The sequence below is a fragment of the Pogoniulus pusillus genome, chromosome Z (assembly GCF_015220805.1).
Source record: "Pogoniulus pusillus isolate bPogPus1 chromosome Z, bPogPus1.pri, whole genome shotgun sequence".
In the NCBI taxonomy this organism is placed as follows: domain Eukaryota; kingdom Metazoa; phylum Chordata; class Aves; order Piciformes; family Lybiidae; genus Pogoniulus; species Pogoniulus pusillus.
This window is the reverse complement of record NC_087309.1, coordinates 43,353,924-44,485,834: the sequence shown is the minus strand read 5'-3', so window position 1 is coordinate 44,485,834 and position 1,131,911 is coordinate 43,353,924. Positions and strand designations below refer to the sequence as shown.

Here is a 1,131,911-nt window from a genome sequence, read left to right as displayed (position 1 = left end):
AATTTGAAGAATGATCACTTGGCTTTGTCTTGAAGTGGGTGACATTTTTGATACACTGATGCATATTATTTCTGTATTTCAACTGCAGTGCATCTCTTTGGTGTTTGAATTTCTGAACATGTTCTCAGTCTGTCACAGACCTAGTTACCAAAGAATAAATGCATTCCTTTTTTTTAGTGAGTTTTCAGTTCTGTAGTGTGACTATGGAATCACAGAATTACAAAACTTGTTGGGTTGGAAGGGGCCTTTAAAGGTTATCTTCTCCAACCCCCTGCAGTAAGCAGGGACATTCCCAGCTGAGTCTGGTTGCTCAGAAATTCACAAAGCATGACCTCAAATGTCTCCAGGGGTGGGGCCTTCACCATCTCCCTGGGCAACTTATTCCAGTGTTCTGCTACCCTCAAAGTGAAGAACTTAGTCCTAATGTCCCATCTAAGTCTATCCTTCTCTGGCATAAAAGAGACATTTTCCTCTGTCCTAGGGCTACATGCCCTTGTAAACAGTCCTCCTCAGCTTTCTTGCAGACCCCTCTTCAGTTATAAGAAAGACAGTATAAGAACTCCCTGAAGCCTTCTGTTTTCCAGGCTGATCAGCCCCAGCTCTCTCATGCCATGTTCACATTTTTGTGGTCATCCTCTGCACTCTATCCATCAGGTCCATGTCCTTCTTTTTATTAGGGGCCTTAGAGCTGGAAACAGTACTCCAGGTGAGGTCTCACAAGACTAAATACAGTGACAGAATCACCTGTCTTTATCTGTTGGCCCTGCTTCTTTTGATGCATCCCATGATGTAATTGACCTTCTGGGCAGCAAGTGCACACTGCTGGCACATGTTAAGCTTTTCACCTGCCACTGCCATGTCCTTCTCCATGGAGTTGCATTGTGTCGCAACCTCCAGCAGCCTATAGCGATACAAGGGTTGTTGTAACCCAGATGCAGGGCCTTGCAATTGGTTTTGTTGAACCTCATGAAGATCACATGTCCCTCTAGCAATTGCACCACTCAGTTTGGTATCATTCTGCAAACATACTGAAAGTGAACTTCATTGCATGGTCTATATAATGGATGAAGATACTAGCCCACACTGGTCCCAGTATTGACCCCTGAGGGACACCACTTCTCAACCATCTCCATCTGGATGTTGAGGCATTGACCACTGCTCTGGATGTGATCATCCAAACAGTTCTTTACCCATGGGACAGTCCATCTTATCAAATCCATATCATTCCAACTGTTGCGGGGGATCATATTAAAGGCCTTGTAGAAATCCAGAGGTATGACGTTCATTGCTATTTCCTTGTCCACTGATACAGTCACTCCATCACAGAAAGCAACTAGGTTGGTCCAGCAGGACTTTGTTGATACTAACGTTGTTGATACTAACATTAATGAAAGAACCACAGAAACCTCTGCCCACAACTCAGTGGTGGTCTGGGAATGTATCAAATGGGAGAGGTAGAAAAATAAGCATTTGTTTAAAAAAGGTGATAAATCATTGAAGTTAAAGCCATAAATAAGAATATTACATTAATTCTCTTGTTTTTTGAATTGGCCTTTCTCAGTTGAGTTACGTTTCCTGTGCTTTGAGTACACAACTATTGTGGTTGAATGGTACCACTGAAGACAATCTAGTTCAGCTTCCCTGCTCAAAATCATTACCAAAAGCAAGTTGCTCAGACTTGTATCCAGTTGAGCTATAACCTACAAACCTGTTCCAGTGTTTGAGCATTCTTAGAATAAAAAATTCTTTTACTTAAATGGAGTGTGCAATTTCATTTTTATCCATTACTGATTACCACAAAGATGAGTAACTCCATCTTTTCTTTACTCTCTCTTTGCCTGGCTCTACCAGAGATCCCTCTGAGCTTTTTATACTCTAGGCTATACAGTCCCATCTCTTTCAGCCTCTCCTTATAGGAAGGAACACCTCTATTAATCTACTGACAACATTCTTCATAATGCAGTCTCAGATGCTGCTTGCCACCTTTGCTGCAAGGACACATTTCTGACTTATAGTCACTTCAGTGTCCACGAGGAGTTCTGGGTACTTTTCCACAAAGCTTCTTCCCAGCAGCTTAGTCCCTGGCCCTCTGATCCATAGACGTTTTTCTCCCTGGGTGCAGGATTTGACATTTGCTTTAATTGACCATCATAAGGCTCCTGCTTGCCTGTTTCTTCAGTCTGTTGAGGTCCCTCTGAATGGTGACAGCATAACCATCTGGTCTGCAAAGCATTCTTCCCAGTCTTGTATCATCTGCAGATTTGTTGAAGGCACATTCTTTTCTATCTCCAAGGCTGTAAATAATGATATTAAACAAGCCTGGATCTGGTATTTATCCCTGGGATGCTCCACTAGTTACTGGCTTCCAGCTGGATTTCATGTTCCTGCTAACAACCCTCTAGGCCTGATGCTTTGGCTATTTTTTTATCTCACTGTCTACTTAGTCTCTACTTTGTCAGACAGCTGTTTTGGGAGACTGTTGGGAGTTTTGCTGAAGTAAGGGTAGATATCTCCACTGTGATGGAGATCAGCGTGTTGTAGAAGGTTGTCAGGTTGGCCAGGCATGATCTTCCTATCATAAATCTGTGCTGACCTTGTCCTCTGTCTCTCAAAGTGGTTTTCAAGATGATTTGCTCTGTTACCTTCCCAGGGATAGGAGTGAGGTTGACCTGTATTTTCTGGATCATCCTTGAAAACATGGATGACCCTAACATTCTTCCAATCCTCATAAAACTTTTCTGCTTACTCTGACCTTTTCGAGGTAATGGAGAGTCTTGCAATGACTTTTGTATGTCCAGTTTGTGTAAGTGTTCTCTTACTGATCCTCTTCCACCTCCACCAAGGGTATGCCTTGCTTGTTCCAGGTTTTCTAGTGATCTCATAAACCTGGGTTGCTGAAGTTCAGTCTTGCAATTAAAGACTGTGGTAAAGAAGCATTTTCTGTTTCCGTTGTCTGCAGTTCCCCTGCCCCCATTTGCCAGTAGGCCAAACATTTTCCCTAATTTTCATTTTGCTGCTGATATACCTGTAGGTTTTAGTTTTGCTTTTCGTATGCCCCACCAGATTTAAGTCCAGATGGATGTTGGCTTTCCTAGCACTATCTCTGTATGGTAAGGCAACTTCTCTATGTTCTTCCATGTTTCTATCTCTTTGTTTCCTCTTTGCATCTTAAGTTCGGTCAGGAGCTCCATTTTTATGCTTTCAGGCATCCTTTCACCTTTGCTTTATTTCCCTTGTTGAGATGGACGATCCATGCGTATCAAACAGCTCTCCCGCATCCTTCTCCTCCACATCCCATTGAAGTCTTCCAGACAGAATGCTGCAAAGGGGTCTGTCTGGGATTGTTGAAACTTCCCTCTGCTTTCATGAGGATGTTACTGAATAACTTTCAGCATATCAGCTTTGTGTAAATTACACCATGAATGTAATGTGGAATTCCACTTAAGAAGGAATGGCCTGGGGATTATTTGATGAAGTATCTATCCACCCAGAGACCATTTTAGTTTAGTGTCTGAAACTGTCCGAAACAGATGAAAATAGAAATTAGTTACTTTGGGAAGTTGCTGCACTACTAAGAGCTGGCACTTTCTACACAGGAAACTATTCTCTCTCTTGACCGTTGTCTTCTGCTGGATGGAGAGGTGTTTCTGGTGAGGGAAGTTTAAAGAAAATCACTGCCTCACCTGGCCAGGAATCCAGGCACATTTACAATCCAGCACCTGCCAACCATCAATACAATGGCAGTAGCTGAGAGCTAGTATTTAGTTTGCAGGCTTTGAAACCTCTTGGTACTAGCTTGCATCTCAAACACCAACTGCAGTGAAAATTGTTCTTTGAGTGTTGGCATGTGTGTTATGATTTCCTTTAGTAGTTCTAGCATTCTGTACATGTGACATTTAGTATATTATTTTTATCTTGACAAAACATTGGTTTTACTACATTTTTTGTGGCAGCTTTACTTAATAAGTAAAGTGCTGGAATCTTCAAAACAAAGCAGTTTAAAGGATGCTCTATGTTGTTTTCCACTGGGAAGCACGAAGTAGTGCTAAGCCCATGGTGTCAGTTGCATCTGTGCATCTACTGCTTGTAAGTTATATGTGATAATTAAATCTGAGTCTTCCTCTTCATTTATATCTATTCTGTTTCTATGTTTTTTTATAGTATTAAAGCTCTTTCAGTCAGGTGTCCAAAAAGCTGCTGTATTCATGTTTTAAAAAACAAAGTTATTCCCTTGAGAAGTGCCTACCTGGTAGCTGGAGTTTAGATTCCTGTTCAAAACAGGAAGAAAGTTAGGCTTTTAAAGAGAGATCGTAAATTGCAGTGGGCTGCCTTTTTACTACAGTAGCAGTACTGAGTTTTAGTAGTCACACCCTGTGTCAAAACACGTAGAGAATTACTTTCATCTTTTCAAGACAGTCCAAGAATTGACTGTTGCTTAAAAGAGTTGCTTGGACTGCTAAGGCAGAGACTTTTATTTGTGCTTGATACAGCAGGTACCAAAAGATGGAAAAAAGTTGTTTGCTGTTACAAGAGATCAAAGAATTTCCTTTCCCTTCTAGCCTAAGGGAACAATGGATGTGTGAGCCAGTTTGAGCCAGCCCAGATGAAGAAATCCAGAAAGCCTCCTTCATCTTGAGTGAAAGTTGAGTTCTGTAGAATTAGGAAGGTAGGACTCCGATTATTTATGTCTAGGTTATGATGCTTATAAGACTCTGATGTGGAGACATTCAAGCCAAAATCTAGTTCTCTGTTTAATTCCAGACCTGGAAGAAGCTTAAGAGTTTTTGGCTAACGCACATGAGAATTTAAATATGGTTAACTCCAGAGCATTGGGAAGAACAAGTTAACACTGTGTGCTTACTTTCTTTTGTCCTTTTCTCCAGCCCCAGTGTACTCATTCTTACATACAGGATGACAAGATGAAAAATGGAGAGATTTGGTGGCTGTTTCTTGTGAATTTTGGGTTTTTTTCGCACTCTTGGGATTTGTTGTCATGCCAGTCTTCTCACTGCACAAGACATCTGGATTTTTTTAATCAAGATTTAGTTCCAGAACTTAAGATGTCTGTCATTGTAAAGCTGAAAAAAATCTTAGATCTGGAACATCTGTTACTATCTTTACCTTTATTTTTCCCCCTATATAATATTCCTTATCCTACCTTGAATGTAGATATATATATGTGTGTATGTGAGTGTAGACTTACATGTATACATAAATATGTGCACAAGATACAAATATATTTAAAATATGATTGCTTCAATACCATTGGAGAACAGTTCTCACCTTTCTTTCTACATAGTTTTCTAATGCAGGAAAAAGTCTAATGCATACAATTGAAAATTGTAAGCTCTTCAGTGCCCAGTGGCCTAGGATGTGCCACAATGAGCAAATTAGCTCAGTACAGGTAAAGTTTGCTATACATAGTCAACTTATGGGTGTATCAGAAACAGTCCAAGTATGTGTTTTTTGGTATGTGAAACATGGTTCAAGCAGTCCATAAAGGAAGAAAGACAGCTTGAGTATTGGCTATGTGGTTAGCCACTGAGGTGCGTGCCAAGGTTCTGACACCTGAGAGGTGTTCTTAAAGGCAGTGTGTTGATTTCAGCAGACAGCAATTAGTGCTTATAGTACCCAACTAAACAAAAGTTCATAAAACATCAATAAAGTCCTTTCATGTGGTTTAAGCTGAACTATGAAATGGCCATGCCTTCTTCCATCCTCTGATAGTCTAGTTTATAAGAACAGTGAGAATGGAGCATAAAAAGGAATGAGTGAGTGGTCAGGAATTTGGACAGGTGCATAATTAACCGCCACAGCTTCATTGCTTTTAATCACATCTGTGTGCTGTGTAGTCAGCCTTACCCACCAACCCACACATTCTACCCAGATGATTGTTAAACAGTGTCATCTACCACGCTGGCAGCCCTTAACCACGCCCAGTCCTGCTAAATGCCACCAAGCCCAAGAAACTGGAAAAAAAATATTTGGGGCTATTAAGGCAACTTTCTGTTTACATATGAAAGAATTTTTCAGTTCTGCAGGCATATGGCTTTTTTCTTAGTTTTCATTTTTATCACTATTTGCTTTCAAATTAAGGCAGAAAAATACCAACATTTTACTTCTGGATGGTCTAGTGGACTTCCAGTCACTGAGTTCTGTACACTTGGAAGATTACCAATCCACCCTTTTCTTGCAGCAGTGGTACAGAAATGCATCTGCAATCCTAAACAGGTATTATAGTAAATTTCCTCATGCCAAGTTGGAGATTAAAATCAGCAGTTTAAATCAGCCCAACCGGTTATTTTTGCAGCCCTGTGTTGGTAATCTAGAGTAACATGCTTCAGCAAGAATGGGGTGATTTATTTAGCAATAAAAATAATATGCCTTTGTTTAAGACAAAATAGATTAATGCAAGGGGTGAGGACGGGAGGAGGGTATTAAAACATCATTTTGTGGTTCTCAGCAGCTGCATTTGAGTATACTGAGCATTTTCTGTTTCTGTTCACTGCAAAGCATCTATTTAACAGGATACTTGCTTTATATTAGTTACATATCTTAGCCTCCAACAGAATTATTAAAACAATCTGAAAAAAGACACAAGGAATTATATTTTTAGAAAAGCTAGCTCCAATAACATTTTCATAATAAGCAAAGGAATTTATCATGCTCTTGCTGGAGATCATTGGCAAGAAACTTGCATTTGGTAGCCAACCATTTCCATTTGTATTTGAAATTTAAATCTGGTTCTTTATCCTCTCTGTTAATACTTCAGGGTGGCCTCTCAAGGAACTGTGACTAATAATACCTGCCTGCAGTATTGTGCTTTCATCTGTATGAATATGTCTCAGTCTGTATGGTGGATCTTTAATCTGTAAGTGCCATTTTAAAAAGAAGAAGGAAAAAAAAATATTTCCTATAACTGCAAGTAGTCAGTTCTGCTGGCAGCAGTGTTAACTCTAGCCTGTAAGCTAATCAGACCCAAGGTGCTAATGCACCTTGCTGAGATGCTGCATCAATTCACCCATGGGGAACTTAGTACTGCCACAGATAGACTTATCTATTAACACTTGCTGTGTTAATGTGCTTCTTTTCTGCCTTCTATAGGTAAATTTTGTTAACAAGGCACAATGAATGCAGCATCTTGGGGGAGTCTGTGTTTGCTGTGATAAAATATATACCAGTCAGTAGATGTTTGGTAAGAATATCAAGGTTTCATGTTTTGTGGAAGTGAGTAGGGAGTGTTTCATGTTTCTCAACAGTTAATTACTGTTGCTATCACCTCCCACACTGTTCTGTAACACCTCAGGAAATCAGCTGATTATGATTCTCATGCAAGCAAACATGAGAAAAATGTTTTTGAGTGAAACTCTTTTATTCTGCTCACCACTAGTTCTTCCAGGTGGAGTGTATGGCCTGGAGAATATATATGTGGACAATGAATCATACATTAGCAAGTGGTCTGATGCTGTTTTGTGGTTTTGCACTGCCATTAATGCAACAGGAACCATAAACTGGGCAGTTATGCACACTTTGTGTGGGAAATGCTCACATTTGGCACTTACCTGGAGTGTATTGCACATTCTTAAGGTAATCCATAAATCATTTCACAAGGAAAAAAAAAATGCAGCTCCAGAGCTGCATGGAACTTTGCCATCCAAATGCTATTCATCATTGTTTATAAAGAAAGTTTCCAGAACATGTAATTGTTTTGCAGACAGCTAACATACCTGTGGGCCTCAGTGAATGTTTGAAAACAACTGCTTCATCCTGTTCTGCCACTATGGATTACTACTATAGTTTAGATTGACTAATGAAGTATATCCATTTAATTAACCCTTTGCAATGGGCTAACCATACTAAATGTAGATACCCATGAGACATGCAGAACTCTGAAATATAGGAATTATATTGCTATTAAACACAATACTTCTGTGTGGGATTATAGGTTTCATTTATTCAGAAGACTTGCTCTCAGTGCCCTAAACATGTATAAGGTCTCAATAGTGCATCTCATATCTGTAGGAAGGCCTATTCCTATTACATACTCCAGTATCTTCCAGCATTTTTTTTTCTTGCCAAAGAAAAGGTGATGCAAGTGGTCCCATAGTTCACAAGACTGCTGAAGCATTAAGTTTAACAAGCACAAGAAAAATTACAATAGCAGTACTGTGCTTTAACCCCAACTGGCAACTGAGAACCCCATCTGCTTGCTCACTGCTGCCTTCCCCCCCACACACAATGGGAGGTGGGGAAGAGAACTGGAAGGGTAAACAAAAGTGAGGACACTCATGGGTTGAGGTAAGAACAGATTAATAACTGAAACCAAATAAAAAATATTACATTATGGTGATAATAATTGTCACAAAAAGGAAAATAACAGAAAACAAAAGCTATGAAAGACAAGTAATGAAAACAGTTGCTCACCACCAATTGGCCTGTGCCCATCCAGTCTCCAAGCAACAGTACTCCACCAACTTTCTTCCTAGTTTTATTGCTGAGCATGGCATCATATGGTAGGAAGTATCCCTTTTGTTGGGGTAATCTGTCCTAGCTGTGTCCCCTCCCAGCTTCTTGTGCATTTGCAGCCTACTTACCGGTGGCATGGGGTGAGAAGCAGAAAGAACCTCAACATTGTATAATCACTGTTCAGCAGTAACGAAAGCATCCATCTATTATCAACACGCTTTTCAGTGCAGTTCTAAAATGTGGCCTCATACTAGCTACTGTGAAGAAAATTAACTCTACCCCTGCCAAAACCAGCACATAGAGAAAAGAAGCAAAGGAGCCATTCTAGCCTGCAGAAGGAAATGTAGAGCCAGGCTTACACCCCGAGATGCACAGGGTGTGCATGTTTGGCAGTCATCCATGCTTTAGTGATGCACTGCTGGGGCCAGTGCTTAGTTATGTGGTACCTTGATTACCTGAACCCTGAGGAGAAGATCCTGTTCCATGTGGGCCAATGCATGTGAGCTATGAAAGCAATGGCTTTCACACTGCTCCATCTTCACTTTATCTCTATTGATTTACTTAGGGTCAGTTAAATACAGATCTTATATGCTTCCCAGCTCCTGTCCCCCTTTCCTCACTCTCCAGCAACAGGCTACTCATAATCATTGCTATTAATTTTGTATCTCTGTTCTCTGTTGCACACAGCCATGTCCACACACAGTTTTTTCCTGACCTGTCTACATGGAAGTCCTCAACCTTTTAAGTCCTCCACATTTCACTCATTGAGTATTTACTCATCAAGCTCTTCTGCTTGAAATTGGTAATTCTGCTCACTTTTGAAATACCACCCAGCCTCTTAGGGAAGTCCTGTCCTCCCCTTTCTTCTGCATTTCCATTTGGCCAGTATGGCTACATGCTTAGCTGCATACAGTGGTTTGCCAGTTCAGATAGTGTTTTGAGCAGAATAGCAGGAGAGCTTTGATCTGAACGCCATTTGGCTATAGTGGAGCAGAAATGTGCCCACAGAATAAGGAACATGGGAGGGAGATATCATTATTTTTTTCTTAACCTTATGTTAACACACACAGTTTATAGAATAGCATTAGCTGCTTGTTAACTCATTTGGACTTAGTACAACATTTTTCTAAAAAGAAGCAACTTATTAGTCCCCACACTTGCAGTATTTGTTCACTAAGGTCAGTAGAAAAGAATTGTCTCAGAAACCTGTTATTTAAATGTTTTAATTTTTTAATTGACCCATGTTCATCATTATTTTCCCCAGTCATCTGCAACTTCTTAAATCTTTGTCATTAATGGAAGTTACCATATAAGTGTTCAAGGTCTTAGTTATCTATAAAAGACAGAGTTAAATAGAAGAGTACCTGAATTATTGCAGAAATCTTTGGAAATCACCAGCACTACTAATTGCCATATTAAAATATTTCTCAGCTTACATTTTATACTATAAACCAACAGCTAGCTTTGTAGTTTGTGCTCATTTGTAGATACTACTTCATTCTCTCTCTTTAGTTAAATTAATATTTTGTCTTTCTCCCTTAAATCCCATTTCACTAGTTCAAACTGAATTACTTAATTTCTCTTAAAGTACTTTGCTTTGTCTCCTGTCATTATGTCTAAGACCAAAAGGGGAAAAGGATCTGGGGCTCCTAATAGATGGGAGGTTAACTATGAGCCAGTAGTGTGTTCTTCTGGCCAGGAGGGCTAATGCCATTCTGGAGTGTATTAAAAGGGCTGTGGTTAGTAGGTCGAGAGAGGTTCTCTTCCCCTCCCCTACTCTGTCCTGGTGAGGCTGCATCTGGAGTACTGTGTCCAGTTTTGGGCTACCCAGTTCAGGAGGGGCAGGAATCTGCTTCAGAGAGTCCAGCGCACAGCTGAAAAGATGATTAAGGGAATGGAGCATCTCTCTTACAAGGAAAGGTTGAGAGAGCTGAGACTCCTTAGTTTGGAGGAGACTGAGGGGTGACCTCATTAATGTTTACAAATATGTAAAGGGTGAGTGTCAAGAGGATAGAGCCAGGCTCTTCTCGGTTGTGCCTGATGACAGGACAAGGAGCAATGGGTGGAAGCTGAGGCATAGGAAGCTTCATGTAAACATGAGGAAGAATTTTTTTGGTGTGAGGATAACAGAACAGTGGAATAGGCTGCACAGAGGACTTGTGGAGTCTCCCTCTCTGCAGACATGAAAACCTGCCTCAGCATGTTCCTGTGTGATCTGGTATAGGTGATCCTGCTGTGGCAGGGAGGTTGGACTAGATGATCTTTCAAGATCCCTTTTAGTGTCTGACATTCTGTGTTTCTGTGAAGCTTCCATATACAGAGCTGCAAGCTCTCCTCTACCCGGCATTGAGATTTTACAGCTTTCCCTGGAGAACTGAAGTTCACTATCATTTCCTCGCCTGTCATGTTGACGTCTTCCTCTGCACTTACTCCCACATTTCCAGTCTGCACCTCTTTAATGAAAAGTATCACAGATTTTAAGATAGATCATCTGCTAATCTCTAACTATTTTCTTTTTACATTTGTTTTTCCCCTTGCATTTTACCTTTGCTTTTATTTTCCTGGCATACCACTTTCTCTTTAAACCACTTCTTCTCTTCTGTACATTCCAAAATCCTTACTTAGCCTGCCTTCATTTTGTCTCTTACTCTTCCAGCAATTATCCCCACCCTTTCTACTGCCTTATTTTACCTGGTCTACCCAGATTGTAACCTCACAGACCTCAAGACTCACTTCTGTCATTATATTTTCAGAAAATAAGTCAAGACATTTATTTGTGGTTACATCTTATATATTTATGAGATGTTTCTGCATTGTGCTTTCAGCTGCATCTCATGCTATCACATTGTTGTGGGTGTCCCAAGTCATCATAAACCCAGAAAATGAACAACTGACCATGTTTGACAAACATTAGACCTTGCTTCTTTCACATGATCACATTATCTACTTCTTCTTTTCTCCTTTCCTAAAACTTAAACTCCTTCATTGTATCAGGTCTCACATCACTCAATGCTATAGCACAGATACACCCAACATGTGAACGCTTTAATATAGGAAGTAAACTTTCATCTAACATTAGCAGAGAAAACAGAACAGTGTTTTATTACATCCATGAGTGTATTCTAAATTATTACAGGATAATTAACCAGGAAGTACAGAGGATACTTAAAGTACATTGCATCACAGTGCCTTCACTAAGATGCTTAACTTTCTTAAAGGCTGTTGTCAGAACTTCTTTCAGGACGATCGCAGTTCTCTCAAGTCTTAGAAAATTTGAGCTCATGCTGCACAAAGCAGAGCAGATTTTGTAAAAATGTGCAAATAAGCAGACATTAGGCATTATTCCAAATCCACCTGATGTTATCCCATTTAGAGCTATCGCCTATTCAAGAAGACAAAAGTGTTACCAGAGAAGACAGAGCAAGCAACAGCAGAAAGACCACTGTATCTGTCTCCACCTCTCTGCCTGCCTGGGCTGCACCACAGCAGCCACCAGAATCTGCAGAGTATAAGCCCCTTAGTGCTGTTAAGTTAAAGATGGGCCAGATGTGAACAGGGACGTTCTTGGTGATTGGGCAAGAATTTAAATGGTTAAAATTAACTTTGCTCACCTCTCCTCAGGTGGGAGGAAAGGTCTGGTGCAGAACTGAATTGCATCTTTATTTTCCATACATGAAAATTCTTCTATGGCTTGTCAGTGTCTTAAAAACAAATCCAGCATAACAGGAGTTTGCAGGGAAACTTCCATGCTTTGTCTGCTCTCCTATTTTACTGCCTCATTCATCTCCTTTTGTATTACCTTCCCACCTTTCTTAGTAGCCTTTTTGGAAACATAAGGTGTTTTCTTTCAAACTCTAATCTAAAAGCCTTTTCACTGTTAAAGATTAACCATTAAAGCATCTGGAAAAGCACACATTTCCCTGACATTTGACTCCAGCTTGCTGCATTCTCAAACTCAGCTATTAATAATGCCTCATAGCTTGTTCACTTTTAACAGATTGGTAGGAAGACAAACTCAGATCCTACAGGGAAAATACACAAATGCAGGCTGATAACATATCCCTGGGTGGGGAGCCACATATGTCTCTAAGCAAGTTTAAGAACCTGTACTTCAGTGGCACTGTTTGTGAAGAGATTTTGATTTTGGCAAAGCTTCCTAGTGGGTTTTCTGAGAGTGTGATTTCAGCATGGAATAGAGTTATACACATGTCTACAGAGGAAAAAAGGATGAATGCAGCAAATCAGGTCCATGTGGGAGACATTCAACAAACAAACAAGAAAAAAAAAGGAGACTTTTAGAGAGGGCAATGTGTAGATGCAGCTGGAAAAACAAAGCTTTGAAATTACTACCTCAGGTCACACAGTATGCTTCACATAAGAAAAGTCAGCTCTATGACACTGGTAGGGGTTTTTGAAAAAGTATCTATAGTAGTATTGAATTTCAGGGACAAATATAGACTGACTGCTTGAAACTTTACAACTTTATCTGTATTTCCCTGTAAGATTAAGAAGTGTTTAGGCCTCTCCTTTGTACAGCTAAAAGCAGTTTCCAGTATCAATGAGAGGTTTCCTGTGCAGTGTTTTGCTTAGTCCTCTTTAGTGATATTGAAATACTTGTTTCTGCATCACCATGAAGTCACAGTAGAAGCCATTTCATGATTTAGGCTGAATTTGCAAAACTCTAAGGAAAGAGTGTAAGACAGACCAGACTGTGAAATCTCAAATGAGTTTTCAATTTCTGCCTTAATAGTAGGAGTGATTAATTTTATTATAAATTCATTTGTGACTTGGAAACTTCTAGATCCTCTAGCACAATCAAAGACTAAACATTCTAGGACAAGAATAAATGAAACTGAAACCAAAAAGAGAGTGGGAGAAAAGCATTTAGGTTGGCATTTCCAAAATATTTATTTTTAATTTGAGTTGTGGTTGTGTGCTAGTTTGAAGCAAGCTGAAATGTTTTGGTAACAGAACTAGATAACGGGCAGTGAAATGAAAAACAATTGTGTCTACTTCTCTCACAGTCACGCTGAGAACTCTGGGAAGAAGAAGAAAACATTCTCCATTTTTGTTTCTCACTCTTGCTTTTGCCTTAGACCTGGTCACATCTCATTAACCCTGCTCCTACTAACCTTGCTCCCTAACCTCTTGGCTGCACCTCTCTTCTTCCTGAGAACTGGGGTAAGGTTGAGAGGGCCGGGGGGAGGTGTTGGGGTGGTTTGAGAGCCCCTCCTGGGGACTCAGGTTTCTGGGAGGGGAGTTGTGCTTTCATATTGTTTATCCTTTGTATATTTCTGTATATAATTGTATATAACTGTATATATTGTAAATAGCTGCTTGTAAATTCTGCTAGCTGTAAATAAATTGCTTCATCTATATTCCCAGAGGCCGTCTGAGTTAGCTGGGGCAAATACAAAGTGTGGGAGGGGCGGGGTAACCCCCAAACCATCACATTTTTTTATTGGCGCCCAACGTGGGGCTAGATATTTCAGTGAGTGGAAATTAGCTCTGGGAATTAAGATGAAGCTAATCAAGCAGCTATTGTACTTGGTGGGGATTGCTGTGTGGCCTGTTTTCTGGTTTTTTGTGTACAACTGGATCAAAGATCAAATTGGTTATTTCTTGCTTCATGTAGTTTTTAAGAAGGCTAAAGTTAAGCTTTCAAACATGTTCTGGAGCTGGGGTGATTTTATCCTTGGTTATGCTGGTTTTAGTGTCACTGAGAATATTACTAGTGATATTACAAGAGTTTTTGTCAGTAATGTTACAATCAATCGAGAGTCTGCTTTATCTACTGCTCTCATGAGGGTCATCCAGCCCCAAACTGAAATGCCAAGTCCATGCAAGGATTTTTACAGAAAAGAGATTGTGGCAGGGTTGGTGTGCAGTAATCTGGCTCTTATGATTTTAATTTTCATATTAATTTTGGTATTAATGGTGAAAAATTCAAAACCAGCTTCTGTAAGAGCTAGGAAAAATTCTGTGTCTCAGAAGCAGTCTCTTTCACAGCAAAACAAGGGAACACAGTTATCGGCTTCCCCCTTGCCAGCCTCTCCACCCTCCTCTGTAGGTTCTGGGAACACAGCCAGCGTTCCCGCCACTAATGTAAACAATGATAAGGATAACCAAAACAAGCCACAGAGTTTAGCAGGAGCCTCAGGAGCACAGGCAGGTACCCAAAATCAGAATGTTCCCAGCAAAAATGATAACACCTCAGGGTTGGCAGGCATCCCAGCAGGACAGGCAAATAATCCCACTAATGCTAATGCTAATGCTGGTAACACTAGCCCAGTCAGTCCAAATCCTAGTGACACCAGCTCAGCCAATTCGAACCCCCAGCCAGCAGACCAGAACCAAAATCCTCCTGTTAAAAGCAAGGCAGATCTGAACTCAAATGCTCCAAGTCAGACCTCCAATAATTCAAATGCTCCAGGTCAGACCCCTAAGGATTCAAACCCTCCAAGTCAGACTCCTAAAGATTCAAATCCTCCAGCAGACACATCCAAGTCTGTTGCTGCTCAGGCCCTTCTGGCACCTGCTAAGGCAAAAGCTAAGACAAAGAGTGGTTCGCAGGAGGATGTAAGACAGGGGACATCTGGTGATCAGCAGCAAGAGGAGGAAGAGGAGGCAGTTAGTCTGCGAGACCTTGTAGATGTGCTGAGACAACAATACTCAAGTGAGAGGAGCGCTGTGAGGTTAGCTGCCAGGAGAGAGGATGGTTCCAATGAGTTTAGGAATGCTATGAGGAAGATTGTGTTAGGCCCGGCACCACCAGAACAACAGGAAGAAGAGGAGGAAGATGACATCCAAGGCTCCAAGGATCCACTCAGAGAGGTCAGGGAAGTTAGGAAGGAATACACAAGGGAATCAGGTGAGCCAATCTTAAGCTGGCTAGTGAGATGCCGTGGCATTGGTGCTAATGCCCTGCAGGTAGGAGACAAGTCTGCCAAGCAGCTGGGACCACTCACTAAGGAGAGTGGAGTAGACAAACACCTAGCAAGTCCTCTTGGTAGGGTTAGCTTGTGGACACGCCTTCTGTTGGCTGTGGCTATGAGATATCCTTCCCGAGATGATTTGCCATGGGCTGCCAAGAAGTGGAACACCATTGAGCAGGGAATTAAGCTTCTGAAGGAGTTTGCTGTGAAGGAAGTGCTTTATGGAGATCATGGTACTCATGAGCCTGACGATATTCCTTTGGGAACAGGTCTCATGAAGAAGCTGATTAAGCTTGCTCCTTCATCCTATGCTAACATCTTGGCCAGTAAATTCCTAGCAAGGAGTGACAATGGAAGATCTTTCACTGTTGGTGAATTCACTGACCAGCTCAGGCAGATTGAGGACAGCTTGTCCCATTCTGGTATAATCTGTGCCATAAAGACTATGACTACAGAGTTTAAAGATACCATGAAAGAACTGAAGGAGAATCTTAAAAACATTACCAATCTGGTAAAGGATACCATTCCTGCATCATCTGAATGGGTGAATGTTTCTGCAGTCAGGAACAGACGCCCACCTCCTGCAAGGCAATTCCAGCCCAGGAGGAGACAAATTCCACCTAGACAGCAGCAATCACGTGCGTCACTGTGGATACTGCTGCGTGACAAATATGGTGAGAACATGAACAAATGGGATGGTAAACCTACTTCAGCTCTTTCAAAGAGAGTCAGGGAACTGCAGAGTGGCAGGAACAGAGGCAATAATGCCAGGAAAGTAGCTGTCACTTCTTCAGCTCCTGAGAGCAACTGCAATTGTTCCAACAGTTGCAGTTCCTCTCACAACAACACCAATCATTGTGTACACCCTACATGCCATGTTCAGCATTAGGGGTGCCCTGCCTCCAGCCAGGAGGAGGAAAGGGATAGTGGAGAGAACCGAATCTATTGGAATGTATTCATTAGGTGGCCTGGCAGTTCAAGAGTTCGGAAATACAGGGCTTTAGTTGACACAGGTGCTCAGTGTACTTTATTGCCATCTAATTGCAAAGGGACAGAGTCCATTTCTATCTTTGGAATCACAGGTGGATCTCAAGAGTTAACTAAGGTACAGGCTGAGATCAGTTTAACTGGTAAAGAGTGGAAGACACATACTATTGTAACTGGTCCTGATGCGCCTTGCATTTTGGGAATTGACTTTTTGAGACAAGGTTGTTTCAAAGATCCTAAGGGTCACAAATGGGCTTTTGGTATAGCATCTGTAGAGATTGAGGATGATAAATTGAAATTGTCTGTTAGACCTGAACTTTCTGATGAATCTGCAGTTGTGGGACATCATGACATAGAGGACCTGGAAGTGCCAATTGCAACTCAAACTGTTCATCATAGGCAGTACAGAACTAACCGTGACTCTTTGTTGCCCATTCATCAGCTGATTCGTCAACTGGAGAGTCAGGCTGTCATCGAGAAAGCTCATTCACCTTTCAACAGTCCCATCTGGCCTGTGCGCAAACCTACGGGCGACTGGAGACTGACAGTTGACTTTCGTGCCCTCAACGAGGTGACGCCACCCATGAGTGCAGCTGTGCCGGACATGCTGGAACTCCAGTACGAGCTGGAATCGAAGGAGGCTAAATGGTATGCAACCATAGACATTGCTAATGCTTTCTTCTCTATTCCCATAGCAAAGGAGTGCAGGCCTCAGTTTGCATTCACCTGGAGAGGAATCCAGTACCAGTTCAATCGTTTGCCTCAGGGGTGGAAACACAGCTCAACCATCTGTCACTCAGTCATCCACAATGCACTGGAGAAAGGTAAAGCTCCAGAGCACATCCAGTACATCGACGACATCATTGTGTGGGGCCAAACTGCTGAGGAAGTCTTCGAGAAAGGTAACAAAATCATTGACATTCTGCTGCAAGCAGGTTTTGCCATTAAGAGAGACAAGGTCAAAGGACCTGCCAGAGAAATTCAGTTTCTGGGAGTGCGGTGGCAGGATGGTCGCCGTTACATTCCTCAGGATGTGATCAACAAAGTCTCTACCATGGCAGTTCCCACCAGTAAGAAGGACACACTTTCTTTTCTTGGTGTGGTGGGATTTTGGAGACTACACATTCCTGGTTTCAGTCAGATTGTCAAACCTCTGCATGATGTGACTCGTAAGAGAAACAATTTCGAGTGGGGACCTGAACAACAAGCAGCCTTTGATCAAATTAAGCGAGAAGTAGTCCATGCAGTGGGCTTAGGACCTGTGAGATCTGGTCCAGACATTAAAAACATTCTGTACACGGCTGCCAGTGACAATGGTCCAACTTGGAGTCTTTGGCAGAGAGCTCCGAATGAGACACGTGGTCGTCCTCTTGGTTTCTGGGGACGTTGTTACAGAGGTTCAGAGACAAATTACACTGCAACTGAGAAAGAGATTCTAGCAGCCTATGAGGGAGTGAAAGCAGCTTCTGAAGTGATTGGAACTGAGTCACAATTGCTTTTAGCTCCTAGATTGCCAGTTCTTAACTGGATGTTCAAGGGCAAAGGTTCATCACCACATCATGCCACAGATGCAACCTGGTCTAAATGGATGGCTTTGATAACCCAGCGAGCACGAATGGGTAATCTAAACAACAACGCCACAGAGTCCAGACAGGAATCGAACTTGGGACCTTTTGCACGGCAGGCAAGCACTCTACCCCAGAGCTAACCATCACAGGTTGTTATTGCATTAATTGCAAGTATGGTGGATGGTTTAGTTCAGTGTTCTCTTCAATTTTCAGATTCTTAGACCAAAAGAATTAGGAGATGTATCTTGACAAAGAGCAGTAATTATTGTATGGCTTCATGTATGAAGATACTGCCACCAGAAAAATTAGGGATGGTTGAGGTAACTGTCCTCATCTTCAGTACACAGCAAAGAATCAGTCTGCCTTAAAAATGATGAGACAGAATAGATAGCAATAGTAATTGTGCTAGTTTGAAGTTAGCTGGAATGTTTTGGTAAGAAGAACTAGATTACAGGCTGTGAAAGGGAAACAATGGTGATGTACACTTCACTCATAGGCTTGCTGAGATGTATAAGAACTAGAGTGTAAATATAGATAAGGAAGTAGGGAGTTGCTCTTTGTCTGGGCTCTGGGCTGCATCTCTCTAACCTCACCTTCCATCTCTCTGATTAATCCACTTGCTTCCTAACCCCCCTGGCTGACCCTCCATTCTTTCTTGGGCACAAGGCAAAGTCTGGGGTAAGGTAGAGAGGGGTGGGAGAAGGTCGAAGGGTGGTTGAGAGCCCCTCCTGGAGACTCAGGTTTCTGGGAGAGGAGTTGTGTTTCTGTATTACCTTTTACCTTGTATATTTCTGTATATAGCTGTATATATTGTAAATACCTGCTTGTATATTGTGCTAAGCTATAAATATAAGCTTCATTCAGTTTCCAGAGATGTTTGAGTCCAGTCTGGGTGATTTCTAAAGTGTGCAGGCGTGGGTAACACGCAAACCACCACATCCTTTATTTTGGCACTCCAACGTGGGGAGTTGATTGATTGTTAATTAACTCTGGGAATCAGAATGAAGCTAATGAGGCTATTTTACTTAGTGGGGGCTATTGTGTGGCCTATTTTCTGCTTTATGGTTAATAATTAGATTAAAGCCCAAATTGGTTACCTTTTGTTTGATTTTGAAGAAGATTAAATCAAAGATTGCATCATTTTTTTTTTTACTTTTGGGGGCTACATCCTTGGATATGTTTGACTTAATATTACAGGGTCTTTTACCACTGCTGCACCTCCTCCTCTAGATTCTGGGAAAGCTGCCAAAGTCCTGGGTGATAACAATACCATGGCACAAAACCCAGGAACAGAGATAACTGCTCAGGCCCAAGAAGCTCCTTCAGCTAATTTGACTCCTCAGGCAGCAGAAACCTCTAACCCTAAGCCAGATTCAAACTCACAGGCCTCAGGTCAGACCCCCAGTAATTCAAACCTGCTAGAGGACTCATCAAAGTCCCTTTCAGCTCATATTATCTTGGCTCCAGCCAAAGCCCAGGCTAAGATGAAACATTTGACAAAGAGTGATTCAAAAGAGTACTTAGGAGAGGGGACCTCTGGTGCACAAGAGGAGGAAGAGGAGACGTATAGACTTCAAGATTTGGCCAGCATACTCAGATCTCAGTACTCTGACGAGAGGAGCATTGTGAGGTTGGCTGCCAAGAAAGAGGATGATTCCGAGCAGTTTAAGAGTGCTCTTAGGAAAGTTCTATTTCTAGGCCAGGTACAACCAGAACAACAAGAGGAAGAGGAGGATGGCATCCATGATTCCAATGGTCCCCTCAGAGAGGTCAGGGAAGTTAGGAAGGAATACTCAAGGGAATCAGGAGAGCTGATCCTAAGCTGGCTGGTGAGATGCCGTACTATTGGTGCAAATGCCCTGCAGGTAGGAGACAAGTCTGCCAAGCAGCTAGGACCAATCACCAAGGAGAGTAGAGTAGACAAATACCTAGCAAGTCCTCTTGGTAAGGTTAGCTTGTGGACACACCTCCTGTTGGCTGTGGCTATGAGATATCCTTCCCGAGATGATCTACCATGGGCAGCCAAGAAGTGGAACACCATTGAGCAGGGAATTAAGCTTCTGAAGGAGTTTGCTGTGAAGGAAGTGCTTTATGGAGATCATGGCACACATGAGCCTGATGACATTCCTCTTGGAACAGGTCTCATGAAGAAGCTTATTAAGCTTGCTCCTTCATCCTATGCTAACATCTTGGCCAGCAAGTTTCTATCAAGGAGTGATAATGGAAGATCTTTCACTGTTGGTGAATTCACTGACCAGCTCAGACAGATAGAGGACAGCTTGTCACATTCTGCCATGGTCTCTGCCATAAAAACTATGACAACAGAGATAAAGGGGATGAAAGATGGCATTAAGAATAGCATGAGAGAACTGAAGGAGGATCTCAAAACCTCCGTTTCCAATCTGGTAAAGGATACCATCCCTGTGTCATCTGAATGGGTGCATGTTTCTGCAATTAGGAACAGACGCCCACCTCCTGCAAAGTGATTCCAGCCCAAGGAGTGACAGATTCCACCTAGATATCAGCAATCATGTGTGTGACACTGTGCATAATTCTGCCTGACCAATTTGGTGAGAACATGAACAAGTGGGATGGTCAACCTACTTCAGCACTTTCAAAGAGGGTCAGGGATCTGCAGAGTGGCAGAAACAGAGACAACAATTCCAGGAAAGTAGCTGTCACTTCTTCAGCTCCCCAGAGCAATTGCAATTATTCCAACAATTGCAGTTTTTCTCACAACAACAGAGAGTTGTGAGAACTACTAAACTTACGAAAAGCCTTTGACAGTTTCCGAATGGAATTCTCATGGACAAACTGGCTGCTGATGGCTTGGACAAGCACAGCTTTGCTGGATAAAGCACTGGCTGGCTGGGCCAAAAGAGTGATAGTCAACAGAGCTGAATCCAGCTGGTAGCTGGTCACAGGTGATGTTCCTCAGAGCTCAGTGTTGGGACCACTTCTATTTAATAACTTTATTGATGATCTTGAAGACATAGAGTGTGTCAGCAGGAAGTTCAGAAGTGACACCAAGTTGGGTGGCAGTGTTTATCTGCACAAGGGTAGGGAGGCTCTACAGAGGGACTTGGATGAATTGGATCAATGAGCCAATGTTAATGGCATGAACTTCAAGGCCAAGTGCCAGGTTCTGCCCTTGGGCCACAGCAACCCCAAACAATGTTGCAGGCTTAGGGAAGTTCAGTCTGGAGAAGAGGAGGCTCCAAGGGGGCCTTATTGTGGCCTTCCAGTATCTGAAGAGGACCTCCAAAAAAGCTGGGGAAGGACTTTTTAGGCTATCAGGGAGTGACAGGACTAGGGGGAATGGAGCAAAGCTGGAGGTGGGTGGGTTCAGACTGGAGGTGAGGAGAAAATTCCTCACCATAAAAGTGGTGAGAGCCTGGAATGGGTTGCCAAGGAGGTGTTTAAGGCCAGATTGGATGAGGCTGTGGCCAGCCTGATCTAGGGTAGGGTGTCCCTGTCCATTGCAGGGGGATTGGAACTATACGATCCTTGTGGTCCCTTCCAACCCTGATTGATTCTATGTTTCTAAGTGTGGCTGGAAAGCTGTCTAGCAGAAAGGGACCTGGTGGTTGTAATAGACAAGCAGCTGAATATGAGCAAGTGGTGTACCTAGGTGGCAAAAAAAAGCCAATGGCAGCCTGACTTGCTTTAGAAATGCTGTGTCCAGCAGAAGTAGGGAGATGATGGTTCCCCTGTACGCGACACTGGTGAGGCCACACCTTGAGTATTGTGTTCAGTTTTGGGCATTTCAATATGAGACAGATGTCAAGGTTTTGGAGTAACTACAGAGGGCAACAAAGATGGTGAAGGGCCTGGAGAATAAATCTTATGAGAAGTGAATGAAGGAGCTGGAGCTGTTTAGTTTGAAAAAGAGGAGGCTGAGGAGAGACCTCATTCACCTTGTTCTCTCCTACCTACATGAAAGGATGTTGTAGAGAGGTTGCTGCTGGTCTTTTCTCATGGGTAATTAGCAATAGAACAAGAAGGAATGGCCTCAAACTGCAACAGGGTAGGTTTAGGCTGGACATAAGGAAAACTTTTTTTCCCAGAAAGTGTGGTCAGCCATTTGAATGGGCTGCCAAGTGAGGTGGTTGAGTCACCATCCCTGGATGTGTTTAAAGGTCATTAAAGGCTTGGGGATATGGTATAGGAGTGAACTAAAGTCGATAGTTGCACTTGAGGATCCCAGGGATCTTGTCCAACCTCAATGATCTGCTTTGTCATTGCCAAGCTTAGTAAATGCATTGATTGGCATTTCTGCTGGAGCTGATGGAGTCCAGAGAGGCAGGAGAGAAGCTGAGAGCTGAAGGTATTGCAGATGCTGCAGACTCTGCTACAAGCCTGGAGTGACTTGTAGAGGGGGGGACCTCTGTTTGGCCCTGCATCCTTCTGCCTCTGTATTGCTCTGCCTTTGTGTCATGTTTCCAAACATCACTGCCTGACCTTGCTCTGGGAGCGGAGAGCAAATCTGGGTGGGATCATCAGACTCCATAGTAACATGCTGCATACCAATACAGACTTATCAATTAATTGAAAAGTAAAAATCAAGGAAGTGTAAGATTTTTTTTAAATCGTAGGATTTTAAAGTAAGTTTCAATACATTGTAAAAGGTTGCATTAATCTTGGCCAATCTATTTGAGCTGTTCTTGTAACTCATTCCTTTGCCTCTGGCTACTCTAGAGTGAGTGTAAAGGCATGTCAAAATGGGTGGAGATATGAAAACAAATACACTTAAAAGGATTTTTTTCTCAGCTTCCACCTACACCTAAGAGTCAGATAATGCTCTGCCATCTGATATGAAGCCACATTCCCACTTCCACCTTTTACTCTTGACCTATTTAAGCTCTCAGTCCCAACAGTAAAGAAATAGCAGAAGCAGGAAAAGAATGACAGCACGTATTATGAAGTACACTGTAATGCTATTTCATGCAGTTGCTTCATATGTCCACAGCTGCAGTTGTTAATGATGACAAGAGTCTTCCTGAGGTTGTGCTCATTGGGAATATGGGCATGGATTAGACCCTCTAGCAACAGCACATCCTGTTGCATGTAAAGTCTTTTACTGCCCAGTCTAATTGTGCAGCTAGAATAAGAAAACACTGATCTCTTTTTAAAGAACCACGTGGTTTGTTTTTGTTCACCGAGTCTGGTAAACAAAATGTTTCACTAATTTGTTTGGTGAGTTTTTCCCTGACCTTTTTCCATACTGGCCTTAGTCTCCTTCACATAGCCTTTTAGGCTGCATTACAGATTCCCCAATGACAGATTCTCCAAGACAGAATATGTTTTTCTAATCATATTACCATCATATGTTTAAGCTTTGCCTTGAGAATTACTGCTTAATACCTCTGCTGCCTTCCTTTAAACACATCTGCAAAAACTCATTGCTCTGAACTGCTGAAAGTGACATCTGTGATAAATAATAATAAAGGACATTCAAGGACTCAAAAAATCATACTACTTAGTCCAACTCTACAAGCACATTACATTACATCTGTATCAGCAATACTGCTTGTTGGTATTGTCTGCTTAAAAGACAACTTTCATGGGTTCCTGGGAGATCAAAAATAGTATGGCAGTGAAAATGCATCTGAGTTGGCCTGAAAATGGGTGTGCAGGATTTTTTCCATGAGTCACTAATAAAGTCAGGCCAGTAAAATCCCTAGAAGGGGATGATGCCCAGCCCAACAGCAGCCCAAGCAACTGTTCGATAACCTCATGAAATCAACTTCCCTTCTGTTTCCTCCACTCTAGCCATGATGCCAGTTAAGTACAGGCCAGCTTTTCCAGGCACAGCAGTCCAAAGAGTATTTAATCAACCCTCAAGGAAGCTTTAGTCACTTCCTCTGAGTTTCACTGTTGCTGCAGTTATGCTGTTACAGACACTTAAGCTGAGAAGAATAAATGCAATTAAGATATGCTTATGTTAACTGCTGTGATAGTAGCATATATGTGTGTGTCCTGTAGAAGGAGCCTCATGTGAAAATGTCAGAATTGACTGTAAAGGTTAAAGAAAACAGAGATACAAGAAGTAAGACTTTGATTAAAAAAATCTGTTTAACACTGTCTCTCATCTTATAGAGGAAAGGTGTATGAATGTTTGCTTGCTGATCAGGAGTGTGTAGAATGGATTGGAAGGGGACTACAGATGGTCTCTTTTAAGTAAATGAGAACTGTTGAGCACAGCTGGGGTATTTGTGCATGTGATTTTATTTTCACCTTTTTTTAATTGAAGTCTTAAAACTCATATTGTAGGCTTATATTATGAGGTGGAATATGCATCATATCCTTTAGGCAGAGTGCTGTAAGGACTAGGTAGTGTAACAGAGCTGCGATCTTTCAAGGCTTTTGCACCAGAAAGATGGATAACTGAATGGAGAGGCTCTGTATATTGACTGCTGCACTTCTTACTGAGAGCGTATAGTTTGCTGCAGCTTCAGGATTAGGGGTTTATATTAAGAGATACCAGAGTCAGTCATTCATTCAGCTCTTACTTTTCTTCCTTATTCTTATGTAGGATGAGGGCATATCGCTTAACATTGTTTTCAACCATTCTTCTGTATCAAAATATACAGTAACTCCAACTCTTGGCAAAGTTTGCTAGAAGTCATTACAGAGTTTATGAAAATTGTCTGAACCAATCAACTTGCTCCAGATTCTCACTGACAGAACTAAAACAGGGATCCCCCATGCATAGAATGCTGCTAAGCAGAAAACTAAGGCTCATTCAGCTGCCTTACTCCCTGTTCATTGTTCTTCTTCACGGTGCAGCATATAGCCAGGATTTAGTGTCTTGATGGATTTGGCTTTCTTCAGAGAGAAAATCTTGAGAAAAGTAGGTATATTGCTTCCTTATACAATATTTCCTCAAAATAATAAAGGAAAATATCAAGCTGGCAGCCTCCTTCTTCTGGAATACAAGTCTGGTTTCTGTAAGGATAGCATTTCTATGAGGAATATTTTCTTAGCTTAACACAAAGGTTTTGCTTATATGCATTTCCATTATTTGCTATCTGTCCTGTACAGTTTCATCTCATTATTCATAGTAACTGATTGTAAACCCATCCTGGAAAAAAGTTCCTTTAAGATACTGCAAGTTACTGCTTGTAAAATCTTACCATGCAGCAGTTAAATAATGCTTTGATTAGTGTCTGCCTGACAGTCTTTTCTTTACTGAGAATGGCAGATAGTGCTCTCTCACTTATCAGATTGAAACAGATCTGTGAATATCTGGTATTTGTTTTGTGACTGTCACCACTACTTTGCAACATACATGCATCATCTTGTCTGAAACTGCAAGGTGGGCTTTTGTGATGCTAACAAATTATGGATATAACTGCAGGCCTTCACAGGGCATCCTTTCATAAAAGAAAGCCACTAGATGTCCATATTCCTATACAGAGAGCATGATAATGAAAGATGTCCTTAATGCCTTTTGCAAATATTTATAGAAAAACAAATACATACATGAAGAATATTTTTGCCTTTTTTTTAAGGTTCTGGCATTTGTTCTTTTTTCTTAATTTGAAATGACTGATCTATGGTAGTTCTATGAGAGACTACCGAAGAAATGTAATTTGCTATGAAATGTAATTTCTGTTCCTAAGGTGTTCAAACAAAATGCAAATAAGCAGCTGCTCAAGCCACACCTGAAAGAGATCTTACTCTTATCCTTCTAGATGTTGTGCAAGATGTGGCATGCTGCAATGACAGGTACAGCTAAGTCTTCACTAGCCTCAAAGAGTTTCCCTGGGCTGTACTAGTTTCTCTTTGGTGTGCCTAACAATATGCTTCTAACAGCTCAAAACAAACTTTAAATCAGATAAGACATCCTTGTTGATTCCTCTGATTTAGCAGCCATGTAGTTTGGGTTGCTATGCATCTTCCTAGAGCTCTATACCTTTCTGGTGTATTGTACCATGACATCCCTACACCTGCCATTTTGTCCAGCTAACGCCCTATTGAGCAGGGTGAAGGTCTTCTGCAGAGTTAGCCTTTATTTTTCTGTTGACATTTGTTTGTTTATTTTTTAGGATACATGTTAGAATGCTTTTGCAGTTGTAGAGCTCTGCTCTTCAAAATATTTTTACAGACATGTTTATGCATGTAGCTCATGGATAAGGCTATGATTATGGCATAATGTTGTGACCCAGGTATAACAAACAGGCTCCACTAGCCATCAGTGTTCTGAGAAGATTACTACTTCTTTTAGTTTCATCTGTGTGAGAATAAAGCATTTGCATCTGTCACTGTTAATAACACATAAAGCTAAAACACGACTTTGAAAATATTTAGCTATTAATTTTATTTAAGAAAAAAGTTGGTAGGTATAATCAGAATGAAAGTCCTCAGCTGTAAAAAGCTGTAAAAGGTTGTGTGCTCCAGAGCAGCCACTATCAGAAGCATCATAGAACATGCTTGGAGTGTTCATTCAATGGTTTTCCACAAATGTGCAACACACATTTACATATTTAAACTGGAGATTATATTTAAAATGTTAGTGAGGTTGGCTTGCTTTTTACTTACTGTTTTCAGAGATGGGACAGATTAAAATAAAAAATCAGGTGATGAAATGTATTCAGGGAATAGGCTGGCCACATGTATTGGCTTTAGTTTTTTCATTACATTCAGTAAGGCTTTTGTGATTGATTGCAATGCATTTTTCACAGGTGGTTTACTTCTGCTTTCTGGCAGAAACTTGAGTTGCAATCAGCCTGTATTTAAGCAATAGCCTCTGACAAGATGTGCCACAACTATTTACTTGAAAAGCACAGTGGCTGTGTAATAAACTTGATTATATAACACATGTGTATATATGCATTATATTTATATATACATGATATTAACTATATGCATCTAGTATGTAGGTAATATATGCACATTATAAGTACTCTTAAAAAATATGTATATAATAGAATCACTTGTCACATATGTATTGTCTGTATGACACCATGGCACTACCTCTGTTAAACATTCCCTTTATTTTTCATACATTTACAACTATTGTTCTACTTTTGCAATATCAATTTTTCATCTGAATTTGGGATCACCTTTCTTCACTCCTGCTGAGCACCAGTCTCATCAACTTCTCACCAACAGAATGACAGTGGAAAAGTAGCATGTGAGTTCTCTGGATTTCAGTAAGGCAACAAAATAAGGAAAATATTGGCTAGCATTATTCACAAAAGGAACAGTTCTTCATTCAGTGAAGACAAGGACTAAGTCTTCAGTGTCTGGTAAAATACATAGAGTTGTCCCTAGCGGCTACATTATTTTCCTTTATGCTCTGTTCTTGGATAGTGAATGTAGGAAATTTTAAAGACCACTTAAATTTGCAGTATGATTCATGTGCAGCTTTCATGTGTTAAGTAGTGAGAAAACCTCATAGTTGCTAGTCTCCTCCTTTACAGTCTCTGACTTGCTAAGTGTCTCTGCTTTCCCTGTCTGCAGGACACAAGTATCTCCTTCATACTTCCTTTCCCCTGCTGCACGTTAATGATTTACCTGCCATGAACAGGTCAACTATTATTTCTGTACCCTGCCAACCCTCACAGACTTGATGATTCAGATTACCTTTGCTCCTAAAGTGCATGTATGGCAAGGCTACTTGCTCTCTCTATGGGGCTCTAAAGAAAGAAGAGTTGTTGCTGACAGTGTTGGCATCAAACATGTTAGCACTGTTAGCTTGCATCTGGTAATTGTTGCTATTTTTTCCATTAGTAACAGATTACATTTGCCCTGCTTACTTTCTGTTGTTATGCACCCCAGTGTCTCATTTTATCCCAGCCAAGGCAGCCCTATCAGGCACAGCAAAATAGAACTTACAACACAGGAGGCATATTAGTTGCCTGCTGATCCATACAGCTACATTCCACTGGACCAGTCAAAACGTAGTAGTTCTAAGGCTCCCAGGGCCTCTGTCTGAGCAGGGATGTGTTGGTTTCTAAGGCCTGCTTTTATTTTTTCTTGGCTGACGTCTTAGAAAAAATGGTATTGAACCAACAAATCAAAGAAAGGGTTCCAAGATCTGAAAATTAAGGAGGTGGGGAGAAATAGGGTGTTTTAATTTTGTTTGTGATTTTTCCGTCCTAGGTGAAGCAAAGTATTGCTCAATGGATTATCGTAATTCTAGATATCCTACCTGGCTAAATCCGGTGATCTTATTAAAATGCCCTTTCAAAAGCTCCAGGATTTCTTCACCTGTCACAATCCCAGTATCTCCTCCCTGTATAAATGTATTAATCTCATAGCAGTAGCTCCCAGTTTCTTCTTGTGCTTTTCAAAGCATATTATAAATGGAATTTGCCTGTTTTCTTCAGTTTGCCACTCTGGTCCCTTGTCTTGCCTCATCTTTTGACTCGACTTACCATCTCCATGCTAGCTATCTTTAAAAGCTGCCATTTTTGTCTTTCTGTGGGCTAAAGGTACTGGAACACCTAATTACACTAATTCTTCATCTTCCTTTATGCTCCATACGTCTTCTCTAGATGGGAGTCATCGGGGAGCGTTACCTTCTCCGAAATAGCTTCTTAGAGAGGAGTACTGCAGTCCTTTTTGGGGAGAGTGTGCCATCAAGCATTGAGCTAAAGCTGAGCAGTTGTGCTTTGTTTTTCAGAACCAGGAATTACTACGTCTTTCTGCTCTTGCTTTGAGTGACTCTTGTCACCGACTCCGGAACAGCTCCCACATCTCCGTGCCAGCAGAAAGCACCAGCGGGAGATCGCGCTAAGGAGAGCTCGGGAGAAGCCCTGAGCACCGTGGCAGCGGACACTGCAACAGGTAGACAAATAGTCGTCTTGCCCCTGGGGAGTCTGACTGCGGGAATGGGCGAGGGGGATCATCACGGCCTCCCGCCGCCGACTCCTCGCCGATACCAAAAGGCGCTCGAAGCCCCGCTCCGGCTGTGTGGAGGGGATGGGAGAAGCGACACGGGAGCCCGTGACTCAGTGCGGGCTTGGCTGCGGGCGCGGCTGTCAACGCGGCGGCGGTGCTGCGGCGGAGGCAGGACAGAGCAGGGCCGACCCAGGCGGGGCGGGGCGGCGGGGACGGGGGCCGGACTGCCCCGCCCCGCCCCGTCCCGCCCCGCCCCGCCGGGCTGCCCCGCCCGCGCGCCCTCTCGCCGCCCGCGCCGCCGCGCGCTCAGTTGCTGTCCGGCGGCTGGAGGGAGCGGTGGGCTCGCGCCGCTGCTGCCGCGTGAGTGTCCTTGCGGGGCGGGGGCGGCGCTGGGGCTGCGCGGGGGCCCAGCGGGGTGCGCTCGCCGCCGCCGGCCGCCGCGGGATAGGCGGCGTGTGGAGGGCAGCCTGCGGCGTCGCTTCGCGGTGTCTTTCCCGCGCTTTGGCACGCAGGGCTGGGCGGGATGGGGATGGGCTACGGGATGCTTTCTGCCTATCTGTTTCCCGGGACCCCTGGTTGCACCCGCGTGCCATCCTCTCTCTGTTTGCTCCTTGTTCCTCCCTACTTTCGTCCGCCGCCTGCATCCGCATCTCTAGTCCTTGTCCCCATCCGCACCTTGATGTGTCTCATCTCCAGATCCTCGGGATGTACGTCTTACCTTGCATTGCCTGACCCCCAAACTTCCTGGCTGTGTCTCACACCACCTGTTCCCCAAACCGTCTGCGTGTGCTCCACACCGCGTGGTGCTCGTCCCTGCAAGCCCTCTGGCTATGCATCACACGCACCTGAGTTCATCTTCTAGCCTTGAAGAACAAGTCGCACCAAGAATGAGGCATGGAGATGGTCTCCATCTTGCACTGAAGGATTTAATTTGCACATCAGTGATTTCATTCTTGAAAGATTATTTTCCCTCCACACCCCTCTGAAAGAAGAGTGGTCTCTGGCGTCAAGAAAGGGAGGCTTCTTTCTTTGCAGAGGCAAAAGCTAGAGGCAACCAGGGGAGAGGTGTGGCCCACATGCTTAAAATGATTATATTAAAATGCAGGGCTGGAGGGATGATGTCTAGTCAGGGGTTGTCTGGCAAGTTGGAAGGGCGGCTGTCTGGCTCACTGCCTTCCTCCTCAAAATTCTCTGGTGCCATGCATGGCAAGTCCATCCTTAGGGACTAGCAGCGGCGGTGAGCTTCTGAGCTGAGGAAGAGGGTGGGTGCCGATTTGTGTGGTGTAGGGGGCTACACTGGGCCAGTCTCTTGGACCTGTCCTTTGCAACCATGGATGTTGTGTATGATGTTTGATCATTGTAAGTATACCGATGCCGAACTTGTATGTACGTTCTAAGTATGTTGGTAGTTTGGTTGGGTTTTGGCTGTTGTGGTCACTAAAACAGAGCTATGTGGTGCTTGAAAAGGTGTAGTGAGGCTGCAAACCAGCACTTACTGATTTCTTTCCTTGCTTATATAGAGAATTAGGTTCAGTTAGCTAAAGCTGTTTGGACAGACCAGAAACCTTACAGTTGGGTATGAGTACTCCCTTCCGCCTAATGTAACTTGATACTACCCAGACTTGTGTGTAGGCCTTTACTAAATGTTGCCATGTGGGAGAAGTTTGAACGAGTTTTTCAGGTTGTCAGGAGCAGCCTGGGAACAGCGTGCTGCCTGACTTGTCCTGCTGCTCAACATCTAATGTACTGCCCTGGAAGCTTTCAAGCTGCCTTGGAGCTGCCTCAGGTAAAGGTAGCATCACTGTTTATTGACAGAGTGTTAGGCAGTATGGAGGTATTGGGGAATGGGAGCACTCATACTTCCATGTTTGCTTGAAAAAGTACAAAGACCTAGGTGAATGTAGGCTTAAAGCCCTCATGGGCAGACCCTCTGTTGCAAGTGCAGGGAATAGTATAACTCTATATTATTTCATTATAATGTGTCAATCAACTTTCCATTAAATGGTATTTATTTACCAGTAGAGTGAGGCAGGTTATGGTACAGGAAGCAGTATTCATGGAATGTGTTGGGAAAGATGCCATGGCATTAGTCAAATAGTACATGCCAAATGGAATTTAGCTAGTTAGGAAGTTTGCTGAATGCTCTGAAATACCTATAAACTAATTACATACCAGTAGAAGAACTATTCAGCTATATTTCTGTATCCTGATATGACTTGATGGCCTTTGCTGAGTGCACTCCCCTTGTCATGCTGTGCCCTTCCTGGCTTTGTTTCGCTCTGCTGCAATAAATCAGGAAGTGGTGTTTTTTTTTCCCTACCTTGGACTCCTGCTCTTCTTTTTGAATCTACTTCTGTCCAGTGCTTCTCCATTAACACTTATGTCTTCCTCTGGCCTACCCCTGGCCATCTGCTTAACACATGGATTTCTGTAGGTGTGGGCAGGTGTGGAGAGAAGTGCCTGGGATAGGCATGAGAAGCAGGTGTGCAGTGAGGGAAACGGGACGATGTCACCTCTGTGCTGTGTTCAGGTGCAGAAGGTGGAAGGGAGCCAGGATCCCTTCCTGGATCTTCATTAGCTGCTTGTGAAATCATGTTTGTTACAATATGGGTCTAACTTGGCAGTCTTCGAGTGTCATCTCTCCCTCGCTGATGCCTCTCTGCTCTATGATGGCTGTCAGAAGCCAACACCCTGTTATTCTAGTGAAGGCTGGAATAAGCAACTTGGTCTGCTCCAGCCAAAATGACATAGTTTAGCTCCCAGCTATGGGTTAAACTAATCCAACTTGCTTTGTCTGCAGCAGATTAAGGATAATTTGTAAAATAGTAGTGGAGCTACGGCATGTAAGCCTGGATGTATAGATGAAGTGGAGTCTTCTATACTAAAAATAATGTTGTAGCCCAGCATTCATACTGACTTCAGATTAGTTGCTGGTCAATTTAAGCTACTTTCCAAAGCACGCCACCAAATCATGGAAGCCACCCCTGAGTGGAGTAAGGAGTAATGAGTAGGAACTAAGCACTGGGAAACTCAGAGACAGTTCCAACATTAAGAATTGTTGCCATAAAAGAGATATAAAGCGTACCACAAAGCTTCGTGGTTGCCTTAGGTTTAATTTTAGGATCTTTCTGCTCAATTACTTTATATGTTATTTAAACATTTGATAGTTACTCTGCATTGTTGGACAGTGCTAATAAATGGGTCCCATGCACTTGTCAAGAGCATTTCAGACAATGCCGAAGCTCAGTGATGTATTTAGAGGACAAATGCAGCCTAAATGGTGAAAAGTAAACCTCCATTAAAATAGCAGATTACTACAACAAAAATGTTGCATCAATAAAATATATAATTAATTTTCAGAGTCTGATTGTACCTTTAGCAGCACAACTTATTTTAAAATGAAGAAAATGAAAGACAGAGGTCCTGTGATTGTTTTATTTCTTGTAGCCTGTAGTCACATGCTCCTTTTACAAGAAGTTTTGTGAAGTTGCAAGTAATGTAACCATTAAGAACTTTTTTCTCCTTCTGATACTTAGTTGAAATCCAAAATGTAAAAACTAATTTAAATGGAAATTAAATATGTAAATTTGCATTGATGGGTGACACCAGGGAAATTCACATGTCTCTTCTTTGTCTTTGATTCCAGTGTTTATTGCTGCCCATTGCTAGAAATACTAGATAGAATTGCTTTACTATTTTTGTGGGGGTTTGCCTCTCTTTACAAAATTCCTGTAGCAAAATGTTTTCCACACATCTGTTGATATATGATATCAAAGGAGAGCCACAAAGACATCAGTGTTGGAGCAACTCTCCTGCAAAGACAGGTTGAGAAATTTGGGGGTTGTTCAGCCTGAAGAAGAGATAGCTCCAGGGGAACTTATAGCATCATTTGAAGATGACCTATAAGATGGCTGGGGAGGAACTGTTTACAAGAGTGTGTAACAATAAGAAAGGGGAAATTATTTCAAATTGGAGCAGGGTAGATTTAGGTTGAATGTCAGGAGGAAGTTTGTTACAATGAGCATAGTGAAATACTGGACTGGGTTGCCCGGAGATGTGGTGAAGGCCCCATCTTTAGAGATGTTCAACATCAAACTCGATGGGGCCCTGAGCTACTTGATCTAATTGGCAGTGTTGCTGCTTAATAAAGGGGGGTTGAAGAAGATGACCTTTAACAGTTTCTTTCAGCCTGATGCACTTTATGATTCTATGACTTTCTGTTTTATCTGCAAGTATTTTGCTATTTATGTTCTGTATGCTTAAAATAGTTACATGAAACATTTTATCACAGAAGATGCTGAGTCGAAGAGACCTGTAAGCACTTCATAAACTGAGTGAGAATACACAGTTTAGAGCAGCACAGTTCTAAAATTGTCTTAGTTCTGAATAAGAATCTGAGGAACTGAATTTGGTAACATTTTTAACATTGAATCCTGAGCTACCGCACAAAACTAATCTCTTAATAACTACTTGTAAAGCCTGCACAGTTCAGAGCAAGTTCTTGGTTCTATCTGCAAAGTGACACAGATGTCACAAAGAGGACAAATATGGGTATCAATAAACTTTATGGAGCATGGCATTTGTCAGAAGCAATGGAATTCAGATTACCCCTCTTAACTGTGTCAAGGCTGCATTACTTGTCATGGTAAAAGCAGTGAACATTGCCTCTTATCTCCACTCCACTCATCATATCAGCTTAGACTGATGTTGTAAATTTCACCAGCATTTCTTTTATCTTGAGTGTTTTTTGCCCTTGTGTTACCTCTCTGTTGCGCTGGTATAACCTTTGGTGAAAGCTGGTGCTGTAAAGCATTGAGGAAGTAATCTGGGTTAAAAATACTTTTCTTTTCTGCAGGGCTGTCTCACTGGCCCTGGATGTGTTTCTCAATATGTTTTATTATGCAGCTAGAAAATGATTGTTCCAGCACAAGTGAAGGATATGAGTAATGGAGGGATAGGTTGATTAAAATGACATTGCTTCCATTAAAAGCACTCTCGGCAAACTTACCCCGTAAAAAGTCAGACTTGCTCTACTTGAGCAGCCATGCTGAAGAGAAACTGATTGTAGCAGATTTCTGAATTCCTACATGATACTGGTGTGTGTTTAATTGTATTGTGAATTCTTTGTAGTTTAAATTATCTTTTACATTGGTAGGGAGCCTTACACACTGAGCCTCATGCCTGGAATCTCTATCCAAAGTCCTTTTGTGTGAATATGAGTGTAACTTTGTGTGGCATTCTGCAAACATCTGTAAAAGGAATAGAAAGGACAGTGCAAAAAGTTACATTTCTACAAGCGTCTTCTGAAGTGGAATTCAAAACAATGCCCCTGTCTCAGTGATGGAACAGTGGACTTATGGGTATATCTGAGATGAAAATGCAGCTTACTAAGAATAACTCTATTCCTTTTATTCTTTGTTTTCTAATGAAAGAAGGGGACAAATCTTACTGGAGTCTGAAACACAGATCAGTTTGTTGATTTGGAAATAAATTGCATTGTATCATCAGTCCTGAAGTGGCAAAAGCCTGATTCAGTGCTTCTCTGTATGCCTTTAGAGTACTGCTTGTGTTGGTACTGTGCCCTTTCTTTCAGGAAAATTATTTGACAATATTTTTTTTAATATGGTTTTGCATGACCTGTTAAGAACTAAAGTGCCTGGAAATTGCAGTCAAAACAGATGTCTATATTAACGTTTTTATTAATTTAGTAACTGATCAGAGTGCAGTGAGACTGAGAAGGAGAGTATTGTAGTTTAGAGTTGTTGTCACTGATGGAAGAGAAAAGATCTTTTTGTCAAGTGTACCTGATTTATACTTTTTTATCGTGAATACTTTACAGCCAAATTTTAATTTTATTTTCCATTGGCTGAAAAGTATCAGGGTTATTGTTTGGATGTGCTCATTTATTCTGTTAAGTACTGCAGTATTTGTTTACCATGTGACATTATGACTAGATGGAGATGGGCAGCACGGAAATGTCTATGATCTCTTCAGAGAAGTAATACCTGATAATGTTGCCTTCTCCTGTACAGGTGAAAATTACTTAGGTTTAAGTATATTCCAAGTGAATACATTAGCATATTTTGCAGTATTTGCATTTATATGGTTAGATGCAGAGTTTTTCCCTATCTTGGTTGCTACTCTATTTTAAAATGGAACTGATTAGATAACTCATTTGAACTACATTTTAAAACGTGGTATGGAAAATTGCCTCTGGAGCTGTGTAAATTGTGCAATTTTGTATTCCTGCTTTTATCCTGTAAAAACTTTACAGATACTCATGAGAAGTGTGACTACATGCCATCAGTTGCTTTCACTGAAGGTGCTGGAGCACTGGGCAAAACTTAACTGAATCTAGAAAGACTTTCAGAAAGCAAGGGAGCTGCTCTTACAGGCTTTTTTATATAGTCAGTGAGTGAATCTGCAGCTATGTAATGTATATGTAAGGCGGTGAATGGATGCAAAAAAGTTCCCTGGTTTGTGAATAATAAGATAATTCTGAAGCGAAGTAGAAAAGACAGAGTGAAGACAAACTATTGTGCTTAGAAACTAGCTTGGGTGATGAGGGCTGTGCTGTTACTTCAGGTTTGGAAAGTGTTGTGTAGCCTGGTAGTTTTGCATAGTAAGTAGAACACTGAACTGGCACCCAATGCTTTAGTTCTGTTCACAGATTTGTTGTGCTGATGATGATACATTTCCTTCTGTTTTACTGCTGTTGCATGCTGAGTAGACTGTTAGACACTTTGTTTCTTGTATACCAGTGTTTTACAGGATCATTAGTATTAAGCTAAGTACTCTACTGCTTGCCAAGTTTCTGTGCTGGAAGTAGTGTTGTCTCCTGTGTTATTCTGATGTGGCACATCCATTGCCTAATGCACTTTGGTGGTGGGGTGCACTTTTCTGAGCTATTTGCATTTGGCAAATTTTCAGGATTGGAAAGAAGAAAATAAGTGCGTCTGACTTGGCCAGATGCAGCTGTCTGGCTCAGGTGATAACATTTTAAACTACAGAGAAGTCTTAAGGTCCTGGGTGGTATCTGAATGCCTGAAAACATGATGAGAACTACATTATGCTGTAGTAATAGAAAATTGTGATAGAAAGTGGAAAATGCTTGCAACATTTCTGTGAGTAAACCTGTGCACTAACGTGATGTTCTGTTCTATTCTTCTGAGAAGTTATCATCCCTTGCTTTAAGCTGGTTTTTAGAAGTTACAAACTCACAGCTTCAATAATGCTGCTTTATGTACAGTTCTTTGGCTTCCTAAAAGCAACAAATAACAAAGACTTAGAAAAATTCCTCCTGGCAAATGAGCTAATGTCTAGCTAACTAGATCTGGAGCAATATTCACTGCTCCGTAATGTCATTAATATATTTTTGCCCATAATATCAGTCTCTACTTTGCATTTGTTACACACTCCTGTATTTTGGTTGCTCAGAAATTTAACAAAGCACTGCCATTTTTTAAAGCTGGATTTTTATAACAAGGTCTTTACACAAAGTGTTTAAAAAAGTCATAAGAAACTTTTTGCTAATCAGGGAACTTAATGTTTTTAGGTGACACAGAATTTTGTTTTCATGTAAGCTTTTGAGGTTAAGTTGTCATATGAATACTGTCTTTGCTTTGCCCTGGGAACAGCTTTTTCTTTTTTTTTTTTCTCCATAGTCCTTTAACTGCCCTGAGTAACCTTGACAAGATGTTTCCTTTCTCTAATGTTTTTAGGTAGTTATGAATGTTCCTATTCCATGCTGGTTTTGAGTTCTAATGCCCAGAGCATTCACAGGAGCCGTTTGGAAGTGCAGCACTTCTGGAATCTTTAAAAGGGCACCTGCACTGCAAGAGGAAAAGGGCATTTCTGGAAACACTGTTGATTCTGAGTCAAAGAAAATGTGCTCCCATTCTTGTGTTCACACTGTGTGTCCAACTTCTGGCAAACTATATCACCTTCCAAGGGGTGCAGTTTCCTCAAAAGGGAAAGATGCTATGGAAAGTTACTGACCATAAAATAGTGTAAACATCATCCAAGATGGCTTGAGTGAGCTTAGTCAAAATTCAAACAGAATCAAAAGGGGATTTTTAACGTAGTAATTTCCATGCATTCATACCAGGACTCAAAGCATAAGCACAATGCAACTCCGACAAGTGGCTTTGAGTACAGGATGCATCTGCAGGGTCATTTCCTCCAGCTGTCCCTAACATTTGCACCTCTATTTGCCATATGTTCTCCATCTCTTTGTGATTCCTTCCTTGGGTACAGAGTACAAATCAAACTTAATGGAAAACTACCTCACCTCTGTTTTTGAAATTGCTTTTCACTTTTGCAGTAACTCTGGTAAATATATATATATATATATATATATATATATATATATATATATATATATATATATAAAAGTGGAGATGCTCTTTGGGATGCAGGATGAAAAACAGGAGTGTCAGGAGAAATATGAAGTCTGTTCACGTCTTTTTAAGTTGTTCTGTCTGAGAGGTTTGAGTCTTCAAACAACAGTATAGTATACCTTTGCAGGTTACCTGACTCTAATCATAGAATGACAGAATCACAAAATAGTAGTGGTTGCATGGGACCTCTGAAGATGATTGAATCCAGGTCCATGCCAGAGCAGGATCACCTGTAGCAGACCACACAGTAATATGCCAAGGATCATGTTGAAAATTCTCCAGAAACAGAGACTTTATCACCTCGCTGGACAGCCTGTTCCAGTGCTCTGCCACCCTAAAAGTAAAGAATTTCCTTCTCATGTTTGGATGGAACTTCCTATGTTTGAGTTTATGCCCATTACCTCTTGTCCTGCCACTGTAGACCACTGAGAAGAGTCTGACTCCCATCTTCCTCACACCCCTTAGAATACTTCTAAAGTATTACTGAGTTCCCCCTCTCAGCCTCCTCCAATCCCCCATCATCTTAGTGGCCCTGTGATGGACTCTTTTCAGTAGTTCTTTGTCCTTCTTGAACTGGGGTGTCCAGAGACACAGTACTGCAAGATTCGTGAATATGTTTTGTAGTAATTATCTAGACCTTCCACCATGCTGAAAAGTGTTCATTTAAACAACAAAACCCACCAGAAACCTGAGGCTTTTATATTCCATTGCATATCCCTCAGTGACTTGGAACCAGCTGTAGCTGTATGAATTACCAGCTCTGGAGTGGAAGTACTTAGAATGTGGCAGTGTAATGGCTTCCTGGAGCACTCAACAAGCACATTCACAACAGTAGAAGATTTACCAAGACTAAAATTAGGAACAGGTTTTTTAAAAATTATTTTAATACTGTCAGCATGCTTCCATGGGTAAGGGGAGTGTCCTGAGGCTTTAGTTTAAAAATATTCAGCACAGATTTCCTTTAAAATGGCTTTTGTCACCCTAAAGCTCTGTCATTGCCTCTTGCTGTGCACCCATGCCTTGTGTTACACTTCCCAAAAGTTCAGGGTTGTGTTGTGTGGGTCGTTGCTGAACATGTCAGCACAGCAGGCTCCAGCTTCTTCTGAAGAATCCTCCTAGAGAGGGTCCAGTTGCTGATGTTTACAGTGCTCAACAGTATGTTTGCTATGCTGCCTAGTAGGTTTAAAAAAAAAAAGGGGGGGGGGGGGGGGGGGGGAGGGGAAAGAAGGGAAGTTGTTAGTTTTAAGTCAGCTGTCTTTAAAACTTGTGCCTGTCTAACGCAATGCAACCAAAGCTGGAGCAGAAGCAATGGGTTCTTTTGCTGCCTAGGATATCGGCCTGGGACACAGCAGGTGGGTAGATTGAGCAAGTGCAAGGGAGTGCGAAACAATGATAAAGGAAATTAGCCCACATCAGCATGAGGGAGTGATGTGGGAGCAGTTCAGCTTTGTAAATTGCTGCATTAAACTGTGAACAAAATAATATGTTGCAACTCCACACAAGTGTTATCAGTGTTATACTTACTCACACTCTGAACCCAGCAAGATTACAACCAGTGCAATGAAAGTTCTGTAAAATTGCATTGACTTTGAAATGTCATTTTGCTACAGCAGCCAGAGTGACAGTAAGTCAAGTGTATGCTATAGGCAAGATGAGACTGTAGAAAAAATACATCTTCCTTTCGTAATGAATATTTTTCACTTAATTTGCTCAATTCTTTCTTAAAGCAAGTATTTGTTCCTAATGGGATTTAAAAATAATAAAAAAAATTGTCTCCCCTTCCTATGAAAATCCTTTCTGCAGCATTTTCGTGATACAGAAGACAGCACCTTCTCCCTACTTTTGTCTGCCAGAAAATGATGGTCTAATTTTTCTGTGTATATTTTTCTCTAGTGTTGAACAGCTACACTTACGTTGCCATTGTAACCATTATTTTGTTACAACATGTCTTTGAAAATAAGAAAGATTGTGCACTTTTTTTTTCCCCATTGGTATTGGCTACATTGGCAGGATGTTACCTCTGTGGCAAGTGTTGTTCTCATTTGTTTTAAGGAGGCTTCTCTAGAATCTCAAGTGTAGCTCTGCATTTCTCTTCTCTTTTTTAGCTTCCATGGAGTAGCCCCCACTGCAACTGTACAATGACAATTTATGAGTAAACACAAACTAAGCTCTTCATCAGTCGACACTGTTGTAATTAACCCCATGTATGCAATTCTTAGAAGCAGTTAACTCATGAGGATAGATTATATGATGGAGCCAACTCACTGAATCATCTTGCTGCTGATTGAATGAAGGGACTGTCTCAGTTTTGTCCCTTCTCGTGTTTTGTCATGAGTAACTTTAATCATGCAGATAGAGACAAGCCATAATGCTCAGAACCAGAGTAATTTCTAAGCCTGGAGGTTCAGGAGTGCTACAGACTTCTAGTAATGTTATCACAGAGAAGAAGAAATGAGAACTTTAGGCTGATAAAAAAATCTGGGCAACATTAGCTGAGTCTTTTTGGTTCCAGCCTGCCATTTGTCAGGTATATTTGAAAGGTATTGATGACTGATATGAGGATGGTTGTATCTGCATTCTATATGCTTCACTTCAAAATGGAGTCTAGAAGAAAGTCTAAAAGCCTTACCAAAGCATAAAAATATGAACGGTGTGTACTCTAAATCAATCTTGATCACCACAATGACAAAAATTGAAATGTCACTAGTCTTATTTTTAAGTGTCCACAAAGGCCCTTCATTTTCAGTCTTATGAAATGCAAACTTATGTTGTAATTAGGTATCTTTGATTCCTGCCATTCAAGATGTTAGCAGTTGCACTCCCTCTACCCTTTTTAGAGCTTACCTATAAATTGTGTCTTTAAAATAATCTATTTCCTATGCAGACTGAAAACATCAGGTACTGCTATCTTTGCAGTTCAGGTTAAGTACCCCACCCCTCTCTCATTCAGGACAGAGATTTACATTTTGACTTGCTTGCTTATTAACAATGTGTATGCACTTAAAACCCCCACAACTGTAAATAATTATTACATATATTCATGAGGACTATCTTTAATGTAGAAGAGAAAAAGCCCACAACAAAACCAAACCAAAACAGAAGGGGTAAAAGCTCAGCACATGGCAGAGATGTTGGCTTGTAGAGAAATGTGTGGGGAATGTTTGGTGTATGAGTCAGCATGATTGTGTGGTGGTGCAGAAAACAACAGGTTCTGCTACTGATGCATAGTACCTGGTTCTTTCTTTCATTCTTTCTTTAGTCTATGCAAAGTGACTCAAAGCTTAGATGATAATGGTCTTGAAAGAAAAATTCAAATGCTGCAGAAGTTTTCTAGTTCCATAATAAGGAAGGAGGAAAAAGATGAATCTGTTAAGTCCTTTAGGTAAGGAGGAGATTAACCTGAATTGGATATGTCCCAATTACAGAATTAATACTTTGTCACAGGTCTTTCATTATTGAATAGATGTTATGTTTCATTAATAAAACTAATTACAACGTAGGTAAGGCTTATGTTGACTTCTAGGTGAAAGTTGTCATGTGATATGTGTTACTGGGCTCACCATGGTGGCAAGGCCTAGTTGACTCCATGAGCTTGCATCACTGACCTGAGATTAAACTTAAAGGAGCCAAGTGTAAGTCATTAACGGGGGGGGAGGGAGGGCAACAAGAAGAACTTCTGTCTTAATCTTGGTTGCAGGAGACACTCACCACGGCAGAAAAGTAGGGAGGTGATATTAGTTGGCTACAGAATGGCCAACATGCAAATGCTCAAACACAGAGGGAATATAGAAGGAAAACTGAAGTGTGTAAACTTCTTGACTGTAGATCTAGCACGTGGTTATCTATGAGTATGCAGGACTGAACATGATGATCTTGTGTTCTCATTATGTGATTTCACTATCAGCTTAAAGGGAACTATGACAGGGCTGCTACTCCCACCTTTCTCCCTGGCTGCAGCATCCCAATTCATATGATCAATGTTTCCTTTGCAAAAGCCTGTTCAAACTTTTAGATCCAAGTTGAGTAAAAAGCAACACTGTTCTCAAAAGATTAAGCTTTCAGAAAGGTCAGTGAGTTGCTGTGGCTTAGCCTGCATCTGTCAAAGGACCCAGATCCATCAGCAGTGGTGGTGTGGAACTGCATGGTGGGGTTTTCCTGCTCAGTGGGTGGTGATGGGCTCAATGTATACAGACCAGGAGAATGCCTCTGTAATTCTGTCTGGGAATTGGACACAAAACAAGGCTTTTTGGTGCCTCCAGCCAGTGTTCAGCCTCGTAGGAAAGTCTGCAGTATCAGTTCTTTCAACAGTTTGTAGACAGATGTGGAAGGAAATATAAGTTAATTTCACTTTATGCAGCACAAGAATAGGGAATCCATTAGTCTGGTGTAAAACTAGTCTGAAGCATGATTGAAACGAGATGTGCTTTCATGAGTTCTGTTGCTTACAGTCTATTTGTCTGGGTGAAGGACAAATTTGTTGTTAGTTTAAAAAGCAGAACAGTAAGGAGGTACCATGTAAATAGTTCAATATGGGTAACTACATAGGATAAGTATTAGTTTACCAATGAGAAATTGTACAAGTAGATCTTCTCATGGGACTTCTAAATCTTTTCTGCCTATTTCTAGGATCTCTGCTTTTTAAAAAGTAACTGATATTTATTTAGGAATCTGCTGTTTCCCCCCAGTGTCTACATTAGAATATGCATGAAAAAATTGTTGATACATTCTAGGTACTTAGGTTTCATGTTTTAAAATTGACAGACTTCAAAGATTTCAAAACTTGGACATTTCTTTAAGTACCTCATTACATAGATTTGCCATGCCTGCTTTCTGTCACTAACTTGGGCAGAGCTGTTGTGTAACAGGAACAGTGATTTCAAGCAATATTATCAAAAAAGGCCACCTAATTTTAAGTTGGATGTATCCAGCTTGCCTGTGAGATGAGTCTTCGCAAAATTGGGTTGGGTAGTTGAGAGAAGGCATAAAGTTATCAGGAAGATGATGGAAACTTCTCTGAGGGAAATCTGTAACAACAGGCAACACCCAGCTAAGTTTAAAACTGTTGCAGAATGTAGGTGAGTAATCCATCTAATGTAATAGGCAGTTTGTATTTGTTTGCCATGTAGCATAAGGGAGTAACATTGTTAAAATAACTGCAATTATGTAAGCACACAGCCTTGGGAAATAGGAAGGGCAGAGCTCTTATTTCCCAGGTAAAGCTTAAGATACCATCTGTGAAGCATCTTGATTTAATTACCTTCTGAACTTCAAGAGCAGAATTAACGACAGTGTACCAAGTGATTCTGAAACATGAAAGTTTCATAATTGTACCTGAATATGTAAGCCAGTATTAGTGTCATTTCTTAAGCTAGCATTGTGAAATCTGGACTGCATGGGTCAATGCTTTCTGCAGTCTCTCCCCATCTTTCAGCAGGCTCTGTCAGGTAGAGGGTCCCCCCATCATTACCTGCTTACCAGCCAAAGGATGATGCCCCAGAACTTTTGCTTTTCTGGGAGCTGACTTGGGTGAAATTATCCCACTGAAGTTTGTACTGGTTTGTGACATTCTTCCGTCTTTAGCTAAGGGGTCCCTGTAAAAGTAGCTACCAATCTTTCTAATAATTAGCTTTGCTTTCTAATGCAAATTAGTAATTTTAAGTGTTTTAACTTATCAGTGAGTTTCAGAATTTGTTTTCTGAAGTGACAGAGCTTACATCAGCATGTGTCATTTGACTTGGGTTGCTCTCAAGTTATATTGCTTCTTTTGTTCTGTAGCCATCAGCACAAAACCCTTCTTGTAAAATTACTGTTTAAAGGCAAATCTTGAGATCTGTTTTTATATTTTAAAACTATGTAGGGGGAATAAATGAGTCTCAAGAATGACAAATATCTTTCATGTGGGTTAAACAAAGGAATCTAAGAAACTTGTTATTCCCATTGAAAAATATGGAATGTTTTAGGCATACCAGTAATTCTTATTACAAGAATCACCAATAGTTTCATGTGCTTGTCTAACCTGAGCACTTACAGCAACTTAATACATACTACTTGTAACAATAAGACATTCTCAAATGGTTTGATGTGTTTGTGGTGGTTTTGGCTGATGTAAACAATCTTATCATCTAACCTTGCCTCTCCAGTAAAGGTAATAGTCCAACTTGAAGTTGATTCTGCCAAGATATATACTTTAACTCACCTGCAGTTAATGGGTACTTTCAGCTGCCTGCTGAGCTACTGGGAACCAGAGAATAGAAAATTACTTTGCTTTTTTTTTAACACAGCCATTTCTGTCCTTTGCCTCACTTTTGTAATGGCAAAGACAGATTTGTTCAAAAATGTATTTGGAAATTATATTTGGTACAGTTGACTTGAATCTAGGGGCACAATATTGCTTCCACTGATCAATAAAAAAAGACTAGTCCTTATTTCTTTCTAAGAGCTGAGTACCTTGCATGTATTTTTGAGGTGATTTCACTGCTTGCTTTCCAAATGCATGTTCTCAAGGGGACTGCTTCTGTGTTTCTTAGAACTTTTTGGGCTAGTCAGACTGAATTTACATGACTGCTTTGTGGTGGTTTTGTTTGGGGTTTTTTTATGTTTCTTCTAATATGTCATTTAAAATAATCTGAATTTGGAAACGAGTCTGTGAGTGTGACTTTTCTAACTTCAAGACACTTTACAACAATCTACACACTCTATTCTAAAAAGCAAATTTCCTACTCTTAGTGTTTTCCTTGCTGCCATTAACCCTACATGTAGGTAGTTAACAAAGAAATGGTCCTGGAAAAAGTGACATTAAAACAATCATTCATAAAAAATGAACTTGTCACAGGAAAATTAGGTAGGTAGTAAAAAAAAAAAAAAAAAAAAGACTTATACATCATGTTGAAAGTAAAGTTGTATATAGAAGTTGATTTTAAAGAGATCTTTGACTTCAGAATAGCCTATATTTCTTGCAGATATTACTCATACTCTTAAAATAATGGGCTTTAACTTAAGTACTTTTCTTACCTTTAGATTCAGTGTAATTGATCAGTCAATATATCTATGTGGTGAGACAGTGGCTCCTCTCTGGATGATTCATCTTTCTCTGAAAGATAGTAACTGAACTGCCAAAATTTCAAACCAAATTTAGCAACTGCTGTGGAGTTGGATCTTGCTTACTTGCATGTGAGCATAAAAGAAAACATCAAGGTGAAGAGCTTCTGCTGTCTCGCTCTTGTGAAATGATTTAATGAAAGAAGAGCTGCAAGTGCTGGGGTCAGGAGAGGTGGGAAAAATGCCTCTCCATCAGTACAGCAGAGGCTGGGAATATGAGGATTAATTGATTTTAACTGCTGCTTTTCTACTGCAAGCAGAAACAATCTATTGGAAATAGTTTGGTTCCAGAGAAAAAGCTTGGTTTTATTGCCAGTGCCTATCAGGCATAAAAGTTGTTGTTTAAATGCTGACAGCAGTTTGTCTGACACTTAATGCAAAATTTAAATTATATTGACAATTGCATAATTGCTAAAAAAGTGTCTATTTACCAGGCTGCAATTGTCAGGATGAGAAATTTGCACCGTAAGAGGGAGAAAAAGTCACTCAAAACACCCAAGCCCATAATAAATGGCAATTCATTTTGAGCCAGCATCCACACAGAATTTTTTGGATTATTGACAGCATGTTTTGAAACAGTAAGTTATTTGTTTAAATTAAGTTTCAACTTAGCACTTTGAGCTAGCCAGTCTGCGTTCCAGTAACATTTTCATCAGACTTAGTGCAGGAAAACTAATTGGCAGTGAAATCATAAGATGATAGAGAAGAGGTCTGAGGAGAGAGATGCATTACTACTATGAAGACAGAACTGGATTTCCAAACTTGTAGCTAGCTTAGCCTGGAGAAGATGCAGAAGGGCAGCCAGAGAAAAGGAGCTGTTTGTTGAGGTATGCTACAGTCTGGACTAACAAAGTTAATACAATGTGAAGACTGTACAGGGACATTGAAAGAAATCATATGGGCAAGTGAGATACCGGGTGAGAACAGAAGAGACACCCTTCAGATGTGCTGAGGTTTTTAATAAGTATTTTCTAGGGGAAATGAGGCAAGAAAAGGGCTGATGAGCACTTTATTTTGGAACAAAAATCAGTATTCATATAAACATACTTCTTTGAAAAGTTTTACATATTTAGGTGGTGCTGCATGCAAACTGGATGTGCTGGATGATTTTTGTGAGTTAATGGTATTTCCAGTGCTACTATGACAGTTCATGATCCTGGTATGGATCAAGTAGATTCATTAGGGAGCAATTTACATACTAATTATTGTATTTAAAAGGAGAATCCAGACAGAGTGCCGGTGTTCCTCCTCCCCACTTACCTTAGGAGTACTTCTCAGATACAACATTTACATTGCCAGTAGAAAATTAAAATTTTCAAAGATGAACTTGTTCACATATCAGTGACTTGAACTTTAAGTGGAGATGATAATAACAATGAACTTAAGCAGCTGCCATTTATTTATATTTTCTCCTTACCTGTAGCAACTAACCACATGGTTTCTTAGGATGATGCCATATGGAATGGAAACACCTTTTTTGATATGTAGGGACTACAAAATTCAATTGCTGCGTGCAACAGCTCAGCTATGAATTAGCCTCAAGCACAGTGTGATGTGGTCAGCTAACGCTCCCAGATCTTTGTTTCACATGTGGTGCTCTGTTAGCCCTTTCTCTATTTCTTCCCACTCTCTTTCCAGAAAATCTTTTCCAAAACAATTTACTGACTTTTATTTTCTTAATTACAGAAATCCATCATTCTGTTTTGGTTTCTTTTCCTGCAGACAGCATCATAAAATCTTAATCAGGTGAAAATGGCCCTTAGCAATCTGACATCAAAGGCTGTACTATTGTATGATGAATGGATTAAAGATGCCGGTGAGTAATTTAAATCTAAAATTTATTAGCTTTTGGTAATTTTGAATGGCAATGTGTAGCTATTCTAGGTGTTGTGTTTATCAGCTTAAGGTAACTTTGTCTTCCTGTAAGTGTTTCTGAGACTTGCCAGATAATTTATTGACATTTTTAACTATAAACAATGGACTAGTTTCCACACATTAAAAACAGGAAAAGAGCAAATCTCATCTAGTTTACAGGTACAACCTGAGACTAAATAAAGCACAGATAGTGATTCTTCAGTAACAGCTTCTGCCTTGTCTGAATATATAGTGTATGTTTTTCCTGTGCTGCAGAATGTAAGATAGGAGCATGGTATTGCCATGTTTTGCTTTTGCAAAGTGAATTAAATAAAAATCCTGCTAAATTATGGTATCTTGAAATTAATCCTAAGCATAATTAATTCTTTCACAATTCTGTTTCAACAAAGAATATTAGTCTCTTGTTGCAGCTGGTATAAGGATATTAAGCATGTTTTGCTTTAGCACGATTATTCTGTAGTTCTGCATACTTACCGAAGTATGACCAAGAAGATCTCAAGTTTGGTGTTAAGACTCTTCTGTTGCAGTATCATTCCTGAATGTTCTTCATTATGGTAGGCATATAGTGACAGAGATTAGCTGATTCCTAGGGAAAAATATAAGAAACAGTTAAGATTTAATCAATAAAATTACTAATTTATCTTTTCCAGCATACCCAAGAGCCATTTCTCTTATTCTGTAGTGCCACAGCGTCCAAGTGAGAAGGGAATTTAATCAATATGACTCATGAGGTGAAGTGGACTGTGATGGAGCTGGGTGATGGATCATTTCTGCTGCAGTGTCAACTACCAAATTTAACATCCTCATCGCCCTGCCAGCAGTGCTTGTATTGACATCTTGGAGCATACTGTTAATGGCAGCATATAGTTTCCTCACAGTCAAGCTGCAAAGACCAATGGGAAAGTTTTGGTAGTGCCAGTGCAAGGGGTTGATGGAGGAAAACTGATGCAGTCAGTTTTGAAGAGCTGGTGATTCTCTTGCAACATGTAGATGCCTAGTGCTATGGGCAGTAGCACTGGGCACAGTGCAGGCTGTGAGCAGCACTGTAATGAGATTTCCTCCTCTGCCTGTTTTAAACTTTTCAGTAGTTATTAAGAACATCAGAGGATCTCATGTTTCAACCCCCAATGCTGTGGGTTGAAAATAACTAGCTTAAGACATTTGGCTGTGAATTAAACAGTCAATAAAAAATTGCAGTGGTATAATTTCACCGGCAAAATGCAACAGCAAACCATTGAAGTGGCAGATTATTGCGTCAGTAGTTAAGTTAGGGGCCATTCAGAGGCAAATCTTCCAAAAGTCAGTTTATGAAAATAGGAACAATTTTTTAAAAAAATATAAAAATATGAGGCTCATATCAGTTTTCCTACTTATGGAGAAATGCAGAAGTCTTTGGTGAGCTGAGACTCAGTGATGAATCACAGAAGGGTGCAATGGAACTTGGTGAAGCTCAGGGAGCTCCTACCTACCTCAGCTGCAGGGAAAGGCAACAGGGTGTGCATATTGCAGAAGACTCTGCAATGGAATCATAGAATGTTTTAGGTTGGGAGACCTTTAAAAGTCATCTAGTCCAAACCCACTGCAGTAAGCAGGAACAGCTTTACTTAGATCAGATTGCTCAGAGCACCATCCAATCTAACCTTGATTACCAGGGATGGGACTTCTACCACCTCTCTGGGCAACCTGCCAGTGTTTCACTGACCTCATAATTAAAAAAAAAAAAATCACCCTTATATCTAGTCTAAATGTATCTTTGAGGTTTGAAAATGTTATTCCATGTCCTGTTGCAACAGACCTTCCTAAAAAGACTGTCTCCCCTCTTTACATACTGAAAGGCTGCAATAAGGTCTCCCCATAGCCGTAATAAACAGGAATTTAGACAATAATTAAAGACATTACTTCTGTCTGGTATAACTGCAGAGGAACTTGCAATACTTTTACTATTTGCAGTCTCGTAGTATGAAATTGTCTGCTTTAGAGTACTGCAAAAGTGGTGACCTGTTTGGACTAAGTAGGCACAAGCCTCAGGTACTCTAAGCTATGAATGCCAACTGATGGGACAGAAAGTCTTCTTTATAATCCTTGTACTTACTATGTCTAATGTCATACTGCTTATAAAGCTCAAGGATCTCAAAAAGTGACAGACTCACTTTCTGTCATTTGAACTTGCGAAGTAAGGTTCATGCTTTTTTGGAAGAGTGAAGCCTTGTGGAAATGTGGTTTCAGTGAATAAGTTTGTGCACTGCCTTCCTGTGCTGTCCTCTGAGCCCTGTTCATGTCTGAAAATGCAGGACAACTCTAGACTGATTCTATGCCCCCTCTTCATTTTGTGTGAAGAATTGACAAAGAGGTGTTGAGTCCTACAGGTGCTAAACTTTATTATCTACTTGGTATGGATTTGAGGTTAATGGGTACTGAAATACAAAACAGGAAAACCCAAACCATTAAGAATTAAGTACTTTTCTGTAACTGTTTTAGAATTTAGTAAATGTGGAAGAGATCTTACAGCTTTTCTCCCTTTTCTCTCTCCTTATTTTTGTTTCCCCCTCTCAGATCCAAGACTGGAAGGCTGGCCACTCATGTCTTCACCTTTTCCAACAACCTTTATCATTGGAACCTACATTTATTTTGTTACTTCTTTGGGACCCAAACTCATGGAGAATAAAAAGCCTTTTGAACTTAGGCAGATAATGGTGTTTTATAATTTTAGTGTGGTAGCTCTCTCTTTATATATGACTTACGAAGTAAGTACTACTTTTATTTGTAATGTATTTATACATTTTATGTGTCTAACTACTAACTTATATTAACACATTTATTAAAATTCATACTCTGCAATTCTCAATAAAAAAAACCCTATGATTCTGTCTGTTGTAATTCTATTCCTCCAAGCAGTATGCTAAATTACTGAGGTGATATGTGAAAAGTGGCAGTAAGTCATACCTGGGAAATAAGCTGTAAAGTATTTTGTGTGCCATTATATAATATTTCAAGAAATTAAAGTTGTCATAACTTAATTTTTCCTTGGCTATAGCAGGTAAAGAAGATTACACACTTTTGTTAGTCTTTTGTATTTTTTCTGTCCTTTTAAACAGTAGTCAACACTATTTCAAACACTGTATAGAGTATGTTTACTATGCAATAATCTTTATTTATATGTACCTTTTAAATGACGGAAGTTAGCAAAATCTGATTTGAAGATCTTCATCCTTTAAATAAACCTTAACGAAACAAAACACAAAAACCCTGTCCAAATGCAAACTATGAAAATCTGTGGCATTGATTTTCTGCCCCAGCCTCAAATTAGCAAATGGCCTTTCTTTTGAAAAGTATGTTGAGACTTTGATTGAGTCAATAGCTCAAGTAAATGTTAGATTTGATGAGTTGTTATAGCATTATGGATTGACTAACTTAAAAATCCATAACCATAAATGATGTAGGCTACACAGAAGCTCTAATTTAGAACCTTAAACCTTAGTAAGCTAATGTCTGACTTCTGTGAGGGAGTTATTGCTTGATTTTGTAGTTGTTTTTGTTGTCTGGTTATGCACCTATTTCAGCTTTGGCAAACTGGTAATGAAAAATTCTCAGATTGTTGTTCCAAACTGATGGGATACCCTTCTGCTAGCTCAATTTGCATCAACTAGTTCATCATAATGAGCTACCTGACATTTCTTTTAACAGCAGTCTAAAGCCAGTGTAGCAGCTACTTCATGACTGTTCTGTGGAAAGTGGTGTGAGAAATGCATGCATTGGCTGTTTAGATTTTTGGTTTTAAAAAATCATTTAAAGTTCCTTTTGTGACACGGTGGCAAGTTTGGCTTTGGCTAAAACCCTCAGGAGCAGAAAAACAAATTTCTGTTAGTGATTGACACTAATCAGTATTGAATTAATCATGTGTCAAGACTTTGATGTTACAATTTTATGAAGGGATGCATGGATAGAGTGTAACAGGTTTATTGTCTGTCGTTTTCTGACGCTAAACAAAAATCTGATTCTTTTTCACCTCAGAACCAAGCCATTTGGTGGGTCCTTTAGTACTGTACTGTCTTGGTGTTGTTTTAGATCTCATCTTATTTAAACAACTAATACTCTTAGGAGGTTAATCTGAATATAACTCTTCATTTCTTAAGAGAGTTAAACCTCCTATTGTTCATGAATAGGTGATGGTGATCAGAGGATGGGAAGCACTTCATAAACAGATATAACGTACTGTAGTCTTAATAGCTGCCAGGTGAATGAGCCAAGTATAATATTAACAATGTTGCTTTTGTCCAAGCTTTAGCATATATTCCAAAAGAAAAGATTAGGTTGTATTTGTTATGACAGTTCTTTGGTTATGCACGTGCTCTCGACTGTAAAACCCTTGACTCTTGTCGCTCATATTGATGATAGGCTAATTGAGTCATGCAGCTCATGCAAAACTTCAGAAACTATGCTATTAAAAATATATTAATATTGATTAATTCCTTGTCTTTAATGATAAGTCATAATTTAAGTCATATCTTTCTGTGGCACTGATTTTCTCTCAGTATTAAGATGTTGTGTTGGTTTCTTTTCAATATTAGGATGGCTGCATGTGATAGCAGTTTGCAAAAACTTCCAAATGTTTGATTTGTTTTTATGGTCTGATAATCAGAGTAAGCTGCTTTTTTAACATATGTTTTTGAGATGTGGCTGCTCCTCTTCAGTTGCTAGTGGTAAGACAATAGGCATAGGAAGAAAGTTCTTGGCTACAGGTGTGGAAGTAGGAATCTGTTAATCTGCAACAGATTTTATAGTAGCTAACTCGCAGAGTTAGAGAGTTGGCAAGGTTGCTGGTTCAACCAGGTTTTAGTGTTATTTTCTCCTCCTGTTTTGTGATTGAAAAAGTAATCCAAAGTTAATGAATTTTTTTAAAGTTCTGAAACCAGTCTTTGCCCTTACTCTTTTCTCTAGTTTCTTATGTCGGGTTGGGCCACAGGGTACTCATTCCGTTGTGATATCGTTGACTACTCCAGGTCACCTACAGCTTTAAGAGTAAGTTGCCAAACTTGAAGCTGAATTGTTATGCTACACTGACTTTATTTTTAGAACTGCTTTTTGAATAACCAAATGTACTGTTGTAAAGTGGAATGCACTAAATGGAAATGCCCTCTTGCATAATGTAGAGCATGTGAGATAACTGGAGGGCCTGATTGTTTGGGAGAGAGAAAGAGGCAATATATTTGTTGGCTTGTTCTTGGTTTTGAAATTCCTTCAGGATTAAAAAATGGTTTGTGTTTTTAAAGAAAAAACAACCAAACAGTACATTTAAATATTTATGTCAACCTTGTGACACCACTTACTCATCCCAATGCTTTCCTTTGTATAGTTGCTTATTTTAACTTCACCTGCTTAGTTTAGTTTATGGCTATTATGATTTGACAGTTTCTGTTTTCCACTCTTGCAGATGGTGCGAACTTGTTGGCTTTACTTCTTTTCCAAGTTCATTGAATTATTGGACACTGTAAGTATTTGTAGGCTAATTAAAAAGAAAAAAAGATGTTTCCTTTTCACAGCAGAAGCAGTTGCTGGGAAGCTGGGGGTATAAATTGTTTTTTATGTAGCCCTCCACTCATTAATTATTGGAACATCTTATTATCTCTTCTCATCTATTGTGCCATTACACGGTCATTTTGATTATTGGGAAAAATATTGACAAAGGAACACACTTCTGAAATTAAGGAAGCCCTGATAACTTGTCTATTTAACAGCTGACTACACTGGCCTGTGCCTGTTGTTCTATGGAAATGCTTGTCACAACATTGCAGATAAAACCCGATGTTGATCATGCCGAATAATTTTATGATGTCACCTTCAGATTTTATCTTTCACACTGAATATCTGCTTGTTCAAAATTCCTCTGCATACCTTGGAGGTCATGACTATAGTTGTGTTTGATATCAGGCTAGCACTCAAACCCAGTTCAAACAAAGCCTGAACAGGAATGCATGGAAGCAGAACGCAGGCTTTACTCACTATTAGCAGCCTTGCCCTCTTCCAGAGACCAACTGCATGTAGCTATTTTCAAGTCACTTTCTGAGCATTGGAATCCCGTATGATTTCATTTGCCCTGTTGTGCAGGGCACACTTGTGGTGATTCAGGAGCTGACTCATGAGCAGTTAAGGTGCTTTGCATCCTTTAAGCAAACTTTAGCCATCTAACTTCAATCTGCAAATACTCATGATTACTGGGTGAATCATGATTACTCATGAATACTCACAAAAACTGGCAGATCTTACTGACTGAGATGAATGGAATGGTAATGGAAGGGCCAGGAATGCTAAAACTGGAAAAACTTGACAAGTTTAATCCTCTATTTACCTTTTACTGCCTAAGTGTTGGACTGCTTTGTTTAATTAGTTCTGAGCCTGAAAAAGTCTCAAGTTCTTTATTTCAATACACCAAATCAGGTACCTGTTTCTCATAATATTTTTTGTTTTTATTGCAAAAATTATCTCTTAGCTATATTAAAGTCACCTGTTTCTAAATGTTTTCCCTGGCACACCAGACTCCCTTTCTTCTGTGTTCATTTGCTTGCCATCTGATACTACCTTTGCATGACCTGATTTTTCCTTACACAGCTTTCTTACTCTGTCTTCCCTAACACTTCTTTCAAAGTCTCTCCTTTAAAATGTGGCCCATCAGTATTGATTGGGAATCTCTAGATATATTCTGTCCAATTTTGCCTTTTTTCCACAATTAGCTGAGTCAGTGCTCATAATAAAGTGCTAATTCTCTGAAAAGCCAGTTCTTTGGTTATTTTTCTCAAGTGGCCTTGCATTAGTAGTGCAGAGGTCTTAAAATCTGGTACTTCCAGTTACATCTCTATCCAAGCAAGTCTATCTTACACTGTCCATTGCACATGTAAGTGATTGCTCTGGGACATTTGCTTTCAAAGATTGCTTTTGATACTCAACAGGTGGATTTTTACTTAAATGTTTATTTTTTCTTTTTGAAACCTAAACCTGAGTTTCACTTCTCTCAAGACTGCTACTTTGCAGAATTTAAAAATCTATAGCAGTGACAAACCAGCACTAATGCATACAGTTTTCTGTAAGCATGCTGGGCTTGATTATCTCCTGTAACATTCTGCTCATTAAAAATCTGTTTCAGATATTTTTTGTGCTGCGTAAGAAAAACAACCAAGTTACATTCCTGCATGTCTTTCATCATTCCATCATGCCATGGACCTGGTGGTTTGGAGTCAAGTTTGCTGCAGGTAGTGGGGAGAGAGTTTAAGTTGTACATATCTGCTTTACTGTTTCTAGTTGTAAAAAGTTAACTATGCTAGACAAAAACAGAATTAAAAGTCTTGCAAACATGAACTTAAAAAAAAATTACTTTGCAGTATTTTATGGAACATCTTAGATCACCATAATTATTTTAATAGGTAGGCAATACTCATTTTTCCTATTTCACAGTATTTTGTGTCGTATCGATTTATCATGGGAGGGGGAAACTTACAGAGGAGGGAGCTGAATACAGGCAAAGAGCATTATTGCATGAAAAAGAAATGTGACTGCAAAATCAGAAGTGCTAGGGAAGACACATGAGGTAAATAACTCTGTTAAAAGTACTTCAGAGTCCTGAAATGTAGAAGTTGAATTGGGAGAACTGTGTTCTCTTTTTGTTGTTGTTTCGTTGTAGGTTTTCTGTTTCCTTGTTTCTTTGTTTTTTCCTTGTTTAAGAATTTATTCAGGCTTTGCTGCATTTATTTTTACTGGTTTTAGACAGCATAGCTGGGAATTATTTACAGCTAATACTTTGGCTTTCAGGAAACTACAGAAATGTTTTCTGCATCTTACTTATTACAGATACTTATTTGAACTTTACTGAATTGAAAGCCTTTGTCCACTTAAAGCTTACCTTTGCTTTCTCTTTTCCTGCTCTGTCAATGCATGCATCTTCCTATGCTGTATTGTGTGCACCAGTAAAAAATACAGCTTGCCATGAGAATAGCCTGATAAGCAGAGAGCAGAGAAATGCACAGTCATAGAGTCCATGTCTTGGAGGATGTGGTGGTTTTTTTTAGGAGTTTCTACTGAGAAACTGGGTGGAGGGTGGGGGGTGGGGTTTGCACATATTTTTTCACTCATGTTCTGTGGCATGTTTTTTATTTTCATACTAATCTTTCCAAATATTGTTCTGCTTGATAACTCAATTTCTTTCCAAGAATTTCAGTCCTGATGATGATTACCTTGTATTCAGTTTCATCACTGTTTGTCCTTCTAAATAGTGGCTCTGTTCAAGTTTTCACCCCACTTGTAAAAATAAGAAAAGGAAAACAATGCTGTTGATTTCTGGAGCCTGTTTTTGTACTATTGATTGGATTGGTTTTTTTTTTTTCTTTCCTCTATTTTAACTAATTTTTTTTCTTCTGAATATTCACTGTGAAAGTAAAATAAAAAAAAAAGTATACTTGAACTCTAAGAACACAAACCTTTTGAAAAACACAAAGAGTTAAGTTTCAAAGAAAGTTTTCAAAAGCTGGAAAGCTGTGACCTATCAAGTGGTAGGATAGTATGAGCTGTTTGAGTTACTAAAATCACAACATGCATATTATTTTTAATTTGAATGAATCTTAGCAGAAAAGTGACTTTTTTTTTTCTTCTCACTTTTATGTCAGTTCCTTTTCTTGGTGGTGTTCAGTATTTCCTTGTTTATATTCCTTTAAAAATACTTGCCTGTCTGCTAGTTCTTGGACCACTTTTACCAAAAAAATCTTGTAGTCATTAGAATAAAATTACTTTGAGCAGGATCATCTGACTCCATAGTTACATGTAATGGAAAGGGGAGTATTTATTTTCTTGCTTTGTGAAATGTTCTTATCTTACCAGTCTCAGTCGTGATTTTTTTCTCACATGGGTCTACTTGGCCTTGTATGGATGATGAATTTGTGAGACTTGCAAATTTCATAATGATGCCTAGAAAAGAGATGAAAACATGAAAAACACTGTTTATACTAAATTATCTGTCTCCATCACATATATGTATTTTTATTTTAAAAAATTAACCCAAAGAACAAATAAAATCACTAAAAATCTTTTAAAGGTAATTAGACTAGTGAGACTTTATTGCTGCTTTGAAAACATTTAGATAAGCCTTTCCTGAGAAAGAAAAATTATGTGATCTGTCAGAATTGGTGTCAACTAAATTCAGATTAAATAACTTGAGAGTTAATCCAAGTCTGTAAATTTTTGTGATATATATTTTTTTTCTACCCCATCTGAAAACAAATTACTAGGACCTGAGGTGAATGGAATAATACTACTATATTTTTGTTTTCTGCAGGTGGTTTGGGAACATTCCATGCTTTGTTGAATTGTATTGTCCATGTCATCATGTACACTTACTATGGAATCTGTTCTTTGGGCCCAGCCTATCATAAATACTTGTGGTGGAAAAAATACATGACAACTATACAGCTTGTGAGTAGTTTTCTCTTTGACATAAACACCTGCAAGAAAGCTGAGTGTGACTAACACAGATTTAGTCAATGCATTTGCACTTTTATGTTTGTGTGTAGCTTACAGCTGGTATAAGCTTTACTCGTATTTCAATTGAGTAAAACAGAAGAGTTATTTTATATATTTAAGTTGCTTTTTTATATATTTAAACCTGATGGTTTCAGCATCTGCTGTAATGACAGATTGAGGCGCACAAAACATTTCAGTTATGGAGTACTTGATAAATACATTTTTGAAACTCATTGCCTGTATAAAAACTGTTAGAATGTAAGTTTACAGCCCGGAAACATAATTAATGTATAGAATATACACAGGACAGTGAGAAAAGGGAAAAGAAAAACATTCTGTGTAATTTGACATGAATTCTTTCATAGAAAATATTTATGTTCAGAGAATTTACTTCTTTAACTCAAAGCATTACAAAACACTGTTGCAGTAATTATATTAAGTGCTTTATTAGTCTTCAACCACTTAAAAAAGAATACTGCTCTGGGTGCTTTTTCAGGACTGACTTGTTTAATAGCTAAGTTTTAAAAATTTAGCTTTTGACTAAGCCATTTGAGCATTCTGACTAAACATCCTGAGAAAGGATACTGGTGAAGACTAGGGAGAAGCCGTGGCTATCTGCTTTCACCAGGTCTGGTGTTAATAGAATAATAGTTTATGTAACCATGTATAACTTTGAAAACTTTAACTTGTTTTCATAACTTAGTTGAACTCCTTTTGTCTTTGAGGTTCTGCCAGTTTGTTATTAACTGCAGTTCATATGGAATTTTCTTTCCATTTCCACTAAATTATGTGTTTTGGGACCTGTGGAACCATGTGTCATATGATACTATGTGGGGAAAGTAGGAATTCACATTCATTAGTCCTTTTTTGTTGGGTTTTTTTTGGCCCATTTACCTGAAGAGGTCCCCCATTTGTCACTGATCAAATGCTATCTGCATCCTTCCTTCCAGTCAGCGCAGACTCCTGTTCTCCTCGTAGGGTTTTATTAGTGCTGCTTGTAATTTAGTTTGTGCCAGGAGTTCTCTTTCTGTACTCTGTGAAAGTGTTTATCAGCGGAGCAATATTTTAGGAGGGGGGCTCTAAAGAGGTATCTCTGTCCTTTCAGAAAGCTCCATTCCCCCTTCACACTCTCCCCACCCTTCAGTTTCCATTCCTCCTGTAAGCGAGTTATGCTGAATCTTTTTAAACTTCTGTACTAAGTTTGTAATTTATTTTAAAAATATTTATTTTCTTTGTCTTTTTCCCTCCTAGGTCCAGTTTGTTATGATTACAGTACATATAGCACAAATCTACATCATGGATGATTGTCCGTACCAGTATCCAATTTTCATGTTCATTATTTGGCTATATGGCTCTGTGTTCCTAGTCTTGTTTCTCCACTTCTGGTACCATGCTTACACAAAGGGACAAAGACTACCAAAGATGGCAAAAAATGGGATCAGCAAAGATCAGTGAAACATACACAATTCTTTGGGTTTAGAGACTAGAGTTTATGTCAAAATGGAAACTTGCACTACTTGACAATCAAGATATTTAGGTGCACGCACTACGTGGTGTATATTTTGTATGTTTTCTTCCAAAATAGAATTTGTATTTTTACCATAAGTTATTTGGGATTCAGGATCTCAGGGGTGGGGGGGAGCAATATGGATCTCTGGTTTAAAAGAAAGGGGGTTAGAAAAAAAGAAAGAAAAAAAAGAAAAAATGAAAAAAAGAAAACTTAAAGAAAAAAAAAAGTAGAAGAAAAAGGAAAAAATTAAAAAGAATAAAGGAGACATTTTTTTCAACAACATGTTCATATCTATCCTGTGAGAAACCAATGGATAGATGATATCTACCTAGAAGATGCATGAAAGTAAATATATTAATGGAGAACATTTAAATGTGTATGACAAGTACTAAGTACTTTGAACACTGGGGATAAAATTACCTTAAGCTGTGTGTTAGTAAAAGAATGAACCTTCAGTAAGTACTGTTCCTAGAATCTAAAGCTCATTATCAATATAGTTAATACATAAACATTGTTATGTGTTTACAATCTGTATTACTTTAAAGAAAGGAATGTATGTTAATCTCTTTATGATGTTTCATTTGAAGATCATAGATCTTTAGAGATACTGTCTTTTACTGAGATCATTAATTTTGTGTTCTACTGGTTTGAACATTATCCTAAATGCCAGAAAAATACTAATTTGGGGATCATGTGATCAGTTTTGTAGTGTAACGATCAAAATGTCTTAACTGATTTGTTCACCAAAGTAGCCTAATATAGCTTTTATTCAAGGTATCTATGGATATATTTTGATAATGGTAGCTGGGCTGTTTACGGGTGGGGGCAAAGTTTAAAGGAATCTGTAATTCAGTAGCCAAAATCTTAGTCATCCAATTTTACAAAAAAATATTAAAATAATATTTTTTGATTGAGGTCCATATGTCACTCAGCATGATTATACTGTGCTCTACTTTCTTCTGTTTTCATTATATGTTGAAATACATGCCTAGAAAGATTTCGTGTTGTTTGTTGTTTTGCTGGGGTTTTGGTTTGGTTTTTGGTTGGTTGGATTTTTAAGACAATTACCATTTGCTTTTAGCAACTCCATGAATAGCACCGATTTCTGTGTCTACAACCAGGCAAAAAAGGTATGTGCCAGTCTCTGAGGTTCTGAGCAGAGCAGGCAGTGGTGACTGTGCATGACTTCAGTCTGTGTAAAATTAACCAGTATGTTGTTTCACGTGGTTGGGCAGGTTGCTGGGTCACACATGTCTAGAAATCACAGGACGTAGCTATTTGTATGCAAATTGCATTTTTACTGTATGAGTTTATTAAAGAATTGGTGCGCACAACAGACATGTATAGGAGTTAAATGAGTTTTAATTCTTACCTTTGAAAGTACTGTTTGTGTAATGTTCGTTACTAACAGAAAAGAAGCTTGTGATATTTGATTTGTGTCTGATCCAATATGTAGGTTCTTCTAGTACCCAAAACTTTGAGGCAGGTTTTAATTGCCTCTCTGTTATACAATTCCAAGAAAGTAAGTTTTCCTATATTAATACTTCTATAGGAATACTGATATTTATGGTGCCTTGTTAATGGTAAAAGAATTTAAACTTGGACATGAGGTGCAAATCATTTTTTATAATATTACATGTAAGTATTCTTTATAAACCAGGGTTTTTCTTTTTTAAACTGTTTAATCTTTTTTCACTATTTAATGCCTGTAGCTATCAACTATCACAATAAATTGAAATTAGATCCCAGAAAGAATTTGGATATCTTGAGATATGACATCTGAATTTTAGATGCTTAAGGACTTGGGTGTTTTTAGCCTAGAAAAGAGAAGACTGAGGAGGCACCTTTTCAGTGCTTATAAATACTTAAAGGGTGGAGGTCAAGAGGATGAGGCCAGGCTTTTTTCAGTGATGCCTGGTGACAGGACAAGAGTTAACAGGTGCAAACATGAACAAAGGAAGTTCCATTTACATGTGAGGAGAAACTTCTTTATGTTGAAGATGGTAGAGCACCAGAACTGGCTCCTGGAGTAATTCAAAACCTGTCTGGATGCCATCCTGTGCAGCCTTCTCCGACAGGGAGGTTTGATTAGATTATCTCTAGGGGTTCCTTCTAAACCCCATAACTCTGTCATTCTGTGATCCTAGAATGATCATTGCTGAGTTTTGGCTCCTTGCAAGTGTATGCAGAGAGGTGCTTTAGCACATAATCCAAGACAGCCAAGATGCTGGTCAGAGGCCACACAGATTGCTTTCAGTGGAAATGCAATCTCTGACTATTAAGTTGCAAATCCTGTTAGCCTCCAGACAGCTATGTATACTTTTGGCTTCCAAAGCAGGGGGAAAGAATTTGCCTGAAAATTATTTTTAAAGCTTGAGTGGTGCCCTCTTTTTTATATAACAATTTATTAACTAAATACTTAGGAAGAAAATGGGACAGTTTGCCTGATTTAGGCCTTCTTGAGCCTTCAAGTTCAAGTGTATTTCGGAAACAGACTTTTTGTGGAAAGGCTGTAATAGCCCCTCTGTAGTGCAAGATGGATGATGCAATTCTCTGGAGGAAAGCAGGTGTTGCTTTCTACTCTTGCAGGTCCCGACTAGGGGAAGCCCTAGTTCTGATCTCCAATTTTGAATTTATCCTGGTGCCACATTCCTGGCTGGCATCATTAACATGCACAAGAGAACGCATCCTGCAGCTGAGTGTGAGGGGCTAAGTACTTGTTTATTGGCTTAGGACCCAAATCTGCAAGTGATCCTTCAAATTCACTTGGGCTTAAGTAGGAGCTGAGACCATAAAGAATGAGAATGAAGGTCTGCACATAGACAGGTGCTGAACAGAAAGGAGCCAGAAAAGCTTCCAAGTCCAGCAGTTGTACAATAGCCAACTGCCTCTGGAGTCCATTGTTCGCGACGGAGAATAAATAACCAGAAAATGAAGATGCTTATTGTTCAGCGGGCTGTTAGCAAGTGACATTTCAGATTTCTCCTGCATAATTTCTTGCATGCTGCTTCAGTTTCCTGTAAGTTATGAAGCATTTGGGGAAAGAGAACGCACTCTCAGCAAGCTGTATGAATGTAGCCTAAGAGGTTGTATATAGTATGACTATTCTAATGCCATCAGTACAAAATGTTATTAAATCTCATCCTCTGTGCACAATGTTACAGCTTGTGAGAATTTCAGAGTACGGCTAGCTACATTTTTTTTCCAATCTAAAAATGGAGATACATTGTTTATTTGAGTTATGCTAGAAGGAGGAGTGCAATAGTTAGAAAAAATGATGATAGTATAGTGAATGAGAGGACACAGCCTCAGGCTGCGCCAGGGGAGATTTAGGCTGGAGGTGAGGAGAAAGTTCTTCACTGAGAGAGTCATTGGACACTGGAATGGGCTGCCCGGGGAGGTGGTGGAGTCGCCGTCCCTGGGGCAGTTCAAGGCAAGATTGGACGTGGCACTTGGTGCCATGGTCTAGCCTTGAGCTCTGTGGTAAAGGGTTGGACTTGATGATCTGTGAGGTCTCTGCCAATCCTAATAATACTGTGTTTAATAACTGGGTTTAAAGCTTTTAAGAGCTGGGTGGAAATTTAGGTCTTGGATCTGGTGGAGAAGAAACGCTAGCATTGCAAGCTCTTCCTCCGTTGAGGAGGCAATTTTTTTTGTTGTAGGCTGAGGGTTTATTGGGAAAGTTAGTTAAAAGGCTGTATTCGCTAAGGAAGTGTCAGCTCATTGCCCAGGAGCTGATTGATGCGGTTAGTTTCTCACGCTGGACCCTGGGCCACAGTCCCTTGCACTGAAGAACAATCAACACCACAGAGTTATGTTCATGTTAAAAGACTGAGCACATATTAAAAAATAAGTATGATTTCTTGTGAGCCAAAACATCCCACGGAGGTGGAGCGACTTAGAGGATACGTTTACATTCTGCTTGCCCAGGAGGAGGAATTTCGCTCCGGCACTTCAGAGCCCGGTCCCACGCAGTAGCATTGATTTTTCCCTTCCCCGGCGGGCCCCACCCGCGTACCCGGCCGAGGAAGCCAGTCAGCAGGACTGCCCGCTGGGCAGAGGCGCCACAGCCGCGGCGGTGGGCACAGAGGCCTCCGTCTCACAGGCCGAGCAGAACCACAGCCGCCGGGGCCCGGGAGCAGCCGGCGCGCGCCCGCGGCCGGAGGGGGCGGGGCGGGCCGGCGGCCCCCACTCGCCAATCAGGAGCTCTGTCACGTGTGCCGCCGTCACCCAATCGGTGAAGGCGGAGCCCCTCGGGCCGCATTCAAACGGCGGGCGGGCGCGGCGCGTGGGGCTGCCCGTTTCCGCGGCGACGGCGAGGCCTGGCTGCGCCCATGGAGCCGAGGTTCGTCGGCCCTGGGCCCTATCGCGCCACCCGGCTGGTGAGTGCCCTCCGGGGCTGGGCGCCCCGCTCCCTCTTTCTTGTCTGCATGAGCCTTATCCCGTCCAGGTGGTGCCTCCGCGTCCGACGGCGACTCTCTAGATAGTCTCCCTACTGCCTGCCTCCCTTGAGGTGATTTGGCTGCCTGAGTCTGCCTCCCTTGCCTGGTCTCTGTGGCCTGAGGACCATGCGCGCCAGTGTCGGCTGGCTCTGGGTCTATCTCGGCAGCCGGTCCTCAGTCGCGACTCGGCTGGACGGTCTCAAATTGAAGCCCACCGAGTCTGTGTGCGGCGACTGGACCCATGTGTCCTGCTTAACTGGAGAGGCGCAGAGCTCGGCAGAGTGGAGTCCTGTCTTTTGTCCAGATAAAAGCCTGGGTGATAGTAGAGGCGTAGATAGTACCGCGAGGGTGGTGTCTAGACAATTATCTCCCTAAAACTGGTGCTTTTGCTTAGATTTTACCTCTTTAAATCATAGTTTTAGCTTTCAGCGTTTTACCTCTTTAAATCGTAGTTTTAGCTTTCGGCGTGATGCCTTCTTACACCACTTTGTGCAGCTAAGGTGCATCTAGAAGAAGACTGCCCGCAACTGTTAGCTTTGTTCTTTATCCCTAGTGGAACGAGATAATAGAACTTTTTCGAGCTGGAATGCCTTTACGAAAGCATCGGTGTCGTTTCAAAACCTACGAGCGTTGCTTCAAAGCTTCGGAAGCAGTGGACTGTTTACATGAACTGCTTGGTTCTAATCAAAACTTTGGACCAGAAGTGACTCGCAATCAAACGGTTAAGCTGCTTAAAAAGTTCCTGAAGAATCATGTTATTGAAGATATTAAAGGACGATGGGGCAAAGAGGACTTTCAAGATGACGGCCAGTTATACAGGTAAACCTATACAGGGTGATTGAATAATTCTAGTTTTCCGAAACAAGGGGTAAGAACTCATGTGCATTCGTTTTAGAATTTTTCTGTCGAATGCCTTTGAAAAGGCATTAACATCTTCTCCCTTCCTCTTAAAGAATTTAATTTCTTTAGTGGCAGACAACTGTCATGACTCAGTATTTGGCTTGGAGGGGGTCTCTTGTGGTGTTTTTTTTTTTTTCCCCACTTCTTTTGAAGGGCATTTGACTCTGTTACGTTCTGTAAATACTAACAAAAACTCCTGTGTCTTTTACAAGGTAGTGAGTTCTGGTTGCTGTTAGACATCGCATTTGCCAGTGTTGAAAGAATGCATATCAGGAAGGCATGGATAAAAGTAAGGATGCCATTTGGCATCCATTTCTCTTCCCTCTACAATTTCAATTGACATTCTCTAAAAAGAGGCAAAGTTTTATTTGCTCACCTTCAAGGGTACTTGTTTACTTATCCTTGTTTACCTTTTAAACTGGTGGGTTATTAGGCAAGGAAAACAAGGTTGGTTTTTTTTTTTTTTTTGTTTGTTTGTTTTGTTTGGTTTTTTTAATGGAAGCAGAAGTTGCAAGTTCTGAACTTGTACCATGCTGTAGTGTCTCATTTAGTGAAAAAGTGCTGTAAAAGTGAGACCATTACCTTAAGTGTAGATTTGTAACTGCTATTAGAGTGAGTTTTCTTTCGAGGAAATGAGAGCTATCTTCATGCAAGATCAATATAAAGAATAGGTCATCAATAAGGTTATATTTCTATTTACTGTTTCTATTGTTATATACTTAGAGAACATTTATCTATTAATTGCTTCATTAATGAATTATTAATGCTGTCTTTGGGAAAATGAAATACTGAATTTCCACTTGATGTGGAGGGAGCTAGTTTTTATTTTGTTCTATGATCTTAAGTATTTTGCTTGCAGTGTCTAATCTGTGCACTGATGCTGTAAGTGCAGTTGTTCAGTACTCTGCTAATTTATTAATCTGAGATACTTTAAAAGAGATATACAATATAATTGTTTTACATTGTCTTAAACTTGGGTTAAGATGCTTTCTTACAAAAGTCAGAGTGGTAGTAAAAGCATCTATCCTGCCAAATAACTTAAAAACTCAAAGCAATTTCAATCAACTTTAATTGAAGAAATTTGAAATGATTTGGGAGAAATAAAATGTTACTTCCAGACTTGGTTCCATAAAGGGAAATTCCATGCAACAGGTAAGGGAAATGTTGAATTTTAGAATTTAGGACTCAAACTTGAAGGACACAGTGTGTTAATGGATTTGTATCTGAAGATATTTTGGAAAGCTCACACAAGAAAGTCTTTTGCCAGTGTCTCAAAACCGTGTATGTCTCTGCAGTCTCTGAGCTGAGCGTGTCTGAAGGCTGGGAAAGGATTCTGAGGAACTATCATGTTAGCTTACCCATTCATCAATTAGTTTAGGTTGGGAAACAGACATGGGAGACAAGAAGAGTTGCAGGGGAACCTCATGTAGGTCTGGAGAAGGTTAAATCTAAAGGCTTAGTGTGGAGTGGGTATTTTAGTTGTTTAAATGGAGCTAGAAATGCAGTTAAGTTCAAGTACAGCACATGGTTGTAAGTGTGGTATTGTTTTGACATGTTCCTAGGACCTGTCCTTCTCTGTTGATTCTTAGGGCAGCGCTATTGGTTGTTTTTCACTAGGGCCTTGTTTGTTTGTTTGTAGTAGTTTTGATTGGCATCATGGCACATTGAAATTATTTTTTCTTCTCTCCTTTGTATCTTCAGCCATGACTTTCCTGAGCTGCAGGCTGTAGAAGTTGGTTGAGTTAAATATTTCCATGCTTTTCATTTTCTCTGTGCTCTGCATAACGATTTGATATTGGTCAAGAGAGCTCTTTTGTTACATCTATGTTAATAATGTTCTTTCTCTGCCTCTCAATCAAAAGGTAACTAAGGTACAGACTGAACATTTTTTTAGATTAAAACAGCATACCTTTCATGCTTCTTGAATTGGTGCCATCTTTTTCCTACTGGGCTTGCTGCATAAGGTAACTGTGTAGGCTATTTATGGTTTTGGTGTTTGGCTTTAAATCATAAAACATGCTTTTCTCCTTTTTACAGAAGTGAACATCAGGTTTTACAACTCGCCATTCTTCATGTATTTAGTGTCCTGGCAGCTCCCTCTGGTGGACTACCCTAATGTTACGTTTTAAATCTATTTCTCTGATGATAACTGATAGCAGTACAAGAAACTTCATTTCACTGACAGTGCCTACTCTGGAAACTGTAATACGCTTTATTCTTTTTATGTAACTTCTTGTGTTAACTTACTGTAACTGCAGTATGGTCTACAATTGTCGTGCATTACCTTTGCTCGTAAGTGTGGTAGTCTGCTTTGGCTTATTCCTCAGAGTATGCAAAACAAGTTGTTGCTACCTGTTGATGTGCCTGAGAGTACTGGGCAAGCATTAAATGTGAAGGTGAGAACCGTGTGGCTTCTAAAAAGAACAAAGATCATCTGTGTGTCCTGACTTACTGATTCTCTGTAGTCTACAGTTTCAGAAGCTGTTGATCTTTACTTTCTTTTTAAAATTTGAGCAATTGTATTAAGTGCAAAATAGTTAGTACTCTTGCATTGCTAGTAAACTCCTGATAATTCAGCTGTGGTGCTTGTTACACTATTGAAAGGACAATGCACCTTGTTTTTCTGCTTGTAAGAATTCATTATTTTACGTATTGGTTAAGAATTGGGGCAGAAAATGTCATGTAGCTAAAAACTGAGGGGAAACAGTCTACTGTTGAGACTACTCTAAGGCAAAAGAAGAAACAAAAGCTACAGAACTTTTAATTATAACCTCTAAGAAATAATGAAGAGCTGAAAAGTTTGGAACACTCAACAGATGAACATTTACAATGTAGTCTGTTAATTTAAAAAGCAAAGTCTTGCAGAATTAGTGCAAGGTGCTTATTAGTTTTGCTCAGGTTTGTCTGAAGAGATATTTTGTGGTATTGCATATATTTTGTTGAAGAGCATTGTGGAACAAGCCAAATGTGGTCAAAACCATATGTTTAATGCCACTGGACTAAAAAGCCTGCAATTTAAAACCTAGTTAAATATTGGAACAACCTTAAAAGGACGGGGAAGGATTTTTAGAGAAAACTCAAACATTTATTGAGTATGAGAGTTTTCCTTGTAGGATATAAAATCATCCAATAGTCTGTCACAGACAGAACTGTAATTTACACTCTTACTAAAAAAGTGAGTGAGACTGAAGCAATTTCTGTCAGGAATATTATCATCTAAAACCTAGGAGTGCAGGTAAACAAGATCTAATCTGGGGCAGCCTGATTATATCAGCTTCATCAAACTGAGTTGTCTTTCTGATGTGCTCCCATTCTTTTTATGCACTGTGACTTAAGTTTGGCAGTAGTTTAATTCTGATGATGGTCGAAGATGTGACTGAGCTGGGTGTCTGGTATAATTTACTTTCCTTGTTTTCTGCAAGAGCTATCTTAGAGTTGTTGTTTTTATGGTTTGTGTTTTGATTTTTGATTGTTTGTTGCTGGTTTTGATTTAGTTTTTGGTTTGATTTTTTTTTTTTTTTTTTTCCCCCCACTCTTGAAATGCCTTAAGTGAATGAGTTTCCTTCATAACCAGATTGAAAAATACTCTGGAAAAGAACACAAGATATAATCTCCTAGAAAATATATAAACACGTAAGAGCATGGTAATGTGAACAAATATATATGGACATTTGTATGCACAATAATTAAATCCAGGAATTAGTCATGTAACTCTGTTACGTAGCTTTGCTTTAGGAGACGCATACTAGCAGTGTAATGTCTTCTAGTGAGGAACCGAGTCAGTTGTCTATGTACAGGCTGTTGGTATCATATTCACCCAAGTCTTGGCTCCATCAGGTACAAAGAACCTGAACTGTTTTGAAGCAGCAGATTTACTCCAAACAAAATATCTTATGATGTTTTTGTGTTACTCAGTATAAGTCTTCAGGCAACAGAGTCACACTGTTCAATGTCCATCTCTTTGCTACAGTTTTTGCATGTGAAGGCCTACTACAGTTTTGGCAAATGTGGAATAGGGTGGAGTTCACAACCACTGAAAATATTCTCTAATCATAGATTTCCTCCTTCCTCGCCACTGAAGCCATATCCGAAGAAACCTTCCTGTAGAAAGGAAGTAATTAAATTTCCAGACTGGAATGAACCCAAGGCTGGCACTTCCCAAGAACATATCCCAGTGAAATCAATCTCAACAGTAAGATAACCAGTTTTTATTTCTCAAGTGTTACCATTTAGAGCTAGTGCCCTAGCCTATTGTCTTAACTGTAAACAAGAGTAAGTTTTTCCAGAGCATTCCAGTCAAAAGAGTAACAAATTTTAGGGATTGGACAAAGAATGATGCAAGGTAAGCTTATCTAATTCCATTGGCCTGCAGAATATTTTGAATTTACAGCACAATCTTCCTTTCTCTCTGGCTACCTTCTGCTTGGCTTCTGGCTGCTCTATCTCTGCTCCTGATCTTGCATGCAAGCTGACTGCATTCTGTCCTGGCTTTGTTAGGTACAGTGGGAAGGGGGGAGGTACAGACAATGTGCTGGTAGAGGTGGGTGGCTTTTGTGCTGTTGTTGAGCTGTAAATATATGGAAATATATTTTTTATACGTTTATTGCCTTTTATATTTAGTCTAGTTTTGCAAATATAATTTCATTTAGCTTCCAAATGTCTGAATAAGTGGGGTAAATTTACTGTAGAGGGTAAATTTCCAATCTTTTGGGTGGCAAATCTAAACCATAACACCAAGATGCATGCATATTCGGAAAGCAAAACTGAACAAATCTTCTCTTGGTGTACAAAATACTCAGTTATCAAATGAAGTGTAAAATACTTTTATTTCAAACTTAGGTGAAGTTGTTCTTCTTGATGTGCTGAGGATGATGACTTTGAATATTCTTTCTGATATAGATGGTGTCCTCAGCATCTTAAATTCAGTATGGCTGTATTTATCACTATGTTTGCAATAGGGACAAGACAAAATAATTATAATCACTTACACTGTAACTTTTATTCAGCCACTCCATGTAGCAGAAGAATATTACTTCCTTCCTAGATGCTGAAAGGCTGTTAATGATTCAAATTCCATTTTCATAAGGTATATGCTGTGGCTAAGAAGTCCTGCTTTCATTGTGTGGATGAGTGGGAATCATTCTGCCCCATGCTTATCTGGACTGATCCAACTTCTGTAAAGTTGTTGAACAAACTGTTGTTTTTATTAGCAAACCCAAATTGTATCAATTCTTGTTATCTGGACATCTTAAAAGCCTAGATTTATCAAATTACATATATTCTAAGCCTTTCCTCAAGCATGTCTTGTATAGGAACTCTTGGGATAGTTTTGGCCTTTTATTAGTGCTCACCAGTGTAGGACGCTAGCCTTTTATTCCTTGGTGATCTAGAATCTGTTTTGAAAAGTAGCTCCTTCCATTTTGCTGGACATCTAGAGATCCTGAACAAATGCTTATTCCAGCTGTAATCCAATTATTTATGTACAGAGTTAGTATACATTTGTTATGCCTAGATGCAGTTAACCTCCACACAGCCACTTGCTTAGCTGCTACCTTCATCCTCAGTGGGATGGGAAGGAGAAATCTGGAGCAAAATGCATAACCCTGCAGGTTGAGATAAGGAGAATTTAGAAGAAGTTTTAATTGCTGGGCAAATATCTGATGCAGTTTCATTGTGTTATATTGTTGTCACAGAGGGGTTTTCACTATGCCTCCCTTATTTGGCGGAGGAGAGAAATTAATTTGAGGAGGTATTAATATTTTATAAAAATATAATTTATTAAAATTAATATTTACAAAGTCTTGCCACCCCCAGCCACTGTTTAGTTCTTTTGTGCAAATTTATTAAAACTATTTAGAGATATAATATATGCAGGGATTTGGTCAATAACTGGAAAATATCAACTATGAACAGAGAGAGAAATTTGCCTTAGGCTTAGTGCCGCTTGGGAACTGTTTGTCCAGCAGGGGCTGAAAACTGTGCCTGCTCTAAGGCAGAGGCAACTTATATTACAGAGGAATTAAGCTTTACTTGTAAGTGTTGCTCTTAATTATTAATCACCCTCCCGGGGTTGTGTCATAGCCTGTGCCCAGTGTCCGGACATCCAGGGGCTCTGTGAGGCTGGAATCTTCCCGGCTTGAGAGGGAAATGATGAATCTCCCCAGTCTCTGGAGTAAACAGGTTTTCTCTAACCTTTTCTCCTGGTGTGAGGTGATCTCTGCCTCAATGCTGCTGGTTCTTCTGGATGCTGCGTGTCCAGGGATGATCAGCTGGCAGGATTCCAGGAACAGAAGGATGTTGTCCATGCAGTACAGGAGAAGGATGTCCGTGCAGTTTCTGGCACGGTCTTCTGCACAGCTAGCAGGCCATGTGTGAGGGTGCAGACAGTTCAAAAGGTCTGCAGTCCTGGTTCTCTCCAGGCTAAAGCAGCGGGCATGCGGTGTGTGCCAGGCTGCTGGGAGACTGAGCTCCATGGATAAATGCAAGATAGCTGGCCGGTATGCACAGCTGACTCTAGGCTTAGGGGGCTGTCGGCTCCTCATATATATGTATGGGTGCAGGCTTGAATGAGCTTCTGTATCTAAAAGTATGCAGACAGGTTAACTGCAAATTAAATCAATGCACGAGGTCTTAGCCTCAGTAAGCTCCATGTAACGGCCAGATTCTGTGTCTGAGCCTTGCAAGTAAGTCAGGGCAGCAGGAGCTGCAATGTGGATCAGAGAGCTGAACTGTGCTGCAGGCAGGGTCAGAGAGCTGAATCTGAACAGATCTGACGAGAGCTGAGTCTGAACAGCTGAGTCTGAACACGTGGTGCACCTTTGCACCCCTCTTTATAGACTGTGAGCCGAGATTAATGCGCCCCTTTGGCCATCAGAGTGACCGATAAGGTTGGCAGCAAGCCAAACTTTACCTTAATAGGCAGAGGCTGTTTGCCTGGACTCTCCCAAATATGGGGATCATATGGGCGGAGCCCAGGGATACACAGACTGTGTGTGTGTGTGTGTGTGTTACACAACCCTACTCACTACCATGGGTCCTGGCAGAAAAACATGTCCAGGCATGTAGAGGCATAGGGAAGCCTCTGTACGGGCCTCCAGGCCCTCCACGGCAATTGTCCAACTGTATTCTTAATTTCCTATTGAGCATCTTGTCCTGTTAAGAGTTAGCAAAAGATTGCCTGTATAAATCTGTGCTAGTTTGAAGCTAGCTGGTATATTTTGGTGAGAAGAATTAGATCATAGGCTGTGAAAAGGAAACAATGGTGATGTCTACTTTACTCATAGGCTTGCTGAGACGTATAAAAGCAAAAATACAAACATAGATAACAGTTGCTGTGTGTGTCTGGCTGCCTGCACTTTTCTCCATAACCTACTGTCTGTGTAACTAATCCTTTTGCTTTCTAACCCCCCCATAGCCGATTCTCCAAACTCATCTTGAATGTAAGGCAAAGTCTGGGATAAGGTAGAGGGATGGAAAGGAGGTGGAAGAGTGGTTGGGAGACCCTCCTGGGTGCTCTGGCTTCTGAGAGGGGTGTTGTGTTTCTGTATTACTTTTTAACCTGTGTATTTCTGCATATAGCTGTATATATGGTAAATACCTGCTTGTATATTGTGCTAAACTGTAAATGCAAAGCTTCATTCCTTAATTTCCAGTTCATCTGAGTTTAGTCTGGCTGATTTTATAAGAGTGGTGGGGTGAGTAACACCCAAACAGTCACAACATTTGACTTAGATAAGACAGCATGGAGTCTGGTATAGCTCAAACTCTTTCACTGGTGGTTTTGATTAATACAGTGAAGCGTAAGTTGAAGTAACTGAAGCAAAAGTACAAACTTCTTTCCGTCTCTTTTGTAGAAAAGCATAACTTCCACTGGGATGGTGAAGTAGACAGGTAGCTGAAAGTGATGGCACCTTAAACTTCTCCAGCATCAACTGGAACAATTGTTGACTGTGTGGATTGATGGGCATGGGTCTCTGTAGTGAAACACTGATGTGAAGACCAAATGCTCATTTCAAAGGGTGCTATTTTATTCAAAATATATCTAGTTTAGTGTCATGGAATGATAGAAGATTAGTACTTGAAGTAGTTAAATACACTCTCGAAGCAGAATTTGTGGTTTGGTTCTGATCGCATGGAATACTGTTAATCTGCTTTGGGACTTTCATCAAATCAAAGAACTGAGAATGATTAGGAGTTTTTCCGTTAAAAGGACACTGCTGACACAAACTGTACTGTATGTTGACCCATCAACATATCCATGTCAATCTTTAACCATCAAGCCTGTATATGAAGGTTAAGTAAAGGATAGTAGTCCCTTGCATTCTTTGCTTTACTGCTATGATAATGGACTGGATTTGATTGATGTCTTTAGCTGTAGCTATGTGCTTTTACTTTGTTCATGTACAGAACCTGCCAATGAACTTAATGTTCAGTTATGATTGGTGTATGCAGAACAAGGATTAATATAAGGTTTTAATATTTTTTCCAAAATTTTCTGCATTATATTTTCCATAAGCAGATATTTAATCTTAGGGAGGTGGCTGAAAAAAAGTGGTTGAACTGATTGTAATCACAGAGAGGAGCTGAACACAAGACTGAAGGCCACTGGCTACTGAACTCTAATGGTTATTCTGACACAATTTTTATCATTGGACTGGTTATATAACTGAGAAAAGATGCTGTACCTCTGAGAAACCTCAATCCTCACTTGTGTCGTGGAGATTTTGCTGGAATTTAAGACTATTTAAGATACTTATAATAGGAAGCATGCTCTACTGTATCTGTTGCGCTGTTTAGTACTTGAAAAATCATCAATTGATGCAGTGTTTTTTCTGATTTCAGAGCTCTGAGATGTGGTACAAGCGACACAGTATAGCTATAGGGGAAGTACCAGCATGTAAACATGTGTTCCGCAGAGAATTAACACAAACAAATATAGAACAGATATGGAAATCCATGATTTTAGCACAGTGAGTATAATTCTAAATCATGCTGTTACATTGTGACTGTGTAATAGTCTTGTCTGTCTTCTCTAGTAATGCTTGTAACTTCACCCTCTCTTCATTGCTGCTATCAAAGCCATAGTGGCTACATTAAATATATTGCTTGTTATGTGGCTAACAAATTCAGCAAATAAATTTTGCAAGGGAATTTTATTGTGCTTAATACCTTTTGATTTTTTTTCCTGTGTTATTTAAGTCCATTCGTTCTGTGGACTTTGTGTAGCTTAATCTTTTTTACTTCAGGACTTTTGTCTTGTTGCTAGAAAATTGAAGCACTCCTCCAGAAGTGCAATACCATGAAACCTTTCAGACAAGTGCAGTACTTCACATGAGCTAAGAATTGGCTAATTGATTGCAGAAGGCTTTGAGATTCAGATGCTCTACCATTTCTGAAAGGAATATCCACTGCAAAGTTAAAAGCTTTGCTTTAGACTATTTATGCAGGAGAAAAAAATAAATACACATTACCTACTTTTACAGCACAATTGAAGCGTTATTGATGACTACTTTCATCTAGACCTAGCACATTATTTCCATGTAATAAACGGAAGCCAAGGTGAGGAGCTCCAGCATTGCTATGATCAGCAATGAAGTGATGTAACATGGCACACAAAGGGATTTCCTCAGCCAGGGTAACCTCAGAGGAACAGAGCCCTGCCAGGAGACAACAGCTTGTGCAACAGAGGTGGATGAGACATGGATAGGGCCAGAAGCAAAGATGGTCAAGCTCCTCCATGCCTACAAAAGAAGTTTCTCCTGAGCACTAGGATCTGGGTGGTCAAACAGGGTGTGGGACAGCGACTGGTGCCCAAGGAGGGCACTGTAGCTCTGCCAGCTTGACTAGGGAGCAATGGTATCCACCTGGCAGAAAGCAATGGCCTCTCTAAACTCTGCATCCATCACAGCTGACATTGCTGCTCAGATGGAGCTCTAGTGAGAAAATGCTGGTATTAGGCTACAGGGTGTTATGCTCTTATGCCAGCACTGGTCAGCAGCAGTTGAAAACACCTGTGGGAGGTACTCAGGTAGAGGAACTCCTCTGCTTAGTAATACAGCTCTGTGTTGAAATGAGTAAGTTAAGTAGTATCAGGAAGTCTGACAGGGAAGAGATTACTGTCATTGCATTCTACCTTCCCTGGGATAGGCCTGTTAGGCAGACAGAGCACTTGAACTGGGGAATTACTTGTGCTCTGCCTAGCTGAGCACAGTGACTCGAGGGATAGTGGGCAATGGCACCAACTGGACTGAGGTCATTTGTATGAAGTTTAACAACGCCAAATGCTGGGTGCTGCACTTGTCACAACAACTCCATGTAGTGTTAGAGGCTTGGGGAAGAGCAGATGAAGAGTTGACCAGCAGAAAAGGACTTAGGAGTGTTGGTTGACAGCTAGCTGAAGTTGAGCCATCATTGTGCCCAAGTTGCCACAGTCAACAGCATCCTGGCCTGTATCGGGAATAGTGTGGCCAGCAGGAGTAGAGACATGGTTATGCTCTTGTAATTGGCTGTGGAGAAGCTGCTCTTCAGATTCTGTGTTCAGTTTTGGGCCACTCACCACAAGGACATTGAGTTGCTGGAGGTTGTCCAGAGAAAGACAAGGAAACTGGCAAAGGATCTAGAGAACAAGTCTTCTGAGGAGCAGCTGAGGGAACTGGGATTGTTTAGTCTGGAGGAGGTTGAAGGGAGACCTTATTGGTCTCTACAATTACCTGAAAACTGGTTGTAGTGAAGTGTCAGTTGGTCTCTTCTCTCTAGTTCTGGTGACTGGAGATAGGACACAAGAATGCAGAATGAAGCTGCAGCAGGGGAAGTTCAGACTGGACATTAGGAAAAAGCTCTTCACTAAGAGATAGGTCAGCTACTGGAACAGGCTCCCCAAAGAAGTGATCACATCCTAGAGCCTGTCAGAATTCATAGTGTCATCTGCCTGGATGACGCTTTTAGTCATATGGTTTACTTTTAGGTTGTATTGCGAGGAACAGGGAGTTGGACTCGATGATCCTTAGCAGTCCCTTCCAACTTTAGATATTCTGTGATTCTGTGAAATGGAAAAGTGTCCCTTTCAGAATTGTGCTTATCCTAATACTAAGTTTGCCTTTTTCAGATTAGATGATGTATGAACTATGTGCCTATGTATTTTTACAGATTACAAAAGGTCTTGGGTTTGGATTCTCTGGATGAAGTTTTAGACACAAAACTTGTGAATTCAACATATATAGTCCAAAATGCATACAATGTCAATAAGCAAGGCATTGTCATTTTAGAAGACAAATCAAGTGAGTATAAGTTTTCATTTAATTTATTTATATTGTCTTTTGCTAGTACAGAAAAGGGGTACTTCTAACATATATAAACATGTAGCATCTTTATACTTGTATGACCACATCCATACTGGGTTTTCTATGAAGTGTACCACTGTTATCCTCATATGTCCCAACAGTAAGAACCAGTATTTATTCCATATTCACTCTCTTAAAAATATTACTGCTTTAGCAGGGTTGATAGGTGAAGATAAAGAAGCAGAACTTCTAATTTATGAAGAGGGATATTATTCACTTCCTGATGGCTTTGAGAGTCAAGACCTTAACTGCCTGAACTGGAGTGTATGTGTGAGGGAAATGTGTACTATAAGTTGGGAAAGAATCAAGATGTACACTGAGAGATGCTTGCATTTCTCAGCTTTCAGTCAATATGCCTTAAAATTAGTACTGAGTTTTCTTCCTCATGTGCAAAGCAGTTTTAAGTAAAGCATCTTTGCTGCTGTAATATATTACTTATGATATTATTGCCCTCATATTTCCCTCAAGACATATAGACAAGTGAAATGAGACTGGAGTCTGTTTTGATTTGTGAATGAAACTTCCTTTAGAGCACATATATCTTCTTTGTAAAGACAACTGTAGTGCCTTAAGATAGTAACTTCCTCCTTGTAGAAATAACAGAACTGAATGTATGAGTGCTTTCCATCATGACCATTTCAGAGTGAAAGCTCCGATGAAATGCACTAGTGAAGATGTAACTTGAACTAATTTGGCTGAATTTTGCAGGGCAGGTTACAAATTTTTGATATCCATTTTGTGGATTAAGTTGTAAAAGCAGTGAGCATAATTGATTGATTGAGTACTACAGTTACTAAAGTACAGATTTATTTCAAGATAGTTCTCAAATTAAGGTTTATGATTTGTTTTTTCTCTCTGCAGAAGAACTACCTCACTGGATATTATCAGCAATGAAATGTCTAGCAAACTGTAAGTAAATTCAGTAGAAAGGAAAGTGAGAGGGGAAAAAAAGAACAACCACCACCAACAACAAAATGAACACATCCCCCCAAACCCGAACAACCCTGCCACCAACTAAAACTATTAAAAAAAAACTAAACAAATAATCCCCAACCAGCCCACCCAAACAAGAACAAACAAAAACCCAAACAAAACAAACAACCCTCCCAAACCACCCAAAATAAAAACACCCACCCCTGTAAAATACCAATTGAGTTGACTGTATCTTTAATGCTCTATCAAATCATCTTTGTATTCATAGTCATTACTTTTTTATCCTGGTCGTTGCCTTACAGTTGGAAAAGATCTGCCAGCATATATTCTTCTGACAGTGTAGTTTATTTAAATGAAATACATAAAGGTTTATCTGTTCTATTAATATTTTCCTTCTACTATATGTTTTCACTAGTCCAATAAGCATAGATCAATACAATTTCACTTACATTTTGAAAAAATATTCTGAGTTTTGGGGTATGTGTTTTCTTACTTGATGCTCCATATTTATTGACTGGAATAGAAAACCAATTTCTTCCTCTTTTTTTTCTTTCTTCTTTGTAGGGCCAAGTTACTCATATTTGAAACAGGCTACATACTCAGGATTTGAAAGAGATGTCTTCAAAACTATAGTGGACTACTTTGGACAGATGAAAGAACCTCTTCTCACATTTAATTTTTTTGATGTTTTTGTTAGCATTTTAGGTAAGGAGTTCAAGATGTAATTGATTTCCTGGAATTATTTTGCCATACTCAAATAGTATCACATCTCATTTGTTTAGGAGCTATCCTGTCTGTCCTACGTAAAGAAAAGTTTGATACTTAAATTCTTTTCATATCACATGGCAGTTTTGTTCTTATCTTTTTAACCACATTGGTTCAGAGTTCCTCCATTGCTTGTCTTTAATTTTCAAAGGCTTCTTTCATTGCTTAGCACTTAGCACTGCCAAACCTAACACAGATTTAAAGAGATTGGTGGTTTTTTGTTTGTTTGTTTTTACAAGTGCCTAAGCATCTTAAAAACACACAGTGTTTCAGAAATTGCTCTACTGAGTTTAGATGAAGAAAGGATTAGGGCTGTAAGGACTGTTCTTAATCCTGACAATAAAACAGCTGAAGGAAATTGAAATAATTTATTGCTTAAGCTTAGAGAAGACATTAACTAATGTAGTACTTTAAGAACAATCTGCAGTTATTCATCATATATATTTTTTTTAAACTTACTATATCTGATTGACCTATCCTATAGCTGTAGATGGCCCACTGAAAGACAGTAAATGTGAAAATACTTGCTTATGTTTTATCATTATATATCAGAAAAAAGTAACTGAGTGCAAAAGTAAGCATGCTTTGTAGCTTTTCTGAGCTTCCCTAAGGGGGACAACATTGCTTTTAATAAACTATTGAGATTAAAAAGGATTTCAGAATAGCATTTACATTTCTGGAATTTAGTATTTTTATACTTGAATGATCTTGCATCAAACTAAACATAGTTAATTTTACAACTTCTTTCTCTTAGACAACAGATATTCTTGATAATATATTTTAAATTGTTCCTCTCCTATCATAGTCTGTTCCTGCTTGCATTTCTGTTCTATTTCACATCTTTCAGGTTTTAAAAATTTCATTTCACAGATGTAAAAATGAGAGGAAATAATTCATGCCAATGTTTATCTGGAAATAAATGTGGAAATTGTGTACTTCATAAAAAAAAAACAGGCATCAATTTTGTGGTATCTCACAAAAAAAGGTGTTAATATGGAATTCTTCCATACTAATAGGATTAGCTTTACACCAAATAAAAAATCATGGTAATGTGAGCTTTCAAGAGCTACACAAGTTTATCTTCATTTCTTACATAATTATTTTTACATAGTGAGCATATATGTTTTAAAATGTCATGTTTTTCAAGAAACATGCCTAAACAGCCTCCTTCAGACACTCAGCACGTGTATTTGAATGGCAAAAAATCTGCATTTGGCCTTAGTGGGACTATTTGAGATATCTGAGTTAGGCACCCTCAGTGATTCTCTCACACTGACCTGGAATGGTTTTGGGCTAGATGGTCCTCAGATGGTCAGTCAGCATGGGGTACCCCAGAACAATGGGACCAGTAATGATTAACACTTCATTAATGAGATCAGTGGTGGGATGGTGGGCATGCAGATAATACAAAAGGGGGAAGAGCAGTTAATACAGCAAAAAGTTGTATTGCAATGCAGAGGGTTCTCAACAGGATGGGGAAATGTCAAGCCCTCTCCTTGGTGGGAAATAACTTCATACATCAGTGCATGTTGAGGGTGACTGACTTGGAAGCAGTTTTACTGAAAAGGTCTCAGCAGTCTTGGTGGATGCTGTGACCATGAACCAGCAATGCACCTCTGTGGCAAAGACAAATAGCAGCATCCTTAGCTGCATTGAGAGTGTTGCCTGTAGATTTAGGAAAACTGAGGAAAATCTTTCCTCAGAACTAGTCAGTAATTCCAGCTGGGGCCCACAAAATTATTCAGGGTTTAGAACATCTCTCTTACAGGGAGAGGTTCAGAGCATAGACTGTTTTAGCCTGAAGAGAAGGCAGCTCAGAGAAAATCTTCTAAACGTGTATGTATGGGAGGAGTAAAGAAGAGAGAGACAGACTTCTATCAGTGATCCAATAACAGAAAAAGAAGCTGGACATGAACAAAAATACAGGAAAAGTTATTTATATATAGAAAAACAGCTTTAAATGGAGTGAGATCAAACACTGGAAAGGTTGTGCATAGAAGCTGTGGAATGTCCATTTTTGGAGATATACGCAACTTGACTGGACATAGTCCTGGGCATCTTGCTGTGGGTGACCTTAGTTTGCACAGATGGAGAGATCTAGGTAATTTTCAGAGATCACTCTTTGCAAACTCTATAATCATATGTAATCAAACCAGACCTATCTCTTTGTTATCTTGCTTGTTCCTTTAAGAGAAATTACTGTTAAGCTTCAGTTATGCAGATGCTTTGCTCTTGACTTGTGTTTTGTTCTGATAGTAGTTCTATTTCGGCAAATGTGTAGTACATTCTTCCTTCTCTTCTGTGTAAGTATCTAAACTGTTACATATTCTACTTTGCCTGTCCAGTCTTCTCTCTCTGTCATGCTCACATTCTGTGTTTTCTCAAGAAGTAGCCTTGCATGAATAGGGAAGGACAGTTTTTAAAATATTATGTTAAATATCATGGAAATACATTGTCATAGGTTGGGAGCTATAGGGTTAAATCCCCTAGGGACTAGAGGAGTCCAGGGGTGGACACCAGAAAGTGTAAAATTGTTATCCAATCCTGTAATTCTGCTATCTCTTTTATAAGATGACAGGGAGGCCAGCTTGCCCTCCTTTCCCTCCTGCCTGTTGTGTCTTGCAGGAACTACTAATTGGAAGAAGCATGTAAAGAGTAGGCTTGTTTGGGTCCTCCACAGGCTTTGTTTGGGCCTATGGGTGGCAGGGGCACTTGGAATGGGGGGAGGATTGGAGCACTGGGGATTGTAGATTAGTTTCGGATTGGGGGAAAATTCAAGTGGATTGCTATGGATCCTGTATATGCTTGTCGCGGAGGGGGATTCTGCCTGTACGTCAGTTGTGGCGGAGGGGAGAAATTAGCTGGGGCGAGATAATATTATATAAAAAATACATATTTATTAAACTCGATATTCTGAACTCTTGCCACCCCCAACCACTGTATATTAATATTAAAGGATTCTTACATGGTTATGAAGACATTATGGAGATATATATCTACAGAAACTTGTTAATAACTAATTAATAACTAGCAAACATTGAAACTATTAACAGAGAGAGAGAGAGTTTTCCCCGCGGCTTAATGCTGCCTGGGGTCTTATACTATTTGCCCAGCAAAGCTGAGCTGAAAGCTGCTTTCTGGTTTATGGCAGAGGTAATAGAAATTACAGAGGCATTCAAGTATTTACTCACAATTCAGATTAGTAAGAAATTGCCCTCCGGGACTATGTCACAGCCTATTGCAAGTATCCAGTTCTTCAGGGTCTCTGCCTGTGGACTTTGAGGCTGGAATCCTCTGGCTTCAGGGGAAATGGCAGTCTCTGACCTTGTGCTGCTGATTTCTGCTGGCTGCTCTCTCCAGGGGTGTGCACGCAGGCAAGCAAGCAAGTGGCGGAGCTGCAAGCAATGTGGGGAAGGCTGCACGTGAGCCTGTGCACCCCTATTTATTAAATGTGGGCCGAGAGTTAATGGTCTCATTGGCCACTTGAATGACCAATCAGGCTGGCAGTCAGCCAAACCTTACCATACTAGGCAAAACCCACAGGCCTGGACTCCAGATATGGGAATCACATGGGCCTAGCACTAGGCAAGCACGAGCTGGGTGTGTGGGGCTTACACAATCAGGTGTCCTGGGCAACTGACTTTATGGCCCCGGTCTGTTGTGCCCCTTTGTGCTCGTTTACCCCTGATCCAGGAAGAGACATATGTCCAGGCAGAGCAGGCATAAATAAGCCTGCTTTCGGGCCTACAGGCCCTTCACAACAATGCTCTAATATATTTTTCTGTATCTTTCCTTTCAAATGTAATTCTGCATTTCTCTCTTATTCATTTGAAAGACTCTCGATCTGTTGGCTATTTAAAACTCATGACATACATAACGGAGAAATACTGCCCTGTCTCCTGATCTTGTATAAAACAGGTCTACTGCAAAAACACAGCAAGGCTGTAGAAGCTCTTCAGATATCTTGTCTCCTGCTGCCACCGGAAAATCGTAAAGGATTACAACTGTTAGTGAGGATGATGGCAAAAATCAGCTGCAATAAGGATTTGCCGCCTCTTTCTGAATCCGTGCGGACCAGGACCTTGGTATGTATAACATAAGATCGAAGGCCTTTGGAGTAGCACAGGTAAAAGGTTATTACTGGAGAATGCAGTTTGCTTGCTTGAAGAACAGTTTGTCTATTCAAGCTATGTGGAAACCTATTCTGAATTATAATAAATTGGGGCTTCTTTGTAAATTGTGAATAAATAATGTCTCAGATATTAACTGTTTCCTGATCTTTCAGAGTTAAATCACCACTGATTTAACTATTAAGCAGGAAAAAAAATACTGTAGATGAAGTCTCTAGTGCACTGCAGACAGTGTGAGAGACAAGAGCTACCTGCTTGAGTCGCAGTTAGGAATATGGAGCTGAATGTCTTGATTTGCCTGTTTTCAGGCATTTAAAAAAATTTCTTACCAGTTTATTTCAGTACTATTTTTTTTTCATCACTTAACTATAGCAAACTTGTGAATAATTTTAGTCAGATTTTGCCAAAGCCCTGTTTTTTTTGCTTATACTTTTTCAGTATGACTGCTTCACTGATTTTTGCAAGAGCACTTTATTACAAAGTTATTAGACATAACTTGGCAAGTTTGACCGTAAGAACACACATTACTTGTAGGTTAGTTTTCAATCCTTTTGCAAGAAGGGCAACAGAACACTCAGCTGTAAAACCACTCCATAAAAACCGCATAGTAGCATGGATAAATCTGAGTTTGTTTCACAGCAATTAAGTTTTTTATTAACTGTGAATGGTATTTGATTAAAATAATGGTTTTTTTTTACTGTGAGGTTATAGCTTAAAGATAGTTTACATTTAATGAAAATAATTGTTATAACCTGAATGTTATTTTCAGAAGTGAATTCTTTTAGAGTCCATGTATTTTGTATTAACTTTAAAATTCCTGTGTTAATTTTAAAATCTCTGGAATATTTGTGTAGTGTTTAACTGGAAAAGCCATGTGAAGTAGTGATTTGGCAAGGTCTTATGTATGAGTCAAGTCAGTGTTACTATCACAATATCTTTTTTAAAAAAAATATACTGATATATTGGAAGTATGGTGAGTATTATGCTGTCAAAATCTATTTTCTTAAAGATCGGTTAGATTGACTCCCCACTCCTAAACAGAAAAAATACCCGATAATGATGGGATTTTTTTCCCCCCTCAGATTGTTCAGGCATTTTCCCGTTGTATCCTATGCTCAAAGGATGAAATGGACTTGGATGAACTGCTTTCTGCTAAACTGGTATCTTTTCTCATGGACAATTATCAGGAAATTTTAAGTGTTCCTTCCACCTTAAAATCTTCTATAGAAGAACATATTATACATCTCCAGAGAGTCCAAGTAAGTATCTAATGAAAAAAAAACCTCTCTTATATTTCTGTGCTTCCAGATCAAATTGTGCTTTTTAGCTCCAGTGTCAGTTCTTGAGGACTTTGTTCTGTCTCTGCTAGCTTATGAATTACTAATTAATATTAACTGCTGATATTCAACCATAACTATGTTTACATGACACTACACAGTTCTTATCCCTAAACCGTTCAAGAACTATAAAATGTTTGCCTGTTGGTCAGCCTCATTTTATCCATGGAATGAGCAAATTGTATCTGTGATATTAAGAAACTGTGAATGCTAAACAGTCTGTCCATCCATGTTCTGATTTTTCTTTTGGAGCTATCCTTACTTGCTCAACCTTTCCATAACTGTTTTTCTCTTTCCTGATGCTGTCTTTTAGTCAAAGGTGATTTTTAGTTCTTCCTTCATTAGAAGCACTAAAAAGTAATTTTTAACTTAATTATAGAGCACAATAGGCTTCCTCTGTTTCACAGCTGCTTTTTTTTTTTTTGTCTCTTCCTTCAGATAAAGTATGCTGGAGCTGAAACTGGTGCAGCTTTTCCTCCTCCATCATTCTGTCACCAAATCAGTGCAGATGAGTTTGAATGCCAAAGGGCAACTGGCTCTCAAGAACCACTGGCAGCTTTATTGGAAGAAATTGCAACGAATAAAGAAATATCAGTGAAAGATAAGAAGAAGAAACTGAAGCAAGTAAATAAAAAATCCTCTAGACTCTTTAACTTATCTAATACTTGACAAAGCTTTTTGTTTATTCCTGTAGAGAGTTACTGAGATTTAAAGTAGCATTACAGGTACTCTTGGGAATTGTCACGTAATTTTCTGTGTAGAGGCATAAATAGCTTTCCGGCTCCAAAGGTGGAGGTTGCACTTCATAGCTTTTTTTAATCTTACAAGCCTAAATTAATTTTTTTACTTAAACTGATGTATTTTTTTCTAGTTTCAGAAATCCTATCCTGAAGTATATAAAGAACGATTTCCTACTCCTGAAACTGAAGCGGTGCTATTTGCAGAAAAGAATAAACAGAAACCGCCAATTCTGATGTGGGCCTTAAAAAAGCCTTTTCAACCATTTCACAGAACCAGAAGTTTTAGGATGTAAATGGTTCAAATTGTATCAGTAAACTGAATCAGAGTGTATTATTAATGGATCTTATGCAAGAGGAGCCTGAGCAGCATATAGTCACTCAAAGAAAAAACAACAGAGAAACTACTGAGGTGGTAGAAAAAGTCAAAGGAACTGGAAAGTTTTGAGGTGGTATAAATGTGAGCTATTGCCAGTATTTTTGTAAATCATTGTTTTTTTAAATGTATGTTGTTTAATAAAACTGAACAAACTTGTGGGGATAATCTATACATAGGTCATGAAGTACACTTACTGTAGTTTGATTTGACCATTTCAAGGTCTGAATGTACTCTTGTGTAATGTGTTGTTGGTAACTAGTCCACTTTTTTCCTTGTTTGTGCCTTTTTTCTTCTCTGAATATGAGTCTTTTGTAGTTTGCTCACATATCTTGGGGAGCTAACTTGGTGTATATGCTTGAATAAGTAGAAAACACTGGATTTTGATTTGCTGTTGTACATTTTTGTGCTCTTGATATATAAGACTTGTTTTGGAAAATTGTAAAAACTCATTTCTTATTCATATTATACATTTCAGCCTGTGTCAAGTCCTGCTGAAGCTCCACTAACCTCTGTAGTGCTGCCTCATTCTTTTAAGCACACCGGTCTTTTAAGTCTTTTTCCATATCCTCTAACTAAATATTACCATATAAAATTAGATGCTTGACAATAGCACTAATTTTATCAGAAAAATTTGAAATCTGGAAGCATGCATACCTTTAATGATTTAATTTGTTTGGCATTATGAAATCTACTGTACCCTTAACTTTACTGCACATACTTGATGCTTACAGCACTTTTAAGCTGTTAAAACATTGCTGTTTTCTGATACGTATGAGTGGTGATTTCATGTTATCCAGGAGAGATTTGAAAGAGCAGCATTGCATCACTTCCTGAATGTCAGACTAGTCATGCAGGAGTGAAAACAGCTGAAGTCTCAACAAATATGTATCTGACATTTTAGTAAGTGACATGATCACTGTTTTGTATTGCAAAATTTTTACAGGATTTTCACTTTGCTAACCTCCTAACCAGTCAACAAGCTTTAAGATGTGTATTTCATCCTGTAGATTGGGATGTTTCTTGGGCAGTGTGATTCTGAATAGTTTGTGTTTCCACAACCTGTTTTCACACATCAGTTATACTTGAACTATCAATATTTTTCTTAAGCAAAATTGATACAAAAGGGTACTATTTTAAAATAAAGACATATTAAGAACAGCTTAAGGCCGCTTCTTACCTTTTGTACTGGGTCTTCAAGGGTGACAGCTTTTTAGGTGTGTCATACTAATGTGTTGTATGTCAATGTGCAGTCCAACTTTGACTATGACTAGACTACTCATATAAAAATTTGGTTATGGCACTAGTTCATTAGGTATAATAATGAGTGAGGTTGTTTGAAAAGTAAGTCTTGCATAGAAGTGGAAACCTACTCTAAGAGGTCTCTGACATCAATTTCTAAATTGCCGACAAGTAGAAGGCAATCTGTTGTTTCAATGGCAAATTTCACTGCCATCAATAAGACTTCTACTGTCATGTTGAATTTTTTTGCCCATTATTACTTCCCAAAAAGTCAGTATCCTTCCTGAGTCTATTTTGAATGGTAACTAATTTACTCATTAGTTCCCATCAGGAGAAGTTGAAGATGAGTCGTATACTTATCTGTATCAATTGTACTTTTGTTTCTAATATTTTTTTATTTAATGTGTTATAAACCAACTAAGCAATTCCATTTACTCACAATTCCTAATTCCACCACACAGGGTCCTTTAAAACTTTGATGGGATTTTAGGGAGAGAACTTTATCTGAGATCATCATCTCACAGCTGATTTTAATTGTTATTCTGTACTGGGAGACGTGGCTATGTTCAGTTCTTATTGTCCTTTCCTGTCTCATAACTGACCCAACTGCAAGTATGAGATAAGACTAAAATATGAACACAAAAAGTAAGCTTGCCTATATGTTTTGGGTTAGAAAGATTCAGAGAAGACTGTGAGCTTGAAGAAGAGTATTAAAAATACTTGCAGGTTTGTAAGGGGCTGGAAATAATTATATATGTGGCTCAATGTCACTGGGAAAATCATTTGGGATAATAATTTTGTGTACAGGGGGCTGGTCACCTGGCCCCCTGCGAGCAAGTAAGGGACTTTGAATTTGGGAGGCTTCCTGGTGGAACTTTAAGACACTGGGACTCTCTGGCAGCAGAGGCAACAGAGAGCCCTGGAAACGGGCAGATTTTTGAGCCCTGGAGATTGCATTGGGCATGCACTCCACTGGTGTGGGGGGCTGCTTCTTGGCAGCAAGGTGTGAAATTATAAAGACACCACTGTATGGTGAGAGGATGGGAGTCTGCTAGGAGAACTGCCTGAGGACTCTGCTAGGGTGGGACATTGCCTGAGGTGAGGAGCCCCTGCTGAGGGAAAGCTGTTTAACAAGGAATCATAGAATCATAGAATCAACCAGGTTGGAAGAGATCTCCAAGATCATCCAGTCCAACCTAGCACCCAGCCCTAGCCAGTCAACTAGACCATGGCACTAAGTGCCTCATCCAGTCTTCTCTTGAAGACCTCCAGGGATGGTGCCTCCACCACCTCCCTGGGCAGCCCATTCCAATGGCAAGGAAGCTGCATGCTCTGAGAAGTTGGTGTTTAGAGACTGAGACCATCAAGAACTGCCATACCTTACTGCCATGCTTACCAGTCTGATGCCCCACCTGATGCAGAGAGAGAGTGAGAGAGCTGCCGTCATACCAGCCCCTGCTCCCTGTCCCTGTTTGTGTCATCCCTGCTTGACCCACTGTGGTATTTACACCTGTAACCTGTCAAATAAACCAGTTAGGCATTTGACTCTAACTCTTAATTCTGTTCCTGAGAGTGTGAAGTTAGTCACATTAAGAGTCCATTTGGGCATACCCACTGCTGGACCATGACAAGGTTCTGTATCACTAATATGTAGTCAATAGAAGATTCAGATCTGACATTAATAATTTTATCTTTACTTCTGTATGGAAGCCCTGATGTTGCCAAGACTGAACAGCATGGGCTCTGTTGGCATTACCTCCCCTGAAATGTGAGGACTCCAAGCAAAACACTCTCTTGCTTAATCTAGTGGCTGTTTTCTGAAAAGACTGACTAAATACTGACTTTCCTTAAAGTACATCAGGCAAAAGACTTAATAAAGGTTGAAGGTGTTGTTCTACCTGCTTTTTCTGTATACTTAGAACAATGTTCATCATTGAATGGGAGAATCTAAAATACCCATCTGTAAGCTTGTACATAAGTAAAAGCCATTTCTTGCTAAATTTGGACAATGCTGTTTTGACACCTTAGTACTGAAACTTACTGCCACGAGTTATTATGGTACTCTTAGGCTTTTTGGACAAGATCTTTGAGTAGAAGCTTCTATTGTGTGGATGGCTTTTGTTTGTTTAGTTTGGTTAGTTTTTTTGGTGGATTTTTTGTTTGGGGTTTTTTAATATGTTTTTTGGTGTGTGAGTGGTTGTTTTTGTTTTTGCTTTGCTAAGGTCTTTGCCTGTATCAGAGCAGTCTGTTTTCCTCCACCCCACTTCGACCATAACCTTCCTCCTCACCTACTAGTTCCCAGTGATATATCTTTGACAGCTTTGCTCCAGCACTACCTGCAAGAAGGAAGAGCAGTATTTAGCTTCTGTTCTTGGAAAAATGTCATAACCAGAATGCTGAGCCAGCTCTGGGCAGTGGGAGAAGAGGCCATGCTGGATTAAAAAATTCCCCTAGAGTAAATGCTATTGAACTGATGTCAAACAGGTGATCAATTAAGTTTCTATGATTAGAAGGAGAATTAATTGAAATCTTTTGGTTACCTAAGCTTTAAGGACAAAGTGATTAGAAGAGAGGAAAGTAGAAGAAAGGGAAGAAATATATCACCACCCTTGGATCCAGCAATATCACAGAATCTTTCCAAGCCTTTTTATTTTTATCTTTGGTAGTAGGTGTACATCCAGCAAGGTCTTCTGTGGTAGATGCAACACTCGGACCCAAAATATTGCTGTCCCTTTATACACTTCAGATGTGGGGTGGCCTCCCCAGTTCACACAGGTAGGTAAACTGATCATAGACTTACCTCTTATTTGTGGGATATTTATACAGCAAATGTAGGTAAACTAATTTGTGTTTATGGCGTCCTTGGGAGTGCTAATGGGGCCAGGGATATGGCTGAAAGTTGTGGGTTCAATATGCTTTTCATAGCATTTCATTTAATAGCATATGATAAAATAATTCATGGATAATTTCGGTTAGTGTTTAAGTGATTAATAACTGCATAAATATAGGGCAAGGGAATCATGATGGAGATACTCTGCCTTTTTTTTTTTTTTCCCTCAGGAAATTAATACTAAGCTGTGCTGTCAGCCAGTGTTTTCCTCGAGGACATAGAAATAACTACAAAGATCACTGCTAGCATCATTAGTTAGTCTCATTTGTGTTTTTAGACTGTTCGGTAATAATAGAGGCATTAATATGGAACACTGCAGATTCCATAATAAATTGAAAATTAGTTTAAATGTGGTCATTTCAAAGTGATATGTCTGAGGACAAGAAATGTAGGTCATGCTAAAGAGAAGGGGAATAAAAGGCAGAGGAAAAACCATATTCTGGAAAACTACAGCTCTGTAAAAGGTCTCTACCACAGTGCACAAAGGCTTCCTGACATTATGCTGAGGCAAAGGGCTAATGTAGTTCTTGAAGGTCTAAATTGGAGGTTGTTACATAAAATCAGCTGACTCATCTCGTGTGACCTCTACAGTCAGTACTGACTGACTGACAGTGAAACATTGCAGTTTTTGCAGCTTTTCTAAAACTGTAGACAATGCAAGGTCAGTATTTGGAATTACTCCTTAAACTGAGATTTTGCACTACATCGGGCTCATTTATGAGAAACAAGAAGAGAAGATCACTTGATTCTCTTATGGAGTGCAGTCATATAAAGAAGTGCTTATACTGGTAAGCAGCAAAGGCTTGTACTGAGAAGGGACTATTTCTCAGCGGATGAAAGATGGAGCCAGATATGTTTTGATTTGTTGTTGTTGGTTTGTTGTTGGGTTTTTTTGTTTGTTTGTTTGTTTTTAATTATACTGAATGATGGAAGTGTGGCGAATTCAAACTTTTCGTGGTGTCTTCAGAGGAATCTGAGACTAGGGCAGGATGAGCAGAGTGTCAGTATAAGGACTGTATGGAAACTAAGAAAAAATCTCAGGGCCTCTTAGTCTATGTGTGCTATGGATTTTCCTGAGTTGATGTGTCTGTTCAGACTCACCACCGACAGACTCGATATTCAGAAAGTAATGTGAAACAGTTGACTTGTCATTCCTTTCCTGATTTCTGAGGCAACTAAAGAAACAGGACTTGATACTTTTGTTCTTCAGTCAAACCTCAGCAGATGTAAAGGAGTGTCATATTTTGAGATCCCGGGGCACAGCTTCTTCTGGGGATAGTGAAAATCAGCTCTGCTCTGCCCAGCGTTCTAGTCAGGGAGAGTGAAATACATCTGTAATGTACTGCAGCTGCTTTGCCTGGATTGCTTGATAGCCTAAGTGTAAGTATTTTAAGCTGTGTATCTTAGTCTTGGTCCTTTTAAACCTGGGTTTACGTAGTGCTGAACTTAGAAAGACAGCTCTTGAACATCCAAATCAGTCTAATGTATATCTTGTCTTAATGCTAACTTCAGACTGTCTATACCTCCTTTTTCCTGTGAATTTTCTACTGTTTCTCTATAACTGTGGTTTAAGTCACTGCCAGTTTCTCTGAAACCTTGTCAAGGCCTCAGAGAAGCTTTTGTCAGTGATTCCTGAGTTTGCCTGCTGTAGGGAGGGTGAACTGGCCTGGGCACTCCTAGATGGACTCCAGAGGTGAATAAAAGGCACAAGATAATATGTTTACATGGTTGCAAATCTTTTTTATTTTTTTCTTTCCTTGTTTAACCTGAGTGCTTATTAATGCAAGGTTCTGTTGTTGTGCCTGAATAATATCTTCTACACGATTTCACATTTTATATGTTAGTGTTTAAATCTAGTCTCTTAAGTTCAGAGTTTGAGGAACTAATTTTATACCAGATACTGATGAAAGAATGAACGGCGGCATCGTTAGTTTCTCGTTACAGCGACTTGCTGTATATTTGCTTGTTGTCAGGAATTGTGAGGAATTACACGTGCTTTTCATCTTGCAATCCGTGCAAAATATTTTGCGTTCCTATGAGAAGTTCCTTCCTTTTCTCCTCCTTGATAATTGTTTATAAAGTTTTCCATCACTGTAGATGCTTGGTAACTTATTACCCAGCAGAGGTCAGCATTGTAGCGTTTTTCAAACCATGCTGAACGGGAAGAGTAGAGACAGCCTGCATAAAAGCGTCCTGCAGATCAGAGGTGGTGTGTTATTATTGTGTTGTATCTGGATGTGTAGCTTAAACATCTCAAGATAACTTCTCTTTATGTGGTAGTATGTCTATAGTTTTGTAGAAGTGTTGCAAAGTGTCTCAGATGCCAGTCTTGTTGATACACTAAACTGTTTATTTTCTGATTTCATTAAGGAGTGGCATTTCCAGAGCTGGTTGTGTAGTTCTTCAAAACAACATCAGGAAGGAGGACATTAAACTGCTGTTTGAATGCTGCATGCTTCGGGTTCACAATGATGTCTGGAGGTGGTGTGTCTGAATAACATAAATCATTCCTACAGGGCAATAAAAAGTAGGGACAAAGATGGGGAAAACAGACAAATATTTCATCACTTCTTTCTAAGAGTGTATGAGACTAAAACACGTTATTACCTTTTCATTAAAGAGAGTACTTTTTATTTTTATGGTGGTGTTTAATAACAGTAAAGTTGGAAAGTCAATATTCATCCCAAATACCAGCTCAGAAGTAGTAATTATTTGTTCACAATTTAAAACACTGTTCCTGTGTTGTATCACAGTAGTAGCATGGTCAGTGCTGGTTTCTTTGATGATAAAAAAGGGTCTAATTGTATATAAAGTTGATTTAAAAGAAGCCTGGTCAACAGGTTAAGAGAGGTGATTGCATTGGTGAGAGTTCATTTTAAATACCGTGTCCATCTCTGGAGCCCTCAGCACATGAAGGACATTAACTTGTTGCAACAGATCCAGAAGAGGGCCACAAAACTGACGAGAGGACTGTCTTATGAGGACAGACTGAGAGAGCTGCAGTTGTTCAGTGTGGAGAAGTGAGGGCTTCAGGCAGACCTTGTCGCAGCCTTTCAGCAGTTGAAGCAGGCCTCTTAAAAAAGGTGGGAATGGGCTTCTTACCAAGGCCTATTGTGACAGGACAAGAGACAGTGGTTTTAAGCTAAAGAAAGGTGTATTTAGACTAAATACAAGGAAGAAGTTTTTCAGTGAGGGTGGTGAAACACTGGAACAAGTTGCCCTGAGAAGTGGTGCTCAAGTTACTCCACCTTTGGAAATAATTGAGGTCAAGTTGGTCAGGGGTCAGTGCAACCAGATCAGGTTAAAGATGTTCCTGCTTACTGCAGAAGGATTGTACAAGATGACCTTTAAAAAGGTCCCTTCCAACCCAAGCATTCAATAATTCAGATTATAATTGTCAAAAATAGTGGTAGTCGTGTTAAACTGGCTGGCTACCTGAATCATAAGTTCATTTTCAATTGGCAGACTCAGCAGTGGCTGATGTAATTGCTGTGCTCTGATTGAACTCAGTCTTCTGTGTACCTTGAGCTAGCTCCAAAGTAGTTTTATATCTAGTTAGACAGTAGAAATGAATATGCAATAACAGCATTGCCAAGGCTGCAGCTGAGTCTTCTGGAACAGAACATGCTTTAAATTACTTGAGGATGACATTGAGAACTAAGAAGATAAGTTGTTTTTTTCATTCAGCCAGCCTACTTTATGAACTTTGCAAAGGTGTTATTTTTTTACTATTGTATTTTTTTGGTACAGTCTGAAGTTGTTTTTCAGTTGTGAAAAATGCACTGTGACGAGACAATATTTTGAGGTTTTGGAGTAGCTGATAAAAACATATTCTGTGTCTCTCACAGCAGCAGTGCTGCAAGTGAAAATCAGCCTCAGAATACAGACCAAATCATTCCCCCTTTCCCCCCCCTTTGAAATCCTCTTTTCCTTTTTTTTTTTTTTCTTTTATATTTTTTATTTGCTTTCTAAGAGGCAAGATCAGCTTGGAGAAACAGCAGCTATGTTTGTATTTTGCAAAATATGGTTACAAGCTACCCAAAGCCCTGTCAGAACACTATCTTACAAAATGTTCTTCAACTAGAGAAAAAGAAAATAAGAAGAAAAAGAATTTTGTTCAAATGGAAGCGCTTCCTGAGATGGGAGCCTTTGTCAGTGTGATGTGATAAGAATGCTATAGCTTGTTGGTTTTGGCTGTGTCAGTGAGGACACTTTCTGTTTATTATTGGCAGAAGAATAAGAAAGCTGAGGTATTGAGACAGTGAACCTTATTTAATGTTAATTAACAACAGTGTTATGTTGTTCTTGGTTTTGTCTATAAACTACTGAGTTGAAAGTGCTGTTGAATGCTTTTGACACCCTGTGGACTTTGTAGCACTTGCTTATGTAGTTTCACCCTAACCTAGAGGGTACACAGAAAAAAGATAGAGTAGATTTGTGTTCCATGAGTAACTATAATTGTATGACACTTTCTAGCTCTTCAGTTCTTGACTGCACTGTCTTAAAAGCATGTTATTTATATGGAAACACCAGATTTCAGAGCAAATCTTCAATTTCACAAGCCTTCTTCTAACAAAGACAAGCAAAAGTAGATTCACAGACCAGTGCTCTGAATTTAATCAGCACGAGTCCAGGTGTACTGGAACTATTGAGCCCAATTTAGACTACTTAATCTGAAAATCACTGGGACATTTGCTTTGTGCTCTCCACCACCACTCCTTTTGAGAACAATGCTTCTCAAGAGAATATAACAAAAGGCTTGTGGGTTAAGATAAGTACAAGGAGAGATCATTTACCAGTTACCAGCAAAACAGACTGTTCTTGAGGAAATCAATTTCATTTATTACCAATCAGAATAGCAAAGAGAAAAATAAACTCCTAAACCTTAAAATCCCTTCCCACTGTGCCTCCCCTTCTTTCTGACCTCACCTTCACTCCTGAATTTTTAACTTTACCCCTTAAAACAGCACAGGGAGAAAGAATGGGGAATGGGGGTTGTGACAGGCTCCAAATATTGTCTCTGTTTCTCCTTCCTCATGAGTGGGAAGATTCCTGACACTCTCCCCTGCTCCAGAATAGTGTCCCACCAATGGAAAACAGTATTCCAGGAACTTCTTCAGTGTGAGTCCTTCCCATGAGCTGCAGTTATTTACAGCTGCTCCAGTATGGGTCACTTCAACAGGGTGCAGATCTTCAGGAACAGAACGCTCCACCCAGGGTCCCTGGCAGAATCACAAGTCCTGTCAGGAGTCTGCTACAGTTATGGGCTTTCCATGGGATCACAGTCGCCCCTGGGCAGCCATCTGCTCTAGCTTGCTGTCCATCATTAAACCTCCACGGGCTGCACGAGCAAAAGCCTGCCTCACCTTGATATTTGTCATGGATTTGTATTCACCAATTCTGGCACATAGAACACTTTCTTATCCTCCATTTTCCCTGATCTCAGTGCCAGCATAGTTGTTTGTTTTTTTCCCCCCACATTCTCATTCCTATCTCCTCCAGCTGCTGGTGTGCAGCCATTTTTTATTCTTAAATGCATTATCACAGAGGCACTACTATCATTGCCCATGTACTTGGCCTTGGCCAGCAGTGAGAACTGCCTAAAAGAGTCCAGCATGGAGCTGTAAAGATGATGAAGGGAGTGGAATATCTGCCTCATGATGAAATGCTGAGGGAGCTGGGTCTCTTTAGCTTGGAGAAGAGGAGACTGAAGAGTGACCTCATTAGTGTTTATAAATATGTGAAGGGTGAGTGTCAGGAGGATGGACCCAGTCTCTTCTCAGTGATGTCCAATGATAGGACAAGGGGCAATGGGTGCAAGTTGGAGCACAGGATGTTCCATGTGAACTTAAGGAAAAAAAATTTCACTATGAGAGCGTTCAGCACACTGGAACAGACTGTCCAGAGAGGCTGTGACATGTCCTGCTCCAGAGACATTCAAAACCCTCCTGGACATGTGTGACCTGCTCTGACACAGGGGTTCGGCTCAATGATCTCTGGAAGTCCCTTCCAAATGCTAATGTTTTGTGATTTCTTCTTGGAGCTGGCTGGTACTGACTCTATCAAACACAGGGGAAGCTTCTGGCAACTTCTCACAAAAGCTACCCCTGTAGCCCTCCTCACTATCAAAACCTTACCATGCAAACACAAAACAAGAGGCTTAATATAGGAAGCACATGGACTTGATGGAGTGGGTCCAGAGGAGGGCCATGAAAATGATCAGGGTTCGAGCACTTCTGCTACAAAGACAGACTGAGGAACCTGGAGTTGATCAGATTGGAAAAGAGGAGGCTCTGGGGAGACCTTATAGTGCCCTTCCAGTACTTGAAGGGGCCCTACAAAGAGGATGGAGAGAGGCTGCTTACAAAGGTCTGTGGTGACAGGATGAGGGGCAATGGCATCAAACTAGAGAGGAGCAGATTTAGATTGGATGTAGGAACAGGTTCTTAACTATGAGGGTGGTGGAACACTGAAACACATTGCCCAGAGAGGTGGTTGAGATCCCATCCCTGGAGGTATTCAAAGTGAGGCTCGACAGGACTGGGCAACTTGATCTATTTGAGGATACCCCTGCTGACTGTGGTGGGGGTGTAGGATTTGATGAGCTCTGGAAGTCCCTTGGAGGTCACTTCCAACCCAGACCATTCTATGATTCCGTGGTTCTACGTAACGTGAGGAAATGCGAGAGTAATTGCGTAGATCTGCACAGAAAAATTGCACCATGTGCACCTAAGGACATGCACAGACAGCCCAGCTCTGCAGAACCAGACATTCTATGATGTGTAACTGCTGCACACTTTAAATTTTCTAAAGGATACACCTTTTTTTTTTTTTGTTTTTTTTTTTTTTGTTTTTTTTAAACCATTGGAATACGAAGTGGACTGCAAGCATCAGGTCTAACTTTCTGCAGCTACACACTCACTTGTGAAGACTTTGTTTAGCTGCATCTGGGAAACGTGCCAGAGTTTCTCTAGCTCCAGCTAGTGTTGTTATAGGACAGAGTACTATGATTTTTATTTTTTTCTCTCTCTAGCTCAGATTCAAATAGGCTCAAATTTTCCTTTGCTGGTTGCCTTTTATAACTTTCTTAATAATGCAGATCGCTATCATCACTAATGTGATGACATGTAGATCATCTGAGCATGGAGTAGTAATGTTTGTGCTCACCATGGTAGCGCTTGTTTTCCTAAAACTAGGAAAGAAAAACAAGTGAATCAAGGTTTCTTTTGGGCATCCTCCTCTACTGCTTGTTTTCCCAAGCTAGTTTTCCTATTTTGTTGTTATTGTGTCTGAATATACTTACAATATCTGCAAAATAATAGCTGATATAAAATAATTAATGCTTTATTCTAGTCAGTGTTTGTTAACTTCACAGGTATCTAAAAGCGTAAATTTGGGTGTGGGTTTTTTTGGCAGGTTTTGTTTCCTGTTGTGTCAAGAAATGGAATCAAAACAAAAAGAAAGTAGTATACTATTTCAGTGTCAAATGTGTAAGTAAAGACAAGAACAGGCTTGGTTTTTAACATCTAGAGAATTTTCCTTTACCAATCTATAAAGTTTTATTTAATCAAAATAAAATTTATTCCAGCACCGCAACACTTAAATAATGTTGTTACCTGGTTCCATTAAGACCTTTATTTGGACTCTTGAATCTAAATGGAATAAAATATTCTTAGATATAGTGTTGGTTTTACAATATTGGCATAATAATACTGTTTCACATCCCCCTTTACCTTTAAATTCAGTTGGAAGTCAAGCTTGCACCATCATGACAATTTCTTTACCAAATACAGAGTTATTATTTGTATTTTTCACCCAATTTGGTCATTTTTTCAAGCTCTCATTGATGAAGGAAGCTACTGCCTGAAACCATGAAAATTAAATTTGAATTCAGAGATGGAGTGGTTGAGAAAGCTTGGCGAGCTCATTGTTCTTATTTGAGGTGGGAATCATTATACACGGTTTCAGCCACATAAAAGCTAAACCCCAACTGAGTCCCTCTTAATTGACATTTTCAGAGCACTGCTTCTCCCCTTCTTTTTGAGATTAATTGTTTTCAGAAAGTGCGTGTGTTGCTCCGTTGCTGTAATGAAAGTGTAGATAAGCTAGCCTAAAAAAACAAAAAAGAGAAAAAGGAAATTCAACCTGTTATTTTTGTCTCATATCTACGAAGCCAAATGTATGTGAGAGTGGAGGACTCTGCAGTATACGTAGCATTTAAATTTAGCAATATGCTAAATTTATTTGGATGTGATAATGGTGAAGAAACATAGCTTTTGATGCAGCTTGCAAGCCTGCCAGGAGCCATGGAAATGTACTCAAGTTTCTGGCTTGCTCAGAAGCCCTTTTCTTGTGCTCTTTGCTAAGCCTGTTATCAGTGCTTGCTTAACTCAAATCTCTGGCTATCTCCTCATTGTAGTGACGTGAAATATGTGTTTGGAGGAAAAGAAATGTGAGAGCCTATCTGACTAGAAAATTATGAATGGTATTAATCCAAATACAGATTTTCAGAGTATTGTCTAGTATGTCTTTCATGAGTTTGCTTGTATATTTAAATTGCTAAATGTTAGCTACCCTGAACTGTAAACATGCATTCAAAGACAGGAAGCAATAATCCTACATCTTAAGAGATAAATGAAGAAAGATTCTGCCATCTCTTAAAGAGTGTTATGATGAGTGGCAGCCTTAGAATATATCCAAGGAAAATGAAAGGGTCAATAGAAAATTCTGTACTCTGAAATTTTATCTGTATTTATCTGCATAAATATTTATATATGAAATACATGCATAAGGAGATTTTCTTCAAGACAGGGGAAAAGCGATTTGACACAGGAATCATGATAAAGGGAGTACCTAGCCATGAAGTAACTGAAGGAAGGTGGTAAAAAAAAAATGTATAGCCCCCCCTGACTGTTTACAGAGAAGGGATTTTGCACTCAAGGAGGCAGAAGGTGTGCTCACCTCAAAAGTTTTTCAACAGTAAGTCCAACACACACAGGAAAAGATTCTTTAGAGTGACATGGTAAGAACTTTCATTTTCTTTCCCTGCATGGACAGAGATTTGCAGCATAAACCTAAAGTTTTGCCCTGAAGCTTTGGCTCATGGGTTTCTTTATTGACTTTGGTGTGCAGCAAAGAATATTGTGGTGTAGCTTCAGTATACTCTATGTAGTCTTCACATAGGAGCAACTCAAATCTGATGTCCTTGATAGCTAAATGAAGAAACCATGTGGACTTCTCTTTTTTGCATGCCCTCTAGTGTGTTAATTGAGGAATTCAAGTCAAACTTCAATTTTATTTTTGTTTAGAAAGTAAAGAAGAATATTGTTTGCTGCCGTCCTGGACAAAGAAATTGCCCCAGTGCTTGTGAAGGTGAGGTATTTTGATAATGATGCTGCAGGATGGCATGGATGTAGGCAGGGAAATGTGTCCACTGATGTTGGAACAGGTAGCTTGTTTCAGTGACTGGATGAAGCATGCTTAAGCGACACTACTGATACCATTCTAAAAGCATAACACAGAGTAGAAGCCATCTTGAGACAAGTATGTTACGAAGGGGAAATTAATTAATGTGAGATTATATTTTCAAAACTAATATAATTTATTAATTTTGATATTAATAACACCACCCCTGACCAGTAATTTTAATAATATTAATATTCTTACCCAGTTATGGAAACATTCTATAGATAATATCTAGATCTAGTAATAACCAGCAAAATATATAAACACCTACTGAACTGGAAGAGAAGATTCCTGTGGTCAAATGGCTGTTTGTGGCCAATACACAGAAGGCAATGGTGAATTACAGAGAGGCTTTTAAGTATTTACTCACAAAATTATTATTACCTGACTCACTGGGGCTAGCCACAGTCCTAGACAGTGCCCAAACGCTTTCAGGGAACTCTGTCTTGTTGGCTACTGAGACTTGATTCTTCTCAGGCTTCTGAGGATAGGAGGCAGATAATCTCTGACCTTGTCTCCTGGCTCTTCTGGATGATCTGTGTATCTCCAGAACTTCTAGTCTTAGCAGGAGACGTTCAGATGCAGGCAGGATGTCTTGCAAGGTGCAGTCTCAGCACGATGTCATCTGGCCATGCAGGTGGATCGTGTGGAGGCATTTAGAGGCTGATCCTGGTAAACTCATGACAGTGGAGTTTCCAGGAAAACAATAAGGGAGTGAACAATAGCAGCAGGCAACGGCAGGCATGAATAGCATGGCAGGGCACACTAGAGCACAGCAGAGGATGTTGTTTACCTGTGTATCTCTTGTTATCAATGTAGGCCAAGGTCAATTGCCCTTTGGACACAGAATACCAATCAGAAGGGCAGTTAACCAAACCTTAGCATATTAGGCAAAGCCATAGGCTCGCTTTACCCAAATTTGGGAAAAGCACAGGCCTTGCACAAGGCAGGCACAAGTTATGTGTGTGTACCTTGTTCACTACTGGACCCTGGGCAGGCCAGAGTCCTTAGACTTAGTGGCTCCTGGTTCTTTTGTATTCTTTCCTGTGCTTGCTTCTCTCATGGAGCAGAAAATCATGCCTGGGCAACCAGAATATGTATTAAGCCTATTTTAGCCCTGTCAGGCCTACCACGGCAAAGTACTGAACAACTGAGGCTGAATTCCATCCACATGCTTCAAAATGAGGAGAAAGACACAAACTATGATTCCTTTTTTCTTCTCAACACTTATTTTCCAAAGCGTTTGCTTTAGGTGGGAAAGTTTTTTGCATATAGGCAACAATCTTTGTTCAGGGAAGAAGAGTCACTATTAGCACAAACTTCTGCCAAAAAAGTTTTATGTCACTGAAATGTTAGGAAACTGCCTAAACATAGTACAAATGGTGTGACTCATCTTTTCTCACGATTTTTTATAATGCTGATATATCACACATACATTCTCTTTTATCAGAGGAAAGACCAGGTTCTGTATATGCCCTCTATAATTCTGGCTCCAGACTTGATTCTTGTGGAGCCTGTTCTCCCAGCACGATTGTGATTGCACTTGATTACCTCTAAGAGTAGCAAGACCATCTTTGTGTTATCATGAAAAAATTCATAAGACCATTATGATGGTTTGGCAGAATATGTTAAATTGTTGAGGGTAATACCAAAAGAGGATGGGTCAAAAAGAAGTATGTAGAGAAAGGTGAGCTATGAGATTTTCTTTGGATAAAAAAAAATAGTGTTATTGGAAGGAGGTGGAACATCTTGTATGTGTCAAAATGCCTGTTATAGTGTGTGAATTTTCTGCCACCATTAGTACTTAATATGGTTTAATTTCGCTTTATACATTAATCTATGAACAACAGAAATTAAACTGGTGCACAAGAGAGTAATAAAAAAAAATCCTTTGTGAGACTAAACAAGTCTGGTGTTCTCTTTACTCAAGGAAAATTAAACTAAGACAAAACTTGGAAGGTATCCATGCATAGCTAGGGCTTTGCTTGAGAGCAGGAAAGTCCAACGTCTTCCGCTTCTTTTCATAGATGGCTTTGAAGTCTTGCAGTTGTCTGCATCTTTTTCTACCGAGGACATGTTTCTATCTTTGCCAAAATGAAATATAAAACTGTGGGAGGGAACTGATGTCCAGGAGTTCACTGTGAAGAAATACCCAAAGGCAATATTTGCAGAAAGCATGAAAGAGTATCTCAGATAACTTCTTAAACTAACATTAATTTGCAGCAAGCAATAATAGAACCATGCAGTGCTCTGTATTCATAAGATATCATCCAGGTTTACTTGAAAAGAGAAATAGAACACAACCACTAAGCATGCTTATAAGGAGAAAAAAAAATGAAAATATTAATAATTCTTTATTACCTTTTTGGATGAGAGACACATTTTTGCTGTTGCCACCTTGCTGTGGTCTCACTCATATCACATACATTTTCCTATCTAAAGAACAGAAGGGAAATTGAAGTAGTAAGATGTCATCAAGATTGCTCTAAGTCTTGTTAGTATTTCCCTTTCTATATTTTGCAGACAACCTTTTCTATGCTAGTGTCATGATACTGTATGGTAGTTTAAATTGTACTTCAGTACAGTGAGTGTCAAGAAAGAGAGTGATCGCTAAGCTTCTGCAGCTGCAGTGCCTTCCGGAGCACAAATACTCTTCTAGTTCAGACCCCACTCTAAAGAGTAACAGGACTGATACTTCCTCAAATTGTCATAGAATCATAGAATCAACCAGGTTGGAAGAGACCTCCAAGATCATCCAGTTCAGCCTATCACCCAGCCCTAGCTAATCAACTAGACCATGGCACTAAATGCCTCATCCAGTCTTTTCTTGAACACCTCCAGGGAGTATGGTGACTCCACCATCTCCCTGGGCAGCCCATTCCAATGACAAATCACTCTCTCTGGGAAGAACTTCCTCCTAACATTAAGAGTTTAACAGCTGCTGAATATAATCTTAGCTACATAAATTTGTTTGTGCTTGGTTGTGTTTTTTTTTTTTTTTGGGGGTGGTGATGGTGGTGGTTATTTGCTTGTTGCTTCATTTTATGGTTGTTGGTTGCTTTTGTTGCTTTAAAATTTCTAGTATCTTCTTGGGAGGTACAAACTTGTAGGTTAAATGAGGAACTTTGTCACCATTTGTTTTTCATAGCTGTCTGTTGTTCTGGGCATTCCATAGCTGCCTCGAAAAAGGATGAAGAGGCACCCTATTATGTATATAGCCTGAGGCATATTCTTGCAATCTCGACTAGGGTATCATAACTTTTATTCAAAAAGCTCTAATGTCATGACTGGTGACTACAAATATCTGCAAACAAACAAAAACCTTTCTGGTTTCTGTCATTCTTTTGCAGAGAATGTTTAAGGATGATGTTTTATTACAGGCTTTTTTTTTTTTTTTAAATGAAAAATATAAGACTGGAGCAATCTGTGTATTATAAGCAATATAATGCACAGGATTTGTCCATATCCTTTAGTCATTTTTCAAAGTATGCTGTACTGTTACTAAAACTTGTGAGTTCTGTTGGTATTACGGGTTTTTCTGTTTATTTCTTTACTCACCCCATTGCACCTTCTCCTTCCCTGAGGCCGGGATGATGCTTTTTTTCAAGTGAGCCCATTCATGGTCTGTGCTTTGGGGGAATTCTAGAAAGCTTTTGGTATTTAGTGTGGTTTTAGGTTATTCAATGCTGCAGAAACATCTTAGGTTTAGAATTCTCTTTTGTGCTTATCTTCTTTCTTTAGGGCATGTTAAAGATACCGTGTCCTTTCTATAGGGCTACTATGTCTTCGAGGGCTAGTACTTGGATACAAGGGTGGGGAAACAGCAATATTGCTGCACTGCAGACAGACCTGATGCCACAGGAAGCTTTTCAGCAGCACTGCCCTAGATAGAGCACAATAGCTTTTGATCTTACAAACACTGCTAATAACGATTGAAATACCTCACATTAATCATCCTTTGGGTTTTCACCAAAACATTGGTTTTCCTTTGCTTGGAGCAGTTTCCTGTTAATCTTACCAAACTGGCACGCTGCAGCATGTTGCAATTCCCTTATAGGGCTGACAAGCCTCCATTGTGTGCCAAGCTTGCACCACATCTCTTGAAAAGCATAAAAACATATTTCCAGGTTCTGCTTCTGACAACATTTCCTTCAGCTAATAGGTAAGCTTTTCCCCAGAGCGCCAGTGAGATCTGTACTTCTTCCAGGATAATACCAAGGCATCAAAACTTGCATTGGTTACAGCTATTCAGTATTAAACTTGATGTGCCACACCTCTCTCCTTGCAAGTCTGCTCTTCCCCTGCCACCTCATGGATTCTTTACTCCCCCTGTGTTAAACGTTAAACCTGTCTTTGCTTCTCTGACTGCAGTCTCTTGAATTATTTCATCCTGCTTGCTTTCCTGTGAACACTATAACTGTTTCCTATTTTTTTTCCTTGTTTAACTACTCCCTTGGCAAGCAGACTTAGGAATCTCAACAAAGTTTCGCAGGTAAGGACTGTCACATTCACAGTTAGAGATTCCATAACTTCATCCTGGGCTAAAGGATTTAAATGTGTGTCCTTTGAGTTTAAGCTTAAAAAACCTTGTTTCCTGCACTACATGAGTTGAGATTTTTCATCTAAACATCAATGATGTCTAAACATCATTGCAGAGGCATGCCATTCTAATTTACTATTATAGTTTGTAATGATGTCCCTGCCAAAAAGACCTCTGTTAGAAAATAGAAGCCATTTATTTATGAAACTAGTAGAAAACGTTAACTATTAAAAATGCTTACAGAGGATTTGTAGTGAATTTTCAGCCAGAATCTTAAAATCAGTAGGAGAGAGATTTGAGACGCTTGTAAAGTTTTAGTCTTCCTTCCTGAACCTCATCCTGCTTTTTCCTGCTTAGGAGGCAGCCAGACATTCTTCTTAATTAAAATAAAAATTGTTTTACTTAAGCTAGGTGTTGCCTTATATACTGACTAAGTAAGTTTATTACTCTAATGAAACAAAACTCTTTTTCCACTCCTATTGCATGGGTCATTGGTAAGATTTCATATCACGTGTCTCTCACGTTGACCTTTATAGATTCTGCAGCAATCAATACACTGATGGCATTTGTCTGTAAAACTGGTGTATTTTCAAGGAATATTTTTGATTGTTGCTTATAAACAGGTGTAAATGAGTACCTGGAACTGAGCAAGGCCTTTGACACTGTCCTGCACCACATCCTGGTCTCCAAGCTGGTGACACATGGGTTTGATGGGTGGACCACAAGATGGATAAAGAATTGGCTTGATGGCTGCAGCCAAAGAGTGGCTGTCAATGGGTCCATGTCCAAGTGGAGGCCAGTGACAAGTGGAGTCCCTCAGGGATCAGTCCTGGGACCAGTCTTGTTCAACATCTTTGTTGGTGACATGGACAGAGGCACTGAATGCACCCTCAGCAAGTTTGCTGGCAACACCAAGCTGTGTGGTGCAGCAGACACGTTGGAGGGAAGGGATACAATCCAGAGGGACCTGGACAGGCTGGAGAGGTGGGCACAGCCAACGTCAGGAGGTTCAACAAGACCAACTGCAGCATCCAGTGTCTGGGTCGGGGCAATCCCAAGCACAAATACAGACTGGGCAGTGACTGGCTGGAGAGCAGCCCTGAAGAGAGGGACTTGGGGGTGCTGGTGGATGAGAAGCTCAACATGAGCCAGCAGAGTGCACTTGCAGCCCAGAGGGCCAACCAGAGCCTCGGCTGCATGGGGAGGAGGGTGACCAGCAGGTCAAGGGACATGATTCTCCCCCCTCTCATCTACTCTGGCAAGACCCCACCTGGAGTACTGCATCCAGTTCTAAAGCCCCCATTACAAGAAGGATGTGGAGATGCTGGAGCATGTCCAGAGAAGGGCCACTGGGATGATCAGAGGGCTGGAGCACCTCTGCTATGAGGACAAACTGAATGAGTTGGGGCTGTTCAGTCTGGAGGAGAGTAGGCTCCAAGGGAACCTTCTTGTGTCCTTCCAGTACCTGAAGGGGACCTACAGAAAAAGCTGGGAAAGGACTTTTCAGGATATCAGGTAGTGACAGGACTAGGGGCAATAGAGCAAAGCGGGAGATGGGTAGGTTCAGGCTGGATATGAGGAGGAAGTCGTTCAGTGGTGAGACGCTGGAATGGGTTGCTCAGGGAGGTGGTTGAGGCCCTGTCCCTGGAGGTGTTTAAGGCCAGGCTGGATGGGGCTCTGGCCAGCCTGAGTTAGGGTAGAGTGTCCCTGGCCAAGGCAGGGGGGTTTGGAACTAGATGATCTTTGTGGTCCCTTCCAACCCTGACTGATTCTATGATTCTACATCTATTTATAACACTTACAATATTAATCACTTAGATATTACTAATCTCCCAAACTCTTATCTCCATTGCATGCTCATACTCGTTTAGCAGGGCAAGTCAAGTCTGAGCTCTTACGTTCTTCTGAGGTAAAGGATAGTAGTTTCAATAGAATGGTACCTTCTCCAGCTCATTGTTAGGCTGAGAGAATGAAGGGCTTCTTTGTGCTGATGTTTGCTGGCATTAAGGTGGGACTCAGGAAATTCAGTCACTGGAAAGCTGTGGTTCAGCTCCTCACAAAGGCTACTTTGTAAGGGTTTTATTTTTCTTTAATAGCTCCTGACCTCCACCATATGTATTATGAAAACAGAAATTATGCAAGAATGTGTCTAGTGCCAAATCTATACTTATTAAAAAGTGCTTGATAGTCAAACAAATGCATTCTAAAGGTCAGTTGGCTAGAATACAGAATAACTCTTTTTTTCCCCCCCTTTTTTTTTCGGTCAAGTGACATGAACAATGCTGTTTTTTAAAGAAGAAAAGCTTTCATACTCTTGCATTGTGACACCTAGAAAGGTTACAGTATTCATCTCATATAAATACCTCAAGGCATATTAGCACTGCTTATATTTCATAGTTTTTGGTTTGGTATGATCTTTTTTCCTAAGAAAGCAGGTAATGCCAATGTAAAAAAAGCCAGTGTTCTATATGAGTAATGAAAGATATTTCTAGAAAGGGGCTCTTAATCCTATTCATTACATTGTGATATATCTGTGAAGGCATTTCTTACCTGGATGTAGCTTGAAAGGCCATTTTCTTGAATATGGAAAATGGAAACTCATGCAAAACTTTATGTTGGACATAGAATAACACTGTTGATATTTATGTTTCTTGAAGTACTTACTTTAAATATGTCACAGCAAATCACAAAACAACTTTTTGTCAGTTCACAAGCTTGTAATTTCAGTGCCTACTTTTTCTGGGTGTTATTGAAACAAATATGTTTCTGCTGTTACAAAGATAGCTTATATCATGATTTCTCTTAATTGCCTTTTATATGTAGAGTTCTCTCTCAGTAGTGGCTTTAAACACTTTGGCAGTATTTTCCCTTTTCCCATTTATGCTGTATCCTCTTGGATACCAAGTGACCAAAACTGAAGATGCTGAAAAAAATGAGTGTTACTATAACTTTCATTTCTTACTTTGCTCTTCCCTAAAAGAATTTTCTTCTGACACTTGGCAGCTCACACATTTTGTTTCAGTTATTTCATTAAGTTGTCATAATGATACATTTTTAGGATACACAGAAGTGGCCATGAGCTGATTTTGGCTTCTAGCTGGCTATGATTAGTATAGAATACATTTGACACAGCAACATACTGCTCTTCATTGAGATGTGGTTATTTGCTAACTTTCCCTGTGAGGAAGAATCTCTGGGGAGGTCCCTGTGGATGGTTTGTGAGCTCTTACCTGTCACTTGTAATATACTGCATGGGAAATGCACTCACCAGTGAACTTCAACCGCTTTGAACTCTGATATGAAATCCATCTGGTAACTCAGACACTTTTCACAAACTAGCACAAAGCTTACCTCACTCGATATTGTTTGCTCAGAGTTTGCTCTGTAAATGTAGCTTTCTTAAAAGACATAGAACAATTAATTAAATTTCTTTTCTTTTGGAAACTGTACTGACTCAAAAGTGGTCATAGAGTTCGAGTGGCTTTGTTCCTGTTAGCTCAGGGAGTAGACAGTTGTTGCCTAAGGCTAGCCGTTTGTCAGTTACTGACTAGTCAAACAAATCTACGTGGCATATGAATCTGTTGGAAAAAATCTAGATGATACCTCTTTCCCCCCCGTGTTATTTCTAGAGATTTTTAGAAATCTCCTTTCTGTGTATTTTTTAAAAATCTGACCATTCCTGTATACTCTTCCACTCCATCCTTCCCCACTGACCCCCTTATTCCCAGGACTTAGAAACTATTTCTAGTGGCATAACTAAAATGTCTGAAAAGCTACAGAACTACTACTGTATGCAACTTCATCTGTCCAGTGAAATACTTGTATGGCTCTTTGCAAGTACTGTTGTGTTTCTGTACTAATGTTTGCAGCTTGCTTGGAAAAATGATTAAGAAAATAATTAACTCATGACAGAACTCTGAGACATTTGTCTGGAGTGATTTGAAGCAGTTTCATTTTTCAGAACAAAAAAGTATGAATGCCCGAAGACAGGGAGGATATATTGACTTGGCTTTTGAACATGTGTTCCATATTTCAGTAACTTTTATTTTGGCAGATAGTGGATTAAAAAGTATTATAAATTATGCATTTCATTTAAATCTTCTGGTTTAGTGGTCAGGTTAGTAAGAACTCTTTTTGTTTAGTCCCAGAGATATTGTGGCTGTTGTAGCTGAAGTGCTTGAGGCACTGCCTGAGGGTAGTTGAGTGGCATTCTGAATACCTTAAACATTTCTATTTTTTTTTAAGACTAGGCTAATCTTAATGTCCACTTTAGAGCTCCTTTGACACAACTATGAACTGTTCCTATGAATCCCATCACTGGATATCTGGGAAATGAGATCAGCACCTCCCTCTCCACTTCTCCTCCTCAGTAATGTGTAAAACAATGTTGTCATCCCTTGGGCTTATTATTTCCAAACTGGACAAGCCCAAAATCTTCAGCATTCCTCACAGAGCATGCCTTCCAGCCCTGTCACCAGCTTTGTTGCCCTCCTCTGGACACCTTCAAAGACCTCCACATCCTTCTTAAACTGTGGGTCCCAGAACTGCACACAGTGCCTCATGTGATTATGGATTTGCTAGAGCTTGTTTATAAAGACAGAAAGATAGATATAGCATCTCTCTTTGGAAAAAAGGTAAGAGGACATAGGATGCTCAAGTATTGTCTCCAAACTTTTCTTTTGTACAGAGTGGAAAACTTCTGACTAGAAAAAATTGTGGATGATCCATGCCTAGACAGTGGATGGAATGTGACTTCAGAGGTGGATAAATTAGGCACAAACGTGACTTAAATCATGACTCAGCTTCCAGGCTATTGCTTGCTATGAGCAGAGCAACAGAGAAAAGTGTGAAGAGAGGAGCCAGCATAGTTCTTTTGTCACAGGCTTATAGAACTTGATTGTGGCTTAGAGATGACACTGATGGTTCTTAAAAAGCTATTTCATGTTCTTAAGACAATTTCAGTTGGCATTTTGCAACGAAAAATGTGACCTGTTCTGCTTGTAACTAGATTGCTCAATATTTCCTACCAGAAAGAAAGTGCTTCCTCTTAAATCTCTTGTGCCCTTGTTCACAGCAGTTGTTTGAGAAAAAAGAATACCAGGACTGAAAGAACTGTTTTGTTTAGGACTTCCCCCCCATCAAATCCTACACAGGTCTCGCTGAGCTCCCCAGAGTATTAAATTGCCAGATTTTTTTTCTGAGAAGAAAAAGACAATATGCTAAAATAACTGCACATATGAACTCAGCCGGGCTCACACTGCTGCTGCTGCCAGAGTGACAGCTGCTGCTTCACTAAGAACATCTGAGTCTGCCAGAGAGGGTGAGAGGGAAGATCAAGGCAAGAGTCCAGCCCTGCACAGATCTGTCGCTACTATTGAATTTGTGGGTTGCTCAAAAAGGTAAAGTGTAGGTTGTTGTTTTTCCTCTCCTCCTGTGACATTCTAACTTTAGTTTCTTCCTGACAGCCTTGCACTTATAGCTTCCCTCTCCCAGTGCCTTGGTGAGGGTCTCATAAAGTACTTGGGGTTTTTCTGGTGTCAGTATCACTCTGCATGGATCTCCTGATTTACTGCACCTCTGGGAGCTGCACCAGGCAGAGAATGTGCTAGTTTAATCTTCCCCACTCTGTTTTTCACCTGGTTTTATTTATAGATGCAACAAATTATTTCAATTTTGCAACTTTTCCCAGCTGGGAGCAATGGAATTAAAACTTGATGCTCTCAGGCTTGGACTGGGAATAAAGTAACAGAAGACTTCATTATTCAGAGTTCATTCTCACTTCTTAAGAGCCAGTACTTGGCCTGTGTGATCCTTTCACACTAGCAAGCCACCAAGTTCCTGGGCTCTGGGCTTGTTCAGTAATGCCTTTAAATGGTAACTGCATACTCCAGTGTTTTGTTTGCAGTTTGGGTTCCTCCCAAACATTGCTGAAGGCTTAGAGTGGCAGATATAATACATACTCTTTTTCTCAGCATAAAGGTACAAAGCTACATGCATATCACCTTTCCTCATCCTGAGAAGAGCCTCTCCCACAAATCATGCCCAAAAAATTACAGTTTCTGAAAGTTAGTATTTAGAAGTTGGAAATGTCAGGGTTTGTAGGATTATAGCTACTTTCTAACGCAGTTGTTGCCTATCCTTAAAGGATTTCAAGCTTTCTTACTACTGGGATTGAATGTGTCAATTTTCTGTGTAGCTGTAAACCTGTCATTTTAAAACTTTTTTTCTGCTTAGGTTCTCGGTGCAAACAAATTTTTCCTAATGTAGTCAGACTTTCCTGGGAGCAAGAAAATGGAAGCTTTGTAGTGCGTTCCCAGATAGCTAGTTACAAAGTTTGCTGACAGGGCTTGAAAGGCATAGGGTCTGCTGGTGCTGAACTTCAGTGGGCTGCTTTTTTAGCTTATCTGCCTTATGTCTGAGCATAGAGTGTAGCACTTTGTTAAAGACACGCTGTCTCAGGCTGTCAGAGGCATTATTCCTAGGCTGTTAGAGGAGTTATTCCTGACCAGGTATTAGTAGTCATTATGGAGAAAAGGAACTCCTTTTAAAGAAAATTGGTTGTCTAAATTGTCAAACTTCTCTCTGTTCATCTGAATTTCTTACCTCTGTGGGAGAGATACATGCTAGTGAAAGCATTTTTTATAAGATGTTTGTCTCTTGTGATACTTTCCCTTGGATAAAGCTTCCTGGGTATCTGTGAGAGTCTATAAATCCTTCTATAGCTCTTTGGTTACTGAGTCTCCTACTGATGTCTCCTTATTTTCTAATCTTCCTGGAATACTTCTACCACCCTTCTTTCTTCAAGAGCCAGTACAGGTGGACTGATTTCCCTTGGCATCAGTCTCTCCTTAGTCTAGATGTGGCTCTCTTTTCCAGAGGACCAGTGAGATTTAACAATCTATCATCAGTGCTGGTTTGGGATATGGGTAATACGACTTTGCTAGCATAAAATTGATTCTATGTGCTCATGATGCTCAGTCATACACTAGCAGTTTTCATACCTCATAGATAGTTTATAAACAGTAACTTGCTGCAGTAAATAGTGATGGAGATGGGTCTCTTGTGGCTTAAGTCCTGGAGTAGTACTTGGAAGACTGGATTCCATTCCATAGTCAGTGATCACAGAAAAAGTTGATTATTATTGTGACTGTCTTAGTATATGCTGAGAGGAATTTATGCCTCCATTTTTTTTATGGAATGCTGCATAGCATGTTTTTTTTTTCCTTTCTCTATATCTGAAGTGAATTCTAGAAGTCAGTTAAACCCTCCAGACCCCATTCAAGGGTAAAGGATGCTAACAATAAAGCCCATTTTCCCCCCCTCACTCTTTTTATGTCTAGTTTAGTTGGTTTGTTTTTAGTTATTTTTTTTGTGTGTTTTGTCTGTGTTTGTGGGCTTTGTTTGTTTTGGTTTGTAGTGTGGGGTTTTTTTGCCTTGGTGGCTGCAGGCATGTCTTCCATTAAGCATCCTACATAATTCACTTTTAAATTTGGGATGCTGAGCTGAGTTAATTTTCAGTCTGACTCAGTGGAACAGTTCTATTAAGAAAATCAATAACAGGTAGTCATTTTAGCTACTGTCATAAGAAGTTTTAGTAGATACTAAGTTGTCTTAGAAGTTATTTAAGGGCTTGATTTCCATCCTGAGCACAAGTCAAGCAAATGCATCTAATACAACGTAACTTTGTGCAGGTTTGCATACTAAGGTGTGCAAGTAATATAAGCAACCTGTAAAACACTGTTCCTCCTCCATGCAGTACTGATAAGCTACATAAACTCTTGTACTCATTTTATATTGAAGTTGTCAGTTAACTATGTATCCAGTTTGTTTTTGTGTGTCTAAACGAGCGCTGTAGAAGAATCCTTGGATTCCTAAGTGAGTGAATGCATGTAGGATTTTTATTTCCTTTGAAAAGATCTGCTATCTCTACAATCTTGCTTCTTCAACTTGGTTTCTGTAGCCATAGAATGTAGCCTGAACTAGAGGTTGTTCTTGTTAACTGCAAGCAGGAGTTTCACATTCTTTCACATATCATGTTGCTGAACCACTATATAGTTACGTGATTGAAGAGGTCTTTCTGACGTGGGATGTGTATTCATGGATCATAAGTTCCATTCCATGCATATTTTCCATGATTCTTTGTGCACTGTTTCAAAGATTTCCTTCACAAAACTATCATACAGAGTATGATGTGGTATTTGTTGACACTGCTGCTGTATAAAATAAAATAATCATCTGGAGACATGAATAACTTGTTTATTAAACTACTGTATTCTTGTTTATGTCCAAGTCATTCAACACACAGTGCTGGTTTCTTAGTATTACCAGAGATGTCTTATTCTACTCAGTAGCAGATTACATCTACTGATTGATCAGATAAGTAATCAGAATTTATCTTGTAGCCTGTCTGCACATTTCCACTTCCATTGTTCATATTTTTATCAATAGGGGAATTGAGTGCACCCTCAGTAAGTTTGCAGATGACACCATGTTGAGTGGGAGTGCTGATCTACTTGAGGGTAGAAAGGCTCTGCAGAAGAATCTGGACAGATTGGATGATGGGGCAAAGTCAGTTGTATGAGATTCAACAAGGCCAAATGCTGAGTCTTGAGCTTTGGTTACAGCAACCCCATGCACCATTATACACTTGGGGCAAAGTGGATGGCAAGCTGCCCAGTAAAGAAAGGCTTGGGGTGTTGACTGACACCCAACTGAACATGAGCCAGCAATGTGCTCAACTGGCCAAGAAGGCCAGCATCATACTGGCCTGTATCAGGAATAGTGTGACAAGAATCATAGAATCATAGAATCAGCCAGGTTGGAAGAGACCTCCAAGATCATCCAGTCCAACCTATCACCCAGCCCTATCCAATCAACTAGACCATGGCACTAAGTGCCTCATCCAGTCTTTTCTTGAAGACCCCCAGGGACGGTGCCTCCACCACCTCCCTGGGCAGCCCATTCCAATGCCAATCACTCTCTCTGTGAAGAACTTCCTCCTAACATCCAGCCTATACCTACCCTGGCACAACTTGAGACTGTGTCCCCTTGTTCTATTGCTGGTTACCTGGGAGAAGAGGCCACCCCCTACCTGGCTACAATGTCCCTTCAGGTAGTTGTAGACAGTAATAAGATCACCCCTGAGCCTCCTCTTCTCCAGGCTAAACACCCCCAGCTCCCTCAACCTCTCCTCATAGGGTTTGTGTTCCAGGCCCCTCACCAGCTTTGTTGCCCTTCTCTGGACACATTCCAGCACCTCAACATCTTTCTTCAATTGAGGAGCCCAGAACTGGACACAGTACTCAAGGTGTGGCCTGAGCAGTGCTGAGTACAGGGGAAGAAGAACCTCCCTTGTCCTACTGGCCACACTGTTCCTGATGTAGGCCAGGATACCATTGGCTCTCTTGGCCACCTGGGCACACTGCTGGCTCATCTTCAGCCTACTATCTATCAGTACCCCCAGGTCCCTTTCCTCCTGGCTGCTCTCCAGCCACTCAGTCCCCAGCCTATAATGCTGCTTGGGGTTATTGTGGCCAAAGTGCAGAACCCTGCCCTTGGCCTTGTTCAATCTCATCCCATTGGCCTCTGCCCACCCACCCAGCCTGTCCAGGTCCCTCTGTAGGGCTCTCCTACCTTCCAACAGATCCACACCTGCTCCTAGCTTGGTGTCATCTGCAAACTTGCTGATGCTGGACTCAATGCCCTCATCCAGGTCATCAATAAAGATATTGAACAGGACTGGGCCCAGCACTGATCCCTGGGGAACACCACTAGTGACTGGCTGCCAACTGGATGTGGCACCATTCACCACCACTCTCTGAGCTCTGCCATCCAGCCAGTTCTTGGTCCAGCACAGAGTGCATCTGTCCAAACCATGAGCTGCCAGCTTGGCTAGGAGCTTCTTGTGGCAGACAGTGTCAAAGGCTTTGCTGAAGTCCAAGTAGACTACATCCACAGCCTGCCCCACATTCCCCAGGCAGGTAACCTGATCATAAAAGGAGATCAGGTTGGTGAGACAGGACCTGCCCTTCCTAAACCCCTGCTGGCTGGGCCTGATCCCTTGGCCATCCTGTAGGTGCTTTGTGATGGCACCCAAGATGACCTGTTCCATGCCCTTGCCTGGCACTGAGGTCAGGCTCACAGAAGAAGAACAAGGACAGTGATTATCCCCCTGTACTCAGCACTGGAGAGACCACACCTTAAGTACTGTGTTCAGTTTTGAGGCCCTCAATACAAGAAAGTCATTGAGATTCTGGAGTGTGTCCAGAGAAGGGCAACAAGGCTGGGAAAGGGTCTAGAGAGCAAGTCCTACGAGAAGTGAGTGGCTGAGGGAACTGAGATTCTTTAGTCTGGAGGCTGAGGAGAGACCTTCTTGTTTTCTACAATTATCTGAAAGGAGTTAAGGTAAGGGCAGGTGTTTGTCTCCTCTCTCAAGTAACAAATGACAATGTGAGAAGAAATGGCCTCAGGTTGCTCCAGGAGAGATTTAGGTTGCATATTAGAAGAATTTTTTTCACTGAAAGGGTAATCAAACACTGGAGTAGGCTTCCCAAGGAGGTGGTTGAATCACTATCCCTGGAGGTGTTTAAGAGGCATAGATGTGACGGTAAGGGTCACAGTTTTGTAACACACCTGGGGGAGTTAGATAATAGTTGGACTTAATATTAAAGGCCTTTTCTAACTGAAACAGTTCTATGATTCTGTGATTTTCCATACTGCCCTAGTGTGTAGAATTTCACTGCTGTTTTTAGATCAAGGTGTGATAGCAATGTGCCTTTCCCCCCTCCTGTATATTGTGTGTGCGTGCATCTCACGGGTAGGTTTTGTAGCTGCTACTTATACAGTGAGGCCATACAAAGAAATGAGTATGAGCTTCATGGATTGGAAGTAATCCACGGGAAGCTAAACACATTGCATTCTGCAGGATCAAGTAAATCTGCAGATTATTCAACTTGTATATATCTGAGTATCTAAAAGACACTCCTGGAACTGCAGGAATAAAGGAATGTAAAACCTAAGGGATGAGCAGCAGAATCCACAGTGGGGTTGAAAGTATGTTGAGAAAATTGAAATATGTTGCAATGTAACTTAATCTTGCACTTCTTTGAATTACCTAATTGCTACTAACAGGAGAAGCCCTTTTTTTCACAAGCCCCAACTTGGCTAAGGAAAGAGGAGGAAGGAAGTGCCCCCACATTGGCACTGTCCCATAGAGCCAGCTGCAACTAGCAAGCTCCCTCAGTCATACTTAGCCTGTGCCTGCTTCTTCCTATTCAGTGTTTACTATGCCCAGACACTGTCATGTATGAAAATGGCATTCCTCTTCAGTCTGACGGAAAAACTAACTTCCAGGCATTTGCAGTTCCTGGTTTTAACCTGTATCTATCACAGAATCACAGAATGTCAGAGGTTGGAAGGGACCTCAAAATATCAGCCTGTCTGAGCCCACTGCTAGAGCAAGATTGTCTAGGGAAGGTCACACATACTGGCAGGTTAAATTTTAATGCCTCCAGTGAAGGAGACTTCACAGCCTCTCTAGACAGCCTGTTGCAGTGCTCTGGCACCCTCACAGTGAAAACATTTTTGTATGTTCCTGTGGAATCTCCTATGCTCCAGCTTGCACCCACTGCCCCTTCTCCTACCACTGGACATCACTGAGAAGAGCCTGGGTCCATCTGTGATACTCACCCTTCACATATTTATAAACATTAATGAGGACAACGCTCAGCTTTCTCTCCAAGCTGAAGAGCTCCAACTCCCTCAGCCTTTCCTCATGAGGGAGATGTTGCACTCCATCATCCACTTTGTGGATCTGTGCTGGACTCTTTCAACCAGTTGCCTGCTGCTCTTGAACTGAGAGGCCCAGAACTGGATGCAATATTCCAGATGCAGCTTCACCAGGGCAGACTAGAGGGTGAGGAGAACTACTAACCACGCTTCTCCTAATACACCTCAGGATGCCATTGGCCTTCTTGGCCACAAAGGCACATTGCTGGCTCACGGTCATCCTGTTGTTCACCAGGAGTCCCAGGTCCCTTTCCCCAGTAATGCTCTCCAGCAGATCAGCCCCCAACCTGTACTGGTCCGTGGCATTGCTCTTTCCCAGGTACAAGACTCTACACATATCCTTGCTGTATTTAATCAAATTTGTCCTCACTCAGCTCTCCAGATGTTCAGGTAGCTCTGAACCTTCAGGTGTCAGCCACTCCTCCCAGTTTTGTGTCATCAGCAAACCTCCTGACAGTTCCCTCGTCCAGGTCGCTGATGAATATATTGTATGGCACTGGTCCCAGTACCAGTCCCCGATGGACTCCACTCAATACAGGCCTCCAACTGGACTCTGTTCTGTAGTATTTCAAATTTTGTCAAGAGAAATAATTTGTGGATGTAGCATCAAAACACCAAAAAAACCCATACAAAATCAAACAAGAAATTTAACTGGCAGAGGAATGCATTACTTTTTAAATTGCTGACTTTATTAGTAGATGTGGAGCTGATGCCAATGTGGCAGACACAGAAGCCAAATAAATCAGTGAGTTTTGAAAGATGGTCTAGTCCTGAAAGAGTTAGATACATGCAGAAAACTCCTATTATGGAGATGAATAATTCAACAAAACAGAAAAAAAAAAAAAAAAGAAGAAAATGAATGCCAAGGATATGATATCTTAGGTATTGAAGGATTAACTGTATTGCTTTACCTCAGATATTCCAGTTATTCAGTGAAGTCTTAACTGCAGATTTTGTTTCAGTAAATTACTTGAGTTTATATTTAACTATAGTAAAATGGCAATGTGATACTGTCCAAACCTATGCAGCAAATAAGGGAATGGTACAATTTTGTTATGGTGCTGCGCTGGATTTTGTTTTCAAAACACTGAATGTGGATTTCAAGCTATGTAGATCTCCTGCACTGGTGGAAATGAAAGGAGCTAATGCTCTTTGTGATCTTCAGAAAGAAAGCCAGAGACTGCTGCTCTTTGAGGATGTGGATAACAGTTGTGGTAGTTGTCCTTGTTGAGAGAACAAGGGCTAGCACCCTCACATTTTAATTGCCAGAGTCATAAAAGGAAGCAGAAGGTGTAAGAAGGATGTTTTAGATAGGGAGATGGAGGAAACATTCTCTCTCCTACCTGCAGAGTCTGTCATAGTCTCAGTAGATGGTGAGATGGAGGATAGGACTGTGAAACCTGTTTTGGGCAGAGAGGCAGTACTTGAATAAGTGAAAAACCCCCACCACCTTACCGAATGCGTATGTGTTCTAACTTAACTCTTCTATTAACAAACGCTCTTCTTTGGAGGAGCTATTCCTCTGTCATTGAGGAAAGAAACCAGATGGTAATTGCTTTATTTTCCATATGTTACAGCATCAGGAACCTGATCAGAAATTTATAGGCTTTTCTTTTCCAATTTGGAGATGTGCCTTGTAAAGGTAATGAACTTTCCAATTCTGTGAAATCATGGCATGCCTTCTTAGCTTTTGTCCAATAGACTATGAACTGGTGACAAGGTTACAGGTAGCAGAAGATTTTGTGTGCATTCCATAGGTATAACTGGAGCATTTACAAATTTGAAGGTTAAGTTGTATAATACTGCTCCTTACAAAAAAACTCCTTTATTTAAAAAATTTTATACATGCTATCACTTCCACTTGTGCCTTTGGTTAGAGAAGGGTGACAAAGATGGTGAGGAGCCTGGAACACAAACCCTATGAGGAGAGGCTGCGGGAGCTGGGGTTGTTTAGCCTGGAGAAGAAGAGGCTCAGGGGGGACATCACTGCTGTCTACAACTATCTGAAGGGACATTGTAGCCAGGAGCGAGTTGATCTCTTAAGACTCCCAGGCAAGCAGCAACAGAACAAGGGGACACAGTCTCAAGCTGTGCCGGGGTAGGTATAGGCTGGATATTAGGAAGAAGTTCTTCACAGAGAGAGTGATTTCCCATTGGAATGGGCTGCCCAGGGAGGTGGTGGAGGCACCGTCCCTGGAGGTGTTCAAGAAAGACTGGATGAGGCACTTAGTGCCATGGTCTAGTTGACTGGACAGGGCTGGGTAATAGGTTGGCGTGGATGATCTTGGAGATCTCTTCCCACCTGGCTGATTCTATGATTCTATGATTTGGAGGTGGCTGCTCTTCGGTCACTACCTAACCGCAGAGTCTTTGAATAAAGTTATTATTTTTGTCTACTCTCAGAAATCTGTAGGACATTCGGAATGTATTCTAATTAACAGAAACAAGGTAACTGAATGTTATTCTGAGTATCTATTATAAACTGCTGATTTTCAGCACATTGGTTTTTTTTCTTTTTGCATATTAATTTTTCATCAAGAGCTGTTTAAAAGGATGCAATGCTGAAATAGCTCATGATTAGTACATGTAGTGATAGACAGGAGATCCAGGGAGGAGTCTGCTTAGGTATGCAAAAAGGCTCTATTCGTGAGATTAAAGGCTTGCATTTGTTTAGTTCAAGTAATCATGCCCAGCAGGATGAGATGGTCCAGATGGTCATCTGCAGTTGCTAACTGTCATCTGGGAAAATATCTCAAGCTGCAAAATATCTGTAGAAGGTGTTGAATATGGGTGTCATGACAGCAAATACTGGAGTAGATTTGATGATTTCAGAAATTAAGGCATGCATTACAAGAGGAAATTTAAAAAAGGCAAGGAATGTGATGAATAACCATATGTAAAAGGGACTTAAATGTAAAGCAAACAAACCTGTGTGATTACCAGCCTTGCAAAACTTACCCTAAGTATCTTTGTTTTCATTCAGTATTAATAGGATTTCTGCATGAACAGGGTAGCAGCTATTAAAAAAAAAAAAAAAAAGTAGCTTTTAGAGTTTGTGTCTTGCTTCTTTTTTTTTTTTGAGTAAATAGAAACTTATCAACAGGGAGAATTTAGTAGGCATATTTATAGGAAGACAGTTTTGTGAGGTCAGGTTTTTTTTTCTTTTTTATCTTTCTGAATTCCTATGTTTCACTAGATGAAACTATAGATTTTATTTTATAAAATAAACCAGAGTTGAGAATAAAATGTCTTTTGTTAGTCTGGAGCACTTCAGAAAAAGTCGTTGAGCAGAAAACATCAAAGTGGTGTTAGTTTCAAATTGCTTAAACCCACATTTCAAAACCATGGAATTTCTCAGGAAGAATACTTTGGCTCCATGTGCTCTAGTGTGTAAATCCTGGTCTGTTACAGGCTGTTTAAAGTATTCATTTTCTGGCTATTAATTGGAGGCACAATTTCTTGTTCCTCTTCTTATCTCTCCGGTAAATGATTGTCTTTTAAACCTTAAACCCCAGGACCACGCAGATGGCTTTCCAGGAAAGGCTGCTCATTAATACACTGAACAGCCACCTGTGATCTGAAGGGGGGAAAAAAAATAAATCAATCTTACTCTAATCAGACGTTATGGAAGGTTGTTTCACATGGAGCACTACCACATTTAAATTAACAGCAGGGCAGCACTGAAAAAAAAAAAAAAAACAAAACAAACCTGCATAGGAAATCCATATCCAGTTTGCCTAGCTTTCTGCTCATAACGTGAAAAAAATCGGCCCTAAGGAGAATGGCAGTATTTTGGGATGTTCTATTTGGTGCTGCGGGTCTTTGACTACAGATCTGCCCAGCTGACTGCAATGCAAGATTTGTCTGCGGAATGAAGCTGTCATTTTCCTTTCTTCTCTCTCTCTCTCTCTCTCTCTCTCTCTCTCTCTCTCTCTCTCTCTCTCTCTGTCTCTCTCTCTCTCTCCCCCTCTCTTTTTTTTTTACCCTCTGCTTGTTACAAGCTTCCCATTACTCTACACAGCAAGCAATCCTAGATAAGCAGATTACTATGTGGGATAGCTCCTCTTCATTGTCCTGTGCAGCACCTCCAGCTTTTCATAGCCAGTTGGACTTGTTAGGAGGAGCTAAGCAATTGGTTGTTCCTGGGCTCCATTTCATAAAGTATAGCCCAGCATGCACGAGCATGATTTCCTACAGTTGCAGTAATCCAGAGGCCTGTCAGTTCCTGACTTCATGCATGTTTATTCCTACTTGTTTTATAATATTGCACTGGAATTTCCTGTCTTAGATAGTTTGCTATTGCATCTTCAGGACTCTGTGAGTAATTTTGACTTTTTCTGCTCTGTTAATTACATAGCATAAACAAGAGTGCTTGTGTATATGAAGTAGTTCACTAGCAGATAACATTTCAGATTCTGTGTTTTGTGAAATCAGGTAGAGTTAACTTCATAGCTCTTCTCTTGCTAGGTTTAAAATAACTTCATGATGTTGCATGTGGTCAGTACAGTTGAGACTAATTTATTTCTGAAACAGTCTGTGTTTGATCTCTCTCTTTTTCACTCTTTAATAAAATACAGTAATGCTGCATTACACCTCATTTATGTCTAATGAAGACATCATATGGCATGTCTAACATTTTTTGGTACAATTTGTCTGTTGTATACTGGCAATTTTTGTAGAACTATTGAAGAAATGCACACTCAGCTTGCAGTAAAGAATCCCCACTCCTTTTGCAGTCTCTCCCTGCATCTTCTCTGAATTAGAACAGACTTAACAGGAAAAAAGCAGGACAGTGTTAACATCTAGTATTTTAAACAACTGTGAAACTTAGCACACTCTCCACCAGCACCCCACCCCCTTTTTTTATGGTGCTATGATGCTTTCCTTTTTTTCATAGATGTTGTTTTTGTAGCAAGCAAAATGCCAGCATGTTAGAGTTCTCACATTTGGAAAAAAAAAAAAAATCTACTTACAGTGAATTAGAAACCAGTGGGAAATGCTGTTCAGGATCTGCAGTTTAATCAGATGGAGTTATCACAGTGACTCCCTTGCTGGTTTCCTGACAATGTCGGGTGTTACCTTTGTACAACTCAGTTTTAAAGCAATAAAGCAGCAGACAGAAAGCAGAAATTAGAAGGCTATTAAGCTAGTGCTCTTCACCTCTCCAGTTCACGCAAAGAACTCACCACACTGCATGTCTTTCCACTGGAAACAGAATTTTTTAATATGGTGTCGTAAAGCTAGCATTTGTGGGCAAGTAGCTTGTGTTATACTAAGAAGTTCTGCTAGCAGGATATGAGCTTGTGCTGTTTCTTAAGAGCTTCCCTTCCTGAAGCCATGGCTTTTCAGATGGATTTGTGTGAGTAAACACTTTTAGACCAGTAAATGTTCTTCAGACCAGAAGATTTACTCTTTCTCAAGAAAATTGTAGCTTCTGGGGACAGAAACTACCCTTGTAACAGTTCTACAAAATCTTCTTTCACTAGCAAACACTTTCTTGAACTATTTAATAGAAAACAAGAATGTAATTTTTGCAATATTTCTGCTTGCATGACAGACATAGTAACAAATAGAATCATGCAAGATTAAAGTGACTGTCACAAACTTAACATCAATGCTATCTGTGAAACTGTCTAAAGTACTTTTGTTAGATGTGGATCAGCAAAGTAAACTGTTTTAATTCCTCCAAACGGCTTTATGAAATTACAAAAAAACCTCCAAAACCCAAACAACCAAAAAAAAACCCCAAAACAAAACCACCACCGCCAAAAGCACTACCAAAAGCAGAATCCAAAACCTCCAACCAAAAAAACCCATAAACTATAAATCAAGAAACAAAACACACAGAGGGAGAAAATAAAGAGACAAAAGAAAAAAGAAAAAGAAAAAAGAAAAAAAATGTTTTGCTCACACAAGTGATATTTGAGATAACTTTTGCCACTGTTACCTTAGATGGCCAGATACAGCAAATAGGTACACTATTACTTATGTAAATAACATGTGTATTATTTTAACCCTAAAGCACAGCAAAATGATTTTGACTGAGATGATACGCAGCAAGTGAGGGAGTGATTTTAGTATAAACCATTAATTTCTATAACATTTCTGAAATAAGAAATCCAAAGTGCTTCTTTTAGATACGAAAAGATGGTTTCAACACAGTTTCTCTGATGTATGCAAAGCAGAAGGAAATAACTTGGTAAGACATTAAACTTGGAGAGCGTGGTGGTGTGGTCTTAACAGCCATGTGACTTGTCATGTCTCGTTTGAATGAAAGTTATCTCTCCTGTGATATTCCTTTAATCTAGTTAGGTTATTTAGCTTTGAATGTTGTTATTTTACTTCTCCTGTGCTCACCAAACAAACAAAAAAAACAATCAATCAATGAAACGAAAAAACAGACAAGGCAAAAAAAAAAAATCTGCAATTTAAAGTAAGTTTCTTATAGACTATGTTTACTCTGATCTTAAGAGCAGTAACAGAAAATCAGTCCTGTGCTGTAGCTGAGTGCCTACACTATTTGAATACTGCTAATACCATGTTTGCAGGAACTGAAACATATTGATATAGAGTTCTGTAGGTGCTATTTTGAGTCTAACATACCACAAGCAGCGCCTACAGGCTGGATCAAAGTCCTGTTGTGCTGGATGCTGTTCAAACAAGTAGTAAAAGGCAGTCCCTCCTCTTACAAGATTATAAACTAAAAGGGGTGGTAGGCAAGTATGAAAATATGCACAATTTAAACATAACCTTGGGCAAGTCAGAGCAGGTCATCAGCCAAAAAAAGCAATGAAATCCTGGCATATAACTGCAATATTATTTTTATTAGAGATATCTCTAGCAAAAACTAATGCAGTTAAGATCTGCATTAAGACACCTGTTTGATTCCAGAAGCAGTACAGGTACGTTTTGCCAAGCCTAATTAGGGTAAAATTAGCTTTCACTGAACATTTTACTGCCTGTTGCATAGATGATTTCCTAATCTGAAGTTCTCCGACCATACTCATACTACTTGTAAGAAACTTGTAGCCTCCTATTACTCTAAATAACTATTCCAATATTTTATATTCACTTTAGGAAGTCAAGGTAGCTATTTTTTAGAACTCTTTGAAAACTTCTTGTCAGTTATTCAGCAGAGTCTTACGTTTGCATCACTGTTTAAAATATGCCAGTGCCTTTCCCCCTATAAATGCAAGGAAGCTTTACTCTGCAGGGAAAGTGGTCTAAGTTATAGCTCTTGTGCGGCATCTACCTTGAGTCCTATTGTCTGAGCTGTATGTATTGGTGTTTGTCCAAAGCATATAAAGTTAATGTGTGCTTCTCACCTTAAATATAAGACTGATATGAAGAAATGTTTTGCATAATCTGGAAGTGTTTTTTAAAAGAACTAATCTTTCCTTTAAGCTCTAGGGTCTGATGTTTTGCTAGTGAATTTAAGCATTAGTTTAGGTAACCATGACAACAACATAATTTATACAAAAAAATCCAACAGGTCTTGGAAAACATTTTGGTAAACATTTTGCTTACAAATACTGATACTGTACTCAGTACAGCACTAAAGTACTGCCTGCAAGTATGTCCCGCTTTTGTACTCCTGTTACGATCTCCTGATGGGCTGTTAGCTGTAAGACATTTGCAGCCAGTAGAAGCATTTCTTCCACATTTGTCTCTGTGTGCCAGATGTAATTTGTGTGAAGAGAACCCCATCCCAAAACACTAACAAACCCATTCCCCTCCCCCCCCCCCCCCACAATGCACTAAAAAAAACCGAAAAAACACGAAGGAGAAGTTCATGGAAAAAAAATTAAACATAAAAATGGTGCCCACATTAATCACTGCACACATCTGAAGCCTGTAGAAGTAGTGAGTTTTTCAGGCTGAAAACAGCCAGGACTGGTCCTACAAAGCCCCAGAAAGACAGAATTCTGCCAGTAGGGCAGTTAGCCCATTCCTTTGCTTCTGCTAATAATTCATGGCAGCCTGGGGAATTAAGTGCAGGCCAAAATTAGTAATGGATCTGACAGGGCCTTCTGTTGCTGTTGCTATGTAATATTATTTGAATCATAACATTGACTTTGAGTGTGGCATTGCTTAACTTAGAAATAAATATTTCTGTATACCTCAGTTTGACAGATGTGAAGTACTTTGGCTTCACAGAAGAGTGTATTGATGCGAATGTGATCTTACAGTTTTATGTTATAATGGTTCACACAAAAATTACAGAAGCTATGTCCAGGTATTTAGAGTTCCCAAAGAAATAACTTTTTTTGCTTGTTTGTTTGTTTAGCCTAACTTTTTCTTCTCTCATTTACAGTTGTCAATTTAAATTTCTTAATTAACTAGGCCTTTCTAAAGATTTTTTCCAGAACTTGAAAAGTTAATAACAAGGTCAAAATCCACAGCATTTCCCCCCCCTTTTCTTTCATTTTCAAATGGAGAAATTTTGCTTTCTTCCTGACTGATCATTAAGAGTTAAAACAGACTTGGAATAAAAAGAAAAAAAACCCAACAAAATAGGTTTTGCCTGTTTCCAGATGGGGGATATGAGACCTACAGAGCACCAAACTAATCTCAAACAAGAGTATCATGCATCTGGAGATAGGAGAATGATAAATACGTTTTCATACGCAAAGTAGGATGTGAGAATAACTAAAGAGTTGTTTACTTTCCTGTAGTTTCTTCATTGTTATCATTTTGTATGTAAGACCTGGCTTATGTCTCAAAAGGTGTTCTAGCTTTGTGAATTACCACCTAACACCCTTTGCTGTTCAGAACCAAACGTCTCGACTCTTTGTGTCAATTGATTTTCCCACACCATCTAAGAACCCCATTTTGGGACAACATCATCAGTACAATAATGTATTGCACCCTCTTAAAATGGTATATATATTCAATAGCTGTGTGTTCTGGTAGATATTCAGCAGATTTAAACATGGGGGGAGGGCAGAGCAAAAGAGAAAATAAAGAAATCTAGAGCTAAAACCAGGTAAATTCCAATCACATTTGGCGATAGAAGGAAAATAAAAGGATTAAGTGAGCATATGAAAACTAAAATTAGATGGTGAAATTAATATCTTTAAAGTGTCTTGAAAATGTTGTTTGATACGTTAAAACAAAGAGTGTGAACATAATTTAGCCCGGTGTAGGAAGGAAAAAGCCTCCAAATCATGTTATTAATGAAGCATCTTTTGGGTGATTAGTGTAATATTCTCTTTGCAGTCACTTTCTCTAAATAGTTGTGCAGTGAACCTGTTGAATACTGAAATACATTTGAAAGATGATTGTGTTCGTAGTGGATGTTCATTTGCATTTGTATATGTGTGGAAAACGCCTTAAGCAAAAATGGTGCTTGTTATTTGCATGTCTTTGCATTCCTGGGATTAAGGACAGGATTGCTTTTGTTTTTTTCAGGATTTGAGGTCTGTGCATCTAAAAAAGTAGTACTTTGTTCCTGTGTTCCAGCTTGATTTCCTTGAATGAAAGCATTGTTACCCAAGCAGAATGTAGATGTATTTATATTTTCAGGCAGTAACACAAATATTCTCCCCAAGTCCCATAGCTCCTGGCTCATGTACTGGGAACATACTGTTCCATCAAGGGCTCCCTGGAACTTGCTGTTCTCCATATGAGAAGTCATAGTGATTTTGAGGGGTAGAAAAACTCAGCCTTGCTGTAGCCTGGAATCTGAATTACAGCCCATAGACAGTCCGCTAGCTTTCTTGATACAACGTATTTTAAGTATGACCTATCTTACTGATCCCTTTCTGCCAAACCAATGTGGGAGATGACCTTTTTGAATTGTCATGGTCAAAGCCTATCAAGTAATGATTGCAAATACATAACATGTAGTTTTCCAAGCTAAAAATTGAAAGTATTCCTATTCAGTAATGTATTTGAATAGATTATAGAGGGAGAAAAACAGCTTTTTCAATATTATGTGTCTGTGTATACATATAAAATTTCCTTTTTTAAGGTGTTAAAAAAATTTCTTTGTGCTTGATGTGTGCATTTGGAAGTGGTCTGAGAGGGAGATAGGAAGAAAGTGGAAGGTAGCAGAAAAGAAAAGGAAAAAAATGTTCTATCTGGTGAAAGAAAAGAATATGAATGGACTAAATGGACTGTTTGCTGTGTAGATTGAACTTGCGAAGCTCAAAAGCTCTTTTATACTCAGTTTCACTGGAAAACCAGAATCTCTGGAACATAAGGGATGTGCATGTGCATGCCATGAAATGTTATTGGTTGAATCTGTCTGTCCATGGTTGTGGTTATCTCAGACAGGCCTCTTATATGTTAAGCTTTCTTATTAGTGTTAAAATGAATCTGCATTTTACTGCAGTGCATACAAGTGTATAACTTTTCATTCAGTCTGCATCAAAACATTTTGAGTTTGTTTCAAAGCAGCATTTAACAGCTGAGAAGTTGAAATATATTTTATCTGTTCTTTATCATATTATCTAGGGATAAGATCTTTACTATCTGAGCACTAACGTGAAGGGTTGTAGTTTCATTAATTTACAGCCGAGGATCTGCATTGATTTGTACCCTTCTGTTTCATCTTTCCTGCTTCATGAGTAAAGTGATACAGAAAAGAAGATATATTTATATGGGACTTTCTGCTTTCTCTACTCTCAGTAACACATATACTGATATAGAACTACTATAATTAGTAGATATTTATGTGTGCACACTGTAATTTCCACAGGGAAAATCAATAAAATGGATATTATGCTCTTAAAAATTAAACCAAGTACTGGATTTTAAATATAAGCGCATTTCAGAATCTGCATGCAGTATGCAGCTTTTGAACTCAGCTCATGTGGAGATTTGAACATCTGTGGATCACCCATTTAAACAGATGGTAAGATCTGTGATGTCCAAGGCATTTGTGGTGCAATGTGTTGTCTGGCATGAACGTCTTGGTATATCCACCTACCTTTGGCCATTAAAAAGTCTGGCCTTGCTCCAGCTTTTTGGTATATAGAAATTTACTAACAGTGTGCTGCCCTTGGATTTCAGGGCTATAAAATCTGGTTTTTGCCTGTTATGTCTATATGGACACTTCTTACTATGACATTTGATTATGTGTAGAAGGGAGGTACTTAAATCAATAACATTTTGGACAATATGTTTGGATACAATGGATGTAGCACAGCATGTGTGTACACAGTAAATGAAACAACTATCTGAGACCTGTAAAGATCTGTTATGAATATTCTGTTCCCTTTAATTAAAGTGAAAAGCTACAGAAGCATGTACCTCATGCCCCACTAACTGACATTGTGGATTTATTTTTTTTGGTAATTTAAGCATGAATCTATCATAGTATCATAGTATCATAGTATCATAAGGGATGGAAGAGACCTCACAGATCAAAATCTCTCCCCCCCCCCAAAAAAAAAAACCAACTAAACAAACAAAAAACAAACCAACAAAACAAACCCCCAAACATCTGTTGCTCTGAATAATCTGTTCAAGTTTATTTTGGATGAAGCCAGCTACTCCTGATGACAAAATAAAGTTTGAGAATATATAAACCTCAGTCATTATAGTAATTTCCTGAAGCCTTCTCACAGAAGTAACACTAAGCCTCTTTATTCAAACATTCAGGTTTAGCTGCCTTGTCAAGTGTCTCATTGTGAGAATACTGATGTATAAGATAACCCATGGGAAGAGATGATCATAATGTTGATGTTCCCCCCAAAAACGCAGTACAGACTGAACAAATGGCAGTCTCCTAGCAATTTTTTCCTACGTAAGAAGATCAGTGAAAAACAGCATTTAATGCCCATCTAAAAGCTGGAACTAGAGAAGAGGTGCACCAGTGTAATGGGGCTACGTGGCCTTTTATTTCCAGATTTGGAGTGCAACAGGAAAATACAGCAATAGTAGAAAGGGATAAAAAAGTAGTTCTTTTGTAGGACATTTAGCAACATTTGTTGGTGTAATGGGTAGGGTGGGAAAAGAATATAGAGAAAAGTATGAAATAACCCTTTCAGAAGCCATTAGTTGAACAGCCAGGAAATGTCTGCTTTTGTGATGTGCTGGATTGCGAGAGCAGAAGGTGATGCTTTACAGCTTGAAGACTTTATTTTTGAGAAGGTCTTACACTAGCTTCTTTCTAAACTGCTGCACTTAGATGCTGTTTTAATGAAAGCAGAACTGCTTACTTTTGGGTATCCTTTCCCCATCTCCAGCTACTGACTCTAAACTCTATCTCTTGTAAGTCTTGTTGCAGCTTAAGAGCAAAATATCACCTTCAAAGCCTGTGACTAATATGCAATTAAATCATCATAAATATTTTTTAATCCTGGCTCCAATTCTGAGGCTTCTAATACAATCTCAGGCTTTGGATATGAGTAATCTGTCTAAACTATAGGGAACACTACTTTAAAAATTCCTGTCTTCATTGGTGGCACTTTCCATCCTCTGAAGGTTTTCATGGCTCGTTGCAGGTTCTGGTGTCAGAGATATTAAGCAATTTACCATGTGTGCTGTACCAGTGTTAAAAGGGTCTGTTCTGGGAAAAAAAAAATCTTTTGCACTATTTTCTATTGTATTATTCTCCCTGGAATCTGCTCTTTTATGACATTTCTTGATCATAGTTTGCTGCGAGTTGACCACTAAAAGTTATAACTGTACTTTCCTGACGGCCAGCAAAGTCTGTATTGTTGTCATTTTACTTAATTTTAACTTATAGCTGTTTGAAGATTTCAGTGCTGCAACCCTTAACAAGGCAGAAAGTCCACCATGAATTCGAGGCTATGGACCCATGTTATACAGATCTCGATCCCATGAGTTTAGGCTTTATTTATTTATGCCTCTATTTTCCCCTTGCCACCTCTCTGTTGGAAAGTAAAATGATGTTGATAATTGTGTGCTCTTGTAGAAAATTTCTTCCAGGTGAAGTTTTTTGTAGTATGAAATGTGGTATGTCCAGTATGCTCCAGACTCTGGCATGGTAGGGGTGTTTGAAGGCAGCTTGGGAGTGTGAAGGATGGAGACAAACCCAGTGAAATCTTGTCAGTAGTTCCTACTGGGAATGGCCTCCACAATATGGTACCCTTCAAGACTGTGCCAGCTACCACAGCTTGTCCCCTCATGCTAGCTGACACAGCCACTATCATGCCAATAAATATGTCTGCAGTTCCCATGGGGGTCCAGTGGTTCAGAGTTCAAGCCTGTACCCTAGCTACATTTTGTTTGGCTTTCAGGAGTACTGTTCTACCTGCTGTGTTTATTTGCTGTGCTACTGTACCGTCCTATGCCTAGGTAACTTCCCAGCCTCCTTCTTATGCCAGCTGACCAGCTGAGCAACTTCCTGGTCGGCTCTTTGCTTGCCTTGGAAATAGTCTTCCTAAACTTGTGACCCCTTAGGGGCCTAGTGGGAGGAAGCTTACTGAAGAAAGTCTTACAGGTAAGAGGAGCTCCTCTTCCCAGAGCAGGTCCTGTACGCACCTTATGTCTTGCAGGGTGTAAACGGTGAGAGACACCTGCTGTGTCCTTTGCATAGATATTTATATGTATGGGCTGTGATGGCTTTGGGCAGTCTGCAGCTAACCCGGGTGTGACCTCAGAGGTCAAGAGCAATCCTGTTTTCTAATTCAGTTTCCTTACTTGCAAGTGTTCTGGGAGTTCTGTTCAAAACTACTTGAGAAAACTTTGAGTTAAAAATGCTGAATTGAGGCTTTGCCATGGGAAGCTGTGTATGGGCTCATCAGGGTGTTTACATTTATAAAGTATCAAGATAGCACAAAGAAAAGGCATACAATATTTTAATGTGCAGAAGAAATTAAGATAATGGATTTCAGTGGAGTTATCTGCTTGAAATTAACACAGTCCCTTATTGTCTTTGGTTAGTAATAAATTTCAGAGATATACAGTGAAATCTGAAAAATGCAACTTTTCCCCACTTCCTTGGCTTGTTCTCATTTTCATACTAAAGCTACTAGTGTATGTTGTTCAACATAGGGGTAATCCATGGGCATCTCACTGTGCAGGGATACTTTAAAAGCATGTTTATGTGCTTATCCTCTTGTTGATTTGCCTTACACCATTGCATGTCTGACTATGCAATGCTATACATGTCCTTTAATTTATATAACGTTTCCCTCGCCTCTGTGTGTGTGGGACAATAATCAAGTTGCTTCAGGAAACTGGGCAATATGTGCACTAAATAAAAATTAAAAAATCTAGATCAATGGCTCCTTAAGATATCTGAAATAATGCAATGATGTTGCTTGAGAAAGTTAATCCATGACTAGATAGGCTGTGAAAACACAAAGAGAATCACAGAATCACAGGATCACGGGAACATTCAGAATGGAAAAGACCCTTACACCAAGTCCAACTGATAACCCTTAAACCATATCCCCAAGCACCACATCCAAACGACCTTTAAACACATCCAGGGCTGGTGACTCAACCACCTCCCCGGGCAGCTCATTCCAATGCCCAATTCCATTTTTTCCCCCCCAACTGTCTAAACCTACCCAGTTGTAGCTTGAGGACATTTCCTCTTGTTCCTCCACTAATTACCTCTGAGAAGAGACAAGCACCAACTTCTCCCCAATGCCCTTTCAAGTAGTTGTAGACAGTCGTAGAATCAGCCAGGTTGGAAGAGACCTCCAAGATCATCCAGGCCAACCTAGCACCCAGCCCTGTCCAATCAACTAGACCATGGCACTAAGTGCCTTATCCAGTCTTTTCTTGAACATCTCCAGGGACTGTGACTCCACTACCTCCCTGGGCAGCCCACTCCAATGACAAATCACTCTCTCTGGCAAGAACTTCCTCCTAACATCCAGCCTAGACCTCTCCCAGCAAAACTTGAGACTGTGTCCCCTTGTTCTGTTGATGGTTGTCTGAGAGAAGAAACCAACCCCAACCTGTCTACGGCCTCCCTTCAGGTAGTTGTAGATGAGGTCTGCCCTAAGCCTCCTCTTCTCCAGGCTAAACAACCCCAGCTCCCTCAGCCTCTCCTCATTAGGCTTGTGCTCCAGGCCCCTCACCAGCTTCATTGTCCTTCTCTGACTCTCACCTCAGCTTCCTCTTTTTCAAATTACATAGCCCCACAACTCCACACCAAGTGAAACAAACCCAACTCTGAAGCTGTTATTAAACAATTTAAACTTACAGGCGCCACTTTGAGAGTAAAGTTTTAAAGTGTGCTGATCTCTGTGGTGAACAGATGTTAACTAATGACTGAATTAAACAACAGCTGAATCGAGAGGCAAATCATGTAATTACAATACAATGACAATTCATAGTAAACTGTAGGGTTAATTATTTATCTTTTTCCCCTTAGCTACTACTTAAACTCATTTTCATATCATTCAGATTTGTAAGTGATCAGCTGTCAAACACTAATTTTGGAATTCAAATACACTTTTATTAATAAAATTGAGTGAAATAGCTTATACAAGGCCATCAAAATCATCTAATGCAATCAGCCTATTTTAAAGCAGCATAGTGCTAGAAGCATTTGTAATGTTAATTTCACAAAAAGCCCAATCTTCCATGGCAATACTTTACATGGCACTAGAGCTGAAGAAAGCAGAACTATAACCCAGTTTTGGATTGTGACATGTATTGTGCAGCTTCCTCACCAATTTCGATTTGAAATAAAAATGCAGGTCACAAAATATGTGACTGTAGCAAATATTGAGGACAGCCACTGCCAGTTACTCCCATAAAGACAGTTCAGTAAGGAAAAGGGACTGAATGTGGGCAGCAGTTTCAGCTGCATTTGGTGCCTTTGGGCAGTCTCCTTTAGTGACACTGCAATTCCAGGCTGATTTTCATTTTTTCCCCCCCGGGGGATTATTGGTCAGCCTAGAGACAGGACAGCTCTGGGGAGAACTTACTGTGATCTTTCAATCTGTAGAAGAAAAAATCAAGAAAGATATTTTTACCAGGACCTGTACTGACAGGGCAAAGGTAGTGGTTTTAGATTGAAAAAGGGTAGATTTGGACTGGATAGAAGGAAAAAAATATTTACTGTAAGGGTGGTGAGGCACAGGAACAGCTCGTGATTGCCCTCTCCCTGAAAGTGTTCAAGGTCAGATTGGATGAGGCTTTCAGCAACCTGGTCTAGTGGGAAGTGCCCCTGCCCATGGTAGGGGAGGTTTGGAAAGAGATGATCTTTGAGGATTCCTTCCAGCTCAGATTATTCTATGCTTCTATTAGTATAATCTGTTGGTTATAGCTGTTTCTGTGTCTTCACATATTTATTTTCTTCCTGTGCACTAATCTAGTCCTGACCTTTGACAGCCTCTCCTGTATTTTTCTGTGTACCAGCTTATACTAGCTTTTCCGCTCTGCCAGCTAACTAGTCACGTTGATTTCTGCTCATTTTACTCTGTTTTTTCCCATCTTGTTAACCTCAGTCTTTCCTATTTCTATCCAGATACTTTCCACTCCCCTGTGTGTTGTCATGGTTTCCTTTTTCCTTAGCAAAATCCAAAATCATTGCTGTAATAGTGAGACTAGCGGCAATTAAGGAAACATGTACTTGCTCTGTATTTGGGAGGTCAGTCCACTACAGCTCTGCAGCTTTAGACATGTCAAAAGTTTATCCTTTTCAGTTTCTGTGTGCTTCAGCTTAACATAGATGCGATACCTGCAGAAGCTGATGCAAGGCAGGATATGGTCTGTTGATTCAAGTCTTCAAAAAATTCAGATACAGAACTTGGTCCTCATGGCAGATGATTTTCTTTTTCCCCACCTTCCTCTCAGAGGTTGTGTTACTGAGGAATATTTACATGACAGTCGAAAAGATATGCCTAATATGCTTCATTTATCTAAATTTTCCTTTTATTGCCTTCTTGAGATTCATTGAACTATGGGGCTAACCTGTGTCCCAAAAACACAGTGTGAAGTAAGCTTCTGTTTATGGGAAACTTTACTCCAAATTGATGAAATTTGGCAAAATTTATCAGCAACTGAAAAGCAGAATAAAAGCAAAGGAATTTTATCTAAGAGGTGTAGCTGAAGGGTGGTCAGTAGTATTTATTCAATGAGTCTTGTACAGTTTTATCCATAAAGGGGCAAGGGGGCAAGGGGTGCTGCTCAAAAGGGGCTCTGCTGCTGCTCAAAAATCACAACAGCGTTAGACTAGATGGTGGCCAGCTTCACATCCACTAATGAACTGTGGCAGCTGTGGCAGTATTTGCTGCCTTCTTTTCTCATGTAGCTGGAAGCTGGTTTACAGTCACTTCCAAACCAGAACAGACGTGCATTTGTTGTTGCCTGACAAAGCATATCTGCATACCAGCATTAACTCGGCTTGAAATGCAGCTGACCATCTGGACCTTGACTTCCTAAAGGATTCTTTCCAAATCAGGCTTAGCCTTCCTGTCTGCTCCACATTCATCTGTTTCTAAGTTCATTTCCTGGGAAATGTAGCACTGATATGTATGGGCACATTCTGTACAGCACAATATATCTCACCTTTAATGTAAACCTGGTTTAGAGACCAAGTTGTTATTTTTAATTTAAAAGTTGTTTCAAAGATTTGCTGGAGGAGCTAAAACAAAACAATGTTTCTCTCAACACAGATGTGAATTGAAAAGTAGTTTAAAACCTTTGCACAATATTTTCAAAGGTAATAGAGGTTTTAAATTCAGGTTTATGGCTTTAATTTCTCACAGCATTTTTTTAAAAGACAGTTTGCAAGTGTTTTGTGCATGATTATGTTATATAAATTGTATAAGTATTATATCTAATTATTCTGATTCTTGAATTCCTTTTGTTGGAAAAGCACTAAGAAAAGCCCAGATGGAGTCACTGTCCCTGGAGGTGCTCAAGAAAAGCCTGGATGAGGCACTTAGTGCCATGGTCTAGTTGACTGGGTAGAGATGGGTGATAGGTTGGACTGGATGACCTTGGAGGTCTCTTCCAACCTGGTTGATTATATGATTGATTGATTGATTGATTGATTGACTGATTGAAAAGTCATTCTGCTTTCCTGCCTCAATGGCTTGTGAAAGGAACCTGTACATACATTTTTATGTTTACAAGGACAGTTTCCTAGATCAAACCTCATCTTTTCAAAGAAAAGTTAGTTAACAAATCTCTGTATTCCAATGTACACCAAAGCTGTTTAAACACACATTTTAAAGAGCACAGAGTTCATTCAACTGCTTAAGAGAATAATCTGTTTTGCTGTCAGTGCTTATGACACCATGAAGCTGTATATACAACTTAAAATGGGATTTTTTATTTTTAAATTATATTCTGTACTTGGCAAACTTCAGTTTCCTTTTAATGACAACATACAGAATTAGAGAGTAGTTGAGGCTGGGTTGGAGATCATTTAGTTCAATCCCATGCACAAAATCAGGTTGCATAGAACCCTATGAGGAGAGGCTGAGGGAGCTGGGGTTGTTTAGCCTGGAGAAGAGGAGGCTCAGGGGTGACCTCATTGCTGTCTACAACTACCTGAAGGGAGGCGGTAGCCAGGTGGGAGTTGATCTCTTCTTCCAGACAACCAGCAGCAGAACAAGGGAACACAGTCTCAAGTTGTGCTGGGAGAGGTCTAGGCTGGATGTTAGGAGGAAGTTCTTGCCAGAGAGAGTGATTGGCATTGGAATAGGCTGCCCAGGGAGGTGGTGGAGTCACAGTCCCTGGAGATGTTCAAGAAAAGCCTGCATGACACAGTGCCATGGTCTAGTTCACTGGATAGGGCTGGGTGGTAGGTTGGCCTGGATGATCTTTGAGGTATCTTCCCACCTGGATGATTCTATGATTCTATGAAGTTGCCCAGGACCATGTCCTGTTAGCTTTTGTAATGTTTCTGAAGACTTCATAAAATTTCTGTTGCTATTTTTGTTATCAATATATTTTTTTTTTTGCCATTTAAGCCAATAAATACATGAACATGTCTCCAACAGGCTGTTTGCTTAGGATAGACAAGATTTTTGGTGGAAAAATATTTTTTCCAGATTACATTCTCTTAAAAACCTTGTGCATCTTTCACATAAAGTCAGGCTATGGAAACAGGAAAGTTTGAGAACTTTTTTTAGACTATACTTGCAAAAATAAGTGCCTTAGGACTCACTCAGTTATTACAAACATACTGTCCTGAGAACAGAATTGTGTCTACAAAATAAGCAAGGTGATCTACAACAAATAACAGAGGGTCTTGACTCAGACCAGCAAAAACTAGGGCAAACAGGAAAGAAAAAGAATCTAAGTTTACCCCCAAACAGTTTGTAGATTAGAGGCTATTTTCATCAAGGCTTGTACCAGTAGATGTAGCAGAGTGGCTATTCATTGGCAAAAAGATAAAAGCCCTGCAGATCTCTGCATGCATTTCTATAGTAAGGATACACATTGCTTTATTGAGAAGAATGCTGAAGTATGTGCTTGGATATTTACCTATGGTGGAGTGTGAGTACTGCCTGCCTTTGTTTGGTTTTTATTTGTGTTCTTCCTTTATTGAATGTTTGTGTATTGCACAGACGTTAGCATTTCTAACTTCCAGATTAATCTCAATGCTCCCTTTGTCTGGACGTTTGACTATGCAAAAGGATGGGGGTCTAAAAGTAGGAGTGGAACAAATCTCCTGTACAGCAAGTAATGAAAATATATTACAATGTTCTTTATGTCATTACTTTAAAAGTTACAGGTATTTAGAAGCTGTTGTAAAATTAAACATAAAAAGAAATGAAGGATTTTATTGAGCACCATGACCTTTTCAGATGCCTTTGTCAAGAAAAGATCTCAGTTATTGAGAGAAAATCATTGTCCTGCAGGAATGGCTCAGACAGTGTCTTTCAAAGCCTGTAAGTTAATCTATAAATATTTGACACTATCTGTGCACCAGCCATGCTCTGCCAGAACATTTTGGGGGAGTTTCTTCTTTTATGTGAGACTACTTCTCCCAATGCTAAAGTGTCTCAGCGGGCTCGATGTAGTGCCATCATGGTAAGAGCTAAGGATTCTTTTGTGGTTAGATGGCTGATGTTCCTTTCAGTGAAACAGCCTTCACAGACGCTTTGGGTCACCTGCACCTGTGCAGTCAGCCTCACACTAATGAAATGTTTTCTGAAAAGAGCCTGGCTCCACAGCCTTTCCACGACTGTATTGTGTGCCTCTTTTTGTCTCTGTACACTTTGATGACATCTTCCCTAAGCCTTCTCTCAAGACTGAGCAGACCCAGATCTACCAGCCTGTCCTTCTGTGGCAGGTACTCCAGTCCCTTTACAGTAAGGGCATGTTTTGGCTTATGTTCAAGTGGGTGTATGTAGTCCAGGACCACCAGGGCCTTCTTTGCAGAGGTGAGAGTGCTTGCTCAGCTGCAGAAAAGCTGTCTGGGGTCTTGCAGAGGGTCAATGCTTCCAGGCCTAGGGGAGTCCTTGCAGAATGTGGGGCAAGAGCATTTTAGGGTGTCCCAGTGTTGCGGAAGGATGCTGCTCAGGGATTTATAGACACATATGGATCTCCTCATGGGCTGTCTCAGAGAAGCCCCTGGTGGAGGAGTAGGATGGGGAAAGAAGAGGATAACTGCTATGCTCCTGTTCCCTGGCCACACTTCTCCCAGCAGGCAGACATGGCAACTACATGCTCTTGGTAGTCATTGTCCACCCTCATGTTGTGCAGGACATGGTAGAAAGGCTGCTTGCAGAGAGGGCATACAGCTGCCATGACAGACCACTGCCAGAGAGAGATGAAGCAGAAGCAGTGTCAGTAGGTATTGATACAGGCTGCATTGCTCACCTCACTCAGGCAGGTCGGGCTCAGTCACCTGCTGCTGCCTCTCACCACTCTGCCTTCTCCACCTGGCTGGTGCTGTCCCTGGCAGCAGAGCTGCTCCACTCCTGAGCTTCTTCAGTGCCCCATGTCATAAGTGAGAGGTGCAAAGTATCTGAGCTTTTCTGGTGTCGGGATCACAAAAGCAAAGGGATATGAGACAGTTACACCAACTGCAAGGAACACCTTGCAGGCTGGAAAGTGGTTACCCAGCAGTCAGGGCTGCTTCCACACCCACCTGCCATTCTGCTCCTTCCTAAACAGCCATAATGACTCAAGCTAGCACAGGGTACCTGCAGGAGGTGAACTGACTGAGGGGGGCATCGGTGCCAAGAGTGCCAGCACCCTCTTCGTGTCCAAAGCCTGGAGACAGCCACATATGGGACCTACAGCCTTGGTCAGCCAAGACTCTGCCCAGATGCAGTACTCCTAGTGTAGGTCCACAGCTCTGCCACAGCTTGCACATGGCATGTGTGTGCCTTGCAGAGCTCTAGACCAAATGTGCCAGGGCAAAGTCTGCAGATGGTCAAGAGCAGTGAGGCTAGTGCCATCACGGCTGCTCCCCAGATATGGTGTTGAAGGGTTCTCTGGGCCTGCCCACCAGCTACCATTGAAGGGAGAACAGCAGACACCCCATAGTGGGAGGGCACCTGCTTCAGAGGATATTGGCTATCTTCTCAAAGCCTTGTGGAGATGTTTTATCCTCAGGGCAGGTCCTAGAATCCTGGTAAGGTTTGAATTGGAAGGGACCTTTAAAGATCATGTAGTCCAACAGTACTGCAATGAGCAGGGACATCTTCAACCAAATCGGCTTTCTAAAAGGGTTAGAAACCTTCCCAAGTCCGCCCCACCCCACCCCCCCCCCCCCCCCAGCTACTTGAAATTACCCAGAATAACTTGGATGACTTTGGAAGTAAGATGAAGCTATATTTACAGCACTGCAAAATTGACAAGCATATCTATCAATATATACAACTATTTACAGTTATAGACAAGTTAGAAATAATACAGAACTCCTGAATGCCCTTCAGAGAAAGCAAATTGCCCAGAGTGGCTCAAGTCTAACCTTCCCCACTGCCCTGCTTCCAACTCCCTTTTTATGTCAGAATCTACACACAAACAAAGCAGAACCCGTAGTTTACATGTTAACTGCTGAAATTAGAGGTGAGGTGTCAGAGTAGGTGGGGGTTAGAAGAAAAGGTGATTAGATCAAGTGACACAGAGTCTAGACAGAGAGAAGGGAATTGGACAATGTCCTGGGAGAAAAATGCCCACATTGTTTATGTTTTGACTTTTTATCCTACTCAGCAAACCAATATAGACATCATCATTATTTTCTTTTCACAATTAATTATCTAATTTCTCTCATTAAAATATTTCAATTAGCCTCAAGCCAGCACAGAGCTCCATCCAATCTGACCCTGAACGTTTCCAGGAATGGGGCACCTACCATCTCTGTGGGCAACCTGCTGCAGAGTTTCACTACCCTCAGTGTTAAAAACGGGACCTGTAAAAAAAGGCTCTCTCCATTTTCCAGTAGACAGTTTTTGAACTACTTGTAAGGCGCAGTCAAACCTGATGCATTCTGATTCTGCCAAATAAGGTCTCCCCAGAGCCTCCTTTTCACCACACTGAACAACTCCAGTGCTCTCAACCTCTTGTCAGAGGTGAGGTGTTCCACCCCTCTGATAATTTCTGTGGCCCTCCTCTGGACCTGCTCCAACAGGTTCTTTTCCTTCTTGTGTTGAAAGCTTTTGAGCTGGACACTGTACTCCAGGCGAGGTCTCACCAGAGTGGAGCAGAGCAGCAAAACCACCTCCTGCAACCTCCTGGCCATGTTTCTTTCAACATACCCCAGGATGTGGTTGGTCTTCTGTGCTGCAAGTTCACATTGACAGCTCACATCCAGCTGTTCATCCACCAGTCAAGGATTGCTTCAAATACATGTAGAACTTTTTATTTGGCCTTGTTAAACTTCATGAGGTCCACACAAGCCCACTTCTCAGTCTTGCTCAGGTCCCTCTGGATGGTATCCCATCCTTCTAGCATCTCAGCTGCACCACTCAGCTTGGTGTCACCTGCAAATTTGATGAGACTGTGTTCCATCCCATTGTCTATATCATTTATGAAGATATTCCAGGTGTGAGCAGGTGAACTTTCTCCTCACCTTGGTGGCAGAATTGAAAGATGAAGTGGCTGAGCTGAAGGATGAAGTATCCAAGCTCAGGTCAATAAGGGAGAATGAATCTGTGGGAGCAGGCACTGCAGATCGCCCCTGCTAAGGGAACTGCCCCTGGAAACAGGGAGGGATGGGTACAGATGCCTGTCAGGGGCAGTAAGGGAAATCCACCCCAGCCCTCTCCTCCTCTTCCACTGCCCTTGCACAACAAGTATGAAGCCCTGCATGCAGAGGGCAGGGAGGACGAGAGGGCTGAGAAGCATCCAACTGGGATGATGCCTAGGGTGGAGCAGTCCCCACCAACTGTGGTGAGTAGCTCCACAAAAACCAAGAAAAAGAGAAGGGTTATAGTTGTTGGGGACTCCGTCTTGAGGGGGACAGAGGGACCCATTTGTCGTCCCAATCCATCTCACAGGGAGGTCTGCTCCCTTTCTGGTGCCCGGGTTAGGGACATCACCAGGAGAATCCCTAACCTAATCCAGCCCTCTGATTATTACCCCTTGCTGGTAATACAGGCTGGCAGGGATGAAATTGAAAAGAAGGGAACCAGGGCAATTAAAAAGGAATTTAAGGCCCTGGGGAAATTGATAGATGGGGCAGGAGCACAGGTGGTGTTCTGCTCAGTTCCCTCTGTGACAAGGGAGGTCACAGAGAGGAACAGCAGAACCCATGACATCAACAGCTGGCTCAAAGGATAGTGCCAGCAGAGGCATTTTGGGTTCTTTGACCATGGGGAAACTTTTACAGAGCCAGATCTGCTCGATCCTGATGGGGTGCAGCTGTCTAGGAGGGGCAGGAGAGTCCTGGCACTGGAGTTGGCAGGGCTCATTAGGCGGGCTTTAAACTAGGTCTGAAGAGGGTGGGTGAGGCAATTACTCTCCCTGAGAAGGAGAGAGTGGGAAGGAAACTAGGGACAATTGGGGAATCGAGAGCCCAGCTGAAGCGCATCTACACCAATGCACGCAGCTTGGGTAACAAGCAGGAGGAACTGGAAGTCCTGGTCCACCAGGGTGACTATGATATAGTTGCCATTTCAGAAACTTGGTGGGATGACAGGCATGACTTGAGTGCTATACTGGGGGGATATAGCCTCTTCAGGAGAGATAGGCAAGGGAGAAGAGGAGGAGGGGTGGCTCTGTATATTAGGGAGTCACTCCTTGCCACAGAGCTTGAGGTGAGGGACGAAGGGGTTGAGAGCTTGTGGCTTAAAATCAGAGGGAGGACTAACAAATCTGGACTTCAGCAAGGCCTTTGACACTGCCCTCACAGCAAACTGCTGGCTAAGCTATCAGCCTGTGGCTTGGATGGCAACACTCTGTGCTGGGTTAGGAACTGGCTGGAGGGCTGGACCCAGAGAGTGGTGGTGAATGGTGCCACATCCAGCTGGTGGCCAGTCACTAGTGGTGTCCCTCAGGGATCAGTGCTGGGCCCCATCCTCTTTAACATCTTCATAGATGATCTGGATGAGGGCATCGAGTCAGTCATCAGCAAGTTTGCAGATGACACAAAGCTGGGGGCAGATGTGACTGAGTTGCAAGGCAGAAGGGCTCTGCAGCAGGACCTTGACCGCCTGGACAGATGGGCAGAGTCCAAGGGGATGGCATTCGATAGCTTGAAGTGTAGGGTGCTGCACTTTGGCTACAACAACCCCATGCAGAGATACAGGCTGGGGTCGGAGTGGCTGGAGAGCAGCTAAACAGAGAGGGATCTGGGGGTGCTGATTGATACCCGCCTGAACATGAGCCAGCAGTGTGCCCAGGTGGCCAAGAGAGCCAATGGCATCCTGGCCTGCATCAGGAATGGTGTGGTCAGCAGGAGCAGGGAGGTCATTCTGCCCCTGTACTCTGCACTGCTTAGACCACACCTTGAGTACTGTGTTCAGTTCTGGGCCCCCAGTTTAGGAGGGACATTGAGATGCTTGAGCGTGTCCAGAGAAGGGCGACGAGGCTGGTGAGAGGTCTTGAGCACAGCCCTACGAGGAGAGGCTGAGGGAGCTGGGGTTGTTTAGCCTGGAGAAGAGGAGGCTCAGGGGCGACCTTATTGCTGTCTACAACTACCTGAGGGGTGGTTGTGGCCAGGGGGAGGTTGCTTTCTTCTCTCAGGTGGCCAGCACCAGAACGAGAGGACACAGCCTCAGGCTGCGCCAGGGGAGATTTAGGCTGGAGGTGAGGAGAAAGTTCTTCACTGAGAGAGTCATTGGACACTGGAATGGGCTGCCCGGGGAGGTAGTGGAGTCGCCGTCCCTGGGGCTGTTCAAGGCAGGATTGGATGTGGCACTTGGTGCCATGGTCTAGCCTTGAGCTCTGTGGTAAAGGGTTGGACTTGATGATCTGTGAGGTCTCTTCCAACCTTGAGAATACTGTGATACTGTGATATTAAACAGCAGTGGACACCTTGGGGATACTTCTTGTCACTCATCTCCACCTGGACATTGAGTCACTGGCCACTACGCTTTGGATCACAGGATCATAGGATGTCAGGGGTTCAAAGGAACTCAAAGCGATCATCAAGTCCAACCTCTCTGTCAGAGAAGGACTATACAATCTAGCTCAGGTCACAGAGGAATGCATCCACATGGGCCTTGAAAGTCTCCAGAGAAGAAGACTCCACAGGTTGGATGTGACCATCCAAGAACCACTTATCCACCAGACAGTCCATCCTTCACATCCATACCTTTCCAGTTTAGAGAGAAGAATATGTTGGGGGACCATGTCAAAGGCTTCACAGAAGCCCAGGTATAGCTCTCCCCTCATCCTCTGATGTACTCACACCATCATTGAAGGCCACTAGATTGTTCAGGAGGCACTTGCCCTTGGTGTAGACAAGATCCCAAGGTGGGATGCTGGTGTCTACAAGTGCAAGAGCCTGTCAAGGGGGGCAGCATAGCAATGGAGGCAGGTAACTCTGATGATCTCCTTGGCACCAGTGGAGCCTCCTCACTCAGGTCCCTTGAAGGTTGTAACAAAGCAGGACTCACTGTCATCTCCATTGGGATAGCCCCAGAGATGCCAGAAAGGTTGCAGTTGTCAGGGACCTCTGGAGATCATCTTGTGTAACCCCCCAGCTCAGGTAGGTCCTCCTAGAGAAAACAGGCTTCCCAGTATGTCCACAAATGTTGCAGGCCACGCTGCCTGCTGTCTCTGCTTGCTGCGGGACCATGGTAAACAGGCCCATAGACCAATGTGGTGGTGGGCTAGCCGAGGGGGTCTTCGGGTGATTCAATATGAATTATGCAGAAGCCAATTTTATTCATGTATCAGCCTGAATATATACACTCAGCCAGTAGAGCACATGCCTACACATCAGCATAATTAGCCAGGGACAGCCCACCACATCTACATACATACACGCCTTGTTATTCTCGTTAGCGAAGGTCCATTATCTACCCCTTCTGAGATAAGGCGGCCAGCTGCCTGTGACAACCAAGGTCTGTTATTGCAAGAATCTGCCTGTGACTGTCTCTTCTCTTCACTCCATTCCCATGGCTCTCCTGCACCTGCACCCCACAACTCTTCTGCATTCTGCATTCCCACACTCAAACCCCATGGGAAACCTGTTCCTGTACTCAGTCATCCTCACATCTGAAAACAACCAACAAACATTTCCTAATGTTGAAAGGGAGCTGCTGTTATTCTGCCGGGTTTTTTTCCACACTGTTTGTTACTGGGTAACGTTCGTAAGAGCCTGTTCTCCAGGCTGAACAGTCCCACATCTCTCATCTTCTCCTGTGTAGGATGCTGCCCTTTTCTTTTGTTGAGGTGTTTGGCAAAGGCTTTTGAAGCCTTATTTTTAAGGTTTGATTTTTCTTGGTCAAATCTCAAATAATTAGAACAATAAGGAAAAAAAAAATCAGAGTTTCAATTCATCACTTAACAAGATTTTTGAAAGGAATAAAATGGAATACTGAAGTAAATTTTCTGGATGGTGTGACTAGAATAATGGTGTTAAGCAAGCACTGATATTTCCGGCTGTGAATATAATTTGAGTCATTAGCTCTTCCTCTTCTTTTCTCATGCCTTCCAATCCTCACCATTAAAAATGCAGGAAAGACTTTTATTTGGCACGTGCCAGAGCTAGGTCTCTTACTATTTTTATTACACTCTTTAAAGGGCCACAACATACAGGATGCACTACAAAGCCACGTAGTGTTGTGCTTCAGCGCAACTGTTATGGCCTCCTGTGGGGCTTTTTAAACTGTGAAAATGTTTCAGCTGGTATATATTTAGGAGAGAAAGCATCTGTAGAAAACAAGCTAGGGTATAGCAGAACTGATAATTACAGGGCTATTTTCCCTTGGGTGATAGGTTCCATCATGACAGAAATTAATTTTAAGTTTATATGAAGGATGTTCTCAGTATTGTAGTTTGTAAATCACAGAATCACAGAATGTCAGGGGTTGGAAGAGACCTAGAAAGATCTAGAAAAATCCCCCTGCCAGAACAGGATCACCTACAGCAGATCACACAGGAATGCACCCTGGACAATTTTGAATGCCTCCAGTGAAGGAGACTTTACATCTTCTCTGGACAGCCTGTTGCAGTGCTCTGGCACCCTGGCAGTGAAAACATTTTTGTATGTTCCTGTGGAATCTCCTATGCTCCAGCTTGCACCCACTGCCCCTTCTCCTACTACTGGACATCACTGAGAAGAGCCTGGGTCCATCTGTGATACTCACCCTTCACATATTTATAAACATTAATGAGGACAACGCTCAGCTTTCTCTCCAAGCTGAAGAGCTCCAACTCCCTCAGCCTTTCCTCATGAGGGAGATGTTGCACTCCATCATCCACTTTGTGGATCTGTGCTGGACTCTTTCAACCAGTTGCCTGCTGCTCTTGAACTGAGAGGCCCAGAACTGGATGCAATATTCCAGATGCAGCTTCACCAGGGCAGACTAGAGGGTGAGGAGAACTACTAACCATGCTCCTCTTAATACACCCCAGGATGCCATTGATCTCAGTCATAAAGGCACATTGCTGGCTCATGGTCATCCTGTTGTCACCAGGAGTCCCAGGTCCCTTTCCCCAGTAATGCTCTCCAGCAGGTCAGCCCCCAGCCTGTACTGGTCCATGGCATTGCTCTTTCCCAGGTACAAGACTCTTCACATGTCCTTGCTGTATTTAATCAAATTTCTCCCCACTCAGCTCTCCAGATATTCAGGTCTCTCTGAATCTTCAGGTATCAGCCACTCCTCCCAGTTTTGTGTCATCAGCAAACCTCCTGACAGTGCTCTTTGTTCCCTCATCCAGGTTGCTGATGAATGGCTCCAGACATGGATGCTGAGGACTCTACTTGATACAGGCCTCCAATTAGACTCTGTCTCATTGACCACAGCTCTCTGACTTTTTCCATTCAACCAGTCCACAGTCCACCTCACTACCCAGTCATGCAGACCACACTGCCTCAGTTTAGCTGCAAGGTTGCTGTGGGAGACAGTGTCAAATGATTTCCTGAGATCAAGTTAAATCACATCCACTGCTCTACCATAATCTCCTCATCTAGTTTTGTCTTCATAAAAGGATCTCTGGTTGGTCAAGCACAGCTTCCCTTTGGTAAAACCATGCTGTCTGCTCTCAATTCCTTTTTATCCTTGATGTGCATAGAGACAGCACCAAGGATAGGTTGCACCAACACCTATTGAAAGACAGAGATGAGACTGACTGGCCTATAATTATGTGGGTCCTCCTTCTTGCCCTTTCTGGAGACTGGGTTGACATTTACTTTCCTCTACTTGCCAGGCACCTCTCCTGTTCCCCACGATTGACCAAATGGTGGAAAGTGGCCTATCAATGGCTTCTGTCAGCTCCCTTAGTACCTGCAGCTGCATTCCATCAAGATCCATAGATTTATGGATATGTAGATTGCTTAGTTTATCCCTAACCCAGTCCTCATCAACCAAGACAAGCTCCTCCATGGTAAGACCTCTAGTATATGTTGCTTATCATCTCCATCTCCATTGGAGTGGCTGGCTTCCAGCAGGGCCTTGTATTTACTTCTCAGAGGCATCTGGGATGTGAGGTGGACAAAGAGGGTGCTCACCTTCTGCCATGGCCATAAACCTGCCTCCACTCATCCCTTTCATTTGGGCTTTTGCTTTCTACCTGACAAGAGCAGGATACAGGGGCTCCTAGGTACTGCTTGCTATCTGGCAGTATTTCTGTTGCGGGGAGGGTAGAGCCTGGTTTCAATAGTCTATGTCCCTCCCACAGTTTTTATGGTTCTCAGACTTTCCACGTCCTCTTTCAGATCAGACACCTGTCTGAGCAAATCATTTGCCTGCTTACAGCAAATATAGCCATTGTGTCTGCAGTCTGCCATTGCAAGTGAAAGGTTTTGGCACTCCAGGCAGCCAGAGGCTTGGGCTCGATGATCTCCTTGGGTCCCTTCCAACCCCTATCCTGTGAAACAGAAGATAGCAACACGGGGAAAACTTTCAGAAAGCAATCAATAAGCAAGAAACTGAGTATGACTTTCCAGAACGCAGAAAAGACCCTGCAAATCCCGATCAGACTTTCAACAGCTTGCCTAGAGGTATGGTATGATGAATCTCCTCTCCTAAAAGTAGTTTTAATCCTTGTGACTTCAAACACGCCATGGTTAGGGGTTTTCTACTTTTCTGTCTGGAAAGCGCAGTGCAAACTGTACATGGCATTTGCAGGCGTCTGATAAGAATCAAGGGAGAAGCAGGATAGAAGGCTGCTGTATTTAGAAGCTGTACATAAAAGGAAATGCCTTAAGAAAGATGCTTAGTTGGAACAAAAATTTGTAAAGGGAAATACATTCATTCACATAGAAAGAAAAAAAAAGGTACAAAACCTAACAATATACATGAGTACAAACAGCCAGAGAACTATCATTTCTAATTATGCTCTCTCACATCACCCATTTAGTAATGTGTATAAACCAACCCTTGGCTTAAAGAGCATTTTTTTCAGAAGATAGTATGTAGTAGTCAAACCTAAAAATACCGTTGTGAAGACCTTTGATCCTGATATAGCCCCATCCAGTGTTAGCATGTAAAAGGAGGTTTCTGTTTCAATTTGGAGTGGTTTATGTGCGGTGGTATGGCCCATGTATGTGAAAGAATGCAAAATAATGAAAGCTTCTGCTTCAATGCAACTGCTGTTTTGGGGGGATTGTTACTTTCTGACTTTCAAACACAGTCTCAGCCTGGAACGGTTATTGTGTAATGTCCTGCCAGGCACTGAATTTTGGTTTTGAGAAGGGCTGACTTTTTGCTGCCCTTCTCAATTCAGGCTTGCAGTTTGGATTTGCTGCAGTCAGTTTCCAAGGCTTTTGTTCCACTGTGGTAAAAGAGTTGCTGGGTAAATTTTTCCTGGTTCTGTATTGTTTGACGACTCTGCAGCGTATGCTTGTTTATTCTTGCTCCATTAGGTGAATTTCAGGCTGGGCTACAGCCCTTTTCTCAGAACATCATTTAGCCATCTTTCTGGAAGGTTATGATATTCATGAAGGTGGTCATGACATTCTTCTGTCCACCCCCACAGTGTCTTCTGGGTAGTAAGGAGCTGTGAAGTTTGAGAAATGATATAAATATATATCCTAGAGCAGCTGTTTAGCTTCCTCCTTCCCTTTCACTGTGCAGCCCTGGGAATGCAGCATTCCCATTGCTATATTCCCACACTTCAATTTTCAGTATCATCCTGACCTGTAGTCATCTCTTCTAAGGGTTGTTATTTTCTGTCTGCTTCTTTTCTGGAGAAAAACATCAGCTGATGCCCTACTTCAAAACATGCAAGAAGGGCAGTTGGCCTCCATTTCCTGTGAGGAGAGCAGGCATGTGATGGACACAGAAATCAAACTGTACTTCTACAAAGCATATTCATGTGATGGATGTATTCTCTCTGATATGGGTCAAGAATTGGCCGGAGGGCCAGGCCCAGAGTGTGGTGCTGAACAGTGTCACATCCAGTTGGCAGCTGTCACTAGTGGTGTCCCCCAGGGATCAGTGCTGGGCTCAGTCTTGCTCAGTATCTTCATTGATGATCTGGACGAGGGGATTGAGTCCAGCATCAGTAAGTTTGCAGATGACACCAAACTAGGAGCAGGTGTGGAGCTGTTGGAAGGTAGGAGAGCCCTGCAGAGGGACCTGGACAGGCTGGATGGGTGGGCAGAGGCCAATGGGATGAGATTTAACAAGGCCAAGTGCAGGGTTCTACACTTTGGCCACAACAACCCCAAGCAGAGCTACAGGTTGGGGACAGAGTGGCTGAAAGCAGCCAGGCAGAAAGGGACCTGGGAGTTCTGAGAGATAGTAGGCTGAAGCTGAGCCAGCAGTGTGCCCAGGTGGCCAAGAGAGCCAATGGCATCCTGGCCTGCATCAGGAACAGTGTGGCCAGTAGGATGAGGGAGGTTTTTCTTCCCCTGTACTCAGCACTGGTCAGGCCACACCTTGAGTCCTGTGTCCAGTTCTGGGCCCCTCAATTCAAGAGAGATGTTGAGGTGCTGGAATGTGTCCAGAGAAGGACAACAAGGCTGGTAAGGGGCCTGGAACACAGCCCTGTGAGGAGAGGCTGAGGGAGCTGGGGTTGTTTAGCCTGGAGAAGAGGAGGCTCGGGGGGACCTCATTGCTGTCTACAACTACCTGAAAGGAGATCTTAGCCAGATCTCTTCTCCCAGGAAAGTGGCAACAGAACAAGGGGATACAGTCTCAAATTGTGCCATGGGAGGTCTAGGCTGGATGTTAGGAGGAATTTCTTGCCAGAGAGAGTGATTTGCCATTGGAATGGGCTGCCCAGGGAGGTGGTGGAGTTGCCGTCCCTGGAGGTGTTGAAGAAAAGCCTGGATGAGGCACTTAGTGCCATGGTCTAGTTGATTGGATAGGGCTGGGTGCTAGGTTGGACTGGATGATCTTGGAGGTCTCTTCCAACCTGGCTGATTCTATGATTCTATGATTCTAAGGCCAACAGGAGATAAGCTACTCCTACTTCAAGAGCCTCTGAGACCCTAGCACATTAGCATGCCCTTGTTGGCAGGTGTTAGGTTGATTTTACTAGTTTAAGCACTGCCCTGTGAGCACACACAGTTAGCTACACGTTGTCAAAGCTGCTGGCACAGCCCTTGTCAGGTGCAGCACAGGACAAATTAATAGAGCAACTAGTATCTTCTCATCATTCCTCCAGGGTCTTACTTAGGAAAAAGGTTCTCTACTCTTCTATACACTGGTTGTGAAAAAAAAAAAAAAGGTATTCAAAAATGCAGGCTGTGCAAACAACTTAGAAATGTTTACATGAGTCTGTAGTGAATATGTACTAGGGTACTGTGATCTTGAACAGAAATATCGCACACTTCCCAAACCATCTATTGAGTTGAGCACATATTCCTTGTTTCCCACTTCCCCTGTCCTGTGTAGTTATTATTTTTTATCCTTTCAATGACAAATCACAGAAAGCAAGTAGCATACAGTTTATCTTGATGTATTTGTAAAGCAAATGCTCTTTGCTTCACAATGCATGGGGAAGTGCAACATGGCTTTGTTTTGTGCTACTGTAACAAGGGCGTTTACTATTAAGCCTGTCCAGAGTTATCACTTTCTAGCACTGTGTACACAAGCTCAGCTTGACTGCAGAATCCAGACAGCACAGTGAGTAATTTCTTTCCCTTTTCTGGTCTTGCTTTCCTCTGTATGCTCAAATGTTTGTGGCAGTTTGGCTCCATGTTCTCTCTGCAAGTTCTCTCTACAAAGTTTTTTTTTGGCTGCTCCTCTATCTTCTTCCTCTGTGTTAGCTGCCTTACAGCTTCAATGGGCGTCAAAGGCTGTGCCTGCTAAGAACGATATGCTTCTGTACTTCCCTGACTTTCATAGCATTTTAGCCTTTGCAAACTACTCTTTATAGATAATTTCTTTATTTTCCATTTAGGAGTTTTACATTCCTCTCACCCTGCCGCTTTTCTTCCTACCTACAAAAGAGCATGGAATGGGTTTGACCAAGATTAGATTTGTATCTTGCTGTAGGCAAGATTGTTTATGCACTAAGAGTCTTTAACCATTACCTTATTTGGAGTGGACGCGAATAGACTAGCATCCTTGTCTCCTAAATCCCAGCAATGTTTCTGGGAAAACACAGAACAAGTAGGTAGAGATTAATGACAGTTGTTACACGAACTCATCACTTTGTCATGGACTCAATTCACATACTACTATGCCTTCTGCATATTTTCTTTTCTTCTGCTCAAGGAGTTAAGTTCAAATAAACAAGCATTCTCCAAAAACATTAAATAGCACAAAAGTCAGAAATAAACCTAAATGAAAGTAAAAGAGCTGTCTTGAATATGTGCAAATAAAATGTGTGGCACTTTGCATCAGTGGCTTACAAGAGCCAGAATTGCTTTATGTGTTCTAGGTAAGAATCACATTATTGTCTTCACTCTGACCTCTGTTGGCTTTGTAAATCAATGTCAGTGAACAGCATTGCTTAGGAGCTTTCCTTTTAATTACTGCCATGGCTTGTTAAAGTGGTGTTATATGTCTTTTTCATTCTCTGAAGAGCAAGGGGAGATACTTGTCACTTGGTGTTTTGCTGTGGTGCAGTGATTTCAGCTTGGAATAAAGTTAATTTTATTTCAGGTTATCTAGTACAGTGATGTGTTTTGCATATAAGATGAGAATAATGTTGATAGTACACTGATAGTTTCATTGTTTCTAAGCAGTGTTTTTACTCAGTAAAGGACTTTGTAGCTTCTTGTACTGCCCTGCCAATAAAGGCTGGGAGTGCATGAGAAGTTGGGAGGGGATGCAGTAAGGAGAAGCTGACCCAAACAAGCCAAAGGGGTATTTCATACAATATGATGTCAGGTAAATAAACTGTGGGAAGCTGGCCAAGGGATACTGTGGCCTGAGGACTGGCTGGGCACTGGTCAGTGGGTGGATAGTGAGCAATTCTACTGTGCATCACTTGTCAGCAATTATTTAAAAATCATTATTAATACTGCTATTAATAGTAAATCATTTCCTCTTCTGTTCTATCAAACTGTTTTTATCTCAATCTGTGAGTTTTACTTTTTTCTTTCCTCCCACACCTCACCTCCATTCCATTATGTGAGGGCAATAAGCAAGTGGATTTGTGGTGTTTAATTGATGCTTGGGGTTAAACCACAACATATGGGCATAGCATTTGCAAATTCCCTTAGCAGTGTATTTTGGCATAATAAGGACTTGAACTGGGTGGAATATCAGTTTCTATCTGCAAATTCACTGGTAGAAAAAAAAAAAATCTGTCTCAGAACCTAATCAAAACAATCTTTTTCGGGGAAACAAACTCTGGAAACTCATTTCAGATGCCATGAGACATTTTGTTTTCATTTTGGCGATAATTCTGTGTTCTCTAAAGCACACAGAAAGTCCTACTGAAATGGCAGACAGAAATGTTCCTTTTTTAAAAAGGTCAAAGTAATTGTTCAGGTGTATTTTTTTTTTTAATCTCTGGTTTTGAAGCAAAATTATTTGATAATAATTTTCAACATGACCATTTTTTCCCTAGATGAAATATCATACTGGAAGTTTCTTAAATGTATTCAGCTAGTACCTGAAAAAATGCCTTTCTGGTAGCTTATTGTGTGAGTTTGAAGCTAGCTAGAATGTTTTGGTGAGAAGAACTAGATTACAGGCTGTGAAAGGAAAACAAGAGTGATGTCTAATTCACGTATAGGCTTGCTGAGATGTATAAGAACAAGAATCCAAACATATATAAGGGAGTCATCCTCTCCTGCTGCCTGGGAGCTCTGAGCTGCATTTTTTTCTCTCTCTAGCCTCTCTGCTGTTTCTCTGATTAATCCACTTTGCTTCCTAACCCCCTGGCCAAACCTCCATTCTTCTGGGACTGTGGTAAGGTTGAGAGGGGTGGGAGAAGGTGGAAGGGTGGTTGGGAGCCCCTCCTGGGGACTCAGGTTTCTGTGAGGGCTGTTATGTTTCTGTATTACCTTTTACTTTGTATATTTCTGTATATAACTGTATATACTGTAAATATCTGCTTGTATATTGTGCTAAGCTGTAAATAATAAACTTCATTCAATTTCCAGAGCCAGCTGAGTCTAGTCTGGGTGATTTCCAAAGTGTGTGTGGGGGTGAGTAACACCCAAAACCATCACATTTAGGGTTCTTGGGTCTTTGACCTAAAGCAGTTAGCAGTTTTCAGCTCTCCTTGCATTCCCCTTTATGTTGCACTCCTAGTTCTTTCAGTGATGAGAATAAAACATTTTTTTCTTCTTTTTTTTTTTTCCCCCTAGGTGTAGATTTTCACTCAGATCATGTGTTGCCACACACAGCCTGGGCTGTGACCAACAGCAAGCACCCTAGGTGGGGCATCCTCTGCACAATACAGCCAATGATCTCTGTCAGACAGCTACAACCACAGACCATGTGGATAACCTTTTTTTTTTTTTAAATTTTGGTACGTCAGCACACACAGCCAGGAGTTGAGAAACAAGGCTAGCAGGGTCTTGCAGCATTTTGACAAAGTGCTAAGCCTTTTGCCAAGTTGGAAAGAGAGAAAAGGTTAGTGTTAATTTGTAAATGGGCTGCACATAAGAAGAGTTTGTTGTGAAATTCATTATCTGAGACGAAAATTTTAGGTGTAGTCTGAGAAGTAAGGAAGCTATGGCATGCCAGCTTCCAGTTTGGAAAAGCACACTGATACTTGAGACCAAAGTGTCTTGGTGGAAGTACAGAGCAGGAAATGTTGGAAATGTAGGGTGAGAAAAAGAACAGTAAATACTGAACAAAGAGTAGACATACAAAGATTCTGGATAAAATGAAAAGGTCTTTAGATAGGATGATCTGCAATAGTCATGATATTAAGAGCTGAGGAAAAATCTAGAAGAAAAATAGTGATCTTACTATAATATTATTTGGCTGGAATGACAGGCCTGCGGGTCTATTGCTCCCATATTTTGAACCTCAGTCTCTCAGTCAGCTAGAGGATGCTTAGTAGATAATTCAATTTGCCATGGTATAATGATAGAAGTAATAAATGCATCTATAAATATTTTTCACATTTAATTTGGAAATTATGGACTTAGCTCTTTAGAACTTTAAATTGTTAATTTAAAAATATAGCTGCAGATGAAACCTTAAATATCTGCTTTGAAATACTTCATTATAGAATTGAAAGGAACACACCAAAAAGTGGCAGATTAATACATATAAACAGCAAACTCTGCACATACTGATTCTCTATTTTAATTTCACTTTCCCTGTGTGCTGACGAGGTAGTTACTTTGTTTTGGTGATCTTTGAAAGCTCATTAGGAACTCTCATTAAGCCTCACAATATGCAGTGAAGTATAACTGGTGCTGTTACATGCTGGGTACAATTCAATAACCTTTTCAGATGACAACAATTTGGTGGCAATCAGGAGTAGTACTCCAGAGGCTGAGTACCAAAACATGACACAGATTAAAACAAGCACAGGGATATTTAGTGTCAGACTGGTGTATCATCTAGGCTGACAAGCCTATCATATTTTAAGATGCTGATCAATTTGCTGTTTGAGTTATTCTGTGGTTTTCTAGTCATTAGATTGCATTCTCTTCCTTGAGATGGTCATGCCAGTGCCAGGGAAGATACCATCCAGCAGAAAAGTCTGATTCACCCCAGGTAGACTAATCCAGCAAAATGAAGTATAACTTCAGTAAGAAACTGAGATGCTTGAATCTTACCAAAATGCCCGTGGCGTTGATAGTGGCAAAAGTCAAAGGTAGTGGCAAAAGCCAAAGTTCCATCTTGCCACTTATGCCATCTCAGTTTTGAGAGTGGCTAAGAAAGAGGTAGAAACAGAGCAAGCATAGGCATTGCCTCCTTGTAAAGTTCTTCCAACTTGCAATGCACTCCAGCACTCTGTGCTGAAAGAGGTGCAGGATTTTCTGAACTTGATATGATAGGAGTCAGGAGTCATACAGGTCGATTACCTTGGGGAAAAAACACTTGGTATAAACTTTTGTTTTATCTACCTCCTTCACGACAAGCACATCTTCTGCAGACAATGAAGGAGAAAGTAAGTTTAATAGTAGACTGTTCTAAAGAGAAATGTTTTGCCTCTTTCCAGGTTTTCAAAATATGTTGTGCTAGTTCAAACTAAACATCTGCTCTCAGGTTTTCCTTTCCATCTAAAGCATTTATTTGCCTTTTTTATTTTTTTTTTTAAAGTTGATTTTTGTGGTAAATGAGAACAGAAAGTCTGGTTTGTCAGAAATTGCATATTCTGAAACAAAATGTCCCCTGAAGAAAATCTTTAGCTGTCTGCCATCCTCCTCTTGGAAAGATGTCCAAAAAAAGAGAGAAAAAAAAAAGGTACTAGTGATTTTTCAATAACCAATGCTGAGCTTCAAACAATAAATCAATAATCCTTTAGTAAGATTGAAGTGATTTTGTTCTTTGCTAGGCTGGTTTGTCACAAGTTGTTAGGAGGATTTATTTCCCTTTGGGACTGTGACACCGCTACCATGACAACAGTTACTTACAAAGCCAGATTCATCCCATGATATGCAAAATTATGGGAACTGTCTAGGATATTGCTGAGTATTATATCTTTTTCCTCTCTTTTGTTAGCAATTTAACTTGGTGGGTGGATAATAATAACACAGTTTGGAAGCTTTCAGATATCTATTTTGAGACTTTGTCTTGCATGGAAGCTTTCTTGAAGAAAGGTCCGAATCTAATAGAAAACATATTTTCTATATAAGCCCGTGGTAACTGTGGTGGAAATTAATAACAAGTTATGAATGATGAATATTATTTTCTGTTTGAATATTAATTTTATTATTAACATCCAGAAAATCAGGAAAATTCTCTGACATTCTTTGGATTTTCAGTCAACAGGAAGTAGTTACACAAAGGGTATTTATAAAATCCAGAATTAAACAGTTTAATCAATCAGAACATGGAAGACAGGAATGCAGAAGCCAAGAAAATTCTAATTGTGCTTATGGAGTCTTAGCATTAAATCCAGCATATGCACTCACAACACTTTGGTCCCTGAGTAAGTTTCCTGTACGAAGATTCTTCCAAAACTCATGATAATGATCCCGGCATAAAATACAAAATATTCCAGGCAGAGCGAAGGAGAGAAGAACTGAGTTGCTGCTGCTGAGCTGGTGCAAGGTGCAAGGTGCAAGGTGCAAGGTGCAAGGTGCAAACACGTGGCCACCGTGATTCCCAGTTATTGAGCCACGAATGAGATGCTGCTCCCCCTGGAGGGTCAGTGCAGAAAAGCAAAGTTTCTAAATCACCCTCCACTGAATACATCTTTTTGAAAACGGAACTGGCCAATAGGCACTAGCTCCATCTTTCCGGCCAAGGAATTCAAAGCTTCGTGCTCCACAGGCATGCTGAGGAGCAGCATAAGACACCTGACACATGGTGCTAAGCCCCTAGCCCTCAAGACCTTGCTGGAGCCAAACTCTTCACTGTTTTGCTCATTCTACTCAACTCCTGAACCTGCAACAAGAGGAGAGCAAGGGTTAAACCAGGCTGGCAGGATTTATGCCCTACCAGGACAGTAATATGCAACAGCATTAGCAGAAGTGTGGGTAATTCAGCAGAGGTGGTTTAGGTTTGTGATCTTAGTAATTTTTATAGCTATGGTCATCTTCTTTTACATTTTGGCCAGAAAGGGAATTTTATCACAACTTATTCACTGCCATATTCTTGTTCTCAGGCTATATGACAAATGGATTCTATTTCCTAGGCATTACATGGGGGCTTAGGCAGTGAAGAGGTTTGTTTTGAGCTCAGAAAACATTAAAACAATTCCCGTCTAATTTTTCTTTTCGTAGGAGAAATAGTGAAAGTTCCAGTGGAAGTCTAGTGTCATCTAGATAAGTAATGGTGTTTTTTTCAGCCCCTGCCATCAGACATCTAATTTGTCAATGCAGAATTTGCATGATTCTCTTGCATTTCATCATTTTTCATTTTCCATTATATTTTTTTTCCAAATAGGGTGAGTGGGAGTTGGCATTGTTGGCATTTTTTCTTTAGTAATTTAAAACATAAAGGAAAAAGAAAAACAAACCCAAACCAAAACAAAAAAACAAACCTAAAAAAACACACAACCCTTCTCCCAAAACACAGCCCAAGCCAAATCAACAACAAATAGACCCAGTAAAAAAAAAAAAACAACAAACGAAAAAACCAAACCAGACATCCTCCTCCCCCCAACAACCAACCAACCCCCACCACCACCAACAACAACCAACAACAAAAGCCTTCCTATTTCCAATGGCTTGTTCAGGGTGGATGAGTTGTGTCACAGATATCCTTACTCTCCAGTTTCCATATATTTTCCACCACAATGATATGAAGAAACCTTTAATTTTCTCTTCTCCCTACTCTGTATCAGGCTGTTTAGAGTCTGAGCAGGTAGGTATATAAAGGTTTGGGAATGTTTTTTTAACCAGTGGTAAAACAAGTTCCTGATTGTAAGCCCCTCCTTACTCACAAGGGGAAAGACTGAAGCTAATAGTATTTTTCAAGCAAGGAGATTTGTCCCATGTGCTGTCAGCTAGACCACACCTGAATAAAACTAATATTTGTGTGTTCTTGCTCCTGTGCTCAGAAAATCCCCAAAGGATACTTTCACAGTTTTGACTGCATGCTGCATGCCTGGATTTGTAAACTCTCTTTTTTTATTTTTATTTTTTTTTATATCAGCATCATAGCTGTTGAAACTACAGTGGCACTAATACCTTGTCTTCTGCAAGTAAAGTCTGCCACATCCTCCAGTGGGACCCTCTGACTCAGAGGCAATGAGCACTGTACTGTTCCTGGAAGATGTTTTTACGAGGATAGTTGGTCCCCCTTGGATTGTTCTGGTGTGTGGTTTCCAAGAACAGAAGATTTTTAAATCAAATCAAGACTTTGTATTGAAGAAAAAAATGATTCATTTAAGAGTCATTTTAGACTGGGTAAAGCAGTAACTTACATGTCTACCATTCTTAGTACTTGGTTAGTTCATAAGCCTGTGTGCTCTTTGGACTTTGAATCGGGATGCTTTCAAAGTTTTAGGTCTCTTTTGCTGTCCTGAGCATCTGTACAACAATTAATTCTTTTTTGCTCTCCTCAGCCTCTGAAATTTCTGCTTTTTATCCTCCATTTTTTTCTGGGGCTACTTCCTAAATATATACACTTCTGCCTTTCCAGGAAAATTCTACTTCTCTACACCCTCTGCCCATTCCTGGCCTTACAGACAAGGCAGAACAAACCCAGTATCATAGAACTGTGTGGTTTCTTGTGTGGTAGCCATCAGAACTGAATCTCACTTGCCTCTGTCTTGTACAGATTTACAGTCTGTGGTCCAAGGTAACAAGATTGTGTATATCATGTTATTGGTGTCCAATGTTGCAGTAGGCAGATCAAGCAGATTTTTTTTTAGACAAATTGCACAATCATTCTGGAGATATCTATATCAAAAGACCCTGACTGTGCTTAGACTTACATAGTGCAGGACTAAAATCCCTCTCAGGAAGAATTCCTGAACAGAAATCTCTGTCTATGTGTGTGGATGCCATTAAAAAACTTTGAAATCTCAGTTTCAAAGTAATTTTTTCCAGTTAAAAAAAAACCCTCTTTATGACTTTTTTCTCCCTCCAGTTTTATTGGATAAATGTGCTCCTTTCTGTGTCCAACTTGCTGCCTTAAAGCTGTTTTTTTATCTAACTTATCTGTACCATTCATGTGGGTTGCACAGCAATGCATTCTGCCCCTCATCTTTTACAAAGCTGGTGACACTAGCAGCAGCAAAAGCCAGTGTTGAGACTTGCCTGATGAAGAAGACAAAGTTAGACTTGCTATTGGCAGTATAATTGAGTAACCTTAAATATAACCCCCGCCCCTATATTGTGTGCATATATGACAGCACGCCCTCATTCCCTTGATATATCTTCTGTATATTTTTTCTCTTTTCTTTTCCGTAGAAGGGGAAAAATGACTTATACTTCAGTTGAATGAAAAATACATTTTTACATTATAACCTTTGAGAAAGTTTTAATTTCTCTGCTCTGGCTCTGGCTATGGCTTAATTCCTTGCTTATCCTATCAGCATAACAACCCGGAATAGGACATTTCTCTTAGATCTTTTCCTTTGCTTCTTGTGGTTCTAGTTTAAGCTTGAAAATACAAAGGCTTATTAATTCTGGAGGAAAAGAGGCTGAAGGGAGACCTTACATTCTTTAGAGCTACCTGAGAAGAGGTGGGTGTTGGTCCCTTCTCTCAAGCAGCAAGTTGTAAGACTAGAGGGAACAACTTCAAATTGCACCAGGGGAAGTTTAGATTGACATCAGGAAATATTTCTTTACCAAAGGGTTGTGCAGAGTTAGAACAGGCTTCTCAGGGAAGTGGTGGAGTCACCACCCCTGAAGGTTATTTACAAGACTGAGTAGATGTATTAGTGGTGAACTTAGTAATGTTAAGTTTATCATAGTAGTATCATAGTATAGTATCATAGTATCATCAGGGTTGGAAGAGACCTCACAGATCATCAAGTCCAACCCTTTACCACAGAGCTCAAGGCTAGACCATGGCACCAAGTGCCACGTCCAACCTTGCCTTGAAGTGCCCCAGGCACTTCAAGACACCTCTTAAGACACCTCTTAAGGGTCTTCTCCAACCTAAATGATTCTGTGATTCTATGATTTTATTCTACAATTTTTGCAGCAGACTAAGTTGTGAAACAGCTTTTTGTTTTCTGGAAATTGCTCTTTTTTTTTCCCTCTCTCTCTCATTTCCCATGGTTTTGGAAGAGCCCCAGATTAGCCACTTATTATGCTAACTTATTTCAAGTACTTATTCTTTCTTGTGCTGTGTTTTTATTTCTGATCTTCCTCTATGAACTCAGCATATTTGTACAAAATAGTTATCTTTGAAAATGTGTGCCGTCTGTGTACTCGTTCTGTAAGTCAGCCAGTTTGGGAGAGAATTAACATAAATATTGAATCAGAAATGAGAAATTCCATTCCAAGTGCTTCTACCTAGTGCCTATTTCTTGGAAATCTATTTTCTTTTTATCTTCAAGGTACAGCTATTCTGATACTTTCTTAAAATTGGAGAGTCATTTAAATACAATAGTGATGAATATTTTAGTGGAGAAGAGAGATTTATTAATCTCTAGATATTTCAATTGGATGGGTGATTTTAAATTGTACTACTTTTATTACATACTTCACAGCAATGGATTTAATTACCAGCTAACACCGAAAAGTATGTGCACAAGGGATGCGTTAACCAGATCATGTGTGTAGGCGAGGCATGTGTGTTTTCTATAAGAGGAAATAAAAGCTCATATACTGCCAGAAGAAATGAATTTATGTAATTCCCCAAAGTTTCAGCTCAGATTTCATTATGTATTTCAGTTTCAAAGATGCTAGTATATAACGGATTTTAAACGAATAACATGGAAGATAGTTTGGGGAATGTCCTTATCCCAGAGAGATTATCTTCAGCTGCTTAATTTTCCAGAGTTAGATACACCTTCAGAGTCATCAGAGTGACAGGTTTAATGAATATATAAAATTTTATAATAAAATAGCTTTTTTCCTCTTGGTGTTAGAATATCAGCTGCAACCTCTGTGTTACACCAAAGTTACTAAACAGCACTTGCAAGCACCACACTATGCTACGTGTCATGCTGAAGTCAGTGAGATTTAAATATAACAAAGTGTTATTATTTTCAAGATTACTGGATCAGCATGGAAGGTTTTTTGTTGTTGGTATTTGTTTGTTTGTTTGTTTAAATGATAAATTTATGTCATTTCACACAGAATCGCAGAACTTTAAAGGTTGGAAGGGACATCCAGAGATGCTTGAGTCCATGCACGCTAATAAAGCAGGATCACTTAGTTTGCATAGGAACATATCCAGGCAGGTTATGAAAGATTCCAGAGAAGGAGACTCCACGACTTCTCTGGGCATCCAGTTCCAGTGCTCCATCATCCTCCTTGTTAAGAAGTTTTTCCTCATGTTGAGGTAAAACCTTCTGTATTCCAATTTGTAGCCATTGTGAAAAAGGATTTGCCTCATCATCTTGACACTCACTCCTGTGGTGGTTTGAGTGTTACCCCCCCACACACACTTTGGAAATCACCCAGACTAGACTCAACGGGCTTTGGAAATTTGAATGGGGCTTATATTTACAACTTAGCACAACGTACAAGAAGATATTTACAGTATACACAGTTATATACAGAAATATACAAGGTAAAAGGTAATACAGAAACACAACAGCCCGCCCAGAAACCTGAGTCCCCAGGAGGGGCTCCCAACCACCCTTCCACCTTCTCCTACCCCTCTCAACCTTACCCCAGTCCCAAGGAAGAATGGAGGTTTGGCCAGGGGGTTAGGAAGCAAAGTGGATTAATCAGAGAAACAGCAGAGAGGCTAGAGAGAGAAAAAATGCAGCTCGGAGCTCCCCAGCAGAAGAAGCAGTAGTGCCTTTTCTATGTTTGTATCCTTGTTCTTATACATCTCAGCAAGCCTATGAGTGAAGTAGACATAATCCTGTTCCCCTTTCACAGTCTATGATCTAATCCTCCTCAGTGAATCATTCTAGCTAGCTTCAAACTAGCACAATGCACCCCTGTCTATTTCACTGAGAACTATTTGATCTAATCTAAAACAATATTTACAGTAATGAACATCACAAGTTCAGTTCACACTTCATTCCAGCTATCTCAGGTGTAGGTGATTCAAAAGCTCAGAAAACAGCAAACAGTTTGTCTCCTCACAGATGAGTCAAGAACAGGGACTCCCAGGGGACACTGACTTCTTGCTCACATACTGTAGATTCTCTCGTAGATTACTTCATTGGATGCCAATGGTACCTAGAACAGAAAACTCCTAACAGCTTGTATTATACACTCTGATTTTAAACTCTCTCAGCTAAGGTTAGATTTCTCTGTGGAATACACTGAATTTCACCATTCTCCTGCATTACCCAGTAAGTGTGACCAGGACCTTCAGGAGACACCACCCCTCGGACAGGTTTCCCTTCGCCTGAAGGAGAAAATACCCAAACAGTTTTCCCTAACAGATTCTTTTCACGTACAACAGGAACTTTATCACCGTCTACTGTTTGGACCAAATCTGATTGTGCAGGTCCTGCTCTGTTTACTGAACCTCTACTGTTTACCAACCAGGTAGCCTGTGCTAAATGTTTGTCCCAGTTTTTCAGAGTTCCACCCCCCATGGCTTTTAGGGTGGTTTTCAGCAAACCGTTGTAGCGTTCAATCTTCCCTGAAGCTGGTGCATAGTAGGGTATGTGATAGATCCATTCAATACCATGCTCTTTGGCCCAGTTTTTCACTAGATTGTTCTTGAAATGAGTGCCATTGTCTGACTCGATTCTCTCTGGAGTTCCATGTCTCCACATGATCTGTCTCTCCAAGCCAAGAATGGTGTTGCGTGCAGTAGCATGTGGAACTGGATAGGTTTCCAGCCATCCGGTGCTGGCCTCTACCATCGTTAGCACATACTGCTTGCCAGAACGGGATCGAGGTAAAGTGATGTAGTCAATCTGCCAGGCTGCTCCATACTTGTACTTTGACCATCTCTCACCATACCATAAGAGCTTGATTCACTTAGCCTGCTTAGTAGCAGCACAGATGTCACAGTCATAGATGACTTGGGTGATAGCATCCATGGACAAGTCGATTGACCTATTGCGAGCCCATCGGTATGTTCCATCTCTGCCTTGATGTCCAGATGAGTCATGGGCCCACCGAGCTAGGAACAGTTCACCTCGGTGTTTCCAATCAAGGTCAAGATCAACTTGAGAAATTTCAGCAGCTTGCTCTGCCTGCTGGTTGTGTTGATGTTCTTCAGTGGCTCTGCTCTTAGGCATGTGTGCATCTACGTGCCGCACCTTCACTGGAATTCTCTCCAGCCGTACATCAATGTCCTGCCATAGATCAGCACACCAAATAGGCTTTCCTTTCCTCTGCCAACCATTCTTCTTCCAGTCCTTTAGCCAACTCCACAGAGCATTGGCTACCATCCACGAGTCAGTGTAGAGGTAAAGGATAGGCCAATTCTCACGTTCAGCCACATCAAAAGCAAGTTGGACTGCTTTTACCTCAGCGAACTGACTGGATTCTCCTTCGCCATCTCTTGCTTCAGTAACTCTCCTGGTAGGACTCCAGACTGCTGACTTCCATGTTCGCTTGTTCCCAACTAGATGACAGGAACCATCTGTGAACAAAGCATAGTTCTTTTCCTGATCAGAGAGATCACCATAGGGAGGAGCTTCTTCAGCATGCGTTATTTTCTCCTCTGGAGGTTTGGTACAGTCTGTGCCTTCTGGCCAGTTAGTGATCACCTCCAGGTCGATCAAGATTCCCCATTCATGCTTGTTGGGATATCAAAGCCATCCATTTAGACCAGGTTGCATCTGTGGCATGATGCAGTGCTGAACCTTTGCCTTTGAACATCCAGTTTAGAACTGGCAGTCTAGGAGCTAAAAGCAATTGTGACTCAGTTCCAATCACTTCAGAAGCTGCTTTCACTCCTTCATAGGCTGCTAGTATCTCTTTCTCTGTTGGGGTGTAATTTGCCTCTGAACCTCTCTAGCTGTGTCCCCAGAAACCAAGTGGATGACCACGTGTCTCATTTGGAGCTCTCTGCCAAAGGCTCCAAGTTGGACCATTGTCACTGGCAGCCGTGTACAGAATGTTCTTAATGTCCGGACCAGATCGCACAGGTCCCAAGCCCACTGCATGGACTACTTCTCGCTTGATCTGATCAAAGCCTGCTTGTTGTTCAAGTCCCCACTCAAAATTGTTTCTCTTACGAGTCACATCGTGCAGAGGTTTGACAATCTGACTGAAACCAGGAATGTGTAGCCTCCAGAATCCCACTGCACCTAAGAAAGACAGAGTGTTCTTCTTATTGGTGGGAACTGCCATGGTAGAGACTTTGTTGATCACATCCTGAGGAATGTAATGGCGACCATCCTGCCACCACACTCCCAGAAACTGAATTTCTCTGGCAAATCCTTTGACCTTATCTCTCTTAATGGCAAAACCTGCTTCCAACAGAATGTCAATGATTTTTTTACCTTTCTCGAAGACTTCCTCAGCAGTTTGGCCCCACACAATGATGTCGTCGATGTACTGGATGTGCTCTGGAGCTTTACCTTTCTCCAGTGCATTGTGGATGACTGAATGACAGATGGCTGAGCTGTGTTTCCACCCCTGAGGCAAACGGTTGAACTGGTACTGGATTCCTCTCCAGGTGAATGCAAACTGAGGCCTGCACTCCTTTGCTATGGGGATAGAGAAGAAAGCATTAGCAATGTCTATGGTTGCATACCATTTAGCCTCCTTCGATTCCAGCTCGTACTGGAGTTCCAGCATGTCCGGCACAGCTGCACTCATGGGTGGCGTCACCTCGTTGAGGGCACGAAAATCAACTGTCAGTCTCCAGTCTCGGTTAGGCTTACACACAGGCCAGATGGGACTGTTGAAAGGTGAATGAGCTTTCTCGATGACAGCCTGACTCTCCAGTTGATGAATCAGCTGATGAATGGGCAACAAAGAGTCACAGTTAGTTCTGTACTGCCTATGGTGCACAGTTTGAGTAGCAATTGGCAATTCCAGATCCTCTATGTCATGATGTCCCACAACTGCAGATTCATCTGAAAGTTCAGGTCTAATGGACAATTTCAATTTACCATCCTGAGTCTCCACAGAGGGTATTCCAAAAGCCCGTTTGTGACCCTTAGGATCTTGTCTCAAAAAGTCAATTCCCAGAATGCAAGGCACATCAGGACCAGTTATAATAGTATGTTTCTTCCACTCTTTACCAGTTAAACTGATCTCAGCCTGCAACTTAGTTAACTCTTGAGATCCACCAGTGATTCCAGAAATAGCTATAGACTGTCCCTTTGCAGTTTGATGGCAATAAAGTACACTGAGCACCTGTGTCACCTGAAGCCCTGTATTTCCAAACTCTTGAACTGCCAGGCTACCTAATGAATACATTCTAATAGATTCGGTTCTCTCCACTATCCCTTTCCTCCTCCTGGCTGGAGGCAGGGCACCCCTAATGCTGAACATGGCATGTGGGGTGTACACAATGATTGGTGGTGTTGTGAAAGAAACTGCAATTGTTGGAATAATTGCAGTTGCTCTGGGGAGCTGAAGAAGTGACAGCTACTTTTCTGGCATTGCTGCCTCTGTTTCTGCTACTCTGCAGTTCCCTGACTTTCTTTGAAAGAGCTGAAGTAGGTAGACCATCCCACTTGTTCATGTTCTCACCATATGTGTCATGCAGAATTATCTACAGTGACACATGTGATTGCTGATATCTAGGTGCAATTTATCTCCTCCTGGGCTGGAATTGCCTTGCAGGAGGTGGGCATCTGTTAATATGACACAGGGATGGTATCCTTTACCAGACTGGAAATGGAGGTTTTAAGATCCTCCTTCAGTTCTCTCATGCTATTCTTAATGCCATCTTTTATCCCCTTTATCTATGTTGTCATAGTTTTTATGGCAGAGACCATGGCAGAATGTGACGAGCTGTCTTCTGTCTGCCTCAGCTGGCCAGTGAATTCACCAACAGTGAGAGATCTTTCATTATCACTCCTTGATAGAAACCTGCTGGCCAAGATCTTAGCATAGGATGAAGGAGGAAGCTTAATAAGCTTTTTCATGAGGAACAGCTTAATAAGCTGTTCCAAGAGGAATGTAATCATGTTCATGGGCACCATGATCTCTATAAAGCACTTATTTCACATCAAACTCCTTCAGAAGCTTAATTCCCTTGCTCAATGATGTTCCGCTTCTTGGCCGCCCATGGTAGATCATCTCAGGAAAGATATCTCATAGCCACAGCCAGCAGGAGGTGTGTCCACAAGTGTTGCACAGGGGGATTCTCTATACCTACACCTATTTGGTGGAGGTGAGAAATTAATTTGAGGCGATATAAATTTTATATAAAAATATAATTTATTAAAATTAATATTTATGAACTCTTGCTACCCCCAACCACTGTGTATTAAAACTTAGTTCTGTGCAAAGTGATGTAAACAATTTAGGATAGAATATATACAGGGATTTGGTTAGTTAACTAGAAAAACATTCAAACTATAAACAGAGAGAGGAATTTCCCCTTTGGCTTAATGCTGCTTGGGAGCTTATGCTAATAGCCCAACAGAGGGGCTGAAACTCTTTCTGCTCTATGGCAGAGATAACTTATATTAGAGGTATTAAAGCTTTACCTATAAGTGTTGCTATTAATTATTAATCACCCCCCCCCCCCGGGTTGTGTCACAGCCTGTGCCCAATGTCCAGACTTCAGGGGCTCTGCCTGTGGACTTGGATGCTGGAATCTTCCCAGCTTGAGGGGAAATGATAAATCTTCCCAGTCTCTGGGGTAATAGGTTTTCTCTAACCTTTGTTCTCCTGGCAAAGGACAATCTCTGCCTTGATGCTGCTGTCTTCTTCTGGATACCGTGTCCAGGGATTATCATCTTGGCAGGATTACAGGAACAGGAGAAGAATATCCATGCAGTCCCTGGCATGATTCCTTCATGGGTTCAGGCTGTGGCTGTGTGTGCAGGTTAGCAGACAATCCAGAAGTCTGCTTCCTGGTTCTCTCTGCAGCAATAGCTTTTACCAGGCAATAAGCAGTGGGCATGCAAAGTGTTCTAGGCTGCTGGGAGTCTGAGCCCTGTAGATAAAGCAAGACAGCTTGCAGATATACACAGCTGGTTTGGGAGGCTATCGGCTCCTTATATGTGTATGTGAAGGCTTAAATGAGCTCTGCATCTAAGATACACAGACAGGTAAGCTGTGATTGAGTCAAAGCATGAGATCTGTGCCTCTGAGCATCGGAGCAAGGCAATGGCATCTGATCATGTGGGTCAGGGTAGCAGGGCACTGCAATGAGGGCTGAGCTGCGCTGCAGGCAGGGTCAGAGAGCTGAGCACATGGTTCACCTGTGCATCCCTCTTTATGGACTGTGGGCTGAGATTAATGGGCCCTTTGTCCACTAAAGCGACCAGTCAGGTTGGCAGTTAGCCAATCCTTTCCCTAATGGGCAGGAGGCTCTTGCCTGGACTCTCCCAAATATGGGGAACACGTGAATTTGCCCCAGGGAGACACGGGCTGGGTGTGTGTGGCTTACACAACCTGTTTACAACCAGGAGTCTTGGCAGAAAAACATGTCCAGCCATGTAGGGGCATAAATAAGCCTCTTTCTGGGCCTACAGGCCCTCCACCACAACAAGCTAACCTTACCAAGAGGACTTGCTAGGTATTTGTCCACTCCACTCTCCTTGGTGAGTGGCCCTAGCTGCTTGGCAGACTTGTCTCCTACCTGCAGAGCATTGGCACCAATGCTACGGCATCTCACTATCCAGCTTAGGATTGGCTCTCCTGATTCCCTTGACTATTCCTTTCTAACTTCCCTGACCTCTCTAAGGGGATTGTTGAAATCCTGGATGTCATTCTTCTCCTCTTCCTCCTGTTGTTCTGGTTGTCCCTGACCTAGAAACAGAACTTTCCTAAGAGCACTCTTAAATGCATCAGAACCATTCTCTTTCTTGGCAGCCAATCTCACAATGCTCCTCTTGTCAGAGTACTGAGATCACAGTATCACAGTATCATCAGGGTTGGAAGAGACCTCACAGATCATCAAGTCCAACCCTTCACCACAGATCTCAAGGCTAGACCATGGCACCAAGTGCCATGTCCAATCTTGCCTTGAACAGCTCCAGGGATGGCGACTCCACCACCTCCCCAGGCAGCCCATTCCAGTGTCCAATGACTCAGTGAAGAACTTTCTCCTCATCTCAAGCCTAAATTTCCCCTGGCACAGCCTGAGGCTGTGTCCTCTCGTTCTAGTGCTGGCCACCTGAGAGAAGAGAGCAACCTCCTCCTGGCCACAACCACCCCTCAGGTAGCTGTAGACAGCAATAAGGTCACCCCCGAGCCTCCTCTTCTCCAGGCTAAACAATCCCAGCTCCCTCAGCATCTCCTCGTAGGGCTTGTTCTCGAGGCCTCTCACCAGCCTCGTCGCCCTTCTCTGGACATGCTCAAGCATTTCAATGTCCTTCCTCAACTGGGGGGCCCAGAACTGAACACAGTACTCAAGGTGTGGTCTAACCAGTGCAGAGTACAGGGGCAGAATGACCTCCCTGCTCCTGCTGACCACATCATTCCTGATGCAGGCCAGGATGTCACTGGCTCTCTTGGCCACTGTTGTGGAGGCAGGAATTAATGTGTGGCCAAGTCGGGAATTTTATACAAAAATAGTTATTTAATTTTCCCAAAAACCCGCCCCCAAAACTATATATAAAAAGATTAATTTAGTTTAATTAACAGATTCAGTTGCTTGAGAATTATCTACAGGGATACCATCGATAATCTGACTATTTTGGAAGTCAGAAGTTGAAAAAGGCTTTAGCTATTAATTAATAGCATTTTCTTACTAATAAAGTTGAGCCAAAATAACTCAAGATCAGGCTGACTTCCTCGGGGGGTCTGTCCCTCTGTTCCTTTTCAGCAGCTACTGGTGAACCATTAAGGGTCTTTAGGCTTACAAAGGGTGTTAATGGCTGTAGCAGTTCTTTGAAGGTTTCTGTATTCAGCTTAGGTGAGGGAGGTGGGGGGGGAGAACTCTCAGGTGAGCAGGAAGGTTCAGGCAGTAACCAACTCCAAGCGGGATGAACTCCAAGACGGGAACCCCCAAAGGCAGAAAGCCCCCAATATTTATACCCTCTCTAGACAAAGGGCAGAGTTACCACTTCCTTAGACGCGAAAGGCACAGCCAATCCCAGCCCGATTCCAGCGCGGGCACTGCACAGGGCACTCCTTGTGCAGGCAGGACCCCTTTGCTCACCCCCTTCACACCTGCAGGGCAGGCGAGGGGGGAACCAGGCGGCTTTCCCTCTCCCTGAAGTCACATCAGGAGAGGAACCTAGGGGTATCCAGGACTCCAGGACAGCCACCTGGGCACACTGCTGGCTCATGTTCAGGTGGGTATCAATCAGCATCCCCAGATCCCTCTCTGTCTGGCTGCTCTCCAGCCACTCCGACCCCAGCCTGTATCTCTGCATGGGGTTGTTGTGGCCAAAGTGCAGCACCCTGCACTTGGAGCTATTGAATGCCATCCCCTTTGGACTCTTCCCATCTGTCCAGGTGGTCAAGGTCCTGCTGCAGAGCCCTTCTGCCCTCCAACATTTTGGCCTGCTGCCATACGCTTATTGATAGAACTGTGGCCAAGCACCATCAATCTCGGGGTCATACCTCATAAAAGGGACAATTTAATGTTCCTGCCACCTCTCTCCTCTCCTCTACCACCCACCGCTCCTAGCTGTTGCGGAGGGGGATTTCTCTATGCCTCCCTTATTAGGGGGAGGTGAGAAATTAATTTGAGGCAGTATTAATTTTTTATAAAATTATTTATTAAAATTAATATTTAAAAATTTGTGCCACCCCCAAACACTGTGTAATTAAATATAGTTCTAGTGCAAGATTATGAAAACAATTAGGATATGATATATTTACAGAGATTGGATTATTAACTATCAAATTATCAACTATAGACAGAGAGAAATTTCCCTCAGGCTTAATGCCTCTTAACAACTATACTGTCTGCCCAGCAGGGGCTGAAATTGTCTGCTCTAAGGCAGAGATAACTTATATTACAAAGGAATCAAAACTTTTTTAGATGTGTTGCCCTTAATTATTAATCATCCTCTCAGGATTGTGTTATAGCATGTGCCCAGTGTGTCTGGGTCTTTGTGAGGCTGGAATCTTCCCGGCTTGCAAGGCAAATGATAAGTCTTCCCAGTCCCTGGGGTAAACAGGGTTTCTCTATCCTTCTCTCCTGGTGTGAGGTGGTCTCTGCCTCAATGCTGCTGGTTTCCTGGATGCTGCGTGTCCAGGGATGGTCAGCTGGCAGGATTCCAGGAACAGGAGAAGGATGTTTGTCTGTGCAGCTTCTGGCACAGTCATCTGTACAGCTAGCAGGCTGTATTCGTGGGTTTGCACACAATCTAGAGGGTCTGCTGACCTGATTCTCCAGGCTAAAGCAGTGGGTATGCAGTGTGTGCCAGGCAGCTGGGAGACTGAGCTCTGTGGATAATTCAAGATAGGTGGCTGGTATGCATGGCTGGCTCTCAGCAGGGGGCTATCGGCTCCCCATATATGTATTAAGTGCAGGCTTGAATGTGCTCTGCTTCCAAAGATTCGCAGACAGATTAACTGCAAGTCGAGATCAATGTAAGAGGGCTGAGCCTCAGTGAGTATGCAAGTAAATGAGAGGCAGATCCTATGTCTAGGCCTTGCAAGCAGGTCAGAGCTGCAATGTGGATCAGAGAGCTGAGTCTGAACCTCTGAACACGTGGTGCACCTTTGCACCCCTCTTTATAGACTGTGGGCCGAGATTTGTGACCCCTTTTGGCCGTCTAAAGTGACCAATCAGGTTGGCAGTAAGCCAAACCTTACCTTAATAGGTAGGCTCTGTTTGCCTGGACTCTCCCAAATATGGGGATCACATGGGTGGACCCCAGGGATACACGGGCAGGGGGTGTGTGTGTTATGCAACCTGTCTACTACCATGGGTCCTGGCAGAAAAACATGTCCAGGCATGTAGAGACATAGGGAGGCCTCTGTTTTGGGGCTGCAGCCCCTCCACCACTCTTGCCGCTTTTCCACTTTTGGGACCACCGCTGCTGCATGATTCCAGCCCATGGGATCTTGCACCAGCCCAGGGAAACTGACCAAGGCACTCCCAGCCAGACGCCGCTCCAGCCCGCCATTCCCAGCTTGACCGTGCCTGTGGAGACCCTCAGACAGCGTGCCCCAATAATCCCTGCACTGAATTATTGAGACCCATGAGGGTTAACAACGTGGCTTTGCTGCACATATTTGGGATCATCAAAATTGACTCCAGCCAGCGAGTAACTGAGCAAACTCGATTTAAACCAGCACAGACTTTCAGTAATTTTACCAGTGGCACTTTCTGGCCACAGACTCTCTGTCTAAATCTTTCCAAACCTCTGCTAAATTCCCAATTCTGCTGTATATAGACATTCTGTAATATAATTTCACAAACGCATACAAAGTACTTGTGTGGGGTAGCTGTAAATAAGTTTGGGGAAGGGGGGAATTCCTTGTGTATATAATATTAAATTATTTAAAATCTTTTAAATTCGGCCTCATATTTCATTCCCCCAAAACCCAGACAAACCCCCTTCACAACAGCAACTCCACTAGAGAAGAGGAAAAGTTAACAAAAAGTTACTAATCAACATGTATTTAGCACATTCAGGTTACAGAAAAAAAAAAACAAACATGTTGAATACAAGGCACATAAGACTTTCTTAGGTGGGATGACCACCTTGTATTTTTGTGACTTCAGACATGGCCTACATATGGTGCAATAGCAAATGGCTCCTGGACTACTTGGCTGGTGATTGCTTTACAGCAACATCTGCCTTGACTCAATGCATCATAACATATGTCAGGAAGAGTGTGTTTAATGCTCCTGCCATAGTACTGAGGATCAGTAGTCAGAGAATGTGAGCAGCTAGAATGTGCAAACATTCCCTTACGTGCTTCTTGGTCACTAAAGATTACATTAAGTACTTCTGTTCTAGTGTGCATAGTTCTGAGGAATGAAGAGTTTAAATAAAAGTGCCATGAGATATACACACACCTATACAAACATAGTGGGCACAGCACAGGTAAATAAAACCTATCACTAGATTATATGTAGCATGTATTCCTTCTCCTTGAGCATGCATTGTTTGGGCTTCTCTTTCGTTACTCTGCTCCTTGATGAAGAATCGTTTCTTGTTCTATTAAATTTGACAGCTTAATTTCATGGCTTGTGAAGGAGTAAGCAAAATAAACAAACATAGTTCCATTTAAGGTAATTTGTTTATTCCTAGATGAGTGTAACAAACTGGAAGCTAATCCAGCCCTAACTATTTAGAAATAGTCCCTGTTTAGCTTCTCAGTCTGTGTAGAATTCACATATGATAGAGGTGGAAAGACTTCTGGTCTGAACTCGAAACAGTCCATGAATTTTCACCTGTTTAATAATACTGTCGGTTCTGAGCAAGGATAGAAGCCTTTCTTTGGTGTTTTCCAGTTTTAGTGGTGCAAGTGAATGTGTTAGTGTTTCTTATTCATGTTCAGGTTCAAGCTCAAACTAAAACATTAGATTAGCCTAGCTGATTCTGAAAAGTGCATTTGTGGAATCTGTTAAGATCACTTGGGACAAAAATAATCACAATTACTTTCCCCCTATTGTTTCCTTTTTATATTACATTTTACCCATTTGTGCTTTTTCCTCTTCTGTCCTGTGTCAGTGGGGCTATGTGCTAGCCGTAAAAGTCTTGGCCAGCCTAAAGCTACAGAGTGCTGTTATTCTCCATTTGACGTGGTCTGAAGCAGATTCTTACAGAAGAGTGTTAAGAGGGCGTGTATAGAACAAAGCTTCCTCTGACAGGCTTTCAGGTCTGGCATGGTGATATGCATTGCAAATTAAACTAATGTTTGATTTCCAAATATCTGCTTTGTTTTGGGTTAATTCCAGAAATGACCAAACAAGGAAAACAATAAATGAGTAGATTTTTATTCTAATTCTAAAAAAGGACAGAGTCTCCACCTCTTGGTAAGTAAAGCTTTATGGTTTTGCAGGCAATATAAGGGAGTCTTTTACATGTTGTGAATATTTCACTTAATAGTGTGTGTTCAGTTGGTTATTGTCCTTGTGGGAACACAGGCTTTTCCAATAAATATCAATGACAAATACAGGTGGTGGCTGGTTTCGATTGTTTTGCTTTGTTTTAGTATTACAATGTGAATTATGGTAGTCCCTCATGGGTTTCAGAGTTACTTTCCAGGTTCTTAATAGAGTTTGAAACACAACATGAACAGGGAGGCCTTTGTTTCTGCTGGATGGATAAAGTTATTAAAATTATCCTATTAAAATATGGATTTCACAGTATCACAGTATCACCAAGGTTGGAAGAGACCTCATAGATCATCAAGTCCAACCCTTCACCACAGAGCTCAAGGCTAGACCATGGCACCAAGTGCCACGTCCAATCCTGCCTTGAACAGCTCCAGGGATGGTGACTCCACCACCTCCCCGGGCAGCCCATGCCAGTGTCCAATGACTCTCTCAGTGAAGAACTTTCTCCTCACCTCGAGCCTAAATCTCCCCTGGCACAGCCTGAGGCTGTGTCCTCTCATTCTGGCCTGGCCACCTGAGAGAAGAGAGCAACCTCCTCCTGGCCACAACCACCCCTCAGGTAGCTGTAGACAGCAATAAGGTCACCCCTGAGCCTCCTCTTCTCCAGGCTAAACAATCCCAGCTCCCTCAGCCTCTCCTCATAGGACTTGTGCTCGAAGCCTCTCACCAGACTCATCGCCCTTCTCTGGACACGCTCAAGCATCTCAATGTCCCTCCTCAACTGGGGGGCCCCGAACTGAACACAATACTCAAGGTGTGGTCTAACCATTGCAGAGTACAGGGGCAGAATGACCTCCCTGCTCCTGCTGACCACACCATTCCTGATGCAGGCCAGGATGCCACTGGCTCTCTTGGCCATCTGGGCACACTGCTGGCTCATCTTCAGGTGGGTATCAATCAGTACCCCCAGATCCCTCTCTGTCTGGCTGCTCTCCAGCCACTCCGACCCCAGCCTATATCTCTGCATGGGGTTGTTGTGGCCAAAGTGCAGCACCCTGCACTTGGAGCTATTGAACGCCATCCCATTGGACTCTGCCCATCTGTGCAGGCGGTCAAGATCCCACTGCAGAGCCCTTCTGCCCTCCAACCCAGTCACATCTGCCCCCAGCTTAGTGTCATCTGCAAACTTGCTGATGACTGACTCGATGCACATGCTGCTCATTATGTGGTATCTAAATTCATGTTCCTGTTTCAGCTCATGCTACCATTTAATTTTCTAATCTGTGTTTAGAATATAGTTAAACGTACAGTTCTGAGATTTATTGTAAGTATTTGTCCCCAAGTCTTCACAAGACTTGCAAGAAAACAATTAAAATGGACTCTGGATTATCTGATTGATTAAATAATCTGGGTTATGAACAGGTTATATGACAGCAACTGCTGAGACATGACACCATAGTATCACCACTGTGACATCTCTCATCAGTGGTACAGTGAAACTGTTTTGCATGTGTCCTGAGATAATATCTTGTAATATCATCTCTATGGGCATGTTTACTTGAAAATCAACTGAACTTCTGCTAAGAGCAGGAATCCTTGTAATGAATACCAGGAGGTCTGTTTTCTTCCTTATGAATTCATGCACTTAAAAGATGGTCTTATAATTATATGTGTAATATAATTATGCATATTCTCATTTTTCATATACATTTTTATTCCTTTGCAACTGCTTGGTTTTTCAGATAAATTGTTGTTTAACAAAATAAATCAGCTTTCTAGCCTCCTAAGGAAGTGTTAAGCTTTGGTGCCAATTTCCTATCTCTCTCTTTTGTTTTTTTTTTTTTTTTCTTTTTTCATCACTTCTAAATCTCTCTTTCTCTCCCTCTTCCTGTCCCCCATCACCTTTGACAAACAGATTTTGAATGGGTTTGTAACTTTGACTGTAGTTCAGTCCTTTGTCTTCACAGCTCTTAAATGAAAATCAGTTGATCTTTGTTCCTTCTAGCTAATTTTTGTCAACTCTAAAACCCAAGGATAAGGAACTGGATTAATGTATTTTACACATTTGTTGGAGGCCACCAAACATCTTTTATTTAATAGTGAAAAGGACTATTCCACCTATGTGGAATTAGACCCTAAAGCCAAGTGATATGCAACAGAATTGTCTTATTATGTGACTAATCATTCATTCACCTAGTTCTGCACTAAAAATATGTAACTCCCTCCTTGTCTCTGAAATAGAATGACAACAAAATTGCACTAGCAGGGAAGAGGTAGGAATGCAACCGATATATTTACATATGCTAACATTTAATACTTATTTATTTTTAGCTGTCTGACTATAACTTGATACATCCAAGTTATTTTAGTGTTTGCAACATATAACTTTTACTAAATTGTTATTTAAAAGAAATAGTTACTATTGTATTTTTGAAGAAAGTTTCAGAGAAATGAAAATAATGACTTGTTTTCCAACACTCCTTGTTAAATTTCTGCTACATATGAATGTGGTAACTTTCCTCAAGCAGTTGGTAGATAATGTCATGGTAAAGCAGCCCTGAATTTTAATGAATGCCTCAGCATCAGAGTTTTAAGCCTACTAATGTTCCTCTTCTTTATCTAACCTGACATTTATCACACAAAAAAGTAAGCTGTAGGGCATAGTTTACGTGGGGGAGAGGATGAGGAATAAGAAAATTGCATGTGTCTGTGTTTAGTTATGATGTTTCTTTGCATGCAGAGGCAGGCTGTGTCCCAGTCTGCTGCCTGGCTGGTGTATGGCTGCCCGTAAGCGTGTCTCAGTAATTGCTGAAAACAACAGGAAACCTCCCAAATGAGTGGCAATCCTATTTGTATGAGAATAATTTAAAAAGAGGAAGATACCTTTTAAATAGGCTTCTAAGCTAAAGTAAGTGCTCTAGAAGCAGTATTTCTGTACTCAAAAACAATATGCAAGGAGTGGTGCCAAATCTCTATCTCTTTCACAGGAGATCTTCAATGGTGTCGATAACTGTTATGTTTTCCTCACTATGTTTTATCTTTTTATCTTTGACATGCTGTTGAGAGTCTGCTTAAGTGGAGCTACTTTCTTATTGCTTTCAGTAAGTCAACACTTGTGCGATTTTGCAGACACTTTGTGACTGGGCGTGGTGTTGTGCTGTTAATACTTACTCAAGGAACTGCTGTGAAGACCATACTTCAATTTTTGCATAGCTGTTGATAGTAGAAGATTAAGAAGTCCTCCAAATAGTTTCCATCACCTGAGGATCCAGGTAGCAGTGTGCTGGTATGAGATAGCATTAATTTATATTTGATGAAATGGAAATTATACAACTGTCTGCAGTTACAGTCACTCCAGTAAGGTAGGAAGAAACTGTGGGCATCTCCTGTTTCATCAAGAGATCTCAGCAGTAGCAAAGTTAGCCTTGCTAACATGAAATAACAGAAGCAGTGCTTCAGCACGTCCAAGACTTGTCTGGCACAGTGCTTCAGTATGTTTAATATAACTGAGATGACTTTCAAGACTTGTTATAAAATCTATGCTCCTATCTTCTCTTGTATCCTTTTTCTCCTTGTGTTTTCATTACATTTTTGTGTAGCCTGTTGATTGCAGGACTTACTTGCTTAGTCAGTATTTAGTGCCTGAAGGACTGTAGCATTTCTGTATCCATTAGATCAAGTGCATTGAATATTGCCTGTGAGTACTGATTGGAAATATACAATGTCAAGTGTCCTCTTCACTTTGGCAAAATTCGTGCTGCTGTTCCTGAATATTCACTGTGATAATTATACTGCTCACCTGCTGTTTCCTTCAGATTTTTGCCTTTCATTAAAAAGCATATTTTGCTACATTTAAAGAAAGTGTTCTGAGTTGATGTCATTCCTGGGGCTAGTTATTCCCAAAGTATTTGAAAAAATGTGTTGCTTGGGAACTCACAAAATTAAAAGGTGAGATGAGACATTTTGATAGCTGAACTGCAGTGCAACCTTATTGTGGGTACAATTATTTTGAATTGTTAACAAATAAAGAAAAAAAACCCCAAACCCCAAACCTTGCAAATCATAGAATCAACCAGGTTGGAAGAGACCTCCAAGATCATTCAGTCCAACCTATCACCCAGCCCTATCCAGTCAACTAGACCATGGCACTAAGTGCCTCATCCAGGCTTTTCTTGAACATCTCCAGGGACACCTCCCTGGGCAGCCCATTCCATGGTGTATTCATTTAAAAAACCAAAAAAACCAAAATCACATGGCAAGCCAATAGAAAGAGTGAAAAGTGACCATTTTGTCAACCATACTTTATGTTCGAAAACTGTTTGTCCCATCAAAATATGTCAGGATGTCATTATATCCTTTTTTAGTGTCTGTGGCAAAGTTTCTACACTTCTACATCTTCAGGATCTCAGCACTCTTAATTAAGTAACTACTCGGTGAAAAACAGTAAAGAACCTCCACTCAGAGGATTTTGCTCATTGTTGCACCTTCCAAAAGCTACGGCTGGACATTGTCGTGCTCTCTGGAAATTGCAGTGTTTACCTTGACTAGAAAGGAGGTGAGTAGTTTCAGAGATAATGATATGGGAGAAACAGAGGAACTCGGTCAGGGAGGCAGTGTTGGAGAAAGCTTGTTAGCTTCCTGGCACCTAACATTCAATAAGTTCCAAAGTCTGCAGAATAAAGATTAATTTGGGGGAAGGGAAGTGCATTCTGACATACTGACTTCAGAAAAAAATCGGTAACATTTTAGCTTCCTCGTAAGACGGTGTGAGGCAGTGTGAAGTATTTAACTTCTTGGAAAGGCTATTGAGGAAGAGAATGGCGCCAATTCAGACTCGTTTCTCCTCAATACAAGGAACTTATCTTTCAGCTAATTTTGTTGAGAAAAAGGAGAAAGCACTAAGCTGTCTGAAGTTAGGCTGCAACTTTGGAAAGAAATGTTATTGACACAGAAAACACATCTTGCAGTTGTATAGCTAACTATTGAATATCATTTCATCTCACTACTTGTTGTTCTACATGAATTCCAGGTTGTTTTCACACTGGCCAGTTTGCAGAGTGGGGTCTCGCTGCAGTGGCTGGCTGCAGATGAAGCACCTGTATTAGGAAACAGCTTACAAAATAATGATAAGTTTTGAACTTGACAATTAAATGCGATCTTTTTGTCTACTTCCTGACTAAGACAGCAAGGAGAATATTTTTATTGGTTCTCCTGGTCACAGTAACTGAAACAAAGCAGTATTTTGAGACAAACAGTATTAAATGATAAAAACAAAACGGAGGCACACAGTTGCGTTTTGCCATGGCGCTTTGATTCTTGTCACATATTTATGGACGACTTGTCTGCAAACTTCTAAAGCCTTGGAGATGTGGAGATGAGTAATTGATTTCTAAACCACTGAAGATGACATACTAGTATTGTGGCAGTCACAAGTTTTTCTGCCGAAAAACTGGATATTTGCAAACTTTGATCATTTTTAATGGTGACAACTTAGCATAATTAGTATGATTCTTTTGCAGTCGGGTGCCCAGCATTTGAATTTCTCCTCTTTAGTGAAAGAAATGTCATCTTTTAAAAAATTACTTCTTTGAGGAGAGTCTTAATTGGAATGAAGTACTTTCAGATTCCTCTGCCCTACTGAATCAGACGGCAAGTTGGTGTTGCTTTTTTTTTTTTTTTTTTTTTTTTTAATTCCTGTTCAGGAAGAAGACTTGTATCTTCTGAACTTTCTTATCTGGGAGATTTGTTCTGAAATATTTCTCTTAATAATTGCAATATGCTAAGCCTTTTATAGCTTGAGTTGTTGTAACAGTTGACAAATGAGCTTTGCATGGCCACAAAACCATTAAAGTAAGGAGGAACGAGCTGCTTCATGACTGAACAACTTGTTTTCAAGCAAGAAGTGCTGGAAACTGGATGAAAATCTTTTCAAATGCCACATATTTATTAACTGTCTGCCTGATAAATATGAACATGTCATTCCTCATATTCCTGAGTAGTAAGTTTCCCAGGTAAAGCTGGAAGATTTTCCAATTATAATTTAAAAGTGGCTAATGGAGCCAGCCTCTTCTTGGTGATGCCCAGTGACAGAACACGGGGCAGTGGGTGGAAGTTGAGGTATTGGAGGTTCTGTGTGAACCTGAGTAGGAATTTTTTCTCTCTTAGGGTTACAGAGCACTGGAACTGGCTGCCCAGGGAGGCTGTGAAGTCTCCTTCTCTGGAGATATTCAAGAATCATCTGGATGTGTTCCAGTGTGATCTGCTCTAGGAGATCCTGCTCTGACAGGGAGGCTGGATCACATGATCTTTTGAGGTCCCTTCGAGCCCCTGATATTCTATGATTCTATGATTCTAGTTCATAGAAGACATTACTGTAGTTTTTTTTAATCTTTTGTGTGAGTGTATGTTTGTTTTGTTTGTTTGGTTGGTTTGATTTGTTTGGCTGGATATGGAGAATTGTAGAATTAGGCTTCAGTATTGACCTTCTGAAACTCAAAAATTATTGCTTATTTATCCATCTCAAGCTACAAACCCCCCAACACATACACAAATGGAGAGAGAAAAAGAGAAGGAGGAAGAACAGAAGTAAGCAATCCAATTTCCCAGATTATTTCTGACCTTGAAAGAACTGAAAAAACTGCTCTCATGTGGCATCCTAGGCTGAGCAGACACAGTTGGAAGGACTTGGAAGGAGCTGGTTTTTTTTTTTTTTTTTCCTTTCACTCCAGACTTGTTCCTCTGAGATGTCCTGGACTCTTAGCTCATCTTTGCTTTCTTAGTAAATATCTACTGTGATTAAAGTTTTATGGATACAGGTATGGGAGGCCTTAAATTTTGGGGGTGGGGGGGAAGTCTATGTATATCTAGTGGTGTATGCACCTAAGAAATGCATATGACTGAAATAGACTAATTTCCTAGTTTCGTCTTCCTGATAATAAGGTAGCTGATTTGGTGAATATCTGATTAATTAATTGTTGCATAGAGATAATTCTGTTTCTGCTAGGCTGGCTTGATTATTATTCTGTAGATTGAAATACACTTAGCCAAGTCAAGAATAAAACCACACCAGATTCTAAATTTTCTATATAAAACATACTGTTTGACCAGTGGTTGGGGTGGTTTCCTGTCTCTGTTTGGGCCTGGATATTTTTTTATTTAATGCCAATTCATCTCTCTTTATTTTAAAACCTTTTGTTATATGAAGACAAAGCAACATATATTATTCATAGTAATATATTTTATATCTGTTATGGAGGAGGTTTCTCTAGCCTCCCTTATTTGGGGGAGGTGAGAAATCAATTTGAGGTGGTATTAATTTTATATAAAAATATATTTATTAAAATTAATATTTACAAACTCTTGCCACCCCCAACCACTGTGTAATAAAATATGGTTCTAGTGCAAAGTTATGAAAACAATTAGGATGTGATATATATAGAAATAGGGTTAATAACTGTCAAATTATCAATTATAGACAGAGAGAGAGATTTCCCTCAGGCTTAGTGCCACTTAGGAGCTATGCTGTTTGCCCGGCAGGGGATGAAAATTGTCTGCTCAGCAGAGGTAACTTATATTACAAAGGAATCAGATCTTGCTTAGAAGTCTTGCTATTAATTATTGATCACCCTCCCGCGATTGTGTTACAGCCTGTGCCCAGTGTCCCAACTCTGTGGCTGGAATCTTCCCGGCTTGAGAGCAAAACTAGGTGAATCCTCTTGGCTTGAGAGGAGATGATAAATCTTCCCAGTCTTTGGGATAAACAGGTTTCCTCTAACCTTTTGTTCTCCTGGTGAGGGGCAATCTCTGCCTCGATGCTGCTGGTTCTTCTGGATACTGAGTGTCCAGAGATGATCAGCTGGCAGGCTTCCAGGAACAGGAGAAGGAGGTTGTCCATGCAGCTTCTGGCACAATCTTCTGCACAGCTAGCAGGCTGTTTGTGTGGGTTTGCAGACAATCTAGAAAGTCTGCTCTCCTGGTTCTTCTTACCAGGCTAAACTGGGAGTCTGAGCTCCGTAGATAAATGTAAGCTAGCTGGCTGGTATGCACAGCTGGCTCTAGGCTTAGGGGGCTATCGGCTCCCTGTATATGTATCACGTGCAGGCTTGAATGTGCTCTGCTTCTAAGGTACGCAGACAGGTTAACAGGAACTTTGTCACCGTCTACTGTTTGGACCAAATCTGACTGTGCAGGTCCTGCTCTGTTTACTGAACCTCTACTATTTACCAACCAGGTAGCTTGTGCTAAATGTTTGTCCCACTTTTTCAGAGTTCCACCCCCCATGGCTTTTAGGGTGGTTTTCAGCAAACCGTTGTAGCGTTCAATCTTCCCTGAAGCTGGTGCATAGTAGGGTATGTGATAGATCCATTCAATACCATGCTCTTTGGCCCAGTTTTTCACTAGATTGTTCTTGAAATGAGTACCATTTTCTGACTCGATTCTCTCTGGAGTTCCATGTCTCCACAAGATTTGTCTCTCCAAGCCAAGAATGGTGTTACGTGCAGTAGCATGTGGAACTGGATAGGTTTCCAGCCATCCAGTGCTGGCTTCTACCATCCTCAGCACATACTGCTTGCCAGAACGAGATCGAGGCAAAGTGATGTAGTCAATCTGCCAGGCTTCACCATACTTGTACTTTGACCATCTCTCACCATACCATAAGGGCTTGATTCGCTTAGCCTGCTTAGTAGCAGCACAGATGTCACAGTCATAAATGACTTGGGTGATAGCATCCATGGACAAGTCAATTGACCTATCACGAGCCCATCGGTATGTTCCATCTCTGCCTTGATGTCCAGATGAGTCATGGGCCCACCGAGCTAAGAACAGCTCACCTCGGTGTTTCCAATCAAGGTCGATGTCAAGGTTAGAGTTGTTATCAGCTTCAGAAATCTTAGCATCTTAGCAGCTTGATCTGCCTACTGGTTGTGTTGATGTTCCTCATTGGCTCTGCTCTTAGGCATGTGTGCATCTACGTGCCGCACCTTCACTGGAGTTCTCTCCAGCCGTGCATCAATGTCCTGCCATAGATCAGCACACCAAATAGGCTTTCCTTTCCTCTGCCAACCATTCTTCTTCCAGTCCTTCAGCCAACCCCATAAAGCATTGGCTACCATCCACAAGTTGGTGTAGAGGTAAAGGATAGGCCAATTCTCACGTTCAGCCACATCAAGAGCAAGTTGGACAGCTTTTACCTCAGCGAACTGACTGGATTCTCCTTCGCCATCTTTCGTTTCGGTAACTCTCCTGGTTGGACTCCAAACCGCTGACTTCCATCTTCGCTTGTTCCCAACTAGACGACAGGAACCATCTGTGAACAAAGCATAGTTCTTTTCCTGATCAGAGAGATCACCATAGGGATCTCTCTGATCACCAGAGAGATCACCTTCCTCAGCACGAGTTATTTTCTCCTCTGGAGGTTTGGTACAGTCTGTGCCTTCCGGCCAGTTGGTGATCACCTCCACCAGACCAGGTCGATCTACCCATTCGTGCTCGTTAGGTTATCAAAGTCATCCATTTAGACCAGGTTGCATCTGTGGCATGATGTGGTGATGAACCTTTGCCTTTGAACGTCTAGTTTAGAACTGGCAATCTAGGAGCTAAAAGCAATTGTGACTCAGTTCCAATCACTTCAGAAGCTGCTTTCACTCCTTCATAGGCTGCTAGTATCTCTTTCTCTGTTGGGGTGTAATTTGCCTCTGAACCTCTCTAGCTGTGTCCCCAGAAACCAAGTGGATGACCACGTGTCTCATTTGGAGCTCTCTGCCAAAGGCTACAAGTGGGACCATTGTCACTGGCAGCCGTGTACAGAATGTTCTTAATGTCCGGACCAGATCGCACAGGTCCCAAGCCCACTGCATGGACTACTTCTCGCTTGATCTGATCAAAGGCTGCTTGTTGTTCAAGTCCCCACTCAAAATTGTTTCTCTTATGAGTTACATCGTGCAGAGGTTTGACAATCTGACTGAAACCAGGAATTTGTAGTCTCCAAAATCCCACTGCACCCAGAAAAGAGAGAGTCTCCTTCTTATTGGTGGGAACTGCCATGGTGGAGACTTTGTTGATCACATCCTGAGGAATGTAACGGCGACCATCCTGCCACCGCACTCCCAGAAACTGAATTTCTCTGGCAGGTCCTTTGACCTTGTCTCTCTTAATGGCCAAACCTGCTTGCAACAGAATGTCAATGATTTTTTTACCTTTCTCAAAGACTTCCTCAGCAGTTTGGCCCCACACAATGATGTCATCGATGTACTGGATGTGCTCTGGAGCTTTACCTTTCTCCAGTGCATTGTGGATGACTGAATGACAGATGGTTGAGCTGTGTTTCCACCCCTGAGGCAAACGGTTGAACTGGTACTGGATTCCTCTCCAGGTGAATGCAACCTGAGGCCTGCACTCCTTTGCTATGGGAATAGAGAAGAAAGCATTAGCAATGTCTATGGTTGCATACCATTTAGCCTCCTTCGATTCCAGCTCGTACTGGAGCTCCAGCATGTCCGGCACAGCTGCACTCATGGGTGGCGTCACCTCGTTGAGGGCACGAAAATCAACTGTCAGTCTCCAGTCGCCCGTAGCTTTGAGCACAGGCCAGATGGGACTGTTGAAAGGTGAATGAGCTTTCTCGATGACAGCCTGACTCTCCAGTTGACGAATCAGCTGAAGAATGGGCAACAAAGAGTCACGGTTAGTTCTGTACTATCTGTTATGAACAGTTTGGGTAGCAATTGGCACTTCCAGATCCTCTATGTCACGTTGTCCCACAACTGCAGATTCATCAGAAAGTTCAGGTCTAATGGACAATTTCAATTTACCATCCCCAATCTCTACAGATGCTATTCCAAAAGCCCATTTGTGACCCTTAGGATCTTTGAAACAACCTTGTCTCAAAAAGTCAATTCCCATTTGCAAGGTGCATCAGGACCAGTTACAATAGTATGTGTCTTCCACTCTTTACCAGTCAAACTGATCTCAGCCTGTATCTTAGTTAACTCTTGAGATCCACCAGTGATTCCAGAAATAGATAAGGACTGTGTCCCTTTACAATTTGATGGCAATAAAGTACACTGAGCACCTGTGTCAACTGAAGCCCTGTATTTCCAAACTCTTGAACTGCCAGGCTACCTAATGAATACATTCCAATAGATTCAGTTCGCTCCACTATCCCTTTCCTCCTCCTGGCTGGAGGCAGGGCACCCCTAATGCTGAACATGGCATGTAGGGTGTACACAATGATTGGTGTTGTTGTGAGAGGAATTGAAACTGTTGGAACAATTGCAGTTGCTCTCGGGAGCTGAAGAAGTGACAGCTACTTTTCTGGCATTATTGCCTCTGTTTCTGCCACTCTGCAGATCCTCGACTCTCTTTGAAATAGCTGAAGTAGGTTTACCATCCCATTTGTTCATGTTCTCCCCGTATGTGTCACACAGAAGTATCCCCAGTGACGCACGTGATTGCTGATGTCTGGGTGGAATTTGTCTCCTCCTGGGCTGGAATTGCCTTGCAGGAGGTGGGCATCTGTTCCTGACTGCAGAAACATGCACCCATCCAGATGATGCAGGAATGGTATCCTTGACCAGATTAGTAATGTTTTTAAGATCCTCCAGTTCTTTCATGCTCTCCTTAATGCCATCTCTTATCTCTGCACCTAGAGTTTTTATGGCAGAGACTAGGCCGGAGTGTGACAAGCTGTCCTCTATCTGCCTGAGCTGATCAGTGAACTCACCAACAGTGAAAGACCTTCCATTATCACTCCTTGATAGAAACTTTCTGGTCAAGATGTTAGCATAGGATGAAGGAGCAAGCTTAATAAGCTTCTTCATGATACCTGTTCCCAAAGGAATTTCATCAGGCTCATGAGTGCCATGATCTCCATAAAGCACTTCCTTCACAGCAAACTCCTTCAGAAGCTTAATTCTCTGCTCAATGGTGTTCCACTTCTTGGCAGCCCATGGCAGATCATCTCAGGAAGGATATCTCATAGCCACAGCCAACAGAAGGCATGTCCACAAGCTAACCCTACCAAGAGGACTTGCCAAGTATTTGTCCACTCCACTCTCCTTAGTGAATGGTCCCAGCTGCTTGGCAGACTTGTCTCCTACCTGCAGGGCATTAGCACCAATGCCACGGCATCTCACTAGCCAGCTTAGGATTGGCTCACTTGATTCCCTTGAGTATTCCTTTCTAACTTCCCTGACTTCTCTGAGTGGATCCTTGGAGCCCTGGATGTCATCTTCCTCCTCTTCCTCCTGTTGATCTGGTGGTACCTGGCCTAACAGAACCTTCCTCATAGCACTCCTAAACTCATTGGAACCATCCTCTCTCTTGGCATCCAACCTCACAACGCTCTTCTCATTTGAGTATTGATGTCTCAGCACATTTGCGAGGTCTCGCAGACTAACTGCATCCTTTTCCTCCTCTTGCTGATCACCAGAGGTCCACTCTCTTACATCCTCCTGTGAACCATACTTTGTCAAATGCTGTGTCTTGGCTTTTGCCTTAGCAGGTGCCAGAAGGGCCTGAGCAGCAACAGACTTGGACATGTCTGCTGGAGGGTTTGAATTATTAGGGGTCTGACCTGGAGCTTGTGAGTTCAAATCTGCCTTACTTTTAGCAGCAGGATTTTGGTTCTGGTCTGCTGGCTGGGAATTCAAACTGGCTGAGCTGGTGTTATTAGCATTAGTGGGATTATTTGCCTGTCCTCCTGGGATGCCTGCCAACCCTGACGTGTTATCACTGTTGCTAGGATCATTCTGATTTTGGGTACCTGCCTGTGCTCCTGGGACTCCTGCCAAACTCTGCCTGTGTTATTGTTACCCTTATTGTTTACATTCCCGGCAGGAACATTGGCCGCCTTCCTAGAATCTGGAGAAGGAGGGGCAGAGGTTGGCAGGGGGGAATAAGATTGCTGAGGAACTGTACCATTTGCTTTTGACACAGAATTTTTCCTAGTTCTTACAGAGGCTGGTTTTGAATTTTTCACACATAATGCCAAAATTAATATGAATATTAAAATCATGAGAGCCAGGATAATGCACACTAATCCCGCCATGGTTTCTTTTGTGTAAAAAACCTTGCATGGATTTGGCATTTCAGTTATAGGGTAAATTACTCTCATCAGCGCAGTGTTTAAAGCAGAATTTCTATTGATTGTAACATTATTGATAAGTGCTCCTGTAATGTTACTAGTAAGGTTTTCAGTGACATTAAAACCAGCACCCCAGGCCCAGAACATGCTTGAAACTTTGGCTTTAGCCTTCTTATAAGCTAAATCAATAAAATAAGCAACAATTTGAGCTTTTATCCAACTAAATGCAAAGAAAACAAAACCAGACCAGTGTAACACCCCACACAAGTACAATAGCTGCCTTGTTAGCTTCATCTTAATTCCCAGAGCTAATGAACAGTCACTCAAATAAATTTAGCCCCACGTTGGGAAAGCCAATTAAAAATGTGATGGTTTGGGCATTAAGCTGCCCCCCCACACTTTGTAGGTGCCCAGCTAACTCAGACGGGTCTCCAGGAATACAAATGAAGCTATTTATTTACAAGCAGCACAATATACAAGCAGCTATTTACAATATATACAGTTATATACAGAAATATACAAAGGATAAACAATACAGAAGCACAACTCCCCTCCCAGAAACCTGAGTCCCCAGGAGGGGCTCTCAACCACCCCAACACCTTCCCTTGCCCTCTCAACCTTACCCCAGTTCTCAGAAAGAAGAGAGGTGCAGCCAAGAGGTTAGGGAGCAAGCTTAGTGGCAGCAAGGTTAATGAGATGCAGCTTCATCAAAGCCCAGAAGCAAAGTGAGAGACAAAATGGAGAATGCTATCAAATGTTTTACTTCTTCTTCCCAGAATTCTCAGCGTGACTGTGAGAGAAGGAGACACAATTGTTTTCATTTCACTGCCCATTATCTAGTTCTTTTACCAAAACATTCTAGCTTGCTTCAAACTAGCACAAGTACGCAGACAGGTTAACTCCGAATTGAAATTAAAGTAAGAGGCCTAAGCCTTGGTGAGCATCAGAGCAGTGCTTTGGCTTCTGAGCATGTGGGTGTGAGCAGCTGAGCGCTTCGGGTGCAGGTCAGAGCTGCAATGTGGATCAGAGAGCTGAATCTACACTGCAGGCAGGGTCAGAGAGCTGAGTCTGAACAGATCTGACGAGAGCTGAGTCTGAACAGCTAAGTTTGAACACTCTGAACACATGGTGCACCTTTGCACCCCTCTTTATAGACAGTGGGCCGAGATTTATGGCCCTTTTGGCCATCTAAAGTGACCAATCAGGTTGACAGTAAGCCAAACCTTACCTTAATAGGTAGGCTCTGTTTGCCTGGACTCTCCCAAATATGGGGATCACATGGGTGGACCCCAGGGATACACAGGCTGGGTGTGTATGTGTTACACAACCCTACTCACTACCATGGGTCCTGGCAGAAAAACATGTCCAGGCATGTAGAGGCATAGGGAGGCCTCTGTTTTTGGGCCTATGGCCCCTCCACCACAATAATGGCAGGGGATGGAAATGACCACCAGAGATCATCTAGTCCAACCTTTCTGCTAATGCAGGTTTGCCTGCACCAGTTTGGGCAGAAACAGATGTGGGTGGATTTTGAAACTCTGCAGAGGAGGAGACTCCACAGACTCTTGAAGTAGCCTGTTACAGTACTCTGTCAGCCTCAAACTAAAATATTTTTCCTTAAGTGAAACTTTCTGTGTTCCAGTTATTTCCTCTTTCCCATTGTCTATCACTCGGTAGTAATGAAAAGAGCCCAGCCCCATCTTCTTGACTCCCACCCTTTAGATATTGTTAAGCATTAATAAGATCCCCTCTCAATCTTCTATTTTTTCAGGCTAAAGAGAATATAGGTCTCTCAGTCTCTCCTTATAAGAGAGATGCTTCAGTCCCCTAATCATCTTCTCAACCCTCTGTTTGACTTTCTGGCATTTCCCTGTCTCTCTTGAACTGGGGAGCGAGGAGCTGGACAAGTTAGTCCAGGTGTGGCTTCAGCAGGATGGAGCAGAGAGTGAGGAAAACCTCCCCCAATGTGTTGGCCACACTCTTCTTAGTGCACCTCAGAATGTCATTGGCCTTCTTAGTCATGAGAGCACTTTGCTGGCTCATGGCAAACCAGGACTCCCAGGTCCTTCTCAGTAGGGCTGCTTTCCAGCGAGTTGATCCTTAACCTGTGCTGGTGAATGCAATTATTCTTACCTAGATGCAGTCTCATTGATCTTCATGAAGCTCATTTCTGCTCAACTCTTCAGCTTGCCCAGGTCTTGCTGGGTGCAGTACCCTTCTCATAGTTTTATATCACCAGCAACCTTATTGAGAGTATGCTCTGTCCCTTCACCCATCATTGATGAAAATGTGGAACAAGATTAGAGCCAGTACTGACCCCTGAGGAACACCACTGGCCACAAGCCTCCAACTAGACTCTGCTCTGCTGGTTGCAACACTCTGTGGCCTGCAATTCAGTCAGTTCTCAACCTACCTCACTGTCCACTTAACTATGTTTATCTATGAGGATATTATAGGATGGTGTCAAAAGCCTTACTGAAGATCAGGTAGGCAGCATCCACTACTCTTCCCTCATCTATCCAGTAGGTTAGGCTGTCATAGAAATCTAGCAGCTTGATCAAACATGATTTCTCCTTCATGAATCCGTGTAGATTATTTCTGATAATCTTCTTTTCCTCTACACGCTTAGAGATCACCTCCAGAATAAGATGTTCCACCACCTTCCAGATATGGAAGTGAGGCTGACAGGCCTGTAGTTTCCTGCATCCTCTTTACTGAACCTTTTGAAGACTGGAGTGACAATTGCTTTTCTCCATGTCATGCTCCTGTGTAACAGGTTAATGCATGGTGAATGGGTTAATGTGCCTGCTCTCCCTTTGGCTCCCTCCTCCCCTTGTCTCTTTCTCCCACTTACGGGAAATACAGAGGTAGAGAGTTTTAAGTGAGGTATACAAATTATTTAGTATTCTACTGTAGGGATATCAGATCACACTGAAAGAGATAGGGAAAAAAAAGTGAAAATACCCCACTGAAATCCACACAGGTGCCTGCGTCAAGCAACCTGCAAGAAAATCCAAACCAGAAGGAAAAAGCCAGCCCCATCCCTGGCACTGGGAACTTCACAAACTACATAACATCCTGCAAGTATCACAAGTCCTGGCAACACCCAGTTCCGTCATGCAGGATGGGCAGGGAGCTGCTGAAGGAATTAAAGATTAAAAAGAGAGTGTATCACCTTTGGAAAAGAGGGGAGGTGTCCCAGGAGAAGTTCAAGGAGGTTGCTAGGTCTTGTAGAGGAAAAATTAGAGAGGCAAAAGCCCACTTGGAGCTCAGGCTGGCCACGGCTGCCAAGGAAAATAAAAAGTGTTTCTTTAAATATATGAATGGCAAGAGAAGGGCCAAGGACAACCTCCAGTCCTTACTAGATAGAGAGGGGAACATAGTGACAAAGGATGAGGAAAAGGCAGAGGTGCTTAACACCTTCTTTGCCTCAATCTTCACTAGTGGGACAGGTTGTCTCCAGGACAGCTGGACTCCTGAAGTGGTGGATGGAGTCAGGGACCAGTACAGTCCCCCTCTAATCCATGAGGAAGCAGTAAGGGATCTGCTAAGTCACTTGGATCCTCACAAGTCCATGGGACCGGATGGGATCCACCCTAGGGTGCTGAGAGAGCTGGCAGCTGAGCTGGCCAAGCCACTCTCCATCATTTATCAGCAGTCTTGGCTCACTGGAGAGGTCCCTGAAGACTGGAAGCTGCCAGTGTGATTCCCATACACAAGAAGGGTCGTAAGGAGGAGCCAGAAAACTACAGAGCTGTGAGCCTGACCTCAGTGCCAGGCAAGGTGATGGAACAGGTCATCTTGGGTGCCATCACAAAGCACCTACAGGATAGCCAAGGGATCAGGCCCAGCCAGCATGGGTTTAGGAAGGGCAGGTCCTGCCTCACCAACCTGATCTCCTTTTATGATCAGGTTACCTGCCTGGTGAATGTGGGGAAGGCTGTGGATGTAGTCTACTTGGACTTCAGCAAAGCCTTTGACACTGTCTGCCACATCAATCTCCTGGCCAAGCTGGCAGCTCATGGTTTGGACAGATTCACTCTGTGCTGGGTCAAGAACTGGCTGGATGGCAGAGCTCAGAGAGTGGTGGTGAATGGTGCCACATCCAGTTGGCAGCCAGTCACAAGTGGTGTTCCCCAAGGATCAGTGCTGGGCCCAGTCCTGTTCAATATCTTTATTGATGATCTGGATGAGGGCATTGAGTCCAGCATCAGTAAGTTTGCAGATGACACCAAGCTAGGAGCAGGTGTGGATCTGTTGGAAGGTAGGAGAGCCCTGCAGAGGGACCTGGACAGGCTGGATGGGTGGGCAGAGGCCAATGGGATGAGATTTAACAAGGCCAAGTGCAGGGTTCTGCACTTCGGCCACAATAACCCCAAGCAGTGCTACAGGCTGGGGACTGAGTGGCTGGAGAGCAGCCAGGAGGAAAGGGACCTGGGGGTACTGATAGATAGTAAGCTGAAGATGAGCCAGCAGTGTGCCCAGGTGGCCAAGAGAGCCAATGGCATCCTGGCCTGCATCAGGAACAGTGTGGCCAGTAGGACAAGGGAGGTTCTTCTTCCCCTGTACTCAGCACTGGTCAGGCCACACCTTGAGTCCTGTGTCCAGTTCTGGGCCCCTCAATTCAAGAAAGATGTTGAGGTGCTGGAACATGTCCAGAGAAGGGCAACGAAGCTGGTGAGGGGCCTGGAACACAAATCCTATGAGGAGAGGTTGAGGGAGCTGGGGTTGTTTAGCCTGGAGAAGAGGAGACTCAGGGGTGATCTTATTACTGTCTACAACTACCTGAAGGGGCATTGTAGCCAGGTGGGGGTTGGCCTCTTCTGCCAGACAACCAGCAATAAAACAAGGGGACACAGTCTCAAGTTGTGCTAGGGTAGGTATAGGCTGGTTGTTAGGAAGAAGTTCTTCACAGAGAGAGTGATTTGTCATTGGAATGGGCTGCCCAGGGAGGTGGTGGAGGCACCGTCCCTGGGGGTCTTCAAGAAAAGCCTGGATGAGGCACTCAGTGCCATGGTCTAGTTGACTGGATAGGGCTGGGTGCTAGGTTGGACTGGATGATCTTGGAGGTCTCTTCCAACCTGGTTGATTCTATGATTCTATGATTCTATGATTCTAAGCAGTGTTCAGAATAGGGTAGGATATACAGATATATGACTTTTGTCTCAAATCATGGATACTGGCTTTGCAATAACTTTAGCTAGCTCATTCAGCATTCTTGGCTGCATGCCATCAGGGCCCATGAATCTGCGGGTGTCCAGCTTGTCTAGGTGATCTCTAACTCAGTCCTTCTTGACTAAGGGCAAGTCTTCCTTCCTCCGCACTTCTACCTCCAGGGAAGTACCATTCAAAAGCCTAATAAACACCTTTCTGCATATGAACTGACCTGTTGTTAAGGGAAAAATAAGTCTACTCCAACAGTTTGAGTTAGAAAGAGGTCTTTCAAAGTCATCTAGACCCAGCCTTTAAATATTTGCAGGGATGGGGCAACTCTGGGCACCATCGCTCTGAGAAATCTGTTTGATTGTTTCACCACCCTTGAGAAAACTGTATTCCTTACATCTAGTCTAATTCTACCCTCTCTGAGTTTAAAACTGTCATTTCTTGTCCTATTGCTGAGAAAGCTTTCTCCATCTTTCTCACAGGCCCTGTTTAAGTGCTGAAAGGCTGAAACAAAAGATTTCACGCAACTGCCATGACTTTTCAAATATTATGGCTAGTAGCTGGTCAGCAGCATCAGCCAATTCTTTCTGGACGATGGGATTCAAAAGCAGCTGCTTTTGTTCAGCACTGTGTCTTTCAAAATCAGTCTAGCAACTAGTATAGTGTTGTCTATGACCATTTAATTTTCCCCTTAGGAATGTGATAGAGACTTTGGGAATAAAGAGAATGGGCAGTGAAAATATTCTTGAAACACTCCTTAAATAAATAAACAAACCATACCCCTCAATGCAGTGTCTTTCCCTAAATGGAGGTATCTGTTCTGTTTATGAATGCTCTACCTTATTAACAAGAAGATTCTGGGGCAGTATGACAATACTAGTAACTGAAATAATCGTTACGACCTTTTCAGTAAGCAGCTTCAAGCAACAAGCACTTAATGATACTTAAATTACTAGTTAAACCTCACGTCCTTCTTTCTCAAATAACAAGGGAAAAATATACCACTGGAGGGGATCCATTTCTGACAACCGCTGCCAGCAATGAGTCAGTCTCTTAACGCCAGATGGAGCTGCTGTTACGCAGCTCCATGTGACGGCAGTGAACAAAGGAGTAACCAGAACTCCTGTCCTGCAGGCTGGAAGGTACAACCAGCTTGATGCACTTGGTAGCCCTCCGGAAATGTTCTACCATGAATAACAGCCACTTACTCGGTAGCGGATTTGGCATATTAAATACAATAAAGGTTAAAAAAGATCCCTCTGAATTGTTTTAAATGGCACTACTAGAACTTGAAAGAGAAAAAAATAAAATTGGTTCAAAGCTTGTTACATGGAGTGGCGGAGGTAGAACCACCTTTTTTCTCCATCGCCTTCTCCTTTAAGAAAAGGGGTTTAAAAGGCTCTGTCTGTCATCCTCCAGGCATTTAGTGGAGAGTGGGCATGAAAGTAAACACAGCTTTTCAGCAGGGTGGAGAGGAATGGCCTTGCAATCTGAAATTGATGGCGGAAGTGACAGAGAATTATAATAGTGCTGCATTTGTTATCTCCTGTCATGAGGAGATGAAATTCCTTTTAATGAACTTGGTGTTCTGTGTTTGCATAGGAAATCCAGCTCTACTTCTGTGCATATTCAGGAAGCTAGAAAAGAGATTATACTTCTAGTTAAGCTGAAAACATTAACCTGGCTAGAGCCAAAAGAGTCTTTCTACTATCACTGGATGATCTTGGAGGTCTCTTCCAACCTGATTGATTCTATGATTCTATGATTCTGTGATTCTATGATGCCCTTTGGTGTTTGTGACTAATGTTGGCATTACTACTTCTTACAAACCACTTAACTTTGAGATTTTAGATAGTATAATTGTTGTGACAATTAATAGAGTAGTTGGACTATGATAAAAACAATGATGCAAAAGCCTCCTTCCTAAAGTCATTTTAATGTTCCAGGCCAAAGCTTGGATTTATTTGTATACTGTCTCAGTGTGAGTACATCATGATGCGGTTTATTTTGTTAAACTGGCAGAAATCAGGTTTTATTGAGTGTGTTCCCAGATGAATGTGACTGAAGAAGCAGAAGCAAATAAGCAGCACTTAATATCTGAAGAAACAGACAGCTGACAGTAAGACCAGCTTCTTCCTCCGTGTGCTTTTCTGGACACAGAGAGCAGAGCTGGTTAGCAACAGGGTCCCTCTGTCTTATCAGGTTCCTAAGTCTAGCCTTCTGCATCACAAAAATCCATTACACATAATGATTCCTCTCTAATCCCTGAAAAACTCATTAACTGAGGAATTGAAGCAATGCTATTGATGAAAGTTTTAAACAGATGCATGTAACCTATTAAACCCTATGTGACCTTCATGCAAGTGAGTTTTATCACTATGATCCATATTTCTTCTAGTATCAAAAGGTAGAGTCCATTTCATTAACTTGAAGCTGTGATAATTCCATCCGATACGAATTGACAGATAATATTGATCCTACCAAAGGTCTTGCTGTTCACTGAAACTTGGTATCCACTGGAAAAAAATTCTTGGCCATGGTGATCATAGTTACAATGTCAGAGCCTTCTAGATCAAAAATCTTGCCATATTTGGACTCATTAGCTCTTTCTAGTTCTCTTTTGCATGGATTTGTTCTATTTGATGCTGAGATTTGAAAATATCCAATTTGAGAAGGAGCCTTAGACACCAGTTAGAAGTGGTTTCTAATCTGCACTGGCATTTTATTTAGATTTCAACCAATTCCTTCAAATATTTGTGGATCTCTGAAAAGATGGTGTGTCTACTTTCCACTTACAGCTGCAAAACCATGCCTACACCAGAGTTGCAGAGGCAGCCAGAGAACAGACAGCAATGGCCATCCAGAAATGTGTATTTGCTGTATCCGGCACTCCTTCCAAACAAAATCTAATTACAAGTTTGGGCAGAGAATTCAACTGCCAAGTCATTTGCTCTGTGAAGACCAACTCAAAAAGTCTCTGTAGTAACAGGACTCCATTTATATCATAAGTCCAGAGTTCACTGTGATCATTTCTAATTCATTGGAGGGCCTAGCCCACAGAATCTCACAAAACCAGGGTAGGAACCTGGGCCCTACATGTCAGTTAAAGTCTGAGAGGTACCAAGCTGGTCTTTACCAGTCTTTATCGACCCTCAGCCTTTTGTCAGGCACCTGTCAGTCTTTTGTGATTATCAGGGTGGAAGCACCTGCCACAATTGGTCTCAAGTGATAGAATCACAGAATAAATCAGGTTGGAAAAGACCTGAGACCATCATGTCCAACCTAGCACCTAAGCCTTCTAATTAACTAAACCATGGCACTAAGTGCCTCATCCAGCCTCCTTTTAAACACCTCCAAGGATAGTGACTCCACCAGCTCCCTAGGTAGCCCATTCCAATGGCCAATCATTCTTTCTGTGAAGAACTTCTTTCTAACATCCAGCCTAAACCTACCCTGTCACAGCTTCACAGTATCACAGTATCACAGTATCATCAGGGTTGGAAGAGACCTCATAGATCATCAAGTCCAACCCTTTACCACAGAGCTCAAGGCTAGACCATGGCACCAAGTGCCACATCCAACCTTGCCTTGAACTGCCCCAGGGACGGCGACTCCACCACCTCCCCGGGCAGCCCATTCCAGTGTCCAATGACTCTCTCAGTGAAGAACTTTCTCCTCACTTCCAGCCTAAATCTCCCCTGGCGCAGCCTGAGGCTGTGTCCTCTCGTTCTGGTGCTGGCCACCTGAGAGAAGAGACCAGCCCTCACTTGGCTACTTCAGGTAGTTGCAGAGAGCAGTGAGGTCTCCTCTGGGCCTCCGCTTCTCCAGACTGAACATCCTCAGCTCTGTCAGCCATTCCTTGTAGGGCTATCTCTCAGCCTTGTTGCCTTTCTCTGGACACATGCAAGCATTTCAACATCTTTTTTAAATTGAGGTGTGCAGAAGGTTCAGTTATCTGTATAGAGTATGTGTATATTTGCCAGCGTCTGGTAGATAGAAGTGTATTAGTTGGATGAATAGGAATGAGATGCTATTATAAATGATTTTAGGTTGTATCTGTATACTTTTGCTTATGAAACAATTTTTAATATACTTGGTCTATACCACAGTGATTGAACCTGGCACACTTTTTTTTTTTTTGACAGCAACTCATTTGATTCAGAATCCAGAGAAGCTTTGCTATAAAAATATTAATGAACAATCCACTTCCTGAATAAGTTTTAGATTTTTTTTTTTTTTTTTTTTTTTTTTTTTTGCTGGAGTCTCCAGTGTTCAATATGGTTTTGCTCACTTGTTACTGGGGCTGCAGGAGCAGTCAGCAATAAAACGTCAGAATGGGATATAAAACATTGATTGTGATGACTAATAATATACACGTTTGGCAGAAAAGATAGCTCATACCACGCAAACTGCAAATATGATTCTGTGGTTTTCAATATATTCACCTTAACTTCATTTAAGCAGCAGTGAAAGTGTGTAGTTTGTTGTCTTCCCAATCTTCACTTTTAAAATCCTCTGAGCCTGTGGTGACAGAAGAAAAGATTGCAGATTTCATTGTTTACATTTACTGGGAAGATTTAACACACTTTCAAATTTATTTCCACATGGTGTGTGTCCGTTTACATATAACCCTTCATTTCTTCGAGATGGGAATTGGAATTTAGTCTGAGCTTGAAGTGCCCTATATTTCTTGATTGTCTGTTTCAAGTTATCTTTTTCTTTCGACCACCCACGAGGCTTCTCTGGTGGTTTCTCTCTGGCAGCTCCCTGCTGCTCCAAGGCACTCCAGGCTGTTATGTAGCAGACAGATACTGGCAGAGTGTGGGCGTAGTGCGAGGAGTGTGTTAATCAGCTGTGTGGCCCTCATTATGTCAGAACTGCCCTCTGTCCCTGAACACACATCCTGAAGCGTCCTAATCCAAAAAGAATATGGAATACTTGGTGCCAGGGCAAGGAAGATGGGAACATCTGCAAACATTGTAATGAGCAATGTACTTTACTAAAATAGACTTTACAAAAAAAACCTTAGTAGAGTCTCTTGAAATATGCACGCTTCTTTCTTCCAGGGCTTTCCCTTGCACCAGACAGCTGAAATGTTCAGAAGGCAAATGTGACTTATATTAACATATTGTGGGATTTTAAGTGCGAAAGAAGACTTCTGGTCAGATCATCAACCCAATCTCATACCATACTGGAGATGTAATGAAGTTAGGGGGTTCTACATCATGTTGAGCATGTGTGATTAAAATGCTGTTATTTTAAAGATTTCTATCAGATCAAGAAAACATGGATGTGAGTGCTCAAAGTCCAGGACAAAGCACAAAAAAAATGTACTGGTTGTGTTTCACAACTGAAGTGTCTGTGCTCTTTTTTGCTCTCTATAAAGACATGTCTTTTCAATTCTCTAAATTGTATGCCTTATTTTCTGTATATTATCCTGCTACATAGGAAATAGAAACAGATTACAGAAATTCCAGAGGAAAATGCTCAGAAAAGAAAGAGGATGCAATATCCTCTCATATTAGAACATGTCTGTTACTTTTATATATCCTCATTCAATAGCTACAGAAAATCACTGCCATCTTAACACAACTTGCAGGCCACCTCAAAATGCATTGGCAGTTTCATATTTCTGCTTTGCATTCCCACAACTGTTAATTTTGTTAACTAATGAAAGACAAAGGAATGAGTGTGGAAGTGCCAATCTGCTGCCCCATGTGTACAGAAATAGAGGGTTTCTTTTCAGCTGTTTTGGATATATGACAACACTGTAATGAACCCAAAATGGCATGTTTTATGTGTACTCTGAATAGAACTCTGGACAAGATGAAAATTTTTTTAGTTGGCATTCAAACAGCAAGCAAGCTAAACTTTTAATGTGTTTTTTTTGGCATAGGAGATTCTGGATAGACCTCAAACAACCATAAAGGCATGTGAGTCAAAAACAACACAGGATGCTCTAGGAAACCACAGGTTACCATTTTAGCCAAAGAGATCTGGTGTTTATCTGCCTTTGAAAAGGAGGCCTTCTCTCCTTGAGATGGAATAAATACTAATAGAGCTCCTATCAGCTCCATCCACCCCTTGCTTGAAGCCGTGGAGCCATTCTCTCATGAGAAACTCACTCCAAGCTTCGTTGGGTTATGTGCAGTCAAATTTAGCAGCATGTATCATCAATGGGGACAGTGCGGGGAATGCTGCAGAAAGCTGCTAACAGCTGAACTGTGGCTGTTCCCCAAATGTCACAGCACAGAAAAATCAGAGCAGTCAAGCACATACATCACATTAAAAAAATCCTCATTTTCAAAAGATACAGCATGTAGGACTACATAATTCAGACTGTCAGAAGCAAAGCTTCAGCTGTAGAAGCTGCAATTGATTGGTGCAGCAGAGTTGCAAGGACTGTGTATAGAGTGGCAGATTGTGCTGGCCTAGGTACTTCATTGAAAATATGTTTGCTTTTTATTTAAATCCTCATAATGAAGGATGAAGCAATTTTACTGGGCACAGAACACTCCAGAATAGTATTTTTTGTTGATTAAACCCAGAAAACTCCTCACATACTTCATATATACATATATATATATATAGTTTTTAATAACAGAGGTTGAAGACAGTGGTTCTTACTTGGCTGTATCTCTGACAACACTGGAGCACCAGCATTACTGGTGGCTGCTATATAAATGATTCTCTGGGTGTAGCCTTGAACAGATTGTTGAACCGTTAATGCAAGGCTCCTGCTGGCCTATCCATCCAGGATGCCAAGGTCTGGAGTACTTTGTGATCTACATATAATGTGTTTATATTTTCTGTTGCTGTTTCAGCCCTAAGTGTTTGAAAGCATAAAAAAACATAAGGTTCCTTCTGAGAAAGTAACAGTGAAGTGAGAGGTCAAACCTTTTAGTACAGTGGCAGGTAAACAGAGAATTTTGACTGCCACCTTTAAATTTGTGGTAGATGTTATTCATGTTGTTAGATATTCAGATTTATCTCCAGTTTCACCTTTCCTGAGACAGTTTTAGATTTTAAGGTATTTCAAGGTATTTGACTTATAACTGCATTTTCCTCTGCTTATACTGCTCAGCTCTCTCCCACTGTGTGGTCAGACAGGTTACTCTAGATTTTGCACTGAAATGGAAGAGAAGCACTTACATGGACAGAGATTGGTCTTGGTGATTAAATGTCAGATGATGTGAATCACCATCCAAATAACCCCACATACATGGAATTTAGCCCCCCTCAGGGACAGCTGACTCACTCTTGATGCCCTGCTCATCAAAGGGCTGGATTGAGAGCCAAGGCTATTTGAACAGTCTATGAGCTATGGCTAATGTCTCGACTGTAACAAGGAGACTCTAAGTGTGCAAACTCAGCCTGCTCCTGTGCTCAGCTGGCAGGCTGCTTGGCAGGCTTTTGCTGAATGACTTGCAGTTAGCTGTTTGAAGAATTGAGAAATGCTGCAGAGAGGGGTTAAATGCTGACTGCATATGAAGTAGAAAGTGTTTTCAGGTGTAGGCAGTAGAGTGGGAAGTGAGTAAACAGAAGCACTTTGATGCTTGGGAATGATGAGATGGTACCAGATTGTTATCTCAGCACAACTCAATTGCATCTTCACCTTGCCGCTAACATACTTAGCAGCCTCTCCATTGATAAGTGAACCATTTGGATCTTGTTTAAGGCAAAGTGTGGATTTCAACTTCCATCTACAATTTGGAGTCTCAAAGATCATATTCAGTTCATAAACCTTGCATTATAATCATTAATATATTGATTGCTATGGATTGTAGGAGCAGAGTATCAGCCTGAAGTGTCAAAATAACCTCTACCAATCTCAGGGGCAAGGAAACTGTTACCACTTACTTCTAAGAACACAGTGCAGCAAGGATGTCTAGGCTTAGTGGTAGGGATGCTGTCACCTGAAAGTAATACAGTATGGTTGGCTTTCTTAGTTGAATTAATGATAAAGGATATCACCATTCACCACCCAGAGAGTGGTGGTGAATGGTGCCACATCCAGCTGGAGGCCAGTCACTAGTGGTGTCCCTCAGGGATCAGTGCTGGGCCCCATCCTCTTTAACATCTTCATAGATGATCTGGATGAGGGCATTGAGTCAGTCATCAGCAAGTTTGCAGATGACACTAAGCTGGGGGCAGATGTGGCTGGGTTGGAGGGCAGAAGGGCTCTGCAGCGGGACCTTGACCGCCTGGACAGATGGGCAGAGTCCAAGGGGATGGCATTCAATAGCTCGAAGTGTAGGGTGCTGCACTTTGGCTACAACAACCCCATGCAGATATACAGGCTGGGGTTAGAGTGGCTGGAGAGCAGCTAAACAGAGAGGGATCTGGGGGTGCTGATTGATATCCACCTGAACATGAGCCAGCAGTGAGCCCAGGTGGCCAAGAGAGCCAATGGCATCCTGGCCTGCATCAGGAATGGTGTGGTCAGCAGGAGCAGGGAGGTCATTCTGCCCCTGTACTCTGCACTGGTTAGACCACACCTTGAGTACTGTGTTCAGTTCTGGGCCCCCCAGTTTAGGAAGGACACTGAGATGCTTGAGCGTGTCCAGAGAAGGGCGACGAGGCTGGTGAGAGGCCTTGAGCACAGCCCTACGAGGAGAGGCTGAGGGAGCTGGGATTGTTTAGCCTGGAGAAGAGGAGGCTCAGGGGTGACCTTATTGCTGTCTACAACTACCTGAGGGGAGGTTGTGGCCAGGAGGAGGTTGCTCTCTTCTCTCAGGTGGCCAGCACCAGAACGAGAGGACACAGCCTCAAGCTGCGCCAGGGGAGATTTAGGCTGGAGGTGAGGAGAAAGTTCTTCACTGAGAGAGTCATTGGACACTGGAATGGGCTGCCCGGGGAGGTGGTGGAGTCGCCGTCCCTGGAGCTGTTCAAGGCAGGATTGGACGTGGCACTTGGTGCCATGGTCTAGCCTTGAGCTCTGTGGTAAAGGGTTGGACTTGATGATCTGTGAGGTCTCTTCCAATCCTGATAATACTGTGTGATACTGTAGGTGCTAAGAACAGTCGGTTCTGCTTTTGGATTGGGCTTTACATAGTTTACATGTGAACCAGAGTCCTTGGTTCTTCAGGTGGGCTGCGAAGCAGATAGTCAGTTGATATAACCCAGTGCTTCCAGTACTTTCTTGAGAGACTGCCATTTGATGTGATCAGGGGGTGAAAAGAAATAAAAACTTTGCATGTTAACGTTGAATCTAATTCACTTCTTTGTCTGAATCTGTGGGGCTGCACTTAATATTTAAGGAATTTCTAGGTGCTGGAGACTACAGAGCAGTTACCTTCCCAGAATTTAATTAGCTCACAGAATTATGGGCTGGAAAAACATTGTTTGCTGCTGTCCCATGGCACCATACCTATACTTCTAAACAAGAAAGAAGTTTTTGCAGAGAAGGAGGCCATATTTTTTTCCTGGCAGCACATCCCACTATTCTGGCCCTAATAACAGACCTTTATCTTTTTTTACTGCTATATATGTATTCAATTCAGTGATTGAAAACTAGTAATAGATTTGCAGTGGGGACATTCAACTATTTAAATTCCATTTATTTTAAATATGATTTGTTTTAAATACTGGGTGAAGACTTAGCCAGTTGTGACTCAATCATTGCTGCGATTGGTGATTTTCATTGCATTTTGTTCTTTTCCATCATTAAAAAAAAAAAAAAAAGTATTTATTTTTATTTGGTTAATCATGCATTTTTCCAGGAAAGCAGGTTCATGTATTTCACTGTATTATGTTAGAGCTTTATTATATCTTCCTTCATTCCCACCTCTGCGGTATTTTAAGCATACATGGGCAGGTACTTTTGCATTTGAGGCAGGTGCACAGCACAGAATTCATGTACTAACTCAATAATGTGAATAAGTTGCTGACATTTTCAGCATTATTGTGCTTCTGCACATGATAGAATAATTACTTTTGATGTGTGATTTTCCAGCTTTATTTCCATTCTTTATGATGTTCTGTCTTAAAAGTATATGCATTTCCTGCTGTTCATACTAACACTTTGTAGATTAAAGCTGCAGCAGAGACATCATTGCTTTGGTAGCTCTGCAATTCATTATGTTTTAGATAGCAAAGTGACTCATTAACAGTAAATGCTGCTTTTACTAGGCTACATAGACTAACATTTAAAGTTCTCTCACTTTTAGTCTGTCAGCAGAATAAATGTCAGGTCATTAAATTAGTGCCATCATGTCTATAACATATAGACAGATTTAAAAGAAAATTACTTATCTAGCTCAAGTAAATAAGAAAACAAAGTAAAACCAAGGCATATTTATGTATTATTTTCCACTTCATGTTTTATTTTGCTATATGTATTCTTCTTCTTTGTGGTTATTGCGTGCGAGCATCAGATCTTTCTTGAAGTATACCTGATAGGGGAAGGAAAAGTAAATTCAAAAAGCATGATCATTTCCCCAGGTATGGTCTACAAAATTGTTATAGAAGTTTGAAAACACTTTTCTTTACAATGTAGTTCAAGTTAACTCTCCTGTATATTCTGATTTCTGTACAATCTCTTTTTTAGTAAGTCACAAATCTAGGTTTACAAGAAAATGTTCCCCTTAGCTGTCTCCTTGGTCTGTTTGTGAAATGGAAGAAATGGGGCATCATTTTTGATCACTACTGTAATTACTAAACCTCTTCTTGTGTTTGATGCATAGAAAAGCTCAAGTAATAAATAGCTCAATAACCAAGTTATGAAATCCTGAGAATACTGGACTATAGTAAAAAAGGCAGGATATCAGCTGGACATCTGGTTCAAATTTCTGAAAATACACTGTGCCCATTTTCCAGAAGTGACTAGCATCCCAGGAGACAAAGTTCTTTATCTATAGAATCCCACAGATACCTGCAGGCTGAGCCAGGCAGTTCCTGAAACTTCAAAAAGTGCTTATTCCTGAAAAAGCTATTGAAATCAGTGAAAGACATGCCTTGAAGTTTTCAAAGCTCAAACCCGGTAATTTTTGCAACTAGCAAGTCTTTGAATATCCTTGGTGTTAAGGTTTTGCTCTCTCTACCTTGATGTGCCTGAACAATAACCAAGAATTGATGAAGTCTTTATGTAATATTGGACAGATAATTTTGAGATCCAAGTGGTGTTTTGTTTTGTTTTGTTTTTTAAAGGGGAGCTTATTGAAGAGATGTAATAAAATTATATGGTATTGACACTTTGGTATTGGTGGACATTTAACAAAACCATCTGAGAAATTACTTTTCTTTTTTTTTTTTTTTTCAATTATACACATGTTTAAAAACACTTTATAAAATGCCAGTGTTCTTTAAGGTCACTGCAGTCACTTCCAAGTGTGGTATTATGATTCATAGCATCCTGAGTAATAGCACATGGAAAAAAAAATACTTTGTTTATGTAAATGTAGGTTGGTGACAAGGCATAGTTCTTATTCCTGCACTAGTGAATACCTGGAATCGCCTGGCTTTTTTAAATTGTCAGAAGAAAAAACATCTTGTCTTTCTATTTTTCTCTCTCTCTCTCTTTTTTTTTTCTTTTTCCTTTTAATTCTCTCCTACTGTAAAACCAATTCCACACTGACCAAAAGGGAACAGTGTTTGATCCTCGTTTTATCTAATAGAAGACATGTTTTTTTCCATATTTGCAAAAGTTTGGTTTTTAACAGATCACATAAATGCATATGAAAATAGAGCAAAATTTTAATGCATTCTCTTTTAATGGAAACCTATCAAAAACTTTGGTTAGCAATACTCAAAGTTGTAAGGGATCAGCATTCATGGGAGGAATAATATGAATTTCCTGTGTGTAAGCATAACCAACTGGGTAGTCAAAACCACCACAGCTCATTTCAAATATCTGACACTGATGCTGAGGTTAGACTTCCAGTATTTCTGCACAGCTGGAGATGCTAACCACACCGTAAGATATTAACCTTACAGGTAGTTACTTGATGCTGGCAGTAGTAATAAAGGCAGTTCAGGGCTCATCTGCTCTATCCCAGCTTAGATAGCTGTTTACTGTACAGCAATTTGCTGTCCTGTGGTCTGCATCAAGACAACAGGCTGCAAACCCAAGCATTTGTCGTGGAGGGGTATTCTGCCACCTATGCCAATTTTGGTGGAAGTTAGAAATTAATTGGTGTGAGATAATATTCTATAAAAATATGTATTTGTTAAACTCAATATTTTGAACTCTTAGCACCCCCAACCACTGTATTTAATATTAAAATGATTCTACACAGCCATGGAAACATTCTAGGATAAAATATCTACAGTAACTTATTAATAACTAGCAAACAGTTCAAACTATAAACAGAGAGGGGAGTTTTCCCCATGGCTTAATGCCACTCGGGGTCTGTATGCTATTTGCCCAGCAAAGTGGGCTGTAAACTGTTTCTGCCCTATGGCAGAGGCAACTTATATTACAGAGGCATCAAGGCATTTACTCCCACTTCTTATTAACTATCAATCGCCCTCCGGGGCTATGTCACAGCCTATGCCTAGTGTCCAAACTTCAGGGGAGTCTTTGCCTGTGGCCTTTGAGGCTGGAATCCTCTGGCTTCTGGGGAAAGGATGAATCTTCTCGGCTTGTGGGGAAAGACAGCCTCTGACCTTTTGCTCTTGGCCAAGGATGCAATCTCTGCCCTTGTCTCCTGGCTTCTTCTGGATGCTCTGTCCAGGGATTCTTAGGCAGGACCTCAGGTGCAGGAGTAGGATGCCATGCAGTCTCTAGCACGGTTCTCAGGCAGCTAGCAGGCTGATCACATGCAGACAATTCAGAGTCTGCTTCCTGGTAACTCAGCTGCAACGGTGCTTACCAGGCAATGATAGGCAGCAGGCATGCAAGGTGTGCACAGCTGCTGGGAGTCTATGGGCTCCACATATATATAGGCAAGCTTAAGTGAGCTCTGCAACTAAGTACGCAAGGCAGATAATCAATGTATGGGGTCGGAGCTATGCAGAGGGAGTCCAGGCTGCATGCGAGTCAGAGCTATGCAGGGAGTCTGAGCACGTTGTTTACCTGTGTACCCCTATTTATTGAATGTGGGCTGAGATTAATGGCCCCTTGGCCACTAGAATGACCAATCAGGTTGGCAGTCAGCCAAACCTTACCATAATAGGCAAATGCCACAGTGCCTGGACTTCCCAAACAGGGGGATCACATGGGCATCCACCAGGGAAGCACGAGCTGCTTGTGAGGCTTACACAACATGTTTACAAACAGGGATCAGGTCTATTGTCCCCTTTTTATCCATTTAATGTGTTTACCTCTGGTTTGGGCAGGAAAAACATGTCCAGGCAAGGCAAGGCATAAACAAGCCTAGTTTTGGGCCTACAGGCCCTCCACAACAGCATTGTAATAGTTTAGGTTAAAGCATCACTCTAAGCCATGTAGGGGGAAGAAGCACCTTTAATAATTTCAATGGTCTGCTGCTTTAGCACAGCCTTGGAGAGCTCAGCAAAGGGGAAACTAACGAGGTTCAATAATAATAGAGTCCTGTACCTGGAGAGGAAAAACATTAGTACAAATTAAGGGTGACCTGCTGCAAAGACCTTCTCCTCCGTGGAGAAGGACTTTGGAGTCCTGGAGTAACAGTAATGCGCCCTTATGGCCAAGAAGACCAATGATATCCTGGGGTGCACTAAGAAAAATGTGGTCAGCAGGTCAAGGGAGGGTCTTCTCTCCCTCTACTCTGCCCTGGTGAGACCATATTTGGAGTATTACACCCAATTGTGTGCTCCCCAGTTCAGGAGGAACAGAGAAATACTAGAGAGGGTCCCAACAGAGAGCTATGAGGATGATTTAGAGTCAGGAACATCTGTCTTATGATGAAAGGCTTAGAGACATGGGGCTGTTTAATTTGGAGAAGACTGAGAGAGGACCTCATTAACATTTGCAGATATCTGACGGGTGGGTGTTAATAAGAAGAGGACAGTCTTGCCCTGTGATAGGACAAGAGGCAGTGAGCAGAAGCTGGAACACGGGAAGTTTCACATCAACACGAGGAAAGACTTTATTGTGACAGTGACAGCACTGGAACAGGTTGTCCAGAGAGACTGTAGAGTCTCCTGTCCCCATTTAAGGCAGCCTGCTTTCACAAGAAAGTTCCTGCCACAGATTGGGAGGGAAAGTAACACAAAAAGCCCTGGATTTGGGTAAGTTTTTAATGAAAAGATCCAATGTACAATTACCTTAGTTATTTTGCAGGAAAGCACAGCAAAAGCAGAAATAGCAGCAGCAGAAGCCAGCTGTAAAATGACCCACCCACCTCCCAAGCCCACAGCACAAAAGACCAACGCACCAAAACCAGAAGCAGCAACCACAAACAGGAAGCCTCTCATGTTCGAACCTGAACAACAAGCCCCGTGATACTTTGCACCAGGCAGTGCCGTCATTTTAAAAGCAGAACAACATGAGCATGATATTGTATATACATGAGCAGATTCAGGTCGGTAAACTCATGACAGCTGCTCTAGAGACTTTTCTGTGTGACCTGACCTAGATGATCCTGCTTTGGCAGGGGGATTGGACTTGATAATCTCCCAAGGTCCATTCCAACCCCTTCTTTTCTGTGATTCTGCATTGAGAGGGACCTTGGTGACACACAGCTGAAGAGGCAGGAGCGGAAGAGCTTTAAATCTCCTTTTCCATGAGATTCAAATTGTCTGGTACATTTCCACCCCCAGATACTCAGTATCGGTTGCTGGAAAAGAGCTATGTTACTGAGTGAAAAGCAGCAATACTGGAACCTTAAATCACTCAGGTTTATTTTTCAGTTACACACGTGAAATAACATGGTGTAAACACTCTCTGTGTTACTATTTTTTAACTGTATGAATAGGCTGTAAACAATAATATAGTAAGTGAGAATTTGTGATGTATAATCTGTTGCCCAACAATTCAGTCTTTGTGAAGAATATTATAGAACACCTTAAAACTGTAATAATTCATTAGATAGAAATAACAGTGATACACATTTTTGCTTTTCTCCAGTTTAGATAATGTAAAGTTTTCCCCTTCATGACTATTTTGATATAGTTATTCCATAGTAAGGGGAAAAGGTTTTGAAAAAAAAAAAGATTAAAACAAAATAAATCTAATGCTACACATATTTTCAACAGAAAATAACTTGGGAAAGCTATTACTAATAAAAGGCAGTATCATTGCCAAGGGAAGACTTGATCTCTCATCAGCTGCCTCAGTGTTTGTCTCGGGCTATTTCTGCTCATGTTTTTCAGTTCACCAAGAGAATAAGACCTGTTGTAGACGTGATTGCGCCAAACCTATTCTGCTCACAGGCTCTTATCCTTGCAGAGAGGCATAAATAAAGAATCAAATAAAAGGCTTCTGGAATCGTGGTTTGATTTTAATGAAACACTAATGCAGTATCTGTCTTCATATTCAAATAATCCTCTCTTATTCTAAGAGAGAGGGGAAAAAAAGTTATAACATTGTTAAACAGAGACTTTCTCACAACCTTTGAGCTAAGTATTAAATTGCTGAGATTGCTGTAGATAAACCTTCAATAACAGAGACGCCTTTATTCTGAAGTGCCATGTAGGGTGATAGAAATATGTCTTCTCTTGCTAGCACAAATTTAGATTTCAGCCTTCCTCCATGTATTTTAAGGGATTCCTCTCACCTTAGACATATAGCAAGGAATAAAAAGGATTTGTGAAGATATTACTGGGTTTGTTGTATCCCAGCATTTTTCACTTAATCAGTGAACTGGCCCTGATAACAGGTGCATTTGGATTTGGCTTTACTCACTGCTGGTTTGCTACATTATTTGCTAAGGCATTCAAATGAAAATAATTGGGAATTTGGTTATACCTGAAACATTTTCATTTCTGACTGAATCTGGCTTTTTATTTTGTTCATGCATGGCAATTGTTGCTGTATTCTCTCAACTAAATTTACATATTAATTGAGTTTTAAACCTTCTTAATAGGTGATGATGTACCATGAGATTACGCAACCATTTCAGTAATGGAGAGAAAACCACTTTTTATAATTTGTTTTAATATGGGAGAGTCAGCCATATGGAAAAATATGTTGCCAATAGAGCAGAAGTTAAACTTTGATAGTATCTTGACGTGAAATGGACTACACTAGATGAATTACTGGAGACAGATGGTAGAAGTGATATTTCCCATAACGGCCAGCTTTAGAAATCCAAGCAGTGATACCAGCTATAGAACTATAACCCACAGGTATTTCAAAGTCAGTTGACTTGCAAATGGAAAGGTTATTTGAGCATTTAAATTAGCTTTTAAAATTTCACTTACATTATTATTATTTCTGAAATTTTAGTGCATAACTGCCATAGATATAAGTAATAATCATATAAGGAATTTAACAAATAATTATTTCTTCTCTTTCCTCTCTAATGTTCTGGTAGGTTAAGCAAAACCAGAAGTTTTAATGGTCAGTTGATAGTTCTATAGGATCTTCTTTTATGAGAGAGTATGGAAAGACCATCAAAAAGTCTTTGATTATTTTGTTTCTACTGATAGTCAGTTTGCTTTTGCATCATTTTCTACTTAAGTAAAAATGAATTAATATAAAGCAAGATTATGTAGAAGATAATTTTTTTTTTGTTTTCCTAGAATTCGTGACTCACAACATGAATACTGAATGCATTCATAGATGAAGAACTTCTCGTTCTGAAACTGTTTTCATTTCAATTATCTGTTCCTTTACCTAGTTAAATAGGAAACAAACAAACGTGACCTTGAACTGTTGATTGATTTTATTCTCTACAAGTGTAACCCCTAACAATGTATCTCTTGTATGCTTACGTATATCAACTTATTGTGGCCTTTTCTCCTCAACTTCTGAAATTACCTAGTTTAGTCTTCCAAACAAGTGAAAAATGTTAAGTTTTAACAACATTCTGGCAAATAAGCTTGTCTGATGATAATAGTCCTGTGGATGCTACTTAAGGAGAGAAATCTATATAAATAATTATTGTAAAATATGTTGTGTTTTATCCTTTAGTGAAGGACAAGTAGTTCTGAAATGAAAAACTAAAGCATCTTGCATCAATATACCTTCAGGGTTTTAACCGACGCAGTTTACAAACTTAACAAGATAGAACATTTATACTTGTTCTACACAAATATAAATTGAAATACAGTGAAAAGACTGACTTTCTATCAAATTTCCTCTAAGAGAGAGAAACGTCAGGGATGGCATTTAGGTTCCTAGAATCCAGCTTTGGCTGCAGCAACAAAACAAGCATCTTCATAGTTTAAGAGTGAAGAGCAGTTGCTAAGCCACCTTAAATGCATGGGTAGAGCTCGATTCAGTTTTGCAATGTTAGTGAGATACTGTTTGTAAAGGAACATATAAGAAAACTCAGCAGCAACGTGATCAAAGTTTTTTCATTTCCTCTCTCATGAATCTCTAAAGTGGTGCAACTGCTTTAGAAAGGTAAAATTAAGAAGAATATTTCCTTTTAACCTATTCCTCCCTAGTTCACCTGACTCTCTTGTGTAGCTGTTTTTTTTGCATTGTCTGTATCAGCTCTCAGTATCTAGATAATGGGCTGAAAGGAAAAATGTATGCTTTAGTGAAGGGAGGGAACATAGGGCCACAAGTAAAGCTGCTGATATCCTAGCGAGGTATGTGGTTGTTCTATTCCTGACAAAGAGGTGCTCCATTTGAGGTGCTGTTTAGTATGCTCTAAAAGCTGCATCTTTTCTCCCTGTCACTGCCTTTTGTCTTAGCATTTTACCTGATGCAAGCCATATTCTTCTGCTTGGGCAAGACAAACTCCTCAGCTGTTAGGTCGTAGCTGTTTCCTCTAATCCTAGTGTTCTGCACATAGCAGCATGTGAAGTCATTGTCCTTGCAGTACATGTTGCTTTCCAGAGGAACATTTCACTTGGTTCTTGTTAGTGTCCTGGTGCAAACATAGCAGTTTTTAGAGGCACAAGTTTTCCTAAGAGTTCTTAGAGAGTCAATTTCAAAACAAACATTTGTTGATTGTTACACACAAACCATACTTCCTTTAAAAGCATGTTTACTAGGCTAATGAGCCTACGGCCTGTAAGGGTTATTATGAAGACTGATCTGGACATGATAGAATATGTGCATTTGTTGATTAAAAGGAGCAGCTCTGCAGTGACTGGAACTTTGTAGTGTCAATACAAAAAGCTGAAAACATGATATATTTACAGTATGCTCTGTGTATAAACAGCATACTTTTAAAGGCTAGAAGAGTAATCTGGGTCATACAATCTGTCACAGAATCACAGAATCACAGAATCATAGAATGATTTAGGTTGGAAGGGACCTCAAAGATCACATAATTCCAACCCCCTAACATAGGGAGGGACACCTCCCACTAGAATGTGAATCTCAAGGCCTTATTTAACCTAGTCTGGAACACCTCCAGAGAGGGAGCATCCACAATTTCCTGGGCAACCTGTTTCAGTGTTTCACCACCCTCTCTGTAAAGGGCTTCTGTCCTTCATAGAAAGTCTTTCACTGGATCCATAATATACAGAAAATCATCCAACCTCAAATAAAAACTTCAACTATCAAATGTGTCTCTTAGTATATATGCCAATACTTAATCTTCTTGTGGTTATTACTTGTAATTTGAATTTATCTTATGAATTTATCTTATTTAAATGTTTCAATTGTTAAGACTTTTCTAAACAGAGACTATACAGCAACACTCATATGTTAACTAAGTGTCATGAGAAGATGGCAGTAGCACTGAAGTGTAAGCAAGGAACAAAGGAATCAGTTTGTAGTCAGCTCAGGCACACTGTGTCAGAGCAGTGCTCTGCATTTATGTGGTCTCCTTAAATTTAAACACTTTTCTTCAGCCTTAAAATAGGTGCTGACTTGCTGCTGAGTATCTATTTAGATTCAGGGAGTCACTTCTTCCCAGTTCTCCCTAATATGAGAAGATTGCTATGAGTACCACTTAGGTCTCCCAACAGATATATAGCAGAGGAATGCAAATTCAGTCTGGAATGTCAAGTGTATAGTTAAATTATGAAATCTGTGCATAGTTGGCCTGAATGAACCTCCTTTGCACCTTTTGTGGGGCTGAAGTTGATATTCAAGGCAGTGAGTGCCACCAGCTACAGCTCCTGGAAATCATTGAGTAGGCAGGTGTGTGCTGATTCTCATACAAGACAGTATTGAAACTCTTGTTACAGTAGTGTTCCCACTGGTCCAAGTCTAGCAGTTCCTTGAACAGAAAGTACAAGCTGTACTATATTGTGTGGTGGTTTTCCCATAAGCCCAATGTTGATGAGTTTGGATTCAGTAAATTTTGCTGTTCAAAATTCCTGTTGAGTTTTGCAATACCTTCTCTGAAGAATATTCACTATTAGTGATTTGATACAGTTTACTGACTCACGTTTAAGTATGCCGTGTTTGCCATCTTGGGTAGCACACTGCAGGTGCAGATGGTGAAGCTCGAACAGGTTGCCTAGAGATGTTGTACACGCTCCAACCCTCTAAAAGTTCAAGGTCAGATTAGACAGAGTTCTGAGCAAGTTAATCTTCATAAAGATGTCCCTGCTTGTTGGTTGATCTAGATGACCTTTAAGAGTCCCTTCAAACTCTAAACAATTATATGCACTGATCCATAGATTTTTGTTGTACTTTTGAGTGGTTATTATTCTGAGCTGAAACTACCATGTATTTTCAATATCAAATAACCCAGCTGGCTGTTTATCAAGGAATTAGATTACAGATTAACTGCAGCATCGGTGTTCACACTTAGATTATGAAAGTGCATAAAGACCATTTTAAAGACCAGAGATAGAAAACAGATGAAATTAGACATTAGGAAAGCCAAGGGATTTCCTCAAATGATGTGTTTAAACACAAACAAGACTGTAGCTGCATATGTTTTCCATTTATAGGTGCTAGTGTCCAATGCAGAGTGAAGACCATGTAACACTAGCAATATTTTGTGCATGCTGATCCGTGAGTATGATAAGCTTACTGACTGAGGCCACTGGGGTTTATTAAGCATAGTTTCTCAGACAGCATCTTTTCCTCAGGTAGTACCTCTTTCCCAGACTTAAATGGAAATAATACAAGTTGTGTCCTTCAAGTTTATTATTATAATTATCCTGATGATTTCTCTTTTTATAGGGACCTCTGTAACTTATTTGGATGAGATATCTAATTAATATTGTTAATGTGGTTCCCAATTTATTCTAAGAGAGAAAGAATAATAGGCATATTTCATAACTACGAGATGTAGGTCGTATAAAGAACAGCTCTACCATCTTATTTAGTTTTGTAAGAACTCTAAGTGATATCTAAGCAAGATGAATATGTCTGTTTGGCTACTTAGAAAGGTTTTTGCTATTGTGGCAAGTGGTAATCCTATCATTTCAGAAAAAAAAGTCATAAACTGGAAAATGTTGCAGTCTTTGTCATTCTTTCAGAAGAAAAACTTAAACGGAGGGCAAAGAATGAATACGTACGCAGCTCCTGTTTATTTAAAGAAAAGCAACTAATACAGTCCCTTTGAGAATTAGCTGTTCTTTACTTAATGCTTTGCTGATACGCTGATACTGTGATACTGTGGGGAATCATCTTGTTTATCTCAGCTGAAAACGCAGTTGCCTTTTAAATTAATTTATAGTTGGCATTAAATGTTCCATGAAGCACAGGAATGAAAACGAGTACAAACATTTCATGCTTTAATGGTTGCAATGGCAGTCTGTGCAGTGGTCTGAAACTTCAAATGTAATCTGTGACTAATCACTTTGTGACCACATCACTGTACTCTTGAGATCCCCAGTGATACTGCTCATGAGATACCTTGACATACATATTACTGGTTTACACCGTGAAAAAACTTTGATCTGTTTCTGTATGCACAGTTGTTTGCTCTGTTTTTCATTACTGAAAGTGGCCTTAGAAGATTCAGAAAGGCCTGTGAGCAACAGCACAGTGAACCCCTCATTGTGAGACTGCACAAAGACACAGGAACAAAGGAGAGGGACAGCAGCTCCTGTGAAACATTCTTTCATTTTCTGCCAAATATATTTTCAGGGAGAAAGGAGGTGAGGAGGAACCTGTCAGACTTGATGATAAATACACTGTGCTTTTTTATTTTTTAAGTAGTCCTTCTGATTTTTAGCAATCATGTTTTGAACTGCTCTGTGATTGCATATCAAGTCAGAGTTTTCAGTCTCACACAAACAGAATTAAACACTTCTCTAATCAATTAGCTCCCTTTTTTTTTTGTTTGTGTTTTTTTTTTTTTCCCTGTGTATTTCAACAGCAAAAGGAAGAAAGATCAGAAAAAAATGTCAGTTCAGTTGAGATGGGCACCTTCCAGGAATGATGTAACCCTTAAAGTGAGTGTTTGCCTTTGAAAAATAGAATGATTTATGACTGGTACAAAACCTTGTTGCTTAAAAACTTATAACAAATGACACCATGGTAGTGGTGAGTCAATAAATTTTTGTTTGGTTTTGGTTTTGTTTTCATGGGAGGTCATGTTGTATTATTTGAGTCTTTAGTGTGAGTCTTTCTAAACTAAATATAATCTGAGTTGCCAGAATGATGCTTTTTTCCTGTAGTCTTTCTGCACATCATTTGCAAATCTGGTTTGTTTCTGGCTAGGATGGAAATCCTGCTAATGAAAGGGGAGGCAACAAGGAGAATGGCTGCTCCTTTGAATCACAGTCCTCAAGGCTTCATTTGGCTGTGTGTGTGATGGAAGGACACACACATGGACCTGGGAGGTCTCAGTTAACTGGAGACTAGCTAATGTGATGTACATCTACAAGAAGGCCCAAAAGGATGACCCAAGAAACTATAGACCTGTCAGTCTGACCTTGGTGTCAGGAAAAATAAAGGACCAGGTCATCCTGAGCGCCATGATGTGGCACACACAAGACAACCAGGAGATCAGGCCCAGTTAGCATGGGTTTATGAAAATCAAGTTGTGTCTGATTAATCTGATCTCTTTCTACAACAAGGTGACCTACCCAGTGGATGAGGGTAAAGCAGTGGACATTGTCTACAACGTCTCAAAATCCCATTCTAACCTGTGTTGTTTCCTTCTCTCCAGGTGCATGTGATGATGACAGATCTCGCTGTCACTATCCAGTTTTTTTCTCCTGGTAGAAGACTTTCTTAATACTTGAACTTAGTGCACAAGCAGCTTTCATTACTTAGGCTATCAAATAGAAACACTAGGTAGGTTTTCTGCAACTAGATAATGGGGTAAAACCTGAGATGAAAATAGCGGAGTAAGGTTTAGTCCAAGATCCATGATACCTGTTTCAAAATGTTATTATTGTGAAGAAGTTGCTGATTTGTGTAGAAATCTAACTGCCTTCCAGGTAGTGCCTTTTGTATTATCCTAATTGTGATGTTACAGGAGAATTCAGAGCTTTTATTGCATCAGTACATGTATTGTTTTTTGATGACTGAAGTGTGAAATACAGATCTTGTTCATTTTTGATCATTCAAAAGTCTACAGGTCTATTGAAACCGAACAAAGGTGTTAGATTAAGTGTTCAGACCAATATCTGACATAGGTATTGCAATAAATATTCCATTCTTTAAGGTTTACCTCTTGTTTTGAAGGATATTTCATTTAAAAGTAGAAATTATTATCTTGTACAATCCGTTTCTCAGAATTTAGGAGACCTCATCTTTCTGGTTAGATATTTTGCATTTATCTGCACTACTAGGGTGAAGAATACTTGCTTTTTAGTCCTTGGCTCATGAAATTTGTGGTTGCTTTGTGTGAAAGTACTTGGAGAATGCTCTAGATAGAGGACTTAAATACATACATTCACCATGAGATGTTTTTTACTTAGAGAAGTCCAATGTAAGATCATTCTGACTATGAAGTGATTTCACATCTCTGTCAGGTTTTCATACCCAAATGGCTCAAGATTGATAATTTATTTATTTTCAGAACTTTGGCTTGGTATAATCAGCTTACACAGCTTTTAAAATCAGTGCCAATGATTTAAGCTTGAAGGTGGCATCCCCAGAATAAATTCTGGAAAACATGTGAGAGAATATCAGCTTTGAACTTGGCTCTGTGAAATAAAATTCAGATAGAAAAGGAGCATTTGCATTTCCCTATTGATTACTTGAAGACAAGTAGATTAAAAAAAAAAAAGGCAAGTTTTTACACAATTACTGAGGCGAATGCCAGTGGCATCACAAAATTACTGCACGTAAAAAACTGCTGTGAGCTTTGTCAGGAAATTGGCAGACAGATCAACTTATTTTTTAAAAGATAGGATCCTTTTTTCACAAAGTGGCATCTAAAATTGGTCTTGTGGAATGGCCAGTAGAATGACATTCCTACTCAATTTAACTTTCAGCTTGCTAGTGGCTCAAACTATTACTGGAGGGTTGTGTTACGGATACTGAAGTTCAAGAGTGATGAAAAACTGAAAAAATATTCTGGCAGTATGACTTACTATGGAAGGACCCAATTCAAGAAAGATGTTGAGGTGCTGGAACATGTCCAGAGAAGGGCGACAAAGCTGGTGAGGGGCCTGGAACACAAACTCTATGAGGAAAGGCTGAGGGAGCTGGGGCTGTTTAGCCTGGAGAAGAGGAGGCTCAGGGGTGATCTTATTACTGTCTACAACTACCTGAAGGGGCATTGTAGCCAGGTGGGGGGGTGGCCTCTTCTCCCAGGTAACCAGCAATAGAACAAGGGGACACAGTCTCAAGTTGTGCCAGGGTAGGTATAGGCTGGATATTAGGAGGAAGTTCTGGCCAGAGAGAGTGATTGGCATTGGAATGGGCTGCCCAGGGAGGTGGTGGAGGCACTGTCCCTGGAGGTGTTCAAGAAAAGACTGGATGAGGCACTTAGTGCCATGGTCTAGTTGATTGGTTAGGGCTGGGTGCTAGGTTGGACTGGATGATCTTGGAGGTCTCTTCCAACCTGGTTGATTCTATGATTCTATGACCCAATGAGTTCAATTAGGCAGCTCTGGGAGGCCTTAAAGGCAGGCAGAATTAAGTGGTTGAACACTGAAGAAAGACAAATTCAGATGATGGAGGAATATTATGATTTTTAATTTCTGAGTGCAGTCAATCACAGTTGTTAAGCTTGCCATGGAGTCTTCGTTGTGGCAACATGTTAAATCAACCTTGGATGTTACAAGAACACGTATTCTCATTTAAATAATGATTGAATCTGGGCCATCATTTAGTCTGAATTATGCAGTCAATCAAGTCTGATCCCAATAATTTAATCAAAATTTGTGATTGATATCAGCCACTCTAAAATAGAAATAGAGAAAGGGGAGTGTTGTTAGAGTATTTCATGCATATGAAAATTTTTTATTTTCTTGGAGAGAGTGCACAGGTTTTGTGCTGAAACCATTTTGATTTTTTTTTTGTTACATTGCACTGAGTATCATTTTAATGAAAAAACCTTTCTTTGCAAAGGAGTTCATTGTTTGTAAGACCACGTGCCAGGGCAGGTTTAGGCTGGATATTAGGAATAAGTTCTTAATGGAAAGAGTGATTGGCCACTAGCAATTGGCTGCCCAGGGAGGTGGTGGAGTCAACATCCCTAGAGGTGTTTAAAAAGGAGGTTGGATGAGGCATTTAGTGCCATGGTTTAGTTAATTAGAAGGTATAAGGTGATAGGTTGATCTTTACCAACCTGGTTAATTCTGTGATTGATTCTGCTCTTTGAAGATAAACGAAAAGCAGTTTGCTTCAGGAGTTCTTCTCATACTGCTTTTTACTCAATTTTATCGTCAAAACAAGAAGAGTTTGATGTTCTCCCATTGGGAAGATGAATTCTTTGATTGCAGTACATTGCATGGTTTGTTTTTCTGTTGTCCATTACATTCACTGGCTCACAAGGTGTTGTGGAGGCAGGGAATTAATGTGTCCGAGGCAGGAATTTTTATACAAAAATAGAGTTATTTTATTTTCCCCAAACCCGCCCCCAAAACTATATATACAAAGATTGATTTAGTTTAGTTAGCAGATTCAGTTGCTTGAGAATATCTACAGGGATGCCATCCATAATCTGACTATTTTGGAAGTCAGAAGTTGGAAAAGGCTTTAGCTATTAATTAATAGTGTTTTCTTGCTAATAAAGTTGAGCCAAAATAACTCATGATCAGGCTGACTTCCTCATGTGGTCTGTCCCTTTTGTTCCCTTTCAGCAGCTGCAGGTGGATCGTTAAGGGTCGTTAGGCTTACAAAAGGTGTCAATGGATGAAGCAGTTCTTTGAAGCTCTTTCTGTACCCAGGCCAGGCGAGAGGAGGGGGAGAAATCTCAGGCAAGCACAAAGGTTCAGGCAGTAACGAACTCCAAGCGGGGACGAACTCCAAGGCGGGAACCCCCAAAGGTGGGAAGCCCGCCAATATTTATACCCTCTCTAGACAAAGAGCGAAGTTACCACTTCCTTAGGTGCAAAAAGGCACAGCCAATCCCAGCCCGATTCCAGCGCAGGGCACTGCACAGGGCACTCCTCGTGCAGGCAGGACCCCTTTGCTCATCACCTTCACGCCTGCAGGGCAGGCGAGGTGGGGGGGAACCAGGCAGCTTTCTCCCTCCCATTCAAGCCACCAGAGAGAGCAATTTAGGACAGGACTCCAGGACACAAGGTGCTTGACATTCATAGGCTTGCACTACTACACTGGTCTTCTAAGAATGCATTGTAAATTTGAGTGAGTTTTGTGGTTATTATCTCACAGGAATCTTTCACCTGTTTCTTTCAACATAATTGTTATTCTGTTTCCTGAATTTTAACTATATATTCTTACAGCCACAAGGAAGTGTTTAACAGCTCCTGTGTTAAATTCTGATTTTTTTTTTTGCTTATTTTTGTCAAGGAACGTGCATCTCTTTTGCCATTCTCCAGGTGACACATTACTGATTTTATCTCTTCACTTCAATTCTGAGAAAATTCTTATAAAGTGAAGAAAAAAAAAGAGTAGATTCATTCACATGAAAAATATCAAGTTTCTTCAAAATTATTTCTTCTCAAAATATCAAATTCTCAGTGCATTCACTCTTCACCAAGCAAGTAGATATCTTTTTTTTTCTAGAGAGAAAAAACATGACAGATTTCAGATTTTTTCAGCCAAATATAATGGCTTGCCATTTCCAGTATTTTCTACCTTTCTTACGCTCTCTATGATATTACTCAGATTGTGTCTTGGAAATATTTTTAGAGAGAGCACTTTTACAATCTAGTCTCATTAGATTCCAGTAGCCTACAATAAAGCCTGACATTTATTTATCAGTCTAAGCTGTACAGAAGAGAATAGCGATTATTTGAATCTCTGGCTAACAGTAGAAAAATGTTCATGCAACATTTACTTTACCACACATTCTTTTCTTCTTAACAAAATATTCAGTTATTCCTCTTCTACCTCATGTTAGTCCATCCTTCAGGAAAAGTGTTTAAAATAGTTAAAAAAATTAAATCAGTTCAGCTGCAAGAAATAACTTTTTTTTTTTTTTTTTTTAAAACAGTGATTATACAAGCTTATATGTTTATCCTTCCATATTTTATGGACAGCTTTGGTATAAATGGTAGTATGCTACGAGTACAGCCAAGATGCTGGTATGGAATGGGCTGCCCAGGGAAGTGGTGGAGGCAGCGTCACTGGGGGTCTTCAAGAAAAGACTGGATGAGGCACTTAGTGCCATGGTCTAGTTGATTGGATAGGGCAGGGTGCTAGGTTGGCCTGGATGATCTTGGAGGTCTCTTCCAACCTGGTTGATTCTATGATTCTATGATTCTATGGTAAAACAAAGCTGGGGTAATTTTGTTTACTGTCTTCAGCAGAAGCAAAGCCTTAGCAATTTAAATTTAGCAGCTGTTTTTATAATCTATAAATTTAAATGGGTGATGCTTTTGTTTTCTTCAGCTGCAAAGTAATATTCATTGCAGCAAAATAAACATTTATAACTTGGCGTGTAAAAATGGACCTATTTTAGTACCTGTGATCGTTGTTACTTCTAACTTAAAATGACTCTCTGTGGAAAGTAGTAATATATATATATAAGTATTTTTCTAGCTGTTGCCATTTACATGGGTTTCAGGTGACTTAATGATAAACAAATGTAGCAAAGATACACAAATGTATCAAATCATATTACTTTGGCTCATCGTAGAAAAGAAGTATAGCATAAGAGCTAAAAAGAAATGGCTAGTCGTGCAGAAAGTCTAAATGGAATTTAATTTGAGTCATTTTACTTTAAAGGAGCATCTGCAGGATGCAAAGTGGTGATGGTTTTCTGATTCGATTTGGGGTTGTTTGTTTGTTTGTTTGTTTGTTTGATTTTCCCAGGGATTTTCAGGCTTTTAAAACTGGAATTGGCCCACATTTACTCCCAAATCATGTGTGGTCTTGTGTAATTATATTTTTTTTCAGATGTGCTGTCATGCTCAGATACGTAAAGGTTAGGTTAGGCCAGGAACTTGAAAAAAAGGAAATAAATTCTTGCATATAACGCGCCTATTTTGGCAGAGAGGAACTCCTCTGAGCACATTCTGTGGGTGGACACAATGAAGCACACAAAAAAAACCCAAGCAACCCAAACTGTTTTCTAAAGATGTTTGAAAACACAAGGATGATAAACGGGCCTTTGTCATCTTCATCAGGATTTCTGTCATGAACAAAACCTAATTAATGTCCTGAGTTTAGCACTAGAAAGGGGAAAGAGAACTACCTGTTTCTCCTATACCCAGGCAGTCAGTGGAAGGCACTGTCTTGCAGATTTGCCTGCAAAATGGACTCAGTTAGTGGTGAGTTGTGGGAACTGAAAAATTACTCTGATTTCTAAAAAACTGAAAGGTCCTGTTCTTTTCAGGAAAGGCAGGGGAAAACAACAGTGCACTGGGCTGGAATAGATATGGCCATACCAAAGTAGCATTTGTAATGTGGTCCCAGAGCAAGCACACAGTACTGAATAAGAGATAGAGAATTTTCTAGGTCCTTTTCATAGTAGGATGATAGATCTCTAAGGAATGGTACTGAGTTTTACTTCTTTATGATGACCTAAAAGAGCAACTCTCTCTCCCTCAAGAATAGTTAGGACTGAATCAGATGAAAGAAAACTCAATGCTGTTACAGAGGTGATTTTTTTCCCTTGGTGATGTAAGCTATGAATTTTTGGCTACCTTCTCTATGCAAGTGTGATAGTCTTTGTCTGCAAACAGAAAACTGGATATCTATTAAATGGTATGCAACATTTTTGTCATTAAATATATCATTAAAGCATTTATTAACGTGCTTACCATTTCTGCAAAGTGTCATTTTAGTTAAAAATTTCTGCATACATTCAAGAAACCTTAGCAGTGTTAGTGATTTTTCCCCATAATATGTTAAATCATAAGGTCTTTTTCTGATATTTCAACCACCTTGTGTTCTACCTGCAGTAGCACTTGTTGTGTTTTGTATCAGATCATATTTCTGACTCCTACACTACAGAGTCCCTGAAGATCTCCACTAAGAGAGGAGATTGGTTAAGAAATAAAAATGGTTTTGTTTTGCTTTCTTTCTTAGTCATGCACTGTACATGGTAGAACTGTGGCTCTGGCTTGCTCGTGTACTTTTGGCTTGCTTATTCTCAGCAGAGAATTGGCATGGTTAACTGACTTTAATGTGCTGATCCAAGAGAAGGGGCAAACAACTTTTCTCTAATGGCTTCTAAGTTCTCAAAAATTGTTAATTCCTTTTTATTGTTCTTCATAGCACAGGCTGGACATGGGTGCAGAAATAGACATGGCTATTGTAATTAAATTATGTGACTATGAGAACAGCCACTGTGAAGACCCTTTATTTTAAATGACAGCCTGTCCTGGTTTTGCTGGGACACAATAATGGGCCAGCCATGGGCTTCAGACTATTAGGAGTTCTGAGTCTTAACAGTTGTATCCCATTCTATAGACATCACACTCAGTCTAAAAAGGGAAATTTACTGAGGAGAGAGAAGCTTCCTGCTTGGGGTCCTCCTGATTCTGTTCCTCTTCGTCTGCTCTTCCTGTTTAGTGTGACTGATGTACTGACGCTGGTATCAGTTTGGCTATTTCGTTAAATCCATTTTTATTTAAACCTGTGAGTCTTCCATCCTTTTCCCAATTCCTCTTTTCTGCTGGGGAGGAGTCATCAGATGATAGAGAAATTGCTACAGTTCAACCACAAATACAGGCTAAAAATAGATGCAGATGCTAGCTGTCTTCAAAATGTAGCAGTCCTAGGAGCTTATACAGTTGTAAGCCAAACATGGAAAGAACGCTTTGAGAGGTTCTAGACAGAATCAATGAGTCAACGAATCAACCAGGTTGGAAGAGACCTCCAAGATCATCCATTCCAACCTAGCACCCAGCCCTAGCCAGTCAACTAGACCATGGCACTAAGTGCCTCATCCAGGCTTTTCTTGAACACCTCCAGGGACGGTGCCTCCACCAGCTCCCTGGGTAGCCCATTCCAATGCCAATCACTCTGGCAACAACTTCCTCCTAACATCCAACCTATACTTCCTTTGGCACGACTTGAAACTGTGTCCCCTTGTTCTACTGCTGGTTATCTGGCAAAAGAGACCAACCCCCACCTGGCTACAATGCCCCTTCAGGTAGTTGTAGACAGCAATGAGGTCAGCCCTGAGCCTCCTCTTCTCCAGGCTAAACAACCCCAGCTCCCTCAGCCTCTCCTCATAGGGTTTGTGTTCCAGGCCCCTCACCAGCTTTGTCGCCCTTCTCTGGACACATTCCAGCACCTCAACATCTTTCTTGAATTGAGGGGCCCAGAACTGGACACAGGATTCAAGGTGTGGCCTGACCAGTGCTGAGTACAGGGGAAGAATAACCTCCCTTGTCCTACTGGCCACACTGTTCCTGATCCAGGCCAGGATGCCATTGGCTTTCTTGGCCACCTGGGCACACTGCTGGCTCATCTTCAGCCTACTATCTATCAGTACCCCCAGGTCCCTTTCCTCCTGGCTGCTCTCCAGCCACTCTGTCCCCAGCCTGTAGCACTGCTTGGGGTTGTTGTGGCCGAAGTGCAGAACTCTGTACTTGGCCTTGTTAAATCTCATCCCATTGACCTCTGCCCACCCATCCAGCCTGTCCAGGTCCCTCTGCAGGGCTCTCCTACCCTCCAACAGATCAACACCTGCTCCCAGCTTGGTGTCATCTGCAAACTTACTGATGCTGGACTCAATCCCCTCGTCCAGATCATCAGTGAAGATATTGAGCAAAACTGGGCCCAGCACTGATCCCTGGGGAACACCACTAGTGACAGCTGCCAACTGGATGTGGCACCATTCACCACCTCTCTCTGGGCTCTGCCATCCAGCCAGTTCTTGGTCCAGCACAGAGTGAATCTGTCCAAACCATGAGCTGCCAGCTTGGCTAGGAGCTTCTTTTTGCAGACAGTGTCAAAGGCTTTGCTGAAGTCCAAGTAGACTACATCCACAGCCTGCTCCACATTCACCAGGTGGGTAACCTGACCATGAAAGGAGAAGTTTAATATGGAGTAAAGGGAAACTGAAAAATTCACTGGATAAAAATGAATTTTGGAGTATGCTTTAAAGTAATCCTCAGTGCTTAAAGGAAAGTATGTGAGATCATCACTATTAAGGCCGTTGCGTCCTTGCTATATTTTTGTCTGTCTTTGCCAGTTACTTTTTTTCTTTTAGTCAGCCTGTGTGTTAACATATGAAGAATGAGAAACAAGCAAAAGGATCCAAAATTCTTGATCCACTATTGGCATTACAACATTGTTAATATATCAGAGACTTACAGTATAACTTGTCTGACCAAAATATTACTATAAATGGAGGGACAGATAAGAAGGAAGATCCTTGTTGCTCCATAAGTCAAAAAAGACTGTGCTTGGTTTGAAATTCAGAGTACAAAGGGAATGGGATGTGCTGAAAATCAGTAGGGTGTATTTAAAGGAGAAAAGTTCAAGGTGCTATTATGTTGATGCTGCAGTGGATATTGTGGTAGGAAAATTTTCCTACAAATCTTTCAGAGAAGGAATATGACAAGATCTTTTCTGTCAGATTCTTGGTGGTTTTATTGCAGGTTGTTGGTATAGAAAGCTAAAATACATATTAGCTGGATACTGTCTAAGTCCTGGGACTTCACAGAGATTGTGAAAGTGGAGAGCAGATTCCTGATATGGGACAGAATGAAGACCCTATAACCCAAGAGGAGATGTTACTGACCTGCTGCTCCTCTTAGACGCATGCAAGTTTTGTGGGGCTAGGTGGCATGTACCTGAGAGTACTGAGACAGCTGGTGAAAGTGCTCAGCAAGGCACATTCCATCATTTATCAGCAATCTTTGCTAACTGGGGAGCTCACAGTTGACTGGAAGTTAGCAAATGTGTCACCCATCTACAGGAAGTTCATCCTGGAGGATGTTTCATATCATGTGGAGAAAAAGGAGATTGTCAGCAACACTCAACATGAATTAATGAAGGACAAATCATGCTTGACCAGACTGATAGCCTTGTTTGATGGTGTGAGCATCTGGGTAGATGAGAGGAGAGCAGTGCCTGTTGTCTGTGTCAATTTCAGTGTGGATTTTGACACTGCTTCCCAAAATATCTTCATAAGTAAACTATGGAAGTGAGGGTTTGATGAGTGGACAGGGAGATGGATTGAGACCTGTCTGAATGATGAAACACAGATGCTTACAATCAACAGTTCAGGGTCTAGTTGGAGGCCTGTGGTTAGTTATGTTTGGTCCAGACTTGTTCCACATGTTCATCAATCACCCAGATGATTCAATGAAGGACAAGAGAAGTGAATGTCCCATGGACTATTTACAAGGTCTTGTAGTAGCAGAACAATGGGTAATGGATTTAAACTGGGAGAGGAGATGCAAAATAGATGTTAGGAAGAAGTTTTTTACAGTGTGGGTGGTGAAACACTGGAGCAGGTTGCTCAGGGAGATTGTTGAATGCTCCCTCCCTGGAGGTGTTCAAGGCCAGGTTGGATGAGGCCTGGAGAGATCTGTTCTAGTGGGAGGTGTCCCTTCCTGTGGTGGGGAGTTGGAACTAGATGATCTTCAAAGTCTCTTCCAAGCTAAACCATGCTGTCATTCTATGATTCTGTGATTGAAGTTCTGGAGTAGGTGCAGAGAAGGGCAATGAACCCGAGCCTGGAGAACAGGTCTTACAAGGTGCATCTGGTTGCAAGATAGAGTTCAGAGAGTGGTGATCAATGGTGCTAGGTCCAGATGGAGAGCTGTAACCAGTGGTGTCCCTCGGGGATCAGTGCTGGGTCCGGTCCTGTCCAACATCGTCATCAATGACACTGATGAGGGCACAGAGTGTCTGCTCAGCAAGTTTGCTGATGACACCAAGCTGGGAGGCTTGGCTGATACAGATGAAGGCTGTGTGGCCATCCAGAGAGACCTGGGCAGGCTGGAGAGCTGGGCACAGAGGAACCAGGTGAAATTCAACAATAAGTGCAAAGTCCTGCATCTGGGGAGGAATAATAAACTCCACCAGTACAGCCTGAGAGGTGATCTGCTGGAAAGCAGCCCTGTGGAGAGGGACCTGGGGGTCCTGGTGGATAACAAGTTAACCATGGCACAGCAGTGTACCCTTGTGGCCAAGAAGGCCAATGGGATCCTGGGTGTATTAGGAAAAGTGTGTCCAGAAGATGAAGGCATGTTCTCCTCCCCCTCGCCCAGGGAGGTGGTGGAGTCACCATCCCTGGAGGTGTTCAAGAAAAGCCTGGATGAGGCACTTAGTGCCATGGTCTTGTTGACTGGGTAGGGCTGGGTGATAGGTTGGACTGAATGATCTTGGAGGTCTCTTCCGACCTGGTTGATTCTATGATTCTATGGTTCTCTACTCTGCCCTGCTGAGACCCCATGTCATGGTTTTTAAGAGATAACTAACAGAAATTAAGCTCTCAAATGAAATTGGAGAAACAAATGTAGAATTATATTTGGACAGAGATACAGAGACAGACATTGCAAAGCAATTACCACATCCCTGGCAAACCCCCTTGAATTTTCCCGCAACCCAAAAAACTAAATCTATGCTCCCCAGTGCTCCCATCCCCACCCCCCACAATGCCTGTGCCATCCAAGAGGCCTAAACAAGCCTCTGGAGGCCTCAAAACAGGCCTACTGCTTACATGTTGCTTGTGATAAAGTGGCTCCTGCAGACACAGGGCATGAGGAGGAAGAAAGGAGAACAAACTGACCTTGTTGTGAGTTTATAAAAATATAGCAGAATTACGGGATTGAGTAACAACCTTCTAGTCCACAGAAGATTTTTTTAACCCTACAGTCTCAACCTGGGACACCCTATCTTGAATACTGTGTTCAGTTTTGGGCTTCCCAGTTTAAGAGGGACAGGGATCTGCTGGAGAGTGTCCAGTGGAGTTCTACAAGGATGATTAGGGGACTGGAGGGCATGGCTTATGAGGAGAGGCTGAGAGTTTTGGGACATTTTAGTCTGGAAATGGGAAGACTGAGAGGGGGTTTGGTAAATGTTTATAAATATCTGAGGGCTGGTCAGGAGTGAGGGGACAGGCTCTGCTCACTTGCTCCCTGTGATAGGACAAGGAGCAATGGGTGTCAGTTGCAGCAAAAAAGGTTCCACCTCAACACAAGGAGGGACTTCTTTACTGTAAGGGTCACAGAGCACTGGAACAGGCTCCCTCGGGAGGGTATGGAGTCTTCTTCTCTGGAGCCTTTCAAGGCCTGTTTGGATGTGCTCCTCTGTGATCTGTGTTAGATAGCATTGTCCTGCTCTGGCAGGGTGTTGCAGAGGGGAAACAACTAATCGGTGCAAGATGATATTCTATAAAAGTATATAATTTATGAATTTCATTCTAGAAATAACATCAAACAGTAACTTGTTAATAACTAGCAAACATTCAAACTATAAACAGAGAGAGGAATCTCTCCTCGGCCAAATGCCACCTGGGGTCAATATATCATTTACTCAGTAGATGGGTCCAAGCTCTTTCTGCTTATGGCATAAGGCAGTAGAGATCACAGAGGTGTTTAAGCATTTACTCACAAATTCTTATTAATTATCAATCACCCTCGGGGACTGTGTCACAGCCTATACAAGTGTCCAATCTTCAGGGACTCTGCCCATGGAGTTTGAGGCTATGGGATCCTCCTGGCTTCAAGGGTAGGTAAAGAATAGTCTCTGACCTTGCTCTCCTGGCTTCCTCTGGATGCTCTGTCCAGGGATTCTTAGGCAGGACCTTCAGGTGCAGAGGCAGGATGTCATGCAGTCTCAGCACGATGTCACACTGACCACACAGGCCAATCACATGCAGACAATTCAGGGTCTGCTCCTGAAAACTCGCGGCAGTGGAGCTTACCAGGCAGTGATAAGGCAGCAGGTGTGCAATAGGGTGCACGGCTGCATGGGAGACTCTGTCTCTGTAGAGGCAGGCAATACAGGATCTAGTCCCAGTAACTCACTGCAGTGGTGTGCAAGTGTGCATGGCTGGCTGGGAGCCCATGGGAGACTGTCTCCATAGGGAAAAGTAGATAGCACAGGCAAATAGCAGCAAAGTAAGCAGGCATGCAGGCAGGTAGGCAGGCAAGCACAAGCAAAAAGCACCTTGTTTACCTGTGTACCCCTATTTATCAAATGTGTGCCGAGATTAATGGCCCTATGGCCACCACAATGACCAATCAGCTTGGTAGTTAGGTAAATCATACCATAACAGGCAAAGGACACAAGACTGCTTTTCACTAATTTGGGAAAAGCATGGACCTTGCACTAGGCAGGCACAAGCCAAGTGTCTGTATCTTACATAACCATGTTACATAACCTGAGTCCTGGGCAGGCCAGATTTTATGGCACCAGGTCTATTGTGTTTCTTTGTGCTTGTTTATGTGTTTGCCTCTGATGTGGGCAGAAGAACATGTCCAGGCAAGGCAAGGCATGTATAAGCCTGTTTTTGGGCCTATGGGCCCTCCACAACACAGCGGGTTTGGACTCGATGATCTCCTTGTGTCCCTTCCAACCCCTAACATCCTGTGATCCTGTGATCCTGTGATCCTGTGATCTGAAGAAACGGGGATTGTTTAGCCTGGACAAACAAAGGCTGAGGGAACACCTTGTTGCTCCCAACAACTGCCTGAAAGGAGGCTGTAGCAAAGTGAATATTGTCATTTCTCCCTAGTAACAACTGACAGAAGAGAAAAAGTGTGATGGTTTGGGTGTTACCCAGGCTCCACCCCCTGCTCCCCACTTTGTAAATCACCCAGACTAGACTCAGCTGGCTCTGGAAATTGAATGAAGCTTTTATATTTACAGCTTAGCACAATACACAAGCAGATACTTACAGTATATACAGTTATATACAGAAATATACAAGGTAAAAGGTAATACAGAAACACAACTCCCCTCTCAGAAACCTGAGTCCCCAGGAGGGACTTCCAACTGCCCTTTCACCTTCTCCCACCCCTCTCTACCTTACCCAAGATGTTGCTTTGTGCCCAATGAAGAATGGAGGCTTGGCCAGGGGGGTTAGGAAGCAGGTGGATTAATCAGGTTAGGTTAGAGAGAGAAATGCAGCTCAAAGCCCAGGCAGTGACTGAATGCCTTATCTATGTTTGGATTCTTGCTCTTATACCACTCAGCACGCCTATGAATGAAGTAGACATCACCATTGTTTCCCTTTCACAGCCTGTAATCTAGTTTTTATCACCAAAACATTCTAGCTAGCTTCAAACTAGCCCCAAAAGGCTTTAAGCTCTACAGGGGAGATTTAGATTGGATGTTAGAAGAAATGTCTTCACTGAAACAGTTATCAAGGGCTGGAATAGGCTTCCCCAGATGATGATTGAGTCACCATTCCTGGGAGGGTTTAAAAGGTGGTGGTGCTAAGAGGCATGGTTTAGCACCAGACTTTGTCAGGTTGGATGATGGTTAGATTCAATGACTTTAAGGGTCTTTTCCAACCAAAATAGGATTCTATTCTATGGAGCTGATTAAAATAATGTAAAGTCGGACAACAACAAAATCAAACCAATGAACTTTAACAAGCCAGTTTGTAGCCTTCAGTGCAGTGAGTTCATTGATAGATTAGATTTCTTATAAGGCATATTTAGGAAAAATTAAGATATAGTTGTTAAGCATACAAGGTAATAGAAGGTTTAGTGAGTGCCATCATGAAAATATGTGAAGCTATTTATTCTGTCCCAGAATGTTAATCATCACATAGGGGTTCTGCAGTGTAGACTTGGATCCTCACAAGTCTATAGGACCAGAGTGGATCCACCCTAGGATCTGAGAGAGCTGGCAGATGAGCTGGCCGAGCCACTCTCCATCATTCATCAACAGTCGTGGCCCAGTGGAGAGGTCCCAGGTGACTGGAAGCTGACCAATGTGGTGCCCATCCACAAGAAAGGCCGAAACGAGGACCCTGGAAATTAGACCTGTCAGTCTGACCTCAGTGTCAGGAAAGATCATGGAACAGATTATCCTGAGTGCAATCACATGGCACCTGCAGGATGGGCAAGGGATCAGACCCAGCCAGAATGGGTATAGGAAGGGCAGGTCCTTCTTGACCAACTTGATCTCTTTTTATGACCAGGTGATCTGCCTGGTGGGTGTGGGGAAGGCTATGGATGTAGTTTAGCTGGACTTCAGAAAGACTGCCATAGCAAACTCCTGGCCAAGCTGGCAGCTTGCAGCTTGGATAGGGGCACCCTGTGCTTGGTCAAGAACTGGCTGGAGGACCAGGCCCAGAGAGTGGTGGCAAATGGTGCCACATCCAGTTGGCACTCAGTCATTAGTGGTGTTCCCCAAGGGTAGCCAGGTGGGGGTTGGTCTCTTCTCCCAGGCACCCAGTGACAGAAAAAGAGGACACAGTTTCAAACTGTGCCAGGGCAGGCTTAGGCTGGATGTTAGGAAGAAGTTCTTCACAGAAAGAGTGATTGCCCATTGGAATGGGCTGCCCAGAGAGGTGATGGAGTCACCATTCCTGGAAGTGTGTAAGAGGATGCTGGATGAAGCACTTAGTGCCATGGTTTAGTTAATTAGAAGGTATTAGGTGATACATTGGACTTGATGATCTTGAAGATCTTCTCCAACATCGTTAATTCTGTGATTTTATGACTTATGCTGCAGAAGAAAGGCAGGTAGAGAGCATTAGATATGGATGGATACATGGTGCTTTATATATGGTAAAAACGATCCTCTATGCTTTAAAAACACATGACAATGCTGAATGCACTTTACTGTGAATTTTTCTACATTATTTTGCTGTTTCTGTACCAAGATACTCATACTCATAAGCTTGAAAGGTCAGAAGTATTTATAATGTTTTAAGGAATGTTTTTCTGGTACTTAAGTATGCATGCAACTTGAAATCTGTCTGTAAATTATGCAACTTAGAGAACATTTCTCTTCATCTGTAATCTCTCTTTGTGTACCTTTATTATTTTTTCCCTTTTATTGTACATAATAGAGTTGAATTCAAATCTACCATTTTCTTGAAGAAAATGAACAAAAAAGCCTAACATTTCTAGCTTTAAATTGTGAAGACAGTACTAGATTTCTGATTTCCAATTAATATTTTCCAATAAGATAACACTTTTTTTTGGGGTAGTATTTATTTGGAGCATTGATATGTATGTTTAGAGAACAAGAAAAGGAAAAAAGAAGAAGAATGGTTTCCTATCCTGATTTTAGGGATTCATGTTTAACTACAGAAGTGCATTTTTACAATAGTATTCTTTAGTCATTTCTTAGCATGGTGACTTTGTGACCGCTGAAGGAACAGACAAATCAGGAATACATTTATCTGCATTGTTACAGTGAATATGCCACATAAACTGTGTATTTTGTGACAGAAGTAACACAGTGAAAGGATTTTAGGCAATCCTTGTTTCCTAGGCTTTTAAATTTAAATATACGTAATTACCCATTCACCAGTTTTGATAAATGTAAATTCTCTGATTTAGCTGGGGAAAGATTTTTTTTTCCCCTCTGGGTGATATGTTATCAAATGCTTTTTCACCTTCAAGTCTCTTGCTGGAGCTGTGAATTAAATCCCTTCTGGATTTAATTGCTGATTTTTATGGCCTTCTTTTTAAGTGCTTCATGAAGTCACAGTCACACAAATTATCTTAGTCACATTCAAATTAAATAGCATGAAGTCTATTTTGCATTTCAGAATTATGTCTCCCACTCATCATAAATATAGTAAAATATGTGTATTTTTGCACAGGCAAATGTATGTGTGTATGTCTGTTTACGAAAACATGTAAAAATACGACATGCCTCACACATCTGCTTCCAGACTGAGCTCTCAAAAAAAAACCAAACCCAAAACAGTGAGACTCCAATCTAGTTCTTGGTTAAAACTATGAATTCTAGTAGTTAATTTGGTGATCCAGTATAAAAACCACCCCTCTAGATCTTTGTAACACTGCCTAGACTAAAAAAATAGTGCTAGAATAATGGCAAAAACAAGCATGCAGAACTGGTTTGTAGAATTGGTTTTGTTAAACAACGGGTTTTTTTTGCATGACATGAAGATTGCTCAGAAAAATAGAATTTTTAGTGCACTGCTCTTGTAATGATTACTGTAGCAGTGGCTTATAATGCAATCTTTAGAAATTGATATTTAAGAAGAAATTCTAGGAAATAAAAGAATGCTATTATTGTGAGTGTTGAAACAAAAACAAAACCAAAACTAACCGAACAGAAAATCAGATTTTTCCTTGAATATAAAAGAGTTTTCTAGAAATAGGTAGGAAAACATAGAATTATGGATTTAAAGTTCAGGTTTTGCAACGGTTCCAGAATGCTTAGAGGTAGTACTGAGTGACAGACATCAAATGGATGTTAAAGATCTGCAATTTGCCTTATTTACTTTCCAAAGATCCCCTTCTTGACAATACGTGTGCTTAGGTCACCAGAACTAGAAAATAAATGTAGGTTTGTGCCTGAAGTAGTTTTACTGTCATAATTTCTTATTATTTCATTATCCAGTCAACAAATTATGTAATTTTGGAAACTTTACCCATGAATATGCCTGTATTTATTATGTACAGTTCTGCAGTATTTCAGTATTTAATCCTAAAGTGTACTAAAATCATAGCCAGCAAGTTTGTTTTCTCAATTTGCTTTTGTATTTCCCAGCTTTGATTTTACTCCCTCACTTCTGTAGCAAAGTTTTATGCAAATATTATGCAGAAAATGTTAGATTCATCATAATCCTAAAGAACCTGCTAAGGTAAACTCAAGACATTTCTTTTGAAAGTGTATATTTTTCCCAGATGAAATGTCAAGGACACACTGGATGGCAAGTTCTTTGATTGCCATCCATGCAGCACAAGAGATTTAACCAGCTGTGTGTGATATCCTGGATATTGCAATCAGTTCCAAAGTATAAACTCACAGAAATATCAGCACCATTGTAGATATATACTTAATAGTACTTAATAAGTTGTTGTGACTGCCTTCTGCCCTTTGAACTTATTTGATGCTCCCACTTTTGTTTCATGTTTACTAGTAATTTTTGAACTTCGCACAGAAACACTTTAGCAGCAACCCTACTGTCAAATCTTGGGAGATGTAAATCCTGAGTATGTAACTGCCAAGCCTCACTCCTCTTGTAACATGGTCTGTATATAAATGCCTAGGCCTCGAATGTGGAGCCTTGTGTTTTCTTGTTATGGATTTAAGAGCCATAATCATTCTCAAGGTCTTCAGAAGTACTAGAGAGTGCAAGAGATGGGCACCAGGGAATCTATCACAGTATCACAGTATCACAGTATCACCAAGGTTGGAAGAGACCTCACAGATCATCAAGTCCAACCCTTTATCACAGAGCTCAAGGCTAGACCATGGCACCAAGTGCCACGTCCAATCTTGCCTTGAACAGCCCCAGGGACGGCGACTCCACCACCTCCCCAGGCAGCCCATTCCAGTGTCCAATGACTCTCTCAGTGAAGAACTTTCTCCTCACCTCCAGCCTAAATCTCCCCTGGCGCAGCTTGAGGCTGTGTCCTCTCGTTCTGGTGCTGGCCACCTGAGAGAAGAGAGCAACCTCCTCCTGGCCACAACCTCCCCTCAGGTAGTTGTAGACAGCAATAAGGTCACCCCTGAGCCTCCTCTTCTCCAGGCTAAACAATCCCAGCTCCCTCAGCCTCTCCTCGTAGGGCTGTGCTCAAGGCCTCTCACCAGCCTCGTCGCCCTTCTCTGGACACGCTCAAGCATCTCAGTGTCCTTCCTAAACTGGGGGGCCCAGAACTGAACACAGTACTCAAGGTGTGGTCTAACCAGTGCAGAGTACAGGGGCAGAATGACCTCCCTGCTCCTGCTGACCACACCATTCCTGATGCAGGCCAGGATGCCACTGGCTCTCTTGGCCACCTGGGCACACTGCTGGCTCATGTTCAGGCGGGTATCAATCAGTATCCCCAGATCCCTTTCTGTTTGGCTGCTCTCCAGCAGCCTGCACCCCTATATAAGTGGACATTATTGTCTCTTCTTCCCTTTTTCTCCTTCTCCCTGCTCTCAGCATGCATGGGCCCTTATTCCTCACTTGTTATTTTGGGAGAGTCTTTTGACCATGAGGGGCTAGGCTAATTTTTGCTGCATAATTTGGGCCTAGCAAGGGGAAGAAGCAGAGAGGCTTGGGAGTCAGCAGCCATTGACACCTGGTGCTATTGGAATGAGCTGCCCAGGGAGGTGGTGGAGTCACCATCCCTGGAGGTGTTCATGAAAAGCCTGGATGAGGCACTTAGTGCCATGGTCTGTTTGACTGGATAGGGCTGGGTGCTAGGTTGGCCTGGATGATTTTGGAGGTCTCTTCCAACCTGTTTGATTCTATGATTCTATGGTTTTGAAAGGTTTTGGCCTAATGAGATTGTGGTAAGCCCAGGTCAGAGGCCTGGACTGAGGCTGAATATGAATTTGTGCATTTAGTATTTCTGTATATATTTGTAAATAGTATTGCCATTTAAACTTCTAATCCAGTGTGGAGTGTTTTTATTTTACTCCCTTGGGAAGGGGTATAATAGCTTTCTGTCTGCTCAAAATCAGAATCACAGAATCACAGAATGTCAGGGGCTGGAAGGGACTTTGGAAGATCATCCAGTCTAACCCCCCTGACAAAGAAGGATCACCTATACCAGATCACACAGGAATGTGTCCAGGCAGGATTTGAATATCTCCAGGGACAGAGACTCCACAACCTCCCTGAGCAGCCTGTTCCAGTGCTCTGTCACCCTCACAGTGAAAAAATTCCTCCTCATGTTTACACAAAACTTCCTGTGCCTCAGCTTCCACCCATTGCTCCTTGTCCTGTCACTGGCCATCACTGATCAGAGCCTGGCTCCATCCTCCTGGCACTCACCCTTTACATATTTATAAACATTGATGAGGTCACCTTTCAGGCTCCTCTTCTGCAAGCTAAAGAGCCCCAGCTCCTTCAATCTCTCCTTGTAAGAGAGGTGCTCCATTCCCTTAATTATCTTTGTGGCTCTGCACCAGACTTTCTCAAGCAGTTCTGTGTTCCTCTTGAACTGAGGGATCCAGAACTGGACACAGTACTCCACATGCAGCCTCACCAGGGCAGAGTACAGGGGGAGGAGAACCTCTCTCTACCTACCAGCCACAGCCTTTTTAATACACCCCAGAATGGCATTGGACCTCCGGGCCACCAGACCACATTGCTGGCTCATGGTCAATCTTCCATCCACCAGGACTCCCAGATCCTTTTTCCCTTCACTGCCTTTTAACAGATCTGTCCCCAGACTATAGTGACCCCTGGTGTTGATCTTTCCCAGGTGCAAGACTCTACATTGCCCTTGTTGAATTTCATTAAATTCTTCCTGCCCAACCCTCCAACCTGTCTAAGTCTCACTGAATGGCAGCAGAACCCTCAGGTGTATCAGCCACTCCACCCAGGTTGGTGTCATCAGCAAACTTGCTGACAGTGCACTCTGTGCCCTCATCAGGGTACTTGATAAATATATTGAACAGAACTGGTCCCAGTACTGACCCCTGTGGGACTCCACTAGTTACGGCCTCCAACTGGACTCTATCCCATTGACCAGAACTCTCTGGCTTCTTTCCTTCAACCAGTTCCCATCCACCTCACTACCTGATCACCCAGACCACACTGCCTCAGTTTAGCCAGAAGGATACTGTGGGAAACAATGTTAAATGCCCTGCTGAAATCAAGATAAACCACATCCACTGCTCTACCATCATCTGTGCATCTGGTTATATTGTCATAAAAGGCTATCATGTTGGTCAAACATGACTTCCCCTTGGTAAAACCATGTTGACTGCTTCTAATGACGCTTTGGTCCTTGATATGCCTAAGGACAGCACCAAGGATAAGTTGTTCCATCACCTTTCTGGGGATGGAGGTGAAGCTGACCAGTCTATAGTTACCCTTTTTGAAGACCGGAGTGACATTTGCCCTCCTCCAGTCCCCAGGCACTTCTCCTGTCCACCATGACTTACTGAAGATGGTGGAGAGTGGTCTGGCAATGAACTGTGTCAGCTCCCTCAGCACCCATGGGTGCATGCCATCAGGACTCATGGACTTAAGGATGTCCAAATTACTCAACTGTTCCTTAACCCAGTCCTCATCAACCAAGGAAGACTCCTTTGTCATGCTTTCCTCTGGTGCCTCTGACTGTCAGGAACTCCTGAGGACAGTCAGTTCTACTCCCTGACGATATCTATGGGTGTGCCTAAATTTCACAGGTGTAGTTTCCTGTAAAACTGCTACTAGTACATTATAACATGAACATGGACCACTGAAGAGTCTGTTTTCATGCCTAGATATTCACGTGGAAGATATGTCTGGATTCTTGCCTGTGGAGATTAATCTAATAATCATTCTGTGACTATGGGCTGATGACCAAGTTCTTGTGCAGTAAGATATTCCATGTGCATATGCTGAATATCAGTTTCTTTTGAATTAACGGAATACATGTGATATTTAGAACAATTAAGATAACTTATTTTCCTCATTAAGGGTTCAGCAGGATGAGCCTAAATTACTCTGGACTCAGAACTGATCTAGAGGACATACTGTCCCGCTTTTAAAACATTAAGTATCTGCAAATCTTTGCTGTTTCCTGATGATCTTGTTACTGAATTTGATCTAATCTAAAACTGAAGGAGACTGGGGACTTCAACGACAGAGATCTACCTCCTAATCCATGACACATGCATCATGTTACATAGAGGAGTCCCTTGTGAACTGAAAGGTGCATATTCAAGGCCCTCTTCTAAAGTGGGCAAGGAGTGAACCTCAGCCCACAGCACCTCTCATTGTTCTGGGAGCACTTAAACTTTTTGAACAATGAAGACAACAAAGGACCATGAGGTTTTCTATGTGAGAGGAAGTATCATCCTCCATTTTAATTTGAAGTTTAGTAAAGGTTTTTTTTTTTTCTGAGTAGGAGATGTATTGTCTTTCAAATTAACTCTATTGTGACCTTTTCTTTCTTCAGTAATTTGGTTGGCTATTTTTTAAAATAAATTTTAATGTGTTTTTTTGTTTCATTTTAAACATGCACTGTGTAGGAAGTTTGGGTAGTTAACATGGTTAAGAAGGATTTTTTCAATATCGAAGGACCTTGAAGTCTTATTGCAAATTAACACATATAGTTTCTTCATATTCTTTCTTCTACAGTATCAAGTAGGTAATCTGTGGATCTCTTTGTGCTTTATTTTTGTGATGGCTTTGATTTTTCATGTTCTCTGTGATTATTTTAGTACACCTTACACATGGAATAGTTTTCACTTTTTCCCCCAGAATCAAAAGCAGCAGTCAGGATTTTTAGCTAAGCAACACGGGAAAAATTAGTCTCTGTATGTTTCTCAATTGCTCTCTTTCTTTTGCCAGAAAAGAAGAGGGAGAAAAACCCAGTCAAACAAAAGGCATTTTACTTTTTGTGATTCTGTAGTGATAAAGGTTTAGCTCTATCTTTCCTGTACCCCAAATCAAATGCTTGTCCTGAAGTTTGTCCTCACCTGAGAGAAATCTTAGTAGTACTGGAAATGATAAAAAGTTGAAGATACCATGAAGCCAGTGCTAGATGCATCAGTGAAAGCTGCTCTCCTGATGGATATAAAAAGGCAGGAAAATGGCAAATACTGGACCAGGCTTTGGACATGTTAGATATTTCTTCGAAGATTTCTCATTTATTGCCTTCACCCCTCCCCTTTCTTTCTTTTTTACCCTTTTGTTTTTTGCTTCATCCAAATGCATTTAATCCAAATAGCTTCTTTGCTGTAGCAAATAGATTACTCACAGAAAATTGTACTTTAGCTATTCTGTGAAGATTGTTATTTCTCTTTTAGAACATGTTAAATCCTATTTCATAGGGAAGTTGTCTTCCATTGACAGATTGTAGACATAATATAAAGTAATTTAAATTTGTTAGGATATACAAATCCAGTATTTCTGTGAAAAAATATGTATATATTTAAAACAATATGCAGCAGCTGAAAAATAAATAAATAAAAATTGGCTCAAGTTTCCTATTATTAAATTCAGCCAAAAGAGGAAGAACATAAAATCTTATTTTATAAATCTTCTTGGTCTAATCTTATAGAATAATAACAATTCAAATTAGTGTTTGTGAAGCTTAAGAAGAGTTCGTTTTCAGTCTCAGCAGATTAATTTCAGAGTATCATGATTCTTATTTTTTGGGTATAATTTAAATAAATTATGTAAGATCATAAAAAGATACATGTGTATTTTGTGTTATGAAAGCCAAGATCCTCATCACTAACATTCTTCTGTTTAGAGTTCACAAACTAGGGATTAGCAATTTGACCTTGGCAGTCAGTAGCATACGACAGGAATATAAAGCAGATTTCTCTGGAGCAAACACGTTCAAGAAGTCTGTCTAGTGTACAAGGCCTCCCTAACTATGTATTTTACTATTAGACAAAACAGTATTAGAATTGTAGCCAACAAGGTTACTCTCTCAGTTTTCTTTCAGATTTGCCAACTTGTTTTTTTTTTTGCACCCTCACTTCTGTGGCAAAATTCCATTCAAACAGGAGGCAGAAAATTTTCATACATAAAAGGTTTTTATTTCTAGCATTTCACAAATCTGTTCCAAGATTTTACCTGTATGAAGAGTTTGTACTTGCAAATATCTGATATAAATGCTGCAGCTCTCAGCCTTGCATAACAATTTTAGGCATTTGACACTTGGGTCACACAGGTCTCTCTAAAGTTATTTTATGCAGTATATTGTATGTTTTGATGTGGAGCTAAACCCTGGGTTTGAGAGCTTTCTACTACTTCAGTCTGGACTTGTTACTCTGGAAATGCTCTCAAAGAAAGCATTTGAGTAGTTTGGAGTGCTGAGATTAATTTTTAATAAATGTGAAATATGCTTTTTTTTTTTTTTAAAGGAAATATATTCAATAGCAAGAGGTGAACAGAAAGAGGACAACTGTGATGGGTTTTAGAAAAGCATGGAAATTGTAGTACTGTGAGGTGCAAATGAATATTACTGCTGCCTATAGAAGAAAAAGTATAACAAAACCAGCATACAGAAGCAGACGCTGAGTTGCTCTGTAAAGTCATAGTAAGAACGTATGGCATAGGTGAAAGACAGACAGCAAGCAATTATTGACACCTTACAATACTTAAGGCACTTTAAAGGGGCATAGCATTTGCTGATTTATATATATATATAATATAAATATAAAATTGAGGCATCAAATAGGAATTTTGTGTGCTAGAACTCCATCAGTAAATTCTAGCAGATGTAGTTGCAGAAAGAAAAGCTATCTGTGTTATTCTGAAGTGATGTTGTTGCTAACTTTTATTCAAACAAGCACATGATAAGATGGGGAAAGCAAGAACATGTTAAGAAAAAAAAAGTTGTTTAAGCAATGTTCCATCTCTGCTGTGGTATTCTCTCCAGTTCTTCCTATGTTGAGTGCAGAACTGGAAGAAGAAGCAGAGGGTTGACATGTCATCATGTGGATAAGAAATCACTATGAGGATGAGTGATTTACACTTCTAGAACATAAAGTTTCTTTTTTAGAGGGATAGACTTTATCTAAACTTCAAAAGAGGCAGGTAACATATATCAAATCAAGAGGTCATATTAAGGTTTTAAACCCTTTAATGTTGAGTCATACATGAACTTTTAAAATCAGGGTGAGGGAAGATATAAAGCTGTGAAGAACATGTTTCCCTGAAATGTATCTCTGAAAAGTTAGAAGTTTTTTTCCAAACAGGAGATTTGAAAAGACAGCAAAAACAGTGCCATTATTATTAGACACAGTAAAGAAGAAAAAGACCATGCTTCTGTAATATTTTCTTTGGAGGTATAACTATTAGAATCCCAAGAATAATAACTGGGGTAATAGGACAACCAAAAAAGGGCAATAGGAACAAAGTTGTGAAGGTATAAAACTCTACTGAGAAATCTCTAGATCATGAAGTCACTTCAAGAGATTGGAAGGATATAACTAGGATTAAAGGAACATATAGCAAAGGTGTAGTACAGGAGATCTTACAAAGCTTTTTATGACAGACTGTTCTGTTTTGGTTTATTTTGAGTTTTTTTTTTTTTTTTGTTGTAAGAGACATCAAATGATCTGTCTCAGATTTAGGTAGTAGTAAAAAGGCTTATTAAACATATAGGTAAAGTGAGGGAGGACAATTGGCAGAACAGTTCTAAAGGCACCCAGGAATTAAATATATCATAGAAATATAGAATCATAGAACGGTCTTGTTTGGAAGTGACCTCCAAAGGTCATCTAGTCCAATCCTCTCTGCAGTCAGCAGGAACATCCTCAACTAGACCAGGCTGCCCAGAGCCCTAGTGAGCCTTACCTAAAATATCTCCAGGGCTGGGGTCCCAACTGCCTTCCTGGGCAACTTGTTCCAGTGTTCCACTACCCTCATGGTAAAGAACTTGTTCCTAACATCCAATCTGAATCTCCATTCTTGCAGTTTGAAGCCATTGCCTCTTGTCCTATCATCACAACCCTTTGTAAACAGTTTCTCTCCATCCTTCTTGTAGGCCCCCACCAGGTACTGAAAGACTGCTATGAGGTCTCCTCAGAACCTCCTGTTCTCTAGTCTGAACAACCCTAACTCCCTCAGCCTGTCTTTGTAGCAGAGATGCTCCAACCCCTTGATTGTTTTCATGGCACTCCTCTGGACCTGCTCCATCAGGTCCATGTCCTTCTTGTATTGAGGGCTCCAGACCTGGATACAGTACTCCAGGTGAGTTCTCACCAGAGCAGAGTTAAGTGGCAGAATCAGATATCTGGATCTTCTGGCCACATACCTTTTGTTGCAGCCCAGGATGTGATTTGCCTTTTGGGCTGCAAGTGCACATTGTCTGCTCATGTCCACCTTCTTATCCATCAGTATCCCTAAGTCCTTTTCCTCAGGGCTACTTTCTATTATCTCATTCCCCAGTCTGTATTGATAGTGCACCACTCACCTTGGTGCTCAAACTTGTTGATGGTGCCCTCAATCTCACTGTCTACACAATTGATAAAAACATTACACATCACAGGTCCCAGTACAGACCCCAGAGGGAGATCACATGTCACTGCTCTCAATCTGGACTTCAAGCCATTGAGCACCACTGTTGCAGAGGGGTATTCTGCCACCTATGCCAATTGTGGGGGAGGAGAGAAATTAATTGGAGTGAGATTATATTCTATAAAAAAATATATTTATTAACTTCAATACTTCAATATTCTGAACTCTCGCCACCCCCAACCACTGAATTTTAATATTATTTAGAATCTACATGGTCATGAAAGACATTGTAGGAATAATGTTAAACCATAACTCATTAATAACTAGCAGACAATTCAAACTATAATCAGAGAGAGGAGTTTCACCACAGCAAATATCACTTGGGGTCAGTATGCTATTTGCCCAGTAGCTGGGCCCATGCTCTTTCTGCTCTATGGCAGAAGGCTGTAGAGAATTACAGAGGCATTAAAGCGTTTACTCACAAATTCCTATTAATTATAAATCACCCTTCAGGGCTACGTCACAGCCTATACAAGTGTCCAATCTTCAGAGGACTCTGCCCTTGGACATTGGGGCTGCAATTCTCCTGGCTTCAGGGGAAAAGAGAATCTTCCCATCTTCTGAGGAAAGGACAGTCTCTGACCTTGTTCTCCTGGCTTCTTCTGGATGCTCTGTCCAGGGATTCTTAGGCAGGACCTCAGGTGCAGAAGAAGTACGATGCTGTGCAGTCTGAGCACAGTCTCATGCTGGCCATACAGGCTGATCGTGCGCAGACAAGTGGGGTCTGCTCCTGGTAACTCGGCGGCAGTGGCACACACCAGGCAATAGTAAGGCAGCAGGCATGCAGTAGGGTGCATGGCTGCACGGGAGTCTGAGCTCTGTAGATAAAGGCAGGCAATACAGAATCTAGTCCTGGTAACTCATCACAGTGGTGTGCAAGGTGTGCACAGCTGGCTGGGAGACTCTGTCTCCATAAAACAAAGTAGATGCACTGTGGGTCAACTGGCAGACAGGCAGGCATAAGCAAAAAGCAGTGCAGGTGAGTCTAAGTGAGCACGTTGTTTACCTGTGTACCTCTATTTATCAAATGTGGGCCGAGATTAATGGCCCCTTGGCCACCAAAATGACCAATCAGCTTGGTAGTTAGCCAAAGCAATACCATAATAGATGAGAGCCACAGGCCTGGACCTCCCAAATATGGGAATAGCATGGGCCTAGCACTCGGTAAACATGAGCTGGGCACATGGGCTTATACAACCATGTTTACACAATCAGGGGTCCTGGGCAGGCCAGACTTCATGGCACCAGGTTTGTTATGTCTCCTTTATCCATTTAATGTGTTTACCTCTGGTGTGGGCAGAAAAAAAAAAAATGTTCAGGCAGGACAATGCATAAATAAGCCTATTTTCATGCCTAGGGACCCTCCACTACAGCCACCCTCTAGATGCGACCATCCAGCCAATTCCTTATCCACTGAACAGCGCGCCCATCAAATCCATATCTCTCTGACTTGCAAGTAGGATGTTGTGAGGCACTGTATCAAAGACCTTGCAGAAATCCAGGTAGATCACATCCATAGGTTGTCCCTTAGCTACTGATATGGTCACTCTTTCATAGAAAGAGTTTAGCCAGGCAGGATTTGTCCCTAGTGAAACCATTCTGGATGTCTTGAGTCACCTCCCTGTCCTCTATGTGCCTTAGCATAGCATCTATCTGTTCCATGACCTTTGCAGGCATGGAGGTGAGACTAAGAGGTTGGTAGTTCCTAGGGCTCTCCTTTCTATCATTTTTTAAAATGGGTGTAATGTTCCCTTCCAGTCACTAGGTCTGAAACGTGAGCTTGCCATAAAGCAGATCTTTGTGATGTTCTATATGCTACAAATGACTGGGGGGGGGGAGTGAATCATGGTGTTAAAAACAAGTATGTAAAATTTCAGACTTCAGGATGTAATAAAATGGTAGATGAAATTAAAATGAAATGCAAAGTAATGCACACAGTGGGAGGGGGGCATGCATAAACTTGCATGATGGGCTCTGACTGAATATTGCTGTGTAGAAATGAGGTCTTCAGGCAAAAATGAACAGTTGCATGAATATGTTATCTTGATGCTCAGAGGTCAAGGAGGAAGACAGAATGTTAGAAAGTGTGTGAAAAACAGCAGAAAACAAAGAATGAAGCTGACACTGTCATTGTGCTGTTGTGTACATGCCAGGATCACCTGCATGATGAGCAGTGGGGAAAGTTCTCATTAGACACCTTAAAGTGTACCCAGTTTTGTAAAATAAGTGTGGTATTTATACAGTACCAGGAAGGTAGGCACATTTGAGAACTTGCAGATGTTACAGTCATTTTAAATCTGTTTCTCCATATAAAAAGAGAGCATCCTCAGATCAGTTATTTCCTAACAGGAGGAATCCTCTGGCTAGCAGTGCCTGACCTTGGTGCTATTTACTGTGTTGTGCATAGAGTCAGGATGTGTATAGTATTCCCTTGCATGTGTAATATTCAAAGGATTTGTGCCAAGAAAAAGCCTCTCCTGGTACAGTGGGGTGGGACGAGTTGAGGAGAGTAGCAGGGGTGATTCAGGATGAGAAACTGTTGGACTTACCAGGACAGTTTAGGCTATGAATGAAACATCTGAGGAAGAATGGTGGCTTGTTCCTCAGGGCTGTTCGTGGTATGTCTTGGCTGCAGCCCTCTGGACAAGGTGTCCCAGCTCCAGTGAAGCTTTCCCATGGGCTACAGACCCCCTCAGACTGGCATCTTTGGGGCTGGTGCCTTCTCTCTCCATGCACATCTGCTGGCCAGATTTAGCTGCCAGCCACTACCTCAGGGAAGTGCATGGCTACTTCTGAAGTGTATGGCTACTTCTCACAGATTCAGAGATTGTATTGGGTTGGAAGAGAGCCTCAAATGACATCTTGTCCGCCCTGCCCTGCAGTGAGCAGAGACATGTTCAACTAGATCAGACTGCCTAGGGACACATCAAGTCTTATCATAAATGCCTTCAGGGATAGGACTCCAGTCACATCCCTTGCTGGCTTGTTGCAGTATTTTACCACTGGCTTGGTAAAGAACTTCTTCCTTATGTCTGAACTAAATCTATTGTGCTCCAGTTTAAACCCACTGCCAATCATCCTATCACTACAAGACTTTTTAAACAGTCCTTCTTCAGCCTTACTGTAGGTCACTTAAACCCTGCTTTTTACACCAAATAACCTATATAAAAAGAGATAGCTGAGTAAAGAGGGGTGGAGGAGTGTGGTGATGGGGAACAGCAGAGGCTTTTGCTATTCTGTTTACAGGGTAGTTCCCAGCTGGGTTTGGCTTCAGCCTTATGGTGCCCTCCTAAACAGCTTTGTAGTTTGGAAGTGAGGGCAGGTGAGCTGTTCTCCCTTACTACCCCTGCACGTGGTGCATGTGTTGTCATACTGGCTTAGAGCCTAAATATAATGTTTTGGGTGTGAGCTAGCAGGCCTTTGTGCTAACAGTGCTCCCAGGTACCTCTAGGCCAGATATAGATTGATGCAATCCAATATCAAACATGTATTTCATTTCAGAATGAAAAAGGCTTCCCTGACAGTGAAAGATTATGGAATCACAGAATCATGGAATCAGCCAGGTTGGAAGAGACCTCCAAGATCATCCAGTCCAACCTATCGCCCAGCCCTATCCAATCAATTAGACCATGGTACTAAGTTCCTCATCCAGAGGATGATGACTCTACCTTTCTAAAACTCTACTTAAGTAGACTTTAGAATTAGGTTATAAAAAGCATTAATACTACTTGCTTTCTGCCACAAGAGGCACAGGAACAGAGGAAAAATACTTTGAGTTAGTCTGTTCAGTATTTTATATCTTCCTTTGAGATGTTTTTCTCACAAGATTGAGAAAAAGAAAAAAATTACCTTAAAAAGAAGAAAAAAAAGGTATTAATTTGTTTTCTTGATGTGTCAAAGGTGAGCACATATTTTCTTTCTTGCAGCTGTGCTTGGTAGCTATCCCTAGGACTGACTCAGCTCTAGTCCCTAGCTGTAAGTCCTCAGTGCTAACACACAAAAGTGATGAATAAAATACTTGCAATTGGTTTGTAAGCTTATAAATGCAATTATCAAATATACAATCATAAGAGAAGTGGATACATTACACCCCCTTCCCAAACTTAATGTCTGACACAATTCCCTAACTTTCATGTCTCTGTCTTTATATTTTAAGTCATGTTTCTGAGGAGAGTACTAGGTACTTACTTCTGGATGAATGGAAGTTATTTTAAAAAAGAAAAAAGAAAAAAGGAAAAGAAAATAAGGTACTAAGTGGAAGTTTGTATCCCCTTAGAGTTAATGCTGTATTCTGCTAAAATCACATTCCCTGTCCCAATAAAACCAGAATTTATAACTTCACCCAAAGAAATAGGTATTAAATTTAGCAATAGAAATATGATTTCATTATTCTGTGCTTTATAACCTGCTACAATGAATTTGCTCCAATGCTTTTGTTAAAACCTCAGAGTCCTGCTGACCAATCTTCATTGTCTGGTATATAGATCTGAGACACGACATTATTGTAGTAAAGAGTTCTCAAAATTGTCTGATATTAATACTTACATTATATTAATATAGTGATTTGCCTTCTCAAAGAACTTGTGAGAATAGAAGTCTTCCTCTTGCACACGCTGAAAAAAAATCCTGAAAAGTTGTTCTTATAACCTGCATTTCATGCATTTCAGTTGCTGGAGAAATATATATAGGATAGTAATTACATATGATGCATAGGATATACACAGAGTATATAGGGTATATGCAGAGTACTGGGCTCAGTACTGTTCAGTATCTTCATTGATGATCTGGATGAGGAGATTGAGTCCTGCATCAGTAAGCTTGCAGATGACACCAGGCTAGAAGCAGGTGTTGATCTGTTGGAAGGTAGGAGAGCCCTGCAGAGGGACCTGGACAGGCTGGATGGGTGGGCAGAGGCCAATGGGATGAGATATAACAAGGCCAAGTGCAGGGTTCTACACTTTAGTCACAACAACCCCAAGCAGCGCTACAGCCTGGAGAGCAGACAGGCAGAAAGGGACCTGGGGGTGCTGGTGGATAGTAGAATGAAGATGAGGCAGCAGTGTGCCCAGGTGGCCAAGAAAGCCAGTGACATCCTGGCCTGCATCAGGAACAGTGTGGTCAGTAGGACAAGGGAGGTTATTCTTCCCCTGTACTCAGCACTGGTCAGGCCACACCTTGAGTCCTGTGTCCAGCTCTGAGCTCCTCAATTCAAGAAAGATGTTGAGGTGCTGGAATGTGTCCAGAGAAGGGCAACAAAGCTGGTGAGGGGCCTGGAACACAAACCCTATGAGGAGAGGCTGAGGGAGCTGGGGTTGTTTAGCCTGGGGAAGAGGCTTAGGGCTGACCTCATTGCTGTCTACAACTAGGGAGGCTGTAGCCAGCTGTCTGTAGGAAGGCTATAACCAGGTCTATTATAACCAGGGGTTGGTCTCTTCTCCCAGGCAACCAAGCAGCAGAACAAGGGGACACAGACTCAAGTTGTGCTGAAGGAAATATAGGCTGGATGTTAGGAGGAAGTTCTTGCCAGAGAGAGTTATTTGCCATTGGAATGGTCTGCCCAGGGAGGTAGTGAAGCCACTGTCCCTGGAGGTGTTCCAGAAAAGCCTGGCTGGAGGCACTTAGTGCCATGGTGTAGATGACTGGCTAGGGCTGGGTGCTAGGTTGAACTGGATGATCTTGGAGGTCTCTTCCAACCTGGTTCATTCTAACTATCTATCTATCTATCTATCTATCTATCTATCTATCTATCTATCTATCTATCTATCTATCTATCTATCTATCTACACTATAGTGTATATATATACAAATATATATATATATATATATATATGTATGTATTTTTTATATATATATACACAATATATATATGATATATAGAAGTTCCTGTAGGAACCGGAAATAATAATAAATAATTAACAAAAAGTACCAAAATGCAAGCCAGTTGTGAATTATTTTCACCTATTTGTCAATTTTGGTTCTGTTCTTGTGCACTCTTCAGAGATGTTAATATGATATACAATACTTTCTCCAGGGAGCTTGCTTCTATTTCTGTAGTCCTTTGAAACTTTGAAGACTGTGAGGAAAAACAGAAATTGTGAGCTTTACCTTTCATTATTGAGTCTGTTTTTTTTTTTTTTTTCTCCCTTTTCTTTTGGACTGATGTAACAGATCTCTTTCAGTATGACATTCATGTTTTTGCTTGCTCTGCGTATAGCCAAATGTAAAGAATGTGAAATGTTTACACTTGTGCTAATAGTACTTAAAATCCCCACAGTGTAAACCAATATAAATAGAGATGACATATACATTGTATTTAATGTTATGACATTCTGTAGAAGTTTCAGCACTTTGAAACAGATTAAAATACCTGATATTTTTTCAGGGTCATTCAGATTTCAGTATCAGTTTCCGGATATTTGTTTTCTGTAGAAAAATGAAAACTAATTTTCTTTAAACATTACTTTGTGCTTTATTATTTAAATTTTCTTTCTATTCTGAAGAAGTCTGTGGTTTTGAAAAGGCCCTACAATGTGAAGTTGACTACATAGAAAGCATGCCATCTTGAATGAGAGAAGGTAAAAACTAGTTTAGCCAGGCAAGTTTGACTGATTTCTGGGCAATTAACCAGACGGTTAATCATAGAATCATAGAATCAATCAGGTTGGAAGAGACCTCCAAGATCATCCAGTCCAACCTAGCACCCAGCCCTAGCCAGTCAGCTAGACCATGGCACTAAGTGCCTCATCCAGTCTTTTCTGGAACACCTCCAGGGATGGTGCCTTCACCACCTCCCTGGGCAGCCCATTCCAATGGCAATCACTCTCTGGGAAGAACTTCCTCCTAACACCCAGCCTATACCTCCTCCAGCACAACTTGAGACTGTGTCCACTTGTTCTATTGCTGGTTGTCTGGCAGAAGAGACCAACCCCCACTTGGCTACAACCTCCCTTCAGGTAGTTGTACACAGCATTGAGATAATCCCTGAGCCTCCTCTTCTCCAGGCTAAACAATCTCAGCTCCCTCAGCCTTTTCTCATAGGGTTTGTGTTCCAGGCCCCTCATCAGCTTTGTCATCCTTCTCTGGACACATTCCAGCACCTCAATATCTCTCTTGAATTGAGAGGCCAAGACCTGGACACACAAATAAATACCCAGTATAATGAAAACAGCAATCTCTTGGACCTTGAATATTTGAATATTTGTTTTCTCAGGTCTTTTTGGGTTATGTATCACAATATCACACAGTATCACAGTATCATCAGGGTTGGAAGAGACCTCACAGATCATCAAGTCCAACCCTTTACCACAGAGCTCAAGGCTAGACCATGGCACCAAGTGCCACGTCCAGTCTTGCCTTGAACAGCTCCAGGGACGGCGACTCCACCACCTCCCCGGGCAGCCCATTCCAGTGTCCAATGACTCTCTCAGTGAAGAACTTTCTCCTCACCTCCAGCCTAAATCTCCCCTGGTGCAGCCTGAGGCTGTGTCCTCTCATTCTGGCCTGGCCACCTGAGAGAAGAGAGCAACCTCCTCCTGGCCACAACCTCTCCTCAGGTAGTTGTAGACAGCAATAAGGTCACCCCTGAGCCTCCTCTTCTCCAGGCTAAACAATCCCAGCTCCCTCAGCCTCTCCTCGTAGGGTCTGTGCTCGAGGTCTCTCATCAGCCTCGTCGCCCTTCTCTGGACATGCTCAAGCATCTCAATGTCCCTCCTAAACTGGGGGGCCCAGAACTGAACACAATACTCAAGGTGTGGTCTAACCAGTGCAGAGTACAGGGGCAGAATGACCTCCCTGCTCCTGCTGACCACACCATTCCTGATGCAGGCCAGGATGCCATTGGCTCTCTTGGCCACCTGGGCACACTGCTGGCTCATGTTCAGGCGGGTATCAATCAGCATCCCCAGATCCCTCTCTGTTTGGCTGCTCTCCAGCCACTCCGACCCCAGCCTGTATCTCTGCATGGGGTTGTTGTGGCCAAAGCGCAGCACCCTGCACTTGGAGCTATTGAACCCCATCCCATTGGACTCTGCCCATCTGTCCAGGTGGTCAAGGTCCCACTGCAGAGCCCTTCTGCCCTCCAACCCAGTCACATCTGCCCCCAGCTTAGTGTCATCTGCAAACTTGCTGGTGACTGACTCCATGCCCTCATCCAGATCATCTATGAAGATGTTAAAGAGGATGGGGCCCAGCACTGATCCCTGAGGGACACCACTAGTGACAGCCACCAGCTGGATGTGGCACCATTCACCACCACTCTCTGGGTCCGGCCCTCCAGCCAGTTCCTAACCTAGCACAGAGTGTTGCCATCCAAGCCGTGGGCTGACAGTTTAGCCAGCAGTTTGCTGTGGGGAACAGTGTCAAAGACCTTGCTGAAGTCCAGATAGACCACATCCACAGGCCTCCCCACATCCACCAAGCGGGTCACCTGATCATAGAAGGAGATCAGGTTAGAAAGGCAGGATCTGCCCTTCCTAAACCCATGCTGGCTGGACCTGAGCCCTTTGCCATCCCTCAGGTGCGCAGTTATTGCCCCCAAGATAACCTGCTCCCTCAGTTTCCCTGGCACTGAGGTCAGGCTGACAGGTCTGTAGTTCCCAGGTTCCTCCATCTGACCCTTCTTGTGGATGGGGACCACGTTGGCCATTTTCCAGTCTCCTGGGACCTCTCCGGTGAGCCAGGACTGCTGGAAAATGATGGAGAGAGACTTGATCAGCTCATCTGCCAGCTCTCTCAGCACCCTAGGATGGATCCCATCTGGTATTTATCATATCTCAGTAAGAACCTACTCATACAACATTTCCCCCCCCCCGTCTCCATTCAATCACAACCAAAGAGATACAAGATCTTGCTAGCATAGAAGGGATGAACAAAAACTGCACATATGCTATGGAAAAAGATGACTGTAAATGCATTGTAATTTGAAACCCCATCCCTCTTCATGGTCTTGCCTTTCTTACACACCTGTTCCAGTTGTCTAGATCTCCTGCAGCTTGTTGCCTTCGAAAATTTTATCAGTGTGGCATAACAGATTAATTGGAGTGTCTTTGCTCTTTTGTTTTGGCTTTTCTTCTTTTGTGCTGGGGAAGAATGATGTCCCTAAACAGCAACTTCAAGTGACATTAAACAAGCGAACATTAAAGTGTTCCAGAATCAGTCCCGGCCACTGGATGAGTCATGCACTGCGGATAGAAACTCAGACATTTTGATTTTTATCCTCAGTCATTGTAAAGGAAGTATGTTTTGCTTGTCTCCAAGATTGAAATCTGTAAATAACATACTTTTCCAGGGCAGTAACAGGTTTCTTTGAGCAGATTGGAGAGCCAGACAGATCATTCAAGAGCTCTTTGATCCAGTTTGATAATGTGCTGTTGTCCTGGCCTTTTAATTGAAAGAACTTTGGTGACATTATCAGATCAGAACTGCTCAGAAGTAGAAACATGTCAGAAATAAACACTATGAGTTCATCTTGTTCGTGCATATGGATATTGAATTTCAACAGGGAGCAAGCCATAACTTAAGCCCTTTTAACAGCTTTCACAGAAAGATTTTAGGTAGTGATAGTCAATATAAATCTCTAAATTTTTGTAGATTGTGAATGTTTTCAAGAGATAGTGTCACATTTTCACTGGCAGTCAGAAAGGTGAAAAATCTTGAGCCTGGAGCTGTATTTTATTAATCACAGCACATGCAAAGGCAGATATTTTCAGAGTCTGATTTAGAAAGATAATAAGCAGTACCACAATCTTGCTAGCTGCTAGCAGTCTGCTCTTCAAAATCACTTCATTCTGATCTCATATATTGAGACATCTTTGCTCAGATTTCAGATAAATATCTAAGGCAAACTAACTTTAAACATGTATGTAAAGGTAAGGAAGCACAATATATGTAGGCATGCTAAGTGTTAACTCTCTGTGGAAGATGGTGTCTTAACCTTTGATAAAAACCTGGTAATAGGATGCTACTGTTGTACACAAGCATTAAACACCTCAGTAGTTCATGGCCAAGTCATGAATATTAAATCAATATAAGAATTTCTTGGCAAGCTCAGTACCTGCCTGTGCAAATTTGAGTGTTGGGTTTTTTTTTTTTTTTTTTTTTTTTAAAAAGGAATGTGAGGCTGTCTGATAAATGCAAAGAGTAGAAGTCTTTCAAATTATGCCACAAAGGATATTTTGCAGTATTCTGTAGCTCATTTTAAAGAAAATATGCCTCTTGTTTGGTGGCACAGACATACACACAAACAAATAACTGAGTAACAGTAATATCCTAGATCCCCAAAAGAAATTCTCTTACTTATTTTCAAAATCTTCTGATTGACTTTGGAATCAGCTCAAGCAGTCCAGCCAAATATCCCATAGATTTTAATTTATCCTCTTTGAATAGTACTGTGGTCATTTTTTTTCTAATTTGCTTAGAATTTGCTGAAGTGTAAGGTAGCATTTTACTTTGTGTTTCTGCTTTAATCAGTGGATCTCCCCTCCACATAAGTACCTTGAATGTCTTCTTCTTGCCCTATTTCTTTGGGTAATATCTTGGTCATATCTGTCATATTCAACATAAATAAGGTTTTTGGTGCTTTAGATGAAAACTTGGGAAGCTTTAAAGGTCTGAAAGTAGGGCATCTATCTACGTGACTCATGTTCCTATTATAACAAACTGCAACAGTCAGGCTGCTGGAAGCATCTCTGGGCTGGTTCAATGAGGTCTCTTTTTGTGATGTCATGTGATGATTCTAGGTGTTACACCCACTGAAGAGTAGTGATCAGGGAATGTTCTTCTGTCTCTTTAATCAAATTCACATTGGGTGGGAAGTAGTCTCTTCAGACTTCTTCCTCGCACTAGCCTTTATCTATCTCTTGCATTCAATGATTTTGAGAGCTCCACTATCCTGCTTTCTGGCCATGGTATGGACTTGTACACTATAGATGTTCATACAAACCTTAAGTGTTTGTGTGGCCACTGAAACAAATGTAATCTGCAACAGCTGACCCTTAGATGAGAGTATACATAAGTTGGATTGCCAGACTAGGACCAATTAGATAACTGTGGGCATTAGCTTTTGGAAATGGTATGAAATCAGTGCCAGAGTTTGTTTCATCTTTGTAATTAACAATCAAGCTGTCAATGAAGCCAGTTTATAGGGAGGAAACAACTATAACTCCATCACATTGGGGCAGAAGCTACCTTGATTATTATTAAAAGGTATCCAGCAACACCATGAGGAGATGTAGCCTCTGCTGCTCTAATTGCAAATTAGTTCCTCTATTTCATTGTTGTAAAACTGCCAAAAATATTAATCTATATACTTAAATATGAAAAAAATTAGATGTTTCCTCAACAGCTGGCTTTGTTTCTGTGCTGCTGGATGATGACTATAAATAATTAAATACATAAATAATCAACACATTTATTATTTATCTGAAGGAAGTGGCAGTTTTAGAAAACAAATCAAAGATCAAGTACTGTGTTGCGGGCTTGCTCAGGCATTGAGATGAGTGGGTTTCTTAGGAAGGAAAATGGTGCTTATAGATTTGTCACAGGTCATGATGTTCTCTGGTTAGGTAGGAAACTATATATGTGTATATCCATGTGAATGATTTGGCTCTTAGGTACAACTACCTGAAGGGAGGCTGTAGCCAGGTAGGAGTCAGTCTCTTCTCACAGGCAACCAGCAACAGAACAAAGGGACACAGTCTCAAATTGTACTGGGGAAGGTCTAGGCTGGATGTTAGGAGGAAGCTCCTGACAGAGAGAGATTTGCTATTGGAATGGGCTGCCCAGGGAAATGGTGGATTCACTGTCCCTGGAGGTGTTCAAGAAAAGACTGGATGAGGCACTTAGTGGACTGTGTGATAGGTTGGACTGGAAGATCTTGGAGGTCTCTTCCAACCTGGTTGATTCTATAGGTCTCTGATTCTATAATGATGTTTGAAATTCCATTATATGTTTTGACAGAGATGAGTTTTGGAGATTCTGAAAAATGCATACGTTATGCTATCAAAATTATGGTACTACGGATGATGCCTAAGGTATTTCTTAAAACCATATCAGTTGCATCCCTGATGCCCCTGTCCATACCTTTAATTTCACTGGCATGTTTGATTCTGTATTAGGAGATTTTAGTATAACAGGTCTGTTATTTACAAATAGTACATTATTTTGGTTTTGGCTGACAGACATAAAGGGAAAAAATATCTACAGAGATCTATATGGCACAAAGGATAACATAAACCTTTCATCTAATTGATCCCAAAACATATGAATTAACTTTAAATTCTTTCATATCTATTGCTATGTACTTACCCAGAGGCTAATCAATGCTGCTCTTCAAAGCTGTCATGCCACACCATCCTCAGCTGGTAGGGCTTTTGCCTACTGGTTATTATAATACAATGACCAATTGGTCAAATTCGGACAACTATGTGAAACTACTCATCTGCCCGTTTAAGCATCCTTAGGCATCTGAATTTGAAAAGTACTCCAGGTGGCCTTCACCTATATTTAGCTTGTCTGCCAGTCTGAGTAGCGTAGAAGTTACCAAATCCCTTCAGATTGAGAAATTGGCTAAAAACACTCAGTATGGCTTTTGTTACAAACAATAGTGATATCTAGTCAGATAAATGCATAATATCTAGTCAGAAATCTGTCATGCTCTGTAATTGTTGGGGTTGGCATACATTCATTATTGCCTGAAAAGTATGCTTGTTCATGGATATGATTGTTATATGGTTCAGGTAACTGTATGTGTTGAATGATTTAGTGATACATGAAACATCTGCTTTACTGGACCTTAGCATGTTTGCAGCTTTTATATACTGAAATTAACTTATGCCTGAATGTTGTACAACTTGCATAGATCTTGATGCTAAGGAAATAAATTAATTTCCTTTCAGTACTACAGCTGGTATTTGGATTGTCAAGGGATAAAAATTCTCCTCTGAGGCTTGCAGAACGTTTCCGATTTGGTTAGAGTCATGATGAACAAGAACACTTGCAGTCTACATGGGAAGAGCAAAAGTGTGAGTAAAATATTTCCTTTTTCTTGCTTCCATTTTTATTATCCATATTCTTCCATGCTACTGAAATGTTGTGTCAGCCTTTCAAATACTGCTGTATAAATAGAGTAGCCACTGTGATAAAACCTTAGTCAAATGTTAGTTGTATCTTACCCTATCCTATCCTACCCTTAAAATGTTAGTTGTATCCTATTCTTGTATCTGTAGCCTAAACAACTGTAGTAGCCTAAGCTCCACACAGATAATATTGAATAGTAGTATGGTTTTGAGTGCTTTGTTTTATAGTTGAGGTATTAATCTTTCAGAGTGTATTTTGTGCAGGCTTATTCAAAATCATTGTTTTCTTGAGCATTCATTGAAATGTAAGCTTATATATTACCTATAATATAGTCAGTCAAAAGTGTATGTCTGTGCATCAACATCGGTATCAGAGACAGCACTCAGTTTGGTAAATGTGTTGTTATGTTGACTGTGAAATGGTCTGGGACACCAATGAGAAAATATACTATTAATATATAATATACTATTAATACTGTACTATGAATAGGTGTGGATGAGGTTTAATTGTAGTTGTTTTCTAGACTTTTTTTTGTTGTTGTTGTTGTTAATCTTAAATATATATGTCCCTGGTATCAGAGTACTACTGGAACAGAGTGGTTTGGATGCTGCTGAAGGCTTTTCTGTCTACAGATGCTCGTGGAACAACCTAAATGTGCAGTATTACATACCAATGACTATTACATACCAATGACTGCCTTACAGGCATCCAGAAGAACTGAATGTTCTTGTCTGGTATGCTACTGCTATGTTTAAACTGTTGAATATGCCCTTTCTCCTAATAGACAAGGACTCTTTTTTTAAGTGCTTTGATAAGTGGTAATAGGAAAGGAAAGTTCTAGTATGCATCTGTAAGGACAAAGGATACCATTACATCTCCTGTGGGAATGCAGAATGCAGAAGAGTTGTGGGGTGCAGGTGCAGGAGAGCCATGGGAACAGAGTGAAGAGGAATAAACAGCAGGCAGATCCTTACAATAACAAACCTTGGTTCTCACAAGCAACTGGCTACCTTATCTTAGGAGTAGATAATGGACACCTCGGTAATGAGGAAAACAAGGTGTGGTTTATGCTGATGGAGTGGGTTGTCCCTGACTAATTATGCTAATGTGTAGGTGTGTGCTCTGCTGGCTGAGTGTATATATTTGGGTTGTTAGATAAATAAAGTGGTCTCTAGCATAATTCACATTGAATTGTCTGGAGTCCTTCGTAGTTAGGCTTTGACCACGTTGGTCTGTGAGGTCTACCACAGGTCCTGCACCAAGCAGAGATTTATGAGCAGCACCATGCTGCGGCAGTTTCCTATTATTCTAAGGGACTCTCAACTTGCATGCAAACAGAGATCACTTGAAAAATATTCCAAACCATACTGGATCCAGATTTTTTTATCTTCCTGTATCTTCCAACTTGCCCTTTAGTGACACTGAGAATGCTGTCTCTGCTTTGTCAGTACTAATGCACTGGTGTGTCTGCTATCAGCATATGTATGTACAGTCATAGGGGGAAAGTTAGAGAAGTATGCTAAATTAGTTGTGGTACCATGGTTTGATATGTGGATCATGTAAATAGCCTGGTATGTCCAACAAAATGAAAACAGTTCTTCTTGATGCTTCACAGAGCTTTACTATTGCTGTTGTCTGACCTGAGAGGAATTATGTGAAACATGAGGCTATCCATATAATTTTTAAAAGACCACAAAGGAAACAAATTTAATGTCACCAGCATAATTTCTAAGTTAATTGACTGTTTTTTTTAATCAAATATATTAATACTTATTAATTCAGAGGATCTTCACATTTTATTACAAGCACTCTAATTTATGAAGTTCAGTCTAAAAGTTCAATAAAGATATCTGGCACTTCATGTCCTAGATGACAACTTCTTAACCTAAAAGATAAGCTTCATTAGTTTTGGTGTTACATCTTAGCACATCTGTGATAGTTTGAAGCAGGCTAGAATGTTTTGGTGAGAAGAACTAGATTACAGGCTGTAAAAGGAAAACAATGGTGATGTCTACTTCACTCATAGGCTTGCTGAGAAGTATGAAAACATAAGTCAAAACATAGATAAGACACTTGGCACCACTCTCGCTTGGGCTGTTGGCTGAGCTGCATCTCTCTAACCTCACCCTCCATTTTGGGCTAATCCACTTTACTTCCTAATCCTCTGGCCAAACCTCCATTCTTCCTTGGGACTGGGGGAAGGTTGAGAGAGGCAGGGGGAAGGTGCAGGGGTGGTTGAGAGCCCCTCCTGGGGACTCAGGTTTCCAGGAGGGGAGTTGTGTTTCTGTATTACCTTTTATCTAGTATATTTCTGTCTATAACTGTATATACTGTAAATATCTGCTTGTATATTGTGCTAGCTGTAAATAAATAGCTTCATTCATATTCCCAGAGCTGGTTGAGTCTAGTCTGGGTGATTTCTAAAATGGGAGTGGGGGGGCAGGAGACACCCAAACCATCACAACATCTTTCTGTGTGAACTTACTGATATTCACCTGCAGCTATATTTCTGCCAACTGGGTATACAAAATATTTCCTGCTGTTTGTTAGATGTTTTTAGGTTTCAAAATATGTAAGACCTAAAAAATGTTTTAAGGCACGTGGTGGCATATTATTTAAAGAATTTGTTGACTGTTCCTCCCAGAGTGATAGTTGCACTTCTGTGAAAAATTACTTCAGAGAAGTGTCTCGTTATGTTTGCTGAGTATCTCCAAAGATTTCTTATCACATGATAGTGGCATCAAACCTTTCATCTTCCTACATGTCTGCCAATTTAAATTTTCATTATCAAAGATATACCAGAGCAGTCATTTCCTCAAGAAACCATCCGGAGAGTAAATAAAATGTCATTAGCGAATTGAATAATCTTAAAAAGAAAAATTTAACATGGCTTCTGTTTTTATTCCATAAGACATAGCTTTCAAGACATGTTTTTATATTTCTGGGAAACACAGCAATCAAAGTCTTGGTTCAGTGATTTCAGATGTCACTGAACACAATTTATCTAATATTGGAGGTGAACCTGCAGACACATGAGAACACTGTTTTTTTTCATCAAATGTAGAACTAATTGTGCATCATGAACTGGCTGAAGATTAGTTTAACAGTGCACAGTAATTATGGAATCATACATTAAGGTCAGGCTGGATGGGACTCTCTGTAAGGATATTGGTCTAGATGGCCTTTAAAGTCCTTTCCAAATTAAAACATTGTATGAGGCATCGAGGAGCTATTTGGGCATCTTGTTCATGTGTTCTATCACCCTCAGGGTAAAAAATTTCTTCCTTATACCTAGTCTGAATCTGCCCTCTTTTAGTTTAAAAGTGTCATCCCCTGCCCTTTCACGATGAGCCCCCCCTTTAAGTGCTGAAAGGCTGCAATTAGATATCCCCCACAGACTTCTCTTCTCCAGGCTGAACAACTCCAGCATTTTCAGCTTGTCCCTACAGGCGATGTACTCCAGCTCTCATTTTTCTGGTGCTTTCTCCTGTCGGGGTCTGGAGGCTGGCAAGAGGCGAGATCGGGGCACTGAAGAGTCAACTCAGCAGCTTGCTATGCATCAGTACATTTTTATTAGGGTAGTGCAGTGTCTTATATAGTGCTCAGAGGAGGTGTATCCAGCCAGCCTGGGGCTGGCTCAAGTCGACAGTACAGATTGGCCCAGAGCCATGTGCAAGGTGCAGATAGGCTACCCTGTGCCAAAACAACCTGTGGTTCCACCTCAGGGGGCTGGCAGGCTCAGCCCCCTGGAGCTGTGTCCGCCCCAGGGGCCAGCAGGTCCAGCCCTCTGCAGGTGTGCGTGGGTTGCTCACAGTCCACAGCCTAGCTTCCTTGAGCCAGCAAGCTCAAGGACATCTCCCTCATGTTTACATCTCATGCCCCTCTGTGGGAGAAATTCTCCCACATTCTCCAAATTTGCTCCAACAGTCCCATGTTTTTCATGTAAGGTGGACTCCAGTGCTGGATGCAGTACTACAGATGAGGTCTCACCAGAGAGAAGACTGCCAGAATCACCTCTCTTGACCTGCTGGCCACAGAATAGAAGACATACTGAATACACATAATAAAACCTGCATATATAAAATACAATAATTAAAATAATGTGATTAATATTTATTTCTAGAATTCCTCCATTTTGTTTTTATTCCATTGCTTGTGCACCATGTCCTCAGTCAACACAATGTATAATCCTGATAGTGCTGTACCCTCACCCTGAGCTTTTTGCACAGCATTGCTCTTCATTCCTCTGTTGGTAGCCTATGGAGTTGCATTTAACTGTGCTTTTTAATTAAGGATTTATATAGCAGCCAGCTCTTTTGTCTTTTTACTCTTCTCACAGCATTCAGTTTGGATGTCTGCATATATATATACGTCCTTTCAGTCTATATGCATTATTTGTCTTGTCCATCTTTGTCACAAAATCACAGAATTTCTTAGATTGGAAAAGACCTTCAAGATCATCAAGTCCAATCATTAGTTTCACACTGACAAGTCTCTGACTAAACCAAATCCCTCAGCACAACATCTAATCATTATGAATTGCGATGGTTGGAAAGGATCACAAGGATCATCCAGTCCAACCTTCATCCCAGCATCCTTAACCACTACACCATAGACTCAAATGCCACAGCCACTCTTTTTTTAAACGCCTCCAGGGACAGTGACTCCACCACCTCCATGGGCAGCCTGTTCCAGTGCTTGACCATCTGCTCAGTAAAGAACATCCTCTGAACATCCAACCTAAACCTCCCCTGATGCAACTTGAGGCCATTTCCTTTTGTCCTATCATTAGTAATTCAGCAGAAGAGACCAGCTCCAGCCTCACTACAACCTCCTTTTAGGTAGTTGTAGAAGGCAATAAGGCCCCTCTCAGACTCCTCTTCTCCAGACTAGATAACACCAGCTCCCTCAGATGCCCCTCAAAGGTCATGTTCTCCAGACCTCTCACCAGCCTTGTTGCCCTTCTCTGCACCCACTCCAGCACCTCACTGTCCCTCCTATACTGTGGTGACCAAAACTGGACACAGTACTCAAGGTGTGGTCTCATGAGTGCTGAGTACAGAGGCATGATCACCTCCCTACTCCTGCTGGTCACACCATTTCTGATACAGACCAGAATGTTGTTGGCCTTCTTGGCCACCTGGGCACACTGGTGCCTCATGTTCAGCTGGCTGTCTACCAACACCTCCACCTCCCTTTCCTGCAGGCAGCTCCCCAGCCACTCCTCTTCCACACTATAGGGCTGTTGGAGGTGGTTGTGGCCAAAGTGCATGACCCAGCACTTGGCCTTGTTAAACCTCATGCACATGGTCTCAGCCCATCGCTCCAGCCTGTCCAAATCCTTCTGCAGGGCCTTCCCACCCTCCAGCAGATTGACACTTCTGTTTAATTTGGTGCCATCTGCAAAATTGCTGAGGGTGCATTCGATCCCCTTATCCAGGTCACTGATGAAGAGATTAAACAAGACTGGCCCCAAAACTGAGTCCTGAGGGACTTCAGGTGGTTTTCTACAGGTAATTTCCTACTACCTGTAGTTTTCTACAGGTAGTTTATTTGTTTCTTTAATGGGTTTCCTCATAAATAAATTCCTCCTTCCCCAAAATATCTATTTTTCTGGTGTCTTGTGCTAGTTTGAAGCAAGCTAGAATGTTTTGGTGAAAAGAACTAGATAATGGGCTGTGAAAAGGAAAACAATTGTGATGTCAACTTCTCTCATAGTCCCACTGAGAAGTCTGGGAACAAGAAAGTAAACATTAGATAATACTCTCCATTTTGTTCTCACTCTGTCTTTGTCTTCAGACCTAGCCACATCTCCTTAACCTCACTGCCACTAACCTTCCTTCTTAACCTCTTGGCTGCACCTTTATTCCTTTCTCAGGATTTGGGGTAAGGTTGAGAGGGCAGGGGGAGGTGTTGGGGTGGTTTGAGAACCCCTTCTGGGGACTCAGGTTTCTGGGAGGGGAGTTGTGCTTCTGTATTACTTTTCCTTGTATATTTCTGTATATACTGTAAATATCTGCTTGTATATTCTGCTAGCTGTAAATAAATAGCTTCATTTATATTCCTGGAGTCCCATCTGAGTTAGCTGGGGCAATTACACAAGTGTGGGGGGGGGCAGATAAGATCCAAACCATCACGTCTTTAACTTTCTAAACTTTTCTAGAGGTTTTATTGCTATGAGTTTCACTTAGCACCTGATAATTCAGAAAATACAGCTAAATACTGTTCTTTCCTTCATTCTCCCTCTAATTTAGTTCTCTTCCCCTCAGCTTACCCAGTTATTTCTAGCATGAGATAGGTGTTTTAATTAGTACTGGTAAGTCATAGAAAGAGATTGAATATTTTTATAATGAAACACTGAACTTTATTGTTAGTGCTTTAAAGAGCTTCCTATTTTCATAACTGGATGATCAAGCCAAATATCTCTATATATGACTTAACAAAAGTCAATTTCAGGTTTTCTTTATCAAAAAGCATGATGAAATATGTTAATAATTGGTATTTTTAAAATCAGATTTTCAGCCTATATTCAGTGTGGTGGGTTGAAATTACCCCCAAAATAAATTACCAGACTAGCTCAGAAGGTTTGGAAGCAGAATGAAGCCATATTTACAAAAGCAAGATAAACCCCAGAAGTATAAAATGCAATGAATATGTACAGAATATATATTTACATATGTTTACAATTCAGAAACAATGCAAGGACCCTGTTGGATTTTTCCCCACTGCTCTGGACAAACCCAGGGGAGGCTACCAGCAGCCTCCTTCTCCCCCTTCTTCCCTTTTCTTCTCAGTACCTCACAGACACAATACACCAACAGAAGATCAGGAAAGACAAGGGAGTAATGCAAAGCAGAATTGCAGAAAGAAGTGAAAAGAAGAAAAAAATAATAGTTTATGCAGCAAAATTTATTCTAATCAGCAAGTGAATTGAATGATATAGACTTACTATTTTCCTTTTGTATCCAGCTCCATATTTTATTTATCCCTTACTATTTTCTACTCGACGCCTCTGGATTTATCCTATACTTGTTTATAGTGAAGACACTAAGCTAAGACATTTGGCTTCAAACTGTAACAATTTAGTTAAACTAGCACTGCTTTACTAATGATTAATATACCATCAATAGTAAATAACTTTTCAATGAAGAATCACTAAGTTTGGGAAAGACCTCTAATGTTCGTCAAGTCCAACCACCAACCCAACGCTATCATGACCACTAAACCATGTCCCAGAGTGCCATATCTACATGGTTTTTGAACACCTCCAGGGATGGTGACTCCACCACTTCCTGGACAGCTTGTTCCAGTGCCTAACAGTAGAGCATTTTACTTCTGTAGAAATCTATTATGCTGGAAGCATATTTGATCAGCTAAAGGAAATATCATAATTTCAGGTGATGACAGCGCAAGTGTGTATGGGGGGAAAGGTAAAGGCTGAATGTTAGACTCTGTGCAGGTTCATTATGGAACATTGTGCCAGAAGCAAGTCAACTCAGGAATTTGCTATATTGCAGGAAAATGAACCATTGAAGAGGATATGTTAAGCAACAGGGCCTTCTTAGGCTGGAATTCCAACAGCTTCAACAATGACAAAAAGGGAGCAGAGGGCAGAAAACAAAATTAGAGCCACAAAGTTTGGCCAGCCATTTAACTTAAGAACATCTGTAAAAGCTTGGGAGTGTGAGGCTGTTTTGAATTCATGAATGCATTACATGTAAAAGATGTGCTTTCAATGACTAACTTCTGCATAAACTACAGGCGGTTAGTAGGATTCAAAACAGTTGTCTCATTCTATGATCAGAATTCTAAACCCAAGTTTGTTCCTACTGATGGAACCAAACAATGCTGGAACTAAATAGAATGCTCAGAGAGATTGTAGCAAATCTTCTGAGAGCTTAGCTACATGCAGAGGTTTTGGGGAATGTGTTGGAACTCATGTGAATGCAAAGCTGACATAGAGAACCTATAGAGATGAAGCACAGAGGAAAGCAGAGGGCTGTTTACAAACAGCTGACTCACTGACATGTTTTAATCCAAAGCACTTAAAAGCTAGATTGTCATAACCTTTGCTTTTGATGTGGAGGAGTGAAGAGGAAGTTAAAGACTCCCTTTATTCTTATGCTCATTTCTGCTTAGATTATGACTCATAGAGATGACAAGGACCAGGGGCTCTTTGTCTGCAACTCCTACTGTAAACAAATATTAAGGGAGAGGGAATGCTGTTCTGTCTATCCCAGCCAAATTCAGTACACACCTCTGCTCACCAGCTGGAGCAGCTATTCAGCAGTGGGGTAAGATACTATACACCAGAGCTCTCCACAAAGTGTGGAGGAATTGCAAATAACTTCAATTCTAGAGGCTTTTCTATCACAGTGCAGTTCTGTGCACTGTCAGACAGCAATTCTTGCTTTAGGTCAATGGTTCTAATTAACCAATTTGTCAACAGAAACGGGATGAGCTTGCAGTGTTCCAGAAGCATTTTTCACAATAAATTTGCATTATTTTCAAATAAATTGATTTTTGTCTCATTGCCAATGGTCAGGTCCATTTGTTAGCTGAGAGCAGGATTTTTAGAGGGAGATGGCTTGCGCTAACCATTCTTTAATATGAAACAATTACATTATGTATTCTTTGCCTTCTTTCACTCCTACTGTAGCACAGCCTTTGAAAGGAGATAGATAAGGTAAAGATGGGACGCTGCTGGAGGGCGAATTGCAGCCCATTCATTTCCCCTTCATGTCAGCTGCTGTAATTGCCAGGCAGAATAGACACTTTAAACATCAAGTTCCCTTAAACAAAGCAGCAGCGAATGCATAGGAAATGCCTAAAGAGACAGCAAGTAATGCCTGAAGCAATTTTAACCCTTTCTGCAAGTTTTCTAACATTCATTCTACAGGTAGTAGTAACTTAGGTCCATGAGGGTATTCCATTTGAGAAGGAATAGCTGAATTTCACACCTAGTAAGTTCATTCCTTGAATGATCAGTCACTGTTGGTTGGTTTAGTTGTCTTGGGTTCACATATGTATGTTTGATAATTCCCTTTTTATTGTGGTATTCTCTCAGTGAGAGAAAAGGTTATATAGCATGCAGGAAGATACTTGTGTGTTCCTGACAGAGCAATTGTAAATGTATTTCTTTCTTCCCACTCATTCTGGGTTTCTTCCTTTTTGTATTTCACCCTCTCCAGTCTTCTGTGGATACTTCACCTAATGTTTCCAGCCACTCTAGTATTATCACTTCTCAAAAACTGGTTCCTTCTATTTTTGATGTTTCTGATATCAGTGCTCATGTTTTTGTCATCATTCTCTCTCTCTTTCTTTTTAAATGAAGCTCCTTCCTACCTTCTTAACTAAGTTCCAGTCTTTTTGAAACAAATCTTACTTACTTATCTCAGCATTATTTAGAAGTACTTGAAAGTCTGCAACTCGTATATGCACCACTTTGAAATGCGAAAGTATTCCTACAAATATGTTCACAGGAATTACACATAAACCAGATGCACAATATGAAAAATAATCTGTGGGCCAGTAACAGGTATTTAATTCAAATTTCAAAATCAATGGAAAAAGTCTCTTATGGCTTCAGTGAGTTTTACAGCTCAGCTACATCAGAAAACTCTTAAATGAAATGCAGAATTAAAGGGTTAGGAAAGAAAAAGAAACAATAAATAGATAACAGAAATGACCAAGGACCTGGAGGAGATAAACTAAGAAGAAAGATCCTGAAGATCAGGACATTACACATTGCACATCACAACTCAATTAAATCTGGGGTAGAGCATAGAAAAAAGGTGAATGTGGTGGTTAATGTGATTAAAGCACAGTTGTAGTAGAGATTAACACAAAATGATGTCTCCCTACTTTTCCTTCCCACTAATTTATTACTGTATATTGCTAATCCAGGACTGAGTTTCTCCATAATGTTCTGTTTTTAAATATGCAGGTGACTTTGAAGGCTCTTCATTCTGTGGTCACTGCATCTTTTGATTTTCAGACCAAATTTTGAAGTGGAGCCCAGAAGGTCTAGAAGTCTGATGCTGAAAAAGGGGCAAATGATGGGAATCAACATGTGATTGATGCCTGCTGCATATGGAAGGAAATGCAATATCCTGTAATTTCTTTCCTAAAGTACATTCCTTTTCTACTTACCTTTCATTTGTCATTTTAAATTGTCAGTTGTTATGGTCAATATCTCTGCGTCTGCTGGAGTACGATGGCTCAAAGAACTGATTCTCCAGCATTATAAAGTTCTTCATGGACTTTCAATATTGTTTATTGTAATGGGCTAGTGCAAGGTCTGACCTGCCTGCTCCCGCAACACAAAAGTGAGGGGAAGAGTAGCATACAAAACTCAGGGTTGAGATAAAGTGATAAGAGTTTACTATAACATGAGATATCATAAGCATAATGCAAAATTACCTTTGGTAATAATCAAATTGATCTAATAATACAATGCATGATTACCTTAGCTTAGCCTACTTGAAGAAGAAGCATAGTGAAATGCACAGGAAAACAACAAAACAAAACAAACCCATGCAAAATAAAATAAAACACAAAATACAAAAGACAAAAACCCCCAACCAAAGCAGCATAAAACAGAAAACCCAAACCAGCAGCTACACAATTCCCACATGTTCTGCCACCATGCCTGTAATAAAAGAAACAACACCCAAGAACATGAAACCCAGAAGCGGCAACTGGAACAGGAAGCCTTTCATGTTTCAATCTGAACTTCAAGCTGAATAATCCTTCGCTCCAGTTAGCACTTTCATTTTTGAAGCTGGCTTGACTGCAGTATGGTATAAATAACAGCAGCAGGTTCAATTCAATCCATGACACACAGTATCAGTAAGATCCCAGCCTTTGCCTGTCTCAAAGCTTCAGAACTCTTAATGAGACTATCTAGCAAAGTTAACATTTGCCTCTTTCAATGCTGCGGTAAAGACATGCAGTGAAACAGGTTCAGAAAGTTAAAATAGTTGATATCATTACTGCATTCAGGTGACAGATGCAACCGATTCAGAATTGCCAGAGACAAATGTACTAACTGCAAGTGACCAAGATCAGGTTGCAGCAGTGCTAACATACAATGGAAATGCCAGCAAAAGGTAAGCTGTGTGTTGAAAGCAGTTCAAACAAGGCATCGCTGTCTTGGCTGGAGTTAAAGGAGCACAATCTGTAGAGAGGTGTTCCTTTCATGGCTATGTCTGCCTTCTAGGAGATGTCTAACATGATTTGGATGGAGAGTTGCACAGCAGAGTCATATACACATGGCATCTACTCCATATGAATCATCACCATACTTTGAGGTGTAAACATTTACATTTATTTTGTGGCTAATTAGGCAAAAGCCTTTTCTCTATAGCCTTTGAAGTCTGTTATGAACCAAACAGTTTTTGTTGGGTTTGCCTTGCTTCATTAGTTTTAGCTGAAGCAAGGCTGTCGTAGGTTCACAAGACTCCCTCCTTCAGCTGCGTGGCAGGCCAGCTCTCATATCTCAATTCCCAGAGTAAATATAAACATCTCCTGGCTCTAAGCATCACAAACTTTCTTCTGAAGCAAATAAATTAATCTGCATTCCTGTCACACAGCAAGCTGGGCAGTCACCGTGTAAGTATAAATATTAAATAGTTTGAATAGAAATATGCAAATGTTGAGCGTTTTGAAGTTCAATAGATGCAAATGCTCAGACCACTAAAAAGTGGTAAGAAGCAGTTAAAGGGAAGGTGTTTTTCAGGGAACAAATATTCACTGGTAGAATAATTTGCAAAATATTTTTTTGGAACATGCAAAGGGCTTCATGCAAGTTATTATAGAAAAAAATAGAATAACAGGTCATCTTGAGTGCCATCAAAAAGCACCTACAGGATGGCCAAGGGATCAGGCCCAGCCAGCAGGGGTTTAGGAAGGGCAGGTCCTGCCTCACCAACCTGATCTCCTGTTATGATCAGGTTACCTGCCTGGTGAATGTGAGGCAGGCTGTGGATGTAGTCTACTTGGACTTCAGCAAAGCCTTTGACACTGTCCGCCACAAGAAGCTCCTAGCCAAGCTGGCAGCTCATGGTTTGGACAGATTCACTCTGTGCTGGACCAAGAACTGGCTGGATGGCAGAGCCCAGAGAGAGGTGGTGAATGGTGCCACATCCAGTTGGCAGCCAGTCACTAGTGGTGTGCCCTAGGGATCAGTGCTGGGCCCTGTCCTGTTCAATATCTTTATTGATGACCTGGATGAGGGGATTGAGTCCAGCATCAGTAAGTTTGCAGATGACACCAAGCTAGGAGCAGGTGTTGATTTGTTGGAAGGTAGGAGAGCCCTGCAGAGGGACCTGGACAGGCTGGATGGGTGGGCAGAGGCCAATAGGATGGGATTTAACAAGGCCAAGTGCAAGGTTCTGCACTTTGGCCACAACAACCCCAAGCAGCACTACAGGCTGGGGACAGAGCAGCTGGAGAGCAGCCAGGAGGAAAAGGACCTGGGGGTACTGATAGATAGTAGGCTGAAGATGAGCCAGCAGTGTGCCCAGGAGCCAATTGCATCCTGGCCTGTATCAAGAAGAGTGTGGCAAATAGGACAAGGGAGGTTATTCTTCCTCTGTACTCAGCACTGGTCAGGCCACACCTTGAGTCCTGTGTCCAGTTCTGGGCCACTCAATTCAAGAGAGATGTTGAGGTGCTGGAACATGTCCAGAGAAGGACAACAAAGCTGGTGAGGGGCCAGAAACACAGCCCTGTGAGGAGAGGCTGAGGGAACTGGAGTTGTTTAGCCTGGAGAAAAGGAGGCTCAGGGATGATCTCAATGCTGTGTACCTGAAGGGAGGTTGTAGCCAGGTGGGGGTTGGTCTCTTTTGCCAGATAACCAGCAGCAGAACAAGGAGATACAGTCTCAAGTTGTGCCGGGGAAGGTCTAGGCTGGATGTTAGGAGGAAGTTGTTGGCAGAGAGAGTGATTTGCCATTGGAATGGGCTGCCCAGGGAGGTGGTGGAGTCACCGTCCCTGGAGGTGTTCAAGAAAAGCCTTGATGAAGCACTTAGTGCCATGGTCTAGTTGACTGGCTAGGGCTGGGTGCTAGGTTGGCCTGGATGTTCTTGGAGGTCTCTTCTAACTTGGTTGATTCTATGATTCTGTGATTCTATGACTACACTTTATGAACCTCTTAACGAGAAGGACATTCATCAGCTTTTCTTAAATGAATACTTCCATTAAGAAAAACTGCCGATTAGTGCTCAAAACAGTTAATAGTAAACTTGCTTTTCTAAAACAAACAAACAAAAAGCCAGCATAGGCTTCTGTCACCTGGTGCATTGCATTCAGAACAACCAGAGTTTCATTATCCTATACAGAATCTGCAGCGTAACACTGCAAACTTTCCTCCTGCCAGCCTGTGAACAGGGAATCTGTGCAATCTGTAGGCCCTGGGTGGATGTTTCTGTCTGGTTTGAGGCTAGGAATCCTAGTAATATGCATAAAAATGCTGGTTAAATCTTCAGGTTCCTACCCATTTCTTTCAACATTGCAGGGTTTGGGAAAATTGTTTCTCTTCCCCTACCTCTTTTAACTTTAATAAAATTTGGACTCACATCCAAATTCCTTCAAGAATAGGAAAAAAAAATCTGAGTAATGGAGAAGTCCTATTTTTCATTAAATTCTTTTAACCATTGATCTTTGCAGACTGGTTTCTGAAATCTCTTTGTCTTATCTGTATTGACTTAATATATTCAGTAACAATTTTGTAGAGTTAAATCAATCTACCTGTGGACATTTTTCGTCTTGGCAAAAAAAGGATCTTTGTCAGATATCAAAGAACATTTTCTTTGACAGGTCTTCATGCAGCTTGGGGACACAGATAATGGAAAGGGTCAGGTAGTGTTATCTTCAAACAAGCCAGTGCAGCAAATGATGCCATAAAGTGCTGGTCTCTTCCTTCACAGTTAGGGCTGGGTTCATGTCAATGTTTTGATTTTCTTGGTGGATCTAGGTGGCAAACCTGTTTCTAAGACTTTTGGTTAAACTTTTGGGCTGTTTACAGCTGATGCTTAGCAGATACAGATTGGATAAGATTTCCAAAAGATAGGAGAACCTGCCTAGAGAGGTGGTGGAGTTGCTGTCCTGGAGGTGTTCAAGAAAAGACTGGATGAGGCACTTGGTGTCATGGTCTGATTGGATGAGCTTGGAGATCTCTTCCAACCTGGTTGATTCTATGATTCTGTGAGGTATTTGTTCCATGTCTCTAGAGAGGAAAATGTTAGAGGGAACTAGCTGCAGTTTGCAAGAGAAAGCTCTACTTCATTGTGGGTTGAACAAGAGTGATGGTGGCAAATAACCTTTTGTGCAAGAGCAGCCCCAGAGAGCATGAGCAACCAGGAGTGGGCTGAACAGGAGGGACAAACAGGGTGTGGCACATCAGAAGGGCATGGTGTGGCAGTCAGGACACCCAGGGCAGGCAGCTCTAGCACTGTTAATTGTCCTCCCAAAAAGGGGGCCAACTTTGGTTTCCACTCACTCAAAGCCCATCACCAGAAGGAATGTGGAGACCTAGATGAAAGTCTCATAGAAACCTACAGCTATCCAGATCTCCAGCTGCAGGGAGTGCCTGAGCCTGAAACTAGTACCACAGGGCAGCAGTAGCAACACCTTTGTGCAGTGTGAATAATCTGCTCATCCTTGTGGCAGAAATGAAGGAGGAAGTGGAAAGGCTAAGGAGCACCAGAGAGGCTGAACAAGAGGTAGAGCCAGGCTCTGCCCTCCATGAAATAGACATGAAAGCACCTGTGAGAAATTACTCAGGATTAAGGGACCTCATAGAATGACAGAATGATAGAGGTTGGAAGGGATCTCCAGAGATCCTTGAGTCCTACCCCCTGCCAAAAGCAGGATCACCATTCTGCACAGAAATTCATCCAGGTGGGTTTTGAAAGCCTCCAGAGAAGGCAACTCCAAAGCCTCTCTGAATGGCCTGTTCCAGGGCTCCATCTCCATCATTGTAAAGAAGTATCTCCTCATGTTGAGGCGAAACCTTGTATGTTCAAGTTTGTATCCATTGTTCCTTGTCTTGTTACTCGGCTCCACTGAAAAGATTGACCCCATCCACTTGACACCCTCCCTAAACCTGCTGGACACACTTTTTTAATGCATCCCAGGATACTGTTGTCTTTCTTGGCCACAGGGGCACATTGCTGACCCATGGTGAATTTGCTGTCCACTGGGACCCCAAGGTCTTTCTCCATGGAACTGCTCTCCAACAAGGCAACCACTAAACTGTTCTGATGCCTGTTGTTATTTCTCCCTGGGTACAGGACCAAATAAGCACTTATGCTTCTTGAACTTCTGTCAGGCCAAAGGCAGAAGCCTAAATGAATAGAATGAATGGCAACAAGTTTGTGTTGAGGTAGCAGATGAAATTAATCCTTGAGACCACCCTTGTTCTCCCAGGCATCTCTGAAGAACAGGGTTTTTTTCATCTCTCCCTCCAGTTATGGGCAGTGACATTTTAAGGATCAGCCAGATCCAGTCTATTAATATATGTCTCTGCCTGGTGCCACTGCCACAGGTTTTTATTTGTTAGGGCTTTTTTTGGTGACTGTGTGGTCTACAGGACACCATCATTACTAGTACCAAACAAGAGACACCTTTCTCACAGGAGCAAGAGAGTTTTTGCTCAGAGCATTGTGGGGTTTATCATCAGGGCTTTAAACTAGATACAGATTTGGGAGGAAGATAACAATATAAGGCTTGTCTATGACAAGCTGTGGAATGACACACTAGGGTCAGAGGGACAAGTTGCTAAAAAGGGCCTTCAACTTCTTGTTCTAAGGAATTCCAGGAGCACAGTAGCGCAGCCAAACTCTTATGGAAATGAGTCAGGGGCTCCCGAGGAAGTGGGAGCCAAGAGAGAAGCACCAATGGAACACCTTAAGACAATGAAGGGGTGTTTCTCTAAGAAGGTGACATGGCCAACAGCCCAGATGAAGTGCCTCTGCATGATGTTTACTACAGGACATCTGATCATGAGGAGCCTGCTGATGAAGCCTTCTTAAGCTGGCTACAGGATATTTTGTGATCACATTGCTCTTGTCCTGCTGGGGGATTTCAACCATCTTAAGATCTGCTGGAAAAGTAACACAATAATCTGTAGGCAGCCCAGAAGACTCCTAGAGTGCCTCAATGATAACTTCTTAAGACAGGAAATAGACAGCTTTGCCAGAGCGTATGCAATACTGAACCTGAAGGTCACCAGTTCAGGCAAGCTCACAAAAGATGTCAAGATTGAAGGCAATCTGGGATGTAGTGAACACGCACCGGTGGAATTAGCAGTCTTAAGGGATAAAAGTCAGCCAAGAAGCATAATCAGGAGTCTGAATTTTAGGAGAGCAAAATTATTCGTCTTCCTTGTCAAGAGAATCCCCTGGGAAACAGTCCTGACATCAAGGGAGCAAAAGAGAGCTGACAGATTTTTGAGGATGCTTTGCCTAGAGCACAAGAGCTCTTGATCCCTGAGTGTAAGAAATCAGGCAAGGAAGGGAAGACAATAGCATGGCTGAGTCAAGACCTGCTGCAGATCAAGCAGGGATGTGTGTCTTAGGAAGAGTATAGGGATTCTGTCCAGTTGTTTTTGTCAATGAGGAGGGGACTGGTGGGAGGTGTGAAGTTCAAGGCCAACTTCAGCTGCAGTGATCATAAAATGATTGAATTTGTGATCCCTAGGGCAGTGATGAGGATGAATAACAGGCTCACTAGTCTGGACTTCAGGAGAGCAAATTTTGAACTCCTCAAGGATGTCCTTAGTAGAGTACCATTGGATAAAGTCTTGCACAGGACAGGGGCCTAAGAAAAAAATGGATAATATTCAAGGTCACTTCCTCCAAGCCCAGTTGCATCCCATTAAAGGCCTGCATGGATGATCAGGTTGCTCCTGGACACTATTAGAAGCAAAATTAAAGCCTACAAAGGGTGGAAACTTGGACAAGTAACCTGTGAGGAAGATAAATGCATAGGAACACCAAGGACGAGGAAACATTTTTTTGTAAGTATGTTGGTGACAAAAGGAAAAAAAAGGGAAAATATGGTCTCTCTCCAGAAGGAAACAAGAGATCTGGTCACAGATGATACAGAGAGGGCTGAGGTACTCAAAGACTTTTTTGCCTCAGTCTTTAATTGTAGGGTTCTAACCACACAATCAGAATTGAATAAGGCAAGGACAGGGACTGGGAGAATGAAGATCTGCCCACTGTTAAGAGAAGCCCAAGTTCAAGACCATCTAATGAACCTGAAAATTCAGGGACTTGACAAGATCCATTCATGGGTTCTGAGGGAACTAATGGAAAAAGTTGCAAATCCACTTTCCATCATATTTAGTAGTGATCTGATCAAGTTCCCACTGACTGGGAAAGAGGAAAGATAACCCCCATTTTCAAAAAAGGAGATAAGGAAGACCTGGAGAAATACAGTCTAGTTAGTCACACGTCAGTGCCCATGAAGACAACAGAGCAGATCCTCCTAAGACTTTGCTAGGGCACATGTAAAACAAGGAGGTGGTTGATGGCAACCAACATGGCTTCACCAAGGTCAAATCATGCCTCATAAATTTGGTGGGGTTTTATGCTGGGGTCCCAGCACCAATGCATAAGGGAAGAGCAAATGACTTGTATAGACTTGTACAGTCTTGTACAAGGGGTTTAACACTGTTCTGCCTGACATCCTGGTCTCTAAATTGAAAGGACACAGATTTGATGAATGGGACATTCAGTGTTTAAGCAACTGGCTAGATGGCATCTCTCAAAGGACTGTGATCTGTGGGCCAGTGTCCAAATGGAGACTCATGATGAGAGGAGACCCTGAGAGATTGGTACTGGGACCAATGCTATTTAACGTCTTTGTCAGCAACTTGGACAGTGGGACTGAGTGCACCGTTGGCACGTATGCTGACAAAACCAATTTGTGTACTATGGTCAACACATTAAACAGAAGGAGTGCTATTCAGAAGGACCTTGACAGGCTGGAAAGGTCTTGACAGGCTGGAAAGGTAGGCACATTCCAGCTTCATGAAGTTCAAGCACACAAAGTGCAAAGTCCTTCATCTGGGTTTGGGCAATAACAAACACAAATACAGGCTGGATGATGAGTGAATTGAGAGCAGCCCTTCAGAGAAGCATTTGGAGATGCTGATTGACGAGACACTTGACATGAGGCAGCACTATGCACTGCCAGCCCCAAACAGTCTTTAAAGGTTCCTTCCAATTCAGTGCATTCTATCATTCTATAATCTGCTTCACTTCATGTCACTAAAATGCAAGCTCCTGTTTGCACTTTTCATTTAAATATGCAAAATAACTAGATTTTTTCCAGCTCCTCCCTTTCTCTCTTCATAGAACCAATTAAAATTGTACCAGCCTGCCGCATTTTTTGTTAGCCTTAACAAAAATATCTAATTTTGATGAGTCCAAAAGAGTTTATGAGTTACCTGCCTCTGCCTTATTAGCGCTGAGATGGAAGAATAAAGGAGGCTCAGACTTCCTCTAGGCTTAGTGCTCTCAGATTCTGCATTCTAGAAATTTATTTTTATTCAGCCCTATCTACTACTCTCATTGCTCCTTACTCTGCTTTTGTTTTCATTTCTCCCTTCGTTTTTTTCAAGCTCAGGATACTCAATCAACAATTCCAATTACCAGTGTCTTTGTTTATTTTTTTTTCTGAATAGAAAATGCTGTGAGTCTTTACATTTGCATGATGTTTTCTCTGGCATGTGTTTCTCATGAACAGCAGGCTTTCTTTTCTCCTGAGCTTTGCAGTTGCTCCAGACTCCTTGCTACTGGTTTCCACCTATGCTTTTCAGACTTGTTTTATGGTTATTTCATGGTCCCGTCTGCTTGTTTAGAACATTATTTGGGTCTATAGTAGGATGTTAGGCCATTCACTCCCTCTCCTATGCAAAATCCTGAAAGGTGATGAATGCAATTGTACAATGTCCAGAGCCAATTTCTGCTCGCTGTCTTTACAGATCATACACCATCTTGATATTTTTGGCTAAAGGATTGAGAAAATCATCAAATTTTATGTGAAATTTGTGATATTTTTCAGTGTATAAACTATGCTTCTTCCAATAAATTAAAAAAATATATTTTGAGAAAACTGATGTCAAAATGTAAGAGGGTGACTTTAACCTAACAGACATCTGCTGGGACTTAAATTCTGCAGAGAAGGGGCAGTCTAGAAGGTTTCTAGAGAGTGTCGAAGACAACTTCTTATCCCAGCTGTTACGGGAGCCTACCGGGGGGCAGCCCTGCTTGACCTGCTGCTCACAAATAGAGAGGGGCTGGTAGGGGATGTGGTGGTTGGAGGCTGCCTGGGGTCCAGTGACCATGAAATTAGAGAGTTTTCAATACATGGAGAAGCCAGGAGGGACATTAACAGAACCTCCACACTGGACTTATGAAGGGCAGATTTGGGCCTGTTTAAGGAACTAACTCTGACAGGGAAAGAGCTCTTAAAACAAAGGGGTCCAGGAAGGTTGGACCTGCTTCAAGAAAGAACTCCTGAAGGCACAGGAGCAGGCAGTGCCACTGAGCCGGAAGATGAGCCGATGAGGGAGGCAGCCAGACTGGATGGGCAGGGAGCTGCTGAAGGAATTAAAGATTAAAAAGAGAGTGTATCACCTTTGGAAGAGAGGGGAGGTGTCCCAGGAAGAGTTCAAGGATGTTGCTAGGCCTTGTAGGAAAAAAATGAGAGAGGCAAAAGCCCACTTGGAGCTCAGGCTGGCCACGGCTGTCAAGGAAAATAAAAAATGTTTCTATAAATACATGAATGGCAAGAGAAGGGCCAAGGACAACCTCCAGTCCTTGTAAGATAGAGAGGGGAATACAGTGACAGAGAGTGAGGAAAAGGCAGAGGTACTTGACACCTTCTTTGCCTCAATCTTCACTAGTGGGACAGGTTGTCTCCAGGACAGCTGGACTCTTGAAGTGGTGGATGAAGCTAGGAATCAGTATAGTCCCTCTGTAATCCATGAGGAAGAAGTAAGGGACTTGCCAAGACACTTGGATCCTCACAAGTCCATGGGACCGGATGGAATACATTGTAGGGTGCTGAGAGAGCTGGCAGCTGAGTTGGCCAAGCCACTCTCCATCATTTACCAACAGTCACACAGTATCACAGTATCATCAGGGTTGGAAGAGACCTCACAGATCATCAAGTCCAACCCTTTACCACAGAGCTCAAGGCTAGACCATGGCACCAAGTGCCACGTCCAACCTTGCCTTGAACAGCTCAAGGGATGGCGACTCCACCACCTCCCCGGGCAGCCCATTCCAGTGTCCAATGACTCTCTCAGTGAAGAACTTTCTCCTCACCTCCAGCCTAAATCTCCCCTGGCGCAGCCTGAGGCTGTGTCCTCTTGTTCTGGTGCTGGTCACCTGAGAGAAGAGAGCAACCTCCTCCTGGCCACAACCACCCCTCGGAGAGGTCCCTGAAGACTGGAAGCTGCCAATGTGATACCCATTTACAAGAAGGGTCGTAAGGAGGAGCCAGAAAACTACAGACCTGTGAGCCTGACCTCAGTGCCAGGCAAGGTCATGGAACAGGTCATCCTGAGTCCCATCACAAAGCACCTAGAGGATGGCCAAGGGATCAGGCCCAGCCAGCATGGGTTTAGGAAGGGCAGGTCCTGCCTCACCAACCTGATCTCCTTTTATGATCAGGTTACCTGCCAGGTGAATGTGGGGCAGGCTGTGGATGTAGTCTACTTGGACTTCAGCAAAGCCTTTGACACTGTCTGCCACAACAAGCTCCTGGCCAAGGTGGCAGTTTGTGGCTTAGGCAGATACATGCTGATATGGGTCAAGAACTGACTGGAAGGCTGACCCCCGAGAGTGGTGGTGAATGGTGCCACATCCAGTTGGCATCTGTCACTAGTGGTATTCCTCAGGGGTCAGTGCTGGGCCCAGTTTTGCTCAATATCTTTATTGATGATCTGGACGAGGGGATTGAGTCCAGCATCAGTAAGTTTGCAGATGACACCAAGCTGGGAGCAGGTGTTGATCTGTTGGAGGGTAGGAGAGCCCTACAGAGGGACCTGGACAGGCTGGTTGGGTGGGCAGAGGCCAATGGGATGAGATTTAAGAAGGCTAAGTGCAGGGTTCTGCACTTTGGCCACAACAACCCCAAGCAGCATTACAGGCTGGGGACAGAGTGGCTGAAGAGGAGCCAGGAAGAAAGGGACCTGGGGTACTGATAGATAGTAGGCTGAAGATGAGCCAGCAGTGTGCCCAGGTGGCCAGAAGAGCCAATGGCATCCTGGCCTGCATCAGGAACAGTATGGCCATTGGAATGGGCTGCCCAGGGAGTTGGTGGAGTCACTGTCCCTGGAGGTGTTCAAGAAAGGACTGCATGAGGCACTTAGTGCCATGGTCTAGATGGCTGGATAGGGCTGGGTGCTAGGTTGGACTGGATGGTCTTGGAGGTCTCTTCCCACCTGGTTGATTCTATGATTCTATGAAGTGAACTGGTGAAAATACTAAGAGGGCAAATACTGCTCAAGTTATTTCTTAAGTAAATAAAATTTTGAGTATTATCCTAGGAAGTTTTAAACTTAGACAAAGGCTATCATGCTGTTGGCTACATCCTTTTCACTGCCTGTGCTTTATAAATAATGTCACTTAATAGTCAGCTTATATCTGTTTCTGGGTCAGAACATTGCAAATCATTGTTTTTCCTGCAGGGATCTTTATATACATTACAGGAAATCTAGATACTGCTTAGTAACAGTCTCTGAATGGCAGTGTAAGAGCAAATGAACTGAGGTGGAAGGGAATGACTTTTTACATGGATAGTAAGGAAAAAGTTCAATCTAATCATCACATATCTACAAGCACCTACTTTCAGCCTCTTCCTTGGTTGCTTTGCTTCAGAAAATAAAATAGTAGAAGTCTTCTTGATACTTTTAAAAGCTTTCTTCTTGAAACACTTTTCATCTGTTCTCTTCATAAGAAATCACCTCAGTGGAGCAACCTAGACTGGAAATTCTCAAGTGTTTTGCTGCATAGTTTTCAAAATAAAACAATAATTTCAGTTCGAGTACTCTTACTTAATGATCTCCTTTTGATAGAAGGCTGAAATGGCAGCCGCCCTGCCCCTAGCAGGGTTACTTTTTAGGAGAGATAAAACAGAAACTTACGTTGGAAAATTAGATAAAGCAGTGAGTCCAATGGAGAGCCATGAGGATGACTGGGGGACTTGAGCATCTCCCCTGTGAAGAGAGACAGAGAGACCTGGAGCTGTTTAGTTTTGAGAAGAGAAGATTGAGAGAGAATTTCACCAATGCCCATAAATATCCGAGGGGTGAGTATCAAGTGGACAGGACCAATCTCTTTTTGGTGGTGCACAGTAATAAGACAAGGGGCAGCAGGTATGAACTTGAACAGAGAATGTTTCACTTCAACATTAGGAGAAATTTCTTTACAGTGAGGGTGACTTGAATAGGTCATCCAGAGAGGTTGTGGCATCATCTTCTCTGGCTTTCAAAACCCACCTGGATGCATTCCTGTGCAGACTACTCTAGGGGAACCTGCTTTGACAGGGAGGTGGGGCTGGAGGTCCCTTCCAATCTCTAAAATTCTGTGATTCTGTGTCTGTGTGAATACCTATGCTTTGTAGAGAACACGTGGTTTTCTAGTCAGACCTGGGTGATGGAGTGTGGGGATAACTATCCCAATATCTGCCTGATGTTGTGGCTGAACTTGTGCTTTCTCTAACTTTCTTTGCAAACTGATTGGCACTTTGCTTTATATGTCATCCAGCAATTTACTCCATTTGCTTACAGAATCTGTTTAAAACACCAAATACCAAAATACTCCAAGCTGTGCTGGTTTGAGGCTAATTGGAATATTTTCATGAGAGAAATTAGGTCATTGGCTATGAAAAGAAAATAATAGTCTATATTACCAATTGGCTTTGCTGAGAGGTATAAACAGTCATAATAATAACAAAATATTTCACTTTGGTCTGTGCTCTGCCCAAGAATTGCTCTAACTCCTCTGCCTGAAAACCTATGTAACTTGATATTATAATTTCCTTCTAACCCCTTCTCAGCTCTGACATCCCACCTCTGCTTTAGCTGCAAATTAATCATATGGCTTTTGGCAAGGGCTTATTTGGCTATTTCCGAGATAATGAGGGGGGAAGAAGACGGGCGTTTGGTTTGGAACCCTCCTGGGCAGTCTCACTGCTTGGGAGGGGTTTTGAAGTTCTGTATTATTTCTAACTTGTAAATACTTGTTGTGTACATATGCTTGTAAAGTTTGCAGTGATGTAAATATAGCTTCACTTTAACTTCTAGCCATCTGAGTTAGCCCGGTGATTCCAAATGGTAGTGGAGAAAAACTCCTGAACCACCACACAGCTGCAGTTTTCTTCCAGTATTTATGCCATACTACTTTCACACTGAATATTTGCCTGGTTTTCCACAGGCTACATTCTACTCAGAGATTATTATTTTAATAACGTACATTCTTATTCTACATTGCAAGGGCTGAAATTTACCTTTATGTCAAATGAGTACCTACACTGATGAGGGTATGCAGGGTTCTAACTAAGGAGAGGTGCTACTGTTTGCAATATACTATTGAGATATAAACATCACAGAACTGTTAACTTATGTAACTTTCTATTAATTCTGTTTGTTAATCTCTCTTACATTATCAAAGAGTGCTACATCTCACCCATCTTTAAGTGAAACTAAAGTGGTATAAAGAAGAGACAACAGATATCTGCTACTTTTGCATTTAATCACTCTTAATTCTTTTCCATCCTGTGCTTTTTGGGATCACTTTAGAATGAAAAAAAAACTTAGATCACAACATCATATGAAAATTACCATATTGAATTTAATTTTGCATTTTCCCTTGTTGGAATCTGAAGTTTCTAAGTTCCTATTAAGTTTACAACAACAACAACAACAAAACAGCAACCAAAACCAATGAAACAAAAAGCTCACCCACCTAAACAAACAAACAAACAAACAAAAAAACCCAAACCAACAAAAAAAAAACCCCAATCCTCAACTAGCTGGATTGATAGGCATTGGGATAATACAGAACATTTTTAACTACTTTTGAACATCATTTTAACACCTGTCATAAAAACTTCCGTTGAATGTGTTCTTCCATTTCATCAAGCCTATTCCCCTCATTTACTAACTGGGTAGGTCCCAGCTGACTGGATATCAGCAAATGTGATAACCCTTTACAAGAAGGATTGGAAGGAGGGTCTGGGGAACTACAGACCCATAAGTCTGACCTTGGTTCTGGGGAAGATCATGGAGTAGATCATTTTGAGTGTCATTATGCATCATATAGAGGACAAACAAGGGATCAGGCTCATTCTACATGAGTTTATGAAAAGCAGTATTTTTTGACAAACCTGATCTCTTTCTATGGCAAGATGATTCACCGAGTTGATGAAGGAAAGGCTGTGGATGTTGTCTACCTAGACTTCTATAAAGCCTTTTGACACCATTTTCCCACAGCATTCTCATGAAAATGCTGTCTGCTCATGGCTTGGATGGGCATATGCTCTGCTGGGTTTGAAAAATGGCTGAATGGCTGGGCCCAAACAGCGGTGGTATGTGGAGTTAAATTCATCTGGCAGATGGTCACAAGTGATGTTCCTCAGTCTCTTTATCAATGCTCTTGATGAGAAGATAAGCAAATTTGTGGATGACACCAAGTTGCATAGAAGCGTGATCTGCTTGAGGGTAGAGAGGCTCTAAAGAGGGACTTGGACAAACTGGATTGATGGGCTAAGGTCAGCTGCGTTTCAATAGGGCCAAGTGCTGGGTCCTGCACTTAGGTTGCAATCCCATGCAGTGCTACAGGCTTAGGGCAGAGAGCTTTGAAAACTGTCCAGTGGAAAGGGAAGTGGGGGTACTTATCGACAAGTGGTTGAGTATGAGCCAGCAGTGTGCCCAGCCAGTCAAGGCAACAACAGAATCCTGACTTGTTTTACTGTGGCAGGGTGATTGTCCCTCTCTACTCTATGTTAATAAGGTCACACCTCAACTATTGTGTCCATTTTTTGGACACCTCAACACAAGAAAGACATCAAGGTGCAGAAGCAGGTCCACAGAAGAGCAACCAAGTCAGTGAATGGCCTTGAGAACAAATAATATAAAGAGTGGTTGAAGGATCTGGGGCTGTTCAGTCTGCAGAAAAGGGGGCTGAGGGGAGACTATCGCTTACTTTAACTACATGACAGGACATTGTTATGACGTGGGTTTTAGTTTCTTCTTGGAAATAATTAGTGGTAGAACAAGAGCAAATGATTTCAAGCTGCATCAACAGTGATCTAGGCTGGACATTAAGAAGAAACATTTCACTGAAAGGGTAGGTAGGTGTTGGAACAGGCTGCCCAAGAAGGTCATTGAGTCACCTTCCCTGGATGTGTTTAAAAGGCATGTTGAGGACATGGCTTACCAGTGGACTTGGCAGAGTAGGACTATTGATTGGACTCAGAGATCTAAAGGTCTTTTCCAACCTAAATTATTGTATGATTTATATTTTTCATACTGCCCTCTACTTTCATTGGTTGTGCAGTACCTTGTGTAGTGATGCAGTCCTAGCCAATCATTTATATTTCCTTAATCAGGCATTAAATCAGAAGTCTGACCAGAAATGGTGCTACTTTACAAGCATCTGCTATTTTTGTGCGTGCTTTTTACTTTTGATTTGCACTTTGGTACAAAAATTTAATTAAAGTAATTAAAATAACAGACAGCAGATGTGATGCACTCAGCTACAAGTCAGCACTTTGAGATTCCTCTGTGGATGAACGGAAATTAAAACAATTACACTTCTGCAATTTGTTTCAATTACTTTGTGTACCAAGTTTATTTAATCTCTGACGTCTTGCATCCTTTCAATAGCTCATAAAACACGGGAATTCTCGAGTTACCTACTGCCTTTGCAAAAGATATTTTGAGATGTGAAATTCCAGCCTTTTCCTTAATGTCTTACAGCCAATGCTCTCTAATGTTTCTTTCATTCTTGTTTTGTTACATTAAATATTCCACAATGCCATGATCTTGCATAAGTGGACAGCAGAAGAGATAGACTAGAACCTGTGATACTTCATATTGTTGTGATGGGCTCATTGATCTCAAATGTGCTGTGCACTGAACAAAGTGTCACTTGCTGGTGAACTGTGGCTGAATATGTCTCAAACCTTCACCTGTTTTCTTCAGTTATAGGATTTTATATTTGTGAAAGTGTGTGCATATGGAACAAGGAAAAAGGACACAAGATTATTTTTTCCCCATAGAAGATCTGATTGGAATCACGGAATCACAGAATGTTAGGGGTTGGAAGGGACTTCTGAAGATCATTGAGTTCAATGCCTCTGCCAGAGCAGGATAACCTAAAGTAGATCACATAGGAACACATCCAGGTAGGCCTTGAAAATTTCCAGAGACAGAGACTCCACCACTTCTCTGAGTAGCCTGTTCCAGTGTTCCACCACTCTCAAAGTAAAGAAATTCCTTCTCATTCTTGGATGGAATTTCCTATGTCCAGGTTTATGCCTGTTACCTCTTGTCCAGTCTCTGGAGCAATAATAAGAACCCCCACAGGTGCCTTTTTCAAGCTCTGTCATCCTTTCATCATCTGATAGATGCTCCAACCCCCTAATCATCCAAGAGGCTCTGTGCTGGACTCTCTGTAGTAGTTCATTGTCCTTCCTGAGCCAGGGTGCCCAAAATCAGACACAATATTCCATGCGAGACCTCATAACCACAAAGCAGAGCAGGAGGAAAACCTTCCTTGACCTACCACTCACACTTCTCTTGCTTCATCCCATTGGCCTTCTTGGCTACAAAGGTACATTGCCAGCTCATGGTTATCCTGTTGCTTAGCAGGACTCCCAGGTCCTTTTCCTCAGCACTGCTACCCATCAGATCAGCCTGTATTGATACACAGATACATCTTTCTGAGATGTTGTACTTTACACTTGACCTCACTGAATTTCATTAGATTTCTTCCCCACCAGCTCTCAAGCCTGTCTAAGTCATGCTGGATGGCAGCAGAAAGTTCTAGAAAGTTAGCAACTCCTCCCTGTTTATTGCCATTAACAAACTTGCTGAGGGTATACCCTATCATTTTGTCCAGATTGATGATGAAGGTACTGAACAAGGCTAGACACAATACTGATCCCTAAAGGACACTTCTAGCAACAGGCATGTAACTAGTCTGCCCCACTGACCACAAGCTGTGTCCTTCAGGCAGATCCCAATCCATCTCACTGCCCAGTCACTCAATCCATGCTTGTTAAGCTTCTCTTTGAGAATGCCATGAAAGACACTGTCAAAAGGTTAGCTGAAGTCAAGGTAGAACAACATCCACTAACCTCTCTTCATCTATCCATCTAGTTATGACATAGAATCATAGAATGTCAGGGGCTGGAAGGGACCTTGAAAGATCATTTGGTCCAGCCCCACTGCCAGACCAGGATCACCTAGAGCAGATCACACTGGAACACATCCAGATGGTTCTTGAATATCTCCAGAGACGGAGAATCCACAGCCTCCCTGGGCAGCTGGTTTTAGTGTTCTGTCATCCTCAATGAAAAAAATCTTCAGGTTCACATGGAACTTTCTATGCATCAACTTCCACTCACTGCCCCTTGTCCTGTCACTAGACATCACTGAGAAGAGGCTGGCTCCATCCTCCTGGCATTCACTCCTTACATATTTATAAGCATTAATCAGCTCACCCCTTAATCTCCTCCTCTCCAAAATAAAAAGGCATCATGAAAGGATACTGAATTGGTCAAGCACGATTTCCTCATTGAATCCATGCTGACTAGTTGATATAAGTCTTTTTCTTGAATATACTTTGAATGGCACCAAGAGCAAACCATTCCATCAACTTTCTGGGGTGGAGGTGAGACTGACCAACCTGTAGTTACCCTGCTCCTCCATCTTGCCCTTTTCAAAGACTGGAGTAACAATGCTTTTTCTCCAGTCCATGGGCACCATTCCTGTTCTCAAGGACTTCTTACAGATTATGGAGAGTGGCCTAGCAATGACTTCTGATAGCTCCCTCAACACTTGCAGCTGCACTCCATCAGGACATGTGGATTTGTGGGTGTTCAGTTTTCTTAATTGGTCTCTAACTTAATCCTCTTCAACTAAATTAAAATCTTCTTTTCTTCCAACTTCCTCTTTGGTTTTGAAGGGCTGGGGCTCCTAAGGGCTGTCTTTAATAGTGAAGACTGAGGAAAAGTTGGAATTCAGCAACTCTGCCTTTTCTCTATCCTTGGTCACCGGGGCACACACTTCATTCATCAGTAGGCTCACATTTCCTGTAGTCTTTCTTTTACCTCCAAAATGCTTGAATAAACCTTTTTGTTATCCTTGACATTGCTTGCCAGGTTTAGCTCTAAGGAACTTTAGCTTTTCTTGTCACATCCCTACTTCCTGTGACAACATTCTGGTATTCCTGCCCAACATACTTTTCTAGAGGGGATATAAACTTGAGGACAAAAAGATGGTCTCTCTTCCACACTTTGGTTGTCTATCTTATTTAGGTACCTTGCCTCAAGATTTTAAACAATGCATAAATGGAAACACAACATTTCCTTAGAGTTTAAGTTCTGGAAGCTTGAATGCTAATGTGAAAGCTGTCTTAAATTTTGGACAAGGACAATATTTTAGTTATGGGACTGAGATTGTGTAGAACAAGTTTCATAGTAGAAAAAAATTTATTAATACAATCCTTGTATGGTCAGAAATAAGAACTTGAGCACTTGTTATGAATGATTATAGATTATAAGATATGAAATATTAATATACTTAATATAGTTTTATTAATATGAAAACATTTTCTTCAGTTATTTACAGGATCTTTGTGCTCAGTTGTGCAAACAGATTATAGACTATGTATAAGGGAGTACCAAACAATTTCAAACACTTTAGCAATGCTAGCTAATACACAAGCAATAAGCTTTAGGAGAGATTCCTCTGGTGCAGCGTGCTGGTTGCCCTCCAGGGGGACTCGAGAGGCTCCTTTCTGCCGAAGCAGAAGGCACAACAGTTACAGATCCAGAGCAAACAGAGCCAAAGCAAAGAGCTTTACTTACAAAGAGGCTTTCTAGAGAATTTACTCACAAAACAGTGTCTCCGGATTTCCAGCACTGCATTATAGTCCCAGACAGCACTCAAAGCACTTGGAGGGCTGCTGTCAGTGGTATGGTACCCACTGGAGGCTTTCAGAGTTTCCCCAGGACTATGGGAGTGTGGGGCTTGTAAAGTCTCTGATGTGGTCTTGGTCCTTTCTCAGGCTGATGATGTCCTTTCCAGGGCTCTGGACTTGGCACAGAGGTTCGCAGGTGTGCAGGCAAGCATGGTGTCTTGCTGCGCGGCAGTAACCTACTCTCTCTCACCGCACAGGCTGTGGTCTCTGTAGGTGAGTTCTCCAGCTAGGAGCAGCTTATTGCTTTCAGTTCAGGCTAAGGCTGTCTCAGGCAGCTCTCAGCAATGATTCTTGCCTGTGGTATGAAGGCAATTAGTGCCTCTCCCTGGTAAACTGAGGCACGGCAGAGTTTCCAGGTAGACAAGCATGAAGCATCAAAGCTTGTTGCACAGCAAAGCTGGTTTGAGGCAGCAAGGCTTCCTGGTGCCCAAGACAAAACAAAGCGAAACAAGACAAAAGCAAGGCAACACAGGGCAAGGCAAAGCAGCATGGCATGGCATGGCAAAATGAGCTGTTTACAGCTTCTGACCTTATTTGTCAATTGCCTGAATACTGATGGCTCCACTGGGCAATGGAGATTAGCCAATTAAAATGGCACTTTGCCAAAACTAACCATATTAGGAGAAGCCAGGGGCTTATTTTACCCAAATTTGGGAAAGCACAGGATGTAAACAGGAGGAAAACAAGTCTGGGCAAGTCAGGTCCTCAGACTCGTGTCTCCAGGCTTTTTGTCCTCTTTCCCACATTGCTCCCCACTCCATCAGAAGAGCTGGGGAGCAGGCCAGGACACATTGGCCTTCCATGACAGCATTAGAGTAAGACGTTACAAAGTTATGACCAGATCTTGCACATTTTCATCTCTCAAATCTATCCCAATTGCTAACAATGTATCTCCTCCCTCTCTCTTTTCTTCATACTGCATAGACTATTTTTAAAAAAACACTTTTTCAAATAGCAACCCCCCCCCAAAAAAAAAAAAAAAAGTTTTGCATGGAATGGATGAAATGGGTGGAAATTTAGTGATACCTGCAAGCACTTTTATTTATTTGTTTTGAAAAATGGCAGTTAACTCCCTGATTCTCAGGTAAGCACAGCGTGATGGTGCTCCTGCCCACTTACTGAGTTCTAACCACTTCTTATAGAACTCTGTGTAGTGCCAGGAATCTGCTTCTCTGTGCTCATTCAGTGCCCCTGCAAACTCAGAGATCAAGCATTACATTCATGTTTTAAGAGCTGCAGAAGAGTTTATAAGCAGACAGAAGGAGCGTGGATTCCACTGAAGTTCAACAGCAGGCACTTCTGTACATATGCTTCTAGTCACAGTCTTTTTTCTTTCATGCTGCTGTAATTTTGTAACACCATCCATAGAAGTTTGCATTTTAAAAAATGTATTATAGAATCATAGAATTGTTTTGGTTGGAAAAGACCTCTAAGATCATACAGTCAAACTTTCAACTTAACAACACCATGGTCATTAAAACATGTCCACAAGTGCCATGTCCAGCCTGACAAAATCCCTTTGCAGTGCATTCTTACCCTCAAGGAGATCAATGCTCCCATGGAATTTAGTGTCATCTGCTAACTTACTGAGTGTGTGCTCTATTCCATCATCCAGATCATTGCTAAAGTGTAACCCCAAAACTGAGCCCCAAGGAACATCACTTGAAACTGGCCACAAACTGGATTTCACCTTATTCATTACCACTCTTTGGGCACAGCCAACCAGACAGGCTTTTTTCCCAGGAGAGCGTGTGTCCATCCAAGCCATAAGCAACCACTTTCTCCAGAAGACTGATATGAGAAACAGTGTCAAGGGCTTTCCTAAAGTCAAGGTAAACATTCACAGCCTTTCCCACATCCACTTAGTAGGACCACTTGTAATTGAAGAAAATCAGCTTTGTCAAACAAGACCTGCTCTTCGTGAACTCATGCTGACCAGACCTGAACACCTGTTTGTCCTTCACGAGCTGTGTAATGGCAATCAAGATGGTCTCCTCTGTGACCATCTGAGGCACCAAGGTCAAGTCTGTAGTTCCTTAAGTCAGGTGAGTAGTTCTTCGAGTCCTCCTTCTGGCACTTCTTGTAAAGCGGCACACATTTGCTAAACTCCAATCACCTGCAACCTCCACAGTTAGGCAGAACTGCTGATTGTTGTGGGGCAGGGAATTAATGTGGCCGAGGCAGGAATTTTTATACAAAAATAGAGTTATTTTATTTTCCCAAAAACCCGCCCCCAAAACTATATATACAAAGATTGATTTAGTTTAATTAACAGATTCAGTTGCTTGAGAATATCTACAGGGATGCCATCCGTAATCTGACTATTTTGGAAGTCAGAAGTTGGAGAAGGCTTTAGCTATTAATTAATAGCGTTTTCTTACTAATAAAGTTGAGCCAAAATAACTCATGATCAGGCTGACTTCCTCCTGCGGTCTGTCCCTCTGTTCCTTTCAGCAGCTGCAGGTGGATCGTTAAGGGTCGTTAGGCTTACAAAGGGTGTCAATGGATGAAGCAGTCTTTGAAGCTCTTTCTTCATCCAGGCCAGGTGAGAGGAGGGGGAGAACTCTCAGGCAGGCACTAAGGTTCAGGCAGTAACGAACTCCAAGCGGGGACGAACTCCAAGGCAGGAACCCCCGAAGGTGGGAAGTCCCCCAATATTTATACCCTCTCTAGACAAAGAGCGAAGTTACCACTTCCTTAGGCACAAAAAGGCACAGCCAATCCCAGCCCGACTCCAGTGTGGGCACTGCACAGGGCACTCCCTGTGCGGGCAGGACCCCTTAGCTCACTCTCTTCACGCCTGCAGGGCAGGTGAGGGTGGGGGGGGACCAGGCAGCTTTCCCCCTGCCATTCAAGCCATGGCAGGAGAGGAATTTAGGGATATACAGGACCCCAAGACACTGATAAATGATTGAAACTGTTTTGGTGAGCACTTCCACCTGTTCTCTTAGTACTCTTGGGTGTATGCCATCCAGTCTCATAGACTTCTGCATGCCCAAATGGTGCATCAGGTCACTAACCTCTTGAATTATGAGAACTTCATTCCTCTCCCCATCTCTGCCTTGCTGTACAGAGGACTGAGTAGCAAGCAAATAGCTGGTATTATTAAATACTGCAACCGAGAAAGTATTGAGAGTACCTCATCCTTGACCACTGTGTTTCCCCTTGCATCCAACAAAGGATAAAGATTCTCCTTATCCCTTCATATTCGTCATCTTCTTTTTTTTTTTTTTTCCCCTTAATATATTCTTTGAAAGATTTCCTGTTCTCTTTAACAGCTGAAGCCAGCATTAATTTCCAGCTGGGCTTTAGACCTTCTGATTTTCTCCCAGCATAGCCTTGTGACAAGTTTGTCGTTTGCAATCATAAGACTTCTCCCTTCTGCTTATTGAGTATTTCATCTGCCTCTTCTTCCTGGTTGGGTGGTCTTTAACAGATTCCCACCACAGTATCTGCTTTTCTGGCCTTTCTCCTGATTCTTACCCATAGAGACTCAATCCTATGGTCACCAAAGACAAGAAAATGCTCACTGATACAGGACTATCCCACAGCCTATTCTTCAGTGCCTGTTTCTTCTAAAGAGTTTATAGTCATTGACTGCGACACTCTAGCCCTGTGAAATGTCCCACCACTTTTCTGTGATGGCCACTTTACCACAGTTTTCTTGAAAGATAGTCCCTTCCAGCCTCTCCTGTGTGTTTCCAGTACTGCGTACATTAGTGCAGATGTACTTCAGCTAGTCTACAGGTCTTGACACCTTTTTGTACAGACAAGTCCTAATTCCTAGCTGGCTGCTCTAAGGTGCTCCCTCAGTGGCTAATTCATCAGTGATCCGAACATCTTTGCTGCCTCTGGGTCTCCACTCCCTACTTCCACTGATACAGCAGATTGAAAGACCTCACAAGCTCACCATCTGTCAAATGTTGCTGGGCTGCCCTCAGGCTTATTTCTAGCCAGCCTGATTTTGTGCCCTTCTTCCTTCAGAATTAGTTTAAAGCTCTTTCAGTGACTCCTGCTAGACCCTGGGCTAGGATCCTTTATTCCCCTTTGAGAGATGCATACCCTGTCTGTTGCCATCAGGTGTCCTGTAAATCAGCTTTCATGTTCAAAGATCAGCCTATGACCAAAGAGATTTTCTGACATAATGAGAGTTGGAAAGTAGTGAGAACAATGTCTAGGACTTTGAGTGATTCCACTATTAACCTGAAGAAGGTTATCTTTTGACATAATAATACAATTCCTAGACAGATTATTTTAGGGGAAACAAATCAATTAGTTTCTATTTTCCTTTTCTTTTTTTTTCTTAAGAACTGCCTTAAGCAAACTTTATTTAATGTGCTTAGAGTAAATTCTGCTTATTGATTTGGAAAAAAGAGACATGGAATTTAAACATTTAAAAATGGGCAGCTACAGTCCCATAATTCAGGTCTCCTTTTATTTTTCTTTTATAAACAGAAGGATCTAGGACAATATTCACAACAGTATGAACTCAACTTTGTTCTCTTAGGAGTGAGTTTTTCATTTGAAAGATTTTTAATATTTCAAGAAAGGAAGATATTGTGAAAATTATTTGGAAATTCATTTTTGAAACATGTCATAGGACAAATTGATGACGTTCTATTTCCAAATTCAGCACATGCTACAAGTCTCCCTGCTGGGTCAGACTATTAAATGTGACAGGTAATGCATCCTGAAAACAATAGATGCCTTATGTTGACATGGGAGGGCACTTCAACTGTCATGCAAAGAAAAGCCATTGACATTTTTCTGTGTCCTTTTTTGCTTTGTTTCACTGTTTAATTAACATGAACTTTGGAAGTGGACAATTAAATTCCCATTTTCACTGTCACACATGGTGAAAAACACATTCCAGTTTTCTTCCCTTTTTCTTTCATTAAGATTCAGATATGTAAAACAACCTAGAAAAGCTTTTTGAGAAAGAAGCTATTAATAGAAAGTGCCATGTATCAGTGCTTGAAGAAGTATTACAGTGATACAAAAAAAAAGTTCATTGGTTGAGTGGTACAATTGCAGTTGTCTATGAGAAACTGCAGCAATGGTTATGTTTTTATAAACTCTGTGCTGAGTTGAATAGATACAACCAATCTCTCCCCTTTCACTGCTTAGATGAAAAGTGTAAGGATGTCAGTGCTCATGTGGGAAATGGACAGCAGTCCATAACTCTTAAACCTCGTGTGGTTCTCAAAAGCTTATTAAAGAGACAAGTTTAATTCACAGTTTGATTCTAACAATTTATTCAGTGATGCTAAATGATTCATTAGGCAATATGGATTTAAGCCTCTTGTGTGCTCTGCATGTGCAGCTGTTAATTATGTCCTTTTGCTGTTATACTTTTATTATACAAATAATAATATGAGATAGCTTAGTTTAATATAAATATGCTTTAGCTAATTCTTGAGTCTTACCCATTTGCCACATAAATACAAAGCCATATATGTCTTCTACTCAGTGTAAGGTTTGAAATGGCTATTCAGTTAAATGTTTAACTTACATCTGCCAGGTAGCTGAGGCCTTTTTAATCACCTAAAAACTGAGAAAGACTGGTTTAAAGACTGAACACTTGGAATTTGAAGGGTAATATAACCTGTTCTCTTGGATTGCCTTCTTCAAAGCACAATAAAGAAAAAAAAGAACTTTTAAGGAATTAGGAATACTGCTGAATGATGAAACCAGAAAATACTCATGTAATATGCTTACTGCTGGTAAACCTGTACATGTCAGAGTAGGAACTGGCCATTGCTGATTCGTGTTCTATGGTAAAAATTTAAAGATAATGTAAATCTTCCTACAAATCAGGATCTAAATTGAGCTAGTGTAGAATGTTTATATTACTATTTCGAGCTGAATGGAATTCCTAAGGACCTTTAATTACAAATTCTTGTGTTTGAGATAAGCTTAGGAATCTTCAAGTTAACCTCATATTCCAATATGCTGAAGTAGTTAAGTATAGAGTAGCTACCTGCAAAGAGTGCTGTGTTTCACAGGATCACAGGATGTTAGGGGTTGGAAGGGACCCAAGGAGATCATCAGTTTCACATGGGTAAAAAATAGTGAGAAGACATGCATACACATTTTTAAAGTAAGCTGCATATAAACTTTCTGTACTGGCGAAAAACTGCACCAGGAACATGTGCTCTTATTCATGCTCTCATTGCAATAGAAGCTTACAGCTTCAGCTAGATCTGGGAGAATTAAATAATGAAGAATATAGTGGAGTAGAGAAACTCAAAAATATATTTTAAATGGTGAGTGAAATAATTGCCATACAATAAAATTCCTACAGAATAAATTAAGACATATTCTGTTTCTTTGTCATATTTGTCCAACAGTTCCATATGTTACTTCTTGTGCTTGAAAGTTTGCCCCTTAGGAATGGTTGCTGTTTTCTGAAAACGTTTTTCCTGGTTTCCTGTCATTTAGTATGGGGGCAGCATGATGTCTGACAGTTCACTGAGCATGTTTTAAGGAAGAAAATAAAAATATAGAGTTAAAAAGAAAATTAGATTAAAATGCAGCACTGGTTTGCAATAGAATGCTCTAAGATGCCCTTTCTTCCCTTTCATTTCTAGGCGAGAAAATACAATAGATTAAATCAAATCAGACTCTACTGAAATACTTGGAATAATGTCCCAGGTGGATTAGTTAGTGTGGGGAAGGCAATGATCCGTTTAAGAATTGCAAGTTGGGCAAGGAATTATCTAAAGGACAGACAGCAGGTGCTATTGAAGTGACATCTGTATGGTTGGTGGGCAGTTACAGAACTATTTCCTTCGTGATTTGGTTGACTTGATTTATTTCAAGTCATGAGACATCATCAACAAATAGAAGGCTATAATTATTTCCTGTGCAGGTGTTAGTGGCCTAACTGAAGTGGAAATAAATATAATAACTTAAAATAAAAAGTTGTGCACATATGAGAACTTAATAGCAAAAAAACCCATCTGCTTAATTGGAGTCTTTTGGACTTCAAAGTATGGAAAACAGCATAGACCAGAGCCTCTTAGTATGTCACAGATGGAGTTATAGTAAACAAGGTGACGTTGCAGTGAAAAAGAAAAATGGGGTTCTAGGATGAATGAGGTAAAGTTGTTCCTCTAGTGAAATTAATACTGTTGTCTTGTATAGTGGAAAACCATCCAGCTGGAACACAGTACACATTTCTCAGTTCTGAAGTTTGAGGTAGGTTTATCCATGTTGAGAGAAATATAATGTGGAAGAGTAATATGATGTCATGCTACAGAAATTAGAATTGATAGCAATAGCAAAAAAAAATTCTCAGAGCCAGGAAAAAATAAGATTGCACTTAAACTGACCGAAGTATCAGTACAAAACCAAAAAGAATGGAGTGGCCAGGGGAAAAAAATATAGTGAATATAAGGTATCTGTCAGGGAAGCTGGATTTCAGAGCAGACTAGGCAAGCAACTAGGTGAGTAGAAGCAATTGATTTTGATTACTTTTTGGGAGAAATTAGATGTCTGTGGTAGTAGTGGAAGGCTTGATTTGATCATAGAGCAAGATTAATAGCATCTTCAAGTAGAATAAAACTGAAGACCCTTTTCTATATTGTGGTTCTGTCACTGGATTCACAGATAGGCCTTCCAGACGTGTAAGACATGTAGTTCATAGGCTGTTTAATACAGTTGCATTTGAGAATCTGACAATCTGACAAGCTAGGTGCTATTTCTGTTAAAGTAATTTCTAGGCTCATAGAATTGATTTGGTTGGAAAAGACCTCTAAGATCATCTAGTTCAACCATCAGCCTAACAACAAAATGGCCATTAAACTGTGTCCCAAAATGCCATATATATATACTTTTTAAACACCTCCGGAGGTGGTGACTCCACCACCTCCCTGGGCAGCCTGATCCAATGCCTGACCACTCTTTCAGTAAACAAATATTTTTGTAATATCCAATCTAAACCTACCTTGGTGCAATTTCAGGCCATTTCCTCTCATTCTATCACCTGATACTAGTGAGATGACACCAACTCCCACCTCACTGCAGCCTTCTTTCAGGTACATGTAGAGAGCAATTAAGTCTCCCCTTAACCTCCTTTTCATCAGATTAAGCAATCCAGATTACCACAGCTGCTTCTCATAAAGCTTGTTCTCCAGGCACTTTACCAGTTTTGTCATCCTTGTTTGGACTTGCTTCAGCAACTGAATGTGCTTCTTATAGTGTGGGGCACAGGATTTGATATGTGGCCTCACCAGAAGTATGATCACTTCCCTACTCCTGCTAGACACTCTATTTCTGTTACAGGCCAGGATGCTGTTTGTCTTTTTGCTCAGCTGGCTCTTCTGGCCACCTGGGCACACTGCTGGCTCATCTTCAGCCTACTATCTATCAGCACCCCCAGGTCCTTTTCTGCCTGGCTGTTCTCCAGCCACTCTGTCCCCAGCCTGTAGTGCTGCTTGGGGTTGTTGTGGCCAAGGTGCAGAACCCTGCCTTTAGCCTTGTTAAATCTCATCCCACTGGCCTCTGCCCACCCATCCAGCCTGTCCAGGTCCCTTTGCAGGGCTCTCCTACCTTCCAACAGATCAACACCTGCTTCTAGCTTGGTGTCATCTGCAAACTTACAGATGCTGGACTCAATTCCCTCATCCAGATCATCAATGAAGATATTGAACAGGACTGGGCCCATCACTGATCCCTGGGGAACACCACTAGTGACTGGCTGCCAACTGGATGTGGCACCATTCACCACCACTCTCCAGGCCCAGCCTTCAAGACAGTTCTTGACCCAGCACAGAGTGAATCTGTCCAAATCATGAGCTGCCAGCTTGGCTAGGAGCTTCTTGTGGCAGACAGTGTCAAAGGCTTTGCTGAAGTCCAAGTAGACTACATGCACAGCCTTCCCCACATTCACCAGGCAGGTAACCTGATCATAAAAGGAGATCAGGTTGGTTAGGCAGGACCTGCCCTTCCTAAACCCATGCTGGCTGGGCCTGATCCCTTGGCCATCCTGAAGGTGCTTTGTGATGGCACCCAAGATGACCTGTTCCATCACCCTGCCTGGCACTGAGGTCAGGCTCACAGCTCTGTAGTTTTCTGGCTCCTCCTTATGACTCATCTTGTGTATGGGCATCACATTGGCAGCTTCCAGTCTTCAGGGACCTCTCCAGTGAGCCAGAACTGCTGATAAATGATGGAGAGTGGCTTGGCCAGCTCAGCTGCCAGCTCTCTCAGCACCCTAGGGTGGATCCCATCCGGTCCCATGGACTTGTGAGGATCCAAATGACACAGCAGGTCCCTTACTGCTTCCTCATGGATTAGAGGGGGACTGTACTGGTCCCTGACTCCATCCACCACTTCAGGAGTCCAGCTGTCCTGGAGACAACCTGTCCCACTAGTGAAGATTGAGGCAAAGAAGGTGTTAAGCACCTCTGCCTTTTCCTCACCCTCTGTCACTATGTTCCCCTCTCTATCTAACAAGGACTGGAGGTTGTCCTTGGCCCTTCTCTTGCCATTCAGATATTTATAGAAACATTTTTTATTTTCCTTCACAGCTGTGGCCAGCCTGAGCTCCAAGTGGGCTTTTGCCTCTCTCATTTTTTTCCTACAAGGCCTAGCAACATCCTTGAACTTCTCCTGGGACACCTCCCCTCTTTTCCAAAGGTGATACACTCTCTTTTTAATCTTTAATTCCTTCAGTAGCTCCCTGCCCATCCAGCCTGGCTGCCTCCCTCATCGGCTCATCTTCTGTCTCAGTGGCACTGCCTGCTCCTCTGCCTTCAGGAGTTCTTTCTTGAAGCAGGTCCAACCTTCCTGGACCCCTTTGTTTCTAAGGGCTTTTTCCCAAGGAACTTTTTGAGTTAGTTCCTTAAACTGGCCCAGGTCTGCCCTTCGGAAGTCCAGTGTGGAGGTTCTGTTGATGCCCCTCCTGGTTTCTCCATGTATTGAAAACTCTCTAATTTCATGGTCACTGGACCCCAGGCAGCCTCTGACCACCACATCCCCTACCAGCCCCTCTCTATTTGTGAGCAGCAGATCAAGCAGGGCTGCCCCCCTGGTAGGCTCACGTAACAGCTGGGATAGGAAGTTGTCTTCCACACATTGCAGAAACCTTCTAGACTGCTTCTTCTCTGCAGTGTTTAAGTCCCAGCAGATGTCTGGTAGGTTAAAGTCACCCACAAGAACAAGGGCAGATGATCTTGAGGCAGCCTTCAGTTGTTTAAAGAGTAATAAATCAACCTCTTCTTCCTGGTTGGGTGGTCTGTAACAGACTCCAACCAGGATATCAGCCTTGTTGGCCTTCCCCTTAATTCTCACCCATAAAGACTCAACTTGATCATCTTTGATTTCTACCTCTATGACATCCAGAGCATCCCTAATACACAGGGCCTCTCCCCCACCTCTTCTCCCTTGCCTGTCTCTCCTGAAGAGTCTGTAGCCATTGGTTACAGCACTCCAATCATGTGAGCCATCCCATCACGTTGCTGTGATGGTGACAACATCGTAGTTTTCCTCCAGCACCAGAGCTTCCAGCTCCTCTTGTTTGTGACCCATACTGTGTGCATTAGTGTACATGCACTTCAGCAGGGCTGCTGCTTTTACCCCCATCTCTGGTGTACCATCCTCAGTTTCCTTTGGTTTGTCTCTAGTGCAGTCATATTTAACCCCTTCCACTCCAGTTTAAAGCTCTCTCAACAAGCCCAGCCAGCTCATGTGCCAGGGTTCTTCTCTCCCTCTGAATCAGTTATATCCCATCTGTTGCTTGCAGACCTGTGGCAATATAAAATTCCCCAAGATCAAAGAATTCAAAGTTTTGTTGGAGGCACCAACCTCTGATCCACTTGTTAATCAAGTACGTTCTCCTATTCCTCTCTGCATTCCAACCTGTGACTAAGGGTATAGATGAAAAGACTACCTGTGCCCCTGCTCCCTCAACTGCTTTTTACAGTATCACAGTATCATCAGGGTTGAAAGAGACCTCATAGATCATCAAGTCCAACCCTTTACCACAGAGCTCAAGGCTAGACCATGGCACCAAGTGCCACGTCCAACCTTGCCTTGAACAGCTCAAGGGATGACGACTCCACCACGTCCCCGGGCAGCCCATTCCAGTGTCCAATGACTCTCTCAATGAAGAACTTTCTCCTCACCTCCAGCCTAAATTTCCCCTGGTGCAGCCTGAGGCTATGTCCTCTTGTTCTGGTGCTGGCCACCTGAGAGAAGAGAGCAACCTCCCCCTGGCCACAACCACCCCTCAGGTAGTTGTAGACAGCAATAAGGTCACCCCTGAGCCTCCTCTTCTCCAGGCTAAACAATCCCAGCTCCCTCAGCCTCTCCTCGTAGGGCTGTGCTCAAGGCCTCTCCCCAGCCTCGTCGCCCTTCTCTGGACACGCTCAAGCATCTCAGTGTCCTTCCTAAACTGGGGGGCCCAGAACTGAACACAGTACTCAAGGTGTGGGCTAACCAGTGCAGAGTACAGGGGCAGAATGACCTCCCTGCTCCTGCTGACCACACCATTGCTGATGCAAGCCAGGATGCCACTGGCTCTCTTGGCCACCTGGGCACACTGCTGGCTCATGTTCAGGTGGGTATCAATCAGTACCCCCAGATCCCTCTCTGTCTGGCTGATCTCCAGCCACTCCGACCCCAGCCTGTATCTCTGCATGGGGTTGTTGTGGCCAAAGTGCAGCACCCTGCACTTGGAGCTATTGAACCCCATCCCATTGGACTCTGCCCATCTGTCCAGGCGGTCAAGGTCCCACTGCAGAGCCCTTCTGCCCTCCTTCTGCCCAGTGACTTGAAGTCCCTTTTGATAGCTTTTAGTCCTCTGCTATCAACCTCATAATTTCCTTCTTGTATAACTAACAAGGGATAGTAATCAGAGTGCTTCACTACAGTAGGCAGCCTCCTGGTAATATCCCTGACCCAGACCCCAGGGAGGCAGCAGACCTCCCTGTGGAAGGGGTCTGGCTGGCATATGGAGCCCTCTGTTCCCTTCAGAAGGGAATCACCAATAACAATTACCCTCCTCCTTTTCTTTTGAGATACTCATTCTGATGCAGGGGCGCAACTGATTAACTTCAGTTGCCCCCCCAGCCAGTTATGCTTTTGCCTCCTCCAAAACCACCTCACCCTCAACCTCTAGTGCCCTATATCTGTTGTGTAAGGGCAGTTGAGGAGGTCAGGATGGCTGGAAGGGTTTTTCCCTTGCCTCTTCTGGCAGGCACCTTCATCCATTCTCCCTTGTTTCTTGGTTCATCTCCCTCTGGTAAAGGGGGCTGCAGAGCATGATGCTGTAGGTCCAACTCTCTTTTACATTCGCTTTCAGCCTTAAACCTTCCTAAACTGAAGGGTGAAGTGGAAAGTATTAGTGAAGCAACTGGGAGAGGGACGAAGATGAAAATAAATGATGTCAACATACTTGCGGATTTTTTTGATTTTGCCTGCTTGAATGGTTAATCTTTCAGAAAAATCTGCACATTCTGGTTTTAAGTGCTGTAGAGAGAACTGTGTTGGCCAAAGACATTTGCTTTGATATCATTCTGAGCATATTTTCTAAGACTATCCAGTCTTCAGAGAGAGAGTACCTTGAAAGTACATAAACCAAGGTGAGATTGTTTCCTTCTGACCCCCCTTCCCCAATTTTTTAAGTTAAAGAAAACATAAACTAAGAATAGAGTTTATGAGGAGAGTAAACAGATGTCTGGAAGTGCTTTGTTTTTTAGGATTTTTCACTTCTACTTGTAAAGAAATTTGGTGATTCACCTTTGAAAATTTGTACATAACTTTAATATTACTTCCACTTCTGGGATTTGTGTTTTGTTTCATATGGCAACTCCTTTCAGCAGTTTCTAGCCTAAAATGAAGCAATCACTGATGCAATGGAAGATTTTGCAGTGTTCATAAACTGTGTTGCTTATAGTGTTCAAAAATAGTTTGGACATCATCTACAGTAAAATAAAAAGATATGACTCTTCCTGATTTCAAAAGAGGCATTTTTTATACCTTTCAATCAAGTGTCAACAGGGTACTGTAATAAAACCTTTCTCTTCGGGCAAAGAGATTTATTCTCTACCGTTTTTTTTACCTCTGGAGGGATTCTTGTGGTTCTGTCTTCTCAGTTATCCAACTTTTTTCATCACTCAGTAAAAAAATGAAAAACCTACACCAAAACAAAAGCATAGGTTATGCAGAGATTTTACAGCTTTCAGCTTTGGCATGCATAATTCTGTTTATTTATTTCCTCCTTTTCTCTGAAGCTCCATTGTCCACACAAGTTCAGTGTGTTCCAATCTTTGTATTAAATCTTGGACCAGCAACTTTTAGAGTTACTCAGTTGATAAAAATAAAACACATTATGGGAAGGATAATCACATTCTAATAGGAAATACGAAATTCAAGCAGCTTTTTATGATCCAGAAATTCAAAATGTCAGTGGCCAGCTCTGTGAGTATAACCACTATTGGAATTACTATCATTCATGGACTCTACAAAATATATTGGTTTCTCCCTAACTACAAATATTCCATCAGATTTATCTCTCCTGTATCTCTGCTATTTTAATACTGAATTTTCCACATTTATTAAGTCTTAAGGATTTATTACCTAAAATAAAATAACAATATTAATGATGTCCATCATAGAAGCAGTCATGTCAGCTATAACACAGTTATGGTGCATTCATATTTTAATGTGCAGTTTTTAACCTCAAGGTCTGTTTCTTGATAGTAAGCCATAAAACCAGCAAAATTTCTCAGAGATGACGAATTGTGGTCTTCAAATATGCTCTGGTTTTATTTGTTTGGGAGATTTATCTTTGTTCCCTCCTGTTTCCCAACTGAATCAGACTAAGTACATGGGTTTAGACTCTGGAGCCAGATGATGCAAAGTGTTATACAGGACATTTGGAACAAGTTTTAATGGTCAGCAAAGTACACTCAGGAGAAGTTCAGTACCAAATGGGTGATGTACTGCTGCAGATAGTCAAGTGCCCTTGTAGAGGTGCCTTGGGGATATTTTAAGTGCTTTGAATTCAGCAAGTAACATTAATCCCTAGTATTCAAGAGTACTAAACTCAGCTTTTACAACAGCATAAGGGCTAGAAATCATAAAGGAGGTTTCTTCCCTCTCAGAACTGTTATTTATAATGCCCCATGAGCCTTAGTAGTATTTTTGGGAGAGCTGATGATTTGGGTTTCTTGCCAGCATAGGTAGATTTATGAGAGGCAGGTTGTGGAATCATCATGCTTTGAACCGTGAATAAATTAATTTGATACACACTGTGTATATAAACTATGTGTAGAGAGATGTGCTACATGGAATAACTTCATCTACAAAATTGGAGCCTATAATTCCCATTGCTGCCAGGTATGTGTTAACAGACACTGTTAGTTAAAAAGCAATTAGCGTGAAAGTTTGTGTTAAGTGAAACAGCCTTCATTTACTCAAATATCCTGTTTCCTAAGCACTCATTAGGAAGCTTCTATGGATTACTTTTCCATGAATGTTTACAAGAAGTTCTTCCTTGAACTCACATAAAATTTCAAGTGCAAGTGTCTGAGCAAGAGCTCCACAGATCAGCTGGCTGTGTGGACACTCTTGTTCCTTTGTCTCTTTTAAACCTTAGTCCTGTCATTTTCATTTAATGACTCCTCCCAGTATATTGATAAAAAACCATCCAGTTCAGTGGGTTTCAATAGAAAGAGGGAAGTTTTTCACTGGATATGAAGAAAATGCTTTTTATCAAAGACAAATGTAACATTAGCAAGTTCCACAGAAAAGCTGTTGAATCTCCATCCTTGGAGGATGCCCCAGTAAGACTTAAGAGTGTGTTAGGCTGGACTCCGTATTGACCCCTCTTTGAATGGAAGACTGAAACAGTAAGAACCAGACCTTCCTCTCAAGCTCAAATGACTTTTGGATCAGTCTAATGTATCCCTTTATGCTGCTTCCAAATGTGGTTATTGCTGTTTTATTTAGCAACTATTGGCAAAGAAGCTTTTACACAAATTTAATCATTCATGTTACTGACCTCAGAAAAATTCTGACGTCTATAAAGTTATCTCTCAAATGGGAATAGACCAGAACTACAAGCACTGTTTCAAGATGTGCCTAAACACTTACTTATACAGAGGTCTGTTTCATTTCCTATTAATTTCCTGATAATGTCAAACATCTGTTTTTCGTTCACCATTACTGAACAGTGAGGTTACATTTCCATGGAGTCTAAACACTACAGTCACTTAAGAGGTAGTAATGAGTTCAGAGCTCTTGCTATATGTGTAAACTTAGAAAGTTTTCTTTGGTGATCATTACTTTGCATTTTTAGATATATCTATTCAGCTGACAATTCATAAACATATGGTATTATAAAATGTTCCATTTTCACAAAACTGTATTGTTGAAAGATCATGGACCAACATACATGAGCAGCACGTGAGTACTTACTATCTTTCATATACTTAGTATAGTAAATTAGACTATTTGATTTGCAACACTTTGTATGTATCAGCTTTTCATTTATGCTCCAACCAGTGTATGTCCTATTTGATGTTATCTTTAATTTCTATATTATCTTTCTCTTTTTCTACCTGTCATCTTTAACCTAAGTAAACTACTTATTTACTTTTATTTTACCACTGTGCGACACTTTCAGACCCGAAAATAATTATTTTCAAAATTCCATTGTTGTATATTTGATCATCCCCATGTAAGAAGTGAGAATTGGAGAGAGGAAATTAGCAACTATACCCTTCAAAGGACATATTTATTTGACAAAGACTTCTGAAATTGTAGAGATTGATGTGGAGACCAGCTTCAGGGCAGGTACGACTGCAATGGGAAAGGGGTCTGAAGTGAAAAGAACCAAGGAGCTTTTTTTGAAGTCAGGAAAAGTGCCATGTCTGTGCCAGGGACTTGCAGCTTGTGTGCAGGGCTCCTGAGATAGTGTGGGCAGGACCAGAACTCTCAGAAGAGGTCCTAACATGGTCATAACACATCCAAAAGCCACTGTCAGTAGGGATATGGCAACTTGGACTGAGCTCCTGTGCAAAACCGTGGTACAGCAGGTGTCTGGCTGCAGGGAATGCCTTCCCCTGATGTTTGTTTTGATGGGAGGTAGTGACACCGCTTGTCTGCCTTTTGAACACATCAGTGATTTGGTCAGCCAGGTGGTGAAGCTGAAAGAGGAGGTGATAAGGTTGAGAAGAATCAGAGAATGCAAGAATGAAATAGACTGGTGGAATCATACCATGCAAGGACAGCAGGTGGAGACTCTTTGAGAAGCAGAGAATCCTCTTCCCTCAAGTCACCAGGCAAAAGGTAATGGCCTAAGAAAAGGAGGGGAATGGATACAGGTCTCTGGTTGGTGAGGCAGGCAAATCCCTTCCTGGTCTCCCTCACCTTCCCGGTTACCCTTGAACACCTCCAGAGATGGGGCCTCAACCACCTCTCTGGGCAACTCATTCCAGGCTCTCACCACTCTCATGCTGAAGAGCTTCCTCCTCACACCCAGTCTGAACCTAGCCACCTCCAGCTTTGCTCCACTTGGCCTATCAGGAAGCTGCATCCTGTAACCTGAGGAAGATGAAGAGAGATTTCAAGGCCTTGGGATGGCTGGTGAAAGGCTCTGGGTCACAAGTTATTTTCTCTTTTCTACTTCCAATACAGAAGGGAGTAGAAGAATACAGTCTGTAAGTACCTGGCTCTGAGGCTGGTGCTACAGGCAGGTGTTATGGAGGGGTAATTAATTAATTGCAATATGATATTTCCAAATGTAATATTATTTATTAATTCTGATATTCAGAACTCTCATCACCCCTGACCACTAAATTTAATAATAATAATTTCTTCACATGGTCATGGAAACTTTATACAGATAATAACATAGGATCTAAAAATATCTTTCAAAAATATAAACATTAATTGAAGTGGAAAAGAAAATACCTGGGGTCAATACTGCTTGTCAACTAGATGGTCTCAAGGAGCAGCTTTCTGCTTATGGCTGAAGGCAATGGTGAATTACAAGAGGCTTTAAGTATTTACTTACAAAATGCTATCTCCCGACTCACAGGGTTAGTTACAGCTTCAGACAGTATCCAAATGCTTTCAGGGAATTCTGTTACTTGTCAGCTGCTGAGGCTTCTGATTCTTCCCAGGCTTCACAGAGTGCTGGGAAAGGAGGCAGCCAATTACTGACCTTTTATCCTGGCTCCTCTGAATGATCCGTGCATCTCCAGGACTTCCCATCTTGGCAGGAAACTTTCAGATGTAGGCAGGATGGCTTGTGATGTGCAGTCTTAGCATGACGTCATGCCTCCTGGAGGCATGTAGAGCCTGTTCCTGGTAAACTCGAGGCAGGCAGTTTCCAGGCAATCCAGGATGCACAGAGGCAGTAAGCAGTGACAGCAGGCAGCAGCAGGCATGAATACAGTGGCAGAGAGTGCTGCATTACCTGTTCAACTCTTTTGTCAATACAGCCTGAGACTAATGTGCTTCTGGACACAGAATAGCCAATCAGAATAGGAGTTATCCAAGCTTGACCATATTAGGTGACACCATAGGCTTGCTTTACCCAAATTTGGGAAGAACATAGGACTTGCACAAGGCAGGCACAAGATTAGTGTGTGTATCATAGGAGCAAAACAAGTTTCAGAAGGCAGATCATGGGAAAGAGGACAAAGAACATGGAGCTCCTGAGTCCTCTTCCATAACTGCTTCTCCTCAAAACAGAAGAGGGAGAGCAGAAAAACATGCCTGGGCAAGCCAGGACATGCATAAGCCTATTTTTGGCCTATCAGACCTACCGCAACAGCAGGGCTTTGGTCCTTTGGTAATGGCTGGTTTTATAGGACACCAGAACTGATGCTATTATGTAGGAAATGCTTATCTCAAAGTGGGGGAAAAGGATTCTAGGACGAGAACTAGCAGAGTTCATTCATAGAGCTTTAAACTAGAGTTGCAGGGTGACGGGGTTGTTGCTGGACTTGCATCAGTGGGGCAGGGTTCTAGTATTAATGAAGCCCAAAAGGCCTCCCACCCCACCAGAGTAGAATCAGCGTGCTCAGCTCGATCTGTGCAATGCCTGTACCCCAACATACACAGCATGGGGAAGAAACAGGAGGAGTTAGAAATCCATGTGCAGCCAGGGGGGTATGATCTGGTGGCAATTACAGAGGCATGGAGGGACAGCTCACATGACTGGAATGTGGTCATGGAACAGCTATGTCTTTTTTAGGAAAGACAGGGCAACAAGGCAAGGTGGTAGAGTTGCTCTTTATGTGTGCTCTTCATGTGAGGAATAGTAGAATGTATTGAATTCTGTCCAGGGGTGGACAGGGGCAAGTTCAGAGCTTATGGGTGAGAATTAAGCAGCAGGCCAGCATGGGTGATACTGCTGTGGGTGTTTATTACAGGCCAGCTGATCAGTATGAGGAAGCTGATGAGGTCTTCTATAGGCAGCTGACAGCAGCCTCACAATCACAGGCTCTGGTTCTTATGAGAGATTTTAATTACTCAGCTATTTGCTGGAAGGGATACTCAGCTAGCCATAGTCCAGGAGGCTCCTCTAAGCATTGGTGATAACTTCTTGATGCAAATGCCTGAAAAGCCAACTAGGAGAGGAGCACTACTGGACCTCATACTCACTAAGGAGGGTCTGGATGAAGCAGCGAAGGTTGAGGACAGCCTTAGATGTAGCAATCATGAAACAGTGGAGTTCAGGATCTTGTGTAATAGGAATGGAATACCAAGCAGGATCACAACCTTGGACTTCATCAGGGCCAACTTTGTCCTTTTCAAGCAATTGCTAGGGGAAATCTCATAGGAAAGAATCATAGAATTGTAGAATCAACCAGGTTGGAAGAGACCTCCAAGATCATCCAGCCCAACCTAGTGCCCAGCCCCATCCAATCAACTAGACCATGGCACTAAGTACCTCATCCCATGACAGTTGCTTAATATTCAAGGACCACTTCTTACAAGCTCAAGATCAGAGCATTCCAAGAAGCAGGAAACCAAGAAAGAGAGTCTGGAGACCTGCATGATTAAGTAGGGAACTGCTGAGCAACTGAAGTGGAATAAGAGTCTACAGATCATGGAAAGAGGGGCCACTGGGGAGGAGTATAACACTGTTGTCAGAGGATGTAGGGAGGCAACTAGGAAACCTAATGCTTCCTTGGAATTCAACCTTGCAAGAGAGGTCAAGGATAACAGAAAGGGCTTCTTCAAAGACATTGCAGGGAAAACTAACACTAGAGGCAATGTAGGCTCTCTGCTGAACGTAGCAGGTGCGCTTGTAGCAGGATTACAAAAAAGGCAGTTGCTAAATGCCTTCCTTGTCTCCATCCATACTGCTGGAGACTGTCCTCAGGGGCCCAATATCCCTGAGGCCCCCAGGGAAGACATGACAAAAGAGTTTTTCTTGGTTGATGAGGACTGAGTTAATAAGGACTAGATTAGGGAACAGTTAACTAACCTGAACATCTGTAAATCCATTGGTCCTGATGGTAAGGCTTCTGAGGGAGATGGCAGAGGTCATTGCCAGACCACTCTTCACCATCTTTGGTAGGTCATGGTGGACAGAAGAGGGGGGTCCTGTCTTCAAAAATGGTAAGAAGGAGGACCCAGGTAACTATGGACTAGCCAGCCCCATCTGCATCCCCAGAAAGGTAATGGAGCAATTATCCTTGGTGCTGTCCTTAGGCATATCAAGGACAAAGGGGTCATTAGGAGCAGTCAACATGGTTTTACCAAGGGGAAGTCATGTTTGACCAACATGATGGCCTTTTATGATAACATAACCAGGTGAGTAGATGATGGTAGAGCAGTGGATGTGGTTTATCTTGATTTCAGTAGGGCATTTGGCACTGTCTCCCACAGCATCCTTCTGGATAAACTGAGGCAGTGTGGGCTGGGTGATCAGGTAGTAAGGTGGATGGGAACTGGTTGAAGGAAAGAAGCTAGAGTTGTGATCAATGGGATAAAGTCTAGTTTGAGGCCTGTAACTAGTGGAGTCCCACAGGGGTCAGTACTGGGACTAGTTCTGCTCAATATATTTACCAACTACCCTGATGAGGACACAGAGTGCACTGTCACCAAGTTTGCTGATGACACCAAGCTGGGTGGAGTGGCTGCCGTTCAGTGAGACTTGGACAGGCTGGAGGGTTGGTCAGGAAGAAACTGAATGGAATTCAACAGGGGCAAGTGTAGAGTCTTGCACCTGGGAAAGAACAACCCCATGAATCAGTATAGTCTGGGGACAGACCTGTTAGAGAGCAGTGAAGGGGAAAAGGACCCAGGGGTCCTAGTGGACAAAAGGTTGACCATGAGCCAGCAATGTGCCGTTGTGTTCGAGATGGACAATGCATTCTGGGGTGTATTAGGAGTGTATTTAGTAGTTTGAGAGGAGTTCTCCTTCACCTCTACTCTGCCCTGGTGAGGCTGGATCTGGAATATTGTGTCCAGTTCTGGGCCACTGCTCTTCCCAAAAAGAACACAGAAAAGCTTGAAAGACTCCAGGAGTCCAGTGCAGAGCCACAAAAATGATTAAGGACTGGAACATCTTCCTTATGAGGAGAGGCTGAGGGAGCTGGGGCTCTTTTAGCTTGGAGAAAACTAAATGGTGACCTCATTAATATTTATAAATATGTAAAAGGTGGTTGCTAAGAGATTTGAGTCAGAGTCTTCTTGGTGATGCCCAATGAACAAGAGGACACAGCCTTAGGCTGCGCCAGGGGAGATTTAGGCTTGAGGTGAGGAGAAAGTTCTTCATTGAGAGAGTCATTGGACACTGGAATGGGCTGCCTGGGGAGGTGGTGGAGTCGCCGTCCCTGGGGCACTTCAAGGCAAGGTTGGACGTGGCACTTGGTGCCATGGTCTAGCCTTGAGCTCTGTGGTAAAGGGTTGGACTTGATGATCTGTGAGGTCTCTTCTAACCCTGATGATACTGTGAAGAGACAGTGGGTGAAAGCTGAGGCACAGGAAATTCCATGTAAAGTCAAAGAAGATTTTTAGTTTGTGATGGTAACAACACTGCAACAGGCTGCCCAGGGAAGTTGTGGAGATATTAAAAAACTGCCTGGTTTTGAAACTCTGCAGATATTCAAAACCTGCCTGGATGTGTTCCTGTGTGATCTGGTATAGATGATCCTGCTCTGTCTGGGAGGTTGGACCAGATGAACTTTACAGGTCCCTTCCAACACCTAACATTCTACAATTCTGTGATTCTCTGATATTTAGTGGAGTAGAAGCATGTATTTATGAACAATTCTAGTATGCAGATTTTTCTTCCTACCTAGGCTGTAAGGAAAATATTCAGGAAGATAAGTCATAGGATAATGGCTGGAATAATGCTTTCCTATATTGCAAATGCTGTCTTTTCAACAACAACCACTGCCAAAAAGAAATGGATCTTGCCTGATGGATCCATTTCTAACAACAGCAGCAGCAAAGCTGAGGGAAATCTCAAAGCCAACCAAGTCTCTTGCCTTCATGCAACATTAGATTCAGACAAACGAACAGTCCTGTGCAATTAACAAGTTCTTATCAAGTGTTTAGTTGTCACCCTAAATAAATCCATTAGTAAAATTATAAAAGATCTAAAGGCTGTTTAGAATTCCAGAAGACACATTACTGTCATTTAAATTGATCTGAATGCATTACTCTGTACATCTATCTGTATTTTAGCATAGTGGCAGCATTGCGTACGAACTTCCTGCAAAAGCAATAAATGAACTGCCTGCAGAATCATAGAGTGGCAGGGGTTGCAAGGGACCCCTAGGGATCATACAGTCCAGCTCCTCCTGCCGATACAGCTGAACAGGTTTGCCTGCATCAGGTTGCACAGGAATGCACCCAGGCAGGTTTTGAAAGTCACCAGAAAAGGAGACTCCACAACCTCACTGGGCAGCCTGCTCCAGTGCTCTGTTACACTTAAAGTAAAGAAGTTCTTCTTTATGTTTAGGTGAGACTTCACTTCTACTACTTTGTGCCCATTGCCCCTTGTCCTGTCACTGGGCACCACTGAGAAGAGTCTGGCCCCATGCTCTTGATCCCCACTCCTTAGATATTGTTAAGCACTGATAAGATCCCCTCTCTGTCCTCTCTCCTCCAGGCTCAGGAGCTCCAGGTCTCTTACTCTCTCCTCATAAGAGAGATGCTCCAGTCCCCTAATCATCTTTGTGGCTCTTCTTTGGAATCTCTTCAGTAGCTGACTGTCTCTCTTGAGTTGGAGTGCCCCCAAAGTGGATGTTCCATCACCAGGACATAGAGGTGGAGGAGGAGAACCTCCCTCGACCTGCTGGCCACACTCCTCTTAACATGCCCTGGGCTACCACTGGCATTTTGTGACACAAGGTCACACTGCTGGCTGAGCTTGTTTTCCACCAACCCCCCCAAGTCCTTCTCCACAATGCTGCTTTCCAACAGAGAAGGATGAAGCCTGTAAATACGTTAGGTAATAGTGCCTTGGAGTACCACACTTTTCATTTAATTTCTACTTATTTTCAAATAAAAACTTAGTTCAGAATTAAAACTTTTTCATACACTTTTCTCTGTCTGTTTAGATAAATGACTCTGTATATTCAGGAGAGGCATATTTCAACCTGTGTCTTCAAGGTCCTTGTATTCAGCTTTACCTTAGGATGTAATGCCTTTCTTGATATAACTCCTGGCTGCTGAATTACAGATGCTTTAGTTTTACAGATGACCATGACTGGAATAGAAACTTCTCATCATAAATGATTTTCAGAGACAGAATTTGAATATGGTCATGAAAGAAGACAGTTTATGAATCTAATAAGAACACCACAGTCTGTATTCACAAAGGTTTGCTTAACTGAAAGGATTTCTGATTTTCAGGTTCTTACTGTAAGTGTAGCTCTAGACTTTGACTATATGGAGCACAATGTAAACCTAGATTCCAGTCACCTGGTGGGCTCTTGGTGGCAGGAATAAATACCTTTGTTTACTTTTAAGTGCTAATTCCTAAGACAATGTTCTTATACATTATGTAAGAATGGAATGCATCTGTAGAGAATTGCTGTGTTAGATTAAGTTTAGAATTAACACAATATCCATTGTCCATAGTGTGCTAAAAACATGGAACCTTTTCGTTTGCCTAAAGGGTGTTTCTCCAGTGGTGAAAACACTAAGTAACTCTATTACATTGTACATTGTTTAATAGATGTGTGCTCACTGAAAGTGGATTAACTTCTCTGCTAAGGCAGGATCCCCTAGGGTAGTTTGCACAGGAACACACCCAGGTGAGTTTGGAGAGCCTCCAGAGAAGGAGACTCCACAACCTCTCTGTCACTGCTCCGTCAGTGTTCCTTCACCTTCACTGTAAAGAACTATCTCCTCATATTGAGATGAAGCCTTCTGCATTCCAGTTTGTAGCTGTTGCTCCTTGTTTTATTACTGTACACCACCAAAGAGATTGGTCCCACTCCCTTGACATCCACTCCTCAGATATTTGTACACATTGATAATATCTCCTCTCAGTCTTCTCTTCTCCAGACTAAACAGCCCCAAGTTTCTCAGTCTGTCTTCACAGGGTAGATATTGAAGTCCCCCAGTCATCCTTGTGGCTCTCCACTGCATTCTTTCCAGCAGGTCTCTGTCTCTCTTGAGCTGGGGGGCCAAAAACTGGACACAGTATTCCAGGTGTGGTCTCACCAGGGCAGAGTAGAGGCAGAGAAGAACCTCCCTAGATCTGCTGGCCACACTTTTCTCGATGAACCCTGGGATGGCACTGGCTATCTTGGCCACAAAGGCAGATTGCTGTGTGACACAGAACTGGCTGCCCACCAGTCTTGAGCACTGTGAAATTAAACGAACAAACAAACAAATAAACAACCAAAACTTCCTGCTAAAATGTTTACAGCAGGTTGAAGCCTGTGCCTGGAATCTGTTAGATTGTAAATCCTCTTAGCATAGAATATTACAGTGAAAAATCTCCCAATTTTAGGAGGCAATCCAGTAAACAAGTGTAGACATGAACAAGTAGAATTAATGCACAACATGTAATCTTAAGGACACATAGATGGCTTGTCATACCTTTTTAGTGAGGAAATCCTCTTGTGCATGTCATATGCCACATGCAAAGAGATCATGGCCTCCTCCTAGTATCGGCAGAAAATCCTACAAGTGATTCAAAATGATTCTGACAGTAATTCACACTGCACTGCATGACTACAAACCAAACTGTTTTTGTTAGAACAATGTCAGAAGTGTCTTTGAACATTGTATGCTGGCATTTCCCTTATTTAGACAAATAACTGCAGGAAGGTTTTAAGAGTACTTGCCAGTCTGATCTCTCAGGTGTACTGTACTCCATGGTGGAAAGATACAGGGACTGAAAAATTTCTAACTACTAGCAACTTGCCTTCATAACACCACGTGAACTCAATTAACTTCTCTTTTACAGAAACAATTACTTTAGGATTAATATTTGATTGTAGTTCTCACTAGGTTGAAAGGAGATGGAACTTTTGCCATTGGCTTCAGTAGGAGGACAGTCAATGGTGTATATCATTCTGTACTGTATACAGCACATGGTGGAGATCTGGATCTTAGGTTTGATACCCAGTGTAGAGATTATGAAATTATTAGTCAGTTTACTGAGTTTACTCTTCAGTTGTTCATTGCAAACTGGTAAATGATTTATCAGGAGGCCCTCTGGTTTAATTTTAGATATAGAATTTACCCTTGATATAATAATCCTAACTAGACCTTAGCTAAAAATGTGTTTATGTCAGCCTTTCTCTGACTAAAGGAGGATCCTTGCCCCTGAAGTGCCCTTACATTACAGATATATTGCCCTGGGGATGAAGAATGAAGAGAGAGGAAGTAAGAAGCAAACCATGTAAGGCTAGCCATGCAAAGTTGGTCCAAACACTCATCCACATCAGAAATGCCACCAGAAACATACATAGAGTGTCAGTAATTGGAGACTCCTTGCTGAGAGGCACAACAGCACCCACTTGTTACCCAGATAGTATCTCTAGAGATGTTTAGTGCCTGCCAGGAGCTCACATCTGTGATGTCACAGAGACACTGCTGAGCCTATTGAAGCCTGTGGACTGTCACTCATTCCTATTATCCCAAGTAGGATCAAATGAAGCTGCAATGCTGTGACTCAGAAATATGAAGAAGATTTTATGTCCCTCTGAAATATGTTAAAAGGACAGCTGGTGTTCTCTACCCTCCCAGGCACAGAAGGAGATTTTAGAAACAGGAGATAAAGTGAAGAGGTGAATGACAGGCAGATACCATGCCGTGCTCAAGGACTTGGCTTCGATAGTCTCGGACTTATCTTTGGGAAACTGAGCCTCTTAGCAGCTGGCAGAGCTCATCTGACCAAGCATGGAAGTACCCTGGGCAGAAAGCTGGCTGGACCTATTAACAGAGCTTTAAACTAGATTTAACGGGGGAAAGGTATAGTGTTCTGAATCAAGAAGATCCAGAAGCTGCTGAAGCATTAGGAAGAAAATGGGGAACAGTGAAACCCCTCTGAAGTGCCCCAAGGGTGAGTCAGCTGGCCCCACACATTATAACTGCCTCCATTAAGAAAAAAAGGAGGTTAATTGTTGTAGGTGACTCCCGTCTGACTGGAGGCCCCAACTTGTCAATCAGACCCATCCCACAGGGAAGTCTGCTGTGTTCCTGGTGCCTGGGTTAGCAATGTTACTTGGAAACTCTCTGGTCTGTCACAGTTTTCTGCCTGTTGGTTATGGAGGTTGGCAATAATGAAGTTGCAAAGAAAAGTCCAAAAGCAATCAAGAGGGATTTCAGGCCCCTGGGGTGACTAGTTGAAGATTTAGGAGCACAGCCAGTGTTTTCCTCAATCCCTTGCTGGCAGGGAAGAATACTGAAAGGAACAGAAAAACACACCTGATTAACAGTTGGCTCAGAGGGTAGTGCCATCTGTGGAATTTTGGGTTCCTTGATCGTGGAGAGTTTTACTTGGCATCAGGCCTACTGATAACAGATGAAGTTCAGCGGTCTCAAAGGGAAAAAGGAATTCTCACCCATGAGTTAGTGGGACTCATCAAGAGGGCTTTAAACCATATTTGAGGTAGGAAGAAGATAAAATCAGGCTTACTAGAGACGAGTCTGTCACGGAGGGGTATTCTGCCGCCAACACCAATTGTGGCAGAGGGGAGAAATTAATTGGTGTGAGATAATATTCTATAAAAATATATATTTATTAACTTCAATATTCTGAACTCTCCCCACCCCCAACCACTGAATTTTAATATTGAAAGGATCTACACGGTTATGAAAGACATTCTAGGATTAATACCACACCATAACTTATTAATAACTAGCAAAGAATTCAAACTATAAACAAAGAGAGGATTTTCCCCATGGCAAATACTGCTTGGGGTCAATTTGCTATTTGCCCAGCAGGATGGGCTGAAAGCTCTTTCTGCTCTATGGCAGGAGGTAATAAAAATTACAGGGGCATTAAAGCATTCACTTACAAGTCTTATTAATTATCAATCACCCTCTGGAGCTACGTCACAGCCTATTACTAGTGTCCAAACTTCAGGGGAGTCTTTGCCTGTGGACTTTGAGGCTGGAATCTTCCCGGTTTCTTGGGAAAGGATACAGCCTCTGCCCTTGTCTCCTGGCTTCTCCTAGAAGAACCAGGACCTCAGGTGCAGCTGGAGTATGATGCTGTGCAGTGTCAGCACAGTCTCATGCTGGCTACATAGGCCAATCATATGCAGACAAGTGGAGTCTGCTCCTGGTTAACTCAGTGGCAGTGGCACTTACCAGGCAATGATAATGCAGCAGGCATGTGATAGGATACATGAGCTGCACGGGAGTCTGAGCTCTGTAGGTAAAGGCAGACAATACAGGATCTGGTCCTGATAACTCACCGCAGTGGCACGCAAGTGTGCACAGCTGGCTGGGAGACTATGGGAGATACTGCCTCCGTAATAACAGCAAAGCAATTAGGCATAAGCAGTGCTGGTGACTCTAAGCCTAATAATGAGCAAGTGAGCCTGAATGAGCAAGTGAGCATGAGTAATGCAGGGGAGACCTGAGCACTTTGTTTACCTGTGTACCCCCACTTTTTAAATGTGGGCTGAGATTAAGGGCCCTTTGGACCAATCAGGTTGGCAGTTAGCCAAAGCTTACTTTAATAGGCAAATGCCACAAGCCTGGACCTCCCAAGTATGGGGATACCATGGGCCTAGCACCCGGTGAGCATGAGCTGAGTGCATCGGCTTACACAAGCATGTTTACACAATCACATTACACAACCTGGACCCTGGGCAGACCAGACTTTATGGCAACAGGTCTGTTGTGCCCCTTTGTGCTCGTTATGTGTTTACCTCTGGTTTGGGCAGAAAAACACGTCCAGGCAGGATTAGGCATAAATAAGCCTATGTTTGGGCCTACAGGCCCTCCATGACAGAGTCTAGTGGTGGAATGTCAGCATTGGTGATGAAATCAATAACCCAGCTCAAATGCATCTGCACCAATGCATGCAGCATGGGCAACAAAATGGAGGAGATGGAAGCAGTAAGATACCTATGACTTTGTTGACATCACAGAAACATGGTGGGATGACTCTTATGGCTGTAATGCTGCAATGGATGGCTACATAGTTTTGTTACGAAAGAGAGGCCAGCAAGGTAAGGTGGTGGAAATGCAAGATCCTCTAAAAAGAGGATATGACCAATAGTCTAATTTAACTGCTTCTATACCACCTGGTTCGGCAAGAGAGCAGGACCCAGGCTAGCTCAGCTGAAACGCGCTTTTTCGCAGCCTTTTTTCTCCTCTTTTATTGAGGCTCTCTCGATCTGAGGAGCCCAGAGGGAGGGAGGGAGCGGCAAGCAGGCGCTAAGTGCTCGCAGGAAGGTGAGTCAGAGGGCGGTGCCTGGCGAGCGGCACATTTAAACGAGGAGCTCGCTGCTGTCTCTGCTGAGCGCAGCGCAGCGCCGCTGGGAAAGAAAAAAAAGAAAGAAAAGCCACCACACCTAACAACTCGCAGCGGACCTTCAGGAAAGCAGACATGGTTCGAACTAGGTCCAAGCTGTATAATACTTGTAAAACTGTGGGCACCCAAACAGAGCCCACCTGTAGGAGTGCAGGCGTCCAGGCGTCTGGATGTGAGGAGTGCTGGAGCCTGGCACTCGACACAGGCAATGGCTGCATTAGGTGTGAGCAGATTGATTGTCTGCTTAACCTGGTGGCTGAACTCAAGGGAGAGGTGGAACGACTGAAGGCTGAAAGGGAAGGTACAAAAGAGCAACATGCTCTGCAGTCCCCCTTGCCAGAGGGAGACGAACGGAGCAACCAAGGAGAATGGATGCAGCTGCCTGCCAGAAGGGGCAAGGGAAAACCCTTCCAGCCACCTTCACATCCCCAGCTGCCCTTACATAACAGATATAGGGCACTAGAGGTTGAGGATGAGGTGATCCTGGAGCAGGCAGAAGCATCACCGGCTGGGAGGGCAACTGAGACAAATCAGTTGCCCCCTCGCATCAGAACAAGTACCCAGAAGAAAAAGAGGAGGGTGATTGTTATTGGTGATTCCCTTCTGCAGGGAACAGAGGGCTCCATATGCCAGCCAGACCCCTTCCACAGGGAGCTCTGCTGCCTCCCTGGAGCCCGGGTCAGGGATGTTACCAGGAGGCTGCCTACTGTAGTGCAGCCCTCTGATTACTATCCCTTATTAGTTATACAGGCAGGGAATGATGAGATTAATAACAGAGGGCTAAAAGCTATCAACAGGGACTTTAAGACACTGGGGAAAGCAGTTGAGGGAGCAGGGGCACAGGTAATCTTTTCATCTATACCCTTAGTCACAGGCTGGAATACAGAGAGGAATAGGAAAGCATATTTGATGAACAAGTGGCTCAGATATTGGTGCCTCCAACATAACTTTGGATTCTTTGATATTGGGGAATTTCATCTTGCCACAGGTCTGCAATCAGCAGATGGGACACAACTATCACAGAAGGGGAGAAGGACCCTGGCACATAAGCTGGCTGGGCTTGTTGAGAGGGCTTTAAACTAGAATGGAAGGGGGAGGGGGTTAAACATGACAGCACCAGAGATAAATCAAAGGGAATTGAGGACAGTAGGCTAGAGCTAGGGGTAAAAGCAGCAGCCCAGCTGAAGTGCATGTACACTAATGCACGCAGTATGGGTAACAAACAAGAGGAGCTGGAAGCTCTGGTGCTGGAGGAAAACTATGATATTGTTGCCATCACTGAAACGTGGTGGGATGGCTCACATGATTGGAGTGCTGTAATCAATGGCTACAGACTCTTCAGGAGAGACAGGCAAGGGAGAAAGGGCGGGGGAGTGGCTCTGTATATTAGGGATGCTCTGGATGCCGTGGAGGTAGAAATCAAAGATGTTCAAGTTGAGTCATTATGGGTGAGACTTAAGGGGAAGGCCAACAAGGCTGATATCCTGGTTGGAGTCTGTTACAGACCACCCAACCAGGAAGAAGAGGTTGATTTATTACTCTTTAAACAACTGAAGGCTGCCTCAAGATCACCTGCCCTTGTTCTGGTGGGCGACTTTAACCTACCAGACATCTGCTGGGACTTAAACACTGCAGAGAAGAAGCAGTCTAGAAGGTTTCTGCAATGTGTGGAAGACAACTTCCTATCCCAGCTGTTACGTGAGCCTACCAGGGGGGCAGCCCTGCTTGATCTGCTGCTCACAAATAGAGAGGAGCTGGTAGGGGATGTGGTGGTTGGAGGCTGCCTGGGGTCCAGTGACCATGAAATTAGAGAGTTTTCAATACATGGAGAAACCAGGAGGAGCATCAACAGAACCTCCACACTGGACTTCCAAAGGGCAGACTTCAGCCTATTTAAGGAACTAATTCAGAAAGTTCCTTGGGAAATAGCCCTTAGAAACAAAGGGGTCCAGGAAGGTTGGACCTGCTTCAAGAAAAAACTCCTGAAGGCAGAGGAGCAGGCAGTGCCATTGAGCTGGAAGATGAGCCGACGAGGGAGGCAGCCAGGCTGGATGGGCAGGGAGCTGCTGAAGGAATTAAAGATTAAAAAGAGAGTGTATCACCTTTGGAAAAGAGGGGAGGTGTCCCAGGAGAAGTTCAAGGAGGTTGCTAGGTCTTGTAGAGGAAAAATTAGAGAGGCAAAAGCCCACTTGGAGCTCAGGCTGGCCACGGCTGCCAAGGAAAATAAAAAGTGTTTCTTTAAATATATGAATGGCAAGAGAAGGGCCAAGGACAACCTCCAGTCCTTACTAGATAGAGAGGGGAACATAGTGACAAAGGATGAGGAAAAGGCAGAGGTGCTTAACACCTTCTTTGCCTCAATCTTCACTAGTGGGACAGGTTGTCTCCAGGACAGTTGGACTCCTGAAGTAGTGGATGGAGTCAGGGACCAGTACAGTCCCCGTCTAATCCATGAGGAAGCAGTAAGGGACCTGCTGCGTCATTTGGATCCTCACAAGTCCATGGGACCGGATGGGATCCACCCTAGGGTGCTGAGAAAGCTGGCAGCTGAGCTGGCCAAGCCACTCTCCATCATTTATCAGCAGTCCTGGCTCACTGGAGAGGTCCCCAGAGACTGGAAGCTGGCCAATGTGATTCCCATACACAAGAAGGGTCGTAAGGAGGAGCCAGAAAACTACAGACCTGTAAGCCTGACCTCAGTGCCAGGCAAGGTCATGGAACAGGTCATCTTGGGTGCCATCACAAAGCACCTACAGGATAGCCAAGGGATCAGGCCCAGCCAGCATGGGTTTAGGAAAGGCAGGTCCTGCCTCACCAACCTGATCTCTTTTTATGATCAGGTTACCTGCCTGGTGAATGTGGGGCAGGCTGTGCATGTAGTCTACCTGGACTTCAGCAAAGCCTTTGACACTGTCTGCCAAAAGAAGCTCCTAGCCAAGCTGGCAGCTCATGGTTTGGACAGATTCACTCTGTGCTGGACCAAGAACTGGCTGGATGGCAGAGCTCAGAGCGTGGTGGTGAATGGTGCCACATCCAGTTGGCAGCTGTCACTAGTGGTGTTCCCCAAGGATCAGTGCTGGGCCCAGTCCTGTTCAATATCTTTATTGATGATCTGGACGAGGGCATTGAGTCCAGCATCAGTAAGTTTGCAGATGACACCAAGCTAGGAGCAGGTGTTGATCTGTTGGAAGGTAGGAGAGCCCTGCAGAGGGACCTGGACAGGCTGGATGGGTGGGCAGAGGCCAATGGGATGAGATTTAACAAGGCCAAGTGCAGGGTTCTGCACTTCGGCCACAATAACCCCAAGCAGTGCTACAGGCTGGGGACTGAGTGGCTGGAGAGCAGCCAGGAGGAAAGGGACCTGGGGGTACTGATAGATAGTAGGCTGAAGATGAGGCAGCAGTGTGCCCAGGTGGCCAAGAGAGCCAATGGCATCCTGGCCTGCATCAGGAACAGTGTGGCCAGTAGGACAAGGGAGGTTCTTCTTCCCCTGTTCTCAGCACTGGTCAGGCCACACCTTGAGTCTTGTGTCCAGTTCTGGGCCCCTCAATTCAAGAGGGATGTTGAGGTGCTGGAACATGTCCAGAGAAGGGCAACAAAGCTGGTGAGGGGCCTGGAACACAAATCCTATGAGGAGAGGTTGAGGGAGCTGGGCCTGTTTAGCCTGGAGAAGAGGAGGCTCAGGGGTGATCTTATTACTGTCTACAACTACCTGAAGGGGCATTGTAGCCAGGTGGGGGGTGGCCTCTTCTCCCAGGTAACCAGCAATAGAACAAGGGGACACAGTCTCAAGTTGTGCCAGGGTAGGTATAGGCTGGATGTTAGGATGAAGTTCTTCCCAGAGAGAGTGATTTCCCATTGGAATGGGCTGCCCAGGGAGGTGGTGGTGTCACCATCCCTGGAAGTGTTCAAGAAAAGCCTGGATGAGGCACTTAGTGCCATGGTCTAGTTGACTGGCTAGGGCTGGGTGATAGGTTGGACTGGATGATCTTGGAGGTCTCTTCCAACCTGGTTGATTCTATGATTCTATGATTCTATGATTCTATGACTACATACAGCATAGGAAACAAACAGGAAGACCCATCTATGTTAAGAAATGTTAAAGAATGGCCACAAGCAAGTCAAAAGCTTAGAAGGAGAAATTAGAGACCAAGACAACAAGGAGAACCTTGTGGTTGGTGTCTACTAGAGGTCACCTGTTTAAGAGAAGCCTACTGATGAAGCCTTCTTTGGCTACAGGAGGCTTTGTGATCACATTGTGCCCCACATCTGCTGGAAAAGAAATACAGTGAGCTGTAGGCAAATAAGAAGACCTCTAGAGTGCCTCACTGATAGTTATAGACTGCACAGAGAGTACGCAACATTGAACATGAAGGTCACCAATGCAGGTAAGCTTAACAGGGATGTCAAGATTGAAGGCAGCCTGGGATGCAGTGAGCATGCACTGGTGGAATTCACAGTCCTACAGGATACAAGTCAGACAAGAAACTTAGTCAGGACCTCAAATTTTAGGAGAACAAAAATTCTTCCTCCTCAGGGAGTTAGTTAAGAGGCTCTCCTGGGAAAAAAAGTCTTCAGAGTCAAAAAGCAGAAGAGAGCTGACAGTCTGTGGTACTTTGAGAGTTTCCTGTCCCAATCCCTCCCTCCTTCCCCCTCCCCACCTCCCCCCCCCCCCCCCCCCCCCCCCCCAAATTCACCAGACTAACTCATCTGGATGGAAGTTAAATGAAGCTATATTTAGAGCATGGCACAACTTACAGGCATATCTACAAAATATATAGGGATATTTACAACTAAATACAAGTTAGAAGTAATACAGAAATACAAACCCCCTCCCAAACAGCAGAACCATCCAGGAGGACTTTCAAACCAACTCCTCTCCTTCTTTCCACCCCTCCTCTCTTATCTCAGAATCTCTTATATGCAAGGGGTGAGACGTGGGAAGCCAGCTAAGGAATTAGAAGCAGAGTGATTAGTTAGGGTTACACAGGTCCAGGCAGAAGAATTAGTGAGGCAGAAGGATGCTTTCCATGGAGTTGAAGAGCATGGAAGGTTCCTAGGCATAAGAAATCAGATAAAGAAGGGAAAAAAAACCCAAACCGTATGACTGTCTCAATACAAAGTTTGGGAAGGAGATGAGGTTCTTTTGATCATTCCTGTGAGTGAAATTAAGACACAAATAAAGTCATATATCAAGGTGAGACTGGTTATTATAGAGAGAGAGAATGGAGCAAACATAGCAGAGAGAGGGAAAAAAAGGAAGAGAGAGAAAGAAGAAAGAGAGAGCAGGAGAGGTGAAGAGAGGGATAATTACCACCCCACGGTTCTTTTCCATGTTTGGCAGGAGGGATGGGAGAGATGTCTGAGGAGGGTGTTGCTGATGTCCTTTCAGCTCTTGAAGTCCTGGGTAGCATTGCTGCAGCTTGTAGTGTTTCCAAGAATGTTTTCCTGTCTGATCAAGCAGGCATAACTCAGGAGGTTTTATACTGTTCATTTATCATTTCTCCACCTGGCTCATGTCAACAATGCATAAATTGATTTCCAAGGCATCTTCAGTGTGTCTGCAGGGGTCAGAGAAGAGAGGCCTTTTCTCCTCTGCCTCTCACTGTTCACCACACACCCTGGGCACTTGCTGTCTTGGTAGGCAAAAACAATACATGAGGCAGGTTGTTCAGGATGATCAAGATTGAGACATTCTTCAGTTCTTAATGTAATAGTCACATCCCCAGGTGGTTTACATGTTCAAGAGAGGATTCTCTCTCTGAGTCAAGACTTGCTGCAGTTCAAGCAGGAGTAGATATCTAGGGAAGAGTATAGAGATGTTGCCCAGTTATTTAGAGATGAAAGAAAATGTGTCCTCCGTGATGAGAAGAGTGGTGAGCTAGTAACAACATGAGAGGAGAAGGTTGAGGATTTCAACAGCTTTTTTGCTTCAATCTTCATTGGCAACCTTGATCTTCATGCTCCCCTATCTGAAAGACTACAAAATGAGGATCAGGCAGACAAAGTCTATCCAACTGTATGTGAAGACAAAGTTTATGATCACCTGAGGAACCTTATTGTACAAGTATACAGGACCTGATGAGATGCATCCCATAGTCCTAAGGGAATTAGCTGATGCAGTTGCCAAGCCACTCTCCATCATATTTGAAGAATCTTGGCAATCAGGTGAAGTCCCTGGGAACTAGGAGAAGGGAAAAAATATGCCTGTTTGTAAGAAGTATAGAAAGGAGGACCCTGGAAATTACTGACCTGTCAGTCTCACCTCTGTGTCTGGGAAGATCATGGAATAGATTGTCCTAGAAATGAACATGGAGCTTACAGGGAGGTGATCTGAGACAGTCAGCATGACTCTACTAAGGACAAGTTTTGCCTGACCAATCTAGTGGCGTTCTACAGCAGAATGACTACATCAGTGAAAAAGGGAAGGGCAATGGATGTTGTATCTCTGGTCTGCTGTAAGGCCCTTGACATGGTCTCTCACAACACCTTTCTCTCTAAGTTGGAGAGATATGGATGGGCTGTTTGGTGGATAAGGATTTGGCTGGATGGTCACATCCATAGGGTAGTTGTCAAAGGCTCAATAGCCAGATGGAGATGGGTGATAAGTGGTGTCTTTCAAGGACCTGTTCTGGGACAAGAGCTGTTTAACATTTTCATCAGTGGGTGGGATTAGGTACTCTCTCAGCAAGTTTACTCTCTCAGTAAGTTTACTAAGCTCAGCAACGTGATTGGTATGACAGAGATATAAGCTGTCATGGAGACAGGTGATTCTGACATGCTACTCTGATGAGACCTCATCTGGAGTACTATCTCCACCTCTGAGCCTCTTAATGCATGAAGGACATGGACCTGATAGAGTAGGTCCAAAGGAGGTCTATAAAAAATGATCAGAGGGCTAGGACATATCTCCTGTGAAGACAGGCTAGGAGAGCTGGGGCTGTTCAGCCTGGAAACCAGAAGAGTCCAGGGACAACTTATATCAGCCTTCCAGTGTTTTAAGGGGACCTGCAAGAAAGCTGAGAGGGACTGTTTACAAAGGTCTGTAGCACTAGGACAAGGGGCAATGGTTTTTATTTAGAGAAGGGAAAATTAGATTTGACGTTGGGAAGAAGTTCTTTATTATGAAGATGGTGGGCAACTGGGAACAGGTTGCCCAGGGTGGTGGTAGGGGCCCCATCCATGGAGTCATTCAAGGTCAGGTTTGAGGAGGCTTTGAGCACTTGATCTAGTTGGAGATGTCCCTGCTTAAAACGGGGGCTATTGGACTAGATGACCTCTCGGAATCTTTCCCAATGAAGCGCATTCTGTGATTCTACGCTCATCAGTCCATTGCATTTCATAGTTACTGCCCAGGAATATACAATCACTTCAAATTAGGCTTAAGGAAGTAGGTCAGTGTCATTAAATTTTCCGTTCCTGTACCTATTACTGAGGTCAGGCTGCTTCAATATTTGGGGCTACTGGTTTGCCTTTTCCTAATCTGCCACTGCACTTTATCCAGAAAAAGTGTTTAAAAGTTGTGGCAGTGTGTCTTATTATGACATTAGAACAAAGGTATGTGGAGAATATGAATTTATGTTCAACTTTAATTCGAATTTCTGAAATATACTGGATCCACCTTGAGCATACCCAGTACAAGAGAAATGAGGACTAACTGGAGAGAGTCCAACAGAAAAAGGGCCACTAGTGTGGTCAAAGGCTGGAACAAATTACATTTAAATAGGAGGGTGAGGTAAGTGAGATGGTTTGACCTGAAGAAGACTTAGACATATGGGAAACTAATTTCAGTCTTCCACAGAGAATGGAAAACAGAGTGTGCCACAGTTCTACCTGAATTCTCAGAAACATCTTATGCACCAGCCCTGATGGGAAAAGGATATCAGAACAGATAGCTTGCAAATGTGCTTTACAACCTTTCCCCACACGACCCTCCCACTCACCCCACCCCTACAATGTATAAGCATCACTTGAAAATGTTCTTGCCACCTGCTCCATTCCTGATATTCCAGTTGATTGGGCAGGGCTGGGTGATAGGTTGGACTGGATGATCTTAGAAGCTTGCATCTGTACCAAACCCTATTGTGTGGGAACAGCAACTTAGTAACTTTTTATAGAGCAGGCCACTACAGAGTCATGCTAAGATGTTAGCATGAGTTTTAGTCAAAGTCCTTGAAGGTAAGGGGGTCCCAGTTCCTGATGACAATGCTCTTTGGACCACTCCTTACACCATGTTACTATTCAGTTGTTTAGTGTAACAGTGCTAGGGTCTATGTGTCTGTCTCACCCCTTAGTCCTGTTCATCTGAATTGAAGCTACCCTGTAAAATTTCACTTTGGAGTCTGCACATGAATGTCTTTCTTGTACATCAAGGCTTGCAGTAATTTCCCCCCTAACCTTTCAATAAGTGTTACTGAGGCATTGTTAGTTACAACTTGGGAGAGAAAACAACAGGTGTACTGCCACTGGACACAAAGAAGTGAGAACAAGCAGTGCTGGATGAGTACAGCATAGTATCTCAGCTACTGGTTCATATCACACTGTCTCAGCACTGAGCAGGGGAAGACTGCAGTTAGCTCTTAGTACCTTGGAGAGTATCCAGAAAACAGAGCAGCCTGGGGTTTAGATAGAGATGTTTATAGTGAAAGCTCAATATAGTGCCTGCTAAAAAAAAAAAAAAAAAAAAAGGAAAATCTACCTCACATTAGAAGATAGTCACTCATTCAGCATCTACCTCAAAAGTCTTTCATCCTATTAGTGGTATACTAGAGGATAAGATGGATGCGGATCCTTTGCCCTCAGCACAGCAGAGAGCAGGAGGAGATAAACAACCAATCTGCAAGCCAAGAAATCCCTCAGGATAGGTTCTTCTAATGCATCTGATTTATTCTTAGAGATTACAACAAGCTCCTGGCCAAGGTGGCAGCTCGTGGCTTGGACAGATTCACTCTAATAGGGGTCAAGAACTGGCTGGAAGGCTGGGCCCAGAGAGTGGTGTTGAATGGTGCCACATCCAGTTGGCAGCTGTCATTAGTGGTGTTCCCTGGGGATCAGTGCTGGGCCCAGTCCTGTTCAATATCTTTACTGATGATCTGGATGAGGGCATTGAGTCCAGCATCAGTAAGTTGCAGATGACACCAAGCTAGGAGCAGGTGTGGAGCTGTTGGAAGGTAGCAGAGCCCTGCAGAGGGATCTGGACAGGCTGGATGGGTGGGCAGAGGCCAAGGGGATGAGATTTAACAAGGCCAAGTGCAGGGTTCTGCACTTTGGCCACAACAACCCCAAGCAGTGCTATAGGCTGGGGACAGAGTGTCTGGAGAGCAGCTAGGAAGAAAGGGACCTGGGGGTGCTAGTGGATAGTAGGCGGAAGATGAGCCAGCAGTGTGCCCAGGTGGCCAAGAGAGCCAATGGCATCCTGGCCTGGATCAGGAACAGTGTGGCCAGTAGGACAAGGGAGGTTATTCTTCCCCTGTACTCAGCACTGGTCAGGCCACATCTTGAGTCCTGTGTCCAATTCTGGGCCCCTCAATTCAAGAGGGATGTGGAGGTGCTGGAAGGTGTCCAGAGAAGGGCAAAGAAGCTGGTGAGGGGCCTGGAACACAAACCCTATGCAGAGAGGCTGAGGGAGCTGGGGGTGTTTAGCCTGGAGAAGAGGAGGCTCAGGGGGGGACCTCATTGATGTCTAAAACTACCTGAAGGGAGGTTGTAGCCAGGTGGGGATTGGCCTCTTCTGCCAGACAACCAGCAATAGAACAAGGGGACACAGTCTCAAGTTGTGCCAGGGTAGGTATAGGCTGGATGTTAGGATGAAGTTCTTCCCAGAGAGAGTGATTTCCCATTGGAATGGGCTGCCCAGGGAGGTGGTGGTGTCACCATCCCTGGAAGTGTTCAAGAAAAGCCTGGATGAGGCACTTAGTGCCATGGTCTAGTTGATTGGCTAGGGCTGGGTGCTAGGTTGGACTGGATGATCTTGGAGGTCTCTTCCAGCCTTGTTGATACTATGATTCCACCTATGGCATATCCTTGTTCATCACTTGTTATGTCACTGATATATAGGGCTTTGAAAAATGACAATTCTTGTTCTAGGACCTTTTGATAGAAAGGACAGAAATGCAGAAAAAAAAAATCACAGCATACAATAGACTGTGCAGTCTGTGGAGGTTAAGGTTTCTTCTTTTCTTATTTGTGTACACTGAACATTCAAGGACAACATAGGAAAAGATTATCATTGAATCATTTAGGTTGGAAAATACTGTTAAAATCATGAATTCCAACTGTTAACCTAAGACAGCCAAGTCCACCACTAGACAGTGTCACTAAGCACTGTATCTACCTATTTTTTCATTACCTCCAGGGATGACTCAGTTACTTCCCTATACAGCCTGTTTTAATGTGTTCTAGTTTAGAGCTTCCCAGAGACCCCAAACCCACAGAACAGAATAAAATATAGAGTGTCTCCCCATGTCTCTTCTCTCCATATGAAGGATTTTTAGGCAGAAGGGTAAAAAAAGCATAGAAAACACTCAAATAGTCCTGCTCTGATTTGGAAGTTAAAATAAAAACTTTAACAATAAATAAAGGGTATTATTGTTGAGGTGCTGGAATGTGTCCAGAGAAGGGCGACGAAGCTGGTGAAAGGCCTGGAACACAAACCCTATGAGGAGAGGCTGAGGGAGCTGGGGTGGTTTAGCCTAGAGAAGAGGAGGCTCAGGGGGGACCTCATTGCTGCCTACAACTACTTGAAGGGAGGCTGTAGCCAGATGGGGGCTGGTCTCTTCTCCCAGGCAAACAGCAACAGAACAAGGGGACACAGTCTCAAGTTGTGCCCGGGGAGGTCTAGGCTGGATGTTAGGAGGAAGTTCTTCTCAGAGAGTGATTGGCATTGGAATGGGCTGGAATGGGTGGGGTCACCATCCCTGGAGGTGTTCAAGAGAAGCCTGGATGAGGCACTTGGTGCCATGGTCTAGTTGGTTGGATAGGGCTGGGTGATAGATTGGACTGGATGATCTTGGAGGTCTCTTCCAACCTGGCTGATTCTATGATTCTAAGGTAAGAGAATTCACAGAGGTATAAGGGAAGAAAAATAGATATAAAAATAGATACGAAACCAGTTTGATGACCATGGATTGCCTGGGTGGAAGTGCTATTCAGAAAGTAGCTGGTCATCCAGGTGGCTATCATGGCTAGCAGCTGCATCAGCAAGGGAGGTGTTGGTCGGGTGAAGCAGGAGGCAAACAGGCGCACCAGGGCAGTTTGCCTATGTCTCATAGGATTGCAGGCAGGAAGTGGGAATGGTCAAACCTTTTACCTGGAGAGACCTCCCTCTAGGAGGGATCAGGGACAACTAGGGGCTCTGGTTCTAGATCATTCCTACCAGGACGGGCTAGGGGCACCTGGAGTTGGGTTCCAGACCACTTCCCAGACCCCTAGAGGTTAACCCATAACGTTACACTTGACAGCCCTTTGAGCAAAGATATTTTTCCCTAATGTCCAATCTAAACCTCCCCTATTGCAATCTGATGCTGTCTTCTCTTGTCATATAACTTGTTACTTGGAAGAATAAATGAACAACCACCTTGCTGTACCTGCCTTTCAGCATAAGAAGCAATAAGGTCTCTCCTCAGTCTCCCTCACAATACTTGTGCTCTAGACACTTCACCAGATTTCACTCTGCTCATGTGAGACCCCACCTGGAATATTGTGTACAGTTCTGGATCCTCCAACACAAGAATGACATGAAACTGTTGGAGTGAGTCCAGAGGAGGGCCATGAAGATGTTCAGAGGGCTGGAGCACCTCTCCTGTGAGGACAGGCTAAGAGAGTTGGGGCTCTTCATAGAATCAACCAGGTTGGAAGAGACCTCCAAGATCATCCAGTCCAACCTAGCACCCAGCCCTAACCAATCAACTAGACCATGGCACTAAGTGCCTCATCCAGGCTTTTCTTGAAGATTCCCAGGGACAGTGCCTCCACCACCTCCCCGGGCAGCCCATTCCAATGGGAAATCACTCTCTCTGGGAAGAACTTCTTCCTAATATCCAGCCTAGACCTACCCTGTCACAACTTGAAACTGTGTCCCCTTGTTCTATTGCTGGTTGCCTGGGAGAAGAGGCCTGGAGAAGTGAAGTTTTCAAGGAGACCTTATAGTGGCCTATAGTATCTGAAGGGGACCTACAGGAAGGCTGGGGAGGGACTATTTAGAAAGTGTTGTAATGACAGGATGAGGAGTAATGGGTTTAAACTGGAAGAGCGGAGAATTAAACTAGATGTTGGGAAGAAGTTCTTTACAATGAGGGTGGTGAGACACTGGAATGGGTTGCCCAGGGAGGTTGTGGATGCTCCCTCCCTGGAAGTGTTCAAGGGCAGGTTGGATGAGGTCTTGAGCAACCTGTTCTAGTGGGAGGCATCCCTGCCTGTGGCAGGGAGTTGGAACTAGATGATCTTTGAGGTCTCTTCCAAGCTAAACCATTCTATGATTTGTTGCCTTTCTTTGAATACACTCTAGGAACTCAATGTCTTTCCTGTAGTGAGGACCTCAAAACAGAATGCAATATTTAAGGTGTGGTCTCACCAGTACCAACTACAGAGGGATTCTCACTTCCCTTAGCCCTGCTGTCCTCACAATTTTTGACAAATCAGGATTCTGCCAGCGTTCTTGACCATCTATGCACACTACTGACTCTTATTCAGACAGCTGTTGATCAACACTCCCACTTCTTTCTTCATCAAGCAGCTTTCCAGACACTCTTCCTTAAACCTGTAGCATTGCATAAGGTTGTTGTGATCCAAGTGCAGAACCCAGCACTTGGCTTTGTTAAACTTCATACAGCTGAGCTTGGCCCATCAGCCCAGCCTCCCCAGATGCTCTTGTAGAGCCTTCCAACCTTCAAGCAGATCAATGTTTCCATTCAACTTGGTGCTGCTGAAGGTGCATTTTGTTCCCTTCTCCAGATCATTGGTATACTACTAAATAGAACAGGCCCTGGAGAACACCACTTGTGATTGTCGACTGGATTTGACTCTATTCACCACCACTCAGGGCTCAGCCATCCAGCCAAATTTTTATGCAGTGAGGAGCCAGTTAACAGTTGAGAGTCAACAACCCAGATAACACCTTTAGAAAAAGGTACAATAATTCTGCAATCTGATAAAATTGCACAAATTAAGAATTGAAATTTAAGTAAAGTTTGTATTTGGAAGCTGTGCCTGGCTGTGTAATCTTCTGAGCAAATATAAGGGTGATTGAAGTCACTCATGAGTACCAAGGAGTTAGCTCTAGAAGCTACCTCCAGTTCTCTGTAGAAGGCCTCATCAACATCTTCCTCCTGGTTTGGTGGTCTATAGTAGATGCCCACAACAATTTCATCTCCTTTCTCCCATCCCTTAATTCTTACCCACAAGCTTTCAACCTGTTCTGCCTCCCCCCTTGGATGGAACTCAGCACATAGAGAGCAACTCCCCCACTTTGTCTTGCTGATCTATCCTTCCTGAACAGTACGTAGCCATGACTGGAATGTTGTCATGAATGGCTATGTATACAAGCATTTCAGAGAGGGAGTTAATCTATTGGCTTGCACTTTTGCAATTTGACCATTCCCAGCCTCTTCCATGGACACCAATCCAGCGGTAAGCTCTCTGTGTGCTGATTCCTCATTACTTGATTCCTGTGGTCCATTTCTGTAAGACTTAAAGAGCTCTTGTGTGTTCCCAGCATGCTTCAAGGTAACAGGCTGAAGGCTCTTGTTAGCCTCCCACCCTGGTGTGCCATCTTTTGTATCCTCTCCAGCACACAACTGATTGTTATCTACCTCCTCCAAGATAGCAATGGAGCTGACATATCGCCCCGCAATTGTCTCAGGCTTGCTTATAGTAAGCCTATCTTTCACCCTCCCCCCTCCTTCCACCTAGTTTAAAGCATGATTAATGAGCTCAGCCAACCCCTGTGATATAAATCTTCTTCCACTTGTGGAGAGATGCACCCCATCTACTGCTATTTTATTTAATGACAGCCCAAAATAGCAGGGCTTGTATGGGAATTTTGTTTTCACGCTTGGTGAAGTCTGAAGAACTTAAGCTTTTCTGTCTAGTGCTGGAAAGTAGTTCAATATAGCCCTCAATACCAAGGGCAAAGTAAGGAAATGAGGGAATAAATTTTCTTCCTTATTGCCCCCCAAAAAAATATTAAAACAAAAAAACCAAAAACCATGTAACTTCTAATGTTTTCACAGATTAGTTAGGCAATTTGTTTCTTTCACTGCCATAGTCTGTGTGACTGGAGTGTTAAAATAAGAGCAGTAATAGCTGATATTCTTGGAAGTCTATTGGATAAAGAGGCTTTCACCTCCAGTTGACTAGCATGTATCAAGGCAAGGAAGAATTGCAGCATGAAGTCCTTGCTGTCTGACAAATACACATTTCTAAACTGAGCAGAATTGATTGTTGCAGATCAGTCATCAGAACTCAAAACTATTCTGTAAATACAATGTTGTGTCTCCTTACAAACAAAGAAGCTGGAGAATAATCATTTGCTTGGAGACCTGATTGTCATCTGGAGAAGAGAATCCAGGTCCCATTTGAAATGTATTACATTCTTTAAATCAGTTTGCCTTCCTTGCACTTAATGACTTAGAATTCATACAAACAGTAGCAGGTATTGTACAGATTCCTCCAGCAATGACTATTTGTCACATCCTTCCCTACAGCATGAGTGAGAATGAAAAATTTAACCTTGGTGTTAGGCTTTTTGGTTTGTGTTTTCTTTGTTTCCTTACAAAATTAGAGCACCTATAGCTGGGAGAAGTACAATGTAAAAACAAAACTAGGAATCTGGTTTAAGACAGTCCTCTCTCATAAGCAAGCCTCTCACACAAAGTTTGGGAGGGAAATGAACATGAAAAACCTTGACTTGAGATAAGGAGTTTAATGAAAATAATACAATGTACAATTACCTTAGCTATTTCACAGAAAAGCACAGCAAAAGCAGAAGCAGCAGAGTAAGCCAGCCATAAAATGATCCACATATTCACCAAACCTGCTGACAGCCCAATGGAAAAGACCAATGCACTGTAAACGCAGAGGCCTGAAGCAGCAATCAGAAGAAACAGAAATCTGAACTACAAGCCCCAGGATACTTTGCACCAGCCAGTAAAAGCTGACATGGTATCAAATATTCATCATCAGATTCAATTGGCTAAATCCATGACGGAAGTGTAGATTTACCAAATGCTGAATGGAACCATAGTGACCTTGAATTTTTTTTTGTGATTATTGCATTTGTTTGTCATAGGTGTGTGTATATTTTAAATAAATATAATTTAATAATAACTTAAATATAATTTAAAATATTATTTATATCCCTAAGTTAGAGGAATGCACACAATCTACATCACAGCAGAGATGAGGAAATGCATAGACAATACTGCAAGTTCATATATTGTGTCTTTCTCTTGATTAGTTATTGTAGAAGTGTATAAAAACTACCTGAAGGGAGGTTGCAGCCAGGTGGGAGTTGGTCTCTTCTGCCAGACAACCAGCAACAGAGCAAGGGGACGCAGTCTCAAGTTGTGCTGGGGGAGATATAGGCTGGATGTTAGGAGGAAGTTCTTCACAGAGAGTGATGGAATAGGCTGCCCAGGTGTTGTGGAGGGGATTTCTCTATTCCTCCTCCCCTGTTAGGGGGAGGTAAGAAATTAATTTGAGGTGTTTTTGATTTTTTATAAAATTATTTCTTAAAATTAATATTTACAAACTTGTACCACCCCCAACCACTATGAAATCTAGGTTTGTATTGCAAGGTTATGAAAATAGCTTGGGATATATTTACAGGGATTGATTATTAAGTGGAAATATCAAATTATTAACAACTATAGACAGAGAGAAAGATTTTCTTAGGCTTAATGCCTTTTAACAACTCTAGTGTCTGCCCAGCAAGGGCTGAAACTGTGTGTGCTCTTCAGATAGAGATAACTTATATTACAAAGGAATTGAAGCTTACTTAGGTGTTGCTCTTAGGTATTAATCATTAATCACCCTCCCCAGATTCTGTCTCAGTATGTGCCTCAGTATTGGGGTCTTGGTGAAGCTGATATCTGTCCCGGCTTGCAGGGACAATAAAGGATCCCAGCCTCTGGGTTAAATAGAGTTTTCTCTAACCTTCTCTCCTGGGGTGAAGTAGTCTCTGCCTTGGAGCTGTTGCTTCTTCTGGATGCTGTGTCCAGGGATGATCAGCTGGCAGGTTTTCCCAGGTGCAGGAGAAGGATTTGTCTGTGTAGCTTCTGACACGGTCTCGCAGCTAGCAGGCTGTGTTTGCAGGTTTGCAGACAGTCTGAGGGTCTGCTGGGCCTGGATCTTTCCAGACTTACAGAACAGCTGGCAAGCAGGGTCTATGCCGTGCTGCAGGGAGACGATCTCCGTAGATAAATGCAAGGCAGCAAGCCAGTGTGTACAGCTGCTCTTGAGCTTAAGCAGGGGGCTCTCGGCTCCCCATATATGTATGAAGTGCAGGCGTGCATACGCTCTGCTTCTCAAAGGGCTTGCAGACAGCTTAACTGCGCCTTGAGATCAATGCATGAGGTCTGAGCCTCAGTAATGCTTGCAAGTGAGTAAGGCCTGATCCTGTGTCTAGGCCATGCAAGCAGATCAGGGCAGCAGGGTGCTGCTGTGGATCAGAGATGAGTCTGAATTGCTCTGAGTGCTCTGAACTAATGAACAGTTTGAACGGTCTGACCACGTGGTGCTGCTATGCATCCCTCTTTATAGGCCCTGGGCTGAGATTCATGGCTCATCTGGACATACAAAATGACCAATCAGGCTGGCAGTAAGCCAAACCTTGCCCCAATAGGCAGTAGCTGTTTGCCTGGACCCTCCCAATGGAAGATTACCTGGGCGGACCCCAGGGGCACACGGGCTGGGCGTGTGTGTGTTACACAATTTGTTTGCTGCCTCGTGGGTCCTGGCAGAAGGACATGTCCAGGCATGTAGAGGCATAGGAAAGCCTCTGTTTTGGGGCTGCTGCCCCTCCACCACACCAGGGAGGTGGTGGAGCCACCGTCTCTGGAGGTGTTCAAGAAAAGACTGGATGGGGCACTTAGTGCCATGGTCTGATTGATTGGATAGGGCTGGCTGATCTTGGAGGTCTTTTCCAACCTGCTTGATTCTATGAAAATTATGACAACTGTAATTTTTAAAGGAATAGGAGGATATTGTTAATATTACGTAGGCAAAGCTGAAATAACCTGTATGGCACTTACAGAGGAATCCTGATGCTATATAGAGGGTGATGAGTCACTAGTGGTTGCTGTCTAGTTTTAGAATGATGACTACCTTATTTGAACATCATTTTCTTGAAATGGTGCTAATAGCAGTGGATGTGGAGATTGCATTTCTGTACATGACTGCTATATCCTTCTTTACTGCATACTAAAAGAACAGATTCACATAGGTGCCTTTATTTTCTTAATTTCTTCTCAGCCTGAGACGAGACTCAGATCTTTTTGTTTCCTGGCTCTTGTCTTTTAATACAATTACTGTATGATAATTTTTGAGGGGAGTCGTTTGTGGGCAGACTTGTGGTGACTAATACTGCACAAATTATTTGTGTCCTGACACGTCTTTCTGTAGAGGAAAATCAAACAAAGTCAGAGTTGACACTACCGTTGAAATAGCACAGTTTATCTCAGAGAACTTTGTTTTTAAGACCTGTGAGCAAGACATATACCATCTGCTTGCAAAGTTGATTCTGGCCTGAATTTTCAGGTGTCCTATGGCAATATTATGTAGTGGAATATATAGAATGGAAGATGAGTGAATGATTTAATAAAAAGGTTTTTGAAAGCCTAAGCTGGAAGAAGAAAAGGACAATCAGAAGAAAGAAGAGATCGGGAGCTGTGAAGGACTTAGATCAGCAAGAGATACTGTTGGCACTTACACCTCTAACAATACAAGGAAAGTAGTGACTATAAACGTGTAGTAGTAGCCTTTCTAATGCAATAGAATTCAATCCAAATGTGGATTTCTCTAGCCCAGCAGAGAAAAACAAGCTGTTCAGAAGTTTTGTCCATTTCTTGCTGCTTTTGTTTACTTATGCTGTGTGCACAGAGAGTGAGCAAATCACTGCCGACTTTGCTGATACTGAGAAACAGACATGTTAGCATTTCAGTGCATTGATAATCCTTCTATTGCTCCTTTTGCATGAGAATTCAAGAGGATACAGCATGGAAAAAGTTAAATTCTTTAAATTGTACATTTCAATATTTTTTTGCTAACCCAGATATTTTTAAATAATATAAAATGCAGAAATTTTAACCCACTGGATTATGTTATACAGTTAGACAACAATTAGAGAAGTAATTAACCCTTTGCAAGCCTATTTAAAATAGTTTCCTTGACTTTTTTTGGTTTTTGTTACTCGGCAGACCTGTACAAGACTGCATCTCTACGTATGACCTTTCAAAAGGTTCTTTAATATTTAATCTTTCCTACCCTCATCATTTTAAGTGCTAGAAAATTTTCCTACCTGAGCAGACTTTGATTAGTTCGTTATTCTTGCCAGTGTACACATTATGTTACTATTCTGAAAGGATGATTGGTAATATATTTTTCTTCACCTATCCATTTCGAGTGCATCCTACGAAATAAAAATTCTCCTGTTTGTAGTACCACTAAGGAAAATACTAATTACATATAGTATACATTAATTAATCTGCATTCCAAATATTTTTAAGATGCATATTAAAAAGCAAACCAAAAATAAACCAAAATAACCAACCAAACAAAACAAGAAAGCAAACAAACCCCTCCACAAACACAACAACACTTGATCTGAGTTATGAACCCTGTGTAGAATACAGCTTGAAGCAGGGGATGGTAAATGAAAACTCATAGGAAGAAGGAAGTCACCAAAACTTGCTACAGTTTCTAAGTATCACTCTTAAGCATTTCTATGAAACAGTTCTGTATACACAAATAGGTGTTATAAAATATGTTATTGTCACAGGACTGAATTTGCAATATTCAGTCAACATCTTTAACGTTGTCCCTTGACTAGAATAATATTCTAAGACAAGGTTGTGTAGGATTATACCACAGAGGACCTGACATTTACTGACAAAGAGGAAAATTTTGTGTAGTCTGATTGGTAGTTTGTTTCCTCATCAACAGTGACTGCAGCATTGTTAACATATACATGATTTTATGTTAATTGTTTTAAAAATCCTCTTGTGAGTAAGGGCTGTAGGAAGTAAATTGCAAATAATTTACAGTAAGATGCGATGACAGGGCCAGATACTGAAACACTTGCTCAGAAATAAAATTAAATTTACCCTCGATATTCATATGCACAAAATTTCAATATCCTGTTGTCACGCCTCTGATTTTCCAAGAATAAGGAACCTAAGACAATAATGGCAATTAAGATAATTAAGATGTTATGGAACACCTGTTAAAGCAGTAATATTCTAGTGTGAAGGGAGGCTGTAGCCAGGTGAGGGTTGGTCTCTTCTCTCAGGCAAACAGCAACAGAACAAGGGGACACAGTCTCAAGTTGTGCCTGGGGAAATATAGGCTGGATGTTAGGAGGAAGTTCTTCCCAGAGAGAGTGATTTGCCATTGGAATGGGCTGCCCAGGGAGGTGGTGGAGTCATCATCCCTGGAGGTGTTTAAGAAAAGACTGGATAAGGCACTTAGTGCCATGGTCTAGTTGGTTGGATAGGACTGGGTGATAGAGTTGACTGGATGATCTTGGAGGTCTCCTAACCTGGTTGGTTCTATGATTCTATGACACAATCCTACCTCTTGTCTGTTAACCTGTCATGTATGATTATCAAGTGCAGCTTTTCTATAAAACCATTGGTTCAAATAGATGAAGTGACAGACACAGACCACTGCTAGCAGCTAGTGTGCTATTAAAATTATTTTTCATTGGTCTGGCCAAGAACCAGGTAGAAGTGGCTCTCAGTCGTGATGACTTTACCAGAAGCCTAGCTAAAATCTCTATTAATGTTTAATTTAATGACCTCATCTCTGAATATTTAGTGAGATGAAAGAAATGGTAACTATCACTTAATTATTCAGCCATAAAATTTCTTTTCCAGACTAATAATGTGTATTTCTCTTCTAGTGATAATGACTTTCTAAAGAGGAACTTCACTGAAACATTTCATTCTAAGGCAGCTCCAAACTAGGACCTCACAAGAGCAGCATTTAAGTACCGACGGAGCTAACCGACAAGGTTTAGATCCAGAAGCTGTTACAAACTTTCCTGTTAATTAAGGTGGTTGACTTCTGCTAACTTTTATACATAGTGAGAAAAAGCAAGTGCAGTTTTAAGACAGATTCCATCGAAATCAGATTTCACAGGATGTGGAGCACTTTTAGTCTAAACTTTAGACTGGGTTCAACCTCCACGGCATGACCTAGAGGAGCAGCTGTTACAACACACTAATTAAGTGGAAAATCACAGGATCACAGAGTGGCAGGAGTTGGAAAAGACCTCTGCAGATCATCTAGTCAAGCCTATAGATAAAAATTTGAAATAAAATTTGGATGATATTAAAAGCTTGCCTACAGCAATTGAAAATATCCTTTCATTTTACAGCTTCACCTGGGATTATAAATTCAAACATCTGTCCAGAAGCTTGTTTAAAATCTCTTGAAAAAGCTAAACTGAGAAACTGCAAGCATTTCTAGCCTGATGAGGTTCCCCAGTGAGTCTCCCCTTTGCCCAACAAGTTGTTCCTTGATGCTAGTTATAATTACTGCCTCTTATCCTTTCATCATGCACCTCAGAGAAGAATCTGCCTTTCCATTCTCTAACAACTGCTTTCATGGAAGACGGAGATTAGTTCCATATATAAGTCTTCTCTTATTCAGGTCAAACCAGCTCATCTACCTCATCCTCCCCTTTGCATGTAATTTACTCCATCCTTTGACCACACTTGTGGCCTTGTTGGGAATAGTAATATTAAATGTAGTGGTTCTATAGAATTGTCTGAATATTAACACTGGAACGTAAGCCATGGACAGGTGAGAGTGCATGAGCTCAGAAGTACTGAGTTAAGATAAAATAGAAGGTTGGAATGACCTCAGAGAATGGTGTAACAAATATAAACAAATACAAGGCTGGAGCCTGTGTTTTTTCCCCATGTCTGCTGACTTAGATTGCTTAGACACAATGTACCTGTTGTGGAGAGAACATGATGAATGTCTATGCCAATTAGCATGTAATTTCTAAAGCAAGTACGTGTAACCAATTATAGTTTAATACAATTTGTAGCCTTCTGATGAAAGGTATATAAACACATGTTTGAAATGCAATAAATGGATTGGCTTGCATCAGGCACCTCCCTGTCACTTCTGATGCCTATGGCATTTAGCCTGTGGCATGACCCTTACTGTGATGGACTCTTTCAAGCTAGTCCTCATCCCTCTTGAACTGTGTAGGCTCAATTCTTGGATCCAGATTCAGATACAGTCTCAAAAGTGCTTAGGAAAGCAAAACTGCTGGCTGTGCTTTTTTGCAGCCTAGAATGTGTTTGAAGATGCATCCATACTGCTGCTGAGGGGGGTTCTTGGTACCTACACCTATTTTGGCATAGGGGAGAAATTAATTGGGGCAATATAATTTTATATAAAAATATATATTTATTAAATTCAATATTCTGAACTCTCACCACCCCCAACCACTGTGTATTAATATTCAGTTTGGTACATGGTTATGAAAACAATTTAGGATAAAATATGTACAGGAAGTTGTTATCTGTGGGATCACAGACCATTAATGAAGGACAATGGTCAATCATCAGTGTCAACACATGCCTTGGGCAAACTATCTGAGTCAGAGTGATCTGATTAGGAGAAGCAAGGAGACTGTCCTGCCATCTGATGAATATGCCTGTCCTTCTTATCTGATGAATATGCTGACTGTTGCTCCCCGGGAACCAGATGTGGCAGACAGAATTTAGATTGGAAGAAAAGACGGTTTTGCATGTGATAAAATGACTAAACAATATGTAAAAATGTTAAGCTTTCTGATGCCTTCTGACAAAGTATATAAATCCTGTATGTTGCCTAATAAAGTCGGAACTTAGCTTGCATCAAGTTGCATCCCTGTCTCTTCATCGCAGCAGTTATCTAACTAGCAAACATTCAAACTATAAACAGAGAGAGGAGTTTTTCCCACAGCTTAATGCCGTTTGGGATCTTTATGCTATTTGCCCAGCAGAGTGGGCTGAAACTCTTTCTGCTCTATGGCAGAGGCAACAGACATTTACAGAGGTATTAAAACTTTTACTTGCTATTCTTATCACTTATTAATCACCCTCCAGGGCTGTGTCACAGCCTGTGCCTAGTGTCCAAACTTCAGGAGATCTCTACCAGAGGACTTGGAGGCTGGAATCTTCCTGGCTTGAGGGGAAAGGATAAATTTTCCCAGTTTGTGGGGAAATAGGTTTTCTCTAACCTTTTCTCCTGGCGAGGGACGATCTCTGCCTTTGGTGCTGCTGGCTCCTTCTGGATGCTGTGTCCAGGGCTTATCAGCTGGCAGGATTTCAGGAGAATATCAGTGCTGTCTCTGGCATGGTTGTTCATGGCTAGCAGGCAGTGTGTGTGCATGCAGACAATCCAGAGTCTGCTTCCTGGTTATCTCAGCAGCAGTGGCTTTTACCAGGCAATGATGAGCAGCAGGCATGCAAAGTGTGTGCGGCTGCTGGGAGTCTGAGCTCTGTAGGTAAAGGCAATGCAGGATCTGGTCCTGGTAGCAATAGCATGCAGATGTGCACAGCTGGCTTAGGAGGCTATAGGCTCCTTATATATATATGTATGTGCAGGCTTAAATGAGCTCTGCAAGAAAGGTACGCAGGCAGGTGAGCTGCAAATGAGTCAGAGCGTGGGGGTCTGAGTGGTTGAGTGCTGCAAGTGAGGGTCAGAGCTGTGTATGAGCCATGCAGATGAATCAGAGCAGCAGGGCACTGCAATGGGGTCCGAGCTGAGCATTTTGTTTATCTGTGCACCCCTATTTATTGACTGTGGGCTGAGATTAATGGCCTCTTTGGCCACTAGAATGACCAATCAGGTTGGCAGTCAGCCAAACCTTACCATACCAGGCAGAAGGCTCTTGCCTGGACTTTCCCAAATATGGGGATCACACAGATTTGCCCCAGGGAGACACGAGCTGTGTGTGTATGGGCTTACACAACCTGTTTACAAGCAGGGGTCCTGGCGGAAAAACATGTCCAGGCAAGGCAAGGCATAAACAAGCCTGCTTTTTTTTTTTTTTTTTTTTTTTTTTTTTTTTTTTTTTTTTTTACATTTTATTTAGGATTGATGGGTCTCTGTATGTCTTACAGAATATGGTTTATTATGTAATTTTTTTTTTCAGTTAGGGCACTTGTCAAGTGTTTAATTTTCACTTAGATGTTTTAAATAAAATGTTAAAAATACACATTTCAAGCACCTATAGTCATTATTTTTGGTTGCATTTTTCAGTATTAGTGAAGGATTAAAAAAATTATAGGGTACAGAAAGAGTAAGAGAAAGGACGTGCACAGAACCAGAGACAGGCATACACTCAGACCCTTATTTTGAGCCTTGTTATGTTTTGTTTTTTAGAATCATAGAATGATGGAACTCTATGATTCTATGTTTTGTTTTGTTTTGTTTTGAAATACTGTGATTGATTGTCACAATTATAGATATAGAATCATAGAATCATAAAATCATAGAATCAACCAGGTTGGAAGACACCTCCAAGATCATCCAGTCCAACCTAGCACCGAACCGTGTCCAATCAACTAGACCATGGCACTAAGTGCCTCATCTAGTCTTTTCTTGAACACCTCCAGGGACGGTGCCTCCACCACCAAGTCCAACTATCTGTGAAACAATTCCATGACCATTAAACTATACCCTGAAGTGCCACATCTATATGTTTTTTTTAACACCACCAGGGATGGTGACTCTACCTCCCTGGACAGCTTGTTCCCATGCCTCAACACTCTTTCTGTAATGAAATTCTTCCTAATATCCAACCTAAACCTCCACTGGTGCAACTTGAGGCCATTTCCTCTTAGAATCATAGAACCATCCAGGTTGGAAGAGACCTCCAACATCCAGTCCAAAGTAGCACCCAGCCCTATCCAGTCAACTACACCATGGCACTAAGTGCCTCATCCAGGCTTTTCTTAAACACTGCCAGGGACAGTGACTTCACCACCTCCCTGGGCAGCCCATTCCAATGGGAAATCACTCTCTCTGGCAACAACTTCCTCCTAACATCCAGCCTATGCCTCCCCAGGCACAACTTGAGACTGTGTCCCCTTGTTCTGTTGCTGGTTGCCTGGGAGAAGAGACCAACCCCGACTTGGCTACAATGTCCCTTCAGGTAGTTTGAGACAGCAATGAGGTCCCCCCGGAGCCTCCTCTTCTCCAGGCTAAACAGGCCCAGTTCCCTCAACCTCTCCTCATAGGATTTGTGTTCCAGGCCCCTCACCAGCTTTGTTGCCCTTCTCTGGACACATTCCAGCACCTCAACATCTTTCTTGAATTGAGGGGCCCAGAACTGGACACAGGACTCAAGGTGTGGCCTGACCAGTGCTGAGTGCAGGGGAAGAATAACCTCCCTTGACCTACTGACCACACTGTTCCTGATACAAGCCAGGACGCCATTGGCTCTCTTGGCCACCTGAGCAAACTGCTGGCTCATCTTCAGCCTACTATCTATCAGTACCCCCAGGTCCCTTTCCTCCTGGCTGCTCTCCAGCCACTCAGTCCCCAGCCTATAGCGCTGCTTGGGGTTGTTGTGGCCAAAGTACAGAACCCTGCACTTGGCCTTGTTAAATCTCATCCCACTGGCCTCTGCCCACCCATCCAGCCTGTCCAGGTCCCTCTGCAGGGCTCTCCTACCTTCCAACAGATCAACACCTGCTCCTAGGTAATTCTGCTGTGAGCATAAACTGCTGATACTGGCACGATGCAGGGAGGAATAGAAGATGCCAAGTAGTGTTTAATGGTGCTTTCGCATTTCAATTTTCAGCAAGCAACGTATATACTTAATTTTGATTTTTTTTTCCCATTCTGAATGTTGCTTCTAGCATATTTTTAGTGTTTTCTATAAGATAATTTGTGTTTTAAATGATCTAGGTGGAGAAACTATGGTGAGCATTTGTCCATGCTTACAAAAAGATTGGCTTCTTTATATTGTGTTTATTTTATGTGGAGTGGAGGGTTTTGTATTATTTTGACTAACATATTAAATAACCAACTGGGGGGGGATGGGACACCCTAGGCCTGGGGCAAAATAATCTGAGGGAAACCTGAATTTGTATTCAAATGGTATTGATAATTTTTGTATACATGAGAAATTATTTGTCCCATGTTTTATAAATTACAATAGTAATGTGCAAAGTTTATCAAAGAAGGTAATCCAAATAGGCAGTCTAGAATGTTTTCCTGTTTTGCAGGATATCTAGGGAAAAAAAATAGTTGTAAAGCAAAGCTCGATACTAGTTACTCAATTATCTTTTTTTTTTTTTTTCAGTTTATAACCATAATACTATGGCAACTGTGAAAACCTATTTCTAGCATTTGAGACACAATGCTTTTTAAAGTATTTTTTTTTGTTTTATTTATCCTATGATCAGGAATCAAATTCCTCACTGTTTTTCACCAGTTTGAAAATAAGAGTGAAATCACTGACTTGCTAATGCAGTTAAGATTTTACACAATTACAATGTGTATATATATAATATGTTTGTATATATATATATATGTATATATATATATACACAAAATATGTTACATATATAGTATGCGTGTATATATATATATTGTGTACACACATGCAGACACACATACTCTGTTGATAGTTTACCCAAAAGTGAAAGCCATGAAATTCTTTCCTACTTGTTTTGTAATAGAGAACTGAGACTTCTAATATTTTATGCTCAATTCAGAGCATATACTTTTTAGTGACTAAATAAATGTCAAGAGTTTTGAGGTATTTTTTAGAAATTTTAATCCAGAAATAGAGATGGAAGAAATAAGACACTTATACAAACTTGAGCTTCATTTTTCAATCTTTAAAGTAATTACCAGTAGTCTACAATTCTACTTAAGATTATCATTTATAGTTTTAGTTGGGCTGGCCAGTGTGTACTGCACAATGTAATAGTGGTGCTGAGATGCTGCCAGTGTGCAGCTGTTTATATGATTAGGAAAAAACCTCAGTTGCCTGAAGCTGATTAAAAAAGAAGTTTACATCCTGACTTCCAATCAACATCATTGCCAGAAAATTAAAAGCCATCTGGTCTACAAGGCCTGACTGGAATTCTTACATTTTAATTGCCTTATCATACTGCCCAAATTAATTTTTCATTTCTTTCAATCCTTTCATGGAGAAAATTAAAATATTAAGAAAAAGAAGGCTTGTCTCTATTTCAGAAGACTTGCTTACATATTCATAGAAAGTACTTTGCTTATATTGCAAGAATATCCCTCTCTGTTCTTAAAGAACAGCTATTTTCATACCAACTAAAATAAGACAGGTCTCTTCGTGTTTATAGGAAACTACATATACTTAGACTAATTCCCAGGCAAACAGCAACAGAACAAGGGGACACAGTCTCAAATTGTGCCAAGGGAGGGATAGGCTGGATGTTAGGAGGAAGTTCTTCCCAGAGAGAGTGATTTCCCATGGGAATGGGCTGCCCAGGGAGGTGGTGGAGTCACTGTCCCTGGAGGTGTCCAAGAAAAGCCTGGATGAGGCACTTAGTGCCATGGTGTAGTTGACTGGCTAGAGCTGGGTGATAGGTTGGACTGGATGATCTTGGAGGTCTCTTCCAACCTGGTTGATTCTATGATTCTATAAAAGTAGTAACTTAAAAGTTGATAGAGATTCTAACTGTAACATGTTTTGTAGTCACCATATCTACAGTCCAACAACACATGCTTACTCTGAACTGCTCCTGGATGGATCACCAATCCAACATTTCTTCACAGAAATGACCCTGTAATTTTTGTATACTGAGTAACTTTTAAAATGCAATATATTTTAAGGGAACTTGTAGAATAGAGAAATATGAAATTTCATCACACTCTTATTACTGCTTTTTTTCTCTTCCATTTCCCCAGGCTCTTAGTGTTAGGCCAGTTACTGGCATACTCCCAGCAACAAGATTTTGCTGCACTCATTTGAGAATCGCTGTGTCTATCCTGCAGTTAAGGAGCCCAGAAATTGAAACACTCCAGATGTGGTTTCTCTAGGGTCAAGCAGAAGGAAAGGATCAAAGAATCATTGAGTTCCCTTGACAAACTGGAAACATACCTTTCTGTGCTGCATAGCATGGTCTTGGCCTGATCATTCTGCACTGAGGAATCACTATTTGTTCCAGACTTCAACTCTTCATCTTAGTGTCCTGAGTTTCCTGAAGGACAGTGTTGCCAGCAAAGAACAAGGTAGAGAAACATTAAGTAGTTTGGTGCTTTCCCTATCCCTTATAATCAGATCTCCTGACCCAATCAGCAGCAGATCCACATTTTCCTTAGCCTTTCTTTCGCTGGTGATAGACCTGTAGAAACCTCTCCTGTTGCCTTATGCACCTCTCAACAGATTCACCTGCAGATGAGGTCTGCTTTGCTAACCCCAGCCCTACACTCTTGGATGGTATTTCTGTATGTCACCTGGGTAACTTGTATGCTTCCTTTCAACAGATGAGCTTTACCAACAGATCTTTCTTCATCTGTACAGGCTCTGGCAATGTCTGTTGCTTTCCCTTTTGTTGGCCTGCATTGTCCTTGAGCTTGGAGAAGGGGGTTCCTTAGAAATCAGCCAGCTTGTCTGGACCTGTCTTTTCACCAGAGCTGTATCCCGTTCCTAAAAGGGGTCTTAAGCTGGCTCTCTGAAAGACCAGAGCTATGGGCCTGCTATCTTTCCTCTCCCTCCTCTCATGATCCTGAGCCCCATCCATCTCATGGTCTTTCCACTCAAGGCTACTGTCAACACATAATGCCTCCACAGCTCTTTCTGTTCAGTATTAGGTCCAGCTGAGAGCCTCTTCTTGTTGGTGCCTTGTTCACTTGTGTCAGGTGGTTACTGTCAGAGCGCTCCAGAAACCTCCTAGGTTGCATGTGCCTTGTTGTGGTGTCCTCCCAACAGATATCAGGGTGACCTTCTCCACTAGGGACTATGACCTATGAAACTGATGCATCCTCCAATACATGTAGTGGTCTGCTACCTCCTCCTGATCAGGATGTCTGAAGCAGGCTCTTACTGCTCTATTGCTAATGTTGGTCTGCTCCCTAACACCAATCCATAAGCTCGCAGCTGGTTCACGACTTCTCTCTACACAGAGCTATATGCTATGCTGGTTGCTTTTCAGCCACTTCTGAGGAGGAAAATAAGTCCAAAAGAACTTAAACGTTACTGTTCTAAAGATCTAATTACTGAAAGATTTTTAATGAGCTAAATCATAGAATAATGAACGATATAATAATTTTAGTTGGAAAGGACCTCCAAAGGTGAGTCTAACCACTCAGCAATGAACAGAGACACGTTCAACTGTATCAGCTTGCACAGAGGCCCAGCCAACATTGAGTGTTTCCAGAGATGGAGCATTCACCACTTTCCTGGGTAAAGTGTTGCAATGTTTCACCACACTTGAAAAAAATTATCTTTTTCTATGTATTCCTCATCTAGTGTATTTATGCTTAAAACCATCAACCTTAGATCTATTGCAAATGGCTGGTAACTGAAATGCCTGTCTCAAATCTTTCTCCCTGTCTCTCTTTCCCTGTCTCTTAAAAATCCCCTGTAAGAGCTGAAAGGTCATAGTAACCTCTTTCCAGTGCCTTATCTTTTCCAGGCTAAACAACTTGAACCTTCTTAGTCTTTCTTAATATGTAAATTGTTCAATCTTTTTTTAGTAGAACAAAAATATAATTTTGGAGGCTCTCTTCTGGACTCATTCCATCAGGTCCATGTCCTTCCTCTATTGAGGACTCCAGAACTGACACAGCACTCCAGGTGAAGTCTAATCAGAGAGACTGGTAGAATCAGCTCCCTTGATCTGCCAGCAACATGTGTCTATCTTTTCATCCACCAGTGTCCCTAAGTTCTTCTCTGCACGACTGCTCTCAATCCCTTCTGTCGCCTGCCTGCAGTGATCATAGAATCATAGAATTGTCATAGGGTTGGAAGGGACCTCAAGGATCATTTATTTCCAACCCCCTCTGCCATTGGCCAGGACACCTAACACTAGATCAGGTTACTCAGAGCTCCATCCAGCATGGTCTTAAAAACTTCCAGGGATAGGGCTTCCACCACTGCCCTGAGCAACATGTTCCAGTGTCTCATCACCTTAATGGTGAAGAATTTCTTTCTAACATCCAATCTAAATCTACCTACTTCTAGTTTTGCTCCATTCCCCCTAGTCCTGTCGCTATCTGACATCCTAAAATGTCCTTCATCAGCATTCCTGTAGGCACCCTTCAGATACAGGAAGGCCACAATATGGTCTCCTAAGATCCTTCTGTTCTCCAGATTGAACAGCCCCAACTCTCTTAGTTTGTCTTCACAGAAAAGATCCTCCAGCCCTCTGATTATCCTTATGGCCCTTTTCTGGACACATTCCAGCACATCCATATCGCTCTTGTAATAGGAGGTCCAGTACTGGACTCAGTATTCAAGATGAAGTCTTTCCAGAGTGGAATAGCAGGGGAGAATCACTTCCCTTGACCTGCTGGCCACACTTCTGATGCAGCCCAGGGTATGTTTAGCTTTCTGGGTTGCAAGTATGCACTGGTGGCTCATGCTGAGCTTCTCATCCACCAGCACCCCCAAGTCTCTCTCCACAGGGCTGCTCCCAAACCAGTCATTGTCCAGCCTAAATCAGTCTGTGAGATTGCCTTGACCCAGATGCAGGACCTTGCAGTTGGTCTTGTACTTCATGAGGTTGATTTGGGCCCACCTCTCCATTGTGTCAAGGTCCCTCTGGATGGATCACTTCCCTCCAGCATGTCTGCTGCACCACACAGCCTGGTGTTGTCAGCAAACTTGCTGAGGGTGTGCTCAATGCCTCTGTCCATGGCACCGACAAAGATGTTGAACAGGACTAGTCTCAGTACTGATTCTTGAGGTACTCCTCCTGTCACTGGCCTCAACTTGGACACAGACAGTCACTCTTTGGGTGAGGCTGTCACACCAGTTTTTGCTCCACTGAGTGGTCCATCCATTGAACTCATGTTTTACCAGTTTGGAGACCAGGATGCTGTGCGGGACACTGTCGAAGGCTTTGCTCAGGTCCAGGTCAATGATGGCAGTTGCTTGTCCCTCATCTATTAATCTTGTCAGCTTTTCATAGAAGGCCACCAGGTTTGTCAGGCATGATTTGCCTTTGGTGAAGCTGTGTTGATTGTATCCAATCACCTCTTCACTATCCCTGTGCCTCAACAATGCCTCCAGGAGGATCTGCTACGTCATCTTACCAGGCACAGAGGTGAGACTGACTGGCCTGTAGTTCCCTGTGTTATCTTTCTTTCCCTTTTTGAAAATGGGAGGCTGTTTCCCCTTCCCCAGTCAGTGGGGACTTCCCTGGGCTGCCATGACTTTTGGAATAGAATAGAGAGTGGTTTAGTGATCTTGTCTGCCAATTCCCTCAATATTTGTGTGTGTTTCCTATCTGGTCCCATGGACCTGAACATTCTCAGGTTCTTCAGATGGTCATGAAGCTGATCTTTGCTCACAATGAGCAGTTCTTTCTTCCAGACCCTATCATTATCTTTCATGACTCTGGGAGTGTGGCTGGAGCCCTTGTCAGTGAAGACTGAGGTAAAGAAGTTGTTGAGAACCTTGTCCTTTTCTACATCGCTTGTCACCAGTTCTCCTGTTTCCTTTCTGAGAGGGCCCACACCTTCCCTAGTCTTCTGGCCATTTATGTACCTATAGAAATTTTTGATATTCCAGGTGATCTCCCTGGATAGATTTAAATCTAACTGAGCTTTAGCCTTTCTAATGAAATCTTCTGCTGCTCAGGCCTCTTCTTTATATACTCCCCATTCTAGCTGTCCTTTCTTCCAGTCCTTGTAGACTTTGCTTTTGTGTGCCATTGTGTCCAGGAGCTCTTTACTCATCTACACAGACCTCCTAGCATTCTTTCCTGCCTTCTTCTTTGTTGGTATACGTTGGTCCTGAACATGGAGAAGATGATCCTTGAACACTGACCAGCTGTCCTGGGTCCCTTTACCCTGTAGAGCTTTGTCCCATGGTGCTCTGATTCCTGAGGTGATCAACGTCTACATGTCTAAAGTCCAGGGTTGTAAGCTTGGAGTAAATCTTCCTAGTTGCCCTGAGGATCTTAAATTCTATCATTTCATGATCCTGAGGATTGCCCCAGTCCATGCACACAAAATTGCCTATGGCCTTATTTAACCTCCCGAAGTTCACACAGGCTCAGTTCTCAAGTATTTCCAGATCCCTCTGGATGGCAGCCCATGCCTCTGACATATCAGCTGCTCCACTCAACTTGGTGTCATCTGCAAACCTGCTGCTTGCTGGTTTCAGTATGGTCCCCTGAGGGACATCACTCATCACCAATCTCCATCTGGCCATCCAACCATTGATCACCACCTTCTAGACTGTGATCATCTAACCAATTCTTTATCCACTGAACAATCCACTCATCACATCCACGTATCTCCAATTCAGAGAAAAATGTTTTGAGAGACTCTGTCAAAGGCCTTACAGAAGTCCAAAGAGCTGATATTCATAGCTCTTTCTCATCCACTGATATTGTCACTTCATTGTAGAAGGCCACTTAGTTGGTCAGGCAGCTCTTGTTCTTAGTGAAGCCACCAATGGCTGTCTCAAACCACCTTCGTGTCATCCATGTGCCTTATAAGAGCTTCTAGGATGGTCTGTTCTATGGTCTTCCTAGGCAGAGGCTGGCATGAAGCTGAGAGGTCAATAGTTCCCAGAGTTCTTTCTACCCTATTTAGAAATGGGTGCAATATTTTACTTCTTCCAGTCTCCAGTAACTTCACCTAACTGCCAAAAGTTTTCAAATATCATGGAGAGTAGCTTGGCAACTACATCAGCTAAGTCCCTCAGGACTCTGAGATGCATCTCGTCAGGTCCTGTAGGCTTGGGTAAGTTCAGGTTCACAAACTTGATCTTTCAGAAGGAGGAACTTGTGTTCCATCCACTCAAGAGCAGTGGAAAGTGAGGCTTCCAAAAAGTGCTGTTACCAGTTTGTCAGTTGTATTCCTCAAGGTGACATACGCTTTCTGGCTGACATACCTGTAGAAGCCATTACACTTCATGACTCTTGCCAAGTTCAGCTCCACCTTGACAATGGCCTTCCTGACCCCATGCCTACACAACTGGCTGTGCCTCTATACTCTTCCCAGGTTGCTAGTCAGTGCTTCCATGGTCTGTGCCTCTCCTTCTTGCCCTTTAGTTCAACCAGAAAATCTTGTCTCATCTATGTTGATCTCTTCCTTCCTTGTCTGATTTCTTACATCAAGACCTTTTGCACTCTCTGGAAAGTGCCCTTAAAAGTTTGACAGCTCTGTTCTCCCTTTTCTCTGAGGTCATTTCCCAGGGAATTTAGCTGACTAACTCCTTGGTTTGTTTTCCTAAAATTCAGGGTCTTAACGTTACCCTTCACCTGATCCATATCCATCAAAACTCGACTCCACCAGCATGGAAGGACCCAGGCTGTGTCTGGTCTTGACATCAGTCATGAACTCACTAGCTGTGATGACCACCAGGTCCAGTATCACATGCCCTGTGGCAGGGCTGTCTGCTACCTAGCTTAAAAAGTTATCATCAGCTTATTCCAGGAGCCTCCTGAATTGCCTACACTTCACCATGCTACTTCTCTGGCAGATATCAGGATGGTTGAAGCCCCATAACAGGGTGAAAGTCTGCAAGTGCTAAGCCCCCTGTAGCTAGAGTAAGAAGGCTTTGTCAATAGGCTCCCCTTGATTGACCAACCTGTATTAATCACCAACCACAAGGTTCCCCTTGTTGCCTCTGTCTCTAATTCTTATCCACAAGCTTTCAACCTGATAATGACTACTCTTCAGAGACAAATTTTCAAACTCTGTTTCTTGATACAGAGGGTTGTTGCAGACTGTGTTGCTTGTTTTGATTGCTTGCTGTGGGAACCATGGATCAAAGGCCTGCAGACCAGTATGATCAAGGCCTTGCCATGCAGAACTCCAGATGATTCAGTGTGAATTATGCCAGAGACAGTTTTATTGCATTACAGTCCGAATATATACACTCAGCCAGTAGAACACACACCTACACAATAGCATAATTAATCAAGGACAACCCACTACATCACCATAAACCATGCCTTGTTATTCTCATTAACGGGATGTCCATTATCTATCCCTCCTGAGTTAAGGTAGCCAGCAGCTGGTGGGAACCAAGGTCAGGATCCAACTGTTGTTATTCTGCTTCACTTCATTCTCACAGCCTTCACTTCACACTCCCACAGAGGGTAGCATGTCCGCTCCTCTTTCCTTGCCTGCCTCTTCTGAGCAGTCCCGCTATCAATAGCCACACTCCAATTGTGGTATTTATCCTACCAGGTTTCACTAATGTCAACCAGTTCACAGCTTTCTAGCAACATGGTAGTTTCCAGTTCCTTCTTTTTGATTCAATGAAATAGAAAAACTGAATAGCTAAGGTTGTTAAGTAGATGTTCTTTAATAATTTAGGTACACAGCACTGGACATGCATGGGATTTCCTCTCCAAACATGTGCATCTGAATGCAAGCTTTGCAGAGTTAATACACAATTAGCAACAGCAAATTCGTGTTGTTCCCTATTCATTTGCATTTGTCTCCTCTGGCAATGTCTTTTGGTAGTGGACTGGGAGTATCTTCCACTTAGTTGCATTTTTCCTCTCCATGTATGCACTTTATTGTTTTTCTCTTGTTCTTTTGCTCACATCCACAGGAACATCTGCTCTGTTCCTGGCCTGTTTTCCCATTATGTATACATTGTCTCAGATAAACATTCTACAGGTTTTGCTTTCATCTAAACATTATGTTGTGGTGTGACAGCTTTCTTCCTGCATGATAAGCAGACCTCAAGTTTCTAAACATGAAGTCCAAGATTCACATCTTCCCTTCTTTCAATTCACAAATTAGAGGCACATTGTGATACATGATGACCCTGTCCCTCAGACCTCTTGGCTTACATACATACGTTTAATTTCTGTTATTCTGACTTCCGTGCATTGGTTTAGTTCCTGTTATTCCAGCATCCATGCATTGTTTAGATAAGTAAATGCACAATTACTCTAAACAGATTAATGCAGAACAGATTGATATAAAAACTCTCCCTCCTCTTTGTTGCCAATACTGTGTGTATTGGTGCAGAGGCACTTCATCTGGGCTGTCAGCCATGTCACCTTCCTAGAGGAACACTCCTTAATTAATTTAAGGTATTTCAGTGGTGTTTCTCTGTTGGCTTCTAGCATCTCAGGAGACTCTGGCTCTTCTTTGTAAGTCTTGAAATATATGCCACTATAACCAGCACAATGATTACTTCTAAAAAATTTAAATTATCAGTTCTAAGGAATTTCAGTAAATGAGCAACCATAGTTTAGCCCCCTAAATATTACAGTGAAGTGGCTTGTACACTAACACAAATTCCTTCCTGCTGGTATGTTGATGTTATGACTAGCAACCTCAGCAAACAGAATGCAAGAGTAATACTCTAAAGTGTTGTCATCTATTTTCTTCTTTGGGTACCTGCCCAAGGTTTTTTTACACAGATACATAAAAATATATGAGCCATCTCTAGGCACCGCACTGCCTTTCTTAGCCTGAACCTTGAGGTTTTTAGAGCAACTACCATAAACTCAGGCTGAAGAAATGCAAACCTTGTTTCATAGCAAATACTCATAACATTTCTCAAGGAAGACATTCATTTATGTATATCAGGTTATGGGTTGCTCTCTTTTCTTCTTTCTGCTTCAGAAGATGTAAATGTTACTACAGGAAAAGAGGACCTTGCTGGAGAATGTCATTGATATTAACCAGAGATTCTAAAGCTTTCGTGATGTTAACTTTTTTTTTTATTCATGTGGGAATGTTTTATAATAGACACATTGTCAGTAATTAATGAAGGAAATTATAACAGCCTTGTAGCCTCTCTTCTGTACTTGAAGGGGAACTACAGGGAAGATGAGGAAGGATATTTTATCAGGGAGTATAGCAATAGGACAAGGAAAGAGGGTAGGTTTAGATTAGATATAAGGGAGAAATTGTTTACTGTGATGGTGGCGAGACACTGGAACTGGTTGCCCAAAAGAATCTGTAAATTCCCTGTTCCTGGTAGTTTTAAAGGTCAGGCTGGATGGTGATTTAGACAGCCTGTCCTACTGGAATGTGTCTCTGCCCATGGCAGGGCAGTGAGAACTAGATGACTCATGAAAGCCCCCTCCTACCCAAACCTTTATGATTTTATGATATTGTGATAGGATTCATGAATACACCAATGGAAAAAAAGTGTGTGTCATGCATTGTGTTTGCCTAAAAAATTTATTATTAAGTATTATTTCAAGTCATATACATTAATTTACCATGTTCTGACATACTGAGAGGCTCAATTTTGTTTCTTTTTGCCAAAATATTAAAAGATCTTCCAGCAGGAATTATTGTTAAGGTATAATAAAAATGTAATATCCAGCCTAAACCTTCCCTGGCTCAGCTTCTCCCCATTTCCTTTTTTTTTTTCTTTCTCCCTTTATTTCTATTGTTTGCTACCAGGGAGAAGAGGCTGTCCCCTCCCTCACTCCAGCCTCCTTTCAGGCAGTGATAGAAAGCTATAATGGTTCCTCTTAGCATCCTTTTCTCCAGGCTGAACAACGCCAGCTGTATCAGCCACTCCTCAAAGGAATTGTGCTCTATGTCCTTACGAGCCCTTCTCTGGACAAGCTCCAGCACTTCTAGGTCCTTCTTACAGTGAGTGGCCCAGAACTGAACACAATGTGCAAAGATTGGCCTTGCCAGTTCTGCATCTGAGGAGGAATAATCCCATACATCAGTACAGGTTAGGGGCTGGCCTGCTGGAAAACAACTCTTTGGAGAAGAACATGGGGGTCCTGGAGCACAACAAATTAACCATGAGCCAGTAGTGTGTGCTTGTGGCTGAGAAGGCCAGTGCATTAAGAACAGTGTGACCAGCAAGTCAAGGCAGTCCAGCAGAGGGGGCATGATTAGGGGACTGGAGCACTTATCTTATGAGGAGAGGCTAAGAGACCTGGAGCTCCTGAGCCTGGAGGAGAGAGGACAGAGGGGATCTTATCAGTGCTTAACAATATCTAAGGAGTGGGGATCAAGAGCCTGGGGCCAGACTCTTCTCAGTGGTGCCCAGTGACAGGACAAGGGGCAATGGGCACAAAGTAGTAGAAGTGAAGTCTCACCTAAACATAAAGAAGAACTTCTTTACTTTAAGTGTAACAGAGCACTGGAGCAGGCTGCCCAGTGAGGTTGTGGAGTCTCCTTTTCTGGTGACTTTCAAAACCTGCCTGGGTGCATTCCTGTGCAACCTGATGCAGGCAAACCTGTTCAGCTGTATCGGCAGGAGGAGCTGGACTGTATGATCCCTAGGGGTCCCTTGCAACCCCTGCCACTCTGTGATTCTGCAGGCAGTTCATTTATTGCTTTTGCAGGAAGTTCGTACGCAATGCTGCCACTATGCTAAAATACAGATAGATGTACAGAGTAATGCATTCAGATCAATTTAAATGACAGTAATGTGTCTTCTGGAATTCTAAACAGCCTTTAGATCTTTTATAATTTTACTAATGGATTTATTTAGGGTGACAACTAAACACTTGATAAGAACTTGTTAATTGCACAGGACTGTTCGTTTGTCTGAATCTAATGTTGCATGAAGGCAAGAGACTTGGTTGGCTTTGAGATTTCCCTCAGCTTTGCTGCTGCTGTTGTTAGAAATGGATCCATCAGGCAAGATCCATTTCTTTTTGGCAGTGGTTGTTGTTGAAAAGACAGCATTTGCAATATAGGAAAGCATTATTCCAGCCATTATCCTATGACTTATCTTCCACATTTCTGAATATTTTCCTTACAGCCTAGGTAGGAAGAAGAATCTGCATGCTAGAATTGTTCATAAATACATGCTTCTACTCCACTAAATGTCCCTACAATTGCAGAAGTCTTTGCCAGCTAAATATGTCCTTTGAAGGGTATAGTTGGTATTTTTGTCCCTCCATTCCTCATTTATGACATGGTCATAATCAACAACTCAAAGGTATTTTGAAAATAATTATTTTCAGGTCTGAAAGTGTGACATAATTAGAAAAGTACATAAGTAGTTTACTTAGGTTAAAGATTACAGGTAGGAAAAGGGAAAGAGAATGAAGATTACTTCAAATAGGACATATACTAGTCAGAATATAAATGAAAAGCTGACATATAGAAAGTGCTACAAATCAGATTGTTTGATTCACTATAACGAGTATATGAAGCATATGAACTATTCACATGCTGTCCACGTGCATTGACCTATGATCTTTCACTAACAGAACTCTGTGGAAATGGAACATTTTATAATACCATATGTTTATGAACTGTCAGCTGAACATGCTAGCTATGACTTACCAGCAGAGACATGGTGTACAGCTCATCTTATAAAGAAAGATTTTTCTGCTAGGAATTTCCTGTGCAGAAGCTGATTTAATAGCAGGAGTCATTAAGCGCTAAAGTCTGTATTCGATTATCTCTATGGCCAGATGCTATTCCCACTAGAATTACAGATATGTACAAATACAACATAAACTTGTTTGCATTATTTAATTTGGATGTTGATAAGGAAAATTTACCAGCTATGATTCCAAGAGCATGTATTTTGCATTCTTGGGATGAAGCCAAGATAATGTCTTGAAAGACCTTCATCAGGAAGAGCTGATGTAAGGGGTGAAGTGTGAACTTCAGTTACCTCCATTTTTCTGAGCTTGCAGAGGTGTGCTTCAGTTTTACCTCTGCATCTCCTGCAACAGGAACAATAACTTTAACAACTTGTTACACTCCTGTATGATGTTGCATCAGTGCATATTAGTTGAAGGCCATGGAATGGTGAGCTCATACCACATCACTTCTCTGAGAAATAAATCAGCAATTCTAAAAATTAATGGAACACTCCCCATACACACACCCTCCAGATCCTTCACCTCCAGTTTTCCATAGTAAGTAAAGCTAAATCAAATAAATATAACTAAACTATATGGATCAGAGTCTGAATTGCATCAGTTACAGTATCACAGTATCATCAGGGTTGGAAGAGACCTCACAGATCATCAAGTCCAACCCTTTACCACAGAGCTCAAGGCTAGACCATGGCACCAAGTGCCACGTCCAGTCCTGCCTTGAACTGCCCCAGGGACGGTGACTCCACCACCTCCCCGGGCAGCCCATTCCAGTGTCCAATGACTCTCTCAGGGAAGAACTTCCTCCTCACCTCAAGCCTAAATCTCCCCTGGCGCAGCCTGAGGCTGTGTCCTCTTGTTCTGGCGCTGGCCACCTGAGAGAAGAGAGCAACCTCCTCCTGGCCACAACCACCCCTCAGGTAGTTGTAGACAGCAATAAGGTCACCCCTGAGCCTCCTCTTCTCCAGGCTAAATAATCCCAGCTCCCTCAGCCTCTCCTCGTAGGGCTGTGCTCAAGACCTCTCCCCAGCCTCGTCGCCCTTCTCTGGACACACTCAATGAGTTGCTAACACTCATTCATTTTAAGAGCAGCAGAAGGTAAATTCAATTCCTGCCACAGAGATTGGAATGTGGCTAAATATATATTATGGACTTCTCTACTAGAATAGACTGCGTTTTCTGAAGAAACAGAAAGTGTGGCTTCCTAGCAGCTGTTTTAACAAGGAAAGAAGAGAGGGGGAAAAAGCCTACAGGTCTGCAGAATCAGTGTGAATACCGAGGAATGTGCAATCTTCTGACTTTTCAATCAGGAATTGTGAATGGGTGTTCTTTGACTTACCACTTTGAAGTGACATCTTCCTCCATGGATGTGTCTTAGAAAGGGAATCCTAAATATATCAGTTTTATCAGGTATGTTATGCAGCTTCAGCTGTTACAATTCTCTTTGAAATAACAAACAAGATTTTCCTTGCTTACTTGACGTCAGTTGCATAACTCTAGAGATTAATTTGGCCCACTGATTTCATTACTTTATCCCTCTCTGAAATTTGTTCCCCATCTGAATTAATGCTTTATCAGGCATACATAAAATCTCAGTGCTACCTTGGATGTGGTTTATCCATTACAGTAATTTCATTTCCAATATCCACTTGGCTCTCTTCCACTGAGCACAGCTGCCTTGGACTGCACTCAGTTCTTCCAGGATTTGGTGCCATGTAGTAGAACTCCATTTTAGAAGTATTTTGGACACCTCTGATCACTGTAATGTATTTGATATTCTGGGTTACCTTTGGTAATATCCATGATTCTAACCATACTGGTTTAAAAACTAGTCTAGAACAGAGCTTAAGGTTGTGCAAATGTTACTACTGTAATATTTCAGACAGACAAGTATGTCTTCTGTTTGTGCAAACATGTGCTTTTCCTACTGTAAGGGCACTGATCTTTGGGAGAAAAAAAGCATTTTTGAAGGCAATTGTTTATTTGAAAACTATTGTCTTTTTAGCTCTGGAATTGAAGAGAAGGAAATTTCAATGTCAATTCTTCTGATACTCAGGAAGCATAGGAAGATAACTGCTGTAAATATGCTTTTGTAACATTAAGCCATAACAGGAGAAACAATTAAAATAAAGAAATCTTCAAAACAATGTAAATTCAGGCTTGAATTTGTAAGACCTATGTATGTATAGTTAGATGTATTATTTTGCAGGTGGTATTATTTTGTGGGAGATGACGTGGTCTTTGTGCAGAAAGGAGAGGGATCTGTTAGCAGCAATAGAACTTCAAAACATTTACTTTCACATTGTTTTATATCCCTTGTGCTCTGGGTTGTATGCATAAAGCACAAATGACTTTTCCATTCTTGAAGTTTTGCAGAGTAGCAAGGGCTCAGGAAAACACGCTTAGAAAATGAACTGGCAGAAAAAAACCTACTATCTTGGCAGAGCAGCAGAAAATAAAGGCATTTACTGTGAAGATGTACAGCAGTTCTTTTCAGTTCAAGTTGTGTAGAAGCCAAGGATTTGCACCTTTCTTTGTATTCTGCTAGCATTTGGCAAAGGAAATCTGTACTCAGTGGAAATGAAAATAGGCAAGCCCTCTACTTCAGTAAATATTCAGTGCTTTGTGGCAACTATCTTGCTGTTTCTTTTTCATGCATGACTCAGAGTATGATAGAAATTCGAGCAGCAGCTTTGCTTAAACTTGTCACTGAAAGCAGGGATGGGTGCACTTTGCACTCATTTCTGGTTATTCAAATCTGTCTTACTCTGGCCTTCAGCTGGGCCTTTGCTTTTGAACTCGAAGGTGAAGGTCTTGCTAGGATGAAGAAAATGGAACAGTTCTTGACCAAAGCACTGCACTTATGTATTGCTGGTAACTTTCTGTTTAATAGGTTGCTTGACATGCTAATTATACAAGTTCTCTTTTTCAAGGAGAAGCGGGTCTTGGCTCTAGTTTAAATTTCCCAGAGACTCAAATACAGTTTATAGAACCAATAACAACTTATAGGAAGCCTTTCTCTCCTCCCCCTTCTTTCCCAAAGAAAATGAATTAGATGTAGAGAGAGGAAGGGTAGTAAGCAAACCCAAATAATCTCACTTTGATTTGGAAGTTAAATGAAGAAAAGTTTAACAATAAATAAAAGGTATGTGAGGTAGGGAAGTTACAAAGGTACAGGGAAGGGAAAACAAGGTACAAAATACATAAATACAACCACATTTGATGGCAATGGTTTATCTGCCTCATGGATTATGGCCACCTGGTAAAACAAATAGCAGCAGGAAATAGGATGGTGATACTGGCAAGCTGGAGGCAGGGGGGAGAGAGAGAAACAGGAAGTTCCTTTGGTTTTATATGGAATTTTAGACAGGAATTGGGAATGGGCTAACCACCACACCTGATAGTGTTCAGACCCATCCCCGGGGAGGGGTCAAGACCACTTGGGGGGCAGGGTCAAGACCACTCCCCCAGGAGGGTTAACCCTTTACAAAGAGACATCAGTTACTGCAAGCATTAAACATGTTTCTATTTACTATTTAATGAAAATAGTTTTGATGATGTTTTCTGGTGTATCTTTTTCTTTTTCTTTTTTAATTTCTGCATTTGCTAGATTATTAAATTATGTAAAGAAACACAAATCCTGCTATGTGACATAGTATTTCACTATATAGGCTGGATGTTAGGAGGAAGTTCTTCACAGAGTGATTTGCCATTGGAATGGGCTACCCAGGGAGGTGGTGGAGTCACCATCCCTGGAGGTGTTCAAGAGAAGACTGGATGAGGCACTTAGTTAGTTGACTGGACAGGGCTGGGTGCTAGGTTGGCCTGGATGATCTTGGAGGTCTCTTCCAACCTGGTTGATACTGTGATTCTATGATTTTATGATTCTATACTTATTTATTTGTTTGGCTTTCTAATTCTTCATTAAATGGCTGTTTGTAATGTTTTAGTCAGTACAGTTATAACTGCAACTGGAAATCTGAGAGCCTTTTTAATGAGTGAATGAATAAATACAATAAGATTATAAATGTAGTGCTTAATTTTCCATGTTTAAAAGCAATTGTGCTGGACCTAATCCACAAAAATTGAACCAGTCTGTCACTACATTTGATCAGAATGAATTTACTAAGAAGTGGAAGTTCAGTAACATTTTATGAGTGACAAAACTAGTCTTTTTAAGAAATATGCATTATGAAAGTTGCACCACTTGAGTTCTATTTTCAGCTTTGATGGATGCCTTTCAAAATGAAAATTTGGGTTAGGATAGTGTAATTGAGGAGTTTAGTTTTCACATGTGCATACTTGCTGCAAATGTTAGGACTTCAGGATAAAAAGACGAAACAATAGAAGTGATAATTAGTAGTAACTCAGGAAGCAGGAAAAGGAAGACAAAAGAAGGAAAGCTTCTAAAAAAACATATGCAAAGCTCTCTAAAGATTGGTGTAAAAGAATTACTGAGTGTCTTGGTTATTTATTATATTTTGACTGGTAAAGCCATGCTGGTTGTGTCCAATGTGCTCCGGGCCCCCAAAACCCTCTAGTATGACTTCCAGTCAGTGCCAGTGCTTGAAGGTGTCCAAATGTTCACTGGAGCCTGTGCTCAGAGAGTTTGATGTACAGAGGCTGCATCAGTGCCACCACGCTCACGTAGAGGACAGGTGTCGTGGACAGGCACTGCCCTGCAGCCTGCTGCGCAGTCACTTTTGGAGGGTCATGGACCTATGTTGCCTCATGCATCTTGGTGCCTCCCTGTAGGCCTCTTTTTCCCAGCTGTAGGATCAGTGCTGGCAGGCCCCAGTGTGGGGGTAGTGCCACTGCAGGAGATCTGCTGTGTGCCCATTCCTTGGCTGCAGTCTTCTGCCAGTGGGCAGATAAAGAAACCAGATGCTCTTGGTAGTCATTGTACACCCTCAGCTTGTGCAGGACACAATGGAAAGGCTGCTTGCAGAGTGGGCAGGCAGCTGTCATGGCAGACCACTGCCAGGTGGAAAAGAAACAGAAGCAGTGGCAGTAAGTGTTGACATAGGCTGTTGCTCACCTCCCCCAGCCAGGTGGGACAGAGGCAGTCTCCTATTGCCTCCCATGACCCTGCCTTCTCCATCTGGTTTGTGCTGGCCCTGAAATACCTGAAAGGGGCCTATAAGAAAACTGTGGAGAGACTTTTTACAAGGGTTTGTGTCGACAGGACATGGAGGAATGGTTTTACCTGGAACATATTAGACTTAGACTGGCATTAGGAAGAAATTCTTTACAGTGAGATTGGTGAGACACTGGAACTGGTTACCCAGGAAAGTTGTGGGTGCTCCCTCCCTGAAAGTGGTCAAGGCCAGGTTGGAAGGACCCTTGAACAGCCTGGTCTAGTGAAAAGGGTCCCTGCCTGTGGTAGGGAGACTGGGACTAGATGATCTCTAAAGTCCCTTCCAATCCAAACCAGTCTGAATCTGTGAAAATGGCATGCTGTCTGTAATGCAGATATTTTGTAACAGAGATTATGAATATACCCTTCATAAACCATAAAGTCTTTGTGCCAAGGAAAACCCTTTTATATGCAGAGTCTAACTTTTATCAGTCACTGTTAATTGTAAATTACCACTGCAAAGTTTGTTCTTTCTTTTAAGTCACAAATGTAACAAATAATAACATTTACTGATTATTCTCTTAGAAATAACACTGAGAATGCATGAGATCCTCATTATACTGTGTATGAGTGGAGGAAAAACAGACTACATAGAGACTTGAGAAGCTAATGTTTTTGTTAAATATTGTACATCATTCCCAAATCGGGGAGTTCAGTATCTTGGGAGTAAAAGTGAAAAAAAACAACCCACAAACTGTAACTTTTTTGCACCGTTACCTTAGCTAATGACAGAGTTCTCTGTGAGAAGCCTCAAAACAGAATGATTTAACAGACCAAAAGATTTTTTATGCTCATATAATAAGTAAATGTTCAGAACACTGAAAGGTTTATATTTGATTCAGTTTATTACTCTTATTTTAGCAGGGCTAGTATCTTCTCTATGAGTTAGTATTATTTCTTTGCAAGCTTCATAGGAACTTGGAGGAAACCTTTGCTAAATCAGTAGGCTGACTCAGTTATTCTGTAAAATGCCATTTTTTTCCAGTTCATTAACGTTGGAATACTTATTAAATGATGTAATTAGCATTAAGGGATTTCATATACAGTTCTAACCTCCTGTGGACCTATCTTCACAACAGGACTCTCCTTGGATAGAAGCATTTGATGTTTTCCTGAAGCACTTCAGTTCATCTGAAGTGACGCTTACTATTAAAGTATATTTTTCCCCACTATTTTGTTAGTTTAGGCTTACTGAAGTACTTAGTGAGCTTAGAGGATTCTAAATAATAACATGATCATCTAAGAAAAAAAGATTGTGACGTTGAGAATAACTCAATTAACATTTTGCTCTCTTCTTATTGTGGGCAGCAGTAGGAAATGAAGCTTGTCTAAAGTGCATGTCTTCAGAGGAGCAGCTGAGGGAATGGAGATTGTTTATCCTGGAGAAAAAAAGTGCTTAGGGGAGATCCTACTGCTCTGTAAATCTCAGCTGCCTGAAAAGAGATTGTACCAAGTTGGAGGTCAGTCTCTTCTCACAAATAATAAGACAAGAAGAAACAGGAACAGGTATTTAAAAGACATATGCTTAGGGACATTGTTTAGTGTAGATTTGGTGTTCCTGAGTTAAAGGTTAGTTGTGATGATCTGAAAGGTCTCATCTGACTAAAACAAGCAAAGTAGAATTTGTTTTGTAAAATAGTTTGGCAAAAATGAAAGAGTGCAGTAAAATCATGCAAAACTGAACACAGTATTTAAAGTACATCCTCACCATTGCTGCTCACCAAGCAATTTCTGATGCAAGTGAGGATGCTGTTAGTATTCTTGACCACTTGGGTAACACACAGGAGTAACTCTAATATGATTCTAAAAGTTTTTCCTATATTAAGCATTGCCACTAGGGTTATAAAGTATATCACAACTGATGAAAGTACATGCAGTAAGTCAAATGTTAAAAAAATGTAGGGTTTGAGATTAAAGGGATGTGAAATTAAAGAACTGTTATGGCACAGTGATATACCAAATTTATATCTCTAGGAGTAAATGTAAAAAAGTTATGCATTAAAAAAAACTGTATACAAGTTCTTACTCAGAGTCAGACAATAGGCTTTTGTTTGAATCTCATGGAAAACAGTTGTTTTGTCTTAAAAATCAGTAATCATTATGGAGTTTTCTTTTCAAGAATGTAAAAAAATGAAAAACATTTTTACTTCTTCATGAAAATGTGACAAATAACTGAAGTATGTTGATGTATCTAAGCCAATTACTGTTTATTATAATGTGACACTATCAATATAGCATTTTGAGATGCTTTAGGGAGTTCTGTATTGTTATATGAGAATAAAAAATTGTAGAGCAAGTGAAACCTGAGAAATACACTGCAATAGTGAAACAAAATTAGCAAGACTATCCAAAACAAATAAAATAAATAAACCAATCTATTTTCTGTATGTAGAGAAGGTGGAGGAACAATTCAGACTATAATGAATTAACAATGTTGTGAAGGGATAGAAGAGGAAGTCCTCTTACCAGAAGCAGTGATTCAGTAGTCAGTTTCATACCAAGCAAAAAGCATGTATGAAAAATACAGATAAAATAATAAATAAAGTAATAATTCATATAATTTTGAAAGCATAAAGTCATGAAGATACAAACTTACATAAAAGATGAGAGAGAAGAGAAAATATTATCTGGAATGTCAGAAATTTCAAACAACGTCAACAAGCTGTAATTTTGCTAATGTTAAGAATTCACTGATATGTGACAAAATAATTCTGAGTGTGTAAGACTTACTCCCACAAGAATACTTAGAGTGGAAACTGGGGAGAAAAATCCAGCATGCCTCTAAAACTATGCAGGTAGAGAAGTAATGTCATTTATTTTAACAGAAGGCGGAATACAGGACAAGAAAATGGAATATGTATGTTTATTCTCTCACATGCCATTTAAGTCACAATCAGGAAAGCCAAGTTTATAGTTTTGAGGCTTTTTTGCATTTAAAGGGCAGTATTCAATAAATAGATAAAATGAGAGTGAAAGGTACTTGCACGCTGTAGCAGTTTTAGAACTGAACACACTGTTCTCCACGAAAATGTCAAAAGCTGAGCATTCATGTAAAAGAAAGAGCAGGACTGTCTAGTGGTGAGACTATCTTATGAGTAGTCTTCCATCCTAAATACATCCAAAATAACAACTCTTGGCATTAGTGCTTCAGAAATAACTGGAGTGTGACAGGCTACCTCAAACCTCTAATAAGTATTAGTAGTTTATTAATGAAAATGGGAAAAAATAGAAATAATATAATATAATATAATAATTATGATTAAATGGGATTTCAGGCATAGATTTCTAATAAGGAACATCACAATTCAGAAAGTGAATAGATGACAATGACTGATAGCTGAAGGTGAGTCATGTTACATCGCTCTGGATTTCAGAATATCAGCACTGTGAATAAGAAGAGATTTGTATAATGAGAAGGAAGAGATTTGTAGTAGAGAGAAATTGCACAGATTTCCAGTAGGGGTAGGCTGATTCATTTTAGGCTGAGGAGACCTCAGAGCCAAAGTGCAACTTAAAAACAAAAAGAAATTTGACATATTCTTGTGTGCCAAAGAAAATGGGTTATCAGTATTTTATGCAACCCCAAGGAACTAAATGAGATTATTCAGAAAATAACTAAATGATCTTTAAATAGCACAGTACTTTTACCAGTGGATGTTAAGAACATGAAAAACATTTTTTGCAGTATAATGTAAAATATTAAAGTATTACAACCTAAAATTATGAATTTTTTTTTTAAACTTGACATGTCAGAACAGCAGCATTATTTGGAGTCATATTGAGCTGAGTCACTTAGTATAATGTCTAAAAGCTGAATCTGTTTTTCACTAGAGAATTCTTGGGAATCTGTTCTGATACTCCTTCTTAGTTACATGCTTTCATATCAGTAGCATAACAGTCTTCTCACAGTGTACCTCTTTATTATACATGGAGAAATCTTTTCCCTTCTTTTCTGTCCCACGCCTTTGTCATATCTGGGTAATTTGGTAAGGCTCAAAGACACCAAAGAGGCATAGGAAGAGAGGGATTCCGCACCACTAGTCAGAGTGATCTGATAAAATGCTGCCTTGTCAGTGCTGCTCACACTCCAGCACCAATGTCTTACGTTTGTTACTTTTTCTTTCTTTCTCTTGCCTGTTTTGACCTCTAACTGCATCACAGTAGGGTAGAGACAAGGCTTAATGATGCTGCAAATGTGTACACTGGTCGAACTTTCTCCATGAAGTTTTGTCTACAAAGTGATCAAAGTTGCAGTTTTGCTGTGAGTGTGTAAGGTACTATCTGCTGCTGTAGTAGAAGTGCCTGGATTTGCCCACCATATCCAAAGAAGCCCTCACTGTATCATTGTCTTGTGCCCAAGTGCAAACATTCTGTATGATCAACTTAGAATAAATGCTAATGTCAGGGCATCTTTGTGGGTTTTAATATGTCAGAACTACAAAGAACTATGCTACTTGGACAACTGCATGACAAATTAAGAAATTTATTGGAGATGCTTGCCTCTCTGCAGGGACTAGTTGCTGAATCATTGTCTCTAGTGAGTCTTAGTGGAGTTGCTGCTGCTGCTGTACACAGCATTTTGTAGACAATGAGAGACTATCCCTCTCTTCCTGGATCTTCTCTATGCAAGTCCAAAACTAGTCCAATTATGTTGCAGCAGATGATGTCCTGCACTATTACACTTCATTTTCATCTTTGTAGGCACTGACAGTATTACTTTGTGTGTTCAAGCTGATGTAAAATTATGAAGACTGAAACTTTTCATACAAATGTAGGAGAGATCTGGTGAGTCATCCACTGAGGATTATCCTAGATACAGAACTGGATTTCTGCTTAAAAGAATCCAATTACTTATTCTTCTCTCCTGTCCCCTTTCATTGTGCCATTCTGTTTCATATATAATTCAAACAAATACTAGCCATTAACTTGTCTGTGTAAATGAAGACTGTGACTCTTCTCATCCAAATTGCAAATTAGTTGTAGGTAAAGTTCTGTTCCTAGAGGAGAAATTAAAGAAGACTTATCACAGTATAGGTAGTATTTTACTGAGCCCTATCTGAGAAGACAGCAGGTAAAGGCCTGATATTTCCTGACTACTCCATGCTGTGTGTCATGGATGTAGGAAACTAACACGTTTGAGTCAGGAATTATAAAATATATAATTAATTTATTTTCCTGGAACCCTGCCCCCAAAATATGTACAATATTAGTTCCGTTTATTAACAGATTCAGTCTGCTTGGGAATTTCTTCAAAAAAGGATATTCTAGATAAATTTGGATATTTAGGAAGTCAGAAAATGGAAAAGGCTAGGCTATAAACACAGCTTTACCTCACTATCAATCAGGCTGAGCAGAAGATTAAGGGAATAGCGTGTCTTACTCATGCAGGTGAGATAGCCATTTGGCAATGATCCCTTACTGGATTCCTCAGCAGTCTTCTTACACTGCAGAAAATATTCAATAATAGGCATCCATGCTGCAGAAGTCCAAGGAGACTGATAGAGCTGCCAAACCTAGAAATGTCTTGAGCACTTCTTTCCGAGTGGGATGGTCATACCTTCAGTGTGGCAGGGGAGTGCCAAAACTGTTAGGGTCCCCCAGTCTGGGAGGCAGCCAGGAGGTTGACTTCAGATAGGGTCCTGAGAGGGGGCAGTCCAGATCCTGGCAGCTCTCTGTCAAAGGATCCCAGGCTTGCTAAGCCTTCAGGTTTGCTCAAAAGGTTGCAAAAGTGGGAAGAACCGACCAAAAGCAGGAACGGGATAAAACCAAGAGCTGTACAAAAGGTAGGAGCCATCCAAAAGTGGGGATACTCCAGTCACAACAGGAACTTGTCCTTCGCAGTGGCAGGGGTCTCTCAAGACAGGAACTCTCAAGGAGGGAGCCCTCAAGGTGGGAACCCTTGCTTTATTCATTCTTTTTCTAGACAAAGTATCCATTTACCATTTATACTGGGTGTGAAAACCCAGCCAATCACCAGCCTGATTCCAACACAGGCTTCCACATAGGTCAGCCCACCTCCAGAAAGGCAACTTTTGCTGCCCCACTTTAAGCCTGCAAGGTGGGGTGGAAGGGGCAGCAGTTTTCAGGCCTCATACAAATCTGCAGAGTGGAGGGAGAAGAAAGGAATCTGGGGTACCTGAGGACACTGTGATAGATGGATACTAGTTCTTTAAGAAGTGCAGGCCCACTACGTGAAGAGTTGCCTGTACAGTTCCATCTGTGAAATGAGGAGCTCTGTGCAGAGACAGCTGAGAGCTAATGGGTTGGTGTTACGGAGCAGACCAATATCAGCAATAGAGCAGTAAGGGCCTGCTTCAGACGTCCTGATCAGGAGGAGGTAGCAGACCACTACATGTATTGGAGGATGCGTCAATTTCATAGGTCATAGTCCCTAGTGGAGAAGGTCACCCTGATATCTGTTGGGAGGACACCACAACAAGGCACATGCAACCTAGGAGGTTTCTGGAGCACTCTGACAGTAACCACCTGACACAAGTGAACAAGGCACCAACAAGAAGAGGCTCTCAGCTGGACCTAATACTGAACAGAAAGAGCTGTGGAGGCATTATGTGTTGACAGTAGCCTTGAGTGGAAAGACCATGAGATGGATGGGGCTCAGGATCATGAGAGGAGGGAGAGGAAAGATAGCAGGCCCATAGCTCTGGTCTTTCAGAGAGCCAGCTTAAGACCCCTTTTAGGAACGGGATACAGCTCTGGTGAAAAGACAGGTCCAGACAAGCTGGCTGATTTCTAAGGAACCCCCTTCTCCAAGCTCAAGGACAATGCAGGCCAACAAAAGGGAAAGCAACAGACATTGCCAGAGCCTGTACAGATGAAGAAAGATCTGTTGGTAAAGCTCATCTGTTGAAAGGAAGCATACAAGTTACCCAGGTGACATACAGAAATACCATCCAAGAGTGTAGGGCTGGGGTTAGCAAAGCAGACCTCATCTGCAGGTGAATCTGTTGAGAGGTGCATAAGGCAACAGGAAAGGTTTCTACAGGTCTATCACCAGCGAAAGAAAGGCTAAGGAAAATGTGGATCTGCTGCTGATTGGGTCAGGAGATCTGATTATAAGAGATGGGAAAATCACACTTGAAGTGCACACTGGAGGCTACCATCTGGGATGTAGCCAGACTAAAAAGGTTGATATGAGTCAGGAGTTTGTCCTTGAAGCAAAAAAAAAAAATGTCAAGAGCATGCTGTACTGTATTAGGAAAAGCACTGAAATTTTTTCAAGGAGAGTGATCCTTTCCCTCTTCTCAGCCCTAGTGAAAGCATATTTGGTGTGCATTTTGGGATCCTTGCTGAAAGAAAAAAGTGGCTGTTCTTGAGCACAGGCAGTGAGGAGTTATGAAGATGATTAAAGAGAAGGAACACGTTATACACATTGAGAGGCTAAGAGCTGGAAGTGTTTAGTGTGCAGAAGAGAAGACTCAGTTATCAATGTGTATAAATGACTCTCAAGGGAATTATTAATGATGGAACAAAATTCTTTCATTAATTCCCAGTAACATAAGAAGTAGTGTGCATGTATTAAAGCACATGAAACTGCATCTGAACAAAGCAAAATTCTTTTACTGAAAGGGTGGTGAAACAGTAGACCAAGCTTCCTAGAGAAGCTGTGGAGTCTCCTTTTGCTGATATATCTAGAGCTCAACAGAACATTCTCCTGAATGAGTGACTATCTGAGCTTGCTTGAACAGAAGGTCTGAGCTAAATAATCTCTAGAGATCCCTTCCAAGTTCAGTGTATAGGTGATAAAGACCTCAGTTCATTTGTTTTTAATGAGTTGTGCACTGTCCTGGTCTACTCAATTATGAGGAGAGAGGTTGGGGAAAACATATATCTCATCCACAGCAGCAGACATTCTAAATCTCTGTTGACTTAAGGATAAGAAGTGGGAGAATTTTGTGGCTCTGCAGTTTTTCTCCTTTAAAAAATTAATCTGAACCTAAAGGTGCAAAAAAATATCTTTTGTCAGGACCTGTTCTCAAATATCTTTGACTCGTGATTTCATATATACCTTTTTCCAAGGCATAAAAAATGAAAGTTACTTCTTTATTTGCTGGAAAAAATACATTGCATAAAGCAAGCAACTCCACCAAAATGATCTTAAGTTTTTCAGAAAATAGTATGTCTTACCTAGCAGTAATGACAAGTACTGATAAATGTACATGGGAAACACAAAATAATTATAATCTCATCATGGGTTGGGGGGGTAGGTTTAATGTTCTATTTCAGCTCAGAATAGAAAACCTTGACATTATTGCAGGTATTCTTCTGCAGAAATCGACTCAGTAATCACCATTGGTTGAAAAGTCAAATAGATACTAAGGATTATTCAGAAAGGCATAGAGAAAAATGTGATTGCCAGGCATCTATTAAAAAGCAAAAAGGGTCTATTTTTTGACAGAAAATATAATTAAATTGTAAAACTAAAGACTAAAAAAAATGTGAAAAGGAATTACATAAATAGGTTTTTAAAAGGGAGGCGTAGATTAATGGAGTTAAAAACTGTTGATGGCTTTTAAATGCAATAGTCTAAATTAAATCCCTACCTAATGAAATCCTGAAGTTATTGATGGAAATAAAACAGAGGTTATCACAGTGGAAGTTGGATTGCTTTTACTCTTGATCTTTTCTAACATGATTTTCTTCAGACTACCATCAGAGAAGGTACAGTTTAATAAGAACCAGTATTATCATCTCTCTGAGTCAAACAAGACAAAGAAACTGCTGTGATATCAAATGTATTTATTTTACTATGGAAGTTTAACACGATACATAACAGTACTCTCAACTATTTATTTATTCTGAATAAAGACTTTCTGATATGGATTTCTTAGTATGGGTGGGTAAACAGAACACCCTAATAAAATTGAAGTCATCACGAGTAAACATGTAATATCTCAAAACCTTGTTAAGGCAGTAGTTCAATCTCCGTGGAGTAAAAGGATGTAGCCTCTGTACTTTGGGATGCAATTTCAAATCACATTATGAAGAATTCAGAAGCTTTTTTAATGTATTTCTTGTTAGTGTGAATTGCATAAATAGCTTTCTCTTGCAATTTTTCTTGATCAAGTGAACTGCATAATAACATACACTTAAAGATACAGTCATGCTTACTGAGTTGCTTAGAAACAACTTGAAGTGCAAGAGAGATGCCCCAACAAGTAAGAAAAAATTATTTTCTCTTTTAAACAGTAGGTGAATTGCTTGAAGGCAGTTTTTTTCCTGATCATAAAAATATTGTAATAAAATAACACCTTGGAAAAGAGCACTTGAAAAATTCAGGTTTGATATATAGAAGCTTCCCACTCAAATTTCTTTACTTATAGTTTAGCATCTTTCAGGAATACTTGTTAAAGTACAGCATAGAATAATGTCCAACACATTATGATAGAATATTATTTTCTTTGTTTGTGTTATTTTATTTATTTCAACTACCTGTGATAGGCTTTTCAGAAGGAAACGAAAGAAAATTCAAGGAAACTAAGTCTAGACATCATCTGCTTACCTAAACATTGTTGTTTCTTTTCTTTTTTTTTTCTTTTTTTTAATAGTCTGCTAAAGTTAATGCAGCTCTAATTTTGTATGAATTTTAATTTGCAAGTTTCTAGACCAGCATAATAACAACAGTAGCTGAACTGTATAATGTTTAGATCAGAATCTACTGTTTCTTCCTATTCATGCAACTGGAGGTCACTGTTCAAAATTTTAATTAATTCTATTGTACAGTTTCTCAGCATGACTCTTCTCTATAACTTTTCCTTTAAATGATATTTCATGTAACTTCACACCTCTCTGTATGCAATTTACTTTCCCTACAAGTTCGGTAGCTTATTATGTTATTCAGATCCATTCACAGAGAGAGTGTAAAGACACAGATTAATCCAGAAACCAACACATGAACAACTTGCAGTCTCACAACACTAAAAAAGAACATTTTTGGAGGCGTAATGCTGCTTTCTACAGACTTCTGACAAGTAGTGCTTATATGTCATCTATTGACAAAAAGAAATCACAGAATTATTTTCATCAACTCAAGAAAGTTCTCCTCAAAAAAAAAAAAAAAAAAAAAAGTAGTGCTTAGTGTTAACATCCTTTGTAGTGATTGCCTGACTGTTCTGCATTTATTAGTCTTGAACTGGATAACCTCTGAGGGACTCTGCTGACTCAGTGCAAATGGCAAATCAGTTAAGTTACAAAATTCCGTATATATTCCACAAAAGTCACATGTATTCCAGTAAAACTCACTTCCAGAAAAGGCTTTGTAGCATTTCTACATTAAATGTTCCTTCGGTCCAGTGAACTAAGTCTCTACACTTGTGTTGCATGTAGTAGATAACCACAAAATCAGCTTTACTTATCTTTTCTCACTGGAACAAAGATTTTTGTACACACTTTTTCTCCAGACAGACTTCCACAGAACACATTGTTTTCTTGACCTGGTGATGGAAATCTTTGCAAAGATTACTAGTTATGGCAACCGCAGTCAGGTCAACAAAAAGAGCATCTTTGAGGAAACTTTCAGAGATCTTTCACATCTGTGAATGTCCTGAAAACCTCAGTCCTGCAATTTTCTTCCATGCTGGCAAGGATGAAATAAATCAACATAGGTAGTGTATGTAGCAAAAAAAAAAAAAAAAAAAAAAAAAAAAAAAAAAAAAAAAGACAAAATGTAGTTCACTGTCACGGAGGATGTTTTCTGCTTTGCATCTGGGAGAACCTGAGAGTACCTATGTAATCGTTTGCTCTTTCACAAACATTAATTTGTTGTATCACAGTGACATTATTACAGCGTGCCAGACTTATGTTCTTTCCTAAGTGCCACTTACCTGGTGGGGAGATTTTTTATTTTTGAGGAGGGGGGGGTTGTGTTTTATTTTTGTTTGTTTGTTTGATTGTTTGTTGTGGGGGGAGGGAGGTTGGTAATGTTTATGGTATTACTGCAAGAATTAAAATGCAAACAACTAAAAATTTACACAAAATCCCTAATGGAAATGATGTTCTGGTAGTTTTCTTTTTTCCTCTGTGCCTATCTTTATTATATAAAGAAAGGTAAAAAAGTAGAAAGTTTGCAGCAGCCTCATGTGAAATACTTCTTCAGCAGAATCTTTGATGATATGCAGAATGCACAGATAAAAAGTGAATTGGTTGAACGTGCTCAGCCATTTCTACTGCTAATTATGTTTACACAGAAGACTCTGTAAGTTTACTTCGAGATTGTGCAAAAGTTTAGCATTTCTGTCTGTTATGTAAGGGAGTGTCAAAGACAGGATATGAGGTATGTGTGACATGCATAGAGAAATTTGTAGCTCCCACTGTGGAATTTTTCTAATGATTATTTGACTGTTTTGCATTTTTATTAGTCTTGAACTGGAAAAAAATCTTCTGCATTTTTTTGTTAGGTTCAAGTTTATAAAATATACTTTATTGGTGAATGGCTCTACCAATTCAGTTTTATATGAAATCTTCCTTTGTTGACTTTTTCTGTTCCAAACTAGAGGCATATAGATGATATTAATCTTGCTCTAGTATCTGACACTGGCTCAGAAATCAAAAGATGTAAGGGAAATACAGGGAGGACAAATCTCTATTTTAGTTTGTGCCTAAGTGCTCATATGAACTACTGAACAACAATGATTTAAAGTTCAAAGTGTTAAAGAGGTAAAGACTTCTGAGAAAATCTTGCATCTGGATTGGCATTTAAAAAGAAGGGAAAAAAGTAATATCCCTTTTGGGGAAAAAAAACCCCACATAGAAGAACTTCTGCCCACTACTTTGTCATGGCCACGTTCTAAAATCAGACTGCACTATCAGGGCTCCGCAGCACTTTGTAATGTGGTTGGAATGTCCCAGCCCTATTTCAGGACTTTTACTGGAAAAAGCATTACCATATGAATGGCCTTATTTCTAGCAGCTGGATGAAATCAATAAAAAGACTTCATTTCAGGACTTCTGATAACCAGGCAATTTGTTGAAATGCCAAAAAAGGGATTCAGGAGCTGAAAAAAAAACAAACCACAAACCAACAAAAAACCAAACAAACCCACTATAATTTTTGTCAGTTTTCTCTTGTATGCCCCTTCCATAAAGGAGGATTTACACCAGGAAATAAAATAGCTATTTCAAAGCCTTGATTTATCCTGAAAAAATCTGCCTCTATGGTACCAAATATTTTTTTTTTTTTTTTTATAAAAAGGAATGGAAGAAGCATTTTTCTATTTTAGAAACTCTGCTTTTTGCAGGTGCCCACCTTGGCATCCTTCCCATGCAGAGTCTGCCTGATTATACGTAGCAGGTAACTGTAAGAAAATTGAGTTTTTAAATATCAAGAGATACCAAATTATTACATCTGGTACAGGTGAGCCTTTTTTTCTTGATTTTTCAACTGCCTTTAAAATGTTAAATCTTGTACTACCATTTTTTGGTACATTTGGACAAGTATATCAGCAGCTGCCTGACACATGTTCTTAGCTTAGTTACCGAATTTCATATGATTTGAGATTATTACTGAATGAGGTCCTCCTACACAACTGACAATGCATCAGGAAGCTGATGTCAGTGCAGTTCTGCCTTACTGAAGCCCAGAAACTCTGTCTGTATTGCTAGGGGTTTTCATTATATGTGCAGCAGAGAATGCAGTACTTTTGGCATGATCTCTTATATGAACTGATCTGAAATGCAAAATTCTTGATACCATCACTATGACTCTGAATAACTTGCCTTTTTGTTGTTGTTGTTGTTGTTGCTGCTGAGTGCCTGTCTAACTGCAGATGTTCTTCCAAAAAAATCGTGCTGTCAAATAAACAGCCTCTATAGATAAATAGATCCAAGCACTTAAAAGAAATTTCTGACTCAAGAAGTGCAGGATCAGTAAAGCTAATGAAGTCTAATAGCGCAACACCTGGACTGAGGATGTTGTAAATGCACAAAGTCCCAAGGCTGGAGAGTGGATTTTTCTACCTTGGGATAGATGTACCCTACCTTTTCCTATTTAACAAGCAAAACAAGAGGAAACAAGTTCAAGTTATTCAAAGGAAGGTTTATATTGGATATCAGGAAAAAGTCCTTCACCAAAAGTGTTTTGAAGCATTGAAACAGGCTGCGTAGAGAAGAGGTGGATTCACCATCTCTGCAGCTACTTAAAAGATGTTGATGTGATGCTCAGGAATATGGGTTAGTGGTGGACTTGGTGGTGCTGTGTTTATAGTTGGACTTCATAACCTTTAGTATGTTTTCCTGAAGTACTGTATGGGTCCAAGGACAAAACTCAGGACCAGGGAGTGTGTGGATGCAACATACATTGACTGCAGTAAGACTTTTGAGACTGCCTCCCATAACATCCTCTTAGGAAAGTTCAGGAAATGTGGCACACGTGATTGAAAACTCTGAAAACAGAGTTCAGGGGGTTGTGACTGGTGGCACAGAATCAAGTTCCCTGTTACACAGGGATCATCAGTACTGGGTCCAGTTTTGTTCAATATCTTTATTTACAGCCTGGATGAGGGCACTGAGTGTACCCTCAGCAAGTTCACTGATGATACAAAATGGCAGTGGGGTGGCTGACAGCTGTCAGGCTGTGCTGCCATCCAGTGAGATCAGGACAGGCTGGAGTGCTGAATGAAGTCAAACCACATGAAGTTCAGTAAGGACAAGTGCAGGGTTAAATCTGCAACCCACATATGCAGAGGAATAACAGCAGACATCAGTACAGATTAAGGTTTGCCCCGTTGGAGAATAAGCTCTATGAAGAAAGACTCCGGAGTCCTGGTGGACAGCCTGGTGGACAGCAAGTTCTTTATGGGACAGCAATGTGCCCTTGTGGCCAACAGGGCCAGTAGCATCCTGGGGTGCATCAGGAAAAGTGTATCCAGCATGTCTAGAGGGGTTCTTCTCCCTCTACCCTGCCATGATGAGACCACATCTGGAGTATCATGTCCATTTTTGGGTTCCCCAGTTCAAGAGAGACAGGGACCTGCTGGACAGCCACAAAGATGATTGGGCTATTTGAGTATCTCCTCTGTGAAGAGAGATTGAGAGACCTGAGGCTGTTTAGTCTGGAGAAGAGAAGACTGGGATAGAATCTGATCATTGTTCATAAGTATCTAAGGGATGGGTGTCAGTGGATCAGGCCAATCTTTTTGAAGATGCACAGTACTAAGACAAGGAACAATGGATGCAAACTTGAACACAGGAGGTTTCAACATGAGGAGAAGCTTCCTTACAGTGAGGGTGAGGGAGCAGTGGAACAGGCTGCCCAGGAGTGTTTTGGACCCTCCTTCTCTAGAGGCTTTCACACCTGCCTGGATGCATTCCTGTGCAGACTACCCTAGGTGATCCTGCTTTTTGCAGGGAGGTTGGACTTGATGATCTCTGGAGGTCTCTTCCAACCTCTAACATTCTGTAATTCTGTGACTCTGTGAGGACTGAGCTAGAGCTCATCTTTCTTTTAATCAGGAAGCCTAAAACCAGATGAAAATGGGTCTGGGAATCTAAAAGTCCTGTTCCCAGGGTATCTGCCTCAGAGGCAGTGACTTTTATATAGCCTTGTTTTTGTCATCAGTTTATCGTCAGTGCTTTACAAAACATTGTGGTATGTTCAGCCAAAGTGCCAGTGTTTGGTTTGAGAAGATGTGTTTCCTATAAGGTTGCATTTACTGGATTATTCATACACCTTTCTTTTTTTTTTTTTTTTTTTTTTTTTTTTTTTTTTTTACATTGGTAGGGTCAGTCTTTAATGGAAAATCAGGGTAATCTAATTTGTTCTCTTAGAACAGGTCTTCTTCCAGTCCTTTTAGACTTCCCTTGCTTTTTCCATGATTTGTTATTGTTTTAGAGATATTTTCCCACAAAAAAAATTTGCTTCACAAACAAAAAAGAACTGCCAGACTGTGTAGAAATTAGTTTGATTTAGCTATGGGGTTTAAAGTGTGATTGATAACTGTTTTCTTTTTCTGTAGTATAGATAATGAACAGCATTGAATTTAGTCACAGTGAAATGCATCATTGAAATGGTTAGTAAATAATATAGGGTTATTTACTTTTCGTTAAAAAGTAAAGAATCCAAAAGCAATGACAATTTTACTGGTTTGATGGTTTTCTTGTGTTCTATTTTCAAAGTATTAAAATGGTTATTGATGAGAAAGAAGTGGAGAATATGCAGGAATCAGCAGTAGAGGACTGACTGAGGGGTGGTCGAGCCGCTGTCCCTGGAGGTGTTCAAGAAAAGACTGTATGAGTCACTTAGTGCCATGGTCTAGTTGACTGGACAGGGTGCTAGGTTGGACTGGATGATCTTGGAGGTCTCTTCCAACCTGATTGATTCTATGACTGAAAGAAAAATAGTCTATATTTAAAGAAACCTAACCCAATAAGCAGTGCTAGTCAACCTCAAACACACTCAGAGGTAGGGTGCAGTAATTGTATCAGTTCTTGAGGCACAGAAGTTAAGGCACGGTGATAGTAAAAGATTTGCCAATGTAAGAATGAATATCTATGGTAAGAAACAGCACAGAAGAATGTCCACATATTAATACTTTCAACCTAGCACCTATTCCTCCTGTCTTATAAATGTATTATTGACATCTAAACCAGTCAGTACCCATGCAGTATCAGTTTAGATGGGCTGTTTGAAAACTTACCCCAAATACAATAAATTTATCATAAATACTACTTTGTCAGCTTCTAGTAAAACATAAAATAATAATTATTCTTCCAAGTGAAAGTATAAAGCAACTATTTGGGAAACGTTCTCAAGTATTTTGAATAGAAGTAGGCAGAATTATTAGAGATTACTTTTTCTGAATCAACCCAGCCACAGAGCTGAGCCAAGATGTTGTTTTGTAGGTGAACTAGAAACAATCCCACCATTAGGAGAAACTGTCTTGTATGACAAACTTCCAACATGAGTTTTCATTGTGGCCTCTGGCTCTTTGATACTCAGTATACCTCTGGGCTGTAAATAAGCAATCTGAGCTGATTTTTTTAAACTTACTTTTCAGCTACTTGGTAGTTTAATTCTACTATTGTACTGACACGATGTATATTATGACATGATAATGCAAGAAGACACATGGAGATTAAGTTTTCTTAAAGAGCACTGTGCTGGCATGTCAAAGTTGCTAGAATAATGGCTGCTGTGTTGTTTTTTTTTAAAGCACTTGGAAGTCTCTTCATTCTTGGAAAAGAATGTATAAACTTTAAGATGTCAGTAGTCATTTGATCCATGTCATAAGATTGAGCAGCAGATGGAAAGGATGGGAGGGTATGTCAGGGTAGGATGGTAACGGATGATTCAAGAACTGGCACCACACATCTACTTTGTTAGTGATGCATACTGTGATACTTCTAAAAAATACTTTTCAAAGAAATGCTTAGGAAGGTGAGAAATTAATAATCTTGTTAAGTCTGTCAAGGGGCCTGCAGAGAAACAGCAACAAAACCCAATCTGTATTTCCATGTCAGGACTCTTTTTGACTTCTCTCAGGCTGTTCCTGTTTTCTATCAAGCTTTGGTTATGTGGCTGACTTGTTCCTTGGATTGCTGTTTAAAAGGGTGTCATTTTCTAGAATGCGCTTAATTGGTTACAGGGCAGAGATTAACAAAGTATTCCAGATTCTAACACAAAAAAAATGCTCTACTTAACTGATTTCATTATCAGGTACTTCCTTTCTCTTCCTTTCTCTTGCATACATTTTCAGAGATCAGAAATGTCAGGAGTATAACTATTTCTTGGAGTTGCTTTCTTATTTTGCAATTCTCTATGTAGCAACTCGGGTATCTGCCATTTCAAATCTTGGTTGTCTTTCTCGGTGATTTTGTGCTAATGACAACACTGGATTTTATTGTGCTTGCCCAACAATTTCATAACGGAATGCTGCTATAATTTCTTATAAGGGAGCAAAGATGTATTTGCAACCTTGAATAACACTATCTATACTGGTTATAATTCTTAGGATAATTCTTCTCAGAAGTCTAAAGCAAGATACTTCAACTGTTAACATGAATGAGGCTTTTTTGTTGGTCAAAATGTGATGGTAAACTTTATTTCAAATAAATTAACTTGCTCGACCTTAAGACAGCTAATGCAAGAAAGAAAAAAAAACAAAGGTGTGTTCTTCAATTCTGTTTTGTCCTGGAAATCAACACCTCAGCATGTGTCATGTTTACTTCAGTGGATAGGTGTTACGAACTCGAATGCCTTCCATCTTCCTCATCCTTTCTCTGCCATGTGTTGCTGAGCACAACACCATATGGCAATGAATGCTCGACTGGTCAGTTGAGGTCAGCTGTTCTGGTTGTGTTCGCTTGCAGCTTCTTATACACATTCAGCAGGAGATGCCTGGATGCAGTCTAAGAACTGTTCAGCAACAGCTAAAACACTGGTGTGTTATCAACACTGTTTCAGTCACAAATCCAAAACATAACACTGTATTAGATGCTGTGAAGGAAATTAACTGCTTTCCAGCCAGAAATACTACAGGTGCCAAAGAAAATTACAAGATGCCTATGTCTACCTACTTCCCCTTCCCTCTCTGGGCTCTTGGAGGCCTGATGACTTTGAGGAAATGAAAAGAAAATAATTATTTCATTTGAGAAATTGACTGAAGCAAAAGGCAAGAGAAGCAAATGAATAGGGGAAATAGTTTTGATACAGGGAAGATGGAGCTCAGATTTGAAAAGTAACATGTAGTCCTAAAATAGAATCCATGCTATGACAGAAAATAAACCCAGTAATTCCTAAATCTTATGTTTTCCTACATACTTGATATCTGGAGAATTCACTGGAAAAGTGATTAATTTGCATTGACTGCAGGTCTAAATAGATGACTCTCTACCAAATGACAGCTTCTATTTAAACACTTGAGTGTCATTGATTATTTTAGTCAAGTTTCAGCTCAGCAGAGGAATGAAGTGTGTGTCCATGTCACTGTCCCCATGATGGAAATGTGCCACCTATTTCTGAAAGAAAACCAAATGTTACATACTGAATTTATCATAAAAAACACTAAGGTAGGAATCCAAGCACTCAAACATCAGGCAGCACCAGAATGACCTTTTTTGCATGCATGTCCTTATGCTAACATTACAGTATACAACACATATAGTTGTGATGAAAAGAAACTAGACTACAAGGCTTACACAAACAATTTGTTCGAGCTATGCTCACAAGTTTACCCACAAATCTCAGGCAAAAGATTAATGTGAATATCACTCACAGATCTAACACACTGCTATTACAGTTTTTCATGGATACCTATGGAAAGTGCACTATTACAATTTGAAAGAATATACTGTAATGACCTGAAAAGTGGGTTAAATATCATGCATGTGCTAGGTAACCACCTGAGGTTACAAACTTACAGCACAGTAAATATTCACTTACCCCTCCAGGTAAGGATTTTCAATTCCAGGAAAGAATTCTTGGCTAAGGTGGAAAGAACTCCATGCAGGCACGATGTAGCACTGGAAAAGTGACTCCCAGTTTCTAACCCAAACCTTAAGACCTTTATCCCAAGATTTATAAGACCGTTAGCAAGTATGTCTGAGTGGATTATACCTTCTGGAAATGCTCATCTTTGGCAATATAATGAAGTTTCCCTGTATCTTTCTTTATCCATGGGTGGGTCTCACTTGTGTGCTTTTCTTTTTTCTGCCCTTTTGCTGATCTTCTGAATGTCTGTATACACAGACTTGTCAGATAAAACCAACAATGAAATTCTTGAACTTCCCTATTTTTGCTTTCTTGGGCAACCGAGCAGTGCTTTGAATTGAAATTCAAGGCATATTGTTTGCTGAGGGATTTCAAGGCTCAATTCAGGTTTTGGTTTGCTGAGTGATGCAGCGCTGCCCTGTTTGGTCTATGGCTCATGGACAGCTCAGGGCTGAGCTATCTGTACAGCCACACATGCGTCACCTCTGGAAAGATATGACCTCAAGGCAATCCAGGGCTGGATGACTTTTATGACCTCCCCTGAGTTGCCTGCATGCAATAGACATTAACAAAGCTTGTTTAGGACTATGAGGCAGACAATCCACACAAAGGTAGGATAAACTTTTTTGACACTGTGTTAAGCATTGCTCATCAAGAAAAATGTCATTGTGTTACCAACGCTATTTCCTGCACAAATCCAAACTATTTCCTGATAAAAGGTGCTGTAAGGAAATCCCAGCCTAAACTGGTACTTTCTTCACCCCTTATTTCATACCATTTACATCATGCTCTTACAGTATTAAAACATGTTTTTATTAGCTACCCTTTCCTCTCTAAAATGTCTGCAAAACAACTTTAAAACATTGACAAAATCTTAACATTATCTGTGACTTTGAGCTCCCTGTGTTATGGTTTTCAGTCAGGACAGGACAAGTCAGTGAGTTGCATGGAGTTACTGGGCATCTCAGTGGAGTCACTGCTGCACTTGCATGGCTTCTTGTGAGGTCTGTCCTTCATTGATTTACGTGTGCTGAAGGCGCATGTGAGCCTCTTGCCCAGATCATTGACAAAGATACTAAACAGAAATGGCTCCAGCACTAACCCCCAGGGAGCACTACTTCTGACTGGCTGACAACCGAATTTAACTCTATTCACTAACACTCCAGGCCTAGTTATTCATCCAGATTTCTACTTAATAAAGAGTACATCTGTCCAAACTGTAAGCAGTCCTCCTTCTGTTGTTAATCTTAGGATCATTCATGTTGGAAAAGACCTCTATGGTCACTAAGTCCAACTATTTGCAAAACAGTTCCATGACCATTAAACCATACCTGAAGTGCCACATCTATATGGATTTTTTAACACCACCATGGATGATGACTCTACCTCCCTGGACAGCTTGTTCCCATGCCTCAGAACTCTTTCTGTAATGAAATTCTTCCTAATATCCAACCTAAACCTCCACTGGTGCAACTTGAGGCCATTTCCTCTTAGAATCATAGAACCATCCAGGTTGGAAGAGACCTCCAAGATCATCCAGTCCAAACTAGCACCCAGCCCTATCCAGTCAACTACACCATGGCACTAAGTGCCTCATCCAGGCTTTTCTTCAACACCTCCAGGGACGGTGACTCCACCACCTCCCTGGGCAGCCCATTCCAATGCCAATCACTCTCTCTGTCAAGAACTTCCTTCTAACATCCAGCCTATATCTACCCCGGCACAACTTGAGACTGTGTCCCCTTGTTCTATTGCTGGTTGCCTGGGAGAAGAGACCAACCCCCACCTGGCTACAGCCTCCCTTCAGGTAGTTGTAGACAGCAATGAGGTCCCCCCTGAGCCTCCTCTTCTCCAGGCTAAACAACCCCAGCTCCCTCAGCCTCTCCTCATAGGGCCTGTGTTCCAGGCCTCTCAGCAGCTTCTTTGCCCTTCTCTGGACATGTTCCAGCACCTCAACATCTCTCTTGAATTGAGGGGCCCAGAACTGGACACTGGACTCAATGTGTGGCCTGACCAGTGTTGAGTGCAGGGGAAGAATAACCTCCCTTGTCCTACTGGCCACACTGTTCCTGATGCAGGCCAGGATGCCATTGGCTCTCTTGGCCACCTGGGCAAATTGCTGGCCCATCTTCAGCCTACTACCCACTAGCACCCCCAGGTCCCTTTCTTCCTAGCTGCTCTCCAGACACTCTGTTCCCAGCCTGTAGTGCTGTTGGACTCAATCTGCTAATCCAGATCATCAGTGAAAATATTGAACGGGACTGGGCCCAGTACTGAACCTTGGGGAACACCACTAGTGACTGGCTGCCAACTGGATGTGGCACCATTCACCACCACTCTCCAGGCCCCACCCTCCAGCCAGCTCTTGAGCCAGCACAGATTGAATCTGTCCAAGCCACGAGCTGCCAGCTTGGCTAGGAGCTTGTTGTGGCAGATGGTGTCAAAGGCTTTGCTGAAGTCCAAGTAGACTACATGCACAGCCTTCCCCACATTCAGCAGGCAGATAACCTGATCATAAAAGGAGATCAGGTTGGTGAGACAGGACCTGCCCTTTCTAAACCCATGCTGGCTGGGCCTGATCCCTTGGCCATCTTGTAGGTGCTTTGTGATGGCACTCAAGATGACCTGTTCCATCACCCTGCCTGGCACTGAGGTCAGGCTCACAGGTCTGTAGTTTTCTGGCTCCTCCTTACGACCCTTCTTGTGTATGGGCATCACATCGGCAGCTTCCAGTCTTCAGGGACCTCTCCAGTGAGCCAGGACTGCTGATAAATGATGGAGAGTGGCTTGGCCAGCTCAGCTGCCAGCTCTCTCAGCACCCTAGTATGGATCCCATTTAGTCCCACGGACTTGTGAGGATCCAAGTGGCTCAGCACATCACTTATTTCTTCCTCCTGTATTACAGGGGGAGTATACCAGTCCCCGACTCCATCTGCCAGCTACAGAGTCCAGTTGTCCTGGAGACAACCTGTCCCACTACTGAAGACTGAGGCAAAGAAGGTGTTAAGCACCTCTGCCTTTTCCTCATCCTTTGTCACTATGTTCCCCTTTCTATCTAATAAGGAATGGAGGTTGTCCTTGCTCCTTCTTTTGTCATTAATATACTTATAGAAATATTTTTTTATTCTACTTCACAGCAGTGGCCAGCTTCAGTTCTAAGCAGCCTTTTGGCTCTCTATTTTTTTTCCTACAAGAGTTAGCAACATCCTTGAACTCTTCCTGGGATACCTCCCCTTTTTTCCAAAGGTGATACACTCTTTTTTATCTTTAATTCCTTCAGAAGCTCCTTGCGCATCCAGTCTGGCTGCCTCCCTCATCAGCTCATCTTCCTTGACTTATCACTAGTTACTTGAGAGAAAAGGTCAACCCCCACATCCCTACAATGTCCTTTCAGGTAGTTGTAGAGAGCAATAAGGTCTCACCTTAACCTTCTTTTCTCCCTCAGCTACTCTATTTATAGAAATTCTTTTTACCGTCTTTTACCGGAGTGGCCAAATCAAATTCTAGCTGGGTTTTGGCACTTTCAATTTTCTACCTCCATAACTTCACAACATCTTTGCTGTCCTCTTGGGTGGCTTCCCTCTTCTTCCAAAGGTCATAAACTCTCTTTTTCTGCTAAGTTCTAGACAAAGATCTCTGTTCAGCTAGACCAGTTTTCTTCCCCTCTTTCAGCACATAGAAATGTCTTGCTCCTGTGTATTTAAGAGTTGCCTCTTGAAGAGTCTCCAACTTCGCTGAACTCATTTGCTGTTCAGTATTGCCTCTCAAGGGACTCTCAATCAGGCCCCTAAATAAGCTGATGTCTGCCTGCCAAAAGCTCAAGATAGCAGTTATACTAACCACATTCCCTAATTTATCCAGAGCTGGAAACTAGTATTTCATGATCAATATGCCCAAGATGACCTTCTAGCCATCATATGTCGAGAGAAGGGCAACAAAGCTGGTGAAGGGACTGGAACACAAACCCTATGAGGAGAGGCTGAGGGAGCTGGGGTTGTTTAGCCTGGAGAAGAGGAGGCTCAGGGGGGACCTCATTGCTGTCTACAACTACCTGAAGGGAGGCTGTAGCCAGGTGGGGGTTGGTCTCTTCTCCCAGGCAACCAGCAATAGAACAAGGGGACACAGTCTCAAGTTGTGCCGGGGTAGATATAGGCTGGATGTTAGAAGGAAGTTCTTGACAGAGAGAGTGATTGGCATTGGAATGGGCTGCCCAGGGAGGTGGTGGAGTCACCGTCCCTGGAGGTGTTGAAGAAAAGCCTGGATGAGGCACTTAGTGCCATGGTGTAGTTGACTGGATAGGGCTGAGTGCTACTTTGGACTGGATGATCTTGGAGGTCTCTTCCAACCTGGATGATTCTATGTTTCTATGATATTGTTCATAAACATATATCTGTTCACAAACAATAGGTCTGTTGGGTCATCTTCTTCATCTAGCTCAGTCACCAACTGCATCAGGAATCTAGCTTCCACTTCAGCTGCATATGAAGAATTTCACCTGCCTCTTCTTCCTGACTGGGTGGTCTTCAACCGATTCTCACTATGATCTCTGCCTTGTCAGTCTTTTCCCTGATTCTTACCTATTAAACAGCCCCTCCACCATCAGCATCATCAAGACCTAGACAGTCTCCCTAATATACAGGACTATCTCACTGTCTTTCCCTTCTGAAGAGCTTATAACAACCCATTGCAACACTCCAATTGTGTGAGTCATCCCACCACATTCCTATGACTGCAATTACGTCATAGTTTTCCAACTGTTCAATGACTTCCAGCTCCTCCTGAATCACCGTTGTCTTACTAGTTTTTTCCCAGGGGTGCTGTGTCAACACAAAATTATCTTTTCAAAGCTCAAAAGTGCATTCTAGATAGTAGCATGATTCACAAGCTATGTTTTCCAACCATCCAGAAGTCACACCCACCATTGTAAGCATGGTACCTCCCATACAAGCTTGTCTTAGTTTGATAGGAGCATTCTCCCAGGCTTCCTCATGTTTATATTTCAACTGTTTTCCTCTATTCCAAAAAGGCTTTAGCTGCCAAGCTTGTTAGATTATGGCACATTTCACATTTGTGGATAACCTATGCAACAGCATCAATGGTCAAGTTCACATCTCAATTACAAGTAACCTTTTCCTAGATGTTTTGATATGTCATGAGCCCATGGAGCTATAAATAGCTCATCTTTATATTCTTAGTCCAAGTCCACCTGAGCCACTTCAATTTTAGCAGCCCGGTCCATCTGCTTATGTATCAACATTCTTCAGTGTCACAAATCTTCTATGTGTGAGGATCTACATGACATACTTTTCTAGCCATGTTGTCCATCTGGGCAGCAATATCTTGCCACAATTCCACAGCCCAGATGGGTTTACTTCTATGCTGCCAGTTATTCTGCTTCCTTTCCTGTAGCCATTCCCACGGTGTGTTTAGTGCCATCCCTGAATCAGTACAGAGATAAGGTACTGGACGTTTTTCTCATTCAGCAGTTGGATGGCTTTCACCTGCAGACAGACTCAATTACCTTGTCCTCCAGCAGTTTCTGCAACTCATTATGTATGGCTCCATATGGCAGCTTTCTGCCTTTTATGTCCCCACACAGTACAATAGAATCCATCTGTAAAAGTGCATAATACTTTAATTTTTCTGATTACTTATTATAGAATGGAGCCTCTTCAGCGTGGGTCACCCTGCCTAGGTCCTAAGTTTCAGTCTTTGGCCAGCCCATGATCATTTCCAGAATTCCTGGGTGTTATCAGCCCAACTCATTTGACACAACATCAGTTGCATTATGTATAGAGGGAACCCTCCCTTTGAACATCCATCCCTGCAAAGGCATTAGTGATGCCAAAGGAGCTGTGCTTCAGCACCAACCACTTCTGAAGTGACTCAAACTCCTTCATGTGCTGCTAAGATTTCTTTTTCAGTTGGGGTGTGATGGGCATCAGATCTTATATATTCCTGGCTTCAAAACTCTAGAGATCAGTCTTGAGTTTCTCCAGGTTCTTTCTGCCAGAGGCTCTGGGCCAGGCTGATTGCAGCGTAAAGCATACCTATTCACTTCCTGTCCTGTTCCCAAAGGCTACTGCACAAACTTTCTCCTGTTTGATTTGTTCAAAAGCTCGATGCTGCTCAGGGCCCCATTCAAAGCCATTCTTTTTCTAGGTCAATCACTAGAGAGAGATTACAATCAGGCTAGGGGCCTGAAATATGCACTCTCCAAAACCTCACAACACTTAAGAAAATTTGTATTCCTTTGTTTTAGTGGGTGTAGACACAGATGTTTTATCGTTGCTTGTATCCATTGGGATATAATGATGTCTGTGCTGCCATTTTAGTCCTAAAAACTCTTGTGCAGATCCTTTGACATTGTTTAATTACTCTTTTCCCTTTCTCAAATACTTCTTCTCCTATAATCTTCATGATCACTGTTTCTTGTTCTTTTGGGGGATATAATACAAGAGCAAGGGAACAGTCCCAGAGGTTCTTGGACTGTGTGGAGGATAACTGCCTGACACAGGTAGTGAAGGAGCTAAGGGGCCCTCCTGGACCTACTGATTCTTAACAGAGAAGGCTTGTAGGAGATGTGACCATCAAAGGCCATCTTGGACTTAGTGATAATGAAGTAACAGAGTTTTCAATTCTCAGAGAAATAAGAAAATGATGGCTTGGGAGTTACCTGCCCCCCAGTGAATTCACCCAGACTAGACTCAGCTGGCTGGAGGTTAAGGAATGAAGCTTTATAGTCACAGCTTAGGACAATATACAAGCAGACATTTACAATATATTACAAATATTTACAGCTATATACAGAAATATAGAAGTTAAAAGTAATACAGAAACACAGTACCCCTCCCAGAAATCAGTCCCCAGGAGGGGCTCCCAACTTCCCTTCCACCTTCTTTCCACCCCTCTACCTTATCCCAGAGTCTGCCTTATGTGCAAAGTGAGCTGGAAGGATCAGCAAGGAGGGTTAGAAGCAGAATAATTAGTTGGGTTACACAAATCCAAGCAGAATGGTAGAAGCCCAGGGAGAAAACACAGACACTGACAGAATCTGTGTAAAGGGCTAACCCTCCTGGGAGAGTGGCCTTGATCTTGACCCCAGGTGGTCTTGATCCCTCCCCAGGAGCGGGTCGGAACACTACCAGGTGTGGTGGTTAGCCCACTCCCACTTCCTGTCTAAGATCCATAAAAGCAGGGGGACTTGCTGTTTCTTTCTCTCTCTCCCTACCTCCTGCTTGACAGCAACCACCATCTTTGTTCCTGGTTCCCATTGTTTTACCATGTGGCCATAACCCATTAGGTGGACAAACCATCGCCATCAATCTGGTTGTACTCACATATTTTGTACCTTGTTTTCCCTTCCCTATACCTCTGTAACTTCCCTACCTCACACACCTTTTATTTATTGTTAAGCTTCCCTTCTTTTAACTTCCAAATCAAAGTGAGATTACTTATTTGGGTGTGCTTACCTTTCCTCTCTCTCTCCATCTAATTCCTTTTCTTTGGGAAAGGAGGGGGAAGAGGGAAAGGCATCCCATGAATTGTTATTTGTTCTATCAGCTACATTTGAGTCTCTGGGAAATTTAGATTAGAACTGAGACCCTCTGACAGACAGACTGTCTTATCTGTGCTTGTGTACTTGTTTTCATATGTCTCCACAAACCTATGAGTGAAGTAGACATGAGGATTGTTTTCTTTTCACAGCCCATAATCTTTCTCATTAAAATATTCAAATTAGCCTCAAACTAGCACGTAAGTATTACCAGAATACCAAGTTAGGTGGGAATATTGATCTGCTGGAGATTAGTAAGGCTCTTCAGAGGGGCCTTGATAGGCTGGATCTATGGGCTAAGGACAGTCATATAGGCTTCAACAACTCCACACAGTTATAGAGGTTTGAGGTAGCATGGCTGGAAAGCCACTCAGCAGAAAGGGATCTGGGGATGCTGATAATCAGTGTGCCTGAGTGGCCAAAGAGGCCAATGGCATCCTAGCCTGTAGCAGGAACAGAAAGGTGATTGTCCCTCTGTACTTGGCACTGGTAAGGCTGCCCCTTGAATGCTGCATTCAGTTTTGGGTGCCACAGTATAGAATCGTAGAATCAGTCAGGGTTGGAAGGGACCACAAGGATCATCTAGTTCCAACCCTCCTGCCACTGGCAGGGACACCCTACCCTAGATTAGACTGGCCACAGCCTCATCCAGCCTGGCCTTAAACACCTCCACGCATTGGGCCTCAACCACCTCCCTGGGCAACCCAGTCCAGGCTCTCACCACTCTCATGCTGAAGATCTTCCTCCTCATGTCCAGTCTGAACCTACCCACCTCCATTTTTGCTCCATTCTCCCTAGTCCTGTCACTACCTGATAGCCTAAAAAGTCCCTCCCCAGCTTTTTTGTAGGTCCCCTTCAGATATTGAAAGGCCACAGAAGGTCACCTCGGAGCCTCCTCTTCTCCAGACTGAACAGCCTCAACTCTTTCAGTCTGTCCTTATAGCAGAGCTGCTCCAGCCTTCTGATTATCCCAGTGGCCCTTCTCTGGACACACTCCAACATCTCCACATCCTTCTTGTAATGGAGGCTCCAGAATTAGATACAGTACTCCCAGGTGGGGTCCCACCAGAGTGGAGCAGAGGGGGAGAATCACCTCCCTCGACCTGCTGGCCACAATTCTCCTGATGCAGCCCAGGATCTGGTTGGCCCTCTGGGCTGCGAGTGCACACTGCTGGCTCATTTTTTGCTTCTCATCCACCAGCACCCCCAAGTCCCTCTCCTCAGGGCTGCTCTCTCTGTAAGAGAGGAACCAGATGAAGTTCAACAAGGACAAATGCAGAGTCCTGCACCTGGGGAGGAATAATAAACTCCACCAGTACAGACTGGGAGATGATCTGCTGGAGACCAGCCCTGTGGAGAAGGACCGGGGAGTTGGCACAGCAATGTACCCTTGTAGCCAAGAAGGCCAATGGGATCCTGGGGTGTATTAGGAAGAGTGCATCCAGCAGACCGAGGGAGGTTTTCCTCCCCCTCTACTCTGCCCTGGTGAGAACCCAACTTGAATACTATGTTCAGTTTCGGGCTCCCCAGTTTAAGAGGGACAGGGATCTGCTGCAGAGGGTCCAGTGGAGGGCTACGAGGATGATTAGAGGACAGGAGGGCATGGCTTATGAGGAGAGGTTGAGGGACTTGGGATTTTTTAGTCTGGAAATGAGAAGACTTAGAGGAAATTTGATAAATGTTGATAAGTATCTGAGGGCTGCTCAGGAGGGCAGGGACAGGCTCTGCTCACTTGCTCCCTGTGATAGGACAAGGAGCAGTGGGTGCAAGTTGCAGCAAAAGAGGTTCAGCCTCAACACAAGGGGGAACTTCTTTACTGTAAGGGTCACAGAGCACTGGAACGGGCTCCCCAGAGAGATTGTGAGGTCTCCTTCTCTGGGCACTTTCAAGGCCTGTTTGGATGTGTTCCTCTATGATCTGTGTCAGATAGTATTGTCCTGCTGTGGCAGGGGGGTTGGATTCAATGATCTCTTTGGGTCCCTTCCAACTCTTAATGTCCTGTGATTCTGTGAAGAGAGACACGATGGTGGTGGAGTATGTTCAGAGAAAAACAACAAAGCTGGTGAAGAGTTTTGAGAATAAATCTTATGAGGAATAGCTGAGGGAGATGGGGTTGTTTAATCTGAAGTAAAGGAGGCTGAGGGGGGAGGTTGTGGAGAGGTGGATGTTGGTCTCTTCTCACAATTCACAACTGACAGGACAAGAAAAAATAACATGAAGTTATGCCAGGATGGTTTAGGTTAGACATTAGGAAAAACCTTTATACAAAAAGAGTTATCAAAGACTTGAATCAGCAGCCCAAGAAAGTGGTTAAATAGCCACCTTTAGCTGTCTAGCTGAGATGCTTTAGAATATGGTGTAGTCGTGGCCCTGATAGAATTAGAAAATGGTTGGAATGGATGATCTTGAAGGTTTCTCCAATTATATTGATTCTGTCTTACCCCACACAATGATGTCATCAATATACTGCAGGTGTTGAGGACCTTCACTTTGTTTCAGCACAGTTCCACAATTCTGTCCCTGTAGCAGTCCAAGTGCTCCTCCAAGTGAGAGCAAGTGGCCTGCACTCTGCTACCAAAAGGATTGAGAAAAGCGTATTATTTCTATGATTTTTTGCATACAACTTGGCTGCTTTTTGACTTAAGTTCATATTGGTCTTCAAGCATGTCATGCATAGCTTCACTCAGCAGCAGCCTGACTTCATTCAGGTGACACCAGTACTCACTCTCCATTAGGTTTATGAATTGGCCATATGGGACTACTAAAAGGTCATTCATTCTTCAGTTTCTGGATCAGCATATGGATGGGAACCAGAGAGTTTTGACAGCTATATATTGTCATTACTGCACTGTCATGGTGGTGATTGGTGTCTGTTGTTCTTCAGCCCTCAGCAGCTACAGAAAGATCCTCCAAAACACTGGTGTAAGTGGACATCTGTCCATTTTTCTCTCCAATTGGATGTCCATTTCCAAGGCAGCTCTAAGGGCTGCTGGTACCATTTTGGCTTCTTAAAGTACCCTCTTCTGAAGCAGTCTATGCCTAGGATGCATGGAGTCTCCAGGCCAGTAACAATAGGACATTTTTGCCACTTGCTCCCAGTTAGGCCTACTTCAGCCTGCAACACAGTCAGTTCTTGGTATCCTCCTGTCACTCCAGAAACAAAGATGTGAGCCGTCCCTTTGTAAACCGATGATTTCACTGGACTTAAAAGTATGATCAGCATGTCTGCTCTGCCCAGCAGATGCTAGTGCCATGGTCTAGTTGACTGGATGGGGCTGGGTGATAGGTTGGACTGGATGATCTTGGAGGTCTCTTCCAACCTGGTTGATTCTATGATTCTATGATTCTATGAAACAGCAATTTTCTTGGATGGATGTCTTTCAGTAAATATTTTTTCCTGCAGTTCCTGTACCCAAGCTTGTAGTCTCCAAATAGGTTCACCATACCACATACTCATGCCCTTGCACCAGACACATAGACAGAATCACATGGTGGCATATGATGTCCACCAGCAGTACCCTCTTCCTTGAATAGCAAAAGGTTAGTCTTAACAGTAGAGAGGTTGGTCAGCATGGGTAAGAAAGACCTATTCCTCTTGGATTGCTGAAACAATCTTGGGTCTAGATCTTCACAGTTGAGGTGCAGGCTCATAGAGTGGAAGTGAGATTTTCTTCAAGTTCTCAGAGTTAGCTGGCCAATCTGTACACAGCTGCTACCTTCATCTCTGTCCAGCTCCTTGTCTCCAGGATGCTGGCATATGAAGTTGGTGCGCTTTGTACAAACTTTGACCACATAGACTGTGCACTGGATTCCATCTGGGTTTTTGGATACCCATTTGTTATCCAGGTTGCTACAAGTCACCTTCACTATGGCTAATTCTCTCAGATACTGGGTACTTGCTTCAATGGTGATCCAATTCCTTCAGGAATTTGCAAGATCTTTCTTAAAGGGGACACTTTTCCTTCACATTTGACAGGAATCTCCTCCAAAGGATGAGGACCTCTTCTATTTTGTTTGTTAATGGCCTTATACCTAGCAAGGGACCTGAGGTACTGGGCTTCCTTACCATCTAATTCCTGACTACCAGCTCAAATACCTAACTACATGTATAACCAGCTGAGAATTTTCTCACCTAGTTGACAGCTGAAAACTTTTGACACTCAGGGAAAGGTGGCTTCTGTTAATTTCAGCCTATTTTTCTTGTTCCAGTGACAACGCTGCTGCAGAACTCTTCTGTTCCCTCTCAAGAAAAACTTCTTCATCTCTTATTACACAAGATGCTTCTGTTGTTTTTTTTTTTTTTTTCAATTACAGTAATTGCATGGGCAAGCCAGGACTTCTGTAATTTGTAGTAAATAAAGCATGTAGTCACAATCATCAATGAAGGTAGCTAAAATATTAAAATACCAACGTATTTGTTGAGACATGTCAACACTGTGCAATAAATAAGACAAAGATCTTCTTGAAATATGACCATATTGATCATGGGGTTAACCAGTTCAGTAATGTGTATAGATTATTAAATTTAGGTAGCACCTGTGGCTGTTAATCTGCATTTTCTAATCTTCATGTGTATGAGTGAAATCTTCATGGAATTACAGGATGTTAGAGGTTGAAAGGGACCTCCAGAGATCATTGAGTCCAACTCTCCTTCCAAAGCAGGATGACCTAGGGCAGGTTGCACAGGAGAGCATCCAGGAGGGCTTTGAAAGTCTCCGGAGAAGGAAACTCCACAACCTCTCTGGGCAGCCTGTTTCAGCACTTCATCACCTTCACTGTAAAGAAGTTTCTCCTCATGTTGAGATGGAACCTCCTGTGTTTCAGATTGTTCCTGTTGTTCGTTGTCCTATCACTGGGCATCACCAAAAAAGAGACTGGCATCTTCATCTGGACACCTCCCCCTCAGATATATACACATATGTTAATAAGATCCCCTCTCAGCCTTCTTTTCTCAAGATTAAACAGCCTCAGGTCTCTCAGAATTTCCTCACAGGAGAGAAGTTCATGTCCCCCAGTCATGCTTGTAGCTCTCCATTGGACTCTCTTCAGTAGATCCCTGTCCCTCTTGAACTGGGGAACTGAAAACTAGACACAGTATACCAGGTGTGGTCTCACAGGGCCAGAGTAGAGGGAGAGGAGAATCTCCCTTGATGTGTTGGGCACACTTTTACTAATGCACCCCAATATACCACTGGCCCTCTTGGCCACAAGGGCACATAGCTGTGCCATGGATAACCTGCTGGCCACTAGGAGCTGCTTTCCAGCAAGATGATCCCTAGTCAGTACTGGTGAATGCAGTTATTCCTCCACGGATGCAGGATTCTGCACTTTGTCTTTATTGAACTTCATTAGATTCACCTCTGCCCAACAAGACCTGGTCTTGTTGGGTGACAGTAGAGTTTTCTGGTGTGTCAGACAGCCCTCCTAATTTTGTATCATCAGCAAACTTGCTGAGGGTACACTCAGTGCCCTCACCCTGGTCATTGACGAAGATATTGAACAAAACCAGAGCCAGTACTGATTTCTGGGGAACACCTCTGGCCACATGTTTTCAACTGGGCTCTGTCTTGGTGATCACAACACTTTGAACTCTGTTGCTGAGCCAGTTACTAATCCACCTAGTGGCCCAATCATCTAACCCACTCTTCTTGAGTTCCCTATGAGGACATTATGTGAGACAGCATCTAAAGCTTTGCTGAAGTCAAGATAGACAATATCCACTGCTCTGCCTGCATCCATACATTTGGTCGCGTGTTTGTAGAAGGTCTGCAGATTGGTCAAGCATGATTTCTCCTTGGTCTACACCATGCTGGCTACTTTTGATAACCTTCTTTTCTTTCATGTGGTTGGAGATGGCCTCCAGAGCAGTCTGCTCCATCATCTTTCCAGGGATAAGGTGAAGCTGACTGGTCTGTACTTGCCTGGGTCTTCTTTCTTGCCCTTTTTGAAGGCTGGAGTGACATTTGCCCTCTTCCAATCATCAGACATTTCTCCCATTCCTTTTTAGTGCTATTTTTCTAGGTTTTAGTTTATGTTGTATAAAAATGACACATGAAAGACAGTTTTTTCCTTTTTTTTTTAATGTAAAACAATTTGATCTAAAAGAAAACAACTGTGCCTTTACTTAGCTTTTAATAGTTTTGAAATTAAATTCAAAGTAGTTTAAAGTAGTTTTACAAAATAATTTGATTATGTGCCCTGCTCTAAAGGAAGAAGTAGTTGTTATTATAAGTAATACAATTTTTCTTTATGTAAGGAGCACCCTCTTAGCATCTGTCTGGCAGCTGGTAATGGGCACATCACCATGAAGGGTTGATATTAGAACCCATGATGCAGTGCAGATTTTGGCACCCAGACAGGATAACCTGAAGCACCAGTGTCTAACAGGTCACAAACTGGTTGGAAAGGACCTGGGGGCTTCAAAGCTGGACTGGACAACCTCATGAGAGCCCTTCAAACAGCATTTCTATGATTCTGTGAGCATAGTGCTCCTTACAACAACGTTCAAAATTAAGGCAAAATTAGCAATTTCCACCTGTTTTGCCAAGATGAGTGAAAATCACTATGATCAATCATTTCTGGTTTAGATGGTGGATATTAGTACCTGAATTGGAGGCCTGTTTTTCCACAAATTGCTTACATTTTCCATTATGACCAAAATATACTTAGAGTGACTTTTATTTGATTTCTCCAAAGCTTGACTTTATTATTTAGGTTAGAATTCTTCCATTTCTGTTATGGCTTAATCTTCATGCTAAAATCTTCTACCTCTCTAATTTTTGCCTTGAGAAAGAATTTCACCAGCTTTTTCAGATTAATATCATCTCTTTCATTCTGATTGCCTGTGGCTGCAATTTAAAGTCTTGTATGATTTCAGAGATGTCCAAAGAATCAGCTAGTGAAGTGGACCAAATAACATCATGTGATAGTTTATTTGTAGTTCTAATATAAGCATTTTTAATTTCTTGTAGAGATATATTTAATTATATTATTATTATTAGTCAATTTATTCAGCTGTCTTGAATATCCGTTATGCACACACTTGAAATAAAAGCCTGAATTAAAGTTCTCTCTGGGTGACTATAATACATTAGTTCCTGTAGTATTTTCACAGTGATTGATTTTACTGTTGTTTAATGCCTACCATTTTATAAATTCTGTTTTCTCAAACTACATTACAGCTAGATTAAGAAAAATAGCTGAATTATAAATTTCCATTTTTTCAGTCAAAAATTGAATTCTAAATGGTTTGCTGACAGCAACCACTCCAGTTCCGAGTATAAATGGAACTTATTAATATCACTGTGGTGAGCTGACCCTGGCTGGACATCAGGTGTCCACCAAAGCTGCTTTATCATTCTCCTCAGCTGCACAGGTGAGAGAAATTATAATGAATAAGTCATGGATATGGGTAGCAACAGGAAGAAATCGCTCACAAATTACTAGCACAAGAAAAACAACGATGACTTGGGAAAACTGGAATCAGAGTAGGATAATAAGAAATAAACTGTAAATCTTTAAAAATCTTACCCCAACACTGCTATCTTCCTGGCTTAAACTTTAGTCCTGAATTTTCCACCTCCACTTGAATAACGGGGAACGGGGGTTGCAGTCAGATTATCATGCATTGTCTCTGCTCCTCTTTCCTCCTCAGGGGAAAAAACTCCTAACACTCTTCTGCCCCAGCATGGGATCTCTTCCTTGAAAGACAGTCCTTCATGAACTTCCCTTATATGAGTCCTTAGCATGGGCTGTAATTCTTCACAAACTCCTCCATCATAAGTCCCTTCCATGAGGTGTAGTCCTTCAGGAACAGAATACTACAATACGGGTCCCTCAAGAAGTCACAAATCCTGCCAGCAAACGTATCAGTGTAGACTTTTTCCCTACAGGTCCACAGGAGCCTGCTCCAGCACAGATCTCCTATGGAGTTACAGTCTCTTTCAGGCATCCCAGCCTGGCTTAACATGTTCTTCATGATTGGTTGCAGGCCAATATCTGTTCTGGCACCTGGAGCGTCTAGTGACCCATCCCCTTCACTGACTTTGGTGGCAGAAGAATTGTCTCTTTCACATATTCTCACTCCTTTCTCTCGACTGCTGTTGTTTGATATAGGGTTCACCTGTCATTATGTGTGTCCCATTTCTGCACACACACCCTACACACACTTCCCCCACCTCTTAAATATGTTATTGCAGAGATGCTACCACCAGTTGTTGGCTAGCGGTGGGTCCATCTTGGAGCTGGATGGTTCTGGCTCTATCTGTCACAGGGCTAGCTTCTAGCAGCTTCTCATAGAAGCCACCCCATATCATTCCTGCTACCAAAATCTCGCCATGCAAACCCAATGAAATCAATCATAAAAGGTCTTTCAAGTAATGGCTCTTCTTCCATGTGCAGAATACATTTGGATGCAAATTTTTCTTGCACATGTTTGATAGTCTTGGTGAGAGACCAGACCGAAGGCTATGGCTGGGATGTGACTGGAAGTGTGCAGCAAACCGTAGGCACAGCTTGCTTTAAGTTGTATATCATGTATACCAGAATATATATGTGAAATCTAGTAAACTGACCTGTTGGAGATCAGTGAAGGGGGAAAAAGATGTAGGGGTCCTGGTGGATGGAAGACTGACCACGACCTAGCAATGTGCTCTTGTGGCCAAGAAGACCAATGTCATTCTGGGGTGTATTAGAAGGGCTGTGTTTAGTAGGTTGAGAGAGGTTCTCCTCCCTCTTTACTCTGCCCTGGTAAGGCCACATTTGGAATATTCTATCCAGTTCTGAGCCCCTCAGTTCAAGGAGGACAGGGAACTGATTGAAAGAGTCCAGTGTAGAGCCGCAAAAAATATTAAGCAAGTGGACTGTCTTCCTTATGAGCAGAGGCTGAGGGAACTGGGGTGTGGCAGTTTGCAAGAGAATGTGGGCAAGGCTCACATAGACCAGTATGATCAGAGCAATGCTGCATGGACTCCACATGATTCAATGTGAATTCTACCAGAGACCTTTACTGTTCTTTCTGTCTCTCATTATATAGTCTTCAGCATAGAGAACACACCTACACATTAGCATAATTAGGCAAGAACAACCCAATCTTTTACATACACCATGCCTTGTTTTTCTCATTAACGAGATGTCCATTTATTTATCCTTTCAACAGATAAGGTAACCTCCAGTTGTGGGAACCAAAATCGGTGTTCTTATTATTCCTTCTCACATTGCATTCCCACCATTAACCCTTTTTGTTTTAAAATGAAGGCCATGTTTCTCATCCATTGCAGGGCCCTTGCAAAAGATAACAAACACAACACCATGCGAAAGATAACAAACACGACAAAGACAGTTGTTCCCATCTTCTGCCAGTCAGTAGGTTTAGCCCTAATAACAAAGGATGGCTGGTAGCTCTATTTTGCAGTTGCCTATTCATTACATAGAATTGCTGAAAGCTTTTGAAATACCCAATTCACCAAGCATGATCGAAGCCTGTGCACAACTAAATGCAGCTATCATCCCATGCATGCACACTTCCCATTGTTCATTTGTGCTTATAGGCCACAATTTTAAGTATGGTTGATGTCAATAAGTTTAACAACCATGTCTCAGTATATGTTTCAATTTCTTGCCACAGTGTCTGCACAGCCATCTGAGCAAGACTTCTGCTCACTGCCAGAAGCAGACTGCACATAACAAACTAGTATCCATTAAAGACCTAGAAGCAATAGACAAAAACATTCATTTATTAGGCTAACAAATCTTCTCTAAGGTGAATTTTTCTGCATGATGTATCCAGAGAATTTTCAAATTTTCCTTCTCTCTCTCTTCTCCCCTCCCCCCCCTTTTTTTTAATGCAATGGTGTTAAATTAGCATAAGCAGGTGCTAAGTATAATATCTGAGCATACAACTGCATAAGTATGATGGTACCTTTAAGTAGTTGCAGTGGCCTATCACAAGCCATCTTTTTGAAGTGTGACCTCATTTTATGAATATGCTATGGAAAGCCAGTGCCTAATCTGGCAGGCTGCAAGTGAAATCTCAATGTCTACGTGAAAACTGAAGCCAATATCTCTGCCATATTAACTTTGCCAGTGTATCATAACAAGTTCTGTTACCTCTCCTTTTTTTGACATGATCCTTATCCTATAGTGCTACCTTTGATATAAAGAAAAACTCTTTAAAAAAAATAATCTGTAATATCCCTATTATAAACTCTTAACCTGAGGAAAACCAAAGAAATCCAAGAAGACGTTACATTAAATAGAGCTCTTTGAAAATACCATGGTATACAGAAAAAGGTCTTACATCAGTCATCATAAAAGAAAATCATGAACTTATACACTTACAAACAACTCATTGCTGTAATATTCCATCATATTAACCATTGATCATGCTCAGCGACCAATCACTTAACATACTCTATTTTAATTACTTAAACCTTATGATTACCCTGTTAAAATTACTCCAAACTTATTCCAATCATAGTATTCTGTTGCAATTAACAACTACTTAAAATCTCATCCAGTAACTTTTAAACTCTAAGATCTGTTACAATAAAAAGCTAAAAACATTACCAGGATTTTAGTTTGCAAAATACTACCACAAATGCAACGCTGCCACTTTAAGAGTGAAACCCTTCTCCGCAGAAAGATAAACCGCAAGGAGAAAGGGAGAGAGCGTGGGCCCCGCCACGCCGGCGGCCGCGGGGCGTGCGTGGGGTGTGTGCCCCAAGCAGCCAGGCGTGGGGGGGAACTAGGGGAAGGAGGGGGAAGTGGGGGGAAGGCTGAAAACCGAAAACAGAAAAATCAGCTTCACACGCCTTTTTCAAAGCTGTCGAGTCTTTTTGACAGCCCATTCTGTGATGTGATCTGAGACGGAGAGGGAAGGAGGAGGGAGATGCCGTGAGCAGGCAGAACCGTGGTGGATGTCCCTGACATGGCTGGAGCAGGACAGCTCCCACTGCCGAATCGGCTTCTCCCTCCCGGCTTGCGGCCGTCTGGAGCAGCGCTGAGCGAACCAGCAGATTCGCCTCTCCTGTTCTCCCAATCCCTCCTTTCTCCGCAGCCTGAAAGGCGATCTCTCTAGGCAGGCGAGTTTGAGCCGCAGACGCCTCAGGGGATGATAATTTAGTATATAGCACTTCTATAGCTTTCGGCTTATCAGCGACTGCTAGCGCAAGTCTCCGGCTGTTAAGCAGAAAGGTCTTTATCAGATTAGCTCCCATGCTTGCATCAAAACGCTCACTTCCCGTTTCTTTCCCTGTCCTCTCCTTAAAGGCAGGTTGCCTATTTGTCTCGACAGTGTTACTTTTACACCAACACGGCAAAGTTAGAATTCCACATTTTACAGCCTCTCTGGAGCCCTGGCTTATTTCATCCATCAGGGCTTTTGCCATTACATCTCAGGTGATCAAAGATTGCTCCTTTGCCCAGCGAAGTAGAGCCTTTAATGTTTGGCTGTCACGAGATACACCTCACATAGAGAGAAAGAATTTCGGAGGAGCTTTCACCACTTCTTCACCGAGAGTGCAATCCTCCATCTCCTCCTCGACCGCTGACCTGACCAGGGTGAGATTTCCTCAAATTCTTGTGTATGTCTTACCAGTCTCTGGGGCTGTGACTGAATTTGGTCGGCTTTCCCGCTTCCCCTTTGGAAAAAACGAGTTGGAAGAGAGCTCCAAGATCATCGAGTCCGACCTATCACCCAGCCCTGTCCAGTCAACTAGACCATGGCACTAAGTGCCTCATCCAGTCTTTCCTTGAACACCTCCAGGGATGGTGACTCCACCATGTCCCTGGGCAGCCCATTCCAATGGCAAATCACTCTCTCTGTCAAGAACTTCCTCTTAATATCCCAGCCTATACCACCCCTGTGTCCCCTTGTTCTATTGCTGGTTGCCTGGGAGAAGAGACCAACCCCCACCTGGCTACAATGTCCCTTCAGGTAGTTGTAGACAGCAGTGAGGTCACCCCTGAGCCTCCTCTTCTCCAGGCTAAACACTGCCAGCTCCCTCAGCCTCTCCTCATAGGTTTGTGTTCCAGGCCACTCATCAGCTTCATCACCTTTCTCTGGGCATGTTCCAGCATCTTAATATCTGTCTTGAACTGAGGAGCCCAGAACTGGACACAGTAGTCAAGGTGTGGCCTGACCAGTGCTGAGTACAATTACCTATGTACCGAAGGTGATACACCCTCTTTTTTTCCCCTTAATTCCTTCAGTCGGCTCATCTTCCAGCCCAATAGGACAGTCTGCTCCTGCGCCTTCAGGAGTTCTTCTTGAAGTAGGTCCAACCTTCCTGGACCCCTCTTTTTTTAAGGGCTGTTTCCCAAGGAACTTTCCCAGTTAGTTCCTAAAATATTCCAAAGTCTGCCCCTTGGAAGTCCAGTGTGGAGGTTTTGTTCATGCCCCTCCTGGTTTCACCATTATTGTGGAGAGCCTGTAGGCCCAAAAGCAGGCTTATTTATGCCTGCTCTGCCTGGACATGTCTCTCTGCCTGCACCAGGTGTAAATGAGCACAAAGGGGCACAACAGACCGGGGCCATAAAGTCAGTTGCCCAGGACACCTGATTGTGTAAGCCCCACACACCCATCTCCTAGGGCCTGCCTGGTGCTAGGCCCATGTGATTCCCATATTTGGAGTCCAGGCCTGTGGGTTTTACCTGGTGTGGTAGGGTTGGGCTGACTGCCAGCCTGATTGGTCATGCGAGTGGCCAATGAGACCATTAACTCTCGGCCCACATTTAATAAATAGGGGTGCACAGGCTCACGTGCAGCCTTCCCCACATTGCTTGCAGCTCCGCCACGTGCTTGCTTGCCTGCCTGCGTACTTCCTTGCAGCTGTATGCCTGCCTTTAGTCAGCCTTAGACCCGTGCTCAGACTGCATGGTATCCTGCCTCTGCACCTGGAGAGCCTGCCTGCATACTCCTGGGGAAAGCAGCCAGCAGGATCCAGCAGCAGTAAGGCCAGAGACTGCCACTTCCCCTGACGCCAGAGGATTCCAGCCTTAATGTCCACAGGCAGAGACCCTGAAGAATTGGACACTAGGCACAGGCTGATGCAGCCCCGGAGGGTGATTGATAAGAATTGTGAGTAGATGCCTCTGTAATTTCTATTACCTCTGCCATAAAGCAGAGAGCAGCTTTCAGCTCAGCTTTGCTGGGCAAATAGTATAAGACCCCAGGCGGCATTAAGCCGTGGGGAAAGCTCTCTCTCTGTATGTAGTTTGAATGTTTGCTAGTTATTAGTAAGTTTCTGTAGATATATATCCCCATAATGTCTTCATAATTGTGTAAGGAACAATTAAATATTAAAGTTCAGTGGTTGGGGGTGGCGAGAGTTGAAAATATTGGAGTTTAATAAATATGTATATTTTTATAAATATTCTCTCACATTAACTAATTTCTCCCCTCCGCCACAACCGGCGTACAGACGATACCCCCCCTCCGCGACAGCCATGTGTTGAAAACTCTCTAATTTCATGGCCACTGGACCCCAGGCAGCCTCCGAACACCACATCTCCCACCAGCTTCTCTCTATTCATGGAAAGCAGGTCAAATAAGGCTGCACTCCTGATAGAGTCATGTAACAGCTGAGATAAGAAGTTGTCCTCCATACACCCTAGGAACCTTCTAGACTGCCTCTTCTCTGCAGTATTTAAGTCCCAGCAGATGTCTGGCAGATTAAAGTTGCCCACAAGAACAAGGGCAGGTAATCTTGAGGTAGCCTCCAGCTGCTTAAATAATAAATCAACCTCTTCTTCATGGTTGGGTGACCTATAACAGACTCCAACCAGGATGTCAGCCTTGTTGGCCTTCCCACTAATTCTCACTCATAGAGACTCAACTTGATCATACTTAATCTCTACTTCCATGGCATCCAGAGCATCCCTAATATATAGGGCCACTCCTCCACCCCTTCTCTCTCACCTGTCTCTCTTGAAGAGTCTGTAGCCATTGATGACAGCACTCCAATTGTGTGAGTCATCTCACCATGTTTCTGTGATGGTGACAACATTGTAGTTTTACTCTTGTACCATTTCCAGCTCCTCTTGTTTATTACCCATGCTACTGTGTGCATTGGTGTACACACACTTCAGCTGGGCTGCTGGTTTTACCTCTATCTCTGGCCTACCACCCTCAGCCTCCTTCAGTTTGTCTCTAGTACTGTTGTGTTTAACCCCTTCCCTCAGCATGGGTTCACCAAGGGCAAATCCTGCCTGACAAATCTGGTGGCCTTCTATGAACAGGCCACAACATTAATAGATGAGGAGCAAGCAACTGATGTCATTTACCTGGATCTGATCAAGGCCTTTGACACTGTCTTGCACCACATCCTGGTCTCCAAGCTGGTGACACATGAGTTTGATGGGTGGACCACGAGATGGATAAAGAACTGGCTTGATGGCTGCAGCCAAAGAGTGGCTGTCAGTGGGTCCACGTCCAAGTGGAGGCCAGTGGCAAGCAGAGTCCCTCAGGGATCAGTCCTGGGACCAGTCTTGTTCAACATCTTTGTCAGTGACATGGACAGAGGCACTGAGTGCACCCTCAGCAAGTTTGCTGACCACACCAAGCTGTGTGGTGTGGCAGACACACTGGAGGGAAGGGATCCATCCAGAGGGACCTGGACAGGCTGGAGAGGAGGGCACAGCCATCCTCATGGGGTTCAACATGACCAAGTTCAGTATCATGCATCTGGGTTGGGACAATCCCAAGCACAAATACAGGCTGGGTAGTGACTGGCTGGAGAGCAGCTCTGAAGAGAGAGATTTGGGGGTGGTAGTGGATGAGAAGCTCAGTATGAACCAGCAGTGTGCATTTGCATACTGGAGGGCCAGAGAGATCCTGGGCTGCATCAGGAGAAGTGTGGCCATCAGGGTGAGGGAGGTGATTCTTCCCCTCTACTCCACTCTGGTGAGACCCCACCTGGATTACTGCGTCCAGTTCTGGAGCCCCCATTACAATAAAGATATGGACATGCTGAAGCGTGTCCTGAGAAGAGCCACGAGGATGATCAGAGTGCTGGAGTGCCTCTCCTATGAGGACCGACTGAAAGAGTTGGGGCTGTTCAGTCTGGAAGAGGAGGCTCACTGTGAGAGTGGTGAGAGCCTGGAATGGGTTGCCCAGGGAGGTGGTTGAGGCCCCATCCGTGGAGGTATCACAGTATCACAGTATCATCAGGGTTGGAAGAGACCTCACAGATCATCAAGTCCAACCCTTTACCACAGAGCTGAAGGCTAGACCATGGTGTTTAAGGCCAGGCTGGATGGGGTTCTGGCCAGCCTGATCTAGGGTAGGGTGTCCCTGCTCATGGCAGGGGTGTTGGGACTATATGATCCTTGTGGTCCCTTCCAACCCTGACTGATTCTGTGATTATATGATTCTCTCCAGTTTAAGATGGACAGGGATCTGCTGGAGAGGGTCCAGTGGAGAGCTACAAGGAGGATTGGTGACTGAAGGGCATGCCTTTTGAGGAGAGGCTGAGGGACCTGGGACTTTTTAGTCTGGGGAAGAGTGAGAGGGGATTTAATAGATGTTTATAAACATCTGAGAGCTAGTCAGGAGGTGGGGGACAGGCTCTTAGCTCTTGCTCCCTGCGATAGGACAAAGAGCATCATATATAAGATAGAGATGTATTAGGCAGAGATGTTGAGATGCTGGAATGTGTCCAGACAAGGGTGATGAAGCTGGTGAGTGGCGTGGGACACAAGCCCTGTGAGGAGAGGCTGAGGAAGCTGGGGTTGTTTAGCCTGGAGAAGAGGAGGCTCAGGGCCGAGTTCATTGCTGTCTGCAACTACCTGAAGGGAGGCTGTAGCCAAGTGGGGTTGGTCTCTTCTTCCAGGCAACCAGCAACAGAACAAGGGGACACAATCTCAAGTTGTGCTGGGGGGACACATAGGCTGGATATTAGGAGGAAGTTCTTGACAGAGAGAGTGATTTGTCATTGGAATGGGCTGCCCAGGGAGGTGGTGGAGTTACTGTCTCTGGAGGTGTTGAAGAAAAGTCTGGATGAGGCACTTGGTGCTATGGTCTACTTGATTGGACAGGGCTGGGTGATAGTTTTGTGATGGTTTGGGTGTCACTCACCCCCCCACACTTTGGAAAATCGACTAGACTCAGCAGCTCTGGAAATTGAATGAAGCTTTATGTTTACAGCTAGCACAATATACAACCAGGTATTTACAATATATGCAGTTATATACAGAAATACACAAGGTAAAAGGTAATACAGAAACACAAAGCTCTCCCAGAAACCTGAGTCCCCAGAAGGCCTCTCAACCGCCCTTCCACCTTCTCCCACCCCTCTCTACCTTACCCCAGATGTTGCCTTGTGCCCAAGGAAGATTGGAGGGTTGGCCGTGGGGTTAGGAAGCAGGTGGATTTAGTCACAGAGACAGCAGGTTAGAGAGAAAAATGCAGCCCAAAGCTTAGACACAGAACAACTCTATTATCTATGTTTTTGTTCTTGTTCTTATACATCTCAGCAAGCCTATGAGTGAAGTAGACATCACCATTGTTTCCTTTTCACAGCCTGTAATCTAATTCTTCTCACCAAAACATTCCAGCTAGCTTCAAACTAGCACAAGATTGGACTAGATGATCTGAGAAGTCTCTTCCAACATGGTTGATTCTGCTTTCTCTCTTTTCTTTTCTTTCTTTCTTTTCTTTCTTTCTTTTCTTTCTTTCTTTCTTTCTTTCTTTCTTTCTTTCTTTCTTTCTTTCTTTCTTTCTTTCTTTCTTTCTTTCTTTCTTTCTTTCTTTCTTTCTTTCTTTCTTTCTTTCTTTCTTTCTTTCTTTCTTTCTTTCTTTCTTTCTTTCTTTCTTTCTTTCTTTCTTTCTTTCTTTCTTTCTTTCTTTCTTTCTTTCTTTCTTTCTTTCTTTCTTTCTTTCTTTCTTTCTTTCTTTCTTTCTTTCTTTCTTTCTTTCTTTCTTTCTTTCTTTCTTTCTTTCTTTCTTTCTTTCTTTCTTTCTTTCTTTCTTTCTTTCTTTCTTTCTTTCTTTCTTTCTTCTTCTTCTTCTCCTTCTTCTTCTTCTTCCTCCTCCTCCTCCTCCTCCTCCTCCTCCTCCTCCTCCTCCTCCTCCTCCTCCTCCTCCTCCTCCTCCTCCTCCTCCTCTAAGGGTCACAGAGCACTGGAACAGGCTTCCCAGAGAGGTTGTAGTCTCCTTCTCTGGAGACTTTCAAGACTTATATGGATGCATTCCTCTGTGATAGATTGTGTGGTCCTGCCCTGGCAGGCGGGTTGGGCTTGATGATCTCCCTTCCAACACCTAATATCCTGTGATCCTGTGAATCTATTATTAAAAATCATGGTTTGTGGTGAGAGTCCTGCATATAAAATTTAATAAATTGCATTAATTTTGGAATAAATCCCTTCCATGTCCTTACAAGGTCACGGGGCAAGGGGTGGAAATTGAGGCATAGGAAGTTCCATGTAAACACGAGGAAAAAGTTTTTCACTATAGGGGCAACAGAACACTGGAACAGGCGGTCCAAGGAGGTTGTGGATTCTCCCTCTCTGGAGATACCCAAAACTCACTGGGGTGTGTTCCTGTGTGATCTGGTATAGCTGATCTTGCTCTGGCAGGGAGGTTGGCCTAGATGACCTTTCAAGGTCTCTTCCAGCCCCTAACATTCTGTGATTCTGTGAATGCTTGGTGTACCAGTCTTAAATATTTTATTGTATGAAGCTATTTATACCTGACCTAGGTGCAATAATTTATTGCTACATATGCTGTATTCCTATTTCTTAGTTTAGATGTAGAAAATATTTAGACTTGCTTAGAAGTTGGGTTTCTTCACAGGAAGGTGAACAAAGTGATAGATGGTAACAGCAGCATCTGTGCTGGAGAATTTATCAAGTAACAGTGAAAACATGGAGAAAAAAAAAACAACAAACATCTTTTTCTTATTGTTGCAACAAGATTCTCAAGATATTATTCCTCTCAGAAAAATAACTGTTTGAGCATTTTCTCTCACAATGTTGAGCTGTTTGCTAAACATTCTGAAAAATTCCTGAAGAGATTTTCTCACTTCAAAATCAGTATAAAATGTAGATTTCTTTCCTGAATTGTCTGCCACTCTGTCATGACTCAGAGAATATTATCAGTGGTTTGGATGATTCAATTAAAACTAATGATTAATAATACTTAGACCTAAGATTTCATTACAACCTGACCCTCAGAGGTTCTATTATTGACTGTTTCTAGGCTCTACTGTGAGCAAGAGAGAGAGAGACATGAGTTCAGGCAGCTGAGGGGATTTAAGGTGAATTTTCTCAAGTTTTCAGTCATGAGGTGTATAGCTGCAACTGTCTGACCACTAATTCCATTTTATTTTATTATTCACATTTGGACTCTTAGTTCACATGTGGTGTAACACTGGAACAGGTTGCCCAGAGAGGTGGTTGGGGTCCCACCCTTAGAGATATTCAAGGTGAGGCTTGACGGGCTCTGGACAGTTTGATGTAGTTGATGATGCCCTTGCTGACTGCAGGGAGGGTTGGACTAGATGACCTTTGGAGGTCCCTTCCAACTCAGACCACTCTATAATTCTATTATTCTTCCAAAAGGTGGATAACTTGTAGGGAAGCAAATATATTGTGGGAAAGATTTTTTTCTAATGCAGACTAATTTCATCTCTTGTACAGATATGAGTACTTATTTTAAATAGCAGTGTGTCAAACTCTTCAGAAACCGCTTTCTGTTTGTTTTAAAATCCCAAATTATCTAAACTCTGGAAACTTCTAGCTACATTTTTCATTAATTTTAATTTTCTCAATAGTGATAGTAAAGTATAACAATATTTATAAGAGTCTACCTTGTGAAAATGAATTATCAAATTAACATTATAGGAATTTTCTTACAGGATGTGTTTTTTTTTTGCCTTGATCATAGGTTTCAGAAGAAGGTCTTCACAGCACTGAGGATGAAGAGTCTATTCAGGCAATGGAACCCTATCTTGTACGGAGATTATCATCCCGTAACATCCATCTTCCCCCTCTAGCCTTCAGGCAGTTAGAACAGGCAGACTGGGATAAAAAGAATGATACTGAGACTATTCCAAGGCCCACGACCCTTCCACTGAGGATTCCTCCTCTGATTGCCATTACATCTGCTGAGTCCAGCAGGTAAGACCAAGGAATTTCTTCTTGATTTGACACTTTCAGTGGCAGGTACAGGACAACAAATCCTGCTGCTAGAACTGAAGTTTATAACTTTTCTAAATCCCCTAAATAATTTGGAATAAAAATAGAAATTACTAATATATAAATTTGTGGCTCATCCTTGTTACTACTGACTATAATCCTTTTGGTCATGTCCAAATACAAACATCATAAAATATTTTCTTTGAACATTACCAATACTTGAATAATTTAATATTGTCATTGTTGTTATAATAAAGGTAGGGGCCCTTTTACACACAGAAATTCTTTTACATGCTGCAGTTTCAAAACAAGGTTCAAGGATCATGAGAAGGTTTTGCATGCTTTTTTATATCCACACTATTTATAATGTAAATAGCTGATGATATTTGATCATACTGATTTATAATTTCTTCACATCTGTGACCTCTTATATCATGCATGTTTTCTAGGGTAACTCCCCTGTCCTTAAATGTTCTGATACCATCCTACTTTCTATTTCTATTTCCCCAAATATGAGTTGTTCAACATGAAATTGTAGCTTACAATGTTGATGTTAGTGCAATTGTTTATTAACCTGAGAATTTATACAGAAAAAGAAAGATGAACTCGTTGAAAGCTGAAATGCAGGACTTAAAGAGTTCTTGGATGTGTCTTCAGAGAGACTACTGTATCTTGACTAATGTCACTATGAAAAGAATGCAGGACTTGTAAAACATGAGGAAGACCATAAATACTCATTAAGGTCTTATGGGAAAAAAAAAAAATCTAATACTAGTTTTAGTATTATACCCCAGATGTTTTTTCTGTGTGCATGTCTTAATCTTTTTAATAAGTAAGTTCTTGAAATACACTCACTAACCACATCCACAAAAGCATGTACATATTTAGATGGTTTACAAATGTAAGTATTATTGGGAAAGACAAATAAAATGTAATTTAGTGAAGTGTTAAAGATAGAGGTTGGAGTCTTTTGATTTGCTTGTTTTGTTTTGTTTTCTGTCTGTCGAGACTGGAGAGAAGACTGATCTGAGGTAACAAAGGAAAGTAAATGTAGGTGGAATGGTTACTGTTCACATTCCTGACTTCTAAATTTCAGAGTGTTTGCTCTTGGTTCTTTCATGGCATTTAAGATGACCTGTGTAAACTGTACAATATGCAGGAGTTATTTTGTGTTTTTTTTTTTTTTTTAAGCTTTTGTAGTACTGAAAAAAAAAAAAAAGTGTGTGATCCTAATGTGGTAGAAGGTCAGAAAGTAGAAGGAAGAACATTACTTCTATCCTATGAAAAAGTCTAAATGCTTATAGAGTGATTATTCTGGATACTGCATTATTTTCTGGTCTTTATTTAAGTATACAAGAGCAAGATGGTTTACAAGGTATTCAAATTAGTAACAAACCTAGAATTTACCAGTTACTATGGACAGTTATCTCCTGTACTTAGGGAATGATTGGGGTTGTGAGGGGCTTCTTTGTGGCTAGGCATCTGCCCTGGGCATTAAAAGACAACGCTCTGTCCTATAGCAGCAGCTATTCTTTCCTATGCTCAGCAAAAAAAGATTTACCTACAAGGAAGTGTATTTCTGGGAGTGAAACTGAAGCAGCAGATTTACAGATGGCTGAATGGAGCTGCCAGGCTGTTTAAACAAACAACAAACAAACAAACAAACCAACCAGAACTGAACACAACAGAAGACACAATTATAATTTTGATCTTTCTTTATAATATACAATATTTAGTTTTTGTGATTCTTTCTTAACTAAAGAGCAATTGCACTGCTACAGGAAAAATAATGTTCAGGAAATTAAATTTCTTTAGATGTGTCGTGATATTTTTCAGTTTTGGTTCTCTCAAGCAGCTATGCATTTTCTCTTTATGTGCTTTTAATGCCAGTTGAATGGATGGAGAAAGTGATGCTTTCACCCAACTTCTTGTCTGCACAAATGTACACAAACTTATGGGACCTGTTATGTCTGTGGAAACACAGCTTGCCTCTATTGCCCTCAAATATAAGCAAATATGCAACTGGGAAAAAGAAACCAAAGCATGGGTGGGAGACAGGAGGATTCTCTGCCTTCAGTGGGTATGTGAGGATAGAACATCTGAGTTATAGAAACTCATTTTGAGATGGAAAAAATTCACTATAGAAAAACATTTAAAAAATACAAATATATTGTTTTGGAGAAGCACCCTAAAATATCCCCCAAATAGTATTATAAATTATCTTGTGTTGTGTTTTAAATAGCTAAAGTATTGAAAACTAAAACCAGTGACAAGCAATAAAATATCTCCTAAGCATTCTATTCCTAAACACGTATATATGCACACACACATAGTTTTTAGTTTACTTTTTCTCTCTTTTTATCTTTAAGATGCCTCAGAATTATTTTTCCTAGTTTGATGTTAGCTTTGCAGGGGAATGAGCTAATTCAAAGAAAGATTCTCTCCTTTTACAAAAAGCAGCAGAGTAAAAAAAAAAAACCCAGAAAACAAACATTCAGTAACATTTTTTTTAATCTTTCACACTTTCTAAACTTTTACACTGCAGACTCTAAGGAGACATCACAGTGTCGTCTTTACACTCTTAATTCCTTTCTATGCATATAGGGAGATAGATTCTAATTTTTCTTTTTTTCTTTCTTTTTTTTTGTTTTGACCCAAGTTAAACCGAGACAATACTAATTGTTAAGATGAAAGATGTGAGTCTTATATTGAAGTTTTACATGCAACATTGCTATCAGGAGCTATAAAAACAGGTGTTTGCAAATTTGTAATCTGAGCCTGTAGCTTGTAAAGAGTTAAACTTATGAAAAGTTACAATTACCAGACCTTCTGCAGGGAGGATTATAAACATGCAGGCAATTAGTTTTGATATTTATCTTTTTTTTTTTTTTCCCTACTGAGTGATATATTTATCAGGTTGAGGGAGCTGGGCCTGTTTAGCCTGGAGAAGAGGAGGCTCAGGGGTGATCTTATTACTGTCTACAACTACCTGAAGGGGCATTGTAGCCAGGTGGGGGGTGGCCTCTTCTCCCAGGTAACCAGCAATAGAACAAGGGGACACAGTCTCAAGTTGTGCCAGGGTAGGTATAGGCTGGATGTTAGGAAGAAGTTCTTCACAGAGAGAGTGATTTCCCATTGGACTGGGTTGCCCAGGGAGGTGGTGGAGGCACCATTCCTGGAGGTGTTCAAGAAAAGACTAGATGAGGCACTTAGTGCCATGGTCTAGTTGACTGGATAGGGCTGGGTGATAGGTTGGACTCAATGATCTTGGAGGTCTCTTCCAACCTGGTTGATTCTATGATTCTATGTGTGTACATAAATATATATATGATGAAATGTGATATTTTGCCGTAAGGCCAGATAGCTAGGATATTTGTAGTGTGCATGTGACCACATGCTTTAAATTTTGCCAGTTTTCTTCAAGAACTGTAAATAACTTTACCTACACTTTTGATGTAGGTTTAACAGCTATGATGTCATTTAAGATGAGGTGCACAGAAAGGAAAGGATTGACAGCACAATATTTTCACTTTCACCAATGCAGTTGCTATTAAAGTGTTGAGGGACTGTTATACATAGTGTCATAGGTGTCATAGAACCACCCAGGTTGGAAGAGATCTCCAAGATCATCCAGTCCAACCCATCCCCCAGCCCTAGCCAGTCAACTATACCATGGCACCAAGTGCCTTATCCAGGCTTTTCTTGAACACCTCCAGAGACGGTGACTCCACCACCTCCCTGGACAGCCCATTCCAATGGCAAATCACTCTCTCTGGGAAGAACTTCCTCCTAACATCCAGCCTATACTTCCCCTGGCACAACATGAGAACTTACCTATTCAAGAAGATTTAAGATATATGATCTCACTTTCTTTGTAATAACTATTTAAAAGCAAATTTAGTTTCCTCTATATTTCTTTTGCAGAATAGTCACAGATCACACTCTGATTCAATAGTCAAGCAATCATAGAATCATAGAATCAATTAGGTTGGAAGAGAGCTCCAAGATTATCCAGTCCAAGCCATCATGATAGTACAGCTGGTTCTTCCTTCAAACACTTGGATGAGACTCAGGACAGTTGGTCAAACACATGTAACGGCAGTATTGGTTTGTCCAAAACTTCATGAAATAAGAATGAAAGTCTCTTCAGTCATTGTTCAACTCAGGAGATGCAATAGGAAAGGATAGAATATAAATATTTTTGAGCTGGCTTGGACGCTATGAAGTGCAATGACACAAGTACATACCCAGTGTTAGTAATCCAAGGTCTCAGAGGCTAATGTGGGCTCTTTTTGTTTTAGAGGACAGATTTTTCATTGGCAAAGAGGTAACCCTAACTGTTGCTATGATTCTCTGTAGTCAAGTCCACATGACTGACATTATATGATGAGAAATTAAATGTTCATTGGATGTGAACTCCAGAAATATAAGAGTATATTATGTACTTGAGAACTGCATCAAGAGCATTATTTAAAAGCAAAACATTATTTCATAGTTGAGATGTGATTAGCAATATTTTCAGTAAATAAAAAAATATTAAAAAATATTTTTTTATGGGTGTTTTATTTAGTTTTGTATAATCCAGTATATATACTGCCTTTTCTTACTATTTGTCCTATTCTTTTCTGAAACATCATTTGGGAAAAATTATACTAATTGTACAACATAAAATCTATTTTAAAATGCTTTTATATTGCTTATGTACAACTGAAAGTGTGTATATTGCTGTGTTTATGAAACTATAGAGAGCTTTGAAAGTGACATTTTATAGTTAATTTGTGCAGTATCTTTTTTTTCCTTTTTTGTTGTTGTTGTTGTTGTTCTAATACATTAGTTTTCCCTTAAATTCTGTGGATTAGATAGGCACTGTACTGCTTTAAAATGTTTCTGTTTTATTACCCGGTAAAGAAGCAATCAAAACTTTCTCTGTTGAAAATCAGATAGAAACTTGGTCCAAACTGAAACTTGGCCCTTTAAAGATAGGCTTATACTTTTTAATGCCTGTTTTTGAAAGAAAGTATTGGAAAATTATTAGCATCATCAATGTATGTTTGGTATCATTACAATACAGATAGAGGCCTTATTTTTTTAACTAGATGTGTCATAATGTCCACCTCTTGCTCACTACATTTTCCCCCTGTGCTAGTTAGAAGCAAGCTGGAATGTTTTGGTAAAAGAACTTGATAACAGGCAGTGGAATGAAAAACATGGTGTCTCCTTCTCTCACAGTCACGCTGAGAACTCGGGGAAGAAGAAGTAAACTTTCTCCATTTTGTTTTTCACTTCTGCCTTTGCCTTCAGACCTAGTCACATCTCATTAACCTTGCTCCTACTAACCTTGCTCCCTAACCTCTTGGCTACACCTCTCTTCTTCCTGAGAACTGGGGTAAGGTTGAGAGGGCCAGGGGAGGTGTTGGGGTGGTTTGAAAGCCCCTCCTGGAGACTCAGGTTTCTGGGAGGGGAGTTGTGCTTTTGTATTGTTTATCCTTTGTATATTTCTGTATTTAATTGTATATAACTGTATATATCGTAAATAGCTGCTTGTAAATTCTGCTAGCTGTAAATAAATTGCTTCATCTATATTCCCAGGGTCCGTCTGAGTTAGCTGGGGCAAATACAAAGTGGGGGGGGGGGCGGGTAAGAGCCCAAACCATCACACCCCCTGTCACAGTAAAGCTTGTGTGATGGTTTGGGTGTTACCCGCCCCCCCCCACTTCAGAGATCACCCAGACTAGACTCAGATGGCTCTGGGAATATAAATGAAGCTATTTATTTACAACTAGCACAATATACAAGCAGCTATTTACAATATGTATACAGTTATATACAGAAATAGACAAGGTAAAAGATAATACAGAAACACAACTCCCCTCCCAGAAACCTGAGTCCCCAGGAGGGGCTCTCAACTACTCCTGCACCTTCCCCCTGCCCCTCTCAACCTTACCCCAGTCCTAAGGAAGAATGGAGGTTCAGCCAAGAGGTTAAGAAGCAAAGGTGAGTGGCAGGTGAGGTTAGGGAGATGCAGCTCAGTCAGAAGCCCAAAGCAGTGTGCCACAAAATGGCGAGAGTGTTATCTAATGTTTTTGTTTCTTCAGCAAGACTCTGAGGGGAGTAGACATCACCATTGTTTTCCTTTCACAGCCTATGATCTAGTTCTTGTCACCAAAACATTCTACCCTGCTTCAAACTAGCACAGCTTGAAAGACTAGATTTAGTCTCCTGTAGTGAAGGTTAGAAAAGCTTTTTCAAATGTTAAGCAGCTGCCATGCATGAATCCTAAACCATATTTTTTCATTTAGTCACTATACCAGCAAGGTATTTTTAAAACAAAATTATGAATTAGTGTTTTAAGAAACTGAGTGTTAGGGATGATGGAAGACAGGAGATTGGACTTTGGCAGAGTAACATGCAATAAAGATAAAAGCTGGAGAGAAGATGCCCTGCAGATTTATTTATTTGCAACTCAGCAGGGTAGCTTATGTAGTAAAAATAAGTGGGAACTATGGTTTGCATAGTGCTGAGAGAGAAAACTTGCTATTTAATTTATTTTTCAGTTTGGAATTATGATTCTGGGCCTACCAAGCTGTAACTCCTCTCAGAAAGCTTCTCAGGGATCTAAGCTGTTTTCATCAGCAGCTATGTTCTTTGACTCATCTACCAGCTAAGAATAACAAAGAATAACACAATAATTCTTTTAAGTTTGTTGTGTTTTTTTGTTTCTTTATTTACATTTCTTTATTTGAGAAGCATTATGAACATATCAAATTGTCATGTTACCTGTGGGAGAACAGTTCGTGAGCAAGTAATATTTATTTTTGGTTTATGCATAGGAGAACTTTCACGCAAAGGTGTAGTGAAACTGGCTCAGGTTACTGAACAAATCAGTAATCATAATTCAGAGATTTTTGGCTCCTGATTTTGTGAATGGTCTATACTGCCTGCTAGAAAGTTAAGGATGGAGCTCCATCCATGTCTGTGACATTTGTGCTGCTATTAAGCAGGCTAAGCGAATCAAGCCCTTATGGTATGGTGAGAGATGGTCAAAGTACAAGTATGGTGAAGCCTGGCAGATTGACTACATCACTTTACCTCGATCTCATTCTGGTAAGCAGTATGTGCTGACGACGGTAGAGGCCAGCACCGGATGGCTGGAAACCGATCCAGTTCCACATGCTACTGCATGTAACACCATTCTTGCCTTGGAGAGACAAATCATGTGGAGACATGGAACTCCAGAGAGAATCAAGTCAGACAATGGCACTCATTTCAAGAACAATCTTGCGAAAAACTGGGCCAAAGGGCATGGTATTGAGTGGATCTACCACATACCCTACTCTGCACCAGCTTCAGCAAAGACTGAGCACCACAATGGTTTGCTGAAAACCACCCTAAAAGCCATGGGAGGTGGAACTTTGAAAAACTGGGACAAGAATTTAGCACAAGCAACCTGGTTGGTAAATAGTAAGGGTTCAGTAAACAGAGGAGGACCTGCACAATCAGATTTGGTACAATCATGGCTGGTGATAAATTTCCTATTGTATGTGAAAAAAAAAACACCTGTTTGGTTATTTTCTACTTCCAGCGATGGGAAACCTGTCTGAGGGGTGGTTTCTGCTGAAGGTCCTGGTCATACATGCTGGGTAATGCAGGAGAATGGTGAAATCCAGTGTATTCCACAGAGAAATCTAACTTTAGATAAGAGAGTTTAAACTCAGGGTTTAAATGTAAGATGTTAGGAGTTTTCTGCTCTAGGTTCTCTGTGGCATCCAATAAGACAGAATCTACAAGAATCAACAGTATGTGAGCATGAACCCATTGTCACCCGGGAGTCTTTTTCTCATCTCATCTGTGAGGAGACAAACTGCTGTTTTCTGAGCTTTTGAGTCACCTATGGCTGACATAGCAGTAACGAAGTGTGAACTGAACTTGCAATATTCATTATTCATTATTGTAAATATTGTTTTAAACTAGAGAGATAATTCTCAGCAAAATTCTGAATGAAATAAACCAAGTGGGTTGTTCTAGTTTGAGGCTAGCTAGAATATTTTGGAGAATTTATAGGCTGTGAAAAGGAAACAGTGGTGATGTCTGCTTCACTCATAGGCTTGCCAAGATGTATAAAAACAAGAACACAAACCATAGATAATGCAGTGGCTCTCTGTTGCAGCTGGTGCCTGTACTTTTCTCCCTACCCTGCTTTCTGTGTAGCTAATAGACTTCCTATCTTGGCAGGAGATTTTCAGGAGTAGGCAGGATGTCTTGTGATGTGCAGTCTCAGCATGATGTCACGCTGGCTATGCGGGTTGATTGCGTGGAGGCATTTAGAGCCTGTTCCTGGTAAACTTGAAGCAGGCAGTTTCCAGGCAGTTCAGGATGGAATAAGGCAGTGAGCAATGGCAGTAGGCAGAAACAGGCATGAATACAATGACAGAGCACATTGTGTTTACCTTCTCATCTCTTTTTATCAATACAGCTTGAGACAAATGGGCCTTTGGTCACAGAATGGCCAATCAGAATAGCAGTTAGCTGAACTTGACCATATTAGGTGAAACCATAGGCTTGTGTTACCCAAATTTGGGGAAAACATAGGCCTTGAATAAGGCAGGAACAAGATAAGTGGATATATCTTATTTACCACAGGATGCAAACAAGTCTGGGCAAGCCAGAGTCCTTAGACTTAGTGGCTCCAGGTTCTTTCTCCTCTTTGTTGCAGTCGCTTCTCCCCAGAACAGAAGGTAGGAAAGCAGAAAAACATGTCTGGGCAAGCTGGGACATGTGTAACCTATTTTGTCCTGCTTAGGCCTAGCATGACAGTATCTTCCGCATCAAAGCCATTACTCCCCGTACTGTCCCTAAGTGCTTTCTTACAAAGTCCCTATTCAGTTACCATGTAGGCCTCCCTGAAACACTGGAAGACTGCTGTGAGGTCTCTCCAGAGGCTTCTACAGCCACAAGTCTCTCAGCCTGTCTATTTTTTCCCTACACAACCTTCCAAGAGCCTTGTACTCTTCAGGAGTTGCCTGCCCCTTCTCCCATAGCCAGCAGACTTTCCTATTCTTCCTGAGTTGTACCCAAAGCGCTCTATGTAGCCAGACCCTCCTGGCTCCTTCTCCCATATCCACACACATTGTGGGAAATTCCACCCAAGCTTGACCTGACAGGACATGGTGAGCTGTTGAAGGATAGCATGGGCCAGATCACAGGCACCTTGTGTACCTGTGTGCAGAATGAGGCCTAGCATCTGATCAGGCAATGCGTGCTTGAGAAAGAAAAGAGAACAGAAACATAATCATTCTAATCAGTTAATTCTAAGTAGCCCAATCTTTCCACCAGTCTTTGTGAACAACCACTGTTGTACCAGCTTTTTAAGGCTGATACAGGATATATTTTCTCTCATGCATTCCTTTCTCTAAGTTGACAGAAGAAATGAAGTGAAACACAGGAAGAAAAGGATCTGGGCTATGTAGTGAATCCAGCCTGTTGTTGGCATACCTTATCTTTTCCTGCTAGAAAGCCTCTTTGGTGAAATACAGACATTCTCACACAAACCAGATTGCGACAGTTTCTCTTTTCTAGGCTGTTGTCATCTATTCATAGCAAGGATTCCCTCAATTTGATTCTGCAACATTTTCGTCCATGCTCGGACCATTAGTAATCCTAGCTTTACTAGTGAAGTTTTACTAGGACACAAGCATATACCTATTAAGTCTTTTGGTTTTGTCTGGGTTTTGGGTTGGTTTTTTGTTTTGTTTTGTGTGTGTTTTGATTTTTTTTTAATGGCTAGGTGAGTACAGATTTTAAATCAGAAATTTACTTTAAGACTTTTGAACATATTTCCAGCAACATTTCACACTACTAATAGCTAATGCAGTGGATGAGGACTCCAAATCCCGCTTTGGAATTAGAACATTTAACACCTTCATGGTTTGCTATTTAGTGTACTATATCGCATCCAAATCTGTGCAGAACATATAAATTTCATTTGAAGAATTAGAAAGTGCATTGTATAGTGCAACAATTTTATGAAAAAGCTATTACATCAAACCCCATTTTTTTTCCTGAAATTTCATTTAGAGAAGAAAAAATATTTTGTGTTCTTACAGATAGAGATTATCTCTCTCCTTACTCTGGAAAAAATATTTTTATTTGAAAAATACAATCTCTGATTAAGTTAAAAGCTTAAATGCAGAAAGTAAGAATTGAATATATTGAGATGGTGCTTTGCTTCCCATTTAAAAAAAAAAAAAAGAAAAAGAAAAAAAGAAGATAATTCATATAGCAGACAATGAATATTCCAGATTGGAACACAGGGGAATAAATGGGATTTTCTGGAAGCAGGAGGCAGTTAATTTTTTCACAGTTGTGATCAAAATTGTAGTTTGAAATGATTAAGCATAGGAGGTGGTTTAGATTAAGCATAGGAAGGTACATATTTTACATTAAATGTACTCTCTGAAAACAGCCTGTTAAGCACATTCACTCATCTGTTGACTTTCTTTTCTCCAACTAGTCTAAGGCTCCAAACCTTCCTCTGATTATTTTAAACATCCTACTAACGTTTTTCCCTTTCACTTCAGATAAAGGCCTGACATTAGTTCTCTGAAAAGTAAATGGGTCAGATCCACTTGGGACTTAAATATACTGTAATTTTTACTTTCTTTACAACAGTCTTCTTTAAAAGAGATAATGTCTATAAAATTGAGATGAAAATAAAAGACTTAAAAATTATCTTGCAAAAATACATGGGCAAGTCATTTAAAGTTTTTGTTACACTAAAGAAAATAGAAAAGCCAAGAGATGAATGGCTGTAACTACGGTTGTACCTCTTTCCAAGCAGTTAACCAATTTTATGAGATATTTTTCACAGGTCTGTTGCTTGAACTTTCCAGTACAAGATAAAAATGTGGGCCTTATTAGAGGATTTCCTCTGTATGATAGAGTAAGGTCTGGTTTACTGCTATTACTTCCAGCAAAATAAGTTTCTGGGCAATCTAAAGTAATGGCTATATAATGGCCTCATTCTGTTCTCTTGCCACATCCCTTCTCAACTATAATTTTCTTTAATTCAAAAGTAACTCTGGTCTTTTTTCTGGTATATGTGACAAGGTGGTTACATGCAACAGTTCTATGATGAGATATGTGTGACTCTACAACAAAAGGTTTCATTATAATAGTCTGTAGTCTTATCAGGTCTAACATACTAGACATGCCTGCATATCCCTAACAGAAAGTAAATATATAGTGATAACTTTTTTTTTTTTAGCTATGTATGATCTGAAATTCATTGAATGTGCAGAAATTGAGACTATTCATTGTCGACAAATCAGTGGTATGCATTTTCAGCTGTCTTTATCTAGCTTTTCACTTGAGCAATTGGATTTTTATGACAACTTCGAAAAATGTGAGGGAAATATGTACCTTTCTTTCTGCAACCTTGCACCAATATTTCTTTGCTTAGTCTCCTCCTGTTGTTTTGTTTTGGCTGTATCCCTTTTCTTCTCCAGTTGTTTACACCTTTCTGAGGCTGGCTGGGTGATAGGTTGGACTGGATGATCTTGGAGGTTTCTTCCAATGTGGCTGATTTTATGATTCTAATCTCTATCATCTAAAACATGTTAACCATACGTACATTGCTTTTCTTGGCCTGCCACAATGTAAGGTCATTCTATTTCATGTTCTGTCCTGTTTTTGTAACTATCCATCATCTTTGGCAGAATGCCTGAATTCAGTGTGTTTTGAGATTATCACCACCAGACAGAAGCATGATTGACTGACAACGCTGAGCAGATTGCAGTAACTTACACAACGTATTGAGTAATTTACAGGATAGACAGTGCCATACTTTCCAAGCAGTTTTTATGACAATGAAATTATAGAAACTTGTGCAATGCTGGAAAAAGAACTGTCAGCTTTTTTTGTGGGTAATGTAAATGCAGTGTGAATAGCACTTTTTGGGGTTTTTGTACTGACAGAACTACAAAAAGACAATAAATAATCAGTAGTAAGACCTAATGTCATCCTAATAATTTTCCTCAAAGTTCTAATCTGATGTTATAATTGCAAAGGTAAAATGTATGAAGTAGTCCTTAGCCCTAAATGTTTCCTTTGAGATGTTTAATTTATTATGTATGCATGAATCAGTAGGAATTGTTCATCTTCACAAAATGTGAATATATTTGTGGTTTTAGATTCACAGATTGATTGTATAAATTTGGACAATGACTACGTTTTTATTGCCTTTATGTTTGATGCTAACATTTCTTGCAAAGTGTGGTTGCTCTGCACATGGAGATGGTGGCAAAATCTTGTTTCATTAAATGGTAACAGGATACATCATACATGAGCTAGTAAAAGTTGTGTGTAAGGTTAAGGTAAAGTCACCATTAGTCTGGGATTTTCTCTGGAGGCCATTCTGTAAATTTAGACTTGACTTGAAACCAAGAAAAAAGGAAATCATAAGACTTCCTCTGTTAAGCATAAATGATATACTAGCTTAAAGCAAATAACTATTTTAAAATGCAGGTAATTATAATCTCATTTAATATAGAAGGACATCATCAAAATTTATAGAGATTTGGGAAAAGAAAGCTTTAAAATTCCTAGCATTAAGATGATAATGTAAATTAAGGAGTGTTGATTTCCCTGGTAGTTTAAAAACTTTTAGTCTTCTCCAGCCTACAGGAAGGCTGGGGAGAGACTATTTACAAGGCCTTGTAATGACAGGACAAAGGGTAATGGGTTTAAACTGGCAGAGGGGAGATTCAAACTAGATGTTAGGAAAGGGTAGTGAGACAATGGAACAGGTTGCCCAGGGAGGATGTGGATGCCTCCCTCCCTGGAGGTGTTCATTTCCAGGTTGGATAAGGCCTTGAGCAACCTGTTCTAGTGGGAGGTGACTCTGACTATGTTGGAGGGTTGAAACTAGATGATCTTTGAGGTTCCTTCCAGCCTAAACCATTCTATGATTCTACAATAGTAGATGTTGCTCTTTTCTAAGAATATTTGAGGTTTCTTCTTGCTTGTTCAAATATGTTCAACTGGCAGCTTAGGCCATTAAGAATGGTTGAAGTCAGAGAGAGATCCAAGCCTCAACCTTTTAAATTTTACTTCAGACTTTTGAAAACCTGCAGTGCAACTGACAGTAAGTTTTTTTAATTTCTGTCTCAGAGTGCCAGCACAGTCACTAAAAAAAGAAGAAATATGCAAAGTCTCTCTAGAATGCTTTCTAATGAGCCTTGCTGATTGTGAAGAATAACAGAACATATATCCATGTTAGTCCTCTAATACAGAAATTGTAATTGATACTCTCCTCTGCAGTAATTAATGAGATGCTATTAGAATTACGATGAGAAGAAATGTTTGGGGTGCTGTTTTCGGTGCTGGTTTTTTGCTTGATCTTATTTAGAAACACAATAATAGATAATAGATTTTTTTTTTCCTGATAACCCTTGTAATTCCAGGAAGTAGGATTGACAGCTCTAACACAGGGACTTCAAAAACTATTAACTGGTTTAATTATTTGAACCCCCCAAACAACCAAATAAACCTAAAAAATCCTATACCACATACAATTTAGAAACCTCCACACTGCGTTAAAAGAACTTGAAGATCATTGGAGAAGACTTCTCTCTCTGCAAACTAACACAAATTTGTAAGACAAGATTAACTGTAGTAAGGGCTTTGTAAAAAAAACCACAAAGGAAACAAGAAAAGAAATCCCATGGAACAGCTATGCTACCAGCTTTCCACATTGTGTCAAGGTCATTAAAATGTACAAAGAGTATTATGAAAGTAACACAAAGTATGAAGGAACTGTAATGAGAATAAGTTCATGATGCTGTGGAAACTCCTATCGTTCTTTAGCATAGCATTTTCCTGAGAAAAAGTAAAAAAATATAGAATACCTTATAGCAGCATAGCTATGTTACGTGGTGTGCTTAACTAAGAATTAAGAGGGCATGTTGCAACCTACCAAAGAATGCAAAAAGCTGAGGAAAAGGTGGAATTAGATTTGAAAAAAAAAAAAAAGGCAAGAATTTTATTGTTTCATTTAGAGGAGATGGATTTTTTTTCTCTCCATGACTTTAAGTGAATTGGCCGAAAACTTTCTATTTATGACATCATTTACTGTCAACAATTACTTCAGTCATTAAAGCTGTAAGTGGATTATAATTTTTTACTCAGTACTGTACCTCAGTCAGAGAGCTGAGCTACTGGTGGTGTTTTTTCTTTCAATATTAAATTAATATTAATTACATTAAAAAAAATAAGAATCCAAAGATTATTTCATAGAATCATAGAATCATAGAATCAACCAGGTTGGAAGAGACCTCCAAGATCATCCAGTCCAACCTAGCACCCAGCCCTATCCAGTCAACTACACCATGGCACTAAGTGCCTCATCCAGTCTTTTCTTCAACACCTCCAGGAATGGTGCCTCCACCACCTCCCTGGGCAGCCCATTCCAATGCCAATCACTCTCTCTGGCAAGAACTTCCTCCTAACATCCAGCCTATACCTACCCTGGCACAACTTGAGACTGTGTCCCCTTGTTCTTTTGCTGGTTGCCTGGAAGAAGAGGCCAAACCCCACCTGGCTACAATGTCCCTTCAGGTAGTTGTAGACAGTAATAAGATCACCCCTGAGCCTCCTCCAGGCTAAACACCTCCAGCTCCCTCAGCCTTTCCTCATAGAGTTTGTGTTCCAGGCTTCTCACCAGCTTTGTTGCCCTTCTCTGGACATGCTCCAGCACCTCAACATCTCTCTTGAATTGAGGAGCCCAGAAATGGACAAAGCACTCAAGGTGTGGCCTGACCAGTGCTGAGTACAGGGGCAGAATAACCTCCCTTGTCCTACTGGCCACACTGTTCCTGATGCAGGCCAGGATGCCATTGGCTTTCTTGGCCACCTGGGCACACTGCTGCCTCATCTTCAGCTTACTGTCTATCAGTACCCCCAGGTCCCTTTCCTCCTGGCTGCTCTCCAGCCACTCTGTCCCCAGCCTATAGTGCTGCTTGGGGTTGTTGTGGCCGAAGTGCAGAACCCTGCACTTGGCCTTGTTAAATCTCATCCCATTGGCCTCTGCCCACCCATCCAGCCTGTCCAGGTCCCTCTGCAGGGCTCTCCTACCTTCCAACAGATCAACACCTGCTCCCAGCTTGTCTTAGTGATCACTGGCACTCAAACTCCTGACTCCCTGAAGCACCAGGTGTTTGTTCATTTGCAGAAACTGAAGACAGAACTTAGTGCTTGATATTTTATACCTAGCAGTTGATAAAAAAAAAAAAAAAAAGGTAGGCCTACACTTAATTTATTCTGTAAATAGATGCTGTAACTGTTGCTTCCTACAAGTATGCAGAATGCACAAGTTTTTGGGAAAGTATTCACAACATTTTTTTGTTTCCATACACATTAACCACTCACAAACACCGTCAAGATACTGAATATATGAGGATGAAAATATTTCTTTAACTGAAGAATTCGCTATTAAAAAAGCATTGAGACCCACAACCTCCAAATCACTCGTAACAAAAATGCAAAGACCTTACAAATATTCCCTGTTCTAGCAACTGTGGCTTGGCCCTGATAATTTCCTTTATCTCTGACCTCATCTTAATCCCTTTTTGAGTCCAAATTTAACAGATACTGATTGCACTAGACCCTATTAGTACAAGCAGCATTTAGTCACACTGCTCTAAAAGAGATAATAAATTCTAAGTCTACTATTCTTGCCTCTGTAAGTCTGTGATGAGTTAGAGAGGTGAGGGTAATAGTGCTTCAGTGAATGCTGATCTGAGAGAGGCACAGCTGGAGAGTGTTTCAGGGTTTCTCTCTTTGTGATTGCTGCTTTGGATAGTTACAGTCTGGCTAGCATCATCACTATAGGGTTTATAAACGCTGCAAATATCAAGCTGATGCTTAGCTTCTGTCTTTTTTGAAAGAAGTGCAAGCTAGTTTTTAATCATTTAATGTTTCTCTGATTCTCTCTGTTTGAAACTATTAGCAAGATAAGGTTGAAGAGAACTATGTGGGTGCCAGCTGAAGTGACAAGACAGGATCAAAGCATTCCACCATTTCTGTAAAATAAATAACATGAAAAGCATTGCATTTTACTGTGCAAACAGTTATCTAGGAGATCTTTCATATTTGTCTCTGGAGGGCAGTACTCTTCTTACGCAAGTGATTCATTTGACAAATGTGAAAGAATTTTCAGCCAATGAATTTCATCTTTTCAGAGCGTAACTAAACCTGATGTATTATACAGGCTTTAGGCAAATATTGCAATTCAAATAACATTCACTTGTAGCTCAAATATGAGCTGAATAGTTTCAATGAAGACAGTAGAAAAACCTCCTAGTCATTCTAGCTGCAGGACTATCAAACCAAAATGAGCTAAACTTAGTAATTAAAGTCATTAATATCACCAGGATATTTTCAACAAGTATGAGATGCACAACTAACAAATGAAAATTTGGATAAGTAACATTTTAAAACCTTTTTTAATATATCTGAAGTCAATATCCTTCAATAAAACCCTTTAATTTAGAGAGTTACAGATGGGAAATTAAATTGCTAATATTCACACTCACTTACCCACATTAATAAATACTACTTTCCCATCTATCCTTTATTTGAATAACAAGCAATCCACTGACATGCAAAATTTCCTTTAACTATTCAAACTGTTAATATTTTTTATTCACTGAAAGCAAGCAATTAATCAAGTTTTTAGTGGAAATACCATTTTCTAAGATAATTTACATCTACATGATTGATTTGTTTAAAAATAATTTATTGAAAAATGACGGATGTTGATTCCTAACTGTCTAAATAAGAAATAATTAATTTCTGATGTTAGGAATTTTGACACTTTAATTAGTTTCAATGCATTATATTTTTCAATTTTTGGTCTGTGTCTGACATAGTTTATATTAGGTACATGTTAATTAAGCTCCACAGTAATTGAAACATATTATACAGGAGAATGTAATTTTCTTTTGAATGCTATTTCCAATAATGAAATAAACTCATTCATTCTAATGATAGTGAATAGATGTAGTGCTTTACATAAAATAAATACATTAAATAAACAAACAGTAAAATAATCCAGAAATATTTTTAGGAGCCTTTGAGAGTAATTAACTGAAATCTACTGGTATGAGCCTTTCCATTTATGTGCCTTCTTATCACTTGCAAACAGACAACTGAAATATCTGTATTGCATTTCTCACAGTGACTATTTTAAAGCTTATTTTAGAAGCATTTTTACTCTTATTCTCTATCTTGCTTGATAAAGTTGGAGAAAACTGGTAAAGTTTTTGTGAGAGCTTGAAAGAATTAAAGGTATGTAGAGAGAAAAGTATATACTTAAAAGAGATTTATTTCAATATTAGTCCTACCAAAAATTGATATTGGTGTAGTGGAATTAGTTGAATACCTGGTAGCCTTTTTTACCTCTTTAAGAAAACATAAACAGCAGAAATACTTCATATCTGAGGGGCAGTTACAGTAATCCAAACCCTCATTAGTTACTATTAAATTAATTAAGACAATGAATACAAAACTTCAGATATGGTTTGAGTGAATATAAGGAGCTTAAGAATTATGCTACCTCATTCTGAATAAACTTATTACCCATTTTACCCTAAAGTACCATCTTTACTAATTAGAATTTGAACGTTCTTTACTTGTCTGGCATCTTTTTCAAGAAATTGTTTAAAACTTGATACCATGCAAAATTCACCTGCCTTGGAATTTGATTAAACACTCAAATTATTTTTTCAGTTGTTTTGGACATTTTTTCCCATAGTGTTTTTCAGTCCAGTATGGTCTAACAGTTTTTCAATGGGAACTGAGTAAAACTAGGTTTGAATGAAGTTCATTTTTAATTTGCAGGCTTCCTTGTTTGTAGATGGCAGAGTAAAATCAAGAGGGTTTAACACTGTGTAAGTCTTACAGGAATGCAACACTCCTTAACCCCTGCAGACAGAAGTAATTATGTTTCATAGAACTGTATCCTTAATAAAATATCTTGGATGCCACCCACGTTGCTCTGCTTGAAGTAAGCAGATCAATAATTCAACTGATACAATGGAAATGAAACTGGAAAAGTACCCTTATATTTCAGGACTTGTTCAAAATGAACTAGATTCTCACCTTGTGCTTTTTCCAGAACAGTGGATGAAGCGTAGTTGTATTATTCAGGAATTACTTTGGGAACAAAAGTTTGAATTCAGGTAGCAGCATCATCCCCTAGTGCCACAAGATGAACAAACTCCATGGAGCCTCTCTCGGGGCTTATGCTTCATTTAATCTGTTGCTGTGATGCAGTGGAGAAGAGGAGGCAGTGGGAAGAGCACTGACTGTGTTAAATCCCTCTTCTCTTGTTCCTGTGCTATCCAACTGGGAAAGTAATCACTGTTAGTGTTGTTTCCTCCTCCAGCTGCAAATCAAGGCAGTCAAAGAAATGGTTTTAAGATCTGCCCCCTTTTATGTTCAGTAATTACATGGCACTAGTGAGAATCTTGCTTGTGATTTTCAGTGTGCTTCTGAAATAGACTGAGGCTTTGCCCATTGCTCCAAGTGGGAGGTTAAATGAAATTGAGATCTCAGAGGGTGCTTTTCAACTCTGTCAGCTCAGCTTTTCATCAGTAGAGCTCTGCATCAGCCTAGGGGTGTCAGAGCCCAGACTTTAGCCGTGTCTGTCCATGTACCTGCACTATCAAACACTTGCTTTTGAATATGTGACAAATTTTAAATTATCAGTGTAAAAGGCGAGGGTTGGCTTTGTGTACTAGGATATTTTTCTTCTTTGTGACTGGGTGATGAGTGTATTCCACAGGACTGAACTCAGTGCTCTAATATACAGAATACAATCTACAGAGAAACACTATGCTCCTGAAACTGAAAATTTGGTTAAGATCAAGAAACATTCATCTAGGATACACACTCTCTGTAAGAAACAGAGACTGCATTAGCTTTGGGTTTGTATTCAGATTTTGAAAGCCATGTAGTCTGTATTATTGTAAATACTTAAATGGATATGATTTCTGTTTTGCTCTATACTAAAAATCATTTTGGCATTTATACCACACCTAAGAGTAAATCTTTGAATTGTTTCTGTCTGAACACAAGAAAAGTTAAAGAACACTTAAAAATATGACATATTGAGTAATAAGTTTTTTAATTATTACAACATATATAAGGCACTAGCTAATAAAGTAAGTTCTTTTCAAAACTGTGAAGTGTTTCTCACTGTAATGCTGTAGGAAAAATAAATCCCAGGTAGCTACCTGCAGGAATATCTTTCTGCAAACTGGAAAAGCAGCCTTCCTAATAGGTGATAAGCATCAGACCTGCAAAATTACACATTTGTAGATAAATATCCTTTCTATGATGTGAATAGTAATTTTAGGAGAATTAAATTATGGAGTCGTTATGTAATTTACAAAAGGCATTCAACAACAAATATTTTTCGCTGCAACAGGATTTTGGAATATATGTTGAGCCTGACACAGTGCTCTTACCATAACTGTCCCTTTATTTGCAATGGCAAAGAAATTAATGATTAATGTGAATATATTCTACAAGTAGACTATATGAAGTTTACATGGATATGTTCTTGCAAAATTCCTTTTCCTATGATTTACAGTTTTACATTTAACCACATAATATAGTCTACATTTAATAAGACTTACTTTTTGAGGCACTCAATTTTTTCCTCTTAAATAATTCATTTTTCAATTGATTTGTAAAATGATGATTTGCTGAATTCCTTTTCCTTTGCTACCAGCAGGAATGTGGACTTAGAACTCAGTGAGACTTTATGGTTATATATTAAATATAGTACATTTTCTGATGTACCAGTGTGCTGAACATTTAACAGGATTACTATCAGTTTTGCAGTCAGTGGTGATTGCTACTGAACAAAATTTATTATAATCTAACTTGTGTGTTTTACCATTGGCTCATTTTTATACAGAAAATGCAGGTGACTTTTTTTTCTCACTTCACCACTGTTTACAAGGTATGTAAACTATTACAGAAATATCTTCCAACATGAAGTGGATGGATGTTATTAGGGTCTTAATTAGATTTCAGTAGATTTTATTTTCTATCCAGTTACATTTATTTCCTTACTGTATTGACCTTCGATGTCATGATTTCTATTGCACTTAGATAAAATATCACCCTTATATTTAGGCCAAAAATAAACTTCAGTAGTTTGTAAGGGCTGAATGTCACTACTATTCTAGGAACTCAAAGGACAAAAGAAGATGCTCCCCATTATTTTCTCTGTGTCAGAATTACTTATCTTCACTGCAGAATGTTAAGAACTGCAGTGCCATTATGAAGGACTGATACACAACAGTTTATCTAGTACACTCTTAACACTACCATCAGCTGGATTCAGTCTTAAATGTGCTACCAAAAGCTCTGTAAATAAAGATACAAAAGCAAAGAAATTATTTTTTTAATACCATTCTTGCTATTTTTTTCTAAATACTTCTTGAAAGCAAGGATATATATTTTAAAAGATATGTGGAAGGTTAAGTATCCTAGATAATCTAAAATGGCATTTTCTTATGAGGTAAAATGTGAAGTATACCAAGAGTTCAAGATGCTAATACAAGGCTGATAGGTAGGGATGGCTGGAGCAGTAGTTCTCATATTCGAGCGCCGACTTGCTAGGGAGATTTCAGTCTCCCATGAGAAAGCTCAGGCAAGTTCCAGCAAAATGAAATGTATTTTTCTAAAACATTTTCAGTTACAACTCTCAAATGTAGAATGTTCTGCTTCTACTGAGTCTTCATTCAGACAGTACTTTTGAGGATTTTGTGGTGAAATAACCTAGGCAAGCAAGGAAATAATAAAAAAAAAAAAAAAACCTTGACTGCCTTGGAAATGTTGACTCCCCCAGAAAAGTACATATAAAAGGTTGGTTGTTTGCTATTGGTTTGGTTTTGTTTGTTTGTTTTTCCAGGTAAAACTACTAGGTCCTATTTAGAGCATATTTTGCAGGGAAGTGTAAATATTTTGTCCTGTAGGAACAAAATGTTCCTGCAGAGTTGTAGCACACTAGCGTAATAAACAACTGGTCATACAGGTTGTTTTTGAGTTTTCTGTTGTTGTTGTTTGTTAGAGGCTTTGTTTGGGTTTTGTTTGTTTGTTTTTAATTTAAATACAAAAATTAGTAGGTGGCCAAAATGAAAATCAGATATTTAACAAAAATTAAATGTCTGTCTTAATCCTGTGACATGTCCTGTGCCTTGTGGTTCAGTTGCTGCTGGTGTAAAATACAGGAACATCTTATTTGTACTTTTTAATGAAGTTTCTGAAAAACACACTATAAATGCAAAACACCATTATTCTTAATAATAGTGTTACTAATTAAGTAACAAGGTAAGCAATTGCTGCATGGCAAGAATCACAGATGACTTTGAAAGGATCTCAGACTCTCTTGGCCATTGACAGTAGTCATCTGTCCAACAAGCTTACCTTCGTATCTTATATTTCAAGTACATGACAATTGTCATTGCTTCACTCAGATGCCTTTCTGTAGTGTTACTACAGAAAAAAAACCCAACAGAAATATGTTTCAAAGTACACAAAAAGCTTATTTATTCTTAAAAGAATATACTAAATTAGTCACTGTCATAACAAGATTTAACAGATTAGAGCTGGAGTTTCTAATGTGCTGTTCATTTTAAATTCCTGGCCTATTAAGACTAGTCATAATTACAGATCAAGTTGTATGCTACAAATATTATCTGTTGATATGGATTAGGATTGCAGTTTGATGCAGTTATAACATTACAAAATTATTTTCTTTTTCATATCAAAATTTGCTGTAAGACTGACAACATAGATGCTGCTTAAACCAAGAGCAGGTGGAAAAGCAAAAGAAGTAGGTGGTAAACTGAAATGAAAGAAGTTGGGAAGCTGACTGTGAACTAGGAAGTTACTGATATAGCCATATTTAATCATATTTTGTTCATAATGACTGAAAGCTGTCACTTGTGGCCTGTACGAAGGACTGGAAAACTCCATTAATTCTTAATGAATACAAGTGCATTTATAATATACAAATCCCACCTATGTGCCTAATTTGTTCCCTTCTTAATCTCATCAGAAAAGCAAAAAAACTAGCAGACTCCTACCAAAAATGGCTGTCAGCAAATCTATCATAGCTTACATTGGTATATACAGTAATGCAGTTTATGCCACTAACCAAAGTCAAACAAAGTAGTCTAATGAAAACTTATCAACTTTCAGGCATGTCTTACTGGCACAAAGACACAGTAAGATTCTGTACAAGGAGAAAAAAAAGTAACACACACACACAGAGACACCATTCTCCAAGAAAATTGTCTGAAAAGAATTCTTGTAGTTGGCTGGATGAATTCTGATGTACTTTCCACTCTACTTGCAAAGGTATTGGCAGTGCAATATGGATAAGCTTGTACTTCTGCATTTTCTGTTTCTCCAAGCAATTTTTTTCCTGTATTTTAAATGCTAGTGTGCTTTGATTATCTGACAAATTGTAGATGATGTCTAAATCACTAGGGGTACTCTGATAATATTGGATTGAATGGGAAGTATCAAATACATGAGACCAGATCAGACTGTTCTTAAGGGCAATGCCAATGTGACTGCAGGCTGCTGTTTTTTGTTTGTGGAAAGTCATCGTGGTTAAGGGAAGTCTGGATCAGCTAGCTAAAGTTTAATGTCACACTCACCCTTAAGAAAGTACTATATACTGATCAGCCTCACCTCAATTACAGGAAAGTCAAAGAACATCTCTGAATCTATTTCCAGACCTGTAAAGAACATGAAGATGGTCAGGAACATTCGACACATAAATTTACCAAGGGCAGATAGTATTTGATTGACCTGACTGCATTCCACAGTAAAATGACTGTGAGGAAGAGAATTCAGTGAGTTTAACTTACCTTCTATATAGTAAGACTTATTAAACAATCTGTCAGAACATTCTCATTTGGAAACTTAAGTTTGGACTGGATGAATAGACTGTTAGGTGGGATCAAAGTGTAGATAGTGTCATCTCAGGATCTGGATAGCAACTGGTAATGAGCATATTACCATTTGGGGGTGATATTAGGGTCCATGATGAAAAGCAGAGCTTGGCACCCAAGTAGGAAAACCTGAGGCACCAGCACAGGCCATCAAGTGACTGACTGGATTACAAACCAGTTGGAAAGGACCTGGAGACTTCAGTGAACTTCAAGGTGGATAGCAGTCCAACAGAACATTCTTTGTTGTAAGCGAAACAATCTCTGTGCCGAAGCAGCTATAGTTAGTGGTTCAAGGGGAACGCTGGGAGCCCAGGGGAGGGCTACCAGGATGGCTGGCACCTAGAGTACGTGGTTAGTGAGACAGCTGAGCTGCTGTGGAGGTGAAGGGCAATGATGGCAACCTGCAGCTAACTGAAAGGGAGTTGCAAAAGATGACAAACTTACAGTGGCACACTGTTTAAGGAGACATAAGGGCCTCTAATTGGGAGTTTCAGTTTGGACATCAGGAAAATCTTCATTAGGTATGTGATTCAGCACAGGGGCTGGGGAATTTCTGTTGTTGGAGGTTTATTTGAGATTCAGACCAAGTAGTGGCTGATTTGATGTAGTGCTATTGACAGACCCATGCTGAGCATGAAGTTGGACTAGAAAACCTCATCAGAGCCTTTCAAATAGTAGTTCTATGATTCCGTGAAACTGGTCGCAGAAGCTGTGTCTAATTTTAAGAGAGTAGCATAAACTACCAATTCTGAAATACAGTCCAACTACAAAATTGAAATGAAGATGAAGGGGGAAAAGTTAGTTCTTTGTGTTTGTAATGAATTTGCAGCCTATACCCCACACGGTAATTATCGTCATTGATTACTTCTCTTTTGATATCATCCTCTCCTCTTGTCTTACTCGAGTCATTCTCCTTGATTCTTTTTCCATTTCTATGTTGTATGTACTCTCAAAACCATTACAGCCTGCTACAACTGGGTATCCTCTAAGATGTCTTGTTTGGATATAGTCTTGTATATCTGGATAAATAGCATGAAAATCAGAACCTCATAAATTCACAATTTCAAGCTCAGGTTTCCTTCAATAGAAGTATTACTTTGCCTCTTTCTTAATATAAGCAGTATTCATCACAACTTACTGTCTTGTCTGAAATTGTCTGATGAAACTAATAGTTATTACAGCAGAAGAAATGAAGAGGTGACAGATTATTACCAAGATTGTCTAGGAAAATATTTTGGCAAAAGACAAACTGGGATTTGAGTCCAGCAGAAGCTTGGCTACACATGGCTAGAGGGTGAAATTTGAGCTTAGGACAGCTGTAGGTTTGGGAAAGAAGGCTGAGTTTTAAGATAGAAAATGAAAAAAAAAAAATCACCAACAAGTTAAAGACTTGTACAGGTGTACATTTCCAGTAATAGCATGAGGTTTAGAAACAACGTGTAAGGTTTAAAATTACTGCAGATGTGTGACAGAAAGGGGAAAAAAAAGTATGGCAAGACCAAATTTGCGATTAAGGGACTGGAAACTGCACATGAAGCTACACCTGAATGTATCTTTTTCACATTTGGTCAGAAGTGCAAAACGAGTAAGAGATAGTAGATTTTAGAAATAAATGCTCCTTAAAAAAAGTCTGAAAATAATGTAACTCCTTTGGTTTTGGATTACTGATTCTACAAGAGCACAAAAGCATTTGAAATATAAAACTAAATGAAAGAAAAATCTTTCGAACGTGAAGTTTCTGTTCTGTGTTAACTTCATCATTTTGTGTTCTTTCCCCCCTTCCGTGGTTACAAACTCCTGAAACTCGTCGTTTACAACATAAAAGCTTCTCTGTAGGCTCAGCATCTCTATAATTAAACCTTCCTTGCATTGACTTACAGCTAGTCTTACTCGCAGGGAGGAGAGAGCTTACTCATTGGTGAAGACGGCAGAACACGGGAAGGCTCCCAGTTGGGAAACAGACTATTTCTGAATGTGATGTGGCCAAGACTGGAGGTATCATATCGGGGATAAGGGGGGGAGGAGTTTAGGGAGTAACAACACATTTTTTTAACCCACCGCCAAATTCTAGGCAAACAAGGGCGTGAGCACCTTTGCCACTTGCCGCGACGTTTCAGTGCGAGTTCCACCTGGCGGGGTCAGTCGTGTCCAACAGTGCGGAGCCACCGGCTCTGTGGGAGCCGGGAAAGGAGCTCGGGTAGGTGACGGGTTGGAGGAGCAACACCGAGAGCCCCTTCTGCGCTCGGTCCCGGGTGTTCCCCGGGCCAGACCAACTCCTCGCTGTGCCCGGCACAGCAAAGAGCTCTCCCCGCACCTACGACAACCGATGACCAACTCCATTCTCTTCCGCGGTAGCTCCAGACCAGCTTTAAATATTTCCGAGCGGGAAGCCAGCCCCTCTCCTCCTCCGCCCCCTCTCCCCGCCTCCCCTCCCGAGCGGCCCGCAGACTCGGCGGCACGGCGCGCTCAGCCGCTCCCACACGCGGGCGAGGGGCGGCGCGGCAGGAGCTGTCCAACTTTTCAGCACAGTTTCACTGCCGCTGCCCAGAGGAAGGTGGTGGCCGCCGCACCGGCCTCCCGGCCAGGCCCGCCCGCCGGCAGCATGGAGGCAGAAGGCAGCAGCAGCGTGTCGGCGCTGCCCAGCAGCAGCGACGGCGCCGGTAGCAGCGACGGCACCGTAAGCAGCGGGAATGTCAAAGCTCCCAAGCATCTGTGGCGGCACGAACAGCACTACCCGCCGCAGCTACGGCAGCACCAGTTCCTCCAGCACCAGCAGCCCCCCGGCCCGCCGCCGCCCGCCTCGCGGGGCCGCTGCCTGGCCGGGGCTCGCGTCAGGCACCGCGGCTACTCCGACACGGAGCGATACCTCTACTGCCGAGCCGTGGACCGCGCCTCCTACGCCGTGGAGACCGGCCACCGTCCCGGCCTGAAGAAATCGCGGATGTCCTGGCCCTCCTCTTTCCAGGGACTCAGACGGTAGGAGAGAGTTTGGCCCACTGCTCCGGCCGTGCAAATGTCGGGGCAGGCGGCATAGTGCTGGTTCTCCTGCTCACCATGGTTGCTGCCGCCGCGGGGATGGGAGGCAGCGGGGGCGGCGTAGGTGTGGGCACAGCTGGACCCCTGTCCGGCCAATCCTGCTCCCCGCGGCGGGAAGGAGAAGAAAGGGAAGCCGTGCGGCTGCGGAGACTCCGACAGGGAGGTGGGGCTAGGCTGGGCTGCCGGCGCTGTGGAGCCCGGGGTGCGAGGCGGCGGGCAGTGGGCAGTGGGTCCCACTGTCGATCGCCTTGGCCGGGTCCTTGGGCAGGGCTCACCGCGAGCGGGCGTGAGCGGGGCGGCGGCAGCGGAGACACGTCGTCCCATGCACGACAGGCTTGTCTGTGGGTGGAAAGGCAATCGCAAAACACGTGGGTGGGAGCGGGACAGCGTCTGTACCACCAAGCCGCCGTGAGCGGTGCGGCTGGCGTGAAAGCGTGGGGCCCTGCTCTTCGCCCGGGCCCCGCTTCCTGCCGCCGCCGCCCCGCTCCGCTGCCCGCGCCGCTGCCCCACCGAGCTGGAGCTGCCCTTGCTGCCTGCGCTCCACGGTGGCGAGTGGGAAGGACGCAATTCGTGTGGTGTTTGCACAAAGTTAAAATAATGACAGCTCTGAGAGGTGGAAGGCAGTCTGGCGAATCCAGAGTTAAGGTCCTGCTAGTTTGAATGGGCTTAGATGAGAAAATAGGCTAATGGTTTCTTAGCCAGAGGGAGGAGTCCGTCATCTACTAGTCTATTGTTCCCTGTTAAATGAGCTGTAGATTTATTTTGCAATATGTAGCTCACTAATGCCTGTTTTGCCCTTGATGGCTATCAGAGCATCCGTTTTTAAAATCAAATTCTCTGTCAAAATCAGTAGGATATTGTACTTGAACGATCAGTTTATTTGGTGTTCATTTTTAGTAGCTGGAGCCACTTCCCTTTAGAGGAAAGCCACACACTTGTGTTTGAATATTAAGCGGATATTGTGAATAAAGGATTTATGAAGAGAATGGTGGGTGGAGGGACAATACTTAATACTCGGTTACTCTGTAGATTTTTTAATTTCCTGGCTAATTACAATTTGACAGCATGATATGCTCGATGAATAAGTAATAGAATCCTTTCTGAACAAAGATTGCTTTGTGTGGTTCTGTGGTACACACTGCAATCTACATTATGGAGCCTTGGTCATAAATCTGAGCAAGACATATTTCAATATTCTCTGACAGTGTTTACTCTCTTTCTACCTACCACTGACTTAATTTGCACTTTGTATATAATTGAGAAATAGTAAGAGGCTCAGCAATTCTAAATCAGAACTACACTTTCAAATCAGTAATTTTAAAAATCTGTCTTCTAAGATCTTTGGTTTTCATGTTGCCATTCTGCTGCCTCTTTGTATCACTTGTGTGAACTGAGGCTTGTCTGAAGTTAATGATGTTAAAATAATCACTATATAAGATTTGAAAGAACAAATGATTTGCTTGAAAATGAGCAAATGTGCAATTTAATGCTATTTTCAATACGTTCCTTTTTCTTTCATAGAAAAAAATAGCTGTCAAGTGCTTTTGGTCATTAAGATTGAATCTGTTTCTATTTTCTGAGTGCAAAGTAGTTTAATTTTTATAAATAATAATGGTTGGTTTGCATATATTCAACATTATTTTACAAGTGGTTTGTTGGGAGGATGACAAATGAAGACAAGAAGAGAAAGTACACATACTGCTTTTTTGGTTGTGGACTTAGGGGACATTTGAAGTCTTAAACTACAATTCTTGTGATGCTTGTTTAAATAGGAATTTAAAATTCTCTGTGAGCAATATGTATGCATATATATATATTTATAAACTTCCATTATTTTGATAAAGCATATGTATCTTGTTATATGATCTTGTTGGTTTGAGAAGATACGCTGCTTTGAAATTGAGAGAGGGTCAATGAATTTTATTGTCATTTTATGGGACTGGTAAAATGCTTCAAATATGCATCATTTTTAGAAGTACTAAAGTAAATCAAAGTAAAGAAATTCAATAAAATTGACCATTTCTTTCTTAGGAAAAATAAATTCTCACAGTTAAACTTCTCTAAAGGAACAAGGAGCTGTGGTACAGAAACAGAACATGAACTGTAACAAATTGCCCTAAAAATATGTTCAAGAGATATGCCTTTGTGGGACTTTCATTTCAAGTTCTGGGTCAGTGGGGGCTTTTATTTGTTTGTTTTTTTCATGGAAAGCAAACCAAAGCATCTTCCTAGAATTCGTGTAAAACCAGTAACTTGCAAAGAGCCCCGATACTTTTGAAAATGACACCAGTTCTCTTGCAAATATTTCAGTTTCCTTTTCATATTAAGACTTTTTAATACTTGTCTATTTGACTGTTTCTCTGAAGAACATTATTAATGGATTTCCGTGGGTTTATTGTAGTCTGGGGTGGTAAGTTTTTCTTTCAGAAACCCCTGAATTACTCTGAAAATGATAGGATGAGAAAAAAATGTAGATAGAAATGTGCAGAAAACACTCCATCTATTAGGAATAGCATTAATCATAATGGCTTAAATGTGCAAACATTATTTCTGTTTTTCCAGATTTTTTTTTCTTCTCTGAAGCGACCCTAGTTCTTAAAACCTCAATGAAGGCCATTAAGGAACACTTAAGAAGTTGAACTCTTAAGTTTCTTGTATTTTAAGTGTTGTAGAAAACTTAAATATAAGTACAGTTAGTATTTTCTGAAATAAATGGGGGGAAGAAAACACAGATCTTAAAAACTGAGTTGGAACAGACTAGTGCATCTGTGTTATCCAGATTGAAGAGAGCTAGCATTTAAAAGGCAAAATGAACCAGCAAAAGGTCTAAACTAAATTAAGCGAGAAACACAATGCACTTCTTGTTCAGAAAATCAAGTCTTGTATACTACCTATTTTAATGCTTAGTCTGGCTCCATATGATCATCAGTAATTTTGTACACGGCTGATTTAGTGCCATGTTGCATTTCTTCAAGGAGTACAGCAGAATTTCACTACACAGAACAATGTATTGGAATCATTGATACAGTTTTATTAAAATCAGGGTTATTTCTGTATTGTCAAATTAGAAGGTAAGTGCTTTGAATTCATGCACCCAACAACTATACAAAAGCAAGAGGAGTCAAGAAGATAGCTGAGACTGCCTGCAATCTTTTATTTTTTGCCATTTGTTTACTGTGTGGTCTTGGGAAAGTCAATTAATCTCTCTGGCACTGTTTTATCATCTGTAAAATAAAAACAGAAATAGAGTCATTACATGCTTATGTTAATGTGATTTTAGAGATCACAGAATAAAAGATACTGTGTAATGATAAATAGTACTAGTGGAATTGGGACATAAATACTTAAACAATTTTTCAGTCAGTAGTGCAAAAGTAGTGTAATAAATGGAGCTGGAATTCTGGTTATCTTAAAAAAAACCCAGGTGCTTTGCTTCTTATACAACTATCGTAATGGCATGGTCTGCATTCACAGTGTAGTTGCCTTTAAAAAAGAAGAAACTAACATTTTTAAAGGCCATTAGTCATATGTCAATTAAATCATCTTGCCATATCATCTTTCACTGTTCTATTTTTCACTACTGAATTTTTTGTTTGGAAAAAATAAGGAAGAAATACCATCAATCTTTAGTCCACTAGTCGTGGAATTCTGCAAGATGCAGCTACATCTCCTAGACCTTGGATTTCTTTTTATCAGGTTTCCCAGAATATATATATATATTTTTTACAGTAGGCCGCCTATACATTTTATCACAAGTGATTTACAGGTCTAGGCTTCTTCATGAAACCAAGTTTTCACCAAGTTATATGTAAGCAACTGCACAAATGTAAGGCAATGTTAACCTATTGCAGTGCAGTAATTCTAGTGCTTGTTTCCTAGTGTTGTCTGTTTAAAACTTTATTTTGTTAAATGGTCATTAAAATTGGGTGCTGTCAAAAAAGATGTACTTTATCTCCCTTTCAATTATTTTTATTGGACTAAGTCTAATCAGGTAGCATCTAGCATTTTACAGAATCACAGAATCATATTGGAAAAGACCTTCAAGATCATAAAGTCCAACCTATAACCCAACACTGTATAATCAACTAAATCATGGCACCAAATGTCACATCCAATGTCTTTTTGAACACTTCCAGGGACAGTGACTCCACCACCTCCCTGGGCAGCACATTCCAATGGCAAACCACTCTTTCTGTGACAACTTCTAGCCAAAACCTCCCCTGATGCAGCTTGAGACTGCGTCACCTCATTCTGTCACTGATTGCCTGGGAGAAGAAACCATCCCCCACGTGTCTACAACCTCCTTTCAGGTAGTTGAGGAGAGCAATAAGGTCTCTCCTGAGCTGTTTCCAGGCTGAACACCCCAAGCTCCCTCAGGCGCTCCTTGTAGGGCTTGTGCTGCAGACCCCTAACCAGCCTAGTTTCCCTTCTCTTGACACATTCAAGCACCTCAGCATCTTTCTTAAATCGAGTGGCCCAGAACTGGACTCAGTACTTAAGGAGTGGAGATTGCTTCGAAGTAATATTTTTCTTCTGGAAATGTCAGTCTTGTCCCTGTTCTACTAAATTAAGGGTTAAGAATCCATAATAACATCCAAAATTGAATGAAGTGTACTATTTCAGTGCCCCAGAGACTTCATTAGAGAATAAAGGAGGTTTATGTGTTAGTTTCTTGGTTTTCTGAAATCTGGGGTACTGTATGACACTGCAGTCATTTAGCTAGATTTAGCTTGGTTTCTGTACCTACAAACAGAACATCTGGAAAAATATTGGTGCCTTTGCAAGTCTTGGCAGAAGTCTGTTTTGTACTCCAATAAAACACATCCTGCTTTCCACCCTGAAATCTATTCTGTTCTCCTGTTTGGTTTGAGAAGCTGCTCTTTATCTATTACTATCCAGCAGCTTCTGCACAGCCTAAAGAAAAAAACAAAAGGGTGTTTTCCAAATTACAGGCTAATACAAAATGTGTTCAGAATTTAGTAGCAGTCTCTCATTAAGAGTTTTTTGTTTACTTGCTTGGCAGAGCTTTATTACTTTGTTTACTACAAAGTACTACTGGTACCCAAGATGATACAATAATTGGCATACACTTGCCCTCCCTCAAAGATACAAATAAGTCTTAGAACTCAGTAAACATTGTTAGATTAATGTTGTTTATGAATTAACTGTAAACTAAATGAGACATATTGTCAAATGTTTATAATAGGTCTTATTTTAAATAGGGCCTTATTTTCAATAAATATGTTTGTTTCAAAAGACTTACATTTTTTGATTGTTGTATGACTTGAACAATACAAATAGCAGTCATTTTCATGCTGTTGGACTTTGTAAAAATACTGGCTTTTGAAATTCACGTACTAAATATATTAATATGAGTGTTGCTGCAAATTAATGGGGCCACTTTCCTAATTTCTTGAGTATAGGCATCTGTTAATTTAGCAGGACATGCCCATCATAGTCAGTGAGAGAGTTGATTTAAACAGAGTTTATGTTAATGTAAATGTACCCAAGTAAAGTTCTGCCTTAAAATTGTTAACATAACCGATTAATGCATTTCTCAGTGGGGTCTTCTGTAGTGTAGTTTTGCCTTCAGTGTTAAAAAAAAAAAGTTTTTAATACAACAACGTTATTTAAGTATTAGTAGAGGTGTCTGTCCAAGAAATGGCTATATAAAGGAACAGACTCATAGTGTCAACTCTTTGGCGCTCAGCTGATGCTTTAAACATCTGTCCTTGGGACCACAGATACACAGCAAAGGATAATTTAAATGTGGATTTTTGTGTGTAAAAATCAAAGAACCTTAGTGGGTTTTTTTTGCAGAAATTATCTGTCTTAATATAAACCCAGCCAGCAACTAAAGACCGCAGAACTGTTTGCTCTTTCCCTCCCTGGGTGAGATGGGGGGGAGAACAGGAAGTGTAAGAAAACTTGTGGGTTGAGGTAAGGACAGTTTAATAGGTGAAGCAAAAGCTGTGCACACAAGCAAATCAAAATGAGGAGTTCATTTACCACTTCCCATGCAGTGTCCCCTCCTTCCTTGTTCACCCAGCTTTGTATGTTGAGCATGATGTGATGCATGGAAAATCCCTCTGGTCAGTAAAGGTTAGCTGTCCCAGCTATGTTCTCTCCCGATTTCATGTGCAGCCCCAGCTTGCTTGCCATTGGGGTGGTGCAAGAAGCAGAAAATGCTCTGACTCTGTGTAAGCACTGCTCAGCAGTAACAAAAACAGACTTGAGTTATCATGACCCCACAGTAGCTGCTATGAGGAACATTATTCTAGCCAAACCCAACACAGTAACATAAACTATATCCTTTCCCTCATTGACAAATAAGCATAGTTCTCTGGATGCTCATCTCCAGTGGAAAGTCTAATGCTGAAAGTGTTTTCCACATACTTGTAGGGGTGACTGGATGCTTAGGTAGTAAGTGGTTTCTAGCCTGTTCTTTCTCAGATTTCAGGGAGGGAGTTTTGCTATGGGAATATCAAATAGTTTGTCATAAATGGGTTTAGTATCTCTTAAAAATGTTATGAACATTCCCACACTTGCTCCCTATACCTTAGGCCAGTATGATCTAAGTCCATCCAGCTCCCACCAGGAAAAATAGGCATTAATGCTTTTTTTTTTTTTTTTTTTTTTTTTTTTTTTTTCCCAGGGACAGGCAGCCCTCTCTCCAGTTCCAGAAATTAAAATACTTCAGGGCAAAACTCAAAGTCCTAGGCCAACGCTTGAGTCTATGCTTCAGACTGTTCATCTTGACTTCCTGTTGCTTTTTTCAAGGCTTCAAATAGAGAGCTTTATGTGATTTGATGACATGAAGACAGGAGATTGCAAAGTGGGCCTTGAAATCAGATTGTTCCATTTCCTTTGCCTCTGTCATGATAGTCTCTTCTCTCTCTCTCTTTTTTTTTTTTTTTTTTTAGCTCTGGAAAATAAGGCTATTTTTTCTGGTCTATGTAGTGTAGAAAAACTGCTGGGAACCTCATCTCAAACAACAGCAGAAGGTTATAGAAGAAAGAAAAGCAAAAACTTACCGTCTTTGAGATCTTAAAAATCACTAGAAGCTTCAATGTATTTGGAAAACCTGAACCAAAGTCTTAGGCTGTCGTTCCAACAGGAAGTAAATGTGTGAAATGAACACTTGGTCATTGGGGTGAGGGGGAAGCTAATCAAAGGCACACATGCAAAGACCAAAGCACATTCAGTCCAGCTGTTGAATTTAGAGTTGATGGTGTGTGTCAGTTAATATTCAAGAGAAATAAAGTGCTGCAAAGATGTACTCATGGGATCTGCAAATTCATAAGGCAAAGTGCATTTTCCACTCCCCTAGAAAATGCTATAATAGAGGGATGAAAATTTCCTGTCAGATTTAGAAACTGTGAAATCACTGTATGGACATTGCTCAGTATTACCACAGGTTATCACACCTATGTATTGGGATGTGGTTGTGTTCACTTGTTTACAACAACTGACCATAAAAAGTTGCAAAAGTAATAGTGACAGCTATTAAAATAATCTTTTCTGGTTTGGACACATTAACCATTGTTTTGAGTTATTATCTCAAATTATTTGTGGTTAAAGTAATAAATTTTATTTAGTTAGTTATTTACTTATTTATTTTCCTCTTCACTTAGAAAATGAAATGGCACCAAGTATATCAAGGCAGCAGTTGGGTTCCCAAGAAACAGTGAAGGGCAATGTACAGATGACAGCAAATGGAATGGGGATAAATATTCTGCAGATCTGTTTTACTAAGTTTATAACATCAATTATAAAAGTATCACAAATTTAAAACAAGCTTTTTTTTGCAGATACAGTTGTGAGTGTTGACTCTGTCTCAGATATTTGAGTTATCATAAAGCAGTAGTAGTGTCCTGTCTAATGACAGGATAATGGTATAAAGAACAGCTACATGTATACATATGCTTCAGGAGCTGATGTTCATTTAATTTAATTTCATTTCCCTCTCTCCAGATATAAAATTTAGATTATCAGCAACTCACATTTCTCTATGCACCAAAGTTCTAGGAAATTTAGGCATAATCTTTGCTCATTTGTAAGAATAAAACCAGTTTACACTTCAGATAGATAGTTTGATATATCTACATAGTTTATAGGCTTTCCCTTGTGTGAAGAGAAGAATGCTAATATGTAACCTTACAGAAATGTCACTAAAGATCCCTTTTACAGATGACTTTACAAAGGGCAACATGACTTCACAAAGGGCAAATTGTGCCTGGCAAATCTGGTGACCTTCTATGGCAGAGTTACAGCTTTAGTAGATGTGGAAAGAGCACCTGACATCATCTACCTGGAATCATGCAAGGCATTTGTCACTGTGCCACATGACATCTTTGTCTCTAAGATGAAGAAACATAGGCTTGATGGATGGACCACCCAATGGATAAGGAAGTGACTGAAGTGGATGAACTCATAGAATCATAGAATCAACCAGGTTGGAAGAGACCTTGAAGATCATCCAGTCCAACCTATCACCCAGCCCTATCCAGTCAACCAGACCATGGCACTAAGTGCCTCATCCAGTCTTTCTTCAACACCTCCAGGGAAGGTAACTCCACCACCTCCCTGGGCAGCCCATTCCAATGGTCATAGAATGGTCTGGGTTGGAAGTGACCTGAAGGTCATCTGGTGCAACCATCTCCTGCAGTCAGCAGGGGCATCCTCAACTAGACCAGGTTGTGATCAAGAGTTCAATGTCCAGGTGCAGAGCAGTGACAAGTGGAGTTCCTCAGGGATCTGTACTGGATCCAATGCTGCTTCACATCTTTTTCAGCAACATGGACAGTAGGATCATGTGCACCCTTAGCAAGTTTGCCAGTGGGACCAAGATGTGTGATGTGGTACTCTGGCTTGAGGGAAAGGATGCTGTCCAGAAGTGCCATCAGAGTGGGTTGAGAGTAGTTCTGGAGAAAGCTTGTGCATATTGATTTCTGAGAAGCTCAACATGAGCCAACAGTTTGCTCATGCAGTCCAGAAGGCAAATTGTATTCTAGGCTGCATCAAGAGGGCTGCGGTCAGCAGGTCAAGAAAGGTGGTTCTACCCCTTTATTCTGCTCTTGTGAGGCCCTACCTGGAATACTGTGTCTATTTCTGGTGTACCCATCATGAGAAAGACACAGAACTGTTTGAGTCCAGAGGAGGACCACAAGATGATCCAAGGGCTGTAACACGTCTGCTGTGAAGATAGGCTAAGGGAGCTGGAGTTGGTCAGCCTGGAGAAGAGAAGATTTCAGGGGAACTTACAGCTGCCTTCGAATACTTGGCAAGAGATCCTACAGGAAGGCTGGAGAAGGACTTGTCATAAGGATATCTAGAGATAGGACAAGAGGGAATGGTTTTAAACTGATGGAGGGCAGGGTTAGATGGATCTTAGGAAATCCTTCAGTATGAGAGTGGTGGTTCGGTATGGGACCAGGTTGGTTGTGGATGCTTCCTCTCTGGGCGTGTTCAAGGCCAGGTTGCATGAGGCCTTAAGCAGCTGAGTCTAGAGATTGGAATAGATGATCTGTGAGGTCCCTCCCAGCCTAAGCCATTCTGTGATTCTATGATTCTATTTTTATCAATTAACAAGGACTAAATACTGAATACCATGAAATCTGAAAAATTACTGACTTCATGTGGCTTGCAGGAGGAACTGATATTTTTTAATGAATAATGACACCCTTAGGACTCTAAGAAGTGAAAGTATTGGATGAGAGAGACACAGAAATTGATCTGAGCAAACAAAGCTCACCACCAAATCTTCACTGAAATTTTCTGAGATGTCTCAACATCTTTTGACCACTTTTCTGACTAGCTTACATCAGTCTGTCTCTGCAGTGATTCATTTGCTTTCCTGAGGAACTAAATAATTTTACACTTGTGCTTACCGAGTATAAACTAGCAATAGAAAAGGTGGTGACTTGGAAAATGTGTATTCTAATGTTGTAGACAGTAGAGCAGTTTAGAAATGTGGCAGGAGATTGCGCCGGACAAGATATTGTTCTGAGTAACAATGTTTCCTCCTGTATCATACGTCCAGAAATGATATGTCGTCATGAAAATACAAATAAGCTGTTTTCCCCTATTGATCCTTTGAAGACTAGCACAATTCCTTGGATTAAGGAGGATTTAATGTGTTTTTTATCTGGAAATGCTAAGCAATATTTGAAAAGCTACAAACTACTTTCTGTAAAAGGCATAGCAGATCTTTTATACATGCATTTGTGTGGCAAAAAATACTTATTTTTCTGTTTATTATCATAGAATCATAAAGGTGGGAGAGATCTCATAGCAGAATCAACTACACTTATGCCATATTTCCTGTTTTCCTATGTTTATTCTTCTTATTATTCCATACTTTTAGAGTTTCTACTTTATTCCACACTCGCTCTAGTTTTGCTCTATACTTTTGTATCTCCAAAACTTCCTTAGCCTTCAGCTAAGCGAATGCTAGGAATGGATATTGCAGAAGCGTATCTTTAATGCCCTGTAAGGTATGCCTCAGTTTATTTATGGATATTTTTCCAACATCATGGCAATGTTGCGTCATTATTGGCTTCTAGTGTACAGTAGCCCCAAATGCATTTCAGCAGAACTACTGTTATCTTGCAGTTCTTCAGTTTCCCCCTAATTGTGTATTCCTGCAAGTCCTGTAATAATAAATAGAGATCAGGAAATTCCTTGAACTCATGAAAGACAAAAAATTACTATAAACAAAACATCTCTATTTTCACAATGTAACTTGTAATGTAGGGTCAGTGGGAAGCCTTATTATATCGTTAAAAGTTATGATGCAAAATATACCATTCTATAAAGAGCAAGAAGAATAGCTTGTGACTTGAGAGTTCCATTGAAATAACAAGAAAACTTTGAAGATGTAGTAATAGAAATATTAATGTAATATAAAGTAGTGTAGCATTTGGTGACACATGCACAGTCAAAGAAAACAAGATAAGCAAGTAATTTAAAGTGCCTCTTTTCTTGGGGTGAAGTATACAGGAAATAATAATATTACTCGTCGTGAAATTCTTACGTCTGTTAAATAATGCAGCAGTATAGTCCACATGAATAGAAACAACAGCCTAATCTTTCCTAGATCACACTCAGAAACAAAAACTACATCAGCAAAGTTTCTGCTGTAAACTTTTTCTGAATACTTGTCCAGAATGTGCATTAAATCTTTTCTAACCTATTTAACTTTTAATGACTATAAATGTGTCTGAAAAATTAATGACTGAATCTAGGAGTAGAAGACGAAAATTATCAAGTCTGGCAAAGAATTTTTACATTGTTTCAGAAATACCCAAAATGTGAATTCTAATACTTGATTCTACCTCTGTGTAAAGAACCTCTCTTCTATCAAGGTAAATCTGCACTTAGTAAGGGTAAGGAATCTTAAAAGGTGATTTGAAAAACAGATCAGAGGAAAAATAATTGCTTCAAGTTGACTAACAAGATTGAAAGAACAAAGACATTAAACTGGTGGAGAAACTTAGAGACATGAGCAGAATGAAATCCACATGTATGTTTTCTAGCCTTCAAAACAAAGAGTCATGAAATGGCTTGAGTTATAAGGGATCTTAAAGGTCATCTAATTCTGACACCATGACACCTCCCACTAGAACAAATTGCTCAAAGCCTCATCCAGTCTGGTTTTAAACACATCCAGGAATGAGACATCCACACCTTCACTTGGCAACCAGTTTCAGCATCTAACCAATGCAATATTTTCAGTGGTATATAAATAGGAAATTAGTTAATAAATTACACATAAGTAGATGCCCATTAATTTCAATTCACAGAAGTTTAATCTTTGATTCTTACTTTAAATATATCACCTTTAGTTTAAAATAACACATGCATCAAGTAGTGGAAGAGAAAGGCTTCCACTTCTGCTGCTTCTTCTAGGAGCTATGTGAAATATTCTAATTGAAGTCTGGCTCTCACTGAACTTCTCCTTCTTAGACTTTGCAAGAGGAAGGCAATAAGGCCAAGAGATCCCAGAACATTGCTGTTATTTCAAGCTTATGAAAAACTCTTCCATTAGTACTAAAAATATCTTTGGCTTAATAAGAGCTTTAATATTGCTCAAATTCAGCTTTGTGGCTTGTTTGTCCTTCTCACCAAAAGGAAGAGAAACAAAAGAGGGGTATGCAATATACAATTCCAATTGTCCTGATATTTTTCAGCTCTATAGTTTTATTCTGATAAGAAGCGGAATGCTTTTCCAAGATGCTGCTTTGTGACAGCAATAATTACAGTCATTAGAAATGTGATATCATGAACTGAACAGATTTGATACCAATTGTGATATCAAATTCTAAAACCAACCTGCCCCTGTTCTTGCTATATCTCAAGTGCACTGAAGTCTTGATTTTTATTGAAGCGTTCAAGATTTTTGATGCTCTATTTTACCCAATCATGCAGATTTTTTAAAAAAAAGTAGCCATTGTTATTGGTTTAGATGGAAAAAAAACCCACAATTTTACATTAAAATTGTTAGTGGAAATCTGCAAGGAGTATTTCAAAATGAACTTTCTCAAATTCCCAAGACTTGGAAGCATTACAAACATAGGAGGTGTTTATTTTAAAAATCCTGGGTCAAATGGTCTCATTTGCCAAAGGAAGATTAAAGTGTATGTAGTCTTCAAGGGTAGATCATCCTTTTGCAGTCCCATTTTTTAGCAGAAAAAATAAAAAGGATTCCAAGGCATCCTGTACCTTTGTTCTGGGGCTTATGTAGCTATCTTTCTTTATGACATGTATCATGTTAACAGGAAATTAGCAGTGAGAAAAGAGTACGTTACTTTCATAGTACTTAATTTTCCAGCTGTTTGAAGTTTAATTTCATTTTCGGTTATATGACCCTCAACATGCTTACTGTCTATTTTTGCCATGTATATATTATTAAATTTGGTTATTTAATGTTAAGTTTCCTAAATTTTATTTTGTATTACTTAGTTAAAAGACATTAATTCCATATTTATAATCTTTCTTTAAAAAAAATCAACAACAAAAAAACACCAAAACACAACTTCGGTAAGAAAGCTGTTTTCTGAGTAATTTCTGAAAATTACTCAGTGCTAAAGTTGTTTTGGTGGATTTTCAAGAATCTGGATCAAACACAGAGAATTTATAGTGCCCTGTTTTTAGCACAGAATCTTGGAATTGTTTAAGTTGAAAAAGACCTTTAAGTTCATCTAGTCTAACCAATAACCTAGCCCTACCAAGTTCAGTACTAAATCATGTCCCTAAGCACCATATTTATATGTCTGTAAAATACCTCAGGAGGTGGTGACTCAGCCACTTCCCTGGGCAGCCCGTTCCAGTGCTCTTTTGGTAAGAAAATTTTTCTTAATATCCAATCCAAACCTTCCCTGGTGTAACTTGAGACCATTTCCTCTTGTCCTAATGCTTCTTACTTGGAAGACTGACACTCACCTTGCTTCAGCCTCCTTTCAGGTAGTCGTAGAGAGCAAGAAGGTCTTCTCTCAGCCTGCTTTTCAGCCTGCTTTTCTTCAGGCCATACAACCCCAATTTGCTCAGCCACTCCTCAGAAGACGTCTACTCTAGACCCTTCACCAGCTTTGTTGCTGTTCTTTGGATAAGGTCCAGCACTTCAACATCTTTCTTGTAGAGGAGGGCTCAAAACTGAACACATTATTTAAACTCTGACCTCAGGACATTGATCCAGGCTGTCTAGGTCTGTCTGCAGAGGCTTGGTACCTTTGAGCAATTTAACACTTCCACCAAATTTGGTGTAATCTGCAAAGTTACTATGGATGCACTCAGTCTCTTCATCCAGATAAATATATTCAAGAGAACAGGTCCTAGTGCTGAGCCCTGGGAAACACCACTAGTTACTGTCCACCAACTGCATTTAACTCCACTTACCACCACTCTTTGGGCCCAACCACCTAGCCATTTTTTACCCAGCAAAGTGTCCACCCATCCAAGCCATGTTCAGTCAGCTTCTCTAGAAGGATGATGTGTGAGACATGGTCAAAGGCTTTACTAGAACGCAGCTAAACAACCTCCACGGCCTTTTTCTCATCTACTTCCTTTGTTGTAAAAGATCAGGTCAATCAAGGAGGACCTGCCCTTCATGAACCTATGCTGAAAGGGAACCTGCTTGCTTCATAATGACATTCTAGATGATCTGCTCTGTTCCATTACCTTCCATAACATCAAGGTCATGCTGACAGGTCTGTAGTTCCCTGGGTCCAATTTCAGCCTTTTTTGTAGGTGAACATCAGATGCTGCTTTCAAATAGTTTTTCTTTTAAAAGACTTGAATTTTTTTTTTTCAGTTTCTGCATTGTTGTTTTTTTTTTTTTTTCCCATCAAGAAATGTCACCCACTGCTTTTAATATCAACGGGTTATTTTATGTGAGATGCTAACACTGGACATTACCTCCTATCCGAATAGGCTTAATGTATGTCAGAGTGTATGATTTGGAATTAAATCAGCCTTACTTGTAGCCTGTGATGAATTGTTTGATTTATTATCTTTAAGTTATGTTCATGTAGAATATTATAAATAAAATATCATGAGAAAGAAGCCATTTCAGTGGAATTTGAAAGTGATTAATGGAATAGTTTTGCAAATTACTTTCTGGTGGATTTCTCCCTAGCAATAGGAAAAGACCATTTTCAGCTTGTTTGAAAATTTGACAAGTGCTAATTGATGGTTGGCATTGTGGACTGATTTAGAAGTGTGAATTGTCATACAGGAAATAAGATGCAAATAAGGTGAAGTTAGACAATGAACAACTTGAAGGTGAAAGGAGCAGCTTGTATTTGATGCTATAGAAAGCGGGAAAAGATTGCAAGGGAATGTACCATGGGAATGGAGATGTTAAAGAAATTGATTAGGTAATTTTCTTTGCAATAGTGTTCTAGGTGAATAAAGGATATATAATAAGACTGTGGAAATAAGAGCTGTCTTTGCAGAAGGATAGGAGAAGTTGATAGTAAAATCTGGAAAATGGGGTTTGCTTTTTGGTGTGTGTGTTTAGCACCTTTCACGTGACACCCATGAGCAAGTATCAGTTACAAAATTTACTTGTGTTCATATGCACCGTTTAGGTCCTTGCACCATCTAACGTGACCATGCATAGAGTTATGCATCATCTGACTTTATCTGGGGAATTCTATACGTACAAGATCACTGTAGTGCTTCATGCCTTCCATTTCTTATGTATTTATCTAACTACTTATATTTTCAGTATGAAATTTGTAATATATTTTTAGATAAATATGAAAATATATTTAACCCATTATCCATTTGTTAGTGAAAGAAAAGCCTTGAGGGGTATTTCTTGACATGTCTAGAATGTGCCTATTAGTAGTAGAAATAGATAAGTCCAGACTTTCTCATAACATGTGCAGTATTCCAGTGAGACTCTATGTTCATTTTGCCAGGAAGGTCTGTTCTCTCAGCAGTGTGTGGGAGATTATGCTCATCACTCTCATTCAACCGTTTTGAGAATGAGACTCCAACATTAACAGATTCAATGGCATTATGGCAGATCCTCTCATTGTATCACAAAAATCTTCCAGTATCTGAACGGATTCTACAGGAAAGCTGGAGAAGGACTTTTTATAAGGGCACGTGGTGATAAGACAAGGGACAATGGTTTTAAAACAGAGCAGGGTAGGATTTAGATTAGACATTAGGGAGAAGTTCTTTACTATAAGAAACACTAGAACAGAAGCTGTGAGTGCCTCATCCCTGGGGGTGTTTTAGACCAGGCTGGATGAGGCTTTGAGCACCCTGAGCTAGTAGCAATTGTCCCTGCCCGTGGCAGGGGCATTGGACCTAGGCCATCTTTGAGGTCCCTTCCAACTTAAACCATTCTATGATTCTGTGAAAACAATCTTTTTTATGCTTTCTCATCAGAGAAAGTTAATGAGCTTGATTTATTGAAGGGATACCTTGAAAAGTATAGGTGGAACTGTAATAAAAGATTTTGTTTCTGTTTCCTTTTAAATTGTTTTTTGCTTTGCACTATTTTATTCTCAGTGATGTTTTCCCATTCTTTCTTAACAGAATGCAGTTATTAAAATGCCTGAAGAGCATGAACCACAATACTTGAAATAAAACAATTCAGTACCTGGATATAACATGATCTCACAGTATACCTAATTCATTTTGAATTAAGATAATATAACACATTAAACACAAATATTAATGTGCCCAGTTTCAGATACTTTCTGATCAGATTCCAGTGATTCTCTACACATCTTCTGTTCAATATCTGTTCAGTTTTTCAATTTTATAATAAAAAAGTGTATTTGCATTATATTTCAAAGTTGTGCAATCCCACTAACTTTCTAGGCTTATGTCTGCTGTAGTTAATAAGATATTAGGAAATATGATATATTGATTAAGAGGGAGTAGGTTCTACCTGAAACAATAGGCACTTAGAAGTTAAAATCCTCTTCAGGAAGAGATGAACATACATATATTTAAATAAAAGGAGGAAAAATATAAGTGACAAGCATAAGCTTTTCATGTAGACTAATGAAGTTTCATACCACTCTTCAGAAGTCTATTGTAACAAGAAGATGGCAATACAATACAATTGTATGGTAGGAAGTTGATTAAAAAAGGCGTCAGCTTTTCATGTGTGTGTAAACAAACATTTCTTACGTGTATGCCTCTCTCTGTGCTTTTACTTACTGTTACAGCTGTGTGAATTTCCTGAAAGACTGTGGAAAATAAACCAGATTTTGAAATCACTGGACAAAGAGTTAATGTGAAAATTTATATTATTGTGGCATGGATGGTTTAGTTAAAGAAATGCAAAGAGCAAGATAAATGGTTAAAAATGAAAGACTCAGATTCTCCTGAGGATTGTACCCTACAAAAATGTGTATGTAAATACACAAATGTAGAAATGCATATAAATATAGAAGTACATAATGCATAAACATATATAGGACTGCACAGGACTTCCAGAAGTGGTGACCCACCTACTACTGCACTCAGCCACTGCTGTTGATTGTCGTATTCAATGAAGAGTATAAACCCTAAAGCAGGTTATGGGGAAGTGATGGGCATAAACAAGGTGAATTTCAGCTATTTGATGGTAATTGCATACTTGTATGCTGTGCCATCACAGGAAATTTTATTGAGAATGAAGCTACTTCATGTTTATCTGTGTGGAACACTGTAAGCACTCTGGCTTACATCTCAGTGTTTGATGTGCATGCATATCTGTGTGCTACTTTGCTGTAGAGGCCGGAGTTAACAAGGCACTCGTAAAGCAGTTCGCGATGAACAACAGACATTTCTGTCCAGCACATGTGTTGAACGAACAGCCAGCTGCTTATCCTAGTTGACATACATTCTCTCAAAACCGAACTTTGAAGTTCTTGCATACAGGTATTGTCACGTAATTGATTGAACAATTGATGTTCCAGTATTAATGGAGGAGTGAATTGCAGAACTGGGAGTATTTTTGCTGAGGAAAATCTTCATAGCCTTGTTCTATGTGTGGGAATGCTTGTTAGTGTCAGCTAGGAATTTGGTATAGTCCTATGAGTTTAAGTGGGTATCAGACAGCATCCACTCTGTCAAAGTGAGGAATCTGCTGTGCTATTCAAACATTGTGGCTAGACAGAAACTGCTTTCATCTCACAGTAGAACTTGTTTAAAGTGTTAGCTGACTGTGTTTTTTAAATGCTGTATATATGTTTTAATAAACCCATATATATCTCGTATATGGATAATGAAGGTTTTAAAGTTACCCTCAGTGCAGAAGGCTATCCATGCTCAATGGAATCAGGCTTGGACCTACAGGTTAGAATTTCGCTGTCATTGTTGACTTCGTGGCATTTTTGGCATGTATTGCATATTACATTGAGAAGGAACATCACTACTATGTTCAGATATTTATAAATATTTGTAATGGGGGTTCTGACCCTTTCTAATGTTGCCTTTCTTTCTCTTTTAATTTCACAAAATTGACCTCCAAAAAGTGAATAATATGTATGCGTACAGGAACAAGAGTTGAAAAACATTATTCTGAATTACTTGCCACATCTGGATTTCAGGGAGGTATTTAAGTTGAATACATACAGATGTTAGATCTCATTATTTATTTAATTGATTTTAATAGAAATACATGAAAACTCAAGAAAAACAAAAAACACTGTAACAGGTCAACATACGGTAAACCTGCCTTTTTCCTCCCAACACAGAAGTAAGGTTAAGTACCACACATACACACACAAAGAACTCTGAGTTAAGATAGGAGTTTAATATAAAATGCACAATCACCTTAGCTTAACTCACTTGCAGAAAAAACAAAACAAAACAAACAAAAAAAACCCCCAGCAAAATGCAGGAAAGAAAACAAAAACAAAACAGCATAAACCAGAAACCCCAAGTGCTTCCCAACTCCCATCCGTGTTGCTGCCATTCCTGAGGAAAAGAGCCAAGACCAAAAAACCCAGAACCTTAAGAGCAGCAACCATAACAGGAAGCCTCTCATTTTGTAATCTGAACTTCAAGCCCCATAATACTTAAAGTTTCAGCCAGTAGTTTCATTTTGAAGCTAGCATGAGACAGGATGCTATGAATAGCAGCGGATTACAACTCAGCCTATAGCAAACATTTCAGCTACTTGATTCAGAGCCAGGATGGTGAGGAAATAGCTTTGAACTTATGCAGAGGGATGTGGCCCAGAAAGTCCAAATATATACCTTAAATTTTAATGTGAAGTGAAAAGTTGGAGTGTGTTCTAGTGCACTGTAGATCACTTCAGCTTTCTAAAGGTGCTATTCTAAAAAGTGGCAATAAATCCATTTTTTGCAAACATCACAAGTTAAAATAAGAAAAGTTCCATGAGGAAACACAAAAACATTAGGGAAACGAAAGTAGATTTTTACAGCATCGATAGAGTAAAAAATATCCTGCAACACACTTGTCTAGGGGCTTGTAGCCTAAGCCATAAGTGGGATTGTAATTGTAGACTTTTTTTTTTTTATCACACATTGTAGAGGCATAGATAAAGCACTCACAAAATTCCCGTTTTGAAGACTGAAAAATTTATTTGCACAGGGGTGGCCAGATAAAAATGGAAAGTCACACAAAGGAAGATTTCAGTCTTGTGTCGAAATTTAACATTTCTTGTAGAATCAAGAGAGAATAATTTCTCACAGAGAGGATGACAAGTTTCAACTCTAATTTAGAAATAAATGTGACAGAGCAAAAAGATACTCCACATTGTATGTGAAAAAAGAGTTGAAAATAAGAAGTGATTTTGGGGTATCTAATTCAATATAAAACTCTTTAGTATAATTCCCAGAAATTAGTTAATACAGTTTTATGCAATGGCTAAATAATTTATTTAGGCTTTAGATACCTAGTGGTGATTCTGTATTGTACCATTCTTACAGACTTTGTTAAGCACATAAATACCACTTCACCTTTAGAAGTACTGCATTTGTTAAAAGAACAAAAAAATCTACTTAGTTGTTATCTATGTTTTGAGACAATTTTCAATACAGTGAATCTTGAAATACATAATATTTGAGTAGATAGGCTTGGCAGGCAATTTTGGAATGTATCTTATCCATCTGTTAGTATTATTTGATATTTCTCTGATTTTATATATGTATAATATGGGCCTTTGTATACATATTGTCTGAATAATGAAGTGCATGTGTGATTCTGATGGTTTATTAAAAACAGATTAAAAGGACTGTCAACAGAGAGGTTATTCTGTATTAATGCTTAAGGTTTATTGTCAAGTGTCTGTAGGAAACAGGGACACTGTTGTCTCTATGTAGAACTTATTGAGAAATGCATACTGAGTAGTAATAGATTAAATATTAAATATTGCGAGACTATGCAATGTACATGAATTTTGACTGTGACACCTTGATTAAAATGAAAAGACTAAGTATGCACATGAGAAAATACGGTACTAAGTTAACCAAAATAGAGTAAATCGGCAGACACTTTGTACTGCTAGGTTTAACAGATGTAAAAGTCTACACTTTGACTAGATTGAAAGCCTAGTGAAAACAAGTTCTTTGGTGATTTTTTTTTCTGTAGAACTCAGTTACCTTATAAATAACCAATTTTATAGGTCCACTTATAAAATTAATTTCTTGTAAATTGGGTAAATATTAAGATTTTCCCTGTTCCCTGCTTGGATGATTTGCTGTGCAAAATAATAAGCCATAAAAGGGAAATCTTATTTTTAAAATTGACAGCATTAATTGCTAATGAGGAAACTGGAACATGCATCACTTCTGTCTTTTCAGTTTTGCCTTAGAGGGTATAAAAGAGATTTGTTCAGAGAATGGTTATCAAACCTAGGTCCTATCAAGCTAGCTATTGTTCAATTTGTATATGGCCCTATGCATATAAGAAATGAAATTTTATATCCCAGTCCTGTTGGAATATAGTGTTTGTGAGTTATTCTTCTGTGTTTTTGTACCTTGTTTTTTGATAGTAAGCCCTGTACTTGATCACTCTTTAGTTCCTTGCTGCTTACAGTGGAGGTGACTGAAAATTTAACCATAGCTGGATAATCTCAAGTCTCCTTGAGATTTCTGAGATAACAAACAATTTCAAGAGAAAGTGATCTTGCCTCTTTCTAAAATCTGAAGTGTGTGATTATTTCCAAATGTGTATTCCATTTTTTTGAATCACAGGATACAATTTCTATAAAATAATGTGTTTGGACTGAAATCCACTACTTATTTAGTTTTATTGATTTTTTTTCCAAATGATACAGTAATGCATACTGTGTGGTATTCTAAGGGAGATTGCCTGATATCTGAAGCCTAAATAGGAGGAAGTACCTTACTTAGAACACGTTTTATTGCTTTGCTTTTTGTATGTATTACCTACCATGTTATTCAAATGAAACAAATTCTGAAAATCTCCTGTGAATTGCTTTCAAGATTCCCAACTATACAGGAAGACAGCTGTGGCAAAGGTTACTTTTCTGAATAGGTGGTTAGCTTAAGTAATACTCTATCCCCTTAGGTAATTTGAAAAGATAATGAAAGCGCTGTATCTTACATCTTGATCTAGGCAAGCCATAGCAGAGTATAAAATAAAACTAAAATACTGAACTGTGAGATACAGGCCTTTTTATCGTTTTCATAAAAATCTTACTTTGTCTGGAACATCAAGTAATAAGGCATTTGTGAAATTGTAAGGGTCTATGAAAGAGTGATGGTACAATATCTTCGTAATTACAGAAGTCTATAGAATACTGGATTCTAATATTTTTTACTATAAGCTCATATGTGCAGCTCTGTGACTCATATTTCCGTAAGCACTCAAAGCCTTATGTTTCCCTGGAGAATGGTGGGGAATTCTAAATTCTTCTGCTGGGAATGAGAACACAGATTTCTAATTTGTACTTAAGGTTAAAAGAATGCTTTTATTGTAGTACAATTTAGAAGTCATAGAAGTTCAGATAATTTAGAGTGGACAGCTAAAGTGATGCCTTATATAAAGCATATATAAATGAAATGTTATTTCAGTTGCCGGTAATTATATATCTTCATTTGAAGACTGCTGTCTTGCAAGCTTCTGTCTATTATTTAAACTGAGAGAATTCTCATTCGTGAGTGTCCCAGTTTAAGGCCATGAGCTACCTGGGATTGGAGGACAGAAATGCCTCTTACCCCTTTTCAAGGGTAAGAATGAGGATACTGCATACTGATTGAAAGTTTAAAGAGAAATTCTATTTGCAAGAGCATATATACAGAAAGCTATTAGAGTACAAGACCCATGAAGCCCAAACTGGCCTTCTAGAATCCTCCACCCCTTTCACCTTCAGTCAACCTGAGGGTAGGCTGAAACTGCCCTCCACAGCTGGGACCTACAATACCTCAGTAGGCTGCATGATGAAGCTCATAATTCCCTGCCAGCTTGTAGACATCTCCCTCACAAACCATGAGATAAGGAATGTGCACTGTTCCTGGAGAGAAGTGAAGAGGTGAAAGGCAGGGAGGAGAAGAGAACGGTATCAGCCAGGCACTGCCTTATAGCCATGATACCGGAAGAAGGAATAGAATAACAATATTAAAATATCCTGGGACGAGCAGGTCCATCCTGCTGGGATGGGCATCTGTCCTTATGGTTTTGTTAAGGGAGACCCAGAATCCCTTAAACTATCACATTTCACCCCTTTATTCTATTCCATTTCCTGCATTAAGCATATCATTGAGCAAGAAGCAATCCCTTTAAATGGCATTCAGCAGACTATTCTTCATCCCAGTGTTCTTCAGAACAGTCTTTCATTTAGGATCAAGAAATAATCTTTTCTTCTCATCAGATTAGATGAAATTGGACTCTTCAAGGTTTGCAGTGTTCATGCTTGTGTATGGTGAGTTTCTTTTCAAGGGTGCCATCAGTTATGTGAAAAAGAACTCATAACAACTTACATACATATTTCTGAACTTAAACTCTTTCAGCTAAGGTCAGATTCTTCTGTGGAACACACTGAATCTCACCATTCTTTTGCATTATGCAATGGGTATGCCCTGGGCACTCAGTGGAAACCATCACTTGGATAGGCTTACCTTTACCTGAAAGAGGAGACGCTCATACCGTTTTCCCCAGTAGGTGCTTTTCATTAACAACAGGAGCTTATCACCATTTACTGCTGGTAACAAATCTGACTGAGCTGGACTCATTCAGTTTTTTGACCATCTACTATTTATCAACCAGGTAGTTTGGGCCACATGTCTATCTCAGTTCTTAAATGTTCCACCCTCCATAGCTTTTAGGGTGGTCTTCAGCAAACCATTGTAGTGTTCAGTCTTTCCTAAGGCTGGTGCATAGTAGGGGATGTGGAATATCCACCTGATGCCATGCTCTGTGGCCCATTTGCTGACAGAGTTATTCTTGAAATGAGTTCTCTTGTCTGATTCAATTATTTCTGGGGTACCATGGCTCCAAATAATCTTTTCCTCCAGCCCAGAATGGTATTATGGGCAGTTGCATGTGAAATAGGGTAGGTTTCAGGCCATCTTGTACTTGCTTCTACCATTGTAAGCACAGATTGCTTACTAGTTCAAGTCCAAAGTAAAGAAATGTGGTCAATCTTCCACTCCTCACCATATATGTACTTTGACCATTGTTCTCCATACCACAGAGATTTCAATTGCTTTGCCTGCTTAATAGCAGCACAAATGTCACAATCATAAATGACCTGTGTAATAGAGTTCATGGATATATCAGTCGACCTTCACATACCCATTGGTAAGTTGCATCTCTGCCTTGGTGTCCAGATGAATCATGGGCCCACTGAGTAGGAACAGTTCACCTCGGTGTTTCCATTCTAGGTCTAAATCACAGTTTATATCCACTTTGGAGACTTTGTCAGCTGAATCTGCCTGATTGGTTGTGTTGGTGTTCCTTAGTAACCTTATTTTTAGGTACATGTGCATCTGTGTGTCACACTTTCACTGGAATTTTCTCAAGACAGGCAGCACTCTCAAGACTTGCCACAAATCCGCAGCCCAAATAGGCTTCCCTTTTCCCTGCCACCCATTCTTTTTCCAATCTTTTAACCATAACCAGAGAGCATTGGCTACCATCCATGAATCAGTGTAGAGGTAAAGTATAGGCCACTTTTCTCAGTCAACTATATCTGGAGCTAGCATTTTTTTAATGGCTTTTACCTCTGCAAACTGGCAGGATTCACCTTCTCCATCTTTTGCTTCTGCAGCTCTCATTGTGGGATTCCACACAGCAGTCTTCCATATTCACTTATTTCCTACAAGATGACAGGAACCATCTGTGAACGCGGCATAGATTTTGTCAGTGTCAGACAAATCTTTATATGGAGGAGCTTCCTCAGCACGAGTTATTTTCTCCTCTGGAGGTCTTTCAGGGTCTATGCCTTCTGGCCAATTCGTGATTTCATCCATGATACCAGGTCATCCATGACTTCCCATTCAAGCTCACTGTGTTATCAGAGACATCCACTTAGACCGGGTGGCATCTGTTGCATGATGTGGGGATGAACATTTTCTTTTAAACATAGAATCATAGAATGGTTTAGGTTGGAAGGGACTACAGAGCTCATCCTGTTCCAACCCCCTGCCATAGGCAGAGATGCCTCCCACTAGAACAGGTTGCTCAAGGCCTCATCCAACCTGGCCTTGAACACCTGCCCAGGTGTTCCACAACCTCCCTGGGCAACCTGTGCCAGTGTCTCACTACCATCACTGTAAAGAACCCTTTTCTAACAACTAGTTTGAATCTCCCCTCTTCCAGTTTACACCCATTATCCTTTGTCCTGTCATTACAAGACCTTGTAAATAGTCCCTCCTTAGCCTTCCAGTAGGTCCCTTTCAGATACTAGAAGGCTACTATAAGGTCTCCTTGAAGCCTTCTCCAGGATGAAGAGCCCCGACTCTTGTAGCCTGTCCTTGTAGGAGAGATGCTCCAGTCCTCTGATCATCTTCATGGCCCTCACTCTAACAGTTCCACGTCCTTCTTGTGTTGGGGGCTCCAGAACTGCACATAGTACTCCTGGTGAGGTCTCACAAGAGCAGAATAAAGGGGGAGAGTCACCTCCCTTGCCCTGCTGGCCACACTTCTCTTGATGCAGCCCAGGACACAATTGATGTCTGGGCTGCACATGCATACTGCCAGCTCATGCTGAGCTTTTTCATCAACTCAGAACCCCAAGTCCTTTTCCTCAGGGCTGCTCTTCAGCTATTTGCCACCCAGTCTTTATTTTAGCTTGGGATTGCATCAACCTAGGTGCAGGAACTTACTCCTGGCCTTGTTGAATGTCATGAGGTTGGCCTGGGCCCACCGCTCCAGCCTGCCCAGGTCCCTCTGGGTGGCATCCCTGCCATCTAACAAGTCGACCATGCCACATAGCTTGGTGTCACCTGCAAACTTGATGAGGGTGCAGTCGATTCTTCTGTCCATGTCGCTGACAAATATGTTGAACAGCACTGGTTCCAGCTCTGGCCTCTGAGGGATGCCACTTGTCACTGATCTCCAGGTGGATATTTTGGCATCGAGCACCAGTCTCTCTGTGTGTCCATACAGCCATCAAGTCTGTGTTTTTCCAGTCTGGTGACCAGGCTTTCATGTGGGACACAGTCAAATGCCTTGCTCAGGTCCAGATGATGTCAGTTGCCCTTCCCTTGTCCACTGTTGCTATGACTTCATCATAAAAAAACACTAAATTTGTCAGACATGATTTGCCCTTGGTGAAGCCATTGCTGGTTACCACCAATATCCTCTGCATTGTTTTCCATTTGCCTTAGCAGAGCCTTCAGGAGGATCTGCTCCATGATCTTTCCAGGCACAGAGGTGAGACTGACAGGTCTATAGTTCCTGAGGTCATCTTTTTTTCCCTTCCTGAAGATGGGTGTTATGTTTGCCCTTTTCCAATCAGCAGGAATGTTCACCATTCTGCCTTGAGCTTTCAAATGTGATGGACAGTGGTTTAGCAACTTCATCCTCCAGTTCCCTCAGGACCTGTGGGTGGATCTCATCAGACCCCGTGGACTTGTGCACGTTCAGATTCCACAGGCTTTCACAAACATGATCTTCAATTATAGTGGACAGATCTTCCTTCTCACCATCCCTACTTTAGCCCTCTGGGACTTGTACATTGTGGTTGGAGCCCTTGCCATTGAAGACCAAGTCAAAGAAGTCATTGGCCACTTCAGCCTTATCCATATCCTTAGTCGCAAGCTCTCCATTTCCCTTCTGGAAAGGTCCCACATTCTCCCTTGTCCTTCTCTCACTTAATATACCTGAAGAAGTTCTTCATGTTCCCTTTAATGTCTCTGGCCAGATTCAATTCTAGCCATGGTTCATCTTTCCTAACCTGATCTCTGGTTGCATGAACGATTTCTTTGTATTCATCCCAGGTTCCCTGTCCTTGCTTCCACTCTCTGTAGGCTTTCTTCATTCATCTAAGTGTGTCCAGGAACTCGCTATTCATCCATGCAGACCTCCTGGTGTTCTTACCTGCTTTCCTCTTTTTTGGATTGTGTTGCTTCTGGGCCCGGAGGAGGTGATCCTTAAACACTGACCAGCTTTCCTGGGACCCCATCCTTCCACAGCTTTTTTTCCCATGGAACCCTGCCAAGGACATCCCTGAAGAGGTTGAAATATGCTTTTCTGAAGTCCAGAGCAGTGAGTTTGCTATGCACCCTCCTTGATACCTTGAGGATCTTAAACTTTACCATTTCATGGTCACTACAGCCAAGACTACCCTTCAGCTTTACTTCGCTCACCAGCCCCTCCTTGTTGGTGAGGACTAGGTCCAACATAACACCTTTTATTGTGTGTTCCTCTACCACTTGGAGGAGGAAGTTATCAGTGCATTTCAGGAACCTCTTAGATTGCTGGTGGTCTGACATGTTGTCCTTCCAGCAGATGTCAGGGTGGTTGAAGCCCCCCATGAGGACCAGAGCCTATGATCATGAAGCCTCTCCTATTTGTAAGAGGCCTCACCTGCTTCACCTTCCTGATCAGGAGGTCTGTAGCAGACTCGTCCTATGATGTCACTTTCCCCTGCCTTCCCTTTAAACTTTACCCATAAGCTCTCTGGTTTTGCATTGCACATCCCCAAGTGGAGCTGCATGGACTCTAGTTTATCACTGATTTAAAGAGCAACACTCCCTCCCCTTCTCCCCTGCCTGTCCCTCCTGAAGAATCTGTAACCATCTATCCCCAAGCTCCAATTGTGAGATCCATCCCACCATGTCTCAATGATGCCAATGACATCATAAGCCTGTACACTTGCACATATTTGCAATTCTTCCTGTTTGTTCCCCATGCTCTTTGTCTTAGTGTAGAGGCATCTCAGTTGTGCCTTTATTGGAGCCGACTTACTGACTGATTCTCCCTTACCGTGATCTTTGGGAACTCTTTTCCCAGTCTGTATGCTAATCCTAGGGTCAGATCCCACAAGCTCAGGCACCTCTGTAGCTATCAACCTGTCTCTACCCATCATGTCATCACTACCATGTGGTATTTTCCTGTTGGCAGCTACTACCAGAAGGGGATCTGGCTCATCTCTACAAGCCTTTGACTGCATTATTTTGTCCCCAGCATGAATCTGGGCAGCAGGTTGAGAGCTCTTACTAGTTCCTCATTGCTCCCACACTGGTGTGTCCTCCCACACCTTGCCACATGGAAGCCTGATGACTTTATCCCCCTTCCCAGTTCTGAACTGGTAATCTGAGAGCTAGACAAAGCTGTGACTCAGTTCCAACTATTTCAGAAGCAGCTCGTACTCCCTCATAGGCAGATAATATTTCTTTTTTCTGTTGGAGTATTATTTGCTTCTGAGCCTCTATATCCCTGGCCTCAGAAACCAAGTGAGCAGCCTCAGGTTTCTCCTGGAGCTCTTTGCCAGGGATTCCAAATTGGACCATTTTCAGTAGCAGACATTTGCAAGATGTTTTTGATTTCTGATCCAGACAGAACAGGACCAAGAGCCATAGCATGGACTACTTCATGTTTTATCTGATCAAAGGCTGCTTGTTGTTTGGGACCCCACTCAGAATTGTTCTTTTTTTCAGGTTATATTGTAAAGAGGCTTCAGAATCTGGCTAAATTCAGGGATATGAAGTCTCCAAAATCCAACTCTGCCCAAAAAGGATAATGTGTCCTTGTTTATGGATTTTCCCATAGTGGAGACCTTATTTACCACATCCAGTGGAATGTGATGGTGGCCATCTTGCCACTGAACTCCCAGAAACTGGATTTGTCTGGCAGGTCCTTTTACCTTGTTTCGCTTTATGACAAAAACAGCCTTCAGCAGAATGTCAATTGTTTTGTTACCTTTCTTGAAGACATCTGCTGTGTTTCCCCAGACAATGATGCCATCAATGTACTGCAAATGTTCTGGTGCTCCACCGTTCTCCAGGGCATCATGGATCACTCCATGACAGATTGTCAAGCTGTGCTCCCACCCCTGGGATAAACAATTAAAGGTATACCAAAACCCCCTCCAGGTGAAAGCAAACTGAGGCTTGCATTCTTCTGCTACAGGAATGAATAAAAATACATTAGTAACATCTATGATAGCATACCATTTAATGCCTCTTTGGATTCTAGCTCATTCTGGAGTTCCAGCATATCTGGCACAGCTGCACCCATAGGAGGAATGACTTCATTAAGGCCACAAAAGTCAACTCTAAAACACCAGTTTCCATCTGACTTTTGCACAGGCCATATTGGGCTGTTGAAGGGTGAATAGGTTCTCTTGATGACATCCTGATTTGCTAGTTGACTAATCAACTTATGTATGGACACCAAAGAGTCACAGCTGGTCCTGTGTTGCTTGCAATGTACGGTATGAGAAGCAATCAGTAGTTTCAAATCCTCTATTTTGTGCTATCCCAGCACTGCAGGTTCATTGGAGAGCTCAGGCCTAGTAGACAACTGTTCTTTAATTTCCACAGCTGCTATTCCAAAGGCCCATTTGTAACCCTTAGGGTCCTTGAAACAGCCTTCTCACAGAAAGTCAATTCCCCAAATACAGGAAGCATTAGGACCAGTTACAATATCATGCTTCTCCCAGCCAGCTCCAGTCAGGCTTATTTCTGCCTGTACCACAGGCAGAAAATTCTTAGGACCCGCCAGTGACCCCTGATATGTTTACACACTCCACTCCTACATGATATGAGGGGAGCAAGGTAACCTGAGCTCCAGTATCTACAAGAGCTCTGTAATTTTGTACTTCTTTGGTGCCAGGCCATCCTACAAACACATCCCAATAAACTTTATTATCTTGGTTTTCCCTCTCTTCCACCTGGCTGGAGGCAGGGCACCCCTATGATTGAGTGCTTGCACCAATGGTGTTTTTCCACTGGCAGCACCATCTGAAATGAAGTTACTGCTACTGACACTGCCTTGCATAGTGTTACCACCATTGGTGGTACCATCTGTTGGTCTAGTACAGTTGCTCTGGGTAAATGTCTTTGTGTTGGGAACAGCCACCTTTTTTATTGCTTTACTTCTGGTGTTGCAGTCCTTTTTCCCTGTGGCAGCCCTCACCTAGCCTGAGGTGACCTTTGTGCTAGTTTGAAGCAAGCTGGAATGTTTTGGTAACAGAACTAGATAACGGGCAGTGAAATGAAAAACAATTGTGTCTACTTCTCTCACAGTTACGCTGAGAACTCTGGGAAGAAGAAAGACTTCTTCTCCATTTTGTTACTCACTCTTGCTTTTGCCTTAGACCTGGTCACATCTCATTAACCCTGCTCCTACTAACCTTGCTCCCTAACCTCTTGGCTGCACCTCTCTTCTTCCTGAGAACTGGGGTAAGGTTGAGAGGGCCGGGGGGAGGTGTTGGGGTGGTTTGAGAGCCCCTCCTGGGGACTCAGGTTTCTGGGAGGGGAGTTGTGCTTTCATATCGTTTATCCTTTGTATATTTCTGTATATAATTGTATATAACTGTATATATTGTAAATAGCTGCTTGTAAAATTCTGCTAGCTGTAAATAAATTGCTTCATCTATATTCCCAGGGTCCGTCTGAGTTAGCTGGGGCAAATTCAAAAGTGTGGGGGGGCGGGGTAACCCCCAAACCATCACAACCTTCTAGGAGAGCCTGTGTTATTGATGGCTGAGATCTGGGCTGAATAAGGGGGAGGGGGTGGATCCAGCTTCTCTTTCAAGCTTTTTATGTCCTCCACCACAGTTTCAATAGCTGAGACCATTACATCCTTATTCAGGCTGTATGCCAACTGCCTCATGTGGTTAGAAAAATTGCTAGCAGTGAGAAGATTCCTCCTATTCTCATAAGTATACTTCCCAAGGCAGAGGCATAACTTGAGGATGAAAGCTGAATCAGCTTTTTTCAGAAGAGGCCTGGTTACACACACCTTGTCAGGATCATCTCCATAGAGGATTTCTCTCACTGCCATTTTGCACAAACTTCCAATGCCCTGTTCAGTGTTCCACCATCTTGGAGAGTTCCAGATCAAATCGTCCTTATTAGGGAATTGATCTTCCACTGCATTTAGAAGGTGGTGGTAGAGATTCATCAGCCTGCCCTGTCTCCCTGTACCCTTATTGATGCCTGCATCTCTTGCTAGGGATCCTAATTGCTGTGCTTCATCCTCTGCAGGGATGAGGTTTCGCAATCCATAATTCAAATTTCTTGTAAGCCAGGATTCCCTGTCTCTGTGGGTATGGTCCTGGTGAACCTGCCTCAGCTCTTTCCTAGTCATAGGCTGCCTTACCATAGGAGCAGGGGCTGGCTGCAAAGGCTGGGCAGGGGCTGGCTGTGGAGCTGGAGCCACAGGAGCAGGAGTGGGAGATGGAACCAGTGGCAGAGGTGGAATTACTGGAGCAGCAGGCACTGTGGCAGGAACTGAAGCTGATGCTGGCTGTGGAGCAAGAACTGGAACAGGGATAGGAGCCTGAGTCACAGGAACTGGAGGAGCTACTGGGGCTGGGGCTGGAGCAGGAATGGACACAGCATAATCTGCTGGCAGCGCACCAGGTCCAGTGGGTTGTGCAGGCATAGGTGGCTGCACAACAGCATCAGCTGGCTGAGTTGCACCAGCTGATGGACCATCTGCCCCAAGCAGGGATGATTGTGCAGCACCTCACAAGGCATATCTTGGCCTTGCACCATGACCAGGGGCACTTGCTAGTTGGGCAAGAGCCGAGGGTGGCCGTAGACCCTCTGGTTGACAGAAGGGTTGTTGATCACCTGCTCCCATGTCTACATGAGCATCATCATCCTCCTCTGGACTAAGTCCTTCAATATGTTTCCTCCATTCTTTTTCCTTTTTCCTTGCTGCTGCCACCCGGATCACTTCAGTACAGGCTATCTCAACACAAGTGCTCCCTGTAAGGGCAGTGCCTTTTGTCGCTAAGGCAGTCACTAAGACTTTCATTGCTGCCACCAATGTGGCTACTGCTGTTTCAAGGCTTGGTGGGGTAGATGGACCTGTGCAGCTGCACCTTGATGCTAGACCAGTACCATGAGGACACTTGCCACAATTAGGACAGGGCACACAGGTTGATTCGATCTGGCTATCAGTAGCCAAATCATTTGTGGAAGCTAGGGTCCCGTGTGAACTGTCTGTGTCTGCGATCTGTGCAGGTTTGCTGTCGCTGGTGGGGGATTGAGTGTACCAAGGCATAGCAGCATCCAGCTGCGTCTCTAGCCCTATGCTAGTGCACTTCCAGAGGGCGTGGCTGCACTGATCGACTGCATGCAGAGTTGTATCAGTCAGCACCACGCAGTGGGCACACCTCCCTTCCCTGTTCTGGAAATCACCAATGTGTTACGAATTATGCAAAATTAATAATCAATATTGATCTTGATATCCAAGCGAAGATTGTTAGTCACTATGAACACTGCTTATTAACATAATATCTACCCAGAAAACTTATTTACAATGTTTGAAATGCATGGCTTGGATACTTACACACACTGGGAACAGGCAAAACTCAAACACTTTAAGAAATAACTACCAAATGCAAAACACTAAACTTAGAACTGGAAAGAGGTTCTTAGTTTCAGTTATACCTCTTGCCCACCAGGGGTCTTGAGGGGCTTCTTTCTGCTACTAAGGCAGAAAGGCACGATAGAATCTAGTCACAGAATTTCTTAGAGAGAGGCTTTGAATAGTTACAAAAATTAGCTCCTGACTCGTGGGGCCAGCTACAGCTTCAGACAGCACCCAGACACTTTCAGGGAGTTCTGTCAATGCCTTGTCAGCCACTGAGGCTTCTGATTCTTCCCTGGCTTCACAGGATGCTGGGGAAGGGGGGCAGACAATCTCTGACCTTGTCCTGGCCCCTGTGGATGATCTGTGTGTCCCTTCCAGGGCTTCTCATCTGGTACGTCTCGGCAGGATACATTGCAATATGCAGTCTTAGCACAATGTCACACTGACTAAGTGAACCTGTCATGTGGAGGCAATTGTGCCTGTTCATGGTAAACTCAAAGCAGGCAGTTTCCAGGCAGATAAGCCCAAACCATCAGGGATTCTTATTATGCAGCAGGGCTAACTTATAGCTTAACATAGCATAATGCTGCAGAAGGTAATGGCAGAATCATGGCCAGAGGCAGACAGCATGTTGAGGCAGGCAATGACAGTAACAGCAAGCAAGCAGCAAGCAAGCACACATCAAGCAAGCACACAGCAAACACTTTGTCTCAGTCTGCTCATCTCTTTTATCAATACACCCTGAAACTAATGGGCCTTTGGACACAGAATAGTCAATCAGAATGGCAGTTAGCCAAGCCTAACCACACTACATCCAGAAAAAATGCACTGACCGCTGTTGGGTTGGGCTGCACCATCGGGACAAGTGCATCAAGTAGGAAGACTTTCTCTGGGTGCTGGAGTGAGACCATCTGTATTGGTCACCTCCATGGCTCTGTGAGCACTGGGAGCAGTACCACTGTCTGGAACAGTGGCCACAGCTGTGTTCCCTACACCTGCCGCATCATCCGCCACCACGCCACTACCATGCTGAGGCTCAAAATGACCAGAGCTGTAGTTGCTGCCTCCTTCCCCTGAGGTGTGTTCAAAGCTGCTTTTCCACCCACACTGCGCTTGTCACACCATTGCAGGAAAGGGGATTGAGGTGAGCTTAAACTACCCGAGTATGCTCTGAACCTGTGCCGGGCTATGGTACACAGCCGCAACCAACATGGACAGGTTGTCCCTGTAAGGAACATATTCAGACATGCTGAAATAATTAACAAACATCTCCAGGCCTCTGAGTAGTCATCTGACCACTGGAAGTCAGGCAAAGCCATATAATATGAGAAGGTAAAATTCTTCCCTTCCCAAGGGAAGGCTACATAGATGCTCTGACCAAACTACACCTTAAATTCCTTCCACAGACCCCACTAACCTGAGAACTAGGGAGAGCAATGCAAGCAGATACCACTCTTCAATCAGCATTAGAGATGATTGAGATGCTAGGGTCAGAAATGTCTGGAATCTCATTTTTAACTTCCAGTCAAGCACTTTCTCAAAACCCCAAAACACCTCACTTTTTTTTTTTTTTTTTAATTTGCCCCACGTTGGGTTGAGCCAACTATATTAATGTCCCAGTTTGAGGCCATGAACTACCCAGGTTTGGAGGACAGAAACGATTCTTAAGCCTTTTCAAGGGTAAGAATGAGGATACTGCACACTGATAAAAGTTTAAAGAGAAATTCTATTTACAAGAGCATGTATACAAAAGGCAATCAGGTGGCATAAGTACAAAATTCATTGAGCCCAAACTGGCCTTCTAGAATCTTCCACCCCTTCCACCTTCAGTCAGCCTGGGGGTAGGTCAAAACTGCTCTCCTCAGCTGGGGCCTACAAGGCCTCAGTAGGCTGCATGACACAACTCAAAATTCCCTGGCAGCTTGTAGCCATCTCCCCCACAAACCATGAGATAAGGAATGTGTGCTGTTCCTGGAGGGAAGAAGTGAAGGGGGGAAGGGCAGGGAGGGGAAGAGAATGGAAGATGGAACAAAATAACTATATCCTGGGATAAGCAGATCCATCCTTCTGGCACAGGTCTCCGTCTCTTTGGTTTTGTTAAGGGAGACCCAGTATCCCTCTAAGTACCACAGCGAGTTGTTGCTTTATTATCTCTCTCCTTGCGGGATTTTCAGTATATCCTAAGTTGTACTGGATGATACATATGCACCATTTTTATTTTCTGTTCTATATTTAGATATCTAATATTCTTTTTAGATTAAATTATTAATGTGTGAACCAAAATAAGTTAAGTCTTCAAATTCCTTGAGCTGTTTGGCTTAATACTGTGTGATACTCTGATTTAATAAATTTAGACTATGCAGGAATGAATGTAGCACTGGGTGAGATCTGTAGTCTCAGTAATGGGTAGTGCCAAAAGGGAATTTCTGGTAGAACATCTTTAACACCAGTGTTACACCACTTTGTTATTGGCTTAGTGTACATGAGAGTTTGGAGATAAAAAAATAAAACTTGGGCAGATAGATTGTAAATGAGATTGAGAAAACAGTGAAGTCATAAACAAGTATGAAATACCATGTTTTTAAATGGTAAAATCCAAGGTCAGCCATCTAGAAATTGAGACTACGGGTAACACAGATGGGTATGAAAATCTCTGAGTGGGGTAAAAAGGCCATAGAACATTTCAATATTTTATGCACTTAGAGCTGTGATATTTTAACACGGTAGTAATGGTAATCCCATTAACTCTCTGCTGTAATTGCTCATCATTAAAGAAACATTATCAAGAAACATTACCAAGGAAAAACTTTTTTTTTTTTTTTTTTACTTTAAAGTGTATACTTGGATTTTCTTTGTGGAATTGAGGTAAAGATACAGAACTGGATAAATCAGTGGAATTTGGTCTTTTTTGCTACTTTTATGCTCAAGGTGTTTTTTTTATTTTAGGAATATATAGTTCTGAGAATCTGAGAAAAAAGGTGGGGGGTCAATGCTAATTTTCTGTGTGGGATAATTTCACTAAGGTTTTAGTTCTAACCTCTGCTATTCAGTCTGCCATTTGTTTGACAGGAACCCGGCGGAACAAAGTAAAATGATAATTTGTCATTGCCATATATAAGTAGAATCTTCACAGATGTACTGTAACCAAAACACCATCACATTCCCCCAGGCTGTGTTGATTGCCATTTAAAATACTTTTATCTTACGCGATCATGTTGCACACTGCAATGTTTGATTTGTCACGATTGGTAATTGTTCTTCCAACTTACTAAAAATGAGTTTGAACACTTTACATGAAATTATTACTTGTAAATACTGCCAAATTTTAAATATATTTTTTAATTAACAAAAAATAATATGACCTCCAGCTTCACAGTTAAGTGATGGGAAGAGGGATAGAAGAATATTCTATTGCTTTAGTTTTATTTACTCTACCTCCTGTTATTTATTGCCTTTACGACATTTTAGTGATCATTTTGTCACAGCAGTGGTTTACAATCTGTGGACATAGTCATATATTGGCAAGAGGAATACGTGCTCTCAGTATTTACATTTTAGTAGTTTTAAGATTGCTTATCTGTATGTATATGAGCAAATTATCTCTTCTTTGAAGGTCACTTTATAATAGAATATTATTTTCTGTAGTTATGAATATATCTGCATATGAAGAAAATAGGAACCTGATATGCTGATGTGTAAACTATTTATGCCAGTTACAATTGAATTATGCCAGTTATTAACATAGAAGATCATGACATTCAGGCCGATGCCTTGCCTGATTGCAATATCACAGCCTTCTTGACTATCATCGTGTTTTCTTCAGGTGACAAAATGTTCAGAGTCAGAATCTGAAGGTAAGCATTTGTAATACAGAAAAAACTGTGTTTGACTCAGTTACTGGAAGCTATTACACATTATCACAGTGTCTGCTTTAAGAGAGATAGTGTGTCTAAGTGTTTTAGATTGGTATTTCAGACCAGGACTGTGCTTTTGAAAAAACTCTTATCTTACTTTCATTTACACTATGTAGGTGTCTTTGAACACTTTAGTTTAAATTCTCCCATATCAGAAGATGCTAGAGTGTGCTCGGTGGCACTACAATCAGTCACAAGCCTTTTGTCTGTCAAACCACAGCACAGGCAGACTGAGGTAAAAGCTCATGAAACAAATAACATGAATAGATGTTGGCTTCTCTGTTTTATTTCACTCTTCAGGTATGCTCTCATTGGGCCTCACTGCTTGCTAATGTAGGCACAGCCTTAGCTAACCTCCTTAATTTTTCTCTTCCAAAACTTATGCATAAATGCTGTTTATGGTAATTAGCATACTGGCTTGGAGTTTTTATACAGATATGAATGTAATTATTTCTTTTAACACTTCTTTGAAGAGATCACCTTTTAAAAAGTTTTCAGAAATGAGAAATTTTCTAAAATACCCAAATATTCTCTAAGATATCCTAAACTCTAGAATACGATTTATGTGTTCATATATACTCTTATTTAAGTTTTCCAGCAGACAGCTGGTGAAGATTACAGCCACAGTAGTGTGAGGTAGATGGCAGATTTTTCAAGAGAAATCAGCAATGAGAGCAGAATACTGTTACCTTAGAAAGTAGCTTGATGGCCTTCAATATAACTCTTTAGAAGGAATATTGAACCAATACACTATTGAATTTAATATGATTGCTGATCCATCCCTGAGTTTTCAACTACAGAAAACACCCAGTAGAGCCAAAAAATAATGTAATCAATCACTTCCCTGGAACACTGGCTGCATAAATAATATTATTCACCTCTGTATGGAGATTGGAATAAGATTTCTTCCAGAAACACCTGTGATGTTAAGATTTAGATTCTTAATCAACAGTTTGTAATACAACTGCTGTACTGCACAGTTTATAGGCATTCTGAATATCTGAGTTTTGTGTCATTTTTCAGTTCTACTAGTACTTGGTTCTAGGGTAGAATTTCATATGGAAATACAGTGCAAAAGAATCCAGGTTCCTGCAATGAAGAGGCTTTGTAATATTCTGTTCTAAGCATGTCTAACACATAATATTCTGCTTAACAGTTGATTTCTATAGATTATAATAAAATTCAGTTTCCTGATTGTTGGGTTTTTAAAAATCAGTATTTTAATGCAATAATTCTAGTCCTTAGCTGTTGAATATCTCCTACTTTTCTCTCTTGTTATTTTGTTTTAGTCCTTGTGGCAAAGCTACAGCAAAAAAAAAAAAATTTTGTATTTCCACAGCAGTTAGATTGCCTGGGTTTTTAATATTTGGTTTGTTTTCATTTCTGTTAAAATGATTATTACATTCTGTTAGAAATGTCTAACAGATGCTCATATAAAAAATGTTCTCAGAAGATCTTGTTGTTTCATATTCTGAGAACTTTAGGTTGTGTGAATAAGTATTTTTCAAGCCTGCTTTCAGCTCCTTAACCTCCTTGTATTTTTTTGTGGAGCTGTGTTTATTAAAGTAATTTTGTAGTTTTTATAGGTTTAACTGTGTGGGTAACTAATTAATATTTAGTCATATGCCTAAATCACGATTACCTTTGTAATTTATTTGGTTTCAGTTCTGAAAATTAACCCTTGGGAGTGATTTGGAAATGCAGTATTGTAACTGTAGTAGTAGGGGACACTGCCTTCCAGTGTGAGGGCTGAAGAGAAAATCGTGTGTAAACTTCGTAGATTGAGCAGGTTTACTGAACTTTGAGCAACATCTCAGATAGTGAGTACTGTAAAATTTAAAAAAAAAAAGCAAACAGATGTACAAGAATTTTTTTTTTTTTTAATGCAATGTGAGGCAATTGTTTTTTCTTACATGCACACATTTTGGTACATTTTAATTGTGAGCTTTCACAAATGCTAGCACATTTTTTATTTTAATCCTTATAGCTGTTATTACATATTATACTGAAGGACTTTTTTTGGGTGTATTTCAAATATAAATTCACAGATTCATAGAATATCAAGTTGGAAGTGACCTCAAGGATCATCTAGTTCATCCTTTCAGGGTAAGGATATAGTTTAAGTGAGATGGCCCAGCACCCTGTCAAGATGGCCTTGAAACTGACTAATGTAGGTGAATCCACCACCTCCCTTGGTAGTTGATGCCAATGTCTAATAGTTCAAATGGTGAAAAAAAAATTTCTGGCAACCAATCTGAATCTCCTTAGTAGCAGATTGTAGCCATTCCCCCTTGTCTTTATCACGGAACTCTTTGTAAAAAGAGGGAGAGGGTCTCCCTCCTTATGGTAATCACCATGTACATGGTAATGAATTCTCCCCTAAGCCTTTGCTTCTGAAGACTGAGCAAACCCAGGGATTCTCTCAGCCTTCCTTTATATGACTGGCCTTCCAGTCCTTTGATTGTTCTTATGGCCCTTCTCTGGACACTTTCAAGCCTGTCTGCATCCTTCTTGTATAGCAGAGACCAAAACTGTACATGACTCAAAGTGCAGCCTGAGTAGAGTGGGAGAATGACATCTTTATCCCTGATCGTGGTACCCTTATTAATACAACTCAGCACCCTATTGGCTTTCTTTGCCACTGCAGCATGCTCACTTCACTCATGTTGAGCCCTTTGTCCATGAAGACCCCCAGGTCCCTCTCCTCAGTGCTGCTCTCAAGCTAAGTGGCTCCCAATCTGAGCTGTATTTCTGGGTTATGTGTTCCCAGGTTTAAGACCCTATACTGGGCTTCATTAAACTTTATATAGCTCCTTCTTGCCTACTTGACCAGCCTGGCAAGACCTTCCTGGAAAGTGACTCTCCCTTTTGAGCTGTCAGTTTCCCCACTTATGTTTATATTGTCAGTAAACTTCATCAGAGTGCTCTTAATTCCAATATCTAAATCATTAATGAAGATACCAAACAGCATTGGGCCCAATATTGAACCCTGGGGGACTCCAGTAATGACAGGTTGCTAGTCTGAGTAAGGGCTGTTTATTACCACCATTTGGGTGCAGCTTGTCAGCCTGTTCTCCACCCACCATACAGAGCATTTGTCTAGGTCATAGCATGACAGTTTCTCAAGGGGGAGGGTGTGGGAGACCTTGCTGAATGCCTTGGAGAGATCCAGATAGACAATGTCTACTGCTCATCCTGGATTAAGTGAGTGTGTCACCTTGATATGTAAGGCAATCAGGTTTGTCAAGCACAATGTATCCCTAGTAAATCTGTGTTGGCTTTTCCCTATGACTTTCTTCAGTTTACTTGTAATAGTCCTCAGTATTAGTTGCTCCATAATTTTCCTAGGGATTGATGTTAGGCTAAAGGGTCTATGGTTACCTGGGTCCTCCTTGGAAACTGTTTTGTAGATAGGGGTGACATTAGCCTTCTTCCAGTCTTAAGGCACATACGGCCATGATTTCTTATATATTATGGAGAGTGGCCTTGCAATGATATCAGTCAGTTGCTCATCAGTGCTTCTTGTAAGCTGTTTTTGATGCTTCATTGGAGCTTTCAAGGCACTTACCTGAAATAAATTGAACATTGTTAAATATTTTTGTAAGAATCTTTCTGCTCTCCAATAAAAAAAACTGCAAAAAGATCCCATTACTGTAAAATATGTACCATTTAATTATTTTTTAAAATTCTGATGACAAAAGCATGTGATTGCCTTAACAAAAATATGCAAACATTATTATGATGACTGTAGGCAATTCAGAAGGTAATTTCTTTAACTTTTTTATTTTTTTTAATAATAAGATTAAAGTGTGAAAATATTACACCGCAAGCAGAGAAACTACTGCTTTCCCATTTTAGTATTTAATCATACGACAGCCAACTGTGGTGGTTGTTTTTTTTTTCTGTAAGGCAGTAAGTTTGGGTAAAATTAGAATGAGTTTTCAGGCTAATCATAACTTTCTCAGTTTCAAGTTGGAGCTTAAAAACATTCCGTTTGCTTTCTGTGCATAACAATTTTCTTCCATAATATGTTTGCAACTGTTTTTTGTTTTTCGTTTTGTTTTTCACTGCTATTCTGAAAGTCGTTGTAGTGAACTTTGCCAAAGCATGAATCTGGTCTTTTTCAAGGAAGCGAGCGCCCTCTAGTGTTAAACAGCAGCAAATGCATGGTTGTTTTTAAACGAGCAAATCCGAAGAGGATGATGCAGGAGGGCTAAGGAAAATGCAAAAGCCAGCGTCTCTGATTTTTTCGTTTCACATGAATACAGCATGGTGTTACAAACGAAGATGAGGCTTTTTTTTTTTCTTTTTAATTTTATACGTGTGGTCACCATCTGTAGAGTTTCAGGAGAAATGAAAGACAGCTTGCAGAATTCTGTGACCTAACTGAAAAAATGCTCTCAAATTGGTTTTCATGCTCAGTGCTTCTTGTCGGTTCTACATCTTACATGGTTAGCTGCAGAACTGTAGACCACTATAATTTTTCTTCTGTACTTCTGTCTGTAGGACATTACTCAGGGCTCAGGATTTTATTTGTTGATGTGGAAGAGTAATCTTTTTACAATTAGAATGAAACTTTTAGATTAAAGAAGAAGTTTAATTGTAGCATAGAGTGTTGGAGAGCCATGAATTTACACTGGTATCAGAAAATAAAAGTGTTGTTTTGTTTATTTGCTGGTTCTGGTAAAGAAAACAGGCATGAGTTCACTCATCAGGTATGAGCTAATTGCTGATGAAGAATCTTCTGAAATTACACTGCCAAATATATGGAAAGGGGCCTCTCTGGATCAGTTTTATAGATGTTTTAATAATAGCAACATGGTGGTGTTTTCTTAAAGAGACTAGTGAGAACTTTTAAGGTTCTTTTTTGGTACTAATAAAATGGTTTTCTTAAGATGTGTTCTACGTAATACTGCACATGCATTTTCCTTATCTCTGCACCAGTTTTAACATCCAATAAAGAGACCCTGGACATATGTATTTAGATCTCCTTCAAATGCTATGGATTTTATTTAAAAAAAAAAATATATATATATATTTGAAAGACAGCCTTTGTGATATGCAAAAAGAATGATTTGTCTTAATGACTGTCTCTTTTACATATGAAAACCTTGGAGCTTCTCGATGAAAAATAGAAAAGAAGTTTTACTGGATTATGTGCACCATTGGTAGATGTGGGAAATGGCATTTTCTTGGTCTTAGCCTTCAACAAGACTAGGTGAATATCCTGCCCATTGATGGCAGAATAATGAGATTTGGGTTGAAGATAGGAAGTACATAAGAATCTGAGGTGATGTTGTAGGGAGTGCGTTTGAAAGACTTTTAACTTATGTTTCTGTATTTTTAATGCAGTGCTTTATAAATGTTTTCAAAGGTCAGATGTCTCTCCTGCTGTGCAGTCCTTTCTAGGATGGCAATTATGGGTGGGGAAAGCAGAATTTTAAAAAGCTGTAGCTTCAAGTGCTGTTTTGAAAACAATATAGCATTGTCATTAGAAGTCTCTAAAAGCCTCTCTGTTTCCTGAAGAATGATTACATTATTGTTATTTTTCATCCCAATAGGCATGTTTTATGCAAGCAGAGATGGTAGAGTTGTCTCCTCTGAAATGACTTAATTTCATGTGTATTCAGACTCAAATTAACTTTTAAATCTACTTTCAGTCCATTCATAATTAAAGATTAATTATTAAAAAAAATGCACCTTTGCAAGAAATGGAACTTACAGTAATTGATGTTGGGTGTCACCACTTTAAATTTTAAACATTCCATTGTATATACTCGTCTTCCTTTACGCTTTTTCTTTCACCTTGTACTTCAGTGTATCAAGTCTTTCAGGTTTGCAATACTGTGGTTAAACTTTCTGTCAGAACTTAAAATTTGCCACTTTCTGTAACATGTTTCTAAATTCCTTACTTAGACTTTCTGATCTGACAAGCAGAATTTATGCTTATTTTGATATCTTCAGTTATCTATTGCGATCTGGTTTGATTTGGTCTGTTGTAATATATGGAATAAAGCTAAAAATGAGTAGATTCAGACTGGATGTTAGGCAGAAATTTTTCACCATGAAAGTGGTGAGACTCTGAAATGAGTTGCCTGGGGAGGTGGTCAAAGCCCCTTTCCTGGAGGTGTTTAAGGCCAGGCTGGATGAGGCTCTAGACAGCCTGGTCTAGTGTGAGGTGTCCCTGTCCATGGGAGAGGGGTTGGAACTAGAAGACCTTATGGTCCTTCCCCCATCTTGTTCTATCAATTGAAAGTAGGCAGAAGAGACCACCACCCATCTCAATACAACCTTGTTTTAGGTAGTTGTAGAGAATAGTGATATCTTCCCTCAGCCTTCTCTTGACTAAGCAATCCCAGTTCACTCAACTGCTCCTCGTAAGACTTGTCCTCCAGACCCATTGCCGGTATTGTTGCCTTAATTTGGACACACTGCAGCACCTTGATGCCCTTCTTGTAGGGACCCAAATCTGAACCCAAGATTTGGTGTGCTTCCTCACTAGTGCTGAGTACAGAGGCACAAGCATTTCCCTGCTCCTGCTGAACACACTATTCCTGATGCTGTTGGTCTTCTTGGCCACCTGGGCACACTGCTGGTTCATGTTCAGCCAGTTGTCAACCAGCACTTCCAAGTCTTTCTCTGATTTTCTGATGAGCAGCTTTCCATGCCTGTAGCATTGCGTGGGGTTGTTGTGACTCAGGTACAAGACCCAGCACTTGACCTTGTTAAACCTTATTCAACTGACCTTGGCACATAGATCCAGCCTTACCAGATTTCTCTGCAGAGCCATCCTATCTTCAAGTAGGTCAACACTCCCACTGCATTTGGTGCAAGCTTGCTGAAGGTGTATTGAATCTCCTAATTCAGATTATTGATAAAAATAGTAAACAAGAGTGGTGCCAAAACTGACTGAGCCCTGGGGAACTTGTGACTGGCCACCAGCTGCATTTATCTCCATTCATTACCACTCTGGGCACAGCCATCCAGCCATTTATGACCCAGTGAGCCATCCTCCTATTCAAGCCATATGCAGCCAGTTTCTCCAGGCTGAGTGTCAAATGCTTTACTAAAAGTACAGGTAAACAACATCCACATTTTTTCCCTCATGCACTGAGTGAGTCATCTTGCCTTAGAAGAAGATGAGGTTTGTCAAGCAGGACCTGTCCTTCATGAACTCATGCTCACTGGGCCTAATCATCTGATTGCCCTGAACATACTGCATAATAACACTCAAATGGTCTGCTCCATGACCTTCCCTGGCACTGAGGTCAGAATGATAGGTCTGTAATTCTCTAGGTCTTCCTTCCAGGCATCCTTACATGTTTGGTGATCTCCATTCAGCTGAGACCTCCCTAATTAGCCAAGAGTGTTGATAAATGATGGCAAGTGGCTTGATATGCACGTTTGCCAGTTCTTTCAGTACTCTTGGGTATGTGCTATACAGCCTCATAGACTTTTGTATGTTGAAGTGTGCAAGAGGTCACTAAACATCTCCTCTTGGACTGTGGGGAATTCATTGTGCTGCCCATCCCTATCTTCCAGGTCAGTGGAGCTGGGTATCTAATTCTAATTCTAATTCTATGATACTTACCTCCTTTCTGAGTTCCATCACTAAGTGGAGGACTCACTACTGTCATCTGACATTGGTGTAAAAGTGGTTCACATCCTGTAGTCCATTTCCTAGGTGGCAGCTTGTTCTCACTGCAACTCTGAAATGTTACATTAGACCTGTCAGGTGCAGGGCTCAGGATTGCTACAGCCCTCTGCTGGGTGGACACCATCACTCCCTACTTGAGATGTTCAAGCTTAAGCATCTTTCTTGTGTGTCCTTTATTTAAAGCTATATAGTGCAGCAGATTGATATAGAAATATAGAATATAGAAACCTGGCTATAGTAAGTGCTGTTTTCAGTAGACTAGTTTGCCAGTTTTCTAAGGTCACTACAATGATGAATTTGAAGGTAAGAGGTGATACTGCAGATATTTACAGATGGCTGCTTCTAAATGAAAGATCATAGATTTTAAGTGGAAGATAACATTTCACCAAGATGAAAGGGAAAAGCTATGGTGAAATAGTCATAGAACACTTCTAGAAGTGACAGCAGGTGGTTTATGTCAACAAAATGAAAACCAATAAGTAAAATTGAGTAGAGTGCCATATTAGAATCTTTGACAGTGTTCAGTGTTCTGAATTGCTGACAACTGTATTTGTTAAGGCCAGATAACGATTTTCTGGATGAGAGTTTTGTCTGTGTGAATGGATGGGGTTGCTAAATCTCTGTATGACTGAAAGCTGGATACTAGGCACAAGCTTACACTGTTTTCTATCTCAGACACACAATTCCCCAGGGTTCTCAGTTTATAGTGTTTAAATTTTAAAGCTCCATATCAGCACAATGACATTCACAACATACAGAAAATAACACAAATGTCCTACCACAGTTTTGGTTTCCCACAAGATAAAAAGTTTCCAGAAAAGTGGCTGCTCATTTAGTAAAATTGGCAGAACTAACTTTTCAGTACCATTCTTTGTCTTGTATTCCCAGGGACATTTCATAACATTTTTTCATGTGCCTGTTATGGAGGGGGTTTCTCTATGCCTCCCTTATTTGGCGGAGGAGAGAATACTGATGATACTATGATACTATGAAATTAATTTGAGGTGGTATTAATTTTATATAAAAATAATTTATTAAAATTAATATTTACAAACTCTTGCCACCCCCAACTACTGTGAAATAGTATTTAGTTCTTTGTGCAAATTTATGAAAACAATTAGGATATGATATATACAGGGATTTGGTCAATAACTGGAAAATATCAACTATAGACAGAGAGAGATTTCCCTTAAGCTTAGTGCCACTTGGGAACTATGCTGTTTGCCCAGCAGGGGCTGAAACTGTGTCTGCTCTAAGGCAGAGGTACCTTATATTACAGAGGAATTAAGCTTTACTTGTAAATGTTGCTCTTAATTATTAATCATCCTCCTGGAGTGCTTTCACAGCCTGTGCCCAGTGTCCAGATGTCCAGGGGCTCTGTGGGGCTGGAATCTTCCCGGCTTGAGAGGGGAAATAGCTGAATCCTCCCGGCTTGAGGGGGGGATGATAAATCTTCCCAGTCTCTGGGGTAAACAGGTTTCTCTAGCCTTTTCTCCTGGTGTGAAGTGATCTCTGCCTCGACGCTGCTGCTTCTGGATGCTGCGTGTCCAGGGATGATCAGCTGGCAGGATTCCAGGAACAGAAGGATGTTGTCCATGCAGTACAGGAGAAGGATGTCCGTGCAGTTTCTGGCACGGTTCTCTGCACAGCTAGCAGGCTGTGTGTGGGGGTGCAGACAGTCCAGAAGTCTGCAGTCCTGGTTCTCTCCAGGCTAAAGCAGTGGGCATGCAGTGTGTGCCAGGCTGCTGGGAGACTGAGCTCCATGGATAAATGCAAGATAGCTGGCTGGTATGCACAGCTGACTCTGGGCTTAGGGGGCTATTGGCTCCCCATATATATAAATGGGTGCAGGCTTGAATGTGCTCTGCTTCTAAGGTACACAGACAGGTTAACTGCATATTGAATCAAAGAAAGAGGTCTATACCTCAGTGAGCATCAGAGCAGTGCTTTGACTTCTGAGAATGTGGGTATGAGCAGCTGAGCGCCTTGGGTGCAGGTCAGAGCTATAGCTGATCCTTGCAGGTGGGTCAGAGAGCTGAATCTGAATCTGAACAGCTGAGTCTGAACACGTGATGCTCCTTTGCACCCCTCTTTTTAGACTGTGGGCCGAGATTCATGGCACTTTGGCCATCCCAGAGTGACCAATCAGGTTGGCAGCAAGCCAAACTTTACCATAATAGGCAGGAGCTCTTTGCCTGGGCTTTCCCAAATACGGGGATCATATGGGCGGACCCTAGGGATACATGAGTTGGGTGTGTGTTCATTACACAATCCTATTCACTACCAGGGGTCCTGGCAGAAAAACATGTCCAGGCATGTAGAGGCATAGGGAGGCCTCTGTACGGGCCCACAGGCCCTCCACAACAATTCGCCTTTCTATGTCCTTTTTTTTCTTTTGTTTCTCTACTTTTTTCTTTTCAGTGTTTGTCTGACAGCTCATTTACACTGTAGAGCACACTTATTGTGATGTTGGATAATTTTACATTGTCAGCTTTTTTTTAAGGTATTCATCATTCCTTAGGGGAAATTTATGTGATAATGGAAAGATCTTGGACACATCTGCACCTTCCACGTAGGCTACAAGTCTGCCAGACCTTTAGCTTGTCAGAAGACCTTGTTTTTAGTATGAGATATGCAGTCTTGCAGTTGAGCAGAGACGAAAGAAAACCAAAAACTTGAAGCATTGCACAGTAAGAAGACAGACATAGAGTATACTTTCTGACTAATTTATTGAATTCCTTCATCTAATTTTGGTGCCATATCCCTTGTCAGAGCACCACACACCGCCTCCACGCTGTTTTCTAGAGATGGGAGATTCAGAGGTGTGTCTCATGAATTTCTCATAGTTTCTGCAAAATGGGCTTCATGAAGAAGATTGAAAACTGAGTCAATTTAAGAATTGCAATATTCAGCTATGGAGAGTTTCCTGGGGACTGGAAAAAGATCATACTTCAACTCCTTGCTTTTCTTGGCCTGTATATTCTCTGTAATCTCTTCATATCTTTTTGGGAACCATCAAGATAGGATCACAAGGATGCTTGCATGAAAAAACTCCTCAGGGAACCAGAAACATTTCTGAAACATCTCCTCCACCATGGTACATATTCAGAACTCCCCAATACACCATGTTTGGGTCTTGGATATTATTTTGCAACAGCATACTGCCATTTTGGAATAAAGAGCATCCCAGCATTGAATCATATTGCCAATCCTCAGCTCTGGGACTGGGACAGAGAAAGTATTTTCCTTTATTTCTCCTTCTTTCCTTCAAGCACTTATGAGAGACCCTTTAAATAAAGCCTCCCACTGAGACCAGCAGATGCATTTCTGCTCCTGTCAGTATCTTCTATGTTTAAAATGAACCAGAATGCACTGCACTCTACCAAACTTAATTAAGTCTTTGTGTCAGGAGCTGTGTGTGCTCAAAGTTTAGATGGTTCAAGAAATGACTGGACAAACACATTGAAGAAGAATCCACTGATTTCTTTCTGTTAAGTAAAAAGACAGCATGTGGTTTGAGGTGTTCCAAACACTGCAAATTATCAGAAACAGACCGTTATGGGAAATGCCATTACATGCTTCTTGCCTTCTACGCTGTAATTACTACTGACTCTTGGCAGCTGCCAGAGAAATGTTCTCAGGTAGATGGACCTTTGGTCTGACCCAGTACAGTTCTTATTTTCTTGGTGTTTAACGCTCTTTAGGATCATCTTACTTTTTTATCAGACATCTTAAAAGAGGAAGCTCAAGGGTGAACTCATTGCTTTCTACAACTACCTGAAGAGAAGTTGTACCCAGGTAGGGGTCAGTCACTTCTCCCAGGCAACCAGCAACAGAACAAGGGGACACAGTCTCAATTTGTGCCGGGGGAGGTACAGGCTGGATATTAGGAAGAAGTTCTTCACAGAGAGAGTGATTTGCCACTGGAATGGGCTGCCCAGGGAGGTGGTGGAGTTGCCATCCCTGGAGGTGTTCATGAAAAGCCTGGATGAGGCACTTGGTACCATGGTCTAGTTGATTGGATAAGGCTGGGTGCTAGGTTGGACTGGATGATCTTGGAGGTCTCTTCCAACCTGGTTGATCCAATGATTCTATAATTCAGTGATCATCTGTGAGTGGCTGACACTATCAGGTCAGCTGTCTTGGATATTACTGATCTCGTTTGGCAAAAATAACCTCATATGATCATGGTTTTTGAAATGCAAGATATAATATCTTCTTCACCAATGCAAATTACTGCCACTAAAGAAAAGGACAGCCCAGATCTTCAGTGTTCACAAAAAAATACAAGTGTCTTCATACTTCATCTGAACCATTATATGTGTTTCTCATACTCTAAATTTCTATTCCAGCATTTTAAATCAGTATAACAAAAAATTACCAACATGGTTAATTTTCTCTTTCCATCAAACATATACAGGAGTCTGGATTGTTAGAGAGGGGGTTCATTTCTGTGACAATAATTAATTATGCAGCCAATATTCTAAATGCATCTCTGATTATGTGCTCTAGATGGCTTTATTTCCCCCACAAGTTCTTCCCTGCTCACAAGAAACAGGTTTAGGAAGGCAGCTTCTGGGTTTGGCTCCCTCAGCAGTTGTGTCAGGAAGTTCTCTTCCACACACTCCAGGAATCTCCATAACTATTGCCTCCCTGCTGTATTGTATTTCTGTCAGACATCCTGGAATTTGAAGTCTCCCATGAGAATAAGGGATAGTGATTGCAAGACCTCTCTCAACAGTTTATAAAAAAAATTCATCTACCTCTTCATCCTGGTTAGTTCATCTATGAGAGATTCATGCCACAATATCACCCTTGCTTGACTTACTCCTGATTCTTACTCATCAACTCTATTATCACCTTCATTAATTTGTGTGCTTTCATATGTCTCCCTGACATAGAGGGCCACTCCACCACCTCTTCTTCCTTGTCTATCCCTTCTGAAAAGTTGGTGCCCACTGACTTCAGCACTCCAGTTGTGGAAGTCATCCCACCAGGTTTCTGTGATGACTGCTACATCATAGTTTCCCTGTAGCACAATGGCCTTCAGCTGCTCCTGGTTTTTGCTCATGCTGTGTGCATTGGTGTATAAACATTTCAGGGAGGCAGTCCAGTGTGTAGTTGTCATCCTTGAGGGATGGTAGACCTTCAGGTTACATAAGATGCCAACACACTCCTCCACAAACACTGGGCTATTACACCCAAGGTTCTCAGTGGCAAGGCCAGATATATCCCTATCCCCCTTTAAAACTAGTTTAAAGCCTTGTCAATGAGCCCGGTCAGTGATGTATAAGGATTCTTTTCCCCTTATGGGACAGATGAACTCCATATGTCCCCAGCAGACCCAGTGCCAAGAAAATTTCCCCATGGTAAAAACACCCAAAGTTCTGTTTGTGGCAGCAACTCCTAAGCCATGTATTAATTGCCTTTCACTGAGTTATGTGCAGGTCATGTATGACAGCGTCAGGGAGCAATGACGGTGGGTCTGCCCATGTATGCCAGGAGCAGAGGGCTTCCTCAGTGCTGACAGGGCACAGCACTCAGCACCTGAGCAGGGTGCTGGGTGGGACAGGAGCCAGTAGCCCCACATGAGGCCAGGGTTTGAGTCTGGTCCAAGAAATCCAAACAGGAGGAGAAGGAGATGAGCTGGTGTCAAAGTTCCAGACGACAGAAGGGGAGCAATCTGAGATAGCAGAAGGCAGGGCTGGGCACAGCCACAGCACATTTCTGTGTGCTCTTGTCGAGCTCCAGCAGACTGTAGCCACAGCCCATCAGTGTGTTTGGGGCCCTCTGAGTTCTATATGCCTGCCACTTATAAAATGTTTTCTTTCCAAGCAACATGGATAATAAAACTTGGAAAGGTAAATCTTTTTGAAACATAAAATTAAATTATCTCTGATTATGCTGCATTGCCTTAGTAACTGAAAATAACATAACCTCAGGAAGAATTTATCTGTTTTTTCTTGTTTTTCCTTGGATTTTACAGTCATGATATAAGTAGACTGAAAAGTTACTCTTAGTGTTCATTCTAGGACATTTTCTAATTATCTTAAATCTAATAATAACAAATACAAAAACTAATAACAAACAGCAGAATTATGAAATAAAAAAATAATAAGATGTTTCATGGTCTGGTCTTTGCAATATCTCTTTCAGTTAATGGATTTCATGTCTTACATTCAAATGCATAACAAGTCATTCTGAATCCTTAGTTTCTTTTCCACTTCCTGGTAAACATTATTTTTGGTGAGTTCTTAACATGTGTTCATTGTTAACGTTAAAAACAGAATATCTTATCAATAAGGGGGGGGGGGGGGGGGGGGGGGGAAAGGACAGTTAAAATTCAGTTTAGAATTTTGGATTCTGCAACTGCAATACAATTTTGTCACATAATTTCTGTCAGTAAGCCAAGGGCATTAATGCAATACAAATGATTAACATGTTCTATTAATTAAAAAAAAACCGACAATTTTTCACGATAGTTACATCCAACAAGAACATTTGAAACTTTAATTTCAGCTAAAGTGCCCACTAAACCAGTGATGAAGTGGTGGTACCAGATGTATTAGATGAGAGCTGCTTCTGGTATAGGTTTTATCCTGTAGAGGGTGACAGAGGACTTAGGATTTCTTCTGTCACTGTCCTAGACGTAGTTTCTGTCCCTATTTCAAGGCAACAGACATAGGTCTGCACACAAACTGCTGTCAACAGTATCAGTTTCAGGCAATCTATCAAGTGATCTTAAAGGTCTGCTAATTATATTAACTTTCTACCATAAAGATATTTTCTTTAACTGATAAGAGTATATATGAGCCTCTTACTTAAAATTTGTTGCAGCACTTTGGAGTATCTGAGATAAGCTGTATTTCAGTTTTGTTAATTCGGAATACGTTTACTCCTGGCACATGATACCCTTCAGTATGTAACTTCAAATGTAAATTTGTTGCCATTTTAAGGCATTAGCTATATGCTACCTTTTTCTCCTGTGCATTGCGTTGACGTTTCTGGTTCGTAGTTTCTTCCTTGCAAAAGCAAAACTTCTCCAAAGTTTGGACAAACATTAGAATAATTAAAATTGCTTGTAATAATGGATCTCTTAATATACAAACTAAAGCCACAGACCACCAAAAGGAATTTTGAAAAATTGTTTCCCTGTACATTCAGAAGAAAGTAACAGTGGTTAAGAAGACACCAGGATAGAATTCGGCAGGGCAGAATTAAATTTCCATGCAGGTCATACGAGACACACTGTAGAGCTGACAAATACCCAGGTATCTACTGCTGATTCCAGAAAGATATATTTAAAACTACACTTTCTGGGTAACTCTATAAGTGAGAAAGTGTGGTATGCTTGTGGCTTCGCCATTCAAAGCTTTTCTGTGCAGAGAAGGAACTTTTCCCATCAAAAAAACTCTTTTTGAGAGCCTTATCACCTTGACTGGACATTGTAGAAGCAAATTCTTTGCATTTTTTAATGCTGATTCTTAAAAATATGTTAAGTGACCACTTTTAACACATGCAGAAAAGATATGAAAATGCCTCTAAGGGAACTGTATGAATAGGTTGCTTAAAAGGTATGTTTTGTTACCTGCTCAAAATTTTATTGACTTGAAGGTCTTAAAGGCCTGAATGGAACCATTCAGCAGCCTAAGAAGAAAGCTCCAGACTCTGAAGTCTCTGTGGGATTAAAGCTTTTCCAGCAGCTGTGATTTCTGTTTTAATGCCTTCAGTTAGCAGCTCATCTCCAGAAAATGAATTTGTTATGCAATGTTACTGTAGATTTTGGACTTTTTTTTTTCCCTCTCCACTCACAATTTTTTTTTCTTTTTTTTCTTTCTTTTTTTTTTTTTTTTAAATTCCTTTCAACTTTTAATGCATGGTCAAAATAACAAATTGTTTGGAATACAACAGATGGTCTGGCTTCCTTATTAAGTAAATTTTCTGTGCATGTGTCTGACCTCTTAGAAATGTACTTGTTTATTTGTACATTATACTCTGAATTAACCACCATGCTTGGAGGACCTAGGTTAAGTTTAGTTTCGTAAGAGTTATTGCTCCTGCTAGCTTCAGAAATAAACTCCAAAGTTTCAGAGCCTGGAATGTTGATATGCTTTTTGCCAAGAATTTACAGTACCTTATAATTCTTGCATTTTTACAAAGCCATCATGCCTTCACTGACAAGAACAGGCAAAGTTGTGCCCTCATTGTGAAGCTAATGGATTTTATCAAAAAGCTCTAATGGTATATGTCACAGATCTGACTCTAAGAAATTTGAGATTACAACCACAACTTGCCTGGCTGCTTTACTTTTAAATCAAGCCTATATCCGTATCAGATCACAGAATCACAGAACTTCAGAGGTTGGAAGGGATCTCCAGAGATCATCAAGTCCAACCTCCCTGCCAAGGTATGATCACCTAGGGTAGTCTGCACAGAAATGCATCCAGATGGATTTTGAAAGTCTCAAGAAAAGGGGACTCCACAACCTCTCTGGGTGGCCTGTTCCAGTGCTCTGTCACTCTCACTTTAAAGAAGTTTCTCCTCATGTTGAGGAGAAAATGCAGACTGGGGAGGTGTGGCTTATTTTGATTCATTCGCTGTTCTGTCTGCTGCTTTCTCATTTCCCCTCCCCTCAGAACTGCTCTGCAAAGCAATTTATGCTTATAATTGTTTTCTGATCATGTGAGCCATGTCCTTCAATCACAGTTAAGAGCCATGAGGATGATCAGAGGGCTAGAGCACCTCTCCTGTGAGGACAGGCTGAGAGAGCTGGGGTTGTTCAGTTTGGAGAAGAGAAAGATCTGAGGAGACCTTCTCATGGTCCAGTTGGCAGCTGTGACTAGTGGTGTTCCCCAAGGATCAGTGCTGGGCCCAGTCCTGTTCAATATCTTTATTGATGATCTGGATGAGGGGATTGAGCCCAGCATCAGTAAGTTTGCAGATGACACCAAGCTGGGAGCAGGTGTTGATCTGTTGGAAGGTAGGAGAGCCCTGCAGAGGGACCTGGACAGGCTGGATGGGTGGGCAGAGGCCAATGGGATGAGATTTAACAAGGCCAAGGGCAGGGTTCTGCACTTTGGCCACAACAACCCCCAGCAGCTCTATAGGCTGGGGACTGAGTGGCTGGAGAGCAGCCAGGAGGAAAGGGACCTGGGGGTACTGGCAGATAGTAAGCTGAAGATGAGGCAGCAGTGTGCCCAGGTGGCCAGAAGAGCCAATGGCATCCTGGCCTGTATCAGGAACAGTGTGGCCAGCAGGACAAGGGAGGTTATTCTTCCCCTGTACTCAGCACTGGTCAGGCCACACCTTGAGTCCTGTGTCCAGTTCTGGGCCCCTCAATTCAAGAGAGATGTTGAGGTGCTGGAACATGTCCAGAGAAGGGTGACAAAGCTGGTGAGAAGCCTGGAACACAAATCCTATGAGGAGAGGCTGAGGGAGCTGGGCCTGTTTAGCCTGGAGAAGAGGAGGCTCAGAGGTGATCTTATTACTGTCTACAACTACCTGAAGGGGCATTGTAGCCAGGTGGGGGGTGGTCTCTTCTCCCAGGCAACCAGCAATAGAACAAGGGGACACAGTCTCAAGTTGTGCCAGGGTAGGTATAGGCTGGATGTTAGGAAGAAGTTCTTCCCAGAGAGAGTGATTGGCATTGGAATGGGCTGCCCAGGGAGGTGGTGGAGGCACCGTCCCTGGGGGTCTTCAAGAAAAGACTGGGTGAGGCACTTAGTGCCATGGTCTAGTTGATTGGATAGGGCTGGGTGCTAGGTTGGACTGGATGATCTTGGAGGTCTCTTCCAACCTGGTTGATTCTATGATTCTATGATTCTATGGCTTTCCAGTATTTTGAGGGGGCCTACAAGAAAGCTGATGAGAGACTTTTTAGGGTGTTGGGTAGTGATAGGAAGAGGGGGAATGGATTCAAGTTAGTGGAGGGTGGATTTAGATTAGAGATGCTTCACCATAAGTGTAGAACACTGGAACAAGTTGGCCAGGAATGTAGTAGAAGTCCCATCCCTAGATGTTTTTAAGGCCATGCTGCATGTGACTCTAGGCAGTCTGATCTAGTGGAAGATGTCTCTGTCTATGGCAGAGTATTTGAGCCTTAAGGATCAAACTGGATGATCCTTGAGGTCCCTTCTTTTGAGGTCCCTTCCTTGAGGACCCTGCATCTGGGTTGAGGCAATCCCAAGCGCAAATACAGGCTGGGCAGTGACTGGCTGGAGAGCAGCCCTGAGGAGAGGGACTTGAGGGTGCTGGTGGACAAGAAGCTCAACATGAGCCAGCAGTGTGCACTTGCAGCCCAGAAAGCCAAGCAGAGCCTGGGCTGCATCAGGAGAAGTGTGGCCAGCAGGTGGAGGGAGGTGATTCTCCCCCTTCACTCTGCTGAGACCCCACCTGGAGTACTGCATCCAGTTCTGGTACCCCTATTACAAGAGGGATGTGGAGATGCTGGGGAGAGTCCAGAGAAGGGCCACAAGAATGATCAGAGGGCTGGAGCAACTCTCCTATGAGGACAAACTGAAAGAGTTGGGGCTGTTCGTTCTGGAGAAGAGGAGGCTCTGAGGTGACCTTCTTGTGGCCTTCCAGTATCTGAAGGTGACCTACAAAAAGGCTGAGGAGGGATTTTTCAGGATATCAGGGAGTGACAGGACTAGGGGGAATGGAGCAAAGCTGGAGATGGGTAGGTTCAGACTGGATGCAAGGAGGAAGTTCTTCAGCATGAGAGTGGTGAGAGCCTGGAATGGGTTACCCAGGGAGACGGTTGAGGCCCTGTCCCTGGAGGTGTTTAAGGCCAGGATGGACGAGGCTGTGGGCAGCCTGGTCTAGGGTAGGGTGTCTCTGCCCATGGCAGGAGGGTTGGAACTAGATGATCCTTGTGGTCCCTTCCAACCTTGACTGATTCTATGACTGTATGTTTCCAACCATGACAACTCTCTGATTCTGTGATCTTTATGCATTGGAGTGACAGGAACGCTACCTTCTGCTTGTGTTTGTTCTTGATGTACTTGTGTACAAGTGTATTAATTTCCCTTTCTCATGCATCAGTAAATATTTTCTTACACAATTGTTTAGAAATTACAGTTAACTGCTGTTCTATTTATTCTTGTTTGTCATATGAGGTCATTCACTTCTATGTGGCACAGAATCAAGTTGGAGGCCTGTAGCCAGTGGTGTTCCCCAGGGATCAGTACTGGGTCCAGATTTGTGCAGTATCTTTATCAATTATCTGGATGAGGGCATTGAGTGTACCCTCAGCAAGTTCACTGATGGTAGAAAATTGGGGGGTGTGCTGGTGGTGTGGGTGGTTGACACCCTTCAGGCTGTGCTGCCATCCAATGAGATCTGGACAAGCTGGAGTGCTGGACAAAAACTAACCACATGAAATTCAGTAAGGACAAGTGCAGGGTCCTGCATCTGGGGAGAAGTAACGATAGGCACTGGTAGAGGTTGGGACTGCCCTGCTGAAAAGCAGCTCCACAGAGAAAGACCTTGGGGTCATGATGGACAGCAAGTTCTGCATGGAACTTCAATGTGCCCTTGTGGCCAAGAGATACAATGGCATCCTAGGGTGCATCAAGACAAGTGTGGCCAGCAGGGCTAGGGAGGTTGTTCTCCCCCTCTACTCTGTCTTAGAGGGACCACACCAGTTTTGTGATCCCCAGTTCATGAGACGGGGACCTGCTGAGAAGAATCCACTGGAGAGTCATGAAGATGACTGGAGGCATTTCACTATCATAAGGGGGCCTACAAGAAATCTGGGGAGGGACTTTTTAGGATGTCAGGTAGTGACAGGACTAGGGGGCATAGAACAAAGCTAGAAAAGGGTAGATTCAGACTGGATGTTAGGAAGAGGTTCTTCACCATGAGGGTGGTGAGACCCTGGAATGGGTTGCTCAGAGAGGTAGTCGAAGCCCCATCCCTGTAGGAGTTTAAGGCCAGGCTGGATGAGGCTCTAGACAGTCTAATCTAGTGTCCCTGCACATGGCAGGGGAGTTGGAACTAGATGATCCTTGTGGCCCCTTCCAACCATGACTGATTCTATGATTCTAATTGAGCATCTCCCTTATGGAGAGAGACTGAGATGCCTGGGGCTGTATAGTCTAGAGAAGAAAAGACTGAGAGGACATCTCATTAATCATAATGTCTATAAATACCAGAGGGGTGGGTGTCAAGTGGATGGGGCCAATCTCTTCAGTGGTCAGCAGCAATAAGTCAAGGAGGAATGGCTACAAACTGTAACATAGAAGATAAGGAGAGACTTCTTTACAGTGGGAGTGATGGAGCACTGGAACAGGCTGCCCAAAGAGGTTCTGGAGTCTCCTTCTCTGGAGACTTTCAAAACTTGCCTCGATGCATTCCTGTGTGAACTACCCCAGGGGGTCTTGCCTCGGCAGGGGGGGTTGGATTTGATGATCTCTGGAGATCCCTGTCAACCTCTAAAGTTCTGTGATTCTGTTACATGTTAACGTGTTTATCTGTGGAATGTTACATCTATTTTTCTTGGCAAGCCAAGATTCTTGACACACCAAATATAATCTTTTAAAAGAAATTATATTTTCATATTTATGAAGTATCTATTAGCCATTCTAATGTGTCACACTGAGGTATTCTTCCCTAGGGTTAGTATAGTAAAAACATTTTATTTTCATATATTGATAGCTTTATTTGTGTAGTCAAGCAAGATTGTTTGGGCAGTCCTTTCTAATAGCACCTCTTGGTTTTCAAGCAATTCTTGTTAACCATTTTCTTTAAGGAACATCTAATCTTGTTTGAAGGACATCTCCAGGCTATCCTGTATAGTGTTGGCATAATGATTTAATTTATAACCAAATGCTACGTAGACTGCTCTTGAGGTGACCAATTCCCTCAATTAATTTGTTTAATTTCCTCGTGTACATGTGTGGCAATCTGTGTTTTGAAGCTGAAGGTCTTGACAGACCATTTAATCTATTATTTACAGGTCAGCAGTGGATGCCCCCTCAACAGCACTCAGTTTATAGAATTTTTTTCCAGGAACAAATTGTGTTCTCAGAGTACCCTTAATTAATTTTCTGTAGCAGCACAAATTGTAGAAAGAACTGCAGAACCTTGCAAAGAATTCAGAGCATCTCTACTTTCAATTCATTCCTAAGAAACACATTATACTAATCTCTTTAAAGTTTGGAGCTCATTTAGAAGTTCTGTTAGGGGTCTGTATTGAATGTAGAAGACTATTTTGAAAGTAAAAGGCTAAGTCTTTCTGTGACATTTGCAGAAAGTACTGCTGGAGCCCTCGTGTGTGGACTGAAAAATCTTCCTCTTTTTTTGTTAGAATACACACTGAGCACGTTGCAATACACGGCTCTCGTACCTGCTGTTTTATTATCCTCCTTCTTATCTCTGTTCTTTCTGCCATGCACAAAGTCAGCAACTGAAAATTATTTTTGTAGAATCACAGCGATATTTACAAACATTTCAGAAAATATAGTGAAATAAATGGCTGGACTAAATAAAACAACTTTATTGAATTGGAATAGCTGATATTATGGAAATGAATTTTATTAGGAAGTTCATATGAGTAGAAGTGCTCTAAACTTTTAAGTGACGGCAGTTTCACTGATGGTGGTAAATATACCTTATCCAAGTTCGGGTATACCACAAACTGCTTTTACTTTATTCTGTTCTCCTTCTCAAAATATACTCCTAAATATACATCTCACTGTAACTTGAAAAGTTGACCTGGTGCGGTCTTTTAATGTAATTTTAGATACCATTGTTCCATTAGGATATTAATGAAAATTTACTTAGATCAAATATGCAGAGTAAACAGCACCCTGAAATTTTCTTGGAATATTTAGAATTACAAGTATTTTCCATGTTTTAGTCCATTAGAGAGTTTAATTCATCAGAAGATGCCTGCCATTTCACTAGTAAGTGGTACTCTGCGCTTGACAAATCCATAAATATCAGCTCTTTGAGAATGTGCCAAGTGGTAGGTATTGAAACAATACTGTGAACTTCTCTGGTACATAACATTTTATGAAGACTTTCTATCACCCATTAATTTTGTCCTAAATTTCTCTATATTTCTCAATTTATGCATCAGCTTCTCTTTCCAAATAAGAACAATAGTATAAGTTTCTTATTTTCTGCCTCATCTAGAATTAGAACTCTTTTCCGTCATATCATACTCTCAGTATTCTGTTACACAATTCAGGAAATTAAACCATGGTATAGTACCCATCCTTCACAACCACTTCTAGTTTTGTCATTTCTCTTCACTTTGGCACCTAGTACCTCAATGTGTTCTAGTACCTCAGTGTGGTCTGACCTTATAAGCTGGCTCTGCTTTGAGCAGGAGAATGGACTTGATCACCTCAGGTAATTACCAACCTGAATTCTTCTGTGATCCTGTTATACTGGGCCCCATCCTCTTTAACATCTTCATAGATGATCTGGATGAGGGCATCGAGTCAGTCATCAGCAAGTTTGCAGATGACACTAAGCTGGGGGCAGATGTGACTGAGCTGGAGGGCAGAAGGGCTCTGCAGCGGGACCTTGACCGCCTGGACAGATGGGCAGAGGCCAATGGGATGGGGTTCAATAGCTCAAAGTGCAGGGTGCTGCACTTTGGCCACAACAACCCCATGCAGAGATACAGGCTGGGGTCGGAGTGGCTGGAGAGCAGCCAGACAGAGAGGGATTTGGGGGTACTGATTGATACCCGCCTGAACATGAGCCAGCAGTGTGCCCAGGTGGCCAAGAGAGCCAGTGGCATCCTGGCCTGCATCAGGAATGGTGTGGTCAGCAGGAGCAGGGAGGTCATTCTGCCCCTGTACTCTGCCCTGGTTAGACCACACCTCGAGTACTGCATTCAGTTCTGGGCCCTCCAGTTTAGGAGGGACATTGAGATGCTTGAGCGTGTCCAGAGAAGGGCGACGAGGCTGGTGAGAGGCCTTGAGCACAGCCCTACGAGGAGAGGCTGAGGGAGCTGGGGTTGTTTAGCCTGGAGAAGAGGAGGCTCAGGGGTGACCTTATTGCTGTCTACAACTACCTGAAGGATGGTTGTGGCCAGGAGGAGGTTGCTCTCTTCTCTCAGGTGGCCAGCTCCAGAACAAGAGGACACAGCCTCAGGCTGCGCTAGGGGAAATTTCGGCTCGAGGTGAGGAGAAAGTTCTTCACTGAGAGAGTCATTGGGCACTGGAATGGGCTGCCTGGGGAGGTGGTGGAGTCGTCGTCCCTGGGGCAGTTCAAGGCAAGGTTGGATGTGGCACTTGGTGCCATGGTCTAGCCTTGGGCACTGTGGTAAAGAGTTGGACTTGATGATCTGTGAGGTCTCTTCCAACCTTGGTGATACTGTGATACTGTGTGATACTGTGATACTGTGATACTGATCTCCTTGCTTTCAAAGAAGTGACTCTTCAGAGAGTTATTCTTTCCCTTGCATTCTTATGTGTCTGGAATTCTCTACTTGGGTCCAAGTAAGATTTTTTTTCCTACTCATATTTTATATGAAAGAGGTCTTGTGCTCCTTGTGAGTGATTGCACTTAGGCTTTAATAAGAAAAAAATATGTTAAAGGTACTTTAAAATAGTCACAATCAAATATTTTATCTTATATGTTGATTAGTACTTAAAATATTAACTTTATGATGAAAGTAGTTGCAACACAGAAATTACTTTTAAATCCTTGTTTAGTGTCTTATTTGAGAACAAATACATTTTTAATCTTGCACAGTGTTACCTGTGAAACCTATTGGCTTATTTTCTTCTGTGTGCCGTGGCTTTTTCTAGGCTTCATAATTACAGAAGAGAATAGAAGCTACTGGCACTTCTACTTCTCTTGTAATACTGAATTTCTGTTATAAGCAGATTCTAGTTTTCTGCTTTTGTCCTGATCTTTATGATGATTTGATTAAATGTACAGCAGGCAGAACTGAGTCTGGTGTTGACACAATTTACACCTATGCAACTGTGACTAAGCAAATCCTGCAAAATTAGATTTAACCATGAGTGCCTTAAATTAGAACACTTAAGCAGAAAGTGAATCAAATACCCTAAAGACATAAAACGTGGACGTGCTTGAAGCAATATCATCTCACAAATGTTCCTATAAAAAACCTCAAATAAACAGTAAATGTATTTTTTGGATGGAATTTCACAGGGCATTTTCAGTGATTACTTCACTCGTGGAGCTAGGGAAGAGATCAGAAAAGAATGCACTGGAAAAATACTGATTTTTTTTTTTTTAAACTTTGAATTAAAAGCCCTACATTTTCGGAACTGTATCCTGAGGTACACAGAAATACTGTGGCCAGCAGAAACAATGAAATAATTTTATCCCCATATTCAGCAATGGTGAGGCCACATCATGAATCATAGAATCATAGAATCAACCAGGTTGGAAGAGACCTCCAAGATCATCCAGTCCAACCTAGCACCCAGTCATAGCCAGTCAACTAGACCATGGCACTAAGTGCCTCATCCAGGCTTTGCTTGAAGGCCTCCAGGGACAGTGCCTCCACCACCTCCCTGGGCAGCCCATTCCAATGCCAATCACTCTCTCTGGGAAGAACTTCCTCCTAACATCCAGCCTATACCTACCCCGTCACAACTTGAGACTGTGTCCCCTTGTTCTATTGCTGGTTGCCTGGGAGAAGAGGCCACCCCCCACCTGGTTACAATGTCTCTTCAGGTAGTTGTAGACTGCAATGAGGTCCCCCCTGCGCTTCCTCTTCTCCAGGCTAAACAGGCCCAGCTCCCTCAGCCTCTCCTCATAGGGTTTGTGTTCCAGGCCCCTCACCAGATTTGTTGCCCTTCTCTGGACACGATCCAGCACCTCAACATCTCTCTTGAATTGAGTGGCCCAGAATTGGACACAGGACTCAAGGTGTGGCCTGACCAGTGCAGAGTGCAGGGGAAGAACAACCTCCCTTGTCCTACTGGCCACACAATGCCACATACGTGCAGTTTTAATTGCAAAGTAACAAAATTATAGTTATGCAGTTGTGGGCTTGCATTTTTAAAGGCTTGTCCTACTGGCCACACTGTTCCTGATGCAGGCCAGGATGCCATTGGCTCTCTTGGCCACCTGGGCACACTGCTGCCTCATCTTCAGCCTACTATCTACCAGTACCCCCAGATCCCTTTCTTCCTGACTGCTCTCCAGCCACTCTGTCCCCAGCCTGTACGCTGCTTGGGGTTGTTGTGGCCAAAGTGCAGAACCCTGCATTTGGCCTTGTTAAATCTCATCCCATTGGCCTCTGCCCACTCATCCAGCTTTTCTAGGTCTCTCTACATGGCTCTCCTACCCTCCAACAGATCACATCTGCTCCTAGCTTAGTGTCATCTGCAAACTTACTGATGCTGGACTCAATTCCCTCATCCAGATCATCAATAAAGGTGTTGAACAGGACTGAGTTCAGTTTTGGGCCCCTCACTACAAGAAGGACATTGAGATGCTGGATCATCTCCAGAAAAGGCAAAGTGGTGATGTGTTTTATGAGGAGTGGCTGATGGAGCTGGGGTTCCTCAGCCTGGAGAAGAGGAGGCTGAGGGAGACTTCATTGGTATCTACAACTACCTGAAAGCCAGGTTGTAGCCAGGTGGAGGCTGGCTTCTTCTCCCAGGCAACCAGTGACAGAATGAAAGGGAAAGGCCCTAAATTGCACCAGGAGTGGTTTAAATTGCCTATTAAGAAAAATTTCTTTATTGAAAGGGTCATCAGCTCTGAGACAGGCTGCCCAGGGAAATGGTGGAGTCAACATCCCTGGAACTGTTTGGAAGACATTTGGATGAGCAGCTTGCTGGAGGTTGGGGGGAGAGAGGGCAGGAAGTAAGGCAGAACCTAAGCTAGTTTACATAAAGCAATTGCAGCATTTGCTGATTAGCTTAAGAGGTACAAGTTCGTGATCTTGATTTATAAATGGAAACTGTAAAGACAAGTTTTGTACAAGGACGTGGAAGTTCTGTACAAGGAGATTTTAGGTTGTGGTGGGACTCAATGATCTTAAGGTCTTTTCCACGCAGGTGATTTTATGATTCCATGTGTGAAAAACACATCCTGTGTTTTCTACATGAAGAAGTTTTTCAAAGGAATGGCTGATAATGTTTTGCAGTTTTAGTAATAATGATGATGTAAGAAAATGAGATAGGTGGTTATTATAATGCAGGCAAGTAGTACTATTCCTCAATCAGAATCTTTACCAAAAAATAAATTTAAAAATATACTTTACTATCTTTTTTTTTTTTTTTTTTTAAGTGGGTACCCAGACACGTTAAATTGGATATGATGATTTTTTAAATTACAGAATAGTTTTGTTTCCAGGCTTTGTTCAAGCACCTCGGCAGGCTTCCTCATGCTATTGCCCCCTTTCTGCCAGTCTTCTCACCAATCGTGACTGCAGGATTATCATGTTATCTAATTCACGCGGTAGATATTCAATATTTCTGGAAGTTCTCTGCCTTTTTTTACATTGAAGGATGTTCATATTTCTAGTCTCCAATAAAATCAGTCCAATGTTCATTTAACTTCATAGGCATGCTTGAGAATTTTCAGAATATATATAGATGCTAGGCATTACCTGGGTTACCTCAATAGATTCTTAAGTCATTTATATCATGCAACTGTTTATAGTAATTAAAATTATAGTTCTGTGGTTCTGAGCATTTGAAGGTCTCAGTACTCCCAGGTTTTTGAAGAGACAGAGGCAGGCATGTCTGGAGGAATGGAACATCTATGTTCAGATATTTAACTCATTAACCAAGTAAAGAAAAGCATTTCAGTCAGCTATTCATGCAAATAGAGCTAATTTATGAAGACTGAGTTATTTTTTTACTGTTAAAAGACCTTATCCTGCTGTTCTAGACACATTACATATTAGTTCTTTGCTAAGTGGGTGGCAAACCCACTCAGCCTGTACTGCAGGGTGTCAGGCTCATGGTCCTTGTTTACTTAGTTCTAGTATTTTTAAGAACAAGGGTAATAAAACTGCTGATCTGTGGACTAATACTTTCTTCTTCTATAATTATCTTTGTGACATAGTGCAACCTAAAACATGATCCCAGGTCTGCTGTAATAAATGTTAATGGTCTTATTGACGTCACTGATTTATTGATCTTCAACGGGTCGGTTTGTCTAGCTTTAGAAAGCTATTGCAGCTCTCCCAAGACCATGCTTTGGAACAGACATCAGATGGCAGTATTTCATAGCATAAAACAACACAGAAAGACTCTAGGGTGAAAAAAAGAAATTGGACTCGAATTGATTTTTTTTTAATAAGAAAGAATAATAAACTAATAGAGAAGTGACAAGTTTGTCCTTCATAAATTTAAAATGAACACTTTGATACAGTATGCTTTTATTTTGTCAGCTTGTTGAGAACCAGTGCATTATGTACTGCTCTTCCAACTGAAAATGAGAAGAAACAGTTACTGTGCTAGTCACATGTTGGATTTAATACAATTGTTTTTTTCTCTCTGTCACTTAACACTTAATTTACAGTTTAATTTTTTTCTTATGAAAACATAGTTTCAGGGGCGTGTGTGGGGTGTGTGTCTGTGTGTGGTTTTGCTTGCTTGTTTGTTGGGTTTTGTTTGTTTTGTTTGCTTGTTTGATGGGGGTTTGTTTGTTTGTTTCAGTTTGGTTTTCGTTGGTTTGTTTTAATAGTATCTGGGGTTTACTCTGTATTTGGTCAGTGTTGCTTTTTAAATAGTGATTAAATCTTATATATCATTTTAGAAAAATGCATAAAAACCACAAGGCACAGTGATTTCTGTGTCCTGTAGTGCTGTTCAGTGTTAAACTTGTAAATACATTGTTATCAAATTTCACATATGACGCAGTACAGTTAAACTTATCTACATAATGGGCCTGACACCTGATAGCAATGTCATTCTTAATGTAAGTTGACCTTTCAGTTGCTGTTCTGCTTTAATTCTGTCAGCATCGTGATGTTCTCTTTATAATCCTCATAAGGATTTGTGGCTTTGGTGCTAAGTACAAAGGTGATTCCCCTTCACTGTGACAGAAGGGTGATTTTGCAGGATTTCTGATTTTGTCACAAGAGAGAAAATCGTATTTGCGTTTCACACCTGTTCATGTAATTGTGGTCAAACACCCTTCACCCACGGGCAAGCCTGGACACTGCATGTACTTCAAAAGGAAGTTCTTACTCACAAAGGAAAGCTGGATTATAAGACAAAGTAGAGAAGGAAAAATACATTGCACTGAAGAAAAATTATATGTAACTAGTGTTCTGACATTAAAAAGAAATCTCTCACGAAATGGTGATGGTTTGTTCCTGTAGGATGAACAGGAAGTGTGGTTATAACAGAAAAGATCGTTGCTGTAAAAATGAATGTACTAAGCTTAAGCAAATATTAGCCTACCACCAGTTATTATGGGTCTCTGTCCGCTATCAGTGAGCTATGAACGAAATCAAACACGTTTATAAAAAATTTGTCTTTTGGAACAGATGAAGTGATTTATTGTAATTAACAGTGAGAAAAAAAAAAGTCAGAATTGATTGACAAAGGTTTTGTTGGATCAGAAAATTGCACCTATATCTTGTTTGCATAACACCTTGGGGAAAAAAAGAATTCTAAACCCAGCATTTAATAGCAGTATTGATAAATAAATGCATATACTTTTGCTTTTTAAATAGTTTTGTATTTTTCAATAGTTTATATACCTACCATCTGTGCATAAAAATAAAGACACTTCCTCAGTCTAATCAGTCATCGTAATATGATGATGTACTGAATTAAAAACATGTAGTTAAGCGGGTAGTAGTAGCTGTCATAATCTGTTTTAATTTTATGTGCAGTTCTTACATATTTGTTTTGTTATCCTGGAAAATCTGACCTTGCAAGAGGTTGGGGGGAGAGAGGGCAGGAGGTAAGGCATAACCTAACCTAGTTTACATAAAGCAATTGCAGCATTTGCTGCTTAGCTTGAGAGGTAAAAGTTTGTGATCTTGATTTATAAATGGAAACTATAAAGATAAAAACTGTGGGCCCTGGAAAAAAGGCAAAGGAGATTGTTCAGCAGTTGTCTTTCAGCCTCCCTGAAGTTTCAGAAGTGAATGGAAAGAAAAACTAAACAAAATGAGCGTGCATCTGATGTTTAAGCCCTCCTCCAGCACTTTTTATGTACATAACCAGAAGTCACTCAACCAGCTGCGGCACATTAGTTCCAATAGTTTAACAGGCAGCTTTTACAGTACCGACAAAAGCTGTGCTAAAGTAATTTCTTCCTCCCGTGCTCACTTGCTATGATAGCTAATAAGTGATCTTTGGCAGCAGGGCTGTGAGAGGAGTGGTAATGTTTAATAGGTTTCTGTGGAGGAGTTAGCTTGGTTTTTTTTTTTGTTGTTGTAGATCATTTTCTATAGAGAGACGCTGAGGGCAGGTGACACCATGTTGAAAACAGAATAGGCGGAACTGCAGTTGGAGCTCTGCACAATTCTTTGGAACTGATGTAGAAAGGAAATATTTTAAGGAGTTAAACCAATATTTGGTTGTATTAGACTTTAGTAACAATCTTACTTGGGAAACATGGCTCAGCAGGCAAGTCCAGACACTTTGGCTGTTCCTGAAGTGGGTAATACACATTGTCAAAATCCATGGTTAAATGAAGATCTTGTGAAGACCCTGAGGGAAAACCTGTTGCAACATGAGAACCCCAAGACACCTAAGAAATCTTCATCTGCTTCTCCCCGGCTATCTCCAGTTATTTCTCCTCGAAATTCTCCGAGGCTTTTGCGCAGGATGCTTTTAAATAGTAACATACCAAAACAGCGGCGTTTCACTGTGGCGCATACCTGGTAAGCACTGAATGGGCTGTCATGAAATGTCAGATAACTTTTGGGTTGGGTTTTTTTTTTGTTGTTGTTGTTGTTTTGTTTTGTTTTTGTTTTGTTTGTTTTTATTTCCTTTGGTAGAGCATTTATCCCCTTGATGTGACTACTTAAATTTGCTGATTTGATCTCTGCATGAATCCCTCTGGTCAAAAGAGGCAGTTACAGTTTGTTACTCATAACCTGAAGTTTAAATTAAAGTAATTTATATACAGTAAGAAAACATACTTGCTTTCACAAGAGCTGCTTTGTTTTCTCTTCCTCTCTGTCAGAAAGAAACAGCAGGATCTTATGAAGGAACAGTATCTCACTTTGTGCTGCTGAGGCAAAAGTGAGCAAGCAAACTTTTTAGGATTTTTTTTTTTTATCTATCTTTTTTTTTTTCCCCCATTTATTTCTCTATTCACAATGTATGATCCCTCTGGCCCTAAACAGCCTACTGTAAAATTATTTTTTTAATAGTGGTGAAATTAAGAAGGACATGATGGAGAGAATGATGGGAAGAGATATATATAGGATGAGCAGTGATTTTTATTAAAGCAGTTGCTGGACTAAACGAAGGTGGAGAGGAAACCTCTTGTTAAATGATTCACTAGGACTAATTCTACTCAGTAATTTCTTAGCCATGTGTAGCAATCAGCTCTATAAAATACATTAATTTTGTTACGTCTGTCTTCTGTAAAACATCAGCATAATTTCATTACTTGACTTACTCATTTTTTAGAATGCTACATATGAGATTAACTCAGTAATGCATTCATGTTTACTTTGATGGTCCTGAGTTCTTGATGTGTTCCATTTATTCTTGGGAGACTTTTCCCCCTCATAATTTTTTGAATAAAAATGTCATATAACAAAAGAAAAGCCATAAAAGAAAATAAGTCGTTCATTCTAAGCACCAAATATGGATATGTTATTCAAGTTTATCTTCATTATATCTGAAATTAGATATACACCATAGTTATGTGACTGATGTGCATTGCACATTGTATATGCATGTGCCTGAATTTTACTGTGTGTGCAGTTGTGTAGCTAAAATACTCCTTTGATAAAATAATATTTTTACTCCTGGAAAGGATGAGGCAAAACAGGTATGCCTTTAAACACAGAGAATATTTGTTCTGAAACCGATTTTCACTGGTCAGAACTTAAATGTGTAACAGATAACTGAATGAAATCAGGATATTTCATATTCCTCTAACAGTTATTCATAAATCCTAACAACATTACCGAATTCTGTTGCTATGCAATAAATAATTTATAAAACAATCTCTACATAAGAACATTCAGAGTTAAAAAAAATAATTCAGACAGAGCTGTTTTACAATTTAAAATTAAAATAAGAATATGTGAAAGTTTACAGAGAAAAATTATCATTTGTGATTATATGTTGTGGTAGCTACTGTGAACACTTAGGATGACAGATAATGGAAGAGTATTGAAGGGGACAAATGGGGTTGTTTAGCCTGGAGAAGAGAAGGCTCAGGGGTGACCTCATTGCTGTCTACAACTACCTGAAGGGACATTGTAACCAGGTGGGAGGTGGCCTCTTCTCCCAGGCAACCAGCAATAGAACAAGGGGACACAGTCTCAAATTGTGAGGGGAAAGTATAGGCTGGATGTTGGGAGGAAGTTCTTCCCAGAGAGAGTGATTGGCATTGGAATGGGCTGCCCAGGGAGGTGGTGGAGTCACTGTCCCTGGAGGCCTTCAAGAAAAGACTGGATAAGGCACTTAGTGCCATGGTCTATTTGACTGGGTGGGGGCTGGGTGCTAGGTTGGACTGGATGATCTTGGAGGACTCTTCCAACCTGGTTGATTCTATGATTCTATGGAATACAAAGTGAACAAACAGGTTTGGGCAATACGAAAGGGCAAAGGCTGGCAAAGTATTAAAAAAATCTTTTTCTTAATGAAACACACTTGCCTCTAGTGAGCCTCAGAATGTTTTGAGTTTAGGCAGAGTGTCTTTCTGAGTATGATGTGGAGTGTAAGAAATGCTCGAGTTTTCCCCCAGTATGTGCAACACGAGGCCTGTGAAATACTGTTGTTGAAGAAGTCAGTTGTTTCTAAATTCTTTGTAAGGTTGGCTCATCTTAGCAGCACTCTTTTTCAGCAAGCAGAGAGTCAAACAATTACAACAAATTACCTGAGAACCTGCAAAGAAGAATAGTGCTTCAGAAGTGAAGATAGAGGAGAAAAAACACTGATCATAAGCACTAGGATATGTGATCAGACTTACAGGTGTATGGAAGCAAAGAGAAGCAATACTGTGTACTTACTGTCATGGAGGCAGGGAATTAATGTGGCAAAGTCAGGAATTATAAAAATAGAATTATTTTATTTTCCTGAAAACTCCACCCCCAAACTATATACAAAACTTGTTTAGGTTTACTTACAGATTCTAATTTGATCAGGAATTCTTGAAAAGCATATTATGGACAAATTTAGAGATTTAGGAAGTCAGGAAATGGAGAAGGCTAAGCTATAAACACAGCTTTACCCCACTATCAGTCAGGCTGAGCAGAGAACTAAGGGAACAGCAGGCTTTACTCACAGAGGTGAGATAGGTAATCTATGATGATCCCTTGCTGGATTTCTCTGTGGCTTGGCTGCCTCCTGATGCTGCAACCCAGTAGTCTGGATCCAGGCAGCAGAAGCCCAAGGCAAGTGGCAAAGCCACCAAACTCAGAAATGTCTCAAGACATGGCTGCCACAAGACAGGGATTCATGGAAGCGACACTGCTCAGCAGCAGCAGGGGAGAGCCAAAGTGCTAGGGTCCCTCAGTCCAGAAGGCAGCCAGGAAGTTTGCTGCTGATATAGTTCAAGAGTTATGGGGTCCAGGTGCCGCCAGCAGCTCTGTCTAAGGACCCCAGGACTTGACAAGCTTGCAGGTTTGCACAGAATGATGCAAAAATGGGGAGAACTGTCCAAAGGCAGGGACAGTGTAAAACCAAGAGCTGTGTTAAAAGGTAGGAGCCATCCAAAAGCTGGGACAGTCCAAAGTGGGAACTCTGTCACGGCAGAAACCTGTCCTGTTGGGGACTCTGTCAAGGTGGGAACTTTTTCAAGATGAGAACCTTTCAAAGTGGGAACCTCTTTGCCTTCCCCCTTGCTATGTTTATGCTTTTCTAGATAAAGTGTCAATTTGTCATTGTGTGAAAACCCAGCCAGCCACCACCCTGACTCTAACATGGGCTCCCACATGGGTCAGCACATGTGTGGAAGGGTGTCTCCTGCTGTCTCCCCTTCAAGCCTGCAGGGTGAGGGGAGGAAAGCAGATTTCGCATCCTCTCCTCTCCATTCAAACCTAGGGCGGGGACAGGGAAGAAAGGAATTTGGAGTACTCTGGAACACTTACAAAAATGTATTTTTTGACAAATATCACCAACTCTGTAGTTATTGACATATCTACACTGGGCTATCTATTTAGAAACCTGACACATTTTGTGGTAGACAGGTGGTTTCTAGATGCTTTGGCTACATAGGCAGTACAGTGGTTTTAATTCCCTATCCATATCATACATTTTAGGCAGCTCATAGGATTAAAGTGCATTTGAAAATAAAATAGTTATCAGTTTATCCCGGAGCACCATACTGTCAAGAATTAGTTCTAGTTTTAGTGCATATAGTTTGTTCCACCATAGTTATAACCTCTGTTTCCCTCTATTTCTCATTTAATCTGTTTTGTACTATAAGAATAGACATTGAATTCACAGGTACATTTTTCCTGCTCATTGTTCACACAGGCATGATTTTTTTTTAATATAATGATCTTATTAAAGCCACCAATAAGTTGGAAAGTTATTCTGGTTTCACAAAGTACTACTGGTTTTATAAATTTAGTATTTTCTTGTGATTAGAAGTTTACATCTATGACAAAAAAACTAAATATATAGCACTAAATATAAGTACTACGTGTTGCAGTGATGCCAAATACAGCCAGCACAGATCCAGTGCTCTGATCATTTAGACTGCACTTAACTCCCTGACTTACAGACTCTGAAATGGCATTCAAATACAGTCAAGAGAAGGACTGATGAGCTGTTCTGGCAACTTGGTTCTTCTTTTTATCTGTTATAAAGCTCCATATGACAGGATATAGGAACTGTTGACATCATATGTAGTTTCTTTACCGTATGACTGTTGCCCTTTCACATGAATAATTGATCTTGTATCAAAATGCCTTAATTGATTTCTATCAAAATGCCTCATTTTTTAAATGTGGAGAGATATTCAATGATAGAACACAATATTCACATAAGTGCCTATTTACACAGTAGGAAAATGGTGTATCATGTAAAAAGCAAGTGATTACGAAAGATTATATAGTATTTCAGCCTTTAAGGATTCTTAAGAAGATATAAGGTCTTTCTTTCTAGAAAAGTTGGACTATTGTATTTTCTGAAAACCATGTCTTGTACAAAAGAATGAATAGTGCACACAAACTAGGCCCTTTACTAGGGAGTGCTTAAAAGACTGATGGAACCATTTATTTAAATCTGTCCTCTCTATCAATTGTGTTCAGGAAGGCACAATTTAAGGAGTTAATTTTAAAACAGGATTTTAATAGGAGGTTACTATGTTCTGTATTCAGATGTGGTTAGATAACTTGATTTCGTTTACAAATATAAAGGAAAATTTGCCAATATGTCTTCCAGCTCAAACATTCATTGTTAACCATTAACTCAGACACTTTATGAGTCTCTCTTTAACTCTTTATCTGTTTCTTTTCTCTTTATCTGCTTTCTTCACCAGTAACTGAATTCATTCTAGCACTTGAAAGACAATATATTTATTATAGAGGGGAAGAAATGGAGAATTTAGAATGCATCAAAATAGAAGGTTTCAAGTTTCAGACAGCATTACAGGTAGTGTTGTCTATAACCGAGAAAACTAGTTATAACCAACAAATTAAAACTTAAGTCTAAGTCATTCTGAGTGTGTACATAATATTAGTTTACAGTGTAGAAAAAATCCATAGCAACTGAAAAGAAACAAAGCTTCATGGTCAGGAATTCATATATATACTCTAGCCAAAACCCATTCAAGTTCCTCAGCAATCTTGATTATGTTGTTACTATTGTAAAAGTAAACATAACACTGTAAGATCTAGTCAATATAGTGACTCGGAAGCACGTATTACAACTGGATGTGGATGAGATAATTAAGATATGTTACATGTGCTTGACAAACTCAGTCTCTGGATTGGTTGGCTCTTGTCTAAGCCACATAATGCTCCATTGAAATCTGGCAGAGAGAACACACTGTAACAGGCTGCCCAGAGAGGTTGTGGAATCTCTCTCTGAAGACTTTCAAAACCCACTTGGATGCATTCTTGTGTGGTCTGCCCTAGATGATCTTTCTTCGTCTGGGAGGTTGGACTAGGTGGTCTCTGGAGGTCTGTTCCAACCCCTACCATTCTGTGATTCTGTGATTACACTGGGGTAGTACATGCAGGGATTTGTGAGAAGAGGGGCCTTCAGTTACAGGCTGTGGTTCACCAGCTGTGTGAACAGCCAGCATTTGTGAGACTTGTCCAAAGGCCTTTGGAGGGATGTTTAGATACTTTATATCATACATCTTTAATTAACTCATGTGGGAAGTCAGGTTTCCTTTATTTACCATGAAAAATTCCTTTCTGTGGGAAATGGAGAGGAAGCAAGAAGCATAAATATTTGGAGCAGGTCAGAGTGACATAGCAACCAAGTTGTAGCTATTTAATTTGAAGTATGAAGTCATGGCATGTGTGTGCTTGATATTTTTTCGCTTGTCAGTGAACACAAAATGTTCAGTTTCTTTTTCTCTCTTGTATATAGACACTCATAATGATTTGGATTGGAAGAGATCTTAAATGTCATATAGTTCCAGCTCCCCTGCTGTGGGCAAAGACACCTTCTACTAGATCAGGCTGCTCTGAGCCCCATCCAGCCTGGCCCTGAGAACCTCCAAGGAGCACAGCTTCTCTGGGTTCAGTGCCTCACCACTTTAATAATGAACATTTTTTTCCTGATATAAAATCTAAATTTACACTCTTTTAATTTAAAACCATTACCTTTCATTACATGACATTGTAAAAAGCCCCACTCCAACTTTCTTGTACTTTGCCTTTAAGTACTGGAAGGCTGCAATAAGGCCATCCTAGAACCTTCTTTCCTCCAGGCTGAACAACCACAAATCTCTCAGCATGTTCTCATAGGACAGGTACTCCATCCTTCTTAGGATCTTTACGGCCCTTCTCTACACCCATGTCTTTTTTTATTCTGGGGCCCCTAAAGCTGAACATGGCACTGCAGGTGGGGTCTCACAAGAGCAAAGTAGATGAGGAGAACTGCCTCCCTTGATCTGCCATTTATGTTCTTCTGATGTAGCCTGGGATACAGTTGGCTTTATGAACTATAAACACACATTGCCCAGGCATGTTGATTTTTTCATCAGCCAATGACCCCAAGTGCTTCCTGGCAAGGTTGCTTTCTATTCATTCTCTTCCCAGCCTGTATTTGTGTTTAGGATTGGCCCAACCCATGTTCAGGACCCTGCACTTGCCTTGTTGAGCTTCCTGATGTCTGTACAGGCCCATCTCTCAGAGTCTTTCTGGACAATAACACTTCCTTCGAGCATGCTGACTGCACCATACAGCTTATGTTGGCAGCAGACTTGCGGAGGGGGCAGTCAAACCCACTGTCCTGTCCACGTTGGAATAAAGATGTTAAACAGTGATAGTCCCAATAACAGTCCCTGAGGAACATCACTTTGTCACTGATCTCCATCTGAACATCCTTTTATTACTTCATCTCTTAAGTGTTCCTTATCCATCAAGCAGTCCACTTGTCAAAACCATTTCTTTCCAATTTAGAGACAAAGATGTTGTATAGGACAGTGTCAGATGCTTTGCTGAACTCCAGGTTGATTATGTCCATCACTCTTCCCTTGTCAAAGAATAAAAGGCCACTAAACTTGTCAGGCAGAATTTGCCCTTCGTAAGGCCATGCTGGTTGTCACCAAAGACCTCCTTATTTCTCATGTGCCCTAGAACAGTTTTCAGGAGGATCTACTCCATGGTATTTCTGGTCACAGAGGTGAGACTGTTCAACCAATAGTCCCCTGTGTCTTCCTGTTTTCTCTTTTTAAAAATAGTGATTATGTGCAATCTTTTCCACTTAGTGGGAGCTTCACCCAGCTGCCACATCTTCTCAAATGTGATGGAGTATAACACGACAACTTCATCTACTAGTTCTCTCAGGACTGACTCTTGGATATGTATCATCAGGTCTCATGGATTTGTGCACCTCCTGGATTGCTTATGCCTTGCTGTGTTGTCTCTTGAACAGATAATGGGATTGTCAAAGTCCTTTGTAAGGACCAGTGCTTCTGAATGTGAGGCTGCTCTTGTGTGTCTATAAAGGGCCTCATCCACTTGGTGTTCCTGGCCAGGTGGCCTGTATCAGACCTCACTGTAATGTCACTTGTCCCTGCCCTCCCTTTAATCCTGACCCATAAGATCTCAGATGGCTTCTTATCCATCCCCAGGCAGAGCTTAATGCACTCCAGCTGGTCATTGAGATAGACATTGCCTGTGCTTCCTAAAGAGCCTGTATCTGTCCATTCAGACTCTCCAGTCAAAGGAGCCATCACATCTCCATGATGCTGTTAAGATTGTAACCATGCAGGATGTCCACATCTCTAAGTTCTCTTGTTTATTTATTATGCGACATGCATTTACATTTAAATATGGCCTCCACTGAAACCACGTTATGTTTCAGGAATGCCTGAAATTCCACTATGGTGCCCTTCAGGTGCTCCCCTGATGACCTATGATCCTTCTCCAGGCTGTTGGCATCTGTTGCTGGCACTGGCATCAAACTGGTAGGAGTGGGATGGATGATGGTTCCCTTATCCTGGTAAATCTGGAAGCACTGTTTATTGCCTTTGTGAATTATTTGAGTCAGTTCACATACAGGAAGTAGTGATGTAGGGCATTTGTATTCATGTGTCCACTGTTAGTCTTCCCTTTTGTTATCTGTCCCCTCAGCTCTTCTAGCATTTCTTGACTATTTTCTGATGCTTAGGGTGTTCATGGCTTTGCTCTTTAGGTTTTTTATAAAATAAAAATCTCAACACTCTCCCTGACGTAGCCATTTATTATTATTAGTGACTGAGAATGCAAGTGTGTGCTCAGTTAGAGTACTTTCGTCTGCATTGAGCCTACGTCCCCACCCATAGTAAACAGCTTTAGACTGACTTGGGCATTCAGATATGAAAATGATAGATGCCTTAGAAATAGACAGATATGGGTAAGGTGTGCCATTTTAAGTTTCAGGAATGTAACTGACATAAGTGTACTGATAAACTCAAGTCTGTGTTTATTTCTATTGTGCAGTATCTCTTCATGCAGGGTTAGTGCTAAAATGAACAAAACTTGGATGTTAGTTATAGGTAGATTGCAGAAGATCAATGTATTTAACTTCATGTGATTCTGTGTTGCCTGTTTCAGTGTATTTATGTTGAAACTACTAAAGCATCGGGAAGCTGTACTAAAAAGTAACTGGGAACTAAAGTAATTACAGTTTGGTGTATGAAAAACATTTCAAAAGAAAGATCCACCAAAACAGAGTAGGATGACAGCTATGCTAAGAACACCAGATAGAATTCATAATCTCTGTGCAGAGTATTTCAAATTTCTGTGGGAAAAAATAATTGAGTGTTCTGGAAAAGTACTAGAAAAAGAAGACAGATTACAGCATAGTTTTCTAATTTAATTAGATGCATGTACTCATGAGATTAAAGACAATGTTTAATCAGGTAACAGGCATAATAATTTTAATTAATTATAACATCCTTTTGGAACTATCAAAGTAAAATGCTAACTTTGAGAAGAGGTAATTTAAGCAAGAGTTAGATAAATTGCACGTTTGCATATGTGACCTCATTTGTTTCTATTCAACTAAGAAAATGTCTGAATTTTTTCTATTACTTCTTTGCTTTATGTCATGCAAGTTTTACTCGAGCTTTCTAAATGAGCTGGCCAGACATTATATACTATTTTAGCCAAAGTAATGGAATTTCAGTGGACTTTCTTCAATTTGTTTTCAGACTTTATAGACTTAGTTGCCTTACTTCTTTTCTGTAAGAGTATGTATATTAAATTATATTACATGTGAAGTAAAGATTTTTGTAACAGATGTGCAAGCTATTCTTAGGAAATAATTTAATATTGTCACACACTACAAATGTGTGAAGATAACCAAATCCCACATATCCATTCTTTACTTCCAAATACTGTTATGTAAAGAAGGTCACACTTGTGTGGATGCTTGTATACAAACAGGGAACAGATTTGCAGGGACAGTATGTATCTTGATAGGATTTGTGCATACAATATAAATAGGTTAGTGGGGCAGCATCGAGAAGTGAGCTAGGGGAATATAATGCTATCTAATGTCTACAGAATGTCTTGCAATAAGCTGAGGATGCTGCATGATGGTATTAGATATTGACAAATTAATTGATCAGAGAAATAATACTGCTTCTCCATAGTTCAAACCTGAGGAGAGATAGATGAGGACAAAACTAGTTTCCCCCTAAAGAAGGAAGAAGAAAAGAAACATTTTTTCACTTGAGAGTCATATTGTAGCAGAACTCCTGCTACCAGGAAGGAAACCCAAAATCACTCAAGAAAGAGGAGTGAATCAAAGACTAAATTCTAAGTCTTCACTGTATAGGAACAAGTAAGTGAGTAAGGGAGCAAAATGTAAAGGAGAAAAAACAGTACATATGGTTGGCTAGATCTACAAGTATGAGAGTTGTCTTTTGTAGCAGTACCTGTTGCAGCTTTTCCTTTCTGGAATGGGTGGGTGACCTTGCTTTGTAGATCTGATAATCCTTCATAAATTTTAATAGGTGAAGTGCTTTGCCTGGGCTGTGCCACTGTCTGATCTACTGTCTTTAATGATGTGACCTGCGTCAGACAGGATTTAGGAAAAATTCTAAATAATTTAGCAGGACTCAAACTGAGTTTCTGTAGGTGTTCTGTTGTTTAATATTTGCATCAAAGGAAAAACGGCTTTGCAAGAGTGCTTTTGTATCTACAATTATTACATCTTGCTACAATTCTGTCACAAGTTATTATGTATGACTTGAAACATTTTGTGTGACAAATCATCTGATTTCCTTAAGTTGTCTTTTTTGTTTGGTTGGTTTTTTTTTTTTTTGTTTTGTTTGTTTGTTTTTTCCCCAGAGAATTTACAACATGTTCCCATGGGTTTTGCAGAATGCTTTCATTATGTAATAGCTTCATCATCCTGTTAGGACTCAAGTAGTCTTCTGCATTGCTTCGTGTTGGATCACTTGCAAATTTGTGATCTTGGGATGGAATAACAATAGGCACCAGTACAGGCAATGAGCTGCCCTGCTGAAAAGCGGCTCCATGGAGAAACACCTTGGAGTCCTGGTGGACAGCAAGTTCTGCATGGGACAGCAATGTGCCCTTGTGGCCAAGAGAGCCAATGGTATTCTGGGGTACATCAGGAAAAGTGTGGCTAGCAGGGCTAGGGAGGTCCTTCTCCCCCTCTACTCTGCCCTCGTGAAACCACTCGTGGAATACTGTGTCAAATTTTGGGCTCCCCAGTTCAAGAGAGATAGGCACCTGCTGAAGAGAATCCAGTGGAGAGCCATGAAGATGAGTGGGACAGCATCTCCCCTGTGAAGAGAGACTGAGAAACTTGGGGCTCTTTATTCTGGAGAAGAAAAGACTAAGAGATCTCATTAATGTCTATAAATACCTGAGGGATGGGTGTCAAGGGGATGAGGCCAATCTCTTTTGAGTGGTCAGCAGCAATAAGACAAGGAGCAATGGCTACAAACTGGAACACAGAAGGTTTCCCCTCAACATGAGGAGAAACTTTATAGTGAGGGTAACAGAGTACTTACTGGAATAGGCTGTGGGCTGTGTAGGGGGCAAGGAGTCTTCTTCTCTGGAAACTTTCAAAACATGCCTGGATGCATTCCTGTGTGGACTACCCTAGGGGATCCTGTTTTATCAGGGGGGTTGGACTTGATCTCTGGAGGTCCCTTCCAATCTCTAATATTCTGTGATTCTGTGTTTTGCCTGTATATATTACTGTGGTGGTTTGGGTATTACCCCCTGCTCCCTCCACCCCCCCCCCCCCCCCCACCCCCCCCCCCCCCCACTTTGGAAATCATCCAGACTAGACTCAGCCAGCTCTGGAAATTGAATGAAGCTTTACATTTACAGCTTAGCACAATATACAAGCAGATATTTACAATATATACAATTCTATGCAGAAATATACAAGGTAAAAGGTAATACAGAAACACAACAGCCCTCCCAGAAACCTGAGTCCCCAGGAGGGGCTTCCAACTGCCCTTCCACCTTCACCTTCTCCCATCCCTCAACCTTAGCCCAGATGTTGCCTTGTGCCCCAGGGAAGACTGGAATGTCAGCCAGGGGGGTTGTGAAGCAGGTGGATTGATCAGAGAGACTGAGAGTGAGGTTAGAGAGAAATGCTGCTCAAAGCCCAGGCAGTGCTCGAACTGCCTTGTCTATGTTTATACTCCTGTTCTTATACATCTCAGCAAGCCTATGAGTGAAGTAGACATCACCATTGTTTCCCTTTCACAGCCTGTGATCTAATCCTTCTTACCAAAACATTCTAGCTAGCTTCAAACTAGCACAATTACTAATGTGTTTGTGGTTTGCTTCAGTCCATGCAATCTTTGGCAGCTTGACACATTTTCAGTGTTTTGTATAAGCTGTAATTGGTATTGCATGGTAATCTTTTCATAGTAAGTCATATCTGTTGGTGGATATATTTCATATGGAATGGATATTCTTAAAATTTCTTTAGAACAGTCTAGCAACAAGATTTTTTTTCATATATTCTTGAAGCACTTAATCTTCTTTGGGATTTGTATGTATTGCTCCATTTTTTTTTTCTATGCAAATTCTTCTGTATCTCATTAACTTTTTTGGATCTTGTACTACCAAGCATGATTTTTCAAGTGGTGATCCAGAAGAACTTTAAGCTTGAAACCTACAAGAGTTCTTTCCAACAAAAGATGAGTTAACATGTGAGAAAGAAGAGCAGGGTCACAGCATCTCTGTCAAACTACCAACCCCATTAGAAGCAAGTGTTAAGTAGAATCAGCAAATTTTACTCTTTTAGAAGGACAGAATGGGATACTTCTGACCTATACAGAAGTGCAGTGGAGAAAATTAATGGTGTTTAGATTGTATTTGCAGTAGAATGTTTTGGTGATATGCATTACCAGACCTGTCCTTTCACTCATGCTCAAATAATGCTTGATATTGGTCACTAGATTTTATTAGCAGTAGTAACTTGTCCTCTCAGTGAAGTTTTAGGGAATAATCTTGTAAAATTTCTATTGCCTTATACTAGTAGATTAGTATATTTAATAAATAAATAGTGGATTGACTGTCCATTTTCCAAACCCTGAAAATTCAGTAAGCACTCTTTTGTCAGACATGGCGTAACACTACATGGTTAACACTTCATCTCAGCATAGAGGTTTTCTGGTACTTCTGTATTTTGCTCTTAGTAAACATTTAGGATCTTCTGTCTATTATTTTAAACATCTTACTTATACTAAGCCTCTGCACTAAGTTCTTTTAAAAAAAGGAACATGTAGAAAATTAATATATAAGCTAACTAAATAACGTTGTGGGCATGCATGGAGTAAAATGGAAGACAAGAAGAACTTGCTCTTTCATTTAGTCCTCTTAGATGGTGATCATATCTTATCTATGTTTTTTTCAGTGTACCAAATTTATCAGCAGTCACTAAATATTATAACAAATGGAACCCATTGGTTAGAATCTCACCGTAGCAAATCCTCCACGGGTATGCTTCTGACAGTGATTGTGATTATCGTAGATCAGTAGTTACAGACTGTTATGGACAATAGATTGTCAAGTAAGCTTGGAATACCTAAAGGTGCAATGATTTATGACAGTGAATGATATATTAGCTTTATGGGCCAGACTTTGGCTGGAATATTTAAGATTTTTTGTAGCGTTCTTTAATGCATGAATTTGTCTTTGAGATTCTCTCTTGACAGAGTTACCTCGATAATAAAAAAAAAAAATCACTGCAGATGAATTAATGGAACATGTAAACTGTGGGGTTTGCATGTTTGTATGTTTTATTTGACTTCTTTTATAAGTCTCCATCTGCTGAGCCTCACAAATAATCTCCAGAATTAATAATTAGTAGGAGCACACTAGAGAAGGAATCTCCACAAAGTGTTTAAAAAATATGTCTGTATGTTCTTCCTCTCCCCACCCCCACCCCCCCCAAAAAAAAAGGAAAAAAAAAGAAAAAAGACAGCAAACCCTTTTTGTTCAGAATAGATTTTGTGTGCTTTTTTTTGGTTCTGGCTTGTTGTGTTATGTGTAAAATCCCAGCATTCAGCATTCACTTGTCTCAGAACCCTGGGAATCTCACTAGAACTGTTTGACAAAATGAACATTTGTCTCTTTCCCAGTGTCTCAATAAGAACTTGCACTGACAGAGGTTCAGAGAGTTAAAGTAATTGATAGCAACCTTTTATTAAAGTGACAGATACTAGAAATTCAACATTGCCAATGATAAATGCACTGTCTGCAAGTGACTGACCTCAAGTTAAAAATTCCTATGTAACTTCTAACAATGTTGGAGAGACAAATCTCTGCAGTAACACTAACATCCAAGAGAAATGCCAGCAAAAGTTAAGCCATATGTTGAATGCACAATTATTATTGTTCTATTAAACCCTCCTGATACCAGTTTTGCTCCCAGATCCTCCTTTCCATCTTACCAGGATGTGTGAGCAGTTTTGTGAGTGTCTTTATGAGGCCCAACTGCAGATGAGACTGAAGCCACAAGAATGATGAATCAGAAAAGTTAGCTACTGTATTTCCAGTCTTGCTGTGCAGCTGTAGTAACCTTTAAGATATGCTCAACTTTTGTAAGCACAGTTGTCACAATGAAATCTAAATTATTTTAAAATATGAACTACCTCTTGGACCTCTTCATGATGCTGTACATTCACATAGTACAATTAAATTCTTCAAAGGTCTTATTTATAATCACAGCATATAGGACATTATGTAACTAAAAACACAAATAATGACCTACATAATTGCATGCTGTCATAGGAAATAGATTAGACCAAATAATTAAAGAAGGAAATCCAGCAAGATCACCACAAAATATTCATTGAAAGGCATTAAGAATGGACTGTACGATGAACGTCATTCCCCATACAAAAATAATTTACTGCAAAAGAAATATTTGAAATGTACAAACATTGTTTCTTCAAGTATGTAATACTCATTTCCAAGGTATAAAATATATGTGAAAGAGAAATTAAATACCTTAGCTACAAAACTACTATATGCTCAAGCGAGATGTTGAGATACTGGAACATGTCCAGAGAAGGGCAACAAAGCTGGCCTGGAACACAAACCTTACGAGGAGAGGCTGAAGGAGCTGGGGTTGTTTAGCCTGGAGAAGAGAAGGCTCAGGGGTGACCTCATTGCTGTCTACAACTACCTGAAGGGAGGTTGTAGCCAAGTGGAGGTTGATCTTTTCTCCCAGGCAATCAGCAACAGAACAAGGGAACACAGTCTCAAGTTGTGCCAGGGTAGGTCTAGGCTGGATGTTAGGAGGAAGTTCTTCACAGAGAGAGTGATTGGCATTGGAATGGGCTGCCCAGGGAGGTGGTGGAGGCACCGTCCCTGGAGGTGTTGAAGAAAAGCCTGGATGAGGCACTTAGTGCCATGGTCTACTTGATTGGACAGTGCTGGGTGCTAGTTTGGACTGGATGATCTTGGAGGTCTCTTCTAACCTGGTTGATTCTATGATTCTTTATTGTGATAGTTACAGTCTGAAGACTTCCATGTGGTTGTCTTTTGGGTGGAATGTCTTTGTCTGTGGTGACTATATATAAGATATATATATCTGATAAGGAGTTGTTGTCACTCTTGCCACAGAAGTGCATGGTATCTGGTGGCAATACTATAGGAGCATTTGTGACAATATTAAGTTTCTGACCTTTCACCAACATCTTGCCAAGAGAAAGAATGTTGATTAGGGGGCTGTGTTGGAACGGGCTAGGGGATAAACTAAATCTCATCATCCGATTCTTGTTAGCAGTTCAAAAAGGAACAGTACATCTGAAACACGCAGAGGTCCAAGACTGTACTACAGCTTTCGGTGTTTAAAATACTGTAAGCATTTTCCTTACTGTAAGTAAGGAAAAAAAAAATCCAGGCATGAACTTCAGGATAAAGCTTGTGAGATTCTTTTTAATAAAATATTGGAAAACACTGACTTACTGTGTCTGAAATACTTAAAGTGTTCAGACTTTGCCAACCCTTTGTGTCCCAAGTAATTGCTGGAAGCAAGCAATGCTTTGTTTCACCTTACCTGGAGGCTATTCAGGAGGGAATTACACTGATCTATGAAATACAGATAACAGTACCATGCACTCTATTCAGCAAGGTGGCAATGAATAATAAATACATTACACATTTCTTCTATAGGATGCTTAGCTGTCATGATCCAACAGCAGTGTTCTAAACATATACTGCTGTCTTATATATACGTTTCCCTACTCTTAAGTGAAATCACAGTATACTCAATTGCCACATCTGAAAATTATTCTCTATTTTCTCCTTATACAGCATCAGAATTTCATTGTGATCTGTTCATGGGTTTTTGTTCCAGTCTGGAAGCCTTCCCTTTTAAAGTATCTCTGTTGGATCCTTAGCAAATTTTCTGTGAAACACTACCACACACACTGTTAACCAGTAGCTTCTCAACTATTCTTCCAGAACCTCTATATCCTATATTGTATTATATGTAGGTTCTTTTATAAGAAAACAAAACAGAACATTTTGCTCATTACAATCCTCTATGCTTATGAGATTTTGTTGGGACAATAGACCTATGCAGGAATCTCTTTATCTGTCTTGTAAACTGATAGCCACTAAAAGAGTGTTCTTTTGAAGAACGCAATATGTCAGTGTTCCTATTAAGTAAATAAATGCTGGGGAACCGGGGGGGGGGAAGGGGAAGTGTCTTCATGCACACAGACTCATAGAAGGCTGAAGGGAACCTCTGAACTCATAGAAGGCTGAAGGGAACCTCTGAAGAACATTTAGTCCAATCCCTGTGTTAGAGCAGGATCACCTAAGGCAAATGATCCAGGAACAATTACAAGTCAAGATGTCTGTCAATGTAGTTTAGGGTTAAGGTCCAATTAATTGTTAAGAAATGAGATTAATTACTAACAATTTTTTATTTGCAAATTAAGCTAGACTTTGTATAAAGACCATTGAAAGGTGTTTTTACAACCCATTTAGTCCCTGGAGCATCTGCTGCAAAGGCCATTAATATGTCAAGGAGGAGTGTCTCCTTTGCTGATGTGAAGCTTGTGTCACATGTGCAGGAATAAACCCAAAATCTCATCTGAGTCCAAGGAGGAAAGCCTCTAACTTTTATTCTCCATATATTCAGAGTGATCTAGTTCTTCAGACTATGTGTTGCACCTAATCACAAAGTTGCTCCAGACATTCCTCACACATAAAAAAGTTCTTTGTGTGTTGTGACTTAGCTACAAGTGGCTACTTGCATGTCCAAAGTGCAATGGCCATCACAAAAGAAAAAAAAGATATTAATGTTTAAAATCCCTATAAAAATGTAATCAATTATATCACTGCATGCAATTAAATATCTGCATTAAAATACAGAAAGTAAAGGCAGGTAAAGACATGAAGAGACTTTTTCCTGTAAAGTTATTTTTTAATATTTTTTTTATATAAGCTTGTGTTGTAAGCTTGAAATATTCAAGATGCTGATTCCATCCACACCCTTTTGGTAATAAAGTTAATGCTTTAGTTGTCATAGAGGGAGTTATACAGAAGACAAAAAATAATTGCTTAGAACTGGAAATCCCTTGACTGTAGAAAGGCAATCCTCTTTTTAATCAACAAGTAGGGAAGTGTATGGTAGCTTACATAAAAACTTATGTTCAGAAAACTTGATTGAAAGGTTCATGAAACCTACATTAGAAAAGACTAGAGCTCCTCCAGATGTTAATGCATATAAAATGAGAGAAATAAAATACTCCAATAGAAAGATGACCTAGTTGCCAATAAATAATTTACTTTTTCTTTGACAGAGTCTTCATTAAGTAGTTAATACAAAATGTAATTTATTTCTTTTTAGAATGTTGAGACTTTAGACTGGATTTAGCTTATATAGACTCTGCAGTGGTAACCAATATTGAATAACTCTGCATTTAACACCCAGTTCTACTGAGACAGAGTAATTTTGCAAAGAAGTAGTCTATTTAAATCTATTGCATTTTGCAGAAAATAAGGTAAAGCCTTCATCATTGATCATAGATAAGAAAATTGTGATGAATGCCTGAAAGAAGCTGGTTTTGGAGCCTTGGAATGCAGATGAGGTTACCTGGGTGAGACTAAGAAGCAAAACTTGACCAGTCTTGTCTGGAACATTAAGATCCTGAGGCTTAGAAGGGCTGGAGAAAAGCAGGTATCCTAATGTTGGGTCTGATTGAAAGTCAGACTGAAACTGACTCACTTCTTGTCTTAAAAAACCAAAGGTCCCTCAACTTTTTTACCACTGGGTTATAATGCAGACCACAACGGCTGTGTGATATCAGACTTCTTCAATAGGAACTTATTTGCCTGTTATCAGCTGGTATAAACAATGAGAAATAATGACTCTTTCTCTAGGAAAGCCCTCTTATGTGTGCTGCCTGCAAATTAATTTTCAGTAGTTCTCTTGCAAACTTCTTAATTGCTGTTATGCTCATCCTGACAGTTGTATGGTTGCATAGTTGCATGAGGGATTTTGGTACTAATTTGAAGTTCTTTTATGTATTCATGCCCCTAAAATAGTGGTACTTGAGTCTTACTGCCCCACCATGCAATAAATAATAAAAATAATCAGTACTGTGTCTAAAATTAACTGCCAAGAACTTCAAAATTACTTCTTCTGGTGTGGAAAATAAAATTACTACTGCAAAGATAATTAAACTCCTTGTTTGTAGCTGCAAAAATGAAAGTCTAGCTTTTCTATAAAAAGACTAATACAACATTTCTTAAGCTGGTAGTTTGTGACTCACTGCTCTGAGTAAAAATCCTTGAGCGAGGGTGAGGAAATATTTCAATAAAGCCTGTTTCCACTCCATTCATTTATTTGATGAGAGTACCAAATGATGGCACCTAATCATTAACGATAGACTGCCTAGATAGTTTTGAGGAGGAAACAAATTCAAGTGATGTGCCTGACAAAGTAAGAGATGAACTCTGTGTATCTAATTTTTTCAAGATGATTTGCAAAATACAGTTTCAACATTTGGGAAAATTTTACTTTATTAAATAGGATATGGATAAGCACTTAAATCAGGAGAAAAAAGGATAGAGTCCCTTTTAAATTAATGTCAAAGGCATCATAGTGGTTTCACTGTGAGGCACAATGGAAAACAAAAAGGTCAACTGCATTTATCCAGCTGTTTTGCTCTCTTGAAATATTTTCTAATGATTTTTTGTGTGCAACAGTCGGGTAGGTCTGGAGAATGAGGTTCTCATTTCAATAGGAAGGTATGTGCGTTGACAAAATTACAACAGTAAAAGTGTCCAACTCCCACTTATAACAGTAACCAGGCAGGTAAGTGCTATGGCTGCTAAGTCTTGCAAGCAAATTCAAGTAGAGGGACACTGGACAGTGTGAAACTCAATTAAAATGTTTTGTTTCTTTAGGTTTTGATGTTCTTGATGTCTTCTTAAAGCCTCTTATTTTATGTTATTAGGAAGGTATGAATTGTTTACACAAAATAACCAGCTTTACACAATCCCTGATCAGTAGTCCTCCTTGGACGACTACTGCAGCATATTTAACCCTAATTTAAACAGTGTCACTATAACCTGGGCATTACCCAGGTATATGATTTCACTTAGGGGACACAGGAGTTTTAAACCTAGCTCTGCCATTAGTTCCCATTTTTTTTAATACGAGAGTTGCTTGTTGTCCTAATTTCTTAATAACTGAAATAAGAGACATAAGAAATCTATTTTTGATCTGACCAATTCATGGCAAGAGGCTACAGACAGGTAGGAGGGGGGATTTTGAATGGAGCTGCACTCCTCCTTGCACCACCACCACAAATGTATGCACTTAGCTTAAGATAATAAAGCAATACATAATTAGAAACTAGAAGGGCTGAGGGGAGGAAAACAGGTGGGGGAGACAGCCTTTGTGCATGAGCAAACAGAGGAAGAGCCATACATAGGACACTACTAGTTTTGAGTTCATGAAAAGGTCACTTGAGGAAGACCTCTTACTTCACCACTGAAGACCACCAGAGGGAACACAGGAAAATAAAGAGATGTGCGCAGAAGAGATACCTCCTATTCTTGGATCTGATAGGGAAAACCCAATCTTTTCTTAGAATTAGTATGAATATGTATTAGAATAGGATATAAAAAGAGAAGATGGAAAACAAACGGTGTGTGTTAGAGTAGAGCGGAGCCTTCCCGCACACCCAGGCCTGCGCATTGCTTGATTCCTGTAACTCTATTAAAAGCCTTATTTTGCATGAACATAAGTTTATGCCTTTTATTTATGACAAAGATAATATTTATTTCAGTTTTGGTTTTCGTTTTGGTTGCTTTTTTTATATTTTTCCAGTGTCTGCCAAGTATTAAGTGCTATCATTGCTAGAAGTCAAGAGAATGCTCACTTTCCATCTTCTAAATATTAAATATTCATGTATAGTTTCTTATATGTCAGTGCTGTAGGAATCTAAGAAAACATTTGTTTTGGTCTTTTTAACTACATCAGAAACCGAGCAAATATGAGCTTTAGGGGTGTTGCATAGGCAGGGAATTAATGTGGCTGAGTCAGGAATATATATAAAAATAGAATTATTTTATTTTCCTGAAACCCACCCCCAAAACTATATACAGAAATTAGTTTGGTTCTAATTAGCAGATTCAGTTTGATTGAGAAGATCTTACAAGGATAACATTGATAAATTTGACTATTTTAGAAGTCAGGAGATGGAAGGGCTAAGCTACTAAACAAAGCATTCTCACTATTAATCAGGCTGAGCCAGAGTTACTCACAAGTGAGTTAGGTTGTCTGAGAGAAAGGGCAGTCCATATGCACGTCAGCTTTCTCTCTTTCACAGGACAGCCAAGGTTCCTTAGCTTGCACAAAGGGTACTTATGGTGGGAAGCCATCCAAAGCAGTGAAGGTCCTGTCCCACAGGAGCTTATCCTTCGGAGCGCCAGGTGGCTCTTTCTGCAGGAACTATCCAGGTGTGGGAGGACTCTAAGGCGGGAACCCCAAGGTGGGAAGTTACCCAATATTTATGCCCTTCCTAGACAAAGAGCAGAGTTACCACTTCCTAGGCACGAAGACTGCAGCCAGTTACCAGCCCGATTCCAGCACAGGCACTGCACGGAGCACCCCTCGTGCCCTTCACACCAGCAGGGCAAGGGGGGGAAAACAGATTTTTCACACCTTTATTGTCCCATTCAAACCACGGACGGAGAGGAATTTTGGGGTATACAGGACTCCAGGACAAGGAGCTTCTTCCTTTTAATTGTGAGATTGCCTGCTTTCTTTGTTACAGTTTCCAGTGTCTGAAAAAAATAGAAGGGCAAGTGATCTTTGCTTCTTTTTCTGTCTGTAAGATCGACCTGTTCTGCTCACCAAAAAGAAGTACCTGTCTCGTGGAAAAGATAGTTGTGCTCATTGTTAGAGCACTTCTATTATAATGTGTGCCATGTGCTGAGGGGGAATCATGGCTACTTGGATAAACAATTCTAGCATTTCTCAACATTTGTGAAACTGTCTTTCCTCTGTGCAGTACTGACATTAGAATCATGAAATATTTTCTTCCTTGAGTAGAGTAGGAGTATTTGTATTTGTTTCACAGCAAAGAAATATTTTTTAATTAAAAAGTCAAGTGGGGTCAATGCAAATGTATCAGCACTGAACTAGAGTTTCTTCAGGAGGTGAAATATTTTACAATCATTTCACTGTGAAAGAAAAAAAAAAGAAAATAAACAATAATCTATTACAAAGCCACATTAATTTAAACATAGCAAATGCAAACTAGATATTAGAATGTGGCCCACATTCTCTTTGCTCTTGCATTCTGGGGAAGAAAAAAAAAAGAGAAAATACAAAATCAATGTGCTGCTGGCCATTTCTGTAATGTGAAAAATATGGAAGAAGGAGTTGCTAAAATGTAGTGACAGCTTTGGAAAAAAAAATAAATGATACTGGATTAACTTTGCTAAGAATATTGCTTTCTAAATAAGTTTTTTTTTTCCCCAATCCTAAAGCAAATAGAAACATAAATGTTGTTTTCTTAAATGCTGATTACATTTATTTAAAACTTAAGCCCAAATTCCAGAACAACCATTGCTGCAGTGAAGGAGAACATCTACACAGTGGTGAAATTAACACATTTTGACTCAATATACTAAAAAGTCAAGTCAAGAATGAAAGACATGGGCAAAATTTAATAAGTAAATATTTCAAAGGAGAGACAGAAAGCACAAGTAAACCATTTACATCCTGAAGTGTAATTAAAGGAAATTGGGTTGTTGTTGATGTGAATCTTAACCTAAGACTATTTTTGTATATATTAAAATTATGTGAGTATATTGTACAGCTTTCTTTTTCCTTTTAAATCATAATTATCCATCTCTGTAGAATCTCAATAACTAGTTATAAAATTAACTTTGTTCAGAAAATACAATTTATCTGTGCTTGGTTTTGACCAATTTAGGTGACAAATGTGGACATTCTGTTTTACTGGGGGAGAGAACAAGTGCTCAGAATTAACAGAGAGACAGTAAAATAAACAAATCCTTGCAAACTGATTATTCTCTGCCACTGAACAGAGCATAAATACTGCAGAACTGAGAGTTTATTGCTCTCTGAACTGCACTGTTTTCAGTAGTTAGAGACCAAGGACTCGAGAGAAAGACCAGGTGTGAACATGCAGTATAAGGGTGTGGGTAGCTGAGTAGGATAAGGGTGTGGATGGTTGAGAGGGAGCGATACCACGTCCATGGTTCTGAGTAGACCTCCTCCCATGGGCTGAGCCCAAAATTACAGGTGCTTGAGAAATTAATTGTCTCTATTCAATCACTGTCATTGTATGACTCTAATTAAGGAGAAGAAATATGAGCTTTTATTGTTCTCTTTTAACAGCACTTTAAACATTAATACATTCATGTATTTATGTAGTGTTGTGGTAAAGCACCATAAATGTATGTCACTACATAAATACATCTCATATATGTGGAGTCTGAAAACTACTGCAGTTGGATAAAAGTAAATATTCTCTACAATTTTAACAGCAACACAGATTTTCTGGAGGTCTGCATTAGTAAAGATTTGTTAAAGATTCAAAATATTTTGTTTGCCAGTCATGAAGATTGTATGATGAGTGTGAACAGGAACACTCTAGAGAGCAAATTAAAATTTATAATATTAATTTTAACTGATCACTAATAAAATGGTGGATGAGGGAAAAGTGGTAGGTGTTGTCTACCTGGACTTCAGTAAGGCATTTGACACCGTTTCTCACAGCATTCTGATGGAGAAGCTGGTGTCTCATGGCTTAGACAGGTGGACTCTTCACTGGGTTAACAACCAGCTGGATGGCCCAGCCCAGAGAGTTGTGGTGTTGTGAAGGGGTTTTGTTTGGGTTTTGGAGGGATGAAATATGAGGCTGAATTTAAAAGGGTTTAAATAATTTAATATTATATACACAAGGAAATCCCCCCCTTCCCCAAACTATATACAGTTAACCTCCACAAGTTCTTTGTATGCGGTTGTGAAATTATTTTACAGAATATCTATTTACAACAGAAATCAGGAATTTGGTAGAGGTTTGGAAAGGTTTGGATAGAGAGAGTCTTGTGGCATAAACGTGCCATGGGTAAAGTCTGAAAATCTAGGCTGCTCAAATCGAGATTGCTCAGTTACTCACTGGCTGGAGTCACAGTCTCAGTGATCCCAAATATGTGTGGCAAGAGCCACATTGTTGACTCTCGTGGATCTGAATAGTTCAGTTCAGGTATTGTTGGGGCGCGCTGTCTGAAGGCTCCACGGGCACGATCGAGCTGGGAATGACAGGCTGGAGCGGCGGCTGGCCAGAAGTTCCTTGGTTGAATTTTCCCCTGGACCAGTGCAAAGTACTGTGGGTTGGAATCATGCAGTGGCGGTGGCCCCAAAGGCAACAAAGAGGCTGGAAGCAGTGGGTGGAGGAGGGTGGCAGGCACACTGAATTGCCCCTTTTATGAGATGTGAGCCCGAGATTGATGGTCCTTGGCCACAGTTCTGTCCAATAAGGGTCTGGCAGCAGGCCAAAACATACCAAATAAGATGAAATCCACGGGTCTGGTACCCCCAGATATGGAGGGGGCTCAGGCGGATCCCCACCGTAAGTGCGTGAGCTTACACAATGTGTTTACTTCAACCTTGCAAGCAGGCAGGCCAGACTTGAAGGCACCAGGCTTATTGTGCTCCTTTGTCCCCCTTAATTTGTTTTCTCCAGGTTTGGTCAGGACAACACCTTTTGGGGGGACAACATGTCTGGGCAAGAATAGATTTGTAAACACGGCCATTTGGGCCTATGTGGCCCTCCACCACATGTGGTCAATGAGGTTAAATCAGTTGGTGACAGGTCACAAGTGAAGTCTCTCAGGACTCAGTTTTGGGGCCAGTCTTGTTTAATCTCTTCCTCAGTGACTTGGATGAGGGGATCAAATGCACCCTCAGCAAGTTTACAGATGACACCATATTAAGCAGAAGTGTCAATCTGCTGAAGGGTAGGAAGGCCCTGAAGAGGGATTTGGACAGGCTGGAGTGATGAGTTGAGGCAAACTGCATGAGGTTTAACAAGGCCAAGTGTCAGGTCATGCACTTTGGCCACAACAACCTCCAGCAGCCCTGCAGGCTGAGAGAAGAGTGGCTGGAGAGCTGCCTGGCAGAAAAGGACCTGGGGGTGTTGGTGGACAGCCAGCTGAACATGAGCCAGCAGTGTGCCCAAGCGGCCAAGAAGGCCAACAACATCCTAGCCTATATCAGAAATGGTGTGACCAGCAGGAGTAGGGAGGTGATCATGCCTCTGTACTCAGCACTCGTGAGACCACACCTTGAGTACTGTGTCTACTTTTGGTTACCACAGTATAGGAGGAACGTTGAGGTGCTGGAGTGGGTACAGAGAAGGGCAAAACGAAGCTGGTGAGAGGCCTGGAGAGCATGACCTATGAAGAGCAGCTGAGAGAGCTGGGGTTGTTTAGTCTGGAGAATAGGAGGCTGAGAGGGGACCTTGTTGCCCTCTACAACTAACTAAAATGAGGTTGTATTAATAATAGGCCAAGAGGAAATGGCCTCAAGTTGTGTCAGAGGAGGTTTAGGTTGCATGTTCGGGGGAAGTTCTTTACTGAGCAGATGGTCAGGCACTAGAATGGGCTGCCCAGGTGGAGTCACCATCCCTGGAGGTGTTTAAAAACGTGGTGCCTGAGGCTGTGGTTTAGTGATTAAGGATTCGGTGTTCAAGAAAAGCCTGGATGAGGCACTTAGTGCCATGGTCTAGTTGACTGGACAGGGATAGGTGCTAGGTTGGACTGGATGATCTTGGAGATCTCTTCCAACCTGGTTGATTCTATGATTCTATGATACTGGGATGAAGGTTGGAATGGATGATCCTGGTGCTTCTTTCCAACCATAGCGATTCACAGTGATTAGATGTCGTGCTGAGGGATTTGGTTTAGTCAAGGACTTGTCAGTGTGAAACTAATGATTGGATTAGATGATCTTGAAGGTCTTTTCCAATCTAAGAAATTCTGTGATTCTGTGAAAATCATTACTTTTGTTTAAATTGCCATTTTATTTTGCACTTGATTTAAATGAAGATTTTAAGATCAAGTTTATTTTAATCTTAAATAGGTTAAATGATTTTTTAAAAAAATATTTATTTTAGACGTATCACCAAATAAAGCAAGACTACTTTAACTGAGGATGACTATCTCTATTGCTGTTCAATATCATTTAAGTAAGTCCCTTTCAGTTAAATCTTCTGTGAGAAATTTGGCACTGAAGCTGCTAGATGCCCTCTATCAGAACCCAACCTAGTTTCCATTCTCTAATCCATCTGGATCAAAAGTTCCAGGACTGTCAAAGTTACATCTTTATCATTTGACTTTTATATGTTGTAGTAATAGACATTTAGAATCATAGAATCAACCAGGTTGGAAGAGACCTCCAAGATCATCCAGTCCAACCTAGCACCCAGCCCTATCCAGTCAACTACACCATGGCACTAAGTGCCTCATCCAGGCTGTTCTTGAAGGCCTCCAGGGATGGTGCCTCCACCACCTCCCTGGGCAGCCCATTCCAATGCCAATCACTCTCTCTGTGAAGAGCTTCCTCCTAACATCCAGCCTATACCTACCCCGTCACAACTTGAGACTGTGTCCCCTTGTTCTATTGCTGGTTGCCTGGGAGAAGAGGCCACCCCCCACCTGGCCACAATGTCCCTTCAGGTAGTTTTAGACAGTAATAAGATCACCCCTGAGCCTCCTCTTCTCCAGGCTAAACAACCCCAGCTCCCTCAGCCTCTCCTCATAGGGTTTGTGTTCCAGGCTTCTCACCAGCTTTGTTGTCCTTCTCTGGACACATTCCAGCACCTCAACATCTCTCTTGAATTGAGGAGCCCAGAACTGGACACAGGACTCAAGGTGTGGCCTGACCAGTGCTGAGTACAGGGGAAGGATAACTTCCCTTGTCCTGCTGGCCACACTGTTCCTGATCCAGGCCAGGATGCCATTGGCTCTTCTGGCCACCTGGGCACACTGCTGGCTCATCTTCAGCCTACTATCTACCAGTACCCCCAGGTCCCTTTCCTCCTGGCTGCTCTCCAGCCACTCAGTCCCCAGCCTGTAGCACTGCTTGGGGTTGTTGTGGCCAAAGTGCAGAACCCTGCACTTGGCCCTGTTAAATCTCATCCCGTTGGCCTCTGCCCACCCATCCAGCCTGTCCAGGTCCCCCTGCAAGGCTCTCCTACCCTGCTGATCAACACCTGCTCCCAGCTTGGTGTCATCTGCAAACTTACTGATGCTGGACTCAATGCCCTCATCCAGGTCATCAATAAAGATATTGAACAGGACTGGGCCCAGCACTGATCCTTGGGGAACACCACTAGTGACAGCTGCCAACTGGATGTGGCACCATTCACCACCACTCTCTGGGCTCTGCCATCCAGCCAGTTCTTGATCCAGCACAGAGTGAATCTGTCCAAACCATGAGCTGCCAGCTTGGCTAGGAGCTTCTTGTGGCAGACAGTGGCAAAGCCTTTGCTGAAGTCCAAGTAGACTACATCCACAGCCTGCCCCACATTCACCAGGCAGGACACCTGATCATAAAAGGAGATCAGGTTGGTGAGGCAAAGGACTTACTCTGAGGAGTGAATACACTCATCATATAGACAGCCAGTAGTTTAGAACAAAGGTGTCCTCCACACAGAATTACTAGAAAGGGTGGATTGGAATAAATAGATGGAAGAAACAGAAATGCTTGAAATTAAACCCCATGATAATTATGAGTTGTAGCACCTTTTGGAACAACAACCAGCACACTGTGCAGTCATTACATTCTTTGTTGCCTGGAAACTGAAGTAAGACGGCCTCATTCATTTGCAGCTTGCCTCAGCTTTCCCCTGCTGTAGTGTTTGATACATCAGAACAGAATATGCACTGAGCAGAGCAGCTTAGGAGGCAAAGACTGTTAAACCTATTAACTATATTTTTTCTAAGATGTTATTAGTGTTACTGCATTTCAGTATAGCATGATAGTGCAGAAAAAATAACTGTGAATTTTTAAGTGATACAAGGCTCTTTCAGTTCTATTAATCAGCAGTGTGTTTTCAATGAAAAAATAGAGCTAACTCCAACATCTGAAATGGCAATTTTTAATACCCTGCCTGAATAACTAAAATGTTCTGTGCCTAGAAAACCTTGGTGCATTATGCCATTTGCTAACATGAAACATTGTGTGTCCTGGACTAATAAATATTTTAAATGTTTGGAATTTAAAATATTTCTTAAAAAATAGCAGAATTAATAGTCTTAACCATAGAATCATAAAATGGTCTGAGTGAGAAAGGACATCTGAAGGTCATCTATTCCAAGCCCCTCTGCAGTAAGCAGGGGCATCCTCAACTAGACCATGAGTGAAGGACAAGTGAATCCTACACAATTATGTCAAGTATTCCAGGAAAAATAATTAATTTTTTAAAGTTAATACATTGGTAATGGAAAGGATAAATCCAAAGATAATGGGCTTTTCTAGCCTGCTTTACAATTCATTTTGGAAGGAACTTCATGTTTGTATGTGCAATGTTTGGTACATCAGCTGATAAACAACTGAGTATTATTCAAAGTCAAAGCAGGAGCTGAAAAAGAAAATAAACTTCTTCTATCATGGTTCACTAAAAAAGTAACTCAGCCTACGATTAAAACAAGAACTTTTGTTTACAAGTGTCAGGTCCAGGGCTTGCTTCAAGCAGAGACAATGTTTACTCTTAAAAATAATAATAATAAAAAGAAATGAAGGTGAAAATAGCAAGTTTCTAGACTCAGATGTTATTCACTCAAGACTTCTAAAATAACTCTGATACAAAACTTAAAAGCTATTGTACCTATCAGTGAAATCAGTGTTGTAACAAAAATACCAGGTGACAGCAAACATGATGCCAGGTTTTTAAAAGAACTGTTGCTGGAGAGAGGAGGAGAACAATTCAGAGGGTTGTAAAGAAGCATGTCTGATTTCTGCACTGAATGAACTCCAGAAATTTTGGGGGAGGAAAGCAGACATTTGAGTGCATGTGATACAATTGAGGTGTGAAATGGGCTTTTATAGAAGAAAATCATGGTTCATAACAAATTAGAGGTTGGTAGATTTTTTTTGTTATGGATTGTTTGGGGTGTGGTTTTGTTTTGTTTTTAGGTTTTTGTTTCTTGTTTTGGTTTATTCTATCTCTTTGGTTGTGTTAGTATGTCTGGGATTTTGTTTTGGTTTAAGGAGTCAGCAATTTTTTTTATATCTGGATTTCAAAATAGCTTTTTATGATGTACTTCATTAAGAGCTCATAGAGAGATGAAGCTCTTACACACTGCTGATTCATTGGGAATTAGTGTGTTGAAGAAAGTTCATTAACAATAAATGAAAAATAATACATACAGGAAATACAACCTTAGCTAAGCATAGTTGTATCTAGCAGATCTTAGATAAAATAACAACCCTAAGGATAGGTCCTTAGCAATCATTGAGTAGTCCCTTGAAAATAGCAGCTTGGTGATAAGGAGCCAAAAAGATTGGTAAGAACTACTAAAAAGAAATAGAACAGCAAGGATTTATCAGCTATACTAAGATACTTCACTTTGGAATCATAGAATCATAGAATCGTAGATTCTAGATTCATTCAATGATTCTGTGACACTAGGATGCTTCACTTTGGAAAAGAGTTTGGTTTAACGAGAAAATATATACACTTTTAAGCAGCAGATGAAATGTGAATGTGAAGACAAGGTTACTCAGTGAAATGATCAGGCAATAAGTATTAAAAAAAAAAAGTGGTTGTTTTGTTTTTTAGAAAAGTCACAGTAAATCACATCTTTTCAGCACATGAGAGGAAAGGCAGTTATTGGGAGTAGCCAGTATGGATCTACCAAGGGGAAATCATGTTTGGCTAATTTGACAGCCTTCTATGATGGTGTAACTGAATGAATAGATGCAGAGAGAGCATACTGACTTTAGCATGGCTTTTGACACTTAACATCCTTGTAGGTAAACTCAGAAAGTGTGGGTTAAAAGAGTAGCCAGCAAGACAGATCATGAACTAGCTAAACAATAGAGCTCAGAGGCTTGTGATCAATGGTGGAGAGTCCAGTTGGAGACTTGTAACTAATGGTGTTCCTTAGGGGTCAGGACTGGGTCTGGTCTTATTCACCACCTTCATCAATGACTTGGATGAATGAATAAACTGTATGCTCACAAAGTTTGCTAATGATATGAAATTGGGAGGATTGACTGATACACTTGAAGGTTATGCTGCCATTCAGTGAGATCTGAACAGGCTGGAGAGCCTAATGAGGTTCAGTAAACAGAAGTGTAGAGTTCTATACCATGCACTGGTACAGACTGGGGGCTGAGCTTCTGGAAAGTAGCTCCGTGGAGAAGGATCTTGGAGTGCTGATAGACAGTAAGTTATCCATGGCACAGCAGTGTGCCCTTGTGGCCAAGAAGGCCAATGAGATCCCGGGGTGCATTAAGAAGATTGTTTTTCTTAAAATATATGAACTTCTTTTCAGCTTTGTCATGCGTGTCATGCTCAGACAGACACATTTGCTTGAATCACAAAATATTTAGGTTGGCAGAAGTGGGGCAATTGTGTTATAGAGCCTAGGTAAGGAGAGAGGTAAAATGCAAAGGCAATTTCTACTGTAACCAGATTGCTGGACACAGCACTGCCACACAAAACGCTACAGCTTCATTGCTAAATCACTGTGTTTTGCTATGCAGAAGTAGCTTACAGCCAATAAAATGTGATGTGAAACAGAGAGTCTTATGTGTGCCAGTATTATAACAGACCTTGTGTAAAAGATCTCATTCTTATCTCTAGTTTGAACAGAAACTGAAACCTTCCCAGGTGTCTTTGTTGCTGTGGAGTACTGGAAAGAACTGATTTTATCACAGTCTGCAGACGACACGTGTGGAAACATTTGCTTGCAGTGATACAAAATAATTTAGAACGTCTGTAACAGAGTATGGACCAATACTATGGTGCAATGCCTGTACTTGGGTGCAAAGATTGAGTTTGCTATTGGGTTTTTGATTATTTGGTTGGTTGTGGGTTTGGTTTTTTTTTTCTTTCCCCATTTTATGCACACTTATAATATTTTGGAGCCTATTCTATAGTACTGCAGAATAAAATCACATTCTGGTGACCTATATGCAAGCACAGGCAAGAAATTCACATCTTAAAAATTCCTACCAGTTGAGAATTTTCTCCTAAGATTTTTGTTGGAGTTTTTTTCCTTTCTCTCTGAAAGAACTGAAAACAAGGGAATGCCTCATAATTTAATGGTATGAAATGACTCTAAAGGGCAAGATTAATCACTTTTATCCACTCTTTATTGTATGTCACATGACCGGGTATCTGAGGACTAAAGTATTATTACAATCTGATTATTGAATGATTTTTGTGAAGTTGGCCTAGTCAATTATTTACCATGCTGTTGTTGTGTTTTTGTTGGTGTTTTTAACTCTATCAGAAGTAGGCAACACATGTGATTAATGAGTCAGGCTTAAGAATAAACAGTGTTACTTAGTGCTGAATATGTACAATATTGTAATGATTTCTGGACTTGTGATATTATAAATAATTAGAATTGCAGAGTAGCATTATCTGAAAACAAAACATAATGCCATATAAAAAGATAAACTTTAGATATTGTTATAATCTTTTTTAGAATATGCTAATTCTTCCTGTAGCTGTTTTTATATTATTTAATTTTGTAGCTTGTAATTTTAAGAGCAATTTTTCATTGTTACTAATGTTAGAATTTAAATATAGAGTAGTGTGATGGTTTGGGTGCTCCCTGCCTCCCCCAAGTTTGGAAATCACCCAGACTAGACTCAGCCGGCTCTGGAAATTGAATGAAGCTTCTTATTTACAGCTAGCACAATATACAAGCAGATATTTACAGTATATACAGATGGATACAGAAATACACAAGGTAAAAGGTAATACAGAAACACAACTCCCCTCCCAGAAACCTGAGTCCCCAGGAGGGGATCCCAAGCATCCCTTCACCTTCCCCCTGTCCCTCTCAACCTTACCCCAGTCCCATGGAAGAATGGAGGTTCGGCCAGGAGGTTAGGAAACAAAGTGGATCAGGAAAGAAAAAAAAAATGGCAGAGAGAGGCTAGAGGGAGATGCAGCTCAGCCAGTTCCCCAGCAGAAGTAGAAGCAAGTGCCTTATCTATGTTTAGATTCTTCTTCTTGTACCTCTCGTAAGCCTATGAGGGAAGTAGACATCACCATTGTTTTCCTTTCACAGCCTGTAATCTAGTTCTTTGCACCAAAACACTCTAGCTAGCGTCAAACTAGCACAAGTAGGTAGCAAAACTTCACTAGTCTCTTTAGAACTTCAAAGTGGTGATTTCCAAAATGAAGAAGGAAAAATGCAAAAGAAGGCTGATAGGAGAATCCTGTGACTACCTGTAGCCAGTGATGTTTAAGTTGTAAATCTATGTTTTGATGGGAATTACTGTAGAAGTATGTACAATATTATGATCCTTCTGACATCCTTTAAGATGTTAAAATATACAGGTATGTCTGTATAATTTTTTTTTTCTGTTTGCTTTGTAGGTAAGTACCATTTATGAAGATGTGCATAGTTGGGTGAGTGTTTGCATTGTGCGCTTCTGTGAATTCATATGCCCAGTAAGTTCATGCAAAAAGTTCAAGTATCTTGGCATTGTGAACTCGTTGGGAATTTATGTTATATGCAACAAAATCTTTCTGCTGTGTTCTCTGAATTTTGGATATGTTGGAATACATCCAAAAGTGTACTCTCATCCTTTTCTTTGGCATGTCATGCTTTAGATTAGTGCAAGCTTAGGCAATATTTATGGGACTTCTGCGGAACTATTGGGCATTTAGAATGATGATATTTGAGAATTTAATGATGATATTGCCATATTACTCTACTGCAAATCTAAGGTCAGATGAATTACCTTGAATGCTATCCATTTGGAAAAAATAATGAAAGGCAGTCCTGCATCACGAGTTGCAGCGAGAAATCAATAAATATACTGTTTGTCTCTGTGACCTTACCATCAAAGTTCTTGGAGTTTGTATGAAAAGTAGATTTTTATGGAGCATATTTATGATGAATACATGTCATTTGCCCAGTGATGTATGGTGTTCAGTGGGAAAATACAGCATCAAGGATTTGCTGGAATTTGCAGTAATCAATATTCTGACCTCTAGTGATACATTATAGCAAACTGTATCAAAGGGCTTTTTAAAAAGAAAGGTATTGCTGTGTAACAGTAAAGGCTACTAATGTCTAATTTGCAAGGTTGCATTATACATTTGAATTAATAGACTGCTGTAGCTCACTATCATATTCTTGGATGGTTGGAAGTTGTCAAGTATGTGTAATTGTATTATTTATATCAATATTTGTGATTCACAGCATAGATATCTCTTAAATTCATTGTGACCAAAAAAGATACACAGAAATCTTACACAATTATGACATTTATGTGATCTTTAATAACTGCAATACTTGCAGACCTGAGTGAAGGCTGAAACACTCAGCATACCACAAAGAAGGAGCCTTTGCATTTCAGCCATTCTGATGGATCATTCTCTAGACCATAGGTCTGCTTAAAAACCCATGCAAAACAACAGTGTATTGATAGATATTATGTTTACACTTCATACTAGGAAACAGAGGGGAAATGAAGAAAATGTGCTAGGTGTAATTCTGAAAAGTACAATATTCATCTTGATTTACAACTGATATATGTCTGACTATGTATACCCTGCCTTTAGAAGCAGCAATACATTCCAATGCCCATAGACATGAAATCACTGTACAGACACATTTGTATATATCAAAGATTTGAGTCAATAAGGTATACAGTAATACTATTCTATAGGACAAGCTCACTTGTTCTGTTACCCTCCTCACATTTTCTCTGGGCTACATTCCTGGACTTCTACTGCAGAACAGATGCTAAGTTAGAAATTTGATTATCCCTCAGAAACATTTCCATATGTGTGCCTTCAAAGCATGACCTGCTGCCCATGGAGAGTGGAAGACTGTATCTGGATATCTTTGGCTGTTCTACGTTCAATGTAGAGCCATAATGGAAAATTCACTTCATCTGGCATAGATACTGGGAACATTTCTACTAAATTGTCACTCTCAGTGATGGTGTATGATAAAATAGATCCCAAGCAGCGCCACAGGCTGGGGACAAAGTGGCTGGAGAGCAGCCAGGAAGAAAGGGACAGGGGGCTACTGGTAGGTAGTAGGCTGAAGATGAGGCAGCAGTGTGCCCAGGTGGCCAAGAGAGCCAATGGCATCCTGGCCTGGATCAGGAACAGTGTGGCCAGTAGGACAAGGGAGGTTATTCTTCCCCTGTACTCAGCACTGGTCAGGCCACACCTTGATTCCTGTGTCCAGTTCTGGGCTCCTCAATTCAAGAGAGATGTTGAGGTGCTGGAATGTGTCCAGAGATGGCGACAAAGCTGGTGAGAAGCCTGGAACACAAACCATATGAGGAGAGGCTGAGGGAGCTGGGGTTGTTTAGCCTGGAGAAGAGGAGGCACAGGGGTGATCTCATTGCTGTCTATAACTACCTGAAGGGAGGCTGTAGCCAGGTGGGGGTTGGTCTCTTCTCCCAGGCAACCAGCAACAAAACAAGGGGACACAGATTCAGGTTGTGCCAGGGGAGGTACAGGGTGGATGTTAGGAGGAAGCTCTTCCCAGAGAGAGTGATTTCCCATTAGAATGGGCTGCCCAGGGAGGTGGTGGAGTCACTGTCCTTGGAGGTGTTGAAGAAAAGACTGGATGAGGCACTTAGTGCCGTGGTGTAGTTGACTGGATAGGGCTGGGTGCTAGGCTGGACTGGATGATCCTGGAGGTCTCTTCCAACCTGGTTGATTCTATGATTCTGTAATTCTATGATTCTGTTATATGATTCTACGATTCTAACTAGTGCAACCATGGATATCTTCAATGTTTGTCAGGACTTTGTTCAGAGGGATTGTCTTTAAAGACCTCTTAGGCTGTATCTTTGATAAATAAGTCATCATAACAGGCAGGTTACTGCAGCATGAAGCAGTTAGCACTGAAAACCAGTGCCTGCATTGCCTGTGTTTCAGAGGGTTTACTTCAGACTAACCCCACTTAGGTCCCAATGACTGTAGCGAACTATGTACATAGTCCAGGTACATATCTCCTAATTTCAACTCATTTGCATTTTGTTAATGTGCTAGAACACTGCTATGCAAACCAAAATGATAAAGATGGACTGGATTAAAAATGCACTCCTCAGCCAAATCAAAATACAAATATAAATGTATCTCTGAACTGTGGTCATATGTCTAGCTTTTGTGGGTTTGCTAACTGCTTTAGATAGAGAATATGTCTATATTCTTTAATAACCTGCAATGTCTTGGAGAAGTCTGAAATGAATTAAAAAATGTGCTTATTTCAGAAATGTAGAATTTTGATGACTATAAAAAAATAGGTTATGTTTCTTTTTATAATGGCTGTTGTCAGCCTGAAACTCTGTATTTTGCTTCTTATATGGAAAACCCGATGGGGTTTATGGTATAATTGCTTATAAATGGTATAATTGCTTGTAATCATTCCTACTTCAGTAAAACTCTTTTCTTCTTAGGGAAACTGGATTTGTTTTTACTACAATATTACTTCAGCATCATAAACTTCAAATAAGTTGGCACTGCAGGTTTTCTAGTATCATTAGAAACAATACATATAGTATCTAAATTATGCAATCTATTTTATTAATAACTAATAAGTTTATCAATAATTAAATGTTGATTGTAGAGGCAGAAAAAAAACAGAATAGCCAGAATAGCTGAAGTTTTAAAATTTTAAGTCTTTAATCTATAAGTTATATTTTGACAAGCATCAACTGTAATAAGAATTTACTCATGTTTTTTGAGTTGCTGCTATCTGAAGTTCTGAAATGCAGTGCTTGGGAGTCAGCATGGGATTAAAATGAAAGGAAATGTGTTTACCAATTCATTCAATCCCTGCAGAGCTGCTTTGCTTAAAACTTAGTGCAGACTTGAAAGGCAAAACATATTTGCTGAATTCTCTTAACGAGAATAAGTATACATTATACATCCAATTAAATCTCTCATTTCAAAGTGCCCATTTTTAGGAACTTTCAGCATTGGTCTTTGCATATGTTACAGGACAGAGATGATCTAAGGTCAGAAAAAAAAAGTCAGTGCATTTTTATTTGTGTCATTATTCAGGACAACACAAGTATGTCTAAGATTCATAGTTATCCAATGGAATTCAGATACATATGTGAGCTGTTAGAACAAAATTAAATGTTGCAGAAACATGCTCCTTTATTTTCCTGAAATAAAATGAGCAGCATATAATGTGCAATATTTCTTTAACAGGGAAATAAAGGATTAAATTATTGCATAATTACTGAAGTAGCCTTGTAGATTAATTTTGAAGTCTACTGGGAAGAAAGGAAAGAATGGGAAGATGATATATAGGACATATTAGATGATGTAGCTACTGTTAAAATAAGAGTATGGTTTTATATAACAAATTTCCAAGGAAGGACACCTGGAAATTATTCCAGAATGGTACAACAGAGAAAAATACATTACAATACATACAATAGTTCAGCGCCTTTTGTACCATGTTATAAATAGAACATAAAAAGATCTGCTAAGTAGTACAAATGTTTCTTTACACAATGGTATGCTGTCAAGTTGGTAACGTAAATGCTGGAAAATGTACATAATATAAAAAAGCATTGGTAGGCAAAGATCATTATTAAGAACTACTATGCAGAAGCACAAGTAAAAATTTTATGTGCCATAAATTTATTGTCTAGGACAATGGCAGGGAAATAATGCCCTTTGAGGAAAAAATGCTCAGATCTGATTACAGAGGGCAGTATTGCCTGAATTTATATGTTTTAATCTATAACTACAGTGTTACCACTAAGCTATTTCTTATTATTTGTTGCAAGCAGAACAATGCAAAACTCTGAACTTTCTTGGTCTAGCATCCATATTGGTGTAGCATCCATCCCCACATCCCTCCATACGGGGAGAAGAGGAGTGAGTATATAAATAAGACACTCGGTTTTGCTGGATTTTACACGAAATCCTGTCAACTAGGTGCTACAGTTTACTGCTTTGTGAACGTGTTAGTGTATTAGATATTAAGGGAAGTTATGAGGGACCTTATGGTGTATTTAAAATTCAGCTGGACAAATATCTGAACAAGCAAGACAATATAATCTTGCCTGACTTACCATTTGTGCTGATTTTTAGCAAAAGAAATGGCTATTTTTGAAGCTGCAGTAAGTGTATAGCTGGGGGAAGTTTAGAAGTGAATTGAGTCCTGCACAGGGATGACAGAGATGTGATTTTCTGTTTTGTCACTAGATGTCATTATTTTTCTCACAAATACAGCTGGTAGGCATTTGAAAAGCTGTCCGATATTTCAGAGAGTGTTTGAAAAATAATTAGATAACCTCAGTTGAAAAGAACAGAGAGGTCTTTTTTCTTCTTTAAAGAAAATGAGATGTCTTGGATGATTTGTTTTATTGGTTGCAATTTACTGCTTACTTGTGTTAAGTCTGTGCCCATACAGCAGGATGAAGGCTGTCTATTCACATTGCTGTAGCCACTCCACACTAAGCACAGCTCTCTGAAGAAGGGGGAGTTTCTACCATTGCAGAGAGCAGCTAAAGATTAATGCGACTGGGGAGAAGCTGGGACACAAAAAGCTGGGGAGCTGACACTGCCAGGAGAGTGAGACACAAAAAACTGAGTGAAGAAAATGATGAGGCATGTGGCCAGATCTGAATAATGGGAGAGAGAGAGAAGCTCTTCATAGTGACATGGCTTGGTTATCTATCTTTGGCACAAGTTCAGGAAATTTGATGTTGGACTGAGGGCAAATTCTAAGGGAGGGTGGGTCAGCAATATTTGTGAGAAGTCATAGTTATCGATTAAGTCATTCTGGTCTATCTATTGTGCTGGTCTTGAAGATAAAGTGCAGGCAGAGCTCTCTCAAAACCGTGTTTGAGTTGATCTCATCAACAGCTATACTATCTGACTCCATCCTTTTAAGGATGTGCAAAGGACATCCATTTAAAGTGTTCCTAGGGCACACAGAGCTAAGCTTTTCTATTTTCTAATTGACTGTCTTAGTCTTTTTGCCTTACAGTGTATAGAAATGAGTTATAAATAATTGTTTAATGTTACATCTTCTCTTGCTGTGTGCTAAATTCATTAGTAAATAAGTTGTTTCTGAAGGAGAAATATAATTTGTCCAACATTACTAAAAGAAAGGAGAATAATTAATGTAAAAAAAACCCAGTAGATATTTATATTGTTTCCTGAGTAAGGATGATTCAGACAGATCTTAGAAGATCAGATTAGCACATTAAAAACTGTACTTTCCCTTTCTTAAGATCCACTATATTTATTCCTATTCCTTCACCAGTGAAAACATTCATGGAGTTTTTCTGAAAGTCAGATAGCTAATGCATATGTTATAAGTTAACATCATACATGGGCTCACTGATATCTTAAGGTATTATGTTTAAAATAACCAAGATAGAGATGTTATATTGCTGTAACATCAGTTTTGCCTTCTGAGTCTGCAAATGCAGACTCAGAAATCTACTTCAGTACAACATTAAATATCAGAAGTGATTCCAGTGCAAAGTTTGTTACTTTCAGTTTTCTATAAGGCATGATTTGTGAATGGACTTAGGGACAGAATAGGTGCAACAAACAAACGTGTTGTGCTAATCACATCAAATTAATGTGACAGCAGCATTTCTAACATTTTGCAGATGTGTTTTCAAGTTCTTTGGAGAAATCCATCTATGGAGGATGTAATATATGTTTAGAAATCTTCTGAATTTTGAGTATATTACTGGGGCTTATGTAAATAAGATATAAAAATAATCTTGCACTTCTAATTTTTTTTTTTTTGGTCTTGATTGTATATATTCTATCGCTACATGCATACTTACCTTATGTAATATAGAAATACATGCTATTTTGTAAGTCTCTGTAGCTGTTACTAGTTGCAATGTAGGCTACGAATTTTAAGACTTTTATAATTTGAAGGGAAAAGGAATATTAGTTCTACCTTAGTAAAACCAGAGGTGGATTTTTCCTTCTCAAAATTAAATGAATTTTCATAGTGAAACTAATTCATATTGCTGCAAATTAAAGATTCAGAGTCATCACTCTGCTCTAAGTGAATTTATTAGTGTCAGTATATAGCAGCATGATACAGACAACAGCTTGAACAGAACAAAAAAGGGTAATGTGGAGAGTGTGAGTTCTTAATGCTGGATTGTGTGGCCCAGGCCATGGCGTCAACCCAGCCAACAGCCTGCAGTTAATTCTAGTCTGGATTAGGGGGTTCTCAGTAGTGCCCAAGAGTACGATTTCTACCTCTATAATCAATTATTCACCAGATCAGAGAGACTCTCAGTCTCTTACCTCTGTTATTTGACTTCTGTTAATTGCCTTTTTACTGAGCCCGAGAGTGCTCAAAACACTCTTGGAATTAGCAAAGCTTTTTATAGTTGTGGGATACAGGCCACCTTCACTATTATGCCCTGGAGGTTGCCATCAGCTTTTCAAACCTATCAGTAATAACAAAGTGGGTTTGGAATATAGCCATAGCTTGTATTTTCTTTTCTTAAATTGCTGCCTTGGTTTTTGAGACTGTTGTGGTTTTGTTTGCTTGTTTGTTTTTCTATCATCCTTGAAAAAAACCTTTGCTTACTGATGTCTTGACAGGAATTTCATTGCAGCATGCATCATACATCCTTAATGCTTGCTATAAACAGGGAATTTGCACCTATGCAGACTAGCAAATGAAGTCACTTTGTTGTCACATTAATGAAGAATGTACCAGCCTAGTTCTTATTACATTCAGGCTGGCCTTGGAGGTTTGTCATGTATCTGACGTAGCTTAGCTAATTATAAGCTAGAGTGCTTTAAGCCATGAAGGCCCATGGCACTAAAGGAAAAAAGGAAAAAAAGAAGTAATTTAGACCCTTAGGGGTTACAAGCATGAAACTGCCTTGTTGATAGAACCTTTTTAACTCTGCATTGTTTTCTTGTTAGAATTGGGCAGTTAGAAGCAATGTATTTTTCAAAACAACTGGGTTTGAATAGTTTGAGTTGAAACAGTCATGCATGTTTTCAATAGCTGTACTTAATGAACTTTAAATTAGGCTGGGTATTTATAGTTTCCTTCCACAATAAAAAAAAACACATGAACACATCTAGTGCTGTCCCATTGCCAAGCCTGCATGTACCTTAAAAGATGATTCCAAAGCCTCATATATTTCTGTTAGCAAATGCTTCCCACAACAGTGCTATGATCTCAGCTGCCCAGTTTGCATAATAACAATCAAACATGCAAGTGTTTGGAAACAGTGAAAGGGATCTTCTGCATTTTGGGAATGGATGGGATAGGGAGAGCTAATCCCAACCAGTAATTTACACTGGTGAAATGTACTAATAACAAAGATCTCTTAAATTTGTTAGCTTGAGGACCATGGTGTGATACTGAGAGCTACAACTACAGAAATAAGGGAGTAGCAGGCATTATCAGACAGATGAGTTTTGGCAAAGAAGCTTCTACAGGATCTACAATGAACTCAGCCCACCTCTAACTAAAAGGTTAACAAAGCAGGAAGGTGAAAAATTTGTGGAGGCACAACAGAAATGCTAGTTCAAGTGCTGGGTCTTTAGGTAAATATGATGGTACCAAGGCACGGTGAGTAGGGGAAGATGAGAGCTGTTAGTTGTCTCTTAATCTTCAAAAATTGAGAAGTGAGGAATAGAATGAAGTGACAGAGGCAATTAATGTAAAAACAAACAAACAAACAAAATATTTTATTTTTAAAACATTCACATTGTTTCCAGATACTACCAACAAATGTTGTACATCTACTGCTATTCAGGAAAAAAAAATAAGTTCAAATCCCCGTGTCTGTTTGGGATCATGGAGAGAGACATCAAAGAAAGATCTAAAGCTTCCTAACATCTGAAAAAGCTCAAACAGATGTTTGTGTTTTCATCTGAGAAAGAACGGAAGTACTATCAGGAAACAGTGAATTAAAAATGTTAATGGAGTGGCAATTCACTGAACTAAGACTGAGATGCAAATTCTGTCAATCCTTTGCTTTCAGAGCACATTGGTAATTTCTCCTGAATGCCTTCTTTTTCTAGTTATGTTAAGCATTGAATAACTTGCCGTAATTATTTGATAGACCAAGCACACAGATGACATGGATGTGTGGCTATCAAAACATGCCATCAAATTTGACACTATGTTTAGTGTTTTATGTTTCTATTTTACTGTCGTATGATAAAAAATGCTACCTTTTGGAAATGAAGCCTGAAGCTACACTGAAGCTTTTTCTTGAAGGATGAAATAGCTTTTTTCTCTCAGGATGCCTCCTTTTCATTATTTAATTTCTTACAAACTTACTGGAAAGGCTAAGAGACAGGGAAGTTTAGGCAAAGTGAGACAAGAACACACATGTCCATTCAGCAAATTGCAACCGGTCTTGTAGATTCCTTCACCAAGGGGCTATAGACTCTCTTCTTTCAGAACTATTTAATCGAGTGTTAATACTGGAGCTTGCTACCTTAGATTGTCACTACCAGGAAGCTATCACAGCTTTACATCACAGATCACAACATAGGATATTAGGGGATGGAAGGGACCCAAGGAGATCATTGAGTCCAACACCCCTTCCAGAGCAGGACGACACCATCTAACACAGATCTCCAGAGAAGGAGACTCCACGACCTCTGAGGAGCCTGTTCCAATGCTCTGTGACCCTTACAGTAAAGAAGTTCCCCCTTGTATTGAGGTGGAGCCACTTTTGCTGCAACTTGAACCCATTGCTCCTTGTCCTATCACAGGGAGCAAGTGAGAAGGCGCCTGTTTCCTCTCTCCTGGCCAGCCTTCAGATACTTATAAACATTTATCAAATACCCTCTAAGTCTTCTTTTTTCCAGACGAAAAAGCCCTAGGTCCCTTAGCCTCTCCTCATAAGCCATGCCCTCCTGTCCTCTAATCATCCTCCTAGCCCTCTGATGGACACTCTCCAGCAGATCCCTGTCCCTCTTAAACTGGGGAGCCCGAAACTGAACACAGTATTCAAGATGGAGTCTCACCAGGGCAGAGTAGAGGGGGAGGAAAACCTCCCTTGGTCTGCTGGATGCACTCTTCCTATTACACCCCAGGATCCCATTGGCCTTCTTGGCCACAAGGGCACATTGCTGTGCCATGGATAACTTGTTATCCACCAGGACCCCCAGGTCCCTCTCCACAGAACTGCTTTTCAGCAGATCACTTCCCAGCCTATACTGGTGCAGTTTATTATTCCTCCCCACATGCAGGACTCTTTAGCAGGGAAGAAGAAATGACAATGCATTCAAGAATAATATACAACAAAAAAAAAAGTCATGTATGAGCCTTATGGACTAGTATTTTTGTAGGAAATTATTAGTTTCTTTGTTTCTTTGGATGGAACTTCACAAATGTAAATCTGTCAAAGTGCTACAGTAATTGCCTCAATTCATAAGCATTGCTGTTCATTACTTTCTATATAATACTGTACATACAATGTCAGAGATGATGGTTATCAGAAGTGTGGTTCCCTACAGTAAGCTTTTACTCTTTTTGTTATTTTAAGTCAAATGTAAATTACAAAATGTGGTTTTCCATTTTTTTTCTGCACAATTTTAGTTTAGTTCAGGGCCACAAAGATGATCAGAGGGCTGGAGCACCTCTCCTATGAGGACAGACTGAAAGAGTTGGGGATGCTCAGTCTGGAGAAGAGGAGGCTCTGAGGTGACCTTCTTGTGGCCTTCCAGTATCTGAAGGGGGCCTACAAAAAAGCTGAGGAGGGACTTTTTAGGCATTTAGGGAGTGACAGAACTAAAGGGAATGGAGCAAAGCTGGAAATGGGGAGATTCAGCCTGGATGTGAGGAGGACGTTGTCACGGAGGGGACTCTGCTACCTAAGCCAATTTTGGCAGAAGGGAGAAATTAATTAATGCGAGAGGATATTTATAAAAATATATTTATTAATTTCAAATATTTCAACTCTCACCACCCCCAACCACTGAACTTTAATATTTAAATGGATTCTTACACTGTTATGAAAACATTCTAGGATATATATCTACAGAAACTTATTAATAACTAGCAAACATTCAAACTATTAACAGAGAGTTTTCCCTGTGGCTTAATGTCTCTTGGGGTCTTACACTATTTGTCCAGCAAGGGTGAGCTGAAAGCTGCTCTCTGCTTTATGGCAGAGATAATAGAAATTACAGAGGCATTCAAGTACTTAGAATTCGGATTAATCAATAATCACTGTCTGGGGCTACGTCACAGCCTATTGCAAGTGTCCAATTCTTCAGGGTCTCTGCCTGTGGACTTTGAGGCTGGAATCCACCGGTGTCAGGGGAAATGGCAGTCTCTGACCCTGTGCTGCTGATCTCAGACAGGCAGGATCTCAGGTGCAGAGGCAGGATTCCGTGCAGTCTGAGCACGGGTCTAACGCTGGCTCCTCAGGCCGATCGACTGCAGACAAGTGGGTCTGCTCCTGGCAACCTGTGGCAATGGCGCACACCAGGCAATCATATAAAGGCAGGCATACAGCTGCAAGGAAGTGCACAGGCAGGCAAGCAAGCAAGTGGTGGAGCCGCAAGTAATGTGGGGAAGGCTGCACATGAGCCTGTGCACCCCTATTTATTAAATGTGGGCCGAGAGTTAAGGGTCTCATTGGCCACTTGAATGACCAATCAGGCTGGCAGGCAGCCCAACCCTACCATACCAGGTAAAACCCACAGGCCTGGACTCCAGATATGGGAATCACATGGGCCTAGCACCAGGCAGGCACGAGCTGGGTGTGTGGGGCTTACACAGTCAGGTGTCCTGGGCAACTGACTTTATGGCCCCGGTCTGTTGTGCCCCTTTGTGCTCATTTACCCCTGGTGCAGGCAGAGAGACATGTCCAGGCAGAGCAGGCATAGATAAGGTTGCTTTTGGGCCTACAGGCCCTCCACAACAGACATTCTTCAGCATGAGAGTGGTGAGAGCCTGGAATGGGTTGCCCAGGGAGGTGGTTGAGGCCCCATCCCTGGAGGTGTTTAAGGCCAGGCTGGATGAGGCTGTGGGCAGCCTGCTCTAGGGTAGGGTGTCCCTGCCCATGGCAGGGGGTTGGAACTAGATGATCCTTGTGGTCCCTTCCAACCCTGACTGATTCTATGATTCTAGTTTGATCAACAGAGGATGACAGCATTTTCTTTCTACAGATTTCTTCCTAATGAAACTGACAGAACACTACTTAACAGTAATTTCCTAAAGACTTTGTATGAAATGTATTGTACACAGAACTGTTTATGGCAATATTTAGTATTGGACTATTTTGCACACAGTATGCTGCAGTGTTAAAAGTACTGTTCATGCCTAGTGACAATGTCTGATATCTTCATCAGTGAGGAAAGAATAACAAGTCTGTCTGCAAAAGAGGGAAAAAAGGAAATGAAAAATACACACACCTCTGTTGGAGCCTAGGGAAGAGGCAAAAGAAAATGATTTTTGCTTTCATTGGTCACAGATAGGTCCTGGATGGAAAATTAGGATTGTCTTTTAGAGAGAGAACAGATTTTAATTTCATTTGGATTCCAAAACAAGCCCAGACATTGTAAATGTATTAACATAAATTAAGGTGACTGTGATTAGTTAGTCCTCCATGCTTTTCAATATGCATGAGTATTTAATTGTGCTCTAGCAAGCCCAGGTACAAGCTGTTATTCTCCACGTGCCATCACTGAGGCTTCAATACGGGTTATACAGAGCACAGCTCACTCCTCTAACAGTGGACAACTAAGGATTGGGTTTTGTGGAATGCCAGCCTAGGTCTGCAGATAGACATAGCACTTCCTTAGTCTGCTTAGTTCTTCACCATTGACAGGTCCAATTTTCTTTATAAAGAATGTGGACAAAACAAAGTTATTTTTTATGTTAATCCTTGGCACATTTTTTTCTTTGCCCACTTCCCTCTGCTTTTACCACCCTAGGCTGGATTAAGATTTCAAGGATATACAATTACCAAAATCAGAAAATTGTAAATATTAAAATGAGGAAAAGTCTTCAATTTGTGCCCTGCCATTTCTTCCTGCTCTCCAGTGAAGAAACTAACAGCAGAACATGTATAAAACTTATTGTGCAATAGGTTTCTCTTTTTCATTGTTTATATTTGTTTTTGCTTCTGAGCTGGCCATAGCGTTATACAAAAAATTACAATCAAAATGCATATTTAGAAGTTTCTATACCTCCAGTATTTGGAGCAAACCCCCGAGATTTCTCAACATTCAGCAGGATGAAAGCTCTCTGTTTAGAGAAATTCCTCCATCTGATAATTTTTGCTCAATTTTATCTTAATTATCCTGCTTAAAACTCAATTTTCCTTCTATTGACTGCATGTCTCAGACATGTTTGGCAGCCTACCAAAACAACTAAAGACATACGTTTTCACAAAACTAGAGTTTGTCCCATCAACAGGGCAACAGCAGCAGATTGGAGCGGACACATCTAGAAGCTGGTGAGGCAGTTGTCACAACATACACAGTGCTGACAATCTGGCCAAGTTTTAGCATAGTTTTCACTGGGGTTATATAATTTAATACCTCTGGAGCAGTGCTTACACCCAGCTCCAGAACATGGCCATAACGGAGATTACAGCCATTTCCTGCAGAAGGCTCTCACTTCTGTAAGGCACAGATTCCACATACATCATCTCTCAGTATCACCTTACATGTCTGGTGTGAAGCATGAGCAAAGAGCCATTTCAAACAGTTGTCTTCCCTTGCCAGCTACATCCCCAGGGCTCCTGCTTCATGATTAAGAAATTAGCAGTTTCACACACGCTATAAAAGGTAGGACCACCCAGCTCCTATTTTATTTCTACTCTGCTTATATTGTGAAAGAAAAGTCCAGTCAGCTGCATGACTCTGCAAGGTTTTGTAGAGTCTTGAATCATCTGTTTCCACCTTATGTTGAGAGTGTTTTACTTCCAGTGGTGGAAATTTGTGCAGCATAGTGTTGCCCTCCATTCTCTGCTGGGATTGGGGGTGAGGAAGGTGAGAGAAGGTGGAAGATTATTTCTGAATCTCAGTATGAAAAGGCCTGTCAACAGACAGCTTAATATGGAAACTGCTTTACTAAGACAGGAAAAGATGAGGAATATAGATAGCAAGTAAATCTTTCATGCTTTCAGATGTTGGGCAATCTGTGTTCATGCAGTACTGGATGGAGCCTAAATGAATTTTCCCACAGCATGCTGTGTGGAGCAGAACTGATCCTGCCCATTGAGAGAAACTCTTCATATCAGTCCTTTCAGCTATTACATACAAGAAAAGAACTCTGTTCCCAAAGGATGTTGTGATGACTTCTTGCTGTGCTGTTAGATAAAGGCAGTACCGTGCAGATGTAATCACAGTGCCAACCAGGAGCTGCCCATAGGATGCCCTCTTGCAATCAGGCTGACTGAGGCTATTCTGCAGCCAATGGATTTGTGCCACAGAGCACCCACTGGTGCCTGCTCAAGTTAACTGTTACATGGGGTCACCACCTACTAATCATACAGTGGTCTTTTGATCAGTGTCAACACATTATACCCCTTGATCCACAAATGGTTTGTATTTTCCAAAGATACAGCTTAGAAGTGAAATTAATAATCTGAGTTTCTCAGTCCCTGGCCTGTTAGAAGTCCTTGACTCCTTGATTACAATTGCCTTAGCATGGTTCCCAGAACACCATCTTGATGATAGTGCACTATAATCACATCTGGGTGTACTGCATTTGAAAACACTTACACCATTTCATTATTCCATTATGTAATAAAGAAGTATCAATTAGCAAAGTGGGAACATAGGATAACATATTTTAAAGGTCAGCCTTAGGCCTGGGCATGTAGCTTTCATTCTTGCTCCTTCTATACACACGTGTTGCAATAGAGTATTTAATTCTTAATCTGATTTACTGCCACGCAGGATAGCTTAGTCAGAGTTCACTGAAGAATGGTAACAGCCAAAACACATTTGTAGCAAAAAGAAGCAGAAAGATAAAGGAGGGGGGATGTGAGGGAATAGATACTAATGTGACAGAAACTGTTTAACCTGCTAACACTAAACTGATAAAAAATATTTGGGGCAAATTTCTTTGAAGTTTATTTTTGCAAGTTACCATTGTAAGCTAGTACTTTAAAAGATTTTCTTAAAAGCCCTTTATTTATAATCAGTTTCTTAAGATTTTTTTTTTCATTTTGCATGGCCTCCTTAGTTTTGTTGTAATAATACAATGTTTTCTCTCACTTTTTCTCATTTATTTTAGTCTTTTATTGTCTATCTAAGCAAAATCATTAGGAATGTGTAATACTTTTATATTTCAGCAAGAATGTAGTTAATCCTTTGCAGACAGGAAGGAAAACGTACACCAAACACACACCTTTTTCCCTTTGTAAGTTCAGTATTAAATTTACTTATTGACAGTATCAGTGAAGACGTTACAGAAATTAATATACTGAAGATGAATGATTGCCAACAATCTCACAAAAAATATTCAAGTACAATATTTTAAATAATATAATTTAATATCAGTATTTTCTCTGTCATTTAGCATAAAAAAACCTATTTTGTGAACATCTAAGAATTAAAATTGGGCTATCGGTTGACAGAAACAGGAAACAATATCATTAAAGTGAGTAAAATCTGGAGAAATCTATAACTGCAACTGGATATGCATTTTCATCCCACAGCAACTGAAATCCCTATTAAATACTATTAAGCAATACTTGGCCTTCTTTATCTGAGTTAGTACTATTGGAAGCCTTGTAGCTTAGGAAGTGAAACGAGACTTTTTAAAGTAGTCCAAGAAACCAGCTATTTCATGCAATGAAATGTTAGGTCATAAACCAAATCAGTTTCTCCTTTGTTAGATTGTACAAAATGTCATAAAGACAGATTTACTCACAGCATTTTCAACACATTTCAGAGGTGTAGTTTAGAGTCCTGGGGCTGTTTGCTTCAGAAAACAGTATTACTAATGCACACAGATATTTCAAGTATGTTTATCTCATTCCCAAGTTTAGGCCCAAAGCAGGCATCTATAGGAAACAATGTACAAATAATAATTTTGGAAAGAATCTCACTTCATAAATCTGATGAAACTCTTCATAGTCTCATTCAACTTTCCTGATACATTCCGGTAGACTGATAAAAGCCAAGAAAAACTGAAGCTGCAGGAAATATTTTGTTGCAGATCGTATTAGTCTTTCTATGTCACAGATAACAAAACCAGAAATAATTAAAAAACCCCACAACATTTAAAAAGTCCTGTTTCATTACAATTCCTACCACGCTCAACTGGGAAAAAAAAAAAAAAAAAGAAAAGAAACAATGTTATTAGAAACATTATCTTTCCACTCTTGCTCTTTGCCTCTTGAGGTGGTTTGGGTGTTACCTGCCCCCCACCCTTTGCAAATCACCCAGACTAGACTCAGCCAGCTTATTATTTACAGCTAACACAATATGCAAGCAGATATTTACAGTATATACAGTTATATACAGAAATATACAAGGTAAAAGGTAATACAGAAACACAACAGCCCTCCCAGAATGTGCCTGAATGACTTATCTATGTTTTTACTCTTGTTCTTATACATCTCAGCAAGCCTATGAGTGAAGTAGGCATCACCATTGTTTCCTTTTCACAGCCTGTGATCTAGTTCTTCTCACCTAACAATTCTAGATAGCTGCAAACTAGCACACCTCTTCAGTTTATTTTTCCTTTCGAAGCAGCTCCAATTGCAGTTAAAAAGCAATAAAATATTAAAAGCTTAGGAAGCCAAAACCCATCATTTTTTTTTTTTAACATTATCTTTACTTAGGAAGAGTCTGGTCACAGTTTTTTGGAATCAGATGTGAAGTTATATATCCATTAGTAAATTATATAATCGATACTTGGTTCTTCAGTTCATTAATGCATAGCCTGGCATGCAAAATGATGGGAGAAAGTAAGTAATTTAGCAGTGCATATGCTAGTGTTGTAGATGTTCCTGTTGTCAGCATGTTTAAGGATGGATTTAAGGACTTTAAGGAAATTATTGTGTGTGTAAAGTTCTGATTAATCAAACTGCTTGGCAGATTTTTAATGACACAGGACTTTTCTGAATCACTACTTGAAAAAGTTGAGGCAGTGCTGCTGAAAATTATAATCTATGCAGTAACCTTCAGTTCAGTAGGAACTGGTCACTTTAACTTTGCCTGAATACAACAGAAACGAGAAATTAATAATTACAAAAAGGTCAATAATTAATTAAAATCTGCATCTTGAATATGAAGAGGAATGTTTTTCTGAAACAAGGACTGCATAAAATGTTTATCCAGAGACTATTAAATTGTAAAGTGACTTATTGAGTCTGGTCTTGAACATTAGATTTTGCCATTAGTAAAAAAAAAGAAAAAGGTTCTGATGTGACTCCTGAAAATATTGGTAAATTGAAAATGAAATATTTAAATATATTATTTTGAAAAAACAGTGTTGAAATCAATTGTATCAGTATTCCTTCAGGAAAAATTCTCACATGCATTCAGTTGAAAAGACCTTGTTGGGCCCATAAACATGTTTTCTTCTTTAATTGATCCTCTTTGGTACAAAGAAATACCAAAGTAGTAAGCATTATTGGTGCTCATTAGCATATATTACTATCCTGGAAAAGTATTGTGTTAAGGAAGAAGTTAATTAATGACTAGTAATTATTTTGTATCTAAGAACTCTGAATGTCACAGTTCTGGAATAGAGACATGCATCATACATTATTGCACATAATAATGAGATTTAACAAGGCCAAGTGCAGGGTTCTACACTTTGGCCACAACAACCCCAAGCAGCGCTACAGCCTAGGGACAGAGTGGCTGGAGAGCAGCCAGGAAGAAAGGGACCTGGGGGTACTGGTAGATAGTAAGCTGAAGATGAGGCAGCAGTGTGCCCAGGTGGCCAAGAGAGCCAATGGCATCCTGGCCTGGATCAAGAACAGTGTGGCCAGTAGTACGAGGGAGGTTATTCTTCCCCTGTACTCAGCACTGGTCAGGCCACACCTTGAGTCCTGTGTCCAGTTCTGGGCTCCTCAATTCAAGAGAGATGTTGAGGTGCTGGAACATGTCCAGAGAAGGGCAACAAAGCTGGTGAGAGGCCTGGAGCACAAACCCTGTGAGGAGAGGCTGAGGGAGCTGGGGTTGTTTAACCTGGAGAAGAGGAGGCTCAGGGGTGACCTCATTGCTGTCTATAACTACCTGAAGGGAGGCTGTAGCCAGGTGGGGGTTGGTCTCTTCTCCTAGGTAAGCAGCACCTGTACAAGGGGACACAGTCTCAAGTTGTGCTGGGGGAGGTATAGGCTGAATGTTAGGAGGAAGTTCTTCCCAGAGAGAGTGATTGGCCATTGGAGTGGGCTGCCCAGGGAGGTGGTGGAGTCACTGTCCCTGGAGGTGTTCAAGAAAAGACTGGATGAAGCACTTAGTGCCATGGTCTAGTTGACTGGATCGGACTGGGGGATAGGTTGGACTGGATGATTTGGGAGGTCTCTTCCAACCTGCTTGATTCTATGATTCTATAAATTCCTGCTTTACAGAGGCATATATTATTGGGTTTGCACCTCATTGTTCAGCATTGTTCTATCTACTAGATTCTTTAAATAGTACATTTATATGTATATGTATATGTATATATATATATATTTTTTTTTTTTTTTTAAATGATAATCCTGTGTTTTCTCAGATCCACTGTGAAATCATAGCTAAATATTGGGAATGATGCTCCTTTTTTCCCCATAATAATAATATGACCAATTGTCTTTGAACACTGAAAACACTCTTGAAGATACATGTAGATTGCTTATATAATTACACTGCAGTTTATAATTCCAACTAAAAGATATATTCTTGAGTCTGGATAGGTATAAGAGAGTTCATGTGAAAAGTAAGTCACATCCCTCCAGATTATAAATTTATTAAAAGGAAATCTTCCAGATACCTTTAATGATTGAAGTTTTACAGTTTAACAAGTAGTGTTCTATTTTTAAGTGAAGATAATACCAGGTATTTTTTCACTTTGCATCTAGGAACTGAAGTGATGTGATCTAATCTCATATAGTCTAATCTAGACTGCTAGATTAAGTTTCAAACAGTTTTTAGTTTACATTATACTTTTCTATTTGATCTGTTATTTAGACTTCTGTTTGTAAGGAGTATAAAAGGTTCTCAGTGATGTCTGATTATAGGAGAAGAGGCAATGGATGCAAGCTGGAACACAGGAGGTTCCATCAAAACACAAGGAAAAACTTACATTGTTCTAGTGACAGAGCACTAGAACAGGCTGCTAAGAGAAGTTGTGGAGTCTCCTTGTCTGGAGACATTCAAAACCCATCCTGATGCTGTCCTGTGCCAAGTTGCTCTAGGTAATCCTGCTCTGAGAGGGGCTTTGGGCTAGGTGATCTTTCAAAGTGATTCTGTGAATACATGAATGGGTTTCTCCCATTCTATTTCACATGACTACAATTTCTTGCATAGAGAGTGAGTAGTTGCTATAGTAATGCAACTGTTTTGGTTTCGGTGGGGTTTTTTTGCAAATAAACCATTGTGTATATTTTGCAGGGAAGTTAAACTGTTATCCTAATTCCCAACCAAGCACTTAAAACCAGTATGCAGAAAAGTTAAACAGACTGCAAGAAACAGTAGCTTATTCTTCACAGCACAATAATTAAATAGAAAATCCAATTACTTTTCCTAGTTTGCTAGCTACTACTTTCCTTTTCCTAATCAAAGGAAAAAAGAACAAACAAAAATCAGAACCCCTCAACCCCTGCAAGGCTGAATATCAGTTCCAAAGTCTGGAAGGATATAAAGAAGTCTCTTGCTGTAGTTTTAACCTTTTTGCATGCCAGTTGTATGTCCACTACCATTTTTTTTTTTAAATATGTGTACCATATTAATTATTTCCTGTAAATAACAACAAATACTTTTAGATGCTGATTTCTATATTGCAATTGAATTTTAGTTTCCAGCAACATTCAGCTTTCCAGAAACCTTGAATAAAAGATATAATCAGTTTTTGAAAAGGAACATTTAATATTTTACATCATAAATAGTATGAAGAGCTAAGAAAATGTTACTAAATTATCTAAGTACTTAAAATATATGTAGCTATAGTGGCTCTTAATTAGTAAAAGTAACTGAACTTTAAAGGTGAACATTTCTTTACATAAAAACCTGAAAAATACAAATAAAAACCATGATTTCAGTACATTGATTAAATAATTATATCCACTTCCTAATTTAAATAACAATTTTATTATTTAAATACTTTATTTAGTCTTAGTCTTCTGTGTCTGTTTTTGAAGAATCTTTATCCTAAGTTTTCAAGACCTTGACCTCCTGCTTGTTTGCCTGAATTTGTTTTGCGTTTGAGAACTTTCTGCTCAGACTGTCCTAACTGCATGAGTTTTATAAAGAAGCCCTCCACCTAGCCTACAAAATGCATCAGTTCCTGGGTGTAATACCAAATCCATGAATTAAACGGTGCAGAGTGGACCAGCTTCCTCAGGGCTCTAGACCAGATGGCATTTGAACAGCACTTGGCTCTGAATTCCCTCTGGGCCCTATATGATACTACTGTGACAGCAAGATGATTATTACTTTTTATATGTTTATTTAGTTGAAACTGTTTGAAATATTAATTCAGTCTGTAAGGCAGCCAATTACATTGCTGTTTTTAAACTGCATGTCTTGAGCTGGCACATGAGGACATTTAGTGATGTTTGGGAGTCAGAGTCTAGGGAAGCGCTGGAGGACTACATACATCAAAGGAAACTCGATGCAGTCTCATCCATATCAACTTCTGGGAGTTGTCTTTAGGTGAACTGCTTTGGGACCCTGTCCTGGTTTTGGAAAGTGACAGTAGTTGTAGTGGCCTGAGGAAGAGGCAGGGAGAGATGACAGCTTCAGAGCCTGGCAACTTTGTCTTGCAATGTGGACACAGTCCTTGGCAAGGCAAGCAATGCCACAGGTGGCAACCCTGTCAGCAGCTAAGGAGATTCAGTCTTCCTTCTATATGTATTTTCAATCAAAAGTGACTCTTGAGTGTGGGGGATGCACAGTCTGTGGAGCTAGGTGACCTCATGATTTGGACCTCTTAATGTTAGTTGGTTGGATCCAGAAGTCATGGCAGTCTGGTGATGTCCCCACTGACTGGAAAAAGGGAAACATAACTCCCAATTTCAAATAGCGTAGGAAGAAGGAGATAGGGAACTCCAGGCCAGTCAGTCTCACTTCTGTGCCCGGTAAGATCATGGAAGAGATCCTCCTGGAGGCACTACTGTGACAGGAGAACAGTGAAGAGGTGATTGGCTACAATCAGCATGGCTTCACCAAGGGCAAGTCCTGCCTGACAAACCTGGTGGCCTTCTGTGAACAGGTCGTAACAGGAATAGATGAGAAGCAAGCAACTGATGTCATTTACCTGGACCTGAGAAAGGCCTTTGACACTGTCCTACACCACATCCTGGTCTCCAAGCTGGTGAAACATGGGTTTGATGGGTGGACCACGAGATGGATAAAGAATTGGCTTGATGGCCACACCCAAAGAGTGGCTGTCAATGGGTCCATGTCCAAGTGGAGGCCAGTGGCAAGCAGAGTCCCTCAGGGATCAGTCCTGGGACCAGACTTGTTCAACATCTTTGTCGGTGACATGGACAGAGGCACTGAGTGTACCCTCAGCAAGTTTGCTGACCACACCAAGCTGTGTGGTGTGGCAGACATACTGGAGGGAAGGGATCCATCCAGAGGGACCTGGACAGGCTGGAGAGGAGGGCACAGCCATCCTCATGGGGTTCAACATGACCAAGTTCAGTATCATGCATCTGGGTTGGGACAATCCCAAGCACAAATACAGGCTGGGTAGTGACTGGCTGGAGAGCAGCCCTGAGAAGAGGGACTTGGGGGTGCTGGTAGATGAGAAGCTAAACATGAGCCAGCAGTGTGCACTTGCAGCCCAGAAAGCCAAGCAGAGCCTGGGCTGCATCAGGAGAAGTGTGGCCAGCAGGGTGAGGGAGGTGATTCTCCCCCTCTAGTCTGCTCTGGTGAGACCCCACCTGGAGTACTGCATCCAGTTCTGGAGCCCCCATTACAAGAGGGATGTGGATGTGCTGGAGTGTGTCCAGAGAAGGGCCACAGGAATGATCATAGAACTGAAGCAGCTCTGCTATGAGGACAGACTGAAAGAACTGGGACTGTTCATTCTGGAGAAGAGGAGGCTCTGAGGTGACCTTCTTGTGGCCTTCCAATATCTGAAGGAGGCCTACAGAAAAGTTGGGGAAGGATTTTTTAAGATATCAGGGAGTGACAGGACTGGGGGGAACAGAGCAAAGCTGGAGGTGAGGAGATTTGGAGTGGACATGAGGAGGAAGTTCTTCAGCATGAGAGTGGTGAGAGCCTGGAATGGGTTGCCCAGGGAGGTGATTGAGGCCCTGTTCCTGCAGGTGTTTAAGGCCAGGCTGGACGAGGCTGTGGGCAGCCTGATCTAGGGTAGGGTGTCCCTGCCCATGGCAGGGAGGTTGGAACTAGATGATCCTTCCAACCCTGACTGATTCTATGATTCTATGAATTTAGAGGTGTTTTCAGAACTGATTCAGTACTGGTAACAGGAATAGTGTAAATTTTTATATAAAAAGAAGTTTATCATAGATATGATCAGTTGTTGATTTCAATATATCATATTCAACATGATGTGCTTGCTTGCAGGATATATTTTAAAGCTTAAAGTGACTATTACTTACTTTTGTGAGAATATTTAATTATTGTAAAATTAAAATTACAGTTCTATAATTGGCTATAAAATAATAATTTTGGGGGGTTTTATTTGGCAGTATTTTCACATTCCATTGCTTATTGAAAGCAAGAAACTAGTAATCATTCATGTTCCAAATCTGTTTTTCATTTGTAATGCGTTGTTATAGTAGGTGCAATTATAAGCACTCCATTATTGGGGTTTTTTACCTGAAATTAAATTGAAGATATACTTTTGAAAACCTTGGGTGTTTGGTCTCATTAATTCACAAGTGCTTTAGCGTATGTCTGATGACAAATCAAAACTTAAATTTATATTTCATCCATTAGTAAGTATAGAAAAGTATATAATGGGCTTATGGGCTTATTCACTTGGAGAAGGAAAGGTTTGGTGGAGACCTTATTGCAAGCTTCTGGTTACTTGAAGGGGACTTGTAAGAAAGATGGAGACAAACTTGTTTGCAGGGCCTGTTGTAACTAGAAGAGGGTAGAGTAAACATAAGGAAAACATTTTCTACCATGAGGGTGGTGAGACACTGGAACAGGTTGCCCAGAGAGGTGGTAGAAGCCTCATCCCTGGAAACATTCAAGGGCAGCCTGGATGGGGCTCTGAGAAACACTGATCTTGTTGAAGCTGTCTCTGCACACTGCAGGGGTGCTTTGCAGGGCCCTTTCAGCTCAGTATTCTATGATAATAAAATCAATCTACCTTTAGGATTACCAAACTAAAAAGTTCTATCTGCACATTGGTGTTACTTGCTTAAAAAACAGAAAATCTGCAGCTGACTAAGTCCCACCTCTGACTTTGCACTGTTTTATGGCAAATTTTAGTTTCATTAAATATGGAGAACTATTGCAAATACTGCAATGTTTTCTACTGATTGAGGGCTAAATGTGAAGTATTTAGAGAATAATTACTGCAGGTAGTTAATTATGTGATGCAGCTCTTATATATGTGTCTTTTATACTTCTTTTTCCCACCTTCGTTAATTGCCTGTGTGAGAGTCTTTCCCAGAAATGGCTTTAGTTATATGATCCTTAAAAATATGATTATGTTTTAGCACAACTTCCCTTGAAATAAGTACCTTTGACACTTTATTTTTATTCATGTAAGTAGCAGGTGGGAAATATCTATCATAGTGGGTTACATAATTGACTGCAGAATGTCAGATTTCTTTTCAGCTTGATTGTGATAGAAGGAAAAGTAGGAATTTATTTGAAGAATGAAGCCTGTAATGATTGGTAAGGGGAATGTATTTAGTTACCTCAGATACAAAAAATTACTACCTTCAGTAGCACATTGAAAATATATTCTACATTTACGTGAAGAACAGTAAGTTGGCAACCTCATGTTCCTGTCTTAGTTTCCTGCAGTTTGAAAAAAGAAATAAAAGAACACTTTATTGTATGTCTTCAGGGGAGATCTATCCTGAATTAGATTATTTCATTACTAAATTGAAATTAGTATTACTTTGTATCTTTATATATATACATGCCTTGCTATGTTTATTCTTTAAATGAGAATTAAATCTAACTTTTTACTTATTTGAATATAAACGTGCAAGAATGCACAATTAGTACGGTACAAAAGGCAGAATGTGCTAAACCCAATTGTGAGTGAAGGTGGATTGTGATAAATATGTAACAGGAAGTTGTTTAGGAATACTGTAAGACACAGAAAAAGTGTGATGAGAAAGCAGTCACTGCTATTGGTTTTGTTTGCCTGGGATGTGAGAACTACATTAGTATTTAGCATGTTCACATGTAGGACCCATGCCCATGTGTTTGCATTATCTGATATGAGAATCTGTTCTAGAAAGTATAGTGGAAGGAGCTAGTGGATGAGAGCAGAAATGTGAATGTTCCTTTTGCAGATGTAATGAGAGGTGATGTTAGTCATTTACCAATGCAAAGAGGATTATAAATAAGGGAATATTTTTGTTCAAGATTCTGGTGCAACCGCAACCACAAGATCTTCCACTTTGTGACACCATTATTGAAAAATGTCTAAGCAGGGTTCAGTACTGAGGCCTGTCCTTTTCTTCATCAATGATAATGATGGTTTGAGGTTAATTGGGATAATTTCCTGTGAGAAATTAAATCCTTAGCTGTGAGAAGAAAAGAAAAAACACAACAGTAACCTGTAGCACTCATTCTTCTACTGAGAAGCGCAACTAGTCAAAATATAGATAGGACACTCACTTCTCAGTTCTCAGTTCTGCTCCTTCTCTCTCTGGCAGTCTGTGTGTGCCTGTCTCTGCCTTAACTGTAATCCGACCTAACCCTTTCTTTCTCCTAATGTTCTTGACATCTCACCTCAGATCTCTCCAGATTTATCACATGAGATACACAGGGATTGATCTGGATATATCTTAAGAGAGGGAAAGAGGGGGGAGGGACGGAGGAGGTTTGAGAGTCTCCTGGCAATTTGACTGTTTTGGGAAGGATTTTGTCTTTCTGTATTACTTTTAACTGGTATATAACTGAAAATATTTGTGTATATATATGGTTGTAAATTGTGCTAAGCTGTAAATATAGCTTCATTCCTTAACTCCCAGATAGCTGAGTGATTTCATTGTGTAGGGGGGGGTAACTCCCAAACCATCACAGTGATCTGGATGAGGGGGTTGAATGCACTCTCAGTAAGTTTGCAGATGACAAGAAGCTGGGTGGCCCTGTCAATCAGCTGGAGTGTAGGGAAGCTTTACAGTGGGATCTGGACAGGTGTAGTGGCTTTATCTGCTGTGGAGTGGGAAGGAAGAGATATCTTGTGGTGCCTCCATTACAACAGCTTAGACTGATGGGCCATGGCTAACTGTATGAAGTTTTAACAAGGCGAAGTGTCAGGTCCTCCACCTGCGTCACAACAACCCCATGGTAAACTACAGACCTGGGGACGTATACTTGGAAAGCTGCAACTCGGAGAAGGACCTGGGGCTACTGCTTGACTATTGACTAAATGTGAGTGAGAAATGGACAGGTGGACAAGAAAGCCAGTGGCATCCTGATTTGTATTAGAAACATTGTGGCCAGCGGGAGCAGGGAGGTGAGCATCCTCCTGTACTCAGCACTGGTGAGGCCACATCTTGAGTACTGTATTAATTTCTAGGCCTCTCAGTACATGAGGGACATAGTGGTGCTGGAGTGTATTCACAGAAGGGCGACGAAGCTGGTGAAGGGCTTGGAGCATGTGGCCTATGAGGAGCATCTGAGGTAGCTGCATTTTTCAGTCTGGAGAAGAGGAGGCTGAAGGGAGACTTTTTATTTCTCTACAACTACATGAAGGGAGGCTGGAGCAAGGAGAGGGGCAGTCTCTTCTCCTTATTAGCAAGCAAAAGAATTACAGGAAATTATTTCAAGCTGCACCAGGAGTGGAGTCACTGTCCCTGGAGGTGTTTAAGCAGTGTGTGGACCTGGTGCTTAGGGATGTGGTTTAGTGTTGACCCTTCAGTGCTGAGTCAGGGGTTGGACTGGATGATATTTGAGGTCTCTTCCAGCAGGATGTTTTCTTTGATTCCGTGAATGATATATAAGCCTGGGTAATATTTTTATGGCATCTATAGGACTGCTATATGACAGGTCACTGAACTATCAGAGGATAAGAAATAAAATTCCAGAAGAAGTAAATAGGAAGAGATTTTTATTTGAAGCTACTAAGGCATTCCTACTCAAATACTTTTACTGGTAAATACTTTAATTTGTAAGAGAGATGTATCTTGTTCCTTAGAAGTTGGTGCGGTTCTTATTGCTCAGACTTACATTAGCCAAACAGAACTGTAGTGGTTTGAATCAGAAAAAAAACCAAAACAACCAGGTCAAATTGAACACTCAAGAACTTGAGATTGACAGAAAAAAACAAGTGAGATAAGAATAGAGTTTACTGATCAAAATCCAATGATCATAGTAAAAAATGCTTGCTTAGCTTAGTCTGCTTGCAGAAAAAGCACAGTGCAAAGCAGCAGCAAGCAGTAGAAAGTCAGCCAAAAGCCCAACCCACAAAACCACTCCCCCATCCCTCCTTGTCCCACTGCCATCCCAGCAGAAAAGACCAAAACCCAAGAACATGGAACCCAGAAGCAGCAACTAGAACAGGAAACCTCCCATGTTGTAATCTGAACTTCAAGCCCCATAATACTTTGTCTCAGTTAGCACTTTTATTCTTGCAGCTGGCATGACTGCAACATGGTATGAATAACAATAGCAGGCTCAACTCAATCCATGAAAACTATAAATGGCCTGCACCAAAGCTTTGAACATATCACAGTATCACAGTATCATCAGGGTTGGAAGAGACCTCACAGATCATCAAGTCCAACCCTTTACCATAGAGCTCAAGGCTACACCATGGCACCAAGTGCCACGTCCAACCTTGCCTTGAACAGCTCCAGGGATGGCGACTCCACCACCTCCCCGGGCAGCCCATTCCAGTGTCCAATGACTCTCTCGGTGAAGACCTTTCTCCTCACCTCCAGCCTAAATTTCCCCTGGTGCAGCCTGAGGCTGTGTCCTCTCATTCTGGTGCTGGCCACCTGAGAGAAGAGAGCAACCTCCTCCTGGCCACAACCACCCCTCGGGTAGTTGTAGACAGCAATAAGGACTCCCCTGAGCCTCCTCTTCTCCAGGCTAAACAATCCCAGCTCCCTCAGCCTCTCCTCGTAGGGATTGTGCTCGAGGTCTCTCACCAGCCTCGTCGCACTTCACTGGACATGCTCAAGCATCTCAATGTCCCTCCTAAACTGGGGGGCCCAGAACTGAACACAGTACTCAAGGTGTGGTTTAACCAGTGCAGAGTACAGGGGCAGAATGACCTCCCTGCTCCTGCTGACCACACCATTCCTGATGCAGGCCAGGATGCCATTGGCTTTCTTGGCCACCTGGGCACACTGCTGGCTCATGTTCAGGAATCATAGAATCATAGAATCAACCAGGTTGGAAGAGACCTCCAAGATCATCTAGTCCAACCTAGCACCCAGCCCTAGCCAGTCAACTAGACCATGGCACTAAGTTGCTCATCCAGGCTTTTCTTGAAGTCGTCAAGGGACGGTGACTCCACCACCTCCCTGGGCAGCCCATTCCAATGCCAATCACTCTCTGTGAAGATCTTCCTCCTAACATCCAGCCTATACCTACCCCAGCACAATGCAGACAATGCAGGCCAAAATCATATCCTACCCATGGTATTACTGGTTAAGTATTAAAATAAGTATGGGATATTAACTGTGGAAAGACTACAAGAGACTACATAGAACTAAAATAATTAAATACTACCTAACCTAGTAAGGAGACTGGCAATAGTCCATCATTGTATAAAATTAGCTAGATATATGATGGAAATTTTAAATTAATCACTTAAATGTGAACTGTCCAATATTTGAAGTCTTCAGACTAGCTCTATAAAACAAACAAGCAAACCAACCCACAAAAAAACCAAACCAAACCAAACAAAAAATAGCCTAGACAGCCCAAATAGTTTAAACCGTGTTTTTGCTGGCTGCCTAAATGTTTACAACATTTTAGATGGCTTAGGTGAATGAATCCATGAGCTAGATTTGTTGACATTTGCTTTTTTAAAAAAAAAACCCTGCTGTCTGTAGTGACATTTCACAGTTTTAAAATCTATGAACCATATTATTTTATATGTCCTACAGGGAATTCTAGGGGACAATTACTAAAACTTAGAAATAACTATAATTTGACAATTGCTTTGCATTTCCATCATCTCCATTATTCATTTTAACTTTTTTTTTTTTTTACCAAATCTGGGCTCCTTTTCCCATGAAAGGTTGGACCAGATGATTTTTTGAGTCACTTCCAACATGGGCTGTTTTATGCTTCTGTGATTATAAATGGCAGTGCAATGATTTTGGAGTTCACCAGTACCTAAAAGGCAATCATTAATTCAGATGTATGGGCTTGCAGAAGTGCTAGCAGTCTGACCTTCAGCTCAGTACAAATGTTGATCAGTGAAGCATTGCTTGTCTCTGTACATTGTAAACCAAACAAACTACATCTAGAAAAAAAAAAAAAAAAAAGAGAACTCCAATAAAGCAGAACTGGCTGAACTTCCACAAAGTTATTTATTTTTTGTGCAAAAGAAAGGCAGCAAATTAGTATTTTCCACATTTCCAAATATGCTGCAATCCAGTGCATCCCCTTGTAATGCATTCTTACTTGCATCCCCTTGCACTGCAGTCTTACTTGCTTTGCACAATTGTCCCAGAACTCTTCTATATTGTGAATAACAACCTCTACATTTGGTACTTCAGGTGTTTATAATTGCTTATAAACAGTGGTTCAGATCACTGCTTTTCTGGAATAATGCTGTTATTATTTATCAACCTTCTTTGCAATGTGATTGTGAGCTGATGATCAGGCACTCCAAGCATGGCATTGAACATGATTATTCTGTAGTATCTTTTGTTCTTTGTGCATATGTGTTTGCCTATATATTACCTACAGACTCAGAAAGTTACACAGCTTTTAACAAATGTGTACAGATTGGCCATAGATTTTGAAATAAGCAGAAAATGCTTAGTATGTATCATACAACCTAGACCTAGAACACATCTAGAACTCCAAAAGAGTGTCTGTTTTCTGGGATGGCAGCTTTTGAGAGTTTATCAGTAAAAATGTAGAGAGTTAGTGCTGGAAGAGTGGATGTTGTTCCTGTAATGAGAAGCAAATGGCTGCAAAAATTGTAATTATAGTCATACCTGAATTAAATTATATGAAAAATCAGCTTTTTATGAATGAAAAAAGTCCAATTAAAAAAAAAAAAAGTATTTTCATCACTTAACTGAGCTGTATGTTCACATAAACTGAACAAGAAAGGGCATATCCTTAATCCTTGCTTGTGAGCATGCCTCAGATTTTACAAGATGCTTGTACATGTGGTTGAACACCACCTAGTTCAAATGCTGCCACCAACTTCATAGTTAAAACATCAGCATTTAAGTCACTCTTATGGCAGTTTAAAAATTACGCCTAAACTTTGTTTGACTAAGCACTATTTTGGGTAGCAATCATTTTCTTTATCTTCCGGATCCCAGAATCAGAGAATCAACCAGGTTGGAAGAGACCTCCAAGATTATCCAGTCCAACCTAGCACTCAGCATTATCCAATCAACTAAGTTCCCCAAGATCAAAGAACCCAAAATTTTGTGGGTGACACCAGCCTCTGAGCCTTTTGTTAATCAGGCATGATTTCCTGTTCCTCTCAGCATTCCAACCTGCAAATAAGGGTATAGATTAAAAGATTACCTGTGCTCCTAATCCCTCACCTACTTTTACCAGTGCCCTGAAGTCCCTTTTGATTGCTTTTAGACCTCTGGTATCAACCTCATCATTTCCCACCTTCATAACCAACAAGGGATAGTAATCAGAGGGCTGCACTACAGTAGGCAGCCTTCTAATAACATCCCTGACCCGTGCCCCAGGAAGGCAGCAGACTTCCCTGTGTGGAGGAGTCTGGATGGCATACGGGGCCCTCTGTTCACTTCAGAAGAGAATCATCAATAACAATTACCCTCTTTTTCTTTTGAGTACTTGTTCTGATGTGAGGGGTGACTGATTTACTTTAGTCAGCCCCCTAGAGATGATGTTGCTTCTGCCTCCAAAACCATCTCACCCTCAACCTCTAGTGCCCTATATCTGTTGTGCAAGGGCAACTGAGAGGGGGAGGGAGGCTAGAAGGGGTTTCTCTTGCCCCTTCTGACAGGCACCTGTGTCCATTCCCCCTTGTTTCTTGGTTCACCTCCCTCTGCTAAGGGGGTCTGCAGAGCCTGGTGCCATAAATCCAACTCCCTTTCACATCCCCTTGTAGCCCTTAGACTTTCCACTTCATCCTTCAGTTCAGACACTAGGTTAAGCAGACCATTGATCTGCTCAATGGATGCATAAAATGTTGAAATGAAGGCACCAAACCCTTGTTATATTGTTCCTGTCCTTTTGATCAGGCTGTTAATGGAAATTATGATTCATTCCACCAGTCTCTATGATTGTTTTCCATAGCCTGATATTTTAAGTGTATTCTTTCTTAGCATTTTTCAAAGCTTTCCACGACTCTTGTGTTACAACCAACCTGCCAGCCTATAAAACCTAAAATCTCAGCAATTAAACTGATCCAAAAGAAGCTGGTGCCTACAAGCGCATTGTTTTAAGTAATCTATTTTGGTAACATCCTCATAGGTAAGATTAAGAAGTGTGAGTTAGATGAGTGAACAGTGAGATGGATATAGAACTGGCTGAATGACAGAGCTCAGAGAGTTGTGATCAGTAGGGCAGTCTGGTTGGAGGCCTGTCACTGGTAGACATCCTCAGGGTTCAGTATTTGGTCCAGTCTTGTTCAGTATCTTCAGCAACTTGGATGAAGTGACAGAGTGAACCCTCAGCACGATTGATTAAAAAAAACCAAACAAACATAAAAAAAAATTGAAACCAAATATATGAGTTTGCAGTACACCCCCTGTTATCTCTCTCTCTGCAGAGCTATCCCTTCATTGTTATAAAAAAGGAGGACCTGTTTAAATGCTTCATTTGCCTCAGTGCAATAATATTCCATAAATAATGCTTAAAATACGACAATAAATTTAGAGCAAATGAAGAGGTTTGCTCCCATAAGCATTCATTTTTCTAAACTTATTTATAGAAATTTCATCAAGTGAATTTTCAACCTCAGATTATTTTGAGGTATGTAGTAATAAGTGGATGCATAATATGAAACACCATCTGTCAAAGGATCTTCTTTGTATATTTATGTGAGATGCCAGTTCCATGACTACTCTTTGAAAAATAAAGATTTGCTATTCCATTCAGTCTTCAGCTCTGATAAGAAATTCATTATGAACTGATAATGTAAAAATGTTTTCTGTAATTAGTTCCATGTGAAGATATTGGTGATAGCATATTAAGGCCTCAGTTATTAGTGAGATTCTCTTTAAGCATTATTTTCCACCACATTAAAAAAAAAGATTTGTTCAGTTTTTCTTATTATTTTAATTAGGAAATTCATGAAGGGTTGTGAACTGATCTTCCAGGAGACATGTCATGGTTCAAAACCAGTACACTCTAGTAGTTAATTGCAGTTGGCCCTCAAACTCGTATCTATGTATCACAAAGGAATTTATTATTGAACAGTACTACATACATCACTGCTTTATTGCTTCAACTCTATTAATTATATCTGGCATTCGCCGTTAGCTTTACATCTTTAAAGCACTTTCTAAAGAACAATTAATCTTTGCAAAACTGAGTAAGATAGATCTAAATAAGAATGAAAATGTTTTCTCCAGGAGTGATTTGTTTTGTTGCAGGTATTATACAATACTAAACAAAACCTTCAGATTGAAAACTTTCTGGTTAGCTTTGTGGTGGGATTTGTGTGTGTGTGTCTGTGATGGTGGTGGTGGTGGTGTGGTTTTTTGTTGGTTTGGCTGGTTGGTGGGTATTTTTGGGGGGGAGTTGGGGGTTTTTTTTGTTGCTTTTTTTTTTGTTTGATTTTGTTTGGTTTTTTGATAGAGCAAATGCATTTCATTTAGACAGAACCCAAAGCCCAAACAACTTCATGGTTTGTTATGCACTACAATAGTCCTTTATATGTAGAAGGCCATATGCATATGGCTTTGCCACTGGAATGGGCTGCCCAGGGAGGTGGTGGAGTCGCCATCCCTGGAGGTAGAATCAATAGAATCAACCAGGTTGGAAGAGAACTCCAAGATCATCCAGTCCCACCTAGCACTCAGCCCTATCAAGTCAACTAGACCATGGCACTAAGTGCCTCATCCAGTCTCTTCTTGAACACCTCCAGGGACAGTGACTCTACCACCTCCCTGGGCAGCCCATTCCAATGCCAATCATACTCTCTGGCAAAAACTTCCTCCTAACATCCAGCCTAGACCTTCCCCAGCACAACTTGAGACTGTGTCCTCTTGTTCTATTGCTGGTTGCCTGGGAGAAGAGACCAACCCTCACCTGGCTACAGCCTCCCTTCAGGTAGTTATAGACAGCAATGAAGTCACCCCTGAGCCTCCTCTTCTCCTGGCTAAACAACCCCAGCTCCCTCAGCCTCTCCTCATAGGGTTTGTGTTCCAGGCCCCTCACCAGCTTCTTTGCCCTTCTCTGGACACGCTCCAGTATCTCAACATCTCTCTTGAATTGAGTGGCCCAGAATTGGACACAGGACTCAAGGTGTGGCCTGACCAGTGTTGAGTACAGGGGAAGAATAACCTCCCCTGTCCTATTGGCCACACTGTTCCTGATGCAGGACAGGATGCCATTGGCTCTCTTGGCCACCTGGGCACACTGCTGGCTCATTTTCAGCCTACTATCTACCAGTACCCCCAGGTACCTTTTTTCATGGCTGCTCTCCAGCCACTCTGTCCCCAGCCTGTAGCACTGCTTGGGGTTGTTGTGGCCAAAGTGTAGAACCTTGCACTTGGCCTTGTTAAATCTCATCCCATTGGCCTCTGCCCACCCATCCAGCCTGTCCAGGTCCCTCTGCAGGACTCTCCTACCTTCCAACAGATCAACACCTGCTCCTAGCTTGGTGTCATCTGCAAACTTACTGATGCTGGACTCAATCCCCTCGTCCAGATCATCAGGAAAGATGTTGAACAGGACTGGGCCCATTACTGATCTTTGGGGCACACCACTAGTGACAGCTGCCAACTGGATGTGGCACCATTCACCACCACTCTCTGTGCTTGGCCATTCAGCCAGTTCTTGACCCAACACAGAATGAATCTGTTCAAACCATGATCTGCCAGCTTGGTCAAATATGCTCAAAAAAAGACTGACAGAGGCACTTAGTGCCATGGTCTAGTTGGCTGGACAGGGCTGGGTGATAGGTTGGACTGGATGATCTTGGAGGTCTCTTCCAATCTGGCTGATTCTATGGTTCTGTGGTTAAAATACTAACAAAAATGTATAAAGATTGAATTAAAAACACTAAGAGATTCAGAATAATTAATACACTTATGAAACATCCTAGAATGGTGTGTGTTAAGAATAGTTCATCCAATGGAAGCATTATGACACAATGCTTCACCGCATTTCAATTTCTGCCAGTTACTTTTTAATAAATTTATGTAAAACTACCTGAAACATGCTTTTACTGTGTCAAGATGAGCTGCACTAGTGGCTGCAAGTTAAAATTTTAAACATCCTGAATGATTTATAGAAAACTTAACATGCCAAGATTTCATGTTACTTGATTTAACATCCAAAATTCCATTTGGTTCTCCTGACATTGAAGGAAAACTACTTTTGCATGTAATAATGTTATGCATGTCTATTATAGTGCTCCTCCTCTCGGGGTAGAGCTTCTCTTCTTTAATTAATTAATGTAACTACTTCTTGCCAGCTGTAGAAAATGCTAACGTTACGCTCTACTTTCCTGCTATAAATGTGTAAGAGGTATTGTAAGCATTTTTTTTTTTTTTTGCTACAATAGTTATTGCAGAATACATTTGAAAATTTCATGTGAAGTTTATTGCTTGTATATCTGCAGATGTTTTAAGGGTTCCTTTTTCAGTTTTTGTTCCTTATGAGAAATAGCATAAAAGTGGGCTCAATTATCAACTCTCTGCTGAAGAAGGAAAAAAAACTACTTACTGCTCAAATAATGGGAGCTTCAGATAAGTTCTAAATTTTGCATCCTAAGCATTAGGCTGAGAGAGTAAGTAGGTGATCTTACTAATACTTCTAATCTACAACAGATGCCTCTTTCTTTAAGTAGTAACTGGCAATTTTATATTGGGTACAGTTTCTGTACTGATTTAATCTGGCATTGTCTCAAGTAAAAAAAAAAAAAATCTGTGTTTCAGTGTAACAAGCATTAGTCAAAACTGTGCTCACATACACAAAATATGGAAAACAACAGTGATGCCTTTATTCATGGTTTGGGTTTTCTTCTTTAATTCAATAATGATCTCTCAAGAGAAAAGGGAAATGGCAATATTGAAGCTAGATGTGATGGAAAAGAAAGTCAGAAACTCCTTTTTAAAATTTTTTTAATATTGAGCTTTCCAACATCATATTAATTCAATGGAGATGTCTTAGGTCCAGCCATAAAGAGGGAAAAAATCAGATTCATGGATTCATAGTATGGTGTGCTAGTTTGAAGCTAGCTAGAATGTTTTGGTGAGAAGAACTAGATTACAGACTATGAAAAGGAAACAGTGGTGATGTCTACTTCACTCAAGAGTTGCTGAGATGTGTAAGAACAAGAACATAAACACAGATAACAGAGTTGCTCTCTGTCTGGGCTTTGGGCTGAACTTCTCTCTCTAACCTAACGTGCTGTCTGTGTGACTAATCCCTGGCCAACCCTCCAAACTACATTAAACACAAGGCAAGATCTAGGGTAAGGTAGAGGGGTGGGAGGAAGGTGGAAGAGTGGCTGTGAGCCCCTCCTAGGAACTCAGGTTTCTGAGAGGGCTGTTGTGTTTCTATATTACTTTTTTAACTTGTATATTTCTGTATATAATGTAAATATCTGCTTGTATATTGTGCTAAGCTGTAAATGTAAAGCTTCATTCAATTTCCAGAGCAACTGAGTCTAGTCTGGGTGATTTCCAAAGTGTGTGTGGGAGTAGGCAACACCCAAAATATCACATATGGTTTGAATTGTAAAATACCTTGAAGATCATCTAGTTCCAACCTCCCCTGCCATGGGCAGGGACATCCTTCACCAGAGCAAGTTGCTGCTGAAGGCCTCATCGAACCTGGCCTTGGAGTTCCAAGTGTTAGAACCCGGCCAGGAGTTGTGTACTGCACCCAAAGAATCTCAGTTTACATTATTTTAATACAAAAACAGTACTGCATTGTACCACATTCAGGTCATCAAACAATTTAAAAAAATCAAATATATCAAGCAGTTAAGGCTTTACTTTATGGAGTTTAGACAGTGACTTAAATGAGTATTTAGAGCTGTTTTACCCATCAAGTGAGATAAGTGGAAGTTTTCTGAGATCCTTTAGGAGGAGGAAACCTGTATTCCTTGTAACAAAGATCTGCAAAATAACACAGAAAGTTTTTGGTTGACCTGTGTCCAAGTGCAAGATGAATAATTTAATTAATTTCCTCAACAGAATATATTCTAAAAAGTAAGAGTCTTCTGGATGAACTGTCAGTAAAGTATAATAATAAAGGAATTGGTTCTGCAACAATTTCCTATTTGTTTCAGTATTGGAACAGCTTTAAAATCACCTGTCAAAATACACTAACAGGAGTAATTTGTGAGAAGATATAGGGTAGTCAAATGCTGGCATCAAGCTTTATTTATAATGATACATTGTGTTTTGATAACAAGTTTATTTAGCTAGCAATCTGAACTAGTATTCACTATTTTTCACATTTTAGCTTAGTACTGCTAATAGGAAGCTGTAAGTCACATTTATTATACTTCTGTCATATAGCTGAGTTTCTAAAGATCATTTCCACTACGAGTTATCTATGTAATCCACAGAAGAAATACTTTGGGCACAGACCAGCATTTCATTATTTTTAAATGCAAATCATATGGGCAGTAAAAAATTATGTGGTTAGCTTTACTATTATTCTGCAGGAAGTACTGAGGTAGTTCTGTCCGCAGTTATCTACATGAAATAAGATGGAATATTTGAGAATGCAAATATATCAAGTCTGTTATCCTTCCGTAAGGACAATGTCATTTAATCAAAAAATCAGCATGTAGCCTAGGGTTACTAATAAACAGCTGTTCTGTTTCTTCATACACACAAGGTTCCAAATCACAGAGCAAAACCATCAGAATATTCTCAGAAGAATCCAGGAAATTCAAGTTATATGGATTTGTTTCTAAGGCAAAAATATTTGGGATTTACACAGATATGTATTTTTGTTTCATTTAATTACACAGAAAAAATAAATTACTTACACATTTTTGAATATAGGGAGCATCATCAAAACAGACCTTAAAAACTTGCTCTCTTCCTCCTTTATTTTAGTTAATTTATCCCATATACAACTTTATTGGAGAATTTCATATGAAGGCAGACATGAATAAGAGTTTTTAAGACTTGTTTTTAGAGGAGCTATGGCACTTATACGGCAAATTATAATTACAAGGAAATAACAGTATTGTTGTATGTTTAGATAAAAGAAGACATCTGAAAGTGAACATTTAGGGAAAGTAACTTTCAAATGTATCTATTTTGTTGATTAATCTTTCTAGTAAGCAGTCAGATTTTGTCTGCGTTGCACTTGATAGTTACTACTAAGGCTTACACATAGTATGCATAATATACGTAGTTTTTGACAATAGCAAGAGCAGTGCAGTCACTATGACCCTGGCAGGGGAAGCCAAGTAAGTGTTTTGTACTTCAAAACAGTGCTGCATTGGCTGGCCCTAGTGTTAAAAAGTTCCCATGTTTCTTATGGGTTATGTTGGCAAAACACAGTGAGGACAAATTATGTCATCACAGCTTTCTCAACTTCCCAAGTATTAGTAACTAGTTATCAGAGGCCTTGACTTCAGAGACCTATTCTTCCTGCTGGACCTGTAGATGTCTATCTTTGTATCAATTATATAGTTCTCTTTTCAACAATCAAATGCCAGAAAGAAAGATCCAATTTGATTTGTTTTACCTGCATAAAAGTGACTTCAGTAGCCTGATGGGAGACCAATCTATGTCTAGAGCACCTGAGATTGTTACTTGTTGCAGACATGCAATTTAAGAAACTCTTCTTCAAAAACATAGGAACCATATAGGAAAAAGAGTGTGGGTTTATGTTTCATTTGCTTCATAAAAGCTGATTCTCCAGTTTCTAGGCATTATACATACTTTTCACTGTCTAAGATGTATCATGGGCAAAGACTTCAATTTCTTGCATTATATATATATTTAAGAAAATAATCAGTGATGGTTCTCAGGACTTACTTTGTTCATAATTGCACTGGTAGTGGTTAACACCATGGATAACACCAGGTTACTGCAATGAAAGGGTAATTAATTAATGTGAGATTACTGTTTATTAATTTTTATAGTCAGAACTCTTGCCACCCCTGACAACTAATAATAATTGGTTCTTTGCACAGTCATGGAAACAGTTTAGAGAGGAATAACTAAATCTAGAAATAACATGCAAAAATGCATAAACATTAACTGAAGTGGAAGAGAAGGTTCTTGCATCCAGTATACAGCTTGCCCACTAAATGGGCTCAAGGAGCTTCTTTCTGCTTGTGGCAGTAGGCAATGGTAAATTACAAGAGGCTTTAAGCATTATTCACAATATTATCTCCTGACTCATGAAGCTAGCTACAGATTCAGATAGTACCCAAATGCTTTCAGGGAATTCTGTTACTGTCTTGTTGCTGAGGCTTCTGATTCTTCCCAGGCTTCACGGAGTGCTGGGAAAGGAGGCAGACAATCTCTGACCTTGTCCCTTGGCTCCTCTGGATTATCTTGTATCTCCAGGACTTCCCATCTTGGCAGGAGACTTTCAGGTGTAGGCAGGATGTCTTGCGATGTGCAGTCTTAGCACTATGCCATGCTGGCTATGTAGGCTGATCACATGGAGGCATTTAGAGCCTATTCCTGGTAAACTTGAGGCAGGCAGTTTCCAGGCAATTCAAGTTGCACAGAGGCAGTAAGAAATAGCAGCAGGCAGCATCAGGCATGCAAGCACAAATACAACAGCAGAGCACACATTGTGTTTACCTGCTTATCTCCTTTTAACAGTACAGCCTGAGACTAATGGCCTTTTGGACAGAGAATAGCCAATCAGAATGGCACTTAGCCAAGCCTGACTATATTAGGTGAAGCCATAGGCTTGCTTTACCCAAATTTGTGAAAAACATAGGCCTTGCACAAGGCAGGCACAAGCTAAGTGTGTGTACCTTGTTTACCACAGGAGCAAAACAAGTCTGGGCATGTCAGAGTCCTTAGACTCAGTGGCTCCAGGTTCTTTGTCCTCTTTCCCGCAGTTGCTTCTCCCCAAAACAGAACAAGGCAGAAAAAAAACATGTCTGGGAGAGCCAGAACATGTATAAGCATATTTTGGCTTATCAGGCCTGCCACGATAGTTACTCAGACTTTTCAGTGATGTAAATGCAGTGGGATTTAGACTTCAGTTTTTTGGAAACTCATGCAATTTTGTACTTCAGTCTGCAAACCAGAGAGGTTTGCTGATTAGATTGTCACATGTTTGGTCTTTATTGTACTCCTCTAAATAGTAGTTGAAAAAGAAACCAAGAATGGCTTTGTATAAAGGGAATATTGGCCCATATTCATTTGATAAAGCTCATTAAGTACTTTATAATCAGCTTATTATTCTGTTTCTGTTAAGAACATTTAGTCTACTTCTCTAGGTAATGACTAATAATTTCTCTCTGTTTTCTACTTAATTAAGGACTCTAAACCATTTGACATAAAGATCCTATCTCTTCCATGTTTCTTAGTTACCTTAAGCATCTGTAATTTTATGTTGCTATAGAATACTGTGCTCTTATTTCTGAGTACTTGTCCATACACATTTCAGCTTTGTTATGCATAAACAAGATTTTCATCCAGCAATATGTATTAGAACAAAATGCATAAACTACTCCTGGAGTGATGGGAATCTTTCAATACTACAAAAGGTCTAGTTTATTTCTGCCATCTGCTAGAACTGCTATCTGAATTAACTTTCATTTGGACAACCTGCAATTTAAATTCTGTTTTCTCCTTAAATTTTGAGAAATCAGAGAAGTTTAGAGATTGATTCTTAACCACTGTCTGCAGTGTCCTTTTTAATGACGAGGTTTAGTTCTTGTATTCTAAACCAAGTTACAATTACATGTATTTTTGTTAGATAAGTTGTCACTTAAGGCTAAAAGTTGTCAGACAGGAATATACAATCACACATTTTGTGCACATCTGACATCTCTACCAAAGGTAATTACCATGATCATTCCTGTCCTGCCATGTAATAAAGTAACATTCATAAGAACATGTGTATGAAGGGATCAGGACAACACTGTGAAGTTGGTGCAGGTGCATCACACGTGTGCTCTGCAGGTTTCTGGGAGCTGGTGGACTGGGTCTAAAAGCACCAGTGAAAGTTAATTAGCAAGTAACTTCAATCTCAGTTTGCAGATTATGGGATCTGTGTATCCACTGGTAGGGAGAAGGTAATTACAGTTCCATGAACTGAAAAAACAATACAGGAAATTAAAATGAAGTTGTGGTATAGATAAATAATAATTTTTTGGGGGTGAATCTTATCTGCTAGAAGGGGCTCTTCCACAGTGGTGCTTGGATTTCAATAGAACCATCCTCCCTCAAAACAGTACCAATAATTACAATATTATGAGAAACTTAAACTTCCCAAGTTTGTGTTGCAAAAAAACCTGTAAACTATGTAAGGATTGGGTAATCTGACACAAGAAATTCAATTGATTTTTTTCTCACATACTCAATGAACCAACAGAAAACAGAAGATGCAAAAACTGTAAAAGCAATGTTAAGTAAAGAGAAGTAGTACAGACTTGTGTTATAGGGTGGGAATTTGAACTAGGGAAAATAGAGAAATATTGTACTTTGTCCTAGTTTCAATTAGGAAAATTATTTTAAGCATCAGGACAGGCATGACAGATAATAGGAACAAAGGTATGTAAATCTATAATTGATATGGAAGGAAACCTTAGTCATTAATGCTCTTAAGTGATGGGGACAGGATGATCTTTGCGCAAGAATTTTGAAAGAACTGGTACAGGAAATCTCAGTCTTCTAGGAAGGTCTGTTAATAAGATTACAAAATCAGGAATAGTACAATAATAAACTGTGTTACTTGTACTTAGGGAGACTGGAAGTCATATAGGCATACATCACTGCCTTTTTCTTTTTTTTTTTTAATTGAATGCTAGATACCAGACATCAGGACAGGTAGAAAAAATGGGTCAAAATCATACACACTTACCAGATTAAGGTGCTCTTGTCAATCTTATTTTTGAGACAAAGTAATAAGTGGAATCATTTAAGAGATTTTTGTTATAATGCCACTTGGGAAATTACTATTTAAAATGGAAAACATGGGTATCAGCAAAAGGCTACTGAGAATGACGGAGGAGTAAGATGAGGAACTAGTAAGAAAGGACAACAAAATATTGTCAGAAAGGAAGTATTATTTCCCAAGTAAAATGCTGCTAGAGCTCTAGAATTTCACTTAATGTTTTAATTCATGTTTTTTAAAAGCAGTAGGATGTAGGAGTACATTAGTGACATTCTCTTATGACTCAGTGTTAGGAAACTATCATTACGGAGAAGAACCAAGTAAGAGGATTTTGGAATAGTTCAGTAGAGAAGAATCTAATGTGTAGAAGTTTTAGACTCAATACTACTTCTATTACTTTCATAATTTGCATGACATAATCTCAATATTGAAATTATTTCATGTTGCAGGCCCTGAAGGTTTTATCAGTGACTAAGCTAATACAGAAAAGAATTCTTTACACATAAATAACATTTAAACCAACAAAATCATGGCATATCAGGGCAAATAAAAAAAAAATTTCATTCATAAGTGTTCATTACCTCTCAAATATCTGACTGCATATTCTAATTTCAGGAAGAAATCACACTAGTATAGTTCAAGGTTTTGTTGTTGTTGTTATTTGTTTTGTCAGAGAAGCTCTATCAGTGGTTCTAATTTGACAAAAAGTTGTAAGATCTAGACTGCTCAAAATAAAAATTCATTTGCAAAATTCATTATAGTATCTGGAGATGTGTCAGGAATTCTCACATACAAACTAGCTTAAATATCCTTTTATTTCAATGTCTACTCCCATCTCAGAAGTAGCAACAAATATTTTCCATGAATAAGCAGTTCCTGAACAATGTTCTTCTCATTAACGTTTCTGATAGGGTGATCTGCAATTCAAAAGCTTTATGAAGTTTCTATGAGATTATTAGAAAGGCAATTTAAATGTTCTAAACCATGTTATATAAATTAAAGACTGAAATGTGATTGCTTGAATTGTGTATTCGAGGACATCAGAAAAATGTACTCAATAAAAAAATAAGGTATGTTAGGAAAAATGACATCTCAAAGCACTGTCCCAGCTTTTTCATGTGTCCCACTCTACCACTTCCCTTTCCCCGTGTAAGAAAAGATGACACCTATAAGGAGAGTGTCAAAAAAAAAAGGTAACTTACGTAAGATTCCATAAGCATTGTCAATGAAGAATCCTTTTTCTCCATTTCCTTTTGTAAACAATTTCTGCATTGTTCAATTCAGGTAGCTATCCTTCCTTTTACTAAATAGAGTTGTGTTCACAATACAGATGATGCTTGGCAATATAGAAAGACACCATCTTCACTAGACTAATAAGTAAATCAGTAGCAAGTGAAATGAAAACATTATCAGCTGTAAGAGGAAAAGAAGATTGCTTTTCTTCTACACCAGGCAAAACCCCAAACATGTTATAGGCTGTATTTTTTTCACAACCCTCTAGAATAGAAAAAGTTGACTGGAATGGAGTATAACTAAGTTTCCAGTGCACATAGTAATTGTGATTTTTTTTTTAAAAAGGTGTTCCTAGTGAATACTTTCACCCTTTTGTGGTGATATTCTTCAGTTTCTGAAAAGGTTCACATTATCTCACCCAAGCTACATCTAAGTATTCATGTCAACATCACCTTGTAAATGAAAGAGCAGAAGTCTTTTCCAGAAATTAGCAATCCCTTTTTTTTCCTCCACCCCACTTAAGTATGGGCCACTAGCAAGCAACAGTCTGTCGGCTTCGTCTGGTACAATTGCTTGCCATCTTTGCAACATCCTTACTGGACCCAGGTTTGGGCAAATAGAACTGATAATACAAATTGGTTTTATCAGATAAGTTTGTCAGCAAAGTACATAATCTCTATTTTAACATCATTCATTAAAATGAAGACAAAGTACTTACACAAATAGAATTAGCTTAAGTAACGTGCCTTGTTTCATAAAATCATAGAATAGCTTAGGTTGGAAGGGACCCCCGAGATCATCTACTCCAAGCCCCCTGTCATGGGCAGGGACACCTCTCAACTAGATGTGGTTGCAAAAGTGCTCACCTAATCTGACCATAAAGACTTCCAGAGAGATGCCATCCACAACCTCCCTGAACAGCCTTTTCCAGACTCCCACCATCCTCGTATCGAAGAACTTCCTAAGATCTAGTCTAAACCTACACTCCCTCAGCTTAAAACATTGCCTCTTGTTCTATCACTAGACACACCCTTATCAAAAGTCCCTCTGCAGCCTTCCTGTAGGATCCCTTCAGGTAATGGAAGGCAGCTGTGAGGTCTCCCCCAGAGTCACCTCTTCTTCAGGCTGAACACCTGCTCCCTCAGCTTATCCTTATAGCAGAGGTGCTCCAGCTCTTTGATTATCGTTGTGACCCAAACAATTCTATGTCTTTCTTATAGTGGGGACACCACAAGTGGACACATTATTCAAGCTAGGGTCTCACAGGGCAGATTAAGGGGACAGAATCACCTCTGCTGACATGCTTGCCACACTCCTCTTGGTGCGGCTTAAGATATGGTTTGCCTTCTGGGCTGCATGAGCACATGCTGGCACATGTTCTAATTCTCATCATACACGACCGAATCTTTTTCTTCAGGCTAGACTCAACTCATTCTGCACCCAGCCTACATTTATGCCTGGATTGGCCTGACTCAGATGCAGGACCTTGCACTTTGACTTGCTGAACCTCATGCAGTTGGCACTGGCCCACTTCTCAAGCCTGTCAAGGTCCGTTTGGATGACATTCCTTCCCGCAAGTGAGTCCGCCACACAGCTTAGTGTCATAAGTGCTGAGGGTGCACTCAGTGCCACTGACAATGTTGCTGACAATGTTAAACAGCACTGGAGACAACGAAAGACCCTTGAGAAGCTCCACTTGTCACTGGTCTATACTCAGACATCAAGCCATTGATTACAGCTCTTTAAGTGTGACCACACAGCCAAATGGCCCATCCATCCAGTCCATATCTCTCCATCTTAGAGACAAGTTTTACTTCAAGCTTCTTACTCCTGAAAGAATATAATATCAATAACTGATATTTACTAGACTAAACTGAATTTATCTGCTTTTTCCAAGGTATGAACAAGTACAGCTTCATTCCACCTTGTTGCCTAAGATTCAAGTACTCTGAACTATGTTCTATTTAAAGCAGGGTATTAATAAAAACAATACACAATAATATGCATGTTATAGAATGTCATGACTGTTCACTGGAAGTGTACTTAATCCAACTTCAGTTTCTTACCATTGTATAAATAAAAAAAACCCTGTCATCATTTTCTCAATGTTTCATTTTCACAGTTAATTTTCTTAAGCACCTTGTACCAATCTTTTTCTGGAAATTTTGGTTTTACCTAATATTTTCAGTGAGGCAAAATTTTAGAATCTGTAGCTATCAGAAGTTACTTCCTGTTTCATAGCAGATATATATCCCAAATGCTAATGTCATGCCAGCTCCATATTTACCAGTAATGAGTTGAATAGCATAAATCCTTATAGACAGATCAAGCTCTGCTTCTGACAATAAATAAGGTCTTTAAGACACAGGAAGCAAAATGACTTGACAAATATGATCTTAAACTAATCCCCATTTTAATATGTCAAATCCTGCCAGCAAATAAGATTGTTTGCTTTCCTTACTCCTGCTTTTCTTAAGGAAGAGGACATTTGTGAGTCAGTAAATGGGCAGATGAAGGGGTCAAATGGAAAAAGAGAAAATAACAATCTGCATTTCCTATTTACATTTCTTTTGCACATATACAAAATTTCTGTTTACAGTTGAGGAATAACCTTTAAAGCATCTGAACCCTATTCTGTGCAGCAGTGAAGAGATGAGTCTAAGAGCACAGTATCACAGTATCACCAAGGTTGGAAGAGACCTCACAGATCATCAAGTCCAACCCTTTACCACAGAGCTCAAGGCTAGACCATGGCACCAAGTGCCATGTCCAATCCTGCCTTGAAGTGCCCCAGGGACAGCGACTCCACCACCTCCCCGGGCAGCCCATTCCAGTGTCCAATGACTCTCTCAGTGAAGAACTTTCTCCTCACCTCCAGCCTAAATTTTCCCCAGCATAGCTTGAGGCTGTGTCCTCTCATTCTGGTGCTGGCCACCTGAGAAGAAAGCAACATCCTCCCGGCTGCAACCACCCCTCAGGTAGTTGTAGACAGCAATAAGATCACCCCTGAGCCTCCTCTTCTCCAGGCTAAACAATCTCAGCTCCTCCTCATAGGGCTTGTGCTCGAGGCCTCTCACCAGCCTCGTTGCCCTTCTCTGGACACGTTCGAGCATCTGGACACGTTCAGCATGACAGAGTCAGCAGTTTGTAGTCTAGGGAGACAGAACAGTTATTTTTCTTCAGGTATCATCAGTTTATAGTATCAAGGAGAACAGGATTTTTCTCTTAAAATGAGACAAAAAAAATGTAGTTTAATCTCTCTGAGATGTACAGGTAACCTTCCACACCACTACATCTGTTTCAGCTTAAATCTGTGCAACATTAAGGATCATTTTATGTTAATTGTAAGAACTATATGGCACAGTGCAAGTACTGTGAAACTAATGTGTAGCAAGTGAGATGAGGACCAATAATCAATTTTGACAAACTTAAGCAGATCTTACATTTTAGAATAAGATTACTCCAAACCATCTTTTCCTCTATCTGAAGCTAAGAGAGAGAACACAATCAAAGAAGTCATAAAACACATAAAATAGTGATTTTTCAACACCTGAAAAATTCTTAACCTGAAGACTCTTTGGACTTCAGAAAGGGCTGGTGCTTGGATGGAGAATGTTATGCTCGAATTACCCTTACATTTTGAGCACGTAACTTCAGAACAAAAATTACACTTGGTAACTAAGCTCTTTTTTCTTCTTGAGGGATAGCCACAAGCTCTTAGCATAGCAACATTACCTAATTAATTATTTTGTTCAAAAGTGATGTGCATTTTTTTTTTCATTTTTCTCTTTTACTAATAATTTCAATGAGATAATTATGACTCTAAGTTCTCAAGCCCTAAGGCAAGTTAGGCAGAGTGGATTATATGCACATTGCACAGCATTCATTTAGACCTTGTCTGGGTAAAGAGAAACAATTTTTCTCTGCTGTTTTTCAGTTCTAAGTGTCTGAAATCATGCAAGGCTCTGTCAGAGCTCACTAGAATGATGTTTCTGTAGTATGACATGAAAATGCACGTGGCTGATCTTAGGATTTGTCATGAAGATTTCTAAGGGAGGAAGGCCTGCACAGGAAGACCGCATAGGAAGAACAGAGACAAAAAACCTTACAGTTATCTTGACTTTACAGTTATCTTTACTTTTAGCAAAGTGCTTCTAAAGTTGCACAGTTTTTGTTGTTTGTTTTTTTTTTTTCTCTTGTGAATGACAGAAATCATTCACTTACTCCAGAAGGGGTCCAGTAGTGAGCTAATTTTCATGCAGGATGGATGGTAGAAGAAACAGTCAGGACAAAAAGCCAAGGTACTTACCTGACATACATTCATGTAACACCTGCCTGTGAGTAAAGCAGTCTAAAATGTTGTAAGGAGCTTATCAGGCTTATCTGCTCACTCTGTTCAGGATTTTGATGAGATGAATTTGTGCCTTTACTTTCTATGCTACAGTAATTGAAGAAAACTTCTAAAGATGTACAAAGTTGTATGACTAAAAACCTATCACTTGGGTTATTTTTGTTAACAATATGTTGCGTGATGCTTTTCTCACCATTTCTCTAATCAAGTTGATTTTTTTTTTAATCTATACAGCTTGCATGAAAGCTTTTTAAATAGTAAAGGGATCCTATCACTCAAAATATGGAAATTAATCCCAAGTGTGGAGAATGTCACATGCATAAATTATATTTTTGTATCATTACAGATTAATCAATATTAACTTTTATGTGACTGATAATGTCTAGTCTTTATTTTCCTTCTGTTTTGGGCAATCTACTGTTTTTTTTAAAAAATGCATCAAAAAATACCATGGCTTGCCTTTTTTCTTCAATAAGAAATTATTTTAAAATATTTTTTATTTCAGACTTCTTCCTGAAAGTTGGCATTACTTGTCTGTGTAACATTTATGCTAGTAACATGTTTTTTGCATTAGCCTATACCACATACCTCAAGACTTGATCCCAATGAATGCTCCCTGTCACTGATAGCATATTTCAGGGTTCCACATAATTATTTTTTTGGCAGGCATTTTAAGACTTTTTACAAAATTGCAAAGTTTGAGAAGATTTTTTTTTGTTGATACTACCTGAGATCTACTGGCTGAAGCCACTAGCTCATCTTGCAAGATGTCTCAAAACAGCTGTTATCAGTCATGATCACTGTTTAGCAGTGACTCTGGTAAACATAGGTGTACAGTGGCTTTTCAGCACCTCTTTAAGCACTATATTTACCTTCCTAGATACATATTTGGCCCTGTATTGCTTGGTATTGCACCAAATTCTTGATTCCATGACTTTTTTTTTCCCCCATTTTGTAAAAATCAAAAGATTTGTAGTCAGAATATAAAAATCACAAAATCACAAAATTGCCTTAATTGGAGAAGACCTTTCAGATTGAGTCCAATCATTAGCGTAACGCTAATAAGTCCTTGATTAAACTATATCTCTAAATATTAATTCTACACAACTCTTGAATACCTCCAGGGATGGGGATTCCACCACTCTCCTAGGCAAGATAACTTTCATGGAAAAAAATTCTTCCTAACACCTAATCTAAACTTCCTTTGGCATAAGTTGAGGCCATTTCCTTTTTTGTGTCACTTGTTACTTGGTTGAACAGACCAACCTTCATCTCTCTACAATCTCCTATCACGGAGTTGTACATAGAGATAAGGCTTCTCGTAAATAGTGAGCCTCAGGCTCCTTTTCTCCAAAAAAAAAAACAAAAAAACAAAACAAAAACCAAAACCCTAAACATCAAATTTAAAAAAAAAAAAAAAACACACAAAAAAAAAACCCACCCCAACCAAACAAAAAACCCCACACAACCAACTTTTCACAGCTGCTGCTCATAAGACTTGTTCTTTAGACCATTCTCCAGTTTTGCTGCCCTTCTTTGGACACAGACCTCAATGTCTTTCTTGTAGTGAGGGGCCCAAAACTGAACACAGTATTTGAGATGCAGCCTCACCAGAGCTGAGTACTGGGGTAAAATCACTTCTCTGATACTACTGGTCACACTGTTCTTGATATAGGCCAGGATGCCATTGGCTTTCTTGGCCACCTGGGCACACTGCTGGCTCCTGTTTGGCACCTGCACATCTTTTTCTGCCAGACAGCTTCCCAATCATGCCTCCCAGGCCTGTAGCATTGCATGAGGTTGTTGTGACCCAAGTATGACCACATGAAAGCTCATGCAATTAGTCTTGGTCCATCAATCTAGTCTGCCCAGGTCCCTCTACAGAGTCTCCCTATCCTCAAGCAGATCAACACTGCAGATCTACCCAGCTTGGCGTATTCTGCAAACTTACTGGAGGTGCACTCAATCCTCTTATCCAGATAAAGATATTGAAACAAGACTGGCCTCAGCACTGAGCCCTGCAGAACACTATTTGTGGCTGAAGGTCAACTAGATTTGACTCAATTCTCGACAAATCGTGGATCCACATGCCCCTGGTGCAGTTTGTTTCTCATGAATATTACCTATTTTGTATGGTTTATATTTTTATCATCTTTTGATTGGTTTATATTTTTATCATCTTTTGATTTTTATATTAAAAATACAGCAGTAGAAGAACAGCAGTTCTTACCTATCAGCACTATCATCACTTAGCAGTTACTGTTACCTTAGGACAAGGCCTTTAAACTAAACCAAGGTAGATTCAGACTGGGTATGAGATAGAAATTACAGTGTTCAAACACTGGAAAAAGTTTCCCAGACAGGTGGTAGATGCTCCATCCCTGGAAAAATTCAAGGTCAGGCAGTAAGAGACTTCGTGCAACTCAATCTAGTTGAAGATTCCCCTGCTTATTGAAAGAAAGGTGGACTTGATGACCTTTAAAAGGTCCCATCCAACCCAAACCAGACTGATTCTGTGACCATGACCAGAAAGGTCACAAGGTGAAACTTCATTCTGGTGTCTGCTAGTGAATTTGCAGCTGTAAGACAAGCAAAGAAAATACTTTGTAACACTTCAGTTTAACAGACACAGACCTTAGTCAATTCTTAAGTGAATTTTCTGTTATCACTTGTAATTGAAAAGCTGAGTGCTCTGGGAGGAAGACTATGTAGAAATTAAGAAATGGAGATACAAATAATCCTCTTCTGTTCTTCTACCTCCAAAGAACAGAATGGGTAGATATTTGAATTTTCACACTCTTAATAGGCTAATTAAAAACACGGTTTATAGGATACATTTCCAATCCTCCCTGTGCAGATGTTTCATTGGACAGGCAGAAATGCAAGATTCCCAGGACCATTGAGAGTGTAAGTGCATAGGTCCACACTCTGCAGTCCAATGTGATTTCCAGTTTGTGACTTGCTTCCAACTTGGAAGCAAGAAATGCTCCCAGATAATCTGGTTCCTGCTACTAACATAGTTTGTCCATTGTCTAATTATTTTTAGTGGAAGTTCTCAAGGAGAGCTCATAGAAGGAAGTAGAATCTGGGACTCTTTCATTTTGGGGATGGGCTGTAACCACTTGCAGACTGCTGTTTCTGCCTCTGTCTTTATCCACAGGAAAACGCACATTCTTATACTCTAAATGCTAATGCTTAACATGCTGTTCTGGTAGTAGAACCAAGGAGTTGATGTAAAATCTGCTTCTGATTGCCTTTTTCCTTTTTTTTTTTTTTTTTTCTCCTTTTTTTTTTTTTTTAACTGAAACAGTGCTCACAAGTACTTTTTCAAATAACTTGATGAATGTGGATCATAACTAACATACCAATATGCTTATCTCATAAAAGAATTGCTACCACTAAATTTCATGTCACTGAACATTTTGTTGTTGTTGTTGTTGGTTGTTTTTTGTGGTTTTTTTTGTTTTTTTTTTCTTTTTTTGTGAATGTATTAACAAACTGTTATGGACTTGGAAAAATTTCTAAAGTCAGCCTATATTAGAAATGTAATAAAAACTCATTACTGGTTAAAAGTCTCTCTCTTTAATATGTCCCTGCACTGATGTTCCTATATTGTGTGTTTCACTTTGCTGTAATACTATATAATAACTTTATACGTGCCCACTCTCCAGCAGCTCTGCTTCTGGATGAAGTTAGTTGAGTCAATAGGTGGTATGTCTTATGCTGAACTTAAAACTAGAGAGAACCAGATAGATTCACATACAGGTTCAGAACAGACCCATTCAGAGATTTCAAATGTGTTAGGTGCCAGGTCAGTGTTCAGAAGCTCTTCTCAAGATAGTACAAGGCATTAAGCAAGTCTAGTGTTGAAAATGTCAGCGCCCATGGGATGACTGGGCACGTATGCATTTAGGCAAGTGCAATATGAAATAATAATGACAGTGCAGATTTGTGTAGCATTTGCTGTAGTTAATATTTCATAACTAGTGGATCTAGCCTGGAGAAAGCAGTAGACAACTGGATTAGTTAGATGTAATGTATTACCTTGCAGTTTCAATGGTTAGTTTTTATTCTTTTCCAGTATGAATTCCCAAAGTAAGTGGGGAGTGAGGGGAGTGTATGTGTGCTTTTTACATAAAACATAAGCATATCAGAAAAGTTTTAATAGCCTGCCTGGTCCCTTTAACAGTTACACTGAGTATTTTCTAGAACATTACTATATACTTTTGTAACTCTACAAAGTGAGTTCATTCTCACTTTTGTAACTCAGTACCTGCTGTCATGGTTGTTAATTAAATGAAAATAAAAGAAACCCCAATCTTCTTCATAGAGTAGTGGGGCATAAATGCTGCTAGCATCCCTTTAAATTTTAGAATCTGTTGTATTTTTGTGCTCCAGTTCTTCAACGTACAGTAATACACAAACGTGTGCAGCTCCCTCTTTATTACTGAACTGAAATAAATACTATTTCACTGTCAACACATTGTGACATTCAAATAGTTTAATATTTTATTCTTTCTCCAGAATGGCATCAGCTGTACTAGGGCTAATTTGGGGTATTGTAGAATAGAGCTGTGATAGCAGGAGAGCTGACCTTAAGGAAATAGGATCTATAAAATTTTGCAGTGTAATTTCTTATCATGTTACTCCCCAATCCACCCACACCCTAATCAAATACACAGTCTTATCACATGTTTTAATGTCACTGAAGTTGCAGCTGGCTTCCATACTGCAGGATTTCCTGTCTAAAAGGGCAAGGGGTTGATTTAAGTTCAAAAAGTCTTGGTGCAGTGCAAACCGTTTTAAAAGAATGGCAAGCAAACGATATATGGGCTGAGCACACTGAAGTATCAAAGCTTACCTAGCAATCTTTTACATTTCAGCAGAGATCAGCATAGTGAACTCTATTTCCCATATATATTTTTTCCTACAGATGCTCACACTTTGCATTTTCCCTTGCTTTCAGTCACTCGAGAAAAAAAGCCGATTGTTTTAGGGAAGTCTGTCCCGCTTTGTTTCTCCCCTGTGCCCCGTCCTCCCTGTCAGCCCCTCCGTGGCAGAAGCAGGGCAGGATGCGCTGTGTCGGGAGAACCCACCTAGAGGTCCCCCTTGACGCCAACATAGTCTCTGCCAGGCAGAGCCCTCTCCGCAGCCGAGCGTAGTCTGCTGCAGGGAAAGTGTCACCAAGCCCGCCAGTGTCCGGAGCTGCTCTCGGGCGAGGATATACGGAGCCCCGAGGGGTAGCTGGAAATCCTCGTCCAGGGAAAAGGAAGCAAGAGCCTATTGCCTGTGTTGCTTCAGAATATACGCCGTCTCTTTAGCTCGAGCTTAAGAATCTCCCCGAGGATATTTACCAGAGCGTCAGGAGTGATAACTACTATCTGGGAGCTGAATTGGGAGAAAAGGACAGCAGAGAAAGAATGCTTAGGTAACACGGGACTTAAAGCTTTGCTTTCGTTTTGCAACGTACAAATTGATGCACGTGCTTTTAATATACAGTATTAACATCAAAATAGAGCTAGGTTCTGCAGTAAAAGAGTCGATAGCTTAGTCATTTTACTTAAAGGGAGCCGGCAGCCTTATTATGGGGTTAGACAGCAAAGCTGAATTTTATCGTGATACGCTCATATCTCATGATGGTTTCAAACTGTAGTCCTGTTCTATGAGGCAGAAAAAGCATACTTCCTTCTTTCTTAGTTGAAGAAATAAACCCACAGAACAAATCCAGAAAGTTTGAGTTTGTTGTACATGGCTTCTAAATATCATCCTGGCCCCTGGGCTTGTAAGAAAGCAAAACTGCATTAAAGTGATCACTGATGAATATGTGTCTTAGAAAGAAGAAAAAGCAATATTCATTTCTGAACATGGCAAAGCAGTCTGAATTTCCACATCTCCCCCTAACCACTGATTTGGCTCGAATGACAAGAAACTATCTTTTGACTAACCTCTTCCAACTGTCCAAAATCCTGCATATGAAGATGCTTTAATTCCCAAAGCACTTGGATTTTTGTCAAGGCAAACTGTTGGCATTGTTATAACATCTTCTGTATACTGATTAGTTTAATATTTTTTAAGTAGCAACTGATGCATAAATGGATGGACGTGTACCTAGAAAACCCCATGAGAAGTCTTTCTTCGGCTCCTGGGAATTTTTATTTTTATGGATTACAGTAATTCTTGCAATAATCCCTGCTGTTAACTGCTCGTGCAGTTGTTCTGGAATGCATCTATGAATACCATAACAGATAAATCTGACTGACAAGCAAAACACGAATGTTGGAAGATCTGTGAACATGATGCATGTGAACAATTTCCCCTTTAGGAGGCATTCATGGATCTGGTGAGTAATCAATACACATTACAGACTGTTAAACTCAAAATGCTTGTTTGCAAAATACTGTGGCAACTACCAGATGCTGTGTTTTTCCCCTACATTAATGTGAAATGAAGACTAACTCTGCTATGAAAAAAAACCCGAAACAGTAACTCCGAGGTAGTAGTGGTGAAGTAATACCAGTTTGGCACTCCTTTCATTTGCAAAATAGACAAATGATGAAAATTCCATTGTTGTGGCCATGTTTTCTTGTATGATAAAAGCCTTTAAGCAGGGAGAGGTCTGTTCTTCCTCTACTAAAGAACTGCTTCTTCCCATTTTTTTCTTAGCCTGACTTGAAAGAAATAATGAAGACATATTTCTTTTTTCCCCAGTGATATTGTATTGTTTGCCCTGGAATTATTTATTTATATACATTCAAGTGACCAAACACAAGGAAAAAAAGCCCCAAACCACTCACTGACAGAACAATTCAGCAATCTTTTACAATGTAGTTGAATGTTAGCTTCTCAAACGTATCAGTTTGGAATCATGTAGCATTGGAATTCCTTTGTCATCACTGAAACGTTTCTTTCCTCTTTGAATCACAGACATCTACAGTTCTTGCTTACTGAGAAAATAATCATTCATTGTAACTTTCTGTGCAGTACAGTAGAGTTAACTTGCTTATAAATTCTACCAGTGGCTACTGCGTCATGTATTGCTCCCAATATTGGAATTAATGTCTTCATTAGTACTTAATAAACGCTCCTGGCCAAGGCAAAAATACTTCCTCCCTGGGTAAATACTGAGTCTTTCAAACTATTAGAAGCAAACGTGTTATGGAAGCTCATTAAAAAAACCAAAACAGCAAGGTGCGGGACTGTCGCCAGGGTGCATGTTTGTCTGGCACATTTGTCCTTGGTGCGTTTTCGCCTCTGCTCGTCCCTGTCTGGCTGGGAAGCTGCCGGCAGGGTTTTCCCTGGGAAACGTTGTGCTAGTGAAGCTCTTGCAGGAGAGCTCTTGCAGCCGACTCCTTTTCCCGGCACTTCCAACACTCATGTCGGAAAGCCGGTTGGGCGCCGGGCCCCCGAAGGCAGCGAGCACCGGCGCTGACGTCACGCGGGTGTCGCTCGGCGGCGGCGACGGCGGCTCCGCGAGCAGCCAATGGCGGGAGGCGGCCGCGGTCTGTCACAGCTGGGTGTGGGGAGTGGGGAGCGCTGGTGGCTGTGCGGGTCCCGGCAACGAGCTTGGAACCGGACCTGGAGCGGCAGTCGCGCTGGTGGCCGCGGCTGCTGGCATTGTTTAGTTGCACTGAATGGCATCATTCCGTAAGACCCGTCTCCCGCTACAGAGAATCCTTTTAGAGGAGGCTTCCAGCCACCCTCCCTAAAAACACAACAGTGCCATCCTCAGCATGTTTCACCCTTACGGCAGTTCATTTAGCAGAGCGCATGGGAAAGGGGAGAGCGGGCCACGCTCACCGGAGCACCGTTGCCATTGTCTGCTAACAATTCGGCGTACTTCTGTTCCTGATTAATTATTTTAAGCATGTGCTAACCCCTGGGGTTCATCGTCTGACTAAGCAGTCTTCTAACAGGGATTTTTTCTTATCTGCCTTCTTTAAAAGGTGGTTAGTTACCTTATGCACCTACGTGGACCTTGCCAGCACCTTGCTGTCTGCCTCAGTATGTGAACCCACTGCCTAGAAAAGACTGGCCGAAGTGTTGGCTGGGAAGACATTCAGTGATACTTTCTGTGTTTAAAATTTTAGCTGACAGCTAACTACTTACTGACCACATCTGTGCTTGACATATCGTAGATGTTAATTTGTTGAGTGGGAATGTTTTTAGTATGCTGATGTTCACCTCAGCTCTCAGAGAATTGGCAAATTTGCTTATTCATGCCACAGTAGATCTGTAAGAAGCGTTTATGAGTGCCATGGTTTTAAGTTGCCAGGCACAGTTTCTCTTTAAATTCTGAAACTTCACAAACCTATGCATTACCTATATGGCAGCCTTTTACATTGTGAATAGGAATTGACAGAGTTTTCTGTATGTCGGTAATAGGATAAAGGAAAATGTCTTCCATGGAAGGCAATTATATTTGTGCTTCTTTCATGCAGTTGTTATTTGATCATCTTTAATAATATTTCCCAGATACTGATGATGCAACACATCAAAGGTCCCTTGTGGCCAGCATCATTTATATATACATATACATCATGTACATACAGAAACAAGTATTGCAGAAGTAGGACTAATAATAAGGACTGCACCTTAGTGCTTTCTAAAGGTACTTTATGCCAATTAGGGACATGTACAGTACCTTTCTGTGCTAGTTCTCACATGGAATATGGAAATGAAGTGTTGAGTGGGATAAAAAAACCTGACTCTTCTATAATATATTTTTTTATTTCAGATGCTCGGGATTTTAATGCTACGTAGCCAGTGAAAGGAGTGGATGTATTTTTCATGCTTGGTCCTCTTTGAGTTTAGGGAAAACATAGCCAAAATGTGATGTCTCTGAGGGTGGGGTTTGACTGTGAATCTGTAAACATTTGGAAGTCTAGTGAAAATTCAGTGTCTGAACCTCCTGGTAATGCCAGTAGTATGTAGGAACAGATTACTGACAAAAAGCAGCTATAAAATATATATGTTCTCAAGGAGCATGAATGAGAGCAGCTATGATCTAAATGCACCCTAAAGGGCATATAAAACAGACACTGGAGTAGACAAAAGAGAGGTGTTTTGTCTGAGACTATTTCAAACAGTTTGGATTGTAGAGAAGCATCTACAAAATATGTATGATGAAAGGGGTGCAGTAGATGGGGCAAGTGATATCCTGGGTGAGGAAAAAGTTAGTCCTAGTGATAGGCAGATGCTATGGTAGTGCAGGGAAGAGTAGGATTTTGTAACTACTTTCCACATTATACAACATAAGTAGTGTATTGACAGCATGCATCTTAAAGCCATTCACACTGAAAGTAATTTCATAAATATTTACTTCTGAATTATATCACCTAGATTTCATTTCCATTATGTTTTGTCTACCTTTTTGATGGCAAATAAACAGAGTATTACGTTTTGGCTTGGCTAATTGCATAAACAAATATAATAGATGCCTTCTGGGTTTACCATAGGAAAAGTAGAAGTTTAAAACAAACCCTGTTTTATAATGTGTGCCCTTTAACTGATAAAGATTTGAAACTAATCCGTAAGTGAATAACTTTGCAGAATTGAAAATTCAACCTGTGACTACCCATTCCTTTCTGCCATTTTTTTTTCTGTTTGAAATGTAACATGTTTTACCAAGCCAGTGAATAAGGAAATTAACAAGCAAACCAACCAACCAACCAAAAAAAAAACCCAAAAAACCAAACCCACCCCACAATTTTTCTTGGTTACATTTTAATCCCACTGTATTTACTGACTTTGACCATAGTTGTTCTATATACTTAAGGTAACACAAGATGATGCAAATGCCTGGTTATACATGTTATCCTTTGCTTCACGTTAGTTTGATGACCGATTAGCTTTCTGAAAAGCACCTTAGTATAAATCCTTGAGTGTATACAGTTGCTGTTAAGCTTCTGTCTTCTGTTTTTGCAAGTGTTCTAAACTAATGAGAATTGTTAATTTGGACATTTTACAGAATTGCATGATTTTCAGACAGCCAAAAATTATTTTGTTTTTCATTGTTACATAGAGTTGGGGTTTTTTTGTGAAAATAGAACAATATGTAACTGTTGAGAAAAGTGATGGAAAATTAAGATCTCAGTGTTAATGCACAAAATAAACTTTTCATTATGTTCTCAGGACATGATGAGTCACCTTAGCTCGCAAAAGCATCAAGAGTCTGCCTAGTGCTGTGCTCTTCTCATGTAATAACTGTTCTAACCCATGAAGGATGAACTGTTTCTTGCCTTTATTTATGTGTTTACTTGATTTAGAAAGTGTTTTTATTTTGTTGTGAGTAAAGAAAAAAAAAAGCTGCTTTCTCAACGGCTTTTCAGTGCAGTATTCACGTAGGGTTTAGATATTTTATACTTAAGATATTAATATAAAAAACTGTAGAGTAATATATCATTCTTCCTCTGGAAATCTGGATTTGAGTCTGAATTTACAGAGTGGGGAAGGGGGGGTGCTTGGGAAATCATAATTTCTTAAGCTAAGAAGAAGTATTTTTTAAGATCAAAGAATTTTATTTAATCCTCTGTGGCCAGTACATTTTCACAGTACTGCTCAGTATGAAAGGTCACCTTATTCCCTGTGTTCTTATGCTTTGTGACAGGTGTTACTTTCCTTGAGGCAGTGCTGAAGTTTATTGCTTAAGATATGATGTGTATAGTAAGGTACTAAGAGAAACAAAGAGACCTAATGCAAACTCTGGGTGTCCTACACAGATAAGTATACTGTCGGGACCTTAATCTATTGTTGTAGAACAGCGAGATCATTTAAGCTGTGTTTTTGGATCACTGATATATTACTGCAACAGATTCAAACTAAACTTTTGTATCTTTGAAATGTGGACTCTTGCCAAGGCCCACTTTTTGCTGCTTGGCTTTCAGAGTATGCTATATGAATTAAGATGTTATTTTATACCTCAGTCCTTGGAATACACTACCTGTTTTGTTAATTTAGACAGAAAAAAAAAGCTTTAATTTGGACCGAAAACACTTAGAAACACTGCGTCTTGTTAGAATTAGAGTACATTTTGTAACCAGTCATTTTCAGGCTAATTAGAGTGCAGTTATTTCTTGAAGGAACCTGTACTTATAAAAAGCCTTGCTGGCTGGTTATAGACCTTGTTTATATCTTCTTGGAAACTTGAGTCACAGAATCACAGAATCACAGAATTAATCAGGTTGGAAAAGACCTTTGAGATTGTCAAGACCAAGCTATCACCCAACACCTTCTAATTAACTAAACCATGGCACTAAGTGGATCATCTAGCCTCATCCAGTCTCCTTTTAAACACCTCTGGGGATGGTGACTCCACTACCTCCTTGGGAAGCCCTTTCCAATAGGCAATCACGCTTACTTTGAAAAACTTCTTCCTATGCAGGCTGATCGTGTGGGGACATTTAGAGCCTGTCCCTGGTAAACTTGCAACAGTGGAGTTTCCAGACAAGCAGAATGCACTGAGACAGTAAGGAATAGCAGCAGGCAACAGCAGGCATGAGTGCAATGATAGAGCAGATGTGTTTACCTGCATATCTCCTTTTATCAATGTAGCCGAGACTAATGGGCCTCTGGACATGGAATAGCCAATCAGAATGGCAGTTATCCAAGCTTGAGCGTGTTATGTGAGGCCATAGGCTTGCTTTACCCAAATTTTGGAAAACCATAGGCCTTTCAGAAGGCAAACACAAGCTAAGTGTGTGTAGCTTTTTTATCACAGGATTAAAACATGCCTGGGCAAGCCAGTATATGTGTAAGCCTATTTCTGGCCCATCAGGGCTACCACAACACTTCCTAACATCCAGGTTAAACCTACCCTGGTGCAGCTTGAGACTGTGTCCTCTTGTTCTGTCACTGATTGCCTGGGAGAAGAGACTGCACCCTAGCTGTCTACAGTCTCCTTTCAGGTAGATGAAGAGAGCAATGAGGTCTTTCCTGAGCCTCTTTTTCTCCAGGCTGAACAACCTCAGCTGTCTCAGCTGCTCCTCACAGGGCTTGTGCTCCAACCCCCTCACCAGCCTTATTGCCCCAGTCACAGTAGTAAAAACTTAATAAATCTTCTTCTACTCATGAAACATTTGTTGAGTGTTTTTTCAGTTTCTCTACAGTCCTTTCCTTCTTACCTGCTTACAAAGATCCACCTTCTCTTCTTTGCAAAAAGCTAGTAAGTACCTGCACTTTGACTCAACAAAAATGACTCTGCACAGAGAATCACAGAAAGATAGGGGTTGGAAGGGATCTCTGGAAATCATATAATCCAACCATCCTGGCAGAGCAGCTTCACCTAGAATGGTTGCATGGGATGGTGTCAGGATGGGTTTTGTGTAACTCCAGATATGGAGACTCTACCACCTGCCTATTTGGGCACCTGCACATCATGTTTAGGTGAAACTTCTATGTTCAAGTTTGTGCCCACTGCCTCTTGTCCTGTCACTGAGCACCACTGGCTTCATCCTTATGACACCCACCTTAAGTATTTAAAAGCATTGATAAGATCCACTCTCCAATCTTTTCTGTGCTAAAAAGCTTCAAGTCCCTCAGCCTTTCTTTATAAGACCAATGTTCTAGTCCCTTAATAATTTTTGTAGCACCTCTAGTTCTTAAAAAAGTGTAACAAAGAAAACCTATTTAAATTATCATTGCATTAAACATGTTGATTACATATCACTTAAATTATTTATGCTGTTTCATTTATAAACTATTTTGTAAATAAATTTGTGGGTACTTCAGTTGTTTCTAAACATTCTGGCCTGACTTAGGCAAGTATGGTCTTTCATTCACAGATAGGTTCACCTGAGGATGGAATTCACCTGAGGATGGAATTTTGGGTCCTACTTGGAAAACAAGTGATAGTGTTAAATATCCTAGCAAATTAGAAAACTTACTTGAAATCCACATACCAGGCATTTGGAAACAACTAGGTTTATACATGAAAATGTATTCTTTTGTTTGATATTTTCAACATAGCATTTGTGGTCAGGAGAAGGGTAGAGGGAGGAAAGAACCATTAAAATGTTGAAAGCTCACAGTTAAAAAACTGAAGAAGGGTAATCAACAAATACAATTTACAGTTTGTAGTTTCATCACATTAAAACAGAAATAGATTTCACATGGCTATTATGCTAAATGGCAAGTTTAACACTAATATGTGTTACGTATTGTTTGCTGAAATCTTAATGGAATACATGATGCTTGGTATTTCTTTATGACTGGATTAACTCCTTAATAATAGTAGAATTGTTTAAGATTTTTTTTTTTACTTCAACCATTAAAACCACAAAAAAATATATCATAGAATCATAGAATCAACCAAGTTGGAGGAGACCTCCAAGATCATACAGTCCAACCTATTACCAAGCCCTGTCCCATCAAGTAGTCCATGACACTAAGTGCTTCATTCAGTCTTTTTTTGAACACCTCCAGGAACAGCAACTCCACCACCTTTCTTTGCAGCCCATTCCAATGGCAAATCACCCTCTCTGAGAAAAAACTTCCTCCTAACATCCAGCCTATGCTTCCCCCAGCACAACTTGAGACTGTTTTCCCCTTGTTCTTTTGCTGGTTGCCTGGGAGGAGAGACCAACCCCCACCTGGCTACAATGTCCCTTCAGGTAGTTGTAGACAGCAATGAGGTTGCTCCAGGCTAAACAATCCCAGGTCCCTTAGCCTCTCCTCACAGGCCTTGTGTTCCAGGCCCCTCCCCAGCCTTGGTGCCCTTCTCTGGACTCGTTCCAGTATCTCAGCATCTCTCTTGAGAGTATATAAAGATACTAATGAACAAACTACTGGTCAGTAGCTGTTAATAAATGGAATAATCTTCTGTATGTGACTCACTCTATAGAAACTAGGAAAATGGAGCTCACAAAATAAAAAGTTTAAAATGAGTGGATAGAACCAAACACAGTATCTGAAAAAGAAATTTAGATTTTTGCTTAGGAGGCTCTTAACTATTTTGAAGTGTCTGATCCATTCATATTAGAAAGTGTAAGAGAAAGAACGGGCATTTATTTCTTTACTTTTAAAAATAAGTTAATATTCCTAGATTGCTTCCAGAATTTATTACTATATTTAAAATAAGTATGAGAAAGTGGCATGAAAGTAAGTATTTTGCCTTATTTAGGCAGTAACCCTCTTTCTGTTGAGAATAGATTAAAACAGTTGCCTCAAGATACTTATCCACTGGAAAGCTGTAGTGAAACTGACTGTACCTGAGTCTGAAATGTATTTATGTAAGGGGAACTCTTTCTTTTAGTTAGCTTAGTTAATCTCTCAAAAGGAGAATCTCTAGTCTTCATATGTAGCAACTGTTTAATTTTACAGAACAACTTTTGTCAGGAGTTTCACCAAAAAATATGTGAAAGGTTATTTTTTTTTCTAAGCATGGCCTCCTATTTTCAGTTGTCTGAAGCAAGTGATTTAGGTTATTACTCCATATAGTCTCATTTCAATAGGGTTACTTCAATATGACAGCTTGTCCCTTTCAGGAAAATGGATAATTTTACTGAGATGAAAATAAATTACTGTAACTCTTTTTATCTGCAATGACATTTAGTACCTGATTCCATGATTTTTGTACAGCACTCATCAAATCACTAATTTCAGCCACTAACAATGGTATTTAATTAGAAATACAGGCAAATTTTATTACGATCAGTACTGGAATGAGCTTCCCAGGGAGGTGGTGGAGTCACCAATCCTAGATGTGTTTAAAGGTCATTTGGATGCGGTGCTTAGGGATATGGTTTAAGGTAAATCTTGTTGAGTTTGGTTATAGGTTGGTCTGGGTGATCCTGAGAGTCTTTTCCAACCTGGATGTTTCTGTGATTCTATGATTCTGTGGGATTCTAAAGGTCAAGTCAGTTACCTGTTTATCATATGGATATCAGTCCTAGATTTATTTTTCTTTATAGGTTTATTAGTACAGATTTAAAAGAACGAGTTCTTAAGCCATCTGGTTTTTAAGAGTAATTTGTTTTCTGGTGATGTCAGTATACATAGACACGCTTCAGATCCTTAATAGACATCAGATGCCTTTTTTGGGTTCTATTATTCTATGTTGATTGGATAAGGCTGGGGGATAGGTTGGACTGGATGATCTTGGAGGTCTCTTCCAACCTGGTTGATTCTATGATTCTATTTATTGTGTTTGTAATAGATAACACAATCTCTATTGTGATGACCGTAAACACTACAACTAGCAAAATAACTTTGGTTCACTTTGCAGCAGCAGTGTTCATTTGTGATGGATAACGTTGCTTATTGGAGCTCTCATCAGGAAGGACACTGAGATGAGTGTCTCTATGTTAGAAGTGGTAAGGGCAGGAGTGGAGTGGTAGGGAGGAGGTGGGAAAGCAGCTTCTGCAGCCCTCACTCACTCCAGCATCTGCTGGAAACTGCCAGCACTTAGGCTACAGAGTTTCTCCAACAGTTGCTGCACAGCAATGAGTTCTCTTAAGTTTAAGGGCATACCAAGAGCAGATCCTGTGACCCAGTCAACCCTAGAAACATACGAATCCAACCATTTTGAAAGCAAGGCTGTAAGCACTTGCTGTATTTTTTTTCTATAGAGAGTGGCCTGCTTCTAACCAAACAGCAAGGCAGAGCAGTATCAGGTGGAATGGTGCCATTCATTCTGTGGCCCTGGCGTCTCTTGCCAACATTAGCTCTTAGATCTCTGTCACCTTTTGTGTTTACTGCTGATGTGCTATGAGGACAGGCTACAAGAGTTGGGGCTCTTCAGACTTGAAAGGAGATAACTTGGAGGAGACCTTGTAGTGACCTTCTAGTATCTGAAGGGGGCCTACAGGAAGGCTGGGAAGGGACTATTTACAAGGTCTTGTAATGATAGGATGAGGAGTAATGGGTTTAAATTGGCAGAGGGGAGATTCAAACTAATGTTTGAAAAGGGTTCATTATGGGGAGGGTGGTGAGACACTGGCACAGGTTGCCTAGGGAGGTTGTGGGTGCTCCCTTCCTAGAGGTGTTTGAAGCCAGGTTGGATGAAACCGGTTGGATGAGACATTAAGCAACCTGTTCTAGTAAGGGCCACTGTGATGATCAAAAGTCTGGAGCACCTCTCCTATGAGGACAGACTGAAAGAGTTAGAGTTGTTTAGTCTGGAGAAGAGGAGGCTCCTAGGGGACCTTGTGGTCTTTCAGTATCTGAAGGAGGCCTACAAAAAAGCTGAGGAGGGACTTTTCAGGATATCAGGGAGTGACAGGACTAGGGGGAATGGAGTGAAGCTGGAGATGGGTAGGTTCAGACTGGATGTGAGGAGGAAGTTCTTCACCATGAGAGTGGTGAGAGCCTGGAATGGGTTGCCCAGGGAGGTGGTTGAGGCCCCATCCCTGGAGATGTTTAAGGCCAGGCTGGATGAGGCTCTGGCCAGTCTGGTCTAGGGTAGGGTGCCCCTGCCCATGGCAGGGATTTTGGATCTCGATGATCCTTGTGGTCACTTCCAACCCTCACTGATTCTGTGATTCTAGTAGGAGATGTCCCTGCCTATGGCAGGGGGTTGGAACTAGGTGATACTTGAGGTCCCTTCCAACCTAAACCATTCTATGATTCTACCCTCTGTTATTCACATGCAATTTGAAGTTTTTGGAGTTGAACTTCCTTTAAATTGGGAAAAACACACAGCTCATTTGTAAGATTCAGAGCTGGAGAAGAACTTAAGGATGGAACAGACTTTCTTTTTACAGTAGAAACATCAAGCACAGCAAGTCAAATAGCCAATATGTGTTTTTGGATACTAGGGGATTGAGTAGATTTTCATTATCAAATCATAGAATAGCAAATTATTTGAGTTAGAAAGGATCTTGGTTTTAACCTGCTCTTGCCATGAGCAGGGACATCTCCTACTAGACCAGGTTGCTGAAGGCCCAGTCCAACCTGGCTTTGAACACTTTCCAGCTTGGAGCTTGCACGACTTCTGTAGGATACTTCTCCACCCTCATGGTAAATTTGCTTTAATGTCTAATCTAAATCTAGCTTCTTCCAGTTTGACACCATTACACCTTGTCCTTCCACAACAGAATGAAGTTATTAACTGCAATGTTATTTTCATTTAGCGAACAGCTAAATACTTAGGATAACAGGTTAACTGTGAGTTTGGATGTTATATTTAAAGAGGAAGGTTTGGTTTTCTGAAACTGTACTTCAGTTGTTATTTATGCTTTATTACCAAGTATGAACCAATTAAAATCAACATGTCAAAGTCTTAAATTTTTTATGTGTCTTAGACTACTTATGAAATTTAATTTTCATAGCCTGTGAATGTCATCTCCCAGTAGTACTTCTTTGGATAATTCATATTTAGATGAATAAGTGCAATAATTGAGAAAGGAATGTCATCCATACCTCCTAAAACTTAAGAGAAAGGAACAAGTATGCAGTTCAGAAACATATGAAAATCAATGCTCAACAAAACTAAGGACAAAACCAATGTAGTTTTAATAGGTTAGCTGCATTGTATTGTGAAATAACTGTTTACGTATCATGCTGTCTTCTGACAGCAGAATTATTTAGTAAAATAATTCTGGTGTGAGGACTTAATATCTTTTGCATATTGATGCAATTAGATTGCCTCTCTTAATCAACTAATTTATATTTAGCCATCTAAAGAGTAATTTAGATTTGCAACTTAAGGGACTTTATTTAATTCTTAAACTCAGAGGTATTTTGTCCAATGTTTTTTAACTCATGGAGGACCTGAAAGATCCCTGGACCTGTCCTCAAAACTGTTACTCTAATGGAGTTCTGTCCACTATAACCCTGTTGTTTCATTTTGTACAATACATCTCATGGCACAACTGCCCTAAAAAATATGGCCTGTGAACTGCTGTTAAGATCTTGTGTTTTGCCTCTCCTCAGTATTTTAATTTGCAAATAGTGGGTCTGAACCTTATACACATTACAGATTAACCAAATTAAATATTTTTCTGCACTGTATTTGGCTCATAAATATGTCCTGCTTTTATGACAAGTTTTTTCCTCTCACATCCCATCATATTACCTTTGTAGTGTCTTGCTTTCTACAAAATAAGAATAAGAAGAAGTGGAAGAAGCTGTGATACTGTGGCAGTAGGCAACAAAAAGTTACGATAGAATATCTACCTTCTGAACAGGTCATAAACCAAATAGACATAGTGAAATAAAAATGATCCTTTTCCTCATCTTGTACTTAGAGTATTGAGATATGGAGAAATTTATACCTGGGAGAAGAGTGGGAGGATACATTCCTTGAATGTCTTGGCTTGATGCCTAGCTTTGCATTCTTTTGTTTGTTTTTAATGTGCTTTCAGCCTTTCCACATTGTCTCTAATGTTGCAAGAGAATAATTTTTTTGGCTGTCCTTTAACACAGAGATCTTGAAATGAAGATATGATGAAGGTTACCAGTCAACAAATATGTTTTCTTTCCCTGCTACTGGTTGGGATTTTGTTCTTAAGTGTCCTTGGAATGCTCTTCAGGCTAAAAGTACAGCAGTAACTGTGCAATTCCCCCTGAGAATTTCCAGGCCCTCTAAATAACTACCATAGGAAGTGGTTTCTCCCTCCTAGGATATCTGTACCACATTGTCCCACGAAGTGTGATGATCCTAGGAACTCCCCAGAGAAGGAGACTAGTTAATGGCTTCTGTTTGTCTCTTTTTTTGCACCTTTCTAATCCCACAGCATTTGGGATGTACAGTGCACAAATACTGAAATTATCCTTTCCAATATTAGAGGGATTTTAATGGGAGGATTAGTTTGCGATATTGACTATATTTGTTAGGAAGTTATAGCTAGGTAAAAAGACAGTTAAGGTGCTGTGTCATCTGTATAATACACATTTTCAAGTGCTAAATGCTTTAATGGTTAAATTACTGCATTATAGGTTGATGATACAGCATAGCTGTATTCTGCAAGTATCTTTATCAAGAACGAAATTTTGATATGCTATATGATCCTTGCTACCTGTCATATTTCATTCTGTAGGATTGCATTTTGCAAGTAGATGTAGCTTGTGGTGAGGTAACTACCACTGGGAATGCCACAGTCATGAAAAGGTATGCATGCTGAGCTGCAGCTGAGCTAATATATTGCTATTTATGGCACCCAAGCAGGAATCAGAGATTAAGTCATAATAAGGTAGGGATTGTACCAGCTAGAGGCTCACTTGATTGTTCCATGAAGTAGAAGAAGGATTTTAAGAGATGATGATTTAGAGCATTGCTTATCCCCTGCAAAGAGAATATTTGCGTAACAAGCATCTTTGAGTCATCAGTTCACACAATCCTACAATAAGATTGAATACTCAGGCCATATATAAAAGAAAGTAATTCTGAAAAGCAAATTTAATCTACTTCCTTAAGCAGAATATGTGACGATGTATTTGGATCAGCCTTTAGAAACTGCACTTAGAAAATATATGGTCAGATAGGTAATGGCAACTGTTTAAAAAAAAAAATTCACAAAGTGAAACAAACATTCAGAGCAGTAACAGCAAGATTTTTTTTTTCTCCTTTATCTTTTGATGAAACGTTTCATTTCTGCCATCTCCCACCCCCACCCCCTCAAAAAAAAAGGACTGCTCATCTCCTTATGCAGCACTTTTAATTTTTTGGTAATTGGAAAACATCAAGTACATAAGCATAGTTGTGACAGAGTTAACCAGGTTGGAAAAGAACTTCAAGACTATGGACTCCAACCTATCACCTAATGCTTTCTAATTAACTGAACCGTGGCACTAAGTGACTCATCCAGCCTACTTTTAAATACCTCCAGGGATGGTGACTCTACCACCTCCATGGGCAGCCCATTCCAATGACCAGTCACTCTGTATGTGAAGAACCGCTTCCTAACATCCAGCCTAAACCTGCCCTGGTACAGCTTGAAACTGTGTCCTCTTGTTCTGTCACTGGTTGCCTGGGAGAAGATGCCAACCCCCAGCTGGCTACAATCTCCTTTCAGGTAGTGGAAGGTGCCTCTTCTTCTCCAGGCTGAACAACCCCATCTCCCTTAGTCACTCCTTGTAGGGCTTGTGCTCCAGCCCCCTCACCACCTTTGTTGACCTTTTCTGGACATGTTCAAGAACCTCAACATCTTTGTTGAATTAAGTGGCCCAGAACTCGACACAGTACTCAAGGTGTGACCTAACCAGTGCTGACTGCAGGGGCAGAATGACTTCCCTGGTCCTACTGGTCATACTATTCCTGACACAGGCCAGGATACCGTTGGCCTTTTTGGCCACCTTGAGCATACTGCTGGCTCATGTTCAGTTGGCTGTCAACTAGCACCTCCAGGTCCCTCTCTGCCTGGCTGCTTTCCACATGTTCACAGGTATTTTACTGGAAATTAATCAAGAGAACAGATGCAGAATGATAGGCAGGAAGAAGTACTTTGTGACTCTCTTCTGAATATGCAACTATTTATATATGAGAATTTTATTTTCCCTGATTCCTTAATGAAATGAGACTTACATCATCATACATATCTGTTTCCCCCTTATAGCTTCAGAATCTCTTGTTTGATTTCAAGTAAATTTTTGAGGGTAGGAGTTTTAAAATATAAGTTATTTGGAAAAAAAAAAACAAACAACAAAACAAAAAGATGTTTGGAAAGAGCTTTCAGGTTGTGCTTTCACTGAGGGAAGGATTTCTGTGTTCTAGTGGTGCAGCTTCTGTCCAGACAGAGCCCTTGCAGAGATTGACATAAGCTCAGCAATTCTTGGCTGTTGAACTTTCAAATTAAGTATGTACAGGTGGGTCACAACAGAGGGAGGTGGCTGGAAGAGCTTTGCAGTATTTTGTGCAATGACTTTCTTTTGCAGTTCGGGTGTACAGAGAGAGAATAAAACTAGTGAACTCTGTTACATACATAGAATCACAGAATGGTTTAGGTTGGAAGGGACCTCAAAGATATCTAATTCCTGCCCCCTACCATAGGCAAGGATACCTGCCATTAGAACAGGTTGCTCAAGGCCACGTCCAGCCTAGTCTTGAACACCTCCAGGGAGGGAGCATCCAAAGCCTCCCTGAGCAACCTTTTCCAGTGTCTCTCTGCCCTCATTGTAAAGAACTTCCTAACATCTAGCCTAAATCCCCACTTCTCTCAGTTTAAACCCATTACTCCTTGTCCTGTCATTACAATACCTTGTAAACAGAGAGTATAGAAAAAAGCAGAGTCAAAGCCTCATGCATGCATGCAGGCATGTGCAGGATAGAAACACAATCAGAACAAAGCTTTTAGTAATGATGAACCTGTATCTCTGTTAGACAGAGATCTAAGTCTTTAATATTATATTATCAATAATTTCAAAAGCCCTTCATTTATATCTTAGGCTGCCTCTGGGGCCTGGAAAAAAATACACTTCAAAAGTGACAGGGTAGTCTGGTCATTTTATATTTTTCCATCATCAATAGCATAGGTAACAGCAAGAATTTGGAAAGCACCAGAAAATCTTGAGAACCTCATCAGAACAGCAATGATACCATATTTTCCTTGTTGAAAATATACTCCTTTTTTTTTCTTAACTGTCACTTTTTGAAAACACAGAAGGAGATAATTAGAAGCATATTTAAATTTCTAAGAAACCTATTTTTCTTTCCTAGCTATTTACCAGTGCTGAAAATGCTGAGTGTTCAAGATGTATTGGTTTTAGCTTTCAGGAGCGTAAGTTGATTACATCAGTGCAGTTGGAATGAGGTGTGTCATAGTAACAGTGACGGCTGCAGTCTTTAAGAGGCATCATATTTCTGATATCAAGAAACTTCTATCCTGTACTCTTACCCATATAAGTTTTGCACAATCATTGTTTGTTAGGGAATACTGTGAAGAAATAGCAAATGTGCTTGCATATCTAGAAAAAGGAGGTTTTGTTTAGTGTTCTCTGTCCCTTGTGGAATCCTACATGAAGAGCACATGGAATCATAGAATCATGAAATCATAGAATGGTTTGGGTTGGAAGTGACCTTTAAAGGTCAGCTAGGCCAGCACCCCTGCCATTAGCAGGAATGTTTTCAAATAGATCTGATTTCCCAGAGTCCTGTCCCACCTAACTCTTTCCAAGAATGGAGCCTCTAGCAACTGTCTGGGCAGCCTGTCCCAGTATTTCAGCACCCTCACTGTAAAGAAATCTTTCCCTATATATACTGTAAATCTAGCTTCTTTCAGTTTAAAACCATTACCCCCTTGTCCTGTTGCAACAGGCTCTACTAAAAAGTCTATCTCCATCTTTCATGTAAGCCCTCTTTAAGTATGAAGGGCTACAAAGAGGTGACCCTAGACCCTTCTCTAGCCTGAGTAGCCCAAACTCTCTCAGCCTCTCTTCATAGGAGAGGTGTTCTGATCATTTCCGTGGCCCTCCTTGGGACCCACCCACTTTTAGTCTGTGTCTTTTGTGTACTGTGTATTCCAGACCCAAATGTAGTACTCCAGGTGGAATCTCAACAACGGTGGGATCTCAGCAGAATCAACTGCACTGAGCTGCTGGCCATGCTTCTTTTGATGTTACCCAGGAAGATATAGTTGACCTCCTGGGTGCAGCTTTTCACCTCCAGTATCCTTTCTGGGTACTGCAGGATTTCTCTGAACCATGTAATTCCTCGGCCTGTAGTGATGCCAGGGTTTGGCCCAACCTGACTTCAGGACCTTACACTTGGCCTTTTTGAACCTCATGCATTTCACATTGGCCCGTGTCTTAGAGCTTGTCCAGGTTTCTGGACATATCAGAACAGGGAAATAAAATTTGCAGGGAATCCAATGGATGCAGTTATATGCATTTTGTAACTGCATATGGGTTTTCAGCTACTGGGTGTCCCAACTCCTTGTGTACTGTGCAATTAAATGATAAATGCCAGAGAATTTTTGTATTTTAGATATGTACCTGCCATGACAAGAGACGGTTGATTGTAGAATTGGAGAAGATCCTTTTTAAAACCTCCCAAATCTTTAAAAAGTTACTCTTGACAAGTGCTTCAGATGCTAAGTTTTATGCTTGTTGATCCTTTATCAATGCAGCTTTAAGGGCAAGTTAAACAGTGTGCCAGAATGATTTAGCTACCACTCCATTGGATTTTCTAATACCTCTCTGTTAGAGTTATGTTAGCAAAGTAGAACAAATCAATGGGATTTAATTGGCCACTTGGACCTTCAGGCTGGAAATTAGAGTAGACCTAAACTCTATCGGATGAGGGAGGCTCTGGAACAGCCTTCCAATAACTTGCTGCAGCAAAGCATGAAAGTAATTGACAATTGCATGTTAGCTGTGAAAAGGTTTGTATGATGTGGAGCCTGTGACAGCTAGGGCAAGGTGACTGTGTCACCCAGAATGTCCCTACTTCTTTTAGGTTTCTTTCTGGTGAATGAATTCTTTGGGGGTTTGGGGTTTTTTTTTGTTTTGTTTTCTGTGGGTGTTTTGGTCTGGTTTTGGTTGGTGGGTTGTTGTTGTTGTTGTTGTTGCTTTGTCACTGCAGGAATTAAAATCATCATTGGATGTATTTCTGAAAGATAACTCCAGGTTATACTCTGTGGGGTCAGCTATAATGTATATGTCTATAATGTACTACCCTGAGTGGTACTGCCTCATCTTGACAGCTAAACTTTGGTAGTAACACAGAATTGCTTTAGCAATGCCACTGATGTATTTCAGATTGTTTCACTATTGTATCTGCCATCTAAATAATTGTAAAGTGTGTAAACAAAATGCTTAAGTATATTTTAAATTATTTTTGATACCTCTTTGATTTATCTTTCTGTTTTCACAGAAAAGTGAAAAGATCCTTTTAAAGTAATGTACACATTATTTACCTGTCTGAAAATAAACTGCTAGTCATCAGCTACTTTTTGTAAAGTTACTAAGACAAGAGATTGATGCACCTGTCAACAGAACAGATCGTTCATTTAATACCAGGTTCAGGAAGAGGGTTCAAAAAATCATACAAACTTTTGAAAATGTGATAGATAACAGTGAAAAAAAAAATTGTACCATGTCATCTAACCCCATTTTAGTAAATAATACATTTTGAAAACTGATTCAGTTTTTAGTCAATAGCTGTATCAATTTTGTCTTAAATCGCTTGAATAGTTTCCGTGTGCAAAAAAGTGATGCATAGATGGAATTTCTGTGCTGGAGCTCATCTGTAGAGCTCACTTGAGCATTTGTAAATTTCATGGTGTCTTCCCATCTACCAAAAAGCATCACCAAGGATACAGAGACTTACAGACAAGTTTTCTCCCATTCCGTATTTCTGTAGAATACTCTGAATATTAGGCTATGTAGTAATCTTATGTGTCTATTTCTGCCCTCTTCTCCGAGCTGTTATGTTTTAATGTAGAGTGCACTAGTAGAAGTTGTTCCTTATCAAGGTGAATAGGGCAATCTGCAAACAGCAGAAGCAATTAAATATAAATCCTACTGTCGCATGGCAGAGCTGTTTAATAAATTACGATGACCCTAGCAGCAGCTTCTTGTCTCAATAGGATTTTCATCTCAGTGAGAAAAACAGATTAAAACATAATCTAAAAGTAATCCAAATTAATTGTCTGTCTTTCTTCTCTTTCTCCTTCCTTCCTTCCTTCCTTCCTTCCTTCCTTCCTTCCTTCCTTCCTTCCTTCCTTCCTTCCTTCCTTCCTTCCTTCCTTCCTTCCTTCCTTCCTTCCTTCCTTCCTTCCTTCCTTCCTTCCTTCCCTCCTTCCCTCCTTCCCTCCTTCCTTCCTTCTTCCTGTTAACTAATTTCTTGGTATTATTTGCAAATTTCTCTCCCTTTTTGGTTGTTAGATTGCATTATAATCTTTTAGCACGTAGGATTCATATCTCGTTTGGATCGAAAAACTGGTGGACAGGTGAATACAATTGCTTTTGACAACTGAATACAACTTTGATGATAGCTTTCAATTTATGCTGTGCCTGATCTGTTGCAAAGTATCTCAGTAAATATGATTATTAATTATAAAGTATCCAGTATGCTCAACACTGATGCAACACAGATCTACTAATTCAGTTATCTCTGATGAATATTTTCAGTATTGTACTTTATATACAGACAAAATACCTATTTTTCTGAACATTCCGTTTTCTATTGTTTTCTAATTAAGTATCTGACAGCAATGTAGTAGGCTTTTTTTGCCTGCATGCTGAACAGATACAGCCTAGTATTCTTTTACATTATTAATGGCATATTTGTATGAGATATTTTCATCACTGTAGTTCATTTGTACATATTCTGTCAGGAATGTAGCCTAAAATCAGAAATTAAGTGACAGGCATGCTAGTTATTTCTATCTCATTCAACTATATAAATAGTTTGTACTTCTTTTAGCTTGTGCATTTGGCAATGCCTCACTGCAGATGAAAGATAGATTGGTGTTTTAGAAGATGATTACTCCAACAACTTTGAGATAACTTTCCAAGGATGTAATTTGTGCCATATTTAAGAATGCTTTTTTTGTTTCTTCTTTAATGTGTGGTACATTTATTACTCATTTGCACTTTATTTCATTTTTCACAGTTATTTTCAATACTTTTATAGAGATATTGTCAGCTATTTCTATCTCCTTTTAAATACTCAGATCTGTTCTTCATAAGACTGAACTGGTGCCTCTGCTACATTTTTTCTGTATTTTTCTTTTTGCATGTCTTGCTGTAAGCATTACAGAACACCAATACTGATTCATAGTGGTCAGACTGGAAACATGGTGACCATTGCTAGAACATAACAAAGAGGTTTAGGTCTTTGATTTTATTTTTTTTTTTAAAGAATAGTGGATTCTTGAAAAAATGTTTTCCAGAAATTACAACATTTCAAACCTCTTACCTTCTTGTCCTTGGATTCTTTATTTTGTTTGTTTGGTTTTCAGTTTTGTTAATATTTGTGGGTTTTTGTTTGTTTGTTTGTTTGGTTTTTTTGTGAGGGTGGTAGGTGTTTGGGTTTGTTCCTCAATCAAGATGTCATTCTTCAGCAGAAGTTTTATAATACTTATTTAATGATTTTTTTTTCTCTCACATATCCTACTTCTGTGTTAGCCTGTGACTAAAAATATCAAAGTTTCTATTGAATTGCATTCTCATTGGTGAGAAGAAGCAGGCTTTTAGTACCCAGAAGGGCTTTTTAGCTCTGTGTGTGATTAATAGGTCAGTTCTGAGTTCTCTTAGTACTATTTCAGTGCCTCATAATCCAGCTCTGCTGTAGCTAATTTCATTGAGACGTCAGCAGCTATTATTCTCACTAACATTACTGCTATTGCTCTTAAGGACCCATGTGACTGCTCTTCTCCTCTTTCCCAGTCGTAATGGTATCTTTAACTTTGCAACACATCAGGCACCTGTTTCAGTGTTATTAGGCTTCATTTCTACTGTGTCATGATTTAGCTCCTTGACCTTGACATTCACATCTTATTAAAAACAGAATCATACAGAATCTCTGAATTAACTTTTTCATGAACAAGGATCTATGTTGTCACCTCACAGAGGCAGAAACAAACAGAAATATCCAGCCAAAGCAATTTTAAGTCACTGACCATATTAACTACAGACTAGTTTTACAGATATTCAAACAAGTTGAAAAGATGCATTATTAAAAGGAATACAAGGGTAACTAAAATCCTACATTGCAAGTGGTCTTTTGCTTTCTGGTAGACATAGATCCCTTTTGAATGACTATTAAATAAAATCCTAATTTGAATGGACTGGAAGATAGTGGGTACAGTGGAAAGCCAGAAAGTCATGGTAGTTCCAGGGGAAAGCTTCATTTGTTTACCAGAAAAATAGTTCCTGTCTTTGATACAGTTCTGTAGAGAGAAATTATCTTGAAAGGTGTATGAGAAATTGCAATAACTGTAGGAGCAAAACACACTGCATACTTGATTTTTTTTTCTTCTATCAAAATTATTCATGACAGTTTAAACAGCTCTTTCATTTCTAATGGAAGCAACCATAACCTGTGTCAGATTACTTAAATGGTCTACTTAAGTGTCTTTGAAAATTCTGAGGTAATCAGTTCAGTGATTTTAGTCCCAATTCAGCAAAATCAGAATTTCTCAGTGAGACTTCTTGAATGAGTTTTTTGATTATAATTATAAAATCATTAAACATGATGTAGTGTTAATGTTCTAATTGCTGGTGTTCACTTTGCATTCCCCTTCTTAACAATTGCTTACAAGGTTCAAGTAAATGTTCACATCTTTGGTGTTTAATTCCTTCTCTTCAAGGTAATATAAATGTGTTGCTACTGAAATAATTCCTTATGATCAACCTTTCCAAGCACTGATATTGCTGAACATGGAGAAACATGCCAAAGCAGACTGGGGGAAGTTAGAAATAATTACTTTGATTTTTCTGTGTGTTAGCCTACAGTTTATATTTTAGGTTCATCAATACACATTTAAGAAAACTTGATGTTTTGGAATTAATAGCCGAAATGTGCGGGGTGGGGTTCTCTCACTTGTAACCTTCATTGCAATTTATTTTTTGTTAGAAACCTGATCTCACGAAATCAATATGTTTATATGAGAAATCTGGATTTAAAAGTGGTAATAATTAAAAAAAAAAAAAAAACATATCGTTCACCATGCTCTACCCCACAAAATACAGCCTTGCCCTTGCTTAATTTAAGAAAAAAAAAAAAATCAGGTCTCTCTTTATTGTTTTTTTCAATAAACTACAATATATCATCACTTACTAGCACAAGAAACTGATTTTTGAAAACACTGAAATAATCAGTCTATAATTTTAGAGAACATGTGTAGTATTCAAGAGGTGAGCTTGCTAAATACCTGTCAAAGTCAAGCCATTTATTAATTGTGTATGTGCCCAAAACCAGGCTGCACATTTGGAAATTGCATCTAGATAGATTTTTAATTTATTATTCCAGAATTATTATATTTTAGCTATCCCTCAAAATTAGTAAACTAATTATATGTCAGATTTTCAATGTCAAAGCAAATCCCTGAGGATAAACATCTTACCTTTTGGGAGCTGGAAACAAAAATGCTGTGTTAAACAACTTACTTTGTTGTGTTAAGAAGTACATTGAGTACCATTACCATTTTATTCTGAAAGTGAACCCCTCCTCTATATGAGGCATAGCATATTGACAGTGAGTTGCTGTGTTCTCAAGCAGTCTGTCAAGTTTTAGCAGCTATACTGTGGCAAGGAAGAGCTCCAAAACATCCCACAGCATAACATTCAGCTCAGTCAGCTCTGTGATCTGTGTGCTGGATGACCCGAGGCTTACACTCATCAGAGCCTCAGTGTGCTTATTTTTGGTGATAATGTCCTCTGTAAAAGGATGCTTGTTGTTGGAGGTCAGACCCATGTCTATTTAACAATATTCTGAATGATTCTGGAACAAAGTTTTAACAAGACATTAAACATCCTAATTTTACATGCTGTTAATAATACCCATTAAAAGTGTAGGGCTGGTCTCAGTAACAAAATCTGTGGTAAATAATCTGAAATGATTGGAATAATTATTCCCCCATGATTCAGTGTTTCAACAGGGTTATAAAGGTACCTTATTTTCTTGTATTCTTTTCAGAGCCAATTACTAATCTTACAGATTAAATCTTAATAATTCTGTTGCAAAGCATTACTTCTTGTTGAGCTCTGTGCATGAGTCATGGAATCTAGATAGGTAAAAAAAACCCAAACTCCCAAACTTAAGTTAGACACTGGCCTCTGTTTTCATACACTAATTATTCTTGACAAAGCTGTGTAACTCTGTGGTTTAAAGGCTTTGAGAAGACCCAATTTACAAATCTGGAAGTTTTGTAACAATCCAAATATTTGAATTTTTACTAAATCTCATCTAAGGAGTTTACTTAAAAGTTGTTATTTTCTATTTGACTTAGACTTATTTTTAAATGCAGATTTTTAAGATGAGAGACAGCAGAAAGAAGTCCTCAGAATCCTCCAGGGTTAATTTAGGGCACATGTCAGGTAATAAACACAAGTGACTTAGGAATCAAAGTACAACTTGAGGGATTAATGAAATTTAAGTCAATACATGATCAAGACTGATGCTCATAATTATCATTAGTGAATTGTGCATATAGGTAGTATTTTTTTGAGAGATCAAGACCTTTCACATAGTTTTCATGCACCATTACTCCCTCCTAGAAGTAAGAAACAGATCAAAGAAAAAAAAATGCATGCAGATAAACCTCACTTGTCTGCAGAACTCTGGACATTTAAATCATTCAAGGAAAGATTTTTCCTCAATAAATATAAGCTAAGTTTATTAGCGATAAATAAACATTAATGTAAAGTTTGAGGGGGAATGAGATCGCCTGTAAATGACTAAAGGGCATAGTTCTATCTACCGTGATTTTCTCTTGCTGCTTGTTTGTTGTGCCACTAACTTGGGATATAAGATAAGGTCTTTACAAAGAGTGATTACTGGAAGGATTACAAAATAAGATGACATAATATTTGTAAAAGAACTTTACAGTTTTCCATGCTCCATTAAGTGTACTGCTTGCTTGTAAGTCATTGGAGCACTAAAGCTGCATTGTGGTTTGGTTGGGGTTTTGTTTGTTTGTTTGTTTGTTTGTTTGTTTTAATTTTACATTTTCCTTTTATCTTGATTTCATTATTGGAAAAAATACTGAGAAAGAGAATATCTGCAAACATTTCAAACAATTTAACATAAAACTAGAAACAATGTATCTACAAGTATAATTATTTTTAAAGCCTCTTCTGTTGTTGTAACAGATAAAACTATAGCAAAGCTGTTTCATACAGAACCCTTTGGAAGAAGTAGTGAAGTGTCTTTAATGTCAACCTACTCTGTTAATTTTATGCATTTTCATATCAGAGAATATTACCACTATATGGAATATGACATTAGCAGATGTGAAGCTCTGAACCTTATGTAGTGGCTTCCAATGAGGAATGTGTAAAAGATTAGTGAATAAATAGAGCATTTTTGAATGCTGTAATACTCGAGTTTGTTCATTTTTGCCTTCTCAGCATCTGGCTTGATATGTTTGACACCAGTTCTCCTTGATCATGGTTCCATGGTACAAGTTGCATTAGGTCTAGATTCGGGATGGACTACAAAAGCTTGTAGGCCAGCAAAGTGTCTTCTGTAATAGCTCGTGTGGGAAGATTGTAGATAATTCTTATGTTTAAATATGCCCCAGATCTCCCTGAGGATGTAGTGTTTTTCAGTAACTGTCAGTAATGGAGCTAAGAAGATACAAGGCAGCTTCTTACCTAAATGCAGAAAGTATATTGTAGTTCTTACCTAAACTACAGTAGCTGCAGTTTCCAGTCATCATCCCCACCCCCAGTCTTCAAAATTATAGAACACATTCTGTTAGTAGGAACTGGAATCTTCTATTAATAGGAATTAGTACTTGTTTTTGGGAGAGGAAAAAAGAACACCTGTGTAACATGCAATATCAGTTTCTTAGAAGCTGGCAAATGGTTTTCTATTAAGAAATCTGGAATCGGGACCTGCAGTGCTAAGGGCCTTACAACAGAAGGATCATTTTATTTCGTAATGGCCCGATTGTATAGTGGACACTATTCTAGAGAGAAATCCAGAATCTATTTTAAATACCTTTTCCTATTTACATGAATAGCTTATTATTAAAAATACTTCTTAAATGAAAAAGCTGAAGATTTTTCCTTTTTATCACAGGGCCACAGGATGCTAGGGGTTGGAAGGGACCCAAGGAGACCAGCCTCTCTGCCACAGCAGGACAATGCTATCTAACACAGATCACAGAGGAACACATCCAGACAGGCCTTGAAAGTCTCCAGAGAAGGAGACCTCACAATCTTCCTGGGGAGCCTGTTCCAGTGCTCCGTGACCCTTATAGGAAAGAAGTTCCCCCTTGTATTGAGGTGGAAGCTCTTTTGCTGCAACTTACACCCATTGCTTCTTGGCCTATCACAGGGAGCAAGTAAGCAGAGCCTGTCGACCCCTGCCTCCTGGCCAGTCCTCAGATATTTATAAACATTTATCAAATCCCCTCTAAGTCTGCTCTTCTCCAGACTAAAAAGCCCCAAGTCCCTCAGCCTCTCCTCATAAGCAATGCCCTCCTGTCCCCTAATCATCCTCATAGCCCTCTACTGGACTCTCTCCAGCAGATCCCTGTCCCTCTTAAACTGGGGAGCCCAAAACTGAACACAGTATTCAAGATGGAGTCTCACCAGGGCAGAGTAGAGGGGGAGGAGAACCTCCCTTGATCTGCTGGATATATTATTCCTATTACACCCCAGGATCCCATTGGCCTTCTTGGCCACCAGGGCACATTGCTGTGCCATGGATAACTTGTTATCCACCAGGTCCCCCAGACCTCTCCCCACAGGGCTGCTTTCCAGCAGATCACCTCCCAGCCTGTACTGGTGGAGTTTATTATTCTTCCCCAAAAGCAGGATTCTGCACTTGTCCTTGTTGAACTTCATCCAGTTCCTCTGTGTTGAACTTCATCTGGTTCGTTTTAATTTCAGTATTCATTATTTATTTGTTTATTCCTTTTATTTCTCTCTTTTTTTCCCCACAATGTTTACTTTCAATGGTAAATGATTGATTTGATATCGAGTTTCCTATGAGGAGGCAAGGTAATTAGCATTATTCCTGTTTACTACATTTACAGAGGGATAAATGGAAGGATCAAAAGCACTTTCTCCTGTGGTCTTTGCGTCTAAGAAATTTCATACCTGTTCTTTGCCTTTACTGTTGAGCATAATGGTTACATTCAAGATTAAGAATTCATTTTTCCTCGGTGAGCATTGTTAAATTTCATGGTGAGAAGTAATGTTTGCCTCAAGGAGTTTATTCTAAATGCAGGGGCAGACGTGATGGAAATGCAAGGACAGAAAAGTTTTCAGAGGGCAAAAGGTGGTGGGGCCTGGAGCTTCCTTCTCACTTTATATCATGCAGGCTGTTCTCATTTCTGGATTACATTGTATCAAATCTTATTTTTGTCTAAAGTGGTTGCTCAGTGAAATTTGTCTTTGTGAATCTTAATGAGCGAATACTGGTTGTCATTGTTAGATATTACCAGTTTCTCACTGAAGAAGGTCTTGCTTATGATGTTGAGTTTTAACAAAGATGTCTTATGTAAAAAAGAAATAATCGTTGAGGGTGATTGTTTTCTGTCAGCTCTTAGCCTTGGTTTGCCCTCTTTGAGACAAGATCATTGGAAAAGTCTGAAAAAAAAAAACACCTAGTCTTAAGAATTTCAGGATGTTGTTCAGTTCTTTGTATCTATCTGGGTTCGTATGTGGATAGAATGATAGCACCTGATAGGACAGATGAATATTAATGGAGTTTTTATCTGTTACCATTTTAAACATTCCTGCAGTAGAAATTTTATTTACTGAGTTGACTATTTCCTGTCTTGTCAGGAAAACAGGGAACACATTTATGCTTGGGTTTATTTCCCTTCAGACCTAGGTATGAGTATGGGTGGGAGTAGAGATATGGATCAAAAAACTTGTACACCACCAGGACAAGGAAAAGCAATGGTCCACCCTTACTTTGCATGCCTCAGTATTATGGGACGCAATGTTATTAATCTCATTCAATTATAATATTTTCACATCTCTTCAAAAGTGTTTAAATACTTTCCTGGTTGTACCAGACCAACTTCTTGCCTTTTAAGTCTCAGATGCTTGAAAAATACAGTTATGGGGGAATGTAGAAATAGCCAGTTACATTCTCAGGAGCTTGTTATGAACATGCAAATGGTGTAGTTGCAAAGACACTTTCTAACAGAATTCCTGTTTCCTTCCATTAAAGATTACAGAATGTACTAACGCATAATTTTGCATGCAGCTGCTTGAATAAATTTAGCACCATATAAAATCACTTTTGCAGGAAAAAATAAAACGGTCGTTTATGATCTTATGTGAAAACAAATGTAAATGTGTTAAAAACAAGAAAGTTCAAAGGATCCAAATGCTAGGAAATGTTAAAATTCTGGTCACTTGCACTGTTTGATGACTTTTAAGTTGGCATTCCTATGTGTGTAACTTGCTTCTTGCAGATGCACAAAGGCATCCTGTAGCTTCCACAAAACACCTTGCGCCTTCATTGCCTTGGCAGTTAACCATTGTTTCTTGCTCAGGACAAAGCCTTGCACTGTTTCCTGAAAATTTAAAACCCACACCAGATTTAAAGTGGTGTATTTTTTCCACAAGCTCTCCTTAGCTCTTCCCATTGCAGAATCAGTAAGTAGAAACACTGCAACAACCCTGACCGATGTCATTAGATCCCTTCTACAGACACTCATCATGCAGCGTGTCTAGTACTTCAGTAGTAACAAATGCACTCTGAATACTGTTCAAATAAACTTCTTATGCAGTTGGGAATATTTTGTATTTCTGCTAATCTATCTTAAAAATTGAAAACTAAACACTCCCAAAACTGAGGGAGGTACCTATGGAAATAATCTATGAAGGTTGTGAATGGGTTTAGGTAGCCTATTACTGCATGTGATCTCAGAATTTAATTGTACAGAGCTACTCTGTCAATAGTGAACCTGTTTTCTGCCTGTCTTTTAGGTAACAGCATAAATATTGGAGAAGCAACATCTTAAAAGCAATATCAAGGACTGTTAACTGTCAACAGCGCTGATGGTTTTGTCAGAGGAATTTCCTTTGAAATGTTGATGTAGATTCCTAATATTCTGTCCCTCCCATATAGGAATGATCTGCACAACGAAGCAGCATTTTGTATCTTTACTTTAAAAAATGAAATTAAGTCATAATGATCAAATTACTCCTGAAATACACCTTTTTCTCCTAAGAAAACTGTTTTGCTCTACCACAGATCTATTTTGGGGGACCATTACCTGATAAATAGAAGTTCATTTCAGTAACGCTTAATGACGCAGAACCCATCTGGCATTATATCAGGATGTGCAGCTGGCTATTAATTGCTGAAAACTCCTTTACAGCTCAGATGAAAGCATCCGCCAAAGATCTGATTCAGCAGATTCTTTTTTCTTCCATAGTACCAACAAGAAAAAAGAGTAAATAATTCGTACTTAGTAAGTTAGTCATGGATATTAGAATTGCCAGTAACATGAATGCTGATTGCACTAATGGTTTCTATTCTCCTGTATTGATTTTGAGACTTGAAGCAATACAGTACTTTCTGCTTTGAGTTTTCCTTCAAAATTTATAGGAGGAAGTGGCTTTTTTCTTTGTTACTGAAGTGTTTATATACAGTCTAATGATGCATTTGATTGTGCATGTAATCTTAGAATTCATATTTTCATACATGCCCCATAGAGGTGAGGCTTCCTGAGCTCAGTGTTGTCAGATCCACCCTGTGTGTGCAGTCTCTGTGCAGTGTAAGCATGCCTTCTCCATAGGCACACACACATCCACGTACTGATAAACACACGTGCGTGGCTCTAGATATGGACATCAGCACATATGAGGACAGGCTATGAGAGTTGAGTCTTTTCAGTCTGGAGAAGAGAAGGATTTGAGGAGACCTTATAGTGGCCTTCCAGTATCTGAAGGGGGTCTACAGGAAGGCTGGGACTATTTACAAGGTCTTGTAATGACAGGATGAGGGGTAATGAGTTTAAACTGGAAGAGAGATTAGATCTTAGGAGGAAGTTCTTTACAGTGAGGATGGTGAGACATTAGAATGGGTTGCCCAGGGAGGTTATGGGTGCTTCCTCCCTGGAGATGTTTTAGGCCAGGTTGGATGAGGCCTTGAGCAGCCTGCTCTAGTGGGAGGTGTCCCTGCCTACAGCAGGTGTTTGGAGCTGGATGATCCTTGAGGTCCCTTCCAACCTAGACCCTTCTATGATTCTGTGATTCTGTATGGAAGTCCTCAGCTTTCAGGCAGAAACAAACAGCTCCACTTTCCACATCCTGTCCTCACTCTGATGGTTCAGGATGAAGGTCCATTAGTGGTACATAAATACGGAGCCTGACTCAGATGCCCTAGTATCTACATACCCTGTAGCTGGTCCTTGTTTTCCTCATTTGTGTATGTTTGCCCACTTACACATTGAACACCTTCATGTCTAGGCTTGGAGATATACACATATGCAAATAGGCCTCATGGTCAGCCTCCAGATCCATAGTCTATGCCCCTGGCCCCTTTGGTAGGTGCCTCCTCCCGATGCCACACCCAGCATATGTTTCCAAGGCCACTCAAGCTACTCATTGGCTGTTCTGACCTGATAGTGATTAGCAGGCATACATGGGCGGCTTCTGTTGGCTGGCACCATGGAGACAACCACAGACAGTCTGACTCTGGTTGCATGTGCACTCACAGAACAGAGAGACCCTTGTCCAGGAAGACAGTTAGAGTGGATCTTAATAGGAGTGCAGGACACGCCGTGTGGCCCAACGAGTGGTGGTGAATGGAGTTAAATCTAGCTGCAGGCAGTTACAAGTGGTATTCCCTCAGTACTGGGGCCCAGCTCTCTTTAATATCTTTATCAATGATCTGGATGAGGGAATTCAATGCACTCCCTGTAAGTCTGTAGATGACACTAAATTGGGTGCGAGTGCTGATCTGCTTGAGAGTAGGAAGGTTTTGCAGAGGGATCTGGACAAGCTGGATCTATGGGCCAAGGTCAGCTGTGTAAGATTTAACAAAGCCAGATGCTAGGAACTGGACTTAACCTCACAACAACCCCATGCAATGCTGGAGGCTTGGGGAAGAGTGGCTGGAAGGCTGCCTTGCAGAAAAGGCCTTGGGGCTGCTCGTTGTCATCCATGAACATGACCCAGAAGAGTGGTTAGGTGTCCAAGAAGGGCAACAACATCCTGGCCTGTATAGTATGGCCAGCAAGAGCAGGCAAGTCATTGTGCCCCTCTACTCAGAACTGGTGAGGCAGCATCTCAAATACTGTGTTCAGTTTTGGGTCCCTCATTACACAAAAGACATTTTCTTGCTAAAAAGTGTCCAGAGTGGGAAAAAAAAAAACCTGATGAAAGGTCTAGGGCACAAGTCTTAAGAGAAATGGCTGTAGGGAACTGTGATCATTTAGTCTGGAGAAGAGGAGGCTGAGGGGAAGCCTCATTGGTCTCTATAACTGAGGTGTGGTTTAGTGTCTTTTCCTTGGTATAAGGTGATAGAAGAAGAGAAAATGGCCTCAAATTGTGCCAGAGGAGCCTTAGTTTGGATATTATGAAAAAACTTCTTTACTGAAAGAGTGGTCAGGCACTTGAATAGGCTGCCCAGGGAGGTGATGGAGTCATTATCCTCAGAGGTGTTCAAGAAATGTGCAGGCATGGCACTTTGGTACATAGTTTAACGGACATGATGATCTAGGGTTGACAGATGGAGTCAATGATCTTATCGGGAGGTCTTTTCCAGATGAAACAATTCTACGATTCTATGATCTAGCACAGGGCATGTTCCAGACAAGCGACATTTAACCCCCTACACCTTTATTTTCCCATTCTTTTTACTCATGAAACCACCTGGATCTGCCTCCTTCCCTTTTTTTTTTTTTTTTTGTTTCTTACCCTGTACATGCCATGATAAGTCCCATGCAGTTCCAAAGTGCTCTTCCCCAGATCCCATAAAATGTCCTGTGTCATTTGGCAGTCCACCCTTATTCTGTAACATGCTCTTGGAAACCTATCCCACTGACTCACCATGATGGATGTCACCCCTAGCCTGTGGGGCTGAGGATCCCCAGAGACGTGCCGGGCTGTGGCTTACTTTCTCTGACTGGGCTATTGGGGTTCCTCCTCCTCCAGTCATGCCTCTGTACTCCTTGTGTGCCTATGTGGGTGAACCTTATATTTACACGTATAGTTTTACTGTTACCCTGAAAATGCTTGGCTCTTTAAGCAGTGCTGTTGGGGGGTTTCTTAAGAATTTTATATGCACTTTAAAAGCATACAATAAGAAGCATATAGTCTTTAAACACACACATTAAGAAACTAATTGCAAGAAAGGGTGGCATTATTAAAAAAACTGTCCCCATAAGCCTAGAAGTAGTTCTTTGGGTTGAGATTTCATTACATGGCTTCAGTAAGAGTTGTACTGAAATATTATGGATATTTTACAAGCTGTTGTTTCTCTGTTGTTGTTCATCTCATAGAAGAGGTGTAAATGTCTTTCCAGCTTTAACAAGACCCCTGAACTGGCACTGACAGAGAGCTTAACAGATAGAACTCACTGTCCCACTCTGGATGGGTGATTTATTTTATTGTATTTTTGTATGCTATTACAGGTCACACATCCAAGGAATCGTAGCAGCTAAATGTAGTCTGAATTCACCAATCGCTTAGTTGTTGAGCTGAGCTGTCCTGAATAAGCAACTGAGCCTGAGAATTTGAAAAATGAGGGCACTGTGGATGTAATTGAAGGCTTGGGAGAAGTGTTTGTAAAGGGGGTTAGCATCTCAGGCAAGTAATTGGTTAACATAGTATTTTTTTCTGGTCTCAAAGAGAGAGGAAGTCACAGCCTATTAGTTCTCCTTCAGAATATGTTGCCATTTGCCATGCACTGATACTCTCATTTTTAATGGAAAATATACACTGTGGAAAGTCTCTTACTGAGTCTAGCTAAATATTGAGTAAAAATGCATGGTAAAATAAAACCAACCAACCAACCAACCAAAAAAAACCCAACCAAACCTTTTTTTTAGAGCACAATGTTTTGGAGCAAAAATTACACAAGATTGATTGTCCTGTTTCCTAAGGAGATTGGAAAGGGTCTGTTTGTAATAAGCAATTGATACATCTTCCTAGTCTGAAATACATCGAGAGGGCAAAATAGCTGACAACTTAGCTTGTACAGATTCCTTTTTTTTCTGTGTCCCATTTTCAAAATTATTTGTGTGTGTGTGTATGTGAAAGTGGTAGAAATTCAAACAGTAAAGCAGATGAGGAAATAGAAATGTCTCGACTTGCATCAATTGCATCCATAGTTTGTAGCAATGCCTTTATTGTCTTTAAAGTGACTACAAGGACAGGAATAACTTCACACATTTTAATCAACATTATTTCAGCCTTAAGGGATTTTAAAAAAATAATCCGAAGTTTGTCTATGAAACTATGTCTATGAAAGCTATAAATAAATAAATAAATGTGTAGATAGATAAATAAATTTGTCTTTGCTGTTTGATTGATGCTGAAGACGTCTCAGTAGTCTAGATAAGATTTGTCATTCCAGAACAGACAGTTAACATGTCCCAGCTGCTGAGCTGAGCTGATTACCCAAGGAAAATGAACTTGCTCCCCTGGCTACTGCCACCAACGATTTGGAAGCAGCAAAAGTTTCTGTTTAAGAGAGTTGCCCTCCACAAGAATAGTCACTGGTCGTCCCACACAGAGCAATACTATGAGTGGCTGCAGCCTTACTGGCTGTGTGTGTGCCTGTGTGAGGAAGAAGAGGTTCTGCTCAAGCTTCCTGTGCTTCCCAGGCAACTAGCTTGACCCCTTCCTCCCCAACCCTGGGGACTCCTTCCCTGAATTCACACTGCTGCCCACGGTGGTCTGTCAGCACAGGCAGCTGCAGGCCAGACACTGGCTTGGCATTGCACTGCATTTTCACATTTTCCCTAGAAAAGTCCATGAAAATGAAAGTTGAGATTCTTTTGCTGTGTTTTGTTATCTGAAGTTTTAGAAAAAAATAAATGATCTCCTAGGGCTGTGTAGTGATATGAAGAACAATGAAACTCCTAAAGGACTTTGTGGAAATACTGCAGCCTTGCAGAGAAATGTGCTAATCAAGTGTTGCACCTTGTTGTGTGCAGTATCATGCATGAATATGCAGGTTTGCACGTCTGCTTCTGTCCCTTAGAGAAACGGAACTGTTCTTGACAAGTTACATAATGTTTAAATCTCAGTAAATGTTTAAACATCACTCTTTAATGAAAGTTACTTTGAAAATGGAAGTGTGAAATTAAAAAGTAAGTTACATATCAAAACTCAGCACAAAGGAAGGATTTAGGTATCCAACAGGTAAATAAAATGGCTACAGAGTAACTCAGGAGACAAGAGCTTGATGAGTAGAACGGGAGAACAAAAATCTCTATTAAGATAATTACTTTAACAGTACCAGCAGGGCTTCTATATAGTCATAAAAATTTTCTGGAGAAAATGACATTTTCTTGCATAAAAATTTCAAAAACTACATTAAAGGTCAGAAATCTTGTAAATTATATAGAGTGAATTGCATTAATATTTTAAAGGCTGTCTCTAGAATGAGGAAAGGATGGAATTTAAAATGCCCACTTTCTGAAGTAGCTTTGGTAACAGGAAGAGTATGTTCTGAAATAAATCCTAACATTCATCTGTCTGAAAGCAAACAAGAAATTGTTTCAGATTACAGCGACAATTAATGAAGAAAGTTAACCAAAAAAAACAAAAAAAAAAAAACCAAAAACAAAAACAAAAAAAACTTCAAAATAAGTCAGGAGTAGTTTTTCATTCATTAAATGAGAATATCCCTGAAAGCGATGACTTCTGTTTTAAAAATAATATGATTAGATGACTTGTTTTGCATGGAAGTCACCTTTACACTGGAACAGAAAGTAACTGACGTGGAGGTAGTTACCTAATAGCCCAAGAATGTGAGGTTTTGAAATGACAGCTGCAACCAGCCAAGTATTAAAAAAGTATCTACAGTGCTGTCGTCTGAAAAGGTCCTATTTAGTTTCACAGAGTTTGCGTAGAAATGTTTTTCCTTACTTGGGAACAGCTGACATTTCAAGGCAGCCCTGAAAAAAACAAAAACCAAATTGAATTACATGAAAGGAAGCCAGGGTGTTTCACACACAATTGTAAACCCCTGAAGTTTTGCTCTCTGCCGTGGTGTGGGTTCTGCATCAGCTCCAAAGCTTCAAGATCCTTACTCTTTCATTTATAAGTGCGGTGGGATCATACACAATTAGTAACACTTTACAGCATAATGCCTTGACAAATTCATCTCATGACTTTATAGTAATGATGAATTGTTCCTCAAAGATTTGAGGTAATACCTGATTCTGCTGTGATACTGCGTGGCAAATGGCCATATTCTCATTGCCATTCTAAAGGTAAGGATTTTAAGAAGGGTTTGTGAGAAAATCCTTAGGGATGTGAAGATGCATTAAAAGTATTCTGTACTTTTAACCCTGCAGAAACATACTGAAATAAAGTAGAAAGCCCAAGCATGTGTCACATGGACATGCCAGTGGTTCCACAGCAGGCTGTATTTTTTAACAGTCTGTTTAGCAGGGCTAGAGATTGCTCCTTTTTTGTCTACTTGAAGAACAATATGCAGACTGCAGAGCACATGTCCCTTTCTTGTGCTGTTTGTGTTTTTCATAGTTGTAAGAATTCCATCATACTCCTTCATCCTGAGTACCAACTGGAGTGACTGTGGAGCTTAGCGCTCTGCGCAAAAACTGTTGAGGCTTTATACAGCAGGCAGGAACATTTCCTGCAGTTGATAATGTCAAGAAAAACCACATGCAGGATGTGTGCTTGGGTTCTTTGGGCCTTTTGTAGTCCTCAGATGAGTAAGTTCTTTCCAAAGATGTTTCCTCATATTTTTCTATTGTTTCACAGACTTCTATACTTTTAAATCAATTTATATATTTTTTTTCTTATATTAGCTGTAAGAGTATTTGGAAAGGACTTACTTTATCTGTATTTGTGTTTTACTACTAAAACTGAGTTTAAAACACATTGCTATTCTTCAGATTCCACTATCTTTTGAAAAAATAATGCATTTTATATAAATATGCGATATTGATCTAATTTATCCATACATTGTCTAGGAATCTACTGCAGTTTTAAAGAATTATGTCATGTAGGTTTGAAACCACATGTTTGGGGAAAAAAAACACAGAACAAATAAAAAAAAAAGAAACAGAAAGAAAGAAAATAATTAGATGTTGTTGGGATTTAGGGAGTCCTATAAGCATGTTCCCATTCATCCAGTGATTCATCTCTTTCTTATCATACTTTCTAACCCTGTAACTTTTCAGTCTACACCTTCATCTTATACCTTTACCCAAATGCGTTTGCAAAAGTCAGGATGGATACTTTAAATCGCTCTTCAGTTCTCTTTTTGTACATAAAAAGAGGAAATGGAAATGGTTTTCTGCTGGTTTTGTTCTATGTATAGCTGACTGCCACATTTTTACATTCCTTCTACTGTTTACAATTTTTAATTTTTGAACTTTAATATACAACAATGAGGGTTTTTTTTTAGGTGCTCTCCATATATCACTGATTGTTGAGACAACTGACAGGCTATTCAGGTTAGGCCAAATAAAAAATTACTGCCTGGCGAGTTACTGAACGGTGCCGAAACACAAGGATCAATTTACATTTCACAAAAATATGCAGTAAAGAAGAAAATGACAGTGGTAAAAAGGGAAGTGTTTTCCTGTACAGACCATTAACATATCTGAAAAAAGTTCCAGGCTTAAGATCTGTAACCATTTTCCAGCATAATTTAGTCTGGCCAGAGTACTATGCAGAACTGTTTAACTGTCTAATGCCTATTGATTTTAATGTGGAAAGTTATGTACCCAAACTGGAGAGGAGAATCAAATTCTCCAGTGACTTGCTTTGTAGTCAGAATTTTAAGTTTCCATGAGAACAGTCTGAAGAGAGTCCAAAAAACCTGTATTAGTTTGCAGAAGCAGTCAAATGGAAATAAAAAAATTAATTGAACTATCCACTCTTTCTTTTTCTTTCCTTCTTTCTTTCTTTCTTTCTTTCTTTCTTTCTTTCTTTCTTTCTTTCTTTCTTTCTTTCTTTCTTTCTTTCTTTCTTTCTTTCTTTCTTTCTTTCTTTCTTTCTTTCTTTCTTTCTTTCTTTCTTTCTTTCTTTCTTTCTTTCTTTCTTTCTTTCTTTCTTTCTTTCTTTCTTTCTTTCTTTCTCTTTCTCTCTCTCTCTCTCTCTCTTTCTCTCTTTCTCTCTTTCTCTCTCTCTCTCTCTCTCTCTCTCTTTCTCTCTCTCTTTCTCTCTCTCTCTCTCTCTTTCTCTCTTCCTTCCTTCCTTCCTTCCTTCCTTCCTTCCTTCCTTCCTTCCTTCCTTCCTTCCTTCCTTCCTTCCTTCCTTCCTTCCTTCCTTCCTTCCTTCCTTCCTTCCTTCCTTCCTTCCTCCCTCCCTCCCTCCCTCCCTCCCTTTCTCTCTCTCTCTCTCTTTCTTAGGAAACTAAAATATCCAATCACAATTTGTATGAATGTCAGATGGTGTTTTAAAGCTTCTGAACAGGGTTTGAAATAGTTATTACAAGCATTTAAAATAACTCTGAACTGTCATTTTTCACATGTTTATTTGTGTCAGTTTAGCACATAGCCTGCTTCCCACAACACAGAACTGAGATAAACTCACAAAAAAAACTCCCAACTCTGGATTGAGATAAAGAGCTTTACTGAAAAAAATGAGGTAACACAATGCACGATTACCTTAGTGTATTTGCCAGAAAATAGTGCAGCAAAATGCAGAAGCAGCAGCAGAAGCCAGCAAACTACCCCCATCCCATACCTCACATCCTGTGCCAACCCAGCAGAAAAAGCTAACACACCAAACCCAGAACCAAAAACAGCAACTGCAACAGGAAACCTCTGGTGTTACAGTCTGAACTTCATGTCCCATAATACTTTACTGCAGCCAGAACTTTCATTTTGAAGTCTTTGTTTTCCCTCTTGAAAAAAACAAACAAACACACAAACTTGTAAAAGTATTTAGCTGTAACATTTTCACCTCAAGTAATGAAGAGATTGCACCATCATGGCTTGTAGTGGGTTGGGAACTCTCTTCCCCTCTCTCCCCTCCCAAACTAAAATTTACCAGACCAGCTCAGATGGATTGGAAGTAAGATAAAGCTATATTTACAGCAAAGGTAAATGTTGGAAGCATATATAGACAACATATTTACATGTATTTACAATTATATACAGCTGAGAAATAATAAAGAAATCCAAACTTCCCCCCCTGGACAAAGAAAGTCCAGAAGGGACCCATACCACCCTCTCTCTCGCCAGACAGAAAACAACAGTCAAGGCATATGTGTTATCTGGTCAGCCAAGGTTAGCAGAAGAGATTAGAGTGAAGGAGAAGCAAAGAGACAAGTGAAGAGATCCAGCACCCCAGAGTACAGAAGAAAGAATTGTTTATACTTAGGCTTTTTATCCCTTTCAGCAAGCTAATGAATGATACAGACCTTATCATTGTTATTCTTTTACAACCAATGATCTAATTTCTCTTATTAGAATATTCCAATAAGCCTTAAACCACTACGTGGCTGACACAATATTTCCAAAAATAGGCTCTGTGAATAGACAAGCTGAAATATTCTAGGGAGAGAAATTAGATTGTAGGCTGTGAAAAGGAGACAGTGGTGATGTCTATTTCACTCATAGGCTGGCTGAGATGAATAAAAACAAGAAGACAAAACATAGATAACTCAGTGGCTCTCTGTTGCAGCTGGAGCCTGTACTGTTCTCTCTAAACTACTTTTTGTGTAACTAATCCTTCTGCTTTCTAACCCTCCTGGCTGATCCTCCAAACTCACCTTGTGTGTAAGACAAAGTCTGGGATGAAGTAGAGGGGTGGAAAGAAGGTGGAAGGGTGTTTGGGAGCCCCTTCTGGCAGCTCTGGTTTCTGGGAGGGGATGTTGTATTTCTGTATAATTTTTCTCTTGTATATATGTGTATATATAGCTGTATATATTGCAAATATCTGATTGCATATTGTGCTAAGCTGTAAATATGAAGCTTCATTCCTTAATTTGCAGCTGGCTGAGTCTGGTCTGGGTGATTTCATAGGAGTGGGGGAGCAGGTAACTCACAAACTGTCGTGGGCTTTCCTGTTGATACTCTTCCCTAGGTAAAAGAGGAGATAGGTTCAGTTTTACATGCTTATGTGAATATGCCCTTTGATGTTGAGATAACCATGTAAGTACTTTATTGCAGATTTTCCTCAGGGTGAATTTGTAGAGTCTTTGCATGCTCCTTTTGTGAGAAAGAGCAGACAGAGAAGCATTACTTAATTTGGCTAGAATGTGTGTTTTGAGTTTTAAATCTGTGAAAACTTTTTAATCATCCACATAGGAATTCCAATGTTATGGAAGCAGAATCTTAAAATACTGTAAATAATCTCTTATACTTCTTGTGATAATACCTCCAAGTACCTATAAGACAGATCTTTTTATAAATGGTTCAGATCTTCTAAATATTATCAAAATATAGAGAAAATTTAACTGCAACTGGTTTAGACTTTGTGGCATAGATTTACTCTCATCAGCCTAATCCATTCCTCAACAACAAATTGTAAAAACTCAGCTGTCAGGTTGAATAGATTTTATGTTTTACTATGAACAGTTCTTCTCTAGTGTAGCTTCAGGTCTGCATCAAGGATGCATAACTTTGTGTATACATAACTTTTTATATTTAAAATAACACTCAATAAACCAATGTGGAGCAGGTTTGGCCTCTACTTAATAGGAAAAGGAAGACCAGGGAAAATGTGGGCCCATAGCTGAAGTCATTGACCTGGTGGCAAAGAATACAGAGGCCTGTATTTGTGCTTGGGATTGCACCAACCCAGGTGGAGGACCTTACACTTGGCCATGTTGAATTTCATGAGGCTGGCATAGACTCTCCAGCCTGTCCAGGTCCCTCTGGATGGATCTCTTCCCTCTAGCAAGTCCACTGTGCCACACAGCTTGGTGTCACCTGCAAACTTACTGAGGGTGCCCTTGATTCCTCTGTCTATAGAGATGTTAAACAGCACTGGGTCCACCACTGACAAGTCAAGGAGGATTGGCTTTGAGATCATCTAGGCAAGCTGGATACTCTGAAGTCCATGGGCTGTGATGGGATGCGCTCACAAGTGCTGAAGGAGCTGGTTGAAACTATTGCTAGGACACTCTCCATGATTTTTGGAGGGTCATGGGAGAGCAGTAGAGGTGTCGAGGACTTGAGGAAAACAGGTGTCATGACAGTATTCAAAAAGGGCAAGAAGAAGGACCCAGAAAACCACAGGTCAGTCAGCCTTGTGTCCATCCCTGCAAACCTGATGGAACAACTCATTCTAGAGATTTCTAAGGGTGTGGAGGAAGAGAGGATTATCTGGAATAGTCATCATGGATTCATGAAGAGGAAATCATGCTTGACCAATCTGATGGCTTTCTATGATGGTGCGACTAGCTGGGTAGATGAGAGTGGGACAGCAGATGTTGTCTCCCTTGACTTTAGCAAGGCTTTTGACACTATCTCCTGTAACATCCTCGTAGGTAAGTTTAGGAAGCGTGGGTTAGATGAGTGGACAGTGAAGTGGACTGAGAGCTGACTGAACAGCAGAGCTCAGAGGATTGTGATCAGCAGTGCAGAGTCTAGTTGGAGGCCTGCTGCTAATGGTTTTCCCCAGGAGTCAGTACTGCATCCAGTCTTGTTCTATTCAGTTCCAGTCTTCACCAGTGTGCTCTTGTGACAAGAAGGCAAATGTTTTTCTGTAGTGCATTAAGAGAAATGTGACCAACGGCTCCATGGAGTTTCTCCTCCCACTCTGCTCTGCTGTACTGATGCCACACCTTGTGTACTGTGTCCAGTTCTGGGATCCTCCATTTCAGAGAGACAGGAAAATGCCAGAAGGAGTCCAACAGAATGCTACAAAGATGGTTAGGACACTAGGGTGTCTCTCTAACGAGGAGAGTCTGAGGGACCTGTGGCCTTTTACCTGGAGGAGAGAAGACTGAGAGGGTATCTTATCAGTACTTATCTGTATCTAAATGGTGGGTGTAGACAGGATGGGGTCAGACTTTTCAGTGGTGCCTAGTAGTGAGACAAGAGACAGCAGGCAAAAACTTGAATACAGGAAGTTCTGCTTTGAGATTGGTGGAGCACTGTAACAGGCTGTCCATAAAGGTTGTGGAGTCTTCTTCTCTGGAGACTTTCAAAACCTGCCAGGGCACGTTCCCATGCAAACTGATCCAGGCTAACCTATGTTAGCTTAGAGGTGGGACAAGATGATCCCCAGAGGTCCTTTCACCCTATCCTATGATTTTGTGACCTCGAAGTCATGCTGTTCTGAAAGAAAATAGCAGTAGTGTATCTCAGGCATTTTTTGGCATGCTACTTAGTGCCAGTCTCCCACTGGAAACCTGTCAACCCTGCATCATCCTGCAACATGTAGGTACTTAATGCTCCCTATCAATCCTCTGTGCCTGGGATAGTAGAGGACCTGACAGGCTCAAGTACACTGATCTGCAACAGACAGCTAGCTTCAAAATATGTGCAATTACCTTTCTGCTGTATTTAATCATTTTCAGTAGAAGTATTGTCTTTGATTCTGGGACAAGTAGATGAACCTATATTTTAACTTTCTTCATTGGAAGCTAACAGATAAATACATGCATTGGCAAGCATGATAAAAGTTGTCATTTTTTAACACAGTAAATCTTAGAAGACTGAGACAAACCTTCAGAAGAAGATCTAGGGAAATCAGAAACCAGACCTTGATCAGGTCCCTAGCATCATATTCTAAAGTGATGTTTAAATTTACACAAAGTAAAAAGTATCCTTAATCATGGTCTTACTGCTAGATAACATACCGTTTGCTAAAACATAAGATATATGTTCAAGCCTCTGTGTTCATTAGATGTTTAAAGCAAAGATAAGCCAAGGGCACTGCATGTGACAAAATTAAGAGATAGGTTTGTGTGAGCCTAATTATAATCATTCTGCAGTATCTGTTATGACAGAATTGAAAGGGCCCAAAGAATAAACAACTTATCCTTCTAGCAATTTACCAGTCCATTTTATTTTCTTTGGGTGGACTACTTAATGAATTAAAGTACTTTTTCATCTTAGTTCCCAGTTATTTCTGTCTAAGGTCCCAAACACACTGGTACAACTCGACTAAAGGGTATTGCTAATGAAAAATAACCCCAAACTTGAAAGCAAAATAAGTAGGTCAATGAATTATCTCAGGAGTGCTCTTAAGCCTATTTAGCAGACACGATTCCTTCAGCAACTGAGGATGTACATTTGTTTATATTCCTCTTTACCTTTGATGTTTTCAAAAGGTGTAAATGTGATCTTTAGTGTTAATTGCTGTCTCTTACATGTGCATGCACTCTCAGGAACACAGGTATCAGAGGCTTCTTTTCATGTGTTGAGTTGGTTTGGGTTTTTGTTTGGATTCTTTTTCTTATTTGGGAGGATTTTTTTTTGGGGGGGGGAGGGGGATGTTGTCTTTTAATCCTTCTTTTCCAGGTTTTTTTCACCCTTTTGTGAGAGAGGGAATAGAATTCACTCAAATATCTGGTGTCTCTATGGCTCAGCAGGCCTGAGCACCTTTCTTTACCAGTTTTTAATTTCAGAATATCCTGATCTTCATTGCAGAAATGAAAAATTAGAGTTTCAATAGTTCTTTTGGGATTGCTCATTCCCATTCTTACTCCAGTGTCAAAAACTAGAAATGAGAAACTATTTTAGGAGCTTTAATGATATTTTATTATTTAAATAGCAAAAAAATAGGCAATTTTAATCAGATTTCCATTACTGATTGCCTTGTCTAACTGGTCATTTTCTGTTTTTTTCCTCCTTTACATTTTTTCGATGCAGCAACTGTTCCCCGTATTTGTGCACAGTATTAAGTACAATCACTTACTGGAGCCTGTATAGGAGTTACTGGAATACAAATCTTAATTTAGAAAATTGTTGATTCATTGTATTGGCCTTTCCAGTCTTTTTACTACAATCAATAGATGCATTAGTCTGTTTTTCCTGTTTTGTTTCGCTTTGTTGGTTTGGTGTTTTGTTTTGTGGTTTTTGGTTGGGTTTTTTTGTACTTTTCAAAGCAGGGAACTTTACTGCCTTTACTGCCACTCACAAAGTGCTCTGCAGGTCAACTTGAGCACAGTTAGTGTGTACTTTTTGTTCATTATATTAACAGCTTTTCAGTATGCTTTCTCCAGAAGGAAGTAAATGGGTTTGGCAAATTCAGCCCATAGTTCACATCATGTCTGTTTTTTGCTCTGTAGATTCTATTTTTAAAATAGTAGCTTATCTCTCAGTGGCAGAACTGCTCTCTGCACTACTATACAGCTGTAATTTCCTGAAGTGTGTAAAATGTGTATATGTATGACCTAGCATGATACCTGCCATCCTGTCTGAGTCACTAGAGGTTTAAGCGGGAGAAACATCCAGCAATGAAACTAAAGCTACAATTTGTGCAGAAATCCTGTGCTATCTCTGAAGTAAAAAAAAAAATAGCCATCATCACTGGCATTATGGGTTCATTCACTGCCTCTAGTTACTAGCAAAATGTAAATTTTCAGAGATACTAAAGAAATGTGCAGGATACAATCTGTGTTTTAATTACCTTCTCCCACAGAAACAACAAAAAGGACCACTACATACATTCAGATGCAAGTAATTATTAATGAAATTCAGGAAACTCTTCCATAGTTTTAATTAGTCAGTGTGATTCACTGCTGCAGGAGATTATTACAGAGTCAAATGCTGTAGTGGATTTCAAGTGATGCCAGATATTTTTAGAAACCAGCGATAACATTTTACTGCTGAGCATACCAAGAGAGGCATAGCCAGATAAGCTTCCAAATGCCAGCTGATGTGCTGCAGACTCCAAGCAACAAGTTCTCTAGCCACATACACAATGCAGTTTACAGAGTGGTCTTTTCAGAAGTGTCTGTGACTTTCCAGCCAATCCTGAAAGAAAAAGTGTTAGCAGGCATGCTCCTGTTGTAACTGCTCTTGAGGCTAAGAAATGCCACTTTCAGAATGAGAGAGATTAGTGAATAGGTTCTACATGGCAATGCTGTCTTACACATCTTCATGGTGTCTCTTGTTTGTCTTAAGTTATTCACCAGTTTTGAACATTTTACTTTCTTCCTTAAAATATGTGAATTATTTTTTTTCCTAGTCAAGATGGGAAATGACCTAACTGAATGTCATTGTGTAAGACTTTCAGAGAATCATAGAATCAGTCAGCGTTGGAAGGGACCACAAGGATCATCTAGTTCCAATCCCCCTGCCATGCCCAGAGACACCCTACCCTAGATCAGGCTGCCCAGAGCCCCATCCAGCCTGGCCTTAAACACCTCCAGGTTTGGGGCCTCAACCACCTCCCTGGGCAACCCATTCCAGGCTCTCACCACTCCCATGGTGAAGAACTTCCTTCTCACATCCTGCCTGAACCTACCCACCTCCAGCTTTGCTCCATTCCCCCTAGTCCTGTCACTCCCTGATATCCTGAAAAGTCCCTCCCAATCTTATTTGTAGGCCCCCTTCAGATACTGAAAGGCCACAATAAGGTCACCTCAGAGCCTCCTCTTCTCCTGACTGAACAGACCTCTTTTCAGTCTTTATATTTCTTCATCTTACGAATTAAAAAGTCATCAAGGTTTTTGTTGCTATTGCTTTCAGAATTTTTATGTATTGCTTTTAGAATCTTTAGGTACTGGTTTTGGGTATTTTTTACTCTGAAGTAGAATCACATACAAGGTACATTATTTTTTGAAATAAGAAACCAGTACCAGTGTCGATGATTTGACAGCAGTGACTACTCACTAATTTCAAGAGGTGTTTTGATATCAATCTGGACATACTGCTTTTACTTTTATTTATTCATCTGTGCTTTATGTATTTGTGTCTGCACAGAATTTAGTATTTCAATTTTTTTTTTTAAGGCCAGTGTGATGCATGTAATTTCTTAATAGCACTATATTGCCTCTCATTGTGCAAGCAGGTATGTACTGCAGTAAGCTGTGGCCATCTTCTCAAAACAGGTTTTCCACTCTCACATGTGATTTGCTTTGAATACTTGCTTGCACCAGATAGATTGTGAGAACTTGATTACATTTCACAGTTACCTGCTTGTTCAAACAACCAGACATTCATATGACCTGTTTATTATTATTTTTCTCTCTTGCCCCAAGGCTGAAGCTAATGACTTAAGACAGGAATCGGGACTAAAAATGTGGTTTGAATTTCTGAAAAGGAATGTTCAAATTAGCAATTAAAAAGTGCAAAAAATCAATATGAGGACCCAGACAAAATCCAGTGTACTTTACTAAGATACAAATGATTGGTTAAGCCTATGGGGAAAGATACTTCACAGGATCACAGGATGTCAGGAGTTGAAAGGGATGCAATGAGATCACCGAATCCACACCCCCTGCTAGAGCAGGACCACACAATCTGGCTCAGGTCGCAGAGGAACACATCCAAATGGGCCTTGAAAGTCTCCAGAGAAGGAGACTTCGCAGCCTCTCTGGGAAGCCTGTTCTGGTGGTCTGTGGCCCTTACAGTATAGGATTGGTCTTCACATATTTTGCTTTTGTTTTAAGAAACTCTAATGTGCTGTTTTATCTAAAACTTTTCTTTTAGGAGGTCTACCAAGCCACTTTTCTTGTTCGTTGCTGACTTTACTTTCACCTTTTCCCTACCTTAAGCCATAGTTGTAAGTAGGAAGTCTCTGATACTTTTCATGCTATACTATAGTAATTTCTAATTCATAATTCCGTGGTTTCTGTCTCTCAAATATATATAGAAAATGTTTTCTGCTTTTCATGACATGTTGTGTTTCATCAAATCCCTCTACTCCCTTTACTCCTTTCTGCTAGTACCCTTGGCAGGTGGTACCTGACTTGGATAGGGTTAAGTCATACAGCTTGTCTTAGAGCGCCCTCTGCTGTGGCCCTGTGAGTTCTCTGTCGTTAATACGCAGTTGTGGCAGCGATTATGGCAGCAATTACGGCAGCCTTGTCGTGAAGTTTTTTCTTTGGCATTTTATACCTATTATACAGATCTGCAAGCTGAGTCAGGGCAAGGACTTTTTTTCCAAGCCACCTCACAAATCACTGGTGAGAATGATTGCCTAAAGGATGTAGTTAGAACTCTTGCACTTACAGTCAATGCAAGTTTAAAGTGAAAATTAAGGTTTCAGAAAGTTGTTTTACTACTTTGAGTTCATTCGGATTTTTTTTTTTCGTATTGATACTATTTGGTTATAATTTCATCCCAAGTGTGGTTACAATAAATGATACCACCAGCGCCATTTCTCCTTGGCTAACTGCATGCCTGCGTCATTTCATAATACAGTGGTTCTCTATTTAATCTTCAAATAATACTTAGCCTGGTCTGTACTTTAAACGAGTGGAAGGAAAGCTTCCATCAACGAAGCTGGTGAGGGACCTGGAGCACAAATCCTATGAGGAGAGGTTGAGGGAGCTGGGCCTGTTTAGCCCAGAAGAGGAGGCTCAGGGGTGATCTTATTACTGTCTACAACTACCTGAAGGGGCATTGTAGCCAGGTGGGGGGTGGCCTCTTCTCCCAGGTAACCAGCAATAGAACAAGGGGACATAGTCTCAAGTTGTGCCAGGGTAGGTATAGGCTGGATATTAGGAAGAAGTTCTTCACAGAGAGAGTGATTTCCCATTGGAATGGGCTGCCCAGGGAGGTGGTGGAGGCACCGTCCCTGGGGGTCTTCAAGAAAAGCCTGGATGAGGCACTTAGTGCCATGGTCTAGTTGATTGGATAGGGCTGGGTGATAGGTTGGACTGGATGATCTTGGAGGTCTCTTCCAACCTGGTTGATTCTATGATTCTGTGTAACAGACATGATCTGTGAGAAATAAAAAAAATCACAGTTTGGAAAACTGTGTACAAAAGATAATATAAATTATTTTCTGCTTCAAAATTAAGGTAATTTAAATGCTAAATCCTTACCTCTTCCCCTTTCCGTAGTATTTTTTTTCCTGTGGATGTTGAGTGTGATGTCGATGCTATGCACACCTACATAATGCATTGGTAAGAGGCAATCAAGAAACAAAGAAATGTAATTTCCGGCTTCTCTTCCAGTAGACTCATGCTAATAATGTTGCTTGAATGTATTCCAGGAAGAATGTTGATGGCAAAATCAATTCTTTGTTAGGTTTGCAGAGACTTTTCTAATGGTGTTATAATAATAGATATTGCTAGATTTCCAAATGTCCTGATTATCCCTCTTCCCTTCAGCGTCTGCCAGAATTGCTAGACTCACTGTTTTGTAAAAACATCTTTATGATCTTTTCAACACATGACTGAGAAATCTGGAACTGAAAAGGTTTATCTCAGCAGGGAAGGGCCTGGGGGGGAGAGGGGGGAAGTATTGTATTTATTTATTTTCTGTCCTTGGTAATGCACAGAGTTGAAAGGTTAAGACAGTGACCCTGTATTTCAGAAAGCGGTTTTGTTACCCTAAATCCTACAGAGTTTGTTAAACTTAACTAAAACAACAGAGCAAATAGTTATACAAGCATCTGCTCTGACAAAGGAGGGAAGAAGAATAAACTTGAAGATTAAATGCTCTCAACTTTAATTTTCAAATAACTTTCCTTTATCAACTCTTGCCTAAGACTTTACTGTATTTTCTTTGATTTTCATGACTAGGTAATATCAGGAACAGAGAGACATTCACACACTGAAATGCTGGGATATTTTTGGGTAAGAGGAAAGTGCAGGATACCTCTAATTCTGAAATGTAGTAATACGGAGACATCCTATGCAATTTTTTTTACCCTTTCAGATGCCTGACAATCACAGAATCACAGAATCAGTCAGGGTTGGAAGGGACCGCAAGGATCATCTAGTTCCAATCTCCCTGCCATGGGCAGGGGCACCCTTCCCTAGACCAGATTGGCCTGAGCCTCATCCAGTCTGGCCTTAAACACCTCCAGGGAGGGGACCTCAACCACCTCCCTGGGCAACCCATTCCAGGCTCTCTCCAATCTCAAGGTGAACAACTTCCTCCTCACGTCCAGTCTGAACCTGCCCACCTCCAGCTTTGTTCCGTTCTCCCTAGTCCTGTCACTTCCTGATATCCTGAAAAGTTCCTCCCCAGCTTTTCTGTAGGCCTCCTTCAGATACTGGAAGGTCACAATAAGGTCACCTCAGAGCCTCCTCTTCTCCAGACTAAACAGTCCCAAATCTTTCAGTCTGTCTTTATAGCAGAGGTGCGCCAGCCTTCTAATCATCCTTGTGGCCCTTCTCTGGACAACCCTCAGTAATCCTTATTACAGGAATTATATTCAGAGTTTGCTTGTACATCATTGGCTTTGAGCATGAACAAATGTCGACACTACATTTTTTTACTTGCAGTATATTTAAAATATGGAAGTCAGTCAAAGGAAACAAAAATACCTTGATGGAACAAGGCAAATACTTATTTGAAATAGCTGTACTGAATAGTGACAAAACTAGATGATGTAGGTAGGAAAGAATATAAATTAGAAACTAATCGGTGCAGAAAACTGACAAAGTGAAAGGGTGGAAGGAGGACTCCAAAGCCAAGAGAATTGAGAGTGTTTTTCAAGATTATTAGATAAATCACATTAGCAATTCACTTTATACAGTATTAAATGAAAGCTATCAGCCTAATACTCTTAAGAAAACATATTAATTTAATTAATATTTTTGCTGATGCCTCTATGTTATAGTAATATATCAGCTGAAGCACTTGAAAATATGTTACAATATATATCTCAGTGTTAATGGAAACCCAGTGGTATGAATGTAGACTACAGAAGAGCAACAAAGCTTCCTCAATGCAACAAGAGTTAGAGGATGAAAAGAAATTCAGCTAATGCATAAAAAGATGAAGAATTTGTTTTAAGTTATAAGAACAACAACACAGAGACGGAATCATCTATTGAGGTGTATTCAGGGGGAGTTATGTTCACCTGGAAGCGCATAATTGACGCAGTAACACAGTCCACATTGCACTCAGATTTCTTCTTCACAGCTTCTCATCACCACCTCCTGTTAAGACTGGAATATGTTAAAAAAAAAAAAAAAAAGGCAGCTTGATTACTTGGATGTGATTGTGTTATTTCCTGCTGCGCCAGTCTATGGTTTATGATGAAATCATTAACTTTAAGGAGAGAAAATAAATCTTCCCTTTAATTAGAGAGAAAAACTAGCAAGCACTTGAACAATTGTTGATGAGCAGCTTATTGTTATCTATGACTGTGAAAAATATTGCCAGAAAAAAACCCCAAAAACAAAAACAATAAAAGATTGAGTTGCCAGTAAAAACAGAAGCATAATTTAATCATTTTGAAGCAATATAGAAATATAATTTCTAGTCACAACTTTTAAAACTTGATAGAAAGGTAGAAATATTTATTCTGGTATTGTAATTATTATTTTCTAATTCAGCTGATTATTAATTTTACTCACCTAAACAATCCAAAAATATGAGCACCACAGTATTTTATGAAGATAGCATTATTTAAAACAGTAATGTGGTCTGGGTTGTTTTGTTTCGGTTTGGTTTGGGTTTTTTCCTTCTATATGTGAAAATATTATCTATTGAAACACCTGTTCATGCCCTTTTGGTGAGGATTAAAACAAGTAACAATTTACAGTGGAAAATAATGTGCTCATTTCTGGCTATGACCTGATTTTGTTACAAAGTAAGAGAGATTTAAGTACATTTAAAGTTGTGTATATCAATGATGGTTTAAATGATGGAAAGACCAGCAAAACTTTAGATAAGTGTATTTAAGTTACCTTGACTATTTTATAATGAAATCATAGAACAGAATCATAGAATCAACCAGGTTGGAAGAGCCCTCCAAGATCATCCAGTCCAACCTAGCACCCAGCCCTAGCCAGTCAACTAGACCATGGCACTAAGTGCCTCATCCAGGCTTTTCTTGAACACCTCCAGGGATGGTGACTCCACCACCTCCCTGGATATATAGCAAACTCAGATATAACAAACTCAAAATATAATCAACATTCAGAATATTCCATTTATACAATCAAGTTTTGAAACACCTTCAGGGAGTGCCCAAAGTGATTCATTATCAGGTGTATTAGTCTGTCAGAATAAATATACCCACTTATGTGAGAATGGACTCACTTTGTGAAATACTGCTGTGCAGTTGAACACACCAGTGGAGTTACTGCTTTCACTAGACATCACACAGTGTGCCAGAAGATCCAGTAAAGAAAGTATGATTAAGAACCTCCTCTCTATTAAATTCTGCTTGAGAGCTTAATTTGCGTGGGTTTTTTTTTTTTTGTTTGTTTTGTTTGTTTGTTTTTGGTTGGTTTTTTTCCTCATATTTTCTGAATCAAACCCTGAATATTTTTTCCAGCTTGCAATTATCTGGAACAGACAGCCCAGAGAGGTTGTGGAGTTTCCTTCTCTGGAGACTTTCAAAACCCATCTGGATGCCTTCCTATGTGAACTGCCCTAGGAGATTCTGCCTTGACTTGATGACCTCTGGAGGTCCATTCCAACCTCTAAGGTTCTGTGTTTTTGTGATTAAATAATATTCCTGTTAGAGCATAAAGTATAGGTAAGGTGACTCTTGAAACAGAAGAGAGTTAAAATATGACAAATATTGGGCTTAATCATAAAGACTTCTGAGTTGATGAGAGTCAGTAGATTGTTTCAAATTTTAGGAAATGTCGAATACTTACTTTGTTGTCCAGACTCAGGACACTATGCTCTGTATTAAAATTGATGTTCACCTCGGTTATATGACCTCAGAGGTCATACAACAAAAAAGAAAGCCAGCTTCCATCCATTGCTACTAAACTTTAGCAGTAGATCCCTCTGCAGCCTTTCTATGACACCTTTGAATCTGAACCAGAATTTCTTCATTAGGTGTGTTTTCCAGCCATACCATAGTGAATTTGGTTTCTCTATGTGGTGCTGAAAGGACATAGATGGTGAAAATAGTAGTTTCATAGAATCAGTCAGGGTTGGAAGAGATCACAAGGATTATCTAGTTCCAATCCTCCTGCCATGGGCATGGACACCCTACCCTAGATCAGGCTGGTTAGGGCCTCGTCCAGCCTGACCTGAGCCAGCAGTGTGCACTTGCAGCCCAGAAAGCCAACCAGATTCTGTCCTGTGTTTGTTTTTTATTCTGTTGCTTTGCCTTCATCACAGAATCACAGAATCATAGAATCATAGAATGGTTTAGGTTGGAAGAGACCTCAAAGATCATTTAGTTCCAACCCCCTGCCATAGGCAGGGAAATCTCCTACTAGAACAGGTCACTCAAGGACTCATCCAACCTGGCCTTGAACAGCTCCAGGGAGGGAGTATTCACAACCTCCCTGGGCAACCTGTGCCAGTGTCTCACTACCTTCACTGTAAAGAACTTCTTCGTAACACCTAGTCTAAATCTCCCCTCTGCCAGTTTAAACCCATTACTCCTCATCCTGTCATTACAAGACCTTGCAAATAGTCCCTCCCCAGCCTCCCTGTAGGCCCCTTTTAGATACTAGAAGACTACTACAAGGTCTCATTGAAGCCTTCTTTTCTCCAGGCTGAAGAGCCCCAACTCTCATAGCCTGTCCTCATAGCAGAGGTGCTCCAGCCCTCTGATCATCTTTGTGGCCTTCTTCTGGACTCACTCCAACAGTTCCATGTCTGTCTTGTGTTGGGGGCTCCAGAACTGCACACAGTACTCCAGGTGGGGTCTGACAAGAGCAGAGTAAAGGGGGAGAATCCCCTACCTTGCCCTCCTGGCCACACTTCTCTTGATGCAGCCCAGGACACAGTTGCTGTCTGGGCTGCACATGAGCACTGCTGGCTCATGTTGAGCTTTTCATCAACCCAGACTCCCAGGTCCTTTTCATCAGGGCTGCTCTTCAGCTATTTGCTACCCAGCCTGGATTTGTGCTTGGGATTGCATCAACCCAGGTGCATGACCTTACACTTGGCCTTATTGAATTTCATGAGGCTGGCCTCAGCTCACCTCTCCAGCTTGTCCAGATCCCTCTGGATGGCATCCCTGCCCTCTAGCAAGTCGACTGTGCCGCAGAGCTTGGTGTCATCTGCAGTGACCAAATGGAACCTGGGCTTCCTTTCTCATTTTGCATTTTGCAGTATTTGGGAACTGGTTTTGTTTCCCAAGAGAATGCCATGAGATAGGAATGTGCATGTGCACTTCATTGAATCTGGGAAATAGGCCATCATCTCCAGTCAGTTTGGCCCGCCTCTTGTTTCGATGCTCATACAGCTGGAAATGGGATGTTGGGAAACAACAGCCTTATAGCAAACCCAGGATTACAAGAATGCAGTTTTCTGTGATCCACTTTTACTGTTTAGATTGGATTGTGTTTGAGTTTTTTCAGTTGGTTGGTTGTTGTCAGTTTGGTTGGTTGGTTGTTTTGGCTATTTTTGCAAGTGACTGGCTACTTAATTCTGGGGGTATTATTGAGGAAAATCTTTTTACCTGTGGTTGCATCTAATGAGTTTTTTCTCTAGGCTGCCTTCAATTATGATACAGAGCTTTTGTCATCAGAGCAAAGATGGCTCTGGGCATGTGGCTGAGAAGGATCAACAGCTTTTAGTATTAGTGTAATGCCTATAAATACCCTGTTATATATTGCATTGATTTGCCCTATTCATGACAAAAAGTTTTCATGATAACTCACAGTTTGTGATTTCCAGTGTTGCAAACAAGTCTTCCAAATCTGTGGTATTACTGGCACATTATGGTACTTTATGCCTGTATTTGAAGGCACTGTTTTTTCATGTATGTCAGAGATCATGGAAACCTCTTCTTGTTTTGCCCTTGATGCAAAGGATGCTGAGACACTGCAATGAAGAGAGGGGGAGGGAGGAGAGGATGAAATAGGAGTGTTGTTTCCTTGGCAACAGACATGGTGCTGCTCCAGACACAGGTGACATCTGTCTTTAAGACTGTTCAACAAAATTTATGCAGAAAAATATGAAATAAAGCTTAGCATTTCTGTGGCAACTGTAAACTTACAGGTCTGTAATTTGCAATGCAAAGAATAGAAATGATTTAATAAATAAGAACTAATTTTATTTGGTTTCCACTGAATTACTTTATACTGAGGCTTTCATCAAAGTCTAAATCCCTCATGCTTCTCAAAGAAAATAATCTTAAACTATTCCCTTAAGCTTTGGCAGTTTACAATATCTATTCTATTGATATTACAGAGCCTAGTCATGTAGATTGTAAAAAAATGTATAACACTGCTCTTGTATGTTAGTCTCTTCTTTGCTTATGAGAGTAAAAGAAATACTATGTCACAGAGAAAAAAAGAGCTGAAAAATTATGAGGCTTCTTGTTTGATTCAGGCAAATATGAAAAAGGATGGTTAGAAAAAAAGAGGTCCAATCACAGTGTTGCAAAGCTCACGATTTATTGTTCATTTGTTTGTAAAAGCTTCACCTTTTATCATTTTTAGCAAAAAAAAAATAAATAGAATTAAGCCTTTTCAAGGACAGCAATGAGAGAAAGGGTTTCAATTGAAACAGGTTTCTTTTGAGTGGCAAGGTTTCCTAGACACTGGAACAGTGGAGATAGCACTGCCCTGAGGACATCTTGACTCCTTTTTTATGTGAAGTTTGACTGGAAATTTAGTTATGAATCTTTTCTTGATCAAACTTTAAATATTCAAAATCAGTATATTCCTGGAGGTGGGGGGGGGAAGCATTTCTGTTTTTCAAAATATTTTAGTGGTGATGAAAGTAAAACTGAGATATAAATAAAGATTTTTTCAGGAAAGATCGAGGTTGGTGACAGCAGAGAAGTCATGGCATATGACCCTTTTTATCTGCCATGGACTGGTAACTTGAGCTTTCATTCTACGTAACTCCTCTTGGCAGGCTAAAGATTGCTAAATGAGGCAGTCACACAGAAGTCGTGGGAGTGAAAAACGAAATAGCATTGAATAGATGTTCATTTACATTATTTTACCAACATTTTCAAATACATCCTGTTTGATCTCGCTGTTTGGAAGTCTGTTTTTTTGTTAATGCATCTACTCATCATGTTTAGAGAAGTAGAGGAATAGAGGGAAGAATTCACATTCAGTTCAGTGGAGGGAACGTAGAAAGAAAAGAAAACCCTTTGCTTTGTTGCATTTAAGGGTGGTCAGAAACACAGATCACAGAAAGAGCACTGGCTGTGAATAGAAAAAAAAAATAGTGATGCCTATATCACTCATTTGTTCTGCTGAGACACATAACGTAGTCCAAATGTAAGATAAGGCACTCCTCACTCCTCACTTTTCTTTTGGTTGGTGTGTCTGCTTGCATCTTGACTTAATTCCTTTACATGAAACCTATGTAACACAATCTAACCATTTACTCTAAACTCCTTGTCAACTTTTGACATCTCACCTCAGGTGAGCTATACAGAGCTATACAGAGATTTATCTGGTTATTTCTGAGATTGGGAGTGAGAGGGGGAAAGGAGGGGAGTTGGTTGGGAGCCCTCTTGGGCAGTCTGGCTGTTCAGAAGGGATTTTGAGTTTCTGTATTACTTTCAACTTGTATATAGTTGTAAATATATATATATATATATATATATGCTTGTATATTTGAGCACTCTGTAAATATAGCTTCATTCTTTAACTTCCAGCTGGCTGAGTTAGTCTGGTTGATCGTGTGTGTGTCTGTGTGTGTGTGTGCATGTGTGAAACTCCCAAACCACAACACACAGAAAAATATGCAATGATAAATTGATATAAATGTATGTGATGTATATAAACATGTCAATCCATAAAGGAAGACCAACAAATGTAATTTCATAGAGTCATAGAATGTCAGGGGCAGGAAGGGACCTCAAAAGATCATTTAGTCCAACCTCTCTGCCAGAGCAGGATCACCTATACCAGATCACACAGGAATGCATCCAGGCTAGTTTTGAATATCTCCAGAAAGGGAGAATCCACGACTCTTGTGGGCAGCCTGTTCCAGTGTTCCCCTTGACCTATCAAGGGCAAATACCATTTAGGCCCTCCACCCCACAACACCTTTCTCTCTGAATTGGAGAGGTATGGCCTTGATGGATGGACTGTTCAGTTGAAAAGAAGTTGGTTTGATGGCTGCATCCAGAGAGCTAAATGTCCAGATTGAGATCAGTGATGAAAGGTGTTCTTCAAGAGTCCATGTTCAAACTGTGTAATGTCTTCATCAGTGACATAGTAGGATTGGCTCCACCCTTGGGAAATTTGCAGACGATATTGAGCTGAGTGGTAGAGTTGACATGCTTGAGAGACAGTATGCCACCCAGAGAGTGCGGTAAGTGAGCCTGTGCTATCCTCGTGAAGTTCAAAAAGCAAACAAACAAACAAAAAAAAACCAAAAAAACCCCAGAATGAACACAAGTTTAAAGTAGCCCAGGCACTCTCCAGAGTTTGATTATTTATATTTTGACATTCAGAAATCAGTTTACATATCTTTTTATAGTGGTGATAGTCTTGTTGATGCAGAACAATTCATGTTACTCATTGAATTCAGTATATCCAGACATAAATGTGCATCTGTTCATATACTTAATGTTCTGCATACAAGTGCAGCATTCACTAACAATTATCTCTATCTACAGATCTAAAATTGTAATAGAACTATTACCTTATAAGTGGCGTATGTTTGTAGGACATTTATTAGGGCAAAAAAAATCTAATTTACTTGGAAGGCATGCTGTTGAATATATTTATAACTGTATCTAGCTGTATATGTGTAGCTGCATGTTGTAAATAATACTACTCTAAGATATCCAAAGGGATAATGATCATTGTCACTGTTGAATCAATTAGACAAAGGTACATCTGTGAATGTTTTGTTGCCAATACATGCTGAGATATTACTGACTTTGCTCTGGGTAACTTACATCACGTAAAGCAGCGTGAATTTTGGATTCTGTGCAGAAGGGAATGCATTTTAGCAAAGCATTTTCTTATTGAGAATAAATTTGATGCATTATTAAATAATAATTTTTAAAAACCACACAAAAAACCCCATCAGAATTTAAAGTCTGGACTTAAGCCAAAAAATATCAAATGAAAAACAAAACAAACAAACAAACAAACAAAAGTAAAAGTATGTTGTATGCCCCTGGAATTGAGGATCTTTTCTGCTTTTTGGGTTTGGGGTTTTTTTTGTTTTTGTTTTTGTTTTTTTTTGCATAGTTACCCACAAAACAATTCTAGCAAGTGGTGCTGTAAATATATTAAAATAAATTATTATGTTGTTGTTGTTTTTTTTTTAATGTGCAGGATTTATTTATGTTCAGGATTTCCCTGAAGAATGTTTATCAGTTCTTATATGAATGAGATTCCGTAATACAGTACAGATATCTCTGGAGTTGTTAACAGCTTGAATTTAGGTTGGGCATAAAAAAGAATGGACATTTTGATTTCACAACCAGTGTGTTAGCCATGTGTCATGACACAGACGAAATATCTGTGATACTCTTGTTACAACAGTGAGATGGTTTGTCTCATATTGTAAAGAAATTTTAGATTAGCAGTTGTTAGGTTTGGTCTCTTGTGCTAGATAGCACTTGTTGGTTCAACTAGAAATTATGGGAAGCAGGGCTTCTGTGCATGTCTACCATTTCTTGCAGAACTTTTCCAGAGCTTCATGCAGTTGCTCACCCCTTCAGTTGTGCTCCTGAGAAGTGCTGTTTCATACATTATGAGCAACATGGCAGCAGTTTCTCCTACAAAAATCTCTGATGTCATTAACCCTTTTTCATAACTCCTCTGAATAAGACAATATTTTCATTGTCATAGCAACTTTTGAAATCCTTAAAATGAAATTTATTATGTGTTGTTTTACTTTGAAACGCATTCCTATTCAGCTGCAAAATATATCAGAAATGTCACATTGGTCACATCTTACTATTATTGTAGTCTGATAGTTATTCACTCAGTCTTAAATGATCTTAAAAGAAGAAATATTTGTTTTCCAGATATATGGTTTTAATATAAATGCTCAAAGACTATTGGAACTGTAACTACCAAACTCTTTCTTTACATATTATGGAGGTTGTGAGGAAGAGGAATTGCAGTGGTGAAGAGGACAGAGTAGCTGTAGGTAGAAGGCAATTAAATATTAAGGTTCATCCGAGATCCTTTAAATAATCTCTTTAAAACGTATTTTCTACTCTAACCATCATGGTTCTGCATTATGTGGTTTAGAAGCTTTCATAAATTTGAAGTCAATGCACATTAAGGTATGCTCAAAATTAAAGCTCAGAGACATAGGTATAGACATTGTATGTTCAGAAGGTGAAAATTCATTGCTGCTTTATCTCTCCTGGTAGTTGTGAGAAACAGCCTTCCTCAAAGGGTCTGATCTCCCTGGCATCAGAGCTGTTGCAGCACACAGAGTAAGCAGATGTAGCCAAAACTGAAACTTTCAATCACTTCATGAAGTAACACAAGCTCCATGCAGGACCTGATACAGGTGGAGTACCGATAAAGAGACCTGGTGTTGTACAGAAAGACATAAGCAGCCTTCTGCCCTAGGTCTCTAGGACACTGTCACTAAAGGGTGCTGACAAATGGCTGCCCTGCTGCTTTTGCTTCTGTTAATGAGAAATATCTCCCGAATCCTTGTCTTTTTTGGTGATGCAGCTACAGGATCTTCACTGGTTTATTTTTCAAATTATTATCATGTATCTCTCTCTCCCCATGCTTTTGTTCCCATCCTTTCATGATGTTTGTGTTCCCCACAGCTTGGCCAGAAGACAAAGCCTGAGATCACTCCTTGGTCACTTCAGTCCAAAATCCAGTACCTTAATGCAGCTCATTTCCGACAGCTATTGAAATAGGTTTCTATGCTGAAGTGGCTCAGTAGCACTTGTGTATTCCATTTCACTGCCCTTTCTCTGACAGCAGCAGCCTCTCTTGTGGGCAACAGAGATACCTTGCTGGGCGAGCTTGGAGGGAAGAGGATGTGAGACACTGGACAAAGCAAAAGTCACAGCCATTTGCTAGACAAGGCTGAGATCCTGAATGCCTTCTTCACCTCAGTTTTCAACAGCAAGGAGGGAGGAGTTCAGGGCAAGTGGCCTCTTGAACTGGGGGATGGGGTCGGGGAGCAGTGTGTTCCCCTGGAAATTCATGAAGAATTAGTTCAGGACCTGCTGAGCCACCTGGACACCCACAAGTCCATGGGACCAGATGGGATCCATCCCAGGGTGCTGAGAGAGCTGGCAGCTGAGCTGGCCAAGCTGCTCTCCATCATTTTCCAGCAGTCCTGGCTCACTGGAGAGGTCCCAGGAGACTGGAAAATGGCCAACATGGTCCCCATCCACAAGAAGGGTCGGATGGAGGAACCTGGGAACTACAGACCTGTCAGCCTGACCTCAGTGCCAGGGAAATTGATGGAGCAGGTTATCTTGGGGGTGATAAGAGCGCACCTGAGGGATGGCAAAGGGCTCAGGTCCAGCCAGCATGGGTTTAGGAAGGGCAGATCCTGCCTCTCCAACCTGATCTCCTTCTATGATCAGGTGACCTGTTTGGTGGATGTGGGGAGGCCTGTGGATGTGGTCTATCTGGACTTCAGCAAGGCCTTTGACACTGTCCCCCACAGCAAACTGCTGGCTAAGCTGTCAGCCCATGGCTTGGATGGCAACACTCTATGCTGGGTTAGGAACTGGCTGGAGGGACGAGCCCAGAGAGTGGTGGTGAATGGTGCCACATCCAGCTGGCGGCTGTCACTAGTGGTGTCCCTCAGGGATCAGTGCTGGGCCCCATTCTCTTTAACATCTTCATAGATGATCTGGATGAGGGCATGGAGTCAGTCATCAGCAAGTTTGCAGATGACACTAAGCTGGGGGCAGATGTGGCTGGGTTGGAGGGCAGAAGGGCTCTGCAGCGGGACCTTGACCACCTGGACAGATGGGCAGAGTCCAGTGGGATGGGGTTCAATAGCTCCAAGTGCAGGGTGCTGCACTTTGGCCACAACAACCCCATGCAGAGATACAGGCTGGGGTCGGAGTGGCTGGAGAGCAGCCAGACAGAGAGGGATCTGGGGGTACTGATTGCTACTCGCCTGAACATGAGCCAGCAGTGTGCCCAGGTGGCCAAGAGAGCCAGTGGCATCCTGGCCTGCATCAGGAATGGTGTGGTCAGCAGGAGCAGGGAGGTCATTCTGCCCCTGTACTCTGCCCTGGTTAGACCACACCTTGAGTACTGTGTTCAGTTCTGGGCCCCCCAGTTGAGGAAGGACATTGAGATGCTTGAGCATGTCCAGAGAAGGGCGACGAGGCTGGTGAGAGGCCTTGAGCACAGCCCTACGAGGAGCTGGGATTGTTTAGCCTGGAGAAGAGGAGGCTCAGGGGTGACCTTATTGCTGTCTACAACTACCTGAGGGGTGATTGTGGCCAGGAGGAGGTTGCTCTCTTCTCTCAGGTGGCCAGCGCCAGAACGAGAGGACACAGCCTCAAGCTACATCAGGGGAGATTTAGGCTCGAGGTGAGGAGAAAGTTCTTCACTGAGAGAGTCATTGGACACTGGAATGGGCTGCCCGGGGAGGTGGTGGAGTCGCCGTCCCTGGGGCAGTTCAAGGCAAGGTTGGACGTGGCACTTGGTGCCATGGTCTAGCCTTGAGCTCTGTGGTAAAGGGTTGGACTTGATGATCTGTGAGGTCTCTTCCAACCTTGGTGATACTGTGATGATACTGTGGTGATGTCTTGATCTTTCATATAGCTTTCCCAAATGGACAAGTATGAAAGCAGCTAATTTATGTGAAAGTAAGGAAAGAAAAGTATATGCAAAACCAAAAGTGTAGAGGAGGACGATTTACTTGGGGATTAGTTGGCTGAGGCAGGGATTATAAAAAATAGAATTATTTGTATTTTCCTGAAAACCCTGTCCCCAAACTATATACAGAAATAGCTGAGGTTTATTTACAGGTTCTAATTTGGTTGGGAATCCTCACAAGGATGCTTATGGGCAAGTTTGGTTGTTTAGGAAAGTCAGAAAATGGAAAAGGCTAAGTTATGAGACAGCTTTACCCCACTTATAAATCAGGCTGAGCAGAGAACCTAGGATACAGCACATTTTACTCACAGAGATGAAGTAGGAACTTAGCAACGATCCCTGCTGAATTTCTGTGCAGCAGCCTCTGAAACTGCAAGGCTATGTTCCAGTTACGGATCCATGCAGCAAAGTCTGAGGTGAATAAAACCCACCAAAATCCAAGTATCTCAGACAGCTTCCACAAGGCAAAAGATCATGGAGCTGCATTGCCTTAGCAGCACAGGGAAAAGCCAAACTGCTGGTGTGATATCCAGCTTGGGGTAGTAATCAGGAAGTCAGCATACAGCGTGGTCCAAGAGAAGCCAGGTCCGGATGCCACTGGCAGCCATCACTCAGATGGACCTATGGACTTGACGAACTTGCAAACTTGTGGTGGAGTATCAGGAACTGTGCAAGAGCGGGACTGTACAGAATGGTGCAAAGCAGGAATTGCCTGCTTTTTTCCTCACTCTATTTACATTTTTTCCTAGACAACGTGTCCACTTGCCATATAAACTGGGTGCAAAGAATCAAGCCAATCACCAGCCAATTCCAGCACGGGCTTTCCCACGACTCAGTACACACACGGAAAACGATGCCTCTGCTGTTCCTCCTTCAAGCCCACACTGGGTAGGGGCAGGGGGAGGAGAAGAGGGTGAGCAGATTTTTGCTCCTTCTTCCCCCATTCAAAACTCCAGAGACAGAGCCAGGGAGAAAGAAGGGATTTGGAGTGCCCCACAACAGAGGAAGAAAGAAGGAAGAAAAGTTTTGGGTAGTAGAAATATTTTTGACAGTAGTTAATTTAACTGTCTGTGTTACACCATCCCAAACTGAGAGCAGCGTTGTGCAGAGTTTACTTTGCCTGATGTGTACCATCAGTATTTGAAAGCCATTATTTTCAGAGTTGGGATCTTTGATCTGTTTCCTTAAACAGAACAAATGAATGAGTGGAAGGAAAGCAAATGCTCTGTGAGTGGTGGCAGTGCCATATGTCATTTAGTTTTCAAATATTCATTATGAAAGTATTTTTATTCTGCAGTCTAATGAGAAGCAAATTATGTATTTATCTGGTACTGAGCTTTTTTACAAAAATGCTGAGAGAATTTGTGTGTGTTTTGTGGGGAGGAACTAAAATCACTCCAGATTTCTTCTTGTCCTCATAGTTCTTCCTCCAGCTGTGGCTTTAATTAGGAGTTCTGCAGCAGCACCACTGAGACTATATCCATCAATGCCAAGATTTGAACATTATAACTTTACACTGGTCTTGCATGTAAACAGGTCTACAAAGAGGGAACTTATTCTTGAAGTTATTTGTAATTTTTGACTTCATGAAGGTATCCATCATAATATTTAAGCTGTGAGAGAAGCTAATCCTTTCCACTCTTCTTCTGTCATCCGGAAGGGATACAAGTACAGCACCGTGCAATGCTATCAGGCTATCTCTCTCATATGGTTATTATGAAGCACAATTGGTAGACAAAACAGGCAATACTAAGCAGATATTCCAAGCCAACATATTTAATTTCTTCTAATACTAATTAAATAAAGCAAGAAATGTTGCTGTTAAAATATTTGATATTATGCTTTGGCTTTGTTCCTATGTGTTATTTTCCATAATGTTCCTTCCCTGTTAGTAAAGAATGTCCTAGAATCCACATACACAACTCACAATTTCAGACATTTCAAAGTTGTCATAGGAATTAAATGAGTAAATCTCAAATAAATTAGATTAGGAACGATCAAAAGCAAATACTGTTTTATTCATCTTAGGGGTAGGACTAATACACTGATAACACTCTCTGCTTCTTACAAAGTGTTCATTCCCTTTCCTGAGTTGCAAAACTGTATTATAACACAAAATGTAACCAAACAGGAAATGTTTAACACTTAGGTGTTTAGAGCATGCATTTGTAGATTAATTGTAGACAACTGTTTACAGAGCTTCTAAGCTGCACAAAAAATGACAGCAATAAGGAATCCGTTAGTAACAAAATAGAGGCCCTCTGTGGGGAGGGAGCTGAGTGATGCCCACAGCTGATGAATGTATATTGTCATGTCAGTGAAGAGAGTGGGGGTATAAACAATGCTCTGACCTTCTAATTTCTGTTTTCTTTCTATAAAATATTTTTGTTAATACTTGCAGTTACGGAGTTAAAATGACTGAAACTGGCAGCTGAGCTGGCTAAGCCACTCTCCATCATTTATCAGCAGTCCTGGCTCACTGGAAAGGTCCCTGAAGACTGAAAGCTGCCAATGTGATTCCCATACACAAGAAGGGTCATAAGGAGGAGCCAGAAAACTACAGAGCTGTGAGCCTGACCTCAGTGCCAGGCAAGGTCATGGAACAGGTCATCTTGGGTGCCATCACAAAGCACCTACAGGATGGCCAAGGGATCAGGCCCAGCCAGCAGGGGTTTAAGAAGGGCAGGTCCTGTCTCACCAACCTGATCTCCTTTTATGATCAGGTTACCTGCCTGGTGAATGTGGGGCAGGCTGTGGATGTAGTCTACTTGGACTTCAGCAAAGCCTTTGACACTGTCTGCCACAAGAAGCTCCTGGCCAAGCTGTCAGCTCATGGTTTGGACAGATTCACTCTGTGCTGGATCAAGAACTGGCTGGATGGCAGACCCCAGAGGGTGGTGGTGAATGGTGCCACATCCAGTTGGCAGCTGTCACTAGTGGTGTTCCCCAAGGATCAGTGCTGGGCCCAGTTCTGTTCAATATCTTTATTGATGACCTGGACGAGGGCATTGAGTCCAGCATCAGTAAGTTTGCAGATGATACCAAGCTAGGAGCAGGTGTTGATCTGTTGGAAGGTAGGAGAGCCCTGCAGAGGGACCTGGACAGGCTGGATGGGTGGGCAGAGGCCAATGGGATGACATTTAACACGGCCAAGTGCAGGGTTCTGCACTTTGGCCACAACAACCCCAAGCAGCGCTATAGGCTGGGGACAGAGTGGCTGGAGAGCAGCCAGGAGGAAAGGGACCTGGGGGTACTGAGAGATAGTAGCTGAAGATGAGGCAGCAGTGTGCCCAAGTGGCCAAGAGAGCCAATGGCATCCTGGCCTGGATCAGGAACAGTGTGGCCAGTAGGACAAGGGAGGTTATTCTTCCCCTGTACTCAACACTGGTCAGGCCACACCTTGAGTCCTGTGTCCAGTTCTGGGCCCCTCAATTCAAGAGAGATGTTGAGGTGCTGGAATATGTCCAGAGAAGGGCAACAAAGCTGGTGAGAGGCCTGGAACACAAACCCTATGAGGAGAGGTTGAGGGAGCTGAGGTTGTTTAGCCTGGAGAAGAGGAGGCTCAGAGGTAACCTCATTGCTATCTACAACTACCTGGAGGCAGGCTGTAGCCAGGTGGGGGCTGGCCTTTTCTCCCAAGCAACCAGCAACAGAACAAGGGGACACAGTCTCAAGTTGTATGTGGGGAAGTATAGGCTGGATGTTAGGAGGAAGTTGTTGCCAGAGAGAGTGATTGCCATTGGAATGGGCTGCCCAGGGAGGTGGTGGAGGCACCATCCCTGGAGGTGTTCAAGAAAAGCCTGGATGAGGCACTTAGTGCCATGGTCTAGTTGACTGAACAGGACTGGATGATCTTGGAGGTCTCTTCCAACCTGGTTGATTCTATGATTGTATGATAAAATGGCTTATCTTGGAAGCATTCTCTGGAAGCTTTCTTATCCAGTCCTCTGCTGAAGGCAGAGTTAAGATGTGATGGTTTGGGAGTTACCTACACCACCACACGCAATGAACTCACCCAGACTAGACTCAGCCATCTGGAGGTTAAGGAATGAAGCTTTATATTCACAGCTTAGCGCAATACACAAGCAGATATTTACAATATATTACAAATATATACAGCTATATACAGAAATATACAAGTTAAAAGTAATACAGAAACACAACACTGCTCCCAGAAATCCACGTGCCTAGGAGGGGCTGCCAACCACCCTTCCACCTTTTTTCCACCCCCAACTCTTATCCCAGAATCTGCCTTATGTGCAAGGGAAATTGCAAGGACTGGCAAGGAGGGTTAGAAGCATAATGACTAGTTGAGTTACATAGATCCAAGCAGAGCAGCAGAAGCCCAGGGAGAAAAACATTGACACCAAATTCTGACAGATAGAGACTGTCTTACCTATGTTTGTGTCATTGTTTTTATACGTCTCAGCAAACCTATGAGTGAGGTAGATATCAGCATTGTTTCCTTTTCACAGCCTAGAATCTAAGTTTTCTCATTAAAATATTCCAATTAGCCTCACATTTCCCAGAGCTTTCACCTGTGAAGCTTCTCAGGAGTGGAGATTCCACAATAGTTTTGGGCAGCTGATTTCTATTCTTGCCATAGTTCTGAAGATTTTTTTTTTCTTATATCCATTCAAAATGCTATTTTGTGCAAACCACAAGAGCTGTTTCTTCTCCTTTCTCCACGAATTGTTGAGTAGGGTCTGGCTGTACCTCCTTATATCTTCCCCATAGGTAGTTCAAAAAAATCACTAACTTCCATGCTCTCTTGATGTATCTTAGTGAACCAGTCCTCTACCTGACTCTCACCAATTTCTTAGTGACTATGTAAAAGTCCTGTACCTACTCCATTAATGCTCTGAAGTGCCTGAGATATAAGCCAGTCTGACAGACAGCTAATAGGCCCCCACCAAGAAAAAGAATGTATTAACCTGAGCTTGACTTTGTCCAATGCAATTACGCAGCACAGCTTTCTGGTGTCTTCCTAGTCCCAGGGCACCTAGCAGAAGCTGTGACATTGCACAACACCCTAGAGTGTGTGAATATTCTGATCTATTGCTTTATTTCATTGAATAAATATTGCATTTGTGGTGGGAGAAATGCAGATCTGTGGACTGTAGTTCAACCAGCAAATCTGCAGCTTTTGTTCAGAAGCTGGTATGACTGCTTGAAAATCATGAATGATCGTGAATCATGAATGAAAAGGTATGGGTGTTTGAAAGTCATGAATGTTCTAGCTTGCATATGATAATTATAGCCTCTTTAGTTAAAGAGGGAAGGAGACCACAACTAAAGCTAAAACAGTTATCCTAAGCCGTTTTCCGGTCATATGACATGCAGAATCTTCTTCCCTATGTAAAAGTTCTTGCGCAGCGATTTTATCACTGAATCAAGTATGAGGAGGAGATATACTGTGCTATTTCAGACTAGCCTACAGCTGTATTTGTCTTGTTTTGATCTTCTGGATCTGAAGACGCATCTAAAGCTGTTTATTCTCCACGGCAGAGCTAGCTATACTTTACACCAGTAAAACGTGTGTTTCTATGCTGTCTTACTGTGTTAAAAGAGAAAAAAAAACTTTAACACAAAGTCTCTTTTTTTTCTTGTGGATTTTCATTTTCTTTAATAAGAAATATTCCTTATGGCATTTGTCACAGGTATTTTCTTATAATCTTATTTCTGCTACCTCCTAAGGGCTACAGAATAGCTATCATAAAAGAAAATGAGGTGTCTTAGAAACTTGTTTTGAAAACCAGTTAAAATAGAACTCAGCCTACAGATTTAAAACCTAAAAATGTCTGTAGTCAGCTTCTCCTGTTTATAAATATTATTAGCATTCATGATGGATGTCTTTGATTAATAATATCGATTTCTTCAGCCAGTAAGGTCTTCTCCAGCCTGTTTCTACTAAACACTACCAACCAACCTCTAGAATTTTTTTCCCCTAAATGTTGAAGTCATTTTATACTAGCACTAAATTAAATGCAGTATAAACCTCTTTAATATGCTTTCCTGATAGAGTTGTATTATTAATTCCAATTTCTAAATTATTAGGCAGAACTATTTAGAGCAGAAAGAAGTGTCACAGCATTCATATCATACACACACAATTGCTAACATGCAGATTTATAGGAACTCAAATGCAGTGACTTAACAGTAATACAAAATACAGATGACCTACAGTGAGGCCATGATAAAAAAAATCTATGGATGCACACTATGAAGTTATTTCTTGTCCTTTCGTGTTTCAATAGACCCCATGTTTAGGGAATGTATTTATTATTTACAGAGTATTAAATGCCACAGTTTCTGACAGTCATCTGATTCTAAAGTTTGCTACATATTGAGAATTAACTTTCACTTGAGCAGAACTGGATTCAGGAAACAAAGCTTAGGCCCTAATCCTATTCACAGCAGTCTGAACAGTTTGAGGTAGGCAAGTTACTTTTTTGCTCTGGCATTCTCCAGTTGTGCACCTGTCATTGATCAACATCTGTACTGTTGTGTGCTTGTAGTCTTAGTAATTACACATGGCTGACAACACCAAGAGTAAGCAGACTGTGAAGCCCAGGACATCCAAATGTTAGACTTAACCAGTGACACCAGGGAGTGATTTTGTTTTTTTTGCTGAGGAAGAGAGATCATCAAAAGTAGGCCAGGAAAAAGAGAATAAAAAATCATAGAGAGAGAAGTTTTACAGTTATAGTGACTTCTAATGTGCGTCAGATCTGTTTGTCTAGCCTTGTAGTTCACATAATGCTCTTCAGTGTCGCTTATGAACCGAGCATTCAGCCATTCATTAATCAGATTTTTATGGTATTTCTGCTAAAACCATAACAGATGGGAAATGAAACAGTGCTGAATAATAGGGATTTATTCTTTGAGGTTAACTTTTTAGGTTGTGAGGCTTTTTTGACCAGGAGCTTCCCTGCACCTGTAACTAAGTTTACACATATTTAAAGCACGAATTCTTTACTGTGTTTGGTTAGCATGATTTGCATGAATTACTGGAGAGAAACATTCCCTTGATCACTGGTAAAATTCCTGGTGTCTGGTTACATTTTAAATGCAGAGGTTTCCTCTTACATAGTTCTTCCTATAAATCCACTAACTTTTGTATTCTTTTATATTATTCAAATTTATGGCACTTTTTTTTTATAGAACTAAAATAGCAAAGGAACTTTAAGGATCATAAAATGCCTTCAGTGTTTCATTTTTTAAATCTAAAGTTTGATCTGCCTATATGTATAATGGCTGCAAAATTTCTTTTTCTATGGAGACCTGAGAAATCACATTTTCCTTACATATTTTGATGTTAGTAATTACAGTGATATTGAGAAATACTAAACAAAAAAAGCATCTTTAAGATCAACTGCACAAAAATGTGTTGCAGCATCTAATTTTGTAGTTTTAATAAAAATACAAGATTGTCCATAGAAAAAAGAGAAATAAGTTGTATAGAAACTGTTAAGTGTAAGTGCTGTATAAAATACTAAGTATTGTAAGAGACTTGTTAATGAACAGTGACTACAGAAAGAAGATTAGTAGCACTTGAAAATAATTTTCAATATCAAAGCAATATATACATACATATACATATATATATATATATATATACATATATATATATATATATATATATATTTGTATGCACTCACATGGCAAGTGCAAGATAATGGTGTTCAATGCGAACAATGAGTTCATGAAAGGCAGGTCTTGCTTGACCAATCTCATCTGCTTCTATGACAAGGTGGCCCACCTAGTGGATGAGGGAAAGGCTGTGTCACAGGCTGCGATACCATAGTATCAGGGGTAATAAGAGACAGAGCAAAGGCCTGATACAAGCCAATACAAAATCCAATCCAAATCCAAATCCCATCCGAATCCCTTTATTGCACCCCAAGCATAGGGTTGTATACTTTTTTTTATCAGAAGGCTACATGGGAGGGTTACAAATCATCTCAGACTCCAATTGGTTACATGCACCTGTGTTAGGACTACGTTAGGATTACACACTACTTGGCATAGACATTCTTCATATCCTCTCAATAACACATATATTGTGTCTAGCAATTCTAAGTCAGCAGAAATAGGGGGAAACCACAGACTCCAGGCTTACACTTGTTTACATTTGCTACATCAGTCTCTAAGGTCATTCCAACCCTCTATCTGTGTCTCTAACTCAGCACTTACTGAACTCTCCCCTGTCCATGGCTGGACAATAGCTGCACCACAGTGAGACAATTCTATAAAATCACTGCATTTAATATTACTATATCCAACAGGGCTGTGGGTGTTGTCTACCTGGGCTTTAGTAAAAACCTCCCACAGCATTCTCTGTGAGAAACTTGCAGCTCATGGCATAGGTGGATGTACTCTTCACCGGATTAGAAACTGTCTGGGTGGTCAGGCCTGAAGACGGGTGGTAGAAGTAGTTAAACCCAGTCACACGTGGTGTCCCTCAGGGCTTGGTATTGGGGCCAGTTCTGTTTAACGTCTTTATCAATGATTTGTATGAAGGGATTGCGTGCACCCTCAGCAAGTTTGCAGACAATGCTAAATTCAGCAGAAATGTTGATCTGCTTGAGGGTAGGAAGGCATTGGAGAAAGACCTGGACAGGGCTGGATCAATGGGCTGATGCCAATGGGATGTTTAACAAGAACAAGTGTCAGGTTTTGAACTGTGGCCACAACAATCCCAAGCAGCACTGCAAGCTTGGGTAAGAGTGACTGGAGAGCAGCCTCGTGGAAAAGAGTCTGAATGCACAGGTTGACAGACAACTGAATATGAGGCAGCAGTGTTCCCAAGTGTCCAAGAAGGCCAACAGCATCCTGGCCTGTATCAAAAACAGGGCATTCAGCAGGAGAAGGGAAGTGATCATGCCCCTGTCCTCAGCCCAGATGAGGGAACAGCTTGAGTACTGTGTTAGGTTCTGGAAACTTCAATATAAGAAAGATATTGAGATCCTGGAGGGTGTCCAGAGAGGGAGAGTGAGACTGGTGAGAGGTTTAGAGGGTGCGTTATATGAGGAACAGATGAGAGAACTGGAATTTTAGCATGAAGAAGAGAAGGCTAAGAGAAGATCTTATTGCTTTCTACAACTACCTGAAAGGAGGGCATCGTTGGTCTCTTATTCCAAGTATGTACTGATGGGACAAGCAGAAATGGGCTTAATTTGTTCCAAGGGAAGATTAGATTGGACATTAGGGAATTTTTCTTTACTGAAAGAGTGGTTAGGCATTGGAATAGGCTGCCCAGAGAGCTGGTCACCATCTCTGGAGATGTTAAAAAAGTGTGTAGATGTGGTCCTTTAGGGTATAGTTTAGTAGTCATGGTATTTGGGTTACAGTTGGACATGATCTTAAAGGCCTTTATCAGCCTTAATGATCCTACAGTTCTGTGATTCTGTGACATTTTTTGTGCTAAGTTCACATTCTTGGTGCAGTGACATAAAATAGCTTTGATAGATACATAGAAACAAGAAAAAAATTCTAGTACTTCTGTAGATAGCTGCATCTGCTAACAATGTAAGTAAGAACTGTAAGCTTCCATGTTCTAATAATTCCTTTCTTAATGTTCTCTTTTCTAGGTAAGTACTCTCTGTATTCTTCATTAAATTGATAGAACACCTAACTTCCTTCTCTGCCTTCCTGAAGTGCAACAAAAGAGGTAAAAATCAAGACAACAAAAATGAAGGACCATTTGGTAAGAATTCACTCTGGCTTATGTGCTCACCAACTTTAAATTTGGAGGAATGCAGCCATTACAGAGCATTACTTTGTGTAGAATTGATGAGAGAAGCTAATTACAGCAACTGTTCATGAAATGCTCGATTACACTTGCAGCCTGCCCTAATGAACTGCAGGCAAGAGTCTCTTGTATTCTTAGACCAGGATCACATTATTAATGTAAAAGCATTTTACTTCCTAAAAGATTGAAACAGAACATAGACAGAGTGTTTTGATGTTAAAAAATCTTTGTTTGAGAGTTATTGGTTCATATTGAAAATTGAAGAAATTGCCCTCTTGATAAAAGTGTTATATAAGGTATCTGAATGCTCTTATTGTTAAATGCAATTTCATCTTACTTCTTTAGACAGAAACAAGGCAAAAGCAAAAATAAAAAGTGAAAAGACAGGGAAATTATAGCTGTGGTTCTTTCCAGCTTCTCTCACAGTCATTTGGTGAAGAAATCTCAGGTAAAAGAAATGGAGCTTCACCAAAATATGTCTGCCTTGTGGCAAATTGAAGCTACTTAAATTACATATAGTTTTCATTGAAGTAATAGGTACAAGAATGCAGGACAAATGCATAGCCATAGAACTGATTTATTTTAGCAAAAAATCCAAGGAGAGAAAAAAAAGAGGAACAGGAGATTTGAGGAGAGAGGGGGAAATATGTATGTATATGTGTATGTATATATGTGTACATATATACACAAATACACATGTACATATATATTCACATATATATGTATATGCACAAAGGCAAAGGTTTTTGCAGCACAAACTTAAACCTTGCCACTCCAGTGCTTTTTGGGGCCTAATCAATGATGCTGTAAATGGTGATGTTGGATTATAAGTTCCTCTGGAATCTCCAAATATGAGTTTTGAATGCTTAGCTGTGCTATAGGGAATTCCAAGAATTCTGGAGGTGACATTGAAAGCTGCTACACTAGCAGAGATAGATCTCATCCATCTACCCGTTGTTTCTGGTACCAGTGTCAAACTGTGAATCTTCCAAGACTGGTACTGGCTTAGGAAGCTCTACGTTTTAACTAGTAAAAGTCAGGATCCTGGGCTTGGTAGCCATTAAAGCTTTTCCTGTACACGACTGAAATATAATTGTTGAGTTCAATGTGCATGAAATTTTAGGTTGCCTAATTATACTCTGTCAACTTTGTATTTCCCTTTCCCTGTATATGTATATGTACAGTGACCCGTGATTGCCAACACATTTATGAAACAATGAAGAAACGTTAGATAAACTAGAAAATGGAAATGCAAACAGATCCTTAGAAAAGACTTTACCCAAAGAAAGAATCAAAGACTAAAAAGAAGATTAGGCAGTACTTAACTGCAGTTGAAATTGTTGGATAAGGAACTCTGTCTTGACTAAAAGTAAAAAGAATAGAGAAAAATGCCCCTCACTTTGAAGATTTGCTTATCCAGCTATTCAGAAACTAAGGAGTAAATAAACTTTTTGCCTTAAAAAGTTACAGTTTTGAGAAAATAGGAGATTCTCATGTCTGCTTTTAATGCAAAATTCTTTTTTTTTAAATAATACATTGTAAATTATTCAAGAAGACTATTAAAATTAAGTATTCTTCCAGTTAAAAATATTGACTAAGTTTGAAGAAACAACAATAACAACCAATCAAAAGCCACACATGCTCTGTCTTTCCACTTTTAATGGGTTCTTTTTGTGGTACTTGGTTGTTTTCTCTCTCAGTGAATCCACATAGCTACTCTATATTAAGATCTTCAAGACTCCTGTATTTGTTCTGAGATTATTAGGAAGACTAATAACTGGCTAATTCATAATAAAGACATGATTTTAAAGCTTTTCATAGTAAATATGGATCAGGTCTAATGGTTGCAACATACTTCAGGCAAACAAAATGGCTTGATGCAGAGTATGAGGAGACAACCAAGGGGTGATGTCATTCATGTTTATAAACATGTAAGGGGTGAGTGCCAGGAGGATGGAGCCAGCCTCTTCTTGGTGATGCCCAGTGACAGGACAAGGGCCAATGGGTGGAAGCTGAGGCATAGGAGGTTCCATGTGAACCTGAGGAAGATTTTTGTCACTGTGAGGGTGACAGAACTGGAATCAGCTGCCCGGGGAGGTTGTGGAGTCTCTCTCTCTGGAGATACTGAAGAACCGCCTGGATGCATTCCAGGTGATCCTGCTCTGTCTGGGGAGGCTGGACCACATGATCTTTCAAGCCCCTGACATTCTATGGTTTTATGAAATCAACCTGTAGAGGGCAATATGGTGTTTTTTACATCGAGAAATTAATTACTAGCAGTTTAATAGTACATATAAAATACCTACTCTTACAGTCTTCTTCTGCTTAACATACTCAAAATGTCTCGTTATGAGTTGTTGCAAACTGGAAACTGCCTTGCTCAGTGAGTTTTAAAATTTATCTTTCTCCTTTGTAATTCTAGAAAGGAAAAAAAAAGCACCACATTTTAATAATCAACAAACAATAATCCTGTAAAACTTCTGCTACATGGAGAAACATACTGCCCCACAGTACTTAAAGGGACAATGTAGGGACACAGCATTAAAGGGGGAGAGGAATCCATATTATTTAAAAAAAAAAAAAACAACAACAAAAAAAACAATAACAAGCAAACAAACACAACCCAAAACCTGAGACTATATGCCCATTATCTACATATTTAAATTTATTTCTTCTTATTTAAAATATCCATTGAAGGATGGTGAGTCCCAGGATATGGTAGAATTAGCTGTAGGATGTGCGCCTGACAAATCTTGCACTGTTTTAAAGGCACATTTCCTAGTGCTGAAAGCCTTCTGACAGAAAATAAGGCTGATTCTGACTTTTTTGAGTCCTTTGACAGGCTGCAGTGATCTCCACATTACCATCCTCAGAGCACAAATAACAGAACTGTTCAGAATGGGGTCCCTAAGAGGAAAGGAATTTGCACTTGGACAATAGAATGACTTTCTTTTGTACTATACAAAATAAATAAATAGGAATATTTCAGGTAAGGTCTTCCATTTATTTGTGCAGGGCCCATTCAACTGTGCCAGCTGTATTATTTAGGTACTATCTTGCGTATGCACACAATATCTTACAGTATCTCATGCATGCATAATTGACAATGCTGAGAAATGGCACAAACAATTCCATGCTCATAAAAGCACACCGAGTTCAACCGAAATGCAGCCTTGCTTTGAAGTAATTTTCTTTATCAACCTAATTTTTGTTTGTTTGCTGGTTTTAAATATTGACATTTTACTATGAATAGTAAAATTGACATTTTACTTTGAATAGCTACTTCTACTGATGTTTTCTAACATCTTTTATCAAACCAATTTAATATGCAGCTGTTCTTTCTGTTAGAGGAAAACTGGCTGAAAAGTGTGCTTTTTAGTATCAGTGTCTTATTGACTTGGAAGCTTGAGTATTAGCCATTTTTATTATGAAACTTCTGTCTTGCATACAGAAGTTTCTGTCATTTCCATACTTGCTGTGTTGTGGTGCAGGCACAAAATTAAGTACTGAAAAGGTGTTCTTCAAAAGAGCAAGTAATGACCATTATCTTCTAACAGGCTGTTGTGAGAATTAAATCAGCGTATTCATAGGTATAGGAGTGTAGTAGTTTGCAGTAGTGTAACAAATGGGCTAATAAAAGGGACATAGTCCTAGATGTTATATGGAACAGCTGATGACAGCAGAAATGGAAATGTGCCTGATTTGTCTTGTGGCAGCTAAGCTAAAAATCTTTGTATCTCAGTTCGGGGCACATAGACTCACATGTTTAAGACAACATGAGGTTAGCATAGCATATACCATCAGGTAGCATGCCATATGCTTTCCATAGTTGGGGTGTCTGTGAAATGCCTAATACCATGTAGTTTGATCAAGAAACTGCAAAAAAACTCAATACAAATAAGTCTGGAGTGTGGGGCTAGCTGACATTGGTACAGTGACTCTTCTGCAGATAGAAAATACAAAGGTTCTATAGGGAAATTGTGGGAGCTGGGGTTTTCTGTTTGATTTTGAGTTTATGACTGATGTGGAGGTAGAAAACCTTTCAGGGATTTTCTAAATCATTTCACTGAGTAAGTAATAAGATGACAAGGTTTTCTTTCCCTACTACTTGAAAGAGATAGTGACCGTTCGTGTCTCCTACACTCTGTAACAAATGTCCATGTCTGCTGGATTGCATTTGGAAAAATGTTTTAATATCACTGTGATGGTTTGGGCTCTTACCCGACCCCCCACACTTTTGAATTTGCCCCAGCTAACACAGACGGCCTCGGGGAATATAAATGAAGCTATTTATTTTACAGCAGCAAATATACAAGCAGCTATTTACAATATATACAGTTATATACAGAAATATACAAAGGATAAACAATACAGAAGCACAACTCCCCTCCCAGAAACCTGAGTCCCCAGGAGGGGCTCTCAAACCACCCCAACACCTCCCCTTGCCCTCTCAACCTTACCCCAGTTCTCAGGAAGAAGAGAAGTGCAGCCAAGAGGTTAGGGAGCAAGGTTAGTGGGAGCAAGGTTAATGAGATGTGACTAGGTCTGAAGGCAAAGGCAGAATGAAAGACAAAATGGAGAATGTTTACTTCTTCTTCCCAGAGTTCTCAGCATGACTGTGAGAGAAGAGACACAATTGTTTTCATTTCACTGCCCATTATCTAGTTCTTTTACCAAAACATTCTAGCTTGCTTCAAACTAGCACAATCACTGTGTTGAGTCCAGCAGAATGGTGTGTTTCCTGCCTCTTCTCTTTTGGAAGGCTTTACCCTCTTCCAATTTAGATCTGGAGCTAACATGCACAGTTCAGAATGCCAGTCTGCAGAGGCACCAGAATCCACAGGAAGTAGCATTCTGGGTAACTGTGGACTTCCTCACTCTTGCTCTCTGTCCTATACTTTTTTTTTTCAGCGGAGCAGTCCAGTAAACAGAAACTTGTCATAGGTCTCTAAACATTTTAGTCTTCTAAAGAGTGAAAAATCATGTTTTGAGATCTTGCTTAAGTAGTTGTATACTACTGATATGAAGATACTGTCCTACAAAATTTAACTTTTGCTACTTTTCCATCTTGGCCTTTATTGTGCTTTGAGTTTGGCACTGAAAATGGAACTGACTTGGCAGATATAAGTCATGGTGGCTCAGATGCATCTTGGTTGCTAGCATTCTCAACAGAAAATTTGCCTGTATTTTAAAATGGTACTTGGATGAGGCTACAGCTTCTGTACAGTTTTTGTATATAGGTCTGTTTATTTGGTCTGGAAACTGAGATATGCTGTACAGTGACTACATCTAGGGTAGAAATTTTATCTATGCCTATCTAGCTGCAATGTCCAGTTTCACTTTATTATGGTCAGATACTTCATTCAAATGTGAAGTCACTACAATTGACTCTTGTTGCTTACTTTGTACCAAAGAATGTTCCTCCTTGTTCCAAAGAGTGTGTTCCTGCCTCGGGCTTACAATCATAGAGCACAATAACGACCAAATCTCCCTAAAACACTCTATAGCAGTATCAGTTGAGATCAATCACCAAAGCATTTTCAAAATTCCACTGAAAAAGTTGGTAACATCTTCAAAATTTTACATTGAGCCTTTCTGTATTGTTTCAAAAGATCAACACTACACAGAGGCTTCTCCCTGGTTGTTTGTTTTTTTTTTTTTTTTATAATTTTTTTTTTTCAGAAGTGACAAAATCTGTATGAAAAGATAAAAGGGCTGTAAGTTCCACACAATCTTTCTGAGTTTGGTCCTGCTGTGATGCCACATCTTTGCATAGATCTACTGTCAAATGTGAGGGCATGCTCCCATCTGCATTCAAGCAAGACTGCCACAGCTTGGAGCTAAAGCAGTTGTCCAAATTTTCAAACAAGCAGCATGAAGTTCAGCTCGGCCAAACATAAAGTTCAAGAGAAGTGTTGCCAGCAGGGCAAGGGAGGGGATTCTCCCCCTTTGCTCTCATCAGACTCCACCTGGAGTATTGTGTGCAGTTCTGGAGCCCCCAAAACAAGAAGGACATCAAACTGTTTCAGTGAGTCCAGAGGATGGCCATAAAGATGTTCAGGGGGCTGGAGCACATCTCCTACAAAGACAGACTACGGAAGTTGGGACTCTTCAGCCTGGAGAAGCGAAGGCTTTAAGGAGACTTTATAGTAGCCTTCTAGTATCTGAAGGGAGCTTGCAGGAGAGCTGTGGAGGGACTATTTACAAGGCCTTATAATGACAGGATGAGGAGTAATGGGTTTAAATTGGCAGAGGGGAGATTTAGACTAGATGTTAGGAAGTTCTTTACAGTGAGGGTGACGAAACACTGGAGTAGGTTGCCTGGGGTGATTATGGATTCTCCCTCCCTGGAAGTGTTCAAGAGCAGATTGGATGAGGCCTTGAGCAACTTGTTCTAGGGAAGTGTCCCTGCCTATGGTAAGGGGTTGGAACTGTATCATCTTTGAGGTCCCTTCTAGTCTAAACCATTCTATGATTCTATGTTCCAGCACTTAATAGGGGTTGCAGAACTGGATGCAGTACTTCAGGTAGAGTCTCATGAGAATGATGTAGAGGGGGAGAATCACCTCTCCTGACATGCTGACCACTCTTGATGCAACCCAGGATCTGGTTGGCTTTTTGGGCTGCAAGTGTACACTGCTGGCTCATATTGAGCTTCTTATCTACCAGCATCCCCAAGTCCTTTTCTTCAGGGCTGCTCTCAAGCCAGTCACTGCCCAGCCTATACTGGTGGCTGAGATTGCCCCAACCCAATTGCAGGATCCTGCACTCAGTCTTGTTGAACCTCACTTTGTGCCACTGGCAGACTTGCTGAGGGTGCACTCAGTCCCACTGTCCATGCTGGTGCTGAAGATTTTAAAAAGACTGGACCCAGAACTGATCCTTGAGGGACTCATCACTGGCCTCCACTCATACATGGACCCACTTTATCATCCTTCTTCCCCATTTTGAAAATGGGGATTCTGTTTGCCCTTTTCCAGAATGCTCTGCTGTGAAAAAAAGTAACATAGCACAGAATATAAATCTTCATAAAATATGTCATAAATTATATTATCACAATAAATTATAATAAATTATTTTGTCACAATATAGGTTAAATCCTGAAATCATTTGTAGAATTAATATCAGATTAATAGCAATATCAGATTCATACCATACCAGACTGGATGGGCAGGGAGCTTCTGAGGGAATTAAAGATTAAAAAGAGAGTATATCACCTTTGGAAGAGAGGGGAGGTGTCCCAGGAGAAGTTCAAGGAGGTTGCTAGGTCTTGTAGAGGAAAAATTAGAGAGGCAAAAGCCCACTTGGAGCTCAGGCTGGCCATGGCTGTCAAGGAAAATAAAAAGTGTTTCTTTAAATATATGAATGGCAAGAGAAGGACCAAGGACAACCTCCAGTCCTTATTAGATAGAGAGGGGAACATAGTGACAAAGGATGAGGAAAAGGCAGAGGTGCTTAACACCTTCTTTGCCTCAATCTTCCCTAGTGGGACAGGTTGTCTCCAGGACAGCTGGACTCCTGAAGTGGCAGATGGAGTCAGGGACCAGTATAGTCCTCCTCTAATCCTTGAGGAAGAAGTAAGGGACCTGCTGAGACACTTGGATCCTCACAAGTCCATGGGACCGGATGGGATCCACCCTAGGGTGCTGAGAGAGCTGGCAGCTGAGCTGGCCAAGCCACTCTCCATCATTTATCAGCAGTCCTGGCTCACTGGAGAGGTCCCTGAAGACTGGAAGCTGCCAATGTGATTCCCATACACAAGAAGAGTCGTAAGGAGGAGCCAGAAAACTACAGACCTGTGAGCCTGACCTCAGTGCCAGGCAAGGTCATGGAACAGGTCCTCTTGGGTGCCATCACAAAGCACCTACAGGATGGCCAAGGGATCAGGCCCAGCCAGCATGGGTTTAAGAAGGGCAGGTCCTGTCTCACCAACCTGATCTCCTTTTATGATCAGGTTACCTGCCTGGTGAATGTGGGGCAGGCTGTGGATGTAGTCTACCTGGACTTCAGCAAAGCCTTTGACACTGTCTGCCACAAGAAGCTCCTAGCCAAGCTGGCAGCTCATGGTTTGGACAGATTCACTCTGTGCTGGGTCAAGAACTGGCTGGATGGCAGAGCCCAGAGAGTGGTGGTGAATGGTGCCACATCCAGTTGGCAGCTGTCACTAGTGGTGTTCCCCAGGGATCAGTGCTGGGCCCAGTCCTGTTCCATATCTTTATTGATGACCTGGACGAGGGGATTGAGTCCAGTATCAGTAAGTTTGCAGATGACACCAAGCTAGGAGCAGGTGTTGATCTGTTGGAAGGTAGGAGAGCCCTGCAGAGGGACCTGGACAGGCTAGTTGGGTGGGCAGAGGCCAATGGGATGAGATTGAACAAGGCCAAGTGCAGGGTTCTGCACTTTGGCCACAATAACCCCAAGCAGTGCTACAGGCTGGGGACTGAGTGTCTGGAGAGCGGCCAGGAAGAAAGGGACCTGGGGGTACTGATAGATAGTAGGCTGAAGATGAGGCAGCAGTGTGCCCAGGTGGCCAAGTGAGCCAGTGACATCCTGGCCTGCATTAGGAACAGTGTGGCCAGTAGGACTAGGGAGGTTAATCTGCCCCTGTTCTCAGCACTGGTCAGGCCACACCTTGAGTACTGTGTCCACTTCTGGACCCCTGTTGTGGAATGGAGTTTTAAGGGAATTTATGGAGAATAACATGCGAGGCCAATTTATAAAGAAGGTTAAATGATTTATTATTAAAACACTAAAAATCCCCTTTCCCAAACTTATTTATAACTATCTTGATTCGCGGTTGCAGATTAAAATAGAAAATGGTTAAAATGAAGAGAGTCTGTGATTTTAAGAAAGTTCTTCGAGTCTTGAGAGATTATTGAGTCTCTGAGTAAAGAGTTTGTCAGTTACTCACTGTCCAAGTGCAGTTCAGCAGGGTTTCAAAGTATTTACGAATTTCAGGGCTCCTGCCGGTCCGAGCTGAGCTGGGCCCTGGCCCCCGAGGCTGATGAGTTCGTGCCGAGCGATGCGTGTGCAGGCAGGGTGTTGTTCAGAAGGAGAGCAGGGTTGAGAGCGAGAGGGCTAGAGGTGCTCAATCAAGGCAAATGCAGCATTTTTACAGTGTTCAAAAGAGGTGTGTTCAGCCAGTTCAGGCAATTTTACATTAATTTTACAGATTGGTACAAAATTATAATAAATTCATACAATTGGACAATTCTTACCACAAATAACCTGTAGGACCACCCATTGGTCAGCCCCTAACAGGTGTCCAGCGAGCTATGGGAACCAAGGTCCCTGACTCAAAACATAGCTAATGTTTACCTTTTACCTCTCTGAGGGAGGAATTTTCTCAGAGGCCCTGTAGCTGCTAGAACAGCAGATAGAAATATTGTTTTGGTTTTTGCAATGTCTTGGCCGTCATGTGAGTCACTGTCTTGTGCACAACTGGGGCCTGCAAAAGGGCTCTGCTAGCTTCCATGACAGCCACTCAATTCAAGAGAGATGTTGAGGTGCTGGGACGTGTCCAGAGAAGGGCAACAAAGCTGGTGAGGGGCCTGGAACACAAACCCTATGAGGAGAGGTTGAGGGAGCTGGGGTTGTTTAGCCTGGAGAAGAGGAGGCTCAGGGGGGACCTCATTGCTGTCTACAACTACCTGAAGGGAGGTTGTAGTCAGGTGGGGGTTGGTCTCTTCTGCCAGGCAACCAGCAACAGAACAAGGGGACACAGTCTCATATTGTGCCTTGGAAAGTATAGGCTGGATGTTAGGAGGAAGTTCTTCCCAGAGGGAGTGATTTGCTTTGGAATGGGCTGCCCAGGGAGGTGGTGGAGTCACAGTCCCTGGAGGTGTTCAAGGAAAGCCTGGATGAGGCATTTAGTGCCTTGGTCTAGTTGACTGGCTAGGGCTGGGTGCTAGGTTGGACTGGATGATCTTGGAGGTCTCTTCCAACCTGGTTGATTCTATGATTCTATGATTCTATTAAGTTACTTCTCAGATATTCCAGTGGGTAGAACATCTTCTTCTACAGTGATTTTTTGATGTATGCAAAAGTATCTCTCCTGGGCTACCTGTTGCTCGAAAGTAAATTCAGTTTGTGAGTTTTTTAAGACATCAGTCTGATTAAGCTGTACATACTGTCAGTCTCTACAGAAAAAATAATTAATGAAGCGATTAGTGTTCATGGGTGGGGGAAACTGTTCCTGAATGACTTTTTGCTTTATCTGCTTAATTAGTAATTAGTGGGAGTATGACTGGGTGGAAATGTGCAGCCAGCTTCCTGCATCCATGAGGGCAGCAGCTGCTGTTGAGATGAGGAACATTTGCTTTACAGGCACAGGAGTGTTCAGCTCCTTTGGAGCAGTGTACTTCGATGAAGTTAATTATATAGCATTTTGTTCCCATTTTTTCCAGGGATGCATCGTTTTAGATGTTAGTTTTATGCTGCTTCTGTTGGGGTAAAATGAGTTTGCCATCTAGCTCTGAGCACCTGACTCTGGAGAAAATAGCTAGATTCCGAAGTGCTTACATTCATGGATCACCTTATGCTATTAACAAGCCCATTGATGTTAAACAGCAGAGGAGAGGGTATGAGACTTTATTATTCTTCAGCAAAATGTTTCCGTTGTCTGCAGCTTGCTGCCTTTAAGCTTTCTGTACTTCTGTGTCAAGAAGGGAAGAGGGGGCTTGCTATAAAAAAAAATCTCACTGTGTTTTTATTCTATACTGAATTGTGGAAGAATGGCAACAAAAAAAGAAAACAAACAACCAAGAACAAACAATGCCACGTAACAGCAATAAAATAGCAGCATCAAATTGTATTTGTTTTATAGAAGATGAAAACAGCATATTTACTACTTGAACAGCACAGTACTGTAAGTATGTGCAGTTACAAATACTTAAACTCTTTCTCAGGGACAAAAATGTTGCCGTTTTTAAAATACAAACAAACTAAGGCAATTGTCTATATTTGAAGTAAAAGTAAGCTAGGAATTTTATTAGACATAAATTCTTTCTTAATTCTATTTGTCTGGTATGATGCATTAAATGGAATATCTTTTTATCTGGAATATATTTGTTTGTTTCATATTGTTGCAGAATAGTGGAAATAGCCTTTTATATATTAACCATCGTGGCAGAATGTATTTATCTTCAGTTTTATGAAATTATGCCATTTAAGATAAATTTTCTTTATGAATGGAATTAAAAGACACAGTGAAACTTCTTGTATTTAAAAAAAAAAAAAAAAGTATCTTCCTTGATTTTGTCCCAGTGAAAATAAACAGATGTAAAGTTCCATGTGGGATCAGAGCATCGCTCTAACAGAGGCTTGAGTAAAAGTTAAACTAGTGAGTTCCTTAAAAAATTTCCTGAAGAAAGATGAACTTTTATTCCAGTTGTTTTCCTACAATTAGCCTCAAGTCAAACCAACATTTGTAATCTAAAGTCCTGTGTGGCATGTAATACTTCTTGAAATGCCAAGGTTATATGTTGATTTCAAATTTAAAAAGCCAAACTTCAGTGTGCTCTATCAAGTATGTAACGTGAAAACTGCAATGAAAACTGCTTAGCAGTTTCAAAAACAAAACCAAACCAGCAAACACACACAAAAAAAAAAATCCCTTTCCACAATAATTCTGATAATGTAATTTTAAAATTCAAATCTGGTTAAAATAAAAAAATAAGAATATTAGTACTATTTGACATGTTAGGGAATTGCTTTGTTGATTTAATGTAAGGTACTTACAGAGCTCCATCATTTCTCTACAAAAATATGCTTTTGTCTTGAATATGCTGTTAATTTTCATAGTTTGAAAAGTCATTGTGAGGCATCACTTTCCCCACTTTCCCCATAGGCTGGATATTAGGAAGAAGTTCGTCCCAGAGAGAGTGATTTCCCATTGGAGTGGGCTGCCCAGGGAGGTGGTGGAGGCACTGTCCCTGGGGGTCATCAAGAAAAGACTGGATGAGGCACTTAGTGCAATGGTCTAGTTGACTGGATAGGGCTGGGTGATAGGTTGGACTGGATGATCTTGGAGGTCTCTTCCAGCCTGGTTGATTCTATGATTCTATGATTCCCAACATATTACTCTGTCTTAATATAGAATCAGACTATAAAAGCCTGAATTTGGGCATTTTTTTAATATTAGAAGGACTTATTACTTGATTATGTGAATTGTTTGCCATCATGTAGCCTTGTCTTTAGCGAGTGCAGATCAATGGAACTTCATTAGAGGTGGTTTGGTACATCGAGGAGGAAAAAAAAACTTAGCAGTGAAATTCAGATGCTGTTGCACCAATTCGTAGATTGATTTTATCATCAGTGTTTCTTTTGTATGCATAAACCAGAGCATATCTTCCTTTGTAATGTCTTAACAAAGGCGAATGTCTGCCAGTCTCTGCTACATTTGAAGACTCATAGGATGATTTGGGATTTTAAAGATCATCTAGTTCCAGTCCCTGCATTGTGGGCAGAGACACCTTCTGCTAGATCAGGCTACTTGAGGCACTGTCAGGTCTGATTTTGAACGCCTCCAGGGAGGCAACATCCACAACCTCCCTGGGCAACCTGTACCAGTGTCTCACCACCCTTACTGTAAAGAATTTCTTTCTAATATCCAGTATACATCTACCCTCCTAAAGCTTCAATCCTTCCTCTCTCATCCTATCTCAATTAGCCCTTGCAAAAAGTCCCTCACCAGCTTGTTTGACAATTTTCAATTTGTAAATTCCTTTATAGTTTCTAGAATCATAGAATTAATCAGGTTGGAAGAGGCCTCCAAGCACTCAGTCCTATCCAGTCAACTAGACCATGGCACCAAGTGCCTCATCCAGGCTTTTCTTGAACACCTCCAGGGACGGTGACTCCACCACCTCCCTGGGCAGCCCATTCCAATGCCAATCACTCCCTCTGGGAAGAACTTCCTCCTAACATCCAGTCTAAACCTTCCCCAGCACAACTTGAGACTGTGTCCCCTTGTTCTGTTGCTGGTTGCCTGGCAGAAGAGACCAACCCCCACCTGACTACAACCTCCCTTCAGGTAGTTGTAGACAGCAATGAGGTCCCCCCTGAGCCTCCTCTTCTCCAGGCTAAACACCCCCAGCTCCCTCAGCCTCTCCTCATAGGGTTTGTGTTCCAGGCCTCTCACCAGCTTTGTTGCCCTTCTCTGGACATATTCCAGCACCTCAACATCTCTCTTGAATTGAAGAGCCCAGAACTGGACACAGCACTCAAGGGGTGGCCTGAGCAGTGCTGAGAACAGGGGCAGATTAACCTCCCTAGTCCTACTGGCCACACTGTTCCTGATCCAGGCCAGGATGCCATTGGCTCTCTTGGCCACCTGGGCACATTGCTGGCTCATCTTCAGCCTACTATCTATCAGTACCCCCAGGTCCCTTTCTTCCTGGCTGCTCTCCAGACACTCAGTCCCCAGCCTGTAGCACTGCTTGGGGTTATTGTGGCCAAAGTGCAGAACCCTGCCCTTGGCCTTGTTCAATCTCATCCCATTGGCCTCTGCCCACCCATCCAGCCTGTCCAGGTCCCTCTGCAGGGCTCTCCTACCTTCCAACAGATCAACACCTGCTCCTAGCTTGGTGTCATCTGCAAACTTACTGATGCTGGACTCAATCCCCTCGTCCAGATCACCAGAAAAAATGTTGAACAAGACTGGGCCCAGCACTGATCCCTGGGGAACACCACTAGTGACAGCTGCCAACTGGATGTGACACCATTCACCACTACTCTCTGTGCTCGGCCATCCAGCCAGTTCTTGACCCAGAAGAGCGGTATCAAATTTCTGTTTCAGTGAAGATTTTGAGATCATGAAGCTTTCAAAACCTAAAAAAAAAATTTAAAAAAACCCAAACCCAGAACATTTCCAGTTTTTAATGCCGTATACATTTCAGTTAATCCGAAATGCTATCCTTTTGAGATACTGGGTCACTTGAAACGTCCTGTCTGCATCAGGATTCTGTTCTGGAATAGGATGAAATTTTAAAACTGTGGTAGTATCAGTCAAAGCAAGAAGAATATTTCTCTTATAGGCCTGGCTATGAGTATGAATAGAGGTATTTTGGTCAAATTTCCAAGCAAGTCACCATTTTACAACTGTATCCATGGAAATGTTTCAATTGCAAGGACGGAGTAGTGGGAGTTAGGACTTGGAGTAATGCTCACATATTAGTTGTCTCTTCATGTCCATGGAAACAGAACAAATTGATTACTGAGCACCATTATATGGTAAACCATGCTGTAAATCACATTGCCTTCCAAGGTGGAATTTATTTGATTGGAGACTATTGGTTAGCAAAAAAAATAAATACTTACTCTAATTAAGATTGAAAGGAAGTTCTTCTTTCTTCAATGTAAAAAAATACAGAAGGAAATTATATTCATTAATCAGAGAGAAATCAGTTTTAATTGTTGCATCTAATGTTTTGTTTATGTCTTTCACAGCATAAAAAATCAAATAGATAAATTACTTACGTGTTTGTATGTCTCTATATGCTTCTACTAAAGCATTTTTTGTACTAAATGTGAAGTTAGAGAAACTGCAGTAAATATTCATATACAATGGAGTAAACATAATTTTCTTTATACATTGAAAGTTACTTTAGTTTTGGAGAAAAGCTTCAGTGAGATTTTGAAACCATGTAGAAGTGAGAATCTCAAAGCAGAACAGTAAAACAAGTCACAGCTGTCATCATTACTAGGCACATGTAGACAGTAAAATGATCACACAGTATCACAGTATCATCAGGGTTGGAAGAGACCTCACAGATCATCAAGTCCAACCCTTTACCACAGAGCTCAAGGCTAGAACATGGCACCAAGTGCCATGTCCAACCTTGTCTTGAAGTGCACCAGGGACGGCGACTCCACTACATCCCCAGGCAGCCCATTCCAGTGTCCAATGACTCTCTCAGTGAAGAACTTTCTCCTCACCTCCAGCCTAAATTTCCCCTGGCGCAGCCTGAGGCTGTGTCCTCTTGTTCTGGCGCTGGCCACCTGAGAGAAGAGAGCAACCTCCTCCTGGCCACAACCACCCCTCAGGTAGTTGTAGACAGCAATAAGGTCACCCCTGAGCCTCCTCTTCTCCAGGCTAAACAATCCCAGCTCCCTCAGCCTCTCCTCATAGGGCTTGTGCTCAAGGCCTCTCACCAGCCTCGTCGCCCTTCTCTGGACACGCTCAAGCATCTCAACGTCCCTTTTAAACTGGGGGGCCCAGAACTGAACACAGTACTCAAGGTGTGGTTTAACCAGTGCAGAGTACAGGGGCAGAATGACCTCCCTGCTCCTGCTGACCACACCATTCCTGATGCAGGCCAGGATGCCACTGGCTCTCTTGGCCACCTGGGCACACTGCTGGCTCATGTTCAGGCGGGTATCAATCAGTACCCCCAGATCCCTTTCTGTCTGGCTGCTCTCCAGCCACTCCGACCCCAGCCTGTATCTCTGCATGGGGTTGTTGTAGCCAAAGTGCAGCATCCTGCACTTGCAGCTATTGAATGCCATCCCATTGGACTCTGCTCATCTGTCCAGGCGGTCAAGGTCCCGCTGCAGAGCCCTTCTGCCCTCCAACCCAGCCACATCTGCCCCCAGCTTAGTGTCATCTGCAAACTTGCTGATGACTGACTCGATGCCTCAAATAATAAAAAATACTGCCATAGCTATTGATAGCTTCTTTTGCTTTGGTTGTTGCTAATCATGATGAAATTTGGTGACTTTTTGATTACTTCTATTTTGGTGACTTTCCCCAAAAGTCAGGATTACTGGAGAAATCATAGAATCATAGAATCACAGAATGAACCAAGTTGGAAAAGATCTCCAAGATCATCCAGTCCAACCTATCACCCAGCCCTAGCCAGTCAACTAAAACCATGGCACCAAGTGCCTCATCCAGTCTTTTCTTTAACACCTCCAGGGATGGCAACTCCACCAGCTGCCCGAGAAATCACTCTCTCTGTGAACAACTTCCTCCTAATATCCAGCCTATACTTCCCCAGGCACAACCTGAGACTGTGTCCCTTGTTCTACTGGTGGTTGCCTGGGAGAAGAGACCAACCCCCACCTGGCTACATCCTCCCTTCAGATAGTTGTAGACAGCAATGAGGTCACCCCTGAGCGTCCTCTTCTCCAGGCTAAACAACCCCAGCTCGCTCAGCCTCTCCTCATAGTGTCCTTATCATGGCATATTATCTATGTGCTGGTTGATTTTGTTTAAAATGAAACCAGAATATACTTTTGAACACAAATTACAAAGCAGTGTGAACAACATAAGCATAAGTAGCCCAGAGAAGAAATTATGGCATTGTATGTTTTCAGGTATACTGACTTCCACAGCAATAAAGTGGTTCAGAATGAAAAATTTATTGTAACTAGTACAGGAGAGCTGCTATTGAAGTGTACATTATTTGTTGCAGTTAGAATATAGTTCATTCCTCAGTTGCAGTTCATTCTTCTCCTGGTGATCCTTTCCAACCACAGCGATTCATAGTGGTTAGATGTGCTGAGTGATTTGGTTTAGTCAAGGACTTGTCAGTGTGAAACTAATGATTGGGGTCAATGATCTTCAAGGTCTTTTCTGTGGTTAGTCAATAGGGATAGGGGTTGGGAGGGGTGTGTGGAAATCAGTATGAACAATGTTGTGGAGGCAGGAATTAATGTGTGGCCGAGTTGGGAATTTTATACAAAAATAGTTACTTTATTTTCCCAAAAACCCGCCCCCAAAACTATATATACAAAGATTAATTTAGTTTAATTAGCAGATTCAGTCACATGAGAATTATCTACAGGGACACCATCGATAATCTGACTATTTTGGAAGTTAGAAGTTGGAAAAGGCTTTAGCTATTAAATTATAGCGGTTTTCTTTCTAATAAAGCGGAGCTGAGCCAAAATAACTCACGATCAGGCTGACTTGCTCGTGGTCTGTCTCTCTTTCTCGCTCCCTTTTCAGCGGCTGTAGGTGGACCATTAAGAGTCATTAAGAGGTATTCAGCTTAGGCGAGAGGGGGGCGAGAAGTCTCAGGTAAGCACAAAGGTCCAGGCAGGGACAAACTCCAAAGTGGGAACCCCCAAAGGTGGGAAGCCTCCCAGTTTATACCCTTGCTAGACAAAGGGCAGAATTACCATACCTTAGGCACGAAGGGCACAGCCAATCCTGGCCAGATCCCAGCACGGGCACTGCACGGGGCACTCCTCATGTGGGCAGGACCCCTTTGCTCACCCCCTTCACGCCTGTGGGGCAGGCGAGGGGTGAGGAACCAGGTGGCTTTCCCTCTCCCCCCAAAGTCACGGCAGGAGAGGAACTTAGGGATCTATAGGACTCCAGGATAAACAAGTAGGAAGGTTTTTTTTATTATTATTATCTAAGTAATTGTTTGGTACCTTCTCTATTTTCATGCAATGGGATAGATCAAGAGAAATAGTGAAAGTCAAGCAAAGCTCCATCCCTAAAAGGTTGAGGAAAACTGAAGAAATTGGACAGCAGCCATCTGGATGGCTAAGGCACGGGGCTGAATTGCCATATTTCAGCTTGTCTTTGATAACAATCCTTTAGCCTTTTGCATTATGAATTAAAAATACCTTAGGTTCAGTCACCACTAATGAGATTTGAGAGCTTGGACAGATGTGCAGTCACGAAATAAAACCAGGTAAGTTGAGCTCTCAGAGCTCTCAGCCAGGCACTCTTTGACAATACTGTAACAGTTGTTTGATCTAGTTCTGAATCAATTCCTAAAGCAGGCATGGCAAGTTTTGGCCCCATGTCTTAATTTATGTCCCAGTTTACTGCAGCAGAAATACCTTCTGCTATTTGTAACTTTTAGCTGATTTAGGACATTGACTTTTGTCTGTCAGCAATCAAAGTATAATTTTGCCTGGGGCTTTCAGCAGCCTAAAAGCATGCATAGGAAAGGTCCTTGAGGCTTTGTGAAAGGATGGAAAGTCTTTAAGCTTAGTTATATATTTGAGCCTTAGTTTTCATGCCAAGAAGTTAATGTTGTATCACACAATCAATTACATGAGACTAGCAGACAACTACGTGGAAAAGAACCCAGGTTGTCTATGTGGATTAAGGCAATTTATGTTCAATCAATGTTAGCAGGATAAATGAACTAATGTTGGAGAAAATACTGGGATTTTGTGTAACTACAGAAAAGCATGTGGTACTGTCCCATGAGGGTCTGGCAAGTGAAGCAGTTGAATGTAGTTTAGATTAAGTTAGTAGAAAACAAAAATCCATCTGTTTCAAATTGTCTTGGTCTAGGGAGATTCTTCTCCCTGTCTACTCTGCCCTGGTGAGACTACACCTGGAATACTGTGTCCAGTTTTGAGCTCCTCAGTTCAACAGAGACAGGGACCTGCTGGAAAGAGACCAGTGGAGAGTCACAAGAATGAGTGGAGGACTTGAGCATCTCTCCTATGAAGAGAGACTAAGAGACCTGGGTCTGGAGAAGAGAAGATGAGAGGGAATCTTATCAATATATACAAATATCTAAGGGGTGGGTGTCAAGTGGATGAGGCCAATCTCTTTTGGCTGGTCAGCAGCAATAGGACAAGGAGCAATGGCTACAAATTGGAACATTGAAGGTTTCACCTCAACATAAGGAGAAACTCTTTGACAGAGAGGGTGACAGAGCCCTGAAACAGGTTGCTCAGAAAGGTTGTGGAGTCTCCTTCTCTGGAGATTTCCAAGACCTGCCCATATGCATTCCTGTGCAAAATACCTTAGGTGATCCTGCCTTGGCAGGGAGGTTGGACTCAATGATCTCTGGAGGTCTCATAACCTGAGTTCTGTGATTCTGTGATTCTGTGATTTTTAGAAAATAGCAAACTTCTAGTGACCAGTAAGGTGAATTGAGTGAGTTTGTATGAAGATCTCGATTTACTTTATGAAAAATGAATGCTTGCAAAGTACACGAATGACAATCTGAGAGGGCTCCAAAGGCTTAGTAGGATAGCTAGGTGAAATTCAGTGCAGACAAACAGAAAATGCTTAGAAGGAAGAATCAGAGTGTGTAAATATAAACAGATCAGCAGTTGTTCAGGCAGCTATAAGGAGAAAACTTGAAGGTTGTGGTGGTTGACAAACAATATGCTGGTGATGTTCCTCCTCAAGCATGTCAACAGAAACAGGCTGGGGAAAAAATCGCGGTGTCCTCAATATCTAATAAACAAGCAGATTTATATATGAGGTAAGGCATATGGCAGAAAGGATTTGAACTTTAGGGTTCCAAGCTACCGAGTTCCATACAGGAGCAAAATCTTTCATGTTTTTATAGAAAGTGCTCTGACAACATTGTCTTGGCACCCTGCAGCAGACAAAGAAAGAAACTGTTTTAGGAATTATGATGAAAGGAGTAAGGAAAAGAAAGGGAGACTTATGTAATTATCTATAGCTGTGTTATGGCCACATTATGAATGTTAGTTTGATTTTTGCATTTATCATGATTTCAGAAATGGAGCAGTTGAAAAAATTCCAAAGATAGCAGTTTCAAAAGTCAAAAGTATGAGAATCTGAGAAACAGAACGGATTAGAGCATTTCAGCCTAGAAAAAGAGACATCTGATGAGCATGGGAAAGACTGTGAAAAATATAGCTCTATGAAACTTGTACTCATGGAATAAATTCCCAGACTTAATTCAGGAGATCTTAATTCATGAAAGCATTCATTGAGACTATATGAACTTTATCAATTTATTTTAAAATTTATTTATCTATTTATTTCCAGTAAGAACTATTCAACACTGTACTGTCAGTGCAGCCTGTCAGTCAGTTGCCCACCCACCACAGAGACCTCCTATCTATGCCAAAGTTTAACCTTTTCATTTATAATCTACAAAAATGATTGCAAAACAATAAAGCATGAGGCAGCAATGGAAATGTATTTGCTAATATACCTTTAGCTAGGACTACCAAAAAGAATTGTGTTAAATATCCAGCTTGCGCTCAGAGCATACTGTTAATGCCCCACACCTCCTTGCCCCTCCCCCCCCTCCCCCTTTTTTTTTTTTTTTAATTCCAAACGTTTGTGGTAAAACATGACTTGTAATGACCTTCTTACCCCTTGGGCTGTATCCAGTGTGTTCAAAGGAGAAGAGAATGAACAGCCTCACAGCAATCACTGGACTGAGCTGCTCGCTGAGCTCTGCTTACTGTGATAATCTGACTGGGTTATAGGAATGTACAAAGGGAAGCTGACACATGGGATCAATGGGAAACACTTGGCATATTGAGTGACAACAGTTACCACTCAGTATGAAGCCATGTATCATGCTTGCTGTCTGATGGGATAGCTGTTGGGCAAGCCACGTGGATTCTGGATGTACTCTGGAAAGATTGTTTTGAAATAGAAAGCAAAAGATGAAGAAACAAAATACATTGTGTTGTTTTGTACACTTGCTGAAGCCAGTGGCTATACTACAGCTAGCACTTGCTTTTCTATTCTTGGTGTTACAAATCTGCCTTATTATGGCACAAGTGTGAGCTACTCTAGGTGGTCCTGCTCTGGCATGGTGGGTTAGACTAGATGATTCTTCAAGGTCCCTTCCAACCCCTAATATTCTGTGATTCTGTGTGATAGCAGGACATTATTGTATAGCAAAAATTCCTTCTCAGTACAAAAGAAAAACATTTTTTAAAGAAACTAATGTTAACATATGCGTCAAGTAGGTTAATATAATAAAAAAAATTGATAGTTTCCTGAATTTAATGTCATTTTAGACAATTAGAATGACATCATCTGAATCTCCTTTCTAACACAAGTCACTGTGCATAAAAGACAGAAAATATTTTTTCTACCTATGAGTCATTTAAGTCATTATGTTACTTAAATCTGTGTGATGGTTTGGGTGTTCTCCACCCCCCCCCCCCCACACACACACTTTAGAAATCACCTAGACTAGGCTCAGCCAGCTCTGGAAATACGAATGAAGCTATTTATTTACAGCTGGCACAATATACAGGCAGATACTTACAGTCTATACAGTTATATACAGAAATATACAAGGTAAAAGGTAATACAGAAACACAACTCCCCTCCCAGAAACCTGAGTCCCCAGGAGGGGCTCTCAACCACCCCTTCACCTTCCCCCTACCCCTCTCAACCTTACCCCAGTCCCAAGGAAGAATGGAGGTTCAGCCAGAGGTTTAGGAATCAAAATGGGTTAGCCCAAAATGGAGGGTAAGGTTAGAGAGATGCAGCTCAGCCAGCAGCCCCAGCGAGAGAGACACCGAGTGAGAGTGGTTATCTAATGTTTTTATTTCTTGTTCCTATACTTCTCAGCAAGCCTGTAAGCGAAGTAGACATCACCACTGTTTTATTTTTTTACAGCCTGTAATCTTGTTCTTCTCACCAAAACATTCTTGCCTGCTTCAAACTAGCACAATCTAGCCACAGAATTTTCAAAGAAATTACAAAGAAAGTTAATTTTTATTTAACTTTTCAGCAATTATATAAAATCATGTTTTCCAAAAAATGCTTTCTTCACCCAGTGTGCAAAGTCTAGTCCATGCAGAGACAAGATACCAACTTTGTTAGGATCCTGTGCAGGGTCAGATGTAGACAGGATAATGTCAAGAAACTTATACACCTTGTGAGATATAATTCAGATCTTGTATACAAAACAGCAACAAAGTAAGGCAGTATTTTCATCACTCCTAAGTTTACATATGAAGGCAGAAAGGTGCCATTCCCTTATCTTGACGCTCCTGCTCTCTTTTGGCAGCACCCATCTTACGCAGGTATGATACCACCTCACACTCCCTGTCCCTGGTTGTGAAGTCCATTCGTTACCCCTTTTCATTTTGATAACAGTTTGGGTCTGTCTCTCCCTTTCATAAGACTCTTAATATCCCATTATTATCCCTTACAGCCTTATCTTAGAAGCATCTTTTTGTCAATCTCCCATCAATTCCCTGCTTTGAGACTTGCAAAGCTCTTTTTCCTGAAGCCTATCTCACTCTTCTATAATGACCTGTTGCTTAGTCTCTTTCAGATATTTTTCCTTCTAACATTCAAATATATTTCATCCATTGCAATTTAAATTTTCAAAGTAGAGATTTGGGCAAAGCTGATTCAAACTTTCAAAAGCAGGTACAAGAGCTGAATAATAGATTTGAGTTTGTCCCTTTTTGTTTACTTACATTACACAAAATGGCAGCCAGGATCTTCTACATGTTAAAATATTAATTTGAGTAACTATAGCTTCCTTGATATGGAGAAGACTTTGTATGGTATGCTACTACTTGTTTTTCTTTCTTCCATAGATAGTCATAGTCTGTTTTGTATTTCCTCTGTCAAATACTAATCATAATGTTGTTCTCAAATCACACGTTAATAATTTTAGTGAAATCAGGAGAGAATGACTTTGTCTGATATGTTATTACTTATTTTTCTGTCTGCCATAGATAATCGTAGTCTGTTTTGTATTTCCTCTGTCAAATACCAATCATTACATTGTTCTCAAGTCACACATTAATAATTTTAATGAAATCACTCTTCAGAATTACAGCTGTAATGAAGCACTCCAGTTAGGTGTTTAATTGATGAGAGTCCATAAGATGTATGGCTTGTGCAAACACATAGCACAATTGTATATTTTCCTTAATCTCTCTTTACTTTTCAATGAAAGTAAAATAAGATAGCTAGGAAAAAAGCTTAATGAATGTCAACTAACAAATATCTTTCAAAAAGTAAGTAATAAGAACCAGTCACAACACAAGAGCTGTTGGCAAATGGATAAGCACAGCAATTGCATTGTTATTACTTTTTTTTTTTTTTTAATTTAGATATGGAAATGCACATTTAAATAGCTTTATGACTGAGGCAAATCAACAAACACCAGGTCATTGGAAAACAGATGCTCACATTTTGGGCCACGTTCATGACTTGATAAGGATGGGGTGATTATCACCCATTTGCACTGCAGAAGTTTCATACATGTTAAACAGAAGATTGGATAGTATTCCCACTTGCCTTTCATGTATGCTTCATAGAATCATAGAATCACCCAGGTTGGAAGAGACCTCCAAGATCATCCAGTCCAACCTAGCACCCAGCCCTAGACAGTCAACTAGACCATGGTGCTACGTGTCTCATCCAGTCTTTTCTTGAACACCTCCAGGGACAGTGACTCCACCACCTCCCTGGGCAGCCCATTCCAATGGCAAATCACTCTCTCTGGGAAGAACTTCCTCCTAACATCCAGCCTATACTTCCCTCCAGCACAACCTCTCTTAGCTTCCAGCTGCCTGATTCTGGAGCCATATATGCTTGGTGTTCTAAGCAGAAATATTAAGTTACTCAGTTATTTACTTGCAGTTTAGAAAAAAAATATTACTTTTGCTGAGATATTTGTGTGTGAAGGTTTCATGTTACAAATTAATGTATAATAAGGACCAGTAGTACTGAGCCATTATATTTTACTTCTGTATTTTCAGGTAATGATATTATTGTGTCTCTCATGTCACACAAGTGTTCAGTCCTGTGCATTCTGACATAATATTCTCTCTTCATAAAGTTAATACTCCAAGGTTGTGGGTTTTTAAAATATTTTTTCAGACTTTTGAACTTTGAGTCTTTATTACTTGCTTCCATTTTTCTTTGCAATCTGCCTTATATTGTTTTTGCCACATAAAGTACCCCTAAAATAGAAATTAATGTTCTTTGCAGCTCCTTTAAGACAAGGGCTTGCGAAGTTGCCTTTCAAAACCAACCAAACAGAAAGCAACAGAAGGACAACAGTGTTGTGGTGTGCTAGTTTGAAGCTAGATAGAATGTTTTGGTGAGAAGAACTAGATTACAGGCTGTGAAAGGAAAACAATGGTGATATCTACTTCACTCATAGGCTTACTGAGAGATACAAGAAGAAGAATCAAAACATAGATAAAGACACTTCTGCTGGGGAGCTCCGAGCTGCATCTCTCTCTAACCTCACCCTGCATTACTTTAATTAATCCACTTTGCTTCCTAAACTCTTGGCTGTACCTCCATTCTTCCTTGAGACTGGGGTAAGGTTAAGAGGGGTAGGGGGAAGGTGAAAGGGCAGTTGGAAGCCCCTCCTGGGGACTCAGGTTTCTGGGAGAGCTGTTGTGTTTCTGTATTACCTTTTACCTTGTATATTTCTGTATATAACTGCATATACACTAAATATCTGCGTGTATATTGTGCTAGCTGTAAATAAATAGCTTCATTCATTTTTTCAGAGCTGGCTGAGTCTAGTCTGGGTGATTTCCAAAGTTGAGGGGGAGGGGGCAGGTAACACCAAACCATCACATGCGGTTTTGTGTTTTTAAACCAGGATGTTATTTTCAAGTGAATTTTCAATACAATCCTTTTCAATATCTAAGGTCTATGATTACGTACAATCACAGAAGTGAAGTGTTCCTCCCCCTCTACTCTGCCCTAGTGAGGACACATCTCAAATGTTGTGTCCAGTTCTGGACCCCTCAGTTCAAGGCGGACAGGGAACTGCTTGAAAGTGTCCAGAGCAGAGCCACAAAAATGATGAAGGAAGTGGAATATGTCTCTTACAAGGAGAGGCTGAGGCAGCTGGGGCTCTTCAGTTTTGAGAGGAGGAAACTGAGAGGTGACCTCATTACTGTTTATAAATATGTAAAGGATGAATGCCGAGAGGATGGAGTTCGACTCTTTTCAGTGATGCCCAAGGGACAATAGGTGGAAATTGAAGCATAGGAAATTCCATGGAAATATGAGGAAGTTGGTTTTTTTGATTTTTTTTTTTACTGTGAGGATGACAGAACATTGTAACAGGCTGCCCCCGGATGTTGTGAAGTCTGCTTCTCTGGAAATGTTCAGGACCTGCTTGCATGGGTTCCAGTGTGATCTGCTCTAGGTCATCTGCTCTGGCAGTGGAGATTGGGCTAGATGATCTTTCTGTGATAATAAAATGGCTTGAGCTGGAAAAGACAATAAAGATCATCTAATTCCAATTCCTGTTACAGACAGGGACACCCCTCACTAGGTCAGGCTGCTCAAAGCCTCATCCAGCCTGGTTTTAAACACTTCTTGGAATGAGGTTGTCCACAACTTCTATGGGCAACTCATTCCAGTGTCTCACCACTCTCATAGTGAAGAACTTCTTCCCTGTGTTTAATCTGCATCTACATGCTCTAATTTAAAACCATTGTCCCTTGTCCTATCACCACATGCCCTTATAAAAAGTCCCTGTCTAGTTTTCTTGTAGGTCTCCTTCACCTACTCAATCCTTCCTAGTCAGGGTGCTCCCTTTTACTGCTATATTTTTACTCTCTTTCATGCATAAATCACCATGGTTAGCTTTTTGATGATACAGTCATCTGAAGAAAAACACTTCTGTATTCTTTGATGGTTGACAAATTAACTCAAATTTTACCAAGGCATTAGAACTTCACATAACAAATGTAGCCCTCTATATTGTAGCAGCTGCTCCAATGCATCTTCCTTTAGCTCAGGTGACTACTAGTTGAGCCTGATGGTGATCTCTAAATGGAGTAACAGTGGTTCGCAAAATGTTGCTAATAGTTGAGTGGATTATTAATATATCTTTATGGGCTGGCAAAGTAATTTTATCATCGTATTTTATGCTTCTGTGGTACTGCAGAAATAGATAAACTATATTTGGCTATATCAAGAAAATTAAACCCCAAAATATTTATTGTTGAATTTATAGATGTATATCACAGCACTTCATAAAATGCTGGGGGGGGGGGGGGGGGAAGGAAAAGCAAAGACATGAATGGCAACCTTTAAAAGTTTAAATAACATTTTGCAATCAATATTGGTTGATTTACCCTTTGGAATTATTTAAATTAATATAAAATCCTGTCTGTTTTTCAATATCATAGAAAAAAAAATCACAGAATCAACCAGGTTGGAAGAGACCTCCAAGATCATCCAGTCCACCCTAGCACCCAGCCCTAGCCAGTCAACTAGACCATGGCACTAAGTGCCTCATCCAGGCTTTTCTTGAACACCTCCAAGGACGGTGACTCCACCACCTCCCTGGGCAGCCCATTCCAATGCCAATCACTCCCTCTGGGAAGAACTCCCTCCTAACATCCAGCCTACACCTCCCCCAGCACAACTTGAGACTGTCTCCCCTTGTTCTATTGCTGGTTGCCTGGCAGAAGACACCAACCCCCACCTGGCTACAGCCTCCCTTCAGGTAGTTGTAGACAGCAATGAGGTCCCCCCTGAGCCTCCTCTTCTCCAGGCTAAACACCCCCAGCTCCCTCAGCCTCTCCTCATAGGATTTCTGTTCCAGGCCTCTCACCAGCTTTGTTGCCCTTCTCTGGACATGTTACAGCACCTCAACATCTCTCTTGAATTGAGGGGCCCAGAACTGGACACAGGACTCAAGGTGTGGTCTGACCAGTGCTGAGTCCAGGGGCAGAATAACCTCCCTTGTCCTACTGGCCACACTGTTCCTGATACAGGCCAGGACGCAACTGTCTCTCCTGGCACCTGAGCACACTGCTGGCTTATGTTCAGCCTACTATCTATCAGTACCCCCAGGCCCCTTTCTGCTTGGCTGCTCTCCAGCCACTCTGTCCCAATGTGCTTTTTTAATAACAAAGAACTAGGAGACCCAGCTCACTCTGAGGACTCCTAGGCACTATGGTGATTCAGATAACAACAGATAGAGTTCTTAAACTTTGAGATAAGCTGTCTCACTGGTGAGAAATTAAATGCATAGGGGAAGCCATGCCTGATGAAATGTGATATGACAGCTCTCTGAAATAAAATATTTATTGAAGAAGTGTTACTTTCCAAAGGAAAATTAGTTGCAAATTGGTGTAAAGTGAATTTTGAAAGTGGTAGATAAATAACATTCAGATTCAGAAAATAATAGTATTAAAAATGAGGATTCTATATCACAAAATAACATCTCCCAAAGGAAACATTATCAAACATAAGGAAATACCAGGACTGTCACTAAATATACCATCCTCAAGGTGACAGCTGTACTGGGAACTGTTCTATTGATTTATTATACCAACCAGAGCATGCTGTCTCAATCATAAAGAGCAAACTTTGTGATAATTATTCTGGATGGGACCATCTTAAGTCTCTAGTGACATATTAGGGTCTCCTATCATGCTGTGGCATTTTGGATCTAGAACAGCCAGAGGGATCCTAGGCCAATCCTTCTCTCGTGATCTTTGCAAAAAAAACAAGCAGTGCCTCCAAGTCAGTCCACCATTTGCAAGGACCTGAGAGCTAGGTGCACTGATGATTTCATAGTGGATGATAAACTGGCCAATAAGACTAGTATTTGCATAATGGGAGATGTAATCCTCCAGCCACTGCATAACAAGTTCCATAAAGGAAAATGTGTATTTGAACTAATTATATGTGTTGGGTTTTCTAACTATGTAGCAAGTGTTGTGTAGAATACATATTCCACAATCCACTGTTCCACAAGCAAGAAAATAATTTAATAATGTTGATTAAAAATATACTGATATTCATAAGTGGGAATAAACTTTATATCCTTTTCATGTGGCTCTTCTTTGTCAATAACAAAAAATAATAATGTGTTTATAAGATCAGAAGCTTGAAGAGTCTATGCTAGCAAAAGAAATTAATTTACTGTAGCTACATCCTAGTAATTAAGCAGCTGAATTGATATTCTGCTCTTTAGTACTTTAAAAGCCAAGCATCTTTGTTAATAGTAATGCAAGTTTCTTTTGTGAGTGTTGAAAGGAGAAAAGCATCTCTAAAATTTTATTCAGAATTGACCTTTGAGACAGTTAGAATGAATCAGCTTTTCAATGTACCTGTCTTTGTCCATTAGTGTACATAGACTTGTGAAAATACATTGAATGAAGCCTGTAACTTCTAAAAGACTGAAAACAAGTGAGGTAAATTACATTGCTAATGAAGCAGTAGATTCTTTCATCCCTCATCCTTCACAATACAAACAATTATATCTGTCTAGAACAACTGAGGTACCAGAAAAATGTAGACTGTTAAAAGAGAAGATGACATTGTTTTTTATATTATGTTTAAAAGAAAAAATAAAAAGAATTAAAAATAAAACAAAAGCAGTCAAAGCAGACTAAACCAGCAATCAGCCCAAAATAGCATCTTGCCTCTGGTGGTGGGATATTTATGTCCAAGCATAGAACATGGAATATGAAATATTTTTTAACACCAGGTTCTTGATTATGTTGCAAACAGCCGTGCCAGAGAGAGCATCGAAGAAGCCTTACATGTAGGAGCAATATGCTTGTTTATGAGATAGGAGCTTTCTGGTTTTTCCTCTGGGCATAAGTAGCACCTGCTGCAAAAATAATCTGTTTTCAATTTGAAACCTGTGCATGTATTTCAGTCTCTAAGATCCTCTTTACTGAAAAAAAGAAAGATTTGAGATCCCAGAGTTATCCTTTAAGTTGCAAATTTGTTTTTTATAAATGAAAAAAAAATTATCACTGGCATAAAAAGGCATATCCACAGCAAAGAGTGTTGTTTTGAATGCATACGTGAAGTGAGGGTTTGGGTGTTCCCCACTGTCCCCCCCCTCCCCCTCCCCCACCTTAGAAATCACCCAGACTAGACTCAGCCAGCTCTGGAAATATGAATGAAGCTATTTATTTACAGCTGGCACAATATACAAGCAGATACTTACAGTCTATACAGTTATATACAGAAATATACAAGGTAAAAGGTAATACAGAAACACAACTCCCCTCCCAGAAACCTGAGTCCCCAGGAGAGGCTCTCAACCACCCCTGCACCTTCCCCCTGCCCCTCTCAACCTTACCCCATTCCCAAGGAAGAGTAGAGGTTCAGCCAGGGGGTTAGGAAGCAAAGTGGATTAGAAAAGAAAACAGAGGGTGAGGTTAGAGAGTGAGATCCAGCTCAGACCTCGCCAGCAGAAGAAGAGAAGTGATTATCTATGTTTTTATTTCTTGTTCTTATACATCTCAGCAGGCCTATGAGTGAAGTAGACATCACCATTGTTTTCCTTTCAGAGCCTGTGATCTAGTTCTTCTCACCAAAACATTCTAGCTAGCTTCAAACTAGCACAGGGTCATTGCTAGTGCATGTGTAAGTCTTCTAAGAATGAAGCACCTTTTTAACGTTGTAGGAAAAATGATTCAGTAGTTGGTTATTAATGTGAGGTTCACTTGACCTTTTTTATTCAGTCTTTTAGAGAGAATTTTGAAAGTATCTATAAATAGCATTAAATATACAGTACTTTTAAAAATTATTTAACTGATTGGTAACACTTAAATATTGAGCTTTTAAGTCAGACACAACTTCCTTGATAAATACCCTTTGGGAATTAAAGACTGAGATTAAATTAAAGGTAGGTACATTCCAAAGCACATCCAGGATTCCTTTTCTGGGAGTAACTAACATAATGTAATGGTTTAGCATGCGGACTAACCTGCCAGCTTCCCCAACACAAGAGTGAGGGGATGAGTAACACACAAAACTCAGGGTTGAGATAAAGACATAAGAGTTTAATATAACATGAGATTTCATAATCACAATGCATAATTACCTTTGCTAACAATCTAATTGATCTAGTAATACCATGCATGATTACCTTGGCTTAGCCTGTTTGCAAAAGAAGCAGAGTGAAATACAGGACAAAAATCTCACAGAATAAAACAGAAAGCCAAAAGCAGCAGCTACCTGACTCGCACATACCTCACCTCCATCCCTGTGGAAAAGAGCTAGCACCCAAGAACCCAGAACCCAGACACAGCAGCCAGAACAGGAGGCCTGCCATGTTGCAATCTGAACTTAAAGTCCTATAGTACTTTGCTCCAGCTAGCACTTTTCATTTTTGAAGCTGGCATGACTACAGCATAGTATGAGTAACAGCAGCAGGTTCAACTCAATCCATGATATATGATAAATGTTAAAGTTCATACTGAAAAGATTGGGCTAACCTCATGAATGAGAAATGCAGAATGTACTAGGCAGGGTGTGAACAGGTGAGTAGCAATTAGACTGGAAACCACTTGGAGATTTTGATGGACACATCATTCAATATGTGCTGATAGTGCACTTCATGCAAAAGGCAAAATGAATACACAGCTACATGAGCAGACGGATGGAAGTAGCTGCTTTCCTCACAAATTGTGATTTACTGAAGTGTTTTCTGTAGTTTTGGAGTTACAGTTAAAGAGGGATTTGGAGAAGCCATCAGAGATCCAGAGAAGGGCTACCAAGATGGAGGGAGAAAAGGTTGAAGCAGTTGGGGTTGTTTACTCTATTAAATAGAAAACAAAGGAAAGATCTAACAGACTGTGGCTAGTAGCAGTCTAATATCAACTGAAGTAATGACATAGAAAATTCTTCTTTGCACTTCATTTTATGTACTTTGTTAGATGCCTCAAGGATCTAAGGTAAATTTCTTCATTTGTTTAGAAAAAAAAATCTTCATTTAACTGTCTCATGTACAAACACAACACTTTAGCAAAGCAATCTCAGACAGAGTATGTGTAAAATTTCTCCTCACGTTAAGTCTGAACCAACCCATGTCCAGCTTTGCTCCATTCCTCCTAGTCCTGTCATTACCTGATCACCTAGAAAGTCCCTCTACAGCTTTTTTGTAGGCCCCCTTCAGATACTGAAAGGTCACAATAAGGTTACCTCGAAGCCTCCTCTTCTGCAGACTGGACAGCCCCAACTCTTTCAGTCTGTCCTTATAGAAGAGGTGCTCCAGCCTTCTGATCATCCCAGTGGCCCTTCTCTGGACATGCTCCAGCATCTCCACATCCCTCTTGTAATGGGGGGCTCCAGAACTGGATGCAGTACTCCAGGTGGGGTCTCACCAGAGTGGAGTAGAGGGCGAGAATCACCTCCCTTCACTTGCTGGCCACACTTCTCCTGATGCAGCCCAGGATCTGGTTGGCCCTCTGGGCTGCAAGTGCACACTGCTGCTCATGTTGAGCTTCTCATCCACCGACACCCCCGTGTCCATCTCCTCAGGGCTGCTCTCCAGCCAGTCACTGCCCAGCAGGGTAGGGAGAAAAGTGCAGACACCATCTGCAACAGAGAGCCACTGCAAATGTGTTATCCAAGTTTTGTGGTCTTGTTTATATACATCTCAGCAAGCCTATAAGTGAAGTAGACATCACCATTGTTTCCTTTTCACAGCTTATATTCTAATTCCTCTCACTAAAATATTTTGGCTAGCCTCAAGCTGGCACACTGTGGCTATACCAATATTGCTGTGCAATAATTTTAGGACCAGATTTTCTATTTTTGTTTTGTTTATCTACATAGATTTCTTTTTAAAAAAGTAAATTTAAGAATCAATTTCAGCTGTTGAAGCTGGTTAGGAAAACTCAGCACAGCATGTGAGATTAAGTGTATTAAATTAAATTAAATTAAATAAACAATGTCTTTAGTTGCTACGTGACTAGGTAATGATAAACTAGTGAGCTAGACAGCCTTCACCTATTCTTATGGTGACTGATGTCAGATAGTCAAGATAACCTGTGGCAGCTCTAAAATACTAACAGTTGTGAAAACATTTGATCTTGAGATTTTTCATAGAATAGGGAGATGAATGCACAATGTAGAAAGACAGTAAATCTGTCTAGATTTTGGAAAGGTAGTAAGGTGTTTAGCCTGGAGAAGAGGAGGCTCAGGGGTGATCTTATTACTGTCTACAACTACCTGAAGGGGCATTGTAGCCAGGTGGGGGGTGGCCTCTTCTCCCAGGCAACCAGCAATAGAACAAGGGGACACAGTCTCAAGTTGTGCCAGGGTAGGTATAGGCTGGATATTAGGAAGAAGTTCTTCACAGAGAGAGTGATTGCCATTGGAATGGGCTGCCCAGGGAGGTGGTGGAGGCACCGTCCCTGGGGGTCTTCAAGAAAAGACTGGATGAGGCACTTAATGCCATGGTCTAGTTGATTGGTTAGGGCTGGGGGATTGGTTGGACTGGATGATCTTGGAGGTCTCTTCCAACCTGGTTGATTCTATGATTCTATGATTCTAAAAGATTGCTATCTTATGAAAATCACAATTTGTTCACATACATCCATTACACCAGACTAATTTCAACTGATTCTGAAAGCAAATCCTTCAAAAAAGTTTGTGACTGAAAATACTTAAATATCTAGGCTTCTAATGAGGATAAAAATTTAACGGAGGACAGGAAGATTTCAGCTATCTGAACTTAGAAGAATTTTGTTATAAAGCAGATGAAATTGTTAAATGTTACTAGATTATGCATATTGAATCGAAAGTCTGATCAGAAGGACTAAAACAACTTGAAGTTTCCTTCACAGCATAATATATATGAAATCAATGCACTCCACAGCTGCACTTCCTGATTTCAGCCAAGGCTGACTGATGACTCAGCTTCATGTGTTGCAGTCAGCTGTCAATTTACAGAAATACCATTGAAATAACTTTCAAAATCTCTTTTTTTCATTCAACTAAATATTGTCTGCTGTCCAGAACTGTGAGGATGATAAGAACGATTTAATGTACCAGCATCTTATGTTGCAAGGCAGCATAGTACTCAATATTTTATTCAAATGTAGTCTTAAAACACAATTCATAATCACAACTTAACTTCTTCTACATAATTTAATAATATTGGGCAACAAAATTGCTGACTTACACCTTGAAGACAACAAAACCAAATTTTGTTAGGAAGCCAAGTTAAAGATCACTGCTGGGAACATTAAAATCTGTATTTTTCTCTTACTCATGTTTAGTATGAGTTAAGTTTCTGTATGAAGCTCAGGACTTCCTTTACTAGTTAATGCAGATCTGTTAAAATTTAGCATAAACTCCCAGAGTAATACAGAAAAAGTGACATAAAATACTCCAGATAAATCTGGGGGAAGAGCTCAGATTTCTTTGTATAGGTTTTTGCCAGGAATGTCTTTCTTCTGGGGGAAAAGTTAATTTTTGGCTGAAAACATTCAAAATATGGGATACATTGCCTCTCTCTGGCCAATATTAATATATGGTAATGAAACTGCTTCCTCCATGAATAGCAAAGAAAAATAAAAGGGAGAGGGGGGAGGGGGATGTTAGATTTGAAAACACCTCTTTCCCTTTCCCAGAATTTATTACCACATTAGAACTGGAGCTTTCTTTGGTCACCTTTTCTCATTTATCTCTGCGCTGCTTTTAACATCTCTTACTCCTTTCTTGTCTCTTAACTTCTACCTGGGTTTCCAATTTTTCTAGTAGATTTGTGCCTTTTTTTCCTTTGTTCTTTTTTTTTAATCCCCTCTCAGGATTGTATGACATTCCATGTGAAGTGCTTATCGTCAACTTTCCCATGTCTTTAATTGAAATTTCTGCATGCTCCAAAGTTCACATAGATGCATCTGGCTCCAAGGCTAGTATGATGCTTTTCTCTAAGGCCTTAGCTTCTTATGAGAGAACCTTGCTGTACTGCTCGTGAATAAGAGGGCATTTTTTATCTGCTTCAACAAACATACTATATTCTGTCTAATTTGACTTGTGACACTAAGAAACAAATATGTTTATCATAAAAGTCAGGTTTTGTTCTAACAATAAGTAAAAGCATAATGCATTTGATATCCTGAAACACGCTGTGAAAAAAAGCACTATGCTAGTAGCTTTTCTACAAAGGTTACCCAGTGCATCAATTATGTTTATCTGTGCATTAAATGTGTGCTACCCATCCACTTCCCCATGTGTTCCCATTCATGCTTTCACATTTTTTTCTTTCTGAAAGGAAGGGCAAAAAAAAATTCTGGTTGGATCCTTCTTCTACTTCTACTTACAGTATCACAGTATCACCAAGGTTGGAAGAGACCTCACAGATCATCAAGTCCAACCCTTTACCACAGAGCTCAAGGCTAGACCATGGCACCAAGTGCCACGTCCAACATTGCCTTGAACAGCCCCATGGACGGCGACTCCACCACCTCCCCGGGCAGCCCATTCCAGTGTCCAATGACTCTCTCAGTGAAGAACTTTCTCCTCACCTCGAGCCGAAATTTCCCCTGGTGCATCCTGAGGCTGTGTCCTCTTGTTCTGGTGCTGGTCACCTGAGAGAAGAGAGTAACCTCCTCCTGGCCATAACCACCCCTCAGGTAGTTGTAGACAGCAATAAGGTCACCCCTGAGCCTCCTCTTCTCCAGGCTAAAATACTTACACTTTATACTTCCAACATTTTGGGGAAATGAAACATCATTCATACGAGTCTGTTGTTCACATGTTCCTGTGAAAGCAAATCTCCATTATGCATACATGGTTTTACTTAACTTCTTCACAGGCAGTCTGTCTCTTGCAATTTCATAATATGGTGAATGGTCGTAGTGATTGTTCCTGTTTTCATTATCAAATGAACTATGCTGAAAATTTGTTGGTTATATGAAAAACAGCATGATGGCATTTTCCTTCATTTCTGAAGATGTGTAAGAGGAAGAGACATTTTTCACTGGCTCCATTTAAGGTTCTCTTCTAGCACTGATTTTTTTGCTTTAAAATAGTCTTCATTTTCAATTACTAGGTTTTTTTTGTTGTTGTTGTTGTTTGTTTGTTTTTTAATAACAGGCTGACTGAAAGGGTGTGAAAGGCCTTGCAGCAGTCCAGATAGATCACATCCGTAGGTCCTCCCTTATCTACTGACACAGTCACTTTATCATAGACAGCCACTATGTTGGTCAGGCGGGATTAGCCCCTAGTGAAGCTATTCTGGCTGTCTTGAATCACCTCCCTGTCCTCCATGTGCCTTAGAATGGCATCTAGGAGGACCTGTTCCATGACCTTCTCAGGCATGGAGGTGAGGCTGACAGGTTGATAGCTCTCAGGGTCCTCCTTTCTACCCCTGTTTTTCATTTGGTTGGTTGTTTTGCAGTGTTTTTTCGTTTTGTTGTTGTTGCTTGATGATAAGTGAAATTCTCAATCATTTATTTGAAGTATATTTAAAAACTCAGTCCTGGCTGGTGGAATGGATGGGCTAGCTGCCTCAGAGCAGGAAGGGCTACCATGTCTATTACCACTGGGCTGGGGACAGTGTACGCATGGGGACATTGTGCAGCTAGTGACAAAGAGCTGCCCTTGTGCAAGGCACTACCAAACTGTGCCATGAAGTAACTTGGAAACGTACATTTTTACTTTTAATGCACTGCTAAGGAGGGGCTTGAATTGGGGTTAGGAGTGAATTGAAATGAGGCCAATGTAAAAAATATGTATAATTAAGAAAACTTCCCCAAACTGTTTTACAATTAGCACAGAGAGATTCTACGATGCGGTTGGTAAAACTGTTCTGCAGAATGTCTGTATACAGTCAAAGTAAATCATTTAGGAAAAATCTTTAGAAACGTTTATAACCAGACAGACTTGCAGCAGAAACTGCCGCTGAAAGGTTAAGCACAAACCTTTACAAACTTGAGTAAAGAGAGTTAGGGTACTCACTGGTCACAAGTCTCAATGTTTGCACTCCAAAAGCGTGAGCAGGAAAATAGATGTAGTGAAAGCCAGGTGGTGGACTTCAGGTGGTGATGGTGCGATGTGGCTGTGCTGCTTGTTCAGTCCAGATTGAGCAGGCCGCCAGAGAAGGCCCACGGACACGAGAGAGGTCTTCTGTGGCTCTCAAGAAGTCATTGGTAGGTCAGCAGCCACCTGGGCAAAGGAGGGTCCAGGTTTGAGTGCTGGAGCAGTCCGACTGTGAGCGCTGTGTATAGCAGGGAGCCGGCCCTCAGTCTGGCATGGTGGGCTGGAGAAGGGGGCACGGCAAGTCCCAGTGTCGAAACTCATCTCTAGGTCATTGTTGTGTCGTTACCTATCTTCAGGCTTGATCGGGCAGGGTCAGGCTGCCATTCCTATGCAAGTCCCCCTTTATGCTTGATACAAAGTGTGGTGGCACACAGAGGTGTAAGGCAAACAGGCAGCGAACAAAACAAAAGCAGCAGCAGCAAACAAGCAGTTTGCCAGGGTTTGAAGCATTTTGGTGAGCGTCTTTGCCCAACAGCAGCAGGCAAACCACCCCTAGAACCTATCCTGAGTTATCTCTCCAAAAAAGAAAGATGCACAGGCCTAGGATCCTGAGCTGTGTTTGTCACAAAACACAGCAAGCAGGAAAACAAGGCCAGATTTGGGGTCTGTGATAGACTCAGAGGCGCCAGAGCTTTTGTCTGCTTTCCCTCTTCTTCCACCCGGGAAGAAGAAGTGGGAAGGGGAGGCCAAATGGGTATTTGGGCAGGTGTTTAAGGCGTGTGATGGATATGTGTTCTAGGCATAATTTGGACCTTCCACCACATGCACACAAGATTTGATACTTTATTAATGAGCACAAGTCATTACAGCTGACTGATTCCCAATTAATTTCCAATAGTTAATATTATTGAGAGTTCTCTATTGGAGATGGTCCCAGTATCATTCTTTGTGGTTTGGAGTATTGAAGAGATGCATGTATGTAACATTCAAATTATTGATGTTTTTAGGAAAACAGTTGTGTTTCAACCTCAGCTACTAAGATGGCCTGTTTGGAAAGACAAGCCTAAGTCAGCTTTGTTGCTGAAATCATCTCTAGTTTGGTGTATTTCCTACTGCTCCTACCTTACAATTACATGTTTCTGAAACTGAGTAATATTTCACTTTGAGTCATACACAGTTCACGATTTTTAAAGCTATCTGGGCATTTTAATCCCTTCAGAAAAGTCTAATCTCTATTTTCAGAGGGATTTAGGCCTTTAAGAATCCAGAGATGAGTCTTGCTCCAGGTTAGGGCAATTGCCTGTGTGATCTATGCATGTATGACATATGCTGGAGCTACTACAGTCAACAAGCAGGTAGTCAATACTGTCGAAGTAACTTGAAGATCACTTGGTCTCACCAGATAGGCACAGCTAGTGAGAGCTAGCTGGACAAACCATTTAAAAGGAAGGGGGGGAAAAAAAGAATGTAGTGTTGTCATCTAATCTGCAGTCTTGGTCTGTGTGCTTTTATTGCATGTGTAGATGTAAAGGAAGACCAAACACATTATAGTGATCAACCACTACATATTTCTAAGGTGTTTTGGGTGTGAAAGGAACTGTAAATGTTCTGAGAGATGAGAACTTATCCCCTACAAAATCCACATCCTGCTGTGATGTTTTTACTACAGATGTGTACTTCTTTTAAAAGTTATTGTACAATGACAATTCAGAATTAGTTCTTGATTGCAATGTATTTCTAGTGAAGCATTCAGATGTTTTTCTCAAATTTAGTATCACAGTATCACAGTATCACCAAGGTTGGAAGAGACCTCATAGATCATCAAGTCCAACCCTTCACCACAGAGCTCAAGGCTACACCATGGCACAAAGTGCCATATCCAATCCTGCCTTGAACAGCTCCAGGGACGGCGACTCCACCACCTCCCTGGGTAGCCCATTCCAGTGTCCAATGACTCTTATTATAGCTTAGGTTAGATTTTTCTAAGGATGACAGATCTGCTGTGAAAGGACAATACATCAAGTTCAACTGCATTCAACATTTCACAAACTCAGAGAAAATCAAACAGATCTCTTTATGAGATTGCATTCTTTCAGAATCTTTTGAGGTAGCACTATAATGGTAAAATTTCTAAGTATTTCCAACACAGATACCAGAACTCTGAACAATATTGAACATGTACTCTCTGAAATATATTGTGCTTTCGTGAATAAGTCATTTGAGATGACTATGTTAAAGTAATCCATGAATAGTTTAGGTGGTTTAGATGCCTGGATGGAATGACCATTTCTACACTGCCATTTATAAATCCTTCTAATTACATATACATGCACTGAGGTACAGAGCCAATTTCATGCTCTTTGTATGTCTATGCAAAACGTTTTAATGAATGTACCTATGGAGACAGAGAGTTGGGGCTGTACAGCCTGGAGAGGAGAGGGCTCTGAGACCGTAGTGTGGCCTTCCAGTATCTTAAAGAATCCTATAGGAAAGCATTTGAGGGACTTTTTAGGATATTGGGTAGTGATAGGACCAGAGGGAATGGAGCAAAACTAGAAGATTCAGATTAGGAAGAAGTTCCTCACGGTAAAGGTGGTGAGACACTGGAACAGGTTGCCCAGGGAGGTGGTGGAAGTCTCATCCCTGGGGATTTTTAAGACCAGGCTGGATGGGGCTCTGAGCAACCTGAGGTGTTCCTGCCCATGGCAGGGGGATTGGAGCTAGATGATCCTTAAGGTCCCTTCCAGCTCTGACAATTCTATGATCCTACCTTATTCTTGGTTGTTTATAAGGCTAGCAAATTTACTTGGATTACACCACTGTAACTAGATATGTCTGTATAACTGGAATTCAGCAAATATTTGGAAAAAAAAACCCCACCAATTTAAATTACAAAACAAACACACCCTGAAAAAAAAAACCAAAAAAAAAAAAAAAAAAAACACCAACCAAAAAAAAAAAAAAAAAACAAACAAAAAAAAAAACACCAAACAAACCAAACCCAACCTAAACCTAAAAATCAAGAAACCCTGATCCAAAGCCTGGTTATCTTTATTTCTGGAGCCTCGGAGTCACAATTTGTTGAAGTTTAGGAGTACAATGGGGAAAAGGATTGTCATGTACTATGTCTATTCTTAAAATATCTTTAGCAATTACCAGCTTTTGGCCATTGGCATAGTCGAGACACTGCACTGAATGAACTCTTTTCTGGTCTAGGATAAATGCTTTTACATGTACATAGTCTGCCTGTGTTTGATAATGTTGTAAAGCTGGTGCCTTTTGGAACTGCTTATGTAATTCCATAACACTCAGATAACTCGGTTTGTGAAAGTCCCTTCTTCATGCTCTCCTGCACAAAGGAATTAAACCTCTGTGTTTAAATTACTTAGACATTACTAAACCTTATGCACTTACGTTTTCATTTTTGGGGATTGTCGTTTGTCTAATCTGGTTGAGATAGTTAAACGTTAACTAAATTAGTTAATGGAAGAGTAATTCTTCAGACTGGTACTTAATGTGAGTACTAGATTAAGAGTCTATAGTTCATTGTGCCTGTTTCAGTTTTTATTTCTTTTATTTATTCATAGAGAAGCAAAAGAAGGAATAGGGATAAAACAGGCTAAAGAACCCTAAATCAAAATACCAGAATCTTCCTGTATCAGAGTAAGGATTCTTCCCTGATTTTTTTTTTCCAACAAAGATAGCTATGTTAGGTGTTGTTACTTTATGTGGTTTCTTACCATTGCCCTTTTTCTAATTAAAACAGGAAGTCTGAATTATTCTCTTGAAACATGTACCAGGACATTAATATGCTTTAACAGATTTTACAAAATAAAATAGTAAACTTAGAGTCTGATACTTCTTAAAAACTGTATAGATATTTACTGCTTAACCTTTGCACCTATATATGTGAATTCATAATCTTTTGTGACATAGTAAAATATTTGTTAGAGAATAAATCTCACAGTGCTATGTCCTGTTAAAGTATTCTGATGATATGCCACAAGCATGGTGGCCTTCTATGAGCAGGTCACAACATGAATAGATGAGGGACGAGCAACTGATGTCATTTACCCGGACCTGAGAAAAGCCTTTGATACTGTCTCGCACCACATCCTGGTCTCCAGGCTGGTGACACATCAGTTTGATGAGTGGGCCATGAGATGGATAAAGAACTGGCTTGATGGCTGCACCCAAAGAGTGGCTGTCAATGGTTCTCTGTCTGAGTGAAGGCCAGTGACAAGTGGAGTCCCTCAGGAATCAGTCCTGGGACCAATATTGTTTAACTTCTTTGTCGATGACATGGACAGAGGCACTGAGTAGACTCTCAGCATGCTGGAGGGAAGGGATTCCATCCAGAGGGACCTGGATAGGCTGGAGAGGTGGGTGCAAGCCAACTTCATAAGGTTCAACAAGATCAAATGCAAGGTCCTGCATCTGGGTGGGGGCAATCCCAAGCACAAATATAGGATGGGCCATGACTGGCTGGAAAGCAACCCTGAGGAGAGGGACTTGGCAGTACTAGTGGATGAGAAGGTCACCATGAGCCAGCAGTATGCCCTTGCAGCCCAGAGGGCAAAGCAGATCCTGGGCTGCATCAGAGGTGTGGCCAGCAGGTCGAGGGAGGTGATTCGCCGCCTCTAATTCACTCTGGTGAGAATCCACCTGGAGTACTGCATACAGTCCTGGAGCCCCCATTACAAAAAGGATGTGGAGATGGTGGAGCATGCCCAGAGAAGGGCCACTGGGTTGATCAGGAAGCTGGAGCACCTCTCCTATGAGGACAGACTGAAAGAGTTGGGGCTGTCCAGTCTGCAGAAGAGGAGGCTCCGAGGCAACCTTATTGTGGCCTTCAAGTATCTGAAGAAAAGCTGGAGAGGGACTTTCTAGGCTATCAGGTAATGACAGGACCAGAAGGAATGGAGCGAAGCTGGAGATGGGTTGTTTTAGACTGGATGAGAGGAGGAAGCTCTTCAGCATGAGAGCCTGAATGGGTTGCCCAGGGAGATGGTTGAGGCCCTGTCCCTGGAAGTATCTAAAGCCAGGCTGGATGAGGCTGTAGCCAGTCTGATCTAGGGTAGGGTGTGTCTGCCCATGGTAGAGGGCTTGGAACTAGATGATCCTTGTGGTCCCTTCCAACTCTGATTCTATGATTCTGTGATTTTTGAGAAGATGTTTAGGTTTTTCATAGAATCATAGAATCATAGAATCATAGAATCAACCAGGTTGGAAGAGACCTCAAAGATCATCCAGTCCAACCTATCACCCAGCCCTAGCCAGTCAACTAGACCATGGCACTAAGTGCCTCATCCAGTCTTTTCTTGAAGACCCCCAGGGACGGTGCCTCCACCACCTCCCTGGGCAGCCCATTCCAATGGGAAATCACTCTCTCTGTGAAAAACTTCTTCCTAATATCCAGCCTATACCTACCCTGGCACAACTTGAGACTGTGTCCCCTTGTTCTATTGCTGGTTACCTGGGAGAAGAGGCCAACCCCCACCTGGCTACAATGTCCCTTCAGGTAGTTGTAGACAGTAATAAGATCACCCCTGAGCCTCCTCTTCTCCAGGCTAAACAGGCCCAGTTCTCTCAACCTCTCCTCATAGGATTTGTGTTCCAGGCCCCTCACCAGCTTTGTTGCCCTTCTCTGGACATGTTCCAGTACCTCAACATCTTTCTTGAATTGAGGGGCCCAGAACTGGACACAGTACTCAAGGTGTGGCCTGACCAGTGCTGAGTACAGGGGAAGAATAACCTCCCTTGTCCTGCTGGCCACACTGTTCCTGATGCAGGCCAGGATGCCATTGGCTCTCTTGGCCACCTGGGCACACTGCTGGCTCATCTTCAGCTTACTATCTATCAGTACCCCCAGGTCCCTTTCCTCCTGGCTGCTCTCCAGCCACTCAGTCCCCAGCCTATAGCGCTGCTTGGGGTTATTGTGGCCAAAGTGCAGAACCCTGCACTTGGCCTTGTTAAATCTCATCTCATTGGCCTCTGCCCACCCATCCAGCCTGTCCAGGTCCCTCTGCAGGGCTCTCCTACCTTCCAACAGATCAACACCTGCTCCTAGCTTGGTGTCATCTGCAAACTTACTGATGCTGGACTCAATGCCCTCGTCCAGATCATCAATAAAGATATTGAACAGGACTGGGCCCAGCACTGATCCTTGGGGAACACCACTTGTGACTGGCTGCCAACTGGACGTGGCACCATTCACCACCACTCTCTGAGCTCTGCCATCCAGCCAGTTCTTGATCCAGCACAGAGTGAATCTGTCCAAACCATGAGCTGCCAGCTTGGCTAGGAGCTTCTTGTGGCAGACAGTGTCAAAGGCTTTGCTGAAGTCCAAGTAGACTACATCCACAGCCTTCCCCACATTCACCAGGCGGGTAACCTGATCATAAAAGGAGATCAGGTTGGTGAGGCAGGACCTGCCCTTCCTAAACCCATGCTGGCTGGGCCTGATCCCTTGGCTATCCTGTAGGTGCTTTGTGATGGCACCCAAGATGACCTGTTCCATGACCTTGCCTGGCACTGAGGTCAGGCTCACAGGTCTGTAGTTTTCTGGCTCCTCCTTACGACCCTTCTTGTGTATGGGAATCACATTGGCCAGCTTCCAGTCTTCAGGGACCTCTCCAGTGAGCCAGGACTGCTGATAAATGATGGAGAGTGGCTTGGCCAGCTCAGCTGCCAGCTCTCTCAGCACCCTAGGGTGGATCCCATCCGGTCCCATGGACTTGTGAGGATCCAAGTGACTTAGCAGATCCCTTACTGCTTCCTCATGGATTAGAGGGGGACTGTACTGGTCCCTGACTCCATCCACCACTTCAGGAGTCCAGCTGTCCTGGAGACAACCTGTCCCACTAGTGAAGATTGAGGCAAAGAAGGTGTTAAGCACCTCTGCCTTTTCCTCATCCTTTGTCACTCTATTCCCCTCTCTATCTAACAAGGACTGGAGGTTGTCCTTGGCCCTTCTCTTGCTATTCATATATTTAAAGAAACACTTTTTATTTTCCTTGGCAGCTGTGGCCAGCCTGAGCTCCAAGTGGGCTTTTGCCTCTCTAATTTTTCCTCTACAAGACCTAGCAACCTCCTTGAACTTCTCCTGGGACACCTCCCCTCTTTTCCAAAGGTGATACACTCTCTTTTTAATCTTTAATTCCTTCAGCAGCTCCCTGCCCATCCAGCCTGGCTGCCTCCCTCGTCGGCTCATCTTCCGGCTCAGTGGCACTGCCTGCTCCTGTGCCTTCAGGAGTTCTTTCTTGAAGCAGGTCCAACCTTCCTGGACCCCTTTGTTTCTAAGGGCTATTTCCCAAGGAACTTTCTGAATTAGTTCCTTAAATAGGCTGAAGTCTGCCCTTCGGAAGTCCAGTGTGGAGGTTCTGTTGATGCCCCTCCTGGTTTCTCCACGTATTGAAAACTCTATAATTTCATGGTCACTGGACCCCAGGCAGCCTCCAACCACCACATCCCCTACCAGCCCTTCTCTATTTGTGAGCAGCAGGTCAAGCAGGGCTGCCCCCCTGGTAGGCTCACGTAACAGCTGGGATAGGAAGTTGTCTTCCACACATTGCAGAAACCTTCTAGACTGCTTCTTCTCTGCAGTGTTTAAGTCCCAGCAGATGTCTGGTAGGTTAAAGTCGCCCACCAGAACAAGGGCAGGTGATCTTGAGGCAGCCTCCAGTTGCTTAAAGAGTAATAAATCAACCTCTTCTTCCTGGTTGGGTGGTCTGTAACAGACTCCAACCAGGATATCAGCCTTGTTGGCCTTCGCCTTAAGTCTCACCCATAATGACTCAACTTGATCATCCCTGATTTCTACCTCCATGACATCCAGAGCATCCCTAATATACAGAGCCACTCCCCCGCCCTTTCTCCCTTGCCTGTCTCTCCTGAAGAGTCTGTAGCCATTGATTACAGCACACCAATCATGTGAGCCATCCCACCATGTTTCAGTGATGGCGACAATATCATAGTTTCCCTCCAGCACCAGAGCTTCCAGCTCCTCTTGTTTGTTACCCATACTGCGTGCATTAGTGTACATGCACTTCAGCTGGGCTGCTGCTTTTACTCCTAGCTCTAGCCTACCTTCCTCAATTCCCTTTGATTTATCTCTGGTGCTGTAATCATATGAACTATGATCACTGAACTTATTTGCGTGTTATGAATCACCAAAACCATAGGCACCTTACTGTATATTTCATATGGTTTCTTTTGCAAGGTCCAGAGAAGTTTTCCCATTTAGAAAGAGCTATCTCAATGTAGCTCTGAATATTACTCCCTGCTGATACCATTGAGGCACTGTAATTTTGAACTTATGTTATTTTGTCATACCAAAAGTTCAGCTAACAAAACAAACAGTTCTCTTTGTTCCTGTTCTGATCAGAGCCTGAACTATTTCTCTAGATCAGAGGAATGACGTAGTTAAGAGAGTGTTGTTTCAGGTGCAGTTGATGAAAGTGAGTGTTTTGAACACTAGAGGGGGTGAAAGCACGTTTCCAGGGGGAGAAATGCTGTGCAAGTGAGCTGAGGCACTTCTGAAATCCAATGGCTTTTGTCATCTCAAAACCCGTGGGAAGCAGGATTGGTTTACGATATCACGAAATCACTCAGAAGCGAAGGCACTTCTGAAAATCGTCAACTCTAACCACTCTGATTAAGTAGGGTCACCCGCTCAGGGTAACTTGCAAAACCAAGCATTGCCTCTTCGTTTCGTACTATTCCATAAGCAAATTATCACTATTTATGTTACAAACTACGAGATAGCATTTTCCGTATAAAAGCTAAATAAAACTCTTCTTTCCATCTTATATTACTATTCTTGTGTTAGTGCCATGTGAAAAAATAAGGCACTAACGCTGAAGGAATGCTGTATAAGTATCATTTGTTTCAATTTTCAAAGACTTAAAGAGAAAATTAATGGAGCTAAAAATATTGAAGAAAATAATAATTAAAAAAAAAAAAACCACCATTTTTTTTTTCTACCTGAAGTTTAATTCTCTGTTTAAAGATGCAGTTTATATTATCATCACTTTTTTTTTGGTTGCATTAGAATCATGTGTTAGGCTAGATTTCACTCCTAGTTCAGATACTGCTTTCTTTTTTTCTGTAGGTTAAATCAGCTAAGTTGTCTACCTCAGCTTCTGTTTTTGTAAAATGAGAAAATACATTTTACTTTCAGATAGATAATTTGTTTTTTTATTAAGATGGTGGGGAAGAGGGGGAATGAAATAAAACAAAAGCAAACAAATATATCATTAAAGTGATATTTAATGAGTAGTTTCACAAATGAGATCCTACTTGAATACAGAACATATAGCATGGTGGTTCAGTTAGTTTATTCAGGAAAATTTGGCACTTCCTGAGAAGTTTGCATCTTAAACCAATGCTTACATGTTTTCGAAAGAAGAATTATCTTCACTCTTTTCTTGCAGGCAGCTCTTCTGTGTTTTTTAAGCGTTTTTGTTTGCCACGTTGACATTTCCATAGGATACATTATTCATGGAGGCTAAAACAGAAACACAGTTTGATAAATTCTTAGGAAGTAGATCTTGAGCAGCCTTAATGAATCATGGAATCATAGAATCAACTAGGTTGGAAGACACCTCTAAGATCATCCAGTCCAACCTAGCACACAGCCCTATCCAGTCAACTAGACCATGGCACTAAGTGCCTCATCCAGGCTTTTCTTGAACACCTTGAAGGACAGTGACTCCAGCACCTCCCTGCATAGCCAATTCCAATGGAAAATCACTCTGTTAAGAACTCCTTCTAACATCCAGCCTACACCTCTCCTGGCACAACTTGAGACTATGTCCCCTTGTTCTGGTGCTGGTTGCCTGGCAGGTGAGACCAACTGCCCTCTGGCTACAGCCTCCCTTCAGGTAGTTGTAGACAGCAATGAGATCCCCTCTGAGCCTCCTCTTCTCCAGGCTAAACCACCCCAGCTCCCTCAGCCTCTCCTCATAGGGCTCATGTTCAATGTTTTCCTTCTAATTTTTCCTTTCTTTTCAATAAGATTTTGGTACATAACCCAAATGTTCCCTTTCAAGAATTTACTTGAAAATGTTGTCTATCATCTTTGAAAGAAAGACTAATGTGATGTTTTGGGTGTTACTCACCCCACACACACACTTTGGAAATCACCCAGACTAGACTCAGCCAGCTCTGGAAATTGAATGAAGCTATTTATTTACAGCTGGCACAATATACAAGCAGATATTTACAGTATATACAGTTATATACAGAAATATACAAGGTAAAAGGTAATACAGAAACACAACTCCCCTCCCAGAAACCTGAGTCCCCAGGAGGGCCTCCCAGCCACCCCTTCCTCTTCCCCCTACCCCTCTCAACCTTACCCCAGTCCCAGGGAAGAATGGAGGTACGGCCTGGGGGTTAGGAAGCAAAGTGGAGTAATGAAAGAAACGGAGGGTGCAGTTAGAGAGCGAGAGATGTAGCTCGGCGCTCCCCAGTAGGCAAAGTGGTTATCTATGTTTTTTTATTTCTTGTTCTTATACATCTCAGCAAGCCTGTGAGGGAAGTGGACATTGCCATTGTTTTCCTTTCACAGCCTGTGATCTAGTTCTTCTCACCAAAACGTTCTAGCTATCTTCAAACTAGCACAACTGACCTGCCTAAGCACCCAGAGAATTGATATGTACTTTTTTAACTGTCACGTAGACAGCAAAGCTGAGTTGCAAAGTCTTTAAGACTCAGATTTCCCAAATCTTGCAGGCAATGTTAATCCTATCTTCTTGTGCTGGGGCATTAAAGTATTTCTATTTGTACAAAAGATCATTTAATACTATACATGATGATAACAGGATTTCTTGCATGTGTTAACAGTAAATTTAGTAAATAAAAATTTAGACTGTAAACTTTGTCTACATTTCAGTGCTGTCCAAAGCTGCCCCATTTTTCCTTTTTCCAAAGACAGGATCAAATTAGTTCTGACCTAAGAGGTTGTGATGCTACTTCTGTTGCAGTCAGCTGGAAGTAGAATGGATTCCTGCCCAATAAAAAACATAGGATTGGAAAGTGTTTGGGGCAAGGAATTACTCAAGTTCATGATTCTCTGACAGGTCTTTGAAGAATCAGAGGATTATTTATTGTCTCTAGGAAAAACTGAAAGCTTTCCTAGGCAATTTGCTGAATATATAATTTATTTGTGAAATCCTCTTTCAATGAGACAGCCCAAAACATGAGTCAGTGGTGCCAGGTGACCATTTACACAAGCTCTTCAATTTCATTTGTACTAAAATTAGGTTCCTCGGTAATTCCTGAAATGCCATTTGTCCTTGAAGAGTATCAGCATCCTTTGAAAGAATAGATAAGCAGCATAATTTTTATTTAAGAAATGACTTTAAAAAATGTTGCCCACAAAATTTATTAGGATAACATCTCTTTGTTTTGCTATTTTTTAATTTTTTTTTTCATAGAATCATAGAATCAACCAGGTTGGAAGAGACCTCCACGATCATCCAGTCCAACCTAGCACCCAGCCCTAGCCAGTCAACTAGACCATGGCACTAAGTGCCTCAGCCAGGCTTTTCTTGAAGACCCCCAGGGACGGTGACTCCACCACCTCCCTGGGCAGCCCATTCCAATGGGAAATCACTCTCTCTAGGAAGAACTTCTTCCTAACATCCAGCCTATACCTACCCTGGCACAACTTGAGACTGTGTCCCTTGTTCTATTGCTGGTTGCCTGGGAGAAGAGGCCACCCCCCACCTGGCTACAATGCCCCTTCAGGTAGTTGTAGACAGTAATAAGATCACCCCTGAGCCTCCTCTTCTCCACTTTTTACCATACAGTGGATTGGAAAACTCTCAAAAATAAGAGCATTTCTAATACCATGATATTAAATCTAGCTAACTTTTTGAAACCAGTACTTCTGACTGGGTTTTACAGAATGTTGTATCTTGTTGACTATTTGAGCTGTAAATCAGCGTGCAGTGCTTGTGTAATGACCACACATTAAAATGTAATTCTGTATCAACGATATTGCCTTCCTGTAAAGGCTGCAGTTGCCAATGAACTAAAAAACAGCCTTGCTCAGTAAGAGGTCTTTGTGCAAACTCCATAGAAAACTTGACTAACCACCTTTCAATAGCCTTAACATTCCTGCCTGGCCTAGCACCTTTGTTTCCTTCATGATTAAACTAACTTACTTCTGAGCTGAGGTCATGCCTGGCTTTCATTCTGATACTTCCTTCTTGGCTCTGCCTTTCAGACACAGTAGGCAATGTCTGTATGCATGTTTAATGAAAGAGCTGTCTGCGTAGGCTGGTACATTTTTGACATCTCTCTTTATGGTATTACTACTTTATGAAAGAATTCATAGATTCATAGAATGGGTTGGTTTGGAAGAGTCTCTAAAGATTTAGTTTCACTCCCCTAACATGGCAGGGCCACCTTCCACTAGATGCCTGATCCAGCCTGGCCTTGAACATCTTCAGGGAAAGGGCATCCATGAACAATCTGGGCAACTTGTTCCAGTGTTTCACCACACTCATTGTAAAGAACTTCTTCTCAATATCCAGTCTAAATCTGCCCTCCTAAAGCTTTGATCTATTTCCTCTTGTCCTGTCACTGCCAGTCCTTGTAAGTAATCCCTTCCTGGCTTTCTTGTAGGTCTCTTTCAGATACTGGAAGGTACTATAAGGTGTCCCTGGAGCCTTCTTTTCTCCAGACAGAGCAGCCCCAATCTCGTTGCCTGTCACCACAGAGGAGATGCTCCAGCACTGTGATCATCTTCCTAGTCCTCCTCTGCACCTGCTCCAGCAGTTTGATTTCACACTGTTTTTTAGTCTTAGATCCATTTACCTCTCCATGTGATTTGCTTCCAGGTCAGAAATACTCATTTTATTTTCTGAGTAAGAGGTTTCCACTTCATTGCGTGGCATTAATGACAATGATAAGAGCACCAAACTTCTCACTATGAAATTAGTCACTCCTATTTAACAGTAATTTCCACACAACAGGTATATGAGAGGCCACAAATAGTCCATGACTGATGAGACAAACCCGTCAGACATGCATTTCAAATCACATTATATTATAATCCATAGAACAAAGAAATTTACATTACTGTGATGTTGCTGAAAGGGCAAAACTTACCTTTTACTATGTGTTCAGAATTCTTTATCTGTTTCCTTTTTACAGAACCAATGTGTGAGTGTGTGTGCACGTTTGTACGTATCCCTTTCAGAAAACTTTCAACTCTGTATAATATTAAATTAATGGTTTTATAAGAATCTGAGATAATTTCATTCCTTGAAATTCACAGTTGTAGTGGAATAGATATATTTTTATTATTTATATTTAATAGATACTTATACCATCCTAAAGCTACTCTTTTAACAGTAGGGCTACAGGCCACACTGACTCTCTATTCATTACCAATATATTCTTACAAGAGAGTTGTTATGCTGGGTGCCCCAGTGCTGAGCACAGTGCTCCAGGTGGGTTTTCATGAGAGCAAAGTAAACGGATATACTCCCCTCCCTCAACCTACTGGCCATATTTCTTTTAATGCAGCCCAGGATGCAACTAGCTTTCCAGGCTGTAAGTGCATACTGTTGACTCATGTCCAGCTTTTCATCCACCAGTATCCCCAAGTGTTTTTTCCAGAAGGCTACTCTCAATCCCTTCATCCCTCAGCCTGTGCTGATGCTTGGGATTGCCCCAGCCCACATGCTGGATGTTGCATTTGGCCTTGTTGAATCTAATGATGGTATCCCTTCTTGCCAGCATGGCAACCACACCGCACAGCTTGGTGTTGTCAGCAAATTGCTGAGGGTGCTATCAATTCCGCTGTCCATATCCTTGACAAAGATATAAAACAGCACTGAATCCATTACCAATCCCTGAAACAAGCCACTCATCAGTGGCCTGCACTTTGACATCTTATTTATTCAAGTGTTTTTCTTTTAATTCTTGTTTTGTCAGTAGTCTTTTATACCTCTCTTAGTAATGGCAAGAGTGGAGGAAAAAAAGCTGGAAAAAATTCTTCTCTGTAATAAAATGTGCATAAATGTTGTTAAACTGTTTAGAATTCAGATTGTGTAATCCACCTCTTTGAAATAGTGAGTAAATATTTGATTTTAGCTGCGTAATATTCAGTGACATTTTGTTTGGAGATGTCCAACTAAATCGTCAGCCAGTGTTTAAAAGCAAAAGCAATAACTCTGGGAGAAGCATCTGTAAAATAGTGTATTCTAAAGTAAACCATTAAGTGCACTATAGTGACCCCAATTTGAACTCTTTCAGAGTTTCTAGTTGTTGATAAGTTAAGCATGAAATAAACAATGGAGTTCATATATCAGTATTGTTGCAATAGCAACTGTAACATCCTTTTTTAATATCAGTACAATGCTGCATACAATAGATGAATACACAGGACAGACTTTGGACACAGTACACCAAATGAGCATGAAGGGAGCATGCAAGAAAACCCTGCTGCTTTCCACAATTTACAAAGGGCATTAAACAGGCAGGACACAGAACAAGCACAAAACCATCAATGAAATGCAAAGAGTAAATTATTGTTGTTTTCTTGCTAACCAGAGGTTCCCCAGTGCAGCACCTGGGCAGAGGTCCATGAGCAGTGATGCAGGCACCACATAAGCTGGACCATGATAGAGGATCACCAGACTTGCTGTCTGAAGGCACCATTTACCACTGTGCTTTAGCCTTGCCCATACCAGGGCAGGAATCTCAAGTATATTTGATATGCTGTCTTTATCACAGGATGATGTTATCTAAACACAGATGTTCTACTTGTCATAGAATCATAGAATCGTTTAGATTGGAAGGGACCTCAAAGATCATTCCATTCAAACCCTCCGCCATAGGCAGGGACACCTCCCACTAGAACAGGTTGCTCAAGGCCTCATCCACCTTGGTCCTGAATGCCTCCAGGGAGGGAGCATCCACAACCTCCCTGAGCAATCTGTTCCAGTGTCTCACCACCCTCGCTGTAAAGAGTTTCTTCCTAACATTCATTTTAAATGTCCCTGCCAAGCAACAGCAAGACACCCCAGCTGCAAGACATGGCAACCTCACCAATCTTCTGTTATTTTCCCACACAAAGTAATATGCCCAAATGTTTTTGGGTTTCGGTTTTTGGATTTTGGTTTTGGGATTTTGATTTGGTTTGATTTGGTTGGTTGGTTGGTTTCCTAATCTAGTGCTACATCCACTGCCAAAACAGCAAGCAGTGGTCCCATCCATTTTCCCAGGTTGCTTAAGAGGTGCTTGGTAGACTTGTAGCCCCTGTGTCCCTTGGTGCTATGCACAGCTGGTATAATGTCCCTACCACCAGCCACCCAGGATCTCACATGTCAAGTGCAGTTGATGAAGCTGATCTAGGAATTTGTCACAAGTTGCATCTGACTGACGAGATCAAGACATGAGGAGGAGGATACTTAAAGAAACTATATTAGAAGTCATAGTATTCATTCAGGTCCAAGCTGCATTTCTGTCGTGTGCTCTGTTGAACAGCTTGCTTGATGAGATGTGCCAGTGCTGTAGTGCAGTATACGACCCAAAACATAAAGATGGGTCAGGGTGAGGTATATGTCTCTGCAAAACCACCATTGCCACCACTGGGTAGCCTCCAGGCCACTGTCCTCTCAAAATGCTAGTTGAACTTTGAATACTTTGAGAGGAATTGATGGGAAAAAAAACTTGTCCCTGTGAGTTCCAAATTGTTTTAGAATACAACTGGGAAAAAGAACTGAGTCTGTAAAAATGTTTATGCTTATCAACAAACCTGTTTACTACCAAGATCTTGCACGCTTAGATGACTTCAACTGAACAAAAAGAAGTAAAATTGCAAATAAATTTGTGCATTCATTGTTAACTTCAGGTTTCACATTTTTAATTACTGTTGTAGGTTTTTGTTTAAGAACGTGATGGACTGAGATGATCTTACGCTACTCTTATTCTAAGGAAAGAGGTCTGTAGAATAGTAACACTCTTGATGAATCGGAGAAGAAAATACAGAGAGATCATATTTAAAAATGTGCAAGAAAGGATACAGCATGCGTGAGTCCTTAACACTTAATACAGAATCACAATGCTCATTTTCTCCCATCCCCTGTTGTCTCCCAGTTTAAGCTCAAGCAGGCTGAAATTCACTGTGGCCCATTCAAGGCCATGGCCTACAGGGTGCTGCTTACATAGTTACATAGCTACCCAGATAAGGATCATTCTGGAGAGTCGAAGGGAGAAGTGAGGAAAGAGAACAAATTGATCTTGCTGCTTACTTTTACAGTGTTTGCAGGATTTATGGGATTGAATAACAAAATTACAATATCTGAGGCTGTCCAGTTTGCCCCTTGGGATGGATCTTGGTCTTTGTAGGGGTTTTTTTTTAAGGAAGTTTGGGTTAACCTGAAACCCCTCAAACCACCACAATTATGAAAAATAGTATTTTACTATTCACTTGCGTGAAACTTTTCTGTAAATAAATAAATAAAAGTTTACATATCTTCCAGAACAGTGGCATAAATATTTCTGTAATAATTCACTCATTGTAGACCCTGTAAATTTGCAGTAATCAGTAGCAACATACTATAGTGGTGCTACAGACCAGTTAGGAGTGTGAAGCTACTATTGCGGTATCTGTTAAATCCCAATTTCTATTAAAAGTGTGCATACAAAGTTTCGATCACAAAACTGCACAGAACATCAAAGATACTGCAGCAGGAATGTGCATTACAGGATACATTTTTGTAGACAACTGGATTATCACAGAGCACAATGATCAGTTGTACCTCTTTCATATAAAACTCCATACTGGATTACTACTCAGCTTTTTTTTTTTTTTTTTTTTTCCACAAAAACATTGCCTGCACGTAACAACTTAAGGTCAAATCATTTTATGTTCTTGACTCCTTCTAGAAATGTCGTTTTCTTTTATTCTTGTCTGAATGCAAAGTGGCAGGAAGAGCCTGGAGACTTTTCTGTAGAAGTCAAGGCATATTATAGAGTTATTTGCTCCTTTGTTTCCTTGAATTTCCGTACAACCTGTGATTTGTTTTGTAGCAGTGAGCTACTGCGTGTCACTGAATAGTGATGATAAGTGGTTTTGATATCATGTATAAATTTAGTCCGTAGTAATCTTGTAAGAAGCTTGTTTCTATGACCTTATTGCAGTTGGCTGCATTAGCAGGTTTAGTGCTTTAGTGAAGGGAAGTGCACTAAGGAGGAGGAAAGAGAACTCACAGTAAGCAGTTTGGTTGTTTTCCTTATAAAAGAAGACAACCCAATGTTGCTTCTGTGTTAATGAGTTGTAAAAAATAACTTTTAGAAACAGAATATGAAAATAAAACCTACCTGACAAAATTATTTAGGATCTAATTATTAAAGTGCAGCCTACCCTGGTTTTATTTGCCAGAAGAGTAGTCTTTGGCAAGAATCACATCTAGTTTTAACATTCAGTTATGTTTAATGCAATCAGTTGAACACTCAAATTTTAAGGGCATTATGATGGTGAAGAGGACTGTAGATTATAATACTCAGCACCTTACCGCTGATGTTGGAGTAATCAAATTTCTATGCCTATGAAAATTAGATGATATATTATTATAATTTAATTATATAGTGTATTCTTTAAACTGCTCAAAATTAATGTGACTACTGGCCTGAAAACAGTGATTGCATCTCTGCCTCCCAGATATGCAAAACTTATTCCTTGCTGAGAAGAAGTTTATTGTTTCCTGACCCTATGGTACATTTTTCAGTGTATCAAAAGAGAAAAAAAAAATGTTTCTTTCACAGAGCAAAACATACCACATGTTTTCTCAGAAACATGCAGATTTTTATTGTATCCTTTACCATGAAATTAGTACATCTGATACTGACTGACAGACGTAATTTATCCATGGAAATTTAGTTTTCTAATTCTATGACCTTTTCTAGTTGAGCCCTGAATAACCCTAAATTTTCATTTTAAACTTACTTTGTGTTTCAACCCTGCACAATTTCTCCTTTCCTGTGAATAAAAAATATCTTTGTGAATTTTGTTGCAAAGACTACTCAAATTAGAGCATGGTCCCATTCAGAGGTGGTAAAGGAACTGTGGTGGCCTTGATGGCATGTCCTCAGTTCGTGACAGAATTAAATCTGTAGGCTGTTGTTTGCCTTCAGTGTTACTAACACTGGGCTAAAAGAATTGTGTGAAAGAGTTTGAGCTTGAATTAAAAGTAATCAAAAAGACTCACCCCAGCAAAACAACAGAACAAACAAACAAACGACAAACAGAAACCAGAAAGAATAAACAAAAGAACCCTACCAAACCAGAATGACCCTAGGTAGCAGGGAATTGAGTTCAGCTCTCAAAGTCATTAGTGGTAACTCAGTACAAGGAATGATGTCTTTGAGTAAAGCCTCCAAGAAGCCTGAAAATTAGCTACCAGTCTGAGGCGTACTTTCTTAGAGTGGCTGATCTCACATAGATGATTAAGCGCTTTCAGAAAAGCTACTTAATGTTATAAATTGATACTCTTTAGAAACCGTGAGGAAGGAAGACACACTTGAAGACAGTTAGCAGTTTAACAAAGAGGCAATTGAGGAGTTTATGGCCATGTTTTCAATAGCAAATTTACTCTCTGGTTATGAACTCCTAACTGTGCCAGAGAGGGCACATTAGGGGACATAGCGGACTTTGGTCTGTGGTTCATTTTGAGTGTTTGTGAATTTTTTTCTGCATATTCCTTAGCTGACTGATGTCAACCAAAACAGATAGTTCAACTATAATTCATATTAAAAATACTTTAAACAGACTGCTAAGAGTTTGGAGGTCTTTGTCTGGGCAGCAGTGAATAATCAGAGCATTGGCTGTTTCTGGTCTGCTTGGGTTCTGAGTTGTGTGCTCTTTAGTGGCTGCTGTAACTATCCAAGGGTTTACCATAAGAGTTCTCACTTGAATAATGCGATAAGAGCCCTGAATATAGGAAACGTTCATGCAAAGGGCAAGTCTTACGCTGCAGGAAATCCCAGTTATCCCTTCTAGCCTGTGCTCTCAGCCAGCCACATCTCTGCCAAAGCATACCATAGGAAAAGGACATTCCCGTACACTGTTACAAGTGCTTCATGATCAGTGCAGGGCACCTCCAACACAACTGTTCTGCTTTCCCTCAGTGGTATATTTTTTAGACAATTTCAGAATTAACTTTGCCAATGGCCTTTCTGTGGGATCCTCTTGGAGCGTATACCCCTCGTCCATCTCCAAGAAATAAGATGAGATTGCGTTTCTTGAAGTCTTACAGGTAGGTACTCTCGTAGCTTACACTGTAATTAACAGTGATACTAGGTGCAACTGCAGCTGCTCTTTTTTGTTCTTCCATAGGATTATAGTATATAAAGATTTGGACATGTCTTACATTAACTGTGACCCTCTTGAGCTCATAAAGGTTTTGCTGAACATGTCTATCAGGAAAAGAGTAATTGTTTCTATGTAGTTGGACAATGTTATGGATAAGTGATCATGGAAGTTTATAAGATCACATTTTCCAAGCAAGTAATATTTTTTTTCCACTCTAAGCCAGGGAAAAGGTAGATTAACATTTATGTCACTATTCTTATTAAAAAAATTAAATGTTACCAGCACTTTTTATAAGTAAATGTATTTAATTATAAATGTGATACCCTGATAAAACGTACCAAATTTGAATTAGTATTTGTAATTGGGGTGCTTTTGCATAAGCAGAAAAAAAGTGTTTGTTAAATTATTTTTGTGTTCAACATTTTAAAGTAAACAGAGCCAAAGGGAGAAAGAAAGGGTTTTTTGCTTCGCCGTTCTGTAAAAATAGCAATGACAAGGAAACTTCCCATTATTTATTGGACTTCTTTTTTGCAATTGAACCAACCTTGTTTTTTCCAACTTCCTTGCTTTTATCTATAATGGATGCAATATAAATTTTCAAGTAAAATACTCAAGAAGAGACCTTCCTGTTGGCATATAATGCAAAGGGATGGATTTACTGTGTATCATCTTAAAGGTAGCATGATGACTTTTTAGTTCTAATTGACGCAGCAGTCACATTTATTTGCACGTGTTTTCTGCATGATAGCAAACACTGAGCATTGTTAAACCAAAAAAGCAACAACAACAACACCAACAACAAAACAATGTAGACGCAGTCCAGCTTCTCTCACTCTTATCATTTTGCAAAAGCTAGGTTGGTCATAGAAAGGGAGTTGGTTTTATGACCAAGAAAACCCAAGGCATAAACAAACAAAACAAAAACCCAAACAAAAACATGATGAACAAAATAGAAAAAAAAAATAGCTAAAGGGATTTGAGTAGAAAATAACAAAGTTGCTATATGCTATATTTTTTTTAAACTCAAAACTAGATCATGTGATTCAATTGATATTCTCTTAATGATATCATAACAAGGATTTTTTTTTCTTGAAGTGACTCATTTCTTTTACAAACATATCAGTGCTTCAGAAGCAAAAAGAAAAATATTTCAAGTAGACTGTTAATATAAGATCTGATTAGTCTGATGATTAAGTTGTGTAAATATTGCACTTTGTCAATCTAATAAAGCAAAGGTAGTCTTTAAAGTTGTTAATAAAAACGAAAACCAAAGAACTCTTGCCTAAAGTTCAGGAGTATGGATGTATTTTGTCTTCCCATAGACAAAGTATTGTATGCTTGGTTTTGAGGAGCTTTACGGAATTAGCATGAGGCTGGACTTAGTTTTATTAAAATGGGATCATTTTTGTTCTTAACATTTAATTTAACTGTAAGTTTTGACTGAGGAGAGCATTAAAAGTCTTTGACATACATACTGCTATGTCACTGCTATGGCTCCATTCACACTGTAGGTTATATTTAGAAATCTACTACAAAATTTTACAGTACTCAGTCCCTATGTAATATAATAACCTTGTTTGTGTCAACTGACAGTTCTACTCACGTCACTCAACTATCTGATCTCAAGAGGCTTTAGTTTCTAAATCTGAATACCTGATAGTACCATCCAGGCTTTCCATGATGAACATTGTTTGGCAAAACATGCTGTTCTGCTTGGTTTAAATTGTGAAGGTGGTCAGGATTTTGAAATTTCTTTTGTCACATTCTTGGCCAAAAAAAAATAAAATCAGTGCTTCTTGTATGAGATGATCAGAATCTATTGATTAAATGGAGCATTATGCTTTCATTTATGTATTTCATTTCTTGGAGATTTTGTGATGTTTTGATGTCTCTTTGTAGTCAAATAGTGATTTGAGTTTCTTTGCTGATCACTAAATGCTGGGGGTTGCCTATTTAAAAAAGAAAAAGTGATGAAAGGGTCAGGCTGATGCAGGTTTTTATAATGCAGGGAAAAGTGCACTTGAGACCATACAGTTTTTCTAGAAAGAGGTGAACATAATACAGTCACCTAGGAGCTCCTCTTCATCTGCACTTATCATCAAATAAACCATAGATTAAAGCCTCAGCAAACTGTACAGAACAAAAACAGAAAAGCAGATGAAAAGAAATGGGAGAGATCCATTTATGATTCATTATACACCTGAAGTGCAACTATTCACAGCATTAGATATAAAGCCAAGGCCAGGAGTAGGTATTTGTCAGATAAGGAAACTCAAGAGACCACCAAACCGATTCATAATTTCAGTGTAGTTTTTCAGGCTGGAGAAAGAGGGAGGTTTTGTGAGAGGTGAGTCCGTCCTGCTCTCTGGAAGATGAATATTCTTCTAGCCCAATACCAGCAAAATATTTATAAATACTTATTTCATAAATCTTCACAGACAAGCTCACTTTTGTTTAAAAAAAAATAAAATAAAATTTTGGATATTTTTACATCTTTGAGTCCATCTAAACTGAAGCACACCTGATTTCCTGAAATGCAGACAGAAACTATGCTTCCTGCAGTGAGTTTTGCTTAGGAAAATACCACCAGATTGTAAAAACTGAGTCATAGTAGTAGCATAGTTGCCTTTTAGAGCCTCCTGAGACCTCTGAAAAATGCATGGAGGCAGAAGCTTTCTTCCTGACCTGTAAATCCTCTCACACATGGATGAAGAAGTAAAGCACTTATCAAAATTTTATGCACGTAACAGATGTATGAGTAAGAATATGTTATATGGCACACAGTCCTGCTAGATGCTAAATACTCTCATCTCCACTGGCTTAATGACAGGCCCTTTGCAGGATTGCACTGCCTGGATGGTCATTAAGTCTTTTTTCACAATGAATGATTTCTGAATAACTCAAGAACGAAAATCTGCTGAGGAAAGGCTGTTTGTGGGGAGGATTTTGTAGAGATTGTAAGCCCCAAAGTAAATGGAGTGTTATGGAGAAGTGGCACTAGCAATAAAATGTATTGAATAATCAAAGAATCAATAAGTTTGTTAAATTATTGCAGTGTCAGAAGTAGCTCTTTGCCTTGTTAGCTGTCATGATAACTCTTCCTGAGACAGTAATCAGGAAGGAAAGAAAGATTCTTTTTTGTTTTATGTGAGCTTCTTTTGTTCCCTTCTCTGCTTTCTTTCTGTTTTAATTCTCTGGCTTCTGGTTTATTTCTTTGGACTAGAAGAATGGTCATGTGGCTGAAGCTATTGCCAACACCACTTCTGCAGCCAGCTGCTAACAACATTCGTACACACAGAGGCAGATCCTCTCCTGCCTGATAATTGTTCTCCAAGCCACTAAGCTCTGAGGAGCTGAGCTGGAAAGTAGAATCTCTCTCTTGAACAGTGGTTTTCAGAAATCCCTTCTATAAGGGGACTTCTGAACAATCTTGAAGGTTAGTGAGCCAAATATATATTCTAACTCTTTTGTTTTTATAAGTTGTGTAATGAAATAAGAATAGAAACCAGGGTAAAATTCATCATTTTGTTTATTAAGAATTAGAGTCTTTCAGCACACTGGAAGTAGTTTTGACCAACTATTTCACATTGTCTGGGAAATAAAATATTTGAATATGTAAGTGTTGACTTTCCTAGTGAGCATTATGAGTCACACAATCGATGCCATGCTTACCACATGCATATTTATTTATTTATTTGTTTTCTATCTGTTTATTGGTTAACCGGATCTACAAAACTCAAGAAATAACCAGCAATAATACAAAAACATTAAACTCAATTGAACTGGAAGAGAGGTTCTTGGGGTTAATTTTACCACTTGCCCACTAGATGGACTCAGGAAGCTCCTTCTGCTTTAAGGCAGAAGGGTAGGATTCATTTAAGAGTTTACAGAATTTTGCTAAAGAAGCTTTGAGTATTTACTCACACAATATTATTTCCCATCTCATGGGGCTAACTACAGTTTCCAGGCAATACCCAAACACTTGCAGGGAATTCTGTTGATGTCTTGTCAGCTGCTGAGGTTTCTGGTCTTCCCAGGCTCTTAGGGGTGCTGGGAGAAAGCAGTCAATCTCTGACCTGGTCCTGGTTCCTTCTCGACAATTTGTGTGTCTTTTCCAGGGCTTCTGGGTCTTGGCAGTGGACTTGCAGGTCCTCTTGCAGATGTGCAGTCTTGGCAGAAGACTGGCAGATGTCATGCTGGCTAAGAAAGCCTATCATGTGGAGGCATTTGGTGCCTATTCCTGGTAAACTTGAAGCAGCTTCCAGGCAGACAAGCCCAAAGCGTCAGGGCTTGTTATTATGTGACAAACCTAGCTTATAGCTCATCAGAGAATGGCAGGATGCAATGAGGCAGTAGCATTGCCAGAAGCAGAGAGCACAATAAGGCAGAACAGCAGTGGTGGTGGCAGCAAGCACATTGTGTTACCTGTTCATCTCTGTTTTCAATGTAGCCCAAGTCTAATGGACCTTTGGACATAGATTAGCCAATAAGAATGGCAGTTAGGCAAACTTAACCATATTAGGTGAAGTCAGGACTTACTTTAACCTTCTAGGGCAGAACACAAACAAGTGTGTAAACATGTGTGGATACTCTGCAAACAAATTTGCACAGATGTGGGGGAACCAGAGGCCTTTTATCTTCTTTTCCTGTGGTTGTTTCTCCCAACAACGGAAGGAGGGAGAGCAGAAAAAATGTGTCTGGGCAAGCGAGGACATGTTCAGGCCTGTTTTGGCCTGTTTTGACCCTGCATGACACTGAAGCCTCTGGGATGTGCAAGAGTTTCTTTATTATGTTTTCTTTTGCCTTGGAATGTTTTAAGTAGCATTGTGACCTGATGTTGCTAACTGGTTAGTTATTTGTCTGAGTACTTGTGTAACATTTCTGCTCGTCATCTTTCCAGTGAATCTCTATTTTCAGTGGCTTTTTTTACATAAAAAAAAACCAAAACACTTGTGTATTCATTTCATTCATGATGCGAATCTCTTAACTCCTTCTTTTGTTTCTATAATCTGTCTAAGGCAGAGTGATGAATAGTAAACACAGAGAACACGTAGTCTAGATGTATTATAGTATTCTTGGATTTTATGGAAATATAACCTTAAGAACTTATGTTGTAAAATTTTTGAGTTTAGCTTCTCATCTGTGATGTAGTTCCACAGATTTGCTGATGAGCTTATCTGACATCATGAGCAATTTAGCCACCCATTCCCTTAAATATGTGACAGCATCTGTACTTTTAACTCTGTTGGAATAGACTTAGTTCCATTACTGCGTACTTTTTCTTTTGTTCTATGTCAGCCTGTTCTCTTTCTCTGAGAGAAGTTTATGAGGATACAGTATTTTGTAAAGGCAGTAGGGATCATTGCAAGAGTTAGCGTTTCAATCCCACTGGAAATTTTGCATTTTTAAAAGAAAAGTCCCTCCTGATAAATGCCACTTTATATATAATTTTTAATATTTTTAAAGGCAATTATATATAAAATGTAATTTAAGGATTTTATAGTCTCTCTCTTCAGGATTCCTCACTTGTTAGGAGGTTAGAAACCACCTAACCAGAATCCAGGCAACCATAAAAATCCCACCAGTAGAAGACAGGTGCTTGCCACAAACTTACTCATATGATTGGTTGTTATATAGGTGCATAGTACATATACAGTATTCACACACGTGTGTGAGTGTCTGTATGTATTCTACAATAAAGTGAACAAACTATCAGAAGTTTGCCAGGAAGAAGCTGAATACACAGGATGTACTTTGTTGCTTATCCACGTGAACTTGGCTTTGCTTTATTTGTTTTGTCTTTGCAACATTTCCAGTCAGTGCTGGGCTCTTTAGTGGTTTAGCTTTCACAGGCTTTGATACAAATTTCTGTCAAAGCTGTAATAGCAAAATGACAGAGCAGAACAAATAACAGAAAAGCCTAAGTGTATCTTTTGTCTCCCCCAAGCAGGATCAGATAAACTCCTGTTAACACTACCTGAAGTTATTTATCTAGTAAAGAAACCTAAAATGGAAGAAAGCAAAACTAAATGGAATATAATTGCCTCCAGAGGGAGAGTGGGAGGCCTTATATTTTCTTGGTTCTAGTAGATGTAAGTGAAGCAAAAAGCCAAATATGTAAATATGTTTACAAAAAAAGAGAAAAGAAAAAGAAAAGAAAAGAAAAGAAAAGAAAAGAGAAGAGAAGAGAAGAGAAGAGAAGAGAAGAGAAGAGAAGAGAAGAGAAGAGAAGAGAAGAGGAAAAGAAAAGAAAAGAAGAGAAAAGGAAAAGAAGAGAAAAGGATAAGAAGAGAAAAGGAAAAGAAAAGAAAAGAAAAGAAAAGAAAAGAAAAGAAAAGAAAAGAAAAGAAAAGAAAAGAAAAGAAAAGAAAAGAAAAGAAAAGAAAAGAAAAGAAAAGAAAAGAAAAGAAAAGAAAAGAAAAGAAAAGAAAAGAAAAGAAAAGAAAAGAAGAGAAAGGAAAAGAAAAGAAAAGAAAAGAAGAGAAGAGAAGAGAAAGGAAAAGAAAAGAAAAGAAAAGAGAAAAAGAAAAGAAAATTACTTAATAACCTAACTGGATCTACATATGTGCTACTCAGATAGATCCTCTGAGTTACGCAGTGCCAGGAAGTGAACCATGCCAGATACTTCAGCGTCCTTATGACACTGTATCTGGAGGCACCTCTTTCTTCTCCAGTCTCTTTCTACACATGACTATACATCTTTGTTACAAACTGCTATGGAAGTATTGCCCCCATAGAAAGAGCACCTGAGCAGGCTCACACTTCAGCTGCTTTATTTCTGCTAGCTTTGTCAAGAACTGTATTTGGCCAACACTGGATCTGCTGTGAGGAGCCTCTCAGGCACAGAGAAAACAAGGAGTTCACACTCCAAGGGAAAGTTTACCAGTATCCTAAATGATTAATTCTCTGCTTGTCTGTGTGACCATTTTAGGTTGTACAGAGCATGAAGAGGATGGATGGATAATGCTTTCATCCTTTACAAAGGGGAATGCTTGCCTAGGGAACAGTACAGCAGAGTTGGTAATTTTGTGGTTACCTTGGTTTGTTTTTGGTTTTTGTTTTTTGTTTTTTAATTATAAACACTCTAATCTCTTCTGTTCACTTTTAAGTTCTGGTTTCCCTCTGATAAACTGGAACTCACAACTGACAGTTGAAATATTTCAGGTGGAGAGGATCTGCTGCTTAGGCAGTTCTGGTGTAAAGCAGAACCATCACGTTGCACATCATGCAAATGAGGCTTTTTCTTTCTTTCTTTCTTTTTTTAACTTTGATTCTTATGTCACTAACAGGTATGGATAATTTCTTATGCCCATGTGAATTTTCTAGGTATATGAAACATGTTCCAGCTTCTAAGTAACTATGCAACTGCATAATTTTTCCTTGCTTTTTGCTCTTCATATTCATAAAATAAAAAGAAAATGGAAATGCAATAATGCAAACACTGAGTGGGAAAAGCAGGGAAGTCAGCTGTGTTAAGCAACAAAGTTCACCCATTTCATGTCATGCTTTGGAAGCTAAGCCAAAAGTTTCAAAGTTATTTGCACTCCACTGAACTGGGAGTTGATAGTCTGAAAACTGGGATATGTCTGTAAAAAAAAGTAAAAGTAAAATGCACAGAGTTAGACTTTTTCTGGTGTCAGAGGAGAAAATTAAAGTTTCCTCTGAACACTGAATAAAGCAGTCCTGTGAATTTACTGTGAGATATCTGGAAGCGATGGGCTCCTGAGCCATAGTGTCACTGGCATCTGCGAATCAGGAACAAGTTTACATGATACTGGCATATGTGTTTAGTAATTTCTCCCTTCTGAGATTTTTCTTTTATTTCAAATAGAATAGAAAAATAATGTGATTTCCTTACATTAATCCCAGCATCCAAATGGCTCCCTTAATGAGGGGATCATGCAGTTTTAATGAGCATGTAAGTTGAAAACTGTTCCATGTTTGTTCTTGACTGCACTTTCTGTTTAAGCTCTGTCCCATATGACATGGTACAGTGCATATTGGAACGTGGCAGATTTTGAGGCTTACCCAAATTTGGCATAAAAATACATGCAGTTCTGTTTTCTCATAAACTGTGCTCAGGATCATAAGAAACAGAAGAAATTCTAGACAGAATGGTTTTATAGCGCAAGTGCAAGCAATTTTTAATGCAAAGTAATACTTACTGTTTATAGATAAGAATATTCATGATATAGCACAGATGCTATAGTAATTTATGCTTGGGACCAGTAGCAAAACGTATCACAGAATGGCAGGGGTTGGAAGGATCCTCTGGCCCAACCCACCTGCTAGAGCAGGATTATCTAGAGTAAATGACACAGGAACATGTCCAGATAGGTATTGAATGCCTTCAGAGACAGAGGCTCCAACAGCCTCTCTGGGTGCTGTGTATGTGGTGTGATTTTATTAAAAATCAATTTCAAGACAAGGACAAAATTTCTACCTCTCATGCAGAGAAACAGGTACCCCTGTGATCCACCAAGGGGTTAATTTTGTTGTCACAGTTCTTCCTGTTTGACAATCCCTGCTAGGATATCATTAAAAAATTAATTATGATGTGTATGCTTTCCAGTCTAAACTCCTAAATATGCTAAATGTTAGCCTGAAAAACTGTATGAAGTTGGAGTAGGAACTTGTAGTCATCCAGGTAATGTGTGTCAATCACATAATTATCCCACAATACAATTGTCTTATCCATGCTGAATGTCAAAGCTTTTATGTTTCTGTAAAAAGCTGTGTTGTGAAAGATCTTTTGAGGAAGTGTGGTGCAAGACAGCATAAAATGCAAGATGAGCTGGGTTTGGTGAGTATTGTGTGAGGACTCTTGGTTTTCCTTGGTTGTGTATGCACAGTAAATCAAACTGCCCATCACTCCTTCGGTGGGTGGACTGGGACTAGCTGGCATGAGAAGACTAGTGCCCATAACGTTAACCTCTCCTGCTTAGAAGAGAAGAATGTGAGGGGAAAAAATACCCATTTGGAGAGGTCCTTAGTCCAGGGCATAGGTGGTTCATGATAGCTACTAAGCCAAGAAGAGTTTACTCCCTTTTACTTCGTCTAAATAAAAGGATCGCACTTTTCTATTGGACTATGCTATATTCTGTTTGATTTTATTACATTACTATCAACTCCACTGTTTTTTTTAATTTATGTCTTGGAGAATTAGAGGAGTTTGTTAAAAAAATCCGAATAGCTTTTACTTCTGAAGTCCAAAGCAGAAAGTTGTTATGTATTAGAATATGAGATTCGCCAAGACTGTTACTAGCGTGCAAAACTCAATAGCTTCTTCTTTCCTGATCTTCTTTCAAAGGGCAGTTTTCCCGTGTGTATAACAAGACCATTTTAAGCTGAAGAGCAGCAGGCAATCCTGGAATAGCTGTGTCATGGGTTTTTTTTCCAAAAGAAGGCGAGATTTGTTAAATTTATACTCTTTTCACCTAGTCAATGCAACAGTTGATCTTTTACCAAGAAGATATTTCAAATTTGGACCATTCATTTTTCATTCACTTGGCATTTTGATTATAGTTTATAATAACTAGTGTAAGTCTAAATGAGGAAGGATAAAAAGCAGTCAGAGAATGTCAGTGAAAGTTATTTATTACAGAGCAAAACTGTCCAAGGGAGTTGCAGTTTGCCAGCTTCCTAACTTTGATGAAGAGAAATAAATGGATGTTGTTAGCAATTTATTGTAAATATTGTGTGATATAAATCTTCTAAACAGTTTAGATAACATTTCCTTTTGGTATCTTTTTTTTTTTGTTTGTTTCTGGAACACTGAATTCACTATTCAGTTTCATACACTCCGTTACTATAAAAGGAGAAGAGTAAAACTGCTTCCAAGTACACACTGTTTCAGTAAGACATGTACTTGTTCATGCCAGCTCTTTGAGTTTACAGGCAAAGTCACATGCCTCAGAATAGCTGTTGGAGTTATGGCAATAATGTACAGCAATCTAAACCAGATCGTGATAACAATGTAAAACATTCTTAGGCATCTACCTCTGAAGTCCAAAAGTTCTTACCCTAACTCGGGTGCAGCAGTAGCACTTTTGCATTGATACTGGATGACTTAGGAAAGTGAGTGCGAGTATACTGCTAGAAAGACATTATGGCTCTGCATACTTAAGGAAAAGGGCTTACTTAAAAAAAAAAATTATTTAATAAATGAAATGTCTGCAGTTTAAGAATATTGTTATATTCAACATTTCTATGCATAACTTAAATAATTGTTTTTCACTATAGCTATTGACTATTCCTTTTCCTTAACTGATGTGATTGCAGATTTTCTGTCCTGTTGCTGGAATTAACGTCTAACAAATGTCTTGCTTCAGTTACCTTCTCTCTGTTCGTTGTGTCTCTAAGTATACATAAGAACAATGAGTTGATTTACCGTTAGAAGGGTGGTAGCTTGTTCATGGTGCATTTATGGAAAATTCTTTTATTATCATTTTATTATCAAGAAAAGACTGAATGAGGCACCCAGTGCCATGGTCTAGTTGACTGGCTAGGGCTGGGTGCTAGGTTGGTCTGGGTGATCTTGGAGGTCTCTTCCAACCTGGTTGATTCTATGATTCTATAACTGGCAGGAACGTAAAGAGAACATTGTCTTCATTGTGTGTATTTCTAATAATCTAGTGACTTGGTTAGTCTTCATCAAAGTCACTTTAGGTTAAAATTCAGAGTAGTCTGATGATGTTTTTCATCTTCAAATGCTGAATTGCTCAGTAGCATTGTGGTACTTGTCGACTGGGAGAGGGAAATTAAAAATTCAGTAACTGCAGAAAATGTGTATGTGTTACATAATTAAATTTTACAACTTTAATATCCATCTTTGATTTGACTACATGATGGAACAATATGGGACAAAAAGTGCAAAGGAGAACAGAAAAAAAAATTAGAAAGGGAAAAGCATGCAGGTGAAAGAGGAGTACTACAGTGACATATGACCACTGTCTAAGCAAAAGGCTGTGTCATGGTGCTGCAGTGCAAATCTTTTATTTATTCCTATTGCATGACTGTGGTGTTTTTTTCCAGCTGCCTAGAGCTTTTTGATCTGTAATACTTGTCTTCAACAAAACAAGATTTTATCAAATCTAAACTACCCCTCTTTTAGGTTAAAAACATCACCCCTTATCCTGTCACAACAGACCCTGCCAAAAACATTGTCCCAATCTTTTTTATAAGTTATTTATGTGATCCAGTCAATAATGTAAAATTTAGGTCATGTAAAACACCACCTTGAAACCTTGCATTTAATCTTTAATGCTTCTGAAATGGTACAGAAAATTAGATTTGCTGGTGAGGAAGACAAGTGTTTTTGTTGTTTCTGCTTTCATTTGCAGTTCAAATACAGAACTTGTACTTAGTTTTTCCTCTCCAATAAAAGAAAAATCCTGAAGGTCTAGTTAAACTAGAAAATACAATGCAACTGTAGGGTGTTATTAGATGTTGAAGATTCCTCGTCCTACTATACAGAAGCCAAATATATGTTGAAAACTATCATAAATTCTGTTGGTAACGTGAAATTCACTCAAGTTCTTGAACAGTCTTCAGCAGATCAGCATTGTTAGTGTCCAATGTGTTAGACCAACCAAAGTACAGGGGAAGAAATCGACACAAATTGGCTCTTGACATTTGTTCAATCTGGTTCAACTTGGAGACTATCATGTTGAGATTTTTGATATATAAAGCAGTAAAAAGTTGTGAAATAATACTCTGGAAGAAAATAAAAATGTTGAGAGAGTTCAGCTTCTTGTGTAATTGTAAGAACTAATGTACAGGGAAATTTTCTTTCCAAGATCCATGTACCAGCATGTTAATGGAACTGAAGAGAAATTTTTCTTGCAGAGATGGCTGTCAGGAAAGTTACTTACCATAATATATAACTCAGATTAATTAAAACCCAGAAAAACTACCTGGACTATGACAAATTTGGAAAATCACTGAGCATGAGATTAGAATTAATAACATGGGAACGTGGATATCTTCATATTTTTAGCTTCTATATATTGGGAGAGAAAAATGACAGCAGAATACACATGGGCAAAAACATGAACCTGAGATGTAAAGAGGGCCTCCAGGTGTCCAGACAAATACAAACCTGGCTGATTAATTCTGTTTTGGGGTTTTGTTTGTTTGTTGGTGATACTTAAATTAAAACAAAAACATAAGCCTTTATTTGTTAGGTGAGGTTTCTATCTCACTCTTCCTGTGAACTAACTTTTTTTAGAAGTATCATAACACATTATTGATGGCATTTTCCTCTCTATCAATGTAAATAACCACTCCATTTACCATTGCTTTTTTTTTTCTGTGCTTTATGTTTTCTTGCAACAAAGAGATAATGTTTGCTGAAATTATAATGCAAAGTGAGGCAGGAAAGTGTTAGTAGCAATCATGAATTTATAAATCAGTTGCAACAGAGTGTAAATTGGTGTGCACATCTAAAACCTGCCATGTGAACTAAATATATTGAGCAGTTAAATAGTACTTTTGCATGTCTACTGTAGCAGGTCTTAGTCCTTCATCTTGTCAGCTAAGCCTGAAAGAGATTCCAGACTGTTTCCAGTATGGATAGGAGAATAAACAACAAGGGTAGGATGGAGATCTGAAGTCTAAATTGAAGAAAAGCAAGTAACATATTTGGAGCATACTTTGTATGGTCTTGTTTTTAAATGCCTTTGTTTATTTGTTTGCTACTAGTGGTTTTTTTTTATAGTATGTGTCATTTTTTCCACATTGGGGAAAACATACTGCCTTTTTCAGTGTTACACTGACCAAGGAAGAGCACTATATTCTATTGCTCCAGTGTAGATGCTGCAGAGTAGCTTATCAAAAGGGCAGCTGAAGTGGGGTAATTGAATGTGGTGTTCTCATGCATATTCAAATTTAAACCACAATTTCATGTCTACATCATGAATTAGAATTACTGATGTTCCGATGTTCTGTCAGTTTATCTATAGTTTATCTGTAGGTAAATCACTACAGACTCAATAAAGTCTCAGTAATTCTGTTTTAAATAGTACATCCTGCAAATCAAGAGATCAAGTCTCATACTCACACTAAAAAACTAGACTAAACCCAGGATACCTAAAGGATGGCAGGATGACTGTATCATAGGAGAGGCCTTAAGGTTGTTTAGAGAAGCAATTTAACTTTTGGTATTCGTGTTGGTGTGGTTTTTGTTTTTTTTTTCCATTAAGATTTCGGTTGTTCACATGTGTCGAAGATATCTTTGTGTCAAAGAAATAGCTCACATTTTCCTGAAGCTCAAATATATTTTTTTTTCAATTATTATTTTCTCTAGTGCTTCATTAACCCCTTTGTTCTCCATCTTGGCGTATTATTTTAAATGGCATTCTCAGAAACCAAAATCAAACCAGGATTTGACTGAGTTATAAAGGCAAACTTCTTAGGCCCACAAGTGGAGTTTTAATGTTTTCATATATTAAGGAGGCAAACACATCTCCAAAGCCACCACAATCAACACCTTTAATAACAGAAATGCCAAAATCTGTAGATCCTACATCTGCTTCACATCAATGGAATATAGTTTGTCCTGTACTTTGGGTGTTGTCATAGAAACCGTGTGAATCGAAATGCACAAGTTCTGCAACCTAGAATCATCTTTCCAAAGTATGGAGAAAGGTCAGAAACAATAACAACAATCGTGTCTTATCCCTCAGTGTGCCACAAAGAATAACAGTATGTTCAACAGGCAAGCCTGGGAATTGAAAGTTGTCATTTTGTGGGATACTGTGCCTAAGAATCTATAGAGACCCTGTTTACTTTTCCCCACCCTCCCGCTGGCCACCTTCTATTCTGTTTCTCTCTTGCTGTCTATGGATCTGCTTCCTCTCTGAGACCTCTGAGCCTCTGGTGGTGTGTGGCCTGGTAAACATAATGTGTCAGGCAGGGCAGACACAGATCCTACTGCTTTATTCACTGGAACTGTGTGTCCAGGCAGTCCGAGATTTTTAAAAGCATACATATCCTCAAACAAGAGGACATGAGTCCTTTATGAAGCGCAAAGCCTAGGACTGCAATCAAAACCTTTAGTAGCTTTGGCTATTAAATGGATTTCTCATTTACCTCAGTTAGAATAATGTGGGTTTTTTTCTTCTTTTTCTAGGTTATTCCTTTCTCTAGATAGTTGAAAATTTATTAAACATTAAAAAGATTTTTGAGTATTTTCCCTAGGTGCCTTTCTGAAAAAGAATATAAGCAGAGTTAGTAGTTGTTACAATATCCTTCTGCGTGAGCTTTTTCAGATGAAAGATTTCTGCCCAGAGCTTTCTCTAGAATGATGACTCTTCTAACCATCTGGCCAAGGGTCATAAAGCAAATAATCAGCTGAGGGCTTGAATGGCGAAGCCATTATGCTAGAAGGAAAAACAGTGCAGATGCGAATCATGTGTTCGGAAAGCTTCCAATGCACTGTTAGGATGACTTTCTTTGGACAACACTGGGACAACTAAGCTTCTAATGTTTATAAAATTATCAAACTCATTAACACTGCTAAGTTCAGCTTAAAATAACGCTGAAGAAGTTGCAGTTTTTAAACCACAATCAACACAATATGTATTAAGCTGAGAACTTTTTTGGCAAAATGCCCCATTAGCTGAGCCTTACCTTTCCTAAGAGAGGCATCCTAACTGACAAATGTCTTATATGCCCAGACCCTTTTTTTTTTTTCAGTTGTAACAGGCAAAAGTGAATCATTTATCTGTGTTCTTGTCCAAAATAAGAGAATGTGATGGAGAAAAACAGAGGGTCAAAAAAAAAAAAAATCTCAGCCAATTTTTCTCTTCTTAAATGTCGCTTTTTCTGGGTGTTAAATCAGCTGGACATGACTTTGCAGGTCAGAGTTTATTTACATATATAGAAGTTACTTAAGCAGCAAAAATAAATGTCAACATTTTATAACTTTGTATTCCAGAGACAAAAATGTGCCTCTTGCTGAGATTTGTAGAACTGCCAGTGTCTTTTGAATGTTAGCTCAGACTAGATAATTGTTCTGAAATACGTGCCTGTGAGCATGGAACATTTGAAAATAAATTACTACAGCTAACATTTAGTGCCAACAGTAATCTTTAGCAGTGTTTGCAACATAAAACATAATTTTCTGAATTGTTAAAATTATGTATAAGCATACAAAGAAAACAATCTGCTACTGAAATATTTGTAGATCTAATTAAAAAAAAAAAAAGTCTTCTAAATCAATCAATTATTTCTGTAGTACATTTGTAGGTAAATTAAGGTGAGAATTAAAAGATAAAAAATAATTCCAAGTGTTCTTTGCAACCTAGTATGTTTTATTTTTTTTAACCTTCCCTTGGAGATGTAACAGAAACCAAACAAACTACCTTTCAACGTTACATGTAAAATGCTGACAGTACAGTGAAAAGGCTGACTCTGGTTTTTCTAGGTTTCATGCAAACACGCTGAAATATAGCCCAGATGGTATCTAAAGCAACCAATAGTGACACATTCTGCTATACGTGCTGCTCAGATTAAACAGTTTAGATTTGTTTTTACTGCAGATTTTTGTGAAATCATCAAATAAACTTTTGCAATACAGTAAAAAATAGATATCTGTTAACACAGGGACATTATACACAGCAAACCATCACACACAATTTAATACATGTACTCAAATTCTACATTATCTGTGATCCTAATTTTAAAATAATTTAGTCTTTGTGTAACTGTTTCTTAATTTCTTGAATATTCTTAAATTTCAGAAACCTGTGTAGCAAAATCAAACTGTGACATAGACTTACTCTTCCAAGGAGCTCATAACTTTTGTGAGAGTTATGGTGCAACAGTAAAATAGAAGCTTGAAGAACAGTTTGGAGAAGAAGTAGTCACTGTAAAATGTAGACAGTGTGACTCTGGATTTACTGAAATGGCAGAATTTCCATGACCACAGCAAGCCTAGGATTTCACTAAAGCTTATACAAAATAGAAGTCCAAATTGCTGTTCTCTAGCCATTATCAAATGTGAGTGTTTTCTGCCCATTTTTGGAAGAGTGTGATTTGAAGATTGATTTAAAACAGAAGCTAATGAAATTTGTTGGGTTTGTGTTTTGTTTTTGGTTTTATTTTTGCGGAGGAAGCCTTGATTGTCAGCCAAGTCCAATGGAGTATAGGTTGCACAACTGTCATCAGGTAGGAGGGCTGGTTTGGCCAAAATGAATGACCAACACTGAAAACACTTTGGGGTAGCATGAATAAGTGAGAATATTATCTATGTGACATAGCAACCTATGAGATAATGCTCATTTAAAGGTTAATTTTCACATTTTACTCTTGTGGGAATATCAGAAAATCATTTGAGAAACGTGGATAGGTAAAATAAGGTGAGAATTTAATGCAGAAGGCTACATAATAGCTTTTGAACATAATAAACCTGGTGCTTAGAAGTATTTGAGAGTATATTCATGATAATGGGTAAGAAAGAGAACAATGAGAAGAAGAGGTTTCAGTTGGACAGCAGAGCTGAAATACAGATGGGTAATGATCATGACTATGTAGCTCTTTTTATGAAGAATGTGTAATCTAAAAAAAGCCTTCATAAACCTACCATGACAAAGGTTGTGTTGTTTGGAAAAGCACACTCCTCTACAGAAGAATGAATTTGGAGGAAAGTTGCTTTCAATTTTTTTTTGCCCTATTTATAAAGGTCTTGAGAGAAAATATTCATATTCCTGCAAAGAAGGGATAATTTAGTATTTAGATTTGCTTGTGTCTAAGAAAATAAAACTTTATACCAAACTGAGAAGTACCTGAAAATCTCTTGGAGGTATTCTTTCGTAAGGAAAGGAGATTTTCTTTGCTAGTTTTAGGAAATGTGGTGTTGTAAGATGGACAAACACCCTTTATTAAAAAAAAAAATGCAAAACAAAGACAAACAAACAGGAAAAAAAATCCAAAACCACAACAAAGATAAAGACTTGCCGTGTTTCATCTGTTTTTTTCTTGTCTTCTTTTAGAAATTAAAGATTCTTCTGCATTTAACACAGCAGCAAGGAAATTAGCTGGATTGCATTCAACGGTTAAAAATAGAGATAGCTTTACTAATCAGCTACTGAAGGAGAGCATCAAGAAAAGTGAATAGATTGATTTGCTATATTAGAAGGCTATCATTAGAGTATGTGAAAGGAAAACACTTGCTAAGTATCAAGTAAAACTTTGCTAGTTTCAGAATTGCTCTTCTAAATATAAATGTGGCTCTATGGAAACTCATATAATATGCTTAGCTATGACATATTTTCAGGAATTTGATGACATGCAAAGTGTCTGTTTTACTCACAAAAGGGCAAGGAAGAAAGATGCACATTGTCCACATTCAGTGTTGCACTGCATTGACAATATCGAAATGTTTACATCCACTTTAGCCAATTTATACTTCCACAACCACATGGAAGTTTCGCCATCTCCGGTAGTATTTAAGAGTCAGAGTCAGTGTAGCTGTCAGTTTCTTTCAAAATTTATGTGCAAACTTTTTTTTTTTTTTCCAATGACTGATGCATTGGCTAACCATAGAATCATAGAATGTTAGGGCTGGAAGGGACCTCGAAAGATCATCTAGTCCAACCTCCTTGCCAGGGCAGGATCACCTAGAGCAGATCATGCAGGAATGCACCTGGATAGGTTTTGACAATCTCCAGAAAGAGAGACTCCACAACTCCTCGGGGCAGCCTGTTCCAGTGTTGTCACCCTCACAGAGAAAAAAATTCCTCCTCCATGTTTAAATGAAACTGTATGCCTCAGCTTCCCCCATTGCCCCTTGTTGTGTCATTGAGCATCATCAAGAAGAGGTGATGCCTCCCTTTACACTCACACTTTACATATTTATAAACACTGATGAGGTCACCTCTCAGTCTCCTCCATGCTGAAGAGCCTCAGCTCCCTCAGTCTGTCCTTGTAAGAGAGATGGTAACATTTAAACAGACAAAAATGAAATAAATAGTTCCTATAGAACTAATAAATTAATCCTAAATTGGGAAACAATGTAGACTTAGTGAACATGAGAACTCACTGTGTTTCTCCTTCAAGATATCTCAGTACTTAGAAGAAGTCAGTCTTATATATGTTTTTAGCACTGAAAGGCTGTATGTGTATGTATTTGGTTTGAATCATAGAATCAGTCAGGGTTGGTAGGGACCACAAGGATCATCTAGTTCCACTCCCGCTGCCATGGGCAGAGACACCTTACCCTAGATCAGGCTGTTCAGAGCCTCATCCAGCTTGGCCTCAACCGCCTCCCTGGGCAACACATTCCAGGCTCTCACCACTCTCATACTGAAGAACTTCCTCCTTGTGTCCTGTTTGAACCTACCCACCTCCAGCTTTGCTCCATTCTCCCCAGTCCTGCCACTCCGATATCCTGAAAAGTCCCTCCCCAGCTTTTTTGTAGGCCCCCTTCATATACTGGAAGGCCACAAGAAGGTCACCTCAGAGCCTCCTCTTCTGCAGACTGAACAGCCCCAACTCTTTCAGTCTGTCCTCATAGCAGAGCTGCTCCAGCCCTCTGATCATCCCAGTGGCTCTTCTCTGGACATGCTCCAGCACGTCCACATCCTTCTTGTAATGGGGGCTCCAGAGCTGGATGCAGTACTCCTCTGTCTGGGGAGGAACTGATGAGAGGTCAGAGGTACATATAACCTTTTCAATCCATGATAGTTACCACATTAGCTATGGTCACAGTCAGGGTCATGATAAGATGTGTGGCATAATGTAATAATGTTTTGAAATTTACATTTCTTTAAGTGCAAAATTTTAAATCTTGTCAATGTACAGTTTAACTGCTACAGGTTAGATTTAAGAGGGGAAACAAAAATCATCATATTGAAGCTTGGACTTTTTAGGCTGGCACCACAGGATTTATCTGAATCACCAAAAATCTACTGTAAAGTAGGCAGGCAGCCATAGACAGAAGAGACAGCTATGAGCAGCAGATCTTGAAACAGATCTATGAATCGTGGAAATAGACTACCCCAGCCAGTACCTGTCAAGCTTGAGCAGTTTCAATAAGCAACCAAATCTTATGATAGTTCATGGATAGTGAGAAGACTTTCTTGCTGTGCATCGTTTAACTCTCAGTGAGTAATTCATGGAAAATTATGTGCTCTCAATTTAACTTTTATTTGTGGTTATAGAATGCTGTCCAGAAAATTACTACGTTTGTAAACTTAGAGCTTTTTTCCTTCCTTCTTATTTTTTAATTAGAATTTTGACAACTTTGTGTTAAAAATCAAGCAAATTTCATACTTCTGCTTGCTCGTTTTCTTCTCCCTCCACCAGCAAAATCACATCTTTGGAATTTTCCGTACCTCAAAAACAAATAGTTGATGAACAAGATTTGATAATTTTGTACAAATTCAAATGGACATTCTGTAACACAAGTTTCCTAGAGGTACAATTCCTGTTCAAGACAGGTTTGAAAACATAATTTGCAATTTAAATATAATTTTAGCCCCTCACATTTTTCTTAATGACTTAGAAGTATGGATGATGTAATTCTATCAGCACGCGTCTTATCTGTGTCTGACTCATTCAAATCATGGTCCAATGGCTGTGGATGCCCAATTTCAAGTTAAGAATATGGGGAAATTCCCTCTCCTCTTTTGTGTAAAATCTGTACTGTTACACTGATGTAAATTCCCCACCTCAAATTTGTTTTCAGAAAGACTTTATGATGATAAAAAGTTGATTGTTTCACTGTTTTGAAAAAAGTTTTGTTAAGAGATATTAATATAAAGGTATATATGGCTACAGAATATGTCTTTGCTATTAATGGCAGATTTTGGATCTGTACAAGATCAAGTTGGAAAAAATAATCTCTTGATATGTAAGATTAGCTAGCATTGTTTAAAATGTCATAGAATCATACAATCATTAACTTTGAAAGAGATCTCTAATGTCTTCAAGTCCAGCTTGCTCACTACACCATGTCCCAGAGTGCAATGGATACTTTTTTTCTTTTTTTATGACACTACCAGGGTTGGTAACTCCACCACTTCCTGGGCAGCTTGTTCCAATGCCTGATCACTCTTTCAGTAAAGAACTTTCTGCTCGCATCTGATCTGAATCTCCCTTGGCGCCACCCGAGGCCGTTTCCTCTTGTTCTGCTACTTGATACTGGGGAGAAGAGACCAACCCCCACCATGCTATAACCTCTGTTCGGGTAGTTGTAGACAGTGACAAAGTCTCCTCTCATCCTTCTCCAGACAAAGCAATCACAGTTCCCTCAGTTGCTCCTTGTAAAACTCATTCTCTAGACACTTCATTAGCTTCATTGCCCTTCTCTGGACATAGCCCAGCAATGGCCTTATTGTAGCAAGGGGCTCAAAACTGTTGAACACAGTATTTGGACTGTCACCTCCCCAGTGCTAATTAGAGGGAGACGATCACTTCCCTACTCCTGCTGTTATTGATTTGGGCCAGGATGCTTTTGGTTTTCTTCGCCACATGGGCACACAGTTGGCTCATATTCGGACAACTGTCAACCAGGTCCTTTTCTGCCAGACTGTTCTGAGTGTATCTGTAAATTTTTTCAGGATGTGTGTATAAAGTCTTTCTTCTTGAAATGGTGATATGTATGGTGATATGTATGGTATACTTAAAATATATACACAGTCTTCTTGCTATGGTGGAATTAATTCCAGATATCTCTCCCTCCTTTGAGTAATATTCAGCAGAACTATCACATTCATCTGAACAAGATAATGATAAAAGAAGATATACCCTACAAATTATCATTGTTTACAAAGTAGAAAGCTTAATAGTTAACAGTAACTTTGTCTAGGACCAACTCCATGTTTTTTTTTATTTAAAGGAATATGGTTCCTTATTGCTTTTTCTAGCAGCCACTGCTTCATTAATGATAAAAATAAATTTAGTCTTGACTTTTATTTAGACAAAGACTGGCATATTGCACTTGGAAAGCATAGATGCTTTAACTCACTCAAGTAAGAGCCACCAATGTTTTATAAAACAGCTATTCAGCTAAGAAATTGTAGTCCACATTTGTGTGAAGCAAATAGACCAAAAAAACAATAACTGGATGGAAACATTGATAGATTTTCCCATTAAGAGAGTAATTAGTGCTGTAATTATCGCATTTAGAGCTGAAAAAAATGCTATATTCTTATAATCATAGAATCAACCAGGTTGGAAGAGACCTCCAAGATCATCCAGTCCAACCTAGCACCCAGCCCTAGACAGTCAACTAGACCATGGCACTAAGTGCCTCATCCAGGCTTTTCTTGAACACCTCCAGGAACGGTGACTTCCACCACCTCCCTGGGCAGCCCATTCCAATGGGAAATCACTCTCTCTGTGAAGAACTTCCTTATAACATCCAGCCTATAATTTTCCCGGCACAATTTGAGACTGTCTCCCCTTGTTCTATTGGTGGTTGCCTGGGAGAAGAGGCCACCCTCCACCTGGCTACAATGTCCCTTCAGGTAGTTGTAGACAGTAATAAGATCACCCCTGAGCCTCCTCTTCTCCAGGCTGAACAGGCCTAGCTCCCTTAGCCTCTCCTCATAGGGTTTGTGTTCCAGGCCCCTCACCAGCTTTGTCACCCTTCTGTATGTGTATAACACATAATGCAAACTGTATTTGTATTTTAATAGTATACATATATATGTTTGCATGTGTGTGTGTATGTGTGTGTATATATATACATACATACATACATACATATACACAATTGAGTATTGGGGGAACTTGTGTCTTATTAAAAAAAATAGCAAAAAAAGCACTGTCAGACTACACAGCTTTAACTTGTCATGTGTCCAGATTCTTCCAGTAGCCTACTATTTAATTCACTGTTATCCTATATGAGTCCTATCTATTAGTCCTAGCTCCTGCCTCCATCAAGGAAGCTTTATTTTTGCAACAAATTCTATGCAAACCAGCAGTGGTCAGTTAGTAATGAATTTGCTAATCTCTGATTGCATAACTGGACAAAGCAAACCAAAATTAGGCCAGAGTAAAGACAGAGGGACATGTTTAAGCCTAGCTTATATTAGGAACTTAGGTTTGTTGTATGAAGGAGCAGACACAGGAAAGCTTCTTGGTGAGACATGCCCCATGGTGCAGCTCAAGCAGCAGCATCTGGCAGTTTCAGAGGGTACCAAGAGTATCTTCAGGCAGCAGAATAGGGTGTCCTCACAAATGACCTTCTTTACATTGAATTAGTTGGGACAGTTAACAAGACAGGTATTATAAAAATATAGTTATTTTTATTTTCTGAAAAGCCCCACCCCCAAAGTATGTACAAATTAGTTAAATTTTATTTACAGGTTCTAATTCAGTTGGGAAATCTTCACAAGGGTGCTTATGGGCGGTTTTAGTAATTCAGGAAAATCAGGAAAATGGAAAAGGCTAAGCCACAAAATAACTTTACTCTACTTATAAATAAGAGGCAGCCCAGAGCCCTAGAGAAAGTCTGATCTACTCATGGCAGTGGAGTGGGAATTTAAAGGTAGTCCCTGACTCTTTTGCAGCAGTGTCTGGAGCTGCAAGTTATTATCTGATCGTGGATCCACAAGGCATTGAGTCCAGTGCAAAGTGTCTCAGACACTGCTCCCACAAGGCAAATCTCATGAAGCACCACTGCCGAGGCAGCGCAGGGGAAAGCCAAACTGCTCCGCGTGTTGCTACAAACAGTAGCAGTTTACAGCAGAGGAAGGTCCTGCCGGCAGGAAGCCAAGATGCTGTGGTCCGAAAGCGAGAACTGCCTGCTTTCTCATCACCCTTCTTCAAGATCCACCTAGCCAATGTGTCCAGTTGCCACATATATATGCTGGGCACAATTTGCTTAAAGGACTCTTCACTTTGTCTTAAAAAGGAAGATTGTGAATCTATTTTTTCAGCTTGTATATAATGACAAAAATAACCTGGCACCTGTTGCATATTTTCAGCCTTTTGATGTCCAAGTGCTTTTCGAGCAGCATGATGTACATTTCCCCTGTTTTATAAACAACAAAGAAGCCAAAGCTCACAGTGTTTCAGCAAATTTTCTATACTCTCAAGGCAGAGATGCTCTCAAGCATGAAACAGAACAGTCAGTCCTGCACCTTGTTCCCTAGCCATCCTTTTTCTAATTAATTTTAATTTTCAGTTTTATTCAGTGTAACAATGGCTTAATTCAATTAGTTACTAATGTAGAGATGAGTAACTAACATGCAAGCACCCTCAAACTGGGCTGAATTCTGCACACATTTTATTATTGGTGTTTTAATTGCTTCTTTACCTTTTCTTTCTTCAGATACCCTAACTATGCAGCCAAAACTGTAAATGAGGGACACATGCAGATAAAATTTGGGGTTTTTTTCTTGTTGCTTTTGTCATTGGTGTGTTCAGCAGTACTGAATGGCTCCAGCTTTTAGCATTTTAATTAATTTTAAATCATTTGTTCTTTATTTTCATTATGCAATAAATATTTGTCTTATCTGTGATACAGACAACAAGAAGTCAGTTTGAGAGCCTTTGTTCCTGCCACTTAAAAAAAAAAAAAAAAAACACCAAAATTCAAAAAAGAAAATAGATAGCACTTATTTATATACAAATTATATATGAATCAGATGCTATAAATGTCTGCTGCATGCAGTCTTGGTTCTGGTTTCAATTTCCCAGACACTCAAATACATATATATATATATATATAACCAATACAATTATAGGATGCCTTCCGCTCTCCACCCCTTCTTTTGGAAAAGGAAATAATGAGATGTAGAGAGGAAAAGGTAAAACATACCCAAATAAATAGAATCATAGAATCAGTCGGAGTTGGTAGGGACCACAAGGATCATCTAGTTCTAACCCCCCTGCCATGGGCAGGGACACCCTACCCTAGATCAGGCTGGTCAGAGCCCCATCCAGCCTGGCCTCAAACACCTCCAGGGATGGGACCCCAACCACCTCCCTGGATAACCCATTCCAGGCTCTCACCACTCTCATGGTGAAGAACTTCCTCCTCATGTCCAGTCTGAACCTACCCATCTTCAGCTTCACTCCATTCTCACTAGTCCTGCCACTCCCTGATATCCTGAAAAGTCCTTCCCCAGCCTTTTTATAGGCCCCCTTCAGATACTGGAAGGTCACAAGAAGGTCACCTCGGAGCCTCCTCTTCTCCTGACTGAACAGCCCCAATGCCTGTCCTCATAGGAGAGTTGCTCTAGCCCCCTGATCATCCCAATGGCCCAGAGCTCCAGCACATCCACACCCTTCTTATAATGGAGGCTTCAGAACTGGATGCAGTACTCCAGGTGGGGTGTCAGCAAAGCAAAGCAGAGGGAGAGAATCACATCCCTCGAGGTGATAGAGTAAATAGTCTTACTTTGATTTGGAAGTTGACAAAAGGAAAACTTTAACAATGAATAAAATATATATGAGGTAGGAGAGTTACAAAGAGGTATAGGGAAGGGAAAAGAACTTACGAAAATTTATATATACAACCAGATGGAAGGCAATGGATTTGTCTGCCTCGTGGAAGGATGGCCACATGGTAAAACAAAAGAGCAGCTGGACCAAAAGGGTGGTACTGGCAGGCAAGGAGGCAGGGCCAGAGAGAACAAAACACAAAGTTCCTCTGGTTTTATAGGGGGCTAGACAGGAAGTGGGAGTGGGCTAAACACTACACCTGGAGTAAGGTTCAGACCTGCCTCCACCACGGGGAAGAATCAGGAGGACCTGGGGTCAGGGTCAAGACCACTCCTCCAGGACGGTTAACCCTCTACACATACCTCAAATAAATGCATGTATTTATGTAATATGTGTATTATATGTGCATCTATAAAGCCATGCACATCTTTTTATGAACATGCAGTATAAGAATGAAACTGTACATAATTCACATACTAGTATTTTGCATTTAATAACATAGTGTGCTAAGTCTTTTTGATAAAATGCTGTTTTGACAAGAAAAAAGAATGCTCCGAGTTAACACAGACACATTTTCATCTTCCAGAATGTAATTCTTATCTCTTATAATGAAGCTAGATCTGACACTGTGGTTGCTTTGAAATGTTTTTGAGAGTTTTTTATGTACTTATTTTGCTGATTGCATCTTGCTGGCTATTTTAACAATTAATTATTTGATATCACAATTTTCCATTGCTGTCAGACTAGAATGGTCATTTGTCTCCTTATTCTATTAATTTATCCTAACTCTGCTCTTTCCTATTTCCTCAAATTATGAGAAAATTGAGTTTATATTATTTGACCTCATATCAAGACTTGGGACTTAAAATAAATGCTCTGCCATATTCTATGAGTTTGATTTTATCTTTATTTAAATCTTGGATAAAACTGGCATTGATGTTAATGGTAGATCAACAGGTTTTATGCATTAATTTCAAGCTATTCTTCACTGCTCAAGTTTGCCTAATAATTTCCTTAGAAACTTCTCTATAAAAGGTTTCTGTTTCTCATACTGTCAAATCCCTGCATTCCCTGCAAAGAACTTTTTCTACTAATGGAGATGAGAAATCACAGAAAGTTGATTTATGCTTTGCATGTAGCTTGCAGGATACCAATCCAGATGAAAACTATTAAAGGCTTTTTTGATTGTTTATTTTCTCAAACTCCTTTGCTTTTAGCTTCACCAAAGTAAATCTTTGAATTTCACCTAAAATGTTCCAAAGTTTGCTACTCCATGACAGCTTCTAATTTTTCTTGTAATAATTTCATGAGAGGTTTATTCTTGTGTTAAAATGATGAAAGTTCCTGTGAATGGACACATAGGAACTACGTCTGTACCTTCACCAGAAGTGACAGATTCAGTAGCCCCCGGGGAAGTGCATCTCCACCAATGCAGGCCACATGAGCAGGAAACAGAAGGAACCATTGTGCAGCAGGAAAACCATGGCATAGTTGCCATCATGGCAACGTGGTGGAATTACTCACACATCTGGACTTCTGCAATAGGTGGCCATAAGCTCTTCAGAAGTTGCAGGCAAGGAAGTAGAGGTGATGTGGTAGCCCTAGTTAGTGAGTCTTTTTATTGTCAGAAACTTAATGTTGGTGACAATAGGATTGATTGTTTATAGATAAGAAGCAGGGGGAGGCCACCAAGGCAGATATCATGGTAGGTGTCTGTTACAGACCACTCAACTAGGATAAGGGGACAGATGGAATATCCTAAAAGCAACTGGAAGAAGTCTTTCAATGTCTACTACTTGTTCTTGTGGGGTACATCAACTTCCGAGATGTCTGCTGGAAATAAAATAGAGGGAACAGTCCCAGAGGCTTCTGGAGCATGTGGAAGATAACTTCATGGCACAGATGGTGTTCCAGCTAGGAAATGTGGCCTGCTAGATATGCTGCTTGCAAATAGAGAGGGTCTTGTGGGCGACAGAGAAGGTCTTGTGGGTGATGTGATGTGGTGGCTATCTTCGGCACAACATTCACAAAATAATAGCATTTCTGATTCTTGGAGAAGTAAGGAAGGCATGCCTGCAGAACTGCTGCCTTGGAGAGCAGTTCTGCAGTTCCAGCAGGTCCAAAAAGTCCAGGAAAGCAGGATTTCCTCAAGAAATGACTCTTACAGGTTCAGGAGCAGGCTGTCTCCATGTGCTGAAAGATGAGACAATGGGTAAAAAGACTGGCCTGGCTGAATAGAGAGCTTTGGCTCTCTTTTCAGGACAAAAAAAGAAAGCATGTGAACTTTGGAAGAAGGAGCAGGCAACTCAGGAGGACTGCAAGGATGTTATGGGGTTACACAGGTAGAAAATTAGAAAGGCCGAAGCTCATCTAGAATTTAACAGGGTGGCTGCTATAAATGACAAGAAATAATGTTTTTTTGTATAAATGCAGGAGTGAAAGGAGGATGAAGGAGACCCTCCATCCATTATTGGATATAACCTCTTCATGACAAAGAATGAGGAAGAGGCTGAGACACTTAATGCATTCTTTGCCTCAGTCTTTAATAGCAAGTTTTCCAGGCACCCAACCCCCTGAGCTGGAAGCCAGAGATAGGGAGCAGCATGAAGACCTCATAATCCAAGGTAAAACGATAACTGATTTGCCAAACCACTTAGACATACACAAGTCTGTGTAGCTGGATGGAATCCACCTGAGGGTATTGAAGGAACTGGTAAAAGTGCTTCCTAAGACACTTTTCAGCATTTATAAGCAGTGCTGTTTAATTCAGAAGCTCCCAATTGACTAGGAGTTTGCAAATGTGACACCTATCTAAACGAAGGGCCTGAAGAAGGGTCTGGGAAACTACAGCCCTCTCAGTCTGGCATTGGTGCCAGAGAATGGTATGAAGCAGATCATTCTGAGTGCTATTATGACATGCACAAGGCAACCAGATGATAAGGCCCAGACAGCAAAGCTTTAGGAAGGGGATTCTATGAATTCTCATTCTGTGACCAGGCAACCTGAGTAGTGAATGAGAAGAAGCTGTGGATGTTGTTTACTTGGACTGTAGTAATGCCTTTGACACTATTTCTCGACAGCATTCTCCAGGAGAAACTGGAGCTTATGGCTTGGACAGATGTACTCTTCAGTGGGTAAAAAGGCAGCTCAAATCGAAAAAGTGGTGGTTAATGGAGTTAAATCCAGTTGGTGGCTGGTCACAAGTAGTGTTCCCCGAGGTCTGCTCTCTTTGGTACCATTGTCAATGGTTTGAGTGAGAAATTCAGTGCACTCTCATAAGTTTGTAGAAACCAAGTTGAGTGGGCATATTGATGTATCTGAGGGAAGGAAGGCACCACAGAAGGATCTGGATGGGCTAGGTAAATGGACAAGGGCCAATTGTATAAAGGTCAACAAGGTGAATGAGTTCTGCACTTCGGTCACAACAACCCTATGCATTGCTACAGGCTTGCAGAGGAGTGGATAGAAAACTGCCTGGTAGAAAAGGCAGTGTGTTGGCCAACAGTTGGCTGAATGTGAGCCAGCAGTGTGTCCAAGTGGCCAGTAAGGCCAACAGCATCCTAGCTTGTATCAGAAATTGTATAGCAGCAGGGCTAGGAACGTAATTCAGTTGTACTATGCACTCACAGTGTCACAGTATCACAGTATCACAGTATCATCAGGGTTGGAAGAGACCTCACAGATCATCAAGTCCAACCCTTCACCATAGAGCTCAAGGCTAGACCATGGCACCAAGTGCCACGTCCAACCTTGCCTTGAACAGCTCCAGGGACGGCGACTCCACCACCTCCCCGGGCAGCCCATTCCAGTGTCCAATGACTCTCTCAGTGAAGAACTTTCTCCTCACCTCCAGCCTAAATCTCCCCTGGCGCAGCCTGAGGCTGTGTCCTCTTGTTCTGGTGCTGGCCACCTGAGAGAAGAGAGCAACCTCCTCCTGGCCACAACCACCCCTCAGGTAGTTGTAGACAGCTATAAGGTCACCCCTGAGCCTCCTCTTCTCCAGGCTAAGCACTGGTGAGGACACACCTTAAGCACTATATTCATTGCTGAGCCCCTCACTACAAGAAGAACTTCAAGGTGCTAGAGGGTGTCCAGGGAATGGCATTGAAGTTGGTGAAGGCAAATCACATCCTAGGCTGCAGCAAAAGCAGCATGGCCAGAGGTCAACAGAGGTGATTCTGACACTCTACTATGCTCTGGTGAGACCTCACCTGGTGTACAGTGTGCAGCTCCAGGTCATCCAACACAAGAGAGCTATGGACCTGTAGGAGTAGGCCTAGAAGAGGAAATCATGCTTGAATAGTCTGGTAGCCTTCTATGATTTTGTAACTGAATGGGTAGATGCAGGGGGACCAGTGTATGTAGTCTACCTTGACCTTAGCAAGGCTTTTGACACTGTCTCACATGACCTCCCTGTGAGCAAGCTCAGGAAGTGTGGGACAGAAGAACAGACAGTGAGATGGATTAGGAACTGGTTACACAATAGAGTGCAAAGAGTGGTGATCAATGGTGCCAAGTACGTATGGAGACCTGTAACTAGTGGAGTCCTCCAGGGATCAGTGCTGGGTCCAGTCCTATTCAACATCTTCACAATGACATTGATGAGGCCACAGAGTGTCTACTCAGCAAGTTTGCTGATTATACCAAACTAGGAGGCTTGGCCAACACATCTCAAGGCTTATGTGGCCATTCAGTGAGACTCGGACAAACTGGAGAGATGGGCAAGGAAGAACCTCATGAGGTTCAACAAGAATAAGTGCAGAGTCCTGGACCTGGTAAGGAACAGTAAACTGCACCAGTACAAGTCAGGAGGTGATCTGTAGAGAGCAACTCTGCAGAGAAGGACTTGGGAGTGCTGGTGGACAGCAAGTTCTCCACAGGGCAGCAATTTGCTTTTGTGGCCAAGAAAGCCAATGAGATCCTGAGGTGTATTGAGAGGAGTGTGGCTAGCAGATCAAGGGAGGTTCTCCTCCCCCTCTACTCTGCCCTAATGAGGTCCCACCTGGAATATTACATTGTTCTGGGCTTCCCCGTTCAAGAGGAACAGGGACCTGAGAGAGTCCAGTTGAGGGCTACAAGGATGATTCAGGGACTGGATCACTGCCTCATGAGGAAAGGCTGAGAGACATGGGGCTTTTTGGTCTAGAACAGAGAAGACTGAGAGGGGATCTAGTAAACCTATATAAATATATGAGGGCTGAATGTCAGGAAAGAAGGCACAGCCTCTTCTCACATGTGCCCTGTGATAGCAAGGGGCAGTGAATGTAAACTGCAGCACAGAAAGTTCCACCTCATCCTGAGGAGGAACTTCTTTACAGTAAGGGTGACAAGGCACTCAAACAGGCTCCCCAGAGAGGTTGTGGATTCTCCTTCTCTGGGGACTTTCAAGACCTGTCTGGATGCATTCCTGTGTGACATGCACTAGATTATATTGTCCTGCTCTGTTAAGGGAGGTTGTACTTGAAGATCTTTAGAAGTCCCTTCTAACCCTGAACATCCTGTGATCCTGTGAAGGGGTCCTAAAGGAAGTCTGGGGAAGGACTGTTTAGAAGGGCTTATAGCAGTCAGACAAAGGGCAATGTTTTTAAACTGGAGCAGAGTAGATTTAGATTGGACATTAAGAGGAGGTTCTTTACCATGAGAGTGGTAAAATACTGAAACCGGAAGGCCAGGAATGTGCCTTAGAGGGTTCGAGATTAGACTCAGTGTGGCCCTGGGCAGCCCCATCTAGTTGTAGGTGTCCCTGCTCACTGCAGGGCCACTGGACAAAATGACCTTTGAGGGTCCCTTCCAAACTAGTGCAATCCATCTGTGTGTGAAGGGTCTAGAGAACAATTCCTGAGTGTATGAGGACAGCAGAGTTTTTTTCATTTGGAGAAAAGGAGTCAGAGGAGGTTTAGATTGGACATTAGGAAAAATTTATTCACTGAAAGTGCCTAGGGAAGTAGTATTTAAAAGACAGTGCTTCTCAGTGCTAGGTAAATGGTTGGATGTAAATGGTTAGGCTCTATGGTCTTAAAGTCTTTTCTATCCCAAATGATTCTATGATTATCTGGTTGTAATCTTCTTCCTGCTATTTAATATTTATTTTATAATAGCACTTGGTCTGAAGTTGGCAGACACTTGGAGGGCAGGGGTTTCTTTCAAGGAAGCTGATGAAGACCCAAAAAAAAGCCCCTTTTGTCAGTGTTAACATTTACCTCCTAAGTGACCTACATCTCCATCAGGCTTTTTTTCTGAACCTGCATCAAAAGACGTCTTAATTGTATAAGCACCTGTAACTACAATACATTTATATTGTCTAGTAGTGTTTATGATATAAATACGCTGCAGTATATTTCTAGTTACATTTCTGTTAACTACATGCAAGAGGCAGCATCTTAACTGATAAGCCTTTGAGAACAAACTATCTTGAGATATCTCCTGTTCTGCTCAGCAGAAATAGTCCTTGAGTATTTCTTTCACTATGGTGTCGTGATGCCTCTTAGTCCAAAAGCCTTATTTTCTTTCATTTTGCATTCATTGATAGAGGAGTAGTGTTGATATTTATCAAAATTAAACAGTAATTCAAACTTGAAAAGAAAAAGGTAGCTAGCTATTCTGTAATAGCCCAGCACCTCCACTTTGTGTGATTTTTGGCATTCTTCACAACCTATTCTTTCTATTTAAAAAAATTGTCACAACATAGTGCCTGATTTATATGCACTTCCATAGACGTGTGACCTGCAGAGTGGCAGACCCGACTGTCACTAAAGGTCCCATGACTGCATCACCCTTTGAGCTAAAATTACCACAGAAGCATTTTTGCCTTTTTGAGCTTAACTTTTATGATTCTGCAGGACTCTTACACAAGGTTCTGTGTTAATGACTTGGTGATATTTATAAGATAGGGTGGCAGAAAACATGAGGAACAGAATGCTTATCAAGAAACCTTGTTAACATTCCTTTTGCTGTTGTGGGGCACTTTGTATGCATATGACTAGCGCAAGCCTGCAGGGCAGTAAGGGTCTTTCCTGTGACATACAAGGTAGTTGGTAATGCATTGTATTGTGCTGTTATAAAAAGAAGTACAAAGTCTTTACAGAACTTTATGCACATTCCTATATGATGATTTAAAATAAATATTTTAATGCATAGCCGTTTAATCATGGTTTACTTTTATTTCCTCAGTCTATATATATATTATATAAATGCAATTCTTGGTGCTAACTTTCCTTATTAACCCAGCTGCACTGTCAGGCAACACTTGTAAAGATTGTTCAAAGGAGTGGCTATTAGCGATGTAACTTGTTGAGCAGTGACTATGCTCTTTCAGTTTAAAAAGTAGTTCTAATGCAGTTCAGAGCAAGTTCAAAATTTATAGTTTAAATTATGTATTCACTATCTGTTTCTGTGCATTTTTTTCGTCTTCTAACACTGAAATTACAAAGTTTGCTCATGCTAATATTTCCTTAAAAGAGCTAAGTCTCAAAGATTTATTGTAAGTTTTTGTCCATAGATTGTCAATGGAGGTTTCTTAGTAATGCATAACTATCATTAATGTATTTATTGTAACAGGAAGAGTTTTGTTTCTACAATACAGTAGGGAGGACGTCACATTAGAGTTCTTTAACTGTGGTATTTTGTCCTTCAGTGGTTTATAACAATAGCTGTCTGTATCTGTGTTTGACTTCAACAGTCAACAAGGAATTTTATTTTTACCTGACTTCCCCACAGTGTTTTGAATGTCTTTCAGATAAGGAAAGCTTTCTGTTTTGTGAAGTTAGACAATAGTATTTATTCACAGCACCTAGGCAACTGTTAGGAGAAAAAGAAAAGGAAGAATTACTTTTCAAAGTAGGGCTTTTAGTTAACTTGGAAGGAAAAATCTTTTTTCCTTTCTTTACTTTACAAACTAATTTATCTAGCACATCTCTAAGTGGAAATTCCCTGCAAGCTCACTAATGTTACTGTAACTTACACTCATCTTTTCCTTTCATTCATTATCCATCAGTATTGTTTTGTTCTTTTTTTTTTTTTTTTAATGTGATTGACCTTTAAACCTGTTGTTATCAAGCTGCAAGAAAGAGATAGAGACTGCTTTCAGCTGCCTTCATTCCCATGTGACCTGCAGGGAGAATAGATTCAAAATAGACTAGTTCCTCCCAGAGCAATACAAGACAGGAGAGAAAAGCACTGTCATTTCCGAACAGCCCAGTGCTAGAGTAAATTCAGTGTGAAAAAGGAAGGACTTGCAGCGTGTTAGAATTCTTCCTCCACAGCCTGGATTATTACAGGAGACGGATTTCAAGGGCTCTAAAAAGAAAAAAAAGATTTTGAAACTGAGTACTCTGAAAATGAGCTTTGTAAGGACAACCGATGTTTGACTGCTAGAACTACTGAAGGAATTTTGCAAGATGAGCATTGTTATGAAGCCAAGATCACGATCTACCAGCTCCTTAAGGACTGCTGACGCTATGTGGTAAAGTGTTTGGTTTGTTTCTTTCAAGCTCCCCTTCCTAATATGACACGCAGACACGTCCCAGGCTTTTACTTTTAACTTGGTAGATTTTGCATGGTTGGTGAAGATGTTCAGCTATTGAGTTTCACAATTCATAGCATAAACCAAAATTGTTTTGTGTTATCTTGTGCAATACTGTGTGTAGCATTTTTTAAATGACAACCCATTACATACAAAACGTTTTTCCCATTCAGTAATCAGGTTCAGTCTTTACACTTTTACTTTCTAAAAATCTTCAGCAGGTTTATTTCAGGAATCACGTTATAATGTAATGCCTGCCGCTTGGGAGGCTAAGAAGCTATAGTTTGCCTGAGCTATTTCGGGATACTTAGGTCGCTTTGCTGCATGAATAGAAGTATGACATAAGTGCCTTGGGAGAACACAGTCTATATAGTAGCATATGTGAGACTATGCTTTCTGTTTTTCCCCTCCTCTTGGACGCTCAGAGACATACAAGCAGCCTGCAATAGTAATCTGTCTGCATTATTTTCTTGCAGATTTTAGCAGTTAGCAATCAGCAAAGTTCTGGGGTGCTTTGGTTTTTGGTTTGGTTTGGTTTCGTTTTGGTGAGAACTTCATGCTTTATACAGCTTGACAGGCATTGAGAGGACAGGTTTCTTTCTATTAGTTATGCAAAATATTCCCTCTTCTCTTTCACAATCCCTAACATTTTTTCCTTTCTCTGTAATTTTAGTAAAACCATCATAATTTTAATACACATATAATAGACTAAGTGTTTGGAGCTATATTAACTGATATAAAATTATGTATTTTAAAATATAGCTTTTTTTTAGGAATGAATGGATGCTGTCTTAGAGTGGGATAAGATGTTAACTAGATACACTTCTTTGTGAGGAAATACATCAAGTAAAAAGCTTCATGTTTCATATAGTCTTGGTTCTGAATTAAAACCATGTTAGTGCTACTATTAAAGCAGTATTTTTTTTTCTAGTTAATCCTTTACTAAAATAATTTTGTAGTAAAATTAAATGAAGTAACTACACTACTCAAACTAGAGTTGTTCTTTCCCAGACATTCTCAGATAGTGATAAGGAAGTTTATTCCTGAATTAATTGCAGTAAGTAGGCTCTATATCTTTATTAAAAGGTAATAAAGCAATACTGTTCCAGTGAACTATAGATGGTAAAGTGTTATGCTCTGCAAAGTGTTTCCAAGGTAGTAAGCTAAAAAGCACACCATAATTACTGCATGCAACTGTGCAAATATATCAGCAGTTTTCTGATTAATTGTTCTGCTTTTCAGTTAACTCTTTTTGATGGCTTCCACTGAATCTTGGAGGGGGAAAAAAAGAAAAAAAAATCAAATATAAGTCCTTATAGCTGATACATACAGGCTGATTATCCACAAATATTCTGCATGACCCTTTTTGTTGCCAATGCTTTTAGTTACAGTGTTGTTCTGAAAGGTGAGAATACCTGTACTGCAAAATCTTAATTGGAGTCCTCTGTTACCTTGGCATTTGGAAATGCTACCTGAGCTCAGAAGTGGCTCTCAGGGAGATTCTTGGAGGCTTGCAAGGTACATGCTGTTCTCTGGCAGTGTGGATCAAAGCCAGGCAAGAGAACAGAGGAAAACAGTGGGAAGTGGGAAGGAGATGGTACCCAGGGCACCCCTCATTGAGCTCAGCCCCTGGCCACCTCTGGGGCAGTGGCATCTCAGGACAGCCCACCCTACTCATGTCCCCCAAACAAACCATGGCGAGCTTGAGCATGGTGGGCTTGGCTTCCAAATCACCTGCATGACTTTGATTCATGCTATTATTCCACAGACTCAGGAGCCTATGGGCTTGTCTCTGTGGGTCAGTACTGCTCCGTGCAGTTCTGTGGGTCAGAATAAGAACACTACAGTCTCACCACAACATAAAATATTTAGAAACGTGTTGAAATCACAAAGTCAAGAGATAGGGAGAGCTACAAGATGTAATTCTCTTTATTTGTTGATGTAGCAATCCTGCGCTCTGGTGGAGGATCAGAGTTAACTGAAGGGAAGGAAAGATGGAAGAATGTGAGAAGAAAAGTAACAGAGGGGTCTGTGGGTCCCAGGAAGACAGGAATTTGAGTGACAAGGTTGTGCTGGAGTATAGATAACCCTCTAGCATGTCCCAGAATGTCCTCACACTGCAGTTTCCCATACAAACAAAGTTCACATGAAGAGTAGAAACCAGGCTTCCAGTGTGTAGAGACCAGTGAGAGGATGAAAAAAGTTTACAGACAAGGCAGAGAAACCTGTGCATCATATTTACTCTCTATCCAAAGGAAGCAGTGACTTCAGGGTATGTGGTAAAGGTATGATATTCTTTTCAGTATCAGTCTTACGAAGCATTCCCAAAAAACCCAAGTATCACTCACTGGCAATACCCAGAAGTGCACCAGCTGGCTTCAAGGAGGTGCAGGTGAGCCTGAGCTGTGCAGAGGCTTCCCTTTGCAGAGCTGTTTCTTGGGGCTGTCTGGTTGCAGCCAGGGTGGGCAAGCCTACTCTACACCTTACAAAATTTCTCCCAACTTTGTAGTGACTGAAGTAAAAGCAGATGGTTAGCATTACTGTAAAGGAAGAAGGTGAATTATTTAAGAATGGTTACCTGTTACATTAATGCTGCTGCATTCCTCCACCTCATTCCTACTCATTCTTAACTTCAGGATGTGATTGTGAAATCAGGTGGGTGTGAAATCAGAATATTCCTGAGGAATAGTCTAGAAGGGATAAATGATGGTACAGACTTTTCAGTGAAGATGATTGATTCATCATGTTATTCTTGAAAAGAAATAGCAAGGTAGTAAGGAAACTCACTGTAAGGTAAAACTGTCTCACAGAATTATGTGCACTTGTATGAGAATGTGATCTCACTTTTTTGACTATTTGCAGTTGAAAAATACACCATCACTGTTCCACAGAAAAATGTCATGTTTCTGTTGGGGTTCTTTTTTGTAATGAAGGAGAAGTTTTAACTTAAAAATCAAATATAATTTGAAGGAACTCAATTAAATTTTTTGAAGTTTATGTGAGGAACTGATGGCAAGTCAAGCACCACGATTGTTGGACAACAGTATACTGAGTGGAAAAGGTGCAAGATTTTAGAACTTCTCTGTTTTTTCATTATACAGATAAAAAGTCTAAAGAACTAAAAAACTTCAGGAGTACCAACAGCTTCTTGCCACAGTCTTTTCTGAGTGGTGTGTCTAGAGTTGATATTTGGCTATTTACTTTCTGGGTTGGCTTTCTTCTGTCTTTATTTATTTTGTGTAACATGTGCCAATTCAGGTTTTCCTTGTTTGGGGAATTTAGAGCAAATCCCAGCCTCCCCAGTGCCCCCTAGAGCACAGACCTTCAGTGATTCAGCCTGTGGTATTCTACAGAACAATGCCTCTATTCTTATTTAATTCCAAAAGTGGTTGATATTGCTTGTCTTTGATATCATGACCTTTGGTAGATTGGAAATTGGTGAAGGATGTTGTCAAGTGTGATATTTCATATTTATAGGTATGTGGAACAAAACTGGTCTGTTGGGTGAACTTTCCACAACTTAATACACAAGCAGGGATGCTATATGAAAGTTTTATTTAACAAAGATGAGACAATGCTTGTAGCCTTATCTTCTGTGGGTAGTGTTGTTTCTGGGGATGAATAACTACAACAGAAGGAAAAGATCCAGTAGCACTTATCTGAGATAGCAGCACAGGCTTTCTGACCTAAAGGTGCCATAAAGTAGAACTCTGATGTGAGTGTGACCCCATTTTTTTATTTCCAAGCCTGTGAGGAGGAAGCTGTGGCTGTATCACGCTAACTCAAGCCTGGCTATCCCAAACCAAATCCGTGGTTATTTGGTCAGTGCTGACAAGCCTATTGCATTATAGAAATGATTAATGTATATAATAAATGCTTTTGAATGAGTTGTATACCTCTAGGTTATTTGCATCAGACCAATATTTTAATTAACTGCTGACCTATAGACTGAGAATCCCAGTACTGGAGAGACCAAGAGCAAAACCCAGGGTATTCCTTGAACGTGGCTTTGTCCAAATAGTATGTAGATGTAACCATGAATAGTATTAACAGCATTAATACCACTTAGCACTTGACTGTGGGCAGGCTTTTTTTTCTATACTGGATTAATCCATTTTCCTTTCTGGTATTATGATTGTTTATTGCAATATTACAAATCCCCTGTTGCCATAGCTTAGGAAACTAATCTCCAGCAAAAGAGGGCTGGGACCTCACAGAATTTTCAATTACACTATTAGTAGTTGAAGATGGTAAGTACAGTCCACTGGGGAAGTTCAGTGCAAATTGCACAGCGTCCAAACTCATGAGAATGCTGAAGTACCAAAGATCACATGGAGAATTAAGGCTTTTGTGGATACTGAACACAGCCAGCAGTTAGGGATGACCTTTCCTGAATGAAATCTGACTTTGATGGAATTTGCAGGTGGCTTCATTTAGCAAAATAGGTTTTCATAATCATTATGGGCCTCACATCCTGATGACAATAGAAATCTGCTCCTGTGCCCAAGAGCAAAGTATACTGACAAAGAGGAAGGCAAGAAAGAATATTAGGAGACCTGCCTGGATGAGCAAGGAGCTCCTGGAGACACTGTCATACAAAAAGAAACTGTACAAGGACTGGAAGAAAGGACAGCTAGAATGAGTGGCACATAAAGAAGCTATCTGAGCAGCAGGAGATCTGCTTAGAAAAGATAAAGCTCAGTTAGAACTAAAACTAGCCAAGGACATCAAGGGGAACAGCAGAAGTTTCTGCAGGTAGATTAATGGCAAAAGGAAGACTAAGGAAGGTGTAGCCCCCCCTCAGAAAAGAAGAGCTGGTGAGGAGTGATGAGGAGCAGGCCGAGGTTCTAAAAGACTTCTTTCTCTCAGTCTTCACTGGCAAGGGCTCCAGCCACACTCCCAAAGTCACAGAAGATAATGGCAGAAGCTGAAAGAAGGAAGTGCCCATTGATCAGATTTGTGACCATATGAGGAGCTTGAAAGTGTTCAATTCTTTGGGCCCTGGTGGAATACACCCATAGGTATGGAAGGAACTGGCAGATGAGGTCACTAAACCACTCTCTATTATATTCCAAAAGTCATGGCAGTCTGGGGAAGGCCCCACTGACTGGGAAAGGGGAAACGTAGACCCCATTTTCAAAAAGGGAAAGAAGGATGACATAGGGAACTCCAGGCCACTCAGTCTCACCTTTGTGCCAGTAAGATCATGGAGCAGATCCTTCTGTAGGCACTGCTGAGGCAGAAGCATAATGAAGAGGTGATTTGGTACAATTGGTATGGCTTCTCCGAGGGTAAGTCATGCCTGATAAACCTGGTGGCCTTCTATGACAAGGCCACAACATCAATAGACAAGAGAGCAATCATTGTAACTTATCTGGACCTGAGCAAAACCTTTAACACTCTCCCACACGACATCCTGATCTCCAGGCTGGTAGTATATGGGATTGATGGATGGACCACTCGGTGGATAAGGAACTGGATTGGCAGCTGCACTTAAAGTGGTTGTCAATGGGTCTATGTTCAAGTGGAGGCCAGTGATAAGTGGAGTCCCTCAAGAATCAGTACTGGGACTGGTATTGTTTAACATCTTTATCGGCAGCATGGACAGTGGCACCGGGTGCACCCTCAGCAAGCTCGCCGATGACACTGAGCCGTGTCTGGAATTCAGTCTGGAGAAGAAAAGGCTCCAAGGAGACCTTATTGCAGTTTTCCAATAACTGAAGGGGGCCTAAAAGAAATCTGATGAGGGACTTCTTAGGATTTTGGGTAGTGATAGGACTAGGGGGGAATGGATCCAAGCTAGAGGAGGGTAGACTTATACCAGACTTTAGAAGAATTTCTTCATCACAAGGGTGGTGAGACATTGGAACAGGTTGCCCAGGGAGGTGATGGAAGCCCCATCCCTGGATATTTTTAAGGTCAGGCTAGATGTGGCTTTGGGAAACCTAATCCAGTGGAAAAGGAATGTCAGGAGGTTTGGAACTAGATGATCCTTGTATTCCCTTCCAACCCTGACAATTCTATAATTTGAGGTGGTATATGTATTTTTACTTTTTCTGCCAGTGTCAGTGCTAATAAAGAAGTCTGCATAGTAATCATTGACACACAGAGAAAGAAACCCTTATAACCTAAAAGAACGTGCACACCCTGGGTCCCAACCTTAGAGTTTATATGTTGTTACTCATTATATATGCATGAGATTTCCAGGGAAAGTTTACATATATACAAAGTACTTTCCAAGAGGTGTTTAACATCTGCCTGCCCGTGGTCCTTATCTTTCACACAGGAGGTGCTGCCCTGGTGGCATTCTCTGGGGTCCTAGGGATGAAGGTGACAGCCTTCCTTACACTGCTCTCTTGGTTTCAAAATGTCCTGAGCTGTATAGCTTATCACTGAGTCTGACCTGCTAGGTCAGTTCTGGCCAGTTTCAGGCAGGCATCTTGACTTCCTTATCTTGATGTCTCAAGCTCTTAGGGTCTCTGTAAGAGTCTTTGTGTCCTTATCTCAATGCCTCCAGGTGGGCAGATATTTCACAGCTGCTCCTTCATTAGTTTTAAGTATGCAGATATGTAGATTTATATGATTGCAAAAGCATTTCTACTTCTAAACCCAACCAGCTTTACACTCTTTTCCTTAGCATGATATGCTAAACTGATATTTTTACAAAATGAAAAGGAAAGAAATGCTATTTTCTCTAGTGGATTAAAGGTGAAGATTGAGGCAATTAAGTATTTTGCTTTCTAGCAACGTAAGACATGTCTTAATGAGCCTGACCATTGCTTTACCTGACCTAATATTGCGTCTCTACCTGCAGCAACAGAAGAACATGAAAACCTTTCCAATTTCTGCCATCATATTTTCCAACAGCCACTAGTGTTGCATTAGGGATGGTCCAGGATTTGTCTTTACCTCTTCACTTTACAGTCCATCTAAGGATCTGATTTTCATTAATTTGTCTAATCTCTTCTGTGATTTTACTCACACATGCAGCCTTTTGGCAACCTTTATGACTATGTAGGGAAGCACTTTCTTCACTGTGCTTTAAACTGGTCTACTAGTTTCAACAAGTGTCTCTTAGTTCTGTCATTGTGACATTTGCCAGAAGATACTGCATTCATGTCATCCACCAACTTCGTGTCTTTGTAAAGGTCAACTGTGACATCCTCAGCCTTTTCTTTCAGTATTGAATAGTGTACAGCATACAGTATGTAATATATAATATGTAACAGTCGTAACTTAAAGTAATATAGCAAAAAAAAAAGAGAGAGAAATAAAAGTGAAGAAAAGGACAAGTAGTGCACAATGCAATTGCTCACCGTCTGCTGACTGATGCCTGGGGCTGGTCAACTCCCCACAGTTTATACACTAAGCATGGTGTTTTATGGCAGGGAATATCCCTTTAGCTACTTTAGGTCAGCTGTCCTGCATGCATTCTCTCCCAGCTTTTTGTGCTCCTGCACAGTAGCAAAACATGGAATGTTGGAAAGTCCTTGATTTCTTACTAAGAACTAAACTCGTAAGTATATTATGAGCATTTGTCTCATACTGAATGCGAAACACATCATTATTCTAGCTACTAAGAAAACAAGCCACTTTGAATATAAGAAAAATAGCTCTATCATAGCCAAGAACAGGACAGTATATTTTTCTGGATGTAGCTTGCAAGAGAATGTATCTGAGGAATTGCATTTTCTTCACTGGAGTCAAATTTTATTACTTGGTCTGATTCACAGAATCAGAGAATTGTTTCCATTGGAAAAGGCCTCTAAAATCATCAAGTCAAGCCATTACTTAACTCTGCTAAACCATGTCTGCTGGCACAACACCTGTGCATCTTTTAAACATGTCCAGGGATGGTGATTCAAACGCCTTCCTGGGGATGCTGTTCCAGTGTTTGATAACCCTTTCAATGAAGATTTTTTTTCTAATGTTCAACATAAACCTCCCTTGGTGCAACTTGAGGACATTTCATCTCTTCCTATTAGTTGATACTAGGGAGAAGATACCAACATCCACCTCATGACAACTTCCTTTCAGGTAGTTGTAGAGAGCAGTAAGGTTTCCTATCAGCTTGACATGTTGTTTTTGTTTGGTTTATTTGTTTCTTTAGAAAAACATTATTTCAAAACAGCAGCTCTTATTATACTCACATTAAAGTAATTGGATTTTATTTTGGCACATCTAGTACTTCTCCAGAACAATGCAAAGGCAAGACATGCCAAAAGATTGTATTGACAAGAAAAAAAAGGTCAAAAATCTCAAAAATCACTCGCTCAACTTGAAATTGCAGTCAAAAAAGCCAATGTCATAATGGGCATCATCAACAAAGGTACTGGGGAAAAGAGCAGGCATAATTTTGCTACAGTATAAAAGCCCTGATGTGTTTATGTCTTCAGTAATGCATGCCATTTGGCCTCTGTATTTCAAGGACACAGTGATGTTTGAGGAAATAATAGTGAACAGCAGCCAAAATGATCACAGGATGGGTCATCAGCCTTTTTAGGAAAACATCCCTTAACTTTCTACAGGATAGAACTTCGTGCTAAATTCACATCCATGAAGTCTCCAAGTAGTGATGTCACCATTCTAATGGCAGCGTAAATGGCTCAATCTCATTACTGATGCAGCTATAGTATGATATGATCCTTTAAATATTTTTATTTCTTCAAAAATTATGAAACATTTTCAATCCTATTATGTACAAAAAGACAGAACATTGCACGGCATTAGGAACTAAATGGCAGAAGCTGTCTGCTCCTCTGACCTCATTTTTGGGGATTCAGGAAGCACAAAGAATGATTAATGAATAAATGTGTTTTTTCTCCATTTAATTTGCTAGTTTTGTAATAGCACTTGATGGTGCTGTTTCACACTAACACACTCAAAACCTCATGCCCTAAGTCAAAAACATTTTTCTCTATAGATACTTAAGACATTTCTCCTTTTGTGTTAAGCATTAAAAAAAAAAGAGGATTGCTTCAGAAGTACAAAAAAATGTGGCTTTTCTGTCAGAGATCTCAAAATAAATTCAGCACAAATCAGTTGGAAAAATTGCATTTCAGTAGTTTCATTGTGCTATATTTCAGTTATTTAAATCAAATACTTGAATAAAGGGTCATGGCAGACTGCAAAAAAGGGTTTATTTTGATGAAAAAACTTTCAGAAATTGTAACTGACCATTCTGAAATTTGCCCTTGCATTTCTTTTAAAGTTAATTTATGTTGTTTAGTTTTCAGCCTTTGGAGGAAATTCCCATGTGTCTAAGACCCTATGGCAAATTGCTCTACCACATGTATCCATAACATCTTTCAAAGAAAGAAGGATGTGGATGCTGTATACATACAATGCAAGACAACACGTGGCAGACTTGTGCTGCCCTGGAAGCTGGTGGTATGATACTGTACAGAGACTAGTTTGCACTCTGCAGCAGTGACATGGCTATGCTGTTTTGTTAACCCAATAACTAATTCCATATAGTGTCATGCCACTGCTGCTGGCATCCAACCACACAAATATCAGGGCAGATTCCAGCAAGCAATTTTAGGAAACCCTTTCAAAGATACATATATGGAGAAAAAAAATCCATTTGCTAGAAAAATATCTTGGCTGCTGCTGCCCTGAAGCATGGCCTACACAAGATCAGTTACATAAAACCATCTTCCTTCTTAGAGCTTTGTATTCAAAATAATCTTTATTGTATCAGAGATTTCCATGTTTAGCGATTTAAAGCTTTTGAGCAGTGATGTTGTTTGACATGTAAGGTTTCCTTGACTTGGTCAATATTTGTTCTCATGTCATACCTCTCTAGATTTGCCTTATTATCTGGGGTCCAACTCTGTAGTTTTTTATTTTGCACTTTTCCTATTCTGCTTATTTGCATTTAAATTTTCCTTCCCAGCTGAGTTTGAATTAGCCCTCAGCATTTAAATATCATGAAAATTTGCCTTTGTGCAACAACTCTGTTATTTTCATAATGTTAATCTTATTTAATGAAAAAAATAAATAATCACTGGGTTTCAGGTTTTGCCTACAGACCTTCCACATATAAAAGGTATTTATGTGCCTCAATCTGAGCAATTGTATAATTGTATTAGGGTAGCTTTCACCTTTCCTTGTTCAAATTCTGCTGTAGTGTTTGCCAGCCTTACTGGTGTATGACAAATCTAGTTATATTCTAAACAGCTTAAGCCTTTCAGCATTTTCATTTCTTAAGTATAATGCCTATAAACTTGGACAAGTATGTTTTTGTAGATGAGCATAAATATATTTATATGTTTCATACTATAAATTGCACTTTCTTTTGTATCTCTCTATTTTTCAAGTGTCTCATGTGCTTTAGCCCTCCTAGGTTATGCGTTTTCATATTTAATATGAGACGCCACAGTGTGGTAAGGTCTCTGTTTCTTATGGTGTATATCACCAAATGAAGTGCATCACACTCCTCTAAATTACCTCCTGTGTCTGTCTGTTCATAGGCTTATTGTTATCATCTCATAGCGTCCCAAGTATGGTGTATCTGAATTGTACATGCAAGTGCTATTTCCTTTTTGCTTCCTAATTATTGTTTCGGTCAAGTTTTTTGTTCATTTGTGAAAATGCATCTGCTTCCACTTGATGTTTTGCACTTGGCATAGTTCTAGCAATATCTGTGTAAATCCAAGCCTTATAGTCATGTGGAATTCTCAGCTCTCACATTTAAAAATAGAAGATTCACTGATGACAGAAAAGGTTGTAACTTTGAATTCAAAGTTTCAAAAAATTAAAAGGTGATAAAAAGATGTTACTAGTTTATGAAATCTCACTATTTTAAAGAATATGCTCATATAGTCAATAGAGGAAATGGTGTAGGTCTAGCAGACCATCCAGAATATCAGGAGTGACATCCTACCACAGGCAGATGCTCCCAGTTGTCATCTGAGCTCTCTCTTCAAGGATAGCCACATGCAGACAACTGTGCAAATCTGTGCTGTAAATCCCTGCGTGATCTGTAAACAAAACATTTTTTTCATGCTTTGACAGGTGATGTTGACAGGTTTTTAGGAGATAAAAAGTTGTCAACATCAATTTTGGTTTGTGTATTTACTGCTTATTCTTGATCATGTGTTCACTCACTTTCCATGCTTTGCATAAAGATGGCATGAGAAGGCCTTTATCTGCTAGGGGGTGAAATGTACATAGGAAAAGGGAAATACAGAGAAAGGATGTCTAGTAGACCTAAATGCCATTTCACAAGCACTAGATAGATCTCATCCAATTCCTGTGCACTTTTTTTTTCATCATTTTTAGTTTGTTAAGTCTGAAACTGAGTAAAGTTGTCAGCAAACACAGCTGCATTTTGTAGACAGAAATATGACAAAGTAAAGATGAACATTCAAAAGTTAATGGGCCTGCACATGCAGTAGGAGTGTCAGACCACTATTTAAGTGAGTTCTGACAGACTCAGTAACGGTAAAATGGAATGTACTCACTTAGGACAGATGAAAAACTGGAACAAATGAAAATATCAAGCTGCAGAAGAACAACAGCAACGTCAGTACATCTGCTGGCAGATGTTCTGGTTATACTCATCAGCAGACATTTTTCAGTAGTGGAGGTCATATTAGTCCTTTGTTGCTATTCCTGCATACTTCTGGGACTACTGGAAAAAAAGCCTACACAGAGATACCTTAAGAAGGTCAGTAATGGAAAGGGGAGAAAAAAACACCGTATGTTCTTAAACACCATATGTTCTTTCAGGCTGGAAATGGAACTAAGGCCCTGAAGGGTATCCCTTGCTGATGCTGGAGAATCAGGTCCCCTCTTCGGCCCTCTTCCATTGTAATGCAAGTTTTCTTCTAAGCATGTTCAGTGATGTGAAAGCAATTAAAAATGTACAAAGGACTGCTCCACTTGAGCATGTTTCTGTAAAGTACAGCTTGGAAGCACTTTGCAGCTGGAAAGCTAAGCTGAACAGGACATTAAGAGTGATGTTGCTAAGGTTTCCAAATGAGTTTCAGGTTTTCTTCACGTCTCTTTAATTTTTGCATTACTTCAGTCTTTAAACAACATTGAGTTTTGAACTTGAAATACCCTGTAACTCTACAATAATTTAATTTTCTACTACTCTAATTAGGTCATGCCACTTGTTCAACCACCTGGATGTTGAACAATTCATGCAGTACAGGCTGCTGTTTCCAATGGACTCTGCTCAGGCCATTCCTGGCATCATGTCTGCTTAGGAACAAATCTTCTGTTTGTTTAAATGGAAGAACCTCTGTGCCAAAAGTTAAGGAAATGCTAATTCATGACAGCAGACAGTTGGGTTTGGATAGCTTTTTTTTCCTGGTTCATATTTTGGCTGTTGGTCTTCTTTGCATTTCTTTACTTTTTCATACTCACTGCTTGACAGTTTTTTTCCCACAAATTCTGAAAAAGTCCAACCAGACCTGATTGTGATCTTTCTACAAAACAGGGCCAAAAAGACGAATTGGATGTGTGTCAGAAACTGTTGAGACTTTCTTTCCAAGGTGGAAAACAATGATGTTTGCCTGACTTCTTTTCTGTCTTTATTTTACAATACAAACCTCTGTAGGATTCAGATAATAAGACAGTAAACATGTGCCTTATTTATGTTGAGAGAAAAAGCTTTCTGCTTAAGTCACTCTGGCTACTCCAGTTTACATCTTGCATAGTAGTAATTTTTTGTCAACAAACTATTCAGTACTGTAGAATCACAGAATCATAGAATCAACCAGGTTGGAACAGACCTCCAAGGTCATCCAGTCCAACCTAGCACCCAGCCCTATCCAGTCAACTAGACCATGGCACTAAGTGCCTCATGCAGGCTTTTCTTCAACACCTCCAGGGACAGTGCCTCCACCACCTCCCTGAGCAGCCCATTCCAATGGGAAATCACTCTCTCTGGGAAGAACTTCCTCCTAACATCGATCCACTTTAAGAACACATGCCATAATTTTCGGTTCCTGTACTCTGGAAAAGGGACTTTTAAAACATGAAATTTAAAATTTCCCTCCTCAGCAGCTCACAATATACTAAGAACCAACACTGAAGTATCCCCCTCTAAAAATAGTTTCAGTATTACTGCTCATTGTTCAGTGCAGCTCTACTAGCTCTGGAAGGCAGCGAGTGTCTAACAATCTGAACAGATTGTTACCTTCTCCCCCTTATTCTTTATAAGTTTTTATTTGGTATTTTTCTTTGTCTTAAGTTTCTAGCAGTTCAAAACATACTGGTAAGCTTTGTAAGAAAGGTTATAGATGTTAAGGCTGGGGGTGATGGGTCAGCAATGTGCCTTTGTGGCCAAGAGGGGCAACAATATCAAGAAAAGTGTGCCCAGCAGGTCTAAGGAGGTTCTTCTCCCCTCTACTCTGTTCTGGCGAGACCACACCTGAAATACTGTGTCCAGTTTTGGGCTTCCCAATTCAAAAGAGACAGAGATCTTCTGGAGTGAGTTCAACAGAGAGACACAAGGATGATTAGTGGACTTGATCATCTCCCCTTTGAAGACAGACTGCAAGACCTGGGGCTTGAAAAGACTGAGAGAGGATCTGATCAATGTCTGTAAATATCTGAGGAGTGGACGTCAAGTGGATGAAGCCAATCTCCTTTGGGTGGCACACAGTAATAAGACAAGGAACAATGGATGCGAACACAAACACAGAAGGTTTCACCTCAACATGAGGAATGTGGTGGTTTGAGGGCCTCCAGGTTATCCCAGATTTCCTAAAAAAGCTGCAAAGACCAAGATCCATCACAAGGGCTGAACTGGATGGCCCCGGATATTGTGATTTTGTTATTCAAGCCCATAAATCCTGCAGACACTTTAAAAGTGGGCGGTAAGGTCGACTCACTCTTTTCTGCCTGCCTCTCCAAGCCTTCACAAGGATCCTTATCTCATAACTAGGTAACTGTGTAGGAGGACCCTGGGGTAGGCCACAGCCTGGTGCAGTGAATTTTGGCCTGTTTGGTGCCCAGTGGGAGGTAATGAGCACTGGGAGGTGTGTGCTTTTTGGTGGTTTAACTTCGGTTTTCTTGAGGGGATGTTTTTTGGGTGAATTCTCACGTATCCTGTTATCTGTGTTAGGTGTTAAGGATTCCTGTCCTGCGCATTTTTAAACACAACCTTTCTGTATTCATCTCCAATGCAGTGAAAGTGTTATTATTTTACTGCACTTTTTCCCTTAGGAAAAGAGAAAAGTAAGATAATCTTAGTCTGTCGCACTCTTGCACAAAAAAAACTACAACAGAGTAGTGGTGGAGATGCCAGGGATTGAACCCAGGGCCTCATAGAAGGCCTCAGTGGGCTGCACGACACAGCTCAATTCCCTGCCAGCCATATCCCCCATGGACCATGAGATAAGAACATGTGCTGTTCCCAGAGAGAAGGGAAGGGAAGGAGGTCAGGCACTTTTAAGCTATGATACCAGAAGACAGAATAGAATAACAATATTACAGTATTCTGGGATGAGCAAGTCCATCCCCTTGGGATTGGCCTCTGTCCCTATGGTTTTGTTAAAGGAGACCCAGGATCCCTCAAACTACCACAAGGAGAAATTTCTTTACAGTGAGGGTGATGGAGCACTGGAACAGGCTGCTCAGAGAGATTGTGGAGTCTCTGGAGGCTTTCAAAACCTGCCTGGATGCATTCTTGTGTGGACTGCTCTAGGTGATCCTGCTTTTTGGCAGGGGTGTTGGATTCAGTGATTTCTGGATGTCCCTTCCAACCTCTAACATTCTGTGATTCTGAAATCAGTTATCTAGAAGGTGAAGCTGCTTACTGCTCTTACAGTTATCACAGGAAATCTTTCAGTTGTATCTACACAGAGAGAAAATCAGACAGGAATCGAGGAGTAACAGATAGAGGAAAGCATTCAAGAGGAAATAGAGGATGCACAGAGTAAGGGGTCATTTAAAAGATAGAATATTTTTGGAAGATATGTAAGAGAGCACATGGATCAGAGCCAATGGAACCCCAGTTCAAACCTTGCTGATGATCAGTGTTAGCCACTGTAATTGTGTAATTAATTATCTTTTGGAAACTCAGCCTCTTCTCTGTCAGTTCTCAAACATGCAGTCCAGATGCCCTTCACTTAATGAACCTGAAAATGATGCTGGCTGGCTCAGTGATATTGAAGCTGTGCCCTTTTCAGCCTAGTCTGCAGAATTTTGTTTTTTGATTCACTCTCTTGGAAATACCAGCCAAGCCAATGTCTGTTTTTTCTTTTAATGTCACTCTTGTCCCATGATATTCACCTCAGTGCAGTCTGCTCTGAATTCCTTACTATTAAGGAAAGATCTGTTCTTGCCCAGGTTTCAGTATGACCAAAGTGTCTATTTAGGTTCAGTGCCATGTGGGCTCCAGAGCATTTGAGAAAACATTTAAAGTGACTCAGTCAATATTGGCACAGGCACTGTTTTTTATGCTTGGTGACTTAATTGCTGACATATGTTTTCCATTCTTTAATGGCCAGAGATTTGAGCCGGAAAAATGTTAGGAACCATTCTTGGAACCCCTATTGGTGGTGGCAGCCCTAATAATGTCATAGCAATTATGGCAAATCAAATGCCACAATAACTTGTTAAAAGGATTTTATCTCTTGGTACTACTTGGTTTATAACTGATGTACATGCACAGGTTAGCCCTTCCAAAAGAATCTAACTTTTGGTTCTAGAGATCTATGTTTCCATGAAGTCCTTACTCATATTTATCAGCAGTTCCATCATTCATCCTTGATTCACAGATACTAATTACATTTGCATTTTTGGCAAGCAGGGCATTCACAGTTGTGAAACAATGCATTTTTCTTCTTGGAATTTCTATTCTTGGAAAAGGCTGGAAATGAATAACTAGGAAATGACATTTTGTAAAGCCATCACAGCTTTTCATCTAGTCCAGACAGCCTTTTCACCTCAGAAATGCTTTACCCACCTTTGCCAAAAAGCTGACCTTACGACTTTGTTACTGATGTTGTACAAGTTTCTCACAATTATTTGTTTGAAGAGTAAAACATAATTTTGTCTTTATGCTGTCTGTATAATCACCTGGTTTTAGACGAGTAGGAAGCATGCATTCATGAGTTCTAGTAGCTCTTTAGAACATCTTGCTTAATCACCTAAGTTGATTGATTTCGTAACCAGTGATTATGTTCCTACTGGTTACTGGTACTAGAAATAGGAGTCCTGTATAATTCCTAATAATTGAAAGCAAAATACTGTCATTGTTTTATCATTAAGGTAGACCAGTTTTTCTCTCTGGCTTCTCTAATTTTTCTGTTTCAGATATAATCATGTTAATATTTGGGGTTTTGCTTCAAAACAAGATTTTATTTTAATTTAAATATTCATGGCAATCAGAAATCAATAATGGCAAAACAAAGAAAAAGGATGGTAACTTTCCAGTATTTTCAGGAGTCCTTGGAACAAACTATTGAAATACACTAATAATACAGTTATAATATTAATTAAATATCCACTATATCTGTTTTAACTAGAGAAGAAAATTAAAGGGCTAGCAGCTCTTGAAATGTACTTTTGCTCATGGGTATATTTAATTTTCTTCAATCTCTTATCAAAAATATGGGTAAATAGATTTTTTTTTTTTCATAGAAAAAATTCTGTGCAAGAAAGGATGCATCAGCAGGATATTTCTTCCCTCTTGTCCACTCACATCCAGCCCATTCCAGCTTTGTCTCTTCCTAGGAGTGTGAATATTCTTCATCTTGTTTTGTATTTTCTCATCCTAATCCTGATGAGCAATGATTTTGAGAGTAGCCTTCTGAACGTCTCTGACATTGCTGTATTCTCTCTGTACTGCTTTAGACAAGCATTTGGTTTCAGAGTTACCTCTTTGTCTTTTTGAAGCTAAATTAGCCTCAGACATTGTATTCATTGGAGCAAATGAAAAGGCCCCGTTTCCTGAAATTTAGCTTTACAGAGTGAGATCTTGTGTAATATTCTTCATTACAGCTGTTTGGAAGATAAATTAAATCCAGCTTTCTATAAAGGATGGAAAATAGAGACCATCACAAACATTACTCTGTAAAGTAATAGTTCATGGAGGTTAAAAAGTATACAAACATCTCCATTGTTGGTTATTTTACGCTCTCAGGTGTCAGGTAATTGTATAAACTTTAAGTAAAAGTAAACTTGAAGTAAAAGCAGAAATTGCCTCCCCCCCCCCCTTTTCTCCTCTGCTTTTAATACTAATGAAGGATGTTGGTTTTTTTTAATCGAATATTTCATGTCTGAAGCATCCTCGTAGAAATCTCTGGAATTGTACCAACCCTAGAATATTCTGCAGATTCATACTTATTGTTTTCAAATTACACTCCTGTGTTGACACTTCAGTTTATTAGCAAAGCCTGCCTTGGTCTCTCAGCCTATTTCATTCACGCCATAGGTGGAAGAGGTGGGGGAAAAAAAAGAACAATACAGGAAATTATGTACTGCCAGGCTTCCTTAAGCCACAGCTGCCAGGTTAACAGGAGGAGACAGTGGACCATGTGCTGTCCTAGTAGGGCAGTTTAGTAGGTATGGCAAACACATATTAGGCCACTAATAGATTTTTCTCCTTTAAACCTCAGTTATGTGTTATTCGCTGCAATAATTAGTAGTTTGTTGTTAATTATATAAAAGCAAACAAACCCACCAAACCTATATATTTTTTTAAACTTTTTTTAAAAATTTATTACATTTTTGTAACTTTGTTGACCTCTTTTTTTACCCCACTCTTTTTCTTTTGTGTTTATTCTCTCCATTTGCTTCCAATTGTTAGAATAATACCAAGCCTAGTGTCTTCTTTCATACCATTTTTAATTATGAGGTCCTGAAAAGTAAATGTACCAAACCAAGTAAATAAGTGATTGTTTTCTTTTCCTCTTTCTATTCCTTCATGTGCTTCGTATGAGGAAAAAAGGGGAAAAAAAATCTACATTTTTAACCTCTCTAAACTTTTGATAGCTTCTTAAAAAGCAATGCTATTGATATTTCTACTGCTCTTACTACTACTCAGAAAAAACACTAATTTTAGGTCTTAAAAGATTTATGTACATATATTTATGACCGGACCTCTTAGCAGTTTACAAGTTACTCATTTTGCAGGTAGGGAAATGGAAGCACAGAAGGGGATAATGATTCACTCAGATGATTCATCTAGTGAAAAAACAGGTTTTTGTAACCTTCTTGTCCTACTGCATTCCTGCAAAAGAAAAGAAGGGGAGGATTCCCTTATAGTTTACATTGTAAAATATAAGGAAAGGATTTCCTTATAGTTTACGTAGTAAAATATCAGCGTCCCTCCCACAGCTGCTGGGAGGGAGGGGGAGCAGGTAGGCAAGTCTTCTTAAAGTTTCTCCTTGAGGGCTGAAGACTTTAACTGTGAGTTCTGCTCTAGAATTGTAGGCTAGACAGTATGATGAATTGTGCATCTACAATAGTGCCAGCTGGGGAGAGCACATAACCACATGGCCATGTGTGTGATTAGCTTAGCAGAACTTTGGATCTGTAAATTGAGTTTTGCTGAAAAGAGCTGTTTGAAAAGTACTTTTTATTTGGCAAAATTGTTGATTCTCCTGGGAGCAATTCAGAGCATGAAATAAACAGATATTAGTGGAAAACAGTTGAAGACAAAGCTTGTACCAAAAGTAATAGTGTTATGGTGACATTTTTTCAGCTGTAGGGGACTAGTGCAAGATCTCTCCTTCTAGGTCTTTTGGACTGCACGTTTTATAGTGTTTCCAGAGTAATATAGTCACCTCCTTGTCACAAGTAATTATGCCATGTCTTCTTCCAATTTAAGTAATGACATCAGCATCAGAGAAATAGACTTTCAGAGTCAAGTTACTAAACAGATTATTTTTTTCATGCAAAATAAAAAAAAAAAATACACATTTTTTCCTGAAAACAGGAGATGCTTTTATGCATTATAAGGGTGCCCTTATGCATTTTATTTACTTTGTTGTTGTTTTTTGTTTGTTTCTGAGGTTGTTTGTTTGGTTTTTTTGTTTGTGTTATTGCTTCTGTTTGTAAACATGTGGGATTTTGATAATTTCATTATAAGAAAATGTAGTTCAGTAGTTACAATTTCATTTAAAAAAAATCACAATGGTTTTGTAGCTTAAACATGTAATCCTATGGTGATAGACAGAGGGCTTGTCTCAAGTGTGAAGAAAGACTTTTTTTTCCTAGCTAATGGAGAGTGGCAGCAGAGGAGTGGTTTCAGCAGAGATAATGGTGGATGGATGTGTACAGCAGTAAGCAATCAGTCAGCTCCACTTCTATATTGTTAATGCAAACTGGAGCATTAAGTTTCTTCTCAAGAGCTGGCATACAGTTGTGGATAGCTCTTTAATTGATGAGAAAAGCCTGAGCCTGAGCTGTGTTTGAACGTATTGATAGGTTCTGTAGGCACATGCTGCTGCCCTGCATGGGGCAGATTGAGTTGTAATTCCAGTAAAACACTTGGTATTGCTTTGTGAGGAGAATGTTTGGTTTTATTTTTACAATGCACACTGATTTTTATCAGTTTTTGCCTGATTCAACCCACTACATCAAATCTGTTTCCAAGTTTGTTTAATACTGGAAAAAATGCCTTGTTCCAAGTAAAGAATGTAAACTGATATTTCTGTTACCACATTCCTGTGTAGAGAAAGACTCATTTCTTTGGTGTGAGGCATGCTTAACTTAGCTCTCTGTGTGGCATTTGTAGCAGCTAGAGGTTTGACCTTTTTCCTTTTCCTAGTTAATTTAGAAATAGATCTTGAGAACTTGTAGACTGCTGCTACAACATATAGTGATTTTACATCTTCTAGCATGTTCTTTATTTTCTAATAGTTGAAGTATTGTATTTATAGCTAGATTTCAGAGACCAAGATTCATGTACACAATGGACTTCTTACAGTGATTGACAGAAAATTCAAAGACAAGGTAGGCCCACAGGAGATTTTAGTGAGAATGTGCTTATATTACAATAGCAGTTAATTAAAATGAGACTATAAATGAGGTGTTCCACAGGTTTCCAAGTCTGCAGAAAATTAAGTTAATCAGGCGTGCATTATAACCAAAATGGAACATGCACTTGTTTATGTGCATACTTAAGGCTACGAAGCAAATCTGCAACACTGCTTTCGAAGTCTCTCATTTCTCATGGTCTACCTGTAATGGCTGTTGATAGTGCTACAATAGGCTGAAAAAGAACATTGGAGAAGAACAACAGCAAAGGCAAGAGTTTAGAGAATGTAGGGCATCTTTCCAACATACACAGATGCATGCACAATAACTTCAAATCCACATCATTATGAGTCAAGCACCAAAGGAAATTACATTATGACTGACTTGGGAATCTTGATTTAGTCCTGTGCATTAATAATGTGATGCAGAATTTACCTATACCATTCCATTGTGCTTTTACTTCCCTGAATGCACAGAATGAGTGCGAGTCAAGCCTGACCTTGATTGTCTCCAGGGATGGGGCCTCCACCACCTACCTGGGCAACCTGTTCCTGTATTCCACCACCTCATAGTAAAGAACATCTTCCTAATATCCAATCTAAATCTGCTATTTCCTAGTTTAAAACCATTGCCCTTTGTCCTATCACTACAGGCCTTTGTGAACAGTCCTTCCTCATCATTCTCGAAGTTTCACCACCCTCAAAGTTCTTCACCATGAGGGTGGTGAGACAGTGGAACAGGTTGCCCAGGTAGGTAGTAGAAGCCCCATTCCTGGAGGTTTTTAAGGCTAGACTGGATGTGGCTCTGAGCAGCCTGATCTAGTGTGAGGTGTCACAGTATCACAGTATCATCAGGGTTGGAAGAGACCTCACAGGTCATCAAGTCCAACCCTTTACCACAGAGCTCAAGGCTAGACCATGGCACCAAGTGCCACGTCCAATATTGCCTTGAACAGCTCCAGGGACGGCGACTCCACCACCTCCTCGGGCAGCCCATTCCAGTGTCCAATGACTCTCTCAGTGAAGAACTTTCTCCTCACCTCGAGCCGAAATCTCCCCTGGTGCATCCTGAGGCTGTGTCCTCTTGTTCTGGTGCTGGCCACCTGAGAGAAGAGAGCAACCTCCTCCTGTCCCTGCCCATAGCAATGGGGTTGGAACTGGATGATCTTTGAGGTCCCTTCCAACCCTGATAATTCTGTGATTCTTTGATTCTTGTAGTTCCCCTCCACCTGGAAGACCACTATGAGGTCTCCACAGAGCCTTGTCTTCTCAAGGCTGAACATCCCTGAATTTTTCAGTCTGTATTTGTAGGAGAAGTGCTCTGATCATCTTTACAGCCTTCTGGACCTGCTGCAGCAGGTCAGTGTCCTTCTTGTGTTAAGAGCACTAAAGCTGGACACAGAATTCCAGGTGAGATCTCACCAGAGCAGAGTGGCAGAATCACCCCTCACAGTCTGATGGCCACTCTTTTTTTGATACAGCCCAGGATATGATTTGCCTTCTGGACTGCAAGTGCACATTGTTAACTGATGTCCAGTTTTTGTCCACCAGTAGCCCTAAGTCTTTTCCTACACAACTGTTCTCTATTACATCATCCGCCAGCCCATACTGTTAATGAGGGTTGTACTGATCCAGGTGCTGGACCTTGTTTTTGGCCTTGTATCTCATGAGGTTCACCTTGGCCCCCTTTTCCAGCTTCTCTAGGTCTCTGTAGATGAGATAGAATCACAGAACAGAATAATAGAATGGTTTAGGTTGGAAGTGACCTCAAAGATCATCTACTTCCAACCCACTACCATAGGCAGGGACACTTCCCACTAAAACAGGTCACAGCACCTCTGTCTCCTGTTTACCAATGGCATTGTAATGTTCAAAACCATAACTTTTACTACCTGGTTGTAGTTTCTACTCTGTCTGCCAACGCCAGAAATGGATGGATGTGATTATTGTGAAATAACTGTTGCAGTTAGAAATAGTTGAGCCATGATTTCTGTAATGTCTAAGTAATGCTATCCATTTCTGTGTTAATTTCTGTGTTTATTTTTATTCTGTTGCTTTGCCTTCATCATAGAATCACAGAATCATGGAATCATAGAATGGTTTAGGTTGGAAGAGACCTCAAAGATCATTTAGTTCCAACCCCCTGCCATAGGCAGGGACACCTCCCACTAGAACAGGTCACTCAAGGACACATCCAACCTGGTCCTGAACACCTCCAGGGAGGGAGCATCCACAACCTCTCTGGGCAACCTGTTCCAGTGTTTCACCATCCTCACTGTAAAGAACTTCTTCCTAACATCTAGTCTAAATCTCCCCTCTGCCAGTTTAAACCCATTATTCCTCATCCTGTCATTACAAGACCTTGTAAATAATCCCTCCCCCCAGCCCTTCTGTAGACTCCCTTCAGATACTGGAAGGCCACTACAAGATCTCCTCAAAGCCTTCTCTTCTCCAGGCTGAAGACCCCCAGCTGTCATAGTCTGTCCTCATAGGAGAAGTGCTCCAGCCCTCTGAGCATCCTCATGGCCCTCCTCTGGACTTGCTCTAACAGTTCTATGCCCTTGTTCTGTTGGGATCTCCAGAACTGCACACAGTACTGCAGGTGGGATCTGACGAGAGCAGAGTAAAGGAGGAGAGTCCCCTCCCTTGCCCTGCTGGCAACACTTCTCTTGATGCAGCCCAGGACACAGTTGCTGTCTGGGCTGCATGTGCACACTGCTGGCTCCTGTTGAGCTTTTCATCAACCCAGACCCCCAGGTCCTTTTCCTCAGAGCTGCTCTCCAGCTGTTTGCCACTCAGCCTGTATCTGTGCTTGGGATTGTGCCGACCCAGGTGCAGGACCTTACACTTGGCCTTGTTGAATTTCACAAGGTTGGCCTGGGCCTGCCTCTCCAACCTGTCCTCATATCCCTCTGGATGGATCCCTTCCCTCTAGCAAGTCAGCTGTGCCACACAGCTTGGTGACATCTGCAAACTTGCTGAGAGTGCCCTCAATTCTTCTGTCCATATCACTGACAAAGATGTTACACAGCACTGGTGCCAGTACTGACCCCTGAGGGATGCCATTTGTCACTGGTTTCCAGGTGGACATTGGGCCCTTGATCACCACTCTCTACATGCAACCATCCAGCCAATTCCTCATCCAGCAGTGCTCCACCCATCAAGTCTGTGTTTTTCCAGTTTGGTGACCAGGATGTTATGTGGGAGAGCGTAAAATGCCTTACTCAGGTCCAGGTCGATAACATCCCATCCCTCTATCTTATCAACTGCACTATTCGTCTTAGTGTCATTTGCCAGCTTGCTGGGAGTGCAATCAATCCCAAGGTCTGTATCACTGATGAAAATATTAAACAGCACTGGGCCTAGTATCGAACCCTAAGGGACACCACTTGTTATCTGTCTCCATCTGGACATTGAGCCATTGACCACTACTCTGTGGATGTGGACAACCAGACTATCTCTTACACACCCAACATTCCACCTCAAGAGTCCATATCTCCCCAGCTTAGAAGAAGGATGCTGTGGAGGACTATGTCAAAGGCCTTGCAGAAATCCAAATAAATGAGCTTACTACTTCTCAGAGGTGGTTGAATAAATTTTCATGCCATCCATGTGATATGAGGAAGTATCATCATCCTGACTTAACTTAAAGGCAATTTAAACAGAGATTAAAGTTGTTGAAAAAGAAAATTTCTGTCACTATTCCAGAACAAATTATATTGGATCTTACTCCTCTTGATTTTTTATTACATTATTTTAATGCTTTACTACATTATTAGAATGCCTAATAACATTACCTAAAAGGGCTGCATGTGGGTTTGCATTATAAGATGGTTTTCTTTTAATTACTAAGTTCTGCACAGTACTGCTGAAGTGTTCCAAGGGAAAATAGTTCAACTATTAATAAAAATATACTAGACAAATGTATATTGTCTAATAATTAAAAACAAATATGGAATTTATTGTTTAATCTTTATTATGGAATGACTGAAGTACTCAGATTATAGCTTTTATGAAAGGATGAGAGAATGATGAAGGGCTGGGATACACTAGAGGTGTATCAGTTCTACTTGGTGCTTCTTACCCTCTTACATTGGCATTTGCTTTTCACCACTACTGGTGACAGAATGGTCTGATGAATCTTTGATCCATGCAGTAGATATTCCAGTGTTTCAGATTAATATGTGCTTGTAAGTGCTTGTGCCCACATGGCTGCGCAGGCTTTCAGAGTGGATACCTCAAGAATGAGAAAAACATACTCAGTGACATATGATAACGGAGATGTAAGTAACTAGTAGAGTATCAGGTGCTCAGCAGGTTGGCCTAAACTTGCAACTTTTTGAAATTTATGAAGGTGTTCACAGAATCAGACTGGGTTGGCGTTTTGCAGATAGTTGGCTAAATTGCAGTGTGCTGCAAATTAGGAGAATATCACACAAAACAAATTCCAGATTTGTTCTTGAACATAAAATATGCCTTCTATGAATGAGACAAGTATCCCACTGATGGGGGGTTGTTCCTTAGAGCCCTCTTAGACCATGAGAAAGCCAGAAGGTTTTTAAAGAACAATATAATATCATAGAATTGACCAGGTTGGAAGAGACCTCCAAGATCATTCAGTCCAACCTAACACTCAGCCCTAGCCAATCAACAAGACCATGGCACTAAGTGCCTCATCCAGGCTTTTCCTGAACACTTCCAGGGACAGTGACTCCACCACTTCCCTGGGCAGCCCATTCCAATGGCAAATCACTCTCTCAGTGAAGAACTTCTTCCTAATATCCAGCCTATATCTCGCCCAGTACAACTTGAGACTGTCCCTTTGTTCTGTTGCTGTTTGCCTGGGAGAGAGACCAACCCCAACCTGGCTACAGCCTCTCTTCAGTTGTAGACAGCAATGAGGTCCCCCCTGAGCCTCCTCTTCTCCAGGCTAAATGACCTCAGCTCCCTCAGCCTCTCCTCATAGGGTTTGTGTTCCAAGCCTCTCACCAGCCTTGTTGCCCTTCTCTGGACATGCTCCAGCACCTCAACATCTCTCTTGAATTGAGGGGCCCAGAACTGGACACAGGACTCAAGGTGTGGCCTGACCAGTGCTGAGTACAGGGGCAGAATAACCTCCCTTGTCCTACTGGCCACACTGTTCCTGATGCAGGCCAGGATGCCATTGGCTCTCTTGGCCACCTGGGCACACTGCTGCCTCATCTTCAGCTACTCTCTCTTTCTTCCTGGCTGCTCTCCAGCCACTCTGTCCCCAGCCTATATTTTTTCAATAATGCAGATACATAAAGTGACTGACTTAAGACTGACCTAAAATTGCAACTTTTTGAAATTTATGAAGGTGTTCACAGAATCAGAAGTGGAAAAGGCATTTTGCAGATAGTTGGTTAAATTGCACTTTGCTGCAAATTATGAGTCACTAGAATAGCTCACAAAACAAAATCCAGATTTGTTTTTGAGTATGAATTAATATACATTTGTCTACCACATTTTTATTCGAACTATTTTCCCTTTAAAAAAACTTAAAAACCTGAACATTTCAGTGCCACTGTGCTGAATTTAGCAATTAAATGAAAACTGTCTTATAATGCGAGCAACAGGCAGCCCTTTTAGGAAATGCTATTAGGCATTATAGTAATGTAATGTAACATTAAAATAACTTAATGAAAATCAAAGGGAGTAAGATCCAATATAATTTGTTTTGGAACAGTGACAAGAATTTTTTTGCTTGACATAGCAGATACTCAGTGAATGTGCAGAGTGTACTATCAGTAAAAAATAAAATGCGGTATGAGTACACACACTCAAGATATTCCAGCCTAGGCACACTTCCAGGACAAGCTCCTGACCTTTTAGTTTCCCTTTAAAATGTTCTTGCTAGTATGTGGCAACACTGTAGCAAGGATTTACAGAATACATGTAATGAAGAGAACGTTGATGCATTTAGTAGAAATCTAGGGAGGAGAATTGAAAGGTGATAAAATGAATACAAAAGTACAATACAAAATAAAAATAAAATAACCCAAACCCACTCAGACTGCAGAGAACAGAAATAGAGCTGAAGTGGAAAGAATTTCAATGGAACAACTTGCAAAAAGCAAAATACAAACATTCTAGAGCTTTGAAGTTCCTAATATCTTGAGCTTTTAAGCTGTAAACAATTAATGACATGACTTAAGTGATATTTAATTGCTGCTAGCATCTACTAACGAAAAAATCTTGTGGAAATAGAATTCATATGTGATTTATCAGCGCAATTGTTTACTGCAATTAGAGAAATGTTACACCATTGCAGGAATAAGAACGTTTGTCAAATATAATTATGTCTCCTTTGTGTGGACGTTTCATTGCCACAGGGAATCTAGAGCAACACTGGAATACACTCGTTTTTCCTAGAGACAACAGCAGATGCTTAACCAGCTTCCTCTCGTCCACGCTTCTCTGAAGCTGGGCTTGATTTCCTGCAGATACCTGTGTGCACATTGTACAGATGCAACAAGCCATCTTATTTTCTGCATTGTATGTGCAGAGTTCTTAAAGATCTTCTTTTTGGACTTTTCTGTCCAAAGCCCTTACCCAGTTTCTGTGAGACACTTTTTTGAAGACTGGTTGGCTTACTCTGAGTTATGCAAAAGACATAATAATTATGAGCTGGGTGATGCAACCTTCTTTTGTCATGAGGATCGTACCTCCTGGCTCTTTGGACCTCCTTTGCTGTATTCTCTATGAAAAGAGAGTGGACAGCAGTGACCAGAACTGCCTTTTGCTGTCAGCTGGTCTTCGGAGCACTCTTTGTCAAAGATTTCTACCACTGAGGACAGGCTACACGTAGCCATATCCTCTGTGACTGTGCCAAGTGTTTACTTGATGGTGTGGCTATATATGGCAATTCTTCAGACAGCTGTATTTGCCAGGAAGCTTCCAAGTGCACATTGGTCTTATCCCTGGGGAATATTTATACCAATTTTCTGGCTTCTGTGTGATTTCTTCAGTGCTGTAGGGTATTGATTTAAATATTATAGAGTTGAGGAACTACCTTCTTTTTTTTTTTTCTCTACAAACTTGCTTTGTCATACTTCTAATTCAGAAAGAATATAGAAGCAATTTGTCCACTTCTGATAATGGCATCAAACTGATTTCAAAGGAGGAACCTGAACTCTTTCAGTGCATTGAATTTTACTTCTCTAGCAGCAGTCTGCTTCTCAAACATAATTTTAGAATCAGGCTTTTTTGTTGTTTGGTTGGGTTTGCTTTCTTTTTGTTGTTGTTGTTGTTTTCATTTTGGGTTGTTTTTATTTTTTTTCTTTCTTTTTTCCCTGAAAGGTGTCCACTGGTATCTCAGGGGAGCTGCATTTTAATTAGAATTAGTCAATATGCTTGATGGGTTATTTGCATACTTCTATAAACTGATCAATAAATATTTTTAAATGCTTTGAGATTTGATTCTTAAATATGAGAAAATGAATAGCACTTTAAATTACAGTAAATGCATGATCTATAGACACACTGAACATGAGTTGGTTTTGTATCCTACTGTCCAAACACTGCTCAGAAGATAGCAGTGGAGAAGAAAAAGTAGGAAGAGTTGAATCAAAATTTATCTTGGAAAACAAAAGCAATGTTGTTCCAGAATTAGGCAGTTGTTTTTAAACATTAATTTAAAGGTACCTGAGTGTTTATTGCCCAGTGCAGAAGTGCAGACAGCTTTGTGGAATGATTTAAATGAATGGTGCCAGAAAGACTATAATGAAATCATGACAGTAATAAAGTTAGAGAGCCATCAGTCCTGCTGAGACTGTACTCCTGCTAATACAATGGTGCTGACAGGTGCCTGCAGCAGTGGGAGCCAACAGGTGGATGTGGCCAGAGGAGCACCTCTGGATTTTCTGTCTACCTCTTCTCATGTCTGAATTAAAAGGTCCTATTTTTCGATCTTCTTTACCTCAAGTTACCCAAAATAGTTCTGATTCTTCAATATTTTCTGCAGGTCTCTTAATTCAGACCTCATTCTGCCACAGATTTTCCAGAAGCTTTAGAGAAAACAATTACTACTATCCTGGTGGACTTTTTCTGTTGTATAAAATTAGGGATACTGGTCTCATTAGGATCAGACAAACCATACAAATAGATTTAAACCTAGTTGAAGCCTGAACAGATTACATTTCTCAGAAATTCTTTTGAATTTTGTTTCTTATGTGTTTTTTGTTTGCATTTTTACTATACTGCAATAAGATGATTATTTCACCTTCAAAGAAAGAGGAAGACATCAAGTCCATCTATGTTCCCAAATGTTTCCAAAGACAGTTATGCAAGAAGCAAAAGTTAGGTAATGCTGCTGAAAGCAAATTTAATGAAATTACACATTTTCTTCTTTTGCTTGCAGTTTTGATACTGGAAAATCTATCCACACCACTTCTAAAAATGAAGTTAATCATAGGTTTGCTTGCTGAATTGCTTAACTGGAAACCCAAAGCCACAAGTAGATAGTTGGCTTGAATTCTCCAGTGGCATAAGAAAATTCAGATTTAGATCATATGCTTACAATTTCCTGAAAATATATTTTTAACTTTGCAACAAAGAGAATGGTTGTTTTCTTCAAATGTTGTGAGATGATTCCTTCTAAAATGTCAGGGTAAATATTTCCTTCCCCTCCCCCTCATTTTCCTGAGGTTATTAGTTTTTACTAGGCATGGGGGAAGAGACAGAAAGGAAAATAGGAGAAAACCAGATGTGGTTTCTCCTGCATCGCTGGATAGACACAGTGTCAGAACAGAAACATTTTGAAAGGTTTCAACCAGAAAATTAACATAAGAAGTAAAATTTAGAGTTGCTATTCAATTATATAACTCCACTGATTCGTTTTTACAATGTGATGTGTTTATTTCCCTGGTACTTCAGGCTAACCTACTGAACATCGAAAGACTATTGGGATCCTATGGCAGGGGCTGAACAGTCACAACTGCTTTCTTTCAGAAAAAAAAAAAAAAAGTCTAAAGTTTCATCATTATTAAGTTCTAGTTATAGCTAGATAAATGGGATACCTAAGTCAGATTTTGGGTCAAATAAACAATAAAAAGGCCTAAGCGAAATCATAAAAACATAAGCAAAGTGCATGTCCTGTCTAGCTGATGAATGTAAAGTATGTCTGAAATCAATATTTCACAAATAAATGATGATAATCACTTGGTGTATTAGACATATTTACATCTAAATTCAGTGAATTCAATGAATATATTTAGTGTGCAAAATAAACCAGAATTTATTTACCTAAAATACATCCATGAAAATTCACTTTCTGTTAGCAGTAATGTCTCTTCCAGAGAAAGATTAAATTTTTTTGTCTCTGTCTTCATTTATTGTTTGCACTGCTTTCTTTGATGGAGAATTGCAAAATTAATGTATCTGTAAATCAATGTAAATCAATGTAACACAAAATGCTTTCTAATGACTTTGTATCTCCGGAGTGTTTATTATTTTTAATTTTAAGATTTGAGTCACAATGTGTGTGATTTCCACAGTAACTAAAATGTCTTGTAACTACTACCGCATAAATACTAAGAACTTTGATTTGAGCCACACATGTCTTCAGGATATGCAGCAGTTAATGCACACACTGCCCTCCAATGTGTAATTAGGTTTGCCCTGCCCTGGGCTTTTATACCAGATGACCCTGGAGAGAGGATCTTTCTCTACATACATCCACAGTGGGTCCTGCCAGCTAAACTGGCCCACTTTTGGTTTTCATCATCTCAAGCAATCCAAGTAACAAATTTAAATGCTGCATTTGAAGGGACTATCCAATTCTCCCCTTCCTCCAGTAGCCACAGGTTGCCACCTCCTCTATGTTTGAGCTCCTGTCTGGTCTGTAAGTGCTAAACATCTTACCTTTCCTTAGAGACATAATTAAAATTTTATTACCTTGCCTTTGCACTAAATAAGATCCTGCCCAGAGGCAGTTGCTACAGGGCAGCTCTTCTGTGATAATTATAGTGCACCTCTTTGGTGTAATGGTGGAATTGCTCTTCCAGGTGAAAATACAGGACAGGACTTCTGGGAAGCAAGGATTTTGAAATATGGAGGGGAGACACAGCACAGAGAGATGGCTAGAGAGATTGTCTGACACTAGGGCACTGGACACTGGGCTCCTTTGATGTGGAACATGGTTTGCTCCTCTAGAACTTCTTTGTCCCTCTGTAATGTTAAATATGGCCTTAAAAGATAAGGTGTCCCTAAAGAATCAATTAATTAGGCTCCTACCTCTCTACCTTCTGAGACAGGACCGGGCTGAAGGTGGAGTAAGACTTAGAGATGATTATCAGGAGTGCGATTTACATGCGTAAGAAGTTTAGTAAATTCTTCATTTTGGTTTGGAATTCACTTCCTTCCCAATCCTACTATTGCTTACCTCTCTAGAACAGAAAAAAAAAAATCAAAACAAAACAAAACCCAACACCCAACCAAAAAAAAAAAAAAATCAAAAAAACAAAACAAAAACCCCCAAAATCCAGAAGTCCCCAGCAAAAAACTGCATGATTAAATGGCTAAACTCTCAAAACTCTCAGTAATGAGACTAACATGAAGATTTTCTACATGGCCCTAGTTACAAGTTCTTGTGTTTAGTCATTATGAAACAATTCTTTCTTATGTACCTAAAAGCTATATTTCATATGCAGGTCTTCCCCTTTTTAATTTTAGCAGCCTTGCAGTAGTGGACTCAAAGGGAAGTCCACCGAGTATTTCTTTCACAAGTGAAAAAGCTGTGCTGTCATTCACAATGAAGCAGTGCTGCTGAGATCTAGGATCCAGAACCTCTCCTATCCTTGCCGCAGATTCTTACTGTTACTCGAATCAAATTGTTAATAATCTTCCTAAAGGTTACTTGTGATGTTATTACTTCTCCTCCTATTAGGAACACAGTAGAAATCAGGCATGTTTATGACTCAGTCAAGAGAGTTCACCATCTTTATTCCCATCTTAGTGTAGAGCCTGGATGATACATGGTGGGCAAGACATGTAAACATGATAAACAGCCAAAAAAGGAAAAATGCTTGAACTTTCATCTCATGTCTACTCATCACTAAGCACTGAATAAGACAGGCTGTAAAGATAAACAGTATTCACTAATGTCATAAAACATCTTGTAAAAATGCACACAAAAGATGCTGAGTTAGCACTGGCTTTTCATAGCTTTAGCATCTCTGGAGTTGCAGCAAAGCGCTGAACATAGAAAGTTCTGTGATTTGTGCTCTTTTAAAGTCACATCATATTCTTACTGAATCTGAAAACTTAACAGGAATGGAAAGATAAATATGAAGCAACCACTGCTGACTTTCTGTAATTTCTGCCCAGGCAAATTAAATCATCCTGTTTTGTATCTTAAATTCTTTTATTTTTTTTCAGTGTATGCAACAAGAAAGAACAAATAACTTTTGTGAAGCTCTGATTCCGTATTTATTTGATGCTGTGTGATCAACATTTCCTGCAAGTTAGACTTGTAATTCATCCAGAGGATTTATTTATTTGATTTTCAGTGTTGTAACACATTTTTTTCACTTACATTTCTGCAAACGTTTGTATCTGATAATGTTAGGAAATGTCTCATCCAGAGCTAAACAGGACAGTTAATGGCCATAGCATCTTAGAAACTTTTTTAATATAAACGTATGATTCTGGCAAACCAGTGCTGTACTCGCATTCCACTTTGACTTTAGAACTGAATGGGGGTTTTGGTTGGTTGGTTGGTTGGTTTTGGTTTTTTTGTTGTTTGTTTGGGGTTTTTTTGTTTGGTTGGTTTGTGTTTGGTTTTGTCGTTGTGGGTTGTTTTTTTCCGGGGGGGTGTGGTTTTTTTTTTTTTTCTCCCTCTAGATGCATATTTACGTGAAGTATCTTTTCGTTGAGCAATACGAACCAAATCCTAACAGAGCGTTTTGGACCCTGATCGTTATTTTCGACAGCCATCTAGTGGACACTATTAGTATTACAGGAAGGCATTTCTGAGCGCATATGCAACTCTTGCACGTTTCTTCTAGTAACCGGGTGATGCAAAACACAGGGCCTCTCTCAGATATCGAAAGTGCAGTTTTATCTAATAGACCTTTTATTTTTTGTTGTTTTATAATCTTGACAGTGAAATAATTCATAAAAGCCTTAGTTTCTGACAGTGAGAAATAAGTAATGAAATACTCATGTATTCACAAGAGGTCAGTGAAGAAAGTAAAACAAATCTGCAGATAAAACCTTATGCTCCTTTAATCCAATAAAATACCTTTTAATAAGTTGAATAATTAGGTCTATTGATAAATCAATTTAATCATCACGCTTTATTTAAAAATTACCTACTGTGAGACAGACATACATTTACCTACATTTACTTCTATCCCACTTTTAACTTTTGCTTTAGAGCTTTCAGATAAGCATATATATATTTGAAATGACACTGTCATTGCACAAGTCAGTCTTACTGAGCACAGGCATATAAAAATCCCCCCCTATAAAAGATCTGCCTCTTTGCCCTCAACAGAACAATGAGAGTCTGTGTTCTCTCTCAGCTGTTCAAAGAAAACAATCCATTTGGACAAGGATACAGAAATATTAGGAAATTTGTACATGACAAGCTCATAGATGAAGAGTCTGAACATCTGTTTATTGGTATTGTGAGTATTTTGTGCTTGTGGAATACGCAGGAACTGAAACTCCTAAGATACTGGTTTCTAGTGAGTAATCAAAGTCATGTTGGTAGCAATGGCAACATGATTATTAACTTAAAGCACTAAAAGCTGCAAAGAATGTTTTCTTGTAGTACTCTTCTCTCTTCCTCTATCTAATATAGTTTTAAATGGGCATAGGGTTTTTATTGTTTGGTGGGGTTTTTTTTCGTTGTTTGGGTTGTTGTGGTTTTGTTTGGGGTTTTTTTTTTGTTTGTTGCTGATGGAGTTTTTTGTTGCTTTGGTTTGGTTTCGGTTTCTTTTCTTTTTTTGTGAGCAGTTCTCACAGCGATCACAAAGATGAAATGAATAGGGAAAATGAAAGGTAAAGTGGTGCTTTGTGTAGTCCACTAGGCTGATGGTTGGTAGAACTTTCATACCATATCTTACAGTGAGCATGAAATTGATAATATCACATAGTAGTAGTAGCATATTTGAGGACACAGAAAAAGTGTTTAGACATAGTCAAAGGAAATCAAATTTGGAAAAACAGTGTATGTGCTAAGATTTTCTGAGAGCAAATTGTTCAGAAAAGTACAGTGACAAAAAGATTAAATTGCTAAGCTCTCTGGAAGTGTAATAAGTGTAATACTATTTTCTGTGTAGGTTTTGTTGTTGTTTTTTTTATTATTAAAAATCAAAATAGCAAACAAAACCAAGTTTTTCTTTTCTCTATTCAAACTGTGAAGGTTGGAAGAGGCCTTTGAGATCATCACATTGAACTGCTTTCCTGGAGTTTGCAATTACCTGACTACTGCTGAGCCACTGCCACTAATAGCTTAACACCACATAGATGCATCTTAAATATTTCCATGGATGGTGACTCCACCACCTCCCTGGGAAGTCTGTTCCAATACTTGATAACCCTTTCTGTGGAGAATTTTCTCCTAATTCCAACATAAACCTCGCCAGCACAAGTTGAGGCCATCTCCTCTTGTCCTGTCACATGTTGCATGTGAAGAAGATACTGATCCCTACCACACTCCATCCTACTTTCAGGCAGATGTATAGGTCGATGAGGTCTCCTGTCCTCTTCTGGAGATTAATCAACACCAGTTCCATCAGCTGTTCTTCATAAGATTTGTGTTCAAGACCCTTAAGCATAGTTGCTCCTTTTTGAGCGTGTTACACTGCTTCAATGTGCTTCTTGTAGTGAGCAGCCCAAAATCGAACACAGTATTCAATGCGTGGCCTCACCAATGCCAAGCAGAGGGGGGCAATCACATCCCTAGACTTGCAGGTCATGCTATTCCTGATGCAAGCCAGGATGCTATCAACCTTCTTGGCCAACTGATCACATTGCTGGCTCATATTCAGCTGGCCATTAATCAGTACCTCCAGTTCATTTTCCACCAAACAGCTATCCAGCCACTCTTCCCCAGGCTTTTTCCTCCACGTTCTTTCTGGTTATCAGCAACTCTAAAATATATTCCTTGTGTGCCATGATTTTTGGCTCAGCAATGAGTTTGGAGAAGTCTTCATTTTCTTATTATTATCAAGAAGCAATTAGTGATATTTTTGTTAGAAAGTGTTTGTTAATTTCATAATTCTTATGTCAATGGCATAAATCTTTCTCTCCTTTCTTTTTGTAGTTTCGATGTAGACAATGGTACATCATCGGGACGAAGTCCCTTGGATCCCATGACAAGTCCTGGATCAGGGCTAATTCTTCAGGCAAATTTTGTCCACAGTCAACGTAGGGAGTCTTTTCTTTACCGGTCAGACAGTGACTATGACTTATCTCCAAAGTCCATGTCCAGGAACTCCTCCATTGCCAGTGATATGTAAGTATACATTTGGCCTGTGTATTGTCCTCTGTCTGAATATTTTTCCAGTTGCAAGAAAATTCCTCTGAGTATCAAAGACAATAATTGCTTACACTACTAAAGTGTCTGTTTCCCTAACAAAGCTTGTGATTTTTTCCACAGTTTTGAAAGTAAGGATATCACAAAGGTGTACTTGCTGCATTTATGCACTTTATTAGCTTTGACAGAATAATGAAGACAGTCAATACCACTGTATCAAAACACTAAGGAGAAGTGATTTTCTGGCTATTAAGTTCTTTTCAAGAGAAGCAATTCAGGTGGCCCTGATACGGTTAGATAATGGTTCAACTTTGCATCTTTTCCAAGCACAGTGATAATGTGATCCTGTGAAACTGGATTTCTGCTTCTTAATTTTCCTAAGGAAAATATTCCATTTATTTGCACCACGTATTTCTAGGTTTTAGAGAAAAGATTTACCAGTTGGTAGGAATTACTGAATTACAGAGAGGTAAAAATTATGCCAAATACTCTTTTAAATGAAAGGCAACATTTTAACAAAAGTCCTTTGGAAAGTTACTCTATCCTCTCTCACTGTTCTTCTGTGATGTGTGCATTTTCTGCTAGTGGCTCATAACTCGTAAGTATGTGTAGCCTCCAATTTGCATAAGTACTGAAAGTCAGATACAGATCTCTGTTTATTTGTGAGACACTAAAAAGAAGTTATGTGTCCTTCTTTCTAGTCACTTCTAAGTAGTAGAAATTAAAAAATATATATTTGGGGGGGGGTTTCTTTGCCTTATGTGCTCCAAATTTCAGTGCCAAGTAGAAGTCTATGGTTCAATTATAAATAACAAGAATAAAGGAGCAGGATTCTAAGGGCCCCTTACTGAATGAGGACAGGTAAAGCATTAAAAATCCAAAATTAATATAAAAGCTGATTGGTCATTGGTTTGTTGTTTGTTTGTTTTTTAATGAGGCAAACCCTAGTCAGTATCCACTCCAAATAATGAATTTACATAACAAAAGAAAAAAAGTCTTCATAGCAATGGTCAATAATGTGGTCAGTGGGACAGAGTTTAGCTGGAGGCCTGTGACTAGTGAAGTTCCTCAGGGGTTGGTACTGGGACTAGTATTATTCAGTGTATTCATTGATGACCTGCATGGGGGCATGGAGTGCACTGCCAGCAAGTTTACTGATGACACCAAGCTGGGTGGAGTGGCAGACACACTGGAGAGTTGTGCTGCCATTCAGTGAGACTTAGACAGGCTGGACAGTTGGGCAGGGAAAAATTTAATGAAGTTTAACAGGGTCAAGTGTAGGGTCGTGCATCTGGGAAAGAGCAATCCCATGTATCAGTATAGGTTGGGGACTGACCTGCTGGAGAGCAGTGAAGGGGAGAAGGACTTAGGAGTCCTGGTGGATGGAAGGATGGCCATGAGCCATCAGTGTGCTCTTGTGGCAAGGAAGGCCAAAGCCATTCTGGGGTGAATTAGAAGGGATGTGGTTAGTAAGTTGAGGGAGGTTCTCCTTGTCCTCTACTCTGCCCTGGTGAGGCCTCATCTGGAGTATTGTGTCCAGTTCTGGGCTCCCCAGCTCAAGAAAGATAGGGAGAGAAAGTCCAGTGCAGACCCACAAAAATGATTAAGATTAACATCTTCCTTATGAGGAGACACTGAGGGAGCTGGGGCTCTTCAGCTTGGAGAGGAGACAACCAAGGGGAGATCTCATTCATGTTTATAAATATCTAAGGAGTGAATGCCAGGAGGATAGAGCCAGCCTCTTCTCAACGATGCCCAGTGATAGGACAAGAAGCAATAAGTGGAAGCTGAGGCATAGGAGGTTCCACATGAACCTGAGGAGGAATTTTTTCCTGTGATAGAGCACTGGAACCAACTGCCCAGGGAGGTTGTGGAGTCTCCCTCTCTGGAGATATTCAAGAACTGCTTGAATGCACTTCGGTGTGATCTGCTCTAGGTGATCCTGCTCTGTCAGGGAGGCTAGACCAGATGATCTTTTGAGATCCCCTCCAGCCCCTGACAGGATTCTATGATAATGAGTGAAATTTCACCTGATATTTAACTTGTAGTCATTATAACTGAGCAGTTGTATTTTTAGCTTACATACTGTCTCTAGAAAAGTTGATTAGTCTTTGTAATTATAAGTTTCTTTTTATGTAAATGTCAAGATGAGGAAAACTCATACAGAATCACAGAACCTTGGAGGTTGGAAGGGACCTCCAGAGATCAGCAAGCCCAACCTCTCTGCCAAGACAGGATCCCCTAGGGTAGTTCACACAGGAACACATCAGGCAGGTTTTGAAAGTCTCCAAAGAAGAAGACTCCAAAATATCTCTGGGCAGCCTGTTCCAGTGCTCAGTCACCCCCACTGTACAGAAGCTCCTCCTCATGTTTAGGTGAAACCTTCTGTGTTCCAGTTTGTAATCTTTGCTCCTTGTCTTATTGCTGCTGACCAGCAAAAAGATTGGCCACATCCACTTGACATCCAGCTCTCAGATATTTCACAGAATCACAGAATTAACCAGGTTGGAAAAGACCTCTGTGGTGGTTTTGGGTGTCCCCCGCCCCCCCACACTTTAGAAGCACCTAGCTAGACTCAGTCGGGCTCTGGAAATATAAATGAAGCTATTTATTTACAGCTAGCACAATATACAAGCAGATATTCACAATATATATAATTATATACAGAATTATATAAGGTAAAAGTAATACAGAAACACAACTCCTCTCCCAGAAACCTGAGTCCCCAGGAGGGGCTCTCAACCACTCCTGCACCTTCCCCCTGCCCCTCTCAACCTTACCCCAGTACTAAGGAAGAAAAGAGGTTCAGCCAAGAGGTTAAGAAGCAGAGGTGAGTGGAAGGTGAGGTTAGGGAGCTGCAGCTCTGTCAGAAGCCACCCAGAAAGTGAAGTCAAAATGGCGAGAGTGTTACCTAATGTTTACATTCTTCTTCAGCAAGACTCTGAGGGAAGGAGACATCACCAATGTTTTCCTTTTCACAGCCAATTATCTACTTTTTCTCACCAAAACATTCTAGCCTGCTTCAAACTAGCACAATCCACCCTGTCTACTTCGCTCAGAGTATTGCTAAGAACTATCTGATCTAATCTAAACCAATATTTACACTAATGGATATTACAAGTTCAGTTCACACTTCATTCTGTCTATATCAGATGTAGGTGATTCAAAAGCTCAGAACAGTTTGTCTCCTCACAGATGAGACGAGAACAGGGACTCCCAGGTGACGTTGGGTTTGTGCTAACGTACTGTAGATTCTCTCATAGATTCTCTCATTGTTGGACGCCGATGTACCTAGAACAGAAAACTCCTAACAGCTTGTATTATACACTCTGAATTTAAACTCTCTCAGCTAAGGTTAGATTTCTCTGTGGAATACACTGAATTTCACCATTCTCCTGCATTACCCAGTAGGTGTGACCAGGACCTTCAGCAGATACCACCCCTCAGACAGGTTTCCCTTCGCCCGAAGGAGAAAATACCCAAACAGTTTTCCCTAATAGATTCTTTTCACATACAACAGGAACTTTATCACCATCTACTGTTTGGACCAAGTCTGATTGTGCAGGTCCTCCTCTGTTTACTGAACCTCTACTATTTACCAACCAGGTAGCTTGTGCTAAATGTTTGTCCTGGTTTTTCAGAGTTCCACCCCCCATGGCTTTTAGGGTGATTTTCAGCAAACCGTTGTAGCGTTCAATCTTCCCTGAAGCTGGTGCATAGTAGGGTATGTGATAGATCCATTCAATACCATGCTCTTTGGCCCAGTTTTTCACAAGATTGTTCTTGAAATGAGTGCCATTGTCTGACTCGATTCTCTCTGGAGTTCCATGTCTCCACATGATTTGTCTCTCCAAGCCAAGAATGGTGTTACATGCAGTAGCATGTGGAACTGGATAGGTTTCCAGCCATCCGGTGCTGGCCTCTACCATCGTTAGCACATACTGCTTACCAGAATGGGATCGAGGTAAAATGATGTAGTCAATCTGCCAGGCTTCACCATACTTGTACATTGACCATCTCTCAACATACCAGGATGCTGAGAGAGCTGGCAGCTGAGCTGGCCAAGCCACTCTCCATCATTTTCCAGCAGTCCTGGCTCACCGGAGAGGTCCCAGGAGACTGGAAAATGGCCAACGTGGTCCCCATCCACAAGAAGAGTCGGATGGAGGAACCTGGGAACTACAGACCCGTCAGCCTGACCTCAGTGCCAGGGAAACTGATGGAACAGGTTATCTTGGGGGTAATAAGAGCACACCTGAGGGATGGCAAAGGGCTCAGGTCCAGCCAGCATGGGTTTAGGAAGGGCAGATCCTGCCTTTCTAACCTGATCTTCTATGTTCAGGTGACCTGCTTGGTGGATGTGGGGAGGCCTGTGGATGTGGTCTATCTGGACTTCAGCAAGGCCTTTGACACTGTCCCCCACAGCAAACTGCTGGCTAAGCTGTCAGCCCATGGCTTGGATGGCAACACTCTGTGCTGGGTTAGGAACTGGCTGGAGGGCCGGACCCAGAGAGTGGTGGTGAATGGTGCCACATCCAGCTGGCAGCCAGTCACTAGTGGTGTCCCTCAGGAATCAGTGCTGGGCCCCATCCTCTTTAACATCTTCATAGATGATCTGGATGAGGGCATGGAGTCAGTCATCAGCAAGTTTGCAGATGACACTAAGCTGGGGGCAGATGTGGCTGGGTTGGAGGGCAGAAGGGCTCTGCAGTGGGACCTTGACTGCCTGGACAGATGGGCAGAGTCCAATGGGATGGTGTTCAATAGCTCCAAGTGCAGGGTGCTGCACTTTGGCCACAACAACCCCATGCAGAGATACAGGCTAGGGTCGGAGTGGCTGGAGAGCAGCCAGACAGAGAGGGATCTGGGGGTGCTGATTGATACCCGCCTGAACATGAGCCAGCAGTGTGCCCAGGTGGCCAAGAGAGCCAGTAGCATCCTGGCCTGCATCAGGAATGGTGTGGTCAGCAGGAGCAGGGAGGTCATTCTGGCCCTGTACTCTGCACTGGTTAGACCACACCTTGAGTACTGTGTCCAGTTCTGGGCCCCCCAGTTTAAAAGGGACGTTGAGATGCTTGAGCGTGTCCAGAGAAGGGCAACGAGGCTGGTGAGTGGCCTTGAGCACAGGCCCTATGAGGAGAGGCTGAGGGAGCTGGGATTGTTTAGCCTGGAGAAGAGGAGGCTCAGGGGTGACCTTATTGCTGTCTACAACTACCTGAGAGGTGGTTGTGGCCAGGAGGAGGTTGCTCTCTTCTCTCAGGTGGCCAGCACCAGAACAAGAGGACACAGCCTCAGGCTGCGCCAGGGGAGATTTAGGCTTGAGGTGAGGAGAAAGTTCTTCACTGAGAGAGTCCTTGGACACTGGAATGGGCTGCCTGGGGAGGTGGTGGAGTCGCCGTCCCTGGGGCTGTTCAAGGCAAGGTTGGACGTGGCACTTGGTGCCATGGTCTAGCCTTGAGCTCTGTGGTAAAGGGTTGGACTTGATGACCTGTGAGGTCTCTTCCAACCCTGATGATACTGTGATACTACTGTGATACTGTGATATGGGCTTGATTCGCTTAGCCTGCTTAATAGCAGCACAGATGTCACAGTCATGGATGACTTGGGTGATAGCGTCCATGGACAAGTCAATTGACCTATCGCGAGCCTATCGGTATGTTGCATCTCTGCCTTGACGTCCAGATGAGTCATGGGCCCACCGAGCTAAGAACAGTTCACCTCGGTGTTTCCAATCAAGGTCAAGTTCAGAGTTGGCATCAACTTGATCAATCTTAGCAGCTTGGTCTGCCTGCTGGTTATGTTGATGTTCCTCAGTTGCTCTGCTCTTAGGCATGTGTGCATCTACGTGCCGCACCTTCACCTGGAGTTCTCTCCAGCCGTGCATCAATGTCCTGCCATAGATCAGCACACCAAATAGGCTTTCCTTTCCTCTGCCAGCCATGCTTCTTCCAGTCCTTTAGCCAACCCCATAGAGCATTGGCTACCATCCATGAGGCGGTGTAGAGGTAAAGGATAGGCCAATTCTCAGGTTCAGCCACTTCAAGAGCAAGTTGGACTGCTTTTACCTCAGCGAACTGACTGGATTCTCCTTCCCCATCTCTCACTTCAGTAACTCTCCTGGTAGGATTCCAGACTGCTGACTTCCATATTCGCTTATTCCCAACAAGATGACGGGAACCATCTGTGAACAAAGCATATTTCTTTTCCTGATCAGAGAGATCACCATAGGGAGGAGCTTCCTCAGCACGAGTTATTTTCTCCTCTGGAGGTTTGGTACAGTCTGGTCCCTCTGGCCAGTTGGTGATCACCTCCACCAGACCAGGCTGATCAAGATTACCCATTCGTGCTCGTTGGGTTATCAAAGCCATCCATTTAGACCAGGTTGCATCTGTGGCATGATGTGGTGATGAACCTTTGCCTTTGAACATCCAGTTTAGAACTGGCAATCTAGGAGATAAAAGCAATTGTTATTCAGTTCCAATCACTTCAGAAGCTGCTTTCACTCCTTCATAGGCTGCTAGTATCTCTTTCTCTCTTGGGGTGTAATTTGCCTCTGAACCTCTGTAGCCACATTCCCAGAAATCAAGTGGATGACCACGTGTCTCATTTGGAGCTCTCTGCCAAAGACTCCAAGTTGGACCATTGTCACTGGCAACCGTGTACAGAATGTTCTTAATGTCCGGACCAGATCTCACAGGTCCCAAGCCCACTGCATGGACTACTTCTCGTTTAATTTGATCAAAGGCTGCTTGTTGTTCAGGTACCCACTCAAAATTGTTTGTCTTACGAGTCACATCGTGCAAAGGTTTGACAATTTGATTGAATCCAGGAATGTGTAGTCTCCAAATTCCCATCACACCTAAGAAAGAAAGAGTGTGCTTCTTACTGGTGGGAACTGCCATGGTAGAGACTTTGTTGATCACATCCTGAGGAATGTAACGGCGACCATCCTGCCACCACACTCCCAGAAACTGGATTTCTCTGGCAGGTCCTTTGACCTTGTCTCTCTTAATGGCAAAACCTGCTTGCAACAGAATGTCAATGATTTTGTTACCTTTCTTGAAGACTTCCTCAGCAGTTTGGCCCCACACAATGATGTCGTCGATGTACTGGATGTGCTCTGGAGCTTTACCTTTCTCCAGTGCATTGTGGATGACTGAGTGACAGATGGTTGAGCTGTGTTTCCACCCCTGAGGCAAACGATTGAACTGGTACTGGATTCCTCTCCAGGTGAATGCAAACTGAGGCCTGCACTCCTTTGCTATGGGAATAGAGAAGAAAGCATTAGCAATGTCTATGGTAGCATATCATTTAGCCTCCTTCGATTCCAGCTCGTACTGGAGTTCCAGCATGTCTGGCACAGCTGCACTCATGGGTGGTGTCACCTCGTTGAGGGCACGAAAGTCAACTGTCAGTCTCCAGTCTCGGTAAGGCTTATGCACAGGCCAGATGGGACTGTTGAAAGATGAATGAGCTTTCTTGATGACAGCCTGACTCTCCAGTTGATGAATCAGCTGATGAATGGGCAACAAAGAGTCACAGTTAGTTCTGTACTGCCTGTGGTGCACAGTTTGAGTAGCAATTGGCACTTTCAAATCCTCTATGTCATGATGTCCCACAACTGCAGATTCATCTGGAAGTTCAGGTCTAATGGATAATTTCAATTTACCATCCTCAATCTCTACAGATGCTATTCCAAAAGCCCATTTATGACCCTTAGGATCTTTGAAACAACCTTGTCTCAAAAAGTCAATTCCCAAAATGCAAGGCGCATCAGGACCAGTTACAATAGTATGTGTCTTCCACTCTTTACCAGTTAAACTGATCTCAGCCTGTATCTTAGGAGTAAGTTCTTGAGATCCACCAGTGATTCCAAAAATAGATATGGACTCTGTCCCTTTGCAATTGGATGGCAACAAAGTACACTGAGCAGGTGTGTCAACTAAAGCCCTGTATTTCCGAACTTTTGAACTGCCAGGCCACCTAATGAATACATTCCAATAGATTCGGTTCTCTCCACTATCCCTTTCCTCCTCCTGGCTGGAGGCAGGGCACCCCTCATGCTGAACATGGCATGTAGGGTGTACACAGTGATTGGTGTTGTTGTGAGAGGAATTGCAACTGTTGGAACAATTGCAGTTGCTCTCGGGACCTGAAGAAGTGACAGCTACTTTTCTGGCATTGCTTCCTGTTTCTGCCACTCTGCAGTTCCCTGACTCTCTTTGAAAGAGCTGAAGTGGGTTTACCGTCCTATTTTTTCATGTTCTCACCATATGTGTCATGCAGAATTATCCATAGTGATGCATGGGATTGCTGATGTCTGTGTGGAATTTGTCTCCTCCTGGGCTGGATGGTGCCACATCCAGCTGGTGGCCGGTCACTAGCGGTGTCCCTCAGGGATCAGTGCTGGGCCCCATCCTCTTTAACATCTTCATAGATGATCTGGATGAGGGCATGGAGTCAGTCATCAGCAAGTTTGCAGATGACACCAAGCTGGGGGCAGATGTGGCTGGGTTGGAGGGCAGAAGGGCTCTGCAGTGAGACCTTGACCGCCTGGACAGATGGGCAGAGTCCAATGGGATGGGGTTCAATAGCTCCAAGTGCAGTGTGCTGCACTTTGGCCACAACAACCCCATGCAGAGATACAGGCTAGGGTCAGAGTGGCTGGAGAGCAGCCAAACAGAGAGGGATCTGGGGGTGCTGATTGATACCCGCCTGAACATGAGCCAGCAGTGTGCCCAGGTGGCCAAGAGAGCCAGTAGCATCCTGGCCTGCATCAGGAATGGTGTGGTCAGCAGGAGCAGGGAGGTCATTCTGCCCCTGTACTCTGCACTGGTTAGACCACATCTTGAGTACTGTGTCCAGTTCTAGGCCCCCCAGTTTAGGAGGGACATTGAGATGCTTGAGCGTGTCCAGAGGAGGGCAACGAGGCTGGTGAGAGGCCTTGAGCACAGGCCCTATGAGGAGAGGCTGAGGGAGCTGGGATTGTTTAGCCTGGAGAAGAGGAGGCTCAGGGGTGACCTTATTGCTGTCTACAACTACCTGAGGGATGGTTGTGGCCAGAGGGAGGTTGCTCTCTTCTCTCAGGTGGCCAGCACCAGAACAAGAGGACACAGCCTCAGGCTGCGCCAGGGGAGATTTAGGCTCGAGGTGAGGAGAAAGTTCTTCACTGAGAGAGTCATTGGACACTGGAATGGGCTGCCTGGGGAGGTGGTGGAGTCGCCGTCCCTGGGGCTGTTCAAGGCAAGGTTGGACGTGGCACTTGGTGCCATGGTCTAGCCTTGAGCTCTGTGGTAAAGGGTTGGACTTGATGACCTGTGAGGTCTCTTCCAACCCTGATGATACTGTGATACTGTGATACCCCCAGGGATGGTGATTCAACCACCTTCCTGGGCAGCCCATTGCAATGAACAATCACTCTTTCTGTGGAGAATTTCTTCCTAACATCCAGCATAAACCTGCCCTGGCACAGTTTGAGACTGTGTCCTCTTGTTCTGTCACTGGTTGCCTGGAGGAAGCGACCAGTCCCCGCCTATCACCACACAGGCTTCTCTTCTCCAGACTAAACAACCTCAGGTTTCTCAGTCTCTCTTCATAGGGAAAATGATCAAGTCCTCCAGTCATCTTCATGTCTATCCACTGGACTTATTTCCAGAAGGTCTTTGCATTTGTGTAAGGTCCATGCCTCAGTTAAGCCCTGCCTGATAAATTTCAATTGGTGGGGGAGGAAGTTCACAAGCCACCACATTTGAAGTACATGGTAAGTCTTGTGCCCAGTGTGAACAGTTTTGGTTGAGTAAGAAAAGGACCAATACATCTTCTAAGAAAAAACACATTTCAGCTGCAAATAGTGACCCTCTTTCAGCAAATCTTCCTCTGACAGGTAATCTGTCTTGCAGATGAACAAGAATTAAGCTTGACTGTGACACCTGTGCGAGGATGTAGTTTTAAAATATTTTTGTGTTCAGGCTGTGTAGGTCACTGTAATGCTTAGAGACAATCACAGAATCATAAAATGGTTTGATTTGGAAGGCACCTGCAGGGGTCATCTAGTACAAGGCCCTCTGCAGTGAAGTTCAGCAAAGCCTTTGACACTATCTGCCACAAGAAGCTCCTGGCCAAGCTGGCAGCTCATGGTTTGGACAGATACACTCTGTGCTGGGTCAAGACCTGGCTGGATGGCAGAGCCCAGAGAGTGGTGGTGAATGGTGCCACATCCAGTTGGCAGCTGTCACTAGTGGTGTTCCCCAAGGATCAGTGCTGGGCCCAGTCCTGTTCAATATCTTTATTGATGATCTGGACGAGGGCATTGAGTTCAGCATTAGTAAGTTTGCAGATGACACCAAGCTAGGAGCAGGTGTTGATCTGTTGGAGGGTAGGAGAGCCCTGCAGAGGGACCTGGACAGGCTGGATGGGTGGGCAGAGGCCAATGGGATGAGATTTAACAAAGCCAAATGCAGGGTTCTGCACTTTGGCCACAATAACCTCAAGCAGCGCTACAGGCTGGGGACTGAGTGTCTGGAGAGCAGCCAGGAGGAAAGGGACCTGGGGGTACTGATAGATAGTAGTCTGAAGATGAGCCAGCAGTGTGCCCGAGTGGCCAAGAGAGCCAATGGCATCCTGGCCTGCATCAGGAACAGTGTGGCCAGCAGGACAAGGGAGGTTATTCTTCCCCTGTACTCAACACTGGTCAGGCCACACGTTGAGTCCTGTGTTCAGTTCTGGGCTCCTCAATTCAAGAGAGATATTGAGGTGCTGGAACGTGTCCAGGGAAGGGCAACAAGGTTGATGAGATGCCTGGAACACAAACCCTATGAGGAGAGGCTGAGGGAGCTGAGCCTGTTTAGCCTGGAGAAGAGGAGGCTCAGGGCTGACCTCATTGCTGTCTACAACTACCTGAAGGGACATTGTAGCCAGGTGAGGGGTGACCTCTTCTCCCAGGCAACCAGCAAGAGAACAAGGGGACACAGTCTCAAGTTGTGCCAGGGTAGGTCTAGGCTGGATGTTAGGAGGAAGTTCTTCCCAGAGAGAGTGATTTGCATTGGAATGGGCTGCCCAGGGAGGTGGTGGAGTCACCGTCCCTGGAGGTCTTCAAGAAAAGACTGGATGAGGCACTTAGTGCCATGGTCTAGTTGATTGGTTAGGGCTGGGTGATAGGTTGGACTGGATGATCTTGGAGGTCTCTTCCAACCTGGTTGATTCTATGATGATTCTATGATTCTATGAACAGGGACATCCTCCACTAGGTCAGGTAGCTCAGAGACTTGAACACCTCCAGGGATGGGGCCTCAACTAGCCCCCTGGGCAACCTGTTCCAGTGTCTCGGCACCCTCATGGAAAAGAACTTCCTCCTAACATCTAGTCTAAGTCTACCCTTGTCTAATTTCAAACTGTTGCCCCTCACCCTATCAATACAGACCTTTGTAAATAGTCTCCCTCCAGCCTTCTTGTAGACCCCCTTCAGGTACTGGAAGGCTGCTATTAAGTCTCCCTGGAGCCTTTTCTTCTCCAGGATGAACAACCCCAGCTCCTTCAACCTGTCCTCATAGGAGAAGTGTTCCATCCTCCTGATCATCTTTGTGGCCCTCTTCTGGCAGTGCTCCATCAGATCCATGTCCTTACTGTGTTGAGGCCTTCTGAGCCAGACACAGTACTCCACATGAGGTCTTACCAGAGCATATCTGCTCACGACGCTTCTTCAGATGCAACCCAGGATATGGCTGGCCTTCTGGGCTGCAAGTGCATATGGTTGTCTCATGTCAGCTTCTCATCCACCAGAGTTCCCAAGTCATTTTCTGCAAGGCTGCTTTCTACCACCACACCCTCCAGACTGTATTGAAAATGGGGATTGTTCTGACCCAGGTGCAGAATCCTGAACTTGATCTTGTTGAATCTAATGGTGTTCATGATCTTGGCCAGGTCCCTGTGCATGCCATCCCATCCCCCTGGCATATCAATGGCACCACTCAGCTTGGTGTCATCTACAAACTTGATGATGGTACACTCCATCCCCCTGGCTATATATCATTGCTGAAAATATTAAACAGTACTGGTCCCAGTACAGACCCCTGAGGGACACCACTTGTCACCAATCTTTGTCTGCTCTTTGAGCCATTGGCCACTACCCTCTGGATTCCTTATCCATTGAACAGTCCACACGTTGAATCCACATCTCTCCAGCTTGGTGAGTAGGATGTTGTGGGGCATATAACTCTACCCAAAATGAGGTCTTCTTCAAAATGAAGTTGTTCTTGTACCTAAAATTGGTTATTGCCAACATGTGCTAAATGGCTTTAAGATCCAGCATCTCAAACAAGTTAAACTCAAGAATTTCACACTAATCTCTGGAGAGTATTTGGGAGGGTTGTTTTCTTGATAGACAGCCCATGCACGTGTGCCTGTTGCAGATTTTGTAAATTCTGTAAACTTAGACACTGATAGTAAGGTGGAAAAACAAAGTCTCAATTGTAAAGAGATTTCAGTATTCTATTTTTTTAAAAAACTTGTCTTTCTGGAAATTACATTACTACGTTTAAAGTCAGTCTTTGTAGACACAGCATTACAGAACAAAGATGCTGAGATGCAAATACAGGACTACAACATGACTGTAGGTACATTATTTGATTGTGGTATAAAGACTAGCCTTTAGTAAACTCCATGACGTCTGGATGAAAGTATCTAGATGTGGTGGGTTGAGGAACTTCCACCCCTGCTATTGAAATTTACCAGACCAGCTCAGACAGCCTGGAAGTAAGATAAAGCTATATTTACAGCAAAGCTAAAGTTACAAACATACATACACAACATATTTAAAGGTATTTATGATTATATACAATTGAGAAATAATACAGCAGTCCAAATTCCCTCCTGGACCAACAAGCCCAAAAGGGGCTCAAAGCCATCCTCCCTCTCTCCCCCTCCTTCCCAAATGAAAAAAAGAACCAGCAAAACTTACTTAGTTATCTGGAAATGTTAGCTGGGGTTAGTGGATAAGAGTAGAGAGATCAGTGAATAGATCCAATGCTCAAGAGCAAAGAAGGCAAAAGAGAACACATTGTTTATACTTCGATTTTGGTGAGGGGTCTGGAGCACAGCCCTATGAGGAGCAGCTCAGGGAGCTGGGGTTGTTCAGTCTGGAGAAAAAGAGGCTCAAGGGAGTCCTCATTGCTCTCTACAACTACCTGAATAGTGGTGGGGGTTGGTCTCTTCTCCCAGGCAACCAGTGACAGAACAGGAGGACACAGCCTCAAGCTGCAACAGGGCAGGTTTAGGCTGGATTCTAGGAAGAAGTTCTTCACAGAAAGAGTCATTGGCCACTGAAATGGGCTGCACAAAGAGGTAGTGGAGTCACCATCTCTGGTGGTGTTTAAAAGGAGACTGGATGAATCACTTTGTGCTGCAGTTTAGTTAATTAGAACATGTTGGGAGATAAGTTGGACTCGATAGTCTCAAAGGTCTTTTCCAACCTGGTTAATTCTGTGATTCTGTGACTTTTTATCCCTTTTAGCAAACCAATGAATGACACAGACTTCATCATTATTTTCTTGTCACAACCAATGATCTAATTTCTCTCATTAGAGTATTACAATTAGCCTCAAACCAGCACACTAGATTTGCCGCCATAACTACAAACTCTTCCTACTCCTACAAGCAATTAATTGCCTGTCCAGCATCTGAAAGAGCAAGGAGAGCCTATAACTGATTTCAGAGCTTCCCAAATGATCCCAGGGTGCTAAAGCAGAAGTGAAAGCAAAGATAGTCTATCACCACATGCCACAAAGTCTTGCAGGAGGAGGAGCAGACATAGCCCTGACTCATATTTCTAACTTACAGCTATGGTGACATCATTTGTGAGTGACTGTGGCTGTTTTCAAAGACTTGATACTTTAAAGGCTAAAGGCTGTTGATAACAAATCCCTTTACTAAGATTTTCTTTTTCTTGTTTCTTCAGATAGAAAAAAGCTTCCAACTTCAGACATGTGTCATTTCAATTAAGATTTCAATTAGTGCTCCATCTTTGAACTCAGAATCTTCTACATTTCCTAGAATTCTGGGTAATATTTCAGTGCAAGTAAATAGGATAAACAATTGCTGAAAGAGTGAGCACATTTTTTTTCCTTTGGATATTTGTATCTATTCTTCCTTTAAAAAAATCTTACAGCACATCTGCACATAAAATTTATTTGACCTCACATCTGGATAGATTTTCACAGTCTCCTGTCATAGAGGAACTGTTGTACTAAGAAGATAAATATTCTGCAGCTTTTTAGGATGTTTAGGATAAGAATTACAAAAGGCAAGTTGCTTTAAACATGGAATATTAATTATACATCAGTAAGTCTGATTATAATAAACTTAATTATACCAGAGAAATTAAATAAAATCAAAGAATGGAAGAAGAGAAAGGTTAAAATGAAAAAAAGAAAAGTAAAATAGTGAGAGAAAAATAAAGAAAAAAATACCACTAAGCTCTTTATATGTGAGTTCAAGAGGAAACTGTATATGCTTATGGAAAGAAAACCTACTGAATATTACTAGAATATAGAGACCATGCTGGTTGAGGACAATTTTAAATACAGGGGAGGGTGGAAGTATTGTCATGGCAAACATCAAAGAAATTGTGGAATATTCCCAAATTATTCCTATTTATATTTTGTATCCATATACATCCTTAATTTATTGCATGTTTCTTAAATACAAGCAAAATATATTACAAAGCATTTGCATCATTCAGGTAGTGCAGGCAAAATAGTTGTATATAAATGTTAAGTTATTTCAATAGCTAACTTAACAATAAGAGATTCTGCTTCAGTAGCAGCAGATGAAACAAACACAAAAACTTGAGAGGTGTCGTGATAAAAGACAGCCAGTGGATGGCAGTGCTAAAGCACTGAATTCGTTATTCTGTCCTTATTTACTATTTGCACAGCTCCAGCTGAGGAAAGGAACACAGTTTTGCTCAATACTATGCAAACTCAAGATGAAAAGATGAGTTCTGCCATAACAAACTTAAAGCAGAAGTTGATAACCAAGAGACAGAGGTACAACATGAGTGCCTATGCCCAAAGGAGTAAACCTCACAGAGCAACTAAAGGGAGTTTCATTGGTGAACTGAGGTGGAAAGTAACACGAATAAAGGCAGAGAAGGAGTAGGTGGAAAGTTTCTTAAAATGAGAGACACTGAAGCATGTTTTAACGTGAGATAGTAGAAGTCCAAGGCTGTTTAGATGAGAGAAGGTTAGTGGGACAAATGTGGGTATAGTTATGGCACTGAAAGAGGCAGGAAAAGCAGCTGTATGGTAAGAAAGGAAAAGCAAATAAAAAGGAGTAACTTTTTTTTTTCCCCAATTATCTCCTGGTAAGAATAGCACAGTCCCACGTACTCATAAAGCAGTACATGGAGGTGCTATGTGAGGAGATGAGAAAAAGCCATTCAGCATTGTGAACTGAAGAGGCAGGTGGTTTTGGCAGAAAGATGCAAGGTCCAAGGCGGAAGAAGAGGTGCATTGTGAAGCCTGAATATAGCATTTCCAGCAGAGAAATAAGAATGTGCAAGATAAAGAGAAATAAATGAATGACACAGTGAGGATGAGCGAGCCAGTATGACAAATTACAGGGCAGACTCTGGGTTAAGAGACAGGATAAGTTTATAGGGAATGAGAACAAAGAACAGAAAATTTGTAAAGCCCCAAACAAGATTGTTGCAACAAAGAAAAAGGAACAGAAGCTAGCTGAAAGATGAGCAAAATCATCAGTGCTGTACTGGAGGAACTGTCAGGTTTACATTTGAAGGCATCAGTGAAGCAGAGCTGCCTTGCAGAGGTGGCCTGATTACTTAATACTCACTGATTTGAACTGCTGTTGCTGCTTAGAACTTCCAGATGCAGGCAGATGCAGAAGCAACAATGCTTTTAATGCCTTACTTGCTAGGGCTTCACTGCTGTGATTAATGAAGCAAAAGATCACATTAGTAGAGAATCTCCATTTTATCAAAAAAATAGTCTCTAGGTAAAAAAAAAAAAGGGGGGTTCTTCAATGAAATCATTAGCACTCTCCTGAAAACAAGAAGCCAATAAGCAGTCCAATGGCTGGGGTAGAGCCTGAAACGACAAAAGCATGTCTTTTCCTTGTGTGATTCTAACCAAAGTGTAGCAAAACAGCCCAGAGGACCACAACACTCTCAGTACATAAGTCTGTCTGAGTTCCACTGTGTCTTCTGGACATATCTAGGGGGAAAGGTATGTGGCAAAAAGCACTCCTTAATTAAGTCTATGTCATGGAGGGCCTGTAGGCCCAAAAAGAGGCTTATTTATGCCTATACTTGCCTGGACATGTTTTTCTGCCAGGACCCCTGGTTGTAAACAGGTTGTGTAAGCCCACACACACACAGCTCGTGTCTCCCTGGGGTAAATCCATGTGATCCCCATATTTGGGAAAGTCCAGGCAAGAGCTTCTGCCTATTATGGTAAGGTTTGGCTGATTGCCAGCCTGATTGGTCATTCTAGTGGCCAAAGGAGCCATTAATCTCAGCCCACATTCAATAAATAGGGCTGCACAGGTAAACAATGTGCCCAGCCCAGCTCAGCTCAGACCCCTGCACAGCTCAGCTCAGATTTGACTCACCTGTACAGCTCAGACACGTGCTCTGACCCTACTCGGACCTCAGCTCAGACCCAGAGGCACAGACCCTGCAGTGCTCAGCCACTCAGACCCCCACGCTCGGATGCCATTGCATAGCTCCGATGCTCAGAGGCTCAGACCCTCATGCTTTGACTCATTCGCAGCTCACCTGCCTGTGTACCTTTCTTGCAGAGCTCATTTAAGCCTGCACATATATATATATATAAGGAGCCTATCACCTCCCAAGCCAGCTGTGCACATCTGCACACTATTGTTACCAGGACCAGATCCTGCGTTGCCTTTACCTACAGAGCTCAGACTCCCAGCAGCCGTGCACACATTGCATGCCTGCTGCCTATCATTGCCTGGTAACAGCCACTGTCACTGAGAGAACCAGGAAGCAGACTCTTGATTGTCTGCACACACGGCTTGAAGCTGTGAACAACCATTCTCCTGTTCCTGAAATCCTGCCAGCTGAGAAGCCCTGGACACAGCATCCAGAAGAAGACAGCAGCACCAAAGGCAGAGATCGTCCCTCGCCAGGAGAACAAAGGTTAGAGAAAACCTATTTCCCCACAAACTGGGAAGATTTATCCTCTCCCCTCAAGCTGGGAAGATTCCAGCCTCCAAGTCCATGGGTAGAGATCCCCTGAAGTTTGGACAGGGCACAGGCTGTGACACAGCCCCGGAGAGTGATTAGAAATTAATAAAAATTGTGAGTAAAAGCTTTAATATCTCTGTGAATATCTGTTGTCTCTGCCATAGAGCAGAAAGAGTTTCAGCCTGCTCTGCTGGGCAAATAGCATAAAGATCCCAAGCAGCATTAAGCCGTGAGGAAAACTCCTCTCTGTTTATAGTTTGAATGTTTGCTAGTTGATTAACAAATTCCCTGTACATATTTTGTCCTAAATTCTTTTCATAACCGTGTACTGAACATTAATACAGTGGGTGAGGGTGGCGAGAGTTCAGTTCGGTTGAATTTAATAAATCTATATTTTTATATAAAATTTATATGGCCCAAATGAATTTCTCCCCTCCGCCAGATAGGTGTAGGTACTGAGAATCCCCCTCCGCAACAGTCTACACTTTCACCATGTCCACAAAGTCACAGAACACAGGTTGGATACAACATTCTGATCTTTTCCAAGACCTGGCAAATTGAACCTTACCCAGTTAAAAAAAGCATCTGGTATGGGACTTCTTTAAAGAGGCTCAGTGCTGTTTTCCAGATCAGAAGAACTATAGCTATGAGCTGTAATTACTGTAATTACACAAAATTTGCTAATTGCTGTGAAACATTTCTTCCAGCTTTGTTGCACCAGAACCCAGAAAGGGAACACCGACTGCAAAGAACTGCAGGGTAATTGACTTCATAATCTGCTAAGTGGCCATCAGTACACACATTCCCCAAACTGGTCAGCCTGTTGCTATTCTGCCAATGCCTTCTGTGGGTAGTAGCATCCCTCTGATGCACTCCATAGTGAAAGAATTGACAAGAGGTGCAATTTGTTCCAGGATTTTCCCCTACAACTATAATATTATCCTGCCTTCTAGAGGACATCCTGCATTGCAGACTTTGCTTGAACCTGTTAGTAAACCATCATGTTGACCATAATATAAATAAATTCAAAAGCCACTTTTTGAATAATAAAACCCAAATGTGGACTGTGTTGTAGGAAGGGAGAGAGGCGAGGCGAGGCGAGGCGAGGCGAGGCGAGGCGAGGCGAGGCGAGGCGAGGCGAGGCGAGGCGAGGAGAGGAGAGGCGAGGAGAGGAGAGGAGAGGAGAGGAGAGGAGAGGAGAGGAGAGGAGAGGAGAGGAGAGGAGAGGAGAGGAGAGGAGAGGAGAGGAGAGGAGAGGAGAGGAGAGGAGAGGAGAGGAGAGGAGAGGAGAGGAGAGGAGAGGAGAGGAGAGGAGAGGAGAGGAGAGGAGAGGAGAGGAGAGGAGAGGAGAGGCGAGGAGAGGCGAGGAGAGGAGAGGCGAGGTGAGGAGAGGCGAGGAGAGGCGAGGCGAGGAGAGGCGAAGCGAGGCGAGGAGAGGCGAGGCGAGGAGAGGCGAGGCGAGGAGAGGCGAGGAGAGGCGAGGCGAGGAGAGGCGAGGCGAGGAGAGGCGAGGCGAGGCGAGGCGAGGCGAGGCGAGGAGAGGCGAGGCGAGGCGAGGCGAGGCGAGGAGAGGCGAGGCGAGGCGAGGAGAGGCGAGGAGAGGCGAGGAGAGGCGAGGAGAGGAGAGGCGAGGTGAGGAGAGGCGAGGAGAGGCGAGGAGAGGAGAGGCGAGGCGAGGCGAGGAGAGGCGAGGCGAGGCGAGGCGAGGCGAGGAGAGGCGAGGCGAGGCGAGGAGAGGCGAGGCGAGGAGAGGCGAGGAGAGGCGAGGCGAGGAGAGGCGAGGCGAGGAGAGGCGAGGCGAGGCGAGGCGAGGAGAGGCGAGGCGAGGCGAGGAGAGGCGAGGAGAGGCGAGGCGAGGAGAGGCGAGGTGAGGAGAGGCGAGGCGAGGCGAGGAGAGGAGAGGCGAAGCGAGGCGAGGAGAGGCGAGGCGAGGCGAGGCGAGGAGAGGCGAGGAGAGGCGAGGAGAGGCGAGGCGAGGAGAGGCGAGGAGAGGCGAGGCGAGGAGAGGCGAGGCGAGGAGAGGCGAGGCGAGGCGAGGCGAGGCGAGGAGAGGCGAGGCGAGGCGAGGAGAGGCGAGGAGAGGCGAGGAGAGGAGAGGCGAAGCGAGGAGAGGCGAGGAGAGGAGAGGCGAGGAGAGGAGAGGCGAGGCGAGGAGAGGAGAGGAGAGGAGAGGAGAGGAGAGGAGAGGAGAGGAGAGGAGAGGAGAGGAGAGGAGAGGAGAGGAGAGGAGAGGAGAGGAGAGGAGAGGAGAGGAGAGGAGAGGAGAGGAGAGGAGAGGAGAGGAGAGGAGAGGAGAGGAGAGGAGAGGAGAGGAGAGGAGAGGAGAGGAGAGGAGAGGAGAGGAGAGGCGAGGAGAGGCGAGGAGAGGCGAGGCGAGGCGAGGCGAGGCGAGGCGAGGAGAGGAGAGGCGAGGCGAGGAGAGGCGAGGCGAGGCGAGGAGAGGCGAGGCGAGGCGAGGCGAGGAGAGGCGAGGAGAGGCGAGGCGAGGCGAGGCGAGGAGAGGCGAGGCGAGGAGAGGCGAGGCGAGGAGAGGAGAGGAGAGGCGAGGCGAGGCGAGGCGAGGAGAGGCGAGGCGAGGCGAGGCGAGGCGAGGCGAGGCGAGGCGAGGCGAGGCGAGGCGAGGCGAGGCGAGGCGAGGCGAGGCGAGGCGAGGCGAGGCGAGGCGAGGCGAGGCGAGGCGAGGCGAGGCGAGGCGAGGCGAGGCGAGGCGAGGCGAGGCGAGGCGAGGCGAGGCGAGGCGAGGCGAGGCGAGGAGAGGCGAGGCGAGGCGAGGAGAGGCGAGGAGAGGCGAGGAGAGGCGAGGAGAGGCGAGGAGAGGCGAGGAGAGGCGAGGAGAGGAGAGGAGAGGAGAGGAGAGGAGAGGAGAGGAGAGGAGAGGAGAGGAGAGGAGAGGAGAGGAGAGGAGAGGAGAGGAGAGGAGAGGAGAGGAGAGGAGAGGAGAGGAGAGGAGAGGAGAGGAGAGGAGAGGAGAGGAGAGGAGAGGAGAGGAGAGGAGAGGAGAGGAGAGGAGAGGAGAGGAGAGGAGAGGCGAGGAGAGGAGAGGAGAGGAGAGGAGAGGAGAGGCGAGGAGAGGCGAGGAGAGGCGAGGCGAGGCGAGGCGAGGCGAGGCGAGGAGAGGAGAGGCGAGGCGAGGAGAGGCGAGGCGAGGCGAGGAGAGGCGAGGCGAGGCGAGGCGAGGAGAGGCGAGGAGAGGCGAGGCGAGGCGAGGCGAGGAGAGGCGAGGCGAGGAGAGGCGAGGCGAGGAGAGGAGAGGAGAGGCGAGGCGAGGCGAGGCGAGGAGAGGCGAGGCGAGGCGAGGCGAGGCGAGGCGAGGCGAGGCGAGGCGAGGCGAGGCGAGGCGAGGCGAGGCGAGGCGAGGAGAGGCGAGGCGAGGCGAGGCGAGGCGAGGCGAGGCGAGGCGAGGCGAGGCGAGGCGAGGCGAGGCGAGGCGAGGCGAGGCGAGGCGAGGCGAGGCGAGGCGAGGCGAGGCGAGGCGAGGCGAGGCGAGGCGAGGCGAGGAGAGGCGAGGCGAGGCGAGGAGAGGCGAGGAGAGGCGAGGAGAGGCGAGGAGAGGCGAGGAGAGGCGAGGAGAGGCGAGGAGAGGAGAGGAGAGGAGAGGAGAGGAGAGGAGAGGAGAGGAGAGGAGAGGAGAGGAGAGGAGAGGAGAGGAGAGGAGAGGAGAGGAGAGGAGAGGAGAGGAGAGGAGAGGAGAGGAGAGGAGAGGAGAGGAGAGGAGAGGAGAGGAGAGGAGAGGAGAGGAGAGGAGAGGAGAGGAGAGGAGAGGAGAGGAGAGGAGAGGAGAGGAGAGGAGAGGAGAGGAGAGGAGAGGAGAGGAGAGGAGAGGAGAGGAGAGGAGAGGAGAGGAGAGGAGAGGAGAGGAGAGGAGAGGAGAGGAGAGGGAAGACTCTGCAGTCTAATAAACATGGATACTGACATATAGAGATATAGGTTGATGTGTCAGGATGAACTCTCCCCTTCTTCAAAATCTGGAAAAGTAATTGTGATATTTTGAATTGATGTGGGTGGTTTCTTCCAAAATGAAGTTGAAATAATGTAATTTTCAAAATATTAAAAAACAAACCCACAACCAAAAACTATTCTAGCTACAAACATTACCTTAAAGAGAAATTACACGGTAGGGAGTTTATCTGCCAGTGACTAACAGGTCAGGTTGGGTCCAGACCTAAAGCTGCAAATGTGCTGAAATGTCCCTTTAACTGGCATGTGGAACAGCTACCAGAGAAGAGAATTTCTGAGGTGAACTTGCATACATTCTCCAGTTCCTGGCAGTCTGCTCAGCTTTTCAATAAATTGCATTGTATTCAATCTGGATCACATTCATAAAGGGAACGTAGTTTAAAATAATTGCAAACAAACATAGCAGACCTGGAGAATTAATAAAGGTTCAACCAAGCCTTTAATATGCCAATAAAATAATGAAATGAGGAAGCCGTATTAGTAGTGATACACCTTGTTCTTCTGTTCCTGAGCTAAGAAGGCCTAGATTTATTATTAAAATATGTGAGTATGCATCTGAAGTTAGAGACAAAAAAAAAAAAAAGCCCTTTTCCCTGAAAAATTATAGCCAAAACTCTAGCGAAGCAGAAAAGACATGCAGTTACTGAGCAGAATAACTGCGCCTCTATTTAACAAATTAGAAATAATTGTCTTTCCAAGAATATGGCTGTTTAAAATTCTTCATGATTTATCATATTCTTCTCTCAGAACCTGTGATGTTTACTATGTCGCAGATATTACTGGCTGAAAAGAACCAGTAGCATCAAGAGTAAAGCCTGCATTTGAAAAGTATTTCAAAAGGTGCATTTTCTATTTGCATTTTAGCTTAGAAATAATTTTCAATGGGAAAAAAAAAAAAAAAAGGTATTGAATTGCATGAGATATTTGTCCATGGAAATAAATGTACTTACATGGCTTTAGAACAAAAAGTCCAATATTGCTGCATTAAGTTTTGGGGTTGTTTTTGTTGTTGATGTTGTTGTTCTTGTTGTTGTTCTTGTCATCTCTTAAATTGACTAAATCTCCAGGTTGCAGTTTAAATTATGCTAAGCAATTAGTAAGTCACTTCCATTTTTTTTCCAAAAAAAATTTCTTGGAAAAAAAAGACATCTGTGCCCTTTATAGCTACCTGAGACATTTTACAGATGGAATCCAAAATTAAGAACTCAGCAATATCCAGTTTGATTAAATTTAAATAATTGGCTTGCACTTCAGGGAGGTCATTCTGCCCCTGTACTCTGCACTGGTTAGACCTCACCTTGAGTACTGTGTTCAGTTCTGGGCCCCCCCAGTTTAGGAGGGACATTGAGATGCTTGAGCGTGTCCAGAGAAGGGCAACGAGGCTGGTGAGAGGCCTTGAGCACAGCCCTATGAGGAGAGGCTGAGGGAGCTGGGGTTGTTTAGCCTGGAGAAGAGGAGGCTCAGGGGTGACCTTATTGCTGTCTACAACTACCTGAGGGGTGGTTGTGGCCAGAGGGAGGTTGCTCTCTTCTCTCAGGTGGCCAGCACCAGAACAAGAGGACACAGCCTCAGGCTGCGCCAGGGGAGATTTAGGCTCGAGGTGAGGAGAAAGTTCTTCACTGAGAGAGTCATTGGACACTGGAATGGGCTGCCCGGGGAGGTGGTGGAGTTGCCGTCCCTGGGGCTGTTCAAGGCAGGATTGGACGTGGCACTTGGTGCCATGGTCTAGCCTTGAGCTCTGTGGTAAAGGGTTGGACTTGATGATCTGTGAGGTCTCTTCCAACCTTGGTGATATTGTGATAATTTCATTTGTTGATGAAGGCATAAAGAGAATATTTTCACATTGGGAAGGTTTCATTTGATCTTTTTTTTTAATTCAGGAGATCCTAAGGTTTTTCACTATGTGTTTACATGGTTATCAAATCAGGATTTTTTTTTTTAATTGAATTGACATTGATGTTTTTCTTAGCTCAGACAGTACATAATCAGTGTTTGGTTTATGTCCAAATGCTAAAACCTAATTATTTTCCAAGTGTAGGTCTCAGTTGTTAATCATATCCCTTCCCTTTAACACAATTTTTAATGAGGATATACAAGAATTGCTGGGTGTTTGAAGCAAAATGGCAAGTTACTGCCCCTATGGTGAACAATGCAGTCTGAATTCCTAAATATTTTCAGTCAAAGGTGGCATGTTATTAAAAACGATGGTAGCAAACCAAATTCTTAGCAGAATTTCAACTATATTACAGTACTAGTCATCTCTGCACTTGCTACACAATCTGCAATGTAGGGGAGGAAGGGTAAGTGTTTTGTGTGTGCATGTGTGCATGCAACACTGAAGTACTGTGTTCAGCAGGTGGAGGGAGGTTCTCCTCCCCCTCTATTCTGGTCTAGTGAGACCCCACCTAGAATATTGCATCCAGCTCTGGGCTCCCCAGCTCAAGAGGGAAGAGTCCAACAGAGGGCTACAAAAGTGATTAAGTTCCCTTATGGGGAAAGGCTGAGAGTCCTGGGGCTTTTTAGTCTGGAGAAGAGAAGACTGTGAAGGAACTTATAAATATATATAAATATATGAGGCCTGGGTGTCAAGAAGGAAGAGACAGCCTCTTCTCAGTTGTGCCCTGTGATAGGACAAGGGGCAATGGGTATAAACTACAGTACAAGAAGTTCCACCTCAATATGAGGCAGAACTTCTTTACTGTAAGGGTAAGAGAGCACTGGAACAGGCTTCCCAGAAAGGTTGTGGTGTCTCCATCTCTGGAAATTTTCAAGACATGCTTGTATGCATTCCTGTGTGATCTGTGTTCTAGCACAGATATGGTTCTGCTCTGTCAGGGGGGGTTGGACTCAATGATCTCTTTGGGTCCCTTCCAATCCCTGATATCCTGTGATCGGGAACTTTGTAAAGAGGGACTCAACACCCTGCATGCTTGCAGTGGTGCTAATGCTGTTAGCTGTAGAACTACTTCCCTGAAAACAGACAATTCTGATGTCTTTGCATTGTTTTTTCTAGAAGTCTTGTTTCTTCTTACATACATATATTAAGGGATCTTTGAGTTTGGTTAGGAAACACTTTTTTCTAAACTGCAAATCTAGGATGATTTTTCTGTGTTTGGCTGAAAGCAAGCTTGCTTAGGCTGGGGAGTTACCTTGTTTTTCTAGACAAAATGTTTCAGCCTGCATCAGTAGGAGATTCACATAGGGAAATTGCATATTCATATTCTCCAAAGTAATACAAGCACATCAATTCTTAATATTTAAGCATGTGGGACAAGGACAAGAAAGCAACCAAATGTCTGCTGCTTAAAAGCAATTCAAAGTAATATGTTTTACTTTTATTAGCAGCTGAGTTTATCTGTGTTAGCTAATGCAATCAAAACTGATTAATAGTAAGTCATTAAGATACACTAACTTGATTGCTTCCAGTCTTGTATGCACACTCACTCATTTTTTTTTCTAACTTGAATAGAAAACAAACCTATCCTGTAGTCAGGATTCTTGTTCTACAGCTTTGCTTAGAGCTACATGAGGATTTCTGTTGCATGAACAGTTCAGCAGTGACACTGCTGAATTGTCCTGGACTCTTCTGACTGAGCCCAGCTCTTTTCTGTTTCAAAGTCTTTATCCTCTGGCTTCATCCAGCCCCTTCCACAACATACAGAGCAAACTGCTGCACTGCAACAGCTTCTTTTCTCTTCCTGTTGCCTCAGTGACCCCAGTCAGGCTGCCTTCTGGTTTTAGAAGAATGACCATGCCTGTGCAGCACACTGGCGAGTTCATGCTCTGTTTCTCTTAAGTACTGGATAATTCTGTAAAACGTGATGCAGTCCAATTGCTCACAGTTGTCAAACATTCTTCCAGCATCTAAATGGCCTGTTACATTATCACAGAGTCACAGACAATCACAGAATATCTAGTTGGAACAGACCTTGAAGATCATCCACTCCAAAACTCCAAACTGTTCCTTTCCAGTCCTTTAGACTGCAATGGATATGATCCTTCTGTCTTTCTCAGTCCTGAGAGAGAGCGCCTGACCTTAGGTGCTAATTCAGTTCATCTGCAAGTAAGATTGCAATTTCCTTGACCTAATACTGAAGACTGCAGCAGAGCAAACTCCAAGCATTCAAAGGCTTCTTTCAAATGTAACAAACTGTGTGTTCAGGAGCTGGGATGCTAAAAAGGTGGCATGAAAAATTAAAGTACTTTCTAATACAAAATATCCATAATTCTTGGAAAGCTTCAAGTCTGCATAGTTTGGTATTTATTAACCATGTGTCTTAATCCACATTTGTTCTGAGCTGTCTTTAAGTCGTCTCATTATAAGGTGGCCCAGTTGTGTTGTGTTCATTAATACATCAGAGTGAAGTGACTTGATTTGTGCACCAGCTGAATTTAATTGGTGTGCTTGGAAGCACATCACAAGTATTTGCTGGTGAGATTTATGATGGAGACGTGTTTTCTTTCCCTTTGATGTCTCTTTCTAAGTCTAACTTTCTTAGTCCAAGGAGAACTATTATAACTAGCCTTTCTTGTGGCTAGGATAATGGACTTCTCAGGGCCTGTGGCTTTTCTGAGACAATCCTCTTCCATCTGTTTAAGATCAAATTAAGTAGACTGAACTCTCTAGAATTCTCAATATACAGCAATACTCTTGACTAACTAAGGCAAGCTCTGTTGCTGTATTAAAAAGAAGTATCAGAAGGACATAAGTGATGGTGCTGGAGAAAAATGTAGTGTTCAGAAACACTCAGACAACAGCTGAGAAGAGTCTGCTTCATTCAGTATCTTAATTTCTATCTGCTATGCAATAGAACAAGTAGTTTCAAGTATCTCTTTGTAAAATCCTTTAAGGTCCATATTCCCAGAAATAAGTAAATGGTCTGGGAAAAAGAACCTCCTCCTCAGTAGCTCATGACTCTAACAATTTTCATTGCTTGCTCTCTCAGCCCTAGAGCCCCATCTGCAGGCAGTGTTGTAGTCTCTAGCACCTGCCCCATTCTCCAAATGGCACTCAGACTTCCAATGAGATGTAAGTCACTGACAACTCAGTTTCCGGGGAGGACTGTAAGGCAGTTTCTGTCATACCCTATGATGTGGGTAAAACATTGAGTGGTACCTCTTAGGAACTGAGATTACATGACTTAAGCACGAGTAACGTGGAGCACTGTGATTTCTGACTCTGCAAAATAGTATTGCAAACCATCCCATCTGGATTCTCCAGATGCAGATGACAATAAAGTGCTAGCTGTATGGAGCAGCCAGACATCCTTACTGCTTGCTGCTCTTAGAGCACAGCTTCTGCTCACTAGTATCACTATGTGATGTTTTCCTTATTCTGTCAGAGTGCAATATGCAGTCAGATTTCACTGCTACTGAAATCTGAATCTGCACAACACACAGATGTTTTTAGCATGCCAAATTAATATGTTTCTGGTGTGCTTATTTGGCTAAACCTGTAAAATGTTATTGGGGCAGAAAAAAATAATCATGGCAATAATCACTTTACTGTGTTCTCCATTTGTGGTTTTACATGTGTTATATTTGTGCCAGCCTCTGTACAAGCAAAAAATGAGTATTTGTATGAGCTGCATTTATAGCATGCTATTGGACAGCATGTCTGAATCAGCCACATTAACGAGTGGATGATATGTTTAATCCAAATTTAGATATTTACACTTGAAAAGGGAGGCTGCAGAAGATTCTGTTCAAACAGAAAACTACTTTCTGTTCATCCTCTGTTTTGTACAGTGTATATAAAGTATGGATTTTCCTTCTTTATGCTTGCTTTGTTTCTATATTAAGAAAAAAAAAACATATTAATGCCCAAATGCAATTCTGTAACAATGCAGCACATTATTGTGGTAACATGGCAAAAGCCTTAGTTCTTGCTGTGAAGCACAGTTCAGGGATTCCAGAGAGTCATAGAATCATAGAATCAACCAGGTTGGAAGAGACCTCCAAGGTCATCCAGTCCAACCTAGCACCCAGCCCTAGCCAGTCAACTAGACCATGGCACTAAGTGCCTCATCCAGTCTTTTCTTGAAGACCTCCAGGGACGGTGACTCCACCACCTCCCTGGGCAGCCCATTCCAATGCCAATCACTCTCTCTGGCAAGAACTTCCTCCTAACATCCAGCCTAGACCTCCCCAGCACAACTTGAGACTGTGTCCCCTTGTTCTATTGCTGGTTGCCTGGCAGAAGAGACCAACCCCTACCTGTCTACAATGTCCCTTCAGGTAGTTGTAGACAGCAATGAGGTCAGCCCTGAGCCTCCTCTTCTCCAGGCTAAACACCCCCAGCTCCCTCAGCCTCTCCTCATAGGATTTGTGTTCCAGGCCCCTCACCAGCTTTGTTGCCCTTCTCTGGACACATTCCAGCACCTCAACATCTCTCTTGAATTGAGGGGCCCAGAACTGGACACAGGACTCAAGGTGTGGCCTGACCAGTGCTGAGTACAGGGAAGAATAACCTCCCTTGTCCTACTGGCTACACTGTTCCTGATACAGTCACTGTCCCATAGGGCTTTTCAAAGTCGGTTTGCAGCTTCATTCTTTCAGATAGGCTACTGCAGGACAGTGTGTAACTAGAGCAACTAACACAGACTATGCCAGATTAATTTAAAGCCAGGCCAGCATCCTTAGCCAGTGCTTATCCTGGGGAAGCATTGTTTTCTTTCAAATGGAGGAGTGTGACAACCAGTATGACCATGTTTCAAACTGTTAGAGTACCAAGATTCTTCCTCTGTAGTCTTATAATTTATGACATTAAAAACTGTATCCAGTTTATGTTCCAGGCCTCTCACCAGCTTCATTGCTCTTCTCTGGAAGGAGTTCAGGGCAAGTGGCCTCTTGAACTGGGGGATGGGGTCGGGGAGCAGTGTGTTCCCCTGGAAATTCATGAAGAATTAGTTCAGGACCTGCTGAGTCATCTGGACACCCACAAGTCCATGGGACCAGATGGGATCCATCCCAGGGTGCTGAGAGAGCTGGCAGCTGAGCTGGCCAAGCCGCTCTCCATCATTTTCCAGCAGTCCTGGCTCACCAGAGAGGTCCCAGGAGACTGGAAAATGGCCAACGTGGTCCCCATCCACAAGAAGAGTCGGATGGAGGAACCTGGGAACTACAGACCCGTCAGCCTGACCTCAGTGCCAGGGAAACTGATGGAACAGGTTATCTTGGGGGTGATAAGAGCACACCTAAGGGATGGCAAAGGGCTCAGGTCCAGCCAGCATGGGATTAGGAAGGGCAGATCCTGCCTCTCCAACCTGATCTCCTTCTATGTTCAGGTGACCTGCTTGGTGGATGTGGGGAGGCCTGTGGATGTGGTCTATCTGGACTTCAGCAAGGCCTTTGACACTGTCTCCCAGAGCAAACTGCTGGCTAAGCTGTCAGCCCATGGCTTGGATGGCAACACTTTGTGCTGGGTTAGGAACTGGCTGGAGGGCTGAGCCCAGAGAGTGGTGGTGAATGGTGCCACATCCAGCTGGCGGCTGTCACTAGTGGTGTCCCTCAGGGATCAGTGCTGGGCCCCATCCTCTTTAACATCTTCATAGATGATCTGGATGAGGGCATTGAGTCAGTCATCAGCAAGTTTGCAGATGACACTAAGCTGGGGGCAGATGTGGCTGGGTTGGAGGGCAGAAGGGCTCTGCAGTGAGACCTTGACTGCCTGGACAGATGGGCAGAGTCCAATGGGATGGTGTTCAATAGCTCCAAGTGCAGGGTGCTGCACTTTGGCCACAACAACCTCATGCAGAGATACAGGCTGGGGTCGGAGTGGCTGGAGAGCAGCCAGACAGAGAGGGATCTGGGGGTACTGATTGATACCCGCCTGAACATGAGCCAGCAGTGTGCCCAGGTGGCCAAGAGAGCCAGTAGCATCCTGGCCTGCATCAGGAATGGTGTGGTCAGCAGGAGCAGGGAGGTCATTCTGCCCCTGTACTCTGCACTGGTTAGACCACACCTTGAGTATTGTGTTCAGTTCTGGGTCCCCCAGTTTAAAAGGGATGCTGAGATGCTTGAGCGTGTCCAGAGAAGGGCGACGAGGCTGGTGAGAGGCCTTGAGCACAGCCCTATGAGGAGAGGCTGAGGGAGCTGGGATTGTTTAGCCTGGAGAAGAGGAGGCTCAGGGGTGACTTTATTGCTGTCTACAACTGCCTGAGGGGTGGTTGTGGCCAGGAGGAGGTTGCTCTCTTCTCTCAGGTGGCCAGCGCCAGAACAAGAGGACACAGCCTCAGGCTGCGCCAGGGGAGATTTCGGCTCGAGGTGAGGAGAAAGTTCTTCACTGAGAGAGTCATTGGACACTGGAATGGGCTGCCCGGGGAGGTGGTGGAGTCGCCATCCCTGGGGCACTTCAAGGCAGGATTGGACGTGGCACTTGGTGCCATGGTCTAGCCTTGAGCTCTGTGGTAAAGGGTTGGACTTGATGATCTGTGAGGTCTCTTCCAACCCTGATGATACTGTGATACTGTGATACATTCCAGTATCTCAACATCTCTCTTGAATTGAGGAGCCCAGAACTGGACATAGTTTAGACTCTGTATTAAAAGAAACTTTATCTCCAAAAGGGTTATCAGGCTTTCTGGGAAGGTGGTTGAATCACCACTCCTGGAGGGGTTTAAGAAACATATAGATGTGATGCTGAGGCCCATGATTTAACACCAGACTTTGTATAGCTAGAAAGTGGTTGGACTTGATGACCTTAAAGGCCTTTTCTATCTGAAACAATTGTGATAACCATTTTGATATCTTGACATTTTTCTGACCACACTGAAAAAAAAAACCTCTTTAACTGTATCGTAGCAGGTCTGCAGGCTGTCTCTGTTAATACTTCCTTTATTGAATGATTATATTAAATTGTCATTATATCATCCCAGTTTAATTAAAAAAAAAAGTTTATATGATCACCGTTTTGCCTGCTCCTCTGTCTGTCCATGCATGCATCTCTTAAGTTCCTTTTCATTGGGAGCAAAGTCAGTTAGTGTCCTGTAAGGGGACCGAAGAGACAAACTACTGCCAATTATGAGGAAAGGAAACAGAATTTTTGCACTTTATTTAGCAAGAGTCAGATAAACGTGTTTATCTAGCTCCTGACTTAGCATTGTGTCTCGTCTTGCTTGATGCATGATGAGGGAGGTGATTTTTTTTAATCTCCTGAATGTACTAACCTTGCTTGGCAAGGCTGCAACATCACTAAGAATCACAACAGTGACTCTGAGGAGCAATACAAAAGTTAAATGCCTCATCCCACTCAGTGAACAATGAAGGCTATCCCTGCATGGCAGGGCCAGAACAGTGGTAGAGTCACAACGATGACCCTGAGGAAAAATATAAAACAATTTATTGTTTTGGGTTTTTTAAACAACTATCAGCTAGTATTGTAGATAAAGGCAGCTTAGCAGAAGAGTTACTGTCAATTAACTTAGAACAAACTTGGCAACGTCTATCAAGAAAAAAAATACAGTGAAAAGAGAGGGGGCAGAGAGATAAAAAAATAGGGACTGAGTGGTAGGAAACAGAGGTTTTGCCAGCCTTGGATCCAGTGTTGTCTCGCTTGACCTGTAGGTGATGGGTCAACAAAGGCAAATGCACACACTCAGTCTTAGCTATCTTAGTCAGTCTGAGACCACTTTGGGAGTAGCAACTGCAAACGAAGTGAGAAAGTTCATGGGGGAAACAGTAGACTAAAGTTTGAGTTGTCAGCAGGTGCATGCTCTGACTGATGTTTTCCAACCATATGAGGGAGTAGGGAAAAGCAGCTCACCACTCTGCCTCTTCAGAACTCAATCTGTCTCTCTCCTGATTTTCCTCTTAAAACAGTCACAGCTCAAGTTGTTTGAGACAAGATAGGCCAAGTCCCTTGTCAGTCTTTAGCATGCAGAACTTTTATCTCTTCTCCAGGGTTGGGACTATTATGGATTGTATGAGATGAGTTCATGTGCGTTTCACAGCAACAGTTAGAAAACAAAACACGGAAAATTTACAAAAGGCCAGGCTTCATCACTTTAATGTGGTGAATAATTTGCAATGCACTGTATAATTTTTGGTCTGCTAATGGAAATTTGGCCCATGTTTTATGTAACAGGAATTAATCTCGTGTACTGTTGTGTGCTTTAACAGTCTTTTCTTGGCGGCGATGGATTTGATAATGTTAAATTTTGGGGATAAGTGAAAATCATTATGCTTTCAAATCTCTCTTTCTATTGAAAAACGAAGACATGAGAAAGTATACCAGGCATCCTAGTTAGCAAAGTCTAATACTGATGTGGAGAATTTCTTCTAACCTTAAAGGTTAACAGTTCTGTCTATATTTAGAAGCTTGTGATATATTGCACAGGGTTCACACTCCCTCTTGCTGCTTCCATATGTAGACGTGTGGCACGCTCCTACCCAGAATCCAGGCACCATCAGCTTTCATATCATCTGAAAAGAAAACAGCAGGACACTTACACATTGTAGTGTTTACTACACCAGAGTACACTGTGGATCAATGGGACTTTCATTGAATTATGTTATTGCTCTTCAGTACAAAAAAATAACACAGTCATTTAAGACATGTCTGCTCCCTGAGAACTCTCACCTTTTCCAGATTTCCTGGCTCAATGAGCATTAAAGATTACTCAACACACTTGCAATTGCTCTTCTATTTATATAGTCTGGTGCATGATATATTGTTCTATGAAAGCTGCAGATGTCTGTACTTTGAGTATCACACATTCACCAAAATAATGTTAATTTATGGAATTGCTGGTCTTGATGCAAAGGGGATTTACAAAGTGAAAATTAAATTCTGGGATTATTTCAGTGCATTAAATATTTAATACCTCCTCTAAAAAATAACAAGTGATAGTATTTTATCAGTATTATTCAATGAATTTACCAAAACCTTGAGTAGAATGAAGTTTCAGATGAGCAAGGTCAAAGAAAGTGCAGCAAACACTTCCAGAGCTAAAACCCAGACACATGTACTTGTCTCTTACAAGTGCCTCAGCATTCAAAGGCTGGCAAACAGAGGCACTACAGGCTGGGGAAGGAGTGGCTGGTTTGCTGCCTGGCTCAAAGGGACCTGGGGGGTGTTGGTGGACAGCCAGCTGAACATGAACCAGCAGTGTGCCCAGGTGGCCAAGAAAGCTAACAGCATCATGGCCTGTATCAGAAATGGTGTGACCAGCAGGAGTAGCGAGGTGATCATGCCTCTGTACTCAGCACTTGTGAGACCACACCTTGAGTACTGTGTCCAGTTTTGGGAGCAGGTGCAGAGAAGGGCAAAGAGGCTGGTGAGAGGTCTGGAGAACATGACCTATGAGGAGTGGCTGAGGGAGCTGGGGTTGTTTAGTCTGGAGAAGAGGAAGCTCAGAGGGAACCTTATTGCCCTCTACAACTACCAAAAAGGAGGTTGTAGTGAGGCTGGAGCTGATCTCTTCTCCCAAATTACTAATGATAGGACAAGAGGAAATGGCCTCAAGTTGCATCAGGGGAGGTTTGGGTTGAATGTTCAGAGGAAGTTCTTTACTGAGTAGGTGGTCAGACACTGGAACAGGCTGCCCATGGAGGTGGTGGAATCACCATCCCTGGAGGTGTTTAAAAAAAGAGTGGATGTGGTGCTAGTGATTAAGGATGCTGGGATGAAGGTTGGACTGGATGATCCTGGTGGTCCTTTCCAACCATAGCAATTCATAGTGGTTAGATGTTGTGCTGAGGGATTTGTTTTAGTCAAGGACTTGTCAGTGTGAAACTCATGATTGGACTCAATGATCTTGAAAGCCTTTTCCAATCTGAGATATTCTGTGATTCTATGAAAGTGAAGAAAAGCAAGAAAATATCACCTCCAGTAAGGAGGTCTACAAGATATTTTGAGAAGAAGGACCATCCTATTTTCCTAGCTTTGCCAATCTGCACTCTGAATTTTATGCACTGATTATTATTTTGTGCATTTGTGTTATATATTCGGCAGAGTGTTTTCCACTGAGAGGTGCTTGTGACACTAGAAGGAAATAGCTCTACTCTATACAGCTTATTTACAGATAGAAAAAACCCTGCTATTTCTGTTCTCTGTCCAGAGCTGCTGCTACTTGTAAAATGTCTGCCCCTTCATCATTGTAAACATGGGAATTAGAACAGATCAGAAAAAAAAAAAAAAACAAAACCCAAACAAACAATATTTCCATATTTATTTTAGGCATAGTTTCTGTGAATAACTTGATCGCTCAGAAAATGCACTCATTCATAAGAATTTGATCAACATTTTTTTTTTCCCTAAAGAAGTGGGTAAATTTGAGGAAAATGGGCAAATAATTTACCTGAGGCTCTAGGCTCTTCCATCTGTGCAGAAATCATTCAGATGACTTATACATGATTCCTTACTCTACACAGCTGTGCCTCTTTTAGGCATCAAAACAGAAGATAAAATTGAGTACCTATACACAACTAATTAAAAATATTCTTTATTAAAGGAAAGAAATTAACAGATTTTATGAAGGAACAGGTAAGCCAACTGTTACATAGCAGGTAATGACATTTCACAGAACCTGAAGAAAAAGAACCTATTTTTTTTCTGGACGTGAGGTAATGTACATATTCACATGATGTGAAGGACAGGTGAGAAAAACAAGAGACCAATATGGCTTATCTTCCACTGAAACCTTTGTCTAGCTACATTAACTCATTAATCAATCTTGTTCAGAAATTACAGGCTAGGGCAATTCCTGATGTTTTCATGATAGGGCAATTCCTGATGTTTTCGTGACACAATGAAATGTGAATAGATACTAAACTCAGATAGTTATTCACTTCCCTATTAATGCCCTGGGCTGATTCATGTTACCTATAATAACTGATTGCAGTTGGCTTCATTCAGATATTAAAGCCTCTGAGTCCTTCCAACGATGCCATATTTCCTCTGGTGGTATAAGGATCAGGCTTAAATGCTTTCCAGCCAGACGGGGACTGTGTATTCACATGAATCAAGGCCTTATTACAAACACTTCTGCAAAGACCTTATTAAAAATGCAGACTTCTTTCACAGGGTCTGGGGAAAAAAAATCCATTACTCTATTTCAACTACAGGAATAAAAGAGATTGTAAAAAAAAGCAGCTACAAATATATTAAGCATGAACACAATGTTGAATATTGGGGAGTTTTGTGTCATCCTTACTACAGGCTCTCTGGTTTTACACACTGCTTTTTTCAAGCAGGCTCTTGCAGTACCTCCATAAATATTGCTGTCTTACGGACAGTATGTAAATCATGAGCACAGTGTTGTAGAAACCCAAACCAAATATTTCTCCATTTATCAGAAAGCCTTCTTCTGATTCGATTTTCATGGACTTGAAAGATATTATTAAATACTCATATTTTATGCTTAGATATTAAAATAAAACCAATCAATGTTAACTTCTGCTGAAAGCTGCAACTCGTAACTCACCACAATAAATTCACTCCAGCAAAACACAGGCAAATTGAAAATGAGATAATTTGGATTTCTGTCTTTGGAGAATTTCTTTTCATCATGATGGCTGCCATATACCAGATATGATAACTGAAAACTCCAAGCTTTTCTTTCACTGTGCTCCTCTGGTAAGGTCTGGCTCCATATCCTCACTGTTACAGATGGCAGTCTTAAGATGAACAGCCTTTCAGCCTACTGGTACTTAAAATACTGTATTTCTTAAAATCCATTTCTGGGGGCAGCTTTCAGTGGTGAATCAAAGGAAATCCCTCTTTCCCTTTCTCCCTTTCCCCCTACAGTACACAGTCCTGGCATCTTGCCAATACATCGTCCTGTGGTGTGAGTGAGGTTGTCATGGCAACGGCACACACACGGTCACACCCGCTATAGCTACAGAAGTGTGAGTCTGTTGGAGAGCTTTAGTAGATTTTTATTCATCTGCAGATGCGCTGCCCAGCCATCTGCAGTTACTCACCCATTCATTGCTCACAGACCTGATGGTAACCCTTAATGAGGTCACTTTCAGTACTTTCAGCTCCATCCTTTAGATGAAATCTCTCCAGATCTGACCTGGGTGGGCAGTCACTTGTCCTACCTGTAGTGCAGAAATGGTCTGTTTCATCAGCCATCCCAAGGGCACACCGGTTGGGCTATAACTAAGTTCATATTTACTTTCCAGAGAATGTGTAAAACAGCAGCAGTGAGTAACTGCAGAAAAACTGAACTGGGGTTACCCACAGTGCATTGGAAAACCTGATATTCTTTCTCTTAAAGCAGTGAGATAAGTTTTCACTACTACTTGACTTAAAACTTTGCTCATTTTCTTTTTTTCAGACATGGAGACGACTTGATTGTGACACCATTTGCACAGGTAGGCACAATTTTGTCATATTTCTCACCTGATCTTGCAATTTAAAGTTCAAGTGGCCAAAGCAGTTGTTTTCTATTGTTAATATATGTTATGTAAGGTATTCTGGAAACAGGAAAAACAGAAAGTTGTAAAAGTCCAACTGTTTTTATCTTTACTGCTCCTTCTTAATGCTTTTTTGGTTATTGTGGAAGTAGAAATGCAATAACATGATAAACACCTTCGACTGATCTCTTTTCAAATGCTACAGCAGACAGTGATGATGAAGACACACTTCTATCCTCTGTTATTCTCCTGCTTTTTATAATTACCATTTATCCTTTTGTCCATGTTTTGTGCTTTCATTATAAGGTGATTTTTAGATGCGAGATAAGTTTTACCCAGAATACTTATTCAGTTTTACAAAACAAGCTCTACTTGTTTGTTTGTTTTTCCATTAAGATTCTGCTTTATAAAGCATCAGCTCAAAATTCAGTATAATTTAGATCAAAACTCGTCGAGTTTTTAGTCTTACAATGCATTGCTATTCCTTGAACTCATGATGGTTCCTGAACTCTATTACAGGCTTTATCCTGTAATAGATAGAAATTAAAGTTAATTCAGTGTGACTCTGGGAGGAGGCAGGGGGGGAATCTGGAAGTTATATGTGATTTAAGGTGAATGGAGAGACATATTCTGTCACACAGCAGTTTCAAGAATAAGATGTCCAACTACAGTCTGAATATGCAGGTTGCTTTCTTCTGATGATAAGGTGTTAAAATAATAAATATTAATGTCATACCTTCTTTTAATGAGCTTGTAAACAGATACAGTGTTTATAAGACACTGGCTAACTCCTTATTCAGCACATCACCATGGTAGTGTGGCTGCATTCATTAACTGGAGGCAGGGTGGCATTCTTTCTCGCCCATACAGAATCAGAACAAGATAATTTACTTTTTTTACTAGAATGGAATTTAGTATGCTAAAATTATTACCACAAGGACATTATCAGTGGCACTTCCCTATATTGTAATATACAGCAACTGATGTATATTTAATCGAATTATTCACAGAATTTTGCTTTCAAACTAAATGCATTTGAGTGATTTGAAATTTAAGGACACATTTTGTAGGGTTTTTTTAAAAAATAGTTTTCCTTCATTCCCTTGCAACTGCTTCTATACAACCTAATTTTGAAAATAATAGCATTTACTTAGGGATTGAAACTGTAAAGGTTTGCAAGTGACTCACTGCATTTTGTTCACGCATCTAACTGGTAAGTGTTAAGCCTAAGTGGAACCTCTGTGGACAGTTAAACTGTCACATAAAGTGAATCATAATTTTAAAACTGAAATATCATTTTATGTCTTTATATTATAATATAATAGACTGGAAAATATTTCTATCTATATAAAATAAATGAAGCAGCTTAGTTTCACTGTAGCCAGTGTCCAGAGTTTTTGTTGTCACTTTCATATTCACTGTTGTGTACGTGTGGATACCTTGTACTTGCAGAAACTTTCAATATGTATTTGTGTAAGCTACAGCAGCTGGGATGCTGGGCAGATACTAGACACTTCACCTCTGGACCTAAAAGACAGTTATCACACCTGTCAGAAGAACAAATAGAAGGGCGTACAAACCAGCCAAGTCTCTGCTTTCTGAAACAGGAGAAATTCATAATAGATCAAGCACTGGAAAAATCTGGTTGATGTGCATAGAGGTGGAGACAGTAAAGACACTTCCTCATAGCTCTTCAGGGACCTGAGCATGAGTTTAGGGTCTACAGATCCAACACATACCTTGGCTAGGTTCTTATTTTCATGTGGCATTGTGCATAGCCTACTAAAACTTCCTGAAACTTAGCCCTGTGCAACAGGTACAGTCCAGTTCCTTGCAGTCCAGGAGTGACTGCACCTGAAGTCATTCACCAAGGAGTCACTGAGCCACCTTGTATATGCTTCCAGTTCTCAGTGCACCTGAATATACACCCAGTTTGGGTCCGGCAGGACTTACTGAGTAGGAAGCTATGGTTCTTCATGGGCTGAGACAGCTCTGGGAGTCACATCTATATGTTTCTCTGATATCACTAGCACATACAAGCTCTCTTAGCATCCTGGTGCACATAACCTGAACCCAGGCATGTTAACTGAAGAGAAATATAAAAGGACTGCAGTCACTAAAATGTTTTACCTTAATAGGCCCAAATCTTTTCATTTATGCCTTCCTTCTCCTTCCACTTTCAACTCACCCTTTCCTTTTGAAATATTTTCATGCTTCAGTAGCTTTTCTTTGTATTTTATGTATTATTTTTTAGCTCCAAGATCTTTCCCCTTCTGCTTAGTTCATGACTGATTTCCATTCGTGTTTATCCAATATCTAAATACAACACTTGTGTCACTGTAGCCTAGGCAAGCAAGTTCATCATGGCATATATAATTATTTTTATTCCATGCTGAATATTAAATATGTGAGTTTGATTCATAGTCTTTGGAAAAGAAAACATAATAAAATTAATACTGCCTAATCAAGCAACAAATCTATTTTTATGTTTATTACCCAAACTCACTTGGGAATTACCTACAATAGCTTGAATGCTGCCAGTCATCATTATCTCCTGAATATTTTGTGTTTCAAGCTTTCACAAAATCCTTCTTTTCTCTCCAACCTCCTACCCACTTCCTACCTCATGTGTGAATTTAAGGCACTATGAAAAAAGGATTATATCCTCCTCAACTCACACTTCTGGAACCCAAATTATCATTTCCATTTTTGTTACTCCTGAAACGGATTCACTAGAGAACCATCCAGTCAGATCTGACACACTACAGTGGGCAACTGCTGTAAAGAGACACCAAAGATCAGTGTTGCTGCTTCCTCCTGTTATTAGTGTGGTTCTAAGTAATTTATGATTCCTCTCTAACATCAGCTGAACTGCATCTCTGTAGTCAGAGTTGCATCTTATTATCCCTGCATAGAACAGAATGTATTGCATTTATCCACCTCCCTTCAGTGTGTGTGCCATATTCTCCTCTACTGCCTCCACTAGCTGCTGTCTTGCATGACAGGAAGTCCGGAGAGGAAATAGTTAATTTATGTCATTTTTCCTTATGTGCAAAGCTTTTAAGACCCTTTAGACATTTCCCTCCTGCTTAGATGATACCTTCCTTTTACTCTGGTCTTCTGCACTAAGTCCTCAAATAAACTGCATCCTTTAAAGGAGGTGCTTTTATATTTCCTGGCAGTCTAGGCAATCTCTTTCCCTTTGTCCTTTGAAGTTTGTAGGGGGCCGAACTGCAAATGGAATATTCTGTAATCATTTCTTATGCATGAACTATTAGGCTTGAATGGGCTATTATCTTCCAAATATGAATGCTTTTATGGTCATTTTAAGGAATTAAGTAGTATTCTGTGGAAATTTTTCCTCCTCTTCAAGGAAGTCTGCCTTAAATAAAAATGAGTTATGAGGAAAAAAACGAAATAAACTATTGCCCTTGTACTATAGGCATGTTATTGTTAAGTAATGGTCAAAGTTTTCAGACAAACCAACCCTGGAAAACTCACAGCTGTTTTGCAGTGTCCTATCCTTTTTTTCTTTCAGCATTGTAGAGAAGACATAAATCAATCTCACCTGTGCAAAAATTGAGACTAAGACCATCTTCTCTGTTCCAGGTGCTGGCCAGCCTGCGTACTGTACGGAATAATTTTGCTGCACTAACGAATTTACAAGATCGGGCACCCAGCAAGTGAGTGTCAGGTTTTGGTCACCTTTTTGCAGTGATGCTTTTAAAATGTAAATTAAGAATAAAAACCACATGTTACTGATTTCAGTCTGTGCCATCAAAGCTGCACAAAGCGTGTGGATGAGTAATAAGATTCCTAATCTCTTGAAGGTTCTGTACTGGGTATCTGATACAACATCCCTCTTGCCTACAGTAACTGCTCCTTGTATAAATATGGAGTAGTTTTGTGCAATTTATATGAATTTCAATAAATTAGCCTTATGCCAAAGATCATTCAAAGATGATCATTCAGGCCAAGTCTTGAGTTTTGCAAATGCACTAAAGTAAGCAGACAGCTACACACATTGTGAGCTACTTGCACGATCTGAACGCAGAACTCTGCCTAAGTCATCCGAGTTAATCTATCCGCAGTAGTTGATGATTCATGAGGCATTATAAATAACGATCTTTCTCCAGTTGTGTAATAGCATCACAGTTAACATTGCCGTTAGTGACACAGGCAAATTTTGTAGTGGAGTCATTTCCTTCACCCAGAATATGCATCTTTAGAAGTAATTAGCATTCAAAAGACAGCTGCCTGCCATTGTACATGCAGTGCTCCTAAAAGACACGTTCTGCACCTGTGATTGGAATATGCAGACCCTATGTAACCTCTGATAGCAGTCATCCACACATCCCTATGCAACTGCATCAGTCCAGCAACGTCTAACTTCATTCATTGCACAAAGCAACCCACTGAGCTGTTTGCACTGAAGATTATTAAGAAATCTATATTCAAAATAATGTGTGAATTACAAAAGAAAAATAAGAGTGTGGAAAACAAAGGGAGCACATGGGACATGATAGCCATGTTAGAATAATAACCATCTACATATATGTGTAAGCTTTGGGTATAATTAGGCAGGTTTTAAATGTAAATTCCCGAAATACTCCTTCCTTGGAGTTTGCCATTTGCAGGGAGGTTTCAGGGCCAGTTGTGAATTCCCTGCTACATTAAAAAAAAGTTCTGTCCTGAGTTAACTTCATCTTTGTTAATGCCAGGATACTGCAGGATACACACAGAAATGTGTTTGCTATTATATTGTTCAAGGACTCACTCATTTGTGAATTTATCAGGCTTACGCATTTTTTTCTTTTAAACAGGCGATCGCCAATGTGTAACCAACCATCTATCAACAAAGCAACTATAACAGGTAAGAAGAATTAATATGACTGATTTTTTTTTAATACATATTTAAAAAAAACTCACTGGAAACTGCATTTTCTTAAAATAATCTTTTTTTTCCTTTATCCTTATATCTGTTTTACTAAAGAGAAATTAAGCAATGCGGTGACTTGAGTCTGTGACTTCTGGTGTTGTGTCATGTCAGCTTTCTTTTATATATATATATATAAAATATTCTGATTTTAATTTCTTTTCCAATATTTTGCTTTTCTTTATATAGCAGTGCGTGACTGTGTCATGACTACCTTTGTTAGCTTTTGTTTTTCTTGCTGTAAGACATGGTAGAAAGAGCTTGTATCAGGAATGAATCGATCTTTCTTTGGGACATAGAATTCTGTAGCTACATGTGATGGTTTGAGTGTTACCCACCCACCACTTTGGAAATCACCCAGACTAGACTCAGACGGTTCTGGAAATTGAATGAAGCTTATATTTACAGCTAGCACAATATGCAAGCAGATATTTACAGTATATACAGTTATATACAGAAATCTACAAGGTGAAAGGTAATACAGAAACACAACAGCCCTCCCAGAAACCTGAGTCCCCAGGAGGGGCTTCCAAATGCCCTTCCACCTTCTCCCACCTCTCTCAACCTTACTCCACTCCCAAGCAAGAATGGAGGTTCGGCCAGGGGGTTAGGAAGCAAAGTGGATTAATCAGAGAAACAGCAGAGAGGCTAGAGAGAGAAAAAAAAATGCATCTCCAAGCTCCCCAGCAGAAGAAGAAGCAGAAGTTCTTTATCAATGTTCAGATTCTTGTTCTTATACCTCTCAGCAAGCCTATGAGTGAGTAGACATCACCCTTGTTTTCCTTTCACAGCCTGCAATCTAATCCTTCTCACCAAAACATTCTAGCCTGCTTCAAACTAGCACACTACACCAAAGCAAAATCTTTGCATTACAAGCCTGTAGGCAATAAGGAGAAATTTTCAAAATGGACTTTTCTGATTCAGGATGGTAAATTCTATTTCTATAACATCAGTAGGTAAGAGAAAAATAGTTCACTTGTAGAAGACACTTATTTCTAAAGAAACATTAACTTGAAAACAGGACTGACATTGCAAGACTCTGAAAATTTTACCCTGTGGCACTTTTATTAGGGCATGTTGGTCTTGGACATCTCTAATGGAACACACTTTGTTTGCTTTTACACTCTTAACATCATGTTAATCCATGTCTTCACGCACTGTGTAATTATTCAGGTAGTCACATTCTTTATCGTGTGTTGGCAGAGTGAAAAATCATCTGCTTCGACTTTTGGTGAAGGTATACAGACACTTACAAAACCAAAACGTTCCCAGATTTTTTTTAGAAGTTCTTGCATTTTTAATTGTGCATCAAATTTGTAACTTCAGGAAGAAGTTGTACTCCTTTGAGGAGAAGTGTGTTTTTGTCATGTTCAGTATTTTCTGTTGTTAGGCTGCGGAATGTGTTAACATTGTGAGGTATTTTACATGTAGCCTTACACAGTATCCATATTTACTTCTGAGAGATCCAATCTTGGCAGTTCTGTATCATTTTCTTCTACTAGGAACTCATCTTGTAATCACAGAATCACAGAACTTTAGAGGTTGGAAGGGACCTCCAGAGATCAGCAAGCCCAACCTCTCTGCCAAGGCAGGATCCACTAGGGTAGTTCACACAGGAACACATCCAGGCAGGTTTTGAAAGTCTCCAAAAGAAGAAGACACCACAATCTCTCTGGGCAGCCTGTTCCAGTGCTCAGTCACCCCCACTGTAAAGAAGTTCCTCCTCATGTTGAGGTGAAACCTTCTGTGTTCCAGTTTGTAGCCGTTGCTCCTTGTCTTATTGCTGCTGACCAGCAAAAAGAGGTTAGCCACATCCACTTGACACCCACCCCTCAGATATTTGTAGACATTGATCATATCTCCTCTCAGTCTTCTCTTCTCCAGACTGAACAGCCCCAGGGCTCTCAGTCTCTCTCCATAGGTAAGATACTTAAGTCCCCCAGTCATTTTTAATGGCTCTCTACTGAACTCTCTCTAGCAGGTCCCTGTGTCTCTTGAACTGGGGAGCCCAAAACTGTATTCCAGATGTGGTTTCACTAGGGCAGAGTAGAGGGGGAGAAGAACCTCCCTAGCCTTGCTGGCCACACTCTTCCTGATGCACCCCAGGATGCCATTGGCTCTCTTGGCCACAAGGGCACATTGCTGTCCCATGCAGAATCTGCTGTCCACCAGGACTCCAAGATCTTTCTCCACAGAGCTGCTTTCCAGCAGGGCAGCCCCCAAACTGTACTGATGTCTGTTGTTATTCCTTCCCCGATGCAGGACCTTGCACTTCTCCTTACTGAACTTCATAATGTTTGCCTTCTCCCAGCTCTCCAGCCTGTCCAGATCTCGCTGGATGGCAGTACAATCTGAAAGACTGTCAACCACCCACCTCTTCCCCCAGTCAAAGGATTTGCAGAGGGTACACTCAATGCCCTCATCCAGATTGTTGATAAAGACATTGAACAAAACTGGGCACAATACTGATCCCTGGCAAATACCACTGGCCACAGGCCTCCAATTTGACTCTGTGCCATTGACGACAACTCTCTAAATTCTGTTGTGGAGCCTATTTTCAGTCCACCTCACAGACCAGCTGTCTATGCCAAATCTCCTGAGTTTATCTATGAGGATGTTGTTGGAGGCAGTATCAAAGCCTTGCTGAAATCAAGGTAGATGACATCCACAGCCCTTCCTTCATCTACCCATTTGCTCATGGTATCATAGAAGACTATCAACTTAGCCAAGCAAGATCTCCCCTTGGTAAATCCATGTTGGCTACTCCTAATAACTCTCTTTTCTTCCATGTGGTTGGAGATCGCCTCCAGAATGAGCTGCTCCATCACCTTTCCAGGGATGAAGGTGAGGCTGACTGGTCTGTAGTTGCCTGGGTCTTCCTTCCTGCCTTTTTTGAAGACAGCAATGACACTGGCTTTCTTCCAGTCATCAGGCATCTCTCTTGTTCTCCATGACTTTTCAAAAATGATGGAGAGAGGCTCAGCAACAACATCAGCAGCTCTCTCAGCACTTGTGGATACAACCCATTGGGGCCCATGGATTTGTGTGGTTTTGGTTGGCACAAGTGATCTCTAACCCAGTCCTGACTGACAAGTGGAGTGGCCTTTTCTCTCCAGTTCTGCTCACTTGCTTCCAGCGACTGGAATTCCTGAGGGCTGGTCTTAGGAGTAAGGACTGAGACAAGGAAGGCATTCAGCCACTCTGCCATGTCTGCATCTTCAGTTACCGAATTTATTTTTGAGATGTCATTATTGCCCATTTAGAAAATCATCAATGGGTAGTAGTCTGTTGGGAGGACCAGGGTAGGAATTTTTGTCACTACATCCTTAACTCTGGCACCAGAGTGGCAACATACTTCCCTAGAGATCTGGTCAACACCCTTTAGGATTGAGTCCCCACTGACAAGCACCCATCTCTTCATCTAAATTGTGGATGTTTTTGTAGACTTCCTTCCTCCCAGTCTCTTTGAATGACATAAAATAGATATGTTTTCATAGTGGTTGTTGGGTAGTTCAAACAATACAAGCACTTTTTTTGTGGGTCCCATCAGGGAACAGAGGATTAAATCTTTCTTTATACTACTCTCCATGATACATTTTATTTATCAGTATTAGAATCATAGTTCAACAGTGTTGCAGAGGGATTTCTCTTATTCCTTCTCTGTTAGGGGGAGGTGAGAAATTAATTTGAGGTGGTATTAAATTTTTTATAAAATTATTTATTAAAATTAATATTTACAAATTTGTATCACCCCCAACCACTATGTAATCAAGTTCGTTATGCATGGTTATGAAAACAGTTGGGATATTATATATTTACAGGGATTGGATTATTAATTATCAAATTATCAACAACTATTGACAGAGAGAAAGATTCCCTTAGGCTTAATGCCTCTTAACAACTATACTGTTTGCCCAGCAAGGGCTGAAACTGTGTCTGCTCTTAAGACAGAGGTAACTTATTTTACAAAGGAATTAAAGCTTGCTTAAATGTGTTGCTCTTAAAGCTTGCTTAATTATTAATCACCCTCCCGGGATTGTGTCACAGTGTGTGCCCAGTGTTCAGGTCTTGGTGAGGCTGGAATCTATCCCAGCTTGCAGGAGAATGATAAGTGTTCCCAGTCCCTGGGGTAAACAGGATTTCTCTGACCTTCTCTCCTGGTGTGAAGTAGTCTCTGCCTCGGTGCTGCTGGTTCCTCTGGATGCCGTGTGTCCAGGGATGCTCAGCTGGCAGGATTTCCAGGTGCAAGAGGAGGATTTGTCCATGCAGCTTCTGACACGGTTGTCTGTACAGCTACCAGGCTGTGTTTGTAGGTTTCGCAGACAATCTGGAAGGTCTGCTGAGTCTGGATCTTTCCAGGCTTACAGGACAGCTGGCAAGCAGTGTGCTAGGCTGCAGGGAGACTTGAGCTCCGTAGATAAATGCAAGATAGCAAGCCAGTGTGTACAGCTGCTCTAGGCTTAGGCAGGGGGCTCTTGGCTCCCCATGCATGTATGAAGTGCAGGTGTGCATGTGCTCTGCTTCTCAAAGGGTTTGCAGACAGCTTAACTGCTCCTTGAGATCAATGCAAGTGAGTGAGTAAGGGCCTGATCCTGTATCTAGGCCATGCAAGCAGGTCTGTGCTGCTATGTGGATCAGAGAGCTGAGCTTGAACCTCTGAACACTCTGAACACTCTGAACACGTGGTGCTCCTTTGCACCCCTCTTTATAGACTCTTGAGCCGAGGTTCGTGGCTCATTTGGCCATCTAAAGTGACCAATCAGGCTGGCAGTAAGCCAAACCTTAATAGGTAGTAGCTGTTTGCCTGGACCCTCCCAATAGGGGATTACCTGGGCGGACCCCAGGGATACACAGGCTGGGTGTGTGTTTGTTACACAACCTGTTTACTGGCATGAGTCCTGGCAGAAAAACATGTCCAGGCGTGTAGAGGCATAGACAGGCCTCAGTTTTGGGGCTGCAGCCCCTCCACCACAAACAGTCAACCCACCACTACCGTAACTACTAAACCATGTACTGAAATGCCACGTCTATGCATTTTTTTAACACCTCCAGGGATGATGAATCCACCACCTCCATGGGCTGCCTGCTCCAATGCCTGACCACTCTTTCAGTAAAGATCTTTTTTCCAAATATCCCATCTAAATCTGCCCTGGCACAATTTGAGATCCATATCCTCTTGTCCTATTGCTAGTTAATAAGGAGAAGACACCAACACCTCCTCACTACAAACAGGTAGTCACGAAACACAATAACATCTCCCCTCTCCTACCGATCAAAAAATGCCACTGTGGTGTGCCTCCAAGAACAATTGAAAAAGAGTTGTGAATACAGAATTTCTTAACATGTAAGCTCACACGTGGCCAAGCTTGTCTGACTACACATCTCTCTGCTTTCTGTAAGTGTAATACAATTCAGTGAAGGATGTGAGAATTTTAATACAGTTTTCACTGTAATTCAGGATGAGATGAGGCTTCTGTCTAAATAATAAGTCACAGAAGTTCCTGAAGCTCTACTTAAGTCGATCTTAATGCTGACACGTTAGACAACAAAGAGAATTGCTGCTCCAGACCCCTTTCTCCATGAGGAGGCTGGATGAGGCACTTAATGCCATGGTTTAGTTAATTAGAAGGGTTAGGTGATAGGTTGGACTCGATGATCTTAGAAGTTTTTTCCAACCTGGTTAATTCTGTGATTCTGTGATTTGTGATCCCACTCAGTGACTCCTCATATAACTTGTTCTTCAGACCACTCACTAGCTTCCTTGCCCTTCTCTGGACCCACTCCATCACCTCAATGTCTCTTTCATACTGTGGCACTCAAAACTGAGCACAGCACTCAAGGTGCAGCCTCACCAGTGCTAAGTACAGAGGCACAGTCACTTCCCTACTCCTCCTGGACACACTATTCTAGATCCTGGCCAGGATGCTATTGGCTTTCTAGGCTGTTTGGGCACCTTGCTGGCTTATGTAACAACTATTTTAAATCATGGGATTTGTCTCATACAATGCAGTTACCCAGAAGTCTGTTATCTGAACTGGAGACAGAAATACTGGAAAATAGTTCTCTTTCTTTGATTCCAAAGGATTAAGAAAGACTGTAACATTGTAAAATCCCTCATAGTCAAAGAAAATATGGTATCAAGAACAGAAGATACACATACAAGTGAACACACACTGAGCCTACCTACACACTATTCCGCAGCTGTTTTCCTGAGGTCGGCATCTTTTCTGCACCAGAAGCTGATCACCCAACTGGACTTAAGACACACTCAGCCGAAAGATGCTGCTGCTCTTTAAATTCCATTCTATGTGGCAGAAGCAATACATCATCTGAAGTTTTAATGTTTAGGAGGAAGGCAACAGTGTTGGTGCTGCAATTAATGCAGAAAACAATTCTGTGCCAAGAAATTTAAAGGAGGCTAGAGAAGGCAAAGAATAGTGAGGATAATTTAATCTGATTTAGTTTAAATTGATTTTTCAGAGATGCTGCTGGAACTGCTGTGTCCAAATTATATGTGGAACTGAGTGTGCTGAGGCCTCTGTGTATTGGATATAAGTGGATAAAACAGTTCTATGATAGAGGAAAGTTATTAAGACACTATAAAGCATGAAAATGGCCACAATTCAGTTTGATCATTGAATGGATATTGAGGCTGCATGTGATTTCGCCTGGGTGGGTTTGCCTGTTCTTAGTTATGGACTAGTTTTGATATTTCCATAGCAACAAATTTCATGGCATAAGCTCAGAAGTATGGATAGGTGCTTTCTTGAGGCACTTAGAATCCTAGTAAAACACTATTACAACATAAAGAAGAAAGACATGTTACAAACAATTTCCATACTTTTCACAGAGTGATTGAAAACCCTTTCAGATGCTACTGATTTTTTTGAGTCCTGAGGAATGTTTGAAATGTAGCTTATGCAGATCTTCAGAGAAATTCTCATGGTTGTGCTGTTCTCCAGAATTCATAGCAAGGAGTATCCAGAACAATACACCAGACAGGTAGAGCCCCATCATATCATCCATCTGAGCTAACAATCTCAGATGGAACTGATTACTACTGTAAGAAACTAAAGGACTGGAATGTGAAATGCCACTAAACTATCTCCAATGCAAAATCACAAAGAGACACTTGAGATGATGAGTTTATAATATTAATCTTCCTTGAAGAAATGTCTTTGGGAAGACACTAACCGAGGAAAGGGACTGTCACAGAAAGTGAAAGTAAAGTAAAAAGGAACTTCTGCAGAAGGTGCAGGGAAAACAATAGAAGAAAGATAAGAAAGGATTTGGTAAAGCAAATTGACTACACTAGCAGGTACAGAATTTTGCTTACCATTTTAAAAAAGCTAACCCGGAGGCATAAATGGATTAGTAAAAAATGTAAGAAACTCTGGAACTGAGAAGTGATGTAGAAGTTGAAGATCAAAATATTGTCTGTTCTACTCACTGTATCCACATGAATCTCTCTTGGAAAATGTGCTTAAAGAAGCTAATATATATCAAGGGCGTACATCTTCTACATCAGCCAAGTATGCTACAACATGCTGACTGTTCCTTTTGCAGACAAACTAGATGGTAGGAGGTGAGAAATTTTATTGTAACAACAGACATCTTATATGGAAATTTTCTTACTTTAGACATCTAGGATTAAGATAATCTATTTTTCCAGCTCTTTAGACTCCCCTTATAGTCATTGTCAGTGAGCAAATGTGCAAACTGACTTATGTTATATGCCTCATTAAAAGGCAGATGAGTTGCTCCCTTGAAGTGCCATCTCTCTCCTATAACTGAGACCAGGCTGGAATACTCCTTGTTGGATGTTCCATGCTTCTCTGTGTGGTGTCCCGTGCTTCAACCAGAAGAGAGGCTTCTCCCACTGTGAGTCACATTTTCCAAGCAGTGGTATGAATTGTGCCTAGTTTCCAGTTGATAGTAGTTCTCTTTACATAATCAGTGAATAATAAGGAAAGGAAAGGAAAGGAAAGGAAAGGAAAGGAAAGGAAAGGAAAGGAAAGGAAAGGAAAGGAAAGGAAAGGAAAGGAAAGGAAAGGAAAGGAAAGGAAAGGAAAGGAAAGGAAAGGAAAGGAAAGGAAAGGAAAGGAAAGGAAAGGAAAGGAAAGGAAAGGAAAGGAAAGGAAAGGAAAGGAAAGGAAAGGAAAGGAAAGGAAAGGAAAGGAAAGGAAAGGAAAGGAAAGGAAAGGAAAGGAAAGGAAAGGAAAGGAAAGGAAAGGAAAGGAAAGGAAAGGAAAGGAAAGGAAAGGAAAGGAAAGGAAAGGAAAGGAAAGGAAAGGAAAGGAAAGGAAAGGAAAGGAAAGGAAAGGAAAGGAAAGGAAAGGAAAGGAAAGGAAAGGAAAGGAAAGGAAAGGAAAGGAAAGGAAAGGAAAGGAAAGGAAAGGAAAGGAAAGGAAAGGAAAGGAAAGGAAAGGAAAGGAAAGGAAAGGAAAGGAAAGGAAAGGAAAGGAAAGGAAAGGAAAGGAAAGGAAAGGAAAGGAAAGGAAAGGAAAGGAAAGGAAAGGAGCTGTGACTCAAGAACTGATCTTACAAAGTTAAATTTTTGAGGGATAAAAAAGTGAGCAACCTCTAGATACATCTGGTTACTACAATTATATTATCTTCATTCCTAAACCAGAATAATTTAAATTAAGAACTATTTATATAATGTATTTGTTGATATATGTGAGATTTAAGACAGAAAGGCATTCTCAGTTTCTTTGTCCATTAATGAAGGTTTACAAACTTGGCCTGGTAGCTGGTCTTTGTGCAAATATTCCACATGCAGAATGAGTTAAATTTGTCCAAATGAATGAGCTTTGTAGCCTCTGGAAGGTATCACAAATACTGATTAATCAGCAGGTCTTAATTAAACTGAAATTACAGGGTCTCTGATTCATAAATATGTATATATTAAATAGACATAATACCTAATTCATAGTCATAGCTTTAAAATTGATTTAAAGATAGATTATATAACTAGCCGCACGTATTACAAATGCAGTGCCGAAGGACCTGTAAGTGAAAATGTGTATATGTAATATAAAAGTAATTTAATAATAACTCATAATTGCAAAATTGCACTTCTTTACAATTTTGCATAAAAGACTAACCCTAGATCGCGTGATCCTGCTCTTTCAAGGGGAGTTAGACTCAATGTTCTCTTTGGGTCCCTTCCAACCCCTGGCATCCTGTGGTTCTGTGATCCTGAACCCAGAGGTTTCTCATCAGATAGAGGAGATTATATGGAAATCTTCAATAACAAGCTGCATTTCATTTACTAAAATGTCAGAAGCATGTGACTTACTGTCAGAAGCATCCCTTCAGATTTTGTTATATATACAAAAAATAGTGAAATAATCTATTTGCAAAGACTGGGAGGTTATGAATCCAACTGAATTTGCTACTCGATGCTTTCATTCCTTCTTGTTGGACTTGAGTTATGGTCAAGGTACTGCTCTCAGTACTGAAAGGGCAGCAGAAACACATGGTTGAGATGGAAGGATTAAAAACTAAATCACTAGTCCACATGATATACAGTGCCTTCTTGAATAGGTTTATTTGATGAGTGGCATTATTGTAATTGAGAGTAAAATCTAAGATGCATCTGAACCTAGAAATTACTCCATTTTATTTCCTTCTTAGACCAGACACCAGTTCACATTTATTTAATAAATTCAACTATGGGTGTACACGTCAAGCCTCATTTTAAGAACAGAAATACATGCTTTTGAGTATTTGAGGTGATGCATTATGGAATAGCATTTTTTCTCTTGTTCTGCAATTCATTTTGTGTGGAAAGGCACAGAAGGGAGGGCTGCCTTCAGAAAACAGGCTTTTTTCTTCTGATAGCAAAATGGAGGTACCCTTCTGTTGAAATAAAATGGTTTTCACTTGCAACTGCAGAGCTGTGACTGAAAGCCAAGTCAGAGTGATTTAAACCTCCCTAAGTGAACTCGTACACTCAGATTGAGCCCCCAAGGAATGAAAGAGCTGCTCAAACCCAACGTTGCTTGGAACTCCAGATCCTGGAAGTCCCCCAGAGTGGGGGGATGTTAGCCAGAGATGGATATTACCAGTGCAAGTGTGTCCAGATGGAGAACAAAAATGATTCTGTGACTCCAATCTGAGTGACAGCCCTGCTTTTAGATTTTGGAAAGGAAGTTTGTTTCCAATCCTAAGGTGACAGACACTACCAACTCACAAAACAAAGCAGACTGGATTCTTGTGTCTGCTCAGGGGGGGAGAGGGAGTCTTCTCCTTCCTCACAAAGTCCCCCTGCATAACAGGTATGATGCCTTGAGGATGGAGAGAAGAAAGACAGAGTAATGGGCAAACCATGAAAGGCCAACCATACAAAGCCAGTCTAACCACTCACCCACAACAGAATCATAGAATCATAGAATTATCAGGGTTGGAAGGGACTTCAAGGATCATCTAGCTCTGACTCCTCTGCCATGAGCAGGGGACACCCCACACTAGATCAGGTTGCTCAGAGCCCCATCCAGGGGTTAGTAATGGAAGACTCCTTGTTAGTAATGGAAGACTCCTTGCTTAGAAGCATCACAGCACTAATTTGTTACCCTGACAGTATCTTCAGCATTTGCTGCCTGCTAGGAGCTCACATTCATGGTGTCACTGAGAAGCTGTGGATCCTAGTAAGGCCTGCAGACTGTAACTGTTCCTACTATTCTAAGCAGGATCAAATGATACTGCAATGACTCAGGAATATCAAAACAGACTTTATGTCCCTTGAAACAATATTAAAAAGACTGGAAGTACAGCTGGTGTTCTTCTCTACCTTCCCAGTCACAGAAGGGGAATCAAGAAAAAGGAGATAATCTGAACAGGTGAATGACTTGCTGCTTAGCTAATGCCATGCCTTAGCTCTTGGCTTCTATGATCTCAGGCATGCCTTTGAGAAACCAGGCCTGTTGACGGATGACAGAGTTCAACTGACACAAGTGTAAGCTAGAGTATCCTGAGCTGTCCGGACTTAGAAACAGAGCTTTAAAGTAGATTTATTGTGGGAAGGGAATGATATTCTGATCATTTAAGAATATTCTGAGGCTGCTGAGGCATTAGGAAGCAACTGAGAATCCCTCATGAATTGTCTCAAGGTAATCAGGGCAAGCTCCTCCAAAATGAGGATGTGGCTGATAGCCCAACTGAAGTGCCTCTATACCAAAGCATGCAGCATGGGGAACAAACAGTAGGAGCTACTGCCCAGATGGGAAAATTATTTCTACGACAGAAATATGGTGAGCTGAATTACATGATTGGAATGCTGTGACTGACAGCTATGAAATATTCAGAAGGGACAGGCAAGGAAGGAGTGGTGAGGCAGGTACCATCCATGCCAACAATAAAATTCATTGCATGGACCTATTTTTGAAGAACAGTAATGCAGTGTTTGAGAGCATATGGGTGAAAATATGCCAAAACAACAAATTTTGCACTGGTGTACACTGTAGGCCAATCAATCAGGAAGAGGTTGATGAAGAGCATTGTGCTCCCCATCCCTGCTCTCTATAGGGCAGTTCAGCCACCTGGGCATCTGCTGGAAAAGCAGCACAGCAAACTGCAGGCAATCCAGGAAACTACTGGAAGGCATTGAAGAACTGAAGGATGAAAAATTGAATACAAGACAAAATACGTGCTTGCAGCCCAGAAAGCCAGTCACATCCAGGGCTGCTTCTGCTCTTGTGAGACTCCATCTGGAGTACTGCATGCAGTTCCGGGGCCTCCAGCCTAAGAATAACATGGACCTGCTTGAGTGGATGCAGAGGAGGGCCACAAAGATAATCAGAGGGCTGGAGTACCTCCCTTGTGAAGACAGGCTGGGGGAGTTGGGGTTGTTAAGCCTGAAGAAGAAAAGGCTCCAAGAAGCTCTTATAGCAGCCTTCCAGTACCTGAAGGGGGGGCTACAGGAACAATAACAAGGAACTCTTATCAGGAAGTGTAGTGATAGGACAGCAGGAATAATTTTCAACTGAAAGAATGTAGATTTAGATTAGACATAGGAAGAAATTCTTTACTGTGAAGGTGACTAAACACTGTAACTGCTTGCCTGAAAAGGAGGTGGATACCCCATGCCTGGAACTGCTCAGGTCCTGGTTGGATGAGGCTTTGCACAACTTTTGTCTAGTGGAGGGTATCCCTACCCATGGCAAGTCAGTTGAAATTAGATGACCTTTAAGGTCTCTTTCAACCCAAAACATTCTATTATTCTATGAATTCAGATAGCAGATAAAAGAAACAGGTTTATACTGTATGGTCCAGAGCAAATACAGCTTCCAGAGGTGTTAAAAAAACAGACTGGATGAGGCACTTAGTGCCATGGTCTAGTTGATTGGACAGGGACGAGTGCTAGGTTGGACTGGATGATCTTGGAAGTCTCTTCCAACCTGGTTGATTCTGATTCTATAACCTCCAGCTAGTCCATGTAATTCAGTAACCAATCAGCAATGTAGATGTCCTTTGTTTTAACATCACCTACTCCTACTCTGTTTGCGAAACAAGGTAACAGTTTCCCAAGATTCTCAATAAAGGACTGACAATCATCGGCTTCAGTGGAGTTGCAACAAACCCCCATCACTACTGTACACACTCTTTAAAGAGGCCTGTATGTTGATTTTTCCTCTTCTAACAATCCATGTTTTGCATTAAAAAAAAAAAAAAACCATATTTGGAAAACAGCAATATTTATGTCAGCTACTCTTTTCAGTTGTAGGCATAGCTGTATCGTGACAACTAAAAGGTGAGTTAGCTCGTTTACAGCCTTCTTACCCTTGATATTTGTGAGATACAGGACACAAATTACATTCACACTAAAATTAATTTGCCTCCTGCCCATACTAAACAATATATACAGAGAACAGGCATGGAATGAAAGAGACAGGGCTCTGCTCACCAGCCAGACTTTTACAGTCACTTTGTCACCTTCAGGAGTGTCATCTACTTGGACTTGTGTAAGCATTTGACAGTGTCCTGCATGACATCCTAGTTACCACATTAGAAAAGTATGGACCACTTGCTGGATAAGGAACTGGTTGGATGGCTGCAATTAGAGAGTTGTGGTCAAGAGCTCAGTGTCCAAATGGAGACCAGTGACAAGTGGCATCCCTCAGGGGTCAGTACTAGGATCAGTGCTGTTTAACATCTTTGTCAGTGATACTGACAGCAGTATTGAATGCACCCTCAGCAAGAATGTAGATGACACCAAGCTGCATGGTCTGATTGACACACTAGAGGGACTTGGACAGGCTTGAGAAGTGGGCCCAAAACAATCTCATGAAGTTCAACAAGGCCAAGTGCAAAGTCAAACACCTGGGTCAGGCTAATACCAAAGACAAATATAAGCTGAGTGAGGAGTTGATCAAGGGCAGTTTTGATGAGAAGGAATTGGAGATGTCAGCTGACAAAAAAATGTGCTGCAATATAGGCTTGCAGCCCAGAAAGCCAACAGTGTCCTGGGCTGCATCAAAAGAAATGTGATCAGCAGGGTGAGGGAGATGACTCCCCCTCTCTACTCTGCTCTCATGAGACCTCTCCTGGTATACTGCATCCCCTTCTGCTGCCCCCAGAATAAGAGGAACTTCAAACTGCTGGAAAGGGTCTAGAGGAAGGCCACAAAAATGATCAGAGGCCTAGAGAACTTCCCCTATGGGAACAAGTTATAAGCGTTGAGCTGTTCAGCCTGAAGAAAAGAATGCTCTAGGGAGACCTTATATCATAGAATCATAGAATCAGCCAGGTTGGAAGATCATCCAGTCCAACCTAGCACCCAGCCCTATCCAGTCAACTAGACCATGGCACTAAGTGCCTCATCCAGTCTTTTCTTGAAGACCCCCAGGGATGGTGCCTCCACCACCTCCCTGGGCAGCCCATTCCAATGGGAAATCACTCTCTCTGTGAAGAACTTCTTCCTAATATCCAGCCTATACCTACCCTGGCACAACTCAAGACTGTGTCCCCTTATTCTATTGCTGGTTGCCGAAGAGGGCCTACAAGAAAGTCAGGAACAGACTTAATAAGGGTTTGTAGTGACAGGACAAGAGGGAATTGCTTTAGACTTGAAGAGGGTAGATCTGGACTGGCTATAGGGGAGAAATTCTTTACAATGAGAGTGGGAAGACACTGGAACAGGGTGCCCAGAGAGGTCATGGGGTCCCACACCCTAGAGGTGTTCAAGACCAGGTTGCATGAGGTCTTGAGCAACCTGAACTAGTGGAAGGTGTTCTTGCCCATGGTGGGGGGTGCTGGAACTAGATGATCTTCCAGGACCTTTTGAACCTAAAGCATTCTGTGAATCTATGGACTACCAACTTATTTCCTTGCACATACAGAGTTTGAGGGCATTTCATATTCATACATGGAGGCTATATTGCTTATATTCTATGAAAAACTGTGTCACAATTTGTGGAGCACTGTCATGTGCTATAATGAAAAATTACCTGCTTAAAATGGGTCATTTGAAAAGATAGCTATTAAGTTCTATTTAATTTTTAAAGTTCACTCTCCTGTGGTTAAACAAAGAGGTCATAACTGATAAGTTACATCTATGAAGGCTTAATCAAAGCTTTCTCCATCTGGAGTTGTAGACCTTTAATTAATGTTAAAAAAACTTTTCTAACTGAATGAGAGATTCCAAGTGAAACTTTTTATTTCATGCTCCTCAAAGTTTGGTGTATTTGTTAAACAATGTCAAACTGCCTTCAGGCAGAACAGCAGGACTGGGATTGATGTTTAGACAACATAAGCTGCTCATGTATCATCTTAAATTTGACAAAGTGAATAAAACTAGAGTACAAAATAGAATACTTTTTACATCTGATTACATAGACTGAAAAATGTAAGCCTTCTATACAGTGAAGGTATGACAAAGATAAGAGTTTTTTAGGATCACTAAGGATGTTTAAGAGGTGACTTGCCTTGATTATACTAACTGAAAAGTAGTGGCTTACATTTTATCATTTAAAAACGTTAATAAAAATGCATTATGAAAAGATGCATTTTACTCAGTATTATGTGTACCTTCAGTTTTATACTTCAGCACTGATACCTGATAGTCAAATGTCTAATTTTTCATAAAACAGCAAGTTTCTTAAGCAGAGAAGTACAATTGTAGTTTAAAACATTCCTGGCAAGAATGTCCATGTAACTGAAATTAACTGAGTCAATGCTTAGAAAATTACTGTATCTGTTTTGCATTGTGTAGACTACAACACTTTGCCTTCACATATAATAACTGTCAATCAGTTCTGAAAGACTCACAGCAGTGACAGAGATGCTTACCCATGGTGCCCTTCTGTCCTTCTGATCCTTCTGGTCCTTGATGCCCAACTGGACCAGGAATGCCTGGAAAGAAAAGCATAACAAATATTCAGAGTCTTTGTCTGTGTACTATGAAAGAACAACATCCAAATTAGAGTAACCTGAGTCCTGGAGAGATCCATCAGCTGAGATAAAAAATGCTCTGGTAAATTTGCTCTGGGCACCATGATCTAGTTGAGCATGCCCCTGCCTACTGCAGAGGGGGTTGGACTAGATGACCTCTGGAGGTCACTTCCAACCCAGGCCATTCTGTGATTCTGTGATTCCATGTAACTTCTAAATTATTGGTAGTCTGTTTTGGTGGAAATGTGTAGTTAGGTTTTCCAAGTGCATAGAGACTAAAAGGGAGCATAGAGGAGACCTCTGCCTGCAAGCTTTATCCAGTACATTTTAAGGTACTTTTTTGCAGTATACTTAGGACTGCAGTGTAGTAGAGCCTTGATTTTGAAATAGATTCACATATTTTGGAATTAAAATAATTATTAATTTAAAAACAGGAAAGACATTATTAATGCTTACATTGATATTCAACCCAACATTGATATATTCACTTCTAACCATTAAATAGGGATCATATTTTCTCCATCAGTAAAAGTTCTTCTGTTTTATGCAAACCATCTGTTTCACTGGAAAAACAAACAGGATAACAAGTTTCATGTGCTTCCTCTTCTCCTTTCAGCTCAGCTGTGGCACTTTAGGTCACTGGCGGCTGAGATCTGTCCATGACCTGATTCTTCATTTACCAAATGAGTAACAACAGAATTGAAAAGATTGATGAAAGAGTGTTTGGTCTGTAGGACTGAGGTGAGAAGAAACAGAATGAAAAACAGGACTTGAGTCCACGTCATTTTTCTTCAGTCCATTGGCTGATGAATATAGAAACAAAACTGTGCAGATGTGGCTTCTGGTATGACCATTGGATGCAGTATGAGTAGACCTTTGTTTCACACTTCATCCAGCTTCTGACTTCTCTCATCAGTGATAAATTATCTTCTGTACCATTGAAAAGATAGATTTGGAAGTTAAGAGGTTACTGAATAAATGCTCCATTAAAGCCTATTTTACTTTCCTGAGTATCCATTTGAAAATTAAGGGCTGAGATCACCCACTTAAGTTCTGCTTTTATTATATGCAAGCTCCTCAGCATGGAGCCTGAACAAAGCACTGAATCAGAGCAGCCAGCAGCCAGGGTCAGACTACCCTGGAAACAAACAAGAATAACAACTCTTCTCTGTGGACTAGAAAGTTCTGCAGTTCTCTGCACATAGTCTTTTCCTTATGCTCAGATAAAATCAATAAATTACCATAGAAGTAGTCTCTGACTAACATATGCTGGAAGGAGGAACCAGGAAATTCCAGACCTGTCAGCCTGACCTCAGTGCCAGGCAAGGTGATGGAACAGGTCATCTTGAGTGCCATCACAAAGCACCTACAGGATGGCGAAGGGATCAGGCCCAGCCAGCATGGGTTTAGGAAGGGCAGGTCCTGCCTCACCAACCTGATCTCCTTTTATGATCAGGTTACCTACCTGGTGAATGTGGGGCAGGCTGTGGATGTAGTCTACCTGGACTTCAGCAAAGTCTTTGACACCATCTGCCACAACAAGCTCTTGGCAAAGCTGGCAGCTTATGTCTTAGATAGATTCACTCTGATATGGGTCAAGAGCTGGCTGGAGGGCTGGGTAGGAGAACCTCTCTCGGCCTACTAATCACAGCCCTACTACAACCCAGAATGGCATTGGCCCTCCTGGCCACCAGAGCGCATTGCTGGATCATGGTCAACCTTTTATCCACTAGGTCCCCCAGATCCTTTTCCCTTTTGCTGCCTTCCAACAGGTTGGTCCCCAACCTGTACTGATTCACAGGGTTGTTCTTTCCCAGGTGCAAGACTATAAGCTTGCCCTTGTTGAATTCCATTAAATTTCTTCCTGCCTAACCCTCCAGACTGTCCAAGTCTTGATGAATGGCAGCATAGCCTTCTGGTGTGGCAGCCACTTCACCCATCTTGGTGTCACCAGCAAACTTGCGCACAGTGCACTCTGTGCCTTCGTCTGGGTCACAGATAAATATATTGAACAGAACTGGTCCCAGTACTGACCACTGTGGGACTCCACTAGCTACAGGCCTCAAACTAGACTCCATCTCATTTACCACAAATCTGACTTTGTTCCTTCAACCAATTCTCAATCCACCTCACTACCTGATCACCCAGACCACACTGCCTCAGTTTAGCCAGAAGGATGCTGTTGGAGACAGTGTCAAACACTACTGAAATCAAGATAAACCACATCCACTGCTCTACCTCCATCTACTCACTTGGTTATATTCCCATAAAAGGCTGTCAGGTTGATCAAACATGCCTTACCCTTGGCAAAACCGTGTTGACTGCTCCTAATGACCCTTTTGACCAAGGATAAGTTCCTCCATCACTTTTCCAGGGATGGAGGTGAGGCTGACCAGCCTATAGTTACCTGGGTCCTCCTTCTTACCCTTTTTGAAGATTGGAGTGATGTTGGTAGAGAGTGGTCTGGTAACAACCTGTGCCAGCTCCCTCAGCACCCACGGATGCATGCCATCAGGACCCAAGGACATGTAGAAAATTGCCAATCTAATGTAAAATGAGGTAGTTTCCCTTAAATCATAGGATAATATGATAAAACATTAGTGAATTTTGCCACTGGATATCTCATCACAATGGTAAGGCAGCAGGAAATAACTTGGGTATCTATTAGAGAAGTGATTATTGGATAAGCAAGTATTACAAAACTCTCTTTGTATTAACTAAGCAATATGCTAGTGGTTTGCTTAGTGGACATATTCCAAGAACCATTGACTAGTTAGGCTTTAGTGGAAGGAGAGCAAAGATGACTAGAAGGAGAAGCGCAGGAAGAAATCAGTGCCAAATAAATTAGGGAGAAAATCAGAAAACAATTGGCACAGTCTGGCTGCCTGAGCTAACTAAATGCTATCAGTAGGATGAAAGGAGACTGCTAGCAGGAAAGAAACCCAAAATTTGTTTGGGGAAGAATTGTCAATATTGTTACTATTAATGTTACTCATTTTAAATCCCTCTGCTTAAAGGGAAAAAAAAAAAAAACAAAATCAGAATTTTGGGATGATTTGTTTCTTTTAAATTGGAGTTTGGCAAGTAGAAGCTGCAGCAATGGAGCAATAATCCCCCACCTTAAACTACGTTTTGTATTCTGACTTTCCTGTTCCCTAAAGAAAGAGGAATCTGTATGATCTAGTTCAGCTTTTCATCTGCACAAATACTTTTCTTCTCCACTGTAATCTTTTGTTGTTTTCTCACGGTCAGTATGATATAATGCAGTGATAAGTCATAGTTGGAGAAGACACTCTGAAGGCAAAGGATGCTTGTAGCCTCAGTGCACAAAGAAGAAAGGCCTCGTTCTGTTCCATAAATCCTGTTGTCTGAACACACTGACTGGAACAGAGAGTTGATGCTTAAAGAACTAACTGTTGCTTCAGCAAATGATACATGTTTGTGGTAAGACATGGTGTGTTGAAGTATATGCCATTTCTACCTTGAATCTCTTTTCTCCAAAGATGTTAGGTTTATGTGTAAAACAGAGGCTACAAAAACAGGACAGATTTCCCAAGAATCTCTTCACAGATTGTTTTTTAAGTAGGTATTTCTGCTTCACAGTGTAGGTAAGTCTACTAAAAAACATTATTTTTTGTGAACTGTATGCTGTGATGGTTCCCTACATTCCTTCTAAAGGTAGCTCAATCCTACAGAGCTGAATTGTAAAACATCTACTAGAGCCACATTTCACAGAATCACAGAATTCTCAAGGTTGGAAGGGGTCACTAGGATCATTTAATTCCAAACTCCCTGCCATGGGCAGAGACACCCTCCACTAGATCAGGTTGTCCAGAGCCATATCCAGCCTGACCTTAAAAACACCCGGGGATGGGGCTTCCACCACCTCCCTGGGCAACCTGTTCCAATGTCTCACCACCATTATGGTGAAGAGCTTCTTCCTAACATCTAGTCTAAATCTACCCTCCTCTACCTTGGATCCATTACCCCTAGTCCTATTGCTACCCAACATCCTAAAAAGTCCCTCACCAGCTTTCTTGTAGGCCCCCTTCAGATATTGGAAGGCTACAATAAGATCTTCTTGGAGCCTTGTCTTCTCCAAACTGAACAACCTCAACTCTCTCAGCCTGTTGTCATAGGAGAGGAGCTCCAGGCTTCTGATCATCCTTGTGGCTCTTCTCTGGACACATTCCACCACATCCACATCTTTCTTGTAATAAGGGTTCCAGAACTGGACACAGTACTTCAGATGGTGTCTCACCTCCCTTGACCTGCTGGCCACACTTGATGCAACCCAGGATCTGGTTTGCTTTCTGGGCTGCAAGTATACACTGGCAGCTTATGGTGAGCTTCTCATCTACCAGGATGCTCAGGTCCTTTTCTTCAGGGCTGCTCTCCAGCCAATCACTACCCAGCCTATATCAGTGCTTGTGATTGCCCTGACTCAGATGGAGGATGCTACACTTGGCCTTATTAAACCTCTTGAGGTTGGCATGTGCCCACCTCTACAGCCTGTCCAGGTCCCTCTGCATGTCATCCTTTCCTTCCAGCATGTTGGCCACACCACACAGCTTAGAGTCATTGGTGAACTTGCTGAGGGTGCACTCAATGCCACTGTCCATGTTGCCAATGAAGAAGTTAAACAAGGCTGGTCCCAGTACTGACCCTTGATTGACTCCACTTGTCCCTGGCCCCCACTTGGACATGAACCTAATGACAGCCACTCTTCGGGTGCAGCCATCAAGCCAGTTCTTTGTCAACCAAGCGGGCCATCCATCAGTCCCCTATTTTACCAGCTTGGAGAGCAGGATGTAATGTGGAACAGTGTCAAAGGCTTTGCTCAGGTCCACATAAATGATGATGGCTGCTCTCCCCTAGTCTATTAATGTTGTGACCTTGTCATAGAAGGCCACCAGGTTTGTTAGGCATAATTTTCTCTTGGTGAAGCTGTATTGATTATACCCAGTCACCTCTTCATTACTATTCTGATTCAGCAGTGCCTCCAGGAGGATCTGCTCCATGATCTTCCTGGGCACAGAGGTGAGACTGACTGGTTTGTAGTTCCCTGTGTCATCCTTCTTTCCCTTTTTGAAAATGGGGGCTATGTTTCTCCTTTCCCAGTCAGTGGGGCCTTCCCTGGACTCCATGGCACGGCACACAACCCCCTGCTACCAGGGAGAGGCTGTAGCATTCCCTGCAGCCTATAACCTGCAACATTACATTCCTCTATGAGGTTCCCACCTCGATTTTGCAAGATAAAAGAGGCTGAAGTCACTAATCTAAAGAATAACATTTCATAGAATCAATTCAAAGTATAATAAAAGTTTTCATGTAAGCTATATTTTTTTAATTAAAAGTAACAACTCTATCCACCCAAAAGGTTAAAATGCACCATAACATATCCATCTTTCTTCCAAGAAGATGTTAGATGCTCCCTTCCAGAGGCACTATTTCACAATGTTGACTACTACTGCAATGTTGTGGAATGCATTTCTCGAATTTTAAAAATAAGGGTGAAAGGGACATGAAACCTATTTTAGAGCTAACTTTCATGATTATGACTGAAAAAGTGTTCATAAAACTAGATTGATATAATTTTGTTTGGAGTCACTAATGGTGTGAAATGGCTATGAGTCAAATCCTTACTTAATGTAGTCAGAATTACCATCTAAACCCTATAATGCATACTACATAATGCAATCAACTGAAAGAAGCATATGCATTATCTGTATTTAATCTTTAGACTCTTCAGGAGGTTTTTTTTTTTATATCTACAGACTTTCCAGCTATACTCCCTGTGGCAGTCTTAGCAACAAGTGGGAACATTTTTCTTTCATAGCTGGGACACCAATCAAAGAAGGCCATGTGACTTTCACATGTTCTGTGTAATTTCTCCAGGTGTACCTCAAACACTCATGCACAGACTCACCTAAGTTTTAACTGTTCAGTTGAGAGACACTCTCAAATTTCAACTCAATTGATTTAGAAAACAGCCATTCTTCTTTTTAGTTGCCTATAACTTACCTACTTTAAGCTTTGTTGCAGAAAACTTGAGGCATCTATCTAAGTCCCACAGATTTAAATGGGATGTAGCTATAGTTCAACACGTACTTCTAAGCAAAAGGGTGAGTTTATGTAATTCCTGAACTTTATCACTCATTTCTTTCCTCTCACTACTCCCCGCAATATGCTTTTATGCTTGTGCAGACACAGGGTGAAATAATCAAGGAACACAACATACTGAAACGTAACCTGTATTATTTCTCCTTTGCTTTCAGTCTGTAAGTTATCAGGTTGAGTCACTACACAGCTATTCAAGTATGTGGTTGAAAACATGAATGGGTTGATCCAAGGACAGATCTAGACAAAGAATAGCAGGATAGTCTGCAAACTTGAAATTGTCTTAAGCAGTACTACTGCAGAAAGTACAGTGCTGAGTTGATAGAGGTTTCTGAAGATAGAGATGTGTTAAGTGTTTCCTTAGCTCATAGAGTGGTTTGGGTTGGAAAAGACATCAGACATCTGTGCCATGGGCAGGAACTCCATCCACTAGCCCAGGTTGCTCAAGGCCCAGATATGTGGACCAAATGATAGGCAAACCTTTCTATATGATGCTGAAACTAATTTAAATCTCAAAAATAAAACTTAGAGTGCTTAAAAGCTTTGACAATAGCTACATGTGTAAAACAAATCAAGGAACAGTGTAGAACCATTTGAAGCCTTGAGTTTGCCTTTCAGCATGCTGTCATCATATAATCACTGAAAATGGCAATCTGAATTGCTGAAAACTGAGTCTTAGTGTCTTTCAAAAATATTTGGAAAGAACTCAAAATTACACAAAACATCACATAGATGTAAATTTTTCTGGCCTACCCAAATAACATTTACAATGCTGAAACCACACTCCTCTAAAATGTTTTAGTTTGTTTTAGTCTTTGTCCCAGGTGAATTTCCTTCTGAAAAACAGTGATTAATTTTGAAAATTTAGTTGCCATTTTCTCATACGTATTAAAAAGTCTTGTATATGAAAGCACAGGAAATTACATTCCATATGTCACATTTAGACATAAAACTCAGATGTGCAGCACAGCAAGCTCCTGCCTTTGAGAAGAGAATTTAAAAAACATCCCCCATAAGCTCTAATGTGCTGAGAAGATATAATTCTTAGATACAAATGGTCTGAAATATTTAACTGTACAAAGGCCAGTGTACAGTGCATATAAGCAAAGTGTGTTAAAAACTGAGACAATTACATCACCCAAAATGCTTAACATGGAGAGCAGTGTGTTTAAGTACATTGTTTCATCTTCCATTCACTGACAAAACTACTGTATGTGATGCTTTGCTAAGGCATTCAGAAAATGAAGAAGAGGTGGCTGGTGTTAGCCAAAATTACTTCACCATGGACAAATCATGCTTGCCTAACTTGGTGGCTTTTTCTGTGATGCTGTTACAGCATTAGTGGTTGAGGGAAGAGCAACTGACGTCACCTATCTGGACTTGTGTAAAGAATTTCACACTACCCTGAATAACACCTTGGTCACTAAGTTGGAAAAGCATTGTCTTGATAGATGAACCACTCACTGAGAGACTTGTAATCAATGGGGTAGTGTCCAAATGGAGACCAGTGAAAAGTGGTGTCCTTCAGGGGTCGGTACTGGGACCAGTGCTATTTAACATCTTTGTCAGTGATGTGGATGGTGGAATTGAGTGCAGATGACATCAAGCTGCGTGGTCTGGTTGACATGATGGACAGAATGGATGTTATCCAGAAGGACTTGAACAGGCTTGATACAAGGTCAGCCCAAGACAACCTCATAAAGTTCAACAAGGCCAAATGCAAACTCCTACACCTGGGTTAGGCCAATTCTAAGCACAAATATAGGCTGGGTGAGGAGTGGATCAAAGGATGATTCTCCCCCTCTACTCGGCTCTCATGAGACCCCACCTGAAATACTGCATCCAATTCTGCTGCCCCCAGAATAAGAGGAACATCAAAATGCTGGAAAGAGTCTAGAGGAGGGCCACAAAGATTATCAGAGGACTCCCCTATGGGAACAGGCTGCAAGAGTTGGGGCTGTTCAGCCTGAAGAAGACTCCAGGGAGACCTTATATCATCCTTCCAGCAGCTGAAGAGGGCCTACATGAAAGTCAGGAACAGACTTTTTACAAGGGCTTGTAGTGACAGGACAACATAGATCTAGACTGGGTGTAGGGAAGAAATTCTATACAATGAGAGTGGGAAGACACTCGAACAAGGTGCCCAGGGAGGTCCCAATCCCTGGAAGTGTTCAAGACCAAACTGGATGAGGTCTTGAGCAACCTGATCTAGTGGAAGGTGTCCTTGCCCATGGCAGGGGGTGTTGGAACTAGATGATCTTCAAAGACCCTTTGAACCTAAAGCATTCTATGAATTTATGTCATAATTATTCACAGCTCATTAAAAAATAGCTTAGTGAACATTAAAATTGCATATTATCTGGCTTTAAAAATGTAATCAGTATAACCATGTTAATACATTCAAAGCCAGTAACCAGACACTATCATGTAGTTTATTTTTTGTCCTAGACATAGTGTTTTAAAATGGTTTCATAAATTTTTGTATTGTATTGGGAAAAAAGCTGCAAGATGCTGAGTCACTGTTTCCAACAAGACAAAACAGTCAAGGAACTTGAAAGATGTATTCATACATTGCAGCTTTTAGGCTAGTTGTTTGGGTACACATGTCTAAGTCTGACCACAGAGGAAAGCTTAAGACAATTTGGTTGCAACAGCAGCAAAATCAGCAAGAAGCTCATGTGCAGCTGAGTTCTGCAGCCTAAGAGAGGCTCCATGGTCTTGAAACTGTGCTCCCAGAGTTTATAGCCAACAGCACTAAAGCCTTTGCAACACAGGCTGCCTTCAAAAACTGGCTGTATGCAATGAGACTCACACCTGGAATTAGTTCTAAGCTTTCCTCACACATGCTTGTGGCTTCCCCTGTCACGCTGCCCATCTCATTGTGTGGATACTTTCATTAATGTCTGTGAGATACTACAAGAAGGGTGGAAAAGGTTCTCTTAAAGCAGAGAATATTGCTTTATGATTTTTCTTAATTTCAGATTATTCTATTCCCTCCATTCTATTTCCTTAAAACAAATAAAATCCCTATTTTACTCTCTTCTGCTTATGCCTGTTTTTCTTTCAATTTTTTTCTTCAACCTTATTTATGACTTCATTTATAATCTATCCTGTTTTCTCCTATTTAATGTCTTCATGTTTTTCTTTCAATGCAATCCTGCAATTTGCAATCATGTCTTTGCATTCTGTTATCTTTATTATCTTTATTTCCCATCACATCCTCTTTACAAAATAACAGCAGCACCCCACCAAAACTCTATCTCAACCATTCTCCATGAAAAATCCCAGTGTTATAGCATTTCAGCAGATTACCATTTTATTATCTGAATTACTAAGACAGTGCTTAGATATGACTATTTGGAAACTAGTATTAATAATCCATTACATAGGATGAGTTCCTCAGTGCATTCTAAAGCAGCCATGCAAGTGAGGATGACTACAAGCCATATGGATATATCTAAGGTCACTATATTTAGTTAGCAGGTACCAACAGGAATGAAGGGAGAAAGCATGGATCTGATGGTCACCAATGCAGGTGAGCTCATCAGAGACGTAAAAACTGGAGGCAGCCTGAACTGCGTTGATCACACATTGGTGGATTTCAGAGTCCTAAGGGTATGAGTCACACAGGGAGTATAGTCAAGACCTTGACTTTTAGGAAAGCAGACTTAAAGCTCTTCAGGGAGTTAGTCAATAGGACTGTGGGAAACAGTCCTCAAGAACAGGGAAGCAGAATAGAACTGGCAGATCTCTAAGGATGCTTTCCATAGACTCCAAGGGCTCTTGATCCCCAAGGGCAAGGAAGGCAAGAGACCAGCATGGCTGAGTCAAAACCTGCTGCTCAAACTAGAAGGCAAGAAGGAACTGCACATGCAGTTCAGGCAGGGACAGGTATCTTGTATAGTAACAGACTCTAGTTTCGTATTTTTCCCCTTCCGTTCTTGTAAAAGATGGCCATCACCATGACCAGGAGTAGCACATGACTATCAGATTTAGAGAATGTTGCTCGATTTCTACTCATTTGTCATACAGATCAAGCTGTTTGAGTCCTATTTGCCATTGGAATTGGCTGCCCAGGGAGGTGGTGCAGTCACTATCCCTGGAGGTGTTCAAGAAAAGACTGGATGAGGCACTTGGTCTAGTTGATTGGCTAGGGCTGGGTGCTAGGTTGGACTGGACGATCTTGGAGGTCTCTTCCAACCTGTTTGATTGTATGATTCTGTTGGCTTCTGTGGAAATTACTCACTTCTCATGGATGAAAAAAGGGCATCTGAAATGAGTGATGTGCTTACTAAGCAGGAAGGGAACAAGTGTAGTCTCCATATCATTTTTCCATCCTGCTATTTGTGCAGAGCCATCCATTTGAATAAATGATTTTAAAAATCAGAGTTACATTTGTAAAGTGTAAGTATTATGATGAAACAGTGCACAAACTTCATGAGCAGCAGCTGCATCTATTCACACTTTGCCTTTGCAAACCTGAGATGGGTCGAATTCATATATAGGGCCAACACCTGTAATTCATTTGAGAAGTAATGACATTTTAACTGTGGAGTTTTTTTTTTTTTCCTAGGCCTGAATGTGATTTGTCGCTCACTTTTTGGGTGAGTGAGAGTGTACTACTTTGTGTCATGCACAGTAAAGGTACATAGATGTGTAAACCTTACCTCAGCACATAACTGTATTGGGGGAAAAAAAAAAAAAAAGGAAACAATCTGGGGAGTGGTATCAGTATGTATAAACCCTTGGATAAACAGTGCTAATGTATTTCACTCAAAGGGAATTTTTACTTTAGAGACAAGGACATAAACTTTGTCAACTTCGTAACATTCAGTTTGTTGGCTTTTGTACATATGGTATGAGTATGTATAGAACGTAAGTGCACATATAGAATACATACATACACATATACATATGTGTAGAGAGAACACAGAAAAAGCATGGACATGTGTATAGCAGGGATGCAGACAGCAGAGGAAGTCTTGTGAGAATTGACATTTTGAGCCATTTGCAGTGGCCAGTAGTAATTCTGCCCCTGTACTTGGCACTGGTGAGACCTCACCTCAAGCACTGTGTGCAGTTCTGGGCATCTTGCTTCAAGATTGAGGTACTGGAGCAGGTCCAGAGGAGAGTGACAGGACTGATGAAGGGACTGGAGGGAAAGTCTTAAGAGGAGAGGCTGAGGCAGCTGGGTTGTTTTGCCTGAAGGAGACTCAGTGGAACCTTATTGCACTCTGCAAGTAAGGTGTGGGTCAGGCACTTCTCCCAGGCAATTTGTGAAGAGAGGGTATGGCCTGCACCGGGAAAGATTAAGGTTGGATGTTAGGAAGCACTTTGTCACAGAAAGGGTAGTTAGAAACTGGAATGGACTGCTCAGGGATATGGTGGACTCAATATCCCAGGGGAGAAAAGATTGGACGTGGCACTTCATGACATGGTCTAGTCAGTGTGGTGTGGTTATGTCATAGGCTAGACTTGATTTCAGAGGTCGGTTCCAGCCTCAATAATTGTGTGATTCTGTGTGTGATAACTAGCAATGGGCTGAGTAAGTTGCATGATGCAAACCAGTGACACACTATTTGCACCCTGCGAGCATTTAAATATAATGATCATGCAGAATTTTGTGTAAATACAGTTATATTTGACATGGCCAAGCAAAAATGACAAAGAAATTGCTGTTGCCTCTACCACAGTATTCCCACCAGCTAAGCCTTGGAAAGGATTCAATATCATAAAACTTTAGGTTAAGTTCCTGTTGTCTTGTACAATGCAGTATCTGTATTTTGGCATCATATCCCACCTGTGTATCAGTGGCCTTGACCTCCCTACTGCTGCACATGCTTTAAATGCCTGTTCTTTCCATGAGGTATTCCCAGCGCTGTGCAGAATGTTCTGGGTCAAATTCGTGCAGTGGAAAGGCTTCAGAAAAAAAATGCCATTTCTGAAAGCTTACCACTTACAGTGCCAATAAAAACCATAAGGTGCCAGGTCTTTCTCTCCCTTGTACTGCTGTCATTAGGGGTTACACCATGGAAAACAAACCATGAGCGTGGCACAAAATAAACATGAACCCTTGGGGTTAATGTTCTAGATCAGACATCTCAGCCGAAAGCTACATTTTAAAAACCTTCTGCATCTCTAAGCAAACGATTCTTCCCTCCTTGAGGGCTGAGCTACCCGTGCTGTCGGGCACAGGGAGGCGCCAGCACCTCCCAGAATCATAGAATCGTTGCATCAACCAGGCTGGAAGAGACCTCCAAGATCATCCAGCCCTATCCAGTCAACTAGACCATGGCACTCAGTGCCACATCCAGTCTTTTCTTGAACTGTTTAGGGACCGCGACTCCACCACCTCCCTGGGCAGCCCGTTCCAATGGCAAATCACTGCCCCGGCGGTTCCCTGCCCCGCTTCCACCTCTGCCCCCTTGTTCCACTGGCACAAGCTCAGCGAAGAATGGGGTAGGAGAGCCAGCAGAGGAGAGAAGCCGCCTGTGGGGCCACCGTCACCTCGGTCCGTCCGGCCTCATCCCGGCGCGGGGCGGGTGTCTGAGGGGTACGCATGCTGTTTACGAGACTGGCCTGGCACAGGCGTGAGGACAGCAGAACGTGAAGTGGGGACGTCGCGCCCCCTGCCGCCCGGCGGCCGCCCCGCGTTTCGGAGGCCCCGCTCCGCAGCTTGCGGCTGTCGGAAGAGCGGCGCGGGCGGCCTCTGTGTGCTTTCGCAGGCGGCGCAATAAGGGCGCCATTGACGTCAGCCGGGCGGCAGCGGCAGGAAGGAGTTGCCGATGAGGGTCCGCACGCAGGAACGCGGTGTTTGCGGTGCTAGGACTAGCGGCCCCTGCTCCCCAGGGGGAGCTTCCCACGGGACAAAAGCCCGGTCTTGCTGCAAGGCCCTGATAGAGAAAACTGAAACTCACCCAGAAACGCCGCAGATTTTCAGGGGAAAAAAAGAACATCATCAACAAAAAAATCTGGAGTCATTGTGCGGTGATACAGATCTCCAGGAGAGATCGTGGCATGCTGCTGCATGGAATTGAGCTCCGAGCGTTCTCTGTGACAGCCCAGCTCTTGGAAGTGTCACTGTGGCCCACAACTCAGTACTGACAGATTCTACCTTTGCTCAGAACACCTGCCTGGGTCTGAGCAACATGTGCTGTTTCAGGCTGGAAGGTAGCTTCTTGTAAAATTAAAAATAGCTAGTTATCTGAGCAGTACTATCAGTACAGCCCACTCTCTTTTGCAACCTAGTTCTATAACATCTGAAGTCAGTGGGATCGTGTTGATGGACTATTCATGGATTGGTTTTTATAGCTGCTTAAATCTCTAAGGGGGAGAATAGTTTTAGATGATGCTGTAAGTTTGTATTTCTGGTGGGGAAGAAAAACAAAGTCTGTTAACTGGCGTCGTCTTAAAAAACATTTTGTGGTTGCCAAGGTAAAAACTGATGCACTTTCACACATACAAGAAATAATTTTGTTTTTACTGTTTCTGAATCTTCCCTAACTCATCAGTACCCCCATAAAGTCATCAGACTCATCACTTAGAATTACAGAATCATTAAGGTTGAAATAGACTTTTAAGATCATTCAGTCCGTAACCCAGCTACCATGACTACTAAACTATATCCTGAGGTGCCACACTTGTACTGTTCTTGAACACCTCCAGGGATGATGACACCACCAGCTTCCTGGATAGCCTGTGCTTCTATGTAAAGTAAATGTCAAATCAAAATCCCATGTTTTTGCAAGCAAATCTCAATATCTCTGACTGAGCTCCGTCAAATAGAGTCTTGTTTATGACTTTCTCCCTTTATCAAGAACAGAATTATAGAATTGTTTCACTTTGAAAAGACCACTAAGATCATCACGTCCAACTGTTGATCTGACACCACTATAGCCATTAAATCATGTCCTTAATTGCCATGTCTACACATTTTTTAATGCCTCCAGGGATGGTGACTCCAACACCTCCTTGAGCAACCTATTCCAATGCCTGACCACTCTTTCCATAAATATTCCTTTTCCTGGTATCCAGTCTAAACTTAAACCTATCCTGGCACAACTTGAGGCTATTTCTTCTCATTCTGTTACTTGATACTAAAGAGACCTATCATCTCCTCACTACAACCTCCTTTCAGGTAGTTGTAAATAACAATAAGGTCTCCTCTTAGGTTTCTTCAGACTAAACAATCCCACTTCCCACAGTCGTTCCTCACAAGAGGGTTCTCCAGACTCTTCACCAGCTTAATTGCTCTTCTCTGAACACTCTCCAGCAAATTAATGTCTTTCTCATTGTGAGTGGCCCAGTATTTGAGGTACAGCCTCACCAGTGCCAAGTACAGCATCATCACAGGATCACAAGATGTTAGAGGTTGGAAAGCACCCAAGGAGATCACCCTCTGCTAGAGCAGGACCACACAATCACAGATCACAGAGGAACACATCCTGACAAGCCTTGAAAGTCTTCAGAGAAGCAGACTCTGCAACCTCTCTGGGAAGCCTGTTATAGTATTCTGTGACTCTTACAGTAAAGAAGTTCTCCCTTGTGTTGAGGTGGAACCTCTTGTGCTGCAACTTACATCCATTGCTCCTTGTCCTATCCCAGGGTGCAAGTGAGAAGAGCCTGTCCCCCCCTCTCCTGACCAGCCTTCAGGTGTTTATACACATTTATTAAATCTTTTCTCAGTCTTCTGCAGACTAAGAAGTCCCAGGCCACTCAGCCTCTCCTCATAAGCCATGCCCTCCAGTCCCCTAATCATTCTCGCAGCCTTCCTCTGGACACTCTTCAGCAGATCCCTGTCCCTCTTCAAAGGGGGAGCCCAAAACTGAACACAGTATTTAAGATGAAATCTCACCAGGGCAGAGTAGAGGGGGAGGAAAACCTCCCTTGATCTGCTGGACACACTCCTCCTAAAACACCCCAGGATCCCATTGGCCTTCTTGGCCACAAGGGTACATTGCTGTCCCATGGTTAACTTGTTATCCACCAGCACTCCCAGGTCACTCTCCACAGGGCTGCTTTCCAGCAGATCTCCTCCCAACCTGTACAGGTGCAGTTTATTATTCCTCCCCAGGTGCAGGACTTTGCACTTGTCCTTGTTGAACTTCATCTGGTTCCTTTGTGCCCAGCTCTCCAGTCTGTCCAGGTCTCACTGAATGGCCACACAGCCTTCAGCTGTATCAGCCAAGCCTCCCAGTTTGGTGTCATCAGCAAACTTGCTGAGCAGACACTCTGTCCCCTCATCAGTGTCATTGATGAAGATGTTGAACAGGACTGACCCCAACACTGATCTTTCAGGGACTCCACTGGTTACAGCTCTCCAGCTGGACCTAGCACCATTGATCACCACTCTTTGAAGTCTATCTTGTAACCAGTTCCTCATCCACCTCACTCTCTGCTCTTCCATCTCACACTGTGATGGTTTGGGTGTTACCCGCACCCCCCACCCCCACCCCACACACACACACTTTGGAAATCACCCAGACTAGACTCAGACTGCTCTGGAAATTGAATGAAGCTTTATATTTACAGCTTAACACAATACACAAGCAGATATTTACAATATATGCAGCTAGATGCAGAAATACACAAGTTAAAAGGTAATACAGAAACACAACACCCCTCCCAGAAAACTGAGTCCCCAGTAGGGGCTTCCAAACACCCTTCCACCTTCTCCCATTGCTCTCTACCTTACCCCAGATGTTGCCTTTTGCCCAAGGAAGAATGGAGGATCAGCCAAGGGATTAGGAAGCAGGTGGATTAATCAGGTTAGGTTAGAGAGAGAAAAATGCATCCCACAGTCCGGACAGAGAGTGACTCCCTTATCTATGTTTGGATTCTTGCTCTTAGACATCTCAGGTAGCCTATGAGTGAAGCAGACATCACCACTGTTTCCTTTTCATAGCCTGTAATCTACTGTAGTAATCTACTGTAGTAATCTACTGTAGTTCTACTCACCAAAACACTCTAGCTGGCTTCAAACTAGCACATACACTTTATGAAATTGCTTACTAGAATATCATGGGAGACAGTGTCAAAGGCCTTGCTAAGGTCAAGGTAGACTACATCCACTGGTCTCCCTGAATCTACTAATTCAGTTATGTCATAGAATTCTACCAGGTCCATCAAGCATGACTTCCCCTTGGTAAATCCATGCTGACAACTCCTGATAACCTTCTTCTCTTCCAAGTGCCTTGAGATGTCCTCCGGAAGGAGCCACTTCATTTTTCCAGGGATTGAGGTGAGGCTAACTGGTCTATAGTTCCCTGGAACCATGATCCTGGAGAATCATGATCACTTCCTTGGTCCCACTTGTTGCACTATACATGCCAGCATTTCAGGATGCTGTTGGCCTTCTGGGATACCTGAGCACATTGCTGGCTCATGTTCAGCTGGCTGTCAACAGTTTTCTTCTGGGCAGCTCTCTATCTACTCTGCCCTAAGCCTGTAGTGTTGCATGGGGTTGTTGTGGCCCAAGGTCCTTCTTAACTATGCGGGATAACTGGCAGACAGGCGTCAGGATCTTACCCACAGTGAAATAAAGTCCACCTGAGAGCCATTAATTAGGGTGTTATACAGCTAATGTGTCAGGAAAGAGGCAAGTTTCCCTTATAAAAAATATTAACACATGACCAAAAAACCACAAACAAACAAACAAACCCAAACGTGTTCCGTTCTAAGCTTCAGAGTCAGCCACCTGCGTAGAGAAACTTTTAACTTCACATGCCTTTCCCTCTGTTCACTTTGGATATGTCACTGTGACCTCTGAAAATCCATGTGTTAGCAATGTGAAACAGTTACCATTTTCAGTATGAAAGGTGTAGGCACTGAGATAGTCTAGAAAATGTATCTAAAAGAAACAATCTGTGTCTGTCAAATTGTGGCAATCTATAACGCGATTGTAAATGAATGATGTTTAAAATGATTACCTTTCTATAGCCGTGAGAATGTGGGAGTAAATTCACTTAAATTAAACACTTAATAATTTCTGAAAGCAGTGGTTGTCCTGAAATCAGAATGCACCTGTTTGCTAAGAACATAGGTGCTTACTTAACTGCCATTTACTTTTCCTAGTTACTTTTGTAACTTTCTGCTATGCTTAACTCTCTGCACTATGTATCGGATACTGTATGAATATCATACCTGCTTGCTCCATAATCCATAAATCTCTGAGAACAAGACAGATATGCTTCAAAAAGAGATTATATACGATAATACTCTGTGTATTTCCCCAAAGGGATATGCCTAAAACTCTTTAATGGTAAATTTCCTGCACATAGGTATTCTGCCCCATGAAATAACTACAGACAAGAGAAGAGGTATTACCTCTATTCCTTTATTTTATGCATATCCTGATTTCATTTATCATCTAAAACTCTCAGAGTGTATCAGAACTATTGCAACGTGCATTTGCTGTTACTGTAGCTTTACTGTAATTGAGCTATCCTTGAAATAAGTCCAGAGTGACTCTTCTTTGTCCTGCAATGCTTGCCACAGGTTGTGCTGTATTGCATTTTATAGCAAAGCATTAATGTACTATTGGCTTTTATCTTTTGTATTTTATATATATTTGCTCAATACATCATAGTATCATAAAAGTATAACAGAGCAGCTACTAGGAATGGGAGTGCTTTTATTTGTATGACTTCATGTAATGAAATATACCCCAATGATAAAGTTTCAGATTGAGTGTACATTATTAATACTTGTAGTATGTGTGGTGCAAACTAATCAATTTAAGCAGGAAATATATACTGTGCAAGTCACAGAATCAGAGACCTGACTATTTCCTAGCACTAGTCAGCCAACATTGATCAAGATTACAAAACAGTAGTCCTTTCACATGGTCTTTGGTGGTTTGATGGTTCCAGTCTGAGCTGTTGCATGGTGCTGTGTTGGGTTAGGAACTACACTGTCTTTTTATACCTCTAAGCAAACCAGTGAATGATATAGACTTTACCATTGTTATTGTTTCATGACCAATGCCCTGATCATTCGTATTCTGTGCCAGTTCCTCTTATTAGAATGTTCCAATAAGTGTTAAACTACCACAGGCGTGGTTGCTAATCTGCACAGCACATGCGGCAGGCAGAGTCACTTTCAGAGAAGTCTGCGGAGCAGCTTTCTTGCAGCTGGTCATTCTGAACTTTTTCATGATGCAGCATTTCAAGTGTCAATGCTGCTTTGAAAGACAACAGTAGAATGTTGTTTTCTCAGAGTCATGCTCTTAGTAAAGCAGTTGGTTAGATTAACATCTATAGTTGAAGACCTGCAAATCATTTTTAAAGTATCTTGTAGGAAAGAAGAAAATACAGTCTGCTTTGGTTAATAATGAATATGGATTTAATTTCTGTGCATTGTTTCTTCCACCAGTTCTACCCTGTGCAGAGTAAAATCTAGAACATGAGTAACACATAAAGTATCCTAGAAGACTAATTTTTAAATCTGTATGTTGAATGTTTATCCTCTGCAATACAATTTGAAATATGAAGGCAGTAATAGAGGCAATGAAGTTAGGTGAACCTTTTGTGTGAATATGTCAGAATACTAAAGATGTTAGGCTGTTGTATTTTTGTCATCTGATTAAAGCTCTCAGGGCCAGAACTCACTGATGCTGGCTGTAGTCTGAAGCTATCAGAAGGATATCAGCTTATGATACAGTTTTTAAATGTTTGAGGGTTTTTGTTCAGTATTTCTAAAGATTAAGTTGACAGGCTAATTTTCCTGAACGTTGCCATCACTGACTTAAGAACAAGAATGAGAAGCCTCGTATAATGCGTTAACAGATGATTCATATATAAAAACATTTTTAAACTGAAGAAAAATGTTAATGTTTCATTGTCAGTACCACTGTACCACCAAGGGACCCCCAGTGACATTTTATAATGTAAAAGCATAAGGGTAGAGATGGGTAGATGATAAGAAAATAAAATTTGACAAAATTATTTGGTATAAGAAACGATGAACCCAACACATCAGCAGTGTTTTTCTTAGCAAATTTTTGTGTGCATCACAGAAATGGATAATTTAGGGGCAGAATTTGAATTAAAGCAATGAGGCAGATTTGTTTAGATATAAACAAGATCCTGCATGTATAGACAGTAGAACTGCACATGTCTCAGCTTGTATATGGTATAATGACCTGATCAGTGAGGGAAAATGAGGTTTTAGGGCTGAACGAGGAATGCAATCAGGAGAAGACATCTGGTAAATTACTTAAAACTTGATGTAAATAGCTTATTTTTGGCACATGGGAAAAGAAATAACAAGAATAGGGTGTCACGAATAATGTGAACATACCATGTCTGAATGAATTGCAGAGTTCACATACCCATATTTTCAGAGTTTTACATCTTTTGTGTTATCTAATTTCTTGAAGGACGTCAGCATTTGGGTCATGTCAGCTGATACCTCCATTTGCCAGGTCCTGCTGTCGTGAAGCACCTGCTAAGAATCTGGTTTCTTTGTACCTTAACGATGCTTTTGCTGCAATTGCATTGATTTTCACAGCTCTCCTGATGGCAGAAGGAAGGCAAAATAGGCAAGTTATATGCTATAGCTGTTCTCTGAACAAGCTAACACATGTTCATTACAGGAGCTATTCATTTTCCAGATTTGCCTGTGCAAGCCTGAACTGTTACGTTCTGCAAATCAGTGCTGACAACATGAGAAGCAAAAGCAACAGGCATTAAAGCCTGGAGTGAGTTACACTTAATCAATAAAGCAAATAATATCTAGGGTCTTGTCCACAATATCTTGAAGAAAATTAGACAGCATGCACCCTATCAACCGGTGCCCAGTTGTGCAATTCAAGATTCTTTGGTGTATTAAATTTAAGGACTAATAATTAATATGGTTGTGCTGTCATTAAATGGTGCTCACTCAATGCAAGAAAACTATAAGAGTTAAAAAAAAAAAAAAAAGAAAAAAAAAAGAAAAACAACTCTGTAAAAATAAGACCTGCAGTTTTATTTTTTATTTGTGACTTCTTATAGCTAGAATGCTAGCCTGTCTAGGAAATCATTCTAGGTTTTTAATAATTTTCCAATGAAGTAATAATAGCAAAATGGAATATGAAATAAAAGCTTTGTATGCAGGTTTTGAAAGTGTTTATTGCAAGATAAGTGAAAGATCAAGACACATTCAACTATGAAAAAATGTTAGTCACCCATTAAGGTCATTAGGGTTTTTTAAAGGTCACGGATCCGTTTAACTTGATAATAAAAGAATAAAGTGATTTTATTTTTCTTGGCACTTTATCTGAACATTGAAAATGCAACAGAAAGAAAACATAAGATCTGTGCTATCTCTTTGTTCCACTGATGTTATGTGCATGGGATTACATTAACTGTAACAAAAAACACCCTTTGTGTCAGCAAGTTCCAATAGACAAAGAAATAAAAAACAAAACACAAACCATCCCAAACCCAAATACTCTTCCACTTACAGAGTAATGGCTTTAAAGAAAAAAAAAATACATGCTGTCTTGGGTACTGTTTCTATTTAGGGGTTTGGGTTTAGTGGGGTTTATTTATTTATTTAATTGCATGGGGGAAACAGTCCTTTCTTGTGGACTTAGGGTAAAGGCACTTCACTCCACTGCCTGCGTCTTGTATTTTTCTAGCCTGACATCGGCTGTTAGATGACACCATTGCAAACTACTGATTTAAATTCTATTACCAATGCTTTACATCAGTTTACATTTGGATTGGCTCTCTCTTTGAAATCTATGGATTATATATATATATATATGTATTCTCTCCCTTACTGTTTAAACTTTCATACCAGAGGATGTCAGCTAACATTACTCTTTACCTCCTAAGCATTGTAATAGTTGTTGTGGGATTTTAAATTTTAATTACATTGCAGCATGCACTGTAAGGAATCTTCACATGGTGAAGTAGGCACCATGTGAAATCAGAAACTTATATTTGTATTATAGATTATCTCTAATTATAGTCAGTTGGACTAATAAATAATCAGAAATAGCCCTCTGTTAAAGCCTTAATTTGCAGTAGTATGACGGAAGAGTAGAAATTCGAAGAATATTTTTTACTTCTTTGGTGAAAATTTGTATTTCAGTCCTTCATCTAAAGAAAGGTTAAATAGTGAAAGCTAAAGTCTTTCTAAAACAGTATCTTTAGTTGAGTCAAAGGAGAAATTAGTGTTAAACTCAGATGTGCACTACTCATGAACATTTATGGACATACAATTAATTTGTAATTAGGTGTTTATTTGAAACTTATATACTAAATTAGTAAGACATGATAGGGCACATTCTGAATTTATAAATAGTCATGCACAGTGCTAAACAACTTTCTGGTATCAGATTTGTAAATGACAGTGTGGGGAATAGTTTTGAGTTTTCTCCAGTGTCACACTACTTCTTTACATACTTTATTGCTGCAGATGGGTGAATTTGCATGAGTGGTTCTGAATGTTTATGTGTATTAGAAACTTTAACTGAGTGTGACTACACTTGTGTATTTATAGTAATAAAAAATGCTAATCTGGGTAGATTGTGCAGTGCTTCTCAATGAGGATTTGTAAAATTCAGTGCACTGAAATACTTTGCAGTTTATGTGTATAGAGTATAAAAAAGTATTTGTGGAGGAATAGTTGAATACAATAAACAGTTTCAACACTGGAGTTTAGCATCATGCTTCACTGTTAAATTCAATGTGTGCTTACATGATCCAACAGCCAGTGTCTGCTTAAGTGCTATGTTATAAAAGTATAATTTCATATTTAAATATAAACCCAAGGATTAGCAAACTGAAATAAGTTTCTCTTTAAATGTTAATTTGGGATTTCAGAAAAATACTGCAAAACTGAGAAAACTGACTAGGAGTTTTCTTGCACTTCGGATTTCTCCATGGAACAATAGAGAAAACGTTTCCTTTAAGAAGGCTTTTCTTTCAGCATCTAACTTCTGTGTCACATTTGGCTGTATATACCAAGCACCTGTAAATTACAGTTGTGTTGGTTTTATTGCATAAAATTTACTATCTCAATCTCACTGTTTTCCTAGTAATAAGTTTCATTTTCTGGCAGAGCTAATTGCACAGTCCCCTTTAAAATTATGTATGTGTTGCTTTGCCCAAACTTGCTTTTTTTCATGCCTGACGTAGGACTGCTGGATGATGACTTTATTGTAAGCCACTAATTGCATTTGTATCACCGAGTTAAGGCCTTCGTTAGCACACATGCAGATCAACAAGTATATCATATTCCTTCTGAATGCTATATAGATTGCATTTCTTCTCACATTCTCTTCCTTCAGGAATTCTTTCTTCTGTTTTGCTAACAGAACAGTTTTTCTTCTGATAAGCAACCAGATCTTAATTCTTTAATCTGATTCTCTAGCTGCCTCAAGTGGAAAGCTCATGTATTCTTATTTATTGCAGTAGATATAAATGGAACACTTGCTCCCTTTCCAAACATAACATTTTGCTCTTTTGGGTACATTGAAGACTGCCCCTCAAGTATCACAGCCCTTGGTGGTGCAGTGTTATGGAACACTTGAGTTAGATATGTCTTTTATTTTCTCTGAGAGCTTGTCGTCACTATCCTGTTAACTTGAGATGCAAGTCAAATTGTGCCCCAAAATGATTCTTGTTTTACGAAGGAAAACAGAAGATTTTGAAAGTCAGAGCATACCTGTGAAACATTTTAAAGCAGTTATCAGGCAGTGTGATTCCTACATGGAACCTGGACTGATTTCACAGATCTGCGTTTTGATCATAGTTGAGATACAAACAAGGTATGTAATATAGACTTGGGCAATTAATTTTGCCCCTCTGTCCTTCTGTGTCTGCTGGAATATGGATATTTTAGGTGATGGACTCTCTCTTAATCCAATGTTCTGCAGTAAATAGCACTAGAGACTGAATTTCTTGTAAATTGCTGTAGTGTGTGTAATTAACTCAGATGACAACTAGTGACCGAACTTCTATAGAAATGTACCCCCAAAAAATCTATGAGAAATTAGTTTTTTAGAAATATAATGATATTCATATTGCTCACTGCCTTACTCTATTGCTCTATAGTATTACCAAAAGTCATTATTTGACTGATAAGCATGGTAAGTTTATCTAAAGTGAATTTCTAGCTGTTCTTTTTTGCAGAGAGCTATGCTGATAGCACCTCTGACTAAATTAATGCAACTCTGTTTGAAATCTTGCTTTCTCCAAAAGACTGAGGATTTTTTTCTACTTGATCTTCATCTGTAAAGACTGATAGAATTTATAGCTGGGTTCTTTTGATGTGGCACATTTGAATGATTGATGTCTGGAAGACATGTTTGCTAAGAATAATTGGCTTCTGCATTGTGGAGCAGCTTCAATATTGTGAATTTGGCAGTAAATGATTTGAGTGTGCATCACTCCATGGTCCAGTTCATGGCTCTTCACAACACAAGGAGGTAAAGTCTTTACAATATCTAATGTCTTAGGGGTATTTTGTTTGCTTGTTTGTTTTTAATTCAAAATTGCAACCTCATTTATGCTGGAATGATCTGATACAGTCAGATCAGTACTGGGCCGTAGAGTGAGCTGGTTAGGGGAAGTGATTCTCTTGTTCTGATTTGGTTGCTTGCTTGATTTTTTTTTTTTTTTTTTTTTTTTTGGGGGGGGGGGGGGATGGGGAAGAGGAAATCATAAAACGTTTGTGATATAAATTATTTGCAAAGCAAATAATCATACAATTTGCAAAAGATATTACAATTCCTCTTAAACATCAATATTTATTATTTATTTTTATGAAGCCTGAGATAACTTTACAGGTTATGTGAAACCTGTTTTTTGCCTTGCACATTTCAGTACTTTGACCATTTGTCTAATCATAGGGGAGCACAAAGCTTGTCATGTTTGCTTGACAGATTTACGTATTTAACTTCTCACTTGTGACTTTTAATTAAGTTGTTTTTGTATGTTTTACTATATTTATATAAACAAGTGTAAGCTATGTGTCATTCTTTAGCTCCAGAAAATCATTCTGCCACTATTAAAATCACTAATACTTACTTGATGGCTAGGATCTAATCCTTTTTTTTTCCTGTTGCATAGGCTTACTGTTTTAAAGGACACAGCACAAAACATTCTTCTTTCTTTTTTTTTTTTTTTTTCATTTCTTTGCACTAGACCAAATGGAATATAAAGCAGAGCACTTGTCTGCATTTAAGGTTGAAACAGGTTATGAAATCCATTAAGATAAACATGTGATTTAGAGCACTACCTTCATTATGTGACAAAGCTTTAGAGTGGTTTACTTAATATTCAGAGCTTGATTTAATATTTCTTATGGCAGAAAGTTCAGGTCCTTTTTCTTGTACCAGCTTGCTATGAGTTTTTTGATTGTTTGTTTGTTGGGTTTGGGTTTGGGTTGGGTTTTTTTTGGTGTTTTTTTTTTTTTAATTGAGTAAACATTCCTTTAGAAATAATCCATTTGGAATGTCAAAAGTCTGAAACTCTTAACAAAGCCACAATGTACAACTTTCCAGATGGTATGAGAAGCTGCTCTGCACACTAATGTGCACTACACACTGTATTTCTTGTAGAAAGTTTCCAAAAACGTAGCCTTTAAAATAGTAGTTCTTAAATATAATTTAGGGGGCAAAAAACAGAGAAGGAGGTATATATACAACTTTTTCAAATGTTAGCTGCATGTTGGATGATAATTCTTGGAAACAAAAAGAGGTAATTTGAGGTATAGAATCATAGAATCAGTCAGGGTTGGAAGGACCACAAGGGTCATCTAGTTCCAACTCCCCTGCCATGGGCAGGGACACCCTACTGTAGATCAGGCTTGCCACAGCCTCATCCAGCCTGGCCTTGAACACCTGCAGGGATGGAGGTGTATAAACGCCTCAAGAAACTGTGATATAGTAGCAGTTTATTTTTAAAATCCTAATCCTTCTGACGACTTTGCAGAGTGGCTTCTCAGTAAAATTCTTGTTTGTTGCAATCAGTGGGACTTCTGTGCCAGAATTTACTGAAGCTGGGGCTTTAACTGCTGTTCTTTATCTGTTGAAAAGTTTTACAATCTAATAACTGTTGCTCAGTTTATAAGAATTTCCCTTTTGGAAAATTCATTGCCTCATTCTGGAATCTGGCCAAGTTGTGTATCTCTTCTAATTTTATAGCTTATCTTATTCTTTTTCAATCATATTATTTATACTTCATTGAATTTCGTTCTACATCAATGCCTTTGAAAACAATCAAACAAAACATTCATCATAAACTGTAATTGGTAATTTTTAAATCCTGGGAGGCTTGCCTCCAGTACACACATGAAACTTACTGTGTATGCTGCCATCACAAGAAAAAAATACTTCTTTTAAGAAGCATTAATTCTTCATTGCAGAGCTATGAAGTAGAGTCTAAGGGACCCACATTTTTTCCTTGGAGCTTCCACTTCCTCTTACTTCTGGAGATACACTGACTGCTAGTTTCTCTTCCTTTCATCTATTACATAACCTTCCTTTGTAATTAAAAGGATACTGTATGTTTGTGTTGCCCTTACCAGAAATTACTTGTGTTTTCCTCTTTCTGGAATGATGTTGGTCAGCTGTCCTGTTGTGCCTCTTTTCATCACCCATTTCTCACTTTCCTTATATCTCAAAAACTTAGTTCATGCAATAGCTGGTTTCAAATGCTTTCATTTTTCATGATATTCAAGCTCTCTCCCCTCAGAAAACAATCAGCAGTAGTGCATTTTTTGCAAGTTTAAATATTAAAAAGATTAAATTCCTACAATACGAAAGGCACACCTTTTAAAAATTATGTTTACCTTACTTTGCAATATCAACATTTTAACTGAAAGTTGTTGCTTTTTTTTTTTTTTTTAATGTCTGTTCATCCCTGATCAAAATTTGACAGACCTGTGTTTTGTTTACACAGGTTGATTCCATCAGTAACATGTAGGGGAGCTCTGCTCCATGCAGCTGCTGATGCTCTAATTGTTGCAGGAGAAATACAGTGTTGGCTGCCAGGACACAAGGTGGTTTATTCTAATTTCAAAATGCAATTGCTGGAAATGTTGAAGTGCACACATGGATTTTGTAACTGAAACTAAAACTGTTACTCAAATTTTCCTTCTTCAAAAAAACCCAAACTTTTAAATTACTTTCATGGTTCAATTTTATCTTTTATTTTCACATTGCCTTTTTTCCCCCTTCCTATTTATGTTATGATCTATACTTATTAGATGTTATCTGTCTTTTATATTGTCCTCTTCAGAGCATTTTTGATCTATCCTTAGAAATATGGCATATGCAAATTTTGCACTATCTAGTTTTGTAGTTTTGGATCTGAAGGAAGGACTACCAAGTACATGAGTGACATCCCATCAACAGCATCTCTGTAACCTCTGGGAGAGGCATGGATATGCCAGAGATTTCTCTCTGCCTTTGCAACTCTTTAAAAAAATTACAAATACTATTTTTAAGTTTATTCTACTTTTTTGTTGGATTCAAAGATTCTTTAGAAACTTTAGAATTCACTTACACCTCAAAGAAGAATGTGAGTTAGGTATTTGGGTTTGCTTTTTTTTTTTTTTTTTAATAACATCTCTATTTCATAAAATGGCTCTACCATCTGTTATTTACCACTGGTTCTTGGCTTCTCAGCACCAACACCACAAAAGTGGCTTAGGTGGTCAATACAGAAAGTACAGCCAGATCCTATATTTTCTTGGATCTTTTACTTGAAAGAGCTGACTTGCATCACAACGGCGCATCTCCAACACTGAATGCATTAATACGTGGAGAAAATACCTTACCTGCTTAGGAGTATTTTCCTTACAGAAATAAAAATGCTGTTGCTGTGGCCTGTATTTTCTTATGTTTGCCTTTACCACATTTGATCTGCTTGTAAATAGAAAGATCACTTTGTTTCCTAGATGTTATCCTGCTCTTACGAGAAAATTCTCTGTGAGAGCTCAAAGTAAAGCTGGGCATCTTCTATGTGTATATCACTGCCATGGTCAGTATCACAGAAGCAGGCACATCCTTGTAGGGTACTGAAACTGGATTTCATAAAGGGAAGAAATAAAAAGAAAGGATTGAGGACTCTTACTGATTGAATTTGGTGAAAATGAAGGGAAAACAAACAAGCAAACAAAATTAAACAAAACAACAACAACAAATAAAAACCCAAACCCCAATTTATCCAGAATTCTTATGATGATATTGAAAAACTCCAATAAACACACAAAATCAGATTTTTTAAATTATTATTTTTAGAAAATAGATGGTTCTGCAAGCAGCAGGCTTAGCAATGCTTAGTGTCCTATGGATTTATTTCTGACTATCAGATTCCTTTCTTTCTAATAGATATAACTTTCAGTGGAAGTTTACTCTATCAATGCATAGCCCTTTCTTTGCATTTTCTCTGTGCTTTAGAGGCATCGTGAGCACACTCTACATCTCCAGGTGTCATGGAGGGGATTTCTCTATTCCTCCTCTGTTACGGGGAGGTGAGAAATTAATTTGAGGCTGTATTATTTTTTAATAAAATTATTTATTAAAATTAATATTTACAAATGTGTACCACCCCCAACCACTATGAAATCAGGTTTGTTATGCAATTTATGAAAACAGCTTGGGATATATTTACAGGGATTGATTATTAAATGGAAATATCAAATTATCAACAACTATAGACAGAGAGAAATTCCCTTAGGCTTAATGCCTCTTAACAACTATACTGTCTGCCCAGCAAGGGCTGAAACTGAGTGTGCTCTAAAGGTAGAGGTAACTTATGTTACAAAGGAATTAAAGCTTGCTTAGATGTGTTGCTCTCAAATATTAATCATTAATCACCCTCCCGGGATTGTCACAGCGTGTGCCCAGTATTTGGGGTCTTAGTGAAGGCTGGAGTCTGTCCCGGCTTGCAGGGGAATTGATAAGTGTTTCCAGTCTCTGGGTTAAATTGGATTTTCTCTAACCTTCTCTCCTGGGGTGAAGTGGTCTCTGCCTTGGAGCTGTTGCTTCTTCTGTATGCTGTGTCCAGGGATGACCAGCTGGCAGATTTTCCCAGGTGCAGGAGAAGGATTTGTCCATGTAGCTTCTGACACGGTCTCGCAGCTAGCAGGCTGTGTTTGCAGGTTTGCAGACAGTCTGAGGGTCTGCTGGGCCTGGATCTTTCCAGACTTACAGAACAGCTGGCAAGCAGGGTCTATGCCGTGCTGCAGGGAGACGATCTCCGTAGATAAATGCAAGGCAGCAAGCCAGTCTGTATGGCTGCTCTTGAGCTTAAGCAGGGGGCTCTCAGCTCCCCATATATGTATGAAGTGCAGGCGTGCATGCGCTCTGCTTCTCAAAGGGTTCGCAGACAGCTTAACTGTGCCTTGAGATCAATGCATGAGGTCTGAGCCTCAGTAATGCTTGCAAGTGAGTAAGGCCTGACCTGTGTCTAGGCCATGCAAGCAGGTCAGGGCAGCAGGGTGCTGCTGTGGATCAGAGCTGAGTCTGAATGCTCTCAATGCTCTGAACTTCTGAACAGTTTGAACCATCTGACCACGTGGTGCTGCTATGCATCCCTCTTTATAGACTCTGGGCCAAGATTCGTGGCTCATTTGGACATCTAAAGTGACCAATCAGGCTGGCAGTAAGCCAAACCTTACCCCAATAGGCAGTAGATGTTTGCCTGGACCCTCCCAATAGGAGATTACCTGGGCGGACCCCAGGGGCACACGGGCTGGGTGTGTGTGTGTTACACGACCTGTTTAATGCCTCATGGGTCCTGGCAGAAGAAAATGTCCAGGCATGTAGAGGCATAGGGAAGCCTCAGTTTTGGGGCTGCTGCCCCTCCACCACACCGGGTTAATAAAGATTTTCCTTTTTGTTGATTACTTATTTTCAAGAAAGCTTAGCAGAATCTAGTCTGTTTGAAACCTCTACACTTCTGTTAGGTTTGGTTGAAGCTGATAAAGAGATTGAAATATAGGCAGACATCAAAAAAAAAAAGTATTTTGCTCTTCTAGAGCAACACCATGGTGTATAGACAAGTCCTCAGAAGGTTTCATTTCTTATTTTTTATAGGGTTGCTTGCTTGGGGTTTTTTGTTTGTTTGTTTGTGGTTTTGTTGCTGTTGTTGGTGTGGAGTTTTTTCCCAGATCATAGAGATGGTTTGTGAAACCCCTAATTTTAAAGGTAATTCTGGTGAAAAAAAGTGTACTCTCTCTTGTTGTGTTATCACATGTAACTAAGAACTGTTCTATTAGTACAGATTAATTAAACAAGAGATAAAATACTTTTAATAGTTCCTGCATAAATATCACTGCAACAAAATGTCTATTTAAGAGACTTTATAGTCTTGCACAATTCTGTGGTAAAGCTGCCAATGTTCATTGTGTCATCTTGTGAGAAGTAATTTTCTGCTAAATAAATAGAGCAAAAAGAAGCACCATTGCTCTCAAGCTGCAGTCATGAGACTTGAGAACTAAGGAATGCCAGAGTTGTCTTTTTGAGCTTTTAGGGAAACACCCCTATTTAAAGGCATAGGCAAATGTTCTCTTTCAGATTCTATTCACATGGGTTACTACAGGCTGCTAAAAGTTAGTGCTCAGATTTGTTTCTCAATGTCGTAATTCCTTTGTATGCTTCACAATACACTGCACACAAACTCTGCTAATTTATATCAGAAAAGCAAATTAAACAGCTTGACCTGTCTTAGACTGTTTTTGTTTTGGACATACTAGTTCTCGTAAAACTTTTCTACCAACAATATGTTGAAATTAGTAGTAGCAAGGAGCTATTAATTAGCAGATTTGGGCTGTGTTGGAAAAGACTTTAAGATCATCAGGTCCGGCTAGTATATACTTAGCTCTACCAAGTCTGATGCTAAACCATGTCCTTAGCACCTTATCTATGCATCTTCTAAGCACTTCAAGGGAGGTCATTCAACCCCCTCCATGGGGAGTCTATCGCTTATTGTGACAGTGCACAGTATCATGCATCAACCTCCTGATTCGATGCCCAGGTACTGCATTGGCTGTTAAACTCTTTTTGTAACGTGGCCAGTTGCTTGAAGAGTTCTTCTAGCTGCGCACTTGCACTGATGACATCCACCTCTGCCTTTGGACTTCCACATTCTGGAGTTTAAAGCAAGTTTGGTTTTGTGCAGCTCTTTCACTTCTTGGAGACTCAGTCTGAGTACAGGTATACACATAGGAAGGTTTAAATCACTTTCATCTGACTTTCAGTCACAACTTTGAAGATGCTTCTAAATTGGGAGTTGATGTTCTTTCCTCTCAATTGACACTAAGCTATGGTAGTTAGTAGGCAATCACATGGCTGGCAGTTTAGAATATTACAATACATTGGTCAAGATAGAAACTTGGTGTTTGTAGACATGGCTGGCTTGCAGGAAGAATATTGCTAGCTAAACTGGTCTTGTCGCTTCAGGCCGGTCCTAAACACCTTAACACCTTTAAAGGAAGGTACTGCATTGACGTTCTTATTAAACACTATTATTATTTCTTTCAAAAGAAATGCCATTTTATTTTATTTAAAAATGTAATAATGGCCCATTTCAAGTTGCAGCAAAAATTGAGAGAGCTGCACAGCACTGCTGTCAAGTTCCTGCTGGCAACTGCTGCAATAAAGACCATCATGGCCTAAGAAAATAATTATTCCTTTTTTACTTTCATGAAGAAATAGTCTTTATTAAGGTCAGACTTGCTGTAGTAAACTCTGATAAATGTTATTCTGTAAGTGCACACAGATAGAAACTGTTTTCTATATCGTTAATAGAAAAATGTTTGTAATTACTGACAAAATATTTATCTGTTTAGAGGCAGTATTAGTAGAGGGTGGAATAGAATAAAAAAATATAGAATCGTAGAATCAACCAGGTTGGAAGAGACTTACAAGATCTTCCAGTCCAACCTATCACCCAATCCTATCCAGTCAACTAGACCATGGCACTAAGTGCCTCATCCAGGCTTTTCTTGAACACCTCCAGGGATGGTGCCTCCACCACCTCCCTGGGCAGCCCATTCCAATGCCAATCACTCTCTCCGTGAAGAACTTCCTCCTAACATCCAGCCTATACTTCCCCTGGCACAACTTGATACTGTGTCCCCTTGTTCTGTTGCTGGTTGCCTGGGAGAAGAGACCAACCCCCACCTGGCTACAGTGTCCCTTCAGGTAGTTGTAGACAGCAATGAGGTCACCCCTGAGCCTCCTCTTCTTCAGGCTAAACACCCCCAGCTCCCTCAGCCTCTCCTCATAGGAGAATTGAGGAGCCCAGAACTGGACACAGGACTCAAAAGTACTCAAGGTGTGGCCTGACCAGTGCTGAGTGCAGGGGAAGAATAACCTCCCTCGTCCTCCTGGCCACACTGTTCCTGATGCAGGCCAGGATGCCATTATGTGAATTTTTTTTTTTTAAAAAAGGTATTCTTCTCTGACAACTTTTAACAGGGGGTATTTCCTTTGATTAAACCCTTCCTGCTAGCAGAAAATCCAGAGATTACTTCTACCAGATTTCCCAGGTCTGGGCAATTGATTAGTCTCTTACTGCAATGGTTGTATATTGCTGCTGCCTTCATACCTTGAGTTTCAGAACTTTAATGGCTTTACACTTAGCTCTGTATTTTGGGTTGGTAGGACAGACAGTGAGGTGCTTATGTAGGATACTGGGACAGACCTACAGATTTCAGCTGCAGGTTTGTATACAGAGAAGAAAGGAGTTATCCATTGTGAAAATACAGTTGTTTGTGTTTCTTTAGGTATGTTAAGCTATTTCCTTTGAAATCCATGGAGATGAGAAATCTTACATGAATTATGTTTTGAAACTAGGAGAGCTCCAGCTCACCTTAAAAGATGATTAACAATTTATTTTTTTTAATTGAAAAAAAAGGAAGAGAACCTGTTGACCTGTTGACTCTTTCCACAGAATTCTCCAGAATTAACTGGATTATTAATTACTATAATGCATCTTTTCTGTTCTTGCCCGTCTTTTGATTACTTGTGTTTGATCTACCTAAGAGTAAGGGACAGGTCATCAGTTAATATGAAACATATTCATATTACATAAATCAGTGCCAAGTGTTTGGAATGGGGCTTGCGGAAGAAAATATAAGGGAAAAAAAATCCTTCTGTGGGTTTCAGAGAAATCAAGTGTTAATTAATATTGTGAAAGAGATGAAATTTACTGTAAAGGAAAGACTGAAACAAAGCAGTGTTAGTCAAGTTTTCAACTTGATGCATGGAGGAACATGTTGACATTTCTTGTGGTTTTGTTGAATGACATTTGTCCCTTACCTACCTATTGTCCAAAACAAACCATTTCCCCGCTTGGCTTTTTCACAGCCACAGAAACAGTGACTGATACTTACATTGTCAGCCTGAGGGTTAATAGTCTCTGAGATAACTTCCCAAGGCAATATGACACAGAATTGTAGCAGAAATAATGATTGACTCATTGTCCAGAGTAAAGAGATTATGTGACTAACACAGTTCATCCAGTTTAAACTATAGGTTTCTTATATATGGAATAATTCTAATAATAGTGGGGCATATTTGACTTCCAAATGAGTATTTATGCTCCCTACAAAAGCCAAAATCGAACCAGTGAAAACAGTATTATCTTAAATCCAGGATCAGTAGGAATGAGATAGTTCTTTAAAAAACCTAGAGAAGAGTCATAGTTCTGATGTATATATGCACTATTTATAATCTAATGAGATCTAATCCTGAATGGAGCACTATTTTGAATATATTAACAAACAATTACAATAAACAAGCAAAAAAAATTAAATAGTAAAGAATTGCTTTATAAAAGTCAAACTAAACTTTTCTATATCTTTAGTCTTATAATTTGTAGGCAAAAGAAGATTATTCACTCCTTCAGCAATGTCAGAGATAAATGTGGAATTTCACAGGAGATACAACAGATTACTGCATTTTGATTCAGCACGTACTGGGAATAATCCATCAAAAGCAAACATTCAGACAGGAACTTCACATTTTTCCATTATCTTTAGTAAGGTGCAAGAATACACCATTATGGAGTATTCTGCTAGCCCAAAGGCTGATTCTGGCATTACTTGATTCAATGAGGAAACATTAAATAATAAATAAATATTGAAGCTAAAAGTGATGTTTATTCGCTGTCTCTGATCTTAGTTTAAGGAACAGTACAAAAGTGTATCTGCCTTGTGCCATGTAAGTACACCTTACCTAACTGGGTATGAAGTGAAGAACCATAGAATCACAGAATCAACCAGGTTGGAAGAGACTTACAAGATCTTCCAGTCCAACCTATCACCCAGCCCTAGCCAGTCAACTAGACCAAGGCACTAAGTACCTCAGCCAGGCTTTTCTTGAACACCTCCAGGGACAGTGACTCCACCACCTCCCTGGGCAGCCCATTCCAATGTCAATCACTCTCTCTGGCAAGAACTTCCTCCTAACATCCAGCCTATACTTCCCCTGGCACAACTTGAGACTGTGTCCCCTTGTTCTGTTGCTGGTTGCCTGGGAGAAGAGACCAACCCCCACCTGGCTACAGTGTCCCTTCAGGTAGTTGTAGACAGCAATGAAGTCACTCCTGAGCCTCCTCTTCTTCATACCAAATAACCCCAGCTCCCTCAGCCTCTCCTCACAGGGTTTGTGTTCCAGGCCCCTCACCAGCTTTGTTGCCCTTCTCTGGACATGCTCCAGCACCTCAACATCTCTCTTGAATTGAGGGGCCCAGAACTGGACACAGGACTCAAGGTGTTGCCTGACCGGTGCTGAGTACAGGGGAAGAATAACCTCCCTCGCACTACTGGCCACACTGTTCCTGATGCAGGCCAGGATGCCATTGGCTCTCTTGGCCACCTGGGCACACTGCTGCCTCATCTTCAGCCTACTATCTATCAGTACCCCCAGGTCCCTTTCTTCCTGGCTGCTTTCCAGCCACTCTGTCCCCAGCCTGTCGTGCTGCTTGGGGTTGTTGTGGCCAAAATGTAGAACCCTGCACTTGGCCTTGTTAAATCTCATCCCATTGGTCTCTGCCCACCCATCCAGCCTGGCCACGTCCCTCTGCAGGGCTCTCCTACCTTCCAACAGATCAACACCTGCTCCCAGCTTGGTGTCATCTGCAAACTTACTGATGCTGGACTCAATCATATCATAAAAGGGCTATCACCCTTTCTGTTGCTTGTAGGAAGGAAGATGAAAATGGATATTACTATGTTTCTCCTTTAGTTTTGTTGGATAGAGAGCAGGCTTCCTGATACCAAACTGGGGCAGGGGTTAGAACTTTGCTTTCTTCTGCAATCTACAGGGCCTTAAAATAAAGCCTGCCTACAGCTACTCTTTCTGGCCATCAGTTCATTTAGTTTATCTTAACAAGATCATGCAAATCTGTTCTAAATTAGCATTACTATCAGAAACAGTTGGGACAATTTTAGAATGCTTTTCTTAGGAAATAGGTGTTTATTACTATCAGCCACATACTAACTTCTGAAATCACTGACCACCCTAAATCTAATAATGAGGCTGTGATTTATGGAATTTATCCTATATAAACTATGTAAAAATGTTTAAATAGCAGCTTGTGAACACTCTTTTAAGAAAAAAACCACACATTTATTTTTAGATGCAAGCTCTATATCGAGAAGAGACAATATGAAGATACTAACTCTTAGAAAGCTTTCATTCCGCTTCAAATTTTATCGGTCACCAGGAATTCTACTGAGGTTTCTTTGGCAAACTTTTTAAGATAATGTATGCTCAGACTGCACTGTTGAGCATTCCAAAGTTCAGAATTCAAATCAATGAGGACACCAAAATGCTTAAGGAATTAGATTTTGTTAGTTTTGGTACTTGCAGATACCTTTTTTGTTATTATTATGCAGTAATTTCTGAATATGCATTTGTAAAGTTTTCCAGGAGCTCTTAAAATCCAACAAGGATCCTGACATTCTTTCCCAGAGACTCCCAGTTTTCACATTTTATTTTGATGTAAATTTCCTGTAGGCAATAAAGATTTTATGACAAAACAGACTTTCTAGATCTTGAAGTTATAGAAGTCTTAGGTAAAACTGGTAGCAATCTGCTTAAAAGTGAATTTAATATTTTTTAATGGGCTTGTATTGTTTTAAGAAAGACTTGAGCTATTCCCTTGTATTCTGATCATATGGTCTAAGAAAGTAGGATAGCAAATTTGTTAGTAAGCCATTTTAACAGTAAAGTCTACAGATGCAAATTTCATTATTTATATTTTCTGTTTTCATCATAATGCCCACAATAATATGTATGGGTAGAGCTCTTCAGAAAAATCCTGAGGGGGACAAGGTAATATCCTTTAATCCCTTCTGCTGTGGTCACAGTCTATTACAGAACAGCAGTGTGGCTATTTGAACTACTCATTTCTTGCCAAAATAGCTTTTACATTTTTCAGCTGCTAGTTTAATCACAGAACGGTTGATGCTGGAAGGGACTCCTGGAGGTCATCTTCTCTAATCCCCCTGCTTAAGCAGAGCCACCTAAAGCCAGCTGATTGCCGCTGGCCTTTGAAGATCTCCAAGCATGGAGCCTCCGCAGCCTATCAAGACTACTGTGCCACTGCTCAATCACCCTTGCAGTAAGAAGTGCTTTCTTAATATTCAAAGGCAAACTCCTGTGTTCCAAGTTGTGCCCATTTTCTCTGTTTTTGTTCTTCATTGGAAATGTCTTCCCACTTCTCTCACTATGTTGAATCAATAGTAGCATCTTCCTCAGAAACAAATTGTTTTACAGCTACAGGTACCGGCTTAGTCTGGGTGGTAACATAAGAGTGGTTGTTTAGTCTGCTGGATGTTTAGTAAGAGCAAAGAGCGCATTCAGACATTCACGTTGCAGACATTTTGGTGTGCTCTTGCTCTGTTACTAAAACAGTAAATTATTTAAGTAGCTTTAAGTACTGAATGTGTACATAGATATTGCCTGCTTGGCTTCAATTAAAAAGTTGATTTTCTAATAATTTGCTGTACTACTCTGGCATTGCAAGACTGATTTAAAAAATATTCAACATATAAATACTTTAGACTTTAGAACACACTATATCATATTAGTAACTTTGTTTCAGAGCTTTTCCCAAGAACTAGTGCAAATGCTTCACAGAAAACAAACAAACAAACAAACAAAACAACAAAGGCAACAGAGGAAGCCAGTACAAGTCCCATCTCCATCCTCATGCAGTGAAACTGAACTACATAATGAGAGATACAGTTCTGTATTTGTGAGAGTCCGAAGTACCTTATTTGCTCTGAACTAACTGTAATAAGACCCTTCTAACTTCATTGCAGATATCTGCAGCCTTCCTGTTAACATGGTTTTGAAAGAATATAAACACGTGTTGTTCATACCTTTGCCTTTGTGTTAGGGTCTAAAGAGACTGTTATACGGCATATGTGAATTTCTCTGAGACCATGAGAGAAATACAAAATGTCGGGAGAAAAAATCCACCTTTTCCCCTGGATCTCCATTTAATGTGTGTTTTGTCTGTGTATTTATCTACACTATCCTTTTTTATAAGTGTAGTCAAGTTATATTGACAACTGATGCATAACTAGACTTCATCTTTTGCTCTTATTATTTAGTAGAGGTTACTGTTTCTAGAGGTCAAGGAAATAAGGCAATTTCCTTAGCCTGAGGCTAATGCTACTGGCAATACCTAAAGCATTAAGCTGGGGGAATCCCGTAGATCACATGCATAAGTCTAACAGGTACAAAGGATTTTTCTTCATTAGAGTCAAAACTTGGAGAGAGTCTCAGCATGGGATAAAATGAGTGGTTAGAGTGGAATCATCTAAACAGTTTCTGAGAAATCTGCTGCAGGTGAGCTCTCTTTCCAGATGCTCATTCCGAAGTCTGATCAAGAGCATTTTGATTCACTTGTGATTCTGGAGAGATGTTCACAAACTTCGAGATGCTAAACAAAAATATCTTTAACAATTACATTTTATCAAGAGTAAAACATACGAACGCTCCACAAAGACTTTTACATCATAATTTTTATGATTTTTTTTCAATAAAACCTAATAACAAAGTTATTGTTTTCAGTTTTAATATAGGTGACCAAGAAAAGGGATGTCAATTCTGTGCTGAAGCAGTATTGATATTGCTATGTTTATTAGAAGGTGCCAACTAGCTAAAATGTCAGCCCCTTCAACATATATGCCAACAGTTAAGATTCTAAGTACAAACACCCTCACGTACAGAAAAATTCTTAGTTTGAACCACAGAAGACTGAGATGCTGTAGTAGTATGAGAAACTGAAACTCTTGGCCCAGCAATTGTGTTGCTTCAAACTTCAAGCATATGCTATGTAAAAGAGAAAAAAAGATGGTTAGAAAATTCAGGAAAGATTTCCAGGGCCTGAGTATCACAGTAGATCTTCCACTCACCTTCATTTAGACTAACCTGGAGGTTTTCAGAGCTACTCCCAGCTGCCTGCATCCCCAAAAGAAAATACATACACCAAGCCTATCTCTTATCATGCCACTGCTCTGTGGTGACCTTGTCTTGCCTCCCATTTTTAGGCAACACCAGTGGTCAAAGCCCTTGGCTGTGCACTTTTAACTTTTTTTCCAGCCTCTTTGAGTTGTTTAGACAATCTCAACAGATGGGACAGCAATGAAAGAGCCTGTACTTAGCTTTTCCTTCTGCTGTTCTGAAATTCTTTAAAGCACTGCAAAAGTTAGTTATGAATACACTTCAGCATTAGTAGAAATGTCTTATATTGCTTTTTGTTCTCTGGAAACAGTAGGACACTGCACATGAAAGGCATGATGAACTCTTAAGTGAACACTCTTCCTAATTATTGCCATATAGGTATTTGTGCCTTTGAAAATTTTGAACACAAGTTATTTCTGAGTAAGAGTGTGAATACAGACACAGCTCTCTCTGGTGTTTTGTTAGGAGTTGTGCTAAGAATAAAGTCTTTTATAAAACAGACAGTAGAGCATCCTTTTTTGAAAAAAAAAAAAAAAAAAAAAAAAAAAGTGTGCAGTGCCAAATGGTTATGGCTGAGCTTTTTCTTTCTGGAGCCTTTCTTTTGTGGTTGCAGTTGTGTGTTTTTGTTCTAAAAGCTACATGTAATGGAATTGTTTGTTGTAATCTGTAAACTGTAAAAAAAGGGTTTGTTCCCACTTCCTTTCTTCTAAAAACATGAAATAATGTGCAAATTGTTAAAGCAAAAAGAAAAATAGAAATTTCAAAGCAGCTTTCATTTACAGAAGTTAATCTGTTTTAAGTTTTAGGACTTCATAATCTAGGGGCCAGGAGAGCAGGAGAAAGGGAGGAAGCTTAATCATGTACCTGTACCAAAAAAAACCCTGATTAGTGTATCAGTCCCGGCTGGGAATGATTATGGGGTCCTGCCTTAAAGCTAACACAGCACTCAGAAACTGTAGAGAGACTGTCAAAGCTTCGAGGCTGATAATTATTTTTTTTTTATTCTTAGCTTAGTGGTGACAGGGTGTTAGACTTGAAAAGCTGTTAACCTCGACAACATTTTCCACCACATTGTATAACAATAAAAGCGTGGGCCAAATTTAGAGCTTTAGTACTGTTTAGAAAAAAAGGCTTTCCTATGGTTGTTCTGCCCTTCAGAACTGCTGGAACAAAGCAGGCCTGCTTGTTTGATGGGTACTTTGTCACCAGTTAGAAACGCTTTTATTTCTATTTAAGCCATCAGGACTGGACTGACCTCTCTGCTATCTGAGAACTGGCAGGGGGTGCTGAATCCAGCAAGTCTTTAGCCTTCCATTGGTCACCAGATATTTATTTAGTCTGAGTGGTCAGTTGGGTCCCCATGGCAGCCACAGACTCTAAAATGTGGGAGTCAGAAACGACAGATCGTGAAAAACATCATAAGGGCAATGTGACTTCCAAGTGAGTTGACTTATTCTAGCTTCTAATATGCTTTGAGATATACTGTAAGTTGTACATTAGATAAAGATTCTTGCATGTAAGGTGCTGTTGCTAATGTACATAGCTGATATATCAATAAGAAAAATAAGTTTTAAATAGCAAAGTGAGCATTGTATTACTTTCACCCAAATACGGTACGCCTCAAGTTTATTTTGTTGTTTTGATGCTTGGAAAAGCATTACCTTCTTATTCTCAGGTATTAGAAAGGGTGTTGTTTAATTGTGAAGTGTGTGATTTTCAAGAGCTGTTGAAGGGCAGGCTGCAGACTAGCAACAAAATAACATGATACAGATTAATTTTACTGCACTTCATTATGCATTTGATCCTCAATGAAACATTTGTATAAGGGCGTCAGGTAACTATGCATATGTTAACTGGATCTCCTCTTCATCAAGAGCATTCAGTGCAGACATATTATAAAAGTTGTTTCTATTTCCAGTGTTGATCTTGAATAACTGTGAGGTCAGTAAACCAGTTATGTTCAAGATCTAGTGATCTGTGATGTCTGCTGTGTTGCAGAACATCATCGATTCTCTTTTGGTGGATAAACAGGCTGGAAAATCCTGACATTATTTGCTAGGTGAATTGTTTTGGATCAGATAGCATTCATAGTAAGTATGGCATGTGTGAATGTGATTCAATGTGGATGGGTTTTGTTGAGTACTTGTTGGTTTCATGTTTGCTGAAGTAGGAGGTTAATCATGATATAGACATTACAGAAAAATAAAAATTAAAGGTGGTTCTGCCAGTTAATCCAAACTTCTTCTCAAGCTGCCTTTTTCCAGAGTTTGATAGTTGTGAAGGAACCCAAAGTTTTTGACCATCTGCTTTGAAATATGAAAAGATGTGGGTCTAACATCCTGGTGTCGACCAGTGATGCACTGACCTGTTTGGCAGTAGTCTGTGCTGGACTGTCTTTTTTTTTTTTTTTTTTTTTTTTTTTTTTTTTAAAAAGGAGTTTTAGATATTTCTTTGTCTGATTTTTTGGTTGTCTGACATTTTGAAAATAAGGTTAAACTCATGTGAAACAAGTGAGGTAATTTAGACAGCAATAATGAACTCAATAAATAAATGTTTCTCTACCTTGGAGTTATGTTTGCATGCGGCTGATCCCGAAGCATCCATGTGAGGAGTTTCAAAACTCGATGTTTCAGATACGTGGCTTGTAAGTCTGCATGATTGGGCTTTATTAAGGTATGAGTTCAGTGTGGAGTTGTGTTTTCCCTGTGATCAGAAAAAAATGGGAGGGAAAAAGAATAAAAGACAGGTTTTCTAGGCTTGCATCATATTTCTCTGAAATGATTTTCATTTTAACACACCTCGTGCTATTACAGACTTACCAAAAAAAGGGGGGGGATGTCTTCTGCTCTGTGAATAAAACTTCTCCAGGCTTTAAGACAGTTATCTCCAACGTGACATACAGCAGTTTTTGTTAAATCGTTGCTGGGACCACAGCTCATATTGTGTTGCAGGGTCGAGTTCCCAAACTTTATTTCATCAGCCCTCTTTGTTGCTTACAGCCAGCGTGTCATACTTTGTGCACACACCCCACAGCCCGTGCTTCGGCAGGTCATCGTTACCCTCTTCCACGTGTTTCTACATCCTCCCCACGCTATAGAAACCTTTACCCATTAAGTCTCGTGGCATCCCTGTGGAACCACGGGGACGACGGCTTAGCATGGCCGGTGGGTACCGGCGGCGAGGCTGACTCCGCGCCGGGTTTTGCGGGGCTCTCCGCGAGGGAGGGAAGTGTGTGTGGAAACTCTGGCGGGTGGGTGCGGCGGGTCGCCGCTAGCAGCCGGGCTGCCGGCGGAGCTGCGACAACGGAAGCGCGAAAGCGCCGCTGGTTCACCCCTGCTCGCGCTGTCCCGCCGCCAGCAGGAGCTGCCTCCAGCTCCTACGGTCGCCGTGGGGCAGCTGCGGGACTCGGAGCCGGCTGCCCGCGGGCGGGGCGGGGCGGGCGGCGATCCCGGGCGGTGCGAAGTTTCTGCCGGCGTCGCGGCTCCACCACCCTGGTGGCTCCGCAGAGTGGACGGAGCTCTGCCGGCCGCTGCGCAGGCTGGCAATATGAGGGAGCAGTACTCATGTGTGAGCACCGGGCAGCGGAGGATGGACCCGGTGGAGCTCGTTGTTAACCCTGTGAAACGCTTGCGAACTGAGTACACCTTTCCCTGTTTCTTCGCAGAGGAGGCCTACCAAAAACTAGCTAGCGAGACCCTGGAGGAGCTGGACTGGTGCCTGGACCAGCTGGAGACCCTGCAGACAAGGCACTCCGTCAGCGAAATGGCATCGAACAAGGTAAGAGCCCGCGGCTCCGGGACTGCCGCCCCATGTCTTCCCGCCTCGGGGATCGCCTTGACCGGCGTGGGAGGGACCGGCGTGGCCGCGGAGGGACTCCGAGGTCAGGTGTGGGCTTCCCTGGCCCCGCAGCCGGGGTGCGGAGAGGCTCTGCCGGGCGAGTGGCCCCGGTGTGTGAGAAACTTGCTGCGGGAAGTAACAGTCTCCTAATGCGTGCTGGGGTGCAGAAGAGACTTTTGCTGTGGTTCATAGTTTAGAATTTCAGGACACGCTCAGAAGGAGATGTAGGTCTTAGAGAACTCCGTTGTTTCCCTGGGTGTCTCAATTTGAAAATGAAAGAGATTTGATTTGGGTATTGGCGATAATCCCTGCAGTTCCCCTTTCTTTTCACAGCGTCCCATTGTGAACTAGAGGTCTTTCCTAAAAAAGTAGAAAATAGCATGAAAATATAAAGCTGCAGGCTCAATTTTATTTGTATATAGCAATGCTATCAGCTCTGATAACACCATTTGTTATGGAAGAACGTGCTCAGCACAAGGTGCTGTCATAGAAGTCAAGACAGACACCTGAATCTAGAGGTGTGTTTCTGTGCACCCTTCCTTACTTCCCACAAGCTAAGTTTATTACCTGATGACTACAATGTGGTGTCTGCTGTGAGCTCTGTGTGTGTGCACTTGTGTTTGTTGTGCAGTTTGAAATGCTCAGAAGTATACCTTCTTTCATGATTCTGATTTGCAAACAACATGTGGCTACATTCTAGAGGTAATTTTTAAAGCCAAATGAAAAAAAAAAAGGCTTTCTTTCTTCAGAATTGATTTTTATGTCATCAGCTGAGTATCTGGGGAGCTACTTATACAATGGGAGAAAGTTTTAATGAAGTAGTCTAGTTTTACCTCTCATGTTTGCAAAAGTAGCTGTTGATTAATATTTTAGCATCTTTTAACTGTTTTAGTTGCAATTAAGATTTTTTTTTCCAAAGTCAGAAAAGAAGTGTTTTTGACTTGGCTTATACTTTCTTAAAATTCTGATGTCTTGCTTTGATAGCCCTTACCAAACATCTGCTGTTTTGTATGGACTGTTTGTAAGTCCATATTCAACTCAGCCTGCATGTAAGATGGGAGGTGTTCACTCTGTTGCATAGTTTAGTCTCATAGGATAATGTCCCTTCTTTTCCTAGTGTCTTTAAAGACGTTGAGCAGCAATTAAATTTCTGTTCTAAGAGTTACCTGCCTGACGTTGCACTGTTGCAAGAAATTTGTCTTCATTTTTTACTGCCAATTGAAAGAGCTCGTTATTTGAAATACATTGCAGATTTACCATCAAGTTAAAAAGTCAACAGTTTGGAACTGTGTTTGACAACTATTTTGATCTACTAACGCTGTTTTCAAAGGAAGTAATATCAGGCCAATGTGTAGGGCATGATCTTTTACTGCTAACAAGTGTGGACATTTACTGGTTCCCTGTCTTCTTTCACACATTCCAGAACTTTATTCAAGTATTTGTTTATTACCTCCCTACACCAGACAGGGTGTGCAGTATATTTTATCAACAGTGAATGGCTTTAGAATAAGGTAAACCCCATTGCAAAACAATACACCCCAAGTTTTGCCAAGGATATTCAGATTTTTACCTTAAGAGGATCAGTTTTTAAAATTAGAATTGACAAGTGCTTTGTTGTCTCTGAACTCTTAAGGTGCTACATTTGGTACAATGTTTTGGTTGTGTTTGTTTGTACTAGTTAAATAATTGTTTCCTGTAATTACAGGATAAACATTCTTCATAGGTGTTTATTCAAATGCAGAGGAAAATGCGATTCAGAAAAAGCTTTTTATGTTGTTGTTTTCAACACAAGGTCATGCAGACAAGGGATCAGTGCTGAGTAAACCAAGTTACAGTTAATCTGAAGGTCAGGAAGAATAATGCCAAGCTTTACATTAAAGCTGGAATTTTTACCTTAGTGCATTGTTGCAGTGTGGTTGGTCTATCAAATATGAATAAGCGTCTAAAGTACTTTATTGCTGCTTACTGTTTCATATTGCAATTTAGGAATATTTAGGAAGAGGTATTACTATACTGGGAAGAAATAGCTGATGTTTGGTTTTGCAGGTCATGCTATATTCATAAGGCAAACTCCCCCCCCCTTTTTTTTTCGAAGTGGACACTTCTTGCATAGAAATCTGTGACATCTTTCAGTGTTGTGTTTTATTTTAAAGACTTCTCAAAAAATGTAAACAAGTGCCATTAAATATAATGTGAACAATCTTGAATATAACCAGCAAGCCCATATAATAATGTGAGAAACTTGAATGAAGGAGGGTTTTAATTTTAGGTGTCTAACAGTTTGTTCTAAGGAATGATTTGCTTTCTGATTAATAAGACATCTCTGACACACAGCACCTCTGTTGTGGTTTTGATTTTTCACCCAACAAAATCGGAAAATTAGCCTCCAGTGTAAATGTACCACACTTACTCATAATTTGGAAAATTAAATTAAATTATATTTACAAAAGTAGAATAAATAATAGAAGTATAAAAAGCAGTAAACATGTATGAGGTATGTTTACATGTTATTTACAGTTCAGTAACAACACAGTACCCCCTTGTGCTATATTTCATCTCTCTTCCCCCACCTCCCTGGAAACAGAGAGCTGTAATATAGCCACCTGGCCATCTCTACCTCCCACACCTCCCTATACCTCACAAAGTCAAAACAGATGAGAGTCAGACAGCAATACAAGACCAGGAGCAGAGGAAGACCAGCCAGAAACCAAGGAGAAGGTATCCAGAGAGAGTGAAAGCAGGCTTGTGCTGCAAATTGTAAGATATTCAGCAGTCCAATTAGATAAACTTATTAGATAAGAATTAGATACACTCACCATACGTTATTCTATGTCCAATCCCTAGCAGTTAGCTAACATTAGTGAACTGTGGCTCTGTTGTGCTTTACTATGTAAAGCTTACTTAAACAGCAATAAATTAATTTTAGACAACAATTTAGCAGTTCGGTTTACTAAAGCTAGGATCCTAACGCATAATGAGATGCTTCAGTTGAACTGCTCTGATTTCCATAGATGTTAACCCATATCAATATAACTCATGATAAACTGAATTGTGAATAAGATCTGTTGAAAAAAACGTAGTTTTTAGGTGGGTACTAGCTGACTGTGATTTCTAATTTCAGACAAAGGTACACTTCGGTGCAGTTCTACAAGCAAATGAGCTTTTTAAAATTTGTGGGTTGCTGTGCTGGTTTGAGGCTAATTGGAATATTTTGATGAGAGAAATTAGATCATTGGTTGTGAAAAGAAAATAATGATGATGTCTTTATCATTCATTGGTTTACTGAGAGGGATAAAAAGACAAAATATAAACAGTCTTCCCTCAGTTTGTCCTGGGAAGTTGCCCTGTTCGTTTCTCTTTTTGATCTGATCTCTCCTTTAATCTTTGGTAAGGACTAACAGGTAAGCTTTGTTGACTTGCTTGCTTTGGTTTCTGGATGGGAAGGGAGATAGGGAGAAAGAGGAGGGGTAGCTTTGAGCCCTTCTGGGCAGTTTCTTTGTCTGAGAGGAAGTTTGGATTTCTGTATTATTTCTAATTTGTATATACTTGCCAGTGTATTGTGTGTGTGTGCGTATATATATATATGTGTGTGTGTGTGTGTGTGCGCGCTTGTAAATTTTGCCATGCTGTAAATACAACTTCATCTTACTTCCAAGCCATGTGAGCTAGTCAGGTAAATTTCAAATAGTGGTGGGGAGGAAAGTTCCTAACCTACATCAGTTGCAAAGTTATTTTTTAAAATACATTTTTCTTAATAATTTGCTGTGATTTAATTGATAGCTTCCTCTTCTTCCCTGAAGCAAGATTAAAGCAAAAATTGATGTATTTTAAGTTCTGTGGGAGAACTGTCTGTTTCCAGTTAGTGCCTAGCTTATGTTCCTCGTTCTGGATCTCAGATTTGTTCTGTGATAAACAAAAGTAAGTAAAGAGTGCAAATAACAAAGATGTAGTGACCACTTTATGCCAGATAGCATTTATTGTACATTAGTCTAACATGGAGGAATACTTATTGTGAAACTCATACATTAAAGTGTATTTTCACTTCTGTAATCATGATTTTGCAAACGTCTCCAGCGTGTTGCTTCTGTGTGTCTTGCTATCTGTATTTAGACTTGGAAAAAGTTTAAATTTGTGGTGCTTATGTTTCATTTTTAAGTCTGCTGTACATGATAGTGTTTTTGCAGGATTTGCTGATAACCAGTAATGAACAAGGGTTTGGAAAAGGTCATTCCCTGGGTATTTCTTTGGATATTCAGAAAAGTAGATGAATGTTTTTTCTCTAGGAAGCTTTTTTAAATGCGAAACCTGAGAAGGTTTTGTTTTTGTTTAGCTTGACAGTGTTTACTATGAGCTACTTTTAAGTATAAACTCTTGTTGTAGTAGTCCAGCTTGTATACTGTTATCTGCAAATGCTCACAAATTAATCAAAAGTCTATTTACAGACAATTAAATCTGTTTATTATGAGGTCTCTGCCCTGATGAGACTTCGTCTCGAGTACTGTGCTCAGTTTTGGGCTCCTCGTTTAACAGGGACAGGGATTTGCTGGAGGGCTACAAGGATGTTTAGGGGACTGGACTCCTTATGAGGAGAAGCTGAAGGACCTGGGGCTTTTTAGACTGGAGAAGAGAAGACTGAGAGGAGATTTAATAAATGTTTATAAATATTTGAAGGCTGGGTGTCAGGAGAGGGGGGTCAGGCTCTTCTCACTTGCTCCCTGTGATAGGACAAGGAGCAATGGATGTAAGCTGCAGCACAGAAGGTTTCACCTCAACACAAGGGGGAACTTCCTTACTGTAAGGGTCACAAAGCACTGGAACAGGGTCCCAGATTGGTTTTGGAGTCTCCTTCTCTGGAGACATTCAAGGTCTGTCTGGATGCATTCCTCTGTGACCTGAGATAGATTGTATGATCCTGCTCTGGCAGGGGGGTTGGACTGCATGATCATTTTGAGTCCCTTCCAACCCCTGACATCCTGTGATGCTGCAGGGAAAAAACAAAACAAAACAACCCCACCCCCCCTCAAAAAAAAAAAACCCAAACCAAAACCTCAAAACTTTCTGAGACTTTTGAGTGCTTTGAAGATGCCCAAAGCGTAGATGTTGTCAACCAATTAACATCCAGAGATTATGCCCATGTAACGTTTGGTGCAAATGTGTTTTGTTTTGTGTTCCTTCTAATGTTTATGTTCTGTATTCATCATCCATTACATATGCTCAAACAATTCTAATGACTCTTTATTTTATAAAATTACTTAACTGTAAAAATTATACTTGAATGAAACAGATTTGAAATCTGTTCCGTTGCATTTTTTTTTCACATTGCCTCCTGAAGTCCCCTCCAACTTGAGCTGCTTTTATAATCACATTTTTTGCTGATATATTTTTCCTTTCCTATTTCACAGAGTAAAAGGCTCACAGGGGCAATGAGGAGCAGACTATCATACCTGGAGAAAGGGCAAGGACACATTTAGTTATGTAGCTCGAGTAATTGACCAAGGATACATTCCCTAATGTGTTTCATACAGAAGCATTGTTAGCTCTGCTGAGCTTTCCCAGGGGCAGGGTAGAGCACTGCTGCCCACCTTCCTCTGTGACCCTCACTGGAGTGACCGGAGTAGGGACAGAAGGTGCTGTAAGCCTCTTGTCAGGTCTTCGCAGGTGCTGGCTATTGGATGGAGAAGTAACACAATGTTCTTGCAAGCTGACAGCAGCTTTCTGAGTTTCCCTAGGCCCAGAATATACTGAACTAGCAACAGACTCCAACTCCTGATTTAGTCCTTTCATCTATTTTACCTTTGTCTTATACTGTGGAAGAGTTTAAGTGCTGTTGTGGTTACTAATTTGATAGAAGCCTAGATAGGCTGGGTCTACAAGTAATAAATATGCCCTATGCCACTAGATTCATCTTTTATTAACAGACTAGTTCTTGGCATTATCTTGGAGTTCTTCACTGCCAGCTTTGGGAAAAAGTTCATCACATGGTTAGGAGCTTGTCTTCAGAAATTACATTTCATATGTAAGAGCATTTTGTAATACTTTTCCAAAAGTGGAAGCTCAGACGGAGTTAAAATATCCCCTCCTATGTTACAGTCACTGATTAGAGTGACCTGTTCCTAATTAACGGGCAGCATATTTTTGTCATAACCATTTAAGAAGATTTTAAACATCAGTCATTCTCTTGGGTTTCAGATGTTATATGTGAAAAATCTGTGTCAGAAACTTAACAGAAGGAAAGGTTTTTGCTGTTGTCATGACTAAATTGTTAGAACAGTAGGCAGCATCTCCATTTAGCTTCTCAGATTTAAAGATCTTGCATATCCAGATGGAACTCTTGATGGGATTTGTTTTGTGACAGTCCTCCTATGGAATGTCTGGCAAAGCAATTGCCCATAGTTGTCTGACATGACAGTTTACCTTGGTTCTTATATTCCCAGACCTTTCTAGTGAAGTCTGAGGGTTTAGTTAGCTCTTTAGTGTTGCTTTTGATGAAGGGACAGCTACTAGCAAGAAAAAGCTAGTTGCATGCAGCATGAAGACATTTTTTATTCACTAAGGATTTCAGTTTGTACAGTGACAGTAAAGAGATACTGATAAAGCGGCACGCTTGTTTTTGGTTTTGTTTTTGTTTTTGTTTTTTCCCATTCCTTAATTTTGTGTTTCCTTTTAACAACACAAAAGAAAAAAGAAAAAAAATATTGTGGAGGTAAGTAACCACTGCTTTCTGAGATAGTCGTCCCTTTCAGTGTGCTGAGGCCAGCTCAAGAGGAGTGTATGACCTCTAGGCTGGAGCACAGTTCTGTGTGCACTTGACTTGCTCCTATGTAATATTAGTCATGCTTCTGGAGAACAGACTTGCACTTTGATAAATGTAGTGATGAGTGGCTTGTGATGTATGTGTGTGTGTGTGTGTGCATATACATATAAAACACAAGAAGACAGAACTCTTCTGGCTGTGTTGTGCAAGGATGTTCTGCAGCGAGATGATGGGTGAAACTTGGTCTCATGCAGATGGCTTGCATCAGCTCGTCATCATTTATGAATACTTCCATCTTCCTGGAAACAAGTGGATGGAGTAGTTGTGTCAGTTTGGCAGTGACTGAATCTTTCTGTGCAAACATGTGCCGCTTCCATAAGGCCTAACAGATTGCTGGTAAATGAAAAAAATCATGAAATGTCCTGTTTTTCTGCAAGGATAGTAAATGGGTGAGGCTCAAGGTGTCTGACTTGTGAGCTGACCCCTCTCCTTGTGTAGGGACACAGTGGCAAACATTCACCTCCCTGGCCAATGACAAGCAGGCATTTGTGATTTGGAATCATCTTAAGTGGATGGTATGGTGAGCTTCTTTAGCTATTTGTCAGGACTCTTCTTAAACACTATGCCAGGTATCTCATTCTGCCCCAACAGAAGGGAGCCTAGTGTGCACCTCTAATGACTGATACAATGAACACTGGCATTTCAAGGCTCCAGAACAAGTTAGGACCCCTTAATCTCACAAATTCAATCTATATGTTCAATTATAGGAAAAAAAATTAGTTTATTTCTGCATCTCTTACTGCTTCTTAAAGTCCTGGATGTGAGACCTACATAGAGAATGATGCCTGTCTGAGAGTTCCTATGATACAACACTTCTCAGCTTTTTAGCTGCTTCTAGAATTGCATAGCTTTTTAGTCACTAATAATTTGACAATTTTTTTCCATAAATGTAAGCAAATGGTCCATACCAGCAAGCGAACAGCCCTTTTTGTAGCCTCTTCAATTACAGAAAATGCCACAGTGTGAAAGATTCTTTCCTTTTAGTGTAATGGCACAGAATAACAAAGACGAAATATTATGGAGTAAATAATCAGTATGATGTGGGGAAACAACTTTACTTTCAGCCACTATATATGAAAGGATTTGAAACTCAGGAAGTTTTTTGAGAAGTTAAATTATTTAAAGTTGAAATGCAAACTTTAATATGCTTTTTTATGGCTTTAAAAAAAAAAGAAGTTTTGTTTGTTTGCTTGCTTTTTCTCCCCCCCCCCCCCAAAGATTTAATTGGAAAAAGCTTCATGGATATGAGTACTTTATAAATTCTTTCTGACTAATAAAAATGGAATTTTTGGCTATTGAAAGACATGATATATATCTAAATACTTGAGGCTGTCTGTGACAGTATTTGGATCCAAGAAGGCATCCTCCATTGTATTCGTAGTAGTGTGCAGCTGTAAGTCATGACTAGACTGTAAGATCCAAGCCATTTCAGAAAGAGGTGCCCACTCTTCTTTTTTTCTTGTTAATCACTTTCATGATTCAGAGAAGATGCAGTTTCTGCTACCATAGAAAGTTTTGTCAGAATGGATGTGATGTTTGCTAAAATGTCAGTTCAGCCTCTGTCTCATAAATACACTGTACTAAGAAAACATTTTTTTGCTTAGTTACGTTAGTAGTGGCTTTGGTATTTTCTGCCAAAACCATCCATGTTTAGAAGAAATCCCACAGAACTGAGTGTTTATGGATTATGGATAGATATGTCATGTTCTCATTTCTCCCATTGTTGTAAATAGAGCATATCCCAACAGAACTGGGATAAATTTCTGGATAACTTGCATCCAGCCTGCAGTGTAGCCACAAAACTGACTGCATGATGGAAGCTGGTGCAACTTATTCTGCCTTGGAACTATGTGAGCAAGGCAGTGGCCAGCATTTTTATGTTGAGCTGGGGCTGAGCAGTTCAGTTGCATCTTCCCTGTGGCTGCCCTGTTGAATACCTGGTGACAGAGCCCTGCTGTGATTGGGACTGCTGCTTCATTTGAATCTCCAGCAAAGGGTCAAGTTCTGCCTGTCATTTGCTCTACTTGCCTGCTGCAGGTGTTGAAATGGAGCTGCACAGGCAATAGTATCATCTGCCATAAATCAGAAGCAGCAGAGCAACATGGTCAAGGTGATGTGCAGTGCCTGTTTACAAAGTTATCTACACATAAAATTTAAATACATTGCTGCTTCTGTTAATGGAACTGTAAACCACCAATACATATGTCAGCTAATGATATTGTGTTGACTGAATACTTCTATAAGATCCTTTAGCAAAACAATGTTTAATTAAACACTCTGTTCATTATGGGTACTAAACAGGCTGCTATTGGTTTTATTTGGGGAGTGAAAGCAAGGGAAGAAAGGACAGTTAAACTGCAAGCAGACCTTTAGTTTTAATTTTATTTAGATGTTTTATTATAGATAGAAATATTAGAATTACAATTACTATACATATAATGGTTCATCTTTTCTGATCGAGGATAGTTTCTAATTTTGTGAAGTAGGGAAGTATCTTATATATCTGTTTTAAGTCCTCCCAGAATATAAAACACAAATATCTGTGTTGGCTTTTCATCTGTGAAACAATACAGAACTGTAAGGTCTTTTTTCATCTTCTTGTACTGCATAGTATACTTTTAAAAAATTGCCTGTGCTGTGCTACAGTAATATGCCATGACACTCACATCTCTTGATTTACAGATCAGAAGTGTTTCTGTTTAGGAAGTTGGGAAACTGAGACAGAGGTGTTAGAATGCATTTGTGATAGTCCAAGTCTGGAAATGTACTTCACAGCATCTTGCTGTTGCTTTCATGTGTTCAGGTGTGCTGTGAAGTCACTGGCTGCATGGCACAACTCAGTGGTAGGATTCCCAGTGCTCCTCATTGGATATGTTGACATGTAAGTTAGATTTTCAACTAGAAAGTTCATTAGTGAGTTTCCTTAACATCAGAATGCAATCCGTACTCATCAGTACTAGACATTAGCAAACTGTTAATCAAAGCAGCAATTATTTTAATGTGCCCTAGTCCAGGCCGGTTTTCAAGCTCCCTCATCGTTCTCCCTCACTAATTAGTGGTGTTAGTGGTAGATTTTGCTTGCCTGTCTCCATGAGAACTGTAGTCTAACCCATGGCCTTTTGTTTTTTGTTTCAAGCAGCTTTTTTAAAGTTACACAAATCAGTCTAAACAAATTCAGTGTTTATTCTGGAATTAAACAGCTGGAACTTACAGGAAATGTACATGGTTAACTGCATGGTTAATGGTTAATTATTCTGCTACATCACTCATATTCACCAGATACATAAGGCCATGAATATTGTTCTCTGGATATAATGATGTGTGATATATTGAAGTAATTTACATGCAAGGTCCTGCATCTGGGTCGGGGCAATCCCAAGCACAAATACAGGCTGGACAGTGACTGGCTGGAGAGCAACCTTGAGGAGAGGAACTTGGGGGTACTGGTGCATGAGAAGCTCAATATGAGCCAGCAGTGTGCGTCTGCAGCCCAGAAAACCAACCAGATCCTGGGCTGCATCAGGAGAAGTGTGACCAACAGGCTGAGGGAGGTGATTCTTGCCCTCTACTCTGCTCTGGTGAGACCTCACCTGGAGTACTGCATCCAGTTCTGGAGCCCCCCATTACAAGAGGGATGTGGAGATGCTGGAGCGTGTCCAGAGAAGGGTCAGTAGGTTGATCAGAGGGCTGAAGCACCTCTGCTGTGAGGACAGACTGAGAGAGTTGGGGCTGTTCAGTCTGCAGAAGAAGAGGCTCTAAGGTGACCTTATTGTGGCCTTCCAGTATCTGAAGGAGGCCTACAAAAAAGCTGGGGAGGGACTTTTTAGGCTATCGGGGAGTGACAGGACTAGGGGCAATGGAGCAAAGCTGGACGTGGGTGGGTTCAGACTGGACATGAGGAGGAAGCTGTTCAATGTGAGAGTGGTGAGAGCCTGGAATGGGTTGCCCAGGGAGGTAGTTGAGACCCTGTCCCTGGAGGTGTTTAAGGCCAGGCTGGATGAGGCTCTGGCCAGCCTGACCTAATGTGAGGTGTCCCTGGCCATGTCAGCAGGGTTGGAACTAGATGATCCTTGTGGTCGCTTCCAACCCTGACTGATTCTACGATTCTGTGATTGGAAGGACCAGTTCAGGTAAGTCTGTGGTGTACTTAAGTCAGGCTAATCTGAGCATCCTTTTTTTGAGAATGCATGCTGCTTCTGCTAATTAATTTTGAAGGACAATGACAGGGCTGTAAGATTTGCTGCTGGATTTGTGAAGAGTTGCTGCTTTTGAGTGTGCTGTCAGTATCACAGATCTTTTGGCTGTTGTTACTAAACTTTATTGCCACAAACGTGGCATTGACAACTTATTTTCATTCTTTCTGGTGGATGAGGCCTGGTACATTAAAAACAATGCATACACAGCGTGATAATGGCTGTACCTTTAGTTTTGGCCATCTTTCTCTTATGCTCTATAATGGTGTAAAGCAAAACCCAACAGGTTAAACCAAACCAGCAAGTTGACCTGTCTGTTTGCCCTGATACAGAAGTGAGGGAAAAACAACACACAAAATGCTCCATGTTGAGAGAAAGAGAGTGAGATAAGAGTTAACTGAGTAAATCAGACAATCATAGTACCAAATGTATAATTACCTTAACCTGTTGGTGGACAAAGCATCATGGAAAGCAGCAGCAAGCAGAAGTAAGCAAGTTAAGAGCCAAGCAAGAAAACTACTACCCCATCCTTCTCTGTCATGCTGCCATCTCAGCAGAAGAGAGCCAAAACCTCAGAATCCAAAAGCAGTACTTGGAACAGGAAGCCTCCCATGTTGCAATCTGAACTTCTAGCCCCGTAATACTTTGCTTCAGCCAACAGCTCATTTTGCATGAGACAGGATGGTATGAATAGGAGCAGACTAAAACTTATACCTATGAAATGCACAAAGAGACACCCCCTGTAAGTGCATGTGAATTGAACACAACGCTTTCAGTTCAGTAGCTGAAATGAATGAAAGAAGCTATATAATATTAAAATTACATTTAAAAGTTGGTGGTGAGAATGTTTGTAAGTATGATTTTTACTGTGCTTTTGTTAGATGAATTAAAATGCTTGCCTCTCTAATGCTTGATAACAACATCTCAGAACCTGGGGGTCTGACAGGTACCTGGTGCCTTGCAAAATGCAGTATTTATTTTGCTTTCTTACATGATTTTGCCTTCTTAGCTTTAGCTCACCCATAATTCAGCTTTTCCTGTCCCAGAAAACTTGAGTTAGAACTTCCAGCAAATCTAGATGTGTTATCTGCATGCAGTATAGCATGTCTCAAAGCAGCACTTGCGTGTGGTGTTGTGAAGATGCTCATATTCCTCATCATCTTTGTTCTCTGCTGCATGCTGATAACCTTAGTGGCAGCTGCTGCAAATGCACAATGTGTTGATGCAGACACCATAATAGGAAGAACCTAGGCCTGTCATAAATGGGTCTGGAAAAAAAATTACAGTCTTGTTTTATGGTGCGGTCATAGCAACAAGTAGAGGTGAAGATACCATTTTAGAGTAAATGGAGGCTGCCATGGCTCAACAAGAAGTCAGTAAATGTCTTTGCTGCATTTTGAGAGCTGTTCCGTATGTGCTTATCAGGGTTTTCTGAAACACAGTCCTTGCAAGAAGGCACAAAAAACAGCCCAAAGTCTGAAATTAAGTATGGCTGTGTGACTTTAAATTAATGTATTTTTCACTTGCAATGGAAACTAGCTAGAAACTTAGAAGCATATTTACTCCTGAGAAATATCAACATGCTTTATTATTTGACAAGTCATGGAGTATCTCCCTGGATGCATAAACTTCAACATTCAGAGCCCAGATCCCTCAATGAAATGACTGTGTTTCTCTTACACTATGAAGCATGGCCCAAGTTTTGTGTGTCTGAAAACTGGATTCAAGTAAGATTGCAGTTCATAATTTGGTAATGTAATTTCTTCTTTTCTCACAGCATCAGTAAAACCAAATGCATATTTTTTCTATCTGGGAGAGATTTTCCACAGCACTTTCTGGATGTTGCTGAAAAGGATTCAAAGTTTTTATTATAGGGCAGCTTATAAAGCTCATCACTGTAAAGATGATGCAGTTGGTCAGTGCTAGGAAGGCTTGGCGTTTTTAGCACAGTTTCAGTATATCCTCACTCAGAACGTGATATTTTAAGTGGAATGACTGATTTTTAAATACACGATGATGAAGTGCTCTAGAAAACTTCTGCAGAAACTGCAGGAAGAAAAAGAATTTGATAATGTTGTGGTGAAATTTTTTTTCTTTTTTTGGTCTTCCCAGGGAGATACCAATCCTGTGATCTTACACGTTTTAGATATTATAGATGTGGTATAAATAAAAGCATGGTGACATACAGAGGGCTTTTAGAAACCTGAAGTAGCTTCACTAACCTAGGTGAAGGATGAGGGGACAGGTGTTGATCTTACATCTTGTTGCATCCCATCACTTGAATAGTGAGCCGAAGTCTGAAACTACCTTAATTGCTTTTCAGGAACAAAGTAATCTGGGGCTTGCTTTAGTTGTTTTCTGTTATTGTTTCCTTCTACAATGTCGTGACTGCTGTGGGATAGTACACTCTAGACAAGTCTATCTGTTTTCCAGTCTGACATTTCACCCCATGTCCTGTTCAGGAGTGGTGCCTTTGCTAATACACATAGCTTTGTTGAACAGTGAGAGTCATGCAAATCCATGCTGCATCTGCAGGGATCGTGAGCTTGTATGTGGCAGCAATGGAAATAATAAGATCTGGTTTGACTTGTATCATTTGACTACCAGGGGACTTCAAGGAGTCTGTTTTCAGACTCAGGCAAATATGTCAGTTTTCCTTCAAGACATAGAATCACAGAATTGCTTCATTTGAAAAGACCTCTAAGATTGAGTCCAGCCATTGACATAGCAACATGTTGACCATTAAACCATGTCACAAAGTGATTCCACCATTTCCCTGGGCAGCCTATTCCAATGCCTGACAATTTTATCAGTATTTTTTTCCCTATGCTCAACAAAACCTCCTCTGGTGCAATTTGAAACCATTTGCTATGATTTTATCACTTTATACTAGGGAGAAGAGACTAACATCCACATCATTTTGCTTTTGGAATTTTTTTTGATCAAGAGCTGGGACTTTTATCTATTTATGCTGTTATTTTAATATAAGGTTATTGATACAGCAATACACTGAACACCAGACAAGGGAAATATTTGTTCTAGCCAGGAAAAGTGTACGTTGTGCTTCCAGTGGACTGGGCAATGTTGGGAATTAGAGTTGCCTAGTGTGTGTGTGCTGGAAATCAATGTGAAAATCAGAAGCATGTTTTGTTTTTAAAACCTCAGAATATGCTTTTTACATATGTAACAGTAAACAAAGATGTGATTAGTAGTCTTAATTAGTGGAATAGTTTTGTCAGTTTGATAATCAAAGTGATTCAGTGTTACATCCCATCTCATTTTTAATGGAATTTGCCTTAGACAAGACATAAACTACCTGGTTAACTATACAGTCCTACATAGATGAACTACACTTGCAACATCCTTTCAGTTTTGTTCTCTGGTTTAGAGATTGAGCAAAAGTATGGTATTGAGGGGGGTGGAAGGTAGTAGTAGAGCATCAATCCCACTGGTAGGGGTATTTGAACAGTTTGTTCAAGTTCAGCTATAACTTTATCTAATGCCTGATGGAGCTCATGAAACTCTTTAAATTTACTTCAGGCTGTGGGTAGAGAACACAGCTGGTTTTATTTAACATCATTAGAGTTGGTAGAATCAGATGTCAAGCATGGGCTTTGGACGAGTGAAGGAAGTTTAATGAGGTTTGTAAGTATTTTTGTCCTTCTCATGGCAAAAAAATTGGCTTTTGTGTATATGTTAGCCTCCATATAAATGGATAACCCTATGTCTTTCTGCATTTGCTGAGATGTCTCCAGTGTTCCATGCATGATCAGAACATTTCCAGTTGCTCCAAGCATTGTATGTAAATGGGCAAAAACATACAAAATTTTCCCAGGGTTTTTTTCATCATTCATAAAAAATGAGACGCAGGGGAAAATGTTACCTTGTGCATTTAGAGCTCAATGATTTTGTTTGATTTTAAGACATTATTCAAAATAGAGATTTATTAAAACTGAAGTATGAAAAATGCTTGTTTCTCAGTAAAATACCTAGTAGTAATGAAAGGTTAATAGATAAACTCCAATAACATTTGTGTCTTTCATATCCATATCGCATGTCCATCAGAGAATATAACTCAATCCAGTGATAGACATTTCTTCTACTAGTGAAACCTAACTAATTTCCAGAATGTGATGTTATTTTCATGATTCGTAGTCTCCCTTTGGCTTTGAATTCTGCATGAATGGCAGGATTTGTTAGTTTAGCATTCAGAGAGGAAAATAAGTGTCAGCAGCTTATTACATTGTCTTTAAATAGATTTCTTGCACTTCAAGTTAAATTGTCTTTAATGCTCCGCTATGCTATATAACTTTGTAAGTGACCTGTATTATTACATTTATAGCATATTAATTCATTATTAGTGTACATTTAACCATTGTAAAATATAAAATATGCAGTATTTGTAATCTGTGAATAGAAGCAGTGTTTGCAGAAGGTGATTACTGCGTGGTGTTACAGCATACTGGAAATGGCTAATTATTGAGCGTTTTGAGAGGAAATACTGATTTATCAGTAGAGCTGTTTCCCTGAAAATATAAATTAACTGGTGCTCTGCCAAACTGGGAGAGCTCAGGAGCAACCCACAGTAACATTACTGGGACATGAGTATATTTATGTGGCAAGTAAACCTTGATATCCGTGTGTATATTCCTATTTTACTAGTATTCCTATTACTTAGTTACAGAAATGTTTTCTGTGCTTGAAGAATCAGTCAGCTGTGAATAACACCAAAAAAAGTTGTTAAAAAAAATAAAAAATTAGGTCCCGCAAAGCTAATGAGAGATGCTGATATTTATGCTCCTGTGTATTGTGTGACATCAGGCAATCTTGGTGCTTTGTTTGCTGTTAGATTAATTTTGTAACAAGTCAAATTCACCCGGGTGAGAGGGCTCCTATAAAATCCTTTCAGCTGTTGTGACAAGACTGCATTGGGCCATAAGAGGTGCAGCAGTTGTGCTTCAGAAGTTTCATGTAGCTACCCTAAGTAAAATTTAGTGCAAAACAGGCTTTTCTGGGGAGGACTTCGGGCTTGTGGGCTGTGGAATTGGAGCAGGCAAGACCAAAACCAGCTCCAGTCTGGAGGTTATGTGAATTACATAGTGTAAGGGTGGTTCTGGACTAATGCCTCTTGTCTTGTAACAGTCCGTGATGTGGGGTGGGAAGGAACGAAATATTCACGGGTTAGAATGAGAACAGACTGCAGGTCTGTGCTCATGAAAGAATCAGGTATCTCATTGCCTGTCCTGACCCTCAGTCATTGTCCCTAGTGCGTACAGTTTTTAACTGTGCATTATGCTGAGCAAGAGCAAGCTTCAGAGTATTCTTTCCTGTCTGTACTATGAATCATAGGCTGTGTGGAAAATCTAGTAGCTAGAGGTAAAGGATGATAACAGCTCAGTTCTTCAGCTGCTTCTCAGGTTTTGGTTGCTGCCTAGCTGAGGCTCAGCTGTGACAGTTTGAGCAGTTGTGTGCTCTGCTCCAGCACAAGGTTAAGCAGAGTTCCCAAACCCAAAGGAACCGACCCGTGCTGCCAAGGGACATGGAGGAGTGTGCTCAGTCAGGCATGTGTATGTCACTCATCCTTACCAGCATCTGGCCAGTGCTGCCCCAGAGTGGCCTGATCCGAAGCCACCAAACCCTAGTCAGGTATTCAGTGATCCATGGAGGGCCAACAGAGATCTGGTGAAGCAACAGCACTGCCACAGCACCCCACAACATGCTGTTGCCCATGCCAAACAAGAAGTCAGTGCCCAAAAAGATATCCAGATCCCATGTGTAGGATAAGCAGCAAATTACTGCTATTGATACACACAGAGTAAGGAAACATGAATATACCAGAAACTTCCTCAAACAAATACCAAAATTTCTTTTATGAGGGGTTAAAATCACACAGGCAATAGGTATGCAGTTCAGGAAAAACACAGAACTGCCTTTGGCCTCTTATTGTTATCTTAGCTTCATCTCTCTCTCATGTGTACCCTTAAAACTAGCCTTACAGTATTATAGCTGGCTGTGGGGTTGGAAACCACTTTGATGTTATGCTTCTTTGCTTAAGCTGACCCAGAGGCATTTGGGTGAAGTGTCCGCTTAGACAACGACAACAACGAAAAAGGCATTACATTTCTGCCTGTTTTCTTGTATGCATAAGGCAAGAGTGTAATGGATGAGTCTGGTTGTTTCTACCTTTTCTGGACAGATGATTTTTTTTTTTTTTTCTGGATCTACATAGATTTAGAGCGCATTTGAGCATCTAGAGGAAAACTCAAATGAAAAAATGAAAGAGGTGAAGTAAACATTGGAGTAAATATTAATTGGTGAATAACCCTTGCTGAGTTTTTCATCCTTGAAAGATGAACGACACTATCACTTGCAGTTTATTTAGATGTACATGAGATTCAATTCAGTAAGAACTAGAGCCTGAACCAGAAAAATCCATGAAATAACTTGCAGTCTGTTTTCAAAATGTTGAAATCTGCTGTGGATGACTTACAGGCTCTTGCCAGTGTGTATTTATATCAGAGCTGTACTGCACTTGTTGCAGAGTTAGTTACTTTGCGGTTCACAATTCTCTGTGTTTGTGCTATCATTCCTTCATTCTTCCTTTTTTTTTCCTTTGATAGGATTATTTTTACCTTCTGTCTTTTTTAGTAAACTATACAATAATATTTAGATGAATAGGGAATAATTCAGTTCATATTTGTATAATACTGTAATATTTAGTTTTTGATTTTTCACAAGAACAGTATGTGTGTTAAGCATGACTATAGCTTTGAAAAAGATTATTTAAAGACTGATTTCTGCTAGCATTAAACAGCAACAATTCAATAAGAGGTCTGGTAAACAGTTAAAACACACTTTTGTACAGTGGAGTGGGAACACTCCACTGAAGTAAGAATGTCAGATTACAGTCAAGTAAGATTAATCATAGAATCATAGAATCAACCAGGTTGGAAGAGACCTCCAAGATCATCCAGTCCAACCTATCACTCAGCCCTATCCAGTCAACTAGACCATGGCACTAAGTTCCTCATCCAGGCTTTTCTTGAACACCTCCAGGAATGGTGCCTCCACCGCCTCCCTGGGCAGCCCATTCCAATGCCAATCACTCTCTCTGGGAGGAACTTCCTCCTAACATCCAGCCTATACTTTCCCCGGCACAACTTGAGACTGTCTCCTTGTTCTATTGCTGCTCGCCTGGGAGAAGAGGCCTCTCCCCACCTGGCTACAGTGTCCCTTCAGGTAGTTTTAGACAGCAATGAGGTCACTCCTGAGCCTCCTCTTCTCCAGGCTAAACACCCCCAGCTCCCTCGGCCTCTCCTTATAGGGTTTGTGTTCCAGGCCCCTCACCAGCTTTGTCACCCTTCTCTGGACACATTCCAGCACCTCAGCATCTCTCTTGAATTGAGGAGCCCAGAACTGGACACAGTACTTAAAAGTACTCAAGGTGTGTCCTGACCAGTGCTGAGTACAGGGGAAGAAGAACCTCCCTTGTCCTACTGGCCACACTGTTCCTGATGCAGGCCAGGATGCCATTGGCTCTCTTGGCCACCTGGGCACACTGCTGGCACTTCTTCAGCTACTGTCTACCAGCACCCCTAGGTCCCTTTCTGCCTGGCTGCTCTCCAGACACTCAGTCCCCAGCCTGTAGAGCTGCTTGGGGTTGTTGTGGCCAAAGTGCAGAACCCTGCACTTGGCCTTGTTAAATCTCATCCCATTGGCCTCTGCCCACCCATCCAGCCTGTCCAGGTCCCTCTGCAGGGCTCTCCTACCTTCCAACAGATCAACACCTGCTCCCAGCTTGGTGTCATCTGCAAACTTACTGATGCTGGACTCAATGCCCTCGTCCAGATCATCAATAAAGATATTGAACAGGACTGGGCCCAGCACTGATCCCTGGGGAACACCACTAGTGACAGCTGCCAACTGGATGTGGCACCACTCACCACCACTCTCTGGGCTCTGCCATCCAGCCAGTTCTTGGTCCAGCACAGAGTGAATCTGTCCAAACCATGAGCTGCCAGCTTGGCCAGGAGCTTCTTGTGGCAGACAGTGTCAGAGGCTTTGCTGAAGTCCAGGTAGACTACATCCACAGCCTGCCCCACATTCCCCAGGTAGGTAACCTGATCATAAAAGGAGATCAGGTTGGTGAGGCAGGACCTGCCCTTCCTAAACCCCTGCTGGCTGGGCCTGATCCCTTGGCCATCCTGTAGGTGCTTTGTGATGGCACTCAAGATGACCTGTTCCATCACCTTGCCTGGCACTGAGGTCAAGCTCACAGGTCTGTAGTTTTCTGGTTCCTCCTTACGACCCTACCACTACAGTCAACCTGGATTTTGTTCCTACATAGCAAGCCACTTTTGTACATGAAACAGACCGTACTCATTAAGTTAAGTTTCTGCTCATATAGTGGTATCAGCCTTAGGGCGAGTCTGCTGTCACAGCCCTGTGTGTGAGGCTTTGCTCCTCTTTGCAGATTTGTCAGATGTAGCAGTTAAAGGGTAGGTGTCTTCTTGCAAGGTGCATATATAAATATATATATATATAATCAGGTGGATTTGCATTTTATATTTCTTTCATTACAGATCTATTTCTTATCCTAAATTGATGCTTATGTTGAGGAAAAAAAATATAAAAGACAAAAGGGTGAAAAAGCTGCAAAAGTTTTTCACTCTTTCTTTTTAAGTAACAGCCTGAGTCTTGCATGAAACCTGTGGGATGATCAATAAATTATTGCAGTATTTCTCCTAGTAATAGGTGAAAAGCTGGAATTCTTTTAGTCATCCTTTTTTTACTTCTTATGTCTGCCAGGACTGGGTACAAATGTAACTAGGTAAATGCTGACTACATATGCGTTAGGGAAATAACAAAAAGGAGATGTTTAAAGCCTTTTGGTTTTGGTTTTGTTTTGGTTTTTTTTTTGCATAGGTAGGAAGGAACTAGTAGAATTTCTTAGAGGTACACTGGAAAAAAATCCAGTTTCTTTTTTCATGGCATGTTAATATAAAGTACTTTTTGTAGAGGAGCATTTTGCTATTAGAAGAAAACACCTTCCTTGTTTCTCTCATTTGAATACCTGTATGGATTTAGCACCGTGTCTTGGAAAAGGTTTAAACTTTATTGTGTTTTTATCTCTTAACACTTTTTAATGTTACTGATATTAACTCTGATGTAGCTTGTAAACCTTACTTATGCAAGTAAGCTGTAGAAAAGGCATCTGAAGTCACTGTAGCTGGGATAGCATGTACAAGTTTTTGGACTTCCTGTGCTGCAGGGCACAGGCAGTTAGCTGGAGCTAAAAGCACATAGATGACCATGCCACAGTATTCTTTATTGACAGCAGTATTCCTTTAACATTGGTGTTCTTAGCTTTTAGGTGTATTACTGAAGTATTAGGTCTCTGCAGTATTTCTGACACATTTCTTAAATGCTTTTGAACAGCTGTACTAAAGTAAGCGTAATGACATGAAGAAGGTGGATATATCAAGGCTTTGGACAACCAAATCTAGTTGAGAGGTATCCTTGCCCATGGCAGCAGGGTTGGTACAAGTGATCTGTGAGATCTCTTCCAACCTAAACCATTCTGTGGTACTAGACCACATTTGTCTTCTCAGTCAGATTTTTTTGTGTGTGTGTGGTTTGTTTTTTTGTGTTTTTTTTTGCAAAGCAGGTTAAAGTGTCAATAAAGCACAGAGCTTACAGCTGAGGAACAAAGGAGCAGACTTGAGACTGCTTAGAGCAAAACTTGACAGTTTTATTTATTAGTTACCCTAACAAAACATTCTTGACTGGGGCTACACTTTGGAAACTGGGGAGTGGGTATCAGTATGTTGCTTGGAAAAGGCCCAGAGTCAAGGCATGATGAAGAAGTGGGAGTTCAGTGAAACACAGAATATGGTATAAGCTAAACTGTGTAGCTTATCTGTGACCGAGATTTCCACACAGCTTTCTGACTGTACTTTGCCTGGGCAGGATGGAGAGGCAGGAGGTGGTTCTTTTTTTAGGTAAGGGGAAGGGGTGAAGGTGATAGCAGTGTTGTGGCTGTTTGTTTGCTACTGCTCACAAGACAGGAATGGACACGTATAGCAGAAAGAATTGAGTGGAAAGACCAAAAATAGCAGCAGTAGATCCTCCCAAACAGCAGTTGCTCAGAAAAAGTGGACAAAAAGATGTGACTAAAAATGAGTGGCTAATGCATCCATTGATGCAATTTCAAAGAAGGAGTTGTATGTTGTTGTTCTGATTGATTTTTCACTTTCCACATTTTATTCTGGGAAGTGGTATGGCTACCTTACTGTCTTTTGCAAGTGACTGTGTGTTTGTGTAATACAAGTATTAAAGGAGGGAAAATAAATTTTTTTTCTGTTCCATATGTAACAGACTTCAGTTATGCTCTTCCAAGAGAAAATTATTCCTAGAAGAAGGTGAGTCCTGGATGTGAATTGAATATTAAACAACTCCTATTTTCCACTTTTCCATCCAAATGATAGTTTCTATAAAATCTGTGAATTATTGTAGACCATATTTGCTGCCAGGGTATTGTAAGAGCATGAATCACTGTAAGAGTCTGGCTTTCTAGTGGTGGTGTTTTTCAACTTCTTTAAGAGCTGTTTTGTAAAATCAGTTTTAGATTGTTCCCTGCAAAGATGGTTGGAGGAGTAATAGTGAGAGAAGCCAGCCATTAAAAAAGCTTGCATAAATATGATGGATTTATAAGCAGATAAGGAAAAAATGAAGTACCAAATCTCAGTTTGCTCCATATTCTCTGAGCTCAATTCCAGTGCAAAGAATGCACATAATGGATTTGTGTGCCAGTATCTTTTGTAGATTCAAAGAGAAAAACTTAAGGAAAAGTAGTTGACACAGAGAGAAACTTAAGAGAAAAGCAGTTTGGTGTCTGCTGAGATATATGCTGATACGGTGAATTAACTGAATGGAGTAGATATTTCAACTGATTTAAGCATGATTTTCAATTACATTGCCTTAACCTGGACTATTTGAAAGATTTTCAGGTCAGAAGTATGAGTAACTCCGTTCTTTTTCACAGCTTGTCCTGTTGTAATACAGACACACTGTATGTTTGTGTCAATATTCTGTGAGTATGTTGACAAATGTATAGAAGCAAGATATGTAGTGTGTGTTTTCGATGCGAAATATGCACACACACACACACACATAGATATATACACACATATACATATATATATACACATATATATATACACACATACATGCATACATCTCCATATGTATCCAGGTAAGGGTAAGTATCATTTTTTTAATATTGTTTTTAGGGGAAATGTTGAAAATCCTTCTTTGAGCACTGGGTACTGTTCTCAATAGTAATTTCATGGATGAAGCCACACGATCGTGGTTACGTTCTTAATTCTGTCAGTTGCCAGGCAGGATAGAGAGATAACCACCTGAGCTATTCATTACTGCTAGTGTGGCTGCCTACTCTTATCTGCTGTCATAACTGCATCTGTCATCACACCAAGATTTAGTTTCCTCTGATCTAAATTAGCTTTTAACCATAGCACTTTTTTTTTTTTTTAAAGATACATCACTGTGACCGCATTGCATTGAGACAAAAGTAAATAGCAGAATATTGTAAGCAGAAAAGTACTTGTTGAAACTAAACTTCTGCAGAGTTTGGGGTTTTCTTGAAGCCGTGGTTCAAAATTCGTGGACCACATCGTAGTGTTTCTGGTCTGGAAAGTTCAAGGTGCTCCGTTACGTTCGTAGCTAATGCCTGTGTTACCGCTAGAGGGCAGTAAATGCAAGCACCGATTTGCATTTTACTAGGAAGGTGTTTTTTATTGTTTGGTTTTGGTTTGTCTGTTTTTGTTTGTTTGTTTGTTTTTAATTAATGAACGAGTCAAATACTTCGTTAAACAGCTCACTTTACTGATTTGGGTTTGCTACATATGCGCCTGAAATAATTCAGAAGAACGTTGTCACTTCAGTCTCTTCAGCAACATAAAATGCTCATATGTGATGCATGGGATTTATGTATTCTGATGTAAAAAATATCTGTAAAATTATGTAACGTAGGCCATTCCAGAGTGTTTAATGAATGTAATTCTAGCAAAAAGGAGGCTGCAAAAAAAAACCTTTTAAAAACATATTACAGTTGGGAACCTGAAAGCCAAGACTCTTTCAGAAGAATTAGGGATTTATTTCACTTACAGCCATTGATTGTGAGCTCATCTCTGTCAGGGTGAGACCCAATTTTGTCTCCACACCCCATAGTTATCTGATGTGTGGCAGCTGGTTAGTTGTAGCAGGAACAACTCAAGTTTTAAAATTCCTGATTTTTTAGGGTCTTTTTTTTTTTGGTTGTTTGTTTGGTTTTGTTTAGTTCTATAATATTGTCTCCTTCCAGTCAGGGAGTCTTAGATGCAAGCCAGAACTTTGATGTTCGTCTGGTTTTATCCTTGTCCTTAGCTTCATCCTTCAGACTAGCTTTTAGCATTTGGCCTAGTTGAGTCCATCCTTTCACCATTGCTTGCTGGATGGGATGGCTATTCTTTTCTGCTGTGGTCTTCCAGCACTGAACAAACTTTGTTTTGTGGGAAGCCTTCTGCTAGGATATGTGCCAATGTAAATGCCAGATGGAGTTGGCTAATGCTGTGAAAACATTTGTGTTTGTGACCATTAGGACTTGAATTTGACATGGGTAACTATTGCTGTTCTCAGGTGTGTTGAGGTTAGCCTGAAAGCGGGTTTCTTTTCCTGTCTTCAGACAGGCTTTTTACTTGGCTGGCTCTTCCTGTTTGTAAAGCATATGACATCGAATGCTAAAATTGGTGAAGTGATTAGCTGTCTTCCTCTTTGTTTTACTTTTTGCTGCTTACTAGGCAAGATGCATGACATCCAGCACTTTGTATTCAGAATTAATGCTCACACATCTCTGGAAGTTCCTAGTGCAGCGTCATAGTCAATCCAGGCTTGCAGCTGAGTGTTAAAATGTACTGTTCTCCAGCCATTAAAACCAAAGAGATTTCTACTGGAGGTCCTACATTACCTGTCACTGACTTGTGAAAGGAAAGACCAAGATGTTAAGAATCCTCTGGGACAGTTCAAAAGTACTGCAACTGAATCAAGAAAGTGGCCCTTCCACCTTCTTCATATCCTTTGTCAAGCCTGAGCTGTTGCCATCTTACTTTACTGTTGGCTGAACCTTCAGGAATCTTTGCTTACTAACAAAACTAACACAAGTACTTTATTTTGGAGGTTCAGGGATTCCCCCAGGCTTCCGAGGATGTAATTCTCATCCTTGACAGTAATAACGGTTTTGTACCGGAAGCCCTGTTCTGGATCCCAGCTTAAAATGAGGTTTCCTTTAATGGCTAGTATTCCATAGGTCTGGTCTGTATGTTTTACAAGTTATCAGTCCTTACAGCAAGTTGTGGTCTTTGATATGACAGATAAATGAAAGGATTAAAAGCCTCACTAACATTGGTGAAATCTGCATACCTTTGCAAGCACTTGGAATAACTAAACAAACAAAACCAAACATCAGTCAACCAGAACAAACAAAAAAGGCAATCTAATACTTCACATTATTTTTAAAGGACAAAAAAAATTAAGTGAATAGTAGGATTTTTTTTCCTGTATGCAGCAGTGATACAGAGTTTTATAAAGAGCCAAAAAAAACTGTTTTAAAGAATGCTGACAGCTCCAGAAGCTTGCAGAAAGGTAGCAACAAGAACTTTTGAGATAAGTCACCGCAATCCTGTTTTCGTCACAAACACACAGCTTTTAAATTCATAAAGCTGCTTTCAAGCAGAATGTGGTCATAGAAGATTTGTGGACAGCTTTGGAGATACAGGTTCTTTAGAAGGTAGAATTCTAGGACAGTGAACAGCTGCAAATGGCAAATTGAGTTGTCATAGGCTCATTGGGCCAAATGGATTACTGGGCCTTCTGTGTCTCCCTGATGACTAATTTGTACATAACTGCACAAGTGTTGAATTCACTTGCATTTGACTAAAACATATTTTTCAGAAAGATTGTTTTTCTTGATTTAGACATACCAAGCAGACAATCTACCACTTCACTGCTGGTCTATGCTAATTTAACCATTCTCATTGTTAATCCATATGTCTTAATCATACTTTGAGTTGGCTCTAGCTCATTTGGCTTGAGGCAGTCTCAACTGTCTTCTATTGCTTCTTGTTTCTTCCTCGGTGCTAGTGAACCAGGTTTGGTATGCAGTATTTACTCTTTGTCATGGTTCTACACAGTAGCCATATTCTTCTTAAATTAAACAGAAATTCTTAAATTTTCTTTTATAATAAAACCTTTTCTATATCTCCCAAATAGTATTTGTATAATATTTTATATTTTTTCCTACGTGATTTTTGTGTTTAGTGAAAGATGAATTTGGCAAGCGATGAATCCCCTTGCATTCTAGCTGGTCTTTAGAGATTAGAGGGACTAGGTGCAGATGGAATTACCTCTTAATAGCTATGGCAGTTTGCTGTGGCTGCAGGGCTGGCAGCAGATGCACAAGCAGGCTGTCTGCTGTAGGCCCAGCTGCCTTCAAAAGCAGCAGCTGGGCACATGAAGAGTGTGGTCTATTCACATGCAACACACATGGATGATGGTGACACTGAACTACAGACTGGCCTATGTAGCTCTAAAATACAATTTTAATTGCAAGCTTAAGTCTCCTGGGGAATAACTCTGTAGCCATCCATGGTCACAGCTCCTACCCAAGGGGCATTCCCTTTAGGCGGAGGCTGTAAGGAGTACAAACTTCTCAATCTGTCCATGCCATTTGGCATAGTTAATTCTATGAATACAAAGCTGGGGCAATGTTTGTACCTTGTATCTACTGTTGTGTAGAATACAAAGGTCAGGGTGGTCAAGCCATCATTCCATTATTAGTTGCAAAAGCACTTAAGCCATTTTGCGAGTGATCAGTGGAGGACTGAGCATTCAGGCCCTTTCAGTGAAAGAGTAGGTCTCCACTTGTTTCTTTCCAGTGATGGACTACCAGATCTTCAGCAGCCTCTGTGCCTGCTTCAGTCACTACATGTTTAGATACATCCTTTTTGTGCTTTTTCCACTGTTTTGTGCTTCCAAGAGTGCTGTACATGGTAGCATTTAGGAAAACAGAGGTTAAGAGCTGTATGCATCAATGTCAGAATCACCAGAGTGGTGTGTTTGGAGTAGCTCTCATTTAGTAGTAGAGGAGGTTCAGGGTTTTTGATGGTCACAGTAGTGATGCAAAGATGTCCTGGTTTGACTCCATAAACTCCAGAGTTTCTGCTTTTTGGTGTAATCCATCATTTTGTATTCATGGACTGTGTTCCTTATTGCTGGGTATCTTTGTAGTTAACTTCTTTGAACTGTAGTTTCCATCGACACTGACAGCATACTAAGTATGCCCTCTAATTTCTCTGTCTCAGGTCTTGCAAAGCATGACTTAAAGTTGTCCCACTAGGTGAAGAGAGCCTGATGGTTGTTATAAATGGGTCACTATAGGTTCTTATCTCATTTAATGGATCATTTTCCAGTATTGGGAGTGCTGTTGCATAATATTATAGAGTATTAAATCAAATGCCCTACAACAATCAAAGAATATTATGTATTCAAAGGCATGAAACTATATTCATAGAATCATAGGATCAGCCAGGTTGGAAGAGACCTCCAAGCTCATCCAGTCCAACCTATCACCCAGCCCTGTCCAATCATCTAGGCCATGGCACTAAGTTTCTCATTTCAGTCTTTTTTTGAACACCTGCAGGTACTGCAGTTCCACCACCTACCTGGGCAGCCCATTCCAATGGCAAATCACTCTGTAAAGAACTTCCTCCTAACATTGCCTGATACTAATTGCTGTGTTATGCTGGAATACATATATTTCAACTCTTTTTTTTTCAGCCCAGTTTGTAAAGTGGTCTGAGGTTGTCCACCCATCCTGCTTGCAAATTGTAATTGGCACAAAATTAATGTTTTTTTGCAGTCTTCCAAAATTTGCTAAAACCGAACATCCCAGCTCCTGGGATCTCTGCCACCTCTTTTTTTATGACTCCTGAGGAGAAAATCATCCGGGCTTGTTTGTTTAAACAATGGCTAACATTTCTGATGAGTATTAAGGGACTTCATCTTTCTGCCTTTCAAGGTCATTGACTTGATTCTTTCAAAACACATAACAGTGCTCACTAAAAGCTTCCTTTTTTTCTGAGTTATTTTTTACTTGGTTACTGTGATTTCAAATTACAGCTTTCTCTATTCCATATTCTGTGGTTCATTGGAACCATTGTAGAAGCTGTCATTATTTCCTTCTTCTCCCATGTTTTATCACCATGTGTGTATGTAAGATTTTCGTATTACTGGATTTCCACTTATCTCTAACTTCTGCTTTTCATTATCATGAATTGCTCTATGTATTCAACTGTGTACGGCATCTCCTTGCTGTAAACTCATCTGTCCACCATAACCTCATTTAAAACTAATTATCTACTCATTGCAACCTGGGAACTGAGGATGGAAATCAACCAAAAGGGTAGTTTTATGAGCTTGAGGCCATAATGTACATGTGAGGAATTTTTGTTGTTGTTGTTGTTTTACATCAAAACTATCTATTTAGTAACTCTGTAAATACCATCCTTCAATAAATTCAATAAATTACAATTCAGTGATTCTATTTCATGCAATGCTGAGGTATAAAAACATTCAAGGGTGATTTGGTTTTGGGTTTTGGGGTTTTTTTTATGCATGCTTAGCAACTAAATGAAACTTACATAGCAGCCTTTTGAAATATTCCTTATTCAAAAAAAGTTCTGTGCTTTTTGTGACAGTTATCAATAAGATTTAAGGAGAAAACAGCCTTTAAAATAAGGAAGTAGAAGACTTGGTTTTGCAATTTCTGGCTGTACCCAAACCTCCATACTCATAGACTTCACTCCTTAAGTAGCCAGAAGTATAGTGGCTGTTATTTTACTGTTTCCAAAGTCATGATTCAAATCACCTTTTTAAGGGAGACAGCATATTTTCAGTTTCAGTGCTGATGCTGGGTAGGTGGCAGCAGCGCTCTCTTGTAGCTGATCAGAAAACAATGCAGTGTGGATATGGATAAGCTTTTTCTGTTCTGCATTACAAAGCTGTGCTGCAATAATCAAGAGAAATATTTTCGCAGGGATACTTTTTTAGACTACTTTCATGTCTTGTTGAGCCTCCAATACTCCAGATCTGTTTTCAGAATTTAATTGCTTTTTTATTCATCTGTTTGTATAGATTCAGAACTGGTGTAACTGTGCATATTGTAAAAAAAAAAAAAAAAAAAAAAAGTATAATTTCTGTGTTCATTCAAGTGTTTTTATATTGCTTATTTTAAGGAAAATTGTCTTCCATGGGAAATTAGCTAAATGCTGGATGATCTCTGTTGACTGTATCCAGCTGACACATTGCTATACATTTCTCCCCTGTAAGGAAGATATTCATTAACATCCTATTTTGCCCTGTTGATGTTTGCAGGTTTGATTATATTTCAAGCACTGAGTGTTCCAGACACTGTTGCATAGCATCACACAGAGAAGCAGAAACTCCTTTAGCCAAAACTGTTGGTCAACCTCTTCCAGGGAATCAGCAGTGCAGGCTTAGGCTGAATGCTGTACCTCCTTCAGCATGCTCTTAGATTCCTGCTCAGTGTCATACAGGGAAACTCTCCCTTCTTTTGATACGACAGGGACTCATATGTTGCAGTGATGCATGTGCCTTGCACAGAGAGGTGCAAGACGATGCTCTCTCCATTAAGGTTCTGATCTGTGAATGGCAGGTAGTGGGATACAATATTTAATCCTCTGAGTCAGCTCATTGACACACTCTACTTGCAATTAATCCTTTTTTTTTTGTTGTTTGCTTCTGTCATGCAAAGCTGTGATTGATTACCTTCATCTGCCAATTCAGAAAGGACAAAAATTTACTAAATACTGTGAGAATTTGAGAACTGTTATTTATACTTCTGACCTCCCCATCGAAATTTAATGTTTACTTGGAATTGTCATGCAAAAGACTTGCTTTATCTTACAACTGCTTTTATCTCTTGAAATAAATCAGTAGAAACTGGCAGTCTAGCCAAATAATCTTGGTAGATCAATTTTTAATCTAGATAGTATGAAAGCCATAAATATTGTCATTGTTTAAAATACAACAGTATATCACAGACTACTCAAGAAAACGGATAGTTCTATTTCTGGGCATTTTCTCTTCACACACACACCCCCTCCCTTTCAAAATGTACTTCCTTTTCATATGAAAAATTAAAACTACTAGGCAATCCACATGAATATATACATTTGAACTGCTAGAATGGTAACTGCATTGAAGAGAGCTGGTAAATGATGCTGAAATGAGGAGATATTAACCCAGTTCTTTTTGAGTGACAGGCGAATGCTGCAGTCAGGGATGCCATCATTAAATGGCGTTTGCTGTAAAGAAAAAAAAAAGAAGAAAGAAAGAACACCCCAATGCCTAGGAGAGTTCCCAGCACTGGCCAGTGGGAAATTACATCATGTCACAAGCCCCTCGGATTTATATCTTTTAGGATTACATATGATTGGCTGCTAGTTAGGCTCTATGGGAGGGATTACTGGCACTGTTTGTGGCTTCCCCTTCAGATCCTTATTTGGTAGCTGTTGACAGCAAGTCTTTCCAGCAGCTGAGCATCTTGACATACATTATTCATTAAGTCCCGGTGTTCAGGAAATATGCATATCCCTACCTCTTCAGATATTTCTTCATCTTGTACAATATGTCTCTTCAACGTTGCCTCTGAATGCTTGGAGCTTTACAAATGGCATTTATACAATCAGAAGAACACGCGGTTAGATTTCATTTCAGTATGCCTCCTGTGCACACAGTTGCTGAGAACCTGAAGACTAGCAAAAAGCATTAGGAGAGAAAAGAAGGGATTTTTCTTCTTCTAAATCTTATATAGAATCAGATAACAAAGAACTCATTAGCTTTGCTTTGGTAGATTCAGGGAAAAACTAAAAAAAAAATGCCTGAGGCAAACTATTTACTCTCAGTTTCTTGGGGCTACATAAAGGTAGGATTCTGTTTTTGCCTTTTAAGAACCTTGGTTTGTGGTGCATGATTGCATGATCACTGGATAGCATGAGCGTTTGTTTGGTGATATGACTATGAGTAATCTGAATATAAAGTAAAAGAAATCAAAAAAGCAAGCCTTTGTTCAGTAAAGAGAATGAACTGCACAGTGTACAGCCTTTCTTAGAAAGTGTGCTGAGACTTTTAAAATGATGCTGCTTCAGAGATTAATCAGATCAAGTCTCAAGCCAGAGAAATTCAGAAGAGTTTTGTGATGTTCTAGTGGGGAAAAAAAAAGGTATAAAAATACAATTCTAGACATTAAAAATAAAATAAGGCAAACAAACAAACAAACAAAAACCCAAACCACCCAGAACCAATCCACCTCGAAACTAAGATACCAAGCAGCAGCACAGAGTATGAGTAAAGAGACTGAGGATAATGGGTGAACGCATGACTGGTTACAATAGCTGAAGAAATGTGAAATTATCAACAGTGTATTCCAGCAGCATTTTTTGGTAGCTTCTCTGTCTGTAAGCACTTATTGATTAGAATGTTGGGCACTGTCATCCTCTAATATTGATCTACATTATTACATGAAGTAGCTCGAAACTGCAGTATGGCTAGACAATAGAATTAAATAAGCTTTATCTCTTGTTATGGAAAAGTTTTGCACCGAGCAATTAATATGCCTGTCAATATACAGAACTGAAATTTACTTATTAGAAAACCATGGGTTTAGTCTTAGTTCACGTGTTTGTGCTTGGAAAAAAAGGAAAACTATGTTGCTTTTATAATTGTTAGCAATTGTGGGGAAAAAAAACAAACAAACAAACGAAGAAACAAAAAAGTCCTATCTTTGACATAAAATAATTCTTCCAAGTCATACTATTCCTAAACTAAATAACACAAGCATTGAATTTGGTACCTAAAAATAATGCAAGCATTATATTAACTTCTGACTGAATCTCATAGGTTTGCTTGTAAAAATACATGTATCATAGATCTTTTTCTTTTTTTAACAGAAATGTAAAAATATCATTAGGTCACTTTGTCCGATTAGGTCATTGTGACTATTCTCTGCTAATGCAGACTTATTACAGTATATTCTCAAGGATTTTGATCTGTCATTTGTGAAGAAATTGGATCCCATTATGCTTGTTAGGTGGATCCTTTTCTCTTTCACCAAAAAATAGATGAAATTACGTTCAGATAAAAGGGAGGTATTTATTGTAATTTACTTGGAAGTGTTCTCTGCTTTTCCAGCCAGATGCTGTCATGCTTCTAACCAGAAAAATTCAATCATCAGTCTTAAAAATATTCATCCTTACAGTTTAGCCTTTAAAATCGGTAGATATTCTCTTTTGATAACTGAAGTTCAGCAAAGAGCATAGTATCAGCAGTGGGTTACTCAAGGGGGGAAAAAAGTCCTTTGTATAGACAATGTCCTGTAAGTAGACAGTGATTTTAGTTAAGAAGCTGAACAATACTTGAACAGATTGCAAGTACTTGAGATTTTAATACATCACTTTTTGATCGCTTTTTGAGTTCAAAGTATAAAGATCACAAGAAAAATGTGGAGAGGTAAAGAAGATCTGCTTTTATGACATTCAGAATAATGTTTTAGAGTATTTATAAATCTGTAAGAATGAAGCATGTTAGTACCCAGTAATTGTTTTTTTACAGCCTTTGCTATGCCTGTACTTATTTATTTCTGAAATTCCTGTGTGTCCCAGACCATATCTTATTATCTTCTCTTAATTATATTTGGAGAATGGCTTTCACTGAGTATCTTTCCTTGAAACAATGAGCACCACTATCACAATGCCAGGCTTAGAGATATGTACCTCATTACAGCATGTATTTAAAAATCAGTGCATGACGCTGATACTGATTAAACAGATGGGCTCCCAACCCAAATCTTACATATGTTTGTGTACTAAGAATGCTGTTAAAATCAAAGATATTTTTGCACTGATAAGCAGTATAAACAGAAGCCTTACATTAATTTGAGCCTGGACTGTTTTTTAAGTTCCTTGTCCTATTTTGGTAGAATACAAGACTTTTTGAATCCAGTAATTTTTTTTTTCAGTTCCAAACATCTCTTTTAAAATAACATTGTCAGATATTTCAGATATACAATGATACAAATTTAATGTTCCAAATACTAAATTAGTATTTCATGGATGTATTTGATTCATGAAAGCTTTCAGAAATGTTACCTAGAGAAAGAGGCAGTTGGAAAGGTTGAAAATCAGATTTATTTCCACGTGGGCTTAGGAGCCAGGGCAATAAAAGGCTCTAGGTGCTCTTCAGCATTTTGATTCTAGCCTTCACTGGGCTCAGAGCTTGATTAACACTCAAACTGAAAAACAGGCAGGATGGGGCCTTTTGGTCCATGGACCATGTGGTATTCCTAGCTTCAGTTTCTGTGCTGGTGCCAAAGGTGGCAGTAGAAGCAGTCTTTCTATAGTCCTTGGGATGTAATAGATCATGGATTCAGGAGCAGAAAGCCTGTGTAGAAGAGGGATTACCAGGACAGAGCATCTGTACTAAGGGTGGTTCTGCATACTTCTTCTCCCAAGACAACTGACTGCACGCTGCATACTTACTTTAGCTTTTTGTACTGAGTCAAGAACCTCATGCAACAAAGGTAAAATGTTCAAAAGTGTCTTTAATAAATACCATGTATATTGAGCATGCAGCCTAAACTTCTTAATGGCGATGAACTGACTCTAGTTGGATCTTTGGAGTTTCTTTCCAGCATAGGCAGTATCTTAACAAAGTTCTGTCAGTGTTCTTGTTGCCATCTGGGAACATGGTGACTGCAAAACTTTATCTAAATTTGTCTCTATACCTTTGGTGACATCAGAAAAATAATCTACCTTCAAAAACCCCAGATATATTTATCCTAGCTTGACAGCAGTAATATATATTCAGAGATATGCACATTTGGGCTTCAGTCAGCCTAGAGGGACCAAAACTACCAAGCTCAGTCTTTTTTTGCAACCTGTTCTTTGGAGCCAACTGCTATTTAGGAAACTCTTGTCTCATCAGCATAGGCACTTTTATTCTCATGCATGTTCTCTTACCAGATTTTGGACAGTTTTGAAGAGAGGTAAAAAGGCATGTCTAATTTTGTCAGTTTGGGAATTTTTTTAGTGTTGGACTTCAGTTTGTGTTGTGGGTTACCCACCCCTAGACAGAGTAAACTAACTAAGACCTACAAAAGTAAATGAAATGGAAAAAAATGTGATAAGGAAATAAATTACTAGGATTTTTTCAGACAATACTTTGGCATCAGTATTCAACAGTGAAGAACTACTTAGTTGGCTTATCAGACATTTTATAGCCTGTCCATTTCAAGGGGGAATTTCCTAGACAGTAGTCAAGGGCTGTGATATTCAAAAGGGATATGTGTCCCTCTTCCAATCTAACAATGCATAGTCTTTATGTGGAGAAAATCTTTATTTCTGAGGAAGAGTACAATGTACTGATTGTCAACTTTTTTCCCATGCTGTGTCATAATTAAAGTGTGTGGTGTTTATTATTAACAAGAGTTTTGATGCGTTATGACTTATTATCCTCAACTAGGAAAATACATGGCAAAGTGGAAAGTATATGGAAAGTATATTTTTTAAAATTCTTATTTTAAATTACTTCAACATTTACTGTTAGTGACAAGCTGGTTGAATGTCTTATTTGCCTTGTTTTGAGTACTGGAAGTTATTTCTGAGAGGATGAATGATGTGAGTACAGACAGACTAGCTAAGTTTCAGGCACTTAGGAGACATCTGCTGGATGACAGAAACAGTGTCTTACATATGCAGCAGAAATTTCTGTTTGCATTGAGATCCTATGGGAGCCATGTGAAAGTTAGAGAGAGCTTCATTAAAAAGTAATTGCACAAGAATGCATAAACGTGTAGAAAGCTGAGATGCACTCTGAAGCAGTAACTATATATGGGTGTACTTGGACCTAAATGAAATATTTGAGAGCCAAGTAAAATCAGGAAAAAGTAGGGGCTTTTTTTCTTAGAAAAAATATTTTAAACATAATTTTGTTTTTTCCCAATGAACAAATTACTAAACATCAGAAGATGTTTAGTAGTAGTAACACAGAGTTATACTGAAACAGGGTATAATCAACAAAAATGTCTGAACATCTTGATCACTGTTCACTTGTCACCTTTTTTATTCTCAAAGAAAATCACTGTTTCACACCTAAAGGTGCTGTTTGCATATAGTCTTCAACTTCATCTGCTTCAGTGGTGATGACAGACATTAGGCTTTGTCACACGATTAGAAAACCAAAGCGGTTCTCTAAACTGCTGCTTACTCCAGATGTTTTCAGAATAAATGTCAGTTAAAGTCTTGCTGCCATGGCATCAGCAACATGTGAATGAGTATGAGGAAATCACTGCTGCAGTTCTTCAAAGCCAAAGACTTCTCCAGCTGAATTCACAGCTAGCAGGAGGAGTTAGCAGGAGACAGGGAACTTGTTTTACTGTACATCCCATGTTTAGCAGCAACATAGACTGTTCCAGAGGTTTCATGATAATGAATAAGCTTTTATGTTGATAGCTTATGGGGTGATGGGAGGTGGGAAGACAAGGCTTTGCATAAGACTAGTAGGGAACATGCCATGCACCTTGCATTTGTTGCAAATTCCATATGGAATCCTGTGCGTGATATGTAATTGAAAGCTGTGGTTTCTGGATACTGTCTGGAGACAAGCCATTCCATGCGATCTTCAAGTTCTGGTGTGGATAATTCAGTTTCTAACCTTAGTGGTTAGAAAAGGCATGCAAATGTGACTTTAGTGTACGTTAAAAGCTTCAAGACAGGACTTAAAAAATACTTCTAGAGTTTCTGGACTTACCATTTTAATGCTTGGCAAGCTCGACTTGTCTTTTTAACGTTGGCAAGAAACATCAGACCTTGCTGTGAAGTTCGATACTGCTTTCATGCAGAATGCACGCCCCTGTAGTTTGTAATACATGTCGATGTATTTGCAGTCTGGGTCTAGTTTTCAGAAATGTGTGGTGCACTTGCTAGGACATGAGTATATTTGAGATCAAAGCCGAGCCTTTGGCTGTAACTAAAGTAGAGTTCAGTCTTTGTAGCTCAGGAACCTCTTGAGCTGATGGCATGTCAAGATGGCAGGAAAATGCAGTGGCTAATGGTATGAATGTTATATCAAAGATAATTTTTCTATGGCACACTGAGCAGGATGGTAATTCGTGACTTACAGTGTAAAGAAAATAACACCTTTTACTATCAAGGCCTCTTTGAACAAAAGGCTTTGATTCCAGTGGGTTGGAAAGGAGGTGGTTAATGTTTGGTCTAGTGATTTATCCCACACAGAAGAATAAATTGCCAGTTCTCAACACAGAGTGTTTACAGGGTTATGTGCTAAGGATAGCTATTGCTTGATGTAGTAGTCATAACTGGGTGAACAGGATGAAAGTTGATTCTGAAAATGGCACAATAATTTGGCTTTATTCGGAAAAGATGACTGAGAAATCTAACAGCAAAATGAAGGTTTGCGCAGTGGGAGGCAAAATTCAGTAGTGACAGATGCTAAATTACATTGGAAAGAGTTGTTTGAATTGCTAATAAATACTGCTGAACTCTATTTGTTGATAATATTAAGGCAGAGTTATAGTCAATGAAAATGCACATAAGAGCTAGATCTGTGTTACGCGATTAACCTGTCAAGCACAGTGCCACAAGATATGTAACCCTGGAGTCTAGAAGGAATCAGGAAAGATTCAACTAATCGATTACGTATTTCATACATATTAATGTGCCCTTCTATCCTATAAAGTCCCTAAAATGGGGAGGAGAAAGGAAGGTGTTTCCACAGATGGGTGTTTTTTAGTCCCGTGTTTCATGCAGGCATTGACAGTTTTCTGAGATCGTGGAATGGTAAAGTCATTGGGCTGATCCAGTACAATTTAACTTAGAGACAACACAACCTGCTTCTGTTCATATTGATGTGTAGGAAACCAGTAAGATATTTTTATTGTTTTAAGCAGTGCTGTCAAACGTATTTAAGCAGATTAGTGATTAGAGGTAAGAGAAACCTGAAATACTACAAAATGAGTTGAAAAATAGGTAATTTTTAAAATATGATAAGAAAAGTCTAGTAGAGTAAGGGTCTTACATAAATGTGTAATTTCTATCTCCAAATCAAAATGGAAAATTTGAAAATACAGTAATATTACTTGTACATATATGTTATGTCTTAACAAGTTCTCAGCTATTAACAGGACCCTGTGCCACAGCAGTTGAATTGCTATGGAGGATTTCAGGATATGAAGAATTATGTTGTCCAAATTTTGAATACATTCACAGGGTTAGAGCGATGTTGAATGTGATTTTTGCTTTCATAATTATCTTAGTTTGGTATATATTCTTAATGTTGTGTTCTTTCTCTAACCATAAACTGACAGCTCTTTAACTAAAACCAATCTTGATTGCTAACTTTCCTCTTTTTTTTTTTCCAGTTTAAAAGAATGCTCAACCGCGAGCTAACTCACCTATCTGAAATGAGCAGGTCAGGCAATCAGGTCTCAGAATTTATATCAAACACATTCTTAGGTAAGACTATGATGGGGATTAATGTTTTTGCCTTCCAGTTTTTTTTTCCTGTCTTTTAGGTTGCAGTAGAACTTAAAAGCAAGTAGCTTTCTATATTAATGTCTATACTCCGTGTATTTAGTATCTTACTGTTCAGTGTCTGGTCAGAGAGATCATGATAAATCCATTTCAGGACAGCTCAGTTTGTGTGGTTGCCCTGTGTGTGTAATTACAGATATATATTAATAGACATATTTTTAAGTAACATTGGAACTACTGTAATGCTGTTGTATTAAGAAATTCATATATAAGGACATCTATGACAAAACTTTTTTTTCGACCCTGTTTCCCTTCTGAAACTTGCCACAATGAGGTTTCAGTGTCCTGGAGCACAAGTCACAAGTAACCTCATAAAATCTCTCCGCATGCGTTTATCATACTTTGATATTCCCTGTTTGCCATCTGAGTGTGCAGGTGAATGTGGTGAAGTCAACGTCTAAATGGACTTCTACCAGGAGAACTTACATGGCTCAGAAGCTTGGCAGAGTATGTTTCCTTCTCTACAACTTTGGAGGAGGAAGTACCTATCTCTGTATAGAGAGAGAGAGTTGTGGGGGTTTTTGTTGACTTCTTTTTTGCTAAAAGTGGTGGAAATGAATAAAATTTAGTCCCACAGTGTTGAATTTGAACACTAAGATCAAGATAAAATACTGCTCTCAAAAATTTTGAGCAAGACAACACTCATTCATAAAGATTGTGCATATAAGGGGAGGCACAGCTGAGTACATCTAAATTAGGGTAACAAATATTTTTAGAAGTGGTGGTCATGCGTGTTAAGATGCATCCTGGTTTGTTTGTGTGAGGTACCATAGCTGCTGCTTTTGTATGTTTTGAAAGAAGTGTGTTTTCATGACCACATGGTTGCAGTAGCATGGCTTAGCACTGCTGCACAGCACGGTTTCAGACAGTATGAAAGAGATGAGCTTGTGTTATGGAGAGGCAGTATTCTGCAGCCCTGAGAGTTACTGTACAGTTGCCTGGGAAGATGACCCACTTAGGGAGAAAGCACTGATACACCATTTTCTGCTTGCTTTTACTTGAAAACATAAGGCTCGTTTTGACAGGTTAAGAAAGTTAATCTGTCAGCCTTTCACATAAGACCTCAGTTTTGAGCAAAAAGAGGCCTGGAAGGGCAATAATTTCTAAGTTACTGAGCCATGAGTACTGTTTTGTGGCTGCCTGAAAAACTAGGATACTTAAAATTTTAGGTACAAGGGGAATACAGTGGGAAGAGCATCTCCTTTACAGAATTATTACTGCTTAAATAAATTATTTTCAAAGTACACAGAGTGTGTAGTTTCCAAACAATAATATGAAGAGAGAAAACATTCTTTCCATAGAAAATGTTAATGAGTTTAGTTGGTTAATTTGTTTTTAAATATATAATCTGTCTCCTGGATATGTATGGACTTTCTCACTATTAAAAAGTTATGAATGTGTCATGAAAAAAACATTTTTTTTCTGTTATCCCTAAAAGAAACAAAAGATTATTTTCCCAAGTAGGAATATATGACATCTTGTGAAGTCATTCAAAGTGGCAATAAATATATTCCTTGTGTGAAAATTAAGGCTCTTACTGAGAATACAGTAATACACAGGCTTTTTATTTTTCAGTGTCATTGACCTGTTTTTCTGTAAAGGGAAAATGTAAGACAACCTACTTATCAAAATGACAAACTGTGTTTCCTGGATATTCAGATGGGCTCAGGATCTTTTGCCCTGTGTGTAATCTCAGTTACAAAAGTAGAGACAGTCCCATGGAACTCCTCTGGAGATCTTGAGTCATTCAGGCACTTTCTTTCACTTCAGTTAGTCTGACAGCTCAGCTTATGAACCTCCCTTTGATGCGTCTAAACTTTGTGCATATGACCAAAACCATAAACATCAAAGCATGAATGCAAGCCATTGCTCTTCATTTGTTGTCAGTCTGTACCAGTCCAGAGCTGCAGCACTCCACCTCCTTCTCTTCTTGGTCCTCTGTATGAGGAAAATGGTGAAATGTGGCAGACACAGTTGGGGACCACAGGCTAAAGCTTGGTGACATTTCCAGTCTCTTCTCAGCTGTGATTTGTTTGGAATTTGAGATCTCCAATAAATTCAGCATCCAAAGGGTAAACAAAATAAAAACAATGAAGGAAGAAGTGGAAGTAAAGAAGCAAACACAATACCCATCTGACAATGAAAACTGGATTTAGGGATTTGCTAGCCTCATCTGGTTTTAAGGTCTTTATTGAAATTGAGTATTGCAGGAAGGAAAAAAATAAACATGTTTTAAAGAGCCAAAAAAAATTCTTTTTTTAAAAAGTTTTTTTTTTGTTTGTCTGTTTTTTTAAAAAATTCTGCTATGCTTCTATGGCAGAAACAGCTCCTCTGGATTTTCCTGACTTTCCCGGAGTATTCCTTGAGGATTAGGAAAGATACAATTACATTTCAGCAAAGAGACGATTGGATGGAGTCCTTAAAACTCTATGTTGAAATATACTATGAATAAAAAGAACAGAAATTAATGCAAATTCCCAGTAGTGGTAGTGTTGGCAGGAGAGACTTTTGCTGCACTAACTTGGGCAACTTTGAGGGCTACTACTATCTGCAGTGCTCCACACCCCCACAGTGTTTCTGTAGCAGTCAGCAGGCAATTGCCTAAATGTACTTTACTCACAGGTTAATCCTTGTCTAAGTTTTCGCTTGTATATTCATTGATGATGAGGGACGTGAATTGATGTCACTACTTCTAAGGCAAAAGCCCACAGCAAAATGTGGAGTTTACCAAAACCGTGCCTGTGTTGGTATGACTTACTCTGGTTGGGAGTTGCAGAAGTGCACTGCATTGCTGACATGACCTGCTTGCGCAGCCAAAGTTCTTGTAGATGTGGCTGGCAAAAGGCTTCCCGAGTTGTACAGGGTCTTAAAATAAACAGGACCAGTCCCCAGGTATTGTCTCCTTCAGGTCCTGAAAATGTTTTGTAAAGGTTTAGATGAGAGACTGTTTAGCTTGGTTTTCAAATAGAATTTCAGAGTGTTTTTCTGATTTTTCTTGCAAGCCAGAACTTAATATTTCTGTTCAGTTGTAATATTACTTTTATAATGAAAAGGACTGACCCACTCTACAGCACTGTGTGTGCAGAACTGGAAATCAAACAGTTGCAAGTCACACTTAAAGCCAGTTCAGAAATGAGGCAATTTGTGAAACAGGGATCCACTTATACTGAGGTATAGGTCTGTTAATCTTTTACTGTTTTCACTGCCCTTGATATTAAACATGTGTTGCAAGATCACTAAAGATAAAATAATTAAAAAGTTTTGCAATTTGCCAGTGAATTTTGTAATATTTATAATTATTTTTTAAATTACTCTTTTTCTTTATTCTTTTGAAGACAAGCAACATGAGGTTGAAATCCCTTCACCAACACAGAAGGAGAAAGACAAAAAGAAGAGGCCAATGTCTCAAATCAGTGGAGTCAAAAAACTGATGCACAGCTCCAGCCTAACTAATTCCAGTATTCCCAGATTTGGAGTGAAAACAGACCAAGAAGATGTTCTTGCCAAGGTAGAAAACAGATAAATCCTTGAATTTACACCATTGAATAGAGAGTGGACTTGTCAGTATTATGACATCCTCCACTTATTACCGTCAATTTCATGCTGTAGCACCAAAGGCTGGTATTTATTGAAGTAGAGATAAATCTGGTAAAGTGGAAGAATAACAAGTAAAATCAGAATCTAGCTGAAAGGGTTAATTTCGATGTGAACAAGTTTTCACCTTGAGATGGAATATAAGTGGGAGATTTGAGTATGCATTCATAATGCTATTTATTCATAAATAATAGCTGAAGAATAAAGAGTAAACATATGTACTGTCACAGAAATGATAATACATAGTAGCCCTATGTTTCTGAAAACCTAGATACATCCTGTCTTTTAGCTGTATCATTTTCTGCATATCCTTTGTGGGTTTAAGTGATGCTACTTATGGTTTATGCACCAATGGCTAAGTATTTCACGGTAATCTAAAACTGGCATAAAGTGATCGTTTATTTTAGAGTTTTCTGTTCTGAAATACGGCTATCCTTATGGTTTTGGGAATCTCCTCTTCTTATTTGAAGAGTATTTCTGAGAATTAGGTAGACAGCAGCAGAACCACAGCATCTCTGAAGGTTTCCTGCTTGCTGTCACTAGGTGGTAAAATACACTTGGCTATCTGTTTTGTTCATTCAAGATATTGTAGCATTTTCCCACTGGGGCAATTCACTTAAGAGGCACTGTTTCCCTCTTGCTGAATTAAAATCTGGAAAGCTGATATCTGCAAGTTCAAATATTGCAAGATAGTAACAGCAGCTTTCCTCCCACTTCCGGAGTTCACCAAATGTCTTTCACAGTGCCAACATTTGAATTTTCATGAGTCTGTTGTTTGTAGCTGCTGTAAAAGAAAATCACTGGAAGTTGTATATTAGGTTTCAATGTGTTTGTTGCTTGATTCTGCTTTAGGAACTAGAAGATGTGAACAAATGGGGGCTTCAGGTTTTCAAAGTGGCAGAGTTATCTGGAAACAGACCTTTGACAGTCATCATGTACACCATTTTTCAGGCAAGTAGCAGCAGCCGAGCTACTTTTTCTTTATCTTTGAGATTCTTCTGTGCTTTGTATTCTTAACTGTTTCTTTGTTTTCTTTTTTTTTTTTTTAGGAACGGGACTTGTTAAAAACATTTAAGATTCCAGTAGATACTTTAATAACTTACTTGATGACTCTGGAAGACCATTACCATGCAGATGTGGCATATCACAATAACATACACGCTGCAGATGTTGTTCAGTCCACCCATGTGCTGCTATCAACCCCAGCACTAGAGGTAAAATATGCTGAAGTGAAAGAGGCAGGAGTGAGAGAAGAGGACATGCTACTAACACTGCTAAATTAAATATTAAAGATCTTAGTTCTTGCAACATTTTATGAAAGAAATGTTGACATTTCTTTCTTTAGCTCTGCTCTCTTAAAGATGTTTATGAGGATCAGGCCTTGCTCACTTGTAAATATTGTGCAGAAATGTCACTCTTTCTAAAAAAAAAATATTATTTATTTATCTTGCAGATTTGTGGTGTCAGCCTTTTTCATTATAATATGATGCAAAACTTGTTTCCACCATCTCACTGATACCACATCTGCTTCTGTCATTATTTCCCACTAAACTGTGGGAAATAAACTAAACACAGTTAGTGGAACGGTTTAGGAGCCATAACGATAAAATAGGATTCCTCAATACAGCACTTTGGGGTTTTGGTTTCTAATTTTTTGTGTGGTGGGGCTTTTTGGTGTTCTTTTGGTGTTTGGATGGGTTGGGGTGTGTGGGTTTTTTTGTTTGTGTTTTTTTTTTTTTTGTGCTGTTGCTTGGTTTGGTTTTGGTTGGTTTGAGGCATTTTGGGGATTTGAGGGTTTTTTGTTGTTTTTTTTTTGGTTGGTGGGGGGGTTTTGTTGGTTTTGGGGTGGGTTTTTTTTTGGTACATATTTGTTCCGATCCTGAAAGGTTACCTTGTTTCTTGGGTAGAACGGAACATGCACTAAATTTTCACTTGTCTGCCTCATTATTTTCATAAATATTTCAGAATTGTTTGAAAAAGACAGACCTCATATGCTCTCTTGTTCAAGATGGTTAAACCTCTGAGGGACATGAATTAAAATGGGGATTATTTTCCTTTTCTTAAGCACTATTCAGGTGTTAGTATAGCAAAGATTGATAAATCCTAGTAATTGTTGGGAGAAGACAGACAAAGTAAGCGCTTGAAATTTTAGTAGTACAGAAGGATTCACCCTCACTTTCAGGGAGGTCTGCATTTTGACTTTTTCATAGTCACCAATCTTTCACATTACAGAATGCTTCTGCTTTTCCTCATTTTAAAAACACAGGATTGTAAGTGGACCTCAAGACTTGGCAGGTCTTGATTATCCAAGACATGGGAATTTTCTTAAGAAAGATGTTTTTTCTGTCAAGAGATCCAGTTATATTCTTAAATCACCGCTGACTTCACCAAACAGCTGAACTGGCTATCAGTACCATTTTTGGTTGCGTTTTGGTTTGCCTTTTCACTGTTCTTCATGTACAGAGCTTCAGCCAGTAAAGTAGCGATGCCTGCCTGGTGCACTGCTGAGTGTTCTTATCATAGAATCAACCAGGTTGGAAGAGACCTCCAAGATCTTCCAGTCCAACCTATCACCCATCCCTATCCAGTCAATTAGATCATGGCACCAAGTGCCTCATCCAGTCTTTTCTTGAACACCTCCAGGGATGGTGCCTCCACCACCTCCCTGGGCAGCCCATTCCAATGCCAATCACTCTCTCTGGCAAGAACTTCCTCCTAACATCCAGCCTATACTTTCCCCGGCACAACTTGAGACTGTGTCCCCTTGTTCTATTGCTGGTTGTCTGGGAGAAGAGGCCACCCCCCCACCTGGCTACAATGTCCCTTCAGGTAGTTGTAGACAGCAATGAGGTCACCCCTGAGCCTCCTCCAGGCTAAACAACCCCAGCTCCCTCAGCCTCTCCTCATAGGGTTTGTGTTCCAGGCCCTTCACCAGCTTTGTTGCCCTTCTGTGGAACTATTATATAGTGTGGGTGCCAGTGACAGCAGGGGACTGGGCTCAGTGACATCTCAGCTGCATTCCAGTCCTGTCTTTCTATCTTCCCTTTAATCTCACACAGAAGAACAAAACCTTAGATCTTAAATCATGTGACTTGTAGACTGTCACCATTTTTACTTGGGCCAACCTTGAAATATTTTTTAAGTTCTGTGTAACTGATGATTTTATGAAAGGTTGTGTTAGCCTGTGTGTAAAATTTTGTGAGATCCACGATACATTTCAGACGTGTTTTTCTCTTTCAGACCTGGATTGAAAAGTGGAGAATTTTTTACTGAAAACACTTTTTTTTTACCGGTTAGTGACTGTCATTTGTGTTTCTTTATTTTCTAGGCAGTGTTCACTGACTTGGAGATTCTTGCGGCAATTTTTGCCAGTGCGATACATGACGTAGATCATCCTGGAGTTTCAAATCAGTTTCTTATCAACACAAGTAAGTTTGATATTCAGTGGATTTCTCAAAAACTTGCTGCAAGGTCTGCACACAGTACCTGAAAAATGCATAGCTCATTTCTTATTTGCTTCGATTGGTAACTTTTTCCTCAGTAAAAAGATTAAGCACTTGTGTTTTAAATTGGATGCTATTTTGAATTTCTTGTAGTTCTAGAAATAATTTACATAGTAATTCTTGATAGAGGGTACTAAAACATGATGTGCAAACCTGACACCGTTTCAGTGTATTTGATACAGTCTCTTCTGGAAAACAGTTGGTTTACATTAAAGTTGTAGGAGAAAAATGAAAGAGGATTAAGCAAAAATCAGAAAAAGGAAGACAGCTGTTTGTGTTTATATTTTTATTCTGGAAGAACACGATATGACCAAGTATAGCCTTACCTTTTAAAGAAATTCAGAACAAAGATTTCTTTTTATCAAACACACTGAGGCCCGTCTGTGCCTATCCCTGGCTGCTGTACTTGGTTTCTGATCTCTGCGTACTCATGCCTAGTGGACTGAGTTTTCTCAGCCCTGTCCCTTCAGGGTATGGCATTTTTTTAATTTTATTTTTTAAGTCTCTTGCTAGAGGAGAAAAAGCCCTTAATGATTTGAAAGACAGTGTACTTGTTCTGTGTTTCTCAAGGCTGTTCCCTGCAGCACTGCATGAACCTCTCCCTGCTCTTTAATCTTCTACTAGAAGAAAAAAAACTATTAACTTTGCTGAACCTGATCATGACAGATTTATGGAACGGCTTGTAGCTCCAGAGCCGCTTTGATTTCAGTGGTGTATGTTGAATTGGGCAGCACAGTGTAGGTCAGTCCAGGTTCCATCATATAATGTTATTTGTTTTGCTGTCTGGCAACTTCTTTCACGGTAACTGACCCAGAAGAAGTAAATTTGAAATAATACTAATAAGCTAAGCATATAAAAGAGAAAAGCCACAAAATGGGAACATACGTAGCATTGTGTATTTGACCCATCTGGCTCATATTTATGGATACTGTCATCCCTGCACTTGAATATCTATCACACTGGTGCTAAAATAGCATGACCTCAAATCACTGGTATAGTTTGAAGAAGGGAGCTCCTCTTCTGACTCATTGCTGCTGTGTGTTCAAATAAGATATCCACTCCAGTTTAGCCTGCATCTAATTTTATTTGTCTTAGTGGCCTGAGGGCCACCCTATAGTAAAATTCAATTTGGTGACTCATATGCATGGAAGAGGACCGGGCTTGACTCTAGTGCTTTTAGCAATTCTAGTGCTCTATTGGTAAACAATACAGTACAGCAGCATGGCAAAGGAATCAAACTTTGTGCACAAAACAGTGCGATACCAAAATTCTTAGAAGAGGGCATATGTAGGTAAAGTTCTTATTTGTTTGTTTAATCAGAAATTGAATGTTGGGATGCATTGGTGGTTCTGAGATGCTATAGTGAAACTAGCAATTTGAAATTACGGGCTAGTTGAAGGGACAAGTAATGATACATCAAGTTTTCACTTTTAGGCAGGTAGTTACCACTCAACTAAGTTAGGAATGATTCTGATGCTGCCTATTTAGCTGATTAGAGGAAATGTCTTGTTTTTCGCAATTCAGCTTTCGAAAGAGAAGGCTTCTGTGTCAATGAAGTGGCATCAGTACTGGAACTGCTGTCACTAAACTGAAAGAAACAAAGATTTCTATCCCTTTTGAATTGTACTGAGTACAAGGAAGAAACTTTAGGGACAGAGATCATCTAATTTTGTCCCTCAGACTGTAAATGTTCCTGACCTCTGGAATATCAGTTACTACCACCTAGTTTTGTTTTCCAGTGGAATTACATTGTATTAGCATTTAAAGAATAATACATTTTTAAAAAGCATTATAGACTTACAGTTACTTAAAGCATATACATATTTTCCAATATTTCAGCTTATTCTTTTTACTCACCTGTGATATTTTTGGATATTATTTCTGTATTCAAGGATTTAAATTCTACTACTTGGATGTCTAAAAATCTGATCTTTCTTGAATGCTATTAAAAAACAAATATGTATTGTATTAGCATCAGAGAAGATGCTTATTTGATCACTGTGACTCTGACCTTCCACACAAATGCTCCTGAAGCTTATAATGAATTTCAGAGATTACCAGGAGAGCACTCTCTTCCTATTCCACCTTCATTGCAAAGTTGAGTACATTTCACCTCTCTGTACCTCCACCCCTTCCAAAGTATTTTGGCAGTGTCAAGTTGGAGCTCATCTGTTTAAAGGCTGTATAAAAAAAAAAAACAAAAAACAAAAACAAAACCCTAACTAATAACAAAATATGAGCTAGTACTTGTCTTCTTTGTAAGAAAAATAACAATCAGGCGGATTTTGTAAATGTTCTCTGAAAGGTTAAAGAAAGATCATTTGGCAAACTTGGTTGCTTTTTCCTTTTGCTACTTGCAATTTTGCTGCCATCAGGATAAGGAAAGCTAAGGGAAGGGTTTCCTGATTGAAAAGACTGATGTATTGCAAGAGAGAAGAGGAAGACGGCAGGACAATGGATAATGAGACTAATGAAATCTGAAGAGTAGAGCTTTAATAGGCACCCTCTTGAGCCTGAGGGGTTATAAAACAAAGCTGCTTGTGAAAGAAGAGGACAAAGAGTTTAACAGTCTTACGTATAGTTAGATTTAAGATAGAACATCTGTAGTAAATAGAAATTAGTGTCACGCAGGACAAAAGTGACTGCATTAGAAGCATTTGTGTTTTGTGGCAAAATTTGTTTGCAAACTGTGCCTTAAAACATGCATCCCTGAGTAGAAGCTAAAGCTGTGAAGGAAACTGTCATAATTGCTTTCATTTGTCACAGCAGGATGTTCAGCAGGTCTAAGCAGACTCGAGTGTGTGCCTTAGCATGGGCATTACTAGGAGGGTAAACATTATTCTCACAGCCATATGGCGTGACCAAATTAGGTAGACTGCCATTGGAGACAACAAGATTATGCCATCAGACACTGACCACGCAAGTTCAAGGCAGTGGACAGGGCCACTGCTTGCATTTTCAAGCCACATAACTTATGAAGAAAAAAGACTAGAAGCATAATCATTACCATCCTGCCAGCCTCACCATCCTACCTCAAAATACCCAGTTTTCATGGGCCACTGACCTCTAGATCTAATTGGCTGTGCATATGAGTGCCTTAGTGAACTGCAGCAGGAAATGATTTGGAAAACCAAGGTGTGTGCTCCCTGCCTGGCCTGCAGCAAAGCCCCAGCCCTGTATTCTCAGATTTGAGTGCTGGATAGAAGCAACTAGACTTAAGCAATGGAATTTTAGTAACTGTGAAGGGGGGACACATGAGAAAAGGAGATATTAGAGTGTGTTTTAGTTAGGTGTGTTTATGTATGTAATATTTTCCATGTGACCTGATGCAGCTATGGAAATGTATACTGAAAAATACTTCTGTTCTTTTTTCCTAACTTTCACTGCAGGCACATGCTGCACTGCAAAGTGTTTTATCTTCCTCAACATACTTTGCCTTGATTTAAGAAACTCAGTCATTAATTCTGTACATTTTGATACTGTGTGAACTACAGGAACACTGTTACTAAACATTTATCTGTGAATTGTGTTAGGAATATAATGAATTTTAAAAAATCTTAAGGGATTTGGTAGAAGCACAGGCTTTAACATTCTGCCCTGCAATTATTACTGCAGATTCTGAACTCGCCTTGATGTACAATGACTCATCAGTACTGGAGAATCATCACTTAGCTGTGGGCTTCAAGCTGCTGCAGGAAGAAAATTGTGACATTTTCCAGAATTTGACGAAAAAACAAAGGCAATCATTGAGGAAAATGGTCATTGACATTGTGAGTTCTGCTTCAGAGTCCTTCTTCCATAGTGCTAGTAAATTCAATAATAAAGCACAGAAGCATTTTATAATAAATTGCACGTCACTAGACCCATAACCAATGCTGTTAAAGTTTGAAGTTTTATCATGTCTTGCCCAAACATGAATAGTGGATTCTTTTCAGAAATTTGCTGCTGAATTGATGATGTAAATTTAGACTGAAATGAAAACTTGCTTGTTTTGATGCCAGTGACATAGAGGACTCAAAATTTTGCAGTGTATCAAGCCGTAGAAGTTAAGAGTTCTCCTCTGAACTCTTTGTTTAGTTGTTCAAAGTTTTTTGCCCCCTTTTTTTTTAAACTTCAAAAAAGTACCTAATATTCACTTATTTGTTTCTTTCAAGGTGCTTGCAACAGACATGTCTAAGCATATGAATCTACTGGCTGATTTAAAAACTATGGTTGAAACAAAAAAAGTAACCAGTTCTGGTGTCCTGCTTCTTGATAACTATTCAGATAGGATTCAGGTAAGAAAACTCATCTGCAAATGGTACTAACTTGTATCTTGAACCTCGTGAAATGCAATACGGTCACGTCCTGCATCTGGGAAGGAGTAACAGCAGGGCACCACTGCAGGCTGGGAGTTGCCCTGCTGGAAAGCAGCTCTATGGAGAAAGACTTTGGAGTCCTGGTGGACAGCAAGTTATCCATGGGACAGCAATGTGCCCTTGTGGCCAAGAGAGCCAATGATATCTTGGGGTGCATCAGGAAAAGTGTGGCCAGCAGGTCTAGGGAGGTTGTTCTCCCCCTCAACTCTACCCCAGTGAGAGCACACCTGGAACACTTTGTCCAGTTTTGGGCTCCCCAATTCAAGAGAGACAGGGACCTGCTGGAGAGAATCCAGCAGAGAACCATGAGGATGACTGGGAGGCTTGAGCATCACCTCTGTGAAGAGACTGAGACCTGGAGCTATTTAGCCTGGATTGAGAGGGGATCTCATCAATGTCTGTGGGGTGACAAGTGGATGAGGCCAATCTCTTTTCAGTGGTGCACAGTAATAAGACAAGGAGCAATGGCTACAAACTTGAACACAGGTTTCACCTCAACATGAGGAGAACCTTCTCTACAGTGTGGGTGACAGCACTGGGACAGGCTGCCCAGAGAGACTGTGGAGTCTCCGTTTCTGGAGGCTTTCAGAATCCACATGGATGCATTCCTGTGCAGGCTACCCTAGGTGATCCTGCTTTGGCAGGGTAGTTGGACACAATGATCTCTGAAAGTCCCTTCCAACCTCTAATAATCTGTGATTCTGTGATTTAATAACTTTGGCCTGTCTGTTCTGAAGTGTGGGCTAGATAAATTATTAATTCTCACACCATGTCTCACTAATTTCCTTCTACACCCCTCCTAAGTTTCCTACCTGTGACATATTCTGTTATGTACTGAGTGATGCTAGAATACTTTTGGAACTCCTCCCTTCAAAGAATCTAATTGATCTTTCTTTCAAAGGTGTTTTTCTGTCCCTTTTACAGGCAGAAGCAGCAGAAACAAGGTGGTTTATGGGTATTATTACAAATGTGATAAATACCCAAGCGCCTGTTTGATGTTTAGAATAAATCACAAAATCACAGAGGGTTAGGGGCTGGAAGGGACCTTCAGAGATCATTCAATCCAAGCCCCATGCCAGAGCAGGGTCACCCAGGGCAGGGCACACAGGAACGCATCCAGGTGGGGTTGGAAAGTCTCCAGAGGAGGAGACTCCACAGCCTCTCTGGGCAGCCTACTCCAGGGCTCCAACATCCTCACCACACAGAAGTGTCTCCTCGTGTCAATGTGGAACCTCCTGGATTCCAGCTTATGCCTGTTGTTCCTTGTCCTGGGCACCACCAAACAGAGCCTGGAGCCTTCCTCCTGACACCCACCCCTCAGCTATTTATAGATATTGATCAGATCCCTCTCAGCCTTCTCTGCTCCAGACTAAACAGCCACAGGGCTCTCAGACTTTCTCCATTGCAGAGATGTTCATATCCCCTGATCGTCCTCATCAGTCTCTGCTGGACTCCAGCAGGTCCCTGTCTTTCTGGAACTGGAGAGTCCACAACTGCACACAGCATTCCAGGTGTGGTCCCACCAGAGCAGAGCAGAGGGGCAGGAGAACCTATTTTCTAGGTTTTGTTTTGCAGCCACCAAGCGCTATTGGAAAAGAACATGTTCTCTTTCCAGTGTAATAACACTGTGGGTGTTCAATCTGTTTTAGGTTCTTCAGAATATGGTGCACTGTGCAGATCTAAGCAATCCAACCAAGCCACTCCATCTCTACCGCCAATGGACAGACAGAATAATGGAGGAATTTTTTCGTCAGGGAGATCGGGAAAGGGAGAGGGGAATGGAGATAAGTCCTATGTGTGATAAGCACAATGCATCTGTAGAGAAATCACAGGTAATTACTTTAAGTAGTCAGTCAAATAACACAGTATGACATTTTAATGGAAAAAGACTGTCCATAGCCACGTTTTGATTAATTTTTGAATGCACTGTTTCCTTTTTTTCCCCTCCTTAGTTAATTCAGCTCCTGAGTAGTAAGTGAAGGCAGCTGAGATTTTGCTGTGAAAACGTGGTGCTTGACAGTGTGTTTGCTGAAGGGATTCCATCGCTGTCATGCACTGCAATATAACATACACATCAAAAAAGTACTGAACAGCTGCTCATTAGGCTTTTCTTCAAAAGCAGAATTAAATATAAAGCAGATGTAATGGAGCTGTTTGGAACAAGCAGTTCATTTGAGAACAAATCCTTTCCAAGTCCTTATCCAGCATCCTGCATCAAGACTTTTGAAATGTAAAAGACCGTATGTACTACATAGACCAGCACAGTTTCTTCTTTAGCCACCTTTAAGAATACTGCATCTGTTGTCTTTTACTACCATTGTATTTCTCATACTTTTTGTGACTTATAGGCATAGTTATTTGTGAATAAAAGCTCAACCTAATTTTGTGTTGTTTGAAACAGGTCGGGTTTATAGACTACATTGTTCATCCTCTATGGGAGACGTGGGCGGATCTTGTTCACCCAGATGCCCAGGATATCTTAGATACACTGGAGGACAATCGAGAATGGTACCAGAGCACAATCCCTCAAAGTCCCTCTCCTGCACCTGATGACCAGGAAGAGGGTAGGCAGGGACAAACTGAAAAATTCCAGTTTGAACTAACACTGGAGGAAGACGGTGAGTCAGACACTGAAAAGGACAGTGGAAGTCAAGTAGAAGAAGATACCAGCTGCAGTGATTCTAAGACTCTTTGCACCCAGGATTCAGAATCCACTGAAATTCCTCTTGATGAGCAAGTAGGAGAAGAAGCAGAAGAGGTGGAGAACCAGACAGAGCCTTGCGTGGTAGAAGACCAATCTCCTGACACGTAACAATGAAGATGCGGTCTCTTTCGATCTTGCCCTCTCCCTTTATTTTCCTCTCTGTGTTTGTTTTATTGGTGGTGGTGGTTTTGTTTGGTGTTGTTTGGGTTTTTTTAATTGTTGTTTGTTTCTTTATTTTTGCTGTTGTGTTTTTGGTTGGTTGATTGGTTGGTTTTGTTTTTAAACTAGGTAATGGTTTGCATAGTGTATGTCATATGCTACAACCATGGTCACAAGTCGCTGCCATCTGCCAGGACGTTTGTTGATCAAAACTGACCTTGATGACTCAGTTTGGTACTCAGGAATATTGTAACCAGAATTTTCACCTTCATGACACCAGAAAGCAAGGGGGATAACATCCATAAACTACATTTTAATAAGCTCTCCATTTGACACATTTGATTGAATAAAGCAGATGTTTTCAGAGGAATATTACTTGCCAACTGAATGCTGATATGCTTTGATTAGTTTTTGAATTCATTGTATTTCACAAGCAAAGCATTGGATAATGTTCATCATGAGAGGATTCAGAAAATAAACTGAAGTTCCTACTGAAAAATAAATGCACACAAATGATGGGGACACAACATGACTCTGTTACCAATAGGAAGATGAGCTGTGAAAATTGCATAGTTTTCTAATTTCAAGTCTTCCTAATACATGACTGAAAAAAAAAGTGTGACCCGGTGGGTTGCGATAACCTCTGCGTTTTGTATAGTATGTAAAAGAGAGATCTTTTGTAGTGCTTACTTTTATTATTAAATGTACTGAGGTATTATTATATTTAAAGAAAATTACTGTCAGATTTCATCTGCCACTAGTTGTTTTTTTTTTTGTTTGTTTGTTTAAGGAGTAACTTAGAAGTTTTCAGTACAAGTCTGTGATACACTGGGGAATATTTCTAGGCCAGTTGGTGGTTGTTTTGGTTTTTTTTCATTTCCTTCTGATTGGTTTGGTTGGTTGTTTTTTAGTTTGGTTGTTTTGGATTTTATTTTGGTTGGTTTGGTTTTTAGTTTGGTTGGTTTGGTTTTATTGGTTGGTTTGATTTGGGGTTTTTTTTGAAGGGGGGGAGGTTTTGTTATTGTTGGGCACTTTTTGTTGGTTTGGTTTTGTTTCTCTGGATTTTTGTTTGGGTTTTTTTTTTGTTTGGGGGTTTGTTGGGAGGGAGTTTATTTATTTGTTTGTTTTATTTTTGTGCACTGTAGATTTTCATGGTAGTGCTGAGCTGTAAAAGTCTATTTTATATAATAGTGAGTTCCATTAATATTCTTAATGTTATATAAAACCCTTTTAGTATGATTATCTTTTTTTTTTGTTTGTTTTCCTTTATAATTTTACACGAATGTATCAGAGGAACTTATATTGTGCTTTTTACCCTCATGCTGGCCTAATCCTGCCAATTATTTCTTACAGTGGTACTAGTGAAACTGACTAGGATTACACATAGTAGGATTTGCAGGACTGGAGCCCTTAATAAAGGCAATGAGGTGTTGTCTTAGTACAAAAGCAGCTTTTCTCTTGTTTTACTAAAATTCATTGTTCTGAAACATGGTTTCCAGTCTACTTTTGGTTGGGAGCTATATATACTGCTAAATCTGAACAGTCTAATAGAAGTAGATGAAATATTTGTTCTGGCAAGGAAAGCATTAGTGTAATGTTTCCAGTTTTGACTCTCTTAACTCTTTATTCTGTGTCACCTATCTAGTTAAACCATTTGGTAATCTGAGGTGTGTACAACATAAATAACAATTAGCATTGTTTGTTTCATATCTTTGTTGCAAGGAGAACCAAGCCAATTTCTTCTTCTGTTTCAAAGTAAATGAGCAATGCTTTGTGAGAGTTGTAGTTTACTCCATGTTATTTCAATCAGATCATTTCATCTGTTACCCAGCTTGCATTGAAGGAATTCTGCTTTTCAGTTTGATTGGTACTGAAAGGTTCTGTGACCTGGAAAGTTAAAGAGAGGCAGGAGTTCATATTTGTCATTTTCCAGTCGTATGATTTGGTCACATACAAGAAGAATGAACTGTACATCTTTCACTTTACTCGTCGTTAAAATAGTAGTTTTGAGTGTAGAAGATGGGAAATTTTCTTGTAGCTAGCCTAGAGAAGCTAGCAGACTCCCACTCCATAAAACTCTTGTAAAATGACAAGATGATACCTTAACAGAAGATCACAACAGACATTGTGTTTTCCTTTGGATTCATTTTGTAGTACATTTGTAGATGTGAATAAAGGGGATTTTTTTAAGCATCTATGATCTAGAATAAAAGCTTCTTTAAAGATGATTAGCTAATAATTCAGCTTGTAAATGCATTTTGCATTCTTTTACATGCAGGTCATAGTTTTCACTACCTTTAGCCCTCACAGGGCCTTAGCACAGAGGATGCTGATGGAGGAAAGAGAATGACAATAACTCATGGGGATTTTTCAGTTTTTGACTGTCTTTTTTTGTTCTTCATCATTTTTTTTCCTGAATCTGATCCATCTAGAAATCCTTTCAATCCCTAAGAGTGCCTGGAACCTTAATAATGGAAAGCAATATAAATTCCAAACTAACCATTAGGGACCTGCACAAATTGAAAAGAAATGGGAAAACAAAACAAAACAAAACAAACACAAACAAAAAAACCCAAACCAAAACCCAAACCAAACAAGCAAGCAGATGACCATATTGTGAAATACCTGCCCGTATATATGGACAATCAAATCATAGAAAATGATATAAATTCTTAGAGCCGGGGATATAATGCACTGTACAATCTTTCTTTCCTCTTTTGCCAAAGTGTGTTTCAGTGTTGCACACTGCTTTAAAACAATGTACAAGTGGCTTTATGTGTTCTGAGTATTTTTTGCCATAAGAAAATGCAGTGAGTGGGTATTGTGTGGGAGAGGGAAAAGAAAATTCATTTTGCTTGTAACAGTATGCTTTAGCTTGCAAGTTACTGTGTTCAGTAATGCTGTATTTGAATGCTTAAATTGTTTTTTGTCATTGAAAAATGAAAATGAAAGAATATAGGTAGAACAAATGACATTCAGAATTAAAAAAAAAAAACAAACACAAACTTGAATGAAATGGATTTACAGAAAGCTTTGACAGTTCTTTTCAGATGCATTATTTATTTCATTTGTGCCATGCATTTTTCTCACCAAATGACCTTACCTGTAATACAGTCTTGTTTGTCTCTGTTTACAACCATGTATTTATTGTAATGTACATACTGTAATGTTGATTGTAAATTATCAGTTCTTATTATAACATCATCCTTGACAGGGTGGTGTTGCTATATTTGGAAACTCTTGGTGAGAGAATGATTATTGTGTATACATATTCCCTGTACATTTTTTTCTCCTGTAATATATTCTGTGTCACCTTAGAGCTTGTCTGTGGAAGAGTAAAGAAAAGTATAAAATGTGTAAAGATATATTAATTAAAGGAGCTGCAGGTCTTTGGTCCCAGGGCTGTGCCTTAACTTTAAACAATATTTTCTTCTGTTTTGCTGCATTCAAAAGTAAGGTAGCTGTGTGGCTAGGGCTGGGTATTTCTATCATATTTTCAGTTGCTAACTCATGTGAGCTGATATGCATGAAACTATGATGAACTTTCATTCATGAACCCTGCTGGAAGTTCAGGCTTTTTGAAACTTCAGGCAATATAACTGTATTGCCTCTCTGATTATCTCTTTACATGCTGTCATCAGAGATTGTTGCAGACGTTTTCTTGGATTTGCTCCTTAAAGACGATTGAAATTCATGGTGTGTTTCAGCACTGAGTTACACTGAATGAAACAGCTTTGGAGAGCATCTCTAATAAGCATTTGATTCTGGTGCTTATTGGGAAATGGAATAACCAGAATTTGAATGGTCTAGCTCACTTTTACTGTTGTCTATAAAATGCTTTAATTAGTAGCACAAATTATCACCACGTAAGCAGAATCCATAAAGTAGAACAAAAGACAACTTTAATCCAACATTAGTGTTATAAGCAGCCAAAGTTTTGTTTTATATAGCTGTATCTGAGGCTTTGTACAGATGTGTATAGCATAATGCACTATGTCAAGTGTAAGTCGGTGAATCTTTAGGTCTTTTACTAACACTAGTATTAATTTTGCAGGTTGGACTGAGCATCTCTTTTTTGCTGTTTAACTTGTCACGGTGCTCCAAACTACTTAGAGGGGATATCAATGAATTTGCCAGAGGGGAGGTAAATAAATACCTGTCCTCCATTCCAGTGATGCCCAGCCCTTGTAGCATGCAACTTCTTTGTGAAAGGAGACATTATTTTTCAAGGAAAAACAGAGCCTCCTTTTTGACACAAACTGTAGATTTTAGCAGCCCTGGCCCACAAGAAGTTGATTGCTTCACTTTAAATGGTATAAAAGGGACGCTCTAACAACAGAAATCATGAGCAATTTTCTGTTACTGTTTTAATTTGATTTTTCCTTTGGGTATGTCCTGAGAGTGGCAACTTGTGTGGACATTGCACATGATTACTCTTTCATTGGTTTCTTACCCTCTCTTACAGCCTATGGGATAGTACTGTACATCAGTACCTTCATATGAAATTTTATATGCAATGGAAATAAAAGCATGGGTTGATTCTGCCTAGTTACTGTATTTGATTTTCTTTTGCAAGTTAAATTTTTTTACATACATCCCATGGTTGTGACATCTTAATGCATATATACAGAATAATTTGATTACTGTATTTTTGTCATACTGTTTTGCATAGTTGATACAAAATAAATGTGGGGGCAAATCAGAAAAGTCAAATGTGGTATTTCATAAAGAAGTCTAATCCACAAAGGTGATATACTGTAGTCTCAATTTTCAGGAAATTTCAGCATTGATTTCAGTGGCAAAAGCAGACTGCCTGAGAAAATAAAACTGCAGCTTTAAAGAAACAGGAAAGCTACAGATGAGGCTGCCTGGATGAGCAGTACACTGAAATACACAAAGGAAATAAAAAATTAAAAAGCAAAAAAAAGCGTACCAGAGTACCATAGTTAAATATTCACCAGAAAACTTTGTCTGTAGATGACTGAGCAAGAGAGATTCTTGGTTGCCTTTTATTATTGTTTTATTTTATAAAATTAATCAATGACAGCTGTTGTCCTGAAGAAAAAAATATGCTCTTAAACCAGGACCAGCTCTTGAAGTGATTAGAGATTTTCATGCACCTCTTCTTGATCATAGGGGTTTGTTGTTTTGGAGGTTGGTTGAAAATAGTTTCTAATCTGTATTTGCTGGCCACTCCTCTGGCCAGTACCAGATGGAGTGGTCTATAAATTAAAGGCTCCTTAAGTACTTTTAAACCCTGTTTCCCAAAATGGGAGTGGGTTGCAATGCTTTATGCAGTGAAATGCAGACTGTGATCTGCAAAACTTCACTGCAAGACCGCGGCAGATAGGGTGCTAGGTAATGGCTTCGGCAGGGCCACAGGAGCCATCACACAGGAGCTGTAAGGCCCAGGTGTTCTGCTGTCCTTCTCAACAATCAGTAATTAGTGTTAATAAACACCACTTCCTCAAACACTTTATCCATTGACTGTCCAAACTGATGAAATCCTTTAGTAGCATGGCTTATAACAGCACTCATCATAGTTTGTGGAGTTTTATCCCTGCAGACAGCCAAAACAGCTCTCAAACTCATGCTTTATTGAAGTATTTGATGGTATTGTCCTTTTTTTTTTTTTTTCCCTGCATCGGAATTCCCTGCAGGGCCCACCTTCATGGACACCAACACCTGCCAGACCTGACTGGCCCAAAATTGTTCACACAGACTAGGAGAGATGCCCTGTTAAAATACATTGTTGCAGATTCATTCAACCCTTGTGTCTGACTTGGGTCAGCTCTGCTTTGCTAAGTTTGTCTGTCCCAGTTCTCAACCAGCCGCTGATGGTGCTTTTGTCTCAGTACTCTCCATCATTTATCAGCAGTGCTGACTCACTGGAGAGGTCTCTGAAGACTGGAAGCTGCCAATGTGATACCCATTCACAAGAAGGGTCGTAAGGAGGAGCCAGAAAACTACAGAGCTGCGAGCCTGACCTCAGTGGTCAGGCAAGGTGATGGAACAGGTCATCTTGGGTGCCATCACAAAGCACCTACAGGATAGCCAAGGGATCAGGCCCAGCCAGCATGGGTTTAGGAAGGGCAGGTCCTGTCTCACCAACCTGATCTCCTTTATGATCAGGTTACCCACCTGGTGAATGTGGGGCAGGCTGTGCATGTAGTCTACCTGGACTTCAGCAAAGCCTTTGACACTGTCTGCCACAAGAAGCTCCTAGCCAAGCTGGCAGCTCATGGTTTGGACAGTTTCACTCTGTGCTGGATCAAGAACTGGCTGGATGGCAGAGCTCAGAGAGTGGTGGTGAATGGTGCCACATCCAGTTGGCAGCTGTCACTAGTGGTGTTCCCCAAGGATCAGTGCTGGGCCCAGTCCTGTTCAATATCTTTATTGATGACCTGGACGAGGGGATTGAGTCCAGCATCAGTAAGTTTGCAGATGACACCAAGCTGGGATCAGGTGTTGATCTGTTGGAGGGTAGGAGAGCCCTGCAGAGGGACCTAGACAGGCTAGATGAGGCCTGGCAGAGGCCAATGGGATGAGATTTAACAAGGCCAAGTGCAGAGTTCTGCACTTTGGCCACAACAACCCCAAGCAGCGCTATAGGCTGGGGTCTGAGTGTCTGGAGAGCAGCCAGGAGGAAAGGGACCTGGGGGTACTGATAGACAGTAAGCTGAAGATGAGGCAGCAGTGTGCCCAGGTGGCCAAGATAGCCAATGGCATCCTGGCCTGCATCAGGAACAGTGTGGCCAGTAGGACAAGGGAGGTTATTCTTCCCCTCTACTCAATAGTGGTCGGGCCACACCTTGAGTACTTTGTCCAGTTCTGGGCCCCTCAATTCAAGAGAGATGTTGAGGTGCTGGAACGTGTCCAGAGAAGGACAACAAAGCTGGTGAGGGGCCTGGAGCACAAACCCTATGAGGAGAGGCTGAGGGAGCTGGGCCTGTTTAGCCTGGAGCAGAGGAGGCTCAGGGGGGACCTCATTGCTGTCTACAACTACCTGAAGGGAGGATGTAGCCAGGTGGGGGGTGGTCTCTTCTCCCAGGTAACCAGCAATAAAACAAGGGGACACAGTCTCAAGTTGTGCCAGGGTAGATCTAGGCTGGATATTAGGAAGAAGTTCTTCACAGAGAGAGTGATTTCCCATTGGAATGGGCTGCTCAGGGAGGTGGTGGAGGCACCGTCCCTGAGGGTCTTCAAAAAAGACTGGATGAGGCACTTAGTGCCATGGTCTAGTTGATTGGATAGGGCTGGGCACTAGGTTGGACTGGATGATCTTGGAGGTCTCTTCCAACCTGGTTGATTCTATGATTCTATGATTCTATTGTTCTCCCATGGGATGTCTGTAACAGCAGCACTGGAGCTCATCTGCTCCAGATGGGCTGTTTGCACAAGCTGCCACGCAGGAGGAAGTGTGGGTGGTGATGCAAGATGTTTCCCTGGCAGGTTGATAGGCTGACAAAATCCTCAGGGCTTCATGCTTGGTAAGCAGTGAAAATCACAACTGATGTTTTATAGGGACAAGTGGGAGGATGGCATGGTGAGCACGGTGAGGTTTTGGGTAACCTGTATTCTTGCTTACCTGCAGCCAACCATAAAAGCCCAGAGGCTTATTTTCAGATACATTTGGGCAATTTTCTGTCCTGAAGCTCTCCTTGTAGTCACAGCCCTCCCTGCAAGCACTAATGGTTTTTGTTTTTTTTTACCTTGGGGAACAGATGTTAGAGTTTGGCTAACATCTGTTAACATATGTAAAAGTATTCTCATCGCGGTACCCAAGTTTTCTTCTGCCACACTGTATTCAGAGTGAATGGAAATGTCCAGTGCCTCCCATTCCACCTCCCAGTAGCCACCGAGTAGCAGGCAATGGGCTCCCACTGTTCTGTGGGTCATGCACCTGAAGGGAGCCTTGCTGCAGGGGTGCTGCCAGCTGCACCACAATCTGCTACCACAGTGTTGGACATGACACTAGGCTCATTGCCAACTGCCATAGTGGTATTTTGTATGTTCATGGCAGATAGGAATGCTGCCTTGGGCCCCTGCTATACTTTGCACATTTCAGTACAGAGCAGCATACTCCCATGAAAATCACATAGACAGCTAAAAAAAGACCCCGAACCATTTTGAAACAGGCTTTATATCCAAAATGCTGTATTGCATTTTAGGTGCCCTTGTAGGACTGGTTTGTACGTGGCCTGATGGAATCGTATACAGATGACGCTGCCTCTAATATGAAATTTCTTCTGACAAGATACAGTTTTGTTCCTGATCTAACTAAAAAGGGAAGGAAAGTGAGATTCATTTGTGGTTCACTGGAAATCCAGATAATTACTCTGCAAGCATTAGCAAGAATAAGTATGAATCACTTCTTTCTCTTCTGCTACTTCAGCTAAAATTGCTCCTATGTCAGCTTCATTAACAATTAATACAACAGGGAAGGGAGGCTTAACCACATTGTCTTCTGTCACAGCCAAAGGGGACAGTATGTCTGCAGATCCACAGAACTGTTCTTACACCAGAGCTCTAGAAAGGACATCTGGGTGTTTAAGAGAAGCAGACAAAATCTGCATCTCCTGCTGTAGCAAATAGTAATAGGTAAGAAAAGATGAACACACTATCCAAAGTGAAATGAAGGTTCCCCAGGAGAAGAAAACAAGTGCTCAGTAGAAAACACAACCTTGACATCTGAAGCAAGCAACATAACCATGATTGTTAGAGAGCGAAGCACAGGTTCTCTGAGGATCACTGAATTAAAAGCTAAAAAAGCCTGAGTTTGTTCATAAGGCAGGTTGCAACAGGCTAGACTAGCAGCTGTAGTAAAGGGACTGACACTCCTCTACCATCCTTCTCCTGGGAAACACTGCCAGCACTGCTGCCTTTCTTACTTCAGTCCCCTTCATCTCAAATAGTGCAGGTTAGCTGGAGCAATTTTAATAAAAGTATGCCTTTATTATTGATTTTGTTTGGGTTGGTTTTGTTTTTTTTGGTTTTGTGTTTTGTTTTGGTTTTGTGTTTGGTATCACCAATTCTATTCTATGGGCAGAGCATAAAGGGCTGTCACCATGGCTGTGTTAGCAGTGCATTCATTTTCCTGTCATCCACACCCTCACCTCCTAAACATGCTGCCTCCAATCTTCACCCCTTTTTCTGTCAGGCACTGAGAAAGGGATTCAATATCACCTCCCTATGCAGTAGCTAGGCCAGAACAAGATCCCTTCCCCAGAGCAGCTCCTCAGGCTCTGGGAGGAGGGAAGGGGCTGGAAAGAGTTTACACAACCCAAGGGCTTTCAGCCTCAGCCTGCCCTTGCTCCAACCCCACCTCTCTCATAGCCCTGCAGAACTAGTCCACTTGTCAACTGTGTTCCAGCTACAGTTCCTCACATTCACATTTTGTTATCACTTCTCACACCTTCCCTCTGAGCAGCTCCTTATATCCTCACAATTTTGATGCACACATGGGTCCTTTCCTTTGAAACCAAGGCATTCAATAGCTGTTTTCCTGTTCCCATGACATTTCTTTCTCTGTATTTCATATGTCATCACCTCAACACTTCTGCCCTTTCTACTTCCTTGGTTAAATACTGCAAATGATGTTATTCTGCTCTTTTCATAGTTGCTAGCATGTGGCACCTCGCCTCTACCATGTTATGTTGTTTGGAATGGTTATCTATAGAATCAACCAGGTTGGAAGACACCTCCAAGATCATTCAGTCCAACCTAGCACCCAGCCCTATCCAGTCAACTAGACCATGGCACTAAGTGCCTCATCCAGGCTTTGCTTGAACACCTCCAGGGACAGTGACTCCACCACCTCCCTGGGCAGCCCATTCCAATGCCAATCACTCTCTCTGGCAAGAACTTCCTCCTAACATCCAGCCTAGACCTAACCTGGCACAACTTGAGACTGTGTCCCCTTGTTCTATTGCTGGTTGCTTGGGAGAAGAGGCCACCTCCCACCTGGCTACAATGTCCCTTCAGGTAGTTGTAGACAGTAATAAGATCACTCCTGAGCCTCCTCTTCTCCAGGCTAAACACCCCCAGCTCCCTCAGCCTCTCCTCAAAGGATTTGTGTTCCAGGCCCCTCACCAGCTTTGTTGCCCTTCTCTGGACAGGTTCCAGCATCTCAGCATCTCTCTTGAATTGAGGGGCCCAGAACTGGACACAGTACTCAAGGTGTGGCCTAACCAGTGCCGAGTACAGGGGAAGAATAACTTCCCTTGTCCTACTGGCCACACTGTTCCTGATGCAGGCCAGGATGCCATTGGCTATCTTGGCCACCTGGGCACACTGCTGCCTCATCTTCAGACTACTATCTATCAGTACCCCCAGGTCCCTTTCTGCCTGGCTGCTCTCCAGACACTCTGTCCCCAGCCTGTAGTGCTGCTTGGGGTTGTTGTGGCCAACGTGTAGGATCCTGCACTTGGCCTTGTTAAATCTCATCCCATTGGCCTCTGCCCACCCATCCAGCCTGTCCAGGTCCCTCTGCAGGGCTCTCCTACCTTCCAACAGATCAACACCTGCTCCTAGCTTGGTGTCATCTGCAAACTTACTGATGCTGGACTCAATCCCCTCATCCAGGTCATCAATAAAGATATTGAACAGGACTGGGCCCAGCACTGATCCCTGGGGAACACCACTAGTGACAGCTGCCAACTGGATGTGGCACCATTCACCACCACTCTCTGAGCTCTGCCATCCAGCCAGTTCTTGGTCCAGCACAGAGTGAATCTGTCCAAACCATGAGCTGCCAGCTTGGCTAGGAGCTTCTTGTGGCAGACAGTGTCAGAGGCTTTGCTGAAGTCCAGGTAGACTACATGCACAGCCTGCCCCACATTCACCAGGTGGGTAACCTGATCATAAAAGGAGATCAGGTTGGTGAGGCAGGACCTGCCCTTCCTAAACCCCTGCTGGCTGGGCCTGATCCTTTGGCCATCCTGTAGGTGCTTTGTGATGGCACCCAAGATGACCTGTTCCATGACTTTGCCTGGCACTGAGGTCAGGCTCACAGCTCTGTAGTTTTCTGGCTCCTCCTTTCAGCCCTTCTTGTGAATGGGTATCACATTGGCAGCTTCCAGTCTTCAGAGACCTCTCCAGTGAGCCAGGACTGCTGATAAATGATGGAGAGTGGCTTGGCCAGCTCAGCTCCCAGCTCTCTCATCACCCTAAGGTGGATCCCATCTGGTCCCATGGACTTGTGAGGATCCAAGTGTCTCAGCAGGTCCCTTACTGCTTCCTCATGGATTAGAGGGGGACTGTACTGGTCCCTGACTCCATCCACCACTTCAGGAGTCCAGCTGTCCTGGAGACAACCTGTCCCACTACTGAAGATTGAGACAAAGAAGGTGTTAAGCACCTCTGCCTTTTCCTCATCCTTTGTCACTATGTTTCTCTCCTTATCTAATAAGGACTGTGACCCTTCTCTTGCCATTCATATATTTAAAGAAACACTTTTTATTTTCCTTGACAGCCGTGGCCAGCCTGAGCTCCAAGTGGGCTTTTGCCTCTCTAATTTTTCCTCTACAAGACCTAGCAACTTTCTTGAACTTCTCCTGGGACACCTCCCCTCTTTTCCAAAGGTGATATACTCTCTTTTTAATCTTTAATTCCTTCAGCAGCTCCCTGCCCATCCAGCCTGGCTGCCTCCCTCGTCAGGTCATCTTCTGGCTCAGTGGCACTGCCTGCTCCTGTGCCTTCAGGAGTTCTTTCTTGAAGTAGGTCCAACCTCCCTGGACCCCTTTGTTTCTAAGGGCTTTTTCCCAAGGAACTTTCTGAATTAGTTCCTTAAATAGGCTGAAGTCTGCCCTTCGGAAGTCCAGTGTGGAGGTTCTGTTGATGCCCCTCCTGGTTTCTCCATGTATTGAAAACTCTATAATTTCATGGTCATTGGACCCCAGGCAGCCTCCAATCACCACATCCCCCACCAGCCCCTCTCTATTTGTGAGCAGCAGGTCAAGCAGGGCTGCCCCCCTGGTAGGCTCCCATAACAGCTGCGATAGGAAGTTGTCTTCCACAGATTACAGAAACCTTCTAGATTGCCTCTTCTCTGCAGTGTTGAAGTCCCAGCAGATGTCTGGTAGGTTAAAGTCACCCACCAGAACAAGGGCAGGTGATCTTGAGGCAGCCTCCAGTTGCTTAAAGAGTAATAAATCAACCTCTTCTTCCTGGTTGGGTGGTCTGTAACAGACTCCAACCAGGATATCAGTCTTGTTGGCCTTCGCCTTAAGTCTCACCCTTAATGACTCAACTTGATCATCTTTGATTTCTACCTCCATGACATCCAGAGCATCCCTAATCTACAGAGCCACTCCCCCACCTCTTCTCCCTTGCCTGTCTCTCCTGAAGAGTCTGTAGCCATTGATTACAGCACTCCAATCATGTGAGCCATCCCACCACGTTTCAGTGATGGTGACAATATCATAGTTTTCCTCCAGCACCAGAGCTTCCAGCTTCTCTTGTTTGTTACCCATACTGCGTGCATTAGTGTACATGCACTTCAGCTGGGCTGCTGCTTTTACCCCTATCTCTAGCCTACCGTCCTCAATTCCCTTTGATTTGTCTCTGGTGCTGTCATGTTTAACCCCCTCCCCCTTCCATTCTAGTTTAAAGCCCTCTCAATAAGCCCAGCCAGCTTATGTGCCAGGGTCCTTCTCCCCTTCTGTGACAGTTGTATCCCATCTGCTGATTGCAGACCTGTGGCAAGATGAAGTGCCCAAGATCAATGAATCCAAAGTTATGTTGGAGGCATCAACCTCTGAGCCACTTGTTCATCAAATATGCTTTCCTATTCCTCTCTGTATTTCAGCCTGTGACTAAGGCTAGAGATGAAAAGATTACCTGTGCCCCTGCTCCCTCAACTGCTTTCCCCAGTGTCTTAAAGTCCCTTTTGATAGCTTTTAGCCCTCTGTTATTAATCTCATCATTCCCTGCCTGTATAACTAATAAGGAATAGTAATCAGAGGGCTGCACTACGGTAGGCTGCCTCCTGGTAACATCCCTGACCCGGGCTCCAGGGAGGCAGCAGAGCTCCCTGTGGAAGGGGTCTGGCTGGCATATGGAGCCCTCTGTTCCCTGCAGAAGGGAGTCACCAATAACAATTACCCTCCTCTTTTTCTTCTGGGTACTTGTTCTGATGCGAGGGGGCAACTGATTTGTCTCAGTTGTCCTCCCAGCCGGTGATGCTTCTGCCTGCTCCAGGATCACCTCATCCTCAACCTCTAGTGCCCTATATCTGTTGTGTAAGGGCAGCTGGGGATGTGAAGGTGGCTGGAAGGGTTTTCCCTTGCCCCTTCTGGCAGGCAGCTGCATCCATTCTCCTTGGTTGCTCTGTTCGTCTCCCTCTGGCAAGGGGGACTGTAGAGCATGGTGCTCTCTTTTACATTCCCTTTCAACCTTCAGGCCTTCCACCTCTCCCTTGAGTTCAGCCACCAGGTTCAGCAGACAATCAATCTGCTCACACCTAATGCAGCCAATGCCTGTGTCTCCCTCGACTTCGAGTGCCAGGCTCCAGCACTCCTCACATCCAGTCGTCTGCACACCTGCATTCCTACAGGTGGGCTCTGTTTGGGTGCCCACAGTTTTACAAGTACTGTACAGCTTGGACCTGGTTTGCGCCATGTCTGCTTTCCTGAAGGTCTGATGATAGTTCAGTTAGTGTGGAGATTTGTTTCCCTCCCCCGGAGCGCTGCGCTGGGCTCAGCAGGGACACCTCTGCCGCTCCTCGTTTGGCTCTGCCGCTCGCCAGGCACCGCCCCCTGCCTCCCCTTCCTGCGAGCACTTAGCGCCTGCCGCTCCCTGCCCCCTTCTGGGCTCCTCGGCTGGAGAGAGCCTCGAAATGGAGGAGAAAAAAGGCTTCGAGAAGGCGCCTTTCAGCTGAGCTAGCCTCGGTCTTGCTCTCTTGCCGAACCAAGAGCTATAGTGATATAGATAAGCAGACACATAACGAACAGGCCTATTGGCTTTGTGGTATTGAGCCTCCCAGAAACATCCCACTCAGACATTCCTTCCTGGTAAACAACATTCCACAGCAAGTGTTTTCAAGCATAAGGGGTATCTTCAATGCAGCATTAGAAATAAACCCTTGCAGCATTTATGTGGAAGTATTTTGGTCCCATTTTCCCATTAGAGCATAAGCTGGCTCACTCAAGGCATTGGGACGTTCAAGGTTCCCCCTTGTGACTGGATGAAGTCGATGGTCATCTAGAGTAGTGTGTGGGATCCCTGACCTGCCTGCTGCAACCTTGGAGGAGATACCTCTCCCACAGTATTGTCACCGATAGGGAACACTGCTCATGATTCAGCCACTGCAATGCAAAGCCCAACATCAGCAATGACACTGCTTCAGCGGACATGTGCAGACATGGAAAGGACAAATGTTTGGGTGCCTGTTCCCTTCTGCAGAGGAAAGGGGTAAGCAACATGTCTAAAAGTTAAGGTGATGCTTACCACAGAATACAGAAGCCTGCCCAGTTTAAATAGCATGATGTCATTGCCATACTCCTACCCACCCAGGCAGGTATAGCTGCATTCACATTGACATTGTCCACATGTCTGTATGGGCTCTGCACAGGACAGAGTGGAACAGTCCAGTGTGTGTGCTCACAGGCTCTCTGCTGTTCATTGAACATGCAGCATCTATCAGTACAAGGATGACACTTTCTGCTGCCTGGACAACTGCAACCAGTACAAACCAAACCAAACCAAATGAAAAAATCAAAACAAAACAAAACCAATAAACAAAACAGAGAGAGGAAAAGCTCAGCTGGTGTTGATAGGTGTTAGCACAGAAGAAAGATGGAAAAAAAATCAAATAAAATACAACCCAACTGCCCACACATATCTGTGGGATGGCTCAAGGACACAGCAGTGTCAACAATTGTCAAGGCTGGCTCTCAGTGCAGAAACAGCCAATGGTCCACTGCAAAGATACCCATTAAATCTAAGGCTGTTGGAACTGGATCATGGTTCAAAATGCTGCTTGATCCTACCCCTCTTCACACTGCATTTGCAGATCCAGTCACAGCCAGAAAGGGTTTGAATGACATACATTGGGAAAAGGTATTCCATGACTTACTGTGGACTATCTAGGTGGGACTGCTGTGTCCTGCTGGCACCACGTATGTGGTCAACACGGCAGGTCACTTGGTCTCTTTAGAAGTCCTGTGGGGCAAGCTAGTGTCTACAGGCAGTGAAATGCAGGTGAATGCTCTAGCCTGGAAAATGGTCTATGATCTGTGTCTGAACAAGTAATTTCACACGAGCACCAAAACAAAATGTAGATGGAGCTAACTGAGTAACTGCAGAGATCATTTCATAGGAGTATTTCAAGTAGAAAACGGAGACCCAGGACACCTGCTGGCCTGAGAGCAGGCAGTAGACTCTGACAGGAGTCTCTGTTTTCATTTCAAGGGAAGAGGCCCTGCAATGCACTGGAGAAATGAAAGGGAGAGAAAAACAGTGCTGGACAAGCTGGCTTTCACCAGCTCCTGAAGACAGCCTAGGACTTTGCTCTATCTCACAGAGGGATTTCCCAATCAAAGGAACTTCCTCTGCAATCTGTGTTTCCCCTGGAGCATGGGAAAACATGTGCTAGTAGCCACATTGTGAGTGAGTGCCTTGGTGCTAGTCCTGGATAACCTCCCCAGTTTTAATAGAGACAGTAATGAAAGTAGTATGCAGTTCTCTGCTGCTGAAATGAGAATAGAGCTGCCAAGCCAGCACAGATCAGAGCAGCAGGTCTACAGGACACTCACTATAGCAAAATGCCTAACGCAGAACAAGACACTTCTTGGGAAATTCTGTCTGTGTCTAAAGGCATTCCTTCTCCTGCAGAGAAGAAAAAAAATCAATAGGTGAGGGTGTTGTGGAAGGCCAAAATAGACCCAATATGTGTCACGGCTTGTCCAGGTATGATCATAGAATCACAGAATCAACCAGGTTGGAAGAGACCTCCAAGATCATCCAGTCCAACCTAGTGCCCAGCCCTGTCCAGTCAATTAGACCATGGCACTAAGTGCCTCATCCAGGCTTTCCTTGAACACCTCCAGGGACAGTGACTCCACCACCTCCCTGGGCAGCCCATTCCAATGCCAATCACTCTCTCTGGGAAGAACTTCCTCCTAACATCCAGCCTGTACTTTCCCTGGCACAACTTGAGACTGTGTCTCCTTGTTCTGTTGCTGTTTGCCTGGGAGAAGAGACCAACCCCCACCTGGCTACATCCTCCCTTCAGGTAGTTGTAGACAGCAATGAGGTCCCTCCTGAGAGTCCTCTTCTCCAGGCTAAACAACCCCAGCTCCCTCAGCCTCTCCTCATAGGATTTGTGCTCCAGGCCCCTCACCAGCTTTGTTGCCCTTCTCTGGACACATTCCAGCACCTCAACATCTCTCTTGAATTGAGGAGCCCAGAACTGGACACAGTACTCAAGGTGTGGCCTGACCAGTGCTGAGTACAGGGGAAGAATAACCTCCCTTGTCCTACTGGCCACACTGTTCCTGATCCAGGCCAGGATGCCATTGGCTATCTTGGCCACCTGGGCACACTGCTGCCTCATCTTCAGCCTACTGTCTATCAGTACCCCCAGGTCCCTTTCCTCCTGGCTGCTCTCCAGACACTCAGTCCCCAGCCTACAGCGCTGCTTGGGGTTGTTGTGGCCAAAGTACAGAACCCTGCACTTGGCCTTGTTAAATCTCATCCCATTGGCCTCTGCCCACCCATCCAGCCTGTCCAGGTCCCTCTGCAGGGCTCTCCTACCTTCCAACAGATCAACACCTGCTCCTAGCTTGGTGTCATCTGCAAGCTTACTGATGCTGGACTCAATGCCCTCATCCAGGTCATCAATAAAGATATTGAACAGGACTGGGCCCAGCACTGATCCCTGGGGGACACCACTAGTGACAGCTGCCAACTGGATGTGGCACCATTCACCACCACTCTTTGGGCTCTGCCATCCAGCCAGTTCTTGACCCATATCAGAGTGAGTCTGTCCAAGCCACAAGCTGCCAGCTTTGCCAGGAGCTTGTTGTGGCAGACGCTATTAAAGGCTTTGCTGAAGTCCAGGTAGACTACATCCACAGCCTGCCTCACTTTCACCAGGCAGGTAATGTGATCATAAATGGAGAGTGCCTTGGCCAGCTCATCTGCCAGCTACCTCAGCACCCTAGGATGGATCCCATCTGGTCCCATGGACTTGTGAGGATCCAAGTGACTCAGCAGATCCCTTACTTCTTCCTTGTGGATTAGAGGGGGACTATACTGGTCCCTGACTCCATCCACCACTTCAGGAGTCCAGCTGTCCTGGAGACAACCTGTCCCACTACTGAAGATTGAGACAAAGAAGGTGTTAAGCACCTCTGCCTTTTCCTCATCCTTTGTCACTATGTTTCTCTCCTTATCTAATAAGGACTGGAGGTTGTCCCTGGCCCCTCTCTTGCCATTAATATACTTATAGAAACATTTTTTATTCTCCTTAACAGCAGTGGCAGCCTCAATTCTAAATGGGCTTTTGCCTCATTTTTTTCCTACAAGACCTAGCAACATCCTCAAACGTTTCCTGGGACACCTCCCCTCTTTTCCAAAGGTGATACACTCTCTTTTTAATCTTTAATTCCTTTAGCAGATCCTTGCCCATCCAGTCTGTCTGCCTCCCTCATTTACTCATCTTCTGGCTCAATGGCACAGCTGCTCCTGCGCCTTAAGGAGTTCTTTCTTGAAGCAGGTCCAACCTTCCTGGACCCCTTTGTTTCTAAGGGCTATTTCCCAAGGAACTTTCTGAGTTAGTTCCTTAAACAGGCTGAAGTCTGCCCTTTGGAAGTCCAGTGTGGAGGTTCTGTTGATGCCCCTCCTGGTTTCTCCATGTATTGAAAACTCTATAATTTCGTGGTCATTGGACCCCAGGCAGCCTCCAATCACCACATTCCCCACCAGCCCCTCTCTATTTGTGAGCAGCAGGTCAAGCAGGGCTGCCCCCCTGGTAGGCTCCCATAACAGCTGTGATAAGAAGTCGTCCTCCACACATTATAGAAACCTTCTAGACTGCCTCTTCTCTGCAGTGTTGAAGTCCCAGCAGATGTCTGGTAGGTTAAAGTCACCCACCAGAACAAGGGCAGGTGATCTTGAGGCAGCCTCCAGTTGCTTAAAGAGTAATAAATCAACCTCTTCTTCCTGGTTGGGTGGTCTATAACAGACCCCAACCAGGATATCAGTCTTGTTGGCCTTCCCCTTAATTCTCACCCATAAAAATTTAATTTCTACCCCCATGACATCCAGAACATCCCTAATATACAAGGCCACTCCCCCACCCTTTCTCCCTTGCCTGTCTCTCCTGAAGAGTCTGTAGCCATTGACGACAGCACTCCAATCATGCGAGTCATCCCACCACATTTCTGTGATGGCAACAACATTGTAGCTTTCCTCCTGCACCAAGGCTTCTAGCTGGCAGGAGGCACACCTCTCAAAGTACTGAATGCCTTGCAGAAAGCAAGATAAGCAGATTTTGAACCAAGTAATGGAGCTCTCATATTGACAACCAAACCAAACCCAGGTGGATTCAGCTACAACAAATCCAAACATTTCACTTGTGTGACACACAAAATCTGATGAGCAAGTATGCTTTCTTAACCAGGCTTTCAGATGAGTGTGTGCAATACCCACTTGTCATGGTAGGCCTGAATAGGCCAAAATAGATTTATACATGACCTGGCTTGCTCAGGCATGTTTTTCTTTTCTCCCTCCTTCTGCTATGAGGAGAAGCAACCATGGGAAAGAGAACAAAGAACCTGGAGTCACTGAGTGTAAGGACCCTTGTTTGCCCAGACTTGTTTTGCTCCTGTTGACGTCCTGTGGTAAACAAGGCACATACCCTTGGCTTGTGCCTGCCTCATGCAAAGCCTATGTTTCTTCCCAAATATGGGTAAAGTAAGCCCACGGCTTCAGCTAATGTGGTCAGCCTTGGCTAACTGCCACTCTCATTGGCTACTCTGTGTCCAAATCCCATTAGTCTTGGGCTACACTGATAAAAAGAGATGAGCAGGTAACACAAAGTGCTCTGCCATTGTACTTGTGCTTGCTGCTTGCTGCTGCTGCTGCCATTGTTGCTCCTTATCACGCTCTCTGCTTCTGGCAGTGTTTTGCCACGCTACTGCATCCTGAACTGCCTGGAAACTGCCTGCTTTGGGTTTACCAGGAACAAGCATAATTGCCTTCATGCTATAGGCCTGCATAGCCAGCAAGATGTTGTTTTCAGACTGCATATTGCAAGACAGCCTGCCTAAGCCTGAAAAGTCTCCTGTGAAGATGAGAAGCCCTGGAGGCACACAGATCATCCAGAGGAGCCAGGATAAGGTCAGAGACCACCTGCTTCCTTTCCCCAGCAGCCTGGGAAGAATCAGAAGCCTCAGTGGTTGAAAAGACACCAACAGAACCCGCTGCAAGTGTTTGGTTACTGTTTGAAGCTGTTGCTAGTCCCAGGGAATCAGGAGACTAATTTTTTGTGAGTAAATATTTAAAACCTCTTGTAATTCACCTAGCTTTCTGCCATAAGCAGAAAGGAGCAACTTGAGTCTATCTCTGTGTCGTTTTGGTCACCACAGTATAGGAGGGCCATTAAAGTGGTGGAACTGGTGCAGGGAAGGGTGGAGAGGCTGGTGAGAGGTCTGGAAAACATAACCTATGAGGAGCAGCTGAGGTAACTGGGGTTGTTTAGTCTGGAGAAGAGGAGGCTGAGAGTGTACCTTATTGCCTTCTACAATTACCTAAAAAGAGGTTGTAGTGAGGCTGGAGCTGGTCTCTTCTCCTGAATGACAGGACAAGATGAAACAGTCTCAGGTTGCGTCAGGGGAGGTTTAGGATGTTGGGAGGAAGCTCTTTCCTGAGCTTTTCCTGAGCACTGGAACAGGCTGCCCAGGGAGGTGGTGGAGTAGCCATCCCTGGAGGTGTTTAAAAGGAGAGTGGATGTGGCTCTTGAGGTCTAGTGACGAAGGATGCTGGGATGAAGGTTAGACTGGATGATCCTGGTGGCCCTTTCCAATGTGGTGCAGGGTCACATACATGCCCCAGATAGCCGTGTTTACAAATCTATTCATGCCTGGACATGTTGTCCCCCCGACAGGTGTTACCCTGCCCAAACCTGGGGAAAACAAATCAAGGGGGACAAAGGAGCACAATAATACTTGTGTCTTCGAGTCTGGCCTGCCTGCTTGAAGGTTGAAGTAAACACGTTATGTAAGCTCACGCGCCTAGGGTGGGGATCCGCCTGACCCCTACCCATATTTGGGGTTACCGGACCCATGGATTTCACCTTATTTGGTATGTTTTGGCCTGCTGCCAGACCCCTATTGGATAGAATTGTGGCCAAGGACCATCACTCTCGGGGTCTTACCTCATAAAAGGGGACAATTCAGTGTTCTTGCCACCTCTCCTCTCCTCTCCTCTCCTCTCCTCTCCTCTCCTCTCCTCTCCTCTCCTCTCCTCTCCTCTCCTCTCCTCTCCTCTCCTCTCCTCTCCTCTCCTCTCCTCTCCTCTCCTCTCCTCTCCTCTCCTCTCCTCTCCTCTCCTCTCCTCTCCTCTCCTCTCCTCTCCTCTCCTCTCCTCTCCTCTCCTCTCCTCTCCTCTCCTCTCCTCTCCTCTCCTCTCCTCTCCTCTCTCCCCTCCTCCACCCACCACTCCTAGCCACTTTGCCACTTTGGGGGACCACTGATGCATGAGTCTGACCCACGGCACTTTGCATCAGCACAGGGAACTGACCAAGGTGCTCCTGGCCAGCCGCTGCTCCAGCCTGCCGTTCCCAGCTTGACTGTGCCCGTGGAATCCTCAGACAGCGTGCCCCAATAGTCCCTGAGCTGAACTATTCAAACCCACTAGGGTTAACAACGTGGCTTTGCCGCACATATTTGGGATCCCTGAGACTGACTCCAGCCAGTAACTGAGCAACCGTGATTCGAGCAGCATTAGACTCTCAGTAATTTTACCAGCGGCACCTTCATTTATGCCACAGAACTCTCCATCTCAATCTTTCTAAATCTCTACTAAATTTCTGATTTTTGCTGTGAATAGACATTCTGTAATATAATTTCACAACTTCATAGAAAGAACTTGTGTGGGGTAGCTGTAAATAAGTTTGGGGAAAAGGGGGGGAATTCCTTGTGTATGTAATATTAAATTATTTAAACCCTTTTAAATTCGGCCTCATATTTCTTCCCCCCAAAACTCAGACAAACCCCCTTCACAACACCAACCATAGCGATTCATAGTGATTAGATGTTGTGCTGAGGGATCTGGTTTAGTCAAGGACTTGTCAGTGTGAAACTAATGATTGGACTCGATGATCTTGAAGGTCTTTTCCAATCTAAGAAATTCTGTGTTTCTGTGATCTAGTGAACAAGCAGTATAATTAACTGCAAGCGGTATGTTGGCTGCAAGAACATTCTCCTGCAGTTCAATTAATGTTTATAATTTTGCTAGCTATTTATTTAAATGTTAGCTATTTCTTTAAATGTTCTAGATCCTGTATTATTCCTCTGTATAATGTTTCCACAACCATTGCAAAACTTGAGTATTATTAAACAAAATTAGTGGTTGGGGGGGCAAGACTCCTAAACACCAAAATTAATAAACAATATTAATTTTCAAAAATGCTACACCACAATCAATTAATTACCCCTCCATTACACCACTAAAGCAGCAGGGGCTGTTACAGCCTTCCAAGGCAGAATTACCCCCTTGCTCCATTTTTCTGCAGCATAGGGCCATCAGTCTGACCATGGTCTGATCAGTGACCAGTTGGGCCAGTGAACCCAGCCTAATGCCTGGATTGCTAAGGCTAGGCCACTCAGTGTTGGCCAGACCCAGCTCCCTCAAGCCGTGAGGAATAGGTTGTTTCCAAGGTATTAGCCTTCTGGACTGATATCTGTTGCCCAGCTTCACAAACCCTCTTTCCACAACAGTCTCACACTTCACTTCCCTGTAGTTGTGTTGTATCTTGATCAAGGATTTCATTCAGTCATACAGAGGACTGGTATGAAAGCAAAAATAATGCAAAGGGGCTGTTCTGTTCACAGTTTGCTCTTGCAGCACTTGAAAGTTTTGGGAGGAGGGGGAAGATGATGAGGAATGAGGATAACAGCTGTAAGCCCCTACTTTCTGCATAGTTCAATGCTGTGAACAAGCATAAGAAAGCAGACATTTTGGCTTCATGTATTAATTTTCCTCAATAATCTGAAAAGGCTTTATCTCTCCAGCTTGGCCTGCACACTGTACCCTACCCAATACATTTAGAATGTTTGGAACAGAACGGGTAGCTGAAGCTGATGTCTTTACCATATTCCCAAGAAAATCAGTCAGGGCTGAATTCAGGCTGTGACCTGGCAGGACAATTATAAACCACTGTGTGTGCAGTGACTTCAAAGATGGGTTTGATTTTTCCCCAAAATCAATATAAACTACCAAGCAGTCCAAAAACTTCTTAGAAGTGGGATGTAAGTGGAGCACTGGTCTTTCTGCATTACCATCCAAGTACAAATTGCATTTAGCTTTCTTGTAACTAGAACCATAAATGAAAACAACAGGAACTAGAGAGTAAGTATTACAACATTAGCTCATTGTCTCTATTGAATCACCTCCAACACAACCAGCATCATGTTGCATTAAGGCATGGAACTGCCACCTCACTATAACCTAATTCAACCAATTTAAAGTAAAAATCTTGCTATGCAGACCTGAAGGGGGAAATGTAGAATCAGTTACGTATCTAAAGGATGTTTTTAATTCCATTTGAAGCTATGTAAGCCTCATTAGAAACACAGACAGTTTTAAATGCCTGCCATGGAAAACTAATTAAGACTTGGTTTGGGAAACTGACAGCAATAAATTCATTCAAGATTTTTTTTTTTTCTGGGTACTGAAAATGTGTGCTTCAAAATGTCACCATGTGAAAACAAGCTGAAAGCCACAAGTATCTCACAGAATGGTGGACAAAATTGCACATTTATTGGCATGTGAGAGACTTTTTTTTTCCCACTTGTTCCCTAACCTCTTCATCCCCTTCAGCTTTTAGCAGCTTCTGCAGCAGGAAAACATGCAAGGCTTTCCAACCCAGCAGGCAGCAGTGGCAGCTGGGGACGTTGCCCTAAAAACTGACTTGTGCTTTCAGAGGTACTGGTAAAAGTTGTCACTCTGAAGGAAAATAAAATAGCCCTGAGCTACGGTTAGGTGTGCTCACTGAGTTTAAACCAGGCTGCACTGCTCCAGGAATGTGCAGTATTTTCAAACTGCTAGAGATTGATTGTGTTAGTGTAAATGACTCAGGGGGTTTAAGAAAGGTTCTTCATGCCATTTTCTTGTCTTCAAAGTGTGATTTTTTAAAGCATGGCTGAATGGCAGGTGACTCATAAATGCCTGCTTTGAAGATAGCATGACATACAAATCAGACACAACATGTGAGTCCTCTGGTGAAAGCCAGTGACATGATCTGGTGGGGAAGAAAAAGTCAGCCCTGGTGATGGAATCACTACAGACACCAGTGGAAGCAGGAATTCTTTGCTGTTTTGACTGTGGAGTCATTCAGCTGAGAAAGAGCCCAAATCCCAGTTCTCATCTACTTGTCCACATGTCAATTTTGAGGATTGCAGAATCATTAGTTCTTATAACCTAACCTCGTCAGCTTTCAGAGTCACACCTAGTTACGCAGTGCTGTTTGACTAAAAAGTATCTATCTTCCAGTATGGTTTTGAAGCAGCTGGAAGCTTTTTCTTTTACCCTGTTGTGCTAAAGTGCTCTATCTTCTGGAGAAAATGCTTCTTCTGAAGAAATCTCTTTCTCTAGAAGGCATTTTTTTTTGTCAGAGATGGACTGACAAGCTTCCCAGCTATGTTATGTTTCATTCTCTTAATAAACATCATTTAAAAAATGACATTCACTTACATGGACAAATTCTGACTGAGCTGGCAAGACAAGTCTCTAAGTCTCTAAGCAAGGGCACAAAGATGCTGCTGAGACTAGGAGACGTTGAGCAAATATCCAGATTTCTGTAGTGAGTGAGGAACTGGTCAGTACAGCTGTCATAGACCTACTATGTGTGTAGCAGTGTGTGGTAAACACTCTCCCTTGATCAAGGGAAGCATTTCTGTGTGGAAAACAGAGGGGTCTTTGAGGACTGTAACATAAGCAGCACCTCAATGACAGTGCGGGTTCCTGGAAAACCTCAGTAGAGCTCAAGAAGGGCACAGCAAGATGTATTCAGGTAAGGCAGGTGCCCATTCCTACAGAATATGACAGAGACGAGCTGATACACCAAGCTGCCCTTTGAAAATAACACCAACAACATTGCTTCTGACTGACCAGAGACAGTATTAGCCCACCAATCACTTCAGCCTTTTTATGAATTACAGTGCATGGACACCTCTGTGGACAACTGCATCACAGAATCACGGAATTAATCAGGTTGGAAAAGGCCTTTGAGATCATCAACTCCAACCTATCACCCAACATTACCTAATCAACTAAACCATGGCACTAAGTGCCTCAACCAGTCTCTTTTTAAATACTTACACTTACTTTAAACAAGGGGTCCTCAAAATATAGCCTGTGGGCCAGAAACGGCCCCCCAGGGTCCTCAATCTGGCCCATGGTATTTACAGATTCCCCCTCCCCCCCTGCCACACACCCCTGTGCCAGGGTTTGGGCGGGAAACCAAGCAGCCACTTCCCGCCACTTCATCCGCACACCGGCGGCCTCCGCAGCCCCCAGGCAGCCACTGGGTCTGGGCTGGAACCAAACTACAGTCCAGCCCCCGACAGTGCCTGAGGGACAGTGAACCGGCCCCTGTTTAAAAAGTTTGAGGACTCCTGCTTTAAACATTTACACTTCCAATGGCCAATCACTTTTTCTACAAAGTACTTCTTCTTAATATCCAGCCTAAACCTGCCCTGGCACAGCTGAAGACTGTGTCCCATCATTCTGTCACTGTTTGCCTGGGAGAAGAGAGCAACCCCCACTTGGCCACAACCTTTCAGGTAGTTGTAGACAGCGATACAATCCCCCTGAGCCTCCTCTCTCCAGGCTGAACAACCCCAGCTCCCTCAGCCGCTCCTCATAGGGCTGTGCTCCAGCCCCCTCACCAGACTTGTTGCCCTTCTCTGGACATGTTTAAGCACCTCAACATCTTTCTTAAACTGAGGTGCCCAGAACTGGACACAATATTCAAGATGTGGCCTAATCAGTGCTGAGTACTGGGGCAGAATTACTTCCTTGGTCCTGCTGGCCACACGATTCCTGATACAGGCCAGGATGCCACTGGCCTTCTTGGCCACCTGGGCACTCTGCTGGCTCATATTCAGTAAGCTGTCAACCAGTACCTCCAGATGCCTTTCTTCCTGGCTGCTCGCCAGCTACGTGTTTCGGAGGCAGGAATTAATATGTGGCCGAGTCGGGAATTTATCAAAAATAGTTATTTTCCCAAAAACCCGCCCCCAAAACTATATATATACAAAGATTAATTTAGTTTAATAAGCAGATTCAGTCGCATGAGAATTAAACTACAGGGACAGTATCAATAATTGGACTATTTTGGAAGTCGGAAGTTGGAAAAGGACTCAGCTATTAATTAATAGTGGTTTCTTACTAAATTAAGCTGGGCCAAATAACTCACTCAGGCTTCCTCATGTGGTCTCTCTCTCTCTCGCTCCTTTTCAACGGCTGCAGGTGAATCGTTAAGAGTCGTTAAGGGTCGTTAGGCTCACAAAGGTATCAATGGGAAAGTAAATCCTTTGAAGGTCTCTGCAGTCCAGGCGAGGAGAGTGTGTGAGCTCAGGCAGACACATATGTCCAGGCACAGGCAAACTCCAAAGCGGGAGGCCCAAAGGCGGGAAGACCCCCAATATTTATAACCTTGGCTAGACAAAGGGCAGAGTTACCACACCTTAGATGCGAAAGCGCACGGCCAATCCCAGCCTGGCTCCAGCGCGGGAACTCACGGGGCAGTCCTCACCCCCCTTTCACGGCTGCAGAGCAGGCGAGGGGGGAGGGAAACCAGGCGGCTTTCCCTCTTCTTCCCGAAGTCCAGGCAGGAGAGGAATTTAGGGGTACAGGACTCCAAGACACTACTCTGTCCCCAGCCTGTAGCATGGGATTGTTGTGGCCAAACTGCAGAACCCTGCACTTGGACTCGTTAAATTTCATGGCAATGGACAGTGTCCGTCTATCCAACCTGTTCAGGTCCCTCTGCAGAGCCCTTCTGCCCTCTAACAGATTGACACATGCTCCTGATTTGGTGTCATCTGCAAACTTACTGATGCTGGACTAAATCCTTTCATCCCGATCATCAGTAGAGATATTAAACAGGTTTGGGCCCAGCACTGATCCCTGGGGCACACCACTAGTGACTGGCTGCCAACTGGATGTGACACCATTCACCACCACACTCTCTGCCTGGCCATCCAGCCAGTTGTGACCCCGCATAGAGTGACCCTGTCCTTGATACGGGATGCCAGCTTGGCCAGGAGTTTACTATGGCAGACAGTGTCAAAGGTCTTGCTGAAGTCCAAGGCTTTAAACTAGAATGGAAGGGGGAGGGGGTTAAACATGACAGCACCAGAGATAAATCAAAGGGAATTGAGGATGGTAGGCTAGAGATAGGGGTAAAAGCAGCAGCCCAGCTGAAGTGCATGTACACTAATGCACGCAGTATGGGTAACAAACAAGAGGAGCTGGAAGCTCTGGTGCTGGAGGAAAACTATGATATTGTCGCCATCACGGAAACGTGGTGGGATGGCTCACATGATTGGAGTGCTGTAATCAATGGCTACAGACTCTTCAGGAGAGACAGGCAAGGGAGAAAGGGTGGGGGAGTGGCTTTGTATATTAGGGATGCTCTGGATGTCATGGAGGTAGAAATCAAAGATGATCAAGTTGAGTCATTATGGGTGAGACTTAAGGCGAAGGCCAACAAGGCTGATATCCTGGTTGGGGTCTGTTACAGACCACCCAACCAGGAAGAAGAGGTTGATTTATTACTCTTTAAGCAACTGGAGGCTGCCTCAAGATCACCTGCCCTTGTTCTGGTGGGCGACTTTAACCTACCAGACATCTGCTGGGACTTCAACACTGCAGAGAAGAAGCAGTCTAGAAGGCTTCTGCAATGTGTGGAAGACAACTTCCTATCCCAGCTGTTACGTGAGCCTACCAGGGGGGGAACCCTGCTTGACCTGCTGCTCACAAATAGAGAGGGGCTGGTGGGGGATGTGGTGGTTGGAGGCTGCCTGGGCTCCAGTGACCATGAAATTATAGAGTTTTCAATACATGGAGAAACCAGGAGGGGCATCAACAGAACCTCCACACTGGACTTCCAAAGGGCAGACTTCAGCCTATTTAAGGAACTAACTCAGAAAGTTCCTTGGGAAAAAGCCCTTAGAAACAAAGGGGTCCAGGAAGGTTGGACCTGCTTCAAGAAAGAACTCCTTAAGGCACAGGAGAAGGCAGTGCCACTGAGCCGGAAGATGAGCCAACGAGGGAGGCAGCCAGACTGGATGGGCAGGGAGCTGCTGAAGGAATTAAAGATTAAAAAGAGAGTGTATCACCTTTGGAAAAGAGGGGAAGTGTCCCAGGAGAAGTTCAAGGAAGTTGCTAGGTCTTGTAGAGGAAAAATTAGAGAGGCAAAAGCCCACTTGGAGCTCAGGCTGGCCACGGCTGCCAAGGAAAATAAAAAGTGTTTCTTTAGATATATGAATGGCAAGAGAAGGGCCAAGGACAACCTCCAGGCCTTATAAGATAGAGAGGGGAACATAGTGACAAAGGATGAGGAAAAGGCAGAGGTGTTTAACACCATCTTTGTCTCAATCTCCAATAGTGGGACAGGTTGTCTCCAGGACAGCTGGACTCCTGAAGTGGCAGATGGAGTCAGGGACCAGTACAGTCCCCCTCTAATCCATGAGGAAGCAGTAAGGGACCTGCTGCGTCATTTGGATCCTCACAAGTCCATGGGACCGGATGGGATCCACCCTAGGGTGCTGAGGTAGCTGGCAGCTGAGCCAGAAAACTACAGACCTGTGAGCCTGACCTCAGTGGTCAGGCAAGGTCATGGAACAGGTCATCTTGAGTGCCATCACAAAGCACCTACAGGATGGCCAAGGGATCAGGCCCAGCCAGCAGGGGTTTAGGAAGGGCAGGTCCTGCCTCACCAACCTGATCTCCTTTTATGATCAGGTTACCTGCCTGGTGAATGTGGGGCAGGCTGTGCATGTAGTCTACTTGGACTTCAGCAAAGCCTTTGACACTGTCTGCCACAAGAAGCTCCTAGCCAAGCTGGCAGCTCATGGTTTGGACAGATTCACTCTGTGCTGGATCAAGAACTGGCTGGATGGCAGAGCTCAGAGAGTGGTGGTGAATGGTGCCACATCCAGTTGGCAGCTGTCACTAGTGGTGTCCCCCAGGGATCAGTGCTGGGCCCAGTCCTGTTCAATATCTTTATTGATGACCTGGACGAGGGCATTGAGTCCAGCATCAGTAAGTTTGCAGATGACACCAATCTGGGAGCAGGTGTTGATCTGTTGGAGGGTAGGAGAGCCCTGCAGGGGGACCTGGACAGGCTGGATGGGTGGGCAGAGGTCAATGGGATGAGATTTAACAAGGCCAAGTGCAAGGTTCTGCACTTTGGCCACAACAACCCCAAGCAGCGCTATAGGCTGGGGTCTGAGTGTCTGGAGAGCAGCCAGGAGGAAAGGGACCTGGGGGTACTGATAGACAGTAGGCTGAAGATGAGGCAGCAGTGTGCCCAGGTGGCCAAGAGAGCCAATGGCATCCTGGCCTGCATCAGGAACAGTGTGGCCAGTAGGACAAGGGAGGTTATTCTTCCCCTGTACTCAGCACTGGTCAGGCCACACCTTGAGTCCTGTGTCCAGTTCTGGGCCCCTCAATTCAAGAAAGATGTTGAGGTGCTGGAACATGTCCAGAGAAGGACAACAAAGCTCGTGAGGGGAATGGAGCACAAATCCTATGAGGAGAGGCTGAGGGAGCTGGGGTTGTTTAGCCTGGAGAAGAGGAGGCTCAGGAGTGATCTTATTACTGTCTACAACTACCTGAAGGGAGGCTGTAGCCAGGTGGGGAGTGGCCTCTTCTCCCAGGCAACCAGCAATAGAACAAGGGGACACAGTCTCAAGTTGTGCCAGGGTAGGTCTAGGCTGGATATTAGGAAGAAGTTCTTCACAGAGAGAGTGATTGGCAGTGGAATGGGCTGCCCAGGGAGGTGGTGGAGGCACCGTCCCTGGTGGTCTTCAAGAAAAGATTGGATGAGACACTTAGTGCCATGGTCTAGTTGATTGGATAGGGCTGGGTGCTAGGTTGGACTGGATGATCTTGGAGGTCTCTTCCAACCTGGTTGATTCTATGATTCCAGGTAGACTCCATCCTCAGACTTTTCCATGTCTACCAGGTAAGTCATTGTGCTAGTTTGAAGCAGGCTAGAATGTTTTGGTGAGAAAAAGTAGATAATTGGCTGTGAAAAGGGAAACAATTGTGATGTCTCCTTCCCTCAGAGTCTCGCTGAAGAAGAATGTAAACATTAGATAACACTTTCACTATTTTGTCTTCACTTTCTGGCTGGCTTCAGACTCAGCTGCAGCTCCCTAACCTCACTGCCACTAACCTTGCTTCTTAACCTCTTGGCTGAACCTCTTCCTTAAGACTGGGGTAAGGTTGAGAGGGGCAGGGGGACGGTGCAGGGGTGGTTGAGAGCCCCTCCTGGGGACTCAGGTTTCTGGGAGGGGAGTTGTGTTTCTGTATTGTTTTTACTTTGTATATTTCTGTATATAGTTGTATATACTGTAAATAGCTGCTTGTATATTGTGCTGCTGCAAATAAATAGCTTCATTTATATTCCCAGAGTCCGGCTGAGTTAGCTGGGGTACCTTCTAAAGTGTGTGTGGGGGCGGGTAACAGCCAAACCACCACAGTCATCTGGTCATAAAAACATATCAGGTTTGTCAAGAAGGACCTGCCCTTCCTAAACCCATGCCAGCTGGGTCTGATTCCTTGGTCATCCTGTAAGTGCCATGTGATTGCGTTCAGGATGATCTGCTCCACGATGTTGCCTGGCATTAAGGTCAGGCTGACAGGTCTGGAATTTCCCAGGTCCTCCTTCCGACCCGTCTTGTGGATGGGCACCACATTGTCAAGCTTCCAGTCATTAGGGACCTCTCCAGTGAGCCAGGGCTGCTGATAAATGATAGAAAGTGGCCTGGTCTCCTCTTTGCCAGCTCCCATCACTCTAGGATGGATCTCATCTGGCCCTATAGACTTGTGAGAATCTAAATGGCGCAACAGGTCTCCAACTGCTTCCTCTTGGATTACAGTGGGGGTTGTTCTGCTCCCTAACCCCACCTACTGGCTCAGGAAACCAGCTGTTCTGAAGACAACCTCTCTTACTATTGAAAATTGAGGCAAAAAAGGTGTTGAGTACCTCTGCCTTTTCCTCATCTCTCATTACTATGTTTCTTTCCTTGTCCAGTAAAGAGTAGAGGTTATCCTTGCCCCTCTTTTTGCCATTAACATATTTATTAAAACTTTTTTTTTAATAATTATTTGTCACAGAAGTGGCCAGTTTAAGTTCTAACTAGGATTTTGCCTCTCTAATTTTCTTCCTACACAACCTAGCAATATTCTCAAACATTTCTTACCTCCCCACCCATCTTTCCAAAGGTGATATGCCCTCTTTTTTTTCCCCTTAAATCCTTCAGAAGTCCCTTGCCCATCCAGATTGGTTGTCTTCCCTGATGGCTCCACTTTCGGCACATCAGGTCAGCCTCTTCCTGCGCCTTCAAGACTTCTTTCTTAAAGTAGGTCCAACCTTCCTGGGCTCCTTTGTTTTTATGGGCTGTTTCCCAAGGTACTCTCTGAGTTAGTCCCTTGAATAAGCTGAAGTCAGCCCTTCAGAACTCCAATGTGGAAGTTTTATTGATGCCTCACCTTGTTCCACATCATATTGAAAACTTTATTATTTCATGGTCACTGCATACCAGCCAGCCTCTGACCACCACATCTCCCACCAGCCCTTCTCTACTTGTAAAGAGCAGGTTGAGCAGAACCTCACCCCTGGTAAGTTCACACAGCAGCTGTGTCAAGATGCTATTCTTCACACTTGTTAAAAACCTTCTGGACTGCCTCCTCTGCTGTGTTAAGTTCCCAGCAGGTATCTGGCAGGCTAAAGTCTCCCCCAAGAACAAGGGCTGGCAATCTTGAGACATCCTCCAGCTGCTTATAGAATAGTACAATCTCTTTGTCCTAGTTCAGTGGTCTACAACAAACTGCAACTAGGATGTGAGTCTTGTTAGCCTTCCCTCTGATTCTTACCCATAGGCACTCAATCCGATCGTCATTAATCTCCAGTTCCATGGTATCAAGAGCCTCCCTGATATACAGGGTCACCCCTCCATCCCTTCTCCCAGGCCTGTCTCCCCTGAAGAGACTGTATCTATCCATTGCAACATGCCAGTTGTGTGATTCATCTCACCATGTTTCTGTTGATGGTGACTACATCAAAGCTTTCCTGCTGTACTAAGGCTTCCAGACCCCCTTGTTTGCTACCCAAACTGCATGCATTAGCATGCACAAACTTCAGCTGTGCTGCCCTCACCTCTGTAGACGTGATACCAACATCTTTCGCAAGGCAGGAGCAGATGAAGGTCCTAAACTGATACAGGAGTAAGATGAAGATGGATTCCTTCTTCCAGTGATTCATGACCATTGTTCAAACCCTCCTTCCCCTTCAGACTTAGCAAAACTGAATCTTCATTGATCTTGCCTTCTATCCTGCTTTGTTTTTACATAAGCTTTGGCAGCATTTCTTTCTCAGTGCTCTGTTTTTGATCCTCTTTCCTCTCTCCTGTTCACATCTAGTTTCCCAAGTCTTGAACAAAGATGTACCTGGGGCACATCCAGGTCTCAATGCATAAATGGAGAGGAGAGAGTAATCTTCAGGATTTAAATTAAGAAGGAATTTGTAGTCAATCATTATAGCATGACTGTGTCCTAAACAAGTAATATGCATACTGGACAGCATGCTCCAACCTTTGTTCTACACACATCAGCTCTAAAATGTCCTTTTTGGAAATAAAATACCAAGAATGGGTAACCTTTGGAAGTTTATTGAGAAATTATTGTTTAGCATAAGCGTGAAACATGAATTAGACTTCACACATTTAATATACACTCATCAATGTGCTATGATGTGCTATCTAATTACCAATGTCTTGTGTTGAACATCTCTATTTATATATACTGCTGCTTTTCTCCTCTTTTCATGTAGATTCTGACCTTTTATCCAAGGGCAAGGAAACCTTTATTGACATATAATGACAGTAGGCTTTGATTTGCATTTCTCTGCTGACTGAAAACTATTTCAAAAAAGAACCTCAACTGAAACAAAACATCATATAGCAACATAAAGATGCTGGGACTTCTTTGGCATTTTTCACTGAATCGTAGAATCATAGAATAGAATCAGTCAGAGTTGGAAGGGACCACAAGGATCATCCAGTTCTAACGCCCCTGCCATGGGCAAGGACATCTCACACTAGATCAGGCTGTCTAGAGCCTCATCCAATCTCCAGGGATGGGGCTTCGACCACGTTCCTGGGCAACCCATTCCAGGGTCTCAACACCCTCATGGTGAAGAACTTCCTAACATCCAGTCTGAATCTACCCATTTCTATCTTTGTTTCATTCCTCCTAGTCCTGTCACTCCCTGATATCCTAAAAAGTCCCTCCCCAGCTTTCTTGTAGGCCCCCTTCAGACACTGAAAGGCCACAATAAGGTCACTTTGGAGCCTTCTCCTCTCCAGACTGCACAGCCCAAACTCCCTCAGTCTCTCCTAATCAGAGAGTTGCTCCAGCCTTCTGATCATCATCGTGGCCCTTCTCTGGACACGCTCCATCACATCCATATTCCTCTTGTAAGAGGGGCTCCAGAACTGGATGCAGTACTCCAAGCGAGGTCTGACCAGAGTGGAGTAGAGGGAGAAGATCATTTTCCTTGACCTGCTGGCCACACTTCTTTTTATGCAGCCCAGGATCTGGTTGGCTTTCTGGGCTGCAAGAGCACACTGCTGGCTCATATTGAGCTTCTCGTCCACCAACACCCCAAAGTCCCTCTCATCAAGGCTGCTCTCCAGCCAGTCATTGCCCAGCCTGTACTTGTGCTTGGGATTGCCTCGACCCAGCTGCAGGACCTTACACTTGGTCTTGTTGAACTTCATGAGATTGGCTTGGGTCCACCTCTTTAGCTTGTCAAGCTCCCTCTGGATGGATCCCTTCCCTCCAGCATGTCAGCCACACCAGAGAGCTTGGTGTCATCAGCAAACTTGCTGAGGGTGCATTCAACACTGACAAAGATGTTAAACAAGACTGGTTCCAGGAACGATCCCTGACTGACTCCACTTGTCACTGGCCTCCACTGGAATGTGGGAGCCATTGACAGCCACTCTTTGGGTGCAGACATCATGCCAGTTCTTTATCCATCTTTTGGTCCACCTAGCAAACCCATGTTTCACCAGTTTGGATATCAGGATGTTGTGCAGGACGGTGTCAAAGGCCCTGCTCAGGTCCAGGTAAATGACATCAGTTGCTCACCCCTCATCAACTTATGTTGTGACTTTGTCATAGAAGGCCACCAGGTTTGTCAGGCATGATTTGCTCTTGGTGAAGCCATGCTGACTGTACCAAATCAGCTCTTTACTATCCTTCTGTCTCAGTAGTGCCTCCAAGAGGATCTGCTCCATGATCTTACCAGGCATGGAGGTGACACTGACTGATCTATAGTTCCCTGATTTTTCCTTCTTATCCTTTCTGAAAATGGGAGTTATGTTTCCCTTTTTCCAGTCAGTGGGGACTTCACCAGACAGCCATGACTTTTAGAAATAACAGACAGGGGTTTAACAACCTTATCTGCCAGTTCCTTCATCACTCATGGGTATATCCCATCAGGTCACATGGAATTGAACATTTTCAAATTCTTCAGATGATCATGAACCTACTCTTCACTTATGATGGGCAGTTCTTCCTTCCAGTCCCTGTCATTACCTTCCATGACTCCAGGAGTGTGGCTAGAGGCCTTTGCAGTGAAGACTGAAGTAAAGAAGTCATTAGCCCTCCTCCAGCCTTCTCCATATCACTTATGACGATTTCACCTGTTTCCTTTCCGAGGGGGCCCACACCTTCCCTGGTTCTCTTTATCATTAATATAACTGTAGAAATTCTTGCTATTCCCTTTGATCTCCTTGGCTAGATTCAGTTCAAACTGGGCCTTGGCTTTCCTAACCAGATCTCTTGCTGCTCGGGTAACTTTCTTGTATACTCCCCATAGTAGCTGTCCTATTCTCCACTCTTTGTAAAGTTTCCTCTTAAGCATTCACATGTCCAGGAGCTCCTTGCTCATCCAGGTAGGCCTCCTAGCATTCTTCCCTGTTTTTTTCTTTGTTGGTATACGTTGTTCCTGGACACAGGAGATGATCCCTGAACAGTGACCAGCTGTCCTGGGCCCCTCTTCCCTCTAGGGCTTTGTCCCTTGATACTTTGACCAGTAGATTGTTGCAGAGAGGGATTTCTCTATGCCTCCCTTAGTAGGGGGAGGTGAGAAATTAATTTGAGGCGGTATTAATTATTTATAAAATTATTTATTGAAATATTTAAAAACTCTTGCCACCCCCAACCACTGAATAGTTCTTTTGTGCAAATTTATGAAAACAATTAGGATACATTTACAGGGATTGGATTATTAATTATCAAATTATCAACTATAGACAGAGAGAAAGATTCCCTTAGGCTTAATGCCTGCTTAACAACTATGCTGTCTGCCCAGCAGGGCCTGAAAGCTGTGTCTGCTCTAAGGCAGAAATAACTTATTTTACAAAGGAATTAAAGCTTACTTAAATGTGTTGCCCTTAAGTATTAAACACCCTCCTGGGATTGTGTCACAGCCTGTGCCCTGTTCGGATCTTTGTGAAGCTGGAATCTTCCCGGCTTGCAGGAGAATGATAAGTGTTCCCAATCTTAGGGGTAAACAGGATTTCTCTAACCTTCTCTCCTGGTGTGAGGTGGTCTCTGCCTTGATGCTGCTGGTCTTCTGGATGCTGCATGTCCAGGGATGATCAGCTGGCAGGATTTCAGATGCAGGAGGAGGATTTGTCCATGCAGCTTCTGGCACGGTCTTCTCACAGCTAGCAGGCTGTGTTTGTGGGTTTGCAGACAATCTAGAAGGTCTGCTGACCTGATTCTTCAGGCTATGGCAGTGAGCATGCAGTATGTGTGCCAGGCTGCTGTGAGATTTGGCTTAGGGGGCTACTGTCTCCCCATATATGTATCAAGTGCAGGCGCGAATGTGCTCTGCTTCCAAAGGTACGCAGACAGAGTTAACTGCGAGTCGAGATCAATGCAAGAGTGCTAAGCCTCAGTGAGTATGCAAGTAAGTGAGGGCCAGATCCTATGGCTAGGCCTTGCATGCAGGTCAGGGCAGCAGGATGCTGCTATATGGATCAGAGAGCTAAGCTTAAACAGCTAAGTCTGAACTTCTGAACACGTGGTGCACCTTTGCACCCCTCTTTATAGACTCTGGGCTGAGATTCGTGGCTCTTTTGGCCATCTAAAGTGACCAATCAGGCTGGCAATAAGCCAGACCTTACCTTAATAGGCAGAAGCTGTTTGCCTGGACCCTCCCAAGTATGGGGATAACCTGGGCGGATCCCAGGGATACACGGGCTGGGCATGTGTGTGTTACACAACCTGTCTACTACCATGGGTCCTGGCAGAAAAACATGTCCAGGCATGTAGAGACATAGGGAGGCCTCTGTTTTGGGGCTGCGGCCCCTCCACCACACAGATCTCTGAAGTGATCAAAGTCTGCATGTCTAAAGTCCAGGGTTCTAAGCTTAGAAGACATCCTCCTAGTTGCCCTGAGGATCTTAAATTCTGCTTCATGGTTGCTGCAGCCAAGGGTGTCCCTGAGCCTCCTATTAGCCATCAACCCTTCCCTATTGGTGAGAACAAGGTCCAGCATAGCACCTTTTTATGTTAGTTCCTCTACCATTTGGAGGAGGAAGTTGTCATCTGTGCAATCCAGGAACATCTTGCATAGCTGGTGCCTCACTGTGTTGTCCTTGCAGCAGATGTGGCAGTGGTTGAAATCCCCCGTGAGGACCAGGGCTTGTGTCTGCGAGGCTGCTTCTATTTGCCTGTGGAGGGCTTAATCTGCTTGGTACTGCTGGTCAGCTGGCCTGTAGCAGACCCCTACAATAACATCACCATTCCCTATCTTGCCTTTAATTTTAACCCATACCCTCTCAACTAGCTCATCATGCTTCCCCAGGTGGAGCTCCACTGATTCCTGCTGGTCACTGATACAGAGGGCAATGCCTCCTCCTCTCCTTCCCTGCCTGTGCTTCCGAAAGAGCCTGTATCCATCAATCCCTACATTCCAGTCAAGGGAATCATGCCAAGTTTCAGTAATAGCCATTATGACATAGCATCCCAGCAGCACAGTGGCCCTTAATTCATCCTGTTCATTGACCAAGCTGCATGCATTCAGACGGAGGCATTTCAGCTGGACTGGCAGCGTCAAAGTCTCGTGTCAATCCCCCTTGATTCCCTTGGAGTGTCCTGGTGCATCATCTCTGGCTTGCCTCAGGACAGCAAAAGTTGAGAGTCCTTACTGGCACTCCATTTCTCTGCCTCTGGTGAGCGGCCCCACTGTTTGTCACTGTTCAGCAAGAGACTACTAATCCCTCCCCCTTTTAAATCTATCTTAAAGCCCTATCAATGGGCCCTGCCATTTCCTGCCTCAGGATTCTATTCTCCCTCTGGGACAAGTGCATCCCATCAGTTGCTTGCAGCTTTGGTGCCTTGTAAACTGAGCCGTGATTGTAGAATCCAAACTTCTGTCAATGACACCAGACCTGGATCCATGAATTGACTTGTTTGCTCTTCCTGTATGTTCCCTTGTCCATTGCTGACGTTAGAGGGATAGAAGAGAACACGACTTGACCTCCTGACCCCTTTAGCAGTTGTCGTAAGGTCCTGAAATCTCTTTTATTTGGGAGCCTCTCATTGTTGCATCATCACTACCCACCTGAAAGACTAGAAGTGGGTAGTAGTCCGAAGGACTCACAAGAGTGGGAATTTTACCTACAATATCCCTTAACTGGGCACCAGAGAGCCAGCGCATCTCACTATGAAGCAGGGTAAGTCTGCATACTGGGCCCTCTGCTCCCTTCAACAGGGAGTCTCCTATAACAATGACCCTTCAAGTTTTTTTTTCAGGGTCAGTTTTGATGGCTGGCCTGAGGCAAACTGTCTTTGGTGCAGCTTCAGGATGTTTTGAGTCCTCATCCTTTCTCAAGACCTGTTCCTCCTGCAGAGCCTCATACCAATTCTGCAATGGTAATGTAGGCAGTGTGCTTCTTAAAGGAGTGCACTTGCTCCATTTGTGTCATTCATTCTGTTAGGCAGGGTCCTGTTCCCATTGACCCTGCTCATACGGGTTAAAAGAAGTAGGCTCAGGGGCTTGCTGATGGGAAGATATCAAATGCTCTGCTCCATGACGGGTTATCCCCTTTCTGTTTTAGCAGAGATTAGATTGTGGAAATAGTCAATTTCCCTTTCATAGTCCTTTATAGTTCTTAGTCTTTCCACCTCTTTTAGCTCAGCCACCATGTTCATCAGATCTCTGATCTGCTTCTTTTTGCCTGAAAATAAAGGAAAGAAAAGCCAAAATAAGCACTTGGAGCTGAGCTGGTCCCCCCTGCCTCTTCTCCTCACAGCCACATGCTGGGTAAAAATAGTAAAAACTGTTTTTCCTGGAGAATTCTGTTTACACAGCGCTGATGTGAAAGGTATTTGATGAGCCATAAGAACATGGCAGAGAGGAGGCTGGCCCTTTTGAGAAGCTCTTTTGCTTTACTGAAGAGTGAACCTCTTGCATGCTGTGCACATATTCCATCACAAAAAACTGTATGTAAAACAGTGCTATTTTCACTGAAGAGTTCCTTCTATTAAAAAACTGAAAATAGCTGCATTAATACAGGTGAAACCTTAATCTCAAAAATGCTAAAATACAAAATGAAAGAGAGGCTTCAGCCTAGGTACCAGAGAATTAAAGAGTCTGTAGCATATTTGTAAGATCACAAGCAGGTATTTGAAAATAGTTCAAGAGGTATAGCCTAGTTGTCAGGAGATACTGTTCACTTGAAATTCTGTGAGAAGCCACCATTTGCTTGAAGTGCTGAGGAAGAACTGAAAAGCTCCAGCACAGCAACCAGCATTAGCTCATGACATGTCCAAGAAATATAGTTTTCCTCTCTATGTCAGTGTGTGAATAGGGATTCTCCACTCAAACTATAGAAATGTCTCTCTCATCCTGTAAAACTCTTCACCATTCACACTTGCTGTGGGAGGGACTGCTGCCTGAAGACTACATGACTGTTCCTGTGTCCTCCAGCCACCAGCAGAGGCATTCCAGCAGAAGCAGAAAGAAGCATATTATGCTGCTATATGCCGATGTGGATATAATTTTCAGCAGTCTTCACAGCACTTCCAACTCTGGAAGGCCCCTGCTGGATCCTGCAGCAGGGTTTTCTGTAAAGATAGTTCTCCACCACTGCAGTTCCAGGACCCAGATTCAGGTAGGCTTCACCCAGCATTAGAGCAGGCAGCAGGGGAGCAACTAACTTCACAATAACATCGGTGTTGCCCCTGAGGGTTGTTTGACTGTTGAGTCAGTCACAAACCAGTAGGTCTGTAATCTCATGCAGTTGCAGGATATGACTGTGGATGACCAATGGTAACACAATGTACAACCTCTATCACCCTGCCTGGCAAATGCTGTGCTTCCCATTGTAGAATGGAAGCAGGGGAGCATCTCTTGCTCAAAGATAAGGAGCAATTACGGAGTACAAAAAAGGGAAAAAATATAAAAAGAAAAAAAAAAATATGCTTTCATGGTCTGAAGCATTCCCCATGTCCTCTGTTTCAACATTTCTTGTTGTTTGCACTTTTCAATTATCTGCAAATGTTCACTGACTTCTCTGTACCTGACACTCCCTAATTTTCATATGCTATTTCCTTCACCCAAAGACTTCATAAATGGCTCTGTTCAGTGTCACATCTCTCTGTAAGGTCTAAGTTTGTAATTTCTGCCATGCTGCCTCTTAGACTTGCAAGCGACTCATTCTGTTGGACGCCTGGGCCCTTCCTCCACTCTGCTCTGCAAGGAGATCCCACTCTGCTTCCTTGAGTCAGTCTTAGTTTATGCTGAGAAATGGTAGGGGAGGTAGAACCAGGGTGGTGCTGGCAATAGAGATGAGCTCTAGTAGTCCTCTCTCAGCCTGTCAGGAAGTAAGCCTTTTACAACATATCTCTCTCCCCCTGGAAAACTGTTCACAGAGAAAGCCTTGACTGGTACAACAGTCAACTGATGGCCAAGATAAAGCAGGGGCACAGGAAGATGGAAGAAGACATGTCAAGTTATTTGGCTGGTGACAGCTGCACTCCCTAGGAAGAGCTGCTGTGTGGCAAACTCATGCCTGATGCGAGTTGCTGTGCCTTGACATAATTTCTGGGTTTTACTTTTCCTGGTTTTAATGTTTTGTGCTCCTGAAGGCAATGATCACTGCCATTACTAGGTGGACTATTTATTCCAGTTGCTTACTATAGGCATATTAGGGCAGGATACTGAGATCTCTGAGCACAGCCCCAGCATGAGTGGCATCAACAGACCTGTCTGTGGCTGTGGGCTGGGCTACGCTGCTTCCCTTGGGGAAAAAAAGGTGTACATAAGGTGTCACATATGTAAGTGAGAAGTGGTGGGGAAGACCAGGAGGGAGAAATCCATAGCTTTAGTACATTTTGCTTGAAATATAAATCCTTTCCTCCTTTCATCCTCCATCAGCACATTTTTGGGTAGCAGCACTGACAGTCCTTCAACCTTCACCCCCAGTCAGAGGCAAAAGCAAGTGCTCTTCCTCGAAAACCATTCAGAAATTAGATCATCATCCTTCCTGGAGTTGTAAGGCAACACTGGGATTCACGCGCTGTGCATGTCCCATTGAGAAAGATTTCTGTGTCACCTGCAACAGATGCTAAGAAAGGACAACACCAGGCACAGTGCTCCTGGCTGCCTGCCCTGCTGATGCTATGAGACTGGGGTTGGGGAAAGGCATTGCTCCTTCGTGAGAGTAGAAGCATGAAGTATTGGCTCTCTGAGCTAAACATCTTCTCATTCTACCTTCTGCCTGGATGGAGACAGATCATTCAGCTGTGATATTTTAGATGTGGGGGATGGGAGGAAAGGAGCAGCCTCTTCTCCCATACATGAATGAGGTAGAGTCCGCTGGTATTTTAGAAGGTTGCCTAAGCATTTGCATCTGTTCACTCTCTCAAAGCTTTAAACTTCCAGTTAACGTAAATGCTGGTCTAAGGCCTTCAAACCTGGTAGTTGCCACCTTTGGGGTAGAGAGAAGGATGGGGAGAACTGAAATTAGCAGTGGCATACACCGTTTTTGCAAAGCAGTTACCGCATGCACTGCATGCCTGCTATGTAGCAAAGCAAAGGTAGCAAGACACTATTCGTAGTGTGCCAAGAGACATTTCCTATACACTGTGGGAAGTTCCCTTGCTTTTCTGTCTTAGCAAAATCCCTTCTCACAGCATGTCAGGATACGTTCCCCACTGAAGACTGGGACGTACTAGGCTACAAGGGAGGAAGGTGTTTTGTATCTCCCCAGTTGAAACAGCTCTGCCCCACTCCTATTCCTGAGGTCAGAAGGTGGGACAAGAAATGAGGGAGGATAGATACGAAATCAATGCACACAGAAACAGCACACTATGCGTCACAGGCCCACATTAAATCTGCGTTTCCCCCACTCCACAGCTGCTGTAGGTAGGAAGCTCTGCCTGCCAGTCCCCTGTCCAGTCCACTGCAGACTGCTGGTTCTGTGCAGCAGCACCCCCTGCTTCTGGCTAGATTGCAGGACACCGTACAGGAAAGCCTGTTCAGGGCTGGGAACAGACCTGGAAGTGTTGGCAACTGCGTAACAAACCCTTCTGTCTGAAAAAAAATGAGTGTGTTTCAGTAAGCCTCCAAACTTACAAACTTTGAAGTGTTTCTGGCAATAGAATAGTGGCTATGAACACTGTACTGTCTTAACAGATGTTAGGAAAACATTTAAGAGCCTCTTGGTACTAACTCTCCAGAGAGTTTCTGACGGTGCTCAGAGCAGAGCTTGGCAAATGTGCGAATTGTGAGGGGTAAATGGAGCACTGCAGTGCTGAGCTTGATAGGAGGCAGAGACAGTATTTCCCACCAGGGATGACAATACAGCATCTTTAGCCACTTTACATATACAGGAGGGTTGACAACATGAAGTATTTCTTTGCTTCGCCTAAGCAGTAGCTCTGAACATAGTAAGCACAGACAAGAAACCCTACACTGCAGACAAGAGAAGGGATGCAGCCAATACATTAGATAGCTGCTAAGACACCCCTCTCACGGCTTTTCTGGAGTCAGATTCATGCCTTGGAAAATTAGAAGAAAGGCAATACAGAGCTCTGTAATTAAAGACAGGGCTAGAAAACGTCAGCACTGCCGCCAAAATGCGTGCTGCGGTCGAAGCAGGATGGAGACCAGAGTGGAGCAGCAATCTTTCCCACGCTCGGATCTGGAGGGGTTAAACGCCGCAGATACGGATTTCTGCAAAGGATCCAGCGGACAGCACGGAGCGAACAAGAAGCCTTGTCGCCACGCAGCGGCCAAGAGAGGCCATCCACTCTTGGCGTGCAGATCACAGCCCTTCTGCCTCTTACGAAGCGGAAAAGCAGGACGCGAGTGTAAAAGGCGCACAGCAACCCCGCATGCGTCCTGAGACCACGGCCAGGCGCAGCCAGTGGCGGCTGCGGAAGGCAGCGCCGCCGGCCGCCGGGGTGGGCGCAGGCCACAGCAGCCGCGGGGCGGAGCGGGTGGCAGAGGTAGGGGCAGGCTTTACTCCGGCCCGCGCTGCTCTGGTTCTCGGCGTCCCCGGCGCTCCCTCTGCTGCCCGCCTCTGCTGCCCGCCTCTGCTGTCAGCTCAGGGAGGCGCCAAGGGTGACCTTGCCCCTGGCCTGCCATGCTCGAAACGGGAAGCTCTGGGGTAGGATTAAGTGTCACTGCGCGTTCGTCAGGATAGGAGCAGTCATTTTATCAGGGCTTGTAGCGACAGGACAAGGGGTGAAGGTTTTAATCTAAAAGAGAGGAGATTTAGACTACATAGAAGGACGATGTTTTTTTCCAGTGAGGAGATGATGAAACCCTGAAGCAGGTTGCTCAGAGAGGTAGTAGACGCCCCATCCCTGGAAAGATTCAAGATCAGGCTGGATAGCACTCAGTTTAAAATGTCCCTGCTGACTGCAGAGGAATCGAACCAGATGGCCTTTACAAGGCCCTTCCAACACAGACCATTCTGATTCTGTAATGCCTTCTAGATATAGATGGGCAGTTCCTTGGCTACAGCGATGCTCAGTTGTATAGCCTGAACTCTTTGGCAGAGCAAGGTGGTCAAAGCAGCTGTAGGTGGTCACTGGCACAGCACTCGACACTTGAGTCCCTACTTCAGCTCTTACCCTGATCGAGAAAGCAGGTCTTAAACTTCACCCCTTCCTGTACTGAGGGACCACACTGCATGCCTGGTTGCCTTGTGGCTTCTGGTGAACGACAGAGAAATGCTGCGTCAGGAGAAAGCAGTGTGGCTTGGTGCTCAGGCCTGACAGTCTACTACAGTCACCAAAGTGAGGAGAAAAGCAAACAACATGATGAGGCATCTCATCATGGGGACAGGGCTGAGGACTAGCTTGGTGTTGAATGAGTGTGTTAAAAACAGAAAGGTTTTCTCATGAAAGCTGAAAGGACAAAAATGCTCCCAAGGCAAAATGCTCTTGCAAAAAAATTGCTGTTTGAATAAAGGAATTTCTTCACCAAACAAAAGAAGTTCAGATTGTTGATTTCTTGGAACTGGCCTTGATAAAGGCTAACAGTATTTTGACTTTCCTCTCATTTTTAAGTCAAACAGAAAAATGTGTATGTCTTAATCAAAATATTTTGCATTTGCTGCTGGGCAGCTCTACTGCCCTCTGCGAACATCTCCATGTGACATTAAGCTTCAGAGCCACTTGCAGCTGCACAGGTATTCTCAGCAGTTCTGTGGTGAGACCCTAGTCTGGCTTCTCAGCAACAGTGTTCTGCCATCTTCTCTTTCCTGCTCTTCATATTCCCCAGATTGCTTATTTCCCCCAGTCCATGTTGTCCTGTCGTAGTGTGTACCAGCTCTCTTTGAGGCTCTAGATACATGTTTTGTCTCTAACGCCACCTTCTCTACCACTTTTGTGGCTGCTGCCCAGCTCCAGTTGCATAGCCCCAAAGCCGCCACTTTTAGTCCTGCCTCTTGGCTATGCTCAAGGTCAGATTTGGTGCTCACCTTGCTCCTCAGCCTCTGCTGTAGTCTAGCCCCTGCGCTATTCCTGAAATCTTCAGCTTTGATGATTAAAATTGAAGCTGGACAGGGTAATATTCTAAATTTCTAATCATGTAAACAAGATTAATGTGGGCAGGTAGGTGGATGCTTTATTGGACACAGTAGTAATACCTGTAACAAAGACAGATATAATAACAATCACCTTTTTGACAAGCAGATCTCTCCAGCGTGCAGGAAAAAGACAATGATAACACCTCAGGTTCAGTCCGGAAAGTCACTTCTGGTCCAGAGTCCTCTCAGCTGCTTTCTTTTATGCAATTTAATTTCAAAATCCTAGGTTTTTATTTCACTTGTGTGCCTGTGTCTCCCTTTACTTTCTGGCAGAGGACACGTCCCAGGCTGAAGCTCTGCCAAGCATATTTAGGTGGCTGCATTGCTCAGCAAGGTGCGTTTGCAGCACACACACATTAGAGGGCTATCTAATACACAGCAGAAAGGCACATGCAGCTCCTTTCTGGAAGATCTGGTGAAAAAAGACTTGGAGAGAGCTGCAAGGGATTTGAGCCCCAATGTGTGTGGTGCTGGGTCACAAAAAAGGTTGGTTCTTACTGTGAGACTAGAGGAAATCATCAGTGAAAAGACATTTCTGGCACCTGATTTTCGTTTTGGTGCAAAGAAAAGCACAGAAGCAGAAAGGAGAATGAATTAATTGTTTATGAGCCCATCAGCACTAGATACTTCAATATTATGCTGAAATAATGAAGCTGAGGACTGGCCGTAATGAACATGTTTAGCCTGGAGAAGAGGAGGTGACCTCATTGCTGTCTACAACTACCTGAAGAGAGGTTGTAGGCAGGTGGGGGTTGGTCTCTTCTCCCAGGCAACCAGCAACAGAACAAAGGGACACAGTCTCAGGTTGTGCTGGGGGAAGCATAGGCCAGATGTGAGGAGGAAGTTCTTGCCAGAGAGAGTGGTTTGCCATTGGAATAGGCTGCCCAGGGAGGTGGTGGAGTCACCGTCCCTGGAGGTGTTCAAGAAAAGCCTGGATGAGGCACTTAGTGCCATGGTCTAGTTGATTGGACAGGGCTGGGTGCTAGGTTGGCCTGGATGATCTTGGAGGTCTCTTCCAACCTGGCTGATTCTATGATTCTAAGTTATGAATGAGGAAGAAAGCACCTCCTTGCCTAGCACTGAGACCCCAAGGCCACTGACCTAAGCTCATAAAGTTAGCCCACCAATAAGCTCAATGCAAGAGGAAATCTCTTGGCAGCACGTTTCCAAAATGCAGTTCTGTAGTTCCTCTCTTTTGTTTTGGTAGTGGCTGCCATGCATCTGCCACTCTGAGTTAGTGACTTCTGCACTATAGGCCTCTGCAGGTGTGGATTACCTTTAACCAACACTGATGATACAAAAGAGAAGGTTTAGCAAGTTAATATGCTGTCTTTTTGTCATTCTGGCTCACTCTGAAATGTAGTGATGAGGATATTATCTGCTAATTGCAATGGGAGAAATCTCTGCTTTTATATTTCAGGAAAATAATGAGTGGAAGTGGGAGTCACATGCAGAAGAGGAGTTAGACAATTTCATGATGGAAATTCTCATCCCACATCCCCTAATTGCTTGGTATGGAAGGCACCCATGGATAGCAATCTACCTATTGAGAGGACTCATGACATAAAAGATTGTGTCTGAAGTCCTGTGCATGCCCCGGGCTAAGTGCCCTCCTGTAGCCTTGAAATACCCCCCTAGGTACATGGTAGGTGGTCCTTTCTCCCAGGTGAGGTGAAATAAGGCTGTTTAACTAGCTTGTCAGTAATGCTAGTGCAGATGTTTTTATCCTGCATAGACACAAAGTAATGTTTGTTTCATTTGCTTTATCTGTACAATAACATGGGAGTGTTTTTCTGCTTGGCCAGGTGGCATGTGGACAATTTTGTGCCCTCATGCAAAGAAGATGTCAGAAAACTTGTCTTCCCATTATTAATTACTGAAAAGAGAACCTGTAATTTGAAATGGGCTTTATTTTCTACACAATTTCTGATCTTGTTCCTCCACAGAAATAAAAGGGATGGCCCAAAGGCAAGTTCCACCTGAAACACACACCAGATGTTGTCTTAGCTGATGGTGACCCTTACTGCTGCAGGGCAAGGCCAGCTGGGTGGTGTGTGGAGCAGCCTGTGTATTCTGTGTGGCTGACCTACGAAGGGTTTGGCAGTCTCTGGACTAAGATGTTTTCTTCTATGTGAAGTCTTGACAGGAAAAATGAAAACATGCTGTTTCCAGTTTTGCTCTTTGAGTACACCTGCCTGAAGGAAAAGCAGGACAGGGTTTTTAAAAAGGTTATATTCCTAAAAGCTTAGTTAAGCTTTAGAACTTTTAAGAGACACTCTGTGTAACATCTCTATTATGTTCTACATCTATTCATCGACTTACTTTCTAATCACAGTCATTGCTTTGAAACAAGTGCATATGCACTTCATAGACCCTCAGAAAACCCAGCATGGACCACAAAGAGTGGTCACTCTGCAGTAGTATGATTATGTTTGTACCTGGCCAATTCATATTGCACTAGCTGTGTTGTCATTATGGGTGACAATTCACCTGCTCAATGTCATCCTTGGATGTGAGGAAAAGGCAGTATCTCCTCAGGAGAGGGTGTTACTGCTTAGCAGAAGGCCCAAATACTCTCCCCTGGAGTTGCTGTTAAGAAGTGTCGTAATACTAGAGTTACTAACTCTCCAAGAAGGTGGTTTTCACCTTCACAAGACTGAGTCTGAGAGAGCTTTGACTCTTGCCCATTTTTTTCCTTTGGTTGGAATTGTCTCTGGTCTCATTTTCTATCTCACCATGGTGAGTTGCAGAGCTGTGTGAGGTCACTCTAAAGCTTGGTCACTCACTGGGCTGGGGTGTTCACAGGATCACAGGATGTCAGGGGTTGGAAGGGACCCAAAGAGATTATTGAGTCCAACCCTCCTGCCAGGGCAGGACTATACAATCTATCTCAGGTCACAGAGGAATGCATCCAGACAGGCCTTGAAAGTCTCCAGAGAAGGACACTGCACAGCCTCTGTGAGGAGCCTGTTCCAGTGCTCTGTGACCCTTAGAGTAAAGAAGTTCCCCCTTGTCTTGAGGTGGAACCTCTTGTGCTGCAGCTTACGTCCATTGCTCCTTTTTCTATCACAGGGAGCAAGTGAGCAGAGCCTGTCCGCCCTTCTCCTGACACCCAGGCCTCAGGTATTTATAGACATTTATTAAATCCCCTCTCAGTCTTCTCTTCTCCAGACTAAAAAGTGCCAGGTCCCTCAGCCTCTCCTCATCAGGCAGTGCTCCAGTCCACTAGTAATCCTTTCAGCCCTTTGCTGGACCCTCTCCAGCATATCACTGTCCCTCTCAAACTGGGGAGCCCAAAATTGAACTCAAGATGAGTTACCTTATTCTGCCACTCCTCCAGCACCTCCAGCTTCTTCAGCCCCAGCAGAACATTGGGACCAGATTCTAGACAGACCTTCTGGCTATGATATCATAGATGAGAGGACCTCACATCAACTTCCCATTGTCTGTGGATGCCACTGATGATCTGAGTTCACCATGGCTTAAAGCACAGTTTTCTTGATGTAAACCAGTTAAGCTGTAAATCTTCTGGCTTGCAGTTCACTCTTCAGGATCTTGTATGTGTGCAAATAGACATACAAATATAGCAAGGCACTTTGTAAGATTTTTGAAGGTATCTTTGATTGTGCTTTACAGCTCAAGAATTGCACAGATCTGTTAAAAAAAAATAGACTAAAACCTTGCTTGCACTTACCTGCTCCCAGTTTTTGTATTAACCTGCAGAGTCCTTTCAAGTCAGGTGTAAGTCCCTTTGTTTCAGTAGATCACTTTGCAAAGTCATTTACTGTCACTTCACTCGGCCATTCTGCCTGTTTGCCCTCTCTTACTCAAACTCAGGAATCTTTTCCATACCACTTTACATATCTCCTTTCCTTCATCTAGTCTGACATCTTTTTTTCTTCTATGGTCAGGAAATTTCTGCCTCCATCTCCAGTTTTCTGACTGGAAATAAGAAAAAAATGGATTTTATTGGGCAAGAAACACAGGCTGTTGATACAGATTTTATGCTAGTAGGTCATCATTCTTATCTATCCATCTGTGATTTTCTGTAGTCTGCTTCTGTATGTTAGGAATCCAAATGTATTAAAAATAATAGCAGTTAATTTTTTTTGTGTGTTCTGGAGTATTCTTCAGAAGTTGTCTGTTCCTTCCCATTGTAACCCTCATTCTTGTCTTCTTTTCACTTCAGTAAACAGAACAAGTACATTGACACTGTATTTCACAGAGCAATGATATGTGAAAGGTGGATTGAGACAACAGTACTTTGCTGGTGGCTCTGAAGAAAGAAGGGTATGATTCAATAACAGGAGTCCATGGCCAGATGGAGAAGCTCTATGAGTGAGGGTACTGACAGACCCCTCAGCAGAAACCCACCTACAGATACAGGATTCCAAGCAATAAGCTAGAAAGCATTCACTGGTGAGTGAAAACTAGGCATTGATCAGGCAATGATTGCTCTGCAGAGGAGATACAAACATGCCAGAAAAAAAACATGGCACCAAATTTAAACACAGCTGAACAATGAGAAGGAACATGTGCCAAAGGAGTTTGAAGGTGAAATTCTGTGAGGAGCAGCTGAGTGGCACAGAGAACAGTGGAACCTGCTCAACAGCTTGGTTGTGATTAGGACTTATGTGGAGGAAAGATAAATACAGGAAGCACAGTAGAATACAAATTAGGACAAGCTCTCTCTGTGTGTAGGAAAAAGGCAGTTTCTCTACACTGAGGTACAACAATTTGTGTGAAATAGCACACCACCAAAATTGAGATAGGTTACTTGAGCTAAGATTATGTGACCAACCAATAACAGCATCCATAAGTTTACACTGAAACATCAAAAGCAAAAGATTTGTCCAGTCATAAAAAATCAGCATATACACTGAGCTAAGAGTCTGCTTTTGGTAGGGAAATGTCCTAAACTCTTCTGCAAACTCCTGGAAAAACATCTCCAGTGAATTCTGTGGGATTCAGAGGACTGTGTCTCAACAGTGCTAGTGAGTGGATATTAATGAATTAGTTAGTGCACATGTGGTATCATTGTCCATTATTTTGTCAAAACTGAAGTAATTCCCAGTTTTATAAAGGAAATAAACAGAGAGAGGAGGGGGATATTCATGAATATAGTCTCTTGAATATTTATTATAACTGCAAAAAGCAAAAAAAAAAAAAAAAAAAAAAAAAAAACCAAACAGAAGCAAAAAAAGATTTTCCAAAGAAAAATGGCAAATCCAAAATCCACTTGGTATACATAAGTCACATACAGAATATCCAATGTAATACACATGGTCTCTACATCCACATAGAATTAAAACTCTGCACATGGATAAAACTTGGACTTCATATTCAGACAAGAGCTCCCATGAATGTATGCAGAAGATTCACAAAATTTGTCAACCAGCAGCATTTTAAATTAACATGTTTTTAAAGAACCACAGTAACTATATTGCAGTAAATGTCAGGAAGGAGGGACAGTTTGAGTCCACCCCCTAACAAAAGTATCCTAAGCAAGTATTTCAACTTCTCTTCGAGGACAATTCAGCAAGCAAGTTCGCTTCAGGGTGCCAGTACAGCTACATATTTTCAAGTTAAGCATCTATCTTTGTGTATGTAATCACGTGTCTATGAAGAACAATAAAAACACTAAGTAAAAATTATCTGCCAGCCCTTAAACAATCAAGTTACTTAGCAATAAAAAGTTAAGTAAAGAATCTTCAGTCCTGAGTAGTCTATATATATATATATTTAAGTGGTATCACATGAGTTACCTTGTTTGCTGCTCTGACACAAAGACATCAAGAATTTCCTTTTTTCTATTACACAATCCCAAATTTATCTCCACATGCATGTTATTTTCACTTTGATCTGTATAATTTTGCAGAAGTTTGCATGGCAGAAGGTACAAAACCAGAGAATTTTAGGGCAGTTCAGATCACTGCAAATATTGACCTGTGCTACTTAATGCACTCTGGCTGCTTTGCTTTCTCAGAGAAACTGATGATATAGGAAGGCAACTCCATGGTAACGGTTTCCAGTAGGCCTTATAGTTTCATTCTTTTACTGATAGGGCCTTTTACATTGCCACAAAAATGCATCAGATCAAACTAAAATTCTATCTTTTTTTTTATCTTTTAATGTCGTACTAATGAAAATAAATAGTTACAAAAACATGTTCAGCAAAACCAGTTACTCCTCTTGGCCCAGACTCAGTGGCCTGTCTCTATGTAGCAAATTCCCAAGGTGGATGACACATTCTTTTGAAACCACAGATGTATAAAGAATTAACAGAACAAGCTTCTCCTTTGCAGAGTCTGTGGGAGCAGCTGGGAACCAATGGCAGAGCAGTGATTCAGGGTTTAAAGTCCCGAATGTACCTGGGAGTTCTGCTGTGTAATGATGGCCTTGCTCATGTGCTTAAAGAACTATTAGAAATGTGCAAGAATAACAGGAAAGGGAAAACAAATGATTGGATGTCTCATTTTCATTTCATGGTTAGATCGTGAGCTGCATTTCATTTCAATTTATACCTCATCTTTTACTGTAGAGTAACAACAGTAGAATTTTTTGACATTGGCTGACCAAGCACTGGAACAGGCTGCCCCGATGGGTTGTGGATGCTCCTTCTCATCTGCCTAGACATGTTTGCATGCAACCCAGCGTAGGAGTACTTGCATTAGTAGGGGTGTTGGATCTCCAGAGACCCTTTCTGGCTCCTACCATTATATGATTTAATGATTCTATGACTGTGAAGCATGTAGTAGTTGAATGAACAGTCTGGATCAATATATTTAAGGATGTATCTTCCATCTTTAGGATCTAGAAAAGTTAAGAAACTGTATTGGCAGAAAAGGCTAATTGAGGTCATCATCACATGCTGCACCACACGAATGAGACCTTCAAGTTGTTACCAAAAATGTTAGCACGACACACCAGATGAAGTTTGCTGAGTCATTTGCAAAAGTATTGGCTACTCATACTTAATATTTTTAGGTATTATAAGTTAATCATATCAGATTACAGAAAACATACCCACGTGATATTATGCAATACAGGCAGACAGAGCATGTAGCTGATTCTTCAAGTAACTCACCATAACTGCTGCACTCTAGAAGGTTCTTTCAATGCTTCTAGAGAACATGCTTCAAAAATATAGGCAGGTAGTTCAGAAACGGTTACAAGCATCTTCTAAGTGCTGATCCATTAGTGTTGGTGTAACATGGTAATTTTCAGGAGGACACTCACAACTCTAAAAGTAAAATTGACATGCACTTGCAGTAAACATACAAATATCTTTTACCAGTCTCAGATATGAGAAATAGTTTAAATTACTTTAAGAATATTCTTACACTACACTGGTAAAGTGTTTACTATATAAATTGTACTAAAAGACAGGTACATCTACTGGAAGTCTTAAGCCACTCAGGCATCATCAACAGCTTATCATACATACATGACACTTCTCCCTTTCACACAAGTTTATATACACTGAGTAAATAATTAAATATTGCACTTATTGGCCCATGATTCCTCAGCTGTGAGGTATTAAAAAATAGAAAACATATCTATTTTTATTACATATTTTCATGCAACATTTAAGACATTTGAACTTCACAAACACTGGAATATTGATTCTGACACACATCTTGACAGTCCAACTGAGTCACAACACATCTGACATTACTGACAAAATATTGGACAAGACCTAACAAACATTTCATTTAACACTAGTTGCAGGTACATGTCAGAATTACTGAAGTATATCTATCACCAGAAGTCCTAAGCATTCTCTGCCTTTTATTTCTGCATTTTATCAACCTGAATTTATTGGAAGATTAGGACTTTTGCTTCCCTCCTAAGTCAGTTACCGAGTAGTTTATCCTACAAATTGCAAACCATCATCATGACTGGACAATGCACTCATGGTCAGCAAATGTAACCCAGCTGATTTGTGGTGCTAATGAGAATTTATGAATAAATTCCACTGTGGCATTTAGAGAAAGTTGTACTGAATAGGAATGAGCAACTGTGGGAACTGAGTGTCAAAGATGTAATGCTGTGTACGTGCATGTGTACTATATATGTGTAGTTACAATTCTGCTTCAGTGAACATCCATGGACAAAACAAAGTCTAAAGAAGAGAGAGAAAGAGAAGCTTAAATGACAAGGTGACCTACATTTACCGTTCAATAAGGAAAACCAGTAGAAATAATTAAAATCACTGAAATGAGTTGTGTCTTTAAATGAGATGAGAAATGATGAATCTTGGAAAATCTAGAGTCAGTGGGTATGGAAAAAGAGATTATATGTATGTATTACATGGTGTAAATCAACACTATTCAGTCCCCTTTTGGTGTAATTGAAGATGTGTTGCTTTACACCCCCTGAGGATTTACGTATCTGTCATCCTATATGCTCATACACCCTCTGTCTGCCTGTATGAAACAGGCCAAGGAGGAATATCTCCATGAGCAGAGCAGTAATTTAGTTGATGCCCTTAAAAATCTAAGTAGCAAAATTTGCCTTTTACAAATAAATACAGAAAAGTAGTCAGGGAGGGGTGGAATTTGAGAGGGGGCTTTTTTTGGAATGCATATGCAAAATCAGTCTTCTGCTGTTCAGGAAACAAGAGCATAGTCATCAGATGTAGAATTTGTACCACTGTATTTTCCTAAAAATTACATAGTTATAGCATTCTAAAAGTGAGGATCAAAGTCCATCAGATTTTGTGCACCCTGAAGTAGCTCTTCATTCCTAAATTAAAGAAGGTGGAGGTGAATATACAGAGCTAAGCAGGCTGAGAAGAAAACTTATTCAGATTGAGGCTCTGAAAGGCCACATAGATATAGTTCCTCAGGTAGTCTCTCTAGGCATTACATTAACTATAAGCACAAAGGAACAAACAGTTCCAGGTAACAGTCACGTTCACAGCTGCTCAGAGAGCAAGACATAAAATCAGGCTAGCTCATATGTATGTCAAACACCAAACAAACAGGTCTGAATAAACCAACAACGACACAAAAAGATACAGCATTAAGAGTCGCAATGTAAGGATTGGCATGTTTGTGTATGTGGGCATGAAAACATGCATCTGAATGTTCAATCCAGCAAAGCTTGGTAGGAAGGAACCAGTCACATTCCATGCTCTTATGTGCTTCCCAAGGCACATTTTTCTGAGCATTCGTTTGAACATGCAGCAATCAAGACACTATCAGTGCATGATAAGGCTGTTGCATTACACATGCACAGGCTTAGCCTGCTGCTTTAAGTTTTGATCTAGATCATAACTTGGAAAATGGATTGTATTATTTCAGCTGGTACTATGGAGTTCAGAGCCTTCTGCTCTAAGGCATCTAATCTCACCACGTGGTCTAAATCTTAGGTGAAAGGGTTAAGTGTGCATATCTGGACCAAAAAAAGCTCCAGGACATTCTGTCCTAATTCTGTGCTGAGAGTGACAACAAATTAGTGCAATATCCATAAGTACTTTTTTACCAAGAATTGTGATGAGGCTGAAAGCCTTTGGGTTCTCTTATATCAGGTTTCAGTTTAATGATCCAGCTCTCTTCCATCATTAAAATAGAACTCATTTAGCTGGTACCCTCTCCTGACAGAGCTGTGCTGCATCAGTGGGTAGATCAAGTATTTAACTAAATCCTGCTTGTGTCCCCCCTGCAACTCATGACCAGTGACTGTTGGATATGTCTGAAGAATAAGCCATTGAATATTTAAATTTTGTTTCTTGATATGATTTTCATGGGATTTCTGAAAGTGTTCTTCCATTTAAGAAAACTGTGGTTCCATCACATAAGTTGTTAGGAGCCAAACTAGATTAACATACCTGCTTTTGGATACCCTACCCTATGAACAGACAGACACATTAGTTTAAATTGAAAATCACAATCTTGCTACTTCATCGGAACTCAAACTAAGTTTTTACTATGTTTGGGAAGGGGATAGTAAGTTACCTTCCAAAAGCATTTAAGCCTTGTTTCTCTACAATATCCATTTCCAACTGAGAGGGATGATGATGCTTGTGATAATGTGATAAAAATTTATAATAGAAAATGTCATATTGCTGTGAAACATGTGTATGCAAACTCCAATCTATGATGGAAACCCAAGCCTGATTTTTCAACAGCAGATAACTCTGCTTGTTAACAAAGTCTACTTGAACTTCAACATACTTTATTTCAGAAGACGATAGGATAAATTTTGTTAGATGGGAAAACAGCACAACCTTCTTCTCAAACTAGTGTCAGCTAAGAGGTCTGAGCAGTATGAGCTGGGCTTTGGCCAGTCTGGTCTTGAAAACCTCCAATGATTTGATGTGAACACAATAAAAGTCAATCTGACTAATTCTGAAATCTATGACAAAGTCTAAGTGCCAATGAAAATGTTCCAGGAGTTATATAAAATACTGACTTATTTTGCATCTAATAGTGTATTTCCACCACTGATTAGAGTCTATATGGTTGTTAGAAGACAGGGACAGACTGGAATTCATTTCAATGTAGGGTGATTGTAGCAAAAGGCATCTTGGAGTCTTTTTTCCTGGTTACATAAGATGACTATTTTGCAGTAGACATCCCAAAGAAGATTAGTTGCTCTTGTAGCCATATGGCATGATCTAGGATATGCTCATGCTCCTGGCCTTGACTGATATGGCTCATATTAATGATACTATAAATAGTAATTCTAGCAGGAATACATGCACATAACAATAAAAGGCTGGAAAACTGTCCACTACCTCACACAAATCTTCCATAGCTTCTTATTTCTTCTTTTTCCAAAGCAGCTGGTGCCTCGTGAATGAAGAGGTATTAATGAAAGTCTCTAATCACAGTTAACAGTATGTAGCCTTAGGGAAGAGAAAAGCAGCATCCCTGGAGAGACTCAGAGTTATGATTGGGATTGCACATTCTCTTCCACCTGGCAACTCATCCGTCCCCAAAACGACAGTGCTTTCTCTTCATGGGAGTAAACAAATGAAGTCCAGTTTCCATCTCTACTAGGAAAACAAGTGCTTAAGTAAACTATCTTATGGGACAGACACGGTTTAAGACCCGAGACTGAAGAAAGAACATGTATTCATAGAATTATAGAATGGCTTAGGCTGGACGGGACCTTAGAGAGCATCTACTCCAACCTTGCAGCCATGGGCAGGGATGCCTCACAACTAGACTTGGCTACTCAAGGTCTCAACCCACCTGGCCTTGAACACCCCCAGGAAGGAAGCATCCACAACCTCCCTGGGCAACCTATTCCAGAGTGTCACCACCTTCCTACTGAGGAACTTCTTCCTGAGATCCAGTCTAAACCTACTCTCCTTCAGCCTAAAACCATCACCTCTTGTCCTATCACTAGACACCTCTCTAGCTTTCATGTAGGATCCCTTCAGGGATCAGGCAATCAGTGTAGTTGCATACTATATGCATATCCATTTTACACGTGCTTATATACTTTGTTTGGAAGAAATTTTCACTGTGGCAATGTACATGTAGTCTACTTAATCAGTAAAATAAAAGTGACCAGCTTCATGTGTTTCAAGAGTTACAGAAATGACCTTGAAAAATAAGTGATTTCTTTGCAATTGTGAGCAGTACCTCATGTTGCTTCTTTTTGTTTTTAATTTATCTTCTGATTTTTCCCATTGCAGACAGTTCAAGAAATGTCAGCCTTGTCCTAAGTTCTTACTAATTAATATATTAGTTAATATATTCTCAATTATACTGTTCAGTTTAAAAATGTCACTGCAGTGCTAAGTAAAGTAGTTGTCCAAAGTACTCCAGCGCACAGATGTAAAAAACTGACACCAGTTATTAGGGGAGCACTTTTAAAACCTGTGAAATATGACTTTTAAAAGCACTTTTACTAAAAAAAGAATTTGTATATGTTTATTCTCGTATCTTCACAGTCTTTTGCTGGTCTTACAACTAACATCAGAAATGTTCACAAATCTTTATTACTCCTAAAGTTTATAGATCTTTGTAAAATTCTGATTTTCTTGTTGAAATAAATATCCCCATCAAAGTGAAAATGAGGTCAAACTCCACTTCCTCCATAGATCTGAGTAAAATACAGGTGTTTGTAGTTAGTGTGGTGATGGTGATTGTCTCATTGGCTGAATGGAAGATGGTATTTCTGAAAGTTTGACTATGCAGGTTTGACAGCAACACCTCAGGACAGCTTTTGGCTATGAACAATTGAACATGATGAATTTGGCTTTGTCAAGGGTAATTTCCTCTTCTACCTCAAGCATGTAGAAAAGGAAAGAACTGGTCAGTCTTCCACTACTAGGGCAGGTAATGCTGGGATCTCCATAAAGATGGAACAACAAATTAATTCAAGCTTCAGAAAGCTATTGTTAGACTTGGAGCTCCCATGGAAATGCAAACATACTAGCTGTCCAGAAAGACTGAAGTACTTAGTATGTCTGAGGGTCTATACTGAATAGCCATATCCACTTGGAAATTCACAGCTAAATTTGGTGGCTTTGGGTCCAGGAACTAACTTCTAATTTCATCAATCTCCAATCAGCCACAATGTATAATTATGTAATGAGTACAGATTTGCCAAGGCAATGGGCCCCAGTAAGTGTCTTTGTACAAATGATCTGGACAAAAAGAGGAACTGTCTCACTAAAGAAATATTTCTAAACTGATTTTCAGTTAGGAGGAAGTAGAAGTGGTACCAGGAAACTTATTCTAAAATACCATGGCCACAACCCTAAGAATTCGATTATGTAAGTTGAAACTGGTGAAGCAAGGGTCACTTTCAGGCAAATGTGGTCTGAGGACACGGCACCAGCTGAAGTAAATATAACACAAAACAGTAAAAAGGAAAGAGGAACTAACACCTATCCTGCATGCAAAATCCAGATGCTGAAAAATGGATCATTCTTTCAAATGAAAAAGTTTAGTTTTCCATCCCCATATGCATACTCAACCAGCTGCTGGTCGAGAAAAGACTTTTCTACCAAATAAATTAATAAGACAATATAAATAAAGGTATATAGACCATTAATAAAGACTCTATTGGCAACAGAACACACTGAAGCTGCCTTTGCTGATAGCTGCACTAACAGCCACAATTGGGCTGCTGTGGAGGAGGGGTGTCCTTTAGCCGTGTGTTCTGCGTGCTGGCAGCAATGGTGGGATCCATATCCAGACTCTCTGACATCTTGTCACAGATGATATCCACGAGTCGTTCAAATGTCTGCTTGACATTAATGTTATCCTTTGCACTTGTTTCAAAAAATTCAAATCCTAAGAAAATAAACAACATGTTCATGTTCAGTGCATATTTCAGTACCTCAAATAAATATATGAACTTTTCTTGGGCAAGAAAGAGTGAAGAGGTATTCAGAAGACAAAATTTGAGAGCACACATATGAAAGAGTAGTGCTGGAAGAGTTAAACTGTAACACAATCAAAGTACAGTAGTGTTATCTGCTTTACACCATGCCAGATAAAATCAGGACTGCCCCAGATACATTCCTTTAGGCAAATTCTACTTTGTGACAGTTTAAATCTAAAAAGGGACAGTAGTTTGAGAGTACTGATATTTTAGAGACACCCTATATGCCCATGCATTGGGAAACAATAATCTATGGCTCTATCTCTATTACATTCCTCTAAGTATTATTCACCCAGGATCAGACAATTCCATTGTATCATTCACCTAGTGCCAAAGCAGACAAATGTGTTTAAAGGTGACCAGGTTAAAAACCAATCAAGACAATGAGTTCTTCAATTTGATATCTACAAAAGTCAAAGATGAGTGTGTGGGACAAAAGGGACTCCCAACCCCACAAACCAAACAAAAACTAAACCAAACACACTTCAGGGAAAAAAAAAATCTTCATTAATTTATATAGAAGGACATTCTTGACAACTACCCAAAGGTAAAAATCAGAGTTATCCTTAACCCAGAAGGGACACTGGAAGCCTTTATGGAGTGCAGCCAGCTTTCCTGAGCAATCCTCTCTATCTCTATTTGTCCCATGTCTCATCTCCCATCTCTGCCTCCATCCTCTGGTCCAGGCTTCCAATTCAATGGTTAGCTTGCAGTCCAGCAGCTTTCTGCTGGTGTTGGATTTTTCTCATGTTCTTGCTTCCTTTGCAAAACATTTGCCTTTTTTGTTGTCTTTCTCAGAATTTTCCCCAATGCTCCATCATTTCCCAGTTACCATACTGCTCACCTGAAGGTTCACTGGTGATTTAATGCTTTCTCCTATTTTTCCACTACCTAAGGGTTCAACATTAGCACAGTTTACAAAACATTCAATCCACCAGTAATTTTACAGAAATGACTTAACGTTTGCACGCTATTTTGACTCCTTCAGATCAAATCTGAATAACCATGTGCAATTACCACTGTGCTTGATTATGAGAAAAATTCAAGTAAGAAAGTGCCAGCACTTGAAACTGTCAGCAGAAGGGCAGAAAGCATTTTTGTGTTGTGTATGCCTTGTTATGCTTCATTTTTTTACCCCTCCATTGCTCATTTTTAATGGAAAGAATAGATCTTCCATGTGAGTATAAGAAAGAAGGCAATTATCTGGTGATACATGTGGTGGGCAGTTCCCACCACCTGTGGTGATCTGTACTGCTGATGCAGAGCAGATTATTGCAAAGGTATGACAAAGCCCAGGAGAAGAGTGTGTAGGTAAGGCAGAACAGAGCTGAAAGTGACAAAATCCAAACTATCAAGGTGCTGCATGAACATAGATTGATCGATTCACAAATTGCATTGGGTTGGAAGGGGCCATCAAAGCTCATCTCCAATTAGATCAGGCTTCCCAGGGCCACATCAAGTTTGATCTTGAATGTTTCCAGGGACAGGGCTTCAACTACATCCCTTTATAACCTGTTTGGTATTTTAATACTCATTGCAAAGAACTTCCTCCTTTTGTCCAACCTGAATATAGCCTGATGCCGTTAAAAACCACTGCTGCAAGCTCTTCTAAAGAGTCCTCCCCCAGCCTTTCTGTAACTCTCCTTATTGTTTAAATGTAGCTATGAGGTCTCCCAGGCCCTCCTCGGGACCTGCTCCAGCAAGTCCATGTCATTTCTGTATTTGGGCCCCCAGAACCAGGTGCAGTACTCCAGGTGAGATCACACCAGAGCAGACTGGAATAGCAGAATCAGTTCTCTTGATCTTTTGAGGCAGCCCATGATGTGATTTGTCTTCTGAGCAAGAAGTGCACATTGTAGGCTCATGTCCCTAGCTTCTCATCTACCAGTACCTCTAAGTTTCTTTCTGCAGGCCTGCTCTCAATGTCATTATCCCCAGTTTGTACTGATATCAAGGAGTGCCCCAACCTAGGTGCAAGACCCTGCACTTTGAGCCATATGTATGGAGCATGCACATCAGAATGTTCTAATTTAGATGTTTCTCATGTTTAGTTTGTTTTTTCTTTTGCTGTCCTTGCATTTTGTTTCTTTCTCCTATATACCTTCTTCCCAATAATACTGACTCAAAAAAACCCAAAACCATAGAATTATAAAACTGTGTCAGTTCAAAAAGACCTATGAGATCATGAAGTCCAGTTGTCACCAAACACCACCATGGCCATTAAGCCATGTACCAAAGTGCCATGTCCACATATTTTTTGAACATCTCCAGGGACAACGACTCCCTCACTTCTCTAGGCAGCCTGTTCCAATGTCTGACCATTTTTTCAGTAAAGAATTTTTACTTAACATCCAATCAAAACCTCCCCTGGCATAATTTGAGACCATTTTGTCTTGTTTTATTACTTGATACTAGGGAGAAGAGACCAACACCCACCTCACTGCAACTTCTTTTCAGGCAGCTGTAGAGAGAAAGGAGATGTCCTGCTTTTCTCCAGACTAAACAATCCCAGTTCCTACAAACAATCCTCATAAGATTTGTTCTCCAGGCTTTTCATCAGCTTTGCTGCTCTTCTGTGGACATGCTTCAGCAACTCAGTGCCCTTTTCATAGTGTGGCGTCCAGAACTGAAACCAGTACTCAAGGTGTGGCCTCACCAGTGCTGAGTACAGGGGCATGATCACTTCCTTAGAATTACACAATCATAGAATCAACCAGGTTGGAAGTGACCTCCAAGATCATCCAGGCCAACCTAGCACCCAGCCCTGTCAGTCAACTAGACCATGGCACTAAGTGCCTCATCCAGTCTTGAACACCCCCAGGGACAGCAACTCCACCACCTCCCTGGGCAGCCCATTCCAATGTCAATCACACTCTCTGGCAAGAACGTCCTCCTAACATCCAGCCTAGACCTCCCCAGCACAACTTGAGACTGTGTCCCCTTGTTCTGTTGCTGGTTGCTTGGGAGAAGAGACCTGCCCTCACCTGGCTACAGCCTCCTTTCAGGTAGTTGTAGACAGCAATGAGGACCCCCCTGAGCCTCCTCTTCTCCAGGCTAAACAACCTCAGCTTCCTCAGCCTCTCCTCACAGTGCTGTGTTCCAGGCCTTTCACCAACTTCGCTGCCCTTCTCTGGACACATTCCAGTACATCAACATCTCTGTTGAATTGAGTGGCACAGAACTGGACACAGTACTTAAGGTGTGGCCTGGCCAGTGCTGAGTACAGGGGAAGAACAACCTCCCTTGTTGCTCTGGCCACACTGTTCCTGATACAGTCTAGGATGCCTTTGGCCTTCTTGGCCACCTGGGCACACTGCTGGCTCATCTTCAGCCAGTTGTCACGCAGCACCTCCAGGTCCCTTTCTGCTGGGTGGCTTTCCAGCAACTCTCCCCCAGGATTGGAGCATTGCACAGGGTTTTTGTGACTCAAGTGCAGGGTCCAACATGTGTCCTTGTTGAAACTCATAAAACTGACAGATTATCAATCCAGCTTGTCCAGGTTCCCCTGCAAAGCCTTCCTACCTTGAAGCACATCAATACTCCTTCCCGGTTTCATGTCATTTGCACACTTACTGAGGATGCACTCAATCCTCTCATCCAGGTCATTGATAAGGTCATTAAATAGGGCTGCCCCAAAACTGAGTCCTGGAGAACACCACTTGTGACTGGCCACCAATTAGATTTGACTCCATTCCCCACCAGTCCTGGGCCTGGCCATCCAGCCAGTTTTTAACCGTCTGTCCATCCAAGCCATGAGCAGAAGGTTTCTCCATGAGGGTGCTGTGAGACACTGTCATAAATTTACTGAAGTCCAGGTAAACAATATGCACAGCCTTTCCCTCATCTGCTAAGCAGGTACCTTGTCACAGAAGGAAATTTGGTTTGTCAAACAGGACCTGCCCTTCAGGAACCCATGCTGATTGGGCTTGTTGATGCCCTGGACAAGCATAGTGGTGCAGATCTGTTTCAGGACCTTCCCTGGCACTGAGGTCACACTGACAAGTCAGTAGCTCCCCGAAGGAAACAATGATGTGACTGGGTTGGAGGGCAAAAGGGCTCTGCAGTGGGACCTTGACTGCCTGGACAGATGGGCAGAGTCCAATGGGATGGCATTCAACAGCTCCAAGTGCAGGGTGCTGCACTTTGGCCACAACAACCCCATGCAGAGATACAGGCTGGGGTCGGAGTGGCTGGAGAGCAGCCAAACAGAAAGGGATCTGGGGGTGCTGATTGATACCCGCCTGAACATGATCCAGCAGTGTGCCCAGGTGGCCAAGAGAGCCAGTGGCATTCTGGCCTGCATCAGGAATGGTGTGGTCAGCAGGAGCAGGGAGGTCATTCTGCCCCTGTACTCTGCACTGGTTAGACCACACCTTGAGTACTGTGTCCAGTTCTGGGCCCCCCAGTGTAGGAGGGACATTGAGATGCTTGAGCGTGTCCAGAGAAGGGCGACGAGGCTGGTGAGAGGCCTTGAGCACAGCCCTACGAGGAGAGGCTGAGGGAGCTGGGGTTGTTTAGCCTGGAGAAGAGGAGGCTCAGGGGTGACCTTACTGCTGTCTACAACTACCTGAGGGGTGGTTGTGGCCAGGGGGAGGTTGCTCTCTTCTCTCAGGTGGCCAGCACCAGAACAAGAGGACACAGCCTCAGGCTGTGGCAGGGGAGATTTAGGCTGGAGGTGAGGAGAAAGTTCTTCACTGAGAGAGTCATTGGACACTGGAATGGGCTGCCCGGGGAGGTGGTGGAGTTGCCGTCCCTGGGGCTGTTCAAGGCAGGATTGGACGTGGCACTTGGTGCCATGGTCTGGCCTTGAGCTCTGTGGTAAAGGGTTGGACTTGATGATCTGTGAGGTCTCTTCTAACCCTGATGATACTGTGTGATACTGTGATACTGTGTGTAAAACCGCCGAGCTCTCAGCAGCAGCTCCCCCTAGAACTCTGCAACAGCAGGGGCCAGTCAGGACATAGGCATGGTGCTGTTTGCCTGGTGACCTATAATGCACACAAAGCAGTTTAGACAGCTGCCCTGGAAGACCTAAACAGCTTGAATTACTTGCTTTGTTCCCTCTCTGCGTCACACGTGAACTGATGATGAAGGAACAAAGGCTCCATCATCAATGCTCGTTAATACTTGTTTTTTGCCTGCTCTTGAAAAATAAGAAGGAAAAAACCCAACAGAGAGACATATGGAAAGAGAAGAATATTCTACACTCTCCAAACTTTGTAAGAAAATGCGACATCAAGAAAACACACCAGCTAGCAGATTTTACGCACAATGCCAAGAACAACACAGACAAGAGCTGTGTTAACATTTCAGGAGATGATCAGGAAGACCTTCTGTTTTCAGATTGTTTGTCGGCAACCAAGATAATTTGATTTGCCACCCATGATGTTATAACAGATATAAGGGTGTGTTCCCACAGTAATTATCCTTGAGATGAGTTTGAATTGTGATTCTTAGTGAAGTAGTAGGATACTGAAAAGTCAGAGTAAGAAGTGTCTGCAAGAGGCTGTTCCTTTTCTAACATGGCTATGTCTAAAAAGCCAAGATCATAGAATCACAAAATCAATCATAGAATCGACTGGGTTGGAAGAGACTTCCAAGATCATCCAGGCCAACCTAGCACCCAGCCCTATCCAGTCAACTAGACCATGGCATTAAGTGACTCATCCAATCTTTTCTTGAACACCTCCAGGGCTGGCGACTTCACCACCTCCCTGGTCAGCCCATTCCAATGCCAATCACTCTCTCTGGGAAGAACTTCCTCCTAACATCCAGCCTATCTTTCCCCCAGCACAACTTGAGACTGTGTCCCCTTGTTCTGTTGCTGGTTGCCTGGGAGAAGTGACCAACCCCCACCTGGCTACAAAAGGTCATCTCTCCTAAAAAAATGATGAAGGTAGCTGGTCACTATTGTTATTCTTCAAAGCATCTCTTGCACTTGAAACAGACCTGGTTACCATATTCTGTACTCTGTAGACTGACTGGATGGGACCTCTGCTTTCCAATCAAGACAAGGGCTGGACTATGTTAAGGAAAAAAAATAACACTAGGCTCCAAGATAGGGCCTTGCTTGCATTACCTCAGTGAAAAGCAGTGCTTTAGCATTATTCTGGATAGAGCTAGTATAAGATTTTTAATGGAAATGTTAAGTTATTTATCTGAGCTTTAGAATGGCCAGATTTGTGTAAAAAACAACCAAACACACAATCCCAAAAAACAACTCCCATCTGTGACAGAGCATACAGGCGTGAGAGGCAGTTATTGGTGATGCTCTAGCAAATGCCATCTTTTCCAGTATTTCAGAAGAGGTGATTTCCATATAAATTCCAGTTGCAATGATTTTGACTGAGGCTTTTAGATACCTTTCAAATGAGTGCATGTGGGCAGTAAATTAGATTCCTGACAATGTATTTTTGCGGTTTTGTTCACATGAGACATTTGTTGAGCAAATACAATTCCTTGCTTCTCATTGTCACTAGTGACTTTTCTGTTACTCTGTATCTTGGAGACAGGAGCCTTTAATTGCTCTGCCAATCCCTGTGTCTAACTAAATAAAAGACTGGTGTTAGTCATTCCGCCAGTTTCTCTCTTTCCTCTGTCATTTCAGGACCTTCAAAAGGACCTAAAACACAGTGAGGGATGGAACTATGAACAGGCATGTTTATTTAATTTTTAATGTAAAGTTAGATGCAGCCATATGTCTGTGCTCCCAAGGCTGCTGGTGACCCTGCCTTCTGCACCATGGCCTCTAGCCAGACAGAGAGGCAAAACAGTTAGTAAACTGTGTGCTGATTCCTGATCCAATTAGATGACAGAATTACAGCCCCCAAAAATATATAAACTCACAGATGCCTCATAGCTCAAGTGTACTCAAATATTCCTGACATTCCTATTACCACAAAGGGTTCACATGCCAAGGCACATGAAATTTTACTCCAGTCCCAACGCTGTAGAACTGCTGCCTTGTATCACAGTATCATCAGGGTTGGAAGAGACCTCACAGATCATCAAGTCCAACCCTTTACCACAGAGCTCAAGGCTAGACCATGGCACCAAGTGCCATGTCCAACCTTGTCCTGAACAGCTCCAGGGACAGCGACTCCACCACCTCCCCAGGCAGCCCATTCCAGTGTCCAATGACTCTCTCAGTGAAGAACTTTCTCCTCACCTCCAGCCTAAATCTCCCCTGGCACAGCCTGAGGCTGTGTCCTCTCGTTCTGGTGCTGGCCACCTGAGAGAAGAGAGCAACCTCCTCCTGGCCACAACCACCCCTCAGGTAGTTGTAGACAGCAGTAAGGTCACCCCTGAGCCTCCTCTTCTCCAGGCTAAACAACCCCAGCTCCCTCAGCCTCTCCTCGTAGGGCTGTGCTCAAGGCCTCTCACCAGCCTTGTCGCCCTTCTCTGGACACGCTCAAGCATCTCAATGTCCCTCCTACACTGGGGGGCCCAGAACTGGACACAGTACTCAAGGTGTGGTCTAACCAGTGCAGAGTACAGGGGCAGAATGACCTCCCTGCTCCTGCTGACCACACCATTCCTGATGCAGGCCAGAATGCCACTGGCTCTCTTGGCCACCTGGGCACACTGCTGGATCATGTTCAGGCGGGTATCAATCAGCACCCCCAGATCCCTTTCTGTTTGGCTGCTCTCCAGCCACTCCGACCCCAGCCTGTATCTCTGCATGGGGTTGTTGTGGCCAAAGTGCAGCACCCTGCACTTGGAGCTGTTGAATGCCATCCCATTGGACTCTGCCCATCTGTCCAGGCGGTCAAGGTCCCACTGCAGAGCCCTTCTGCCCTCCAACCCAGTCACATCATTGTTTTCCTCGGGGAGCTACTGACTTGTCAGTGTGACCTCAGTGCCAGGGAAGGTCCTGAAACAGATCTGCACCACTATGCTTGTCCAGGGCATCAACAAGCCCAATCAGCATGGGTTCCTGAAGGGCAGGTCCTGTTTGACAAACCAAATTTCCTTCTGTGACAAGGTACCTGCTTAGCAGATGAGGGAAAGGCTGTGCATATTGTTTACCTGGACTTCAGTAAATTTATGACAGTGTCTCACAGCACCCTCATGGAGAAACCTTCTGCTCATGGCTTGGATGGACAGATGGTTAAAAACTGGCTGGATGGCCAGGCCCAGGACTGGTGGGGAATGGAGTCAAATCTAATTGGTGGCCAGTCACAAGTGGTGTTCTCCAGGACTCAGTTTTGGGGCAGCCCTATTTAATGACCTTATCAATGCCATCCCATTGGACTCTGCCCATCTGTCCAGGCGGTCAAGGTCCCGCTGCAGAGCCCTTCTGCCCTCAAACCAGCCACATCTGCCCCCAGCTTGGTGTCATCTGCAAACTTGCTGATGTCTGACTCGATGCCCTCGTCCAGATCATCTATGAAGATGTTAAAGAGGATGGGGCCCAGCACAGATCCCTGAGGGACACCACTAGTGACTGGCTGCCAGCTGGATGTGGCACCATTCACCACCACTCTCTGGGTCAGGCCCTCCAGCCAGTTCCTAATCCAGCATAGAGTGTTGCCATCCAAGCCATGGGCTGACAGCTTAGCCAGCAGTTTGCTGTGGGGGACAGTGTCAAAGGCCTTGCTGAAGTCCAGATAGACCACATCCACAGGCCTCCCCACATCCACCAAGCGGGTCACCTGATCGTAGAAGGAGATCAGGTTGGAGAGGCAGGATCTGCCCTTCCTAAATCCATGCTGGGTGGACCTGAGCCCTTTGCCATCCCTCAGGTGCGCTCTTATCACCCCCAAGATAACCTGCTCCATCAGTTTCCCTGGCACTGAGGTCAGGCTGACAGGTCTGTAGTTCCCAGGTTCCTCCATCCGACCCTTCTTGTGGATGGGGATCGCGTTGGCCATTTTCCAGTCTCCTGGGACCTCTCCGGTGAGCCAGGACCGCTGGAAAATGATGGAGAGTGGATTGTGCTCCAGCTCTGGGTAGGATCCAGACACTGGTTTGTTCAGGCCCTCTCTCAGCAGCAGACCTGGTCATTTAGTCTTAGTCAGACCACACAGAAGTGCAGGATGCTGAACTGCAGCCTCTGTAGGCACATTACACTGACAAATGCTCTACTTTCCAGCTTGTTGTGTTAAATGGGTTTAATTTGAAGAAACCTAAACATCCTTGAAGTGGGACTCTGGCAACTTCTCAGCACAACTATTACGTACATACATGCCTTGAGCCAAGAAATTAAAACAGAATAGACAAAGCAAGCTGATTTTGATTTGAAATGTGAAATGTTCTTATGTTTGGTGGAATTTATTTTCAAAGCACTGTAAATCAAGGCAAGGAAAGAAACCAAGAAGTTGAAAATAAAACCTTTGCAGCTGCCCTGAACACAGCGTGAATGCTGACTTTTACTAGTCTCTGCAGAAGGGAGTGTGAGAGCTCACCCAGAAAGGGCCTCTCTAATTTTGTTTTCTGACATTGGTTGGCAACCCCTGGGAGAGACATTATGTCAGGATACATTTGGAAGGCAGAAAAGTGCACACCTTAAGACACGTTCTTATGCACCCACCAACAGATGAACCCAGATGGCAGAGTATAAGAAACATGGAGGCACAGTAAATCCAATGGGAAGAGCATTGCCCTGAAAACCGATGGACAGAATTGTGAGAGAGGCAGATTTTGGTGGGACATCACACTAGATGATCACCAGAATTCCCTTCCAGCCAAATTTCTATGACACAAGAGCTTAATTTCTCAGAGCTTTAAACAATCTTAAGACAGAAAGGTGGGACAGGACAATCAGGACCTTACAGAAAAGGTGACCAGACATTTCACAGAATCACAATGGCAGGGGTTGGAAGAGACATGCAGAGAGCATCTAGTCCAACACACTGCTAAAGCAAGTTTGCCTAGATTCCTACCAGGAATACATTTAGGTAGATTTTGAAAGTCTCCAGAGAAAGAGACTCTACAACATCTCTGGGCAACCTGTTCGAGTGTTCTATCATTCTTAAAGGTTTTCTTTATGTTGAAGTGAAATCTCCTGTGTTTTAGTTTGTGCCTGTTACCCCTTGTCTTATCACTGAGTATTACTGAAAAGCCCCATACTCCTGCCTACCACCTTTTAGATCATTTATATGCATTGAGAAGACCTGCTCTCAGTCTTCTCTTCTCCAGACTAAACAGCCCCAGGTCTCTCAGCCATTCCTCATGAGAGACATGCTCCAGTCCCCTAATACTCTTTGTAGCTCCCCATTGGACTCTGACCAGGAGTTTCTTGTCTTCAACAGGGGAGCCTAGAAATGGACATGATATTCTAGATGTGGTCTCACTAGGGCAGGGCAGAGGGGCAGGAGAATCTCACTCGACCTGCTGACTACATTCTTCTTAATGCATCCTAGGATACTGTTTGCCTTCTTGGCCATGAGGGCACACTGCTGGCTCATAGTGAACCTGCTGTCCACCATGACTCCCTGATCCTTTTCTGCTGAGCTGTTTTCCACTATGTCAACCCCTATCTTGTACTGGTGCCTGAGGATATTCCTTTCCAGGTGCAGGATTCTGCATTGCCGTTGTTGAATTTCACTTGGGCAGATCTTGCAGTACTGCCCTAGTACCTGGTGCATCCTGAGCACAACAGGCATGGTTTGCACCTATGGCAGGATTGTACTTTCGCAACAACCTTAGGAACCCTGGTCTTAGAGATACAATGTACTCTGCAATGGTAGCAACAGCAAGTAGAAACTAATGAGTGTTGAAATAATTCGTAGCACACATGCAGCCAGTAGGAATTGTAACAACTGAAGAACATATATAAAATTATGTCACTATTTTGCATGCACAGAAAAACTTCATAAATAAATGAAGAAACTGTGTGCTACACTAGACAGCAACTGCTCATTCCATGTTTGGTTTCTCAGCCTGTTCAAAGCTCTGTTCATACCTCTGCCTCCAGATCACAGCATATCACACAGACCATGAATAAAAGCAATAAAGAAATCCATGCCATCTATGAGTCGTTCTCTTTATTTCTATTGTGACAAGTGACACCAAACTTTTTACAAATGCAAGAAGCTTTGAACTCAGCTAAGATGCATGAGATGGATATGTCAGAAAATTCGTATGAGTCATGCAGCTGGCAAAGGTGCATGCATTTCACATCCAAGAAGTTCCAGGCATTTTTGACTAAAATGCTTTAAAGCATGCAAGTGCTAAATATATTGGGGTTTCACTCAACAGTCAATACATGTAGAGCTCAGGGAAGACATTCATAAGGAGACAGCATAAGCGGCATGTTCCACACTGGGTTTTTTTGTTGTTAGTGATTAGTAAATAAACTTGTTAAAATCTGTTTGCTGTGATTCTTGTGTCAGTATTAACATTATGTTAAATAGTTCCCTGTACATAGAATCGTAGAATCAACCAAGTTGGAAGAGACCTCCAAGATTATCCAGTCCAACCAGTCCAACCTATCACCTAGCTCTATCCAATCAACTAGACCATGGCACTAAGTGCCTCACCCAGTCTTGAACACCTCCAGGGATGGCAACTCCACCACCTCCCTGGGCAGCCCATTCCAATGGCAAATCTCTCTCTCTGTGAAGAATTTCCTCCTGACATCCAGCCTATATGTGACTCAACTGCATTTAGAATCATAGAATTATGGAACTGTCAAGGCTGGAAGAGGCCTCAAGAATCATCTACCTCCAATGCCTCTGCCATGGGCATGGACACCTCATACTAGATCACATGTTCAAACCTATTAGTTTCCATCTTATTCTAACATTACTCTTTCAATGATAACTAGCCATGAACTAATTATTGAAGAAAGGCTAGACCACTTACAAAAAGTACTGAGTAAGTGCCAAGGAATGGCTAGGGTATGAGATGGCCTTTGTGTCTGCAACAATGTAATAGTCTGTGAATTTAATCCTGGAGAAAAAGAAAGGTTATGATAGAGCTCTCTGAAAACAGTGGTGTAACAGAGCAAGTAACAGCAAATACTTCACTGATTCTCAGGATATAACAGTACAGAAGCCTCAAATAAAACTAGCAGGCAGATGATTCAAAACAGATCACTCAGACACACTGCATATTTAAAGGATGTTGTAGACTATAAGATTTTTTATATGGTTACAAAGGCATCACTGGACACTTAATGGGAAAAAGGTCATGAAAGGGCTATTGAATATAAAGATACTGCTTTTGGCTTACAAAAAATATAAATTGAGGCCTTATTGCTCATTGATCTAAACTTTTGTTTGTATTGCACTTGAGAAATAACAGAGATTTGAATAAAGGATTGATTACATGTTTTAATAAAATCAAAGGCCACATTATTCAAAGAGGTCTGCGTCCACAGAAGAGTCACAATTTCCTCACAATGCTGTTCTCAACAGGACAGTGTGTTTCCTGGAGGATTAAATGTCCAGTGCTCTTTTTGACCTTTTTAAAACCCAGCCCAGAATATACATGTATTCATTTTCTCAGTGACTTCAAATAAACCAGGGATGAAAACAACACCACACTTCAGAACAGAGTGTTTCACCTGTTCTCTGTACAACACTCATGCATTATGCTTGCAATCAGCATTGCAGATCATGACATTCAAAGGCTGCACAGTCTTAAAATGTCTTGCTAGACACAAAAATAGTTATTTTTAAGACTTGCCCACAAAAGATGTTATTAAGTCCCTGTCAGAGAAAGAAAATACAGTCCAATCCCAGGTATTTGACATAACACGTGCCTTTCAAACTGGCCACATGGCCTGAGCAGTTACTACAACACAGGAAACTTATTCTTCTGCTTTTCCTGACACCACCTCCCACAGTCCCTGAGCCCATTTAAGAAATGACTGCAGCTGTACAGGAAGCATATAAACATTTGTGTGTGTAGTCTGAGCACAGTAAATTACCCACTGGATCAGAGTAGCAGTTTTTCCAATAAAATGATCTGCCCTAGAGATAGCCACAGAACCTATGACTGAGAAGGGTAACCTCCACAGAAGGTGAAGATGGATACAGAGGATTATCTTCTTCCACAAATACTGAATCCTAAATTCCAAGAATTAAAATTTGCTTAAAAGCCTAAAATGTGAGTTTTGATAATTATCTCACTACCAGAGTTTTGCAAGCATTGTTTATTTTAACTCTATGAGGAGAGGCTGAGAGAGCTGGGGTTGTTTAGCCTGGAAAAGAGGAGGCTCAGGGCTGACCTCATTGCTGTCTACAACTACCTGAAGGGACATTGTAGCCAGGTGGGAGTTGGTCTCTTCTCCCAGGCAACCAGCAATAGAACAAGGGGACACAGTCTCAAGTTGTGCCGGGGAAAGTATAGGCTGGATGTTAGGAGGAAGTTCTTGCCAGAGAGAGTGATTGGCATTGGAATGGGCTGCCCAGGGAGGTGGTGGAGTCACCGTCCCTGGAGGTGTTCAAGAAAAGCCTGGATGAGTCACTTAAGTGCCATGGTCTAGTTGACTGGACAGGGCTGGGTGCTAGGTTGGCCTGGATGATCTTGGAGGTCTCTTCCAACCCAGCTGATTCTATGATTCTACGAAGCATCAGCATGGGATGAGATCCGTTGCTGGTGGTATACTGTGAAATGCCACCATCTTTCTCTGTTTCCCATGCAGTTATTCTTGTAACATCCTTTTTCCTGAACACATAGGTAGGAATAATGAGATCTTAGTTATGTACAAGTTCATTAGACTGAGCCTTTAGCACAGTGAATTTTAAAGATAATGGCAAACTCAACAGCACAGAAATTGACCCCTAGCGATGCCAGGGTTTCATTTGTAACAGTTCCTGAGCACGGTCTCCAGAAATCAGTAAATTCAAAGGGAAGAAACCCAAAACAACAGGCTAGGGAGGAATATTATAATGTTTTGGGAGATTTTCCATGAGTGTGGCCAGTGTCACCTCAAAAGCATGGTATGAAAGACTACTACTGCTGGGTAGAAGCAGAAAGATGCTCACAGCTGTTTAAGTGAGCATGTTTAATTTTCTACGTAGATAACATTTGCCTACTAGAGGGAGACATTATGAAACTAGAGGTTCATGTTAGTCATACCTGTGTAAATGTGCAATATGTGGAATGTTAGCAGTGAGAGCTGTATTTGGCATCTTTCTGGCTGGATTATTGGCATTGGAAATCATTACCCAAATGATCTCAACTTGCAAATAGTTCTAAGTCACACCTTCAGTAAAAAGCTTCTTTAATCTGTGCTCTCCTCTCATTTCTTTTACTGCTTTGTTGGCTTTTTGGTTTTAATTTTTCCCCATCTAGGATGTAGCTGCCTATAGCTACATCTATCTAAATATATAATATATAGAGGCACATACTTAATGTTGCTGCTAATCACAAAGGTCTTACGCAATTCCTATCTAAGCAGAAGCACAATGAACATTGTAACAGATATCTTTTCCAGCACTGGTGTGAGTCCTCTGAGCATTTTAAGCTCACAGCCATGTCATGGCTCTGCATAAAATTATGCCTGGACACATGTCCACTAATAACACAGGACAATTCAGACCTCAGCCTGCAGAAATGAAAGGGAGGTGATGTGACTACTCCTTTGCAGTGAATGTATTGAGAACAATTTAATTACAACTACTCTAGCAGTTAATTACATTACTTTGTGCATCCTCATAAACAATCATAAAGATTTGTCTTCTTACCAAGTTGCTCTGCTAAGTGTTTGCCTCTCTCTGTGAAGATCACTCGTTCATCTTCCATGTCACATTTGTTACCAACCAAAATAACCTGAGCATTATCCCAAGAGTATGTTTTGATTTGAGTTGACCTTAAAAAAGAGAGAGAAGAAGTTAAAGCAAAGCAATTTCCCCTTGAATCACTTTCAAACAGAACTGTGGCAAGATACAAGAGACAGTACTAATTTTGACATCTAGGATAACATGACTCTGTTTAGCTTTGCCTTTCACATAACTAAGCATTATCTGTCAGGAATTATTATTACAGAAATACTATCAATACAGGTCTTAATTCTGTTTGTTAAAAAAGACAGTCTTTTAGTGCTGCCTCCTGTCACCAATATTCTTCCGGTATTTTTAGAAAGAGATGGTCACACTTTGTCCCACACAATTAGAGGAAAAGTATATTTTCATATTTTAATACAAACTTCATAATCTCAAACCAGACCTTTGAAGCAAAATCAATAGCATACCCATTCATTTAAATCAGGATCTAAATTTATCATTCTGTCTTCCATTTGTTGGTTCTCTCCAGCACATTCCACCATTGGTCTTTCTCCTACTGGGATGACGGCCAGGGACAGGAGCTGAGTTTGAGGTTTGATTGACCTTCCTTCTAAATTACATAACCCCTAACCATGACTACAGTTTAACTGGAGTATCTAAAGCCTTGAAACACTATGGGATCTTGAGTGCTGGTTTTAAACAACTTACCCTACAAAGCGTTCTTCTGCAACTTGAACGCAGCTAATAAGCAACTTGGGAGTATAATCATAGCATATCTCAGTGGCTGACCATCACCATTCTGCTATACTCAAACCTGCTCTGGAGGGAGGAAAGCTCCAAATCCTGGTTTTAGGCTCTTTTAGGCTCAGAGAGGACTGATGTTATTGGCTATTACCTTTTAACTTAAAGCAGTACCTACTCTTGAAGGTAATGCAGGGTGCAGAGAGCTTACTCTAAGTGCTTACCCCTTGCCTTGGACTTGTGACTGTATTTGGCTTTAGAATGAGACAAGTGCTTGGGAGGATATTAATACCTATTCTGTCCACATATGATCAGTGGAGAGAGAAAAAGATGTAGATCCTCTCTCTCTCTCTCTCTCTCTTTCCCTCCTTCCCTTCTTTCCTGATTAATAGAGAATGACAAAATTGCAGTGGAATAGAAACTAAACTGCTTGTCATGGAAGGCCAAAATAGGCCTAATATGTGTCCTGGCTTGTCCAGGCATGATCCCCTGCTCCCTCTCTCCTCTGCTGGAGTTGGCAGCGATGTGGAAAAGAGGAGAAAAGACCTGGAGCCACTGAGTCTGCCCTTGTGATAAACAAGGTACATACACTTGCCTGGTGCGTAGGCCCATGCTTTCTCAAATTTGGGTAAAGCAAGCCCCTGGCTTCACCTAATATGGTTAGTTTTGGCAACATGCCATTCTGATTGGTGAATCTCCCTGGACAAATGGAGCCATCACAACTCAGACAATTGATAAATGGGCAAAGCTGTAAACAACTTGCCTTGCCTTAATTTTCCTTACTTCACTTTGCTGTGTCTTGGGTACCAGGAAGCCTTGCTGCTTCAAATCAGCTTTGCTGTGTAGCAACAAGCTTTGATGCATCAAGTTTGTCTACCTGAAAACTTTGTTGTGCCTCAGTTTACCAGGGAGAGGCATTAAAGTGTCTTCATCCTGCAGGCAAGAGCCATTGCTGAAAGCTGCCTGAAACTGATGGCCAGGCTCAGTGTGAACTGAAAGCAATAAGCTGCTCCTAGATGGAGAGCTCACTTACAGAGACCACACCACAGCCTGTGCAGTGAGAGTAGGTTACTGCCGCACAGCAAGACACCATGCTTGCCTGCACACCTGCGAACCTCTGTGCCAATCCCAGAGCCCTGGAAAGGACACCATCAGCCTGAGAAAGGACCAAGACCAGGTCAGACATTGTACAAATCCCAGACACTCTGCCAGAGTCCTGGGGAAACTCTGAAAGCCTCCAGTGGGTACCATACCACTGACAGCAGCCCTCCAAGTGCTTTGAGTGCTGTCTGGGACTATAATGCAGTGCTGGAAATCCGGAGACACTGTTTTGTGAGTAAATTCTCTAGGAAGCCTCTTTGTAAGTAAAGCTCTTTGCTTTGGCTCTGTTTGCTCTGGATCTGCAACTGTTGTGCCTTCTGCTTCGGCAGAAAGGAGCCTCTCGAGTCCCCCTAGAGGGCAACCAGCACGCTGCACCAGAGGAATCTCCTAAAGCTTATTGCTTGTGTATTAGCTAGCATTGCTAAAGTGTTTGAAATTGTTTGGTACTCCCTTTTACACTGTACAGAGTCTATAATCTGTTTGCACAACCAAGCACAAAGACCCTGTAAATAAGAAAATGTTTTCATATTAATAAAATAAATCAATAATTTTATTAATATTTCCTAGTTAATAATTAATAACCTGTTCATAATGCTGCTTAACTAGACATTTAGGGGAGGATGTTCTGGAAATGAATCTTGTTGTATATCAGGGCCCTAGGGCTCTGCAATAAAATATGAAATTGCTTCCAAAATCTGTCATCTCAGTGTTTTTGGAAGCTGGTCTGTGTAGGTGCTATGTTCACTAGTGCACCCTTCTCATAACACAGCTATTATCTCTACGTAATCATATTCCTGCTGCAAAATGTTCCATGCACAAAAAAGATCATAATGCAGTGTGACACCCACGTCTAACAAAGACAGAAAATGGATCAAATCTCTCCAGCTGGCTTTGCTTATTGCAAGACTAGAGGCATGGACTTGGGAAAAAAGTGCTACAGCTATTGTTGTAAGCCTTGGTCCAATGCCACTACCTGAAGACTCAGACCACCTCTCATGTCTCAGTCAAAGCACCTTTAAGCCATGTGTAATGCCAGGCACAATAATTTAATGGGAAGGATCACACTGCCTTTATGGTTGTTCTGCTTCATCATAATAACCAAAAAGAACCTGAAACAAACTCCAAGCATTTTGTGCTACAGTCTGTTCCTTTGGGCTTGCACTGACTTTTCCTTCAAGAAATGGACACTGTGCTGTTTTCAATCTGTTGTGCAGTAATTGGAGTAGGTGGTTGTAAAGTACTGCGATCAAAGCAGAAGTCTAACTTTGCTGTATACTTACATTTTAGTAAATATACAATTGCTCAGAAATAAAGGGACAGCATGCATTCATTGTGGTAGAAATGGTCTGCTGGAACCATGCTAAGTTCTCCTGGAATTTGTGGTTAAGTAAAATATAAATGTTTAAAGTTATTTATTTATTTTAAACCAGAATCTATTTGTCACCATAGCAATTTTTCAAATACTAATAGCTCAAACGTCAGAGGACATTAGTCCATTAGGATTTTTAAAAAGCACAGCTTTGAACATTATAACTTGGGGGTCAATTTGTTGCTATTTTGTCATCAGGAAAATGATGTTTCAAAAGCAAAAGTATACACCAGAAATATTAAGACTTACAGAATAATTTCTGCATATACTGAAAAGGTGATATCTAAGAAACTGATGACAAAGAAACACAACCTTCAGAGGTATCTTCACACCAGTGTAAAAAGAATTCATTTTACATTACTTTGCAAACTTTGACTTCAGAGTCTTACATAAGTTTCTAATCCCATTCATTCTACTGCAGCCAGACATGAATTTTCATCCTATGAACTATGGACCTGTGAATTCAAATGCTTCTCTTTACCAAAGTGACTGATTTTATTTATAGACTTCATCTGGTTTGTTTTATGTCTCATCTTCTAGCTATAAATAAATTCTTGAGCAACAAGAAATCTTGATAATCATTACAAAGCCTTATGTTTAAAAACCCAAAACTCTGCAGTGCAAAAATACAACTGATTGACTGCAAAAAATCAGTCAGATGTATACCCATGCAACCCCACATCAGCTAGAGCTTGGATTCAAAGAATATAATAGGTTTATCCAGTTGTTATGTTTCCTTCACACATATATTTCCACTACTGGATTCTTTAGATTTTGATTCTTGTTAATTCTCCACAAAAGCCAACCCACAAGTAATTTAAAAAAGAGATTTTTCTGTTCTTTGCATACATGCCTTTAGAAAGATTGAGGCTTCTGATCAATCAAAACCACAAAACATTGTCCTTGTAAAGAACTTTAGCCTCAGAAAGACTAAAGACATGAAAAGGCAGAACCCTTGTTTGTAGTAAGCTGGATACAGCAACTCTTGTTCAGTCTCAGTGACCTGGTATGTGTCAATAGCAACTTAGTTTGCAAATCTTCCACTTTCTGGCTGTGTGGTAGGCAGACAATCTGCAACATGCTGGAGTTCTTATAGTGCATAGACACCAGAGGGGCAAAGTAATGCAGGAATTCAAAGATCCATTTCTTTCAGTGACCAGCGTAAGGCTTGTCCTCTCTGTACTACCCTGCTGCCATATTCCCTGTCAGGAAAAAAGCACTTGCTGAATTTTAACTGAAGGAGTATCATTTGCTCATTTGAAAACATTTTACACTACTGGTTCAAAAATATTGTTACATCAATAAATTTCCAGAAGAGTTTTGGAGTATTATGATGGAAGACTGTCAAAGATAATAGAGAGGATTTCTTTACTTTTACTACTTTTTACTTTGAGGTCTCTTCCAACCTGGTTGATTCTATATTTTTTGTTTGATGGAATGAAATACTATGAGAAAAAAAATATTGAAAACATAGTTTTACTTTGAACATAAAAATCTTACTTTGTTTGAAATGAACCCTAAATGAAAGGCTAAGTTAAACAGTTCACTCTGGCAAAGGTCCATATGCACACTGTGTCAGTATTACTGTGCCACCTAGCTCTACTTCTTATAATACCTTTTAGTTCACAAAACATCCTTCAGAAAATACTGATTTTTAGTTCAATAGAGCACAATGGAATTTTGTATTGTTGCCACTCATAACACAGTCATTTACTGCAGGAGAGAATTAAAACAGTGCATCTTAGGCAAAGTATCCACATTATCACTTCTCCCACAAACACCCAGGTTTCAAAGTAAATGTTATAGTACTTCAAATGGTAAGCACACTATTTGTAAAGACCAAGTGCACTGTTGTCATGCACTACCCCCTTCCAAGTCTGCCAAAAAATTAAATGCCAGTTCTGGTTATAATCAAGCAGAGCAAAATGTACCTTCATGACAGAGAGGAATGAAGTAGGAAAATTGCTGTATCACAGTACATTAACATTTGGGAAAAGATCAGGTGTGAACTACATTTATTTGCAGATAAGACTGTGTTTGAAGTCTATAAAAGAGTTAGTTTAGTAAAGAACGTGGTTTTCATAGAGTCATAAAATCAACCAGGTTGGAAGAGACCTCCAAGATCATCCAGTTCAACCTAGCACCCAGCCCTAGCCAGTCAACTAGACCATGGCACTGAGTGCCTCATCCAGTCTTTTCTTGAACACCTCCAGGGACAGCAACTCCATCACCTCCCTGGGCAGCCCATTCCAATGCCAATCACTCTCTCTGCCAACAACTGCCTCCTAACATCCAGCCTAGACCTCCCCTGGCACAACTTGAGACTGTGTCCCCTTGTACTGTTGCTTGGGAGAAGAGACCAACCTTTACCTGGCTACAGCCTCCCTTCAAGTAGTTGTAGACAGCAATGAGGTCAGCCCTGAGCCTCCTCTTCTCCAGGCTAAACAACCCCAGCTCCCTCAGCCTCTCCTCATAGGGTTTGTGTTCCAGGCCCCTCACCAGCTTTGTTGCCCTTCTCTGGACACCTTCCAGCACCTCAACATCTTTCTTGCGTTGAGGGGTCCAGAACTGGACACAGTACTCAAGGTGTGGCCTGACCAGTTTGAGTACAAGGGAAGAATAACCTCCCTTGTTCTGGCCACACTGTTCCTGATGCAGGCCAGGATGCCATTAGCTCTCTTGGCCACCTGGGCACACTGCTGCCTCATCTTCAGCCTACTATCTACCAGTGCCCCAGGTCCCTTTCTTCCTGGCTGCTCTCCAGCCACTCTGTCCCCAGCCTGTAGCAATGCTTTGGGTTGTTGTGGCCAAAGTGCAGAACCCTGCACTTTCCCTTCTTAAATCTCATCCCATCATCCACATCATCAATAAAGATACAGAACAGGACTTTTTGTTTTGTTAGGAAGATCAACTCTGAAAGCACAACACTTTTAAAGAATAAGATGAATAACCCTCCCACAGCAGTGTGACTCTGCACCTGTGAACATGCAACAACTTCAAGTAATTGTCCAGACAACAATGGTGAGGTGTCTGTGCATGTATCCACAAACTGGGGGAAAGAACACGGGATAGAATGGGTTTACCACATCCCACACTATCCACAAGCTGCAGGAAAGAGTGAGCATCACAATGGCCTGCTGAACACTGCCCTGAAAGCAATGGGATGTGGAACCTTCAAACACTGGGAGAAACACCTAGCAGAAGCCACTTGGGTGTTGAACAATAGGGGATCAATCAACAGAGCTGGTCCTGCCCAGTCTGCCCTACTGCCCATAGCTGAGGGAGATGGAGTTCCTGTGGTCTGAAAAAGGAATCTACTGGGAAAACTGTGTGGGTTGCTCCTGCTTCTGGGGGCAAACCTATCAAAAGAGTAGTATCTGCAGAGGGTCCTGGTCACACATACAGGGTAATGCTTGAAACTGGTACTATTGAGTGTGTTCCACAGAGAAACCTCACTCTAGCTGAAAAGGTCTAAATCTCAGAGTTGGTTCCATGTAATCTTGTATCATAGTTGTATAATAGTTGTGTAATAATTGTATTCTAGTTTATAAGTGGTTATAAGTTGTTTTTTCTAGTTACACCCTCACCACAGTTGGCAGCCAGTCACTAGTGGTGTTCCCCAAGGATCAGTGCAGGGCCCAGTCCTGTTCAACCTCTTTATTGATGATCTGAACCAGGGGATTGAGTCCATCATCAGTAAGTTTGCAGATGACACCAAGCTAGGAGCAGGCGTTGAACTGTTGGAAGGTAGGAGAGCCCTGCAGAGGGACCTGGACAGGCTGGATGGGTGGGCAGAGGCCAATGGGATGAGATTTAACAAGCAACAACCCCAAGCAGTGCTACAGGCTGGGGACAGAGTGGCTGGAGAGCAGCCAGGAGGAAAGGGACCTGGGGGCACTGGTAGATAGTAGGCTGAAGATGAGGCAGCAGTGTGCCCAGGTGGCCAAGAGAGCTAATGGCATCCTGGCCTGCATCAGGAACAGTGTGGCCAGAACAAGGGAGGTTATTCTTCCCTTGTACTCAAACTGGTCAGGCCACACCTTGAGTACTGTGTCCAGTTCTGGACCCCTCAACGCAAGAAAGATGTTGAGGTGCTGGAAGGTGTCCAGAGAAGGGCAACAAAGCTGGTGAGGGGCCTGGAACACAAACCCTATGAGGAGAGGCTGAGGGAGCTGGGGTTGTTTAGCCTGGAGAAGAGGAGGCTCAGGGCTGACCTCATTGCTGTCTACAACTACCTGAAGAGAGGCTGTAGCCAGGTGGGGGTTGGTCTCTTCTAGGCAACCAGCAACAGTACAAGGGGACACAGTCTCAAGTTGTGCCAGGGGAGGCATAGGCTGGATGTTAGGAGGAAGTTCTTCTCTGACAAAGGTCTACAAACCCAGAAAAGCACAGGGGCACAAAGGCAGCAGACAATTCAAATTAAAACCTCGGAAGAAGGGATACCACATTCAGGCCCCTTCCTTGGCTGTCCCAGGACAGTCTCAGCCTCATCATTCAGGTTTGAAGCCCATCAGTGTGGGTCTACACTGGAGTCTTGTACATCTGGGCACCAATAAATGGGGAGAGTGGGATCCAGGGGCAGCTGATGGAGGAACACACAGTGGACCTCAGTGATGGTCTACAAGAGAGAGGGGACAGGATGGGGCAGTTGGTGTTGTTTGTGGGAGCATTCTGTGTGTCTATTTGTGATCTGCGTGGCTGGCCATGTATATGCATATATATGTGCATATGTACATGCATATGAATATGTGTTGTATGTGTGTGTGTTATTTGCACATGCACATCTGCAGCCTGACTAGTGGTTGGACCCGGGCATGGTGCAGCAGCATCTTGCCTCTCTCAGGCTGTCTGATCCAGTGTGATGCATATTTCCCTGAGTTCAGACTTAATTTGGCTGGGTATGCCTGGGTAACACTGCATTACATCCTGAAGAAACCTCTACAGAAGGCAAACCTTCCACCTGTACTCAGTTCATTTCAGGTTGCACCCATTGGTTGGCGTATCTTAGACTCCACTCTGAACATGTATCCAGAGAATCACTTTTTAATAACTCACATACATCTAGAACAAACAGTCTACCCTAGAACAGTCTCTACTATATTCTCACCCACAGACAGATATTCCCATATACTAAATATATCAGGAATATGAAGTTTCAGAGACAATCAGAATCTATGCACCACTGTTTGGACCGAGAGCCCCCTGCCCAAGGATGCCTATTTTTATTAGAGAGGCTGGTTTCTATGAGCTTGTTAGGCAAATTATGTAGTAAGTCACATGAACTGAGAGCAAAGAAGCACTCTAAAACAAATTGAGAGAGGGTCATGTATATTTGTTCTAGTAAGGTCTGGGAACATGCTCTGTTTCTGGCCTAGTTTCTGAAAGAGGATGCAATTAACTGGAGTGCATCATCTTGACAGGAAGATAAATAAAATAATAATAATAATAACAATAACAACAACAACAACAACAACCACCAAACCAACCAACCAAAAAAAAAAAACATAAAATAAAATTAACAAAACCTCTACTATTTTTTTTTTCCTTTCTGGATTTTTCTTCTATGCTGAGTACACTTATTAATCCTCAAAGTTCTTCCATCTCTGTCTACAGAATGGTGTCTTTGAGGCCCATTTGTTGAACTTCATGATCTCTAGGAGCCTCTTCCAACCTCTAAGGTTCTGTGATTCTGTTACTCTGTGGTGTCTTGGGTTACATTGTAATGACAGGATCTGGTGTGGAGGCTAGATTATCTCTCTTAAAACTTTCCCTGCTTATTTAAGTGTTTTAAGTAAGGAGGAGCGTCAGAAAAGCAACTATGAACTGGTGGTGTCCAAAAGCACTCATTGCCTCCAGCTGAACTTCCTATATTGTGCAAGTAATCATGCCAAAGTCTTGGCCACCTCTGAGCAGGAAGGCTTGCTTTCCAGCGTTTTCAGGAGACATAGTTTTCCTTCTCTTGATGAGGCAATGGGAAATATATTTCCCCTTTTCCATCTGATGATGTGGGATGTTATGGTACTAGACCTCTCCAACCTGTAACACACACTGAGATGATAAGGGCAAGTTCTGCCATTCCCATCTCTACCCATTTAAGCTGTCTTTTTTACAGGGTGAGTCTGAGGTCTCCCTCACACTACCAAGTGTCTTTTGTATTTCAGTCTGTAACCATAGACTCCATTCCCTTCCCCATGACCTCCTTTATTACTTTTACACTCTTACTAATAATGGAATCATAGAATCATAGAATCAGTCAGGGTTGGAAGAGACCACAAGGATCATCTAGTTCCAACCCCCTTGCCATGGGTAGGGACACCCTACCCCAGATCAGGTATTACTCACAGCAGTCCTGACAGGAAATGAGCCTTGGGAATGTCCCCATACCCTGCAGCTTTCTTGTTTCCTTTCTGTACCCCACTCATTTTGTTATATGATGAAGGTGGGTCCTACATAGGATTATTAATGTTAAATGACTGCAATGCTCAATCTTGATGGCCATTTGGAAGCTGGCTCTGTACCAACTGTTCTGCACTTGGCACTCAGATCCTGCCACAGGGAGAGAGGTGGCCTGAGGCTTTCCATCTGTTCTCCAGTAAATAATCCACTCTTAGTGGAGGACAAGCCATTCAAAATGTGTAACCCTACTAACCAAAAACCTCAACTCAACTTTCTCTCTGAATTTTTTAAGATAGTGCCAAGGTTAAAAATTTGAAGCACTCTGAGCAAAAACAAGACAGAAGAACCCTGGAGTACCTAAATAATAATTTATTTATTTTTTGTGGCCACAATTAGTGGCACAGTAGGAGTATAACAAAACCAATAACATCAATAGTAATAAAAGAGGATCCTAACATTTACCCCATTTTAGTAGAACTGATGATAATGTGGGGGCATATAAAGCCCCAACAAACAGATTTGAGCTTTGAGAAACATATCCATATCTTTCTTCCATTGCTGGTGGGTAAGATCTGGATATTTGCAGATTTTAAACTCAAACTATTACTATTCATTTCATCACTCCGGCATGCTCCAGCTGAGCTCAAGGATTCTGGCTAACACAAATTCTTTTAACTTTTGCATTCATGAACCCCTTTATAATTACTGAAGCAATTAGTGAAAACCAATTAGTGAAATAATTATCAAAACAGAAAAGTTGAGGTAGATGAATCTGTAACAGGAATGGGAAAATTCCATCTTGATCTTTCTCTCCAAGGATTTAAATCTAGTGGACATCCTTGCCTCTCTACTTCTACTAGAACAGATGACATACTGAATTTGTGATGCTTATTTTCAGTGATGGCACCAACATCTCTAGACTACACAGGCATATTAACATATGAATGTGGGGAGGTAAAGAAGAGCTAAAAAATTAACAAAACTATTTTCTTCTCAGCATCACAAAGCAACAAGGGGAAAGCATCAAGGCAGCAGTGGATGTAAAAGCAAAAATGGAATACACTAACTTTCCTTTTGCAACAGACTGGAATATATTAATATTGTCCAGGACTGACTGTTACTGATATATTATTTACTGTTTATACAATATTATGTTTTCTGTTTGGATTGAAGGGTAAATGAATGGAAAAATGCCTTATGATTTTGAAATAAGCTGACATTGAAAAAGACAGAATACCAATGACTCACCATTTCCTTCTGGCAGGCTTTATCTTTGTTGTGCAGAGCGACAGAGTGCACACCATGCAATGAAAGGGTAAATGTTTAACCCTCCCTTGGAGGAAGATAAATCAATGATGCAGAAGCTGCATGACAGGTGTGACACTAACAAATTTCTGGTTCATTTTCAGCCAGTCAGAATCCACATTATCAAAAGCATCACAGATTTTCATTGTTCTAGTAGGAATCTCATCTACTTTAAGGAAAATAGATTTAGCTTTGCCAGTGAACAAGATAAAAAAGCTACCTTAACAGAAGACTTCACAACAAGTTTCTGAGGCCCTAATTAATTTTGAAAAATCATGCACTATATTTCAGTTTTGAGAGGTTAAGAAACCCAAAATAAATCCAGTTCTTTTTGAAGGTTAAACTGAGATGGTCTTTAATATATATGTATGTATGTATATATATATATATATATATATATATATATATACATATATACTTTTGTAACATTATACAAGGAAAGATGACATATGATTTTGCTGAAAGTTTAATTAAAAAAGGGGGTAGGGAATAAGAGAATAGCAAGAGATAGAAGAGCTGATACTCGGACATTTATTCATTCTTATGTATTTATCTCAGTGATAATCCATTACCACAACTGTAATATGGAAGTATATACTTGTTCAGTAATGTCCACTCATGTGTGGCCTGGGTCTGCATTTAACTCAGTGCAATAAGAATCAACATGGCATTGGAGCTCTCCTAAGATAGGAAGTAGGCATCTCAGAGACTTATCAATCTGCATTTTCTTTCTTTCTATCCAAGAATTTCTGTCTGTTCTTACCTTGCACACAAACTGTCTTGCCATCCAGAATCCTGCTGCTGAGTACTTGAGTTACATTCCATTGCTATTGTAATATGCAAATAATTTTCTTCATAATCCATGAATTAGCTTTGATGCCTTTGCTGTACAATATTGCTTCCAATAATATTACTAAGTCTCTAGTTGTCAGAAGAATATTTTCTGACACTAAAATGGAAGCTCACCAGATAGCACTATACAGTATCAAATTAATGTGTTGTAGGCAAAAGACACTCGTGTTCAAACTGTAATGGTCACATGTGTCCTTTTACTTAGAATCATAATGATGGACCAGAAGGCTGCAGGGCATACTTAGTTTATATTAATCAGCTTTCAGATGACCTAAATTTTTACATCTTTGGCACAATTTCAGCATCCTGCTTTCTTCCCAGCAGTCAAGTACACCTTGAAACTACTTTCCAGTACCAGTGTAGTGGGAACTCATTTATACAAGTAAAACATTTTTTTTTAAGATTAAGTTACCACTATACACTGCATCCCTCCTCCCCAGTATTTCCTGTGCCTGACCTCCAATGTCCATCTCTTTAGAAGACAAGCTCGCCAGATCAGTATTTTACTGTACCTGCACAGCCAGCACAGCACAGCTGGCACTTAAACAGCTGGCAGTAAGCCTAAGAGCAGCCTAAGGCAGAGTAGAGTCTTGACACACACTGTGTCACTCTGGAGGCTTTTTTGTCATGGAGGCTGATAACATTTATGGAATACCCTAACCTAATCTTTGGCAAGAGGGACTTTGGCTGAAGATGTGCAAAATAAATACAAGATAGTAAATTCCCTGTCAAAATCAGATGTATTCCTTTCCTTTTCTAATGTGTAGTTTATACTTATTTTCAAAGCCTTTTGTTTAGAAAATTTGAATAGATGTTCATGCAGACTTTGGAGAAGAGACAACAAATTCTATGTTAGACATCAAGGGCAGAGAGAACTTCCAACCTGCTTCCTTGCATTTGATGGTCTAGTTGATTGGATAGGGCTGGGTGAGAGGTTGGACTGGATGATCTTGCAGGTCTTGTCCAACCTGGTTGATTCTGTGATTCTATGATAAGACTATATAAAATGCATTTCAATATTTAATTCTTATTCACAGGAGTACAAAATCCTCTCCTACAACAAGGTTTACTTATGAGCAGACCAACTAATGCAACATACTCTTCACAGTGGGACACAGTAATGACCCATGTTAATGAAGAGTTTTTATGTTACGTACAATGCTGCAAGCTGTGCCATACTGTGGGAATTGATTTAGCAGCTCACCATACAGAAAAAAGGCTGTACATTTTCATTTTCTCCTCACAGAGAGCATTATATTATCATCCTTCAAAACTACGACTACAGATGTGTATCACATGCAATCATGAAAAATTATGGAGTTTGAAAGGAGATGGAAAGAAGTATTTCAGGGAAAACAATATTCAAGAAAACAATGGAAGTAAAAATACAGTCTGCACTTGCACATATTTTGACCATCCCAATGGTTCCATATTCCAGATGCTTCCAAATAAATGATCCTGTTTATCACCAATTTATGTTGATTGCACAGACTGTCAATGGATCTCTGAGTAATGACCCTAATCAATACAGCTGATCCTGACTACGGTATTTGAAAAGCCTAAGTGTGAAATATGGGAGTACTGAAGTAATACACTAAAGTGTCTGTTTGAGTATGTTACACTTTTAAGTAAATGAACAATTCACTTTCACTTAATTTTTTTCTTTTTCTTTTATTTTTTTTCCTTGCCATTTTGTATTGATATAATATAACACAGAATGATAAAGGGCTAGAGAGGACATCTGGAGACCATCTAGTCCATTACACACACACATATATATACATGTGTGTGTGTGTGTGTGTGTATGTCTCCTTAAATTCACTATCCTTACTCAACAGTGATGTGCTTGAGTTATTTATTTTCTTCAAGCAACAACCAATACTAATGCTGAGCGAGTCCCTTTTGCCCTACATGCTTACATCTAGTACTTTCCTCTTCATTGTGTTAGCAACAGTCCTTTAATCTTGGACTGCTTTACTATGCCAAAGAACCTTTCTTGCATTTCTGGGGTTACCTATTAACCTCTCACTTTTTGCCCCAAAAAAGCACCTGCATAGCAACAGCATTCTAGAAGTAGCAAAGTTTTGACAAGAACATTCAAGCTAATTTAATTTGCAAGAATATTGATAGTTCTGCACCTATAATTTAGCTAGGATACACAGAACTGGCTTTGTGTTTGTTTTTAAATAGCAAATCTAGGTACATCTTTGCATATATTTGCAATATTTGCAGATACTTATATGGCAAGTATCTGACAACATGACATCCCTCTGTTAACACACTTCTCATCAAACAATTCTCCAGAATTACAAATTGGTCCTGACTTTTTACTGTTGTATCTCATGAAATTTCTTGCCTAGTTGTGGCTATCAATCCTTTTCTGCTTGTTTTGCCAGGAATGCCTTTGAAGTTTCTCCCACTTCTCAAATTCACTGATCTGTATTTCATTTCCTCTGTTGTTTTGGCTTTAATTTTTCATGTTCTTGTAGTCTATTTCTTAAATCTGACCTCATTAGATAATTATTTTCAGAGTAATTTTTTCTCATTTAATGCTTTGCACAAACTCTTACATAAACCACTCAGTCTTGTATGCACATAAATTGTATTTTGAAATGTCTATGTTCACGTTTTAACAAGGAGTTGAAAGATCAGAACTAATTTTAATCACTGAAAATCCTTACTAGGCCACTGAAGCCACCCATGTAAAGTTATTATGGATTATTCTTGTTAAAGATTCATTCAACTTGCAAGCCATGTGTCAGGGTTATCATGTGCACCACTTTCCTTCTCCTTGTCCTTTACTTCTGGCTTTACTAAAACATCAAGGATATGTTACTTCTGTAATAGTACCAGAACTGATATAAATTATATCAACATTTTGTCTTCTGGAAGCAGATCAAACAAAACAGAGTAAACTTGAACTCTAGACATAAAAATATGATTCCACTATTTTGTTCTTGCACCAGTATGTCTTTGGAAGCATGTTCCCTGTGTGGCTGTTCACTTGCATGCACTAGAGACCTGAGGTCAGAAATTTTGAGTTAGACTACATGTGGCCTCGTTTTGATCTGAGCACTTGGGTTTTGCTTTTTCTCACAGATACTTGAAACTGGACTGCCGAAATGGCAAAAACTACCTTAATCATGCTGTTAAGAGGTAATATGCTCAATAATTTTACCTTTTCTACTTTTTTTTCTCCTTTTTTTTTTTTTTTTTTTTTTTCTTCTTTTCAGTTGAGATCATGAAGGGGAAGTTTGAATTAGTCTAGTCATACTTTGGTTTTGGGCTACTACTGATGATAAATCATTTTGTGAGGGCTGCAAGGAGCCAAAGACAACCATTAAAGCAATTTCAGTGTCTCCTGCCTGGCACTGGACAGCAGCATTGTCTTGCTGACTCACTCTCCAAGCAACTGCAAGTTTATTTCTGCTGACTCACAGAGGATGACAGGAGGCATTAGACTTTACATTTATTTCTAAGATTACAATAAAAGCACTAAAAAAATTGTAAAGATTTGAACACAAACCCTATGAGGAGAGGCTGAGGGAGCAGGGGTTGTTTAGCCTGGAGAAGAGGAGGCTCAGGGGTGACCTCATTGCTGTCTACAACTACCTGAAGGGAGGCTGTAGCCAGGTAGGGGATGGCCTCTTCTCCCAGGCAACCACCAGTAGAACAAAGGGACACAGTCTCAAGTTGTGCTGGGGGAAGTACAGGCTGGATGTTAGGAGGAAGTTCTTCATGGAGAGAGTGATTGGCATTGGAATGGGCTGCCCAGGGAGGTGGTGGAGGCACTGTCCCTGGAGGTCTTCAAGAAAAGCCTGGCTGATACTTCCTTGCATTTGATGGTCTGATTGACTGGATAGGGCTGGGTGCTAGGTTGGACTGGATGATCTTGGAGGTCTCTTCCAATCTGGTTGATTCTATGATTCTATGATTCTATTGTTCTCCCATGGGATGTCTGTAACAGCAGCACTGGAGCTCATCTGCTCCAGATGGGCTGTTTGCACAAGCTGCCACACGGGAGGAAGTGTGGCTGTGACAGATTTTAGCATAGCCTGGATGTTGATTCTTCTTTTCAAGACTTCCACCGAACAGCTGCCCTGGTGTGAGTTAGAACAGAACTAATTCTGTTCAGTGATTTTTAGCTAAGTCTCTTCCAAGTAAGAGCAATTTCTGAAATGGACAGCATATTTCACAGACAGTGTCTCCTGGAAGTGATAATATTTCTAGTCAGTACTATAGCATGCATGGCAAGTTCACTTGTGTGAACTGGTGTACTATGTCAGGGAGTGCAGAGTTACAGGCCACACCTGTAGTGAGGAGTGAACAGGACAGGTGACTCTAAATTGACCAACTAGGTATTGCATTGCACATATGTCATACTCAGTATAATGCTGAGGGATCACAATGGTCAAGTTCTCCAATGGCCATCATCTGAGAAGGACTCTGTCCATCCTGCCTTTATTTGAGTCTACATATTTCTGAATCAAGTTCCATAATCTTAATCTAGTTTCTGTCTGCTGCTGAGTCCAGTCTGAGACTTCCCCACTGCCTGCATACAGTTATCAGTAGTGACAGTTACTAATTACCATCAGAGGGGTTGGGTACCATATTTGGTTTGTATACATTTGTATATACTTAATTTTATTGTTATTATTTTAATTAAAGCTGTTTCAGTTTCATTTTCCACTTCATAAATCTCTCTCCCTTATTCCCTTTGTCTTCCACTTTTGGCTATAATGCTATCACCAGATTGTTATACAACAAGAAAATTTTATTCATGGCCCTGTTGACAGACAGGAACCATCCTCTGTCATTAGGCTTTTGTACTATGGATTGGAGAACTGCTGTTGAGAGCCACCAAGTGTAGAAGATGTCAGTGGTATTCTATTAATTGGGAGGGGGAAGGGGGGAGGGAAGAAGAAGAAATTGCAAGCAGGTGATTCTGTGTCATCAGGACTTATGTTCAAAGACATGCATAATGGCAACCTCTCCATAGTTCCGTAGTCCATTAAAAGTAATGCAGTCAATCCAAGGTCAACCTGAAGCACGAATGTGGGAGGTTTGGGAAGGGAAGCAGACTAAACTGCAGTGCAACTCAGCTGCTGTCTTTTCTTGAGGGCAGCTGAGTCCCTTGGGAACATGCAAAGACCATACGGAGAAAGAGGGCTTGTCCTACGGACCTAGTGCTTTCCATGGCAATCCCATGAACTCCAGGTCAGAAGCCAAGAAGAGAATATGGACAAAAAGGCATGAACCCATGTTCTCTTTTCCCGTTTGTCACAGGACTGCTGAACAGATTAGTCATTCCATTAAAAAACAAAACAAAACAAAACAAAACAAAACAAAACAAAACAAAACAAAACAACTTCTGCCCCCTGAACATTCATCCGGGTAAGAACTTTGAATGGAAGGAAGAATGTGACTGAGAAAGAAATTACAAGTTATTTGAAAACAGTCCAGTTAGGTAAAGTAGGGTATGCATGCCAGGGGATAGGCAAGTACCTTTTCTAAAATTTGTGGAATATGATCTTTAGAGGCTGAAGTGCTACACTACCTTTAAGCAATTTAGAATAAGAAGGTAATTCAGATGAAAAACAGAGATCACTGAAAGCGACACAAAGGCTTCTACTTATTTCTTGCAAATTGCATGTTATGCACTTACATATCATGCGTGAGTGAGTGAGAGAAAAAACAAATCATTCTAATCTTACAGAAGCCCAGAACAAATATGCTATATTTTTGTTAATATTATTACTAAATTAGAAAAATCTCTTCTCCTTCTTCTCAATTTTGCCTTGAAGGCTTTTCTAAAATTTTAGCACAGCATTAGGAAGCCCTCACTGGATTCTAAACAATGGCTGCTTAAAGACAAATCTGATGAATAACCACTATCAAACAAAAAGATATGTCTAAAGACAAAGGCTATAAATCCTTAATACAGCCAAAACTCAGTTTGCTGATTCACTTTCCACTTTATCACGCAGAGCAAAAATAAATATTTAAAAGCAAGACAAATTAAGAACATGCTTTTAGTCAGGGTGAAAAAAAACCTTGACTATAAACAACTCACCTGAAGAGATGTGTGAGAAGGAGATAGCTGCTACACTGCACACTGAAAAGGAGTTGAGCCTATAGCACATATAAGCAATATGCACAAAGCCATCTTTGGCTGCTTTCAGAAGAGAGGCAGGGGTGCTGCAGGAACATACCACAGAATCCTTATATGGAAAGAAGACAGTGTGGCACAGCATGCAAAGCAGGATGAATTAAATGTGCTGATTAAATGAACAGCTTGCTTTCTGTACTTCAGTGAAGTTTAAAGCTTTCTGGCCAACCATTTAAAGTATACCTAGCAATCAAATGTATTACTCATGTTAGATAGCCTCCATGCAGGGAAACAGTAGGCAATGCAGAATTCACCTCTGTCCCTCATCTTTGTTTAGGACTTAAAAAGAAACAAAAAAAGTTATACTTTTAAATGCAGGTATAAATGCTGAAGACTGATGGAAGGGAAAGAACCTCCATCATAACAGTAGAAAGAAGGTGACCCTCCTGTGTAAACAGGCTTCCTCAGAATTATACCTCAGGCATGCTGCAGGAAAATTCCTTGTGTGCAGATCTTTAGCTAAGGAATCTGTGGTGAAAGTCAATATTGCTTGCCCTGTTAGATGAATGTCTCTAAGCAGCAAGACACCTAGGCTCTAATACTGACTGTAACAGAGTCTTACTGCTGACTGTATATCCACAGCAGATAGAAAGGTGACAGAGGAGGTCCTGAAGACTCACTGTGAAGAGCAGAAGAACTGAAACATTTGAATAGAAAGGAAAAAGGAAAGGCAAACACACCACAACTTTTAATTGTCAAACTGAGGACAAGAGGAACAGAAGTATTTTTGCTTGTAATCTGAAGTACTGCTACATGAATCATTGACAGAAATTAAGTGCAGGATCCCAGCAGGATTTGGTTTGGGTTTTTTTACAACGTATTTCATGCTATAACACCTCAAAGCTGATGACAACATTTTTCAGAGAAAGGATACCTGGAATTTGGAATCATGCTGACCTGAGCTTTTTGAGTGCTGAGTTTTACTAAACCAGGTTGATTGCTCAAGTGCCTCCAAATGTATTTACAAGTCTATCCTGGGACTGTCAATTAGAACAGCTGCAGAATGCTTAGAGATCTTGACTGTTTGTGGATACACTGCATGGATGAAAACACTAAATGCCTCTCTTTTCTGAGAGTGCCCACGAGCCACAAGCAGAACTGCAAGCCTCTTGTTTTCAGCACTTCTTCAGCATTTCCAGTACAGTGTGTAGTAACTGAATGTCAGACATCCACGCATTTGACCTTGAGGTGATCTTAACATGATCTAGCTCATTCTTTCAGTATCAAAGAAAACAAATGGAAGAAAGCTGCTGTTCTTTCTCTGAAATTCCAGATTACCACTTCTGGCTAGAATACTTCTGTACAAATCCATCACATTTCCTGTATTTCATGATGCCAGCAAACCTCACCTGTACCTTACAGATAGCTCTAGCTCAGACAGCCTACATGTTTCATTATTCCTTCATCCATTCTCCCAAGCTGTTCTTTTTAGGAAGCAGTATGATGTTATTCCACTTTGCTGAAAAGCAAACTGCGTAGTGGTCTCTTTTTTTTTTAATGACTAGCTAGCTGTGATGGCATAAATGAAGTTATTAAGGTAATTTTATTATACTAATTCTCACTGTTTGATTCATATCCTGTGTTTCTTTGTTTTGCTTTATATTTTTATTCCTTATGCTTCTGCTTAACTCATACTTTTTTTGGCCAGGGATATTAATTTATTATTTAAAAAGCAATGTGGAGGATAATGAAGGGGTATGGTACATGCTCCCTCAGAGTAGACAATAGCAAAGAGCTCTGCAAATGCTGAAGGAAAAGCCCAAAGACTAAGACAGGCAGCTGGTCAGAGCGAAGCATGTGGGATTACAGTACAGTATTAGCTTGTAGCTGTCTCATTCTTGGGGCCAAATTAGAGCCAAGTGAGGAAATAAAAACCAGACCTAGATGGAGGAGGAAGACAGGGGAATTTTATAGATTAACATGCATGAAGAACTCTAGATCCTTCCTGCTTCCACTATGTTCAGGGAAACAAGAAATTACCTGCATATTTGTAAATTAACAATACATAGAATCATAGAATCAGTCAGGGTTGGAAGGGACCACAAGGATCATCTACTTCCAACTCCCCTGCCATGGGCAGGGACACCCTACCCTAGATCAGGCTGGCAAAGCCTCACTCAGCCTGGCCTTAAACACCTCCAGCGATGGGGCCTCAACCACCTCCCTGGGCAACCCATTCTAGGCTCTCACCACTCTCATGCATCAACTAAGGAAAAAAATAAGAGTATTAGAAGGCCATGCATCTATATTTAAAGGGTACTCCTAATTATTGCCATAAGGACAGAATTACATAGGATGATTTACAACCATCGTGAAATGTACTATGAATATGTGAATTCCCAGGGCTTGGTAACAGACTTAAAACAAAATCTAAACTGTTGACATTTGTTGTATGTTCAAGGATTCTATGTGTAATTCTACAAGGTTGAAGAGAATAATGTTTCTTTTTCACAAAAGCTACAAAGCAAAGATGTTCTCAGCTCAAGTACTCTGGAGAAATGTTTTCTCTGAAGGTCAGTACTTTCTTTCATCAGAGTTGAGAACAAGTTGATTTACATGGTTTGTTTGGACTGTTGAAAAGTCCCAAGACTTTTTAAAGAAGCTGTGGTGGAGGGGCAGCAGCCCCAAAACTGAGGCTTCCCTATGCCTCTACATGCCTGGACATGTTTTTCTGCCAGGACCCATGGCAGTAAACAGATTGTGTAACACACACACACCCAGTCCGTGTACCCCTGGGGTCTGCCCAGGTAATCCCCTATTGGGAGGGTCCAGGCAAATATCTACTGCCTATTGGGGTAAGGTTTGGCTTACTGCCAGCCTGACTGGTCACTTTAGATGGCCAAATGAGCCACAAATCTAAGCTCAGAGTCTATAAAGAGGAGTGCAAAGGAGCACCACATGTTCAGAGTGTTCAGAGAGTTCAAAGTGTTCAGAGGATCAAGCTCAGCTCTCTGATCCACATAGCAGCACTGACCTGCTTGCATGGCCTAGACAGAGAGTCAGGCCCTTACTCTCTTGCAAGCATTACTGAGGCTCAGACCTCATGCATTGATCTCAAGGTGCAGTTAAGCTGTCTGCATACCCTTTGAGAAGCAGAGTGCATGCACGCCTGCACTTCATACATATATGGGGAGCCGAGAGCCCCTGCCTAAGCCTAGAGCAGCCGTACATACTGGCTTGCTATCCTGCATTTATCTATGGAGCTCAAGTCTCCCTGCAGCCCGGCAGACCCTGCTTGCCAGCTGTCCTGTAAGCCTGGAAAGATCTAGGCTCAGCAGACCCTTCCAGACTGTCTGCTAACCTACAAACACAGCCTGCGAGCTGTACAGGCGACCGTGTCAGAAGCTGCATGGACAAATCCTCCTACAGCACCTGGAAAACCTGCCAGCTGATCATCCCTGGACACACGGCACCCAGAAGCAGCAGCACCAAGGCAGAGACCACTTCACACCAGGAGAGAAGGTCAGAGAAATCCCAGAAACTGGGAACACTTAACGTTCCCCTGCAAGCTGGGACAGATTCCAGCTTCACCAAGACCTGAATACTGGGCACATGCTGTGGCACAATCCCGGGAGGGTGATTAATGATTAATATTTAAGAGCAACACATTTAAGCAAGCTTTAATTCCTTTGTAATATAAGTTACCTCTACCTTTAGAGCACACTCAGTTTCAGCCCTTGCTGGGCAGACAGTATAGTTGTTAAGAGGCATTAAGCCTAAGGGAATCATTCTCTCTGTCAATAGTGATTGATAATTTGATATTTCCATTTAATAATCCAATCCCTGTAAATATATCCCAGCTGTTTTCATAACTTTGCACAAGGAACTTGATTACATAGTGGTTGGGGGTGGTACAAATTTGTAAATATTAATTTTAATAAGTAATTCTATAAAAAATTAATACTGCCTCAAATTAATTTCTCACCTCCCCCTAACAGAGGAGGAATAAGAGAAATCCCCACAACAACAGAAGCTTGCAAATTTACACATATGAAACTCCACTCATCCTGTGTTTCAGTACAATGGACTAAACATCACATCTCTTACATAGATCCATCATTAGCAACATATAAGCTTATGTGAAAATTAGCTATGGCTCTGGATTGTGAAGGGGTTGAATCATAGAATCATAGAATCAACCAGGTTGGAAGAGACCTCCAAGATCATTCAGTCCAATCTATCACCCAGCCCTGTCCAATCAACTAGACCATGGCACTAAGTGCCTCATCCAGGCTTTTCTTGAACACTTCCATGAACAGTGACTCCACCACCTCCCTGGGCAGCCCATTCCAATGCCAATCACTCTCTGTGTCAAGACCTTCCTTCTAACATCCAGCCTAGGCCTCCTTCAGCACAACTTGAGACTGTGTCCCCTTATTCTGGTGCTGCTTGCCTGGGAGAAGAGACCGACCTCCATCTGGCTACAACCTCCCTTCAGGTAGTTGTAGGCAGAGCAATGAGGTCACCCCTGAGCCTCCTCTTCTCCAGGCTAAACAACCCCAGCTCCCTCAGCCTCTCCTCACAGAGCTTGTGTTCCAGACCTTTCACCAGCTTTGTTGCCCTTCTCTGGACACATTCCAGCATCTCAACATCTCTCTTGAATTGAGGAGCCCAGAACTGGACACAGGACTCAAGGTGTGGCCTGACCAGTGCTGAGTACAGGGCGGCCCTACAGAAAAACATTTGGAGGTACTGTTCAAGACATGAACTAACAATGTGTGCTTACTGCTCAGATGGCCAAGTAGGATCCTGGGCTTCATCAAACATAGTGTAGACAAGTCAGGTGGACAAGTGGTCGAAGCAAGTGATTCACTCTCTCTGCTCCACTCTTTTGAGATCTAGTCTGGATTATTGTCCAGCTCTGGAATCTTCAGCACAAGAAAGACATGAACCTGTTGCAGTACATCCAGGGCCTGCAACACTTATTTTCTGTGAAGAGAGGCTGACAGAATTCGGGTTGTTCAGCTTGGGGAACAGAAGGTTGCAGCAGAACTTTACTGCAGTCTTTCAGTACTCAAAGGGGGCCTATAGGAAAGACAAAGACAATATTTTTGTCCAGACCTGTAGTGCCAAGACAAGAGGTAATGGTCTTAAACCAAAGGATGGGGGACTTACATCAAAAACAAGGAAGAAATTTATTATAGTAAGGATGCTGAAACATTTGAGTAGGTTGCTCAGAGAAGTGGTAGATGCCCTACCCCTTGTAACATTAAAGGTCAGGTTGGATGGAACTCTGGGCAACCTCATCTCATCCCCACTCACTGCAGAGGGGTTAGGAAAAATTACCTTTAAAGGTCTCTTCAAACCTAAAGAATTATATGATTCTGTGTCAGACTACTGCAGCTGTCTCTGCATCAAACAGAAGTCATTTGGTGTAGTGCAAGCACAAAGTATTCATCATAGGAAAAAAAATAATAGAAGGCACATGACAAAGGAGGAGGAAGAAACCTACCATTTAATTTGATGAAAAAAGAGCAGCAATGCCTCCAAGTTTTGTGAAACAGTATAAGTAACATTCTGACAAACAAAGTACAATAAGAACACATGGACAAATCCATGCTAGGACAGTCAGGATGGAAGATGACTGAAAAACTTATGCAAGAGTAAAGGATTCTAAACAAATGGATGGAGTCATGACTGCTGAAATTTAGTGTTGATTAATTTAAAACATGCACATAATCTGTACTACTCATCCTCTTCAATAAAAATCTAAATTAATGACAATCACTTAGGAAAAACCTTAAGTGTCATTGCAAGCTGCTTAATGAAAACCAGTACTCAATATTCTGCAACTGTAACCAAGCACAATGCTGGCTACATGCCTCAAACAACAGCAGTGAATAAGAACAAATTTCTTCCTGCCCAAGCTAATTCACCAAATGTAGAGGTTTGTAAGCAGAGTTCTTCTAATTTTTAAATTTTAATTTTAATTTTTTATTGTAGGAGAGTATCAGAAATCTTTGATGTAATTTTCTTGTATAATGAAAGTGTGCTCAAATCTGTGGTCATCATAAAAATTAAATGGGAAGTAGTAACTTTTTGAACTCCCTGCATTTGGAGGAGCACATTTCCCTTTTCTTTTTTACCCTTTCCTTTGGCTGTTTCTTCTGCACTTAAATACATAGAATAGGCTCTTCCTTACCTGACCTGAGACGCTTACAGTGTTAGTGTCCATGAGGGTGGGTCAGTTACTGCTGACTCACTCACCGGAGAGAGAAAGGCACTTTTAAAGCTCAGCTCATACAACCAGCTTTAGATGTCTGTCTTAGGAGAAGACAAATTATGATACAAAGTGCCCAATTGTCTGCACTGACTGTACAGTGAGCCTAAAATAACAAATACAGGGCAAATACTGACACTTTTTCAGGTGAATTCCAGTCTTAACAGATCATCAAGACCCCACAATCCCAGCTCAAACATTTGTGGTACTTTTTTTTTTCTTTCCAAAGTATTGTATGTAATAGATATATAGAAAGGAGAAAATTCAGAATGTTAAACCACCTTATTTCAAAACATGGATTTTTACTGATACATCTATTTGTCCTTAATGGCATCATCATTGTACTTATCGCGTAGTTTCACCTGACCTTCATCATTAAAACATCTCAATAATTTCAATACAGAAATTGTTTGCAGAACCTTGCTTGGAACAAGACGCTCAGTTTTAGTTACTCAGATGCAGAAACACATAACTAAGACCAGCCTTGAGCTAGAAACATGTCCTGAGAAAAAGCATACTCTACGATATGGAAATTGGAGTTTTTACATCCTATGAACTGTGGCTGGTTCAGACAAGTGAATTCATTAGTTTCACTAATATTCATTCTTCAAAACTGTGCAGTTATTTTTGAAATAATAATATTTTTTAAAAAGCACTAAAAAAAGTGTTCTGTCTTCTTAAAGAGGACTGAAGAACTGAGTGCACTACAGCTGTCTGGTACTTGGATGAAAGGCTATCCTGGGATTTCAGATGCCTTAGTTGCGAGCCACCTTAGGACACATGAACACAGGAAGCTGGAAGTTTTCATCCAGTTTGTTTAAACGGATGGATGGAAATAATAAAAATAATTTAAAAATCCTTATTTAATATAAAGTCAAACAACACTAATTTTCTCTGAGAAAAACATATGAGGCAAAATTGTATGCCTCAATAAAAAGAGTACTTAAGTATATTTTTTCCAGACCTCAGCCTTTTACATTAAATTAATTCTATTCTTCATGCTCAGCATCTGATTTTTCCCATTAAATCCAGTAACTGCCATACATGAAGTGGACATGCCTCCTTGGGCACAGCATTAAGTAAATCAAGGCCTTCCGATAAGTATAGATAATAGGGATGCTTTTAACTCTCCCATGGCCATAAGCTGTTACAAGAAAATAAAGCAGGGGAAGGACAAGTTTGCAAATGATTGTAGATCAGTAGATTAGGCTGTTTAAAAATCTTTGAATCTGTACACAGCAGAAATCTCATGTTCTGCTTGTCATGATTAAAGAGCTAGAGGGCATCCAGTTAGTAAGTACTGCCTATACCTGTCTCACACAGATAGCTATGGGAGTAAGAGAAGCACAACAGAATATATCCTGCAGGGACTTTGTCAGTACCAGAATATTTTAGGATAGCTTACAGAAAATAAATTAGATAGCAGGAGAAGGTCCTTTGCATTAAATATTTGCACAGAGGAAGTATAGGGTTTTGTTTTTTTCTTTTCAGCCTGCCAATCCTTTCTATTTTTTTTTTTAAACAATATTGTGCATTATGAACATACTTATTTGTATCCTTGGATTTAGAGGGGTCTGAGGCAACATAAAGCCTTCTTTGCAATTTTCAAACACATTAACTAGCTTAATAAAATTAGTACCTTCACATATTGATGCCTCCCTCTTTATGCTTTTATTACATCAGTTTTATCATTCTCTGTGAATACTGGAAAAGTTGGGTTTGGTTTGTTTGTGAAAATGAATGATTTTCTGAGATCTTCCTTTCAGTTCTGACACTACAAGTGTTTCTACTAATTATGCAAAGAATTAGGAAACAGACAAATGCATAAATAAAATATCATCTGTAGGAGGACTAAGATATTTTGAAATTAGTATTTCCATATAATATAGGTGGTCTATTTTTCCCAAAATTATTTGTTTAGGTTATGGCATTCCTACACAGAGAAACTTGGGGAGGTAGAACTGTTAAGTTGGATAAAGTAAGATATGGTACCAATTTCAGTTCTGTCTTCCAGTCTGCCCAGTGCAACAAAATTAATCACAACCTGAGATTTAAGAAGGGCTAACTTTGGTTTCTTCAAGGAACTGCCCAGAGAAGTGACTTGGTTAATATTCAAGCACCATTTCCTTCAAGCTCAAGAATGGAGCATCCTGAAGAGTAAGAAATAAAATAAGGGACCCAGGAGACCTGCATGATGATCAGGGAACCACTGAATAAACTCAAGTGAAAGGAGGAAGTTTATAGTACATCAAAGATGGGGCTAATTTGTTGGAAAGAATATGTGAATGTTGGAGAAGAGACAGAATGAGGAAAGCTAAGGGAGGTCAAGGACAAGAAGGGCTTCTTTAAACACATTAGGGGCAAAGAATTTACATGAATTTAACCCATTCACATTTTTCCATGCTGATATAAAACATAAAGAGTCTGTGGATATGGCAGTTTTACAGTAAAAAATGCATATTTACTCACAAAGCAGCAGAGGAGGTAACTCTGTTACTCAAGGAGTTCTAAGTTGACCAGTGAAATACAGTAGTGTTCCTCATTCACTCAACTGGCATTTGTACTCTGAAGGAATACTTTTGACCTTAGTCTAGGTAGTGCATTACAACTATTCTTTGACTAAATTTACAGCAGATATGCTTTGGAAGGAAAAGATATATTTGTTTGAATCTCCCACTGGAGGAAGGAGAAACTTAGATCTAGCATTTTCCAGCAGAAAACTATTTTGTCCCTATGGAGTAAAATCTAGGCGAAAAAACTTCTAACCCGCTGTATAAGGGAAGTGTCTAAAGAATGCCAGCACACACAGGGAGATTGCCCAAAGAGGTAATAGCTTTTATTAGGCCAAGTGTCAGAGCTAAGAAAACAGAAAAACTTTTAGTCACAGACGCCCTTCTTTAAGTCATTAGGGGATTAGGGGAAAAGCCTAAAAACTCATCTCTTTATTCCAGGTGTATTATTTGGTCCAATAAAAGCAGATTTTTATTGCAATCAACTCTAACATGACTTGACTAAGGAATGGTTTTGAAAGTTTCCTCAGCTGAGGAAGAGAGGAATCTTGAAATGGGAACTCTGGTGCAGCTGCTAAGCTCCCCATCGTGCTTTACAGAGTACCCAAAAAATTAGAATATATCCACACAGAACCTGCATTTGCAGAAATGCTTTCAAGCAACTGATGATAAGCAAAAAACTGTTTTCCATGGAACAAACTCATGGCTTTCTACTTGAATCAATCCTTCTGGCTTGGTAGGAATCTCCTTCTAGCAAGGAGAAAGATTCCTCTTGATTTTAGTACGATTAACATGCAGCAGGAGTTTTCCATACATCAGCAAAGGTAATATGTGGAAGAGAAACTGAACAAAATTAAATTCTGCTCTCAGATTAGTTATGAAAGATTCACTGTCAAGCTAGAAAGGCACTCTGAACATGGGCTGCCAGTGCATTTCTAACTGCTGCTGCAGTAAGGACTTGGATGACAGAATACAGGACACTGAATTTGAAGACAGCGAGATGGAGGGGAATGAGATTAGAATTCTGAGTGGTATTGATAGACTGATAGAGCAATATGGAATCAATGATGGTATTAAATTCCAATGAGATGGAATTTAATACAGACAAGTGGAAAGTGCTACCTTTCAGAGGAAGAGACAAAATGCATAAATACGAGTTTTGAAGTAACTGACTAGATAGTGTTTCCAAAGAAAAGAAATTCAGGGCTGCAGTGACCAAAAGTTGAGTACAGGTAACACAGTGACAAGTCTTGGAAGGCTTAAAGAGGTGTTATAAAGAACGATGGTTATTTACTTCACTCAGGATTTGCAGAACTTTTGCTCTGTTTTGCTACACTTTGAGACAAATTGGGAGAAATACAGGGAAACAAGACAGACTGTAAATAAATATTAAAGAAAGGGTGGCAGAAGAAATGACATTACCTCTAACACCTAAAAACAGCCCCCCCCCCCCCCCCCCCCCCCAATGATGTACAAAGAAAAATAGATTATTAATCTCAGATGGAGACATGTTGGAAAGGCCATGAGAAACCGAGTGTGGACAGTGACCCATGGGGAATGTCTACCACAGAACTAGATCTTAGTCTGAGACTCCCACAGTTCCTACTGGCAGAGAGCCTTTTTATTTCTTGCCACCTCTTTATCAGTGATGTAGCTGACAAGCTGACAAGCTGACATCACTTCTATGGCTCCGAATATACTTTCCAATGGCAAGTCAGTATGCTGCACTTCTTATTAAAGTTGCGTAGGCATACATCAGCATTTCTCTTTGTGCTTTGCACGTGTGCTGCATGCACTTTACTCCAGAGAAAAATCCTTTACATACTTCACAGTATCACATCTGAAAGTGTGATGGGTGTCTCATCTCCCAAACTGTCAGCCTCTTTATTATAAAATTCTAACAAAAGATAAAATCAAGATATTTAACACAAACTGAGGTCCCACACTCCAAAAATGGAATTACGTGTTAAAGAGAGTGAAACAGTCCTGTGTCCTCAAATCCACTCAAAATGCCTTTATCGATGAACTGCTAATAAACAAATACTTGTTTAGCTAGCTAGTTAAATACCACGTTCTGACATTTTGATCATGAATGCCCACAATATTTTCACATGGCTTCTTCCTGAAACAGTGAGCAATCATAAGTCCAAACACAAAGTATAGCAAGGCTAGGATTCAACACTTCTATCTTCAGCCTCTGAAAGCCTAGGCATCCACTCTAAGTCAGTTGCTTTGGCTCCTTCCATAGTCAAAGCAAAGCCACAGGATTTGGCAGAGAGAAGTTCATTCCGCTGTATAATTAAAGTTTCACAGATTAACTTCTCCTCATAAATTCTTATTTATTTTCTTTTTTCATAAATAGAGCCTGGTGACCAGCTTAGACTAATACCTAATTTAAGCAGGGAGAGATTCTGTTGTAATTTACTAGATTCTATTATAACTAAATGAGCATTCTTTTATTGAGCATATTCTATATCTTTTATATTTACACAGATCCAAAGGGACAAAAAAACATTGATTAATATGCCACACATATAGAAAGTAACAAACTTTTAAGAAGTTGAAGATGTCAGGCATAAAGAAGTAAATCAGCTTTGGACTAGAAACATAAAGAGAGCTCAAAAGTTAAAAAAAAAAAAACACTCAGCAGTGTCCTGAGAAATTGCCAAGACAAACATGTACAGACAACTTCCAAAGCTCCCCCGAAGTAGGAATTTACTGAAGTACATATTATACAACTTCTGTATGACCAAGATAATAAGCAGCTTTTTAAAGTAATACAGTAGATCTTTGGATCAAGTTGTTGCAGGATATTTAACAAGACCTTAACAGCACGAAGACGTATCAACACCCTTAATTAAGGAACATTTTAAAATAAATAAGCCCATGTACAAAGGATACATTTTACTTTCCTGCTGATGCAGGTAGAAATGATTTATGACATACTTTACAATGATAGGCACCTAGAGAAACATTGATGACTTTCCTAAAAGAAGTATCAATTCATCTCACTGCACTGAGATTCTGAAGAATTTTCATTACAGAGAAAAATACTTCTAAAAATCATCTTTACCTGAGCTACCCAAAGTAATTACAAGCCTTGAAGTTTATCATGACAGTGGCTTTCTTCTTCTAGTTCTGCCAATAAAGACTAATTACAGTGCTTTCTCAAACTAAAGTTTAATATGATAATTAATGTTACAAATTAAATGTAATGCACAGATACCCAAATGGCACTCCTATATAGCTGAAGATGCCTTGGGATAATCTGATGTTCTGAATCACCCTTTTCTTTTATTTGAAAATACCTGTCACAGGTAGCATCTTTAATTAAGGTAACTTATCTGACACAACTGTCCACTCTTCAGATAGCAAATAAAATTTTCCAAAGCTAATCTGAAAGTATGTATCAGACTTTAAGCAAGTGTATTGTGAATTACTTAAAACATGCTCTGATTAATACTAGTTAATATGATTAATAGATTAGCAGATCTAGAGCATTATACAGAAGATGATACTGTATACCATTAAAAAGTCTTCTTTTAAAAGTGAGCTATAGATTTGATACATCTCCTATAGCAACAGAGTGTGAGCAGTTTTTATCTAACAGAAATTGCTTTATTTTATTTTACTGGGAGTCTCATTTAGGAAATTCTAAATAGTATTTATATAAACCAAAAATAAATTCTAATGGAACGTGCTTTCTATAAAGCACTGGTGCATTCAGACTACCACTAAAGATAGGGCTTTTTTCATTGCTTTCCCTAACTGCTCTCCTGCCCTACATTTTGTGTACAACCCATCCCAAAGGCTCACTGTCTCAATAGGAAAAAAAAAAGAAGGAAAAAAGAGAACAAACTTTCACATCTTTTAAAGAAAATACTGGTGTAGAAGTGTTCTGCCTTTACGTGCTATCATCAGGGGTGGAGCAACTACCTAATGCAACAGCGAAGATGGCAATTTATGCATTAAGCGGTATCACTGAATACAGTTTCCCCCTACTCACACATTCTTATTCTCTCTATAAAGAAATAGTATCTTTCCTAGCCTGTGTGGAGAGCAGAGAACAAAGCAGACTACAGTGACCTGATGTTCAGGTACCCATCCAAAATTAATCTCTCTTTCCTGTAAGAGCTATTTGTTCAAGTGCTGTTTGGCATCACCTACAATACCTCTAAAAATGTGCTACCGAGACACCTGCATTAACAGTTTAAATATTAACCACCTCCTATTTACTTTTATTGTCTTCTTTGTCACAGTGGAAAGAAGGCAGCATGTGGTGTGTTTCCCCATGTGTGTTAAAGTTCACACTGCATCTCAGGAAATGAAAAAAGCATTCTGCTTCACGAAACAGGTGGAAGCATGGCAAAGATTTATAGAGGCTGGGATCTGTTACCATGGAAACAGGTCTGACTTCTTTCATCAAACAATAATACACCCCACGTCAAACGATTTCCAACTTCTGTTTATGGATTTAAGGTGGATTTTGGGGCAAATTTTATATAACAATGGTTTCCTGTCAACACTTTGAGTATTTATGTACTACTCAAACACATTATTTTGATTCCTCTGCACTTCTAAGCCTTTAAAGTGAGAAAGATACAAAAGCAGAAGTGTAGAAGGATGTGATAATCTTGACAAGAACTTGTTTCCAGATGTTTTAATTTTTACAATACTTTGGAACTTAATGAAGTTTTAGTCAGTATACCACTTTTTTTTACAATAACTAATAATGAATATGGGTAAACAATTGTTTATGGAAACAAGCCACTTTTCATCCCATTACAGAATATATAAACCTGAGGTAAAGTTCCACCAGATATTTATCATTATTTTGTCTTTCATGACCTCACTTCTGAAAGTTTGTTTAATTTTCATAAGAACTGACATTTTACGTGGCATCCTTGCACGAAGCCTATTACAACTAGCACTCAATTCTGATAAGAAACTTAATGCAGTGCTTTAACAATGGAAGGGTAACTGTGACTAAATAAATCTACCTTTCTGATCATATTCTATAAACATTCAGGATACAGGAAAGTGAAAACAGAGAGGATCATTATATACACACAAACAAAGGCAGAGAGTGTGCATGCAGCTCCAGGTGTTACTATTGCAAGGATTCTCCTAGGTAGTGTGGATGTCTAAACGATAAAATGAAACTCAGCATCATGTGAAGATGTCACAAATTCCAGAAGCTGTCAGGTTGTGTGTCTGGCACATATACAGATTACCATCTATTTGGTGAAACTGGATGAATTTTCTCTCTGTTCCGTGGCATGACAGAAAGCCCAGGCTGGGAAATGAGCAGAAAGCCAAAAACTCATCAACTGAAATTCAACTGTGTTTTTTAAAGCCATTCTTAAAGTGATTGTATATATATATATTTTTTTAAAGTCATCAGTCTTAAAGTAATGAAGAATGCTGTATTTGTTTGTGACAGAATACATTTCTTGCAAGCAAAAGTTTGCTACTTCAAATGTCAAGATTTTGTTTCCCTAATTTCTCATAAAGCATAGCATTTTCTTTTAAATATCCAGTGTTGAGATGATGATATTGCATGTAATTAAAAAAACAAAAGAAAAAAGTATTATGGGCCCTCACGGTCCTTGGTACAAAAATATTTATGACACACACCAAAAGTAAGGTGTAAAGATACTTCAGAACTTCAATTATTAACAGAGCATTTAATTCTGGGTCCTTCCTCACTGTGTACTGTGTTCAGATCAGATGATTATTGACACCATTAAATTAAAAAAAAAATCATCCTAAAAATAATTCATATGGATAAAACGTCACAAACAGCCTATAATCTCTTTGCAGTTCATAACGCCCTCAAAGTTTAGTTGTCTGCTTTTCCTGTTATGTATTGACATACAAATATAAGTAATATATTTTAGAGATCTCATTCTCATACCCTTTCATTATTCTCTGTCCAGATGAAGATTAACAACTTCCTTACAAAGCCATCTGTCAATGGTGTATCATCAGAGTTCGCACGTTATCTAAAGCAGAAATCTTTTGCAAGTTAATATTTTCATGTTTGTGACTTCATTCTTCCCTGGATATTTAATTTATTTATTTATTTATTGATCATTGCTCAGTACAGATCAGCAACATTACAGATCTGGTTGAAATATGAAAACTGATATTGGACAGGCTCGCTCATCAACAGTGCAGTTGATTAAGCTAATAAGCCTCAGACTCAACTACTTTTAAAACTATGACTATTGATAAATGGATTTCTACTGGTAGACCTTCCAAGTAGAAGTTTAACAGTATTATACTTTTGAAATGACAGTAATGTACTTTGGATGTATAATCACAGGATCATAAGATGCTAGGGTCCAACCTCACTGCCAGAGCAGGATCATAATCTAGTGCAGGTCACACAGGAACATATCTAGACAGTTCTTGAAATTCTCCAGAGAGGTAGACTCCACATCCTCTCTGGGGAGCTTGAATCAGTGCTCCATGACCTTTACAGCACAGAAGTTCCTCCTCATGTTGAGGTGGAACTTTCTGTGCTGTAGTTTACATCCATTGCCCCTTGCTCTGTCACAGGGTGCAGCTGTGTGAGTTATAGCCACAATAATCAAACAATATTAATGCTGATCTATAAATGACCTACTTTAAGTCTTAACTTGCTCAAGAATACAGTGGCAATATCCTTTTAATCACCATGAGAAGCAACACTGTGGTATAAGACTTTTTATGTACTTTAAAACTCAGTGTCTATCTTGTTCAATGTGTGTAAGACATCAAATACTGGATGTGTTTTGTGTTTGTTTCTAGTTTACAGCACATTTGTTAGCTGCTCATTAAGTTACAGATACATGATTACATAATATTGTGTTTAAGTAAATAGATATTATGCATTAGCAGCTGCAATTAATTAATAACCAAGTAAAGCAATGCATGTCAGGAGGGAGAAAAAAAGCTCAGTTTCAGTGTATTTTGTTTTAATTTTTCATTTCCCCAGGTTTATATATGTCAGGAGGCACACATTTTGACATTTTTACTGTTAACATGACATTTTGTCTTAGAATTTGTCTGAAATCTCTTTAAAACTGGACAGGCTTATATTGCACCCCATCTCAGAGAAGTCTAAGGCTGTGCTGACTATGTCAAAGATGGTGGTGCTCCAGAAAGCTTAGCCATCCCTGTCATGTATCTTGACTGAGATAGGTTCTTGGAGCTTCTAAAAGCAGTAATTTACCATGGCTTTAAATGGCCCGTGGCTTGAAGGTGGATCAGCACTGCTCTTTTGTGTCCTGCTAGGCCAGCCAAAACAGTTGCCGCTTGTTCAGCTGTCAGTGAAGACATGGAGGGGTTTCACAAAATGGAAAATGGCTGGAATGAGCATAGCTGATGCTGCTGACCTCACAAAATCAATGTATTTCTCAATTATCTTTCTTCAAAAAAAAGTTAAATGCAACTTACTGTTTTTTTGTTACCGTTCTTAAAAACAGTTCTTAACTATTCAAACTCTCACGCCTGCGTGTTCTTACAATCATTATAGTTTGGCCTTTTATTTTGCACTCACATTTGTTTCTTCTTTATTAAACAGTCATTTGCCCCAAAGTCAAAGTTTCTCCAAAATAATAATCTCCATTCCCCTAGTCTCCTGGTTTAAAGCTTTATGTGAAAGAACAAGTAGGGGAATAAAAACAAACAACCAAAAAAACCCAAACAACCCAACAAAGCCTCCCACAAATCCAAACCAACCAACCACAGCAAAACAGTTAGTCACCTGATTTAACAAAAGAGACTTCCATCAGGTTGGACTGCATGATCTTGAAGGTCTCTTCCAACCTGGTTGATTCTATGATTCTATGATTTTAATTTTCATAATTTTAGTGTATTTATTCTTCTTTCTCCCCTGTCTAAATTCTAAGCAAAACTAAGAGACATTCCCATCATAGTTCATTGCTAATGCTCAGAAGGAAACAATATACTTCATGGTAAGGTATGCAGACGCTGCTATTGAAATTCTCTTTTTCCACTCCTGACTTCTTAATTTTTTTAGTGAATACAAGACTCAAAGAACAAAAAACTCAAAGAAACAAACACAAAACAATAACAAACCCCCCAAAACAAACTCAAAAACCCCAAACCCCAACCAACAAAAAACAACCACAGAGCCACATGAAAGAACCAAAAGAATAAAACAGGAAATGGTAATCAAATGAAATGCTAAAAATGCTGATTAGCTGCTGAATATTAATTAAGCAATACTTGAAGCAGTCATATTTTTCAGGCACTTAATTAGGAACAATTGGTTGATTGCATCTTTGATAGCCTTATCTACAGATGAAAATGAGAAAGTGAAATATATTTAAACCATGATTTTAATGATGTGGAGGAGTACAGCTCTCTGCAGCAGGTTTTTAAACCCAACCAAGTAGACCAACCAGCGTAACGAATCAATAGTTTTCAGTTAAACATACCTAGAAAAGTGTGATAATGCCTTCAGCATAAACAAAAAAATACAAAAAGCAATATAGTAAAAATGAAGGTAATGAAATCTGTATTGACAAATTGATTTAATAATGCTTAAAAGCGATCCAAACACTTGTGTTCATGAGTGCTTCTCTCCCTTGGACTCTCAGCCAGAATGTATTGAGTTTGTTTTTCTTTTCAGATCTTGACAGCTAAGAAAGAGGTGCTGTATTTCCTGGCCTTTTTAATAAGCCTTATCAACAATGTTTAATAAAGCAAACAACTATATTCATATATAAAAATGTTTACATATGATGTTATTCACCCCCTTGTGACTTTTATTATAAGGAGAAGAATTTTGAAAATTGATATCAAGATCTTTAGTCCAAGTGAGTCCAAGTCAAAGAGAGATCAGCATTGACTCCACTAGAAGAAAGCACCATTAACAGGATGAAGAAGGAAATGTGGAAACAAATTGAATGTATACATATATTGAGGAATAAGACACTGTCAAGGGTTAGGGCTGGGCTGGCCATTAGGCTAGTTACAGACACTTTCTACTAACCCTTCTCCCTTCCCGAAGTGGCAGAGAATAAGGGAGAGAGACTTATGGGCTGGAAAAGAAACTAAAACAGCTTTAATGAAGATAATGATGAAATATGTACAAATGTATACAGAACCAATATTGAACCCAACTCCCTTGCAATTATGACACTGGCACCACTTATACTACAGCAGACACTGGGGAAGCCCCAGACTGAAGTCAGTGGTAGATGGGAACCATACTGAGGACATGGATTATACAACTGGATTCAGGAATGCACAGCTTGGGATGCAAGACTGTCGTGGAGGGGATTTCTCTATTCCTCCCCTATTAGGGGGAGGTGAGAAATTAATTTGAGGTGGTTTTGATTTTTTATAAAATTATTTATTAAAATTAATATTTACAAATTTACACCACCCCCAACCACTATGAAATCCAGTTCGTTGCAAGTTTATGAAAATAGTTTGGGATATATTTACAGGGATTGATTATTAAGTGGAAATATCAAATTATTAACAATTATTGGCAGAGAGAAATATTTCTTAGGCTTAATGCCTCTTAACCACTCTAGTGTCTGCCCAGCAAAGGCTGAAATTGTGTGTGCTCTTCAGATAGAGATAACTTATATTACAGAGGAATTAAAGCTTACTTAGGTGTGCTGCTCTTGAGTATTAATCATTAACCACCCTCCCGGGAATGTGTCTCAGCATGTGCCCAGTACTTGGGGTCTTGGTATAGCTGGAGTCTGTCCCGGCTTGCAAGGTGTTCCCTTGAAAAGGGTTCTCCCAGTCTCTGGGGTAACAGTATTTCTCTAACCTTCTCTCCTGGGGTGATCTCTGCCTTAGAGCTGCAGCTTCTGGATGTTGTGCGTGTCCAGGGATGATCAGCTGGCAGTAATTTCCCGATGCAGGAGAAGGATTGGTCCGTGTAGCTTCTGACACGGTCTGGCAGCTGTCAGGCTGCGTTCGTAGGTTTGCAGACAGTCTGAGGGTCTGCTGGGCCTGAGTCTTTCCAGACCTACAGGATAGCTGTCAAGTAGTATTTATGCCAGGCAAGCAGGGTCTATGCCATGCTGCATGGAGATTTAACTCCGTAGATGAATCAAGATAGCTCTAGGCTTTAGGCAGGGGCCCTCGGCTCCCCATATATGTATGGTGCAGGCATGAATGTGCTCTGCTTCTCAAAGGGCTCACAGGTAGCTCAACTGCGCCTTGAGATCAGTGCATGAGGTCTGAGCCTCTGTAATGCTTGCAGGTGAGTGAGGCCTGATCCTTTGTCTAGGCCAATGCAAGCAGGTCAGTGCAGCAGGATGCTGCTGTGGATCAGAGCTGAGTCTGAATGCTCTAAGCTTCTGAACCAGTAAACACTCTGGACTGTCTGAACAGACTGAACACGTGGTGCTGCTATACACCCCCCTTTATAGGCTCTGGGGCCGAGATTCATGGCTCATTGGACATCTAAAATGATCAATAAGGCTGGCCATAAGCCAAACCTTGCCCCAATAGGCAGCAGAGACATGCCTGGACCCTCCCAATAGGGGATTACCTTCCCGGCCCTCAGGGGCACACGGGCTGGGTGTATGTGTGTTACGCAATTTGTTTGCTGCCTCGTGGGTCCTGGCAGAAGAACATGTCCAGGCATGTAGAGGCATAGGAAAGCCTCGGTTTTGGGGCTGCTGCCCCTCCACCACAAAGACAAAATGGAGCCCCTGTTTAGAAGCCATCCATTGAAGAGAGCTTGACTCTTGTGATCATTCAGCTTCATATTGAGTATGACATATATGGAATGAAATACCTAGCTGGTCAGTACAGGGTTGCCTATACTGTATGCTCCTCGTTTGAGGTGCAGCTTTTTACTTTCTGCACCCCTAACACGGTACACAGGCACCTTGGTCTCCATAAGAGCATGTACGAGCAGAAGCTGGATACCAGTCCTTGGTAGTATCTATAAACATTGAGTGTTTTTACTTTCAGAAGCAGATGCTGTCTATGAAAACACACTTCTAACTTCTGAATGTGCAACTGCTTAGAAGAGACTGAGCTGTAAGATAAAAACACTGAACAAAATTATTTTTATGCTAACTCAAACCAGGACAAATACACAATGGTTCACGCATTCTGTGACATAAGGAAGAGCTTCCATTATCATTTGCCTTGACGGGTTTTGTAGTTTGTAAAGCTTATCTATTATTAATTTTCTCCAACACCTTTAATAAAGAAAATAAAATCCCAGAATTGGTTTGAATATACTGTATTTTGGGGAGATTGTGGCAGAAACCACCTATGTGGAATAAAACTGTGACAGGATCCGTGCAATCTGTGAGGTTCTGCAACAACATTTTAATCCAACATGCACATAGAGTGCAATTTCACACTTCAAAATGCTCCTTCAGTTCTGGCTGACTGGGTCTATCAAGGTGAGTCCGTGGCTGATGAATGAGCTGGCTGCTTAGCAGGCAGCTTTGGAAGCCACAAGAGCAAAATTAAGCACTTACTCTGTATATGATAATAAGACAGAAGAGCATGTGAGACAGTTTCCAGCTGTCCTTACTTTGCACACCTCATGGAAATATGAACCACTTTACCCTAACCAGTAACTTAATGTAACCCTCATCACCTTTCTGTAATCCATAGGATGAACTCTACTACTTGAAATTCTTCCTTCAGAAAGCAGTGTGGGTTGCCAGCCATGCTCAGGGAGAAGAAATGACTGTGTCATTGCAGCAGATTGCTGCCCATACAAGTGGGGATAATGCTGCTTTTCCAAGCCATCCAATCACATCTTGAATTGTAAAATCATAGAATCATAGAATCAACCAGGTTGGAAGAGACCTCCAAGATCAGCCAGGCCAACCTATCACCCAGCCCTATCCAATCAACTAGACCATGGCACTAAGTGCCTTATCTAGTCTTTTCTTGAACACCTCCAGGGATGGCGACTCCACCACCTCCCTGGGCAGCCCATTCCAATAGCAAATCACTCTGTCTGTGAAGAACTTCCTCCTAACATCCAGGCTAAACCTGCCCCTGCACAACTTGAGACTGATGTTTAAAGCTGATCATGCTTTGAAAATCCTTAGTACTCAGTTATTCTGTGGATAAAGGTATGTCATTACTAACTTCAGTTTTGTGCCATGAACATATCAAATCAATATTGAAACACTTTGTTTAGTCTTCTACAGCACAGCTCTCAAGATAACCTTTCCTGTTAAAAAGTCATCTTCAGGAGTTTGCAACATAAAATCAGAATGAAATGCAAGAGAGCTTTTTCAGATTTTCCAGCAATATGTGTGTGTTCACACACATACTGAACATTTCACTTAGGGCTCTGGAAGACCCTAAGTAAACTAAGACCATTCCAAGACTTGTTTGAAATATATTTTATGAACTGCTCTCAGCCTGCAGCATTCTCTTCCTTCCTAGCAAAATCCTTTTCCCTTCCTCCTTTATTCCCTCCCATGAAGTCTTTCACCAGTTAAGGGAAGAGAAGATGAACCCCATTTTTCCAAAGAGAAGTCTCAAAAAGATGCTGGCCTTCTGGACTCAGAAAAAATCTAACAGCACCAATGAAAATTAAAATAATTGGCTCAAAGGTATGGAGAGTAGTGAGAATTTATTTTTAAAGACCTGCAGTGGATACTAGGGAGAGAATTCAGCATGAGGTAAATCAGCACCAGAAACACTAAATAAAGTCAAGCTTTCAGCAGCATTTCCTCAGTGATTTTGGTGTGTGAGCCTTTCTGCTCCACCCAGTTTGAAGACAGTTGTTGAAGCTGTGGTGGACTATCCATTCTGTCTCATTTCCCATCCCTCACTCAGTTCCCTCTAATTGCTGGTTCCCAGAGGTCTCTGCAGAACCACCCACCACCCTGTGATCTCCCCTCCTGTTGTGAGGACTGTGTTCCTCAGCAAGAGCCACTGCCATTCACCTTCTGCAGAACCTGATGAGGAAAGCTCTGAAGGATGTTGTCACGGAGATGTCCAATTACCTTCCAGTCCTTCTCCAACAGAAATATATCTACTTTCCAACACAACTACAATTCCTGACAGACACCTTTGCTTCTTCTTGGCTGATTTGGAGGACCTGTTCCTTTTTTTTCAGATCCCCACTTTAAAAACTTTCTGTCCTTTTTGTATTTCACCATTATCTCCAAAATGGAAACAGGGCCCGAGGTCATTAGCTCTCTTTTTCTGTGCTCCCTGTTTGCTGCATAGGAGCACTTCTGGTCTCCTTAAAAGAGATGCATTTTTGTCATCCTTCTTGCACATTTCCTGTCTCCTTTCTTAGAACACTTCACATTAAGATAGTAGGACAGCTCTTGTAAACTCGACTGGATGTTCATTTGAATGAGGGTAGAGAGGCTCTTCAGAGGAGCTTGAATAGGCTAGATCAATGGCCCAACATTCCTGCCCTTGGGTCACAAGAAGCCCAAGCAACACTACAGCCTCGGGGAAGTGTGGCTGGAGAGCTGCCTGGCAGAAAGGGATTTGGGGGTTGCAAAAGACAGGAGCTGAATATGAGCCAGCAGAGTGCCCAGGTGGCCAAGAAGGTCAGCGACATCCTGGCTTGCATTAAAAATGATGTGTCAGCAGGATTAGGGAGGTGATTGACCCCTCGCACTCAGCTTTGGTGAGACCACACCTTGAGCACTGTGTTTACTTTTGGGCACCATGACACAAGAGAGATGAGGAGGTGCTGGAACAGGTCCAGAGGAGGGCAACAAAGCTGGTGAAGGGCCTAAAGAATAAATCTTCTGAGGAGTGACTGAGGGAGCTGGGGTTAGTGTGAAAGAGAAGAGGCTGAGGGGAGACCTCATTGCTGTCTACAACTACCTTAAGGGACATTGTGGAGAGGCTGCTGCTGGTCTCTTGTCACAAGCAGCTGGAGACAGAACAAGGGGGAAGGGCCTCAAGCTGGGACTGGGTAGGTTTAGATTGGATATTAGGAAAAAGTTTTTCATGGAGAGAGTGGTCAGGCACTGGAATGAGCTGCCCAGAGAGGTGGTTGAGTCACTGACCCTGGATGTGTTTAGGGGTCGTTTGGATATGGTGCTTAAGGATTTGGTTTAGGGTGAATCTTGTAGAGTAGGGTTATAGGTTGGACTTGGTGATCCTGAGGGTCTTTTCCAACCTGGATGTTTCTGTAATTCTGCTTCTGTCACTTTATTGGGAAAGAGTATCTGTGTACAGAAATGGAATTTAAAGAAATTAGCTTTAGCTCAAGGCTTGCAGCTTAGATAGCCTTTACAAAAGAGACTGTAACATATCCCAAATGTCTTCAAAATATGAGCCCTGGAATTTCTCCCCTTTTGGGAGTGTAAAAAAATTGAAGAGACCTAATTAACAATTTAAATTTTAAAACATTGGCTTAAATGTGAGGAAAACAAAAGTTTTTGTTTTCTTGGTAACACAATGCATCCGGTAGACTGTTTTGCTGTGGCAGACAGTATGAAAAGCTCTTGGATAAACCCAGACCTCCCCTCTAGCCATTGTACCCATGTTTATATATCTAAGCTTAGACTGCATTAATTAACCTAATGAAGAGTCTCCATAGAGACTAAAAAGACATTTAAAACACCGATAACTTTCAGGATATAAATCTCCCTTAACAGGTATTGTATGAATTTTCAGTTAGAGGCAGTATTTCCTCTTCATTTTCAGTTACTTTTAAAATAAAACATTTTTTTCCCTGTGCTACAGTAATTTAAATATACACACAGACCACAAAACACTGTGAAGATTATAAAAAATTATTAAGTGTTTGTATTTAGATGAACCTCCAGTATTTTCCATGATCTGTGAAGGAAAAGTCCTTAAATTTGCTTAGAAATATCACCTTAAGTGCTATGCAAAGTCTTGAGCAATTCTATTTTTAAAAAACCTCTGAAAAAAATGTAAATGATAAAGGCTGTACTGAATAGAAGAGAGGTTAATTTCAGTTTCTGCATCTAAAAATAGCAATACAAAAGTGATATTTATTATTTCACTCAACTTTTCCACATCTCCCACACATAGAATTTTTAGTTATGCCTTTTTTTAAATTTTTTTTTCCTTTTTAATTCCATTGCAGCTGCAGGTTTCTTGTGGGTAACTCATCAATGAGTCTTAACAATGTGTTCTCTTTCAGCAAGCCAAACTGAAAGGACTGTTATTAAATATTACACTAAAGGAAGGTTTGCATCCTTTCTGACTGCTTCATATTTTGTTCTCTTCTTTCCTCCCAGAGGCTGTAACATTCAGTTATTATTTACTTGTTTGTAGCATGACAGCTGTAACAAGCAGGCTACTCCAACTGATTAGCAGCAGAACCTGCTAGAGTTCCTGGTCTTTCTTCATAATTCATTTGATTTCTTTTCTTTATTTTTGCTTTCTTTAGTATACCCTGCTTTTTCCAATGCATGCACATAGCTAAGTGCAATTTTTACGTGTTCAATTAATATGGATTTCTACAGTGTTTTGCCCTCCAGGAAAATCAGGTTAAAAATCTGACATGACAGATGCTAGTTTTGCTGCTTAGTGTATGTCTGAAAGAGAGAGTTTAACATGCAGATACAGAAAAAACTAGGGATTTTATCTAGATCAGTCTCTGTCAAAATGGGCCTGAAATGAGTTTTGTCAGCATTACAGTTTTGCAAGGGATCCATTCTCTACCAATTGTTTTTAACTCATGTAACACTTTCTTTTCACTTTCTGTGAACAAACCACTGTAAATAGAGATTTATCGTGCAAATGACAGGAGGATGTTCATGAGAAAATAACACTGATTCATTATTCCTTTTGGAATATGGTCCTTTTATGCTATAAACTCATGCCAGACCTTGTTTGCTGCAAATAGAGAGGAGGAGAGAGCTGATGAAAACCTTCCCTACTGTGAACACTGCACAGCTACAACTATCCTCATGATTTCCTGTGTGAATCAACTTTTAGATGTCTTTGTTCTTTTAAATCCCAATAGCAACAAGAAAGAGGAAAGGACAGAGTGAGGTCCCTATTTAACTCTTGCAAAGCTGGTGTTGATCTGATATGTAGCAACATCTGCTTTTTCCCTGCTTTGCTCAATGTTTTCAGGAGTTACGCACAGACTCAGTGCCTTCTAATTCCCTTTCTCCAACTCCACTGAAACCATACTTCATGAGCTACCACTGAAGGGACAATGTACCCATGAAAAACACTTGTCATTCTGTCACTGAGCTGTCACTGTCTGACTACTTAAAATACCTGAATTTCTGAGACTCTATGTGCTCCGTTCTGTCACAAGGAGAACTAAAATGACTTTGCAGGAATAACATGCATTTAAAGTCTGTACTGCATGAACTAAGCACTGCATAGTGGTATCCATGTTTGAACGGAGCAAATTAGCTCAAGTGTAGAAGATAGCATTATACAGAATCTCACTGGGGCATTTCAGCTAGGTTGCATCTTATGAGTTTTAAGTGCAGACTGCATTATACAGCAAAGGCAACAAACAGCAACATATTCAGCCACTGAGATGGTCTTCAATTGCTTGGTGGCCAGCACAGAGAAGGATTAAAGCAGAAAGACAGTTTCTCCTCTGGCCTTTCTAGGGAGTGTTAGACATAGCTTGTGACCTCCAGAAGCTCATTGATTCCACTTGTTCTGCAAGAGTATCAGACAATGTCTGGAGAAATTAGGTGATGTCAAAATGTATTTTCTGCCAAACCCTTTTGAATAAACACACAAAATCTTGGCCCAAATAGAAGACAGGCTTTTCTGTCCTACTTACTCCTCTGAAAGTAAAAAGTCCTACTGCCTCCTGATTGTTCCAAACATGAGTGAGCACTGAGTAAAAACAGAATCTCTAATTTGGATTAACAAGCTATTTTCCATTATTTTTCCTTATTCTATCGTAAGTCCATATTCATAAAGCTAGAAATTCAAACATTTATGTGACTTTAGCATGCTGTCACACAACACTTAAGGGAACAGACAAGTTCTTTCAAGGCTCCTTGGCAGAATGATTATTGCTCCAAATCATAGTTGCAATTAAAGCTTTATTTATACAGAATTTATATTACAACTTAAGATTTCTAATCACTTAGACCTTAATGTACAATTTCTAAACACTCAGGCAGTCTGCAGTTTGGGTCAGGTCTTAATACATGATTTGCTGTATCAATATGACAATCATAATCTAGACTCAAGAATCAACATGAGGAGAAACTTCCTTACAGTGAGGGTGACAGAGCACTGGAACAGGCTGCCCAGAAAGGCTGTGGAGTGTCCTTGTCTGGAGGCATTCAAAACCTGCCTGGATGCATTCCTATGTGAACTATCCCAGGTGATCCTGCCTTGGCAGGGAAGTTGGACTTGATAATCTCTGGAGGTACCTTCCAACATCTAAAGTTCTGTAATTCTGTGTCATATAAGAGAAGACAAGTACCTTAGTCCTCAGGGGATGCAGCTGATGGCAGAGATGTCCCTGGCCACTAAAGCAGCAGCACATATCCAAATTCCCCACTTAGAACTTGTATCTGATTCATTTTACAGACGGTACACTGGGTGCTGTTATGTTCCCTGTCCTATAATAGGGTCCTCACCACCTGGGTGGCCAGGTGCATGGGGACTTTCAAGGCTTGCAAGAAAGGTAGTAATTGGTCTGGTGCCCAGGAACCATGAGAGCATGAGGGAGGGGAGGAACATATCCATTTGGTTTGGCTACTTGGTTCACAAGACCTTTCAGGGCCAGACGCATGGCCAGCAGATTGAGTGAGGTGATTCTGCCACTTTGTTCTGGCGAGACCTCACCTGGAGCACTACATCCAGCTCTGGTGGCCTCAATACAAGAAGGACATGGAGCTGATGGAGTGGGTCCAGAGGAGTGCCACAAACATGATCAGGGAGTTGAAGCACCTCTGCTATGAGGACAGGCTGAGGGAGCTGGGGTTGTTCAACTTGGAAAAGAGGAGGCTCTGGAGAGACCTAATAGCAGCCTTCCAGTACCTGAAGGGGACCTACTAGAAGGATGGAGAGAGAGACTGGTTTACAAAGGCCTGTGGCAGTAGGATGACAGACAGTGGCTTCAAATTAGAGAAGAACAGATTTAGATTGGATGTTAGGAGCAAGACCTTTACTATGAGAGTGGTGGAACGCTGGAACAAGTTGCCCAGGGAGGTGGTTGGGACACCATAGAATCATAGAATCAACCAGGTTGGAAGAGACCTCCAAGATCATCCAGTCCAATTTATCACCCAGCCCTATCCAGTCAACTAGACCATGGCACCAAGTGTGATATTCAAAGTGAGGCATGACAGGACTCTGGGAAACCTGATCTAGTTAAGGATGCCCCTTCTTAATGCAGAGGGGGTTAGACTAGATGAGCTTTGGAGGTCACTTCCAACCCAGACCACGCTATGATTCTATGAAATATTTGACCATCTTGGTTACAGAGAGTGACTGGTTTGCCTTACAAAATGTCATTACTTATGATAACCATACTACCAAGGGTTGGAATAGAGGGCACCAATCACATCTACATATCACAAAAGCAGATTTCCTGATGTGAACTCTTTCTTGGATTTTTTTGTTAGACAGGGCTAGGTTGCGATGCTTATAGAGGTTTCCTGGATTTGTATCAGACATAGTCCATTCAGGAAATACCTGTGTCTGGAGTTCCCTAAGAAACTGAAATGTGCAGAACTTCAAGTACCATGCGATCTGCTCTGCTGATCAGCTGGAATCTACCACCAAAGTAGTTTTAAGATCTGTTTAAAGGCACTGTTCCTGACTTCCTTGAAACTGAAATTGCCAAAAATTATACTGTTCATGCCATGATTTGGTAGTGCCTCAAACAACAAATGGGACTGGATAAAGCACCCCCCAAAAATTGCAATTATTTGTTATCAAGCTTTTACTACAAATGTCTTAGTTTAATAGCGCTTACAATAATCTGACAGAAGACACTCTAAAGGTTGTTTCATTTGCATGACACACCTAAATAGCATTAAGTTATGCTTTGAAGATAACCACAATTAGTAGGTTACACTGTCAAGTCACTTTGAGGTTTGGGTTCAAACATAAGAACACTGACAGAACTTTTCCTGGCTGCTCAGAGGACTCATTCCAGTAAAACTGGTTGTGCTTACCTCCATACAGACTGTTTCTCACATATCTGTGATCATTTAAAACTGACAGTGCTTGACACTCTAAACAGACTACGCTGAAATCAGATGCAGAGGAAAAGAGGAATTAAAAGCAGAGGTGCCAAAAGCAGAAAAGGCCTGAGGGGAATAGAGGCGAGGAAGGTCATCTGCTGTGATGATAGGCTGAGGGAGCTGGGGTAGTTCAGTTTGGAGATGAGAAGGCTACAAGGGGGATGTTATAACTGTGTCCCAGTACCTGAAGCGATCCTGCAGGAAAGCTAGAGAGTTTTCATAAGAGTTTCTAGCAATAGGACATGGGGCAATGGTTTTAAGCTGAGGGAGTGTAGGTTTAGACTGGATCTCAGGAAAAAGTCCTTCAGTACAAGGGTGGTGAGACACTGGAGTATGTTGCCCAGGGAGATTGTGGAAGCTCCCTCCCTGGAGGTGTTTGAGGCCAGGCTGGATGAGGTCTTGAGCAATCTCGTCCAGTTGAGAAGGTGTCCCTGACCATGGCAGGGGATTTGGAGTAGGTGATCTCTAAGGCTCCTTCCAACCTAAGCCATTCTATTATTCTATGATCCTAAGGTTATGAGGAAGATGGAAACCAGTTAGAGCTCTTCAGACTACCCACAAGGCTGCACACTGCTCTGTTGCTGTCTTCCATGTCCTCAATTCTGTTGGCTGGTAGATAGCAGGCTGAAGATGAGGCAGCAGTGTGCCCAGGTGGCCAAGAGAGCCAATGGCATCCTGGCCTGCATCAGGAACAGTGTGGCCAGTAGGACGAGGGAGGTTATTCTTCCCCTGTACTCAGCACTGGTCAGGCCATACCTTGAGTACTGTGTCCAGTTCTGGGCCACTCAATTCAAGAGAGATGTTGAGATGCTGGAACGTGTCCACAGAAGTGTGACAAAGCTGGTGAGAGGCCTGGAGCACAGCCCTGTGAAGAGAGGCTGAGGGAGCTGGGGTTGTTTAGCCTGGAGAAGAGGAGGCTCAGGGGTGACCTCATTGCCACCTATAACTAACTGAAGGGAGGCTGTAGCCAGATAGGGGTTGGTCTCTTCTGCCAGGCAGCCAGCAACAGAACAAGGGGACACAGTCTGAAGTTGTACCAGGGTAGGTCTAGGCTGGATGCTAGGAGGAAGTTCTTCATAGAGACAATAATTTACCATTGGAATGGGTTGCCCAGGGAGGTGGTAGAGTAGCCATCAGGTGTTCAAGAAAAGATTGGATGAGGCACTTAGTGCCATGGTCTTGTTGATTGGCTAGGGCTGGGTGCTAGGTTGGACTGGATGATCTTGGAGGTCTCTTCCAACCTGATTGATTCTATGATTCTATGATTTTTGAACAAATATCCTCCAGGCTGTTGGATGCATTGCAATCCACAGAAGGTAACTGCAGATCTGAAATCCCCCCTACAGAACTGATCCTTCAGCAAATTTCAAGGTTTGAGCTTGGTGCAGGGTCATCACAGTCATCTGAAGAGTATCAGATTAAAGTACAGAGAAAAGCAGGTCTTGGGCAACCTGAGATTAGAACTGTTTAGGAACGCTACTGAGCCACTGATAAGACTCACACGAGGAGACCTGTCATTTGGAAACACTGAGTAACAGCTTAACAGTCATAGGAAGATAAAAGAGTATATTAATTACCATGCAGCAAATAAAACTGTGATTGCCACAGGATTTTATGACATTTCTCACTAGCAAAAGTAAATATTGTGTTGGTGCTAACATGCCACACTATTTCTTTTGTGGCTTTGTCTTCTACAAAATAAAGAGACAGACTAAATTAAATATTTGAACCACCTATATCTTTTAGCATATAGTTGCATTACTGTTTTCAGTTTTCTTATCTTCCTGGTAAACTGCAGCAGCTCACCACTGGCCTCTCAGAAGCATTTTCCACTTTAACCTTTTGAAAAATAAAAGCGTTATCATAGGAAAAGTCAGGCAAACCTGAAAACCTCATTAAAAATATCTTACTGTAGTCTAATTAATGGGTAGCAGTTTGTCATGGCAGCATTCAGATGTTAACCTGATCATCTGGTTTGCTTTCTCTACTTCAGTGTTACCCTCAGTGACCATATCTGAATAAAGAGGAGGATATGGTACAGAACAAAAGACACCTCCTTGATTCAACATTTATCTGTACAGCTGGTTATCTATATTGCCTCAGCAGATAAGCAGTGAAACTCCGCTATGATTTTTCCAGTACAAGAAAACAAGTTTATGTTTACACTGTCACATCTGCACTATTATTAATTATTGATGTTCTGTTCAGTTACTACCAGAGAGACTGCAGACAACAAAGTAAGTATATTCTGTTTCTTGCTTCATGACCGTGAAGAGCAATGCATAGAAACTCAGTACCTAGAGGATAATTCTGCCACACATGCTTCTGGGAATTAATGCTGAAGTACTGTAATAGCTGAGGTGGACCACTCTTCTTGCTAGATGTAGATAGCAGACAGGCATGATCTTACAGCTTGTGATGTTTTCCCAAATAAAAGACTTTGGTGGGTTTTATAATAGATAAGACTGCCACATTTTTATGAGTGAGAGTGCTTAGGAAAGGAGTGATGCAGAGAAGAGAAGAAAATTAATTGCTAGAACTGCAGCTCTAATCTATAGGGGTGGAGGCTGTAGAGCAATGCATGATGGTGCCAACAGCATCAATCCATGATGCTGCAATAAGTGATATTTAGTTATGGCAAAGGCAAGTCTTAATCAGCTATTATGTGAGCTGAAGTTAAACATGAAAAAAAAAATAGAATTAAAAACAATTGAAGGATAGGCAGGTATTTAACCCACACAGTGGTTCATTAGGACAGCTAGGTCCAGTGGAAGACAATGGTGACTTTCTGAAGTGTATTTTTGAGACCAGCTCTACTGAAGAGCTCCATCCAGCTCCCAGTGTCTGAACAGGATCTGGATGAGTGATTGATATTAACAGCTTCATGATTGCGCTGTCTACGATTTGAAAGAAAACAAAGACAGGCTAAAATAACTCGATACAGCAGTATTTATTTCCTTTTCTTATCAGCCTGCCTGCTGACAGCATTAATATGGTTTGAAGCTGCCGAAGATAGTTGAATGAACACCTTGATAACAGATGGCTGCCTGGTATCTAAGAAAATGGTACAGAAGACAAGGAGGTTCAAAGGACATGTAGAAACTTCTGCAGAAGTGCTTTATCTCCCACAGCAAAATGAGTGAAAGATGCATGAGGGAGAGGGGCCAACTGAGGACCACATGTGGGTAATTTCAGTTCCATAGCTGTGTTTCTTACTATGGTTTAAGGACATAGGAAAGAACCAAAAACATAAAGAAAAATAAACAGTTTTCCTTTCCGATTAACTACTACAGTTCATGAATCTTTTTTTTTTTGACAGTTTTTTTTTAAACTTACTGAAAACTTTTTTTTATGCTGTGATTTGAACTTTTAAATCAAAGGTTTATTAACTTCGAAACAAAACCCACTTAGATAAGATTTGCATAAATTTCCATGTGCAATATGCATATTCAAATTCAGTGCTTAGCAGAAAGGAAGAGATGAGAAAATATCTTCATCAAAGCAAAGCTGTCCAGGCTAGTCTGCTGTTTAAGCCTACCATCAGGTATGTTACTAGGAAGAGGCTTTGAAAAAAAAAATCAACAGATATCTGTGGTTTGTTTGTCTTTTGTTTTTTCAGGGAGAATTTTCAAGGCAAACCGTGTATTTGGTATTGTCAGTGATGAGAGACTGAGAAATTATCTTCTAGTATATCCAAAACTTAGAGCAACAAATAAGTAGTTTAGGTGACATTGGATAGTTTTTGTTGGTCCTGTCATGAATGATCTGCTGAAAATTACAGAAACCTGTGTTGAAAAACATCAAACAACCTATTTGCAACACTTCCCTATCATCACATACAGTTTTGGTTTTTTTTGGTTTGGTTTGGTTTTAATTAGGAAGATTCATTTGTAGTATATCCTTGACTCTCAAGTGATATACCTGAGATCATGCTTTGACCTGGGAGTCCTGGTGGAGAATGTAACCATGAGCCAACACGGGGCTTTTGTGGTTGAGAAGACCACCAGTATCCTGGGGTGCATTAAGAAGAGTGTAGTCAGTATGTTGAAGGATGTTCTCCCCTCACTCTAGCCTGCCTGGTCAGGCCACACCTGAAGTACTGTGCCCAGTTGAGGGCTCCACAGTTCAAGAGAGACTGAGAACTACTGGAGACAATCTAACAGAGGGCTACCAAGATGGTAACAGGACTGGAGCATGTCACTGCTAAGCAACTATGAGAGACCTGGGGCTGATTAGTCTGGAGAAAAGAAGACTCTGAGGGGATACTATCAATGATTATAAATATCTAATGGAGGGAGGTGGAGAGGGGAAGGCCAAACTCTTTTCAGTAGTTCCCAGTAACAGGATAAGTGGAATGAGCATAAACTAGAACTCAGAAAACTTCACCTCAACATAAGGAAGAACTTTGAGAGTGACAGAGCACAGAAACAGGCTGCTCAGAGGGGCTGTGGAGTCTTCTTCCCTGAAAAGACTCAAAACTTGACTGGACAAATTGTGCAACGATCTATGTGTGCATCAGCAGGGGCATTGGAATATATGATCACCAGAGGCTCCTTCTAAACCCTATTATTCTGTGATCCTGTGGTTCTGTGATATGACCTGCCCTTGAGTTTGAAATGTGGAGATACTCTTTTTTTTTATGGCTATGCTGGGAGAAATGTGGAAGACCCTGGAGTGGGTCTGTGAAATTAGAAAGCATGTAGGTGGTTTGAGCTAGCATCAGTTTAGCACTTGTGAGCCAAAGTTTGATGATAGATTTTTCAGGCAAAATAGTAGAAGTCATCTCAAAGAATGAAGTTTTCTGCAGGCAATTTACTTTCTCAGGAGTTTCATATCAAACTACAGGTGAAAAACAGGTAAGAAAACTGACCTGGCATACAGAGTTCTGCTTAAACATTTTAAAACAAATTTGTTCAACCAAGAATAACTTTTGCCAAATTTCTTGACATTGTTTTGAGTGAAAATATATATAAATATTACAAAAAATAACTGATTTGTCACTGACCTTAGCATTTACAAGAATAAAAAATGAAAGAGAAAAAGTGAAAAGGATTTTACTGACATTTTGTGTATCGCAGAAGCCCATTTCCAGTAGTGAACATTAAAAGGGAAAACAGTACATGTCACATAATTTAAATAATAACAACAACATTTCAAAAGGCAGCATGTAATTTTGTTTTCCTTTTTTTTTTGTAAAGAATACTGGTTCCCTTTCCCCTTATATTTATCCACTGTGCAGAAGACTTAGATGCAAATGAAAAACAAACAAACAAACAAATCCAAAAAAAGCCCACACCAAAGTGTGATTCTTTTGAAATACTAATCTTTCCATTTCAATCTCTTCTATTTTAAATAGGAGAATGACATGAAACTATTCACAAATACATAACTTCTGTAACTATGTCAAAAACAAAGGCAAGCTGCATAAATCTCTGTATCTAGCCCAAGTTAATATATTCGATATTAGCATGCTCCATCAGAATATTTTTCCAGCTAGGTCTAAGCTGTATTGTTGTGTGGAAGTTGCTCTTAGCTCATCATAGCCCTGGGCAGACCATTCCAGTGTTTGATAACAATTTCAGTGAAAAAGTATTTGCTAATATCCAGCACAAACCTCTCCTGGTGCAGTTTGTACCCATTTCCATATATACTGAAGTACAGTCACTCTTTAAAGTTTTGCTGTAAAACACTCTCAGATGACACCTTGAAGCATTTAATTTGAGCCATGTACATTACAGAGAAAATAAGATCTCCCATTTCTGGCAATCACTGAACTCACATTGCACAGCTCAGGATCTGCTCTGGTCTTCTGATAGCTACTGCTTCAGTTTCTCTTGTCATTGCCCAGACTGAACTCCTAATAACCATCTCCCATGCATTATGGGCACAGATGAAGGACACACAATCTGCAATTAATTTAACTTTAATGTTGTCCCAAGTGTATACCAGCCAGTACTAAATTCTGCAAATTGTTCCTATAGAAACATGGAAGTAAACACAGCACAAGAGAGTTCTTAACATCACAAATTGCCTGTTGCATCCTAAGTTTCTGTCACCTTCATAAGCAGATTATGCAATTTCTGTCAGCTGATTTCTTCTCAAATTTTGTGTGTCTGAGCAGATGGATAATGCGGAGCTGTTCAAATGACACCAGATGAAAAAGCAAGAGAAAAATAGGAAAGATAAGCATCTTTCATGGAAGACACTCTGAATTTCTTAAGAAGACATATAACCATAATCTGTCTTAAAATTTTTGAGAAATATTTTTTTCTAAGGGCAATCAGAATTTTTCCTAGAACACTGTCTTCCCTGCCAAATAAAGCAAGAACTAGATGATGACAACCTAGGAGCAGGTGTCAATCCATTTGAGGGTAGGAGAGCCCTGCAGAGGGACCTAGACAGGCTGGATGGGTGCAGGGTTCTACACTTTGACCTGGGGGACAGAGTGTCTGGAGAGCAGCCAGGCAGAAAGGGACCTGGGGGTACTGGTAGATAGTAGCTGAAGATGAGCCAGCAGTGTGCTCAGGTGGCCAGGAAAGCCAATGGCATCCTGGTGTGGATCAGGAACAGAGTGGCCAGTAGGACAAGGGAGGTTATTCTTCCCCTGTACTCAACAGTGGTCAGGCCACACCTTGAGTACTGTGTCCAGACCTGGGCCTCCCAATTCAAGAGAGATGTTGAGATACTGGAACGTGTCCAGAGAAGTGTGACAAAGCTGGTGACGGGCCTTGGACACAGCCCTATGGGAAGAGGCTGAGGGAGCTGGGGTTGTTTAGCCTGGAGAAGAGGAGGCTCAGGGGTGATCTCATTGCTGTCTACAACTACCTGAAGGGAGGCTGTAGCCAGGTGGGGGTTGGTCTCTTCTCCCAGGCAAGCAGCAACAGAACAAGGGGACACAGTCTCAAGTTGTGCCGGGGGAGGTCTAGGCTGGCTGTTAGGAGGAAGGTCCTCACAGAGGGAGTGATTTGCACTGGAATAGGCTGCTCAAGGAGGTAGTGGAGTCACCACCCCTGGAGGTGTTCAAAAAGAGACTGGATGAGGCACTTAGCCAATCTAGTTGATTGGCTACAGCTGGGAGATAGGTTGGACTGGATGATCTTGGAGGTTATTTCCAACCTGATTGATTCTGTGATTCTATGATTCTAATTCTGTAGACCCTGACATGCTTCCAAAACACAGCATGTCTCAAGATTTCAGTGATTCAGAGCCACTCAGGTTCCTTCAGTTTTGTGTGACTCCTGAGAAAGCATTCCTGAAGCAATGTAGAATTCTCAGGTTTTTAATTCCTCACGCAATGCCTTCAGCAGTCATCAGACAACGACAAAGACATATCCTGACAAACACTTGGAACAGTGTTTTCAGGTGCAGAGGGACAACTTAAAGTGAGCATTAGCAACTATACACAATATACTTTCTGTCTAGCATTTGGACTTTGACTCCAATCAAGTCATTATAAGTCTAGAAAAGCCGTATTTATCTGTTTTCCTGGCAGTTCTATAGAACTCAACATACTGAGTTGCTAGCATTTGGAAAGATAGTGCAAAGCCTTTATCCATACACTAACACCTCATGTGGACTGAAACTCTAGAAGGAAAGAGGACATAACAGCTCCTACTGAAATGTAATGATGGAAAAGACCAGCAAATATAAATGCTGCAGGTGGTAGTATAAAAGAGAAAATAATGCAACCACTGTGACATTGTAAATGGACAAAACCAAATATGCATTAAAGTGGCATTGAGCCACACTCAGCATTCATATATTTTCCCTTCAGATTTAATAAGAATGATTTTTTTTTAAGAAAAGCAGATTACAGTAGGCCAACTACTTGAAATGTGCAGATGCTGTCTAAAGAATTCAGCTAAAAGATGGTTTTGGTTATTCCTTGATTTCTAATTTAGATCTTGGCCAGGCAAAACACAATGCCTTGCAAGTGGTTCTTCTTCCTAGGAAATAAATCAGCATTTTTCAGGCTTACATGCCCAATATGCACTGAGCTATTGCAAGATGCTCATTTTGAACTTGCAGCATTTACTGAATTTCTGAAGGAAAATGCTTCCTGGAAAAGGCAGCTTCAGAATCTTGGCAGAACTCCATCAGAAGATCTGCTGAGTCAAAGTATGTTTGATTTGCTGTTTCTGCCAGCAGACAGATTTTCAGCACACATTCACTCTTCCTGAATCAAAACAGAATCTGTTGGTTCTTGTGAACTTCCAAAAATCTGTATCTGTAAAGAGGAATACTGTTCGGTTCTGTGACTACTGCAGCTGGCATTTTTGTCAGAGGCAACACATTCAGAAACTGACATGAAATTGAAAAGAAATTCCCTCCAACTATTTTATCAATATCCTTTTTAAACATTCAGACTAACTGCTAATAAAGTCTACAGATGACACAAAAATGTCCAAATGGTTAAAAAAAAAAATAAAAAATTAAAGATCTGTCAATTTTGTGGGCCAATCTCAACTGTCTGCAAGCTAGGCTCATTCAAACAGCATCTATTGCAGCATGTGTGAAACCATACTAGGACACAGCTATTCAGAAAACACAGGCTAACATACTGTAGAAGCAAGCACTTCTCAAGATTCCTCATGCCAAAGGTTCTTGAATCTCACAGTAAATCTCTATTTAGCTTACAAGCTCTGGTGCTGCCATATTTGCAGTCTTTAAGGCTCTTTCATTTTAATTAAGGAAGGTAAGTTATGAATGTTTTCTAAAGTGTATGCAGTATAGCTGAAATTTATTGGGCTTCCAAGTTATTTGGCTATGCTTTTAGACAAAACCCTTTCTTAAACTCACAGAGACGTACATTTGGTCAAGATATTGTTGCATATCTTGTTGCATATATTGGTGCTAATATGTTTAGATAAAATTACAGGTGCTGATTTTTTTTTTAATGTAAAATGTCAATTGTAAAATTAGATATAGAATTTCTCACATCTGAACAGATTCATGCTAAGCTAGGCATGATGTCTAAAAGTCTATCCATCTGTTATTATAAAGGAAAAATGTCAGCCACACTTCAGATTGAAAAGAAAGCTTTCAATTTGAGTACAACTGCTTTGAACTAACTGCTTTTAAAAAACACCCCAATGCACATTTTAAACCAAAGTCCTTTATCCAAACCCAAAAGGCACCTGTAGGTTCATTGTCCTGTCTGCGGACAGGATAAAGCCTTGAAACCGACGTGATTCAAGCATGAGTTTTGCCCATTGTGCAGGCGTATGAAATGGCACCACTGCCTTCAGAGGCATGTTTGTCAAAGGTAAAAGGCATCTGAAACCCCAGAGAGGCTTAAAAGCTTTCCTTCCTTCCCCATATGCCTTTCACAAATGCAGACACATGCTCATAGCCATTCTTGCTTCTTCTGCAGAACTGGAAATTGTGAATTTTCTTTAACTTCTCACATTCTGAAGCAAGCTGTAGTTTTGTAATTGTTCTCAAAATTGTGGCATGGGCTACCGAAAATCAATTATCATCTGTGAGATGGGAGGAATAAAACAGAGGACAAACAGTAGGGCAGCAAACGGGCTTATGAAATTCAAAACAAAAATAGGCAAATCTACATGTCATCCTGACAAGTGAGGCACTCTGCCTCTGTCATCCCTTTCATCATGCAGATGCACTTGTCACAGAGTCATGCAATCCCTCCTGTCCACTGAGTTGCAGTGGTAGATGCCAACTATTTGAATAGCTTCTGGATGAAAATTACGAGAAAAAAAGCTTATTTCACAAACCATTTATGAACTCTAGCTTTTAAATATTTTCTTGTTTCATTTTACAGGAGATCTTTTTTTTTTTTAGCTAACATGAAGCCTAGTTACTTTTCACCAGGAGACAGAGTACCAATCATACCAGATCTAGGAGGCTAGAAAACAAACAGGTGGAAAAATTAATTTTAAATACTCATGTTTACCTTGCTATAAGAAAGAAAGAAGCAGTTTTGTTCAAGGAAGGTAGATAATACATGGTATGCCATCTGGTTTGCAATGAGATGGGACAATGATATTTGCAGATTACAGCTGGTCCTATATAGCCATTATCACCTAGCTAACCTAGTGGTTAAACAGAATCAACACATGGACAAAGAACAGCATAGGGAAAGTGCTTCAGGAGGCAGTGGGGCTGGCAGACGCAATTTAGGGTTCAGCTGGGAGGTGTACTCTCCCTGATTTTGCTAAGCTTTTGCAGCATCTCCTATGCATAATACGTCTAGCCTCCTTTCAGGTAGGACATTCTGCATCATGTTGTTGCATAGAGCGGTACTCACAAACGAGTAAGAGCAAGCACTCATTAGGATGCCTCCAGCTTTCACAAAATGGGCAGAACATTCCTTTGACATAACAAGTCAGAGTGAGCAAATACCTCTTCCTTTTTGAGTATCAAGCAGAGACTCCTCTCAGATACATTCAGTTCTCCAAAAGCTAATCATCTGTTCTATACTAGTCATATTCTTATGGACTCTCCGGTAAATGCAATGAGATACTTGTAAGAGCAATTCTGTGTAGAGTCATGGAGATAATGGATGGACAGGAGAACACCCTCTGGAGTTGCCCCTTTATGAGAACAGAGATGTGTCAATGACTAGACTACTCTAGTTTACACAGGAAATACCAGGAAACTGAAGATCCTATTTCTGTCAGAGCAGAATCAAGCTAAGGGTCCCAGTTCTCATTCTTAGGGTGGTGAACGACCAGGCCTAATTCACATATACAGACTGTGCTAGTTTGAAGCAAGCTAGAATGTTTTGGTGAGAAGAACTAGATTACAGGCTGTGAAAGGAAAACAATGGTGGTGTCTACTTCACTCATAGGCTTGCTGAGATGTATAAGAACAAGAAATAAAAACATAGATAACCTCTCTCCCTTCTGCTGGGGAACTGACTGAGCTGCATCTCTAACCTCATCCTCCATTTCTTTTCTAATCCACTTTGCTTCCTAACCCCCCTGGCTGAACCTCCATTCTTCCTTGCGACTGGGATAAGGTTGAAAGGGGAAGGTGCAGGGGTGGTTGAGAGCCCCTCCTGGGGACTCAGGTTTCTGGGAGGGGAGTTGTGTTTCTGTATTACCTTTTACCTTGTATACTTCTGTATATAACTGTATATACTGTAAATATCTGCTTGTATATTGTGCTAGCTGTAAAGATAAGCTTCATTCATGATTCTAGTCTGGGTAATTTCCAAAGTGGGGGCGGGGAACACCCAAACCATCACACAGACCAAGGTGTACACCCCAAGTATAAAGAGCAAAGATACTCCATGGGTTCAGTGACACTTTCTACAATACTAAAAAAAGGTACATCATAGTGCATATCTTAGAATAAATGTCAAAACTCCATACTAATAAAATCTCACAAACTGACAAAATCCTCTTTCAAATGCAGTTCTTCCATGGGAACACCATGCAGGTGGGGAACATACATGGTAAAATGCTTTCCAAACCTCTCAGAGCACTAGTAGGAGGCCCTCGGATTCAAAATAACTTGTGAAGCTATCACTCAGATTAACTCTAGGCTGTCTTTTCAGTCAGTTCTATTTAAAAAACCTTAAATTGTTTGGCTGCTGACTGATGAAAGCCTGATTGAAACAACACACTTACATGGAGGTATTTTGACATTCACAAAATACAAAGTAATGTAAGTGCCAATTGTTTTAGGTTTGGCTATTCTTACTAAGTTTGCTCATCACTTTTGAGTCACAAGATTGAGAGCATAATGTATAACCAATGACAGTTAAAAACAACATGACGAAAAATTACATTAAAAGGTATCCCCCACATCAGGTATATCTTTTTTTACCCCTGTGAAATATGGAAGCACCTTCTGGTATCTTAGTACTTAGTCTCCACATTAGCATGTTGCTCGTTTTAAAGCAGCATTTATAGAAGTCAGAGAAAACACAATGGATGCAATGAATTGCATGCAAAACATTTTAAAGGATTCAATCTCTTTTGAGAAAAACCTCCCCCATATGCTTGGAATGCTTGGGCATTGTATTTAGAAATAAGTTTTCCAAAATAATCTACACTGTCACAGCAGGTGAGTGCTACCAAACATTCTCTGTGCTAATTAACATGAATTCCAAGTTTTACTTACCAATCCTGCACAGCATTGAAAGATTCTTCATTTGTGATGTCGTACATTAAAATGAAGCCCATTGCACCCCGGTAGTAAGCTGTAGTAATCGTTCTGTACCTCTCTTGACCTGCTGTGTCCTAAAACAACAACAAGCAAAATTTTTTTCATGTTGCAAAATTGACAGATGGTTTTATTTTTTTTTTTTTTGAAGTAGAAAGCAAACTCTGACAACAGCTACTGTGCAGCTCTGAAAACCTACTTAAAACTGATCAAGGGGAAGTAAAAAGAAAACTCTGACAACAGTTATTGTACAAATCTGCAAACCTACTCATAAAACTAACCAAGGGAAAGAAAATTAAGACTAACAGAGAGAGGTAATAACAGGAAAGATAAACCCATTCTGTCATAAGGTGAGAGTGGAAGGAAGAAGGAAGATGTGGCCCTCTGCCAGGTCATGTATTCTGAGTCACTCACTGATTCAAGACAAGACAGGAATCGTATCATTGTTTGGGTTGGAAGGGACCTTTAACACTCATCCCTGCAGCTAAGACGAGATCAGGTTGCTCAGAGCTCCATCAAACCTGACATTGAATGTCCCAGGGATAGGGCCTCCACCACCTCCCTGAGCAACCTGTTTCATTGTTCCACCACCCTCAGAGTTTCAAACCATTACCTAGTTTCAAACCATTGCCCCTTATTCCTAGTGCTACATGCTCTTGTAAACAGTCCCTCCCCAACTTTCTTGTAGGCCACCATCAGGTACTGGAAGGCCAGTATTAAGGTGTCCTTGGCTGAACAACCCCAACTCTCTCAGCCTGTCTTCATAGGAGAGGTGATCCAGCCCTCTGATTATTTTAATCTCTCAAGAATCTTGTGTCCTTCTCTGGACTTGTACCATCCTAGTTTGACAGAGGAGATAGGTAAATTCTCATGTGCTGGATAAAATACTGCAATAAAATAACACCCTTAAGGAGATGTACTAGGATTGTGAGACCATAGCAATAACTAAAACACTGGAAACACATAACTACTTCCTGTTCCAGTATATTTATTCAACATTTAAGACCACAAACACAAAAAGCTTTAGGTGACACCTATCCATCATTTCAGTACAATCCTGTAACTGTCTAATAGTTCAGTTTTAGCAAACTTTGAAGCTTAATTTCATTGTTTTGCAATTTTTGCATGGATAAGAAGTAGTTCAATTTACAATGCAGAGAAATTTATTTAATGTGACTTCCTATAGGCAGAGAAGATTTAAAATGATGTTTTATTTGATGTGTTCTCTGAAATGGTGCCTAGACTTGTAGCACTGCTGCATGGAGAAGAGAGAAATAGATTAAGGGGGCCTTCTCCTTTACACATATATCATTCATCTCATACAGTACAAAAAGTAGGTTGTATGTACATCAGAACCACTTATAATACAAAACATGACCAGGACAGCTTCGCAAACTAAACACAGTCTTAGGCAAAACACATGAAGTCTGTAGTTCCGGTGAGCCCAGATGGAAAGCTAATGTAGAAATCAGACTTTTAACAGGTCTTGCAAGAAATTAGGTTGCGCATTTGAAGGACAGGTCAGACAGACCTAAACTTTTTCTGCTTATACTCTGAGCTGGTTAAGCCCGTACCAGCTGTGGTTTGGAGTCTGGCTAGCTGCTTCCTAATGTTGTGATTGTATTAATGAATATTACGGTATTAAGACTCTTGCACATTTTAATACTCAGTTCTTTCTCAGTAGGTCATAATCTGTCAATAAGATTAAAGTACCATTGAAATACTGAGTAAAATAATTTATTAGGAGAAGAAACATAATCTCTTTTAATGTAAAATAATTTCTCTCTGTCTGTTACGGAAGAAGGTTTACTCTTACATGTTTTGCTGGCATCCTTTATTTGACTTGATACTAGATGAAAAGGACAGAAGGAGAATATGGCCCACAGCAAGCATGCGGACTTTTGATTTTCAAACAAGTTCTGTCAATGTCTGTCTGACTGTTTGTCAGTCAGACATGCATGGTTGGAAATATGATGGTATGATAAAGAGGAGCCCACTGCTACAGAAGCAAATCTAAGTGATTCTGCCCTGGGTGGGTTTGACTAGATGATCTTTCGAGGTCACTTCCAATCCCTAATGTTTTATGATTCTTTAATTTTTTGCAGGTGATTTCTAATGAAGTCTGTCTGCAGGTAAGGGTGCACAGCTCTAGGAATAAAGCCATAAAGTCAGCGAGGCTTCCTCTTCAAGAGAGCAACCATCTTCTGCACTATGTTAATGTGATGGGTTAGAGCAGATTCCTCTCCCAGTAGAGTAAATTCACTACAACTCAGAATTTGGAAAGTCAGAAAAAATGAAATTGTATTTTTTACAGTTTAAATATAACAGTATAAGGAGAATAGAATACTACAGAATATAATAACCTTGAAGAAGATGGGGATGGAGTCAAGTGATGACAAAGCAGTTAAGCAGCAGAAAACAGTGGCAGAGGATGATAGCAGTGGGCACAGCAGAAGCAGCAGCAGCAAGGGGAACATACAAGCTGTGCTTCCAGACATAAAGCTTTTGATGCTCCAATGAGCATTTTATGGCCTATCTCTAGAATGTTCACCTCTCCACTCAGAGACTCTAATACTCTTCCGCTTCTAAGTTTCTCTGTTCCATTTTTTTATGTCTGAGCTAGAAATGTAGCTCAAACAGCCATGGTTAAATGTAGCTAGCATGGGCTTAGGAACTTTTGAATACAGAGAATAAAAAAGTGAGTGAAAATGAAGAAAAATCAAGATAAAGCTCCTTAAATAAAGAGAAATGAAGCTGAAGGTGAAAACATTGTCTGACTTTGTGTGAGAGTCTAAATCCTTTCTCTCTTGTTCATCAACAAAGATTGCCTTTGTTACCCTCCCAGGTGCAGCCAAGCTCAGGGATGCAAACCAACATACGCCTTTGTGGACCTCCCAGACCTCAGCCTGGCTTGAATGCCCAGGATGTGCATGTCTTCCATCAGCTACCACAAAGAGAAAAGGCTTATGCATATTTGGGATATGGACAGGTAAGTAGCACAGGGAGGGGGGTGGAGGCCCTCCCTAGTGCTGCCAGCCACCGCCCTCCTGCAAATGCATGAATACACAGGATGATTTCCTGAGGAGCTGCACCTGGACATAGATCTATGCCTGACAGAGTGAGCACCTCCACTGGAGCACCTCTGGCAGAGCACCTCCAGATGGGCACCTCCACCAAAGCACCTCCACCAAGAGAATTTGAGGAACAACTCCCAGAGAATAACTCCAGAAGAAGAACACCTGATGAAGTAGAACATCCCTGGGCCATGAATATGTCTCTCTCTCTTCCTCCCATCATTGGCTGATGATAATATAATTCCTGCTTTTTTCCTTCCCTGCTTCTCTCTTTTTCTTCATTGTTCCCTCTCCCTCTCTTTCCCCTTCTCTCTTTCTCCCTCTATTTTTGTTCAACTTTATCCTTTAATAAATAGTTTTGTGGTGATATCTGGTCTCACTTGCACCTTGATTTCACAACATGGAAATCTATAAAAACAGATCTTGCTCTTCTGGACAGAGATATTGTTAATCTCTGTTCTCTGGACTGACATTTTGCAGTAGGAGATACTATTCTGGATACAGGATCTGAAGAATCATGACAATCATTTGAAGACTCTAGTCCTAATTGGAAGAAGGGAAATATTGCACCCATGTTAAAAAGTGGTTGAAGGAGAACCCTGGGAACTATTGAGCTGTCAGCCTCAACTATGCCTGGGAAGATCATGGAACTAATCCCCCTAAAGGCTATGCTAAAGCATATGGAGGACATGTAGGTGATTCAACACAGCCAGCATAGCTTCACCTAGTGATTTTCTATTTTAAGAGTCACTACATCAGTTGAATAGGAAGGACTTATACAAGTCATCTATCTGGACTTAAACAAGGTTTTTGACACAGTCTCTCACAACATTCTTACTTCTAAACTGGAAAGATAAGGATTTGATGGGTGGATTGTTTGGTGGATAAGGTCCTCTGGTCACATCCGGAGGGTAGCGGTCAGTGGTTCAATATCCAGATGGAAATCAGTGGCAAATGGTGACCTTCAAGGGTCAGTATAGGAACTAATGCTATTTAATATTTTCATCAGTGATAAACAGTGGGATTGAGTGCAGCCTCAGAAAGTTTACAGGATGACACCAAGCTGAGTGATGCAGCTGAAGCACCAGAGGAATGTGACATGATTCACAGGGACTTGGATAAGCTTGAAAAGTGGACCCATTTGAATCTCTTGAAGTTCAGAATGGCTAAGTTCAAGGTCCTGCAAATGACTCAGGTCAACCTCTAGTATCAATACAGGCTGGGGAATGAAGGGATTGAACCCTGCAGAAAAGCACTTGGTAGAACAAAAACTGGACATGAGCTGGCAATGTGTGCTTACAGGCCAGAAGCTTAGTTAGCACTCTGGACTGCATCAAATGTAGCATGGACAGCAGGTCAAGGGAACTGATTCTCCCACTCTGCTTTTGAGATCTCATCTGGATAATTGTGTCCAGATCCGGAACCTTCAGCACAAGAAAGACATTGACCTGTTGGAGTAGGTCCACAAGAGGGTCATGAAAACGATCAGACGTCTGGGACTCCTTTTCTGTGAAAGCAGGCTAAGATAATTAGGATTGTTCAGCTTGGAGAAGAGAAGGCTGCAGGGGGCCCTTATTGTGGACTTTCAACACTTAAAGGAGGCTCATGATAGAGATGGGGACAAAGTTTTTACAACAAACTGCTGAAACAGGACAAGGTGTAATAAAGGACAGATTCAGTCCAGATATAAGCAAGACATTTTTTTTTTTTTTTTTATGATGAGGGATGTGAAACATGGGAAAAAGTTGTCCAGAGAGATGGTAGATGACCTATCTCTGGAAACATTCAAGGTCAGGTTGGACAAGGCTCCAAGTAACCTGATCTAGTTGAAGATGTCCATTCTCACTGCAGAGAGATTAGACTGGATGACCTTTAAAGGTCCCTTCTAACTCAAAGCATTCTATGATTCTACGATTTTATTTGGGTCAGCCTGGGAAGAAGCAGGTATTTGGGACTGTTCTCAATATAGACATCAGATATGTGCCTGAAATGTTAATATGATGATAAAAGAGGTTTTGAAAGAGACACATCAGTGTATAGCACAGTTGGTTGATTAGTTTTCAAAATCAATATTCAGATTTCTTTCACTATTCTTTTCCATTCATTTACTCAATTTTTAATTGGCCTAATATAGGGGTGTTTATGATCATGCAGGAAATGAACCCAATTATCAGTAATGAATGTTGTGAAAACTTCTGTGTTCCACACATTCATATGCACCTCCTTTGTATTCTGACTGGAAGATACTTAAAAACAGCTCCTTTTGTATGACTATTAAGTATTCAGATATAAGTTATTAGGAGGAATAGGACATTACAAGCATCAAACACTTAATATTAAGGTACAATGGAAGACTATTTCAAACAGAAAAAACCTGTCAGCAGCAACGTAAGAGGCCTTTCTCTTGGTTTATTACCTTTTATTCTTATGGAAGAAGTGAGCAGAAAAGAACTAATTTCCATATTTCATCATGTTTATACTTGTAAATCAGTATGATTTTATCCACATGTGCTGTTTTGTACTTGTGCCTGAAGCAAACTGTTTGCAGCCCAGGTACAGTTACCATTTGTACCAGACGCTGCTATGTTTTCTTAAGACTTTTTTCCAAGACAATGAAATTAATGTGATAATCATCTTTTTGGGTTTAAAATGTGAAATGAAACAACTACATTTTGTGATGACTGATACTTATTTTTAAGCAAACAATAAGGAAGAACAAAATTTGACCTATTTTTGACTGTCTTTTTTAACCAAGGCAGATTATTTCCATCTTTGATGGGCAGAAAATAAGACACTTAGAGCATCCTGGGGGGCTTTTCATTCATGTAAGCAATGTCTGGTAAGGTCAATTGACTGTTCCTGAAAGAAGTAAAGTGGAAAAACACAAGGCTAGAATGGTATCAAGGGAATGCTTTATGAAAAGTTCCATGCATGGAAGACAAAATAAGGTATTTTGCTTACGCATATTATATTCATTTTTGTAACCAGAAATTCTATAGTTGAAAGGACCAGTAAAGGTTTTATATCTGTGAGAGCTGTTTAATAGGGCATGATTATCTACAGGCAGTGAAACAAGAATAGTAACATTATAGACTGAGCATAGACTGAGTGCAAAATACCTGCTTCTGGCTTAGGGTGAAGACAGCCATCTGCCAAGTATTTAGCCAGCTCTCCTTTATCACATATGTACTAAATGGTATAGAAATAGATAATTCTAGATTACTCTGGCTGTTCATTTGAGTTAAAGTTAAAGCTGTGAAACTGATAGTACAGCAAAGCTTTAAGTGAACATATGTTAGTTATTTTTACAGCAACTGCATGAACCAGGTTCTGTCCCGTCTTTCTTCCTGGAAATAACCCTTTAATAAAGTGTCATGGTTTAAACCTGTCTGGCAGCTGAACACTTTGCAACATTTGCTCACCCTCCCCCAGCCCCAAAGGAGTGGGAGAGAGCGACTCATCTGTTGAGATAAAAACAATTTAATAATAGATATTAAATAATCAGTAATTATAATAATAACAACAATAGAATGTACAAACAAGTGATGCAGACTGCAGTTTGCTCAGCCATGGAACAATGCCCAGTCCATTTCCAGATAGCAATTCCCCAAAAAAGAGAAAATCCTGAAACTGCAACCACAAAGGAGCCCCAGCTTCCCAGTCAACTCTCATCTATAAACTGAGCATAATGTTGCATGATATGGAGTATCTTATTGACCCATTTAGGCTCATTGCTCTGGCTGTATCCCCTCCCAGCTTCTTGTGTACTTGCACACTAGCAAGACATAGGAAGTTGAAAAGTCCTTGATTTCTTAGCAACAACTAAAAGCATCAATATATTATTAACATACTTTTTAATCAAAATTCCATACTGGATCCAAAACACAGCACTATTCTAGCTACTAAGAAGAAAAATAACCTCTACCACATCCAAAAGCAGGACGTAATGTTATGGGAAACATTAAGATTCTTATTACTATGTAACTGCAAAGCCAATGAAGAACATAGTGCACAGGGAATGCACCAGCTGCTACAAAAATGCTCCTGTAGGATCGTAATACGCATCTTGGCAAGCAGAAAAAGTTAGGAACAGTAAGATAGCTGACTCAAGTAGAATCTGTATTCCACATAAATTTAAGAGTTTATTGGCCCAGAAATTCTCAATATACAAAATAGAGAATCAAAGTCTGGTAGTAACCTTGCAAATAATTACTACTCGAGTTAACTAGCACAGCTGAAGTAATCTCCCCTTACTGTCAAGTCCTGCTAAACTAGACTTCGTACAGAATGTGCCATGCCAGCTTAGACTACACCAGTGTTTTTGAGTAATGCATTAAATTAGGTCCTTGAATTAATTTGTGGGATGTGTGCTCTCTCTCCCATCCTTGCCTAGCGTAACACCGCTGACAGGAACAATACTTCCAAGGAGGTGATCATTATTAATACAGACAGTTTTGAAGGTGAATGCAAACAGCATTTGACAGCAAGAATTTTTAATGAACCTTCCTATGAAGGAATTATAGTGGCCTTCCAGTACCAGAAGGGGGCCCACAGGAAGATAGAGGGAGTAATTATAAAGGCATTTGGTGACAAGATAAGTAGCAATAGTTTTAAACCAGACAAAAGTGGATTTAGTTTGGACATTAGGAAGAAGTTATTTTCTATCAGGATGGTGAGACATTGGAAAGGGCTGCCCAAAGAAGTTGTGAACGCCTCACACCTGGAAGTGTTTAAGACCACAATGGGTGAGGCTTTCAGCAACCTGATATAGCAGGAGGTGTCCCTGACCATGATAGGGGGTTTGGAACCAGATGACTATGACTAGATGACAAGTCAAGACATTCTACAGTTCTTTGACCCGAAGAATTCAGTCTGCAAAACACAAACTTGTTTCATAGCACACTTGAATGACTCTGTGCCTCTGTTTCTGTCCTGTACTCTAAATACACAAATATCTTTTTAGATCTGCTTCCCCTTCAACTTTTACTTGTATCACAATACCACTCATGTTATGTGTCAAAAAACTGGCAGCAGTAGAAGAGAAATTCCTAACTGGTGTTTATATTTCTGCTGCACATCCACAACATCTGAAGACAAGACAATTGGAAAAATAAAATTAAAAATGTGATAAATTCTCACTTTACAAGTCAAGATATTCTGTTAAGATACACAAAATCGGTAGAGCAATCAAGAACTGATGTTCCATTAAGAGTTCCATGTTTCTTTCTTGCCGTTGCAGCGCAAAAGTCATTTACATACTTCATCAAAGACAATCTGTATTTCTCTGATTTCTCCTATTGATACATAAAGGGATTTGAGCCAGTAAGTGAAGGGAAATCTAAAGTGGGTCTTCTTAGAGCAGTACAAAAGATGTCTCTGATTTTTCTGCAGAGACTGTGGGAAGAAAAACCCCACAAACCACAAACGAACAACCAACTCCCTGCAAACACCAACCAGAAAACCAAACAAGTGAAAAACCAAACCCAAAAGAAAACCCAAAGAGTAACAGAGCTGTGAGGGGGGGAAAGGGACAATCTCTGTAAAAATCATACTGAGATGGGGAGCAGACAGTGGTTAACCCACTTGAAGCCTGATGCTAACCACTGAGGAAGAGCTAACAACTTGGCAAGTGTCGTGGAGGGCCTGTAGAGGCTTCTTTATGCCTCTACATGCCTGGACATGTTTTTCTGCCAGGACACCTGGTAGTAAATAGGGTTGTGTAACAAACACACACTCAGTCCATGTATCCCTGGGGTCCGCCCATATGATCCCCATATTTGGGAGGGTCCAGGCAAACAGCTCCTGCCTATTAAGGTAAGGTTTGGCTGACTGCCAACCTGATTGTCACTGGTGGCCAAAAGGGCCATGAATCTCGGCCCACAGTCTATAAAGAGGGGTGCAAAGGAGCACCACGTGTTCAGACTCAGCTCAGGTTCAGATTCAGATCTGTTCAGCTCAGCTGTGACCCTGCCTGCAGCACAGCTCAGCTCTCTGACCCACCTGCAAGCATCAGCTAAGCTCTGACCTGCACCTAAGCACTCAGCCACTCATACCCACACATTCGGAAGCCACAGCATTGCTCCGATGCTCACTGAGGCTAAGACCTCTCACTTTGATTCAATTCGCAGTTAACCTGTCTGTGTACTTTAGATGCAGAAGCTCTTTCAAGCCTGCACTCATTTATATATATAAGGAGCCAACAGAACCTCCTAAAGCCAGCTGTGCATATCTGCAAGCTATATCACTTATCTACAGAGCTCAGTCTCCCAGCAGCCTGGCACACTGCATGCCTGCTGCTTAAAGCCTGGTAAGAGAACCAGGAAAGCAGACTTTCTAGGTTGTCTGCACACACACACACACACACACATGGCCTTTCACCTGTGTGAAAGGACCGTGCCAGAAACTGCACGGACAACATTCTCCTCCTGTTCCTGGAATCCTGCCAGCTGATAACCCTCTGGACGCAGTATCCAGAAGGAACTAGCAGCATTGAGGCAGAGACCATCCCTCGCCAGGAGAAAAGGTTAGAGAAAACCTGTTTACCCCAGAGACTGGGAGGATTTATCATTTCCCCTCTCAAGCCGGGAAGATTCCAGCCCCACAGAGCCCACGGGCAAAGATCCCCAGAAGTCCAGACACTGGGCACAGGCTGTGACACAACCCTGGGAAGGTGATTAATAATTAAGAACAACACCTATAAGTAAAGCTTCAATTCTTCTGTAATGTAAGTTCCCTCTGCCTAGAGCAGGCAGAGTTTCAGCCCCCACTGGGCTAACAGCAATAAGCTCCAAAGCAGCATTAAGCCAGAAGGGAAACCTTTCTCTGTGAATAGTGGAAATAGTTTTGCCAGTTATTGACCAAATCGCTGTATATATTATATTTCTAAATTGTTTTCATAAACTTGCACAAAAGAACTAAACAGTGGTTGGAGGTGGCAAGAGTTTGTAAATATTAATTTTAATAAATTATATTTTTATATAAAATTAATACTGCCTCAAATTAATTTCTCACTTCTGCCAAATAGGCGTAGGCATACAGAACCCCCTCCGCAACAGCAAGGCATGAGAAAATGATAGAGAGAAAAGCTGCTGGAACAGAAGAAGCTGATTATCCAGGAAGAACCACTTCTCAACAAAGAGCACTCCCAATAGAAGTTTTATGCACAGAGAAATGCAAGAAATATGAACATTTACAACTAGGAATGAAAAAAAAAAACAAAACAGTTCAAAACCTTTTTTTAGCTGATCTTAGATTCATAGAATTGTCTGTGTTGGAAGGGATCCTTAAAAGTCATCTAGCCCAACCCTCCTGCAGTCAGCAGAGACATCTTCAACTAAAGCAAGCTGCTCAGAGCCCCAGACAACCTGACCTGGAATGTTTCCACGGACAGGCCACCTACCAGCTCATCTCTCTGGGCAGCCTGAGCCACCATCTTACATCCTCTAATGTGTGCACAAGAGATGTAACACTCCATAGTGCCAACGTGGTATTTGCTTTTGTATATGTCTCCTGTCAGCAGCACTTTTCAGACTTCTTATGGCATTGTTCTCCCTGCAACACTGTCCTTTATATATGTGTGTGTGTGTGTGTATGTGTGTGTGTGCATGTTTGTGGCTGGATGGTCACATTCAAAGAGATGCAGCCAACATCTCAGTGTCTAAGTAGACACCAGTGGCATTCCTTAGGAGACGGTATTGAGATCAGTGCTGTTTAATGTGCATGTCAGAGCTGTGGACAGAAATTGTGTGCACTCTCAGCAAGTTTGCTGACAACACCAAGTTGTGTGATATGTTGACATGCTGGAGGGAAAGAGTGCCATCCAGAGGGACATTCACAAGTAGACCCCTAGAGAAATGGGCTCCTGCTAACCTCGTGAGGTTCAACAAGGCCAAGTGCAAGGTCCTGCACATGGGTCAGGGCAATGCTAAGCCCAAATACAGGCTGGGTGGTATGTGAATTGAGAGCAGCCCAGGCTTCAAGAGAAGGATGGATGAAAAACTGGATATGAGCCAGCAATGTGCACTTGCAGCCCAGAAAGACACTTTGTGTACATCAAAATCTTTCAGATTAACTGCTTTTCTCTAGAACCTGCTATTCAGAAAATAAGAATAATAACCTTTCAGCTTTCTCTCCCTTGTCATTCTGTCCTATTTTGCATTTCGGAGACAGATTTCTCTATTAATATTCATTACTTACATTTAATTTGCACTTATTATTCAGACTGAGGTGAGAAAAGTTTGAACAGCCTGATGTTAGTGGCTCTCTGCATTGAACAAATCTGCATAATTCAACACTATTATGCAAATCCTTGTCCACTGATTAGCTAACAGTATACCTCTTAGCTATTGAGATCTGTGAACATTGAGCTTAGCACATATTTGTTCGAGGTCTTTCTTACAGTCACAGTTTTGCAACTCTTGGGCTCTAGGAGAAAAAGAAATTAGTGGTACAAATGACCATTTAGAGCCATAAACTCTTGCCAGAAACTCATCACCTCTGTTTTATCTTGTAATACACCCCTCTGTTTAAATATGCACAGAAGTTTCTTAATTTGAAACAAATTACAGGAATGTTTCTATTAAATATTAATACCCTTCCAAGTCTTTTTTTTTTCTATGCAGAATATTATGTGTACAAATCATGTGAGGAGGAAGTTGTTCAGCGTGAGGGTGGTGAGACCCTGGAATGGGTTGCCCAGGGAGGTGGTTGAGGCCCCATCCCTGGAGGTGTTTAAGGCCAGGCTGGATGAGGCTCTGGCCAGCCTGATCTAGGGTAGGGTGTCCCTGCCTACGGCAGGGAGGTTGGAACCAGATGATCCCTGTGTTCCCTTCCAATCCTGACTGATTCTATGATTCTGTAATGGCTCACATGTTCACATTAAAATGTTTTATATCTCTACAAGACACAGAAGGCACATGTTACCTATTTCAAGCAAGAAACTTCAAATACAGTGTATCTGGAAAGGTTCATCCATGTCTTAACTTCAAATCCCTTCAGAACTCCTAAGAACGTTGGAAAAAGCCATATCTTAGTGCTTTAGAAAATCCGCACTACCGTGTGGTCTATGCTAAAACAGTTTCCTTCTGCCTAGGCAACATAATGCTGCTTTAGAGCAGTCTGGAAGGTTTCTTGTAGGAAGATCTGTAGGCAAGTTCTGTATCCTCTCTCTATAACTGTGACAGCTATTGTCTTTTGGGGCAGACATCAAAGATATCCAAAGAAATTCTGGCAGCTCTTTATATGTCATACATTAGGCAGGTATTTTGAAATTGTAGAGCTTAGCTGAAAAAGCACCTGGAGAACTTTATCAGTGATGCATCAAAGGCACAATATACTACCATGGCAGGCCAAGAGAACAGAAGGGAATTCTTCAAATATATTGCAGGCAGAACCAACAATAGAAGCAATATAGGCCCCCTGCTGAACGGGATGGGTGCCTTGGTGACAGAGGATGCGGATAAGGCAGAGTTGCTGAATGCCTTCTTTGTCTCCACCTGTACTCAGGAGCCCCATACCCCTGAGGCTACAGAGGAAGACGAGGTTGAGAGGGAGGATTCCTTTGTTGATGGGAACTGAATTAGTGAGGACTGGGTTAGGGAATAGCTAAGAAACTGAACATCCATAAGTCAATGGGTCCTGATGGCATGCACCTGCGAGTGCTGAAGAAGCCGGCAGATGTCATTGCCAGACCACTCTCCATCATCTTTGGTAAGTCATGGTGGACAGAAGAGGTGCCTGGGGATTGGAGAAGGGCAAGAAGGAAGACCCAGGTAACTATAGACTGGCCAGCCTCACCTCTGTCCCTAGAAAGATAATGGAGCAGCTTATCCTCACTGCTGCACTTAGCCATATAAAGGACAAGAAGGTCACTGGGATTCAGCATGGTTTTACCAAGGGGAAGTCATGTTTGATCAACATGATAACCTTCTATGATGATGTAACCAGATGGATAGATGATGGAAGAGCAGTGAATGTGCTTTACCTTGATTTCAGTAAAGCGTTTGACACTGTCTCCCTCAGCATCCTCAGCACGAAACTGAGGAGGTGATGAAGTAGTGAGGTGGATAGGGAACTGGTTAAAGGAAAGAAGTCACAGAGTTGTGGTCAATGGGACAAAGTCTAGCTGGAGGCCTGTAACCAGTGGAGTTCCCCAGGGGTCAGTACTTGGACCAGTATTATTCAATGTGTTCATTAATGACCTAGATGAGAGCAAGGAGTGCACTGTCAGCAGATTTGCTGACAACACCAAACTGGGTGAAGGGGCTGACATACTGGAGAGTTGTGCTGCCATTCAGTGCGACTTAGACAGGCTGGAGAGCTCAGCAGGGAGAAACTGAATGAAATTCAATAAGGGCAAGTGTAGAGTCTTGCACCTGGGAAAAAACAATCCCCCGTATCTGTATCAGTATAGGTTGGGGATTGACCTGCTGGAGAGCAGTGAAGGGGAGAAGGACTTTGGAGTTTAGGTGTATGTAAGGCTGGCCATGAGCCAGCAGTGTACTCTGATGGTGAGGAGGGCTAATGCCATTCTGGGGTGTATTAGAAAGGGTGTGGTTAGTACGTCAAGGGAGGTTCTCCTTCCCCTCTATTCTGTCCTGATGAGGCATCGTGTGGAGTACTGTGTCCAGTTCTAGACCCCCTTAGCTCAAGAAGGACAGGTCGCTGCTTGAGAGAGTCCAGTGCAGAGCCACAAAAATTATTAAGGAAGTTGAATGTCTTCCTTATGAGGAAAGACTGAGGGAGCTGGAGTTCTTTAGCTTGGAGAGGAGATGACTAAGGGGGGGATCTTATTCATGTTTATAAATACATAAGAGGTGAGTGCCAGGAGGATGGAGCCAGCCTCTTCTTGGTGATGCCCAGTGACAGGACAAGGGACAATGGGCAGAATTTGAGGTATAGGAGGTTCCATGTGAACCTGAGGAGGAAATTTTTTGATAGTGAGGGTGATGGAGCACTGGAACCAGCTGCCCAGGGAGGTTGTGGAGTCTTCCTCTCTGGAGGTATTCAAGAACTGTCTGGATGTGTTCCAGTGAGATCTACTCTAGGTGATCCTGCTCTGGCAGGGGGGCTGTACCAGATGATCTTTCAAGATCTCTTCCAGCCCCTAACATTCTATGATTCTATGATTCAATGTTTTCAGCACTAGCAACAGCCTCTTCATGCCTTTCATGCAGATGATCCCTCATATGACACCAAACTATTGAGAGCTGTGTCTGCAGAACAGTTTGCACCAAACTTTCCTTTTTTTCACTTGTAACTCCCTTTCCTTGTGACAGTCTGCTATCACCAAACACTCCCCTGATATGTGACTGTGAGATTTTTGATTTTGTTTGTTTGTTTGTTTGTTTCTGACCATAGTGGTTAGTGATTTAGGTTTACAGTGGCGGGTATAGTATGGTCAGCTGGCCAGAATCATTAAAGAACATCATATTCCAGGTCAGTTCTTTTGAATTTTCAACACATTCAGATAAGCCCATTCAAACTGTTTCTGTATTAAAAGATGGAGAAAGGATAGGTGGCACAGGTAGGATGATGTGATCTATCATGTGCTGGAAGGATTTTTAAAGAATGGGATTACATTTTTGCATGCAGGCAGCTTTTGACACAAAGGTGATTCATGAAAAACCAAGGATCTGTGTCCAAGACTTAGACTTTGAATTATTTGTGCTTTCTTGCAAAAAAGGAGGATACATCCTGTATAACAAAAAGATATATTTGATATCAATATGCTGCTAGAATTACCTCCACCTAAACAGGATGTATTTATTAATTTTGGGAATCTTTAAATTGTACTCAAGGAAAAAAGTCTCATCAAAACAACATAAAAATTTTAGACAGGCCACAAGCACCGTTAAAATCTCTCCCTAAAGGAAAGAGAGGTTAAAGATGCTAAACAGAAACAACAGCATGATTTGGGGTGGGTTTTCGTCTGGAAAATATATTATTTAAACTAAAGGCCTCTGTACTCACTTGCTGGTCACTAAATACCTCTGCACTGTGGCCACATATCGAAAGATTTTTACCTAGACCAATTCTCTAATGTACTGGACAAGATAAATGTAATTTAAGAGAGCATTTACTCTGAAAATGTCTCAGCAGCTGATGCAGTTTAAGGCATATCAACCAGTCATGACCCTTATGTTGTTCTACTTTGAAACTGCAAATTATTAAAGACAGAGTTGCACAAACAAGTTAAATATGTCAGGTATGATTAATCTTGAATTCAAGTACAGTGCCCTTATCCTTGCACTCTCTTCTCAGAGAGTTCCGGAACAAAGTGGAATAATCATTTTCAGGCACATTGCATTGGTCTCTGGTCTCACTTTTCACCTCAGACTGGTTGCAAGCTATGTTCTTAGTATCATATTTAGCAATTCCAATGACCTCTTTGTAATTTTAAACTCAAACTTTTGAGACAAACAGTCTCACAGTCTCACCAGAAAGCATAATTATTAGATCTATTAGAAGAGAACTGACCACTTGGAAGTGACCTGCAACGATCAGCTACTCCAAATGCTTGATAGTTCAGCTCTGAAGTGACCAAAATAAAAGTTAATGCATGTTATTAAGGGTATTGCCAAACTGCATGCAAAAAATTGTTTGGATGTCCCCATGCAGAGACGTAACTTCTAAATGGAATTCAAGCTTTAAAGTCAATGAGGCTGGATGAGGTAATGAATGGTAATCACATTCTGGGATCAAATCAACAAACTTTAAGGAAACTTGTTTTTTTCAGATTTAGGTAAAGATATACAGAAGAGGGATAACATAACTTGTACAACTCTTACTTTCTATTTGTATATCCATAAAAACTGTTGACACTATCATTTAGAACTGATGACCACTTTCACTTGTTACACATGAATAACAATTTGCTGATTATTTGCAGACAGTAAATAACAGGGAAAATTAGAGAGGCAAAAGCCCACTTGGAGCTCAGGCTGGCCACGGCTGCCAAGGAAAATAAAAAGTGTTTCTTTAAATATATGAATGGCAAGAGAAGGGCCAAGGACAACCTCCAGTCCTTGTTAGATAGAGAGGGGAATATAGTGACAAAGGATGAGGAAAAGGCAGAGGTGCTTAACACCTTCTTTGCCTCAATCTTCACTAGTGGGACAGGTTGTCTCCAGGACAGCTGGACTCCTGAAGTGGTGGATGGAGTCAGGGACCAGTACAGTCCCCCTCTAATCCATGAGGAAGCAGTAAGGGACCTGCTGCGTCATTTGGATCTTCACAAGTCCATGGGACCAGATGGGATCCACCCTAGGGTTCTCAGGGAGCTGGCAGCTGAGCTGGCCAAGACACTCCCCATCATTTATCAGCAATGCTGGCTCACTGGAGAGGTCCCTGAAGACTGGAAGCTGGCCAATGTGATACCCATTCACAAGAAGGGTTGTAAGGAGGAGCCAGAAAACTACAGACTTGTGAGCCTGACCTCAGTGCCAGGCAAGGTCATGGAACAGGTCATCCTGAGTGCCATCACAAAGCACCTACAGGATGGCCAAGGGATCAGGCCCAGCCAGCAGGGGTTTAGGAAGGGCAGGTCCTGCCTCACCAACCTGATCTCCTTTTATGATCAGGTTACCTGCCTGGTGAATGTGGGGAAGGCTGTGGATGTAGTCTACCTGGACTTCAGCAAAGCCTTTGACACTGTCTGCCACAAGAAGCTCCTAGCCAAGCAGGCAGCTCATGTCTTGGACAGATTCACTCTGTGCTGGATCAAGAACTGGCTGGATGGCAGAGCCCAGAGAGTGGTGGTGAATGGTGCCACATCCAGTTGGCAGCCAGTCACTAGTGGTGTTCCCCAAGGATCAGTGCTGGGCCCAGTCCTGTTCAATATCTTTATTGATGACCTGGACGAGGGGATTGAGTCCAGCATCAGTAAGTTTGCAGATGACACCAAGCTAGGAGTAGGTGTTGATCTGTTGGAAGGTAGGAGAGCCCTGCAGAGGGACCTGGACAGGCTAGATGGGTGGGCAGAGGCCAATGGGATGACATTTAACAAGGCCAAGTGCAGGGTTCTGCACAACCCCAAGCAGTGCTACAGGGTGGGGACTGAGTGGCTGGAGAGCAGCCAGGAGGAAAGGGACCTGGGGGTACTGATAGACAGTAAGCTGAAGATGAGGCAGCAGTGTGCCCAGGTGGCCAAGAGAGCCAATGGCATCCTGGCCTGGATCAGGAACAGTGTGGCCAGAAGGACAAGGGAGGTTATTCTGTCCCTGGACTCAGCACTGGTCAGGCCACACCTTGAGTCCTGTGTCCAGTTCTGGGCCCCTCAATTCAAGAGAGATGTTGAGGTGCTGGAACATGATCAGAGAAGGGCAACAAAGCTGGTGAGGGGCCTGGAGCACAAATCCTATGAGGAGAGGTTGAGAGAGCTGGGGTTGTTTAGCCTGGAGAAGAGGAGGCTCAGGGGTGATCTTACTACTGTCTACAACTACCTGAAGGGGCATTGTAGCCAGGTGGGGGGTGGTCTCTTCTCCCAAGTAACCAGCAATAGAACAAGGGGACACAGTCTCAAGTTGTGCCATGGTAGGTATAGGCTGGATGTTAGGAAGAAGTTCTTCACAGAGAGAGTGATTTCCCATTGGAATGGGCTGCCCAGGGAGGTGGTGGAGGCACCGTCCCTGGAGGTGTTCAAGAAAAGACTGGATGAGGCACTTAGTGTCATGGTCTAGTTGACTGGATAGGGCTGGGTGCTAGGTTGGACTGGATGATCTTGGAGGTCTCTTCCAATCTGGTTGATTCTGTGATTCTATGATTCTATGAACATGACCCTATGGGGGAAAAATGTACATCAAAATAATTATTCACTAAAAGACTCATTATTTCAGTGCTGAATTAGTCGAAGAAATAAAACTGCCACTTTGGATTTTTTGATGTAATGCTATTTCACTAGAAAGTGCTGAATTCTCTAAATGACCATTTACTGATGTTTATGTGAATACTTTCATTACAGTAGGTAACTGGATCAAATCCAATTCATCCAAGAATCACTGACCCAAACCATAAAGTAGCTCCTATTAGAAACAGGGACTAGGTGATAAGTTGTAGACTTTCATGGAGTAACAGAATGCTCTTTGAGACAGAGAGCTGGATGTGCTAGGCCTGATTACCACAGGCTGCTCTCTAGCTCACACTGACATGCTCATACAGCAAATCAGACACAAAGGCCTAAGAGATGCCATATCCTTTGACACCTAACAATTTATGCAATTATTTTGAAGGTTCACTTATATCACCCAAATGCAACAGATTCAAGCAGATAGATCTCTCAGTTTCTGAATAACTCAGTTTCTAATTTTACACTGGTGATTTTATTTCCCTTGGTTTACTTTTTAGACAAGTGAATAGTGAATAATAGGATCCAGTAACACATTTTTTTTTCTAGCAGAGTACAGTCAGAGAAAAAAGTCTCTTTGGTTATGTAGCTATAATAGTTCCCATAATCACAGACTGTTAGGGGTTGGAATGGACCTCTAAAGATCATCAAGTCCAAAACTCCTAAGGCAGGCTGCACAGAAATGCCTCCAGGCAGGTTTTGAAATTCTCCAAAGAAGGAGACTCCATGACCTCTCTGGGCAGCCTGTTACAGTGCCTCACCATGCTCACTGTAAAGAAGTGTCTCCTTGTTGTTGTGGAGGGTCTGTAGGCCCAAAAGCAGGCTTATTTATGCCTGCCCTGCCTGGACATGTCTCTCTGCCTGCACCAGGGGTAAACAAGCACAGAGGGGCACAACAGACCTGGTGCCATAAAGTCAGTTGCCCAGGACACCTGACTGTGTAAGCCCCACACGCCCAGCTCCTAGGGCCTGCCTGGTGCTGGGCCCATGTGATTCCCATATCTGGAGTCCAGGCCTGTGGGTTTTGCCTAGTATGGTAAGGTTGGGCTGCCTGCCAGCCTGATTGGTCATGCGAGTGGCCAATGAGACCCTTAACTCTCGGCCCACATTTAATAAATAGGGGTGCACAGGCTCACGTGCAGCCTTCCCCACATTGCGTGCGGCTCCGCCACTTGCTTGCCTGCCTGCCTGCGTTTGATCGGCCTGAGGAGCCAGCGTTAGACCCATGCTCAGACTGCATGGAGTCCTGCCTCTGCATCTGAGGCCCTGCCTGAGTATCCCTGCAGAGAGCATCCAGAAGAAATCAGCAGCACAAGGTCAGAGACTGCCATTTCTCCTGAAGCCAGAGGATTCCAGCCTTAATGTCCACAGGCAGAGACCCTGAAGAATTGGACACTAGGTGTAGGCTGTGACATTGCCCCAGAGGGTGATTACTGATTAATCAGCATTGTGAGTAAATCATTTAACGCCTCTGTAATTTCTATTACTTCTGCCATAGAGCACACTTGCTGGGCAAGTAGTATATAGAATCAAAGAATCATAGAATCAACCAGGTTGGAAGAGACCTCCAAGATCATCCAGTCCAACCTAGCACCCAGCCCTATTCAGTCAACTAGACCATGGCACTAAGTGCCTCATCCAGTCTTTTCTTGAACACCTCCAGGGACAGTGCCTCCACCATCTCCCTGGGCAGCCCATTCCAATGGGAAATCACTCTCTCATTAAGCTGTGGGGAAAACTCTCTCTGTTTAATAGTTCGAATGTATGCTAGTTGTTATAATAGTTAATGTTTGATATATATATTCCCATAATGTCTTCATAACCATGTAGAACAGATATTAATACTAAAGTTCAGTGGTTGGGGATGGCGAGAGTTGAAATATTGGAAGTTAATAAAGATCTATATTTTTATAAATATCCTCTTGCATTAATTAATTTCTCCCCTCTGCCACAATTGGCGTAGGTGGCAGAATACTCCTCCGCAACACTTGTGTTGAGGTGTAATAGTTACATCATATCCACTATTTTTCTTTAAAATAGCAACACCTTTTAAAACAGAAAACTCAGAGCAACTAATGGATAAATTAATTAGCCTTTTAGGAAGATCCAAACACATTTATGCTGATCAAATAATGAAGGACAACGTTATCAGTCCTGAAACGGCAATGTCATCACAGGAGGTTGAATCTAGTACCAAATAAAAATAGGATTAAAATATTTTGACATGTTAATGTAGAAGACCTGATGGAAACTGATCTGATTGGATAGGGCTGGGTGATAGGTTGGACTGGATGATCTTGGAGGTCTCTTCCAACCTGGTTGATTCTATGATTCTATGAAATGCCATGTCTTTTCAAAGACATTCTAAAATTCTTATATGCGTTACCAGGCAGAATGATTGCAATAGGGTATTTGACCAAATTTTGAATGCAAAATTTTCCATAAAGTAAAACATGCTGTTACAAATAACTTCTGAAGGGAAGATTTATATCACAGATGATGTACTATAATTAGCGTTATTCTTCAGCTGCAATTTTCAAACTAAAGGTATTTTTCCAGTCATCATAGTTATTCTGTCTTAATGCAATATAAAGGAATAGGAAATTACAGTCTAATGGAAGCAGAAGAATGACCAGCTGTGAACTCTGCAGCAAGTCTAATTATAATCAGAGCTACATTAAAGCTCTATCTACTACAAAACCAGATACTGGGCTCATACACAGTCAGATATTCATCTCAAAGTAAATTGAGTGTAAATAACTTTCTGAGGGCTTCACTGCCTACAGTGCAGCACTGACTGCACTGAAGCAGTGCCATGCTCTCCTATTTATTTTCTGATTTAAAAATTCAGTAAAACCAAGACACAGCTTCCTGAAAGTCATCACGTTCTACCACATCCATAATCCCTTCCTTTCCTGTCTCCTGTCACATATATGTTTTATAGCAGCAGCATAAGCCTTTAAAGGGTAAGCAATATAGTCACATATGTGCATGCTTCTGTGCATATATGTACATCTATAAATACATATGACTACATGTATCCAAAATAAATAATGTATATATATATTCCATTATTCCAATTGTTAATGATGGGATTTTTCTGTAATCTTGTCAAATAGATTATCTATTTATGTCAGGAATGAAGAAAACAAATTTGTGCCTACAGTCATAATTCTGACTGGCCTTATCAAAGCCTGAGTTAAAGAAAATATACCTATTCATAATTGATCTCATTTACATTTAACTTCATTAATTATCAACAGGGTTACCCTATAGAAGACTTAAAATTCAGGAGTATGAATCAGAAATACAAGCATGCTAAGAGTTTGTACTTATTTCAGATTCAGATGTTATTTACCAAAGAAAATCAAATATAAAGTTAGATGAAAATGATAGCCCACCAAATTAATCTGTTTTAATTATAGACTAGGCTAATTTAATTAAAAAAAAAAAAAGTTAAGAAATCTTTTGATAGAGTAGCTGTACAGAAGAGAGTTAAAATAACTCAGGTTCCCTAACTATGCTTCACCAGGCCTCTTTCACTGCAAAAGGCACCTTCTGAGGTGGACATGCATTTTTTCTGCATGAAATCTCTGCCTTTGGATGCTGCAACTTGAACACAAACCCCACTAATGTTTTCTTTGAATATAACACTGACCAGCATACTAACTGCAAATTGCATTATTAGACGTTCAACCATATGGTTTTTGATCTTAGATAAAAATGGAATATTGTTTCTACTCTGGTATGATTGAATTGTCTGACTTGCTCTCTCACTGTGAAGACATAACTGAATTATCATCGATCAACTTACAAAAATGCTACTATGGCGGACAAGAGAGACAGACTGCCAAACAGAAGACTTGAATAAAGAAAGATGTTTTTTTCAGACATACTTTCTAATGCAAAATCACACAATGCCAGGCTGGAAAATTCTAAGGATCATTTGGTCCAAGGTTTCTATTTGACAGTGTAGTTTAAATGAGATGGCTCAGGACTCTGTCAAGCTATGGCTTAAAACTGACCATTGCAGGGGAATACACTATTGCCCTTTGGAGATTATTCCAAAGCCCAACTGTACTCATTGTGGTTCTTTTTTTTTCCTGGATTCCAATCAGAATCTCCAGGAGAACTTGTACCCACTACCACTTGTCTTTTCCATGTGACTCCTCCAAAAAATGCAGTCTCCACCCTCCTGGCAGTCACCCTTTATGTACTGTACATGAATACTAAGTTCTCCCCTAAGTCTTGTCTTTTCAAGGTTGAACAAATTCAATTCTCTCAGCCTTTTCCTCATATGGCTGGTCTTCCAGTCTTGGAGGATAATTATTATTAAAAAAAAAAAAATCTGGTCACTTCACATGTAGGGATGTTCAAAGACTGCTGCTTCAAGGAAGAAAAAAAGAGGACAATTGTTTGTCAGAGCCTTTGTCAAAGTCTCCCAGCACGGAATTTGTTGATTCTGCTAAATCTCACTGGTGCTAATGGGGTGAGGAGACAGGGGAGGAAAGCCCTTTCCAGATATCTGCCATCACAAACAGCAACTTTAAAAGGTGTCAAAATTCATCACTTAAACCTGGAAATTATACTAATTTCTAAAAGCACTGAAATGAACTTGGGTTTCAAATCACCTTCACTGATAAGCAAAGGCAACAAACAAATGTGGGGAACACACAATTCTTCTACCATTTTTTTTTGCTTTTAATCTTCAGTATGATGGGAATGTAATCTACATGATGCATGATTTGGACTAAGGTGGATATATTACAATCCTTTGTTTTGTACTGCAAGTACAAAAGTTATTAAACGCTGCACAAAGTCATGTATTATCCAAACCTAAGACAATCACGCTTCTACTGTGTACCTATACAGGAATTTCGGAGTACTTAGGTATCCAGTCTTTAAAACTGTGAACAAGGGCAGCTCCACAGCACAGCATTAGGTATTTGAGAAGGCTGTGGATACAACTGACACTAAAGAAACATTAGTGATTAATAGGATTTGACATCGAAAAGGAAGACTGTCCAATTGTGTCCTTAGTTACATAAATGAAATAAGTATATACAGCTTAGTGAAATCCAGATTGATGTAAACCAATGTTAAGAGCAGAATTCCTAAGTGAGAGAATTGAAATTTGGAGTAACTTAATCCTACCCACATTGGTTTCATTACAACATTTACTTTTTTATATAATCCAGTGCTGTATTTATCTATTTCTATGTTATATTAACTTCCAAGTACTTCCTAAAGAAAAACTGTGTGGGTTTTTTGATTGGTTTATTTTTAAAAGGCTATTTTGGTGTTAGAACATTTCCAAAGCAGATATACTAGAAGCAAAACCAATTTGGCTACTTACAGGAAAATTATACTGACTCATCACCACATACTATGTAGCAAAAGTTTAAGTGGTTCCTAAGTGGGTATTTCATAAGTGACTATGACATGTACTTGACAACGTAATAAGGGGAAATAGTAGATTCAATCTATAACTTTTTAATGCTTTCAAATAACAAATTTAAGAAAAATACACTCAATTTACTCAATTCACATAACCAAGCATGATCTTAAATCTTCCAGCACAATTTAACTAATCTTGGAGCAAAATTCCTAACCAATTACTAACTAATGATTCATTGATCTGAAATCTTTTATTAGAGTTAACATATGCTTATCTAAAAATAGAAAAACTGGAATGTCAGAGTCACCCTGTAGTTTTTCAGACCATGATGTAAATTAATAGGTCTGTGGAAAACTGCTGAAAATAAGCTCTTAATCATTTCAATGAAGTTTAGGAGAGAACTCTACAGAAAAAAAATGTATTATATAAAATTATACAGGTTCAAATTGTTGATTCCATTTTCATGTAGGATAATTTAGGCTAAATTCTGTGAAATAGGGAGACAGGAGAGAAATACAGTGCCTAAGGTAGGTGGCATACTCCAGCATGTGATGTCCATCTATCTGCTTTCACCATTCCTCTAGGATCCACATAGTATGATTAGGGTTTGTGAAGTCTGAAGTGAGTGAAGCACAGCATGAAGTATGGACAAGGTTACAGGTCATAAGACACCAGCGACAATAAATGAAACAAGAGTCTTGACTAACCATAGAATAAATTACTAGTGCATTCCAGGAATGTTCTGGAATGCTGTTGCCTTGCTGTGCTGTTCCTCCAACAGATATTGTAGTGGTCTGAAGTCCCCCATGAGGATAGGAATGAAGCTGTTCCTATCTGTCTATAGAAGGTCTCATCCACTTGGTCTTCCTGGTCAGGTGGTCTGTAAGCAGATCCCCACTATGGTGTAACCTGTTCCTGCCTTCCCTTTAACCCTGACTCATAAGTTCTTAGAGACTTCTTAAACCTTCCCGACAGATTTCCATGGACTCCTTCTCCTGGGTGTGGACAAAGATCACAGGCCAGTAGCAGATCATTTAAGTGCATGCAAATTAATTTCAACCAGTAAGTCAGCTTCCAAAAGGGCCCAATTTAAATGCCGCTGTACTAATGCACATAGAATCATAGAATCATAGAACCAAACAGGTTGGAAGAGACCTCCAAGATCAGCCAGGCCAACCTATCGCCCAGCCCTATCCAGTCAACTAGATCATGGCACTAAGTGCCTCATCCAGGCTTTTCTTGAACACCTCCAGAGACTGTGACTCCACCACCTCCCTGGGCAGCCCATTCCAATGCTGATCACTTTGTCTGGGAAGAACTTCCTCCTAACATCCAGCCTATACCTCCCCCTGGCACAACTTGCGACTGATGTTTAAAGCTGATCATGCTTTGAAAGTCCTTAGTACTCAGTTATTCTGTGGATAAAGGTGTGCCACTACTAACTTCAGTATTGTGCCATGAACATATCAAATCAATATTGAAACACTTTGTTTAGTCTTTTATGGCACAGCCCTCAAGATAACCTTTCCTGTTAAAAAGTAATCTTCAGGAGTTTGCTACATAAAATCAGAATGAAATGCAAGAGAGCTTTTTCAGATTTTCCAGCAATATGTGTGTGTTCACACACATAGCATGGAGAACAAACAAGAGGAGTTAAGAGACATGTGCATGCCCACGGCGCTATGACTTCATCGTCAGTGAGATGCTGAAATGAAGTGGAGTGGAGTCCTATGACTCGAACATGGAAACTGATGAATATAAGATGTTTACAAAAGGCAGGCAGAGGAGAAGAGAAAGGGATGTGGACCTTTACATCAATGACCAGATGGACTCAATCTACTTAATAGCTCAAATTCCATTCTCATGTACTTCAGCTGATCTGCTACTAGTCTGTGGTCCTGTAATCCAGAAGGAAGCAGTAAAGGACCTGCTGAGCCCCTTGGATCCTCACAAGTCCATGGGACCAGATGGGACCCATCCTAGGGAGCTGAAAAACCTGGCAGATGAGCAGGCCAAGCCTCTCTCCATCATTTACCAACAGTCCTGGCTCACTGGAAAGGTGCCTGAAGGCTGGAAGCTGCCAATGTGATGCCATTTACAAGAAGGGCTGGAAGGAGCAAACGGGAAATTACAGACCTGTGAGCCTGACCTCAGTGCCAGGCAAGGTGATGGAACAGGTCATCTTGAGTGCCATCACAAAGCACCCACAAGATGGCCAAGGGATCAGGCCCAGCCAGCATGGGTTTAGGAAGGCCAGGTCCTGTCTCACCAGCTTGATCTCCTTTTATGATCAGGTTACCTGCCTGGTGAATGTGGGGCAGGCTGTGGATGTAGTCTACCTGGATTTCAGCAAAGCCTTTGACACCATCTGCCACAACAAGCTCCTGGCCAAGCTGGCAGCTCCTGGCTTGGACAGATTCATTCTGATATGGGACAAGAACTGGCAGGAGAGCTGAGTCCAGAGAGTGGTGGTGAATGGTGCCACATCCAGTTGGCAGCCAGTCACTAGTGGTGTTCCCCAGGGATCAGTGGTGGGCCCAGTTGTGTTTGGTATCTTTACCAACGATGTGAAGCAGGGGATTGAGTCCAGCATCAGTAGGTTTGCAGATGACACCAAGCTAGGAGCAGGTGTCAATCCACTGGAGAATAGGAGAGCCCTGCAGAGAGACCTTGACAGGCCAGATGGGCGGGCAGAGGCCAATGGGATGAGAATTAACAAGGCCAGGTGCAGGATCCTACACTTTGGCCACAACAACCCCAAGCAGTGCTACAGGCTGGGGACAGAGTGCCTGGAGAGTAGCCAGGCAGAAAGGGACCTGGGGCTACTGCTAGATAGTAGCTGAAGATGAGGCAGCAGTGTGCCCAGGTGGCCAAGAGAGCCAAAAGCATCCTGGCCTGTATCAGGAATGGTGTGGCCAGTAGGAAAAAAGGAGGTTATTCTTCCCCTGTCCTCAGCATTGGTCAGGCAACACCTTGAGCCTGTGTCTAGTTCTGGGCTCCTCAATTCAAGAGAGATGTTGAAATATTGGAACATGTCCAGAGAAGGGTGACGAAGCTGGTAAGAGGCCTGGAACACAGCCCTGTGAGGAGAAGCTGAGGGAGCTGGGAGTGTGCATCTGTGAGAGTCTAAATCCTCTCTCTTGTTCATCAACAAAGATAAAGATTGCCTTTGTTAACTTCTGAGACAGACTCAGTGCTTGGCCTAAAGCTCAGGGATGCAAATCTCAGCTACCCTGAAGAGAAAAGGCTTATTCAGGGTATGGACAGGTACAGCCAGGGAGCAGGCGGAGGCCCTCTCCCCGGTGGTGCCTGACCCCTGCGAATGCATCAGAATGCACAACAAGATTTCATGGGGAGCTGCACCCAGACACCGAACAGAAAACTGTATAAAAGGCAGGAGGAATGCCCGCCACAGCGTGGCACTCCCACCAGACCACCAGTGGCGCTCCCACCAGACTACCAGGTGTGCAATTCTACCAGACCACCAAGTGCACCTCCACCAGACTACCAGAGCTGCACCACCACCAGAAGAACCTCTGATGAACTCCACAAAAGATCATCCCTGGGTCATGCACCCATCTCTCTCTCTCTCCCCCTATCTCTCGACTGAGAGTAATATGATCACAGCTCTTTTCCTTACCTTTATCTCTCTCCCCCTTCCCCCTCTCTCCCTCTGTTTTGTCCAACCTTATCCTTTAATAAATAGTTTTGTGGTGATATATGGTCTCGTTTGCACCTTCATTTCACAACACGGCAATCCATAAGAAGAGATCTTACTCCTCTGGATAGAGATATTGTTAATCTCTGTTCTCTGAATCTTGACAGCATTCTGGAGAAGAGGAGGCTCAGGGATGATCTCAGTGCTGTCTATGACTACCTGAATGGAGGTTGTAGCCGGGGGGGAGGGGAGGTCGGTTTCTTCTCCCAGGCAACAGAACAAGGGGACAGAGGCTCAAGCTGTGCTGGGGGAGGTCTAGGCTGGATGTTAGGAGGAAGTTCTTCACAGAGAGAGCGATTGGCATTGGAATGGGCTGCCCAGGGAGGTGGTGAAGCTGCCATCCCTGGATGTGCTCAAGAAAAGACTGGATGGGGCCCTTAGTGCCAGTATAGTTGATTGGATAGGGCTCTCCTCCAACCTGGTTGATTCTGTTCTATTCTCCAAGCCAAGGGCATCTCTTACTAGCACTGGCTGCAGAGTGGTAGCACTGGGATGGACTTAAGCATCTCCTCCTCTGTCAACTCTAGTTTAAAGTCCTAATAATCTAAAGTAATTTATTTTCCTTGATGCTGGCCCACTAAAATTCACTTAATTTAAAAAGTTCAGAATATTTGGAGTTTGTTTCCTTTTTGTTTATAATTTAATTCAATAAATAGTGTAACAGAATTTTAAAGACTATAGCAAGAAAAAATCCTGCTCAGCACACCTTTTTTTCCCCCTTTCCAGTACTTAGTAGCTATATTTTGCAATTTAAACATGATCTATTGTCCTCTGTCTTCTCTCTCACTCTTAAAAGTGTCTTTGTGCACTAATAACCCATTTATCTCTATGGTAAAATGTAATAAGCAAGCTGAACACTTCCCAGATAAAGTGTTTGAAACACGGAATAGTTTGGATGAATTGTCCACATATAGTGGACAGAATATTACATAGGAGACCTTCCTTAACCAGCCTTCTTCTTTTCCAATTCTGTCTCTTGCTAAGAGTGACTGAATCCTTAGTTCATTTACTCCTAAAGCTGTATACCATTGTATCATGCCTCTAAGAAAACACAATTGCAACACAATGCTCGATTGCAGAACAAAGATGCCTCCCATTACTGTATTACTTACTCTCAGAGATGTGTAATGGGTATTTCGTTGGCTCATAAGATAAAGTTGGGTATCATTAATAGACATTGACATAAGGACTGAACGATATGTAAATATTTACTTCTGGGTAGCTTTTACAAATAGAGATCTTGTATTCCTCTGCATTTGCTATGTTACTAGTTAGATATTAATTAGAGCAGTATCATTAGGCAACAGCAGCACAGATGTCCTCTTTCATTTAGTATATAAAAATGCATGCTGTAATGATCAAACCTATAACCTAACCCAAAACTTAGATGAGACAAGTCTTGATTTTCAAAGCCTTTTAAAGAGCTAATCATGGCAACTTTTGTCTATGAAAAACCTATCATATTAATTTCCATTTTTCGTAAGCTGAGACAGAGTTCATAACTACTACTGAAGCTGCTCAAAACTGAAAAACAACATGAAAATCGTTACCTTCAGAAGACAATAGTCAGCTATAGTAGTGAGGAAGTGTTTCAGTATGAGTTCTAGTACTATTAACGGAAGAGGAACTGGTATACCTCTTGCTGCCAAGGCTCCAGTGAAGCATCTCAGGCTTGCAGCTCTGGGGGAAGTTCTCCAGTTCAGTTCCAGCATCTACTGTCCAAGCTGGCAGCCACCACTCACATATGACAATCTAGCATTTATCAGTTTGGATATTGTCAACTAGATACTGCAACTCTGACTGCACTAAGCTGGGATATGCTGTGGATTGCACAATACCAGAGCACCACCAGATTTTGCTTACCAGATATCAAAGAATCATAGAATCAACCAGGCTGGAAGAGACCTCCAAGATCATTCAGTCCAATCTACCTCCCAGCCTTAGCCAATCAACTAGACCATGGCACTAAGTGCCTAGTCTGATGTTTTTTTTGAGCACCTCCAGAGACAGTGACTCCCTCTTCATTCATCCACACTATAGTATTTTCATTTGATTCTTTCCTGTGTCTGCTTCCACTATGCACAGGGCAGCTCCTCTAGCTCAGTTCCATGTCCTTTAAACCTATTCCATGTAAGTCCTCTGCCATACTCTTCTCTTGTATTGCTTACAGCGAGCCTCTTTTAACCAACTACTGCAAATTTCTTCCTGTTACGCCTGTGGCCAGCACTGCGCTGAGCTGTTTAGAGCAGAAGTTGGACATGTCTCCGGAAAACAGGAAGCACAGTGTGGGCACTGAAGCAAATGAAGAGCAATATCATCAATGTGATTCAGGCATTTTCTACGTCAAGGTGTGTATCATGGGTAATATGAAGTGGTGCCCTGAACTTAATTCAATTGTGTATTGCACATTGTGCCCAAGCCCTGTCAAGTGCTCTCGGAATGCAATCTATAAATTACATTAACGTAAGCAAGGCCATCTGAACTACACAGTCAATGTGCAGCTGGACGCAGAAGACTTTTGACTCTTTATTCACCTCATCTAGTGAATGCTCTCTCATCTCTGGCCTTAAGAACTCACATTGCTTCTTCAGTAAAGCAGACAGATAGAGAAGAAGACTTGAGTCTTCTACAGAGACAAGGAGGGAGAACACTCATCTCCAGAGCCTACAGGTTAGACTTTCTCCACAAAGATGAGAACAGTGATTGATTCCTGGTAGCAGTTAGCACTGAATTCTCCCATCCCATCTAAATTATATAACACCTCCAACAAAAAATGAATAAATTGGCTACTCTACATACAGTGAGAGAACAGAGAAGACACTTAAATCCAGAAGACATTTTCATGCATTTGTTTGGGTTAAGTGAAGGAACTCCTGAGATAGACTTTTTTAACATTTGTTTTTCTACAAAAATGTTCCCTATAGCTGCCTCTCCTAATTTCAAAATCTATGAATCATACTGTTATATATATATCACATAAAGAATGCCAGGGGACAATCTGGGGAAAACTGAAAAATAATAGCAGTAATTAAAAAATGCTTTGCATTTTGAACTCCTCCATTATTTTTTAAACAGTTTGGTTTTATTCTTTTTTTACCAAATATAGGCTTCATTTTCCCATGGATCTGTGGTGGTTCCTTTGAACTTGGCTGTTCTATCTTTCTGTTCTTCCATGCTGTGAATTCTGGTATTAATTTAACTAATTAAAGATCACAACACTGTAGAGCTACCATTACCCATGCTTCCTACTGCCATTTTACAAGTACAAGCCTTTCACTTTAGACACCACCTGGCTGTTTTAAGTTCTGATCCTAAGTGTTCATCTACCTGTATGCATAGAAATTCAGTTTTCTAATTTAGATTTCCAGATCATATGATTTCTAGTCTGTCTGGGTACCAGGCCTCTAGAAAAGGTCTTGGTACACCTAAATAACTTCTAATGACTAGGAAAATGGCAGAGCAAAACCTCCAGACTGCAAAGGTAGATAGTAGTCCCGGTAGAAAATGTCCATAGCACATCTGTCATAGAATCATGGAATAGCCTAGGTTGGAAGGGACCTCAAGGATCATCCAGTTCCAACCCCCTGACGTAGACAGGGATGACTCCCACTAGAGCAGGTTGCTCATCCAACCTGACCTTAAACACCTTCAGGGTGGAAGCACCTATAACCTCCTGGGGCAACCTGTGCCAGTGTCTCACCACCCCCACTGTAAAGAACTTCTTTCTAACATCTAGTCTAAATCTCCCCTCTTCCGGTTTAAACTCATTACCCCTCATCCTGTCATTACAAGACCTTGTAAATAGTCCCTTCCCAGCCTTCCTGTAGGCCCCCTTCAGATACTGGAAAACCACTATAAGGTCTCCTTGAAGCCTTCTCTTCTCCAGACTGAAGAGTCCCAACTCTTATAGCCTGTCTTCATAGCAGAGGTGCTACAGTCCTCTGATCATCCCAGTGGCCCTTCTCTGGACTTACTCCAACAGTTTGATGTCCCTCTTGTGTTGGAGGCTCCAGAACTGCACACAGTACTCCAGGTGGGGTCTGACAAGAGCAGAGTAAAGGAGGAGAATCACCTCTCTTGTCCTGCTGGCCACACTAATCTTGATGCAGCCTAGGACACAGCTGGCTGTCTGGGCTGCACATGTACACTGTCAGCTCATCTTGAGCTTTCCATCAACTCTGAAGTTCCGTATTTCCATCTACGATTTAAATACATATCTAAAAATATAATATGCTCTTGAAGTATTAAAAAAAAAAAAGACAACTAAAGAAGGTGATAAGCAATTCACTTCGTTACATTTCATTATGGAAAATATTAATCTTCTCCATATCTGTCCATGTCCCAAGGACAATTACAAATTAATGTCTTTCCATTGCTTTTCTTAAGCTCACATTAAGCCAGTCTTCTGGCATACTATAGACAGATGTTTACATAAGTTCTATTTCATTGAGACTTATGAAATACACATGCAGTTATCACAGCAACTGGATTCTGCCAGAAATGTTGTATTTTTAAACCACAATTTAGGAATTTATGAATTATTTCACAATTACATTTATATGGAAACACATAAACACTAAATAAATGTGTATTGAAAGAACAAAGAAATGTGTATGGAAACACACTGAAGTATAAATTTGATCTAGATCCAGACAGGCAGCTTGACACATATTTTACCAAATTACTCAGAATGCACTCTCATATGAATTAACATCATGACTGCACATAATTCCATAGAATCATAGCATGGTCTGGGTTGGAAGGGACCTCCAAAGGTCATCTAGTCCAACCATTCCTGCAGTCAGCACGGACAGCCTTCAACTAAACCAGCCTGTCCAGAGCCCCGTCAAGCCTCACCTCGAACATCTCCAGGGACAGGACCCCAACCACCTACCCAGGCAACCTGCTCCAGCTTCTAGTAGGTCTCCCTGGATCCTCCTCTTCTCCAGGCTGAACAATCCCAGCTCCCTCAGCCTGTCTTTTCAGCAGAGGTGCTCCAACCCCCCTGATCATTTTTGGGGCCCTCCCCTGGACCCATTCCATCAGATCCATGTCCTTCCTATACTGAGGGCCCCAGACCTCACCTCTGGTGAGGTTTCACCAGAGCAGGGTAAAGTGGCAGAATCAGCTCTCTGGATCTGCAGGCCATGCATCTTTTGATGCAGCGCAGGATGTGATTGGCCTTTGAACAATAACAGACATTACTCACTGTGGTAGTTACAGGGATCCCAGGTCCCCTCAAACTAAACCATAATGGACAGAGGCCCATCCCAGGGGAATGGACCTGCTCATCCCAGGATATTCTAGCTGTTATTCTATTCCCTTTCTGGTATCACAGCTTAAAATATAGTGCCTGACTGCACTTCTCTCTTGCTTCCACATCCTCTCTCTAGGACAGTGCATGTTCCTCTTATGGTTTGTGGGGGAGCTGGCAAGTAGGGAGCTGGGCCACTGAGGCTGTGTAGGTCTAGCTGGGGAGGGTGGCTTCAGCCTACCTTACAGGCCAGTTGGGCCTAGTGGATTTTATACTAATTCTATCTGATTGCCATATATATATATATATATGTGTGTGTGTGTGTGTGTATGTATGCATATATATGCTCCAATAAATAGAATTTCTCTCTAAACTTCCAATCAGCATACAGTATTCTCATTCTTACTCCCAAAAAGTCAATTCTGTCCTCCAGAACTGGGTATACTCGTGGCCTAAACTGGAACACTGACTCAATGTAAGGTTAGAGCTACTCAGATAAATACGACACAAAACTATCCTGTACAAACAGTTGTACTTGGACTTGTATAAAGAGTACACAAGATCAGTGTTTTCTGTATACAACAGTGTGGTGAAACCACTCAGTGCTCTACATCTGGCATAGCTGAGTTTAAAGCCTGACAGAGACACTTGTTACGTGACACTCAGGTTTCACATTCCATAAAGTGTTGCAGAATGCTTCTTGTGAAACCTTCTTTATAAACAGGACATCATATCCCATTACTAAATTTACTTCAAAGAATGATGCTCTTTCATCTTAAGTCCCATACACTGATCTCCCTATGGGAAAGGAGACGTGGGCACAAGCCACCCTCATGATGATCAACAAGACCAAGTGCAGGGTCCTGCATCTGGGTTGAGGCAATCCCAAGCACAAATACAGGCTGGGCAGTGACTGGCTGGAGAGCAACCTTGAGGAGAGGGACTTGGAGGTGATGGTGAATGAGAAGCTCAACATGAACCAGCAGTGTGTACTTGCAACCTGGAGGGCCAACCAGATCCTGGGCTGCATCAGAGGTGAGGCCAGCAGGTCGAGGGAGGTGATTCTCTCTCTCCACTCTGCTCTGGTGAGTACTGGAGTACTGCATCCAACAAGAAGGATGTGGATAAGATGGAGCATGTCCAGAGAAGGGCTACTGGGTTGATCAGAGGGCTGGAGCACCTCTCCTATGAGGACAGACTGAAAGAGTTGGGGCTCTTCAGCCTGCAGAAGAGAAGGCTCCAAGGTGACCTTATTGTGGCCTTCCAGTATCTGAAGGCAGCCTACAAAAAAGCTAGGGAAGGAATTTTCAGGATATCAGGGACTAGGGGGAATGGAGCAAAGCTGGAGGTGGGTAGGTTCAGGCTGGACATGAGGAGGAAGTTCTTCAGCATGAGAGTGGTGAGACCCTGGAATGGGTTGCTGAGGGAGGTGGTTGAGGCCCTGTCCCTGGAGGTGTTTAAGGCCAGGCTGGATGAGGCTCTGGCCAGCCTACGGTAGGGTGTCCCTGGCCACTGCAGGGGGGTTGGAACTAGATGATCCTTGTGGTCCCTTCCAATCTTGACTGATTCTATGATTCTGTGATTCTAAAAGAACACACCACACTAATTACACATTCGAAATAAGCATTGAACTATTGTATGCAAAGGGTTAAGGAAAAGGAAGCTCCTGCTTCCTTGTGACATCTGACAGCAGGGATGCTGCAGACAAATTCTGGCTCCACAGAAATAAAAGCAAAGTTTCCACTGACTTCAAAGTGTAAGCTTATGCCTTGGCAATAAACTCATCTCTGTGGCAAGAGTTGCACTTGCCATGATGTCACTGCAAAATAGGTGGACAAGAAATGTTTAAACAGTATTGGCTTCTACTGTTGGATCAAATAACAACTTGTGCATCTCTCCTGCAAATTTTACATATATGAGATGAATTGGGCCCTATAACATTGTAAGATTATGATTTATTTTTTCTGTGTATATTTAATCAAGTATAAATATTTAAAGTGAGTAACATTTCTCCAGAGAGCCATGTAAGACTCCCCTGACATTGTAGTGGTAGTATAGATAGATGCACATGATGCACAGTAGAATAAAAGTCACAACAAACAGACAGTACTAGCATAGTCAAAACAATACTTTAGTTCATAATACGGAAAATTACCAAGAGATGAAAAGAGTTCACCAGGAAAATCAAGAGAAAACTGCCACAGCTCATACATGATTCCTCCAAGCTAGACAAGTCTGGTACTGACATTCAAGCATCAGCTACTAAATACAGTTAATTATGAGAATTATCCATTTGGATTCACAATCCTGTTGCTTTCTGGACCACTGAGGAAACAGAACATCCAAATTCTGAAACTATAGTGATACAGAAGTAAAAAGTGTTTTCTAAGTGTTCTGTAGGACCATACAAAGCCAGTCACTGTGGTGAGTACAACCATTGGTCAGGTGCTTTAGTCATATTATCAGCATAATCTACAGTTTCATTGATTAGCTAGGTTCCAGAAACCTAAACATAGAATCATAGAATCATAGAATCAACCAGGTTGGAAGAGACCAACCTATCCCCCAGCCCTATCCAGTCAACTAGACCATGGCACTAAGTGCCTCATCCAGGCTTTTCTTGAACACCTCAAGGGACAGCAACTCCACCACCTCCCTGCGCAGCCCATTCCAATGCCAATCACTCCCTCTGTGGCAAGAACTTCCTCCTAACATCCAGCCGATACTTCCCCCAGCACAACTTAAGACTGTGTCCCCTTGTTCTGTTGCTGGTTGTCTGGGATAAGAGACCAACCCCCACCTGGCTACAGCCTCCCTTCAGGTAGTTGTAGGCAGCAATGAGGTCACCCCTGAGCCACCTCTTCTCCAGGCTAAACAACCCCAGCTCCCTCAGCCTCTCCTCATAGGGTTTGTGTTCCAGGCCCCTCACCAGCACCTCAACATCTCTCTGAAATGAGGAGCCCCGAACTGGACACAGGACTCAAGGTGTGGCCTGACCAGTGCTGAGTACAGGGGCAGAATAACCTCCCTTGTCCTACTGGCCACACTGTTCCTGATGCAGGCCAGGATGCCACTGGCTCTCTTGGCTACCTGGGCACACTGCTGGGTCATCTTCAGCCTACTATCTACCAGTACCCCCAGGTCTCTTTCTTCCTGGCTGTTTTCCAGCCACTCTGTCCCCAGCCTGTAGCGCTGCTTGGGGTTGTTGTGGGTAAATTTTGTATATAACATAAATGTAATTATTTAGTAAAATATCTGTTCACTTCTCATGCTGCACAAATAACTCAGTCCTTCTTATTTTGTATGTGTTATCTGAGGACTCATTTCAGTTTTCAGCCTTCCTGTTGTCAGCTATACTGGCTTGTGCAGATGAAAATCACATTATTTAAGCTTTACAACAACAACAAAAAAAAAAATTTTGCATGCAAAATGTTTTTTAAGCCAATCCCAATGTGTCAGAAAACTGTTTTGAGATAGTATGTGTAGGGTAAGCAGTAATCAGTGCAATCACATTCCTTGATATGCTCAATGGAAAAGAAACCTAAAGTTAACAAGACAAGGGATTCAAGAATTGCTTGAAGTGTTCTTTAGTAAGGCAAAGAATATGCCTCACAGGTCTGGGTAGAATACAGAAGAGCCAAATAGAATATGGAAATGCTGATAGAAATGTATTAATAGGGATCTATGAGTCATTAAACCAAGTAGTTTTTCTGTGGTTTGAATCAGATTTGCTATCTCAGAAGAGTGATGCTACTTTCCCAAAATATTATCCTTCTTAACTTCCTAGCTATAATTCAGCTGGTTTGTGATTCTTCTCTTATTCCATCCTTAATTATTTTCTTCCTGCATCCTGCAGGAAGCCATTACTGTAACAAAAAACTTTTCCTTCTCTTGGCTGCACAATTTGCTTCAGTGGAAGTAAGATTTCCAGCTCTTCTCTTTCAACAATTGTTTTCTCCACATCCTCCACAAAGCATAGCTCTCCTGTCATGTGGCAAGTGAGTGGTAAGCAGAAAAGTCCTCACAAAGAAAAATTGGGAAGACAAGAAACATTGGAGAACATACCTGGTAAGGATTAGGAAATCCAAACCTCAGCTCTTGTCAGCTTTGTGGGTTGCAAGCTAGGGCTAACAAAAATGTCAATCTGTCTCTGAGACTCTCTGTTCTTAGATATCAGAATTTTCAGGATCTGCTGCTTCCTATTAATCTCACAGACTCACAGAATATGAATAGAGTTTTACTATTCTTTATGCCAGAACAGGTAACTATATTCTTAAGCTCATTGTCCACAGAAACATTTACACTCCAGTAGTGGTATGACATGTTTTTCCATTCAAACTAAAGCATATAATTTCACAGTGGACATGGTCATCAGCACATGCAGAGCTAGTATTCAATTCAGCAATGTATCAGTATGTTAATTAGAAGATTAAGACTTTCCTTGGTTGTTAATTACTGAGGAGCAGATAAAGAACAAAAGTTATCCACAAAAAAAGTAAACTGAACCCAATTGGAATGCAAACACTTCTGTTCCCATTTTCCTGCCTCTTCCACAGTGTCTATCAACATTTTTTTCTTGGGAAATAAATGTCATTGCTATGAAAAAACTGTAGTATATGAATATGTGTGAGTATAGCATACTCATATAAAAACCATGACACTGCTTGCTCAGCTAGCTTTGTGCATTCAGAGACATTCTCATTGCAAAACACTTATTTGGGAACTGCAGAACTTTACCAGCACCCCGGAAAAAAAATTAAAACGACAAAATTGAACACTAACCCTGAAGGAGAGAAGATGTACACAGAAATATGGATTTCAAGCATTGATCTTGACAGGCTGCATCAATAGACCAAGACCAGTTGTATGAGATTCAACAAGCTGGGTCCTGCACTTGTGTCAAAACAATCCCACGTAATGCTTCAAGCCTGGGGACGAGTGTCTGGAAAGATGCCTGATAGAAAAGGGCCTCTGTGTGTTGGTCAACAGACAGCTGAATATGAGCCAGTAGTATGCTCAAATGGCCAAGAAGGCAATAGAATCATAGAATCAACCAGATTGGAAGAGACCTCAAACATCATCCACTCCAACCTATCACTCAGCCTTAGCCAACCAACTAGATCATGGCACTAAGTGACTCATCCAGGCTTTTCTTGAACACCTTCAGGGTCAGAGGACTCCACCACCTCCCTGGGCAGCCCATTCCAATCACTCTCTCTGTCAAGAACTTCCTCCTAACATCCAGCCTATACCTCTCCCAGCACAACTCGAGACTGTGTCCCCTTGTTTTGCTGCTGGTTGCCTGGGAGAAGAGACCAACCCCCACCTGGCTACAGCCTCCCTTCAGGTAGTTGTAGACAGCAATGAGGTCACCCCTGAGTCTCCTCTTCTCCAGGCTAAACAACCTCAGCTCCCTCAGCCTCTCCTCATAGGGTTTATGTTCCAGGCCTCTCACCAGCTTTGTTGCCCTGCTCTGGACATGTTCCAGTATCTCAACATCTCTCTTGAATTGAGGAGCCTAGAACTGGACACAGTACTCAAGGTGTGGCCTAACCAATGTTGAGTACAAGGGAAGAATATCCTCCCTTGTCCTACTGGCCACACTGTTCCTGATATAGGAGTGGTGGAGGGGCAGCAGCCCCAAAACCGAGGCTTCCCTATGCCTCTACATGCCTGGACATGTTTTTCTGCCAGGACCCACGAGGCAGTAAACAGCTCGTGTAACACACACACGCCCAGCCTGTGTGCCCAGGTAATCCTCTATTGGGAGGGTCCAGGCAAGTCTCTACTGCCTATTGGGGTAAGGTTTGGCTTACTGCCAACCTGATTGGTCACTTTAGATGGCCAAATGAGCCACGAATCTCCGCCCAGAGTCTATAAAGAGGGATGCATAGCAGCACCACGTGGTCAGACGGTCCAGACCGTTCAAACCGTTCAGAAGCTTAGAGCATTTGGTCTCAGCTCTGATCCACAGCAGCACCCTGCTGCTCTGACCTGCTTGCATGGCCTAGACACAGGATCAGGCCTTACTCACTTGCAAGCATTACTGAGGCTCAGACCTCATGCATTGATCTCAAGGTGCAGTTAAGCTGTCTGCATACCCTTTGAGAAGCAGAGCGCATGCACGCCTGCACTTGGTACATATATGGGGAGCCGAGAGCCCCTGCCTAAGTCTAGGGCAGCCATACACACTGGCTTGCTATCCTGCATTTATCTATGGAGCTGAAGCACGGCATAGACCCTGCTTGCCAGCTGTTCTGTAAGTCTGGAAAGATCCAGGCCCAGCAGATCCTCAGACTGTCTGCAAACCTGCAAACACAGCCTGCTAGCTGCGAGACCGTGTCAGAAGCTGCACGGACAGATCCTTCTCCTGCACCGGGGAAAACCTGCCAGCTGATCATCCCTGGACACAGCATCCAGGAGAAGCAACAGCTCCAAGGCAGAGACCACTTCACCCCAGGAGAGAAGGTTAGAGAAATTCTATTTACCTCAGAGACTGGGAACCCTTATCATCTCCTGCAAGCCGGGACAGACTTCAGCTTCACCAAGACCCCCATACTGAGGCACACGCTGAGACAGAATCCCGGGAGGGTGATTAATGATTAATATTCAAGAGCAACACGTCTAAGGAAGCCTTAAATCCTTTGTAACGTAAGTTACCTCTACCTGAGGAGCACACACAGTTTCAGCCCTTGCTGGGCAGACACTAGAGTTGTTAAGAGGCATTAAGCCTAAGGGAATTTCTCTCTGTCTATAGTTGTTGATAATTTGATATTTCCATTTAATAATCAATGCCTGTAAATATATCCCAAGCTGTTTTCATAAACTTGCATAACGAAACAGATTTCATAGTGGTTGGGGGTGGTGTAAATTTGTAAATATTAATTTTAATAAATAATTTTATTAAAAATCAAAACCACCTCAAATTAATTTCTCACCTCCCCCTAACAGAGGAGGAATAGAGAAATCCCCTCCACGACAATAGGCCAGGTCAGCAGCATTCTAGCCTGTATCAGAAGTAATATGACTTCTTCAAGAACTAAGACTAGTAGGGCTAGGGAAGTGGTCATGTTCCTGTACTCAGTGGTGGTGAGACTGCACTTTGAACACTGTATTCAGTTTTGTGTCCCTCACTACACGAAGGACATTGAAGTGTTGAAGTGTGTTCAAAGGGCAACAAATCTGATAAAGGGTCTAGTGCACAAGTCTTATGTGGAGAAGCTCAGGGAGCCAGAGTTGTTTAGCCTAGAGACAAGAAAGATGAGGGGAGACCTTACTGTTCTCTACAGCTACCTGAAAGGTTGCAGTGAGGTAGAAGCCAGTCTCTTTTCCTAGGTAACAAGTGATATCACACAATGAAACAGCCTCAAGTTGCACCACAGGACATTTAGACGGGATATTGGGAAAAGTTTCTTCACTGAAAGGGTTGTAAAGCACTGGAACAGGGTGCCCAGGTAGGTAGTGGAGTCACCATGTTTGGAAGTATTTAAAAGATGTATAGGTGTGGCACTTTGGGACATTACTTAGTTGTGGACTTAGCAGTCATTGTTTTACAGTTGGACTCAATGATCATAAGAGTTTTTTTTTAACCTAAACAATTCTATGATGCTATGAGAAGGGGCCAGAAACACATGAACAGTTCCTTAAGGATTCAAATCCACTTTGCAGTTGATTTTTCAGCATTGGTGCCAAGTGGAGGTCACTGAGGTTAAACCTGAGCTGTTTGAAAAACGGACAGCATCAACCAAGAAATGAGGTTTACCGTAGCCGACAGCATGTTTCCACTCATTGAGAATTAAGAACATCAATTTCACTACCTATCCAGAATGCTTTCCATTTATTTAAGAATGGGGCTTCTGTAGAATGTATTTCTGTCTCAGAAAAACAGACACAAAATGTACCTTTTCAAAGATAAGGTCTGTGTCATTAGTGTTCTTGGAAGCATCCAGTATATGAATCACTGGAATAACATTGAGGTTTCACCTCCTGTCCCCAAATAGCATTCTTTTGTAGACTCATTGCCAAGAAAGAGCATATCTACAGGGCAGAGAATATCTACAGAGATAAACACAGAAGTTTGTTCTAAAGTACTATACCTAACAAATACATCCTGTTTCTTAACCTGGCTCAATAAACTTATATCCTTAGTCACTTTTCTTCACTACACCAAAGGATTACTAGTACCATACAGCAGTAAAAGACCCCATCAGAGCTCTGCTACATGGACACTGCACTTAAGAAACCAAAGGGCTTATCTACTGGGGAACCTATACCTTATCCAAAGGAATACTCTCTATATAGCATAACTGTATCCAGGACAAGGTATTGATGGGATATTGATGTCAGCTGAAAGCATGATAATACTTATATCCTCATCCAACTGAACTACAGCAGCAAAGTTTGTAAGTTATAGTCTGTAAGTTATAGTCAAGTGTAGAATTCAAGAGCATAACTGCACTTATACTTTTACACACATTTATTGCAAAATTCTAAATACCAAGAGAGTTGAAATCCCACTGCAGCAAATGTTTTGCAGTAAATCACATCTGCAGACTGATAAGTTAATGTAGTTGCCTCCCATGGTGAACTGTAGTGCCATACAACATCTCAGACTGGAAGGCATTTTGGGAGGTTGTCATGGTAGGCATAAGCAGGCCAAAATAGGCTTATGTATGTCCTGGCTTGCCCAGACATGTTTTTCTGCTCTCCCTCCTTCTGCTATGGGGAGAAGCAACTGTAGGAAAGAGGACAAAGAACCTGAAGCCACTGAGTCTAGGGACTCTGGCTTGCCCAGATTTGTTTTGTTCCTGTGGTAAACAAGGTACACATGCTTAGCTTGTGTCTGCCTTGTGCAAGGTCTATGTTTTTTCCCAAACTGGGGTAAAGCAAGCCTATGGCTTCATCTAATATGGCCAAGCTTGGCTAACTGCTATTCTGATTGGCTGTTCTGTATCCAAAGGTCCATTAGTCTTGGGCTACATTGGTAAAAGAGACAAGCAGGTAACAGTGCAATCTCTGCTGTTGTATTCATGCCTGATGCTATTGATCTCTGTTCCTGGCAGTATACTGCCTTACTGCCTTATTGCATCCTGCCATGCTATGCTAAACTAAGCTATATGCTCTGCCACAAAGTAACAAACTCTGATGCTCTGTTTTGTCTGGAAACTACCTGCCTCAAGTTTATCAGGAACAGGCTCTAAATGCCTCCACACAACTGGCCTGCATGGCCAGCATGACATCATTCTAAGACTGCACATCAGAAGACATCCTGCCCACACCTGAAAGTCTCCGGCCAAGACAGGAAGTCCTGGAGATATATAGATCATCCAGAGGAGCCAAGAGATAAGGTCAGAGATTGTCTGCCTCCTTTCCCAGAAGCCTGGGAATAATCAGAAGTCTCAGTGGTTGACAAGACAGTAACTGAATTCACTGAAAGTATTTGGGTACTGTCTTAAACTGTAGTTAGCCCAGTGAGTCAGGTAATAATATTTGGTGAGTAAATACTTAAGGCTTCTTGTAATTCACCATTGCCTTTTTCCATAAGCAGAAAGGACCTCCTTGAGTCCATCTAGTGGGCAAGTGATATATTGACCACAAGTGGTATACTGACTGCAAGAACTTTCTCTGACAGCTCAAATGAGTTCAGTTAATGTTTATGTATTTTTGCTAGTTATTTCTAGATCCTGTTATTATCTGCATAATGTTTCCATGAACATTGCAGAAGAATTGATTATTATTAAAATTAGTGGTCAGATGTGGTGAGAGTTCTGAACATCAAAATTAGTAAGCAATATCAATTTTGGAAAAACATCATTTCACATCAAATAATTACCCCTCCATTACAGAGATCTTCTAACTTGGCCCTCAGTTCCATGCAGGAGGTCAGCTCTAAGACCAGACCAGGTTGTTTAGAGCTGTACTGGATCATGAAAACTTTAAAAACTAATATTGCACAAGCTCTCTAGGCAACTTGTTTCACCACTTTACTATTGTTATGGCAAAAAACCTTTTCCTTAGGTCAAACCTGATATCTCCTTACAGAAATAGGAAGGCTGCTCTGAAGTCTCTCTGAAACCTCCTCTTCAAGTTGAGCAAGACCAAGTCCCTCAGTGTCTCCTCACATGGCAAAAGCTCCAAGCCCTGGGCATCTTGATGACTCTCTGCTGAACTTGCTCCAGCATGTTGGGATCATTCTTTTTAGAGAAAGTGAGGAAAGCAGGGACAACTCAGTACAGTACCCTGGATGCAGTACAACAATGAGGAGCATGATCCTGCTAACAGAATCACTACCATTACAGAATTTCTGTGTAGTATGTGTATTATTTAAGAGCACACAATATGTATATGCATACATTCGTTTGAGTTAAACAACGGGTACAGTTATTCTCAGATGTGAAAAGACACAACAATTTGAAGGCAACTAAGCAATACAGTTTCTCTTGAACCCCTAAGGACTTCCCTGGCAACTTTATAATACAACCCAGACTAGATGGTGCCTCCACCATCTCCCTGGGCAGCCCATTCCAATGGGAAATCACTCTCTCTGTGAAGAACTTCCTCCTTTCAGTTTCCTCTCTTCACTCTGTGCACTTCATATGAGAGTGACACAATACCCTTCACTGTGCTCTATTTTGTAGGTCAGTCTGACTTTTACTCTCATCTCCACTTTTTTTTTTCTCACCTAATCCACTATGACCATGAACATCAATCCCCAGCATTATGCAATTAGTAAAAATGGTTACCCTCCTTTATTACCTGGATACACCTCTCATTGATCAAAATAGGTCCATCCCTGTAGCAACTGGCAAAACAGAAGGCTGAATGTTTCACTATACATTAAATATGGAAAGAAAATATACAGCTTTGAATAAGTCATGCTGGTTTTACCAAATGATGGAAGGAAGTAGCTTAAGGTCATCTACAACAGTCTAACAGGAGCAAATTTCAAAGAAACAGTCTCTAAGAGCTGTGTCAGTGCACAGACAAGGCAAAATCACTCTTACCTTTCAGTATCAGCCCACTCTTGGGACAAAACTTGTGACAGAGTGCAAAACAACTTGTTGTCCATGGCAATGTATACCTGATAATCACAATAATCACATCAGTAGTTCTGTTGAGGACTGTGATTGTTGTGGTTTCAAGGCTGTCAGCACACAGAATCTGAGATTGCAGAGTTTGTAAGTCACACTCAGCCTGACCAGTGAAGACAGAAACAAGTGCTATAACATCCCACAAGGTACAGTGATTTAAATCCATGTAAGAAGTGAGGTCTTTCAGTGACTTATTAATATGCAAATTTACCTTGTCCTTGTTCTGTTAATTAGAAATAGTGAGCAATTCCTCCTTCTCAAGACAACGGTATGGCTTTTTCTTCAGTCTAATAATTATGTCTAAAATTGGCCCTTCAGAAAGTCTACCTGAAGTTGAAGCTGTTACCTGTAGAAATAACAAAAATATCAATTTTATGTCTACTGTTTTTGGAATTACTCAAGGTAATGAGGAACAAGGAAGACTGCTTTCAAGTATATTACCTGATGTGTTAATTGGTACTTGATTAGATTGTACGCTCATTTATGTCAGGGTAGCTCAAAAAAAACGACAAATAACAACACAGATTTATTTCATCTGTTCACTTAGTGAACTACTCTAAAACTGTATATTGTATTAAAAAAAAAAGCCATATTCACCTCACATTTGAACAACTGATGAAAGAATTTGAAAATATCAAGAAAAAAATATAATGAAGCTGTAACTAAAATGTCTTGAAAAAGTCTAAAAACAGCAAGGCTGGACAGACTTGGTAGTAACTGGGTTGCAGCCCCACACCAGTTGCAGCTTTGTGTAGATAATAAATGGATAATTCCTTTGAAAACATAAGCAGTGATATGTATGCCACACTATCAGAAAGTGTGTAACTGATCTATGATGCCACAGTATGTGTCTCTTATCTATCCAATGTGTCAGTATGTGTCTCTTATCTATCCAATAGTACAGGGGTATTTGTTTATATCAGGTGAAAAAAAAATAGCTCCTTCCCAGCTGTCAGCAACTTTGCACTAATCCCTGCACATTGCTGTCGAAGCCTCAAGAGTGCCATAAATATGTCCCAAGGTACCAGTTTCACTGAAGCATTTGCATGTCAGGCTTGTTTCAGTTGTTGCCTTCTTGAAGAAAACACACACAAAAGCATGGCTATGTCATTCACAGTTCACACAAATCACCTTTCCCTACTCCAGTGACGGAGGAGCTTTGTAGTAAGACCAAAGAAGGCTGTACTTAAAAACTGAGGTAATTTTAAAATGAACAGTTGTGACCTTTTGTGTCTGATAGGTTCTCTATTTAAAATGTAATTGCTGCAAACATGGAGATCCAATGAAGATCAAAATAATGGCAGGAGAAACCTAATGAGCTGATTACTGAAAATGGAGCAGACTAAATCAGTTACCACCAATATTCATACAAGAGGAATTATTAGTGCTGTAGGCGCCACTAAATTCCTACCACAGTGGAACTCAACCTTCAAGAAGAAAGAATACAAGGAACCAACATCATGTTTAATTTGCAATGAACACACCAAACTAAACTGAATCACTCACTAAGAAGACTTGAAGGAAACAGGGAAAAACAAATCAGAACACATGAATGCAGCAGCATTGCTTTCTGAAGTAAAAACAATATTTTCCAGTTTCCCCCTTTTCCTGAACTACTGACAGATGTGAAAATTTGTTGGTTATTTTGGTTTGGTTTGGTTTTTTGACATGAATGCAGTTCAGTGACTTTTGCTATTCTATAGGAAATCTTGGGGAATTTAGCTAGAAATTCTTCTCTAATATTTAAATAGTTCCATATGCACACTGTTTAGGTACACCCAACTTTTACAGGATCCACTGTTTTAGTGTTAGGATTGTCATCTAACATGGTCTCCATAGCCAAGCCCTGGGGAAAAACAGTGCTTTAAGTAAAAGTTATCAACCTTCTGTACTCCCAGCCTCTGAATTCTCTGTTTCTGAACACTAGAGAATAACACTGCAAAGTTACTAAGCCACAGTACCTTATAAAGTGCTTGCAGGTAATGTTTGCTGTAGCCTTTAATAAGATGATTAACAATCACACAGGAATCATAGAACCATAGAATCAACCAGGTTGGAAGAGACCTCCAAGTCCAACCTATCATGCAGCCCTAGCCAATCAACTAGACCAAGGCACTAAGTGCCTCATCCAGTCTCTTCTTACATATCAGGAATGGTGACTCTACCATCTCCCTGGGCAGCCCGTTCCAATGGCAAAAAGGTCATATGCTCATTACTTCAGAGACGTTCTGAGACATTAATGGCAATGGGTGGAAAAAATGTGCAACAATGACTTTCCTCTGTAATCCTGAGCAAACTGTGACAAACTTCCATGCCTCAGTTCCTTTGTCAAAGCTTTGACAAAGGATGCCCTGTTTACCTTCTTGCCAAAAGCCGGTTCCCAGCAACTAGAGAGATATTCCAAAAGATCCATTAATATTTGTCTTAAGAGTGGAAAAGCCATGTTCATTCCATGTTTCATATCTAGAAATAAAATAAAATTAAAAAAAAACACCCCACCATAAGTCTTCCCTATGTGAACAAGTGATAGAGAAGACTAACCTGTCCTGAAGATGTGACAGTTTGCTGTCAAAAGCAGTTTTCTTGAGTCTGTAATTGAACCCATCGGCTAATTTTCTCTTCGTTCCTTTCTCAAAATCTCAGTAAGGAACCCAAAGTGCATTAGACATTATTCTTCTTTACAGAGTAGAAAGTAAATGCTTTCTTTCTCCATATTAATTGTTATGACTTTTGTCTGTGCAGACTCAATACTACACAGATCACACTAAGTGGTCAATGTAACCAATCACAGGTAGCCCTGTATGTAATTAAAGAGAGTCTGTAAGTGGTTGGACTCTAATATTATTTCCAGTCCCTCTGTCATAATTAACTGCATGTATTGGAGGCACATGGGTACAAAATACGATTTGAGAACAGGCAGCTGCCACCAGGAATTAGTCATTACTAGGTACAAACATGTTTAGCCATGACTCAAATGAGATAAGCAAAATTTGAAGCTGAATGATTGCTAATGCAGACCTCTGAAGAGTAGTTAATATGGACCTGGTCTTTCAGCATTTACTTGCCTGAATAACTTCTTTATTTGCAACAGCCAAAATCATGTGACTGAGAATCACTCGTGAAGAGGCTGCGCAACTGAGATCTCAAGATGACGATCATATGAAAATTCCTGGTAGCCAGGTGAAGTCCTTGGTGACTGGAAGAAAGGGAACATGGCACCCATTTTTAAAAAGACTAGAAAGGAGGACCCTGGGAACTACCATCCTGTCAGCCTTAGCTCCGTGCCTGGGAAGATCAATGGAATGGATCTTCCTACATGCCATGCTAAGGCACATGGAGGACCGGGAGTTAGTTCAAGACAGCCAGGATGACTTCATTAGGGGCAAATCCTGCCTGTCCAGCCTAGTGGCTTTCTATGATGAAGTGATTATGTCCGTAGGTAGGAGACAACCTATGGATGTGATCTGTCTGGACTTCTGCAAGGCCTTTGACACAGTCCCCTACAACATCGTACTTGCCAAGCTGGAGAGATACAGACTTGAATAGCAGACTGTTCAGTGGATATGGAATTGGCTGGATGGTCACATCCAGTGGGTGGTGCTCAGTGACTTGAAGACCAGATAGAGAGAAGCGACAAGTGGTGTCCCTCAAGGGTCCGTAGTGGGAACTGTGCTGTTTAATATTTTTATCAATGATACAGACAGTGAGATCAAGTGCACCATCAGCAAGTTTGCAGACGACACCAAGCTGAGTGGTGCTGGTTGATATGCCAGAGGGACAGGATGTCATCCAGAGGGACACAGTCAAACTGGAGAGGTGGGCCCAAGTGAGCCTCACAAGGTTCAGCAAGAGCTAGTGCAGGGTTCTGCACCTGGGCCAGAACAATCCTCGCTATCAATACAGCACAGAGGATGAGGTGACAGAAAGCAGCCAAGATGAAGAGGATTTGGAGGTGCTGGTGGATGAGAAGCTGGACATGAGCAGACAGTGTGCACTTGCAGCTCAGAAGGCAAATCACATCCTGGGCTGTATCAAAAGATCCAGAATGGCCAGCAGTTCCAGAGAGGTGATTCTGCCGCTTTACTACCCACTGCTGAGACCTCACATAGAGTACTGCATTCAGGTCTGGAGGCCTCAATATAAGAAGGACACAGAGCTGACGGAGCAGGTCCCTGAGAGAGATGGGGTTGTTCAGCCTGGAGAAGAGGAGGATCCAAGGAGACCTACTAGCAGCTTTGCAGTACCTGAAGGGGGCCCACAAGAAGGATGGGAAGAGGCTGTTTACACAGGCATGTGGTGGCAGGGCAAGGGGCAATGGCTTCAAACTGGAGAAAAGCAGCTTTAGATTGGATGTTAGGAACAAGTTCTTTACCATGCAGGTAGTGGAACACTGGAACAGGTTGCCCACATTGGTGGTTAGGGCTCCATCCTTGGAAGATATTCAAGGTCCGGTTTAACAGGGCTTTGGGCAGTCTGGTTTAGTTGAAGGCTGTCCCTGTGGCTGCTGAGAAGGTTGGAATAGTTGACTTTTAGAGGCCCCTTCCAGCCCAGATTATTCTATGGTTCTACATACTTCACTTGCAAGAGATTTCAGTTCTGGAAACTCCTGACACCAGGAGGAAGTACAGACACAAAGACCAACCGCACCTGAAAGGAGGTTGTAGCCAACACTGTGCCAGTGGCTCATGTCCACATGAGCCAGCAGTGTGCACCTGCAGCCCAGAAAGCCAACCAGAGCCTGGGCTGCATCAGAAGTGTGGCCAGCAGATCGAAGAAGGTGATTTTCCCCCTCTACTCCTCTCTGGTGAGACCTCACCTGGAGAATTGCATCCAGTTCTGGAGCCCTTATTACAAGAGGGACGTGGAGTGTGTCCAGAGAAGGGTCATGAGGATGATGAGAGGGCTGGAGCACCTCTCCTATAAAGACAGTCTGAAAGAGCTGTGGCTCCTCAGTCTGCAGAAGAGGAGGCTTCAAGGTGACCTTATTGTGGCCTTCCAGTATCTGAAGTGGGTCTACAAAAAAGCTGGAGAGGGACTTTTTAGGCTATCAGGAAGTGACAGGACTAGGGGGAATGGAGCAAAGCTGGAGGTGGGTAGGTTCAGGCTGGACATGAGGAGGAAGTTCTTCAGCATGAGAGTGGTGAGACGCTGGAATGGGTTGCTGAGGGAGGTGGTTGAGACCCCATCCCTGGAGGTGGTTAAGGCCAGGCTGGAGGAGGCTCTGGCCAGCCTGATCTAGGGTAGGGTGTCCCTGCCCACTGCATGGGGGTTGGAACTAGATGATCCTTGTGGTCCCTTCCAACACTGACTGATTCTATAATTCTATTTTCATGCAAGTAAGCAGATTACTGGCATGACAGTCAGATCACAAAAACAATTTATAACTCTTCCCTTTGAAAAGTCTCAGAAATAATTCTGAAAATACACAGGAAAGTAGAGATTTGTGCCCAAGACCATTTCAGACTGTAAAAGAGAAACCTGAATTTATTATTATCACATTTTCTTTGGACATATGATGCAAAATCTTTAATTGAAAGCAAGTGAAATGCCTGGATTTTGAGAAAAAAATATTTTAGATTTCTGATGCAGAGCAATATAAGGGGCAATGAAATTATGATCCATAAAATTACTAGTAAGAATAGTAGCAGGTATTACACAGTGCTATCTGTTAAATATAAACAGATAAGAACATAGATTGGTTAGCATAGCCTACCACAGAGAGTATTAATGATATATATTTTTTCTAAGATATGGTTATGAAGCAAAGATTCCTGCTCACTCCACAGACAACAGGAGAAAATAAAGAAATTCTTGCCAGGTCATTTTAAAGTTCTTTCTTGATCACAGTTTGATTGTCCCAGGAGTCCTTTGCCTGCCTGTCCCATGTCCCATTGGATAGGTCACTGTGATCCTATTACAAGTATGAAAACATCCCTATTTGTAGAAGATCTAGGGGAAAGAAGACAACTCTTAGAAGGAGTTTTAAAAATGACCATTTACAGATTTGTGTTTCATACAGTTTGTGTGGTAGCACACAGGGAGCTGGAAACTTTGCATTGGGCAGTGATTGCACTAAGACAACAGATGTGTTGGATGAATGTGTGTCCATTATTGCCAACACAGACAGCCTCTAGCATCTCTCCAAAACACATTCCAAATATAGAAAATTCCTTATGCAAACCTAAGCCAATCCTCCCTGAAATCTTCTCCCATTCTTACAAATTAAGCATATACATTTACTTATTCTTTCATATACCAAGAGAAGGAGAATCATACATTCCTACTTCACTTCCTAGCTGGCAACACAAAATAGAAAATAACAAAGAATTAAGTTCCCAGGGCTGTGCTGCGCTCAGAGTGAACTCCATACTTTACACAAAGGAAGAAGAAGGAAAAAGAAAACTAAGAGACTCAAGAAAGAAAGATTATTGCAAGTCAGGTAGGAAACCATTACATTACTGTGTTTTTAGAGGGAAAATAGGGCCTTCTAATGCAAGGTTAATCAGTTAACTTTTCAGAGATGCATCATAAGAGGTTTTATTTCTAGCCAAGTCCAGGTTGGACTAATAATGCAAACTACTATTTTTACTTCATTTTGTTTCCTCGATACATGTATATCAATGTTTTGGGGTGTTTTTAACCTGCAGTCATTTCACAGATCATGTCTGACAGTCCCATAGGCCACCATGGCCCCAGATGTGAATAGCTAAGAACTACTGTGGTGGTGAATTCAGAAGGCCATCAACTGTGATACTGAGGATTAAAATGAAGAAAATAAACTTCATAATTTTGCTAAAGAAATATAGTAGGTGGGCAGAAACTGCAAGATAATGATACCAATTTTAACCTCTTAAGAATTCTTTAAGAAAGAGAATCAAAGCATAAGTATCACCACCAGACTTCCTGTTATCCATCCAGTTCTTGAACCTGCATCCTTCACCGTGATGACACAAGAAGACTGCAGTCCTGCCATGACTCACCTCCTATCTCTTCTCTTAATTCCTTCCGTAGACAACAGCTTTCAGAAAGCCATGTTGTAAGGGACAGGGAAGTAAAATCTTTGTTTCCCCAGGTCTTGGCTTTTTCTGAGTATTAAGAACCATTTACACATGACAGAGGCCTAAGCATTAAACATAATTTTCTTGCACTTTTCTAACTAGTTAAGGTCATTTCATAAAAGCAGGTAAGCTTTGCCTGTTTGAAGGCAAACAAACACTTATGGATGACAAGCCTTGCCAGGTCAGATAAAAAATGTATCTAGTGAGTATCCTCTATAACAATGTTGACAATTTAATGTTTAGAGAAAACTGTAACAGTATGGTGAACATACATGATGATTCTTTTCAACTGAGATGAGTTGAAGAGAATTTCATTAGGTTCAGTAGCAGAGAGTGCAATGTCCTGCACTTAGGTCAGGGCAACCCTCAACATCAGTACAGGCTGGAGGACAATGAAATTGAAAGCAGCCCTGCAGAAAACAACACAGAGTACTGATGGACAAGAAACAGGACATGCACCAGCAGTGTGCACTTGCAGCCCAGAAGGCAAATCACATTTATCATTCAATACAATAAACAGGATTATTGTTTAATTACTCAATAAACCCAATTAAAAACAAAAACTAAAACCCAACCAACCAACCGAAAACAAACAAACAAAAAAGACAACTCAGTAAGCAATGTGCAATGTGTCCAGCTCAGGGACAAGAGAGACATGGACCTGCTAGAGTGGATACAGAGGAGGGCCACAAGGCTGAATTTCACCTGTATTTTTGGAGAGGGAGCAATTGGAAGCATTCAGAACAGTGCATATGCCATTCCTCAGCCCAACTCTACATAAGCTTTCCAATGCAATTCATGACTGCCTACATCTGTTACACAGATCACTGCTGCACATCCTGCTAATTTGTTACAGCGTTCTCACAGCACACTGATGTCGAGTAAATAACAGGACTGAAAGAATTTTTTTTTCCATCCAAAGTATTTCTGAGAGGAAGACTGTGTGTTTTGTACAAAATAAAGTGTATCTATTAAAAAAAAAAGAACAAACTTTGTCAATCAAAGAAAAAAAACTTAGTCTTGTTTTCTAGAGTAAAAAGCTATCCCTTTTGTTTCTGTATATTTCCTTTACTTCGTCTACTCATTACAGTAGTGTTTTTTTCTGCACCTGTTTTCTGTCTGAGTTCCTCTCTCCACATGAAGTACTTCCTGTGCAATAGATAATGGAATGGTCACATTTCCTCTGGAAATACTTCACAAGCACACACAAGAATCATATTAATTATTTTTAACAGAATAGCTGGCAAGGATCCTTCCTCTTTCCTGTATATTCAGACTGTGTCTTTCTTTAGTAGTTCTGAACTGAATGACTTTTAGTTTATAAAATAATGTATTATTGTTGTTCTTAAAGTTTTGATACTGTTATATTAAATTCAATTTCTATTGTTTGACACTTCAAAGTTACTTCTTGTATGGTTGGTTGGTTTTTGTTCTGTTTTGTTGGGGGTTTTTGTTTAGCTTTGTTCGTTTGGGGTTTGTTGGGTTTTTTCTCCCCTGTTTACTACGCTGATCCTTTATAGCTAAGTTTACTAACTACTTGAGTCCTAAAACCTTTCCATAAAGCATTCTATGTCTGATGTCATCCCCTTTCAAGGCTGCTTGACAGTTGTCCCTTACCCACCCTTCTTTTCATTACTAAACTCTATCTTCTCTACGAAATGTCCTTCATTTCTTATTTTAAATACAATTAAAAGTGTGTTATATTCATATGCAGACAACTAGGATGCTTCCACACTTCACACATGGTTTTTAGGTGCATTTAGCATAGGATAAACTACCTCACGTTTCATTATATCCACTGAACTCTAGAAATCCTAATTATGAAACTAACTTATCCAAAGAAATTATAGTTGGATTAGACTTATTGCTGTTCAGAAGTCTCAATGATGACAAAAATCTGAATATCTTTTAGAATCACAGAATCATAGAATCAACCAGGTTGGAAGAGACCTCCAAGATCATTCACTCCAACCTGTCCCCTAGCCCTATCCAGCCAACTAGACCATGGCACTAAATGCCTCATCCAGCTTTCTCTTCAACACCTCCAAGGATGGCGACTCCACCACCTCCATTTCAATTTCATTTTGCAGAGGAGGTCAGAAACAAGCAGTGCCAGAAGATTTCAGGGCACAGCAAAAAATACAAGTCCTAATTGTAGGTGAACACAGAATTATAAAATATTACACTTCAGGCTTTTTTTTTTTTTTTTTTCTTTTTCTGCTAGCTCAAATAATTCTAGAATGATTCATTATGCTAAATAATTACAGGCCAGTGCAACACATTAAACCATCTAGAAAGGAAAAACAGAAATCCCTGTAAGAGATTATCTCATATTTCCTTCCGGAGGGCTGGCTTTATTTCCACATAAGGCCAAATCAACAGCATACCATCTGTACGGGCCAAAATTGTCCACCAAAGCACAGTTCTCACTGTTGGAACAGAACAACTGATTTTTTCAGGACATACCTACATTCTTTTTTATTTTTATAAATACATCTAAATAATAATGGTGTATTCTGATCTCAGAAAATCAAGAACTCTATGTACCTAGGTACTATTGTAATTTGAGAGTAAACAAGTTGGAAAAATCAAACCATTGACTGAGTTGCTGACTGAATTAATAGAGGAAGAATTCCTTGTATTTCTCAAACTACAATTACTGGATAAATAAAGCCATAACAAGTAAAAACTTTGGAAATAATTTGTTTACGAGCAATCTGCAATAAACCAAAAAACACCTAGATGATCATAGAAGAACAATATATATATTCAAGGAATATTGAAGGAGACTAGCCTTCAACTACCCTGAAAGGAAAAGTAATAAAGAGTAGCTTTTCTACTAGGAATAGATTACTCTAATTGATTTTTCCTATCTGACCCTAATTGATTTTTCCTATTTGACCAAGAAAAAAATAATGTAAATCCTCCATGGATGCTGTTTTCCTTGATGTCATCATTTTACATGCAAAAGCTGTGTGCATTGCCTACAATGTGTTAGCTGCTGCTAACATCATCCTGACATGAGAGAGAGAGCCCTTTACAGCTCTTACTCCTTACAAAATGCACTTAAGCTCACTTTCAGAATATAATGCAAATTGGGTAGTGTTAAATACAAATGAGTTGCTTCTGTGTGACCTCCAGCCTTCCTCGGTCACTTGTGCCTACCTCAATCCAGCATAATTTCAGAATGACTTCAAGCTGTTCTAACACAGCACAGGGAAACAGCTTGCACTGAGCAGCAAAAGGCAAAAATGAGCTTTAAACAATCTTTCTACATTCCCCTTTTCATGGAATTTACATTATGGCTCCCATCCAAGGATCTGGTACTCTGGTTTCAAAGCAAGAACTGCACAGCAAGAGTGCAACGTTTTGCTCTAATCTATTACAGGAATCTTATTAAAATGCAGAGAAGAGCCTGTATGTTGGAGGTTTTTTTCCCCTTTTTGAGATTCACTGCAGCTGCACAGATGTCTTAAGCATGCCACTAAAATGTTTCACAGGATCTGGTAGAACAGTTCATTTCACTTTAAGGAATGCTGTCAACATCAATTTCATATTAGAAACAAACTTGTTCTTGATTCTTAGAATTATAAGCTTATTAAATATGACGTGCATCTCACACTTTATACTGTCATATTTCTCTGGATTTTATTGAGCCCAAACCATAAAAATAGCTTAGTTGCTTCTCAAAATTCAGCCACTTTTTCTTGACTGCTTACCTAAAACAATAAGATTAATTGGATGCAAAGTTAAAACTTTAATATAAGGCAGAAGAACAGGTACAAGAAACAGTATACAGAATAAACAAGGTAAAGTAAAAAAAGCACTAATTCCTGAATTAATGAAACTATACAACTTCTGGAAGTAGCTAAGATCCCCAAGCTATACAAAGATTAAAATCAGATATGACTTGCACATAAGTGGAAGAGCTCTCAATGAAGATGTACAAAGTGCTGCATGAATCTGCTGGTTTGAGGCTAACCGGGATATTTTAATGAGAGAAATTAGATCATTGGCTGTGAAAAGAAAATAACAGTATTGTCTGTATCACACATTAGTTTTGATGAGAGGTATAAATAGTCATAACAGTAACAAAGTCTCTCACTTTGGTCTGTGTGCCTGGCTGAGGCTTGCCTTAACTCTTCTGCCTGAAAACCTATGTAACTCAATCTAGTAGTTTCCTTCTAACCCCTTATCAGCTCTGGCATCTCACCTCTGCTTTATCTGCAAATTAATCATGTAAGCTTTCAATGAGGGCTTATTTGGCTATTTCTGAGATGACAAGGGATGGGAAGAAGGAGGGGATTTGGTTGAGAACCCTCCTGGGCAGTCTGGCTATTTGAGAGGGTTTTTTAATTTCTGTATTACTTCTAACATGTATCTAATTGTAAATATTGTGTACATACCCTTGTAAATACGTGTTATGGTGTAAATACAGCTTAATTTTAACTTCCAGCTGTCTGAGTTAGCCTGGTGATTCCAAGGGGTAGGTGGGGGGGAACAACTCCTAAACACAATGAAATAATACAACAATACGAAACTAGGATTCTACTCCAAAACTTTTAGGTAAGTATTATTCATGGCTCTTCAAAGAGCATTGTTTCAAAATGAACAAGGAGTAAAAAGGGACTATTTTAAGCTGGTAATATTTAGCCACTGTTGGGATAACAACCCCTGATGGAGGAAGGTTTAAACTAAAACAAAAGGTACTTAGTGAACAGGGCTAACAGGGCAAGTCCAAGTACTGAAGGAATTTCTGTTCTGGCTGTCACAACTACATTTTTTATTAACCGTCTTTTCCCAGGAGTGGTTCCTTCAGAGCAATCTGTCAAAACATTTGTGAACACATTGCATAGCTTATCACCACAGACAGATTCATCTAACCCACAGCTGGCTGGAACCACTGCCCTTTCAAGTCATGCCTATAAAAGCAAATTAAATTGTGTTAGAAAGCATTTCAAGTGTACTGAATTTGTCTGTAGCATGAAACTGTCAGGATGCTTTCTAGCATGGTTTTGACTCAGGTCTGGTAGCATGCTGTCAAACAGCTCCTGGGCAAGCCTAGCACAGGACACGGACCTTACCTAGGGAAAACAAAACCTGAGTGTGCTCATCCTCTTTCAGAGAGTTTAAAGGTATAGACAAAAGCTATTCGGTGCTAGCTGAACTCAGTATCAAAGGACTGTCTTGGTATGTTTTTCCAGAGAAGTCCTAGATCCCTGTAGTTTTCAGCCTCCTATACCCACTGTCTTCAAATAAGTACTAGATTTACACTTCTCATCTAAAAATGCTGTGCATTCAAAGCAGTGGATACACACTGTAAGCAGCACCTGCAAAAGGAATCACAAAATAAAACCTGATGATGAGTCAGATCTGGTAAAATCAGGCCCTGAAATTCCTGGGATGAAAGATTTGACACATTTTCTATCCTCTGCCTCCACACGCTGCTTTTAGCTTTCTCTTTATTACTTCAGATTTCACCGTCTTTCATCTGAAACAATATATTCTTGCTCTTATGCTACAGCCTTAGTCATTGTTACAAGATATTTCTGTAATACTGTACTGTCTCCACAGTGGCAAGTTACTGTAGGATACCCCTTAAAGACTGCAATATCAAGGCAGTTTTCATGCATGCTGGTACTTCCACAGACCTCTGTAACACATACACAGACACACACAAAACCACGTACAAAACACAACTCCAAAACTGGCACAGTTTAACTAAACTTATTTTACTACTGAAGTAATGCCAGAAAGTGTGTAGAGCAAAAAACACATGTGTGTAACTTTTTTTTTTTTTTTTTTTTTTTTTTTTTTTTTTTTTTTAAGAGCTATTATAAGTTTTAGTTGTTGAATTATGAGTTTGGATTTCCTCATTTGGTTTATATAACCTAGTCCTCACTAAGACCCTAAGCCCTAACAATGTATAGTTGTATACAGCAGTTGGTGTAAGAACAACAACATTTTGCTCATCGAATGACATTGCCACACACAGTTCTAGGAGGGATGTACTGACACAAGCAGCTCTCTCTGTCTTCTCAAGGAGGGCATTTTTTATTTGTGTGTGATCATTGTACCCAGCCCATTAAGACCACAGCTAACCCCAGAGAAAAGCTGTCTGAAGAGCAAAAAGTCAGTGCAGTTTGTTATTTGATCTTTACACTAGTGCTGCAGATACCTATGATGCAAATATTACTGTTGGAATGCAGTAAGAACATGTCTGTTTAAGAAACAGAGCTAAAAAAGGAAAATGTAAAGCTTTATTCCTCAAACAAAATTTGTACTTTAATTAGTTATAATTCACAGACAGCTCTAATAAAGCAAATTTTAAACATGAGGTAAAGACATAGTACTAATACGCTGACAGGTAAAGGAACACATTGGCCTGTCTTTGTGTAGCTCTTCCTTTGTTTTCTAGGAATCAATACCTTTACAGAACCACAAAATCACAGAATGTTAGGGGTTGGATCATCCCATCCAAGGATGCACAGGATCACACAGGAATGCATCCAGGTAGATTTTTAGTATCTCCAGAAAGAGAGACTCCTCAATCCCCTTGGGGAGCCTGCTCCAGTGTTCTATCACCCTCACAGTGGAAAAACTCTTGCTCATGTTTACATGAAATTTCCTGTGCCTCAATTTCCACCCACTGTCCCTTGTCCTGTTTTTGGACATCACTGAGCAGAGCCTGGTTCCAGCCTCTTGGCACTATCCTTTATGTATTTATAAATGTTCATGAGGTCACTCCTCAGTATCCTCTTCTCCAAGCTAATGAGCCCCAGCTCCCTCAGTCTCTCCTCATAAAGAAGGTGTTCCACTCCCTTAATCATTTTTGTGGCTGTGCCCTGGACTCTCTCAAGCAGTTCTATGTTGTTCTTGGACCAAGGGGCCCAGAACTAGACACAATATTCCAGATGGAGCCTCACCAGGGCACAGAAGAAGGTGAGGAGAAATTCTCTCAACCTACTAACTACAACCCTTCTAATACACACCAGAATGGCACTGGCCTTCTTAGCCACCAAAGCACATTGCTGGCTCATGGTCAACCTCTCATCCACTAGGACCCCCTGATCCTTTTCCCATCACTGCATTCCATCAAGTCATTCCCCAACTTATACTGACACCTGGGGTTGTTCTTTCTCAGGTGCAAGACTCTACACTTGCCTTTATTGAATTTCATGAAATTTCTCCCTGCCCAGCTCTCCAGCCTAAGTCTCAATGAATGGCAGCACAGCCTTCTGGTGTGTCAGTCACTCCACCCAGATTGGTGTCATCTGCAAACTTGTTGGCAGTGCTCTCTGTGCCCTCATCCAGGTTGCTGATGAATATATTGAATAGCACTGGTCCCAGTACTGACCCCTGAGGAGTTCTATGAGCTACAGGCCTCCAAGTAGACTCCATCCCATTGATCACAACTCTCTGACTTCCTTTCTTCAACCAATATCCAATCCATCTCACTACCTGAACATTCAGACCATAGTGCCTCAGTTTAGCCATAATGATGCTAGATAATGTCAAATGCCCTACTGAAATCAAGATAAACCACATCCACTGCTCTACCACCATCTACTCACCTGGTTATGTTGTCATAAAAGGCCATCGTGTTGGTCAACCATGACTTTCCCTTGGTAAAACTATGTTGACTGCTCCTAATGACCCCTTTGTCCTTGATATGCCTAAGGACAGCACCAAGGATAAGTTGCTCCATTACCTTTCTGGGGAGGGAGGTGAAACTTGACCAATCTATAGTTACCTAGGTTCTCCTTCCTAACCTTTTTGAAGACTGCATTGACAGTTGCCCTCCTCCATTCCCCAGGCACCTCTCCTGTCCACCATAACCTAGCAAAGATGATTGAGATTGGTCTAGCAATAACCTCTGCCAGCTCTCTCAGCACTTGTGGATGCAAGACACCAGGACCCATGGATTCATGGATGTTCAGGCTACTTAACTCCTAATCAATCAAGGAAAACTTCTCCTTTGTTATGTTTTCCTCGGGGGCCTCACGGGCCTTGGGCTCCTGAAGACAGCCTTCAACAGTATAGATGGAGATGAAGAAGGCATTTAGTAACTCTGCCTTCTTTTTAGGTTCTGTCACAAGGGCACCCACCACATTCAATAGAGAGCCTACACTGCCTTTCACATTAGTTTTCCCTGAAATGTATTAGAAGAAGCCCTTTCTGTTGTCCTTGACCTCTCTTGGAAGGTTGAATTCCAAGGAGGCCTTAGCCTTCCTAGTTATCTCCCTACATACTCTGACAACAGTGGTATACTCCTCCAAGGTGGCCAGCCCCTCCTTCTGTGATCTGTAGACTCTCTTCTTCCACTTTAGTTGCTCATCATTTCTCTACTTATAGAATCATAAAATCATAGAATCAACCAGGTTGGAAGAGACCTCCAAGATCATCCAGTCCAACCTAGCACTCAGCCCTATCCAATCAATCAGACCATGGCACTAAGTGCCTTATCCAGTCTTTTTTTTGAACACATCCAGGGACAGCGACTCCACCACCTCCCTAGGCAGTCCATTCCAATGGCAAATCACTCTCTCTGGGAAGAACTTCCTTCGAATGTCCAGCCTATACCTCCCCCAGTGCAACTTGAGACTGTGTCCCCTTGTTCTATTGCTGGTTGCCAGACAGAAGAGACCAACCCCCACCTGGCTACAGCCTCCCTTCAGGTAGTTGTAGACAGCAGTGAGGTCACCCCTGAGCCTCCTCTCCTCCAGGCTAAACTGCCTTACTGGTGCAAGCCTAGCAACAACCCTATCACCCTGCAACTCTAGTTTAGAACTCTGTGAATGAGCTCTGTTAGTTCTTGCCCTAGAATCCTTTTGCCCCTGTGAGATATGCTTTTCTTTATTTTTTTCCCCTCTAATGACATTTACAAAAGTAATGTAAACATTTATGTCACCACAGCTACAGAGTATACTGAATGCAGGGATTGGTATAGTGAATGCAGTGACAGATTTGTTTTATTTTCTGATTTGCACTTCTGAGCTTTTAAGACTTTCATTTAGTGTGTAATTGTGTCAGAACTAGTATTGGCAAGCCTTTTTTTTAATTCAATACAATTTAAAATCCAGCAGTTTGAAAATTAATTTTGCAGCTTTGCAAACCTATCAATTTGAAAACTACTAGCTCAACCCAAATAGAGAAAAAATATAGTGCTGTTTTACATCTGACACTGTAAAACACCTTAAAGCCCTCTGATGGGCTTTTATTCTATGCATCTATCTGTCGCATACAGACACAGCACACTTTTAACATTTCTTACTTTTTTTTTCTTAAGAAATCAATACCTTTTTAGATAAAATGTCTTTTTAATGGATTTCTCTCCTTTAAAAGGTAAAAAAACAAAATAAAACATACCAACCAACCAACCAACCAAAAAACAAAAACAAAACCAAAACCACAACTGTTAATGAGCTGTTTTCATAATGCTCATACCAGGGCTGTCAGATTTGTAATTTGCTGTGAAACAAAACCAAAATTTCAGAGCCCACTGGTGGTCTTTTGACAAGGTACTATGCTATAACTAATGACTACAGCACTTGAACTCTGAACCTATCTCAATTCCAGTATGACACATTGTGGAAAGAAGGTGGTTGGCTCAGAAGGGAAAACAAAACCAAGTGTTGCAGTCTTCCCAGCAAACTCTTTCTGTCCATATGAACAAGATAAAACAGTAAGTACTAGAGAATGCCTCATCCTCCCTGTCTACCAATAAGAGAAGACAATTCAATTCATGTCCTTTGAATACATGAATAAGATGCTGCCTCAAAGCAAGAAGAAACCTCAAACAAAAGATCTGCAATGCATCCCAGTACATAAGACAGCAGGTACTTCAACATGTTAACCCTTGCTAGCTCACCTGTGGTACCCACACAGTGAATTTTACTAACAAATAACAATTCTGCTTCCTTGAATGCCCGCATGCTGACTTTAAAAAAACCCTGTACCCTTCATTGGTAAACATATGAGAACATCATTCTGAGGAAATTAGCGTTCCCAACAAGCTGAATATGAAGCATGCTGAAAGTTTAACTGTCTACCCAAGAACAGCATGTACGAAACCATAAGAGGATACATATGGGATTAATTGTATCTCTAGCTAGGGAGTTTTTGTAAGTTAACAGCATTACCGTTTACAGAGTTTTGCATTTTATTGCCAGGCAGGGACAGCAGAGCAGTAGCATTCCAAGTCTATCTTTTCTGCAGAAAACGGCAAAGGAATTCAGTTCTCATCTTGTCATTCAGGGTACATTTTAAAGTTGCAGTTCCTGTTTCTTCTGACTGTTCAAATCTGTGAGATTTTTTTCTATTTTTTATGTTTAAGCTCAACATAATTTATCACATGGTGTCACCACCTACTTCGTCAGTGATTTTGAAGGAAATGTTATAACCCCATGCATGTTTCTAGTCAGAATTAACCTCAAATTACACTCTCCATGATTCATTCAATGTTATATTTTGTCTAATATAATCAGTCTTCCGTAAATGAAGCTTGACATGGAAATGGATATTGCAGAAGTACTATTTATTTTGGAAAAGTATTTGCATAATCAAAGAAAAGTAATAAAGTATAATACTATATAACATAGGCAGATGTTACTTATGCAGATACTGCATATTTAGAACGATATTGCTGTTGATAGAGCTTTCAAGATAGGGCAATAGTGCTCTATTTCAAATTTTGTGTGCTAGAACATCTTTCTGAGATAGCCCATTTTATTTAAGGTCTCAGAGGTGCAACTGTCAACCAGCAAGATAAACTGTAACACAAAGCTCCAATCGGGAATATTCTATCTAACAAGTGGAAACAGTAATAGTGAACTGCTGCAGTAACAAGGCCTTTTAAGAACTCCCATTCAAACTTTAATAAAGAAGAAACCAAAACAACACTACCAAACAACAAACCAAGACACAATGGTGACAAGGGTAAAAAACTTTACAGCATGGAAAGTTAATTCTGCAGTCTCTCCCTAACTCTGTGCCACGGTAGGTCACTTTAGGAGGGTCTGTGCTAGTTTGAAGCAAGCTAGAATGTTTTGGTAAAAGAACTAGATAACGGGCAGTGAAATGAAAAACAATTGATGTCAACTTCTCTCACAGTCATGCTGAGAACTCTGGGAAGAAGAAGTAAACATTCTCCATTTTGTCTTTCATTCTGCCTTTGCCTTCAGACCTAGTCACATCTCATTAACCCTGCTGCCGCTAACCTTGCTCCCTAACCTCTTGGCTGCACCTCTCTTCTTCCTGAGAACTGGGGTAAGGTTGAGAGGGGCAAAGGGAGGTGTTGGGGTGGTTTGAGAGCCCCTCCTGGGGACTCAGGTTTCTGGGACGGGAGTTGTGCTTTTGTGTTGTTTATCCTTTGTATATTTCTGTATATAACTGTATATATTGTAAATAGCTGCTTGTATATTTGCTGCTGTACAATAAATAGCTTCATTTATATTCCCAGAGGCCGTCTGAGTTAGCTGGGGCAAATACAAAGTGTCGGAGGGCGGGTAAGAGCCCAAACCGTCACAGGGTCTCTTCCATGATCTTAAGTGTCTATCCCCCTTTTTCCTAAGGGACCTTGAGCCCTTATGTTTTTTTCACATATTGTAATTGTGTGTTTTTTCACCAAGAACTGTCAGATTCCACTTGGACTCTGCATACTACTGCCACGTAATGAAAAATAAAATATGCACTTTGCTAGAAATGGAAATTTATTCCAGATGCCAAGAACAGAGTTGTTACATCCTCTCTATGCCACACATAATCCAAAACACATTTAGATCAGTGGATTGCTTTCAGCTAAGCACATATTTGTAGTCTGCTATGGAGAGGTATGATGAGAAACATACTCATGTCAAGCTAATCACATTAATACTACATTGTAAGCTAGCATTGCTGATTTTACTAAGAGAGATATGAACAATAAAATACATTGCAGAGTATCTTTGGTGACTATAATAAAAACATAATATTATTGCTCCACTATAAAGAAGTGCTAAGGTTATGCCAGTGTGATCTACCCTGTGATCTTCAACATTAGAGTACAACAACAGTACTAGAAAGTTACTGAAAGCATGCCTATGACATACAGTCACCTAGTATATAGCACTGTTATGACAACAGCAAGAACCAAAGTTGAAAAAGGTAGAGAAGTCGAGAGACAAAGAGTCTGAGTTCCAGTTCCTAGAGGGCGCAAAACAAGTATTTTGGAATATTAAGGCCTGAAGTGTACCTAAAAAGACATTAATTGGATCCAGCCTAGGAAACATTGGGAAATTCACCATTGTGCCTTATTAAAAGATATTCAATTTATCTACAGTTCAAAACATGCTAGATGAACTAGTCATATTTTTTCCCAAGGTTTCATAGAATATAGAATCATAGAATGGTTTAGGGTGGAAAGGACCTAAAAGATCACCTAGCTCCAAACCCCCTGCCATAGGCAGGGACACCTCCCACTTGAATAGGTCGCTCAAGGCCTCATCAAACCTAGCCTTGAATACTTCCAGGGAGGGAGCATCCACAGCCTCCCTGGGCAACCTGATCCAGTGTTCACCACCCTCACTGTAAAGTTCTTCACATCTGGTTTAAATCTCCCCTCTTCCAATTTAAACCCCACATCCCTTGTTCTGTCATTTAAAAACCTTGTAAATAGTCCCTTTCCAGCCTTTCTGTAGGTCCCCTTCAGATACTGGAAGGCTACTACACAGTCTCCTTGAAGTCTTATCTTCTCCAAGTTGAAGAGCCTCAACACTTGTAGCCTGCTGTCACAGAAGAGGTGCTCCAGCCCTCTGAGCATCTTTGTAGCCCTCCTCTGGACTCACTCCAACAGTTCCATATCCTTCTTGTGCTGGGGGCTCCAGAACTGTACACAGTACTTCAGGTGGGGTCTCACGAGAGCAGAGTACAGGGGAAGAATCACCTCCCTTGTCCTGATGGCAACACTTTTTCTTGATGCAGCCCAGGACACAGTTCACTATCTGGTTTTCTGAGATTTAATGGTTGCAAAGTGTTAAATGAAATTTTTAATTACTCACATTCAAAGAATGACTACAGTTGGAAAAAAACTTTTAAGATCATCAAGTCCAATCATTATCTAACTCTCCATGGGCCAATACTACACTATGTCCTTGAGCAACATACCTAGATGGCTTTTAAATACATCCAGGGATAGTGACTCAATCATCTCTCTGGGCAGTTTGTTCCAGTCTCTGATAAACCTTTTATACAGAAGTTTTTCCTAATGTCTAACCTAAACTTTCCCTGGCATAACTTGATGTAATTTCCTCTTGTCCTATCAAGTTTGACATGTGAGAAGAGACCAACATCCACCTCTCTTCAACCTTTTTTCAGTTAGTTTTAGAGAGTGAGTCTCCTGTTAGCTTCCTTTTCCTCAGTCTAAACAATCGCAGCTCCCTCAGCTGCTCCTCTTAAGGCCACACTATTCCTGACACAGGACAGGATGATGCTGATTCATGTTCAGATGGCTGTTGATCAACACTCAAGATAAAATCTTGATTAACAAGGCTGTTACAACTATCTCACACAAGAATCATTACTCAAAATCTTCAAATACCCAATGAAGACCTGAAGCTGTAACTCCAGGCCCCACATTGTTAAATCTTCTGCTGCCCTCCCTCTCTATCATTATTATAAAAAAATAAAGTGACTACCATTATTATCATCCAAGAACTAGGACACAGAATAGAATCATAGAAACAACCAGACTGGAAGAGACCTCCAAAATCATCCAGTCCAGCCTATCAACCAGCCCTGTCCAATCAACTAGACCATGGCACTAAATGCCTCATCCAGGCTTTTCTTGAACACCTCCAGGGATGGCAACTCCACCACCTCCCTGGGCAGCCCATTCCAATGCCAATCACTCTCTCCATGAAGAACTTCCTCCTAACATCCAGCCTAAACCTTCCCCGGCACAACTTGAGACTGTGTCCCCTTGTTGTGTTGTTGCTTGCCTGGCAAAAGAGACCAACCCTCTACCTGGCTACAGCCTTCCTTTAGGTAGTTGAAGACAGCAATGAGGTCACCCCTGAGCCGCCTCTTCTCCAGGCTAAACAACCCCAGCTCCCTCAGCCTCTCCTCATAGGGTTTGTGTTCCAGGCCCCTCACCAGCTTTGTCACCCTTCTCTGGACACGTTCCAGAACATCTCAACATCTCTCCTGAATTGAGGAGCCCAGAACTGGACACAGTACTCAAGGTCTAGCCAGTGCTGAGTACAGGGGAAGAATAACCTCCCTCGTCCTATTGGCCACACTCTTCCTGATGCAGGCCAGGATGCCATTGGCTGTCTTGGCCACCTGGGCACACTGCTGCTGTCTCATCTTCAGCCTACTATCCACCAGTACCCCCAGGTCCCTTTCTCTCTGGCTGCTCTCCAGCCACTCTGTCCCCAGCCTGTAGCACTGCTTGGGGTTGTTGTGGCCAACGTGTAGGATCCTGCACTTGGCCTTGTTAAATCTCATCCCATTGGCCTCTGCCCACCCCTCCAGGCTATCTAGGTCCCTCTGCAGGGCTCTCCAACTCTCCAGCAGATCCACACCTGCTGCTAGCTGTCGTCGAGGGCCTGTAGGCCCAAAAAGAGGCATGCCTTGCCTGGACATGTTTTTGTGCCAGGACCCCTGGTTGTAAACAGGTTGTGTAAGCCACACACACCCAGCTCATGTCTCCCTGGACGAAACCCATGTGATCCTCATATCTGGGGAAAGTCCAGGCAAGAGCCTTCTGCCTATTATGGTAAGGTTTGGCTGATTGCCAGCCTGATTGGTCATTCTAGTGGCCAAAGGAGCCATTAATCTCGGCCCACGTTCAATAAATAGGCGTGCACAGGTAAACAATATGCTCAGACCTCATTGCAGGTCAGACTCGCTTGCACAGCTCTGACCCTACTCGCAGCTCAGCTCGGACTCCATTGCAGCACCCTGCCACTCTGACTCACCTGCACAGCTCAGACACGTGCTCGGATCCTCACTTGCAGCGCTCAGCCGCTCAGACCCCCATGCTCGGATGCCATTGCATAGCTCTGATGCTCAGAGGCTCAGACCTCATGCTTTGACTCATTCGCAGCTTACTTGCCTGCATACTTTTCTTGCAGAACTCATTTAAGCCTGCACATATATATATATATATATATATGTATATATATGTAGAGAGAGAGCATATAGTCTCCAGCCAGCTGTGCACATCTGCACACTATTGCTACCAGGACCAGATCCTGCATTGCCTTTACCTCTGGAGCTTAGACTCCCAGCAGCTGTGCACACTTTGCATGCCCGCTGCCTACCATTGCCTGGTAAAAGCCACTGCTGCTGAGATAACCAGGAAGCAGATTCTGGATTGTCTGCTAACACACACAGTCTGCTAGCTGTGTACAACTGTGCCAGAGACGGCACGATATTCTCCTGCTCCTGAAATCCTGCCAGCTGATAAGCCCTGGACACAGCATCCAGGAGAAGACAGCAGCACCAAGGCAGAGATTGTCCCTCACCAGGAGAACAAAGGTTAGAGAAAACCTATTTCCCCACAAACTGGGAAGATTTATCCTCTCCCCTCAAGCCAGGAAGAATCCAGCCTCCAAATCCATGGGGAGAGATCCCCTGAAGTCTGGACACTAGGCACAGGCTGTGACACAGCCCTGGAGGGTGATTAATAATTGATAAGAATACTGAGTAAAAGCTTTGATACCACTGTAAATATCTGTTGCCTCTGCCATAGAGCAGAAAGAGTTTCAGCCCGCTCTGCTGGGCAAATAGCATAAAGATCTCAAATGGCATTAAGCCACGGGGAAATCTTCTCTCTCTGTTTATAGTTTAAATGTTTGCTAGTTAGAACAAATTCCTGTACATATTTTATCCTAAATTGTTTCCATAACCATGTACGAACTTTAATATTAATATACGGTGGTTGGGGGTGGTGAGAGTTCAGAATATTTAATTTAATAAATCTACATTTTTATATAAAATTTATATTGCCCCAACTAATTTCTCCCCTCTGCCAAATAGGCGTAGGTACTGAGAATTCCCCTCAGCAACAGTAACTTGGTGTCATCTGCAAACTTACTGATGCTGAACTCAATCCCCTCGTCCAGATCATCAATAAAGATATTGGAGAGGATTAGGCTCATCACTGATCCTTGGGGAACACCACTAGTGACAGCTGCCAACTGGATGTGGCACCATCCATCACCATTCTCAGGGCCCAGCCCTCCAAACAGTTCTTGACTTATATCAGAGTGAATCTGTCCAAGCCACGAGCTGCCATCTTTGCCAGAAGCTTGTTATAGAATCACAGAATAGAAGCATATATAGAATCACATGTGAGAATCTATAACTTCTGCAGAAATAAGTTTCCACTATTCCTTCTTTCTAATTAAAGTTTGCAGAAAGGAACACCTATTCCCTGGCATAATGGTTTTCCATACCACCTCTGAGCTTTAGGTGAGGGGCAAAATGTTTTGTGCACTCGAACAACACTGCTGTTACACTCTGAATTCCCATGGTTCCTTCCTTGGCAGAAAATGGGAGGTATTTCAGGTGATGAAGAGGACAGCCATAACTAACAGACCAAAAAATTTTGCTTTCTGCTTTGCATCCATTATCATAGCTCCTACATTAAGAAGAAACCAGATTCTATCTGCTATTTCAAGGTATACTTTAATAACATGTATCACTTTCAATAGCCTACGTATTGCACAGTTGTTTATACCTCACTGCACAGATATCAATGTGTCAATCTCTATTATATCTCAATTGAAATTTAATTCAGAATATATGTTCTGCTGTACTTCAATACCTTAAAAATACTGTATGCACACTATTATTCAAGACATAAAAAAATATGCAGGAAACAATTAAGTTCCTTTTCATTACTGTACTATATATGTACATATAAAGGTTATGACATTCAGTGCAAACCTATAATAGCTTAAATGCTATATATCAAATTGCTACGGCTTCCTTAGTGCATGGAGTTATTATTTTTGCCTTACCCAAATCTGTAGCTTAATTCTTTTTTCATTTTTGAAAACTGTTTTTACTTTGAAATCAATCCCAACTGTGCTTACGAATGCAGATGTAAAGGAATCATCAGCATAACGGAACAAAAATGAGGTTTTCCCAACGCTGCTGTTGCCGATAATGAGCAGTTTGAACATGTAATCAAAGTTCTGATCAGATGTATCTTTCTGTCCATATTTGGAATCTTGAGTAGATGCCATCTGTAATGAAAGAAAGGAAGAAAGGAAGAAAGGAAGAAAGGAAGAAAGGAAGAAAGGAAGAAAGAAAGAAAGAAAGAAAGAAAGAAAGAAAGAAAGAAAGAAAGAAAGAAAGAAAGAAAGAAAACACAAAAAACAAAAGTTTATTGTCTCTTGTATCGTAAAAACCCAGACGCATTTAGATTTTATTGAAGTCTTTTATACCAAATATGAATGGACTCAAGAGGAAATTCACAGAGCTTTAATTCTTTTTTATGATTCTTGTCTCTGTGGTAGTAGCTGCAGTTGCAAAAGAGGACTAATGGGATGACACTGTTTCCAAGAAAGCAAACATATTACCTTTATTTAGACAAAGTTCTCTTCTCAAATGACTAAGTGGATACACTAAGCAAGCACCTCTTTCAGCAAAACACACTGATTATTAAGCAAAACTGAAGACAATATGCACCAGGCTATCTCCACTGCATATTGCATCAATTCATTTCTGCAGAATGAGTCCCTGTTCAGATCCTTACGTTCATCAGAATGTTAATGCCAAAGGTAGTCTCAAGCCATGTCATAGAGGACCCAGGAGACTTGAGGGTTCATAAGAAATGAAGACAATGAGAAGACCTATAGTCAGGAGGCTTCACATGTCTGCTCCTTATCAAAACTGGGTGAGGGTATGTTCCTGGCCTGAATGTGGTCCAAAACCAAAAAAGGACAGGTTTGCATGTTTTCCTGCTTACATCACATCTCTATACTCCTCATCATGGACATAGGCAAGTTTAATCCTTAAGCAGAATTTCCTCTATCAGACTGAGACACTTCTTAAGTCCAACATTCAGTTATTTCCTTGACCCCAACAGCCAGTTAAGAACAAACGCATTCAAATGTATGTGTTTACTTGCCACCTTCAGTATAACAACAAAACACTTGGCTACAGTACACTTTATGGCCTTAAAGGACCTCATCCTTTGACAGAAGTAAATTTGAAAAGCCTTCTCACTTAAGCAGAGAAGTCTGCCATGACTTCCCTAGCCTGCACATCACTTCAGTCTGCACTTACACTGGCACTCCGCACTAGATGTCTGAAGCGGTATGAAATGTCCTTGGAAAATATGACACAGAAAGCAAGAAAACCTGGGACTTGAAACACTGAATTACACTTATTTGTGCCTTTCACAAACACATTGTTTTCTTTTAAAAAAATATGACACATATATCTTAAAGGAAAAGATTGACAAACCAAGGAAAATAGTGTGTTTCTATCTACAGTAAGGACAGACTAGGGTGTAGCTAATTTAGAGTAGTCATAACATTCATCTTCCATATACAGTGCAGAAATATATACATACTCACTGGACTGTATGTAGGATGCATTGCAAGTGACTGTCCTTAATATGCAGACCAAATGTCATCATCAGAGTTGTCAAAATGTTACCAAGATCCTCATATGTATGAACACTATGACAATATAAACCCGTCATGAAGAAATAAATTATTTTCTAGGTAAAATACTGGACCAATAATCTAGAGAACAGATTTCATTCCTAACTCTTTTACAGGTATCCTATAACTTTCATTTTCCCTTTTTTTCCCCCTATATGTTAGCCAAGCTGCTTAACCACTCTCACTTTTAGTGTAATCTCAACAAATACAGCAACATTCACAGATGTAGGCCACAGCCAATTCTCACAAATTCTTATAATCTAATTTTTAACTGACCAATTAATTAGACTTAACAGAGTTCAATGGACAAAGCACCAACCATTTATTTGGAATTTATGGGTTACAAGCCATCTGCAGATCACAGCTTGTGAATGTGTGTATTTGGCAGCATCAGGAGAAGCTTATCTTCTTCAAGATATTATGAGGTTAGATTCATTAATGTATGTAAACATACCATAATCCTGTTTTCTTTTCTTTTTTTTTTTTAATAAAGAGAATATTGAAAGGTAAATTGGGAAATATCAGGAAGATGCAGAAAGGGGAGAGTTTAAAAGAAGCTGTACTTGCTTCATATCAGCAGTGGTATGAACATTGCTAGAATGCTGGCAGCTGCCCAAGACAGCAGAATGCAAGGTACAATAAAGAATATTCTGGCAATTCCCTAGCAATAGTTGTGGTTAGCTAGGTCATTATTCCTTAACTGTTTTTCATCAACCTAAGTTTACTTTCTCCACAAGAAGAGTAACTTAAGAAACATATTCTCAATTGCCACTGCAGGTAGTATGGCAAAATTCCCTTCTTCAACTAGTGGCAAAACCAAAAGTCCTAAGTGGGTTAGTCTAACAGAGAATGTCAAGAAGCCATCAAAAAAGCACAGCTCTGAAGAGGAAAAAATACAAGCTGTGTCACACTAGGTGCTCCAGCAGAAATAAATTTGGATGTAACAGTGTGCCTGGGGGGGTGGTGGAGTCGTCGTCCCTGGGGCAGTTCAAGGCAGGGTTGGATGTGGCACTTGGTGCCATGGTCTAACCTTGGGCACTGTGGTAAAGGGTTGGACTTGATGATCTGTGAGGTCTCTTCCAACCTTGGTGATACTGTGATACTGTGATACTGTACAGCCCTCTGCCATTTGCCTTATTCAGAACAGCACTCAGGGTCATGAGACTAGCAAAGACTGTGGAGCTTCTCAATCACCAGAGCAGTTGCATCAGACCAAGGGACAGTGAAATACTAATGTCACTGTCTCAGGCACCAGTAAGATGCTATTAGTAACAATCCTTGTCAAGCATGTTTGTCAATACTGAGTTCAAACTGGAAAGTACAGAAAAAGATTAATAGGGAGGTCAAGAGAATGAAGAGCTTACCTCATATGAGAAATCTTAGGGGGGAAAAGAAGGAAAGAAAACACTGAAAAGTGAGCTTGTGTTTCTAGATAGTCATCTGAAGTTGGCATTAGAAAATTAGAACTATTTAGACTCATGCAGCAGACATGGCTTTAAGAAGTGAACATAAAATAGCCCTGAGTGTCTCTGAGATGGAGATTGGAAAGCATATATAACCAGCAAGGGTATGAAACTTCCACAAGACAATTGCAAAAGAAGGTAGTAACAGAAAGAGAACTGATGTTTTCAAATGGAGCTTGATCAGTAATAAAAAGGTATATATGACTTGTTCTGTAGATCCAGTGGCTTGCCAGGCTCTTCTACTCCGCTGCCTCCAATCTAAACTAAGATCGATATATCTAATATTTTTGCTGAATGATAGGAGACAAATTGACATGCTAACTCATGTCTCTAATAGCTTTGATATTTGTGGAATTGTTTTAATCATAATTTTATCATAACCTCTTAAATATATGGAAACATCTCTTTTCTTTCCTGATACCCTTCTTCATGGTGTTTGAATATGTCTCTTAGAAACTTACTTTGTCTGGGCATAATCATTGCCAGAGACAACAGAATATAAAATATAAAATGCTCTCACTTATTTTGTTGGCAAAGCAGATTATTTATAAACCTCTTCCCACTTCCTAGTTTCCCCTCACCTCTATGGCTTCAGTCACCTTTGAAATGTTCTGATGCCCTGGCAAGTGAAAAAAGGTCTCTAGAGAAGTACCATTTTCTACAAACTACAGCTACTCTGATAAATGCTAAGAACAAGTTGTACAAATTAGAATTGCACTTTTTCATTTTTGCAAATTGCAAGTATGAGGGAAATTTGCATACTACCATCAGACAAAGAGTGAAACTTGAAATGAGTGAACCAGCATATGAATCACTAAGAAATTCTCATTGACTCTTCAGTTTTGAAAGATGTACATACATTTCAACTGATTCAGATCAATTCTTAAAAGAAAATTCAGAAACCATAGAGAATTCTGTGTTTCACAGAAAAGAGAATCCATTGCTTTTGACCTTTAAACCAAAGCCCTCTCAATGTCCATAATCACTAGTAAGACTTATCTGTTCTTTGCAAAAATGGAAGGAAAATGAAAAGTAGGCACAAATTCTGACCCAGATGCAATTATGTCCATTAGATGACAATAGCAAACTTTTACACTAAACAGCTCCTTCTTAGGAAGGAGTGTTTGGGATGCCTTACTAGAAACTGATAGACCTTCTTGTCTACAGAGAAGTCACATGAGCTTGAGACTCGAACAAAGAATTCATAAATACCAAAATACAATGCCACTGGCACAGGCTTTTTTTCTCATACTGCTAAAATATGTTAACCTTTTTTTTTTCCTTTGTTTTTACTTATTGCTGATGCAAATACTTCAAAAATAGGCTTACACTCTCCTCTCAGTTGTTTTTTGTCATCATAAAAAAACCATACACTTCAACCACTCTTTCTATTGCTCTACAATTCAGAGACGGTAGCTCTGTAACAGAGTGTACCATAAATTTGTTTTGTGCAAAAAAGTAACTACATTTGTTTCACTTAATAGCAAATCAGGTAGCTGAAAGACATAAATCAAGCAATTAGTTCAGCCAGTCTAAACCACATCTGAACAGAGACCAATAACATGAGCCTAAGGTTGGGAAACAAAAGAACCCTCAGGAAAATAATCCAGTTTTACTGGAAGCTGAGCGTATGCTAGAAATAGTGAAAGTACAAGGGAAAAAAAAAAAACAAAAAAACCAAAACCGCACAAACACTACGAGTGAGAGTCAGCCCTCTTCTGTTAGACTGCATTTTTATATCTTGGAAAAAATCCAGATGTAATTATAATTTTGCATGAGATACACTTAAAACAGACATGATACGAGCACCTCACTAGCCTCAGAAAACTGTAATTTGTAGAGGGTTTTATAGCTGTCTGTTGTCTTTCCATACTAACACTGTGATTTCTGATGACTTTTATTCAATTATACTTAAGAATAATTCCACTTGTACTGATAATCACATGAAAAAACAAGAAGCTATTTTCTGACACGTGCCAAGCACATATTTTTAAATACATCTGGACTCTCTTTAGATTTTAAAGTATTTTATATCCACAACTATTTAATGTCAGTGAATTCAACGCCTGCCAAAACCGATAAATTCACTAATGACCCATCTGTAGTTGTCATTCTTTACTAGTTAAATTTGCTTTTAATGAAATGCTTTCCACACGCCCAATGACTTCAGTATCTCTACAAGTACATATAAATAAATGTTAAACACCGTAGAAACATTTCCAACACAAGCACGTTGTACACAGAGCTAGGCATTTTTAAACAACATTCTAATTATTCCTATTCTTAAACCAGAAAACACAGATATCCTTACTGAAGAATGGCCTATTTCTAGATCACCTCTTTGGTTGAAAGGTTTCAGCATGTGACATCTGAGAAATTGCCTTGCAAACGACTTACAAGATTATTAGTCTTTGTCCAAAATCAAGCAAACTCAACTCCACATCAGTGTAATTTAGGATTAGTCTGCACCCCCACAAAGTGCCTGAATGAGGTTATAAAATAGGCAGTAATTAATAACTTGAAGTACAGTTCAACAGCATAAATTGACTTGAATCAACAACCTAGAAACTGCTACAAATTCTGCATAATGTAACTTAGATCTGTATAACATCTGTTTCTCCTGTGCTAAGAGGCATTATACTTTTCATATATAAAAACTGCTGGAAAGGGGTCACTTTTTTGCTACCCCCAGCTCTATCCATGTGCAATCTCACCCCTTCACGGATGGATAACTGCTGCTTGAACAAGCAGGTGGAGATACCATGTCGACTTCCTGCACATCCAGGTAGGAGCTCGTCACAACTCATCACCCAACAACTTATATTGATCCCCTCCTAGGGGAGTAGTACCCAACACTCTGCAAGACACTATTCAGGTTGCCCGAAGGCGACCCGAAGCCCATCCGCAGACAAGGCAGCAGTCACTGCAGGGCTGTGCCTCCTGATCCGGCTGACCCCAGCCCGGGAAGCCGTCCTTTGAGAGGTAGGGCTGCAGTCGCTCCCCGCCCGCCGAGACCGCTCAGCAGGGAACCTGTTCACAGGGAGACTGTCCCCGTCTCGCCCTCTCACACAACACGGGCCCCCTTACACAAGGTGCGTCCTCACTCCCTTCCTCCTCACCCCCTTAGCCACTAGCGGCAAAGCCCGGCTCCACGGCCCCGCCGTGCCGCTGCAGATCGGAGGGGCTTCTGCTCCGTCCTGCAGGCTCTCGGCCACACTGCGCCGGCCGCCCGCCTTGTCCCTCGCTCAGCTCCAGCCAGGGGACCGACCTGCATGGGGGCTTCGTGTCTCATTGCGGGCGCGGCCCGCTGGTCTCTTCTCTGCCGCTCGTTCGCGCACGCCACTAGTCGCCGTCGCCTGCCCCGGGCTCTGCCGACAAACCCGTGTCGGGATCAGCACCGGAGCTGTCCCCGCTCCTCCCCCGGTACCACCCCTCCCTACAGAGCATGCCCGGGAGCTGTAGTCCTCCCTAACCGTCTTCCCAGCACTCTTTCCCGCCAGGTCTGGGAAAAAGGACTACGACTCCCGGGAAGCTCTGCGTCCGGCGGCCCGCGCCGCCGAGGCAGCGCGGGCGGAGGCGGCGCAGCTAGCGCGGTGGCTTGCAAACTCGCCTTATGCAGCAGTGGTCGATGGTCTCGGTAGAACTGGAGCACACTGGCGGGAGGGCAGCGGGCGGCTTGCCCTCACTGAGGCTGAATGCAGGGAGGGAGCTAGCGGTCCTGGGCACCAAGGGCCCGAACTGAGTCACGGAGGAGCAGCGGCGGAACGAGGGAGCGAGATCGGTGGCGGGCACGGAAGGCAGTGGATCTCGCGTGGGCTGCGGGGAGTTTCTCGGCCGAGTATGGCAAGCCGACAGCGCTTCCTTCCCGTGGTGCGGCTCAGCGCTGCCCAACGCCGGGCTGCTGCCGCTCCGCTCCGCCCCGCCGACAGGGGGAGCTTTCACTATGAGTCCCGCCCTTGTGAGGCCGCGATCTGGGCTCCGTGCCCTGCCGGCAGCGGAGTCCCCGGCAGCCCTTGGAGGCGGCTGAGTCCCGCGCTCATGGGGTGGTCGCAGAGCCCATAATACAGCGAGCCCATGGCTACCTGCCTCCGCGTTCTCCGCAGCTGGCCCTGGAGCTGAGCATGGCCGAGCACGCTTTGGTTTGGCGGCTGCTGGTCAATGCCCTTAGCATCATGTAGTTACAGCCCTTACTCGCACCATGGTTTCTCTTCATCAGATCTCTTTGTCGCTCATTATTCCTCACTTGGATTTTCTCAGGCTTTAGGCAAACAGCATCAGGCACGGGCAGGGCAGTGCTGCTGTACGATGGCAGTGACCCAGCATGGACGTGGCATTGTTGCTTCCAAGTAGTAGTGCTTGGTTTTGATGACAATACCGAAGTCATGAGGGAACGACTGAAGCACCAGGAAAGCACCACACCTTATGTATGTGTTCCAAATGCTGGTTTCTGCAGTCCAAGAAGGTGTTTTAAAAGTCTGTCTCAGCATGATTTTTTCCCCCAAAAAACCTTATCTTCTAATGCACAGTGTACTTACTGCAGCCCCAAATATAGGGTCTGTAGAGAGCTGACAAAAGTATGAACAGCTTTGTATTCAGATTTAATATTTGCTATGTCTTCTACTGGAAGGATGAAGATGAGCCATGGGGGTAAGCCACAAAGGTGACTCACTCTGGGGATGTCTGCCTGAGGTTTGAGAGATGTACATTGTCCACACGGGGAGGGAAAGGCAGGAGCTGTGGTGGTTGAGGCAGGATGAAAACAGCCTGCCCTGTGAGCTACACTCTTGTTAGGGATTGTGTAAACCTCCTACTCGAACTACAACAATCAAATTGTGTAATTGAGACATGAATACAAATTAAACCATGTCAGAAGTAATTTCATTCTATCTCTGCAGGATTGTAATGGCGCTTGCAGCTATGTAAAACTACCTCACTATAACATGACAAAGGAATGGAGTTTTTTTCCAATACATGATGCCATCATGCATTTTTGCAGGTGATTCTTTCCTGCATGAAACGCTGAATGTTAATGTTTCTGCCAGTGAGACACTGAGAATTTCCTCAGCATTGTAGAGAATCTCTATGAATCTACATGAGAATGGTAAGAGTTTGGCTGAGGGTGTTTTTTATGCATGTGTTTTTAATGCATGTGATTTATTTTTGCTAGTGATTTTAGGTGAGTGCCAGAAAGTCATGAGTAACAAGTCATTTTCCCATGAAAACAGGGTATACAGGACACTGGAATGGGCTGCCTGGGGAGGTGGTAGAGTCGCCGTCCCTGGGGCACTTCAAGGCAAGGTTGGACGTGGCACTTGGTGCCATGGTCTAGCCTCGAGCTCTGTGGTAAAGGGTTGGACTTGATGATCTGTGAGGTCTCTTCCAACCCTGATGATACTGTGATATTTGTAATGGAAGGGGTAATTAATTGATTGCAAGATGGTATTTTAAAACATTAATATTGTTTATTAATTTTGGTGTTTAGAAGTTTTGCCTCCACAACCACTAATTTTAATAATAATGAGGTTCTTCTGCAGTGGTCATGGAAAAATATGGCGGAATAATATAGCATCTAGAACATTTAAGAAATAACTGGCAATAATATAACCATTAATTGAACTGGAAGAGAAGGTTCAAGGGTGACAAAGCTGGTGAAAGGCCTGGAACACAAACCCTATGAGGAGAGGCTGAGGGAGCTGGGGTTGTTTCGACTGGAGAAGAGGAGGCTCAGGGGTGACCTCATTGCTGTCTGCAACTACCTGAAGGGACACTGTAGCCAGGTGGGGGGTGGCCTCTTCTCCCGGGCAAGCAGCAACACAACAAGGTGACACAGTCTCAAGTTGTGCCAGGGAAAGTATAGGCTGGATGTTAGGAGGAAGTTCTTGCCAGAGAGAGTGATTTGCATTGGAATGGGCTGCCCAGGGAGGTGGTGGAGTCGCTGTTCATGGAAGAGTTAAAGAAAAGACTGGATGAGGCACTTGTTGCCATGGTCTAGTTGACTGGATAGGGCTGGGGGATAGCTTGAACTGGATGGTCTTGGAGGTCTCTTCCAAACTTGTTGATTCTATGATTCTATGATTCTATAAATATACCACTTGCCCACTAGATGGACTCAGGAAGCTTCTTTCTGCTTATGGCAGAAGGCAGCTGGTGACTTGTAAGAGTCTTTGTTTACTCAAAACATATTTATGGACTCACGGGGCTAGCTACAGCTTCAGAGTGCACCCAAACACTTTTAGGGAGTTCTTTCGGTGTCTTATAAGCCGATGAGGCTTCTGATTCTTCCCAGGCTTAACAGGGTGTTGGGGAAAGGAGACAGACAATTTCTGACCTTATCCTGATTTCTCTGGACAATCTGTGTACCTCCAGGACTAACCGTCTTGCCAGGAGACTTTCAGGTGTAGGCAGGATGTCTTGGCAGATGTGCAGTTTTGGCTGCTATGCAGGCAGATTGTGTGGAGAAATGCAGAGCCTGTTCCTGGTTAAACTCCAAGCAGGCAGTTTCCAGGCAGTTCAGCAGAGTTTAGCAAAGCATAATGCTGCAGAAAGCAATGGCAGAATCACTGTCAGAAGCAGAGAGCAATGGCAGCAGGCAACAGCAGGCAAGCAAGCACAAATACAACAGCAGAGCATGTTGTGTTACCTGCTCATCTCTTTTTATCAATTCAGCCTGAGACTAATGGGCCTTTGGACACAGAGTAGCCAATCAGAATGGCATTTATCCAAGCTTGACCATAGTGGCTGAAGCTGTAGGCTTATTTTAACCAAATTTGGGAAAAACATGGGCCTTTTATGTGGCAGGCACAAGCCAAGTGTGTGTACCTTGTTCACCATAGGATGTAAACAGGAGCAAAACAAGTCTGAGCAAGCCAGGGGACTTAGACTCAGTGGCCTCAGGTTCTTTGTCCTCTTGTCCATGGTTGCTTTTCTGCATAGCAGAGGGAGGGAGAGCAATAAAACATGTTTGGGTAAGCCAGGACACATATAAGCCTATTTTGGCCTTTTTAGGCCTACCATGACAACATTATACTGGTCTACAGCTGCAGTTAGGGAAAATGAGAGAGATTTCATCCCCCTACTAAAGTGTTGGTTTATGAAGTTCTGGGATAGTCAGGGATATGTAAAGCTGTAGCTTTCCATAGAACAGTTCACATTTTGGAATGCCATTTTAAATATTAGCTGAATAGACATTTGAAACTGAATTTAAGTGTTCAGAGAAGCTTTTGTTTGTAGCATATAGAAATCAGATATTGTTGATTTATTATTCTATTAAACTTTTAAAGTAGATTTACTGATGATGCTTTACTAGAAATTAGAAGAATTAAATGATGCTGGATTCCTACACTCTAAGACAAAAAGTTCTTCTGTATTTTCTTACTATACTGGCATTCACCCCTTCACTGACATCCTTAAGAAATATCTCACCTACAACCTCCATACAGGGAACTATCAGTAGAGCATAAAACAGGATTAAGCAATTAAAGTATGGGATCATGCAATACTATTTTTCTCTTTTTTGTTTAATTTTTGAAAAGCAGAAAAATGCAAGGAGTAACACTGAGATTTTGCTTTGTGTGTTGGTTAAGGAGATGATACCTTTTTTTTTTTTTTAAATTCCTCGGGTTTTGTTTATTGTTTTGTCATTAACTTTCTGTCTCCTTCAGAGGCTTTTGAAGATGGCATGGAAAGAAGTGGACCAGAATTGAATAGTCTAATGCTAGACACAACCAAGGCTTTGTACCTCAAGCACTTTAGTCAAGTGGTATGCTGTGACAATACTCCTGAATTGTCCTGTTGTCCCTGGAGTACAGTTTTCATTGGGCAAGAATTTCTTTTGTGTACGAATCACTGGATAACAATACATTAACGTGTTCAGGACATGGTGTACTTAAGCACTCTTTTGTGCATACTTACTATGACCTGATTTAGTAAAATATCTAATGTTTTTAAACAGGAACATTAGAAACACTACAGAAGTACTCATGAACATCAGTTCAGATTTTCACTTACATTGATTATACCTACCTCCTTTGTATTTGCTAACACTCATACAAGTGTATTTTTAATTTGTTTTGGTTGGTTGGTTTGGTTTAGTTTGTTTGTTTGTTTGTTTTTTTGTTGTTTGATTTGGTTTTGGTTTAGTTTGCAGGTGGGTTTTTGTTTAGTTTGGGGTTTTTTTGGGAGGGGAGGGGGTTGTAATAACAAACACTAGATCATGGAATGCACAGAACGCATTAGTTATGTGGTAATTTGGACTAAAGAAAATAGAAGAAATTCTCATTTTCCTTAGGTGATGGCAAGTAGCGATTCAAACAACATAAATTGTCAGAAAAGGTAACCTAGAATGAGTGTGCTGCTCATGACTTAGCCAGTACAGTAAATCTGGCATACACAGATGTAGAACAGTGCAATTTAAGACATTTTCCATCTCTGTTACACTGCAGTTTGCCCCAGATACTAATTTTACGTACTAAACAATAACTTTCAGGGCTGCATACTAAATATATGAAAACCTGTATTTAACAAAGGCATCAGGGAACCATCTGGTTTGTATTCAAATGAGCTGTTTTGCAGATGTCTGGAATGATGTACACACTAACAAAGCTGTTTCTCAATTTCACAGTACAAGACTACCTAACTAAAATAATATAAATGCAATCAAACTTGTTTATCTGTTTCCATGCATGTATTTGGAACAAATATTTTCTGTGCTTTCAAAACTTTCAAAATGTAGGGAATGCTATGAAATTAACAAGTAAGTAAGATTCAGAAGCAGAATACGCCTGAGTTAAGAGGGAGAATAATAAGGCAAAAGGACTTAACTAACCATTGCTGTTGCTGTCTTGTAATTTTTCGATTGAAATGCTGATTAAGTTTTTTGTTTTAGAAAACAAAGGTTCTTGCAAGGTACAAAATGCCAGCCATTTGAAAATATCTATACATCCTGACAATGTTTTATCTCATTTTCTCTCCCTTAATGTCAAATAGGTTTCGTTTTTTTCTCCTGACCTTTCAGAACACAGTATTTCTTTTACTCCTGCATGCCATTTCATTTAGCCTGGGATTGGATGTTGAAAGAGAAAAGAAAAAAAAAAAAAAAGGCAGAGTCACGGGTCTTTTGCTCAGTATTAAAGGTCATTCACCATGACTTTGTCATGTTTGCAAGTCTGGCATATGCTTATGAAGTGTGAATGTTGAGGTATGCCTTCTTTACGCTTCCTGTTTTCATCAAAAAAGCCATAGAGTATGTAATGTTTGTAATACTTGACTAGGTAAACAGGAAATGAAGAGAGTAAGAAAATGGTGATTAAAGAAGGCAAATGCAAATTAATAAAATACAGTTCTGAAATGAAACTAAAAGTTCTGTTGAGAGTAGATGCAGCACTGAAAAAAAATAAATCTGTTTCAAGCATGTATCTCACACACCTACAGGGTGGGGATTTCTCATCAGGCAAGAGGACAGATAAACTGCATAGAATCTTTTCATGGGGTAAACCACGGAAGTTATATTTTTCAGCAGATGACGGTGCTTTACTCCTGTATAGATGCTTGGCTTTGTGACCTTGTCAGATTCTGTGAGTCCTTAAAATCCCAACAGTTGAGACTCACACATCAGGCCACATGACAGCACGTTGCTGAGGCAAGAGATGGAGATGCCACAGTGGGGAATTAGAAGGCAGTGGCTAAAAGCACAACTGATGCTCATCACATGAGACTTGACAGGTCTGCATTACAGTAAAAGACAAGTGAACAATTTCTGTCTGTTTGGGGTTTTTTGTGTTTACCCCCACCCCCCCCCCCGCTTCTGGTTCTAAGAACAGAAGATACTATCTGTTTGCAACCACTAGAACTGAACACAACTGAAATGCAGCTTTTAATTTTGTGGATGGCTAGTGTAAATCACCACAGTTCTGCCATTGATGGAATGAATACTGGAGTAATCTGTCTTTGCACTCTTGTTGCCATGGCTACTGGGTCACAGCACCAGATACACTGTCTCATTTACTGCATACTCATATTCTACATGCAGTGGTTTCATTGGCATATAGAAAAGGGAAAACTTGAACTGTATTTTTAATTTTCTGTCCAAAGCACACTATTGTGTCTGTAGCAAACTTAGCCAAGTCTGTGGAGATCAAACATTTCACACATTTCACTATGCAACTATCTCCCTTTGCTATGCGTCCTGGGGCTGCAATAAAAAGCCTCTTACTCTTGACCCCAGTCACCACCTAATCTGAGCACTGACACCACTATTCAGCTATGTGTCCAGTGAATTCTGCAGGCAAAGGACAAGCTGCCACCTGAAGCTGAAGATAGCAGCACTTTTAAGTCCGCTGGCACAGTTTTTGATATGAAATGTAACTAAAAAACTTCGTCTGTTTTCTGAACAAGAGCTTTATATACTATTCCAAGAGGAAGACCAATGCAGTGTATAACCACCATTATGGACAAGTAATAAATAGAGAAATCATGGAACTGAAAGTAGTGTTTGGAATTGTGTGCATTATCAAACTATAAAGTGTAGCTAAATTTTGGATTAACTGTATTGGTTGTGTAATGATTTTACAAGAATAATTCCATTTGTGGTGTGCATCAGAAGAATGGTTCTTTTACTGTACATGTATTTCTGTATCATTAATCACAAGATCCACCCTAGAAACGAAGAAGCTCTCATGGTAGAAGAGACCATGAATTAATTTCTAACATGCTTGGAAATTCTTTGACTGTGGCAAACAAAAAAGAGGTTTGTTGTATCCATGGCATACCATGTCACACTTCTGGGTAGTCATCTGATGACATTAAAGGCTTAGTGCTGACAACAGCTCACGTCAATTGAATGACCTAGAGAGAGTGGTTCTGGGGATACTGCTCTGGTAGGAATTTTCTCCTCTCAAACAATTTGAGCACTGCAAATATATTTGTTAAGCAGTATAGCTGCAAACATCATTAATAAATTCAGCTGTATGAAGTTCTGCAGAGCAGTCCAGGGAAGCAGGAGCCATAAACAGGGCTTAGGCTCTCAGGCCAAGCAGGCTGTTTTGCTGTTTTGGATTTTAACTTTTTTAAAAAAAAAAAAAAAAACACCCCAAACAAACAAAAAAAAAAACAACACCAAAACTCCATCTGAAAGGCTAGTTAAAGAAATAATCTTTCTGATTTTGTCTGATATGCATACAGCCAATGAGACATCTAGGGGTCTTGTGTTCATTCATTTTGCATCTAGCTTGTCCATCTCCCCTCAGGATGTTTGAATAAAGCTTCCAAAAATTAATGGAAATGACAGTGACTGGTACTGCCACAGTTCACAAGATTTCTTTTTGAAAGTTTCTGCTACAGGAACTGCAGACTTTTAATTAAAACAAAACAAAAAGGCAAAAAGTGGAAACATTACGTTAAAAGAATAGCATGTTCTCAGATGCATATTTTGGATCAAAACCCATAAAAAATTAATGGGAAAATAAATATATTCACATCTAGCCCTAATATAATTTAGTTTTGTTTGATTTTTCTCTTCTTATAAGCATATCGAGATAGAAACGCTGTTACTGCTAATGATATCATGGTGATTTTATCAAGTACTTCACATGAATACTCTGCAGCTGTGTTAGAAGAGGCTGTTGTGGCAGGAAACAACCTAATAGCTATTTTTGGGTCTCTTATCTATGCATTGCTCAGGAAGAAAAAGAATCATTACTTGATTTTCTATTCTGCGTAGGTACTTAAAACACCAATCACTAGGCCTACTCAGACATCAGTCCTTTTTCATCAGGGAGATGAAGAACAACCCTCTGGAGCTCAAGTGTGAGGATGTAATTCGGTGAGATACTGATCCCCTGTAGATCTCATTAGCTCTAAGATAGAGGCATCCACAATCTCTGCAGTCTGAGATCCTAGGATGAAATTTAAAACCAAGGAAGGAACGCTATTCTGGTCTTAAATGTAACATTGACTTCATAAGTATTATTTAGAGACAGTAATATTTTCAACAGAGCAGAAACATTGAGTGGTTGGCAGATTCCCTACATGATTAATGGTGTATTGTCTGCCCACATTTTGCTCCTTATTTCCAAGTTAAATGCTTCCACATACCTTCTTTGTTATACATGCAGTACATTATCATGCTAGAGAGCTAGCAGTCGCCCCTAGCATTAGGTTGCCATTATTTTCCACTAAAGTAGAGCTTTTTAACTGTTTCTAGGAAATCATCACACCCTATTTCTGTTATCTGCAGCTCATAATCTGTTTGGAAAAAGCATCTGGGGAATTGGGTCTCATGTGAGTATGGCCAGTTTCTGAGTGCATGTTTCCTTCTGCTTTTCTTCATTGCAAAAATAGTCATCACCAACATAATAACTGAACTTTTTTTTTCTCCCATTTTTTTAAGAAATATATTTCTCAAAGTCTTGGTACTAGCTTTGCATAAAATAAGGAGAACAAAACTCTCCATAGCACACACAGTTCCAAAAGTATCCACTGATATATTCCAGTTAGTTTTTATCAGGGCCTGGTGGTTTGTGTTTGAAATGTCTTCTAGTTTATGAATCATTCTTTGTGTTCTTGGAATAGGTACATTCAGAAGGAACGATGTGCTTTAAGCTTCTCTGCTTGTCATGGAGGCAAGGAATTAATGTGGCCAAGTCAGGAATTACAAAGATAGAAATATTTTATTTTCCTGAAAACTCTGCCCCCAAACTGTATACAAAACTAGTTTAGGTTTATTTATTACATCCTTCAAAAGGATGTTATGGACAAATTTAGAGATTTAGGAAGTCAGGAAATGGAAAAGGCTAAGCTATAAACACAGCTTTACCCCACTATCAAGCAGGCTGAGCAGAGAACTAAGGGAACAGCAGGCTTTAGTCACAGAGGTGAGATAGATATTTGGTGATGATCCCTTGCCGGATTTCTCTTCTGCTTGACTGCCTTCTGACGCTAAAAGCAATATCCAGTAGTCTGGATCCACGTGGCAGAAGCCTAAGGCAAGTGGCAAAGCCACCAAACTCAGAAATGTCTTGAGACATGACTGCCACAAGACAGGGATTTCTGGAAGCAACACGGCTTCTGCAGTGTCAGGGGAGAGCCAAACTGCTAGAGTCTTCCCAGTTCAGGATGGCAGCCAAGAAGTTTGCTGTGATATGGTCCAAGAGGAGCTGGGTCTGGGTACTGCCAGCAGCTCTCTCAAAAGGACCCTAGGACTTGCCAGGCTTTCAAGTTTCACAGAGGGTGCAAACATGGGGAGAACCATCCAAAGAAAGGGACGATGTGAAACCGAGAGCCGTGCAGAAGATAGGAGCCATCCAAAAGTGGGAACGGCCCAGAACAGGAATTCTGTCACAGCAGGAACATGCCCTGTCAGGAGCTTTGTCAAGGCAGGAGCTCTTTGAGGTGGGGACCACCTCGTGCTTTCTCCCATACTCTATTTAAGCTTTTCTAGACAAAGTGTCCATTTGCCATTTTATAATGAGCGCGAAAACCCAGGCAACCACCAGCCTGGCTCCAGCATGGGCTCCCGTATGTGCGGAAAGGTGCCTCCTGCTTTTCCCTTTAAGCCTGCAAGATTGGGGAGGGGGGAGGGGAAGCAGCTTTCACTCCTCCTCTCCATTCAAGCCCTCGGGGAGGGGGGGGGGGGGGGGGGGAGGGAGGAGAAAGGAATTTGGAGTACTCCAGAACACTTCTTCCTCAGATTTTAGTATATTATTATTTTCATCTGGTTAGAAACACACAACAAGGTCATATGGCTCTAGTTTAAAAGAAAATGAAATATAGATTTGTGGTTGTTAATCTCATTTATTACTAGGATTGCCTTTATAATTACTCACCAGTCAGCCTTGTAAAGCAGAAAAATAGGTACTGTGGTGATGTCAACATCTTCGTATTTACCCAGTGTCCCAGTTCATTTCAGCTCTCTGACAGCTACTGAAATATATGACAAGTTCAGTCAGTCAACAATGGCAAGGAACACTCTGTTTAAGGAAGTATATGCAAAGCATTGCATCAGGAGCTCTGCTCTTTAGATATATACTTTTAGGATGGCCAGAGGTATGAAAATGCATTAATCTGAGAAACACATACTGTATCTTTCACGCATTAATCTTTTGGCATCACGCTTCTGGACTCAATAGAATCATAGAATCAACCAGGTTGGAAGAGATCTTCAAGATCATCCAGTCCAATCTATCACCCAGCCCTAGCCAATCAACTAGACCATGGCACTAAGTGCCTCATCCAGGCTCTTCTTGAACACTTCCAGGGACAGTGACTCCACCACCTCCCTGGGCAGCCCATTCCAATGGAAATCACTCTTTCTGTGAAAAACTTCCTCCTAACATCCAGCCTAAACCTGCCCTGGCACACTTTCAGACTATGTCTTCTGGTTCTGTCACTGATTGCCTGGGAGAAGAGACCAACCACTGCCTAGTTACAACCTCCTTTCAGGTAGTTGTAGAGAGCAATACGGTCTACTCTGAGCCTCTTCTCCAGGATGAACAACCTCAGCTCCCTCAGCCACTCCTTGTAGGACTTGTGATCCAGCCCCTTCACCCACATTGCTGCCCTTCTCTGGACACGTTCAAGCACCTCAACATCTTTCTTAAGTTGAGAGGCCTAGTGGACACAGTACTCAAGGTGTGGCCTGACCACTGCTAAGAACAGGGGCAGAATGACTTCACTGGTCCTGCTGGCCGCACTATTCCTGATACAGGCATTTAATTTCTTCTGCAAATAACAAGACTGAACCTATTTCTTTGCTTGAGATGTGCATACATGTGTTGGTGCTTACTGACTTTTCACAGCATGTTGGTTTCACATAGGAATATTTTCACTGCATGAGCAATTGGTTCTGCACAGATAAAAACAAAGTGCTTCCTAAAAGCAGTGCATCAGGAAGTGAAGACAAAAGCCATCATGATATTCAGCTGTACAGAGGAAAAGCAGAGGTATTGATCAAAATGCTATGCATGTGTGCAGCTCTAAGGACTGCCATGCTAAATGGTATTCAAGAGGCTGGCTTCCCTGACTTCAGAGACAAGGTTTATCATAGAGATGGTACCTGCTCCTATTATTCAGAAGAAAATTTCCGCATAATCCCTTTAATTTACAACAAGAATATTTACCAAAAGTGAAAGATAAGTCATAGGGAAGGATTTCAAGACGACTACTAGAGGTGCCTCTGCAACTCAGGAAAGTATACTGGCTCTGAATGGAAAGGAGAATGAGACACTGTTGTGGAGGTCTTGAAGGCCCAAAAATAGGCTTGTTTATGGCTTGCCTGGACATGTTTTTCTGCCCAAACCAGAGGTAAACACATTAAATGGATAAAAGGGGCACAATAGGCCTGGTGCCATGAAGTCTGACCTGTCCAGGGTCCAGGTTGTATAATGTGGTTGTAAACATGTTTGTGTAAGCACATGCGCCCAGCTCATGCTTGCCAGGTGCTAAGCCTGTGTGTTTGCCATATTTGGAAAGTCCAGGCCTGTGGCTTTTGCCTATTATGGTACTGTTTGGCTGACTGCCAAAACCTGATTGGTCATTGTGGTGTCCGAAGGGCCATTAATCTCGTCCTGCATTTGATAAATAGGGGCACACAAGCAAACAATGTGCTCGGGCTCCCCCACATCACATTGCTTACGCTCATTTGCTTGCACAGGCTGCCTTGCTTGCTCACTTGCTCGTTATTAGACTCACCAGCAATGCTTATGCCTATTTGCTTTGCTGTTATTATGGAGACAGAATCTCCCATAGTCTCCCAACCAGCTGTGCACACTTGCATGCCACTCTGGTGAGTTATCAGGACCAGATCCTGTACTGTCTGCCTTTACCTACAGAGCTCAGACTCCCATGCAACCGCATATGCTATTACACACCTGCTGCCTTATCATTGCTGTCCTGGAGTCCTGTATACTCCTAAATTCCTCTCCTTCTGTGGCTTGAATGGGAGAGGAAAAGCCGCCTGTTTCCCCCCCTGCCTTGCCCTGCAGGTGTGAAGGGGGTGAACAGGGGCCCTTCCGGCACCGTGCAGTGCCCGTGCTGGAATCGGGCTGGGATTGGCTGTGCTCTTCGTGCCTAAGAAGTGGTAACTCTGCTCTTTGTCTAGAGAGGGTATAAATATTGGGGGACTTCCTGCCTTTGGAGTTCCCGCCTTGGATTTGTTCCTGCCGGAACGTTCGTGCCTGCCTGAGACTTCTTCCCCCCCCTCTCGCCTGGCCTGGATACAGAAAGAGCTCTAAAGGACTACTACAGCCATTAAGGTCTTTTGTGCAGACCTGAGTACCTATAACGACCCTCCTGCGACTTCTGAAAGAGAGCGAGAGGGACAGGCCACAGGACGAAGTCAGCCTGACCCTGAGTTATTTGGGCTTAGCTTTATTATTAAGTGGGAAATGCTATTAATTAATAGCTAAAGCCTTTTCCAACTTCTGACTTCCAAAATAGTCAGATTATTGATGGCATCCTGTAGATCTTCTCAAAGCAACTGAATCTGATAATTAAAACTAAATTAATTTCTGTATATAGTTTTGGGGGCGGGCTTTTGGGAAAATAAAATAACTCTATTTTTGTATAAAATTCCTGACTTGGCCACATTAATTCCCTGCCTCCACAACAATTGCTTGGTAAGCGTGCCACTGCTGCTGAGTTAACCAGGAGCAGACTCCACTTGTCTGCACGTGATTGGCCTGATAGACAGCGTGAGACCGTGCTCAGACTGCATGGCATTGTATTCCCTCTGCACCTGAGGTCCTGCCAAGAGTTCCTGGACAGAGCGTCCACAAGAAGCCAGGAGACAAGGGTAGAGACTGCATCCTTCACCAGGAGAACAAGGTCAGAGACTGTCCTTTCTCCAAAAGCTGGGAAGGTTCTCCTTTCCCCTCAAGCCGGGAGGATTCCAGCCTCAGAGTCCATGGGCAAAGACTCCCCTGAAGTTTGGACAATTGCATAGGCTGTGACATAGCCCTGAAGGGTGTTTGATAGTTAATAAGAATTTGTAAGTAAATGCTTTAATGCCTCTGTAATTTCTATTGTGTCCTGCCATAGAGCAGAAAGAGCTTTCAGCCCATCCTGCTGGGCAAATAGTACATAGACCCCAAGCAACATTAAGCCATGGGGAAACTCCTCTCTCTGTTTATTGTTTGAACTGTTTGCTAGTTGTTAACAAGTTGTGGTTTGATGTTATTCCTGGAATGTCTTCATGACCATGTAAGATCCTTTTAATATTAAATTCAGTGATTGGGGATGGCAAGAGTTCAGAATATTGAAGTTAATAAATGTATATTTTTATAGAACATTATCTTGCACCAATTAATTTCTCCCCTCCACCACAATCAGCATAGGTGGCAGAATATCCCAGACACACATTTCAACAACATGAGCAACTGAAGCACCAGAAATTAAGTGTGGGCACTCAGGGAAAACTGATTTTCTGCAATGATTTTGTGCAGCAGTTAATTGTGTTTGCCTCTGTGTAGGGGGGTGGGATATGGAGGGATATGACAGAATCTGATGAGAAATTTGCACGTGTTGCTGAAAGAGGGAAGCACAGAATGATAGGTGCTGGAAGGGACCTATGAAGATCATCTAGTCCAACTCCCCTAAAGATCTTTAAGATCTTACAAACATTTAATGGCCCCAGGATTCTTCTTTAAAACAATCTTTGATTCTTTCTGATGAAAAAAACAACAAACCTACAACCAAAAATGACCAGCTGATGCTGAGAACATACATATTTTGCTAGTGCCACATATAATAAGGAAAAGCATTCCAGATTTATAACCAAATACTTATACTAGTGCCATCTACTTGGCAACACCTTTCCATAAGGGACCAAATCTCGTTTCCCACCATGAACTTTTTGGGTTTTCGCTCCTGCAGATTTTAGCTATTGAAAGCAATTAGTTTATCCCAGGTCCCTTGCTCTGCAGTCTGAGGTTTGAATATGTATTTTGTGGCAATGTTTCAGGCTCTGGACAGGGTAGATAATCTTGTTGAATACATCTATTAATAAAAGACACTTACTAGTGCAGCATATTTGGCAATGGGAAAATGAGTGACTACTGTGCACCAGTAGCTTTGACCTGTATGTTTTCAGACTCCAGCCATGATCTCAAAGGTTTCTTTGTGATTTTGTCTAGGTCTTCTCTCCTTAGTAACCACAATCAAGCACTGAGAGCAAACTGAATTAATCTCTGAAGGCATATTCAGTGTGGCAGATTTTTGTCTCTGTTAACTGTAGTTGCATTTAGATCACACATACATTATTTTGAACATGCACACAGGATGTTTTATTTTACATTAATTTTGCCTATCTGTGTATTGCAATTTCAGTTTAAGTAAGAAAGGCAGAAACTTAGAAGACAGCTTCTACATCATGCTCGTAGCTGTGCTGTATTTATTCTGCGGTAGATTGTAGCATGCATTCCAAAATGGGAAATAAAAAATCAAGTTTGTAACATTTAACTGTTCATAGCTTATTTTCCTGTGTGATACTATGTATTTTGCATATTCTTAACAGTCTCAACTGCTTGAAAAAAAAGAAGCAAACTATTCAAACTATTAAGAGCATCAAAAATCTCTTGCATACACAGAAATCAAGCATAAAAGAACTCTGTGTTTCCAGGTAATAAATTAATGCTTATATCAGTTAAGTAAAATGTTGATTACAATAGGCATCAAGTCAGGAGCATCTTTACAAACAAATGTAATAGTGTCATAGGATATTTAATATTTTCTGGCAGGAATTTTTGATAAATTAAACAAAGACAGTATCATTAGCTATGTATAATTTGCACTGACTTAATTTTAAGGAAAGCCAATGTTTAATTCTGGGCACACAAATAAAGTGTCTATTTATTTTTTTTAATAATTATTTTGGATAAGATTATAATTTTAGATTATTAAGAAAAGTAGTGTTCGCTTTGAGTCAGATTCAAGTCACTGCACTGTGATAAATGTCTGTTATCAATATATTGGTTTAATATGGAAAATAATTGTTTGAAATAGGGAGATTGAAGATTATTTAGAATCACAGAATCATACAATCAGTCAGGGTTGGAAGAGACCACAAGGATCATCTAGTTCTAACCCCCCTGCCATGGGCGGGACACGCTACCCTAGATCAGGCTGGCCAGAGCCTCATCCAGCCTGGCCTTAAACACCTCCAGGAATGGGGCCCTAACCACCTCTCTCAGCAACCCATTCCAGGCTCTCACCACTCTCATGCTGAACAGCTTCCTCCTCACATCCTGCCTGAACCTACCCATCTCCAGCTTTGCTCAATTCCCCCTAATCCTATCACTATCTGATAGTCTAAAAAGGCCCTCCTCAGCTTTTCTGTAGGCTCCTTTCAGATAGTGGAAGGCCACAAGAAGGTCACCTCGCAGACTTCTCTTCTCCAGACTGAACAACCCCAACTCTTTCAGTCTGTCCTCAAAGCATTGCTGCTCCAGCCCTCTGAGCATCTCAGTGGCCCTTCTCTGGACACGGTCCAGCATGTCCACATCCCTCTTATAATATAGGGGCTCCAGAACTGGATGCAGGTGAGGTCTCACCAGAGTGGAGTAGACAGGGAGAATCACCTCCCTCCACCTGCTGGCCACACTTCTGATGCAGCCCAGGATCTGTCTGGCTTTCTGGGCTGCAGGTGCACACAGCTGGCTCACGTTGAGCTTCTTGTCCACCAGCACCCCTAAGTCCCTCTTCTCAGGGTAGCTCTCCAGCCAGGCACCATCCAATCTGTATTTGTGCTTGCAATTGCCTCAACTCAGATGCAGGACCTTGCACTTTGACTTGAACCTCGTAAGGTTGGCTTGTGCCCACCTGTCCAGCCTATCCAGGTCCCTCCGGATGGCATCCCTTCCCTCCAGTGTGTCTGCTGCACCACACAGCTTGGTGTCGTCAGCAAACTTGCTGAGGGTGCACTCAATGCCTCTGTCCATGGCATGGCACTGACAAAGATTATTTAATTCTCATGGGTTAATTACAACAACAACAAAACCAAAGAAGTTTATATGGAATACTTTAAAATACAGCCTTTTTTTCCTGCCTGTCTGCTCTTTACCAGAATTCCGGTAAAGGATGGTGTCACAGTTGGGCTGGTTAAAGTCACGATACTGCTGTTTCAGGCTGCTCTCAGACTAATTACTCCATGTTCTCTGCCTGCTTTTTCTCCACACGATAATGGACAACACTTAATTTTACTTTCAAATGGGTGCTGGAAAAGCTTCTAGTCCCTTCCCAAAGACAAATAGTGTCTCTAGATAAACAGCGTCAACATCATAGTCCCCATGTACAAGAAAAAAGGAAGTGGACAGAGCTGTGTGTACTGCCTCTCATTAAATGCTGTCACTGTCAGGGGTTGAGTTGAATCTGCTGCTGTTATTCATGGCATGCTGCAGTCAATCCAGCTTCAGAAATGAAAGTGCTAACTGGAGTGAAGTATTACATGGCTTGAAGTTCAGCTTGTAACGTGGGAGGTTGTTTCTGGGTTCAAGGCTTTCGTGTGTTGTCTTTTCGGTGGCAGGACAAGAAGGGATGGGGGAACAATTTTCTGGCTTGGGCTTTTGCCTTGCTTGCTTCTGGTTACTGCTGCGTTGGCACTGTATTTTTTGTGCAAATAGGTAACTACACATTTTTTACTATGTTTACCTTATTTTGCTCAGTAAACTCTATTCTTAACTCTTTTTTTTTTTTTTCTCAATCCCAATTTTTTATGTGTTACTTTTCCCTCACTTCTGTGTTGGGAGAATAGACAGGTTAACCTCTGTTTCAGTTTGACCTGTTTTGTTCTGATTTAAACCATTACACTCACCCATCAGGAAATGAGAACGTAGCTTACTACTACAATTCTTGAACACTATGAGATATTTGTCTGAATCAGCGTTGCCTTAACTATCACCAAACTACTAAGCAAGGTCATGTCTATGTCTACCCAAAATTTATCCCTGAGCAATCAGGTCTGCCTCTCAGTTTAATTATGTCCAGTAAATACATTGAAGTTTTCAGTGTTCTGCCTTTGATGGCTGCAACACAGCCTCATATGCTGTATCTCTTTTAGATGACATACTGGTAACTAACAGGGAAATGGGTTGAGACAGTGAACAAGACCATAATAAGCACCTAAGTGAAGCTCTTGACTTGTGTTAACTGATATAATTTATGCAATTATTTGTTGTGGTTTTGAACCACATAGAATTTGGGATTTACCAACCCCCCACCCCCCCACCCCCCAAAAAAAAAAAAAAGTACATTACCATGCTTACTCAGAATTTGGAAATTAACTGAAATTATTATTTACAAAAGTAGGGTAAATATAAAAGGTAGATAGATAGATAGATAGATAGATAGATAGATAGATAGATAGATATACAACCAGACAATAGTCCAGTCACCCTTGAGCCAATAGCTCAGACTTTCCTGTACAGACCCCCCTACACACTGCAGCCTGAAGGCCATGTTGACGTCCCACTGCAATAACACAAACAATGGTCAACAGAGAGGAGTAAAGCAAAGTTCAGAGGGAGCAAAGGAGAAATACAGTTGAGAGAGAAAGAAACGTGCTAAAACTCCAAACTATATAGAATGTTTGCAGACCAGTGGCATAGGATAAACATATCATGTGTGTTTTCATTCAGCTCCTTTGAGAGTAGAGTCCATCCTCCTAGACTCTCTCAAATTCTCTGGAAAACTTTTATGTAGAATTTACAATTAAGACACTATTCTTAAACCTGTAACATTATCAAATGCTGCCTACTAAATATTTATCCTCCAGAAACTGAGAAGAATAAGGAAAAAAACCCATAACTTTAACCTTACTATTTTTCAGTGCTGACCTATTTTTACTTCCTCTTCTAGGATCCTGATGTAGTGGAGGGCCTGTCGGCCTGAATATAGGCTTATTTATGCCTGTCGTGCCTGGGCATGTTTTTCTGCTCAAACCAGAGGTAAACACATAAAGCAAACACAAAGGGGCATAACAAACCTGGTGCCATAAAGTCTGGCCTGCCCAGGGCCCCATGATTGTGTAAACATGCTTGTGTAAGCCCATGGGACCAGCTCATGCTTACCGGGTGCTAGGCCCATGCTATCCTCATATTTGGAAGGTCCAGTGTTGCAGAGGGGGATTCTCAGTACCTGCGTATATTTGGTGGAGGAGAGAAATTAGTCGGGGCAATATAAATTTTTATATAAAAATATAGATTTATTAAATTCAATATTCTGAACTCTCACCACCCCCAACTACTGTATATTAATATTATAGGTCGTACACGGTTATGAAAACAATTTAGGATAAAATATGTACAGGGATTTGTTATCTAACTAGCAAACATTCAAACTATAAACAGAGAGAGGAGTTTTCCCCGCAGCTTAATGCCGCTTGGGATCTTTATGCTATTTGCCCAGCATATAGTCCCCATGCCTATGGCAGAGGCAACTTATATTACAGAGGTATTAAAGCCTTTACTCACAATTCTTATTAATTATTAATCACTCTCTGGGGCTGTGTCACAGCCTGTGCCTAATGTCCAGACTTCAGGGGATATCTACCTGTGGACTTGGAGGCTGGAACCTTCCCAGCTTGAGGGGAAAAGATGAATCTTCACAGTTTCTGGGGAAATAGGTTTTCTCTAACCTTTTCTCCTGGTGAAGGATGCTTTCTCTCTGCCTTGGTGCTGCTGGCTCCTTCTGGATGCTGTGTCCAGGGCTTATCAGCTTGGCAGGATTTCAGGAGCAGGAGAAGAATATCGGTGCTGTCTCTGGCATGGTTGTTCATGGCTTCAGGCCATGTGCGCAGACAATCCAGAGGTCTGCTTCCTGCTTATCTCAGCAGCAGTGGCTTTTGCCAGGCAATGATAGGCAGTGGGCATGCAAAGTGTGCATGGCTGATGGGAGTCTGAGCTCCATAGGTAAAGCAATGCAGGATCTGGTCCTGGTAGCACCGTAGTGTGCAGATGTGCACAGCTGGCTTAGAAGGCTGTAGGTTCCTTACATATATATTATGTTGTGCTAGTTTGAAGCAGGCTAGAATGTTTTGGTAAGAAAAATTAGATGATAGGCTGTGAAAGGAAAACATTGGTGATGTCTCCTTCCCTCAGAGTCTTGCTGAAGAAGAATGTAAACATTAGGTAACACTCTCGCCATTTTGTCTTCACTTTCTGGCTGGCTTCTGACTGAGCTGCAGCTCCCTAACTTCTCCTGCCACTAACCTTGCTTCTTAACCTCTTGGCTGAACCTCATCTCTTCCTTAGGACTGGGGTAAGGTTGAGAGGGGCAGGGGGATGGTGAAGGGGTGGTTGAGAGCCCCTCCTGGGGACTCAGGTTTCTGGGAGGGGAGTTGTGCTTCTGTATGACTTTTACCTTGTATATTTCTGTATATAACTGTATATACTGTAAATATCTGCTTGTACATTGTGCTGCTGTAAATAAATAGCTTCATTTATATTCCCAGAGCCCAACTGAGTCTAGCTAGGTATTTCTAAAAGTGAGGGGGAGTGGTGTACATCCAAACCACCACATATGTGCAGGCTTAAATGAGCTCTGCATCTAAGGTACACAGGCTGAGCGCTGCAAGTGAGGGTCAGAGCTGTGTCTGAGCCATGCAGGTGAGTCAGAGCAGCAGGGCGCTGCAATGGGGTCTGAGCTGAGCTGTGGGTTGGGTCAGAGCACGTTGTTTACCTGTGCACCCCTATTTATTGAATGTGGGCCGAGATTAATGGCCTCTTTGGCCACTAGAATGACCAATCAGGTTGGCAGTTAGCCAAACCTTACCATTATAGGCAGAAGCTCTTGCCTGGACTTTTCCAAATACGGGGATCACATGGATTTACCCGAGGGAGACACGAGCTGGGTGTGTGTGTATTACACAACTTGTCTACAACCAGGGGTCCTGGCAGAAAGACATGTCCAGGCAAGGCAAGGCATAAATAAGCCTCTTTTCGGGCCTACATATGGCCCTCCATAACATCCAGGCCTGTGGCTTTTGCCTATTATGGTATGTTTGGCTGACTGCCAAAACCTGATTGGTCATTTTGGTGTCCAAAGGGCCATTAATCTCAGCCCACATTCGATAAATAGGGATAAACAGGTAAACAAGGTGCTTAGACTCCCCCACTTGCTCGCTTAGAGTCACCAGCACTGCTTTTTGCTTATGTTTGCCTACCTGCCTGCATGCCTGTTTGCTTTGCTGTTGTTATGGATACAGAATCTCCCACAGGCTCCCAGCCAGCTGTGCACACCTGCACACCACTGTGGTGAGTTGCCAGGACTAGATCCTGTATTGCCTGCCTTTATCTACGGAGCTCAGTCTCCCATGCAGCTGTGCACCTATTGCATGCCTGCTGCCTTATTATTGCCTGATGTGTGCCACTGCCTCTGAGTTGCCAGGAGCAGACCCCACTGGTCTGCACACGACTGGCCTGCTGGCCAGCGTGAGACTGTGCTGAGACTGCACAGCATCGTACTCCTTCTGCACCTGAGGCCTGCCTACGAATCCCTGGACAAAGCATCCAGAAGAAGCCAGGAGACAAGGGCAGAGGTTGCATCCTTCACCAGGAGAACAAAGTCAGAGACTGTCACTTCCCCAGAACCCGGGAAGATTCTCCTTTCCCTTGAAGCCAGAGGATTCCAGCCAGTGTCCATGGGCAGACTCCCCTGAAGTTTGGACACTTGTAATAGGCTGTGACACAGCCCTGGCAGGTGATTGATAATTAATAAAAATTTGTAAGTAAATGCTTTAATGCCTCCCTTCCCTATATATTTTGTAACTTCCCCACCTCATATACCTTTTATTCATTGTTAAACTTTTTTCTTCTTTTAGCTTCCAAATCACAGTGAGATTATTTACTTGGGTGTGATTACCTTTCCTCTCTCTACATCTAATTCCTTTTCTTGGGGAAAGAAGGAGGAAGAGGGAAAGGTATCCTATACATTTTTATTGGTTCTATTAGCTATATTTGAGTCTCTGGGAAATTTAAACTAGAACCAAGACACTACCTTATCTCAGAAGTTGCCTTATGGTCAAGGTGAGTTTGGAGGATCAGCTGGGGGGTTAGAAAGCAGAAAGATTAGTTACATAGAAAGCAGACCAGGGAGAAAAGTACAGGCACCAGCTGTGACAGAGACCCACTGTGTTATCTATGTTTATGTTCTTGTTTTTATACATCTCAGCAAGCCTATAAGTGGACATCACCATTGTTTCCTTTTCACAGTTTATAATCTAATTTATCTCACTAAAATATTCCAGCTAGTCTCAAACTAGCACAATGTAACTTCTTGTACCTTTAGGAAATTTAAAAGAGCGTAAGCTTTTTTTTCAGCCTTCCCCCCCCAACTAGTTACACCTTGTCACTTGTAATCTGCTTTCTGCTCAGATGGTGAGTATTTCTGGACAAGTCGTATGCCATTCTGCTGCTTCTATTTTCTTCCTACCACTCTGTCCTGCAAAAGGAGAAAATACTCTTCCTTGCTAATCAGTGTCACACTAACAGCCAAGTACAAGATCTTATTAAAATGTACTCTTTTGAAAAGTGTAAACAAGGAACATGGTCTAAGGAAAAACACATTTTTCACAGAATAGATTGATTCTTTTGTTATAAAGCTCTAAAGATGCTAATCAGCCCTTCATATTAATCATGTTGTTTACAGCTTACAATCTGTCCACCACAAACAGGATTGTTGACTTAGTGTAAATTTTCAATGTTATTGAATAATGTGTTTCTTATCCTGATGAAACGTAGTGTCCTTCCATCACAAAGATCTGATTTCCTTTGTGGTGCTGTTAGCTCAGTGACAAATGTCACCCTACTTATGATTCAACATTCCCCAAACCACATAACTCTTCTGCTTCTTATTGTTGGCTTGAGTAGTTCACGGAGTCTTTTGATCTTACCAGCCTTTCAGAGTATTTCTGGGTCATTTCAAAGGGTTATTTTAATCCTGATCAGGGTGTGAGTAATTTGAAAAACAAAACAAAACAAAACAAAAATCTCTTCTCATTTCACTTCAGTCTTGAAAAGTCATTCAGTCTCCCACTGGGAACTTATTTTCATTTCTGTATGAATATTATAACAACACTAAAGACCACAACAGTGATAATTCAATGCCTTAGAGACAACACACAGTAAAAATAATACATATGAACAAAACAGGTGACACCTGAGAAGCTTTGGTTTTCTTCCTCATCATTTTTGTGTGTTGTGAAAGAGACAGCACAGGTGGCTAGGCATCATTTCAGACATTGAGAGACTAGATTTGGAGAATATACTTGTCTTTTTTACATGGAAAAGGACTATTTTTCTTCTTGCAGCCACTTTTCTCAGAACATATCAAGCCATGTCCTCTGGAGTTGAGAGCTGCACCAGAATTCACAAATCACACAAACACGGTGGTTGGAAAAGACCTTTAAGATCATCAGGTCCAACCACTGTCTAACTTCACCAGGGCCAGTACTACACCATGTCTTTGAGCAGAATATCTAGATGCCTTTTAAATGCATTCAGGGATGGAGATTCAAACATTTCCCTGGGCAACCTGTTCCAGTCTTTAATAACCCTTTTCATATAGAAGCTTTTCCTGTCGTCTAACCTGAACGTCTGCTGGTGTAACTTGATGCCATTTGCTCTTGTCCTATCAGTTGTGATTTGTGGGAAGAGACCGACACCCACCTCTCCTCAACATCCTTTCATATATTTGCAGAGAGCAAGAAGGTCTCCCCTCAGTTTCTTTTTCTTCAGACTAAATATTCTATCTCCTTCAGCTGTTCCTCACAAGACATATTCTCAATCCTTCTATATTGCCCTTCTCTGAACACACTCCAGCACCTTGACATATCTCTTATGCTGTGGCACCCAAAACTGAACACAGCACTCAAGGTACATCCTCACCAGTGCTGATTACAGGGGGATGCTTCAGCTGTTACAAACTGTTGAGTCTTTGTTGCAGCATGGATCGTCATCCAGCCCTACCTCCACTGGACAGCCAGTTGTGAGACCTTGCTGCCACACTGTCCCACAGGTTCTGGCATGCCTCTTCTAAGGCTCCCCTTGAGCATGCTCAGTTTCACCCCCATCCCCATTTGAGTCTAACTTAAAAACCTTTTGTTGCCAACAAGCCTTGTAAAGCAGCCTGTGGTCAAAACTCAAAATTCCACCACTGGCATCAGCCTCTGAGTCATGTATTCATCAGGTGTGTTTTCCTATTCCTTTCAGTACTATTTCCTGCCACTGAAGCAACTGAGAAAACCACTACCTTTTCCTCACTGTGTGTTGATAATATGTGTGATTATTTGAAAAGCATCCAGCACAACTAAACCCTAATTCAGATTGAAGGTCTAGCATAGCAGTACCATAAACCATAGTGATTGACTGTGAAGCCCCTTTCCTAAGAATCTATTGGAGAAAGCCATCCAATTATTTTTATGAATCCACATAAATACTCACAATATGTATTTGCAGGTCTGAATCCTTGTTTTGTGACGGATTTAACCTGATTTACGTGTTTGAATTCCAAATGGACAAGCAGCAACGCTGTCTATGTGCCCCTATGCTGTTTGTTCCACCTAGATCCCAGGGTCCCCTTCTGCTTTATAGATAACGTGTGTTGGGCACTAACATCATAAGCAGTATAGAATATCAGTGTTCATATTTCAGTTTAAGTGATTGAAGAGAGTGAGGCAAAGAGAGATTGAAAAGATATGCCTAAGTAAAAACAATGTAATACCAAAGATGTTTTCTTAATAACGTAACACGTGAAAAGAGACCAAATCCCACCGGATGTGCCCTACACAGGTGCTCTGAATGCTGCTCCTCAGTTACGTGTTTTCTCATTTTAGCATTTTCCCCTGAGTGAGCTAAAGCAAACTAGGTTTTCTAGCCTCGGCTCAGCCATTCTACTGGACAGGAAGGACCTCTAGTGGCTATTGGTCTCATTATATTAAAAAAAAGTTCTTAGGCATTGAAAGTCTAAACATCCGAAATTTAAGGTGACAGTTTGGCTCTGCCTATTGTCTTTTATGCAGTCTTAATGTTCAGATAAACCTTTGGTAGAAGGATACTAAAATGTAGTATGCTGATGCCGCCACATATGTGACTGTCTGATATGGAAGGTTAGATACTGTCGCATCATTTCAGGTCACCAAAGAATCTATCTGCGTGGATCTCCTTTATATGTTCTTCCTGTATGCTTCATATCTTTTATCTGCATTGAAGCTATAAGTCTTTACTTTTCAGAAATATTAAAAAAC

The 1,131,911-nt window shown here is 41.1% G+C and overlaps 4 protein-coding genes across 12 annotated transcripts; 3 read left to right on the top strand and 1 right to left on the bottom strand.

The window, feature by feature from the left end:
• Positions 1-28,638: 28,638 nt before the first annotated feature.
• Positions 28,639-58,187, top strand: ELOVL7 (ELOVL fatty acid elongase 7). Of its 4 annotated transcripts, none has more exons than XM_064140419.1 (8): positions 28,639-28,753; positions 46,027-46,120; positions 48,733-48,923; positions 51,118-51,198; positions 51,611-51,667; positions 53,318-53,423; positions 55,496-55,632; positions 56,932-58,187. In XM_064140419.1, exons 2-8 carry the CDS (start codon positions 46,057-46,059, stop codon positions 57,133-57,135), a joined length of 840 nt encoding a protein of 279 aa, XP_063996489.1. In that variant the 5' UTR covers positions 28,639-28,753; positions 46,027-46,056; the 3' UTR covers positions 57,136-58,187. The 4 variants fall into 4 exon arrangements, with proteins under 4 accessions (XP_063996489.1, XP_063996492.1, XP_063996490.1 ...); XM_064140422.1 differs by lacking the exon at positions 28,639-28,753 and adding an exon at positions 30,577-30,593; XM_064140420.1 differs by lacking the exon at positions 28,639-28,753 and adding an exon at positions 44,801-44,882.
• Positions 58,188-61,502: 3,315 nt separating this feature from the next.
• On the top strand, positions 61,503-83,310 carry DEPDC1B (DEP domain containing 1B). The gene is made up of 11 exons (XM_064176577.1): positions 61,503-61,572; positions 62,186-62,451; positions 66,589-66,724; positions 71,374-71,501; positions 73,678-73,808; positions 74,733-74,780; positions 75,369-75,509; positions 79,488-79,654; positions 80,782-80,958; positions 81,475-81,660; positions 81,908-83,310. Exons 1-11 carry the CDS (start codon positions 61,525-61,527, stop codon positions 82,067-82,069), a joined length of 1,590 nt encoding a protein of 529 aa, XP_064032647.1. The 5' UTR covers positions 61,503-61,524; the 3' UTR covers positions 82,070-83,310.
• A 397,924-nt stretch (positions 83,311-481,234) lies between these two features.
• Positions 481,235-903,922, top strand: PDE4D (phosphodiesterase 4D). 5 transcript variants are annotated; one of them, XM_064140535.1, is made up of 15 exons: positions 481,235-481,503; positions 755,016-755,207; positions 790,689-790,725; positions 794,377-794,450; positions 795,591-795,640; positions 852,313-852,425; positions 889,063-889,156; positions 892,570-892,742; positions 893,681-893,779; positions 893,878-894,042; positions 896,157-896,256; positions 899,947-900,101; positions 900,486-900,608; positions 902,339-902,521; positions 903,091-903,922. In XM_064140535.1, exons 1-15 carry the CDS (start codon positions 481,235-481,237, stop codon positions 903,499-903,501), a joined length of 2,238 nt encoding a protein of 745 aa, XP_063996605.1. In that variant the 3' UTR covers positions 903,502-903,922. The 5 variants fall into 5 exon arrangements, with proteins under 5 accessions (XP_063996605.1, XP_063996607.1, XP_063996606.1 ...); XM_064140537.1 differs by lacking the exon at positions 481,235-481,503 and adding an exon at positions 565,150-565,270; XM_064140536.1 differs by lacking the exon at positions 481,235-481,503 and adding an exon at positions 720,428-720,716.
• On the bottom strand, positions 658,288-1,107,089 carry RAB3C (RAB3C, member RAS oncogene family). 2 transcript variants are annotated; one of them, XR_010301375.1, is made up of 6 exons: positions 1,106,952-1,107,089; positions 1,100,565-1,100,792; positions 1,033,083-1,033,201; positions 975,131-975,255; positions 958,504-960,400; positions 658,288-658,302 (listed from the first exon to the last, which is right to left on the bottom strand). XR_010301375.1 is itself a non-coding variant. In XM_064140540.1 (5 exons), exons 1-5 carry the CDS (start codon positions 1,106,973-1,106,975, stop codon positions 960,213-960,215), a joined length of 684 nt encoding a protein of 227 aa, XP_063996610.1. In that variant the 5' UTR covers positions 1,106,976-1,107,089; the 3' UTR covers positions 958,492-960,212. The 2 variants fall into 2 exon arrangements, 1 of the variants encoding a protein (XP_063996610.1); XM_064140540.1 differs by lacking the exon at positions 658,288-658,302 and having other exon boundaries at positions 958,492-960,400.
• Positions 1,107,090-1,131,911: the final 24,822 nt, after the last annotated feature.

Excerpts from the sequence above, each read along its gene's own strand:
- ELOVL7 (XM_064140419.1), top strand. The coding sequence starts at position 46,057 with ATGGCCCTTAGCAATCTGACATCAAAGGCTGTACTATTGTATGATGAA. Across the intron at positions 46,121-48,732 it reads TGAATGGATTAAAGATGCCG|ATCCAAGACTGGAAGGCTGG; the intron begins GTGAGTAATTTA and ends TCCCCCTCTCAG. Across the intron at positions 51,668-53,317 it reads TCATTGAATTATTGGACACT|ATATTTTTTGTGCTGCGTAA; the intron begins GTAAGTATTTGT and ends AATCTGTTTCAG.
- DEPDC1B (XM_064176577.1), top strand. The coding sequence starts at position 61,525 with ATGGAGCCGAGGTTCGTCGGCCCTGGGCCCTATCGCGCCACCCGGCTG. Across the intron at positions 75,510-79,487 it reads TGTTTTTGTTAGCATTTTAG|GTCTACTGCAAAAACACAGC; the intron begins GTAAGGAGTTCA and ends TGTATAAAACAG. Across the intron at positions 81,661-81,907 it reads AGAAGAAGAAACTGAAGCAA|TTTCAGAAATCCTATCCTGA; the intron begins GTAAATAAAAAA and ends ATTTTTTTCTAG.
- PDE4D (XM_064140535.1), top strand. The coding sequence starts at position 481,235 with ATGGCTCAGCAGGCAAGTCCAGACACTTTGGCTGTTCCTGAAGTGGGT. Across the intron at positions 481,504-755,015 it reads TTCACTGTGGCGCATACCTG|TTTCGATGTAGACAATGGTA; the intron begins GTAAGCACTGAA and ends TTCTTTTTGTAG. Across the intron at positions 852,426-889,062 it reads GCGAAATGGCATCGAACAAG|TTTAAAAGAATGCTCAACCG; the intron begins GTAAGAGCCCGC and ends TTTTTTTTCCAG.
- RAB3C (XM_064140540.1), bottom strand. The coding sequence starts at position 1,106,975 with ATGAGACACGAAGCCCCCATGCAG. Across the intron at positions 1,033,202-1,100,564 it reads GAATTAAGCTACAGATTTGG|GACACAGCAGGTCAAGAGAG; the intron begins GTAAGGCAAAAA and ends TTGTTGTTTTAG. Across the intron at positions 975,256-1,033,082 it reads TTCAATGCTGTGCAGGATTG|GTCAACTCAAATCAAAACAT; the intron begins GTAAGTAAAACT and ends CTCTTTTTTAAG.